This window comes from Lonchura striata, chromosome 8, assembly GCF_050655825.1.
Source record: "Lonchura striata isolate lonStrDom1 chromosome 8, ASM5065582v1, whole genome shotgun sequence".
In the NCBI taxonomy this organism is placed as follows: Eukaryota; Metazoa; Chordata; class Aves; order Passeriformes; family Estrildidae; genus Lonchura; species Lonchura striata.
Window position 1 is genome coordinate 20,379,969 of NC_140710.1, and position 1,153,433 is coordinate 21,533,401.

Below are 1,153,433 nucleotides of genomic sequence, written 5' to 3' on the forward strand. Positions count from 1 at the left end.
TTTCTCATGAAATAATACTATGACCTAGACTTGAAAAATCTACATATTTCTTATCTTTTTCACACAACACTATCCTGCTTTTATTACATACCTAAAAGTAGAAATTCTTAGGACAGAGTAATTTCATTTTTTAAAAAAACATGCTCCATTTTTCAGAATTTCCCTTGAAAACAATTTTAATGTAGACAATGTCAGAAAACATTTAATTAGTGTTTTTTAATACATATTACTAATATTTCATTCTAGATCTTCTTTGATGCTGGGAGTCTTCAAAGCTCTCCAGGTGTCTAAGGCTCATCAGACAAAAAACCTTCGCTTGAATCTTAGTGATTAGAAAAATAAACCTAAGAAACTTTATTGTCCCATGGTAGCCTTTACTAGGGTTAGGATGTCAGGTTCTGGAGGGAAGAAAGAACAGTCACTAGTGGTATAACACCACTGATTTGATGACTGACTCAACAGAGAGTCCTTAACTATAACGCCTGTCCACTTTAATAACCAAGAAAGATATAACAAAGGGTGATAATGGAAGAAACTAATTTTGGTAGACTTGAATGTGAGAGAGAAATGAATACACAGAAATGGAATGTTATTCCAATATTAAAGCAGCTGTAAAGCTTGTTGTGACAAAAACTAGGAGCTTATTCTACAGAGAAGAATTCAGCACAAGCAGTGCTGTGTGAACAGAGCATCACCCCTAACCAAAGCTTTACAGAAATAGTCTGCAGACACTGACAGCAAGCACAGTGATCCTAATTTTTGTCACTAAATTTGTTTTCCTTTTTTTTTTTCTTAAAACTTACCATTCCCAACTTAATGGAAATGGTACCAGACAGGAAACGGGAGCAGTGGGGAGAAACCTAGGTTAGATGAAACTCATTTTTATTGCAACCAAGCTGGAAAACTTGAAGTTGCCCAGAGATCAGAGAGACATATGATAGGAAAATAAAGAAGTAGTTAGCTACATTAGGTTTAACAAACCTAAAGTGAAATTAGGGTTGTACAGGTAAAGCAGAAGCAAATGGGGAAGGGAGACCACACAGGTAGTACGTACAGGTGTTTATAGAAAAGCAGAGAAATATTTTGTCAAAACGGCAGCAAAAGCAAAATTGTCCTACTTTAGTAATGAAACAAAAAAAAGAGCACAAAGGCATGGTTGAAAAGCTCCTTGCTCATGTTCACCCCCACCCCGCCCCGCCCCCCCCCCCCCAAAATAAGGGGAGAAATCCTCACATTCAAACTCCTAGGAGCCTCTTATTTGAAACACAGTAGATGCTGTACACAAACAACACAAAATCCCAAGATCTTCCATCCAGTTTAAATGCAGGTCAAGCATCTTTTTTTTATATCTGCAGGTCCTTTAAGATCTTTTTAAAGCAAGTATTTAATGGACTACTGTGGGATGGAATACTTGTAGAGACTGCATTGGGAGGTCTCCTTAGATATATGGTAACAAATTAGAGATTACCTTTTGGGAGAAGTTGAAGAATTTCATCATGTATGTAAAGCTGCAAGTGTTCCTGAAGAATCAACACTCTTCCTGGATTCTCTGTCTTCATGCCAACTGCATCAGTGCTAGTTCCTCTCAACAGAATAAGAAACAGAGCTGGTATTCATGCTGGTCACAATTTAAAATATTGGCCACTGGGAGTCATGTTCAGTTTAGAGATTTGTGGTCTCAGAGATTTCAACAGTTAAGAGAGGAAAATTAGTTCATGTCATTTAGGTATCAAAGGAGGCTGGCAAACAGCTGGCTGAATTCAATGGATCATTCAATGCAGTTTTTAGGGTCAGAAATAGATAAAATTCAGTCTACTCAGAAAACATTCAGGCATAGTAGGTACTAGATTTGATAGCAAATTCATCAGTATGGGAGATCTGGCTATAGATTCATTAAAAGGAAATTCTAAATCTTTGGCCATCTGTTAGAAATGGGTAATGATTATGTACAGAAGCCATTTCTGACAGATCACAATGCAGTTTATAACTATACAATACCATGACTTAAACCTCTGTACACAAAAATAATTAATTCCAACCACTTTTCTTCCTTTTTTTTTAAAGAGAGAATTCATTACTTCTTAAACACCACTTGAAAGACATGGGAAGGAAATCCTACATAATTTTAAGGGGCTGCCATTAAGAGTGGGAATGATTGCATTAGTAAAGTTATTCTGATCCTACAGCTGACTCCAGTGACGCTCCTTTGTAAGTTGAGAACTCCACCCACACTATCATGCACCCACCAAGTTGTAAAACTGCTGGCTTATGTAACTTCCTAATTCAAGGACTAATGAATGTTGGCAGGTTTTATTCCCAAGTGGATTTTTTTCTTTCCTGATTAAAATTCAATTCCTATGAGAAATAGAAATTTACATTATCAGACTGTTCTAGACAGAATATGTAGCACCTTTGCAGTTGAGTAGAATAAGACACAAAATCAGGGAGAATTTTGAAAATCCTTCTGTATCTCTCTTTTTGTATTCAGCGTTAAAATAAAATCATCCACTCTCAACATTACAAAAAGTTGGACTTACACAAACTGCTGCAAAATCCTAAGGTCAATCAGGTCTTAACCACAGTAAGATCATACACCATTGCTTTTTATAAGAGTAACATGGTCATACATGATTACAAAAAGCCCACTCAACAGCTCGCTGCAGAGACAACTCCTCCACTTGGATTACTTTTCCAGGCACTTGGATTACTTGGTGGTAGATGTGCAGAGTCAACCACAGCCACCTGCTCAGCTACTCCCACCCATTCCAAGTGAATTCCTCATCCCAAAGACTTAAGCACAGCCTTGAACTGACTGGCTGTATTACCTGTGACAGAATGTGCAATGACAGGAGAATTCTTGTTAACACTCCAGCTTTCTTACACTAACAACTTTGTTTGAATAAAATACTTATGAAAAAATAGTAAGTAAAATTATTAAGGCTAGAATAAATGAATAATCATGAGATAAAAGAAGAAGTATTGTTGCTCACTGATCAAATGCTTTATCTAAAGCATCATTACACACTCACTCTTACAATGTAGAGGATATATATTAATCCCTGTGTTATGCTTGTGGACAAAGATACACAAGAATAAATGTTGACAAGACTGGCTGTGAGATGATAAGCCAGTAATTTGTAAACTCCTAACTGTCACTCACTTTGTTCCCTCTTTGGATTGGGGTTTTGATTTTTTTTTCTAATGTGATTTTGTTCTACTGTGAGAATTTGGCACATTTGGTAAAATCTGAAGCATGACTAAATTTGGGCACTAAGGAAAATCATGCACTGTTTGAAGACTTCAGTGCCTGAAAGTCCTATTTAATCATTAGAGCTGCTTTTACAAATACATCTGGATTTTTGAGCACTTGTCATAATATATAGAATCTAATTTATCACCTGAATAGACATAACTTTCCTATGCAGTTTGTTCTGGGAAGCCACACAAATCTGTTTGTTCCCTCTGAATGAAAACTACATTATAGAAACTCTCCTTCAGCTGCTCTGTACTTGAAGTTTGCTTACAACAGTGGTACAGCAAATTACAAATTAATCTCTACAGATGTTTATGTTAAACTATTACTTACGATAATAAGTCAAATGTTCAAGGTTAAATATCATTGTAGTAGTAAGTTACATTCATTGATCTGCAACCAAGGATGGTCAGATGTCCTTCAGTATGATAATCAGCACCAACAGCATCAGTCTCCTGAGAAACAAGCCTGATTCACTTGGGATAAGTACAATACCTTAGCCAGTCACACTGCCCGAGCTGCTGCCACACCAGTTGCACTGGCACAATCCCTCCTGTGAGCTGTCCACAACAACTGGAATCCCAGTCCAGCCAGACGGGAATTCCTTGGGTCATTGTAAAAACAGCAAACTTCCCAGGAAATAGCTCTTGCCCAAAAATATTCAAAGAGATTTTAAAACTCTTTAGACACAGAATAGAGGTGAACTTTCCATTAGACTAAACTTCTGTTAAAATACAGCCATTTCTTTAGATGCAAGATAGGGACTCACTTTTGAAAAATCTGTCTTTGCTGGCAGGTTGGAATAAAGTTGAGTGGGAAGGCATAACTTTGGAAGGAATTAAATTCAGCAACTTCCTATCTCTTTTACTGAAAAAGCCATCAATGCCCATTACCATTTGGCATGGCAGAAATTAATATTTCCTCAAACTGTGTTGTGATCATGTAAAGGAAATAATTCTGAAACCTCTGTGGCATTAAACCATTCTGATAAGGAGCATTTTATGGATTTCAGAGGGAAAGAAACGATTGCCATGATATATGATACAATTGCAATAAATTCTGTTTAACAACTATAAAAGAATTCAACTAAGACCAAGGTTTAGACAGAAGACTATTTACATAAATTAAAAGTAACTGTATTCATGGGTACAGCTAAAAATACTATTTGCATGCAAATGGTATGAATGCTTAAGCCTGTGTATGGCTGAGAAATGCCTATCTTTTATATATTAAAAAAAAATAAATAACCTGTGCAAGGTAATAAAGAGCAAAATTAACAGATGCTAAGGGCCTGTGTTTGGAATATTTGTTTAGCTTGACAGAAATGAGAGGAGAATCTCTCATCTGGAATAGAACATTTCACACCAAGTTCTTCCTCCCCTGGCACTAATGTAGAAAAGGCAAAAATGTAAGAAAAACTCTAGCTTCTAATTCCTGAAAAGATTCTGAGAAAAGAATGGAAGATCTTATCCATTATTTCTGTTGTATCCAGGAACAGGCACAGTCTTGCAGCACAGAAACTGAAGTTACTTGGAAGGAAATGATTGCTCCTCAAAACTCATCTTTTTTGTTTTGTGAAAGCAAATACTCCAGGAAGGCTATAGCACAGGAAGAATACATTTTGCTTCTGAGAAATTTTGGAGCCATGAATTTAGACAATCTTTACTTTTACTATGCAAAACACAGTGGTGCAACATTGGTAGAACCCAGCATATTTAAATCAGTTTGTGGAGTGATTAGGACAGGATAGAAGTTTTGAATATCTGAGTCAAATATTGATACAATTTGGTTTCCAAAGATTATTTTTTGGGAGGTAGTAAATTTATAATGCTCCTGAAGATGAATCGGCTATGACAGGTATGCCAAATTCTGCTTAGGTAGCGTTTAGTGGGAACTGGGACTCCTTCATAATTTAAATTCCCACTGAATCACATTTTAATGCAAGAAACCTGGCCTTCACCCACAGGATTTCCCCAGTTTTTAACTGCAGGGAACCAGCAGGTCCTAGTTTTTGGTTTTATGATTAACATTTCTTTTACCTTAGAAAAAAAAATTAAATAGTAAGAAAAAACCCACAGAAGAAAATAGATATACACTGTCACTTAAAAAAAAAAAAGAATAAAAAAAAAAAAGGAAAAACCTAGTGCCAGAAACCTGTATATTTTAAGAGAGCATAACATAACTAACACTAAGGCAAACATCACACAGTTCAAGTGCTTCTGCATTTATTGTAACATGTATGTTTGAAATGCATAGTCTTATCAATGATTCCTTTTAAGTGACAAATATTATTTTATGCTATTGTAGGCTAATCTAAGATCATTTTCTATGGATTATTCTTAATTTTCTGTGGACTTTCTCCAAGACCTAACCAGAGAAACACCTTCCTCATCTGGAATCACAAGGCAGTCTACAGCTACTTTCTTGAGTGTGCAGATGGAATTATCAAACCAAAAGGAGATTAGTGGTTATTTAAAATATTTATTTTCTTTAAAATACCCTTCAAGTTATTCAGATTTCAGGATTTTACAGAAATGTTTTACCTGAGAATCCTTTTTAGGAAACACTAATAACCAATAAATTAATTTCTAAATAATGGGGGGGAAAGCCTGTTTAAAAAACCAAATGTAATTATTATTCTTTTAACAAAGAAATATTAAATAAATTTTCTGTCTAACATTTTTAATAAACACCTAATGGCAATGAAATATCTCCCTCCAAAAAATCAAGAAGACTCTAATATACAAATAATTTTAGGAAGATGATACTGGTAGAGTTGATGAGATTAACTGCATTACTTAAGTGGCCGTTTATTAGCTCTAAACTAATGAATAGGTTAAAATGTTTAATTGCTTAAGCTATTTGTAATATTTGCTACAATTATTAGCTAAGCCACAGCACTTTCCAGCTTTGCCATGAAATATTACTGTTGCAGGATCTCCAAGACTTTGATGTAAGCTTTTGTCTCTTGATTTAATTTTTCTTACCTCCTCTGCTCCAACAATAGCAAATTACACTAAGAGAGAACATTGTAGCTTTACTTGGTCATAAAACACCACACATCTTTACAACAGGAGCTGAAGGACAGATTGTACAACTAAAGGGATCTGGGTAGCCAAACTTGGAATTATCTGATCAACTTTGTAAACTAAAATACTAAGGCCATTACCCTGTCTTTCTTTGACAATTGAGGTCTCCAAGGGGCTACCTTTTCATGCTTTTGTTCAAAATATATAATCCCTGGTAAAATTAATTTAATGAGCATAGCAATGTGAGTCCTTTCAGTATTTCCTTTTGGAAATACTTTGTGCCTATATACCAAAATACCTCATTTAATTACTGAAGCAAATTACTTTACAAGTATATAAACCACTGCAAAAAGATATTTAGACTTCTATGAAAATTTTCTTCAGCTGTCTCTGTCCTTTACTGTAGGTCTTAATATTTTTTTCAGAGATATTTTAAGATTTAGACATGCACCATAATGGTTAAGCCATTGAAGTTTTGTCACAAGGAAAATTTCCCCTTCTGGTCTACGTCTGAACATTTCAGAGGCTCCGAACCTGATGTGATCAGCCAAGTGAGAAAGGGACATCTTAAGGGCATATAAAATTGGCAGCTGCTTAGACACAATTAAGTGCCTATATCTTTTGGATGAATGGTCAGTCCAACCACTGTAAAATTTTCTAGATCCTATCCACAGGCATTAATAAAATATTATGAACATTGCTTGGCACAATGTGAATTTAACATAGCAGTTGTTTTGGATATTTACCATGTATTATGTGAGATAGTCTATTGTCCAAAATACAACTATCCACTCAGATTCCAGTATTAACGGACAGGATACAAAACACCAAACCTTTAGCAGTAAACGATAACAGAGTTAAAAAAGCATCCTTGAAAAACAAGATACTTTGCCACAAGTTTGAGGACCAAAAGTCTAGAAGTGTATGACCTAGATTTTTACAACAACTTGAATTTTTGAATCTTCAGTATCTGCATGCTTGACTCCAGGCAACCCAATTTTCAGATACTACATTATGTTTCTCTATTGGTAATGCAAACTCTTTCACCAGGTAGTAAATTCAGAATCCCAGAATGAAGGCACTCAGTTTCCCTAATCCCATTCTAATACCCTAGTTGGGTGGTGAACCCCAGATAAAATCAAATCTATTTAGAGATGTGATTCTTTTTTACCTTTAAATTGATATTTTGCAGTCATGCAATGCAAAAGGGAAACAAATGCAGTAGCTCTCTAAAATTTGTTGCATTATTTTGACCAGCCCACTTAGCACATATTAAAAAAAATGTCACCACTTCAAACTGCCAGAAAGAAGCTTGTCTTTTCTCTGGTTGTAATTATTGGGCTGGTTGATCTAATTCTGACATCAATTTCACAAGTGATTTTCTGCTCAGGGTTTACCAACAAAAATAACTTGGACAAGAAAACTAAAGGCTGGTTTGCCCAGCCAATGCTTTATTTCCTACTCCTACTCGTTTTTTAAACTGTACTTGAAATTTCATCTTTAACAATGATCACTTAATTAAATATCACACCAGTGGCTTAAGCTGTTCTGCTTTTCTGGAATTTGATGAAAAGGGGTGTAACAGTTGACAAGCACTTGAACTTAAAAGGGAACATATCTTTGATGTCAAGTGTGTCTAAAGGATTCTCAAGTAAGAGTAATATGAAAATGGGCTCACCACCACTCAATCTATTCCCAACAGTTACCTGCTGGTCTAAGTGCCCCTGCACCATTATAAAAACCTGTCAAGCATTCAAAATCAATTACACACAGGATGTCAAATGCTGCCATGCCAGCTGTCCTTTCAGTGCCCAGCAGCTCTCACTGCCCATTTCCAGTTAAAAACACATCGAGCTATGCTGTTGCTTTTCTCAGCTGTGATTCACTGCAGTACAGAATCTGACCTCTACATACCTTAATACATAAAAAATGAATATTTATACACAACAATTGTATTCTTAATATTTGCATAATTACAAGTATAATGAAAAATTAAAGATATTTCAGGACATATTAACATCAAGCTAAAATTTTAAGGGGACAACATTAAGTACTTAAGTTCTTCATATGTGTTGCCTTTTTCAGTGATGGCATATGACACTAAAATGGAAAGGCAGATTTCAAATATATCTCCTGCTGTCTCTTCTACACAGCACATGGACTTTAAAGCATTTATTTACCATGACGTGCAGTAGGAATGAATAGTGCAATTATTGAAAGATGTGAATCCAAAAAGAATGGCTCCACTTAGCTACAGAAGCAGCCCTCCACAACTGAGTCACATATTACTCCCAGTGCTAAAAACTGTTTCATATCCACAAACTTGGAGGGATAAGATGCTTACCTAAGTATTGATAACAATATTTGATATAACACTGAGCTATAAAATAAAACATCCCATCACTAAGCCCCATCTCACTTTGTGATAACTTATTTTCACTTTACTGTTACTTGTTGAGATATGGGTTTTTTTCCCTTTCCATATAAATTTTGACATTATCTTTAGTGGAGAAACTTCTGTTTATGTCATAAAGATTTAACGCTTTCTAAGAAGTAAGGTCTATTTCCAGGCAAAGGTTTTCAATGCTTTGCAGAATTCATAGAAGAAGGTTCTATGGCCTTTCATTGAAACCAAAACCATAATGGAAACATTTTGTTTTCCTACAATGTTTTTAATTCCTAAAGTTTTAAATATCTTTTGAAACTTTTTTGAAGAAAAATCAAGGCTTCTGAATTGAGAGCATCTGTTCTGACACAATTCTATTGCAAGAAAATATTCAAAATACTTTATTTTCAGTCCAGTGTGAAAAAAAGATCAAATCAAAGCTGTTGTGTGGAAGAAATGACATACCCCAAAAAAGCTGAGAAAAGTTTACTGGTAGTGTCAGGGACACTTTGCAATAAAAGTGCAAGAGGAATTAAACATGAGTTATTTGTCAAAAGCATTTGTAGACACACTTACTGTGCGACTCTTCTTTGCTGTAGACAGAACAAAATACCCCCTCTGAAACACGATGCCAAGGGAGCCAACAGCAAAGCCCACTGTGCCATTTCAAAGGTACCTCCAGTGACAGCTGCATTCTTCTGGCATTCAGCAGATTCACACTTGCTTTGCAAAACCTCTATAAAATAACCCTTAGCATATTTTAAAGGACCCCAGACTTCCCACATAGCTGCTTTTGCTGCTCCCTGCAGAGCTGGGTGCCTTGCCAGCAGCCATATGTAGCTGTGAAATGGAGGTCAAGTCACACCGCACAGAGAGGCCCCAGCGCTGGGATTTTGGAAGAGTGTGACTCCACATGTGCTAACAGGCAGTGTGATGACATTCTGTCTCTGATGTACCATGTATTACAGCTATGGAAAGATCTAGACATATTTCACTCTTGTTTTAAATCAGAAAGAAAGTGCCAAATGTTTGGGGGTTTTTATCATGGAATAATCATGTCTTGCTGAATATACATAACTACCAGTAACACTGAAAGATGAGGGCAGTCCTCAAAAAGATCAGTGTTTTTTACATACATCCATTTTAAACAAATGCTAAACTTAATGTCTGTGTTCAAAATTAAAAGCATGCTCTCCAGAATAGGGTAATCAATGTTGTGCAATATTAATACTTCTGTTTTGAAACAAAAAAGGGAAATAAGTTCCCAATTTATCTTTACATTTAGTCATTTGTTAGAGCCTTCTCAAAACTGTTTTAGATGTCCCATGCACTGACTATAAATAAAGCCCTCTTACAAAGCCCTCAGAAAAGTATCTATTTAGCAAGTAACAACTTCAGCTGTGTCCATCGGGCCTTTGAGCAATCTCTCCCAATACTACACAGAACCCAAGACTTTCTGCTTTACTGTTCATTGAAGTTCTCCAGTGCTACAAAAAAAGGAAGCGTTCATTAAGTGTACTACTATGAAAAATAGCTTGAGTGATAACAACAGCAGATGAGTCATACAAATACATTTTAACAAATTAAACAGGGCAATTCACTTTCTCTTCAAAATGATTTGACACTGCTGTAATAAATTGATTGTCTCTCAAATGAACATATATAATAGTTTCCAAGGATACAGAAGACTGCTGTCTTGAATAGGTTTTGTGTTCATTTGAATGTACTGAAAACTTTGCACTCATGGCTCAGAACAATGGTACTAACATTGTTCTGTGTGATGGCCTATTGCTTAGAGCTGTCCATGCTATCAATATTGAATCAACAGTGAAAACACAGAAGGATGAAGTTGGATGGCCTGAATAAATTACTGGATGCAGTACTGTTCACATGATCATCTTTAGAAACTTGCCACTGGAAAGCTGAGATGTTAATTTGTTTAAAAGTAGAATGATTTTGATAGGTTTGAAATGTTTTTTCATGCTTGAAAGCAACTGCATGGAATGTCCATCTGAAGAGTGCATCGTGGGACCAATAAAAGAAAAAAAATAATGTTTGTTCCAATAAACCATCCCTTTAGTGACCCCACCAATTTAGAAAATGCCACCATCTATCAGAATCATAATCTCAACATGAACTAGCATCTCAGAAAAAGGTCAAAAATCAGAACTGAATGTAAAAAATCTTTACAGAGGAAAACAAATTGGTTCAAATACCAATAGTGCTCTACAGAAAGAATGCCCTACATGCAAAAATGGTTGAAAACAAGTTTTGGGACTGCTTTCATGTTGAATCTGGTAACAATGAGGTTTTGGTGGGGAATGACTATTATTTAATAGCTGACCAGAAAAACAGTTAACTGTGACCTAAACCCCTGCTTAAAGACTAAACTCAAGATGGTAAAGACACCAATCAAATAAAACTACAATGGCTGACGCCAGGCAAACTGAAGCTTTACTACACATCACCTTTCATACATACACTTTATCAGCACATCTCTGTGGAGTGGGCTAAATCTACCTTAATCAAACTGAACAAAGGTGTTGTGACAGTGAACAAATAGAGCTGGGCAAGACTAACAATGTAGAAAAAGGATTCTTTGTTCAGCTGACCAGTAAATGTCTGTAAAGACCTATGAACTGCTGAGCCCAATGTTACAGAATGCTTTGAAGACTTGGGAGAAAACTAATAATCCCAACTTTGTTTACTGAAAGAGTCTCAACTCTGTTTGGAAAAGCTTCATATTAAAAATATTTGAAACTAATGCTTTCAAGGCTGGTTCATTTAGACCAGGAATATTTGCATTCACTCCTGTGGGAGAATTAGTACACTGATAGATTTGGCTGCATCATCAGAGGAGGTTTAAATGCCATATGACCTGCTTATAATGAATTTTATTCCTCCTCAGCTCCTCTTCAGCCAGTCAGAACACTTCTGAGTTTGATTCACCAGAGGGCCAAGGGGGAGGCAGGAAACTCACTGCTGGGCATCTGAGAGAAGCACATAAAGAACAATGTTCGTTCGGGCAAGTGGCATTTTATGTTTTTTTTGTTGCTAGACTGAAAAGTAGCAGCTACTGATAACCTGGTTGTGCATTTGAATGATGTGAGAAAGCCATTTACTTTGGAATTGAGAAGAAAGTCACCAAGCTGTGTCAGATAAATTACAGCTTGGCTGCCACTGCTGAGGCACAGACTGATGCCTGATGCTTCCAGGACACTTCTGCACAAAGCTCCATTTCAGCCTTTGAAAACAGCAAGGAACGTGGGGAAACACAACACACCTGGCTGCTGCTTCCCAGCACTCATCTATGTGAACAAAGTTATCATTTTCTGAATCCCTCTGCAGATTGCATTGCAGAGCAGCTAGGGTGGCTTGTGGCATGGAGAGCAGTATGGCCCCAGGCCCTGCAGGTTTGCAAAGCCCATTCCCACGTGTTGGCCGTGGCAGCCAGATGTGAAAGGCTGCCCAATGCAGGAGACTGATGGACCTGCTGCCTCAACAGATCGTTCTGCAGCAGTGAAATGAACTGAGTAGGAAGGCACTAAAATTATTTTTTCAGAAGAAGAAACTCTATATTTTCAAGTAGGTATAGAACTGGTTGCTTCTGTGTCTTACACAGCATGACAGGAATGAGGCATCCTTCACTAAGCATTGACTATGCATGAAATGACATAGCAGAGTAGCTATAAGTATTTATTAATTTATTTAATATTTAGCACAGTTGTTTCGTGATGCTCAATCGCACTTCAACTTTCTGTATCTTCCTTTCACATCATGACTGAACCAAGGGGTCTTCCTGGGGGAGATAAATCAGCTGGTCCCTAAGTCTTTGGTGAAAAGGCCAAAAATTGAAATTTGGACCACAGCAATACATCTAAGGGAGAGATTATGATTATTATTTCGGGGATATTATGGACAATTAACCAGTACAACACATCAGGCTGAAGAAAGGCAAGGTGGAATCATACAGGCACTCATGAAAGCCAAGACATGGATTTGAGGTTTATCTAGCCCAGCACCAAAGTTAAAGAAATCTCATATATAAAGATGAAAATGCATATGACATGTTACAAAGTAGTATATATTCAAATACATAAAATGGACTATTACCAAAATGAATCTCAGAAAAATACATTTTCAGGTTTCCTCTTCAGTGATATTCCATCTATTGCAGAATAATAACCTGCTACCCATAGCTGGATAATTTTATCATTGTAAACTTTTGACTTACACTTTACTGGATACTAAACTAAAATGACTTTAATTCAGCTTTTAGGAAATTGCAACATTTACAAGTTTGGCTTCTCTAAAGAATTTTCCTAATGCTATAAAGACAAAACTAGATGTTCACAGCCTGATGGATTGTACCTGTGTTGCTTAAAATTGCTTATCTGTATATTTTATAACACTTAATAGATTATAGGCAATGATGAGCCTGACTTCAATTGAAATGCATGCTTTTAAAAGACACAATCTGTAAGTTATTAAGCCAGAAAACCTCTAGACTGCTAGTCCCTGTTACCATCTGTATTTGCAGTAACAGAATGGGGACTGATCTGCTTCCTCTGAGACCATTTGCCAATTCTGTCAGTATTCAGTGCAGTATAATATTATTCTCCAGGTAATGCAGCTTTGTTGCTTAGCAGCAGGTTCTGCTTGCATACCTGACACTTTTGCCTAATTTAGATAGAAGTTAAAAAAAAAAAAAAAGACCCAAACCTGGATAAACACCACCAATAAAAAGATTCTACTATCATCACTGGACACTAAAACAAGCCTGGAAAGTGAAGAGAAGAATACTTTCTGAGCTCTGACTTGTACTGAAAAAAATAATCTGACATTGTGAAAGTACACAAAACTTCTTTAGCAAAACACTGATTCTCAGAGAGCAAGAAAGAAGTGGTATTTAGTCACTCAGTGGGAGTGAGATACCAAGGCAAAGGTGAAAGAGTCAACATGCACTGGTTTTTTAATCATCATCTGTAGAAAACTAAGTTCACATCCCATTGCAGAATATTCTACTAAACTTGATATAGAGGCAGAAAGTACAAAATTCAGATCTCCAGTTACATGTAGGCTTAGTGGTAGAAACAACAGACTGGCTTGTGCTATCAAGGTTGACTCATGTAGTTTTCCCCAAATTTTTCAACAGGACCTTGGCTGCTTTATTTGATCTCAAAGAAATACAGTATTTAACACATCATTATCCCCACCTTTTATCTACATAAGTGATAGCCACTTCCCCAGAGACTTTTTCCTACATTGTACCCTTTGTGATGCTGTGATAAAGATGATATCATAAACCTCACACTCTGCTATAAAGCTTAGATTTAGGCTTCACTTTACATATGATGTAGGAGAATATATTGGGAGATAAGTAGAATGAAAAGAAGATTAATGACACATAATGGTCTCCTACCAAGATTTTCTGAAATTCACAACAGGCTAATACAAGAAAGTGTAAACAAATTGAGAGTTACAGAGTGAGATACAGAGCCAAACAAGCTCTCCTGAATTGTTAGGATATGTATATTAGACACCCCTTCCCTTGAGACATCCATTTTTTTAGTGGGGAGTCTAGAATTTTACCTCTGAGTGCAGGAAAATGTAAATAATGCAAGCTGAATCTACCAATTCAGACGCTGCCTCACTTCTAGAGTAAAACATTCTCAGTTTAGGAAACTCACTCCCTTGCTGTATATACAAAAGCAAATGGATTCTGAAACAGCATGGAAAGAAGTGTCATTCTTCTTTCTTCATCTTTGAGCATTTTATAAAACCCTGGTTTTCATTATCAAAGCTACTTCCTGCCTTAACCACTGACTGAAGGGATAGAAAAGTATACACATTATCCACTCTAGTTCTAAATGTACTGTCCCTAAGTATCTGGTGAAGAGCTCCGCATTTGAAAAGCTTCTCTAGACACAATATAGGTATTTCTCTCGGCAAAACTAGACAAAGAAAAGAAGCTTAGTGGGTATAAATAAAGCCACTTAGGTTACTGACTTTTTAAAATGTAATAATTCACTACAGTTTGGATCGCTTAACTTATTATAATAATATGGAGTGCAGGAGAAGAAACAAACTGAAATGGGAGAAAACTAACACAAAAAACCCAGAAACAGCCCAGACACAAACCTAGGACTAGTTAAATTGAACCATCATATTCTGAGGTTTGGCTCTTGAAACTGTAAAAACAAACAGCAGGTAATGGAATGAATAACAGTATTTCTTTTCAGAGAAAGATGAGACTGATTAATTAGCTATTCTCCAATTTATATGCATGATATAGCTGAGACTGATGTTTTGATGTTTAACAGAAGAAATAATTATTTCAGATGCTTTTGTTTTGCCAACAGTATGTAAACTGCAGATCAAGAAATGGACAGGACAATTTGTTTCGGAAAGGATGATTATATTTTCTTTCTGACCTAAAAGAATAAAACCAATTTTCTAATGAACAAATTTTAAATTAGTTTTTAGCTTGCAAAAATGACCCCTATAAATGGACAGCTGATTGAAATTATTATTATTATTATTATTATGAGGGAAATAGATGACAAAAGATGTATTTAATATCCCTCGTGTACAGTGAACAATATAGATATTTTTTCAAAAATACCTCTGTTTTTGTCACAGCTCTAGGTTCAACTGCACAACAGGTATTCTCCAAACTGATGAAAAAATTAGGTGGACTTTTTTAGAGGAAAATTCTGGAGAATTTGGTATTTTGCACTAGAACGAATGTAATGGAATTCAAGTAGTGGGTGGGCTTTACTCTGTGGAGCATAGGAAAAAGTCCTGATGGCAGATGGACACTACAGACTCACTCTCTCAGCAATCAAGTTTCTGCTGGTGTTGTTTGTCAGACTGCCACGGCACTGTAGAATTTCTTTGCAGTCTAAAAGGGGAGTAACAGCTGTTTTGCTTTTTTACAAAAAGCTCCTTTCATTCATGAAGACAGCAGTGTAGAAAAACATTTGAGAGGAGGTTGTCAGAATATTCAAGAAACTACAGACTTTGCTATTCCTTGGTGGAATAGCAAACAAAATCAAAGCCAACTTTTGGTCCTTCTAAATCCAAACCAGCTGTGTGTCCTGACACAGTCCCAAGTTCATCTCTGGAGGCCCAAATGAGCACCAGATCTCTTTCACAGAAGGAAGATGCAGCTGCACTGACCAGGATGACCAGCAGACCATGGTACAACACAATACTTACAAGTCTGCCTCTCAAATCTTGCTGTCAGCTGTGCTTACATTCACAGAAAACAAATCTTTGCTTATGCACACAGAAGCCAGAAAATTAAAACCAAAACTCTGAGAATTCATCATATTCTTTTTTTCTAGGTTAACCATATCTATTTGAAGAGCTTTAGTATGCTCCTAGCAAACGAGCCAGTTACTGAAAATCAATCTCATTTTCAGAACCTCAGAAGCCTCTTGAATCTCAGAAGCTCCCCAGTAACACAAAGATATCTTATAGCAAGAATAGCTGTATTACTTTCAGTAAAGAGACAAGGGAAGAAAAGAAGCTTAGCATACCAACAGATAAATTATACTCTGGGTTTGCTTAGTGCAAATTAATGAAGTGGTATAAACTTTCCTCTAAAAAATTAAAGCAAAACTTTCAGATTAAAGGACTTGTCACTGAATATTTTATAAAAATAAATTTGCATAAAGCCTTTGGCATTATGAAGAAAACACCTGAGTCTGAGGCAATAGAAATAAAAATATTTCACTGATTAAAAGTTCTTGAATTAATCTGTGATGTAGCTGTCATATTTTCGTTTCCTGTCTAAAAGAGGTTATAGTTACAATACATTCTTTGTTCTGTCAATAGCAGATCAAAAGCAGACATGAAACAAGGCAAAATTCTTTTTTTCTCTGTTTATTACTTCACTCCTGTTCATTTGTGACTCCTTGCAAACTGCTGAAGGCCTAAATTATAAGCCATTTTAGCCCAAAATGGTGAGGCTGTTTCAATGCTCAAGCAGCTGAGTATGCTCAAACAGCTTTGAAAATTATAAAATCACTTTATCCCACATTTTCATACATGTTTAGGCTGATAATGACATTAATGCCCTTTTAAGGAGGCAAGCCTTGATTAGCAAAAATAATTGGAATTCAAATTGGAGCTTTAAGAAGGGTTATGTTCCAGAAATAGTTTGCCATTTATTTGGCAACAAAAGGGTCAATTTTCACTTTGTTACATGAAAAAACACTTAAAATATGAACTTTTATAAGTAACGGACTATGGACTTTGTATTTTTGTCACTTTTTAGCTGGGAGGCTATGAAGAAACACACAGCATATTCTCTGGTGTATCCTAGGCAAATAGTTTGAAGATATGAAGATACTACTTCAAGAGGAAGTTAATCCCTGCAGGTTGTTATTTCTAGAGACCTGGTGTCTCATGCCAGGCCACAGCCTCTGAGCACTTGTCTCTGTTGCTGTTTGGCAGGGCCAAGAGACTCACATGACAAATGAGTTTAGGAATGCCCCACCTAAAAGGAATTAAAAATATGAAACCACTGAGGTTAGTGGAACAGAAGCCTGAAAGGAAACAAATAAAGTAAATAAAAATACATTTATTTAAAAGAAATCATCATACAAACCCCTGTGGAAACAATATGATGTCATGCCTTGTCTGGTTATTAATCTTAGGAACATGTGAAGGACATTTTAGCAAGACTCAAATATCAGAAAACAAGGAGACAACTTGGATCATCCTAAAAGCACCTCCCTGATACTAGCAAAGACATCTTTTTTGAAAAATCACAGAAAGCTTTCATTAGATAAATCCTTAAGTGCTTAAGATAAAATCTAGGGGTACTGTACAAGCCATGTATCTGAGCCACATATTTCTAAAGGCTGGTAGTCAATCTCTGCAAGGAAAGAACTAATGTAAGTACTTTTGAAAGAAAGGTGCTCTGCCAGATCGGTCCGTGTCTCACAAATGGGATGGGACCCTGACTGGTTGCAGGCTTATTCTTTATTATCTGTCTGTGTCATACAAGGAAAAAGCAAGAGAGACAGGGAAATAACAACATCCATGCAAATCCAGATCAGAGACAGGATGGCAGCTTATGCAAAGCCTTTTTCTATATATTCTTTGAGCCAATAGTGTAAAAGAAAAGGTGTAAAATCATTATACTCTAACTAATAAGAAAAGGACCCATGTGGGTTTAGCATTAACAAAAGGACTTCTATGAACCTCAAACAATACACAACAATTCATTATTTAAGATTGAAACTTCTTCTATCTTTACAAAGCATATATCTAGGACTTTTCACATCTCAAACTATCAATAAGTTCTTGTTCTTTTTGTTCCTTATGATAAATATAAATGTATTCACTTGATTTTTAACTTCCTAGCTTCCCATGAGGTTTTGAAATTTCCCAGTCTTTCTTAGCTTTATGTCTACTTTCTGGGGCCTTTTTGCACTTTGTAAAGTCTTTTAACTTTTTATATTCCTGCATGGTGCACTCACCAATTTAATGGGATGCGCCAAATTAGAAGACCTGGTACAGCACACAACTGCTTTGTTAATTTTCCATGTATTTTTCCAATTTTGCTACATAAAAAGGAAACTTTCTTAATCAGATCAGCCAAAAGAATCTGTTTCTTCTCAAGTCTCATCACTGTCCTGACACCCAGAACTTTTTACCTGCTTTTGCTTTATCATTAATTCATATTCCCTTCACATATGGCTTCCAACAGCTGTGATAGGCAAATCATTTTAAAGAAATGAAATATAATCATTAACTACAGAAATATAAGGAAGTTTAATAATTTCAAAAAAAAGCCTTCATCTGGGCAGCCCTTGTCAAAAGCCTCTGGTTTGCAGCAAGACTTCAAAACTTACCATTTTACTATTCAGACAACATTAAGCTATTATAGATGCCACCCAGGAATAGAAGAAAAAGTAACTTATTTTATCTGACACTGATGGATTGGAATTAAAATATAAATGAATTAGGCACACTTAGATAATTTTCCTAACTGCAGTTGCTAGATGTCTGGATTTCAGTGCAAATCTCACATTGAATATTATTTTATGGCTTCCCTAGACAAACAGATGGTCTCCTCCAACAAGAAAGCACACCAGAGAAAAGAATGAACCTGCATTAATTCTGACAGCATACTTTAAAGAGAAATTAATCTCTTCCTCAGTCTAAATTTAAATAATCATTTAGGTCTCAAATCAGTAACAATGTTTAGCTCCCATTCTAGAAATGCCCACATAATGCCACAGAGGCCTTCAGGAGCCCAGCATGACCATCTGCAACGTAGGAGCCTAAACATATTTTTTCTTTAAATTGAGTTATACCCTTTGGTGGTAGTTACCCAGGTCCTATAATTATCCAGGGGTGCAAATGGTAGCTTAGAAAAAGAAAACAAAACCAAAAAGCACAAACACAAAAACACACCCCAATCAGACCCAGCAAGATGTGTATGGGAGGTGAGGGGAGAGTTACATAATTGCTTGATGGGGAGCAGACTGCACCCACAGTCCCTGACTAAATTAAAAGTCTCTGGGAAGCAGCTTAGGCTCAAGAAGTGTTTACTGTTTTTACGTGAAAAATTTTGAGTACATTTGTTTGCCCGAATTCTAAACAAGGTTGAGAAGTAATGACTGAACAGAAGGGAAACTCTAAAACAATTCAATATTGTCATTGATAAGTCAAATTATGTTTCTAATTGGCACTTCACTAGAACTCTGCAAGTTTCTCCTGTCATCAACTCACCTAAGCAAAACTCCTGATATTCAAGTAGTTATTAATTTAAAAACTGTAAACAAAATACACCCAGCAATAACAAGTTCCATGAAGCTGAGTTTTTAGCACTGAGAGAAATTAATCCATCTTTATGTGATGGTAAGTATAATGCCTCATTACCACAAGCAATTAAAGGAAAAAGGATATAGGCAAAAAAAAAAAAAAAACCAACCCAAGTTCTTTTATTACAAGAAGATCTGTGAGTTATGGATAGTTTGGTTCTTTTTTGAATGCTGTTAAACATTTTCAAAGGAACATCAATATCAAACTCCAGAATTTCACATCAGTCTTGAGAAAGTAAAAAGATTAGAGATGAGACATCATGGGCTACACTGGCACCAAGTAAGGAGCACTTTTTCTTCTAGTCCACAACATTCAAAATAAACAAATTCCAAAGACCAAGTGAAGGTCCCTAGTAAGTAAACTACAGTAAGTACAGCCAAATATATATGGTTGTATTTGTGCAAAACTCAAATATCATTATTAAATGTTAATCTCAGACTCCCAAAAAAATAATGCAGCAAAAAAGGTCAAAGTTTCTAAACCAAACAAATAGTAATTCCTTCTTAAAGGTGAGAAACCATGTACAGTCCTGCATGAATGCCACTGCATGAGTCCTATTTACTTGTTGCATTTACTGCAACAACTGATCACCTAAAATGCTTCCATATCAGGAGGCTTGTTTTCCCTCAGTAAACACCCAGCTACATCTCCACCCCGTCAGCTTCTGCTTGCAGCTCTATCTCCCTGTTTGTGGCTGGCTTTGGAGCAAGCAGCACAGAATCAGCACGTGCAGGTCAAGCAGAGTGTCAGTGCTGCTGTTGTGCTGCAGCCATTTGTAGCAACAATATTCTTCAAGTATTATCAGGGCAACGCGCCCCTTACAAGTGAACAACACAGACAGTGAATGAAGTGAAAATACAAACAGCTATACATTCCATTTTCAAATAATTTTCTCTTTTATCTCTCAATCCTATTTAAGTGTGACTTTCTTTTTTTCCTGGAAAATACCAGACATCACAGTGCATACAATTTTAATCTGTTCCTTCTACAGTTCCACTCTAACTTTTCCTTCTTCTGAGCTTAAAGTGTAGAATTTATATTATATTGGATTTAATTGGAATACATTCACAGAACTTTGACTTTTATTTTTCAGTCTACAGATGTTTTAAAATGCAGCCTGCACTTACTGTTTTTCTGTGGTACTCCATACCCGTTTGAATGGAGCTTTTGCTCAAAGAACACAAGGACACACCAGCATTTCTCATTTGTTTCTACTAAAACAAAATCTCAAAACTATAAAGGAGATTTTGTTCTAGAAGTCGTAGCAGAACTAGCCAGAGAGCAATCCAGAAAAGAAAGGGCAAACCAAAAATTAAAAAAAAAAAAAATCAAAAATAGAAGCAGGGACTAATATAAATATATTATAATAATATAAATATATTATATAGACTACAGCACAAAGACCTTCACAAAGCTCAAATATTTAACTGGATTATGTGACAGCCACTATAAAGAGCAGATCTGCCTTAAAATGACATTTTTGGATCATGCACTTAAAGGCATGGAAAATGTCTTTCTTATGATGCACCCAGAAGTAGTTAGCAGTTTCATACCAAGTAATTTCTACTGCGAGTTTTATATTTATTTTTTCTACTGCAATCCATCCTCTGATCAAGCTATCTGTACACATGCCTTCAGGTGGCTCTGGAGACACAGCACATAGGACATGCCAAGAGCACAGCAGCAGATTTTATCCAAAGAGTCATGCTCAGTTGCAGAGACAACAATGACATTTTGGGATATTGAATTTCTTAAGCAAGTATTTTTAACCATTGTGCATTATATTTCTTGTTAATGAATTTCCCTTCTTTATCAATCTTGAACTAGAATCAAAGGAAAATGTGTTTAACAGTATCCCTTTCTCTACAAATTTAGGTAATGTATGTATTGAGCATTTAATCAGCAACAAGAGAAAATGAAGATTTTTCCTCTACACCTCTAGCTTCATTAAATTTTTTTCCAAACACTGGACTCAGAGATATTTTGTTGTTGTTGCTGTTTTGTTTAGTTATGTCATCCAGTTAAATATGAGATTTTGAAAGAAGGGCACTAAAAACTTCAGGTCTTGAAATTAGGTCCAAAATAAGAGTCAGAAAATTAAGAATATTTTTATACTGGAGAGGAAAAAGGAACTTTCACAGTGAAGCAAGTTAAACAGAAGTCCAGAAAGAAAACTCAACAAAACTGAACAAAACCATTCCAAAGGAACAAGCTAACTACACAAATAAATGAAAAATACCACTCCAAAACAACACAACAATGCCTTGGTAATTTTACAAGCATAGAAATATTCTGTGTGCTTACTTCTGGACCCCACATTTCTCTTTGGAAGTGCACCCAAGTGAGTCAGTACAGCTGAAAGGCAGCAGTAACCACTGCAAAGTTTTATGTGCCTATTTATTCTGCTATTCTATAAAAATGCCCATTAGTTACTGCTATTTCCCATTTCACATGGTGTGTACACACCATTCATGAGGTGGAAGAGACTACAAATAAAGCCACAAAACCACATGGAGAATGCATCATGTGATGTATATAAATGTCCTTGCATGTAATTTCCAAAAAAGAAAATACTTAACATAGATAAAAATATGAAGGTCTGTAATAGTAACAGTTAGGGCTTCTCCTTCCCCCAGGAAGCCCTTATTTCATAGTTATCTTCACTGACATTATAGCAGAATTGACTTACAGTCTATCTTCATTTGCAGCTGACAACAGCTTGAAAAAGAAAACAGAACTTCATGGAGCCATGTGTGCACTGCCAAGCAGTGCTGTGCAATGGGAGCTGACCTGGAGGTTGTGATTACTGCTGAGTGACCGGAGCCCACACTGCAACACCTCCCACTGCCCTGCTGCTGACAGGGGCTGCCCCTGCCGCACATCCCTGCTCTCACCTTCTGGGCTGATGGCACTGGGAGGAAAATCAGAATGCCCCAGGCCACCCTACACTGGGAGCAGGCATGAAACCCACTGCAGAGAGCAGTGCTGGGTGTAAACTGAAACGCCAGCACAGACCCACCCAGAAAACACAAACCCAGCCACTGGGGTGACCTGATCAGTCCTTCCTTAGAGAGTCCATCAATGAGATTTTCTAGTCTGAGCTGTTTCACATGTTGGCTGCAAGAAAGGATAAGGAGGGCAAATAAAGACAGGTCAACAAGTGCCAGAAAAACACTACTTCTACTTTTACTGTCAACTATCACTGCAAGTCTTCACCTTTTACAACATGATCTTCGAGGTGTGACTGTTGGTTCATTGTGTTGTAATGGAAGATATTTTATCAACCAGGAAAGGAGATTTACTGGTCATTAAAATGGTTTCTCCTGATCACAACATGGATGTTAGAGAGATTTTAGTTTTAGAACTTGTAAAGATACTTCAGAAAAACTAAACTCGTGGTAACTACTGACCAGTGGCAATTAGAGCTGCTCATTTAAGAAGCAGCACTAAGATAGTCATGAGAAGTGCAGTGGGGATGAAACTAAGAGCTTAAGCACTAAACTGAAAATAAGAATAAGGGAAGAAAATATAATCACTGAAGATCATTCCCACGGCCACCCATAGTATTTCAAATGCCCAGCAGCAGTATTATAAATACAGTAGCATTCAGAATGAAGCTTTAGACACCCAGCTCTTAGAGCTGCTCAAAGTTGGTCATGAGTTCCAGCTACAACAGAAGCAATTTCTGATCATCAGGGAATTGGTTTGATAGCAGAGCTGGAGGATGACATGAACATGGAATTAGGGTCCATGACAGACCTGCATCATAAATGTGACTTCGACACTCCCTTGCCCAGTTCCGGGTTCAGGGACACTGTGCTGCATACTTGGGAAGTTACCAGAGTCTCTCTTTCAAATGTGCTGCTGTGCAGGCATGGAGCAGGCAATCAACCCACCTTCCCACCCTGGCTGACCACGGTATTTAGAACTGTAGAATTAGCCAAGGACCACAGTGAGAGTTCTTGAAGTGTGCAATTTTTATTTTCTCATTTTTCTCCTCCTCAGTAGCTGTGAAATATGCAGGACCTGACAATGTGTCAATCAAACTCACCCTGTGAAACTAGTTCTAAAAATAGTGAGAATCACAGTTATTCATCAGGGAAGGGTCCAGAGCAACCTCTACCATATGTTTTTTCCCCAAACCTAACTAAACTACCTATCTGAAAATCATTCACCTGCTAGGGTTTGTATTCCATCGGAAGTGGGCGTTGAAGCCCTACAGAAATGGGAAAAGGCAGGTGGATAACTGCATCACAATCCTACTGCAAACAGAGCTCCCTGAGACTCCCTGGTCTCTGGCCTAGCTCAGACACAGACACAATAGAGAAGAACACATGGATAATGCTTTTTTTTTCTTTAGTACCAAGAAACCGCTCAAATATTTCAGAATCTGTTAGAAATTGAAGAGAATTTTTCAGGGTAGTGGGCATTTGAAAAGCTGTTTTAAGTGCTGGAAAAAATGTTTTGTGCAGACCTGCTAGGGTGAGGCAGCAAAATAAAAATTAACCTTGAAACAACAAATATACCTTATCACAAAATTTTATGTATATGTACAGACACGACTAAATAAAACTGCAGCTTGAAAAACAGAAAAAAATAAATCCTGATTGTCGAGGTAACCTCTTAGGCTTTAGTTTAATAAGGAAATGTAAATTCTTGCTTTAAGTGTGCTAGAATACTCAAATTGTATTTTAATTGGCTTAAATTAATGTTATATAAAATAATATTTACCCACAGGGAAAAAATCTTCACAATAGTAAAACAGATGGAATTTGTATGGCATTTTAAATACACATTTGCTTAATGCTTTACTTGTTTAAGAGTTGACTCTCAGCCCTCTTGAAGTTCAGGTCATATTTCCACTTGACTTTTATGAAAACTGAACCAGCATTTCAAATATCAAATAAAAAAACCCTTAAGATACAAACAATGAATAAGGACAAAATCAGATTTATAAAGTTAATAAAGAAACCTAAGTTTTCTTGTACTCAAAAAAAAAAAAAAAGAGCTATATTACAAAATCTAAGGTAGAACAAAGTGCCTCTTCTGCTTAATGTTACAGAAACCAGGGATAGGGTTCTGTACAATGCATTAATTGGTTCACATGGCTTCAGGGACAGCAAGCAACTGTTTGAGAATAAATGTAACAGAGCGCTCTCATTAACAAATATATATATTTTTTTAATTGAATACCAAACTCTTTATCCTTTAGCTTCACAAAAGAATAAAAAAACTTTGTGAGCTTGCATACATCATTAAATTCCAGAACTACACATATACATTTATAACATGCTTGAATGATAACCTGAATGTTAGAACTACTGGTGTCTATTTTAACATCCAGTTTTCTTCAAAAGGTGGTCTATTAATTAATCTCACTTTTCTAAAAGTATTTGAGGAAGTAATTGCCCCTTCAGAGAGAGAAAACCAAAGAGGATGTCTCTGCCTCTGACACATCCTGTGCTTACAAACTTAAACCTTTAAAAGATCCTACAAATGTGGGTGGGAAGCCTTTTAATAATTATTTTGGTTCACGGTGGCACTTGGTATATGTTAGGAAGATGCCACTGCCTTCTCAGTTATATATTCCCATGATGAAACATCCACTTTGATCACATCCAAGAGCAATAGTTCTCATTTGGTTAACTTTTCTCTCTAGAATAACTTCATTTTACTTTCTGAATCTTGCTGGCTTATATCCTGTTGCACATATCAACAGTTTAAAGGAAGAAATTCATCTGTTTACTTTTTTAATATGAAAAAGTGACTACTAGAAAGATTTTGAACAAATTCACAACTTGCCCAATTTGTCAGTTTCCTGAAGCTCCCATCACAACAATCTCCAGTTCCCTCACAGCAACAGACATGTATGGTGTGTTTATTTTTAAATGTGCAAATAGCTATTTGTATAAGTTATCCATATATTCAGTTGGAACAGCAGCTTGATGTTCCTCAAAATCCTGAACAGATGAAAATGCTGCCTAAGTGTGAAAAGAGCAGGAACCAGAGACAAACCTCACAGCAGAGAAGTCACCAATAAATGGGATTTGATTAAAATACCCCACTTGACTGAGCTCAGTACATCTGTTTCCTAGTCTGAATTTTGCTGGACTCCTCACAGCAAAACTGATCTTTGATGTTCCTCTGATTACTCTCCTCAGCTCATCAGCATAAAAAGCCTCAGCTGGAGGATGATGTCTCACCCTTCTCCCAGGGGTGGGAAGGAGTAGATTAACCAGCTTTCCAGCTATTGACAACAGGAACCGTGCCCTTTCCACAATAAAAGGATATCATTTGCATTGCCATTCACATTTATGATCATTGTAGACGTTGAACAATAGTTTTAATGAAGCTCACAAGACCAGAGCTATAGCTAAAAGCATGGCAAACATTCCCTTATTCTCTGAGGTATTTCATAATTTAATATTGAAATTTTAAGAACATCCCAAAGTAATTAATTACTATTGGATGTAATTTGTATGCATCATCCTATTTCCAGATCAAAAATAAAACCTAATTTGCTAAAGAAAATCTTACCTAGTGCATTCTGCAACATTAAAGGCCCTAGAATTATTTAGATGGTGTTTAAAATCCTTAGAGTCTTTTCCTTCACACCTTATTGAAAAAAGTCCTGCTATTTTTTGTTTTGTCTTCTGCCAGGATAAGGAAAATATTTCAATACTTTGCAATAATTTTGAAGAGAATAAACTGAGAATAGGTCTCAAATGATGATCTGAATATTTATGATGTGGTGTATAGAAGGCAATTTGGAACATTGACATTGCAAACATTTGAAAAGAGAAGTCAAAATAGAAATTATGCTATCTAATTAGATAGGCCTTAATAATTAATTCAAATTTTGCTTAGCAGTTTGGGAGTCCTCTTTCAGGGTACCTATATCAGGTTAATTGGATCCTGAAGAACATAACATAAACCTCTTGGCAAAACAAGTCTTTGCAAGTTTAAAAGCTGAGACATTATTTATGGGACTGGAGAAAAAAAGCAGCCACTAAAGTGTAATTTGCAGAAATGCTGCAATTCAAAATATTCTGCCTATGCACAATAGACTTGTTTGGCTTAATATTTGTATAGATTGAAATTTTTTTATTTAACAATTTGGTTAATAAATTTGGTGCTTTTAGCACAAGTTTTGAGACAACTATTAAAAGCACCACTGAAATATACCAGCCCAATACTGCTGCAGCTTACCTAAGATATGTATGTAAAACTAGAAAAGTTTAAATTAATTGTTTTTGACAGAAAAAACAATCCACCTTTTTTTTTTTACTCTCATAGCATGCTACCATTGGGATGATATAAAATAAATAATAAGGAATTTACCAAGACCTAAACAAGGTCCCTATAATCATCTCAACTTAATACAAATATTAAAAAAAAAAATAAATCACAGACAAGTATTTATAAACACTTGAAATCACTCAGAGTTAGTCACAACTAAGTAGAGCATTAAATAATTACATGGTTTGGGCAAAAAAGAGTTTGACATAATCAACACTGCATACATTAATATTCTAATTTTACAGTTTTGTTTAGAGTATGTGCAGTATTACAGTTATAAATTAATTATGCAATGGTTTATCCTTTGTGTGTTAACTACATTCACAAGTAATCAGCCAAGAAAATAGAAAAAAATATAATCCCAAAAAATTCATTTCACCATGCTATTCTTTGATCTCTTTAATACATTGAACATTCATTAACTCTTGGTTTATTTTCATTATTATATTCTGTGTGTAACTGAAAACAAATCCAGCTTTCTTCAGGCAACCATTTGCAATCTAAGAAAGTCAATTTCTATAAACAAAATCAATCTTAAGCATGAAATTTTAACACACACCCTCCTCTAAAAAATTAAGAATCCACAATCCAAACACTATAAAGTAACATAAATTTCAGTCTATTTAATTGTTAATTGCTATTCTGTTATAATTACACATAAAATAATTTGGGATTTCCACTAGATAAAACAGTATTCAAAATTTCATATCTTGGGCAGACCAGGTAAGCTCTTCAAAGAAGGTAATACTGGGTGAAGTTTCCCCTGTATCACAATCATTCTGCCAAAATTAATTTTATGCATAATTCTTTTATTATTGCTATAGAATATGCAAGCATCTTCCAGATATAGAGAAAAGAGAGGGGCTTATATCATACTACCTCCATCAGCATAAATGCACATTCAATTAAGACTATCCTTAAAAGATGTCTAAAAACATCTCAAGAGAGAATAAAATTTGGCTAATTATTCAAGTCGACAGTAACTATCAGAATGTGTCGAAAGAATATTTTCCATGGTTAATAGTCTAGTTACCTACATTTCTTCAGCTTCTTTGTAACCACTCCCTAATTTCAGTCATATGGCGTTTTAGGAGGTCATGTATGCAAAATTTCAGGGTTTTCAGAAAAAGAAAATGCATGTAGCTTCAGCAACAGATTTTAACTTCACAAAGTTTAGCAGAACTTTTCTCTTGCAGATTGATATATGTTATTGTGCACAATGAAAATTAATGCTTTGAGAAGATTGAATTATTAAAAGGAACATTGGACCTTGTGAGAATTTACCCCTTTAGAAAACAAACAAATGAACAAAAAAACCCCCACAACATTATTTTGCACAGAGGATGAAAAAAGAAAAGATAATCAGCATCTCTGAGGAGAAACCTATCAAGGAGAAAAGAGTTTGTCACAAATAGTTTTCTCACATGGCTGTTCCTGTTAGACTCAAATTAAGAGGTATTCTTTCCATGAAGCAGATTAGTGGCCAATAAATAAAGGACCAAAGCAAAGTTTCACTGTTTCTGGCATGCCTTGGACTGCCAGAGTTAAAAATGCTGAGTGGGGGTCTGGGCTGAGCTCTGGCAGAGGCTGTTCCCATTCCCATTGCTGTGGGACCCTCGTGGGTCAGTGCAAAGGCTTCCCACAGCTCTGGGCTGCAGGACCTGCCGTGAGCCCCAAATTCATCCAACACCTCCAGTGAATCTTCCACTGATTTATCCTGTCAAAACACTCTTTCACGTAAGATTGACAATTATTAGCCATTATCTACCCTAAGCATTATTTTGTCTAAATACAAAGATTCTGAAGTTAATTGGACAAAATGTAGATCCTGTAATCCATACTATTCACCTCATTAGTGTTAAGCCTTTCCCCAATCCTCTGATTTAATTGCAAATATTTGGTTCACTGAAGCTAATATCCTTTTTGTCATTGTTTTTCAGTTAAAATCAACAGAACTCTGCCAAAGATATAGATTACCAATAAAGGTTTATCCTTTCATAATTACTTCAAAGCCCCTACCAGGCAAGCAAAAGTCATTATTATGCAGGCTAAACAAAATGGCAAAGGATTTTCTGATGCTGAATATTCAACAAATCAATGCAGGTAAGCTGTCTTCATAAACAAATTACAAGACTTTATAAATTTAAAGGCATTTGGAACAGCATTTAGATGTTCCTGGTGTTCAGAATATTGTTCAAGAGCAAATATGAGCAGCTTTTGAAAACCTTATGACTCAATACATTGTTTCAAAATTCACTGTTTTCAAAGTGAATAAACCAAAATTACACTTTTATCCTCTGAACCTATAACTTCTTTGAATTTCTCTTTAGGATCTTAATAAAGCTTGCAATGGTTTTACAGATACAATATTTAATACTTTCGCTTCTTAATCTGATTTGTGATACTCTGAACATGTAAAGGCACAGAATTAACTCAACTGGTCACCTAATCCATTATGAAAGCTGCTCCCATTAGGTGAACTCCAATGGGAACAAGAGATTGCACTAGAAGCAAAATTAATCACGTGCAGATAATTTTCTTGAAAATGTTGTATCTCTAATCATGTAGGTCTTTTCAATTAAATGAAAACAAAGCAAAAAGGGATTATATTTACATCCTAGATATGTATTATATAGTCTCATGTATTGCCAGCATGAAAATGAAAGATATAGTAACATAAATAATATAATTAAATTATTATTAATTTCAAGTCACTACTAAAGTACATTTAAAATGAAAAGAAAACACTATGGATTCCAATTTTATCTTAGGTTATAGATATTTTCTTGACAGTAGATAATTCCTATAAAAAAGTTTATTTTTTTTAAGTTTCCTGTGGATTCTGTGGATCAAATACTACACAAAATCCTCAAGACCTTATTTTTCATACATGCAGATATTCTCCTTGTACTCTCAGCAAATAACACAGCTTGCACTGAGATAGGAACATACTGGCTGGCTGGGAAGCTTTTTGCCTTCCAAATGCTATCAAGGAAACAGCAGCAAGTTAGCAACAATTCTAAAAAGTGCTGGTCACAGTGATGTGCTCTGTTAACCCCACTTTGTACCGAGCTGTAAAGCACGTGAAGCATGCTTGGCCCAGTCAGACACATTTATGCTGCAAAACACAGTTCTGCTCATTCACCTGGCCTATCCTCCAAGCTCAACACAGCCACAAAAATTTATTTTCTGGACCATATGTTACCTGAGTTGTCTGCTTACTTTCCTCAAGCTGAACACCAACACACAGCTGAAGATGTGATAATTTACTCTCATACCTTGTGTGATAAAGAATATGCTATTATGGAAGGAGAGAGAGAAATGACATCAAAAGTGGTTTGTGAAATAAATAAAAAATAGAGGAGCCAGTGCTAAAAAATATACTGATGCAAACTTAAATATATGTTTAAAGAGCTTTGGACAAAAAATAAAATTAACAAAGTATTCTATTCAGATGTGAAATAGACAACTGGAAGGAGCTTCAGCTTGAAGAAGTTCACACTTCCATAACCACCTGGTGAAGGAGTATTTTTTGGTCTCTTTGAAGCCATTGAAATTGCTTCTCATAGGTGCTGTGACTTGAGCAGGCACAAGCCCAGGAAAACAGAGATCATACTGCACCTTGCCACCAGGAACCTGCTGATACTTTACAGCCATGCTGCTATTTCAACTCCAGAGGAAAACTTTCAACTCCTAGCTGTGAAGTGTTGGTTTCAGAGGGATTTGCATCTATTTGCTTGAGAATACAACACAAATTATGGAATACTGAGTTTTTAAACATCACTCTACTCTCCTACTTATCAGTTCCAAGGGATTTAGTGCACTCCAGTGAAGGTCAAACTATCTGGCAGTCAGGAAATACAATGAAACCAACTCTTTGGGTTATATAAAGAAATCTTTTGTAACTATTTTCCTTAGCCAGTCAGAAAAAAATATTTTTTCTCCTTCACAGGCAATCTAGGAGAAAAATCTCTCCTTGAAATATTTCAGCTGATAATAAACTCTGCTGGGAGAAACAAAAATATTCTGCTTAAAAAAACTCAGAGCAATTTTTTTTTCATTCTTTGAATTAAATCTCCATATTATTTCATTTAGGATTTTACTATAATGCCTTACAGGACATCCTCTACTCTTTGGAAGCATATAGCATTTTGTGTGCTATGTGCAATTCACTGCTCTCAAAGGGACAGCCAGACAAACCTGGTGACAATTGGCATTGCAGACATCACTGGCTCAGAGGAAGTTCTCCACCAACCTGAACAGTTACAGGATTTCTTATCCTCCTATAAAGATGGCATAGTCAATGGAAAAGAAATTGTCTTAAGGGGTGGTCACATAGGCAGGTGTGGGAGGACACTGGAATGACACACAGAAATACACAGAGAAACCTGCTGATGCAGGATGAAATTTGTTACTTTCTAGCTATTTTCCAGTTTGTTTTCCACTAGTTAGGTTATTCATTTGACACTGAGCCACCTGCTTCTCAGGGGTGCTATAGTTGCTCCTTGTTACTTTGTACATTGAACCTGACATTTTGTTTTGCCTTACATCTCAATTTCATTGTCACTCAGACCTTTAGAAACTGTTGATGTAATACTGTAATCTAGTCTCATAGTGATATTTAAATACTATGTACTTTACTCAGAACACTGTGACAGATCCCTTGAAACCTCTTGTCAATATGAATTATCAGATTTTGTTTCCTTTTAATCAGCTTCAATGCCTCAATATCATTTTTTGATATAACTGATTTTTGTCCCTGCCTCACTTTAACAGGATATAATTTAAAAATATTTCTTAAAAAAAATCAGTCTGCCTTTATTCTACAGTTCTTTCTTCTATCAAATCAGAACTGATGTTACAGTCACTATGAGATGTATTTATACACAACTATTTCAGTTTGGCTTACTTGTTTTGTCAGTTACTTCAGGAGCTCAATAAGAAAAGGGTTTCCTGGAGTTGTGCTGTAGTAATAAAAGCATCACAAAAATTAATAGAACCACTGTGAATAACATAAGAAACAAGGAAGATTAATATATTGGCTTAAAGTTACAATTCAAGTTTCTACACAGGCTTTTCCTAAAAACTGTGTACATTTTAATTCTCTGAAAGCTCAGTGACAGCCATAAAAATTGCCATTGAGGACTGCAGCACAGATAGAGCACACTTCTCCTTCCAGCATGTTTCACTGCTGAGCTTAGCACCAGCACATGTATCACCCATGGTGGACCCAAAATGGAAATAACACTCAGAAGATTTTACAACAAATTCTAGTTATGAGCCCTCACAAAGCACATCAAAGAAAAAAATAGCAGAATCACCTTCACAGGCAGGGATTATAACAATGTAGATAAGAAACTGCAACAAACATTTAGGAACACACTCTTTGTCAGCATTACGATTTCCACAGAAAGTCTTAATCAAAATCAGGACTGAAGGACAGAATAAAAGTATCATCAGTATGACACTTTAGATACTGCAAATACAAGTAGTAACTGAGCTGTTTTCTTCCCTGCTTAACCTGGTTTAGAGCTTATTCCTACCCATTTTCATGGTAAAGAAAAGACAATTAAAATCTCCTTCCCTGGTAAATTCTTACTAAATTTCACATGTTTAAGAAAAGTAAGAACATCTACAATTCATACTCAGCCCAACCCTTAAACAAATCTTACATTGTGTGCCAGTGCTAACTCTCACCTTCCCTCCAAATATGAACATAAGCAAAAAAAAAAAATTGATATTTTGCAAGATGTCTTAGTGGGTTTCTCATTTTTATCCCCTATGAAGATTCTGTAGTCTCATGACTTGCCCCTCAATGACTTTATGTTCTGTTCAGAAGCACAATACTTCTGCATTAGGCCAGCAAGGCACTGCAGAGCAGTTGCAAAAGCTCAGTGAAAAGGGAAAATGTGATTTGGTTTCTGTGTTTCTGATTTGGTTTTGGCTTGTTTGGGTTCTTTTGGGCTTTGTTTGCTTGTTTTTGCAAGGGGAGCACCACAGCATAGGCTTCTTGGATGCTTTAGACATTTGTCATAAAAGTCACAGAACATTCGTTCCTAAAAAGAAGTCAAATATTTAGATTAATTTGCTAATAAAATGAGTATGATATAGCACAAGGAACTCTAGTTCCCCGAACATTATTAATTCATTCCACAAACATATACTCAATTTTTAAATGGAAATAGACACTTTAAACATGATAAAATGGAAGAGCGGAAAAAAACCCCATCTGCCTGTCATTTACTGTTCACACTGAAGACTGCAAAATTGTTTCCTTATGATTCAAATTCTCATGACAAATAACTGCACTGTCATTTCTAGTGCCATAGGACATAATACTGAATGCATTGCAAAGCAGGCAGCAGTAGATCATACACTCAAGCAAAAACACCTGACATGAAAACACAAGAGGCTACTGATTTCTCAAGTCACCAGTGTTTTCCAGTAGGGCTTCCTCTATGTACATTACCTTTCAGAAACTGATATAAACTAAAGGATTTTTATCGCACAATTCCTTGTGCTCTGGTGTCCCAAATACAAGGGATTTTAAACAGTCTATTAAAGGCTTTTCAGATTATCTCAGTTGGGGAGAACATGGTGCTAATAATGCCAAGCTTGTGGATTTGATGCCTTTACAGGATATTTACTGGAATCAGCTGGAATCAGTGTTCCTTGAGGGTTCCCTTTCAATCAGAATAGTCTGTGATAAATTAGGATATTACACACACACATATATATATATATATGTATGTACATAAAATATCTAAGATATCAGGCAGTACTTTCTGTTCTTTGCCATTATGTCTGCTTATCACACTCAGTTTTGAACAGCTGAAAATCACATGCAGGATGGACTGTGAGCAGCCCACCTTGAGGCCCATAAAAAGGAAGGTGAAACCTGGTGCAAAATGTGAAAGGGATAGTGAGGGGCAGAATCCCTGACCTTCACCTTCCCTCCTCCTCCACCATCCCCTGCTGCAGGACACCCTGAGGCCTCCTGCAGCAGCTGTGGTGATGATCTCTGCCATGATTTTTAAAGTAGGCATAGTTTTTTCTAACTTTTCTCTACTTTTTCTTTCTCTTTGCCTCTCTTAGTATTAAATAAAAACATGTCCATTTTTTGGCACCAATATTTAATCTCATTTGGGTTTTATCTCTGCTTTTTGGGGAATATATGGAACAATCACAATTCTTTCTATTTTTTCCACAGACACTTCATTTCCTTTGCCCCTCTGTGTTTAAACCAAGTTTTAACAACTCCTAAAAAGATGGTTGACAAGTAGAACAGGGAAGACAAAAGATGGCTGGGAAAAGGGCAGTTTTACAGGGTTATGCAGTGCTTCCTCTAATTTGTTACTGGATATTTTAGTCTATGTAACTGAGCTTCTAAATACCATTTCTTGGTGTTTAAGACATTAAGGAAACTTGCCTGTGTGGCCACTTAGCCCCTGTGCTCGGACTGAGGGTGCCTGGCAGTGGCAGCCTGGGACAGGGACAGGTCCCCACGGGACTCCCCACAGCCCCACCAGAGTCCCAGATCTCCAGATTGCTGCAAAGCACACAAAATTTAAAATTGTTTGTAGCTTTAGTCAGTCTCGTTCTCCTTTGCTGGGGAAAGGAATTTTAAGTTTCTTTTCAAAGGGCTGTTTTGCCACGCAAGGTGTTATGTGTTCAACATCTCAACAGACTGGGAGTAGCACCCGAGATACACAAAAGATAATGACTGCCAACTCCAAACAGCACCTCTGACATGGTCAGAGACACCTGGACCAGAAAAGACTGATAAGAGATAAGAATGAGGGCCTAATTGGAATGGGAGGCAAAGAAATCTGTAACCAAGAGAAAACCAAATACTAAGAACTACATAACATTGGACCAATGAACACTGAACCATGAATTTCTATCCATTTCGACGGTATAAGTAGCTGAAAAATCTAGCAAAATTCATGTGTCATAGAATGATTTTCTCTGCACACCCAGATTTTGTGTGAATGAAATGATTTCTGTTGCACATCCTGGCCAGAAGAACATCCTTGCCAGAATAAAGTAATGACTAGATTCTCTAACACTAAAAATGTTGTTGGAGAGTTTTTCTGGTTTTCCTGCAATTTAAGTGACAGAAAGGCATCACAAATTTGGCACCTGATCTAACCTTGTCCCTTATTGAATCATTTTCTAGACTCTCCTGATGACTACAGAAGATGATTTTTTTTATATAACCAAGAACAGTACCTGTTTTTTTTCTAGATAGCTATAACACAGATATAATTGAAAATTGTAGCTAAGCATTCAATTCAGTCATTTCAACCTTTCCAGTGTATCAGACTCAATGTCAAACACATATCAGTACTTGTGCTAAATGAGCTTATGAAATACAGATACACTTTCTCAAGTTAAAATAAAATTTAAAAAAAACCTAATCCAAATTATCTAGAGCCAGATTGTTGCTAACTTCATTCAGATGGGTGATATCTTCATTCACATGTACTCCCTTTATCTGTATGTTTTGATACAGTTTAATCAATCAGTCAAAAGAAATTCTATTCCACTACTATGTTAGCACCTGCCAGTTAAGTAGCCACTAATGTCAGCCTCCTTCAGGGAGCTGACTGAAAACTTACAAAAACATTGGCAAAGCAACAGCTCCAAAGCCAACTGTTCCACAGAGTACCACTGAACAATCTGCATGGTTGGCCCAAAGCAGCTGCTTTGTAGATGGAGAGAAAATTCTCCCTTCTGTATGGGATGAATTCTTGGCTTGTACCACATGAAGTCTACAGCATGAATGGCTCTCTAACTGTTGCTGAAACAACACCAAAACACATTTCTCACCATGGAAAACACCAGGACACACTCAGTTACCAGTTTCATTGAGAGGAGCCAAGCTGTGGCTTAGGATGGCTGCAACATACAAGACATGTTCAGCATCTGTAGATATCTTTCTCAATTTTGTCACAAGAACTGCATGGTACTCACATTCAATTCAGATTCATCACCTCCAGAGGCATGCCATTACATCAGGTATTTTTCCTGACTAGAAATATGCTTTACAATATGATCAAATTTTCATACAGACTCGGAAACAAAAACAAAAACGGAAACTCAGACAGCACTAGCAGTATTCATGTGTCTGTACAGGCACTAAATGTGAGTCTGGGAGAAGAGGATTGCAGTTTTGAATAGTGCCTGTCTTAATAGCTGTCCTACCATGAAACTGTAATTTATTTTCAATTATTTCTGTGAATAAGCTTTCAAAAATATGTGTTGATACATTAGGATATTTAACTAACTAATAGTAAGAGAAGTTACAAACAATCAGATATATTTTTTCAACAATTTATCACCTGAATTAATGCTCATCTTCTTCGAAATATTTGCATGGCTTTCCAAGTTTCTTTTACTCAAATGCTGCACCAAGTTAATCCTTTCTTAAATATGATATTTTATTGTCAGCTGAAATTATTCCATCTTTCCGAGAACAAACTGGCAAAGAGAGCAAACCAGTGAAGAAATCAGCAGTGAAACTGTGATTTTTCAACTTGATTTGTAAACAGCCATAACGCAAAGCAGGCATTAATTTATTGGTGCTCTGTAAACCTCTGGCTAATTTATCAAGCCAGGCACAGTGTAGTGCAGAAAGCACTTGGAAGGAAAGAGTCATAGAGAGGTCGGTTCCTGAGCTGCAGCTCATTTGCACTCAGCCATTGGTGTGAGCAGCGCACATCAGACACTCCAGAAGCATTCCCTGGGCCTGCCTTTCCCAGCCAAACAACAGGCATTAACACAGATTTGAAAAGCCTTACACCCACTCTGTTCAACTAATCCACAGTATTTGGTTAAATTGCAAATAGGCTTCTGCTGCACCTGCAGACCTGACCCACCCCAGTGAGGGAAAGCCTCCTCATCCAAACCCGTGTCAGCACCTCTGCTGGGATCACTTACAGGCATGAGAGCTTTGACTCAGTTTTGCAGGTGCAAAAATCCCTGCTGCACCTCATTCTGAGAGCCTGCAATGTTTCAGTACGATTTGTTTAGAGTCCTTCAACTAACCAAAATGTGAGCAAGCCTCCAACACAGCCACTGCTGTCGGTGCGGGAGGCAGTTCCCTGTGCTCCTCAGCCCCCGGCCGTTCTGCAGGAATGTCCCCTCCCAAAGTGCCGCATGCAGCTGGGAGCTGTTCTCCTAAATTAACATTTCGCTTAAACAACAGAATTCTTAACAGGATACTATTAATAAGGCCCAAGGACTACATGCAATGGTCAATCATGTCAAATATATTAAACGTGTATGAGCACGGATGGAAAAGGCAACAGAAAACAGACTGGCTTTAACTTCTGCTCTTCTCTTTTGCTGCTCTACTGCAATCAAAGGAATTGCTGGCTTCTCTCTTCCACAAATCTATTGTGAGAGGTACATCTTTGTGATTAGAAAAGCTGCAAACCCAGCATTCTCTTAACTCAGCAAGTCTGTTTCTCAGGACAAAGACAAGTGCCTGTTTCCCAGCTTTGAGACAAACTTACTTCTCTCTTTTGACGAAAAAAGGATTTTCCATGACCTACAGAGGTTGCATGTTAACAGAAGCTATTTCTGCTCAATCAAGTGGCACAACAGGACCCTGCTCTGGAGAAAAGAAAATTAGGGAAGTTCAAATGGCTCAAGCAGGCACACCAAGGGGATCAGTAGGAACCTCCATGCTGGCTTTCTGCTTCCACTCCTCAGAAGGTGAAGGGTGAAATCAGAAAGGAGGCTGTACCAAGGGGCTGTACAGAGCATCCTCATTGTAATCCCAGACCAATGCAGTAAATAGCATTGCTAAAACATTGAAGCGCAGAAATAGTAGAAAAATTAATACAGTTTTTTTTCAGATGATTAATGGAATTAAATTTCAGATCTGTGACTTAAAAGAAGTCTTTCGATTTTCTAGCGCTGCTCCTTTGGACTCAACTCAGTAAGGCATAACAAATACATTACCTTTTAGGAACACAGGTGAAAAAGTCTGGATACTCCAAAATCTATTTCTACATCAGTGCCATGGATTAAAAAGAATTAAATTTACTTATATCTCTAAACATATTCAATTGAGTTTGAATTCCTTTTTAAAATAGCAGAGTATCTTGTATAGCTTCTGAGGTGGCAAAAAAAGCAATGTATACATTTTTGATCTGGGATTTAATTTTACATATTTAAACACAATTTGTTGGCTTACAGCACTAGTTGGGTTAGAGCAAATATTGCATTTTAAAACTTTATGGAACTAATTTATAGCATAGGGCAGGCACAGACTTGATCTCCTGGCAGCAAAATTTTATGTTTCCATTTCAGCAATACTGCCTAACACAATAATATCAGGCCAGCAAATCTTAAATATAAGTTAAGCTAACATGATCCATTGCCTTATAAAGCAAAAGTACCCTGTGGAGTCATGCTGAATATGCCAAGTGATTTTTCAAAATTTAATCATCCTAAATGTCAGATAAAGGTGCTTTTGCTGTCATTCTTTAAAACCAGGAAAGAAATCTGAGTGTGCCTTCAAGTTATACAGAAAACTGTTTGAAAACAGCTATGTTAAAATATTAATCTGCTGTTTGCTAAACGTAAGGAAGGAAATATTGATATGTTTCAGTGAATAAAAAAGAATTGTATATTTTATTTTTGCCAATAAAGATCACCAGTTTTCATATCAATATAGATACTACTATATCTATATTTCCTTCTAAGGCCAGTTTATCTTTTGATGACTCTTCCATTATAGACGTTGTACAATGACAGTAATGATATTCTGGTAAAAAATTCCTGTATGCCTCTAATCAAACATGTGTTGACTTTAACTCTAGAGCTGGTCAAATAAACAAGTTGGAATGTTTCAAAACCATGCTCGTAACCAGCCCCACTCATGGAATGGGATTGACTTAAAGACTATTCACTAGAAGGCTGCACAAGGAAATGTGATATCACAGGCTCCATGTGGCTGAATAGAAAGTAGGAGTTGAATTATACTGAGAAATTTTAATATTTGTAAAGTAAATTATGACTTATTCATAATACATCCCCTAGTGCCATTTTATTGAGGTGAGGGAGAGAGGATGTCCTGAATTATTTTTTGGAATTTCACCTTTAGAAAGGGTGAATAGCACTACATAAAATTAAGTAACATAAAACAACCAGCATATCATAACTGACACAAGAAAATCTATACAAAAAAGAGAAATAAAGAAATACTATGCTTAGATAAATTATTAAGTTAATAACTATTTTAAACTATGAACTGTGGATGGCACCAATGGATTTCATCCCACCCATTCTCTTTTCTCTAATGTCATGTATAAAATATTTCACATTTAGGGTTTCTATGCTACTGCATGAATCAAATCAGTCTGTAAAATTCTCCATGTCCTGCAGCACATGGGATTTAATTTTAGAAGGATAGGCTTGGAATAAACTTTGAGCCATCACCTGATCTTTCAAAACCTGTAACCTTACTTGGCAATTTACACACAAAAATGAAGTGTGCACAATGAGCCATGGTCAAATGCAGGTAATACCCCTCTAAAGAACACTGTGATGGAAAACCACAGCAGACATCAGGACTGCAATATTCTGTTTAGCACACACTGTCTTGCATTCAGGAAGGGTGGAATGTTCAAACAAACAAACAAGTCAGCCTCCCCCTCCCACCCACTGCTGAAAAAACCCCAACACAAAACAAAAGCAAAACCACAAACCAAACCAACAACAGAACACATAAACACCTCCACAAAAAAAAAGAATGAACAAAAAAACCAAACCAAAACCAACCAAATCTATACAACAACAAAAAAAAAAAAAAAACCACCACATGCATCAAAAAACAAGCTTCCCAAAAATTAACACAGCCTCCAAGAACCACTTAAGACAAAGGCAGTGCCTACATCTTCAAAGGTGCTCGGAGCACCTATAGTTCTGCATGCTGCAATGAAAGTTGAAGAGATGCCAAGAGCCCTGCCAAAAGATATTCCTGAAAATTATCTTTATAAAATCCTCTTTAAGGGAGAAATACCTTTTTGTACTATGCACACAATACAGCCATGCTTTCGACAAATAAGCCTTATCATTTTTATAGCAGTTCACTGATTATATAAATCTTTAGATATTTCATTCCTTGCCCCAAGTGACAGAAAGTATGCTTACAACAAGGCCTCAAGAGGGTTCCCAAACATGAAGACTAACACCTCTCATCAGTGAAACTCAACCACTAGACTAGAGGCCTCCAGTGAGCAATTAATGAAACCACTGCCATTGTTCACTGTTTGTACATTCAGTGGCTATGAACAAGACATAAAAGGCAGCTGTATTTCTGCATATTAGTGGTCTTTAGGATGGTTTTTTAAAAATTTTCTTTATCAAAAATATGTAAAGCAATACAATTGCCATATTGTAAAAGTCACTGCCTTTTTGATAATATAATGAGGGAATATCAAAGTCCAGAAGATGAAAAACACTGAGCAACAGACACTTAGTGGCTGTAATTGTCAGAATAAGCATTTTACTCTGCATGAGAAAGAAAAGAGTTTATGCTTGACTGCATTTTCTACTAAACCCACAAATTACTTGTCAGTTCATCTTGTTAAAAATTACAGTATTTACTTTATTGCAGCCACACTGCTTGTAATATGGATTTACTTGTCCTAATAACTTGTGTCCATATGGCTTATGATCTCCATCAATTTTATTTTTCTGTCATTGAAATTCCTCTCAAATTTTCTTGTTCAAAACAAGAGAAATCAGAAAAATAAAGTGAATTAAATACATGTGCATTATAGAACCACATGTCAGTCATTTTTGCTTAACTTTTTTCCAATGTCATTTTTCTATTATTTAGCATTCCCTTCTCATTTAGCCAGTCAGTCCACACTACTCATTGAGTTTTGGTGACCACCCGACTCTGACCCAAAAGTTTCTCATCCTTTTTTGATTACTGCAAGACAGTCTACATGCTCACAAGGTAGCAAGCCTATGCAATTACTATTTTTAAGGAAAATTCTCCTACTAGTCATAAATAAAAATCAGTAAGAGTAGCCGAGTAGCAATGGCTTTAAAAGCATTAAAAACATAATAGCTTCAGTTTAGATAAAAGTGATGGCACGAGTGAATAAGATCAAATAATTTCTCCAGTTAAATAAATTTCAACAAAATACACTGGGGATGGAAAGACTAGGAAATGCTTCTGAAGACATATTTATATAATTAATTTGTCCTAGAAAAATTAGACACTGCCTGAGTTTTACCTGTCCTTTGCCTTACATTTTGCAATACAAGCCTGTGAGCTAAGCAGCAAGACACTCAGTAAATAAAGGGCTTGTAAATTGTCACATATGTTTGTTATTTTAAGGATAGAAAGCTTTTAAAACATTATTTCAGATTTGTTAAGCAGCACAGCATAAATTAACAGTGCTGCCGAAGCCCATGTTTTACCAGAAATGTCAAGCAAGGCAAAAAGTTCAAGTCTGGCAAGAACTTGTGTTACACACAAAAAACTACATTCATTACTTCATTTACTGCAAAACAAAATTTTGTTTTCAAAAGACTAGTGAGAGGGTCTTAAAAAAGGCAACCCCACAAAAAGAAAAGAAAAAAAGTGACAGAGCAGAAAAAATAAGTCATGCCTCAGACTTTGTTCACCTCTGAGGTAAAAAAGACATGGGACTAAAAAAAAAGAACTAAAGATGCATAGAAGTAAGAAAGAGTTGAGATTCTGCTTATATTAGGAACATAGAGTTTCCTTAAACCAAAGTATAAAACTTAACTGCTAAAAGTTTCATTTTTCTTAGCTGAAAGGACCTATTCACATGACACTCAGATTCCAGATTGGTGCAACCTGCAGCTCAAAGAGCTGTTCCCTCTGGGCCAGGTGATCATATTCTCAGCCACTTCATCAAGAGCACTCAAATGCCCCAGGGTATTCCAGTTTACAAATAATTCAGAATGCCATCTCAGCCAGGAACCTTACAGGATTCTTTTACTTAGAGCTTAATCAGTGGAATAAGGTCTGTAATGCCAGGATGTAGCTTTGCCCAGGACAAATCCCTACAAAATTGCAATAAGGGCTTTAAACAATCTAACACATTACAGGAAAAAAAAACAAAAAACAAACAAAAAAAAAACCAAACAAAACACTACAGTTGTTATTGCTACGAAAGACAAAGTAAAAGTTCAGGGGGCTTTTTTTGTTTGTTTGGTTTTTTTGTGGGTTTTTTTGTTGTTTTTTTTGTTTGTTTGTTTTTGCTTTGTTTTTAGTTTGGTTTTTTGTTGTTGTTGTTTTTGTGATGGTTGTTGTTTGTTTTCTTAAAGCAGACAACAACCCAAGTCAAACAAACGACAATACAAAACGTGGATGTTACACTACAGTATTCCTTTCTGGTAATATATTTATTGTCACAGCCACTTGCTCCAAGGTTTAGCCAATAATCTGGATATGGTTTGCAGAATTATCACCCTGCTTATTAAGCAGATGTAATATTAAGCACTGCAGGAGGCTGCCAAACTGGTATTCATTATGAGTAAATCTCATAACAAAAATTAATTCTTTGGAAGTCTATTAATTTGCATTAAATGCCAGTATGTATATATTACATCATACAACAGAAATGCGTAGTATATAGAGCATATATATATAACCCCTTCTCCTCTCTCAAATCTTTCCTGGGTTGCGGGAAAAAAAGGAGAAAGCTGGAGTAGCCACTGAGGATGACACACTTTTTCTATCAGCTTTGTGTCCTCTCTAGTTTTGCCATAGCAACGAAGCTAAATCTTCCTCCTTTGGCATCATTAGCTTGATGCTTGGCTGTGGAGAAAAGAAGTTGTGATTTGAGAGGGCTTTGAAGGCATATGATCCCCCTTCAGACTGGAATCTGTCCTGAAGTCCCTAGCTTGGGTCAGTATCACCATCTCTGGCACACAGAGGGCTCTCTCCTTTGAGGCACAAACAAGGGCTGGCCCAGCCCCAGACTCAGTTTCCCCGCTCTGCTGGGCCCTCTGCATGCAGAGCACTTGCCCCTGGAATCAAGGGCTGAACCTGTCCAGGTGCACAGAGCTGGCCTGGGGACGCTGCGGGCAGCAGCAGCCCCAGCGCAGCAGCAGGAGCTGCACCTCTCGGGTTCCCTGAACTGCACCTCTCAGCTGGCACAGCAGAGAGCAGGCCAAACCTAGCCAGACCTCTGAACACAGGAGCTGCCACCAGCCCAGGTTATTATCCTGCTGGGATCTTCCTTCCCCTTCAGCAGAGGATATATTCTGTCTGAGCAGCTGTACAGGCTGGACCAGGATTTCTAAAAAGCCCAATACTGGGACCACTGAGTACCACTCTTTTAGCCTTGGTGACTAAACTACATAAAGGCTTCTATCCAATTCTGATTTTCTGCCTTACAGTGGAATTGAAAGTTAGGGCAGCTTTATCTTAACGCTTAGCTAAATTCCGATACTTCCACTAAATTCTGTTCATAAACATATATTTTAGGCTCAATAGGCCAGACATCATGGAGATCAAAAGAGTTTCCCCTGAGAATAGTTGTTCTTCGTTCATGCAGGAAAAAAAAAAGCAAGATTCTTTGTGAAAAGATGATTAAAACAGAACATCATATTCACTGAAATAAACACAAACCTCATATTAACTCAAAATAGTTATGATTTATGACAATATCAATAAAACTAAGTGCAGCATTAAACTCTTCAATAAAAATTATTCTGGTTTTAGAGAGGAGTATTTAAGAGAAAAAGAAGCTATATACTAAACAATAAGATTACACCATTTACACAAATTACTTCTGTGTTCCTCTCATCATAGAAATCATGTCATACATCAATGTGCATAAGCCATAGGAGCAAGATGATGAAGCAGTCCTAGTAACAGGAGAGAACACTGCTAGCCATTTGGCAATGCTATCTCAAATAGCCCATTTCTCATTCTGAATTTTGCTCTAGTTCCATTAATGAATATCACATTCATTACAAGACAGAGCTGCAGCTTCTTGCAAGGGCAAGAATTATCTATAAAAACATTAGTTGTTTATATGAAGCACGTCATCCATTTTTAAATGAAAAACAATGGCAATACCAGAAATTTTATATACTTCCAACATAAAACTTCACAACTTTTCACTTTCAAAGAGCGTTATGTCAAATTTAATCTTATAAAAATTAAAGAGTTAAAAAGAATGCTTCTCTTACAAGTATTTCTATTTTCTCCTCCAAGTCGTATTATTCAAAGTGCCTCTAAAAAACCCACAAACCTGTGTCAGATTGATTTATTTTTCTTAATTTCTTCTTACTTTCCTTTTGTTTCAGCAGTCAAGCAAAAAAAATCCATTATTTTTCTAGTTCTGCTCTGCTATACTTAATGTTCTTATGGTGCTCTCAGAAAAGAACACAGGACAGCATACCAATCACTCTTGGCAATACATTGAGTGGTTTGCATGTTTAAATCAGGGAACCTCAGACATCTTTTGGGTTCACAGAAATCAGCCATGGCTGACCCACAGTTGAGGCTGTTCTGTATGCTAAGCATTCGGAGTAGCAGTCCTCAAAGGGATAAACTGTCACATTATGACTGTAGCTGTATTTAGAGTGCAGACTAAAATATAGCAGATCCTTCAGGTTTTGCAATGAAAGCTGTAGGTGTTCTTCTCAGTATTCAATCTCTTTGGCTCATTTTGCCTAATTCTGTCCGTGAACTTTGAGGTTCTGCACGTAGTGATGAATACTGATGACCTATATTCAAAATATTTTGACTTGCTATTTGATCCATCTGACATGCCCAGGTGGTATTACTGATGGGCTCATGCTCAGTGAGGCTAATAATATTGCTAAGCACTTTTTCCTGATTCTATACTTGATTTTTTAGCTCATGTGTTGTACTGGGTTCCTTGATTTTGCAGAGAACTGGATTAAACTAAAGTCCTGTGATTTAATCTTGTGTGTTTGCAACACGTTTCCTCCTTGTCATTTCAGGGCAAGAGCAAGAGGAGTTGTACCTCCCCTTGGGAACTATAAGAATAGGAATTTGGAATAACAGTGGGGAATATTTCTTCTATGCTCAGCTTGTACTGAGACTACTTCAGATTTGGACAATGATTCTTCATATTGTAGACTCCTGCTATCAGTTTGTAAATGAGCTCTCTGCTTCCCATATTTTATAAGAATATAAATTACTATTTTGTTACTTAAATGTCTATAAAAACCTAATTCTTTAAATTTGACCATTAATATTCAGGAAAGAGCAAAACAGCAAGATATAATGCAAACCAACAGTATTTCCAAAGCAAAATATTTCAAAAAGTCCATCTCTGTCATGGTGATACAGCACGAGTCCCATCAAAACCTTGAAAATATTTGCTCATAGCAAGCATAGTTCCACCCTTTTCTGACTTTTCTTCATTGTTTTTTTTTTGTTTTTTTGTTTTTGTTTTTTACCTTATTCCTTAATCCAAGACTGCAATTAGGCAGTATTTGTATCTTACATTTGATCTCATATAATGATGATTTACTTAAACTTTTCATCAGCTAAAATTATTTATTACAGTTCAGAGTCTATATATTTAAAAGTTTTAAGTATAAACCCCATAACTTCCTCAGATAAGAACTCTAGCATCTAATTCAGCTTTTTCTCAGAAATATAGTAGCCATTAATCATCACACAAAGCACATTTTTGCTTTCTCTAGGCAAAATGATTCTGTAGCACCACCTAGTGAGATGACATCACTGTGATGGAATTCTGAATTCTCAATCAATACTGATCTATTACTTCCACTTTTGGAGAACATCACTGGATTCAAGATTGTAATTCAAATTCCAACACACACATCACAATACAAAGGGATGCAAGGGGTCATAGGAACCCTTTTTTCCACATTCAGACTGGAACAAGTTAATTGCCCGCTGTGGAGATGGAAGAGAGCCTTGACCACCTCGTTCCCCTCTCCTTGAGATGTCTGCTTGGAAAGCACAGTAGCATCTGCCAGGTCTTGAGTATTGCCTTCTACCTCCACCTTACTGCACCACTGCTCATTAAAAGCATACTCTTAATTTCCTTCACTACCAAATTCTGAAAAAAAAAAAAGACCTCTGTGAAGGCCTGAAAACTCCATCATATTACTGTGAACAAGCAGAGGACTTGAGGAAGAGTGTCCAGGATTTGATGAGATCTTAAAATCCAGTAGTTTTCATCTATTAGCAACTTAATCTTTTCATGAGATCTACATGGAAACTGAAGAGCAGCAAGTTCTTCAGTGCCTAAATCCCAATAAAACTTTCTCCTGAACTCCTGTGATGATCAGCATATTGGATTTAGTATGAAATTTGATTATCCCTCTCTTAGCTTGCATAACTACAAAGTTTTATTAAAAGTCTGAAATTCCTATTTCACCAGACGTTGTTTGTTCCAACACTCCAACTAAACCAGTGAAAAAGAGGCAGGCATAAGCTGATTTTCACTCGCTTGAGATAGAGTAGGGATACACCAGTTTAGGGAAGACATTTACTACAAAGGGTAAACAACATAAAATACTCCAAAATTTAAATGATTCTTGTTACCCAGGAACTCCTTGGGAGATACACAAAATGCAAACTACTGGAATACACTGAGAACCTGTAAGGCTGCTTAACAGCTAACATCCTTCTGACAAACAGTGAGCCAGGTGTCAAGGGAGTTGGTGTTGAGCCACCCTGGAGATTTTGGTAACTCAAAGGTTCCTGAGCGACCTGAGCTAACCTCAGATTTGGTCATGCTTCACCATGAGGGCTGGGGCCTGAGGAACTGTGGCCTCACAAAAATGGGTACACACCACTATTCACGTTCCTGCTTCTCTTTCCCAAATCTCTCTGGGAGTCCCTGGGAGAGGCAGAGAATCAGAAATTGATTGTTATGAATGTAGAAATCAAAATGTTATCAAATCTATAGCCATCTTATAACTTCTGAAAGCCAGCTATGACTTCAGACCAAAGCAGCATCATGCATAAACCAAGTGTTAATTGTGACAGAAAGAAGGTTACTTTGTGTGACTTTGGAGAAGTCATTCAGTTACTCTCGGGGGAAACTAACTACACAGTACAAAAATTTAAAGAATCCAGACCATACTTCATCTCTCTATAATGTAATCAATTCTTTAATCAAAAATTCCACATTAACCAAAACTTCTCCTGTATTTTCTACAGCTGAACTGAGACACATCTTTAAATTAGTTAATTTTGCTTGGAAGCAGAGCATGCAGATATACACCAGTCATAAAAAGCACAATGTGATCAATTCATGTGTCTATTCATGTCATGTTTGGATATTTTCTGCGCTGCTTCTCATTCAAGACCACACATGCCTAGTCCAAACCTTTGCTTTCTTTTTGATGGATTTCTGACATTCTGATCATCAGTCAATTATCTGGCTGCTTATCAGTCACTTCCTTTAGCTCCCATATTCCCACTGCACAGCTACAAACACCAAACTGTTTCAGGCCTTCATCCACACACACAGTTCATCCTGCACAGCATTCTCCTCCATCAGCACTGTATGGGCTCATTAAGAGCACCCAGTCCATCAAAGGCTCCACAGAATGGTACTTCCTAATTATATATTCAAGCCTAAGCATTACATATTTTTAGGAACCTTTCCTAGAAAAAAATGAATAAAATATTCCTTATTCATGACAGAAAGGGGAATGTTAGTTGATATTTTGAAACCAGCTAAGCTGTCTTTCTCCAAATTTTCTCCCATCTGCTTAAGAACAGGCAGCTCCTTAAAAGGAATTTTCTCCATATTTAATCCTCCTTTTTTAATTTTCAATATTTAATGTCATTTTTCTATTTCTATCTCCTCATATAGCATTTCTCTCTGTTACAGCTTTATTTATATCTGTACCCATTGAAATATATTAAATGTTTCCAATGTGAAAGACCTGGCCACACTTAAATACAATGACAGGTTAATGTTTTCATGTCTTGGAATACTAGTCCATTTCCTTGAAATATTGGAAAAGAATGAGACACCATTTGCATTTCTTTGTCCCTGTTATTATAGAGTTTCTAAGTAAAAGTAATGTCTAAATACTTTATCAGTGAAAGTAATTTCTATTAGCCCCATGATGCTGAGTGATCTAGACAAAAACACAAACTGAGAGCTGAACTGCACCAGGTGATCTCAGCCAGTGTACACAGCCCCACTGCTGTTGTCTTCTCCCTCCCTGAGAACAGGGAGCATCTGCACATGACAGCAAAGGACCATGAAAAAACAACAAAAAAAGAAAAAACAGAGGAAGCTCGGGAAAGTATCTGGGAGGTGATTTTTGGTTTTCAAACATTAGAAAAGTTCTTCAAAATTTCAGTCTGTTAAGTCTATTTACTGAATGCTGCAAAACTATGAGGAAATAGGCTGCTGAAAGCATCTAGAACAAAACACTGAATAACACTTCCTGATGCCACTTCTGGAGACAACACACTGGGGCACAGGAGTGTACTGGTATGACCCAGGAATATGTTTCCTATGTTCTTCAAAACCTCTAATTTTGTCATGGTAATTATTTTGTGTGAAACAGGTGAACGAAGTTACCAGCATTGTGGTATCCACCTTCTGTATTTTTCATTAAATACATGGAATCCATTCAGTTAAAATTCCAGCCATTACTGAAGCAAAGCTCATCTTTTAGTTCTTGTATTCAGATGGAAGTTAAATTAAGAGGTTTTTTTTAATTGTGTGAACACAGTAAGTAAAGGAATAAAAGCATAAAGATATGTCTATGCTAATGCTGAAAAGTTAATCCAATGTGAAAAGCAGAAATGCAATCTATTGGTCCACTCTAAATAGAGAGACAGCCACATTTTAATGCATATTCCTCAAAATAATAGCTAGAAGTCTATAAAATGAATAGATATATGTACTAAAAGTAGATATTATGCATGGAGCTCTGGTATGAAACTACTGTGATATTTCCCCTGGAAAAATCCCCAAACTCTCTATGTAAACTTATTTTAGAGAGTACATCTTCCTTAATTTTCTGAAAGAAATCTGAAATCATTCAAAAAGAAAGAATTTCATGATTCACACAGTAAGTTGTTTGGAAATGACCCTGGGTTGCAAGTGATTGGAGCTCTGATTTATATCAACAACTAAAATGAAACTTATGTTTTTTCACACAAGTCATAATTCTTAAAGGAGAGAGCTGAAACTTTGAAAATAAGAGGCTGATATCTGCTGATGTTCTTGAGTCATAAACTATAAAATATAATCTAATCGGGTCAAACTTTATCTATGACACATGCCTTTTAGATGCTTGGTTGCTGTCTATTTCCCTTTTTTAATGAAAAGAAAAGGCTAAGATATCTATTGCAAATACAACACTATATTATTTTCAGATTTCTGTTAAAAATCACTAGGAACACTGGAATCACTAGGCACAGAAAATTAATGGTTTTCCATGGTCTCTGTCCTTAGTTTCAGATAGCCTAAATTTTACCAGACTGCACTTTAGATTGTTCCCTTTTTTTCAGAGATAGTCTTCCACTTTTTGAGTGCAAGAAATATAGAAAATAATTTTAAAACCCCTTTAAATCAAATTTAACATGTCCAAAAAGCTCAAATTCCATCTGTGCATAAATCTTCTGGCTGAAGTTTAAATAATTACAATTTACAAGCATTTAATTAAGGTTTATAAAGCAGTCTGAAAAAATAAACATCCCTCAACAGTGCAGTGAGCACTGCTTAAGCAAAGAATCAGGTAAGGGCACATCAGAGTTCCAAGTGCAGTCACTCAGAGACAAATGCAGGCCATCAATTTATGGTTCCTCACGTGTGTTCGTGTGTTCTTGCTACGTGGTTGATGAAACACAGCACTGCAGGTAGGTCTGTAAGCATCTACATCTTAACTGTGATTGATTGATAAAACTTGCTTTATTAATAAAACAAAAGGACAAAAAGTAGTTTTCTTTTAAGCCTGTACTCTGTCCAGGGCAGATGGCTTTGCAGCACTCAAGCACAGCAGAGAAGGAGAAGGTGAGAGAGCCTCGCCTGCCCCGCTGTTTGAGCAGCACTGCTCTTTGCCAGCCTGGAGGTGCTGCATTCTGTCACTCTGAGCAGGCACCAAATCAATGACACAACCACCACCACCTCAAATCAACAATTTAACTTACAATGCAGAATCTAGTTATTACTTTGGGCACTATCATCCACTACCTCTAGTGATTCTATCTGACACTACTATTTTGTGCAAGGGGAACAGGCTGGTTTTTTTTAAGTATGCTCCCAGTACTTAATTCTATTAAACTTCCTAATTGGCTTTAAAATCCTCACGTATGCTTTGAACAGGTTACTTTACATAGTTGCTCTTTGAAGCACCACAGAAGAGTATTTATCTAGACAAGACTATGCTTATTGTTCCCCTACCACATGAAGTAGTCACTTCAATACCTTACAAGAGACTTTCTTTTTGCATACACATACAGACAGCTAGCAGAGTAATACAGTTTTGAGGGATATTGCCCTCAAAAAGTATCATTTCTGGCCAAAGGATGGGAGACTTCACTTTCATTAGCATACTTGCTACTCTTACAACCAAGGACTGACCTGAGACAAAAGTTTTGTCAGAAGCCCAAACACCAACTAGTGAGAACCCTTTAGAAAAGGGTCCCTGCACATCACCCCTGCTGGGGGCAAGCCTTCATGAACAGCTAAGGAGTATCGAGATTTTATGAGGAAACAAAAAACCCACTCATTTCTGCCAAATGCATAAATCTGAATAAGCTGGATGAACAACAGAAACGTCAACATTTCATCAGCTATTTGACAACCTTTTATTCTTGGAGGGCAGCTTTTTGGGACAACCTCCAGAACTGGTAGCAGTGCCAGCTCTGAACCATAGGGAAGTCCTCCTCCCCAGCAATTCTCCTGTATACTTTCCCAAACCATGACCAGGTTCACACTGGGAGCTGAACTTAAAGCTCAGACACTACTGAGCAAAGGAAGTTATTCATGATTACACATCTGCTGCTAATAACTCACACACTCTAACCAAAGCTGCCTGACAGTGTGATCAGATAATGTGCTCTGAAGGCATTTGAAATGCAATTGACTGTGTCTGCTATTGATAAAACAATTATCACCTTCCAGTAATAACTCATGAGAAAAATGTTATCATTTTCATAAGGTCAGCATATTTTCCTCATGGAAGTTAAAAAATAAAAGGATGGATTGACAGAAAAAGGCATTCTGGTCAGATGCCTCCCCAACTGCCAGGAGGAAAAATCAACCTCAGGCATGATGCACAAAGTGGGTGCTAAAATCCGAAGATAAGGTGTCATTTCAGCACCACCCACTTTCAGAGAGTTGTGGTTACAAAGTGCAAAGCCTAGGGGTAATTACTATGCCCAAGGATAGCTATCTCACATACACGCAAAACACTTGCATGTGACAACACAAGTTTGTCAAGGACAGCAGGATGCTATTCACCTGCTGCCCACCTCACCAGCACAGGAGAGCCATTTACAGCAACTCCACACTCCACTCCCTCTACTATTTTGGGTTATTAGCATCATAGTGAAACACAGACCCTCCACCTTTGTTCCCGAGAAGCATGATGATGCCATCATTAATTCAATCTCAAAAAGAAACAGAAGAGTAGCAACTATTTATTCACTTTTCCTCAGCTATTCTAACATTGCTGCTGGCATTTCTGTCACTGCCATTATGTTGCTGTTTTAAGTAGTCTTGCAATCAAATCTGAACCTTACAACCAAGTTCTTATATTTTAACCAGTTTTCTTCTTCCCCAGTAAAAAAGGAACCTGAAGATCTGTCCACAGAGAAAACAGAAAAGTACAGCCAATAACGGTGAAACTTCCAATTTCTGATCAGTGTCTACAGAGTAATTTTGCTTTACAAATTGGACTATGTTTTTCAAAAAAATAAAAATCTCATCTAGCTGATGATATGTGGGGAATTTACCACCATGCTCAAGGCAGTGCCTAGCAACAAAGTGCTCAGAGTACAATAATCACTAATAGTATTTTGTAATAATTTCAGAAGAAAGAGCAAGAATCATATGGATTTGATGCTTCAGTGTAGTGTCAAAACACTTTACCTCAGCAGTCAGGGACTGTGTTATGTTTAAGTCCCACACCATACATGACTTCCTTATTAAGTTTCTAGTACGGATTATTCTAAGCATTTTAATGACATTACATTGACTTCACATGATTAGAAACATCCAAACTACCTCACAATACACTTGGCAATCCCACTGTACCAAATTATTCTGCAAACATTCTTTCCCTGATCGGAATCTTCCTTTAAATGAACTCATTGTAATGTAGCATGCCCATGTACCTGGTAACACACAGCACAGGGAAAACAATGGCTGTTTAAATGCCATTAAAGTCCTGCAATTAAATGATATGAATAAAATATCAATCAGATGTTGATAATAAGAGACTTTATCCAATTTTCTTCCCAAAGGATCAGGAGTCAACAGTCACAGTGGTAATGCAAGGTACATTTGGAAAAGAGAACACCCATAAAAATATAAGCAATCTGAATACTTCACATGGGGAAAAAAATCGTTTGAGCTGTTTCTCATCTACATGAAACAAGCTTTTCTGTCTCATTGAAATTACTGCCACAGTAACTCCCAAAGGCTTCAACAACAAAACTTTACTTTCTGTATTTGAAAGCTGTTGTGCATTGGGTGGATTTTGCAGTTGTTTTCTTTTTGTTCCCCATGCCTGCAAAAAACAGTTTCCACTGACTACTTTATATTATTTATGTTCAATCTGGTCAATTCTAGGCAGTTTCTGCTGCAGAGAAATCACTGGAATTGCCAGATTGTCCACCCAGTATGTTAATCAACATTTTAACACATAATTTGTTCTTATAAATTGGGCAATGCACAGCAGGAACTGACAGAGGGAGTCTCTGGAATAGTCCAATATCAAGACCTGCTAATTTTCCTTTTTCCACCAGGTAACTCTTTGCTGGAGCACAGGACAGCCTTTTCAAGTTTTTTTAAAAGTGATGCTCAGTAAAGCTCTGACAGGGACAGGTTCTACACATATAAATTTGACTGAGAGTGTTCCACAGTGGACACTAGTGACAGTGAGAAAGACAAAGGCAGATAAACTAAAGACCAAGTCTCTCACTGGTGAAGAAAGTGGAATTTCACAAAACAGACAAGTTACTTGGACAGAAGCTGTTCTTTACAGATTGCCTTACAAATTCCAAATGGCAACAGTAAATGAGCTCTCAGCTCCTGTGACACTGCTCAGGCTGAACCAAATGCCACTCTGTCAAACACTGTAGATGCTGCCTCTTGCATTTTGCTCTTGCTCTTTAACTTAATGTTGCTGTCCTAGAGAAAAAAATTGTTGACCACGAGCCAAACCAAACTGTGTGGGGCAAACCAGTAAGCTGTCAATTAAATAAAGCAAATGCTCTCATTGATCAGGTGTACTGTCCAGAAATCAGTTTCATTATTAATGTTTAACTCAAGTATCACCTATTACTTTAGAGCTGCCTAAGTTTTCTGCATTAATTGGAAAAAAATACCCAGTGTGAAATGCCATTATTCACCTTTTATGCTCAATTTGCTTACAATCTGGTAGAAGTATAATTTGTTCCTATTATAAACTTACATATTCTTTAAATCATTCCCCTGTGGAGTCTTGAAACTGAGATACTGATGGATTTGCATTTAATGCCTCCTGAAGCCTTCCAACCCTGTATTTTTGCACTCTGGGTTTTTCCTCAATTTAGCCGGCTAAGGATTTTAGAATATGTATAAAAAGCTCCACAATAGTAACTTCTCCACAAATATTTTGATTGCTATTTAAAAGAGGGAGGGATTTGTTTTTCTCTGTTCCTAATTACTGCATCACTTGACTTATTTTTCAAGCACCTACTTAACAAGGCCAGACTTAATTGAATTGCTCATTAGAAGACAGATAAACTGCGAAATACAAGCATTTTTATTCTTTCATATCATACTGTTCATTTTCACAGCTCACATCTTGTGAACCATACCTGATTTTACAGGTTTTTATGCTACAACTCTATGAACACTGCAAATTGCTTGCTATTCTAAATAAAGATTAAGACTTTTCAAGACTGTCTGATAGTGATGCATGGAAATCATATTTGTGCCAAAGGAAGGCCATTTGCTCTCTGAAAAGTCAGACAGCTTCAAGATTTCCCTAGATTAACAGTAAATTATGTACTATAAGTACAGGTGAGGTAGAAGGAGAGAAATAATAGTTCTTTTGAAGTACTTCTATTAATATATTGTATTTTTAAATCAGAAGACAAAATAAAATGTTCAGGGGTTTCTCTCATTTATATCAAATTTTGTATTTGCAAAGTGTAAGGTTAGAACAACCAATCTGAATAAAAAATAATACTGATGAAAGTCTAGTCAAACCTGAATTCAGAGTGTTCATATAAACCAGTTAGACAGCAACCTTCACAAGATTTCTGCCTTATGTATAGCACTGATAGCACAGAGATCACATGAATTAAAAAAATAAATATTGAAATAAAGGGATCCAAATAATTCCTTCCCATGAACAACTAGAGGTTTGCTGGTATGTCATCATTATTTCTGTTTGACACACCTTTCAAATTCATTCTTTCTGTTCAGCATCTCTTAACTAGGTAATATACACTGTCCCTCTGGTGTCTTTCTGTCAATTTAGTAAATTATGTGGGTGAAGCAGCATTTAATTTTCTGCCCAGAAAAATGAAGTCATCTCTTAAACTAATACAGGTAAAAAGACTTGAAGTTTGACCAGCTAGGTCCATCAATGTTTAAAGATTTTTTTTTTTTTCCTTTCTGTAGTCTCCAATTAGCTTATAAAATGACAGTCCTGGAAGAACAGACATTTCTAACACAGCAGCAAAGGTGAACAGAAAGAATCCAAGTTTAAGGAGTGGTAGTTGGGAGCAGAGACTAGGCATGCATGTCTGTGTTTCTGTCACTGTGTACACACAGTCAAAGATACTCGCACAAGTCTCTTGGCCAAGAAATTGTAAACAGCACTACAAATTCTGGTTTTACACACACAGGTGCTTCTTAACTATGCCACTCTCTCCTAGAATAGTTTTGAGGGAAGCAGCTAGAAACCACTGCCATAAATAGGCCTGGACAGAGCTAAGATCCCATTCAAAAAAATCACATCTACATCTTGTGATTGAGATGCTCTGAGCACTGTCTTCATTTTCTTCTGTGAAAAATAAGGGGAACCTTATGAAAGACATTGTTATATAGACAGCTGCCAAGAGAAAAAAAGAATCTTTTCCATTCATTCTTTTATGGGGAATTAACTGTACTACTTTGCAAAGTGAGTTTGGCCAGACAGCCTTTGTGGACATGAAAGACAACCAAGAGGGTGGCAGTAAGAAAGTAAATCTCTAACTTCTATCTAAAACACCATGTGAACGTGATTATTGCAGTAGACAATTTTATAAAGGTTCTGCCTAGAAACCTGCAGAACCCAAGTCTCTCCCAGCCATCAGCAACTGACATTTTTATTTGAATGTAAATCCAAATTTCAAATCTCAGCAAAACATCATCAAGACAGAAGAGATCGATTGTCGCCTGATACAGGAATTCAAATCTTGTACAAAGTATGTGCTAAGCTAATGTTAAATGAGGCTGAAAAACCCAAAACATCCTTTCGTGACTAAGTGATGGAGGATGAAGTTGTTCATGACAGGATGTTTAAAAATAAAAGAGAATTTCAAAAAGTCAAGTTCACACAACTGTAACAGCAACAACACTTTGTGCTAAAAAGCATGCTGTGGTATTGAAAAAAAACAACAAAACAATGTGCACAAACACATTGTTTGGTTTCAGCAGACAGCAAGCCCTTAGAGATTGAAAAAACCCCTCTGTGCTTCATGGTATAAGGTGTGAATCAGAGACATCTCCAACAAGCTACGTACTGTAGAAAGATGATCAGTAAGTTCCTTGACAGAGAGAATGGCAACTCCAGTGGAGGAGGAGGGAAACAACTAGGTGGGGAGGGGAAGAAGAGAGAAAGAGGGAGTACAGGAGAGTACAAGAGGAATAAAGCAATTAGAGTAATCTCTCTCATCTATGTCATTCCAGACCAACTGCTTCTGAAATGAAAATTAACATCTGAGATCCTATTGCTAAGATCTGACACACCTGTTAAAAAAAAAGGAGATACTAAAAGAGAATAAAACTCAGAAGATATAAGAACTTGCCATGCCATGAAGATTTGTTGTTACTTTGAAAAGGTCAACATCTTAAAGAACAAAATTTCCCACCATTTTCTAAGAAAATTGTCATTTTCTTTTTTGCTAATTTTCATCCATACTTCTAATAATTTGACTACATTTACAGTACAGATAAGTTTTACATTTAGATTAAATTCTCAGTTGTGTTCAACTCAAACATCTAATATTTCTAACAAATAATTTGTACATCCTCTTGGCAAACCTACTTCAGCTATACCAACAGAAGAAAGTGGACATGCAGAGGATTCCGCACTTACAGTATTAGACTACAAGAACAAGTCCCCTGAGCTGGAGAATGATACATACAGGTGTAAAGAAAGACCTCAATCACACATTTCATCTTGTAATGAAACAGTAGGACAGTATTTTCACTCAGTGAAGTTACTCTGATTTACATAGCCAAGAACATAATCACATTTCTCTAGCCCTGTTTCTCACACATTCTATAAAAAGGAAGACCAAGAGTCATGCTGAAAGAAACAAAAGTGGACACCACTTTAAGGAAAAAAAAAAAGAAGTATCTTTGCAAGAGCCCCATACAAATACCTGTCCAGCTCAGTGCTGGCAGCACACTCAAAGAGAACTCATTTTTCAGAGCCACTCAAAAGGCCAGCTCAGCTATAATGAATCTCAGAACTAAAACTCATTAAAGCAGCAAAAATCACAGTCTCTCCTACAAAGATTCTTACAGATCTTGGTCCTGCAACCATCAGAAACAATGCCCTTAAAGGTTTGCTTGAGTACTGATTCAGCGATAAAGACTAATTACAACCCTCTTCCACTTGGATGCCAAAGCATATTAATTGGTTGTGTTAATACATTATTTTAGGGCAAGAGTCAACTCTTTAGTTAGTTTTCAACATGGACACATGGGTGTTTAGCCTAGATAGATAACCCATATACATAATCCACAATATCCATAGTCAAGGGACTGGTGCTCCATGCTAGAAAAGGTCTTTTTGTAGGGGATGAGCTGCCCTGTGGAACAGCTTCCCCTCTCCACTGACTAGAGAAGGAGTCTGGGGCAGTGGCTCAATTTTTCTGAGTGAAATAACTGAGTTGCAAAGTCTGTTTTATCAGTGTTCAGTCTGTGAAAAAATTGGCTTCACAGCTGGACCTGACAAGGGTGACTATTATCTTCAGCTGTATTAAAAGGACAGCATGACATAATTTCCATGTTTAGATTATATAGAGAAAGTTAATTTAAAATTTTCAAACATGGCTACTTCTTGCAAAAAGTTCAAATAAATTTTGACAACCTCCAGCTATACCAAGACTGAAAACTACTACTAGAATAATTATTCATGGAGACTTTGCATTTTAGGAGGAGGAAAAGTGAATCGAATAGGAATGCCATCTTTGTAAAATCATAGTTTCTGGGTTTAGTTCTTAAATTACATATTCCACCTATCAAGGTCTCAGAAGGAAGCTAGGAGTATTATTTTTGACAAAAAGCCAAGGTAAAAAGTGTTTGATAGAGACAGTAAAAATCTTCAGATCTCTGGTGACAGAGAGACATTTCTCTAAATTTTTGAGGAATAAGTAAAATGCAGTAGCAAATGCTACTGGTACAGTGTTGGAATAGTAATAATAATTGTACCTGGCACTTCCATGGGCCATAGTGACTTTATTCAGAGAACTGAAAAACACTTGGAGTGCATTTCTCTTTCTAGAATGGTAGGATCTCACATGGCATTGAGTACTTCAATAAAGCAAGAGAATCTTCAAAACTAGAAAAAAATAGAAACTTCAATAGAATTTGAGGGTATACAGCACAAAACTAAAAGTGCTTAACAGCCTGGAGAATTAAGTCCTTTGGCCTCATTGCAACCTTGCAAGCAAAACAACACAGTGATGTAAAGGGATTTTCAATAGCAGAAATACAGTGTAAATGCAAAGACAGCCAGCGTGAGATTCCAGGGCATGTGCTGAAATGGCACAGACCTGACACTGACTTACATGTGCTGATGTTTCTTGCATCACTGCTGCTATCAAAACTAAACAAACTGCATTGTCCTGAACGCCTCATCACAAGAGCTCAAACAATTTGCTATCTGGGACTCTCACATAAAGCTAACCTGAAAAAAACACATGGAAATAGCTAAAGCCAGTAAAATATTGATGTTTTGAAAAACATGGTAACTGGGAGACCTGTTGGGGTGTAACTGAGAACATTTTGTCAGTGTGGAAGAGCACCTCCGCGGGCACATTCTCCAAGTAACTGCAGAATTCTAAGTAACGTTCTTTTAATTTTATTTATTTATTTTTAAATTCTGAACTATTAGTTCATATTACCTACTGATAGCAATTTAAACCTGTACATTTCCAGGACCAACAAGAAACCAATTTTGTCTATAATTGTCTAACATACCTAGTCCCATACCACAAACAGGACAAGTAACAGTTTATGACATAAAAAACACAACCATCTCAGCCTATTTTACACTAACATCTAGATGACATTAAACCTAAAACAAAAGTGAAAGCAAAAAGTAATAGAAAAGCCAATCCCTGGGAGAAAGAAATCACAAAAGGCCTTGAGCTACACATGAAAATGAATTTGAAACTATATGGAGAGAGAGAGAGATACTGAGCAGGGGAACGAAGATGCCATAAGGTGTGAACCTTATCTGCTCTCAACAATCTCAAATTTGGGTGAGCCCTGTACTCCCCCATTAGTCTTATGAGGACTGTGGCTGTATGCCTTCCTTCCTGCTCATCTCCACTAAGGACCACATGGTCCTGTTCTCCAGGGGCTGGTGTCCTCTCCTGCTCTTTGACTGCCACCTGCCTTCCTTTTCTGTACTTAAGGCATTACATAATAAAACCATATGATGAAGAGGAGTTAAATTACTGTCTCGGCTCACCCTCATAAAAGTTATTTCTGTTATGGGGCTTTCTCCCTTTCCTTTCCTCATCTGGAAAATTCAAAATTATTTGACATTTTCCATTGTGAGCAAATGGTAGTTTCTCAACACGGAGGTAGCAAGGGGTGAAACAGCTTTCTAGATAAAGGCTACTAATTGTGATGTAGCACCTATGATCAAACAGCAGCAATGAGTTGTGCTGCAGCAGCAGCCCAGCCCAGCCAGGCTTCAGGCCACTGCTGAAGAACAAGGAGTGGGGGAAATCAAAGCAGAATCGGGAGCAGAGAATGCCAGGAGAGACAGGGTGCTGGGCAGGGCTTACAGCACCCCTGAGCCCAGGGAACATGTGGTGCTCTCTACTCCCAGAGTAGCACATCTAGAGGTTCAACACAAGGTAGGACTTAGCTCTTACTCCTTAGTCATTATGTACTCCTTTAGTAATTGGACTCTATTTCCTTCTGAAAAATTTAGATAAGAGACAATTTTTGTCTCAGTAGGGTAGAAGCATTGGCACCCACTGCACATTTGTGGGAACAGCAGCAGCACAAGTGCCTCTGCTCCCTGTGTCTGTCCTTCCTGCATGGAAGGGTGGGATGTGCTCCATTCACAAACATTAATATCTCTGCTCCAGAACCACCAACATCTTTTGACACCTGTAACATGGAGAATTCTGAAGTCATTAAGTCATTTCACACAGGCCAGTGAAGCCAGCACATATAAATGACTCTTAGTCTATGGCAAATCACTCAGTTGAATGACCTAAAGGTTATAGCCCCTGTCTGCTATTACCTCTCCTGAAGCCAAAGCATCCCACTTGGTGGGAGAGCAGTACATAGACCTGCAACACTTAATCATCTATTCAACAGAAATAGTTCAGCATTTCTGAAGTGAAATTTGCAAACACAGTTTTTACCAGTTTAGCTGTTTCTGAAAACAAGACATCTGTATGTATTTGGGGAACAAGGGAACCTTTTCAAAAAGATTCAAAAATGTTACCCTGTAGCAAGGAAACAAACAAATTAGGCTTACTTTGGGAAAAAAAAAAAAAAAGGAGCATCAGGGTATCCTTGACATGACCAAAGTGCTGTGGATGGGTAATTCCCCCTTACCTACAAGGAGCTGAGGTGCAGGCACCCCCTGGAGCATCCCTTTGGAAGCTATTGAGCTGCTGAGATAGGAAAGAGCAGTTTTACTTCAGCACTCCTACAAACATCAAAGGTAACTCAGTTTAATAAAATAGCTCTGGCAGAATCAAATTAGTATGCAAAATGTACAAACTGAATCAACCAGGTATGTCTATGCATAATTTCACCTACAATTCTCAAATATTAAAAAGACATTGCTAAAGAAGCCATCCTAAAAAAGCTGTATAAAACCTGCTCTTGGTTTTCCAAGTATGAGAAAGACAACTATTGAAAAAAGGCCAGAAACAGTTCACAGCTAGAGCTATGAGAAATACTCACATAGGCACATGAAGAAACACCATCTTTTTTAACCTGTTTAGAGTCCTGAAGCATGCTTATCAGTGGAGAATCTGCAAAAAAGAAAATTCCTGTCTTTTCATTCTAGCACAACTTTGCAACTTTGATCTTTAATAGATTGACCAGAGTTTATAAAACTTTTGCTGAGAATACCCCAGACCAGAGTATATTTGCATTGAGGGGTCAAAATCATAAGGTACTCAGTGCCATGTGGGGCTTGACTGCACACTCCTGAGATGTTACTCATCTTGATTTCACACTTCCATTTAAAATCTTTGACAACTTCCTCTGGTTATCTTTTGTTCTAATATCATAGTTCAATTTGAAATTTAGTGAAACAATGATAACCAAGACACTAGGGTCAGTTTTTCCAGTTCTCAGCTACAATCTGCCTGAGCTCCTACAACGTGGTGTTTGTAATCTGACTGCATTAAAAGCAGTATCTGGGTCTAGCAAAGACAAAATGCTCTGTAAGTGCAAGAGCCCCCCCCCCCCATAGAAACACAACAGCCTGGTTCACTCACACACAGCAAAAGAGAATAGAGAACAATTCAAGGTATTTTCTCAACCATTTCCACTTCTGTGTAAGCATGAGAAAATAAATACATTGTAAATATAGTCATGCTTTAGCTCTCAGAGGAACAAAGTAATAAATAAAATTAGAAAACAAAATTGGAAAGGCCTATTGCTGAGTGGCTTTTCAGAGAGCACTAGTGTTAGCAGCCTGGACTTCCCAATCATGTGATGGGAACAACAAACTGACAAACTTCAAGACTGAGTAGCCAAAGTTACTTTCATCTGTTATTTTCTTTAATGAATAACAGTATCAAAGCCAGAAAAATATGACAGCAGCTGACAGTGTGGGTGGTGATATAGAAAAATATGGAGAAAAGTATTCCAAGATTTTTTCTCTTAATATCCTATAAACCACATGCATATACCACAGGCATTTAAAGGCTAGTGACCAAAATTAGCCAACATTGTAGCTCCCTACAACCTAACCAAGATATCTATAGACTGGATCCTTGAAGAGATCAATCCCCCTGTCCTTGACTCTACTTTACGATTATGCCCACAATTAAGATTTCTAACCCTGCCAATAACACATGGGGAGGTTCTCTCTCTGCTGCTCATAACCACTACCCTATTTTGTAATCTAAAATGCATTTTCTTCTACATACAAGAGAACGAGGAAATGCTTGTGCAGCCTCAGTTTTGCTTTTTCATGACTATGTATTGTGACACATAGTTGAAACTTACTCATGGGATAATTACATTCTCTTGTGCCCTAGAAGTTCCCTGCCTCATTCCCTGGGATACCAGCACCAAGGAATAATGAAGAACTAATGTTACATTGAACAACTGGGGTATTCCCACCACCATTCAGGTGCATGTGTGTAAATGTATAAACATACACACAACAGCAATTCTGAACCACAGCCATAAAAATGAGTCTTAGCAAGAATCATTTCCTCTTTAAAGTCATGGATCCATCATTTTTTTAGTATTGATAACTTCTTGACAATTAATTAAATGATCAAAATTGGGTATGCACTTCATGAATCTCTGAATTAGATGCATTTTATAATGGTGGGCGATAAACACCAACTGTTTAAAATAATCCAGTGCTGTGTACACTGACTACAGGGCTCTTACAGCTGTTTCAGGGTTATGATTTGCATGAGGCAGGAGCTAACTTGCAGGCAGAGCAGGCATTCAAACTGGGAAAACTTTGTCCCAGAGCATTTTGCTACATGCAAGCAACAATCAGGTTCAGTTATTATCATCAGTGCTTAGAGAACAAGCTCCCCATTCAGAACACTTATCCCTCAATTCACCTCACAGCTACACTGTCACCCTCAATCCACCCACACCGTATGCACCACCAGCAAATGGACAGCCAGGGGACGCTACAAATATGAATAACTCTTTCAGAACACTTATTCAGAAACTATAAAATCACATGATTATAAACAACATCATATTCTATGCTAAAAATTGCTTTTTAAAAGTTGTAGCGGCTTAAGCACACAAGGATCTGATAGAACTCTGCCGCTGGATATTATATATTGAACGCGCCATTCTATTCTGAAATTTTGTTTTCTTCTTCAAATTTAGTTATCTGTTTATAAATGAGATCTAAACTCCTCCTGGGGTTAATCTAATAATCACAAAATAAAAACCTAAAAGAGAAAAAGCATCTTCAAGGCTGATATTTGCTCAAAACCTGGAGCAGTTGCCATGGAAATCATATTCTTTTGATCCATAAATATCGTCAATATAGCATGAGTATTTGAACCAGGTCCAGCTAGTTTGAAATAAGAAAACAAGAGGGAAATGAAAATGACAGAACGGAAAATACAAAAAGTGATAAGAAACTTAAAAAAAGTTACCTCCTCTTTTCAAGCTTTCTTTCTAAGTCTGTGTTTTCCAAATACTAATTTTAATCATTATTTAAAGATAATTTAAAGTGCTAAATGAGCAAAATATTTAAACAAAGAGACTAAATAAAGGGCAAGATTGTTAAATATTGCTTAACATACTAGCAGTATGAATACGGTATGAAGTTATTAGTTGTACACAGTCAAGAAAATATTATTGAGCCTGAACATGTCTGCATTTAAACTTTTGAAAATATCATTTAACTCAGAAGGATTACTCATCTTTTTAAGTACTAAGGATCTTTGTCATAAAGTAAAGGCTACATGGAACCTTCATAAACCCTTAGAAATCTGGAGATGATGGGGAGTACTTCACCACACAGCTGTGTCCATTACACTCCACACCAGTAAGAGAGCTTTTCTTATATGCACAGCCTTTACCTCCAGTCTGGAAAAACTTCCTCCTCAACTCCACTTTGCACTTCAGCTGCCTCAGTTATGACCAGGAACAAGCTTCAGAATTGGCTGCACTTTTGTTGTTCATACAAATAAGATCAGAACTGAGGAAAGGCAGCTGAAGTTAGTCCATGTGGTACCATGCTACACTTCCCACAAGTGTGCAGCATTTCCCAAGCGTGCCCCAAGGACCAGCGATGTCTCTGTCCATGCCTAGGGGGTAGGGCAGAGCACCATGGCAAGAGGCACTGCCCTGGGAAGCTGACAGAGATGCTGGGAAATTTACCTCTATTCCTGGCTCAGTTTCTGCAGCCTTCCATGGCAAACCAAGTCCAGGGACTGTCTGTAGGATAACTCATTACGTCCTCTTTTCCTTCAACACCTGAAACAATTTGGGCTTACATTTCCAATCTCTGGGTAGTAGTTGGAGATGGTTCAAAAGAGGTAAATTTCTATGGTCTAGGGTATTTTGGAAAAATATAGGCTTACACCTCATGTTCCTCTCACCTCCTTGCACCCCAGCTTCCTGCACAGGAAGAGCTTGAGGATAACTTCAGAGTTTGCTGGATGCATTCTTGGAGAACCCACTACAGAAGAGCTGCAGCAAATCCTTTTCCAAACAATGTCTGAAGGAAGGAAGAATTTTTTTTCTCCACTTTGAAATCACACTTATAAAAATACTATTCTGTGAGCTGCTTCATCCTGCAATTTCACAAATTTCCTCAGACACCTCTTGCAAAATAACTTTGGGAATGAAAGAGTTATTTTTCATTCACTGAAATGGCAATAGGGTAAAAGATATTCTTTGGTTTTTTTTTTTTTTTTTGGGGGGGGGGTTGTTGTTTTTTTTTTTCTTTTTTCCTGAAAAAAAGCTAAAAAGCTGCTGCTTACCAGGTCTTATTTTATCTTACAAAATGGTGTTTCACTGGGGTGAAATAAGATCAGTAATTGCTGCCTTACAGCATCTACCAGAGCAGGAAGGGGTTTGTGTAAAGCAAATACTTTTCTCAGTGCTGTACCAGAAGAGATCTCTAAAAAGTCTTTACCTCCAGTTGTATAAATTCTTTCTTTAAAGATACTGCTTTTAGAACCAAAGGGCTGTGGTGATGAGTACAGTCAAAACAAAGAAAAACCTTACATTGAAATATAAGGTCAAGCTGCTAAACTGTCCAGGCTTAGGGGTAAAACAAACAAACAAACAAACTGAAAATCCACACACTTTGCTCAACTACACAAAAGATATGATAAAACAGAAAATCATAAATAGCTACATGAAATAAAATCTAAAAAAGCCCTGAGAACTGAACTGAAATGCAATGCAGCTATTTTATTGATGATGATGTATTGCAATGGTCAAGTGGCTTAAAACCACTTGGGTTTTGTAAAATGATTTAAATGACATTTTTCAAGAAAGTGAAAAAGAGAAGACAGCCTTGCAAACCAGGTTTTTTCAAGAAACTCTAATTTGTCATCTAATAATTATTTTACAATATAATTTCTTTATCTTATATCTGAGATCAGTACAACAAGAAAGCTGTTAACCCCCCCAAAAAAGAATGTAGAAGAGAAAATCATAAACACCTACATTACAAAATATTTCAGATGTTCCAGTGGAGGCTCAAGTATGTTAGACACTATTTATTATGTTTTCCTTTGCTGTAAGGGGTAAGACCTGAATAAGAAATCTGCCATCATCTGCAGCCTTGCCTTCCTTCCTGCACACCTTGGTGACATCCTTTCAGGCAGTCTCAAGGCTTCAAAGGCACTTTCTGCTTCTTCACTCACCACGCAGCCCCTGAAGGTGTGAGGAGGCAGCACAGACAGGCAAGGCTGGACAGGATGGAGACAAGGACTGGCCCTGGGCCGATGGCTCAGTGGGAGCAGCCAGCTCAGCGCCAGGGCTCCTGCTGAGCTGCCACTGCCCGGGACACAGAGCAAGGACAAGGGGCCATCCCTGCCACCAGCTGGGTTCAGCAATAGCAAACACCAGCAATCAGTGGGTGTCTCTATGCACACACCCTTCCTGTTTTAGAAGGCAGCTCAGATATTCATGATAAAGGTGAATGATTTGTAGTCACTGCTTTGGAACAAAGATATCCCAGAGGATTTCTCTGGAAACATGGCTGCATGGTTTTACCAAATTCATATTGGCGATCAGGGAGGAAAAAAAAAAGGAAAAAAAGCCAGGATCTATACAAAATCTTGTTTCAGGATTAGTCAAAGAAACATCTGAATGCAAATTTAAGGTCATCAAGGACAAGAGTTATTGCCAATGTCCATCAAAGGATGAGATTAAATAACTCCATAATAGCTAAACAGTGAATAAAGATTTATTTAATATAAGCAGATTTTTCACTATTACCTAAGGGTGAAAGAGTTTTTTTTAAAATTCTGAATCAATTTGTCCCCAGATCAATAAAGACAATGCATACTTGGGTCACAGTCCTGCAGTCCAATATATAGGAGCATATGTATGGAAATAGATTTTGTGTGCAAGTCTTTACACACAAGGATCCTTCTTTACAAATTTTATCTCTATCCTATAATTTTTTTACCTTCAAAACCACCAAAACCTATATAAGAGTGCTCCAGGGAATTAATTGTATCTTTTTTTGACTAGAAGGTCCTATGTGCAAATATGTTGAAAAGAAAATCTGTTTGGTGTATTAGTGAGAACCCCCTGTTGGCTTTCCGTATTTTGACACTTCTTTACTTCTTTTCAAAAAGGAATACAGAAAAAAAATATTTTCAAAAGTATGTGCCTCACAGAGTTCCTTGAGGCATGTGTTATCTCATTGGTACATACTCCTTGGCATATGCTTTTTTTAATAAGAAGTTCCTGAACAAACACAATATCATTTGTTCAGCAAAGGAAAAACAAATTATTCCCATTCCATTTACACGGTGTGACTGTTACATAGAAAATCAGACTACAATTTGCTTTCTTTCTATAGAAAGGTAGGCCCAAAAAGTAGATCTTTAGACAGGCTGATTTGTTGTGCTAAGGAACCCCATAGGTAGGGGTAAATTAGTCCAAAAATGGTTGCAGATGGTAAGAAACTGCAGCATATATGAGTTTATGTACTAGAACCAAAAAATATGTATAATGAAAGATAGCTAAAGAATAGAAGTATAAACTAAAGGTGATCTGTAAAAGGTGTTTGCAGTTTTTTCTACACCTACAGCTTTCCCAGCAGCCATAATGCACAGCTGGATGAGGCTTGGAACAAGGCAACACCATTTAGCCTCTCTCCATAAGTTCTCTCTTCCAAAACCTGGCAGTCCTGGTATGTCTTTGCTCATTTTCCATCCAAAAATATGCTAAGATTTTGCTTAGCACTCTCCATACAATAGACCCCCAGTATCTTTACTTCCTAAAGGTATATGGAAGCTATTTTTTAGAGACAGGTAAATTGCTCTTGAGATGTTATCACTAGTCCTGCTTTACTCTCACTTCATTTAACTCTTTCCTACTCAGTGCTGTATTTCAAGTCCTACCCCATAACCAGTCCAGGGAAAGCTGCTGCTTCCTTCTGCTTTGCAGTGTCAAGAATCCCTTCCCCAGTACAGTAACACAGCACACACTCAAAAGGTGTGAGACACTTCAGTGGCCACCTTCATCTTTCACCACCTAAAGTCTGTTACCACCAAGGTAGACAGCAGCAGGAATTCACCCCCAAGAGGCTACAGAGACAAAAGATTCCCTGGCTCACTCCACAGGAGCACAACAGAAGAACCAAGGCTAGCAGGCCCCCAGGCCACCCCCTGCCCAAAGCATGGCACAGTTCATGCACTCTTCCCAATGAATTCTCTGCCCTGGTAGCTGGAAAACTCCAGCCCTGCTGGCTCCTGCAGAAGCAGATACACACAGACTTCTGCACAGTTCTGAAGTTTCCTTTTTATTCATTTATTTATGAGGATGGGGAGAATTTGAAAGTATTCCAGACCAAATTTTTCTTTAATTTCCATTCCCTGCAAGCCTAATGATTTCAGTGTGGAATTTCCTGCAACTATAATGAAAATTAGTCCTTCCCATTGAAAACAAAACAAAAGCCAGAAAACAAAACAAACAGACAAAACAAAACAAAACTGGGACTAAAAAAGAAAATAACCTATAAAAATTCAACACATCCCCAGCATAGTAAAGAAATGACTGTATGCACCCTGTGAACTGGCACCCACCTTTCTCCAAAATTGTTTTCAGATTTCTGGTCCTAGAAAAATATGGATTGTTCTAATAAAATGTGTCCCAAGAAAAGACTTAGAATTATGAATGGTGATAACATCCTGAGTTATTTTTAAAAATCTGATACAAGTTTTCAAACAATAAATCTTATTCTGTCAGAAGTTACTTAACTGAACAGTATCAGTTTGAAACATCATTTTGAAACAGATCTTTTCAGTTCTATAATTAAGTTCTCTGGAGTCTTGCTTAAGAATAGAAAAGAAAAATTCTAAGTAGAAACCATGAATTTAAAAATCAAAATCAGCTTTCACAGAGTAAATGCACAATACCTTCATAAAAATGCTCATTGGAAGGGACCCCAAAAGGTTATTTACTCTAACCTCCCACTATGAACTAGAGAATAACCACCACTAAATCAGATCAGTCTCTTCACAGTTTTCTTGAGAACCTCCAAGTACACAGACTCCTGAATATCTCCCTGGGCACTACTCTTCTAGCAAGTTTTATTTCAATCTCCCTAGAGTTCTACCTAAATTCTCAAAACAGAGTTTATTCAAACACAGCCATTATTCAACCCTGGTGAGGTTGGATTTGTAGTCCAGGGCATAGATTTGGGTGGCCTAATTCAAAAAGGATGCTCAGAATCTTGGGAGGGTGCACTGAAGGACCACCATTGTGGAGAGGCACCTCCAGCACGTGATCTAACAGGAGAGCTTCAGGCACTTGAACTCACTTTGTTTGAGAAGAGGAGCAATTCCAAAGTGACTCCCAGCTTCCATGGTATCGTTAAAGATGGAACTCAGACTTCCAGACAGAGTCAATGCCCAGAGGTCTCTTGCAACCAATACCTCTTTGATGCTACAGCTCCTGACAAAAAAAATAATTTGCCTCTGAATCAACTCCTGGGGATATTCTGCTCACGGCTGTCCACCAGCCCTTGCAGCCTGACAGCAGAGTCAGTCTTCAGCCCACCATGATCCAAAGTCCATGGTTCCCAAGATTCCCACAGTCCTACCATTTTATTCTGAAGTTCGAAAATAATTCCAATTACTTACAAGCCCCAACAGATGAATTAGCACAATGCTCCTGCCATCCCAAAGGTGTCAATGTAATCACAAGAAATAATATAAACAGGCATGAATTAAAAGCTGTGAGTTTTCACAGACCACATTTAGAAAAAATTTTCTCATGCATGATCGACCTTGCTTTATTAGGACTATTTAGAATTAGAATATGTGTTATGCAAATACTAGGAAAACCCCTGAGAAAATCTTAAAAATAGGTCACTTGTATGATTTCCAAGTTTTGTCATGGGAAAAATGTAAAAATATCAGTCACATTAAGTGCTGTCTTTTTTTTTTTTTTATGTGCCTCTAATCATTCTAAGGTCTGTTTACTTCTTTTGAGAGCTCCAAGAGGGTTTTTGTTAAAATAAGATATTTAAACTCGTTCAGTAAATCTGTTATGATTGTCTGAGCATTGTTAAACCATTCATCATATTGGCAATAAACATTTGCAGCACACACTGAAATGGTTCCATGGGATTTTATAATGGGATATGCTGAGAATACATATGAAGAATACCACCAAAAGAAATCCCATTAGCTTAACAAATGGTAAAACCAACTGCAATCACTTTTTTCTCTGTTGACATAATATTTTTTCCCCTAAAAACTAAGCAACTTCACAAACATTTCCTTTAAAGCAACAAAAAAAAATCTAACAGCAAGCAAGTTCAGATATTTGGATGCAGATCTCTGCACATCTCATCTGCTACTCCTCAGTATGGATGCAGGCTTCAAATTTGGGATGATATTTTGTGCTTTACATGATGAAAAACAGTGAGACACAGATGGAGCTTCCCTGCCTGAACTCTCTATTCCCCTTTGATTTCTGGTCAGCATTTTCAGCATAGAGGGGAATAGATGAACTTTGTGGGCTCTGAAGATCTGCAGACTGTGCACCTTTGCATATGAGCGAGGGAGGCCGAGGGGAGTAGGGGGGAACAGCAGCCCATAAAGCTGACTTCATCATGTGAATTATTTTTATCTGGCACTATATACTTACATCATCTTTCACCTCAGCATTCTATGGGCAATGTGAAAGGGCTGCTCCTATATTCAATATCTCTTTCATACTTAAAATTCTTTTTGCTACTTTTTGGGTATGGAGGTTTTGTTATTGCTGTTTATTGGCCGAGGTTTTTGTTTTGTGTACACACATGCAATCAATACACTCCTGTTCTCATTTCCTTCCCCCTCCCCTTCCTGCCCTCCCCAGAGATTTTCCTATGTGCAATGGATACTTCATAACATTAGAACTGAATCAGCTTTTGAATCCATGAAGGGTCTTAAATTGAAGGATAAGTATTTTCTCTCTTATAGCAAAATGTTAAAAAAAAGAGCTTTTCTTACAAAAAGAAAAAGAAAATTCACAGGAGTCCCTTGATATTTCCTAAACAGTAGATCTCTATTTATTAATTCTATTTATTTTCTGTCTCTCAGGTACCAGATTAATTCCTGGAATAAGCTTTTTTGCCAAAGGAAATCCCCAAAAATAGCAAGCTATGCAGAAATGTACAGTAATCTTTTGCTCCAGTAACCTTAAACACTTATTTCAAGGAAAGAATTAGAAACAATTAACAAGTAGGTGAAGCAGAAAGGTGCTGCATATTTAATGTTTCTGCCATTCATTACAATGGTTCCAATGTTTTGCACACATTTCTACTTCTCCCACACTGAAAACATAAACCACTACAACTGATTTTATAAATAGCAGGGTCACAGCAAAAAATAATTTAATCTCCACATGGACATCAAAAAATTATCTTGCCACATAAAAAAGTCAAAGCTCAATCCAGGTGCATCAATGCATTTCAAACACTAACAATCCCTGAGCAATTCACAGCTTAATAGCCACCATCAGAATGAATGAAAAAGATCAATTAAAACAATAAGTACATCTCAGAAGATACATTGTGCTTTCATAGAAGAATTGTTAAGAGGAAAAGAGAAGAAATTAATCATAAAGATTATTCACTATAAAGTATTTGCTTAATTATTTAACTTCTCAGAAGCACAACAGTTTGGATTCAAATGTCAGCCAGTTGCAGTTTATCAATACATGAGAACATATATTTATCTTGAATGTATCATCTTCTATTTCTTTCCTTAAGATACACGAGCTTGCGACCTTTCACACACAGTATTCTGGGAGAGCAGAAAGGTACAGAAGAGCTGTCATTCATACACAGCACATGAAATCCACACCATCTGTAGGAAACCTCTTTGATATCCATACATGAGGCCACAGATGATGACTGGGGAGAAACAAAAACTAAATCCCTTGAATAGCATTTCACAAACAGCTACAATTCCACAGAAACGTAAAACCGAGCAGGGAAACCGAAAAGTTTTCTATTCTAAAGCCTATGTTACAGCTCTTCAAACTAGGGGCACCTGGTAAAACACACTTCATGGAGACAAGTCCTAGAACATGTTTCAAGAAACCAAATTCCTTTATTTGAATAAGCAGTGCAAAAGCAGCCCTTGAGCTAACAGACATGGGGTTTCCAGCACTGGAAACTCTCACAATCAGCATGCAAGCAGCCGGGAGTCCAGCAGAACATGCTCACAGCCAAAAACCATCTCTTCTGATCCAAGGAAATCCTAACCCAATGTACCAATAAGCACAAGAGAAGCTGGGCAAGGTGTACTTTCATTGGTTGCTCAGCCTTTGCAAAGGAGCGTCCATCACATGCATTTTGAGCATTCTATACTCACCTAGCAAAGGTTCTTTTGCTTAGTTTTGGGTGAAGGCAACCAGCTGCCCTTCATCTAAAAGCTGTATTTTGAAGCACAAATATCTAACATAAGAAAAACTATTGTTTTCTAGAGCTGCTCAAATACAACAAACAGAAATGCTATTTTTGGACATAAAGGAAGCAAATTTAAAAATGTTTCATTTATACATCTGGGGATAACTAAATTTTGAACTTCTGGCTATTACTTCAGTGCAATTCCTCTAGATGAAAAGCTTTGCTTATCCTAAGGTACATCAGAGATCAAATATTCATCCTAAGATGAATAATCTTCTATTAGCATATTTGCTTTTTCTCATAAATAAAGCATGAATTATTCTTCAGATGACAGGGGACTTGACTTAATCTCTCAGCTTTGTTTGGAATTACATGTGTTAGTGTCTGAAGCAAAAAAAAAAAAAAGCTCCTTCAAGACTTAATTTAGTGTAAAAAGCTATTATCTTTTTCTTTCTTCCATATTTCTAAAGTGCAGAAGACAAACTTCTGAACACAGTATGACTTTTTCACAAAGCGGATAGAAAATTAACATAAGCAACAAGAGTTTTGTTAAAGCATTCTAGAAACTTGGCAGAGAACTAAAAGGAGGTTGCCCTATAGTTAATTGTGGGAAGGTTAAAGACAGAATTTTTTAGATATTTTATTTAGCTTATATTTACAACTGCAGTGCCCATACTGCTTTAAGCAGCAAGACTTCCAGCTTTGATGTGTGACAGCCGAGTTGTTTTCTGTACCCTGCATATCAGAGTGCCAGAAATGATGCTAAAATTGGTCCTTTAACCATACAGCCAGTGGGTTTCTGACTCAAGCCCAGCACAACTTTTCTGGTAACGTGACATTAAATGAAACATACACAGAAGCACAGGTTACTTCCAGAACTGCCAAATTCAAGGTGAACAGCCATAAACTCTGTATCTGAGAAGCAGCAAAAATGTAGTGCCCTGAGCATTTGCCCTCATTTTAAACATTTGCACATTTTCCTTAACTTCTTGAACAAATAATTTGCAGTTCTGACTCTCCAAAAGACCTTGCAGCTGATTTACATGAATTCAGGACATTGTCATTGTGTCTGCCTCTTTATGAAGTTTTAAGGACACTAAGACATTTTATGGAAAACCAGAAAAATTAAAAGATAAACAATTTAAGTGATGAAGTTTTTATTGAGGGACGGTGAATCTTCTACTGCCCCTGAAAAGCTCCATTCTAGCAGAGAAGACAATGCAGAGTTTTTCCCTATAAGTTTTAGAATGCTGTAGATGTGGACTGCTTTGATGCTTCCAAAGCCGAAGTGTAAACTGATTCTTTGAAAACTGTTAGTGATACGGCACTTGAATTTTGACACAATCGCTCAGTGCTTTTGGAACAACTACAACTTGCTGCAAAGTAGTAAAATACATTCTGAAGTTTGGCTTGAAAAATAATAACTTTCAATTTCTCTATCAGCGAATTACAGGATAAACAAGCAATCAATTAATACCACAAAAATTATGAGTCAGTTAACATTCAATCAGAAGAATTCAGTAACCTTTAGTTATTTTGGCTGGAAATAATAAAATAATCATGGCCATCCACAAAGCATAGATAGACATTTAAGGCAATTTTTGCTTTGGACTTGATATAAGAAAATTGGTTTGACCCAAAAGACATAACAATGTTGTTGTCTCAGGTGTCTAAACAGGAAGTTACTCCAGGCTGGATACTGAAAATGGAGAAAGCCAAACAACTCCCAAGGAAACCAAAACACAGATTGATTGAACCACTTCCCACAGCAGTTGCTGCTGCATTTACCATCAGCTCAAGTTAAAGTTGGATACAGCTCCAAAAACTACCCCTTAGATCATCACCCAAAATCAGGAGGGAATACCTAATTCATTGCATGTACATATCCGTGCATGGATACTGAATTCTAGTAATTTAACTTTATTCTAAATATCACTCTTCCTAAAAATTACCTACATAATCTTGAAAAGGTCTTCCACTAAGCACATGGTCAGAGTCTACATAAGGAGCCTTTAAGCCAAGTGACAGACTTGTAGGGGTACTGCAGCCCTATCCTGGGAATTTAGAGTGCCTCAGACACCTTAGAAAGTTACAAAGATGCAGGATATCCTCAACAGCCACAAACCTGCTTTTCACCAGGAAAAGATTAATGTTCTACACGGAGAAAGAAGGTGCTGCACCAGCTTGCAACAGAGAAAAGAGCGCTCACAAGTGACAGAACAGTAATTCATTGTCACAGGCAAGAGATTCCTCCCAGCCTGGGAGGCTCCTGAAGGAGCAGCCAGTCACAGTTATGGAAATGGGGACTGTTAACAACACAAAGAGTGAAAGCACAGCTAACAGCAGATCAAAAATATATTATACAGCTACCAAAAACAATATTTTCTCTTTCAAGGGAGAAATTAATCTAGTCTGTGTCAATCCACATGAAGTTACCTAACTCACATTTGAAGTTTCCCAATATTTTCAGTAATTATGCAATAAGAAAAATTACAGACACTTTTCCTTGCAAATATGCTTACAAAGGCATTCTACTGTGGTGTTTAGCATGCAGCCTCAAAAACAAATTATTAGCAGTCTTGTATAAAAGCCACCTTTACTAAGGAAGAGAGTCTGAAGGTATAGTGAAAATACAATTATAAAACTTAAATGTACACCTGTCAGCAGCTACCATTTATATTGATGTTATTGCCATCAACCCAAGCTCCCACAGAATAAAAAAATATTACAAACATGGTGAAAAACGTGACATTTCAAAGTAGCATATTTTGCTTTCCTATGTTCTTTAAATATTCTATAAATAGCAAAAAAAAAAAAAAAAACTCCTTAAGACACAGCACAACAATGTTTAGATAGGCTAAATATTAAGATCCCTCTTCAGCTATTACATATCATTATTACAAGTTTTTGATCCAATTCTTTAAAAGATTCTTATTTTACTATATAAGGCCATAATTGTATAATTTTAAAACTAGCAAAAAATTGTATATGCAGAAATCCTAATTCACAATAAATGTGGACATTTATTCAGTTCTCACAACTTTTACTTAAATTAATGCTTAGATTTATTTATTTACCTCAGGCATTCTGCACTGGGGCCTTTATATCAATTTCTCCACCTATTTAGATGCTCTGAGATAGGCATGCAGAAACCCAGGCTGAGCATACAAAAGAGAAATAGTTATAAATTCTTGTACATGGCAATGTTTATTTTTATTTTTCCAATGCATTAGAACAAAATATGTTAATTTTAATAGCATTACCTCAAAAAACCCCCTATATTTGCTCTTTTCTTCATGTTGCTGTTCTCTTAGCCCTCCCTCATGCTGTTTGTTCATATAGACACGAACATACCTATAGCAAAGCTGGGTTTCTAAAAAAAAATACCACTGCCACAGAAAACCAATGTCAGTGCCTGGAGCCCAGTGCCCCAGCCAACACCCCTGTGCAAGCCCCAGAGCGAGCTCAGAAACACTGACTGCAGAGCTCTGCAGAAAAGCAGCGCTGTAGCACACACCCAGTGCCAGCACAGGCTCACCTGCACTGACAGACAAGGCACAAGCTGGGAGCTGGCTGCCCTGGGATATCCTGGGCTCACAAGGCAGGCAGAGATGATCCAAGCCCCACTTACAGCCAGTAATGGGGGTGGGAAGATCATCAGCACTCCAAGATGGGTCCTACGTAAGTGGCTTCAGAGAAAAGCGTGCTACAGTCAGAGACTTCGGGCCCCTAAATACCTGTAACCGAAAGGATATTACTCTTCCTTCCCCTATTTGGAAATTGGTTATTGTAATTTTAGATTTCTCACCAGGCAGCCTGCCTGGTGGTGCCTAGCTGAGCATTCTATTGATGACTGTGGCTGGGGTGGCAGCTCCACAATCAGATTTTCCTGTCAACCTTTATGTGAGTGGGACTAGTGGGGCACTTAGACAAACCCTGATGCCATGTTCTGTTTAGTCTGGTTCCACAGGACATAGCAATCAATTATCAGAAAGTTATGTACTCTGGATGAATAGCATATTTGAGAACACAGTCAAGCAATTACTGAAAACTAGAGAAGCAATAGATGTTGTTAAGTTATTAAATTAAATTTGCAAAAGAATGTCTACGTATTTAATTAGAATCTGACAAAAGTGCTTATGCAGGGAAGTTACAGCTTTACAAAATATCAATTAGTATTTTGGCAATAAATTTTAATCTTATTCTCTTGCTTTAGTAGTTTTGTTAAATGCCATTTAAGAGACTGCCATCTTTATAACTGGGATAACAGTGACAGCTTACTTGGAGAAAGAGAGGACTATTTCTACATATTTAAGAACCACATTTAAGAATTGTCTTTAATTGTAGCATACCTGCTGCTGCAACCGCAGTCACAATTTACCCTTTTTCAGATTGAGTTCTTCATGATCCTTTCCTCCACACAAACTGAGGCTGAAGACACTGCTTGGACAAAATCAGCTGTCACATTTGGATAGTTCTTGCTGCTGCCTTGCTTACCAGTGTTCCTTGAATTCTCAGAATGAACAAATGACAGGACAGATGTGTTTGAGATCTTGGATTATGCCCTATGCCTTGATTAGCATGTACAAACATAGGAGATGGAAAGATGGGATGAAAACTCAGAAGAAAATCTCTAACCACTTGAGCCTAAACTCCTACATCCTTAGTAGTAATTTCCCTTCTAGAGCTTCCAGTATTCACATTCACTTTTTCTTTGTGACTCACAGTAGTCTTCAATGATTTCTAGTTTCCCAAACTACCCAATCCTGCACATACAGTAACTTGAGCTTCTATCCACTTTGCACACATACCAAGTGCAGTTGAATACTCAGCTACTTTTTTCAGCAAACAAATGTGAAGGAAATAAGAAAATACAAACATTTTTGGCATGAATGGTTTAAACTCTCCTCAGTGAACAGTAACCAACATCAATTTTGTGATATAATTCCTTTGTTCCCCAAAAATGTAGCAAAAGTAAAAGCATAGGGGTGAAAATAGAGAGTTTAGAACATGTTTGAGGTCTGTGCAATCATGACCATTACATTCCTTGAAAAAGAAATATTCGTTACACCAGTTAAGAATAAGTAGATCTCAGGGGGTGGGTTTTTTTTAGCTACATCACTAATTCCAGCACAAAAGGGAAATAAACCTTAAAAATTAAGAGCAGCATAGAATAATTTAACAGTACCTAAAGAGTGTTTGCTTCTTCTGTTATCATCACCGTGTCTTTCTGCTGTGTCTTCATTTAACAACAGGATCGGATCGTGGAGGAGTAGGTTAGTTTTGCCTGAGGTGATGGGTGAGGAGGACTGAGAAAAGTATCGAGAACATCATTTCCTCACTAACAAAGTCACAAGTTCGGTTCTCTCGTCACTGCAGTTAGACATGCAGTCTTGCAGGATGAGAGAGAGGAGGTGGTGTCATTTACACTTTTGCAGAATGTTGCCTTCCAAATAGAAAGAGCTGGCAATACTTTGACTGAGAAACAGACCCAGACTTGAGCACTGAATACAGAATAATACCACTACACTGTCTCATTAGCTTCCAACTGAGAAGTTTAGACTGCAGACATGGTTAGCAGGCATGCTAATTACAAAGAGACGACACAATGACTCTACCTCACTGAATATCCTGCACCAAGTGCCTTGAGGATGGTAGTGAATTTCTTACAGGTTCCAGCAATCAAACAGCAACAGACAAAAACTAATATCTTGGTAAAGAAAACACAAACAGGTAAAAGAGAACTATAGGGAATGATTAAGATCCACCTGTTAATTACAGTCCTGAATTGATTTATCTGCTTTAAGGAGGTTGTCTATTAGTATCCCTATTTAATTTTTCTCACAGTATGAAAAAAAAGGAGCAAGCTGGAATAGTGCAAATTGTTGTTTACAAACCACTCCTTTGTTCCTGAAATAGAATCTCTCCTTTACGTTTTTTTTTGCCCATGCAGCTTTAAACACCCCACTCCATCTCCATATCTCCATCTCTCTTACTCATCCTGTAAGGATGAGGAATCACTCAGTCTGCCAGCTGTGCTTAGCAAGTTCTCCACAGCCTTTGCATTTCTTTGTCTTAGAACCCACCCAGCACACTGAGCACCTGAGCAACCTCAAGAGCTTTCAAGGTTTCCTCTGGCTTCCTAAGCTCTGGAGAGATTTGATAAATTGATTGAGCACACTGCTGGCCTGACATAAGCTCACTGTCAAATGCCCATGCTTCAACTCATCTTAGGGTTGCCAGACACAATCCTGGACACCTGTCTAGCACCAACAGCCATGAGCTGGAGCCACTGTCAGTTCAGCTGTCCTGCACTCTGGGCTGCATCCTGTGTCTCCCTTGTCCACACCTAAAGTCTGTGATCCTTCTCACGGAGCATACATTTCAGTGCTATGAGCAAGTAGCCACCAATGAGTTTCAAAAATAGTCTTTCCCTCTTAAAAAAAAAGTCTTCAATGATAATTTCTGGAGTGTAAAGTCCTCCGTGCCCTTGACAACTCAAACAGACCATTTGTATTCAGAAAACCAGGTTTATGAAACTCCTGGAGTAGCTCACCTTGAGCTGAGCGAAGGCAGAGAAGTGTGAGGGATTGACCTCCTGCTCTTTCATCATCTTGGAGGCTCTGCCATCACTGCTGCCCCATCACTCTGCACCGCGGGCCCTGCCGGGTGACCTTGTTGCCAAGGTAACCTCTTCCCTGACAACAGGGTTTTCCTCGTTATTGTCTCAGATGTTTGTATTTAAATAGAAGACCATCTGCATGTAATGACCTTCTCTTATTAGGGCTTTGTTCTTGTTTCATCTCCACACAGAAGTGAGCAGACAGTGAAGAAGGTAAAAGGTCACACATCCAAAATAAAGTCAGCAGTTTAGCAGGGTTGGATACAGTTCATTGAGAAGAACGTATTAATTCTTTATGCATCAGAGACCTTCACATTGTCAGAGGACTGCTTTGCTAACTGGAAGAGAGCAATAAACTCTTTCCCACTATATGCTCTCTGTAAACTGATTAAGTGGTATGGAACTAATTATAGTACATCATTCTTTCTGTTCTCTCAGAGATGGAACTCTAAAGGAGTAACAGTCACTAATTCACAATTGTTTCAGGGTACTAGGTTTTAAAGAATCTAGAGCAATACAAATTAAGGGTCTACAAACTTGTTCTATGCCTATTAGCTTTAACGTGTCTGTAACACCACCTTCCTTTATTTCCTACTTTCCCATATTCATACTACATTACAGAAACTACTCTCATATGATTATAATCATCCCAAAAAGTCCAGGAAGTGCATTGTTCCTGCTTTAGTCCCACCTCCATGCCGGTTAAGGGAGACGGCAACCCCAAGGAAATGCAACAAACTGCCTCCTGAGGACATCTTTTTCTGTCTGTGGAAAACACAAAGCTGGAAGACAAACTTTAACATAAGACTTCATCAAAGCTTCAAGTGCTAAACTCTGGTAGGGTCACACTTTAATTCATTAGAAAATAAATGCATATAGTTCCAGGACAGCTTTCACATGGAGAAAAGAGCACCATGTCTAAACAAAAAGATAACAGCCCCAATGAAGGAAGTAAATTGTTTTCAAAGACCACCATGCACAGAAAAGGAAATATTTCACTGTTGCAAGAGGACTTATCTTGGATAACAAAGCAAAAGCATTGAGATCTTAATAAACAGGTCAATAGCTAGTCACATCATCTAGAGAGACTGCAGAGCCTGTGAGGTATTAGGTATCCATTAGATACAGCTGACACCTGCTGCAGAGGGATGTCTTTGGAGCAGTTTCAGTGTCCATCAATTTTATGACAATTTGCTCTTGATTTTTTTTCCCCTCTAATACATTTCTCATTTGAACGTGCGCACTGAGTGCTTATTTCATATGGGCCAACTTGTCTAACTGAAGCCCTGTATTTGGCTGGGGAAGAAGCCTGCTGGCGATTTGCTGTTCTGAGAATTAATGCTTTGTAAAACAAAAGGTATAAGTTTATGCTGAATGAAACTCCATGGATACTCTTAAAAGCAATCCCAAAAGTATTTGCTTCAATACCACATTTGCTATATAAAAACATGCATGTGCAAAGAGAATAAAGTGGCAGTAAACCCTACAGCAATAAAGAAATCAAAATGACTTTATTAAATTTAATAACCTCTGGGTATCAACAACTGAAAAGCTAACAAACAGTGCTACTTAAGCTGACTGCTGAGACACTTTTTGTATTGATATTTAAAAATGTATATATAGTTTATAGGTATTTGGTCAGTTGTCACCTGCTGAGAAGAAAGCCTACAGACTTACAGTTCTAAACCATGCTATATTGACCTTTTCAAAATTTTCAAATTCTAGTTGTTGGCCATTCCTTTTGTTTCTTCTGTCTGCAACCTTAATATTCTGTGAGCAACAGGGAAATGGAATGGTTGCCTTCTCCAATCAAACACACTGTTGTAAAGGTTAAAGCAGTTTAAGAGATTGCTGCTGCTGTTCTGCTGTCATTTGCAAACTACACTGGAAGCCATGACTGGAAGGTGCTGCTCAGATGAGAACAGGCAGAGGAAATAAGGACTGACAGAATTTCAATCCATTTTTGCAATAATGAGCTTCACAAAGTTTTTAAGTCTCTCTCTCAGCATTCTATTAGTAAAGGACAGAGCTTGCAAGTTGTCCAGCTGATACTAATGTAGTACTTGACTGCTTAGTTTCCAAGCATTTTTTAATAGTGCTATGTGTTTAGCTAAACACCAGCTCATGAAAGTTTAATACATTACATTAGCATAATTTCACAAAGTGATTGTTGCTGTGCAATCCTGCAGGCACATATTTTGATGTCATACTGCATCAGGACCTAAGCATCTTCACATTAGATATTTCACACAGATGTTCATAACTTTTCTTTGGTTGCACTACTGGGAAAGCGGGGATTAATTCCCACGGAAAGCTTGAAATTAATAGTTGGCAACGTGGCAAAGCAATGCATTTGTTACTTGGCAGTGGTACATATTCCTACTGAGTATGTTACCACTGTCAAGATATACTAACCACTTCTAATAACATTAAAAGTACTCACTGACACAAAATATGTCAACTGCTGCAAATTATTTTCCTTAGAAATTGCTCACAGTATTTTTTCTGCTGTTGTTTTTACAATAATTAAAAACAAACGGCATAACAGCTTTTATTTTCCAATCTGAATGGAAAATAACTATAAAAAATTAAAAATACATATGAAGCCAGGGAAGAGTGACCTTTCCTGTATAGACTAGCTATTCCACATACCTTTGGAAACGCTGCAAGAGTTAGTCATAACCACTGAGCTTCACTCAGTGCAGGTCAGGAATAACTTTCCTCAGTATGTTGTCATGTCTTTTGCACTTCGTTACTCAGAATCTTGCAACAGAAAATGCATTCTTTAAATAGATCCAGGAACATGCTGGTACTTCAACAGTGTTTTTTCAGTCAAATAGTCCAAACTGCAGTCTCATTACAGGACTTGAAGCAACCTCCTTGCCAATATGCATACTAAAAAATCTCATTACTAATACAAATAAATTATTCAAAAAACTTGCTAGCATCAGCTAATCCTCTGATGCTATGCTCTCCTTTCCCACATCACCCAGGATTAAAGGTTTGACACTCTCAGCTGTCCCTAGGCAGAGCTGGGGGAACATCTCCCATGTTGGAACTTTACAAATTTTCTTATTCCACTCTCCTTCCTGGGACCCTGCTAAGGACAATAGAAGCCTATACTAATGGCAAAAATCCTGTCCTTTACCCCTTTTAGTTCTACCATCAAGTGATAAAGGAAAAAGTCCTACTTAGTGGATGAAACTGCAACTCCCCTTCTTCCCCATGGATGCTCCCTTGGTAGGCATGTACTGACTAAGCCAGAGAAAGACTGCTTTCAATTGTTACTTCTATGCAGGCACATAAACTCTAACTTTAACATAAATATTTAATTAGGCATAATGTGAAGCTCTAATAATGCACTCTTTACCACCAAAATTTAAGTCAAAATCAGCAGAAACCTTTTGAGAAAATAAATGCCCAAGTGCTATAATTATGCTCAATGTTCTAAAATCTTGCCTTGATGGAATACATCCTGAGGGTGAACACATTGACATAGCAATGTATTCACTGCAACTAAAAAATAGCAAAATAGCAACTAAAGGGGACTTTCAGGTTTGCTTTGTATTATTAAAACTGAAGACACTTGCAGCTTGAAACCTACTACTCCCTGCTCCACATAGTTTTTTGCAAACTACTTCCAAACAGCTGGAAAGCTTATGAGCCTTGAAACTACTAACATATTTTCTCCTTTATATCTTTCTAAGAAATATAGTTAAATTAAGAAAGACTCAGTGTAGTTCTTGACACACAAAGGATGACTGGAAGAAGGAACATAGGGATTCCCTCATGTGTTCAAGCTCCTTACAGAGTTTGGCTCCTAAAGCTCTTTCCCGCAGTTTGTTTACAAATGTTGTCTCCTGTAGTTTCGAAGTTCCACTAGACTAATTCTGAGTTGTTTCAAGTTAAACTGTCAGAGAGGGCATCCTGGAATTTAAGGTGACTGGAAACACAACATGCACAGTCTAGAGAAGAAGGTGCTGCTGCAGCAAATATCCTCTATTAGAGCTTGTGTTAACTACTCCTGCCAGCTGCACTCCTGATAGCAGTGTAATCACAACAGCTTCCACCTCAGAGCAAAAGTCCAAATATTTTTTTTAAGGGTCCTCCATTCTGTGGAGAACTCCTAGTGCTGTGACTAACATATTATCAATTTATTTAAACTAAATCTGAAACATATATAAAGGAATTTCAATCACTTTTATCAGTTTAAGGTAGGAATACTCTGAATGATTTTTTTTCAGGATTCCAGCTGGTCGCATGCATTAAGAGTATTTATTACTGCTCACAGCTAATAAGACTTGCATAACTGCCCCTGAGGGACTTGGAATCATTGCTATCATCTGGAGGCTCAGACAAGAGCAAACTCATGCAAGAAAGTCATGTTTCTGCAGTACATAGAGCATATTTAAAAGCTAAAATATGTTATACAGTCAGAAGCATAATAGAATACACATGCTGAGCATTAATAATACTTACAGAAATTTATCACCAACTTTTAATTTGAATGCCAAATAACATTTGATTAGAACATTTAGCAAAACTGTTACCTATTTCGAGAAATTAAACAAGAGTAGAAAACTCTGCCTACCATTTATTCTGCAACAGTCTTGATATCAGGTTCACATATCATCATCTCATGGCCCCATGAGGTTGGAAAGGATCCTTTGGAGGTCATGAGGTCAAATCACCTTGCCCAGAGTCACCTAGAGCAGGCTGTCCATAGCTCTGTCTGGGGGGCTTTGGAGTATCTGCATGGATGGACACTCTGCACACTCTCCTGGGCAGCCTGCTCAAATGTTCACTCACCTTCACCAGTGAACAAAAGTGTTTCCAAATGTTCAGATGGAACCAGACGTTTCATTTTGCACCCATTTCCTCTAATCTTGTTTCCAGGCACCACTTTGCATTTGCACCCTCCTGACAGATACTTATATAGATTAATAAGATTCCCCTGAGCCTTCCCTTCTTTAGGGTCAATAATATGCCAGCTTTTATCAGCCTTCCTTACATGTGAAGTGCTCCAGTCCCTTCAGCATCTTTGTGACCTTTCCCTGGACTCTCCAGTATGTCCAGTATCTTTCTCTTGTACTGAAAAGCCCAGAACTGGATGCAGTGCTCCAGGTGTGCCCTCACCAGTGATGGATAGAGGAAAAGGATCTCCTTTCCTGGTCTGCTGGCAATTCTTTGCATAATGTAGCCCAGGACACCGCCCACCTTGGCAACCAGTGCATGCCACAGACTGATGGTTAGCTTGGTGCCCTTGGTACTTTTGTGCCGAGCTGCTCTCCAGTGTCACAGCTCCAGCTCACACTGGGGCATGGGACTGGCAGCTGGCATCCTTCCCAGCTGCAGCACTCTGCTCTTCTTTCCTAACTCCACCAGGTTCCTTCCAGCCCATTTCCCCAGCCTGCACAAGGGCATGCATATGTGAAGTACTAAATCTCACTCTCCCTTTTCTTTAGATGCTGATTCTCATTCTTAGAGAAAGCTGTAGAATTACTAATGCAGAAAGACTGACATGCACTGTCCAAACTAAAATAGAAATAAAATATAAACAGTAACAAACACATAAACACCAGGAGGCCTGCCACTCACTGGGGAGTAAGAACACAGTCACTGCAAAGCTTTTCAAATCAAAGGAATACAGAGCGTATACTGAAGTGCAGACAGTTAATCAGAAAACACTTGTTTGTTTTCTGCTCATTTGTTTTCAGATGACAAGCCCAACATCGAAATATTGTCTTCACAAATCTGGTTTGCATAATTTACTCATACATGAACTGAACAAGAGTTTCCCACTGCAATAGTCCCACGTTAGACCACATTTTTCCACCAAGACAGAGCTCTGGCCAAACTGCATTTGCAAATAGGCGTTGAACATCTCAGAAAGAATATATGAGTATTTGAGTATTACCTACTTTATAATTTTCTAGTACAGCAGATCACTTAAAATTCTTACGCGCATAGTCAAAAATGGGCACACGTTTCAATGTTTCAATAGATAGGAAAAGAATTGCTTGAGTCTTTCTTTAAATATGCTTATTAATATACAATAAGTAGTATCTGTTTCACAGCAGCATGTATAGAGTACCTAAAAACAGACATGAATTAAAAAGCTAAAATGGAACTTCTTTGTTATTATCCTTAGTATTTGTCACCCTATCTTTCATCCTTTTGTATTCTGATAATCCAAATCTTTAAATCCTTCAAGAATTCATTTGGGGTTTGGGGTTAAGAAAGATTTAGTTCAAAATGCTAAAATTCCTCCCACAAATCCATGCCTTCATGATAGTATATAAAATAAAAAGTATTTTTTAAAAATGTCTATAATTATAAAAATTTTAATGACCGATGAAGTGTTCAGCATTGCACAAACATATTCCACAATAAAGCCTGAAAGGGCAATGTAGAACTCATAACTTCTGATAGCTATTAGATTTCAATACACTATATTTGAGAAAATTTAAACTACAGCAGGCTTATTTCACAAAAGAAAAGTAAAAAAAATAGTAACATGGAAGAACCATCTCTTTAGAAACTAGAAAATTATTAGGTCATTAATCAGATGAAATAATGCAGTTAAACTGGTTGTTGTACCGAAAGACTAGATACATCCCAAGAGTGAACACTGTGAGTAGCTTATTTCCTCAACATTCTTCAATAGAGAGGAGTTGCTAAAGTTAATCAAAAGCTTACTATGGGTAAAAGTGAACAACTTTCAGATGGTGCTGTAATCCGTACCATTCAGTAAGATTGCACAGGTATGGGTGTTATGCAGACAACTCCTGCATTCCCCATCCCAGCTGGCCATGTCCAATGGCCTGAGGACCTGAGGAGGAGCCAGTGGGGAACAGCTCTTCCTGCTCCATCTCAACCACGTGGAGGTCATTTTCACAAATTTTCTTACCATGCCCTGTTTTCTCACCACTGGATCCCAGGCACAGCCAGGCAGGCCCCCACAAGCCCCCTCCAGCCCCCAGAGCTGTACCACAGCAGCCCCAAAAGGCCATGGGGAACGAGCCCCAGCCAGCTCCGGCCAACACAAGCCCAGGGCAGCTCCCGGGGCCTCGAGCTGCCGGACTGCTGTGAGCAGCCTTCTATGGTAAGTGGGAAAACACTCAAAAACACCCAAATATTTCACAGATTATACAGCACACTGCCTGGCAACATGCCTGCAGCCTCTGAGCTAGCAAGCGGATTCTCCAAATTTATTATTCTTGGCTGCTTCTTAGAGCTCATCAGCAGCAACACCAAGTGGCCTTCCATTGCAAAGATGAAAAAAAATCCAAAAACAATTATCAAATTGTTTTTGCACAGTGTCTAATGCAAACAAAAAAAGTCCTATCGTATCAAAAGCCTAATTTATCAGTGCTTTGAAATGAGAAAGCCTAAAAATTATAAAGATCTGCAGGGAATCCAGGCCAGGAACTAGAACTAATCTTAGCTCCTGAATGGACACTGCAGAGTACAGGGAGTGTCTAGGAAGGCTTATGTTCAGTTACATTGGAATCAGCTACCAAGACACCTGCCAACAACTCAACCACTTCATCAAAGGCCTATAGGGCACAGTCGGTCCATCACTGCTATCTGGACACTTACACTTTTTTTGTGAATCTAAAAAACCCAGCATAATATCTCAATAATATCTGCATCCTGGTGTCTGTGCCCCCAGAACAGCTTTAACAGGGCTGTGGAGAATTCCTGTGAACCCACTTGTGTTTCCATGCAGAAATTGACCTCCAAACCCAGCCCATAGTTTTGGTTTTGTAAGCAGTCATTCTGCAAGATAAACATTTTGCCAGATATCTGCAAAGAACTGTGGGAATACTTCAAGGCTTTAAAATTAAAATTAGTACAAAGGATTGTCTTTGGGTTTTTTAGTAAAAATAATAAAAAGTCAATGGCAAAATGACAGTGTTATCAGCATGTAGAAATAATTCTGCTACTGACTAAAATTCCAGGAGGTCAAGAAAGAATAGAGAATAAGGGCAATGAATAAACCTGATTCATATCTATATAAAACAAAGTATTACTTAGCACAGTTGGAAGTAGACTTTGATGTAAGATTACAAAAAGTACAATAAGATGTTGAAGCTTTCAGAGTTATTCTGTGGTTAATGGTAATAGAGGGTGAAATGAGAGCCATCTGCATGGGTTTCTACACCACCGCAGACCAGGCACTACTGACTCATTAGCATGGTGAATACACGAGCCCAGAGCCTTGATCCAGATTAACTTCATCTCTCATTTTGTGCATAATGTCTTTAACTAGTAGCTTTCCTGGAGTGAAGATATCTTCAGTTTGTACCACTGAAAAGAGTTCAAGGTATTCACATGCTAAATACACACTGCACTAAATACACACTTCTGCATCATGAACTCTCCTATTTTCATATCAACAGCAATACAAGTATGTTTGCATCAGTAGAAAGTCTCAACATGTGAGTCGTTGCTCACATGCACACACAGCCAGCCTCAGCAGAGGCCAGGTGACTTGTCCTGGCATTAGGTGTTTATTAGCTGTCACCTTGTCTGTCAGATTGTCAGAGATATTTCATCCAAATTCCATTATATTGAAGCTCATAGCTCCTAAAATGCTGATATTATTAGAATGTGACTTGGAGCAGAGTGAAGTACAGCATCCTGTGACATCTAATCAGCCATCCTGGACCTCCCCCAACAAGATGAATCTTTTTTATTTAATACTAGCAGAGGAAAATATTCAAGCTCCAAAGCATCACAGTGTCTGCAGATTAGATACAGATGATCATAGCTATTGGTCTGATTTGCCCAAACTATCCAATTAGACTGCCCATGATACTGGAAACTAAAGCTACTTGCCCTATCACCTTTATTTCCAGCAGGCTCTTTTGTTAATAATTATTTTAGGCCCTTTTATTAATAACATCTTGCAGCTGCTCACAACACTGTTGCCCAGAAAGCTCCCTTGACAAAGTATGATTTAAGAAATGAAATTTCCAGGTCCTACAAACTCTGTTTCTGTTTCCAATTCTAAGTTCATAGTTCTGTCACAGTAAAAGAAAATTATATTCCAAAAGCACTAATAAGACATTTTCCCAAGGAATTGCCTATCATATGTCAGTTTGCCAGAGATACATTTATTTTCTCCTGCATTATTGCTGTTACAGAATAAGTCTCTCAGGAAGATTTAAATTTAAAGAGATATTTCAATAAGCAAAATGCAACTGTAAAAAAACACTTACTGAAATGTATTTAAAGGAAGAAATATGGGGGAGAACCCAGCTACAGAACCCACATAAAAGCCTCTGAGGAGCTGAGATATAACCAACAAGCATTACGGAAGAACAGGATTAGCACAACTCCTGACTGAGCTGAGCTGTGAAGAGGTCAGGTTGCAGAGCACTTGTTGGGACTGAAGGACTGAAAGGCACCAAGGAAGGAAAAGCACCACTTGTGATGGGCCATGAACAGAAGCTACAACAGAAAAGTTACAGAGAAGGTGCACGAGGTGTTCAGTGGCAGCATCACAGCATATGATGTGCACACAATGGATTCCTGACTCCTTTTGCTCCCCCTGCTTCCATCAGCTACAACATATGTCTGCCACTCTGTCAAGTGTCATGTGATGCCTTTTAACTTACACCCACTGTCATCTCTCCCTACTGCCATCTCCTCTCTGCCAGCACAGCAATATGGTTTATCATTCTCTTGGAACCCATTAATGCCACCTTCTCATTTCCCAGAGTATTTCTGCAGGATGACAGCAAGGTGTTCCCTCCCTTCAATGCCTGCATGCATTTGCTGTGGTCTTCTCAAAGCCACTTCCTGCCCTGCGAGCCAGACACCAAGATAAGGACTGCATGCCACATGTTAGCACAACAGAGGAGAAACAGTCAAGCATTAACTGTGTTCATTTGACTCAGACAGAACCTCGACAGATTTTCAGCCTAGATGAAGTTTTGATAAGGAAGACTGAAAATAGTTAAGCCAGTTTTCCAAAGTACACTACACTGGGCAGCTTCTAACTGAAAAACCTCTGTGAGAATTTACAAGGTTAATAACATTCAGCTAATTAAGCAATCAGATTAACTAAGAATGATGAGCTTTACAGCAACACTGAAGATCAAACTGTCAAAGCTGACAGTACCATGTTACACCCAGATACAGCAGGATGTAAAATATAGTGAATTAAAATAGAAATATGCATTATACAGAACTATTCTAGGACAGCAGGAAGATTACAAACTAACTCAGGACTTAACAAGTACCAGAATTAGAGCTGCCTGTATATCTAGAAAACAAGGAAACATATTTGGAACAACTGTCATAAGAAGCTGATCATAAACTTCTAGGCCAGTTTCCAGGGCAAGGATATAGTCACTAAAATCACAAATGCAGGCTTAGAAGTCTGGTGATGCTCATGGTCTACAGCTTTCACTTGGAGCCTTTGGATCACTGACCTCAAAGGTAGCAATGTAAAGCTGCATTTAGGAAACAAGCCCACTCGCAGAAGAACTCTGCAGAGTTCTGTTCTCACTGAGGAAAGATTACATGGATTCCAGAAGCAATTACTAACACTAACACTTCCAAAGAGGGGAAAACCCAGCTGAAATACATCTGAGCACAAAAAAAGAGACATTCTAATCAAGACGTCATCATGCAAACTTTTGCCATCTTTCCAAAACCAAGGAAAAAAGGAATCAACATATAAAAGGTCTCCATCAGCTGCCATTATGGGGTTATTGAAGCTTTTAAACATGATGTTGTAGGAAATGCATCATGCATTTAGAAAGGCAGGAAAGATGAAGCAGGTAGAAAAGGGCACTGATAACTAAACCAGCTATTAGCTGGATTATCTGACAGGTATTTGTTCTTACCCAGCTGGGTGTTATTTAGTCCTGACTCAGTGAGCCTGAAATGCTTTAGAAACACCTCAGGGAGTCAACATCCCTGCTGTTAAAATGACAGTGACTCAGTAAATGGGTTCCTTATGTACATGCCAGCATACTCTGCGTTTGCCTGCATGATTATGTCTTAACTCTTTCAAAAATAAAAAAAAAAAAACAGAACAGAAAAGAATCATCTACAATTATTGAAAATATTACTTAAACAAGACTATTTTTTGGTAGGAACGTCAGGTTTAAAAGCTTTTATGTTTACACTTGTACAGTAAGCAAAAGATCTGAATAATCCAAGTGACCAAAAGCACTCATTGCTAATTAAGTTATCCAATTTCACTGGTGGCCTGAAGGCAAGCTGCAATCTTCCACACTACCAAAAAAAACCATAATCCACCATAACCAACAAAAGGAAGAACAATGGCTGAATATTGTTACAAGGAATAAAAGTCTGATCTACATTGGGATCTTTTTCAGTAGATTCAGAGTCTTCAAATGCTGAATTCACAGGAGGAAGGAGAGCAAATGCTAGACAGAAATAATGTCTGTATATAATATAATTGCAGCTGTAGAAGAAAGTTACATAATTTCAAGGGAACATGATATTACCCTCCCTAATAATAGATGGATTCACAATTATCACTTTACCTCCAGACCATGGCCAAGTAATCCCAAACCAAGGAAACTGGGCTCTTCTGCATTATGGTAGATTTAGGTTTAACACTGTTGCTGATTCCATATGTAATTAATGCCCTTGAATATATTTCTCATATAATTCAAAATTCTATTTTAAGATACATGCTTACAATATGAAACTCATATCAGCAAACTCATTCACTGCTTGCACATGAAGTAGGTGTTGGGGAGTGTGTTCCAGGATACTGAAACCCAGAGACACAGCTGGCAGCAAAGGACAGGGTAACTGGCAGCTTGGCCATTTGGTTTGTTACCTCCCTTTGCACACTCCCAACATCCAGCTAACCCATGAAAAGCCAAAGCCGGTGTCACCTCTAATAATCATAGATGTCATCTTTCGGCGGAAAAAAGAGGAGAAAATAAACAACATCTCAAATATTGCCAGCAAAGGTGCTACAGATATAAGCAAGAGTACATGCTATAAGTTGATTTAAAGTACAAACTGGGAGAAAACACTTGACAAAGCAACAAAATTAAGTGGAACGCTGGGTAACAGCAAACTGGGCAAGAGATCAGAGCTAGTATTTTAGAAGCATTTTAAGAAAAAATGTGGGGGTTTTATTGTATTAAGAAAAGAAAATCATATTCCAATTATAATTAATTACATTTTTTTAAATTTACCCAGTCAAAAGAAGTGACATGTACCCAAGTTTTTCTGTCTGCCTAAAGAATCTTCATGTGCATGTTGGTCTCTAAAGGCAAGACAGACATTGGAGCTACTTCATTTCTAAACAGGGCATTTATTTCTCTGCACATTACTATCAAGCACAATATCTGGGAAAGAATGTAGTTTTCATTTTGAAAGTGAGCCTCAGCAAACACATATGTAAAACTGACAGTTAGCTGATGGCTTTCTTGACTCTGGTAATTACTAGATTTGAATCCAAGTCAGATTTTGCAGTGACATAAAAAGCTGTATGAAAATGCTAGCAGGGAAAAGCTTAGATAATCTACACATGTCTGCAGCAAGCTATCTGTAAGAGTCAGCTGCAAGAGATAAACAGTGCTGCATAGACTGCATTAAAACAGTGAAACAAAGGATCTTGAGAAAAGTGACTATTGTTAAAAATGCAACCTCTATTTTTTATTCTTTAAAAGACTTTTATGCACAAAAGTCAAGTAGCAAAGTGCTACAAAGCTTGTCCATGTAAAGAGATGAGAAAATTTAGAGACCTCTTTGAAACCTATTGAAACCTGGTTGTTAAAGATCAGAACAATGGAAACAATCATTATTCTTACAATATTTCAAGGAATATTAGAACAAAATATAATAGTTCTTATTGCTGTGCATCAGCATCAAAGCAGCTAAGTGCATTTAAGTAACAGACTCCTTAAACAACCAGGAAACATGTCTCAAATTCCCTTGATTCCCACCAGTGCAGATTGGTGGGAGTTTCAGTGCAGGCAGTGGTGACAAACTGATGTATTGGCAGGACGATCAGGCTTTGGCCAATACCTTTGTGCAATTACAGCCTACAGCAGGATACTGTGGCAGTCTACTTATACATTCTTGATGCTCCTGAATAAAATACAGAATAATCCATCCCAGTTAAGTAGCTTGAGCCCAAAATTCTACTTTCTTTACATCCATAAATATTATTACAACCTTGAATTGTCTAATATAGTTCAATTGATTAGGATAGGGCAATGTGATCTATAATACTTCTGTACTATTGACCTCTGGTGTGGGTAATCAGTTTTTGCTGTAAAAAATTGACTGGCTAACCACTGACTGAGACAGAGTGACATGGTCTTTGACCTAAAAGAAAGAACCCTCAAAACTGAAAAAATGCCAATAATACAGCACATAACTGCAGCAAAATATTACCAGATGATACAGAATTCTGTAACAGTGATTTTTTTTCATTATTTATTAAATTCTCAACTATTGTTCCCCATTTATTTACACCATAAACAAAATCATTCTTTGTAAAACAATGCTAAAGGCTCAACTTGTCTCTCATGAGAATCTGCAAGGATTATGTCTGTAGTGACATTGGGTCAGTGACATTACCATGTTCACTGACTGCTGATTGTCACCTAACTATACATGAGCCCAAATACCTCTCTGAACAGAAAAGAATTATTATATAAAATGTCTTTGAAGATATATTGTAGAATTTGCAGCACAGAGAATAAGAAAATATGATAAAATTCCAAGGGCATTGAAATATAACTTTGATGTTATAACATTATACTTTTATAAACATCGTATGCTTTTTCAGTATACAATGGTGTTTCCTTTGTGATTGCAGAACTGAAAAGCTACAGCAATTACTCTGTGAAGAAAAGGAACCCATCCATTAGAATTCTCCTGCAAGAGCCTCAGACAGACCACTAAAGTGACACAGGTTTATTCTCTGCAGAAAACAGGAACAGTTAGCCTTGCAGAGCAGAAGGCTAAAGATTATAAATAGACACACACTTCTGGCTTGGTTCCACACAAACATTTTACTTTGTCTTACTTGCCACTTATTCTCACTTAAAATCCACTGAGAGGAGAATAATCACCCCTAGTGTATTTAAAAACCAGTAAATATTGACAGTGAAAAACACTTATTTCATTCTCAAACTAGTCCTCAGCTTAAAAGGCAAATGAGTTTTGCCAATCATCTTTTCCACATCCTGCTGAAATCGTAGGACATTTGTTTAGACAAGTGCAACATTACCTAGTGCATTGTCCCGGTAAAGTTCTAAGGAAAACTAAATAATATGTGAGAGCTTGAGTTTTTCAAGTATATTCACACTATCTTGATGCCAATGACACCTCTAAATTGAAATGCTGAGTAAGTAACTTCTGTTCATGAGCCAATTTAACTTGGTCTTATAGGTGGGAATTTGAGTTGTTGATTGTCCACTGTAGCACAAATTATGAAAAGCTGGTGAAAAAGCAATAATTATAACAATGTGTGAGATATGGCGTGTGGGAAGCATTGATGAAGGAAGGTCATGAGGAAAGAGTATCATTGTTTCCAACACAAAGGTTTTCTTTGTTGTTAGTCCCTTCATCTAATTCCAAAGACGAACAAAAAAAAAGTAATCTGCATACCCCCTGGTGCAGGATAATTGCTAATACTGCTCAGTGACCAAAGAGTAATTACTCAGAGAAACAGTGCTGCTTCCCCTGGCTATTAGAATTTTTACATTCTTAAGTAATTCTGTCTGGTCTTTCTGTCCTAGACCAGCTCTCTCACCTGATCCTAAACAACCATTTTCAGCTCTATTTTCATCCTAGAAAGTGCCATCAGGACTGTCCTAGGATGTGAATCCTTTCAAGCTTCTTACAGCTCTCAGCACCGCTCTTGCCATTTGGAAGTTCTTGCTTTTCATTTTTTACTCTTACAGTCTAATTCACTGTAAATATGCACAGTTTGCCCAGAGAAGCTGTGGTTGTTCCACCCCTGAAGTGTTCAAGGCCAGGCTGGATGGGACCCAGAGCAGCCTGATGTAGGGGAAGATGTCCCTGCCCATCACAGGGCAGGTTGGAACTAGAGGACTTTAAGGTCCCTTCCAACCCAAACCGTTCTGTCGTTCTATAGGTATGTGTATTGGGGTATTTAGAGCATCAATATGCAGTTTATAGGCCAAACAATTTGGTTTTTAAGCACTAGATGAATACTTTGAAGTAGATACTTCACAAAAGACATCAGCTCTCAAACTGAGATTACAGAATTTGGCTAAATTCCACACTAGCACTAAGGCTTTTCTTTCAAATATTAAGTAAATTATGATTGAATCATATTTTTTTATCACATAAATAACAGACTTGCTTCCTTTGCATTCTTAAAAAATCCTAGATGTGTCCCATTTGCACATTTTTTGAAAAGAACTCAAGCAGGTAGAGAAGAATTTAGGGAGAAGTAAAGCACGAGCATAACTTTGCTTTTGCATTATTTAAGTGCATAGGCAATACTTCTGATGCTGCACTACTCAGGTATATAAAAAGCACTCTAAAAAAGGATAATTTATTTAAACTCAAGGGTAGTATTAAGAAAATAAAGCCACCTCCAATGCTAAGCTAAAGGAACTTGAATGAGTAAACAATGCTTTCTGAATACATCAGACAGACTGTTTGAGGAGGAGTATTTCACCTCCAGGAATTCTAGTTTTGCTCTTCTATCCTAGAAGAAAGTTTATTCCTCAGCAGTTCCACATCTGCAGTTATCATCAGCTGTCCTCAGGAAGTGCTTGCATTCTGCTCAGAGCACACATCTAGTATAGTCATGTTAAATTACTCTACACAAGAAATTACTATTCATCTTTTTGTTATCACTGGCACAGTTTAGTGGCACCTACTAACAGGCAATAACAACTACTACATTTTGATGAGAAAAGAACAGCTGGCCTTTCTTTCCATGCATGAACATTTACAATTAGACACACAAAGGCATCCTGGATCAACTCTACAGAACTGCAAATCGTTAACAACACTTATGGTCAGAAAAATGACATTTTAAAAAAGTCTAACACTAAACCCAAAAAACCTACTTCACTACACTAACTACAGGTTAGGCATTTTAATTTTACTGCCTATCTTGTAAAAAGACACAAATGCCCCAAAACAGCCATTTTCTGTGTGCAAAGAAAAGAAGACAGATTTGAAACAGAGTTTGAAGCCTCAGTAACAGCTAACAATAGTAAATCAAGCAACATCATTACAAGGACTAAGTCATCAGTAACAGGACAAAAAAAATTCAGAGGTGCCAGTCTCAGTCTGAGTGATACAATAGATACAGCGTATATTCACGGATGAAATAACTTCAGCAATCAGTGATGATGGAATGAATCAGTGGAAAACAGACACTTTCACCTGAGGAGTGGAAATTGCAAAGCAAACAAACTCAATGAAACAGAAAAGGTCACAACAAACAAAAGAGGGGCTATATCTCCAAAAATCCAAAACAAAGTGGTTAAACACAATTTTGCACAGAAATGTCAAACACCTGTCAAAAAAACCTAATTTGAGACCCAAAAGGTAATTTCCCAAACAAAAGGCTTCAAGGCACCCAGTTCATTTTGGTTTGGAATTAGAAAGTTAAATTGGTAGTTTATGCCAGCAAGAAATAGTATTTATTTTATAATTACTAATAAATCAATCTCTCATGAAGCAATAGTTTTGCATTCTCATCAAGGTATTTTTTCCTAAGTATGGGCTGGGGTAAGAAAAATCCCATTTCACAGAAAAGTTAGAATAGTTTCATATAAAAATAATTATCAAATTAGCAAGGTAAATTCCAATATGCAAAGGACTCATACTGACATGTTGATATGTAGAGTTACAGAAGTTAAGGCCAAAGGTAAGCATTTACAACATCAAATACTCTAAGCACTAAATGTCAGTGAATCCTCATATGGAGAGCCAGGATCAGCTCACCACAAATAGGAATAAACATCAGAATATATTTTACACATACTCAGATCTGAAACATCACAACCAGTTCTAACTTTCAAAACCTCTAATGGCATTTTTTCATGAATTTGTTTTAAAGAGCATAAAGCTTCAACACTTTATTATTCATTGAAAAAAAGAGCAGAACAAGCTGTTCTGCTGTCATGTTCTGTTCACGTGAGATGCCAAAAAACTCTGCAAAACTCATCCTTGCTAATACAGCAGCTATGCTTACCCTGTTTCTGTGTGGAAAGTCACACAGAGTGCAGACAAGCCCGTTGGAATCAGGTTGTGCTATTAACCCATTGCACAGGATCTCTCTCAGGAAGTTTCACAAGTGTCATCAAGAAATCCACAGATACCAGTGGAGAAGCAAATGTATACCTGAAGGATCCCATAGGATCCTTAAAGTAGTCCAAATATTTTCTAACTGCAAATAATTCCAAGAGGGAGTGTGACAGCTTTCATTTGAACACACTGTAAAGATCACTGTAAACCAGCCAAAAGAAATCACAGGCCTGAGTCTGCATCAAACCATGCTGAGTAATCATTATAAGGCTTGTTTTACCTTTCTATATTTTCAAGAACAAAGAACTATCTTCTACAAAGATGCTCAGTTTTGACATTTGTGAAACTTCTATTTCAGTGTGTTAGAAGATGTTTAAATTCATAGAAATGGGTAGAATATATTATTAAACACTTCAGGAGAAGCTCTAGTTACATGTAGTGGGGGAGTCAGCTCCCATCCTACTCTTCCTCTTGACTGGTGATGTCCTTGGACTTTACAGTTTCCCCTGGATATATTATGTCATGCATATAGACTGCATAAATGGCTTAACTTTGTCCTCAATATGACAATACATTGTTTTATGAACGCAACAAAAAAAATCTGCAGTGAGTCTGATGGTTCATACTGTCTAAATTATAGGAAATTATTGCACAAAAATTTCTGAAAGAAGCAAACTTGATTTAGCAAAATTCAGATATGATCCTACCAAATCTGAAAAGAAAAATATTTCTGGTATTAGTGGCCTTGGCCATATGGACTTTAACAGAGAGGTGCAAGAGAAAGTTCTTATAATACACACAGGCCGTTATTATTTTTTAAATCTTCATCTAAAGGAGCCACTGATAGTTACAGACCAGACCAGGTCATGTTTTGGTCACAGAAATTTTTTTAAAGTGGCATAAATGTATTTTTGGGAAGAAAAACCAAAACAAAAAACAGAAAAAATAGTTTTGAGGATGAACATGAGTGGCAAACAGGTGAAGGGAAGTGGTCAAGCATGAACACACAGATCACAGAGTGGCCAAAATCTTGCCTGCTGCAAAGTGTCAAGCTTTCACCCCTTCTTTTCACACAAAAGTTTTTATGAAAGTCTACACGTACTGTAAAATACATGTAAAATTGTGACTAGATTTAACCAAACACTGACTCACAAGTGTTTACTGTTTGCAAGGCTAAGCACAGGGGCTAGGTATGGACACCTGATATGTTCTGTTTGGGTGATAAAGGGGCCACTGTAACAGCTCAATAAAAACACATTAAAATTTGTTAGCAAGGGGAAGCTGTGACTACAGCACCACACACTCCCTGCATCAAATGTGAAATGCATTTTATACATACAAACTCTTCTAAATATGCTGGTCTTGTGTGGTTGGTATCAACACAGAAATACGGTTAAGAAGTAAACTGACACATGTATCAATTTCTGGCACATCGCTGAGACCAGCTAACAAATGCAACAGAGCACTAAGCAAAGGGCCCGACCCCCCTCTCGCATCCAAAACATTCCTCCTTCTCCCGTGAAAAGGTCCATACTGATTTTTTAGCAGACAGTGTCTAAGACCTAAACCCCATTGCCTGTACCTTTTTACTAGCCTAAACTAGTACTAGAAAGTTTGGAATATTATGCAATTCTTGAAGGTAGGGAGGGATATAAAGGTATTTTGAAGCTCACAGCTTACAGGCACCCAACTTTGCTTAAAGTCTAAAGGAAAGTGAGAAGGAACCTAAGGAATTGTAGTAGGAGATACTTATCAACTTTGGTAGGAAAACCAGATTCTAACAACCAGAAACTGCTGTTGGAAAAGGAGAGCTGAACATAAAATGTTCATCTAGAATTTGAAGTGCAGGTCAGATGCAGATTATGGAGAAAGCAGCCAGAACAAAAAGCCTTCTAAATGCAGCAGCAGAGGGCTGTAACAGTGAGCAACTTGTTGGAAGAGGAGAAGACCACACACTTCTCAGTCACCCCAAAACATGAATTTCCATAACTGCATTTTAATATTAATCTTGTTTTTAGCTTTGCAGTAGACTAACAATATCATTTTCTACAACAAGTTTGTACTGTTTTTTTTATCCCAGAGATGAGAAGCCTTAGCGAAGTTGGGATATGCAAATACTTGATCCTTATGGAAAGCAACTAACCTGAGCAGTGCAGACAGCAGCTCACCTGATACCCTTAAAAGCAGAGTACAAAGCAGCACATGAACTTGAGCAACCACAGCTTCAAAGCCTTGATTTATATACACACCAGTGTAATTAATTCTGATATTATCTCCTGCTGTGCACTGGTATATTAAGCATTCGACAATAATATTTCATGACACATAGCATACACGACAAAGAGGCTGGAAGTACATTACACACATGCCTGTAGCTCTGGTAAATCACTTCACTGGAGCTCAGCTTCTCTGTCATTCTAGCCAGAAATGACCTACACAACTGGACCACCACTCCAGAGGAAAATAAATCAGAAACTATGAAAGTATTGCAGCACCCTGCAATACCTCAGCTTACCAATTATCGTATTCTAATGGAAACCTGGTATACAGCTGAGTTAATTGCAAGAAAAGGACTCACAAGGGTTCTGCCAACCTCCCGGACCTCGGCTCTCCCGAGCGGCTCCCAGGGACACATCAGCAGAGGGGGTGATCCGCAGGAAAAACCTATTCGGGATGAAAAGTCCAGAAGAGAGGGAAGAACGGTCAGGGAGATAGCGATCAGGCACAACAGCCATTGTGCTGCCACAATAAGGACAAGAAGGGCCACGAAGGGCTCGGGCAGGCCGGTGCTGGCACGGACCCCGTAGGGGCCGGGAGAGCGCTGCCTTTCCGCTCAGATCGGACGGGAAAACTGCCCCTGCGTCTATCAAATCCTGAGAACCCACGTGCGTATATGTGTGTGTGCAAATACATATATATTCAGTGTATTTTTATGCACCTATATAGATAGCACGAAACCCACCACATGGAAACATAAAGCCCACCACTGAGCAAAGCCGGGAGCTGCAGAGAGCCGAGCGCAGTCGGGGTGGGCGCAGGGGGAGCCCCTGGAGCTGTGCCCGAGCGGCCGAGCCGGCAGCTCGGCTGCTGGGGCCGCAGCCACGGGGAGCTGCTCCTCGGTAGCACTAAAACCGAGCACGGCCTCCGTTTTAGCGCTCAGCCACAAAACAAACCCACCTGCGTGCGCCAAGACCCGCAGAGCCAGCGGAACAGCCACAGCTCTCGGTCACTTCAGGCCCCGTTCCATCGCCCCGCGGTTGTGAGGGAGGCTCGGGAGTTCTGCCCCGCAGCTGCAGCCAATTAACCAGGTAATTAATGTAATTAATTGCACCTGGCACGGCCGGGCTGAGCCAGCCGGGGCACGCTCACCTGCGCCTCACGGCCTCGGGAGGTACGGAAACACTCCAGGGCAACGACAAAGTTTCCATCTTCTCATACTTAGACACAATATAAAAGCACATTTCTTAAACTATTTTGAGGTGAATGACTCTGTTTCTTCTTGTTGTCAGAACCACGAAAAAGTACATTTCTTCTGTAAATAGCTTCTGGGACTCCAGGCTGCCTTGTTTTCTCTACCAATACCTGAGAGATTTACGAGAGAAAGAAAACAAAATTATAGTGCCTCATTCTAAATTTGTGAGGATCTTGTAAATTTTTTGTCTTGTTTAGGTATTCAGTAGAAATGAACTTCAAAAACATTTCATAACAGGACTCTGAGACTTATCAAGTGGATAAAATTATTTATTCCCATCCTAGTGTGCACATTGAGAATTGTCCAGTGCAGACATACACAGTCCCTAATTCATGAGAATCTCAAAGAACATGGGGGAAATACACCTGCAAGAGTAAAATACTTGAATATTCTTCCAGATTCCCACCTTAAATTCTTCAAACCAAAACAAACCAGGTATTCTGACATTTGTAACCTCAGTGGTGCTTTGTCTTCTGTGTTGTCCTGTAAAATTTCCCTGGAATAAGAAAGGGCAAGCTAAGTTTTATCAAGTTTTTAATACTGCAACACTCTACACTTATACAGCACTACTGCTGGCCCAGTGAAAAAAGAATTGATTCAAAACCCAGCTGGAGAGGAGGTTGAAGTTTTAAAAGGCTTTTACTGCTTGATCCCTTGCTGCTACCTCCTCTTCAAAGCATGGGAAAAACCTAGGGAGAATCTAATAAAACAGAATCAGGCCTCTTGAGATGAATGTCTTATGTTTTCTTTTACCAATTGCCCTTTGAAATTCTTTGATGGATGGCATCCATCGCATAACAGATATGTGGCAAAGAAGTGTGAAAGGCAAAAGACCCATTTTCCGTCCTATTCACATACCATATATGTGTAAATGTTATGAGTGGATGAGTGTCCCTGTAGGCTGGCAGGTACAGGCATTGACATCATTAAACATATTTCAGATTGACATTTTATGTCATGGTTCCAAATGCTTGCTTAATACAAAATAAATAAATATAATGTAACTAATGAAACATTTGCTTTCTTATTTTCCAATCAAATCAAATTTAGGAATATTTATACACACACAACCAGTAGACTTTCTCTATATAAATATGACACTACCTTTAATAAAATATTTACAATAAAAATAATGGGATCTTTTAATAGGCAGTGTTTTAGAGATACAGTTCATGTCTAGTGTAGTAGACATAAATCATTAAGGTTTAAGTTTAAATTGCAGCTATCAATTATCAGGGGTAACTTCACAGTAGAGCCTATTTGACTCAAAACCCCACATCAAAGCCGCAATGATGATTTTGAAACCCTTTCCAAATCCATTGAGTATTTCCTTCCTAAATAGGAGATAATTTCCCGGAAATTCAATGCAGTGTACATTTCCATTATAAGAAAACTTTTGCATCTAGTTAATATGTAAGCAAATCAGTGGTAAATTTATTGACTGTATGTCAAAGATGTTTAAAAAATCCTTTTTGAATGTCAAATGGTCTTTCATTTCCCCACCTTGAGATTCCTGTCTCTATTCTTTCTCTATATTTCATGTCTACTTGTTCTTTCAACCTCCTTGGAGTGCAGCCAGGCTCTCAGCCTCCAGTATGAATGTGCTGCTCTATTCCTGTTTGATCTTCCTCCCTTGATGTGTCAGTTTCTTTGTGGCCTGCCTACTTGTCAAACCATTTTCACTCTTCAAAACTTTTTATGAATTTTTAAAAAGTAATGCAGATCCCAATACATTTGATGAATTTTTCAAGAGCTAATCACACTCAAATATCACAGACACTGATGTTCATGTGTTAATATACTAAGGACAAACATTTATTTACAAATTTCTTTTCCTAAATCAGTCAGACAGCAACAAAATACATCACAAATAAACTGAGTGGTAGGTAAAAGGGAGAATGCACCTCTTCCAGCTGTAATGGAAGCAACTAAATGCTCAAAATGTGAAAACCAGGGAGAACCATAGCTAAAAGTGTCTATGTCTACAAGCAAAACCCTGAACTATAAATCTTAGCAATACAAAAGACATGCAGAAGAAGAAATAACAGGCAGTCTTCACTTAAAATACATATTTTAGGAAAAAACATATAGTGGTGCAGCTTCTTGTTACGAGGTGGCTTCATCCTTCTATGATATAGATCAGGGTTTCTTATCAGCTCTAGTGTGTGATACCCTTCACACAGTAGTCCATCCATATGCATCCATAATGCAGGGACCAATAGATGAATAAACTGTTTGCTAAAGGTCATAAGAGATTACTGACAACACATTTTTTGGAAGTTAGTATGCTTTTCAGATGGTTAAAATTACTCTTGCTATGAGTTCCTCATACAAGCATACATCATATACATCAAAATACAATGTTCCCTGGGTTGGATGGGAAAATAAATCCCAGAATGCTACAATAAAGGATGTCTAATCTCTAGACAGGAAACAATTTAAAATATTGTATTAGTGAGGATGTAAATAATATTGTTTACTTTTAAATGAGAGTCAGGAATGCCATCAGACAAAAGCTATCAATTAATCTAAAATAGCTCATTATGCCCTTTCCCAAGGAAGACCACAAAAAAGCATACTTAACTGAAATGTGCAGTATGAAAAAATACTGCTAATGTCTCTTGGAGTCAATACAAGAGGAGACAGGATAAGTGAATAGAAGGGAAGAAGTATATATACTAAGTTGTAATAAAGCAGGTTTTAATATACAGAACATTCCAGCCAGGAAGTGGTCTGTCCTTCCAGGACATTGAGAGTGTTTGTCATAACCTGTTCCATGCTAACCTGAGGACAACACTTATTCTCAGACCACATCACAGGATATGTTACCTTCTAGCTATAGCATGACATTTTTGAATTGTATACATTCTATAAAACTAATATTGCATAAAGGGTCCCCAATAAATTAGTAGAGTCTACATGTAAAATAAATTATTTTTCAGTAGTTATATCTCTCTTAGATTTCTTGTCCCAATTGTAGAACACACAACATGAATATTATATTTTTTTCAATTAAGCTTACATGTCAATGAGACCTGTGGAATATTGCTTGTTTTAGTGTATTCAATTTTTATTTTCCATTTTAAAGTGCAGATGCTGACACAAATACAACATTTTTTGTTTTCTCCTAAGAGAGCTAAAGTATAGTAATGTATTGAAAATAGATTTGAGTTTTGAAACAAGAATAATTCCTGGAAATGGACTAATAGAATGGTTGGGGTGGACATATGCCAAGAACAGGATGTTGGTACAAACTCAGTATCTGTCAAGGTTGAAAGGTATTTGTCTGTTCCACTTTACAAATCACTCTGATACCTCCACATTGAGGGATCAGGTTCTCAAAGGCATTAAAATTACTAGTTCCCATGGAATAGATTTGAAAATAGGTGAAAAGAAATTCTTACAGCAAACTTGATTCATGAACACTGACTTTTATATGCCATCAGAAACAATGGCCTTAAACAAATCTTTCAGAGCAAAGAGAAGGTTGATTAAGTTAAATAATTATTAGTTCCATTGTTATAAACCACAGCTTGAGCAGGCAGCCTCGGGCATGCTATTCTTTCAAACCCAAAAATTCACCATAAGTAAACAAAATGTATTTTTGAAATTATTATTACATTTTTCTTTGTTGGTTTACTAAACAAAACAAACAAAAAATTGGTCTGCACCATATTTAACACAGGTGAAATGTATCAAAACCCAGAGGGGATGCATGGAAGAAGAACCTAACAAACTGTGGTATATTTAGCATTACTGAATCATCCCTTAATGACTCCAGAGATTTGACTTTCTTGCTTATGAGGTTAAAAATAGTTTCCTTTAAGAGGATTTATGTGATCCACCAACAATTAATTACAAATTGTCCTGTTAAAAAATAGAATACAAAATATTGAGGAGGAATGAAGTGTAGATTTACATCTATTAGTGACATAGAGCACTCTCAGAAACAACTGGAGGAGAAAAACAAGGCTTCTAAAAAAGGGTGAAATAAGTACCATGTTGTGTTAGAAAAAGTTGGCATCTGAGACAAAGATAATTATGAAATTTCTTCATCGCTTAGCTTAGATTTAATTAACTGAAGTTTTGCTCTTATTAAAAAAAAATTATGATAAAAATGAGTTCTGAGTGACCCTGAGAACAAAAAGTTTTTTAGAAAGTTATTGTCGCTTAGAATGTTATTAATAATCCAAGTCCTAGGAAGTACCTGACATAATATTCATTTTACCTTTGTGGATTCTAGAACATTCATTAGCCTTCTTTATTGCCAAATATTTTTACTGAAATTCTGTAGTAGCAGTAGATTGTAGCATGGATAGCAAGAGAAAATCACTCATCTTCCTCCCTGCTTCACCTTCACCATAGATTTCACATGCCAAGTACATAATTAAGCCTTACAGTATCATTTAAAAACTTAATATTTCCTTACCATGGTGCTGTTGGCAGAGTCAACACTCTGCAGTGGAGAGTTTGCTACCTTTAAAATGTCTATGACAAGAAATCACAAATTTCAAATGCCTCAGGGGTGCACGGGATGTCTAAATAGAGACTTCACATATTCAAGCCATTTTTTCAAAGGGGATCATTTCTGTTGTCAGTCTTGGAAGAACAATGATGGCAGGTCATTATGGGATAAAAATGTGATAGAATTGAATCCTGTTCTGACTGTCAGAAATGTCAAGACTGGATTTCATTCATTTTGGTAGAGGCTTTCCTTACACAGAAATATGTTTCTCACTGTGCCTTTTGATGTGTAAACATTTGTGTACAAATAAATACACACTTTGAGGCAACTTGCAAAACAAGTCATTCCCACAGGTAAAAAAATTGTAGTATTGGTTCCTCCTGATGGTACTATTTTCATGAATTATTTATTCCTGAGCACAATACTCATATTGAGCAAGCAGGATGTAATCAATTGATAGTCATCACAACTCTGAAAGTCATAATCTACAAAGAAGCTGTTTCAAGCCATGGGTGTCAATGCAACCCAGCTCTGTAGTGCTAAGACTAGACTAGCAGCCAGACTGAAAAAACCTACAGATGGTAGGTTATGCCTTGGCATACTATATTTTTAGAATATTTAGATTTCTTTCATAAACCAACAGGTTTTGCTCTTACTGTCATTTTTAAATTACTATTATGCAAATACAAAAAGCACTATGCAAACAGGAACTGTTCACCTTTCTGCTGCCTACACCCAGCCAGATACAAAATACAGAGACATTATTTAATGCCTATGTTAATTCCCAAGTTTTTAGCTGAATAGGCATAACAGCCTACACACTACAGTAAATTTGGGCCAGTGTCTTCAAAAAGAGCTGTGAAAAAATAGATGGGAATAAAACTGTAACATTTTGGCATTCTGCTTTTAAAGGGTAGGCAAGTCATATACCAATTGGATGAAGAGGCTGTGAAAAAAACCAAACCCTAAAAGGCTGAAATATGCAAATGAAAGGAAAATAAAGTTTTTTAAATAAAAGAAATGGAAAAAAAGTAACAATTAAAAGAAGTAAATAGTTCTCCTTGCTGTTAAAAGCTGAAAGTTTGGAAAACTTGTTCATGTTTTTCTGTGATTGCATTATTTTTCATGTATACACTTGAGCATACCTATAAACATGAAAGAGAGGAAAGGGACATTTCAATAGTCTTGTATAAAGAATTTGGGATTACTCTATTACTAAATTTGGGGTGCAGACATAGATAAGAATAAAAATCCAGCACATGTGAGGATTGTTTTTTTCCTACTTCCAACCATCTTTTTGTTATCTTTTTCCCCAGACACAAACTGAAGAAAACAAGCCTATATACCTATACATCCTTCCATAAATTAAATCTTAATGTGGCATATCAAAACAAGCCACAGGAATAGCTGTAGAATACAGTTTTAAATTATTACAGCATTATGTCTGAGCTGAGTAGTGGACAACTTGCTAACAAAATAAAAGCTGTGTAGCTCATTGCAAATAAAACTTTTTTACTTTGCTTTCACAGTGGTTTTGTGATAGGAAGAAAAAGTAAAGGTTGCAATACCACAGACAAATGGAACCACCCTCCACAAGAAGCAATAGTTCCTTCTAACCAGCAGCCAGAAGCAAGAAACCTTAGAGGAGGAGGGCATTCAAAAGGGGTTTTTGTTTATGTTGACTCCTAAATACCAAATGCAATATTTTTCTCAGTTGCCAGAGTGGTGTCTTCAGATTAAAATTACTTACTTATTCTGATCAGATAACTGAAAATATTTATATTCCACAGACATTCACTAAATACTTATATTGGTATTAGCAGCTTGTTCTATCCTAACCACCAGCATAACTTTCTTTGCCTTATTAGTTAGGATACTGCAAAATCTGGATAATATCCTGTAAGAATTGGAGATTGCCAAGCTTTAGATGAAAAATTAATTGGATCATTCTTACCTGGAATATCTTCTCACAATAGAAGGAAATTCTTAGAGGCTAACAGATCAGTTCTGAAACAAAAGTTCCCTGATGCCTTAGAACATTGAAGTCGTTCATGTGGGAAATCAGGTAAAATAAAATTAAATCTCTATGGAATTAAAAGTCCCAAAGAAAGGTCTATGTGTTATAGCCCTGCTTCTTATCAGGGATCTAAGTATTTGCAGTAGTGGAGGGTCATCTGAGTAAACAAAGTTGTTATGTTCTATAAGAAGGTTATTCAAATCACAGACATTGATAGGGACCTAAACTTTGAATAAGTTTGGCCTGGATCTTCGCCGCTCCTGTTTCTTGGCAGCACAAGGTCTCACCAATGAAAATACCATTTCTTAGAGATCCTAGGACCTTTCTGTCTTCTCAGACAGCATGTCTTCTCAGAAAGAGAGCAGAGGTGCTATTTTAATTATCATGTGAATTGTAGTAGTTGATCAAATGAGTTATTCCACTGACTGATTCTGAGGAACAGGCTGAAGGTCAATCAATGGACAGTGACTTTCTACCTTTGCTTCGCTGTCATCTTTGTATGGATTTTTTATTTTGCAGTTTACCTTCCGGCTCTGGCTTCCTGCTCTACATACTCCAAGGTACTTCAATCTTCATAGTTCACCTGAACTGGCCCTTGTTCAGTAGTAAACTTTGAAACCTTACATTTCTTAGTATAGTAATTTTAGGTGCAATTTTAAAAGATCTTTCCAAGTTATTTTAGCTTCCTAGTCTTTCAAGCAAACTAGATAAGATGAAATTATTTTATTCTGTATGATGCAATTGTGAGCATTTAATGAAATCTGTCTCCAATTTATTATTATTCCTTTCTTATCTCTTTGTTCTAAAAATTGCACACTGTTAAAGATGATTGTATATCAAAGTAATTTCATCATTAAAAGCCTCCTTATAGTCTGTGCTACAGTAACAGTCTAGAACTTGTATTTTGTTGAACCAGCTATGAAGTATCTGCAGAATGAAGCTCTCTACAAACCATTCACAAAACATTCACATGTGCATATTTCCCTCCTGGTTTCACACTGGAGTAGATTTTCAAGTCAACCTTGCAGGTATAATCTCAGTGTGAAAACTTACGGAAACAAGGGAAGGAAAAAGAATTTGCTATGGATTAAGGGTCAGATAATGCTCCAAGTTATCATGATAAAGTTTCAGAACTGATCTATTAGTTTCCAAGAATTACCTTCTATTGTAAGAAGGTGTTCAAAATAAGGATAAGTCCCAGTGAACTTTTCATCTGAAGATTGGTCAAGTTCAGATTTCTCTCTTTGATAACTGTCCCAGAGAAAATGAATTAAAAAAAAACCTTAAATAAGATCAGAAATAGTCTATCAAATCAAGTTACAAAACAATCAATCTTTCTGCTATTTAGCTATGCTACAATATAATTTCCATGGCAAAGTTGTTACCTTTAATTACCTCACAATCCTCTTTGGATATTTTCATGTTGCTGTCATAAATCAATCAATAAAAATAGCATAAACTGTTGCTACTGGTAATGTTCACTGACCAACAAAGAGTCTTTCTTCTATATCACGCAGTCATCTCAAATGAAGGTTTCTCTATGACTGCTGCTTTAGCTAACATAGTCAGCAACCTCAGTTGTATTGTGTGCTTCTTAATTAACATTATAGTATGAAAATTGACATTTATTTAAGAGACCTCTTCTGTGACTTATCAAAAATCTTGAAAATGAGGACTTTGCCAAGATGTGTTTAGAACAAAACACATCTCTGCTCTCAGCTGAATTCTAAGTCACAAATAATGCCAAAACAAGCGAGTGATTTTTTTTTCCAAGACCATTTATAGTTCTTTTAAATAATAAAATGGGGGAACTGGTTCCCTAAGAAAAGTGTCAAAGGCGATTCTAGGCACAGAAGTCAGAAGCTCACCGCACTTGACTTGTGATTCAACATTCATCTCCAGGCAAGAAAATGTTGGTTACTTAGAGGCTGTGCTAATTTGCGGTTCTAGGTTCAAAAATCAGTTCATGATGATATTTGAAAAACAGAAATATTATTCACACCAGAACAATCCCTTTTTAACCAACATTTCATATCAAACTATTTCCATAGGAGAAAAATAATATTGAAGTGAATTAGTTTGCTAGAAGTACAGTTTCTTTTTCTTGACAGCTGGGTTTTTGGGGAGTGTGATTTTATTTATCAACTTCAAGGACTTAATTTTTAAATTTTTGTGTGACACCAAAAACTTCTGTGTTTTTTATCTTGGATGCTTCTCTCAGATAAAGATATTAACTTTACTCAGTTACTCAGATAAAGATATTAATATTGGCACAAGAATATATTATGACTATTTAAATACTAGAACCACATAGGTAGTAAGATTAAATAGAAATATTGTAAAAAATTAATCTAGTCCATTAAGGAAAATTCTGCAACATCAGATTGACAGTTCACAAATATGTAAACTCTACTGAAAATAATATTTTTAACTTTGAAGCACCTTTTCTAGATATAGTTTTGAACAATAAGGCAGTTACTAATATAAAATATGCTTTCAGAATTAAGGTTTGGGGATTAAAAAATTCCACCTTTTAAATTAAAATGAAAGACTGTGAGGACTCAGATCTCTCATCTATCTTTATATCTCAGTCATATAATAGAATACTGATCATGTTAGGTGTCTTGTTTGGGGAAATTGTAAGTAATTATAAAAGTAGGGATACCATTACTATGTAGGCACACAAAACAGGCAAAAAAATGGGGAAATTTTAATGTTGCAGCTTTTATTTTGCCATTTCCAAGCTGTGAAGTACTTAACTGCATGCTTCTGATAGTTTTTATACTAACTACATAGATTAAAATATTCTCATCCCTGGATCTTTATCTCATTTACTTCTCTGTGCTGAATAGCACAGATGGTACCTGATGCCTCATCCTCAATTTTTTTTTTCCTGAGGGTGTTTAATAAACCTAAAATTCCTGGCTTGTTCTAATTTCCACTGAAGCTCATTTTGGCTTAAGTGCTAGAAAAATCCAACCAAAAATTACAAAGCACATTTCTATGTTTTCTGACATATGATCCAGCAAATAATTGCACTTCAATTGTTTTCTACTACACCTTATTTATTTATTTTTCTGACACTGTTACAGGAAAGGGAAAAAAATCACTACCACAGGAAATTTAGAGAATTCCTCTCATCTGCATCTTGTAAAGTTACTTTTGTTTCCTTTTTCTAAATGTATGTAGTCTCCATACCTAATGTATGCTTCCAATTATTATAATCATGTAACTGTAATTCAAATGATGCAGAACTCCTACAGTCAACTGTCCAAAGGCAAAAAACCACCAACTGACCCAGTCTGAACTAAGAAACAATAGTAAATAAAATAACAATTGGCCCAGTCTACACAACAACAACATCCTAATTTTATATTTTCTGAGTTTTTTTCTTTTCTTAAGTAATGTTTTGATATTCAAAACTTCCTTCATATTGTGATGGACTAAATCTAAATTGAAAAAATACAACAAAAATATATTAATTTATGGATAGTACAATTATCTACATTCAAAAAAAGTCAAATATGATTCACGATCTACAAGACCTGAAAATAGATCAATACCTATCATGGTAATAATAATTATAATTTCTATTTCAATATGTAATGTTTTTCCCTGTCAGGCTCAGACCAAAGTCAATGCAAGCCATTGTTGAATCACTAGATAATTAAATATAGTAAACATATTTCATTAGGTTTTATATCCTGGAATTTCATTCTACTGCCATATGGTTTTTGCTTTCTGCATAATGACAGATGATAACATGTGGACCTATCTCTAGTTTATTGCAGAGAATTAGTTTGCCAAACTCTTTATTACTAATTTTTAAGTATAGTTAACATGTGATTAGTGCAGAATTGAGGAAAGAGATCAGGTTTTTTGGGTTATAAGAAAGAATAGCACCATGATTTATATTCAATGCACAACTTTAGAAATTAATTCCTTGACCAAAGCCCAAAATTACTATTACATTAAATTCTTTCAATGCCTCAAAGAGAAAAAGCAAGGTACAAGCATCCAGCACATATGTGTCAAATTTGTAAATTTTATGAGAAAATAGGCACATAAAATTACTAATAGCCCATAATTTTACAACCATAGCTGATGAAGAGTTAAACAGATTGATTATCCCAGGCAAGATCCAGATCTATTTTGTGAACACTGCAACAAAGCAAGTGCATGTGTGAAACCGATACGGTGCAGCACTCGCCAAAAATACTTCCCAGAATTCTGGGTCTGTATTGAGGTTGCACGTCACAGCTAAAATTAAAGTACATTTTGCCCACTATAGGCTACATGTGAAGGAAGTGTGAGAAATCAGCTGTGCAGTCCCTTCCACTTATTTTGAAGCAATTCTTCCTTTACAATGTGCTTCAAACTGCAGCGCTGACATTTTCACCTTTGAACTGGCCAGAAGCTGAGCCAGGATTTCTCCGTTGTGTCCATTTGGCATCCATGGGAAGAAGCAGGATCTTCATCTTTCCTCAACAAGGCACCTGCACAGAAGTCCCACAGGCATGGGAGTGGGGACATCTGACCATGGCCTCTCTTCACTTGCTCCAGAAGGATGGAAGGAGTGACTTGTGCTCTCCCAGAGACACCTGGCAGTGCTGCAGGGCCGTGCAAGGCGCAGCCACACACAGAGTGCTTCCAGAGACAGAGCAGCCCCGTCACAGGACCCACCCAGCTGCACAGTCCTTTTTCTCTTCTCCCCTGTAGGCCTAATCCCAACTTTATTTACCATAGGTAAACGTCCCATCTGCAAAATGTGAGTTGGCTAAAAATGTGTTTAAATGCTCTCCTATTCCTGAGGGAAAGAGCTCTCTTAAGAATATTGCCAAGGAAACTGGAGCCATCTTCATGAAAAAGGCAGACTGCCTGGAAAGGCAGAAAGCAGCACAACAAAAAAGCCTTTTGTGTCTTATTTCCCACTCCTGTAGTACCAACAGGCTAAGTACTTACAACATCCAAGAGTAGGAGAATAAAACCAAAAATTGGTTCAATTTAAAACTAAGTGAAAAGTAATATTATTTTCAAATATATATTGCTCTATCTAGCAGAGGGGCACCATTGCCTGACTGTTTGAAATAAGAAAAGGCTGTCACTTTCAACACTAACATTCAACATAAAGTTTTAAATTAGACCCTATTTAATATAAGCAAGGAAGATATTTCCAACACAGTCTGCTATCAAAACTGGTCTGTCTGTAGCTCTTTGAAAGCGCAGATTATGCATTAGCTTCTCAATATTAGAGTGTGAGTGGACCAAGACAGTGAGATGATCCTTGTGCCCTAAGCCCGAGTTTGCAGAGGTTATAGACAAGTTCACTGTAGGTACAACATATTTCCTTGCTCTCAACAAGAATTTCTGGGAGCAACATTTTAGGTTATCGGTCTATTTGCATTACTTATACAAGAAGAAAAGTAGAAAAGTAATAGATTTGGTATCTATTTGTAACCCCACTGCTGAGGTTTTCTTTATCTAGTTCTCTGGTTGGCTGGTTTAGATTTTTTGGGGTTTTTTAAACCTTGAAAGCACCACCATTACATGCAAAAAATATTACTTTGAAGCAGTAATTTCATTGAATGACACTGAAAAATGTGCCACCATTACAGAATTTACTGAAGAAAAACACAGATTGCCTCTACTGTGTCTTATTCAGGCACCATCACAGACATCAATATAAAATTAAATGAAAAAAAGCATGCAGCACAAAAAAAAAACTTCTCCTGGTTTTCTATTCTCATCATTAATACTGAAGAGACTGATCCATATTAAAGGAACTCCCGAAATATTTCTGGAAGCTCTTCAGGTGGAGATGTATGTTTCATTGTATTTTGCTAGATCCAAAGATGCTCTCAAGGCTTTATCCTGGTCCCAGTTGAGCTGATGTAATGATTCTCACTGGTGAGTGCTGATATCAGGCTTAATATCAGTAGAATTCATACAACATCACAGAGCAATAGTTTGTTCTGGTTATAATTTCAAAAAATGGCAAAGAATCTCTGTTACTCTGGTTTTACTGGCAAAAATACAAGAGTGCTTTGCCTTGGAAAGAGACCAAAAGCCAAGAATTTAATGTGGCTTCAAACTATGATAGGAGCTCTGGAGTTGAAGTATTTTTTTTATTATTGGACATGGAATGTACTTTCTAATTAATTCCCCGAGAACACATTTGAAACAGGAACAGACTGTGTACTCAGTGCTTTACTCTCTGCAAGCCTGGAACTCTAAGGTAGGCTGTGACTGTTTCCTACTGAGTTGTTGCAGAAATATTTCCTTTAATATCAAGCTCTGTGTGAGTTTGTAATGGAAAATAACAGGATTATTAGGGGCTATTAACAGATTATTTTGACTTTTAACTAGGATAAATCTCAATGATGTGAAACAAAATAAACATTTCCTGAAATGCTGTCATTTACCCTAACAAATCTAATCTTGCATTGAAACTAAGAAAACTTTTTTTAATGTTTATTTGGGTTTTTGCTTTTTATTTTTAATGTTATTGCAATGAAGCAGTAGCTATCAGATTAAAAAACAAAATGCTACCAAAATTTTCTCATCTCTGATTTTCAGTTGAACATAAAAACATATTTTAACTTATTTGAGGTTCTTGCAAATTATGTATCACTATTCCACATGCAACACCTTTCTTCTGGAATCCTTTTGATGGATTCCTCTTTAGTGTTCCTTTCGTAAAAGTGCATTAACATTGGTATTTCAGGTCAGACCAATACTGTGTTTCTGAGGTGATTTTTTTTCTTTTGTTTGGTTTTGGTTTTTATTGGGTCTCTTGGGGGGTTATGGGCATTTTTTTGCAGGTTTTTTTTCTGTTTTGTTTTCATATGTCAATATTGTTTAAAGTCCTCAGGTTTAGCCTCACAGCTTTTCCCAGTTGGATTAAGGTTAGAATGGACTTCATGGAGTTTTAGGTCTACAAGGTATGGAAGTGAAATTTCGGATAAGGTCCAACATGCACAGCTAGGTAAATAATAAATCTAAGCAAAATTCTATATATCTCAGTTCTAGAATACTTTCCATAAAAACTCTTTAAACTCAGTTATTACCTTGCTCTCTGTTGGACAATTGTTCCAAAGACAGAGCCTTATTTCACCAACTCACAGAGGGAAATACCCATGCCATTGAGACTGAGACAGTAAGAAGCTGTAAAACTCTCCATCAGCATGGAGCTTATCTCCTGACTGGCTCTGTGCACAGCACTCTCCAGAATTTGCTCTGCTCCATGGCCAATCCAAGTGCAGGGGCCCTTGGCAGGGATGAGCAACCTTGTATTATGCCCTCTCCAATGCCAGCCTGATTTTTCATTCCAGCTGTACCTCGTGCTGATGACTCCTGTGTTGCTGCTGGGTTTTCCTGCATCCTAATCAGGTCAAACCCTTATCAAGCAAAATCTCCTGCATTTGCATATGACAGAGCCATGCTGCTGCTGGTAATCAGCAAAGTGCATGTGCAGCTTCTTAATACAGATTCAAGCTTATTCCTTCAAGGTGAAAAATCTACTTCTGATTCTGCTCCTCATTCATTGCTCTTTAGATCTCATTTTGATCAAGATCAAAATTTTATGATCTTTTTGAGGAAGACAGTTAAGATATTTACCAATTCATGATTATAGAAGAATGTATATGAAAATATGCTGACATATAAATGAGTTTCACCCTATAAATATTTAAGAAATTGTATCCTTAGCTAAATGCTTCCTAATCATATTACTCCCTTTAAATTACACCTCTTCATGCATCTACAGCTGTAGCTAGACCTGATAGTGGTCTACACATATACAATTACCAATGACAATTAAGAGAAAATAAAATCCCCTAGGTTACAGTTTAAAGCCCACTATAAATTTTTAAAAATGTCTTCAGAAGCTTACATGAGAAAAAAAATTATTAGTTGTGTAGATTAATATTCCAGAAAAAAAAAAGAAGATAAATAATGTGGAATAATGGCACTGCAGGACGAGAATTCTCATTACTTGTTGAGAATGTTTTACTTTCCAATCTCAACTTTGAAGATACCAACTTTCAGCAAAGGGACAGAAATTAGAATATAATCAGTGGTTTTGTACATATACCCACAATCGTTTAACCTGCTTAGTATTCTTATCAAGGGAGAGTGACATCCAAAGTAAATGTAAACAAATTACTCTTACTTGGGTAGTACTTGACCCAGAGCTTTTGTCACACAGCTCAGTGCAGAGGTATGGATCTCATCAATTGGGCTCCAAGCAGGGCTCTGAGACAGAAAGATGACAGAAGAGAGTTGTGAAAACAGGAAGGAATGTTTGGCACTCTTCTGTATTAAACCAAAGACTATGAACCTTAAATAAATTTTGTCCCAGGGTACACTTGGAGAGCCTAGGGATAGGCTTTGACAGCAGAAGAGAAAATCCAGCCATTTGCTATATAGGAATAATACACTGCTCTTTTTTCTTTTCAAGGAAAGAAAAAAGCCAGATACCTTACTATAATGAGGGGACAGAGATGCTGGTGAAATAGATCTTTACAGTGTGATTTTTAACTTCTGAGTCCAGCCAGGCTGGAATGTAGGGCAAGAAAGAATAATGTTCCAGGGTCCTAATGCAGGAAGAAAAGAGCAGAAATACTTGTGAATATCTAATGTTCTTCAAAGCAACTATTTTTTTCAGATTTTCAGTCATAATAGCATAGAAATTTTGCTTTTGTTTCAGTTCCAGGAAAGTTTTTCCCTTTCTATGTTAGAATGCATATTTATCAGGTTAATGTTGGTATTTTCATCTGCTGGATCTACCTGCAATTTAGCATCTTTAAGAGGAGCTGGAAGAGTTTTACTGCTGTCAAATCTCTGATTGAGACTTCAAGATTAGAAAATCCCATTTAAAAGATTTTTCAAACAAATGTATAGTATTTTTAGAGAGATGCTCATTTTTAGAGATATGCTCATTTCCAACATTGCAGTGTCTAGAATTAGTTTGAGCTACAGTGGAAAAAAATATTCTTTGGTCAGATTGTGGGCTTAGCAGAAAGTGCTGAGTCTGCTTTCATCAAGAAATGCTATTCCTAAATAACATTATTTTTCAGAGATAACAGCAAACGGAATGTAGTGCCAACAGAGGAAGCCTGATCTGACTTACTGAGGCATTCAAGCAGTATGGAGTAGTGATATAATAATTTCAAAAAACTTTCTGCCCTTTGGCTAAAATGTTCACTGTTTGGACAAAATAAACATATTTTTAAACTGGACTGTGTAACAAAGGCATTCTAGGCACAAAATAGAAGGATCCTAAGTTTAGCATTACCACTCTAGTTACTAATGGCTAATGACCATGCAATCAGTGATAACCCACCACTCAAGCTATGATGAATTATCAATACAGTTTATCCATTTTGAATCCAGAGAAAAGAAGCCAAAGAAAATGCACATTTTTTATCTCTAATGGAAGCAAGGAGCCATGAAAAAGTAATTCAGTGCTAAATGTCTTAGTTAATCGCTTATTATGTGGTTCCTTTCACAGAAACACTGGAGTAAAACTAATTATAGTGAAATTTAAAGCATTATATTTTGGTAAACATTTGTCAAAGATCACTGAAACTATAATTATTTGTTGGTATCATAATAGCCCTCACAAACTCCCAAGTTCCATTAAACCAATCATATTCATGGAGTATATTCCCTCTGCACAGAAGCTTGTAACCTAGAAAATGAAAAAAACAGAAGAGGCAGACAGAATAATTGTGGTTTGTTAACATGAAAATGGGAACAAAATGAGGGAAATTGGGACATGGAGAATTACCTGCTATTGGTTAGAAGAGGATTCAATAGCAAAACCAGCAAATAAATCGAAGTTCTTCCTTTGCATTACTGAGCACCCCTCCTTCCCACTCAAATCTCTTGCCATTGGCATTTGTTGCAATTAGTTTGATGGAAAAGGAATTGTCAGGTTTTCCTTTTCATTTGATCATTCTAGCCTTTGCTATTATTGCTCAACAATAAATCTGGTTTATTGCAAATACCTAATTTGAAAAAAAAATTAGTATATATTTATTTTTAATAGAGCAATCTGAATACATATATCAAACTACAGGTAAATCACTAATATCTTTACAAAATCTTTTGTTCTATCTCTTTTTGCTCAAAATCTTCTCGAGATCATAATCTATATTATTATAAATGGCTTAAAGGTGAAATACTGAAATACTGGAAACTTTTTTCCAGAACAGCCTATATTGTTTCTTTCTTTTTTCCCCCTCTCAAAACTGAATAATAGCTTTGCTCAAATTCTAGAGTAATATAATATTTTAGAAAGTAAAAAAATAAAAAAATGTCAGCAGGTCTCTGCACAGGTATTTCATCCTTCGTCTTCCCAGAATTATAAAATTGCATCTAAAAGATGTTTCCATTGTAACTGTTGAGAAGCTTTTACTGTAAATCCTTTTGATGATTTCTCTAGAGGTCAATGGCAGATCTTTTACATTTTAAATCAATATTTGTTAAATCTGAATAAAGTTAATTCCACAGCAGTACCTTCCTGCTTATTTGTTCCAATGATAAAATGCAGTAGATCAAAGATTATTTTTAAATATGACTGAAAATATATCTCCTTTTTTATTGTCTACTCAATTATCTGTGAAAATGTCAACTGAATTAGAGCACATTCTTAGACAAGTTTTCAGGTTTTCTGAGGGATGTAAGCACAGCTAATTTTTACAACTTATATTAAACCAGGAAGGGATTGTATTTCTGCACTTCCTTTTTAGTGAATTATTCTCATAATACAAACAGAATGTTTTAATGTTTTTTACAATCTTAAAAAGCAAATAAACAAACAAGAAAAAAAATCAAGCCTCTGCCCCTCCACTGAGACTAGAGACATCTTTTTTCCACCTTTAATACTCAGTTTGGTTTTTGCAGTATCTGAGAACGAGCTGCTGCCCCCCAGCTCTATTACATCTGGGAAAAAAGTGTAGAAAGAGTAAATCATTTTTCCCTAGACATTACTCAAAGCTGCTTCCATGGCTCTAAAGGGACTCAAGAAAATGACACCATAGCATCAAACATCCTGCACCACTGTCCTTTAATATACAACTACAGGGACTCATCAACCCCTTACAAAACGAGTGTGACAGGTCTTTGAAAACCTCCACTGATTGTCAGGGTCCTTTATTTGTATAAAAACAGCCAACCCACCTTTAGGAGTTATTCAGCAATTAAGTACATATACCTTCAATTCCTTCTATCTGAAGAATAGATAAAACTATAAAAGTTACTGCAAACTTTGTACTTTCTGGAATGCAGGAATAGTAAAGATACAAACAAATTAGATAGTGCAACTAGAAAGGGGAGGGAAGCAACTCTATCTCATGAAAAGCACATATTTATAAGACTAAAAATATGCAGTTCAACAACCAAACCAACCCTAAACTAGATGACTTAATTCAGTCTACCCTGTATGCCTTGTACAGAGACATCTGGCCTAGCTTGAATACAGGAAATAGTAAACTTTAGAGATATAAAATGAACCTGTTTAACTTTTCATTTCAACAAGGTGTTTTATTTCCACCTGTCAATTTTATGAGCTGTAAAGTGCAGGATCTCCAAGAGTACTGTAAAACCTGAATACATGAACACTCATTTTCTGAATGACAGCATTGTAGGCCAGAGTAGGAGAAAGCACAAGAAGAACACTTCCCAAGTTATTCAGAAGAGAAGCCTGATCAGTCTTGCCCAAATGCTTAAACACCACCATTAATTTTAAAGTTTTGTTACAATAGATATAAAAATGCCCATGCAATCCCTGCTACACAGCACAATGTCAAGACTCTTCACCTCTTATAGTTAGCAGGGAAGACAGTGATGTGTCTAGAAAATTGTTCACTTATTCCAGAAATAATAACTTAAAAAGCTGGAAAATATTTGGCTCAATATACAAAAATTACATTCCAACATCTACACTAAGCTGACAGTAAAAAGGAGAAAAAAAAACCCAACGTAACTTTAGAGTGAACTCACTCCAGCAATTTAATCTGAATTCTATTGCATGGCTTTAGTATTAAGAAAGCAGAATTTTATCAGTCATGCTGCCATCAGATTAACTTGGCCAATGTTGCTGAATTTACAGGAATATGGGAGAATGCGTAAATTAGACATAGAGCGTTCCTAACTTTACTGAACTTAACAGGTAGTAAAGAGATGGCAATAACATCACAGATGCAGAAAAATTCATTTTTGAATCTTAATGTAGCCTTGGCTGTGTGTTTTATAAAGTATTTAGCTCACTACAGAATGATTTAACACCATGAGATATTCCACATCTCAAACACAGAATATATTGTCAGTGAATATATTCACCAATGAAAAATTAATTTTACTACATAGTTAATAACATATTAGGCAATTAGGTAATGAAATAATTTCAGTATACTTAAACACTATGCTGAAATATGCTTATGAAAGATTGCAGAAATTAATACTGTAATTTCCAACAGCACACATATGCAGAATTCTGCATGTTTAACTAGTATTCCTTTATTTCAGAAGTGCCAATAAATTAGAGGAAATTTTGTTTCACATTAATTACTATGATGAAGCAGTACATACAAAGCCCATCAATTACAGTGATACAAGTAATTAGGCTTTCAGTTTCTATGAATTAACAGCATGTCATGTTCTTGGGGATAAATGGCATGCATGATTATCTCTGATTGTATCTATCCACTTAATTTTTAATGAATGTCATAGGATGTATGCAGATTCTAATTGACAATAAAAACAGGTAGATTTATTAGTAGTTTTCAACTTTATTAGTTAAACTTGTGTTATGTTAATGATCCTTATGCTCAGTAATGGAGATTTCTCAGGGTATTACTGAATGGCCTCAGTGTTACATACTTGGACAGGGTGAGAGCTGTGATAGTTAATAAATAGTTAAACTGCTAAATATGGAACAAACCAGCTGCATTCTGACTCTGCATTACAGTAAATGAGAATCCATAATAAAGTCATAAAACTCCCTGTTGTGAAGCATGCTAATGCTAATAGACTGCCAGGAAAACTGTCGGTTTAAATAAGTAGTCAACAGTAGTTCAAATGGCTCCTTCTCCCTTTTTATTTTTCCATATAATACAAATACATAATTTTTTTTTACTTTTGTAAAAAAGTTTTTTCCCTTGAGCATTATCGAGCATCTGACTATAAGAGTGGAGAGCTTATAAAACATAGTATATGTTGTACCTCTTATACAATAAATATTACATGTACCTAATAATTAATTTTTTAAGAATTATGAGGCTGGGTGCAAAAAGTTAAGATTGGGTCCATTTTTTCCAAATGGGTAGACTACTCGACTAATTTTTTTTTCTCAAAGCTAAACAACCTTATTATATAGAATCATAAGCCAAGGAAGACAAAATTTAGCAGAGAGAGATCTAATAATTCAAAATATCAATATTAATTTTGACCTTGCTATACATGAAAACTCTGCTATGCATTTCATTATATATTTATTTATATCCATTTATATATTAGAAAAACATCACACAAAGTTTTGCTTTCCAAAATACATGTTTCCTTCTTTTTTTTTAACTAAACAAAAAGTATTTACCCACTATACAAACACAGACATACACACTGTTATAGCCTAGAGATTGCTGTAAAATCATTTAATCAATATGGTGAATCACTGCAGCCCCTTTTCACAAGAACTGGTGAATGAGAGCTGTGGTCTCATTGAAAATGTACCAGCAATTCAGCTGTGATTGCCGCTGGAGAAATGCATTAGAGTAATATCATTAGTCATCACATATGCTTAGGGCTTTTTTATTTATTTAAACACATTTAATTAAAGGATAATAAAGAAAGGACAGATGAGTAAGGGTCTACTTCCAGGGAAAATAATGAGGAAGGTATTAACATAATTTTGTTTTTATTTCTGTACTTGTATACATCAACTGACATTCCTTTAATAGTTTCATGCTCGCTTTCATGTTTGCTTTGCCATCTTTCATTTGCAAGCCTTTTGGCACCTAAAACACTCTGGGCAATAAAGAATTTTCTTTTTTACATTTGTCATGGAAAAAGGCGACTTGCATTCAAAGGCTGAAGGACCAGAGGCCAGGAGCACATGAAAGTCACACTTCATTCACCATCCATTACCCCAGCCTCGCCCTCCCCTCCTCCCTGCCTCTGGTAGGCCAAGTCTCCACTGAGTGTTTATGCTCCCCTTCAGGGAAGAAGAGCTCTTGGACTCTTTTGCTATGTCATTCTGCAAATTGATGTTTGAATCAACTAATTCTTTAAAAATTCATGAATTTAATTAATGTCACATCCTGTTGCCTGTTTCACTGGACTTAAAACATTCACTTAGCATTACTGGCCACAGCTTTTTCTCACTGAAAGCAGCAAAAAGCAAACCATGGAGGGCTTTTTTGTTATTTTATTTTTTTCTCTTATTTCACATCAAATAAATAAGTGAGAAAAAAATCAAATTTAACATACTACCAGATGCATATTTTAGAATTCTAATGAAATATGGTCTTTCAAGAGAGGTAGCTAATTGGTTGTCTTAAGGTATAATGCAGCTCTTATAATATGTTCTACATAAATTTGATCAACTTCAAGAGGAATGGAATGTGACAAAAATCTTTTTCTTTTTTTCACTGATCACCCAAGTATCTTTCTGAGTCATAACTCACCAGGAAAGAAAAACCACCTTATTTTCTCCTCTTCTATTTAATTACCTGTTCTCCTCATCTTATCCTCACAGGGGTTTTACCTTTATTTTAGAAGGTGTGGATGCCTGCTCACTTCTGCACATGGCTGAGCAATAAGCAAGATGTTATTGGGTGATCCATAAGTGGAGAGATTCCAGAGCAGTCTGGAAACACTTCCACAGTTGCACACCAAAGATTTTGTGCAGTTCACAGACAGGACAGCTCAGCCACTCCGGTGCTGCTGAGCTCCTGCTTCCAGCCTGCAGGGACACAGGAAGGTCACTGGCACTCAGTGGCACAGCATTCACAATTTCTTCATAGCAAAGTAAAACATTTCTAAAGCTAAATTTTAAAGCAGTCTATGCTGGTGAAAGTAGTGTCAATGTTATCAAAGTTTTCACTCTAAGGTGACAACTCGACAGAAATATTTTAGGTTAAAAAATGGAAATGCAGTTCTTACATAAAACACATGTATTTAAGTAAACAGAAAATACAAGGTAGGAACCCAGTGGGAGATATATTGGAATTTAATCATAGATTACAAAAAACCTTTAGAATTTCCCAGAAAAGGTTTTAGAGAGAAGATATAAACAAACCTCATCAAATTAATCTCTTCATTGTTCCTAATCTCATGTGCTGTCATGAGATTACCAATGCTTATTTTCATATCAGATATTAAATTTCACCCCTATACAATGGCTGGTTGGATGGGGTGGGTTAGTGGAAGGCTAAACTAGAATAGAATAACTGAAATTAATTTTTTGGTACTCTTTAGTTGAGATTTTCTCTCATAACCCATTATTAAATAGTCACAGGAGCATCTCTGAAGAAGAAATTGATGCAAAGAATATCACAGCTGGAAGACATGGGTCTCAATAAATAATAATTTATCTTAGGAACATTAAGGGCAGTACTACATTTAATGTGGAACATGTCCAGGGAACAGAAGATAGTTTCGCACGTTTACTGTGAAGATCTTAAATTACAAACATCATGAAACATGGGCAGCAGCAGCATCTTCTTGGTCTGCCATGTTCACTTTTCCATTTGCTAGAACAAATGGGGCAGGGAAGACCAGATCTAAAGATCTGTGATGGCCTGGGATATTTTATGAATAGCATAAAGTGGTAAGAGACACACACTTACATGCATATTGACACTCATGTAATCCCTGGAAAAGGCTACTTTAAACAAGGTTTTTAGCTCTGCATTTCTGGAAACTTTACAATTGCACCACTCTCTCTATTGTAACTGCTTCGTATTGTCTTTTGTTTTAATTGTACCCATTTTTTTATTTTGAGGGAGCACAGTATTTCACTCTCCATTTTTGCAGAGCTGCAAAGTGTCTGTCTTTGTGCCTGCTGGTCCAGTGGGTTCTGGGAGAATGAATCCCCACTGCTCGGCAGCAGGGAAAGGTGCAAACCCTGTGCAGAAGAATGATTACCAGAAACCAAAGGAAAATGTAAAGAATAAAACCAGGCAAAGATAAGGACTGTAGAGTTATATTTTTTAAAACCCACTCAACCATCTGAGGTTTGGATTAATCATAAATCTTCAGCCTAATGGGATAGGCTGAAGGCAGCACATTAAATATCTCTGCTGTGTGACTCGGCTATTCAGCAGGTCAGAAGAGAAATTCAGTGCAACTAAACAAGCAGGTTTTGGATGAAGTCTTGCTCTGTCAGCCAGGAGTTGACAACAGATACAACACTAACAGGCAGGCAGGACTGCCTACAGCAAAACCCAAGTCTAAAACACGCAGCATTTGTGTTTGCATCCTGTGATGTGTAGCATTTGCTTTATTGTAACAACTGTTTTTAAATAATATGTAACACCCCAATATACATTTACAAAAGTACTTTGTGGTTTTCAGAGTCACTTAAATAGCTTCAATAGATACTTCCAGAAAGCCTCACTTTTCAAAGATTCTCAGATTAATCATACAAAATTTCAGGTGGTAATATGCAAATAGAATAAGTCTGCTCTCTTCAGCTCGATTTTTATATGAATTTCAGTTCAAGAATCTTTAACATATTATTAAGTCAGTCTCCTCTTTACCAACACATCATATTTTTCATGGATTCCAGAACACACTGGTGGTTCAATCACTAGCTTTTTACTCTGCTAAAGATTGTTGAGCTCCACTTAACACATTTGAAACACAAGCTTCTAGTTTGCAATTTGCAGAGCTTCAGTTTCAAAGACTGTCAATTAACCACAAATCTTTAGAAAGTAAAGACTTGAGAAATCTCCTAGCAGGACCAAAGAATCCTCAATTTTTTCCAGTGTTATGCTCTGACATTCAGCAAAAAACAGGAAGCAGTAGAGTATGACTCTCATACACAATAATATCCAAAGATTAGAAGATGAAAGTACATTCAACAATGAACTATTAAGATTGCCTGATAATAAACTGAACAGTGTTGATACCCATCAACACCATGATTTTCTTTTTCCCCAGTTATTGACACGAAATCTGACCCCATGTGCAGTATCCCCTTATACCATTTGACTGAAAACAATCAACAGAAAAATTTCATAAAATAACCTTTTGAAGTATCACAGTATTTGATAAAGGAATTGGATCAGAAATAGAAGAAATTTAGAATTCTCATCATAGGCAGTACTAAAGATTTACTCTAATGAAATCCCTTAGATAAAATGAAAAGCATTAATAACTGCAAAATACTGGGGTACAGACAAACTGAGAAGAAAACTGGTGAGGCAGTTTGAAAATTCCTCTTCTGTCTGCCTGGCCTCAGGGCTATTGCAACTATATGATTGTGGCCACCAACCTATGCTTCTGTTTCAAACCTGATCCTGAAAGTCCTAGGCAAAGAAAATACTGCTCTGGAGTAATAAATAGTACATTTATTGTTAGAGGAATTTTTAACTGTCAATATGGAAATTATTTAATGGCAGAGGAAACTAAGAATCACTAAGTTTAGGCATTGAATGGATTTTTTTTTAGAATAACTGTCTAAGCAGTGTGAAATACCCAGATACATGTTTCAAGTACATCAAGTACAAGAAAACATGAGAGAATGAAAGAGAAGGAGGGAGGAAAGGATACTTGAAAGCATCTTGGACCCTGAAATCAGCCTTTTTTTTTTTTTTTTTTGTGCCTGAAACCTATCAACCTAAGAGCAAACAGCAATTCAGCCAGCTGGAGTGAAGGGCTTTACTGATTGCACCTTGTCTGTGCATTTGTTGCAGAAACCCGTGGGGCTCAGTCACAGGAGTACAACAGGCAGCCACATTCAGGTGAGTATCTGAGCTAACAGCAGAAAAACAGAGACCAGATCAGAGCAGAGATTCTCCTCAGAGACATTTTCAGTCCACTGACCAGAGCAGCCATTCACAGTCTCCATCTGCTCTGGAGAGATGGGTGACTGCTGTCACTTTTTCCTGAGTGCAGGGGTGCACTGGCACTGACTACAGCTCAACAAAAGCAGCTGGGCTTTTGCCCTGTGCCAGGGGATTCCTCTCCTTATAACCACCATTCTGGGATGGCAGCCTTTCTCCAAGCATAACTTCATAGAGTGGAAAAGGCAGCATTTCAGAGAAATCAGAAACTGGACAATACAACGAGAAGGAAATAAGACAAAACCAAAGACCTTTATGATAAAATAGAGTAAGCCTGCTCAAAAGGAAAGAGCAACATCAGATAGTACTGGTTGAGAGTCGAGCTGTAATTGTAGGGTTGTTTTTCTTCCTTCTTTCTTGCAAGGAGCTATTAAGAAACAAAGTTATCGAGAATACAGTCCAAAGCAAAATAGTGTTAGTGCTGTCTCCCTCTTCTCTCAGCTTCACACTGTTATTATTTCCAGATCTATCTTATCCTTGCAATTTAGACTTCTGCATTAGACCAAATTTTGTTCTGCTGAAATCACCCACAAATATGCCAGCTAAAAATGATAACAAAACTATTTTTTCTTCTTTTTTGAATCACTAGGCTAAAATTCTAATTCTCCTACTTGGACTTCTGGGTATGCTACAAGCATCCATCACTAGCAAGTTAACTGGGCAATGATCCCTGACATAAGAAAACCTTTCAAATGGGATTTTTACCCTGAAATAATCCCTCCAAATACAAGTCATTTGAGCCAATGAAACATAACAAATATGCTCTACAGAGCACATGTACTAAGAGTAGACTAAAACCCTTCTTTCTGTGACAGTTGTATGATCATTCATTTCACTTGCTTTTATGGACTATTTGTATAGGAATATAAAATTTGTTTACCCTTAAAGCAAAAATGTTCTGATGTTTCATTTTGCTCTGCTCAGTTGCATAAAAAATTTACATACAGCAAACAATTCTTTAAAACAGCACAGAAAACTTTTCTTGATTAAAAAAATGTATTTTTTTACATGTTCTAGTGAAACATTTCTTTACAAACATATATTTTGGAAGACTAATGAGTAAGAATGAATCTAGAGTAAGGTCTGTAAAAAAGTGCTAGACCTGGGCTCCTTTAAGCTGAAGTTGTCCTTTAAACACAGTGTACACTGATTAAAATTTCTTTTCTATATGTGAAATATCATGAAGAGAAAGTTCTACATCCCTCCATAAAACTGACTGAAAGAGAACACTACATCATGTAATCTCAGTTTTAGTCCAGGGAGTCAAAATAATTCTTATACCATATTTTTGAAGTCATAGCTATGATTTCACAGTATTTCTCAAGTGAAAAGCAGCAACAATTAAGCAATTTCCAATTTTTTTTGACACTTAAAATCTAATGAAGATAATTGGTTTAAATTACAGAATTTACCTGAGGAATCAACACCAATTTAACAGCTGATGGATCAAGTTTGTGATATGGGGCTTTTTTTTCCACTTAAGAAGCAGAAATTTTCAATTTAAACAAACTTTTACAGTTAGGAGGTACATGGAGATTTGCATAGTTAATTTCTGAGGTTCAGAGGCTTCTTCAAATTTCAGAACTTCAAAATCCTTAATTAAATAATGTTATTTCAGAAGTTCAGGTACAGTGACCTGTCTAAAGTTCATGGTGTGTTTACAAGTCCTCTACTTTGACTTAAATATGGGAAGGGGAAAAAAATTAGATTCCTTTTAAGTCTTTTGCTTCTTACATCTATAACCTAGAAATGAGGGTGAGCTAAGCTTTCCATGCTTGTTTATGCCTGTTAATTGAATTCACACACTAAATTCATACATTAAGTTAACAAAGCCATCTTGGTGTTTGTTTTCATGTCCAGATCAATACAGGAAATTTTATTTTACTGCTACTGAAGGTGTATCATGCAAAATAAGATCATATTTTCCTCTTTCAATCCATCAGTCTTGTACTTTTCAAAGATAGACACTGGGGTGCTTAGAGGTCAGGATGCTATTATTTAGTTGCTAAGGGAAAATTTTAGATTTGTTATAGAAAACATGACTGTTACTCACTGGATGTCTGAAAGATATTAGAGTTTTGAAAAAACATCCTCCCTCAACCCCTTTAGAAATACACACAAAATTCTTGGGTTTGACCATTAAGAAGATGTGGATCATGGGTTAAATCTGAAAATGAAATCACAAATTTCACACAATACTGGCATCTGATTTTCAGTTTTCAATTGTTCTTCATGCTAAACAATTTTGAGTTTTATATAGCTGAAATTGTTCAAACTAATTTTGCCTTGGTGTTGGTTTAAGAAAGTGCAAAAAAAAAAGCATTGAGCTCCTGCCACTGAACAAAAAAAAAAAAAAAAATCCATTCTGACTCAGATCAAGCAAATCAGCCTAGGTGAAAAGAAATTTTAACAAAATTCAATTGTAGAACAAGAGGAGGGGTGGCAGCTCACCTGTAATTAGGAACACCTCTGAAGTAAACCAGAAACTGACGTGGCACCGTCATTATGTCGAGGAGGCAAAGAGCAACAAAGACTCTTGTTCACTTTGTTTTTCCTCAGCAGACCACCTTGTCTCATAAGATTTGTGAAGAAAAGCAGTCTAAATTTGAAAACATAGTCCTGAAAAACAATGTTTCCTTTTATTGGTGAAAAACTGGACAAAGACACCCCAAAAACCTGCTACAATTAAGAAACCCAGGTCCCAGCAGCAGAAATAAGAGATGGTAAATTATTAAGTAAGAAGCAATGATGAGATCACCCACATATGGTATTAAATTTAGAATACCAGTGAGCCATCAAGTAAGAATAGCTTTTGATAACTAATGGCCTCTATGTGAAAGGCTTCTTTATCCAATTTCAATTCTGTTTTGCCTTCTCTCCTTTCATACATCCTTTCCTAGTTTAGAAAGCAACTTTCATAGGCAACAGGAAATATTCCACTGAGTTTCATGTATCTAATGAATGCTGATAAGTTATTTTTCTGCCCTACTGGATACTGGAACTAAGCATCAATCTGAGAGCAAAATAACAGACAAAAGTTCATTATATTCAGAGATTAGCATCAAAATTCATGTCTGCAGTTACAGAGAATTGTGTTGTAATAGTTATTTAAAATTTATATTATATCTGCTGCAGATATAGACTTTTCCTTTGAGAATCTCTAAAAAGCTAGAAAAGGCAGAGAAAGTTTCCAAAGCCATAGGTCAATAAACCAAACTCTACTGAAGTTAATTCAAAAAATTTGCATTGTTTTACTTGAGCAAGGGAATTTTTTTGAGCAATCAGCACAGTAATACATTCAGTACTCATGGTGAGGAATAGATAGCCCTCAGCCTTCTGCCTCACATTACCTTTGGCTGAAATAATTTCTTTTTCCCTGCTAGCTGCAAACAGCTGTGGAAGTGAATTCTGCTGCCTCTAACTGAGCAGTCCATTGCTCTGACAGCTGACCTCCTGCAGGCTGTTAGCATCACCAGAAGGGTAATCAAAATGCACCTCTTTAAAATATCACTGTAATGTTTTTATTCAGATAAAAAATACCAAAACTTCACAGACCACCCAGCTTAAAGTAGCATACCTAAAATCAGTGGAGGTATAATGGTCAGACAAGATGATTTAGCCCAAAACCCTTACAAAAGCTGTTGACAAAAGTCTAGTAAAGCCTGTATTCTTTTACTCTCAGGAATTCACAGGTCAATGGTTATTACCATAAAGTGGAAAGGCTCCATTAACAAAGTACTAGATATCAGCAAGGTCCCATCAATTTCAATATAGTATTGATAAAAATATTGATGGAAAATTTTTGATAAAATACTCCAAAGAAAATTAGTATAATAGTAGAAAACTAAGTCATTAAAGTCAGAAGCAACACATTCAGGTACTAATGCAAATTACAGTTCAATCTAAGCATTTATCTGTGAAAACTTGTAAAATACATATTTTTACTTGATTACTGAGAGTTTAAAGCTGAAATGCATCCTCTGGGATTCTGTTTAAGACGTTCGTATTGAAAATGAGGTAATAGAACCAGTCAGCATATGCATGTGATTTATACTACTAATGTTTTTAAAATACATACTTATTATTATTTAAATGTTTCTCTTCCATGTAAAAACTGGAGCAGGGAGAGGGACAGCTCCCATTGTTGGGATAAAGAGCTCTGCAGGTTTTCCTAGGCAAGAGAGGCACTGCTTCAGCCTGAGTTTAACAGGGGTGACGTGGCACGCAGCCGTCGCTGCAGTGAGGTTCTGAGAGGTGCCAGGAGGCCGGCCCGGCCTCGGGAGGCTGCTCCGTGTGGAGCCCAGGCAGCAGGGAGAGCAGGGACACACACCCTGCAGCGCTGCCAGTGCCAGGGTGCTCAGGGCACACCGGGCTCTCCATGCTCGCCTCTTGCTGAAGATCTGCTGTGGGATTTCTTTCCATCTTTCCCTCCATTTCCCTTTTCTCAGGATCATTGGCTGAACCCACCAGCACGGTGACGTGCTCTGCCCCGTGCTGCCAGTGCTGCCAGCCTCTGGGGTGGCACGGAGCAGTGCCACAGCTCCCTGCTGTGCCAGTACCAGGGCTGAGACCAGGGACAGGTTTCATCTACGAGGAAGCCATGCACAAGGAAAAAAGCTGATGTGAAGGACATGTTGGAAACACATGTTGTACAAAACTCTTACATCCATCCATTTGATATAATTTTAACATCTCTTAGGGGTTTATCCAGTTATCACCATATCTTAACACTTTGACAAGAACAGCCAAACTCCAGAACTACAGGAAAATTCACAGAACTGCTGCTATTTTCTCTTCTCTGAGGGAGTAGGCTCTTGCTAGCATGTTTTTATTATGAAGGGACCGCACATAAGATGGGAAGAGAATGTATCCGTAAGACGAACCACTTGAGGCACTACAATTTTTAAAAATAATCATTTATGTTACATACAACAGCAAATGCTGCATTCCTGGTGTTTCAGAACACTATACAAACACAGAGTTGCTCTTTCATAAACTAGAAATGAAAGAAGAACTAACTCAAATATATACTGGAAATCAAGAAGAGTGAACAATGCAGAAACTCTTAAGTCCACAGTATCACTTCCTGCTCAAGCAAAATAATAACAGTTCTACTTTTTTGTAGAAAGAAAAAAAAAATTAAAATGGAGGGTGAAGGTGTGCCCATATTACAGCTCTGCAGGCAGAGTTGCATGAAGACCCCCAAATGAGAGGAAGTGAGTGAATTCCTTGACCTTGTGCCTTCTCTATCCACTGCAGGGAATGCCAAGCTCAGCATCAAAATTCTTTCCTCAGAACATAAACCTAATAGCACATCAATGCAACTTTAATCCCCATCCCAAACAGGGCCACAACCAAAATAAAAACTTTTCAATAGCATGAGATCTAGAACTAGTTTTGAGCCCATTTTAAATTTATAGTTATTAACATAGTAAAAATAACCCATAAAGGCAAACTGAATAGGAAAACCACTTTCCTGATGTGAATTTCTTCTCAATCTGCCATAACTTCTTCATTTCTACATGAAGAAACTCCATTACAAATTGGAAAAGATTTCAAGTTATGGATTAAACCTACAGATTAATGTTAAGAGCTCAGAGCAGAAGTCAGAAGAAAAACACCACTCTGTGTCTTATGTATATTTAAGTGTACTTCACAATCGGTGCAATATTTCCATAGCTCTATGGTCTGGGAGCTATACATAAAAATCAGATTTTCTGAACTGAATTTCAGATTTTTTTCCTGATTGTATAGGAAAAGTTTTCATCCACAACTATATATTCACTTAACTTACACCATAGTCACAATTAATTTTGAAAAAATCAGACTGACAGGTTGCAAATCCATAAATGCCCTTGGCCAGCAGCATATTTCTTAAATTGTTTGGCTACCACAACTCAGGCAGTTCTTCAGACACCTTATATTAGTAGTCTCCAGCCATCACCATACTGTGGTACCACCATTTTGTCATTCTTTTCAGTAGAATAATAATATGCACAGCAGAGAAAAAGGAACTGAAATTACTGCTAAAAAGGAAAATAAAGCCTATTCATACTGTTATCCTCTCAAACCTCAGTGTTAACCACATTTCATTGCAAGATCAAAATACCCAAAAAATAAACCATAACTTTATCTTTGACAAAATGCTGCACAGCACCACAGAATGCTATGCTTGTTAAGGTGATAGCACACAGTGTATTATTTCTAAACATTAAATTACTGTATGATTCATGACCGAATCACTGGCAATCAAAATACATAGAAGTTAACTGCTCACATATTTGAGAATTTTCTCTCTGCTTTGATCCAATACCATCAAAATACTTGTTAACATTTCCCTGGATTTGTTAGAAACTGGGATAACTTCTCTGTTGTATTTGTTTAGTAAGCTTGAAATTGCTGATTATTGCTATGCATTATTGCCTTTGTGTCTCTAGAACCAGTTTTGCTGGGACTTAGCTTCTGTATGTGTGTGTCTGCCTAAGTGATCTGTATAATTATTCCTCCTAAGTCACTGTTAATTACATTTGCATTTCTTCACTAAAGAGAATAGAGTGATAAAAGGTGACTGGCACCATAAGACAAGGTAATTCACAGATAAACAGGCACATGATGATTACAGATAATAATTAATAAAAATAATTTATTGTTCTAAAGTGACTCTAAAGAACCTGGAAACTAGAAAGTAAAAATATGCCTCTGTTGTCGATTAGGTCTTGTATATGAATGTTACTGACTAGGAATTGAGCAGTCAGTTTTGAAAGTTCAACAGCACTTTTAAAAATGTGTATTCAATCTTAATGAGATTAAAAATTTAAAATGATGTTACAGTATATTTCAGGTTATTTTCAGCATGCTAGTCTTGTCTTAGCATAAAATACAGCTCCCCACCTTTATTGTAAATATGAATAGCTGCAGATATATGCATATACACATTTGCATTACCCACATTTATATCCAATAATCCAGGGTTCAGAAAGGAAGGCTCTGAAGATCAGCCTCTGAAATGTTAAGTGTTGAGCCCAATTTGCAACCAGAGGAAAAATAAAGGAAAGAAAAAAAGAGGCCAAAAGTCCTTAGAGCTCCATCCTCAGTAGTAGCAGAGTCTTCTGAATGGCTCCATTCACTGAGTTGTCTGTATTTAAACATGTTGCTGTTACCAAACCAACCCACTCAACTTCAATGGGATGTAATGGACAATAAACAACAAAACAAAAAAATTATTTATATATGCTAGTGCTAATCTCAATCTTAAAAGCACTTCATCCATCCTTAGCAAGACACCTCTCAAATGATAAAAAGCACAGCCAAAATCTTGCCAAGCACTAACTAGCTGTGTCTTTGATTGCACTGTTTGTAAATCTATAATAGCACTTCTTCCATCTGTTCTGCAGTTTCCTTCTATACATTCCATTTTCAAAATGAAATAAATGGCTTACAAATTTGTTATGAAGACCTCTTCCAAGGTGGTCTTCCAGCATATTGACTATTGTGGACAATATTGTAAAATTTGGACAAAAATAATAGAGCCTTGTATAGGAAAAAATAATTTAGAAGAGCTGATAGGATGTTCAAGGGAAAATTTTAAAGAAATATATATCACTAACAACTCAGCCATTGACTTCTTCAACATAATGTACAATTAGTTTAAAAGCTGCTTTGTTTAAAACCTCAATAAAAAAATACTAGCTGGTTTTCAAAAGAAGAGTTAAATGGAATTCCACACATTATCTATAATAATTTTATGGTAAAATTATTCATAGTTTCTGAAATCAGAGGGAAAAGCTCCCTGTTATTCTAGGTATGACTCAGCAAAACAGTTTGGAAGTTGATTTTAAAAGGCTCAGATGCCCCCTGGAAGAAGTTCAGAATTATCCATTACTTCATGTAAGTGATGAGTCTTGTCTTGCTCAACATCCTCTAGATAGGAGCAAACACTGAAATAATAGTCACAATCTATTTTATATTTTTTTATATATATATATAAAGCCTAAAATACATGTTAACAGTTTACATTACATAGAAAATGACTATTACAGAATTACAAGTCTTTTTCTGATGCCAAAAGTAAATGAGATAACAACTAAGTTTCTACAGAAAAAAAAAAATTCTCAAGAAGAATAACATTTAATGCTTTTTTTTTCACTGGGTGACTAGTTTGGGGTTTTGGTTTATTTAGCAAAGCATTCAGAACAGGATCAGTTTAGAATAATTTTTATGGCAAGTCCTCTATTAAACTTGTTTTAATGTTGTGCTGTTTGGAACTTGTGTAATAGAGCCAAAAGCAAGATTTCCTTTCTGTTATAATAGGACACTACCTTTGCCATTTTTGTTCTTATTGCTTAAGCATGGCACTTAAGCCCACAGTTATACCTAAAATGCCAGTAACTCTGTTAGGCATTACTACTGCTACTACTAAGCAAGGGCCTAACACTTCAAAGGGCTCAGTAGCTGAACAAATCCTCCAAACACTGTTGGAATTAAATAACATGGCACTGATGAATATAATATGAATATAGCTCATGTTTCTTTCTTCATTTACAAGATGCAGTGAGTCAGAAAAGTAGCACTTTCTGACAGCTTGCTCTGCAGTGAACAGTGAGCACTGAGTCACCCACACCACCCCAGAACAGCATCCTTTCTACTTGATATTTTCTATTCTATAATTAGAACAAACGGCATTCTTGGGACACACCAGAATGCTTTTAGTTAACTTTCTGCTTAAACCCATTTACAGAGTCTTTACTGTTCCTGCCTCAGAAGATAAGGTACACAATCATGACCTGTGCTACCTCCACTTTAGAGACAGACCTATTATTATAAAAGTAAATGCCACCCACTTGCTAACACTGGAGACTAATTAACTCTGCAATGGCTGCTTACCAAAGAGGGTAAAAATCACACTTGCCTGTACCAGCAGCTATCCTAGAAAATCAAGAGGATTAGATAATACTTTGTCTTTACTGTTCCCCCCCACCCCCGCCATTCCTTTTTCTTTCATTTTTCTTTCCTTTTATTTTTAATTTCAACTTATTTTGCTTATAACTGTAATTTAAATACTATTTTTTGTAAAATTATAGAAGTTCTGTCCTGGTTCTCTCTAGTCATGAACCCATTTCCTGGAAAAATGTTTTGAAATCCATTTTATTGTTCATCATCTGATTCATTTTTTGAAATTTTCTCTTTTAAAAGCAAGTCAGATTGATTTCAGTGCTACACTGAAAACTGACAACTATATATATTCATTAACCATATGATATTGAAAGGAAATCTTCAAAAATAAATTGGTCTTAAATCTTTTGTATTTAGGACAGATTTATTAAAGTAAAAGTCAGTTACTATAACTTACCTTGCACTTAACCATCTACATATCTGTTTAAACCAAACTTGCTCAGTTTGAGAAAAAAATTCCAAAAGCATGTCAAATAAATATGCAATTCATCCAAAGAAATAAGACCCAAAAAAACAATGACCAAGGCTCACAACACCAACATAACACATACCTGGAGGGGAATATATTAATTACACCAGTATCAATAAGAATTATGCAGTTCAATTAATTGGCATTGGGAACAATAGCATAAACAATTTGCAAAAAGTCTCTGAACAGACTATAAGTCAGCAATGTGTTTTGAGTTCCCACTTTACTTGCATTACTTTCTGTCCCCAGCAAACAAAGAGCAAATTAGCTTGTCCTGATTCTCAGCAGCAGGGAGGGCATGAATACAAATACTTTATAACTTCAGTTCTATGAACACTTTCAACGAGAACTCTTTTCTATCTTACCATTTTTTCCGCATCTAATATTGAAACCTTTTCAAAAACAGACATGGATTTTATGCAGGACAGAGCTGCTCAGAAATGGACCTGTCACTGCTGGCTTCAATGATCAAGTGAAACACATCTCTGCTACCAACTGAGCTGGTGGCTGGATGTAAAGAAGTCTTCCTTTTGTTGTTCTGGTGTTCTGTCCCGGCTCTATAATACATAAAGAAGCAAGAGTATAAAGTGTATCATATTGCTGGTTTAGAAGGACTTGCATGTTAGAGCAGAATTGCTGAAATGTCCCTCTGCTGCTACTTTCACAACCTCTTGCTGTAAGAATCAAGAGGAAACAGGGAAGGATAAGTGGAGGGGTCCAATAGCTGGTATGTGTCACCAGCACCACCCTAGAGCAACCATCTTGTCAGACAGTTGCAGGAGATACAAAAGAGCTTCAAAGAAACGGCATCCCAACAGGTTCCAACAAAAAGCACAACACGGCTGCAGTGTAGGAAGAGAAATTTTAACTATGAGGTTCTGCTTGGCTTATCAAATGTGATAGCTGAAGTCATGCAAGAGTCACCCAGGCATGTCAAGCTCTCCAGAAGGCCCTGAGATACAAACAGGAATAACTTAGCAATTGTTGACCTGGTAATTTTTAAAAACAGAACATATGGCCTGTGAAGGCTTCTTCTTCCTTTGGATCTAGTCCAGCAGACAGGCAGATGAGTTCAACCTTGCAATGGGACACAGCTGCCAGAGAACAAGTGCTAAAGCTCCCCCTTTGCTGCTACCAGCGTCATCCTCTGCAGCCCTTGGTGTGTCCCACCTGACAGCAGCACAGGCTGTCCCTGTCCCTCCCCAGGAACTCTGGTGTCTCCTCTGAGCATCCAGAGAGTAAGAGCTCCCCACTCAGAAATCCACACTGATTTGCATTCCACACACTTGATATTAATAATAAGTCACACCAAGGGAGTCAACACACCCCAGAATTCTTTAATACAAAAATCAAAGTGGAATAATGTATTTATTTCCATTGTGGTAAATTTTGTGGCTAATTGATACATTATTTTATATGATTCCAGATTTGCTCTCCTTTCATGGATTATACAAATCAGCATAGATACACATACAAGTGACAACAGTAACCATAGCAGCAATAAAACTGCGTCTGAAACATGAAAGAATTGCTATTGTATAAGATACTAAAAAGTAAAATGATCACTTACTATAGTAATAAACTGTCATTTTGTTCATCACCTACTGAAAATTATTTTTTACTCTTCAGAAATATTCCATCATTACAAGATTTTGATTCCAATCATGGAAGAATCTTTTTAAATTACAGAAATTCCCAATTCAGGCCAGAATTTAATTTTCATATGTCCTGGAAAATATACTATAAATTTTCTTTACTCTTGAAATTGTTGAAGTTGAAGTTGTGAATTAGTCCCGCTTAGCTAGTTTTCAGTTGGATGAGAAAAAAATGCCTATTTTCTGGCAGTATAGAATTGAAAATCTTCAAGAATAAAAATGTCTATTTACCTAACATTTATAATAACTAAATTTATTCTGTCAACTTTGACTTGAGCTAAGTGATATATGCTGTTTCCTCTATACATGATTATTCAAGGACACATTAGGGACACTAATTAATAAACAGGGACAAATGTTAGTGGCTAACTCATATAACCAGACCCAGTAAGGAAATTAATTTATTTAATGTTTCACTGAAGCTTATAAGAAATCAATAGAAAATACTTTATTTATGTAGGAATTCAGTGTTGTAGACAATAGGGTTGGCTTGGGCTATAAATAAAATTAATACTTCAATATCTTTGGGTAAGTAATTTAATTACATTTTTATACAGCATTAAATATAATAAAGACTCCGTCTAGATAAGATCTGTGGTACTATAAAATATATGAAAACAAAGAAATTAGAAAGAAGTTACTGCCATCTAAGTATTTAATTTAAAATAATTTTTTTACTTAGTATAAACTGTGGGTTTCAGATTTTTTTACATGGCATATCTGTAATATTTATTAACATAAATCTTATTTATAATTAAGAATCTTGTTTTCTTTCAAGTTTTTTCGCTACAAATTCTTGTCCTATTTTCTCTTCATGGAGCACATGTAAGTTCTATTATACTAATGAGAGTTTAGCCTGTACATGAAGGGAAGGCAAAACCCTTTTATGTTGAACATTTAATTAAAGTTCTTTAAAGAGTTTCATGTGTGTTATAATGTGCAAATTATTTTCATACCTAACAATTTAAAAACTTGAAGGGAAATAATAGAAGTTGTCATTCTGACCACTAAGACTCTGCATACAAGTTCACAAGCAGTCCAGATTCATGTAGCTACAAAATCAGGGCACAGAGAGTATATATATTATATATATATATATATATAATATAATTAATTTCTTGAGAGCTTTTCACAGTGCACCACTCATAACAGGTGCTCCAAACCACCACTTATGCCTTATTTGACTGTAATAGACAAGCTGTATTTGGGGCTCAGTGTTTTCAGCCTTTGTCAGTGACTTACCAAGCATATATTTTATGATGAACACCTTAATTTCTTCCTTGTAGAATGCAAGTGACACATAGCAGAGCGCTTGGCAACAGTGCGTGCACGCACGCTGAGTGTTGTAGTAACCAACGACAAAAATGAAATTATAGTGGAAATAAGTACGTAGGACTGAATGACATCCAGAGAGTAATTGAGAAAGGACAGCTTGGTGATTCAGTGGGGGCTGAGCTGTGCTTTGTACATTGTTCTTGTGAGGCAAGAATGGCTGCCATTAATCATTGTGAAATCAGGCTGAGAAACCATTCATGTGACTGCATCCCACCCTCTGCTACCACCTCATCATGGGGCTGTTAGAAGGCTATGAGATGTTTGATGGTTTCTGGAGTTCTGGATTTTCTCCTTGCTGCTTTCATCCAAGGGACATTAAAAGATCTTTCCAAGCATCCACTCAGATATACATCTATGTTCAGATCTATGCTCAGGTGTCCCCAAACCTAGTCAGAGGAGATATAGAGTATGTATGGGTGGCCTTTAGCAGTTCATTAAAAATTAAAAAGAATTCCACATAATTCACAGGCAACATAGCTATTGTGAGATTTACTGTTCACAACTCTCCAGCCAGACCATTGCTAGCCTAAGAACTGAGGTAAAGCTGACCTGATAGCAAAAAATTTGATACCTGCATTCAATGCCAATGAGGTATTTTGAAAACTGCAGGGTGTGGGAAGAAAATCAAAGTGAGCATTAACTCAATCTGCAGACCTGCAACATCATATGCAGATATGATAAAGCCTCTCAGGGGATGAAACAGATTCATTCTGCATAACTCCTAGACAACTTAGTGGCTGATGGAGGCCTGAGAGAAGGCAAGAAAAATAGCCCTGTCCTAACATCATTGAAGAATAATGGGAGACTGCAGAAAACAACACAAGAATTAGGACTGCCCTATGGCTAGGCACCACATCTGATCAAATGTCATTCAGCTGTAGCTTTACTCATTGTGGTAGGTGTTAGTTAGCAGATTTGGAAGCTATGGATTATAAAATCACAGAATAGTTGACTCCATTTGCATTTAGAAATGCCATGAAAAGCTGTAATTTACTCTCACCTTGGGGGCTCCCCTGTCCCCCTCTCTTACAAAGCAAAGGGTAAGCAGTCAAAAGGATCTCAGCCAGCAGGCTCAGCTCATGAACACCCCACAGCCCTATCTAATCAAATATTTGAGCATCATGCTCTTAAAATTTGCTCAGACTGTGAAGGACATTTGATATGTTTGTTAAATTGTTTGTATCTACTGCTGGCAATTTTTAGCTGTGGATTTACTCTAGAAACTTGACACTGAAGTCACAGGAAATCTGGATGTTGACATTGGCTGTAACAGTACTCGTTCTAAAGTGGGAAGAATAAGGATTATATATATCATTATTATTTGACCAAGTGTTGTTCACCTGAATTCCCATGTGTCTGTTCCAACAGGAAACCTTTTTTCCCCCTTGTAATATGCCACCTGTTCCTCAGTTGAGACTCCAATTATTTATTTTCAGCCCTTTTTGAATCGGTAGCTAATCTAAAAGCAAATATGTCCTTTAATTTTGTTTCTGCGTGAGAGCTGGGAAGCTAAATGTTGACCAAATTTATAACTGCCAAAACTAATAACATTTTAAAACATTGACATAAGGGAAATGAATAGAAAGCCATTAGGACATATCCCTTAACCACACTGCAAAAGACAGAGGAGAAAGATAAAGTGCTTGAACTGGAGAAAACAGGTTCAAGCTCATGTCCTCACAAATGTACTGGCCCTATCTCTTCATGCAGGAAGGGTACATAAAGGGATACATAAAGATTATAGGATCTGTGATAAAAGAATTTGCTAAAAAGATGCCCAAGATTGTCAGAATTACTAATGCATCTTTTTCACATCTAAACTCTTTATGATACGTGTACAATTATCTCTGTAACTACTGCATTCACAAATCCGTTTGCAAAATAAGGCCTTATTCTTTACAAATTGAATGCAGTCCAATGCTATTTTTGATAAAAACACCAGGTAGTCTGAAGGCTGCTGCACAGCCTACCCAGCCTTCATCCTCCAACAAAATCTCAATCTCTCTACAGCACTACAGCCATCTTATCCTCTGGAAGGCATGGGGAAAGCAAAGCTCTCCTCTTTCCCCACCATGCATACCATTTCCTCTAACAAGGACAGTGTCTCCTTTTGAAGTTTGATTTACAGGTGCTATAGAGCCATTGTGCTGACTGCATGTCAGTCTCCAAGGAAACAGGTAGCAGATATATTCTAGAAGCATCCCAAGAAGAAAAGAAGTGTTATCAAAAGTATTCTCAGCATAACCTCTGCTATGAGCAGAAGCAGAGTTCAAGGTCTTCTCTTGAATGGTTGAAGGATGCTGTGTTCAAATAAAAGGCTCCTAAGGAAATAATAGCAGGTCAAGCTGTGGATCAGGCAGCTGTACAGTCTCCATTTCTGAAAGAGTTGGAGATTGAAAAATAATCTATTTAAAGTTTTAGAAAATCTTGATATTTCTTATAAATCAGCCAATTTTTAGGTTGGCATCTCCTCTTCCTACTTAGCACTTTGTGTAACACATTGTCTTTTTGCTGCAATTACACTTTTCAGCCCAATCCATACCTGCTTGCCCATCTATATTTAAAAGTTGATGCTTAACCTCTGCCTAGATTTTTTTCTCACTCATTTAGAAGACTGAAGCACAAGATATTGCATCCCAGCCATCTCTGCAGCCCTCTGCTCCCAGGAGCCAAGCAGACAGGTGCCTTACAGCTAGGACAGACAGACAGTGCAGCAGCAAGACTTTGTAGTTGGAAAAGGCATCACATCAAAGTGTGCTGTGCACCTCCATGATCATTAAAAATTGTCTGTGGCATTTTTAAAGTATGCACAGTAGAAAAAATATCATATTTAAATTTTAAATGAGGAAATAAATTCCCCTCTCAATTCCCATATGAATAAGGTATGTTTACTTCTTTTTGTCTTAAACTAGTAAGAATTATTTTATCTTTGTGAGAGTTTTATCCAAGAAGAGCCGAACTAATCCAAATCTAAAGTTACTAAAGCATTTTGGGAACACATGAAATTATTGATATTAAATAGTATGACATTTTAATTATTGCTGCTGTTGCACTAAATGTTAGAAACAAAGCTTCTCAACACTGAACCTCATTTTCTCTATCAGTGGCACAGTTCAGTACAACCAAGCAAAAGAGAACAGAAAACAAAGCAAATAAAAGAGGAAAGAATTCCATGAATGATGGATAGCTTTGTTCCCAGCTTGGATCCAAGTGGACCGTGCTAATACCAAGCATTTCCACAAAATAATTTAATTTCATTTTATCAAGAATTTGTGATTTCATAACCCTCTCTGCCCAAGTATGTATCTGAACAGACTCATAATTGTAAGAAAATACCTGAAGACTGAAGAAGGAAGATGTAGGCATTAGCAAAATTCAAATAGGATAGTGAATTAAGGGTGCTGCCTAGGAGATGAAAAGAGCTAATAAATTTTTCAGAGAAAAAGCAGTTAAAGTAATCAAATAAATATTGCTGGCAATTCTGTTAGCATCAGAAAATCAGAAAAAAAAAAAGGCACGTCATAGACTTAAGGTCTCATTTGCCCCTGTTGTACTGCTTATCTTTTCCTTTCATAACTATGAATCCTTAGGATACATAAAAGCAACAACTTCAGCCACTCTCATCAAGAAAATTAAGCTGTTGCAATATAACATGGCCAATCTGTAATTTTCTACAGCAATTCTGTATGACCCAGAAATGAAACAACTCTAAGTTGGCACCATGGAACAGGAGTTATCACTTTCTCTATACAGGAAAAGGTCCTTTTACCAAATAACAACCATGCATACATCTTAACCTGGCTTATATTTTCTTCTCAGAATTGGCAGTAGGACAAATCAGTATTGACAAGACAGCCCTGCCAATACTTGTTCCCAAATCACCTACCCTGCAAGACATCATCTGCAGTTACCATTGCATTATTCTCCCATTATGAAATATGATTTAACACGACATTGTGCAACACGAGAATGTTTTTCAAATCCCTATGCTACCCTTTTCTATTTCTTATTGAATTTGTCCTGCATTTGCCATATCAATAGACCTTTGTTATTTGACGTTAATACATTTTTGGTAAATACAGATATATTTTTCTATTGATTTCTACATCCCACGTGAAAACCAGATTAAATTTACAAGATTCTACCAAATGTTAACACTTCATGTGATATTTTACTCTCAAAAATGTGCATCCAAAGTAGACAGCAAAGACACACTGCCAGAGATATAATAGCAAAAAAAAAAAAAATTCAAAAGCTTTTTCCTCATGATTTGCATCAGTTTTTCTCTTTTCCTTAGAAAACCTTTTGCAAGTAGAGACAGATGATGATAGTTTGATATTCATATACATAACAAGCAAGTTGTGTATATGATATTCATATCAATAACAACACAGCATCAATGTATAGCATTTTACTTGATAGAAAACACAAGTCTATCTCAGCACCAGAACAACCAGACAGGGAATCTGACACGCATGTTTAGAATCATGCCCAAGTGGGGAAAACACAGAAGATCAGATATTCACAGGGCCTAATCTAGTAGAATAGCAAATACATTCTGAGAAATTGCCTATTCCTCCTCTATCTGAAAAGTGATCAAGCCTTCAAATATCAAAGGAATAAAAGAGCAATGTGCAAATTTACCAAACTCAAATTCTAAGATCTCTAATGAGGGAGACAAACAGGGAGCTGAAAGTAATTTTCATCATATGGCAAGGATGCAGATTTATGTCAATACCTGAAAACATTCTTGTAATGGTTTGAAGAAATAAAGGACTATTAGTAGTAGATTACTCATTACAAGTCCCTCACCAGAGTGAACCAAGTCATCTAAAGAAAGGGGCAGCAGTTAATTTTCAACTAAACCACAAAAAGGTTATATGAAATGATCCTCATTAAGACCCATTAACATTTAAAAAATATTTGATGCCTTTATGCAGAGAAGCACAAGAGATATGCTTTTCAAACTGTAGTGATGAAAACATAATGAGCAGATTTTGTCTCCTGCTATCATGTGTGGTACAATACTGGAGGGATAATGAGTGTTCCTTCAGGCATCTGACCATGTGTAACAGAAAATCCTTTTCTATTCAAGTCTGAAAGATCTGAGAAAAACCCAACTCATTCTCTAGATGAGTAACTTCTACTTAAGATGCTTAGTTAATAAATCCTGTCCTTCTCCATGCCCTTACCAATTAAAGGAGAATAAATTTCTGTTGGAGTTCTATTGTTAGTTCAAACAAGACTTAATTCTTGACCATGTATTGACACAGCACTGATGCTGAAACCCCAAGTGCAGCTCAGTTCTTATTGGATAACCTAATCAAATGCTTAGAATGCTTTTAAAGCTGTTGTATTGACCAGTATCTTGATTAATCATAAAATTTTAATTTTTTAATGTGGAATTCAAATAAAAGAATTATCTTCACAGTTATAACAGTAATTGTGCACAGCAGTCATAAAGTCGGGAGTATAAGATTATGGATAATTTGAGAATAATGTGAAGTTATTCCAGGAGTTATACTAGGTTTGTTTTCTCTGTTTTAAATCAGGCTATTTAGAAAACTAATCCTGAAATTGGAAAGACACATGTTACTGAAATAAATGAGTTCTTTATTTCTCTAGTCACTATAATAAGGGGCAATGCTCTTTTTATCTTAATTGTACAACATACCAAACAATATGTCTAATACTTAAACAAAAGGGAAATAAAAATAAATCCAAGAAAAACTGTTGTGGTTGGTATGAACATCTGCTGACTTTTATAAAGGCACTTAGTTTTACTGACACTTCCCACTGCAGTTCCTAAAAAACTGACACTAATTATTCAGGCTGAGACTATCACCACTTTGAATGTATTTATTTCCCTTTTTTAATGCAGATTACACATACTGACCAAAACAATATGCTAAGTGATAAAAAGTGATTTTCTGGCTTCCAGAAAATAGATGGTAAGTTGCTGAATGTCTTTCATTTAGTACCAAGATTTTCAAAGGTTGGAAGAATGATCACAGGATCTAATTAATTTTGAAATCAGCTGTTTATGCTCAAAGTAATCACTATTAAAATCATATCATTGCCTGCTACAAGTATTACTATCAAACAGTAGCTCCTTGCTAGCTTTGAGAAAGGCAGAGCAGGTGCACAGTCAGTAAGACTGGAGAATGTGACTTCTGCCACACCAAGTCAAGTGTGACATTCATTTAAGTAGGATCAAAAGCAAATACACTTTCAGAAAACAGGATTCTCTTGTTCCCCTTTTGGACCCATCAAGCCCATGTATGAAATAGTCTTTCTATTTCAGGACAAAATAATTAAATCTGAATAGAAGAACTTCTAAAAACCAAACAAATATGTAATGCAAATGAAGGTTAAACAAAATTTGCTGCTCCATTTCCTTTTGTTTCCAAGCATTAACCTTCCCTCTTTCCAGTTCAGTCTAAAGTGTCACCCTCATCCCCATTTCCCGAGAGGAAAATGGACAGTAACCTGCACTATTCCAATTCAGTTGAAGAAATCTGGCTTTTCATTTTCTTCCCCCATGAGCAAATGTATCAGTCAGTGATCAGCCCAGTTAGCAGAGACCACAGACTGTAAGCAGAGCTACAATCCTCCAGAGGGTTCAGAAAATACACTTGTGTTCTAACCTCTTGCCCATGCCAGCAGGTGCAGCAAATTTGATTTCCATAGATGAGTAAAGAAAAGGAAGACTGATACCATCAGCAGATAATGTCAACAGAATACCCTTGTCAACAGAAGCAGGACAGTAATTCCCACGTCTGCAATGGAAACCAGTGTACTGACTGTTTAAGAAGCTGAGCTCACAAGTATGTGAGAAATAGATTTCACATTTCTTTCTGCCGTTACTGCCTCACTGTCTGAATTTCTTGAAAAGAAATTTTTTACTTATGTATATATGTAAAAACATCTGTTGGGATGTTTTTAAGTAAACACTTGAAAACATTTCATTCATTGGTTGAAATCTACTACTTTTTGACAAAAAAAATAATATGACAAAAGCCAACTCCTATTTGAAAAGACATAGGAGTCAAATTTATAGTTTTACTGTGTCACTGATGTAACATTAAAGCACAATGTTAAAACCTTTCAGATTAACTGAGATGAAGCTTTCCATCTCCCCACAAACTTTTAAAGAAATTTAAAAGGATAAACCTAAGCATGTATAATGTTTTAGATTTCAAAGTTCTTTCATCAAAATCACCACTTATAAGTCATCTAAGTAGACAACGTCCTGACTTTTAACTGTATTTCTATTTCAATATTTTTATAAAGTTATTTCCACTTCATATTTACTGTATATTTATCTTCATTTTTAATGCTGAAATACATTTCACTGCTCCCATTACCTAGAAGAAAGAAAACTAGAAAAATAAAAACTGTTGCTATAAGAACTTCAGTGATCTCTCAGTTTACAAACACTCACATCTTCAATTTTACACTTCATTAATGTACCAGGTGGTGTTAATGGGCCCCTGTGATGTGTGCAGGGATCTTGCATGGTTGGCTTTATTCCCTGACCTACACATTTGCAACTGTGGCTCAAGAAACATCTAACACAGATGAAGTACAGCAAAGCTCTTGTTCCCAGATCACAAGACCACTCACAAAAAAAGGAGTCAGCTCTAATCCTATCCAAGGAATTAGAGCTCCGTAACAATTTTTTGTTGTGTTTTTGTAAAGGTCTGCAGCATATTCCCCACTTGTTCAGGGAAGGGAGACTTTTGCTGGAATGAAATGAAATGCAGCAGTGGTTGGGAGGCTGTGTGACACCTGGGGTTAGCTGGGAAGTTGAGTAGCTCCAGTGGCTGATGGGCAGGGTACCCTTTGGGAATTCAAGGGAGAATAAAAGTTACAGAGCTCAGGTCTCCCACATGCAAGTATACCTCAGCTACTCTCTCAGGCCTGGCTATGCTTCATTCCTCTCTGGTTTTATGACGTTGCTGGATGTTTAAGAGTGAAACAATGAAATACATATTCATGCAAGTAATGCACTTCATTAGTTGCAAAAATCTTCAAGAATCTACCCAGAAACAAACAGAGACAGCTATCAACTGAACTGTTGATGACACAATTTTATAATTTTTGCAAGTATCAAAACCCAAATAGCGTCTTTTGTTTAATTGCAAGGTATTTAAATTTGGGTTGCATTTTCTCTCTGTTATTAAGTCTAACCAGATAATTAGATATAATTCTTTTGCAAATAAAGAAACTGAGGCAAAAGGCTTACCTATCTGTTACAGTGAGCTCATGGGCACTCTATTTCCCCTTCCCCGGGACCCTGTGACTCTGATCAGATATCCCTGGACCCCTCCTTCCTGCCCCAACGGGGCTGCGGAGAGCCAGGGAAGCCCACCCTGTCCAAAGTCTGTACAGACCCTGACATTTCCTGTTCGTCCTCTTTTGTCCCGCTCTCCCCTGGGACACCACAGAATAAAGAGAGCTGAACCAACATACCTGGGGTAAGAGCCTCTTTTGGAAATCTTTGCCATCTCCTGATATTCCTCCCCTTCACAGCCTGCTTACCTCTGAGCTAGCCTAGGATGTTTTGGGGGCTGTGCAAGGCGGGGAACGTCACCTATCCAGGACAAATAGTAAGAGCTGTGAAAGAGTTATTAACACAGCATGCCAACATGTCAATCCTACAGGTTTTCATCTTTCAAAGAATGTCCCTGTATAAGAAATGTATTTGAGATACCATATGGATATTTGCTTTCTACCAACAAACACCACAAACTCTTTCTGCATCAGGCATGAAGCACACCTGTCATTTTCTTCAGAATAGCACAACGTCATCCAAACTGCATCAATACATCTCTTACTAAAATTTAGGGTTATGTTATCAATATAATGTATAAGAAGTTATGCACAGAAATTCCTGCAATTCAAAATTGTTCAATACCCATGAGAATATGAAGATATTAAGAATTATTGTCAATGTAGTCTTATTTACCTTATGTTCCCCTGACCCCTCAGATTTTTTTCTTCAAAGCTTGAGAAGTAGGAACTAAGATACATTTCACAGAAAAGCTGAACAAATGAAAAAAACCTACTTTTTTTTTTTAACATAAAACTGTAACTGCCCTTTTCACATGCAAGACAGGTAATTAATAAACATTAAAAATGTTTTTAATAGCTAGAACAAAATCACCTGTGTTAAGAGTACAAGTTCTTGCTCTAGACTGGTCTCATAAAACACTTAAAACTTGTATTTGGCAACCACCAAAGCAGAATTTAAAAAAACCTAAATTTTTACAAAGGAAAAAAACCTCAGCTTCTTTACAACCTTATGCATCAGAATAGGCATAAATATATTTTAATATTTCAAGATATCATTCCATTCTAATAAAACAGCAAACATTTTTCGTAGATACTACATAGGGACCATATTTTTTAATAGTTGTGTGTATTACTTATGCCCAGAAGAAGGAAGAAGAAAGAAGGCAAAATCCCCCACTCTACATTTACAATATGCATTCAAACACATCTGGCTTTACTCAGAGAAATATCTTCATAATGGTATTGATACACAGATGGAGAACTTTAGTGTGGATAAATGGAGGAATGTACTGGGGGAACATGACATTATCCAAATGCATATAAATTGCTAGATAGGAAAGATTATTTTTTCCCCCTGTCAGGAAGACATAATTATATGAGATCTGGGGTAAATATTCTGGGTCTGACCTCTTTCTAGCAAAAGGTAATAAATACAATTAAGCCGAGGCTTATAAGAGGTGACTAAACAGTACTGTCCAAGGTAAACTTTTCTTTTTCAGCGTTTTTCACGGTGTTATCTGGTTGTCCCAGTGAACTTCATGCAGATCCTGGCTGCACAAGTATTCAGCATAATTTTGGATGCTCTAAGATTAGATGTGCTGCCTCCTGCTCCTTCCCAAGGGGCAGAGGATGCTCTGTGTCCTGGGATGTATTTGCCACCCTCTGCAGGTGACCTGGATGCCAAAGCCATCCAACAAGGCAAGTGCCTTGAGGAGTAAGGAAGTGACTCTGCCCTGGGGGGGGTGACTTGTGGGGACCAGCCCCTGCCTGCCGGAGTGACTCCTTGCAGGTAGCTGCCCAAAGGGAAGCTGCAGCTGGCTGAGCTCAGGGCAGCCTGAGCTCTCCCTCCAGGTGGCCTGGGAAGTGCAACTCACTGGAAAGGCTGAAGTTTCTGTCACTGTTTCTCTATAGCTTGTTTTGCAATTTTAAAATAATTAATTATTATTAATTTGTAATATATGTCTCATTTAATCTTTTGTATTTTAAAGAAAGATGAAGGCTTCTTAATTTAACATTACTGAAAATAATAGCCTAGGAAATTTGCTTCAAGTAAATAACCACGGATGTCTGACATAGTGTCCAAGAAGTAACTTTCTGCAGTCTATAATCCCCATTTGGATTAAAATCGGCTTAAACATCTCCCCATTTCATATATTTATTTGGTGTTTTGAAATTAGAATATTATAAATTTTAGTAAGATATGAGTTGGTGAAGAAATGCAGGGCTACTTTTTCCTTCCTCAGCATGCCTCAGTCATCAACTGCTGAGGTTTTGGCTTTTAAACTGTAGCATATAAAGCATCAGTATGGCATGGCCTCTGGTTCCCTGCTGAAGTGTACTCCCTGCTTCCCAGAAAATCATTAGATGCCATTGTAGCTCACTCTATTATTGTAGGATTTTGCTGTCAACTGGGTAGGAAAGAAGGAAGTGAAAAACTCAGAGCCACCTATTGTTTCTCTAATTTTCATCAGTTGATCCCTGGTACCAAATGCTCCTGAGTGAATCTGAGATCTGCAGAGCCAGTACATTCCAAACGTAGGGCCCAGTTTTACTAGTTTAATGAAATGCATAACTTCTGCTCTGTTGCAATAAACACTTAATGCACAGCTACTTTCTAAGGCTCCTGTTGTTAGAGATGATTACAACAGAAGGATTAAAGGACATGACGTTTTAAAATGCTCTAAAAGTCCCTCACCTAGTCCACACCTTACACTACAGCATAGATGCAGCTAAAAACTAGGTGTAAGAGTCATAGCATTGTGGCTTTCTGTTCCTACACTGGATATCTGCCCTGCTGGCCTTTGTGCCACACACTCCAAAATCAAATCACTGCTTTGACCACAAGCCCCAGCAGGTTTGTAGCACATTATCCAAGTCCTCTAATGCTGAATGATGGTGAATGTGCTTCACCTGCTGCCTGGATGTATCCTCAGACAGAGGGTGAGGGAGGAGTGAGATCTACTTTATGCTAGGCTGCATTTTGCTGTAAGAGTAATCCCAGTGAAATGGGAGAAATAAGAGATTATGAATGCCAGGTATGATGGATGGACCCTTGAGAAGGAGAAGAAAAGGCATCAGCACCAGTGCCATGGAAAAGACATCCACAGAACTCTAATCCAAATGGCAGAATTTAGTCCACATATAGGTCCTTTCTAAAGCTTTGGAGGAGTTAGTATTTAATTTACAAGTCATTAAAAGGTTTTGCTAGCTATTTTAGAAGTGTAATGAGCTGAAACAAAATCACCCAATAAGCAATAAAAACAAACCTAAGGTATATAGAGATAAATATTTAAAGACAAAGGTTAAAAACAGTATTTCAGTCACTACTTATATTAAAATTAGTATTTAAATGAAGCTAAAATTGTAAAACTATTTCTGAGTACACAAATAAAAAATGTCTGATGTGCGGATTTAGCAGCACTGACAATTATGGTTTGGGCATGTAAGGAAGGCAGAGAAGAGAAAAGGGATGAAAGGTAACCATGAACATCAAAGACTATGACCTGTGATTAAAGGAAGCTTTAAAGCCAGCAGACAAATGTGACTTGTTAGGGTAATAACAGATCAAATTTTTCTTACACCTGCACTTTTATAAAGACTTTCTGCAGCACAGCAATGTCATCTTAAAACCTCATGTTTCATGTCCCAAGCAATCTGCTTTAAAGCCCTAAGAAGAGCTTTAATGATGAGTAGTCTTTCAAAAGAAAGAATAGAATACATATTTTACAGCCTCCATAAAGTCATTGTGCTATAGTTTTTATTGATGCAAATTGAAAGGTTTAGGTATCCACCTGAAATGCATCAAAAGTCAGATGAGAGCTGTCTGTACAGACAGAAAGCCAAAGAGCACATCAACATTAGACATTCTTAAAAAATAATAAATTTCTATTTATCTTAAATTATAAATGGCCCACATCATAGTAAATATGATCACTTTCCTGTTTATCATCTCCTCTCTCCTGTTGCACTGTGTTTTTCCAGATTATTCTGTTTCATGAAGCAGGGAATCATGTGCATTACACATATGCATGCAATGCCCTCCTTCTGTTGTCAATAATGCTCTTGCAGCGGAGCCTTGAGTGTGCTGCTTTCGGCTGCAGGGGAGTCACTTTGCCCCACGGTAGTGGCAATGGGACTACTTCAGATTTGTGCTGAGCACAGTGGTGATGAGATAAGAGATGTTTTTGTTATTGCTGGGCAGACCTTGTGAGGAGCCATGGCCTTTGTGCTTCTTGCAGCACCCCACCAGTGAGAGGCTGGGGATGCAGGGAGCTGGCAGGGGCACAGCCAGCACAGCTGGCCCAGCGATGTCCCACCCTGCCTGGAGTCACGGCCAGCACACAAAGGTGTTTGCCACCCTTGGATGTGATGGATCCCTGCTTTCCTGGGCATGCCTGAACACCTGCCTGCCCAGGGGAAGCAGGGAATTAGTTCCTTGCTTTGCTTTACCTCTTAAACTGTCTTTATCTCAACCCAGGAGTTCTCTCACTTCTACTATTTCTATAAAACAAGACTACAGTGACTCCTTCTCATGATGAGAAGTTATTCTGTTATTTTGTTTTTAACAGAGGTCTTTAAATATTTGTTCAAAGTGGCTTAAAATAAATCTGCAACATAGTTTTAATCAAACACTGTGAGTAAACATTGTTTTCCATATTACGTTTTTGAATGTGCAACTTTTAAATGTGCAAATTTATAACTCATTTTGTGCTAGTCCTGCTGATGTAATTAATGAATTGCATTTCTCTGGAGAAAGTGCAATATGCAAAGCATAAAACCTAAGTAAAGGCCTTAAGCAGATAATTGAAGGGTCTTTTTACTTTTCTGTGCACATGAAATTTCCTGATTCTAAATACAGTCTCTAAGAGTGTTTGAAATGGAATGCATGCCTAAAGAATCACAGCAGAGCCTGGGTACCACGAGATGTGCTGCTTTATGGACCAACAGAGCCCCCAGGAGCCCACGGAGTTCCCTCCTTGCACCGTCTGTGTCCAGCATTTTGCCACACTATTCTCTCAGCGCACACAGAACTGAGCACAAGATTATTGCCCGTGCTGTGCCTGTGCCTCCAGCTATCAGCCTGCCAGAATTCCAAACTTCAGAGAAGAGATTCTGAAGCCTCCCCTCCTTCACACAACAGCAGACACCTGCTGCAGAGCTCCCTCCTTTCCATTTCACACTCTGCCAGACCCATTGCCACAAACAGCACATAGTATGGGGTGGGGACAATGTTACCCTTTCAATCTTATGGTGACAGCGACTTGCAGGAAAAAACACAGGAAACGTCATAGATAAGGCAGCCCTGTTCATGGTCCTTAAGGCGCTTTGGACAAAATGTTAAAAATAAAGTTCTAAAGATCAAAAATGATAACAAATGATGAAGTTGCTTCACCAAGGGAGGTGAAAGTTACAAAGTTTTTCTTCTTTCTTTGTGTGAAGTCAGTACATGGAAATTCCATGTCTGTAGATTAATTTTTTAATAATTTTCTTTTACTCTCATAGTACTATCCTTAACAAGTATTCCTACAAGAGTTTTGCTGTTTTTCCTTCTGCTTACAGCATTAAATTTTTTTTCCAGAAGTAATTTTTAACTTTCCTTCAGACAATATTTTCTTCCTGTCGATTGCATTTTCATCCAATGAAAATATTAAAAATCAAGTTTAGGTTTGATGCTGCTGACAACTGGAAAAAAAAATTCCATTATAGGATACCTGCCAATGTAGAAGAAGATAATAAAACTTGAAACATCCATTCTTATTCTCTCCAAATCCTGTAGGTTAGGCTGAGGCATGGAATGAATTAAAATACAACAATTAAACCCTTCTATTTAAGTCCCCAAAGAAGAGACACTAGAACTATTGTTATAACATTTGCAGATTAATAGTACAATAATTCCTACCACAAACCTCCCATCTCCTAGTATCTCAGGGAATATCTCTTTGCCAGCTCACTAGACCTAGACCTGTAGTGCCATTTCACTACTGGCTGATGTTCAGTCATTTAGCATAGGAAGATGAACAAACCTATTGCAAAGCTGTCACGTGTGCTGTGTCTCTTCTGATGTACAGTTTCATCCATCAGCTCAAATTTAAAATCTGCTGACTGCTTTCAGTACAATAATCAAGAAACTGAAGACAAAATATAAAAAGCATCATCTCATGCCACTACTATTTCACAATATCCAGAAGGGCTAAAACTCTACTTAAAAGAGATCTGTCAGTTTTCAAAATACATTGTTTAGAGATGGTGCAGGAGCAGCAGCAGAACTGGCAGTAGCACCACAAAGCAGAAGTGCCACCCCTGCTTAGCTGCACTTCAAAGCATCCTCAGGAACCAAGACAAAGATCTCTCCAGCTGATCTCAGGGTCCCCTCCACACCTACCACGTTAAAAAACACATTAAGTTTTCTATATCACTAAAACTTAGAATTCTACCAAGTTGGATAAACATTATGCAAACACTGTAGATTTACAGCATATGCTCATAGAAGGTTAAACCCTATTGAGAAGTACATATTTAGCTGTGTATACACAATCACAGATTAGGTACTCTAAGCACTAAATTACATTGCATATTAAGTAAGGAGACTACTTCTTCCTGTAAACAGTTTTTATTCTGTGCTAGAGAAAAACATAAAAGGAAAACAAATATTTAACAGAAGATTTACTGAAATCATTCAGTGACAATAAAACAAAAAAAAATATGCAAATGCTTCAGGTGTACTGAAATTAGTTCTAACACAAGCCAATTCTCAGAAAAAAATATCTCAGGATATTTTTGGTATCTTTGTTACCCTGTAGCTGTAAAAACTGTAGCAACTGTGCATGTTGGCTACACATACCCTGTCAGCCTTTTAAGTGTAGCCCTATCCTCACAGACACTTCCCAAAGCTCAGGCTGCCCTCTTGCTTTTCCCTGCTTTATCAGAAGGGAGCAGGGCAGAGGCCTCATTTCCAAGACTCCCTGAGGTTTTTGAGTACAAGGATGTGCAAAGATGTCCTCTTGCAGCTGCAGGACTGAAGGCTTGAATTTCTGCTCACTTTTGTCCACTACAGGAGAAGGAACACATCTAATTCACCATTAGAAACCTTCATCCTTCCCCTCCTGCAAATGAAAGTGGATGCAAAGAAAGGAGAGGCGAGATGGCAAGCAGGACATGGGCAGATGAAAATTTGATGCTAGAAACCACAGCAAGATTTATTACTAACTGGCAACTTTTCTCTTCCAGCTAGTGTTTCTTTTTAGTATGCATTAAGGTTAAAGAAAAAAAAAAATAAAAAGGACTTTTGATGTCTTGAATAGTAAATGTCATCTACTGAAAGGACCGAAACACAATTTCTGCCACAAATTACTCACTAGGCTACTGAACTGATAGTTAGTGATTGCCCTCAGCCTGTGTACCTATGCAAGGATAGGCAGGCAGGTACTAAAGTCTCCTCCTTCACCCTCTTTACTTTTTCATGTTTTTCACAGTTTTCTCCTTTTCTCTCTCATGTTTCTCTCACAGCCCAAAGTGGAAGGTAAACCAATTAATATTTGAGTTAGATGTTTGACTCCATTTAGTTAAATTTGCCTGGAAGTCAGGCAAAACAAGTATGACCCACTTCAGTCACTGCTGTTGAACTATGATTTAACAGTGGACAAATGTAAGAGCAAAGAATATTTACTTGAAATGAAATAATCCCTATAGAGTTTTGACCTTCTGGCAAAGAAGGGTGTACACCTGGGTAGGACAATGACCACTTAACAAAAAAATAAACACAAAAATGATTGTTCTAAGAAATATTTAGCAACCTCCCACTGAGAATACTTGTCCACCAAGAAATGCACACATCCTTTCTGATGCAAGGATCACATTCCTTTTGCTTTCATTCCAGCCACAAGTCACACATCCAGCTGCAGTTTAGCTCTCCCTGAGGAAAATACACATACAATTGAAGTGCTTTTCCCCTTGATGCTACTTCTCAGGTGCCCTGCACAGAGGTGCAAACCCTTTTGCCAGTCTGGGACAGTCAGCAGGGTAAAATCACTCAGGTGAGAATATTAGAGCACATGGCATTTGTTGGAAGAATTCAGTTACTAACATTTTGAAGGATGTACAAAATATTAACAGTAAGCAAGGATGACAAGCATGACAGTGAGCAGACAGGAAGCCAAGTGTGTAGCCTTGACTGCAAACTCAAACAGTGGCAGGGAGGGGATTTAGGGCTGCTCCTCCAGTTGACCGGGCCCTACTGATGCCAAATTCAGATCCCTGTGTGGGCACTGTGTATAGCCCCAGTGTCAGGTTGCTGTTCTCTGCCAGAGAAAAGATAATGAAGCCACAGGCTAATAACCTGGGGTCCATTAATGTTTCTGTAGTAGCTGGAATACATCAGGACAGCTTGAAGCAGCACCCTCCCTACTCTGCCTGCTCCCAAGGTGACAGCCCAGGATTACACTCAATTACTTTAGGTCTTTGTTATACAGCAAATGGAAAGGATGGAAACTAAAACTGCACTCCAATTGAATATAAAAGTAATTCCAATTTATTAAATTATTGCAGACCACACAGTTCTTGTGAAGCTACTTCTGAAGAGTATGTCTTACTAAATCTCTTAAAATATATTGACTTTGCCAGCTTTAGCCCACATGGCAGATCTTCCATTCAGTAACCAAACTGTTTCATGTAGAGATTAACCCAGTGATCCCACACTTGAAAGAGATCGCTGCAGGACTTCATTCATATTCTAACACCACCATTCTGTTGGGAAAGGCTAATTAATCCACAGTAATAGCACAGTGATGAAACCTGAAGGAACTGCTGAAAGGTGGCTCTGCTAAGGTGCTTTAATCAAACCAGGAAATTTTATATATATGCTATAAATAAATATTATGTTAGCTTATAGGATCAACAAAATTATAGGAAATAGAGGACTACTCTAGGATACTAACTGGATATTATATTCATACTCGGCTGCTAAATATGCCATTTCTGACATGGTGTTTGTGTTATAACATTGATTTCTGTCTAAGAGGTAACAGTCTGCAACAGCTAACTAGGATTTTTTTAACAGTAAAATAAATTGATGAAGAAATTTTTTCTTTACCTTATCCTTGGAATGTAAAAGATTCTTTAAAAATTTTCCAAATTTTAAGAATTGTTTCAAGAAAATGCAGTCCTCATACAAGATTTTTGATTTACAAGTTTACAAAGAAGTATGCAAGTTCTGAGTGAATGCAATTGTAAATCACTCTTTGAACTAATGTAGCAGTGCACAATTGTTGGAACTATTTGCTTCACACTTTTTGGGAAATAAAATTTAAAATGTATGCACATATGCTTAAATTCCTAGCATCACACATCTGGGCCACAAACTTGGAGAGAATTACAAAGGTACCTAATTTTATACAAATTAGTCATCTCAGCAAATACAAATTTCCATCTGAAAAGATAATTATTGCTAATTTGTGGACCTAATGAAACACAAAACATTTACCTACATAATCTTAATACTTTAAAAATCAATTCTAACTGCTTTTATCTGCCATTTTTTTGTCCTTGGTAATAACCAGAATAGATTTCAGTTCATATTTTTCCTTAGACCACCCCCTTGTTAGCATAACACAAAGAATTATATCCAAAAGTTCTATTTAGACCATGTTCTCTAAACAACCAGTTTCTGTACAGCTCAGAGCAGTGTCAGGGAGCCAAATGTCTCAAAGGATTACTGGAAAGAGAGATATTGTCAGGACACTGTTTAGAGTGCCCTGGGTGAAACAGAGACAGTTACTCCCAAGCACCTTGGGCATTCACTAGTACAGGACTTATTAAACTGCATTTTTCAGAGTCAGACTCCTCACTTTCCTCAGAAGTTAGAAATTTTAGGAGGCTAAAAGCAAACACTCAGGCACTGGAAGGGCATCTGAACAGTCTCTCCTTTCTGGGCTTGTGAACAGGTTGGAAAATATCTTCAAATGTTTTCCTGAGTTTAAAAAGACCGTCTACAATTTTATTCTGCGGTGACTAATCAAATATTTGCATAAAGCTCATTAGAATTAAGCAATACCACGTTTCTCTAAAATTGTCCTCAAGAGAACCTGGACAAACATCTTTACACCACGACTCCTCGACAAGAGCTGCTGCAAACAACTGCGTCAGAACCTGCAGCTTTCCAGCGGGTGAGAAGGATTTGTCAGAGAAATAGGCTACCTAAAGGTCACTTCACCTCTCTTCACCTCTCTCACACTTGCATCCCTGTCCAAGAGAGCTTTACTTGAAGATCTTCAAGCTCAGTCTGCAAATGAAATTCTGTGTAAAAGTCAGAAGATGAGAAGGAATGTGAGTGATGCTGCAGAGCCCCTTTGCCGAGCCAGTGACTTTCACAGAGCCCTGAGCAAGCACATGAAGCTTTTCAGCAGCACCACACTGCTGTCTTTACTTGAGCAGAAATCACTTGGCTGTCTGAAATAACAGCACAAACCAGAAGAAACAGTTTTCTGTGAATAATTTGAATTTAGACATTCTTCCTTTCAGCAGATCAGACTCAGAGATGATACCAACTCACTCTTGCATATGAAAAGCCAGTAGGGACGACCAGGTGCTGCAGTTATTCAACTGAAAAATGCTGTGGGGCCCAAAAGCACAAAGGGATTGTGAGGTACAATAGGAAATAAGAAGTCATACTCCAAGAACCAAAGAAAACAGCGTTTGGGAATGACACTGTGCACCTGCTAAAAGCTGGACAAGATTTGACTTTGCACTGGAAAATAATTAAGATTATTGCATTTTAATAGGTGAATAAAGTGAGATCAGGAAGTGGAAACTGATGATAAGGCTGTAGAAAAAAATCTCACCAAAACCTTGTTCTCTGTAGAATGGCCCAGATCAACCAGGCCAAACTCATAAAATTAGGAAGTAACAAATAAATGCCTCAATAAACAGATAATTGCCTTGTTCCTGTTATGAGACAGAGCACTGAGCCACACTGTCTTTAAAACTACATTTAAATAATCCTTCTAAAACCCCTGAATATAAACAAATATCATTTATCTCTTGTCCAAAGCAGGAAATTGAAGTAATGAGATTAAAATATTTTTCCAAAGCTACAATTCAAGCCATTTGCAAATAGGATTAGATCACAAGATCCTAGACCAGCCTTCTGCACACTAGAATATATGAACTCTTTATTAAGCTTTGGGGAATACTTTCTTAAAATAAGAAAAAAAATCACTTTGTCTAAATCTGTGTTACACTGTAAATGTAGTAGTAAGAACAATCAATACATTTAACTGATTAGGAAAGGATTATATGTTGATTTTAAAAAATCTGATTGGATGTCTGCACACACTGTAGACCAAAGAAACACCTTCCACAAATGAGGTGCACAGATTATTCTGCAGAGCATCAGGTGCAGCAGTTGGTTTCACCCATGCAGGCTTTGATTCTGTGGGTAACCTTAAAACAGTACTGGGGGGATTTTTTACCTTCCAGTCTTTCTTGATTTGTAGTTCTGATTCATTGTAATCCAGAAATTAATATTAGTTACACGGAGAAGATGAGAAGAGAGAGATAGTTATCAGGGTGTTCTGAGGCTTAATTAATATTTGCAAAGCTCTTTGAGTTTCTTTGATGAAAGAAGCCATAGAGGGCAAAGTGCTATCATATTATTATTTTTATTATTATTAATTAGTTTTCTATTGAATTCATTGTGTCAATATACAGATTGTTGAACCCACTTGCTTCACCAATTGTTGTGCTGTGGTCTTTACAAGTGCTCTTTAGAAGCTTCATTGTGGTGATTGAGAATATCGAGGAGGAAATAAAACAGAGAATAAATAAAGTCTACTTACAAGTTATAGACACAAGTTTGAAACAAGCACTTTATCCACTGATCTGGAAGAAATTGTTGCCATAGCAATGATTACACTGATTATTTCCTTGGATGCTGGACTGTCACTTTAAACACTGAGTTTCTGGATGTTTGCAAATAGTCTGCCAAAAAAAAAACAAACCACAAACCAAAAAAACCCAAACATTACTTGGGAAGTTTCCCTCTGTGTTGCAATAATTAATTACCCTGTATCCTGCCCATGAAACCCTCCCTGGGAGCAGGGTGAGGTGGTGCATGGGGGGTTCCAGGGCACAGCTGGAGCTGTGGTTACAGAATGCCCAAAGCAGTGCTGCCCAGCCCGGAGCACTGCCTGGGCACCATTCACTGCTGGGATGGAAACTGGCACCCAGCATCCTCCCCAAGGGCCAGATGCATATGAGCTATTCAGGTTTTCACCACTAGTGACCATCTAAACCCCCAAACAGCAGATGAGTCATTGAAAAGAAAATCCATATCTAGAATTCATTTGTAAATCAGTCAACTTTGATTTCATATTTAAAAGTTAAGGCTACTTGTTTTTGTGTCCACAATACTTAATTTTTAACATTTCTTTTCTGTAAAGACAGGATGGTTAATTTTAAAATATTAATTTAAAATTTTCTCCTAATTATTTATCTTTTCCATTGAAAATAGTGACCAATCTCATCACAGCTAAGCTCATTTTGAAGTTTCTGGGAAAGAAATATTTTTAGCTCAGTGCTCTTTTATGTACTTGCATTAACTACAGATAGGAATCTGAAATTACTATGATTATTTATAATTGTATTTTTTTTAAATATCAATTACTGTTTTCTATTGCTGATGAAGTTCAGTACTTGTTGGCACCTTATATAAATCTACATTGTTGCAGTGGGAGTTCATCTTCCAGCACCTGAGAATCAGGTTTCTGCACACCAAATTCCAAATCTTTTAACTGTGTGTGGCTCACTAGCAGGAGAAAATTTCTCCCTCCTGTGCACAGGGGTATTCAAAGCTGCATTTCCATTTAGAAAAACCATGGTCATACACTTTGGGAAGTGTGCATTGATTTATTTCCTCTGCCAAGGATACAGAGAAGCACAGACTATAGAAAAAACTCCTTTTCCAAGGGTTTCCAGAGCAGCCTCTCTTGTGCCAATCACTCACTTCTATCAGACACTATTCCCACAGACATTTCTGTACACAGGACAGTTTTCCAGCTGGACACCAAGCCTGACTCCATTGCACAGATTTGTTTATAGCTCACTTCTTCCCTTTCCCCTCCCCCTATTTATGCCAGGAACAAGCTGCACTATTTTTCTCTTTGTGAGGATATAATTTAGTTTTCACTCAGCCTTTAACAAGGTTATACACCCATTAAGATTTACGTATGTTTTGCCACCAACAGATTTGACCGCTGGAACATACTCATTTTTTAATTTAATGCTATTTTAAAAAAGGAAGGCAAAGCTAAAATCATTATTATGAAAATTAGACTAGCGTTTGGAAAGAAGAGACAAGCAATTCCACAGCAAACAAAGAGATCTGTAATAACACATCTCTATAGTCAGCCAAGTGCTTTGATTATTTTTTTAAGCAGTCATTTTCTTTTATTTATAAATTTGGGATTATAATGAAAGTTGGCAATTGAGTAGGTTACAATTTTTAAAAGATCGGCCAATAGGAATGGAAGTGAGAGTACTGAAAGATACTGTGTGACATGAATAAACACTGTGGAGAATATATAGAATTTTTACTCTTTGGAAGTTTGCATAAAGCTTGGAAAGCATGGGAATACCTGTCACTGCAGGCTGGAGAGCTGTGTGGTGATGCCCCAGCTGCTCTGCCCACAGAGCTCGAGTGCAGACCCCTCGCAGAGCCACGTCCTGCAGTGCCCTGCTTCCCTTGGCACAACTGGCACGGGACCTGGCAGCTCATCCCCCTGCTCTGCTCAGGCACTGGGAAGTGCTCACACACAGCTCACACTCTGCAGTGCTACCTCAGAAACGCTCACAAAGCATCTGCATTGCATTACAGACACAATAAGGGGTTTAAGTGTGGTGTGCCTTGTTCACACTGATTTCCTAACTCACATTGACTTCCTTGATTTCCAAGGAAAATCCATTAGGACCAATCTCATTTGTTTCTTCCCACTGACTACCAAAAGTGCTAAATCATTCTATAAAATGTTTCTCAGTTTATTACCTAGCATGTTTTATGACTGCAATAATTGCAAGACTTAGTTCTTTAATCTTCAACATATCATCTCAATGAATTCACTTTGTTAGATACATTGAGGGCTAAACTGCTTTTGTACTGAAAAACCCTGAAAGGTACCTGACTAGACTTGAAATATCAAATCTTATGACATAATTGCAGATAACATAATAATAGCCACACCATTCAAGAATATATCCCATCAGAGTGTTTTCATTCTCTAAATGAAGGACGAGAGCAAACACATGTCTTAATTAACCATTTGATCGTGTCTTTATAGGTCTCATTGCTTTGATGCCTAAAACCAGCATTTCTAACAACTAAAAACATGGGCAAACCAGATTCTTGAGGCTGCTGTTGCTTTTAATCCCTGAAAGTGGGATGGCAATCCTCAAAGGTCCTTACCAAATGGAAATACCATACTTAGAACTTGAAAAATTTTTCACCACAGTGCAAATTTCTGGCTCCTGTCCAAGAAATATTCCCTTCTCCTCAGCCTGCTGTTCTTAGCAACTGATGATATCATCTGACCTTTCCCTCTATTCTCACTCTCTGAGGCTATGTTCATATTTGGAATTGCATATACTATTGAACTGGATCTGATATTTAATTCTGAAATATCCTGAAAGAAGAGAATGTGCACTGACTGGCCTAAATAAAAATAAACACACAGGAGGTCAATTACTCTGATTCAAATAATGTAATCCTCTATATCATCTACTTGGGTTTTTTTTCAAAGACATTAAGCATTATGTACAAGAATAATATTTAGTGCAATAGAATTTCCTAGTGTTGAATTATTTTGCTGAAATTCTTGTAAACTTAGAGCTTAGTGTTCCCAACAATGGAAGCAACTGACACAGGAGTGACCCCTCAGGATTAAGATAGTTACCTGCATAGTCTGCCCTGCCTTGAAAGGTGCTCAATTAATGTTGTCAGAGGAAATTTTAAAACCAGAGCAGAACTACAGGTTACCTTTCTAGACCATCTCCCCAATTTCAAAAAAACTTTGCTTTTCAGAGACTATCTCAGGCAGAAGTGATGTGTGTATGTTTAAGAGCTGGCTGACTTGCTGTATATATTATACATATGTACTTTAGTCTTGCTGCTGTTTGCTACATTACTATTCCAATTACTGTAAGGCTTTCTTTCACACTGATATTTTAGATACTGCCACTTTTGCAATTACTAGCAAAATACTCGGATGGCATAAGTATAAACATGTCACTTTCCCCTCCAATTCCTGCATTTTAAATGCTTTGAAAGAAAATTGAGCTTAGCAATAAAAGCTAGCACAAAAGGAAATGAAATAACTTAATTGTGGAAACTTACTTGGACTTTTTTTCACTTTCAAAGAAACATTTATACTTCTTCCATATTTAGACACTCAGAAATCTCAAATTATTTTCATTGCTCCGTGTATTTTGTTGTAATTTCGATTACACCAAATATTTGCTGCCTTGACCAAATGAATTTTTTTTCACTGTCTTTATTTAATTCAAGTAATTAAATGCTTATTTGGCTACCACCTATACACATGGGGGTCTCCTATATGTATAGAGTGTAGCCAAAGGATACACATATCCTTGTCTCTCTAATCTCTTTTTGTCTAACTGAATCAGCTTTCCTAACATTATGTAGAAGAAAATAACTTCATGGAAATCCTATTCTCTAAAGTAGTTCATATGTTGACAGATTTATTTCATTGGGTCTCTAAACACATTATTCCTTTACAGATGCTAAGTATATCATTTCATAGACCATTTACCTTTATAGTTATGGACATTTTAGGACTATTGAACTATTAAAATACTAAATCTTAAGCTTTATGCACTGCAAGTTTAAAGATAAATAAGCTGAATAAGTATATATACATCTACCTCTCTGCACTCTATACAACAAAGGCACATACCAGCATGAGGTGATATAAACATTTTATCAGCCGAAATTTAGAATAACCTCATTAATTCTGAGTGGTGCAGCCCCAAATGAATTACATCTGTCATACTATAAAGAGCTATACAATGCCAGTAGAGGGTATTGCAGGAAAGATTTGGAGAAACGGATAAACTTCATTAATATTGTCTTCTTGGTAACCCTTGGCTCTTGAGGTTGGCACTCTAAAATCAGAAAACAATAAATTTCATACATCCAGTTGAGATGGGCAGATATCTGTCTACATCACAAAGTCCAACTTCTCTACATTTTTAATAACAAATTTATGCATGAGTGAAATGCTAGTTTTCCAATGGCATCTTCATATAAAAACAGGTAAGTATATTTTATCTCTAGGTCAGCAAAATTTCTCAAGACTGCTACAAAGTAGATGTATCTCAAATAATTCTGCCTACAGGTTGTGCACAGAGGGAAATCCGAAAGATGTGAAACCTGCAGTCATTTCTGTGTCTGGAACAGAGACAGCACAGCAGATTTGTCAGAGCTGCTTGTTGAGGTGGCATTGGCAGCACAGGAGAGGCTCAGCAGAGGCTGACTGTCATTGACAGCACAACTTGGCCTAGGTCAGCAAGCTTAAAGCCAGCTTCATGCACAAAAGTGCAGGGGATCACTTCACACTTGTCACCCTTGGCTGTCCAGATGGTAACAGGGAAACTTTATAAGCAACCAAAACCAGAACCAGTTCTCCAGCACGTGATCGCTCACGTGGCAACAGCTCCACGGCAGTGATCTACATTTCTGTCTTCACCAAAACACTTTGTACAAGAAACTGCCTACACACAATCTCCAGGGCATCCTGCTGCAAGCCTTTCTGGTAGTGATCACAGCACACCTGTATTCCATTTTCCACATAGAGGAGTAAAAATAAAAAATCAACTGTAAGTTTAGAGTAAGGTCACTAATTTTAAAGCCTTCAAACTGTCATGGGTCAAACTACCTTGTGGTTGCTTTTGTCATCCATTACACTTTCTGCAAGTGGTTATCATCTAAAGTACTATGGGGAACATTCCCCTGAGAGGCATTCTCTGGAGCAGAGGGCAGGCTGCGCTCCATCAAAGCCCACAGCTGTGAAATATACTATACTACTGCAGAGCACCACGAGCCAGTCTTCACCGAAGTCCCAGGGTAAAATTAATCTTTTGAAACAGATATTTATCCATTCAATCACCAGTAAGATAGCCCAGTTTTCTTATGGAAACAAATTAATCCTATTTGAAGAAGCATTTTAAAAGTAACAAAAAAGAAAAAAGAGAATGGCATTTACTTTTTTATTTATGTCATTTTCAATATAGATAGAGCCCACAGAAATACTCACAGTTAATATAAGAAAGCACTTCTCAATGTAACTATCTTGCAGTTGCTCTCATTATACTACACTTTAAATATTTGAGATTAAATTCTCCCTCTGAATGTAATTTTAAAAATAGTTTTAGGAAAGTAATTCATCCATTTTTGAGACAGGGGCATTTTTCAAATGTGAATAATAAATCGATAATAAGAAAGCTTAACAGCTTCATGATTTGCAATGGGATTTTGCAAAGTTTGGCAGCAACTTAATTTTTAGGATACTGCACTGGAGGTCAAATATGCTCTCTACCTATCAGTCCTAACTGAACTGTAAGGTTCAGAATTATTGTCTGTGCATGCTCTTAAAAGGCAACATCAAAATCCTCTAAAAGTTTAATCTGCACTGAGCAACCTCTTCCCTTTAATAAACATGACTAGCTTCAATTTCTTCATTTTTCTTCTTTAGCATTAGAAAAAAATTACGATCCTGGTAAGCAACTGCTACATAATAATAAAGGAGATATATGGCCTTTAAATTTCTTACAGAGAGAGAACCTCATACAAATAAGAAATGTAGCTTATTTAGATTAAATCTGTAGTCTATCTTGTTAAAACAGATCAGAGGTTTTCCTTGATTCAGAGCAAGTCAGGTCATAAAAATAGAACCCATCACTTTTCACTTACCTAGCAATGCAATTTACCTCTCCAAACCTTTCAAGCTACTCTCATTATTAACAAACTAGCTCAATGGTATTGCAGATGTACAGGTGGCATATGAGGTTTTTGTTATTTTTCCTTTTTATGTGTTGCTTCAGATACAGAGAACAGATATTAAACTGTTGCTTATTTAAAAGATAGTACCAAAACACAGAAATTGAAGATAAATCTGAATTTCTTTCTATTCCCAGGTTTTCTCATTACTGGTTTGATTTAAGCCAGCTACCAGTTTGCTATTAAAGGAAAAAATCCCATATAACTATAAAATTAAATATTTGTTAATTATATAATATTTTCTGTGTATGTTTTAACTGACAAAAACTTCATCCAATGGCACAAAATAGAGCTCTATTAACCATGGCAGGATGGATTGTAAAGGCACTTCTGAGAGTTATAAATATTTGTGTGCACTCCAAGTCTGGGTCATCTAGCCCAGAGAAGGATTTGTGTGGTGGACAAGGACACTGATTATATCCCCAGCCATCCTTTCCCTCAAAGGGGAAGAGAGGGAGTCCTGATCTATTGAAATTCTTGGATTGCTCAGGCACAGTGGGGCAGGAGAAGAGTTTTCTCTCCACTACTGTTTTATTTACTGCCCTGGGAAAAAAAAAATGTTTCCCTGTTAGAAATTGATTTAAAAGTGTATCAGGAGATTTTAAAGAGAAAGAGCTGCAAAGAACTCACCACTGTTACAAGCTTTATTATGAGCTATATTGCAGTACTACAATTCAATAATAGTTGGAGATACTATGCTGGTTTGAGGCATAAATTTCCTGTAGTGGTCTCCTGTTCAGTGCTTAGGTCAGGATCATGAAGTCAGACATTCTATAAACAGTTATTATAAAAGTATTAGCCTTCCTGGGTCTCAAGAAGAAGAGAAAAACAAGTCTAAACTATAAGTTATTTTCCTGGCTTAGTAAATCACAGACAGGATTTTGGCCTTAGTGAGCTGTAGCTCAGCAAGGTATTCAACATTTCATCTACTCCAGTCTTGTCATTACTTGTCCTTATGTCACTTTTTCTAAAGCTGCAGCAGACACATTTGCTAGCACAGGTGTATGCAAAGCTCTGCCATTTATCTTTAAACACAATAGCACTGATTTGGCCCGTCACGAGCAGGTAGGATAGACCATGACAGAGGGAATTAAAGTCTCACTCTGGGGAAAGTTTGATGAGGTTTTCCCACTGTCACATTGAAAATAGCACCAAAGGGAAAAAAATTCCTGTACAGGCTGTATCTATATTGGAAGCCCTCCTTTGGAGTGCAGAGTGACCTGCTGGGGTGGGGTAGCTGGTGGCCCAGCTCCTGGCAGATGATCAGGTCCCTCTCTGCTCTGTGGGGCACAGGGAGCCTAAGCTGTCCCTGCTGATGTGCTTATGGTTCAGGCTGCAGCCCTGGGCTGGTGCAGACACTGCTCCTCACACCTTTTCATAAAGGACAGACACATGGACATGATGAAAGGTGTGGACCCTCCTGCACCATTTTGGAAGCCAGAATTAGAGTCAGAGTAAAGCTAGGAGCCATGTAACCCTGTCACTGTGACTCTTCTCCCAAGCAATTTCCTATGGTCTAAACTGGAAGCTCTGAGCAGCCTCAGGCAAAGTGTGGCTGGCTGGGGCTGTGTATTATGATGGGGACCAAGGAAGAATAAGCACACTTCTAGTTAACCTAATCAGCTCTACCTTTGCCAAAAACTTTACTTCATGTAAGTCCATTTGATAGCCTACATTGTTGTCTATTTGGGCTCACTAGACTGCTAACTCTTTAAGCAGGGGCTATTCCAGGAAGCTGAATGGTTTTTAATGCATGGTACTAAGGGGCTTCCTAGAGGTTTGCTAAACTAATTGATAGCCAAGAAATTAACAGCATTATATTATGTTCACTAAAATATTTCAAGACACACAATATTTACATTTTAGAACCCGCTCTTATATTTTATATTAATTTCAAACTCTCTTACTCAATAATATGAAAATATCCATAATTCTTGAATGGAATCTTTTACTGTTTATGAACCTGGAGAATGGTTGTTCTGTCCTTAAATACACTTAAAATCTACACAGAAGTGTAAATATTTAGTCCAGTACATGGGGATTTAGCTGTGTGATTTTGATTTGCATTAATAAATACAAATATTTACAGTACATTTCTCCCAGAACGTTTATGGTCAGATTTGGTGCAATAATAGAATCATGGGGAATAAAGTATCAAAACAGTACTCTTCCATCAAGAATATTCTCCAATATCTAATGCAGCATCTAATATCCCACAGGAAAGACCTTAGCTTAAGAGTGTCCTAGGGTGCTTTACAATAAAAGCATTTCTCCATATTAAACCAGTAATATCAGAGGTAACATGAGGAGGGAAGGAGAACATTTGCAGCTTTGGAACCAACACTTCTCTACCATACAGGATCCCTTTTTTATTCACTTCCAGGCTAGACCAAAACTTTGCAGAAACTGCAATGCCACTGACACACCTGAGGCAGTTTTAAAGCAGCTAACTCAGGTACCAATGGCAGTGTATCCATGATAAACAAAAAGTCAGTGAAGATAGATTTGTCCTATACCAGCCCCTATCCTGCTGGTAATACCCAGTTTTCTCAGCAGTTTCTATAGTCACAGGCATTACTGCACAGCAGCACAACTTAAACCTCCTTAGCAGGAGATCTTAGCCCATTCAAGAGTTGCCTTTTAATTGGGAGAATCGAAAAAGCCTCAATAAAAAAATGTGTTGCTTAACCAACTTACTTAACTAACTCTTTGTGCTGAAAATGTTCAAAGATCAGCTCAATGTTTTAGAACAGTCAACTCTGTCTGAATTTTGTATGTTGAGTGGTAGCTCTGGCTCTTACTTGTTCACTTCAAAGCTCTCAACGCAGCAACGCTTCCTGCCCCACTGAGTTGTGGTGTTGGGTTTGGTGCCAGCACATTTACGTTTAGCACTGAGCCAAAGAGGGCTCAAATTCATGCAGAGTTAAAAAGTGCTGGTGAAGATGGACCCTTCATGAGGTGAGAGCTGCTCCTGGTTGTCCTACTCAGGTGACCCTGGTTAATCAGCACCACAGTATGAAGACTAACACCAAAAAAACATGAGTTTGCTTCTCCACATCCTTTGAAAAGATTCCAGCCATAGCCTTTCATTAGCACTTGGCAAAGCCACCTTCAAAATCACTCCAATCTACTTTTGTCTTACACACATTTTCCTTTTAAAGGCTTCCCATGACAAAGACCCTGAGGGAGTAATTCTTCCTCTTTCCCAGTGGAATTTATCTATTCAGTGTGCCACTACAATTTTTAACAGTTAGTTCCTTCTTCATTAAATTAAAAGGTAATGGGATTATTTTTACTTGCAATCTGAACTAAAATGCAAACTGAATAGAGAATATTTATGGCAGACTCTCAGTTCAGCAATAGAAAAATTAACAGTAAATTAAAAAATTCTGCAGATTACCCCATCCCATCCACCAGACAGATACCCAGTGTCTGCTGTATGCTGATTTTCCTGTATGTTGTCCTGACATCAGACGCACCCAGTTGCCATCAGAACTGCATTTGAAATAAAATGCTCACTCTGCATGCTGTGAACAGCACTTGCTGTCCAGCAGCTCTCCTAATCCACCTTTCTCAACTTGCAATTCTCCACTAGGATACAGGATCATATAGCCAGCTGTACAGATAACACAGTTGTAGCCAACATGCATTCCCGCAAGTCTTAAAGTTAAATTTCTTTTTTAACAGCAAAAATCTAGGATTACAGGGATAGAGCTAATAAGCAGCTCCAAAGTACTGTCTGGAAAAGAACCAATAAAAGATTTTAAAAAAACCACAGTGATTAAATAAAAATATATATAATAAAACAAACACAGTCAAGCTATTGAACCCCACAGCCTAGGCAGAGCAGCTCTTCTCTGCAAGGAATAACAGAGCCTTTTCACTGGTCACTTACATTCTGTTTTCCCTAAGAAGAAAACTAAAACCAAAAGCTACGACCTTAAACCAACAGATAATTCTCATCTAAATGGTGTTTTAAAATCAAACCCTTCAGATGTCTGTTCTCCTGGGAAATGACACACATGAGCACAGACTGCAAATGGCTTAACAGTTTCTGTTTGCACCACTGTAAGAATAAAAACAACTAAAGTACTGCTATGGATGTCCTTGATTTTATTCCTTTGTCATTTTAGAGGAACTGAGTTATTTTGACTTTTTCCCAAACTTAGAAGACCAGTTTTAATACATACCAAGAGGGTCTTTGATGCTCTACAAATTAATCACCAGTTTTCTTCCAAAAATCAGGCATCCTCCAGGCCATTCTGTGCCCTCAAATTTCAGAGGATGTTTGAAATGCTAAGCTGGTCTTCTCTGTTTTTGGATTTTTTTTTTTGTCAATCCTCAGTCTGGGATTTAAAACTGCAGTTACTCTAGCATTTCTGCAGTTATTGTGCAGAAATAATTTCTATTCAAAAACTCAGTAATAATTGTTTCAGAGTTCATTAGTTAACCCACGTAGCCTGCTGTACAAAACAGATGTTACAATGCCCATTTCTCAGATTGGAAATCCTATTCCAGAGAATTGTTTCTTGTGTAGTACCAAATTGAAACAAAAGTTATGTCAGCATTTCCAGGCTTAGTCCTTTAAACTGTATTGTCAAAAAAAACCCCCAAAAAACCCCAAAAAAAAACAAAAAACAGAGATCAACCAAGTACAATCCAGTTTGAAACTATGGGTGTTTTTCAAACAAGAATGAATCATAAAGCCATACATAGAGAGACCACCTAAAAACAACTAAAGAGTAAAAAATATATAGATTTTTGGTCGTGTTCACCTATGGTTCTCTACCAGTATCACCCAGAACTCTCAGTGGGAAATAAAGGACACTTCAGCACACATGACTTAGAGGGAAATTATACCCCAAATTTTAAAAGCTGACCATCAATAATGTGAAATTCTCAAGGTGGAGCTGTTAAACAAAAAAAGATTAAAATTAACTGAAATATTTAGATGGTTTTGTCTTTTCTCCAGAACTGGCTCTTAAAAAAAGCCCCATAGCTTCTTTGGCATTTACAGCATTTAGAATTCTTTTTGGTAGCAGCAATATTGGTGCCAATAGTGTGGTTATAGGTCAGCTTTGGAGATAAACAGTTTGTGGGGTACAAAGTCTCTTCTCTGTGTCCCTGAAGTATTAAATAAAATGCTTCAACAAGGCATTGTTGTACATACCTGGGGTTCAAGTTGGGGAAGAAATACAAGGAAATGTGAAAACATGGGATTTAAAGTATCTAAATGAAATTTTATCCATATTTTTCTAGATATTAATTTGCTTACTTCTCTCTTTGCTGCTGTACAACCTCTAACAGAGGGTACAATCCCTTTTTACTGCAATAATAATAACGAAAAGCTTTTGAAGAGATGAATTTTGCAATAGTAGAGATAGAAAACTTAGTATTTTCCTACTAGTCAAGTAAAACAGCCTCAGGGAGCATCAGTAATTTGTTCACAGTCACTGGGAAATTCTAAAATTATTTATGCCTTATTGAGGCCTTGCTTTCTACCAAGAGCAAAAGATTACCCTTCTCATTTTACATAAGGTTAGTTCCAAAGGAGAATCTAATGTCTCTGTCTTCACAAGAACTTTAATTTCATACAAGAAAAGAGAAATTCCATCAAAAATAATGCAGTGTTCTCACTGGTACCATTCTTCTTCAATTAGAACACAAAATGCACAACAATTCTCACATTTTTTCAACATCTCAAATTTTTTTCTGTGTACCCAATTAAATGTGTTTGCAGTAAACATAAATAGACCTTCCACAATACTGTAACCTTCTATACAACAATCTCACAGTATATCAGGTTTCCTATCATCACAAAACACCTAGGAAAGTGTGATGTTTACAGCTGCTTCTGTATTTCAGACCTTGACTTTTTTCACGTCCCACGCATAACACACTTTTGGAGATTTGTCACAAGGTGAAGAACACTGATTAACACTTGGTGTACAGCACTGGACATAACCCTTTAAGAGAGCATGGGACTGACACAGGGATTAATTAACCAAAAATGACAGTAACTAAGCCAATGAAATACGGAGTTTTGCTTTCTGAGAGACTTCTTCAAGAGAATGGGTTTTTTTCCAGTGTCAAGGAGACTTTTCTAAAACTTGCCAACTGCCTATCTTGAGCTTTATTTGTCATCTGGATTGATTATTGTCTTCAATAGGATTTACAGATCCAAGCATCCAAGATTTTGAATGCAATTTCTTGTTGATCTATAAACTGTTAAGCAATAACAGCTTCCTGTATTGGCATGGACTGCCTACCCAAAATGTTCAGCATTTTAAACAGAGAAATAAAGAAAACACAGGTGTCATGCTATGTATAAGGAAGGATAAAATCTTCAAGTGCAACAGACCATCCTATGTCCGATAGTGAAACAGTGTCACATAGGGATTCTCTATGAATACTTTGGTTCATTTCTAACAATGCATGAAAGTCCAAATTCCATGTATAGAACTAGGGCATGCCCACTAATTGCAGAAGCAGGTACTTGAATTGTCTTGCTGGTACAAATACCCAAAACTCAGTTTTAAATGTTTGTAATTATTTTTTGCATATGTTTTGCTGATAGCCCATTACTCTAACCGAAAGCACATGACTATGTGGTGACATCCCTGAATATCAGCAAGCATTTTGTATTTGGCAGTTCAGGCCAGGGAGTCAGACTGATGAATACTGCAGGGCACTGTAATACAAACACTTGATTCATATCAGGAAGAGTGCATTTGATGGGAAGTGTTGCGTTTATGACACACTAACAAGTATGCAGATTGAGTAGATAGTGTTAGCATTTTCATCATTCAGTCTTAGCCATTCCAATAAATAATGCTGGTTTGTGGTCGACAGGACTCTTTTACTGCAGTATCTCAGATGAGTATATAAACATTTATACTTACAGCCACAGTGCTTTCCTTTGTAAAGGAAATTAGGTTCAATCCCATTATTTATTTGCCATGAACTTGCCGAAGGTCACTAAAATGGCCTTTGGGAGATCCTGGAAAAGAGCCCAGGTTTATTGCATGTAAATCATCAACATATTCAGCCCTCAAAACCTGCTGAGTAGAGAAATATAAAATATAAATAACTTGAAATGGTTTTCCCCATACAAGGGTCTAAGAGACAGGCTGGCTTTGGCTTAGATTGGATCTTTTTCAATTTTATCATTTAAATAGTTATATATTTCTTTCTAATAAATAATAAATGTATTGAGCATTTCATCTCATATTTGAACAGTATATATTACCTATGACAAGATAAAAGATACACCCAAAATAGATTAGAATTGTGAAAGAAGACTAAGGGATATAGGAACTTGATTTCTTTGGAAATACAATAGTAGTTGGGTGCCTGACTGCATTTGGCTCTGAAAAAAAGGTCTCAGGCACATACCAAAATAATTTTCCTCTTCAGGTATGTGTTTACCTGAAACCAAATGTAGTGGCTCTGTTGTGCTTCCCTGGAGTTCTAATCAAGTTATACTTACCAGATCTGAAGTACTCCTCAATCTGCATAATTTTCAGAATCTCTTTTCTCCTTAACCCTAATGCAAATAACATTATTGATGTATATAAATACTTGAAATTAATGTATAAAGCAATTTGTGTAAAAAGAGCTAAGTACTGTTACATATAATTTTATCAAGTCTGAGGACCTGTCTTTTTCATTAAGGATCATGTGTGGAAGTTGATGATACAAAGTATAACTAAACCCAGAAAAAAAAACCATGAAAATAGGGTAAACTTGCAATAGTTAAAATGCCCTAATTATTAATGATTTTTAAAACGTCAAAATGTAAGATGGAGAGAGACATGAGATAGAAGAGAGATTGGGAGCCAGAAGAGATGTTGATACCAAAACAGTTTGATTTACTGGAAAGGTAACACATCAGAAATTTGCCTGGCCAAAGCCAGGATCTCAGTCTCCCCTGACATTCAGAGGAGACAGTTCAATCTGGTGTCATGGTTTAGGAATGGTATTCTCCAACTTAGTTCTCACACTAAAGCCAGGCAACTGCTTCCCCTCCTACTCTGCTCCAGATGGAGGCACAAAAAGGCAAAGATCACAGGTTGAGATATGGATGACTTACTGAAAAGAGCAATGAGATAAGAAAATTAATTATAACAACACAATATTAATAATAAAATGTAAAAGAAAGGAAAACAAAGTATACATAAAGGCCCTGAGAACAAAGGAAGACCAGACTGCTCCAGCTGCCACCTTTTCTTTACTGGCAGGAACCCCTTTTCCCTGGCAGCAAATCCCTTTCCTTCCACCCCCAGCAATCCCATGAGCTGATATAGAAAAATCTCTGTTGCCCCAGCAATTCCATGAGGTGGTATAGAATAATCTCTGTCCCAGCCATGCCATCTCATGGCAATTGAAAAAAATTAACCATGTTCTGGCCAGAACCAGGACATCTGGACAGACTCCCGAGTCACACCGTTACAGCAAATGAACATTTCATCACTAATTTTGGATGAACAAGGAAACCATATATTAAGTTTTGCATGCAAAAAGGTTCATATTGCACAAAATTCTTTTAGGGACTCTCAGGTTTTAGCTGCTGTCTAGAGTAAGGATTGTAAGAATTTGTAAGTTCATCTGCTGTCACTCATGGGGCTGCATTTGGCCACCAGGTTGGGAGCTTTACCAATGGTTTATCTGCTCTAGAGCCTATGTGTTGGCAGACCTAAATGCAGTATATTCCACAGCTCATGCCTGATATTGTCCTATAAAATAAAACTATGGACGTTCATAGCTTCAAGCAAACTGATGTTTGGCACTCAGCATACAAAGAAAACATCAGCTGCTTCAAAAAAGCTGAAATCTACCTAAATGGCAAGTTTTTGGTTCATATTGAAAAAAAAGACATATAAAATACATATAAACTATCAAATTATCTACAAGAGCAATAATTTCAAAACCAAATCAATTATATGTTTACTTTTTCAAATTGAAATTAGCGATTGAAAATGATCACTTAAAAAATTATTTTAAGTGTACCTACTTCCTACAAAGGCACACTGGACATCAACCCTGTGGTCCCCAGAATAAACTATTCCAGATAGTTAACAGCTAGCATCTCAGGAAATTAACTAAAAGCAAGACATAATGTAGCAGTTCTCCATTTTCATCACTGTTTACTGTTTAATATTGTTTTCATTAATATTAATATTGTTTAATACTGTTTTCTATTGTTTTCATGTTGCTGAAATAGAGCAAGAGGTTTTTTCATTGATATAAGTACAATTTGCTTTTTTATACTAAAGGTTTCTTTAATATAAATACTAATGAAACAAAAAAAATTAAGAGTGGCAGTTTGTAGGAAAAATGAACAGTACAATGCAGAAAATGGCAGCAATATATAGAAACCCTAGGCCAATGTTTTTTCACATATAAGATTACACATAATTCTCCTAAATACATAAAGGGTTAAACCTACCCTGTCTTAAGAAGTTTGTAGCAGTCTCAGAAACCAGGAGATAAAACCTCAGAACATCTACAAATAATTGTAAAAGAGTAACATATCAAACCCATTGTAAAATATTTTATTATAGGAAAAGGCAATATGACATTACAGTTCCATGATACTATAACTTTGTATGTGACAGCCTAGCAGGCCAACAGAATCCTGCCCATTTAGAAATGTCCTAGAGGACATACTGAGAGAATGAATGCTCTGTAATAAATGAGGGATTCCTGGCAAAAGCAAATTTAACATGGCCCAAAGCAGCAGAATTAACAAGAGCAATGGAAACAGCAGGAAAAAAAAACAGATCTGCTCATAGAATGCAAATAGTCAAATTAAAACAAAAGGAGAATCCAGGTGCTAGGGTTCTAAACAGCCAATTTTATTTAACTTTATACAATCAAAATGATCACATGTTTTAAATAGATGATTGGCAAAACAAGCAACCAAAATAAAACAAACAATTATTTAAAAAAAAAAAAAAAAAACCACAAAAAAACCCCAGGAAAACCCCAAAGACTGAAAGCTGTCACTAGCCTTTAACAGGCAGAATCTCCAAAAGAATAAGGGAGACACTGCTTTGTGGTTAGAGAATAACTACATTGCAACAGAAATAGAAGAAAATGGGAGTTTCCCACAGCAAACAAGTAATTCAGCAACTACTTAAAAATATTATCTATGAGCACAAGTCCTTAGCTGAATTAAGCTGTAGCTAGCATGAATTAGTTATGATCTTAGCTGTGGTTCTCAATTAAGATCTAGCAGGTGGCAATCCTAGTGGAGCAACCATCACCTTGTACTTGCCCTTACAGAAACCTTGGAAGCCTGAGAGAACATAACAAATTCTCTTGTATTTATAATCAAAATCAGAGACAGATGTCAAATTATATCCCTGAGCTCTTACACCCCAGGAGATAATGCATATGAAATGGGGCCAGGTAACCATGGTCTCCCTCTCACTGATTTAGGAACACCACATATTAATGCTAAGAATGTCTACAGGACTTGGAAGCAGCAGTGAATAAGATCATCAAGTTAGAAATTAACATGCCCCATAAACAGATAACATTAAGTAAACCTTAATACGATGGTGAGCCAGGTATCTTACAATACCAGAAAAAAAGAGAAAAATAAATAAAAAAATCCCACAAAACTATAAAAAATGTGCTGCTACAAATAGTCTTAAGGGGTCTGTGTATTAGGCTGCCATATAGAATATTGTCTGGAGTTTGTCACTTACACTGAAAATGTGTTAAATATTACCCTGCATCTTGGAATCAGAATTAGCAATGGCTTTGCCATTTTGACCTGTGATATTAAATATCTGTCAATGCAAAGAACACATTTCAAGCACTGGAGGTAGTAGTAGTCTTTCAAGATAAAATACATTTTTCTTATTGCTACTGGAAAAAAGCAAAACTGAGCTAAATGACAGCAAATGAGGATATAATAAGAGAATTAATTGCCCCAGTACTGTCAAGGACCACAGAAGGAAGAGAACATACAGTAGGATGAGTGACAACAGACACTGGGTACAACACAGGAAATCTTGATTTATAAGCAAACATTTTCACAAGGAGGATCTCACATTCTGGGAACACATCTCTTAGAAAGGCAGTGCAGCTCCTGTCCAGCAGGTACCAAGAGCCTGGCTGGAAAAAGCTTGGACCTGCTTTGTGCAGGGGGGGTGGGCTAGAGATGTCTGAAGGTGCTTTACTGATAAGGGACAGAGCTTTACAGAAGTGTGAAAAGCCACTTCAGTTTCTAGCATCTGTTTCCTCATTTTAAGATTTTCCCAGGTATTTCATACTTCTGTCTAAAGGGAAAGAAAGGGTTCCCCAGCACTAGGTGGGACAAGGTGAGATGAAAGTATAGTAACAAAAACCAATTCAGTTTATTTGAGGGTCTCTGTTGCCAGAGACTGCAGAAAGTGAGGTTGTTCATCTGTACAAAACAGTATTTTGTGAACTACTGCTAGTTACTAGGAAGCACAGGTTACAAAGGAATAGTGAGTACATTTTAAAATTATATTTGTGTAACTTTAGTTTTGTGAATGAATGAAGGCTTACTACAGTCCACCACATAAAAGCACATATCAGGCAGCTATCCAGCAGTACAGTTGAAGTTTGGTTCTGAAACAAAACCCTAAATTCTTATTTGATAAATTTTTTTCTCTAATTAGTTTTTATGACTTACTGATTCTTAAATTATACCATTTTTAGATAATGTATTTTCACTAATTGAAAGAGACACTTGGTAACTGCTCTCCTAACACTGCCTCAATAAAACAACTAAAACAAAAAGCAAGAATTGACTTGATAAATATGATGACCTTGCTCCAGGCACTCAGAAGTGTTCCTTACACCCCACGCAGCAGCCAGCAGTTGTCTTCCTTAAAGTCCCCACTATTGATTTCAAATCTGTGGAAAATAAGCTGTTTATCAATTCTATCCCACAGTTCCTAATGCATTCCTGAAGAGATTGATGTTTTCTGAGTGTTCAGATCTGGACATATTGGAAAAAAATTCAACAATTCAGAAGCTAACATTGTTTGGCTTGAATATTTTTAATTTATTTTTTTATTGTTTCTATCTATCATGAACAGCCATGTGTGATAAGCAATTACAAAAGATCCTTGATGAAATTGCATTATATTGTGTTATGCTTTGTGCTACATATGTGACACAAGACATTTATCTCCAAAAAATCAAATCAATTAAAATATGGGATGTGTGGAGGATAATAAGCCCTAGTCACACAACTATTTGACTTGTAAACTGTTGGACCTGATTTTTAAGGTAATATGAAATACAGTAGAATGTTTCTTTTATTTTCATTTTTTTTAGTTCACAACCTTATAAAAAAATCAATCACAAAAAACATGGCAGTGATGCTAATTACATTCACCTAAAGCTAGTTTAGAGCCAGCCAACTCACACAGTAGTTGTACAGCAATTTTCTCTGGTTTCCCTAAATTGGCACCCAATTAAATATATTCAATAGGTTTCTTCATTGTTATATCAACCATTGCTTCCTGTATGATGTACCATGCTGAATTTTGTAACTTGACAGCATAAAGTCAAAGCAGAGAGAAAGAAGGTCAAAAATAATTTCCTTAAGTAAATAACTCCATTCCTGGCATTAAACTAGCACCAAGAATGCCAGCGTTTTCCTCAAAAATGTACATAACTTTCCACATTATCCCAGTCATTTGAAAACTACAAATTCCACATAGAGTCTACAGTTCTAGGATTCAAGATATGCATCAAATAACTCTAAGGAACATAATACTATAATATAAGGAATATTTTACTATTTTGGAGATATTCTCACAAGCCTGCTGGGACTGATGCATTTCTATGATACCTTCCTGCCTTAGCAAGAGAGAAATCAGACACTGGCCCGTTTACTCTTTTTTTTTTTTTTTTGGTAGATTAGTCCCCCTAACCTCCCCCAGTGGTTGTTTTCCAGAAATACCACAGGCTTTTATATGACAAAGTACATAAAATACCTTTGCAATAAGCAAGAAACCCCTGAGAATATTTATCCACAAGTATTTAAGGTTTTGTTCATTTATTCCCATAAGGCTCTCAAATATTACTCATAGCATTCTCCCTAAGCAAACCTTTTCCCCACTGTTATTCTTTTGAGAGCCCTATCCTGTGAATTATGTCTCAAGAGTCTCAGCAGTCCTTTGCCTCCCAAAATCTTTTGTGCAATTCTCTTTTTCATAAAACTGCAAGATGTTTCTTCATCTTCTCCTCACATAGGCAGAGCAACTTCAGAATTCAATCAACACCTGTAGTGAACTGCCACTGTTTCAGAGGACTGGGAATCAATGAATACTGTGTTCTAGTTTTTAAAAACTGTGCAAAGAATCCACAGAATTGTGGAATTAAATGTGACATATAACACATGTCAATATTGGCATATGAAAGAGAGTTTTACCTATGAGCCTAGTGAACACTTACAAGGCCGATTAAGAGAAACAAAGTATCTGGCATATCATGAGCAGGTAAAATAGTTTCTGGAACTTTATAATTCTCAAGGCATGGAACACAACATGAAACAGAATCACATAAGTTTCCAGACTGAACTCCCAAGAAACCTGTGAAAGGATGATTGGTTTAATGAGAAAGTTAGTTTTCATTAACCAAGAACAAAGAAATTTCCCTACAAAACTACCAAGAGCATCACAAGCAGTCATTTAAACTTCCTGACAATTGTTTTTGACTCCAGACCCAAACCAGCCAATGACAAGATGTTGATTTGGCACATCCACCAGCTGAAGATGAATACAGCAGTGATGCTGAAGACCTGCTTTTCTCAAAGGGCCAATTGTTTATCATTTTCAAGTGCCCAATTTCTTTTACTTCAAAGTATCTTTCAGAAACCTGTCAGCAATTTACTGAGGAGATGGCTGAGGAAGTGAGTTCCTGGTGCTGGAGTATTTCTTGCTGGCCATGCTGTGAGTGTTGGTGAAGTGTCAGCCACTCTCCCATATGGCAACACGAGGCGCGGGTCCCTGAGGGAGCTGTCAGCTCAGCCAGACAAAATGGGCATCCTGGGGGTGTGGAACTTGCAACATCTCAAAGGAAAGGTTCAGAGGATCAAAACAGCCTGAAAAGTCTGGGAAGAGCTGCACAGAATCTCACTAGCCTGGCAGTGCTGCTGCTGCTAGGGCTGGCTACAAACTCTGCAATCTGGCCAACTCTCCTGCCAGTCCTGCTTTCTATTAAATGTTTTGATGTCATCTCTGTAATCCTGAGAAATGTTTTAATATCATAGAACCTTCATTTTCCAGGAAGAGACCACACAATGAAAATGGAGGTGAAAGCTGCAAGTCCAGAAATGCAGATGGGGAGAAAAATTTAGATCTATGGTACACCAATCACAATTCTCTTATCAGAAAAGCACCACAAGAAAGGGATGGAACTATCATTGTGGACAGCTCAGTGAGATTTTCTCTCAACAGGTAAAGAAATTACAGAAGAAACATTAGGTTGTCCCAAGAGTAGGACAGAATATAATATCAAAACATGCATATCTTTTCATACATCACTGATTTTGTTTCTTCAAAAATACTATTCGACTTCTGTTTCTTCAAACACACTTCACTGTTCCAGTCATTTTATGTAAGAAAGGTTATTAAAAGACTGAAGGAGCACCAAAAATCATCAAAGGTTTGAAAAGACATTCACATAGCAAGACATTAAGTATTCGAAATTATTACCTATAAAAGGCAAAGGAAGCAGAGGGAGAAATAATGTATGAGTTTCTTAAAGAAACTTGGATAACTTCTGTCTTCCAGGCCTCACCAAAACCATTCATTAAATGAAATTAAACAGTGTAAATTCTGGTAAAAGCTGGTAAGTGGTAGATGACAGAAAAGCAGCCTAAGCACATACCACTAGAAGTTTGTTCTTATTATACCTCACCCTCTTCAGACTGAATGTTTTGGAGTTACTGTGGAAGAAATCATTGGGATCTGGGCCTCAAATCTAAAATTAAATCTAATCTTAAATAAAAATGAACCAGCAAGCAAAAATCACCAGCAACAACCACCAGATTTGGGAGTAAAATCTGTTTTTCAAAATCTCTCACGCTGCAACTTATTTGAATTATTCCATCCTTTTGTCATTACATGAGCTGTAATTTCCTAAAATTGAATTCCATGAACAATCCCTAAAAACTGGACAAGTAACAAAAAACGCATGGCTTCTTGAATGCAAGGTAAAACGGAAAAATTCACATGTAATCTTAAATATACATCCAAATCCAATAAGACATAAAAATAGAAAAGCTGATAAGAAACTAAACTATTAATGGCCAGCTGGAGGAAGCCAAGATTGAATACTGACAGTCACTACTGCTGAAAGTGATAGTAACAGCAGTCTTTTCAAACTTTCAGTCTAGAAATTTCCTATTTCACCATCTATAGATTATAGAAGATGCTCCAAAGACCATTTAAACTGTATTTTCAGAAGAATTTAGCATGTATGAAAACAGCGAAATAATTAGTAAAAGATGTAAAATACCTCTGTAAAATATGTAAAATACTTCCATTTATTTACTGGAATTATGGGACACTGCTGCTGAAAATGTCTTAAAGTTTACTTCATTGAACATTTAAAACTTTGAATTTGAGACATTTTGTCCTTTCTCAGTTTTTTACTTACATTGACATCAGTGCCAAATCTACTACCACGACTGCATTCTGCACATCAAATGTTGGCTTTCATTAAAAATGTTAAAATATACTATGACCTCCCTTCCTGTTATTGTGCTTACACACAATAAAAGCTGACAGTAGTTCAAAGGGGCATCGAGACAGAACTGTGATGCCTGACAGGCTGGGTAGGGACAGTCTGCACCTGGCTGGCATTCGGGGGGGCTGTGGGCTGCTGCCCATGCCCTGTTCCCTGAATCCCAGCCTGTTGCTGGGACCTTACCTCACAGCCAAACCTGCTTCTGTGACAAACAGGATCAGGAAGGGAGACATTTTTCCCTCGTGGGTATGGGTACATCAGAGACGAAGGGGCTGAGCACCCAGGTATCAAGTGTGGTAGTGTGATTCATACTTTTCTTAGACAACAATCCTCCTCTGAGAAACACTAACTATGGAAAATACTCCTTAGCCAGAGGACTCCATCTACAAGTGAAAAAAGAGACACAAATCCCAAATCATCTTATAGAACAAAGCAGTGACACTTCTCAACATTTTTTTCTTTTTTTCTAATGGATGGTGTGAGGGACAAGGTTGCAAAGAGTAGGGGGGAAAAAGCATAGCCAACACTGGAAATAAATCCCATTTATAAGATGACTACTGAAGAAGGCAGAATTTTCAATCAATAAAGCAGCTGCCAGTTCTGTTTGTTACCTCCTTCTGCTTACACACTGATCTTGGTAAAGGATTTGAGAAAATGGAACATTGAATAGCAGCACTGGTATGACTGAGGCAGCTACAATGTATAGGATGCTCTGTTGACCTTCTCTAGCTGCCACATGGCTACCCAGTCTCTCTATCACTCCCCCTTCTCGGTACGACAGGGAGAAAATGAGATTAAAAACCTTGTGAGTCAAGATAAAGACAGGGAGATCGCTTGCCAATTACTGTCATGGGCAAAACAGACTTACTTGAGGAAAGTTAATTTAATTAAACAATTAAAATAGATTTGGCTGGTGAGAATCAAAAACCAGAGTTAAAACAGTAGGACTGACCTGTCTGCTGGGATGCCACAGACAGATCAAGAATGGAATGCCGTCACAGGGTTAAGTGAAGCTCTTCACACATAAAAGCTCCTAACCTCAAACACCCCCACACATTAAACCATTTGCTCTTAAACTGCTTGGCAGCTCCTGCCTTTAAAATGAAGAATCTCTGATTTTGTTTCTAAGTAATGAAGTAGTGACTGCTGCCATCATCCTGTCAGTCTCTTTCCAGGGCCAGGAGTGCCCTGGCTGACACCGTTCAATTAACTCATCATCAGAGGTGCCATCAGAGCCCCACGCAGGCACACACGTTATAAATGGCTCGCATGGATGCTCACTGTGCTGCTGCAGAGGTAATAGGCAGCCCTCACGTACTGAGGGCTCACTAAGTTTTGTTCTTTTCTCTGTGCCTATAACACTCCCTGTAATAGCATTCATTTTGTCCTCTCAGCTCTAGCAATTCCCCTTCAATCAAAACAAGTGACCATAAGAAAGCATATTAGAGCCTGACACAACAGGCATCAGACACACTCATTGCTACTGCTTTGAGGAAAACCCTGAAAATGGTCCTGATAACATGAATACAAATTATCTGTGTCCCTCTCTTACCATAAAAACAATGATTGCTAACCACTTTGTTCATATGCAGCTTACACGTAGATTTCTGAAGAGTAATGAAATTTGATTTACCCCACTGTGAGGATACAACTTAAGGTAATAAAACATTTGAATTCAGTAATGCATTCAGTATTTTTCTTGCAACTGTGGAAAGGAAGAACTCTGATCAGATTAGATTTTAGGACTATCAACCCTAATAATAACCCCAAAGTTATTATTAGCAGCAGTTATTAAAATTATCTACCAGCTAAAGATGGTTCAAAAACCATGGGGCCACAGTCATGGCTGGCTCCAGAGATGTTGATGGGTCTACCTTCCTTGCTCCACAAAAATGATATGAGATGATGCCATTCAGGCACAATGTCCTGCAGGCATTTGTAACTAAAAAATTCATTTACTAAGAGAGTGCTTTAAATCTAATTACAAAAAAACATCTACACCTTGAATTTGGATAAACATGAATCTCCTTATCCTGTTGAAAAGACAATAACATTTCTTTCTCCCAAAGACAATAATCAGCCCTGTGTGACAGGAAATATGCTAACATTTAGAAAGCTCCACCAATATCTAAGCAGCATAGAAAACAAAGAAATATATTACTAAGGTTTCTTGGACATATTATTAATATTTTCTCACGTAATTGGCTATGAAAACAATCCCTGCTGTGGGCCTCATTTTTTTTATGGCACACTCTCAAAAATACTTAAGTTCATCATCCCTTCCCTTTAGAAATACTTAGACAGAACAAAAATTGATCATGAATTCCAACTGCACTAATCTCAAATGCCATCACAGTTTCCTATTTGATGATGTTTATCCTTGACTCCGCAATGTTATATTTACTGCTTTCCTCTAATGATATTCTTTACATTTACTTAAACATCAGCACATAACAACTGCTTGTCCTTTATTAGAGCACCACAAATACGAATTAGAGGAGTAAGAGCTTTCCTTACTGATCTTATATGAAATACTCCTTACTGATCCTATATATATAGGCAGTTTCTATTTGTATTTTACAGGAAGGGAAGTAAGGCAGAGGAGGAAGGAGGCTCGTGCTGTAGGATTGCACAGCTCACAGGAACCAGACCCAGCAACTAATCTCTCAGATGATAAAGCAAATTTGCACAATTGCCCTTGAAGGGGATACTCTGTGATTGGGGCCCAAATCTTCCTGAAACATTCACTGAAGGCTTAACAGTCACAGAAGAAAGCTCTGAAGTCATTGCCTGTCCTTAGGCTTGTCCTCTTTATTTCTCAAGGCAAGATACAAACAATGCTGAAAATTACATTCCCAAAGGGCATCATCAGTTTTGTAAAAGCCTCTAGCCTGCCGAAAGAATTTGGCCAGAAAACTCGCACAAAAATAATCCCTTAAAGTCTTTTCCCAAAGGAATTATGCTCAACAAGAAGGTTAAAATCTACAGTCTCCTATGCATTCAACTAAGACTCACTAACTAGTGCCAGTCTGCTGGAGGCCTGCAGTAGCCATGGCAAACAGGTGGGAATGTGGAGAAGGGTTTCAGTAACTCACCCCAGCAATATCTTAACATGCATTCCTTTTTCAGATTGAAGTGCAAAGTTATCATAGACAGAAATTAGAAAGTTACATTAGAACCCAGCCCCAACCCCCATCACACCACCTTTTTGTAGCTTGGGAAATTAAATTGTTATAGTGAAACAATAAATCAAGATCCCTCCCCCACTTTATTTTCATGGGTATTACATCACTTAATCAGGTTGACTTCTGATATAATCACTTTCCATACACATATGGCCCAAAAAAAGTGGCAAAAATATTGATATATCTTTTATCCCTTCCTATTATATTAAAAAAAGGTTTCATTGTTAAAATATGTCAGTACATCCTGACTTTTTAATTTAAAAAGCTAGACTTTCAAAAATATTAAAAATCAATTATTCTAAAACTTTGTGATTTCTAGCTCTCTATAATTTATTGCTACATGAAGCCCTCTGTCATTTCAACCAGTAGCATCTATAGACTACAAATGCTGATGCATTCCCGTTTCTTCTCTCTGCAAGTCAACAGATAATATAATTGTTCTTTGCTTCTAAATGTAGTAATACTACTCCATTGTAGTACTTTGGGTTTAGTTCTGAGTTTGGGCAATTTGGATTCTCTCTGTCAGATATGAACATAAAAAGTTCAGAGATAGAAGCAGAAAAAATACAGTATGATAATTCTCAAGAATTTTCAAAGATATAAGCACTTAGATTGTGCAAGACAGCTCATTCATTAATGAATGGGAAAAAAAAAATCCACTCCTTGGATTTTTTTCTCCAATCATAATATGAAAAGAATCACCATCAATAAAAGTAAAGATACTCAAGGGCACAGAGAATTTTTGGACTGAAGAGCCTCAGAGCTCTATACCTATAAGATACCTGTAATTATGAAGAAAGATGTGAGCTTTACCTTATCTGGGGCTACCAAGAAACATAGCTTTAGTATTAACATCACATGCAATTATCAGAATTAATTTGATACTCTGATTTTTTTTTTCTTTTAAATTAAAACAGGTGAAATTCCATCTAACCTGTAGCACACCTTAAAAATTTGGCATTTTCCTTGAAAATATTTCAGTTCTGTCTAAACAACACTTTCTGGCAGAGAATATTTCCATCTATATACAATAATTATTCACATAAGAATTATTCTGTTATTCTTTTCTATTATTTTACAGGAGAAAGAAAAAAACCCAGCCAACTATGGCAAGACAAAAGGCTTGTATTCCATGAAAGAAAACTAGCAAGAACACCCAAACTAATTTCAGACCTTTAATTTACTACTTAAGGATGACTGAAAACAGTCTTAGGTGACAGATTTCAGGTGAAACAAACTTTGAATTTGATTCACAACTTTACTGAATGGAATTTATACGAGAAAAAAGACTCAATAAAATGTATAACAGCAATACAAAATTACACTTCAGATGTAGAGCAATGCAAATTTTACATTTCTACTTCAAAATCCATGAAAACTCTACTTGTTCCTTATAGAAGTGATTAACACGAAGCAACAAGGCAAAGAAATTACTGCCAATTAACTCTGTCTAAAGTGTAGAAAGATTCTTAAGCTCAGATGACACCAGCAGAAATTCACATGTTCAGTGAAAGGGGTACAAGTCTCCAGGCACAACAGGGAACCCATAGGCATTGCTCAGTTTTTAACAACAAGCATTCTAATTAGAAAGTGCTGTCTTTACCACAAATATATCTAAGCATTGCACCAGAAACATTTTCCTCCTTAAAAATGAACACATTTTAGTTATTAACACTCATCCTTTAAATTTAACTGCCTTAATTTGAATTTCATTTGTATAATCCAAGATTTTTTTTTGGTTTGCATTCAAATTATCAAATATAACAAAAAAGAGTTAATTACAGATGAAATTACAATTTTAAGTCAAATTCCATGTTGTTCCTTGTAAAATCTTCCAACATCTTGCATTTGTGAGCTGCATTTGGATCTTCAGCTTCATCCACTAAAATACATTAAGAGCAGCACAGAATTTGTTTCTTTGTCTTTTCTATAGCATAGATGAATGTAGGTATATTAAAATACTAACAAATCATTTTAAGAATAGATAAATTTCTTTTTTACAGCTTCAATGTACAAATGCACTTATAGCCCATTATAGCACAAAAGATTTTTAAAAATTCTATATATACATAACAACCAGTATCACAAATTAAAATTCAATCCATAAATCACATTTTTATCTTTGCATGGTACTTCATTTTCTATTCTTTAAGTATGTTCTCAGTGACTGCAGATCATTGGAAAAAATGAACACCAATTCAGGCTCCAAATGAAAGAAGCTCTCCTGCTATTTCACTAGATGGTTAATAAATTGTCCTATAGGTCTGCCAAGGTGTAGGAAGATGCATTAAAATGTATATTGTTACAAGTTCATAGCTGTGTAAAACTTATCCAGCACAGCGGAGATGTGGGATTAACCTGCTCTGAAATTTAGGATGGAGACTCTTCTATGAAAATTACTGAAGGATAACAATTGTCAGAAAATTTTAAACCATTAAACCTGAGACATCAGAAAATATTTAAGACCTCAGTACTGCAAACAGCAACTTGTAGAAAAACTGAGCTGACAGGCACTGTTAAACATTCTTCGAAGGATCAGCAGCAACAGTGTGGCCAGAACACTTCTGGAAAGCCACAGCGTTGGATCTCCTCAGTGCTGCACTTTTAATGCCCAGAATCAGCTGGGATTGTGACCCACTTAAAGCAAAATCCTCTTCCCCACATACACAGACTAGAATACCTGGCAAGGGTATCTAATCCTCCAATGAATACAAACAAAAGCCTCTGAGATCACAATTGATTTTATATTAGACCAACAATTTCATGAAAATATGGATACATATCATTCTCTGAAATCTTTTCTAAAGTAACATCCCTGCAGATAGACCACTATGATACTGTAGGTGATATGAAGGTGAGCAGACATGAACATGCCATTCCTTTAGTTTTTTTAGGCTCCAAAATTTTAGATGTACAGAGGTAGGATTGTCCTATCTTAACTTTAGTATGGTACAATTTCTCTTTAAAACATTTCATCTTCGCAGGAAAGACTTCATTGAAACATATTGTCTGATGCCATCTTCAGATCAATTCTAACATTTTAGGATTTGGATTACACTCATAACTGTCCTTTGAAATGAGTTTGCTGCTATGGCACATTTTATTTCAAAACAACTAGTTTTAAAAATGCCAAAAAATATTTAACAAAATGCTGTTTAAGACTGAGCTAAAACTGAATCCATATGGAAAGTGCCAAGTTCTAATGGTTGAAATATGCCTGTACACTAAACAGCTTGCAGGGAAAATGTACTATATTTTCATTAAATATATACTTTTTATGTTAGAAAAACAGTCTAATAAAATATTCAAAAGCTTTTCTAAAGGACATATTCTACAAACTATTTAAGAAATACAGAATTTGTAATAGGGCAGAGACTGTAATACATATGTAAATAACCAACCCCAATGTAGTCATCATTTGAAATAAAGAAAAGGAAAAAGATATGGCAGTACTCCCTCTACTATCAACACTTAGGTCTCAATAAACTATTTCTCCTGCTTGTGGCTGGGAAACCAAGCCCACCTGAGGCAGAAGGCTGTGCTCTCTCCTTTCCTTGCTCCATGGCCCCAGTGCCTGCACAGGTGCCACAACCTCCAGAAACGCGCTCCCTTCCTGTGTAACTCATGGACCGCCACTTTGTGCTCACGTCATCACAGGGACTGGGAGCACCATGTAGGGATCTCCCTTGTCCTGAGAGCAGGGGATCATCCCTGCCACATCAAGGCACATTATAAAAGGGGACATGGGAAGAGCCTGTGAGTACAGCCCTGGCTGCTTTCAGGACTCCAAGGAGTGTTTTGACAACAGCACTTGGATCGAGGCTGATGCCTAGAAAGGCTGATCTGGAACAGAGGTAAATGGACAAAGCAGGTAATTATTGAAAGGCCTTAAAGGGATACACCTTGGGCAGCACATGAACCTGGCCAGGGCTACACCCAGACTGAATCCAAGATGGATCCCAGTCACAAGTTTTTACATTTTTATACATTTTGGTTCATCTACATATTGCGTTCAATTGTCCAATTTCAGCTCCAGGTCACGAAGTCTCAACCCGCTGACTTGCACCCTTCTCTTTGCACTGTTAATGCTTTTTGGGTAATAGTTGTCCTTGATTGTCTCACTGGGAAGGGATTACTTTGTCTAACTACCCTGTCAAGAGAACCTTCTAATACCTAATGTGAAGTTTCAGAGTTACATGCTGGGCAGCAAAGAATCTGAAAAATATTAAAGCTAAAGCCCAAGGCATCAAGACTGCAGGCACTTTGGTGCAGGGGTACAACAGACTTTGCAGCAGCAGCCTGGCAACTGCAACAGACAATTTCCTGTGTACAACTTCACCATGGGGACTATTAGCCAGCTAATACAGCTTTGTAATTAAAGATACCTGTTTCCTGGGGAACCAGTATAATTATTTTTGACCCTTTTCCTGAGTTTTGCTGCAGTTTATGGCTTAGTAGAAGGGAAGTGCTTTGTGGTTTTTCTTTTGTTGTTGCTGTCAGTCTTTATTATTTAACGTTTTGAAAGTCATATCTCTCAATACCATTTACAATCTGAGATTGTTTTTCAGTGCCACCTGCACATCTCTTGTATACAATATACTCATGCAGTCACTACATTGAGCTACACTTGTTTTTAGGACTCACACACTAATGCTCTGGCATATCAGTGGGACCTTCAAGAGCACCTGAGGATATAAAACATTAGTGAGAGTATAATGACCATTACGTGCAACATTAAAAACTCTTCACAGTTCAAATCTTGGCCTTATGTGCTTCATAGTTTTATGAAATTACAAATCTACAGGTTATTGTGTTTTTCTACTATCAGCACTGGTGCTTGGCACCAATTGATTGACCATCAATTTATCATTCCACTGTAAAACTTCCATACCTTCTCTCTGTGAGTCCTCACAGGCAGCTCCTTGCAACACTGGCTCCTTTTCTTTCTTCCATGTGGCTGGCTGACTTCTTCCTGTTCCTAGCACGACTGCCTGACCCTTTCTGTCCCTAGCAGACATACTAACCCTTACTATCCCTAACATGAACACCTGACCCTTCCTATCCCTAGCAGACATACTAACTCTTACTGTCCCTAGCATGACTGCCTGACCCTTGCTACTCCCAGCCCAGCCAACTGACTCCAACTCTCCTCTCGACCAGCTGAGCCACTCTTTTATAACACCCATCCTTACTGGCCCAGCCTTATTGGACACAGCTGTGCCCTGTTAAAGGCAGGGCTGCTCCTACTCTTTGGTAATTAGTACAGCTGCAACTCCTTATGGGCAAGATTGCCTTCAGCACTAGCTCTAGTTTCCTACCATCTGTCCTCCCACATCGTACACCCCCTATATAAAATTTCCTTGTGATAAACATAACTTATTGCAATGGTGTTTGAGGCAAACAGGGCCATGCCCTTTTCCCCATCCAACAGGACTGATACATATTGCATTCAGGGAAAAAGAGAGGTCAGGGAGATGTTTTAATGCAGCACATCTGAATCACCTGTGTTAGGTGAACTGAGCTATGAGCACAGATTAGAAACTCCAGTAAAGTTGGAGACTGACTGGAGAATCAGGGAACCAAAACCAGCTCCATAACAAACCTCGTCCTGCATCAAAAAGTGAAAATCTATTATCAGGCTCTCACTGAATAGAACTGGCAATCAAATTACAAAGTTGCATATAAGGTTTTCAACTCAGAGTGCAGCAATGCAGAGGAATCCAATGAAGTAGGAGAAGCATACAGTGATACAGTGTATTACTTTAAAATCTCTCCTACACTCCTGCTAATCATGCCAGACTACAGCTCATAATTTAAATTATTCATTGGGGAAGAATAAAAGTTTAATCAATAAAACCAGGGTCAAGTCACCCATACTAGAGGTTCAGAAAAATAAGATGCCTTGAAACTCAGCTGTAAAATATTGTATGTTTTGAAGGAAACTTTAATATCTCCCCTTGCTCCTATATTCATTAATAATAATAACCCACCACCTCACCTGACCTTTGACTTCACAGGTTTGAAAGACAGTTTATGAAAATCTTTAGCATTACTGTGTTTCCTTACCACTACTTCAGTACTAACAGTACCTCCAAGAATCCTTAATGTTACAAAGACAGCTCTTGATCTTCCTCCAGAGCTATGTGTAAAACATCAGTTATAAGAAAAAAAGCTTCAAAAGAGAAAGATATTCATAAAGGCGGTCACCACTGATTACTTTTTTGTCTTTTGTTTGATGCTTAAGTGCTACAGCACCAGATTGCAATGTGCATTGATACTCCATCTTTTTATAACTGGCAGGGCCATAGGCAAGTGTTAAAATATTCTGTGTAGCTGCGATTGTGGTGCTGATCGATCACTCTCCAAGGCTGCAGGAAAAGCTGGCAGTTAAAGTCACTGCATAGAGCAATCATAGCAGCACTGACAGGCTGCTGTCAAGCAGGCAGGGGCATTCTGGAGACAGATAGCAGAAATGCCAAATCTGAGACAAATGCTCTTGGAATATGTAATAAATCATATTAGCTGTCTGATGCTTCTCCTTGGTGTATTGATCGTGATTAAAATAAACTAATTAGAATCATAATCATGATGCAGTGATACAGCAAACAAAGAGGTGAGCTATGCAACATAATCATGAAGTGTTTTGTAGCAGTCAAGCCAGACCACTTTCTATCTTCTCCACTTATCAGCCAATTACAGCAAGCAGTACATTTCACATCAGGCTATAGAAATGTCAAACAGAAGCCTGGATATATAGCCCTCCCCTCTTAACAACTGCACATAGGTGCTATATTAAGATCTCAATTTGGGCTGCTCTTCCAGGGAAGCTACAGGAGGATTTGAAGGTGAAGGGTAGAAAGTGGATTCCACCTGTAGCCTCCTGCAGGGCTAGAGGGGACATGAACACAGTCACAGCCTCCCTGCAACCCTCAGGCCAGGAGCCAGAGGTGAGGACAGCCCATAGCCAGGCACATGTACAGAGGAGGGACATGGGACTCCCCTGCAGCAGGAGGGGCCTGCAGGAAGGCACTGTTTTGCAATGGGACTTTTACTTCTGTGACCTGACCCAGCATATAGCTATAGACATTTTGAGATAGCCAGGATCAAACAGCGCTGAGGATGCAGTTGGATATGCAGGAGCTTGTGCTTTCTTGCATTAAAATTCTAATAATTCATGTCATACTATATTGAGATGCATTTGCCAATTTTGTGACTTTCTATATCCATTCAGCACAACCTGAAATATTTAACACTTTTCTATGCCATGTCATGCAGAAGAAAATAGAGCAGTCATATTAAGTTACCAAGTATAGTTGACTAAGGAAACACCCTTATCCATACTGGGAAGACCATGATAACTTTAAATAAGCTTTCAGAACTCCTGGGATAACTCCCAAAAATAGCTCTTTTGAATTTCTAGCACCCAAATATTTTAAGTTCCCTGACATGAATATTCAAGTACACAAAATACAAGGATGTCCCAGTGGTTAGTTTAAAAGGATCAGAGGAACAACTTGCATCTGGAAGCAGGTGTCATGCATCAGTCATGAGAATTTTTATATATAACAGGTTCTGTATTTTTTTCTAAACCAATGACTCAATATTACATCTTCATCCTCTTATTATGCCAATTTTACACTGACTTAACTCTATTAACATATCCCTTACCTTTAAATGGCATATTTCAGATTCACATTAAAGTAGATGAGACAGAAGTCAGTGCTTCCTGGGGTTGGTTTCTAATATATTGTTGATGCTGTCATCAACAGCTTAGAATAAATATTTTACTGCTTCATTTAACCTGACACTTCATTTTATCTACTAAAGGTATAATATAAAAAACATTCAGATTAACATGCAGATTTGCAAAATCTAGATCTACAGTAAATTTAATCTGTGCTAAATGTATGTGCAGGGCAATGGTAATATCGATGTTAAATCATTCATACAACTTCAGTTATGCAATTCTACACAGATTTCATGTATGCTAATTTCTCAGCAACTGTAATTGCCTGTTTTTAAAAGGTCACAGAATTTCATCTCCCATCTCACTTTACGTAGCAACCAATGAAGACAATGTAATCTTAGGATTTTATCTGCTTGGCCAAAAAATTCTAACTCATCTGCCTTCAGGAAGGAACATTCTATCTCCCATCTCTACTCAGCCATTCTGAAAAGGTGCTGATTAGTTACATGATTAATGTTAATAGTCACTTCTCTAGGTAACTAAATTGGATCTAAGTGACTAAGTGAAGGCAGTGCTATTTGAGCTGATTGGGCCCAAATCTAACTACAAAGTAATTGACAGCAGAGTGGAAGGTAGCTGCAACTAAAAAACTGGTCTGCAGCAAAATTAAAATAGAGGTATTCAAGTAAGTCTTCACAATACATGCAGATAAAGAATTCAGTGGTGGGTCCTGAGACCACATAACACTAGGCAGGAGTGTGAGTAATCCTATCTGATCTGAAGCACAGAAAGAGCCTGACAGTCATAAAGGAAGGAAGCCTTTCCTTTCTCCCCACAACTGATCACAGTCTCCCTGGAATAAAGCCAGTCAGGCTCACAGCTCCTCCTCATCCTCTTCTCTCTCCCCAAGCCCTTGCCATGCAGCATGTTTAGGGTCCCAAGGCTGCAAGGCTGGATGTCTTTGTGTGTGGGGAAACAAAGGGAAAAACAAAGGAGTTTCCTATGTAAATATAATTTAGCCCCAAGAATAGTGGTAGTGTTTCCATTCTTTATGTTTGTGGTGGCTTGTAATCAACTGATATAAGTAATTGTGTGACAAGGCTAATGAGATTGATTAACTCAGAGGAAAATGAGGCTATATAAGATACACATGGCTTTATCTATACTGCATTTTTTTCATTTAGTTACAAGATCAAAAAAGGAGCTGTTTTCCACATCACAGGAAGAACCACCATAGAAATGCTCTCCATGATTTTTATAATAGTATAACTAGACTTATATCACAAAAATCAGATTAGTATAGATAACCTATTAAGATCAGGGAACTGATTTAATTGAGGTAAAAACTTACACTTTGGCTTTCATCAGTTCTGCCACAACAAAAGAAAAGTGGAAAGAAAATAAGAAATTAGAAAATGAAATTAAATGTATATCTGCATATTTAACATTTAAAAGGCACATTTTTTACTGGCATGCTTTCCTATTGCAATTCCAAATTTTAGATTTTGTAACAGTTTCATAGGTGTCAAAGTTGAGGTCAGTGAAGCTCTACTGTTTATCTACCAAACAGGTCAGGATGACCACAAATGCAGAACCAGACAAACTATTACAATGGAAGTTAAACCTTTAATCTTCAAGGTCGCGGGTTTTGGTTTGTTTGTCGTGTTCTGCTCTCCCAAACCTAAAAAGGCCACCATTCAGGTACTTGACTTCAATTAACAGATCAATTTTCCAAAATGCAGCAATAAACTCCTTCACAAGAGCAAAAATCTTCCAATCTGTTTTGGAACTAGAGAAACAAAAATGCAAAAGGTATTTCCCTTTATATAATGAACATAAGTTTTTTGGGTTTTTTTCAAGTCACATTATTATGTAGAAATGGAAAGCTGGAAAACTTGTTAATCTTCTTTCCTTCCTTCTCTTTGCTTCATATTGGCATAACCTTTTCTGGCAGTAGTGGGAATGCCAATGTTATGTGTTTCTAATAAAAGAAAGAACCTTTTTCAGATTGTACACCAGCTGCTAAGCATTTCTACAAAGTTTCATTTGAGAATTAATGTGCTTTCTTAAACACTTTCTGCAGCTTTTTTTTTTTTCATGAGAGTTCTTTTAACACAACAAAACGACAGCTTCAAAGAGTCACTTGGAAGATCTCTACAAACTCTGCAAAGGCTTCTCCAACTTCACATAGGACTAGAACTCCTCTTGTGGTGAGGAGGAAAAACACTCCTGTCAGTGAAGCTCAGCAATTTTGTATGCAGACTAAAACATTGGTCACTACAAGAATAAGAATTATTATACCAAAAAAAACTCAACCAAACCCTACCTCTCAATTGTGTCCCTATCAACGGCTTAAAAACACAAGTCCCACACAAGTTAACTGGCTCCAAAACAGGTGTTGGCAGATGGCTTATTTGGGAATGCACAGGCAAACATCAGGCATCAGAAGTCAGCTGGAAAGAGCTAAAATACTGATTTAATTTCTGATTTCTTTATGGCTTTTATTTCCATTTGTGCAACTGTAATCACAGTGTTTCATTTTCTGTTTTGTCATTTTGGAGTGTGTGAAGCACTGATATTATAAGCCAGTGAGTGATTAAATTTCATTTCAACTCAATTATTTTATTTGTTCCTTTTTTTTCCCTTTTAATCCTTCCCCTAGCCTTTCCTTCCTTAACATTTAATATTCTATTAATACAAAATTTCTAAGTAGACAGTGATGTTTACCCTCACCAATTCTTTCTTCTGCTCTTACCATTTAGAAAATAGTGGTGTTAAAAATAAGTAGCACCCACCAGCACATGAGAAAATGACACCAGCTGGCAACAGCCAGTTCTCAAACAGCTCTAGAGTGGCTGTTAAGAGTCTTCATTGCCAGATACATGTTCCAAATAAATGCAGATACTCCCAACCTCAAAATCTCTATGAACTCTATCAGCTGGCTACAGAGACACAGCACTTCAAAGACTGGAGTTGGAGGAGGAAGAGCAAGCATTAAAAAAAGTAATGATACACACAGCAGAGAGGCACTACAAAAATTTGCCTTCAAGGATCCTAGCTGAGTATGTTTCAAAGTACTTGGACTGAAAGCCTGTGACATGTGCATGAGCTCTTAGATCACAGTTCCAATGGTATAAACAGCATCCAGTGATATTACAAGATCCAAATTCAACTGGATTTATTAAAACATCAACATTTTTGATTGAAAAAAATGTGTTTCCATTGTGAGGAGACTGTACTTACAACTTAAAGATATTTTGGAACTGAATCATTACATAGTGACAATTTAACAAAAGAATTGTGGATTATAAATAAAGTTTTCCCTTCCCTCTCAGAAATTATCAGTTTGTAGTAGAGAAGCAGCACCAATAATTAGACAGTGAATGGGCAAAAATACCTTCCTACCTCTGAGTGAACTTACTATCTTCTTACAAAAAATAATCATAGCAGGAAAATCTCAGATCTGTGCAACCACAACCACCAGGTTTGGACACTTTACAACTAGAGTGATTATTGCTTTCTTTTCCAATACAAAGCAGGAATTACAAGAATATTTATCAACAGGATGTACCAGAATCCATGTAAATGTTGGTGGTAAAAAGAAATATATATTGGGAAACACCCTTTTTTGCTCATTAATGGGATAATTGCATGGTCAGAGTAATAATGGAACAGGACTGTTCTCAATAAAATATTAATATCTTTTCTGAAAAGTCTATTCACAGTTGAAATAAAATGCGGTGCAGAGAGGAAAAATACTCCTCACACAGAATATTTCTTTTTCATCATGTCAATTGTTAACTAATTTTTATTTTAAAACATCTTAATAACTTTTCAAACAGAAAAAAATTATGGAACAAGGTGTAGTTTCCATATAGAGGATGAGTGAAGTATGTCATGCTCTTCAGCCAATCTCCAACAAGGCCCCATAACAATGACAGTTTGCAAGTATAGATAATTACAGATGTAAATTTGTGGCAGCAATGATGCATATGCATGATTTGTGGCATTTAGGTGTCACACACGTCATGTATAAATGACATAAATTGTGTTCAAAATAGTTACAGGTGCCAAATGATGAAAATGACAAGCAGAAAAGGGAATATCAACTGATAGCTGAGCTCCTGTCTAGGAAGAGTGGCACTTGCTGGCAGGAAAACTTCATTTGAAAAACTTGGTCTGTGTAACATGGAAATTAGATAACAAGTAAAATACTTGGGTGTTAAGTAAACTTAATCAACTCAAGTGTCTAAATATTTATATCCAAATATTCAGTTTGGTGCACATATGAGATCAGCTTCAAAGACAAAGCATTTCAGAGTGACCTGGATGTGCAGACTGTTCCCTTTGATTCAATGGCATTCTCTTGCAGCCATAGCAACACATAGCTTAATTTTTTTTAAGACAGTATTTGTATAAACAGGAAGAGAGCAGTGAGAGACAGACCTACTCTGACCCCTGGCTGGGAATGGCAAAGCCAGGCGACCAATTTTCACTACTGTTCTTTTAGCAGTAGAGTATCCAGCTGCTCTTTGTGCCTCAAAATGTAAGCAGAAGGAAGAGAACGTTGCTTTTACCAAGAGCATAGGCACTTATTTCAGTAAATATTTGTCTGAAGATAATCCTTGAAAAACAAAATTACTTTGAAATTCCAACACAAGCTTAACAAATTAGTCTGCCTTTTACAGACCAATTTATGTCTTCACATCACTATTAAAAATCTTTTATGAAAAACTACAGTAGAGCCAGTCATGGAATACTTCTGTTTGCTTTCTTTTCAGCAGTTTCAATTGAGTTTTTAATGAAGTGCCATTCCCTTCCATCAGCAGATCAGGAATACACTACTTGTTGTGGTTGCAGTGTTATCCCCCCACCCTTCAGCCCATAAAACATGGCGGTGATAAAAAAAGAAATTAGCAGCATTGCTTTGCTGTATTACACTGATTTTCTAAATATAATTTTTAAAACCTATTATTTTTTTATAGTGTTCTCAAAAACACATCATTCTGCACTTTTTGATAGTATAGAGAAATGTTAGCTTGCTACAAGTGAGAAGATCTGGCATTTCACTCAGCTGTGCAAATGTTACCTGAACAACCAGAAGCATAAGGTCTGAAAAAAGTAACACATTATGAATATTATGTTGCAATATGTCCATAAATAATATACCATAACATGAGTTACTATGGTAACTATTTGGATTGGAGATCATTAGGTTGGGGTTTTTTTCTACTATGTAAGAAAAAAATTCACGTATTTGTGGTATTATCAGGTAGGTTTGATTCCAAGTGGGTTACTATTTTAGGTATTGTTCCCTTCTCACAAATAACTCTGGGAGAAAGAATTTTTGACTCAGCAAGCTTTTCTTAGGTCACTTACTCTACAGTGTTTAAAGCAAACAAATAACATTTAGAAAAATAAAAAAAAAAAAAGAAAAAAAGAAAAAAAGCAGATCCTTTACCTGGAAAATGCTCAAATTGGGCAAGTTTTATTGAATAAAACATTTCTTCAGGAACATGTCTTGTTTCCATCCATGGTACATTATTTCAAATTTTGTAAAATCATTACATATGTGCAAGAATGAAATGCAAGGTGGTTCCTTATATAGTGGTTGAAGAGGTGGTGCACAAGTGTTCAAACAGCAACCTGCAAGTGGGCAAAATACAAACATCATATTACCTATTGTTTTAGCTAAAGAAAAAAGTGAAGAATTTTCTATTTTTTTTTTTAGCTTAATAAAAGAAAGGGCAGCAGTAAATGTTAAAAAAAATGAATAACCTAAATTTTCTCATTATGTAATTATGGCTCTGTGATGGTCCATATAATTGAAATTTATTTTTAAAGATCAGATGTAGGAAGGAAGAGAATCCACAACAAAGAATTTGAAGAATAATTACTATTCAATATTGCATTTTCAAGGTAATATTCAACTATTTTGAAAACTTCTCTTGGACAGAACAGTAATTCAGTGAGGTTTTGGCTACACAGTGCCACAAAAACTTTTCTGAAGCTTCTTGCAGAGAGCAAAAAATCACAGAATATTCTAAGGAAAGCAATAAAGAAATTGGTCAAAGTTAACAGTACCTGCTCTATACTTGAATGCATTTGCATATAGCAGGCACACACATATATATTTATGTGTGTACACACAGAATAAAATAGAATTTAAGACAGATAACACATATCACTCAGCAAATATTTTCTAACATTAATCTTAGATCATTTTATAAAAATCTCTTTTCTCTTTATTTTTAATACATAAAACCACCTAACATTAAAATTAAGTCTTGTGAATACCTTTAGTTTCACCTGCTTTTAAGCTGAGTAAACAAAAATATAAGCAACTGAACAAAAAATATTATTATTAAAGTAGTATGGTGGATTTAGAGCTCCTATGTTGATTTATAGTCCTTGTGATTTACCTTTTTTGTAAAATAAAGCAAATAGTTAAGCCAGGACTAACTATGAACAAGGCTACTGGTGATTTTTGCAGGGGTATTTTTTGGAAGGGTTTCTTTGGTTGGTTGATCAGTTTTTTGGTACTACATTTTTTTTACAGTTGTGTTTCTCACACTTCCCTAACAGCCCAGGAAAACACAGGGCCAAAAGCCACAATCATTTAGTGCACTACAGACATATTTTTCAAGACAAAATTGAAAAATTGTACGTGAAAACAATAATTCACAACTGCACATTCCACAGCCTTGCTGGTGTAGGGTGTGAGTTGGGTGCCCAACCACCCCTCAGCACAAGGCAGAAATTTAACATATTTCTGCACTGGATATTGATCAGTGAAAGTCTGTATTCTGCCTTGTGCAGAATATACTGTGGTTTTTTTCACATTTTAATTGATCTTTGATATGCAGAATAGAAGGCAGTTATCCCTAAGATTTTTTTAGGAGAATTATCAGAGAGTGTGATGCCTCATTTGCTGGATAATAAATGTTCCATCATGGTAATAACTGCAGGGAAGGGTATGTTTCTGAAACAGCTTTTCTAGCTGGAGAAATGGATTAGAGAGATTACCATTTCATCAAAGTGGCAGAACAGTTGAGAGGAAATATGGAAGGAAATTTTTGTATAATTTCTGTAGAGTTGCTATTTGTCAAACCCCACTGGCATCAATCATGCTATATCTTTTCTCCTGATGCAATCACATCAAAAAAAGCTTCTCTTTAATATGCATGTGTTGGAGTAAAAGAAGAGACATATAATTCAAATTTCTTTGAATTTTACTATCACCTAGATAAGAAATGCAGAGATTATACTATAATGTTAATTTCAGTTTATAATTCTTTCCCAACATTAAAGAAATTTCTTTATCTTGATCATATTTGCTATAGCAGATTTTTAAACTAATATTGTACCATGATTTCCAGCAAGGTACTCAGTCCTGTGTATAAATAAGGCACGTATCGATTCTCAGACATGAAATTCACATATAGAAAACTCGAGAGGTCTGACATTCTTGAAGAATAATGGTGATTAACATGCCTGGACTGCATTCAGTCAAGAACCATGTTAATGGATTTTGGAGAAGGCATTCCTATCGACCCATGCAACCCTGTAGTGAAGTCATTAAAGAACAAGAAATAACCAATAAAAGGATTTGATGCATGTAAAAAAAGTAGTTGCTGAATTAGAATAGGGAAGCTTAGAAGTTAGATCATACAGCTTTTTTCAGAAGTGTCTTTTTTATTATATTCTGTTTTTCTTATCTACTCTCACCCCAAGTTTCAAATAGAACACATTTTCTTTACAAAATCATATCCAAAAAATATAACTAGTTGTAGTATGATTACCATATGTTGTTCAAGTGAGATTTGAGAGGCATCCAGAAGCTTAAACTGGTGAAAATGCTGCTTAGTGCCAGAGGAGCTGTGTCTGCTAGAACATAGTATGTCTGTGACTGGGATATAAGTGTAGTGAAGGTTAGTGTATCAGAGAATACTGAAAAGAAAAGGTAAATACAGAAAAATCAAATAGCTCATCACTCAAAGTTTTGAAATTCAGTATATATATCAGCTTATCTGAATAATCACAGCTCTCATGCATTTTGGACTGGCCATGCAGAAAACTACATGCATGCTCCTGAAAAGCAGACAACCAAGAACAAAGACTGCAGTTCCTTTGAAATTTTCCTAATAATACAAAGGATCTTAAAAATTATAGCATAGAGGCATAATTGCTTTTAAATGGTGTTTGTCAGAATCTTTTATGAGGTGTCCTAGGCCTTTAGCTCCTGGTTAAAAGGCTATAGAATGTTTATATTTTGTTTAGCTATTTGCATAATGTAAAAATATTGCCTAGCAATTAATGTATGTAGATTACATCCCAGTGACACTTCCTCGCCGTGAATTCTGTGTTTCCCTGCCGTTGTGTTTGTTATTGTGTCCATAATTAAACAGTTTTGCTTACACACACCCTGGTATCTAGGTGTCTCTGTAGACAGTGTTTAGACCTCTGCTTACACAGCAAGCTCCATCCTGTGCAGCTGTAGTTTTCCAATTATCTCCATGACTTGAAACACAAACCTGGAAAAATATAACCCAAAGCGACCAGGACAGTGTGTTATTCCTGAGTAAGACTGTGGGATACTCACTTTGCCACACCCTCAGCAGGATCCCAGTGGAGGGGTCAAATGCCACGAAATATTACCATGCTGTACACATTTAAGGTTGAGGACTAAACCTGATAGATGAACAGAACTCAGTCCCATCTTCCATCCATGCATTACCTGCAATGCCAGATCTGCAGCAGGTATAAAATAGGGCTAGCCTACTATATTTGGATCTGGTTTTGCCTGCTGATAAAGTCAATCATACCTTTAATCTAGTTAAATTAATATTTACACAAGCTTAGGGGGTTAACAACAAATCCATATCATTGTAGCTGATCCCCCTAAGCATTACCTGAGGATCACAGAGATCAAATCCCACAGACTTTTAGGTCTCCTCTTCCCAAAAATGGAAAGTTTCATTGAGATACATTTTTGGATAGTTGCACAATACTGCAATTCAACGGATGCCTTTGATGTATGAGACAGAAGTGAAAAAAGAGGAGCTTTTACTCATTTTTGAAAAATTCAGCCTCAGTTCCTTGGTTCAATGTGGTTTTTTTTGGTGCCTAGGGATCTCAGTCTGGATAAGGGAATTAATTCCTGGTTTTGGACAGTTAGGGCAGACTTTGGTGTGAAATAATTTGTAATGTATCAGTGGTTTCGCCTCTACTCTTTGCCAGGAGTAATACACCTAGATCGTTGGTGGGGTCTTTTTGGTCAAATTGCCCTAAGTACTTAAACTAAAAATCTCATAAAGCACTACATTAAATAATTTTTTTAAAATTATTATCTGACCGTAACGTATCATTTAAAACTTTCATGTTCTGAGGAGGAATATTTTATATAGCTGCGGCAACATTCACCAGGTTTTCAGATATTTTTAAAGGGAGACCACCCTAAAAAACATTGAGATATATTAGAAAAAAAAAAAAGGTTAAAAATCAAGCACTTTAAATAGTTTTCAAACTGTAATCCTTCATAGCTTTTGAAAAGCATGTGTCATTATTTAATTTTCATAACTTGCCATTTTTACACATTTACTATCTTTCATCAATTCTTCTGATACCACAAAAAATTGTCTAGAAAAAGTTGCAGTTTTATTATTAATAAACAAATGCTAGTTTTAACTGGCATTGAAGTTCAGTTGGAGAAACACATGTCTCCATTAACCAGCTGTTTGCTCTAGTAAGAGAAGTTTCACACACAGGAAATGCACCGTGCCAGAGGTGTACGAAGAGTTTCTGCATGTGTATAGCTTTTGACAAGATAGATTTTCCTGGCTTCTCTGGGGCTTTTCCTTTTCTAATGCTACCCAGAAAACTGAAACTGATTGCAGGCCATACTGAGGGACCTCATATTTCTGTGCTGATGGAGCACCTGCAGACCATCAGTAGCTCAGAAGTGTGCAACTCGTGCAGCACTACTGCAACACCATTTTATCAGATCATCTGAAGGTGAGCTCTCTGTAGTTTGGGGCACACACAGGCACTCAAAGCCTGAGCAATCCACAGTCACAGTCATGGCTCAAGATATTTCTCCAGGCAAAAGATAAACTCCATTGAGAAAATGGTGATGCTAAAACTGCCGGGCTGTCCCTGGGCTCTGTCCACTGTACCCAGGAGCTCTCTCCCTTGAGAGCAGCCTGAGCTACTAGAGTGGATTCAAACACTGATCTCATTTTCCAGCATGGCACCTAAAGAACATGATTGCAGTGCAGAAAAAAAAACCCAAACATTTACTGTTGCTACATATTATTAGTCTATCACTGGTCCACTGAGGCATGCAAACACTTTTGAATTTTTTGCCAAGACAACAAAATTGCATTAAATATAACACTGCCAACAGCCTCCATGCTAGAAACAGGAAAAAGAGCAATGCTTGAAATTCACAATGCATCTCCAGGAAAAGAAATACTGCATTTAGAGAGACCAACAGCCCATGTCCTGGTGGTCAGCAGCTCTCTGTCAGGAGAGCTCCTGTCAACTCCACTTCCTTCCTCTTAGCAGAAAATGACACTGCTCAGGGTCTCCAGCTTGTCAGGCAGGGAGGCAAAGCTTCAGATTCTTAATTCAGCCACTCTTAGAGAAAATATATTTTCTAAAATGCTGGGAACCTTTACTTAATTTGGATCTACTGCCAGCAAAGTAGCAACGTGATATGTAAACATGGCCTCTTCTAAAATCCTCTAATACTTTGCTTTCTGTCTGCAAAGATATTTCCAAGCCCTCATGAGAAGGTTTATGCTACCCTTCTTTAATTGGAGATGTAAGCATGTGGTTATGGGACCAGGTACAACAACAAAGCCATGCAGCACAATTTGTTGAGCTCTTGCTACCAGAAAAGTAAAATTCAAAGTCAAAATTTCTCCAATTATTGCCTCCATACTTATCTTTAAAATTGCCATATATTTATGGCTAGTAACCACTCTTGAATGAACACCAGCCAAGACAACAAAATGAAAACAAGTTTGCCCAAAAGGATTATGAGGACCTCACCCTCTAACAGAAGCTATGAATAGGATTAAAGGATTAGTTAAGCAAACAAACAGCAGTAGCAAAAATGGTTGAACCAGCTTTTAAACAGCACCACAAGAAAAAGTGAGATAAACTGCCAGAAATACCACAGGTCTAAGCTAAGGGCCAAAACCCACACTGCTTCTGTCTCCCAGAAGAGAGAGACCTGAAGAGGATGTCTAGGAAAGGATAACTACAAATGTTCCAGTCCTACTTTTATGCACAAATAAAAGGCTTGAATGATCAGCTGAGACTGCTTTAACAATGTGGTGGCTGCTTGTAATCTGTTGCTGATTTATAGAGAGAGCTAATAAATAGTTAACTACCCCTTTCTCTCTTCTAGGGCATATCAGGTCATTGGCATCACGCTATGAAAGCATCATGAGGAACACCTTGACCTCATTACACGATGAAATGCAGGGATTTTACAAAAGAAATCATAATGCATGCTTCTTTCCACAGTACAGCCAGGGAGGCACACGCTGCTGTGAAACAGAGTATTCCCTAGAGCACCTATGGAATGAGGAAAATGCAAAGGAGCTTGGTATTAGGGCAGCTGGAAAAGACCACAAAATAATTACAAGAATCTCTGAAATACCATCAGAAAACAAATCATCTTCTTCACAAAAATGTACAAGTACAAAGATTACAATAATTTTTATAATAAGATTTCCTTTTTTACTTCAATATTTAATTGTTGAGAAATACATCATAAATTCAGTAAAAAAGTATTTTCTTTATGCATTAAAAGCCAAATAACTCTGCCTATAGTTCCACTCATCTGTAGTTACACAACAGAATGTGACTCTAAAATACAGTAATTAAAAGAGCAAATGTGATATACAATACTAAAACCAGCATTCTAGAAAAGCCAGACATTAAAAAAAATTAATTAAAAATCTCATAATTAGTACCAATGTTAATTATTCACAAGTTAATGCACTACTCTAATAGCATGACAAGTTATCTAAGGTGCCCTTGCTGTGCCAGCTAACCATGCTGTGACCACAGTACCCTGTGGTCCTGTCACTGGTCACTCAAAGCTTGCCAGCATGTTTTCCATCTGACTGATGATGATGGAATGAAATCATGCCCAACATGCTAAAACAGTCATTTGTTTGATTTCAGCTTCTGGTAGACCAAACAGTACCTCACTCATCTTCTCCAGGAAAACCTTTAAATTATAGTCATCCTTTAGGTTCCTTCCCTGTCCCTCTCTTTCTGCCCCAGTTTAAGGACAAGGACGTTTACAGATCGAAATGTCACAGGGCTTTTGCAGAAGTAAAATGTAGGCTCTTGAAAGTTAACAATGCATTCAGTCAGATTTCCTGACTTTCATTTCACAACAAAGTTGGACAGCCACAAATGTTATGGAAATATCATCAAACAATGCAGCTACAAAGCTCCTGTTCAGTTTTGGAGTTACCAAAGCTGAGAAGATCTCAGTAAGGGATGAAATATCCTTTGTTCCCACACATATTATCCACATCTTGCATACTATTTCTAGCTGTTAAAATAGTGATGAAAAACCCTTGAAGGAAGTAATCTTACTCTTTTTTTTAAAAATATTTCATGCTGATTTAATTTTCATTTCCCCAGATATTAATAAAGGAGTTATTACAATGCAAATATATATAGTATATACAGAATATACCAGAGCAGATCACTGCCAGAAGATTTATTCTACTGCCCATCTCTGTAATAACTTAAACCTTGCTGTCTAAATATGGCAAGCATTTGAAATCTAAACTAGGCTGTATGAATGAGCTTCCTGCAACAAAAATCTGTGAAAGCTAATTGCAAAACAAAGTGTAATAGGAAAAACTTTTTCTAAGTTGTGATATGGACTTTCCTTAGTCAGCTGAATATCTCCACAAATCAAACAAAGCACACATAAAACATGGCTCCAAAACCTATAGGCAAACATGCAGGAAAAATGAAGCATTGTTGTTTCATACTGATGGTTGATGGTTCAATTTTCCTTCACAATTATTTAAAGTTTCTAAAAGCTGTCAAGGACACTTGACAGAGTGAAGCCAAGTATAAGGAACTGTAACCAGATCTGACTTATATGAGACTTATTGTCCTGATGTCTGCACACAAGCACTTTGTAAAAGAAAGAACAATAGGAACAAATCACGAAAGTGAGTGGCTCTAATTCCATCTCTTTACTCTGCCTAAAAGATCCCTGACTCCATGTCTTTATTATTTCATCCTTATCACTTCTATTCCAAAAAAATCTACAAGTGGCTATACTGTAGTTCCAACACATTAAACAGATAATCCAAAAGTTTTAATAAATAAAAGTATATTTAATATATTTTCAACTCCAGAACTAACTTAATTCTTACTGTTCTTCAATACTCTTTTCCAGTCTCTCTCCCAGTAGATCCTCAGAGGACAATTAACACCCTTGCAGATATTTTCAGCTATCCTTGTTTAACCTTAGAGATGGGAGGAGTTTGGTTCTATTATCAGAATCAGAGACACTCTTCAAGGAAATTTCAATTTTCAAGATTTTCTCCAAGAGTCAAAAATTCATGTATACAGAAAGTTGTCTATTGAACCTAGCAATAAAAGGTTCAAAGGACAAGCTGGACCATGGATTCAGTTTGTTCCTTATCTGTAATTATGTAAAACTAGAAAAACCCCTAATTAAACTAACACTCAGGTTTCATTCCTGTATTATTAATAACAAGTGTTCAATCAGCAAAACTTCTAGAAAAACTGAGCCATGTTCTACTTGAACTATTTTCTATTTGAGGAATCTTCTCTTCAGCCTGCACTATTCCATAAGAAAGTTCAGGGAAGCCTCTGTATCCATCAGTTTCCTATTTATGTGCTTATGGTTACAGACTAAAACTAGAGAAAAGGTGCTTCAGCCACAGGCTACTGATGCTTTAAGGCTTTATTTTCCTCTTTCTTTGGGATTCACACTGCTGATAGTTACAGTGCATTTGACCTGAACCAACCTGCTTTAGGCCCATTTAGCTGACACTACAGTTCCTTTATCAGTGAAATCAAAACTTCTGCTACTGACATATAGCAAACATCACCTCAGCTCCCCCTCCTCCACTATCTGATGCACAGCATAAAATTCATAATATACTCCCTACCGAAAATATAATGGAAAAGCATTCATATTTTCTTTTTCTGAAGGATCATACTAAAGAACAAGAATAAATATATTCTGTTGAGCTAAACTATTTCTAATGAGAATAATAGAAAAAGAATAAGAAAATTGCTTCCTAGCACAAACCAGAAATTAGTAGCCACCTCAAGGATAAAGAAATCTCTAACCTGCATCTGTATATGATAGCTCTGCTTCTCCAAATTTTTGCTATTAAGTTTATAATTTTTAATATATTTTAATAGCCATCTGAGATGAGGTAAGATTTTGGAAGTTCCACTTCTAGTTGATGTGGGACATGACAGTACCCTCATCACAACATGCCATGTAAAAACACTTAAAGAAACAGTGATTTGCCTTGCTTGTGATTTTGGATGCCTCAGACTGGAAGATGACAAAAACATGAAGGGGGAGGGGAGAATATTCTCAATAATTTTCAATTTTTTTTGTTTTGATAAGGTTATATTTTTACACTTTAAGGAAAAGATTCTTGAACACTTGGCACATAAGATCCTGGCCAGATTTTTCTCAGAGCTCAGCATTCAATTGTTCCTATTTACAGAACTTACAAACACATTTTCAGGTTTTGAAATAGCTCACATATTTGTTCATCAGTGAAAGCTCTCCAAAATTCTGATCCTAAAATTTACCAAAATTCTGAATGAAAAATTAATTTGTGCTGTTTGAAAAACAATGGGGGAGGAAAGTTGCAAGCTAGACTCATTTTATGTTCCCTGGTTATTTACTGAAATTTAATTTGAGCCAGAAATTTCAAAGCAGATCTCATTATTTTTAGTGGGGAAAAATGTAAGACTATTCTACAAGTTTTAAGTGTATTCGTTGGCGGTACATTCTAATACTGACTCTAAATGATCTTCCCATCTATTTTACTTTACACTGAAAGCATATTTAACTTGAAGAATGCAATCTGTTGCCACAATGTATTTGAATTAGTGGACATTTCACATTTCTCTCTGGGGAGGACAACCTGGGGGCTGCGATGCTGAGCCTGACCCAGCAACATGAGCTTGCAGCCCAGAAAGCCAGCTGCAGCCTGGGCTGCACCCACAGCAGTGCTGGCAGCAGGGCAGGGAGGGGACTCTGCCCCTCTGCTCTGGTGAGACCCAGCCTGCAGTGCTGCGTGCAGCTCTGGGGTCCCCAGTGTAGGGGAGAACATGGACCTGTTGAAGCAAGTCCAGAGAAGGTCACAGGGATGATCAAAGGGCTGGAGCATCTCCTACAAAAACAGGCTGAGAGAGCTGGGGCTGTTCAGCCTGGAGAAGAAAAGGCTCTGGAGAGACCTTAGAGACCCTTTGAGTATCTAAAGGGGGGCCTATAAGAGGGACCTTTTACAGGGGTGTGCAGTGCTAGGAAGAATGACTTTCAGCTGAAAGAGGGCATATTTACAGTAGGTATTAGGAAGAAATTCTTTCTTGTGAGAGTGTTGAGGCATCAGAACAGGTTGCCCACAGAAGCTGTGGCTGCCCTATCCCTGGCAGTGTTCAAGGCCAGGTTGGATATCGGTCTGAACAACCTGGTCTAGTGGAAGGGGGGACTGAAACCAGATGATCTTTATGGTCCCTTCCAACCTAAAGCATTTTATGAGATCATAAACATGTGATTAATGCATGGCATCACAGACAATAAACTAATATTACAAGGTAGAGGAACACTCAATATTTTCTATTTCTAAGAGCTTCATGAAAAAATAAGCAACATTGGCTGGAATAATGAAGAGGTGAGAAAAAGAACCCTTTATGGTCACTGGTATTTATAGGGAGTGTTCTCAAATACACAGCATACAGTCCTAAATCAAAAATGTTAATATCACTTCATTACAGTATAAAATAATTTAGCCTCTCTCATATTTGATCAGTTTAGTACTTGAGTCTCATCAGTCAAAAAAAAATTATCCATGGTTACTTCATTAATAATATGAAAATCATTCTATGACATATGGCAGGATTTTATGGATTCCATTACCTGTAAAGCAAGGACTTAGGTCCTGGAAATAGCTATATCAACTATTAAACTTGCAAGTGCTCCAACTGAAGTCAAAAAAAGCTCATTCCTTCCTCTGCTAAAGCCAATTCCAGATTTTTAAATATCCTGCAATGAGAGTAAGACCTGAATGTGAATAAGAAAAAGTCTTTTGTTTGTTTGTTTTCAAATAAAGATAATAAACATTTATATGTACCAAGAAAAGTGAAGTGCCTCTGACAGAAAATTTTGAAGCAGTAGAGAAAAGTATTTTATCTGCCAAATGGATTGGCTGTAAACATTATTGAAGTCTTTTACAGTGCATGCCTTTTTCAATGTTCATCTATGCCTACTAAATTTTAATTGTATGGTATTTTCCTCTGAAAAAAATTTATCACAGAGGAATTGAAAAAGCATTTGTTAGAAAAGAGGAAAAAGTGCTAGATACTTCATATTGTGTCTGCTCACAGTATTTTGGTTTGCTCACTAATCATTGCATTTGTTTCAATATTTTATTTCTACAGCACAAGCTTTCAGGTGTGAAAAAATCTTTTAAGCCTGTCATTGAATCTAGACAATGTTGGCTATGTTTTCCCCTTCTCTTGGGTACACTGCCATAACCTCTGACTCCACATAGTAAAGTTCATCTTTACTACAAATTCCTTCATCTGGTGAGAGGTCTCAACTGAACTCCAACCCCAAAAACCTTTCCTGTGTTTCAGATGCTCACCAAACCCCCTCAGGTACTATGTCTGGAAATGGATACCATGAAATATAGCCTGCCAGCCTGAGGGAAATTCTGTTTGCCAACCAAACCCTTGGTAATCCAATATAATTTACAAACCAGGATGCAGGTATGAGTGAAAGTGATGCATGTTTCTGCAAGACTTTTTTGCACACAGGTGAATTCTACCTTTTGTGGTTTTTCCTTACCTCATCCTTGATCTTAGCTATGGCCTGTGTATCCTACTTTTATCTCAGCTTGTACCCAACCACTCTATTCAAAAACTGCTGCTAAAATTATCCCTTTCATGCTGCTAAGACCCTGCCATACATTCATATTCAAATCAAACCCTTCATCCTCTGCTTCAAGTTCACTGTTCTTCTCTCAAATACAAGGCCCAGAAAAACACAACACATACTTACAGCTTCCTTCAGTTTGCTCTGATTATTTTAAAACTTTCCTTCTCCCCATTATGCTCTTCAGACTTTCATGCCTGTTTTATTTTCTGTACTGTTCCTAAGTTTAGTGGTCCATCTTGCTGACTGGATACAAACTCATGAGTTCACAAATTTATCTTCTTCCATAAAACACACATGCTTGCAGTGAGAGAGGTCATGTCAGGAGAAGGGGAGTTTAACCACCACCTCTGTGACCACATCAAAATCTAGAAAATGAATCACAATTGTGTTTTCACAGTTCATCACACTTCTGAACACTTTAACTTGAAAAGAGAGACTTTTAAGAGCCACATAGACACTCAAATGTTAGGTCATCTTACCTAAAAACATTAAGAAAATCCAAGCAACTTCAATTTAAGATGGTGTCATGGTATAATCTTTTTAAAACAATGAAAATCTTCTACAAGATTGTTTTGTTGTAAGAAAAAAAAAAAAACTAAAACCTGTAAAACAAGCAAATAGTTTGTTTTCTTTCAGAGGGTATTGTTTATTTTCAATTCTGACTCAAAAAGCTTCTGACTCTGGAAAGCCAAAAAAGAGAGCTGGGTAAAGTAAAAGTAAAATAATAATGCCCATCTTAAGCCTAACTTTATACTCCTCTGATTTCTTCTCCTATATCACTGAATTCAATTAGCTTACATTTATTTTCATTTAATCTATTTAACCTCTCAGTACTCATCTGTGACTGACACAAGACACTGTTGCCACTACCCTGCAACCGCTGCCTGCTCTCCCATGCTTTTTATCACCAAGGGCGCTCATCCTTTCCATTTCCTACCCATCAACAGCCCAGACACCAGGACAAAGACTGAAAAAAAAATTATAAATTAAAAAATTTGTTTTATGAAACTCCTCACCTGGTAATGTGTGTTCTCAGACACGGATTTGTGTGTCACCGAGGCTCTCCCTGCAGCAGCTTCCCAGGGTTATCAAAACAGCGCTGAGCATCCAGAGATGCTGCCCACCATCATTTTCATGCTGAAAGCTGGGAGGATATCTATTCCCTGACTATGCTTCACTTTAATTATCAGGTTACAAATTAGCACCCTGCCACTCTTTTCTGTTTGCTTTGCTTTGCTCCATTTCCTGCAAACTGATTAAAAAAGTGAGAGAATAAGGCTTCCAGAACCTCAGTTTATCCAATAACATGATTTTATATCTGAAAGAATATTTTCATCTTTTAATTCTTTTTCTAATTATTTTCTGTGCCCTGCATTCAGCATTTCCCAAAATTTGCCTATCAATGACATAAAAGATTGTCTTTTTCATGTTTCTAGCAGAGAGTCAGAGTTAAATCAATCTGAAATTATTCTAAACCTTCAACTCATTTACCCCAGCCTTATTTCATCCTCTTACTTCCTGATTCAGGATTTCTGTGTTACACTGTTGTGATTGAATGCCTAGGGTGAATAGTTCCAGATATTGAAAGAAGTTTAACACTTAAGTAAAATTATTACGTATTATTAGGTTTTTTACTGTAGAAAAGAGAAAATCTTTCAAGATGTTATGCTGAAATCTTGAAAGTATTAACAAATGTTTTATCTAAAGATCAAAAACCTTTTGAAGAATGATAGGTAAAGCACAGCAGCTCTGCTGGGTTCAGCTTGCACAATTTCTACTTACTTAACGTCTTCTTCTTTTTTCCCTATGTAGAAGGCTTAAAAACTCTCAAAACCACAGGCATTCACTAAGTTTCTACAGTAAGATTCAGTTTTCAGAAGTCTACAAATCCTTGGGAATTTTTACGTAATTATTAGCTTTATAGATCATAGGCAAGATGCAGCAGAGTTAGAAGAAGGGTGCTACACAGCAAAAAAGGCCATATAAAAATCACAAAAGAAACCCAAATATGTAAGTCTGTGTGTGTGGACAGTAAATTAAATAAACAAATATTCTTTACATATGAAAAAATTTTTACTTAACATTCTGCCTATATGGAAAAACTGAGTGGACCTCATAAACTAGCACAATACACCTGCTGACCCAATATAGCAAGTCCTATTTCCCAACAAGGAAATGTTTCAGTAGATGAAAAAGCCTGTCTGAACTCCCAGAGACTTGCTGCATGGGTGAGAGGTGCTCTCAGGGCACCAGTGACAGGGACCAGGCTGCAGCAGTCCTACTGCAAACAGGTGCCTTTCCTGAAGGACAAAGAAGAAAGAGTGGCCTCAATCTCTACAAGTCACCATAGTGTAAATTGGAAAACACCTTCTTCACTTGACCATTGAACTTTCCCTTCTTCAGAACAATCCTCCAAAGGAGATAATCTCTTATAGTGCAATATTCAAGGTACACATTAAACAGGGAAAAAAGCAAGAGTCATTGTGCAGCGGTTGATCTGCAGAGTCAATTCTCTCACATTACATGAAATGTACTAATGTGTAATTTAATTTTTGTAGAAGCCCTTCTTCAGTAGTTAATGACCTTTCTATGGTGCATAGTTAAGGTCAAATTCAGTTACTATGGTTCATTATCAGTAAGGCTTAAGAACAAAACACATGTTTTGTTTATCCTCAGTTGAACTTTGAGAAGGACCAGCTTCCTCCTGTTTGGAATAGAAAATGTTACACTGGACGGGGAAGTAATAGGCCCTCCCTTCTGCCTTGAACCCCCTTTTGCCACCATATAAATGCATAGCCAACTGCAGTCACACTACAAGCTTCCAAAAGCAATTCCATTTGCAGAGCATTCCAGCCAAAGCAAAGTTCCTCCTATCCTTTCTCCTCTCCATGCAGGAATGACCACCTGTGGCAGTATCCTGTGCTCCTCCAGCCATATTAACATTTCACAGTAAGCTAATAGGAGCAAGAGGTGGGTAACTGCCTGGAATAAGAGGATAAAGGTAATGGAGCAGAAACAGAATAGGAAATATAAGACATTTTAATGCTGTTGTAACTGCCTGCTTCTAGCAATTTTTGGCCCTGTGATTGTCTCATCTAAGATTCAGACTTTCTGAATTAACCAAGCTGCATAACCCTGCACAGGGTATTCATGTTCCCTTCCCTCTGGGGAGCACTGTTCTCTTTCTGAGAAAGACAAAGATAACCTTATGTCAGTGTGACAGAAACCTGGGGACTCAGCTGCATTTTAGCCAAAACTCCAGGTGAGATTAGGCTGAGTTTGAACCTCAAAGCAAGGGTAAATCTGAATTTGTATCCCCAGCTTATAGTGAAGCTCAATGCAGGCATCCAAAAATCAATGCACTAAAGCTAAAAGCTTAGTATGGAGTCCCCCAACCTGATTGCTCCTGGTTTTTTTTCACTTCTTTTCTTTGACTCTGAGCAGTGCTTTTCAATCAGTAACACACTGGTGTCACAGAAGGCTGTACATTCTAACAAACAACCCTGAGGACACTCATTAACCTGAGGAATTCATTTTAGATCTTGTCCATTATGCAAATAAGAGGCACAATTTGTTCTTGTTTTCTGTGTAGCATTATTGATTTACGTAACTCCAGGTTAGTCTCGACAACATACTTTTTAATCAGGAGAGGAAAACAAAATGAGACTTCTGAGTTCAAATAAAAAGGAAAACTGGAACACAGTTTTTAATAAATTAAAAAAAGTAGATGAAACTGCAGCTAAAGGTGAGGTATGAAAATTATATTGACCATACAATATCTATTTGATGCCAATCAATAAAGTAAATTGCCTGGAATAGATGACAAAGTATTTATCACCCTAGGATTGATTACATAAGCAAAATATACTTATTTTGATACACCAAAAATGGATTGTTCCCTGGGGATTTGATTCAATGGCAGACTTCTAAATACTCCAAACTCTATGCTTTCTAAAACCCACAGCAACTGATCCTTCCCAACAGAGCAGTTCTCAGCAGCCTGCTCCCAGATCTCAGAGCCAGGTGTGGCTTTGGTGCCACAGGGCAGAGAGAGTGAGATCTCCAGCCACCCCCACCATGCAATCCTTTGGGACAGCTCCAGGTCCTGCACATACCCTGCTACCCACCCACTACTTCCCAGTTCTTATCCCATTTCCTTCAGATAACATGAGTAACAAGCTGAGTAACTTGCTAAAAAACACATATATAAAATCAGTTTTCCTTGCAGCTCATGGAAAAGCTCACAGCAAGCCAAGAGCAAAGATGAATCATTTAAATGGAGACACCGATCGATGCAGTGATCGTAAACCTGCGGCACAAATGCCGGCATTTGAACGTGGCGCTTCAGCAGGGGCACGCACGCACAAGCTGGGACTTCTCCTTGCTGCTGCCCAAATAGCAGTCAGGCAGGGACAGGAGGCACACCAGACAATAAGGACAGAGGAAGAAGAAAGAACCCTTGAACATGAAAATGTTGGGGAGCAGCTCAGTGAGAGGACAGGACTGAATACTTGCAAGAAGCACATTTTTCCTCCTCTGAACATAAAAAGCACGTTCAAGTTCCCCTTTGAATTTTGTGTCCTCACAGAAATGCAGTTCAAAAAAGTGTCCTTTGTATGAGTGATTACACAGGTTTTACTCTACATTTTCATCAGGATTTTTTACACTACCTATTAAGAACAGAATGTCCAGAATCACAGTGAGCTTTCTTTAGGGACTAGATAGAAAAATAGGAAAAAAGTTAAGACCACCTGCCAAAACAGACAAAAAGTCACCCACAAGCAAGAGCCCTGAAGGTTTTTTGGTTTTTTTTTCTTCCCTAAGAGGTATGACCTCCCCAAAAATACTCTCTTTTTTCCCTTCCAATGAAGAGTGGATTTGGATTTTTTTTCAGGGTGTATTTAGGAATCTTGATGTAGCTATTAGAGATTCAATTTCAGAGATTTAAACAGGAAAATTCAAAAGCCTACTGGGGAACTATATGAAATAAGAAATAATCTGTACCGATATAAGGTCTAAGATCCTCCTGAGTCCAAGTTAAACTTGCATTTCAAGGCTCCTTTTTTACTCCATATTAGCTTCCCTGCCCTGCCTGACAGAGAAGGGCACCACAATGGGTAAATATGGGAATGTTGCACTTTTGTGGTTATGCAGCTGTGGTTTAAATAAAATTTTCACAATAAGATAAGCAGTGGAAAAGACCTGAGGCACTTTGAAATATCCATATTTAGAGATATTCAGAATCTGACTGGAAAATGAATCAGGTGACCTCCAGAGACCCTTCCATAATATTTTGTGGTTCTATGAACTTTGGGTTTTTGCAATCTAATAAAACAGTTGATTGAAGGGTTCATATTGGACTGTAGCTTTGAACAATTACACTTTAAACCAAGAAAACCTGACTGTGACCAACCACAGTGAACCAGGAGCCCCTGTGGGACAGCTCAAGGCAGCAGCCCCTTCGCCTGCCAGCAAAAGAGCTCCTACCAAGAGGAGCTGTGCCCAGACACCCAAAGCTTCCACCTGCTCTCTTCCTGCCTTTTTCAGGTTGAAACATCTCTTTAAGCATAAGTTTTCACTGTAAGAATATAAAAAATAGCTTTCTAAATGCATCAATTGCTTTTTAACTCATTGGGGTTCTGAAATGTTTTTTAAAGCATTTTGTATGTAACGTCAGTGGGAGTTCACTCAACTTACCAGTTTAACAGTTCCTTTTAAGAGGGTTCATATGTTAAGTGGTTGCTGGATCAGTGGGATAACAGGCATGGCAGCCCAGAAGGGTGACGGGCAAAACGCTGTTAGCACACCCGCCTGCCCTCCGCGTGTGCCTCCCGCCCCGGCTGGCGCGGAGCCCTGTGCATCACCGGGGCTGATCTCCCACAGCGAGCCCAGACAGCACCATCCCAGCAGGGGAAAAGGGCCAAGCACACAGAGCCCTTCCCTTTGACAGCATCCCCAGAAATGTTTTCCTGATGTTCCATGCACTGAGATGCTGGCAGGTTTGCAAGAGACAGATACTGAAGGACTCACCATTGTGACACAGTGCAATTGCAAAGAGCTGGACCAATAGGTTTCTAAGTACCATCTGATTGCTTTGGCTACCAGAGTTAACTCCATGGACCACAAGTTTTAAGAATGCAAATTTCAGCTTCTCAAAATATCCGTGACACACTACTTTAAATAAATTAATTAAAAAATAAACTCCCTGAAACCAAGCCTTTCGTAGAACGATGAAAAAGGGATGAAGGCAGTCTTTGCTGAAGAAGACTGCCTACCTCTTGAGCACTTTGGTCGTCAATGATGTCAGAAATATTGCTTACCTATGTTGAAGGTACACTGTTCTCTAACATGTAAATCTCCTATCACAGGATTCTTACTGGAGAAAGCTATTCAATCACAGAAACAGCCTGCTCATGTTTAAAAAAGGGAGCTGAAAGTTCAAAAATAGTTATAAGGTACGTCAAACACAGCCGATGCATTAACCAGCCACTTACCTTACTCTCCTGAGGGCTGTGAAATATTCAGTTTTACTGCAAGAAAAAAGGAGACTAGCAATATGATTTTTTCACCTGCCTGTGCTTTCTGCCTGGGATTTAATCCTGCATATAGATACACAATATTATTCCCACTCAAGCTATCTGTTTTGCATCACAAAATGAACTATTCCCCATTTGAAGGGGCTGTCAGTTATCCATGTTTTGTTAAGTATAAAGCAATACTTGCTATTTCAAATCCCACACTGCTGACAGTCACTTCTTAGGAATCTGAATAAAGTCACTTGAATTATTTAGAATAGTGAATAGAATGCATTATTCCATTGTTCCATTTCTACAATTAAATCAAGATAACAATATAGCTTTCAGTTAAGTACATGCCAGTGTTTGACCCTGATTGAAACTGAGGTATATTCAACCTGGGCTTCACTGAGGAATTAATCATGATGCTTCAAAAAACCAGAGGTGAAAAGCAGGGTATTCTGATAACCATTTTAGGAACAAAGGCTGAGACACTTAAAGCAGGTGGAACCTGTACAGGCAAAATGTAAAACCTAGTTATGGCAGAGTTTTATTGGTAGAGACCTGCTGGAGGACGCATCTTTTGGATAAAACTGACTATGAACACTAATAACTGCTGCTCACATAGACTAGAACTAATGTGTTTCCAGAAAGCAATTCAGTTGCCTGATAGATATACTGGATTTTTTAATAAGGTGCTTACCTATTTTATTTAGAATTTAGGAGGCACAAGATATTCCCATATTCTTCTTCAACATATTTTCTTGTTAAATTTTTCATTTCCCCAAAAGCATGGCCAACTCACAGCACTATGGCTGCTCCTAGTAATCATTTATAGGGTGTTTTTATACTTCAGGCCTTTGAATCTTATTCTTTAGAAACACAATATATTACATTTTTTCAGAGTAAAAAAAATTCCTACGGACGTCTTCCCCATCATAAACATTAGATAGAATTATTAGTTCAATATAAAGAGATTAAACAAGCTGGAATAATGTCTATTCCAGCCCAGAGATGCAGAGTAACAAAGGCTTAAGAGAAATCATGGTACTAGAAAATTAAGCTTTAAAGCTTCTCCATCATAAATCGAGTTTATGTTTTAAAGTAATGATATTGTGAACAAGAAGGCTGCCTACAACCTGTGGTTTATGCAACTGTCAATACTTGAGTTACACTTATTTCTAAAGCACAATTTTTTTCTTTTGTAAAAGCAAGAAACAGTTTTATGTGTTATCATCAAAGATGAGGAAAATTTCTAACATAACTGTCTCAAACATGGCACCTGAAGTGAAATTTGGTGAGAAATTTCTCACTAATGGTTTTGGCATATTCAAAGGATTACAATCATCTATCTGAAGTTTGCTGAAGCCTCTTCTATGAAGTAACTTAACTTACTATTTTCCCCAAGTTATTGTGGATGGTGTTACAGCAACAAACTAGAGAAACATAAAACTATCCAAAAGTTGTTAGATATCTTAAAAACACTCATTGAACCATCATCTTAAAACGTGTTTTGAAAGTATCTCTCAAAGAACAAACTGTATTTGGTCTTGTAAGTAACTATAATCAGTAAAAAAGATTACTTGGGTAGCAACGAGTTTACTCGGAGGATAATAATAGTCCTGGAATGAAATGAAATTCCAGTAAAACAGAGGAAGCAAGCCAGCTCTCTTCTCCAAGCCACCTTTCCTAACACACCCATAAATAACAAACCTTCACAAACATAAGCAACATCTTGTCATAGAGAAGCACTACAATGTTTATATAAATTTCATAAGTTTCCACAGGGAAAACATGACAGAATAAACTATATGTAACAGATTAGTCACATTACTAAATGTTTTCAGTGAGAATACTCTAAGCCACTGGTAGAACTAGAAAGAACAGTCCAGGTTCAACACTTATCTAAAAAATAGAGTCTCATGATTTTTACAACATAATTTTCCCAAATGGAAAAAAAAATGGTTTTAGAAAAAAAATCATAAATAAAGAGGATCTACAGAGAATGTAAGTAAATATAGAACAGTGACAACCAAGAAAAGTAGGTCTTTACCACCAGGTAGTTGAGAAGGAAGCTGAGCAGCAATAAATACCAAATTTCCCTAACTTACCTCGGTTACAGAGTTAAAAATAAACTGTAGAAGTCCAGAAGACTGCAGTGTGTCCTGTGTTATTAGGTTTTGTACACAAGTGTAGCAGTATGGAGACTATGCCAATGTCAACTCCTCAATTTCACAATTTCATTTGACTTGGAAAATAATCTTTACTATGGACTGCAACATTCATTCTCCAATTGTAGCTTAGAGAAAGACCATGTCTGGAAAACCCTGACAGAGAGATCAGTGCCTATAGTTACTGAATGGCTTAACCACAGGAAAGGAATGAATTTACTACCAGGAAAGCCATTAGTTTGTCTTGTTGAAGTAGGAGTCTAGGACTCCTGCTGCATATGCAGTAATATAAAAATTGCAGTTTCTCTTCTTGCCATTCCAAACCAAATGTCAAGACTCAGATTTAAAGATAATTCCTTTTGAGCTAAGGAGTTTGTTTTGCCTCTAAAAGCAAAAGCCCAACAAAAAGAAATATGGAGAGACCAAACCCAAAAAGTAGCTTTTGGGCAACCTGCAGCTCCCTTGAGAGGGCAGAGAGCAAAGTCAGTTCTCAGGATGAGTCAGGACATCACAACCAAGCAGGCAGCTGTGGCCACTGAGGGACCTATCCCTGCTGCAAGGAAACCCAGAGTGCCAGCAGCCACGTGCCAAAACCAAGAAAGGGAGAGCAGACAGCAAAAGCTGGTCTGACCATGCACAGCACTTCCAGACTGAGAGTGGTGACTGGCAGCATGTGCTCCTGTTGTTGTCCAGACAGAAGCGTGGCTGCTCTTGTAAAAGACATTCTTACAGTTAGCTTTTGGAAGAACTACCTCATGAAGCACTTGCAGAGGGAACAAGTTGTCTGGAACTCATTTTGACTTGAGCTTTCAATATCTCTCTATGAGTATCTAGTTTCAAGCAAAATGAACATTAACCTTAATTTTCTCCATTCTCCTCAATGCAAATTGTGTCCCTCTTAGTGTCTCCCAAGGAGATGGGAGTTGCAAAAACAATTGGGTTTTGTTGAATTGGTTAGCTGAAGCAGGTAGTGCTGTTTAGAATTTTAGCATGATCATGCTTTCTTCTTCTTTTCAGATGAGGTTAAAAATTATGCATTTACACTCTTGGTGTATTTCAAACTTCCATTTGAAAAGATATGCAAATCAAGCTTCAAGTGATCAGTCCAAGTGATCTATTTTATCAATTTCAAAATTTGATGCTCTGTGCTTTCCCACATATTAAGTAAATCTTTCTATATATCCCTTATAAAAATTTAAGTTCATGCTCTTGAAAAGTACAAGTGCTAAGAAAAGATGGGACACCTACAGGATAAAAATTATAAGAGCTATAAGAGCTCAAGCAATTCTTGTTCTCTCTTGGCTTTTTCAATTATGCCAGGTTTGGGAGGAAGGGATTAAACCATTCCTCCAGCAGTCCATTCTGCATCTAAGGCATACACAGCAAATCATCGATAACAAGAGGAAGAGATTTTATATCTATGACACATATGCTGATAGACTTGGAAAAGAACTATTTTTGCTTAATATTAACCTCCTATGCAACCATGCACTGCTTACAAAAAAAAGTCCCAACCTTATTATCAGTGCTGTGCAAACATGAAAAGACTGATCAAGTCCATTGCACAGCCCTGGCTTGGATGTTTATTGTAAAAATTACAACAATAATTATAAAAAATACGTATCTAATAACCACGTTTTCCTCTTACCCTAATTTATGAAGTGCAGTTTCCCAGGCAACAGACTAGTCCAGGGAGTCTGTAGACCTCTGAAATTTTTTCATTCAAAATATGAACCATTGTTAACTGAAGCTGTGTCAGCTTACACAGGTTTGCTTTAGCAACCTGGTGTGCATTGCTTACAAGTAATCTCTATGTGTGCTGCAATGGACACTTTATGCCTCCAAGCCCTGTATAATAATTTGATTTTCCAAGGCAGTAGAAGACTTTTTTCTGGTTAAAAAAAAAGGCAAAAAAATAGGTGCACACAAGTTTGTGATCCCCTCATCATTCCCTCTTTCCCCACTGCTTTCTTAAGCATGCACAGAAAGAACTTTCACAAACTTCAGATTTTGCATCAGTTTTTGGACCAAATTTTGTAATACCTTCTGTCCCATAATGTCAAAACCAACCCATTACACTAGTAAAAGAAAAACACTCAAAAAAATGGGTATATCTGCATTCAGAACCTTTATAAGTTTTGCCTATCCTTAAACATCACAAATATGCTGAAGGAGCACATTTAATTAAGAACATGAAGTGTCCAAAAGGAAAACATACCAATTCTGTTAATTGTGCCATAATTCCTGTAAAACATACCTGAGGAGAAAGCAGTCTGTGACCTGTAAACATATGCACAAATGTGTCTCTACTTCCAAGCTGTCCTTTGTGTAGAGTCTGAGATGACAAACTAGGTCTACAATGAGAAGTTTCACTGCTATATGCCTGTTCCTCAGCTGAGCTAAATGTGCATCATAAAGTAAGGAGCTATGTAAGAGCCAGTTTTGTCTTCCTATTTTGAGACTTTTTTTTTTAACTTGCTCAAACATGTCACTTAAAACCTAATACATGTCATAGTCTGTTTTTTCTTACATTGGTCATGTATCTTCTTCACAGTCTTGCCAACAAGGCAGTGCAAGAATCAGCATGTCAGGGACTCCTCACAGAGTGAAATTCCCATTTGGCTCCGTAGGCTGCTGTCTGTCTCCATGCACTACACAGATGGAAGATAAGTTCACAAATTGAAGACAACTTACCAAGATCTAAGAGTTCAACCAAACACTAAACATGGGATTTCTCTTTCACTCACACAAGCACCCACTGATATATCTATGGAAAACTGTCAGATATATTGCCTATTTAAAAATAGTGATTTACAATAAAACAGAAAAAGAAAAAGGCAATATTAAGAAAAGACAATATTAAAGAGGTGGGGGTTTTTTCTGATTTGTGTTTGCTATTATAAAAAAAGGAGATTTATTTTTACTGTTATTTTTTTTCTCCAGATTATTATAAATATAGGATAAAGTCTGATACCTGAGGTGATATTTGCATTCATCATCACCATCCCGGTGTAAAACTTTTAAATCTGACCTGAAAATATATTAAGATTGCTGGACCTAAAGTAATCTGCAGGCAAACTTTATGCATCTCAAGACAATACTGTATGATTTCACTGGGTGTAAGTTAGAGCACTACTAATTTTTTTTTTTTTTTTACTTAACATCACTGACCAACATCTAATTCTTGTTCTATTTTTTGTCTAGCTATACAAGAATAAGAGAATGAAAATTTTCCCATCTTACCAGCTTCCCATCAGTCAGTAACTTGATATCTATACTGCAGGAGCCTTGTTTAGAAGTTGCTGCTCAGCCTAACAGAAAAGCTCCTGTGAGAGAGGTCTATAAACAAGGTAACTTGTATAACTTTATGTATAGAGAGATCACTAATAAAAGACAATAAAGTATTTCCCTCACTCCTTTTATACTAAGCAATGGATTTCCCCATTATAATAGATACCTAAAAGCAATGGCTGTCAAAGGCTTAAAGGTACAAAAGCAATTAACTGTTCAAATCAGAAGTGTTAGCACACAAAAATGGAAAGAGTTCAAACTTCTGCTGTGCATCCTTTGTTTCTACTGCTACAGAGTTCCAGATTTCCCACTTCTCTTTTCTCACTTTCAGATTTTCACTGTTGAGAATTATAGGAAGAGAATATGTTTTCCAACATCCATTTTAATTTTAGGAACATCTACTTGGTAACTGAATTTTAAACTCAAATTATGATATGAATTCAACTTTATGTCAAGAGGCATTTCACAAAACAGAAAACACAAAAGGATTTGTGGATGAACTCTTAATTCTGATAATGGCTTCTTTTTGATTGCCAGGTAGCCCAGGAGTATAAAGCAATGTTGAAGTGAAAGGCAAGGTAATTCTACCTTCAAGAGTGAAAATGCATATATTATATAACTATCTACAAAAGTAGGAACTGCTGAAAAATACTAACCTTGGAGAAAATGGCAAAAAAAAAAGTGCAAAAAGCAAAGCTTTTGGGAACTAATACAGGAATGGCAAGAGGCAATCTTAGAAGGCCACTGGGTTAAAGAGCTAATTACAAAAGAATGTCAATCAAAAAACAGTTTATTCAGTCACAAGACCTCAGTGGCCATAGTCTAGTGATCTGGGAATTGGAGGAAATGAATCAATGGGGAAGCATGGAGCAAATCCATGGTATAAGCTGCTTAACTACCAGATATACCAAAAGCTCTAAATAGTCACAAAATTCAAAATTTAGCAGTTATTTCTCTTTCCCTTCTACTAGCTGGGCTCATGAGAAGGAGTCTGTGGCCCTCAGCCATCCTCCAGGAAGTAGGTTAACAAACAGCCTCATTAATTATGATGGACACTCTTTTAAGTGCTATTGAGATCAGTGTAACTTTCTGCAGGGTGTAAGATCATGCTAACAGTGGCCACCTCACCGTGACACTGAGCTGTTAATGCACTACTCCTGTTTCAGCATGTTCATGCCCCATGAACAAATGCTAACATAGCAAATGTCATCATGATTGCTCAGTGCACCCAGAGCAACTTCACAGGCACCCATGTCCTGGGAATTTGGCAGGCAGGGAGGCAATCTGGTGTTTATACTGCATGGCACATGTATGAAACACTTCTCCACTGGTGATGAAGCTAGCAAAGAAGGTCCCAGCTGTTAAGCAAACAAGTATCAGCTGTCATATTCATCCCTGAATGTGTCTGCACCTCCTTGGATGAATGTCCTTGTGCACCTTCCACAAACCCCAGCAGCCTCTCTGAGACATGACTTCATAACTGCACACTCTGTGTCTTCATTCTGTGAAGCAGCTGACCACTCTTCTTCAGGGAAATAATGCTGATGGAACAAGGTAGAGGATCCACAGAAAATAGTTTCATGATTTCAAGATGCCTACAGATACAATAGCCAGTGCAGCAGGGATGATCCTGACCTCACCACCATGGCTCTGCAATCTGTCAGCCCAAAACTGTTTCTGTTTCCCATCCACTCAGCACAGACCACGTGGTGTCTGCTTTCACTGTCTCAATTCAGCAGTATAATGATGCAAATTCTGCCACATCTGACTGTGAAAAATAAAGGTTCTACCCATAAATGATGAAGACTTTTTTCCTTATGATTCATGTTTCTGTTTAATTCTTCTGATTTAAGAAAGAAAACAAATTTTACAAATTCCTTTGAAAATTCTCTGAATTGTATGTTCATGTTTATATTAGTTATAATTTCAATTTAGGGTCCTAAAAAAATACTAATTGAACTATTGGGATCCTAAATTTATCTCTGAAAACTATCAGAATGCCAATATATATTGAGCAAGTACACAGAATATTTCTGATTAAAACCAGAATATTAGAACACTAGGAATTGCCATATTGGTCTGTAGCTGTGGGGTCCTCTGAAGTTTTACAAGACAAGTTGCTGTCTCCAACTCTCAATCAAATTTCTGTTTTATTGACCAACATTAAGCATAAATATTACAACAGGACTACTGAGACAGAGCCCAATGTTAAGGCAAGTTGATAAGGCCATAGAAGAAACAGAATAATAATAGAGAACTGAACTTGGCTCTTCCATGTCCTAGGAATTAGATGTAGTCACTCAGCAGAGGTCTGTGAAGAAAGTACTGTAGCTCCAAGCCAGTAAATGAGATACCTCCACTATGGTAATGTGAATCAAACACACACATCTTTCCAAATAAGTGCACTGCTGGGACATAGTACAGGTTCATTTCCTCCATTTTTTATGGAAGCAGATAACAAAGGTTAAAATTCAAGGTTAAAATTCAATTTCCTAGCGAGGCAAAGAGAAAGAATTTTTTTACCTTGAAGGTTTTTAATAAGAAAACTGTTTCATCCATTTTCAATAATCAGCATTGCTGAAGCTAATACACAATAAGGAACTAAAAGTTGCTAAGTTTTCCAAGGCCACTTGGCTCTCTTCACACAAACAAGTATCCTGAAATACAGGGTAATCTGAATTTCGAATTTGCAGTTGACTTAGCCTCAGTTGGTTATGCCGTTCATACAACTACTTCTATACATTTCACTGATGATGCATTGTGCTGCTCTAAGCTGGCATATGATCAGGTATCGTGAAGGGCACCTTCATCCTTCTTCACAGATTCCTTTTGCCCTTCCAAATATTGTTCCTGCTCCCCTGGCTCCCTAGTCTTTGTCTTACCCTTCCAAAACATTCACTTTTTGGGGAGTTTGCAAAGCAAAAAGAACGAGCTACACCCTGCTAGAGTCTTGGTGCCCCAGCCCTGACAGCTGCCCCTGGCTCTGCTCGTGCCCGCTCTCCCTGCTGCTCCTGAGAGCAGTGAGTCATTGCTGGGAAACACAGCCTCTTCCTCTAGCACCAGCTGCTCTCAAACTCAACAACAAACTGGAAATAATATTATCTCTCTCTAATAGGATAGAACAGTATTTTCTGGCCAGCCCCACTGGCTTGCTTGGTTTTTTTCCTCCCACTTTTCTTAAGGCTTTAACTGTGTCATTCCCTCTCCCTCACCCTTGAAAACTGAAAAACACAATTAAACCTCATTGTCAACTACCAGCAAGAAAAAAATCACTTTTAAATTTTCAACATGCAAATTTTATAGTTGGAGTAAACAAAAACAAAGAATCCCAAGAACGTCATCACTTTCTCCTAAATCCATATATTTTCTTGGATTTCATATTTTCTACGTAGCTTTGAAATTTATATTATGTTCTCCATGTTATGGTAGAAATAATTGCCTCTCCACTGACAACTTGTCAGGTTTCAGGATGATGCAATATGAGAAGACAGAGATATAATCTTCCAGAGTTATAACAGAAATACTCCTCAGACCCTTACCTAGTGCAGTGGTATCAAGTGGCACTGCAATATATGATAGTAAAAGTTATGTTATCTGAGGTAAAGGATTCCCTGCACACACCTGAGTACTCTCCTAATAACTTTTAAAAGTTATCCATAGCATAAAAAATTATAAAAAGTAACTTCTTTTCACAGTGGTATTTTGTGTTTTACATATGAGTCTTCAGCTTCTTCAATCAGGTTTTTTACTGTTTTGGCTTGTTTTTCTTCTTTTTTTCAACTGTCTACACCCTTGATCTTCATCAAGATTTCTCTACCTTTCACCATGATGATATCAAGCACATAAGCAGGCTGCTGAAAAGGGAAGGATTAAAAAAAAATAAGTGTGTGTGTGTATAAGTATGTACACATGTACCTATGTATCTGATAGCTCCTCAGACATGCTTCTAATTTTATATGTGTAAGCAGAGTATTCACCAAGTTCCCAGAAGCCTTTTGTAGAACTGATTAAGTTCTGAGTATTTAAAATTAGAATTAAATATACACAACTGATGTTTCCTACATGAAATATTCTGTTCATCTCAGAGGGACCAAGTTTGTTTTCAAGGGATAAGGAGCCAGTAAGAAAATGCACAGATAGAAGCAAATGAAAAGAAACCTTCAGTTCATAATTAGAGGCATGATGTATTGTTTTTAGATTTGATACACACAGAGAAACCCTTGAGATACTTTTCACATACAGCTGCATAAGAGGATAGCCAGAGGTCTGAGAATGAGCAGCCAGCAAGTAAAGCAAAGCATGAGCAGGAGCCTCTCTTTCCCCCAGTGTCACAGTGCTGCTCCCAGGCAGGATGCTTCAGGAGCTGCCCTGGCAGCAGCCCCCATGTGAAATGAGCTGCTGGCTCACCCAGCTGAGGTGGCTGCTGTGCCCTGCCCAGCCAGGCCCCCCAGCTCTGTGCAGCTGCCCAGGATCTGACTTGGCAAGGCACAAACAGCTGACTGTACCCAAATGACTGAAGTGCTTGTCACAGAACCTCTGCTGCTGCACAGGACACGGCATTTGTCCCATGGAAATCTCTGCTGAAGACAGTGACACCAAGCTGGGCATGGCACAGACTGGGGTCTGCCCTAGGAAGGCAAGCTTCACAAAATTCAAACCTGTTATCAGCTTCAGAAACCACTCAGATTCCATGGCTAGCTAGATCAAAAATGCCACAGAAGGTTAATCCCTGTTTCCAGAAGGCAAAGAAATGAGTGCAGAGTGATTAGGCAATAATCACAGCAAATTTCTAAAATAATGTAATAAACAGACTCTGATATTGAGACATGCTGGAGACAAACCCAGAACCAGTGCCCAGTTTAAAAAGCACACAGGACAGGAGACACAAACAATACAGGGCTGGCAACAGTGCTCAGGGTATGTGCTACAAACCTTAAAACTCCAGCTAAGCCTCAGAAGAGGCTGAATCACAGCCATTCATTTTTAATGCTAAAAATTATATAAAACCAACCTGGCTTTATTTCAGTTCCTGAGGCAAAGACTATGTAGCTGATCAAGTGAAGATTGCTTTTCCTGAGCCATAATATTTAAGGGACTGAGCACACAGGTCCAAGACACTGTAGAAGAGTTCAAGTGACTGACTAACAAACAGGAATTTGAACACCTTTTCCTGTCTACCCACAAAGTAGCAGGAAGGCAGAGCTGATAAAATACACCAGAAAAATGTAATTAAATCCATAATATCTTTCTCATAAAAATACCCTGTCATTAAATACCAAAACCCTTTCTAAAGCAAGATCAATTCTGTTATATCTCAAAACTGAAATAATTACTAGGTTAAAATAAAAACTTTCAAGTGTCTCAACCAAACTTTTCATACTTATTAAATAATTACAAAGACAACAACTTCTGTTTGGGAAAGGCCATTCCATTGTTGCCAGATTATAGTAGAATATTGAGAGCTAATGTGTATATCTCATCTTTTGCTTTTTCTCCAGTGCCTGATCCTGATCTCTGCTAGAGAGATTTGTTCTGAAAAAGCATTGTCTCAAGAAAGACAGCTGGAACACTTTTCCAGAAGTTTCCAACCCCAGTGCTGACTAAACACAAGTCCAAAAAACTTCCAAGGATGAAGAAATACATACAGCACTCTCTTAGTTCTTACACCCTCCTCACAAAGAAGCCTTTTTCTAATGAAAAGATTTGCACTTGCACTGATCACCTCCCTAATTTTCTTCATGCTTAGCCCAAGCCAGGCTCCTGTTGCTGGATCAGCATAAGCAACAAGTAGAACCTGCATGCTGCCTGTACTAAAAGCACAGTGCATTAATGTTCTGCAACCTCTCAGCCTGCAGGAAATCCATCACTTGGGTCTGGCAGGGGGCAGGTGCTTACAGAATCCTGCCCTTTGGCTTCTCTGCCAGGAGGAGTCAATGCAGGGAGCTTTGGGGGCTGTGTGGTTACAGCTCTGAGCTGCAGCCCAGCACACACACAGAGCACGGTGGTGACAAAGAGGGAAACAGCCTTACCTTTCCAATAAAGCTGCACCTGCTAGGGCTTATCCTCAACAGTAAAATGAATCTCCCATAACTCTATAGCTGTAGCAGGATGTAAAAACTTTCTGTCACATAACACGCTTAGTGTTGGGTTTATGTGCAAGTAAGCCAAGAATGGGGTTACTCACAGGATGATAGTTGAACACTGTATGAATGCTAGCACTTGCTGGACCAGCTCCCAAGTGCCTCCTTCATTATCTCCATATCCCAAAATTATAACTTCCAATTCAGACTGCTCAGTTTCTCCATGCTATTGTACTTCCTGACATGCCAAATAGAACCTTTCATATTAATTTTAGCAGATGCTTTAATTTATCCTTTATAACATATTTTATTAATGCCTATTGCACTAGCATCTAGGCAGATGGCCAACTTCAAAACCAAAGTTTTATGGAGGAATTACAAGAATAGTCAGGCAAATGGGTTCTTCACAGCTGGGAAGCTGTTACAGTATGGTATATTTATAGTATATAAAAGATACTTGTGAACAGAACAGATGGTAACTTAAGAAATTACCTGAATTTGGATTTTGTCCTGAATTTCAGTAGGTCTTTGTGAGTTTGACATTCAGCAGTTTTATTCTTTCAATGTCTTTGCTTTCTCTAACATCACACACTCAGATTTTCTGAAAAAAATATACTTCCATAAACTTAAAAAAATCTTTCAGAAAGGTTAAGCAATAACTTGAAACTGTTAAGGAATCCAGCAGGTCAGCAGATTTCTTGCAGTCAAAGTTATGAACAGCTGCAGTGTCTCCCACAGATGTGACACAACACTTTATAAACACATGGCTACCTAAGTACACAAGTGTGACAAACATATCAGCTCATCCTCTCCATGTTTGTTTCATAAGCTATTCAGAAGTAAACTCTTAATTTACAATCAGTTTAGTTTTGAAGTTCAAGTCTAGCGGGGAAACTCTGGAAAATAAGAGAAGCTTTTAGAGCATTTACCTTGCCAACTGTACCTGAGGTACAGTTTACCCATCCTTTCTGAGGTGATTAAGAGGTTTCTACAGGAACTGAAAGCCTTTTGAGATGTGAATCATGAGTTTTAGACACCCATAGTATTTACTAGTTCCTTATACCAAATCATGCGCTTTACACTTTCAATACCTAAGTTTATCAGCTGAATTCAAAGAACAGATTTCCAATATCCAAATGGGCATAAGACCCTCACTTCTGGTTGATTTACAAGCAAAATAATGTTGGTATTTAAACCTGAAATTCTGCTTCACAACTATTAATCTATGGCCTGACCATTAACTGGAGTGCTCTGTGCTACAAGAGCACTCTTTTCTTGGCACAGCCACCCTTGCAGATTGTTAGGTTACCCATAGCAACATTTTATGTAATAGAGAACACAACATATACAATCCTGAGTTCAAAATTAACTTTAAACAAAAATAAAGGTTAAAATATTTAATAAAAATTATCTTGTTTACACAGAAAATTTCAAGTCTATCATCTTTGGTCAATTCAGTAGTTAAACTTTACTGCTCAATATCCTAAGTGAGCCTTGGGCTTTTACACAAGCATAAATAGAGATCAGCATATCAGGTATTACATAACATTTGTTTGGTCTGTTTTGTGTATAGTCACAATCCTTTGTATTAATGAACTAAAATAGTTCTTATAAATTCTCTCCAGAGGGACCTGTGAGCCTTTTCTGTGGAGCCACAGAATCTGATTAAATGTAAGAAAATAGACTGCATTTAGCTCTTGATTCTCAGATGGCTACACATCCAGCAGGCTTCCTTAACAGGACAGCTCTGAACTCTTCTAATTCAGCTCTTGCTTGTTTGGATCAACAACAGATATGCTCAGCTCATTGCATACCTCAGTCAACTAACTTGCACGAGGAAGCTACCATCCAGATAATTTATACAAAATTAACTTTCACTAGCCTGTTTTGGGGGCTGCTTGGTCATAAAATCCAATAATGTATTAGGATTTAAGGAAAAAACTATTAGTTGTTTTGTTATATAATGGCTTGAATGTACTTTTCCACAATGACAAATCATGTTTTTATTGTACTGGGGAGCAAGGTCTCGGTTGTATATCACAAATATCAAGTTCTTCTTGACACATTTACTTCTTCCCAAAAACTTTAAAAGGAGCCTATGGAGCCTTGTCTTTATAGTGTCTCAAAATAATGCATTTGCTTCCCAGTTAAATATGCATACTGCAAGACTTGACTATACGGCACTGAACTGAATATTAAATATAACTGAATAAATAACTGAATATTAAAGCAGCTCAATGCTTTTTAGTTCCCAGAAAGTTTTCTTGACATATATATATATATATATATATATATATATATTAGACTTATGGATCATTCTGGGAACGTCTTGTTTGCTGCTAAGGTAGCTAGTAAGTGTAAGCAAATTTGGTTTAAATATACAGCAGTTGAAATATAGGGTTTAATTACAAAACATCTCATATATGTTAACATGAGCAAGAATGCAAAGCAGAGATATATTATATGTTTAAGTTTAGTATTATTGAAACTCTAAATTAATTTCAGATTTCTCCTTTATCTCAAAGATTAGCCTTCTAAATTCCGACACTTTTAGAATTATTCTACTTCATAGAACAGGAAATTGCTATCTGGAAAAAACTGTGAAACCATCTCAATCCTTCTGCTTCCCTGGCTCGCTTATTGAGGCTGGCTTTGGTTCTCTTTGAGTTTTTTAGCATCCATGGAAAACAAATTCTACTTAGCACTAATGAAAATTGTAGAAAAAGAAAAAATCCACCCAACATATAAACCAACCCAAGAGGGGAAAAAAAAGGTAATTAAAAAGACAGAACCCAAAACAAAATAAACCAAGAACAAACTCTACATTTCTTATTTCCACTGAAATCACTTAGGTCCAAATTCAACAAAGGACTGAAGGACTAGAAAGACAGTTGCTTCAGGGCTTGTCTTTTCAATGCCTGGAGATGATGTCAAGACAGAAGGTCCCAGGATGGGCTGTGCAGAGCAGGAGCAAGCAGGAGTCTCATACGGGATTTGCAGCAGCCAGGCTGTGGCAGGGAGCTGTCCAAAACCAACCACTCATCTCTGGGAAACAACAGGGTGAACTCTTTCAACCATTCAGCTGATCTACACAGTGCCAGAACAACAACGAGCTTCTCTTCTGAACTTTGGAGCAGAGAAGGAGCTGGGATTTTGCCTGTGACAGCATCTCTGCTTCAGCCAGCACCGTACATCCCAGCCCAGCCACAGGGCAGAGCAGAGATGCAGAGACAGGCTGAGGCTCCAGGCTGGAGGGGCTGTGGCTCAGGCACCACAGGGAGCAAAGCCCAGTCCCACTGCAGCCCTCTGGAGCTCAGGTGGAAGCTGCAGCTCAGCCTGCAAGCCCCCCCAGGACAGGGCTGCTCTGGGCACACACAGACACAATGAACCGTGGCTCGGCCAGGAGAGCTCAGCCAAGTGCAGGGGTTGCAGAACAAGGAACAGCTGGGCCCTAAACTCAAAGTGAGAAGCCTGAAAACCCCTCTGCAGCTACTTCCTTACCTCCAAGCTCAACTCTTTCCTAATACGGTTCTCAGAGTCTGATTGCCTTTACTCACCTTGGCAATATTTTTTACAAGGGGAGTACACTAATATTTAGGCTCTCTGCAGTAGAACGTATTGCTCAAAGTGAGCAATAGTGGCAGAATCTATTCCAGGGGAAGGAAAAAAAAAAAGAGCAATTGCAAACACTGTGGAAAACATAACGTGGACATTTTTTTAGCATGAGAAAATTCTGGAGGCTTCCACATAAACTCATAATTCAGAAGCATTTGAGAGACAGCAGTGCATCAATAATAGATTTTTAGTAGGTTATATCCTTGAAAGAAGGTAGATGATAGAGCAGACAAAATAAAGTTGTTGGTGGCCTAATACATTGCAAGTGGTTTGTCACCTACAAGACTGAATTCTTTAAAGATATCTAACACACACATACAGAAAAAAATATCTCAAGTGAATTTATTGACCAAAACCAGTTCCACAGAACCAATTAGTATCTTACACAGGCTGCCCTGCAAGGCTTATGAGGCCATCCATCACTTGTCCATTTAACTATTTAGCATTTGTTCCAGCAATTTGTCACACTGTCAGAACAGTAGCATTTCAGAATAGGAGTTTTGGTTGAAAGAAATCTAACTCAGATAGTGCAGATATTTCTTTTCTAATAAGACTTACACAAGATTTATGTTTCTATTATTTTTAACCTTAAGCATCTTGTCTAGAAGGTGAGGTTAATTCTTTGTATTTCAGAGTTTCCACATTTAAATCAATTGCGTTAGATGAGAATTTAAAAATATTATGCAAGATGGAATTACTTCAAACTTCATCAACAATTCACAGTTCTGGCATCAGGGAGTGCGTTATCTTACAACTGCAGTGCTTACATTTTTATCACTTTTGCCATCTAGTCATTTGCTTTTATGTTTATTTTTGGTGACTTTCTTAATTTCACTGCACCAAAAGAAGCACAAAAAAATTAACTTTCCCTTGAACAAGAGGCAAAGTTTCAACATAACATTAGCATGTCTACTCACAAGGTATTTAAAATTTTTCAGGTTCTATATATCTAAAGGGAAAGAAAAAGAATTGCTGACGAGTTTCAATTACTCACCTCCAGATATTTATAAATATAAATTTAAATGAATGCATAAAAACTAAAATGCAAAAGAAACATTTCAAGCTCTGCTATCTCTAAAAGAATATTTGATGTCTAAAACGCAGGTGCTGGGAACTGTTTCAAAAGACTGGCACTTGCTTTTAAACACATCCAGAATATTTTACCTGAACAACATGTAGGAATTAGACTAACGCAATTCCTACATTAAATGGAAGCAGCTACAATGAGTATGTCAGGCAACCTGTTAACACCTTGTCAGAGAACTCTCGTGGTTCTACCACACATGACACATGGTGGTGCATCCACACACCTGCAATTCTGCCACTTCACAGACTCCACCAAAATAAACAGGAGTTATTCCAAAATAACCTTTAGATTTGTTTATTGTTTCAGAAGCAGGACTCTGTTTTTTTAATGGTGTGAGCACACAGATCAGAGGTCTGCTTTCCTGATACCCTGTAGAGTTTCCTGATTTAGATTTCTTACAAAGCGGCTGCAGCAAAGAAGCCTGGGAATCAAATGCCATCTCTGCATCTGAATGCTGTTAAGTAGCTCCCATGGCATTTCTTCCTGACTCTCAGTGTGTGTCTGTCACTAAGCTCACTCCCAGAGATAAAACAGCAAATGTGAACTCCTGCAGGAAAGCACGTCAAGTAAAAACCTTTTTTGAAGCCTTGAGAATGCTCCAGCTCAGTCAATCTTCAGGCCTTCAATCAGCACACCCATCTCACCTTGTATACAGAAGGTTTTACAGTCTGCCAGCATTAGGTAGGGATAACCAAATGTTTAACAAATAAAGAGAAAAGTTAGTATCTCTGTGTAAAAGGTGTAGCAAATAGATAAAACAGCAACCAGATAACGCAGATTAGCCCTTCTCAAACACCCCAAAACATTCCCCACTCTGCTTTGCTGAGTAATCTTAGTATTAAGCATGCTTGACAGATTTGCCTATTTCTGTCTATAATTAATCACATCAATTATCTTGGTATCTGTTAAATATCACTGTTGTATTAGTCTGCCTGTAGAGGACACATCTACCTTAGATGTAGGTTACTCTGCCCTCAAATTACACTCAGAATAGCACAGCAATTCTTTAATACTGGAGAGGCAAAGTGGGAGAAGGAAAGAACCTGCAGGACAGACCATCAGTTTACAAGAGCCAAGGAGCTGGGTCCAGGCAGACACAGCCAGAAGGCCCAGGTAGAAGGGAGGAAGGTGCTTATGCCCATAGCAGCGCTGAGCCCAGCAAGCAAGAATGCCCAGCTACAGGTCTTGGGGCTGTGGAACTCCTGCTTATTTACCTTTGGTAGAGGGTTTGCTTGTTTGCTCTCTTAAATATATGTCTAACATTAAAAAAACCAAAATATACATGGAAAATTATTCCAGCTGCAGAGAGTGACATGGAAAAAAACACAACCAAAAAAAAAAAAAAAAATCCCTGAAAACAAGTTTGCTGTGTTAAACACAACCCTGAGGGGAAAACTGCCCACAACCAGCAATCTGTCAGTTCATCTAACTGTCTTTAGAGAGAACTTGAAAACCTACCAGTAATAGGACAGACAAAGAAAGCCAGCAACAAATACCATGAACTGAGAGACAGTAGCAAGTCCTTCTACCAGAAACCTGAGGAAATAAAAAATAAACCAGAAGAAAGGATATCCTGATATTTACATACTGCATTCCCCTCTACTCACACTCCTCCTGAAAAAAAAAATAAAAAGCAAAAAAAAAATCCTCTGCAGTTTCTGATTTCTTTTCATTCCTTTTTGTAAAGGAAGTTCCAGGTCATCTCCCAGAAGCTGCAGAAAAGCTTTTGGGGGTTTAATAATCCAGAGTTAATAGCCATTCATTTGGCAGGCTTGGTACAGAAGGCGGGTCAGAATTAATTTCTTGCTTAACCAAGGCTGAAATTCGCATTTAAAGTGTAAAAAGATATAGCAGTTACTGAAGTCTCATTCAGCAAGAGACATTCAGAGTGAGATGATCGCAGCAAGAACTTGTACTGAATATAAAAGTCATCCAGGAACAGGTACAGATTCAAACACAGAGATGAAAATTGGAAGAGGAAAATAAGAAATAACCCAAATTCATCATGAAGGGCCAAACCAGCCTTTGCCTGCCTGTGTGCAGCTGATGTCAATGACATGAGAATTGACCTCTAAACCATGGCTACTCCATCAGCTGGCACTGTGGGCAGTTCAGTGCAGAACTGATTGGAATCACATAATCAGTTCAAAAAGGTTTGACAATTGCCTTAAATGTGGTGCTTTCAGAAAGGGGGCTCACAGGTATAAAGATCAATTACTATTTAAGTAACATTCAGTGAGATACATTTATACTTCCATCAAGACAGGAAGTGGAAAGTAAGCCTGAACAAGCAGGATTTCAAAAGAAGTACAGCAGCACTTTCCATTATAAGCCTTTCCAGGGAAAGAAAATGCATGAAATGAAATAAAAGATCATCTATAAAATAATCACATTAAGCATTAAAATTTCCTGAAAACAGAATCTGGAACTAGAAAAGCTTATATAAACAAAGCAAAACAAAATTATTGGACACAATATGCCTTGTTCTAGGATGTCCTTCCACATTTTCTTCTTACTGTTCCATCTACCTCTTTTCATCTGGTTTTCTTGTCCCACTGGTATATTTTTAAGGCAGCTAGGAGCAAGAGGACAGTTTTTTCACTGTGTGTATCATGCCAAATGTAAAAAAAAAAATTGTTCAAAGTAGACACGTTGATTAGACACCACCATTTAGAAAATGACATTTTAGAAAGCATCAGGTACGTGATATAGATATGCTGCTTTGAGTTTCAAATTCTCTAGGCATTTTCTTTATCTAATCCTCTTTGGGATTAAATATTTTACCCCACTTAATGTTCCGGGAGTGCACTTGTTACAAAATTAGGCATGTATAAATATCTCTTTTGTGAATTCAGGCAATGATTTGTATCTTCACCCCTTTCAGGTACGGAAAAGTAAGTAGAAAATCTGATTCTGAAGCCAACAGTGGTGTATTTACATTCGTCTTTTACATAAATAGGTCCAAAAGCTTGGGTGCAGAGGAATGTCTAGAAAGGAGCAAATTCAAGAGCAATGATCCTTGTTGCAAGCATCAAGAAGTTAAGAATGTTCTGCTGCACCATGGAGATGGGGAGAGAAGCTCTGATGAAGGAAATGCCAGGGGCCATGTCACCAGACCACTGCCTTCTTGCCCTGCTCTTCCTTGTACACTTATTCTCTACTCCCAAAATACCTATTGGTGATTGCCTTTTTGAGGTAAGATGGAAGACAAAATTCCAGGTGCAACTGCAAAAGCTACAAAACTGATGTTTGAGGCAGCAATAGAAGCTGATAACTGGAGTTCACACTGTTTACAAGGCTTGCTGATGAACTGTGCATAGTTTGAAGTAGATAGACTATATGATAATGTGGCTATAAGTCATGTTTATTTAGAAAGCAGAACATACTGCTAAAGTCATTCTTAGACTGGCTTAATTGCATCCCTACTCATAACTGTATTGATTAAAAAAAACTAAACACAACAAAGACCCTGTGCTGGCATCACTTCAGAACAAATCCCCCCTCTGTAAATGTATAGCCTCTCTGGCAGCTCATTGATAGGAAAAGATTGTCCTATACCAAAAGATCACTGGATGCCAGCAGAGATCTCAAAGCTGCCAAGCTCATTTCTCTCCACACTGTTGTTCCACTCTCAGGGCACCAGGTGCATTGTTAGCATCAGTTTGATCTTTCTGACTCCACCTACAACTGAATTTTCTGACCTTTAATGTTTGCCTTTACAGCACAGGAGTAGGCAGTTAGTAAAATAATGCCAGAATTCATAATGTATTCTGTCATTAATAAAAATGTCATGCACGTGTATCCAGTAAACACAAAAAGAGACCATCAAACGAGTCCCTAACATACTTAGACAAAAATCAAGTGATATACATACAAAAATCAAGATTGTCTTATCATTTGCATTAAAATTCCAGTGAACTAAGTGGCATTATTCCAAACTCATCATTGCTTACCAGATAAGCAGATGGTTCCCCAACACAACATGGGATGAGGAATTTACTGAAGATGTATATTGTTCTCAAAGAAAAACTTGAAGAAAGTACAAAATATTATAAAATGCTTTTTCTTTTAAAGTAGTTTTTTGCTTTTACAGCTAATCTGGCAGATAAAAGTGAATGAAGCCATGTGATAGGGCAGTTATATATTTTATCATATCAGAAGAATTATTCTTATCTCTTATGCTCTTCCTAGAAAACTCAAGAGAGTCAGTCCAATTATAACAGGCAGCATAACATGAGATTAGTTAAAATTTCAAAATAGTGTTGAAATTGTTGAAAGTGCTTAGATTTTTATTCGACAGTTCTTTAACTGAAAATCAAACATGTTATTCAAAGAATGAGTCTTATTTTTTTTAAAGAGATTAATCATCCTTGTTTCTCATTTAAAGTCTGGGGACATAGCCAATCTTTTCTCTCTGTTCTCAGAGGGAGATATTTCATTTTGAAAAGAAAAAACAAAATTGTTCTCATCTCCTTTATACGTTGTCACGGTAAACAAGCCATCACAAGAAAAAAAATTCTGTTTCACATTTCTTTGGGTCACTTTACAGCAATAACACCAGTGCTAAAATTTTTTTGGAGTTAATACAGAATCTGGTCTCTTGATGCTGTATCCGTGGAAAATGTTACCTGAAAAAATGTTTTTCTTATACTATTTAGGGAGGGAGAAGAAATGGAAAAGGAATTGTAATCAAACGAGTAAAAATTAAAACTATTTTATTACTCCTGCATTTTAGGATGTCCTTTGCAATTTAACATCTCCATTTAAACTCCCTGAAAATTTGGAAGCCTTGTAAATGCAGAAACTCGCTAGTAAAGTGTCATATCAAAGCTCCAGTGTTCCATGACTCCTAATTTAATAATTTCTCTTACGTAAATCAATTGAGTTTATAACACTATTTTCCCAATTAAGGTATTTGAGAGGAAAAAAAAAGAAAAAAAAATTCTCATTAGATACAAAGAATTCTTGGAATTGGGCATCAATTTACTGCTTATTACAGGGGCTGCCTGACACATTTTCTTTGTATGTAGACACAATGTAGGAATATAGGTTCAGAAAACAGATATATTTTCTATGCATTATTGTTATGTATTTGTAAAAGCTGTGAAGACATTATTCTTGCTGGACATTTGTACCGTGCCCTGTGCAAAGCAGTACTGATCAATTACCAGTGGCCCCAGTTCACAGGTATTTGTATTGGTTCTGTTTCCTTGTCTGCAGAAGAAACTCTGACCAGGAAGATGGTAGGAGGATTTGCTTGGTAGCCAAGTTCTTTTTTCTAACTTAAGAACAGTTAGATGGCTAAGATGAAGAGAAGTGAAAATTTTCCTCAGGAAGCCTAACTAAATCAAATGTTTCCTACAACCTAAGATAATTTACCATGGCAAGAACTTCTGCTTAAAATGTAGTTTTCAACAATTACATTCACATGTACTGTGCACATATGCTGTAAATTGCACCATCAAAACATTCTATTTAACAGAGGCTACACTCAGGCTCTAGAAAGAATTTTGTAGGCTCCTTGACAGGAAAGAGACAATAATCCAATAGCTTCATCTCTTTGAACTATGTAACTAGGGATTTGGGGAAAGTACTTAATAGAGCTGAAAAATAAAGGACCAAGACTGGAAGTTAAAAATGCATTTACTGACAGCACTTCTCTCCAGCTAATGTCTTTTCCCAAAATATTATAAATTAACATTACCTTTGTGCAAGTACTGCTCAGAAAAGATTCTCAAAATAATGAGTTGTTGTTCTTATATTAAAAATATGCTTATTCTTTTTTTGTCTTGTAGCTGTGTCTTAAAACCAGAGCTTGCAATAAGGAATAGATAGCTGTGAGGAGGGAGAGGAAACTCGGTTCCAGCCCCATGTGCACTTACAGCTCATTCACACAGAGAGCAAAGGCCTGGCCGAAGCAGCTGCATTTGTCACACACTGCTTGTGCCAGCTCCCAGTGACATGTCAGGCCACTTCCTCAGCCTGCTCTGCATACTGGGGCTGGGCAGAGCTGTCTGTCACAGGACAATGGCACCAGCCATCCTATCAAATAACTCCTGTCACTTCAACCACTGAGCTGGCCTGTCTCTCCTTCTGTCTCTGGCTTGGACAATCACTGAGCACTCACACATCGTGGTGAGCACACTGCCCTCCTCCAACTTCTGGCAGATGAGAGTGGAGCAGCAGAATGGGATTTCCTTTCAATCTATTCCTGTGGAATTTCCACTTTCCTAAGAGAAAATATTTCATAGCCCATCCACAATTCCATATAAGACCCATAATAAAAGGACAGCAAGGGGTTTGTTTCCCTAGAATTCTTCTCCTTGTTTTAAAAAAAGTTATACACATTAAACAAGGAACATAGTAAAAACCAGGAAGCTATATGTATAGCTTCCTGTACATTTTTCTAATGTACATTTTTCTAATCTAACCCACGTATTCTGTCTGCACTCAGCTTTAATAATTTTAGCAAGTATTACATTATACTTTAACTAGCAGTGTTGAAGCTCAGCAACAGTTATTGAATTTCCAGTTCACTTCAGATCTAGGGGCATGGACAGGAAATTATCCAGGTACCACAAAATCAACCTCAGCTGACCAAGACAGCCATAATCTCTCTTAATCTCATAAAACATGCCTGGCTTTGCCAAGCTTGTCCTCTACCTATAAAACATCACAGAAATCCCTAAAGAAAGGAGAGCTACCAGCACCCTGTGGAGACTTGCAGTTAGTTTTCTCCCACTCCTGATAAGCACAAAACCAACTAATTAACTTCTGAGATCTATTCCCACTAGTGCAGGAAGATGCTGTGCAAGTGAATCAGTAGCTATTTCATTTATGCAGAAAACAGATGAAGTACCACATCAATATTATTTTATTTCTAAAAGCTGCTTCTTAAATGCTGAAGCACCTTTCATCATGCAATATTTAAAACATAATCCATGAAATGCTACTAAGGCTGCTGGGAGACCAAAACTCTCTCATCAGGTAGTGTTCTGTTTATCTGCTTCTCCTTCCTCTTCACTCTTTTCTTTTATCTTTATTTCTATTTCCCCCCCTCACATCATCGTTTGTTAAAATCTATCTTTCCTTACCAATCCTACAGCTGAAAGTCAAAGATAGTTGGTTGCAGTCCTTTCTATTAACAAGGTTTGACTATGAGTGCAAAACATTGTTCCTGCAAATATTCGCTTTCTGTGTGTATTTACATGAGCACATATAGACCACTCAAAAATGTAATCAGTAATTTGCCAATATATTTTTTGTTTTCTGAACTATCATAGGTACAGTTCAAAAACTAAAATAAACCTGAGCAGAATTTATGGGATGATAAAACAGAAAAAGCCATCATAAACTTAGGCATCAGTGTACAAAAATTGCCTTTAAGAAGTACAGATATTAATGTTAATATTGTTAGCAGTAGTTCCTCTGAGGCAAAAGGAACTTAAATATGACATTACTAAAATGAAGATTTTTGCATTACACAGACCTCCAAAAGCTGTTGTCTAATAGCAAATGCTAGACACTTCAATACTTTCTCTTTCAAGTCCCCCAGGCATGGAACCAGTGTATGTCAGTGTCATTCCTCTCCCTGCATCTTGGCAGGTTCCACATAATGTTTTTCCAAGAAGCCTATGTCAGCTATCATAGCTTCCCCCTTCTCCTGAAAGCAATGCTCCAGTCAAAGACAACCAAACAAATTGTCCCCTTAAACAGAATCTCTCTTCCCCCTTTGGCCATGTAAAGGATGCAATCCATCTTTGTCTGCCAGAAAACTAAAAAGCAAATCTGCTTTCCTATGTAGACCCCAGAGTTTTGGAACAAGTTGGCTGATAAAATGCACATGGTTTGCTGCCAGCTTCTTCTTCAAGATCCCGAAAGTGCTTGACTCTATTCTGTTTCCCAGGATTTGCTTAACTACATACAGGAAAAAATATTCCTTAAAAACAAACAAACAACAACAACAACAAAAAACTACTGGCTTCCTATGCTGCTTTAAAAGGCTTTACCTAGAATAATCTAATCCAAACTTCTTTGATGCACCTCCTCCTTGCCAGCATCCTTTTCTTTCCATTAATTTGCTCTGACTGTGTTTGAGAATCTATGCCAAGCACACATACCAATTCATGCGTGACAATTTTAAAACAGCTTTCCATTGATTTTTAGCCATTCCTCCTTATTACAAAAGTCATCACACACAGCCAGGAGTCAAAGAAATAGTAAATTCATATTGAGAACTACACAAGTAAGACATCAAGTTTTCTATTAAGCAGCAGTTTAGCATCTTGGAGCAAGCAGGTGTTCTGCACCATATAATTCTAACTTGTCCCTACCTAGACATTCAAAGGAAAGCTCACAGCCAGCAGGGATATCCAGACATAAGCACAAACAAAAAATTATTTTTTGGCTGTGGGCAAAATGAAATAGTTGCTGTCTTTGTTGATAAGTTCTCCTAGGAAGTATGCCTCCAAAGAAAATTAAACTATGAAAATAAAAGCCTGATATTCTCCTAGCTGGATAATGCCTGTGCTAACTTTATTTGCCCCTTATTTTTCACAGAACTCTACAGTAATTTTAAAAGTCAGTTCATTGAAAAATTAGAATCATTTGCTCAGCATCATTCCATCAGACTTTATTTCCCTTTCACCACTACCCTTTCCATATTGCTTCTTTAGCCACCTTCTGCCAGTGGCTTCTGCCAGTAACTTCGGGCTCAGTCCTAAAATACCTGGGAAATCTGAGCTTGCAGTTCAGCTTGAGGGACACTAACAAAATGCATGTTCAATCAGGAAACACTGATTCCTGAAATGCATTTCTTTTAACAAACTTCTAACTCCTCATGAAAAATCTGCTTTGTTTTTCAATGGATCATAGAGCAGAACCTGAATTTCTGGTCTTTCAGGGGCAATGACATGTTACTGCTTTGTTGAGGGAATCATAACTCACACCTCACCCCCAGCTACCTCTGTCCTTGCTTTCAGTCCTCACTGCTGGGCACTCAAACATCAGAGTTCAAGATTCAGCTTGCTCAAAATTTGCAAAGGAAAAATGTAAATATTTTCAAGGATAATAGTATGAGCTCTCCATATCAAAATCACTACTTTTACCTCAACAGAATAGATATTTTTTCATAGCCAGAATCTTCAAGTTTTAGTAGCTTTAGGCTCAGTTCAGCGTGACTGATACCTCAGGGCAATGGCTTTCACAATGTAGTCCACCAAGCACTCAAGGTCTGGGGATATCTGTAAGGATAACTTGAAAAGAAAACATTAAAAATTCAAGCTGATTGTCAGTGGGGCTTTAACTCACTATACAAAGATCTGTATCTTCACTAGAAAAGGTTGAGAGGTTCACAGATCAAAAAAGGTTGAAAACGACAAGCCTATAGAGTAAAATACAAGGAGGTTGAAGTGACTTGATAATTTTAGAGCAAGGTCTAAATATATCATTCTGCAAATGCAATTAACTTCTCTCTCCTTTTCCCTCAGCAAGGTACAAACATCTGCCCTACAGCCAAGGGATGCCTGCAGTCCATATTCCACTAACAATCCCAGTCCATAAGGAGGACTTGGGCTGGGGAGCGGTGCCATGGAAACACCTTGATCTGATGGGATTACCCCATCCCTCAGCGTACCTTTAGTTTTGCACTCTCTTGCTGCTTTTGTCTAGAAAGGCAAATAACATGAGAGAAGCTGAAATCACTGTTTTCTCTCCTTCAGGACTGTTGATGCCACCAGCAAGGGCTTGGCAGGCCATTCTCTCTCGTTGTAATTGTTATGCTAATGAATGCATCAAGAGGGGAAGCTCATCCCACTATTTCATGCCCCCTGAGCCTCACACCCTCAATAAACCTCTGCCTCTGTCTGTTCCTGGAAACAAAGTACTTACAGCCCAGGTGTGCACTACTTCTCTCCAGGTAACTTAATCCCAAGTGTGTATTTCTGTGTAATAAACTATACACAGAGGTAAGGGAAGAAAGTGAATTGAGGAGAAAATTCTCTTGCACCATTAAAATGAAAAATGCCTTCCCCTTATTAACAATTCTCATTAAGGCACCCTCTGCCCATTTCGCTGCTGTGTTTATCTCCTTCCCTTGATGGCAGAAATGCTGAATCATGACAAGCCATGAGGGCTCAAGCCCAGCACCATGCTGTCATCCTGATTTAAGTGACAGGACTGTAGATTCTGGCCCCACAACTCACACAAAAATGGCACTAACAGTAAAGCAGCATTTGGGGACCAGTGTTAGGGGTAGCAGCATGAGATATGGATTTTAATAAATCCATTAGAGATAGGCAAAGATACTTTGCTGACAAATAAAAATGGAATATTTTGGAATAATTTAAATGAAAACCAAGAAGCCTATAAAGAATCAGAATCTACAAATATGTAGTAGAATAAATATCACAGAAGCTGATAGAGTGCAATTTGCAAGTATCCTCCTGATAACATTATTGTTCTCTATAATCCAAATAGGGCTCTTTTTTTTTATATTGCAGGACTGGTAGCACAGAGTCTGTGGAGCAAACATTCTGCTGGAACATTGTTTTGCGTCACTATACTCAATAATAGAACCTTAAATTGTAATAAATATTGAAGTGAATTTTGAGCATATAGGGAAGTCAACCTGCAGCAAGAACTGTAAGGCATTTCTCTAACATGCAGATACAACAGAGATTTAACAAATGTTTCACTTTTTCCCTGAAGACACTTAGCTGGAAATAGTGAAATAGTGAAGTATTTTGTGGTTTATTACTTTTTGAAGGTTGCTTTTGGTACTAATTTTATATATATATATACATAAAATTCTGATCTGTAAAGCAATTTGCAACTACTCCCCCGCAGTCTCCTTTTTAATACACCAAGAAAACAGTAATAAGAGCCACTTGAGACCTGGGCTATCTGGGACTAAGCCACAGAGTGATTTGGCACTGTCACCTCCCAGGGTCATCACCTTTCTTCTAGTGACTAGCATATGTGCTCCAGCACATCTCTGCTCCTCTCCTTGCTGGCCCTTGCCTGGCTCAGCCCTCCCAAAGGCACAGCCTGGGACTCTGCGCTCTGTCCAACACCGGCGCGCCTCGGCAGCGGCAAAGCATTTTCATGAGCAGGGGACAAAGAGGTGAGAGAACATGTCAGTCATCACCAGAAATAATGCATTCCCAGCTGCACCGATGATGAAGGAAGAATATTATTTATGTGACTTCTGCATAAATGCTTTCATTTTCTGCTTGAAATTTTAGGGAGGGAATCAAAGAAATGAAGAAGATTTTGGACATCTCTGGGCATTATATGCATAAAGTTTACTTACTGCTCCAGTGATCCAATTTTCCAGTATTTAACAGACTGAAAAAAACCCAAACACAATTTCTCAAAAACAATACAGCACAGAGAAAACAAATATATATGTAATGTATTATCAACTCAGAAATATACTTCACACTCTTCATATTAGCATCTCATCTTTCTATTTTTAAGTATTCAAGAAAAACTGCAGGAAATTCTCTTGACATAAAAATCTTTTTTCTTCTGAACTCAGGGTATATATTATGCACTGTATTCCCTGCTAGTCAAATCAGACAAAGGAGCATTCCCAAGACCCCAGGAAGCAACAGCAGAGCTTTTCTGAGGGGAATATTTCAGTCAAAAAGAGAGAAAAGGAGAGATGTAGAGAAGAGATCTCTTCCCACATCCTTTACTTTTACATACAAGTAGACACAAGAGACAAAAAATGCTCTGAGCAACTGGATGCTGCCAACAAAATGACATCTACAAAATTTCTCTCTCTCTTCTGTGACTGTGCAGTTGTTCTGCAAAAAGGACATTTTATAATGGACAGCAAAGAGTTTTCCACTTAAGACCCCTGTTAGGCCCTTCAAATTTTAGTGGTATCAAACATAAATGACTGAAAATGTCTCTCTGCATACACAAGAAGTTTCAATTCTTATGTGGCAGAGCAATCAGCTCTATGAGCACCAACTTGCAATGACAATGCCTCTTGTTCTGCCTCACCATTGTATTCATTGCCTACTAGAATCTTGCTGTGTTTTGTGAAATGGCTTCATACTAGGCTAACTCACTGTACTATGAATTACCCTCATTTTTTAATCGATGTTATCAAATTAGGTAGCAACTCAGGGAAGAGAAGGAAACACACGGTTATATTTACTGCATGTCTCCACATGTTGTTGCTAGTCTATGTTATTTTCAGCATTACCTATTTAAAGAAGTTGTATGATATCTAGAAGACAGCAGGTAGAGTGATTGACTGAGAGTCAGATGTTAAATTGCCACAGAGCTGTGGAAAGGATAAAAATACTTCTCTACCTCAATTCATTCCATAGAAAAAAATCCTCTCAGATCTTCCATCCTTATCATTTTTACACTAAAAGGTTTCAAAGTAAAAAGAAGGAATAAAGGGTAGTGTTTAAAAATGAGAAAAAAGCCACATTTTCACAGCTTCGTTTTCGTCTTATTTTTCTAAAGAGTATAATATTGAAGGAGAAAAAGCTTGCTTGCTCTCAGTTAGGTTTACTAAATCAGTCATGAAGGCAGCTGATCTAAAATGCATCAGCTGTCACCTGCTCAGTCTCAGTTTGACAGTTCAATACCTCCTCATCTTCTGAGAATGGCAGTGCTGAGACCTGAGTAAACTATGTCTGTATGCAAACTGTCACTGATTTTGTGGCATATCATCAGGCCTGATCTCCACGACTGCAGTGACAACAGGGAACACTACAGCCAATCATCATCAGAGCTAAAATTAATGTACAGGTCCCCACATTCAGCAGTAGGCGAGGCAAGCCCCATGAGCAGTGGCCAGTTGATGAACTATGTAATTACAGCAAGATAATCTTACCCCTGCAGAGAATGGAAATCATAAATTCAAGGTATATTTCTACACATCTATATTTTCCCCTCAGCATTTCTTCGGACCAAATAAGACATATAAATGCCAGTACAGCCTAGTTAAATTCAGGTAGTAAAATAACATATTATTCAGGGCCATGAAAGGACAATCTAAGGCACATTCTCAAGCAGTGACAGTCAGGGTCACACCACTCACAGTGGTTAAGAAAGTTTTAGGTGATCATTGCTGCAGTAACCCAGGCTCAGCCCAGCCCAGCCCAGCAGCCCGTGCCACTTTGGAATGTGGTCAGCCAGCCCAACCATAGCATAGAGCTCCAGCACTGCAGGCCCAGGGCATCCAGCAATGTCCCCCTAGACCCCAGACCTAAACTCTTAGGCACTTCCAGAGCTGTTTAACACCTAAAAATAATTCTCTAAATAAATATAAATGGGGCTAAAACTGATGATTATTCAGAATCCTCATTTTTTGTGGTACTACTTCCAACATGAACTATGTTTGGGCAGTCCAGTATAGTTTGTCGTTTGCAGTTCCTAATAAATCACACATAACTTCTGCATTACTTTATTCAAGTTGAAACCTCTTAGCTTATTTTAAGTTGTCAAATCTAAAAGCCCTAGAAACCCAGTTCACTACTATTAGAGTGTCTAAAACCTTTCACTAACCTATCAAGGGGCAGACTTGGTGTTCTTGGAGGTGTTTGCCAACCAAACCAGGGGTCAGATATGAATAAATTCTCTGAACAGACTAATTTTAGAGAGTTTTTAGTTAAAGTAATCATGGAAAGCAGCAAAACATCAAGACCTTAGCAAACAGAAAAGCTACTAGACATATTTCTGTTCTGGAAAATCCTGGATTGAGGACCAGTATCTCTATTAGCATATCCCAAATATTTAAAAGCCACCAATGAAGTATGAGGTATTCAACAGGACCATTACACTTAGCTTTAGGGCCTAGCATTAGTCATTTTCTTTATCTTTTCACCATGATCAAAAAACCCCTTACACAGTGTCAAAAGTTGTACAGCCTTTGTCATTCTTTTTCCAGACATCAATGGTTTTGGGAATGTCCAGCCTGAAAGCAGTTTGATCTCTTATTTATATAAATAATGCTGGCACTCCTCTAGCTCTCTATATTGAGGTTTTTGTGAAAAAAGTGTGCATCTCATTAATTTATCCTGGGCAGCAAATAATTTCAAATAAAACATTGTATAATTCTAGCCTAAATTTAAAAAAAACTTTTATTGTCTTTATCATGAGGGAAAGCTATACTCATAAATCAGTAAATCAGTTTTCCTTTACACTGCATCTCTTGGTACAAGTCTGGTAAAAGTAAAAGTAAAATTTTGCTGTGAAATTACAGCAGTTCTTCCAGTCTACAAGGGGGGATTTGAAATAGTCATCTCAGGGTTCACTACAAGCTTCAAATTAAGCAAGTTTTGCTTACTTTATGTTTCCTATCCATGGTGGAAGCATTTTGCTAGAAAGTGACATTTAAAATTACATTTAACCTTTTCATTCCTACAGCTTTTTGAAGAAGAAATTTTGAGCATCACTCAAGCTGACTAGTTGTGTGAGTTAATAAAAGTGACAGGTAACCTAGCCTCCTTATGTCACCATGATGAAGAGAACCATAATAAACGTCAGATTTTATGAAATTACTTCTTTTACATAAGCAGTTTCAAGGTACTGACATCCATCTCAGTGTAAGAACCATGTTGCAAAGACCTAACAGAACAGTAAAAAGTGTTGTACTCTTCACAGAGCTCTCTGTAGAATAAAAAAAATTGCAGACTATTTGAGCAAGTTCTCACTAATATTTCTTATATTTTGTGTCCACTAGTCTTGTGACTTGTATATAAACAGCCCTTTAAGGTCTCTCGCAGAAGCTAAACCTCAGCTAAGCAATCTTTCAGCTAAAAATCTTACTGATTTCTTGACAATGATTTGTGCTTGACTCTTACTGGCTTAATCAGTTTATGAAAATGTAATTTTAAATAAAATCATCAGGAGTAAATATAGATGTACTTAAAACCTCAAACCTTATCTGCAAGAAATGAACATATGTTTTAGAGCCCTTATGATCTAAAGTTACAGCAAGGACAAAACGTGCATGGTCTTGAACATTGCCTAAACACTTGAATGCCATGGTTGTATTCAACCCCATTTGCCAAACATTATTATCACCTCATAGACAAATAAATTAAGCCAGCTGTAGCTGCAAAGCTTTCTCAATTTTCTCTTTGTATAGTGAATTGCGATAGTAAGGACATTTCTCATAAGGTTAGAAATTCTGTAATGGCTAGAACTTGATCCAAAACAACTCCTACTCATTAAGATGTCCCCACATAATTCATTTGGAGTACCACTTCATATCGCCATTTGGGAAGTAGGAGGTCAATTCTAACTGAAAAAATATTTCATCTCATGTCATCTCACTGCCATATTTCTCTACAGTAGCCTTCTCCACTGGCCAATCAATAATAAAAGCAGACACAGAGTCCAGCACTTGAGCAGATACTTGAGCTTTGCGAAATCTCCATTCCCTTAGGGGTTGGGTCAGTTCCCACTGATGGAAGGAACCGGAGCGCACCAACACTGCACTCCCAGCAGGGACCACTCTGAGCCCCACAGAGGCTGCTGCTCCTCTGGCTTCCTGATCCCCCTCCACATCTCATTTTTACTGGATTTCCAGACAATTACCCCAGACACGATGCTTTCTTCACCATATAGGCTGTGTACATTGGGCAGGAAACTAAGAAACGGACTCAGGGCGGTGGAAAATGCCTCTGAAAGGAAAAGGAACATTGATGTGCATGTCTCAAAAGCGGTGGGTTAAGATAAGGAAGGTTAATCTTTTAACTTGGATTTTATTCACAATTAAGTAGGTTGGGAGACACAAACTGGTTAGAAGCACATAGAGGTAAGTGTCTGTATTTTGGAAGTGTTTTCATCCCATTCCTAGGGGAAATAACTGCCAAGGTAATTGCTGTCCGAGAACTACAATATCCATTTCTGGTTGAGTTACTGCCCTTTGGCTGTTAGCTGTTCTTGACTTACGTACCCATACACTGATACACCATCTCTCTTTCCCTGTTTTTTTCCTCAAAGAAGAAACATGATTTTTTCATAATATAGTAAGACAATTGATGGAGCCTACAAAAGTACTAAACCTACATATAATAATGACTACAAAAAGAGCCAAATGTGCAAGCTTAAAATCTCTTTCTGCTAGTAAAGTATCCTTCTCAGCATTTGGGAGTGGGAAGGAAGAAAATGTCTGACAAACTACAATAAATCTTATTTTACACCAGCATGATGAGACTCAGATATGTTTTCCATTAGTTCCATATCAGTTATTAAAAGATTAATGATTTCTTAATAGCTAGCTTACTATAAAGCAAATCAGTGGTCTGTTTAACACACTGCTTGCAGACTCTGTAGTCCTAAATTATTTTAACACTTTTTACTGGCCTTGATGAGCACTATTTACCACACAATATTTTGTATGGTTTTAACATATGTATAGTTGATAATATATAATTATTTTATCAAACAGTATATTTAGTAATGCACCATTTTTACAGAATTCAAACACCTCTCTCAAAATTGCCTTTGTTTTCTCCACATTTTATCTGTTCTGGTTCCTTTTGTGTTTATTCAGAACTTCTTCAAATCAACAAATGCTCTTCTGACATTAAAATGCTAGTTTTCCTATCTCTTTCTTAAAGATTATTGAAAACAACAGGCCTAGAACACAACTTCGCCTTTTGCTTTCTACAACAGCTACAAGAATCACAAATGCAACTAGGAAAAAGAGAAAACATTTGCAGCCACTGACTCTTATCAGGCCTAAAGTACAGAGTCTCTGTCACAGCTGTTTTGGATAACTTGTGATGACTGGGCATTGCATAGGCAGCTTTTATTGTGAACATTTACCCGAGCTAAGTAGTTTAGGTCACTGAAGTAAGACTGTTCCAGGCATGTCACAACTTCACTTAATTTTTAGACTCAAACAGCTTTGGAAATTATCACACCATCTATAGAACAAAAAGATAATTACATGGTAATGAAAAGAAGTTAAATGCAGTAGCTTAAAGGTATGTAACAAGGAATTATTTCTCTTATGCTTCATCTGATTAGAAAATTACCACTTGCAGCAGCTGTAAAATTGTGACAGACATCTCCATGGTGTTCAGAGAGAGAAATCCAAAAAGCATTCAGCTGAATTTCTGGCATATGGCAGTTTTTACTGCAAAGCCTGTGTAATATTTTCAGAGTTGCAAGATCTTCAGTAGAAGGAATCCCATACTATAATAAATAGGTGCACATACAAAGTTATCAACACTTGGCATTCACAGTGCAATGTTCTTTGCTACAAAGGGACATCACATCTCCCAGCTCTTCACACCAGTTATTTCTGGAGGCTGGGAGGTGCACCTGCTATGGGAAAACTCATGTACCACTCCAGACCCACAGAGCCCAGATACAGCTCTGCTTCTCAGGACCAGGAATACTTTTTTTTTTTTTAATACTGCCTTTTTTGTTAAATTTCAAACCAGATTTATCAGGCTACTGTATTGTACTGATGCTGCTTACACCTCTTTTTTATATAAATACCTTATTTAATTTCTGTATGTTTTTCCTGGGATTTATTAGTAGCCAGTCACTTACTAAACACTTCTCATTTTGCAGATGCTTTAGTGAATTTATTCTACTTCCATTCAAAGAGCCTACTCAAAGTTTTAGGAATAATGAGTAAATAAATTGTAGCATGTGCATTTATGTACTTAAAAAGGCAGTTTAAAAATACAGATTAGAAAATATGTTTGGAAGATAGCTTCCAGTTCTGTGGGAGAATTTAATACCAGAAAATATTTTAAAGAGGAATAGGCCTTAAGGAAAAAAAAAAAAAAAAAGGAATTAAGTACACAAATAAGTAAAATAACATTCTTCAATAGCCTGATAGGTTTTATTCAAAGCAATGCTCCTCTCATTGAGAACTCTACAGGGACATTTTTGACTGCATTGTGAATATCACTGCCTGCTTTCACCTGAATGCAAATGTTTATGTTGTTATTAGTGCCAATAACAAAATTTCACTGTAGAATTGTTAACAAATGGATCTGTTTCTTTATAATTATATGTCGTCATTTGCTGGTTTGTCTTTAATTTTTTTATAAGAGAAGCAGCAGGGAGTCTATATGCAGTTTTTTCTCTACAGATTTCTCAGTGTATCTAGATTTCAGCCTTCACAAAACAATTGTTTGGAATACCAATTGCCTTCCTCTTCAAATAATTCTTGAACAATTGCAGGTGCTATTTACAGACACATAGCCAATTGTAAAATTTAGATTTTAATTAAACTTTGAAACCAGCTTATTAAATAATTAATACACACTAACAAATCAAAAGATGCTCAAGAACTTTGTGATGGAAAACATAACCATGATTATAATTGGAACCACAGTTCAGAAGGTCACTGTGGGAGAGGGCAGGACTCCATGTGAGATCCTACCAGCAGGGAGTGAGAAGCAACAACTTGCATTTCTCATCAGCCATCATTCTATTTACACAGAGCAGGAGGACACAGGGGTCTTTTGCACAAAAAGCCCAGGAAAGTCAGAGATCCACTGCCAACCCCTGTACTCCAAGCCCATGAGGAACAGCACAGCACTTTGTTTTAACAAGTTACTATAATATCAGAAGTCTTTAAAGCTACAATTAGCCAAAACCCATTGCAAAACTAGGATCAGTTGCATGTTTGTCCAGATCCATCTTCTCCTAAACTTCATATAATAAATGAAGATTATGCCTCCGGTGTTTTTGTTCATCTATCACCATGTCAGTGATTATTACAGCGTTACAAAACAAAACAACAGAAAAGCTTAATTTCAAGGAAAATTTATGGTGAGTGAAACACATTTAAACTTGACTAGATGAGAGTAACCAAATAAATTTGATGTTTGCTCAAACAAAAACTTTTGCAACAAAATAGGTTTAAAATGTCACTGTTGAAGTATTGAAGTATAATTACCAGTGTAGGAAAGAATAAACACTGGTTAGTAAGACCAGAATCAGATACATGAGCTAGATAAAAAGACTGTCATGCAGACTATGCAACTGTCATTATAATTTAGTTCTCTATAGTGTGACCTTCAATACTGTCCAAGCTAATTCTATATGGCTACAGTGTCTTAAATATTCTGCAATATAAAAGCAATAAGCTTAAAATAACCTGCAGTTTAAGAATAGTAGGCTGAGGGAAAAAGAAAAGCACCACAAACAATCTGAAAGCTAATACTGAATCAAGGAGGGCCACTGTCTCTTAAAGACAGGAAATCTGCAACATTAAAAGTATATGTTTTTCTTTAGCTTATGTTTCTGATTGATCTTTTCCTGCTTTAATACTAAACTATAATGAACTATCATCACAATGAGGAATGCTGCCAAACACAGAGAAGACCTGAAATGGGCATCTGTGCCCTCAGAGTGCAGAGGATACCCCCCACACTGCCACAGTTCAGCACCTCCCCCTGTTTGAGCCCACTCCCATGTGGAACCTGGTCATTCACACACCCTCCCTGTGCCCCAACAAGAACACAGGCAAAGCATTGTGAGTGCTAATATTTTCTGTAATTTTCCCTAAGAGGAATAGACTCTTCCAAAAGCAAATGGCATGACAGGATCAGGGAGGGGTCCCCTCACACAGGACAACCACAGCACCACAGATCTTTGCAATGGAGGATGAGCACCTGGCATGGACCATGTGTGCCAATAAACACAGTTCTCAGTCATTGCATGAGCTGCCAAACAACTATGTGCCATTATAGCAGGTAGCATAATGAAGTGACAATAAAGACCAGTTTGTACCAGAATTAATTAATATATGTTATCAGCTAAGAAACCTAATTGAGAGGCATTTATCCTTATTTAAATGATGACAAATAGACAGGTCATAAGTTGGATGAAGAACATTTAGGAAACAAAAGGAGGAAAAAAAGAAAGAATGCAATGGCTGCACAGGATGTCCAAGTGCAGCAACATATTCACTGCTGTCATCTGTGTAAAATTTAATCAGCAGCCTGACCTTAAGTTTAATAATTTGTCAACTATTTGCCAGAATTGAACAATGTCTCAGTCAGGATCTTGAATCTCTACAGACTAAGCAATTACAAAAATATCTTTGTGCAAGGACCAATCAAATATTGCATCATCTTTGCAATCAATGAACCTACAAAGCTTAATATTTTGTTTTAGGGAGTCTTTAATTGAACTGCAAATGCTCTTGAGCAGGAAATCTCTGAGGGCTGAGGAACAAAGAACAAGACTTCAGCCCACCAGGATTTTCTTTGTAAGCTCTCCATGCTGAACATTTTGCAAGTTCTATATAGCATAAAATGAAAGGCAGAAAAGTTGAGTGGGAGAAGTCTGTTCGAGAGCTCGAGAACCACATTATTTATTTTAATTCTGTACCGTCCAGACACTGACTTGTCTCAGGTACACAGTGCAATGGGAAACTACAGGAAAGCTGTGGGTCATAGGAGGTCCTGTATGGCTTCAGCAGGACTGATACTTACAGGGCTCTAAAAAGAAGAGAGTAATTTTAGACATACACAAACTGCAGAACATGCTCCTGTCTACTGTCCTTAATTGTGTAGACATGAAAAAGTCCTAAACCTTTCTCCATTTTGAAAATTTGTTACTGTTCTTGAGATCTTATAAAACTTATTTTAATTGTACATAAGCCTTTGCTGAAATTGAAGAGGCAGGTGTAAGGGATGTCCCAATCTAGAAAAATATTTTGAAAAGAAACATTCATATTTTTAAGACTGAGTTATTTGCAATTACTTATTAGACTGTCACTGAGATTTGAAGGTTGATGATCCATATATTAAAATTTTAAGGTCTTAAAATATTAAACGATAATGGATCCAAGGGGACAATAACGTACTATTGAACAGATAACTACACATTTATAATGGGCAGTAATAGGGATTATGGTCTATGATATGGACTATTAGGCCTACTCTGAAATTTATAGAATAGATTTTAACAAAAAACACAAAGAATTCATGCTACATTCAGTTTCTACAAGGGAGCAAGACAACACTGTGAACACAAGTGACACCCTCATCACCCTCACAGCTGTCCTTCTTTTTGCAGCACCCACAATAGCCCTTTCAGAGGTCTATCAGCAGATAAGAACAAAATGCAGCAGTGCCCAAGATCATTGTTCCCAAAACTTCCCACAAGTAATTAAATGATGATGCATCATGTAAGACACTTCATTCAAATATAACCCTGCTTTGAGAAATATACAAATCACAAGATTTGCTATTTTCCACAAAAGACATATTCGCCATAATTTTTGTACTTGGAAATACCATAGGTAAATTTGCCAAATCTCCATTTCAGTAGGTCACAATGTTTAATAAAGCTTGCCTTACTTTCCCTTCTGTAATGTAGTAATATAGCAAAGGAATGTTTCAAGCACATGAAATAATATTAAACCCTCATTGCAGTACTGACCTCAGCGTGTAAGATGCATTTCAGCTCCACTTTATTGCATCTCTAAAAGGGGAAAACAGACAAACATAAGAAAATCTAGACATTTCAAACTAATGTCATCTGTCATTCATAGAAATTGCCTTCCTATATTTATCTGGTTTGCTTTCTGTGAACTCAAGAAAATAGGAAATTCATAGAAAAGATCAAACATAGAGCAACACAGGCTCTTTTTTCAACTACAGAAAAAAGCCCAGCCACATAGTGAAGGACAAAAAAAGCCATCTTATTTTTGAAAAATGCCCATACTAAACAAGGTTAGCTGATAGGACAAACTCAAACAAGTAAATGGTATAAGACAGTTGCTGCATGTGTTTCATGCACATAATATATTCATTAGTGAGAAGATAAAGACAGGCTGATTTTAAAACCTGAATTATTTTTGCATCTCTGTTTGTAAAGAAAGAATCAACAGTAGTTTTCTACCATCTTAGAATTAATCACACTGCTATATAAATCCTCTGTATTTTAAGAACACCAAAAGAGCCATTTCAGAAAAGCTAAATAATGTATGAAATTTAAAAATGTCATTCTTTTAATATCTCTCCTTGTGAAAAAAAATTGTAATTACAACTATGATAACTGATTGTAGCCTTCTTCTAAAGCATTACAGAAGTTGTCATTGTTTAGTTAAGCAATACAGATTCAGAAAACGTGACCTACCATATCCTGAGGGAGAGACCTATCATAGCAGTAAGCAATACATCTCTACACACTTGTAATTCAGAGGCACTGAGGCAAAAACTGTCAAAACATTACTAAAGTCGACAAGGATGTATGGTTCATTAGTCTAGGAACTGATGTGCTATGGACCTCGTTGTGATCAGCCTGATAATTTAAATCAAGTTACAAGTTTATGTAAACCCACTAGAACTCTATTATTAAATTTCAGATCATGCCTTCAACAAAGGTACTCATAATTGCAGAGATTTATCACAAGGCCATAACTAGCCCCTATCATGCCAACTAAATCAATAATCAATTTATAAAATATCATTACTTTAACAGAAAATCTGTAACTCTTTCTTGCATTGACTTTGAAGAACAAACTGCAACATAACAGCAGTAAGCCAGGCCTGTTCATTAACACAGAATAAGACTGCAAAGGCTTCAATATTTCCAAGCAATTCTGTGGACAGAACAGAGTGAGCTGCAGCAGCAGAGTTCTCTGCCCCCTTCTCTGTGCTGCTCTAAACCTGTCCAAGACGTCTGATGCTCACAGTGGTGTACAGCTGACAGTACTGGAACACACTACCGGAGCATGAAGCTTCATTTCCCCAACTTTACATCCATGAGAATGATATTTTAAATATGCAGCCACTCCCACATACTCCTAGTCTTCAGCCCATCTTGTTGCCTGAACAAAGACTGGTGCAATTAGGAGTGAAAAGAAGAGATGCAATTAATATCTCCATATGTCATTCACTGCAATAGGACACTGCAAACTAGATCAAGTTCAACTGTAATGGCATTGCTTGCATATGGTGTGATTCTCAGGACTGTTCTGTGCAGGGCCAGTACCTGCACCTTGATGATCCTTGTGGATTCCTTCCACTCAGGTTATCCTACAATTCTGGGATTTCAAGTGTTAAGACTTTCTTAAGAGACAATCTTCTTTTTTCAATGATAATACATGCTGATACCTGTTTTGCCAACACGAGCTTTCTATCTAGAGAAAAGAAAAATAACTTGGAGATGATAATAGTGCTCATGGACTACAAATGATCAGTGCTACCAAACAGATAGTTCATGTGACAACCCTGATCCAGGATAAAGCTGCAGTGTCCTATAGCTCATTTAGTAATTTTTTTCTGAATATCAATAATTAGTCTAGTAATATTGCATTCCATATTTTGGGCACAGAGAACCATAATTTAAAAGTTTGGTTTATGAAACTTGGACACTCTAGTGAAAGTAGTAATTCCTTCCACTGTGCAGTCCAGAGATAAAAAAAGGATGGGGGGGTAAGTATTGAACTCACAAAACTCTGCTCAGTTCATTCCTTCTCTTGATAGACCAGATACATCAGATTCCACTTTATTAACCACAAGTTTCTGGTTTTATGTTAATTTTTATTCACTTGTGAAAATTACTGCATGAAATATGAAGATATGAAGAAATGTTAAACCAAAAATATGTTTAGTTCTCAAAGGATTTTTTTCCAAGCAATTAATACTGAAGTACTGCATAAAGCCATAGTAAATTCAGTATTTTACATTTGTGTGATTTCTCCAAGTCATCATTAATTCAAGCATTTACTTTCAGAAGTGCCAGAACAAACATTTTGCAAGCACTTCCATTCCATATTACTCTATAACTTCATACTCTTTATCATAAAACCAATTTCTGCAGATCAGAGTGTGCCTAATGAAAGCATCCATGGCAGGTATGTGTTACTTCTGCTGCAGAACTGCAGTTTCCTTCCCTTTCCTTCAAATACAGGGAGCTCCTAGAAGCCTTTTATCAACAAATTCAGACCATGATAAAACAGACAAACCCACAGGTTTAAATACCTCGGGTAGATTCCACCACTGCTGAACTGCGGAGAGGGGAGGAACCTGAGCTCTCTTTGTGGGCTGGGTGGCAGCTGAGCTCTGTGGGCAGGGACATGGGGACAGAGCAGGGACACTGCAGACAAGCAATTAAGGACTGGCAGCATGTTCCAACCTTTCAGAATAAAACACTTGCTTCAGAACACACACTTGTCAGACTACAACTCCAAAGGGCTATCAGCGCATAAACACAACATGTCCCAAATTCCAAAAGGCTTTTTTCTATGCCATGTAATGTCCAAGTATCAATAAATAAATAAAAACAAAAACTCCCATTACAAGACAAGAAAAGCAAAAATTATCTTTATACTCAATAAAAAATTGTGCAATAAGAAAATACCAGACTTAGGACAGACATAATAATGTGAAAAGCTCAGGGGACAATGTTGCTTTTCCAGGTGCAAGGTCCATTAGCTGCAGCTCAGAAACTGCTGATATCTGAGGGCTTGTCAGATTGTCCAAAAAATGCCCTGGGAACAAATTGGATATTGTCTGGGATGTCTCAGTTTGCTGAGGGATGAAACTGTCTCCCTCTAACAGCACCACTTCACAGTATTACTGCACAAATTGCAAGAAGGGTGTTTCCCTGCAGGCCATGATCAGAAATCACTGATGCAGAAGGACTTCCACAAGACACTGGAGAAAGTAAGAATGTAAAACATCTGCTTTCTCTGAAGGGTTTCCCTCTATTAACACTACTTGCATTTCTGTTTCTAGCAAATTACTTACTATTCCTGATCAGCATTAATGCCAGCACTTGTCTACTTCCAGAGATGCTGTTTTTAATGTCAGTTACTGTGGAAAACAGAGACATGCACTCACAGAATATTTGTTGGGATTTGTTTTGAGAGGTAACATCACTTCAGAAGACAAAAATAGCTTAACTTCTTTAAAGTTGTGGTTAAAGTGTATGTACTGCTATTGCTCTTTGATGTCAGTCCTTAGGAGTGCACAAGGAAATACTAAGAACAACAATGAAAGAGTTCATGACATGCCTAAATCTTTTCCATGACACAGTAACAAGGCTTCAGTGATACAGACTCAAGCACAATGCATCCCTGCACTGAATCACAGCAGTATAAGGAAGGTATTATTTAATGACTCTGCTTGAAAAAAATCCAAAATATGTTTCTGTATGAGGATGTCCATATCCTACAATGGATTAAAGTTTTCAACTTGGAAATTCTTGAGAAAATCTCTTGGAACATGCAGCTACGAGCTTTTATATCAGATTTCTTTTTGAGCTCAGGGTTAAAATGAAATAAGCTTTCAAAGCAGAACAGCTTAAATTTCTTATCTCTCTTGAAATCAGATGACACAATGAATGGTGAAAGCAAGATTGTCTTGGTTTCCCCAGATGATATGTGATTTCTTGCATGAGCTCCTGTTTTTCAGAAAGAGGCAAGATCACAGCAATGCTGTCTACTTACAGAATTATAGTCGTTTACTGATTTTGAAGCAAAATTTTTATATCAATCAAACTTTAGCTTTTCACATGAATACTGGAAGATAAACACTAAAGGAGCCTATATTATATTATTAAACAGGTCACATTGCATGCTATCTTAATAATTAAACAACATCACTTTCTTGATGGAGAGAATTCCTGGCTGAAATTTAAATGTAGGAACTCCAAACAGAAATATGCATGAGTAAACATTTGCTATAATTAACTGAAGATCACAAAATCACCACTAAAGATTTTAATATAATTTTTCTGCTGCTTAGATAAAATTCACAATTTTTTCTCATTGATCAAAGCAGAATACCAGAGAAATGAAATCTCAGCAAGGAGCAATGTGTAACTCAGGATTTAAACTATAGGTTTCCACTCTTTTTTACCCAGGTCTATTCTCCTCTTTCTGCCTTCCCCCTCACAGAACAATGCTTATAAAAAAAGATGGAGATTACAGTTTTTACAAGGCTCCATTTGAAAATAGATGGGACTTTTGGCTCAAAATCCCTTTCAGAGCTCTTATGATTTCTTGCTAATTTGATTATTTGCATTATATTTTGCACAAACCTCAATTTAGTGATTATATATACATCAATTAAAATTACCAACCTATCTGATATATATAATCACAATAAAGTTCACAGGAGTCTTATTTTTCTCACCAGCAAGCAGAGTCATACTTGAAATAAATAACACATCCAAATTAATATAACTTACTGTCTCTATGAAGTCATTGTAATTTTCATTCAAAATCAACAGAAAAAAACCCTTAGTAATACCATGAAAACAAATTATTTCCAATTCTGATCTTCTCTTGGGCTTGGTGGCTTTGATTCCTAGAGATACCTCAAAGATTAAATAAACAGTTTGTGCCCCAATACACCAGTTATAATACTGGCATTGAGAGAGACCTTACTATGCCTCTCCTATGTGTAACTTCTCTCAGCTGGCACTTTCATTTCTAAGCATTATGCTGCCTTGTTTGTCTGATAGCTCAAATAACCACCGAGCCAAGGTGTTTGTGGGAAGCAGAGTGATGGCATGTAAGGCACGGGTGAATGCTGCAGTCGCTCACACATTTGTAGGAAGGGGCCCTCAGACAAGCCTCACTTACCCTTTCTATGCTTACGTAGGAACCAGTCCCAAGGCAAGCAGCAGGAGAAGGATCATTGTTAGTCTGTCAGCACTCCAGTGCCCTGGTTTTGCCATCACAGAAACCACTCAGAGCTTAGGAAAGGAGAAACTCAAACTTCAAATGAATGTTCATTTTGAAAAGTGAGAAATATCCTAGTCTGGGTATAAGCCAAACTGAGGCAAAAGGCTAAACTTAAAGTGCCTGACAGGTGCCTGAATCCTGTGAGGAAGGAAGGTTTATGTCTCTGCTACAGGATTAATATAAGCTATTTCCATTTGATGGATACAGCTAAATACAGCATCGTTCCAATGATCATTCACACAGTGAAAAAGAACACCAACTGTATAAAAGGAGCTGTGAATTTTAAGTCTCTTTTCAAGAACGTATTTAGCATCAGAGATTTTTATTTGCAACAATAGGACATACAACAATGAGATGCTTTTTCCAGGCTGAACACCAGCATAACTGAGGCTCCCCAGATCCCTGACATGGGGCCAGCCAGGAGGGAGACTGCATAATGAAAATGTGATGAAGAGTTGCAAGGGTTTGCACTAAGTTGTCGTGAGGTTTTAAATCAAACTTGTTTTCATAGAGAAAAGGTCAGGACACAACTTCTCACCTGCCTCTCACCAACACTCCCACTACCAACAGAGAACTAGCTCACAGTCCTGGAAAGAGTGACCAGGAGCACTTGTCCTGCTACTGAGCCATAGAGATATTGGCCTTTGCCCTGAATGCAGTAATGCCCACTGCCACATCAGGCCAGAGGATGCCTGCAGACCTCAGCAGTTTTACTTCCACGTGAACCCAGCATAACAAAGAACACCTGCCTTGTAACACATAAGGAGGAAAGCACACACTGGATATAAGGCCAAGTAATTGACTACAATGGTTGGAATCTTCAGGGCATTGTCAAAGGGTTCAGTCCAGTTTAGCAGTTACAGAAAAGGAGCATGCAATAATAAAATAATCTATATGAAATAGTAAGTATATTACAGTTAAAGCTGCTATATATATAGGTCACTTCCCAGTGTCCATTCATTTCTGTGACAGAGAAGTGGTCTTGGGCTCCCAAGACCAACAGCTCCCGCCTGTCAAGGGGAAACGAGTCAATGCCACTCATACAGCAATTCCTTCCCTGCAAGCAGCTTCTTGATGTTGACAGTGATTTCTCCAGGTTGTCTTGAAGGCCAGTTTAATGTGTCTTCTTTTATGTGTAATACTCTTTCAACCTTGCTCTTCCTTTAGTGATTCAAACTTGCTGTATATAGTAGATTTTGCACACAAGATACTTGTTCTTTACCCTTTCCTGTCCCAACACAATTTTTACACAACTCCTAAATCTGCATTTCTCTAACTGACCACTGTTGAGTCATTTGAAATTGGGAGGTCTCTGGTGGCCACTTTTGTGCCTCCTCTCATTATCCCATGCCTGTACTCCTCCACGGGGTATCCTGTGTCCTTACCTTCAAGGCCTGGCTGCTCCACCAGGCTGTCTCTCCACACTACACCCCTTTGTTAAAACTACACATACTTTGTTCCATGTGAAGTTACTATTTGCCACTGATATTTTTCTGAAAACACTGTTGCTGTATGATATAGATTTACAAATATTTAGGCTACTAGCAGAGTTGCTCTTACAGCAAAATCAAGCATAAAAAAGGCTCAAGATATTGTCACAACAAGGTGATTCAAAGCATTGTTCAAAGACAATAAGGTACTTTATGAACCCCTTCAGAGACACTTAGTTTGTCATTTACAAAATTTAAAAAACCCCAACAAATCGCCCCCACCAAAAAACCAACAGAAAATCCCCAAACAAAAAAAAAAAACCACCATCCCAAATAATAAATTAATTAGTACATATAATTAATAATTAAGTAGTAATACTTAGTACTGAAGGTTTTAGAATATAATCTATATTATATGGGAAAAAAGCAGAAAATGTGGGTTCTCTTGTAAAAAGACCTCTTGCTCAATAAGAACTGCAAATTATAGTGTGTAAGGGAAACACCTACACTGAAATCTGTAAGGTTTAATATATTATTTTCCTGAAAATATTATTTGAGATTTCAGAATTTTTGTCTTGATAGCAGTATTTCTAAAAACCAATTACAATTAAATATATAAAGATATCAATATATATAGTGCAGGTAGATATGCTCCATCCACTTTCAGATTCATTCATTTACCCTGCTTTATCAGGAAAAAGAACAGAGGAAAATTAAAGGAATGTATCTGTAACTAATCTAAGGTGGCTTGAGAGCTGTTAGAGTTGTGTGTGTGAATTTTAAACTGCTTGTTACTGCTTTACTTACATGAGCTTTGTAGTTAGGGCTGTAGTACAGTATATGAAAGGGTAATGAGCTATTCAATGTCTATTTTGACTGAGCTATTTGTGTCTAGTTAATGCATTTCAAATGTAATTGACAAATTAATATCGCAAACTTTTCCCATTAACAGCATTAAATAAGGAAATTGCTGTTCCAGAATTGTAACCTTATTATTTATTATACCAAACTCTTCTTGTAACATATTAGTTAGTCTAATTTTCTTCCAATAAATCAAAGTGAAATAAAACAAACTTCTTCCTTCTATTTATGATCTTCCATTTCTTCCTATTTCTTAAGGTAGACAGTGAAAATTAATACAATTAATTCCGCAGTTTATATTCAGGTTCTGCAGTGTTCAGTTTATCAGTTGTAAAAGTATGTAGTTGAAAAGAGTCTGAAGCAAAAAATAAAATTACAGTGTGGCACACACTGTTGCTTGCCTTGTTGATTTCAATAATGTCTTCTAGTATTAAAGGACCACGTTTTAAACAATCTATTGTAACTACACCTTCTCCAGAAAAAAATAGCCTCTAGACTACTAAATATCACTATGGCACCCTGACTACCAAGGTGTTCCAGGCCATCAGAGAGGTAACTAAGAATAGGTCAGGTTTTGCTCTGTTTCTAATACTTGAATATCTCAAACAGCAAGACAAGATCAGGTCCCTTCTCTCACTCAAATACCTGCTTCTACCAAGGGCCACTAATTAGAGTTTTGGCTATTTCTGTTGGAGACACATTTGCTCACGGTTGTTTCTGCTGGTCAGCTGCTCAACTCAAAAGGTGGGGCAAAATGAGTATTTTGACATCCCTTTACATACTGGGTATTTCTAACTTCATACAATTCACTTCCACATTTGAGGATCCATTTACACCTTTAGCTGTTTACTGACAATAACTAAAAAGCCTAGATAATCCACAGGTCAGTAGGATAATTATTTGTGTGATAAACATAGGCATGCCACAATCATCTTGGAGACAACCATAATTAACCAAACCCAAATCAAGATAATTTATAAAAAGTATGCATAACGTGAGTAATTTCACAAAGAAGAAATAACCTACAGCTCACCAAAGTACAACTGTGAATTGATTTTAAAGATGTGAATTCCACAGTATGCAGCTAAATTGAAAAGGCTGATTTCAGAGGAGTTGATGTCCTCTATAGAAATATGTCACATATACAAAAACATTTGTTAGATGAAAGGTAAACAATGTTATGGGACATGGAGTTTTGCTCATGCTCTTCAAGTAAAAGGAGAAGATAATAGCATTTAAGAATCTAGGAGCATATTTCTTTTACCTGTAATCAAAGATATTCACAGAAAGGTGAAAAGTACTACTTGCACTTCTGACTGTTGAAAAAAAGTTTTAGCTTACCCTGCAACAGTGCACAACAACTGGAAGAATCCCATACCTTTGATGAGTGAATCTTCTTATTAATAAAATATAATTCCCTAACCTGGAAATGCTCATCTTCCAATCCTACAGATCAGCAAATGCAATATGACAGAGCTACTGAAGTACTTTTTACAAATTCCAGGTCAAGCATATGGAGACAGGAATGCAAACACACCATCACCTCTGTAGATAAAACACACAGAAAAGACTTTGCCACTGTGATCCCTATATTCTTTGTCCTAAGAAGGAGCTCTGTGCTCTGTTAGGTGTGTCAGCTTAAGAAGCAAAACTGTTGTTTATACCTCATTTCCCAAAGTCACTGAAACATCTTTTTCGTGGCACCAGGCAGATAAATTGGAATAGCAGACACGAACGTGTTTAAGCAAACCCTATAAGCAGCATAATTTTAAACTTCTCCTGTGTCACAGATGTTGCTTAGTTAAGTGATAGTTGAGTATATCTGCTTTAAAATGCTTGAACCAGCACAAGTGCCACTTCATTCCTATGTGATGTTTTCATTTGGCCGGACAGGTGCTCTTGCAGCAGAACATCCAAAAAAAGAACATCTAAAATATGTATTCACCAACATCTGTCTCGCTTTGACTTAAAGAAGCAACTCAAGTATGCATTTAAGTCCGAGCAAAATGTTTTCCGTTCACTTTGACCTTCTCAAGAAGTTTCATGAGGTTATATGGCAAACCCCACTTTTATACAAAAGTAACCTTGACTACACACAATGTGGGCATTGGCACTTGGGTTAAGAGTGGGGGTAGGGAAAAACCAAAATTCACAACAAAAAGAAACCTCTCAAGCACCGCTAAAAATATAGAGCTTAAAGCAATATATTTTTCAACTGACACATTTTGCAAGCTTTCTAAAAAGGAGGTATAACCAATATGTTGAATATATAATTTTTCAATTATAGAAACATAAATATAGTATTCTGTTCCTAGGCTATGATAGAAATGCCAATTGCTTCATTTGAGAAAATTAATTTTAATTTGGATTATGGACAGTGTTGTGTGTGTTTTTCTTTCACATCTATCTACAGCCTAACCTGTGCAGGAGTGTTTCACATTAGATGCAAAAGGTATATTGGTGTAATAGTAGTAACTTGCTCACTTATCTGTCAGATTTTTCTGTCATGTGTAACAATATCCAGCCCAAAATGGTTTACAAATAACACACATAAATATTCCATCACCAGTAAGATGGAGAAAAAAGAACTGTATGGGGAAACACAAAACTATATTCAAATAAACATGGAAGAAAAATGAGGAAAGGCTGTTTGAAACTAGAGGATGTTATTACCATAGACATCTGTATACTAAAATTACACACTCTTTTTGTAATTGAATTGGAAACTTGGGATTATAAAACTTGGGTTTGCTTTACACCTTAGAAAATATATTAGTATTGTAATGAATTTTATGTAGAGCATGCATTTGTACATTCTCCTGTGTGTGTGCCTGGAAGACTTTACCTGTGTATCCCTCAATGTGACAGACCCACAGACACACAGGCTTACAGGGAAAAGCACAGCCTTGCACTGTTTGCATCTTCAGCCTGGCAGAAATAAAGCAGCTGATGGCATTGCAACATCTTTACATGACTGGTAGTGCCAAGTCACTTAACCAAAAATCTAGAATCCCAAGCAGTCACAAGTATTTTTTCTCCAGAGTAAATTTATCTCTCTATGCCAATTGAAACTTACTAGTATTTATCAAAATCCATGGTTTCTTTGGAGTTTTGTTGAGTTGTTTTATTAAGGCAAGCACAGGGAAATAGCACTGCAGAGCCATTATTTTTCTAACACACGATTAATTTTTATATTGTCATTTATTCTTAAACCTAAATATTGACATGAGAGAAAGGTGTTGTATCTGAGTATCAGTGTGATGCAACTCTTCATTAAATTGTTAAAATAAAAAAGGGATTTCGCCATGAAATCCCCACTGGAAATACAATTACTCCAACAATTTACTTAAAGTTCTGCAAAAATAGATCATCATACCACAAACCCAATGGAAGGAACATCATAAAGCAGGAAAGGAATTAAACGCATGTCAAATTGCTAATATTTAAGTTGAAAAAAATAATCAGCTATAATAGTCTTTCTCAATCCATTAATGTGATGTTTAGGAAGTTTTTAGTGGCAGGATATTGTATTGCAGAATGACAAAGCTAAACTGCTGGTGCTACCTACCACTGGATAAATGGAAATGCAAGGAGCCTGAGCTCACAGGATGCTTGATGGAAGATACAGCTTTGTTTGTCTTATTTGATTATTCATCTTGCTTTACAGTAGAAAACGAGGGTTAATATCTGTGAAGTTGCTACATTTTTAGCAGCAAAAGTTAAGACTTTTTTTCAGAGTGCAACACCAAAATTCAACCTGAGAGTCAGGAAAGGGATGCAAAAATATCCAGAGTTCAAATGCATTGCTTCAAACACTAGGAGATATCAACACTCCATTAGTCTAGCCTAGATGCAACTCAGAATTACATGAAATAGGGATTACGTAATTTATTTAATGAACATAAAGGGTACTACCCTTGTTCAATATTCTTAATTATTTTGGAGCAGCTGAAACAAATACATTGGAAATTTGAAAATAATTTTCTATTGAAGAATAATTAGACAATTTGTGATGTGTAGTCATAATTGATTTCTGTCCATAATGACTGAAATGACGAGTAAAACAAAAATTCAGACATTTGAAATGTGAATAGAAAATTACAAGTGGTATTCAGTGAGGAAAAACATGAGGTAGAACATCTCATTAAAAACTAGGCATACTATATGAAAAAAAATTTTGGTGATTTTACTGGAAGATGTTAAAAAGAAATAGTGAATAAAAAACAGGTTCAGAATAAAACAGGACACTAGCAAAGGCTTATATAAAATTGTGTGGATTTTTTTTTTAATCATAGAAGTATGTATATCTGAAAATAGACTGGTAAAGACTACATATCTGAAAACAACTCCAGACAGGAAATATTTATATTATTGTGCTGGTAACTTAGATAAATTAAAATTAGTTTAGGCAGAGCACTAAAATCTGCATATTATTGTAAAACCCTGTTCTGGAAGGAGAATCAGAAAATCTAAGCTGTCTTTATCCCTAACTAAATTTGGAATAAATTATTCAAACCATACTATCAACGCTACAAGATAAAAAAAAAATTCTACCTAAACAAGTACTTCCCTTCACATAATCAGTTACTTTAAATTTACCTTCTACAAAAAAAAAAAATAGTAAGTGTTCGTACATGGTATATTGATTATTTTTTAATACTGCTGTAGGTGTTGGAATATTTAAGGAGAACACGCTCATTAATGACTACAACAATGAAATAATTTCTTTCAGACCAATCCTTCAGCATCTCATCCTGTTACTTGATCCCTCAATCTCTAATTTTAATAAAAATAGATAAATAGATATTACATAAAGGGCTTTCTCATTAAAATGCTTTTCTGACATGTTCATATGCATTATCATCAATTCCCTGAGCTGGTGTTATCATGGGAAAGTCAATGGCTTTTGTAATATAAACAAGGCAATACTTGTTGTTGGTTGCACTTCACTCATTTGTCATCAGCCTTTCTTTTGGGATAAGTGTATTTTGGTGAGCCTTGTTCACATCCACTATTAGGTTTGAGTTATGAGTAGGGCAGGCACTTCTTCAGGCTATACCTTTTCATACCAGTCAGAAAATTCCCTTTGTGACTTATACAGCCCAGGCTCTCAAAGGACATGGAATTTGCAGGTATTTATGCAAACACACATCTTAGTGTAAAATGCCCATAACTGAATAACCACTTATCATTGTGTTTTCCCCAAGATATTAAAATCTCCAAAAGAACAGGCTCAGAACACTGCAAGTAAAATATAATCCCATAAAATCATAGGGTTCATCAGGTTCGAAAAGACCTCCTGAGATTAAGTCCAGACACCAACCTAACCAGATCCACCACTAAACTATGTCCTTAAATGCAAATAACTTCATTTTTCTCACTGCTCTCCACAGAAAAAGATTTTTAAAAAATTATGAAAGCCACTCAGAATCTTCCAGTGACTCCAGTGCCCATGTGAGGCACTTGATATTTTCACTACACTACATAATTCCTTTCTCTCTTCCTTATAATAGTCATTTATGAGCAAAATCAAACAATTCTTATAGCAATCCTAACCAAGTAAACATTTAAAATTGAAAAGTAATACTCCTAGGATTATAATGCAATAGGCCATTTATCTGAACAACAAATACAAATTCTTCTCTGAAGAAAACCAGCTTGTACTATAAAGACCTCATCCTAGATTCATTATAAAGTCTTGATAGCAATGGGATTAGTGGATGCTATTAAAAATAGGAGCTCCTTTCCTGTGCTTTTTCCACTCCAGGACAGATGCTTTTTGGAATGCTTGTACTGCAGAATTTGAGCCCACTTATCCCTCTCCTGAAAGCTGTTGTGCAAGGCAGGGGCAAGTCTTCATATTGCTCGACTGACATTCCAACTCTCTAGAAGTCTTCTGACTACATCAATATTTCAATCAGCACCTGGGCACGAGCCATTTTATAATTTGGTGGTGAGAAGCTTCCCACCCCCTTGTTCTAATGGCAATTGTGCTCATATCAAGAATGCATTTGCTATCAGGAAATGGAAAAGGTCCTGGGGAATATGGACTTTACAAGAGAAAGGACTTTTAAAGGTCTCATATAAAGGCATAATAAATGAGACCTGTTAGATATTATCTATAATGCACCACCATATATAGTGTGCCAATACCCTCTAGTGGATACACTTGCCTGTGTTTATGCCACCTTTCTCTAGCTAGCATACTGAGTCCCATAAGCCTTCTTGTAAAAGATTCTCCTGGCTCACGTGGCAAATTAGGGGAGTTTTAGAGCAAAAGTCTCCTTAATTGGCGTTCTGCAGTCTATTGAGCATGAAGGTTTAACATGGTCCCTACAACAGCTTCTCCCTCTCCCAAAAGGCATAACTTGATTAAAATACTGATGGAGTTTTATGAAGCGCTGTGTGCATTCATGTGGGGTAATAAATAGATATAACTGAAGGCAGCTTGACATTTGTGTATTTATTCCTTTCTGTTTACCAGCCTAACAGTATCTTCTGTTACCATAAAATGATTTATACAACTTTGTCAGGCTCAGAACGTGTTGAAGAGGAGTTCGCGTGAGCCAGACAGGGGGTGAGACAGAAGTTTCCATTATCAGCAGAAAGGCAGAGTTAAAATTGATTGCCATACATAGAGAGCTTTCTGAATTGGTAATGTTTTTTTTTTCATCTGCAAGACAAAGTCCTTGTGAATAAATGGATATCCCTACAGCTTATCTGTAATCATTTGCTATCAAACAGCAGCAAGCAAAACAACCCCATCTTACTGGCTTCCAAGTGGGTTCTTACTTGTCAGCTAATAATGTAAAGTAAAGATTCTAGGTAGCATTTCCTGGAACTGTTGTCTATATTTCTAAATTTAGCAATTGTTTCTGCATAAAGGCAAGAGTCTGTGCTCAGCTTAAGGAATTTATGGTTTTCAGAGTGAAATTCAAGTTCAAGGTTTTAGAAGGGCAACTAGACTGCATGCATATGTGTTATGGACCAAAAAGAAAGATCTTTGGTGTGCAGAGTGTTCCAGCAAACTTAAAAATTAATTCCACACTTAAAACAGTCACTTGCAAGTTATTTATTTGTATACAAACGTTACTGTAAAAAAGGGTGGTGGTGTACTTGGAAACATTACTAAAATGAAAGGCGCTGTTGTATTTGATATTTTGCAAAAGCATTATTAAAAAAGCAGCCATGCTCACAAATAACAACCATCCAAGTTACATCTAAACCTCCACTAGCATTTTCTAGCAAGATGTACAGATGAAAATGTTCTCTATTACACTAACAGGTCTTCATACAACACCTCAATTTCTTAAGGAAATAGATCTTTTGCCTACATCTTATAAAGCCATCGTTGCACACAGTGTTGCAAACCATTATTCATATTGCATCAGCTTTTCTGCAGCAACTAAAACCCAGAATCCCTTTCCTGATTACTTTATAGCCTATCTGGGCTGAATTCAGATAAAGACAGTTATCATGGTGTGGGGAAGGAATTAAAGCATTGAACAGTAAAATTAAATAGAATACTGTATATTCTGGCTCTTGACAGATGTAATCAAATAAGCTGCAATTTGGAATTGTGTATGTTGTTCTATAAGGAGCTAACACCCTCCACAGACAAACAGGTACAACTCCTGGTGATTCAGGCTAAAACCAGATAATTTTCCATGTTAGGTTTAAAGTCAAGCCAAAGAGAATCTGAGTAGGTCCTGGAGGCAGATCTAAGGAAAAAGAGTAAGCTAAGGACCTGACTTCTGCTGTGCTTCACAAGAGACAGGTTTTAGCACTTTTGACAGTCTTTGTAAATAAATGGCTTTTTTACTCTTCAATGATTATCACACATAAATAGATGGGGAGTCTGCAAAAAGGTCTAATTAATCACTATGAATAAGGCAAAATTAAAAATATTTATAATTTTAGAAGTTATAGTATCCTGGATTGGGGTTTTGTTTTCTTGATTATAATTGTTTCCCAATCAGATATGTGGCCAGAACAGAAGTAGTAGAGTGCAAATAAAGTAGCAGCAAACAAATTTTCAGGACAAACAGCTGTCTGTTCCAGAAGACAACACAAAAATTGAAGACTTAACAGAGCTGACCTCAATCAATGCTGAGATTCAGTCTGGTGTTTCAATGATCAAAACTAATTGGTTTCAAAATTACCCATAATTAATGGGCCAAATTCCCAAAAGAATATTTTCATTCTATCTCCTTGGAAATAAGCAGTGTTCAGACCTACCCTCCATAGGAATAATCTGTCAAACATATAGTAGGATGAACTTAACTAGGCTTCACAATATGAGAGAAAAGTTAAAGACATAGATAAACAGGGATGAAATAGCATGGGAGATTTAATTCATCTATTACACTTGAACAGTATTGTTCTGTTTTAGTGCTTGTTTATTTAACAATTCTGCAGCCTCAATTTTCAGCATGCAGGTATATAAATTTTAAAGAAAAGACATCCTTAGCTATGTGTTTATCATATATGCAATATAATAAAGAAAAACATTTTTCTATGAGATTAATTTTCTCTGCTAAAGAAGTGTATTAATAACAATATATTAGGATGTAATCTAATGTAAGACATGAGGAAGGATCCAATGTGACTTAAATCAGGTCAATCTCTGTCCATCTATTACAAGCAAACTGCAGCTCACTAATTTTCACACAAGTTCTCCTCTTGCCAGAAATTTCTCTTTATCAAGCTTTCTCTTAGGAAGTAGGGAAATAAACTCATTGCACACATGTTTAATCGGGCACTCATAAATACAGAAGAGAAACTGACACCCCTCCATTGCAGGAAGAAAAAGAAGAGAAGCATCACTAAGTATTAAGCTCTTTCTCTTCTAGGTTGCCACTTCAAATGAGACACAAGAACTGCTACCTTGGCCTGATAGATGCTTCATGGGCCATTTTTAGCCCCCACTCTACTTTCACCAGAACAGATAGCACTGAAACACTAATAACAGCTGTCTTTAGCAGAATCTGGATCAGACTTTGGCCAGACTCCTTGGAGTTTCTCCCTACACTGCTGTGATACCTGCCCCAACTCTTTCCAGGAGCCCCTCAGCACCCTGAGCAGCCCCAGGGGAGAGCTGAGCCCTCACAGCTCTGGCTGCTGCTGCCCAGGGAGCAAACACAGGGCTCTCCACTTGAGCAACCAGAAATACTAAAAACTCGCTCAAAATTCCTTCAGATATAACAACAACAAAAAAAAATTGCCACAGCCATGTGTTGGATTCTTAATTTTGCCTTTTAGCCTGGCCTTATAGGAGACACAAGAGGGAAAGATGAGAAAGGCAAGGCCAGAAGTCGGAAGGTCAATTCAAAAGATTTTACCCACAATAAAGTCAGTCATGACAGCACACAGACACGCTCAACCATACATCCCAGGTCCAGACACACTGCTCTGCATCCATGAATATGTACACAGAAGAAAAAATAAAAAGAAAGGAGAAAAGAAAAAAATCTTTTCCTTCCTACATCCTGGCGGCAGACCAAAAATCAATACCAGTTGCCTGAGTAAAATCTCACCCTGACAGGGCCTCCCTGCTGGCTACGCAGCAATACTAATGGTCTTGTAGTGGTCTTTAGACAACACAGGGATGTCAATATAATTTTGTTCCACTTTTCTTGCTTGCCATCTCCTATCTGCAACCAATTCATAACTTCAGTTACTCATACCTTTGCACAAATGTACTGACTCTCCACCTACACATTTAGCTGTCCCTTTCCTCACTCCAGTGCCTCTCTGATCACTGTGACAGCCTTTGCAGTGTGTCCCTCCAAATCTGCTTTGCCTTTAATATTTCACTAAAATGCCAATGAAAACTGCCTTTGCCTCCTGGGAGCACAAAAATTTTCTTTTCTTCTTCAAGCACAATAGACAAAGCCTATTCCCATCAGCCTAAACAAATAAGCAATGGAATCAGAAAATCAGGGACGTATATTGAAGGCTTTTCAAATTTTAACCTTAGAAGGCTTCAGAGATATTAGTTAACTCCTTAGGGAAAATATTGCATTTCATAGAAAAATAAAAGTTATATATGCATTTAGGAAAAGTGCTGAAAACATACAGTGTGTACTTTCTGGTGAGCAACAACATGAAAAGTTCTAAAGCCTTTTAGCTAAAATATTTATATTTTCTAAACAGGCAACTGACTGTAGAGAAACACAGGCATAGAAGATGTACAGCTGGATCTTAAACACACAAAAGAGGAAGGATGAGCACCTTTCCATCAGCACGGCAGTCCCATCCTCCAGGAGCCCAGGCAGGGCAGGGCAGGGCAGGCTCCATGAGCTCCCGTGGGCACGGCCACCTCCGGAACCACCTCAGCTAATGTGGATAAGCCTGCAAAAGAAACCAGTCTGTAATACATAATTCATCAGCCTCACAAGGCCACCGTGAGAGTTAATCAGAGGGGGAAAAGATGAAAAGATAACAATTCTCAGTGGCCTGTGCTGGGTGTCACAGGAGAGGCCAGGGCAGTGCTGCAGCCGGGGCTCCCCTGCCTCAAGCCAGGCCTCACGGGCCTCATGGCAGCCCCTTGCAGGCTGAGCACAGTGGAACCAAAACTCGTGGCAACGCAAGTGTCACACTGTGATCTTGTATGAATGTCTCTCTTAGCAAAGAGCCCTCACCCCAGAGCTCCAGTGGAGCCCAGTGGGTCTGTTGCTAACTCCAATGCTAAGGCGCCCAGGCCTTGCTGTTCCCTGCTCAGCCCGGAGGCGCAGGCAGAGCATGCCACAGAGCGTTTGGCACAGCACAAACCCACACCTCACCACCACAGCTCTGGCTCCTAAAAGCACACCACAGTATGCAAAACAAAGCGTGTGCAAACAGGATATGGAAGATCCACAGTGGTCCATGGCAGAGCAGTTTGGGAGCAGCCACACTGATGATTTAGAATAGCAGGTTCAGTTCCTCATCCCCACTCCTCAGTCTTTTCCCTCCCTACCTCTGGCAGCCCCCTGATCTCCAGCTATTCACAAGAATAGTGAACCAACACCTGGTATTCCAGAAATCAGTCACAAGAACACTAATTGCATTGGATGGAAATCTGACATGGGTCCAGCTGCACTCAATGGACATAGGAGCCATTTCCTGTAGTCTGTATCCATTGTTAACTATTGTTTGGGTCCAGATGAAGTACACCAGATTAAAAAAACCCAAAACAACCAAACCTCCAGATTACAGGTATTGATCTCAAAGACATCACCCTAAATTCACAATGCAGTAAGAATCAGTCTAGAAGCAGCCAAGTAGATTGATATGGAACACTCTTCCTCCACATTCTCCCTACAAGCAATTTTTTCTGCACTACTTAAACTTGAATCAAATTGAATATTTCTTATAAGAATTAATATATTGTTTGTTGAATGGTAAGGATTTCGCCATTGCTTGTACATTCAGGCACACTATAGAAGAGTGGCTCACATTATTTCCATAACCAAGGCCACTCAAGGAGTTTTATTGCTTTCTTTGCTTCCTATGAGGCATTTTACCAAGAAATGTATTGACAATTCCAGAATGTCATTGCTACGTAAAGATACATATTTTTTTAAAACCATTTTAAGAAATCAAGGAAAATTAATATTAGCATGTAAATGCCTTATGTGAAATAGAAGCAACAGGGAAGATTAACACCTTGCAGGGAAGAACTAGGAGACAAATGTATTAAAAGAGATGAGAAAACTTTCAAGATCAAAAAAAGAGCTAGAAATACTGGGAATCATGTACAGGAGCTCAGGGAAAAAAAAATATGGAGTAGATGAGAGCCTTTGAGATTTCTTATTGCATGGATGGAAATGACAGATACACATCACTCCCAAATGAAATTAATTATTAAATACATGTTTATTTTGTCAGGATGCCCCATCTTATTTGCTACTTTATATTATTCACAGGGTGTATTCAAATTCCCTCCTAATATATTATAAATATATGTGCTATAGGCCCCTTAGTAAAATTGATTATAAAGATATCTGTATACAGAACCGCTTTTAGCATATCAGCATAAAATTAAACAATTTTAAATTTCATTTCAAGTACAAAGGCTATTTATCTTTAAATAAAATGCTTTTCAGCAATTAGTAAACACTCCACTATATTACTGCATGGTGATAAGATTAAAAGAAGCTTATTACTTTTAAGCTATAAAATATACTGAACTGTGAATTAACACAAAGATAAATGCAAAATATCTCACACTTGGCTAATTAAGAACCAACATCAGTTTTCCTCATCATAACCAAAATATTTGAGCCAAATCCCTGGCAAGTAAAAGTTAGTCAAGTCTGTTTACTCCAAGCCTACACTGCCTGCAGCTCAGATCTAGGTTTATGCCCTGGCCTGGGACTTGCACTAATAGTGTGAGCCCTAACAGCAACTGAAAGGATGAGCTTCCTACTAAAATCTCTTGTGTCAGCATTTAGGATTAACTTAACTTGAAAAAAATAAAAAAAATAAAGATAGAGAAAAGATACAAGGAAGCAACATCATCAATAAAGCAGAGCTAAGAGGTAGAAAGGGAAAGCAAAAGAGAAATCACATTGCTTCACAAAAATTAGAAACTTCCATAGAAAACCAAAACTTATTACACTGACTTTTCACTTTTTCAGTGTGCTTAGAAACGTAAATTATTTGTGAAGTTTGAAAACTGTTATTTCACATGTTAATAATCCAGGTATGATTCACACTGAAAAAACATTTATTCATGGAAATAGTATTAAACTCTCACTGGGATAAATTTGCTCAAAATTTGTTATTTTGCCTAGGGCAAAGGCATCACATTGAATTCACATGGTAAGTGCTAGAATTCCAACCTCTGTCAGATTTGGACAAACTCTCCTCAAAAATCCATTTCCAAAAATGTTTGGAAGCCAGCTTTCACAGAACTAAGGATGACGAAAACATAAAATCTTCTAATATGTCATAATTAGCATGGTCAGCTTCATTATTGGAAAAGCCAACTTTTCCAAAATGCTTATGACAGAAGAGAAGGGCATTAGGAGGTCCTTGTATTCAACCTAAGACCAACACAAGACCACACATTCTTCAGTTAAACCATGATGATATTTGTCTCTCCCCTCACCCCCCCAAACACACAGGATACAAAATCAGAGAGCTGGAAAAGTATTTATATTGTCCATTTGCACTAGAGGCAATTCTTCAGGAAAACACTGTGTTTTCTTAGTTCAGCTCCTGAATTTAAAAATAATCATGATACTCAGGTAAAAGAAATAATACATAGCACAGTGCTCAGCTCAGAACAATCCAAAGCATGGGAGTGTCAGCACAGGAAAGATTTTCCTCATCAGACCAGAACACAGAAGCAAGTACAAGGTCTAATTCACTCCAATAGCAGCTGACTTGTCTCAGAGGCAGCAAGGTACCACATCCTCCCAAATCAAAGCCTGGAAATTACCAGTAATAAGTAGACAAAGGAGTCACAAATGAAGATACAAGCCCTGTGTTCCTTAAGTGTGCTAGTAACATGTCTCTGCTTCATGTCTCAGCGTGGTTTTGAACAGCTGTTGGTAGAAACAGATGGTGTTTATCCATTCTAATATTTAGTCATATTTTAATTTATTGATATTGCAACTGTTACATTGAACCAAGTGAGACTGGTAGGTGCAATGACACACAATCCCACTACCTTTAAAATGAAATTGGTAACCAAAACTTAGTCCTGATGGAAAGCAGTAGTCATTGGTATTAGGATACTTCTTAATGTACTGTATCCTTAAATTGTTTTAATTTTAGGAAACAAAGTTTGAAAACTTCCCATCACTTCCACTATTTATATTATGCCCTTGCAATTCTTCACCAAAAAAATCCAAGACAACATTTGCAGAACAATCACAAATAGAAGGCTGGGGTTTATTGTCTAATATGTTAATTTAGTTATCAGTTAGTGCAGTCCAAGATCAGTGTCCTAGTCCATGAGGCTCCCAGCCTTCTGCTCCAGTTCAGTGATTTCCATCAAAACAGAAAGAAAGAACATGAAATTTTTAATACAACTTGATCCCTGACAATTTTTATTTCAAAATTATTCCATTGAAAATGCAGACTACTACAGTTTGTAAGCCTTAAAAACAATCCAAAGTGAAAAGCAACTATGGGAATTTCTCATTCAGCTTTGCTCTCTCTCTCTCTCTACATATATATACACACACATATATAAACACACACAGAGATTTATACAATAAGGCAGGCTAAGATACACAAGAAGAAAGAAAAGCAGAAAACCAGCCAAAATTAAGCACAGTCTTAACTACAAAAGCTTCAAGGAAATGTTTTCTAATCAACTGAATTTTAATGGGGGGAATTGGGGGGCAATGTATGTGTGCAGCAAAACATCAGCTACATGGACAACAACCAAGGTGATGCCCTCAGCAGGGTCAGATGTTACATTTACCCCTGCAGTTAGGATCTGGTGGGATTTGGGATCATACTTCAAGCTCAGTCACAAGTCTTTCTCCACAAGAGGAGAAAAGCAGCCTGTATGCCTTGCATAAGGTCCCAGCACAGCTCTTGCCTTGACAGCTGACAGAGCAGAGCGGTTGCATAAGTGTAAAAAAAAAACAAAAAAACACGAGAACATGGACTTGCCTACACAAACCAAACAGGATATCAAGTCACCATAACCCTGGGTGAGGGACCACAGAGGGATCACAAGCAGTACACCCATGTAGAAGAGATTTTTCTGCCTCTGAAGGAAATTATCCAATACTCCTTATTTTAACATTGTAAGGAAGATTCACACGTTCCATTAGAAAGCACAGTCTTGCTCTTTTCCTGGCCATTGGCCACCATTGAGACTCAAATCAATTACTGCAGAGGTAAAAATAACATCTTGCAAAGAATCATTAGAGGCCATTTCCTCAGTTTTCCTATTAAAAGATACTTTACTATATCAGGAGTGACTATGTGGTGCCTAACTATCAGAAAAGCATTACATATGACAGAGAATCTGGAGCTGAATTTAGAAAAAAAAACAGTAAAACAAAAGAAAAGGTAGTTTTTCTATCTCCTTCCTCTGTACCTAATCTTTAGTAATCTAAAGCTAGGATAAGAAGAATGGGTTAAAACTAAATGGAGCTGCTCCTTCAGAGGTCCAGAGCAATGAGGAGGTTTGCAGTAACAGTGGAAATCACCAAGGCAAGACCAGCTGCCTCCCTGCAGGAGGACAGCTGATGTGCTGGGGCAGCTGTGAGCACTAGGAAGGAAACACTGCACTGATTAACCTGTCTTGTTACAGTTAAGAAAAAAAATTAAACAAATCAGCCACATTTGTTTTTCTAACTGTGGTACAGCAACAGTAACCAAAGGTAATCACCTGCCTGTCTTGGCTCCTTTTCTCCTACGGTAAAAAGAACAAAGAGAATTAGGAATTAGCTCAAGCCTTGTATGCTTTGAACTGTCATGACTTGTGGTCCAGTCTTATTCTTTTTGCTCAGCAGTAACTCTGCCCCACATCAGAGCAGAAGGTAACCTACCCCATGCCTTGCTCCCACACCACTGCCAGGCCTTGTCCCACAGCTGGGTGGTGGCAAAAATCTTTGATAGACAATAAATTTTCCTGGATTTGCCTCACAACCTCTTTCACATCAAAGAAACTGCTGGTGTGTGAATCTCTAAGGTTCAGAGTTCACTCAATTTGGATGAGCCCTGAAGCATTCACAATTTTATTCAAGTCACCCTGGCCAGGATCTCATAGCAGGAACAGACTTCCTTAGGGGACTTCTGGCATCGCAACTTTTTTTCAAGAGTGTTGGGATATGCGCCCATCCTTAAATCTGAAAACATTTCATTAAACATTTCATGGCATTTAAAATAATACTAAAAATTCTGTGTGGGCAATTGTCAAAAATTTGTGCTAGGTAAGGGGAGTCCTAATTCCAGATTTCTCTAACCACTTTTAGTTTTTGATGTTTCAAGCATATATTTTTTCTGTACTTTGTTAAAAGCTGGTGTCCCAATTTCTGGCTAATATTCCAGAATTAGAATTTCCTGAATTCATCTGCTTCTGTCAGAAAGGAGGCTTAGAGATTTTGGTTGTTTTCTGGAATAACAGATATAAAAGCAAAAGCTCATTGGTTCATGAAAAGACTGATTAGTCTTTTAGACTGATTAGACTCTTAGGCTACACTGTATATTCCACTGTGAGATGCACCAAAACCGAAAAAAGCTATTTTAAGAATCTCGAGTCTCCCTCTTCCACTCTCTCTCCATCTTTATTCTTAAGCATGCCTTCCTGTCCTTTAGAAGCCATGATACTTTCATTTCCCTGAGAGAATGAGCCTTCATTATACACAAATATACGACCACAAAGTGTTTTGCATGAGCTCAGGCAGCAGCACTACAGAAACTACATTTTATTTTACTGGGTCTCCCAGACTGTTTACAAGAAGTTCAGGCTAATGTTAATTTTCACAACTGCATAATCAGTTGCATTTCCTCAGGCACAGATTCTCTTTATTATATGTGTGTTAGTTCTTCAAGTCTGCAAGTATGACCTGGAATAGCTGTGTTCTTACAACATCACACTGTCCATGCTTACTGCACTACAAACACCAAACAGCACCTGCCAAAAAAACCTCCCAAAACAAAAACAAGACAAAAAACTCAGGACCTAAAGCTGAACTTTTGTCCCCCTTGAAATCTTTCTATCGCCTCTTGTTTAAATGCAACATATCAATTCAATAACAATTTGCGTGCTTCACAGATGATAAAGTTCCGGAAGATTTATAATAAACAAAACATATTAAAATTAAACCCATCAGGAAGTTAGGATTAGAAACATTAATTCCTGGTCAGAAAACAATTGAGGTACAGTCACTAGATTTGTTGTTCTTCTTTTTAATCCCTTTATTCACAGAATCATAGAATATGCTGACCTGGAAGGGATTCATCAGGATCATGGAGTCCAACCTCTGTCCCTGCACAGGACACCCCAACAATCCCACCCTATGCCCGAGAACATTGTTGAACTTTGGCAGCCTTGCTGCTGTGACCATTTTCCTGGGGAGCCATTTTCCCATGCACAACCATCCTCTGGGTAAAGAACATTTTCCTGATATCCAAACTAAACCTCCCCCAGCTCAGCTCCACACCATTTCCTTCAGTCCTGTCACTCATCACAAGAGTGACAAGATCACCATTTGCTCCTACAATTCCCCTCATGAGAACAGTGAAGATCAGCTCCTGTGGATTCCCAGTTTGTCTCACTTTCATGGTAGAACACAATGCCAAGATACAGTACAGCAATTCATGCAGAGAGGAAAACCACAGACTATTTCAGGAAATGCTGGCTGTGCTTTCTTTATGTGCTACAAAAAAAAAAAAAAATTAGAAAAAAAAAAAAACACAACCCAAACCCAAAAAAACACAAACCAGCCAAAAAAACCCACTCCAAAACAATAGAACAATAGAAGCATAGGAGCACTGTTTTCCTAAAAATATGACTTTTTTGTTTTTAAAATATTTTGACAGGCAATTCTCAAAAATATTTATAGCACAGCTTGAAGGAAACAATATAGATATCATCTCATTACACAAACACTGTAAAAAACAGTATTTTACTAGTAAGAGTTCACAAACCAAAACAATGGGATGGATAAGAGGAGGCAAGAAGGGCTATTATCCCCACAGGTACAAGTAGTTACGAGATCCCTACAGAGACACACAGAGACTAAGTGACATGCTATAACACATGAAAAGTATGTGACAGAGAGATAAGAACCAAGACTTTATTTCATCCCTCTGCTCTCCCCCCAGCAGTCTTTAGCCACAAGAACATCCATCTTTTCACAAGGCTGGGCATCATTTTATGGCATTCTAATTATAGAAATGCACAGACAGATTTAGAGAACTTGAAAAATTGATTTTAGTTGCCTTGTTATACCAGCAAGTGATTGACAACCACAGGAAGATCTGAAAACACTGAGGTGTTTGCAAGATGAGACCCACTCAGTATTCTCAGATAGAACCATACCATACCATTGTTTACCATAACAAGCCTTGTAATAGCTTAGGAAAGGAAGCCTGAAATCCACAAACAGGTAAGGGAAAGAAGAAACCATGTTTATAGTCAGAACCTCAGAGGAGATGGGAGAAATACACATAGGAGGTTTTGTTGCCATTTTGCTCATGAAAAACAAGGAAAAAAGAGGGGGGTTATTTCTCCTTCCCCCACATCAGCTGTGCAAGATCCATAGATAACTTAGGCTGATTAAGAAATCTCAGACTTTTCACCTGATAGTCCCAATATCTCTGCTTTTCACAGGTGCAGGTCTAACTCAAGCCAAAGCCAATTTCAAGTTTCATTGTAGCTTAACTCTACAGCAGCACAGCTGTAGCAATGGCCTCATTAAGTATATTACCTACTGATTTCACACTTGAATCCATTTTAAAGTCCTCCATGAGCCTTCCTATTAGCTTAATAATGAAAAGTGTATCAAAGAGTATCTTGCTAAGTTGACTGAAAAATTCAAAGTCCTCCCAGTGAGACAGAGCCAGTGAAACCATGAAATAACAGCGGTCACCGAATTCTTCTCTCATTATGATACTGCTAATTATTGTATTTGGGACTAAAACCTGAACATCTGAGACAGGCAGAAGGTCCAACAGTTTTTGTGTCTTGACAGATTTGCCACTGAAGAATCAAAAAATTAATTTAGGCAATTAGATGGCTGAACATCATCTGTCTCAGCTGTTTTGTACTTCTTCCTAAAATCTGATCAGGGCTTATTGTACATTAATTTAAACACCTCATCTATGAATAAGGGAGAGGAGTGTCTAGACATTACAGCATATAACTGCTGTAGCTACAAAGCAAAATTTCATAATAGCATTTTTTCTTGACATGCAAAAGAATCCCTCTTTCATTATCACCTGCAATGATAGCTGTATTTTTTTTAATTATTCTTTTAATAAAAAAGCAGTAGTCCAAACTACTACCAAAATGAAAGAAAAATAAATCAAGCCAGTGTCTCAGGAAAAGTTAAAATTTCTATACCAAAGTACAAAAATGGGTGGATAGAGCAGTTTCTTACTCAAGTTCTGGTGAGTAGACTACCTCATTTGAAAGAATTTATGCCATCAGTTAAGTAAGATTTTTTTAAGGAAAATGAAATATTTAGTTGTCAGCATCCTAACAGTCCAAACTGAAGTGTAATTGTTGGGACCACCCATGTGTTACTTGTCATTAATAAATGACAATAAATTATAACAAATGATGACATCTTCGTAACCTGTACGCTCCTTTCTGATGTGACAACGCAGAAAGAATTTTGGTTTAACCTTATTATTTGGATTTATATTTATTAAATTAAAACAAACAAACAAAAACATCTGCAACAGCTCACCAGAACCACTAAGCTGCATTCAGATTAAATTGTTTGTACAGCATATGAAGATGGCTGGCACCTGTTTGTGGTGAAAACTCAGACTCCCCAATTTTAAGAGGAGAATAGAAAATAAGTAGAAAAAAGGTACACATATAGAGATAAGCAAGGCACTGACATGGAACTTTGGAGAAAGACATAACAGATTTTAATATAGTTTTAGGGAGCACATCTCTGGCTGAGGGAAATATCACATCTCATAATTTGCCAGAGAATTCTGATCACTTATACAAATAGTCAAAGTTGGTGAGAGTATCAAAACAAAAACACTGAGAACATACTCTATTATCATAACAAATGGGACATCTCCCAGCTGAAACAATATCGTTCCACTTTCCTTACTGAGGCAGATATGAGGCAGAAATGTCTCAGAGTTTCTTTCAGGAAAAAAAAAATGGACTGAAATATTTCAATGCATAATGTACAGGAGCAGAAAAAAATTTTGATACCAAAAACTTACATTTTTATTAAAACAGATTATATTTCCCCACTACTTGTTGCTTACAGAATTGTTATCATCACATCTCCCCACTCCCCAGAAAAAATAGGTTCAAGAAGGAACTAGAGAGATTACTGTGCAAAAAATAAGAAACTATTTCCAAGAAGTAACAGCTCAGAGAGAAACAGCTATCTCTGTACTACCAATAACAATCTCTTTTATTTCTAAGTACTTGAATTATTTTTGTGTATGGCTGTGAAGAGAAGCTTCACTTCAGTGTACTCCAAAGATCCAAAACCCAGAAGATGACAGAATAATTTCAATTAAAAATATTTAAGGCCTTATTCCCTCCAGTCTCTTGATCTGCATACTTTTGGTTGCTGATGTTGCTGGTTTCAGCTACCCTAAAATGATGAATTCCTCTGGGATCCACACAGAACCCAAACCATCAAAACAAGAAGGGATGACAGAGATGTCCCATATTAGCCCATGTAAAAAGCAAGAGGAAAATATTATTGTGCCACAAAATATTGTGCCAAAAACTGAATTGAAATAAAAATCTGTGTTTCCTAAGTGAAGGCAATGGGACAGGAGAAAACAATCTTATCATAGTCTAGGTATAGTCTAGATTGAGGAACATGAACTTCAGTTCTGTTAAGAAGGATCCAATTTTTACACTGCTTAGTACTGGTTAGAAGAATAGAGATGAGAATGCTTTTATGGATAAGATCAACATGCCTAATTTCAGATTTTAAAGGATTTGAAAATAGTTTTAAATACATGCACACACACACATAGGACCCTGGTAACATTGTCCAATAAGTAGCTAATAGATTTGCAGATTCTTTTATTGTACAGCAACAGGAAAAACATAAAATTGCATCCTCTTAAGAATAAAAGCATTTAAGTCCCAATTCCCATAGTCATGAGGAGGCTTGTAAATATTTTTGCATACTTTAATAGCATCCAATTATAATTTTGTGCTAATTGCTTTAATCAGCCCGACCTGAAGTGTTATAGTATTTTTCCATAATTAAGCAGTACCACATGACAACCAGTGCTTTTCAGAGCTATTATAGTACTTTCTAATGCTATAATAAACAAAGATCATGCATCTTAATTATAACCAATAAAAATTCCATACACATTTAATTATATGCTACAGCGGAATTCCCATAACTTTAAAAAAAGCTCTGCCATGATTATTAAGATGTTGCTAATATGAGCTCACACTAATGGGCTGTGCCCACTATTAATGTCAATGCAAACAGTTTACATCAGGAATCTGTATCTCCAATTTAAATGTTAATGGACTGAGTCTTTTTCATTTATAGTGCAAGGAAAGGATAAATCTGCTGACGCCAATGAGATTATGTGAAACTGCTAACTAGCATATTACTGGCTCTATCTCCAAATGCATAGTATGGAATATAATCAATTCTCTCATATCTGTATCCTTTTGTCCTGCCAAAACAAAGAAAAACATATCCCTAATACTAGAACATATTGCATTTGAATCAGAGCAAAAGTATAGGTCTTTCATGTGATTGAGGCTAATAAAAGATCATAAATATCTTGACTTGTGTAAACCATGGATTACCTTTAGGTCAAAGGCTAACAAGTCATGTTCCAGTCCAGCACGTGAAACATGAGCAGACCCCAAGGCAGCAGTGCTTTGCTGCTCACCCCTTCTGCAGTCCCCAAAGCAGCAGCTCCTTCTCCAAGGTGTCCGTGGGGAGGAACTGCAGTGATGGAAAGCCCTGAAGCATCAGTGCTCACTCTGGATGCCATTAGTGGATACATTCTCCAGCACACAGCTATGAGTTTGAACAGGACCATTCATGATTTTAAAAGATGAGTTTAGATATTATTTCAAGAAAAAAGCCCATTTCTGAAATTTGTTCTGTGTGTATATGACATGACACTCACTAGATAAATGCCATTGATGTATACAGTTTACGTATCAGCTCCATTTTTCAGACAGATCAGATTATTCTCTCACACTTGATAATGTGATACTAGATAGTATCACAGCAATAATTCAGATGTAAAAATAAATCTGTCTATAAAAAACAATGCCCAGAAAAGTTGTTTATATTATTATGAATATTGCTAAGATCTTAATAATAATTTAGAAAAAAAAATCCCCCCAAAAAAGGGATAAAACATTTGCATTAAAACAATGCTTAGCTGAACAACTTCTCTATTTCAGGTACTTCCTATTCTATTTCAATTCTGTACCTTCACAAGCCAGAGAAACTATTCTATCTTCCTTCTCAGCCTCAGCAACACTCAGACATTGACATGTCCTCTTGAAGCCTGTTACCCGCTCCCACAGCTTATATCACCCTATAATAAACCCATGATGAGACTACCACGGGACAAATCTCACAAAAAATGGTAAAGATATTCTCCCCCTCCCCATCCCAACATTATTGAACCCCCAATTTACAGCCACTGTCATCATGCAGCTGTAGGAGTCTCTACTTCCAAGTTCCTGTAGTCTAAAGCAGGAATCTCAAGGGAGGCATTTGTGCTGTGTTTTCTGCATTTCCCTTCCAGAATTTCCTTTTTCCTCTCATTTTCTCTTTGCCTCTTACCAGCAGTTTCAGAACAAGCCTTAAGTGGCAAGTAACAGGCATTAATTAGGCCCACTGGTGTGCTGTTCTGCACAAGGAATCCTTCTTTGCCACAAAGAGCTTATAGACCATTATCTCCTTTTTTTTATCCTCCATTGTGCTTTTTTTCTTACTGCCTCCTGCCCGCCTTTTCTTCCCTGCTATTTAAATTTTAACATAGAGGTTTTGCAATACCCTCTTATTAGAGCTGCAAGAGCTTAGAAAAAAGTCTGTATGAAATTAATTATTTTTTATTTCAGACCTCTCAAGACCAAAGAAAGCATTAAAAGAAATCATGGGAAAAATATCTGAGTCCCAATAAGCAAAGTTAAGACCAAAGTTCTGGAATCAAATGTCAGTGTTGAGTAAGGAGAATCAGGTTACAAGCTTAAACAACACAACTGGAAACTGTAATAAGTTAGTGACTTCTTTGCTAGTCAGTGTTAATGCCCTGGGGATATTATGGTATTTAAAAGAAGATCTTAGACAACATATTCAGGCCACTTCTTAAAGCACATCTCCTTTCCTGGCCAGCAGTGCTCTCAAACTCTCACCCACAAGACAACACGTTCCCTTGTGTGACCATCCTACTGCAGCATCAAAGTAGGACAGTTCTAAGGAGGAAAGATATAATGAATTCCACTGTGCTTGGCTCTGTCTATGAAATTGTAATATTTACTTTTTCCTGACTGCTGAGGATTGCAAGTCCCATATCTTCTTCTCAGAGGCAACTTCAAACTTCTCTGGTCATTTTTGAGATTCAAGGTTGGCCTTTGCAGCCTCACTTCCCTTCTTTCCATTTCAGAAGAGTATAATGTCAAATTTCCTGGAAAAAATAGTAGAAAAGAAAGACATTGCAGCACAGGACAGGCAAGTACTTGATATCTTTATTTCCATCAGCAAGGGGAAAAATAATTCTTTCTAAAGGTTCTGTAAGTTCTTAAAACAACTAGAAAAGCATAGTTGCCTGAAGATAAATGGATTCTTCCCTAATCCCTTTGTAACACATGGGCCACCATGCACTATTGGTGATCCATGAACCACAGCTGGCCAGTCTCATTTCAGACGCTCAGGGATTAAACCTATCAGATTGTCAGCCTCATGATAGACTGGGACTTGCTAAAAAGAATTAATTTTCCATGGTATTATTTAAGTGCCACTAACCTCATCTAAGGTCTTCTGGAAAAAGACCTTTTCCCACTTTACTACATTTGGTCATTGTTTTGTCACGGTTTAAACTGTGAATGCCAAATTTTGTCTCTACAGGCTTACATGGAGTTTTGACTGCCTTTGTGCATTTACTCCAAGTACACATGTACCAAAGTGGAGTGGCAGTGTTACTACTCTGAGAAAAACAGATAAATAACAGGCACTGAGTGCACTAATTGAACACTGCACTGGTCCCAGCACCAAATGATTAAGAATCCAAGGAACCTTAAGAGAGAACAGAAAGTAGATAATTTTCTCAGAACCTAAATTGCAACTAATGTTTCTGCTTACACTAAAACAGCTGAGTACATCACTCTTCTTTAAAAGATTTGAATTCAGAAATCTTAACTACAAGGAAATCACCTCAAAAGCTTTTAAGGCTGGTATTTTGGTTTTTGGAGGGCATCATAAGCATGTTGGCACTTTCTGTTCTCAGCCAAGGATTTCCCAGAGAGCAAAACACACCATTTTTTCACTGGTTCCTTAATACTGACATTGCCTGCAATGTGGGCAATCTTACTTGCTCCAAATTAATTTGTCTTCTATGGTTCCAGTACCAGCCCCAGACACTCCAGGTATCCAAAATCTGCTCACAGTAAATTCAAGGAGTAATCTGCAGGTGTTAAGAGTAGTTAAGGAAAAAACAAGAGCGTGTCATATAGAGGAATATATGCCATTCCTGGAATGTATTAATGGTACAAGAACAGGTGACAAATTTATGAGAGACCAAGAAAGACATTGCTTTCCTTCCTCCTTATTTTGATATCTTATTTTGAATTGCAATTGGACTAATTATTTAAAGCATTGGTTAGGATCAGTAAGGAAGAATTGGTAGAATTTGTACCTGATCAAGATTTTACAATGAGGGCCATTATGAACATCCTATTGCTGGTCTCCAATACTCCTTATTTGAGTATCTGTCAGCAGACATGTTATAAACTTTTTACAGAATTTGTAGCTGTCATTTCAATTGCTTTGGGATGAAATGTGACCTGTTTCCATCCAAGCGGAAGCCTTTCAGGCTGTCTGTGTGAAACAGACCAGAAATAGAAGTGTTTTCTTCATTGTAGATGCAGCTTCTCACACCAATCCCAATTTAAACCAGAAATAGCACAAACAAATCTAAAAGCTACAGACTTCAAATCAAGATTAGGAGTCTTACATTTGTCAATCAGCTGCTGAGCTAATGTTCTCTGGTACAGAAGAGAGAAAAAACACATCAACAACCATTTTGGGAAGCCATCTTCAGGCACTACACAACAGGACCATTCCTGACTTTGGAAGAAACCTCCTTATGGCAGGGCTTGCCTGGAGTTCACAGCAGTGCTTGACTCACAAGGACCATCCCAATCACAAGTCCCTGGCAGGGCTTGTCCCAATCCCACCCCGCAGCCTCTTGGGCACAGCTTGCCCCAGCTACTGTTGTTTGCACTTGAAGTGAGTTTCAAGAGTCACAGCTGCATTCTTGCATCCTTCCATAATGTCTAACCATTTGAAATATTGCCTTCTGCCACAGGGAGTGTTTTTCCTACCGTAGAAAAAAAATATGTGAACATACTTTTTAAAAGCCTAGGTTTTATTGTCCAGTTAGACAAATAATTACAGGTTTTATTATACACCAATTAAAAAATTTTAGTTTTCATATGTTCTCCAGAACATCTTTTAATTTCATAAAGTTCTCCAGAATTTGCCTCATCTTTGTATAGTATTATAAATACAGCAATAATCAAAACTTTGCAGCAATAAATAATTAATATTATACTATACTGGAAATTTTATTGGACTAGAAGGTGGTCCAAGCTGCTGAGCTGCATCTTCACAGGACTGTTACATGACAATTTGTTGGAAATTTTTGATTCTTGGTAAGCCTGCAGGCAATGCTCAAGTTTCAATTATTTCTGAAATTTCTAGTTTGGTTAGAGACATCTACTTAGGAACTAATCAGAAATGTTGCACAAGAAGTAGAATTACAACAGCAGTCTAATCAAATAATTCATTCTTATTTAGGCAAAGAGGATTCATCATGGCTCCTGCTGACACGAGGAACACCAAAGTGTTAAAAACCACAGTCTTCAAATATAGCTAATAAAACATGTATGGATCATTAGGCAGACAACAAAGATTTCTTTGGAACAATCTCCTTTTTCTCCTCTCAACACCAGCCTTTGGTGAGAAAGAGAGCGTATTGGACCAACCTTACCCTATGTCCCCTTTTCATCATTCAGCAAATTACAGCTTACTGGCTGCTGCAAAGTCTGTTTGTGCCACTTACTCATACAAGCAGTAACACTTTTCAGTGTGATTGCAATGCCAGGAGCCCCTAAAATGAGACAGTTAAACAGGGAAAGATGAATAAAAGCTACTTCCATAGTATCTTAATGTGACCTAGAAACTGGAAATTGAAACAGGGCTGACAGTGGGAACTCAAGATTTTGCAATCCGAGGGTTTGCAATAGGCTCTGAATTCCAGGAAAAGAGCAACTGGCTATTTTGTATGAGAGTAGTTACAGGAATTTTTTGCAGAAAAAAAAAGTGGGAACTACAATGATGGAACACCCTTCGTATGCTTCAGCCCAAACTTTTTTGGATGGGTATCATAATCAGAATCCATTTCAATAAATCCATTAGGATCTGGAAATGAGAGCCAATACTTCATTGTATATAAAATACAGCTTGATCATTTAATATTTTCAGTAGGTACTAACTTTAAAAAGAGACTTACCAGAGTAAGAATAGTCTCTCCCAGTCTCAAATATTGCCCCCCACTGTCTTGAACACACAGTAATTTTAAAGTATTTTAAAACATTTTAAATACAAACAAAAGTGTTTTAAAGGTTGTGTATTTAATTTAATTTGTAGGACCAAGATTTCCTTTCCAGTAATCGGGGAAAAAAAAATTACAAATGCAGAATCTGAAATGTTCAAAGTTTAATTAATTTAACAATCACAGTGAAAAGGAACTTTGTCATGCATTGAAACAGTGATGTCCCAAATTCTGCCAGAGGAAAAATAAATTACCAAGTAACCACAACACTATTCCCCCACAATTCACCTTACACAGCTCCTGCAGCCCCACGGTACAGTACAGCTCAAATAACCCCCTTTGATTCCTCTTCCTGGCCCAACCATTATCAGCTAAATGAAGTCCAGCAGCCAGGCCAGAAATACATCCCATTAAACAGTTTAAGGACCCAGGCACACAATGCTTTGGAAATGCTTTCCACACTCTGAGCTTAGTCTCAGTAGCCTGTAGACTGCTAGCACTAGCCAGTGCTGCTTCAGGATGGCTGGGGAAAAAGTGTTTGAGCGTGTCACAGGTTTGGGAAATATCAGTACTTAAACTTACTACTGACAGCTTAGACTGGTCTGGTTGAGCAGGCTGTGATTTTATAACACAGAAATAAGTGTGCAGGTTCAATATAGCTTATGCAAAAATTAATTATATCAAATGCAGTTTCAATCCTTCCCATGGAGGGCAAATAAAAGCAATGTTTATCTATCTGCACTAAATTCTTGATGAACCCATAGTGACAGAGTATTTTAGGAGAACTGAACAATGAATACATTGATGAAATTGAGATCTGCTCTTGGACAATGTAATAATTTGCAAAGAAGAATAAATTTTTGATTTGAACAGTTCACTAAGTTACTTACCATTTAATCAAAAGCTACAGTCTTTTCTAACTGGCCCTCAAAAGCACTTCATAATGGCAATGAACAGATTTACAATCCATCTTGGATTTAGGCAGAAATTTCATTGCAACCATCTGAGACATCTGCCCCTTAAAACATATACTGGGTGTCTGTCACTTATTGCCCATCTGATAACTCCTATCGAGAATCTGCACAATTCTGGCGACAACTGAGAGGATTGCTTTTTTGGTCATTAAGAGACTTCTTATTCCAGAAACTCAAAAGTTGGATATTTTCTGGATAAATCATCTCTTCTGTTCAAGAGACTAATTTTTTCCGTATATAGCATCCTGCACTGTAACACTTGACCTTGGAAATATTAAGAAAAAAGAAGACAACAAAAAGAAAAAAACACACACACATCCAAAAACCCCCCAGCAGCACAAGCAACTTCTCACTTAGTTACATCTCCTAATCCATCATCAACTAGTTGAAGAACTAGGGTCAGTTGCTGTCTATCACCATGAAAGAGTTCAATTTCACAGTACTAAAACTCACCACTTCACAGCAACAGCTTTGATGACACACCAGAGTAAAGCCTTTATATTATAAAGCATGGATACCAGGAATAAATACTCTTCTGAGGTCAAGGAAATTGGATTGCATAGAAAAATAAGACCTCAAAAGCAGTATAATAGAGGTATTCAGGGTGATGGAAGTGCTCAATAAGATAGAGCTTTAGATATTTTTACACTGATGAAATAAAAAAAAATTAAAGGATCACTCACAACTTAAGAGGAATAGCAAAACATAAGCAGATTAAGTGAGGTAGTTAAAATATAATATTGCACTTGTTTCTTTTCACAAGAAATATAAGCTGATACACTACAACTATGTAAAGAGAGAGAGTACCTGAATGCCTCAGCTAACCAGTATTACAGTTTCTCATGGTAGAATTTTATGTGTTTAAAGAAAAGATGGCAAAGCTGAAGTTACTGCAGTTAGAGATCCATCAGGGAGGATGTGACCCTTCTTTAACAACAGAATTATCACACCTCCATCAGGAAGCACATTGATTTAGCGTGCTTAAATCTATCATTATCTTTTCTGATTAATATCAAAATTGCTGCTTGCTGATCACTTAAGTAAAGGGGCTTTTGTATGGGGGAAAGGGCTGACAAAGATCTGATGTTAAGGCACAAAGAAATAGAGAGACAAAACAGGGAGTTCCATTTTCAAGACAATACCCTTTCAAGACATTATCCCCCAGGGCCACTGTAACAGAATGCTGTATCTAAATCAGCAGGTCGTGCACTAGAAGATGGTTTAACTGCTAATTAACACTAGATGATATGCTGAAAATTACATGCTAATTAATTCTCTGTAGATCTAAGTGCCCTTCCTTCTATATAATTTTCAGTGAACATATTAACACGGGGAATAGAATGGCATTAATTACAGATTCACATGACAAACATGTGAAGCTATATTAAATAGTTGATGGAGGTTAACGAAAAAGAAAGATGTGGGTCAAAGTTGTAGACTACAGGCCACAGTATCATAAAGATAACCCACATTAAAAAGAAGAGGGCATATATTACCCATTCAATCTTCCTGTCAGTTTGATGTTGCTCTCTTGTATTAGATTTTCTTGCAGGAAGATCACTATTCTGAAAATAGGATTCATCTGTGCAGAATGCAGTCTCACAAAATGAAGGCTAGAAATGGAAAGTAAATAATCTTGCTCTTTTAGAAAGTGACAGTGATTACAGGTTTGGGGGGGTCTTTTCAATAATTTAACTATTAACAATCCCCACATCACAACCATTTGAAAATGGCAGAGAATCAGTTGTATAGTTATGGAGGTAGCTAAAGAATCAATATTCCAAATACTGGTTGTGCAATAGTCCCACTCTAGAATAAAAGAAACCTTTTAAGTCAAATATGTATGGCAACGATATACAGAGCTACCAATTTAATAGCTTTTAATTTAAGGTCTGGAACTACACCAAATAAAGTAAAATCCAGTCACTACCATCAAATCAAATAATCAAATGTAAGACATTGCCCATGCTTCAAGGATCTCAAATTCCAAGTACTAACTATAGGCCAGCCCAATTCAGAGATGGAAAAATTATACAGAAAATGTGGTTATAATGCTAAAATTAGATTTTCTGTTTATCAGATAATGGTACATCTATATGCATGGCTATTTATTTAGCTCATAATCTTGAGACTTTTCCCTTCCAGTACCTTCCAACAAAAGCACTGGTAATTTGTCATTAGAGAAACATTAGTTACCAACACCTTTCCATAAATTCTTTCTTCGATCCAGTACTGATAGATATAGATATATATAAATGCCTTTTTTTCCCCCCACAAAAAGCCACCTCATCAGTCAACATTGTCTTTGAATTAAAAAATAATAATAATAAAAAAAAAAAGTGCAAGGTTTCCTAAAAAATTAAAATTCTATCTCCATAATGTACATTTGTCTATTCTATTGGAATTGAAAATTTCTGCTTTAGTCATACACCTGAATAAGTTCATTTGGGGCACTGCATTAAAAGTAATACTCATCTCTCAATAAGAAATTCAGAAAAGAAGAATATTAATGCTGTTTTTAAATTTTCTTTTAATAGCACAATAGATAACACCAAATTAGGAATCAGGGAATTCGGTGCATGGACACTAACGACCAAAATGTGTGCCCCAGAGAAGTAAACCTTTATTTGTTCATGGTCTCTAGGGAAAATAGCTGACAATTAGTCATCTTAGAGGTTCCAGACTAAGAACCAGAACATGCCCAAATGTTCTGGCTTTATATTTGGATAGTTCACTCTCCAAAATGACCAGAATCATCTTTCATGAGAGACACAGATGTGCAACTTCAAATATAGCTTTTCTGCCTAGCACAGAATAGTAATAAAACTTTACTTTATGTTTAACATTTTTCTTGTATAGGACGTTGTTAGTAAGTAATTAACTCTGCTATATGACATAAGACACAAAATACAGAAAAAGAATACAGCCAGAATTTTTTACTTTGCTAGAGACAGCCACAGAACACACGCAAGACAGTTCCAGGTGGATCAACAGAAAGCAAAAATAAAGCCTTACCACAGCTTGTTTGAGGTTTATAGTTCCCTGACCCAAGGAAACATCCAGTATTAGAAATCTTTTTACAAAGACTTTAGTACATGCCTGCCACCATCAGCTCTTAGAGCTGGCAAGAAAACACCAAACAGTTTAGTAAGATACTGAATGAAGGATAAAAGAGAAAATGGGTGGTGGGATAGGATATAAAGCAGATGAGAAATCAGATTCAGATGAATCCATTTTAGGCTGACCATCAACCCTTGATTCAGCTCTAACCACTGCACCTTGTCTCACTTGAGAAGCCCTTGCTGCATTAATTTAATTTCAAATTTTCCATCCAAGATACTCAGAACAAAATCGAAAAATATACTGTAGGCAGTATCTAACTGTCCATAAGCCCCTTTGGTCAGGACAGTAACCTTTGTAGAGATTCCTTATCTTGGAAGGGTGATCCTCTAAAGCACAGATGAACTTTGAAGACAGCTTGAAAGTTTTTAATGACAGCTCCTGCACAGCTGGGTGAACTGACAGGTGTGTTGAGTAAGTTGAAAAGTTTTGTAAAGTAGTTAAGTAACTGCAGCCAGGTGTAACATGCCATTAGCAGAGCAAAGTTACCCTACCAACAGCTATATGTCTCACCTCATTGTTCCAAACAGTGTGGCTTTTGCTGATGGATTAGATTTACTAAATGTTTGAAGCCATTCTTAGAATAGACAAGTGAAAGCAATTGTTCCCAGGTGTGTGTTTTACATGCCTCCCCTTTTCCATCACAGCTCTTGCCTCAAGGGTCCTCATGCATTAGACCCAAGCTCTATTCAGACTTTCACAGCAGCTCTGTATTTATAGACACAAAAGGAACTTGAACTCTTCTTCCTTGCATCTGAAGCTTGCATCACATCTGCTACTGTCAGACAGTCAGGTATTGTCTAACCACCCACCCTGTGCAAGACAGGCAGAGAACACTTAGCAGAAGCTGATGAGGTTCTCCTTGACTCCCCCACTAACCAGAGGGATGCAGAATTTACCTTTCAACGAGGACACAACACCAGACATTCTTCCCTCCCTCCCCACAGCTGCTAGGATGGAGTCACCGTTTTCACCCTTAGGGCCTTCCAACAATCAGCCTGCAATATTTTTCAAGCATGAGTAACTGTAGTAGTATCTATTGTTTCTTGAAGAGATTTTCTTCACTAGGAAGCACCTACTGAGATACTTAAGTGGAATTTCTATGGCTTTTTTGCCAAGATTTAAGTTGGGAACCATTAACACAAATGAAAAACATCATAACTGAGCATACGGGCAGCCATCTGAGCCCTCTTGACCACAACTGCTCTGAGAAAAGCCCTGCAGACCCATCATATATGGTATTTCTTAGATATATTGTATCTGATTTTAATAATGTAAGAGTTCTCAATATTGTTTGCACTTTTTAAAGCTTGAATTCCTCACAGGAACAGAGATCACAAAAAAATTAACCTTCTACAAACATCTTCTGTACCAGGTGGGTTAGCCTTGATAGGTAACATCATTCCACTGGTGGGGGTATGCATTTTCTTCTATATGAAATATAATCTGAAATGTTTTCACCTTAACTTATTTCTTGCAGTCTGTGAGAATACATCTATATGAAATTAGTTCCAAAGATGGTTGTAACAAATACCTGCCAAGTACATCGTAGTGGTAGAATTTATATTTCTTAAATATTGAAAAGAGCATTAAGTTACGGAAAACTAAAAACTACTCCACATCTTGCACTTGTACTCTACTAAGCAGAGGACCAGAATGTTTTCTTTATTTGATGAAAATTATCTAAACATGAATAAGCAGGATGGTTTAAGCACAGCACATTAACTGATTAACACATGCACTTTAAAACTGTAAGTAATTACTGCTCATGACAAAGCAAGTACCCAGGGAAACTAGGACCCCATGAGATACACATCTTTTTATGTGTATTAAAATGTGTATTTACATTGATTTTCAAATACTTACAGTTATCTTCTTCAATAAATTAGAGAAGTACTCGAGTTTCTGTTAGTGCTTTAGCCCTTCACTGCTACAACAAGCTGTAGCAGTTGTTCAGATCATGAAATTTTCTCAAGAAGTTCTGTAAATAACATGGTTAAAAGAACGTGTTAGTTTCTTAACTTGAAGACTAAAAAAAAGGACTGTATATTTAGATACATATGAATGCGTATTAACTAAAACATGCACGTATATATTGACTGCTGAGCTAAATACTAAAAATTCAAGATGCTCAGTCTCCCTGAATAGGATAATGATGGTATATAAAATTAGGTGAACCATCACAGTTACAGTCATATCCAGAGGATTTATTTTGCCAAATTTAGAGCCAACATCTAGGAAATACAGCATGTTCCACTGAAGAAAAACAGATTAAGTTCACATTTCTTTCTGACGTTTAAGACGTAGGAAAATCTTGGAAGCACTCACAGAATCAGCACTTCACACCCTTAGCTCTGGGGGCAGGTGGAGCCTGTGTGGCCAGGGCTGATGCAGCCACCCTTCTACCCCAGTCCCTGCACAGAGCCTGCCCTGGCTCTCCTTCCCCCAAATCCAGGGGTGCCCAGAGCTCTTCCCAGGCAATGCTTGTAGCCCTGCTGCTTCCCAGACCAAACTGGGGCTGGGGAGGAACTAAATATTCCTTTCTGGCAAGAAAAGGCTTTTACAAAACCCATTGCTGCTCTGAACTATATCCTGCAATTGTTGGTACCAACACAACATTTTTTTCTCTCCCATTACTTTCCTGCTCCAGTCCCCACCAGGAGGGTGCCAGCAGCTGATCCCAATCCATAAAGTGGGTGCACCTGGGGCCTGCACCCCTTGCAGGTCCTCCTGTAGGGCAGGGCTCACTCTGCTGCCTTTACAGTGCCAATGCCAGGAGCTGGGTGACACACACAGGGGTTTGTGACTTCTCAGCTCACAAAAAAAAAATTCTGAAAACTTGCAGAAATATCAAAGCTAACAGTGTAACACACGATGAAGCTTTTGTGCTCTTTAACTGAGCACACCGCTCACATGGACAGCAGGAGTTCTGCTCACCTAAGGGCTAAAGAATTTGGCTTGGAATATATAAAATTTAAAGCGCCTTTAAAAAAAAGACACCCAAGAATTTATGCTGCAGTGCTGAATTAGACACTATTTATACACCAGCAATTATTTCAGGGTATTTTTCTGCCTCTCCTTCCATTTTTGTCCTGGAGCATGGAGACATATTTTCCAGTGCAGGATAACACAGAAATAAGTACCATAATCTCACTGGTGTCTACTCTTTGCATAAAGCCATGAGCATGGCTGTGCCTAAGCTGTTTATTAAGGCCAAGCTCCCCGGGGGCTTCTCTGGGCACTGTCACACCCCAGCAGAGTCCATCTGCCCTGGGCAGAGTTTGATCACTATTGAGTTTCTCTCCATCTTTACTACAACTTCTAAAACTTTGATTCCTGCAGGAATCAAATTTAATCTGTTTCAGTATATTTTATGCTCCTCTGATTTATTCAAAGCTGAATAAAAGCATTGCAATGCTTAGGTTTCCTATTTTACTTTGGGAACTATATTATTAGTAGCCCCATTCAGGAACTAGATTAACTTGAGTCAAGCAGATTAAAAACCCAAGCTACACCTGTGGTATTCAGCTTGCTCTTTAATCTTATCCACTAAATTAAAAAAGCTCTGGATAAAAATGAGACAGGTTAACCTATCACTTGTCTCATGGAAGGGTCTTTAGGGTAAAAAGAAGACTCAGTTCTCCTGCAAGCCTGGTAAATTTTCCCCTTCTTTGCTGAAAAATACCACCTCTGTACCAAATTATTCTATTTCATTGAACAAAACAAAGCATCCTTTTGGGCTATACATGCAAGAAAATGGTTTTGCTGTATTGCCAAATACAAAGAAAAACTCTATATTTCTTATAATTGATTGGTACTACATGAAAAATTAAAGTGATTTATTTTTTTAAAAAATTATTCGGTAACCAATAGATTTATTATTTGATACTCCATCATTTAAGATTACTCTTCTTTATTATAGTCTAGTTGCATTCTAATGTTATGTGAGATTTCTGGGTTTTTTTTGTTAACTAAAATGGAGTAAAAGGGTGAAAATAGTACCTGTATGATGATATATAGATATAGATGAATGCTTTTTAATATAACATGCATATTTGTATATAAGCATATATGAGATGACCAGCTAGTAAATACTTCATTTTATTCTGTATAGGGTAGAATGTACCTAAATGAGCTCAGACAGATTGAACAATAAAACTAAAATGACAAAATGGGTTTTAAGTCAGGAAACAGAACAGTAGAACAATTTCCTGAGTTATTTAAATGCTTTCATTTAAGAAATGTCATTACATACTTGAATTACACTGGAATATAATTATATAAACACCACAAATAACAATGTTTTACCTAGAAAAACAGAAGTTAAGGGAGGAGAACTATTTCCTGGAATATTTCTTCATTTTAAGATCAAGTTCTGGTTGTTATAAGAAGTAAATCAAAAGAAATGTTCTAGATTTATTTTAGGAGTCTAAAATTCTATGAGTCTAAAATCCTAAGTATGTGTATAAATATGTGTATACATTTATACACATATTTATCTTAAAATATCTGATAGATTAATAGCTCTCCATATTTAGTTCCCTGCAGGTTTAAGATGCAGTCATTACACAAAAGCCCTCCTAAATTATTTTGGTCACCTTAATCAGAATTTCAGCTTCACAATTTAGCATCACTGAGGATGATTATGAAAAGACTGCTTGTGAGCAATTAATTCTAATATTTTCATAGGCTGAGTCAGAGGAGTGTATTTTGCTACTCACATGTTTTTGATTTTGGTATTATATGTGCTACAAATTCACCACAAAGATCTGCCTAGTGTGTCTAGCTGAAAAGAAGGATCACAGAAGAGTATTATCAAAAAATAGAGACTCAAGCAATCTGAAAAATTGTGTTTACTCAAGAATTTCAAAGTTAAGTGAATTTTAATAGCCCAAGAGGGGCCAGATGAAAAAATAGTTATAAAGCATGTATTGTAGAATGCTTGCTATACTTTAGAACTTTTAATATTGAAGTATTTGCAAATGAGCACAAGCTTACTAGCTGATCTTGCACCACTGATTTCAGGGATTAGTGTAAAAATAGCTATAAATAGAATTTGAGCCTTATCCACTCCCAAAATCTGAAAGACAACTGTGGCTCTTCTTTCTTGCTTGCTCATCAACCCAAATAACCCTGATCAAACCTGTGTATGTATTACAAGTAAAGGTCACAGTCCTGCCCATAGTAACAGTAAAGGACTTGAAGCTGTATTCTGTCACATTGCGAGACAAATTATTTCAGTTGCATACATGTATTTCTTCATCCATTATTCCATAAAACTGTAGGTTATTACCATGCAGCTCTCCTCTTCAAAATAATTTTTGTCTTCTACTTAGCACTTGAGAAAAATGCTTGCAAGTAACCTTCTTCCCAGCTGAATAGGGCTCATGGAGGCAGATCCAGTCCTCATCTCCCTCCTCTTGTAGTCCTGGCTGATAGCACTTGGGTTTGAAATACTACTTAAGTATTTTAAATGCTGTTAATCTAGAAAAAGTTTTTGAGAGCTTTTTTTCTCTCTTTCTTATGCAGACATGAAACAGGGACATTAAAAGAAATAAAAAGAAAGGCAAGTTAGGCTACTCAAATCCCTCAGGATAGGGAGAACTGCTCTAAAGAGAAATAAACCAAGTACAAGGGGATGTGAAGTAAAGTGTGATACCATTTCAGAAAAAAAATAGGGCAATAATATTCTTTCCCAAACAATAGCATATACTCTTAGCCATCAATAGGAAGTGCTTTTCCTTCAGACTTCATTTATTTATATCCCAGAATGAAAGTGATGTAGGAAAAGAGGGATCAGAAAATTCTGATATGGATGTTTCAGATTAAGATTATGCTTGTTTTAAAATAGAGCTGGTACTTTAAAAAGACAGTCCATATGGTAAATAAATGTTCAGTCACCTAAATATGTAATTTTGGAAACTCAAGATGTAGATTTTGGAGGTAATTTGTTTAGCCCCAACAACATACTTGTTGCTGTAATATGTCCCAGCTGCAATCTGTCTTGTAGGGGGTGATGTGCTCATGCAGGGTCCCTGCACACACCCTAAGAAAACTGCTCACTTGAACTAGTAAAAGAAGGAACATAAATCATACAGAAAGACTTGGAAGAAAGAATTTACACACATAATGCTCTTTTTACCCCATAAGTGTCAAGAATGCCATATCAGAAGGAGTAAGGATCCATCCTAAAAACCAGAATATTCTGGGCACTGCAGAAAAAATTTAAAGTCATAGGAATACAAAGAAATTAAAGTAAATTTTTATGTTTGAGGTTACTGCAGAATGAAAATGTGAACTCAAAAGAAAAGTATTTCTTCTCCCTGAATGGTCTATTAAAGTAAAATGACATGTTTCTATAGTAATATGATTAGAAGTTATAAAATTCTTTAAGATGGAGACTGTCTTCAGTAAATGGCCATGGAACACCACAGGATTTTATTATTTAAAGTGGTTAACAACAGTTTGTTTCTAAGTCTTACATGGCCTTGATTCAGTACAGACTGAGAATAAATTCCCCAGAGGTTGTACATCAGTTATATTGACTCAGCTACACATGGAACCACAGAACAATGGGGTGGGAAGAGCTGGGAAGACACATAAAGAGGGGATAAAGGTGGTGAAAAATCTCATAAGACTCAGGTAGTTAGACAAGTCTCCTCAGAAAACTTGTTAAATTTGTAAGGGCCACAAGGACTTGTGTCACTGAGCACTGCAGAGTTGATTATAGTAGAGCATATTGAAAATTCCAGCTTTTGACCAAATGGCTGCAAACATCCAGCCTTTCTGAGGATTCTTTCTTAAGGAAAGGAGAAGGCAGCTAAAGTGTACCAGCAGTGTGTGGCTCCACAAGTAAATTTCAGCCAGTCATAGAAGTCTCCCTTACCTGCTATTGTTATATATTTGTCCCTACCTACCTTCAAGGAGTGAGCCAGGTTTATTTATTTATCCAGACTAACATCATTTAGTGCTGTTACATAATCTCTCTTCTCTAGAGGAAACAAGCTCAAGGCTAACACTGCCTTGGAGTTCAGACAAAACAAATGGCCCCATATTTGACTTGTCATCAAAAGGAGAGGGATTTTTAAAAAAGAGCCATTTTTTTTTGTCTTCCTCCTTTCTGTAGTTCACAGAATGGTATATGAGAATCCAATTAAATTAGACAAAAAGGAAGAGAAAAAAACAATTTTTAAATACTTTTGTGCATATTTTGATTTTTGTTACCAGACTCTGAGGACCAGAGGTATAACCAGATGATCTAAAAATGGCAGACACCTTATATAGTAAATTAATATATTGGCAGGTTTGCAGACTTTCCACTTCAGGCAGAGAACCTAAGAAAACTCTTTTTGCAGGTGCCTACAAACATCCTCCTTTCAGCCGCATTAAGGAATTGCTAAACTACAGCATGCAATGTCATGCAAAATGTCTGTACACCTCACAGATATGGCATGGAACAAGTGCACAAAGAAAGGGTCACCTTTAGCTGGCAGTACATACTGCTCAAGCTGGTAGTAGAAAATAAGGCATTCTCACAAAGCCAACAACAGAAGAATATGCCCACTTCTATTTCAACCATGGTAATAGGATTAATATTATTCATGCCTTTCACAAAAGCTCTTGGCTTCAAGGCTTGTCCCCCTCTAGTAGTGGATACCCAGGTAAAAAGGTTGCAGTTTTGTACTGCTTTTAACATTAAGCTTATGGAAGATGGTAAAATAAGTGTTTCTCTAAGTCCCTTTCAACCACTCCTCACTCTAAATAAATAGTAGAATACTTTTAGTCCACAGGAACAGCTCACCCTGCTGTCAGGCACTGCAGTTTGCAGCATGTGCAGTTCAGGATTGCAGTGTTGTTATTGACTGTGGGTGTAATCTGCCTAAGGTTCTCCAGATGACACAATTTTTTGAGATGACATCTTGTAGAGGTTCACTGTTAGGAGGCAGGTTACATCCACATTATTACTGTGGAAACAATGGTGAGGGACCACACAAGAAGTTCCCATGGTCATAAACAATGGATTATATAAAAAAAAGCACCTAAGAGAAGGAGCACCAATTCAGCATTCTCTTTAGGCTGTTCCAGAATAGCATTTACTTTCCATGATGACATTCTCAGACAAGCATAAACATCACTAAAAGTGTAACTATGACATCCCAACTGCCCTGAGACCATACACTTTGATTATATAATGACCCCCTGGCAGCTTCATTTTCCCTTTACCTTAGATGTGCTTTCTTCATAAAATTCTGTCTTGAGCTGGCTGGGGTAGCATAGAGCATTGATGGAATCTCACCCACTAATAATTATGCAACTGTATTAACTCCTTCCCAACGTTAAACTGAATTTTTTTTTTTTTTTTTGGGAGTAAAGTCGATCACACTGGCAAGCTTGAAGAGAGTAACTCAATGAAATAATTTCAAATCCCTGACCTTCTAAAGATGGCCTGATACTCTGGCTGTATTTTGTTTTACTAGCTGCAAAGTTCATTCTGACCTTCTCTATCTTCTGAACAGCTCCTTTACTATTCAACTGCCTGTACTGTTTATCCTTCCCTGAGGAAAGAGTTAAAAGGGAAAGGAGGAAAACATCTACAATTAAATTGCTCTTAAGTTGTTCCTGCCTCTTGGCAACTGCAGGTTGTAATTCAGCAGTTTACAACTCTCCCTTCTCACTTTAGAAAGAATGAATAATGTAGAGACTTACATTCATATTCGCAGTAGAAAGGGGATGCTGGGAGTTACAAATTGCTGCTGAAGACAATAACATTCAAAGGGACAAAGGCTTCAAAGTTAAATCTCCTAAAGAGGTCTCTATGAGAAAAATGCCCAAAAAAAAAGTCAAGTTGTAATGGCTTGAAGAAAGTATTAATTCCAGTATGGTTGGTTTCAAAGCAGTTTGTACATCTGTCTAAAGGCATAAAAAGAAAGGAAACTTACCTCACAGAATTCCAAGAAAATGTTCAAGAAACACCTATAAAGAATTTCTTTCCAGTAGACACCTTGTAAAACTGCCAGCTTGTAATTTGCACCACTGTCTAGTTTTGTTACCCTTATTAGCCCGAGGTTGTACAAGTTTTCAGCAAACATAGCCCTGTAGTGTACTTTGCATGTTGTATTCTCTTGACAATCAAACAAAAGTAAAGGAACTCGGAGAGCAAATTTTAAAGCAAAATTGTCTTCAGGTCTAGAGACTGGGGAGTCTGATGTGTGAGCTTTAGAATCACAGACGGGCTGCACCAGGCACCTCTGGAGGAGATTGTCTGGTCCAACCCTTTGGTCAGAGCAGAGCTAGCCATGGCAAGTTGCTCAGAGCCAGGTCCCAGGCTATCTCTAAGGAAAGAGACGTCACAAGCTCTGTTGAAAATGTGCTCCCGTGTTTCATTATTTCTGCTGTAAAACATTTTTCCCTACATTTAACTGGAATGTCCCATATTTCCATTCTGCCCATTTCCTCTTGTCATACCTCTTGTCCTGTGGAGCACAGAATTGGACACAGCAACCAAATATCTTTCACCACTGCTGATTTGAGAGCAAAGTTCATGTCCCTGGGTCTGGTGGCAATGTTCTCATTCACCAGGACATCAAGGTGTTCCACTGCAGAGCTTCTTTTCAGGTGGCTGCCCCCCAGCAGCTACTGGCACACGGGATTACTGCTACCCAGGTGCAGCACTTTGCTCTGCTTTGCTGGACTTCATGCCACTTCTGTGAGCTTCTCTCCAGGTCCCTCTGAATGACAGTACCTGGTGTATCCAAGACTCCTTCTGGTCTTTTATCAATTGCAAAGCTTCACAGGAGGCACTTTCACTCACTGCCCACTTCACTAAGGGGGTAAAGCAGTGGCTGACTCAGCATTCCTGAAGGCTGGCCTAATCAGGAAAGACTGAGGCCAAAAGGTTCTGAGTATCTTGCCTTTCCCACATCCTCCATCAGATCCCCTGGCACATTAAGCAGAAAACCTACATTTCCCTCAGGTTGTGATTTACAGCATTCCCTCCACCCATCTCCATTCCAGTACTACAAAATGGGATGCTTATTGCCAGTTTGGGAGTGCTTACTTCATAAGCAGTTTCAGCTGTCCTGTGAGCTACATCACACATCCAATCTGGTGCCTTTGCTCTTCATGTGGTTACTTCCAGCTGAGAAGCAAGGTGTAAAGTGTGAGCATTCTATCACTGCATCTAAATCTGTCAGAGATAATCTGTCAGAACCCTGACTTACATTTATAAAATGCCCAGCTCCTGAATGCCTCCAATATAGGCAGCTTCTTTTCAAAGGACAATAGGTAGAATATTGTACCAAATAGGTGCAAAATGTGTGCTTACTGGACTAGAATTAACTGATAACAGAAAGCAATCAATAAGTGGGAGTTTATTCTCATTTTTCTATTAATACAGTTTTCTCCCAACTCTTTCAGTACTCTCTGTGGAAAAATGGAGCAAATTTCAATTTTTTTTATCCATTGCCTGAGCAGGTTTCAGTACTACAAGACTGTGCATGACAGCGAGGTGAGTGACATGCTGTCATTAGGCACACTGCTTAGGATGTGGCATGTTATAGAAAAGCAGTGACATATCACAAAGCAGATGTGTGACATGACAGTCATTTAGATGATAGACATGCAAGTTACTCCAAGACCCTAAAGTCTTTGCTTGTTTGCTCTCAGTTCCTACTCATTTTGAACAAATGCTTGTGCCAAGTTCAAAATGTTTTTTAAAAACTGCTTGAAATATATAGTTACACTATAACCTTTCAGGATAATTTATCTGATTTAATTTTTTAGCACAATTATCAGCACTGTTCAGAGAGCACAGTCTCCATCTACAATGATACTGCTAGTATGCACACTACTGACAGAGTGATCACTTTTTCATAACTCATCCTGCCAGAATAAATACAGGAGAAAGCAAAAATTAACAGTCCCCCTTACCTCCTTGAAAGGAACCAACCTGTGGGGGAAATTTTGGAAAAAAAGAGCATAGGCTGGTAATTTTGCAGAAAAGTGTGCAGTCACAGAAAATGCATATTGCCACAGGTTCCCATGTCTTCTTTCCAGGGTCCTTCCTTCCTCAGCATAGGAAAGGTGTTGCAGGGAAGTGGGCATGAAAATGGCCTTTGGTTGGGGAAGACTGGAAAAAGTGAAGGATTTGTTTTGTGTGTTCAAATACCTGCTCAAATCTGGGAGTTTAATCACAATATCAGCAGGGAGAAACAGCACTGATGTCAAATCCCATCACATATTTAAGGGAAGCAAGATGCCTGTAGCAAACAAACAACAGTTCAGAATTATTTCTTCAGGTCTAATTCAAAGACCCAGAGGCAACAAGGGGAGAACCTTCCACAGCTCACTAGTTGCAGATATTTAAATTCAATTTTCAAAGAAATATTATGACATAGTTATTGCATTAAAAAAAGACTAAAACATGGAATAATGTAGTTAAAGCACAAAACAGATAGCAATTAGTAATTAATCAGTAAACACAACCATTTGCACCTCCCATAAACTGATGCTTCATTTTATGTTGGCAAAATGCAAAAAGAGAAAAATAATCTCTTTTCAATAAGTTTTGACAGTGAAAACTAAATAAACAGTGCAAATAATGACAAATACAAAAGATTAAAATTTTTTTGATCTCTAAATCCCATAAGATGTTATTAAAAACAAAAGTGAAACAATGAAGCCTGAAATAAATGTAGTTTGGTTTTCTGTGGATTAGTATCTCATTATTTAAGCTCCAATTTGAGCTTTTCTTCTGGTATGGGAATTTATAACCTCTCACAAAACGTAAGTTTTCTCTGCTGTCTTTCCTTCAGTCAAAGTGCTTATGGGGTCTATTTTTCCAAAGCTGCTGGGAACTCAATTATCCTTGAGACTACTTCCCTCCTGTCAAGTTTGCTAGACACTGGTCAGTGGCTTTGAAAGTTATTAGACAAGGCATTTAGACAGTCATACACAAACAAATGCAAAAATATTATTGCTGTAAAAAACAGGGCAGAAGTATTTTCCAATAAATTATTTTATCTTTTTGTGTTCAGTTTCAGGGAAATATATGATAGCTAGATCCTTATAATAAGAAATCCTAAGAAACAAGTTGGATTGCTGTTTAAGACTCAAGAGTCTGAGAGAAAAGAAAAACACCACATGATTTCCTAGTAGCTGAAAGTGCATTGGTAAGCAATGACCATTGCAAATCTTCACAAAATAACACAAAATGCTACTCATGCTAATGAAAGTCAACACCTCACTAAAGAAATGGAAAGTGAAGGTAGCTGGCAGAGCTCACAAGATCAGATAAGGACTACAGGCTCAGCCCAGCAGTACCTAAACTGAGCTCCACTTTCAAGACACTGGTAATCTGTTCAACCCACTAACTTATTGTTTCCACCTATTTGGGTCAGATAAAATAACATGCAATTTTGGATTAAATGTAAAAGTGCAGATAAGCTGCCCTATTTTTATTTATCCCTTCACTTTTTTTTTACATCTATACAGCCTTGCAGTACCCAGAGTTTACATTTTTCTAAATAAAGTGCTTGAAGTTAGGGGATTGTTAATGAATGTCATAGTTTTAATGCTTAAATTAACCTCTTATTTGAAAAATATACCACCATAATATTTAAAGACATAAAAATTACTTTTATGACACAGGCAATGTCTTTCCATGTATCTACTTACAGGGGGAAAATAATCACAAATGAAAAGATTAACCTGAGCACTGAGGACACATTTAACATAAGACCTCCCCAGGCTCATCATTACCTGTATGGCACTGCTGACCTTGAAAAGCTTTCATGTTAACCAAAAAAGGATGTAGAGACCTAAGACACAGAACTCAAAAAAATACGCATTGCCATGCAGACTGCGCTCATCATTTTGGGATTATATTCACTTTGCGATTTATTACATATTTCTACCTTATAATGACATTTTTAGCTTTTCTCTCAATAATTAATTTATTTAGTAGCCTTAATCAGAACAAATAAACAGAGCATTTATGTAAATTCAAGGAGTATTTCTATGACAAGAGCAGCTGGGAGAAGAATATTCGGCACTTGACCTCTTATGACAGAGTAAGTCACGGTGCGAAAGGCACGTCCCATCGCCCCGTTCTGAAGTTACTCCAGCAGAAGCAGAATCCCGGAGGAGTCCCCTGGAAGGTCAGGAAGGGACAGGCTGGGGCTCCCGTGGTGAGCAGGGGGGAGCCTGGTTCAGCACAGGGGACCTGAGATGCCACAGTGCCATCTCTGCGGGGCCACGAGTTGGTCCCTGAACAAATCTGTCCTGTAAGAGGGAGGCAGGGCTCTGGCAGCAGAGTTTCCATGCCCTGAACACTCACAAACTTCTGCTTACAGAGTGAGGATTTACTTTTCATTAAGATGCATAAGTAAGCACTAAGAGCATTTTTAGCAGCAGAACAAATATATTTTAAGAGTCTCAATCTACTGTCACAGAGACAGAACCTCAATGGGTTTGATTATTTGCAGGGTAACAGTGGTTTCAGAAATGTGACAGTGGATACCATTAAAATCAATCCAAAAATTCTCACTGCAACATCTGTAAAGCTTTGTGTACTTAACTCAGGATTAGATTCCACTCCCCTACTTGTACTGAATCAGCAGAGTATACCAGGTCTCTGTGGCTTGCACCTCTGGAAACCTACCTTTTAGAGAATAAAACCATTAGCAAGACAAATAGGAAATGCAAAATAAAATAAACATAGATTGCATGGAATGGCATAACTTAAATCAGATGAATAAGCAAACTCAGCAAACCCAGACATAACTAATCAGTAGCTTACATTTGTCTTTGATCTTTGTAGTTAATTTTTCTTGTACAACAATCAAAAGACATCTCATTTTTTTTATGTAAAGGTCATTTTTCCTATGCTACCTTCTATAATATATTGCTTTAATTTTATTCACTCCGGTAAAAATGGAATGGTATGCTTTCAAAACCCAGGTAGATTTGCATTGTCTTTTGAAACTCTCCATTTAGCTGTATCAAACAGTTTGGGCTGGCTGAGATCAGAAGGTACAGTTAATTCTATAATTCAAATAGTCCAAAGAAGAAACATTTGATTATTTTATCTCCATCCTCACTGTGACAAGACAACCAAAATATATTCTTCCTGGATGTGGAGAAAGGAAAAATGATCACATTAAAGACTTTTTTTTTATTAGTCTTTAAGCTGTGAAATACACAACAAGAAAGAGCACTAAATGACAGAAAAGGCAAAAAAGGCAGTGCATGTGTTGCTCTCCCATGAGCTGCCTGCACTGAGCTCCCCTCAGCAGCCTGCCACTCCTGCTGGTCAGGTCTTTTACTGAAAGAGAGTTTTTCTTTCAGTATTTATGTAGTGCAGCAGGCAACTGTTTACCTCAGAGGCATAAAAGTAAATCCGGATGTGTTTGATCCATAGTGCCACAGCAGCTCTGTTGCCTATGGAAACAAAGGCTCCTTTCAGGGAGTTCACACAACAGGCCCTGTGACACAAGGGACCCATCAATTTCAGCCACTGGATTATTCGTAGGTATTTTGCCAAGATACATATATATATAGATACAGATATATATCTAGTATATATAGTACAAAATACTATAGTCTAATGATCAAGTGGGACAGCTCCCGAGTCTCATATTAATTTTATGTTATTTTATTTAAACAACATAATCCCCTTTTAAACAAATTGATAGTTGAAATGTAAGTGTTCAAGCTATAAGCATCTGGTTTTTTCCTCCACCTTTCACCATGCAGGTTGTTGAGTACTTTGTGGACAGCAGCTTGACAAATCTGTTTCATGCTTACTCACAAATTCAGCTTTTGAAGATGACCCTGAGCATGGAGTTTAAGGATGCTGCAGAGAATGGATAACATCCCAGCAGCACCTTGTTAAAGGTTTCCTTTGAAAAAAACATTTATTGGGAAATACGTTGTAACTTCCAAAGTTCCATTCCTGTGCAGAGACCCCTGCACATTTTACAAAAAACTGGTCAAGTATGATGCACTTCAACAGATCCTAGTGCAATGTTTGTTACAACCTTTCCCAGTGAGAACCTGAGGTGGCAAAAAAGGAATGTGGTCAGACCCAGAACTTTAATGCAAAATCCATTATATTTTTCTCCATGTACAATGCAAGAATTGGGTGAAACTTGAACTGTAGGCATTGGCAGCATCAGTGTTAAGAATACAGCTCAACGCCTTCTTCCTTTTACTGACATCATTAAAGAATATAGTCACAAAATTCATACCTAACATGACTTTCCTTAAAAACATCTTGCATGAACCTTAATATTTCAATTCAAGAAGGCAATTAGCAGCTAAGAGCACCTTATTAAATCTGCTTTTAATTATAATTCACCAGTGTTTATAGCTCACTTATAATTTTTGCATAAGATTACATTATTAGAGATCAAAAAGAGTGAGCAAAGCATTAGTTTACGTGCAGTGATAATGTTTCATAGAAAATTAAAAGAAAACAATAAAAACTCATTTAAACAGGAATATTATTCTCCATTAGGAATCTAGGGCCAAAAATGCCTTGAAAATGTCATCTGTATAAATATTCATGTACCTGTGAACAGATAACTTCAGAAGCAGATTTGACAGAAACAAAGAATAGCTTCTTCACGTTGCAGTAGATGACTAAGATCATTTGAATGATTTATTGATAAGACAGTGTACAAAATAAATACAAAGAGAATGGGCTGGACTAGCTGTTACCAAAAAAAATCATTACATGACTGCCTAGCATGCAAATTCATAAATATAAGAGTAGTGTGGGTAGGCTTGCATTACAAAAAAGTCAAACATAATATGAGAAAGACATCAATAATCTGCAATTTCCATTACTTTTCTGCTTTTCTGAGGAGGGTATTTTTATTTGCTTGGGGTTTTTGGTTTGGTTTAGGGTTTTTTTATAACTGGAAGTTGTGGGTAAACCCAAGGCAATAAGCACTAATGTCATAACAACCAGGTGGTGGGCAATTCAGATGCTGATCCCATCACTCTCCTGTGTGAAGTGGAGTAACCCCACTGAAAACAGAGGATGGCTTGTACGCTGAGAGCTATTTAATGGAAGGGTAGCAGGCTGGAGGCAGATGAAGCAAAACTTATTAGCTTATAAACTCACTGCTTCCTGGGTAGCATCTAACCTCAATTCCCAGAGGTACCAACACTCTCCTAGATGTTCACTCTGTCTATATGTTCCAGAACTTATTCAAACAGTGAAAAGCCTCACAAGATCATCAGCAGCAGCTGCTCAAGTTGTCATAGGATCAGCTTTAAGAAACACTGCAGATCTCCAAGCCGAGGCATTTTGGGACCTTTCTCTTTCAGGGCCCTGCCTGCAGCTGGGTTGCTGGGCAGTGTGCAACCCCCAGACACACTGCACTGAAGAGCAGAAACATAGAGGTGTGTATCCAGCAGAGACATTTTTCCTAAAACCCTGAACGGAATGTCCCTTCTGCTCTATGACCCACCAAGACTGAATTCAGCACTAAAATCACAGATGCATGTGACAAAAATGCTTCTTTAATCCTTTTCCATTCTGAACAGACAACAAACCAAAATGCAATGTGGCCACCAAGTATGCACAGAGATTAACACCTGTCAGCTTTGGAGCTTCTAGTAGATTTACTTAGCAAAGCAAGGAAAAATTCTGGAGTAAACTCTGGCCTAGTTTTCTCTTTAAATATTGTTCCTAGATTGTTAATCTACTTAAACTCTTGGGATTTTTCTTACTAAGTAGACAAAAGAGAAGAAAAAATGTTGCTTTCTAAACCATTCAAAGTATGTCCTATACTTTACTGCAACAGCCAAGACCATCCTTAATATCATAATTCAAATTATGTTCAGAATAGCTGACATGGCAATAATCATGTAAAAATTCATCATCCTATCAACCTAAAAAATAGGAGACAGAATCTTAAATAAAGATGAACATCAGGTGAACACTTTCAAGTAGATGGGACCAATGAACTTCAGGATAGTAGTTAGAATAGGGGAAGAATATTAAAAGAAAATCCAGCATTAGATTCAAAGCTCAATATTATTCTATGTTGTGTGCTTTTTTTTAACTTCAGCCTTTGATAAGAGAGGGTTGAACAAGAGCAAAAATTTAGCTGCAAAAGCAGGCTCATTTGACAAGTTTGGCAGCACATGAATAGAACTTAGAGTATTATATGCAGCTTAAAAGATAAAAAAAATAACAGCCTTCCTCTTAATTAGAGAAGCCATATGCTCTATGAAATGAATCCTGGTAGGTTGTAATTACAACCTTATTTTTAAACAGTTCCTTTTAATTCTATTATATTCTGTATTTCTGAATTATTTACTAAAATATTCGGATCACAGAGTTGTTATGAAAAAGTTTACTTCACAGTTGAAAGAATAGCATGGCACTAATATTGATACATCTCTTCCTACAAACAGGAGATGATAAACAGGGGTCTACATGTTAAATATTATTTTCTTCTCTACAGGAAAAGTAAGAAAATAAAGAAGGGAAAAAACAACATCTGCCATTGTGAGTTTGTCTTGCTCAGTGTTCTGTCTGTACAGATATTTAGTAGGGTTCAAATTAAAATAGGCCTGCAGTACTGCCCACACATTTTATAATCAGTGGGTCGCATGGGGCATCCAATCCAAGCACCTATTGCACCTTAGTTTTAGGATTATTCTTAATTTTTCCTTTGAAGTGGGAATGGATGTTACTTTTTTTGTAACTGTTTTCCTGAACAGTGTAAAGTTTTGACTCATGCTTTTTAGAATGAATTTCACACAGAAAAATTTAACTGTACTTCTTCCTGTTAAATGAAAATATCTTTAAACATTCATCCAGAGAATCTGCAAAAGATCACTGCCATCCTCAGCACTTCTAGTCACTCATAATAAGATGGTTTCATATAAGGAACTATCAATCAGTTTTACAGATGCAGGTATGTTTCTATAACTATATAATAGGTATCATTCACAAGCATAAATCACACGTTTTCTAGGTGCCAGACTTCCAACAAAAAGATCAGCCTCAAGAAGCACAAATCAGCCCATGCATGTCACAAACACAATTCCCTTGAGAACAAAACTTCTTGCTAAGAAATAGAAGGTAAAACAATTAAATTCAAGATAGCAATTTGACTTTTAGTGGTGTTAGGCCCAGGTCTGGTTTCTTGCTAACCTCTCAGGTTAGTATTTTACATTTCCATGGCTAGTTGGTGCTGACCCTCACCTGCAGCCACTGCCCATCCTTCAGGCAGGCATTCAGTGCAGCTTGCTTCCCTTTCAAGTATTACGGGAGCAGCTGACACAGGGTGATGCTAGTTCTGCTGTTCTGATTGCTGAGCAAAAAGGACAGGAAATCATTATAGTCAAAACATTTCTAACAAAGGTCACTTTAATACAAAATTACATCAATCACCTCGAACAAAAAAAGTACATTTCAATTGATGTCATTTGTTCATGGGGCTAATATCAGCTTTACTTTTAAAAATTTGGCTGGTTCCGGAGAAAAAGCATTAAAAATTAACTATGTCTTTCAAGAGAGATTTAAGTCTTATGCGAGAAGATAAAATTGCATGAGTTGTTTCATATGATAATCTGAATGGCACTTTCAAAATTTTTTTGAAGACATCACTGTGAAAGTAGCATTAATGCAAAAGAATCATCTAGAGAAGATGACTCTGGATAACGCATTTCTCAGAATGTACCCGGTCTGGCTACATGCACCACACAATCCAGGCCTTCAGCTCACAAATGTAGCATTGTACAAGTGAAACAAGCCAGAATTACTGTACCTATAATTCATAACACATACACACATTCAGAGCTATTAGATACACTAGATGAGATATCTGACTGTATAAAACTTTTGCAGTAGATTTTGACATGAGCACATCGTAAAAATATCTTCTAGCACTGTAGATTAAGCTTTATACACCTAAAACTTTTTACTAGGGATTGCTAAATGAATTTGTAGGTATAAATGAGGACCAGGCTTTCAGACATTAACACTTGTGTGATGCCACATTCAACAATTAAATTTTCACTGGTAAGGGATCATGCCCATACGTCTTAACTCAGACCATAAACTACTTTTATCTGTAGCAGAGTACATAAGGATGTGCTTAGAAGTGTGCTGTTCAAAGAACTGAGGGACTTAACCACATGTCAATTGCTGAAGAACATGCGGACAGTTTGGAGAAACTGATTTTTTCTACGGTGGTATTGTGGAACTGAATTCTACATGTACACAAATTCCTATCCAATTAATCTTTACATTTATATATAATTAACAAAATACAAAAGCATGGACAAACAATATAATTATACATAATTTTACAACACAGAGTAAACATGCAATCTCCGCATGTTTATCTACTATCTGCAGCATGTCTTCTAGTGGGATTAGTCCACTGCACAATTTTAATTCCAGTAAATGGTTTTTGAAGGCTAAGGACTATCCTCGTAAATTCATATGTAAGCTGCAATTTTAAAAACAATTCCCCAAATATTTTAATTTTGATTTATCCACAACACATCTGTGTACAGATTTGTAGATGCTATATTCAAGCTCTTTAATTCAAATCACACTGTTTTCAAAAGGCTGGTACAAAATTGAATGTCACTTGATTGTTATTTTGCTTAGGAGAGACTACAAATGAAGGATCAGTGAGGGAGAAGAGAAAAACTCCAGTGAGAAATAGCATGAAAACAAAGTTGAGAACGTGAAGAATGAACAACTGAGTATGAAAAAGAGAAGCACAGAGGGAGAATATAAAATTCTCATACATTGGCATTTAAGGGACAAGAAGCTTACACAGGCCACTGAGCTGTGCCATCCTCACTTTTCAAGGGTTAGTAAACTCACTCAGTGGTAACCTGGCAAAGAGCAGAACCTTCATCAGAAGGTTCACTGAAGGAAAGTTTCCTACATCAAAATAACAGCTCCCAAATTGCTACTAATATCTAAAATACAACTCTGCAAGCCCCATAAACCCTTCACCCCATCCTTATGTATCCTCCTGTCAGTGTTCCCAATCTGCTATGCCCAAAACCACCAGAAATTTCAATCCCTTTTAAAACCAATGAGTCCTTTCTAAGCTGCAGCCCTCCCCAGAAGAAGCACCTGAGATGCTGAGCTTGCCACTGGAGAGGCCACGGGCTCCGAGGGAGGTTTCTGTCCTGCTGTGCTAGAGCCACTCTCCTGGCAGACATGGAGCCATCACAAAGAGACACAGACTCTGCTGCTCCCTGGCCCTGGAGACACCATGGCCACACAGCTGCAATGGTGGCATCTGATTTTTTTCTCTTTCCAGTTTTTCAAGCCATGGTTTCTAAAGGTGACAATGGTAATTAGTCCTAAACGCTTTATGTGTCATAGAGAAATGCAGGAGAATATGTCCAGCAGGCAACGTTTTTTAAATCTCTACTAACACTTTGATCACAGAATGAATTGTCTGGAATACTGTGAACTCTTTACTTATTAAAATGAAACTGGGGTGTTGTATCAATGAAATGTATTTTATTGTGTTCTGTCAATGAGACATATGCTATTATATTATCAAGGTACCAATTCAGACTATAAAATCAGCTTTCCATTTCTCTTAATGAGAGACTGTACCAAAAGTAAATTACATGAGTTTTCATCACTGTACTCTTAATAAAAATAGGGCATTTTGGCTCTTTTTGTTAAAAAAAAATCTAATATAGTATTTATGAAGTCTGTGCAGTGAGCAGTTAAGGACTAATACTGAATATCCAAAATGCTAGATCTTTAGTCAAAATGGAGCATGACAATATGAAACACAAAGCATTTTGTCAAGAAAAAGAAAAAAAAAAAGTAATAGGAAGAATGAAAGGATATAGATGGTCAAAGAGAACTAGCATTTCCAGAAATGAAAATGGGGTGCATTTTTTTAAAAAAGAAGATATCTGCTAGACTTTAGTTGCATTTTCAGCAGATGAAAGAAACAAACTTGTAAGTCTCCAAAGGGACAGTAAATGTAGACACTGAAAAATCACCACAGCATTTGAAAATAAATGGGATCTTATTTTAAAACCATAAAACTATGAACTGCCTCTTTTATTATTTAAGGGGTCTTGCTTTTCTGTTCTATCAAGAAGACTTCAAGGTCAAAATGTCTGTATACTTAATGCCACTTTAGATGCCAATGAAAGGAGATTACAAGAAAAATGAGAACCCTGGGGCTTGCCAGGCCTTTCTGGGATAAATGCACCTGGTAAAGTCAAGGTTATATAAATGAAGAGAATCCATCATCTGATGTTGTTGTTGGGGGTTATTTACATTTAAAGAAAAAGAAAGTAAATTAATAATATAAAATAGTGAAATGTTCAAAGATTGCATGAAAAGGACAATTTTACACTGTAATATGTGCAATACTAAGTTGCAAATTCTTCTTTCAAGTGAGAGCTGAAGCAATTGTTATGGGAACAGAGACAGTCATAGTCTGGTAGACAACTCCAAATGAGGCTAAACCCTTTTCCAATTGTCATAGTCTGTTCCCTGGAATCTTGAGGACCTGCTGAAGGTAAACCAAAATTGCAAAATTCCAAAATTCCAATTGGTTGGAAACCAAGAATGTAGGAGAAACTTGCCCATATCTCAAAAACAGAAATTTTAACTCTAGTAATTTCAGAAAAAATTACTAGATTTTCCAACCCAAGGAAGTGTTTTAGGGGCAATATTTCAAATGTTCAAATGTTTTCATGTCCATCAAGAAAGACATGAAGAGAAGTTTCAGTATTCTGTAATAGTTGCAATTAGAAATATTGCTCAGAAAGAGTCAACAAGGGTTCTTCTCTTGCTTTACTGCACAATAAGCAAATAGATTCCCAAGGTCTCCAAAAGGTCCATTTTCCTAAAGGACAGAGGGACTTTTTTTTCCTTTTTCTTTCTCATTCTTATCCCATTGTTGGAGATGTGGCTTCATGTCTTACAGGTAGGGTATTGTCCTATCTTAATATGATCAGCAGCTCAACCTGCTGCACAACTGATTTGCTCTGCTCAGTGCAAATGCTGCATTAAACTCAGCAACTGCAGTTCAGTAGACAGTGCAGATGTAAAGCAAATTAATTGCCTTTTCCCTATACCTTGATGAAAGTAAATGAAGGTTTCCTGGGAAGTTCAAGGTCTGGAGGGCATTGTTTCCATGCATCTACTATCTTTAGTGTTCAGATTTGGAGCAACATCCCTCTTTGGTACAGAGATCTAAACAATGCAGACAACAAGTACATCAAAGAGGGAATTACTGCTCTAGAACTTACATCAAATTTCACTGTTAATTGAAAACATCATACCTTTGCTTACAGATACATGCTGCTTTAATGGAGGCTATACATTTAGCAAGGGAAAGAAGGGACTGAGGTGGGTACACAGATTCCAGGAGTAAAAGCTGTCAAGAATGGTAGTAAAGCAAGGAAGAGCTTTCTCTCCATTTGCAAAGGAGCTTAAGTGAGAAAAGATTCTGAGACCAGTCAGAAAGAGTGGAGAGAGAAAAGCTGGGCAGGAGGTTAAGTGAGCAGAGTTTGACTACTCATCCAGATGGACAAATGGCTTTAGAGTTAAAAAATTTTCTCTGTCAGAAAAGAGTTCCATATACTAGAAGAAGACAAGAGCTTTGCAAGAAGATCCACAGAAAAAAATGAAACAATGCCAATTTCTTAAAATGCTACTGTGGTATCCACCTTCCACTATAGAATATGCAGGTCTCTTATTCACAAAGTCTCCCTTGAAATCTTTTGACCTTCGTGCATCTTCCATGGAAGAAAAAGTGCAGACAGAGTAGTTCCTGCCAAAATATTATCCTCTGGTGTTTGTTGTCTTAACCATACAGCATCAGAAAAGCAAAATCAGCAGCTGCAGGTGTTAAAAGACATATTTTAGGAACAGAAGTCTACATTCAGGAGAGGTAACGCCCTTCACTTCCAAAAGGCACCTCATTATTAGGCAGGGACTCTAACACAGTACTGCAAACACTTACTTTGGCTCCAGTCTCATTCCTCTCCTGTGTACTTTGTAGATTGCCCTGTTCTTTACTAATCTCAGACTGAACACTTCACCACAAACAAAAGCTAGAGAGGGCTCTGCAGCACCAAGAGGAACTAATATTTGCTCTTATTTCCAGAAGTAGCATAAGGCCTATAATCAACTTATTTTGATTTTGCACAAAAACCCTGAAAGATTGCCAGCTACATTCTTATTTCTGTAAATTTAAAATGTGCCTTCTTACATAAGGACTGGAGGACTAAGCTGGTATTTTGATACTAAAGTGCTCCAGAAACATGGACTTGCAAAGTCACAGAAGTAGCCAGAGAATTAGATTTCAGGGACATGCTGAGATTGAGCCCACCAAAGGCCATGAAAAGACTTTTTTTTTTTTTTAACCACTGTATTTTGGATCAAATTTTCAATCAGGTTTGCTGATTTGGCCCTGGGGATGCCTGATTCATATATACAGGCAGATGGAGAACCGATATCGTTGTACAAGCTTCCGGGATAAGAAGAAAGGTATTCACAGCTGAAAGCTGCAGCCTTTCTATCAGCTCTGGGGATGCTAAACTTGCAGAGCAAAGGCACCCCATCCTGCCTATGGTTTGCTTCTGGCTTTATCTTGATTTATATCAACATTTGTGAAGCATTATTAATGTCACAAGAGGCAGACCTGTCAACTAGAATAACACTCTTGGAAAAATTGCTCCCACCTACTTTCCCTTTCAGGTTCATCAGAACTGGCATTTGTGTCTGGAGTTACCCAACCATAGATAAGAAACACGAGAAAAACACTTTGCCATTAATTACAGAGGCAAACAAGAACAGCTAAGTATGAGGAGGTTGGGTAAAACCAACAATCCTTTACAGAAGCCCACTGTATTCATCTGCTAACTCAAATCACAGCTGAAAGCAGATTGCAGGGATTTTGTATTGCATTGGAAAGGCAAGATAAGTAGCAGAGTATGGTTTGTATCCTAACATTATTGTCCCTGCAAAATCAATACTCCTGTGTATGTTTTAAGGCAGCTTCCAGGGGAGATGCAGGGAGTACCACAGGGAAAGTTTGGCATATGCAGTAACATTTGCAAGGTCAAGACCCTGTTCTTTTAACGTATTCCACCAAGGTTAATGTGCTATTGTACAAGATCCAAGACAAGGCCAATGAATCACTGGAAAATCCTTCTCAAAGCCCAGCTGTACAGAAAAGCACATTTAAGGCACAGCTATAGTGATATATATCTTCTAGAATAAAAAAATATATTATTTTTTGTGAGGAGGTATTGTGAAAGGCTGAACCCCATACATGGACCTCCAAGTAATCCATAAGCACTACATTTGTAAAAAAAACCAAAAATCTCTGATCTGAATTTACATTAATAATTGTGATAAAATATCTGGGATATTTTTAGAGACAAAGCCACTTGCTGAAATGTTGGTTTTGTGGCCACCTTGAGCTGGGATAAGCTGGTTTTCCTGGGGGTGATTTATCATGGCAGAGATGGTACTTTCTTACTAGTTGCCTCCCTATAAGAACCATAAAAACGAGTTTATCAATTGATTTTAACTGCACCGCAATTAGATATTGATTTATTGGCACTCAGGGATAGTTATAAACTTGATATTAATATCCTTCCATGAAACTAAATTGAAGATGGAAAACTGTGATCTAGAAGTAATCCAGATTCCACAATATTGAAACTTATGCTCTTCCTCTTTATACTTAAATCTTTTGCAACAAGATAGAGGTTTTAGGGTTTTTTTTTTAAATTATTATTATTTTGATTGTGAGAGTCCTTGGATACAGGATCCTCAAAGAGAAAAAAAATTAGACAGGGACAGCAAATAAGTCATAAGGGCATGATTTCATTTGGAACAGGTCATGCAAGATTAGTACCCTGGGCTGCCCAAAGCTAAAATTTAACTATCATAACTGTGAGCATCAGGTTTGAAAAGGATGAATGCGTGAGAAAGCGCAGGAGGGGGTTTCTTTCATTTTCTCTGCTTTTGGGAAGAGGGATGTGTGAGGAGAATACAAATCCACTGATTCATACCTATCTATTAGTCATACCTCTGTTGTGCTGGTTGCTTATTCTGTAGACATTCTCTGTTGTATAAATAAGGTGCACTGCCGCAGGGCTTAATATAGTATGTCTTTATACCTTTGTTTTTCTAGTTTTGTTTCTAACCTCTGATCATTCTGCACTTTCTTTTACATACTTTGTAATTCAGCTAAAGAATTTTGTAACACAAAAAGTTTGTGTCATTTACTAGTACTTTCAAACTAAGAATTTTTGGATTTTTAACCACTACGGCCATCCATTACCTCAAGAAAAAAATCTGTTTGTTTATCATGTTTTAGAGCAAAAGTATTTTCAATGAATGCAACATTTGAAGAAATACAGAGATATCTTTTAAAATAATCTATTGTATGGACAGATGTTTATTTCCACAACAAGACAGAAAAGACAGACTAAAGGAGAAAAGAAAAGGAGAAAAGAAAAGGAGAAAAGAAAAGGAGAAAAGAAAAGGAGAAAAGAAAAGGAGAAAAGAAAAGGAGAAAAGAAAAGGAGAAAAGAAAAGGAGAAAAGAAAAGAAAAGGAGAAAAGAAAAGAAAAGGAGAAAAGAAAAGGAGAAAGGGAGAAAAGAAAGGGAGTAAAGAAGAGACACAAAGAGAGAAGTTGTATCACACATTGACTAACACAAAGCAGACTGTTTTTAAACAACAAATTTTAACAATTTTTCCCTCTTTGAACAACCAGTTGAAGGAAAAGTATTGGCTTGGCTGCATTTTTTGATGTAAAAACATCATTTTGAATTAGGCTAAAAGATATGCCATGTGAGCTTCAAAGAAAATATTGGAGAGAATCATAGAGGAAAAAATTAAAAACTTCCTTGCAGGGATTTCTAATCTCTGTACATATATTATTTAAAGCTTTGCAAAAGACTAGTCTGCAGTGCTGAATAATTATTTTGCATGTACTTGTTCAAATATTCCCTCTTCTGTTTGCTTGTGTTTTCTATTTTGATTTGCTAGCAATTCTTTTTGAGTAAAAAGGAACATTATATGCATTTTTTAACCTAAAATGCAGAAGTTACCATAACATTGGTATTTTTTACCTACCCATTTGTATCATACAAATGCAGAAGAAATTTAACAATTTAAATAGCCAAACTCACAGTTAAAAACTCATTAGTGATATGTGATTTGACAAGGAAGAGGTTTAACAGGGATATGTGATTGCACATGCATTGACTTTCACATTTCAAGTCAAGAGTACAATAACCTCACCTGATGTGGTTCTGAACTTATCAGTTGTGACTGGTGGAGAACTGTAATGCTGGTGACTTCACCTCCAACCAACACTGAGCTTTCTTGACTCTAGTACACTCCAGTCTTTTAACCTTGTCAAGAAAATAGCGAAGCAAGAGAGTTAAAACAATAATTTGCTTCTGGAAAGTATAGATTTTTTTCCCCTAGTAAAAATGTGGGGGACAGGTATTGCTTTTCTTTTTTTTTAATTCTAATAAAACCTTAAAATAGGTCTTGCATAAATACTGACAACCAATATTTCTCCAAAGCGAAACACAAAATTCAGAACCCGCTATTCAAGGGAAATTTGCCCTAGCTTCACTTGGCTATTTGTCCCAATACAAGTCAACAGTCATTATTCAGGATTTAGCTTAGTAAACACCTGCCTGATGACCAGGCAGGCCTGTTTCCTGTGTCAGGTTTATGGGCACAACAATAAAGTGCTGATAAATGGTACCATCATGTTCTTTGGTCTACCTAGTTAAAAAGAAAAATGAGTTCCCAGGAGTTCCCTGGCTGGGAGACACATGTAAATCCCCCTCTTTCCTATGAATACTGCCCAGTTACAGCCTGCTGGATCTGGGAGCAAGAGTAACCATCCAAACATCTGTGGTATCAACACAGACCCTCTCAGTTACTAATATGAAGTAGATCTTAAACCTACAAGGCTTCAAACATCATCTCTTAGAGAAAGAGACATCACAAATTTGGCCAGACCATGACAGCACCAGCAGTATGGGACTCATTTGACCCTTTGTCAGGCACCAAGCTTCTTTTTCTGAAACAAAAGACACATCTCTGTTGTGTTTAGTGATTACTACAGAAATTGCCTACGTATTAATTCACCATGTCTCAGTCTGGTTATGGCCATTGCATACAAAACTAATCATCTTTTAGTGCAGTTCTCATTCTAGAGAGGAGAATAAATGTCTTTTTCCTGTTTAGTTTTTCTGGATTTACGTATATAGTTTTTCCATAAAAAGTTCCTCTCCCTCATGGCAAGAGCGCCTGATCTTTGGGTCTATCTCACAGAACATTCTTTGATACATTGTCTTGGCTAGAGGCATTCAACCCTCTGCCTGTTTTGCATCTCTATTTTAAAAATAAAAGGTTTTCCTATTCTTTTAATTCTCATAACATTAATTCAAGTCTGTGTCAAACACGACTCATTGACAGATTAAAGTAAATGTGCCACAGTGAGATTACCACCAACATAAAACAGTGCCCAGCATGTGCCGCTTCCCTTTGCTGCAGGCTCAGATCAGACTACAGGATTATAGAGATAGGCCTGGCTTGATACAAGATACAGAGCACCTCTTATTTATCCAACACTAACTAATGGGGAAAAACATGAAGTCATATTTAATGTTTTCTATCATTCATTTAAATTCTATGTCTTTACTGGAGCTGAAGAAGCTTCATTTAAGATTGGAGGGTACAGGGTAGAATGGCCCAAGGAATGTTCCTGTAATATTAAAATGGAACTGAAATACACCATTGTGGCCTGCAGTATCACCCAGGAAATATTTTAGCTAATGAAAGAGAGCAGTGATATCCGAAATTCACCTGAGAGAATATAAGAATAAAATTTCAATGAAATAAAATTATGCGTAGTGTTAATATTTGTCCAGTCATTAAATAAGGAAATTTTATGTCTGAGTCCTTCAGCAGAAAAGTTATAAAAAAAATTTTGAACCCCAAAAAAAGAACACTGATGAAATACCATACCATAATTTTTGTTTAATAAATACCAAAGCTTCCTAGTTAATCTTTACAAAAAACATACATCCTTGCTATTGCAGGTTTTGGTTGGCTTTTTCTGTTTTGTTTTGGAAAGGGTTTTTTATTACTTCTAGGTAAGATTATTGAAATCAGCGGAAAGAGACCCAATAATAATGAGTTCAGAATTAATTAAATCTCCTGGCATTTCAAAGTAAGCAAACTAACCAAAGCTCTGAAACTGGTACTCTATCACACCCCAGACAGCCTCATCTCCTTCTATGTCCCTTTAAACATCTATACTGAGACTGTTTCCTTCTGACAAAATCACCTGCATTCAGAGGAACTACTAAAACAGCTAGATTAAGAAACTTGTAGACCAGCAGTAAGCTTCATCATCAGTTGATCTGTTTCATGGTTCCAGCAACATGTCAGGCGCTTTTGACATTTAACTGTAAACTACTAGTCCAGGGATAATAGCTATTGACACTGAAGCTGTGAGTCAGGATGAAAGGGCTTAGGTGTCACACACTTGCAGCTGCAATTCTCTGTGGTAGCTTCTCACCGCAGAGAAAATATTATTGGATACATTTAACCTTCCCCTATTTCTAATGCAAAGAAAAGAAATCAGAGAGACATTATAATTCAGTTTAGTTCTAATCCACACAGTGAGGAGAAAAAATCCATTATAATTAGAACCTATACAAGTTAGCTTTCTTTGCGCTGAATTTGCAGGGCATAAAAAAATAAAAAAACAATTCCTGTCATCATCACACCACACCATGATAAGAAATGTATCACTAGACAAAGACATTAGACCTGTGACTCTTAACGGTGTAATTTATATTATTAAGTTTCCTTACAGTTTCATATGTTAGCAAAATACTTACCTTTGAAAGTAAGCCTAGCAGAAGACAGAAGTACAGAGACAGAAGATGAAAGTTTGCATGTAGCAAAACATTCAATGGAAAGGAGACACTGAGTAACTCCATCCTGTGATTTGGCAGGCTGGTGGGAGGATTTTAAAAATAACCCCAGCCTACCTATAGAAAACAAGAGAAAAGTATGATTTTAAGAATTCATGCAATACCTTCCCATTTTGCATCAAATTCTCCCTCAGAATACTAACTCCTTGGATTCTGTACTACCTATACTGCCTACCAGATAGGCTCTAGGCAGTTTTTGGTCATTATGCGATTGATGTTGTTTCATACTGCAGAGAAATAGCTATAGAAAAATGACCAGAAAATTTCCAGTCCTTGTGCTTCACTTCTGTACTTCAAAGTTTTTTTTTAACTGATTCCATACAGAAAAAGATTCTGTACTGGTATTCAGAAGGAATGGCACAAGAAACTGTGACTGCTCATTAACTGCTTGCATCCTTATGGAGGATTCTCTATGCTGCTGAACCTACACAGACTAATCTGATTTTATCCACTGACTATAGGAAAGATGAAATTCAATTCAACAACTGATTCTGAAAAATTACTTTTTTTTTTTTTAAACATATCCTCCTGTTTTATTTGTACTAAGGAACAGAAAAAACTTCTACTGTTAAGTTTATTAGAAGATGTATGAAGAAGGCAGTTATGTTTTTACACCTTCCTAATGTGTATTGGATGACTGAATATTGTAGTACTGATACAATTTAAGACCAAGGGGTTTGAAAGAGCTACTAAGAACATCATAAGATAAAATATAATTGATGTCTAGATTTAAAGGCCTTTTCCCTCATGCCCTCAGAGACTATTCTAATTTTGTAGGGGGGTTTCTTTCCATATTCTCACATGTCTATAATTTCTTACTTCTCTAAATATATATACATTTTCAAAGATATTAAGTCTCAGTATAAGACTTTCCAAAATACAGAAGTTTTGTAGAAACTATCAGGGAGGGAAAGGCAGAGAGCAAAGGTCCTGTATTTTCTGATCAAACTCAGTGTCAGACCTTTCACTAACTTCACAAATGATCAAGTTCCATTTCTTTACTTGTTTGTCATCTGAGTGGTAGACTGATCCAAGCAGCAAAGTTGTTAGCACCATATGGCTCACAGGATAATACAGCACACTCACTTTGAAGTTTGTTATCTTCAGTAACAGGTTTAGACCCAAATTCTTAAATATGCACAGGCTGTGCTCATCCTACTATTGTATCTATTTTTTCATTTATTATTATACTAGGTTCCTGTAAAGCAACTTTTTGCAAGACTTGTTTCTCTAAACCAAAAAATCTGAACCCATTAAATCAAAATCTTTCGGACTTGGGATTCAGAATTTGTGAGAATGAGTTCTATTGAAAAAAGAATGTGCTGAGTTACACTTACAGAAGTAGGAAACAAATACATCAAGTCACACTTAACCAAAATAGATATATTTTGATTTGAAAAGGCCAAATACTGATAATATTCCTTACTGTACTTTATCATCCATTCCAGTCCATATGAATGCAGAACTCAGTCCTCCAAGTCACATAAAATGCAAACAAAGTATGTGCAAAGGAAAATGAGAGCATTGCCATATACAGTAGTGTTTCTTCCACAATGTTTTATTAGATAAAATTTTCCTTGATAATTTTGATTTTTTTATTTACATAATATACTACTCCCTTGTTCCAACACTGATATAGCTAGAAACTTATAGAGAGTGAAACCAACATACTACATAAATCAGAGATATTTGTTAACTTGATTTGTCTTAGAGCATTTCTTTTCCCTAACGTTGGGAAAAGGCTGGACCTTCAAGAGGCAATTATCCTGAGAGAGAGCATGCTCCCATAAAGCAGTAAAGAAAGGAAAAATATTTTTTGGATACCATCAATTTATCAAATCAGTAACTTGGTGACTCAGAGAGGGTTCTATATAAATATGTCACCCATATTAAGTCTGTCACCTAGCTGGACAAGGGCTGTATTGTCAATACTGAATACTGTCAAAGCCAAAGAAACTCAAAAAAGCCAGGAAATCCTATACTAATCTGGTCTAGTTTTAGACTGCTCTGGAAAAAGTAATTCACACAAAGGAATATTTTTCTAGATAAATCACTGCTGCTTGAAAATATGGAAAACACAAAAGGTAAAGAAGGCTGACAAAAAGTGCATATTGAACAAGTCCCTTCTTGCTTAGCCTTAGATAAGATCAAACATTGAATACTACCTTTAAATAGACATGAAATATTGCAGGCAACAACAAATACAGAAGCGTTGTCATATGGTCCAATAATATTCATCATAATTTTTACAGTTCATGTAAGTTATTTAAATTTTGAATGTGTCCAAACAGAGCCTTCACGTGACATGCACAGAGGAGCTCTGGCTCTGTGCTAACTCATAAACACAAGGCCTTATTCCTGGATGAGTCCTTCATCCTCCATCTAATTCAAGAAATTATAGCTGACCTGGGGTTCTCTGGAGTTGTGTGGCAGAAGTAGGAGACTGGTTAGCAAAGAGTAACCAGACCCCATCTTGCTGGGGAAGAGCACTGCAAGCATCACTGGCAGAAACCCAACACCAACAAGGATAATTTCTTTTGCAGTAAAAAGTTTTGAAGGAAAGTAGAGGATAACAAATTCATAGGAATTAATAATTTAAAACCTAGGATGCTATGAATTCTCTTCTTCAGCTGCTGAATGTTATGGCTTTCTGTAAACTCAGAGCAATTCTTTTTAAATTCAGATTACATATTTCCACTAGGGTCCAGATTCTGAAGTGCTTATTCAGAAATTGGTTTAGGTAAAAGTCCTACTGAAGTTGCTGGGGATTTGATTTCAATTGAAACTGCATAAATACTGAGTGCAGACTTCTGGATTTCACCCTCTAGAGTAATAGACTGTGTAAACTAGAAAGGTCTAGTAAGGAACCAGCAGGTTCTTTTAAGTAATTAATACTTTTCTTATGAAAACACAAATCATTGTGATGCCTGTGACAATTATTTTCAGGAAAAAAAAAATAAAAGAGAATACCTATTTAATTTCTAAATATCTTGAAATTAAGATCTTAATTCACAAGACTGTCTTGCTGTTGTACCAGTGAATGCCCATTATACAGTCTCATCCTTTTACATATGTGGATAAGCCAATTTAGTATTCCCACACCTCTGTAATTAACATATAAGCACTGATTGACTATATTACTAAAACTTTCAGCTTCAGATAAATATGCAAACAACTTCACTAATGATGAAACAATGCACAAACCCCATTTTGTTTCCCTGAAAAATATTCTCAAAAAATAACCTGCAGCTGAGACAGGTTCTGAACCCAAAAATCACTGATCCCCGCAACAGCACAGAGATCTAAACCAAAATTCCTTAGGTAGCTTCCAGAATTACTTATAGTACTAGTATGTATACATAGATGGTGATCTGTTTTGTATTAGCTCAGCTGAAAATGTTTGCAAGTTATGGTCTTTGAAAAAATACTAATATGAGCTCCTGGTACTCTGACATATGCCATGCTAACTGTACAAGTGTTAGAAAAATGGCCAAGTTGTACAGAAGTTATTCACATGGATAGCAGATGCTGTCTTTAGTAGGGTTATTAGTATGAGTTATTCATCCAGGCTATAAAATGTCAATCTGACTGTCTTTATGTGTTAGTACACAGCAAGTTATCTTATTTACATTAAAAGTGAAGTATAATACAAAGTGTTATATTTACATAAAGCAGAGCATCTCTGGCAAACTGTTAGGCAGTAGGTGGGAGGATGATTATTCTAGATATATAAAGGGTATGAAACTCAGGGACATATGGTGGTTGCCCCATGATTCAATAAAATACAGCAAAGACAACACTTTATAGAACAAGACATTGACTAAGAAAGATTCTCCTTAATGATCAAAATTCTCATCAGTAAGTTTTATCCATTCATTTTTTTTAGTAAATTTATCATCATGTTTCTCTTTCTAGAAATTTTTAAGTATCTCTGCAGACAGAGAAAACCAAAGCTAAAAGAGAAGCTCAGTTCCATTGATTTCCACAAGAAAATGCTGACATTCTTTTCAAACTAGCTTGAATTTAGTATTTGTTAGTCAACTATAGAAATACTGTTGACATTTATAAATTGGTTTTATATCAAACCAGTTCAAAGCTTTAAATTTAATCATGTAGTAATATGCTTAATCTCCATTCTAGCTACAGAAAAAAATTAGAAATGTTCAGATACTCCTCTGATTATAGCTTTAAGGTTCCCAAAAGTAGGTCTTTCCAACAAATCAAGCGAAATTATCTGCTAGGAGCCATGTAGTATCAAAGATAATTCCTTTCCTTTGCTTTCCCTCAATCTTCTTAAATTCCTTCTACAGAAAGCTTTGTCCCCAGAGCAGGAGAGGGGAACAGCACGATCTAAGTGCTCTGTAGTTTTGCCTGGAACCTCAGTTCACCTAGGGTCCATCTCACACGCCCTCTATGGCATTACAGGCAACGTATGCAGTCTCCATTCTTCTCTGTATCTACCCAACCCTCAGCAGAGCAGCAGCATTCAGAATGCATTTTTCCACCTCAGAGTGGATTTTACCCTCACAGAAATCTAGTGCTGTTCCTTACCTAGACATTTCTGATGGAAGTTGTGTTGTGAGTTAAACAATCTTGAAATTATCAAAATGTATAGAAATGTCAGCACAAAGCCAGGGATGGAAATGGTCATAGGGCAGCAGTCACAGTGTCCTCCCCCAGCAGTGGCTCAACTTCTGCTGTCACTGATCAGCCTGCCTGCAGGGTGGGGGCCTAAAGAGCTTGGACTGATGGTTCAAAGAGTTGTGAAACTTGTCAAATAGCATTACATGCTTAGAAAAAATAACTGAGCAGTCAGTGTGATATTACAGGGCAAAAACCATAACTCACAGATCTCAGACAAGAATGTTCCTCTTTTGTCCCCAACATCCAGGTATACAGACAAACACAGATTTTGAATGGTATCCCATGACACATGATGTTAAATCTTGGATCAAACATCAACAAGGGAATTGTTTTATGTAAATCTTTGAATTAAATTAGTCTTTTTCCACATACCCAAACATTATAACATTTCCAAAAAATTTTATGACTTCCGGCATGCTATCCACACATCATATTTTAAAGAATATGTCATATGTATAATAAATGTAACAAAATGTTGCTTCCTTGCTTTGAGAAAAGGATGAGCTTGAAGGAACCCCCCTGCTGTAAGTACAATAGCTGTTGTCTTTTCCTGTATCTTTGGATCTACATTGATCTGTGGATATGAGTAAAAGATAGCTATTTTAAAAAGACAATGTGACCAAATACATGTTTGCTTTTCTAATTTTGTCAACAACTCAGAAATGTAATTCCAGGAGGAACATGGTTTTACAGTTCAGATTGCTCAGCTCCAGTATCTACATCCTTCTCAGGCCTGTACATTCATTGACAGATATGCTTACTAAAACAATATTGGCCTTACTTGTGTGTCTATATTTGAGACCAAAACCACTATAATTAGCTTTTATTTAAGAATACTTTGTTAGGGAATAGAATTACAAACAATTTTTTTCAGGTCTTCATAAAGGATTTATGTGGTAAAACAAGAATCAAAATCCTTTCCCATCCAACATGACACTTCAAAACTTATTCAAACAAATTATACAAGTTGCTACTTAGTAAAAAAGTCCTTCCAGTGTTGAGATCACCTCAGCATAGAGAGCAGAAAACCATTACAAATATTCTAACAATTACATCAGCTGTGACCTCATACTGTGGTCTATGAGGACGGGGTATAGGCTGGAGAGAACCAGAACATTTTACTGTCCAAACATCCCCTCTCTGCCCCTCCCCAGATCACTGTGCTCTAGGCTTACACAGAAGTTGGCATTACTTTTGTGACAGAAGGGAAAAAATTGTATTGTAATCAAAATCAATGAATTAAGAAATATTAACATATTATATTATTTAGCTAAGTATTTTGAAGTATTATTATTTTACAATATGTCAAAATATTGCTCATATAATGTGGAACAAAGGCAGCAATCAACCATACTAAGCACTTGTTTGGATGTCCTTGTTTAGTTTTCAACACTACTCTAGTTCACCTTATCTTGAAAGCATTGTAAATATTTGAAGGAAAATTGGCATGCTAAAATACAGCACAAAGATTTCTGATTCTAAAGTAAATGAAAATTCCCTAAAATCATAAAGTGTTGAAGCATTTCAACTCCAACTCTTCCTGAAGCAATTAAAGTATTTTCATTTAGTTTTACAATAACTCCATGAGGCCTTTCTCTCTTCATTAAGCAGCAATAGACTGACCACAGGCTGTTTAGATTTGAACTAAAGCTTTCCAAAATATGGAACCTGTCTCAAAACCAGAACAGGAACCCATTTAATAAGAGATGTCTTTTGGGTTACTTAGCATTAGCCTTTCTCTACACATCATTCAATTATTCACGTCAGGACCTTTACTCATTTTACTGCATGAAAACTTTAGGACCTGACAGTTTGTGACAGGACCCCAGCTTGGCATCAGGTTTCAATTAGACCTGCCTGGACTTTCTAACTTTACAGCAAAAAAATAGATTAAAAGTTTCTGAACTCAGCATAGGAAGATGTTTTTAAAATATATCTCCAAATGGAGAAAAGCCAAAGTGGCTGGGTTGGACTCAACAGAGAAAGGCAAAGTGATCAGGGCCCAGCAGCACAGAAGCAGAAGGGTTTTTCTGCTGGAGTTTCATGTCTCTGGGCTGGTGGTCTCAGGCACTCCCCTTCACCCCAGCTGACTGCCCAGACCCTCAGGCACATTCTCAGAAGCTGCAGTTCCCAAATCCTTCCTGACATCTCCCTGTGGATAACTGTGGGCAGAGCACTTCTGCCCAAGGCCATCCCTCAGCCACCCATGTCTCCCGAAACTAAGGCAACAGCCAGGAGAAAAAACCATAACATGATGATGTTCACTTGCCTGTTCTGGCATCCAGAAGGGTAGCAGCAGCTGCAAGGGCAGCTCAGCTCCCCTTCCAGGTCAAGCCAACAGCCCAGGCTTTCACATTGCTGGCTGCTGGGTTTGGCAGTGCTCCAGGCTCAGTTCAGGTGTCCAGCCAAGCTTGGACAAGAAGGTGGCAGCCACCCTAGTGTCACCTTTCACCAGTGCCCCACACAGGCTGCACACCCACAGCTGGGAGGTGCAGGATGGGTGGGGAGCACAAGCCAGGCACCAGCAGCACCCAGGCTGTGGCTACTCAGGAGAGCTGCAGCCTCAGCAGAGCTGTGCACAGACCTCAGCTCCCCCAGCATGGGGCACCTCAAGGAGATGCACTCACAGAGAGGTCACAAAACCAGTTTAACACAGCCTCGGGCACTGGGTACTTTCATGAGGAACCTCCAAGTCTGTCTCACCAAGCAGGCGCTACTGAAAACCCAAGGAAGTTGAGGAGGTGAACCAGGGCAGTGAGCTGGAGGCAGGGTGATCCCCTGGCACCGAGGTCTCTAAGTGAGGGAAGCACTCAGCAGCCCTGTTCTAAAGCTGACCCTCCTGAACTGTGTTAAAAGAGGCAGTCCCAAAACTCGCTGCAGAATCCCAGTGATAGTAAAACCTTTCATAGCAATATACCTTTTCCTCTTACATCATTCAGTTTACAGTGCCCACATATGCTTTTCAGCAGCATAAAGCAGATAACAGACTAATCTTTTTACCCTTCAAATAAAGCTAGTTCTTGCCATCTAATTGCAATAACTAATTTTAAATTACATTTTATATCCTGCATCTATAGTTTAATAATGCTGAAGATTTCGGACAAGATCAAAATAGGCAGGTGGATGAGGGCTTTTTGTACTGTATGTTTTCAAGCATTAATAGTATCATTTGCATGCTAAAGAAATGAAATTTTGATTTTGAAGAGCCCACTAAGGATTAATTTAATGATTTGGACAGAGTTTAGGCTGCTTTGCAGTGGGAGTGAAGGTTAAAAGGTACATCTTGATAAATATTTAAAATCTTCAAACTTTTTGGTGTAGAGCCAACTGATTTGAAGTCCACTGCTCTGTTACCTATATAGAAAAATTTTAACTTGCTTGAAATTTGTACTTCTGATCTATAAATCCCGAGGTGCTGTACATGACTGACTTTTTATGTAGTGATTTATAACAACATTTTAAAACTTCCCTTGGTGCTTTTTCAACACCCTTATCTAATTCTCCAAGACTTCGTGTTCCCATGCAGAAGAGATACAAGACTTCTCTTTCTGGTAGGGTCTCTTTCCTTTCAGTTCAGGATGCAGCCCCAGCAATAACTAAATGGAGCTGTTGAACAGCTCATTCCAGCAGCTCACAGAAAAAAAAAAAAATAATTTATGGTAAATAAACATTTTTTGAGTGCTGTATACATTGATTAGTTGACATCTGGTATTCCCCTCACACACTGTCAAAACACAGAGCCAGTCCATATGCATGAAGGGTTTGGCAGCAAAGCACATTTTGTAGAGCATCAGCTTTCTTTTTCTATCAGATGAATTCTCCTTTCACTATAAATGATACATTACAAGAAATCTGTTCAAAATACAACTAAACTGAGTCATCTTTGTAAATATCTCTGTAGGACATCATTAGTTTATAAGGACCATAAAAGTTATACACACAAGCAATAAGGACAAGCAAAATTATGCAATGATCTCATAAAAGGAATAGCAAGAATATCTTGTCTTTCAGGAAAAATACTGGAAGGGCAACAGCCTCCCCCCCGCCCCCCCCTTTCCCCGAAAAAAATAAAAGCCTGCCTGCTGCAGCTGATCTGCACCACAGACAGACATTACCAGGTAATGCCTGGTATAGATGCTCATGACTATATTATTAAAACTTACTCCAGATTCATAGATCCACTGTCTGCTCAGTAATTCTTAGCTGTTTTCAGTTAGTGCCGTGACCCTTAAAATCTCAGACAGTTTTTCAGACTTTGAGACTTTGATGATGTTTCATTTAGAGGGTGGATTTTTTCCCTAAGCTAAGAATTCTATAATTTAGCCTTCTATTTTTTAATCTATGTGCAGAAGCTCAAGATAATTCTCTTTGACAATGTATAGCTCTGTACTTGGGAGTTTCAATGGTTTCAGTGCAATGGGTGAACCCTGCAGGGCACCCTGCTGAGTAGGGCACAGATGAGCTATTTGTAGGGGAAGGTGTCTCTTCCAGCAATAGCATCAGAAACAGATAAACAGAATCTGTCCCTTAATAAATACTACCCTATGTGATTAAAAACTTGTGAAGATAGCCCCAACAAGAGTCTCAAATCTGGAAATTTTTTTAACAGTTCAAAGGTAAGACTTTGCTGGTTTTCAGATGCTTTAGAAAACCCATCTGGGTGCATACCTACCTCTTCTAAAAGTAGTTCTCTGGTCTTTCCACCCCCAAAGTAGCATAAAAATATACTGTCATATGAAACCAAAGCATGAGTACATGAGATTGTATATATTATGCTGATGAATAGTCTATATTAAGTATTATAAACTTAATACTAAATAGTAACAACATAATTATAGGGTAATCTTAAACATAATCAATATCAACAGAGCATCTGAAATTTGCTATTAAATTCAAGGGCACAGTGAGTGCATGTAAACACCCAAATGCTGATTTTTATAAATTTCTGCTCTCAGCAGCAAAGACAAAGTTGATGGATCATCCCTCTATGACTGGAACACACTAGGAGCCATGGCTTTGGCATATGCTTAACAGGAACAATCCTTATGCTTTTGAATCATCTTCAAAATCTGTCAGAAATTAAGATCCTTGAACTTCAATATTTTTATCCTTAGTATAAACTCAGTTTTACTTCTTGCAATATATTCTGAGAGGACTTTTACAAAGAATAAGGTTTTGATTATACAGTTTATCATATCAAGAAAATTCAGGACATCATTAGTCATTAATTATCAGTAATTAATTTTAAATAGTTTCCTGTTGTTTATTAAAGAGGTACTGGTTTTATACTATATGTTTCCTTCTTCTAATTCAATTGATTTTGAGTGTCTTGTCATTAACATGCATATTTCTAGACTTATTACCCAAAAAGGAAGACTCTTTCTTTAAAAATAAAAAAATGCAACCAACCATTCTGATTGTCAGAATTTGAATCAGCTACAATATGCTGTATGTTATAACTTGATGAAGTCCATGAGCCAGGAGCTGCAACAAATAGAAACACAAGCTGAGTCATGAGAGAGGGCTGAAGAAAGTGGTTTAAGAATCCTTTACTTTCAAAAAAAATTAAGCCTACCTCTAATTTCCTGACTAAAGCCATTATGATTTGTAGATGGATGGCAGAGCTGGTTTGTAAAGCCAGGGTGATTTGTAGATAGATGGCAGATCTGGCTTGATATTAAATACATCAGGGAGGAAATTAGGTTGGAAAAATCAATGGCTGGTTATGAATACTAAAATCAAAATAAAACTTCTGAGGAATAGAGACAGGAGGCAAGCTTCCAAAACTGCCCCATTAAGAACTTCTGGACCTAGACTTATCTTTATTTAAACAGCCAGAGAAATATGCCTGCTCCTGTCTTTGGCAGAGCCAGCATCAATGTCCACTAGTTATTTAAATTAATTCCAAATGTGCAATTCCTTTAAAATATAAATTAATTTTAAAGAATAAGCAGATATACTTTGGAATATATATTGGCTCTGTCTTTGTACTTATAAGAACAGAAAGTAGGAATAGTTTTTTTAATCCCAGGTATTATTTAGCAGATAAAGTAAAACTTACTTTTTGATCAGTAACATCAGAAGAAAAATATGGAAAAATGGCACACCAAAAGACCCATCAAACTACCTCATGTGCACAACAGCAAAGCATTACTGCATTGTGTTGAGGCTGCCAGGAACACACTGGCCCTGCTACAACTGTTGTGTACTGTAAATGTGTGTTACTATACTCTAAGTTTGGTTGTCAGTACCTAGATTTGTAAAGTTTGTACTCAGCAGCTGGTAGAGATGCACTCACCTAACCCCAAAAGGCCCACAGAGTAAATCAGAATAAGAGCTAAGGCATTCCATGAGGTAGAACTGTGACCAGCTCCAGGAAGGTAATCCTTATTCCAAATTGTCCCTGCTTGCTTTAGAAAATTAAGTAAAACTATCCTAACTGCTGGTAACAATTACCTGAGACACAAGGACATGATTAAGCCTCCAGCAGCAAATTAGATTCTGGATTTGTGGGGGAAAACCCTCCCCTTTCTCCCTCCTCTCCAAGTGTTTCTCACAGAAAGTGAAGCCTCTCTTACTCACGCTCTCTGAATATGCATTCCCTCCTCCAAATTTTAAAAGCCACCCTGCTCCACATCTACTGAGAGACCCCTAAGTTTAATGAACTTCTGCTCCCTTCCAGTATTTAAAGAACATAAAAGGAATCAAGAAACAACACTTATCTGTGTTACTCAACTTCTCTAAGTGCAAAACTCATTGCAGAAATTGAATGCATCATCACAAGGATTCAGAATCACCAAGCACTCAGCTGCACATGACAACTCGTAACAACAATGTTAGAAACTGAGAAAAAAAAGTGGAATCTGTCATATCTGAAATATTGTGCCTATATTCAGCATTAGCATTTCATTTTGGTTGCAAAACAGTATTTTGCAAATGTGTTTTTAAATGACTGTATACTGTGGTTATTTCTGTTAAAATATGCTCAAAACTCTGTACCATTTATGATTAATGCATTACTGCCTCCATGAGAACACAGATGTTGTGAATGACTAAAAATAATAAACAATATTTACCAAGTCCAACTAAATGTTGGTTTGAAAAGCATGGGGTAATAAAATGTCAAAGACCAAGACCTGCTGCTTTTATTAAATAATCCTTACATAAAAATGTGGATTGCTGTTCTCCAAGACATACATCTGTGCCTGTATGCCAGATAACAGTTTCCCATTTATAATCACTTGTTTGTACAAAAAGATTTTGTCAAGCTTTTGAATTCATCTGACAGACTTATTGTCTAATGATACATTCTTCAACTGAAATTGATTAGTGAATCTATCACATTCATACAATCATTTAATCAAGTCAGAAGATGAGTTTTCCTTCATCTTTCATCATAATGCAACCAAAAAAAAAAGGTTGCTAAGCCAAAATTAGACCAGACATGTTAAAACTTATAACAACTCAGAATCTTAAAAAAAAAAAACCCAAATAGATACATAGATAACTCCCATATAATTAAAATGTACAGTGGTTAATAATTCAAACTGGATGTGGCAAATTCTGCTTAAATTTATGTAGGAAAGGAAGTAAACAAACACTGAAAAGTAAATTCAAAGGTTTTTATTCCAATATTGCTTGTGAAAATTAAAGTAGTCATTAGATGGAGACTGACTCTTAGGTTAAATGTGAATGGAAAAAAATCTATGAGATTCTATTTCCATCACTAAAAGCTCCAATTCAGCAAAATCAGTTTACCAGGTAAAACGTAGCACCCAGTACACCAGAACACTAAGAAGAAATGAAACACATTAGTGTGGGCCTTGAAAAAACTTTTCATTTTAATTTTCTGATCTTTCTTTAGAGAATCATAAAAATGATAAAGGAATATTTTAAGCCCATGCCTGGAAGACATTTCAAGCAGCCATCTACTCTGCTGCTGGGCCCCACCATCAGTCCCGACAGGTTCTGCAAGTCTCTATCACTGCCACTCCACAACTGACAAAGGCAATCCTTTCCCACACAGGACTCCTTTTGGCACCAACAGTAATCACCCTCATTCCCAACATCAGTTTCTCTTGCAGAAATCTACAATTACTTCCTGTCCTATTCAAGGTGGAGATGGAGAATGGCTCATTCCCTTTGTGTTTGCAGCAGCATTTTATATCCTTGAAGAGATGTCCTCCTTCAGTTTTCCCCAATTCTGTCCATTTTTCTATTTGTATACCAAACAGTTCTCTTTCCTTTTCTGTAGAATCTCCCTTTTTGTCTGTATGAGTCTTGAGTTGCAGTGTGCAAACAACCACACTGCAGCTGAGGCTTGCTCAGGAGCTCACAAAAGTTACCTCATGCATCTGGCAGGGTGCACTGCTGAGTGCATCAGTCTCACAGCCTTATCAGAATCACATTTTCCTAGAGTACTTGTGACAATTCTTTTCAGCCATGAAAAAACTAGCAAATTTGCCACTTTACACAAATTTAAGCCACATTCAGGTCATGATCCACTGGAAGCCCACTACTGCTTCCTGCGGAACTTGATACCCTGCTGTTCTAGCTTTCCCTCCCACAGAGCATAACCATCAGACTTCATCCATCATCTTCAGAGTATTTCTCCAATTTTTCAACATAATTTTTGGATTCCGTTTCCATCCTCCAATACATTCAAATTTTCTCCCAGATGTGATCCAGATTTAAAAAGCTGTCACATTATTCAGTCCTCTAGCTATTTCATTATAAAAAAGAGTAAATGCACACCGAAAATAACCAGACCCAAGAAAAGTAACTGAACAGCACTGTTCAACATTGCCCTCCATTTTGAATCTGGACCACCAAGCAATTCTCTGGGTATGGATTTCCAAGTAACTTCAACTACATTTTGCTCCCTCCAGAGTATACCAAAATTATTTTCCTTAAAAGATCTAAATCATTGTAACTGGTTTGTTGTTGTTGTTGTTGTTTGGTTGTTTTTTTTCAATTGGACCAGCCTTTCAGAAAAAGTACTTAAGGAGTTTTCTGTGACAGTTGAAAACTGGTTTTTTTTGGGTTGTTTTTTTTTTTGTTTTTTTTTTTTTGCCTAGGAGGATAAGTTTGTTTCTGCTGGAAGGTAAGAACCTTTCCAGAGATCAGAGACACTATAAATTTTTGGCTGTCCTCATTCAAACTACCTTTAATACTAAGCAGCTAGAATTTACCTAGCAGGTACAATCAAATCTAAAAAGGTATCTGTCCCCAAAATCTTTGTTCTCTATTATTAAGTAAAAGAAGAGACAATTTGAATTAAAGTATGTGACTGATTTGTTCTCTACTGTACTCCTTTCCCAGCTCAGCCACTTCAGCCCCTCTCTCATCACCATGTGCCTTGGGTTACCCTGTCCCCTGCTCACCAACAGCTTCACTCAGGCCTTAAATCTGGCAGTTCATAGTGAACATCCCACCAATAGTGCTCATCATGGCTCTTCTTTCTAACTGTCACCCAAGGATCAGAGGTTTTCCATTCTCCTTGATCTCTGCCTTGGAAGGAGCATAGGTAGATTTCATATACAGAGCCATGCCTCTTTCTTTGAAGGACTTTTTTTTTTCCTTTTTTTTCAAGATTTTGTCTTTGTTGAATAAATTCTTCAAGTATTAGTGTAGCTGTCACATAAATTACTTCACAAAACCCAAAACTCTCTACTTTGTATAGGCCTAACAAAGACATCAAAGGTGATCTAAAAACTTGCCTACTATTATTCTCCATTTCTTTGAGCTTATCATTAAAAAAAGGTATAAAATTTCTGATTTTTGACTCTGGCCAAGAAGAAACACCACTTACTTGCAGATTCTTATTATACCTTCATAGACCTTAATTTAAAACTCTGCACTGGTGTGAGGAAGTTCATGAACATTGGTGTAATGTCCAAGCTGGACCAAGGGATGGTGCTCCAGCAGAAGAGCAAATAAAAAAATGGATTTAAGATGAAGCATTATAAACTTTACCTGGTTATTCATTATTTGTTACTTCTCTTGGCTTTATCAGACCAGACATATGCATGAAGGAAAAGTGCCATAACCCACAGAAATGAGACAAAGTTAGAAGCAACTCAGTGGTCAGAATCCCCAAGCGCCACATGTATTATAAGATTCCTTAAGAAGTTACACCAGCATAGTTTTATTTACATCACTTCTGCATTTAGTTAATCACTGTAGGAATTCATTACATCCCTTTCTTGTTAAAAGCAGAGGAAGAATAATAAATTTTATGTTCAGGAAAAAGTTTGCAAAGCATGTATATAGATATTTGTTTATCAGCTGAAAATATGAGGTTTTCATATATCAGGCATATGAAAAGATTTATTGACACTAAGTAGTTAGGACAAAAATATTGATTCAGTGCACCACAAGTTTAACCTCCTACTACATTACACTTCCACAATGCCTGTAAAGACAAATGTGATAAGCTCTGGGCACAAATTATTTTCCCATTACTTTTATCAAGTTTTGTTTAAGCAAATATCATAATGGAATAATTATGTTATTGGTTGAAACAACAATTTCACCTAGTTCAGAGACTCCACAGATGGAGCCACGATGGATGTCAGACTTTTAATAGAAACTCCTGGACAGAAAACCCCATTTTAAAAGGTTGCAAGCAGAAAGTTGTCTTCTTTTCATAAATTGTTAAGTTCAAGACAGGAGAACCACCCCCACACGTATTTCCAGTTCTCAAAAGCCCCAAATAAACCTGCCTCAGCCTTCAAATCTTGCAACAGGAATACTTTAAAGAAAAATTCTTGTCTTTCGTTGACTTGAATCAAACAAAATTTTGAAGAGTAACAGCTTAATTAAGCTTCTGGAACACCAAATTATCAATTATATTTCCATTAATGCCTTAGGAGAGAATGCACAGTACATGCAAAAATATAGCAAAAACAACAACATTTTACAATTAAGTCAGAATGAAATAAAGCCTAATAATTTTGTAGCAAAGTAACCCTGAAAGTCTGCACATAGGCAAGGCAAATGGAAAAGCAGAACTTTCTCCATATTACTATTTCCATTCAAGTCAGAGATTTTTTTTTAATAGGAGCATCTTTACATACTGCCTTTTCCTCACATAAGAAACTGACATGGGGTTGCTAGAGAAAATATTCATGCCTGAAGCTAAAGAGTGAAGGCAGCAGCCCCACCATGAAGGCCCTGGACAGGTGGTCTGTGCTCCAACAGGCAGAAACACCTCCCGGGGCCCCGAAATCCCAGCCACAGCAGAGCCTCCATCCCTACAGCAGCATCTCTGCACTGCCCAAAATCAACTTGAGTCATTTTTAAATTCTGTTTCTCATGGAATTATACTTGTTCATCAACCAGGAGAGAAGATCACCATCATCTTTTCCATGCTGCTTTCTTTGGGTTTGTTTTGGGATTTTTTTTTAGATAATTGTATTAAAACATAACACATGGTTTATTTAACAAAACAAACAACCCTATTATATCAACTGCTCCACAGCTAAAGAGCAAAACATTCACATTAGTTTTCTTCTTCTTGTCCTGCTTTGATTAAAAGCTACAACCACTAAATCTGATGCTGAAAATCAGAGTAAACCAACAAACCAAACTTAAGCTGATTACTCCAACCTAATTTTACCAGCTGAGGATATAGCCTCAGTAACTTTTACTGCTTTAAATAATCAGAGAAGTCACATATTTATATACACATATTTATCATCCACTTTGTCTGTACTTCATGAACTCAAGCTGTTATGTGAAATCCATTTTTTTAGATTATTCTGGTACCATCACTAAAGATGAAAAGTATAACCAGTATTTCCCTGTCTCTTAAAAGCCTATTTAGACAGGTAGACTTTGTGAGCAGAAAGATAATTTATCTGGTACAGCTACTGATTTTTTTCATCTTGCTCTACCCTGTGAAAGACAACATGTGAATCATACGTACAAAGAGTAGTATTTTTTTGGTACCATCACAGCAGGCCTTAAGCTATTTTAACCACACCCCTCATGGGGTAGAGTTGTTTCCCAGCAGGACATTATAAAACAAAACAAGATTATGTTACTGAAATCAACTTCAGTAAAACAGAAAACATTTTGTGTCTCAGTGATCCAAAGAACATGGCAGTTTATGAACACTGCAGCCTGCTGTGGTGTGTTCTATCACTGCTTCAAACTCACAATTACTGCCCATCAAAATAGCAATCTGCAGGAGCCTTGAATCTCTGCAATGTCTCACATCAAGTACTTTATGCAGCACTTCACAGCACTCTGGGTTTGATACCTTCCAAGACAGGTGTTTGTGTCAGTAGTGTTGTCTATTAATTACTCATCTTTCCTTTCCCTGGGTAGATCATAGGGGTTAGTGGCTTTACCTGACCCTCTCAAAGGGTCAGCAAAAGTTTCTGAAACAGAGTCAGGATGCTCTTTTGAGGACACCTTGGTATTTCACAAGAAGTGGATTTCTCCAGTTTAGAGGCACACAGCAGCATCTAGAATAGAAGAAAACTGGGCTGTCATTCTTTTGAAGTTTCCCAGAAAACCTAGTTCCTTGATTTCCTACTACACAACGCAGCAGGGTGACTTGTCTTGCTGTCACCAGCCTGCTCCAATGTTTGACCTCTTCTATCCTACAAGCACAACGTGTCCTCAATGCTTCCAACAGCAGCGCCGGTGTCCCCAGCACAGTCACTCTTCCTTTGGTACATGATGCACTCTGGCACAAGCCCCAGGACTCAGGAAAAAGACACAGCAAAAAGAGGAGGTGAGTGCTCTGCTCAAAGACAAGGACAACTGAAGAGACTATATGTAGAATGTCACACTGCAGCTGAGAAAAGAAACACCTGGAAGCTCTGCACACCCCTAAATGGAGGAACCAGGGACAAAAAGTTGAAGCAGTGCTTAAACAAAAGGTTTAAGAAGAGCTTTGTGCTGGTTTTTAGGGATTAGGTATCTGTTTCTTGTGGCCAAGGTAAACCATAGATGGGGCCAATTTTACCTCTGAGTTTATTATTTTCTTTTTCCCTTACTTCAGTTCCCCTCTGCTGCTGTGGTATATCTGCCTTTAAATCCAATAGATTTCAAGGTAATATTGCCTACTCTCTCTATTTTGCAACATTCAGTATTTCAACTCTGAGCAAACTATGCTAGAATCTGGTGATTTTGTGACTAGGTCAACTTTTGATTAACAGACAATAGCAAAAAACCTCATAAGTACAGAGAAAATCTGAAAATACATGCCCTAAAAAGCTAAAAAATGGCATTAGAAAGAACAGGAAGTTTCTTAAAGGTACCACAAGTTACAGGGTCGATTTTGAGGTATTTATTAGTTTTTTAATCTTTTCCCTGCACAGTCTTCTGCCTTATTTCTGATCCACACAGCCTCATTTGAAAAAAGCAGATTAAGAGCAGGAAAAACATAAATTGAAGCTTCTTTCCTGTCCTACCCCCTTTTCTATTTTTCAGTTTTGATCGCTTCAAATGCAAGCTCATATGACACTTTTACACAGCCTTCCTAGTACTATGACAGTAGCATGTTGTAATTTAATCGGAAACAAACAAGGCAGTCATGCTCACATTTTTTTCCAGAATAAGAAAATGGAGGAAAAAAAAAAAAAAAAAAAAGAGAGACCTTGCAACAATAATAAACATTTTGCTGTTTCTACAATGAGAGCAAATACATGCAAGGATGTTTCTTTCACTGGAGAGTAGAGAGTATGTCCTGCCTCAGACTGAAGGACCTGCTGGACTGACCCTGCCAGCTTTCATTTTATGACCTTTACAGAACAGAGGCTCATGAGTGTTGCAGTAACTAAGTTTCATCTACTGAAATTGTGGAACTTTTTTTTTCACATTCTCCTAGATACAAGGATAAACCAATGATATTGCTTGTTAAAGCCACTGGAATCCTCTTTTTATATGAGAAATGTTAATTCTTCTTAAAATTATGCTTTACATGCAGATGAGTTTTCACAGCAGAGTTCATTAACAAGGATGCTTTTTTCTTTTAAAGCATTTACTGTCAATTGCAAAGATTCTGGAATTACAGATGACAACAATTTTGCATTTTTATTCCTAAGATTTTATGTAACATATGGTTGAATGCTGTTTTGGCAGTCATAAAGCATAGGTTCAGATTTCATCATCTCTTTGTAATCGCTGACTATTAAAGTCATGATTGTTATATTCCAAACAAATCTATTCACACATACTCTATGTGCATGATTCTGCAAATCCTGTCCTTTGGTATATTTTGATCCACCTTCAGGGGGAATAACTACTGCTTCCAGAGGAGACATGCTCAGTTTTGTAGAAATGTCATCACCTCCATAATGATCCCAAGGATCAGCCCTGGAATGCCTTCCTGCACCTTGGTACATCACAACATTAATGGGTTCCACACAATAATTGCTGAGTCTTCAGGCTAAAAGCTACTTATTGCTTTTCTTTCAGCTCATTCCCTTCTCATGCCTGGATCCACGTTTGTGCAAAAGAGCACCATTTATGTGTGGAGCTCATTCCCCTCTGTTTCACTGCCTGCCTCGATAGCACCTGGGTCATTCATGGTGCCAGGCAAACAAGAGATAATAAAGCATCACATTCATTTGCTTTGGTAAAACACAGGATCCATTCTCCTCCTCCCAGATGCAATGATGCATCCCTGAACAGTTGAAATCATGTGGTTTTGGTTAGATAAACTCTATCAAAGACAGCCAATTACTTCAAGATCTATTTGTGGGAAGCATGCTTTTAATCACAGCTTTTAGAAACCTAAATGATGGTGTTAAATAATAGACAGAGACAAAGCAATATTGATTGCCCAAGCTGATGTAAAAAAAAACATTAATCCATTTGAGAATCTGAAGATCATTTTATATTGTTATGTATTATACTATGACACTTTTTTTCCCAAAATATTTAGATGCGACCACTTTGATAATAATTACAAAAAATAATAAATGACCTGAAAGAACCTTAAGAAGTCATCCCATTTATGCCCCAGAACTTGATACAAAGTCAAGTATAACTATGTTATCCATGCAAGATATTTGCCTAAACTATAATTAAAATTCTGCTGTTAAGGTCATTTCACAGCCTCCACCTGTAGCCTTTTTTAGTTCTTAAATATCCATATAATTAATATTTACTTGAACTAAATCAGCTTTTCTTAAAATTGCCTTTTTTGTAGCCTTTTGATTTTTAGAAACTATGAAAATAACTTCCTCCAACCTCTCTTTTCTATGCTAAACAAATATAACAACTCTTTCTTGTCAAGTATGGCATAAGTCTTGCATATACTGCATGATGTATTTTACATATAAGAGGGCAATAGTTTGTTTTGGACTTGCTGAAACAAATGATTTTTTAATATTCTAATTTTTATTACCTAGGTATGTTTTTGCAAAATTCTGCAAATAGTTAGCCTTTCTGAGTAAGTATTTTCCAATTAAAATCCAGAAGAAAATAAAAACACCAGAAGAAAATAAAATCCACAGGACCTTTTCTCTATTGGCAACATTTAAAAGGCCCATGCATATCCTCAGATATAGATTATTTACTAAAATTAGGTATTTTTTGCAAGAATTAAAAGTTTGACCTTGCATCAGGCAATAATTTATTCAGACTCCTATGTTGCCAAAATTGTAATAACAGTCCTAGATAGCGGTTTCATTAGTGCTAGATCACATAGCTCTTTCTAAAGGAAATTACCTTTCTCCCCCAACCAGTCCCTTGCCAAAGACATTATTGCTTACAAAAGGTTTATAGGATTTCCCTCAGATTCAAATTTAGTAATTTCTTTCACCAAAACAAAAGCTTGCCTCTGAGCAGCTTTCTTTCACAAATCTGAATTCTCACTAGTATAATTTTACCAAGAAAAAAGCCATCACTACAAACTTCTGGTCTACTACACCATAGACCATATTTTATATGTGACTCTCTTTCTTTGTGGAGCCAGAGAAGAAAGCAGAAGAACTGGGTAATTTTAGGTGAATTGGCTCAATGGACAAAAGGTCTGGAACACTTATTAAAAATTGTTTGTGAGTGCTGGGACAACAGCAGGGAGGTTAACAGTAGCCACTGTGTTAAGTCAAGAGCAAACATCAAATCTGTCCAGTTTCCGTTCAAGACAGACTGTATGAGCAGGAAAGAAGGAATAAGTGTCATGTTCCTTGGTATTAGTAAAGCTTTTGACAGTTTTGCATGACATTCTCATAGGGAAGCTTCAGAAATATGATGCAAGTGAAATTACTATGAGACAGATGTAAAATTAAGTAGATAACTGACACAGAACCTAGGGAGACTGCAGGTAACATTGACAAGCAGGATTAGAGTTTGAAATAATCTTGACAGAGGAAAAAAGAGGACAGAATTCCAAAGTGAGACATCCAAGAGTCAGTGTGGGCAGGGGAGCTGATGTGTGAAGATCCTGCCCAGGCACCTGCACTGCAGGGCAGAGCTGGAGCTGCTGCGAGCCCCCAAACCGAAGGGGCAGCTTTGAGCAGCACAAATGCTCCTTCAGGAGGCACCAGACAAACAAACCTTCCCAAACACAGCCTGGCATTCCTCCCACCTCCCCCAACATGATTAATAGTTGGCTGTCTACACCATTCACACAAGTTCTCATCATTTTAAAGACTTGACAGAGATTTTATGAAAAAAAACTATGAGCCTTTTCTTTATCTGCAGCAGCAGTTCCAGTGGGGCAATTCCCTAACTCTGAAGAGAATCCTTCAGTCTCTTGGAAATGTATCAATGTATTGCTTGTATGAATGACAGAAACCCTTTCAACAGTTACCCATTCACACTCATTTTTATGATCATTATCTAGTCCAGAGGAATGAAAGAATTGTCACAAAGCTAAGAAAATAAAATTACTATCTTTTGTCTAAGTTGGTCATAAAATCTGACCAAGTGAATTAGACCCCAAATATGAACTAATTAGGAAAAAAAAGGATGTCCTGTTTGTTATTTGAAGAGAGCAAGATATAAAGAAAAGCTTATGTTTTATTTCAGGCTAGGAGACAAAGTCTAAAATTCAAGATTTTCTTGCAAAGTTTATATAGGTCCTTTGACCTATTATGTAAAGTGACCCAATTTAAGTGAAAAAGCACTGAAAAATTTAGTATGGGTCAAACTTTCATATCTTTTTTTGTTCCTCTTGTTTGCGATATTTCAGTCATCTCTCTTTTAAATCTGATCTTCTCAAGTGGGTCAGATAAAGTATATATGTTGCACTTGAGTTCCTGTGGGCTGATTCAGTGTGACTCTAAATCAACAAGTCTGAGTCACTGCCTATGCAATCCTGTTCCAAATGCCTTTACAGGGCCAGGAAAGTGGTACAGAAAGCAAGAAACTGGATCTCTAAACCCTGCAGGTAGTGTCTCTATGCTCACCTTCTTCTGGGGCAGCAAGAGGCATCCCTTTGTCAGTGTGCTCAGGAGGGAATGTGTGTGGATCTGATGATGTTTGCCTGAAGCACAAAAAGCTGATGGGCTATGCAAGAAAAGAGCTCTGACTCAGCTTTCCTGTTTATTCTTTTTTAGGGACCCGATTTATTATAGCATGACTTGAACTTGGCTGTCCACTAAAGCAGAGAGCAGGAACAGCTTTAGAGTGGGATCCAAATACATGTGATGACTAAAGAAAGAAAGTTAAAATGACATCTGAAGAGTGAGGTTCAGCAGGAAAATCTTTCATTTCATACCCACTGAGCAGGACTGGCCAGAATATCCCTAATTGCCAACAAACACTCAAACACCCTTGCAGCTGGCACTGAGGGCTGTTTGAATAAGACACCTGAACTGTGTGAGATACAGTCATCTTGACACACTTTTACTTGAGTTTTTTAATAGATGTTCCCAGGATAATTTGACTCCTTGCTGAATATTCTCAACTCAGAAAAAAAATTTAAATATCCCTTTCTTCTTTTCTTTTTAATGATATCCAGTTTTTCCTGCTATAGGAATGAATGGCTCATATTGTAAAGCATGACTCTACTCTCTTTCTTCATGCTAAACAATGTCTTTTTCCTTTAACACTGTTGAACACACAGTATCAAGTATCAGTACTCGTTATCATTGGTAAGGCAGCAGGATTTAGCTCTTGGTCAAGATACTTTCGAAAAAACACCAGATCAAAAATCAGTCCCAGCACAGAATGCAGTTTAGTAACATTCTTTTCACAGATGCTCAGATCCCTGTAAGTCACATAAATAGTCAGGTCATATAGTTTGGTTAAATAATTATTTAAGAGTGACTTTGTTTAAAACATAAATGATGCTCAGCAGTTCTGCAGTTATTTTCAGCTGCTGAAAAGGCTGCCTGTTAATGACAGTTGTCTTACTCAACTGCATTTGAATGAAGACCTCAGACAGTAAAAGAAAATAAATTTTTAAAACTATACTGCATTATTTCCTTCAGAAAACTCTGGAGTTTTAATGTTTGCTGATGCTATATGCTTAATCGAATAAAATTTGGTCATAGAAAAGATGAAAAATTTTGTAAGCTGTGTTGACATTTTGCAGTTGGTGGGAAGGATATTTCAATAAAATCAGGTTCGAGCACTGGAAATCAATAAAGAATGTGAGCAGAATGAGAATTCTACATTGCAGACAAGTACCTCTGATTTCTACTGAAAGTGGAAGAGGGATCATTATTCTGAGCATGATACTGTTACACTGCAACTTCATCCACCATGGGCTCCTCAAGGTGGCCTCTGACTTGCTTTGAATTTGTGCAGGAAAAAGACTTCCCTGCAAGGACCAAATGAATGTCACAGAAGACCTCACAAGTACAAAGTGGAAACATTTTGTAGGTAAGAACGAAATAGTGAGAGAAAGTAGAAGTAGCTTAAAAAAAACCCTTCCAGTACTTAATACAAAAACACAGAATACATTTCTCAAAGCAAGAAAAGCTTTTTATGTTGTGACAGTCTTGCTGTCTCAGTAGGGCAGCTGGACACAGTCACAATACTCAGACAAAAGTACCTCCTCAAGCCTTCTGTACCATAATAAAGTTTTGTGGATATCTGTGAATATCACAGAGGAAGTGTGACAATTAACAATTCATACTGACAAATCTGCATGCAGCATCCAGAGCAAAAACTTCTGCTCTCCTTGCTGGAGCAGGGCAGCGTACAGAGAGGGCAACAGTTGTTACTACCGGAATAAAACTAAAAGAGGAAAAAAATGAAATGTATATTTCAGTAGAACAATAATTGAAGTAGAAAATATAGAAATATCTCTCCTAATGGACTATGCATGAATGAACAGTTTTCCAGTATATGTGAAGCTTCCAAAAGGATCTACATCCTTTTGCGCTCCTTTCAAAGCTGGACTACATTTGAGGTGTCATAATTTCCATGAGCATTTAAATTCCAGTAACAGAACAAAGTTTAATCTATTTGAAATAAGCAAATAAAATTCTCAACCATACATTAAATAATGGGCTTCAAAACATGGGTAAACTAAACTATGGACCCAAAGACTGGTAAGATCTTCCTTTATTTCAATAATGCAAGAGCTTGCATGTGAACCATGATATTTCACTCTTTTACCCAAACAAAAGGCTTCTCAGTGATATTCAATTGCCATTTAATGCACTGAATGACCAAAGAGCAAACAGTGCTGTTATGCACAGAAAGTATGAAAATGTAACAACTCATCCAATAAAACAGCAAAAAGATGTGCTGGAAACTACAGGGTTTTTTCCATAAAGCTTTTGAAGAGCCTTTTCACTTTTAAATGACGTACACCAGTGAAATGCAACCTTTGACCTTCAAGTGTTTGCTGCCCATGTTTCAAAGCACAAAGTATCATTAAAATCATCAGCACCAAGCCCATTTTCAGCAAAGCATGCATCTGTTTCTGTAAGCAAGCTTAATTCACCAATACCTTGGGCTTATCCAAAACTGTCTCACCTTCTCAGCAGACCACCAATGATTATTCTCTAATTCCACTAAACCCTTAGGAGTTTATTAACTCACTAGCAGGTTGAATGCGTCAAAGGAAGCCCCCAAAACTACCTATCATGAGAATTCCTATTTTTGCTGTGAATTTTAAAGTGTCAGTCATAGTCAGCTGTAGCACACGTGTACCTGTGGTCAGTTCTAACAGAGACTTTGTGGTGATAATGGTCTTGAGCATATGAGTTTCTCAATCCGAGGCTCACACAGGAAACAGCAGTTAAATGGTGTTTGTTGTAAATATACTAGTACATAATATTCTTCCTATGACAAACAAGGGGTTTAAAATGTAAGGTTTATTCAGTTTTCATTGTAGTGGAAGCCAGTCAGTATCAAAATAAATGTATTCAGCTTTCCTTGCTCAAACTTTACTCTTTAAAACAGTTTCATATAAGCTCTGAAAACAACCCATTGAAGCATGAGCCATGACCCAGCACCACTCTCCTCCACTTCTATTATATTTCCAGCTTGCATCAGTGAGAAGGCTGTAAGTTTGATTTGTGTATTTATAAAATACACACCACTTTGTAATACTTGACTGAGTCAGGTTCTTCTGACAGTAATTTTTGTACAAGTTCACACAGACCTTACTAACTAAAGCAGTTCTGGATTTCTAGAGGTTCAGCTGAGAGCTAAATTTGACCAAAGTCTCAGCAGGACTCTTAGCAGAACTGCACCCTTTTTGCTAGATATAGGATTGAGAACAAATGTGTTAGAACATAACCCTGTATATGGAAAAACTTCCCTTCAAAATTAGGCAAATATTTGCCTTATACCCACTATAAATCACAGATCCTTCAGATGTCTTAAAAAAGATTTGGATAGATTCAAATCTGCTAACAGTTCATCAGATACCATTCTTACCATATTGTTGTTCTCAAAGGACCTGTCAAATGATTGTTAGAGAATATTTTCTGAAGCCAAATTTACCTCAGGGATTATAGTTTTCTGTCAACACATTATATAATTTGTTTTCAGAACTGTTCTATTCAAGGGCAGAACCAGAGCATATGCTGTAGCATACCTCCCCCATGTACTGCTCTACTGCTCCTTCCAGTTGGTGGCTTTCACAGAAATTAATTTAGCAAGTATATAGTAAAAATCTGGACAAAATAAGATTTTACTGGATTATGGCCAAATATCTAGATATAGCACTGCTTTATCCCTATTCAGTAACTAACACGTACTTGACAATCAATCTAATACCTTCTCCTGTCTAGAATTTATGAAGGCCAAACATTTAAAAATTTTTGGATGTGAAATATCTGATATCTGCCTGATTCTTGCCCCAAAAATATTTCTTAGTATTACAGTTACTACAATCCATCTGGTAGTTTGTCTAAAAAGAAGAAAAAAAACCTTTATAATTGCAATGTTTCTCCCTTACATTCCAGCAAATTATTATGCAAATATTACATTTAAAATGGACACATCTTAAAATTCAGATACCTACACCTGAAAATATGGCCTTTTTTAGTTTGTTTTTCTTTAAACCCTGTCCTTACAAGACAAATATCTCTAAAGATCAGGCCCATCTCAAATGCTAATTTAGTCACATTTTCTTTAACAGGTCAGCTAGTCATCTGATAGCTCCAACCCAAGAAACCAAAATCTGAAATGCTATTGTATTATGGCTTCCCCTTACTACTACCTCTCTGGATTCTCTCTTTCTCAATTTACTCCTTCACAGTCTCAATTCTATTTGTCTCCAAATACCTGTGGTGGTTCCACAAGGCTGTTTTTGCCTTCAGCCCTTACTCCTGCTGGTTTGATCACAAGTGCTAGTTTAGTTATTCTCTTGATACTGACAATCCAAAGCCAGGGATATAAGGGCTCAAGTAGTACAAAAGACAACCTCAAATCTTAATCGCTAAAGTCTCAACCAAGTTCTAACTGTCAGATGAAGCTCCTATGGGAAATTCAAACTGAGAAGGTGCAACAAAAACAATAAACAATGCTGACTTGCATAAGAACTGGGAAAACAACAACAAAATCTGTGAAAAGTAAGTTCCCAATTGTAACAAGTTATGGCATACTACAACTTAACACATGACATATTTCTACTCTCTTTAATTTCTCTTTTGTTATGTCATCACTGCACATCCCTATAAAGTCAAAATACAGAAAATTATTTCAGCAAATTTAATGGGGTTCTGGTGGGACTCACTATCATTTAGCAAAGAGCCACCCCCTTTCTAGACTCACTGCATTCTCCATGCAGCTTTGGACAGAATTTGGTCCTCTCAGCTTCTGGTTACTCTGACACCCTTTTCATTAGGCTTGCATCCAGCCCACACAGTCAAAATTCTCCTGCGAAAATAATTCCATGTCTGGCACTGTACCCATTGCTCTTTGCACAGCAACATCTCTCTATTCAGACATGTATTTGAAAACAACATATCTGGCAAGACTATATAATTAATTTAGTGCTTGCACTCTATTAAGTGCAGCATTTGATATCATTATATAATGCATATAACACAGCAACTTCTAACTTCCAGTCTTGGGCACACCTCTTAGCTCAACAGAACCCTTGGTGCATGTCATGGTGTATCCTGATTAACTTATTCTCAGCTACTTGCTTTCATAATTTCCATGAAAAATATACAGATAAAATATAAAGATACAACCCTCTAATCTTTGTACCTCAGTCCTATCAGAGTACAACTTTTCTTGCTTAACAGTCAGTTACCAGTTTGCAATGGCAATGTATCATTTGCCAAACATGCCAAAACTTTCAGACTACTATGGAGACATTTGCTGTCATATAATTTCTTTAGTCTAAACTCAATTTCTTCTTTTTTGAGAAGATTCTTCCATATCCAGCATCCCATTAGGTGTTCCAGGTCATGAGGGCCACAGCCCTGGGTCCCTTCACATGAGAGCAGACTGACATGGGCCCCTGCTGCACACAGAGAGCCAGGGGCCTCCAATAATCTCAAACGCATTGCCCAATGCATTCCATCACTCTTCTGCACTCCTTTCCATGTCATACCTTTGTGCAAAATTGAAGTAATTACAATCAGATGCCTTGCATAGTTAAGCTATGAAACCATAGAAATCACTTATGGCATTTCCAATAATAATTTGGGTCTCAAAAATGACCATTATTCAAATTGTTACCTGCCTACAACCTTAAAAGCTGCTTCTTTTGCAAGCTTATTATTAAAATTGTATCACCAGCTTCTTACCCTAACCTATGCAACAAGTTTATTATCTCATTATAACTTTCTACAGCTTTCTTCAGAGTCAATGTTTCTGTCAGAAAAGGCACTTACAGAAACAGTGTATTGGTTAGGAAAAAAATTAAAATCTTTGTTTAGTGTTTCTTCACAAATGAGATCACTTTATATCTTATTCATTCTGGCTCCTCACTGAGGAAGCCTTGAGAAAGTAATTGTGAACATTACTCCTAGAAAGTAACTTGGCTATTTATTTTGGGGATTCTTTTGGTTTGGAGAAGGGGGGCAGGGATTAGAGGTTATTTTGTTTTGGAAAGGTTTGTGTTTGGTTTTTACTTTTTAAGCCAATACTCTTTGAGACAGTGCATTTCATACTTAAACATTTCATTTGATAGCAGTAATAGGAAAACATGACCAGTCACAACTGAGTGAATGCACCTTGAGCTACCTTTTTGTAGTTGGAGCCTGTCATAAATGCTGGTTTCTAATGTGGCAGTAAGCATCAAGACTGCTTTCCATTCTAATCTGAAATTTGTTTTGTGCATGCCTTAGTCACATTAAAACAACTTGTTTATAAACCACTGAGCATTTGTGATTACTGGGATTTCATTTGACTTTTTTCTGTGAAGCAGTCCTTCCTTTGAGATAACAGGATGCTCAAAAAGAAGTTAATTCTCTGCAGCTCAATAGGTGCAGCAGAGAGCTCTTCTCTCTGTTCTGCTTTACCTTTGCATTTTGAACCACACAGTGTGAAGCAGATTTAATTACCAGCTTACATGTCATCTTCTTGGATTTCTTTTCAGAAGGAGAAAGGTTGGAGGACAGCTGCCCTTGCAAATCCACAAGGGAAAAGAAAGGCAATCTTTTGGTTCATTTTCTGGAAATTAAAATCTAGTTACTCTTAACATTTTTGTTTGCTTTTTTCCCCTTAAAAACATATTAAATTTATTTGCCAAAAGATGAAAAAACAATATTAAATAATGTCATATATGCCATGTATTTTGTTAGTTAAAAAAAAAAATATTGTCATGCTTTAAATTTTAGGAAGGAAGACCAGAAAATCTTGGAGAATTTTGAAAATATTAAGTTCACAGAGATCATTACCACACTCTTCTTCAGATCCATAACCTATTAAAGGTTCCATTGATTTAGCACACACATAGCTTGATTCCATCATTTATGCACCGATATTACCATTTCTTATTAATTGTTTACTCTACAGTTTTGTGTGTCTGCCATGGTTAGATGCTGCTAATAAAACCCAAACCTGAACATGTATAAGGCACTATTTCTGGCTCTTACATCCTCTAAGGAGTAATTCTGGTCAGAGTGAATTAAAGAACAATGATTTGCATTATTACAACATTTTTTGCATGAAAGTGAAAAGCGGACTACAACAAAACATGCCAACTCTTTAATGCTAAATTCTAACATGAAGAGATTTTACACTGATCTGTTGTTCACTAATACTGGTTGGAGTTCCAGTCATACTGCCAAGTTTCCCTCAGTAACACATTTTTATTATCCTTTTCTTTCTAGGATAATTTTTAGTGCTTGATGTGGGGGTATCCTTCATTCTTTTCTCTGGATTTATGTGCAAGAGCAAAATCCTTTACAGACCCAATCTTTTTCTAGTTTTTTCATATTCTGACTTAGAGAGACTGTACCTTATGTTGTAATTTGAGGTGAAAGGAAGATAATTAATTTCTTGCATTTTATATTTCATAATTAAATCCATTTACACTACAAGTGTTCCATCATCTAAGACTTCTTTTAAAATAGCTCTTTATTTTTTGCCAATTTTCTCACATCTCTTACTCTGCTTATTTTTGTATATTCAAATCTGCAGAGTCATGTATAGGTTATTGCCATACTCATCAATCTCAGAATTCACAGGACCCCTGGGAGGGTTACTTATTTGTTCCACACAAATTTGCTTTCAGGTCATACTGAGAATTCTTATCAATAGTGCTAGGAGATTCAAGTTACTTCCATGGAAGTGGCATAAACATGATATGTCAAAAATGGAGTTGGTTTTATAAACATTTTGAGGCTGACTTGTACACATTTCACAGTCTGAAGAATTTATAATTCTCAATTTTCTTCTGCCAACATGAATTTTCAATGGTGGGCTTATGCCTTTGAACCAAAAAAAAAACAGTGGACTGTTTACTTTCAGAAGAATACAGAAGAGGCAGAATAGTCAGTGTGAAAGAGGTGTGAGGGAGGCTGGGCACTGGAACAAGCTCCTCTGGGAAGTGGCCGCATTGCCAAGCCTTTGGTGCCCAGCAAGCATTCAGACAATGCCCTCAGATGTTTAACACACTGCCCTGTGTGGACTCCACGAGCCTCATGGGTCCCTTACAAGTGAGGATATCCTTTGCCTCTGTGAACAGACCACTGCTGCTTTGGGCTTTATATGCAAATAAAGTCGCATCAGCAGAGTCCAAACCTTGATGACTCATCAGGTTACACAAACCAGACAAGGTCCGAATGCAAAAAAAAAAAAAAACCAAAAACAAACCCTACCAAGAGACAAAGTGTTCAAAAAACACCCCAAACAAATCATGAAACCACACCAAAGTGGAAATTTCTAGCTGGGGGATTTTCATAAATTATTAAATAGCAAACCTCCAAATAGCCTAGTTAAGCACTGTTCCTGGCAGAAGTATCTCAGCATGTTCAAAAGATGTAATCCTAAGTGGCTGACCAACATATGGTGATGGTTTTTTTGGGTTGTTTGGTTTCAGGTTTTTTTTAATCCTTTCTTAAGAGTTTTGTTTCCTGTTTCAAACCAGCTCACTATTTGAAATTCAGTTTATAACTTTGGGATAGGAGCTCAATGATTAGGCTCAGCTAGGAAGTTTTTTTGTCATGTATAAACAGCAAGACTAGACAAAAAATAGCAATGACGTAAATGTGACATATGACACAAGTTGGATCAAATTAAGAATATTATAAAAATAGCTGTGTAACTGACAAAATGCCCTGAGATAGAGGGGAAATAGGTCATCTAGACCCCTGCATAAAATAAGGCAAATCCAAGAGCAGCCTAGGGATAAGCAGGAAAGGGATGAGAGAAACTAATTGAGTTCTTAGACACTCTCTTTATATGTCCAGTATTTTTAATTCAGAATTTTCCAAAGAAACAAATTCTACAAATGTGTTTCCTGTTGTAAATTATTTACAGTTATTTTATTATATTTAAATAAACTATATGAAGTGAAGCCAGTCAGAATAGGATTGGACTCCTAAACATACAAACTTGCAATGATGGATTTCTCCAGTGCCAGATTTGGAGATTGATGACTTTGGCACAGGGGGGAAAACAAAAGCCAAAAAACAACACCCCCAGAATTAATATTTTGAAGGAAAATAGAAGCATTCTTAAATGTAAAAGTGTTAGTTTTAACAAACTTTTTAAGCTCTTTGAAATTTCTTTTATAAAATTCCTTGAGAGTTACATACAGAAGCCAAGAAATGCCCTATAGAATTAAAGAAAGGGATTAGTTAGGAATAACTTGAAACAGTTAAAATTCTATTCTAGACTCAGGGAAGGAAGTAGTGAATGTATATGCATAGGGTACAGAACTATTTAATAGGGGCACTTGCTTATGCATGTATACAGATGAAGAACCTTGAAAAAGTTCCTTGAAAAATCTTTGCCATGTTTGAGAAAGGAAACAAACCAGAAACATTCTGCTTCTGGCATACCTCAAAGTCTTTTTGAATGCAATTGCTCATCATCCTTCTAAGGCATGGTTTTCAGTAAAGGAAAAGCAATCCTTCACAGTAACTACTTGCAACTCTCTGGAAGCCCCAACTTAGAGGTTCTCTGGGAGCTATGTGATACTGCCAGAAATTCTAACAGTCTGGCAAGAAAACCTAATTAGAGCAGTATTGCAGTAGATCATAGTGCTTCGGTTTCATTTGGGCAACAACATAGTTTATAAAGGGAAGAATTCTAAATGGAGCTGGAGAGGACAAGCAACAACTTTTTGTTCCAATTTCAAAAGGGTAGGTGTAAAAATATAAATCTTGTGATAAGTACTCTGGAATAGCAATATCCTATAGCAAAAGCTTAGAATATCCATTGAATTTTACTTAGAAAAAATAATTCTCATTATTAATAGCATGGTCTATATCTAATGTTCACCGAGATTTTGCATTCATTGCCTTAGAAAGAATTTTAAACACAGATTATGTGGTCTATGCCTTGTAACAGTTTCTGCATAATGTCCTTGTTCTGCAGGGAATTTCATTAGCATGTGCCCTGATCATGTCCTCCGAACCCTCATTGCTTTAGACAAGCATGGATTTAATTGAGAGAAAACCAAGCTGTGACTGTGGCTCAGGTGTGAAGGCTGTTTCCCTCAGCAAATTAAATCCAGTGTAATGACTGAGCTTTCTTTTCCTCACAGTCCGTTTATGAGAGATTTAATACTGCATATTAATTATTTTGTTGGGCTCTCTTACTATGATATTGTTTTTCCCATCATTTTGTGGGAGATTGATGCACAGATCAAATTGACTGTTTAATGTACTGTGAAGATGATTAACACCTTGAGGATGGATCACAAGGTCACCAATTTTGATGTGACTTCTGCTTCAAAGCATGGCAAAAAATGGTAGTCCCCGCTGACAGCGTGCTGTGTTTGGCTGAGCCCCACAGGTCTTGCACCAAAGGGTTCTGCAGAAAGGCCTGACAAACTCTGCCATGCCAGTGGGGAGCTCTCAAAGTGACATCAACCCCTACACTGACATCCAACAACTCATCCCTATTTGTCAGCAGGACCAAAGCAAACATTCAGGGAATATTCAACTCATGGTACCCAACCCCAGAATAAACTAAAAAGGTACAAACCCCTTATTCCCCTCTGAAAAACTAAGAAAGGATGCAGCTCCCTTGGAGATATTCCCCCAGCAGAAATAATGTGAAAAGCCCAGAAAACAGGGAAACATTTTCTGTAAGGAAAGTGTGTCAGTAGCATAGAATCTGAGCTGGGCCTGATCTACCAAAGATATGTTTCACAGTCACTAAATGTAAATGAAAGAGCTAAATATCTCTACTTTACCATATGATGAGTCTATTCCATGCTTGTACACATGCACAGACACACACACATCCAGTTCATGAATCTAAAAGTCAGAGCACTATTTCTCTCTTCCATTCACAGGGAGGGAAGCAATATAACCTCTCTGTTGGGAATGCAAGCAGTAGCTATGCCTGCATGCAAATCCTGTTTATCACTATTGCCATCAAGTTTATGGGCACATAAATTTCCTTTCATAATACTTTTTCATCAAAGATCAATAAGCAGCCAGAAGCAAATCACCTAAAAAGAATGAATTTATATAATTGACTTGCTGTATTACATCCAGGAAATCATTCTAAAGTTTCCTATGCAGCATGCAAATTCTCAGTTCTAAGGAATTTAGTAAATGACAGGAATTTAAGGAAGATCAGTTGTGGTAAATCTATTAAGCCTTTTATCCTGGTTGAACCCAACACAATACTTGTATTTTAAGATCTTCAGTCCATGGATCATATTAAGCATATTAGAAAAAAGCAGCTATTGATAACTATAAATTATAGATTTATATATAATAAATTATAATTATAAATTAAATGGATTTATAATGCCATAAAGTATACCTGTATATCTGTATACCCCAGTATACAGATCTGCACTAAAATGGTAAGAACAAAGGAAATTCATTAACTAGTCTATCATCTGTCCCCATGGAGTCATAGCATCTAGAAAATTTTGCCACCCACTGGATCATAAACTTACAGTGCAAAGGATACAGTGTTAGCTGAAGGCTGGAGAAAGCAGCTCCTATTCTATCCTGTGTGCCCACTTAGCATCAACCATTAATAAACAGCCAGAAGTGTCAGAAACACTGCTACATGTTTTATAGCCTGTGTGAAGAAATATGGTCTTATAAAAAAAGGTGGGATTAAAAGCACTAAGATCTAGAGAGAATGGGACTGACAGCTTGGAAAATCCCCAGGCTGATGTTGCTCCAAGCCAGGCCCTCATAAAACTGCTCTGACCTGAGCTGCTCAGGGAAAAACCTGCACTGGGCACAGATGTGCTGTTAAAGATGGAGGCTCAAATGTACCCAGCCAGTTTTAGAGTAGGTCTTCAAGTTCTTTCTTCTGTATGGGCAATTTAAATTTAAATTTAAAAGTTTACACATTTCTGCTCGAGAAACCTGTAGTAAAATAGAAGTCTTCTAATGGAAACAGAAGGAAAAACTGAATTAAGTTTATGTATCCAGAAAATCAAATAAAATAATGTATCTTCTCTTCCAAGTCAACACTAAGAAAAAAACTCTATAGTCTTAAGCGCCTGAAATTGTAACAAATCTGATCATAATCAAAAAGACTGCTAAACTCAAATGTGTTTCCTCCCCACCCCCACCCCTCTTCACCCTCTCTCCATTTCCCATTTTCTACACTCTGTATTTGCCACTTTGTAACTCAAGCCTCCAAAAACAGGGAAAAAAGACCTTTTCTGCCCCCTAAAAAAATTAAAAAATAGAAGTCTTTGTTACTGATTTGCCCCATTTTCCTCAATTCCAAAAAAGGTGTTTATACCCATCAAATGACACATTCCTAAGAAGCTTAGCAAGAGCTACAGTCCTGACTGACCTCAGTGAATGAAATCCTCAATGAATAGAACTGTTCTGGAAAAAAAATTAAAACCAACCAAACCACAAAAAAACTCAAGACTCCCACAAAACAACAATAAACTCTAAAAGCTAACAAACAAAAATACCCACAGCAACTTAGATTTCACTGGCTGTGGGGCAGCAGCAGCCATATTAATCTGGCATCTCTTCATAAAAATTTACTTTAATTCCTCTGCTAATATGTCTCAACACATAGCTTTCTAAAGAAAAGACCAATTTGTTTTAGCTAAAAATATACCATTATGCTTCTGGCAAACATGCAATGAGTTCTTTATAAGACCACAATATTCTTACACACTACAGAAAAGTACTCCTCCTCTCAGGTTAATTCCCTAAACTATGCAAAAGGCTGTTCCTACTACTACTAACAAGAACAGCACAGAAGTTGGTTGGAGTGACCATAACCTTGCACCTCTATTATTCAGAATTCTCTAGTTTCACTGACATTCAGCCTTGATGGTGCATGATTGGACTGCATTTTAAATTTTGTGAGAATAACATAGGGCTTTATAAATATATTTGTACATATAAAAATATACAAAAAATTATACACTGTATCTACAAAAACTGTATATTCTTTAAATGCTCTACGTCTTTAAATTACTTGTCTGCTCTCAAACTTCTTAGCACTTTAACAAGGTGTTTTGGATGGGAATAATAGAAATTGCAAAACAAGAGATCAGATACTTCTTATTTGAGATTTCCTGAAAAGCCCCAAATGACTGAAATGAAGGACAGCAGAAGAAACTAAAGACAAGGAAAGCAAGAAAGCCTGTTGAATCAATAATAGACAGTTTCACTCAGAAGTACTCTGAAGAGACTGCTCCTGGGTCATGAGCCTGGGCAGGTTTTTGAACACCCTGCTCTTCAGAGAATTTAGCCTTTTGGCTTCCCCTATTCTGTGTAAAAGTTATCTTGCTGCCAAGACTGTAAGATGGTATCTCAATCAATATCTGCTTTAAATATTTCTGGCAGGCACTCTGCTGTAGTTGACAAGTCTATTTTTTTTTTCTTTTTTTGTGCTAATTTTTGCCATAATTTTCTTGCTATTGAATGCTTCATAGGCAAAAAATATCCATAGAAGGTTAGTATTCTGGTATGAGGCTCTTCTTAAAAAAAAATTTCCAAAACATTTTAATAGCATCTAGAAATTACTTAGGAATGACTTATTTTTCTTATCAGTAAGATTACCTTTTCAAATACAACTTCTATATATAAAATGTTACAAACTGTTTTAATATAAGTATAAATATAATCCTTTTGATAAATAAAAAAGCTATTTATTACTAGCAGCCCAGACAGATATCTGTCCTTGTTCAGACTGGCAAAATGTAAAATTTAGTCTGGTCTTAATTAGTTAAAGATTTAATTTCTTCTATTTCCCAAAGTGGAAGAACACCTCTGTACTTATAAAAGACAAAGGTAGCTATTTAGCAAGTCCACATTCCACCAAGAAGCACTTACTCTTCATTTGAAAGAGGTTTATGACAACAAAATTTGTGTAATTCCTCCTGGATTGATTAATTAATGGATGAGAAAGGCCAATGGTATTTTGCTAATCCCAGGAACATAGTCAGCATCAACATTTTATTGTTTTTATTACTTTAAAACATGACTCTTATTAAACACACATATTTTTAATCATATCTTCAGACAGCTGGAAAGCTCTAGGTCATGATTTAGTAATGAATTTAAATGGGTGAGTCCTAAGGTATTCAGCATGAGTGTTTAAACATCCTTAAAATGAAACATATACTTTTCTGTACCAGAAGGCTTTCCAGCATTTGTTCCTCAGTGCTCTTTATAGACTAAAGTCCTCTTTTGCAATATTTTCAAGAAATTGTAAAGCAATTATCAATGAAGACTCATTTAAATTGGCACATTCTATGTTAATAGCTAATGTAGGATGTATAAATAAATTACATATATATTCTCAATCTATTTTCCCCTTTTTTTGTCAATATTTTTTCTGTGTATCATTTTCATGGCAGAGAACTGCTGAGCTACAAGAAAATGAAGGGAGCAAATAATGACTGCAGGAAAAATGAGGGTAAGTGGCTAAAATGGGGCTACTGTGAGCATTTGCAGATTTAATATAGCTAGTAGTACTTCAAAAAACATTTGTCAGTATTTGAAGCTTAGCATGCTGCCCGTCCTGTGCTGTCCAAGGAAAGCAAGCTGCTCCAGGGACTCTGGGACCATCCATTTATTTTAGGCCACAGTCAACCACTTTCTCCAAAAACATCCTTTCTGCAGAGTTATAGCCTTGGTTTAAAACTTCAGCCACAAAAGTATCTGAATGCAAGTCACATTTACATCTTTAAGAAGGGACCAAAGTAGGATGGTTTCAAATAATGCTACTAAACCTAAAGCCACACAGGACTTAGGTTTTGTTAGTTTACTGCACTTCATTACCACTGAGAATTGAGCTTCTTCACCCTGTTTTGGGACCTGTTTTAAAAACTCAGATGCATAGGCAAGTGGGATTTCTCCATCTGTATTATAAGTCTTGCTTTATCATCCTGTTTAACTGGTGATCTCAATTAGTGTTTATTGTTCAAATTCATAAGTTTATACAACCTCAGACGTGCTGATTAAAAATAAATGTCTCTAGCAAAGGTTTTAGTAGGTAGACATTGTGCAAGTGGCTCCAGAATCATCCTCTCATTTCAGCTGGTAAGTGAAATGAGTGACTACTTCACCATATTGACAAAAAACCCAAAAAAATTAGGTTCCTTAGAACACCGGATTAGGCTCACTGCTCAGTCACTGATCCCTCTTCTCAGGTTTAGAATCACAATTAACCTGCAGGCAGGCTCTCCATCACAAAGGAGAGGCCAACATCTCCACCAGGACAGTGCTGGTACAGAAGCAGATGGCTCCTGTTTGACCAAGAGAGATGTGATTCAGCACCTGTCCCTGGGCAGAAGAAACTCATTTGGCAGAGGGCTGCAGCAGAGCCTTGAACAGGCTTTTAAAGGCACCCTCCCATCAGAGAGCAGCTCCTCTGCAATGCAGCTGATCTCCAAGGGCGCAAACTGGTGCCAAATTGCCTAAGGCCAGATTCATAGCTAAGATTCAGTGTGCATTTGCTTGATTTATTTTGTTTTCCATTCCATTCTTACTGCTCTTTTTTTTCCCAGGCAGCAGCCTATGATTTTAATGGGATATGCCTTGTTAAATACTGTTTAACACTCTGAATGCACCCATAGGATCTATTTTGCCTATTTTAAAGTGATGCTATAAAGCTTCTAAATCCATATCTTGATTATTAAAAGAAATTTAAAAATGCTTTCTTTACTTAATGGATTACAGGTTAAGTAGGTGGTCCAGGTTAATAGTTACTATGCATCTATAACCATTTTCTTCAAGTGAGCTGTTATATCCTTTCAGTCATGTCTCCAACATGGAAGTGCTCTAAAGAAAGATATAAGTACAGGAGTCCTCATGATGCTGGAATACTTGAGGAGTGCAGGGTTGGAATTAGATGATCTTTAAGGTCCCTTTAAGGACCAGTTAGAGGCAGACCATTTCACAGGCTGCTAGGAGCCCGTTAGGATGCTGAACAAAATCACTCACACAGATGTGACAAGGATTCATATCTATAAACAATGTTGTTGTACGTTAAATCACTGTGGAGGTACAGCCTATTGATCGTTATTGGAGGATCTCTATAGTTCTCTAGTTCACGGAGGATGTTCTCCTATGCAAAAGCCCATTGTGTGGCTGTTAATTTTGAATATATGAGAAATACTGAGTGTTACTGCAGGTGTTCACAGAACTCATTCCTCAAATCTGCTCTCCAGGAAAGGAATAACTGCAGGTATAACTCCCCCCAACCACCCCCTTCTTGCCAACAGTGAAAGCAAATCAAGGCACACTTGTCTCAAGCATTTGTCAGTGCTATCTGAAGTTCTTAAGCTGAAACTTATCTTACTTCAAAATTTTTATGTAGTAACAACAATGGTCATTTTATTGTTAATCACCAAAAATAATGAAAGCTGTAAGTCAAACAAAACACACTCTACAATCATCACAAATGTTTTTCCAAGATAATTAAAAACACTTATGGGAAAAATAAAAATGACATTTCCATTATGGTGTCCTTTGAAAAGACACCTGGAATTACTCTAGAAAGCATAATAAAGTATTTTAGTATTATTTTTACATCAGATGTCAAAAATCACATGTAAAAACAGTGGCAGGGAAAACTTATGCTGTACATTTGAAAACAAACACTTCAACAGGCACAGAAGGCCTTGGAACCTTGGAATTAGATCCTCTCATTTCAAGGCTGACTGTGAAAGAAATCTTTTTTTGTTCCTTGCTTGTCAGAAACTATTTTTTTCTGTTTTGAATGTATTTTGGTTTCCTTCACTTCTCGTTTTGTCTATCCACAATGTCCAGGTGGACTTATTACCCATTCTGTGCTAGGTCAGTGAAAGCCTGAATCCACACTGTACTTACTCCAGGAACTTCACTGCCTTCTGCAAATGCCTTGGTGTCATGTCAGCATTAAAACTATCATAGGATGTGAAACTCTTATCTATGTGAAACAACAAACCCAAACTCTTATTTTTACTTGTTATTCATCATATTTTACTGCCTGAAAACTCTCCCTATGGTTCTACTAAAGCATGGGACTTTTGAAAATGCTACCTATTAATAATAGCCTATTTAAAAACACCAACACAAACTAAGACTAAATGTTCCAAATAGTCTAATAAAAAAACCCAAACCAAAACCAACCCTTTTCAAACAGTGATCTACTTAGAAAGATTAGTCCAAGTCGTAGAAATGCAGAAGATGCAGGCAAGGGCATAAAAAGGATTTCCTGATAGAGATCAATTTTCAATCACAACAAAACTGAGGCATCCAACCACCAGAAGTTAATTTTTTAAATGTAAAGGTCATAACTAGCATCTATCTCTCATATTCTCATGTATAAAATAATGTTAATGACACTGTTTAGAGTTTGCAAAGAGTCTGAGACTGAGAGAAAAAGCTCTTTTTAGGTGCCAGTCAGGCCCACGCATGCTGCTAAGGAACCAAAGCACCACCATTTACTGCACATTCTTGTTTAAACACACAAGTGGAACCATGACCTTATTCCACTGACAGTCTCCCCTCTTCAATAAGGAACTGCAGACATGAGGAGCAATGCGATTTCTACTCCCAACAACAAAAACCATACATGAAACAGAAGGGACTGCATGCAATTTTTGTGTAACACAGGCTCTCTATGGGATGTACAGAAATTAAGAGATGAGTGCTATACAGGGATACAGGTTATGAGTGAAAGGATCTTTTAATTTTATGGATGGTAGGTTATCACTGGTTAAGCTGCATGGCTTCATCTTTGAACCCTGGGTACCAAGAGAAATTAATAATAATTTATTAATAATAATAATAATAATAATCAGACAAAAGTTGTTCTCTCAATACTCCCTCTGTGCAGTGTTAAAAGGTTCACTATAGGACAAATTTAGGATATTCCCTTAGGTTAATTAATATCCACAGATAAAATAAAGGGATCATTTTCATGTATGTCTCTGTAGCAAGGATGATATTCTCAGCTAGGATAAATCCAGTGAGATTAAAGCTGTGCCATAAGGGAATGTGACTCCCAGTGTTTCTCTTACTGCAAATTGGGGACAGCATAGCATAAATTCTGCTGGATTACTGTGCTAGCTGTGTTCTGACAAATTATTCAATAATGCAAGAGAAATTGCAAAGTAATGCATAAGGTGTATGTGAGAGTGCATACTCAAACTATTTGTCAATAATTATAAAAATCTACAGAACATAATTTAAAGGTTTTAAATATTATAGCTTGAAAGACTATACTGAAAAATTGTTATGGTTTGCAATGGGTCAAAGCATTATTTTAGCAAAACCACAAATTATTTCTAAAAGTGGGTAACATGCATCATTAGTAATAACCACAATTCCACATATGGATTGAACTCTTTCAGCCAGAGGATCACAGTGTTTTCCTGTCTGTATTCATGTCACAAACTCATTGTCAGAATAAGTGGGCTTACTTCTGGAAAACACTGAAAAAATAATTGGTTGCAAGGCTCACATTTGCTCTCAGTTGTGCCAATTGCTTTTGTGCATGACATCAGCTAAGCTGTTAGCTTCTCTGCATTTTCCTGAGTACATGTTCGTGCTCTTAAGAACTCCTTATAACATGCCAGAATTTTTGAGTTGTTGCAAAGCAAGTAATAATTTATGTTAAAAATAATTCAACAGGTAAAGGCAGACAACAGGCCCTGTGATGACCTCCTGACATGTTGAAACTGAAAGAGTTGTGAGGAGAGCTCTTTTATCACTTTACAGGAAGCAAAATAAAAATTGGGAAAAGGGGAGAAAATGAGGAAAATAAGGAAAAAAAGAGAATTTTAAAAAAAGAAAAATTCTCTCAGATGTAATCTACTTTTAATTATTTCTTAGACTTACTTCTCTGAAGTTAGTCAAAGTGGAAAGTAAAGAACCACCACTGTCTTAGTAAAGGCTGTTCCACTCACAGGGAACAAAGTTTCTCCCAGCATTTAATCAAGTGAAGTGTAATTTGCTGTGACAAAGATACATGCTTCTAACAAAACATAAAATAATGAAAACTATGCCAAAGAGATTTGTAATAGTACAAATTAATAATAATTCTTACTCCCCCAAACATATTTATGTTTATGACAGATTAATTACAAAATATGATAACCAGTTCTAAATTAATTCAACAAGGAATGTGAATCTGCATAGCAAGAGCTCCCTCCTAGCACTTCCCGATCAAACAGAAGCAGGACCACACTTCCATAAGAGCCCAGGGGGTTAATCTTCAAGGGCTCAGCACCATCAGTTGTGGATGGACAGATTTTTCAATATGCTAAGGTCATATTTAGACGCTTTCATGATTTCAAGGAGCAGCTGCCCCTCGTTGCCCTGGCAGTGCCACAGAGATCAGGATCTGTTCACAAACGCACAACACTGAGCCCTTGGGTTGAATACGATCACTTTGTGTTGGTGCCTAAACTGGGGATAAGCTTTTGAAGGAAGTCTGGCTCACAATGTGGATAATGACTTTTCTTTTAGCAATCTGGTCCATAGAGCATTCTTTGGATTTCTGACAAGAACCTCCTTTTCTCATCTAAATCCAGACAGACCAAGTGGGTGACCTGCTGTGCATAGTTACATGGAAGCTGAAAGCTTATTGCTCCATCTGAAGTATGTACTGGACAGGAATCCTAACTATAGAGCGAATACAAGTTGTAGTTTTTCCTCTTCATTTATTGTAAAATTCTCAGGACTCCCAGTCCTTCTAGAAGGGATTATGTGGCACCACAGTAACACTTGACAGCCTGTGGAATGAGCTTTGTGATCTTGTTTGCTGCATTACTACCACCACCAAACACTCCAGTGGACAATGGACATTGAGTTCTAACATGTTAATTGTAGCAAAGAACATTGAGACAGGTTTACATGCACAAGGAATTATTAGTAGGGTCCATAACTAATGGCGTACTCTAATAGTGCAGATTATTTGGTGATAAAATTACAAGAACAGAACAAACAGAAATGACAAATTGGATCTCTGCCCAGTAACCAGCTGGGGGAAGGTGAGTACCCCACACTGGGCATCCCCATCAACACATCTCCCTCAGTAACTACCTCAATTTCATCAGGACCTGATCCAACTCCCAACAGGTTGCTCCTGCTTATGACACTGCTTGCACTGACAGGAGCAGGCATTAACTGGGGCAGCTGCTGCTCGGCAGCTGGTTTGTCATCTTTACACGTGTGTCATTGGGTCACCTGCTGTAAACCAAGAGCTGCCACCAACTGCCAGAAAAAAGAGGTGGCCACTGAGAGACAAGTCTCTCATTGGCAGTGATCTGTTCCCATAAGAATTGTACACTGTACAATTCTGAATTTTGTAGACACACCTGAAGTGCCATTCAGAGCAAAGATTCCGTGAAAACGACCCTTTGCTCATGTCTTCCTTTTACCAGACACCATGGAAAAGGCAACATTGAGCTACTACGAAAATAGTGTATACTAATGTTTGCTACATCAAGAAATGCATCCTTTTTTAATAACTATATAAATTTAGGTATCTGAAACAAATAATAAAAATTGCTGATTCTCAGAGAATGTTTTACTCAATTATGTGCCGTGAAATCACAGGAAACTCAGATATGTCCAATGGGTTTCACTGTGGAAAAGATGCTGAGTCCCATGGGAACACACAGTGCACGTGTTTAAAGAGGGCAGGGAAAACCAGGTACCACTTGAAAACATGTGAAACAGGCACCTGTTTCTGATTTTTTTGGAAATACTGCTTGACTTGCAGGAAAGCCAGCTTGTCAGAGCATAAAACAAGGGATCTGTACTTCTGGCTTAGAAAGACAGCCCCTATTCCAAGGAGTTTATAGGGTTTTGCTGCATTTGTACAGTACCTGGCTACAACAGAGTATAAGTCAATAACTTGTGCTCCTCAGAAAAGTTGAAAAAAAAAAGGTACATTTCCCTGCCATGTCACAGAGTATGTCATGATGTACTTTCCTCACTCCTCCACTCTTATTTCCTGAGAGTGGTAAAACTCAGAGATTAAGCAGTATTCCCTCCTACTCTCCCTCTTAAGGATGCTTTAAGCTATAACTTCTCAACAGACTGCCCCTGTTTCTCCTTCCATTTTGCTCCCTGTGTAGGTGAGAAAAAGCTTTTGCAGACATGCATTCCCCAGGTTACACATCCTTTCCCTCATAAAGGAACCAGGCACCAGCTTCTTTCAAGGGCTTCTGCTGCATTTGTCCTGCTAAACAGGACAGGCAAAACCAACCCCTTTGTCCTCCAAGACAGCCACACGTTGAGCACTTCAGCCAACTGAACAGGTTAAATCCAACAGGCATAGAGACACTGGAATTAAGCCAGAGGTAGGAGGGAGTCATGAGGAAGGAGCAGTTAGTCCTCACCTCAGTAAGGAAGCTCTGGTTCAGGAACAACTCACTTCTGAAGACGTCTTCTGCAAATCCCCAAAGCCCTCACCTCAATCTCTTGGCCGCTTTCTGCTCTCCCTTCCACATGGCCACTTCCAGCATATTCTCCTGGAAAACAGGGTCAGTGCAGAGGTGGCTCCACAAATTGCCCTGGACTGAAAGCACTTCTGAACAGCTCAGCCTTTGTGGTTCAGCAATTTCCATGGAAATGAGTTCTGCCTCCTCGGGGAGTGGGAGCCTCCCTCTTCCTCAGCAAAGCTCCTGGCTGAGGGCACAGTCTCGTGCCCACCTCAACATCCCATAGCAATCCCATAGCAACCTCTACTCCTCAGCCAGTTCCAGCCTTCTTCCCATACCTGCCAAGCCCATTCAAATCACTAAAAACTGAAGGTGGAAAAGTAACTTTTTCTTATTTTCAGCTCAAGGGAACCACATCTTCCTGCCCTCAATGAGATGGAAGGAAAAGGAAAGGAGCCAACCTCAGGAAAGCGAGAGCAATAAGGCACCAAGACTGGGGAGACACTGTGTCACCCAGGATGCACACCAGAGGCCTGCATTGGCAGCCTCAACAGACCCCAGGCCTTCTGGCACAGACTCATGCACGATTTGGAGAAAGATACCCTTTATCTCTTGTCTTCAGTCCTCTTCATTAAAATAACACAGCACATCGCTGTGCAGCTCCAGACAGGTCATACTCTCAGCAGTGAGGACTCATTAGGGAGTATCCAAAAACCAGGAATTATACTGGGCTATAATCCTTTTAAGTTTCTCAATCTTCTTCCAAAAAGGCCATCATATTTTATTTCAGAAGTAGTGAGGCAGGTGTGACAGCAGGCCTGCTACACTAACAGAGATGAAAACCAAGGTTTCCACTGCAAGTAAATCAGCCATCATCAGCATAAAAGATTATATTTTTTTTCATCTTGTTGTAATGTCTTCAAATTACCTTAACACACCAACTGGCATGACAATGTTCTAAAATTACCATAACTGTTACTATAAAATGCTAGAAGATATTACTCCTCTCTTTCATATTTTTTTTTTTTAACCCAAATAATATGGAAAACTGCAAGCAATAGTGTTAGAGAAAAAGGCAAACAACCAGCTGGAGATTGACAAAAAATGTTAATATCTTAAATTACTAATCTTATTTTCATTTATTTAAGGTTGTTAAATACACATTTCTTCTAATTGGTGGAAAGTACTTAGGAAATATAATCTACGTATTTGGCCTGGGAGAGCCCTACTTGTGAAACAGAGAAAAAGATTTCAATTTCTGCTCCAGCCATACAGAGCCATAACAACAACTGACTTCTGTGGTGCTCCGCTACATTTATCCCAGCACAAGTGAGTCTAGACCCTGACCCTTGAATCGTTCACAGAGAATCTAATGCAGCCCTTATTACTCCTGAGAACAGATACATGTTAGTAAAGTGGGCACTTGGAATAATGCAAAGTGCCTCTTCAATAATGCTGTTTGTGAAGCTGCACTGTGTTTTGTTCATAATGGACAGCTTCAACCCTGGTACGGCACTGGGCAAGAGTTCTTAGAGAATGTAACAAAGATCCATAGAGTAGCTATGTTACTGCAACAATTAAAATCACTTTGAAGAAGAGAAAATGTCCAGATGGAAAAGATGAGACAGCAACAATTACACAGTGACAGTGGTTTCTGAAAGATACCCAAAACAGAAAGAGATCTCTACAGAACAGATGGAATTTATGTTGACAATGCTTTTAAGAAAACCTATCAGAAATAACCCTTTGTCCTAGGACCAAAATGTTTTCCAGGACCATTACCTCTTCCAGGCTCCTCATCCCCTTCATTTTTAATTAGCTTTTTCCTAGCTGCACTTGGTTCCATTTCCGCTGTAATAGCTGTCTTTACTACTGTCCTCATACCAGCAACGTTAGCAAGCAATCAGTGCTCTTGGGACAGGGACTTGGATTACAAAGGCACAAAGAAGCAGATTTACAGGCCAGGCTCCTCCTGCCTTTGGGCAGTAAATTGGTCTGAGTAGTGGGGCCCAGTCTACATGGATCAACAGACACATCTGCCCACTCCTAGATATGCACCTAAAGGTAAAAGCAGAGCCAGCTCAGAGTAGCAATGAGGCCAATACTTGAACACATTGTTTTAAAAGCAAGCAGAACCCAAATCTGGGTTCTGCCACAAGCAGAACCCAAATCACCAAAGCCACAAGATCAGATTTTTTGATACTTCTGTAGCACCTTTCATTTTTATAAATTAATTCTTGGCTTCTACCACTGCATCCTCGATTAGAGCCTAAGCCCTAGTTTTCTCCAATAAGAATAAATGAACCTGTACTATCTCCCTTTCATTAGGCTCTACAATTGTTAAACTACTCAAAGGGTTGATCCTGGGGATTTTGGCTTCATTTCCTCAAATTTCCTGAAATATTCCACAATGCCTTTGCTTTATCTCCCCAGCTGAAAAGGGCTTTCTCTGAAATGGATTTTTATACTTTAGCAAGAATTCTGAAACAGTTAAGACTATTCCAATATGGTAGAGACAGAAGAATTAACATCCAACAGCCATTTTTGCTGTTCTCATTGCACTTGAGCAGAAACTTGATACAAGTCACACATTTTGTGCTCTCCTCTTTCACAGATCACTCAGACCCACTGTCATTCTCATGAGTGTAGCAGAGGGAGCTAAGAACCACCACCTTCTTTTTACCTCTGACAAAGGGCATTATAAAGCTTATCATTCCCAAATACAGTCAGATTCACAAACCACTGCAGGCATTTCTCACTGAGCTAATGTTGCATTCATGTTCTTCCATATGGCTTCATAGTAAAGTTATTTGTAAGCACACTAACAGACATGATCATGAAAACAGCACATAGAAACCCCCAAATACTTAAACTTAGACCTCTAAACCACTTCCCTCTCTGGAATTACCTTTTCTATTACATATTTCCTTGCTTTTCTTAGCCCCTACTAATCAGACAGGTTACTGAGATATGCAAACATGATTATCAGTTTCTCAAGCATTCAGTATTTTTGAATATTAACTAAAGATTCATCTTAATTCTATTTCTATCTGAACTAGTCTGCCCATTTCTAATGGCTTGGTTATATTAAAAAAAATAATCTTTCTTATTTTAGCATTGAGATTGCAGCTCACTCTTCTCCTCATTTATAAATGTTTTAAGGTCTCAGCACTACAAATATTTCCTCTTTTCCATGTTAGTAAGGAAAGGTGCATTTCATTTTAAACTGCTTAATTAATACACATTTTGTAAAATATTTTGCAGCAGTAACTTCCCCAAAATGATGATCTTGCAATTATGCATCTTAAATTGTAATGACAGAAGACCAATTCAGTTGCTGCAAAATTAACACCAGCATCAAACAGCTGTCTCTCTGAGCCTGTTTATTCTTTTCTACTGATCTAGAATTCTTATCAAGAGCATGATAAATTATTAAGATGTATGAAAACAAAGACTCCTCCTTGAGTGATACTACAAAGGCATACTTCTAATGCTAAAATTTTTATTATTATCAAAGCAATTGAAAGAGGCAGGAAGATGAAGTAGGGTCCTGTATAAGATTCATTTCAGGAAGATGTGTACTTAAGGTCCTCCAAGTAAAGAAGAGAGACAGCCAAGGGGTAATGCTGAATCTATGGCATTTCACCCCAACACTCTTGCCATTTTCCATTCAGATAGTGACTCTGGAAAATGCTGAAGAAAAAAAAGTTATGGTCCAATATTCTGTTGGCAAAGTATAGTCACTGGCATTTATTTTGTCATCATAATAGCCCTTGGCAGGCTATCCTTCCCAGCAATACAACAAACATTTTAAATGCCTTTTCAGCTAAGCAGCTTGGAGAGCTGTGCAAAAATAAACCACAAGTAAGCAGTTTCAAACCAAGAGTTAAAGCAACAGTAACTGCTACTTAATTCCTACTCATTTTCAGTTCCCATTGTCACAGCACAAAGACAGAAGCCAGTGAGGATTTATTGCTTAGGTACAGTGAACAAAAACTTACTGCATAATTCTCAGCTAAGATCATAGAACAGTTTGGGTTGGAAGGGACCTTAAAAGTCATCTGGTTCCAATACCCCTGCCATGGGTAGGGACATCTTCCTCTAGATCAAGTTGCTTAAAGCCCCATCCACTGTAGCCTTCAACACTTCCAGAGATAGAGTGGAACGTTCCAGTGCCTCACCACCCTCAAAGCAAAGAATTTCTAGAGTCTAATATCAACCTACCCCTTTCAGTTTAAAGCCATTCCCCCTTGTCCTAGCCCTGCACACTCCTGTAAAAAGTCTCTCTTTCATAGTTTCTCCTTTAGGTACTCAAAGGATCTCTGAGGTCTCTCCAGAGCCTTCTCTTCTCCAGGCTGAATGCTCTCAGTACATCTTCATAGGAAAGATGCTCCAGCCCTCTGAGTATCGTCGTGGTCTCCCCTCTGGTCTCATTTTAACAGCACTATGTTCTTTCTGTGTTTGCAGCCCCAGAGCTGCACACAGCACTGCAGGCTGGGCCTCACCAGAGCAGAGGGGCAGAGTCCCCTCCCTGCACTGCTGTGGATGCAACCCAGGGTGCAGTTGGTTTTCTGGACTGCAAGTACACAATGACAACAAATTTTACTGAAGAGATACATTTGCTTAGTGAAATAGAGTTGATAAGCCTTTGGGAGAAAACAGTGATTGAACACAAACAGTCATTTGCTGATGAAAAGGCCTTACAGATTGCTGGCAAACAAAAGGTTCTGAGCACCAAACTAGTGTGTACTGAAGTTGCATCAACAGCAAGTTTTCAGCCCAGAAGGTTTTCTCAACTTTCCTTTTGTACTTCAATCTTCTTTTAGGATACTCTGCATATATGATCATTTTTATATACGTTCAAATCATACCTTTTTCAACAACATTCTCAAATTGCTCATATTGAGGAGAGATCCCTTGCTGTGGACTGTAGGAAAAGTGTTCTCATGGAGAGAAAACAAGGAGAGAGGAGACACTGAAGTGCTCATTTAAAAGAACTAGTAGCTTGGAATGAAAGAAGGTTTTTTTTCCCCCTAGCACTACATTTGGATCTTGTATCAGTCACACCCTCAGTCTCTCTCCTGAGTCTCTGACTCTTAACTTTTGATAAGCCTCCAAGACCCTGACAAAGAGTATTTTCTCCAGACCACAAGAACCTCATCTGTCATCTCCCTACTGCTTTAATGGGGATAGGACTCTGCCATAAATGCATGTGACCCCCAGAAGGAGCAAAGGAAATTAAATTTAAAGAGAGTTCACCTGCTATGTACTAAATAAATGTACAAGCCTAGGCTATATTGCTCACCAGTACATGTTCTCAAATGACACACTCTTAAGCAGCAGATACACTGATCACAGAAACAGATTTTGCCCTTCAGTTGTGAATTAATGCCCCTACCAGACATAGAATAGTTCTGAGAAATAATGTGTTCTTTAGGATAAAATATGTAAGATTAGACAACTAGAGCTGAGTCATTGGACACCATGTCTAGTCCTAGCCCCATATTAAATAATTGTCTCACTAGCTGACTAATTTCCAGTTTAAATGTAAATTTACCTTCTTGTTTAGTATTAAGGTGGCAGTCTACCTGCAACACCCACTAGCAGAAAAGCAGAGGCACAGCCAACACTGGCTCTGCTTTGCCCTCTCTAGTGCAAGTCAGAGGAAACTGAGTCATGTGATTGCAGGTGAAAGTACATTTCCCACTTACAAGTCTTGCTGGAAGGCTGCTCCAGGCCCTTGCCCCAGGAAGACTAGAAATCTATTTCTAAATCAGTCTAAACATTCACAATTTATCTTTTTTGGTTTTCTTTTCTTATCTTTAAATTACAAGCACATAATTCTTCCAGTCTTCTGCATTTGTCATTCTCCATTTGTCTTCTGCATTTGCCATTCTCCATTATATTTCCCTCCATATACTTTCTAACAATACCCTTGCAAATATTTTCCTGCCAACCAAAATTACAAAATTTTATGCATTCCCCTTACCAGTCACTCTTTTCAATGTACAATACTGGTTTTATCTACCATTGGCAACCTAATTCTGATTGTCTAGTATTTATTTTCCTTCTCCTATCATGTATCTCTGTTTGCTTCCTTTTAAATTTTGTTGGAGAATTACAGCAAAAATTACAAGTCCTTTCATAGTCAGACAAAGGTTGCATCAGTTGAGTAGCTAAATACTGTACTTTTCTAAAATTACTAATTTATTTAACTTATATTAAATACCTGTTCTCTGCTACAGTTAAATAACCACCCTGAACAGAAATTTGGTTTCCAGAGTTAAAAACATTTAAAATCCACTCCTGCAAATACATTTTCTTTCTCTACAAGGGAAAAAGCTACAGGAATGATTGGGCTACTTGAGAATATGTTCTACAAGCTCTGATCTTTCAAGGTGATGAGTCATTAATTCTAACTGAATTTAATAGAGTTCAAGTTCTCTGCACATTTTGGGTTATTGTCCCAAGCTCAGAACAAAAAAACAGTAAGAAGTTTTCAGTGAACATAGAGCAGCCATAGAGAACAGGAAGATTGAAGAGTTTACAGAAGAATAGGTAAAAGGACAGGAAAACTGGAAAAAAATGTTTGAACATAAATCTTTAAAAATCTGAAAACCTAGATCAGCAGCCAATGCATATATTGAATAAATGAGCCATTTTTCTTACTCAAATAATCACAGCAGCATACATTTTGATGCCAGTTTGAAGAGATCGGAGCAGCGACAATAATATTAAATTAAGTAAACAACTACTGAACGTACATTAGTATTCTGTGTCTTTTATGACTTAACCCTTTGGAATAGCAATTAGTTTTCAGTTTAATTGATCAAATAAAGTTGGTAGAATGACAAAAACTGAAGCATTTTATTGATCATAGTTTTTAATGCAAACTGAGGACTGCTGAGGTAGCAGAACTGTCCACAATAGGTTACAGCATACAGCGATAAACTTCCCATCTCCTATCAAGCCTTCAGCCTGCTGTTCACTGCACAGTCTTTATCTTCACATGCTGACACATGTAATCTAACATTCTCACTTTGCCACAGTAGAAGCAATTACTTGACAATTTGATTATGGTTTCCTGTCAGCTCATACACAGAATATTCTTGGAGCTTTCAAGATCTTCAAAATATTTTGATTTTACAATGATAATAATCTTGTGGGGAAAACATCATTTAAAATATTGATTTCTGATAGTCAACCTGCTACAGATCTGCATGCAGAAACTGCTCAGAACATCTAGAAGCAGATATTCTGCACATGAGAAGAGAGGCAGGAACAGCAGTAATGTGCAAATAACAGAGGGAGAGGTTTCGGTGGATGAAAGCAGTTACTGTCTGACAGCTGCTTCCTCACTGTGTGAAATGAGTGGATGGACCCAGTCTGGGCTGTGGGAGACAGGTGTCCTCCCCACAAAATCCCAGACAGTCTGAGCATAGTCAAATCATAAAAGGATACGAGGGACACTTTTATGTCTAAAAATGGTTTTGGCAAATCCTGGGTGAGGTTCATGGAACTAGGGAATGGCAGAAGATATGCTCAGTCACTGCCTTTTTAGTTGAATCCCTGAGACAATTGAGCATTGCACAACAATTGATGTCAGTCTAGCACCTTGGGCTTGTTTTTCAGAACACATTCTGTAGCTCTGTATCTGTGGGTTGCAGCCAAAGAGCTGTTGCTCAGGTCAGAGGGGCCAAAACTGAGCTGATGCCACCTCTGCATTCTCTCTGCCCTATGGTGGCTTGGTATTACATTGATCCCCTCCTGGGTTATTCCATTTTATATTACATATCAAAATCCCCAGTGGCTCAAGGTGATGTCTAACATCCCACAGCAAGGCCTCAGTCAAACTCTTGGGCTTTGGCCATATCCTAAAAGCTTAGTGCTCACACAGAGCTCTTGGTATAGCCAGAGATGTCAAGTGGGCTCTCTGTGCTAACAAAACCACCACAGCAGCTGCATCATTCTTGCTAAGCTGAGCCCACACAGTTTAGTTTGTTGCTTTCAAATGAAATTTCAATAAACGTTTTGTAACAAAAGAACACTTGCTTTCCTGAATGTCAAGTGATATAAAGGTCTGCATCCTGACGAACAAATTGTGTGAACATTTTAGAGACCAGTTTCTTTCACCATACAGTCTGGATTCCTACCTCAACCTAAAGCAAATGGAAGACAGATATCCAAAGAACTTTACTTAGGTGGCTGTTGAACATATGTGGAAACATTATCCTAAAAGCCAAATTGTCTTGGCACAAAAATTCAAAGTAAACCTTTTATTTGCCTAAAATACAAGGTATTATGGGTTTGGATTTTTGGTTCAGGGGTTTTTCTTGTCTATGTTGCTGTTTTCAAGACATCAAAATACATTTTCTTTTCATTTTTCTTGTTGCCATTGTCCCCGAGGTATGACAGTTACATGAAATAGAACAAGAGAATAATCACATTGATGCAAGATAGAGCAGTCTTGGATATCTAGAATAAGACTGAAAAGCGAGCACATTAAAATGGCAGAGACACCACTGAAAATAATCCCATTAGTAAAACTGCATGACTAACAGTAATTTCTATGCACCCAGAACATATGTGCACCCCCAGAACACAATCAATCACTTCACATGGAATACAGCCACTCAGCACTATTATATTCATACATACAAGCTGTTAGCTATCATTAATCAAAATGCTTTTAACTAATTACTTTAACTTTTAAACAACAAATTTATGAATTTGCACTAAATTACCAAATTGCCATAATATCTTATTTCATCAAAAGTTATTCAGCTAATAATTTGCACTGTGACAAATGCTAGACAATCTTGGTATGTCCCAAGAAGGAAACATGTCACATTAGACACCCTGTGCTGGTAAAACCTTCCCACGTGTGAAGAGCTGTGACATGCTGTGAGACAGGGAAACCTCAGAGAGCCACATGGACTCAGAAGACCGTGTGGCCCCCTACATCTAATGGGATCACAAGAAATCTCCAGACTGAATGAAAAAAAAAAACATCCAAATGTAAGAAAGACATCTTCACTTGCTGTACAGGATACCAAAACTCACTGAAGTCAGTTACTGCTGAACAGGGAGAGCAGCTTAGGAAACAGAAATTATCTAGTGTAATATAAAAGAGGCTTTCTTCCATCACACAGAAAAGTAGAGAAAGCTTCTCTCAGCCTTGTTAGATGAGACTGTTTAACCTACGGCACAACAGTGTGAAGAAGGATTATTTAGTTGTAACCAGTTTATTCCACTGTTGTGCTGTAGCCAGTCTTGCCAAGAGTGTTAAAATACCATTACTATTTAATGATAGACTTTTCATTAAAAAAAAATAAATATGACAGCCTGCATGAGAAGGGAGTATGAACTACTAAAGCAGAGTACTTTGACAAATGGAGTCTCAGATTAGATTAATTTGAATGGGCTGTATTTTCTAAAATACAATTATGTATACATTTTATAACTAATGCTGATTTACACATACAAATGGAACAAAAAAACAGAAAGCAATGCTGAGTAAAATATAGCTCAGCTTTTTCAATTCATATGAAACTTTTCATCTTTAAAGTGATCAAAATTTAAACTAAAGTGCTTTTTAGATGGTATCTAAGAGCTGAAAGGGCCTCTTTTCTCTTCTAGCTTGAGTTTTTTGTGACCAATATATAATTTCTCACCAAACAGCTCTTTTCAGAAATGCAATATCTAAGGCTGCACAGCCCAGCAGTGTAGATATGAGGCTGTGATAAAACACTTCTGGAGTAGTTTTCTTCCACAATTCTGTTTTCATTACTATGCAGACACCCTTACCAGGAACTGCATGGAATTCATGAATTGTGTAGCATCAAAACCACAGTGTTGGGCCTTTGCAGTCAGATCTAATAGACCTTGACAATATAGAGAGAATACCAAAAAGAACAGCCTCTCATCTCTCTGGTTGACTCCCTGAAGCATATAATTTATTTTATAAATGAAGAAAATATATTTTTATAATTGCAGCAGGTGTGGAATATAGATGGCTCTTTATGCTGATAATTAAAAATAAATGTCAGGCCTACAACATCCTTGATCATTTAAGTCACTTTAATGATACACGAAATATAAAATAAGTCTTCACTAAAGGTCTCTAAACAGAAAAGGCCAACACCAGTAAATAAAGAAGGATTATCATGGTAGGACAAACTTGAAAGAAGATGATATTCATCCAAAATGCAATTTACTTTGGCAGTAATTTCCTATATTTTCCCTGCTATTATTGAAGATTTGGTTTTGACTAAGAACTTTTTTCTTTGAGAACCCATTCTCTTTGGTCAAAAGTCCTTTAGTCCTGTTAAGTCATATGTTAATGGCTTCACCATTTACTACATAAGAAAATTTGTCATGATGTCATCAACTTGTCACTTAGAGCCCTAATATAGGGTGAGGAAACTGAAGTGTCTTCAGACATGAATTCAAAATCAATGAGTTCAACTTCATAGAGCTGAAATGTGAACAATGAATGCACAATCATTTAAAAATTCATATTTTATGCCAACAGTTAATATGGTTAATGTATGGTAAAACAGTTAATATGAAAGCATTTCCAGAGATTGTTTCTGAATTTTTATAGGTGATTATTAGTTTTAGTTCCTGTACTTTGACCTTCAGAGGTATCAGATCACTCCAAAAAAGGATAACTCTAGGAACAAGAATGTAAACAGATACCACCATGACCCCTTCCCAGCAAACACAGACAGCACCTGGTATTATAGGAAGACATGATTGAGAGCACTGTAGGAAGACAAGCCTCAGTGTCACTCAGGCTCTAATATGAAACCCTTTGATATATTCAATGGAAGTCAATATAACCTAAAAAAAGTATTAATTATCTTCATCTCCCACTTCCACAAAGGTCCAATGCACCAGTTAGAGGAGAGGACACTGCTCCTCCTTTATACCTCAGAGGAAAGGCAGACATGCCCCCCTTTCCCTTGGTCTGCACAAACCAAGATGTGTCAGATGTGTCACCATCTCCTTGGTCCCCTCACTCCCTTGAGGGCCAGCACACTCCAGCATCTCCCAGCTCCCCAGCCCTGTTAGCAGCAGTCCCTGGCCTCTATCCACACCAGTGCTCTACATTCATTTACATGCATCCTGTTTCAGACTGTAAACTCTGTTAGTGCAGTCTTCTGCAAGAAGCTTGCCTTTATTATTTTTCCCCTAACTCTTGTCATTTGCAAACCACATAGTTGTAGAACAGCCCTTTTGGGGAACACTCTTTCAGCAACTGCATTGGTTCACAATGCAGATATGCAAAAATCAGGAAAACCAGGAACACATTTATATTTTAAAGCTATTATTCTCTGCATCGTTTATCAAATCACTTCTCTCTATTGGCAGCCATTGGGTAAACAAAAAAAACATCTCTCAAATCATAGCAATGCTGACTTTTTTTGCTTTACCACTGCGCTCTCATATTCTTACAAGGTAAAATTAGTATAAGTGGCAGCATGTTTCCACAAGGCACAGCAATGTAGCTGTCATATCAGGAAAGCTGGTTCGTCTCACTAAAAAAAGTTACAGAGAACACAAGTCACAAAAGGCTTTTGCCGAGAAACCATCTGCTTTAACTAACAGACCATTTCCTGCTCACTATCTTATGTTATGGCAGGGTAAGGAGGATTTCTTCCTCTGTCAAACAATATCCTTGCACAAGAGCCTGAACTCTAGACAGCTTAGATATATGTGCTTCCAACATCCATGATTTACAAAACAATCTTAAAGACTGAAAAGTGCCAGAAGTGATGAGGAGAAATCCCCCCTTGGCAACAAGAACAGGAATGATAAGCAACAGGGAGGGCAAGGACCAATCTTCAATACCTCTGCTTCAGGAGTGCTAAATTTCTCACAGCTTATCCAACCTGATAGTACTCCTGTCAGGGGACTACCAGTACAAAAGCAGTTATTAAGCTACTATTCATGCTGAGCCAAAGTGAAAAAACAAGGTAGACAAGCAAGCAAAAGCAGAAATTGCCATTTAATAGTCATGGTCCTATCAAGGACAGCACATCTATTCTTTCCACTCTCCTTGCTGTTGAGCATCTCCCTATGACTTTTGAATTCTGCCGCAGTAACTGTTCTCCTATAAGGAATTTCCTTGGGGCCTCACAATGTCCTCACTCCTTCTTCAGTATTTCATTTATGCTTTGTTTCTTAATGATCAAAATATGGCTTGGGTTTTTTTCTTTCTTAAATCCCATACCTAGTTTATGCCTTTCTATTCAGCTGATATCTCTCCAGTAGCTGGTGTGAAATGAGTTGGTGACCACTTTCCATTTTGCAGCAATACATCCATTTGCCATCTATGCTTGTCACACCAGACTGAGCATTTCAGCCAAAGTCCAGTAAGCAGCAGACCTCTGCAATGTTATTGTGGCAATGAGAAAGAGCTCGATCAAATGAGGCTTATTTCCTGAATGCAGCATCTGCATTTACCATACAGACTCCAGTTTGCCTGGAGATATCAAGAGATGGTTGGAGAAGGGACATCTGATCATCTATTGACTACCTCTGGTCTGCAGATATCCCTGGTGTAAAGGCAGCAATACCAGCAATCTTGCACACTTACCACAACTAATGCTGCCTGCTGGAGCTGCTCTTGGCTGTCTGCACTTCAGTACCAGCATGCTGGGGCTTCCCTGCTGGGGAAGGGTCCTGAAGCAAAATGCCTACACAACATGCCTGTCCCACTCTGCCATGCAGTCACTTTTATTAGTGGTAATATCTGCTCTCCTACTGTCAAATCCCCCCTTCCCACACAGGGAGCATAGAAAGGGATTTCATACTGTGTTTCCATTAAATACAAAAGCTCAGAAGTAACTCAAACTGTCAGGATTTATTCTGAATCAATTTTTCCCATAATAAATAGAAGTTCAGTTTTCTTGTGGTTAAACAAAATGAAATGCACACAGTGAAAAAAATTAAAGCTGTCAAGCCATTAGATGTCTCATATTAATGTGCATAAATGTTCAGAATTTAATGGGGAAAGGTGTGAGCTTTAGTAATTAATATTAGATGTTGCCAGAAAAAATTAGACTTCGTTTCAGAAAACGGGTTGACCTCTTGATCCTCCAGATCATTGCATATGAGATCCGTCTTTCATTACACAGTTAAGTGCTCACACACAACATCCTATTTGTGATGAATAAAGTAGGCCGAAGGGGTATTTCTTGCCGTGATTTCCCTACAGGTTTGACAAGTGTGGAGTGGGGAAGAAGGAATTTAAGCAACTAGCTGCTGAAAAGTTGGTTTATGCCATATTACTGTCATAAATTATTTTTACCTGAATATTCTGCTCTGTACTCCGGTTGTGAAAGGACAAGAGTCTTTATTTTTTTAGACTAAGTATTTGAACCATTTAACAAAACAATTTTCATACCAGGCAGTGCAATTCCTGGTCTAGTTTCCGGTAGGACTTCCGGAGAATTAGGCAAAAATACTTAATATCTTTTCCCCAAGTGCCAATTTTTGGCTGCTGAGCATGTAGCCCACAGCAGCAGATGATGTGCTGGACAGCCTCTAGGGAACAAGAGGCGTTATCCTCTGCTAATGTTGAGAGCCTGTGTGACACTCTTGCTTACTGCTAGTTTCTATTTCCAGCAGAAGGCAGCAGACCTGTTTAATACAATGTTTGAGTCAGCCCAGCTGCTGGTGGGTGGATGGCCATATCCTTCCTTCCTTATCTTTTCCATGACATGCTGTGCTCTGGAGCCCATGAGTCATGTGAAGGAAAGGCACCTGCTGGCAGTCACAGCCGTGCACATCAACCCTTCACAGCCACTGGGGCAGTGACTGGAGCAAATGGGAACTTGTCTTTTATGTAGCCCATGGTGTGACACATGGTGAAGGAGCACCATTTGGAAGAGGAAAAGGGCAGCAGGCCAGGAGAACTCACTAAGAGCCAGAGAAGTGTTGAGCTGTCAGAGCATCAGTACCTGGAATCACCATGACCCCAACACTGTGCACAGACCAGCAGAGGAGCAGATCCCAGCCCAAACACTGTATCTCTGCTGTGTCCATGCAGGGCAGGCAAAGAAAGAGCAGACTCTGCTTCTCCTGCCATCCTCATGCCTCACCTGTACTGCCTGCTTTGCCACAGCACTGCCACCAAGCTTCCTTCAGTTGAAGGTATGGTGATATGCAAAGTGCTTGCAAAGACAGAAACTATGAGAAGCAATTAATTTGCACTGGCCATTCAAACTTGACAGCAATGCTTGAACAACCTGGCTGCTCAACCCTTCCCCTCCACTCTCCACCCCCTATTTGCTGCAGCATTAGATCATCCTGAAGGGAGGGAAAATTGGATTCTGTTCATGAAAGCACAAATGAAAGTGATTTTTCGTTTACCTACGAGAACATTTTAAAGAGGAGAAAATTGCATTAAACACACTCAACTATATTTACTAAATTATTAATCTAACAAAAGCCAAGCAAAGATCACACATTCAGAAAACATTGCATTTTTTATTAGTTGGCTGAAATGTCCCCTGGTAGCTTCCTCTAAGACTGACTATTGTATAAGAATGAAGAACTCCAAAAAAAAAAAAAAAAGATAAATTGTTTTATAATTAGAATCATTTGTAATTCACCAGGTATGTGGACTAATACACCTTGCAAAAACCCGCCCATGTTATATTATACAAAGGACTCACTCCAGGCTTATACCACACAAAACAGCCCTCATGGCTTTAGTTCCCAAGGTGCCAAAAATTTAGAGGTTGTACTTGGGTATGCAATAGCTCCTCCTCCTGCAGTAGGTTTTGACAGCCATCCTTCATATCTACTCAACTCAGAAACACAGTGCTAAAATAATCCTATGTTTTTGAATCTGAACAAGGCAGTGGTTTTACTCGCAGCCATTCAGCATGCACAGTACACAGGCCTCCAGCCTGGCTCAGGTTCCTGGGCTGGGCAAAAGACTTGCCTGTTTCTCTCCTCAGCTATGATATTCATATAAATATCACCTGGGGTAGCAGGAAAGGTCTTTCTCAGGTGCTGAGGCAACACTCATCAGGATACATAGTTGGGCCCCTGTACAGTTTCTAGTGAAAGGAAGCATTGACCCCAAAGGAAGGCCATCCACCCTACAGGATCTCCAGTGATTCCACAGGTAGAAGCAAGATTGATAAACCTGGCCTATTCCTGGTTTACAAAGATGCCCATTACAGATTCTTACACAGCTTCTTCAATCCTGCTGCTAAAAGCAATTAAGAAAAAGAATCCCTCCCATTCCTTCACAAATAAAATCCATGTTTGAGAGTCCACTAGTCCTTGAAGTAGTTCCTTTTTTGTTGGTTTATTTTGGGTTTTGGAGGGTTTTCAGCATTTTTTAGAAAATATAGTGGAAGTTTATTTAGTTTGTGCAATACATACATGTTTATTTAGCATCATTGAAGTCCCTCTTGGACAGGGCCCCCAGGTTGGCCCTGCTCTGAGCTACTGGTTGGAATAGCATTGTAATGTTTGCAGCATTACCTTTGGAAGCTGTATGAAGTGCATAGACTGCCATGAAATAGCCCTAGAAATAGTTCTCTGGTATTACCAAGTCAGTTACTAGATGTCAGTCAGGAAAAAACCCAAACATACTTAATATTACATGCCTTTGTAAACGGAGATTTATGAACTGGGAATCTATTTGTACATCAAAGTACCTAGACAATAGATCACTCGATTCTCCAGTAAGATTCTGTTTACTGATGAAGTTATCTACTAGAAATGTTATTTATATACTTTTTTGTTTCTTCTCTTTACGCTTGTCATTAGCAAAACCTTTTTCAATCCGAAAGCACAAGCAGGTCTTTTTGACAGAGACACAACTGCTAATGGCAGCAAAGATGTTTGCTATGGCTCAAACCCAGTTCAAACTTCAGAAGTTCCACATAACTTGGGACAAAGCAGAATTCCCTCCACAGCTGTTTCCTACTTATGTGCAAAGCTGTGTTCCAGGTTGCCAGTGCCTTCCCACATTACTGCACAGCAATTCCAGCCAACTACTAAACAGGAGCAAGAGCTGATGATGCGCATTGTCACCTAGACGAAAATGGGAGTCAGCCCTGAGCTTCTAATGTCAGCACTGCTGACTTATGCCAGCCAGAGTTCGTCACCACCTTTGCTACCACAAAAACTCTTTAGATAAATTATTTATTAACAACTTTTTTGCCTATATTGTATTGAATAACATAGGCTTCTCTATGACCTGTGCCTCTATAGTGTATGCAAGAGGTATCTATTAATCTACAATAAAAAAACTCAACACCAGCTGAAGTCCAAACTCCTCACTGCATAAGGAAGGGAGCAAAAGGCAAGTTTGACTTTAGCTTTTAGAATTCATACAAGTTTTGAAGTGCCACTTAGCAAGATATAGCTGTCCTCCAGATTTATTGTCAGTTCTTTCCTACTATATTCTTATATGCATAAGGGTATAAAGCTTGGACACTTTCACATTTAAGCCTAGAAACTATCTGTTCAGTATTTTTTTAATTTTTATGGCCATAACTACGTAAATTATATAATACAAGTCTTTATTTTAAAAGCTTTTTCTCATTAGTGTCTGCTCTCAGCTCGATAAATCACTGTGCTATACCATGTGATTGTGCCCTGCCATACAGCTCCAAGTACTGAATGGACAAATGAAGCTGTTATAAACCCATACTAAGTGACATTTTTTAACCCATACATTTTGAGAGCTTTTTAATTACATATTTTCTATGATTTCTGATTAAACCTAATTTGCTTTTAATGGCACATAATAAATCACACCACAGAATTATTATTCACATTCTTCCCAAATGTAGTCAAATGATTTGTTTGCCACTTTTGGGACTGAAGTCCATCTTCCATTAAGAAAATAGTGAATTAGAAGAAAGTACTTATAGATATACAGACAACTCCAGATCTTTCCTATGACTTATTCTTCTCTCACTTAAGCCCCAAGGGAGGTTTACTACACTTTCTTTAGATAAAAGAAAACTTAGCAGCAGGTCTGTGGGTATGCCTGCAAGTGACAGTGCTCTGTCTGCTGCCTTCTATCAGAGTTCCCATACAATCAGAAGGATTGCAGTGTGTGGTCAACTTGCATCCTCATGAAAGCATTACCACAAAATAATCAGAAATAATCCCATTAAAGAATACAGATTCTCCACAGCCAAAAACTTTAATAAGAAATAAAGCAACTTATTTTCTTCATCTTTCCAGGCCTTGTTTTTCTAAGAGGTGACTTTTTTACTTTTCTCAGTGTCTCAAGCCATGCAACTCTTATATCTCCCTATTTCAAGCACTTCAATGACACTGCAGTCAGCTTCTAGAAATATGTAGACATGAAGGAAACCTGTTTGATTTACAAGTATTTTATGTAAAATCTAGAATTAATAACTACAATATTGAAAGATCCTTTTATACTGATGTAAAAGAAATCTCATTTAATCCCTCTATCATAATGGAATATGCAAATACCTGCATTAAGTGTAGTTACAATCACCTTTTCACTCATGGGTCTTTATCCCTATATTTCATTGCAATACAAAACACGGCTATTGCCAGCTGTATATATATGTACACACACACACAGCTCTGTCTCCTCTGAATGTTTGGTAGCTGTATCTCAGTACTTTGGAATATAATGCCACTCTATGTTCTCCAATTCTGCAAGATACAATTTAGAATTCTCTACTAGGAAGAAGTTTGTTTTTTTTTTTTTTTTACTGTCTTACAGATTACAAGATAGCAATAGAAATGTCTAAAAGTTAAAAAGTTGTGCTTGCTTAGCATTATTTTACCCTTTAGAAGCACTCCTCATACAAAACATTTGGGATTCTACAATTCCTGTGGCAGCCTAGTTTGTCTAACACTTCCTTTGGGAGCTAGGAAGGCTGAGAAACTGTAATTCTTTGAGTAAACAGCAGGTGATATCTGCAATAGAGAGAATATTTGTCTTACAGAAACTATTGGACAGAAAATTACTATCAGTACAATGGGAGCAACCACAAGGCTGAGCTATAGCATGTTGACTTCCTGAAGTGAGAGAATTTTTAATGTTTAAATTCTGCTGTTCATGTAATTTCCACAAGCAGAAAAGCTGTTTTTCTCTATCATACTCCCTACCCTTCAGAGAGTTAAAACAGATAAGCTCCTTTCTACTCCTAAGTTCATGCATCAATTTCCAAGGAAGAAAAGAATCCATCAACAACTCAAATTCACCTCCTCAACCAAAAGTAGACTAAATTCCCTGGTTTGTTTACTCCTTATATTGGGGGAAGCTCCGGTTTATCACAGTTCTCCCTGGTAAGTTGTCATTAGAAAATACAAAGCCATTAGCCAAAAGCAAAAAAGAAAGCAGAGGCATGTACCTGTCTCGAAACTTCCCAGGGCAGCTACATCGAAGGACAAACCTCCAGAATCGGATTTCTAAACTGATCATGCAAAACAGGTACTTTGAAACACTGGCAAACAGTATTTTTAAATTCTTCTGCCGCCTCATCTGTTAGTTTCATGTGTTTCTAGGGGAATCACACCACAAAGGAATTTTAATTAGACACTTCTTTACTTAACAACCTGTCTACAAGCTGAATGGCAGGAAACAATCAATGCCTTGATTAATGAATTGTCAATCAAACCATATCCCTACATTTGGCTACCTTGAGCTTCCTCAGCCAGAACAACATGGGGAAAGAATACTCCTGTTATTAACCCTCTCTGTCCTGCACTGTCAGGCACCAGATGATCAATCCATTTTCCATTTACCCTTAGCACCACTGATAAAATTGATCCTCACAACAGAAATTTTCTGTTTCAGTCCCTAAGTCTGCCACTTAAGACACCCTGTCAAAAACATTTTTCAGATAATTCTCGTTTTACTGAGCCCTTTTAACATGGAAAGTGCTGATCTCCATACAGATCCATTTTGCGATACAAAACATTCAATTAAGCTGCACCAACATTAATGATGATTACTAGAGATCAAATTGAAGGGCAACCAGAAGTGACTTATCTATGCTTGAGTCTGGTGACCCCTTCATTCCTTGCCAGGGAATGTGAAGAAACAGATTAATCAAACACAATAGCCATATGTTTACTTTTTTTTTAAGCAATCAGATTTCCACAGTCAGAAAAGCATTGACAAGTTGTTACATGATTTTCTCAGCACCCGTGGCTCACAAAATCTTGTGTTTGTAATCAAACCGCAGCAAACAGCAGTAGCTCTACCTGTCATCATGGCCCTAAGGGAGGACACAAGCAGTGTGCAGCTCTTACTCCCAGGATGTATTCTCCAGATGCTGGAAAACCCTTTGACCAAAAGATACTGTTCTAGGATAAGAAAGACATATCTGCAAGCAAGACATGATAGAACTACTTCAATGTCTGTCTATATTTTCATAGAAAAAGACACTAAATGCAAGACATTCTTAAGAACTTGCCTGAAATTCCCCATTTATAATAAGATTTATAACTTGAAAATCATTTTTCCTCCCCTCACAGGCTTCATGGCGGGGGGATGGAAAAGAATAAACATACTGATGAGAATAATCTTATTTTAATGGATTGACAAAGACAACTTTGTGGCTGATGATATGACTGCACTTATTCATTTTTAATCACAATGTATTAACCTGTGGTGGAGAAAGCCAAAATCAGCAATGCATTTAAGGAAGTCTTTAAATCAAAGCAGACAAACAGCCACACTACTGCCTACTACCATTAGATCATTAAGATGCATAGAATTAAGCACCAGCTTAACATGTTGTTAAATTGTGTCCTTAATATTGGCACACCAGAAAAACAGGAAACAGAGTATTTAACTCATACCTTACAAATATATTCTATCATCACAGGTTTCTGAACTCTTATGAGAAAAAAAAAATAAAAGTTCCTACATTCCTCTGGAGTTAGGGTTGTGTATTTAAATTTAGAAATTTCATTTGTAGTGAGTGACATTTCCAGTAGGATGGTGAGACAGTGCAGCTTACAGGAAAACATCCCAGCCAAAAAGCTACCATTGTGTCCCAGCAGATTATGTAGAACAAGGATTTTGACCCAGTTTTGGCATGAATATTATTTACAGCTCAACCTACAAATGACTGGCTTTCCTGGATTTACTCTCTCTAACGCATATATCTGTTTTCTGGTTATTTTCTGTTTTCTTTAATAATTCTGTTCTAGACACACTGCAAGGCAGCCTTCCTGATGAAGAGGATGAATTTACCAACACCTGGTGCATTTGCAACCCTAGAACAGCCAGATGGTAAAGACACAGACTCTGCAAATGTGATTACAGCAAGGAAAGCAGTGCTGCTGCAGACAGAAACAGTCCCTGGGGAAGGAAAAGCAGGAGAGAGGGTAGGTTGATTTGGTCCGGTTTTCCTAAGGGCCAGTTACTTATCCTGCTGGAAATGCAGCCCAGAGGGCCACACAGACTGCGAGCAGCAGGTACACAAATAACTGAGCCTACTCACAATCCTACTTCTGAACTGTCAAAGGATTGCCTCAAAAGCCATATCATACAGTAGCCCAAACAACTGGTGGTTTTGTGGAGCTTCAGGATTACCCACGTAATCTTCTTAAGGAATGAAATAGAACAGCCATAGAGGGCTCTACAGAGGAAGATCACAAAGTTCATCAGCTGAGATGTGATTATAAGAGAGCTAATCAGTTTAACTACAAAGTAGATCATACTATTTGTTCTTTGGAAAGATCCTCAGCTTCTTCAGAGATTTTCTCTTCTCCTCTTTCCCTGTCCTTGCCCCTCTTCTGTTTACTCCCTTTTGTCCAGATACACAGAAAGCATTCTATGTTAAATATCTCATTTTAACCAAGGAAAAACAAATGTATATTAAAAATATTTCCTACATACCAGTGTAGTAAAGCAAGAGCCTTAAAAATCTAGGAAAGTATCACTCCAAAATCATCACTTCCATTTGTACTTCCCACTTCTATGTGCATCTATGATCCCAGTGTTGCCGTACTTAGTCTGCAGTAAAAACCAGCTCCAGGGTTTGCACAGCAGGCAGTGTCATGAAACCACCGAGATGCCATAAATCTGCATGGCTAGTCCATCCAGAAAGCAGTCTGCAGAAAACAGTATTTATACTGTTAACAGGCTAACACTGCTAACACCTTCTCTCCTAGTCCAGGGTTTCCCAGAAGCTCGGCTCTCCTGTCAAGGAATAACTGCCCATGTTGCCACAAGTTCATTTCAGACCATGAAGTAGCATCCTCTCCCATGAGCATCATTTTACTATGAGCAATCTCCAGCTATAAACAGAAGCAGCACCTAGTGTGGATAAATGAAAGTGGAAATCTTCTTGATTGTGTGATTCCTGACCCTTATTTTCTGCCTTTTAGCCTCAGTCCCAAATGACAGTTCCAGGGAACTTTCTCTTAAGATTACCAAAACAGAAGTAGCAATAGTTAGAGAACTTATTATCTGAACATGCACTTGTGAGGTTTGGATTAAAACCACAAGTTCATTTCACTTACCAGTTAATAAACAATCAGTTTTCCATAATTCCTCCAGCTCTTCAGGCTTTATAGGTACATACAGAAGATAAAACACTTTATACTCCAAAGAAATACATAACCTTTTTTTTTGGTTGGTGGAGTTCAGCGGTTTCCAGGAGGGAGAGGGAAGAGATGGTAAATTCTTTTGCTTTATAAGGCCTAACCTGAAAATCCCTGACTCAGAAACAGCTGCCTCGAGGGTTCCCTGATATTACTTGAGGAATGGGCTGATTGGCCACCGAACAATCACCCCCATCTGCACACTGACTCACTCAGGTGCCAGATATTGGGTCTTATCATCTCCTGAATGAAAAGCCTTCCACACCTGGGGTTGTTTCCATATAGACTACTTACACGGATTAAGCCCCCACTTTAGGAGAAGTCCTAATAATTCATTTTTGTCATATGCTTATTTTTCTGTTCTTTTCACACTTGTTCTCAGTAAATCAATATAATGAAGATCTGTAAAAGAACTGTAAAAGTCATGGGATAGATTGATAAGTCTGTATAAATCCAAGAAAATATTACAGAGACTAATACAATACCTAAATTGTTTTAACTTGCATAACAAAATTTTAACTTCAATTTATTTTTATTTGATTTTGAGCTATCTCTGAGATTGGCTTAAGTAGAAAGTTGCAGGAGGCTTCTCTGTTTGCTACTTTAAAAAAGTTATTTCATAATAACTCTAAAATAGTTGATAATTTTTAGCCAGTGGGACCAATTTAAGATGAACTACAAAACTGTTCAGCTGCTTTCCCAGGTCCTACATCTTTCCCAGCAGCAAATCCTGTGGTTCTAGGATCACAAAGGAGCATCACAATGATGGCGGTGTGCTCTGTGTGTAATCGGAATTTGCTTGTGAGGAAATTACGTGACAGAGTTCTTCAGTAACACTTCTACACACAAGGGAAGACTTTTGTGGGAACCCCTTCTTCAATAAATGAAAGACATTTATTTAAGTTCAACATTTAAAGTACAGCCTGGTAGACTTCATTACACACATCTAGCAACACTTGACTCTGGACTAATACACTTCAATAATTATGTCTGGCAGGTTTTTTGAAGTTATCTAATTTTTCCCATTTTGAAAGATTTCCAACAGTACTACATACTTTTTTTTTCTATCTTAGTTTAAGAAAGAACTTGCACACATTCTGCAGCCCAGCCCCCCATCAGAAAAGCATGTAAAAACAGGCATTATGTTTAAGTGCTCTCCCAAAGACATTTTCTTGAGTCAGGAACTTGAACTGAGGTCAACAGCAGATGGATGAGCAATCATATAGTTCTTATACATATATTTCTTTTTGAATGAGATGAAATAACTCAGCATTAGATCCCATGAACAGACCATTTACTTTGTCATCTCAAAGGAGAGATGCAGTATCAACCCATTCTCCTAAGGTCACTGAGAAATTCAAAGGAATACTGGTTAAGTTGATACTGCTTACATAGTTATGTAGAGTATTCTAGTTGCTGGACATTATTTCTGAGATTAAATTAAAACCATAAAAAACTTTGTCATGCATTCCTATACTTTTTTCAGGCAGGCTTTTATGATCAACTCTTATGGTATTATATTTTCATTTAAAAAATGCAAGTAAACTTGCCTAACCAGGCAGCCAGACTTATGCTACTACATAATTTTTTTTCAGTGAGCTGTTAAAAAAAAAAAAAGCCATGTAGTCTTTACTGAAAAACAAAACCAGTACGTGTCTAAAAATGTTCAGTGTTACAGGAATATATGAAAGGAACCAAAATCTGAGTTCAAAACTGCTTCTCTTTAATATACACCATACTCTAGATTGCCTGTCAAGTTGGGGAACACTGCAGATATGAATGCAGCCAGTGCATATGCCAGCTTTCTAAATAAAACCTGTCAACTTCATATTCAAGGGTCTGTTTTCCACGTCTGTCTTCTCAGGCTAACCTCCCTCAGCACTCTACTGTAAATTCAAAAAACAAACTTCCCAGGAGTGCTGCTGTTGATAAAGAATGGAGAAAATGCTACAGATTTTGGATGACTTCTGCTGCCTCAGGCATGGATTTAGGAAGGGCTGCGGGCATGCACCTCTGTCCCCTGCTCCCAGGGCTGGGTGGTGGTGTGCTCTGCACCATTCTCCTCCACAAACCACCTAGTCACATCAGAGCTACTTTAGCCTTTCCACCTGAGTTTTTTCAGCCCCTATTCCCAGGCTCATGTTTCTGGGATGGCTCCAACTATGTATCATTAATTATGGCTGAAATTATGAGCTCTTTGAAAACAATGACAAAAATCTCAATATTTTGGATTTTTTGCCTCTCAGCTACAAGGGGTCATTTTGCATTTGTGAGTCATGTTTCTTATCCGTTAATTGAAAAGTCTCTTTTCTCCCTCTTAGAGAGTTACAAAGGAAGTTCCTGAATAGGTAGTTACCTAATGCTAAAGTAGTTGGTTCACTTACTTCAAAGCCCATTTGAGTTTCCACTTTCTCACACTAATGCCCACATAAATAAATACAGACTCACTATTTCTCCGAGTTCCTCCATCTATCACCATTGCCTCCCATCTGATTTACTTTCAGAAAGTGCTTAGCACAAGGTTTGCCTTTCTGACTGGTGGGTACCTAATACGTGAAGTGCCCCCAGTGCCTGGAACATCAGGTTCAGCAATCATTCCACTTGGAACTGGAAGCTCTGAGTCTGAAAGTGAGCAGGTGCATGGGCCAATTCCAGCTCATGTGTGTGAGATCCACAAACTCAGTGGCAAGAAAGAACCATACAAATAATCCACTGCCAGTTCATGTAGTTTTGGTTTAGTACACTAGAGTGACAATCTCACAACTGCAGGGTCCATGCAGAGGATTTTGGATCTAAGACAGAAATCCCGAACTGGACCGTATTCAACAGGAACCCAGCAGAGAGCATAGTGCAGGGTGACATGTTGATAGTAATCTGCATTACTAAGCCAGTAAGTGGATTGCAGCAGTTAGAGGGTTTTCACAGTATTTATCTTAAGACCTTGATGTAATGAATCGCAATACTGAAAGTTAATAAGCTTATGTACTTGGATCATGATTTCTATACCATTCTAAGAAAAGGGGGCTCAATCTTCAATCTGATCAGTGGCAAATAGAAAGATGTGTGCTTTAGATGCAAGAGTAAAACATCAAGACAAGATGGCTGGATCATTCCCTTGACAGAGACACTGCAGAAATAAGGCCTAAATTCATATCTCAAGAAGCTAAACAGTTAAATTACAGTATTAGCTTTTTAAATGAAATACTTTGTTAAAGGAATAAAACAGGATAGAATCAATTTTTATTGCTCTATCATGCCTCTAAACCAATTGCAGCTGTAATAAAATTAGGGATCCCATTTCATTTAAAGCAAGGAAAGTAATTTTATTTACTTTTTTCAGTCACGCCCCCACACAAGTGCGAGCACAGAGCAATCAGCCACTGCACTTGTTAGCTTGCTGATTAAATACTTTGTCACTTAATGCTGCACTAATTAAAGAGAATTGAAGCTGCTTGTGCATCAGCTAACACAGCATTAACTTAAACTGAAATCCCTACACTTCATTCATTTCTTCTGTGCAGAGCCGGAGGAGGAAGACCCATTCTGCTTTTTTTTCCACCAGTAATTCTAATATATCCATCCCCAGCTGCTGAGATTTCTTTGGCCAACAACTTTTGATGGCTGTACTAAGCCAATAAAATTTCCTTGTACCTGCAGTCTTGCCAGTTTTGTGACCCACAAGTGCCAAGTATGAAAGCGCAGTGGTGAAAGCCAAAGAACTGCTGCGCTCTGCAGCTCCACATCCTGCCTGATACACGCCATGGGGTCAGAGGGCAGACCCTATTACCTACCTGCTGAAAGTGTTTGCTTGGCCAAATAATTGATAATTGTTAGAACTTGTTCAAAGTCCCACTCTGGATGTCTGCTAATTTGTGAAATTCATGCCTATGTTTTTAAGGGGCCTAGAGACTAATTAATAAGATTCCAAGTCTTTACATCTCAGAAGTCATGATTTCTAAGCCAACATCAGCATTCCCAAGAGCGTGACTCCCCAGTTTCAAATTTTGTTACCAAAACAGAATTATAGACAAGGAAAAACATATAGATCAGGAAAAGCTTCCCTATTGCAAAGTTAACCACATTAAACATATGAGTTTGTTCTCTCCTCTGCAAATGATATGCACTGAACTGACAAATGAAGTCGAGATTGATTAGCTGCGTAGGTGTGTGTCTGTGTTTGTAGTTCATGGAGCTGATCACTTAATCTAAACTGACACTTAGACTATACATGTTTCACCATCACGTTTTCTGGAATATAACCAAACAGATGGTGCATGAACATCACAATATAGTCACAAGTTCCCAGAAGGAGTTAACATTTTTTTTTAGAATGGCAGCTCATTATATACCATAACTAAGGTTGTATCACCCATTTCCCTATAAATTGTGATTTTCAAGGGTTTACGATGTAACCATGAAAATTCATTCAGGCTAGAAAAATAGTCTGAAACCAAGAACTCAGTTTTTGTTGAGAAATGTCAAGCAAGCTATCCCACCACCACACAGTTTTCATCTTTTAAAAATTCTCTCCATTAATTCTTAAACTGTGAGAGAAGGGAAGGGAATGCTCCTAGAAGTTCTTTAAAGAAGGTAAATAATTTGTATTTTCATGCCAAATTTTAAGTTTTTATTATATTCCCGCATGTTATAAACCAACAAAAAAACTTTAGACTCCAGAAATCAGTCTATTAAAATATCCATATAAACTGTGCACCCCAAGGTTGGTTTCGCCATAATATTTCAAATATTTTAGTCACTGCCCCTAAAATATTTTAAAGCAGCAGCAAAAAAACCAAAAGGATTTCATCAAAATCAGTCTTAACCAGTGCTGTCAGGCTGTAGAAGCATCATCTTGCTCCCGCTACAAGATGGTTTAAGTCCACTTTTTGTTTCACCTCCCTCTCACAGGGGAAAACAGAAGTAGAATAAGGTGTAGAGAAGGGAAATACAAGTCTTTCCTTTTAAATTTATGGTCACTTGCAAAAGTCGGTTTGGAGTCTTTTTCGAGGTAAGGTCTGTTTTCGGCAAATAGACATGTGCCCTTTCTATTGCATTTTGTTTTAAAAATATCAAGCATGCCCTGAAGAGCATCCCTCCATGCCCATGTCCAATCCATCATTCTGTGGCTTATACTGTCATCCTTAGAATTTTTGGTCCTACATAAAGTGGGCCATATCCAGCTCCAGACTTGCCCTCCTTACTTCCACAAGCTAAGCTGTATTTTATTTCCTTCTTGGAAGAGCTACAGATTAGACAGCAGATGAGATGACAGAGAAAACAAAACCATGCAGCATTTCAGAGCTGCCTCCCTATCATTGCATTCTCTGTCTCCATTTTTCATCTCCTTCATGTTCTTTGTCATTTCTCTTATGGCTGGGTGTGTTTTTTCTCTTTAACTCTGTAACATGGGTCTTCTCTGTAAAGCTCCTCAGACATTTCTGTAAGTAATTCCCCATGCCCATTGCATAGCTGTGCTTTGGAAGAAGGGCCCAGGATGGCATGGCTTTGCCAGCACTGTGCCAGTCCCTGGCACGCCCAGCCCCAAGAGGCCCCTGCACAGCGCTGCTAGCACCAGTCTCAGACTGCCCACACGGCAGGTGGGCACAGGGAGCTGGGGCAGCCAGGGAAATCACTGGGGACAGGCCAATTGTAGCAAATTCTCCTGACTACGGAACAGAATTACCTGCAGTAGCAGGCCTGGGACACGTCACCAGCTCTGCTGGGACACAGCTCAGTGCTGCCGTGCAGGCTGCAGCTGACTCACTTTGCTGTGCCTAGCTACAGCATGAGCTTTGAGACACCTCTGCAGGCACTGATCAGGAACATGAGTGGCATAAAAGCCATAGGAGTGTAAAGGCAGAACAAACTGACCCAGAAATGGACAAAACCAAGGGAAAACCATCACCACAGACTTGTGCCCTTGGCCTCCTGCTGCCCTATAACCCATGGAGGCCACAGAGCCAAATTAGTGAGCAGAGGCAAGTGACCAGTTGTGACCCAGGTTGTGTATTACACATCCCACAGCAGCCCCAGGGCACAGCTCTGGTCCCCAGAGCCACAGGCTGCACTGACTTTTGCACATCTGAACACCAGGGTGTTTCACTGCTGTTCCTTTGGGGCAAGTTCTGGTTGGCTGTACTAAAACAGAGGACAAAAATGAGATTCTGAGGACACAGTTAATACACAAAAGTTATAGGCACTCAGGTCTATAAAAAAAATATATATATCTGTTGCAGAAAAATATTCATTAGTTATTATTTTAAATTATGAATTCTGGCCCATTCCCATCTGAACAGCTGGCAAACATCCTGTTACAATCAGGTTGGATTTAGAGGGTTAGGAGTGTTAGGGTTTCTTGATCAAGATACTTTGTTATAATTACGGTCTATTAAGACTTGTTATTAGCTTATTAAGAATTTTGCTTGTTGTCTGCATGAACTATATTCAATAATACTTAATTGAATATAAAATAATGACACTAGAAGCAAAAAAGTCATCAAATACATTAATAAAGCCTTTTGAAAATGCAGGTGATCATTTAAGTGATGAAAGACATTTGTGCATAGCATCCTTGCTTATTCAGATGGTTGATTGCTACATGATCACGATTTCTTTTGTTTTGCTCACTCAACATATGCTCCATGCCTTGTAAACTGCATACCTGTATGTAGCAACCCATCTTGTTTAGATTAGTGAGATTTGTACATCCTGTGCTCTTTTTCTGAACAGATTTGCCTGGAATGTTTTCAGGCTGACATTAACAAGATACAGCAACGCGCAATAGAGATGTGCTATAGTGCTTAGACTCATCTGTGAGCTAAAATGTGTGCACATCTGGATTGGGCTTTTTCATTTAATATTGGCCCACACACATCTATGATGTTAGTGATGGTCAGTGATTTTTTTCTAAAATTTATTTGAACAATGTTTTCCCTTGCTGTTTCCTGTACCAAAGAAAGTAAAATCTGTTTCCTTGGCATACAGAGGGAAAAACTTGATTCAGCAGTTCCTAAATTATCATGTTGCAAGTATACTTCAGTCCTTGGTGGTTCCTGGCATGCATAGCTGCAGGATAGAATCAGTTAATTTAGGGTTAAATATTTCCTCAACCTGATAAAAAATGTTTCATTTTATATGCTCAGCAAAATCAAGAGAAACCATTTGCATCATTGGCAGTAAAATTTATTCTTATCTCTGACATTCTGGGAAAAAAATAAAATTAAAAATCTGAGTAAGATTGGCTTTAATCACAAACCCTTTAGAGCAAAGACTGCCTTTCCTCACAGTACCCAGGAACACACTGAACCCACATCACGGCTTCAGCTTTTAGGAACTGGCACAGAGAGGAATAAGACAGCAATATCTGTTACATGATGTCCTGTGGTGTCTTTGCTGACACCTTGAATGTGGATTGCTTACTGCTTGAACCCCCTTGAAGAGGTGAAACACCAAGATTCCTGTTTTCATTGGTCTATCATGCATGCCATTTAATATTTTTAAGACTTACTTTGCAGTTTTTCACCACATAAAATACAGGAAATGTCACTTATTTTAAAAGGTTATATTTAACACACAGGCAAACTGCATTCAAATGCAAGTAAGATTGTGACAAGCCATGAAATGTGTAAAATTACAAAGAATGCAAAATTAGTGCATCAAACCTTTGCCTCCTTCCCATGAAACACAGCAGTACAGAGCTGGTGGCAGGCTGAACAATTGGTAGTTTGCTATGCCAACAGTAAAGACAGGAAGGTTTCCTTTTACTCTCTCTTTCTATGGAAAATTATCTTCAATTTTTATTACAATACAGTGCAAGCATCAAGTTTAGTCTTAGCAGCATGTCTCCACTCATGTTGTGAATGTAATTGTAACAAAGGGAATCTGAAAAGTCTTACTAGTAAGAACAAAGCTTACTTTCACACAGATTGTTCTGCCCAGAGGGGTTCTGGTCACCTGCAAACCATGGCCAGGATCTTATTTTCAGCCCCTCAAGTGCTCAGCCCTGGTGGCTGACTGTCCCCGTCTGTCCAGAGCTCAGACAGAAGCATGCTGGCAGCTCAGCACAAATGAACAAATCATGATGTTGAAAGTCACATCCTGTCCGTGAATCTGAGATCTGAAATTGCTTGTACTTTGCAAAATCCTTACTTCTCATTATACCCATCTCCAAGTGGCTTCTGGAAAAAATAGTTCCACTACTTGGAATTTCTGCAGCAATCTTTGGTTGTCTTGCGGGACTGGAGTCAAGATGGATTCAGCTTTTGCAAGCTTCTTGTATGTGTGTGGCTGTTAAACCTGTGAAAGGACACTGAAGAAGACAGAAAGATACACCATTCAGAGAAGACAAGCTTTCTGAGAGCAGTTTGTACTCAAAGGTCATGGATCCTTTTCCTGATTCAAGAGTGAAACACTTCTGGATCCATTGCTTCTTCAAGAGAAGAGGGAAATTTGGGCACACTGGTATAAAAGTAGAACTCCCTCAAAAACATTCCTTTGAGCATTTTGTCTTCTCTTTTGTACAACTCTTGTACACTAAGAGCAAATGCTCCTTTCTGTGTCTGGCTGCAATAACTCTAAATCCTGATAAAATTAATTATGTGACAATTTTGCTTATTTTCATAAAGTATTCTACCACATTAAAATTCTTGTTGCTGTCACAAATAAAGAAGTGCAATGATCTGCTTAGAATCTCTGAGAGGGAAAAATCTAAATTAGTAAATAATTGTGTAATAATAATTTTCTGGATCTTCCACACAATGGTACCTTCAGCAGTCTGCAACTCTGATTTGTAGCACATGATTATTTTGATATTGAGTGGAAGTTTGATATCTTCTAAAAGTAGGAAGAAGACACTGCCCTACAGAGCAAGATGCACCCTCCAATTGAGGAAAGGAGTTGGACAACATATAGAAGGGCCAAGAAGTGAGATGTGAAGTTGCATGATGCAAAGTTGCACGATGTAAAGATGCAAGAGGACAGAATGGGCCATCACACCAAACACTGACAAAATGTTCCAAACTAGCCTGGAGAAGAGAAAGAGTTGAGAGAAAACAGACTTTTAACAAAACAAACAAACAAAACAGAAATATGTTAGAAGAGCAAAAGTGTAAACAAGTCCTAAGCTAATTAACATCTGTGAAGAAAAAGGCAAATGAATGTCTCTGTGTGTCTACACATGCACTTGGGTAGGCAGGTACCCAACCTCCTGTGCAACCAGCATCTTCTTGGGGGAAAGGAAAGCCTTTCTACTGACAAGAACAGATCTCTTCCTCCAGTGTGGCTTTTGTAATTTATTCCATTTTCTGGCTAGAAATAAATGGTTTGGCCTCAATAAACTGTCAAGAGAAGTAGCATCTGTTATGGAAGGCAAATTGGCGAGAACTACATTGAAGTAGGATCAGAATAATGGTTGTTTTCCTCAAAATTTAGACTATTTCCAATTTTTTTTATAACTACAGATGTAATTAAATAATTCATATAAATTCAAGGCACACACAGGTTTTATTATTGGGTTTGGACTTCAGTATTATCTGAGCCTACATTTTTATGAGAATTAGGCTAAAATAGCAGTCTCTAAAATTCTCCTCCAGACTGGTGAGGACTCAAAGTTAGAGCTTTATTTGCCTCAATTTAATATTTGTTTTTCACCTGAATAAATTCTGTGGAATTGTTTCGGATTTATCCTTGTATTCTTACAAAGAAAACCCTTGTAAAAAAGTTTAGTCCCAGATAGCAGCTTACTCTCTTGTTCTAAATTTACTTGTCACATTGCCCTAGTATTCATAGCCCTATTTCTATTCCTAATTTTCACCAGAAGCATATCAGCCAAAAATGTGAAAAATATACATGCATATACTGTATTTCTCTTGATTGTGCTGCAGAAAAGTACTTTATGCTGTAATAAAAACAAGTGTATATATAGTAGAAAGTATTAAAATGTAGGCTCACTCACTATATTTTGAAAAAATACATTCCATCCTGTGTAGGCCTACACCTCTTCTACTAATAACCAACACATCAGGAAAAAGGCTTCAGTTCTTTATATTCCTGATATTAACACCTTTAATGGAAGAGCATAGTGCAAACACCACAGGCAGCGACATATATTAACTTTGTTATGCATTCTTATTAACAGAATAAAATGCTAAGTATGCATTTAATCCAAACTCCTTTAAAAGAGTTGAGAGAACACTAGGAGGAATATGTGTTCATCCCTGCACAAGGTTTGAATTCCTACTTGGAATTCTGCCTGCAAGAGAGATTGGAGCTGGGTGATTGCCTCAGTTCCGGGGGAACCCAGGACAGGTACTACCAGCAGAAGCATGGGAGCTCTTCACTGCCTGGAGCCAAGGTCATGTGGGTGAACACTGCTGAGGTTTGATTTTAACATGTGAGATTGCTTTGGACTGATGGGCCAGTAAGAACCTCCTGCATTGGCATTTCTGATCTAACACTTTTTGAAAGTTGTCTTCTGGACTAATTTGAAACAGAGGTACTACCAAATTTTAACTATTTTCCCCTGGAGGGCTGATTCAGTTTCAGACACAGGATAAGAACAGGGAGGGAAGAATAAATTGCTGCTATGAATGGGCAAATAAACCGCTTGTGATTTTCTGAGTTTTTGCCCCTTTCTGCCATATATATTCATCCCCTGAGCAGACCCCCTATTTTAAAGACAATTACGTCCACAGTTTATTCCAGTTCCAAAATAAATCATATTTTACACTCAGTGTTGAAAGGCACAGGTTTCCATTTTGTATCTAAGTATCTAAGTAGTTTAGGGAAATAAAGCAGAAGAGCCAACAATGCCCTACAATGCCTGGGAGGGGACACTTGCCCAGGCTGGCTACAAATCATGTCATATTCAGAGCACATCCAACCAAAAGTGTTGCAAGCATTGCCAGCAACACAAGAGCTGGCAAACCACACTGGAACCTCGCTGCAGTTCATTGACTCATAAGGCAGAGAGCAGACCACATAAACAGCTCCTGAAAACTGAGCCACCAGGAAAGGCAGCTTCTTCCAAGAACAGGATCTGCCACAGCAGTGCTGTTTCATCAGGAACATGTCTAGAGCCTGAGGAAGAGAGAAGGGGTGGGCAGCTGGCACGCTGCATCTCCCACTTCCTCCTCGCTGGGCTTCAGGAAGGCGCAGGAAGAAGGAAGGTACTGACCAACAGGGCCCGCCAAGGGCTGATTTGTAAGAGCAGCACAGCACTTGTAACAGCAAAGCTGCCAAAAGGGTGTTGCATATGCAAGAGCCTCAGAGGGCACCAAGGTCTGCAGGGTCTCTGCCCCTGCCCTGCTCCCAGGCAGGGACCTTGTCTGGCAAGAATGGTGACACCATGAACAAAAGCCATGCTAAGATATTTCAGCTCTGGCAGGGATGGGCCTGCTGCTCTTTCCCAGTAAAGTTTGTGAGAGGGAGCCTCAGAGACCCAGTACAATCTTTCAGGAGCAATCCCAGTGCCCATGTGGAGAGGCAGTCCAGCTTCTGTGGGATACATAAAGCCAAGGTACCCAGGACAGAGACTGCTAAAGAGCCCACAGTACTGTCTGTAAGTGCGGGAGTGTTAACTGTAACAGCATCCAGGAGAAATTGCAATTTGGATAAATTAATTATTCCTGCATTTACAGTCAAATTCAGAATTATCCTTTCTTTCTCTGCCAAATTTTTCTATTTCTGAGCTACTATGGCCCAGATGAGGAGGAGGTGAAAGGACTTCTGCCTTGTAAAGAAAGGTGTCTTTTCGTTTTCCCTGCCTTGTCTAGTTTTAAATTTTTTTTAACTTACAGACCAGCTGAAATTGAAATCTAGAAGTAGTGATATGATACCTTTTAACTCTATTTTCTATATTATTAAAGAAATGTGTAAGACTGAAGTGCTTTTATGGTATCCTTAATTATTTCTAACAGTACTTGGTAGGGGGGTGACCATCAGTTCAGCTCAGGGATGAGTATATCTATTATAAATCTGTTATAGTTCAAAAGAACAGCAAAGGTGTTATTCTCCAGCTGGAAATTTGTATTTCTCTTGTTCAATGATTTTTGTCTTTGTTATTGCTTCCCTCTTGTAGATATGCCACTGTAACACCTGGCATTCAGTGGATCACATCCAGCAGGTATCTGAAAGGGTATGCCTCTATTTATTTTTAAAGACAGCAAGCTACTTCTTTACTATCTACATGAAATTGCTAGGTATTATATTATTAAATACATTTTTAAAGTGTGTGCCTAATTGCTTTATAAAAAAGCAAATCAGGTAAAAACATTGGAATTGGAAAATACTTTGTACCAAGCTTCTTTGCAGGTTTGTGACCTGCAAAACGCAGTTAGCTTAAGTTGTGCTTTTTCTTTTATGATATGTGGGAAACTATTAAATTGAAATGAGCCTCTTCAAATATAGTTTACACATTGGACCAAAGTCTAAAAAAAGGCAAAGAGTATTTTGCTGGATATGCCCATATAAATGGAATAATAACAATTAATAATACTGGAACATCAAACTTTAAGCATTTGTAAAGGTTTCTGAATTTCTCCTACAAACATCTCTGTGGAAGAAAAATACAAAATATTTGATGCAGGAACACTAGATTACAAACCACTCTATTCTCTGATGGAAAGCAAGAGAAGGTGACAGCCCAAGTTTGCTTCTCACTGGCTGCTGTATCATTGAGTCCTTTTGGCACTTTCTATCTGGAGCACAATTAAGTTGTTCAATCTTCATCATCATGCTGATCTACTAGATAGACTGAAAATGTCTGATGTTTGGGTTTTGGAGTAAGTGGCTGTTCTTGGTCATCCGTCAAGAGTATAAAGAACACATTGCTGCATGTGCTGTGTATAATTAATGAAAACTAAATGTGAGGCAAGACAAGAAGCGTAGATCATGATTTTTTGCTTTTAAAATCTGTGCTCATGTTTACACACGTTTATCATTATCATGACATCACCCATCTGATTCTTCTCTTAGTCCTCAGAGAGTTAAGACAGAAATTAGCATATGGGAGATGAAACAGTCTTAGCTCGTCTGCTTCAGAAAATCTTACAGATATCAAGGCCAGCAGATTTTAGCCATGTTTCTCCTAAAAATTACTCAAAATTAGGTTACTTTCACTCCCAGCAGATGAAGTTATTGTGCAGCAATGGAGGTACGTGGACAGTAAAAAAGAGGCACTCCTCTTACAAAGAGCAGCCCAGCTGGTGATACAAAACACTGGCCAGCAATTACAGCATTTGCTGCTGTCCTGATCCTACTGCACGAGTTGTGGGATGAGGAGCAATTCAATTTAAAAAAAACCGGCAGTAGGTCTGAAAAATAATTGAGAAGGATTGTGGAAAGCTATGACTAGGAAACTTCTAGAAAATCCCTAGAAAAGTATCATATAGTGTGAGTATGTCCCTGGCTAGAGGGGCCACTGGCAGGACTTTTTTTTTTCCCACAGATAATTACAGCAGGTGCAATGTAAAGCAACTGAAATGTGCTTTTAAATGATCATGATTAGGTGAGGAACTCAAGCCCCAGCATCAGTAATAACAGATAGCAACCATGTGAGAATTACACTAATAGGCACTATTGTTGCAAGGCAGAGAAAGAACACCAGCACTTACCAGTGTTCCCCAACTAAAACTGCAGATCCAACTAAAGACATTATCCTTCTAAAAACCCTGCCCATTAAAATCCTAAAATATCAGCACTATAAAAATAGTACTATTAGTCATTTGCATATACAAATACACACATATCTCCATTATAAAGGCTTGTATTGATAAGCAAATTGTTTAGGATATTTCTTATGGCTTTTTGCACAGGTTATTAAGGAGGGGTATGACAGAAATGAGAATTTTTCTAGCTCATTTACCATGAATAATGCTCAATCCTTATGATCTTTATGACCCTGAGATGGGCCCAGTGGGTTAGACCATGGTGCTAATAACACCAAACATGTGGGTTCAATCCCCATATGGGCCATTCACTTAAGAGTTGTGCTTGATGATCCTCATGGGTCCCTTTCAACTCAGAATATTCTGAGAACTGTGATTGTGATTTATGACCAGTCAAGAAACATGTATAAATTAAAGCTACCTCTCCTCCAGGACAGAGGTGACTATCAAATTCCTCCATTTACTCGCAGTTAAAACTATACAGACAACACCTAAAATGCCGGTACTTAGTGTTCTAAATCAACACAAGGAACAAAGACTGCTTAAGAAGTCCTCTGTAGATTGCGTTTAGGTCACATTTCCCAATTTCAGAATACTTCCATAATCCCAAGAGCCACAGACAAAATCCAGAACACCCCATTTGAATGATCACCTTTTATATCCTCCAAAATACAGATTGCACAATTTAATGTGAGGATGGAGGTGTGCTTGTACAACAATGAGCAAGCATACCATCTCTCAAGGAGCTGGCTTTCACAAGGCAAAACCACCTTTTCTTCTTTCCTTTTCCCTCTACACCATCCATTTCTTTTTGTAGTGAGAGGAGAACTGAAATTGTTTGCACTCACTCTATACAAGTTCAGTCTGCACTAAATCCCAACATTAGTGCTTGGCGAGACCTGCCCGCACCAAGAGCAGGAACCGAAATGGCAGCAAACAACTTTCCAAAGGTGTCCCAGCTTCCTACTGCATGCCAGATCTCCCTTGCCCAACCAAGAGGGCCCATGACTTTTGGAAGGACAAAGAACACGCTCAGCCCTGCAGCAATAGGGTTCTTCTGGCAGCTAGAGTGTAGGAACAGGGCTGGCAAGGAAGACAGAGCTGCTGCTGACTCAGCAGTCTCCAGGCCAGAGGTCACTCCTGTGCAGAAGGCAGCAGTGACCATGGGCAGCAGAATTAGGATCAGGCAGAGGAAGAATGAGGGTCATTAAAATGTTTGCAGGGAAAAAGAAAAAAAAAAAAAACACAAAACAAAAACCAAAACAAAACAAACAGCCTGGCAAGTTTGGAAACCACTGTAGTAAGTAGAAATTCATGAAATAAATCTTACTGCAAAATATATTTTTCTGAGGTTTTCTTTTTATAGCAAGCTTTATTTTTTGAAAATTGATATTCAGTTTTACGAGATATTTACAGCTGTTATGAGCACAGCAATTCCTGCTTTTCTTACTGTTTTGATGTTAGAATTTGATGAACACCTATGCTGATCTTTATTATCAACTGCAGCTACACTAAACGCCTTAAAGGAAAAGGATGTTGGTTCACCTGTTTGTAAGAGCCATCCATTACAATATGCAGATAATTGGGCTGCACGCAAACTCTAATCACAATAAGTAGGAGGCTAGAAATATTTGTCACTGCCAAATCAAGAAGAAAAAACAAAAATCACCAAATCAGGGCCTCTCATTTTTATTATTTTTGCTGTAAAACAGCTGAGGTGATTCTGTTCCGAAGACACTGAACTCCATGTCCATGAAGCCAATTAGCATAGTCACTGTTTGTTCATTACTCAAACCTATGTCCTCCAATTTACACTACCCATATGCTGGGCTCATTCTGTATGGCTTAAGATGCCAGAGGAAGGTGCCAGATCCCTAATACATAAAAAATACAGATACTGCAGTGGCTCAGCTGACAGGCAGGACTGCTTCCAGGATGGAGTTTCGGACCAGTCTGTCACAAAATTCACCCTCCCCATATGAATCCTTTAAATTTTTTTTTCCTAGGCTAAAATTAGATTTTAGCCATGCAAGGGGGCAGAAGGGGAAGGATTTTCCATAACTGATTTTGGTGGTGACTGTGCAGAATTATATGGGAGAAAATTTTAAAAGATCACTCTAACAGTCTGACAGGGGAAGGGGGTGCAAACACAGAAATAACTCTTGTAGGACAATTTTCCACACCAATCCTCTACTCTGTATACAGTATATAATATAAGAGATTAAATATCTAATACATATGATTACAACAGGGCAATGCAGAGGTGCTGCTGAGGCACAGTCTGACAAGATAAGACCCAGACAGGTTTCCCAGACAGCTGAGAGGGAAAAGCATCTCCCCGTTTTAGGACCCTTAGACACTGATGCATGGGGAACCTTACCAGCATCAATAAGAACATGGACAATTTCCTGTGTGATACAGAAGGCAGCAGTGAGAATTTCTGGTGTCTGAAGGAAAGAACAGGTCTTGCCTGTTTAATCTCCTGATGGCTTACAGGCACTCTCTCCATGAGAAGAGGAAGTAGGCAAGAACATGCCAGCCACTCACAGACTAGCCCGGTCTAGATTAATGCCCAGCCTCAACCCCACCAGGACACAGCCTACTGCAAAGCAAAACAGGGCTTTAGGAGACTCTACTCTTGCCCTTCCTGGACAGATCTAAGGCTCTAGATGTTCTGCCTTTCCTGATGAGCTCCCATCCTCTCTTCTCCCACAACACCAGGTGCTTTCTACATACCCCTATATATGGACATGCCAGTACAGTCTAAGGAAAAGGTCACTTCTGTCTGTGACAGTAAAGAGATTCAGCAAACATTTAAACTTTCAAACTAAGTGGAATATCGAGAGAAACTTCCAAAAATAAAAGCAACAGTGGTTGCTACTCCTACTAAGGAAGACAAAGTAATGGTGCAGAGGCCATGTGAGCTGCTCACCATGCACTGGCAGTTCATTACAGAGCTCATCCAGCAGGGAACACCAATCAAACAGGCCATGGGAAAGCCAGAAACATGATTAGCACCCAAACAGCAGCAGGGGTGAGGGTCCTTTGTAAGGGCAGGAATTCAGATGTGCAGCCTCCTTTATCTTCATTATCCCATAACACAAGCACATAGAGCTGTAAAAGGAAAGATCCTCCCGCCAAGACTTACTGCAGATGCAAACATAACTGTCTCCAGAAATTAGCAAGGCAAATAGATCAGCACAGTCTTATTGAGGCTTGTGACCGCTATTATACTTGGCTGCCACAGCTTTCCTGGTGGAAATCAAACATTAAGCAAAAGAGAAGAAAAAACCTTTTGCACCTTGCCTGTCTGAGCCATGTGCAATCCAGCCTGTAAATAGCTGAGCTAATTCACAGCTGTCATATTTTTAAATGCCACTGAAGTGCCAAAGGGAATGCAGACATCCAGAGCCATGCATCGTCCCTGACCAGCAAGAACAACGCTACCCACCCCTGCTCCTCTTCTGCCAAAGGCTGCTGGGCTAATACAGCTGATAAGTGTAATTCAGAAGGCCAACTGTCAAAGCAGATGAAGTGCATGTTTTCTTCCCAGCCTTGTAATGCAAATCAGTACATCCTGTCAAAGAATGACAATTTCAGATTTCCTTCTTGTACCTGAATGAAAAAGGCACGGGTTCTCAAGACTTGCAAAGTCATATCCTCTTTATGCACAGGCCAGGGGGCAGCCAGTTACACTCTGAGCCTTGCCAATGTGTTCCTTGGCAGACCTAGAGCAACTGGATCAGACAGTTTTGATGTACAATCATGTCCAATAGGAAAAGTTATTTTTGTGTACAGTGCTTAATTCCAGAGAAAAATGAAATCCCCTTTTTATTATTAATTAGGAAAGTAATAAGACTGTGCCCAGAAGTACTTTTGCATCTTGTGACCTTGTCAAAAAGCTGATGTCACCTAGATTAGTGCACACACAAAAGCATTCCTCATGTCTTCCCCTGATATGACTATCTCATTGCTTCAGAAAATATATTTAACATTATAGGAGTTTAAGCCTTTGCTGAAGCCTTTTAAAAATGTCACATACAGCTCTTCAAACCTCCAATCCCAGAGCCTTCCTGAGAATAATGGAGAAATTAAATCAACTTTACTCTGGGATTACCTTGCCCCTCTAAGTCTTCCCTTGGTCAGAAGTAATTTATTGGAAGATTACCACCACTAAAAACAATTCTCTATCCTCCTTGGAAGTATTTCCTCCCAAAGACTAAAGAGCTTATGGTAGCTAGACTTGGAAAAGCTGGCTAATCAGAAGGACATCTCTGTTAATTTCTGTAATGCTCTTTGCAAAGTGCTGGCATCACAGACAGGCTGCTCAGGTGTGTGGACAAGCATCCTGTCCATTTTTCCTGCATTTATTAGAGACACAAATTCAGCCTCCACCAAAGCTGTGCACATCATCCTGCTTTTACTAGTGTCTCTGACATGTGAGTGGTAGGTGAGTTACCTCATTAACAGCAACTGCTTTCAGTCTGAGTATTAGTGATTTACAGTATAATGGCTGGAGCTCTCTTTGCGTAGCTGTATAGCACAGTAAAAAAGTGTTAATGAATTTATAAAGTATGGGATCAGACAAGGTCAATGACATATTTATTATCTTAAAAACATAGATTAATCGAGTCTTGCTAGAACAGGATAAAAGGTGGTTCTGCCAGTAGATACATGTGAAATCCCTATCTGTTAGTCTATGATACAGCATAAGCAAAAAGAGTTTAAATACCATGTTTTTTGTTCAAAGGAAACTGTTTCCGAAAACGCATATTCCAGTCCTTTGAAAGGCTGGAGACACCTTTCAATCTGTTTAAATTATCTCTAATTCTCACTCAATAGCAATAAAATGTGAAAACAGCACTGGCCTTAGCTCAAGGGGAGCTATTGTTAGGCATATCCACAGCTGTTCTCTGTTTCTAAGTACCCCATGCACCCCAGCACTGCTCTCCACGTTGCCCCTGCACATGGGCAGAGAGGGGAAACCCTGTACCCAGTAGAAATAGGATCAGGCTCCCTGACCAAACCCCACACTTCTCCACAAGGCCTTTACTCCACCAAAAACCATTAGACAGTGACAAATAGGCTGAGAATATAAAATGTTAAGTATTTTGATGGTAAGCAGACTGGATTTTAGCTGCATTGCTTTAAAAAAAATGAACAAATATAAAAGGATCATAAGAGAGTCACTTCAGATTTCTCAGGGAAGTAGAGCTGGGTTTCATCAATGATGCCTTGATATAAGCAGCATTAGAATAGAGGTTTTCCTCTTTTCTGACAAGCCTTCTCCTATTTGGTGGTATGAACTGTATCAGTACAAAATCTCTGGCATTTCAGATGCATGTTCTACCTGCCCTTTTTTCTCCCCACCCTCTCAATACTCTGTCATTTACAAAAGGAAGGACTTTGATTAATGAGTTCTTCCTGCCAAAAAAGATAGCCTCACAAGGAGCAGAACAAAAATAAGTTAGATTTTATGAAGCCCATAAATGCAATATTTCTGCACATAAATCTCCAATTAGTCGCCAGGCACACTTGCTTATGAGTCATTAATGAATACTTCTATATGCTGAACATTCATATCTTTCTGTTTGCGACACCGCCTCCAAGCCTGACCCCCTGTCATCACATCAAAAGGATCAAGATTTTAAATGAGGTATTAGCAATTTCTCAAATAGCTTTTTTTAGCAGCAGGGGAAAACTATTGAACCATGATTGTTCAGTCATAGGCAACTACTGAAATCTCAACCTCATCTCCTCCATCCTTCCGCACATAAAGGCAGGAGTGCCACGAGTTTCACCATATATAGCCTTCCTGTATAGGAGTGATGGAATTTTTGGATATTTAGAACCCAGCCACACAGTGAGGTCTCTATGGGCAGCTTCCTGCACTCACATGGAAGTTTACAGAAAAGCCAAGTTCTGTAAGACAGCACCAGGAGGAACTCACCTGTAATTCACTTTGCTTTCTAAAATGCAATTTGATTCCACCAGGTATACACATTAGAGAGAAACTTAATTAGTATGTCTTTTATTCTGCTATTTGTTCTACTAGCCCTAAAACTGGCTTTTTAATTATCTACAACTTACTCTGTGTTTTAAAGTGAGGTAATTACCAAATTTAGGCAAATCACATTTGTTTCAACATACCACAGCTGATACGATTTGGTTCTTAGACCACATCACTACTAACAATACCAGTGAGCATCACAAGAGTAGTAAACGAGGGATTTGAGTGCCTGCGACAAACAGGGAAATGGTTTCCCTCTGCTCTCAGCTATCCCCTGCACAGCCAGGATAAACTTTCCCTTTCACTCACCCCCAAAGAAGTACCAGAACTACTCATCTCATTTGTCTTCCTCCCCAGAGCCCCCTCCACCCACAATAAGTTTGTTCCTGCTTGGTATGGGATTTGTTTAAAACCCCCAAATCTCCATGGTACAAAGATGCTCCCAGCTTTGGCATAGCAGGGCTGGCCATGGTATGATCCCCAGCTTTGTCCCAGTGCTGGACACAATTCCTACTCCCTCCACAAAGCTTTCCCATTTTAGTCCAGCACATCAACAGCTGTGCAGCAAGGTGGCCTCTCCTGGGGACACATGTCATTGTTCACCTTCCCCTCTGATAAATCAGAGGATTTTACCACAATTTGGTTCACCCACAAATGAAGCTGTAAGATTCAGATACGTTCAGCTGCCCTTGCTGCCTAATAAATGAGTGCTGTCAAAAGAAATCCAGTTCGTGATATTTTGAGGCTTGCATACAGTCACTGTATGATGGTTGTTCTTGGGGGTAGGGGGGGAAGGCAATTTTTGTGCTGGATTGCTCCTTTTAGATACAAAAAGCCATGTAAGGCCGAGGATATTAAAAAAATTGAAGTATGTGCAGAAGAGGCTCTCATACACTATTTTAGGCTGGAGGAAATACCTTACAGTAAGAAACCTGAACAGTTCAATCTGTTTATCTTATCGAAAAGAAGATTGAGTGGAGAGTTGATTACAACAGATAAGAACCTCATGGGGAGAAAATACCAGGAACTAAAGGGTTCTTTAATGTAGCAGAAAAAAGGCATAAGAAGCAGCAATGGCTGAAAGCAGATTAATTCAAACTAAAAATTAGGAATATATATTTTAATAATTAATTCATCAATCTATTGAGCATGATAGCAAACAGGGAGAAACTGAGTAGTGTAACACAAAGAGAAGGTTTGACTGGACAACCTTAAGATCCTTCTGCCGTGTACTCTGAATTTCAGAAGGGGGGTGAGGGAGAGGAAATGGGAAGTATCCTGGTGTAAGAAAGTGCAATTCATATTTCTTGTCAAAATCAAACCACTTGCCCATGCTTCATTCCTTTCTTCTCCTAGTCAGTGAAAGGAATATTATAAATTTTGTTAATTAAGAACATTTCAACAGCTAAATCATTCATGTATTTCTATGCACATTTATATTACAATGTGCATACAGAAGTCACATCCAGATAACATTTTAATAAATACCAGGAAGTAAAATTCTTAGTATACTTTGTTAGGGAATATTTTATAGATATATCTACATTAAATATATATATATATATACACACACATACACATAACATATATAAATTATATATATATAACTATTTCATAGTAACCAAAGACTAAGGCTGGAGAACTGGAACCAAACAAAAGTAGCTTCTAAAGAGTCCTTAGACATGACAGCTCAAAGAGGCAAGCTGAAAGTAAGCATGCACCTCTGAAAGAGTCTAAGATGCACCCCTTGACCCCTGCACATTCCACCTCACACTGCAGGCACAACACCTTGGCTGGCATGGGCAGTCTCTCACACTGCACTGGGTCACTCAAGGGAGCCTCACCTCAAACAGATCAATGGAGCTGAAGCTTGGGGATCTCTTACATGTCTCACTGGCCATTGGACAGGAGTGGTGGGGAAAGTATTTTTCTTATGTGAAAGCAATCTTTTTCTGCATTGTCAGTTTCAAATTGCTGAAAAACCAGCACTGAAAAATAAAGCTTGTATAGAAATTGACTGCTTTCCTGCAGCAGTCTCTGTTGTGCTATGGGGAACTACAAAGTTATTGATACTTGTCTTGGTGTTTATTCTTCTATTTACTGTGGATTTCAGTTAAAGCTATTGCTCTGGTAACCCTCATGCCAATTAGTATGATCTCAATATATAGCGAACATTTCTTTTAAATGCACATGCTACAAAGAATGCAAATAACACCATAGGAACTCCTACTTTTTAATTAGAAATTGCATTTAAATAAAATTTAATAAATCAAATTCTGAACAGTTTTAACAACATAATTCAATGTACATTAATACTATTACATTAACATAAATTATGTATGTAACTATGATTATAGGATTTCACCCAGTAAAGCATGAAAAAGTCTGAATATTTACTAAAGAAACGAGGTAAGGAGCCACACTGTGATCATCCATCACCTCACCATCATTAAAACAGGTTGTGTAGATACTAGCTGAAACTTTGCCCAGTTAGACAACCTGCTGGATAAAGAAGCTTGGCTCTTGGGAACAAAATACAGCAATCTCCCATCTCAGTATTAAGATCTCTAATCATTCTCAAGAAGCAAGTTACATACTGTACACAAAAAATACATATTGGGTCACTACTCCAGGTGACAGCCAGAAGGCTTCAAGAATCATCATAAAATATTTTGACCAACACTGGAAATTCCTCATGATGAGCACCCAGTTATAAGACCTACTGATTAGGTAGTCTTTACCCCAGTAAAGATTCCACATAAGAGTTTATGCATTGAGATCTCTTAAGCATTTGGGCTTTCAGTATCTATAGTAAATGCTCTTTACTAATCAGCTTAAACAATGATTTGGAATTAATATGGACAAGAAGTCCTTTGAGGTCACACAGGGATCCTGCATTGATGGCTACCTCAATTGAAAGACACTCACAGGAAAAGAAAAGAAGCTTCTATATCCAAATGGCACATCAAAAAATCCACACACCAAACAAGATTTAAAGCAAATGGAAAATCAGATATTTAGGCAATTAAGCAGGTATGAGATGAACACGTGGAATAGGCTAAAGTAGAGCAACCCATCCCTATGGCCACTGAGTAATGGGAACAAAAAGCATAAACTGAAGACAGCTCACCTTGTCTGTGATACCATCTCATGTATTTCACACAAAAATATCAAGATAGCTGAGGCAAGTCCAGTGATGCAGCAGGTATGGGATCACAGGGAGAGAAACCAGCAGGTCTCCATACGCAGTTTGGCAGGGAAGTGAAAGATGCTCTGTTCTACAGGCTTGGTCTCCATTGATAAGCAAAAAAGGTATAACAAGAAAAGTTTGCATTAATAAATTATCCACAGAACAATTATTACCAGATTTCAGATATGTAAAACATAGGTAGAAGTCTGGCATAATGAATTTGAGTATTACTCAGTTTAATTCCATCTGTAGCTCTATCATGTGATTTCCATGAAATATAAAATATCAGAAAAAAGAGCTAAAAGAAAGGGAAAAAAAAAAAAAAAGAATTATTAGCCTTGCTGATGAAGAGCAACTACAGGAAATGAAAGGCAATAGCCTGGGAGGGGAAGATCCCAAGGGCCTGAGCACCATTCAGAAATGCTTTTCAGGGCAACAGTTGACATGAAAGGTGGGCATGAATCATGGACTCAGAAAGCAGCATGACAAAAGATGGTGAAGCTGTGGAAGGAGGAGGGTTTAGGGCAGGAGGTTTTTGCCAGTGGAAGCAGTCATCTGCCATGGGCACTGCCAGCAGCCTGGAGGTCAGGCAGGCAGGATGTAGTGGGGCACCCAGGGATCTCGCAGGAGGGAGGGCACAGGATGGGGAGCAGGAGATGGGGACCTCTTGCAGCCCTGCTGGCTGTGATTTATCACTTCTGCTGGGGCACAGTGGCTCCCAGGCTGTGGAGGGAAAGCAATGCACAACAGACTGGTGCTCAAGTATAGGGAATCGGTCTCTTAACTATCTATTAGTTATTACTAGTTATTAGGTGACTCCCTAATCACTATATAAGTAGCTTGTTCATATCAGAACACTATTCTGAAAGGAGTTTTCTCTATTTCCTTTAAATTTCAATGTAATCTGAAAAAAAAAAAATCCCACAATGCTGAAGGCTTGATAGTCATTGCAAAAACAGTTGCTCTTTGCCCATGTACACTTTTAATACATTACTGATCAGTAAGGTTCAATCAGATTTACAATTAAGATATTTGGTCATGCAGTTAATGATGAAAATATCTGACACGTGTCAGTAGAGCAGCACGATTCCTGTGAAGACTGATGGGACTTCTACTTTTTACTTCAGTGGCATCAGGGCCACCCTAATGGTGAGCAATTCAGAATTTTCTGCCTTAGAGCTTTTTTAATGCCATGAATAGCATGCTGTATCCTTGGTAGCATATCTTTGAGGCTATCTGTTGGCATGGCTTAATTATCCAGTATCAGCTTTCAACAATGAGCATATGAATTCTGACATGGCTGTTAGAAGTCTAACAGCTCTTTACCCAAAATGTACATGCATTCTCTGGAGTCCTTGGGCACATTTTTTCTTTTCCATCACAGCAAAATGTGACCTCTTTACTGGCATTAGCAGTGATATTGTAATTCATAAGCCATCCTTAATTGGGGCTAAAAAGCATTGTAATGACGAGAAATACTTCCCTGAAAAAATAGATTCTGCTTGCTGAGGTACTGCCTGACAGCCTCAACACTCAAGAATCAGAATGCTAAAGATATTCTGAGTCAAATAAAGCTTATGATAATAAAGAACAGCCTGGTATATAGAGGGAGAAGTCACTGTCTTAAGGGTGAAGCTAGAAGACTGAGTTTGACTGCATTTTCTTTTAGTCTTTCTATGCACCTTATTACATGTCTCCTGCAACTGTGACAGAAGAACTGCTTTAGAGCAAGCCTTCTCCCTGGCTGCAGTCCTGGACCTCACAGCAAATCCCAGTGTATTCCCAAAGACAGTCCTCTCCCCTGATTACAATGAGAAAAACTACTGGTAGGAGCAGGATATGGTGAAAACTGCTCTTCTAGAGAAAAGCTTCCTAATTCCATTATGATTTTCATTATGTTTCCACTTTAAAATGTCCAAACAATAAACTTATAAAAATACGTAATGAAAATAGGCAGACCATTAACTAAAGTCAATTGCAATGGCACTATAATAAAACTCGCAGGTGCTTCTATAATCAGCAAAGCAACACAATTTTGATTAAACCAGGAAGAAAGGATTCTTTGAAAAATTGTACTCCTGCTTCCAAATATGTAGAAAATGTGGTTTTAATGTTGCAACTTATGTTTCTTTATGTCATTATTTTCCTGAACTGGATGCTGTGATAGCAGTCTGCACTTTCATAAGGCATGGCTTCCAACTAGCAAAATCTATGCTCAACAGGAAATATGCCCCACTTAGTCCAAATGTTCTGAGGACATCAAACATATTTGTATAAACATGCTGTATCATAACTGAGAGAGTTGCTAGTACTTGGGATTTAGACAGCACTTTACAGCTTCAAGGTGCTGTACAAACATTTGACTTATTAATTTTCTAACTAGGGACATAACCTAGATTTAGTTAGAAGAAAGCTGTGGATGAGAGGATGTTGGGTAAACAAGTTTATCATACTTATATAAAAGACCATACAGAATACTCTTAGAGGTGCTTCCTCACCAAAACAAAAAGGTAAAACATCTCAAAAGCTTCTAATCCCTGTCAGGGAAACTAACAGGTGGGTCTATGAAAGCCAGCTCAGACCACCAGGCTGAGGGTTTCAGAAGTATTTTTCAGTGGTCTCCCCATGTTCTCACAGAGAAGAAGAGATTATTTCCTTTGGATTCAGCAGAATATCAATGAATATTTTTGAAAACTTCTTCCTGTCACTCAGCCATGTCCTTCCCTAGTCCATAAACTAGCGCACTGCAAACCAGCAGGTTCAGTACTCCTGCTCTGGCTTCTGGGGTTTATCACCACACTCAGGTATATTTTCAAAGGTTCAGGAGTTATGACCTAGATTTACAAAAATAAGTAGATTTGCTGTTTAACATTAAGCAACATAAATAGCCTCGGTGCCTATCTCCAGAAGGGGTTTTGGTAACAACCATTTACTTCACAGCTGATTTTTGCCCAAATTACAAAATTGTTTTCAGTCAAACAGGCTACAGCTAAAATCATCTGACCTCTATGGGTTTATGTTCTGACAACAGAGGAGAGTGAAACTCTCTCATCTGATATAGGAGTGTCTCTGCAACTTATTACTCTTTCATTGGCACATAGTAAATTGAGCTCTGGCAATAGCAATGCTACTGGGAAATAAAGATAATTAAGAAACATAAAGCATGCCACTCTTCTTGAACCCAGTTGGAATCTTGGTTTTCTGTGTCTCTCACTGTAGGATTATTAGCCTGGTTTTAAGTTTGTATTCTAATAATTTTACATAATTGACCATTTGCAATCTTTTATAATCTAAAATGTCTAATAACTATGCACAGAAAGTGAGCCCTTTCCAGAGTATTTATAAATATTTCATACGAACTGGAGTTAATACAATTTATTTATAATGCATGGGAGTCTGCAGTGGGTTTATAAAAATAATGTGTGTTAACATGCAGTCATGATTTAATAATCAGAGACTAATTTCTAAAATACATACGGAGAGTGGCTGGTTCCAGTAATTGGCAATAGGATTGAGAGGTGCAGATATTGACAGATGTCTGAGCTATGGTTAACATACCATACAGGGGAGAACAAAGATGGCATTAACACAAGCTTCATTTTATTCATTCTTTAATAATTTCACTATCCACCACAACAAACCTAGAATAGCTTCTTCAGAAATCCCCAGGATTAATTCCATATCCCTGCTAACAACCATTGTGGTAGAGGATGACATCACATGTATTATGTAACCACAGTGCAATAAGACCATCCAAGGATTCCACCTGCTAAGGAAGCTACTAAGAAGCCATAAAGCTACCTGAGCCCCTAACCATCTATTAACTAAATGATTCAAAACTGTTAAAAGGGAAGGAAAGTACTCTGTCTGTTCCACAGTAAAAGCATCTCTCATCTGATACACTAAGGTTGCTGAAGCAATTTCCACACCACTTTGGAGATCTACCCAGCAGATAGGAGTGAAGAAACCTACCTGCAGAAGAAAATAGATGAAGTTATCGGATTGACTGGAGAACATGCACACAGCTAAAATGGACCTTCTCATTTTGATCTGTGGTGAATAAAATTACACAGAAATAAGCAAGCAGATGCAATTGATGGTGGTAAGACCACAGCTGCAATGAGACATCCACACACAAGTTATCATAGAGAGCCCCCAAGGCAAGATAATAGGCTTTCCATGCTAATGCCATTTTTGACACACAACTCAATTAATTTCCCATACTCTTTTAGTGGCCTGCATATAAAAGGCAACAGAAAAACAATTGTTTGTGCTACTAGATGTTCATTTCTTCATTTGGGGGAGGGGAGAGTGTCACAGCACATGCCACAGTCCAGACAGCCACCACACACAGAGTAACACCATACAATAGCAGAAAGCTTCACCCCACACAGAGTAACACCTTCCCTCATCAGAAGGCTTCAGGTGTCTGCCCATACAGAGCAACACCCTATCACTTCAGAAGGCTGCAAGCTCTGCCCTTCTTGTTCTTTAGCCCAGCCTTTTATCCCCTCATGTTCACACATTGCACCTGTGTGCCTCTGTTCCCTTTGGTGGCTGCTCAGTGCACCTGGGCACTCCCTGGCTCATTGCTGTCAGTGCTGCTCACCTGCTCCTCACAGCTGAGCCCATGGGGATGAGGCTCCCACAGCCCCACTCCCAATTGCCACAAACTGTGTGCCTACAGAAGAGGACCTTAGCACACACAATTAACCCATGAGACCTCTCCTACTGTCATGCACATTCTTCCTGCCTGCAGTTTCAGCTGCACATTGTTTATTATTTGTTATGGGATTAATCACACTTTCTACAATGTTACATTGACAAAATTATATATTTTTTTTTTACTTTTTTTCACTACTCGGCATCAATAAATTGTGAAATGTGTTAGAAAACAGTATTTCTAGTGACTTTCTTTTAAAATATATTTCAGGTTGCTCATGTCACAAAGTGCTTATTTTTTGAACTCCCAGACTGTTGGGTTGAGCAAAACAGGGCTTTAAAAAAATTAAAAACCAAACAAACAAAAAATCCAACAAAAACTATTTCTGATCCCTGTTTTACGTACAATTTTTAAAAAACAATCTGAATGGAGTAAGTGGCTCTTTTAGGGTAGCTGAGCCAAATTTCTCAGAAGTAAATGAGTGTTCAAGCAACAACTTATTATATGACATGACTTTAAATATTTCAATTTCCTATTGTAAAAGACTGTGTTATCTGTTTGGTAAGATAACCTACATATTTATTTACAAGAGAATGTAATTACAAAGACAAAAGAAACCATAAGAACTAATATGAAATTATTCCCCTAAGTAAAGTTACTTTCAAGCTTTAGCACCTGCAGTTATAAGTTGTATTGCCTTGGCTCTCCTATGAGTATTTATTTAGCACACCCTTCCCGCTGATTCCCTGCTCCATTTTGCCTGCTGGAGGTGCCCATTATGGAATGTTTCAGCAGGGCCACTGCAGACTCCAATCAGAGGAGCACATTTATATTTCCTGTAAAAATACAGCTTAGCTCCATGCCACTGAATAGATACAAAGAATAATATATTATCACATGCTATAAAAAATGTATTTTTTAAAGGTTTCAATATATACTAGCTGAGCAACAATGTTTCTCATTTTGGATATAATTTGTGATTTCAGACATCAGGTGAAGGATATGAAAAATGAGAATGCACATTTTAGTTTATGTTATTGCATAAGTCAGAAGGATATACATGGCCAATACTTAAAGTGACAACTGTAGCTGATATTGATTCTGATCTGTGTGAAATGCTTGGCAGTGGCAGATTCCCCATTGAGAGAGATGCTAATGTCAAAGCATGCTCTCCCAGCTCTCAGTCCCTGAGAACACAGCCCCAGATCTGCTGAAATCAAGGAGCCCAAGAGGGTAGATGGTCTAAAGGACATCTGGCAGGCAACTTTGAAAGAGACAGATCTGAACCCTGCACCCACTGAAAGCAGTTGTATCTTTACCATCAATTACAATGTGGATACTAGATGCACCCCCTTGGCATTTAATTTCTGATTTTGGAAACTTTTCTTTCTTTCAATTATTTTTATGTGTTTGTGAATCATTCCGAAAAAAATTAATTCTCTTAAAATAATTGCTTTCAGAGATCCTTGTACTTTCTTTTTTATCAGCAGACCACATCTATTGCCCAGCTTTCCTCTCTTAATCCAGTTTTGCATTTCTGAAATTACTTGTCTATTGTTCATAGTTCTTTATAAACTCCATTTTAAAAGTGAAACCTCCAGGTTCACATCTTTTTCTCTCTGTACATGCCTTTTTGGAGCATGATACAGTGAGTTCCCATCCTCTCAGGTCTTGAAATCAGTCCTTGGCTCCCTCAAAATGACCAAGCTCAGAGGAGGGCAGGGCATGTGTGACGTTTAATATAATGTCTTTTCAGAGCATCAAGGAAATGAGGAACAATCGACTAGGAAAAGGAAACCTTACCCTTGGGAATTTCACTTCTAAAAGGCCCTGGAGAAACAGACCTCTGAGAGCAAACACAAGAAGCCTACAGAGGTGTGCTGCACTGCGACCTGAGCTCACAAGCCTGACAGGAGTCTGGTCTCCTCCTGCTCTTCTTCATGCCAAGGGCCAAACTCTCTGCTCCACTGCTCCTGCAAGGAATGACATCCCTGTCCCGAGGGAGAAAGCAGGGCTGGGAGCCCCAGCCTGCTCTCCCTCCCTCTCCAGCCACAGACGCCTGGGGCCCAGCACAGCCCCAGCAGCTGTCCCCAGCCTGCTGTCACACACTGCACACACTGCCCTGGAGACTGATGCATCCCTATGGTGTCATTTCAACTGGGACAAACATTTGCCCTCCTGCTCATTTTTTCTCCCTCCTCAGGTGGAAGGCCTACCAATGCATGGAAAGCAGACTTCCCCAAGGTGTCTGAGCATCTGCAGCAGCCTGGGTAATAAGTATACCTTACTCAGGTAAACTAGTAAACTTTTAGCCCAAGAAAATACAATGATAATGATGTATATGAGAATAAATTTGTAAATATTACTGATCAAACTTCAGATCAATAGATGTTTTACATACCAGAGGAAACATATAAACTCCACTGCCAGCTTCAGCTTTTAATCATTTTATTCATTTGTGGATTCATTCATCTTTCTATAACCTGATGTATTGGTCTGGTTCTGCAACATAAAAACCATTATTGCAAAAAATGTCGCCATTTTAATTTGTAACCAGTGTCCCAGAATTTTTCATTAATTAATTGGACAGCCTTGCACATTAAATATAGTAATGAATATCTTGTAGTGTAGGTGAAATTTAAATTCAAAATATAAATAAATGGTGAATATGCTGATATTTATGTTTAGTAAGTTCACAAGTCTGCTAGAGAAAGAAAGCACTTAACATCATCTTGGCCCTGACACCCTCTCTACGGTACTGCAAGGCTGAAGGAATTGTACATCTGTGTGAAAAAGAAGACAAGGAAATAAAGCCAGGACTTCTCTGAAATGCAGTTTGGAAGAGCCATCCTGGGGCTGGAGAGGCAGCACCCAGGGACTCTTTCCCCTGCAGCCCACCCCTAAGCCATAAGGCTCCCACTGGGTTTGCATTTAACTCAGATCTTACAGGGATGATGAACCCTTGCCTATCTAATCCCCTTGCCTAGGGAGCCAAGGGTAGCTCCCTCAGCCAGCACCTACTTTTCTGTGTCTGCAGCACTACAGGTGAAATTCCAACTCTGGTACACATAAGTTAGACTCTTTTTTTTTTTTTTTTTTTCTTTGCAGGAGAGACAGATGTATGCCAGAAAGACTCAGACATCTTAAAAAAAAAAACCTAAAGTACCCATATCATGCAAACTTTGCAAGGACACAGTGTCTCCATCTGAATTCATGTGACGAACTTCAAATCCAGAACAATGTATGGCTTTGCTTTTACATGTAAGAAGATAAATTGTTGATAGCATGGACTTGTAGTATAACACAACTTCCTCTGGAAAGTCAAGATATTATTTTTGGAGTAAAAACCAAAATGCTATTTTTCAAATGTGCACATGGGCATAGAATCTTTAAAAAGAGACTAAATAGTAGAGCACTTTGAAAGAGTTTGTATGAGTTATACAGCTTAATTTTCACACACAAAGAAAAAAATAAAACTGTTAATGGAAGTTCTTTCCAATATCCTGTTATACTGAGCATAAATACAAATATCAGACACATCAATCATTAATTCCTATTGAAAAATGCTGAAGAAAACTTCAGAAATAAAAGTATTAATCTCATCTATCAATTTGTGTAGAAAACCAGGGGTTTGAGCTACAAAAATGTCTGTATTATTGTTTACATATTTCTGATACTAATCATATTCCAATTTGCTAAAATCTGTTTTGATGTGTAGACCTTATGCTGCAACCTAAAAAAGCAATTGAACTTACCATACTCTTAGCAAGAGATTAAGCTTTTCAATAAAGGAAATGGCCTTCCCTAAATTTCATTACAACTAAGTTGTTAATTTGTAACTGCAGAAATCTGTTGACAATTACAAAAGTCTCTTGAAGTTACTGTTTTGCAGTAATACAGTAACACAACCATTTTCATAGCAAATCCAGTCAAACATTTAATGTTTACATCATTGTAAACTTGAAACATAATTAGTGATCTATCCAGTTACCTAGAACAGTTGGATAGTGCTGCCCTTCACTGGTTCATAATGGTATACCACAAATCAAAAACTAATGGCTACCTGACAAAACTGTGGCTCAGCTGCATGAAAACTGAGTTTTCCCTACTCCTCACTTCAGGACACCCAAAACTGCCTCTTCATAATTCAAGTTTTCAAGTAATAAATCTTTTTACATATTATTTATGCCTTTAACTAGGAGGGATAAGATAATTGCCAATACTATCTCTGCCCATTGTTCTTGTGTTTTATCCCATGTCGGAGCACCACTGTAATCCCCTGCTCAGTGTTAAATTAAGATTTTCCTCCATTAAAGAAATGCCTCAATAAGAGAATAATGAACATTTTTGCTGGAATGTTTCTATTCAATATTAAAATATTGGACAGATTAAAAGTGGTACTAAATAATGTCTGTCTTTGCCTAGGAACAGGTGGTATCAGGTAAATAACTAGTAGTTCTCAACATGTGCATTTTGCCCTGCTAAGGGAACAGAATACAGTTGGTTGACCAAATGTAATAGTCACCTATGTCCAAACATTAAGTTTCATCTGGAACTGAATTTAGATTCATTGGTTGTTTCAGCTAGTTGTCATATACATACTGAGACCTATGCATCTTTTAAAAAGTGATTTTTCCAAAGGAAATACATTTAGAATAATATTAACAGCTAGAAAGTGTCTGATGACAGATGATGAATGACTGCTAATTACTGTATGTATTATATTCAGCAAGTCCAGCCTTAGATGCATAACTGAGATGAGAGCAGTGCTCAGTTCTGTACACAAATATAAGAAGTAGTCCCTGACTCCAAGTCCTGACAAGTCTGTCTGCTAAAAAAAGCCCAAGTACAAGAAATATTTTCAAAATATAGAATCAAAAGATAGAATCTCCACTTCAAAACAAGCTCAATATATTTTGACAAATAATCTATTCCTATTTATAATATATTGTGTTTACTACTATGTTTGAATAATGGCTGAATCTTGCATTGGTGCTGGCAATTTCTAGAGAACATTTCATTTTAAAAAGCCTTTTTGGAAGTGCAAAAAATTCTTGCTATGCACATTTTTAATCAATTGTATTGATAGCTGTACCCTATGATCACCCATGCGGGTAAGTAGGCTCCCCCAGAACTCTCTTCAGTTACAGCAGCAGGAGCCTCCGTGAAGCTTTGTGTGACTGTGTGTTTCCAAAAGAGTGTCCAGAATTTCCAGAAAAAGTGCCCAAACAGAAGGTGAACTGAGCAGAGAAATTCAGAAAATAAGGAATTTTGAAAACTTTCCTCCAAAGCTCCGTGGACAATACCAATTAGTGAGTTTGTCACTGTAAAGATGGCTGGATCATCCAAGCCCAGTTACTCTGCACTCACCCCTTCTAGGGCACCAAAAATTTAATTTGATTAATAAGTACTGGCTCATGAACAGCAACTAGATGTTTATGATCTTTGTCTTCTACACAATGCATGACAGCATGAAAATGCTTCAAATAAATCTCTCTCATCTCTTATCTCATGGTGGAATATTAAGATTTACTTTTTCTAGAAGGTTTGACAAATTTCTGAGGACCCTTACATCACCTTCCTCTACTAACCACAACCAATGAACTGTCAACAAAGACAAGAGTTAATGGCTGGAATAGTATAAAAGCAAAACAAGCATATAAATAAAATATTTTTACAAAACAGTCTAATAGAACATATCGTGTTTTGTTAAGCCTTTGATGTAAACGCATCACTACCTTTCCCAGAAAGTCAGCTCAGCCTGCTCTGGAAAGATGGGTATTTCCCCTGCAGTTTAGCAAACCACAGTTCCACGTGGCTTCCCTGAAAATGACACAAACTACATTGCACCTCCTACCAGAAATCAGTGCTAAAATACCATCTAATTTGTTAGCCAGGGTTCCTGAGCACAGCCACAGCTTGCAGCCAGCGGCTACTGCCGGCTGTGCTCACACTGTGAGGAAGAGTGGTCACACTGTGAGGAAGAGCAGTCACAGCGGAACCGAGAGCAGCCGCACCCCGGCTGCCAGGTGGGACAGCCATTAGCGGCAATACAGCCCCAAGGCTTTGGCAGGAGGGTTCTCAGCTACTGCTGGTTTCTAGGAAGTGATGAAACCTAAAATACTGGACTCTGGAGGGAGGAATCAATAAGTGAGAGACGGGTGTACCTCTATCTGCTACCCTGCACCACTCTAGTCTCTTGTTCTGCACAGCATCAAGCCATTCCCTGTCCAACTGCAGCGTTGACCCCCAAGTTGGTAATTTTCTTCTTTTCACTGCAGAAAAGGACTGATACTCTCATATCTAATCTTCCCTCCATTGCCAGGATTCTCTGCATTTCTGTCTGTATTTTGCTTAAGATACAGCTGCAAAGACTATTTTATTAGCCACGTTCCTTTTTAAAATAATCATAAATTATTTTTCTTTTCTTTAAAGTGTGAAGTATTTGTTAATTGCAAAGGAAAACATTTAATTTAATGACATATCTGTTCACAAAACAACAGTGATTGAAAATAGAATGTATGCTGCCACTTTGTGAGAGTCATTTATAGTACATAAAGACCACTTTGGCAGATACATTTATGTCTATACAAGATTAGATTTCACATTTATTATGTGCATGTGGCATATTATTAATTATTAACACAAAAAATAAATATTTATGTTTGCAGAAAAACAAGCTGCTAAATTTTGAAGAAATATTGTTGAGGATTTACACATTGTGTCATGTATGTTATGTAAATGGGAACAGCAGAGATTCAGTATTTATTATGAGAACAAAACATTTTTCATTCTGCAAGTGGAAATCTAGACTGTAATTTACATGCATCTCTGAATCAACAAGTACAATACCTAAGAACAACACTTCGTATAAAAAAATAACTGACTTTGCCTTCTCACGGCGGGCACATCTCATGAAAATTCTTTGCCTGCATTCCCTGGGGAACTGCATGGGAATTACAAACACACTGCTCTCAGGAGACCTGAAATGGTCCATTTTCTACCCTAGACCTGAAGAAAAAGTAATGGGTTCCCACAGCCTGCTAGCAGGAAACAGACCCAGCCAAATGAAGAACGCTGCTGATGAGGTACTCTTTCTCTCAGATTTCATACCTGCCTTATTTCAAGATTTCAGATCCCAATGTCCTGTTCAGAGAAGCTCTCAGCCCTGAAACATCATTGGGAAAGATCTCCTTACTCTCTAAGGAGAAAAAGTCATTATCAAGCTGTATGGAAATGGAGGCAGGAGTAGGATGACTCGCGTATCTCTTGATGTAGTGTTCATCAGTGTAACATCATACTCCCAGCTGGCTGCCCAGATTACCTTACTCAGGGGTGTGCCTCCACAGGCCTTTCCCATTAGGACTTTCCAGGCCTGCTAAGATGGGTCTGCTGGTGCAGCTTGCTGTGATGGAAGCTGTGGTACAGACAAGGTACCTGTAGCTGCAGCATTTTTTGTTCTGTCACCCAGCCTGCTTAGAGAAAACCCCTCACAAATTGCACTGTGATGGAGGTTCAGAGCAAGGGGTGACATTTTTTTCAGTAGCCTCGCTGTCCCCTGCTCTTGAGCTATGCTGAAGCTCGAGCAGTGTTAAACACTACATAGGGATGTCTGTGTATTCACTGCTTCACTGAACAGAAGTCAGGATTTGTCCCCTGCCTGTACAAATCATAGAATCATTCAATGTCCTGAGTCGGTTTCTAGTTCCAATTCTCCTGACATGGGCAGGAATACACCATCCACTAAAACAGGTTGTTCAAAGCCCCATCCAATTCCTCCTTGAACACTTGCAGAAAGGGGGCATCTGCCACTTCATTGGGCCACCTGTTCCAGAGCCTCACTACATTCAGAGTAAAAGATGTCTTCCTAATACCTAATTTAAATCTATCTGCTTTCAGTTTAAAGCCATTTCCCCTTTTCATATGACTATATACCCTTGCAAAAAACCTTTCTTCAGCTCTCTTGCTGTTGGTCTCCTTTAGGTTACTGGAAGGTGCTATAAGGTCTTTCCAGAGCATTCTCTTCTCCAGGTCGAACAGCTCTAATGCAGAAGCCTTTTGATTTTGTCATTTATCTAAATACAATTTTCCAATCATTCTGCTGTAAGCACTGGAGGCACTAAACATGGAAGCCCAGAACAACACTCAAATTATAGACAGCCAATTGATTTTACAGAAGGCTAAACTATTGTGGGCAAAGCAGCAATAAAGTGGACAGACGAGCTCTGCCACTGGGAGAATTTGCTGTTTCTTGCCATTTCTACCCCTGTCTCAGCTCAGTAGTAGGAGTCAGGGGCAAATGAGCACTACTCTTGCTCTTATCTCCCTCACCTTTTGCCTGCTGCTCTGCAAAAACTCCTTCAGCTGGTGACAAAGGAGGTCAGAAATATGTGTGCAGTGTGATGGAGGAGCAGAGCAGCACATGGAGCAGGTAGTGGCTCCGCAGAGCAGAGATGCGCAGAAGCAGCGAGCCGCTCTCTGCACAGCGGGACCCTCCCTACCACCGCTCAGCCCCAGCAGCTGCAGCCACTGCCTCCTCTGCTCTGCCTGCCATGCACTGGCAGGCCATGATCAGCCTCTGCTTTGAGGTCAGGCCCGGCCACTGCATCACATCACACCTGCATCTTTCACTGTGGCCCTCAGCCACCAGCATGCTGAAACACTGAGCTTCAGGCAGGGAAGCTCCTGCGTCTCTGGATACATTTCCAGGGACAGTACTTCAGGCAATGCCAGGTACTCTGCTACTGCCCATTGCAGCAGTACTCTGATGTAGGTAAAGGCACTAATAAAATAATTCTGCTGTATCATTAGAGGTCAACTTAGACTACAGCAAGTAATAAAAGATTCATAATGGCACATGAGGGGATGCACTAAATAGCCAAACCACAGCCTGAAAACATGCAAAGCTTGTTTAGATTTAGGACTTGGTTAAAAACTTGCAGTTCAGCTGGTGCTTCACCAGAAAAGTTTGCAATCAGCGATATCACTTCTGTACCAGCAATTTATGCTGCTTCTAATATAAATTATGCCTTGTAGCAAGGAGTGTCCTAATAGGCATAGGTGCTCCCATGCTCAGGACAGTAATCAAAAATTTATCCCCTTCCCTGATTTTGTTAGAGGCCAATGCCAGCTATTACTGAGAAGACATAAGAAATACTGCTGGAAGCACTTTCAAGATAACACTTTCCCAGTGTTGTGACTTTGCATCCTTTGGTATTTAACAACTGCTAAATCTTCATTTTTAGTCAATTTCCAATCCTGTAAGGCAGGCAGTGGGACCTGAGGTTTTTTTAAATATTCCTTTCAAACTTTGGTTAATCTTATCTTCTGTCTACACATCAAACCTGCTTTAGAAATCCTGCTGAAGTCCAGTCTCAAGGCACTGTGACAGTGAGTTGCCCAGCCAATTTACATGTGAAAAATCATTACTTACTACTAAAAGATTTGTCAGAAATGTAGTACAGGTATCAGCACAGTATTTTTAGTTTGGTTATGAAAGCACTGCCCCTTCTCCCTTTAACTCCAACATGTCACTCTAAAAAGAACAAAAACAACATAGATAAATCTCTAGCTGCTGAATTCCATCTGCTTTTCCATCTTTTCAACAGACTTTGACAAAGAATTTAAATCAGATCCCTTTTATCTCGTGAGCTTAAAATTTGGCTGTAAAGTTTGGCCACATCCTCAGACTAGACTTGATTTTTGGCCATCATTTTTAACAGTAAGGCACATCTAATCTCAGACTTGGTGACATTGCACTCAAACCAGCTGCTCTAGTTTTGATGCAGAAGAAGCCAGTAGCATTAGCATGAAGAATTTAATGATGTTTGACGCGTCAGATTTCTCGGTCCTGCCTTTAATCTTTGTGGCCAGCTAGTCCCACCAGGCAAATAATGGCCTCAGGAGAGAGACCAAAAACTCTGCACAGAGGAGAGAAATCTTCCCACACATCTCTGGAGGTGAGGTTTAGGACTTGTGATCAGAGCAGCACAAGATGCACAGCAGGTGTGTATGACACGTTCCAAGTACACCAGTACCAGTGGCATTGCTGTGACATGAAGAGCTTTGCCCTGCACACGTGGAAAGAAGGCATCCTCTCCCAGTTCAAGTCTAAAGCAAGACAACAGTCCTCCAGCACTCCAAACCACTCCCCTTGCAGCACCTGCAAACAGCTGATTCAGCCTGGCCCAGAGACAGACTAAGCCACCACACTCAGAGCTCCACAAGGCAGCAGAACCCCACGGCTGTCACAGGCAGCAGGGCTGCTCCATCCACATGTGCCACTGCAGGGACTTGGCTCAGTGTGTACAGTCTCTTGAACTTCACTGTACAGCCCACCATCTGTCTAGTAATTAGGAAAACAACCCTTTTCTTCCAACTGCAATGGAACTCTGCCCCTCTTCTTTACAAAAGGCCCTATGGAGCCTCGATGCCTGACATGCTTCCAGTTCAAGTGGGAAGAAAAAAATTACTGATTTCCATCTTCTATCTTTTTGTACCTCAGGGACCAGGAGGCTGCACACAAAGCAAGAACTGCTTTTGGGGATTGAAAATCCCTGAAGCTGGTTTTTCCCACCCCTTTGATCATTCCTGGCTTTCTCACACAAAGAGATTTTCCATGCATGTGGTACCTGCACTAACACAGCCACAGAGATTCCAGAGAATGAACGGAAATGCCAAAACAGCACCACTGCCCACACAGAGAGAAACAAAAGCTGGGAGGAACTAGAAGGCATTTTTTTTACTTTGCTGGGTTACCTGTCTTCGGGGAAAGAAAAAAACTGTCCTTCATAATGGCTCCTGCCATTATTTCCACAATCTACCAAATTCCATGGCTCAAATAGAGAACAAATTTCTTACTCTTCCATAAATCCCCTGTCTCATTTCGTCTGATTACCTACTGGCATTGCAAACTGCCAAATTTTGTCAACAAAATACGACGGCACTGTTGCCTACATAAATACATTTAACACCTCTTAACATGCAAAACACGCAAACAAACGATAAACGCAGCTTCTGAGCGTTCACAATGCAGCCAGTGTCCCACTGCCCAGCGCTGGCAGCTGCAGTCGGTCAAATTCAGTAACCAGGTAGTTGCCAGGAGTAAGCACAATTCCTGCACCGGACTCGCTAGTCATTAGTTTTTAGATACTGTTTTGTAGCTCGGAGAAATCTAAAAGGGAGAAGTGCGTGCGCCTCTCGTTTAAGCGACAGAAGTAGAGGGCGTGCAGGAGGGAACGAGAAAGCGTAGCAGAAGGAGGAGACGGGGTTTTCGCGTCTTTCGGGAGCCCCGAGGGGCTGGTACGGGGCGGGCGGTCACAGCAGCACCACAACAGCACAAGTCGCGCTCCCTCCCTGTGTCGGTGGCACTTCGGTGCTGTAGGCAGAGGACGAAGCGGCGCTTCCCCGGCGTGCCCAGCACTGCGGAGGGACCCTCCGGCGGGTCGGGCGGCACGCTGCCCTGTCCCCGCAGCCAAGCGCGGCAGCGACGGGGCGCTGGGGTCAGCCCGCCGGGCTCGGGGCTCGGACGGCGGCAGCACGGACAGCACCTCTGCCTGTGCGCTACCAGGCTGAAGCCGAAATAACACGGGAAAATTAAGGCTACTCCAGCGGGCAGGGAGCAGCCACAGCCCCGCCGGCGTCTGGGCGGCTCCCGCTCGGTGCGGGGCGGTAGGTCCCGTCCCGTTGCCCCCCCCGCGGGGCAGGCGGCGCCGGCGGTGCGCCCGCGGGGCGGCGGGGCGGGGAGCGCGGCGGCGGGGGGGCGGGCGCGGCGGCGGCGCTAGGGCCGCGCGGCGCGCGGGCCCGGAGGTAGGGTAGCTGCCGCCGCCCCGCTCGCCGGCAGTCGCGGCGAGGTCGCTCCGAAGTGAGGAGGCGCCGCCGCCGCCGCCCCCCGAAGTTTGGCCGCGCCGCCGGAGCCCCCGCGCCGCAGCCCCGGCCAGGGGCGCGCTCCTCTCGCCCCGCGCCCCATGCCGCGGACGCCGGCGCCCCGCGCGGGGCCGCCCCCGCCCTGAGCGGCGGTGGCGGGCGGGGAGCCCCGGCGGGCAGGACCCGCCCGCCGCCCGCCGAGCGCCGGAGGAGTGCGGCCGCCCGCCCGCCGCGCGCCGCCCGCGCCCCGCCAAACTTCGACGCCGACAAGTGCCTGGGCCCCGCCGAGCCCCCGCCCGCGACCCGACGGAAACTTTCTCGGGGAACAGCATCCCCCCTCCTCACGCCCTCCCCGCGGCCCTTCATGCCGCCACCGAGGGAGCCCCAGCGCGTCCCAGCGCCGCGGCGGCTCCGCGCCGCCCCGCGGTGAGGCTCGGGCGGCCCGAGCTCGCAGGGTGAGTACGGCCCGCACGCCGCTCCGGGGAGGACGGGGCGCGGGGGCGGCGCGGCGAGCAGCGGCCCGTGCGGGTGCCGGGGGCTGCGTGCGGGGGTCGCCCCGCCGGGCTCGGGGCACCGACCGCGGGCGGATCGGCGCGGGCCGCGCGCCCCCTGCCGCCCGCGCGGAGCGGAGCGCGGCGGGGCCGGGCCGGGCTGGGGCGGTACCTGCGCGGTGCCTCCTCCGCCGGAGCTCGGAACCGGGAGCTGGGACCGGGCCACGCCGAGCTTTGAAGGGGCGCGGGCGGTGCGAGAGCCCTGAGGGAGCGCGAGCGAGCCTGAGGGAGGGGCGCGTGGCTCGCGCCGGCGCCCGCCCCGCAGCGCGGGTTCACCGCGGGCGCCGGGGAGAGCGGCGCTGCCGTCGGCAGAGGCGGGGGCGGCGGCGCGGGGATCGCCCCGCCGGCGAGGAGCAGCGGGCAGGGCACTGGTACCCAGCCTGGAAACAGTTCCTCCCTCGCGTCGGAAATTGCAGGCGGCTTTTCTAAACATTCACACGCACACAGAACCCCCAAAGAAAACCCCTGATGGCGGTGAGCGGCGCAGATCAGCTAAACGCGATAAAACAGATGATTTTCTACTCTCGAAGTTGGTGCATGTGCGGTTTTGTCCTCTGATTGATCTACTTTTATTGTTCTGCAATCAACTTTTCGATACTCCGGATCTGATGTGGTAGGAGCCAGCATTACTTCTACAGAAATGTTAGCAGAGACAGTGTGTGGACATGCGGTGGAGATGCTTTTAAAGAGGGAATAAGTCACTGTCTTGCCTAAGGACAATGCGGTTGAGGATGAGAAGCTGTGGCCTGTGAAGCCCGTCAAAGGGAAGAAAACCACAGCAGAACTTCCCCTGGCTTTTTTTTTGTTGTTGTTGTTGTGGTGGTGGTGGTAGTTTATTTTGGGTTTTTTGTTTTTGCTTTTGGGGTTTGTTTTTTTTTGTGCTTTTCATGGGGAAAAAATAAAGGTTGATTTCTCATATATTGCTGGACCTTAAAAGGATGATTACTGGAGACTTTCCAACAGTTAGTGGTGATACTCTCATGGAGTTATGAACTTTGTCTCAAACCTCTGATATTGATAAGCAGCACCAACTTTCTAGCTATTTATATAAAATATAGCAGTAGCACAGAACAAATTCAACAACCAGTAGGCATTCATTTTTGAGCAGTTAGAAAGTCATCAGCTCACACCATAACTTGAAAGCTTTGTAGCCCTATACCCTGGATACACTGTGTGATGAGCATGCATCACTTTATTGAGTGTGAAGAATCATTGAAAAAACCCCAAAAACAAAGCCTGTAACTTCCCCAAATGCTAACTTAATTCCCAGAGGAAAAACTTGCAGAACAGATTGATGCTAGGTACAGGGATATTTAAAGCAAGACGCTACAATTATCAAGATGCAAGAGGAAAAAAAGCAGCTATGTTCTAAGGCTCGAAAATTTAAATAGCTAAAATGCTTTTTACTCCATATTCTGACAGCTGATGATACCTGGCAAGTAATGGCAGTGGTAGTATGATGTGTCAGTCAGCAAAGAATAATGTGTGAAAACCAGAAGTATTTCAAGTATAGTGCCAAGTTGCAGGGTTTCGGTAGCTGTATTTTATTTTCTTTAATTAGATATTGACATTTTAAATTTCTCCTGAGGTTAAGAAATCTTTTTCTGCTAAATAGTTAAATAAGCTGGATAAGACTAGAACCTAAACTTTGATTGGAACAGCATTTGAGGTCAAAGACACCAAAGCAGTTGCTTGAGTATACTGCATTTCATATAAGTATTGACAGAAATAATGTGTTTTTAAAAAATTAAATCATTAAATACCGGTTCCCTTCTTTGAATAGATAGTTTTACATTATAAAAGGGGTTGGTTTGTATATGTACAAGGTTCTCAGGTCGCCTAGGTGTAACATTGTATACAACACGAGGTTAGTAAATATAAGTTGCATGAGGGTTAGTTCTGTTTTCTAATACATATTATTCCCTATGTTCTAAACTGGCTTTAAATAATTAACAACTGGAGTGGACACACAGGCTCTTTTTGCTTGGGCTTGATTGGATACATTCATCTGCTTAAGCTGTTCGGGATACAAACTTGAAACATGTTTCCTTTGGAAAAATCTGTTCTGCAGCTGCCGCTGTGGGGAGGTGACAGCCGGCACTCCCTGCCTTGCTTCCTTACTTTAGCCAGTTCTCCTCAGGCAATGTAGTAGCTGATGTTGGCTCTCGTTCCTGCCCGTGCGCGCTGCCCGGGCACGCTCGATGCAATGCGTGGTCAGTGTGGCAGGTGGTCACTATTTTATTACCTCCTTCACGTTCCTGGCTCGCCAAAGAGAGGCCCAAGAGCCCACCCCTATGGATCTCACCATGATTTCCTAGCAGGGAGCTCATGCTAGACATCCAGCCACTGTGGTTTGTGAGGAGGGGAAGCGGGTGGATTTTCACAGTGATGGAAGGAGGCAAAGGAGGAGTGTTTGCTAACAACCCCTAACGAGACCTGAAGTTCTTCCCTGGCACTGATGGCTGCCAAGATGCATCTTACCTATGCTGTAAAGGGGGTGTCTCCATCTGCAGAATTAACGTGCTGCGTGAGCTGCGACTTCCCCACCTGGAAAGGGATGCATGTGCTCAGAGCCTCCTCACAGCAGATTTCAGTCTGGGGGTCAGCTGCATGCCATTCTTCCCAGATGGCTGTGACATACTTGTGGCCAGAATGACCAGCACTTCACAGACGGAGCAGCGCTCAGAGAGGAAGGCAGAGAGCAGATGTGGCCTTTGCACTTTTTACATTTTTTACCTGGTGCCTCCCAGCTGCCTCCTAGTGCTTTCCATAGTGCAGAGGCCGTGGCACATGGGAATGTTCAATGCCCCAGCATTGCTGCCCCACACAGAAGACACCAGGAGGGGTGGCTCTGGTGGCTTTGCATACATTTGCTGAAGTTTTCCCGGCAAATTGCCGTTCCCTCGCCAGCAAGGACACTGATCCATCTTTGCCACTTCCATGGCCCCCAACACCCAGGGTGTGCAACTAGTAGGGCAGGGCAGAGGGAGTCAGGGCATCAAACAGTACTTATTCGTGGTTTGATTACCTTTTTCTAAGGTTAAATGCACAGGCATTACAGGGGTCAAAAAACCCCATTGCTGTGTGTTGCCCACAGCCAGAGGCTTATCACTAGACATCTGGTACAGCGGTAAACTTCCGAAATGTTACTCCAAATGTTTTTTCTACAAAATAATTCAAATAGTTATGTCCTTAGCATTGGGGTACTGAAATGTAAAATGCATATCTGAACTGATTCTGCAGGAACAAACAAAAGCAAGACAAATCATATGGCTCCATCAGAAAAAAAAAAATCTGGCAGTACTCAGCACATGATCCTTAATGTGCTTTGGTCAATATCTTTCTCTATATCAATAGAAGCTCATTAAAAGAAGATATTGCAGACTAACTGAGCCATGCCATACTAGTTCTTGCCAAAGCTTGACATTTTTAATACATTAATAATATGTCTGTAATGTAATGGAGAACTATTAATCAGAACTGGTTATATGCCAGAAATTTAAGCTATAATTGGCTGCTTCTTGTCAGGAGTGTCTGTCGTACACGGCTACAGCTGCCTAATGCTCAGATGTCTTGCACTCCTCTGCACTTTTTTCTTGTCAGTGCACTAAATTCAATCGATGTTATAGTCTATAATTCTGTGTAACGACCATCATTATGACTGGCTTACTTTAATGAGAATTCGTTATATGGGAAGTATTTTAGCACAGTGTGTTAAGGTAGCGGCTTGCTTCACATTATTTAGTGATACCCAATCCTGTTTATTAGTGGATCTGAGTCTCAGCAGTTATAAAAGGTTACAGGTAACTAAAGAGCTAGAAAGGAAGATATTAAAGAAAAACTTTTTTTTTTGCCCAAATATACAAGCTTGCAGTCTAAAGATAATTACACTCAGTTACTTCTTATTTTTACACAGAAAAATTATATTTATTTATTTACTTACTGTTTATTCCAGCTATGACCAAGCCATGTCCAATAAAGGGTATTTGATTTGCCATAAATTTAAAATAATTTGCAGCCTCTTCTAGCAAGGAGTTATTTTCACATTTTCATAGTGACATAGTTTTCCATAGCCCTAAGCTATGGGCTCTTGCAGGTACATTTTTTCCCCTTTGAAACAGTAAATACATTGGAAAGGAAACACAGGGGAAGAAGTGTCTTTAGAATGACACGGAAAGTGTTCCCTGAATTACTGAATTCCAAAATAATATGCAAACCCTCCCACTGAAAACAGAAAAAAATGAATGTAAGGTTCCTACAAAGCCAACAGTACTACCCAGCATGCTTCTTAAAGAGATTTAAATTTAATTTGGTCTTAGATATTCCTGCTTTTGTGTCAAATTCAGATTTGAAGCTTAAATATGTTTGAACTAATTGAGAATTGTTACTGCAGGAAAATTCAGATATTCTCTGCATATTCTGATAAAATACATGAGAGTTGTATGGTAACACTTGATAAAATGAATATAATGGAAAATTGCATTTACGTCCATACAGCAATTATTGTAAATTACTTTGCTATGGAAACACAATTCAACCATCTGTTGGCATTTCATGGTGTCTGTAGTTTAGCTCAGTTTAAGATGAAGCATTATTTAAATATAGGAAGGCTGTTTGCGAATAGCTTTGAAGATAAGTTTTGAAAATGAATATTCCCAATGTGACATGTTAAGGAGCTTACCGGGTCACACACCTCTTCCCGTGGCAGTGGGTGTAGGAGGGCTCACAACACTGGGCATAATTTAAAGCTGGGAAGCAAAGCAGGCTGCAGAAAGTGGCGACTTACGCTTGTTTCTCAACATCTGTCCGGCGGGTCTGGCTCGATTTTAGCATCCAGACAAAGGAAGTGTGGAAGCTGCAGCGTCTGGCTGAAATCTTCTGTTGACAGCCCAGCGCCCTGGCTCTCCAACCTTGGGTGGCACAGGCTGACACAAATGCACCGCAATTCCTAGCCCTGGTTTCCTTGTCCCTGTTTAGGATACTTCCTCTGTCTTTGCAGTTTTCCTCATACGGAATTTGGATTTTCTTTTTCCTGTGTTATTTAGGAAACATATATTTGAAGTTGCTGTGATATCATTCCAGCATTTTATACCTGTAATTATGTGATTTAGGTGCTACAAAGTGAGGGAATTTCTGGTTGTTTTCTGAAGAGGGAAAAGGGCACATATCTGCTATGAAATAAGTGCTGAGTACTCAAGTACAGCCACCCTCAAACCTAAGAAAATAAGGGGTGGGGAAGCATCCTTATAGTAAGCTATAAAATAAGCCATTATCTTTATCAGTAGTTTGTCATTAATATGATCAGTGAATCACAATTCAAAGGAAAAAAAGAAAGGGAGCAAAGCTCTTGCAATGCTAATGAGAAATGTCAAGGAAATTGAATTGTACTTGCCGTATCCTTGTTATTATTATTATTATTATTTTTATTATTATTATTATTATTATTATTATTATTATTATTATTATTATTATTAAATAAATATATAAGGCTTTTGGAGCTCCATGAGGTCCTCTTGCCAAGAAACTATCAGCACCTGCTAGCCCTGATGCCCATTTCTGTGTCACTTCAATAAAAGAACTTTGCTGCTGCTGCCCTACAGTGCTGGGCTGCCTGCTTCCCTGCCTGCCTGCACCATCTGGGCCATGGCTGAATTCAGGAGTTTGCTCTCCAGCTTTGCTAGGATGAAAATACTGTTTTGGAAGCAGGAACCTCTAACTCACCTGGAACATTATAAATCTGTCTTTGTTAGACTACAGTTAAATCCTTCATGTCAAAATACTTTTCACTGTGAATGATTTTGGTAGTTTCTTCATTCTAGCACAGAACCCACAGTAAAGGTTATCCATATTGTACCAATTTGCTTTATACTGCATCAAACCTTCAAAATGTCAACATATTGTATCTTTTGTAATGCGTTGATTCTTGGACAATAACTCTTAATTTTTATTGTTTCTAAAAGGGTGTTGGTGCCAGAAGAAAAGGATGATTGATGGGAAACAGACACCAGCCTATAGACACTCACCCTCTTCCTTGGGATACTGATTTATCAGTGTGTCCAGGCATTTCCTGCGAGCCCTGAACACGGAGGATCACTCAGGGTTATCGACAGTGTAGCTGAAGACCTGCAACTACACAAATTATTATCTGCTGTTGGACATCTTGTACAAGAAGCCCTGACAGATAAGTTATAAGACGAAGGACAAGTGCTGCATGGCTGTGAAAGGCTGTCATCAGGGCCTGGGTGGCTTCTACCAAAGTCTTTAAACATAGTGAAACAAACATCCTATCCTAACGCTTCACGTTTGAGTTGGAACCTATTTTATAAATATATACATTCTCTGTACATATAATCTCTAGACTGCATATACGCCAGCACTGAGCATTCTTACGAAGCTGACATAAAAGGATTTAGAAATGTATTTGTCAAGATTCCTGTCACTTCACACCCTCTGGGTTACTGTATCCTCTGTGATGCAGCACTACCCTTCTGTGTGGGGACACTATGACGTGTGTAAGACTCAGATTTACACGGAAGAAGGAAAAGTATGGGATTACATGGCCTGCCAGCCAGAAGCCAGAGACATGATCAAATATGTAAAAGTGACTCTGGATCCCCCAGACATAACATGTGGAGATCCTCCTGAGACTTTCTGTGCAATGGTAAGGCAAGCTTTTCATTTTGCATAATTAGTGGGGATATATTTGTGATAGATGGCTTCAAAATAGAAGCCCTAGAAGTGCACACAAAATTATCCAAGAAAACCTGCATCATATTCCAAATGTGAAAGGTCTTGTTGTACAAAACTGTGAGCAGAACATTAAGCTGAGCAATGAGATGTTCTGCTTATGAGGACTTTATCTGAATTCAGTGCCTCTCTACAGCAGCATTTAATGTCTCAGAAGAAACCAGCCTAAAACTATTGTGCTAACCCATAACTGGGATGGCCTTTGCCTGATCAAGAAAGATTTGAATGAACCAATTCCACTAAAATCAATTTAAAGCATGGCATAACTAAGTATAATTTACAAACAGTTAGATCAATTGAAATCAAATTGCTAAAGCTTAAAAAATGGTGTTGGGAGTTGTGCTGTTGAAGTTTTCCCAGCTACCCAAGGGAGCGAGCTGCAAGAGGTGTGTAAATCACCTTAGCTAAAATCACCTCCAAGTTCTAGCAACTACTTACAGCTTTCTTCCTAGCTGAAACTGTAGGCATTCAAGCAAACTAAGAGAGACCAAAGCTCCTCATTTTACATGGTCCTAAAATAGACTGGGTTTGGAAATACTTGGCTTGGTAAGTAAATGCACAGGTATAAGAAACCAGCAGATACTATATGTATACACACACACACACACACATATATATGTATGTATATCAATATTTTACAGCTGTGCTGCTCCCAAGTGTTTGATAGATCACACTGTGAGAAGGTGTTTCAGTTAAAGGAGATCTTTAACTTGTAGATAACTTCTGTGTCCTCACACCCACAGAGGCTCTCTTTTCTTTGCCATTGGATATTTCTGTTAAATAGCGAGTGGAAGATATTGAGTTCCTTGAAAAGAAAATAAGAGTTTGGTGCTCCACATTACCTGCATTATTTAGATCTCAAAGACCAATGAGTTCTGGTAAGTGAGGTTATCATAACTGAGAAAAGTTTACAAGATATTTATTTGCCTGTGTACAAATCATTATTGCTGGGTGACAGCATCCCCACAGGAAGGAAATTTGCTTTTAAATGTCTTGTGGCATCATTTTCTACCACTGCTGTTCTGTAAGGAGCTCAGATCCAACCACACGTACATTTAAGGCATTATTTGCACGCATGCAGCTGCTTCCCACGTACATTATGGTAATAGCCACGTGATAAATTGTGGAGCTACATGAATAAATTACATTCACTATGAACCTTTGACTGCACCACTTGCTCTCTGCCCACTAATCCATCTCTGCTGACATGTCTTTGACAATCTAAATCTCCAAGCAGTTTCAAGCAGCCACTGTTTAAAACCAAATGGAAGTCATGTGCCCACATAATATTTCTTACTGGTTTTTTTCCTTAATCTTGAAGTACAATTTTTACCTATAAATAGTGATAGCTGTGATTTAGCACTCAATAATATTTAGTAACTTATCATGTAATGCAAAAAGTTGTTCTTCTAATGATTTAAAAAAACCAAACCAAACAAACCTGCCCAATAAATCTTGTTTCTTACTTTTAGTGCAGATAAACATTGCAGCAGTTCCTATCTTAAGTAATACTGTAAGTTTCTGAAGGCCTTTGTTATCAGTATGCACTCTAGTTAGACAACAGTTTTAAACAAAAAAACAACCAGGCAAACAAGACATTTTGATTAAATCTAAGTGTTAAAAATGGTGCCAGAACTCCCCTTGGAAACATTTAACTGCACCAGGTCATCGGTGCTGTGATGTGGGAGGAAAGTTTGCTTGGGAGTGACCTGAGATTACAGCTGTAGCTCACTTGCAGCTTAAGCCTGTGAGATACAGAAGGCCACCAGAACCCTCATGTGAGAAGTGGAGAAAGGGGAGTAACTGGGGACAAGCGAGAGAGAGCACGCAGGATGAGAGCGTGCATTCAGCTACACCAGTGTGGAGTGACTGACTCTTACATGATAAACTGGGATTTGTCTCCAGAATAGATGTAGATTGTACATACACTCTATTTTTATATATGCACTGGTAATGGCTTGGCTTGTTTGAAACATAAGAAAAAGGACAGAAATATTTAATGTTCCTAAGGTACTGCCCATGGCTCACAGCAGAGCATTCTCATCCCTAAAAATGCTTTATTGTCTATCTGTACTATAGCTACCTGTAGGAATTAGATATTTCCTTCAAAATGAGATATTATATATTTTGTAGGGCTGAGCCCTTGGCATTTTTGAGATCTTTAATTTTTGAGTTCACTTTTAGTTTTAGAAAATGAGTTAAGAAGATAGCACTGACATACTTGGAGAAAGTGGGCAGTGGAAAGAAGTTCTTTCGTGTTAGGCATGTTCTTGTGCTAAAAAATCCCAAATCTGAAGTGACAAAGATGCAAAGGTTTCTTTTCAGCACAGTGAAGTGCCAAACTGGCATATACAAATACTTGGTTTTCTTCTTGTAAGTTCTGGCTACGTGCCTACCAAACCTTTACCACTGTTTTGTTATTGAAATCAGGTTAACACTGATTTGGAGAAGAACAGGGCCTTTTCAGCTATTCTAATAATAAGCAACAGTACCAAGCAGCCAAGTCTGTTTCTGCAGGATGACAAGGAAGTTCAAGCAGCCTCCTGTTTTATTTGCATGTCAGTTCTCTGATCAGATTTACTTATTTTCTGTTCACCAAATGGACTGAGGTACTAGCTGTTGAGTCTCTGTCAGCCTTTGGTGTATTATAGATTAGATCCTTGAAACAAACCAGACTGAGAATTTCTTTCAAGTCCTGCTGGGAGATTATGGTAGAATCTAAGGCAGTCTGTGAGGGTAGCTGATAATAATCTGCAATGTGTGCAAGCATACAATACAGAGGAGATGGGTGGTTAAATTGGCCCCCTACTTATTTCTGCAAATTCCCCATGGTATTAAATGTTCTTATGAGTCCATGATGAATTTGTACTTAGTGAGCATGTTTAGTTGACAGACTGAATAACAGGGCTTTGCATATGTAAATTTGTTGCAAAATATAACAGCCCTAGCTGGCAGCTAAAGCCAGCATTTGGCAGCTCACTACTTGAAGGTAGCTTTGTGGTGTCCCTCCAGAACAGCATTTGTAGGTATTATGGGAAGCATGCAACAGAAAAACTATCCCACAGTTGCTTTTAGGCGTCTATTCTGAGAATAACATTATGGTTTCTGGTGACATTCAATATTGACAGCTCATGAGATTATTCTGAAACCTCAAACCCCTGGAGTCCTACAATTATGATTATATTATATTCTCAGGTTTCACTTAAAACATCATCTTTATTTCCTTAGTCCTTCTGGTTGCAGGGAAAAGTTTGAAAATGAAACCAAAGAGCTCAAAAAGCAGAAGCCGAATAAATAATCTTCCAAATTGTTTGTTTAAAATCTCATCAGATTTAAAGTCATTCAGCATTTCTACATCTTGGAAAGGATTTTTGCTGAAGAGATGCATAAAAGAAACTTGTAAAAAAGTGGCCAAGAGTAGTTGAACACTTAAAATTTCTAGACATGAAGTTGCATGTATCTGTAAGGAGGATATGACAGCATCCTTCCAGAATAAATCAGGCTCCTTCCTACAGGATAACCAGCAATGTGGGGAAGGGCTCACTGGTCACTTTTGGCTTCCCTGTCCATTTTAAAGCAGTCTCTAGTTTCTCAGAGTGAGCTACATATGCTGGCAGAAGGTGCATGACTGCTTTCTGTGGCGTTCCTTCAAGGAATTTTGGACATATTTTGTCAGTCACAGACTTGGACTGAACAGCCACCATGTTTGAGCCAGTGTGACCCCTTCCTGCAGATCTGTAATTTATGAACTTTGAGCATTTGGCATTGCTAAGCGCGTGTCTGGCACCGTATGCTTGTGCATAGCAGAGGAGAGAGGAGAGGAAGAAGCTATTCACATTTTCAGGTTTGAGCAGCAGGTTTCACTGTGGAGAGACACTAAGCAAATTTTGAAGTGCCTGGTGGTACTAGTTCTCGTGGCCTGCAGCATTTCGGTGCAAAACAAATCTTCTTGAAATCCCTGGGAGTAACTAACAGTCAGTGAAATCTACTTCCCTCTTTGTAAGAGCAATTCCATAATACTCTGTCCAGTCATAAAGAGAAACAAATCTGACTTCCTATGATTGTCACCATCTTTTGCTCTACCAGAACAGTGTATAGGTGGCTTCTGGCTTTCCTTCTAAAACATGTGCCAGCTATGTCCCTGCTACAAGCCCCAGGAACCTGATGCTGCTTCTCACGGCTCAGAGATGCTGTCGCCCCAGTCCCACCTGCCCTGCACAGGGACTGGCCCCACTGCTGAAATCCATCCTTTAGCGTGTGGTTTGCATTCAAACCTGAGCCGTGATTACTCTGCAAACTCATCACGAATTTGACCAGGACACTCCTACTGGCTGTTGCTGTAAGTTGCAAACTAGAGTCAGGTTTGTGTTACCGACTTGTGTTTGCAGCTCAAATGGCAACATGAAAATATAATTTTCTTTGTTTGTGTTAAGACCTAAATATCATAATACATCCCAACAGCTAAAAAATGATGAAATTATCATCAATTATGGTTGCCTGCAGCTAATTTCCTTCGTAGGTTAAATAGAAGCTTGAAAAGGAGCCTGCAGATGGGAGTCCTGTGCATTTGTACAATTTATAGAGCAGAAATGCCGATGACAGTAGAAATTTGAGCCCTTGAGTGCTACTCCGTATTTCATAGCCAATCAAAACTAAATTAAGAAACAAAGATTATTAAAAAGTATTCTGCACATGTAATTCTGGCATAATATTATGAGGTGGACATTAAATTTTTCCCTCTGAGACTTTCAGCATCATTAATATAGCATTCCTTTAATTACAAGTAGGCTCATATTCCTTAAAAAGTGGGAAATACTATGTAGCATAGATAGTGATACCAGTATTATGTTTACTGAAATAATTAAATGAACAGATTCTTTTCAAAGTAATGGGTAAATCACAAAGTGAGACAGAAATTATTTTTGAAGGCATTTTGGCACTCATACATACTTTCTCAAATGAGACATTTTAAAACAGTGTTGTGCAATACCATTAAAATATGCTATTAAGAAAAAAGCTTTTTTCTTTTATGCACTAAATTTGAATAAAAATGAAGGATTCTAAATTCTACCTGTATAGTCTTTCTAGATAGCATGGGGTAGACGTTTACAACATCTGCATTCATCTAATTTGAACTCTTTGGGCACATATAATTATTCCAGCTGTCACTGTGTCATTGTAGAGCATGTTACCCTTCAGGGTGTGGGGTTTTTATTTTGGTGTCTCCTCTTAAGTCAATAAACATTTCATTTCCTTGTATTTAATTTCTAATACTCTGCGACCTGAGAGCTTCAGCCCCTGCCCATTGGCATGTCCCCAGCAGGGCAGGACAGCCCAGCACCACTGCTGTGGCTGTTCCCATCCAGCCCCACTGAGCCCCCCAGGGATGCGAGGGGCACGGACTGTCCCTGTCTGTCCCCCAGGGATGCGAGGGGCACGGACTGTCCCTGTCTGTCCCCCAGCTTCCTCTCACTGGGCAGCGCCACACGCCAGCCTACCTGTGCCTCTGGCAGCACCTGCTGTACACTCTGCAAAGGCTTCTTCGTCCTTATGGGAAAGGGCTCCTTGGTTTCCTACAAGATTTAAAAATATGGATATACTTTATGACAGCAGGAATAAAAAAAAAAAATTGGTAAAATTTCTTGTTTTGTCCAACTGGAAGCAATCTAATAATTAATAATTGCTCATAAATCAAAACTGAGGATTGGTAGTAAAACAGATTTGCATTTTATTCATTATCACATATCAAGATGCTCCAGTAAATCTTTAACAACACTCTGTCCAGTTGCTTTTTTTTTTTTTCTTCTCCTCAGTTACACTTTGGGTACTGGAATGTTTTCAAGCCTGAAACAAAACAAAAGCACACCCACAAAGTACAGTTGTTAAAAATAGTTGAGGGTAAAACAGGGTTCCTAAACAAAATAAATGGTTCCAACATATTTTCAGTTGCAGTTTTAATGCACATGTCACTAGTATGTGTAGAAGAGCATCCTTTTAAGGAGATTTATATTTTGTAAATACACTTTGTAAGAGCAGCTGTTAAGCATTTTCTAGCATTGCCTTTATTCCATTTACTATTTCCTCTTCTAGTTTGGTTTGTTTTTCCTATGAAGTTAGCTGGGAATAGTAGACATTTTTAGACTGTTATTTTAATAACAACTGATCTTAAAAAGCAGGGAAGTGTGCTGGGGGAGATCGTGGCTCTCTGGATGAGGTTCTTTAAAATACCTGGGCTGGAGACTCCCCCCACTGCTCCCTCCTCCCTGGTCCCGCAAAGCACAGAGGCGGTACATGGAGGGAGATGCCCAAGTACTCTGTGGGAACTTTGAGTTTTGGCCTTGTTTGCGTATAGAACCAGCAACACCAATTTTATAAAGAAATAAATATCTTCCGCTATAAAAAAATTCCCAGACATCCATGGTGAATGTGAATAGCTTGCTGTCAATGCAGTTGGACTAGAAACATCCCCTCAGCAGCACCTTTAGTGAGGTAAAATAATACTGCTTGATAAATAAAATATTTTTACTAGACCTATCATCATTTGAACTGCTGCTGGTGAGGCAGAGGTGATCTCGAGCCCGTGGCTCACTGCAGGGAGACTCCTGACCAGATTTGCTGGGGTGCAGGGAGACAGTGCAGCCCAACAGCACATCCCAGCTGGTGCTCCTCGGCTGGGGCAGGACAGCACATCCCTCCTGAGCTGACGGGAGGGAGAGCTGGGTGACCCCATTTCTTCTCCTCTGCTAGAAAACCTGAACTTAGAATTTTTTGCAGGATGGTAAATCCTCTTTTCAGCAGAGTGACCTTTGCCTCCCAACCTGGCGGTGTCACGCAGGCAGCCGGGAGCAGCGGAGCTGCAGCATCACCCCCTCGGTTTGCTTTCGCACATTTTGGTCAGGGGCACGATGCCCTGCAGTCCCAACGGAGCTGAGCAGCGTCAGGCTTTCCAGGCTGAGCACATTGTACAAGGAGCATGATATTATATTTCTTCCCACTGTGGTAGACACGTCTCAGAATGTGAATTTTGGATTTACTTGGCAGAACTGAGCAGAGATAGTTTTATGATGCTCAGGTTTGTCCAAATTATCTGGATAAACTTATTTTTTCCATTTCATTTAGTCCCTGAATGTCTCTGAACCCCAGAGTTTAATGTCTTTTTCTTGCAGAGTTTGTACTTTGTAAAAGCTAAGAATCACTGGAAACCAAATGCAAGTTCCTGAGGCACTTCCATATATTAAAATTTCCATTTGTAAGCATCTTGTTGAAACAAAGCCAAGTGAACTCAGCTGAGAATTCTACAAACCTTGGTACATCAGTGCAACCATTCTGGTTAGTGGGCTCCCCAGTGTCCTTTGAGAAGGAAGAATGAGTAAGTTGACTCTCAAGTAATGATTTTAACATTTAGATTTTTATGTTATTTATAAAGCATCCAGTCCTAATACAACCTAAATCACCTTCATTCATTCAAGAAAAAATAAATGTACAAACTCAGACAATAATCTGCACTTCCATCCCTTCTGCTTTATGCTGGGAAGCAGAGGAGGAGAAATGCAGCCAGGCATTAGCAATCCCTCTTGACAAAGTATGGAAATTACCCATCTCATTATGTGAGGATGAAAACCTGTCATTTATTTTTACCCAGAGAGTTTAGAAAGGGCTGAATCTGTGGGAGCTGGTCCACTGCCACTTTTCTTTTTTTAATACTGATACTGCTTTGCCAAAACTGCCATTTCCAATACATAACATACTTGTTTAAGAGTAGCTAAAACCAGGTGAGAGATCTGTTAATCAAAATATTTCTTGACTTGTTTCGAGGCCTGTGAGTATTGGCTGAATATGAAAATAAAAAATAATCCCAGATGCTGTTAAGACCATTGAGTGATGAGATGAAGATCCCTGCATACACTGGAACACTAATTTCCCTAGTTAAAAAATAGGGGTAGCTCTGTACCCAATTTACTTGTAGAAACAATGACTGTTGTAGACATTTTAGGTATGGAAATTCGTGTTTTCACAGGTCACTTGTGGTGATATCATCTTGATCTACAAGTACAAATATAGCTAAGGACAGAAAAATCCTTGGCATTGAGCTGACTTGGCAACGTACATAAGTGATTTCATGTAGCTTTGATGTTTGGTGTGTTGTATTTTCTGGAAAATGGTTTTATTTCTTATCTTCTAGTTCTTTTGGCAGATTGTTTATATGGAATTTAGGAATTAAAAAAGGGGAGGAAAGAAAAGGGTGCAAATAATTTTAATTATATTTGCTACAAGCAAGAATTTGTACTATATCTGGGATGTTTTATGTCAGGCTTCAGCCCAAAGAGAAATTTTATAGCTAAGTATTTGTAAAACCTCTAAAAGAAGACATCATTATGATGAAAGGAGTATTTTCTTACCTGTATGTGCTGTGTCTTTCCAACATCTTGGTGCATTTTAGATTTTTATCATTATTCATTAGATAATCTGCTTCATTTTAACTCATCAGTTTGATTTTTACCAGTTACACCTGCTCATAAGATGCTTTCTTCCAGTGAAAACTAGAAACAGAGCTACTTGTGGGTGACATTTGCAAGTGACTGGGGGTGGGGAGATGGTAAAAAAAAATAAAAAGGAATAGCAAACAGCTACACAAAAACCCTCATCCTCTAAAATCTGCAATGTGCATAGCTGTAGGAAAAAAAAAAAAAAGGAGTACAGAATGCAATTTTGTAACTGCTAAAACAACTTTTTATACACGTGCTATTTTCCTCCTCTATTTTTAACACAGGCTTGCAGACTGACATGCCTCTTGGCTTCCTTGACCATATGGATCTGCCAAGTAGTATGAATACTGTAGGGATAGCCTGCAGAAATAGCCTAGCAAGGTGTCTCACTTCACAAGGCTTGATTCAGACTTCCAGACACATTAAGTAACGGGTTTAAGGGGGTTCAAGCATTGTAGCTTCCCTCACTAAATTTGTTGGGTAAATTTTTGCCAGTGGTTTGCAGCTGAAAACCCTATTTTCCTGAAAAAGAAGTGGGATAAGACTTTGAAAATAAAATGTTAAGATCATAGAAGCTTTGTCATCTGAAGCAATGGCTTTGATTTTTTTAAAAAAGATACACTTCAGTAACTAAAAGGAAATTCGAAGTGACTCATCATGTATATTTCATGCCTAAGAGCTGGTGTTTGACTTTACATCAACAGGGCTTAAAATATGGTCTTCCATTGAAATTAATGTGTCCTGTGTTAGGCAACAGAAGGACTCCTACTGACAGCAATGGATGGCTACAAGATACAGCTTCCTTAGTAGTGAGCATTATCCTCTGCACTGTACCAGTTTGAAACTCTCAACTAGGAACCATAAAACCATCTTAAGATACCCATAAATTATGGGTATCTTAAGTAAAGTTAACTGCATGCCTTTATATTCTAATATTTTTCTTGTCAGAAGCAATTTCACTGAAGCTCACTTATTTTTTCTGTTTTAAAATCTTCTTTACTCATTTTACTGGTGCTGGGTTTTGGATTAGTTCAGCTGTTGTGAGCTTCAGTGCAAGGCTCTTTGTCCCTAGTGACAAAGCAAATTTTGGAGAATAGAACATTATCCATCTTTTCTTGGTTTTGGGACATGCAAGAATGCACTGAAAGCATCTAGCTGCAAAGTGCCAGCAAGGATACATATATAGAATATATAACAGGGATTGGATATTAAAATATTCTATTTTAGCTTTATGCATCTCATGGATTATTTGTAAATAATTGAAAAGGACAGAAGGCTGTTATTGACTGATCTTTCCATAGTTCTCCATAACTGCACCATCACTGCTTGTAGCCCTCAAACATTAGCCAGGCATCATCAATCATGAAATTCAAGTTTTACAAGTTTAAAAACAGGTCTTGGAAAACACTACAACAGTTGTCCTTCCTTTGTTAATCAGAAAAGGTGGGGGTTTCAGAAGAATATTTGTCAAATTTTAAGCCTTAACAGAAAGTATGCCATTTTTTTTCAGTGTTAAACAGTGGACTGATGTCTGAAATGCTACTTGGGGTTTGTTTGAGTTTTTTGAAGCCATACAGACAATTGTTTTCCCTCTTCTACAATCTACAAGTCTCCAGCTGGTGTTAAGTGTATGTACATTTAATGGGATGGTGTGGCAGGCAGCTCTCACACATCTGCCACTTGTGCAGTCCATGCAGCTCTCTAGGGTGCCAGCTCTCTGCCTGACTGGAAAATGGTGGAGAAAAGAAAGACTGAAGAGAGACATGGGGAGTTGTTCCAAAAAACAGAAGAGCCTGCCTGCCTTCCTTCTGGTTGCATCCCTGTCTTGTCAGACCTTTAATGCTCTGCACCTTGAGAAGCCATCAGGGCTGATGGGTTTGTTTTACATAGAATTCTGATATCCTATTTGGATAATATTCTTTTTGGAAACGGTACAGACCACACAGACCTAATTTGTGGAGTTCAGATGGGTACAGGCAAAGTGTTTTCTAGATGTTTTCTAAGTTTAAAGAGCTCAGCAGTAGGATGGGGGAAGATTGTACAGGAATGTTGACTGGTTGATGAGGACCAGCTCACCATGCTGCTTTGCCCAGGTGCTCAGTCTCTAGAACAGTAAATATATTGCAGTACCTCAGAAAAAGCAGGCATAGCCCTTTTACAAAGCAGTGTTTGACTCTCCCAATCAATAACAATCTGGCTAAGAATTTGAAGTAAATCTTGTTCTGGTGATTGTATCATGTCAAGGGCTTCATGCTACTAAGTGATAGGTTTGGAATAATAAAATTGTGCATAAGATCAGAAATAAAAATCAGAAAGCAGCAGGGCACCACTGAGTTTTACCTTAGTATCAGGGGCTTTTTTCATTTCCCATCCTCAAGGTCATTACACCTCTACTAATGCAACCATCAGCATCCTCCTCCTGTCAGGCCAGTTCTCATAACTTCAAAAAAAGATTTACAGAAGCTGACCAAGAAAAAAATGTTCTTCACAAATTATTACAGGGATGAATGGCAGCTGTGCTGTGATGACCTGTTTAACACTTTGTTGATGACACCACTGTACATGAGTTTCTCTCAACTCCTGTCATGTAAGCCACAGTTGATTTTTTTGTCTTTCAGCCTAGCCAGCCACCAAGGCCACAGAAAGCAGATGTAAGGGCAATCCTTGCTGTCACTGCTTCTACTCTTAGTAATTGTTTTGTTGATAATTACAAGCTGTATGAAGCATCACAGGAAAAGCAGAACAAGTTTACTTTTACAGTGTTGAAATAAACCATAAATTGGAATCACTTTGTAATTCAAAATTACCCCTCCTAAGCAAGGATCAGGTGCACAGCATTTAGCTGCAACTCGTGTCAATGTTGGCAGTGCAGCAATAGCAAAGGGCAGGTGCTGAAGAGGGGAATGAACCTCCTCATCTGAGTGAGCAGGGAACCTAGGAGGGAATGCTGGTCTTGTATCCATCCAACTTGTACCTTGCATGCCTCCCCTATATCCAACACACACCAGAGCATTCCAGGAGGTGCTGCAGCCCCCCAAGTGAGCCATGCACACGCAGAGAAGTGCACTGCAATGTTGCATGTTGGAAGATGGCAACGGAGACCATCCCATTTCTATGTGGAATGTGAAGGATTCTTGGATAATTTGTTTCCAGTAGAAATCAGCTTTCTGCCACTAAGAAACGCCTGTTTCAATACTGGTTCTACCAGTATTGTCGCTGAGATTTTGTTAGAAGATATTATCTGGCCCATAAACACTGGAGACAGAGGAACTTGCAACTGAGCCTGCAATACAACTGTACCTGATAACACAGAAACTTATTTCAAGCCTGCACATTGGAGATCTTCACCTGCCAAGTGATGGGGTTCAGTTATTTTTTGCTTTAATTAATTAGAGGTTTCTGACCTAGCTTTCTTAATGCTTTATACAGAAAAAGCAGTATGGATAGTAGGCACAACAAAATACAGGCACACTTTAGAGCTAATTTACAGAACTTTAAGCTAATGAGAAATGAGAGTCCATTCCTATAATATCTTTATCTCAGTGTCTTATTCTACAGACAGTGAAACTCGCAGGCATTGAGAAGCCATAGAAAAGAGTTATTTTCTGATTTGGTTTGGGGTTTTGGTGAAATGTTTTTAGCTTTTCCAAGTTTGATGAGCCAGGTTTCAGCTATTTTTCTATATAATTTTCTTTGCTAATTGTATGTGCAAGGGTCACAGAACTAAGGTAGTAAAAAAAAAAAAAACCTCATTTTAACCTGCAGTTGATTTATGAAATGATACTGAGTTCCTTGAGTTTGGGAAAATAACATATACCACTAATAATCTCTGGGAACTGATTTAACACCATATTCTATTGCAGTGCTAGGAAGAAGCCAAGGACTTGTAACAATCTGTCATTTGCGGTGACATTTTTATTACTCTTTCAGAAAGGCTGTGCTTTAATTGTCTTCTTGCTTCAAATCAACTGCTTAGTTTGCTTTAACAGTATTTTTTTCACTGTAGCTGCCATTGCCCTTGCTATAAGAAACCTAAACTCTCTGTATATTTCTGGCACGGTAACTGCCAACAGGAACACGAGAAGAGAACCTACCCATGTCCTTCTAATTTAAGGGAGTGAAAATGCTACTGATTGCAAGTCACATTTTCATGGAGTTCACTCCAAATTCCTTGTAGACCTGCATCCCAGGCAATTCCCCCTTGATTCACTAGGATTGATCTGAGAGAAAATCCATCAAAAATAATATACCTTTTTTCCCAGTATTGTGGCGTTTGCAACAAGCTGCCCAGTGGAAAAATAGCTTTGCTTTCAACTATTATAAAGAAACTGCAAGCTCTTAATTTAGTAGCAATGTCGCTAGTGCTTTAGCATCTTCTGCAGTGTGCCTCCAACTGATGAACTGAAGCACAACTATAAATAACGATGATGTCTTTGTCAGCTTGTGAGAAAAAAGGGTTGGATTTTGGTTTTGTTTTTTGGTTTGGTTTATTTTTCACATTTCCTGGAAGTGCATGTAGTAGAGATATCTCTAATCTCTTCTTTTGCTTAATACGTAGATTTATCTCTTTGACGAGATGATAAATACTGAATCAAACCATCAATTTGTTGCCTGCTGGTTCACGACAAAGCTCAGTGATCCACATTATATCATATACAATGGGCACCCCAAACTCTAGTGATTGCAAGTTCTCAGCTTTACTGTTCAGAACTTTGAGGTGCACTTCCCTTTCCAAGTGAGAGGCAATTTCTCTCCACCCCAAACTGGACTTCACAGAACCTGGCTAAACTGCATTCTCAGACCTCTGGTTTCTGTGCATTCCCTGTCCTTCACCACTCTGTATTTGATAACTAAGAAGTTGTCCAGGGAACAAGTGGCTTTGTTCATTTGGATGTACAAGCTCTGTATTTTAAAAGGAAAGCATAAAGTTCCACAAATCCTCAGACTGAGAACTCAGTGCAATGATGAAGTGGAGGGACTTGATGCCAGCTGTGGCAGCATAGCTGGTCTGCATGCTAAGAGGTTTTAATAGAACAGATGAAATCCATCCTGGATTCTGAATCACATATGCATTCAGGCAAAATATGATTGGGAAAAGAAAAAGAGTTAATTTTCAGGGCTTGCATGCCTTTGGATTTGTTTGCTTGAGTGTATTTTTGGAGGATAATGTTAGATGCCAAGGGAAAGTTACAGCAAGGCTTGTGACTAATGGATAAGATGCAGTATGCTCTGTGATGCTACGAGAAAAATGCTGATGCAGTTCACTGATACCAGACAGATAAAATACCACCAGCCTTAAAAAAAAAAAAAAAAAGCCAAACTGAAAGATTTTGTCAAGTTTTTGAGATCACACCTTAGTATCATTTTAGAGGATGTTCTAATAGTAGCCACAGAAATAATTGCTGATTAAATTGTTGTACAACTCGATTAATGAGGTGAAGGAAAAATAGCAACATCTTCATTTTAATGAGATGTCTGCTCTCTCCTCCTCTCCACTATGCATTTTAATGTACCTTGCTGTCTGCACTGACTTGGGGCTCCAAGGCTTTGTCATTTCTTGGCAATTCTGTTCTCTAATTTCTTCTGACACATGGTGCTTAAATCCACACGAAATGTGAGGTGAGGCAGAGAGGATTCCTGCAGACTGCCTTGCCATAAGAGGAATACTCATTTGCATTATTCATTAGATAAATGCACTGATTTGCATCTCATTCTGGTCTCCATTTCCAGGCAGGGGATGGAGACAATTCACGGAAATGCTGAATTTTTGAATGATATTAGTAGTGTTCATTTGGAATTAAGTCTCCATTGTCTGCTGCCCTGTATTTTGTCCCATGCTTACCTTAAATACCTGCAGAAACTAGATCCTTTTGTTCTTTTAATACTGAACTGTGCCTATTTACTGCATAGTAAAAGGGTGCTAATTTGTTTATCATTGCAATTTTGAAAGCATTTATCAAAGCCATAAATCCATGCTTGATCATAATTTGTGATTATTGCAATCTTTCTCCCTGTTTTTCTGAGGTTATAGTTCAAAAGCAAAAGCTTGTAAATCAACTGCAGTGATCTGACAGCATCTATAATTTTTTTGCCATTCAGTATTCTTGAGCAGTAAGCTTTTAAGAACTACATGCCCTCTGTTAACTAGCACATTAATGCAGTGAAGTTGAGAAATAGTATAGCCCTAGATAACCATCAACATTGTCTCTCTCTCTTCTAAGCTTTATGAACCCATTTACATTATGCTTAGCATTAATATTTGATTCAGAAATCTATACTGTAAAAAGGAGAGGATATCACCGTTCTGTCCTCAGGGTGTTGGGGGAGGAAGGTTAATTTTTCAGGATGGGAGTTAGTGCTGTTGAGCTCTTCCATCCTGTTATTAAACACAGGATACTGTCTGGTGAAGTCGGAAATTTTAAAGGACTTAAACCAGTATCATTATTGCATCAACACTTTTTGAGAAAACCTACATGATAAACACCTTCAACTGCTGCTGCAATCCAGAGCCATTCCCTGAACCATCATTTACCTCCAAGGACAGCAAGTTGCAAACACAAATAGTGGTTTATTAACTCAGTGGGTTAGAACATGGTGCATACAGCACCAAGGTTGTGGGTTCAATCCCTGTATTGGCCATTGACCTAAGAGCTGGACTTGATGATCCTAGTGGGTCCCTTCCAACTCAGAATATTCTGTCATTTTCAAAGCCCTTCTTTACACCTGGTGCTGCACTGAACCGTATATTGCCTAAAACTAAGGAATGACATTGCCACCATTTTAAATAGCTTGGGCCATAATTGAAACACAGATGTTAAAAGCAATTAATAAATGGGACTCTGAAGGTTGACTTAAGCATGTGTTAAGGCTAATGATTGTGCATTATTTTTGTTGAAATTGTGTCATGGCTCTTTGGCTGATGCTGTAGCTCTGATTTGCCATGTTAGACAAATTCAATTCCTGAATCAGAAGGTGGGAAAGGCAATGGCCCTGAGGAACAGCTAGTCAGGAACACTTCATCTGTAAGCAGGATTATGGCAGAAAATAAAACTGAAATGGTATATGAAAATGAAACCAGTTTATATTAAGACTGACTCTGCCTAATGCACAACTTAATTATAATTGAGTTTGCCACAAGTTAGTGACAGCTGAATCTAAACAAATCACCTAGCTAATGTGCTGATTGCACTAACCACAGTTGTTGTCAGGGGTAGAAGATGCCATATGGCTCCTCTCCTCTACCCAGGTCAAAATATCATTAGGAAGAAGCTTAACTACATCAACACAAATGAGGAATTAGCCAGTCTGGCTTTGCTCCAGCCTGCAGGGTATGTGCACGCCCCAGGGTCTGGCCATTCCCAGGCACAGTGAGGGGCCACCCAGATATTTCCAGAATGTGGAGGAGTATCATGGTACTTGAGGACAAACAAAGGCAGCTGGTGCTCAGTTGCATTGCTCAGACACAGCTTAGCTCTCCAAGACATGCCCAGGTTACATTTGGGCACTTGGTGAAAGGCAAATAGAGTGTAAGTGACCCCAAATGCAAACGGGGGCAGGGGAAGGAAAGGGCTGAGTGACGCACAGTCCTGCACCAGGTGAGGCTGGGTTCAGCTGCAGGGAGGGCTTTCTGTCAAATCAGGACATGAGTCAAAATCCCAGGCACTGTAGTTGCTACAAGTCTCCTAAAGTTTGTACGGCCTTTTGATTCTGTGAGCAGACAAAACTGTAGTATTAATCTTGCCGTGCCATGACCAAGATGTTACCCCTCACATTCCCTTTTGATTTAAAAATCTTGTCCATCTACAAGTATCAAATAAGAATAATGCAGAAGCTACTACCCCTGCAAGAGCCACAGAGCCTGCTTGCACCACCACTTTGAAATGAACTTTTAGCATGCATGTTCTAAACTGTGTGAGGCTTTTCTAGGTTGCACCAGAAGTACAGTTTATGCTATATTAAATTGTTATTAACTATGAAATGTCATCCAAAGTATAATGTTCTGCCAGTTTGAATTATATATTTTTGTTACGCTTCTTGCTTTGAAAAATACACATTTGAAATTTTTAAGCATGCCAAGTAGGCCAGATGCTGCCCTTCAGAAATAAAAATTGCCTTAACTGATTCTATAACGATCTGGGCTGTACAAGAGCCGTAAAATTTCTGGCAGACTTAAAATATCTTTCCTTGAACACTGGTCCCACTGTGCTGATCTTGCTGTCAGCAAGGGTTTGCAGATCCTCAGTTATGAAACACCTTGTCACCACTCACCCAGCAGCCTGCTCCTGCTTTGCTGTGAAGTTTGTTAAAGCACTTTGTCCAGATTTTGAACTATAGAATGTATTTTCTAATGATTTTTTAGGAAAATGGTTGCAGACAGTCCTGTGCTAAAACTCCGGTAGCTATTCTGAAGGGTATTGCAGAAAAGGTGGATAATTCATTATGCAGAACCTTTTAGATTATTCTAAATAATATTTACCCTTAAAAATGTCCTTGTCTAGTACAAAGTGAGAGAGCAGCTGTTCAAAATTTATTTTTATCATCGCTCTTCAATGGATATTAGACCTCTTTCTCTTTTGGGGCTTGCCACAGTGTCCCTGACGAATTTACTGCACAGCTCTGCCTCATTTGTTACAAACCACCTATTTTATCTACCATGGGCTTCTCTGCACTGCCAGCAGCACATCTGAGTCTACAGCAAGCCTACTGAAGTCTGTGGAAGCATCTAGACCCTGGTTTACTTACTCCATACTGCCTTCACCATGTTAAGTAGACCAAAATAAAAACCCAACTTTTGGTTGGTTTTAGGATGGAGCAAAAGATTTTTACTGGCTTAGGATAAATTCCTCCAGTGGCAGAGGATTGGCAAAATCAGCCCAATGCCATCTGCTCTTTGATCCTCCCCCTACTTCAAAAGCTTATTCAGGAGATGGGCCATGCCAGCAGCTGGAGGACATGGAGCAGACCTTAGAAAAACCCTTCCAGACAGTCAGAATGCTGGGACTTGTGTAACCAGCACAAGCTAGAGTACCCTACAGGATGCTCTAAATTATGCCTAGAGTTCTTCCAGGTCTTAATCAGGATGAAATGCTCTTGAGGACTACTTTTCTCCCTCTTCATTTGTGATAAGCATAAACTGGAAACCAAAATACACTCATTTGCTCCACACTGTAGATAACAATTTCTACAGTAAGTTAATAAATTTAAAAAGTGAATCTGTTTCAAATAAGCTTCAAGAATGACTACTGAAATAAAGATTTCGACACCTTTCAGATAGACTAGAATCATAGAACCACTAAGATCAGAAAAGACCTTCAAGATAGTTGAGGCCAACCTATTATGGAACACCACCTTATAAACTAAACCATGGTCCTAAGTGCCACATCCAGTTGTTTCCTCAATACCTCCAGGAATGGTGACTTCACCACCTGCCTGGGTAGCTCCTTCCAATGCTTAACTACCCTGTCAGAGAAAAAATTCTTCCTGATGTCCAGCCTGAACCTCCCCTGGCACAGGTTGAAGCCATTTTCCCTTGTCCTGTTGCTGGTTGTCTGGGAGAGAGGCCAGCCCCCACCTGGCTACAGCCTCTTTTCAGGTCATCTTAAAGGGCAAAATGTCTTTCCTGAGCCTCCTTTACTTCAGGCTAAACCCCCAGCTCCCTCAGCTGCTCTTCATAGGAATTAGTCTCTAGATTTTTCACCAACTTTGTTGCCTTTTCCTGGACATGTTCAGCTCCTCAAAGTCTTTCCTGAAGGGAGGGACAGAGACCTGAAGTGCTTCTTGGTACTACAAGAACATTAGTCATTTGCAGCACAGAAAACTTCACAGGCTGCAGCCCTTCTAATATGCCTCACTAATTACAGAATGCTGATCCTCATTTGTTCATCACTCACATGTGAAATTCTGAGAGCTGCATCAAATTAAGTTCCAAGTATATTTTCAGTTTATGTTGAGAGATGCCACTATTTCAGCAAAAAGAGAAAAGGAACATTGCTTTCCTTCAAACAGTTTTAACAGTGCAAGGATCTCACATCCGTTACAAGAGGAAAACACTGCATTTTTGCAAAGCAGCCAGTGGCTAATGGACAAGAAGTCTTTCTGAAAGTTTTGCAAATCTACATAATGTTCCTGAAGACTGGAGAGTGCATTCGAATCACAGATTTAACCGAGAGAAAAAAAGCGGGGGCATTTGTGCAGCCAGATAGCTCACTGTTGGCTGTGTATCTGAGAAGGATCAAAATCACAAGTCTTGCCAGCTAAGAATAGCATTATTTTAAGTTTAAAATACTCCCTTTATGATGTTTCCTTTCAGTTCATAGCACATAAATCAGTGCTGCTTCCTGCCCTTCACAGGAGACCTAAGCATTTGTAGGTGTTGTGCCGTGATAAATGTGGATATCTGTGAGTGCATGGAGTTGGTCCCTTCTCCTGAGCAATGACTCACTTGTAACCAGGGTGGCTGACAGAAATCCTATAGAGGCATGAACTAATCTAAATTTCAATGACCAGAAATAAATGTGTACAGTGGTAGCTGATTACACTACAGTCTCTTACCACAAGCTGAAGCACAGAGTTGTAAGACTGCTCCTGAGAAATGCAGTCTCTGATAGACTTCCATTGCACTTAATATTTGTGTTGTGGAGCAAATGCATCATGGGGTACTCTCTAAAACCCAGAGACCCCTGATTCAAATAGCATGCTTTATACCATGATCTTCCTGTTCATCAGCAGTACCTGTGACAATCCATATACTTGCAATAGTGTGCTGTAAACAGGAACCAGCACAGGCGCCTCAGCTCACACCAGTTCCATGGATGAGCAGTGCACTTCCCACAGCAGTGCACTAGTTTTAAATGCTTTAGTGTGCAAGCTCCTTCTGAATACTGTGATTAAGGGTTCTCCCAGAGTAAAATTAATATAAGAAAATAATAGAAAGCCATACTTTATATTTCTTAGTGTATCCCACTATTCACTTCAGGCACCTTCAAAAGAATTAAGTATATATTTTTTTAGTGCTTTAGAGGCTATACAGGAGATCACAGAGCATTAAAGTGCCTGCTTTCATATAGAATTGTTAAAAGTCAGTCACAGTGGTAGTTTTCAAGAAATAGAACTTATTTGCCATGCCAGCAAAATTTAGGAGATTACTGCTGTAAATCAGGGATTCCAGTTAGTTGTATTTATTTTTTTTTTTTAAGTTGATGGTGCTATTATAGCAACTTAATCTATTTGCCTCTATCATTTCTCAACGTCTCCTTCAGCCAAGCAGTCCAGATTTTCTTTGTTTAAAAATATTTCCATGCTTCTCATCCTTCCTTTGTCACGAGGTAATCAGAGCTCTCTGAACATCAAATAGCGTGAGAACAACAGCAGTAACAATGTCTAAAAAGTTGTGGGAGTCTGCAGGGGAAGTCAGGCAGAGTAATATCACACTCTGCGTCGGCACTTAATGATGCATCATTTCCATAAACTTAGTGAAGATGGGGGTTTAACTGGTTGATTCCCAAGTGAGCATTTTCTATGCTGTCACTGTAAAAATATTTATACAACTGTATTATTTAGGGTAACATGTATTTATGAGCCCTTCTTGTGCTAACTGCATGCTGTCTGAACATCTGGATGATCCCCTACCCCAAATGCAAGCTCTCGTTTTATGGACAAGTTTTGAAGTACAGGGAAGTAAGGAATCCACGCTAGCCGGTGTGAAATATGCTAGTTGCAACAGAGCACACAATTAATATTTAATACTATATTTCCACTTGCTTTAAGGAGATTCATTATCTCATTTCACTGATTTTTATGGAGAAATCCTCCCAAGTGTGAAAAACTGCACAGAAGAAAGTACAAGGGCTCCTGTGTAATAAAAAAGCGTAAGTAAGTAAAAAACAAACAGGTAATGAGTAAAGGCTCTTACCACCAAGCAGTGATATGAGGGCAGCACTGACTGACTGATACCAAACTGGAGATGATGAGTGTGGCAGGAAAAGGCACTGAAGGGTTTTGAAAGTGAGGGCAAACATCATGCTGATGCAAACATCATGCTGAGGGCAAACATCAGCTGATGGCTGATGAGGTGGAGAAGGAGTAGCTGGTGCTGGAATGCAACAAGAGCATGCAATGAGCTAGAAAAATTATCTTAGCAGAAGCATTCTGGATTTCTGGATGGTTGTCAACAGGCCTAGATTGCATTTGTTGTTGCTGTCATCAAAACATGGTATGGGAAAAGCCTCAATGAGAGTTTAACTAGGAAGATGGATAGGAAGGACTGTATCACACTGAGATGATAGTGATGTAGCATGTAAGCCATAAATCATCTGGCAGAGCCAGTCCACTGTTGGTAAGGCAAATTAGCCCATGATGAGCACTGCACTGCCAAAGCAAAGCATCTACTACCCAAGCTAACAGGTTTTTAGCTATCACAAGAACATCTAAACAACAGATTTATAGCTAGCTCAGTTCTCTGCTCTGTGCAACTAAATACAGTGGAAACACATTTAGCCTAAGTGTGACTTTCCAAATTAATCCACCTGACAGGTGGGAGGTACAGCAGATCCTGTTCGCTTTAAGTCATTCTTTGCAGAATGTTTCCTGCAATCACAGTTCCCCTTCTCTGCAGTCCTGCTTTTGACTCACAGTTCTCAACTCCAGTCACTTGCAGCCTCTCCTCTTGCTGATCAGTTTCCCTACAGCAACCCCATTTCCTCCCCCAGTACTCAAGTTTAAAACCGAGAGTCCAGTTGTGCTTTTTCTTCCATGTGAATGCCAACAGTGTTTGTCCAGACAGATACTCGGCAGTGATGTGTACTGGAGGAGTGACATACTCAAAGGAGCAGACATCTTCTGGATCTGTCTTTTTGCTGTATTCCTCCTAAGCAGCATATTGTCATTTCTCTTGCCTCAGCACATCAGGTTTGCCGTGGGGGCAAATTAAGGCATAAATTCAGGGCAATTAAGCACACGGAGATTTCAGATGCCTGCTTCCCAAAGGATATACTGGTCATTCCAAGACACACCCACCTTAGAGCCATTTGGCTGTTCTAGACTTCACATTCCATCATAGGCCCAAACCATTCAATGCATTTACAGTAAAGAATTTTTGAGAGCTTCCTAATGATGCTAAATGATAAACACAGGCATTCTGGATAGGGGAAGATGTGGAATCCAAAATGCTGCTAAAATTGGTGTCAAAAAAAAACTTGAAAATTCATGCTGTGCTACTTTGAATCTGATTACTATCACTGTATTGGATTTTTTTTTTTTTCCTGAATGACAAAGATACAACATTCTTTTTAAAAATATTTAATATACTTAGCATGACACTTTTGTAGTTATTAATGCAGTGCCTTCCAAATGTTAAGCCTTTGGAGCAAAAAATTAAAACAAGTGTAATGTGCTTGATGGCATAAAATAAGACCTAGCTAAACACTGTATGAACATGCTATCAAACAGTATCAGGCAGTGAGTTTTTGAAAAACTAGAGCTACATTTACTATGAAGTACCTGTCCATAGAATAAGAAATGTAATGACTGAGACACATAAAATTTAGAGGCTAGCTTCAAGCATTCCTCAGCAGCTCAGAAGATTTGTGGTTTTGTGGCTGGGGCCCATGGAAAATGTTCTGGTCAGCATTAGCCAAGCCAGAGGCCATCATTGTATTCATCAGCAGTGCTGTGGAATGCTGCAGATCCTGGCTGCTGCCCAAGCACTGGTCCTACACCAACCCAAACTCCCAGGCAATGAAGCTTGAGGTTTGATAGAAATGTCAATACTATATTGCTGTGATTGCACTATTCCTGCACATTTTGGATTCTGCTTCTCCCACTATTTACCCTGCATCCTTAATTTGTCTTGATTTCATCCACTAAAACCATTTCAACCTCTAAAGCACTTACTTTCTTTACAAATTCACAGCCTAATACAGGAAAGGAGTGAAAGACTTCAGCTGCAGAAGGGTTACCTGTTGTGACTGAGTAATTGTGAGCTTTAGAGAGCATTTGATTTCTATCTAGAATTTGTATTTAGGGTTTTATCTCAATTTTGTCTGCTTCAGACCAGAATAAGCATGACTTCCCTAGAGTGATATGAAAGAAGGAATACGCAAGGTATCTTTGCTTAAGCTTTGGCACAAACTCAGGCTGTGCATGACAAGTCAGTGGCTCACATCCCCAAAGAATGGAAGCAAACCTGTTCCTGCCTCAAAAAAAAAAAAAAAAGAGAGGGGGTGAGAAAGACCTCTGCTCCTTTCATTTTTCTGCAGAGCTGGCACTTCAGGATGCTGAACAATTAGTGGTATGTGTATAAAAGTCATTATAAAAAGTGTTGTTTTCAGCAGAACAAATTCAAGGGTCTCACTCATCAATTTTAAATGAGAGTAGCAGGACTGCAAGGTCAAAAGTATGAGCTTATGCTGTTGCTGCTTTGAAAATGCCAAGATGGATTTTCACCATAACTCTGCTTCACTCCAGAGAAAAGACTCCTCCATTATCTTTTTTAATTAAAATGGACACCAAAAAGCTAAGTTTTATGAATTAAGAGAAGGGACTTTGCACTGTGGCTTAATTTGGAATAATTATAATTGTTGGGAAGTATTTTTCCCAGTACACTTTCTGTCTCTAATTAAATCCATGGAAATGCCTCATTTTTTTGGTTATTGCCAAGGTGTGTTTCAAACTCACATAGAAATGTGCAATTGTAATTTCATTAGAATTCCATTTCTCCAGGCTATACAGGTGCAACGAAAGAAGAGGTAAAATTAATTAAAACTGTGGACATGTTTATACCCACCAGGTGTCATAAAAGGTAGTGGCCCAGACATTTTTCAAGTAATTAAGCAGACAGTTCTGCTTTTTCTGATGAGTTATTGCCCTCCCCTCTTTAATCTGTGTAAGAGATTTCATCACAGAGCTATTGTCAGGTGATGGGATTGCTCTTTACAGTCAGCATCCCCCTCACACTGCCTCTCGTTAATCGAAATCACATCAGCGCTGCAGAGAGGCAGTGACATGCCATTGGCACGTTTCCAAAGGCAGGCTTCGTGTGCCAAGCTCTGCCCACAATTTAGGCTAAAAAGGGGGTAACACAATTTTCAGTTTAACCATATTTGGATTAAATAGCTTTAGTGTTCATTCAGGGCATAGCACATCTTCTGAACATAAAGCACAGTTCTCCTCAGTGAGGGCAGCATTTAATCAGATTCATGTGTGTTGGTGGTGTTTGTGTTATCGGGTTTTTTTCATTCCATTTCTATTTTGTCAGGAGTTTTTCTTCTGGCCATGTTGAGATAATCACTGGTTTTCCTGAGGATGTGCAAATTGCCATGGTCACATCCTCGGGCGATATTGTACGTTATACTGTAATGATGGCACTTTCTAAGTTTTTAATGTAAGTTAGGACCAGAATCTTGTACATTTTCTTTCCCTGCTCTGGCAGTGGATCTAAATATACTTCTTGTCTCCTCTTTTTGAGCTTCCAATAGATAAACACAACCTCCACATCCTGCTGTGTATCCTGTGTACACAGCTCTGCCTAGGGGAGGAGCAGATGCTCTCTGGGCACAGACACGACCCCACATCTCTGGTACCGAGAGCGGGGCCAGCCTGGTTCAGTCAGCCTGGGCAGAGAAGGCGACTCCTGGGACAAACCAGCGCTGCCATCGCCCCTCCTGCCGGGCGGGGCAAGAGCCCTGCTAACCCAGTGCTCCCCACAGCTCTGCCCAGCCTTAGGAACAGCCACAGCTCTCTGCACCTCCAGTGCCATCACCAGCACGTGAAAGCTGTTTTCCATCCCACAGCCAAGGGGATGGGCCAGAGCCTGCATTCTATAGCAAGCTGTGCATTGTCTCTCCCAGTCGTGCAGCACTGATGCAAACAGACAACCAAGTCCACTATGCTTTCTCAGGAAAAGTGGTCATTTCTTATTTTTGTTTCCATTTTCAGTTGGTTTGTATTCTGCAATTGCTATCAAGTATTTTCTAATAGGAAATTTTTTATTTTTCTTTAATATTGCAAGAAAAAGAGTCAGTTTATAGATTACCCTATATTCAACAAAGTGGAACATGCTAACTGCATTCACTTGCAAATATCTGTAACAATGGACATGCTTAGAGCAAAAATAATTCAGAATGACAATATTCACTGCCTATTTCCATTTAGAGTTGGTGCCTTCCCTGAGCTTGTTTTTTATTTAATGCTCTGTCTTTATTAATTTTATCATTTTAATTAAATTACCTTTCATAATATTATAATATTCTCCTGCTTTCAACATTATCCCTTACAAGGTCATCTCAGATACATGACTAATGCATTTGACTAAAATGCACAAATAAAATATGATAGTCACATTAAAGCCTATGGGACTGTGCTGAGAAGAACAACTCAGTCCAAGCTTTTAACAAAAATGTAAAAAAAAAAAATACAGTAAAACCTTGGAGATGAAGGATAAAGTCATACACTTCTAGCATCAAATTCAGCTTGTGTATACTTTGTACCTGCTGTTCTGGGGCTGAATTTGACCTTTTGAGGATTGAAGATAGGTTTTGAAGCAGTTGGTTTTCTTATTTTCAAGTTTTAAATAGCCATTTTATTCTATTTCAGTACTGCTACAATACTGCTTCTGCTACAACCATAAGTCCAGAATCTGCCTTGACCTAAATGGTTCTTTGTTGCATCTCTGCATAACCTTTGTTACCTTCTTTGCAATGCCCAGGCATTCAGTTAAACATCATAGGATTAAGCTCCATCAATAATTAATTTAAAATAATTTAATTAACACAGCCTATTCAACTGATTTATCTCATTTCAACAAGTAAAATAACAAATAGAGCCCTTCATTTACTACTTTTGTGCAAGTCACACTATTCTCCCTAAACATGCTCCCATTTTTCCTCCTGTAGCAGTCACTCCAGACATCTAATAATTTCTATCACATGATCTTGAGTCTTTTCTATTTCTGCAATGTCCTATGTCAGGTGAGGCAAGCAAAAATATATTTTAAGAAAGGGTACAATGATGATTTATGGAATGACATCTCAGTATTTCCAGTGTTTTTATCCTATTCCTTTTGCATCTTAATGTTATGAAATTTTTTTCCCATGGAAGTTTCTGCTTCATACACATTGTGCTGTCTTAGGTCCTTTTATAGACTTGAAAGAACTTTGGTTTACCACAGAAAATACTTTACAAAATGGTCAGTAGGCACCAAACTCCTCAAAGACTAAGGTAAGATACTTTGCAATCAGCCTTAACCAAAATATAATATGGAGATTCTTAAATTTATCAAGGAAGAAACTTTTCTGGGGAAGTTTTGGCAATTGATATCTTCCATCATTTACTGGAGGAGTTGTACGATTTTAATATCTTGGAAAACAGTTTGTGTGGCAGCCAGGTGCTTTCAGAGCATCTGACACCAAGTGCAGTCTCTTACTGTTCTTTTGTGAAGTGGGGTAACCTCGGATTGATAGAAAGTCCTTTTTTACTTCAACTTATTTAAAGTTCCTAACTAACAAATCATTAAACACATATTGCTTGAAGGATTTTTTTTTTCCCCAAAGTACATATTAAATTTTAAATTAAAAAAAAAAAAAAAAAAAAAGAGATGTTCTCGTGGCGGATACTCCAGTACCTTGGACACGCTACTGCAGCTGCCCCAGGCTTGCTTTTTGATTCTGACATGCTGCAACCTTCCCTGGCGAGCCAAGGGGGCTCTGCACACAACCTCACAATAGCTTTGAGAACTTGAGAACCAGCATTACTGCACAACTGAGACACAGCACTGCCGCTGAGGAGCTCCAGCACACATCCATGGCGATAGCACCGGCTCCAGCAGTGACTCAACATCAGTCAATCCATTTCTTTCCTGCCAGCATCGTCCTCTGACCAGCAGCCCTTGCTGAGAGCCCCTCCAGCAGCAGCAGACACGGTAACACACAGCAGAGGTTAGCACACAACACTTTCAATAGGTAAACACAGCATAAAAAGTGATTGTACTGGCTGCCCATGAAACACTATCCATAAAAAAAAAATAGCTGCTGAATTCTAGGAAAATAAAAACCGTAAGTCTTACTCAAGTAATTTGAAACTCACCTTGCTCAGGACTGACTAGAAGCCATCACAGCCTTCCAAACAGCAGCAACATCTACAGACTGCCCTTGATATGCTTGTTTAAGCTCGTAGTTAACAATCACCATTACCAACCTTAATTGGATAAATTTGTGGAGGTTTTCAAACTAAAGAATCATCCATGCCTAATTATCACTTTGCTTCTGAAAGCTGGGTCCGTGGTGAGGCAAAGTTTTCACCATAGCTTCTAAAAGAAGTCAACCTAAAAAATGAAAAAATGGAATTGAAAAAAATAAATTCATGTTACAATACTCATACTTTAACTGGGAATGGAGCAGTCCATCAGTGCTGTGTTTTTATATGATGAAAACATATTCATGAACTGCATTTTTAGAGTTATATTTCTAGAAGCAATAGTCTATTGTGGAGATTACATAGGATTAGAAGAATGCCTCTTTTTAGAAAGATAATACTCATTTTAAAATGTGAAACTGGAAGCAGAATGGTAGCACCTGAGAAATATGTAGGTGGATAAAACTTCAGTAAATAAATCAAGCAGAGCAAATCTGCTGTCATCCTTGGATATCTGGAGTGTGTTCTGATGCTTTCTCAATAGAGGATACTTTAATTTTATAAAAAAAAAGTATTAATTTTATAGAAAAGTTGTATGATCAAAAATTCAAACCTATAAATAAGTAGGTATCTTGGATTAAGACACTGAAGCTTAACATTCAGTCGAGCAAACTAAATCATGCTGTCTGTACCTGTCCTCATCCCACTCTTTTCCTAGCCCACATACATGTGTTTTTCTAGGTATGGGATCACTGAATTTTTATACAGCATGTAGGCAGTTATGTATGTCATTACCAGTGTGGCAGAAATGAGTTCTGATTACTAAACTTTCCCAGTGCAATTTGCTAAGTGAGTAAAAAAGAAAACACAAAATAATTGTAACCTGTCTATGGCTAAATGTGACAAAGCTGAGCTGTGCCAGCTGTGGAAAGTCTGAAAAGCTGCAGTATGCATGGGTATGCATGTCTTGTCTTTCTTCTCTTGGGACCTCAGTCCTCTCTCATTGCTGATAAAAGACTGACACCATCACTTCCAGGAATGGAGGCTGAAGCTATACTTACATTTCAATAAAGCAGATGCTAATCTAGTGAAGCATCTGGAAGAAAGGTGGTAATGTTTTTTGTCACTATTGTCCTCTCTACAGGCCACCACCTCTGGAGGTTTTCTAGTTTCACAGAATCTGATGTTTCAAGTGTCTTTTAATCATCATTCAAAAAGTGCACCACATGGCTGAAGACAGATTGTCCTTTGCTGCAGTGTCCTCCTCTGCCTGCTGGGGTTATTGCCCATTTCTCCTCAGCAGAGGCTACAGATAATTCCTCCACTGCTTCAGCCCTGAGGTCTCCTGGTTTAGCTCTAAACCACAGCCAGCAGGTCAGTCAGCAGAGCTGATGAATTCTCTGCTGACATGAGCAGCCAGTCTCATCTGCCAACTGCTGTGGGTCTGTGACCTCTAGGAAGAGGCCATGAAGTCATCTATCCAGCCAGAGTCACTGGGGAGCAGATGTCAGAGTCCTCCATGAGCTGGAAGTGTCATCATGTCTGAGTCCAGCAGCACTTCATGTCTCTTGGTTTTGGATGGGTGTATTTCTAGAAACAAAGCTCCTCTGTTTTGTTTTCTGTGTTCGTTTGCTTTTTGGTTTGGTATTTACAGAGAGAGGGTTCAAATTCCTTCAGTACCAGTTCTCCACTGTATCCAGATACTAGTTACAAGTGGCGTAACAAAGGAATAGTAAACTTGTGCTTTCTTATACCAAGTTCTCACCCTCACCTGTTTTATCTTGGCCTTGTGGGAACATCCCAGCTAGTCCTCTCTTAATATAGCCACCTAAGTTCTTTTTGTTTCCTTTTCCTGGTTGCTTCAGCAGCTGTGTTGATTTAAATCCATACACAGCCTTAAATTACTGCAAGCCGTTCCACCTGTGACAGAACATAGTGTCTCACTAGCTGCAGAAACAACTCCCCATCTTTCTTCTGGACATCTTGCAAACCACTGTCAAAACTGTTTTGTGCCCCAGTCTCCTGCCAAGTCTCTTTCACATTAAGGCAATGACTTAATGCTCGTTGTTCAAGAGGACCAAAGGCTGTCCATGAGTCCTTGTTTTCTGGAGCACTGTAAGCTTCCTAAGGCAGCTTGTGAAGTCATTGAAGATGCCTTGGCCATGTACCATAGGCACCCTTCATCACAGGTCCTGTCAGGTGGGGTCTGACACATGATGTCTGTCAGAACCATTCAAAGGAACACCTTTCTTATGACCCAGGAGTCCCAATATCCCGTTGTACAGCCAGCTCTGCAGCCAGAATAAATAAATTATAAACCTACATTTCCAAGGAATACAGTAAAAAGCCTTTTCACTTAGAGAGAAAATCATCACATTTCTTCTCTATCAGGTTGGTCTTTTCCCATTTTTCTCCTAAAATGAGCATTTCTAAGGAAGGTGGTAGAGCTTTGTGCTCAGGGAGGCCCAGGCTCTGTCACCTGGGGAGGCTGAGCTGTGATTACACTGTACCAACCCCACTGTGCCATTACTTACTTGAGACACGCAACACAAGGTAATGTTGCCTTCTTCATTTTCTACTCATTTTCTCACTACTTCTACCTAAACCAGATTTTTTTCCCTAAAAAATTCACACCTGGCTTTGTGGGTATAGAGTATACTCATACAGCTACTTTAGGGTTGCATCTTAGATATTCAGAAACTGTGCTTTAGTCTGGCAGCTTCCATTGAACTTAATCAGTGAGCAGGCTAGAAGTCTGACCTAAGGGGTTTCTGTATTCATTTGTATTAAAGCCATCAGTTTTTGGCCAACTCAGGATGACTGTGACTGGAAGTTCAAGAATACAATGATCTTTTGTGTCCAGTGCATGTTATGCAGGAGAATATTTAAATCAATAAGAATGCTATCAGAGCTGGAAATCAAATGCAAAATAATTCCCTGGGCTTCCCATGTATAATGACATTTCCTCATTTGATGAATTGCTAATGTATTCTTGGACAGGAGAGCTGGCATCCCAGCCAGCTTCACTATATAAATGGCAGGATGGAGAGAGCAGGATTGTATTTACTACTATTTACTGCTAACAAACTACACACCTTTCAATGTGTCTCTCTGCTATAAATTATTCCTGTTCTGAAAAGGGAACATCTAAACAAACTTTAGGTCTAGGCTTTCAAGAAATTACTATTTTCTTCAAGGAAATGTTAGTTCACTTTGTTTGTTTTGAAGTGACAGTACCAAATTGAAACATTATCTTTTTAAATAGGGAGAAATTATTTCAGCTGTGGTGCCTGCCTAATGCTCCCAGCAATTTCTGTCACTCTTACTGTAGAGCATTTTTTTCCTGTATGTTCTTTTCTCTTGTGTTTGTTTCTGACACCCTGTGCAAGAGAAGCAGCCTGACCTAACCTGTGGCAAACCAGCCCTGTCTGCAGTGATACGAGTTAAATCCACAGTTCTGCCCAATGGAGAGATGATGAAGGGATGAGAAAGCAGAGAGAAAAAATCCTCTATTATTTTTATTTTATGCTGATAGTAATTTGAGAGGTTTCATCTTTCACAATAATCGGCTAAAACTCAGATGATCAAGCAAAGATAAATCTGAGAGTTATTTTGCTTCTTTGTTTAATAATGTCACCATAAGGTTAAAAATGTAATGATTTTGAGTTTCATTACCCTTAATTATTAGTTTTGTGAGTATTTAAAAAGAACAGTAGTTTGGAGATTTTTTTTCTAGACATTACTGCTGTGCATGATTCCTTTCCACAGTGGATTCATAAAGATTTTCAAAGCATGAAGTATTTCTGATTCCCAAAGGACTCCAGCTGGAAGATGACAGCTGTAAGACTATACAGAAAACTCTATATTTGTATGGACTCTAGTAATTTTTAGCAGATGCATCTTTTTATCTTGAGATTGGTTGATGCTCTGTACCTGTAATATTTAGGTATTTTAAAAGTGTAACTTTTCAGGTGTTGGTGCAATTGTATGATTTGTATCTGCAGTCCAAGACAATCTGCATTAATCCTGCTCTGGTTACCTTTGCTGTTTCTGCTGACTGCCACCAAATTCCACAGACCATGCTTAAAAATCCTCAACTCTGATATACAGTTCCCAAAACATGGCACAAAAGGTGTGAGACTGTCAGGGAAGAACAAGTGAAAGTTTTTCAGAGTCTTCTACTTGACCAGCTGGCAGAAAAGCCGAGTGCAGTGCCCCAGCCATCCCCCATGCCAGCTGTGGCACGCACGCCCAGATTATCTTCCTTTCATTTCTTTTGGACACCATAGCCATGGGAATTCATGGAAGTTAGGCGATTCCTTATTTTGCTTCTCTGCTTGCACCATTGCTCCAGAGTCCTCCATGCACAGGATCAGGCTCTTTGCTTATGTAAATCACTCAGCTCAAAATATCCCCAAGTTGTGTGTCCTCATTACAGACTGCAGCATGCACCATGCCGCTCTCCCAGCACAGAACAGTTTATAGCCAGTTTACTCCCTAACAGAGCAAGTGCAAATTTTATCAGGATGATGGATTATGTAAGAAAACACATTTCCCCCATTGATTCATTGTTTCAAAGGACCCATTATCTCTCCCATTTTCTGTAGCATTCCCCTAAAGGTCATATCACTGTTTCTGGAACTTTTTGAGGAAAAAATAAAACTGTGATTATTTCTTTTTTTTTTTTTCAGATCTGAAAAAAGAGTAATTTCACAGCTGTTGGCAAAAGGTTAAGAGTGGGCCAACAGCTCCAATCATTAGCACAGGCTGCTTCTGTAGCCTTTTTTGCTCATACACTGTCCTGCATGTTTCTCCAGTTCGCATTGCAGGGTCTGGAGAATTCAGAAAAACTCTCTGTGAGAAAAGCAGCTTGAGGTCAAAGCAGCTTTGCTGATAAGATTCAGTCTGGCTCACCCCTGGCACTGATAAAGCTTTAGATGGATAGTAAATAATGGATCTATTTGTGCTGTATGTGTTAGCTGCTGCTACCCTTATGAGGAACATGATCTTACTGGCTTTTGGCTTTTTGTAATGAAGTGTGTCTTAAAAAACCTTCTCTTGTATAAAAATTTCATTGGTCTCCATTTCAGGTGTTTAAACATTATGTGGGCTATTCTTTTAAAAGGATGTCTAAATACCAGAGGGTTTAGATTATCAACAGGTCTGTGATACACACAGGCATTCACACATTCAGAGCATTAAGCCCCCTTAGACATAACTTTATCTCTGAGGAACTTAAGAAAGTGCAGATGGAGAGCAGCCCTGCTCACTGTGCTCCTGTGCTGGGTCTGGGGCAGGTTGTGAGGACAGGTTCCTGCCTGTGCAAGTGAGCACACAGCCCCCCAAGCCCCGTGGAATCCATGGTGACCATGCCACAGGAGGTTTAACCTATTTCTGAGCAGTCACTTGAAGTGCACAGACAACATTTCTCTCTGACTGTGCCTGACATGGGTGCCTTTGCTGACTGTCTCTTCACCAATCATCAGTGTCATTCTCCATGGCAGGTTTAAACATGAAACCAAACCCTGGTGTAAAGCAGGCACCCTCCTGAGAGGCAGATGAAGAAGCTGCCAACTGTTTGGTGCCAACTGCTGTGGGCATCAAGCCACTCACTGTATCTTCCCCAGAAAGGCAGGCATGCATTTAAAATGCCCAGCCACTCTCACTGGAGACTGTAGCAGTCAAACATTAGATATTCATCTTTCATTCCTGCCTATTACTACTAATTGATAGCTGAGGTCTTTAACATGTATCATATCTCATTGCACATTGTAGCTGTAACTAAGTTAAAAAAACAAAGACCCCTTCCCTTAGAACTAGGAGACTTTATAGATCTTAAGTTTATGCAATGTTGCCTTTTGTATAGTAATTCCTATTCTTCAGCTGGTTATGTCCATGCTGTGCCCTGATTTGCACAAGTTAAATCCAGAATAACATCAGAAGTTTTAGCAAAATTTATACAAGTTTGTTCTTATTTTCTCTATCAACATTAGTATTTTTCAACTCCTACCATAGCAAGGGTTATCAAAGCATTTAGACAAAATCTGAGCCTCAGGAAAGATGGAAAGGTGTGAGAGCAGGGGATGAGATGGAATGAGCATTGTGCTTCCTCTCCTTCCTCCTGCACCTTGCCCCTAGCCCAGGATTGGTACTGAAGTTCTCCCTTGATGCCATGTCTAGGGAAAGCAACCTATTCTTCAGAGCTGGAGATTACTAGATAGTGGGGTTTCTCACTAATTTCCATTAATTAATAAACCAGTTCTAGTTGAGAAATTTGCAGAAAGAAAAAAAAACTTGACTATTTTAATATCTCCTCCATTATGCAGAACTGCAGAGAGGACTGCATGGCCAAAGTAAGCTTGAAAGATTACTTCCAGTTTTATTACCTTCTTTCTTAACTTTCTCTTTAAAAACCCTGCAGAAAATTCACTTGAAATGCTGATCCATTTGAACTTTGACATCTGCATGAACTTGTTACCTGTGTTTTTGGGTTAGCATCTTGGCTGCAGAATATACTTTAACATTTTTAATCTTTTATTTTTCTAGCCTTTTTTGCACTTGCCAGATTTCAATATTTTTGCAATAGCAAGAAGAGACACCATTTTTTTCAGTTATCAATCAAGGGAATGCAGAGAAGAAAAGGAAATGAGAAGAAAAGGAAAAAAAAGAAAAAGAAACTTGAGCAAAAGAGCAAGCACCATTATTATTTGAACAGGCAGGTGCTTCTGAAAATTCACCTAAGGTAGTTTTCTCTTTCTCTGTAGGACTTGAAGGCATTCCTCTCAAGACTGGTATTGATCCTCTTTCTTTTCAGAGTTCCTGACCTTCCTCCTTTGCTGTCCCAGCCCAGCCGGTGTGCTTTCATACAGCTTGGTTCACTCCTCAGCATCTGCATTTTGCATTACAGCAGGGATACCCTTAAACATATTTCATCTACTCATGTATACCAGAGCAACTGAAGTGGTGAGAGATAGTCTGTAGATCTGGTTTATTTTGTTTTTGATAGCTGATGTTATCTGTTGAAATAAAAACTCAGGTTGATTTTGTCTCAACTGTGAAGGTCTCACAGATAAAGGTCATGGTCTGTCCAGAGCTGCCACTTCTAGCTTCTCTGTATCCCACTTCTTTCTCTTTTCTTTTATCCTCCAAAAACATGAAACAATTAAAAGTGGTTTTACTTTTACAACATTTTTTAAAAGTTGTGTTTGCTAGATACAGAAATCATTGCTGGTGGAAATTTTCTTCCAAGTGAAATTTTTAGTTTGATATTCGGCTCAAAGCCCAGACTGAAATCGCAAAGTCCTTCACGAGCCCTCCTCGAAGCACGACTGGAAGCGGCCTGACCCCCCTTTCCCAGGCTGTTCCCATTCCCTCTGTGGAAGGGATGCTTCCGCACACCCTGCGCCTCGCTGTCCCTGTCACCATCTGAGCGCCCATCTGGCTGCGCATCCCTCGCAGCGCAGAGGAGCAGATCCAGAGGCTGCGCCAGGACAGAGCCGGGCTGGGACAGAGCCGGGCCGGGACAGAGCCGGGCTGGGACAGAGCCGGGCTGGGACAGAGCCTGGCTGGGACAGAGCTGGGCTGGGACAGAGCCGGGCTGGGACTGAGCCGGGCCGGGACTGAGCCGGACTGGGACAGAGCCGGGCCGGGACAGAGCCGGACTGGGACAGAGCTGGGCTGGGACCGAGCCGGGCTGGGACAGAGCCGGGCTGGGACAGAGCCGGGGCTGGGACAGAGCCGGGGCTGGGACTGAGCCGGGGCTGGGACAGAGCCGGGCTGGGACAGAGCCGGGCTGGGACAGAACCGGGGCCGGGACTGAGCCGGGGCTGGGACAGAGCCGGGGCTGGGACTGAGCCGGGGCTGGGACAGAGCCGGGCTGGGACAGAGCCAGGCTGGGACAGAGCTGGGCTGGGACAGAGCCAGGCTGGGACCGAGCCGGGCCGGGACCGAGTGGGGCTGGGACTGAGCCGGACCGGGACAGAGCCGGGCTGGGACAGAGCCGGGGCCGGGACAGAGCCGGGCTGGGACTGAGCCGGGCTGGGACAGAGCCGGGCTGGGACTGAGCCGGGCCGGGACAGAACCGGGCCGGGACAGAACCGGGCCCGCGGGAGGCAGGAGGCACCGGGAGCTCCTGCCGCTGCTCACTGGCCAGAGTGGCCACAGACGAAGCCAGAGGAAATGGCCAAGCGTTGTGAGACGGGGAGGACAGAGGGAAGGAGGAGGCTTTCTTTCTTCACTTCACATCTTCTGTGGAATGGAAGGCAAAAAAAAAGATTTTGGAGTTGCTGATTCCATTTGTGGTGAAGGAATAGAAAGTGTAGGACATGGTGGAAATGGCAAGAGGCACTCTGTCAATGGCTGAGGAATTAGGAAAATAATTCTTTTACTTTCACACTATATGGAGAAGGAAAACATAAATGTATGTGGAAATCAAAACAAGAGCTGTATGTGGTGATGTCACAGAGAAGAACAGAAAATAATTATTGAGGAGAAAAATATTCAATAAAATATATTTTACATTTGATTAGTTGTACTGAGATGTTTCTTGAACCATCATTAGTATGTTCCACTAATCTCTGACTTTTTCTCCCTTCTTTTCCATTGCTCCTCATGCTCTTTCTTTGTGAGTAAGCAAGGTTATTATTGAAAATTAATTTTGTTCTTAACATGTAACTGCTCAGTAGTTTCCTGTCAGACTTTTCCATCCTTTGTCCAGCCCTACCTTTCCATGGACCTGGTATATTATGCATAATGCACAGTCAAATTTAGATGATGGATCTAATGACTCACAAGACAATTTCAGTGTCATCTGAGAAAGATGAGCATTTCTCACCAGTCCCAAGGGAGCATCCACCCAATCTCAACTAGTGTCAGCTACCATCAAAAAAAGTACAAGGAATTCCTTTTTTTTTTTCCCACATCATTTTGAAATGACAACCAAAGTAAATAAATAAACAGTAAATATATAAGGTAATAAATTCAATCTTTACATATCTGATAGTGAAAGTCAGTAAGGATTATCTATATTTTTCCAAGGAGGAGTTTATTTTTGGTAGAATTTATTTAGGCATTTCTCAGGTTAATTTTGGTAGATGGATTTTAAAAAAGAAAATTTGTGTAAAATAAAAGATTGTTAGAGGCATGTCTGTTAGAAGACGCATTATTTTAATTCTTAAGGAAATGCTTTTGCTCTTATTTAAAAACACTTCCCCAGTGCTGCCCTTGAAACATTACTGTGCACAACAGCCTCCAGCCTGCTGCTCACTGGGGACTGAAACTTGCCCACCTGCTTCTAATGCAGGTGCTGATGCCAAGTGAAGAATACATTAATTTTGTAAAATCTTGAAATGTTACTTACTAATTCAGATTTAAAAAATTATTGTCTCAAAAAATTGCATTACTATCTTCAACTGGACTAAGATGTCACTAGGCTGACTTACACTGGCTGAAGATCAGCCTGCAGTTTTCAAATGAGATGTCCTCCTAATTAACAAAGGAGAGGTTATACTGCCTAATTTGAACCTGTGCCAAACACTTTTCTTTCTCCACCACTTATTGTTCACAGCCCTTGATTGCTTGTTTGAGGCTTTGTGGTTAAGGGGCTGGGTTTGCTGTGTGGTTTGAGCTATAGGTTTGATGGCCTGGGATTTTTTGATTTCTGAGTGTATTATATCCTTCCTGTTTTGCTTTGACATTGACATTGTTTTGCCTTACTCTGAACATGTAAGAACAGACAACCTGATCTGCATGCACCCCTTGTGTCATGTTCCCCTTCTGAAATTATTATTCTTCAAAACAGCCCAATAGATTTGTATTGCATATAACAGACTATCTGTGAGAGCAAAAAACAATGAGTACAGTATGCCCACCATTTCAGGATGACTATATTCATTGCCATTCAGGTCATAGCTTAGATTTATTCTTGCATTTGTGTAGGATGTTCATTAGGAGATTTCCTGATTGTTGTTCTGAAGATTGATTACTTGTTACATTTACCTTGTGGTTTCTGTGGGGAAAACATCTTTAAGGCTTCAACATTTACAAACATACTGAGGCCAGGCAGGGCCCTTGCAGAGTGAGGATACCTACACCTGCCACACCAGAAGCCATGACATACATCTGCATTAATACCAGGTTAGAAAGCAGAAGATGTAAAACAAGCATTTGCTTTAAAGTGCCTCAGTCTAGAGACAGTAACATAAGCCCAAGGTACTGATGTACCTCTTATAAATAAAATAATGGAAAATAAATTTAAAAACTTACAGAAAAATACCAATTGGCAGATTTGTATAGATGAGACGAATGGTCTACAAAAGAGTCCACCTGAATCTTGGCTATAGCTGGCATGCAATTTGCAAAGATCCAAGTTTCTAGGCTTTGAATCTCATCATTTGGCAACAGAATGACCCAGGCTTTGCAGGCAAATGCAATGAATTGCATGATGTTTCTCCTAGAAATTGGCTGGTTTGAGGCAGAAGCAGGAATATGAAGCTTCCTGCGGAAAAACCACAATGTTCCAATTAGTATCGAAATGATTTTACAGGTATTTTTAGGAACACTAGCTTTAATGGGATTCAAAAATATGTTCAAGTCAAATTAGGAGACATCCTTGAGCCTGGCAGAGGATAAAGGCAGGAACCATTAGATTTTCGCTTATCTTCTGTACTTCTCCTGCAATATGTTTATTAACCAGATAGACTCACAGGTCATATTTCCTGCTGTTCATCGTTTTTGTCCAAACACATGATCATATACAGCTGTTTGCAGCAATAAAATTATGAGGTACTGAAAAGAAGACAAAAAGTAAAACAATTCAGCAATCATATATACTCTAAATAGGTTTTTTAAATTGCCTTGCAAAGCAGTGCTTAAAAAAATAGGAATAAGCTATAAGGCTGTGTATAACTTTGCAGCAGACATGAAGTTTTTCTTTTTTCATTCATATAATTCACTTTATTTTCAAGCTAATAAAGCAGAAAAAAATTCTTTAAACTTAAAAATAATCACTAGAGCCTGATAAAAGATCTTAGCAAGCATTTAAGATGGCAGTATTGCCAAGAGCAGCTTTGTCTCCTAATTGTTTTTCTGGTGGAGGCAGTAGCAGCCCCAGTCAGAAAGAGTTCAGAGGACTCTTTTCCTTTTAGTTGCTATAATGAGATAAACTGTCAAGTAGAGGATTCCAGACGTGGTGATGATGGATGTGACACAGTAACACCAAACAGATAGCTAATGAGTTTTTGACTTGCTGCTAAATCTCTGCATCCAGCAAACAAAATGCTGTGCTGCAATGCTATGCTCTCAATGCAGTAGTCAGTGCAAACCCTCACACTGGTCCACCCACTAAGTCAATTAATGTTCAACTGTGACCTCTTTCCCTCATCTGAAAAAAAATATATTAAATATATTAGAAGCACCTTAAGAAGTAGACTACTTATTTATGAAACACTTGCAGGTAGGAGACTTACCTGCAAGAGGTGCCTAATGGTGGAGGAATGTGGTGTCAGTGAACCAGACCAGCAGTTTATTTTTCAGTATAAATCTTCCTTCATGCATTTGCTGTGTCTCATAATTTTCCTTCTGTCATGCATTTAGTTTCAAAAATGGCATGTTAAGTAAAATTACTTAACATTGCAAGCCATAAAAATAAATTACAGTTTAGTTCCATTAGAAGCCCACTTCTGTTCACAAGCTTATACTCTTTACAGGAGCATCTTTAGGCTATTGGGGAAAGGGAGAAAAATAGAACTTTACAAAGTTGCATTTCTGGCGTTTCTACATGAGAAGTTCTTGTCCTGGTCTTTACCATTTGTTCTGTCATTTAGCATAATGTCTACTAAGATAGAGGAGCACAAGGAAATCAGACAGTAGGGAAAATTACATAATAGTAACTCACTTTTTTGTAATATAACCCTCTTACATCCCATTTTCTTTACTCGTCTTAAGACAGCAACCTTTTATTTCATTTTACTTGTCTTCTTGTGTACAAAATTCCTCCACTACCTTCAGACTGGACACTCAATTCTTTGCCTCATACCCAGAAAAATGAAGGTGTGATTTTATATGTATGAGTGCAGTTTAGCAATTGTGACTTTGTTAGCACAGATTGGGGGGAAAAAAAAAAAAAAAAAAAAAGGCAGGAATGCCTGCCCATGGGAAGTAGTGAATTATTTCCTTGTTTTGCATAGCTTGTGTGCATGGCTTTCGCTTTCATCTCAACCCACAAATTTTCTGGCTTTTACCCTTCCAATTCTCCCCACAATCTTCTGCATGGGGACTGAATAAGGAGTTCCATAGGACCTGGTGGCCAGCTGGCTTAAACCATGACATATATTCAGGGGAATGACCTGAAATAATTGAGAAAACAGTAACAAAAGGTTGTCTTTTTAAACTTCATTTCTCTTTTGCATTTTTTTTCTGATGACCTCAATGCTTTACACCCCTCCTTTCCTGTTCTATACTGTTACCACCTCTCTGTTTCACTTTTACCTGGTGTTGCCGACAGTTGTCACTAACTTGTTTCAAAATTTAGTTGAACTCTTTTCTCCCCCTCTGCTCCCGCCAGTTTCTTTTCAAACTTCCTTCTTGACCAAGAGTACACCCAAACCCTTACCTGTAGAAACGCAGGAGGAAGGGCTGCAGTGCCCTGGAGTGGATCACTGCCCTGACACTGCTGATCCCTTCTGTGCAGTGGCACATGCAGCTCACACAGGCAGCTCTCAGATACAGCTGCAGTAACTTCACTGCTTCGTGGGGCAAAGGCTCTGAGCTGTAAATAAAGAATTCACATTTAATTCTCTGGCCAGAAGATTATCAACAGCATGTGTCAGTAAGTGCTGCCTTTGAAAAGCACAGCCCAACCACTGCTCCTCTGTCCCTGAAACTTCCCACTATCCTGGGGCACTTTGAAAAGTAAAAATCCTCATAATGATGCCAGCATTAGTTGGAATTGGTCAAGCATCCAAAATATAATTTAGTTCACATATTCATGTATCAAAATATTCAGCTTTGAAGTATTAATGTATTTTTTAGAGAAATTTGATTTTGATTAAAGGTACTGCAGAGAATGTTTAAAGATTTACATGTTTAAAGGTTTAATTTCATACTTTTTTTGTGGTCTGTTGCAGCTTTAAGAAGAAGAGTTACTCAGAGTTATTCCCACTTTATTTACACCAATTTACACGGATTTCCCATAGCATTTCATTAAAGATAAGAATATAAGCACTATAGTCCAGATTATCTATATTTTCACAGCACTAAAGAGTAAATGTATATTTTTCCAGAGATTTTATTCAGTTACCCTTGATATCATCTGGAACGCTAGAGATAATCTCCCCTCAAACTCTGGAGCAGTTTAGGAATGCAACACAGAATCTCTTTTTCTGTATTGTCACGGAGGAGTGTTAAAAAACAAGTTTCTTCTAAAAAAAAAAGACAACCATACTGCAAGAAGGGAAAGGTATTGTTCTTACAAGTACTTGCTTGTGTTGAATCATTGCAAAAATTAATAAGCCTTCCCCCACCCTTCTTACTCATCTGCTCTACTACAGATTCAAAATTCAAATAAATCCTTCCTGCAGCCTTCTCACCATTGAGTTGGCTTATACTGCAATAGCTCTTTAAAGCATTATTTTAAAAATACAAAGCATGTTATCACTTAGGACACTGCAGTCTGGGGTATTACCTTTATAGATAATTGTATATTTTCTTACAAGATCACTCTCACAAGTAGTTACTATTCTTGATATTTGACCAGAGCAGAAGAGTTTTGTTTCTGAAGCCTAGTGCACATGCATCAGGAGTGCCCGTTTGGCTAATGCCATGCAGGCAGCATGCTGCAGCTGCCCTCTGAGCAGCAGCTCTATTTGCAGAACAGTCTATTTGTAACTTAATTACACTCACTTGGTGAATTATTTTAAATGTCATCATTCATAATTGGTGTTTGGCACTTTTTTAATGCAGATATATTAAGGAATAATTAATTTTACATCAAGTTAAGTCCAGTAATAAAATAATGCCAAACAATGAAACACAGTAGGAGATCAGTCCTCATCTGAGGTGACTAGAAGGGCACATTGTTAGTTGCAATGTCATTTTTTTAACCTTTACAACTATTCATCATTAAGAGACTGATTTTATTCAGTGTCCCACATCAAATACAGTGTGTCCCTTCATTATTTTTTTCTCCCAGTGTGAGAAAATTTTGTCTCATAAGCTCTTGTTGCTGTTTCCATAATTGGAGCATCTAGGAGCAAGTCTGCTTCAATTTAAATCAGTGCAAAGATTCCCACAATGTTCAGTGGGAGTTAAGAGTGACACATGAAGGACTTGTCCATCACAAATGCCAGAGTAACAGCACCAAATACATATATGTATATATGTGTATATTTTCTTCTTACACTTATTTTGCTTCCTGAAGTTTTGCTACTTGGATTTACTCAGGAATGTAGGATGGGGCTGTTCCCCTTCTCCAAAGCAAAGCAACAAGCAAATACCTAAGCTTTGCTAAGACCAGCATATGCTTGACAGCTTGTCATTATAATAGTGACAAAAGAGCAGCTGGCCCTCAAGAAAATAGTAAAACTAACAATGAGAGATTTTTAAATGCTGTCAAGATGGGCAATGCCTCCAGGCAGAGGTTGTCTTCACCCCTGTTTGGACAATGGCCCTCAGCAAGCTGTGGGCTTGCACCACTCCATGCCATACCACTGGAATACCAACATGTAAACAAATAGTAATAATTAAGACATTCAACAGAATGACAGCCAGCAGAAAGCTTTTTTTCTCTACTTAGCTTCAACCATTGTATAAATCCTGTTCATGTAACTGAACTATAAACATTTTACACAGACCTGTGGCATTCAACACAGTTATGCTCCTTGGAACTCTGTGTAAGCTGAAAATTGGCTCCTCTACTGCAAATAAGAAGCAGGATGACAAACACTGAGTTTAGACTTTTTGACAACTATGATTTTTAAAGGAAAATGTGGACTGTCCATTACTTAATCCACATTTTAACATCATTACAATATAGCTTATCTTAAACTATCCTGCAGGGTGATAAGATTCGTTATTGTATAAAAGCTAGTCAGAACCTCCACAAATCTGCCTTTTCAGTCTAATCTCTTGTAGTCACATCATCCCATGCTTACCTCCACTCTGCTAGCCTAGACTCAACTAATATAGCCAGGAATTTCTAGGTGTAGGTATTAAAAACAAAATCCCATTTGTGATGGTGACTGACAAGCACAGAGCATCTTAAATGAAGGTGTCCTGAAGGACTTAGAGCCTGCAGTGTAATTTAATTAAGATATCAAAGTGATAGCATTATATCATCTGTGACAGCTATTTTATTATAAAGCATTTCTTTAATTAACAAAGGCAGCACCTGAGAAGGCAAGCACTGTTATGAAAAACACTTGTTTTAACTCAGAGAAATACAATCACTCTTCAGACTTACTTGAGTTACACTTGTTTTACTGCCTTTTTATTTGCCTTTAGGTGAGGCTGTGGGGCCCATTCCCTGTTTTCATGGTCTCCCCACAGCCCCAGGATGCTGCAGGGATCTTGTCCTAAGCCTTGCCACACCTACAAGCTCCAGGAGCAGAGCAGTGACTTTTAGTTTTTCCTCAGTCAAAAGCTGCCTCCTCATTTTCCTCCCCTGCCATTGGGGGAGCAGCTGATGGCAAAGCAGCCTCGGAGCTCTCCCAGTGCTTATGGAGTCCAAGATCACCTGCTCTCCCCAGTGGCAGTGGAGAAAAATGAGGAGTTAAAAGCTGCTGGGAGGTGGCAGGATTATCTGGGGCTTCATAAGCACTGGGATACCTCCCAGAGCTTTTTTTCAATTGCTATTCACATTTTACTCAGTAAGAACATCTGTTGGTTTCAGCAAATTCATGCCTAGGAATTAAATTAATTGAATCTTGGGATAGGGTTTGCCTCATTGAAAGAAAATTCAGAGAATTCAGAGAATTTAAATAAACTATAAAGTCCTAATAAAATATTTTTAATGGCAAAGGGTTGTTTTATAACTACTTAAATATGCCTTCATATATTCAACATAGAGTTTTAATGGCTTTCTTACTTGCTTGCATATTTTTAAAAAGTCAGAAGTTTCTATTTCTGAGCATTGTATCCAAACTTTTGGCACCAGCCAAGTTCAGCAAGTATGCAGGCAGTCTCTCCACGTTTGAAGGGTTGCAGGACCCTACAAGAAAATGTTACATAAATATACATATGAATACATAGTTATGACTCTAAGTTTCTCTTTATCTGCAAAATAACAATTACAAAATGAAGTCTAGCAAAGCAGTCTGAGAAATATGAAGGAACTTGAGTAGGCATAGTATCACATGGAGGAATTGATTTTATGATTAAAAGCTAGTCAGTACTGTGTTGCAGATATATACAGATAAGAGATACAGAGTCACAAATGTTTGCAAGGAGGTGAGAGGTAAACAGCAGATTTTTTTTCTTTAATAGCTCTTATGCAAAGACAAGTATCCTTCCAGCTTCTTGAATAAATTACATTAATACATAATTTCCATAACCTTACTATGTCACTGTGAGTTATTAAAATCAAAGATATCTTAAGGGGCTTGCTTTTTTCTTATATATATTTTAATTATTGACCAGCTTTTTGAACTTGCATGTGCCCACAAAATATTATTAACTGGTGCATTCAAGTGCTGTATAACAGAATTCACAAAAATAATCTCAAATCCATTTAAAATTATTTACAGCCTTATGTTCACTTCCATTATAAGCTAAAACTAGGAGTTATTTTCCATTGATCTCACTGCAGCACTTTAAGTAAATGCCCAGTGAAAAATTAGGAGAAATGAAAATTGAAAAAATCCAAGGGCATATCTTTTGAAGTTGCATTTTTCTTTTTTACTTTTGCATTAACATATCACAGATGGCCATGTGGAACAGGGTGATTTTGTATGCTGTCTAAAGACATTGTTACAAGCAGAGCTATGACACTTCTTATCCGTAAAACACTTTATTGGGGCCTGAAAATACTCAGATGCTATATGCAAGGTTTTTTTATATAAAAACATGTAAATGTTGCATACCTTTAAAGAAAGGGGCATATGGCTCTGGTTTGTAGCACAGTACAGCCTTAAATTCTCTGTAAGATGAGAGAATACCTCACCTGCTCTGAGGTCTTTTATTTTTGCACCCTTACAAGTACTGACTCATTTTATAAACAGATACTTCTCATTCTGGTAAGTGCATTTCATACAGCTCCTTTCATACTAACTGGAACCTAAAATTCCATTTAAAGATAAATGCTGAGCACCACTAGCTTGTTTAAATTACCAAGTCCCTGTAGGAACACATGGAACACATCCCTTTCTGGCTTCAGATGCTGTCTTGCCCAGCTGCCCTCTGCCAGCAGAGGCACGCCCAGTGCTGGGGGGACTGTCCCTGTTGTGCCCCTCCCAGTCAGCTCAGGTGGAGCTGGGCTGTCCCTGTACTCTCCTGTCCCTTAGCACCCCGACCTCTGGGCTGCACAGCCAGGACACTGCAGGCTGGTGAAAGGTTTGGACCTTTCTTGCACCTACTGCAAGAAACAGAGTCTGCTGCAAAGTAGTCATACAGTCAACCATCAAGTCATTAAACAGCATTTTTGCTCAAAATTACTTGAGCAACTAGACAGACTGGAATAAGAGAATGTAATTTTTCACATTTCAAATGGCAGCAGTTAATTGCATTACTCTAGCCGAGGTGTTTCTCTTTATCACATCTTCTGTAAGACGTGTGATTGGTAGGACTGATAGGGAACATAATATGCTGTAATTTATTACTTCCCAGGGTGGTACAGTGGAAAGAAGCATTCTTAGAGCTTCTCTTATCAACTTGCTCTGTAATAGATTGAAATGTAATAGAATAAAAGGAAACCCTGTCCTTAAACTTTACCTTCAGGCATCCCAGCAGGCGATTGTAGAAAGTCTATTTTTACCACTATAGAAAAATTACATTCAGTCTCTTCTTCTGAGAAACTCCTCCACCTAATGCTTACCAAAAGTCAAATACTTTTTAGGCTATATTCATTCGACAATGTTCATGAGTTACAGTTGTCTTGTCCTAGCATACACATGCAGATTTAATCTCTGTGGGGGGTTAATAGCACAAAAAAAGAATTGGCAGCACAACATCCCCATAGGCAAGCAGCATTGAAATGCCCAGCACTACATGGCCCAGGCCACCTTGGTCTTACTACCAAAGTTACCTGAGTTAGCCAGGAATTCATGACTGTTCCTGGCTACACTTGGAGGCATGCAGAGGTTCAGAGGGAGACCCCAGCTTGCAGAAATCTTGCCACAGCCTGTAGGGAAAGAAGCCTCTTCATCTTCACATTTGAATTACTTTATAAAGAAACCTACATAATGTGGAATTGTCTTGCCTCCGTTCAGGGGAGTTGCTTGCATGCTACGCATCTGATGAGTTATTTGAAAGTGTTACATACTTTATCATAAGCCTTTCTTGCAGTTGGAGATGCTCTTGTTTTACTTTAGGTAATATATTCACATGCAGGCTTGGGAGGTACTCTGTGTCATTTGGGACAGTACCTGAGGCTATGAAATCTTGTTGGGGACTGGTTTTATCCCCATTGCTCTGAGGTGCCCACCCGAGGCAGCAGCAGGGATCACGCAGACATTACACCCTGCCCTCTGCATGGGACAGGAGCAGCTGCTTTCCTTCCCCTTTTAGCAGCACTACCACACAACCAGTTGGGCTTTTCCACATTCCAGTGTGCTATGATGAAATAAATTTTTTAAATGACAGGTTGTTAGGAGGCAGTGCAAGCATATACCACACCTGAAATATAAATTTGCAGATAACAGTATTAATGATTTTAGGAAGTCATTGTATATTTTTCAGAGTTGTGTGGTTATTTTTTATTATGGACATATGTAATAAAGGAAATTACATGACATTTTCCAGCACAGAACTGAACAGATTACTAGTTTATCACAAAGTTTGCAACCCTTCCTCAAAAGATAATATGTAGGGATTTTTTTGATTGAATTACTTATATTGGTGCAGCTTCCTAATGTGGATTTGATGAGCGACTTTATTCTTTTTCAAAGCACTATGTACTCTAATTTGAATGTGTAGAGACATCACACAATTCATTGTGAATACTAATAAGACATCCCTTCACTGTATAATTCAACATTCAAATTTGTCTCTATAACAATTCCACATTATGTAGGTATACACTGGGACTCATTAAAAATATTTATTTTATCATCCTGACAAACACAAATGAAGGGAAAACAATGTGGCCCACCTTTTAAGAGACATGAGGTGAAATTGGATTTCACTTACGACTGTCATTATTGTTTATGTTCTTCTTCATTCTTCCTTTAAGTGTTTCACATATATGCAAAGGCCCTCTAAGCCTGGGAGTCCTGCAACAAAAAACTTACCAAATTCAACAGAAATGAGTGCAGATTCTGTAGCAATAGTAAGACGGGGAAAGAGGGCTTATAGATATTAAGAACAGTGTTTCTGCAAAACATCAGCAATTCTAATTGTGGTGTTTGACATTCAGTGTCAATCCATCAGCTCTAAAACTTATTAAAAAATGGCAATAGATGTATTAGTAGGTCCAAAATTGTTCAAAAGTAATACTGACATTAAGAATCAGAAATAAAATTACAGTTATTGTAGAAATATAAATTTGCATGAAGTCCACAAGCACAGAACCAATAACACTCTGGAGTAGGATGAACAGTGTCTACAGATGCAGACAGTCCCAAAAACACAGCTGAGACATCCCTACCAAGAAAAGAAAATAATTTCTCCTGTTTCTTTAGTCCTTTCTATTTGTTGTCTGGCTTTGCACTGTCTTTTCTCTATGGCATTAGCCATAGAATTAATTAAAAGATTTCTCTTTGAAAAGAATAATTAATAAAATAATTTCTTTTGGAAAAAAAAAAAGCCCGTGAGGCAAAGGAAAAGGGTCTGGCTTAGCCACCACTTGTCTGAGCACTAATTACTTTACCTCTTTGTCTGATCTCCTGCACCTGTAACTTTGTGGGCAGCTGAACATGATTGGAAGTCGTTTGGGGATTTAGAGCTAAGAAGTAATATGCAAAACATTACATAAACATGGATTGAAAGTTTTTTTGCAGCTTTAAAGTGACCTGGTTTTGCTATCTGTTTTCATAGCTATTTCACTGCATCCTATTCAAACTGGTGATAGCACACAAAATAAAGGACGGTCAGAGCTGGGGAAGACAGCCTGCCTTGGCTTGGAAAGGCTCTCTAATTTCAATGATAACAAAAAAAAGTCCAGCTCTGGGAAATTAACTGTTTATTGAATGGCACTCCGCATTTCTCTCATTGGGGTGATTAGTAAAACATCAGCTCACTGTTTTGGTAATGCTCTAGTGAATATAGGCATTACTTAGTGTAGGTTGTACAGGTATTTGATTAGACCATCTGTTCTAAGATTACTTCTTTATGAAGAAATAAAATTAAATTGAAGATAACTTTTTTCTAACTATGTTTTGCATTACATTTGATGAAAGTTATTTAACTATTGCTACTACTTAGGAATCCTCTTTAGTAATCTCAAAAGTCTCCCACAGAGGAAGCAAGAATCACCCCAGGAAAACTATTAAAGCTGACAGTGGTTTGTCACAGGCAACCATTAATGAATACCATGGAGGATTTGGTTTTCTTCTGCTCATTGTCTTGCCATAATTCATAGTCAATATCCCACAGATTTTGCAGAATGACTGTGTAGCTGCACATCTAGGCAAGCAAATAGCATCTTTTAAGTTGGTGAAAATCACAAGTGAGAAATAAATTATAAGATGTTGTTTGTGGGGGTGAACACTTTAACAAGGACTCTGTCTTCACAAAGCTAGGTAGGGTTTGGGATTTGGTTTTTTTAGTTTCCCTTTTAACTAGCTCCTAGTTCAGGAGTTGTGCATTTCTGTGCATGAAAACAGTTTTGTATAAACTTCTTGTCAATCAGAATAGCTTGTACAGTGCCTTTGGCTATCTCCACTAACACAGTCTGCCAGTGTTCAGAGTAAAACATAGAACCCACAATCACAGTGACATAACAAGGTATACCTTCCATCACACTGCTGTACTTCCCAGGTGTAGCATATTCTACAGCTCCACTTTCAGGAAATAATAAAATTATCAGGTGAAGCAAATTAAAAATATAAAGCATGCTCACACAGATATGTAAATACAGAGGAAATAAAATACTACCAGTAGAAAAAACAGAATTCTTCATATCTGAATTTAGATAGTTGAGTTTGCAACAGCAATACCTGCAGTGCAGAACAGGGTAAGCATTTGCAGGTGCTATTTTACATCTGTCAGAAAGGAAATAATCTGAATTTGTTGTCCTCAATCCTGCTGCTCTCTGTAAGAATAAAATTGTAATGATGCCTTGGGGGGACATATGCAATGAAATTCATTTTGTTGGAACAGAAATGGTTGTGTCTAAGTCCAACAGACATGTACACTCCCTGAGTAGTCTTCTACAATATAAAATAACACTTGCACATGCAAGTAGCTATTTTTGTATGTAATTGACCTTTTAGTCTCTTAAGCATGAGTACAACAGCACAGGCATAAATTAGCTCTTTGTTCACTATTTAGGGTGCATTTTCATGTTGCCCTGAAGCCAGTCAATCTATCTGCACTGCTTCACTTCATTCCCAGCTGTTGCATCCCTTCTGGTAGTACCAATACTCATCTGGCCAAGCAGTGCATCAGAACAGAGACCTGACTCAGTGAAAAAATTCAGACTGGGGAAAAAAGTACTTGTTTTTCAGACACATCCAACTCACCAATACAGCAGCATAGTTTCTAGGCACAGATGTGGGATCTCCCAAATCTGTAGGAAATTTTAATTTAGAGAGAAGCAGCCAGCTCAGAGACCATCAGCTCCCCAGGAGAATGGCAGGGGAATAGGGAGAGGGCTGAGCAAGCAGCACATTGCTACATGTGAGGCTAATTCTCTCTTGAGACAGGACTGAGACCATGGCAAAGGTGCAATCCTGAAGGAAAGAGACCCACTGGAAGTTGCTGGACCAGAAAAGTAACAAAACAGCATTTCTTAAATTATCTTCCAGCTTTTTCAAGGCCCCCTCCTTCAAACCCAGAAGAATGATGTATGTGCTATTTTAAAGAGTAGCCTTATTTTAATTTAGTGCAAAATTACTTGTAGTGACTGGAAGGCCTTGGTCTGTTTTGCTGTGCTGAGGGAGGGAGCAGCAGGTGAATAGCTGGGAGCCCTTGGGGCCTGTCTGCATACACATGTACCCATCCTTAGCCCTGGGGCCTCAAAACCACCCCTTTCAAACTACACAACACTGCTTTTTAACCATAATTTGAGCTTTGCTGAATCTGAAAATTCCCCATTATTAAACACTAATTATAAAGCATATTACTTATTATGTTGATCATTCAGCCAAGCCTAACATGTAAATTGAGCTATTGTATGAAGTACACACAGAAGTGCTGAAGTTGTTTTTACATAATCCTAGAGGGACATTAGCATTTCAGACTTCTACCTAGTTTGAATTTGCACAGAAGCCAGTAGTAGAGGGGTTGGTTGAATGTTATTTAAAAAAAAAAATTCTTCATAGTATTTGCTTTATAGTAACTGTCAGTAATAATACAGACTTTTCTTATTACTCTATACTTAAATACAGTAGAAACAGAAAAAATAAATTGCTTGTTTTAGAATAGTTTGTTGTTCTGCACTTTACATTTCTCTCTGTAGTTATATAAAACACTTTTCAAGTTTAAATCAAATTCAGCACTTCTTCCTTAAATATTTGGACACTGTAGAATAGCTGTGTGCTATAAAAAAGCTATGGCAATCTGCTTTGGTGGACAGTCAGATAGTTAATAAAGTGATGCTAATGAGCATTTTAGAAAGCTTCTGGATTGAAAAATATCACAGCCAAGAGAAAAATTAATAAGGAGCTTTGTAGGTCTTGCACAATAAGTAAATAATGCATTCAGCATTATCATTAAGCTACTTAAGTGGCAATTCAACAATGGAGAGTTTTAGTCCAGATCGGTTATGGACAGAAGATTTTTAAACTGAGGTATAAATGTATCCTGTTACATCCAACATCTTACCATAATAAGATATAACTTACTAGCAACAGCTTGATGAAAACTTTTCACTGTAATTCCTTTTAAACTATACGTGCAAAAATCATGGTTCTTTTGTTTCTTGGAGAGATCCTGAGCCATGTAGTTTTAATTCAAGTCATTACAACACTGTACATTTCCATTAACTTCAGGATTTTTGTGTTTCTGTACTGCTCACTTCTAACCTGACATGGCATTTTGTACATACATGACTTTTTTAGGGCTGTGATGAATGCTGTACATAAAGAGCTGTCCAAGTAAGATGCATTTACTGAAATTAGCACAGGATAGTATTACACTGAACATTGTTGCAGCTCCTTAGTTAAACTCCACATCAGCACTCCGTTCTACTCATTTCATTTGATTTACACAAAAATCAAGTAGAATTTTGCATCCTAGCCAGAACTTGTAGCATCAATACTTTGCACAAGCCTCCACAGTCATTACTCCAGAGCTGTTGACCAGGAGGACAAGGAAACACTTACCTCAGCAGTGGGGGCCATAGGGGCAGAAGATGGAGCCTTGATGGGAACCAGTTTGAAACCTAAATGCAAACATTGCAGAAGCAAAAACCATTTACAACCCTCCTGCCTCCAGCATTACTACAAGGCACATTTCTTCACTTTGCCTGTAGGTAGTAAAAACACAGAACTAGTTACATTTACATAGTTGTGCTATGTACACTGACCCTCTCGCAGAGCTCAGACACTGAGAGGAGCACCAGCCCCTGTGCCTTGCCTGGGAGGCTCAGGAGCCCACACCAGGAGTCTTCCAGAAATTTTTGCTAGCACAGAATCCCCATGCTCCCCTGATTTGGTATCTCATGATCTGATTTCATACTCCGCTCTCCACACCACCCTAGGGCAAGCTGATGAACTTTGCATGCTGTGGCCATCCCTTCATTCCCTGCACATCCCTCAGCAAGTGCCAGGGAACAGCAGAAGATGTGCCACCAGAGAGCCACCTCAGCACCACCCCACCCAGCCAGAGCACAGCTGGGGGACCCTGACATCCCATCAGGCATCCCAGGTACAATGAGTGGGCAAATCAGGGTCATCAAGGGAGCTCCCTCCAGAAGAGAGAAGGATCCAGGGCTGCAGCACAAGCCTAAGCTGAAGAAAGGAGCAGGTAGTGAGTTCAGCCTGGGCTTAAATAGGGTCTGGCCTGGGGCCCAGGTGGGGCTGCTCAGGGACATCAACCCCTGCTCCCAGGCTGGGAGACATTAAGGCCTGCAGGAGTCTCCCATAGTATCAAAATCTGTTTCTCAGACTTTTTGGTATGCACAGGTTTCTTTTTTGAACCAAAACTCTAAACACAATCATTTATAACTACAAAGGAACAAAAAAAACCCCAACAAAATCATTTTTTCCAGCACCCTGATTTCTCCTGTCCCCACCAGAATGATTTAATTTCTCAGATTTTGATGCTCACATTCCCTCCATGATCACTGTGATCACTGATAGCATCTGTTCATGGTAATGGACCAACTTCCTTCTGTGCTGGCTTTTCCTTGCTCAGGAATGGCACCTTTCAGTGTTTTAGACTTCTCCTTCTTTTTACCTTTTCAATGGCTCCCATTCTAATCCATGGACAGTCCAAAATAATCAGAAATTGAGCAAGATGAGAGCTGTATCAGAACACAAAACCTAAGGCAGAGACCCCCCGAGCTGTTGTTACTGGCAGTATAAGCTATTCCCAGCTGAGAACACCCCCCGTATCTCCTGCATGACTTCCTTGCCAGAGCTCCTGCAGGGCAGCAGGATGGCTGGAAAACTGGCTCAGACAAAAATGCACTGATGTGAGCTGAGCAGGATGCTGGAGATGGATACCTTCTGCTGCCTTGTCCAAGGAGTGCTCTCATGGACAGGCTGCTTTAGCCAGAACACATGCCACTGTTCTGAGAGACATTATACCCCCTGGGATTTCAGTTTCTTAAATCCAGGTATGCATCTGGTATAAAAGAAACTCAGTCTTTCTTGGAACATTTGCTGTATTGTTCAGCCAGAGCTCAGCACGGTGTGGTCCCAGCATCAGGCGTGGCATGACACTGCAAAAGCTATAAATAGGAAAGTGATTATGTTGCCAGATACCTGCTGATGCAAGAGGAAAACACCAATATTGAGCTTCTGAAACAACAAAACCACACTGGGGTCAGTGCCAGTAAGATCTGCATAAGGTTATGCCAGAAGGATCAAGTGGCCAAAGTTACATCAGCAAGGTTGCCAAGACAGAGACAGTTTCAGCAGCAGAAAGCTACCAGAGAGGAAAAGAATTTTCATTCCCCAGAAGAGGGTAGAAATATTTCAGAGGAAACAAAACTCTATTTGACTTACAGAGTAAATCGGAAATCATTTTCAAAAAGTAACTAAAGTTACTAAAAATAGAGAATGTTCTGCTAGGAAGTAAATGCCTTTGGCAAATGCACCAATGCATTTGGTGATGCAAATATTAAATGTTTTCCTATGCAGCATTTTCAATCCATAGGATTGAAAAGAGGCAGTAATCTGAGAACTGCTTTGTATGCCAGGAACACCTTCACATGATCTACAAAAAGGCTTTGCAAGCAACAGTACAATATAATCAGGGATTACTGAGTTCATAATGTAAAAGCATTTTTAATTCTGCATCTATATGTAAATTTGGTGTAGGATTCCATACCTCGTGGAGGTATTGTCATGAAGCATAATTAGCTAGGTTTGTGTGCCACACAGCAAAGGGCCAAATTTTTAGGGGCTTAAATATATTTTTAAAATCTGAGTTAAAAGGGCCTTCTTACACCAAGTTTGTTTCAGAATCAGGACCATAATCTACAACGTACTCTCAAGCTTAAAAGTGCATGAAGTTGTTAAGCATTATTGTCTATTTTTGGCCAGTCACATCCTCCCTGGTTTAATCTTTTTAAGTCTCCCCAGAAGGTATTGATTTAAACATCCCTTTATTTTCTTTTTTGCTCATTTTGAAGAATGTGCATTGTTCAGCCTGCAGCTCAGAGTTCAAAGTGCTAGTCTGGGCATCCAGATGCCCTCGCCTGGGAGTTCTTGAAAGAGCATCAAATCTTCCACTCAGATTTTAGCACTTTTTCTTTCTTAACTTAAATCACTTTAACTTAAAATGCTGTCACTGCAATGATGAAAGGCTGTTGATGGTAAAATGTTCTTGTCTACAGCCATTCCTGTCATCATCACAGCAATAATTCTGCAGACATTGACCAAGATGCTCTCAAACCAGCTAATGGATGTAGCGTCTTTGATAACATCAATTATCATGCACCAGATCCTGGGCCTTGCCAATGCTCCACCTCACTGACTCTTTGCCTTTAGCAGAACAACACCTTATTAGATGTAGTAGTATCTCACAATTAATGGTTTCATAATCTGGATCTGTCATGGTAAACAAGTAATTCCTGGTTAGAAACCACATGCAAAATGTAAGCATTAGGGCAATTGCTGCTGCTAGCTATTACTGTCTAATTAATCACCTACAATATACAGCATGCACCAAATGAATTAATTGTAATGATCTTTTGAAAAGGAAAACAGAAGTAGTCTATTATTTCTAAAAATGTGACCTGAATGTGGTAATTTACCACACAGCCACACTCCAGATGTAAGTGAGGCTGTATTTATTTCTTCTCTCATGCATCTGCTCTAATTACCTTGTGGCAGTGGTATAAACATCAGCTGAAATGACTCACTTCTTGAAAATTTATTTTGGTTCTTCTTATAATTTTGGCCAGTTTGACCTCACCAGTTTGAAAATGCAAGTTATAATCCTCTGTAGGGATTTAGCCAGGTGTCCATTACAGCATGTAATCTGTGGTACAGCTTCCAGTATTCACGCTACAGAAGATTTAAGCCCCTCTGTATTTGTTCCTGAGTGAGAAAGTTCCCGAGGTCTTAACTGGGACAGGGAGTATTGCAAGAAGCAACATGTTCATTCAAACCTGAGTCTGTGTGGGTGCCACTGAGGACCTGTACAGGTGAGACACCACAGGCTTCACCTGAGCAGCAGCACTCAAACTTCAACCAGTGCTGCTGAACAGCAGCTGCAGCACTGCTGCTGGTCCCCTGGTTACATTCAGAGGTCACACTGCTGCTGGACATCTGTTTTTGGCCTAAATCCTCACCCTAGGGTCACTGTGCTGTTCCTGGAGAGACTTTTAGTAGGACTGACAGACTCTCAGCCCTGGCAGCCCCAGCCAGGGACACTTGCAGAGCACCTCCAACAGCACTATAAAAGTTCGAGGTGGCTGGCACAAAGAGACATTACTGTGTGCTCAAACAAACTAAATCCAGCTAGTTGAGGGGAAACCTACTGGGACCAGTCAGCCCTACTCAGGAGCTTCTCAGGTAACTTTGCTTTTTCCAGCCAGGGCTGAATGTGATCAAGTAATGTGATATGCCCCATGTCCTCACTGTGCCTGCAAATCAGGTACCTCCTCCTGAAGCCAACACTTAGACTATATCAGTAGTTTCAGTAATATTTTCAATTCTATGACCAGCCAAAACCAAAATGAATAGCAGCTTAATTTGCCTGCCTGCAAGGAGCTATCTAATATCAATATTCCATTACTGTATAGGAAAATAGCAGGTTTCTTTGAGGTGGTCATGGTTGTGGTGTTGGGAAAGACTCAGCTACCTTTTATGCTAATTGGCAGTAAAGTGTAGAAGTATTTATCAGTATTTAATTATTTAGAACCCTCCTAATGGCTTAAATATAATTTTGAAAAGTTATAAATATTTTCCACCTTGTCCTACTGAAGAGCTGCTTCTTGGAAGGCTTAAATGAAGATCTATTTATGGCTGCCTGCTAGGCACAAAATTACTTAGAGATGCTAATGCTCTGGTCCTTCAGATGGCCCCAACACAGACTGAGCTTAGTTTTCACAAACTGAACAAAGTTTGTCTTTGTTGCATTCATTTTACTGAGACAAAAGTCTTAAAGAGGATTATCAAGAGATCAAGGCATTAAAATATGTAACTAATCCCAGTTAAATTAATTGTTTTCATAATAACATGTATTGAGGGACATTTGTGTAGAGTAAGACCCTTTTAGACTGTTTTGGTAATGTAAGTATGACTTACCATGCAAATTACATTTAAGATTAATTAGAAGCAGTTGAAAGCCAAGTTGCTAGCAGAGAAAATGGGAACCTGATTCCAAGCCTCTGAAGCAATAATTATATTAAATATTTCAAAATTACATCAGCAATTGCTATGTGAGTAGACAGAGGGGAATTTACATAAACTCATAATTTCTATCCTCCTGTTAGAATTCAGGACACTTATTTTATTGGCTTATAATCATCTTCAATTTTTTTTCCCTAATTTTCTTTTTCAAGCACTTGAACTCCCCACAGGTTATTTTGGTGTCATCAAATCATTCACCTCTTAAAAGAGAATTCTGTGTCATAAAATTAAAATAATAATTAAGTTTATTGGTGAGGAGATACCTGAAGCTTTTATTAGGATTCTCATTTGCAGGACTCAGTGTTTCAATGGCAGGTTGTGGCACCGCTGTTACCACTGGTAAGAGTTTCAGGTGCAGGACAGGATAGCACTGTGATTCTGACCAATTTCTCACAATGCTCTGCCATTAATTGGAATAGTCTCATCTTTCCCTAAAAAGCTCTGTGCACAGAGTTGTAGACTGCATTTCAGTTGCAAGCTAGGGCTACCAGCTCTCAATGTCATACTGTATTCACATTAGCTTGTGGGGTGTTTTAGAGCCTCTCTCCCTCTCTGATTGTGTTAGCACTTCAGCTTTTCCTATAATGTAAAAGATAAAAGGCAAAGGGAGTAAAATAAATCAACAAATATAGGGAAAGAAACACTACATCCCATACAGCCTGGGTTAGCTGCTGGAAGTCATAAAACATGGTTCCTCCAGCATCCAGGGACTAAGGGATCAGAGTGGCTTTAGTTTTTAGCACAAAGAGTCACAACAGACTCAGCGGTTGCTTCTGGAGCAGGAAAATAAAGCCATCCCTCAGTAGTGCTTAATGCACCTGTCTGGCTGCACAGGAGCATTTATTTGTTGGGTTTTGATACCTGTGACTGCCCAGTGTAGTTGCTTTTGCCAAAACAAATGCTGAAGCATAAAGCATATAGATTAGAGGTACACAGATCTAAGTGACCAGATTTTTCTAGGCAACCTCAGACAGGTGTGAGTTATGCAATCTGAGAATCTTCTGATAAACTGATATTTACATATAGCCAAAGGATTCGGAACCTTACAGATTTCACAATATGTATATTTTCCTTGAGGGAAATAGGCTTGTGTAAGTTAGCACATTCCAGCATTTGTATCTGATATATTAAATGGAGCTTAAATATTTTAAAATTCTGTTTTCTCTCTTCTGCTTGAAACTTAATTTTCACTGTTTTATTCAAAAGGAAGGCATAGAAATAGCAACCATGAGCTTGAAATCAGAGCTGTAACAGATTACAGACAAAATTTTTCAGAGTATTTCCTGTTACAGCTGGTTTTCAAATAACTCTTTCTGTTGTGCAGTTTTTTTCCTAACTTCCAGTCCCAGTGAATCATTGTCTGTTTTAGCACTCAGCTGTATTAACAAGAAAAACAGAGAAAGAAAATAGCATTTTCCAACCCAGGTAAGAGGAAGTTGCCAGTGGGGAGGTCAAAGTGAGTGCAGAAGTTCTTTTGCTTGTGTTTCATGGGAGTATATCAAGGAGCAGAGCAGTGGCCAAGGTGGAAACTCATGTTTGAAACCTGTTTTCCACACTGGATAGCACTGAGTCACTTTATTGCCCTCAGGCTTTGAGATGGAGAGAAGTATAACTGCAATTATAAGAAAAGAAAAGGTTGATCATCGTGCCAGGGCTTGTTCTCTTTTCAGGGCAGGTGCAGGGAACTCTGAATAATGACAATAACAGCTATATTAATGACCTCATCGAGCTCTGCTAGGTATATGTATGTGCATATTTTTCCCCAGCAGTGCTGACTATCAGTGAATAGAGACTTCCACAATCTGAGTGTCAGGGGGAGGGAAGGATACAGAGCAGCAGTTGCTTTCTGGAACAAACACAGAATGAAAAAGTAGCAAAATACTAACGTACTGTTGAAAGCTGAAATTAGATATACGTGATTCAGTGCAGCCTACAGGGTCTGATATCTTGGCAACTGCTGCAAGATATCCCCAATCTGCAGACAATATAGCCTTTGTGAAGAAACAGAAGATTGTAGTGTGAAAGTTAATGCATCAAAAGGCCAGAAAGAGACTAATTCACTTTCACCTTGCTTCAGAGGACAAGCAGCAGTAAAAGCTGTGCACTATTGGCAAGCTTTCTTTGTTGCTGTTTTTAACTCAACCCTCAGTTCAGAGCTCCAGCCACCTCGGCACTGCTCCAGCTGGAGCCACTGACATCTCCCACCTAATCAAGTGCTGGATTATCTTGTCCTGATAAATTGAACCTGGTGCCTCATAAAAAGTCTTTTCTGAAGTACTTTGGTACCCCGTAATAAGATGGCAGATACCTGAATCAAGTCCCAGAGCTGACAGAGCACTGTTTTTCTAATGGCTTTTGGTTGCAAGTGTAAATGTTTGAAGGCAAGGCAGTGTTGAGCTGGGAGCACAAGTTAAGCATGATACATTTCTCACCTGGGTGAAAGGAAACTTGAAATTGTACTGAATACTGGCTCATACTGAGTACACACAGGTTGCACTGCTAACAAAATGCACTTGCCCTAAGAATTAGTGCTTTTTTGGACAGAGCTCTGAGGAACATGCTTGTTTCAAAAATATATTCTCTTTGGCTTCTGCATCTTTCTAAGAAGAGTTGGAGTTATTGAGCTATTAAAGACTTGCATACTGTTCCTAATCTTCTGTGACTCAATCCCTGGTCCAAGTTGTTCATGTTAAATTAGCTTGTTTCTTTCTTCAACATATACTAAGAAAAATGTCTATGGTGTAGACACAAGGATGCCCTCTATGTTGTGTTTGTAGTTCAACTGGTAAAACAGCCAGGATGAATCTCATTAAGATAAAGTTTTACTTGCAAGCATTTGTTTTTTTCTTTCTTGGCTTCCCTCCTGGAGAAAAGCAGTCCTCAGTCAAGAAACATCTTGTGTATCACACTCACCTCTGTGGTGCCCCTTGTAACACTGCTTTGCTCTTTTCCAGGGGAATCCCTACATGTGCAATAATGAATGTGATGCAAGTACCCAAGAACTGGCTCATCCTCCAGAACTGATGTTCGATCTGGAAGGAAGACATCCCTCCACATTTTGGCAGTCCACAACTTGGAAGGACTATCCGAAGCCTCTTCATGTTAATATTACACTCTCCTGGAACAAAACCATTGAGCTTACAGATAACATAGTTATCACCTTTGAATCTGGCCGTCCAGACCAAATGATTCTGGAGAAATCACTCGACTATGGACGAACGTGGCAGCCCTACCAATACTATGCCACTGACTGCTTAGATGCTTTTCACATGGATCCAAAATCAGTGAGGGATTTATCACAGCACACAGTCCTGGAAATCATTTGCACAGAGGAATATTCTACCGGGTACATGACAAATAGTAAAATAATCCACTTCGAAATTAAAGATAGATTTGCTTTTTTTGCTGGACCTCGGCTTCATAACATGGCTTCTCTTTATGGCCAGCTTGACACCACCAAGAAGTTAAGAGATTTCTTTACCATCACAGATCTGAGGATAAGACTGCTTAGGCCAGCAACTGGTGAAATATATGTAGATGAGCAACACCTGGCACGCTACTTTTATGCAATTTCAGACATAAGGGTATACGGAAGGTAAGAAAATATATATCTTTAAAAACAGGTGTCCGTGATTGATTTGAGAAAGTATTCACAACTGATCATTTCCCCAAAGAAGATGATATTTTCTGCCAATAGTCATTGGAAATCTGTCTCAGCTGAAAGCCATTGCTGTCATACCAGAAGTTTCTGACTCAGTGGCACAAGGTCTGGGCGTTTGCTGGCACCTTGGATCTTGAGCCCTGGGTTTCACAGGTAGGATGGTTCATGTGTGGGCTCAGGAATTCACCCTTGCAGTGGGTCAGTTTCTTCTCTTAGGTAGCTGGAGTCTGATCCAGTGGCAGTTAACTAAAAACAGAGATTCTGTTTTATCATTTGACCTTTCCAGGCCTCTCATGTGAGCTGTGATTGATACAGCAGCCCTTGCACAAACCCCTCCCACTAGGTCTGGCTATGAACAAGGAAAGGAGTGCAGATTAGAGCCCATTCCTTCTACTTTAATTAGCTCTGAAATGCAGAGAAGCTGAATAAAAATGGAAAAAACCTAACAGTCTTTTAGATAGACTGATTTGAGTATAACAAAGATGATTATTCAGCTGGGTTCAAGAGAAATGGTTCACTTTAGGGCAAGTGGTGGCTGGTATCAAGTGCTGTAGTCCCAAAAATAATAACTGTAGTGACATTCCTATCAGGAAATTTTGTTCCCAACTCAAACTAGCAATTGACTGATGCCCTCAAGCAGGAGGATGATCCCTTTGTATGGGTCTTGGATTCCAAGTTGTTCAGAAGAAATAAATGGGATCTCCTCTATTAGCAATTCACTTACTAGTCCAATATACCTTTTGTTCCTTCTCTGTTTCTCCTGTACAGGGCTTAAGACTTCCTTTTTAAAATAAACTTTTTTTTTTTCTCTAAGAGAATCTAAGTAACAAAACAGACAGAAAAGCTAATCTATCTTGGAAGGCCAGGGACTTTCTATGCACACTCAGAACTGAGTGAAAAAAATAGAAATAGTGATTATATAAAACAGTGCTGACTATATTTTTTATTATTCCTATGGTGATGATCAAAATCATCAAAATACATTTCTTAGGACTGCAGATTTAACATGCAGTTAACATGCAGTCTTCTGTGTCCACACCAAGTATATATCCATACATACAGAATTACTAGTCCACATTTGAAAATCTAAAATAAATTAATGAATTCAAGAATTCTACTTGCAATTCTTGTTAGTTACATTGTAAATTATTTTTCAGAAGTCTCTTGGGAGGGCTAAGTGGATCATGAACAGATTAAGATACTGTTTGAAATAGTTTGGTAAAATTAGCCCCAATATAAAATGTAACACCTATTTAATGTGTATATTTTCTCCACTGGGCTCCCTCCACATAGGTTAGCTCTACTGAGGCATCATATCAAAGCTCAGGATTTGTAGGTCCTTAGGCTTTAAGGAAAGCCTGTTCCCCATCTGAAAACCCATTTGGAGCTTAGTCTGACTTCAGTTAGATTATCATTACTTTATCAAAGAAAGCATCTGAAGGATTAAAAAAGAGTGCATTGCATGCAAATTAGAAACAGAAACCTTCTGAGCACATCTGGGGCTCACCAATCTTGTGAAAAATTATCTGTAGAAATGAAGCGTGACCGTACAGAGAATTTATCTGATGCTGATGCTTGTTGTCTAAATGCTGCATAATTGGACACGTGCTTTAAAGGAAGTATCTGATGTGTAATGTTCCTCACTAGATTAGATTCATGTGAATTCTTATCACTTTTCTGCTAATGAGAAGAACAGCTCTTTTGGGATTTGGTGCCATTTCCTTCAATATCTAGTGAGCCTTCCTTGTTAAAGTCTTTAGGGCTTGCTTGCTGCTGAGCAGCTGTGGGGCTGCAATACACAGCCCCTGGTTGTTTAGTTTCACCAGTTGTAACTTGCAATGAGCCCACTGTTGCCTAGTTTTAGGTATTTTTTGTCTCTTCCAGAAACTTTATGGCCTCTCCCCATTAGAGTCTCCCAGTCAACATTCCCAGCATCTGCCCTGGCATGCCCCAAGCATGGGAACCAGTGGAGGGAAGCAATGGTTACAGGGTAGTTGTGCCATTGTTTCCAGTTCAGCTGAGCTTTCCAGCTCTTGCTCCTTAATTTATAATGTTAACTGGAAATTGTTACAAAATTATTTTGTTTTGCTACCAAGATTCATATTCTGGGCTTTGAGACCAAGCTATTTATATAAATTGGTAAGACTATACTAGATTATTCCATGAAGACAGGATACAAAGGGAAGTTACCAAGGAGCTTGTCGTGTAGTGGACGAGGGATGCTGGCAGCCACTTTAAAGCTAATCCTTTTTCTAAAAAACATAACCTGTAGGTTAAGATAGTTAAAATCACCAAAGCTCATAATAGCATATTTCTAACGGCAGCATAAAATGTAATTTGTTTCACACTGTGTTTTAAGCATCAATGACAGTGAAAAGCATCTATCTTAAAGCCACTATGCTAAATATACAGGACTGTGTGGTAGTTAATAGTTCACAATGAATTATAGGCAGGAGATTTGCCCACTTAATATAGGTTTGTTTTGTCATTGCTTTGCATTTTAGTGTGAAATAAGTCTGATGTATGTTGCATTAGAGATGAAAACCTGTGTAGTCTCAATGAATGCCTTTCCTCCTCTATTACCACCTGTTTATTCTTTTTCAATTTACCACTTCCATTGTGTATTTATTAAGGTGATGAAAAAAGGAAACGTGGCTGTTAGCAATTTCAGCAACCCCATTGTGCTCCCGTTATTCAAGAAACCTAATAATCCACAAGAACTAATTCTGACTTACTGATGGTCCGCTTCACTAAATCAGGGTGATTTTTTCTCCTGAATAATGGACGATGCAGTATGCCAGTACCTTAATTAAAGAGAGCCTCTCTTATTCTTGATCTTATTTTAATTTACAGGGTAATACTACAATAATATCACTAATGGAAGGTACATTAAAGGGCATAAAGTAGCATTAACTGTATTAAATTATGGCACTTGTGTTAATTAACTGCTGAAGCAAGATGGTCCTAACAGCTAGAAAGGTCAACTAATGCATAAATAAAGTCTTCTGGGATGGGAAGCTAAGAAAGAGCAGACATTTTCCCCTCATCTGGCCTTGCTGCAGAGGATCAGAGGGTGTCCTGTGCTGCACCCTCAGGAAGGTTTCTTTCACTGTGCTGCCTGCAGAGGTGGCCTGACCTGTCTGCAGGCTCTACCTGTCTTCAATTCCACATGAAGGACAGTCCTGGCAGTAAGCAGTGAGGTACAGCTCCCAGTTTTAAACCTATTTCTGTAGGAGTTCACTAAAATGCTGATAATAATTCCTTTGAAGTCAAGCTCAAGGTTCCTAGCAGATTTTGGATCAGACTGCTGAAGGTTTAACCATGTTAATTTTAAAGTATTTTTGCTCTGTTATATTGTCAGTGACACATACATTTATACACTGTAAATTAACTGTAATTCGGGATGCTTGTAAAAACCGTGGTCCCAGTGGGTAACAGAATGACTGGCTGGGTAAAACAAAGGCTCTTATTGCTTTTGAATGATTAGGTTTTGATCTAAGAGGCACCAGTTTCTTTCTGACACCAGAATATCCAGTCTCTGCACAATGTTATTAAACCCTCTGGAATTTATTTTTATACTCCTCTCGCCTTGAAGCTTCTGTATTTAAGCCCCAGGGTTTTCTGACTGCATCTCAGCTGTGGTTGCAGTCCCAGCTGCAGTAGAAACCTCTAACTTGCAATACACAAATGAAAAGTAACCTTAGTTTTAACAGTTCCTTGCTTTTACATTATCTATTCAGAATTCAAATCCATCTCAGCATCTGAATAAATTAATCTGAAGGAAAATATATTTGCTACTTAAGGGGTTAGGGCTTTTTTGCCTCCTTGGTCAGCCTGCCACTCCCGTCATCTGTGAGGCTGAACTGCTCCTGAGGCTGTGCTGGATTTGGGGTTGGTGAGGGCCCCTGCCCTGAGTGGGAGCTCACCCTGCAGCTTCAGGCAGGAGGTTCCAGCAGGCAGGCTGGGCTGTACTGGGTCCCATCCTCTGGCTTATTCTGCAGGTGCAGTCTGTGGGTGGATTAATTGGAGTAAATCTCTATGTTACTCTGTCATACCACTTGTCAACACTATATGATATTGTCCTTCTGTAATTTATCCAAAGCAGAACTTTGCCCTAGGGAATTATAATATATAGAAATGCTGTAGTTTCATTTATAATAAAAAATGTTTTAATTGATGTTCAGCTTAGAACCAGACCATCAATATTAAGATATGTAGGCTTCAAGCTTTTAAGCAGACAACTGAATAACATTCTTGACTCTAGTATTTATTTACCAAACTTGAATACTCTTTGTTTTACAGGAACACTTGCATAAGCAGCTTTTCTCCTTTGAGATTTTCACTAGTATTTGAAGGGAATCTAGCAATTTCTCTGATTAAATTATAAACTCATTAGAGAACAGGAAAAAAAATGAAACATGTATTTAAGAGCATGTCAACTGATCTGTAAGTCCCAAGTGCAATTTTTGCTTTTTTAATATATCTACTGTAATATGTCACTAAGGAAAATGGTCCTTCATTTTCTGTAAGCAAATCTAGGATCATCAGAAACTGAAATAATTAAATGGTCATGGTGTTTATTCACACATGAGCAGGGGTTTACTCAGTACAGGTGTCCTGGGTGGGTTTTACTCCTGCCTGTGTTCAGACAAGAGTGATTTCTACGCTCCATCCTGATGACACAAGTCCTGTCCATCAGCTCAGTGTGGCCTCAGTCACAGTGGCTGGGAGGGGAGCAGAGCAGTGGAGTCTGAATGCTGTCTAGGACCCTCATCCTGCTACGCGCTTTTGAAATCAATCAGTGGGTTTAAATCACCGGGTTTCACTCACCACCTTTGCTCATTAGCATCTGGTCATCTTTTCTTTTTTGCAAGACATCAAGCATTTCCCTACTGATCTCCCCCAGCTGTCTTTCAAGGAAGCTCAGTATCATGCAGGATCAAGCTTACTGAGGAGAGGCACCAAGACTTTTTGTAGTATAATTCATTTTGCCATTGAATATTAAAGGAGTAGAGATAAAAATCCTGATGAAAGAAATGAGGATTTTTCTTTCTGTATTGCTTTGTATGCTGAGAAGCAACCCAAAGAGCCTTTCTGAATAAATTCAGTGACTCCAGTAGCTTGCAGAAACTTTCCTTCCTTTAAGCTTTTCATTTGAAAAGAGTGCAATTTAATGCAAACACTGAAATAAGCTTAAGGATCTCCTGTATCACATATACAAATAATTCCTGGCACAGGGATGTCCTTCTGGTTGAGGTTAAAGCTGGAGTGGTACAACATATTATCACATTAAAAGTTTAAAATTTTCCAACTAGTTCACAAGTTATAGGAACTACCATTTTTTTGAAATGCGACCAGTCCTGATACTAGTTTCAGATGCCATCCTATAAATCAGGAGGAATTTGAGTGAAGTTACCCTTATTAACCCATTGAGTTTCAAATGCATGTAAGAGGAATGAGGGAAAACAAGGGATGAAAAGGAAGGAAGGACAGAAGGGGGGGGGGGGGAAAGGAGGGAGGGACAACAGAAGTCAGGCAGATATCCCAGCTTCTGTTTAAAAAAAAATGAGGAAAACCCCATACCTCTCAGTTTGTTCATCCTGTCTCATGTCTGTATGATAGAGCTGGTATAAAGCAGCCAGTTCTGTTATTCCAGTGGTACAGTCACACCTATTCAGAAACTACAAGTGAATTAGTCAAGGTCAAGGTCTAATAGTATCATTATATGGGGTCTGCAAGACCCTTCCCACCATTCCTTCTGGACTCCACCTCTATGATTTTTGTGCCTCAGCAGTACTAGTGACCCATGCTCAAAGGGAATTGTCACAGTCCCTATTTGATCACAGCAGGCTGTAGTGAAAAATCCTGAGTAAAACACAGGTGAAGCATATTGTTAACTGGGCTGAGCTACAGGGTAAGTTTTCAACACTGCTGTAATTCTGTTCCCATAGATTATCATCTTGTTCATGGAAAAGTAATGAAAGAGCTACAGAAACAAATGGCAATGCTGCACTTTCAGCAGGCAGCAGTACGGTCAGGGAAAAGGAGGCAAGGAGTTACACTGCAGGTCATATTCCCAAGAGAAAGTCTGGCTGCTGACACATTCAGGAAAGCAGAATGCTGGCTGCAGCCCTTTGCAGGAGAACAGGCTGTGTCCCAGGAGATTTGTGGGATATTGTAGAAATGAAAGGAAGCTGAGTAGCAAGGTGGCCTAATGACATTAGAAGGGAGCAGGAACAGCTGAACTTCTTGAAATACTGCCACTCCCGAATGAGACCACCTGTAATTTTTGCAACATACTGAGTCCTTGGAGCCTTAGAGTCAGTCTGTCAACAGTACCTGCTTGCTCACACAACAGTTCATCCAGACTTTTATGCTGGAAATGCTGTTAAACTCCGGAGTAACCCAGCTGTACTTCACTGTCGATTATTTTGACATGTCTGGGGTGATGGCCACCATTTTGAAATAAGCCAAAAAGTGAATGAAAACCATTTCAGGATAAGGCAGATAATCCATAGCTTCATACTGTAGGTTGCATCTGATCAGTCCTTGGGACTTACCACGGATAGTGTGATACAAGGCACATACACCTGCCCATATGCTAGTTGTGCAGGGCAGGTTCCTAAGGTTATGTTCTTCCTCTGAACCCTTTAGTCTCTCTTCTGACTTTGATGTTAGTGTAAATGTCAATAGTTGTCTGCTTATTCCTTTCAAACTCCCTTGAAGACCTTTTCACTTTCTCTCTTAAATCCATTTCTGTCTTTATGGTAGCTCTGAGCATACTTGTTCTCTGCCAGGCAACATTCCCACTTCCACTCTCTCCAGATGTATGTTGTCCTGTAATATGAGCAAGTATCTGATACATTAGGATTTATGAAGTACTTTGAAATACACTTAAGAAATATTGGTAGAAAAGAACAATGGATTGTTATAATCTACCCTCTGTGCACCATCATTCACAAAATAGGCATGTAAGGGAGTGCTGGTAGAAATATTAATGATACCAATACTGTCTCAATGGTAAAGTGACATGATGGTTCACGTTTAACTGCCACCAGTATTTCTGTTACACCACACATTAAACCTAATAACAACCAAGAAGATTAAATTTTATTACAATAAGGATATATACATTGAGATATGCATCTTTACACTCAACTAATTAGTTACCGTTGACTGTTTTTACTTTGCTCGGTGACATGTGGTATATAAATCATTACAATATGTTAAATGCAAATGGTTGGTAATAGGGTAACCATCTGCTCACTGTTGGAAAGTTAGCAGAGGAATATAGTAAGCTGTACTTCTAGTAATGATGCTAAACTCACATCCCTGAAATACCAAATATCTAAAAACAGCTGCCTCCACTAATGCCAACATTGCTAATACGTCTCTTACCCTTTTCATTTTCTGAAGTAAACCACATATTGTAAGAGGTAATTTTGTTCTTCAGCTTGAACTTGATTTCAAGGCTAGAGTCTGTAACAGCAATGTGAACCATCGTATTGGAGAGCCTGATGTTTTCCTTATATTGTGCCGAGTGCTTCTGAACAGCCAATAAATAATCTGCACACTTTTCTCAGGACATCTTGTCATCCACAAATATAATTAAACCCCCTTCCTCCCCTAATCCCAACTGCCAGGCCCTTTTTCAGGGATGACATTATTTTGTAAGTGATAGATAGGTGGCACATTGCTGTCTGGTAACGTATTACACTGGAGACCATCAAAGGGTGCCTGCCTCTAATAACCCTAGGAGCATTAAAGATCACCACTGCAAAGAGGGATCAATTATTTTGCCACAGACATGTATTATCAGGGGTTTTCACATACCTTCGGAATGAGGTTTCCTGGATACCCAAGCCACAAAGTAATGCGTTGGAAAATTAGCAGTGGGGCAAGAGTGAAGGACTGCCTGCCAAAGTTGAGGCTGTGCCTTCAAGCCAGAGCAGCTCCTTCACTCCTTACCCATTCAGTCATCTGCTGGTCAGGGTCACTATCACAGCACTGACATGCTGGCTCCCCCATCAGTAATATATTGCACTATCACCTATCAGAGAGATTAATATGTTCCTCTATTGAATTCCCAAGATGTGGCTCTCAGCATTGAACAAGCTGAGGAATTAATTTGGCTTCCACTATCTGAATGGAAAAGAAGTTTGTGATTTCATCAAAGTCAGATGCTAGTGCTGCCATGGCTTGCTCAGACCACATTGGGAGCGAGGACTGGTGTTTGTTCAGGAGGTTACGTCTGGCATGGCCGTGTGATTAAGATTTAAGATTGTGCTTCCAGGGAAGCACCTGCAGGGGAAGAGGCTGCAGGAGAGCTCATTAGCCTGGCAGTTTCCCAGTCCCAGAATGAATTACAGAATAAGATGTGTGGTCTACCGGGTCTCAAAAAGCTGTGGCATTGTGTAGGTGTGCCGTCCTGCAAAGCTTTCCAAGTTTAAAATGTTACAAGGAGACTTTTTGTGCTAGCACGTTTTGCTTTGTTACCTTGCAAGAAAAGAAGCACCAGCTGAAGGCCGCACATGTTTGGTTATTCCATTTTGATTCACAGTGAACACTTGCCTGTTTCAAAATGGGGTGCCTGCACTTTAAAGTTATTGGGAGCATTTCTAGACAGGGATGTTGTGACGAGCAGCGCTTCATAATACCTCAAAGGCATGGTGCCAGAGCAGGGAATTTGATAAGCTGAGGTCCTGAATTGGATTCCAGCAATGGTCACAAGTTTTAGGAAGCTCTCATTTGAAATTGCAAGCAGAGAAAAAACGGGATTCTTTCTCTTTAATTGCATTCGTTTTATTGAAGTGAAGCATTGCTTCAGTTCCCAGAATACTTTATATATATTTTAATGCAAGTTACCAGATAAAGAATGGTTGCAGGACTGTTTATTGTTTGTGACTTTTATAGGTGGTAAAACAGATTTTACTTATTTTTCTCTTCAACTGTCTTGTGCATTAAGGATCTTTAGATGTTGGGATGGTGTTTACTGAAATTGTCATAACCATAGTAATTTAACTTCATTGATTTGGTAATGGTTCTATAGCGCTTTAGTTTAGGCCTGTTCAGAAAAGCCATTCCAAGAACATGAACATACTCTGGAGTCCAGGAAACTCTGGCAGCCTTTTGTGCAGGAGAGGAAAGATGAAATTCATTCCCTCAGTAGCTGATCTTTTTCTTTGGCCTTAGATTTTTCTCATATTTATTGAACTGTGGGCTGTTTCTTCCCTTAGATAGAGCTAGAGCTGTTGATTTTGCCATGTAAGCATAACTATGAATTGACGTGAAAAATTACCAATTTCTGGCCTGCAGTTAGAGCACAGTAGGTCCCACAACCTGCTGCTCCCTTGAGGGAGTGGAGCCAGCAGGAACAGCGACCAGCAATGGCAATTGTGCCAGGGGACAGAGCTGCAGTATGACAAGGCATCTGTTTTGTCAGTGACCCACTTCGGGAAATCCTCCTTCCCTCATCCCACACCTTGCACAGCTCCAGCTGTTCATTCCTCACTGTCTTGGTTCTCTTTTCCGTGATGTGATCATCACTCCTTCAGTTGTAGCGCATGGGCAGTCGCTGCCCAAGTGGCTTAAAGAAGGAATGGAAACCTTCAGGAGGAACGCCTCCATTTGCAGTAAAAAAGTCAAGCTATTCTACTTCGTCATTGCAGAAAATTGCTTATCATTTAACAGGCTTCATTAAGGATCCTGTGTTTATGGAACCATGCCTTCCTTCCTTTGAATGCCCCTGAAATAATTCTTCCAGTAGGACAGCAAAACAGCAAGGAGCCAGTTACATTTTTAATCACTTGTGTCCCCTAGGAATTGCAGTCTGCCAGCAAGGGCAGCTCCTTCCCCTCTGCAACACAGGAGAAGAATTAAAAGTTGGGAAGCTGTGGCTTGAGAATGGTGGGTTACAGTTAGTAATGAGCTAAAGATCAAATAATCTGAGTGTCATTAACTGCTAATATTTTGCTACTGAAAATGTTTAACCTAATCCAGAAGCTATATGAGAGGGTGGGTTGGAGCAGGGATGAATAAAGGGCTTCATCCTCCTTTTCCATTTGTTTTATTCCTGAGTGGTGAAGGGGGGAGTGGAGAAAGAATTGGATGAAACTAAAATTAAAATGAAAAATAATATTTCATTTCCCCTCTAGTGTACATGTCTTGAAAGAAAGTTTCAACAGTGTAGAACCCTTACACACCCAAAGCAGTTTGCATCATTGTACCTTCTCATCAGGTAGGTCAGTTAGACACTGCAGGAGTAACCCTCAGTGTGGTGATTCTTTCCAACAGGAATCCTTCCAGGTGGATTACAGCAACAGCCTCCATTCTGCCATGTACAAATATCTCATGCTTTAGACTTGATGCCTTAAAATAAATATTGGAACTTTAGGGTTTTAAAGATACTGAATCACTGTATTGAGAGAGCAGATCCTGAAATACCTCATCTTTCCAATAACTGCTTTTGGAGACTAATGCTGACTTTGTGGTCTGTATGTTGTTTTGTTTGTTTGTCTATTAGTACTTCATAAAATATAGATGCTTTAAATAGGAGAGATGCGAGACAGCGATACCACGGGAATGACAAAGGGCTATGTGCTTTGATTCCAAAGGATATACTTTTAATGTTCCCTGGTTTCCTCCCTGTACAGTCTTAGCCATGGTTTGACTAACAAATGCACAAGTGTGTGGCTGACATTCAGCCTGCTTGTGAGTTGTGGAGAAGAGATACATATGCTCTAAAGGCTTCATCCAAATAGCATCACTCACAGATTTTTAGAGACATTTGGCATTTAAAATTAAATTATGTAACAGTGGTATGCTTACTCCTGGAAAAAAATTGGCAATTTTGGAAATTTTAACTGTGTTTTATTATACCAGGGCTTTTGAAAAATCTCTTGCACATATTAGGACCAAAAAAAAAAAAAAAAAAAGAGCTTACTGCCACTGAAAAAGATTCAGCAATTTAAATTTGGCTGAGTGTATGCTGTAAGAGGAGAGACACCTTTTGGACAGTTGTGCAAATATTGCTGCAATGCAAACAGTTAATACAACATAATGTCCAGTTGCAGTGTCCTGTATGCAGGAGCTTCCCCCTAATTCCTAACACATAAAATGTGTACTTTTTATATCATCATAAACTTAGCACATTTAAAAAAAAAAAAAAAAACAGCTGCTATAACTATATTAGTCAAGGAAGAAAAGAGAAAGAATTGCCCAGAGGTGTAGGGGAGAGCAGATCACTTGTCCTATATTGCAGCCACAGGAGCAGGGGTGGTAAGACTGAGAGGGGGTACCTGTTTTGTCAGGGGTGTTCTCAGAGTTCCCATTCTGCAATTCTTGCATCTCAAGAGAGACCTGTTACAGACTAAGACTTTTTTCCTTATTTTGTAGAGTTCTTTACCTTCACAAGTAGATCAGCATCTGAAAACCCAGAGAATATTATGAAGGGGTGAAACTGAGACAAAATACAGGAGTGGTTTGCATAGGGGAAAAAAAAGAAAAAGAACAGTAATAGAAATATTTAATTCTCAAAAAAAAAAAAAAAAAAAAAAAGCTACATTCAACTTCTGTCACATGAACAGATGCCAGAAGCTTGTCCCCTTTGTGATATGATTATATGGCCACTAAGTCATTTGGCTCAGTCAATCTGCTATTTATCATGATAAATCTGTATACCAGAAAATCTACAAGTGCTGCCCTTTTTTGTCTGGTGATGTTTTTTGCCCAGTTTGCAAGCAGAGAACTGCTTTAACAAGATTTGGGGACATTTCTGAGTCCTGCGTAATGCTTCCCCCTCCTGGCTTGTGTAGGTCAACAGGAGGAAATGCTGAGCAGGCATGAGAATAGATGAGGGATGACAGTGAACAGCAGTGGTGGGAAAGGAGGTCAAGACAGCTGTGGGCACCATCCTAAATTCCAGTGAGCTGTCTCCTTCCTTCCCCTCTGCAGCCCTCAAAAAACACATCAGACACAAACAATAAGTCCTTCATCCCCAGAAGTATTACTTAGAAAAATATTTTCTAATGAAGTTGCCATTATGTTTTTCTTCTTGATTTTTTTATTTGCATAATTCAGGGAGTTTGTGATAATTATGCCCCAATTCATTAAAGATAAAGCTCTGTGTCATGCAAGCATTTTTATAAGGATTCTCTCAGGGCACCATGGCTCTTCCTACTCATCAGGTCTACAGGACAAATACCTCTTCTTATTTTCAATGGATGGCAACTCTGTCAGTGTGCAAACAAAACTCAAACAGCAAACTTATGCCCTGAAGAATGCTTTAGTGCAAGGAGGCTCTTATTCACCATCTGACTGTCTGTCCTATCTTGCTAGATCTATTCCTGGTTATAACCTTCTGCTGGAGAAATAGATACTGCTAGACCTCTCTGTATTAAGGACTTTTGGGGCTTTTTTTTTCAAATCTAAGCTCTTTCTTTACCTGCATCTATTAGTTCTTGATTATTTTTCATAGAGCCATTTATTTTATATATGCATACATTTTACTTCCAGATTAGCTCAGTCTTTGAGAAACAAAAACAGCTTGTATATTTTGTAGTGGAGTTTAAGGCTGAAGAAGACTGCTTGACATTTCAGGGAAAACTGAAAAGTTTGAATAGGATTTTAAAAGCTATGTTATGCAAGATGGAATTGCTAAGGTTTGTTCTTCAGTATAAACATGTACTGATTGTTTCTGTCAGCAGTATTTCACTGTTTCTTTCCCCTACGACAGCCTTACATTATTCATAACTTAAAATCTATTCTTTAAATTTTCAGTTATAAGAGTTTTCCTGGCGGGGGTCACAGAATATGAAGGGAAGTATTGATTTGAAACATTTAAAATATAAATGAAGTTGTTTAGTTCTTCTGGTACATGGAATATTATAGTCACTGGATCAAATTCGACCCCCCAGCATGCCTGTTTTCATAGACAACAAAAACATGTTCCTAGCCTCTCAGTGGACACTGCAGCATCTGTGTGAACATTCTTTGATTTACCCAGTATTTGCTAAAAAGAAACATGAATAATAAATGTTCCCAAGCACTTGAAGGCCAAAACCGATCACTATTTTATTCTAATCTGACATTGGGTCAGAATTTTAAGACTTTAAAATACAAGGCTTTAAAACCACCAGCCCTTTGTCACTTCAACTTCCCAAAGCAGTGTCAGCAACCCTTTTTCACAGTGACACACACAAAATCTCTTGTCCCATGGCACAGAAGTTTATGGCTAGGACAAGTACTAAACCAAATGACAGAGCTATTTTGGCACTGGGGAAAACCAGCATTGGTGGTACCACGATGGGCAGGCCTGTATGCGTGCCCACACGTGTCACCTGCTCGAGTATACACGTGTCACCTGCTCGTGTCCACACGTGTCACCTACTCGAGTATACACGTGTCACCTGCTCGTGTCCACACGTCAGCTGCTCGCTGCTTCAAGGCCAGTGCCAAAAGCCAGGTCCCCTCTGCCTTTTACCATCTGAGGTCTCAGAGCTCCTTTCCAGCTGCCCCTGCACAGGACTGCCCAGCTCTGGCCACCCACCTCTGGGAAGAACACATCAGCCATTAGGAGTCACACCCAGAGACCATCTGGGGATCACCTTGTAGGTCTCATCCAACTCAGAGTGTTCTGTGATTCTGCAATACGATTATTCCCTTTAGATTTTTCTTTCATAAAAAGCAAGTGAAAACAGGACCATTTATCACCTATCTCAAGCATTCTAATACTGAGAAGTATTTTCCCATCTTTGTATAATTCCTCTGACTTTAACACAACATAATAAAACATTTGCAGTTCTAGCCAGTTTATTGGTTTCAAGATAACAATAAGTATTTCTATAATTAAAAAGTACTGACATATGGTATTTCTGAGAAAGAAAATAAGCTTTCTCTACACAAAATCAACAATTGAAGTACATTAGATGAAATAAGAATTGTTTTCCTAAATTAAAAAGATACACTTATGACTTTATTTCCTAACGGTTTAAAATTACTCCTAACATATAGCATTGTGTTTGTTATAACCAACAGGGCTAGAAATAGGATGACCCAGTATCTCTTTTTCAGTATCTTAAGTTAGCTGTAGGATGCTAAGTTGCTTTTGGCATACTTCAGCAGCTCACTTTTCATAGAGTTTTCTTCAGCAGGAGAAATTATTGGTATTTTTGAAGTATAAATTATTCACAGAAGAAAGTTCTGTCTGGAATGGCTGAAAGTATCTTCAGAATTTAACCCACATTAGTAAATACTTTTGACTAATTTTTCTAAAAACTCAAAAGAGGCACAATTTTTCCTTTGGAAATCTTTAATTTTTAAGTTGTGAAAAATATTCTAAAATGCAGTTTAAAATCTGAAGATAAAACTACACATTTCATTTGACACAAATGATTTTTTTCTCTCTTGTTTTTCTTTCAGTTCAATCAGTGAGTTGAAAAAATCAATTACTTGCAATGGCAATACTGGTAAATAATTATTATCATAATCATTCCAGAGGGAATTATTCTGTGACAAGGACCTTATATTGTTTGGAATTTAGAAGTTTAAAAATTGAGGCTAGCATGATAAACACTGAGAAATGTTGTTTTGTTTTTACAATTTTCTGTTTCAAGTTATGACTCCAACTGAAATGAAAAACCAAAATTAAAAAAAAGGCAAAAGGAGAACTGTAAAAGCTCTATGTGTTTTAAAGTAGATTGGGAGTGTCTGCTTTGATAATATGCAGCTACCAATTCCCAGTTACTTTAGGTGGAGCTGTGAGGCCTAAGCATTTTAAAAGTCAATCCTAATGAAACACAAGAAAACACCAAGAGAAAACTAGTTTTGAAATCTTTACTCAGCTTCCCTGTCCAGCTCTGAACAGGTCGTTAAGCACCCACAGCTTTGCTGGTTTAATGAGAGAATCCTGATTTAATAAAGAGAATAGAGCTACCTTGTAATTATCCTTAAAGTTGAAGTTCAGCTACGTGGATTTTCAAAGAGAGATCAATGAAGCTGCCCTCGTGCTGAGCACCTTGCTTTGCTTACCCTGGCGAGGCTGGAGCAGCGGCAGGAGCTGCCCTGGGCTCTGAGCACTGGGAGCCACGGCAGGGCTGCAGAGGGACACGGGGCACCCAGCCTGAACTCACAGCACCTGGAGGCAATGTCAGCATCAACCAGCAGGACACACTTCACCTGGGTAAAAAAGTGCCTTTCCAGGTGGTTACAGCGATGAACTCCAGGCAGTGGCTTCTGTGCAGATGAGGTGGAGGCAGGAATGAGCATGAAGAGAGAAATGTTAAGCTAGTTTTCAGGATCAAGCATTAGTCTGCACAATTCAAAAATATTTTAGACGTTTTTCATTTTAAAATACACTAAGAGGACAGGCCACTAAGTCATATGCCAAAAGTTTTCATGTCTGAAAAGACAACCACCTATATTACATTTCTATTCATGCCCTCCCTTATCTCAGCAGTTTCTCTAAATGTCCAAACAGTGTCCAGTGATTTGAAAATAAAAGAGTGCTTTTATCAGTATTTTTTTACCTTTCCCCAACACATCTTCTATATAACAAAAAAATATAAGAAAGAAAATCTGATTTTTAATGTTTAAAGTACTTACAGCCTGGGCTTTTCAGGGACTGTTAGGTCATGCGTAACCATTAACAGAACTTTACTGGAAAGAAAACTTAGCCGTTGTTTTTTAGTGTGCTTTATTGCTGGTTGTGTTTATCGGTGGTTCACCTAAAGCAAAAGGTGGCCAACATACATAGCAAAAAAACAGGGATATGTTCAACAGACCTTTTATCTTTGGATAAAAGTCCGACTTCTTTCTGGCTCTTTTCAAAGAGAAGTAAGCAGGTCTCCTGATGACCTGCCTGAAGCTTTTCTGCTGGCTCCTTTCCCTTGCTCCAGCTCCATATTCTTGCATGTCCTGCATAGCTCCTGTCACTGGGGTTGAAGCAGCACCTCTGGCAGGGTTAGACAGGCTCCATAAATGATTCTGCTTTGTGTTTGCTTTTTTCTCAATTCAACTTATCTTCTTGGAAACATTTTTTTCCCCTGGTCTCTGTGTTTGTTTGGAAAGGAGGTGAAAATCTCCTCAGGACTTCTTGATTTGTAAAATCTCCTCACCTACAGACACAAGCGTAACAAGAGGGATTAAAAGCAGAGCTGTTCACAACAGATGCCTATCAGAGAATAAGCAGGGGAGAAGGTTCCTCACTGAATCCTGATAGCAGCACCCACAGGAAAACCTTTCCTGTTACTGACTGCAGGAGCAGGAGCTGGCTAGTCATTGCATTTAAGCTATCAGAAGTCTCACTTTTTCAGGTGATACCTGGTGCCAAAAGCCAGTGTGGGTGGGGTGGGCTGTTCTGCACCTCTTCTGTGCCTACTTGCAGGGACCCTGCCCTCCCAGCTCTGCAGCTGCCTGGGCTGCAGAGGTTCCACCAGCGAGGACAGCAGCGAGCCCGGGACACCCCCTGCCCCTCCAGGAGCGCTGCTCAGAGCAGAACAAGGGGGATTTTCTCTCCCTTGGAGGCAACCAGTTACAGCCCATACCCCACTCTTCCATGTATACCATCCACAGCAGTGACTACTGGGGACACGTTTGAGCTTTTAAATGAGTCTTTGGGAGGTCTCTTAAACAGAAATGCTTTAAAACCTTTTAAGAAGAGCAGCAGATGTATGGCTTCACAGAGCTGGTTCCCCTGGTGTTGAATTCTGTATGCACCATGGTCCTTATGCTGCTTTTCTCAGTTATAGTCCCCCAAAGGTTACCAAAATCAGTATGAAATTAACCTTGCTTGTTTCTCATGTAGCAGAAACACCACTCTTTTGACAATAAATACTTTATTCCCTACTGTGACACAATAGGTGCTATGCCCTGAGTCTTTTTCGAAGCTAGTAAAGGTATTTCTGCTTCAGCCAGCTCTGTCCTGCATCAGTCGTGGACACAAATTCCTACCAGCTCACTTGGGGTATTGCTGCATGAGAGAATAAAATTTCTCCCACTGCAGACAGTTAAATGACATTTTTGAATGGGATTTGTAAACAATGTCCACTTGGATGGTAATTTAATAGCCACAATTTTAGACCTCCTACACAACAAATTGTTCCTTTTCAGTGTTGTGCTGGGAAAAAGAATTTGGGACCAGCTGGCAGCTGATGCTGTGAAATACTACTTACAAATAAAGACAGGAAGCTTGGCATAATCACTAGCATCTTAGAGGAGCTTTCTTGGGAGTGCTGCTGAGCAGATGTAAGACCGGTACTTATTAATTAAACTAAACCCAGAAAAATTGATTTCTCAATAAACTTGAAAGTGGTAATGCACATTAGCACAATGCCGGGAATTTCAAACCCAGTGTTCAGATTTTTATCAGGAGAAAAGAGAAGAAAAACTGACTCCTGAAGATTTCTTAACTTCTCTTTTTAAATTTTTAAGCTACAAAACGTTGCAGTGATATATTGCTGCACCTTTTGTGCAAGGTTTGTGTACCACATTCTTAAATCTAGCAGGCTGTGGTAGAGACTTTTACAATTGCTGCAATACAGCAGTTAAATTCTGCTGGCAGTATTATCGTGATTAAGATAGAAGGTGATTTTCAGGTATCTTTTCATGTCTGTTGACTTGTTGATAATGATAACTGCCCAATAATGGATGGCAAAATAAGACTGGCTAAGAAGGACATTGGACAGCACCAAAGAATTTAAAATACCAAAAGCTTTTCTTTCCTAATATCCTGATAGCAATGAGCAGTTGTCAAATTTCAGATAACATGCTCCCTAACTTCTTTGCACTATCAGACAAACAGTGGCAGGGTACTGCCAAGCAGACTGTGTTATTCCAGCTGGTGGGTGGAGAGAGAGGTATTCTTGTCCCAGTGCACCTTGCCACTCTGATATGTAACACTACAGGGAACTGAGGATATTCAGGTTTTTACCATCTCCTAGTTCTTCTTGATATTTAGAGCAAACCAATTAAAACAGGAGATACATCACAGCAACTCAGAACACCGGAGCTCTGTAGTACCTCTGCAACACCTGCTTCCCCCTCTGCCCTCTCAACCCATCCCCATGTCAAGACATTGATTGCTGTGAGAAGTACAGCAATTTAGTAGGCGAGACCAAAGGGATTCCGGTGAGAAAGAAAAAAATTCTCAAGTGAGAGAGAAAAAAAATCAAAACTACTTGTAACACTGGTGTACTTAGAGTTTACATCAGCTACTTTTTCTCAGCTGTTCATTGGTAGTCTGGGAACCTACCAAAACAATCACTGGTGTTAAATGACCAGTTGGTAGTGCTGGAAGAAACAGTTATTCTTGGCCTTGATCTTCATCTTCACAAGAGGTTTTGCTTCTTCTCTGGGAGAGACATGACCACCTTTGTCAGCATCCTTCATGTAGGTAAGAGAAGCTTCCTGTTTCTGAGGTTAAAGATTAGAGCAAAATAGATGCATGGAAACAATGTGGAATACTGGCATCCTGCCTTGTCAGCAGTCCTGTCCCTAAGCATGTCACACCTGGGCTCCCTATCCTCCACTGATTCCCAGTTTCCATCCCATGATTATTCAAGGCCTTGGACCTGCCACTGAAAATTATAAAAAGATTATCTGTCGTTACCTAAAAATACAGCCACCAAGCTTAGGATAATATGAATGAAAGCTGGAAACAAATTAGGCTTCATTTCAGGCAGTGTGAACTAACATAAATTCATTGAATTTGCAGGAGCCAGATGGATTTACATCAGCTAAGAATCTGACAAAGCGTGTTCACGAGTGAAAGTATTTGCAGAACACGCTGCTGGCAAACTCTAGCACATTTTATAATCACTTTCTTTATTGACACATTTCCATAAAAAGTAATACCTCAGAAGAAAAAAAAAAAAAAAGCAAAAATGAATGTTTAGGAAGGGAATGGAAGTTAGTTTTCTACAGCAGCTAACAGCAGCTATATATTCAGACATTTATTTCTGCTTTAACACTTAGAGAACATGGAATCAAAGTTAGAAAAAGCATGTGTCCACTCCACTTGACTAAGTTTATAAAAGTATTTAATATTAAGGTATTTCTTAATGTGGTAAACTGAAATAACTTGGACTCATAACTAGCTGTTCTGTTCTATTAGACATAAGCATCAGAAGATTACTTTTAGACTTTGGATCTAAGAAACTGAAGAAAGTCTGAATATTTTCTAAAGTCAGAATGTCTGTTGGTCTATGACTTGTTTTATGCAGTCACAAACTCAGAAGAGTTATAAATGCTTAACTACCAAGGCATTTGCTCAGGTTACTGCCTCCTCCTTTCTGTGTTTGTGATGAGTGCTGTTGATCTAGGCTGCAGCATTTTCAGTTGCCTCTGTTTGTTCGGAAGGCTGTCATTTGGTAAACTACTGCATTTCAGAAACATTTATAGTTTATTTGGCAAAGTAGGGTAGCTTGTGGCCCTCTGTCTGAAAGAGGCAGGGGAAAAGGAGAAGCAAAGCCAGAAGGACCTGCATCAATGATATTTTGCTTCAAAAGCAAGGTAGTATTCATCTATCAGATAATAATCAATCTTAATCAAATACAGGTTGAGATATAAATTGATCAATAGTGATGCTGTAGTTGTTTGTATCGCCAGCATTTATTTGACAATATATAGAAATGCTTACTAGCATATGAACAAAATAAATCTTATTAATATTTAAATTTAGCACTTGCATACTCTTATTGTTGGGTTGGCTTAGTGCAAATAGTGGGCAATTCCATGCCCTGCAAGCTTTTTGTGAGCCTTGGGACTGAGGGAAATATGCTGCCCTTTTGGACTGTGTTTTCTTTTTTAATTTCAAGCTCTCCAAACTGTTGGAAGTAGGCCGCTGAGAAAGCAAAGCAAACATGCTCTCTGTGCCTCAGCTTTGCCGTTCCCCACTAGATACATTATATTCAGCTGAGGGAGAATAAGAAGCTATTTTCCCCAATTTTCCATACTGCCTGTGGAAATCTAATTCAATTTCCTCCCAAATTTAGCACTGAAAACGAAACAGTAAAGAATAAAGTTGAAGAGGCTTCTGTAAATCTCTGGATTCTAAGGTACTAAGGTGCAGCAGGATTACTGAGCACAGGTTAAATTTCTTTTCTAATCACAAAGCTACTTACAGATTTAAGAAGCTTAAAACCTGATCCACCATTAGTCCTTGCTTTGCAAATGAAAGAATAATATATCTACCTATACAAAGTTATATTTGTTATTATTGAATTTGTTTATCCCTTATTATTGATGTAGCCCTATTCCACAAAGGAATTTTTTTTTTTTTCGGTGAGAGATTAGATATGTATTAGATAAATTCAGGGAAAAGGACAGGGAAAAAAACTGGTGACCAAATGGATTGCCAGAAATAAACAAGTGAATAAAAGGACTTACATTTCATTACTCTCACTATAGTGGCTACATTTAACCAGCAGACCACAGGGGTCTTATTCCTAATGTCCAGAAAAAGATGCAGTGCCGTCTGTGCATTTAGATTCCATACATCAATATGGACCTGAGATACTCATATGACTCAAAAAAAAATATTAATAGAAAACAGAAGTTACTTTTTTGCTTCATGTGAGCCAGAACATTTGTTTAGCAGACCTACTTGCAGCCAGCAAGCCATGCCATTTTCTTATTGTCAACTGTCCTTAGGTGATTTTGACCCTTTTAGCTCAAAACTTCAGATGGGGAGTCCTTACAGCGAGCATTGGTAGCCAAGATTGTGGTAATTATCTTGTTACCACTTTGATGAAAGTGTGTCTGCTTCATCCCCACAGAAATAAATTGACCAGCAGTCATTGTATTTCTTCACAACAGTATCCTTTATACTTGTCTTTATCCCCACAAAATCTATTACACTTAGGAAACTACAATAAAGATCAGAACACTGGGGTTTTGACATGATATGGAAAAGTAATATAATGAAAAATATTGTTCACCCAACATGATATTTCTGAGACTGTAAGCCTCAATGAAAACATGACCACTTGTCAGAGAAGATCAAAGAATAACCAGACTTACCTAAGTAATGATGTTTCCCTTGTACACTCAATGGTGCAAGAGTTTTGTAACTTATTTGTAAATATAGTTTTTCAAGTTTTGATGAATTTGTCTCATAAAGAGTTAAAAAAAAAATTAAACCTGAAAAATAATGATTCAGTGGCAAAGATTTCATGGTATATTTTGTCTTTTGCTTTCTCAATTTACATCTCATCCTCCTTCCTGGCTGAGGTAACACTTCAAATGTATTTGTAATGTGGAATTTTCCTCTGTCTACATTACATTAGAAAACTAAACTTCACTGGGGAAGCTGCCTCAAGGTTATTAGTAAGCTTGAGAGGCATAATGTAGATGACAGGCTTATCACGTTTGATGTCATGATAAACACGGCCAGGTCCTTTAGGACAACTGTAACAAGGTGCTGGAAGTCGTTGCTAGCACTGGGGAGCTGACTAAGGCTCCTAACATTGCCAACAGTGTTTTAAAATGCATAATTAAGACTGTGTGGGGATGGTATTTTTCGTTGTGTGGGCAGTAATGTGAAGAGCAAACACACCAACTCCTCTGCGAGCTCAGCCTTTGCTTACCTGGGAGCAGGGAGCCGACTCGTGGCGCGCAGAAGCGAAGAGTCTCTGTAGAAGGCTTCCAAGTTGGTTTCAAGATAATTTTCTAAACTTTGCCAATGACCTAGAATGATTCAAAGATGTAACTAAGTGAGGAACATATGGCTAGTCGTTAAAAATGTATCAAAGAGCTCCTCTTGTCTTTCTTCCTCGTGAATGATCTCTTGAACATCAAGGATCCCTCACGTGCCCCCAGTCTGTTGGTTGGCGCTCCCCTGCGAGAGCGTCGGCGCGCTATTAGCAATTACCTTGGTGATATTTACAGCATTTTAATGTCACTTGCCTGTATGTAAATAGAGTCTGTGAGGAGCTCAGCACACCCAGGGCTCCCACCACAACAGCACTGCTCCGTCAGTGCGCCAGAGCGCTCCTGTGCCTTATGTAACTGCCAAAAATATCATTTCAATTGCTTTATGACAAAATAATGAGTCTGTCAGAGATGAGTGGTCAGAAAAACAAATTTGTTCTCCCACACAATTAGGGTTTATAGCATTGGACAGCAATATCAATCTCCAGTGATTCAAAATTGAATTTGCACGTTGAGGGAAATGTGTTCTTGCATGTGCTATAACCAGGCTGCTTAGCAGGGGGAGTCCGTGCAGGTTGAACTGGGAAGATGGATATCCACTGTGTTGCAGAAACATCAAGCTGGAAGTTTCCAAATGCAGACAAGTTTTGTGGGGTCATGGCATTCACTTCCACAAGCTCAGCATTGACAGAGCTGCCCCACCAGGAGCAATAGTAAAAAAGTCTGCAAAAACTGTCACCAGATATAAATGGCAGACAGCTTTTCCCTTCAGGTAGAAAGCCATTTCAAGGCCTACATCTCTCCATATGTGACCTAATTGTCCATGGAGTTGTTGATATTTATAATCATGGACTTTAGTCATTCTCTGTAAAGTTTTACAAGCATTAGACCTCAGCAGTGCCATTTACAGTGAGCATGTACTGTATCTCAGAACTGCACTTTGCCCTTAACATTTGCTGTGTCCTTACATGAGATTTTGCCCTTAAGCTGTTAGCCAGTGCAGTGCAGAGGCTGCAGCACAGATCCTCTTCTGTTTTCCAGACCTTAACCTGTGCTCTCAAACCTGCTGTACTGATTACAGCTCCCTCTGTCATCCCCTTCTCTGCACAGGCAAACCCACTTGGTGTGCCAGCAGATGCTACCCACCCACTGGTACCCAGTAATTGCCTTTCTGGGTATGTGTACATCATACCCTGTACAGGACTTGGACTTTCTTTTTTGCATTTCAAGATAGCCATGGAATACTGTCATATGGAACCCAGTACACTGGAGGTGAAATAATTTTTTTAGGTTTTCAGACCTTCTCCATTCTTATACAAGCAGCCAAAGCAAGCACATTCTGCCAATGGAAGCATCAACACAGTCTATGGGATTGTTGCATTGAATGTGCTTTGTATGTAATTAAACCTTTTGTTAGTATTTCAGATTGACAGCAGTAACAGCTAGGAACAGCCTTCAAAGCAAGTGGTTAATGAAATTACAAATGGTACCTAGGATTTTCAGTAATAATTTATCACCATGGATATTCATATAAGATAACAAAATCCTTCCTGCTCTCTGGACTAGAAAAGAAAGGTAATCTTCCATAAGAAAGAAAATTCATTTGGGTATCCTCCATAGGAAGCTGATTGCACATCCTGAGTGATCTCCTGGGAGCCCAAGTCAGCTCCCAGATCAGTGGTGCTCAGCTGATTGACAGCTGAAATTCCTAAAGTCCAGATTGTGCTGCTTTGTTTTCACACCACTGACAATCCAGTGGATCTCATCAAAAGGGTGGCTCTCTCATGGTCTATCTGGGTGCTGCTTTTACCAAAATAGCCTTCTTTCTGTAACCCTAAATATTTCTGTTTTCCTTACTGCCGATCCTGCAAATAGAAGCAGCTTTTTATTGTACTCTAGTCATCTCTCAGCCCTGCTATGCTCATTTACCTCTCTCAGTCATCCAGAGAAGTCTGTCCCTCAAGCACAACACGCATTTCTCTCTGCAGAAGTCTCTGAGGCTGTGCATATGTACACTCTGATGAGGTCCCTGGGACAGATTGCCCAATTCCTAGTGCACCCTTCATAAAAAACCAAAAGCATATGAAATATTATTTCCCTGCACAGATTTTGATACTGGCTTGGTTTTCCCCAGACACAGTACCCTCCTGTTAGCTTTCTACAGATGCTTCTTGTTCTCTTTGAGTTTTAACACTGCCTGCATTTTACACACATTCACTGTTCAGCTACAGCCTTGATTTGCAGTGGAAATCATGATCAATCTCTTCAAGATCTGTCAAGTGGCTTCAACAAAAAAAAAAAAATGGGGCAAGAGGAGAATCAGAGCCGCTGATTCAGTCTTCTGAACATCTTATTTTACTTAGGCTTCCACTCTTTTACTCTTTATATATAGTTCCTGACTCTAACAAGACTATCAATTCAATCGCTTCAGACTGTATTAATCCACAGATTTTTCATACTTGTATGAAAATAATCATGAGTCAAACCAAACTTTTCTGTTGCCTATACACTAAGAAGGCAAAGTTTTTATCACACATTATCTGGTCTTTTGTGGTCTGGGTTTAGGGGGCTTTTAAACATTTCTTTTTGTGCCTAGTAAAACTAACTCTTATTAAGTCAAATTTGACATTTTTAATATAAATGTACATTTAACCTTAATTTTAGCTAGTCTTGTAGTAAAACAAAGTGACCACATTTGTTCCTTATCTTCTCATTAGAAAGTGTATGCAGCTACGTTTCAAGTATTCTGAGGATTATTTGGAAATTCACCATTGTTGGCTCCTTTCTTGCTCAGTTATTAACATTAGATTTGGGATATCCTCTCCCTACAAAAGTTTTAGATTGGTCCTTTATTTTTTTACAGTGATTAAAATTATTGTTTGTCTTATTCTCTGTAAATCATACTCCTAGAAGGCTACATTGCTCTCTCTACATAGCTTTTTTTTTGCCTATTTTTTTTGGTGGGGGGCATGCATTGGAGTTTGGTTTGGTGGGGGTTTTTCAGTTTTTTATTATTACTTGGAATTTTCTTTTAAGACAGGATGCAGCATTCTGGGTAATTCTGCTGGGAAAGCCTTCAAAAATACATATAAAGCATATAAATAAGTTGATCTGTATAAAGGCACTGATTGAATGAATCTTTGATTATTCTACTGGTTTAGGACAAGAAAAGCCATTTAGCAATTCTTCCATTTAGGAAGCTAAGTGGCTAAAATGTCCCTACTTTGTGTATTTTGTGCGTATTTAGTCTGAATGCCCATATGGGGGCTGTAGGTTTTAAATCTCAGTTAATAGGGTTTTAAAATTTGACAGGAGGTTGCCAGCTACTTCTAGAAGAAAATGCATTTTGCTGTTTCTGTGCAAAGCTGCCTGTATCTGGTACAGACGCAGCCCTCCAGGATGTCTCTGTCTCTGTCAGCTTGGTGGCTGCAGTCACACGAGATGCCTTGTGCACCCCAGAACAGCTGCCTGCTGCGGGTGTGGGTGCTGCACCTTGGGCTGAGAAGCACTTCTTCTGCAGCAGTCTTGACCTAAGAAGTTTAAAAAACAGGCACCAGGATGGGCAGCAGAGCTGTGCTGCCCATGGGAAATCTCTTGCCTGGGAAATCAGGAAAAGGAGGAGGCAGCCTGTAAACACAGAGGGATTAGGGCAAGTGGGCAGTAAAAGGAAATGGTGAGGCTATATGGGAGTCATTTTTGTATATGTGTATATATATACATATATATATCCATACATATAAATACATGCATATGTTTTGCATATATATCTGAAGAGGCATGGCACAGGACTGGATAGAAGCAGAGGAGGATGGAGAAAGCCAGAGTCCATCCAAGACTTTTACCTATGCAAGTAAAACTAAGGAAGAGTCAGTCTCTCTTCAGGAACATCTGACAAGCACAGAATCTAAGAAGTGCAAAGAGATTTTGCACAAGATTTTGTGACACAACTATTTTTTATTTTAATGTGCTTGTTAAAAGAGCTGTGAATATTTACTCCAATTAGTAGATAGACATACCTTTATCTTCCCCCACCTCAGTTCCTGTACAAGTCTGCAGCACCCTTTCAGAGCACTAGGTACTAGAGCTTTTCCTCAGAATCAACCACTTCTTTCTTCTTGCCTAGATCAGTTTGCTGCCTCTGACACTGAGTCCCTACAATAAAACAGAAATCTTCGTCTGAAAGAAATCCAGTCCCTTCCTCTCTCCAATTTGTTTTAGTTACTTGACAGTCTCTCCTGCTTTTTCCCTCTGTTTTTTGGTCTTGTTATTACTGTATATCTGTCTTGTTTGGAGTGTTCCATTTTCATATTCCTGTGGACAGCAAAACAACCCATGGCTTTTTTTAATAGCAGTACACTTTACAATTCAGTGCCTAGTGAATAGATAGATGTCATTCACTGATGCCCAGACAAGCGTCTTTCATTCTGCTATGGCAACTCACTAAAAATTCACAGTTGATTTAGTCTTCAAGCACACACATTTTGTAAATTGCATAAAAATTACTCTTTTTCTCTTGTCCACCATACTGAATACATTTTGGTCATTTCTTAAAGGTGTTGAACTTTTTTCTCTTTAGAATGAGCACTGCTCAAATAACAGCATCTTCATTCATTTCTAGCACAGAGGAGAATGCTCCACCATCTACTGTATTTCATATTCTTGTGGATTTTCTCCAGCAGCTACTTATGACAACTGCAAGCTTGTTTTACCCTGGGGATATATATGTATATGGCCAATTGCTTCAGGTCATATTCCTTCCAAATGGAAGTCAGCTTGACAGCTGCTAATTTGCACTTGGCCATTCCACGTGTTGTTTTGCTCTAATTATTGGTCACTGTATGGAACAGGTGACAAATGCCCACATGAGAACCCTGTAAATTACTAGATGTACAGTCACTAGGAAAACAAACAGGAAAGGTCATTAAGTACTGGTTTTCTCTCCAGCCCCAAACAGAAATAGATTTTAGCTGGTTTTGACATCCATTGGAAAGGGATGGAAAGAGATGAAAATACCTTACTGTTTATGAAAGTAACTTCCCATTCTATAAGTGTCCTAGTTTCAGGAAAAGAGGGGAATTTAAGGAAAATATACAATTGTTTTAAGACCAGATGCAAAATCTGGTTTTTCTAATGCTTTTATCTAATGCTTTTTTGATTAGGTTTCTTTCCCAAGTAAAACTAAATGTGCCTACCAAAATAATTCGTCTGACCCTCAGCTACTACAGCTATATTAAATTAAAGCAGGAAAAGAAATTTCCTTTCTGAACAAGACAGTACTTGCTGAACAAGAATGTCAAGACACCATTATAGTGAGTTTTCCTTCTACTGAAGTGTGGTATTGCAGAGGATATTTAAATGAAGTCTGTTTTCTCAGGCTCCCAAGGTGTAATTTGGACCTTAATTTGGGCCAGATTCTGTAAGGACATAAGCAGAGGACTTGTTTTGCTCCTGGGAATAGTAACTCTTGAAGTTTTGCAAGATTATAGACCTATCTGTAAAAAAATTATGAATCATTTATTTGTTCTCAGTGGAGCTGCATTAGTGAAAACAAGATTCAGCATCTTGGAGTCTTAGTGACATTTCTGCTTTTAGACCTGTGTGAGCTGAAGATCTGCAATTTGCTCTTTGCAGGGATGCCTGGTGATGTCATGCTTTCATGGTAGAACAATACCAGAGGGAAGGCACAAAAATCAAGCAGTTGCCATAGGACATGCTTTTCTAAAACTTGAGCTTAAACTCACCTCTAAATAATATTCCACTTTGTTTTATTTTTGCCTTTTAAAATTAGGTGTAAGTGCAACCTTCATGCTACTGGCTGTAAAGAAGAAAACAAAAGACTTCTTTGTGAATGTGAGCATAACACAACGGGCCCAGACTGTGGAAAATGCAAGAAGAATTATCAGGGCCGACCGTGGAGCCCTGGCTCTTATCTGCCTATACCTAAAGGCACTGCTAATATCTGTAAGTAGTTTTCTATAATAAGGATATTTCATTATTACAGTTCTGCTCCATATCATGACTCTGAAGGAAGATTAATATTTGCAAAGGTTTGTCATTTCTTTCTGACTTGGTGTGTGTATAATTGGACAAGTGTCCATTTTTAAGTGCTAATTGTAAGTATACATCATCTGTGCTCTCACGTGGTTGTAAATAACTTCCAGGAGAGCCACATGTTTATATCCATAGACACATCCCTGGACACTGCACAGAAAGGGCAAAGGAATGAAAAAATTGTGACTCTTCACATAAAGAACACACACAGATGAGAGAAAACAGTGGGAATAACTGCAGTACTGCTGCAGCCAGGGTGCCCTCAGCTCTCCATTCATACATCTTTATTATCTTGAGATTAGTGATACTCTCAGCTCAACATGTGAGATCCTTGCTCATTTTTTGTCCATTTAAAAAAGGGGGAAAAAAAACCCTCGAGCCAGATTTTTTTTATTACTAACTACAGACCTAAAAGTTGGGAAACTTTTCCCTGATGCTGACCTGCAGTCCAGATTCAGATGCACTCTTGTAGATCAGGTGTTGAAGAGGGAAAGCAAGGGCAAAACCTGAGATTTTACTTCTGCTTGCTTCCAGTTAACAACCACTCCACAACACATGTGTACTATCCAACACACTTCTATATTATCCAAAGCAAGAAGTTACTGACAGCTCTATTTCCTGGTCCTGGACAGGACTGGGTCAAAATAAATCATGGTGCTGAAAGAGAGGGCACAAAGACAAGTGTGAGCATCAGTTCTCCCTTTCACGCGCATGTGAAATACACAGTGATTCAGAATCCCTCTGAACTGAGTAACAGACTTAAATTCCTTTGAAGAAAGGACTGAAAATGAGGATACCTTTAGACAGAAGTTACTAGCTTCTTTTAAGAAAGGAGTCCACAGTTTTGCCCTGATTAAAAGCAAAACATTCGTTTTAAAATATTAGATATAACAATTTATTGAAAAAGTTATTTGAGAGAAACAGAGTTATGTACGCAGATGAATGAAAAGTTTAAAACCAGGAGCAGTGTGCAATGCTCATAATGTTATCTAAGACTTCAAAGCAGCAGCTGTGAAGAATCAAAACTCAGAAATGAAGATCATAGGAAGCAGGACCTTATCAAGTAAAATGTGAGAGTAATAGACTAAGTAACAAACCATGAAGTATGGGGGCATGAAATTATGATAAAATTCTTACTGAGCAGAAAAAAATGAACTTCCAAAAAGCAGAGAAAAACATTTTGTAAGAGTATTCACTTTTTTTTGCCTGTTATAAAAACTGAGTGTGGCTCACAGAATTAATACTTTAAAGCTATGTTAGGGAAATATGGTGAGATTTACCAGGTTGATTTTAGCTAAATTCAGCTTGCTGTGAGTTTTACCTCATTCCCAGTCAGCTGAGCACACACCAGACAGAACAGTGGAATTAGCACCTACTGAAAGAGTGTCTGAAGCTTGTTAAATCAACTCTATGTTAAAACAATATCAGTGAATTTCAGCAAATATACAGTTTCATCAAAACATTTTGTAAATAATAGGTAGTCATTTCTGGGGATGACAGCGATGATGAATCATCATGAAAACATAACCTTGTTTGAGGTGATGAATATTCCACTTACTCTCAAATCCTGACTTCAGCAGTCATCAGCAGCAGGAATTTATGGCAAACAGGAAGAAACATGAAGGATTTCTTCTTCACCTTCTCAGTTACCATGAAATAAATTGGCTTTCTGAGCTGGACTGCTGGGGTTGCTTGCTGCAGAACAGAGAGACACCCAGCTAAAGTAAGGTTGACCTCAGGGATACCTTTTGGCAATACATTTCAAATTTGAGTGAGACAATGAGTGAAAGGTATTTAATTTTGCTTGTCTTAAATTTTTTTCTACAGTTACACCAGTACCTTCTTAAATAAGGAAGGAACAAAGAATAATGCACCTCTGTTTACATCTGTAACACCATTTATCATTATATAGACTTGACCTTACCCACTCCTCCACTTTTTTTTTTTTAAATGACAAATCTTGATCTCTCTCATCTTATCATAAAACCATGCCACATCTCTGGTCATCTGTGCTTTTTCTTCTGGTTTTATGAGATCATTTTTTAATTTGGTGAGGCTAAACTACACATGATATTCTAGATAGGATAACAACATGGCTCTTCTACAATGACATAAAAATGTGCCTTTTCTATATTTTGTTACTTTCTGGCTGAGTCTTTGAGTCCTTTTTTAAGACTGTACCAGAGTTAAAACATTTCTTCTGGCCTCAAGGCTGACTTACATGACAGGTTACATGCTACAGAAACATCATATTTGAGTTCCTATAAAATACTTCTTGGAGCAACTTTTCCTCATGGCAATTCTTGTGCAGTACCATTTACTTCAGATGCTAACAGACTTTGAGAAAATTCCTCAGCAGGTGAGAATCTCTCTTTCTTTGTTGTGAACATCACTGAAAACAATTAATTTCATATTCAATATTAAATTAATTATTAATTAGTCATAGTATTAATAATACCTCAATTGCCTATCTTCCCAGTTATCTCTCTGGGACTCCTGCTTCTAGTATGATAGTTTTAACAAAAAAGAATTACTAACTTCTGTGTCCACAGGAAGTTTGATTCTCGAAATACTGTGGTTTATATTTAAATTGGCAGATTTTATGGCTTTTTTCCCATATCTTTCTCCATTGAGAAGGTTTACACTTTTGAAGGATATCTTTCCAAAATCATCTACATTCTGTTGTTTTCAATTTGGCATTGGAGTTTGGATTTTTTTTTTCTTATAAGAGAGCTAATTTTTATAAGTTACAAAAAAAAGAGATGAGTTATATATGATTATTCTGAGCCTCTCATACACTTGTCCCCAGCTGCTTCCATGCTGTTTGCACGCATATCTTTTTAGATGTTCTTTTCACTTTTCTTTTATCTAACGTCCCCATTTTCGTTTCCCCGCTCTCTCAAAGTTAAATAATACTGCAGGATTTTTTTTTTATCCTTTTCCTTCTCAACAAGCATGTTGAGTTTCAGTCCAGAAGTGGTTCTCTGATAATTACTTCTTGAATTGTGTCCTATGGACTGCCTCAGAACTAAATCAGCTTGTCTTCTTGTGGCTTGTCTGATTCATTGGTACAAGCAGAAATCCTTTATGGTATGTAAATCTTCATTTCTTTTGTCACTTCCTGATTTAAGGCTGTATGCGTTGAAGCATATGAAGTTATGCATTATTGTGTAAACTCTCTGCACAGTCTGTGTAATTTCACTTAACTTGTTGCCTTTATGTCACCATCTCCATCATGTGGTCAGCAATGCAGCCCTGGTGTTATAGTCTCCCTAATCAGGTGTGGATTCTGAAATCGTTCCTGGAACATGTTGATAGAAATAACTTCCCTTCATATATTACTTCAGTTCTCTGGGGGCACTTTGTATAATCCAGTAATGCAGTGTTGCTTTGATACTTCTCCTTCCTCTAATTTTCAGAGACCATCTTTTTCATCTAAGACCAAATTATTTAAAAATTTATGTATGTTTGAAGTTTACACGAATATGCTTAAATAAGATACAGGTAAAAATAATTGTATAAATGAAACACTCTGAATTTTTTTTCTTCTTTCCACAAAATAAAAAGACACTCATTCTTGAGATTCTCTGAATTTATGAAATTTGTTCAGATTCAACAAGAAGCTTAATGTATATTTCCAAATCTTTCCCAGCTAGAACTTCTGTTATTTCTATTGCTCCATTTCTGCCATTTTTTTGTGGCCAGTAAGATTTCATCATACCTTTTCAAGCTGCAGCTCCTTAAACAGAAGGCCATTCCAGATTAGTCCGTAGTCATAGCGGAAACTTTGACCCAAAGCTGTTTTCATTATCCATTTATTTCTTCACCATTTGAAGTTACCCCGAGTTTTTCAGGAGAATGCAAAACGTTTTTCCATGCTTTACCTGTGAAAGACAGCAAGTACTCTGTTGTTTACTGGCACTAACAATATTTCTCCATTTGTCTCCACACAGCATTTATTTTATATTTCCACTCTATCTTATTGACTATTTTGTGATTACATTCATTCCCTTGTGCTGCCACTTTCTATAGATAGTTTTTTCTGCAATATGTTTTGACACACAAAGTGAACTTATTGAATTTCTCTCTACTTGGTATTACAGGATAGCTTTTCTCCTCAGCAGTTGTATGTGTCTGACAGCGCTAGCCCTTTTCTTCCTCCTATTGTTTAGATCACCTTTGGCACTTAGGTTCTTTGCTCCATCAGACAGAGCTGTCTCAGACTGCACTGAGCTGCCCTGCATCAAAGCCTGCTTGCTTTGTGTCAGTCCCTTCACCACCAATAACCTGTATCAAAAGTGCCCCACACTCAGCAGAACCCCCTCCCAGCTGTTACATGACTTTCCTAATTCAGAGTTCGACACGAAACAAAGCACTGACCAGGACATGGGAAATATTGGTGGTTCTTTTCAGTCAAGACTCAGGCAGACAGTCTCAGTTTACCAAATTTCTCCTGCAGTAGGTCCCCCCTCCCATGGCACAGCAGCAGCACAGCTTTAAACTTCCCTGAAAGGCAAAAGACTTACAAGACATCCGTGCAGCACAGCTGCCACAGAAACAGTTTCTGGCAAAACTCATGGCACCTCCAGAAGTGCACTGGTATTACCCTCATTGATGTTCAGTTCTCCCCATAAATATTTGCTGACACAAAGCCATCTTGAAAGATCACCATAAATGAAGTTGTCCAAGAAAAAAAAAAAAAAAGTTGTTCAGGAAAAGACATTGTGCTTTCTAGTCAGGAATCCAGGGAACAAGGATGCCTCTAACTAAAAGGATCACACATCCTGCTTTCCAGTCAAAGCAGACTCATAAACTAGACAGTGTCCCATTTTCTAAGGGCCCATTCTCCCAAGTAACTGGAAGTTTTCCAGTGTCATCTTCATTACTTGATTTGAACAAATGGGACACTGATGTTGAAGTCATAAAATATTGCTCCTTGATGCATTTCACAATGTGTTTCAAAGAGAAAAAATAAGATATCAATCAATAAGTTACAAAACAGCAAAGCTTCATATTGCTCCTATTTTATATTTATATTGCATATTAATATTAGCCCATGAAGCTTACAGAAGGTATAAAGCCACAGGAACATGTCACACAAAAGGCTGGGAAACCTAGTGTGAGGACAAAACTGCAGTATATCAAGAGCATTCATGTAAACAGAAGTGTCAGAAAAAACTGCAAAAATCTGCAACTGATAAACTCATTTTCCTTCAACTGGGTATCCAGTGCAATAGCCAGCAAAATATTGCAGGTACATACCTAAAAACAATGCATTATAAATAACATGCTGTATTTTTTTTAAAAAAGGGCTTGAAAATTATCCTTCAGCACTCTACCCTCTTGCATGACCCTGCTGAGCTGGCTGTTTGTGCTGGCTGCGGTGACATCTGTTGCTGGGAAATGAATTGTTTCCGTACGTCAGTGGTTTCAAACAACTCTATTTTTGCCATATACAGTGAAAAGGTGAAATGAAAGAGACTTCTGGTCCTTAAGCACCAGCAGCATGGGAAGGAAAAGTGTCTGTTTCAAGATATTCAAAGTGCCATAAATAGTCTGAGTTTCAGGCTTTTCAAAGTTTCTAATATTCTATCAATAAATTATTATTACTTGAAAAAAACATCCTTTGATCTCACTGGGTGTTTCCTAGACAGAGTTTTTAATACTGGTTTGGACTCACTAAAACATAACACAAAGAAGTCCAAATTTTAAAAGATGTTACCCAATAAGACAATAACTATTTCCTCTGTCCCATTTATTTCTGGTGATATCATTTGGGAAAGCAGAGGTGAGGGATAAAAAACTTCATCAAAGCAGTTCCTTTTCTATTAATTCAATCTATACAGAGGAACAACTGCAAAATTAACAGTAGCAGAAGTTCTGGGCTCTTGTGATGAAACAGATTAAATTTCCAAAGAATTTTCTTTCACTGTGTGCAATCCTTTGTCTGAATACAGGTTTAACAATGCATGAAAAGTTTATTCCTATGATCATAATGTTCACTCCATTTGAGGGATTACAAGACACCAGTATCATCGAGCTTCTCAGGGCTTTAAATTGCTAGAGAATTCAGAAGTTCTGAAATTGATGCTGAGCATCTGATATTGCAATCATTCCTCAATGGAAGAGCTGCAAAGGGAAGAAAGATTCACTGCAGGGAGTGCTGTCATGCTGTAGGGCAGATATTCTAGCAAAAGATCAGATGAGGCATTAACATCCCTGCTCTGACTCTGCTATGAAAAGCTCTATATTTTGTTCCTGTTTAAGAGTCCTGCCAGAAGCACATGCAGGCACTGACAATGGAGGTGCTAAGAGAGTCTGCAGGGTATGACCTGCCCTGACACTGGAAGCAGCCGTGTGGTCCTTGTCACAGAAAGCTTGATCCATTCCTTTGTGTTAAGGATTTCACACTGACACAAACTAGAGACAGAATCAAAAACTTGCTTTCTTTGCTAGCATCTGATTTGCTTTTTTCTTCATCTCAATAGCCAACTCCATGGTAGCTAAGAGCTAAAACAACCCATTTCTGGAAGTAGGGGAAATGAGAAAATTACAGGGCAGATGCTGAAGATCGTACGAAAGGAAAACACCAGATTTTTTTCCTCTCAAGTAATGCATATATATTTAGATGCACTTAGAGTGCACATGTAATATACCAAACCACCACCCTCAAGTCAAGTCAAAAATAATAAATAGTATTAGTGATTTTCTCCTGCAATATTTGCAATTTCAGTGGCAGTACCAACCTCTGAACTTATTTTGCATGCTTTACTTGATGTTCCCTCACTATAAATCTATTACCATTAATAACCATCCCAGTGATTTCAACTGGAAGACAATTTAGGCTGAACATTGGTTTGGTTTAACAACTGAATAGATGTAAATTCAATCCCTTTTTACACCTTGCTCAATAGAACTGTCCATCAAAGGAGGCCTGATCCTTCATCTCTCTAACGTGTCCCCATCACTTCATGCTGCAAAGTGCTCACAGATTTCAGCACAAGGCTGACTAGAAACAATCCATGCCATGGAACAGACCAGGTTCAAGCCAAGGGCCAGCAGTGGGGGGGTGACCCTGCAGGCTGTGGTTGTCCCCAGCAGTGGGGGGGTGACCCCGCAGCCTGTGGTTGTCCCCGGCAGTGGGGGGTGACCCTGCAGCCTGTGGTTGTCCCCAGCAGTGGTGGCACAGGCAGAGCCCTGCACTCAAACCCTTGCCTGCCTCCACACTGACAGAGGGAGAGCAGAATCACACCTCCTGTGTCTGATTACCTAAGGACTTGCACCAAATCCAGCTCAGCTGAATTCAAGAGCTAGCCTCAATATGTAACTCCAGATCTCACACAAACACTCCTTCTAAGAATAATTTCCCCATCATATGTGCACTTTTCACAGAGTGTTAATAGATCCTGCTTCGTGGCCCTACATAACCAGCTCCTTTCCAGACAAGCTCAGAAGTGTAATTCTCACTCTCTTTAGTAAGAAGGGCATAAAGTAGTGCAATATCAAGGCCAGCCACCTCACACAGGGATACCTGGTAGCACAAAAATCAGTCTGGTTACAGAAGACCTCACCAACTAAGAAACTCTGTACAGAAATAGCAAAACAGCTTTTGAAACAGAACTGAAGATATATTTGCAAGGTTAATACAGAGCCCTCAGGCTAGCAGGCATCTTGTGTTCATTATTCTCTGCCCAGGAAGCATTTATCACTATGAATTCATTGAAAATTTTGAAGTATGATAATATGAGGCGACCAGACTTGCAGGAAAACCTCTTCCTCTCCTACAATCTGTTTAGGAGAAAAAGGAAAGGATATTTGTGTGTGTGTGTGTAGGAGACAGAGAGGTTTGAGGCGGGGGAGTATACCCAGAGGAAATACAAATACCATTTCACAGTGCAAGTGTGAGTGCGAGAACACCGTTTTTGTCTTTTATCTAATATTTTTGTAGGTTCCATGACTGTATAAAGGAAAACTAATCCTGCTAATTTGAATCAGCTACAATGACTTGCAAAAATTTAAACAAGCTGTTATTGAAACTTCAGGGAAAATATTTGAAAATTGATTGTCTTTTTCATTTTTAAAATAAGGGGATGGACATTTTCTTTAATTATCTTAACCAAAAAAAGCAGGTTTTGTTACTATTAGAACTATGACCACATTGTTCTATAATGATGATATTTGTATTTAGCATTCAATACCTCATGGTGCTAAAATTTTGGAAAATACATATTAATCTCAGCAGAAGTAGAAATAATTAAGTTTGCAAACAGCATCTGAGTGTGGGGCTGGGTGAGCCAGCAGGTGCTGTCTCTGGTTCTCTGCCAGGCCACAGCTTCCATAGGATATAAAACCCAAGAGCTGCAATTCTGATGTGTGCCCCAGGATTCATGTGGTGAATCATAAAAAGTCTGGGTTTGGTCCCCATTCTGCAAATTCTCTTACTTCAGCATTGTCTCAGCCATGCCACAAGTTAGGATTTTTCCCAGCTTGAGTCTGCAACCTTGCTTACATTGAATGTCATTTATTCTCAAGACATTCCTTCACTTAATTGCAGGGTGAGGTCCATGCCATCTCTGAGTAAGGGAGAACTTTAGGATAGATGTTGAAAGAGGAGTACCAGAAGTTTAATGGAGAAATACAGATTTCTGCAACAAAATGCATGCCACAGAAGTCAAGAAAACTTTAAAAAGCAAACTGTATTTAAAGAAGAGGATGAAAATACCCAGGATTTCAGTACTAATCTGCAGTTTCTGACTAACCCCAGTGGTGAGCCACAGTCCCATTAACAATGGCATTTAATCTTAAGAAAATGGCATTTCAGGAAAGATTTTATACCCATGGTTTTGTGCTACACACAAAGCCTTGCTTTCAGGGCAGACCTGACAAGAAGCTAGTTCTTGGGATTGCATTATACAACACACTGCTTATCCAGTGAAGGTGTTTTACTCCTTAACAGCCCCACCTCTTATGGTAAATTTCACCTGTCTCAGAATGGTTTCCTTGCATTAATTCAGTTTAGGAATTGAAATGAACACAGGAAAAAAAAAAAAATCAATGAGAGGCTTAATCAATATAGCCAACCTACTGCATTAGATTGTTTCACACAATTACAATTCTTTTACATAGTTTAATTTAGATAACTGTCAGGTAAAAGAGGGAAAAATAGTTCTATACAATTAATGCAACAGAAGGTAACCACTGATTTAAGCAGCTGGCCAAAGCAGTTAGCAATGCATCTATTCCTTAGTTAAATTACTCTCCCAGATCTGCATAATACATGCATGACTGATATTTTTATCTAGAGCATTAAACCTAATGGCTGGTTAGTTGAAATACAAAACTGTTCTGAACAAATTCATGAAGTTCAGAGAGCTGGTATACATCCCATCTGTCAATGCATTTTAGTGGTCCCTGCAGCCCCATACTGAAAAATCTAAAAGACTGCATTTATAAAGGACTGGGCACGTAATGGCAAATGCTTGAGTTTAACTATGTATTGATAAAGTATTCTGAAGATGTTTTCAGAATCTTAGGTGTAATAGCTTAGCCAGCTACAGCAAACAGCTAACTACACTTCTCTGTGTTTTCTTTCCCTGCAGGTATACCCAGTATTTCCAGTATTGGTAGTAAGTAATAAAACCAGTATTGTTTTGCATTGTCATTCAGCTTCATGGATCTGATTTCCCAACATCCCTTTCTGGGGTAGATAATGTTTGACAGCATGCCCTGTGGTGCAGGGACTGTGCATTGGCCTTCCTCTTTGGCATTAACATGTAACTGTTATCACATGGTCAGAGACAATGTCACTCCTTACATCTGCATTCAGCCCCAGATTTTCTGATCGATTCTTATCAGCAGATGAGCACTGAGTTCTATAAAACCAGTGTGACACAAAGAATTAAGACACTGTTGCAGAGCAAGTATCTATTGAGCATTTTGAAGAAAAGCGTTTGCTAATAACAGAAGTATAGGACCAGTAATTTTCATGTATGTATATGTGTGTGTACATTCAAAGAGCAAATGGAAAAGTTTATAAATGGAATAGCTTTCATTTCTAGGAAGTAGATTAGCAAATGCAGCGTATCTGCTGGAATCTGCATTAACTCTAGTGGGCTTTGAACTCAGCTTTACTCCACAAAATAAATAGAATTGTGTTCCTTCACAGAAAAATGCTTTCCTGTATGCAATCAAAGTACCGAAATGCAACTCTTAAACTATAACAAAAGCATGACACTGTTACACAAATAACTACTATATGAATGAAATAGATGATTACTTAAACAAAACCTATGAAGAGACCAAGTGACAGCAGCTGAGCTGTGAGCCTCAGCTAAGTTCCACAGCTGAGGAGTGCATACAGTCATGGCACGTTAGTTAATTGCCAATAAAGCAGGGAGGGAGAAATGGGATCCTGCTGTGGCTCAAGGAAAGAATATTCCCCACAGCCTCTGCTTTGCAAATACTTTGGGCACAACTTGCATAGTACAGGACAATCACAGTTATAAAATATCACAGTTGTTAAATGTTATTTGCCATACCCGCTATCCAAGTGAAAAGTTTTTAACAATTTGGGTAAAACTGTCTCAATTTTATGGTGCAGGGTCAGGACTATCAATTTATAATCAACTAAGTTTACTTAAGCTTATGAATAGCACTGATTTGTTAAGCTCTAGACAGGCAAGTTAAATGCCATCAAAACTATCTCCCTTGCAAGTGTGAGCAGTTTTAGCAGCTGAATACCACAGCATCTGTTTTCTGCTTTAAATAGAAAAACAGCATCAATGACAATAATGTGCAAATGAAGGCCTTAAATCTTAATAATGTCATTTGCCTGCTCTAGTGTCTCCTCTGGTATTTGCACACCTGCAGATTCATAGTGATGTGCTATTTTCAAAACTTCGTGTTTATACATATTTCATTAAAAAAAAAAAATTAACTAAATTAAAGAGAATAAGTTTATGTCACCGTTCTCAGAAATATTCCTGCCATTAATAACAGAAATGGGATGAATGGGAAATAGCTCCTTGGAGTTTGATTGTGCTATAGTTTCTTAGTACTACTGTGTTGCATGGTCTATATGGTTGTGTTTTCACTTCACCCTCCATACAGCCTTCGTCACCACATCTACCATTTCTGAGCATCAGCAGATGTTGGCCTTTGAAAACTTAATAGGGAAACTCAAATACCTTTTGAACAATGGTGAGCTGAAAGGATGCATTGTTGACCTCTTTGTATTTTACACTGTGGTGATTAGTACAGTTTATTTATTACAGAGAAAATTCTGTTTAACATTCTATAGGAGATACAAGAGATTATGCAAATCTGTGTTTTCTCTTTAGTCTGCTGTAAATGTCTTGGTATATATGTGGTAGAATTCAACATGTTTCTTTGCCTACCTAAAAAGGGTGAAGTATGAGCATCTCTTCATGAGCACAAGTAAATACTGCTTGCTTTTTCCTGTGTTTTTTCTTAAATAGCTCAGGGGAGAAATAACTCTACTTGCTTAATGTTTTGGACACCTTTCCTGTAACACAGGAATAGCAGAATTTTTGTTAAACAAGGATATAATCCATAAATTTATCCTGTTCTCAAAGAGAATTTAACAGAAGTCCAATTAACACACAAAACCAAACAAGATTAATTAGTCGTGGCTGCTTTAATGGATTCTGCATGATTTTTGTTTTGTCTATGCTAACACAGTATTTGTTTTCATATTAGCAGTTTTTCCCCATCTGAGGGCAGGAAGTTACTCTTGGGAGATACAGTTTGGGTTTCATTTTGCCTGGCAGCAAACATCTACAGGGGGGTATTGGCTTTTATGTGCTCCCAGCTTTTTTCTAGTGTATAAGGAGGATGTGGTTGGGACAGGGGGATTAGAAACACTAAACTTCCAGCATGCAAAGAAGATGCCACCTCAAGCAATGTTCATTTAAAACTTCTTTGAGACTGCAATGAAAGCCAGCAAAGAAAAATAAAATATATTCATTAGTGTGCACATATATGTATTATTCTCTATTTTCCTTTTTTACCTCAAAGGATTTTGTATTAAAGCAGCTTAGCACTAAAATTTGAACACAAAAAAAAGAGTGGTCATTAGTAAACATCCTTTCTGATCATCTAGAAGAAAACAAAGCAAACAAAGGAAAAAAAAAAAAAACCCCGAGAGCTTTCCCATTAAGGTCATTTGTACCTGCTGTTGTCTATCAGTTGAATAATAGGTTCTCTGATCATTTCCAGCATTCTTGATTACAATGCTGGCTCTTTCAGCATTTTTCAGCCATGCCTGAAAAAATACTGGTGAAAGTGTTAGCAATTAATGAGTCCCAAAACCATTTCATAATTTTAAACAATGCTTATATTTAGTATGTAAATATTCTGAAAACTGCATTATTTTACTTGCTAAAATAATGATTGTACAATTTTACATAGAGCAGTGCATCAAAAATGTTCATTATTATGACCAAATACCAAGATTACTAATCTGTACATGTACGCCTTCCAAAAGTTGAGTCTTCTAAGCCATTGCTTCTTTTTTTCCATAAAGCATAAATCCACTAATTATGCTAAACAGTTTGTTATAGAGGGTATAATTAGATAGAGGATAAGATAGACATGATGTGCAAATAGCTCTGTGTGGGTGATTATCACCTTAAAGCCTGCTGCTGGCAGATGAGTCAGAGTTTAGAGACAGACCATGCACCCAAGTGCAAGATGCAATCACAATAGCCAAACAGTATTTTCTGCTTTGTTCTCTGTGTTTTTGTTCTTCTTTAGAGTCAATTTAAAATTAAGAGGGTTTTTTTTTTTTTAATATAATAAATGCAAGATGAAGGTGTTAAAAAAAAAAAAGAATGGGCACTTTCTTATTTTATTGTTTTCTTAACCTTGAAAAATCTCGTCGGTATTTTTCTGGAGCTAAAATAGTGTCTGGATGAGTGTAGCTTTATTTGTTTTTCACATTTGTAATGAAATTCTAATGTGGTAAATATATACTTTAAAAGGTGGTGAGAGCAAATACTAACGGTTGGGGTTTTTTTCATTTTTAATAACAACACAAAGTGTTTTGGACCAAATTTTGCCCTTTTGCAGTAACCAAGAAGTTCTCTTATTAAATCTTCAATCGTGTGAGCAAAGCCATTACCATGCCAAGCTCTGGACTAGAGTCTATACACAACATGTCAGCAGGGCATAAACATGCATAACTAGGTTATACATTACTTTTCTATTATTATTTGAGGTCAAGTTTTACAGAAAGCTGTCCTGTTGAGAGACCATTAAGATATTTATCTCTTTAAAAACATTCAAATATTGTCTTCAGACTGTATCTATTATTTTGGACATATAAGCAAAATGTTCTCATTTCAATTTAATTGTATCAAAATCTGACCTTCTAATAAATAATATTGTTAATCAGGCTTCCAGTCTAAGGCAATCACCTTATCTAGATAACTGATTATAATATCAAGCCAGTATTTGTTTTCTCTCCTTTAATGCTTTGAAGCTCTTCAAATCTTTTCCTTTTAAAATTAGATTTTACACTGTGTTAAAACATTACTGAGCTGAAAGAAAATACAAAATACAAACAGCCTTTGTGGTGTGATGTGCCCATTTGAATACTGGATCTGAGAGAAATTTACATTCCAAATAATTCCATTACGGGTAGTTTTACCTGGTAGCAGTGCCAACAAAGCCAGTTTGCTGCTCTATAGCTAGGATGTAACCCCTGAAGGTGAGGAAGCAGAACTGAGCCCAGCATGGAGCAGGAACCACCTCTTTGCTAAAATCACTGGGACAAATCTATAAATAAATAAAGTTATTTTCAGGGCAGGGTCAGAAACCACCAGTGCTGCCCCAGGGAGCACTGCAAGGTCCTTGGGATGGGATCTGGGGGAGCCTTCGTTTCAGTTTTGGTTTTGCAAGATCCACCAATTTTAACAGATAAGAAGAGCTGTGCTCAGCAGTCTCAGACTCAGCCACTGACAGTTTTGAGTTGTTTCTTATTCCTCTTCCCAGTTTTCCACAACCATCTTGAGTTAGTTTAAATCAGTCTGTCAATCACACAGTGTTTTCAATGCTTTTTGATTTGCTGTAATATACAGAGAACTATTCAGTTCATAGTTATCTTTCTTTTAACCACAAATTAATAAATAATCCAGTGATAGAATACTCTAGAAAATACCAACATTCCAATATGTACCACAGTACCCATGCAAAACACATGGCACTTGCAATATGCAACTTGAGCTCAGTATCTCAAGGAAGTTTATAGTGAGTAGACATGACCCAAAAAGATATATGAAAATCTAATTATCTATAAAGCTTGGAAATTGCCAGGAAAAAAAAGCATTTCTATGTTACCCTCTCATATTTTTCTTTCTGTTCCTTAAGACATGTAATCAGTTTATTTCACAGATAAAGCAAAGAATGAGGTTTCCAAATCAGCATAGTGATCTAAAAAAAAATCTTGATTTACGGTTCATCAGTTGTGAATTATTGTACAGTAATTCCAGGTGATCAGACAATTTTAACATTTTTATAGGAAAAAGCAGAACCAGTCCAAATAAAAAATAACAACACAACCCCTGAAACCTATCAACAAATTAATCCTTTTTTTTCATGAGAAGGTACCAAAATGGTTCATTCCAAAGTACTTGAATTCATTGTGCACTTTTACAAAAATTATATTGGAAATACTTAAAATTTAAGAATTTCCTCAGCCCTATTTTGAGAATCAGCCAACAATTTGTTCAAATCAGTGACATATTTTTTTCTGATATCTGAAGGTTTCCAGAAATGGATCCTTGGATTATTTTTAAGCCTCTAAAAAGATCGCTTTCTTTTTTACTCTACAAGTGGACACATAAAGGACTAATTACATTTAAATTCTTCCAACAGTTATAAAAGCTGTTATGGCTGTGGAGGTACCATAAAACAACCACATCTTCACATTTATGCAGAATTCTCCTTTCTTCAAAGGAACAGGTATGAAACTTCCTACATTGCTCCAAGAAAGATTGCCTAATACTGGCAAAGTATTTTTTTAACTTAATAAAATAAAAGGTTGATTTTAAAAAAACAGCATTTCTCTCAGTGATTTAGATTTTGCAGTTTAATGAAAGTGCTAAAAGGCAAATTTTATGTGAGGTGGATTATCATAGCTTCAAAAAGACCAAAAGAGATAGAAATGCTGTAACAATGATATAATGATTGCAAGACGTGGTGGAATACAATCTGATATAAACAACACTCGATTATTCCAGCAGCTATTAAATCTGCCAGTGATTTCAGTGAGCATTATTTTTTAAAAAAACTAATTTTTTTGTTCAATATTAGCACCTAAACCAACTGTCATAATTCCAGTGTCCTCAGCAGGCATCTCTAATTGAGAACAGATATTTACTGCTGCCTACTCATGGTTTAAAATAGGTAGCAGCAAGGCCAGCTTTCTGTGGCTAGAGACATGAAGTTCTACTGAATCATTAAGTTTATACTGATACATTCTTAATTATTTTTTTTTAATGGAAAGAAAGTTAGAAAACATCTTAATCAGCATATCTCACTGGGGTTCCTTATTGTTATTAAAAATTAAATTAATAATGATAGTTGCCAACACAAGTGCTCCCTGTCTGCCACTAGTAAGCATTATTTAAGACTTAGAGATTTATGGGTAGTAATTTCCAGCAGATGCACTGTCTGTGGGCTGGGCCTGCAGGATCACTTGAGGAGGTGCTCAGGCACTGTTGGCTGCAGAGCACTGGTGCCCAGGCAGCACAGAGAATTCCTGCACTCCATCACCTGTGCCATCATCCTGAGCAGGGACAGCCCCTCTCACTGGGAATACTCTTTAATTTTACTGCCAGCTCAGTACTTGGTTGGAATGAGAAACCAACAAAATGCCCATTAATTGCCACAATAGTGACAGGGCTTTTTTCATGTGCAGCTGTCTGGTTGGAATTACCCATTCATTTCCTTCATTTCTCCAGTTTGAAACCATGATATAGCCCATGGTGCAGACTGTAGTTCCAATGAATATTTGAGACAGATTTTCTTCATTTAATATTGGAAGTAATTCTGATACTGTATATCAGGGAGGAAATTAAAAAAAAAAAAAAAAAAAGATTGAGAGGAGAAAAAGGAAATAATAATACATCTAATAAATATAATGCAGTAAGTTTTCCCTTACTTCATGAAAGTAAAATTTTTTTCCAAAAGTTACTTTCTACATATAATTGGCGTTGGAACAATAGTAACTAAAAATGCAAAAATATCCAATGCAAATATAAAATGTCATCTCTGATTTTTTTATCATCACACAGCTTGCATACCTCCACTGTTAAAAATGCCTACAATAGCTTCACTTTTAAATGATAACACTCAAACATACATTTAGAAACTCTCTTTCACATTCCTTAGCCTTCCTTACCCAGAATAACAGTCATGTAATATTTTACAGTACATTGAAATAGCACATCTTTTAGAATACTTACTCCAAGATTCATTTATTATTCTAGTAAATAATGACGCTAATTACAAAATGCAGTTTCTAGACATGGAACTATTCTGGAAAAGATTGGCTAATCTAGTCAACTTCTCTATAAATAAAACCCTTGGTGGTAATCACCAAGGACTAGAAGTATTTTCACAGGTTGCTGTGAAAGAATAACTAGCTGCTAAATGAATCTTCCCAGTGTCTGTTCAAGGGATGACTCATCTGCTCCAATGTACATGTGGGAATGACATCCAACATTCTTAGGCTTGGACATCTCACCTACATTTTCAGATAAAGCATTTCAAGTTATCACCATTAAAAAAACAGTCAAAGATATGAAGAAAGACCTTTATCAAGAAACCTGTAATCTTGATGGAAAGACAGGCCATGAATAAAGGCTATGAGTAAAATATATCCTCTTTACCAAAGACTGAAAAAAAAAAAAAAAACACATAACATGAGCTTTAAGTCTAAGGAGCATTAACCACATTACCAAGCAGCAGCTGGTCTCAGCTGGGGATGACCCTCTACAGCTTCATCTAACTTTAAAGTTGACCCTGCCATGAGCAAACTGTGGAAATAAATTACCTCCAGAAGTCCTTTCAAATATGGTTATAATTATCAGTAATAACCAGTAATAATCACTAGAAATAATACTTAAATGGTAATTTCCAGGCACTGTAAATATGCTCTTTATTATTTTGGATGTCCATTAAAAAACTCAGTTCGCTGTTATCTCATTTAAAGGGTCAAGGAATTTTTAATTATTTTGCAGTAAATCACAATCCCCATTTTAAGTAATTTTGCTAAAACAAGCACAGATCTACAACATATATAGAATGCCTAAGAAATATGTAAATCTTTTCTGCTTTACAAGGAATGATTTTACTTGGACATGATATTACTTAGAAAAATCATAATCAGGATAAATTATATATTAAATATTACTGATTATATCAGTTTGATCATGTAAAGTATCTGATTTACTATGTAGGACCTACAGTTTATGAAATTAAAAATTCCAGAGGGTTAGTCCTAAGACCACTAGTCATGTAATTTTTATAGCAGGTGTGCCACACTGTACTCAACAACATAAGTAAGATATTGGAAGCTCCAGTCTGAAATGTGACCAGTTTTCTGCAACAACTCTGATGCTGCACAATGGCTAAAAGAAAAAAAGGCTCAGGAGACAGCAGGACAACATAGGCCACAATGATTGCTTTCCCTTTTTAACTCCTGATTTTTATGTTATGCCTAATATCCAGTCGCTTTAAAATGTTTAGGTCAAGTCTAAATCTTCCTAAATTGGCCAGAATTTGACAGGGAATTAACTGTGCAATTTGTCAGTGAGTGTCTGAAGAGGAGGAAGGTGGTCTCCCAGGTGCTTCGTAGCAGTGTGTCAGTGGAGGGGGTGAGGGTTACCACAGAACCTCACTAGGTACAGCTTGGAGATATTTCTTGTCATCCACTCTGACTGGGGCACTTGCACTTCCTATGTGTGGGAATTGGTGGATCTGGCCTGTAGAGACAGGTTAATGTCAGTCAATATGTAGACTGTTTGAGAATCTACCCAACTGGTTCAGTTTTTCTTTCTTCTGTTTTCTTGATTGGTAAGGAAAAAGCACAAAAATGCAAGAATATGATGTAATTGTAACTAAATTCCAAGTTCACCCATTCAATTGCAGAAGACTGCCTAAAAGCAAATGGCACATTGCAGGTCCCCATCCTTTCCTTTAATTGTTCTCTGTGTGAGAGGACTTTAGGGACAGACAGCTCCATGTGGCCAATTTCTTTTCACCCTTGAAAAATGGGTCAGAAGATACTTTGGGATGCCTTCCTTCCCATATCAGATGTTTGAAGCCCCTATCATTTTGTCATAGCTTCCCCTTCAGGTTTTCCATTAAGATGGATATAACAGTGAAACTCACCATCTAGATAAAGATACACAGGCCCAGCCCCTCGATGCCAAGCAGGTTATGACAACTGCAGTCTGCACTACCCAGCTGAATTCCTCATAGAAGAGAAGGAAGAGCTCTGTCCCCAATAACATCACCACACTGAAGGCTGATGTGACCCTTAAGAAGAATTCTGTTTGTTTCAGACAAGACACAATCACTGCAGTAGTCAGAGAAGATTATAAAAACATGGCCCAAGTCTAATGCTCAAAGCTAGGCAGATGGAAACAGAGAAACAAGTTTTCTTTCCATCCCCAAAATCCCATCCCCTTCACTTTCAGCTCCAAGAGCCATTCTGCTAAGGGTTGTCATTCCTTACTTTCCTAGCCCCAGAACACATTAATAAAAGGACATGAAGCTCTAAAGAGAAACGGCTAATTCTACTGCTCACACAAAAAGCTTCATGCAAGTAACACATTTTGTAGAACTTATAAGAAATTTAAATATTTAACATTATGATAAAAAAAAATAAAGCTGTAAAACACATGAGCAGAGATGACAGGAAATAGATGAAAAACACAAAAGTGTGAAAGCCAAAGAAGAGGCCCACTCCACTGGTAAATATATTTCTTCTGGTAACAGATATGTAATTCACTCAAAAGGCCCTGAAACAGGATGTTACAGTAAGATATGTGTCTTTGGTAAGAAGTCCATATTTGTCTGATACTGTCGTTTTATCTCTGCAGAGCAGATTTAACAAAATATGTTCCTGTTTTGTTCCTGGTGTTACAGCCATATATATTGGCCTAGGATATCTTCTTGTCATGAAAAACTATATTTTAAGCCACAGAAGAGAAATTGTTATGCACAGTATTTTATGTCCATTTGGTGTTTTGGGAATCATCAATTGCTTGTTTTCTTGTTCACTGTGGAGTCATGTTCTGTTCTAGTGCAACTTAGACTAGTCCAGTAATAGCTGTGTGTAATCTCTGTCTTTGTCCATATGCTTGCCTGTTTAGAACAATATCACAGATGTAAATAACAAAACCTGATTTTTCCTGATGCATGCAGATCCTCCAAAGTTTGATAGGATATGGCCGAATATTTCTTCCCTTGAGGTTTCTAAACCAAACCAAGGTAGGATGCTGTAAAATTCCTAGTGGTCTAAAGGTACTGAAATTTGCTCTCAACGAGTCCCACCTGATGGCAAATTAGTAACTATGATAATCCAACTCATTTTTCTCTAGTGCTAAGTAATGCTGTCCTGTGAGAAAATAACTATAAAACAAACCTCACCTGGAAAGGGAGTTTTCCAACACTCAGACTGTGCAAATTACTGCGAATATGGGAATAGTAGACATACAGACTAAAATCTGTGATACACAGAAAGCCCAGGATAATTTTGGATTTGTTTAGATAGCACAATCTGTATTTGGGTAAGTTTTGGGATTTTTAAGTTAACAAAGGTTGTCACTGTCAACCTCAAGAGCATTTTTAATGTCTTGTTTCCACTTTGTTTTCCCAAGTGAGCTGAGAAGCATCCTCAGCTTTCATGCCATCCACAACACAAGCAAGTTCTCTGCAGGAAAGACCCATGGTTTTCTACAATTTGAGTTCTACACAAAAAATTACTTACGTACTGTGATATGACGATTAGCACTGAAAGAAACAAAATTAATTTTTAAGGTGACTAATAAAACTAAGATTCTTTGTTAGTTGAAGAAGTATTCAGCTATACTTCACATTTCAAAGTGATTGCTCATAAAAATAATTTCCTTCTGTTCTTATTTACTGCCCTTTCCTCCCCTAAAAGTCCCTGCAGAAATCTGTCCTGTGGCTTGCTTTCGTGTTCAAAGGGTGCCCTTTCTGTGCTATAACACACAGAGGTGGAGAATAAAATTAATGAAAAGGCAATCTAGAAAATGGCCACTAAACCAAATGAGATATATTGGGAATCTGTTGGGAATTACACGAGAAGGGCTGTAATTAAGTCTATGGATCACGATCACCAAACCAAAAATACACCATGTGCATGTGAAATCTACCATGTTATACGTGCAAGTCTCTATGTGCCAAACAAAACAGAAAATACTAATTGATCTGTGCTCTATTGAAGGATTAGAAATGTACTTTTGTTTCAACTATTCACCATATATTTAAAACAACCTATCCCTGATAAATACCTAGCATTCCAATTTCATTTAGCTCCCATTGTATTTTCCAAGTTTTTGCATATCTTTTTTAAACAAACAAAAAAACCCACTCAGACTGATCTCTTTTCCTCTGCTCTCTGTAAGGATTAGCCTATGTTATTCAGAAGAACTTTAAATCAAAACATTCTCAATTAAATTATACTTAGCATTTCTAATGGATTTCATTGCTTAATTATATTGTGTATGATCTAAGACCTAACTTGATTGCAAAATATGTTTTGAACAGCACAGAATTATTCAGTGTTTCTTCCCCTAAAATAAGAGTTTAAGTAAATTTAGTTTTGATGTTTTGGTAGGAAGCACAAAACACAAAAACTTCAAAGCATTTTTCTTCAGCTTTTGTGTGTTTGCAGCATATTGTTACAGTGTCTAAATATATCTAATATGTGCCAATATCTAAACATTTTATTGTGGGGTTTAGGTTTATGCTAATTGGCCAGAATAAATGTGCATTCAAATTCAATAAAACCCTTTTCAGACCATCCTGGTTACCATATAGTCATTTGTCATGGATTGGGAGAAACCACCAAATAACTTCTAACACAAAACTGCCATAGTGCATAGATGTAAATTACATTCCCTTCCTTGTCATTTTCTGTAACCTTACCCTTTCCTTACAAAAAAAAAAAAAAAAAAAAAAAAAAATTGTTAAATTCAAAAGTTATAGAATAAATATGTTTATTTTAATATTTTGATTTGTTCCTATTATGATAATTTTTCTAATTTGCTGTTCATTTTATTACCTATCCAGTTGCTCCCAAATTAGCTATGTCAACTGTTTCTTCTGTTCAAGTTGCAAACCACAAGAGAGGTAGGAATTCTAGGATTCATACAGGGATCCCATAGTGCTCTGTGTTGTGAAAACATTGCACTGTATGAATCTGGAATATCTGTGGAGTGTACCCATTAGTTTACTGGTGAGACATCTTCATTGAATACAACAGAAGCATTAAGCCACGTAAACATAAGCCATACAAAGAAAAATAAATATGCTTCTTAGACAGTTGTTGGTGGCAAATAAAGCAGCATGGCATTTATTTTTAAAGGAGTTATATGTATGAATATGACTATTCAGATCCTTGCCTAGAAAGCAGATGTTTACTAGAGTCTTGTTTTCCTCAGTGATTATGCATAAACTGTAAAAGAGGAAACATAAGCAGATTAGTTGAGGGCAAACAATCCATAAAACATCAATTGTCCATGTCCTCAAGAAGTATCTGTAAATGCCATGGAATGTAAAGCATTGTTGTGTCTTTTAATGCATTGTAAGTGTGCCTTATGTCTTCATTTTATTGTAAGTGTGCAAATTCAGAGCGCAGGCATTACATTTTGAATTGATGTTCTAGTGTTCTATAAAAATAATGGAATTTTATGAATATAATAAAGGATGCCAATATTCTTTCTGACTTACAGGCAACCTGTTTCATTTGCATATTTGTCATTCACAGTCTGAACCCTGAGATCTTTTCATTGTTTTTCCCCATCAATTTATCTGTAAAGAGTATGTATGAAGATGTTTTGTCTTTCTGCAGCTATTGTGAATATCTCATTATTCATGAAATACATATGAACAAGGAAAAGAGTTATTAAGAAATGTCTGAACTTAGTTTGACCCATTTGATGAGATCATGGTAATGAGCCATACTATTTGTTATAAAGCAGGTAATTTCTAAGGTTACAATGAAATCGCCTTTGTTTGCCTTAGTGTATGGAGGAGGAGCACAGAGTGACTGGAAAATGAAAAAGAAAAAACAATTTAATGATTTGTGAATACACTTTTCTTGAAATATGGTTTGTGCTTTTAATTAAAAAGTGACACTAATAGCTGTCTCATGCAACCTGTCTTAGTTTAGAGATGATGCTACCCTTCCTTGTATGTTTATCATTGTTTCATGTGATGACATTTCATGTTTTAATGGTCGTAGCTGAAGTTTCCACTGATCTGCATCCCTACAATAATAGTATGTTATCTCAAAGATGTAAGTGCATAGCATTAGAATGGGGGGGGAAGTGTTCAATTTATAGAAACAAAACAATTAGATTATCAACTTTGTGAGCCTCCTTCAGTGGGTAGTTTTATTATGCTTTCTGCAACAGAACAAAGATTGTTTCAATAAAATCATTGCATTGGAAAATAGTCAGGGAGGCTCAAAGAGTCAATGCTTCTGTGAGTTTGCAAGGGATTTGACAGTTCCTGAATTAGCCAAAAACAATGATCACATCTAACCTGGCAATCCCTTTTCCCTTCACATTAAACCTATCTAGCTGTCATTACCTCTTCTGAGATTTTTAGTTTCTGAACCATTCACTCCTTATTGTTATTCAACTTCTCTGTGTCTTTTCTGATATGTAGTACTCAGAACTGAAAGCAGCATTTTCTAACACTGTAAGAAGCTCATGTCATTTCACAATGGTTGGTAAACCATGTGCAGCCTGATTTTGATACTTTTCCCCCATCTCCTTCAGTGTTTGCATGACTTTGCCAGTGTGTGACAGTGCTTTAGGCTGCTAGCCAGAGCTGTGTGCCTAAAGACCCTAAGCTGTGCTTCTGACAGGTCTAACAAGCAGAATACTTTCTGGTTAAGGTGAACCACATGATATGCTGGAAGGGCCATACAGCACTGACAGCTTTCCTGCTGGCACAGTGCTGAATGCAATTCTGTGTGCTATGTCTGGGAGGCTTGGGGTAGCACCTCATGTAGCCAGTAGAAAAAGTAATTCCATTTTGATCATAGGAGGACTTTCTACATAGCTTATTTGATTTACTGACCAGGCCAACAACAAAAAATTACTGCACTAACCAACAATGTGGTGGGGAGGCAGGGGGGAAGCAAATGTTATTACAAAATTGATTTAAGCGTTACTTGCCATTTCTTTTTTTTTTTTTTTCCTTTTGCCATTGCTAATGTTTTATCAGATGCTGGACTGGTTTTGAGTTGTGTGGTTTTTTTCTACACCACATAGCATTTACTAGTCTGATCAAGACTACTAGAGCACTCCTGTACCTGTACTCCTGCATTAGTTTACTTTGAGACTAAAACTTTGTTTCACACAGCACAGTTGTTACAAAAGAGCAATACCCATAGAAATGCAACCAATTTTAAAAACTGGTCTCTTTGTTTACCTTAAGCATTGATGACCCAGCTCTGAACATGAGCAGTCCTTCTGCATACGTTTCAGAGCATGTGCATACATCCAAGTGCTTCATAATTATTGGCGGTTTCTTCACTGCAAATCATAACTTGGAGCAGGCCTTGTGTTAGAGTGATTTGCTTCATGTGCAGCTTTTGTTTTTGTGCTGTTGTTATGGCTAATTATATGTGGTAGTAATATAATTGAAGGTTGTATTACAGTTTCACAGTGGAAGTAGTGCAGCCATTCATTCATGAACTATTTTTAGTTTCTTTCTGCTGCCTTAAATACAAAAGATAACGTAGCATAGTCAGCTTTTCTTTATAGTATATAGGCAAATTATTTCCTCTAAATTCACCTGGAGTATGGAAATGTTTATGAACAACATATCAATACAGTATTATCTCACCAAAACAAACTCTCTATTGGTAGCAGAAGGCAGATTCTTTGTCAGACAGAAAGACTGACAGCCTTGCTTCTGAATGTTAGATTCAGAAAGATCAGATTGCTTATCACTTGTCAGCCTTTTTTACTTTAAAAATCAAATACATAAACATAATCACTCCAATTTTCCATTACTCCTGTTTGCTAGTGCTATTTTCCACTTTTAGATCTCATCTGTTCCATACAGGCAGCTTTCACTTGAGCAAGATGGATATACTTGGGGAGAAATGCTGCAGGGTGGCTGGCTGAGATGCTGAATCAGACTGACCAGCTGCAAAAGACAACAAACTAACATTTTTTTTCCTCTCTACTCAATTGTGTCAAGTGGTAACATACTGAGACTGATACACCAAATGTTTTCCTGCTCCTGTACTGGTATCAAAATTACCAGATTAGCACAAACAACAAAACACTGGTTTAGCAGAATAACATTGAAGAGAACAAGAAATATATGTTAACTAAATGCATATATGTAAAATGGATTAATGCTTTCTGGCAGCAGAAAGGCAGCTCTCAAGATTGAAACATATGTTGTGCTAAGTGTCTAAAAAAAAAATTAATCTATTTACGGTCCAGTACATCAGACAAAAGCCAAAGATATATCCATGTATTGGGAGTGCAGAGCATACTCAGAAACATCTACTGTGACTGTTGTTTCTTTACAAAAATACAGACAGGCTCAAATACTTATGTGATGCCCTACTCCACTAATCAGGGGGATGATCAGGTAGCCCAGCATAATCAGGAGCATACCAGAGGAAAGGAGAGCAGGGGACTTGGCCTCTGTCATATACGGAAACATTTTACACCCTCTGCTACAGATTTATTTAATTACAAGATAACTTCAAAACCTCAAAGCCCTTCCAAGTCACTGCATCCAGTGCTCCATTATTGCAGGAAACATACTATAATTTATTCTACCAGTTAATAAGCTACATCTGTAAAGTGTGTTTTGTCACAAATGGAAAGTGTTTGAGAACCTCACCCCCTGCCCTAATGCCTAGATATCATCTTCTAATTTCCAGCTGAAATTTCCCAACAGCCAGTTAACATCCATTTGTTCTTGTGCCAGTATTATCCATTAGGATGGCAGAAGGTTTAGCTCCTTGCTGTATTTATACAAGGGGATACCTTCTATCATCAGTTTGCTACAATAAACAAGCCAAATTTTCCTAATCTGCACTTTTTAAATAGACTCAACTTCTCTGATAATCCTAGTAACCTTTCCTGCATTCATTCTGGGCTCATAATCCCAAGAGTTGAGTGATCAGGCTCACACAAGTGTTCTACACAACACAGAGCTGTGTCTTCTATAATGTTATTGATACACTTCTGATTTTTTTCTTTGTTCTGCATAAAGCCAAGTATTGCTTGTGATTAAAGTCTAAAAGGCACTAGCATTCTATATTTAATGAAGGATTTTTTCAAAGTGGCTGTCATGCCAGCTTCGTTTCAGATGGCTGCAGTAAGCATGCTTTCTAGTCAGTACACATTTCAGAATTTTCATAATCTTTTCTAGCCCAACTGATTTTCATCTCGGAATACAAAAATCGGTTAATGCTTACCTCAAAAGTACAGTTGATGTAATTCTCCAATAACTGTCTTCCTTCCTTTTCTTCACTGTTAATCGTTTCAGGAGGTGTTGGCCAAAATTGTCAAACTAGAGATTTATTTGGCCATGAATTAAAACACTGGTTCTCAAGGTGCCTAGCAGTTACAGCACCCCAAGTTCAATAGCATTTTTGAATACTTTCCATTTCTGTCAGAAAAAAAAAAAAATCTACTTACAATTGTGGATTTAATCATAATTAAGTTTGACAATTTTGTCCACTGAATTTAACATTGTTAATAGGAGGAGATTTTTCCCGGGTCTTGATTTATACTCATCTCAAACGTGCAGAAATATGTGCATTTCTCTCAGTGGAAACTGAACCTCCAGTAACCCTGAAAGGTTTACAACTGCAAATGCTTCAGTTCCATCAGGTCTACCAACAACAGCCAACCTCCGACGTCATGCCATGGTTGTCGGGTCATGCTAACCTGCCTGAAACCAGCTCCACTTCCATTGCAGATAAACATCTGCTGCTGTCCATGTTACATTGATTAACATGTATGTGCCATTCATTCATACTTCTGCTCATGGTTCATTTTTACTAAGCATGTAATGTGCTATTACTCTGCTGCTGTATACACTTTGTATACATTTCTGTTCTTCCTTGAAAGACTGTGAATGCTTCGGGCACTCCAACCGGTGCAGTTACATCGAGCTGCTCAATACGGTCATTTGCGTGAGCTGTAAGCACAACACTAGAGGTCAGCACTGCGAGTTATGCAGGCTGGGCTACTTCAGAAATGCTTCTGCAGAGCTGGACGATGAAAATGTGTGCATAGGTCAGTCCCGGGATAACTGCGCCTTTTCTCCTGTGCCTTTTCAGCTCCTGGCAGCTGCTAGGGACCACTGCTGCTTACTTGCCACGTAAGCCAGAATGAGCTTTTTCAATGGATCAGAACATCTGTGTAGACTTCTCACCTCATTTCTATTGCCCTGGTAGCCCCAAGGAGGCATTTTGAATCTGTAAATGATGAGGAATCTCTCTGGCTATGGGTCCTGGGTAGACTTTCCCCAGAAATTGGATGTGCTGTCCTTACACAGCAAGGAGCCACACTGGAGTCACACATGAAAATTAAGGAGTTCAGTCTTAAGGACCTGGTCCCAGTCTGGCTTTTGCAATTACTAGTACAGACTCATGGATACTTGCCTGGATACCTACAAAAGTTGCCAGCTGCATCAAGAGGACATGGGGAGGGATCTCTGTTAATCCCTTTTATTCACTAAATTTCACAAAGACATGTTGCAGCTAAATCTGCTCCCAGACACAAGATTGTAAATGCCACATTATCTCCCCTCTACTTAGAGGAGGAACTGAAATGATGCCCATGAGGTTAGGAACAGAATTTGTCAAATCAGTGTGACATGATGTCAACTTAGAAAAGGGATTCCTAGGTGAAAACAGTGCTTTAGAACAAGCATCTGCTATAAACTGCAGAATTAGAGAAAATGTTAGAACATAATAAGAAAAGCGTATTAGGAAAAAATTTAAGATCTTTAGCACCCCAAAGAACATGCATTGTTCTCATGTCTCCACAGACAGTATACAGCAAAGTCAGGACACTTAAGGTGAAGCCTGAACATAGTCAATAAAGGAAGCTTTGTACAATGGCCAGTAATTAACAGACAGCCACTAAAGACACTATTCTAATAACAAACAGAAGTGGAGAATATAATAATATAATGTTTCCTATAGACAAAAAAAAAAAAAAGTATCATATAATGTTTCTTATAGACATAAGGACCTGTTCTGGATTTTCATTGTGATTTTTTTTTTCTTTCCATCTTCCAGGAAGCAAAGAGTAGTTAGCAAATACTGTAAAACCAAAGTAGACTACAGGTGAATAAATTATATTTTAATACATTTATAATCCATTGCTGAGATTCAAGCCAGAAACTATTTAGGTTGTTATTATTTGTTTGAATTTGTAACTTGACAGATTTACATATTTATCTTGTGATAAATACAGATCCATCCATGCACTGCATTTCATGTGTCCTTCTTTTAACTTTGCTTGGCAATACATTCAGGAAATGCATGATCTCCTTTGCCAGTAATTAGTCAGAGCTAATAAGAACTTTAATAGGCAAGTCATGATTTTGTATGACTGTGCTGAGGAGCTTAACACAATCAAATGTTCTTGGAAAAAAACTACTGTCCCACATGTTTGTTTGATGTAGATGACAAACATCATTGGTATGACATCAGGGTTGTACAATTTCAGCTGCCTAAATAGGCCTAATGAATACAATTCTAAATTGCTCTGTTTGGAATTTTTCATCAGCTCATTCAGTATGTTGTTTTCCCATATACAATGAAATGCTAAGACAGCAGCTGCAGCTACATAAGACAAGGAAATTAGTAAACAAAAAGCCAAAAATAAGTCACTTTAAAATTAATTTATAAGTGATATATTTAAAATGTCATGGTAAGACAATTGTGCACTTTAAAATTGCCAAGACACTGAGGAAATTAATTTTTTAAATCTTTTATTGAGCAAAAAAAAAAAAGGCAATGTAAAACATTTGCTGACTTTCCACCTTAATGCAAGCAGAATTCTCTTGGGCTCCCATGAGAATTGCACCATGTGAAATAACTATAGGATCAAACCTGGGTTTTCTACACATTAGGTAATTAATTTGAAATAAATAACATTCTTGCCAAACTAAGACACTTTTCCAGATCACAGTTACCATACAAAATGTCGTTTCTAATGTATGTGTCCTAGCTGATTTGCCAGCTTAAGAGGTCTTTCCTACTTCTTGTGTAAATTCAGTGAAATGAACAGACACCTAAGCACTTTTCAGAAAACAGAGAAGTTTGTTCTTAAAGTGCTGTCTTGATCTGGGGCTCCTAAGATTTAATTGGGCAAAATGTGGAGTATTTTCACCTGTGAAAGAGTTGATGGATTCACTACCCTTCTAGGTCAAGCACAGTCTTGCTCTATTGGAAACGCTCATTTCTCTTTTCTCCGAGTTTAAAAGCAGTGTTCTGTAGTTTAACTTCATGTGAAATGTTGGCATGAACATTTTAATAAGCAGATTTGCAGTGATATGTGCAAGTCTTATTCCCATATGAAAGTTATTTTTATAGGCTAATTCTTTCCTCTTCAGCCATGTATGTAGAAAGGTAACAAATGTTTGGATAAGCTAGTTTAATGGCATCTACTAGGGCTTTGGCTCTGATTTAGCAAAACTGCTTCCCAGTTTGCAGAAATACATATGGTAAGTACATGGATAACAAATCTGTGAATCTTAGCTGATGCTAAATCAATGGAGAAAATGTAAAATGTTTAGTTTTTAAGACTAAAGAATTCAGATACTGAAAAGTTGTTGTTTTTTTTTTTTCAGTGAGCCAAATGCAATGTATTATACAGTGGGCTTAAATCTAAATTCTTGATGCCCTTAATTTCTTTAGCAGCAAAATTGTTTTCATTTCCTAAAATGAAATAGCAAAAATTTGTGGATTTGTACATTAACTGCAAAATTACCTCATATGGGCAACTGCAGTTTCAGAATAAATCAAAGTATTCAGAAGTTAAAAATTATTCATTCAGTGTGAAAAATAATTTAACTTGAAGAGTTTTTATTTGTTTATAAAGCCTGAGTGACTTTCAGTGAATGCACACACTGACAAGCAAGGATAGCATGGAAACCACCAGGTAGACCCAGAGTAATAAAACATAGCCTTTGCCTCACAGCATAAATACTGAACTGGTGATTGCTGTCACACTTGTAACAAAGCCACCCTTGCAGTCAGTCAGGCTTAAGCGTCAGTTAACACCAGAAGCTCTAAAGACACATGGTTAAGTTAACCCTGGGGGTTGTCCTAGAGCCACTGTCAGCCCAGACTAATAAGCTGCAAGCCTGCAAGCCTCAGCCCATTTCCCCACCTCCTTTTTATTTACACTCATTGTGTTTTGTTTGAAGCATCACATTGATAGAGTGAACCCCAGTGAACAGATTACCATTTCTGTTGTCTTCCTGTCCTTACAAATAGTTACCAGATGAGGGTTAGGATGAAAATTCTTTCTCAGTTCAGATCTGCAGGGGCTTTTTTCCCCACTCTGGAATGTACTTATGGTTTGCTTATTAGGATGATCTGGGAATGTTAGTGTCATTTAGTGCCCTGTTGTTGTAAGGGCATTGGAGATACACTGCCTCCCTGTGGCACACTGAAAATCGTGACCTTTGAGATTTCTAACATCTTAAGTATTTGGCAGGCCTTGGGCAGTGTTCCACAGCATGTGATACTGTGTTGGACGATGATCTTGAATGTTCTGTAGGTTATATTACTGTGGTATCACTTGGGAAAGATGGAAGCTAGAATTAGTCTGTTGGGTGTTCTGATTGGATCTACTAATATTGCAAAAGGCCTGGCTTAAATATTTGTTTCTACTATTTACTTTCACTTCAATAGCACGATATGGGCCTGGAACTTCCTACATGTTTATGTGATAGAGTTCAGTAGGAAAGCTTTCACTGGTTCAGGGTCTTGTTCTGTGGAAAATATAACATCCAGTATCACAGGCTACACATTTCTTTCACAAATATTTGTTTAAATCACTGTAACTTCATTATCTCTAACAAAGCTATTTTTAACACGAATTAGACCCTCTGTTTTTAATGTAATTCCAAGCTTTTGTTTTTCAAGATTTTCTATAAACACACTTGAAGCAAATTTTACTTCTTGCATTCAGAATGTATCTCAAGTCTATGTCTGTTTACATAAACATTTTATATATCTGATTAACATCAGAATTCCCAGCTTTTCAAATGGCACTCACTTTGCTATAATACTCAGCCTTGCACAGTATTTTTGGCCTGACAGTTTTCTGCTTCATTAATGAATGTTGCCAGCTAATTGACTCTGTTATTGTTGTGGAACCCTTTTGCCAAAGGTAACCACTCTTCTTCAACATCCCAAATGTTCAAAGTGCCATCTGTAATTTATACTTAATAAACAGTGAGACAACAGATGAGAAATGTCTTTCTGCTAATTTTTTTCCTGTTCGTTTTTTTCATTGGAGATGTATATGTATGTAACCTCCCAGTTCAACTCCCATTTTTTCATTTATGGTACCACTGAGGTTCAACCTAATGCTAGGGAACAATTGCTAGATATAGTGATCAAAGTAGTACTGATGCACAAACATATAAATCTACATTCCCAGTAGGTTGCCCCAAATTAGGAAGCAGCAGAGATCAGATGCTTCCAAAAGGAGTCTGTGGTTTCAGTTAACAGTGTAGTTACTCTGGGTCTACATGGGTCCACATAAAAATAAGATAACTCTCCATTTGAACATAAAATCTGAATAACCAAGGTGAAATACAGGAGTGCCAAAAATGAGCTCTGTGAGCTCCTTGCCTTTGTTCAGATGGCTGAAAGCTGAACACAGATATTGTAATCATATTAAAGAAAAGGGCTGTGAATGAACAGCACAGTAAGTGTTGTGGGAGGGAATGTGTTACCCTACTTTTTCTTTAATTAGCTGAACACATGTGAAAAATATACAGCGGGGAATGAGCCTCACTGCATTTTCCATCTGCATGCTGGGAGGTGAGAGAAATTAAAATGGCTGCACAAAGCCCGTTCTTAAAGGTTTTACATTACATTAGTGCTCACCTCAAGCTTTGCATTACAGAATATGCAAAAGGTTTATTAATGTAACTGATAAATCAATCTCATCAATTTAATGGCAAATATTCACTTACATTATTGTACTGCTCAAACCTATAAAGGAAGACTATCTTGGAAATAAGTAAAGTGCATTTATATAGCCCTGTAAAGACATCTAGCACTTCTGAAAATATTCAGTAATACAGATAAAGCCTATTTTAATAAAACAAAACATTTCACCCTGATGGCACATTGATATATCCATACTATACAAAGCTTTTCTAATGTTCATTAAATTGTCAAAAATATTCTCACCAAAGAGAATCTATTATAATCACTTACCCTCAAGACCGTGATATCTTCTGCCTTTATATCTTTCCTGTTTACTTTTTCTCTTTGCATCATAAAACGTCTCTTCCTGAAATGACACATGCAAACAAATAAATGGACATGTAGTAATTATATTCACTACACTAGATATTCTTAATAGACAGTCTTCCTTTACCTTTAGCACTGGAAATGCACCCTTTATTGGTATTGAATGAATTATCTCCACATGTGGACCTGAATCCAGTGTGTATGTGTTGTCTTGTTTCTGCAGACTGTTATTGTAACCCTTTTGGTTCAGTCCATGATCGCTGTAATGACAGAGGATTTTGTGAGTGTAAGGAGGGAACTTCAGGGCCTAAATGTGATAAATGTCTGCCGGGATATATCTGGCACAGCTTGGGCTGTCAACGTAAGTAACTCTGAGAGTCGCCCCTCTCCTGCAGCTCCGCTGCCTCCCGTCCATGTGCTGTCATGTGCCCATTCCTGGGAGCAGAAAGCTCTGGGCTGTACCATGCCATAATGCCTGAACCTTGGGAGACTCCCAGCCGAGGGCACTGACTGTGCCATCCAGTTAATTCAATGCACTTGCAGTGTCCTCCCTCTCTCCCACTAACACCCAGAGGAACTCCCGCTGGCATAGGTAAATACACGTCTGGGCAAATGTGATGTTTTGTATACTCAAACATCAGCATATTGCTTCCAAATTCAGAATTCCTACTAAAAGAAAGAAGGTGATTTCTCTGCGTGTTCACTCTTTTTCTGTCCTAACTGCAGCTTCTTGACTAAGTTAATTATGCCTTCATACCCTTAGGCTATCCCTGGACAATAACTGCAAAACGCTGGCTTGTACCTGTAATAACTAGTGAAAGCTAGATGAAAGCTAATTGTTGGGAAAAAATGGAAATATACTTAACGTCCTTACAAATAAGAGCTGAAATTTTCCTTAAATTGTGTTTGAACACACGTTGTTTCAATGCTTAGTTATTATTTTGCTTTTCTTCTGGTTAATGGGACTTGTATACAAGTGAGTAGAAATATCACTTCAATATACACAGAATTAGACTTTTACTGCAAATTTTGTTTGTAAGATTTTTTCTTTTAACAGTTTTGATAATCTACTTCCAGAACCTCTGGAAAGTCCTCTCACATTTTTCTTTCAGCTTCTCTCACCACGTCTCTGTATTTTTAGCCACACAAACATAAAAGATAGATTTCTACAAGAGCTTGCTTTTGATTCTTAAGACTGAGAAACACAAGAAAATAACTACTGACACCAATTAGTAATTACTGTCAGTAAATACAGACACCAATTAGACAAATATAATAAAATTGGTCAATAGCCATACAAATGCTCTAAATATTCAAAACCAAATGTAAATCTTATATATTAATTTTTTTTAAAAAAAGGCAATAATACTAGAGATTACTGCTGCCTCTCCAAGTGATGAGTGCCTCTGAAGCAGAAAAGCTGGACTTGTGACAAATCAACAAATTATATCTGCAAAGTAAACCAATAAATAATTTCAGGAAATATTGTGATAATTATCCAAACAGCATTAAAGATAGTATATGAAAAGAAAAGAAGCTTGTATGGGCAACATTGTTCAGTGCAACCTGAGAAAACTGGACTTCCTCAGCTTCTACCAGCAAGCTCCTGTTTGTATTTGGCATGGCATTTAAACCAAACCATACTTTTCACATGTGGTTGTTGACTGTATTCTCATTTTCCAGCTGATTCTAGTTGAGTTAGGATTCACAAAACTATCGGGCAGTTAGAATTACAACAGAAAGCAGGTGAAGTAATGTTTCAAGTTTCAAAGGTCTCTAATTCTTCATCAAATCAGATCCTAGTTCCCTCCCAAACAACACACTCAGAAATAAGAGGTCTCCCTCTGCCTTGCACCCCATATGCAGAAGAAGGTTGTTACCACCCTGTACCTTATCCTAGATACTGGCAAAATAACTACTGGAATTTGTGAAGCATTGGATATATTGCAGTGACCCAAACTACAAGGGAAAAAAATGAAAACAGAAATCAGTATGGTTCTCTGCATGGAATTTGAAAAAATGAAACTTACCACTGTGCCCACCCAGGGGGTTTAAAAAATATATTAAGTAGCTGAGATACTGAACAAGTCTGGAGGACTGTTGAGAAAATTTTATAGTAATATATATACATCAGTTTGTCAAAGCAATTACTTATTAATTTCAGTACTTCCTATCTTTTCAGGTTTGGACATTGTAAGGAAAATAATGTTCTTTTAATGATGAGGTTTTTGAGCCCAGCATATAATTAGCTTGATTTTAGCTGAATCAAGAGTATTTGTAAAATCTTTGGACAGTTGCTGGAATTGCAAGCTAGTGCCTTTATATTTGCTGACGAAACTAATTGAGTTTCCCTCACTTGGTTGTAATTTTCAGAACAAATCTCAGTCTGATTGTGTAACTGTCAGATATTCTCCAAGTTTGAACAAATTATCTGATCAATTTCAGAAGAAAAACAACTAGATGCGGTTGTCAGTTTTATGGAACAGACATCAAATTGTCATGTTTTACCAACCACACGCTGATTTAAATCTCATTTCAAGCCTTATCATGGAGGAACAGAATTCCAATTAATTTAATTTTGTACAGTGTCAGTTTTAGCTTTCTTATTTTCCCATCAAATTCTAAACAAATGACCGGGCAAGTTAGCAGACCCCAATATACGAGAAAAATAGGAACTCATTCTGTTGCCTTGGCAAAGCTCAAAAAGATTATTTGTCTGGACACGTAGCATGTGGTTTTGATCTGCTTTTCCCTAAGCCTGTGCTGCACAGGAACAATGATATGCAAAGATGGATACACACACTCACTCGACAGACCAGTATGTGCTTGTTTACTTTTTGTTATACGTAGGCTATCGGCATTAAGAAATTCTATTCTTATGGAGCTTTATTGCTAAAAACCATTGATCTAGTGCAAACAAAAGCTTGACTGTGAATAAACAATTTAAATCTATATCATAGGTAGTTTAATTACATGTATGATTCTATAAGTAAATGGAGTGTCATAATTTTATACATTAGTAAGCCTATTAGGGAAAAAAACAACACAAAAGCCGAGTTGTGTGTTCTAAGGCCTGCAATATATCATTTGATAAATTACAGTTTGGAGTCTACTTTGTATCATACAAAGTAGAAGTCACAGAAGCTATTATCCTCAGAACTATTTATTTAGGTACCTCACTCTTAGTGATTTAATCTAAACCCTCTGAGGATCCAGGCAGAGCGCTCCTCGCTTGGCGTCTCTGCGCACACTGAGGTCAGATGCAATTTTAGACTTTGCCTCCCAGATAAAAAGCACTGTGATAGCAGCAGTTATCTTCTTGCATGCAGAGACATAGTGGTCAGCAGGGTCTGGTTGGTACAGGAAGGTTGCTGCCCTCAGAAGAAGAGGCACAATAGATGTGGCTGTGCCTGGCACAGCTCCTGAGCCCTCCCCAGAAGCCCTGCGGCCGCAGGCGTGGGCGTGCGGGGAACGTGCTGGGCTCAGCGGGGCCTCCCTGCCACATACCCACCGTGGATTTTCTCACCAGGAGCAAAGCACGGGGAATGAGTGCAGAACAGAACAGTCTGGTCCTGAAACCCTTTCGAATTTCTGGAACATGAGAAATTACATAGCATAGCATATATTTGATTTTTCTATTTTATAGAAATGGAACAATTTCCTTTAAAAATTAATATTAAAACAGAACTAAAAGCTCCAAGTCTGGCAAGAAATTTAACCTGCAAGTACCATTGATTTGGGCCAGTTTTTAACTGAACATAGTGTTTTTTAAAAAATGGAACCTGTATCAAAAGGCAAAAACATTTAAACACAGCTAAAATATTAAGTGGGAGCATTCACTTGATTTTCTACTTGTACTGCTCACAGTCTTCTGTATTTGCTCTTCATCTTCTGCATTTCTTTGCCATGACTTTTCAGGTGACTGAAGACCATTGCATACATACAGCAGCATTTTAAAGTAACATCTTTTAATTTCACTCACAGAAGCATTGATTACAAAACCAGCTGCATATTTACCCAATCAGGCAAAGAAAAGATCTTTTGCCAATATCAGTTTGGCAGCACAGCTCAAATTTTCATTAGGCATGTTCCTCATGGGGGAAAAGGTGAGGGAAGGTTCAGTGACCAATATTATTCTCTATCTCCCTTCATACAAAAACCAAGTAAACACACTGAACCCACAGCACTACAAAGGCCTAGAGTGAGCGAGAGTTACCAGTGGTAGCTGGCACCACATAGCAAATCAGTGTTTTAAATTATCTTGGTTCAATGGTGCTAATCTTAAACAATTAGCAAATGAGTTTTCAGCCAGATGCCTTATATCAAGGTCTGAACAATCTATCTCATTTTACCCTTTCTCGTTCATTTAAACAGAAGCAGGCAAAGGATTGCACTCTTATCTTCAGTGCTCAAATTGGACTCAGTGCTTGTATCTGTCTTCCAGACTAAACTTGTATTATTCTGCAGCCTGTCAGATAATTCATATTCTGTCACAGCATGCATTTAATTTATTATATGATTATTTAAATATGAGCTTTTTTGGGGTGGATTTTATCATGTGTTACAAATGTTAGAAACTGGAGCATTTGATCAAAATCATCATGCAGATGGAGTGGCTAAAGAAAAATCAAACTTGAAACTGTAAACTTGGAATTTAATATTAACACTTGCTTTTGGAAGATTGGATTTACCGTTCAGCAAGAAAAGAGGAAAAAAACATTTATCATCTAATTCTTTTAAAATATTTTTTTTTAAAAATACACCCTGCACTTCTTTCTAGACAGATTAAATACCTATAAATGCAAGGGTCTCCCCAGTGAAGGGTGGTGATATTTTACACATTTGTACACAGATGTATCTAATACCTACACATTGAACTCATGTCCAGGATACAAGAACAAAAAAAAAAAAAAAAAATTAAAAAAAAAAAATTAAAAAAAATAGAAATGCAGAATCAAGGTCAATTCACCATTGCAACTGCCTGTGTTGGGAGCCATAGAAGAGCCACCTACCTATTTTTGTATCTTTTTACAAATAGCAGTTTTAATGCTGTGCTGTGCTGTATATACTTTCAGTTCTGCTGTGGTTTGGTGCCAAGGCCGGTATTAGTAAGCACACTGCCACACTTGGAGCTGAAGGGAAGTAAAATACAAAAAGAATTTATTGAAAAGGATAAAGTTCTGCTGGGGCTGAGCATTATTGTCCTCAGGGAACAGTCATCTTTCCCTGGTCTTTATACACAAAATACTGCTTTCAAAATACCTATTTTGCATGGTTGTTATGCAGACTAAAGAAATTGTGTGTGTGTACAGGGGTTTGGATGCAAGAGGAACAGACTCTCCTTCAAATGGCTGCAAATTTAAATCCAGAATAATAATTCTCTTTACATTAGTCCAGAATCCAAATGCTGCAACTCACAGCAAAGTATGGTTTACAGATGTAAGACAAGCAAGGCAAGAATACAAACAAAATTACAGCTTTATCAGACCTGATCCTCAGATGATGCAAAACACTAGTTCTGCTTGCCTCAGGGGAAGCATGCTGGTGACTTATAGGTGTAATGCCATCCTGATATCCTTTTAAAACAAGGGTCTTTTAAACCTGAGAAACAACAATGCAAATGTGCTTATTAATGCATTCCTTGCAAAATACACAACCCACAGAATAATCAGAGATACTAGGATACATAGAAAGTTGTTCACCAAAGTATGAATATCATGGAATGTTATTATTTTTTAATGAGATGCTAGATTTGAAGGAGAAAAGGAAGGTTGATCTCTCTCTGGGGAGAATGTATTTTAGTCAGAGTAAACATGTCAGAACACAAACACTGTATATGAACAGAAATGATTAAGTGAGGCACCTCTCCTCTACGAAGAGCACAGAGGAGGTGAAAACATAAGATGCTCTGAGAGAGTTATACAGATCTGCATAATTCCTGTAGCATGCCTAGGATGGAGACCATGCCTTAATCTTCTTTTAGCACTGCTGCCTACAAAGTGTGTGGGATATTGTGGAAATGGAAGAATCTGCAGATGCAATAGATTAGAGGGGTACTGGGGAGAGCTCAAGGACTTTATCTCGATGTCTCTGTGCTGGATGAGGTTGTGAATTAGGTAATACCTGTGTGTGGAGAAGTCAAAGAAAATATCAGGTAAATAAAATCAAGCAGAGAGTGAGGCTCAAAAGAGGGGACTAGTTTGCATAGTTGCCATGTTATTGAGAGGCACCAGCTCCTGACAGACTGCAGCTCTTCAGGAGATTTACTCTGATAACCTGGTGATCAGGAATTGCTTTCTCCAAAGCAAAAAGAAATGGTTCAGTAGCAACATTTATACACCTGACCTTTAACAGAACAATTTTTCCCCAGCAAGGTGAGGGATTGGATTGGAGCAAAGAGGTTGTTCTCTTCTTGATCTTGCCCAAGTGTCAGCTTCAAAGCTGCTATTTCATGGCTGTCCAAACTGCTCTAATTGCAAGTGCTGCAATCCCTCTTCTCCCAATTCCCCACTATTTAGTCCCACACCCCTAGCAATCTCTCAGGCAGTTGTTTGACCTTTCACTGAATGATTTCAGATCTAACTCAGCAGGACACTAACCAAAAAAGAATCATTTTTTGCTATGTTAGTTCTGTGATATGAATCATCCACTGGTTGAACAAGCAGGAGCACCCTGGGAGAGCATAACCCACTCAGCTGGGGAGGGATGGAAGTCTGGCAGCCAGTCAGGCTGGGCTGGGCATCACTCCCCATCACTGGATCTTTCTACACTCCAGAACTTGCCAGTATTTTTACCTGACAAAGCCACAGAATTTCAGAAGGATCAGCAGGTGGATAATTAGGGAAATGTCTTAAAAATGTTACCCTTAAAAAAAACCCCAACATTCTGTACTCTCCTAAAAGAGTTTTAAAATCCACTAACCTATAGAAAAATCAAGAACTCTCTAATACTCTCTTGTACTGAAGCAGAATCATAATTTCTCAGACAACAAAACTAGGATTCTGAATGGAGAGCCAAATTGAACACTGGTGATGGATATGAGCAAAGTGCATTTCCAAAACAGCCCAATTCAAAGAAAGTGAATACAATTTGTAGCATCTTGTGTATTTTTAGTGCTATATCAGGGGGGAGTTCTGAACAACTAAATATCAGGAAATTCATGAAAACTTAAGCAACTAACATTATTTGTTTTCTTCAGTCGGATGATTTTAAAATGGTTAATATTTGATAGCACAATGATAAATATTTTAATAGAGGATATTGCAGTCAGTTAGGAATAGATCAAAAAGATACAAAGCAAGCTCCACTAGATAAACTTTTATTAGGTACATGAAATAGAACATAAAGCTTGATAGCAATTACTACTTAATCTATTCACATTTGGAAACGTATTGAAGGGGAAACTTATAACTCATTTGTTATGAATTATTAAATGTTCATTTGAACAGTGATGAGCAGGATTTCTTTTCCTCTGAAAAATCTGTCACACTTTCCTTTTAAGCCTGCTCAGTGGCCATAGATTCTGTATAATTTGCCTGCTCACTGCCTTTTAATGAGGACAGAATAAAGAGATCAGTAGCAGCACAGACACACCCAAATGGGGCATTTTTATGAAGGGGACTTAAAAGGACCATTTAGAAGTAAAGTAATCTCCATCCTACTTAACTGCAGATAAAAATTACTGACCTGAGGCAAATAAAGATCGCCAAGGTTTCCTATCTTGGCACTGATGCAACTGATGGCATTGCTGGCACCAGCACGTGCTGATTGTCAAGGCTTCAGTAGCTGTTGTTTTAACTTCCTTTACACATCTGCAGACACAACTATGGAAACCAAAGTTTCCTTTAGAAGGAGCTGATGGGCTTTAACTTGCAAAGTGCTGACAGCCCCCACTAAGATAAGTAAAGTTCCCCCAGTGGTATTAAAGTTAAAAAATGACTTTTAATTACACATGAATAAATGGATGCCATTGATGTAGGTATACTATGATTTTGTCCACTGTAAATTTGAATTTTAAAATACTAGCTCACACTTCTGATTAATTTCAGAGTTACTATAGGCACAGGGGCACCCCTGATGTTAAGGTGTGTTTCTGCTCTGAATTTAAACATGCTGAATAGATGTAATCCTGAAGTAATCAGCTTTTCTAATGTCAGATTTGTACTTCGACAGAGCTGAGTATTGTAGTAGCTAACAGATAAGGAATTCAAGACATTTTTTACATACTACTACTGTTTCATATACATGTTCAAAATATTGTGGATGTCTTGATTAACTGACAATGTTTGTTATTAATCTGTAGAGCTGGGGTAAAAAAATTTCAGACTGAAGGTTTTAAGGAAATTTACACAAACTAAGGGAATTATTACTTAGTATCAATAAATTGAGTACTTCAGGAAAAAAATCTGAATATAATCAAGACCTTTCAAGATCTTAGCTCTTAACTAAAACACTTAACAGAAGTGCCCTTTTACATTTCCCAGTTCCCATTTCACCCTATTTTCTGACCATTTTAACTGGCTCATTTACAAAACCTTTTACTCCCGTGAGTCATGTGTTTATCTTTATGCTTGCATGCTTGTAGGCAATGGAACACCTCAAAACAGAAAGTAAAGCTGTTCTGAGCTGGACCAGTGCCCTCTGTGTGACAGTTGCAGGCTGGATGAGCTTCAGGCAGCAGAGGCATCCAGCTGCTGGAAGGTGAAGCTTACAGATTTTCTCAGCCAAAGAACTATCACTATCGTCATATTTAATTGGTCTCAGTGAGTCCTTCAGCCACTAATTTGCCTAATAACTTCTTCAGACATCATAATTTTGTTATCCAAATGTTCTGGGCACAAGTTCACAACACCACCACCACCACCACTACTACTAATCATAATAATGATAATTATACTTTGTTTAACTGGTTGGTTGTTCCTTCCTGGTTCTTAAGAGGAAGAATAAATGAATAATCATTTGCAATTCACCTTTTCCATAACATCTGTGATTTTAAAGACATATATTTTATTTTCCATCAATCTGTTCTCCCTTTCTTACACTGAAGAAACATAATCTATTTAATCTCTCCTTTTATATGGCCTGCTTATATGTGTGACAGCTTTTCATTCTACCTTTTATAATAATACTACATATATATATATATATATATATATATATCTTTTCAATATCAGGGCTGTATGAAGTGTTCAAGATATGGGCACATAATGAAGCTATATAGTGACATTGTGGTGTTTCCCCTTCATTCTTTTTCCTGTCTTGAAAAATTCAATTATCTATTTGCCTTTCTAACTGATGAAGAGCATTAAGTCAAAATTTTCAATAAAACACCCTGAACTAATCTTAGTGTGCCTTTTCTGAATGGTAAAGCCAAGTATCTGTTACTCTTGAACACTTAATTTCTGCCACCCATACCTCAGAAATTCTTCTGAAGGCCTTTATAGCCACACACCTTTGTAGTCTAAGCAAATGTATTACACCATGCTTCACTCACTTTTCTAGCAGAATTCCATATGTATAAGTCCTCATAAGACTGATTAGTAGTTCCTGACATCTATTCTTACCTTGCTTCTTATTATTCAAGCTATAATTATTCCATAAAGAAACAAAAATCAATTAAAAGAATGGGGGGAAAAAAAAGATCCTTGCTGAGGCATCTTGGAAAATACTATTTGTAGAGTAAGATACATTGTCAACCTGATCTTTTGCATCCATACGCTTACCTGATTCCTTAAAAAATCTTTTACTAGGTTTGTAACTTATTATTTCTCTTTCATACTCATCATGTTCACTCACCTGTTAATTCTGTTCTTCATCACATTTTCCATTAACTTGCCTGCTGCAGAAGTTCTAATTGCCAGTCTCTAGTTCCTTGCCATCTTCTTGAAAATCTTCATAAAAAATCACACCTCCCACAGGTCTTTTTTTGTAGTTAATCAAGCACATCCTTACAATCAGAAAAATTAAATTAGAAATTAAATTAGAAAGAAATTAAATTAGAAAAATCACAAGTAGCAGTGAAAATGTTGTTTCTGCATTTTTTTTTAATTCTTGGACCAGTAATATTTGTTTCTGGTGATCTGATGCAACAGACTCCCATTTTTAAATAACGGTTTAGATAACCTTTCAGACACACCTCCATCCCCACAGGCAGGAGTCTGGTTACCTCCCAAAGCTCTTCCATAGTTAATGGATGTTTCCCTTCCCTACCTTATAAAGCATTTATTTGCCATACAGCCTTCCTAGAAGGCCTGGCTTCTCCGGTGTTTAGGAAAAAAAAAGTTAATGGCTAATTTTTATGACTTTACTAAGTTGCTCAATCATTTTTGGCCTACCTTGGTACTTTAACCTGTTCTTACAGCTCAGTTGTGAGCATGTGTACTCTTTTCTTTTTTTCTTCATCACAACTGCACCATTTTTCTTTACCCTTTGTAAATGTATTTTCTTAAAAAGTTTTTTTTTTTTAATCTGCTGCTAACTATGTCATTTGTATGAGTATCCTTTTAAATAGGTTTGTTGGATTTTTTTTTTAATACTCACTTTACTCAGCATCTCAAATACAACCAGCTCACCAAATCACCTGCAAACATTCTGCCCCTTTAGCTTTTCCTTGCATTTCTCTCTAATAAGTATCTGCACGATCATCTTCTCCCAGATCCATACACCTGAGACATGGACCAGCCCTTGCAGCTATTTCAAATTCCTCTTCAGATTAAGCATGCAAGGAAAGATTTTGAGAAAGAACATGGGTATGATAAAATCAGGAACAAAAGCTTGATCTCATAAATGTCAGTCCGGCTTTTTGTCAGATCTTTGACTACCACCTTTTAGAGCACAAATTCACTGTGAAAGTGAATAGAGCCTTACAGGATTTACAGGATAAATTTAGAGGGCACTCATAGCCACACAAAAGTACCATGATGTTCAGTAAAATATTAGCAGCATTGCTCTTTCGATTTCTCCCAACTCTGCATAATTTTGAGTTATGGTTTTGTTGATTATGGCCTATCCTTCTCTAATGTTGGGCTACAGTCAATGGTAAAATCATTTAAAAAGACTTCTGGTAGAAAACAAGCTCCTTGTAATTACCTTGGCTTCTAAAGAGAATAATTAAATTGTTAATAAAATTGTTACCTGTAATCATCAGGTGAGAAGTGACAGTACTGGAAGTTTAAAGATGTTACAGAGAAGGGAGAAGAGTTTGATTGCAATTCAGTTGTTGGTAATTACTTTCTATAGAAGAATACTTGTATCTGAAATCAACTTGAAATAATTCTATTAAAGGGACTGTATTCATTAACATCACTGATGTCAATAGGCAGCTGAGATTCAGGATGATTAAAGTGTTATACCCAAAATTATGTTGTATTTTTATAACTACATCTTGGACAGGTACTTCTTGATCTGCTTTTTTCTTCTTGCCAATGATTTTTCTGCCTTTTTGTTCAGAGGGACATGGAAGGCCATGTAGTAATAACTGCACTGGTGCCACTAGCTGAATCTAGAGCCAATATTTTGATTTGCACTTGTCTGTAGATCAATTTACCCACTTTATTCCATTTCTAGAGACTGAGTGGAATAGTTTTCCAAAATTTTTACACTTTTTAGACATTTATCTGTATTTTCCAGATTTACAAATCTTTCTAAGGATAACCCAAAACATTGTTCCAGTATTCAGGGAACCAGTATCCAACACTAGCTCCTGTTCTTATTCTCTTTCCTGCTTGAATCTGAAACCTTTTCCTTTTGAAACAAGGATCTATTCTTGCCCTTCAGAATGGGTGTTTTGTTAATGAGATGCTGCACAACTGAGCTCTGAATGGTACACATATTTTAAATGGGAATTCAACTTGCTTTTTAAGCCAAAGGATCCTTGAAATAGGACTCTTACCTTGAAGAATTTAGGATTTCATTTCCAATGAGTGTGAACAGTTTCATCACATGTAGGTGTTCCTTTAAAGAGCTGAAGCTGCATTTTGATCATGAGGCAATAAGCAGTGACTAGCATCAAAGGCAGACAAGTTACTCTCACAAAATTCAAAACCTAACTTACTTCCTACTGATTTCAGGAACAGGAGAATCCCACAATGAGATTTAAACTGGGGTTTGCAAGGAAATTCATCTTGAGGGCAAGTATAGCATGCTTAAATAATCTCCATTATCTTGACATTATGCAGCAAAGCACAGCTCTCTGCAAGGAGGCTTCCATTCTCAGAAAGAGCATCCTATTCCACATATCTTAGAGACAGTTTACAACAGCATACTGCAACACAAACATCTCAAAACTTTAGCTGGATGCTTTGAAATGCTTCTAATTACGTCTGCACACGTGCCCTTTGGTACACAACTGGAGAAAAATATGAAAGGTGGCACGCACACTGCATGACTTCTGCAAAGGTATGAAAATGTGGGTCGAGATTTACACCACCTGTCAAAATAAAGCCATATACTGCAATAATTTTTCTGCAATGACCTGAGAGCTTTGCTAGTTCATGCTAAACCATTACTGATTTAAAACAAAGTGCAGAGACTTAGAGAAGTGTACTCCAGTTATATCTTTTATTCAGTGGCAACATGACAACTTAGTGATGACGGTGCAGCCCACGCTGCACTGCACCATTAGAAGGACCCTGAGTGTTTTGCAAATACAAAACACTGAGCCAGCTAAGATGTGTTGAGCACCTCCCTCACCTACTCCTACCCGCCCTGGCTTTAGCCCAAACCCTTCTCCAGCACTGTTCCAGTTCCAACTACCTCCCTTTAGCACTCCTCCTGCTGTTTTAGCTAAACAGCTACTCATTCCGTAGCTGCTGGCAGTCTTCAGAAACCAGCATCCCACTCGGATCTGCCATGCTGCCACTTCAGAAATGCTGTCTCACAGCACAAACCCTTTGCCTTTCACACGCCTGTCATACCCTCACTACACTCTGGGGCTGTGTTTGAAACCTGAGCAGGCACTCTGCTGGCTGGCCATGCTTGCCAGCCCTGCTTGCCTTGAGGCTCCATGGAGCAGGAGGAGCTCCATTGCTGTTTACCCCCAGTGCTGATCCCTCACAAGGCTCCAGGCCTACAGAAATTCATCCTGCCTGGAAGGAGAGCCTTTCCTTGTCCCCCACTAGCACACACAGCCAGCAGTACAGGCATGTCACAAATAGCCTCTTGCCCTTGGGGTTGATGTCAAGGAATAGAGAGTTCTCAGGGAGCTGGGATCTGATCAGCCAGATTTCCACTGCCATCACTGCTGAGGCTGCTGGAAGAGAAGGACAAACGTGATAAGACCTGTGGGAGCTCATATGTCATGGCGAGGGTTCTCTGGGGCAGATGACAGGACGGGACCCAATGAAATAAACTTGCCAGGAAATACAGATTAATCATCATCCCAGTTCTGTTGTGCAGAAATCAGTCTCCTTTTTCACTAAGAGTTCTAAAAGAAATACAGTCAGACATTATGTTTTAAAAGTGCATTCTAAAAGTACATTTTCATAAAAATTTAGTGTTTCTTGTGTGACCCTTCCTTTTCCAAACCAGAGGTTTGTGACATTGCTACACACACAGCCTCTCAGAAGCAGGAGAAAATAACCAAGGTCTTGGTTTCTCAGTCTTAAGTGCAGGTGGAAGACCTTTTTAAGTAATGCAACTACTTCTTTTCATCATTAGATTTAAAGCTATTGATACAATATATCTTTAGAAATATCTAACACACTATCTACAGTAATTTATTACATCACAATTAATGGATGTATTGGTATTTTTCAACTCTGGCATAACTTGACAAATTAAAAATTGGAGAAAATAATTTTAAACAAAATAAAGAAAGTACTTTGATGTGAAATCACATTTGGCAGTTCTCTGTTCCTCAAGGATCCCAGGTTATTTCAGTCTTCATTAATAATTAAATTTTAACACCTTTGTGCATCACAATTGATAAACAGAAATATGAGTACATTAATCAGCATGTCAAAAGTAATGCTAGAACCATATCAAGCTCACAGGGAAAGAGCTCTCAGTCATGAGAATAAAACTCCGGTCTTTTTAATATCCTGAACTATCTTAACACTTTGTCATAGTAAGCAATATCAATATCCATGGTTAGAGACATTATTTTTAGTTTGTATGCTGATAGAACTTTTCAGACAGTATCCCAAACAAACCATGCAATCTATTCTCTAAGGTCTATGTTTATTCAGATCTTTTTCTACATTATAGCAAAACTTTAAAATTTATTAAATAAGACTAATATAATTATTTTACCATTTTAACAACTTATTAGTGGTAGCCTGCATATTGATACTGTGAAAAATCTGCAGGTTGCCTGTATGCCTGTTTCAGCTGTATTGGTTGGTGTGTAATAATGAACATCTTCCAGACATTTTTGTTGAACTGTGTGATGAGTCAGTTTTTTAAATGTTTTCAGATAAAAAAACACAGGCTAAAACTATGACATTGGTTACACCTGTAAAACACTGCAAAAAAAACTGGTAAGCCTGAAGAAGAATGTGTTGGAAAGAGAGGATGTGTTATCTGGGGTTTCCCATCTAATGGTTGCTCTGTCATGAAGATAAATGCACAATGATAACCCAAAGCAAGTCTGTGTGCAGCAATAAATATCATTGTTGAAAACTAGCATGAAGCAACTAATAGCTTTAATTATTTGATACATTAATTTATTCGTTCTTATTTTTGCAGAGTGCTACATGCCAGCTGTTTGAATCATCTTATTGGTATTCTGATGAAAAGAGTGGAAAAATAAAGCATTGCACCAATTAAAATCCCTCTCACAAGAGAGCATGTTATCATCTGGTATATCTCAGGAATTAGGATATAAAAATCTGCCTGCTTAATTTTTTTTTAATTTTAATGTAATACAAAAATAGATAATAACAGGTAATATTTTTATAGGTCAGATGAAGCAGAGTGGATAAAAGATTTTCAAATCTTTACAGTGTACCTTATGTCTTATGTATGAATATGAAGCAGATGAAGTTCTGATAGGTGAGATTAGGAGATATAATACACAACATTGGTATTTGAGATTGTCAGAGTATTTAATCATCTTATGCAATTACATATGACAATTGGAAAAGATTACATAGTCCTTTTTTAAACTACATAGTTTAGAAACCTTTTTAAAGCTGACTGTCAGCAAACTCCCTTGGAAACAATAATCAACTCTGCTATTGCATTTATCTAATCAGTAGTGCAATATAGTAAATAGAGCAGGAATTCACAGCACCTGCATCATTCCCCCCTTTTGATTGCACAGGCAACTCATTGGACTTTCCTTGGCATCAACTTCCCCATTGTTCACTAGCAATAAGAAGTTCTACTCTGAATAGCTTCGACACTTACAGGAAAGTGCTTTTATCCCCATTCTAAAGCTGGCTCAGCAAAAGCACTCTGCAGCATTTCATCCACACTCAAAACAATAAATCAATGTAGATTGATTCAGAAAGATCTCCTGATTCACAGCATTGTTACTTGAACAAAAACCCCATCCTTCACTTCATACATGTTGTAGGAATTGTGCAAATGTTTTACCTTTGCCTTTGCATTGTAACTAATGTTAACATTAATTCAGAATGTTCATCTCCTGAGAGATTCTACACTATTAACTTTGCACACTGGTATTTTGGTCTCCTGTAGAACATTGTCCTGATATCTTAAACTTTCCTTTGGCAAATGCACACAGAAGGAATATATAATTACATGTAAACACAAACTTGGCATTCCTTTCCTTGTGATCACTGTAAAAGAGCTGATAAGTCACACTTCCATTTAGTTACATACCCATCCCACCTTAATACCGTTGATAATTGCTACACTGCAGTGAAATATTTTTGGTGTTTCCATTACAAATGCTGGTTTATGCAGTTTATAAGTTGATCATAACATATATTTCCAATAGGTTTTTTACCAATTGTTCAAAAGCTCCCATGCAATTAGCTTTCAGCCAAAGTACTGAGAAGAATATTTGCAACTTTCAAATTATTTTAAATCACAACTTTAGAATAGCAGTAGTTATTAACAGAAGCCATCAACAACACATTCTGTCACTCTCTTTTACCCCTTCCCTAACAAAATTTAGGAAAATACTTATTGGAATTATTCTAATCTCCTAAATCATTGGGAAGTATTTTCGGTTGTGGCTATCTTGCCTGGTTTTGCTGCCAAATAAAGCAACAAGTGTTTTGAGACTATTCCATGAATTTTCAAAGTCTTCACTGTAGTGGGAAGAATACCTAAACTATTTTCTCTGTACCCAAACTAGTTTCTCTGAAACTATTTTCTCTGAAACAGAGACAAATTCATTGTATTCTTTTGTGTCCATAACATTATTCCAAATCAAACACTTTAGCAGCCAAGGATGCAGGAACATTCAACCTTTTATATAATTCATAATCACGTGTTTGAATTGCTCACCTTCACATGATCCTGCTTTGGTTTGTTTTCCAGACTTTCTCCTGTGGTTCTGTGCTCTATAAAAGCAATACTCGTTGCAGGTCTGTTTTGTAATTGGGAAAATCAAGTTCCAAGAAAATCCTGTTGTTGCACATGAAGCAGAAAATGGTGCTGTGCAGGCAAGGTCACCCTGCCAGCCCTTTGGGTAGGATTGAAGTGGCAGCTGGGTGTTCCCCAAAGTGCCATTACGCCAGGAGCAGGACAGGAGGAGTGAGGGACAGCAGGACAGGGAGCATCCCAGCACACAGTCCCCCGGGCCAGGGAAGCCGTGCCCCGGACGGGAACTGCACCAGGCAGAGGCTGCCAGCACAGAAGGGCCAGGAACCCCTCCCTGGCAGCACTGCTCCCCTGTTACAGCTCCCAGAGCTCCTGCACACACCTGCCAGCTCCTTCTGCATGTCTGAAGAGCCTTCTGGAAAGCCAATGGCAGTAGCTGCTCGTATTTAGGGAACCAAATCCCATCCCTCCAATTCACTGGGCCTTTTGATGACTTCATCTCTTGCATCTGAGCACTTTTTGTGCTTAACCAGTTTTACTGATTGTGGTTACATCTAAACCCTGACCTTGCTGTTGGTAATAGGAAAAAAAAAAAAAACCAAAAAACCTCTGGAGCTATAACTGCTTCTTTTCCTCATTAAGGGAAGAGAAGACAGGTCATGTAAGAATGTTCATTTTTCTCCAGGCAGAGAGAAATAATGGCACTGTAGCTTACAGCTTTGTAAGTGAAATATGAATGATAGGGGCATGTAGTCCCTTCTGAGCAACTAAAGCTGATATGTAGTTTATTGCTCTCCTGAGATTACCCTAAAGTATGATCAGGGTCGTACCAATTCAGTGGTCTTCCTTCCTAAGCAATGAAAAGAATAGGGAAATTCCTCTTCCCACCCACCTTGGGAATCATCCTCTTTTGTACAAGTATGAAGTTGGAACCATCAAAATCAGAAAACCAAAAGGTTAAATCATTCATTTCCTAAAATCAAGGAAGATTGAAAGGTATTAATTCAACTATAATTCTTAGATAACTAAATCTGGATTTGTTTTCATCCATTTTAATACACAATCATGTGTAGTTTCTACCAAAGTAACTATGTCTATCATATATGAATATCAATTCCAAAATCAGTTCTCCCTTGTGTCCTTTTGACAGGTTAGATGTATTTTTTCTCATCATTCTTTACTAATTAAACCCAAGGATTTTAGATTAAGAATAGAGATGAAAAATGATCACAGACACAACCTGTGAAAAACAGTAACTTTCTACCTCTGCTATCCTCATACCATAGTTAAAAACCCCCACATATTCTGTACAGGATTTTTCACTTTCAGTGGTGAGACATAATCAACTAAGCTTACCCATGTGGATGCTAGGATAAATTACTGCCTATTTGCAGGAGAGAGGAATCACCATCCATTCTCTGGCTGTGTGCTGGGCAGAACTCTGAGTAATAGCTACATCATCTTCTAGAAACTCTGAAGACTTCACCTGCAATTTGATTTGAGCTAGCTTGGCTTTGAACTGCCTGTTGTGCAGAAAAACCAGAAATTATATGTAGGCAAACAATCTAAAAATTCTACTGGAAAATTTCAGTGAACACAGTATCTCCACTACTCCCCTATTCATTTACTCTCTGATAACTGAATAAAACTGGTTTGATAAAAAATCAAGTGTCATTTCAACTGTGCTTCTAACAGGCATTTCTAAGACAAGTCAAGATGGAGATGTCTGCCTTTAGAAAGTACTCTCACTTGGTCAATGTTTATTTCCTTGTATTGCTGGCAGTATAATTAATCACAACATTGTTTCAACTTTGCACCACAGATCTTTGTATTAATGCTTGTCATTTTGTGACCATAATTTTGACACAGTAAGATATGCTTTAGGCTTGTACTTGTCTGCAGTGATTAATTTTGTCTTAGCTTAAGAATGGACTTTGGTAGATAAGTGCAAACCAGTTTTATTTTCATGCCATCAAAGCATCTGCCTTGTCTTGATAGTATCCTAAGATAGTTTTACTACTACAGCAAATGTTGAATTAGTGTCATTTCCAAACAAATAAATTATTATGAATATCTCATTTATAAGAACAGTAGCTGTTTTTCATATCAGGTATGTTTGTGGATTCAAAGCACTGAAGAACTCTGATTAACATTGACACATATTCACGGTAGCAAAACATTTGGCAGTAATGGAAATGGTAACAATAAATTAAATTCTAAACATTAGAATAAAATAAGTAAAATTAGTACTTCTAATTGGAAGATTGGCAGAGGAAGAAATCTCAGTGACAAGCCTTCAATTCAGTTATTACTCACTGGTTATTCAAATGAGTAAGATACTTAAGCTATAAAAACTTGTATTGTCATCTGCTGTGCAACACGAACTGTAATAGCAATAGCTGTAACCTTTCAGGAGATGCCTGGCTACTCTTTTTCCCATGCCCTTATATCCTCTTACCTGATATCTATGCTATATGGGTGAGATCTCATGAGTCAGTGGAATTCCACGTAGAGGTCTTCAACACACAGCAAGTATATATTGTATTTTCAGGATATTTTTCTAAATACTGAAGATATTCACTGCTGACTCTGGCAATTTGAAGTATTTTGATTGCGGCCACTTATGTTCAACTGGAACATGCAACTGGAAAGAATTTCACACTTTTGCACTCTAATGAGACTAAGTCTTTTGCATTCCCCAATTCCATTTCTGGCTATTTGACAAATTGTGGGGAAAATATTGCTAATACTGTCACAACTGCAGAGGTTTTCTTGCTATACATGTATGTGCAGATGCCCACATTCTTACTAGGCATACACACAAGCCTCAATCACTGCAATTTATTTTATATTCTGAGATTGTTTTTACCATTTATTGATTAAATGATCACAGATTTAGAGAATAATGCATGTTAGTTACAGGCTCCTCATAGTATTCACAGGAACTAATTCTGCGTTTGACAAGAAATCGCTTGTGCTTGGCCTGGATTTACTGTACTTATTTATCCAGCGAGACAAAACCTCCCAATTTTTTCATGGTATTTCAATGTGCTGTTCAGTCTCTATATATAGACAGCCACTGCATATGTCGGAGCTACCTATAAACATCATTACTGAAAACATGGGTTTCACTATGCTGGGTTTTTACTCACTTATGCACAGACAGAATATTCTGTTAGCATGTGTGCTGAAATCTTCCTCATTCATGAGTTCAAGTAATATTCTTTACTAAATAAGAAGTACCAAGGAAACCAACGCATTAGAGAAAAAAAACAGAGAATAATAATTTCTTCAGCTATGAGATATGCATGCTCTCAAAATTATGAACAATGGGTGGAATCCAAGGTCAAAAATTCAGTGGTGGTAGTAACAAAAACCACTGACAAACAGTATGGAAAATTCACTGCAGCAAAAGTCAGGGCAAAGCTTGCATCAGTGCTTTAGAAAAGACAAATATGTTGTGTAATATATTCAGAGCTGTCAACCCAGCAACCTGTCCAGGGACTGTGATACTCATGATCTGGGAGACAAAAAGGAGGAAAGTGAAGGGATGGTTTTAAAGAGAGAGAGAGGGAGAGAGAAGTCTGTAACAAATGATGCCACAAAAGGTGCACACTGAAGGAAAATAGTGATAGAAGCGAGTGTAGGAAACATTGTTTGAAATTTAAGCCTTAAGAATTCAAGAAAGGAAGCAAGGACCTCTAATAAAAAAATTTCTTTCTGTGACTTTATCATTAATAATCTTTATGTTGTTCCCACAAAGAAAATTTCATCATAAATCCAGATTTTGATGCAGAAAGAGAATACCATCTATCCTAGCTCAAAAAATGTGTCAATTGTCTGTCCCACCTGAACAAGATGCTACTGCAGATAAGCTGTGCAAAAAATAAGGTAGTACAAAGAAAGGTAGAATTTTTTTTTTTTTCCTCTTGGATGGCCTTTGGGAAAGACAGGAGTGTAGAAGAAACTGTATTTAAGTTCTGTAGCATCTTCTTGTTCTCTCTGGGCAGCAGGCAGACCTAAAGCCCTGGGAATGTGCTCTGCAGCTGCCCACACACAGCATCAGAAAGTCCTTAAGCCAAGAGCAGCACAAGGTTGTGCCTGAGGTGCCCCTCCAGACTGAAGAGAGCAATGCCTGCATTTCTTCTTTGTCTCTGTTGCTGCTCAGAACTAAAAGCAGCCAGAGCTGTCTAACTCTTTTCTTTCAAGAAGCTGCAAAGATATTAAAGTTGAATTTTGGAGAGACTCGGGAATTTTCATGTATTATTCAGATTTGAACATTTAAGAGGAAAGTAGTAATTTGTCAAACAGCTGTGTTACTCACAATATTTCATTTAATACCCAATATAAATTCTATGAAACACTAGCACATCTATGACAGGCTAAGACTATCCCTAGAGCCAGCTCAAAGATGGGTATTTTCCCCTTGTTTTTCTTTTTTATTCCATTCCCAAATTCATTAACATTACAATTAAAGATCGAGAACAGTTTGTGACATATGGCAAGGCATGTTGTGCTTTCTTTTCCATCTTCTTTGTGAAGTGTTTCAAGGATCCTATAACTGGACCATGTTTAGATTGCAAATTGATGAATTATGAGAATAACTTTAAAACAATTTCCTTTTAAATATTTCACTTCATGCAGTAGCACAGATCTGGAGACTGTGCTTAGAAATATCCCTCAAAAAGGTCTGCAAAGCTTTCCAAAACAAATGAGATACCTGTTTTGGTTTTTAAGTGACCAGTTTGGTGTCCTGGCTTCTAATTAAGGAAGATCTGCAAGCAAACCCACAGGTAGCTCAGCCACACAGGTCTTAATAGTCTTCAATGTGATGACTTCAGAATTAGGTCTTTTACTTGTGTCACATCTCCATGTTTCATTCTTTGGTCAGAACTTGGTACCTGATGCCATTCAGGTAATTATTAGTCAATATTAAAGTTCTGAAAGTAATCCTGACCGTACTTTGAGAAAGGTAAAAATGGTATTAGAGTTGGTCAGAATAAAATTAAAACAAAATTGGCAAAAAATAATGGGATTTCATAACATTTCCAGATTTTTTTAATACAACTTCCAGCCCACAGTTATCTATCTACATGATACATATATGTGCATACATCTGTATGCAAGAGAAAGAGATACAAGCACAAAATTAGGAAAGCTATGGCAATACAAGATCAACAATTCCAGAATTTTCAGCTATTTTGCTGAGAACCATAAAATCTACCTGCATTCCTATGGGCAAACAGTCATAAAAGAATAATGACGAAGCTTTTGATCCATCCCTTCTTAAAGCACATCTCAAAAACTTCCTAATGAGGAAAAAAAGGTCTGATTTAGAAATCAGCATCTGTAACATTGTATCCAGAATTATACAAATTAAATTTTAAAATAGGAAATATATTTATTTTATAATACATTTTTAAAAATACACTTTACTTAATACTTGAGAAAATTTGGATAAATTATTCCAAGCAAAATGTGAAGTGAAATACCTCCTCTGCTGTTTCAGAAGTGGTATTTAATGAACTGTTGACTCCCACTGAGTTTGTCAAAGCAAACAAGGATCTGTATTGATGGGGCAGATATTTCACAATTTTCACTGCCTGTACTGTAGAAAGCATCCCAGCAACGAGTAGTCCAGAACATGCAGATCCAGTACCTGTACCATCAGATAAAGTAGTTTGATTTTGATATTGAGATGACTAAATATACACAATCTGAATAACAAAGTCAACTTCAAAGGTACATAGCCTCAGTTAAAAGACATGTAATGCAAATATTGACTGTATTAAAATACAGTTAATTTTTTCTGCCTGTTACCATGGTATTATCTGGGTTGTTAATCTCATCACATTTATTTGGTGGTAATTTACAGTTTCTTACACTTTTTTACAAATGTATGTATAGAACACTAAAATTCAGACATAGAATCATCAACAAAATATGTTGTCGTACCTTACTATTCATTTTTTTCCATTGCAATTCAGAAACTGGACAACAACATTAAATCCATAACTCTTAATAAAAATCCTTGATTGCTAAAGCAATGGCCAAAAAAATTAATGATTTACTGGCCCCTCTTAATTGCATCTACAAGTTTCCAACATATTGTATTATTTGCCCCACTTGGATGCAGAACATCAGAAAGCAGTTATTGGAGAGACCTTCTAGGGTCAGAAAATTATTTTTCTGAAAGCAAGCCAGGACAGATAAAAGTACCAGTGAGGTTAGTGGTGCACAGAATTGTACAGATTTGCATAGAACTGCACCACCTAAGAACCTGGACTATTTCACTTGTAGTTCTTGTGATATTTTGACTGCTTCTAAAAATAAGTAAATTAATATTTGAAAAACTGTACTTCTTTGCAGCAATAACAGTAATGTTTAAGATAAAATTAACAACACTTTCTCCATTCTAAATTATTTAGAGTATTTTCAGGCTAAGGTATACATAAATATCACATGGTGTTGAGTCTGCTTCTTACCCGAATAATCATTTCCCTAATTCTCAAAGTTAAAATTTTTACTGTTACCTTCTACCCAGATCAAAGGTGCAAGCTCTTTACTAAAATTGCCTCTCTGTGGAAGGCAGAGCTGTGATCCAACACATATCATACTAGTGATATCATCTGAAATAAAACACAGATTGACACATTTAATTAGTATGTTGCTCATACCTCTGAATTTTCACCCATGAAATATTTGAATTTATATTAAGCAATACAAAATAAAACTGTCAGCTTTTCAAATATAATATCATGAAGGCATAAAAGTTTTGCCCGTATTATTTTCTCTTAACTCCCTTGTCAATTCTGATTTCTGAAATTATTATCAGGCTATAATATCTAAGATATCTAAGATAGCTTTAAGATGCCATGTACCAAAGTAGCAAATCTAATTAGGATGAAATATTTGGTCTATAATGGAAATAACATTATCTTTTATTTCCAGATGTCTGTACCATATAATCCCCACCCAACAGCATGCTGAATTTCCTGCCTGTGCCTGCCTTATCTTTTTTGCATAATTTTTTCAGATCATTAATACATGCAGTTCTTGATTCTAAAACCTTGCCCTCTCATGCAGATTTTTTTATTTCATATTACATTTTTAACCACTGTTCGTGGTTTCCAAAGGCTCTAGATACATTGCCCCTTTCAAATAACACACATCACCTACAGTTCCAGTTTAGCGGTAACTATAAAGATGCAGACATAGGCACAAGGCGTGTATTAAAATTCTTATTGTTTCAATATTAAATAGTCCTTCATATAAAATTAATCAATACTTTAGTCAGTGGCGCTAAGTGAATTAGATGGTTTTCCAAGAATACAGCCTTAAGGGGAGGGGGAAAAAAATCGGAGTATTTGAAAAAGCAGAGCCCCTTTTCACATGTCTCAGGAAGAGAGGGAGGTGGAGCCTCAGTTCTGGTACTAGCGCGTTTCTGCCGAAGACAAACTTACATCTGCTCTCTGTTCTGTCCCCCTTCCCCCGCTGTCTTGCAGCGAACGTGTGCGACAACGAGCTCCTGCACTGCCAGAACGGGGGGACGTGCATCAACAACGCGCGCTGCCAGTGCCCGCCGGCCTACACGGGCGTGCTGTGCGAGAAGCTGCGCTGCGAGCGGGAGCCGGGCGGCTGCGGGCGCAGCTCGGCCCCGCGCGGGCCCGGCGCGCTGCGGCCGCTGCTGCCGCTGCTGCCCGCGCTGCTCGCCGCCCGCGCCCGCTGAGGCACGGCCCCGCGCCGCCGCGGGCTTCCCAGACCGAACAGCCACAGCAACCACCTACAAACCCTAGGAAGGCCGAACTGAACTAAGCCATATCGCTCAGTCACGGACAGGGCTGCGAGTGGAGGGCGCTCAGCTCGGATCGAGACGCGCTGGCAGCTGCCTGTGCCGTCCGATCCATCAGCTGCGGGACTGACGTGGCTTCCACAGCCCCCGGAACGGGAGAGACTCCAACGACATCGCTACTCCTCTCTGGACTGACCAAACCAAGGCATTCTTTGCTGTCAGTGCATTGTGGGTATAAGGAAATCTGTAAAAGCTGCCATATTGGCCTGCTTCAGTCCCCAAATCCTTTCCGACCTGTGCTTTAGTGAACGTTGCTCTGTAACCCTTGTTGGTTGAAAGATTTCTTTGTCCGATGTTAGTGATGCACATGTGTAACAGCCCCCTCGATAAAACTCAAGCCAGTCATATCCTTGTATACCTTAGCAGCACTGCATCGGTAAGATGCTGTGTTCACCTACTGTACAAGAGTGGCTATAGGACAAAAAGTGTATTTATCCTTTTGTATTCAAATGAAGTTATTTTTCTTGAAATAATGTACAATGTAGATTTTTTGTATTATTGCCTATTTGTGTTACCAGACAATTTATTAATGTATTTAATTCTAATCAGGTAAGAGAAAACTATTACTTTTTATTTAGTCCTTTTCTTTTTCCTTTCATTTAATTGTGCAGAGATTTCTCTGTATGGGCAACGTGCTGGCATCAAAGAATATCAGTTTACATATATAACAAGTGTAATAAGATTCCACCAAAGGACATTATAAATGTTTTCTTGTTGCTTTAACACTGGAAGATTTCAAAGAATAAAAATTCCTGCATAAACAGTTCCAGGATGACTTACTGCTCTTTCTTAAGGCCTTTTTAGAAAACAAACGAAGTTTATGGTTTTACCATTCAGTATCTAGAAGAAATGAAGATTTAAAAGTGGAAATTACATCATAGCAATCTAACCTTGCTTTAATTTTACTGCTGTTACTTTGCCAGCTTAAAATGTTAAGGGCATCATTTGCTTGAGGAAGATTTCCTCAAATCTGAACATTCAGAAAGTTGAATAGTTCTCATGCTTGTTCTCTCAGTTAATCACATACATTATTCCAAAACTAAACTACAAAGTACCATAGAAGCTGGTCTTCAATTCATACCTTTTTTGTGGATTCCAGCAGATAGATCCACAGCTTACATTATTTCTCCAAAAGCTTCGTTAAAAAGATATGTTTATATATGTACTAGTCTGCTTAAGAAACTGCAAAAACAGCAGCAATCACAAAAAAGCACCAAGATTTAACTTTTAATAAAGTCAGATTTAATATTTAGAAAGACTGTCAAAATATACAGCAGCGAGTAGATAAAAAGTGCTGCTCCAGCAAATAAACTTTGTTTCAAGTATCGCCCAAGGTGTAATAAATTCTTGTTACTGCCTTTTATTAGGCCAATTACTGAGTGTGACAGAAAAGAATAGCAAGACTAGAGAGGCAAGCCAAAACCACAGCGGTGTTTCAAAGTCCTGGGAAAAAAAAAATCTAAAGGTAGCAGGACTGTGTGAATTCATTTCCTGGCAATTTTCATCATAATGGTTATAAATATTTTACCAACATAATAGCCTAGTGTAGAAAACAATTAATCAGCAAAATAAAAACTCCTGAGAGAAATAAATTCTACCTGGCTGCCTCTTTCAAATGGTGAACAGTAGAATTTAGGGCACTGCTTTCTTGGAGAACCTCTTTCTGCTGAGGCAGCAAATTCTGCAGGACAGAACCCAGCCTCCAGAAGTGGATAGGAAAACCAGGTCTTCATTTCTAAAAAGAAATAGGATTCTAGAAGACTACTCTGAAGATGCTGATGGCATCAGAGCTGCTGCCTCTTCAGGCTGTTGCCCTGACCCTCCAGCATGAAGCAAGTTGGCTATTCACACTTGCACTCATTTGTGGGCTAGATAAGGTAAGGCAGAGAGAAATGAAGTGCTCTGCTGGTTGCCAGCCGTGCCTACATGAGATTGCAGGTGTATTTTAGAAGTATGCTCATGAAATAAACAGAAGAGTACACTCAGCAGACTTAACGAAGAATATAAATGGTAATACAGGTGACATACAGAGCTGGAGACTACCTAAAACCAAGTGGATTTCTGATATTAAAATGGGGAATTAAAATTTTCTTGTATTACCACGGATCAATTCAGATTGTGTAATTATTGCAAAGGAAGTGATTTAATTGTGATTATAAACTCAAGGCTTTGTGAAAGTGCTAAGTAAGCATGTTATGCTCATTTGGTTAGAAGGGATTCTGCCAGCAGTGCTGAAGAGTAATGAATATAAGACTACAATCAACTCAGCTACATTTCAATTTCATATACTTGGGATCTTTTAAACCAGGGCAGAGTATATGGCTTTCCACATACTTAGATATAATTTGTGCATTTTATCCTCCTTCACCTATTAATAAAGTTACAATTTTATACAGGAATCCATTCAGTGGAAAGTCTTCTTATCAATCATGCTTTTCTTCAGTTTCATTATTTTTTCCTCTAAGCTCCAGAGAACTTTACTAAATGAAAATTTCAGTGTAAGTTTCTGCTGCTGTATTCCAAGTATATTTCTAAAATGCGTGCATCTTTGAGAGAGATTACAGCACTCAGCATTACTTTACCTGCAATTTTTTACTTAACTCAGTGTAAAATGAAGGCAGAACTTGTTCCCCATTTCCGAAGCTGTGAAAAACAACAGATTCCTTTTCCTGAGCATGAAGTAGGATCTCTCCATGATAACATGCAGTCGCAGCATCTGCTTTATTTTCCACCAGAAAATATAGACCCCTTCCAACATATTGAGGTTTCTTGGAATGGGTATCCTCTCCCTGCAAATGCCTGTAAAATAACAACACATTCATGATACTGAAAAAGGCCAACCCAGTCCCTAGGCTAGGATTTTGCTTCTGTATCAAAACACAACAAAAGATACCTACTATTATCATAAAATTATAATTTTCTGCCTGATACTTCTTTTCTGGAAGGTTTCTCATCTAAGAACTGACCAGGCTTTAGATTGCCAAATTGTCCAGATTATAATTCAGAGTACAGTGACCCTGAAACTAGCATTCATCTCATATTTATTCAGTTATATTAGTTCCAGCTGCTAAATCAGTCATTCCTAGTCAACGTGCTATTCCTGTGTTTGTACCTAGAGAATTGGTTCTGATCCAGGGTCCACCTGTTTAACATCTGAAAATGGGGCATCTTGGAGAACTGCAGATATTTCCACTTCACGCCAGCCATCTTTATTACAGGGAAATTAAGAGAGGCATCTGTCTTCATGCTGCCTAATTATTTTAAAAACAAACTATTCAAATGGAAAAAAAAAAAATCTAGTCAGATGCAAATTGACTCGATATTGCCCTCAAAAAATAATTGATGTGATATTTTAATATGACATAGCCACAGGTGAGAAGTTATTTTATGTAGTGAACAGAAAAAAAATATAATGTGCAAAAGACTCCTCAAATTTAGAAAGAGCTCTTCTGCTTGCATATAATTTTATACATCTTTCTCATAACTCCAAGACACCAGGGGGATTTGTTATAACCTCATTGGGATTCTAGGTTTATTAAACCATTGAATTAACTAGATTCATCCATGCATGCAGTTTATTCACCTGTGAGAAATGTGAGTAATATTTTTCATAGAATATGCAAGACCAGATTTTCAGGCAACCTTCAGCCTAGCATTCATGTTTGTCCTTGCAAATGCAAAGTTACAGATGTAAATATTAAGACATAATCAGTTCGTTCCCAAGAAAAACTGTACATTTAATTATTTATGGATGAAAACATTTATCCACTACAATGCAGATCTAGTATTATAAATCAGAAATTTTATATTAGCCAACAATACCTTTCCAACCCTCACACAGTATCAAAAAGAAGGGGATGTAAGTATATGCAACACAAACAAGTAGAAAGGCAGCATTTTGCACCATATGGTGCGCTTCATTTAATGAAACAAAAGTTCATCACCAGAGCAGTATGTTCACCAAAACACCATTTTGCCATAATATGCAACAGCTAAAATTCCAGTACAAAGCATATGTTTCCCTTAATTGTTTTTCTGGCCATCATTATCTATTCAGACACAAACATACAGACAATGAAATACTACTTGAGACTTTTTACAAGCTCAAATAGTACAGGGAAGATTAATTTACGTAATTGAGACCTAAGAAGATTGTAAAGGCTTCAGGCTTGAATTTCTGCATACATTGCTATCCAGTGCTCTCCTCTGAGGAGGACTGGGATGAAGATCACACCATGGAAGGCAGTGTAGGGGAGTCCCACAGCAGGGTGTGGGCCTGGCAGCAGGGGCACGTCTCACATGGGGCCGTGCCAGGCACTGCTCCCCCATCCAAGCCTTGGCAGCTGGGTTTGCAGATGTGCTTCTTCCAGTCCCAAGACACCTCCTGAGCACACAGTGCAAACCCAGGGCAGCTGCTGGACACATGCTCAACTCTGCTCTTGTCACTGGAAATACACTTCCTGTACTTGAAGCAAGCTGTTGTTGAGAAACTGAATAGCAGTGTTTTCTGGGGAGGGACAAGGGTCAGAGGTGGGTTCTGGGGCTATGCTTGTCTGTTTAGAGAAAGTGGTTTGGGATAACTATTTTTGATTTCTGACATACGGTAATTTTCACTCAAGTATTTGTGACATCCAAGAACAAATAAGTAAATTCTAATGTTCAAATATATGAACATGACTTCTCATGAATGAACAAAAAAAAAATTTCTCTGATTTCTGATTTAGCTCCAGTGAATGAATGGATTTTTTTGGAATGAATTTTTCTGGTTAGGACATTGATTTTTTTGAGATTAACACATTCTCTGCATTCAGAAGTACAATAATATTCCTCCACAAAACTATCTGGTGAGATGTGGATCATTCATGCCCTTACTCTGACAGTTTGTGTAAGGCATATTCTAAGTTCCCTGGTTTTACGAAGCCTTGATCTAGCTGATGCTTTCACATCTCTCAGTGGCTGTATTAAGTGTTACCTGAACAGTTAAATTAAAACATTTCAAGCCTTGTACATATACTAAGAACATGGCTCACTTTGCACCTGAAAATAATTGTAGATGCAAAATTAGTGGCTGCTGCCTATATTATATTGGCTGTTTGCAACTGACAATTCCAAGAAATCTCCTTCAAAGGCTTGCATCCCTTTGACTGAATTCTACAAACACATTGAATGAAAAAATGTCTTTGCTTGCTATAACTAAATAAATACAAGGCTAAGTCATTCTTACAAAATTCTAATGGTACTTAAAGTGAAAGCACTTCCATGTATCACAAGTGAGATACTTCAAAAACTCTCAAAGTTACAATAGAGCTAGACTTTTATTCTCTACAGTCTGTAAATGTTCAGATACTTCAGGTATTTTTTTAAGAGAGATGAAGAAAATTATTCAGAGTGGTAAATGAAGTTGCCTGTAACAACTCAAGAATCACCTGGCAAAGTCAAGGAACAAATTCACCATGCTCAAGCTTCACAGCACATTGAATATGAATAATGTTACACTACAAGAGCATTGAAAAGTTCTTGGTAGCTTTGGTTACAACTACCATTATGTATAGCAGTAGTATACACACAACATAGTATTTTTATGCATAACCTATATTAGTAATTAGAAAACACAACTTCACACCTCCTCCCTCATTTTATAATAAGGACCAAACCAAATTTTTCTCACAAGTAACAAGCAAGACAAACAGATAGATGCCAAATGGTGTGAAAATATTCCTTACCTGAATAGGTAACTATTCTTATTTAACTTCATTCTTTCTTCACTTTGTTAAGGCTTATGAATACCAAGGTCATAAAAAAGATAGCATTCCTGTGCTGGTATTTTAATGAGAATAAACCACATATAGTGGTTAATAAATTAATGATAACAATCATGTTTTTAACTATCATGATATCTCATAAATTATTTCATATAACTTAATATTAATCATCTTAATCACAGGAGAATTGAATGTATTTACAAAAATGCACTAATAAATTCAGAGTAGTACTAAAATAAACTATTTTATTGTTTACTTGTTGCTGGTTTTACTGACCTTATGCATAGGAAGTGTATTACATTCATCTTTCAAAACAGACCTGCGAAATACATTCCCAGCTCAAAGCTTTGTATGCCAAAAGTCACTAAGCTGAAATATAATAACAGTCACATGTATAAGTTGAGATTTGCTCATCTAATAGTGCTAAAAGGCATTCACAGGAAATGGAATTCAAATATTTAAACAAAGTTTTCATCTTTGCAGTGGAGAAACTTGGAAGGTTAAACACAGAAATGAATATTGGAGCCCACACAGCAGAAACAGGTCACTGAAGATGCAGATCAGCAAGATCAAGATGAAGTAGAACTGAAAGTGTTGTTCTTATTACCAATCAGATATAAATTCTACTTCAATTCAAACAAAAGTGTATATTAAATATACTGGAATCCAGAGGGAAACAAAGCAAAAACAAAAAGAAGTCCACTTTTATCAAGACTTACAATATTGTAAGTCTTGATAAAAGACTTAAAATGAGGGAAACCCAACACTGGAAGAAGGAACAGAAAGAGAACATAAACCATGCCCAGACTAAAACTATGCCAGATCTCAGGGGGAAGGCCAGTCTAGGCACTACATACATGCTCACAAATCTGTAGGCACAGATTTTAGCATTGTAATCACTGATTTGGAAATTGCAGAACTTGAGCCTCACAAAGACAAGTCTTCACTTGAGAGTTTCACCTTGTGTCTGGGTGATACTCTGCTCACTTACCTGCTGGAAGAGCCCAGGCCCATCAGCACCTCTGCCTTGTTTTTGCTCCAGCTGTGCACTTGGCACGAGTGTGGCCATCTAGTCCAGATGTTCATGAAGCAGATGTTTTTTCCACACATCACAGGCCTGGCTCAGACCACAGCACAATAAGCACAGTGCAGGAGGAATCCCCTTGCCACGATCTGTGTAATGCCAGCAGTTACATTGGCTCTTTGAAAGCCACACACCTCTGAAATGTCTAAAAGTAATTTTTATGAGGACATAGAAAATTAAATGTGTTCATAAGAGAATACTTTCTCTTCTTTTGGCATCTGCAGTCACCACGTACAACAAGGGACTGAAAGGCCCTGGATGCACTGACTCATTTGATGCATGTCTTGTTAACAGCTCTTACCTCTAATTACTGTTGCTTGGAAGGATGGGAGAACTGACATGTAGAACACCCTGGTAGTTACATTTATTATACTGCTTTCTTTTGCCATGCTCCAGCTTGCTTTCTTCCCTCATGTCAGAGTTTTTTCTATGCCCTCATAAATTATTTTTCTTCCTTTGCTCTGCAGATCTCCCACAGGCTCTAAGTAGGTGGATCGGTACCTATGAATTAGTCTTGGCAGTGCTCTTTTGCCTTCCCAGATCTGGTAGAGGCACAACGACTTTTACAATTTGCTCCTTGAGTAGGATGTAAGGAACGATGACTAAACTATGTAGATGGAGTGCTGAACAATTTTTTGACAGTTTTCTCATTTACTGACAATATCTAACATCAGAATATCTCCCAGACTGTACTGAGGTTAGCCTCATGACACTTACTGCAAAGCAGGGAAGCATGTTATTTCCATTTTATTCATAAGGACTGAAGCTTCAAGATGCTGAGAGACTTACAAACTCAATTACAGAAAAAGAGATTAATTCTGACACCTCGTCCACCGCAATAAGTACTGAGACCTACAGTTCCCTACTCCATCCAAATTACACAAATCTGAAGTTAAATAGTCTCCCATCTGCATCTTTTTGCCACCCACTTACTTCAGATTATCCCATCTAAGTCTATTTTACATTACACCTCCCAAAACATTGGCGTTTCAATGTTGTGATATTTAACTCACACATGTGATTTTGCTGGTTTGGTTTTTTTCCTTTGCCACTTCAGTTCAAGACTAGACGGAAACCACAACTAATGTTTTGTGAAGGGATGTTATATATGAGTCAAAGTAACGGGAAGCATTTTAACAGTCTGGAAAATTAAAAGACATGCATACAGAAAAACCATAGAGCACTACAATTCTCATCTAAAATAAAGAGATTACTGTGGGGTTTCTTTTCCTCCTCCTCATCTGATTTTTATTTAACTGGGCATATTAGAGCTCACATAAAAATAATATGACTTGATAAATATATATAATATCTTTTATGGCTTGAAATACCTATATCTTAGGCATTTAATTTCTTCTAAGAATGTCTAGATACTGACCCAATTAGATTTTGATGCATAGATATTTCTTGCTTACTGGAAATCTGGTAGCAAAAAGACTCTACATTTTGAATAGGCTCATAAATATATATTGAATTTAATTTTTTAATACATAAAATGCATTTTCCTATTGTTTAGTTGTTTTGCTGACTGCTTGAGAGAAATAATTTCTCTAAATATTTTTGTTTTGTACAACTAATTAGTCCATAAATCAGCAAGTTGTAATATGGCAGAGATTACCCTCAAGCCAATAGAGAACTGATTGAATGTACTTACTTTCTTCGTAATTCAGCTGTCTTCAATGTATCTGTGTTTTCTTCTGCTGCTTTCAGACATCATCTTGCCATACATTTCTCTCTTCCTACTCTTCAAATTTACATTATTTAGCCAATAAGCATTATTTGTATTAAACACTAGATTTTTCCTGTGTTTCGAACCAAGCACAGTGGGCTAACAAAGTACATAAATAAATAACTAGATAATCATAGAGTAATCAGTTTGATTCTGTAGTAGGAATTTTAACATGCTTTCCAATTTCACATTACTAGGGCCATTTACTGACAATAAAACTCTGCCAACTCTTAAACCAAAATATGTCTCAAAAAGAGGGGAGACAAAAACCAAAAATGTAAAATTCCCATAACAGAAGTCAAAGTCTGAATTGGAAATCAGTTCAGGATGGCAACCACATTTAAAAAAGTAAGTGTAAGCACATGTTGATCTTAGAGCATATACTTTAATAACACCAAAGTCCTCTTTAGTGTATTTTTTCTTCCTAGTCTATAATGCCAACTTTATTTTCCTCAAATGGCTTACAATGGCTAAGAAGAGGTAGGATCACTCTATGACAGTATCACCTGTGAGCTGTATGCTCTGTCATCCAGCCTGCTCCAACTTTAAAAATTAAAACACAAAAAGCAGAGAGACAGACAGAGACAGGTATGGCTTTGTCATTACTTCTGGAGACTTCAGTTGTAATTTTTGTGTGGCAATTAGTCAGCAGCCTTGGTACAGCTGCTAATGGAGATGTGCATGCTGATAACCAAAGCTATCAGTGGATTTTTCCTCAGCTGTCAGTCTTAGCAAAGGAAGCCAAGGGGAAGTGAAATGAAGATGAGCTAACCCTGCATATCTCAAAATTAGGCCTCAGAGAAGGAGAAAATACATTTACAAAACACTCTGAAAGAACACAGAACTTCAGTTTAAATGGTGCATCTATTCTGTGAACAATTAGGTTTCATTCTTCAGGGAGTGACCAGTTTGCATTTGTTAATAACCTGTTCCAGAATCCATTAAATGCAAAGGAAAACCTCACCTTGATTTCAACAAAACAGAATCAGGTTTTAAATTAGATTGAAAAATAATTTCAGGAAGAGAAAAAGTAATCCCTTAGGCATTATCTCTCTGATCCTACTATAATCTGTAGCATTTGCACAGTTCCATGTACTATTTATTGTGCATTATTCTATTGCAGCACTTAAATTATTCTCATTTGAATGTTTCCACAGACCCAGCAGTTCTGGTGATAAATGTCTTAATTTAAGATGCTGGTCTGTATGGCAGGCACCATTTCCATCCAACAGAGAAAGGAACTCCCTAGCTGAAGCTGTTTTCACCAACAATTTGTTTGCCAGCAGCATGTTTTCCTGTTTAATCCTTGTTAACATTTTGTTCAGAGTTATCCTAGCTGGCATGTATTCTATCTGATAAACATCTCCTCTTCTCCCCCACAGAAACATTATTTATTTATGACGTTATTGCTACAGACAACTAAACAGCCAAGAGGGAAACACATTTGCTTTTCTACAAATACCTGCACATGCTGTTAAAACTGCATAACGTTTCTTATAGAAACATTTAAAATTTAGTAAAAGGCCTCCTAGGATGTCTTTGGCATCCACTGAGAACAAAGAACAGAGATAGACACATGCAGCAGGACAAAATCAGCAAGGGCTCAGGAGAGCACGAGGAAAATAATGACATTTCAGGTTGTTAGGCTGATATATGAAACCTCCTCCTTTCCAGCCCAATTTGTCATGATTCCACGACTAAGTGAACTAAATAGACTTGAGATAAAATGATTCAAATCAAGAGTCTCAAATTCATTCATGTTCTCTGTATCTTTGGCAGCATAGGAGCTGGCTGCTGCATCATTAAGAACCCAGTACCCAGACACACACAGTGTGAGCCAGCACCAAGTGATCTCTGTCAGAGGTTACAGTGTCCCTCAGGCTCCTTCCTGACTGACACTACATTTAGAAGGAATAGTATAAATCAAAATTACCAAGTGCCTGAGAAGAAAATAGCCTTAAATTCCCTATCACTTCACCAGTTAGTACCACATGTAAATCCTCAGTGACAAAAACACTATTCATTTACAAAAGGACTCAAAAACCTACATCTGTTTCACAAACTACACCAAAGGTTGTAATGAGTCATCAGATTGAGTCTGCACTACATGGGGCTGACCATTTTCCATATCTCTGAAGTTCCTATTCCATTCAGGGTCTGTACTTCTACCAATAGGAAGATCCTAGTGTGTCTACCTGTAGTTTTCCCACCTTCTTTCTGTGTTACCTGTGTTTAAAAGTGCAAGCTTCTTTACCACATAGAAGTGTTCCAACTCTGCATCACAGTTCAAGGCATAACACATATCCTCAATTACTTTTAACTGACATATCCTTGGATCTTGTCACACTGGGCTAGGAATATTTTAGAGACAGAAAGGCTACTGTCTGTAGAGGCTCAGGTCAATGGAGCAACACAACAAAACCTAGGAAAAATGGAATGTGTAGACTTAAGATAAGCAGAACAAAGTCAGTCTTTAAAGATGGACTCAACTGTAGATGTATTATTTAAGTAATTCACCAAAGTAGAAGGTCCTTAGTTTAGCCCTTGGAATTTTTTGTTGCACACAAATGCTCCTGAGAGCAGGTCAGGTTCTTGTTAGCAAGTCTTGCCTGCTTCATGTTTTGCAAAAGAGCAGGTCTTTCAAAACTTAAAAGAACTCACCCACAAACAAACAGCAACTTCTCCTCCTCCCCTGCACAATCCAGAAAAACATCTTGTTTCTAACACATCTCAGAACTTTATAAAATCTTTCAACAGTGCTGAGCAAGTGGGGGTAGTATTTAGAAAACCTTCTAAGAATCATGTGTTGGTTACATTTTCAGACTCATTATTCACATAGCTCCACTCCCAGCTGAAGACAGTGGGGCATTGACTCAAAGGAATAGAGGCCAAAGTCCAAATTCTTGCACCCAGTGAGAGAACTGGGCACTATGCACTTTATTCCTAATCATGTTTTAGCACAAAACAGGAAATGCTGAGAGTTTTAAATAATTCTAAGCAAATTCTTTGGGCTTTAGAAAGAACTGAGCATCTGGCTTCTTTAGCAGCCTTTAAAAATCCAAGATTTCATTGTTACCCTCATCATCATTTTCACTTAGACACACAGAAACAGAGACAGGCACAGCACTCTAAGCCCAGCACTGCTCCTCAGCCTGACATCTCGTGGCTGCGAGGGACATAACACTGCTGAACTAAATACCATCCCCACACACAGGAGCAGAGCAATGCCTGGATAATTCAAGCAAGTACAAAACAGCTCTTGAGCAATGCAAAACAATTTCATTCACTTAGATGCGATGTGGTGTCAGCATCATGTTCTGATAAGACAAACTGGCACAGATTATAAAGCTAAATCGCAGTTATAAATAATACAGAGCTGTGGTTAGCTGGACTACAGCAGATGATATTTTGCTCAAAACTGTAAAGTCATCTAATCTGAAATAAGAATTTCTGGAATATCTACAGTTATTCTTCTGATACTACTAAATATTACTTCAATTTTTTGACACAGGAATAAAACCACTCCTGCTGCAAGAGCAGAATTTGAGTGCAGCAGGCTGCACAAGGAAAAGAAATGTCTTCTGAGCCAGGAAGAGAAATGAGAAAAAGAATGGGTTTGCCTATATACATAGATACCTGCCTAGCAGGGGAGAGATGGGAAATGCTCATGCTATGAAGAGTAACTGCTTTTTCTTTTCCTAAAAAAGATTTGCTGTTGATTAATTTTCAAGCAAAACTACTCAAAACTCAGGAGAAGAAGAAAGATTCTTCCTTTTAGCAGGATTTGCTGCACTGTCTGAAGAGGTTTGACACTCACCTCCTGTTCTCCTTTTGTGGCATAGAGAACAACAATCAAGCAGTAACACAGAAAATAATTTCTGCAGTTTGATTAGTTTCCACACCAGATGTTCCCACATATATTCACATCTCCCCAACTCTCCTTCTCCAGCCAAGAGAGTGTGCAGCTGCTACTTCTGTAGTCAACACCAAAGCTATTTAACAGAGTTATTAGCAGGGGGTTTATATTATAGATCCCAAAAGTATTCTCTAGGGGTCTGCTTCTGTTCCCATTGAAGTTAAGGCATCATTGCACTCATTATCTTCAGAGAGCCAGAAAACATAGCTGGGATTTTTTTTTCTACTCTGTTCCAAACCTGCACTTTCACCTCTTCCATCCTATGATTTTCATTTCATATTCCTGCTGGTACTGTAAGGCTGTGCAGCTGTTCACTGGCCAGCTCTGGGTTTTCATTCTTTGTGAAACAGATTCCAGTGGCAAACAATTTTAAGAAGCACCACAGCAGGTAAGAACTGTTTCTTGTTTGTTAATTAAGCTTTAGTGACCATATATTTCAAGAAATGGGAAGTACAAAGTTGCATCCCATTAATACAGCACTGCCTGAATAAACAGAGGTAGGCATGAATGTTCCCAACATTCATGGGCTCTGGAAAATTCTGTCAGGGCAAGGAGTGGCTGGAAAGCCAGCCCCCCAGCTCTCAAGTGGGCACATTACAATAAATTACAGCTTCTGTTCATTTGGGGAAAAAAATGCCCTTACTTAATACTGACAAGAAAACTGCCACAGCTTTCAAGCTCTGGGATTTGTTCTAATTGCTCTGGTTGTGAGTGAGTGGCTTCCCGTAACACACAAAAAAAGAGAAACATTTACTACTCCTTCATGTCTTATTAAGAAGGCAATTATACATGTTTTCATTTCTAGGAACTCTATCTGTATAAATTTTGCAGCCAGTTTGTCTTCACAACTTAAGTGTCTTGTTGCAGAAGACATACATGGAACTTTTTCATTAAGGATTTATGCTTTTTTTGATGTAAACTAAAGGTGATCTGAGGTGGAAGTATGCTGGTTATTGCAGTAACAGCTAGGAAGAAAGCATCCTGTACACCCACAGTGCTGTCCATGGGGATTTTTTGCCACTGGGTTCTCAGAGCATGCATCTGAGGATCAGGATTTCCCTGGGAATGATCATGTGGAAAACAGCATTGAAATATGAAGAAAGGGCACTGGTTATCAGCTGAAAGCTGCCACTCTCCAAAAGGGATATTTTAAATATGGAAATGCTGGGTTAGCTAGATTATCTTAGATAACTAAAAATATAAATAAGGAGCACTGGCCTTGGAAGGCAAGTGATTGCAGGAGCTGGTCAGTAACCACATGATTTGAGGAGAGGAGGAATGATCTGTTCCTACCCCCAAACTCCCTGTAAGGAGAAAAGATATGGTGCTGCACTGGACTCACACAGTGAGGCTGGGTGAGTGCTCACAACACACTGGGCAGGTACTACCAGCAGGCAGGAAAGTACATAAAAATAAGACACATTGATAAAGTAGTCAGAGAGGCCTGGGACATGCACAGGGCTATGCACAAAAGCTAAACAAACCCAGCCCTCCCACTCAGAAAGGCACAAGCTGATAAGCCAAGGATCTCTACAGAACAAGGGCTCTGGGTATCATGAGCCTCCTAAGCCTTAAAGGGAAATTATGGGTACAGCTAGCTCAGGTAATTAGATGTAGATTATCATATTGTTCATTGGACTTTAAATGTCACAATGTTTATCACCCTCCTGTGGTGACTGGTATTCCAATAGAGAAATCTTGTGTAAGACCAGGCAGAAAATGAAAAGGACCCATTTTTCAGTAAAAAGTGAAAAGTAAAATCATCCACTGTTTGCCTTCTCCTAGCTAAATGAGGCAAAGAAGGGTAAAACAGAACATAATTAGAGAAAAAATTACATGGCTAACAATTCTGTGTACTAATCACTGAAAGCAGAATTAGCAAACACAGGCATCCATATTAAGCATGTGAAATCTTGTTTTCCTGAGCTTTCATGGGTTCTGCCACTAACTACAATGTAGTCACAATTTTATCCAGAAAAATGCATCACGTCAAACTGTGTCAGAAAATTGACAGAGTTAAGATGTGAGGAAAACCACAAACTTCAATATTAAATAGAAAATATTTGTGGTGAGAATTTTTTTCACCATTGGAAAATAAAATCCCTCTGCATCATACCATCCCAGTAGCTTCTTCCCCTCCCTTCATGCACAGCTGACTATAACTCCCACTCTTCCTGTTATAAGAGAGAAAACACAAGGGCCTCTTTCAGCTGCATCAGTGGAACTGGATTTTTAAAGCTCCAAAGATGCAGAAATTACGTGGAGTTCCTGAATGTATCCAAAATCTGTCCCACAAGTCCAGTGGCAATGAAATAAAACAAAGGATGTTCTATCACGTTCCAAATCTCTCTCGAGAGGTAATGAGTGAAAGCAAGCATAACCTCAGTAGGAAGGACAGCAGGATCTGGAAAAAGCAAAGGATGTCTTGCACAAACTGAAACAGTACAAGGAAATATAATTTGATCCCTGCCTCACAGTAATCAGAAGGCTTTGTCATCACAAATACTTAGGGAACCTACATGGCAACAAAGTGCTTCCCATTCCAGCCCCTTCAGCAAGCTCATTTCAGTGAGTTATAAAACAAACATAAAAAGACTTCAATGAAACTAGGAGAGAGCAGATGTTAATTACAGCAAAATGGTCTCGGAGCCAAACTGAAATTTGGTTTGGTTTTGCACAATTAGTTGGGCAGCACTCCCAAACAGTGCAAACTGCAGGGCATGCAAACCCTGACCACTTGAGGAAGATATATGTAGAACCTGCCCGTCCTATGTAACTGAATGTCACCTCTGTAGTTATTGCCAATTGCCCTTAAGCTAATGCATCATATGTCTTTTTGACAAGAGTAATGGCTGGGTTCTGACAACGAATAATTGCCATTTCAATTGAAAATGTTAAAATATAACTGAAATCAGACATGAAATTATTAGTGAAAAATGTAGGAGAGATGATGGAAGTATATAACATCATCGGAATTATCAGTAGTTTGGCTGGCCTTGCATTAGTTCTAATAAGGATTCAGTACAGTACAAGCCACAAAAGCAAATGGAAATGGTAGTTACAGCACTCTGAGACTCAGTGACTAGGAGCTTCACTGCCAACCAGAGAACAGCCAAGCTCCCAGGCTGTTTCCATTCTCACCAAATCTCGTGCTTAATGGACCAATTCCTCAGTTTTAAACTGTCAAACTGTTGAAAAGGCTGAAGCTCTATACGCTGTTCCAAAATGAGCAATAAGGCCATGTCCCTCAGGGTCAGGTGCTGGGCCCCCCCAGCACACCTTTTCTGGGAAGAAGAGAGCTGAGCATTAAGTGCTGCAAGTCTCTCCCTCCAGACCTCAGACTTTTGCAGTATGCCATTGTCTCACTTTCAGTAACTGAAATTAAGCTCTCTAAATACTCCAATCAATTACATTTTGATTTACTGCCTTCCATGGCATTTTTCTCTTCCATTTATTGGTGCACTTGACTTGTATTTCCTACAGGGACATTGCATGATAGAATTATATGTCATTCTTTTAAAACATCTCTCTCCTTCTAGTACAAGTTTTAGGCTGTACCCTGCAAAGTGCCCCTGAAGTGATCTGTCCTCCCCCCAGTCCTAGCAGCAATCTCCAGATAGCAGTTTTTCCACCACAGCTATGATTAGAATACTGATTAAAAGCTTCCCCTGAATCCTGTTTGTATAGGACTACACCAAGCATAACAAAATAATGGAATTAAACATCTTCCAGCACAAATTTGTGAGACTAGTGTCTGATTTCCTGCCTTCAAATGCACCAGTTGCAGTCCTTGCTTTCCTTGAGGAAAAATAAATCCAAATCATGAGTGGTCTTTCCCCACCTATCTGCAGTACAGGATAATCCAAACTTTGGTATTGTTCTTCCTAGACCAGCCAAACAAGTGAGAAAAGCTTTGTGCCATCTGTGGGGCAAACGAATGATGGAAGTATCATCAGAGCAGCTCTTCAAAACCCACTGACATTAACATCACCTTACTGATCAATTGTTACCTGTTCTGTAATGGTTGGGAACTTGGCTGTTTTCTAAAAATTAATTTAAAATATCCCTTTGTATTCTACCCAGCCTCCAACGTACTTCAGCATTCAGACCCAGTGCTTCATCACTCGTACTCACAGAGACTGTTCTTGCACACACACAGCCCTTACCCATCCCTCACAAATACAATGCTTTTCTTCAGCAATAGAACTCTCAAAATCTCCAAATTAATCTATTTCCAACACTGTTATGCAGCATGAGACTTTGAAAGATAAAAAGCCTTTGGGATAGTAATCTTTTCACTACAACGATCTATTCTTCTCATGTATAAACGCTGCAGAATATATCCTTTAGTCTGATATTATTTGTTCTTAAAGTACCAGAAACTAATTATAAAACTATGCCTATACTGTAACAACAATTCATAAGGCCAACAAAAGTGACAGGGTGGAAATTTTTTGAAAATTTAATTAAACTTAAGAAAATCAATAAAACCATTTGTTTTGTTCTACCACCTGTTTTTAGGCAATATCATCTTCATGCTGCTGCCTGTTTGGTTATATTAGAAATTACATGATCTGCTCAGCTGCAAAAAGACTATTGATCTGTATGTAATAGCAGGGAGAAGTACTGACTGTTTACAAGGGATTCCTAGTTACTGTGAACACTGTCTGTAAACAGGCAGACTCCCGTGTAACACCACATGCCTCAGAGCAAGCAAGCTGAACATGGCAGCAGCTCACACAGCAAGCACTGAGCCACGTTCTTTGACAGGTAAGAAACTTTACAAGTCTGACAATATAAATAGCACAAAATATGTCAAGCTTTTCAACAGTTCCTAAGAGGAAGATGAGGGAAAGGGAAATAAGAAGAAAATAAAAGAAGTTTGATAAACATGATCACGTACCATTCAGGCAACCTTTTCTGTGCTATTCTTTCTGTATACCTGTCACTGCAGCTGTCACAGCTGAGGTGGCCACCATGCACAGTCTCACCACACAATTTCAGAAAGCTCCACCCCATATAGAGTAACACCTTACCACTTCAGAAGGCTGCAAGCTCTGCCCTTTTGTTCTTTAGCCCAGCCTTTTATCCCTCTCACATTCATTAGTGCCCCTGTGTGCCTCTGTTCCCTTTGGTGGCTGCTCAGTGCCCCTGGGCACTCCCTGGCTCATTGCTGTCAGTGCTGCTCACCTGCTGCTCACAGCTGAGCCCACTGGGGATGAGGCTTGGCCCAGCCCCACTCCCAGTTACCACAAACTCTGTCTGCCTATACCTACTAGAAATTCTTAGGTACATGAAGAATTCTAAGAAAAAACAGGAAAACACTTATCTAACTATTAAATAGTGAAAACTTATTTGTCCAAGGCACTCCAGGGGGAACTCATGTGTAAAAAGTTTTCTCCACTGAAAAAGTCTGTCCTTGACTATTTCTGACCATGCTAGAGAGCAAGAAAACAGTCAGCAAAAGTGGAATCTTTGTCACAACCATTACGCTGGAGAGTTTACAACTTTTTCTCTATGGGATTTACAGAGAACATCTCAGAATCCTTATTGACCATGTCTGCAATACCCATCAATTCCAACTTCCCAGCAATATTTAGAGTGTGTCTAAAGCAGATACAGCCTTGTCTGACACTCCCCTAACAGCAGTATCAGGTTTCCCTGGCTCTTTTCAAGTCAACAAGTTGCCTGGGCACCTGTAGACTGCAACAGTCCAGTTTCTAATTTCTGTTCACCTAGTTAGTGCATTGCATTTCTACAAATAGGCCTAGCAACTCTTTAGGACTGGTAACTGCAGATTTAACAATTTAGCATGTTTGGACTTAAGTGCAAGCTTAATTGAAACCTTCTGACTTCATTGCACATAGGACAGTTGTTGACCATCATTTATATTATGACAGAGTGTAAATGGAATGTTGCTTTCTAAAATTAGTAATACTAACGTGCTTAATAAGAATGTTGTTCATTTCTTAGTCTTAATACATCAAGAACAGAGAAACAAAGTAGCATCCTTTCAACTAATGGTCTCTCTTGCCCTTTGGGTAAATTGTAACTGAATTCAACAAATGCGAAAATACCTGGATTTCTTCTGTGTTTACTTTTGGAATCAGAAACCCAAAACAAATAATAACAAACAGGGAGGAAGCAGTCCCCATTAATACATCTCAAACTTTTTTCAGCAGATTCTTCATCCTAGAGATTTTTGTAAAAAAGCATCAGGTATCCAGCACACAAAACAGTTGTTCTCAGAGCACTTCCTTTGATAGACAACTCAAACCAGGTAAAAGCAATAGATCTTGAATTTTGGTGTGCTTTACTTCTGACACTGTAGGATTATTGTAGGTTTTAGGCTCGGAGTTAGGAATGCTTACCTCCCAGTGCAGTACCCGAGGTTGCAGTCTGTGCAACTCTGGGGTTATGTCTTTAACCTCAGCTTTCATGTACGTGTACAGAGATGCTCACGTTCCTCTCTATGCACTGGAGATCAGTGCCAGTCAAGCTTGAGCCAGTGCCAGAGAACTTATCAGTGCCAGTCAAGCTTGAGCTTTTTCTGAGGTTGTTTGCTATAGTCTATATCCTCCATGGTCTCTGCTTCACATGTTTTTTTCACTTCAAAAGCTTAAAAGAAAATATAACATGACTCCAGCTACACTCCAGGAAGTGTAATAGTGAATTCTGATCTTGGAAATAACCACATACATTCAAAGGGCATCTAAGTTTACAATTTTCAGTTCCTTATAACTTACTTTTTTGCATGATCACACTGGATCATTTAAGTACAAGAACAGTATAAAATATTCTGAAATAATATAAAAACTCTGTAAAATTCCATTACTTAACAGATTGTTGCTAAAATGAGTGTTCAGTTCTCTCTTACAACTCATTTCCTCCCTGCCTCATGAGAAGCCACACTCAGAATATCCTATAAACCCTTCCATAAGGAAAAAGCCACCAATGGATAGGTGACATGGAGATTCTATTTGAGGTTCTATTCTCATCAAAGCGTGCAATATAAAACATTGGTATTTTTGAAAATAAGTGGAAAGTACAATATATACTAAAAATGCTCACTTTCAAAAACCCAGAGCAAATGCTGATTATAAGTGTGTGTTTTGCCATTGAATTTCCTACTACAATAGGGTTTCTTTTATTTATATATACACCCCATTATTGTTACTATGCTGGGAAGTGTTCTGAAAGCTGCTCTATTATGTACACTTCAACAAGTTGAAGTTAATGCCCTACTAAGCATTTTTCACAGTGACTATGTGGGGAAATAAAAGTTACATGTTTCTTGCACTGGTACGTATAATAAGAAACCACTGCCCAAGGCAAGGATCTCTTTGTGAAAACTTAACACATGCTGGAAAAGGCCTCTTGGTACTCCTTCCTAAAACATGGATGAGGAATTGACTGGTGTTCTTTTGTTGATGTCATCAGACAAGAAGGGGAGGAACAAGAATACAAAAGAGTGTAAGGAACCATGGGAAGACTACACAGGCAGAGAAGAAAGTCACAAGTAAGAATAAAAGACAAAGGACTTGCCAGAAACAGCAATCACTGGAAAGAAAACTGACTGTTTATGTGGAAAATGGAAAATCTGTGTGTTCTTCATAAGTATACTGGCTGTATCAATGAAATACTTGATTTTTCCCACCAATTTGTTCTCCTAGAAGCAGCAAGATTCTTAACACTGGCTAAAAAATATTCCGTGTGCACAGTTGAATGCCTTATGTCACATCCTCATATCACACAGGTATAGCTGTAACTTCAGTGTCTAAATAACACAGGTTTTACAATTTATTAAAAAAATTAATATATTAGTAGAGCAAATCCTGATATTTTGCCTACTCTTTAAAGGCAAGGTGAAGCCACACAAAGATCCATTAATATCAGCTCCAAAACAAGCAGCCATGTCACACCCAGGCTGAAGTGTAGTGAAACATGTACATGCTCCAAATACCAGCCACATCAACAGGTTTTTGATTTTGAATCCAGGTTCATTTTGTGTGTGGAGACAGGCCAAACTCCAATGACACATGGAAGAACAAAGTGTCATCTCATATGCCACTTGTTTTCCAAGCACATCCTGTTAGGCCACAGGTTAATCATTGTCACTTTGTGCACCCACATATTACACAGTTCATTAATTATTACTTAATGTCACTACACTACTAGATTGTTTGATGAATTCTATTAGTAATTAGAACTGCTCATGCAGTGACATTCAAATAAAGCTTCTCCTCACAGTGCATTCATTATGAAGAGCCAGAAAGAGAAAATAGCTAGATTTTATTAGATGCATTTCATTTAGACTACAGTTTGTTAATTTATTTTACTGTTACCTACAAAATACTCTTGACAATCCAAAAACTGAGACTAAATTCAGTTGCATGTAAGACAAGTCACTGCATCTCCTTATACACATTTAGAACAGAGAAAAAGGATGCCACGCCAAGAGCTAACACTGTTATTTACCTAGAAAAGGTCAAACGAGAAAAGGATGCTTTTAGGCACCAAGTAGAATTAATCTTAGCACTAGTATTCAACCATTTGACTTCAAAAAAGAGTACAGTCAAGCTGATGGCTTGTTTTCTACTCTGTGTTTTAGGGACAAATTTTAATATTGCAACACTTTTGCAAATTCTGTCTGAGAACTAAATGAACTGGTATTGTTTTACAAAAATGTAGTCTTTGATGATCTGAGGGAAGAATGCTTGAAGCAAAGTTATTTCTTTCTCACATCTGCCATGTTCTATAAATTCAGAACCAAGTGGAAAGACATGGTACCTTAGCTGCCTTTCTTGTTAACTTTTCCCAAAATCAATACATATTTAAGAAAAGATTTGATTTTACAAACCTACATATGTTGTAGCAGCAGTATGTTCTATCAAAAATAAACTTGTGAACTGCAATAATGCTCTTTAGCTCATGCCTCCCACTGTGAAGGAAGTCTTAAAAACTGTGGTTTTACAACATTTTTTTACACTGTGAGCTAAATATGAGCCAATTGCATCTCCTGAAGAAACTGCTTTAATTCATAAACATTCAAACTCTGCATATTTAGCAACTGCTGTGGATGTTCCTTTTACTTTTCATTTACCTTTTCCTCTACATATTGGTATAACATTTCCATGAGATTTTGGTAGACACCAGCAGCCAACTGAAGCCCTACACAGCTCAAAGGTAGTTACAGGAAGGAAGTACCCCAGGAGCTCCAAATAACACATGGTGTGTATCTTGGGCATCTCTAACTCCACATCAACTATCCCTGAGAGACATTTAGCTAACCACATCTGAAACACCTCCAGGCTGGAGATAACACAACTGCCCAGTTAATTTTGTGTCTATGTAGCTTGTTATTCAGAAAACTTTCCTAAAAACTGAGACCCCTTTGTTTAGTTCAAGGCATGTTTTCTGTTACTTTTTACACTAATTCACTGAACTAACTAGGACTGAACTAAGAGTTCAGGCTCTTAAATGATGTAAAATCTTTTCGTTATTTGGATGCTGTTGCCACACCCCCCTTAGCCTTTTCTATACTTCCATTCAGACAATTCAAATTTCTTCACATTTATTAAGTCTGTACAGGAATATTTTCAATGTATCCTATTCCCTGTATCCTATACAGGGCTTAGTGGCCAAAGCTGGACAAAGAACTTAAGCTGGAGCCTTACCAGAAATTAAATTCTGACCTCCCATTTTATAGATGATGTTCCCATTACTAGGCATCAATGCAGTATTTACCTTCTTCACAGTAAAATCCTGTCAACTTCTGTTCTGTCCATGGTTCACTTTTACTCTTTTCAGCAGCACTGCTGCTTAGCCACAAGTTGCCCAGTCTTAACTGGTACAGATAATTCTTCCCAATAAAAATAAATAAATAAAAATGCAAATAAAACTTCATGGATATTTAATTGCTTACTTTTTCCTAAACTGCCAGTTTATCAATATCTGGGTGATCCAATCCTCTTGCCCACTCACAGCCCATGCTTGCATGATATCACCTCAAAATATTTTAAATTTATTCTAGACACAACCAAGTAGGATTTGTCAAAAATTTTTTGGGGGGAAGGGTACATTTGAAAAGGACATCCCTGAGCATGGGATCTGAACTCCCTAGAGATACACTGAGGCCATCAGTGACTTGAAAGGGAAGAATGTGCAGGCTGGGAACCACTGCTTTTGGAGATTTGTTTTTTCTAAAGCCATGTGGCTCTTTAGTGTAGCAAATAAAATAAAATTGTGATCAAATATTTTCCATAGCAATCTTTTGTATACCTGTAGATATATCTAAAAGAAAATGTTTACTAGCTTGTCTGAGAAGACATCAAAAGGATTTTGTGCATCTGGTCTTACTGTATAAAGTTGAATAGTTGTAATCAAGTTCTGGTAACAAGAAGACTAAACCTGCATTCCCATATTCAGGAGAATTTACCAAAAAAGGCATGTTCCCCTAAATCATGAATCAAAATTGCAAAGACAGAGAAGCTGAATTTCTCTAGTTTGATTTTCCATGTCCTACCATACTGATTTGGAGATCAACTGGCCTCTTAATCATCTAATTCCATCTTTACCTGAGCCAATGCACATGCTTACATTAAAACACAACTGCAAAAACCATAAATCTCTAAAACCACCATTGCATCCTCTACTTGGAATTGTTCCTGGGAATAGAGCAGTTGATACAAAAGCTAACAAAAGTCCCATCCTACCCTTTCCTGAACAATAAAAATTAATGCTACAAAAACAAAAATCAGGCATGACTGCTTTTATGATCTGCCTGTATTTTTCTCCTCCCCAGTCAAATGGTGTAAATACTTGTGGGACTTCTACCACACCTCAGCTGAACTTTGTAACGGGGAAGGGAGAAGAAGTAGAAAAGATCTTTGTACATACCCATGTAACTGAGTAGGGTGGGGGTCTTCTGGCACACTGCACATGATTCATAGCTACAGGCCATAAGGACATTAATTGTAAAACTACCAGAGAAAAGATTCCTTCAATTATATTTCCATTAGCTTTATGCACAAGTAAGAATTATAGTCCTAGAAATAATACTGCATCTCCTTGAGGACACCTTTCAATTGCTTTGGGAAAAAAAACAACTAATTAAAAACAGATTTAGAGTTACCTGGTAAGACCCAGAACAAGTGCAAAAGTCCTTGATTAGGAACACTTTGGCAAATGGTTTCCCACATGGTGACATAAGAGAATTTCTGTTTCAAAATCAGCACTATCAAGAGGCATATAATATGTTGGTTAATCATTTAGAAAAGTTAGAACATACCAGGTTGTTTTTAACATATATGGTGTGGTATCAACTTTTTACTTCTTGTTTTCTGGTCTTCTCTATTTCTGTCCTTCCCAAAGCCACATATTACACTATCAATATAAAAAAATCAGCTCTGAAAGAAGCAAACCAGCCTGATGCCCCTTGGTAAACAGCCACCTCTGAAACTGCCATTTTTTGTACCTGTAAGTTTACTTAAGGTCAGATTGCAACCTTTTATAATGAGCTCACATATTTTCCAAAAAGCAGATTTATCAGGCAGAAAATTGGAACCCAAAAAAATCACCAATAACTTAAATATTCCAGGAGGCTTATTAAATAAAATCTAACTTCACAGTCATGTAAGCAGCAGAGATCCTCATAATGAATGGGCAGAAAACACTACAGCAGATAAGGAATTATAAAACTAAATTAGAAACCCAAATTTCATTTGCTATAAAAACAAACGGCTCTTTATTCTTCAAAAGGAAGTTGCTGAGATAATGCAGTGAATCACCCTTCTGTAGTCGATTTCTGGAGCTTAATCCTTTCTATATTTCTTTTTGTTAATTATATATGCATCATACATTTCAGCATTTTGTGAGAAAGTGCATATGATTAACATCTCATCTCACAGCTTTAGGAAGCTTAATTACCCAAAAGGACCCCTCCTCCATAGAGTGGACATGGAGGAAAGAGCTGAAATCCCACACCATGTTTCACTGCTTGGCTCCTGCTCCTTGTAGCAGCCTGGGACAGGACTGAGCATTACACACACAGAGCATCCCTGCCTGCAGCTCCCTTCATGCCTGTACTGGTGTGCCCCAGGTGGTGCTGACTGCCATCAGCCCAGCTCTTTCAGCCTCACATTTTACATCTGCAGCAAAAACAGTGCTGACAACTGACTGAGGGTTCAGCTCTTGGTGGACAGCGTTGCACTGCATCAAAGCTTTCTCTAACTCTGTGCCATGACCCCCCAGTGAACAGAAGTTTGGAGGACACAGAGAAGTAGACGACCCCAACTAACCAAAGAAATATTCTGCCTTATAATATATAATATATACATAAAATACACTGCCATATAATGCTGTGGTCAGCAATAAAATGGAGAGGAGGGAGTGCTTCCTCTGCCACTCAAATGAAATAAGCAGTGCTCTGAAGAGAATAAGTTGAATGCCAGACAAAATAGTAATGTAAAGCTCTTGGCAGCCCAGTTTCCAGCAAGGAGACAAGAATTAATAGCAACAAATAGTTTTGAACTGAACATTAAAGTCAGCAAACAAAACCTGGGTCTGAAGCTGGGCATTTTGTATAAACAAGCACCACCTCTTTCTAGATGTACCTCTGTCTCACCTTTATAAATGGCTAAAATCTCAAGAATTGTCCTTTTCTTCTTCTTCACAAAGCACCTCAGGCTTGCCTGTGAGGCAAAGGGGAAAGGAATCCTGGTTGGCATAATTTTCATTGTCAAGATGAATTTTCAAGCTTCCAAGCCTTGCAATGGGAAAAAAAAAACTATTGAGAACACAGCCACAAGTGGTTCTTATGCCCTAATTACAGTGCTTTCTCAATTTCTCACCCATCAGAGGACACATCTCACATACAAGGGAAAGGAGAGAATGTGACCAAGTGTGATACTGTTAACAAGAGCATTTAATTGGGACACATTTTTGCATCCCACATTAGGTGTGACTCTTTGTTATGTGATATGTTCATGGGTGACAGGAAAATTATGCCTTACATCTGCAGTGATGTGTAAATGCCTCATTAGGTTTAGTAATTATCTGTTAGAAGGGCAGTTCCACAAGAAAATCTATCTTACTGAAAAATGAATGGGACAGAAAAAAAAACAAACAAACAAACAAACAAACAAAAAACCAAAAAACCACCACTGCAACTGAATCATCACTGTCCTTGCTGAGTTAATTCACCTGCACAGAAATATTTTTATAAACACATGAATAATGAATGTTACATTGTAAAAAATACATGAATGGGCTACATCACAAAAAGGTTATCAAATAGTCCATGAAATCAGACACAGACTATTTTCAGACCTGAGCTCAATTCAGCCATAAGTTATATGTTAATTCACATATGCGAGAGAAAGAAAAAAAGAAGGTGGAAGAGAACAGATGTTGCTGTGACAAGTTACACATTCAACTTTTCAGGCACAACTTCTTTTTAAACAAAAAAGAATACAAGTATCAAAAATCAATAGTATATGACTGATTCTCTATAGCCAAAAATGTAATAATAAATTAAAAAAAAAAAAATCACACACAAAACAAAAGCCTCAGAACCTTCCTGGATGTGGCACAAGGCATATTATCCTGATAATAAAAAGTTCTCAAGGAAAGCTTACACTTACATTGATAACTCAGTTTTACAGCTACATAAGGATTATGTAAGTCTTGGAGACCAAAACAAACCATTATCAACTTCTCACAATGAGAAGATGGTGAGACAAATGAAGCACAACCTTCACAGTAGCAAACTACACATTTTGACACATCATTAAACAAACAAAAAAAATTAACCAGTTTATTATATTTAACATATTTACAAAATAGTACAAATTAAAGTATTGTAACTATTATTGCATGACATAACTCCATACAGGCAAAAGCAGCACATGAAAGAGATGCTCCAGAATATTTAGGAAGTCTTTGGTACTCAAAATATAGTTTAAGATGCAGCATTAACTCAATCAATACAGGGCATTAAACACAGACAATGATATGCAGATTTACACCACAAAAGTAAAGTTTACCTATGGCTTTCATTCTTCTCAAAGGATGACTACTGGACTCAGGAATTGCTTAAAAGCTTTACAACATGTTTAGGATGGAGAGAACACTCAAAATTATTCTAAAGCCAAGCTGTTGAAAATGACTGATATAGTTTGCAGCTCGTACTGAATTTAACTGCCTCTTCTCAGAACTATATGACAGTAAAGCACTAAACACTTCACAGACTTAGAGCCTATTCCTCTATCCCTTAAGCAGGCAAAACTGGGAAAGAATCATCTTTGTCTACTTAAGGAATATAGGATTAAGCTCACAACAGACAATCAAACTGCATGGCAAAACATGATCCAAGACTGTATATTCTAGCCTACACTGCTGTACACATAATTTACAAATTTTTTTATGCATCATCTACATATTTACAAATGCTCTCAATTACTCCATCAAGTAATGTACTCAACACAATCACAGTTTACATAATTTTGAGGTAAATCCTTGAAAAGTTAGAGCATTGGCAGAATTTCATCTGCAAGGCTGAATCTCTCAAATTTCTAACAAGAAGCTCCTCTCTCCCCAGTCACACAGCACTGCCTGCCAGGTGTGGCCGGTGGGTAAGACAGTTTCAGATATGAAGGGGATTTTGTGAATGCTCTGTGTTGTGCTTGATTCTTCTTGATGGCCAGGAAAGGCCAGAAAGAAGCAAAGAATCCTGGGGGCAGCCAAAGAGAAACCTGAATTTTCTAGCAGATTCTGCTCTGTGGACAAATAGCGGAGACTATGTAGCTTGTAGACTGGGAAAGCACTGCAGGGTTAAATCGTGCAGTGTCAGTGCACACTAAATTTAAGATGCCAACAGAAAAAGAGAACAGGCAAAAAGCAAAAGAGAGGATGTGGGACAGGATTAATTAAATTCATTGAAGAACCTGATTTTCTTTCAAGTTTTCAAGTGACATTACTTAAATATTTAGAACTGCATATCTGAAAACATCATCCACTTTTATTTTAGCTTGTAACTACATTTCTACCTCTTCAAAATTACAGTAAAGACTGCCTTACCAAGCAGTGGACATCAATTTACAAGGCCTGATCTTTCATGCTGGCTAACCTAGACATATTTGGGTATGTTGAGAAGACTGCAGCAAGACAATTCCCTCATTGAACTGCCATTAACATCCCAGGCAAAAATAAAGGAAAGGGCAGAAAGAAGTTTGCAAGTTCCATTGCAGTCACAAAAGGTGATAGAAACTCCTGTATAACTAGGAAAAGACAGTACTAAGCTGAAAGCATCAAAGCTCATCCAAATCAATCAAGAGGTTAAGATAAACACTTTAATAATTACATCATCTTGCATTAGTATTTTCTGCTTCAGAATAGGTCTGCAATATTTATTTAATGTTATTGCTGAAAATTTTCAACTCATCTTGTCATGACTATCCCCCAGTTGCACTTTTATTGTCAGCTGCTTAAATGAAAAAACCTCGTATAAAATGGCTTAAGATGACAATAAAAGGATCACACAATTCCACTTTGTGAATGCTTTTTAAAGCAATACCACATCACTACACCTTTTTAGAATGTCTTTAAACAGATTATTAGAAGATCTAGGCATGACCTCAAAGTAGCCAGTTAAGTAATTACATATGCATGAATGCTACTCTTGTTTACTACATATTTCCTGCAGAATGTTTTTGTGACTGTTAAATGGTTTGTAAGTTGATAAGTAAAGTAGTTTGATGTCTCAAGACAGGTCTACTGACTATACTTTATGCCCACTGGAATGATTGAAATCTGTTTTCTGCATGCAGTGATAAGAAATAATAAGCCTTCATCTCCTTGTACCATCACAGATGTTAGCTAGAAGAGAAACGTTAATATTCAGCCATTGCTAGTACTCATGGTGTAGTACAGGGTGAAATGAAAAGGAACAAAGAATTTTGTTTTCCAGATTCTTCTGGGAAGGTGAGGGTTGGACTTTGTACTGATCCCCAGTGATGGCAAACTGGCAGCTTGTTTCTTGCACAGCTCTGGGGAAGGTAATAATCTGTCAGCCCAAACTTCTGTATAAATCCCAACATTAAGACTGGAAGGTTCAGAGAGGCAAAAATGTTGCTGTTTAAATACTTAACAAGACCAATAACACATTGAAGATATAAATTTTTACAATCCCTGAAACTGCTGGTCAGCAGAGGATAGTTTTTAATTCATTCGTCCTCTTCAACATAAGTTGATGGAAACCAGCCCACCTAAAAAGGGGAAAAGCAGAACAAAATAATACATGAGATGCACAAGGTTTTTGTTTTTTTTTAATGGCTGAGCTAGGCACAATAAGGATGGGTCTGTTCAATAAGTATATTAAAAAGATTACAAAGATAAAGTTGGCTGACCTGACACAGAGTAAAAAAATTTATTTTTATTTCTTAATAAAAGAATAACATGCAGATAGGACAGTTTGAATACCAACACCCTCTCTGCCACTTCCTCCCCCAAAAAAATCTAAAACATATTTGTTCAGATTGGAAATCTAAAAGTTCAGAAAATGCCAAGAGTGGAAGCAGTTTTACTACAGGCAAGACTTTTTTTTATTTTACTATTTTTTGATTGAGAAGTTAAACTTTTAACAGGCTCCAGTCAGGTCCAGGGAATCTTCTTATAAAGGAAACATTGACTGATTTGATTGCTTTACATGGAGCTGAATTCCACTGCCACCAAAACAGGTGTTACACATGACACAATTAGACAGCAGAGTCTAGTGTCCTACACTTCAAAAGTTATAGAGTTATCTACATTCTGAAATTAATGATGTGCCAAATAAGGTTTCTGTAAGACATACAGTGATGTAATATCATATATTTCTTATTTTATGTATTTGCTTTAGGTTTCTTCAGACTTCTTTTTTCCTCAAGTCAATTTAACATTCATGAAAGAACTCAAAACCAAACCTAGAGCATGACTAGAAGGGTAACTGCATAAATTTTTAGACTACCTTGCCAAAATATCTCCAGAGGCGAGTTTATAATGTCAAGACTCTGAAAGTTACCAAGGAATGCTAGCATGTAACAGGGCATGTGTTAAAATGTGGGCAGCTGCATTACAATGAGTTGTTCAGCTTTCTTCTCATGTAAAATGTATATAGCACAATGGGTATTTCTTCTGCTTCCCTACTTCTTCTGGTCCAATTGACTATTTAATAAGATTTAACCATTTAACTTTAACATAACCAAGCTCATGTACACAATGAAAAAGATTCTCCAAATTGCACAAAGCAGTAAATCTGGACATTGACTTCAACTGCACTTGCAAGTATCATTTCCAGCTTCCAGAAAATTTACATTCTTCTACCTCACATTCCTTGACCCTGCATCTCAGAACTTTAAACATGGAAACAGCAGTCTCAAATGCTTCTGACTAATCTGCATTATAAAGCAGTAAACTAAGATTGAAACAGTAAACCCTTTATAGGTCAAAACTGAAACTTCACTTCCAAGTTTCAGAGCAGGGTGTAAAGTGAGTTCATAAAAATCCCTGCTAAATGTATCACTTCATCTGGGCCACATTCACAGAGATCAAAGCAGCAGCCTTCTATAAAAAGATGGTTGATTCCTTGCATTGTATTCTGGCAGAAAGATGTGGGAAATCATTCTGTGGTAAAGTGCTAAAGAGAGTTCCATGCACCAGGAACCTGACTCCTTGTGCAAAACAGTTCAAGAAAGGTCAACTGTAGCAGTGCTATTAATCCTGGTTATTTTCCAACTATATAACCTTGCCCAAATATTCAGCCTGGCAGGTCACATTAAATAACCAATAATTTATATGCTGGGACAGCTTCCTGGCAAGAGTTCTGCCTCGCTCCTATGAAACAAAGATGAGAACATGTTCCATCTTTTGAATTTAAATACACAATGTTGGAACACACTTTTTAAAAAGAAAAAACAAAATCACTATCAGTGAAGGCAGAAAGAAACACAGGAAAAGAAAAAAAAAATAGTCTTACCCTTCCATTTACTTCACCTCTCCACCAGCCATTGGCACTCATCTTGGTATAAATTTTGACCACGTCCCCTTTCAGCAAGGACAGTTCTCGCATGTCTCGTGCACAGAAGTCATACCTGGCTATGGCAATGCCAATCACCTTCGGGCTCAGCACTGAAAGGAAGAAGATGGTGATATTATTAAGGTTGGTGCAATGAAGGCTACCAAACTACTGTAAATAGAAATACTGTAAAAATATAAAACAAGGATTTAACAGCAACATACACTGGCATTCATTTTATGCAAAGCATCTGCACTACAAAGATCAAGGGTGCATGGTGTAAAAGTTGAAGGGATTTTTTAGTAATTTTTTGAATAGACCTCTTTATTTTTAAAAGAAAACTCAAACTAGATGAGCCATAAATAAAATATTCCCCACCCTGAGATTGCTAAATAAATTTGAAATTATTTTATTCTTGTGCTTCATAATAAAACTTGCTGCCAGTTATATGCATCAAGAATATTTTACAGGTCACTCATTTCTTTCCAAAAGAATTATTAGCATTTACAGTTGATTTAACTTTAGACCTCTAATGAAGCAAAACAAACAGAATAAGATGCTGTTCTTTGAAAAAACAACTCCCAAGTTAAATATTAATGCACTTAAAACTGAAGGCTAACATCAGCATGAGCAAAAAGTTACAGACTTTCTACAAGAAATTTCCACAGATCATTTGTCACAATCTTCATTAATATTGACGGATGTAAATCTATTCTTTTCAGGAGTTTGTTCCGTAAATCACTATTGAATTTTTCAATAAAGTTAAGGTTCAGTGAACTTAACACTTTAAAGTTTTAAGGTACATCAGTATAGAAGAATTTTGCCAATGTAAAGCCCAGACACTGTAAACAATAAAAAGCTGTTAAGAATTTTTAAAAAGCACAGGTACAAAAAGCCTCACTTCCAAAAACCATCCTTTTTCCAAATAGTTTTATAGGAAATTGTTTCCAACACTGATATAGAATGTCCATACTTGCAAAATAAATCCTCAACAACTCCAGTGTGAAAACAATGAAAGGAGAGTAAGCATGGCCTAACAGATAAAAGATCTTTGACTTGAGCATTTTAGAAAGAACATCTACTATTCCATGGCATTTTGTAGTTGGATTATTTGGCCGAGGCATTTTTCAGCTTTTTTTTCCCATTAATGCTACTGTTTTCCTATGTAAATTACTGTAAGAGGAGTTCAGGAGCACAGGTAAGCTTCCTTTAAAAAGATTTCAAAAGAATTCATATGATCATGATGGATGACTTGATATAATGTACATAGAATCATCTCTGTCCTCAGAACCCTTTCACATTTCTTAGAAATGCCCAATCTGCATTAGGAAATGCCTTTAAGATTCTAGTTTAGTGGTGCCCTCAACAATGTAGTACTATGAATTCATATCTAGTTGCCTTTAATTTAAATCAAGAACCCAAAACACAGCAGATGAGATGAGAAACCTTAATAGTTTAAGTTCTGCCTGTGTTTAAGTTTTTCTTCTGACTCCACTGGATCATAGATACATAATAGTATTAAATATCTGAAAATCATAATATGTTCAAATACTGTCAGCTTAAAGAGCAAATACAAACAATTTATTTTAAACTATCAAGGAATACTAAGCTTAAAATATTATTAGCTATATCACAGAAATAGAATGCCTAAAAAAGGGTTTTGATAACAGGTAATGCCCAGTGTATAATGTCCAGTTTATATCACATCACTAAAGTTTAGTCCAACACTTCTGACTGCTTGTGTAGAGTGCATTTATCAGACACTTAAAATAAAAGATGCCATATAACAGAATCAGCCTCTCCGTTTATTGCTTATATTGATGCTGCAAAAGTCTAGGTGATATATTAAGAACATCAAAGCTCAAACATGCTTTTCTCCCCCCTCTTAGCCAGTCAGATGCAGATGCTACTTGTTTAGATCCTGACATGAATGTAATTTCCTTATCAGCATTGCAGTAATCAATTTTACAGGGAAAGAGCACATCATAGGCAGCAATTGTTTTGGAGAAAGAAAAAAGAAGAGCAGTTATTGATTGGAGGGTCAGTAAGCATGCACAGGTGTGCAGCAATATCACTGATGGATTTGGAGAAGCATTGCAGAATGCAAGGAGTGATTCCGGGGAGCAGGGTATAATTTCAGATTCTAGAAAGAAGATAAAGGGGCAAGAAAAAATTACAGGAAGCAAAGATTAACAAATTTGGGAAAATGGGAAAGAAAATAACTAAGAAGGGAATAAATACATAGAGGAATAATGAAGATGGAAAATAGCAAGGAAAATTAGGATAGAGAAGAAAGAGGAGGACTTCTGGGGAAAAGGAGGACTTCTAACTCTTTTTCAAGTCACAAAGCAGAGAGGGAAAGGAGAAAGAAGCAAGAGAAATCAAAACCATATATCTTCAAAAGTCTCGAGGCAGAAAGTAGCAGAATTTAGATTAATTTAGAATCCAAGATCCATATTTTCAAATAAAAGTGAAGCTCTTGATAGGAAATATATAAAAGGAAGCCAGATGAGTGATGGAATGCAGGAAAATGACAGTGCTAATTTTGGAAAAAAATATTAAGCATATCTCTCCGCTGACACAATCACAAAAACACCTTGAATGGAGACTATCAGCCCTGATTTCCCAATTAGTGCTGTCCCAGGATAAATGAAACTTGAGAGAAGACAACACATGGAAAGGACACCTGGACAGATGGGAAAGAGAAGGAACACTGAGTGAAGGACAGAAAGAGGATAGCTACAGGAAGAACACAGAGAGAGAATGGGATTAACAGCATAGAAGGGCCCACCAGGTGGATGAATGTGAATGAGAAATTAAAGGGCGGGGGGAGGGAAAGAGAGTGTTAAAAGAGAAAATAAGCTGTTAAAAAGCAGTAATACATAAACCTCGTGTAATACAAGGGAGATACTCAGAGAACTAATTTGAAATAGAGTAAGAAATCCAAAGGAGGTGAATAAAAAGTGCATATGTGAATGAGAAAAATATGCTTTTATTTAATCCAGCCTTTCCTTCTTCAAACAGAAAATGATGACTACAGGAACTATAATCAGCTTTGATTTACACTGGAGTATGTTAGACATTAACAGTGAAATAGATGTGCTGCAAATGAATTTTAATACTAGTTTGAGCCACTGATGATGCATCTGGGGTGCAAACAACAGAGGTTCCCCATGATCACAGCAGGCTGGTCTAGCTCACATGCCTGAATTCCATGAAGGTCAATGCAGTATTATTAAAGCTGAGAGTAGTTGTTTCTCTTTCCTTGTGCTCTGGCCTCTTCATAAATCTGCAGCCATTGCCCTGAGGGTTGCTCCTGTGTATTAGTTTCCATGCTCCTTGAAGCCATGTACATTTACTGTTTCACCAAACCTCAATGCTCTTATCCAGGCACAGGCAGCACCTTCAGTAGTGCCCAGCAGTCAGCTTAATATTCTGCTGTGTTACCAGCTTCCAGATCAGCAGAACTAAGCCAGCTCTGAAGATAATTTTGAAAGAAATACTTGTAATATCATGAAATAAGTATTTGGTCTTCTAATGTAGGCAAATTATTGGGCTGTTTTTAAAAAGAAGGTTTCTTACAAACATATGAAGCAATGTAGCTTAGCACTCAGAATATAATGGGTAGATATGCTTAAGCACTGCAGATCAATATTTTCCTTTAAAATTTTGTACTTGTGTAATGAAATATTTAAACTGGCATATTGGAATATGCAAGACATTGAATTGATACCTATTATTATAGTTTTTAATGCATTTTCTCATACAGTTTTTCATATGAGATAAAGGAACTTCATTATAATTTGTTGAAACCACATTATGGGAATATATGAGAATGTGTGATAGGGTTAAAGTAACTGAGTCCTGTTTGCTGTTCTATCACTGTAGGCCACTTCACAATTTTATTCTCATGGAACAGATACCAGTTTCAGTAAGAAGATAATTTACAGTCAAGTACTGAGCAGTTGAATGCAAGATGTCCTCTCCTATCCCTGCCCATAAGGACAAAAGCTCCCAGTATTTACCTTGAGCAAAGAGCTAAAACTTAACTCCTTCCTTCATGTTGTTTCAGATCAGGTGAGTGCTTCAGGGAATCCAGCTGAGAGTCATCACCACAGGGCAAACAGCTACACCAAAATGGCTTTCTACAGATGTGTCCCTTTATAAAAGTAAATGTCAACTGGAAGGGCACCTCCTAGCTTGGATTCTCAGTCGTTGCTGTGATGACTGAAAGGAAGTATCTGCCCCAAAAATATCTATAAGATCTATATGTAAGGGCATAGAAATGGAAGAAACATCTGAGAGGCAAAACTTCCAAGTGTAGTCGAAGACATGGACATTGAAATCCCTGGGGTGAATCAAGGGAGGGGTCACCAGAGGTGCTCTCAGCACAAGTAAACTCGGTAACCATTCTCCTACTGAGCTGCCACCTCAGGAAACTATGGAAAGCCCCAAAAATCCTTCTCAGAGCACTAAATCTGGACAACCTCTGTGGGGCAGGTGTAAAACATACTGCCCACTGAGATCTTGATGACTCCATCTGCATTTGTGCTGGACACCTCCCTTCCCTAGAGCAAAAGCCAGTCCCAGTCCTGCTCTGCACACCGCCGGCAGTGTCCTCCACCCCTGTACACAAAGGCAGGCCAGTGCAAAGTGAGTAAGTGCTGCATTCACATCAACAGCTCCTTCCTGTGCTCCTCAAAGGCAATCACCTTTCTACTGGCAAAATTCTTCCGAAATTGTCCAGTGGTGCAGTTCACCTCTCTGCAGACCAGATCTTACAGATCAGAGCAAGTCATCCCCATACTGATGCAATGACTGAGGCTACCAGCAGTACTACTTTTAGAATTTTTATGCAGCCTCTTGGTTTGAAATGATTGCATCTATTAAAGCCAGAGATGGTTAAATGGAAACAAAGAAAAACATATTTAGCAAACAGATGGGCAAAATTAATTTACAATGTTCAAGCAGAATTTAAAGAAAGCATTCTCTACAAAAAAAAAAACTACTGTATTCTAAGGTGCTACTACTGCAGTATGGTTTGCTGCAGGGATGGGACGAATGTATTATTTACCAACAAGCAGTGAGATTTCCATGTTTCCATGCATTTGAACAAATACATTAAAAATATATATCTCATAGATGTCAACTGCATTGCAAATTAACAGTCAAGTGGTCTTGAATCTGCTGCTACTATTGAGCTTTGCAACTCCTATTCAAACTGCTTACTGCAATAAGCAGTAATAATTCAAAAGTTTAAGTTTTATTTTTGCTACATTCCAAGAAAAACAAATAATAACTCAGTTTTTGGATTCAGAGAAGAGCTGAAGTATTAGATTCGTCCCTTCCCTCACTTGCTGCACACACAGAAACAACAGAAGCAAATTTGGAAGAAATATAAAAGCAGTAAAGCTGTACCTGACCAGAAAGGAGTGGAGGAAGGGGGAACAAAGCTGTAGTCTGGAGGAGTTACAAAAGAAAACCCACAGAACAAAGAAGGGGCTTAGAGGAAAAAAAGAGAAAAAGAGAAAAGCAAAAGAATATTGAAATATTGGCATAAGATTTAAATAATAGTTTTTTAACTATATAATTCATTGATAATAAGGAAACTAAGATTCCCTACTGAGGATGTCTGCAAGGAAATTGACTATAATAACTAGAAAATTTGGATCTATGATTTAATTTTTAACCATTGCATTTTTCAAAGAGTAAACTAGGAAGTGACCCATTTAGGGTTTCAGAAAAGTAAATTGTAACTGCAGCCTCTTGCAAATATTTTCAGATTTAACAAAAGTTTTTTTAATTTTTTGTGTGCCCCGCCTCTTACCATTACAAAAGCAAGAACTCATGCATACATAAATCCTCTTAAGCCCAGCAACACTAATCATATGCCCATAATTTGGATACAGTCTAAGTTGACCTGGAGTCAACTCCAAACTATGGCATGGAAAAGAAGTATGCATTCTGCCCTGTAAATCATTAACATCAATAGGAATTCCACAGCTAAACTACATCCTCTAAGGCCCAAACAGCTCTGCTCATATTTGCAATTTCCCTGACTTGCAAAAAGCCCCTTGAGCAAGCATAAAAAGCTTGGCCTAGGCAGAACCAGCACATCATCCTAAGCCCCTACAGCAGCTTCTCTGGGTGAAAGCCACAGGTGATCTTGCTCTGTTGTCAACAAAACTAGGGGCAACATACTTTTAAATGCAAAAATTAGATGAAATTATCTAGAATTGCTTCAAGTGAAGCTACAGTTTATTTACCTGCTCTCACATTTTGTCCCTCTTTTGAAGAGGCGATAAAGATATATAGTGTGCATGTCTAGTGAAGTTGGGATCTTTGCTCCCAGCTGTGATTTGGAAAGGTACATCCATCTCAACTGGATAAATGATAATGCAGCCTCTAAATTACAGCTAATAATATCTGTAATTACTGAACAAGAATTTTCCTTCAAAAAGTAGCAGGGTTATATTTACTACTTCTCTGAATTTATTCTTCTTTCTACATATTAAACACAATAATTTTGCTTCAAAATGGTACTTGCAGGAATGATGACTAGAATGATTTTATGCAAGAATCCATGTAATGGATGGTAATGATGCAGTTTTCTGCATCTTACCTGGATGACAATAGATACATTTGTGACAAGGCAACTAGAAGCATGAATAAAATAAAGAGAACTGATACTGTATTTTAACATTGATAAACCTTGGGTTTAGATTTTTTTAAAAAATCCCACAAGACAAGCCAACAGCGTTTAGGTTAGTGTCTCACAGGACAAGAAAGCCATGCCCCAGGGCCTCTTACACTCTGGAAACTCCCTTCTGATCCTTCCCAATGATGATGCTTTCTCCACCTCTAACACTGAATGGGCAATCTGGGATGCATGAGGTTACTGAAGACAGTAACCCCAGGTAACAGCTCTGTGGGGAATTGTGCTACACAAACCAAGAGGGCTGCTTGACTCAGAAGCAGTGCCTATTTTTAGAGGCAAACACGTGCCTTCATTTCTCCAGAAGCACAATGGCAGAGTGGAGCAGCCCACAGGAGCACACCCAGGCTAGGTGCTGTATGGGGGATGGCTGGTCCTTAAGTGAGCAGACTTTACCCCGATTGTTCTCTCCAATATAGCTGGAGGTTTGGTTTTATGTGTCAAATTCTGGACAAGTAAACCTATGTGAGCAAGGAAATCCTACTAGATTTCTACAGATGACTGATCTGTGTTGATGACAGAGTGTTGATGTTGGCTTCTAAGCAGAAAGGGTGAATTCTTTTGATTCCCTAAGGGTTGGGATGATACTTGATTTGTTCTACTTTATTAACAGATACCTTTACACAAAGCATTAAGCATTACTAGGCAGTTAATGCATTAAGCATTAGTAGGATGTCATAACTAGCTAATATACCTACTCCTAATTAACTGAGAAATAACAATATCACACAGGTAGGACTTGGCTTCATGATTTAGGTTGCTTTAAAATCTAAATTTCATAAAGACTCAAATTTCTCGATATGACTGTGCTCTGCATCAGCAAAACAGAATAAAATGCCATTATTCTACTCCACAGAGTAATGTCCACTTTTCTTCCCTTTTTGCCTTATTTCATTAACTGTTTGATCATTCCTGTAATCTAATGTAAGAATTAGTATTTTTCTGTGTAGCAAAACAAAACTTGATCATACCGTGTGTGTCTAGAAAAGCCTAAGACTGAAAAACTAAGAAGGAAGAATATACTATTTCTCAAAAAAGTCTTCCCAATTAATTTGAAATTCTATATTGACAGAATTAAATATCTGACAGCTTTTACAACCACATTAAAAGAAGCGTACAGTGAATATGAGAATAACACAGGTGACTTCTGCATTAAAAGAAGTGTACAGTGAATATGAGAACAACACAGGTGACTTCTGAAGAACAAGGAGACTGAAAAGTTCTAACCCAAGTGGGAAGCCAAAAACTGGAAGGCAAAATAACTATCCCACTAAGAGATTTTTATTCTAAACAATTATTGTAAAAATCTTCAGCATCCTAAAGATGCTGAAGCAAGAATCAAATTCCCTGAAAATTTAAGACGTTACAAGGTGACTTATTATGATTCATATTAGAAATTACAAGTTAAATGAAATACCAATTGTTTTTCTTTTTCTATATGGCTAAATGAAAACATAACAAATACCAAAAAAAATTAACACATGTCGTTCTCACTCTTTTCTGGGAAGTAAAGTCAATTCAGTATTGCCATCCAATTTTACTTCAGCTCAAAGACCTTGGCAGCAGAAAATGATAAAACTCTGTCAAAGTCTGCAGTGGTTCAACTAATGTTTTTTAGAAATACTTTCCCCATTTATTCTGTCAGTTCTATATCTAAAGATCTGATGTTTTGAAAAAAAAAAAAAAAAAGCTGATGTCTTTTCAAAAGATGGCTTCATTAAAAAATCCAGATATGTGAATAGTATAGAGAAAAATACTGTGTTAAACCCAAACCCTTCTTTAAATTAGCTTCAAACTGTCAAAGCCCATTGTATTCACCAGCTTCAGTCCCGTGCTGAGTAGCTGAAAATTGAAAAAATATGGAGAAAGGCCCCTCTCTCTCTTCACCTACTTTGTCTGGCTTCCTTCCAACAACTGTTTTTCTTACACTTGGATTATGGGAAGAGGTCAAAAAATCAGCTGTGTAGTGGTCTTCACTGAGGGCTGTGAGTAAACTCCAAGACCAACTGCTGCCCCACATGACTTATCTGCTTCCTCTACTAAAACTGCAGCTTCAAGTTTCTCGAATTCTTTCTAAATTCAGCCGAGCAGGGTCCACACAGCCTAGATATAAGGCTTTTCTTACATCAGCTTGGTAAAATGAACAAGACAGCTTAAAAACCAAGAAAAGTGACCCACAGATGGACTGATAATCATGGACATTTTGGTTAATCAAACAAAACAAAGAAAAAGAAACAACAACAAATAAATCACTACACTCATGGGGGCATACTTTACTGTCCAATCCATTATAGGAAGTGTCATTCAGAGTCAATCTAGATAAAGCAGTAGAATTATGGAAATAATTTTACATGAGGAGTTTGGGAATTGAAATGTTTTTCAGGTCAGTTTGGTTTAAGACAAAACCTGCAGTTTCTACCAGCACAATTTGTAGCATCAAAGGGCTGATAGCTCCTGTAGCAAAGATGCCCTTCCTCATCCCCTGGATGACCTTCAGTCATTTCTCTTGCTCTCCCACATACTGCCTAAAAGATGTTGTAAAAGATGTTTTCTTTTGTATGATGACTGAAGTTAATGAGGATGTACCATAAATTTTATGTCCTGTATAGCAGGAAAGGATTGAGCTCTTGCAGACTAAGAAGCTGGTGGACAATATAGATATATTCTGACACATTCTAACTGGATTAAGGAACAAACAGGAAACAATCTGGTTCTGCTCACAGTCAATAATAACTCAAAAAAATGCAAAGTAAATCAAGCACAGGGAGACCACAAACTAAAGGGAGAGGAAAGGACAGGGCAGAGAAATTCACCAAGAATGGACATGAACACCACAGAGAGGAGACAACTGACAGAAGTCCTGGAAAGCAGTGAAGGAGGACAGAAATGGAAAGATGAATTGGGAGGCAGAGACAGTAAACGAAATACCAGAGACACACTGGTTTCTCACATTCATTTGTTCTAAATTATCTTCACTTTAATTAGGAGAGGAAGAAAGCCTCCAAAGTTACAGAAATGTTATGGAACAGAGGCAAGCAAGTGAACAAAAGCTCACAAACACAGCAAATGAAAATAACAAAGCCACCATCACCACAAAGACTAGACTGGGCTTTTTGGGCTTTTACAGCAGTCTTCAAATTGTTAAAATTTCCATTATTTTTTATTTTCCTTTTATTATCTGTTACAGTACAAATGTTCTGAAATGCTACAGTTCCGTAACGTTACACTACAAATGTTCCGCAGCCAATGACTGCAGAACAGCAAATCTAATATTTGCTCTTTGACAAAAACATTATATATATATTCTAGAGACCAGCCACATGGTAGGTTTATCATTAACATTGAACCTGTCCATGTCCTAAAAATCATGCTAACTTCCACTTAAATTGTAATAGCTTAAATAAAGGACAGCATATGCATTGCAAGCTTTCTCTGTTTATCTCTAAACTTCACAACTTTTTAACTGCTATTTACCTTGCACAGTAGTCCATTAACTTTCAGAAGCTTAGTAAGGGAACTCTAATAAACATGCAGTGTAAAAAAACATGCATAAAAATAATTATGATATAGCAAATCTAATTTTTTACACAATTATTTGGTATTACTGAGATGTTACTTCATAGGGCTATGCTACAAGACTGATTTATTTAAATCCCATTTAAAGGCTTAGAAATTGTCACAGATATAAACACTTGTAGCTGCACATATGCAAATTTCTTAGGAAACTAGGAAAGAAACCAGCATATTGAATATTGGGGAGATTTTAAGTTTGGCAGCAAGACAAGCTTGCTAGACATGTTTATAAATTTCCTGGCAGATCTGAATCTGCTTAGCTTGCAAAAATCCTAGCTAAAAGCATTGCCATAGTAGTTGGTTATATGTCAAAAGTGGAAGATAAAGATGCTCCAAGTACCTTGTCCTTTTAAGATATATATATACACACCCACACATATAAATGACAGAAAGTAATACACAAAAATGTATAATCCTTACCATTGCCACCTGTTCTGTTACTCCTCTGTCCCACTGAGTTTTCAGATTCTTTGTATGGAAATTGAAGAGTAGTATCCAAACTTCGAAAACCTTCTCTGAGAGAGTGGTGCTTGTAGTATTCTACAAGTTCCTTTCAGAAAGGAAAAACACTTGCATTGGAAATTGAAATCACATACCATTCAGCATTCTGGTGTACAGCTGATGACACTTTTATTATGTAGGTAACTTTATTTTACAATACATCCCATAGAACATGCTTATTTTTTAAAATATAAAGTACCAGCTTTTATATTGCCACTTAAATGTAAACAAAACAAACCAAAAAAGACACCACAAAAATCAGCTAAGTCAAATCTTTTTGTCAGAGCCAACATTTGCTGCTCTTTTAAGTCAGGCTGTGGATGGTTTTGCTTTTCTGGAGCCAGGCAGAAGGCAAGGTCAGCTGCTTGCTAAGGATGGAGTGGTAAATGTCCCTGTTTTCTCAAATCTCTTTTGCAATAATAAATGATGTTTATCTACACATGTATTTGTAAGTATACAGATCTGAAATAAAGCATGTGGCTTGTAAGTTAACAGCAACTCAATGTGCAGATACTCAGATGATGTAAAACTTCCACAGCAGGGCAGGCTTGGGGGGTGTCAGACACTGCACACTGACTGAAAAATCCAGTATTTCATATTCTCCTGAACCCAATTCAAAAATGTCATCATTTCTGTGTGTGTGCATCTATATAAGCATTCATAGCTACACACAGGAATATTTTTACATATATCGCAAAAATTCATATATGTAAATATTAAAGAACAGCTGAAATAGTTTATGTAATCAAGAAGAAAATTTTCTCAAATTCCTACTCTAAGGCATTACTTCCTAATGAAGGCAACAGCTCATGCTATTCCTTTGCAATCTTCAACGTTGTCTGTTACATTTGAATTAGCCCTAGAAATCTCAATATCACAGTTTGTACATGGAGCTAGAATAAGAATAAAAGTGATCGGACAATTCAGAACAAGTGTACTTCAATTGATCCATTCAAATGTGGGATTTCACTCTTCAGAAATGCAAGCACAAAGCAATGTATTTACTGTAAACCCTTCACTTCATTCCACTTATTTATATTTAGATTTGCCCAGTCAGAGTTGACCAAGCTAAGCTTAGGTGAAAATTACGAGATCATACTGTTTAACAATTTCCTTCTAGGGAAACAACAAAACAAAACAACGACAAAAAATCAAGCAAACAAAGCAAAACAAACAGAAACATAAGCCAGACCACAAAAAGCTACCAAAATGGTCAGCCTATAATAGTCTACAACAGTGATACTAAGAACTCTTTGGGCTTTGCTGTTTGATATCAGCACATCACGCAAACTGGAATGTCAGCAATAAAATTTACTCCCATATCGTCACTGAATATTCACACATTCAAATTACCATGACAATATTGTGTGTGACTTGTAAGCAAGTAGCATTCAAAGTAGGATATCTGGATAAATGGAAAATAATTAGTATGAAACTTCTGTTATCTTTTTCACAGTGTGAGTCCATAAGAATTGTGTTTGGTAAAAGTAATTAGAACTCCAAATGGACAGATGTTGTTTGTTGGCAAAATAAGTAAAATGGTTTTAAACTGAGGAAAGGAAAAGCCATTTTACGTCACAGATTCAGTTAGTTTTAAAGATTAAGTTTTCATTCCATTCTTCCATGAAAACAGTTGACTGACAACGTGCCTCTAAAACATGAATTGCACAAATTACAGTGGCAAAAAGAGATGAGAAGGGTAAGCAGTCTGTGCCAGCATGGATGGGGCTCCTCAGGAGCCTGTCACATCACCCTGATTCACAGCAGCAGCCAAACTGACCTCTCACTGCACCCTGCTTTATGCACTCAGCAGATTTTAATTATTCTGGTGAAAGTTTTTCAAATGTACTATGAAAAGCAGACACGAGAGCTCTTCTACGTTTTTTCCTTCCAAAGAAGTACCAAAACGCTGTGTCACTGCAGATCACTACTTAACGTTACCATGGATGCTGCCTTTGTCTCTCTTCTGCTACTTCTACTTAGACTACTTTTATTCCTCTTTCAGACAGTTACTTTTTCTCTTGCATCTATCCAGAACAAAGCAGCTGTTCCACAGCATGTACAAACACCACACCACCTGTGTATTTAACTCTCAAGGGCAGAATTCATAATATCCTAAATCTCAGTTGTAAAATAAGTCTTTCCTACTTTAATGTTAGCAAGGCTAAATTGGTAGCAGTGAGGTCCTTACACTAGAAATTTCTTCTGTCCTCTCAATTCTGTCAGGCAATGCATATTCGTTTTGCTCATTTTTCATCCAACTTTGTCCTTTATTTATATTTCTGCTCTACTTTGGAACCTGTACCAGTGCATTAAACTGCATCACTGCCATAAGAAGAAACCTGGCAGTGTGGCACTCCAGGTGCCATTTTGCCAAAATCAGTTTCCAACAAATCATTTGTAGGGTTCACAGGCTAAGCAGCCACCTCCCCGTGAATGTGATCAACACCATCATTTCTGCTGCTAAACATGAAAAGATCTCAGGGTCCTCAGCCCCAAAACTAAACAATTCACTGGCTTGTAAGTGTGAAATGAAGATGAGTGCAAAAACAGCTTGGTGCATGCTTCATCAAGAAATTTATGTTCTTACTGTTCTAATGAGCACTTACAGATTATCATTTAATCTCTCCCTACTTCTAGGATGCTCTTGTTTTACAGAGTATTGGTGATTAACCTAAAATAATTTCTAAGTATTCCTGGTTTTAAAGCTTCTCCCTGCTCTTGTTTTGTATTATCCTCAATTTTTATTTAGCATTTTCACATACTTGAGTACAGGCATGTATGCTTGAATACAGAGCGCAGGAAGGCTGAGTCCTAAAAACCACGATTTCCAACGACATCAAATTCTCCTTCCCAGATTCAGCCTAATTCCAGAGTGGGCTGATGCATGGGATTCAAATTCCTCCTCTCTTCCACTTCACTACAAGGGACACAGTCCATTCCTAACAATAAATATGTAGTCTTAAGCACATAAAATTATCACTTAGAGCTAAACCCATAAATATAAAAAATTATCCTATTAGCAGAAGTGGACACAATTCAAATCATTCACTCTCATAGCTTTCTGGAATTATATAAACCAAAGGAGCTCTCTCTAACAGAAACAGCTACGAAGAAAATCTCACAATCTTAAAAAGCTAATCAATGCTTACCATTAAATTTTTAAATTTTCTATTTTCTGCAATGTGGAAAAAGCCATCTCTTGTTAAAATCTTGATGTGTTTTACTTCATTATTGTACCTGTGGGCAATGAATAACTTATGAATATAAATGTGTTTTTAATCAGACACAATCAATAATTACCTGAGGGCATGCCCCTAGAACACCACACACATAAATTCTTAAGACAAAATGTATATCTGTGCCAAAACAAAGTTGACATCTAATCAACCAAACATATTTATTAAAGTACAGCTAAAGAAGTAATCTGTCATCAGAAAAAAAAAGTCAAAGCTAACTGCTTATTCTAATTGGGAATTCCCATGTACTTCCTGCTTTTATATTCATATTGAACAAAAACATGAAAGCAAACAAAAATTTGCACCCATAAAATGTACAAACCCACATTTTGCTGAATAGTCTTAGATGGAAAGGGCTTTGAGTTCTCACCAAAGTCAATGAAACAGATCTCACTGTAGTGCAAACAATGCTTACTCTTCTCAAACATTCTCAACCTTTATTTTTGTAGCCCAAATTTGCTACAACAGCATTATAAAACCATTGCTTCTTTCCTTCTGTAAATCCTGGGTATTTTTGACAACAACTTCAGTGTTCCTATATTGACTCTCTTAAAAGCTGTACATTATTATATATTTATTTCAAATACTATCTGGACAAAAATGAGAACAGGAAAACTTTCTTGAGGCATTCTTATTCCACTTCCACTTACTTAATACTAATTGCATATTCTCCTGATTCTGTGGTCCTGTGCCTCACCAGGTAAGTGCTATTTGCTCTGTTAATTAGTTCACTTTCTGCTTGCAATCGTTCCATTGCTCCTGCAAACCTGTAACAAGGAAAATAAAAATTGCCTATGATTTTGTTCAAAGCTCCACAGGTCTATTAAATATGCAATAGAGAGTGAAAATACTCTACACATCATGAAGACCAAAAATATATACATTGCAACTGAATACCACTTCCAGATTTCTGAATTAAGAATAAAACATGAAAAAATTCTACAGTGGGGGTTGTGGAATTCCTAATTAGAGAATACTTATATGCATGTTGAACACAATATCTGCTAAGGAAAGTGCTCGAGCCGAAGCATTTGGTGAATGACTACTGGCTTGAAAAGTTCACAAAACCAACTGGTTTATCTGAATCATGGTGCAAGAGAAGCAATACAACAGTGGTCCAGAACCTTTGAACCTCCCTGAGTTCTCGGGAAATTTATCACAACAGAAGGGAGAATCAGCCACCAGAGGTAGCTGGTTAACAAAAGACCTATATGAAAATTTGGTATTTACACAAGACAATATTTTATTTTGTTTCATAATTGTGCATAACCTCTAAATGCTAAAGCGCAATAGGCATACCAAACATCCAGAGGAAAAAAAAATAAATCAGCCAAAACCATCCAAATTTGAAAAAGCTGATGCTAAGTGTTGAAAGCTAAGACAAATAAATCACTGATTGTGCAGCCTGCCTACATGAGCGGATTTGTGCCCTTGCTCTGCCCTGTGGTTTGTGTAGGACATCATGAGAGGCTGTCAGCAGACACTCATTTGCAAAATCAGAGGTTAAACTGTTCACTGGGGAAAGTGACCTAGCTTCCAGGGAAATTATGCTTATCTCCATTTTACAAAAGCTGTCACCACCCAGACCACCAATATGGAAAATTTCACACCAATACACCATGACCAATTAGAAAGGAGTTTAAGTAGGAAAATTGTTCTTTATTAAAAATCCATAGAAAATAAAGACTAATGCCAGTAGTATGTTTTCTTCTAACAAAATTATAAATAGACCAAATGTTAGGAATTAATTCAAAGACCAATTTTAAATAATAAACATTTTACTGGGCTTGTTATGAAAAGTCAATATTTGTTTAGATGTGATCCTAATTTCACTTTTGGCAAGTTAAGAGGAAGTTAAAACTCATGTCTAAATGGCAAGGCATAAAATCAGTGAAAAAGCACAAGTGATGCTTACTCTGCTCTCTCAGAATCACTATGTCTTTTCTGAGTTGTGGGAAAGAGTTCACACACTTCATAAACCCCAGAGCAGTAGTGGCTGCAGTTTTGATACACCATCTTCTTCACAACACCTTCAATATTCATCTAATCCAACCATCAACCTTGCACCACCATAAACACCCCTAAACCATATCCCCAGATGCCACCTGTATCTCTACACCTTCAATTTTGATGGGTTTTTTTAAGGAAATGCAGAATTATTCATTATATAAGATGTATTTAACATTATTCCTTCCTTTATTCACTCAACATGTAAGATATACTTCCATTAAAATCATCTCTTATTGTTCTATTTCAGACCTCTGGGACTAAGGCTGTACAACCACAGACTTGTAAACAAAACATCACAATCTTTAAGCATTTTATGATATCAGAAATGCTTTTAGGCAACACATGGTATTGCTTTCCCAAACAATTACCGTCTTCTTCTGAAGCCTAGAAAGGTTAAACCAATAAAATTTAAATTGTAGTAAACACAGTTGCTTTCTGTGACTGCTTTATTCAGAGATTCTTGTAAGACAAGACAGAGACTTACCACAGCTGTGACGAGTAGTCTACTGGCTTAGGAACCTAGGATATCAAAATATACAGAAAATGAGGATCAAGATATTTTTTTCTAAAACAAAAAGTGGATTGATTTAACTGTCAATATCCAGGTGATCTAATTTGTCTACAAGTCTATTTTCTTTAAAGGAAGTTATAATAAAGGACAAATATTCCCTATCATTCTGAAAGTAATACAAAATATTTTAAGCTCTTTTCTTCTGTGACAGTTTGTTTTGCGCATTTTTACTTCACAGAACTGTTCAAAGCTTTTTTGACAGTGCCTATATTCAAATTACATACACACAATAGCTCAGTGCTCTGCATCGTAGAAAAGTGCACTGAAATATGCAACCAATTTACAGTAATGCATAAAATTCATTTCATGTATTCTGACTGTATGGACTGTCTACTGGAAATATGGTCTATAATCTTCAGAGAGACCTGAGGATATTCACCAACTTAGACCACATGACATCATTCATTCCTTTGTATTTGACTTGGGCAATTGTTATACTGTACCTCGCTAAGCATGTAATTTGATTCTCAAATTAAATTTTAAAATTAAACTGCAATCAGTTTGCAAAATGGATGTTATATGTACACAAACATATGCATAGATAATGTTTATTCATGCACAAAATGCACAGTATCATCTCCCTTTAGTGTGTGACAACTCAGTATTACCCTACTCTTCTAAAACAATGTATGAAAATACACAGTGCTGAAAAATGGATTTTAGTGAAAGGTTAACATAAATCTCACACGCTTGTAACTTAAGGTCACATATTCTTAGGTAAGCACATATATTTTGGTTTTTATCCTTCAAGTAAAACCAATAAAAGTTTTATTTTCTGAACTCTAATAGGGAAGAAATTACAGTAACATTCTTCTCACAGTTTTTTATTCATGATATATGGAATGCCACCAAAAGAGACTTTCCAAAACAAATCCAGTCAGGAAATTATTATTGTAAATGCCTATAAGCTTAAATTGATTGAATTGCAATCAATTACAACTCCCACTGTCTTGACCTCAGGTATCAGCTAAGATCTCTATCAACTCTCTAGACTTGACCTTGAAATAAACTTCAATGTGGAACACATTGAAGTTCTCTGGCATAAAACCAGGCTCACGTGTTTGCCTTGCATAGCAGTAAATCTAAACAGGTATTAAACAGTCCTTTAGTCTATTCTTGAGAGAGAAAAAGGAAACATGCATTATCCCAAACAGTGTAGACAAAGGGCTCTTTCCACAGCAGCATCTGCAGTGCTGGCAGCACGTGAAGCCCTCCGGAGTGGAGAGCACCCAGGAGAGCCAGGGGAGCACTGGCCTTCCCCATCCCTGCAGATACTGATGGTGTCACCCTGCTTCTAATGGGGAGACCTGCCAGAAAGTTAACAGACTATGACAATTCCTAAGAGAAATCTTTTAGTGGATCAACCAAATTGCACACTTCAAGTCCACAATTTCAAAAATTACCACGTTTTTACATGTTGCAAGATACTCTTAAATATTTCTAATTTATTTGAATATTTCTGGTAGTGCTAATAAAGTGGATATAAAAATTCAAAGATGGTATAAGTCCATCCTTCAGTTCACTTAAATGATAGATGAGTAGCTGCTTTTGTAAATTTTGAAAGGACAAATATATTCATATAACAAGTGTGTGGTTCATTGGCACAAAGAAGGATAAAATCAAATGTTATTTCAGAAGCTCTTGGCTCGTACTGTGCTATGTATCCAATGCCTCTACAGAAATTAGAAAAATGGAGGAAAGCTAGGAAGAAACAGATATTACTCATATAGTACATAAAATGTCTGCTGACATATACTACTTATTTTAAAGGGGGAAAAAATTGTTTATAGGGACATCTGTGAAAAGTCTGGAATATAGATATTCTGGAGCTCAGCAGTTTTTCATTCAATATTCATTCCTAAAGTCTTCTGATATATGGATTTTATGCTGTTTCTGGGCACTTTTATATCAGATGGTTGTAAAGACTGTTAGACTTAATAATAACAGTAAAAGTTATAGTATGTTTAAAACCTGATTGATGTTTCAGTATCTTTAACTGCATCATTTATCATAATAAGATGTTTATATTTCATCCTTCCAAGTTAACAGTGGTGAAGCATCAATTCATCTTTTTGTTCTGATCATGACACCAGTTGGTAACACTTCATGAATAGTATTTATTCATTCTGTAAAACTGTGTTATTTTCAATACTCCTCTAAATAGTATATTTTAAATTTAGGAGAAAGCTTTAACATTAGAAAGAGACCTACATAACATGCCAGCAGCATTTTCTTAACTTCAGATATTACACTGACAGTGCTTTTAAAGTACATTGGTGATTCCTAAAAGTACTGCTACAGCTGGGGTCAATGACTACACAATGACTGATGGGGTCACTACAAGTGACATCATGGCATGGGAAATCCACCCTTGAACAATAAGCAAGGGTGGGAAATTCACAAATTTAACAATAAGCAAAGGGTGGAGGGACAAAAGCTATATTCACACAATTTCATCTTTATTTCAGATTTGTCCCCAACTAACACAACTTGTACCTACAAATAGCATTCCACTTCAAACGAAATCCTGGAAATACAGGGTATTAAAGATGTCGTATGGTATTTTAATGCACTTTTACTCCTTAGGATCTCATGCAAACTTGTTCTGGAAACAAAGGCACAATAAGCCCCAAAGACATATCAAAATGCAGCTACTAAGAGCTGATCTCCACCTACTTATAAAAGCCATTGAAGTGGCATATCTTGATTGCTGTAACAAAACCAATTCTATTAATAAGTCAAACTGTTGAGAATCAGGTTAGAGTAAGTTAAAACTACCTTAAAGCAAAGTAAGGAATAGGATGCATTACTGGGTTTATGGGTTTTTATCAATCCTCAGCCAAGGAAGGCAGTAATCTGATGCACAGTGTTACAGAAGGCAGAGAAGGAACAAGTGCATAGTATATTAATACAGCATTACATCTGTAAAACTCTTGAGTACATATTATAAAATTATTTTTCTTATTACTTTCACAAACTTTTCTATATTGAGAAGATTCTTGCATGAAATAAAAACAGGTAAGAACATAAAGAAAAAAGAAAATTTATCAAGCAGTCATAATTCAAAGTTTGATATTAGTTTTACAATTTTTAAACTTACTAGCTAGGCTGTAATCCCTCTCTCTAACCCAAAGTGACTGGGGAATAGATTAGCACTCTCACCTTTCTGCTGGGGAAGGAATAAAGTGGACTTTCACATAAAATGTATTTGATCTACAGTCTGGAAGCTCTTCAGACAGTTCGATTTATTAATATTCCCAAAAGTTAAACCTGCTTATCAAACTTGTTTTCTTGACATGCCCTACTTACATCCAATAACCAAAGTATTAGAACTCTCTACTTTAAGCAATACTGAACCCACCATGAAAGCACCAAGGAACTAGAAACATATTATTTTTGCAAGGTAAAATTAATCTTGATGAACTAATGAACTGGACAGTTTTCCTGTAAAGTGGCAAACAGGAGTAAATAATTCTACTTACACATGGACTAGGTTTTACTGCATCACTTGGGAAGAATCCAAGCTCTCCTGTTGTTAGATTTCTTCCCTAAAAAAAAAAAAAAATTCCATTTTTGAGACATAATTGGGATTAACAGTAAATAATAACACATGCCCAGGAATTTAGGACAATAAATATATCCAAGAGTTTTTAAAATAAAATGCTGTTCTAATAAAGTGTTGCTCAATATGTCTGTGGGTTTTCTTTTTGTTTTGTTGGGGTTTTAATATAATTAAGTAATAATTATAACTGATATACCTGAAAGCTCTGAGAGATGAGAGGCAAGAAGGGAGCTCTGAGGCTGGGCTGTGATTCCCAGCTCTGTCAATGTCTGCCAGTGTCTGATATCTTCATTAATGTTAATTATCTCCTTTCAAGTTACATCCTCCTCAGCTGGTATTCTACAGAAAGCTGCCACCCTGCAACCTTACAGATCCCCAAAATGACTGCACCAGTGTGCAGCAGTGGTTGCAGCACCTGAGAGGCCAAACTCCAGTGGGAGCTCAGCGCTCGTGATCCAGCAGCCAATTCAGACACCACGCTGAGCACTTCCCTAAGCGATGCACGGCGTCAGTGGCTATCGACTGGGCAGGGGAATACCAACAGAATTACAGATGACTCCCTGACTATCATATACTGACATGCTGGAGGTGCATCCACACAATGGGGAGACCAGGGCAGAAATGCATCCAGCACAGCCTGAACTGAGCCTTTCCTGCCCTCCCAGAGTGGCAGGAGCACCAATTTACTCCAGCTTCTAAGTACCAAAAGTGACCTATTCCTAGTAATATTTGGCAGTGAACACACATTTTAGAGTAGAACAGAGCACATACCTAAATTCCTGAACAGAGATTCATAAAATGAAGGCATCAGAATGTGTATTTAGACAAAGAAAGGATTTAACTGATTTTTTAAAAATTTTTTAACCTCCATTAAATGTAATACACTGACTGTAAATACAATATACTCTCAGCATTTGGCAATGAGATTAAGTATGAGTACTTTATAAGCATTAAAATCATGCAAATTACATTTCCTTTTTATTTTGATGGCCTACCTGCAACATAAAAAATTTTAAAAGGGAAAAACCCTCATAAACACACATGAAATTTCTTCAGGGTTTCAGTTCATTTTGTTCCTGTAACAGTAAATGTGTAATTCTACCATAACACCACCACAGAAAATAGAACTCAGAAAATTCAATAAAGTGGAGCTGCATGTAAAAAAATAACAAGGGTTTATGAAAAAATAAAAACATTCTTTGATTGGTGCTATCCTAAGCACAGTAAGTGAATGCACCATTCTCCATAGAAGATCACTATGTAATTCATCACACACAGTAGCTACCACCTTAACCAAAAATACTGAGAAGTGCAGAGGCAGCAGAGGAGAGGCAAAATCACACAGGCAGTATTTAAGCTAAAAGTTCTTTATAACAGAGATATTTTAAAAAATAATTCTGTGCAAACAAGTGACAATCTCACAGATTTGAACCTGTGTTCAGCAAAGCTTCCTTACTCCCTTTCACATCATCTGCTTGAATATAGGTTACCCTTTGTATCCGTATATTCTATTTACTCCTGAAACACAAATCCCTCTCGTGTACAGACCTAATTCTAAGCACAGCTCTGAAACAGTCTGCCATCCAAGTGACACTTTTTTTCAATACTAATCCTACCTGAATAGCAAATGGTACTGCACTCAATAAGACCAGCCACTGAACAAAACATATTCATGTCTATCAAGACATGTTTGACCGCACTTCAGCTACAGCTCAAGCACTGCTTAGTAACCTGTATTATTTACTTCCTGTGCTGTAAAAAAATGAAAAAGTTTTACTGAAATCACACATACTTATCTATTACAATCATTTGAATTTCTAAATGGTCAGCTTAGAAAGCCATTGTAATATTAGTCTAGAGGGTCAGCTGTAAATTACCCTAAAAACCTTCTGAATAATTAAATATTTTAATATAAATTGCATTTTGCAGGCTCTTTCTTAATATGCATTTTAAAATGTAGATGTCATTAAAAGACTCAGAAAAACCTGTCTTAAGCAGTCTGTGACAAGAGAGAAAAAAATTCCTGAATGATGCTAATGGAGATGACAATTTCCATTAGGATTCAAATCTATTACTAAGGCTTCTAGGGAAAAGCCTAACGCACTTTCTGGTTTCTGCTAGTTAAACACAATGAGATTCTAGCTAAATTCTTTAGCATGATAATCACAAACAACCTCTAAGACAATTTCCAGTAAATTGAGTTGACAGATGTGTATGAACATGGCAATAGAATCAGTCCCACGCGGTAGTGGTAATTTTGGCTTGTACTAATTGTATTAGTCAGATGATTACCTTTTAGCCAGTCCTAAGTCAAGAGCAGGTTTAAATGCTCCTCCAGATCAGAATTCTAGACCTTGCAGAACCAAGTCTTACATACAAAACTACACAGGCCAAACTGTCATTTGAAAGTATTTCTTTTTAGTGATGCAAAATACCCATGGTCTGCTAATTAACAGGTTGGGGGGGTTTGGAAGGGAATTGGTTGGTTTTTTGGGTTTGGAGGATTTTTTAGCAGGGGGTAAGGTGGTTTGGTTACACCTATTTTATTTTTTTTCAATAGATAAAGTAATTCTATTGTTTATTACTTCCCCCCAGTAAATGTTCAGAATGATACAGTGACATAGGAAGTGTTCTCTGAGCCAGTCCTGAAGAGTTTGAAGAAGATTCCATCCTAACTGTAGCTAGAAAAACAAAAGCCAAAACAAACAAGTATGACATAACTCATGAAGTAGACCAGGCAGTTTTTGTATTATAGTCATTACCTTATTATAGCTTTAAAAAGAAAAAAAGAAAAACAAAAAAGGAAAAAAAAAATAGTAGAAGATCAGGAAGATCAACACAGGAACAGCAATTCAAGAAGACAGATGTTTTCCCACTGTTGTTCCATTAATCTCCTAATAGTTCTTCTATTTAGCTCTATTTCCATGTATCCAATAATACAAATAATTCAGAACGATAAAGAAAAATGAGGCATTTTAATGCATTTACTGTTGAAGTGCATGCAAATCAGCATTTTCAACATTTATAGTTCTCATTTAAGAAGACATTTTCATAACAAAAGTAGTGATGTGAATCACGTGACAGCAAATTTGCCATCAATAGAATATACTTTTCCTATGTATATAAAAAACCCCTATCCTTAACTGACTTGAGCCAGCATCAAGGTGTTTAGGTGTGGTTCTGTTTTGCAGAGCTATTTTTCTCCCCTATAAATCTAATATTCACTGACTGGGTTTTGTCAACAAAGCTTTTACTTATGCTGTGTAGAGAACCAGACACTGAAAATTCAAAAACTTTGCTTTTTGTGCCAAACATTCTCCTTAACTCTTATAATTTCACAAGGATTGCCACCAATGTCATGTTCTTGCACATTTATTCACCAGGACTTTTACTTTAAGGTTTCAAGAATGAAGATTTAAACCATATAGGAACTAGTGGCAATTTAAAAGCAGAATTCTTTGTATTAGGCATTTATTTGGATAAATCACAAGGAATCTAGTTCTTCTTGTTCAAAAAAGGAAAAAAGGAGAGCAATATATCAATAAGAAGTTGATATCTGGACAAACAGAATACAGCCATTAGCTAAATGATACAGTACCTGCCAAAATAAGCTGTGTGCATCTCCTCTAATAAGTTCAATAGTGTCCCCAATCTGAATATGCAATGGTGGCCCATCTTGTGCTGCTGGCTGTGGGATTCCACTGTAGTTCCGAATTACTTGCATTTTTGGTAAACCTGAAAAAAACATTTAAAAAAAAAAAAAAAACAGAAGAAAAAAAAAAAAAAAAAAACACAGAAAAAAATCCAAAAAGTCAGAATCCATTTTTACTTAATGACAATCTACAGAATCTGGAAACCGTGAGAGCAACCAAGCAAAGAAACACTATGTTTTTAGCAGATATATGACTAAGGCACTACCAAATAGAAAATAATTACTTTGGAAAGTAATCCCCTTTCTTCTTGAGGTGAAGTTGATTTCATGCCTACGAAGACTCTTCCCTGTACATGTGCACCCCTGGCTCTGCATAGGGTTCAAATATTAAGGCTATCGTTATAGTTTAAGGCAAAGATTTCAATGAATTGGCATTAAAGACACCGATATGGATAATCTCATCTGCTTTAGAGTGCTATTACCAAAAACCTACGGCTGATGTGAACACGGCCAGGAGAGTCAGGATCACAACTCTTTTACATTTCTCACAACACTTTTTCTTGCTTTTAAATTTTCATGCTATGACACGATTTCTGGGTGCCTGTAGCAAAGCCTGGATCAATTGAAGGTTTCATTTCCAAGTCAAGAACTCTAGATGCACACTAGTCCTTCCACATCAATACTGACTGCATCATAGACAACTAAGCTGTGTTGGGGATTTTTTTTTTTTAAGGGAGCAACCTACTTCTGTCTGCTTGTACAACTTAAAGCACTGTTCAAGAATCCTCCTCAGGCATGTATCAAATGAGGGGGGGGACGGGGGTCAATCCCCATATCTTCAGTCAGGAGATAAAACTGTGGATACTGCAACCCCATGTTCTAATAACTTTAAAAGCTTTTACAAAAAAAAACCCTCAACATTTTAAGCATTATGGACAGCTAGGTTATTGCATTCAGAGTGTGCTCTGGTACTACAAGAATACTTGAAACAAAGCAAAGCACTACACACTCCATAACAAATATATTAAAGACTTACAGGCTTTTAGAAAAAACTTTTTGCACTCTATTTCTGCCAAGGAAAGCATTTTTTCACAACAGAGCTATTTTTAATTATTCTCCCTCTATCTTTAAAAGAAAACTATAGAATAATTTTTCTGGTTTTAACTAAACATGATTTTCAAAATCATTATCATTAAGTGGGTATATAAATTTCAAATCTTAACTAGACAATTTTTGGTTAAGTAAGAGTTTTATAAGAATATATATTAATAATTGCAGATAAGAATGACAGGCTGCAAAGTCAATGTCGCTGGACAGCCATATCCAACATGTTTCTTGCTGGAAGGTCATAATTTATTTCATTGTAACAACAAAGGATCAGCAGGCCCACAGAAGACTTATTTCTGTTGCAAGATCACTACTGTAATTTAGGTGGCAACAAACACAAATATCCATGGTCGCCTCTAAATTGTATGAAACATGAAAGAGATCATCTTCCATAATTACTACTCTCTGTATTAATGAATAAATACTAATCCTAAGTGCTGATGAAACAACATTAAGCAAAGTAATACCAGCTTTTACATTACTCAACCCAAATTACACCTCAACTTTTACTGTTTCTGCAAGTTACCTGGCATACTTAGAATGAGCACCTAATTATTACTAAGCCCTTATTCCACTTAGGCAAATGCCAGACATTACTTTGTTTCTAAACTGAAGGCTTTAAGCTTTCATATACTGATCCAGCACCACCAAATGCTCCATGCTCTGCATGGCAAACAGAAGTAATGCTGCATACAAGTGTCAAGTGAAAGCTGACAACCTTGTCCTAAGGGAAGGACACCCTCCCATCAGAATCTGAATTATAGTCCTGCATATGTGATGAACAAACCTGTAAGCAGGTACTCATCTAAGAGAAATACATGGAAGTCAAAACAAATGCACAAAAAATTATTCACATTATAAAACCATATATTTGGTGATTTAGTTTATCACATTACTAGTGTGCAGATACAATAAACTTAAAATCCCACCCCTGGATTGAGCTCATCAGAATATGCTCAGGAAATAAGCATGTACTTTTCAATTAGGATCCTGATGTTTTTTTAATATATTATAATGCTTAAGTTATTAATCATAAACATGAATAAAAGTACTTTTGGTTTGTATCCCACTGGTAATTATGATTATTGGTAACTATGGAAAAAAGGAGAAATTGTGATCTGTCAAATAATAGAACTATTCAAAAGGTAACACAAAATTAATCCTGTTAAAACATACCATATTCAGAAAACTTGTGTATAATTCAGTATGCTTAATTCTGTAAAATCCTATGGCAATTTTTATTCTAGAGTTACCTTGGCAGATACAATGTTGGATTTGATCTAATGCCTCTTGACATCACTAGAAATAATCCTATCATTTAAATAGGCTTCTGGGTTACGGCCTTAATGAAGTTTATTATCTTGCTTCAGAATCCTCCTTAAAACTTGTTTGCTGCAATGCCTACAGAAACCGTGGTAACTACAGTGCTCATTTGCTTGCTATAGCTGGTCTCTACTATGGTGACACACAAATCTCTTTTTTCTACTGCAATTCTACCACCTATTTTATCCAATTGTTGTCTTTGGCCTACTTAGGAGTTCTTTGTGTTCAGTTTTGCCACTGCTGTGAATACTCTCTGCCTAGCACAATGTACGTGCACTACCACCACACTCGCATAAACCAGCACCTGGAGCAACTGGGATGTAGGGCCAGGGTTCCAGAATACTGCAACAATATACAGTAATCACTGACACTGCAATTTTGTTCTTTCATTCAGACACTTCTGCAATGAGAGTACGTGCTAGCTTCAAGGCCATGGATAAAAAATGCATGGATGAACAAGGGAAATGGTATTTTGGTGCTAATTACGTTAGCACACATTAGACTTGACTCAGATTCTGAAATGCACTTAATAGCTCCAAGTAAAACAATTGAAGGTAAATTCACTCTCCAACAACAGGAGTGTCTGAGTCACTGAGGGCCATATTCATTTTAGTATCACTAACAACACACATGCACACATAGCCTGTATCAATCAAAGAAATAAAAGCAGTGAGTGCATAACTAACAGGTTTGCTGTGCATAACTAATAGGTTTTGCTAGTTCTATGAAAATATCAAAAGGACTTATCCTTGTCATATAATTTTAAACTTTTTTTAAAAAAATCAGTTTTTCAGGAACAAAAGACTAAATGAAATCTTTGAATCATCAATGAAAAACAAGTACATATAGCTAAATTATAGTAGTTATATAGTACATACAATAGCTAAAGGTTCATGGCTAAGTGTTCTCACAGAACTTCCTTTAGATCACCATTAAGCATGGAAAAAATAAATGGCATACAGAAAAAATAATAAATTGAGGGAAAGAGTCAAGAAGCTCCAAATAGAATGCTTAACTTCCTTTTCAGCATGCAATTAAAGATTTGGTTATAGTAGCTCAGAAAGAGTTTAGTAGATCAACACTGTGCTGGTGGACATTTAATTGGGCAGAAATTGGTCAGCCCTCACCTCCTAACATATACCAAGGACAAACACTGGGGTTTGATGCATCCAGACCTGGTTGATGCATCATTAATGCTCCAACCATCTCAAGCAAAACACACCCTAAAACACATCTGTTTGTTCCAATTGTTCATTCTAGAATTCTATACTCTTGAGCATTTACAATTGTGCTGGCTTTGGCTGGGGTAGTTTTCTTCAGAAAAGGCAGTATGAGGCTACCTATGGTTTAAATTTGTGCTGAAAACAGGATTTGCTTGCACAATGTCAAGGTCTTTTCTGCATCTTGTACCACCCTATCAGTAAGCTGGGGGTGCACAAGAAGCTGAGAGGGGACCTGGCTGGGACAGCTGGCCCCAGCTGACAAAGGGATAAACCATTCCCTATGACTTCATGCTCAGGATATAAAGTGGGTGAATGAGGAGGAAGAAGGGATGTTTGGAGTGATGGCATTTGTTTTGCCAAGTCACCATTACTCCTGCTTTCCTTGGATGGCTGCACAACAGACTGGCCAAAGAACATGGTGAATGAAATCTCTCTTTTGCTCTATTTGTGTGTGCAGCTTTTGTTTCAGCTGTTAAACTGTCCTTATCTCAACCCCAAACTAAGGAGTTTTCTTGCCTAAGTGTTTTGTTCCTGGCTGGGGTTAAACCACAACAAGAATCTTCTACTTTTCAGTGTAAATCAGTTCACGGCCAACTCATATCCATTTAGGAACAGAAGCCTGCATAGTTCTTTTCTTTGTCTGCTTTTATTTTCATACTACAGTTAAAGAGCAATCATACCCCTATCAACCTTCATTTTGCTAGGCTAAACAAGCCAAGTTCTTTTAGCTTCCTCTCATAAGAGACCAATTCCTCTGAGGCAGTACACCAGCTGCTTTACAGAAGTTCAGACAGGCAAGATCTAGGATATTTTCCTTGTCGTTCTTGACATTTCATTTTTAATTGGCACATGGATTCATAACAAATATACTCATTAAGAATCCTGAAGACTTGCAGTAATTCAATAATGTAGAGAAGAAAAAGTAGTATTCCACAGAAACCTGAAATGCTTTAGAGTGTAATTATGGATTATTTGTGACAGAAACAGTATAGAACATCTATGCATTAATTATTGAAATGTGAAATATGTTAAGCATTTAGAGACACTGCCATTGCAATGTACAAAGCTGCAGTACTGACAGTATCTGACAACTGCAGAAACATATCTCTCACAAAAATGTTACTCATTAACAAGTTAAAAAGAAGGTGAAATTCCAACACAAACAAGGTCAGGATTTCATCTCTATGTTATCGTTAATGTTAAAAATCCCATTGGTTTCCCTTAATCAGATTTCCACATGAAAGTTTTTTATCAGGAAACTTTCTAATTTAGAGATACAAAAGACCCTGGTAGTTTCCAACATTGAAGTAAAAAACCAACTTATCCAGTTATGACACCAATAAATAACTAAAGTTTACTTCACTTGAAAACCAGGAAAAAAACCCAGATTCCTAAAAAAGTCCTCATAGCCAGGTTCTGGGTCACAAAACTAACATAAATTGAAGTTGTAGCTCATGAGAAGAACAGAAAGCACAATAGGATCAACATTTATATGGTACCAATTAGGTTACATTATAGAAAAAGAATACCTTTCATAAATCATACCATGCATTTAAGTATCTCATCAGGTAATTATGAGTCAAGGAAGGAGGCTACAATTTAGAATTAACATAGTACATAATAAGTTAGAATATCCACTATATATGAAACAAAAAAAAAAATGAGTAACTACTTGTATCCCTTACAGCAACTCTGCATTTCTAAACAACACTGAATGACCCTCAGTTTCATGCAGAGACTCAAAAATGTTATTTTTTGCTAACAATATGCATAATGCACACCCTAATATGACCTCTATCTGTCAAAATTGATTCCAGCATCTGTTATTTCCAAGCAAAGCAAAATGTGGTTTACGCTTTGGGCAGGGATCATTCTAACATACAAAATAATGACTCAGCATGTAGGAGGGCAGGGTTCAAAGGTGAATTTGTGGATAAACTTTATATTACTACCAGAAAGGCATGAAACAACTTTGTCTGCATTGGACATCCCTTCTTAGTTAAATTTAAGACTTTCTCTGTGAAACATTTATCCTAGTCACCAATATTTATAACCTGACTGAAAAATACCCCCACTAATGCAATGGAATGAAGCCACCTGACTTCATAAGGTTTTGAATCTGAAACAGAATTTTAGACTATCTGACAAGGTCCTATCCTGATGTTTCCAGAATCTCAAGAAAACAATATTGCCTTTCATATAGGAAATCACATGAAGGCTCACTAGTTCTGTCATTTCCTTCATCACAACAGCATTTTGAGTGTCTGTTTGGAACCTCTGAACTTCTTTTGATCCTTTTTAGTTTATATCCTTGCAGCTACTAACATAGGAAATGCAGTTCTGCTAAGAAACAAGCTGACATTTAGTGATTGATAAGCCTTCCATAGTAAAGACCAGGAGGAATATTCCACCTGAAATCTCTGAGCAGATACATTTCCATACATCTTCACACTCCAACTAGGAAGCAAGGGCTAAGTAACTCATGGCAATGTCTTACAGGATGAAATGTCTGAACTGTAGCCCAGTCACAGGTAATTTTAACAGCAGAAATTAAACAGACACAGGCAAAGGGAAACTCATATTGAAAGAAAAAAAAATATTATTTACACCATGGTAAGTAAAATTACACTTTGAAGGCTTCTGATCAAGAAGCATTACTGTAAATAATAAAGTAACAAGGATTTATGATAAAAAGAGGAAAACAGATGGGTTGATAAGGACAGCAGTGTGAAGAACAGGTGGAACTGTTATACCCACAATCTGAGCATCCATGACACAAAATCACCAGCTTTGACACGTTTTTTGGCAACATCATCCAGGTCCAACACTAATATTAAAAGCTAGTTAAAGGAAAGCTCTAATCTGAGCATGGGCTATATGAAAACAAAGTCCTTTGTCCTCTGTACATTCTTCCAATCAGCTCTGCTACCTTCATTGTTAAAGAATCCTGTTCATTTTATTGCAGAATAAACCATAAACTTGGTTCTTCTCTCTTGCATTTATCAGGAGAGCTACTTCCCAACTCCTCATCAGTGTCATCTATCTCCACAACCAGTGGAATCAATGGCTTTGTTACTCCCAAGGCAAAACTTGTCTAGAAGGCTTCTCAGCTGGTGAGGACACATGAGGAAACCAACACTACTAATCACTTTTAAAAACCCACTTACATTCAGTTTCTGAGGCAGTCTATTAATGCCTCAAAAGAGACTAGATTAGGGTGGGATTTCTTAACTTTTAGGCCAAGTACTTATAACACAAAGTACAGAACTCACATACATGGAAAATGCCAGCACAGTATATTAAGAGCACTCTTCAGGGTGGCAGTGATTTAAATAATTACCATTGGACAAAATTAACACAATAAGTACACATACCTCAAAGAAGAGATTTTAATTGAACTTTAAATTCTCCCAGTTTTAAGTCATTATTTTTGTATGTCATTGTAATTAAAAGTTCTAATCTTAGATACTGCTTTTAAGCCTTACATTCATAAAATCATAGAATTAGTTTAGTTGGAAGGAACTTTAATGATCATCTCATTGCAACCTTCCTGCCATGGGCAGAGACACTTTCCTTTGGAGCAGGTTGCTCCAAGCCCCATCCAGCTTGGCCCTGAACATTTCCAGGGATGGGGCATCCACAGGTTCTCTGAACAACCTGTGCCAGGGCCTCACCACCCTCACAGTGAAGAACCGCTTCCTAAGCACACTTTCCTCCTTCCAGTTTAAAGGCAAGGTGGCTGAAATTCTGACAGAGCCTGGGACTCAGGAATATTCCACTTGCCTTCTCTTTAACTGCTTTGCCTTTGTGTACTGCTCAATTAAGTCTCACTACTGGCATATGATTAACCACAACTCTGGAGTTTGCCACGTAATTTTGAAGTCAAAAAACTACACAAGGCTGATTATTAAAACGCTTATCAGCTACCAAAAGCCTTAAGTCAACTGTTAAGTTTCTTCTTATAGAAGTAAAGCAGCACTTTCTTCCAAACAGAAAACTTGCAAGCACTGGGGCAACATGGGGGAAGGATGTAGGGAGAGCAAAATGATCTTCACTATCTCAAAATTCAGGTGACAAACCACTCCACTCCAAACCACATCTGATAAACATTCACATTTCTCTTCCATCAAAATGGAAGATTTAAGGACTGTCAGAAGATATGTCCTCCAGAACATATACAACTACTGGAAAAAAACATTTTTTTCACAGTCCTAGCCATGCTTTCTGTCACTGTCCTCCCTCTCTTCTAACAACTGTTTCTTTCCTAAAAACCTTACTGAAACAGGATTTGGGGTTCCCTCAGTCCTTTATTACCTGTCAAATCTACCTTTTTCAAAGACTCAATTTTTCCACCATTTCTCCTTAATGCTGCATATAGAAACTGTATCCTTGGCAGAGACCTCTGCAAAAATGGTCAACCATCAACCAAAATGAAGATGTGTGGGAGGAAAAAAATCTGTCTGCTAACAGTCTGATCAACAACTTGTTATGAGAAACAGAAAAACACGACAACTCAGGAAGTCCTTGTGCTTCCCCAGGTTTTGTAGATCTGATCATTAGCAAAAAAAATCCTGATAAGTGGTTATATCTTCATTTTCTAGTTAAGATCCACACAAAACTTGGAACTTCATTGCAGATCATAGTGGGAGTTAATTGCAAGGAAAATAAACAAGACTAGCAATGTTATTCAATTACAAGGCTGCTTTTTGAAAATTTATGAGTTCTGTTATATTTCTACACATTTATTTGTTTTTATATTACAGCAGTTTTTTTCTACTTAAAGACTGATGCATAGACAAACGGGCATCTTCCCCTGCTCTGAACATCAGTATGTGGCTTCATCCAAAGGCTTTTATCAGCAAAGATTTTTTTGAGGATAACTATGCTTAGTGACAATATGAGCAACATTAATTAAATTAGCAGCACGGGAATATGGACATGCACTGAGGTGAACAGTCCCCTCTCAGTAGGAGCTTTAAGTTTCCATGTTTTCCAAAGCAAGGTCAGCTTAGTCCTCCTATAAATACAGCACTTATTTTGATGAGAAAAAAATTTAGCCAAGAAAATCCAAAATAAGTTTCAGAATTAATTTTTTTTTAATTTAGAAAAACAATTCCAACAGAAAGCATTTTCTTACTTCAGTCTTAAGCAGGGATATTTGGCACATTGTGACACTCATTTTAAGGAGCCTGGAAGCTCATTCCTGTGCAAGGAAAACAAGCTGGCACTACAGAAATGCTTCTGAAAAGCCATGTTTTTAAACTTCAGAAGTCACAGGGAGAAAGTCACAGGGCTGCCTTTTAGGAAAGAATGACCCTATGCTTACTTAGATGGCTGATGATCATTTGTCTCTCACACCCTTAAGGGTGATTCTGCTCATAACTCTCACAGATTGACTCCTGAGGTTTAATTTACTTTTGTGTCTCAAAACAGAAGGAAAAGAAACTGAAGATTTTGGGAAGTTGGGCAACAAAATGTTACAACACAAAAGAAATACAAAAATTAGTCAAGTACACTGCTGAAAGAATCTACAAATGCTAACCCAATCCTATTTGCACAGCAAGCATTTTCATAAACTGTATTTCCATCTTTCAAACATTCAGACTTCCCCTATAATACATACATTTGTCTTTGTAGATCCATATGAATTCAGAAAACCTGAACATGCCCTAGATTTAGAACTTCAGACTGCAAATGGAAGAAAGCATGTCCAAAATAACCAACATTTCATGTGCAATTCCAAAATTATGTCTTAGTTTTTATACCCAAGCCCAGGTAATTTCTCAAAAGAAAATAAGGACTCTCTCCATGACTGCACTGAAAGAAGGCAGAGAGCTAAAAAAGTCACTGACTTCCTAATGTTCATTGCCACATACTTTTTGTGATTAATTTAGGATGAAAACTATTTTTCCTTCACTGACAGAACTTAGTTTCCTCTTCAGAGCAGGTTTTCCTCCATACAAGCATTAAGGACAAGCTCTTGTTATTTTGTACAATTCTAACTTCAAATGTTTATTCAGGCAACTACTCCTTACTTGGAGTGACACAGGCAGTTATCCTGTGTCACTCCAAGACACAGGATAGAGAGTAAGGGATTTTGAAATTGCCTGGATTGAAAAGAGTCTCAGCGCTTTGAACAAGCGCTAGAAACAGATGAGTATTAAATGTTTCATGGGAATAAACAACAAAGAATAATCAGGTTCAAAAACATACTTTTCACTTGTTTTGACAAAGTAATGAAATCTCATCCTTTTAATGTAATCCAGGAGGTGAATTAGGGATATAAACTTTAAAAATCATGTTACCTCAAAAGTCAGAAGTTTTGGGGGGTTTTTAAGTTAAGCAAAATGGAGTTTTGGCATATGAATTAAAAAGTGTGGTACATGTGGTGCTGCTTTTTATAAAAGCACATGGTATGAAGATTAACCAGTGTTAATTATCACATCTTTTAATGTGATGCCATAGACAGGCATGGCATTCTAATTCCTGTATTTGTTCAAACATGCACCAGCCCTCAGGGGCCAACAACTTGCATTGGGCAGATACTACAAATGAGCTATGAAGGTGTGCCCAGACAGTAGAGCAAAAGGCTCTGAAAAAGGGGACAAATCTTGGAATTTAGAAGTCCATTATTCCATAGAAGTAATTATTTGGAGCTGTACTTTGAATAATAACTTCCCATGCCCTGGGATAATTCTACAGCAAGCAGTAAGAGGAAAAAGGCTTGAAAACAGGAACCCCACTTTGGAAATTGAATTTAATACTGCAAAATGTCATTGATCTTGTACAGGGCCTAGTTTTCTTTTTTTAAGTGTTGATAATTGACAGACTGAATAATTTTAACAACAACATAGAATCCATGAAAATACATGTCTGCGTCACCTAGAATCTTTCACAGGTATCAAATTTAAAAACACACATTGCTGAATATGTGCTGACATTTTATTCATCAAGAATTACAAACATAAGAATTCAATTCTCTTTTAAGCAATTTCTTTTGTGCTCAGTATTGACTAATAGCATCTGCCTCTAAGATGAAAGGCCTTAGTCTCCCATTTGTGTTACTTACAAGAACTAAATTCTCTGACAAGAGAAGGATTTTAAATTATTACATAATGTGAAAGGGAAGTGGCTGATGCCTGGCAAAGCAGGCAGGTCCCAGCACATGACAAATAATTTTGCCTGCACGCACCCTCTTCATAATGCTGTATAATCCTTCAGCTTTTCAAGTTAAACACTCTCATGATCTTACTGTTCAAACAGTTTTTCTTCAGTGTGGCCTCTACCCTGATTACAGCAGATACTTCTTTTATTTCTTAACTGATAGTTCTTAGCACACATGCAAAAAAATTTCAGGCCTTAACACCTTCTTTGCATGCAAGCATCAATAGAATGTTGCCAAGAATTATGGCATTAGATTAAAGCAATGAAAAGACACTATTGCTCTGGCTAAAACAAACTTGCTCTTAAAAATATGTCTACTTATTTCTGGTCTGTATAGACTACAGTAAATAAATTATTTTCTTTGAGAAAAGACAACAAACTTGCTTTCATTACAAAGTATTTGTGCTATAGAAGAAAAAAAAAAATTAATATGTATATCACTGATAACACCACAATGCAGTTTAAATTATTTATTCCTAAATAGTATATATTTGGGATTTTGTTTTTATGCTGCACACTTTGCATATTTGAAATATGGGACTCTATAAAAACGAATTCTAGAAAATACAAAATGCATCCCATTTGTGATGCCTCCAGCTTTCCCAAGAATTTGTAGTATCCCTAGCCTCAATTAACAGATATACCTAGACAAAGGCATTCAGACTACAATGAAAACATCCACTGAGTATAAAAATATGTATGCTATATAAAGTTTTTGCTGTCTTCATTTAGGTTAGCTTTTCTAGCATAACTAGCATATGAAAAATTTTATACCATTGTAATACATTGTTTCTACATACTCCCTTTTATCAAAGAAAAGTATTTCCAATTTTTAGTAACAATTTTTGAAATAGTTTACAAATTTAAGTAGAATAATTTTCTATGTCTGTATATAAATAAGTTCTTAACTTGAAGACTGCTCATATGATGTATAAATAACAAACTGTAAAAGGACTTCTTTTAAATGCAAAAATGAAAACAATAAAATAATCCATCACTTGATCTTTGTTGCAAAATCAAGACCTTATTGGTAAATTATCATAGGCAATAAAGATGGGTATCAAGTTTAGTCCCTGTCAAGACATCAATGCTGCCATAATAATCAGGCTGCATCTTACATATTTTTGCTTCTTTCCTTTCCTGTCAGGAAACCCTCACATATTTGTCTGCTAAAAAGTGAACGTTCTCCTTCCATTTTCTGTTTCCAGTCTGAATGTGGATTATACACTGCAGCAAGTGTGAGATTTGCTAAGACAGAAACCATACCCGAAAGCAATAAAGTCTGTGGGTTGATATCGCAGGTAAGTCAGGCTGACTTTATCTCACTTATCTCCTCACCACGCTGCCTCCCTGCCTCCCGTGACCACTTTGCCATTACCTCACTGAAGTTATTTAGCCTGTGACCAGGTGATCCACAGACTCAAAAGAAAGGCAGTAAGGGGACACCTTAATGGGAAAAAATGCCACACCTTGTGGCAACAGCCTATAGCTATCAAAGAATCACTAGGGACCAAACTGACACCAGCAGAACACCCAGACTTCATTCCTTCTCCCAAAACACTGCCCTGGCAAAAAATACACCTCAGACACTTCAATCCCAGCACTGGCTCTTTGAGCTTAGTTTGATCCTTCAGTGTTTCTCAGGTGCCTGAGCCTTGTGCAGAGCAACACACAATTACAGGGTTTAAATCAATCCCTCCAGAAAAGGACAAATAACAAAACTGGCACACAATGCACAGGAGCAATCAGAGCTTTAAGTCCTTATCATTAAGCCTCATACTCTTTTCCTTTTCAGCCTTTCTTGTCCCCATGATAAAGCAAAAAAGGGGAGGATGAAAATTATAGGGCAGCCTGTAGGGTCTTCTGTAAAGAAGACATAAAGAAAAAAAAAATATTATAGAAGATATACCAGCATTAAGTGATTTCCAATGTACTAAAATGACCCTGCCAGTCACAAGAAGACTGCTACTGCCAGGAGTGTAATGTTGTTCTGGAAGGAAAGTTGTGATCCACACATGCAGCTTTTGTTGTACCATATTTCATGTTATTTATTACTGTCAAACCCAATTAAGGAAAAAGTCCAAGAAGAGTAAATATCCTGCTTTATTGTCTGAACTAAAAGACAGTGCCTCATGCTCTCCACAGGACCAATTCCAAACAGGCTGGTTAAAGAATAACCTCTACGGTTAACGGACTGAGGCACATTTTCAAGGTATCAGATAATGAAGTTACTTTTTAATTCCCTGTTGCACACTGAAGCTTTAAGAAACACAAGTTCTAAGAAGAGCAAGACTGAACATGTCTTCTATTTGTTTGCAGGTCAGCAAGAGCAGCAATGAGGGCTGAACTCCCAAGTTCTTTCACTTAATGCCTAAGTACTCTTTACCTTTTTTCCTGGATAAACCACATCTAAGGATTAAAATAACTGAATAAATTGATTCTACTGAAAAGTCATCAGATCAGGTTATATAATGTCACTACTTGAAAATGCTAAGTACCAAATAAATTCAAACATTATATTGCTGAGCTGTTAATTATGATCTGCAAGCTTTTTCTTAAAACAACTCAGTACCATAAAAACAGGTAGTTATATGTGAGAAACTCAGTTGTAACAGTAGATGTCTCAACACAAATATCTGACAGTTGTACAAGGCAGACTAGTAAAGCCTACTATAGAAACAGAATTTACAAGAATATGGATAATATAATATAAAGACTACAAATACTTCCTAAGAACAAGTCAGGGACATTGTTTACAGTTCCTTAAAGTAGACAATGATGGTGTAAGATTATATATTAATGTTAACATATAATTATATATTAATGTGGATTAGAAAAATAATTTTAACAGGACTCACAATGAGGGTCTCTTCCAGCTTACATTATAAAAGAGGAAAATTTTCCCCCCTGCCTACAATAAATAAACCACAGAAGGATGGGACATAAAAGGTTGGAACAAGAGTATTTTTTTTGAAATAGAAGACAGTGTCCAGAAGGGTCACTCAAAGGAATCTGTGCTTTGCCCTTCCTTGTTCAAAAATTTAATAAGCATTATTAAAATATTAAGAGTGGATCAAGTCTTGAAGAAGGTGAAAAAGCAACTCTATAATAAGAACACTACTTGCAAATGAATGAAGGAAGATTTCATGAACAACAGAATTCAAAATCAGAGAATAACTCTGGCTCGAAGGATCTTTGGAGGCCATTTGGTCACATCCTCCTGAAAGATTTAAAGTGACATATGGATTGAATACTCATACACAATGATGAAGTGTGAAACAGGTATCACCATAGAGACAACAGATCTCAGAATAATTACTATGTATTTTTTACAATCGCTTCTTCAATATCATAATCTGATTCTGCTCTGTACCAACACTAAGAAATTTCTTGTGACAGACACAGAACTAGTAAGACTGACTCTTGGACCTAGAAGCACACAAACAAACAGGGTGGTCAGACATACAGAAGAGCTTCTGTATCAGCAAAATCAAGCAGATAAAACTGCTTCAGGTTAGAGGACACGTGAGTGAAAGGGCTGTGACAGATAACTCATGAGTGACATAATAGTGACCAGGAAAAAAAAAGGACTCGTTATTTACTTATTTATTAATATTTTTCTTGATCCATAAACATACAGGTGTCAAAATAATAGGTAGCAACTTAAAAGCAAACAAAAATATGTGTTTTATTCACACAACTAATTATGAGAGTGACAGTTAAAGGATGTTGTGAAGATAATAGACTAGTTTAAAAATTGTTAATGAAAATACATGGAAGGAAAATTAAGAGCTAAGAAACAAACACACAAGGTAAGGCAGGAAGCACCACAGCACCTTAGCCCAAATTCTATCCTTCAACATCCATTTAATTGGCTGCTGTTGGAGGGATCCTGAGCTAGCTTGGCCTGCAGCCTAGCTCAGCCTCACTGTTCCCTTCTCTGGCAATCTCAAAGTGGTGAGCAGATTAAAAACACTCCTGAAAAGCAGCATCAGTTTCTCAGGCTCTTGCCTCTGGCCTCTTCTACCAAGCTTTAAAACCTTCCTCAGGCAAAAGGCAGAAGGAGTTCTGGGAGCTTCTCTTGTGTGAATTTTCAGCAGTCTTTTTTCTCCCATGGGATGGCTGCTTTCAATTTTACAATGTTTCCCAAATTCTTTGTGTGAGAATTACTTTGAAGTAGTGATCAAATACTGATTTAGTTAAATGAGTGAGCCACAAAAAAAGAAACCATATGCTTTAGAGTACTGTTAAAATTCTGTTACTTTTGACTATTTTTAATCATTCATTGCCTTATTATCTTTGTTTTGCCTTCTGAGAATTACAGCACCCTGAAGATTAAAATCAGATATGAAAATAGATGGGTAAATGCAATATTCCTCTTGAAGATAAATGAGATTTGTAAGTCCCAAAAAACTTTACCAAATACCAAGCCACTTGCCAAGGTAAGTAAAGGCAAATTTGGGCCATATAGCTGCTGGCACAGGTCTCTTTTCTTTTTTAAATAGTGCTGGCACTACTTTTGTGTATGTTTAAAATACAAAACAGTTAATTTTTTGTTTTATTGATCATACTTGTATGCCCATTTTGCCCATCTCTACTTGACCTTTTCCTTTTTTCTTCCTGACAACTTCCTTGCAGTTATCTCTAAACAGTGATGTTTTGCTTAAATAGTTGATGCTGAGTGTTTTTATGGAGAAAAAGAGAAAGATACTGAAGGATTTTTAGTCCACCTCAGCTTAAAAATTATGTTAGTGTATGGCTAGGAATGTATTGAACACCATTATTTCTCTAAGAGAAAAATAAAATGTTCATTCCTTAAGATATAGAGACAGTCCCAAAAACACATCCAATAAGACAAAAGAGTTTAAATAACTCAACTAAAAACTAATCTTGCAATCCAACAGAGAAGGATGAAAGAGTTTGACAAAATAAATACATTTCACCCTTTGGCATCCGGGTCTTCTGATGTTTAATTAAAAGAAAAGGCTAAAGGCTATGTTCTTCTCTGAATGTTAGCTCACTGCTGAGATGCCAAGGGGACAGGCACCTTTCAAACACCTCTCCCTAACAGGAATGTAAAAATAAGTTTAATTTAAAATAAAACAAGCCAAATAAAAATCATTAAACTGCATTTGAAATGCTTCATTGGAAGACAAAACTCTGCTTCACCTTCCAGAAACACATTAGTGGAAAATTTCTTGCTGCAAAACATTAGACATGTCTTTTCTTGTAACACAACAAAGACGAATTCATTATTTTGTGAAGCACTGTAGAGAAAAGGAAAAAAAAAGACTGAGATCTTGAATGCAATACATGTTTTTAATAAATATGTGAGATAAATTAATTTGATCTCACAAACTAGGCTACACAATTCAGTGTATCTCTGAATTCACAGCCATTGAGGCCCAGGTGAGAGAACCTGTCCCATGACGTAGGACCACAAAGAAATTCACTGACTCTGGTCTCAAACACCAACCCCCATCCCAGCCATTGATGTAAAACATGCTCAAGCATGTCTATCAATACCAAGAGATTGTCAGGTTAGAGCTGCAGTCAAAGTCCCTCAGAGAAGTTCTTACTCTGTGCTCAGTAAGCAGCAGCACATCTCTCCTGCCAAGCAGTGTTCTCCTTGCATCAAGTGTGCTCTGAGCTGCCCTGTTAAACCCGTTCTGACCTGCAATTCCTCTGCTCCACAAAGATTCCTAGAGACATGTATTGGATACATTAGAGGCACCTTGAACAAAGTGCTTAGATGCTATGTAGAAAAGGAAGAAGTATCCATAGCTGAATAAAACCCAGGCAAAAGTTAAACGTGTCACATATATGTAAAATCAAACCTCATTTTTGGTTCTATAGCTTGCCTAAAACATTAGCATGCAGAGAAGTCCTAAGTTACTCAGTAAATCTAATGCTCCACAAACATTATAAAAGACATCAAACTTTGTCCAACAACTACCTCTTCACTAGAGAAAGTTTCATGAAACATTTCTCTTTGCTCCAGTATTCCTCCTAGCTTTCCTCAATTTAATTTACAGTTGCCCTCATTTTGTCCAGCCATTAAAACACATCATGTTCCATGCTAACAGTATCTAAAGCTGGAGAATGCTCCATATATATTCTAGTTCTTTAGGGATTGCTATTCATGTCTACACTTTATTTACAGGAAATATAATTAAATAAGAGTATTAAATGTTTATGAAAAATACCTCTCAATGTATTTCTTGATTCTATACACGGGGATTCCTTTACCAAAGCAAAAAGATGCTACTTGGTCTAATTTCATCTTGATGAAGACAAATCCTAATAAGGAGATACTATCAATGACATCAGTCAATTCCTCATGAAATACAGGGGCCTTATTTAATGCTCTTTTTCTTTTTTTTTTTTTTGGTAGACCTTTTTCTGTGGCTTAAAAGCAAGATAAATTCTTGTTCTCAACACCGATACTGATGGCCAGTAGTTAATACTGGGCCACCAAAACCACAGGTAGCTGCTGCCACTGTTGAAGTGGAGAAATAAATTCCTGAATGCCTGTTTTCAGCACTGGGCTTCACACTGCAGAAGGTTATCTTTTCTCATCCATGAAATTGGGTATTCTCTATGCTGGGCTGAATGAGAAAGACAACAGTCAATCAGGACTGCTGAGGATGCGCCTGGATAGCTCAATGAAACAAGAAAATGAAAGACACGCTTCAAATCCTTAGTTAAAGGGTAGCTTTATCTACAACAACTGCATACTTGGCAAAGAATTATCTGCTGGTTGGGATATCCCAGCATTTGAGTTTGAGCCAGATTTTGCTTTTGGCTGGACATACACTTAGAGTGGCACTGAAATGGAAATCAGAGTTAGACTTGCATATCATAGAGCACACCAAGTAAGAATTTGTGGAAATTTCTCACAGTCTAGCAAGCTTCATTCTTAACTGAAGAGAAAATTTGAACTACCAATATGACACTACTCCTAATTTTTACTCCAAAGACAGGATGCAAACACTACTACACTACACAAACCCCTGAATATTATTTCACTGCTTACTAATCACACATATATAACAATGACACAACCTAGTTAAAAGATTCCAAAATCCAACTTCAACAAAATATGAAACACAAAGTAGCTTATTTCCCACTTTAGCTAATGCAATAAACATATCTCCAGTATTGTACTTTTCCCTACACAGATTGCTGTTGTTCTTTGTTGAATGCATATACTTCAGCCCATAAACCCCGTGACTCTCTTCAGATCCCAAGGGGTTTTTAATCATCTGTGTAAAACCAATATTAGAGGATTCACAAAGCAAGTATGGACCAGACACTAATCAAAAATATGAATATCTCTTTTTAAAATTATTATTTGAACTTTAAACTCCTGGGTTGAAAAATACATTTTCTCAAGCTATTGCACTGTATACATAACTTCCTAGTATTGTTTCCCTCCATGCCAAAAATGTTTGGGATATTTTACTACATTTTACTTTCTGTGATGGGAAAAATATTGGTTCTGGCCCTTGGTTTAGAATTGAGATTTTCTAATCTTTAATCCTTGCTTATAAAGAAATCAGCTATTTAAGAAGTCAGAACATGCTCAGCAGTGATCTTTCACAGATCAGATTTTGAGTTTAATCTACAATGAATTTTGACTATAAGCTTCAAGTATTCTATTTTCACCAAGTTTATCCTTCTGATATGAAATATACTTTCACACTTCTAGAGATTAGAATTCCAATGTTTATATTAGCAGAAGTGTTTAGGGTAAAACCATTTTCAAAAACACTAAGCCGTGAATCTATCACATTTAGACTCTTTATAACTAAAAAAAAAAAGACAAACATACACTATACTATTTCAATAGCTGAGAAAGACAGTAATTTTTACTCATGTTAAAATAAATACAAAATTATTTCCATTAAAAACATTGGTCAGACTGTATCATCCTTCTCAAGAATTCACACAATAGGAATTTGTGCTTATGAATATACATATGAATGCTTCATTTGTCATTTAAGCCAATGATGCATTTTCCATACTTAAACATATTCCCTACATGAGAATGAAATGTCATATAATTATCATTTCACATGCCCATTCTATGCAAAAACTGACATCAGTCTGATCACTTCTCAAATGTATTTAAGCAGAATCATATTGTTCTACAGTCACATGCAAGCTGTAGACCAAATTTTCCCTGGATTTATAGCTGCAGGTGTATTCACCATTTCATTTCGTTGATGACTTTTATTAACTTCTGCTTAATTATAAGAAAGGTGACTTAAAACCTGTCCCACTAAAGCTTAGTAGATGAAGTAATTGAGGAGGCTCTCTGTAACTGGATTGCAGGCTGAAGGCCTAGTGCACATCATAAAGACAAAGCCATATTTTGTAGGATTTCCAGTCTTCTCATCTGTACAGTTTCTGCACACTGTTCTTTTTGTACACGTTTTTCTCACAACTGTTCTCGTTTTATGGGAATTTCTCTGCCTCATCAGCCATTAATCATTTTTTCTTCTACCCTTCTTTCTTATCCAGCACAAAGCAAACCTCAAGGAGGAAACTGTCACTGTCAAAACTTTTAACCCAGCTTCAAAGAAACAGAAATGAAAAAGCCATAAACTAACTTATTGCCTTTAGGGTACTTCAGCTAAATAGGTTCCTTCATCAATGAGCTTTACCAGCAGGAAACAAGATATTTCAACCCAGTAGCCTCCCATTGTTTTGTTTAGACCATCCTTCAACTTGCACTACTTCTCATCAAATTTCAATTATTTTTCATTCTGGGCTAAGCTATTTCAGCAAAAGTTGAATTTGACTTTAAGCATAAAAAGAGAAGCACCAATGCATTAATTTGACCATGACATTCATTATTCTTTACTAAAATAGCCAAGACACACATAACAGAACAATACTGACAAGTTACAATCCAAAATATTTGCATTTACTGGTGATATCAAACTCCATCAATATTTAGTCACTGCAGGTGCTGGTTACACTTCACTGCAAGTGCCAGCTCCCTAACCCAGCACCCACGCTTCAGCACCATCACATCATGGGCTGCAGCAGCAGCTGACCAAACCTTCTCAAGACAAAGCAGTCTGGCAGTCAAACTTTTGACCACCTCCCTCAGCAAAAAGAGAATCCTGGTGCTCAGGCTCTTCAGAACTTTACATGGCAATGCTCTTGGAAAGCTCTGAGGCTCAATGCAGTAATGCAGGCCTGACATGACTGATCTCTTCCAAGCACTGCCCTCTGGATTTTAGGCATTGGCCATATGCAACTTTCAAAGACCTACTTAATTCAACTGTTTTTGGTGATTTCAATGGTACTTAGTCTTCAATAAAAACAACTTTTAAACTATCCTTGTATATAAAGATCCTGCAAATATTTCCATCGTACTTCAACAGCAAGTAAAATCACCAGCACACTCAAAAGGTTCTCAAAGCTAAATTACTTGACTTTTTTGACTCTGCATGAGACAGCTGTTTTAAAAGATACTGAGCCTATGAGGACTATTCTGCAAGCACACAATTACACTTCACTGCAACATGCTCCAATGAATAGGAAGAATTTAGTCTTGTTAGCAAACACTTGGAAGAAATCATCTCCTTCTGCATTATTTAATTCCTACCCTTGATGTTTTCCCCTCTGACTGTATTAATTTTCAGAGTTACAGGGTGCTCATTTTTTTCTTTAATGGCTGCAGTCGTCACAATACACAGAACCATTTCTAGAATCATGAAGCAGGTTTATTTTGCTAGAGGGAACAAAGTGACGATACGTGTTCCAAAACATGTCAAAGGTACGTGAGTAAGAAAGGTGTGGTCTGCTTCAGCTAGTTACAACATTTAGACTTTCCAAGCCAAGACAGCTGCAATGCTAGTGGCACAACCAGCATTCCTACTTTTTGAAAAGTGCTTAGCTCTGCCAGGCTATAATGTGGTGTACAGAATTGCCATCCTGTTTAATGTTTAACTCCAACTATTCTCAGATGTCCACATCTAGAAATATTTAATAATCCACAGCTTACTTTTATTCCAAATAATATCTGCATAACAAATCTCCAGTAATTAAACTATACAAGAAACATAAAGGACAGAAATGTAATTACTGACACTAAAATGACACTAAAAATATCACAGTTACACTGAAAAACATTGAATATTTTATACAGACACATAATGGGTCTCCAGAGGAAATGTTCACCCACTTGAGTACACAAGCATTTAACTTTCTTAAGGGCTGCTGCTGCCATGATTCCACAGAAGTATCTACTATAAACTAACAGGAAAAATAAAATCACTTTGAAATTCAATATAAAACTGCAGTTGGTTTATGCCTTTCAGAAAAGCAACTCATACAGTTAAGCACTGAGCACCACTAGAGTTAAGAGCTAAGAGTACCCAGAACTTGAAGACTTAGAACCTGAACTTTATAAGCAACTGTCGCTATTCATCCCTTTGTTATTTCATATAAAACTACAGAGTACAGTAGGGTGGGTCATATTAACTGAAAGCCCAGAAGCATTTTGTTGTTCAAATAGAACCAGAGCTCTACTTAAAGAAAAAACAAGGGGAAAAAAATTAAGAGTTCAACCAGCTGACCTTATCTTTGAAATCACAGACAAAGCAATCACTTTAGACCTTCATGACTTCAGCAGTCAAGTTCTCAGAATTGTGTGCATGGCAATAGCATTCACAATGCAGCTTAACAAAGCAAGTTAAAGCTTTCTTGCTCTTTTTATTTAATGCTTAAGTATGAAAAAGTCATGATACAAACCTGGGTCCACATGTCTAGAGCTTCTTCTAATTCCATTTGTTCGTTTCTGCAGCGCAAAAATAAAAATCAAGGATATGAATAAACAAGTTTTCATGGAGGTTCACTGCAATCCTTTCATTACCACAATCTACTAGGCAAAGCTTGTTTTCTTATTTCCCCCAACCACCAACACAATTATCTTTATCTCATAGAAAGATCACACTTTGAAAATATTCTTAGTTATGTTGATGGCTTTTTCATATATCCCATTTTTTTCTGACACTAGGCTGAAAAAATCTGAGTCCATAGAAGGTTTGTTCATACATCAACATTTTTGATACTGAGAACAAATTATTTTTTAATCATTTTTGAATAAGATGGGGGGGAAACATGCAGTCTGGCATTATCTACCCCAGGTAACATCCACCAACACAAAAGTCAAAGCCACTTGTATTACTTTAATACAGTAGAAACTTCCACTATTTTTTACTTTAAACTGAAGCTAACTACAATTCCCTATGGAATGCTTAATTTCCTTATTTTCTGGGCAAATATTTAAATACATTTAGCAACTTGCCTGTCTCTATAAAATTGGAGGAACCAGAGTTGTGTGAAATCAGAGACCTCTCTGACAAGACTCAGATTATTTCCATTTATTTTCTATATTTTTTACACTAAAACATTTACTATGGATCTCTGGAAATTTCAATGTGCAATAACGCATATCTGCAAACTACTCATCTGCTTTTGCAAACTTGTTTTATCTGCTAACTTGCATGATGATTCATGCATTTATTTATTTTTTAATCAAACCAAGTAGAGAAAGGCACGTTGCATAACAAAGGGAACAATTAGGTTGCTCTGATTTACTCGCCGTTGATATAAACTGATGCAGGACACACACCAAGGCAAGCCAGAAAGCAGTAACCTGAGGCATAACCCAATTACCAAGCCCTGCAGCAGGCAAGCAAAATCAAAAGCTTGGTTTGAAAACAGCTTTCAAACTCTTGAGTCCTTGGACATATTCTCTCCATACCCCACAAGTCTAATTAAACAAAGGATAGAAGTTTTGCTTCATCTGTAGTGGATAGAATAAAAATTTAAAGCTGATGCCACAATGAAGATAATAGTACTGGATAAAGCAAAATGCTCAATTATATCCTATATTGTTTTTTATAGATAGCAGCCATGTTACTGATACAGATTTATGCAGATTGGTGAGCAACCACAGATTTGCACAAGAAAGGGAAAGGGGCAGGACTCGGAAAAGTACAAAGGAAGACAGAGAAATGCTTAATTGAAATAAAAATAACAGAGGGACTGTGACAACTCAAGTCATATACACCAATGGACTGGCTGGAAAATAGTTTTTGAGCTGTATGAAAATGAGCTCAAGACCATTAAACATATTAAATTACCAGTAGATTCTTTATGGTGTAAAACCTAAATCCATGTTTTCCAGAATGACAGTTCTTTATCCATGCTTAAATTTTCTTCTGCACTGAGAGATTTAAAGCAGGCACTTAAATGTGAGTCTTGGTAAAAATTAATGTAATCCTGATGTTTTGGATCAACTCAATAGGCAACAGCAAATCAACAGCTCCAGAAAGGAGGCCTTAATTTTCCTAACAAGAAAAAACAGTATACCTATTTTTTCATCCAGACACAGTATGGTCACCACAGCTAGCTTTAGGAAGGCTGGCAACTTGTCCACTAAACCCAACAGATGATCTGTCACATGTCTCCAGCAAAGCCTCCCAGCTGCTGGAAAGGCATCAGGCAAATGGACCACACTGTGATTCTCCAAGTTTAAGAGTGTCCTTATCCAGCACATGTGTCAAGGCAGAGACATGACAGACTGGGCAGCAGCTGGCCAGAGGTGTGGCTGAGGATACAGTGAGGAGACCAAGCAGGGGCTGGGCACAGGCAGGGGCTGGGGCTGGGCACAGGCAGGGGCTGGGGCTGGGCACAGGCAGCACACCCCTCTCCTCTGCCAGAGCTCCTCTGTCACCACACAATTCCCCTGCAGGATCCCAGGAGCAGGAGCCCACCTGAGGCCCACATGCCAGGAGCTCAGCAGAGGGTGCAGAGTTGCCCTCACCCAGCCCCACTGCTGTCTGGGGTTACAGTAACACCCAAACAGCTCAAACATCAGAGAGCACAGCCATGGTGAGCCCTGCACACAGCTACCCCTGCACCAGCCATGTCAGCAATGACATCCTTCCATTACTCCTATCAGCAACAGCGTCAAACACAGCCATGCTTATGGAGAGAAGCAACATTTATACTCGCATGCTGCTCATAACTGGCATGTCATTTAAGCAATTACCATAAACTTCTGATCTAAAATACACACTGTTAACAGAGTGGCCCTGTGTGCAGCCTTCCAAGGCTGACAGCAAGCTACGCTATGTGCACGATAGCAGCTTCTCTGTTCAGGTCCTGTTCTAACATTATCTCCAGATTATATAAACTCCATACCACAGGATACCTCTGCAAACTTAGTCTTTTCACATGAAGAAGCAAACACCGCCCTGCCAATCTTTCATCACCCCATAGTTCTCTAGCATGGTAGAGAAAAAAAAAGAATACTTTTAACTCTACAGCCAGATTTTGTGTAGGAACAGTAAGGATCTAACCACCAGTTGTGAAGCAATGTATGTTTTCTTACCTGTAGCTTAAAAAAGCAGCTCCACCCCTTTCAGTGCTCTCAGCACTGTCATTTTGCTGCAAGTTTAATTCGCACTTGGAGCAGAAAATTTGTATTAAGTCACGAATATCTTATTGCTTAGACAACTTTTACAGCACTCTAAATCTGTTTGCAGACCCAGAAGAAAAACATACCTTCTCCATCAGCATGCACACAGAGTAATAAGGAGCTCTTATGTCACCAACAAAACAAACATCGCATGCAAAACAAAACAAATCCTTACCTCATGTTTCACGTTTCCGTGTTCTGAAACATAAGTAAAAATTGGCATTATTGTTGATTGCAAATTGTGCACCTTTTACAGAGCACTCTCAGCCTGTGCTGTGTGGTGTAACAGAAAACCCTGCTGCCTCCTTTTGCCACCTGATCCGTGCAGCCGCGCAGAGCCCGGGCGCGCCGGGCGCTGTTGTGCAAACGCCGCCGCGCTGCCGGCGCTCATTGGCCCCGCCAGGCTGCGCCCATGGCCGGGCTGGCTCCGGCTGCAGGGCACCTGCACGCTCCAGCAGCGGCACGGCAGGCCGGGACACCACACCTGACAAACCCTCAGAGCGCTGCAAAAATGCTGCACAAATACTGGCTCGCTGGGAACTCAAAGCTACACTTCATTGCAAGTCGAGTTCACACCTTTTTTTTCTCTGCCTTTTCACAGTGTGACAAGGTGTATCAAGGTTAAACATGTACCTTTAGCTTCAAAGTGTTCTATGTTTCATGTTCAATTCACCATTGCTTTAGTACACCAGAGACTGGCGGCACTGCTGGTTTATTTGCTTTTACTATAAATTTTACAGTACTACTTAAAAATTAGGGAAAAAAATCCTGTGGGACATTAGAAAGAGTGAATAAAGCCAGTAACACTTCAGCACATACACACCACCACACATCACAAAAGGCACAAAAGAACATATCTTTCCTACACGTCCTGTGAACATCTAATCTGATAGCAGGTATTTGGGTGCACTCTAGATTCGGTGTCAGTGCCTTACCAAAGCACACACAGCTGTATTTGCCTATGTCTGCCTCTGGCAGTACACACGCTGCTGAGGCCCAGCACAAGCTGCACATGCCTGGTCTCTGCGCACTTCAGCACACTGGAAAACTTTTACTGTGCTGACTTCTGAACAGGAGGGCATAGCCACAGTAAAACAATAACTTTTGTTCCACAGAGAAAGGCTCCATCAGGCAGTGGAGTGTGGGAAAGCAGAAGGCCTGGCGTGCCTGGGCGGGCGGGCACGGCCCCGCCGCGCTCACGTACGCCCGCGGTGCCGCGCAGCACAGCCACGAGAGCGCTTCTGCGCCTGCCACCTTTCCAGAGGAGGCGTTTGCATTTCCAGAGGGAGCAAAGAAGAAACATAAGCCCGCCCAAAGGAAGAGATGCAGGTAGTCTGTTGAGGTTTTCTAAGCAGCCTGAGGGAATTGGTTGCCCAAGTGCTGCTGAAATTCAATAAAATTTTGGTCTTTTACAATCTGATTATGCCTTCAGAATTTTTGCCAAAATCTGAATAAAATCTCCTCTTTTGAATGTTTGATCTCAGCATTATGAATGACTTGAAATGAAGTTACATAGGTAAGTAGTTGCAAAAGAGGCCAAAATTTCTAATCCAGACTTAGGGGTTTTCTTTCTTTTCTATATTCTAAAGACTTACATTCATTTCAGCAGGTCATTTATCAAAAGGTTGAAATGGAAATGTTGTTCTAGCCTCCAATGGGAATGAATGAATCTGATTTTCAAACATTGCTGTTGAGTATTATTTTTACCTCTAGAAAATATCCCAAATCCAACTCCATCAATGAGTTCCATCTGGTGATCACAGCATCCCAGAGGTTTTTATAATAAATAATTAGGAAATTCAGTTATTAACTTTCAATAACTGAATAAGTGGGCTCAATAAATCCCTACATAAGATAATAAATACTCCTGATCATTCATATAAACTAAATTTCATTAAAAGGGAAATTATGGATTTGGATTAAAAAAAACACCAACACTGATGGACCAAAAGGCCATTTGTGGATTCACAGTTAACACTTCAGGAATAGAAAACAATATCCAGTATCTGTATTTCCACCTAAAAGCCTATTCAAAAAATTAAGACTTGTTATTTCATTACAGTTTAAATATGCCTGTAACTCCGGATATTCTGTATTGAAATATTTGTATCATGTCCTCATGAAAGACCTGTTTCCCAAGCATTACACAAGTACATGACCAAGAAAACCTTTATTTTTATTTTTAGATGGGAAAAACAAAAAAGTAGCACATGAGGATATCTACCAGCAGATATTTTACACACAACAACTTGAATTCAAGTTTCTGCTCAGTACCAGAGTGCCAATGAAATTATCAAGCGAGTCCTCAGTTCTGACAGCCACTTAATTAATGCTATAGTTCAGCACAGTTTTGGGGTTTTTCTTGTTTATTCATTGAGGCCACATTACCACTGGGTCACATTTTGATAATTATATTTTAATACAGAAGCAAGAGGAGCAGCAGCTGGTGCCAGTAAGTGAGGGAACAGAGCTCAGAAAATGGGAGTAAGCTGCTCTTCAGGGATGCAACACAGCAGCTGGATCTACATGCTAACTAAATGGAGTGTAAATAAAATGTATATGAAAGAAACTACTCACCTTTCTATTTTAAAACAAAATATTTAAAATATTTAAAATGCAGGAACTATGAACTAAGTCCCTTGGAAGGAGCTGTGGGATTACGTGTTCCTTGCCAGTCATTTAGCCAGTCATTACTCAATCAGAACAAAATTAGAAATGTGACCCAGATGTACCACACAGTAGGACCCTAAAAAAATATCAAGTGCCCTAACTGGCTTTTGTTCAGTTTGAGCAAGAATCATTAGTTAAGCAATACAGCTCAACCTCTGTTGCATTTTTTAAAAAAGTGGTATAACTCCAATGAACTTTGTGAGATTTGAGCATTTACTTGTCAATTCAGTTGACACTAGAGGTTTGGAGGGGAGCCAGCAATTTTGCAACTATTGATTATGTCAGCAAAAACATAGTGAAAGCTGCTGGTTTCTTTTGAGATGTCAAGAGCACAGGCTTTTCATGAATAATCTCTAACGTGCTGTAGCAAGCAATCAGGACATGAACAGCATGAACTGTATCACTGGGCATGCACGTTACTGTATGAGAGCAAATCTAAACTTAACCCATTCATATGCCAACATTAACTTTTAGTTCATCTCACAGTGGAAGAAACTTTTCCATTGAAAGAAATATAACACCTTTTCAAATGAAATTATCCAAATGAGAAAGAAATCATGCATAAATTAAGCAAGATTTACTATAAAAATGACCAGCTAATGTTTTTCGAATCTATTTATGACCTGATGAGACACGCCTTTAACATTCCCTGGGAAAAGCAATATAAAGAAGAAAATTCTGTGGGTTTGGCATTATATTTAAAATATTCAAAACACTTTCAGATTCTAGAATCATTGGAGGTTTCTCTAATTAAAATATTCAATAGTCAGTAGAACCAGCAAGTATTTGCCTGAGAATACTTAATTTAACATAATTTGATGGACTTGGAAAAATTCCAGTCAAAAAATAAAAATGAATTGTTATTTCTGCTGGTTTAGACTGGGAAATAGCCTGGATTTCTTCAGTATGTTCTGGGCAGAGTGATACTGTTCTATCAATCCTATGAGGCCTCTGAAGAAATTGCAAGGGACACAGAACAGACTGTACAATAGAAGTGGGAACAATAAGAGATACAGCTTCTCCCTTTGGCTACTAATGGTGTGTCTTACTCATTCTTGCTTACCCAAGGCCCCAGTCTTAAGCATCCCCAGACACAAACCTTTCCAGCCAGTGGGAGAGCATCACCAGATGAGTGAAATTGCTCTGTGCCATGAAATAAGACACAGGAATGCAGTTGAAAAGCCAGATGTAACAAGAGAGAGGAGCCAGCAGAGAAAAGAACACCGTGTATATCTTTATAAATGGCCGGTGACAGAAATATGTCCAGCCATTTTCTAATCCTTGTGTTTAAGGATTAGAAAATGCAGTCATATAGTCTGTTTAAGACTCAAAAGAGTTCATCAGAACATTAGCAATGATTCCAAATCACAGAAAAAATAATTGATAGGGCAGAAAAGTAAAATATATGAAAATGTAGAGGGCTATTTGAGGATGTACAGGGCAGCATTTTAGGGGGAAAAAAACCTGTTAAATCAATAATGAAAGAAACAAGCCCAAAAGACCTCAACCAGCACTGCTATTTAAAGCAGCAAGGGCAGGAACATCAACCAAGAAAACCCTAGGGCTAAATGGAAACATTTTGTTCTATTTATTAATTCAACTGATTAACTCTGCATCTTTTATCACTAAAATTTCTACAATCTGCTGAACTGGCCTTCTTTGAAGCAAAACATCTGAAGAACTGGCATATGTTTGTGTATACGGCATAGCATGAGAACACAGCAATTTATCTTCAGATTTTGTCACTGTTTCTCTCATAAGTGTATCATCTAAATCTGACACTTAATTTTGTCATTCAAAAGGTTTCATCTCTCTTTGGATGTGTTCCTTTTGAATTTTCACAAAGTGCAACTTGGAATGAAATTTAAAAAGATTTAATCCACTCAGGAAAGTTCTAAGCATTATTTCAGAAAGGCTGGCAAGAACATCTGCTCATGGTCTATAAAGGAAACAGAATCTTAAACTTTACAAAACCAGAAAATGCTGAGGATAATTCACATGTCTTTGAGAAACCTAATGGCATATTCCACTGCAGTGCTTTGAACTCTGATCACCTTTTTTCAAATACGCCTCTAGAACTACAAGAGGTCTACAGAATACGAATGAAAATTATTTGAAACATAGAAAAAATTACACTTATAAAAAGATAACTAAAATATTGAAACTGTTCCATTTAGAGAATATACTATTAAGGAGTCAAAATAATTTATCATAGAGAAGCAGTCAGTCAAGGCTTTTCACAAAAGCCCAAAGTCACAGAGAACTCACTGTTCTAACACTCTGAATTCAGTGGGACATTTCCAAAAAAGGAAATGAAAAAGCATTATCAAGATGCAAAACTCTTCAAACACCAAAAAAGAAAGAAAGTTTAACAGGATCAAGCAGGGAGCAACATTCCTGGACACTGTCTACCACACAGGAGATTTGCACTTTGCAAAGTCATGCATCTGGAATGGCACTGGCAGAATGACAGAACACCAGATTAAACAGAAAATACATATATCTACACATATATAGATATATATTCTATGTCTGTGGCTATAATTAATACCATGTGACCAGGGAATAGTAATGTCCAGTTTCCCAAAAGGATGATTCAGTTTCACGTACATTATATCTTGTGAAAAAGGCTGTAATAGTCCCCTAGCAAAAAATGTGGGGAGAAAAAACCAAACCAACCCACCATGCAACAAGTGTTCCAGGTAATATGCTGCTGTACAAGCCTTTGCCCAGTTCCCACAGGAGCAGCAAATGGCACTGATAAAAAATATTATATTTATAATAAATTAATTTATCTAAATATTTCCAAATAAAAGTATTGAAAATTAAACCCATGTTAGATTGTTGTGCCTACAAAGCATACTTCTTTCACGAAGTGCAGTGAAGATGTTGAATTTTACATTATATCTTTATGCCTGCATGCCTTTAATAACATTTCATAGCTTAGAAGGCATGAAAAGAATTTCTGGGAGACCTCATTTCTCAGTATAGCTCTGGAACAGATAAAGGACAGCTCCAAAAAAAATAATTCAAGTTTCACTAATCAATATTTTAGAGTGTTTTGATTGTCTCATCCCTTTCAGGCCCACATGGGAAGCAGGCTCTTTTAAAGCTTAAACCTTTCCTTGGACTGTGCACATTATGAATGGCCAGCACTGGTCAGTCAACGCTTCTTTCTTTAAAAAGGCAAATAAAGAGTAAAAGAGGAAAGCAGTAGAGAAAAAACTGAGAATTTTCTTTCCTCCTCATTGTCCAAAGTCCCTTTATAAGATGGAGGGATGACATTTTCAGCTAGGTAAGCAAAATCCCTTGTCCTTTCCATGCTCATTGTTGGATAAAGGGGAAGTCCTGCAAGAGCTGCAGTGTTGAGTTGGATTTTGCAGTCATGGTCATAGAGCAGACTGTAAGGAAAGACACAGCTCAGCACCTCCTGTCCTTCTCCTCAGGAGCAGGTAGGAGATACACAACTCTCCTGTCTTGTATGAGGGCTACAGCAAACAGTCTTTGCATAGAAGAAAAAACAGACTGAGAAGAGAAAGTGAAGTTTGAGGAGAGGACAGAGGGCTGAACACCTGGATGTAACCAAAACACGTTACACAAGCAAGGATCTAAGCATCCAGTTGCTTGGAATTTCAGTACACTATAATTCTACAAACACCAGGAAGATGATTTAAAGTAAAATCCAAAACACCATTCTGCTCCTTTGAATTTTTTAAATTATAATTTATTCCACTTTAAAAGAAGGAGAATTGTGACTTGTTGCTACTGCTATTTTGTTCTCTCTAGAAGGTTACAGCATTTCTTAAGTATGCAGGAAAATTAAAAGAAATCAGACCTTTTGTTATCTAGGCATTTATGGTCATTCTTACTGATGCATGTTGCACCATATGTGTCCACAGATATTTACAGAGGAACAGAAAGATAAGCTCCTGCCTCCTGGGGTGCCAGCTATCCAATTAAAATAAAAACTACAGAAGTGATTAAAAGAAAAGAAGCAAGACAAAGAAAAAAAAATAGAAGTAGGAGTGGTTTGTACCACAGAAGACAGTTCTTTTGGAAAGAACGATATGTGTTTGTTTTTCCATTCTATTAATTTCAAGTAATTGCTTTAAAACATTAAATTTTTAAGATAATTTTTAATTTTTATTTTCCTTAGAATATCTGCAGGAGGTGCTGTGAAAAGTCTGTGCTCTAAAAAGGGTTTCAGTAACAAATACTGTGATTGCTTGTATGGTTTTTAGATCTACAAAAGATTATTTGTAAAGAGTTCAGACTTGAAGGATAGCATGGAAGATTTCCAACACAGAAAAGCAGCTGAGAAAAAAAAAGTTTACTGACTGCAGCAAAAGTCAGTGCCTTCCACCGTGTTGATTTCATGGGAGACTGGGACAGGTAATTAGCACAGAGAGTCAAAAGCCAAGTACAAATCAGAAGTAATGCACACAGGAGCAAAGACAGAAACCAGCTCATACAGTGTTGAAAGGAACAACAAGCCAGAGTCAAAATTTGGAAACAGCGGTTTAGTAAAGAGCAGTGCATGAAGTCATCACATAATTCAAAAGTGGCAGAGAGAATATCTCTGCAACAGCACTTTACAAAGATTGTAGATACTAATGTCAAAAAGAAAATAGCCCAAGGGAAGAGGTTGCAGTAGCTTATATGAAATATGTGAGACATGAGAAACTTCACAAATTATTATAAAATAATTCTGAAAAGGAATGCAAATATTTTAAAGATGTGAGAATGATACATGACTAGAAACTTCCCCAACATATAAAACTCCATTTTGCAGAAATCATTATGTGCTCCCAATGGCTTTTCTTTTTTAAACACAACAGCAAATCAAAATAATCTCTAGAAAAAAGAATCTTTGAGAAGCTGGACAGAGGAAAGAGTTAAAAATAGCACTAGGATTATATGACTGTGGCAATAGTATAACAAACTCACTACAGCCAAGGGAGTAGGAAATAGGGGGGAAAAAGGGTGGCCAGTGATGGGGGCTAACACTGAGCAGTATCAGTGGGAGATCCAGAAGATGTCAGGACGAGATTTACAGGTATAATACTGAACAGAATGGGAAGATGACAAATTTTGGAGTTATTTGTGGGAGGCCAAATGATAGTTGAAATCAAAAGATTTCTTAAGGTCCCAGAGAGCAGAAAAACAGGGAAAGTGCAAAGTGACAGTGGCCAGAGAAGAAATTCGCTGAGCAATTGATTAAAAGGGAAAAAAAAATAGTTCTTAGCTGTGGGAAGTGGGTAGCCATCAATCACCTTTTTGTGAATATTGTGAGTGGACAGAAACCATGGAAACCAAAGAGATGAAAGAGGAAGCTGAGGCAACATAAACAGCTTTAGGAACTGAGAGCAAAATACAAAAATTGACATAAAGGGAGAAGTACAAGGATGATAGATGATGTGCTGTACTGTAGGGGTTATATATAAGTAGTCCACAACTGAAACAAGAGGAATTCCTTGTTGTATGTGACATTGAAGAAGAAATTTGGTTTGACCTGTAACAGTTCTCTCCTGCTTTGGAACATTTCCATTTAGTAGCAATAAAAATCCCTATGAATCCTAAATGCAATTCTAATTGTGCTTATAAATGGTAGCTTCACAAGTACACATGTTACAATAAACACAAATTAGAGGTAAATTAAACCTTAATTATATCTAGCAAGTTTTATGTCCTAATTAAAAATGGTATTCTAACAATTAAAATGACTTACCACCTAAATTAGCTCTGCCACAATTGTCTAGTCTTCCTAAACATTCTTTGTGTGCTCCAGCTCCACACTTAGAACATAAATAGCCTTGATAAAATGTTCCCCTGGAAAATAAAATTAAGTAGTGATACATTAGAGGTGACAAATTCCACACATAAAGGACATAAGAAACATGGCAGAAGGTATTAGAAGTAATTTGTTGTTCTGCATAATGATAGTCCATAAAGGCTTGAGAAAAAGTGACAACTGACAAACAAGCAGCTCATCTGCTTTCTGTCACTACAAGCCATTTAAAAATCACAACCAGTTTTTTTCGACTACTAGTAGAATAACAGCCTCCATTTCAATGTAATTCAAAGCTACTTCAGAACAGTACACTTGAAATTGTACCATAATGCATCTATCCTACTACAGTTCTACACTTCATCTCAGTGGGAATTTGCTTATGCAGCATGAAGAACAGGATCCAGTTCAAGAGAGTTGTAAGCTTGAATATATATTTAAGCATTGAGTAGTTTTTAGCTGTATGGCAAATATTCTTGACTTGAAATTAGTTCAGTTGTTTAAAAATATATATCATGGACACTTCAGGTAATATCTGGAGCTGCTACTTCCTCTAAATGTCTCTGTACCACAGGGTGGCACTTGGGAATACCCAGCTGGTGGCCCATGGAGAACCCAGGCAGCATCCTGGGGGCTGTGTCCTGCGTGCACAAATGCTCCTCAGCATCAGCACTTAGTACAGACCCAGTAACTCAACTACACTGCTCCAAAGTCAGGAATTATCCCTCCTGACTTTTAAGTTTAGAAGGTCTTCACCCCTGCTCATAGTCACTTAGACCATAATGGATTGAGGGGAAAAAACTCAAAAAAAAACCTCAAAAAAAAACCTCAAAAAAACCCAAAAAAACACTCAAAAAAAACCCAAACAAACAAACAAACAAAAAAAACCACCTCTGAAAATACAGGTCAGTCTGACTAGTCAGGAAAAGTATTGCTAAAGGAAGAAAAAATGTATGGCAAGGAGGAACATAACTGAAGTTAATTTCAATTATTCCATGCCTATACTTAACAAAGGCACTACCCAACTACCCACACTCAAATACACTTGCTAAAATGCTGCGGCTTCATTTTTCAGAATATCAACAATGTGCAACATAGAATCATAGAAGGGTTTGGGTTGGAAGGGACCTTAAAGATTATCCAAACTCTCTGCCATGGACAGAGACACCTTTCACTAGACCGGGATAATGCTCAAAGCCCCATCCAGCCTGACCTTACAGGGGCAAGAAGAGGGGAGACCACCATCCAAAAAAAACCTTTACAATACCTCAGAAGCATCTGACAGACTTTGCAAGATGTCACCCGACTGAAGGTGTGCATTTTGAACTCATGAAAGCTTGTATCTGCATAGTCTGGCCGGATGTTCGACCTAAAAACAAAATTTGAAAACTTCCATTAAATGAAATCTAGAACATGAGGCAACATTCACAGCGGGAAATCTTAACCCACAAACAACTAGTTTTATTTAGACCTTAATGTTTTTCACTGACAACAACCAGAAGCATGAACTTTACCAAACACCTTGAAATTAAATCTGGATTATGGTATTATGCAGACTTCATAAATATACACTACAACTATCTTAGTTGTCATAATAAATAGAAAATTAAACATCTGGTTTTTATTCTTGTTTGAGTAACTAGGATCATTCTCAACAATATTTTAGTATGTCAATGCGCAAGGAAAAGCAGCTCACAGCCTGAGAAGCACCATATTTGAAAACATATTAGTAGCAAATTTAGGACAGGTAGCTCATAACTATGCAGCAAAATACTGGATAACCTGAGTGCTTTCAAAACAATTAGAAAATATTCACCAGGATTTGGTAAGCCTTGTGTTGCACAGTGCCTACAGCTGTAGATGCACACAATAAATTAAACAAAATAAAAGATCACTATTCACACTGCCAAGATACTGACACAGTTATAATAAGCAGACTTATTTCCAAAGATCAGATTTATGTACAAAGCACTGGTCCACTACTGTACTTATGTTTTGTTTACCTTCCCTACTGATCCCTTTTTAAAACAGGAGTATAATTTAAATGTAAACCATCCATCATTTGTTGCACCACTGACTGTTTTCAGATTGAAATTTTATTAAGTAACCTATTCAATTTTTTCTGTCATCTGCCCCATTTCTGAGACTGAATGGAAGAATAGGCATTTTCAATTAATTTCTTTTTTTCTTTTTTTTAATTCAATAATATCCCCAAACTAGCTTAACACTGTCAAAATCAGTAATGCTGAAATGGTAGGTACATAATATTAATCTAGACTGTATCAAACAAGAAAAAAAAATAGAGTAAGGGCTAATGAATTTTTTACTATTTATTTATATTAGAATGTTTAGGACTCCATAAATTTCTGGTATTTTTCTATCAAAAACATAGCAAGGTATGATGCATAAAAATTAAAATAGGAAAAAATAATGAGGGCAGAAATGCAAGAATCTACAATACTCAAAGGATAAACTAGAAGCTTTTTCCAACATAGAAAATTACATATTCTTCCATTAAAGTTGGAGATATTTATAATACATAAGAATGAAACTTATAAGTAACTTCCAGACTAAAACACAGACCAGCCACAAACTGCAGTGAAACACAGATAACCATGCAAGCATCACTCCCTCTTGGATAGCATTAAAAGACTAACAAAAAAACATTCAAAGAATCTGTTTAAGTACCCAGTGTCAGAAAGGTCCATCTTCAAATCTGCCCGCTGAAAATGAAACTGTACTCAAAAAGCAAAAGGAATTTTGCTTCTATGCCTGAGAATAACCTTACAATCAGTACTGTTTTAACTACCTCACTTGTGTCTCTTTCTGCTCTAATATGCAAGATGGCAATTCCGCAACTCCTGCTAACTGAAACAGGTGTGCATACTACCCATCCACAGCAGGAAGGTACTGTAGCAGGATAAAATTAATCTCATAAAGAACATTTTAAACCATGAGAAAAAGAATTATTATTTTTCGGCTCTTAACTAGGTACAGTCTATATTTCACTTGTCTGCCAGAAGGCTGCCAAAACTTCTTAGGCTACACTCCAAGCAATCCTGAAAAAACCCTAGAACAAGTTGCAGTACTTCACTCCCAAAAAAAGCTCATTTTTATTGACCATTTGGTTCAGAGCAGGACATTTTGCAGAACTGTGTTCAAAGTCTAAGCCAAAAGTGCAAGACTCATGAGATTGAAAGCATATCAAATTAAACCTAACAACCTGACCATTTTTCAAGAAGAAACCAAAGAAAAAAATACCATTCATTTATTAGAACAGAATCAATCTTCAAAAATAGTAAGTGAATCAAAAGAAAAAAAAACATTACAACTTTATATAGACAGGAGTTTAACACATGGATGTGACTACACGACTTTCTTCCATATGTAAAAATTCTCTTTCATTCTTCTCTCAGGCTATCTTCCACAAAGATTGAAGTGTGTGAACTACTCAAAATATACCTCTCATTAACAGAACAAAGATGATACACTGTATTCATTCTCTGTTATAGTAAAAGGAGTATTTCAAAAGAACAGTGCAAAGTAAGAAATTGCATGCTTACTCTGGAGACAGAGTGCTGTAAAGTGAAGCACAGTATGGAAAGATAATTAGTGATACAACAAAACCCAGAAAAATAAAATCAACATGTGTTGTCTACTGCAAATGTAGAGGTAGAATAAGGAAAGCTCTGTAGAAGAACATTCACTCAGTGCTACTGTGGGCAGGGAAACTCTTGCACATTCTGCTGCCAGATCAGTAAATGCTGCATTATGGCAAATCCAGTTCTGTAATCCCATCACACATCACATCAGACAAGGCTGAGATGATGCACTATAGCAGCATGTATAGAGCAGCAAGCCTTTCAATGCAAAATCAAAAACTTAATGAATGTAAAGGTTTGATATTTTCTTTTTCAATATATTTCTTATTTCTTTTCCAAAATCAAGTAACAAAAAAATAACCAAATTTGATTAATATGTGAAAGTTTACAACTAGAGATTAAGCATAATTCATCTGTGGCTAAGTACAATTACAAGGACTATAGGAATCTTTTTCCCACAAAACCTTTCAAACTGAAAGTTACATACCATGTTTTGAGTTTTCAAATACAGCAAATAAAGCTGATAATGCAAAATAGTCATGGCATAGCATGCAGCTTTTCAAAGCCATGTCCAACCATAAAGAAACTCTTGGTTATACCATGGAAGTCTTACACTGATACCCTCAGAAGAGAGATCAGAGCTCTCACAACACACGAAAGGGAGCATTTCATCCTTCTCATTTTTTTTCTCTTCTACTTCCCAACCAGCAGGCACATTGCAAGACAGAAAAAACCTGAGTATTTATGTCAATAATAATTTTGAGATTAGTACTACTTCCTGCTTCAGAAGAAGGATTTCTTGTTGAAGACCAAAAAAAAAAAGAAAACTAGATGTAATTGATAGCAAAATTCAAATGTATTGAAGCAATTAACATTTCTTTTGGGTCATACATTGGATTCCTTCACTATCACAGTGGGACAGCCAAGCTCTCCTGCAGACTCCTCAGTTCCTCCTACCACAACCACTGCTATTATGAGGTGCCCCAGGCAGCAAAAAAATTTTTCTGTTTCTGCTGTCAAACAATCTTGATGAGTGGCCAGAGCAGGAAGTCACTCATACACCAGAAATACTTAATCTGAAGTAAATAGTGACACAGAATACATTCCTCATTTTATTGTAAAACTCTTTTTTTTTTTCAAGCAATAGCAATGTGGGAAGGGAAAAGTAGTTTCCCTTTGTCTCTTTTACTTTCTCTCCAGGCAGTTTTAACTTCCCCACTCCAGCAGAGACAAAATGTCAATGTGAATCTGTTATTAGGACAATTTTTCCAATTCTCTCCTCAATTCAGCACCAGAGGTTTTATAAGGGACAACCACATGTGTCATCTCTTGCACGGTGCTGGAACCCCATAACCAAATTTACTCCAGTCACTACTGCAATGTCCTTGGGCTGCCCCTGAGCCTTCTGAGCAAAGATTTCTCTTTGCAATTTACTTCCAGAATATTAGTCCCACTGGGACCAATTCACTGCTACACCACCAAGCCAGAGACCTGCAGGTGCGTATCTCACGAGTCTCTGTCACTTGGACATGCAATTCTTGTCTCTGCACGAGCCACGGGAGCCACAGTTCCAGGGGCAGAACGACCATCTTCTTCAGTCAATCCTCCATCTCTGAGTAGTCCCTTTGTCTTTAAACTTTTGAAAGTTCAGTGTAGAAAAGAGTTACCCAGGTATCATATTCAATTGTCCTTCATATCATCAGCCTTTGGAGCACTCCTTGTGCATATGAAATATTCCCCTTCTAAAAATATTCTCTCCACATTTGCAGTGCCATTTCTTTCTACTGACTTGCTCTTTTCAGAAGAGTAAATTGACCATAGGCCAATCTCATCCCACCCACATAATGCAACACCTTTATAAATGGTGTCAGGAAGTGTCACGTTATCAACCGGCCCCCACAAGCTTCTGAAGACAAAATCCATTCCAGTAATCATCATTTTCTAGATTAATGGCACAGCTGACCACAGAGTAATGATACAGATAGCCCAAAATTGTCTTGTCAGACAAGACATCTAGGTGCTTACTCCTATGCCTGTAGAATGAGGAATAAATTCTCTTGACTATCCTGCCTCAAAATACAAAAAAAAATAATTGTTCATATGAAAAAAATGAAACTGTTTAAATTACAATTTTCTCACACTAGCAGTTGGGATAACACATCAAAGACTCAAAAGTCACGCTTAAACCTCAAAACATAAACATCTCACAATCAAAAGACAAATACTTAAGTCAAAAAAAACAAAACAAAACAAAAAAAAAAAAAAACACCTTGGCAATCTTGACATATCCAATTCTGTAAGTCCTATGCCCCATTTTATAAATCTGAACTTTGATCTAAAGTGTTGCCAAGGTGAAGACATTTAAATCAGAATGTGTCTGAAGAGCAGAAGAATACCACAGGCATTTGGCTCTTTTATAGCAACAACTTAGGGCTTTATCAGCATTCTTACATTCATGTTTGTTTCCTACAAGGAAAGCTATACAGAGTACCTTCCACAATAGGTTGGAATAAACAAATAAATTACATCATCTTCAGGGGGATAGGCACAAATATACTTTCTTTTACTGTCAGCTACACTTCCTCTACAAAGGTAGGGCTTACAAAATAAAATGCACCAGGAAAACAACTGAACGTTCAGCCACAAAACTCAATCTTTTCTACAAAATATGTAAATACTACAGATGTTTCCCAATATAATAAATAAATGGCTGAGAGACAGCTTACTATCTAGTCCCTACCTCCTATTTTTCCCAGGTGGAAAATAAATATATTAAAATCCCATTAAGTCTTCATTTCCAGAAAGGACATATTTCTAAATCTATTCAAAATGAAAAAAAAAAGTCTTATAGTCTTATTCAATAAATTTTTCTATACTGGGTGTATCTTTCCTTGAATGTTTAGCAATTCAGATATTTCAGTATTAGCCTTGAAGACCAAGAACAGTCTCACATTTGACATACTACTGAAAGCTTACTGGCTGCCAAATCTAACAGAAATATAATCAAGGGATAAAATGAAATATTACATTTGTTAGATTAATTACATCCTTACAGCAAGTTTAAATATTAAATATGATATTAATAAAATGCAAACCACAGGGCCTTTACTGAAAAAGAGTGGACAAAAGAGAAAAAGTGGCTTTGTGAAAATGCAAAAGTAGGATAAAAATAGAACGTGAAGCCTTTGGCTCCTAGTTAGGAATGTCAATCTTGTAGCACAAAACAAGCAAGAAGAAGTAAGGAGAAGCTATTCAGCAGCATAGAGCACTGCAAATCTACTATCTTATGGCTTCACATCCAGCAAGGAGTTAAAGGAAGGAGCCTTCAGAACACAGCACAAGGGAAAATACTTCTTTCTTTTATTACAAATTTATTTACCATCGCATTTAATGCTACCAATTAGAAACTGTAGTTTAAATAACCTGCAAGGTCCAATGTTGTCCTCCACTAGTGCCTAGTTCTCTCTTTCTCACTGTACTTTGAGGGCTATTTCTTTTAATTGCTTCCCTGGCAGTTTTTCAGTACCAGCTTGACTTCAGCAATTAAGACCTTTACAGATTCCCCCCCTCCCTGGGTCTAGGCAACCGAAAAGGTGTTGCTTAAACCCACTACAAACAATTCAATTAATGTTGAAAAATTGCTGCTCTGGAGTACTTAATTAAAACTTAACTTCTCTCTCCCAGACTTCAAGTATTTTTAAATTAAATTTGTTTTTCTTCTTAAACTGGAAAGGAAAATGTATTACAGGAGGGAAAACAATCCTCTGAAAAAGTTTGATATTCCTCAGATACATAAGCACATCCATGCTTAAGCACAGCATGTAGAGGAAAACAAGGAATGAAAATTTCACATAAAGAGAAATGCAAAAGTAACCTTTTGCAAACAGATCAACAAAGTTCCTTTCAAAAGTGAACTGGCTGCAAAACAAGAGGGTATCAGCAAGAGCAGGTGCTGATCCAGATAACCTTGGGTAGATCACTGCTGTTAAATACAAAGCAAGCAAAGGCCTTGTAAACACTTACTGAATCAAGTCATTCTTAGAGGACTGATGATAAACCTCTCAGGCATCTCTTAGGCCCAGAGAAGTTCCTCCAGTCTGCCCCAGCTCAGTGGCACTGGCATCTTGGAGAGCAGAGGAGCTCCTCTTCCCCAGCAGCAATCCCAGCAGTTCATATTCCACATCAGTTTTCTGAGGAATATGAAACAGCAACAGTTTTTTGGGTTGGAAACAGGCTGTGGAGCAGCCATGGGCTCTGCATAACAGTACAGTGAGACAGCTGCCCGCCCTTTGGGGATGACAGTTCTTCCCAAAAGGGAAAAAAAACCCAAACATTCTAGGAAGTTCTAATTATACTTCTTATTTTGGATTTGACTTCTTTTCACAAAAATACTATTTAGGTCAGGTCTCAAAGATCATTTTCCCACCTTAGTCTCTCCAAGAAATGCAATCGTGTCACAAGAAATTATGCAGAGTTCAGTTGTATGTACGTGCTTGAAAAATGTCCATCATTTTGGAAATGCATTATATTTGAAACTGAATAGCCATTACACTTGATTGAAACTTGGCTTTAGAGAATAGTTAATGCATGAATGTCCACCTGTGAGCCCAGAGGCATAACAAATAAGGAGATGCATGAAGTATCAGATAGAGTCTGCAGTGAATTGCAATTGTTTTAAGTATTAAAAGAAGAAATACTACAGGGAGCTCAGATAAAACTCCATACCTTGAACTCTCCTCAACTCTCAACCTCAAGTTAGACCTTTGCATTTCAGAGCTGATGTTATTCTGCACTCCATGTTATGCTTATAATAATTTAAAATGCTCCATCCAGAACTGTTCAGAATTATGGACATCCTGAGCATGAACTGCTGAAGATCATTTTCAAGTGTATGTGATGTGAAATCTGATGCTGTACTCATGCAGTATAGCTTGTAAAGAAAACAGCACAGGTTATTAGCTCTGGATAGTGAAAATTTTCATTCCCGGTTTCCTTATTGTATAAATAATTGGCATCACTGCAGAAAATGCATCAGTAAACCCAAATCTAATGTAAGTATTTCTATGATACTTGTTGCTAACAGAAATTATTTATGAAGACAACATAAGTTTAAATTCCTAGTTTGTGGCAAAGTTACCTCCTTTCAAAACTTTAAGCACCTTAAAATTCAGCCATGACAATTGTTACTAATAGTCTCAGAAAATTTTGGAAAACTTTACTAGCACCACAATATAGCTATTACCACATAGTCAAATGCCACCTAGACAGTAAAAAAAAAAAAAAAATTAAAACACCACCAACCCCACAACAGTATTTTACTGTCAAACAGGACTAAAAGCTCTCTCCCAGCCAAACCTCATATGAAGAATTTAATGCAAAGTAGGTCCCAAGACATGGACCTCACTCCCTGCTGTGACACACACCAGACTCACCCTTAGGATCCCAGTCCCTACAAACAGAGCCAGCCGTACATTTGCATTCTGCTTACTTTACACTCCACCCATTCCAGCTCTGTGCACAAACACCATTTCAACTGGTCACACAGCATGCTGTCATTTAATAGAAAGGCATTTGTGCAATAGCAAAGTAAGAGGACAGAGAGAAAGCCACAAAAAGTAATTTACAAATAAGGCAAATTTACAATAATATTTTACAAATAAGGCAAAATCCTTGTAAAGATTAGAAAATGAATACTTATTTAAGTACTACTTTTCTAATCTTTACAAAGATTTTGTTATTTATCAAAAAAAAAAAAAAAAAAAAAAAAAAAAAAAAGAGGCATTCCTAAGGGATATTCTCACTAAACTCACTGGAGATGAATGAGCAATGCCATTTCACAAAGGATGATTTGCAGTTTCTTTCTTACCTTCTCTTTTCAGGAGCAATGCTGATTACTTACAGCTAATTCATTTTCTCTGTTCCAGCTTGGCTGTTATATATCAGAGTCATCTTTGAAAATGCTATTTACTGAAGTAATCAATCAATCAATTCTCCATATGCTAATTCTCAAACATTCTGGTTTGCCACATCAAAGGGTCTTCATCAAGAAGGCATGTTATAAAATTAAATTAACCATATCACAAGTAAATTGTGCTTTTGATCAAGAACACACAACTTCTAAGAATTTGCTAGGAAATTTGCTTATTTGATCATATGATGAGTGGCTTTTTTGAGATCAAGGAAATTATCTTGTTAACTTTTTGGAAATGTACTGCATTGTTTCAAACAAGATAATTGCTTTCCTTTTTCATTATCAGTCTACTTCCCCAAAAAGCCTGGGAGGTGAACTGCTTTGAGCTAATCTATTCCTGTATAACTTTTTTGAACACTACCTGATAGGAACAAAGCTCTGTAACACATCAGTATTTGCAAATCAAAAGCATCTATACTTTATATACTTCTATATTCTATGGCTGAAGCTTATTTGTGAAAGCTCTAAGTCTTACAAATGCAATTTTACCAAGCTACTTGTATTGGTCAGCTTTAAATATTTTATCATATTTACACTTAACTGAAGACAAGTCTGTATTTTGGAGTCAAAAACTCTGAAAATACAGGATTTATACAGCCATTCACTTGTAAATTATTAGATAAATACTTCTATGTGCTAATAAAAGGTAGCATTGGTTTGCAGGGTGAGACTGATATCTATTCATATAACCAGATTATCAAGACGAATATGTAATGGAGTATTCCATGTTTTAACACTGAAAACACTCCTTGCATGAAAAAGGCCAATATTAAGATGGCAGTACTTTATTTTTATGATGTAGTGTTACCACAAATTTATTTCACTGAATTTTAAGAAGCACTAATTTTTCTAGTAATATTCCTCAGATATTGTAAGGTAAGTTGTAAAAACTTAAGTATTAGGATATTTTTGGGTTTTGTGAACTAGAAGACATAATATCGAAGTATATTTATCATCTTTAGGTGTTTACCCACTTTTTCAAAAATTCTGGTTTGCTTTCACATTTTACACTGTTCTTACACTGTGCTTTTAATCAGATCTAGCATCTTCACACAGTTCTTGCTGTGTCTGGAATAATCTAAAGAAATTTTATAACTATAAATATGTTGTGAATGATTGCTTATAACTCTGAAAAACATTTGATCAAAACCAACTGGAGTCACAGCAAAGAACAGGCAAGCATTCTTCTTTAACAGACATGAACTTGGCATTAATTTTTGGAGTATTGCAATATCTATACTGATGAAAAAACCCCAGGCAGACATGTTTGTTTATTGCTTTGGTAACCTGTGTGAGGTTGATACAAGTGCAACACCTCTGCAGGTTATTTTGAAAATGCAGCAGACATCTTAAGGCTTTTATGATGCTCTGATAAGAAAGCTTTAATTTAATATGGCAGTGTTCAATATGTCAGAGCTCAAATATTCTCTCAGAAGAAAGCTTAATGCACATGTATTATTAATGCACTATCTGAGGGAACAGATCTATTGGAGTGGAATCTGACCAATGTCATTAGTCACAGACTGCAAAGCGAATATGAAAATACAAATGATAATAGGTAAGAGGACACTCTGCACCTACCTTGTGCCTTGTACTAGTTTTCTTTAAAATTTAGAAAACTAATGAGCTCTGGGTGCAATTTATGTAGTTTGCCTAATCTAAATTGTGCACACACCAGGTTTGATAATCAGTGAATCTCTGGATTATTTCCTCACTATCAGATGATATGTTCTGCACCCCTCGAGTTACAAGGTGGGAATTTATGTTGAATTGAAGCAGCAATTTTTCAAAAACAGGTTAGATTATACCTGAGCTGCTGCACAAACTCTCTAGTGACCCAAAACAAAGTACAGTGTAATTAAAACTAAAACCAGTATTTTGTGAGGGCTGTACAGCTTACATGTCTGAAATCTTTTATTTAGGTATTTAAAAGAAAAATCAGATTCATTAACTCCACACAATTAATGCATACCTTAATCACTATAATGAACCTGTTTCCCACTGATTTTTCAGGCATTACTAATTAGACATGACATTAATATTGCTGTTTCAGCTACGTCAAAGCAGTACCTGAAATCATAGTACTTCAGAAGGTGAAATTTTAACTGTTCCTCTGCCTGCAAGATCGTTTCATAAATTTCTCCATTTGTGAAAGGCAATAGTTGAGTAAAGTCTAATTAAAAGGTGTGTTACAACACTGAGACTTTACAATATTGGTTCTATGTGTCTTGAATTCCAGCAGGACTAAAGCTGACACAGCCCTGGGCAACCTCAACCTTGCAGAAGACTGAAGCCAAAAATCTCTATACACCTCTTCCAACCTAAATACTCCTTTAAATTGCATTTATGTGTAAGATGTTCCTATACTCAAGTCAAGTTTGCTGACAGTCCTTTTTACACTAGATTACAAAACCCAGTTAAGAAAGGCTTAATTAAATTAGGAAACTGGACAACATAATGACAAAATAAATTCAGCACAAACCAGCATAAGATATTACATGTCATATTACACTAATGGATTCAAATATTTTCAGTGGGAAAATATATTCTGCAGCCTTTGATGGGAAAGATCTCTGCTGTTGTGGTGATGAGCACACACACCTGCTTCAAGCTCTGCTGTGATTAAGAAACAAACTACACACAAAGTATTTAGTGGATGGAACAGGGTGTTAAGTGTCAGCATGAGATAGAAATAACAACAATCAACAGATTCTTTCACTATTTATTCTATCATCTTATGAGAAAATAGAAGAATTAAATTCTTCTTAGCAATGATGAGATAAGCAGTTGCTCTGTAACAAGAAATTAAGCCTTGTAATTAGTCAGCTAAGTAACAATATAACCAAGGTACACACCTAGAATATGTAGATATGCATATAAAAGAGGAAACGTGATTCAACTTTCAAGGAGTATTTTCTTTTTATAAAGAATGGTTAGCATAAATTTATTGACACAAATATTAGCCAACTATTTTTAAAAATAAGCATTTTTAAAACCAAAAAGCATGTGTAGAAGAGCTTTCTAGGTGAAAAATATGAATCAACACTCCCACCTTTTAGCATAAGCTGAATAAATGAAAGTATTACATATTTGTTCTGATTCTTTTGGTGTTTTCAATACTGGAGGAAAGAAATTAGACAGGATCTGCTACTAGAAAATATAAAAGATTTGTGTCCCACACAATCAGTTTTTGAGGTTTAAAATGGCCTAGTTATAGCAAATAAACCATGCACTTTATCACATTTCTGACAAACTTTCATTTAATACATGATGTCTCTAATTTGGCTGAATGGGAACAGTAATTTGGCTGTACACTTCCATCAATATTATCCTGGATATGGAATGACTTTGCATTTAAACCAATGCTATTTGACATGCTAGACCAAATTTAAACATTCCAAGTCTGGTACAGTAGTCTTTGCAGCACTATCTTTGAAAAGATGATTATTTACCCTTGCAGCTAAAGGCTCATCCACTACTCTGAACAGAGCTTCAAGAACAAAATAGCAACTGCTCAAGTTGGCCAGTGTCACAGTTAAGCCTCCCATCTCTTCCAAGGCAATAAGCAGGTTATACCCCCCGAGCATGCAGAACGTGCATTCCCCCACCAGCAAGAGAAGAGTTACAACAATGGCTCCTCTGAAAACATCCTCCAGTGGTTTCTGACAGACAGCTTTAAGAAAACATCTCCAATCCACCAAAGTTTCCACTTTAAGAGCTTGACTGCAATATTAACTATGCTGCCCCAGTGTCCTGCTTCATTTTATTGTGATCTAGAAAATCCAGTGCTCCAAAAGAAGCAGCAATTTTGGGTTGTACACCAACCCAAAACTTTTTTTGGGAGCTATGGCAAATGAGCAGCTGTGGCTATTACTATGTCTATGTCGACAGCATCAAACTCAGTGCAGCCAGACCACAGAATCATTGTTGTGTAAGGATATGCTGTATGAAGAGGCTTCAAGAACACCCATGAAATTCTTAGGAGAAAAAGAAATCAGGGTGTTTAGTATATTATATATTTTCTAAATAAAGCAATAGTCTCAGAAAAATAGCAAATACATACTGTAGGAACAGAGCTGCAATAAGTAAAAAACAATCTATAAATAAAATAAATAAAAACCATTTGCTCAGTTTCCTATGACCAGTAACCCAGCATTTCCAACCTCCCTCAAAACAAAACTCACCACACACTACACTAACAGTTGACTAAGAGGTAGAATATTTTCACAGGTTTTTGAAATTAGCTTTCCAAGAGAAATTTACTACTCTGAAAAGTAACACTCTGGAAATAGCACTGGGATTTCATATAGCCTTCCTTTAGGGATTTTCCATACCAAGTATGCCTAATGTATTCCTGCCCTCTGCACCTAAATCAAGTCCAGTCAACAAAGCAGTGTTCTCCTCTATATCATACTTCATCAATAACATAAGCTTCCCATTTCTGGAGGCAAATACTCATCTCAGCAACACTAGCATCTCAATAATAGTTGCTTTTTCAGCAAATAAACTATCATAACTATTTCATACACCAGTATATACATCTAAGTTCCCCCCTTCAAAAAAAGAGAAATTACAGCCTAGCTAAAATAATTATGCCTCTTAGACTGTTCTAGCAGCAACAAGGTAAATTCTTACTTTAAAAATAATAAGAGAGATCCTAGTTTGTCCTCTTACTATGTTCTTAGATTAACACTTGCACAAACCTGACTTCAACACACTGCTATCCCAAAAGCATTGAAATTTCTGTCTAGAACTCAGTAAACAGCATCATGATAATTAAAACCCAAAGTTATTTACCCCTTCAACTTTGCTAGGTTTGCAGTCTTGTAAAATTTTTAAGTAATGAGAAGTATTTTGCCAATGGAAGCAGCAATTATAACTGAATGAAATTAATAAGAGCACAATTTCAATCACAGCTACTTTTCAGAGCAGGAAAGTTAATCTACACAGTAGACAATGAGAGCCCTGAAAACAACAAATCAAACCAAACCGAGCAACTGCTCAACACACTTGGCTTTGTTTATTCCTAAATACAAACTCTTGTGTCTCAGCATGTATTAGAAGATCATTATTGCTGCTACATGCACCAAGGTATGTTTTGGGAGAGATGCTCAGGGAAACACAGTGAAGTCAAACCCATGTAACAGAGTTGGGGATAAGCAAGGAAAACTTGAGAAAGCAATAATGCCATTGCATCATGGCGCACCTCAGTCCTGATCCTGCTGCTCCAGCGCTGGTGCCTTAACCACATGGGAAGAGGTTAAACTAGAGGTGTGACTTTACAAGGACAAACATCCATGCAAGACACCACCACCCATTTTCAAAGACCAAGTCCATCTGCCAGAGAGGAAAGAGTGGCACACAAACTCGCCAACCACTGAGGTGCTGCGGGCTCTGCTCCCACAGGCCAGCAGCAGCCCCAGCTCCTGTGGCAGAGGCACATTCCCAACAGCTGAGCAGCGCTGGCTGCTGCCCAGCACTGTATGAGGGCAGAGCTGCACTCACACAGCAGCACAAGGAGGGACAGGGAGAATGGTCCTGCACACAACCATAGAAATGGTTGGGAAGAATTAGGGGGAAAAATCACAGTGCTCTCTCTATTCTTCTTAGTACCTTGCCTAACTTCTGGTTTGTTTGGTTTTTTGGGGCACTGGGCCAGAATGGCTGAGGAGTGATGAAGAGTCACAATGCTGAAGTTGGTACGTCTGAGTGCCTCACTTCTCACACACATGTTAAGTAAACATAATTATGATATTACACAAAGCACAGCAGGGAGAGCAGAGGGACAGAAGGAGATACACATGCAAATAAATACCTCCTTCCATCCCCAGTTATGCCACCCAGAAATTCTTGCCAAAACACATGTCACTTGTGCCTTCCATAAAAATCAGCAAGATGGGAAACCTAGTAAACAGGCTTTATTGTATCTGTCCAGCTCAGGTTCTCCTTCCATGTTTCCATTATATAATTAACACTCGTCATACTGAGGTTTTTTAAAAGTATGTATAATTTTTGAGGACATTTCACTCAAATCAGCTCACAATAGCCTTTTTCCTGAATCCATACCCCTTTACAACCACATCCAAACCATTGCTAATGCTGTCTGTGTTCACTGGGAGTCTCACTCCCCCTCACACTTTTTCTTTCCATAAAGCAAGCATCACCTGTCATCCAATTCCCTTGTGCATGCTTTAAATTTAATCACAATAACCAAAGTGTCAATAATCATGTTTGTCTTTCTGACAAGTATCAGAAATGGAAATAAAGTTCATGCTGCATAACAATAATGTAATCTGCAGTGCTGCAACTGAACAACTTACTTTTCAAGAAGTCTAAAGCAACCTCCTCTCACTTTAAAACATACAAAGGAAATCAGCCTTTTGAAACTAAATCTAATGTGCCAAGCAACTTGATTCAGCTGCTAACTAATGAATTAGATAAAAGCCACTAGGAAAGATGCCAGCATCCCCTCCCAAACTACCAGCATCACCTTTCAAAACCATACTTCAATTAGTCAAGATTAAAATGGCATAGGAAAAATGTCACTATTCTGATATTTATTGTTAATATAATTATTATTTCCCCATGGTTGCTTAAGACAGCATCACTAAAACAGTTTTAGCGGCAAGATTGGAAAATACTACATAGCTTAGAGTGCCCTCTTCCTTTTCCAAGAGGAATTTCAGGGAAATACTGTTGAAGATGTCAACCGGTTGTTTCTCAGAATGTCAAATAAAATAGATAGCTAGACTGTATTAAAACATGAAAAAAGTTCAATATAATTTAAGCAAAATCTTTACATGAGTGATGTGATTCTACCTTAATAAAAATGTACTTACAGAGCCATCTGAAATTGTTCAAGCCATTTTTTCTTTAAGTCTTTAGTTTTGCAATAAACTTCTAAACCATTTTCACCTTGGATATGAATGAGGTAGAAGCCATAAGACCACTGCATAAGAAGATTGACAATACAAAAATTATCAGGTATGAAGAAGGGAAAGGGGAAAAAAAAAAACCCTAAAAAATAACAAAGCATTTGTATATTCTTTAATTCATTAATTTTGGCAAGAGTAGGACCACTTTGTGTTCCCTTAGAATGACTTACTCAAACATTTTAATTACCTCAAAATAAACAAAGTTCAAATCTAAATATTCACTCCATCTCATATTTAAAATTAAAAACATCTTAAGGAATTTGTATGTACATTTTAAACTCATACAAAATGTTACAAATTCTTGCTAAACAAACATTTTATGTGAATTAGCAACAAATATTTACCTTCTTATTTTCTTTATCAGTAGTGGGGTTATTTGTAATTTTGTATTTCTGAAGATCTATTATTTCCTTCATTTCATAATTATCCCCTCTCCGTTTGCAAACAATGACAGCTAGATCAAACAAGAAGATATGCCTATGAAAATACAATACAGAGATGGTTAAAAACACTCCAGAAAGCTAACACCAAAAAGTCTTATTTTACACACTTTTGCCAGTGTGATTTAAAATTTTCAAGGTGAAGATCTAAACTACTGGCTAATAAAACAACCAACACTGCAAGTACTTTAGCCTAAGACCAACTCCTTATAAGGGACTAAATGATCTTAGACAGTAACGAAATAACTAATTTTCCATTCATCACTTTGCACATGCACTTGGTCAATGGTAGACAGAATCTGAATGCCCAGTGGAATGGAAAGCCCCCAAGAATCAGTGAGCTGACCTCCCATCTATCAAGAATCACTTCACAGGTTTTCAACAGTGAACACCACAAGTTATGCCATCACCTGTCTTGCCTTGCACGTCTGTCTAACGTTGTTATCCTTATTTCTCCATCACCTTGAGGTCTGCCATACTGTAAGAGGGAATGGTTCTGAAATAGAAGTAAAATGTATGATTCCATACAGCAACAGTGTGAAGATAACAACACATTCAAATGTTAGACCACTAAATCCTTTTACCCCAATAAAGGTCTTTTCAGACCAGGAAACAACATCTTTTCCCTACTAGCATAAACTAAATACTATAAAGAATCAGTCCATTCTATTTTTGTCTTCAAATGGGAAAGGTCTTCCCATTAAAAAAAAACATCTGAGAGTCATTGTCCATATACAAACATATTTAACTACTAACACTCAGAATAGAGAGATATATGTACTTTAATATGCAGGTCATTCTAAACCAAAGAAAACAAACTTATACTTAAATATTATCAAGATTATAATAAACTCCTATGAGGACAAAATACATCAATAGGTTTGATCAAAAGTGATTTTAAAATTATACGTAAATTAAAAAATCACATACCAAATTCTCTATTGATAGTTGAAACTGTCTAATTTCCCGAAGTGTTTCGTTATCTCGCTTTACTTCATTTACATATTGAGCCAAGTCCTAGAGTATCAACAGCAAAAGGGAGGAAAAGAATAACTTTTCTATAACATACTGCTTTAATAAATTATTTTGACATGTTTATTTTACCTTTGTCTTATCTAGGTATTTAGTAATTTTGAAATTCTCTTTAACATTCAAGAATTACCAATATGTATGCCCAAATAAAGAAGGAAAAAAGTGTCTGCATATCTTCAATAATATTTACAGCACTTTTCATCATATCTATTGGAACGTGAATTTACTATCAGGAAAGAGGGAAACAAGTAATAAATTCTTTAAAAGAGCTGATTTTTTTCTGCCTTTCTTTAGTGTTTTATTTTCAAGATTAAAGATGGAAACGTAATTTATGCAGCTCACTATGGAAAAAGCAGTCAACATCCAACCTCTGAGGTAAATAGAGAATATAGTAGAAAACATATATAAGGCAGCTCAAAAACAGAATGTAAGGTGTAAATGAATCATAAACCTGGGTGCTTATAGGCTACAGCCCCAGTAGGGGGATCTTGCTCTTACTGTTGCACAGCAGAGAGAAGCCATTACACAGCAGATTTTAAAAGGGACTTTTGAAGGGATATACTACCTGAAGTCACAGGGTGAGATCATTATTGTGCCCTTTACCAGAACATGTATTGTACACATTTCACTAAAGCTTTTAAAATGCTCTGAAGATGCTTGAGTAATAGTGACAATTTGCTGGGGCTTCTGTGTTTATGGCTGGAGATGAGGAGTGAGCTGAAGAGGTAATTGGTAGGGTCAGGAATGCTGAGAGCAGCAGTTGGAAAAGGCATTCTGATCTTCTTAAGTTGCTTTTACAGTATCCCTTCAATATGGTCACAAATTTGGAGGGTGGGAGGAAAATACATCTTCTCCTTAAGATGTTTTTAATCAAAAACTATGAATAGCTGCAGTCATTATGCTAGCTTCCCAAACAGATCTGTGCAGGATACATTCACGTCAGTCTTAAAAGGCTTGGGTTAGAAATTAAATAGCCTCTTTTCTTGCTGCCAAAAGAAATCCAACAGCATAATTCTCCCAATAATTTTCTTTCCTGGGGGGCAGTACCACTTTGCTAGCAGTTTTTCCAAAGACATTTTCTCTTTGTCTTTCTTGGTGAAAGACGCCAGGGTTTTTAGAAGCAAAATACCAGTGCTACACTGTTATTTTTACTACAATGGCAGGGACTACAGTAAATCAGAATGGGAACAATGCTGCAGCCTTAAGGAGAGACACATATCTCAGGGGTTTGTGGGTTTGGAGGGGGGAGTAAGATTTTGTAGTATTTTGTTTGGTTACATCCTGCCAGTCAGCACATCTCTGCCACAGCCACTCTGGCAAGAGATTTCTTTGATTTTTACATCCAACAGACACCAACAATGAAGAAAACCAGCAAACTGGAAAGAAAAAGCAGGGGTAAATATAAAACAGAGTTATTTTCCAAGCCAATTAGCAGGAATCAGGATGCATGGCCTGCCACTAGATGGATGATCACTGTACCATCTCTTTTCAGGCACCTCTCCGAGGGAAATTATCATGGTGCCCATTCCTCTACATTCACTGCACAAAAATGGATAACAAAAAAGGGAACTAAAAATCTCATTTGTGAGCTGGTTTGTATTCCAGGCATTCAAGGCAGTCACAAAATACAAGACAGCTGTGTGACCCAAAACTAACTTAGTCTGACTTCAGCATCTACTGTGGACCATACAGATTACAACAGGAGATATAACTTATGTCATGTTGGCTCCTTTCCCCACAGAAAACAGAAAAAACTTCCCAATTCCAGCACATGAATGTCACAATTCATGCCATGAAGGCAACTGAAGCAGACCTGTGCTTTGTTTCTGAAGCTGTGCAGAGGAGCACATAATATATTACCTTATGCACAAGGCAGCACAGTTATTCTATAAAGCATTTGTTTGTACCGCTTGCAGATGAATGTATAGTGACAGGTACCCTACCTCCAGAAAGATACTACTGCTTTCAAAGGTAATGCCACAGAGATCATATTAAGATGATAGAAAAAGGTCTTGTAAACAAAGACAGCTCTCTATCTCACTGGAAAATTACTGATCTCAATTCAAATTTACTTACAGCAGTAGAAATACTCCTAGATTTCAGAAGCAAGAGCAACATTGATAAAACACCTGTTTTTCAGCAAATACAAAAGTAATCCAAAATGGGGAAGTCCCATTTCACAAGCCTTCTCTTTCAGAAAACTACTGAACTTGTTTCCCAGACTTGAGCAAAACCCTCAACTTTATACCTGCCATGACATAAGCTCACAGGAATCTGTGAAAACATGTTTGAAATGTTGTGAAGAATATCCTCCAGGAAATACAATTCTAAGCTACCATTCTAAACACCAACAGACATAAATACTTCACTGCCTTAAATGCTCACCTTCATTGCATCAAGTGCCAGTTTTAGATTTGCCTTCTCCATGGCATCAGTAGTGTGCTTTACCAGCTCCTGTGGACAGAGCAGTTAAAACTTCCCACCGTTTGTCATTTTGATAAATTGAAATCATCATTGCTCATCCCCACCCCCAAAAAATACAGAAGCCAAAACCAAGAATAGGCATTTTCACCTCCAGAGTGAGCAACCTATCAGTGAGTGGGGACTATTGCAAAATTGGCAAGTACTTAGGAATGACTGCTGCACAGCCTAAACACTGACTTTAGCTGCTAATGAACCATCACGAGAAGTGAATTTGGTCTGTCTAGCACTTAAAACTTGCCAAATCAGATCATTACTGTATGTGCATGCTGGAAGCCCAGGTAAACAACACTCAGGTTCATTTACACATTGCTATATGGAATTTCATCCTATTCCAAAGCATGCACTTGTCTGCAGACAGAGCTCCATGCTGGCAATAAAACCTCAGCTGAAGTGTGCACAGCTTAAAAGTCACTGTCTTATCATACCTAAGAGGAAGCTGACTCAGAAAACATACTGAAATCAAATTTACATGTTGAAACAATTATTTTAGGCACTTCCCATACAGAAAATACAGTCTTTTTGGGGCTTTATGAAGTAGAAGTGTAACCTTGTGTAAATGGGTAATTTCTTCCTTATAATTTGAGGAAATAATTATACATTTCAGCTCAGATAACTTAGTAAAATCACAAGAAATTAAATAGTATTTTTATACTCGTATTACAATTAAAATAATAAGTAATTAGTACTTATATTTGCATTGCAATTCTAACATTTTACTCATTTTTTTCTTTCCAAGTCTGCAAAATATTTTTCTTGTACAACATATAGATATTGTTACAAAGAGCATAGTGACATTGTATACCATCTTTCCACTATATACAGGTTGATTATAAAATCAGTCATATTTTATAAGGTTTTTTAAAAGATGTTGTACCATTCATTTGCTTTTTTCCAGTTTTGCATTGATCAAAATATTGATGACTCATTTACAGAAGTATTTCAAAAATTTAATATTACAAAATTTATGTTGTTCTGCAGAGTAAAAATTATACTCCATATATAAGTAGTAGATCTTTTAAAAATGACATTTTACAAGCATCAGCAGGGTTGACAGTCTAATACAGTAATACATTTCTTCACAGCTGAACTAATGAGTCTCCTGGCACAGCTATCAAATTAAATTTATAAGACTCTCCACCCTTATTACAGGACTAACTGCAAAAGATAATGCTTTGTGGGTTATAACAAGAAGCATTTCAAAATAAATATGGCTTAATTGCAATTTATGACAGCGAAGAAGTATCTTAAAAGTATGCTGTATGTATGGCCCAGCTTCCTCTTTTGGGGGATAATGGTTGACATTTCCAAGTACTATGCTTATGGTTTGGTACTACTAACCATTTTATACACGCCAACAATAAAAGGTCCAGAGACTGAGGAAATAATCATGTTTTATTTTATTTTCCGCAGATAAGCTTCAGCTCTAAGAAATTATCTCTGGGAGAAACCCTGCACTTGACTGAATTTTATTTCTTAACATATCTAGGGAAGCGTCAATCACCTTCCTTTGATAAATACATTTGGCTTTCATTTTACAACCCACTGATGATAAACAATCACAGTTTTGCTCTCAACCCTCTTAAATTTCAAAAATAAAATACCTGGAGCAGTAGATGGTATTTCAGCACTCTTTGCATCGGAACCACTAAGAGATCCCGCAATGTAAATTTCCCATTATTGGCCCTCTTGGAACATTCCTAGTTCAAAGCAGAAGAAAGAACAAGACAACAGAGCTAGAAAATAAACTTATTCAAGTGATACATATGAAAATCCAGTGACATACAAGCAACTATCTTAAGCTTGTGATAAATAGTAGCAACAAAATGAAAAACAGTTGATCTGGCAAAACCAAAAAAAGCCTGCATTTAGTCACATGTTTTCAGATGTTTCAACATGCATGAGAGAGTAGAACAAAGGCAACAGAAATAAGACATTCCATACAGCTAGAAAAAATATTTTCCTATGGGGAAAAAAAAAAAAAAAAGGTAATCATGGAAACTACAGGCCAGACAGTCTCATTTCAGCCCTACACTGCAAAAATTGTGGAGCAAGTCCTCTTGGCATCAATATCTGGGCACATGAGGAAGGTATATGGGAATATCCAGCGTGGATTTATAGGCAAGTCAATGCCTGACCTACTTGACTGCTTTCCACAATGAAAGGCTACATCTGTAAATGGGTGGGGACAGTCTGCCTTGACTTTTCCACAGCTTCATCTCTCACAGTACAGTAATATCCAGGTTGGGATGTTATGCTCCATATCTCTAAAAGCTGACTGAATTATGAGGCTCAAAAAGTGCAGTGACTGATGTTTCCTGCACCACCTGAGGGACAGCTGCAAACGCAGCTCTTGAGGGCTCTGTCCAAGGCCACCTCTCCTTTAGAGCCATTGACAGTGACCTGCAGCAGGAGACACAGACACCCTCAGCAGGTCTGCACAGCCCAGGGCACAGCTGACGCCCCTCAGGGCAGGCCCAGCACAAACCTCACAAACATCTACAAGGCAGAGATGAAGTCCCTCAGCCCATAGGCTCCAGCCAGGGACATGCTGACCCTGAGGGCTCAGCAGATGGGCAGTAGCTCTGCAGAAAGCACCGTGTGGTCATTGGATCAGAGGCTCCAAAAGAATGAAAGGAAACACATTCACTCACCAGTCCAGCTAGTTTCATAATCATAAAGGTTTTGACTTCAATGAAAGCAGCACATAATCACAGAAACACATGGTATAATGTGAATACATATATATACATGTTAAAAAATACTGATACCTCTAACTTCAATTTAACATCTTCTTTTGTCTTAGAGATATTGTCTAAGCACGATATTGCTATCTCCACTTGACTGCAGTACTGTCCATAAATAACCAACCTAAATCAAAGCAAGAGAAAAAATGAAAGCAACATTTGTTTATTTGAGAACAACCCTCAATCACAATCCTTATTTCAAAAGGAGCAGTGCCTACATAAGCAAGGATAGAATTTAACCATGTATTCAATGCACAGCATGAATGGATGAAGATTATTCAGGATAACAGTTTTGCTCTACTTTCAAATAGAAATTGCATTTGCCTTCAATAGTCACATATCAAATGTAAAATCATTGCATTTGCCTTTAATAGACACATATATACATATATATATATGTTCTGATAAATACAGGATTCATTTAAAAGAAGCAAAAATTCTGTTTAACAGAACAGTGTAGAAGCAATGTAGACTTCCAAGGTTGTAGTGAATAAATTCTGGGGCACAGGCCTAATAGGATTAATTATAGCCACCCTTTAAGAACTCATAGGTTATCCAAACTGATCTGTCTCCAACATTTCTACCAGGTCTAACCTCTTAGATCAAAATAATAGTGTATGAAATCTCAAGAAATTTTCAGACATCAAGTGTAGCAATTCTTCCTGAAGGAGCCTGGTTTTACGACAGGAGTTTCTTGCCTCTCTGTGGAGTGCTTCTTTCTGGAGTCCCAGTGCCAAGAGTGCTCTCTTCTTTCACCTTTTCATCTATTTCTTGAGGTGATTTCTTCTGTATGCTTCAAACCTTTTTTGGTGGGTTCCCATGAGCCTTCCACTGAGGTCTCCTAAATTTCTTTTTCTCTCACCTAACCTTTACCCTTTTATTTCTTTTTTCAACAATAAGGTGATGACAATTATTTAAAAGTTATTATTTCTTATTTCTTTTGATCACGATATGGTTCAGACACTGCATCAACCTCTGTTCCCTTTTTTTAATAATGTAAACTTGGTATTTCTTCTCAGGGTCCTTTGTTCCTCTTTTAGCACACATTTCAGAACAACTTTAGAAAGATAAGCATTTTCCAGAATACCTCTTTGTCCCCTGATTCCCTCCTACAGCAACAGAAAGTGTAACAGCCTGGGAAATAACTGTGTCCTGCTCCAAACTAGAAGCTGAGACAGAGGGTCTCTGAAGGTACGACTGTTTATGGGAAGTCTGGGACACCCTCCTCCCTTAGAAAACTGTCCCATCTAACATTCTTTAGATGCTGCTGCCCAGTTTCTCACACACCAATTATTGCTGCAATAATCCTCCTTCACCCTGAAGGAAACCCAGTTAGTTCCCTCAAGTCTTTCTTAACTCTGGTCCCAGAAGGACTTTATTTTTAACCAAAACCCAAAGGTTGCTTTAAGATAGGTCATCAACGTAGCCAACAGAACAAGTGTTTTCAGCCAAGTACCACAGGCAGATAAATTCATCTATATAGTCCAATAGCTGTCAGTGCTGGCAGAAGGAGAATATGAAAAGGTAGGTAAAAAATGGGCAATTAGCCCACAGGGTATGGCATGTTGCCACAGCTGTCCTGTTATCAGCTTGGCTGCTTTTCAAAGCTTGAAGGCAAATGGTGTTTGCTTTACTATCACACCTCTGACTCAGGGTAAAGCAAGACCATAGTCTCTTCTCTTACATATGCTGTTTCTACTTTCCAGTTATGACCTCTTCTGTTTTCTTTAATCTGAAACATCCCTAGTAAGTATCCTTTTTTTAATCTCTTAAACAATACTAATACATGTTATAAAATATCTGGGATTATGTGCATGGAAAAAAAAGTGCTGTGCAAAATTTAAGTTTTCTTAAAAATATATTTGTTACCTAAGTAAAAATACTGCCAAATCTGGGCTAACAAGAGTGACAGCTCATAAAACAATAGGTTGCATTTTGACTTCCACACTGAAAACACCAAAACTAGCTTGGATAAAGATACTTACTTAGAACTGAATCCTGTTTCAGAAATATTCACCAAATAAAAATACAGTAAAATACCAAACTGAGCACATATTAGCACAATTAGTAAGAATGCTCAAGTCTTACCTTTCCTTGTAGTTAATAAAAATTTGATATAGGTTCTGATCATTTTTGTTGACAATGGAATCATTGACGTCCTGTGTAAGATTCCTGTGAATTTTCACCAAATCCTTAAAAACAGTAATAGGGAGGGGAAAAGCTTTGTAAAAACAGAATGGCTTAAAACTTTGAATATAAAAATTAATTATTTTATGTTAGACCCATTAATTTAAATAAATTGGAAAACAAATCATTTGAGAGTAGAATCTAATTTCAAGGTTTGGCATATGTTCTGTTTAGTGCAACAAGAAAAACTAAACTCAGAGCTACCTATTTAGAGACTAATTTATTCTAGCTTGGAATGTGCACTGTTAATACACATTTATTTTATAGTGATAATTTTAAAATTAAACTAGTCAAGTAAATTCTTTAGTGACAAGCGGAAGTAATTATTCTTGTCCCTGAGCTGTGAAAAATTAGTTCTATACATTACATTGGTCAATTAGTGATGTTCTAATGCTAAATTAACTGCAATCATAATGAGTTTCCCAATACAGCATGCAGCTAATGCCTGGGAGAAAGAATATGGCAGAAAGATTTGCTCTTTGATTACTGTTGCAACTCTCCTTGCTTATACACCATCAAACTATAGGAGACTACATCAGCCTTAACACTGCATGGACACTGTCAGAGAATTCACAAGAAATTAAGTCAAAACAGGTTAAGAAGTTTGAAATCTGGGTAACTGTAAGTAGTATACAGACCACTGCAACGAAAAAGAGGACTGTTTAACAGAGCAAGCCACTAAAGATGATTTAATGCAAGAAATTATATACTACAAAAATAATATTCAACATTGATTCGTGAACTAAGTCAAAACATTTCACTTCACACTGATGAAAGCTAAAGTGTATACAAGGTCAATCACATCACTGATGAGGGTGCAGAATCTTGAAACAGAACAAATTTAGTTGCTAGAAACTGCATGGCTTTATCCTCAGAATCTTAAGTTGCAGTACACAGACATTATTACAGAAATTATTCCCAATTGGTGTATTTGGAACAGGAGCACTTTTTCTAAGAGCACACAGGGACTCAGCTAAGTAGTACCCCTCAAAAACAGCTTAATGATAAGGGGACAATGGGTCTTTTTGGATTTCCATCTCTTATTCAAATCAAGTTTTAAACTAAACTAATGCAACATCATTTGAAGTTAATCAATATTCCAACAGTATCTATTACATGTAATTTCATCTCTCTCTGTATAATTCAAAGGCATTCACAGGTGCACATATAAGTGCATTTATATATGGGTGCACACATAGATGTGCATACAAATGCATATATACACAATATAGACAGACATACACAGATGCAAATATAGAGCCATACATTCACTTTAAAGAGCAGAACTTAGAAATATGAGTGCCACTGAAAGGCACTCTCTTTAGACTGGCGAGTCATTTGGAGTAATTGCTTTTTTTTGTTCCCTTCAAAATGAAGTATTTTGGTATCAGCAGTTGATCCAGCAAGCATCTCTTAGAGTCTATTTAAGGAATATAACATCACCCTAAGGAAGCAATCCTTCACCACAACCCTTAACAGAAGTAAATCCATTCTGTTCTGAGAAGACAGCACTTGCTCTTCACATCTCACTTTGCTGCAGAGCTCTGAGTAACAGCTATTTTTAGTTTAAAACAAGCTTCCACTGCCCTCCAGCCTTCCTGCTGAGGAACTGCCACACAGACAAGGTCTGAGCAGAGAAAGCGCTTGCAAGTATTTTTGGCTTAGGCAAGTTCTGTATTTCCTTTAAGGTTACTGGATGCCCATGAACTGCTCCTGGAGTTTGGAATAAGCAGCATGTTCTAACAGCAGAATATTGAATGCCAATAACAAAAAGCAATATAAAACTACCCAAATATACATTTACTATATACAGTATATTTACTATACTATTTACTAAAATATACAGGTTTTGTTCTTTTTAATCTTATGTGATCCCATGCAATCGTTTAACTAGCAGTGAGTGGGCTGACCTCCCTGTTTGTGCTTACAGCCCTCAAGCCCTTTCTGTACCCTTGTGCAGTGTTTCCATTGACTGGAATTAGGTCTTTCAGCAAAAGTAAGTCAATATGCCTGGGCACACAGAACCTTAGAAAAGAGGTTTACAGTAACTTAAGTAGGACACATCATGGCTTTAGTTGCAATGAGTAAGAAACACTAATGCAGGACAGAATATAAATTTGTTTTTAAAAGCAAAGGGATCTCTATAGAGAGCTGATGTAATTCAGGAAGACAAATTAGTTACTGATATCTGTGACAGTGTTTTGGAATAATATTCAGAATACAGGACATGGCAGCAATCAAGAGGCAGAGTGAAAGCTTCATTGAGGGAAAAATACGGCAAGGGGTCAGGTATCATCCACAAAATAACTGCCCTAACTTACCTTCTATCAGGATGATGCTGGAACAGCAAAACATTGTTACAGACAGGCCAGGTTTTCACAGAATAGAATAAAATCCCCAACACCTCCTCCTATAACCTGAGAGCCCATTGGACATGCAAGAGATGGCCAAACAAGAGGTGATATTTTACAAGCAATAGCTTGATGTGGCACATGGGCCACACACTGGGGACCCTTTCTTTACAAAGGCCTCATAAAAGAACATTGCTTTCATTTGTCTGTGTTGAGAGGCTTCAAACCATTTCTGATGTCTTCCTTTAAAGTTAGACAGAGTAAAGACATTATGATCTCTTATAAACTAAAAATACATGTAAATTATCATACTGTTTTGATTAAGCTGAAAATAAATGACACAAAGCCACAATCATAGGAACCACTATTGTTTCTGTCAAATAGGAGGTTTCCTAGATGGTTCACAGAGGATTTCCTCATCCTTTGTAGCACCAGATTCTGAATCCAAAACTGTGAATTATGTTAACTTTCAAGTGTGTTCAATGGTGTAAGAGCCAGGGCAGCTACAAGGATTCACAGAGCAGCTACAGCTAGTTGTATATTGTGATAGGTAACTTAGCAGTCACAACTTTGTACCATCATTAAAATATCACCATTTGTTAGAAGATAATCCATTTCTAGAAATTATTAGCTTTTAAGGATCAAAAATACTGCAGTTTATAACAATTCATTATCTCACATGCTAATACAATTTATCTTACCTTATTCCCTCAAGCAGAAAAAAAAGAAACTGATAGTGCACATCTCTTTTTAATCAACTACTATCCACATAAACACATTGTGCAATGTATTTCAAATAATAATTTTGTGCAGTAACATGAATATATCACAATCAGCTATGAACCTCATATCTGTTAATTAAAAATATAATTACTCACAGGAATGTTGATGAAAACAGTATCAAACTCTGATGCTGACAGAAACCTTTTCAATGGCACCATGAAAAACTGAAAGAAAAAAAATTATATATACATTGGCTACTGTAATTCTATCTTCTAGACTGCTATAAAAATGCATGTTACAAGTCTATAAGCAGCATCTTACTTTCTCAATCGATTCCAGAGTTTCAGTGTACTTCTCTTCAGTTTGCTTTATTTCAGCAAGACAACAGCTTCTTATGTCATTTTCAGGACATTTCTGCAATTACAATGGAGTCAAGTTTAAGTCATTAACAGGCACCTAATGGATAACAAATGGTATTATTTGTTTAGAATTACACAATTAGGATAACTGCTTCCTGAAATTCTCCGAGTACTGCAGCCTCCAAATATGACAGAAATAAACAAGAATATTTTAGTGTTCAATTAGCTGATGACTTTAGTAAAATCAAAGTAATATTATGAAAAATTAATGTTTAGACATAAAACACTGAAGTATCAGCATGTACTTTGGAAGCTGAAATACACAGTCACATTTAATTTAATCTTCTTTAAAATACTCACCAGTTAATAATTCTATTAAACTTAATGGGGCTAAATCATGTAAATAACTTTGAATTGCCATAAATATTGGATTCAGTCTAATCCTTGTACTTATTTACAGTTTTTACCTTTTTATTTCTCAAGGCGAACTTCCTCTTCGGACACAGAAGGAGTATGTCCTCAGATCAGGAAGTGCACTGACCTCAAAGTTCAGCTGTCACATATGTATGTGTGTGTCTCCAACAAGACCCTGGATTTTTCCATGTATACCACCAGACACATAGGACATGGAAGTAATTATCAGTAATTATATGACTCTATAAAAATAGTTTACAAGCACTCTTACCCAAGATAGGATTTACAGCATTACAGCTTCAATAAAATCCTAGTTCAAATAAAAGAGTAAATTACTGGAAGATGATATGGAACCGTTCATGTCATGCAAGGCACAGAAGCTCTGGAGATATCAGAGGTCAGTGTGGAGGTTTGACACAGAAACTGGATAGGCCCTTGCAGTTAGAAAAAGTAACTAATCCAAAATGTTTTTTCCAATAACAATAAGCAGTATCTTAACAAGCAACAGAACTACAACATACTTTCTGAAGCCTATTTATCAATTTGCAACACACTTCAGCATATCCCTGGTTGTATCTCACTTAGTTTCACCCAATGTAGAGAATTCCTATGCTGCACATAGACCAGATGACTAGATGTTGCTCAAATAGAGAGAGAGTCAGGGGTAGAAATTTAGCACTCTAGTTCTTTCTATTCAGAAAAACTATTTTTAGCTTTCAAACAAAAGACTTCTCTAGGAATAGCAGAATTTCTAGACTGAAATTTTAACATTTAGCTCCTGGTATGTTCAAGAGCTAGATTCCTTCCACGCCCTCTCTGCTGCCAGGCTGACACACCTGCTAAGCACAGCACAGACTAAGCCCCACTTACACTGTCCATTAGCCACGCACTGCTCCTATACAGCTTGGCCACCTTAGAGAGGGAGATGTATTCCTACCACCTCAACTACATACCAAATTGCAAATAACACAGGTACACAAAGCTTGGTCACTGATCTCATTTACCTTCTCTCTTTGTCTCTGTGTCACTCTACAACCAGCTCCTACAAGCAGTACACAGCTTCTCACTCTCATTTACCATGAGCTGCAATTTCAGAAACTACTCTTGAAAACCCAATTTGTGCAGTTCTTCATTTTCCCACAATGAACAGTAAGGTTCTGTTTTTATCAGATGCAGGCACAAGTAACCATTTTGCAAAAATGTAGTTGTATCAGAAGAATTGTGGTTTGTGAGCATCATCGTGGTCACACTCATCTCAAATTTATTCCCAAATTCTTTTGTACAGGGAAAGAGACACTGTCACAGGTAACTGTAGGTAATTAATCTCTATAAAGTATTAGAATTTGACATTATTTTGACTTTCAGCCATTTTTTACCTTTAGCTCAATACTGACCAAAACGTTTGCAGTGTTTGCCCCATTACAGAAGTTACTGTATTCAATAGTTTATACCCATCTGCAAAATTTGAGCAGTTTGTTGTTCACCAGTACTTATATGAGTGATGCAAACAAATCCTGGCATTCCAATTAAAACCATTCACTTCAGTTTTGTGCTCACCTAACCCAAAGAAATCAATAAAGACTTTTGGCAGAAATTGACACAACAATTTTTCTATCCACACTGCAAACATCTAGAATTTGAGTGCAATAAACAAAAGGAAAGGGGGAATAAGAAATAATGTGTGATATCAGTACAGGTAATAAAAATCTGCCTTTGAAGTTCAGCTACTCCTAGAAAACTTAGTGGAATAGTTTACTTTGCAACATAATGACAACCTAATGATCAACAAAACCTACATAGTTGAATAAACAGGAAAATCATTAGTTTGAAACAATTCTCAGTTGTCCTTGTTAGGCTAGTTGTGTAAACTATGGCTGAAATAATACTATACAAAATATTTTTACAAACTTATAACAATTTTGAAGGTAGGACACTTTCAAGTAAGCAATTCAATTAACTGCTCTTAAAATAGCTGGTAAATTTTACTACTCAAAACTATCAAAGTAATTACTGTATTTAATTTAAAAATAGCCTCCTTTTTAAAAGCTTGTTACAGTTAATGTTTTCCTGTCTACCCAAAAAGCCTGCAAAGCCTCACATAGAAGATAATGCTCTGCACATGACAACTCTGGATGGAGCTGAGCAAGAGTGTCAGTGAAACTATCTATAAAGACATAATTTCAACTTTCAATAAGTCTACTGGTGTTGTTCCAAACTAGCTAGGAACTGGAAAACATACAGGTTGCTGTGCTGCTTCATCTTTCATTAGGTCTTCATAAACTTCCCCACCTTCATCTTCTCCATAGACACAATCATACAACTCCTCGTCTTCCTCAACACCAGTTTCACTGAAAAGACAAGACAAAAAAAAAAACTGTGCAGTCCATACAAAGTACCACCAGCTCTGCAAGGGACTACTCATAGGAGAAAGTTCTAGAGTAAATAAACAGATTAATTAATAGAATATCTAATGAAAATTACTCATTAAGGGAAACTAAGTCCATTCATTAATTTTCTTTTCTCAATTCATTTAAAATAAATTTTACAAAATCAACACAATACTGAAGACTAATGAATTTAGAACCATGTGAGAACTAAACCAGCAGCAAAAGGAACACCTCAGGACTGTTTTGTCACAAGCTACAATCCAGCTGCCCTCTTCTCCTTGACACTTTTCCCTCCATATCCAGTGAAGAGGAGCTGCCTCTCCTTACTGCCTGGCATCCCACTGCACTGGGATGTTGAGATGCTGTTACAGGTCTTCTCCCTGTCTGAAGAAAGGACTAGCCAGGGTAAAATACACCAAAGGCTGCAGAGCCAGCACTGAGGCACTATACCTCCACATCATAAACCACAATCTGGACCATCTCACGCAACCTTCAGCTACACAAAAATGAAAAAAGGAACCAATCAAACTGAAAATCAGACAGTCCAATGAAACAGAGTATGCACAAGTGATGCCCTCCAATTACCCAGACACAGAAATAAAGCAGAAAGTCGGGGCTCAACTCTGCCCTCAGCTAATTCACTTTCATTACAGTCAGCCCTGCTAGAGTGTTATCTACTTTGTGCTAGGACAGTATCAAGCCTATAATATCTTCCACTCCTATTTCTTAGGGTAGGTCTACAAAAAAGCTCTAAAAGATCTTGAAAACACTAGAGTCACAATAACAAGATAGAAACTGGATCAGATATGCAGACAATGTTGAGGTTTATCCTGTTGGAAAACAACACTGAAATCCTTATGAATAAAAACCAACAGGTTAGTCCAGCATTTCAGTTCCCATCAGCAATGATGCTGTGCTGGCACTTCACATTAAACACTGGCAGGTGTCAGATGCAGCACACACACACCATTCTACCTCCTCTGCTCCCAGGAACAAAAGCTGGCAGAAAGGCAGGGTAAGGATAGAAACATTTAACTACTACAGCTCTTTCTGACAAAAGTACTTAAATTAATTTTAAATTCTTTAGACACCATTTAAACTCTGGGGAAATTAAATCAATTTCAAATAAAGTTACTGATAATTGAGGGAAACTAAAAAATGTGGGCTATTTGCATTATTCACTAGCACATTTGTTTATTATTCTTGAATTGCTTCCTCCACAATTGAGACAGTATGCAACTATTACATTTCTGTTAATTTCATAATTTGTTGCACAAGGAGAGTTACAAATCAATTTCTTTGGAATTATTTGTTAGCTTTTTTTTTAATGAAAACTATCTCACAATGCTGAATTTACATACCCATTTAAGAACTGGTGGAAATATTATTTTCAAATAGTTATAATGCCACCACATCTAAGAGATAAGGACATCACCTCTTGCCCACTTGGGTCTCGGAGGAGACTGCAACTCCTACCTTCTGCATGCTCTGCTACACAGAGTGAAAAGCAATTATCTCCGAGACAGCCAGTCAGCTGCAGAGACGAGGACAAGCTTTGCAGGTAAAGTGCTAAATTGAGCAATGCCAATCACAGTGAGGTTTTCCTTCTTTATAGGCACTGAAGAAACAAATCCCTGGTGTGAACAGCAGCTTCTTCCCCACACTGCAGCAAGTGACATGCAAGGAGTGCTGGTGAACTTTGAGCCTTGGAACAGTGAGCTCTGACCTAGCTCTTGCCCAACATATTCCTCATGGATCTTGAGAGATCCCAGCCACAGGACAGAAGAGTATCCTGACAACCCTGCAAACACTTACCCAGAAGAGGTAAATGCACTCACATAAATAATTTCACTGACTTTAGGGAAAAAGATCCACTTGAATTATGATCCAAACATTCTTTTTCTTTGCTAGTTCAAGACAATTTCCTTACAAGTGATATTGCTATCTTCTGAAAGTATTCTCATAGTATTGACAGGTAACTTAGAAATGCATTCTTTGTTTGCTTTGCTACAAGCACCTTCTGTTAAACATGCTGTTTTATATACACAAATGTAGCATAATAATTCAAATAAGTTTTCATAATTAATTCTTCCTGGTCAGCATAATAACTAACAAAATATTTACAAATTAAATAAATATCCTATTTTCATTAAAAATATATGTTCTACAACACAGTACAAACAATAGCATGCAACTGAAAGACAAAAACGACAAAAATCTGTAAATATTATATTTACAACATACTCTATTAAGTCAGGAAGAGCTTTGTAGATATCTTCATCATCAACACTTTCTTCTGTAGGGAAGGGCCTACAGAAAGAAAAATAGCATTAATTACAGACACCACTAGCCTAGTCATATAGTGGATTTCTGTTTGGTTTCCAAAATTTTCACACAGATTATTGCATACCAATGTGCTTATATGCACCCCTCCCTTTCTCTGATGAGCAGTATGTGAATTTATACTTCATTATGTAGACTAACACTTAATGTAATAAAAACCTTACTGGACACAGTTGTTATAAATCCCAACTAATAGACATCATTGACATTTTTCAACTGAAAAAAAAATCATCAAAACTTTCAGGTTAGGTTTGGTTGGGGGTTTTTTGTTTCTTTTTGAAAACAAGAATCTCACAAACTTGGGCAATTCAGCTGATTTTTTTTAGAATCGAGAAAGAAGAGAAATGCCATTTGCCTTTACATAAATCAGCACTGTATCATCTTCACTTCTGATCCCTGTGTCAGGGTTATCACACAAGTTCTGCAATACCAGCTGCTCCTCTGTTCACCTCCCGTTCCAGCATGAGCTGTACACATGGCTCGGGCCCTTCAGCAAGTGCAGCAGAGATAGCAGACACCTTTCCTAACTCCTCAGAAGTCTGGAGCTTTGCACAGCTGCTCACCGGGCACTCTGGCTTACAGCTAGAGAAGTTCTTAGTGGGGGACACACCCTGCCTCTAACAACTTTTCCAAGGAGCATCCCACAAAGAGGCATTACTGCCACCGTTCCCCTCTGGCAATAACATACCTTATGCCTGTGCCTAGTGCAATTGGAGTGCGGGAAAGCTTTGAAAGTGTTTCTATCACCTGCAGAAGAGGGAAAGAGAAACTATGATTAGTGTGGAACAGAAGCAATAAAACATTTTCTTCTGCATTGTTTCATTATCAGCAGCACTACTTCAAATCAAATTATATAAAAAGAGACAAAATCTGGCTATGCCAAGCACAATTTGCAATGCAGTGGAGGTTTTTTTGCCTGGGACCGCTCGGGCTCCGCGAGCGGCTGCAGAGCGGAGCGGCGCGGGCGGCAGAGGGAGCCAGAGCCCGAGGCAACAACGCCCGGCGCCCGCCTGGGAGGCGGCGGGGCGACCCGGGGCCGGAGCTCGGCCACCTCGGGGGCCAAAGCTGAGCCCTCCCATCGGCCACAGCTGCACAGAGCAGCTCGGAACCCTTCCTCGTGTTTGGAATACGGCAGCAGTCTGGATAAGCTCATCCTAGGAGAACACCTCCTGTAAGCGCTGAGGCTACGCACGCAGCGAAGGGGAGCATTAGGGAGCGGAGAATACACACGGTCACAGACAGCGAGTTGTTTTGCTGGCAATTGAATTCATACAAAACCTATTTGACTCTGCCTGGCATCATAACTATGACTATGCCTCCATCATAACTATTTACTCATATGCAGATACATAAGCCTTATTTGCTAGAGAGAGAAAATGACCCAAAATGACACCCTGCCTGAATGTCCATACTTCTAATGACAAGGTGCCCCCTGAATGCCTCAGAAGTTTCAGCCTGTATCTTTCAAATCAAAATGCACATTTAGCTGAAGATAAAGCTCCAAAGAAGCTTTTTATCAGCAGATCAAAATTCAGTACAGCAATTCTACATTTCACAGGCATTTGGGAATAATCACTACAATTTCAGTTGTTTATTTTTTAAGTTCTAATTACAAGCCTACTATGACCAAAAAAGAGAGTTAAAAGTGCATCTCTCAAAGGAAGGAAAATTATATGTTTACACAGGAGAATGACAAAGTAAAAACCACAGAGAAATACTGCAAACTACAGCTTAAACTGAAGTTACAAAGCCTCCCTAGTGAAAAATATTTCATAGGCAGATGAGCAAAACTAAGAATTAATGTTAGATTAATCCTGTGAAAGCAATATTTGGAGTTCATTTAAACTGCTGTGAAAATTAATGCCATAAAAAAATCTCGTTTTGCCTTACAGCAAAGAATAATAAAAACAAATAAATATGCCATTAACATAATCAAAGATGGGGGCACATATTTCCCCTTCTAACAGAAGAAATGCAATATGGTCTAGAATACGCTTTAGAAACTGTGAATAAAAGTTGATTAAATAAATGACAAAATTAATTTAAAACTATTTCATGTTAATCAAAAGATCAGAAGGGAAAAAAGACTCCTTTAACAAGTCTTGGTGTTGCAGGAGAGTTCTGGTTTCCATATCAGACCAGAACCTGCCCCTGGGCACCTGCAAGAATCCCAGCGCAGGGCTGCAAGGTATGCTGAGCCACACGAGACAAGATGCTGTGGGATTCAATAGCAAAATGATCTGTCCTGACACATGGGTGGGCATTGATTGGCAAAGTCACAGGAGGCTTCATGGTTCTCAAAACTAAGAGGGGTAAGTCTGGTGAATTGAATATCCCTTACTTGTTTCAACGTGATATTTCACAGCATACAAAAAATCTCTTGCAAACTATTCCACCCACGCAGACCTTTTTCCTTAGAGGGATTCTCACTTATCTAGCATAATCAAACCCAGTAGACATATGGCTTACACTTCACAGCTAATTACAGCTTCTTCAAGATAACAGTAAAAAAAGAAAAAAGAGGAGGGGGGGGGAAATGCTGTACAAATAAAATTACAAGTTTTAGGTAGGTAACTAGCAAACACTGTTCCCAAAGTGTACTGCCAAGGTACATTTTAGAGCTATCAATATGAACACAAACAAAAGCAAGATTTATACATAAGAGCAATAGAAAAACATTTTCAGGAACTGATGTGAAAACTTGGAGCGGGGGCAGGCACAGAGGCCCGCAATGACACCAACACACACTGGGGAAGCCAGAGAAGCATTTACCAAAAAATTGTGCAGAGCGATGGACAGAGAAAGGAACTGTATGACTAGAGACAACAGAATCCTCCCTGCTCTTAGAACAGAGACCATTAAGTATTCCAGTCTTTAGTAAAGATAAGAACACAGATTCAACTTCTACAGAATAAAAGATAATGCTTACCCATTGAACCACTACTATTAAACCACAGCTTAACACAGCACTGTCAAGAAACAGAACAATGTCTATAGAGAGGCATTTTTCTTGCAGTTGTGGTTTCTCTAAATTTTGAGGAAATGTTGAGAATACTTATACCAGTAATCACACATGGAATTACCACTTCTGGTCAACACACTATTCCAATATCACATAAGTGTAAATGTATTTGCTCCAACAAAAGGTGGGACAAAGCAAGATTCTCCTTCCACTTGAAATTTCAGTTCTTTGGTTCTGAGACACTACAGAAACAACTAATATTTCCCAAATTTCAAGGTCCATGGGTATGATTGCAGTTATGTTTGGGTTGAGTTGTCTGATAAACAGAATTTCAATAGTCATTCAGCAAAGCAAATTAATGCAGTAAAATGTCTGATTTTCAATAACTGACAAAAGAAAGACTCGGGAGTTTTCCAGAACAGTGATTTTTGAAGCCCTATAACAGTTGATATGAGGGATCCTATAACATTGTGCAATTCTGAACTCCAAAATTACAATGTACTATACACATTAAAGTCCCTAACATGCAATTTAATACTTTGCAAGTGCTTTTTTTTTTGCTTTCCTCTCTTCCTTTCAGCAGAGCTTTAATCCCTTTTATGCATTTAACCCTAAATGATTACCCAGCTCTTTCCTAAAGCAAGGACTCCACAGATGGTCCTGTACTTTGAATGACCCTTAACTGGATTTTAGTTTAAGTGCAAAAGTAGTACTTTTTGCTTGTACAAAATCCAGAATAACAGGGATTCCATGTCTGGTGCTGCTCTGCAACCAACAAGTGTACAAAGGGCTGCAGAGCTTTGCACACAGGCTACCATCAGGAACAGTCAGTAAAAAACAGGTATACAGTAAAGATTCTTAATTGACATTCTGGTCAGCTACAATGCACAAAAAAAGAAACATTTATACTCCACAACATCCCACAATGACTACATTCCTCCACACTGATAAGCACAATAACTCTGTGGTTGGCCTGCAGGGAACCTGACCCAGGGAGATATTAGCAAGAGGCTGCCAGGCATAAAAGGAAGCTTCACTGCACCCACCCCAGTACAGCTCCTTTGCACTGCCTAACACCCTGAGACAGAGGTTAAGCAGGTCTTTAGAAGTCACATCAAAGTCACATTCAGTTCAAGAAGATGGCAACATCCAAGTTTGTTTTTCAGTACATAGGCAGTTTATGCAAAATATGACACAAATGCAAATCTATAGCACTGGAAGAGGAAGCACACCTCAGCCCACACCCTGTTGAGTGGCTCTGCTCCTCATTCATGTTTCCAGGCACTGATGACAAGAGCAATGGTCTCACACTGTACATCATTAACTCTACTTCATTAGGAACTCTGACAGTTTTTTGGTTGTTTGTTTGTTTTTTTTTGATTCGTATCTATTTATTATGGCTTGACTTTACGTACAGTAGTAGATCAGACTCTCCAGTTTATATAAGAACTTTAACATGCCTTACCAAAACATTGTTTTGTAATTTCCTGCAGCCATATTCTTCAGTTAATCACATCAGATATTCCTGTGCCTGCTTACAGCAGCAGTACACTAGAGGGACTATTTTACAACTTTCCATAGCAGTAGTGTGTCTGAGTTAAAAATGTCCCTTTCTAAAGTATTCTAGTGGTGTCTCTTTTTAATCTTGCTTCTTTAAAAAGAACTTGCAAATAATGCAATTAAAGAACAGATTAGGTACATTTTAAGAGTACTTTTCCACTTTTAGAAGGAACAGAAATAAATTATTTTGCAACTCACTGTCTCACCAGACAATCAATAATTCTGTGCTGAAACCTGCTGAAAGAACTATGCTCATATTTGTATTTCTGATAGTTACCTAAGCTGAAAATGTTAAGTGATCAACAAATATTGATGGCATTAGCTTCATAGCTTATGTCAATAAAACCTAGAAAGACTCACTTGTGAGTTGCTTTCATGCAGTACTTAAATCAGCTCTGATGGTAAAAGAGCTCTGGGCAGATCATGAAAAATAAAAAGCCAATGCATATAGAAATCCAATGTTTCTGGAGAACACAGTGTCATACATTCTCCGCAACATGGAGTGAGGCTCTTAAGAGGCCAATTTGAAGTGCCACATATCCAAGACATTTTAAATCCAGAACTGCTAGTCATGCCCACACGCTGAGTTCTCACGAAGCTGTTTTCACTCATTCACCAGACTGGTGAGGAGGAGGGGAAAGAGAAACATCATTTTGTGTCTCTGTCACCCAGAGATAAGATGAAAATGCTATACATAAATATATTCTCAAATTATTACATTAAGAAAGGTTTATCTTTTGCTACTCTAGCATGTACCAGGCTCTGGACAACCCTATATCAATACTTCATTTGGCACAGAGGGGGGTGAAGGACAGTTGAAATATATATATATATATATATAAATATGTATTAATATTGTACACTAATACATCACTAACCTTTGAACCAAAAGACCTCTAGGAACTGCTCCATTTTCACTTTACTTGGTTAACAGATTTTTTAAAAAAGAAAAAAACCCAAACATTAAGCCAGACAGCTTCAGGATGATTACACAGCTGCTGATCTAGTGAGCATATTATTCCAAGTAAAGCGTGTTCATAAGTTAAATTTAACATTTTCTCTCCATCTGCCTTGCTCGGGTACCGTTAGTAGTCTGTCTTGGTTCAGGTTAATTTTAATCAAACCACAAGCCTCTAGGGAAAGAAAAAGGATGAGGGCTTTTCCAAAAGGCAAAATTAATGAAAACTCCTTAAAATGAAAGGAAAGAAGGGAAGGGAAGAAGAAAAAAAAAAAAAAAAGAAAAAGAAAAAGAAAAAAAAAAGAGAGAGAGAGAGAGAGAGAGAGAGAGAGAATAAAAAACCTGACCTAAAAGCAAACCTTGTTTCATATACTGGCATCTCTAACAGGCCCTTAAAAACAAAAACCAAATTTCAAATGCAAATATGCCTCTACTAAATACTATTGTGGCATGCACTGAGTTATCAAAGCCATACAGACACAAAGATGTGAAAGACAATTTACAGCCTTGGGACCTGCACCAACACCTCCTTAGGAACAGGACAGACTGCAAATCTCCAGCAGGTAGAAATGTTATCATCTGTGTTTCATTACACACAGCTTCACATTCCTGATTTTCACCTCATTCATATAATGCAATCCAGGCTTTAGGTGTAGCACACTGATAGGTGCAATCCAAAGGAAAGGCACAAATTTACTTTCCACTGGGGTAATAATCACCAGCTGTGGGATGCTGCCTCACTGACATCACCTTCAGCCATCCCGATTCTGGCTCTCTCATTGTCCGTATCCATTCTTCTATATCCACCGAACTACACCCTAAGGAAACACATCTGAGGACTTCATCCCTCTTTCCCATCAAGGTTTAGCGCTGGCATTGGAGCAGCAAGGAAAATAGACTGACTGTCCCAGGGAACCATGGCAGGGAAATTCACAACCCTGAGCCAAGTCTTTGTGACTGACAGGAGCCTGCCAGCAACTGTGGAAAAAAAAGGCTTGAAACCAGGTGCCAAATGCTTTCATGCAGAGGCAGCAAGGGTACGATTGCTGTAAAAGCTGGTTTTGGCAGTCATGCACGTTTCCTCTGAGCACTGAGCCCCAGCTGGCAGAGGAGAGCTCAGAGGTGCTGTTGTGCTGCCGAGGGAAGGCTGGCTGGCTCTGGGCATGCAGACCTTCATACCCTACACACATTGCCCTAGGAAAGTCTCATCTCAGATGCATTCTCTCTAGTGTTAGTGCCTCCATAATAAAGTGGCAGGAAAGTATCTCCATTGGGAGGGGGGACACAAAAAAAAAAAAAATGCAAAGACAAAAAAAACCTCCTGGGTGTTGCCGATCTGTTCGTAGATAAGCTAAATGCAGAGATGCAAACCGCTAGGACTTCAAAAGCCCCGGGAATCAACAGCTACAGAACACGCAACTTTTTCTCCAAAGTCTTTTAAGAAGGAGAGAGGTGAGACGAGCATTTTGAAGCCAGGAAAGCAGGCAAACCGTCTAGAACACAATTTTTACAAACCACTCAAAAATATGAGGACAGATGACCTGATGTCCAAAAGGACAGGTCGATGCTAAGAATATTTACCTCCTTTTGCACACTGAACGTTTTACTCCTTCTACCAGAAGTGATAATTCTGATCATGCAAACTCCGCAACTAGAATAATGGGATTGGCTGACAGAACTGCACACTTGAATCCTAAACATTAAAACAGGAAAATGCAAAATCAAATGCTCCCTGGGAATCTGTAAAATTCAATACCATGTTATTAGAACTATAATGAGCAAGTCTTGTCTAATCAATATCAAACAATGGACACAAATGTATGTGTACTTTTTAAAATTGTGCTTAAAACCCCATTTTTCAAAATTTATGTCTCTGACAAGGCTACAGTCTCTAGTCCAAAAGCAGGAGAGGTTCCCTAGATGGCTCTGTTCTTACAGGGAAATGAATAAGTTTAAATTGCACAAGCAGCACAGTCCTGCTCATCCCTTGGTTCATTTTGTCCGCAAGGCCAAGAGACTCCCTAACGCAAGCATGAGCAGCTGCTTCCTGTCTACAGCTCGTGGTTTTGATTCTTTGAATACCTTCCAGCCCTCACTATGCCTTCTGGGGTGCTAAGTTTGGGGCTGGTTTTTTGGCTGGGTTTGGGATTTTTTTTTCTTTTCTTTTTCTTTTTTTTAAGATGCTGCTTAAAGAATGACAACCTTACTTAAAGCATTGCTGTGTTATAAACACTGCAACTAACAGCATAAGCGCAGGCTGCTTCAAAGCATGCTGCTCTTCTAAACATGGGATTGGAGTTTGTCCTTTCTGGTGTATGTACTACATTTCAGGTTTTGCATGGAGGAAAAAAGAATACCAAAGGATATTCCTATGACAGTACTGCAAAACCTATTAAGTCATTCCAGTTCCCTTCAGAATAAACACTGCAGGATAACCTATACTTAGAAACGCATCTTCGAGCTGTATTCAGCTTTGATCAAGTACTTGTTTTCAATGCTTTTTTAACACTTACTGATGATATTATACTTTTTTTACATATTTTATATAGGTCACAACAGTAATCAATCATTAAAGAAATGGCTTTTCCCTGCATTTTAAACAGGATATTTTAATACAATTTCTTTTCTTACTTAAATGCAAGCATTCCTTTTAAATGACTGAACAGGGAGATAATCAAAGGTGTTCAGACTTTGATAAGTGGGGACATGTAGGGCTTTTAAATAGGAAAAGATGTAAATCAGTGCTGTGTCTTTTCCAACATTACATTTCTTTTGCCCCTGCCCTTTGACAGACTTCAGGTGACTATTTTTACATGTTTCAAAAAGAACAAGCAAATTCTCTAAACTGCAACCACCCGTTTGTACACATTGTATATACATTGAGTGTCCATGACCTTGGATGTTTAAAATTCACATACAGATATTTTCAAAGGAAATTAGTGCTTACATATTCATTATTGATTGCACCTCCAATACTGTTTTAGATATTCATCCTGCAGTTTAAATTGCATGTGGTTTCCTCACTCCCACTGTGTTATTTCACTTTAATATTTAAACAGATTTTTTTTGTCAATTTTGACCCTTTCAAGAACAATACTCAGAGAAGACTGTGCAATGGAGTTTTTCTTCTTCTCTTGTGCGAAAAGCAGAGGAAGAGGTTTTTTTCCTGTCTTGGGTGAACCAGTCACTGCCACACTTCTCCCTTTTCCAAGTTTACTTTAACCATTGATCACACAAATTTAACTAGTGCATGGCTTTGCTTAGTGGTACCAAGTCACACCTGAACCATTAATTGAATTTACTCCTGTACATAAGCAAAGAAGATAGAAATATTTAGTAGGCATAAATACACACAGTCTATCTCCTTATAGTCTGCAAGAAAAAAAACTTCCCTGCTACAGTGCAAAGGGAAGTGAGCTGTTCTCTTTGCTGCAGTCACTCTCCAGCTCTCTCACAGTGGCTCACAAAAGCCCACAGCACCCTTTCAGGCCTCACACCCTTAGGAGATCTCTCTACCAGAAGAGACAAGGGATTAGATCATCCCAACAGAAAAAGCACCTGCTGCCAAAAAAGATACACAGTAAACAGGATGGCGTAACTCTGACATTTCAGTGTCTTCCATTCATTTTAAAAATCATTAGCTTTGATATGGGATTTAAAAAAATTAAACTTGGGAGAACATTCTGCAACGGAAGTGGTATTGTCAGCTTCTATTATTGAAACTTGGTGAGAGCAGTGGTTTGGTTTTTTTTCTTAATCATATGTTCACTTAGATTAAAAAAAAAAAACCTAAGTACACATGCAGTTGTGGAAGAAAATATGCAGAAAAATACATTCCCATCATGTTTCTACCCAATTCTCCTTGAGATGGATCCTTATACTGAAAATTACAAAACCAATGAAAAAAACTAACTTGCTACTTTTATTTTTTACTGTCTAATTATTGTTTTATTACCATGAACATGCAGCAGCTTGCAGGCTGTATTATCTATTTGTTACACTTCCAAAATGCCACTGCAGAACTAAAGAGAAAGTGGGATTGACTGCTTTCTTTTTTTAATATGTTCTTTTAAATGTTCTTTAGCTTTCATTTGTCTGGACCTTGAAAAGAACATAAACTGTGTGATGGGGATCATAGTATGTATTTTAGATGTATATACTGTGATAAACAAAAGCAAACCAGGAGATACCTATTATTAACCATATAGTCATATTACTAGTAAGGTGTCTCATGGAATTTCACCAGCTCTGCTGACTACAGAAACTTTTGTCCTCTACTTTGTGCTCTTCACCTGCTGTTCTAACCCAGCTCTATGGTCATGTCATAAACTACATTTGAGAACTGATAAGCACAGACAGAGGAAGGGATAGGTTTCTTAGCATGTGATTCTGAAGGGGAGGTAAGGTTGGCTGTTTATTTCCCCGCTCTGCCACTTCAAGAGGCATTCTGCCACGGTAGAGACAGTAATCTCTGACATTAATATTGCCTCTTGTAGCACACAGGACTATAGCTAACTTTTATTCTATGGGGTTTATAGACATTTCCAAATATTTATTATGGAATTGTGCTTAAAAGCATTTCCCAAAGAGCACAGGACTGAACACATCCCAAATTGGCAGCAAGTAAAAAAAACTTAATCTAAGGCCAACTTTAGTTGCCACTATTTATGATTAAAACAGCAGTAGCACAGATGAATGCAATGAAACTCTTGACATGAATTTAGTTGGGCATTTCAGTCCAATACAGTGAGTCCAAGTCAAGCCCACTATCCCAAGCATTATTAGTCCTGCTCCAGCCAATCTCAGCAGCAGCCCACAGTGAGCAAATGCAAGAGCCAAATGCAGGCAAGCAGATATACCTAGAAAACACACCAGAAAAGGTCATGCTTTGTGAAAAACAAAGGCTCCCACATCGTTTGTAGTCAATGCAGAAAGGCATTTTGGGGAGATAAAATTCAGAAAAAATACATTGCAATTAACCAACACTGCATAAGTTTTATCAAACATGCAACATTAAAGCTAACATAAAACATAAAATTTGTCTGATACCAACATTCTGCTAGCATTTTGGTATAGATATTATGGTCTCAATGAAAGGCATTATGGGTCAAATGTCACAGGGGGGATTTCAAATTGAAAGTTGCAATTCATATCCAGCAGTAATCTGAATTACAACTCTACCTTCTTCATTTTTTTACCTCAAACTTCAAAGCTAAAACCAAGATCAAAATATATACAAGCTGATGAACATTAAATTGAGTGAAACAGCCTCAATGCTGAATGTTTTGAAAGCTATTCAGCATTACAGCTTGTAATTTTATCCCATACTACCCGTAATGTTTCTTAAAATTGTTCCTCAATGTATCTTCCTTTTTACTTGGCAGGCACTAGTTTTACTGCTTACAGGTATTTCCAACAGCACAAAAATTCCCTTCCTGCATTCATCTCAAAATTAGTAGCAAGGAAACAGCATCAAAACCAGCTCAACTGAGGCAGATGCATGAAATACAATCTTCAAACAACAGCAAAGTCAGATTAGGAGAGACAGAAGTCTCTGGAAATAAGAGTGATTATAAACAGAAATAACATGAGAAAGATGAGAGAAAGTTGAAGGAAGGAGAATGAGGCAATAAAGGAAGAGGAAAAATATAATTCAAAAGACTTAATGTAGTCAGCTTCTGAAGGGGTTTCAGATTACAGAAACATCATCTCAAAAAGTAGAAAACAAGGTAAGGAAACTGAAACCAAACCTGTACAGCAAATGAAACATAAAATGAGAACAAGGAAAGTAAGAGTTCCCTCCATGATAATATGCTAAAGAGATGATCCATGTTTTCCACCAAAAATATCAACATAGAAATTTTGCGAGCTGCATTAATACTGTTGGCTTGTTGCTGTAGCTGAGGTATCTACCACATGCAGTGCACACACAGAGACTTGTGAGGTGTCTGGATGAGGACAAGACAGTCTAGTTTTAGATTTAGCTTTTGGAAACTTTAAATGACTGCTGTTCAAGGATAATACAGCCATTAGAATCACTCTCATCCAATACTTTTACACTGTAGCCTGTGGAGAAATGTCCTAAGACCTGCATCCAACAAACGATAATTACTGATTTTATATTAAGATAAAGGTCCAGTTGTTGGTCAAAATAAAGTGTTACATCTATAACAAACAGGCCAGGCTACTGCCAGACAAGTTTAAGTTTTCAGTGGATTTTTGATTATCGGTGTACTTTGGTTTCTCACTGTCTGTGACACTCAGAACATGCACCACACAGTCTCCATCTTCAGAACAACTCCTACTACAGCTCATTAAGACCCAGGAGATCAGGCAAGGAAAATGCCTTCTGATGGGATTCTCTGCCTTGCTAGTTCAGGACTTCTCTGTCTGTGAGAGGCTGCACAAAAAGGGCACTTTGTTCCCTTAAGTCTTTAGTCTGCCAAGTGAACTAAGATGGATCAATTTAAAGCCATCATAAGGTCTGAGGCACCCTGTCAGATGGATTCTTTCCTACTAGCCAAATAGCTTTGAAACCAAGGTACAAGGTCACAACATGCTTGAGAGCACTGACTTTGCTTTTAACATTTTACTTTACACTACCAAACAAATTTATGACCGAATTCCCCTTCATAGCCAGAGCTCTACACTTGCAGACAAGCAAAGAAGCAGTCATTACTCTGGTACCATACCTACCAAAGTAACCAATTTCACTGCCTGAGCAAACTGTTGTCAACATGCACACAAAGAGCAGAACAAGAGTTCATGTCAGTAAATTTAGATTACAAGCTTCATGTTTTTCATGGTATTAGAGGACTGATTTCTTTTTCCAAATAGTCTCATAAATTAGTACAGAAAGCACCTCAATTTCTCCATGAGCCTATATTATTTTTACTTGACAAAAAAATCTTTCCCTCAACTGCGTCTGAAAACAACTGCGCCTAAATCAGCATGTGTATTCATTTTCCATTTCTGGGCAACCACTCAGAAAATAATTCAGCTTTTTAGGTTTTCATTTTTAATAGAGTAATGCAATAAAGCATTTTTCATGACTCCCAGAAAAATATATCTAAGGAGAAAAAAAAGTCTATGCTCAGTAATTTGTGCTCACTTTCCTAAAGGAGACACATCTTTTCATTTAGTCATAGCCAGAAACATCCTGACAACATTCTCTGTTGGTTTATTTGCACATACTCCATCTATATCAACAGTAGGCAATGAAGACCTGTCTTTCAGACCTTTCTATGCCTCAGACAGCTCAGACTGCCAGCACTACCCTGAGTCTCTGCTTCTGCAAATACACACCAGCAGAAATGCCCTATAAAAGCATGAACACACGATAGAGCACATTGCACATCACTGCCTTGCGTAGCATTTTTTGGGTCAGCCCAGAGCTGCGTATTGGCACAAGACTCTTGCTGTTTTCTGTGTAGCATTTACTCTGCCAAAATCTTGCTCAGCTTCTGGAGTTCATAATCCCAGCTTCTAAAAAGAGCTATTTCTCAAATATTTTTTACTGCCTTGCTTTTCTGACATAAGCCTTTTTTTTCTGGATTCAGACACCCCAAGTAGTTTGTAGTCATATTTGTGAGTACTGATTTGGTAAGAAATAGAAAGCTAAGCCCTCCTCAATATTCTTTATTTCAGATTTAACTGAGGAATCTGTTAACTTCGTCTTGGAAATTGATAAATGGACTCTGAGACATTCAGGAGAAGCAAATCTGGTACAGGTCCATATTTCTGATTTCTTGAAACGTCCCATATATGCATATATTAATCCAAATACATTACAGAACAATACATGAAGTATAGACAGTTACATAAATAATCTTGCCTAAAAACTTGTCTGTTGCATTACAAACTGACTACTGCTTAATGTCAACTTTCTTCAAGAAAATACAGTTCTAAATAAAACCATACAGCTTAGTTGAAACCTCCTTTTAACAGTTTCCAAATAAATGACAATATCTTATTGCTTGTAAATCGTAAAGCAATTTTACTGAACAACTGCTGTCAAAATTCTAAGTTCCTTCTCACAACTTCATCTTTAGAGTGGGGGAGCAGGGTGGGGGGTTCCACTTACATAAAGGAAACAAAACTTCATCAAAATATCAGTGCTAAGAACCCTTTTTTCCTGAGTTTTTGGTGATGCAAGGCAGCAAAGACTGTTCTCACTGTACAGTGAGAACATACAGAAATATGCTCTGAATAAAATGCAAGAGGAAGCCAATAAAATCAAATTGAATACTTCTTCTTTAGAAGAGAAAAAGTAAGGAGGAGGCTCTCATATTCAGGTTCTAAAAAATTGCAGGAATTTCAACAAAGCCATAGTTCTCCCTCTGATGAGTAGGGGGTACTTGTCTGCTATGCAGAAATATCTGAAAATGTATTTAAATAAGTACATTAATAATAGGACTAGTCTTCTAACAAAACCAAGAGACAAAAAAAAAAAACTCCAGAAACAAGCCTGAAATGCATAAATGGAAAAGGCCCCAGAAGCATTGCTGGGATGGGGACGTAGATCAGACTGCAGGGCACAGTGGTGAGAAAGGCAGCAAAGGAGACATGGAAGTGATGAAGAGTAAACAGTAACTAACCACAGAAAATTAGTTTAAACATCGAGTGATGAAAGCCTAAGTAGGAGCGATCAGAGATTGCATTCTTTGGGTGGCAGGCAAGGGTGAGCACAGGGCAGCACCAAGAGGCAAGCATGGAAGAAGGAAAGCAGCAGCTCAAAGCAGCAGCTCTGCTGCCCAGAGCCTGTGGTCAGAGCACTCTGCTACTTGCTGTGGTAATAGCTTTGCTAACCTGAAGTCTGAAAGTGGCACCTTTTTCTAGTATTCAGCAGACTGCTCAGGTCACAGGTGGATTAGACACTTCCACAAGAGAAACAGACATAAGCAATTACCTAAAAACACCACAATTTGAATAGAAATATTCTCATGCACTCCTATTTAACTCTGTATCCAGCATCAGCATGGCTAATCTAATTAATAATACACACAAAGGCAAGATTTAAAATCAGTTTGGTTGTGACTCCTACAAATTCCAAATTCATGATACCCAGTTGTGGGTGGCAAGCCTTCATCAAAAAAATCCCAAAATGTAAATGTGAATTCCTTTGTAAAAGTTAAAAAACCAAAGTACCTGTTATGCTCAAGTTCTTTCACTAACTTTTGGCCAGATGCTTGCTAGATTTAGGAAAACTACTTTATTTCCTATGTTGTGAAAAAGAGATGAATTCATATTACAATTTGTTTAATTTTATAATTATTTTGTTTTAATTTTATAATTTTATAAAGAAGTGTCCATAAGAAAGAGACTGTATTGATAATTTCATATCAGATATCTGGTCTGGAATCCACTTTTTCCATGACAAAACAATATGATAAAATTTGTTTGTAATATTAATATAAATAAAAAGATTCATCCTAAATTAAAGCAACTTTGTATTAATTTGGCCAGGAAAAACCTGTTTGTTTGCTAATATGGTGTGATCATGCTTTTAACAAATATGCTTTTGCCACAAAATATGCAACAGAAAAACCATCTTATATCCAGCCTCCAAGTTAGCATATACAAAAATGTAGACCTCACCACTTGGAAAACAGTATAATGACATTTCTAATCAGGTGGTTTAAAGACTTTCATTAACTTCAGTGAGCTAATTGAACTTCAAGATTCCTAATGAGGCTTGTTTACTAAAAGCCAGATTGTTTCTCACCGGTCACAGACTGTGTCCAACCACTGTTTAATGTCCTCAGTTGGTCTCAACTTTCCTTTTAGCTAGCTGAAAAACTCTAAGGGAGGTCCTCCCCAAATCAAAACACTAAAACTGAGTCTCAGAATAAACCCACAACTACATCACTCAATATATAAGTTCTGTGAGAGGCTGCCATATACACAAATGCTTAAATCTTAACAGATGTTTATGTGTATATACATATAGTACTGTTCAAACAAGTTGGTGGTGACCAAAACATATTATAAAATCATAAGAAATTGCAACAGCCAAGTAAATAATTTTTAAAATGTGCAGAGCTATTCTTGGCTAGCCACTTGTTTCAAACACCTATGAATTTATTACTTATTATCTAAATAAGGAAAGCATTTGAAAGAAAACTTGAAAGTAAAATAGATATTAAGAAATTAGGTCCTGCTCCTTGTTCTGCTGCTTTTTAAGGCATGAATACATCCCAGGGGATCATTCCACTGCATGGCAACTATAACCCTTTATCAGGACTTTGATAGTGATAATATTTAGACAAGTTGAGTCAACTGTTTGGACAGGGCTGCCACAACCTTAGCATTGTATCCCATGCCATGTTTTATTCCCCAAGGCTTCTGTCACCTCCTAGTTATCTCCATGAGCCCAAACACAACTCCCAAGGTATATTCAGGTGCAGCAGGCAGAGAGCACACAGCTGGGCTCATACCACTCAGGAAGATAATTCTATTTTTGTCTATCACTGAGGGAGGAAGAAGCTACATTATGCCCTACTGAGTCACTGTGCACTCAAGAACATCTCTTTAAACTGTACTGTGAGTTTTGGGCAACAGTGAAGGCTGAATGGGAATTAGTGTAATACTCCCCAACCCACCAGTGACCTACATTCAATTTTTGCTCTACTCTCCTTCAAGGGCACAGGCAGTAAAAACCCTCCCTCAAGTAATCTACATATATTGGTTAAAAAATGTATTACACTGAATTATGCAGCTCATATCAATTAGCCTCTGCAAGAAACACACATCATGTGCTTCCACAATGTCACTGATGGAGTTTTGTTCTCAAATTAGTTCTACTTTAAAAACACTTTAAACCTTCCAGCAACTTAAAGTTGACTGGGGGAATAAATTTTACTTATGTGAACTAGCCCTCAGTTGGCTCTTCCAAAGTAATTCTGTGATGTGTTCCTTACATGTTCCCAGAACAAAATGAGATCCAGTTGAAGACCTAAATGTAACCTACTCAAACTTATATACAACTCTAATTTGGCAACTTTATCATATTAAAGTTAAAATTTGTGTATGAAAATATGCTCAGAATAGTACATTCCAAAAATTCAAACAATAACCTTTGTCAGCCCCTTCAGCATTGTGCTGCATTACACAGTGTAACCATTACCTAAGGCCCTACACAGGCTGCTCTAGAGACCCATGCTGGCATATCACAGTTTCCAGCTCTAACTGGGTGAAACCTAAGGCCTTATGTACTTGTAGAGGTTAGCAGTAGCTAAAGCGTGCCATTTAATTTCACTTTTGCTAATAGTCTTATGTGCCAGTATTTATTTTTATTTCTTCTGTAATATTACTTTCTACTTAGCAGCTGTCATTATTTACAACTGTTTATAAACACATTGCCAAGTTTATCAGCTAATAGATTCAGCATAAAATTTTACACTGAATGATTTAGTTGTTGAATGGTTGATTTGGAAATTAAACCTTCATTGTTCAATTACCAATGTTTCACCTTCAAAACCTCATTAAGAAAGCAATGAAAACACAAACAACATCTTTAATATAACTTTTCCAAATAAATCTCATTTCATGCATCAAAGTTTCATAAACAACACCTAAGAGCCAAAACCTATGTTCCCATATTTCTGCTATAATACATTTTGACAAAAAGAAAAAGTCATTTCCCCAAATGTTTCAGTGTTTACAAAGATGCATTAATTTTCCTAGCAAGATAGTCTTTGTGAGCTAATAAAACACAATGTAAGCTTTCCAGATTTATAAATAAATACATTGCAATACAGTCTTCTGACATATTTTCCATTACCCATCTATTCATGTATCCATGCTCCTCAAAGGCACTTGCAGCTGACATTCATAACAAAATTATTGTGTCAGAATTAAGAACCAGAGAATACAATTCTTGATTAGCAAACACTTCTCTAGTCTTATCACCACCTCTAACACAGTTTACAGATATTTCTCATTAATTCATACCTATTTCCTTTTTATGAAATACTCAAACTGTGTTTCCTGCTGCAAACCATTCACTGCAGCTTTCACTTTCTACTGAAGTTGGACAGAAAAAGCAGTGAATGAATTTACAAGCAATCTAACAACCAGAGTGTGCTTCATGTTAAACAAACCCTGAGCTTTTCATACTTGCAAAGAAACAAGGAGCAACTACCAGACTTTTCACTCAAGTACATTCCTGCTTTCCATGCAGAGCTGAAGGCAGTCGCCCCCTTGCCTGCAGGAAGATCTCTGCAGACAGAAATCCTGGCCTGCCTGGCTTTCCCCCAGCACAGGAACAGCTCCCAAGTGTGGCCCAGGATGGCAGTAGCAGCTTCTCTTGCAGAATGCTCCACATGCCAAACTCTTCGGGGGAAATCACAACACTGCCTAGGTGATGGTTTAAACCACATCCCCCTAGCTGCCAATTTGTGTCTCTGAGGTGGAGTTCAAGAGTCGCCCGATCACTCTGGTGGAGGTTTAGCTAGTCACCAATCAATCCCTTTTTAAACTCATTATATAGAAGAGATGGGGGGAAGAAAGGCAGAGGGGAGAGGGGATGGTTAGGAGGCATCTTTGAGTACTTCAAATCATTCCAATGGAGAAAAAAAAATGAAGCAAAAAACCAAATTTAGCAATTCTACTTAGTAATTATCTTTTTCTTTCTAGAATGGAGCAATGAAAGTAATAAAACTTATTCTTTTATAACTATGCATAATAATATATCAAGCCAATTGAACTACTGTTGTCTTCATTAATGCATACAACCAAACATTTGGCAAGCAACATGGGGATTGATAAATATTTCAAGTTGCTCAGTTTTCAACACCATTTTTATTTGTTTGCACTTCTCTGCCTCCTTATCTTCAATTTTGTCAATATACAGTCAGCTAAGACACAAAGTGAACTGCAGGAAACAAGAAGAAAAGTAGGGAAGAGTGCAAAACTATTCTAGGTAATTCATAGTGCTGTTTAGGTCAGCTTTTGCTCAGAGAAAAAGCCAGGCACAGAGGAACCATGCTGAACATTAGGAAAGAACAGTTTACCAGCACCACAGAAACTAAGCTAAGCTTGATATAATCAAACCCTTCAAGGATAAACAAAAAAGAAACATAATACCTTTTATTTAGGTCCCACACAAAATTATTTCCCATTTTAAATGGGGTGCCCACTTTACTACTGCTTTTGAATAAGCATCCTACAGTATCTTGAACATGACCTTCTTATTTCAAAACAGACAAAAAAATGTTTCCTACCCTTCTTTGGCAGTGAACAATTTCACTATCACAGAAGAAAATACACACACAAACCTCTCCAAAGTTGATGTGAACTTCCTCTGCAACTCACTCATATATTACCTTCTAGTTTTATTCGTAGTTTATATTATTGTTATTTAGACCAGTATTTGTAAATTCAGGAAGTCTGGGTTTAGATGTCAGTTTCACCACCTTCTGGTTACTGAAATGCTTGTATTACAAGCACTACAGGGAATTAATCAGGTTTTAAAACATTTGTATAAACAAATGTGTGAGAAGATTTAAGTATTAAAACCTGTTAAAGCTACTCATGCTTCAACTTTCTTCTTCCTTAAAAACTTTTCACCTCAAAAGGAAATGTACACTACCAGAATTCAATGTTATGAGTTCACTGTCCCCAGGATAGGTCAATCAGCCAGATAACATTTAGACAAGAATGCCTTAAGAACAAAGCAACAAGCACAGAAAATCAGCTTTATTTTCTCATATTAGCAGTTTCTTGTTAACCTTGGCTTTCTAACTGATAACATTTGCTGAAAAACTAACAAAAACTACATTATAGAAGAACAGAAATATCCCAAGCACTCAATTGGATGAGAATTTTTCATTAATGATCAAATATTTGTGCTGCATTCAATGCTTTCTTATATGGCGAAACCCATTTTTGTTACCCTTTTCATCAATTGGAAGCCAACATCACAACTTGAACAGTTATGACAGACCTAAAAGAAATTCATAAAACTCAATTTTGAAAGATCAGTGAGGTGACAGTCCACCAGTATTCTAGAACAGAAACATGCAAGACAATAATCCTGAAATATTCAGGCCTAAATACATACGCTCATGCAGAAGCTTTAAGCTCTTGCTTATGCTATTAGGTTTATTGAAGTTGTATGCCTAGATATTTGTCGACTACCTGGCAATGATCACTGCAACAAAGTGTTACAATTAAGGACACTAAATTTATCTAACATTGGTAATGGTTTCCCTACACCATGGCAAACTATTTCTGCAAGTTTTCAGGGACGTTTTAAAAAGGTGGTTCATGACCTATACCATGACTCACCCCAATTCTTCACCCACCTCAGTGGTTTGCCCAAATTATGATTTATGTTCTCTGGGGCTGGAAGTGATTTTTTTAACATTTAAAGGTTTTAGGGAGGCTACTAAGTGCTTGACTTTTATTTTATTTATTTCTACACAAATAGCAGTGATAACTAACAAGGTCCCTACATACCAAGCATTTCAGCAGTTTTGCAACAGGCTAATATTTTCTTACACATTTTGTCCAAAGCAAAATGCTTTGGACGTGGAGAAGCAAGCTGAAACCTGTCCCTTTCTTCAGTGTCTTCCTTCCTCCATACACAGAAGTACATCTTGGAGAAGTTCAAGTGTCTTTCATCCCAAACCAGTCCATCTCACTGAAATGCCACTCCTGAAAACAAGCTAGCTTCTTGAGCAAGCCACTAAGATTTTTTTTCTTTACAACAAAAAGAGCTCAGATAATGAAGATACGGAGCTCTGCATTTAATGATAGGCTTGTTTTTATCAGTTCAACCTCTTTCTTCATTTCAATATCTTTACAGAAATATGCTATAATGTTTTGGCATGTTCTGCAGTATGCCTTTAAGTATGTCTTTATGGGCATAAAGTGATCATATTTTGCTTTATTATCCCACTGATTAAATTCAGCAAACAAAACATGAAACAACTGCAGATAATCACAACTGTTTCAGTTTTATTGAAGATTTTTTAGACACTTTTCCTGGAAGGATATATAGTTTTTTATAATAACAGTTGCGTTTTGTTGTGTTGTTTTTGGTGTGTATCTTATGCACATCTGTCCAATCTTCCTGGAATCTATTAAACCTGAGGGAATACTAACACACCAGGATTCTCAACTTCAGCATGACTTTCTCCTGCATCATTGCCCAGATTTCCTTTGCAGTAAGGGAGTGACTGAAAAGATCACCAACTATGTGACTTGAGTATATGCAACTCAATAGTTTCACAGCATTTGCTTGCTTTTACATAAAGCAGCTTTTTAAGTGTCACCAGAGTGAGCTACACTAGTCATTGTTATATGCTTTTAAACAATTAGGTACTTGTTTCATTGCTAGCACTTGATATTTGATCTTCTTGTTTGTCTTTTTAAAATCACAATTGAATATTGTACATTATTTCTAGACCTCTAATGCAGGATCCCTACAAGGGGGATTGCTATGTTCATATTACATCAGTTACATCATAAAAACACTACATGCTCAGCTACACCTTCTTTAGGAAATTTAAAAGCACAGCACACAAAAGCTGTTTTTCTGACACTTGCTGGACACCGCTTTCCCACACAAGACCCCAAACACAGCTCTCAATCCAGGGAGCATCTGTTGACATCAACAGAACTAATTCTCAGTTTCCCATTTCTGCAAGACATTAGTTACAAGCTTCCTTCAGAGAATAGGGATAGCAACAATTTGTTGTGGAGCACCAAGCAACAAAGGCTGCTGCTGAAGGAGCGTGCAGGCTCTGAGCTGACAGAACAAGTACCAACAGTATTTGCTTATTCTGGCACTCAGGTAGAAAGGAAGAACCTGACAACCCTGCGGTAGTGAAAAATGACTCTCCAGCATGGAATTCATAATGAAAACACTGTCTGGCACCTCCAGTGTGTGGGAGAGCATTTCATGCTCTGTCAGGAACTTAATGCAGTAACACTGAAAATTACTGATAGAAAGGTGAATGAGTGGGAATGGGTGAACACCGTAGAACTCCAAGAAAAGCAAGCTATATATAGTTTTTAAAAGCACAATTTAAAGAATCTTCCTACTCCTGTGTAATGTAGCCTCTTTTTCAACCAGTCTAAAAATAAGAAACTGTGCTGTAACATTTAAAACAGAAGAAAACTCTAATCTTGTAACAGCTAATATCAATATTCATACAGAATGTACATATTAAAAACACATGAGGTTACCTGCTTCCATTTCCTAGTCTATTCTTTAGCTATTTACATGTTGCTACTTCAGTTTCACCTCTGATTCCCATCTACTCCACATACACCCTTCTTTTTCTCTAATCAGTGAGAGATCAAAGTCTCTGAAAAGTGGAGCACAAAGTTCAAGTCAAATTTTCACATGCTATGTCAAAGCATCTGGAAACAGCTCATTTACCTCTAACTACCAAGTGCAAGTTTCACCATTACAACATTTTGTAATCAGTATTTCAAAAGGCTGTTAAAAGTCTTATGACTATATTGGCAGGATACAGCTGCTACTTCTACAATGTTCTGGGTTTGTCTGCCATTTTCTTTGAAGAGTTGAAAAGTATCAGAATATTTCAAAAAAATACAGTTGGTTGCCCTCACCAGGTCTCTCACCTTATTTTTCCCCTTCAACCTTACTTCCTTGAAGGTATATTGTTCATTTACAGCTGATACAGTCCTATTGTTCCCTCCACTAGCATTTTTAAATATTCACTGAAGTCTGTCATACTAAACATCCCATCTTAAGATAACAAATTAAATAGTAATTTCTTTGTCAACTAAACTGAAGCATTTAAAAGTCCAAGATAAGGGTTACAGAGCCACTTCAGCAACAGTTTATTTACATCTTACCAGTACTAAGACATCTGAAGACAGCTTCGAGTATATTCAAATGCTTAAAAGGTAATGCACACACTCATCACATCATCCACTTCAGCAAAAGTTTAGAAAACAATGTTTTAAAATCATACTCCCCACTTTGTTTGCACCTGTAATCATTTTCAGGCCATTCATATTTTGCACACATTTAGAGAGAGCAGTTCAAAGTACTACTTTAGAAATGGCAGGATTGCTTGCTTGCAGTAGCAGGAAATATCTACAGCACTATTATTTTTTTGGCTTTTTGCATACATACAACTTTAGCTCAAGGAAGCTGGACATGTACAACTGTATTGCAGTTGCTATTCAGAGGAAAATATAATGAAGGAGAAAATTCAAGGCAAAGTGAAAAGCAAAGAACAATTTGGAAAATATACACTTTCCTATTCTCACCATTGTTACTAACAATCAGAATTTCCAAAGTAGTAAGTACATTATTGGATATGGAATTGAAATCTCACGCCACTTCAAGATATTTTATGCTAGCTGTACAAACAATACACTTAAAGATACACAAATAACTTAGCATACCTTTTCTTTACTTGCAATTCTATTAATTTAATACAGTTGCCATTTTTCCTTCCACTTCCATAGATGGCCTGAAGCTCACAGTTTCTACACAAGCACCCAACGGGAACAGTTGAGCAGCAGAGCCATCAGGCACCTAAAAGCTGCCCAGCACAGCCACTGCAAGAGCTGCACAGCCCTGTCCAACCCATCAGAGCCATCAGGCACCTAAAAGCTGCTAGCACAGCCACTGCAAGGGCTGCACAGCCCTGTGCAACTCAGCATCTCCACCTCTGCATGAGCAGCTGCTCCCACGCACAGAGCTCATCTCATGAGAGAACAATCTCACACAGCAGCACCTCTCAAATTTGTCACTGCAGTTTCACCTGATGGCTTTCCAAGAAAAGTGACCTAGACTAGAGAAGTCGTTGCTTGGATGCACTAAAACTGGAAAACAAGTTCCAGGGATAATTAGTCTATTTGTGCTATATGGCAGCCGCAAACAGTAAAAAATCCATGTTTCTACATTCAAATTGACTTTGGGAGGTACAATTAAATACTAGGTAACATATGGATAGAATACAGGGTTTTTTTTAACCAGTTATTCTACTTACATAAAATCATATTCCAAAATAAATTCTGTTAAAATTACATATCAAGGGTACCAGAAACATTTTTGAGTTAAATACACCATTAATTCAGAAACTGTTTCTGCTGGGTATTCAATGATGCAGCGAGAGTAATTTGCACTGTAAAATCTTTTTTAAAAACTAGACTGTATTAAAAATAGGATATCTTTACGTGGCACAAAATGAAAAACTTTCAGCAAGCAATTATAACATGAAATATGAAAAAAATTCCTTAGGCAAAGGTATCAAATATTTGAATCAAGCATTAGATATCTGACTTAAATACCTTAAATAGGACATTGCTAGCACACACAAAAAAAGCCAACTACTTTAAATTCCTTCGCTACTTGCACAATCAAAACAAAAACAAATGTTATTTTTCATTAGCCAAATTTGTACAAAAGGACCATATTTTAACAAAAAGCTGTATCTTAAATATTATTTATGAGGACAAGATGTTCAGCAAAAGTGAAGAACAGGTGGAATTACCAGGTTATCTAATTTATTGCTCGAAGAACTTAAAACTAAGACAAAAGATTGAGAAAAATAATTAGATATTTTGGCTAATGATGATCACTGAGCCATTTCAAACAATCATATTGCAGCCCTGATTCATTCTTGCACTATTACATCATCTTTACCTCTATGACTTCTTATAAAAAGGCCAGTGCATAAAAATCAGATAGTAAAATTATGATAACTTTAAAAAGCAATAATGCTTAAGATAACACTAAATTTGAATAAATAACTATTTTTAGTGCTACTTCAGGTAATTTTTAGACATTTTCCTGTGAAATTAGGGTAATGATACTATGACTCAAAAGCAGAAACTGAAGTTGAACTAAACATATTGGCAATGACAGATCAAACAGATATGTAGGAGGCTGAACAACAGACTGGAAAAAGCTTTACATGTAGCATAAGTAGTCAGGCTTACAGAATATACTGTAAATATACTGTGTAATTTAGAATACACATTAACCTATCATAGCTGTGTCTGAGCTTTACAGCAGGTTAGGAAAATACAACTGTCAAAAAATAATTGTACACGGGCAAGTTAAGTGGGTGATTTTCAAGCACCTGGACTACAGAAACATGTTCTGTGCCATATGGGTTCACGATGTACAGGTCTGGAGTTTCCGAATCCACATGACTTATGCCCGAGTGATTTCACCCGACAGCACTCACCCACAGTTTTGTTATCTTCCATTTCATTTCCTTTTAACTCAGCATCTTTCAAACCATTTATCTTGGCTTATCACATGCTCAGAACATTCCTGCCAAGTATTTTTCTCCGCCCTTTATTATCCCCTCCAATACAAACCTACTTTTTCTGCTGTCTTAATTCTTCCCCACTAGTTTTTCATAAAAAACGCTCATCCATTAACCACAACTTCTATATCACAGCTACCAAAAAAAGTCTTTTCTGTGCAAGCAGCAGAAAACACAGGTATTACTTGAGATACAATCAAGAGCATCCTTACCTTTCCAAAATCTCTCACGTCAAACAAATCAAATGCTTCAAAAAGTTCACTTTTCTTCATTCCAAAGATTTCACAACATGCTGAAAGAAAAGTCCTTATATTCTTCAAGCAGAGAAACTAGAGGAAAGAAAACAGAAATGCTAAGTGTCAAGTGTGTAGATTAGCAATACATGTGCTCATAAACACACAATATAATTAACTAATACAATTAGTTCTAAGTAAGCACTTCCATTATGCTGTGATCCTCCACTGGTCCTAATTCAGCCATAAACCTTCTCTTCAGACTAAAAGCATTAACCAAATTTTGAGTAGATATTTTGTGAACAGGAACCATTTGCTCTCTTTTTACATAAACAAAAAGATGTGAGAATGTGCTACTAGATACATAATAGTCAAAAGACAGACTTTTCGGGTCCCTACAGACAGCACAGAACAAAACAGATAAGTCACCCTAAAAAATTCTATTAATACGTGAAAGTTATTGTTCATGTATAAATCAATAATTTCATCTGTTAAATTCTAGTTTGAATGTTTAAGGAATATATGTGCACTGTTTTCACACACTAAAGACTTTATGAATACATATTCTCCATATGGCATACAGGAGTAGATGAAGCTTGCAGTTCAGTCATTTAAATTTACCTAGCAGAGATTTAAGATCATCAGATCACCTTGATTTCTGTACTGAATCAAAGGCTATTTCCCTTTAAGTTATCCACATACATCAATGATGATCTGAGTCTGAAAAAGAATAAAGCCTCTGCCACAATGTTCTCCTTAAAGAGCTTTTAATGTATTTTCCTGTGGATTATTTTACACCAGACCTTACCAGGCTAAAAGGCAGTAACTGTCAAGAGCATCAGTAACTTCAGAGGGACAGCTAAAAAGGGCAATATGCACTCTTGCTAACAATTAGCTCCATGAGGTACTAGCACCTTGTGAGGACATCTTCATAAAGATGCTGTTGTAGTCTTATGAGCCACAGTCAAAAAGCAAATACAATATTTATAAGCAGCAGCATTTCAAAGGACTTCACATCATGCTTTGAATATGCATTTTTAAAGTACTGACTCAGCAACTCAATATTACAACAGTTCTGCATGTTTTAGTGGATCCATGAGGATCACTCATATTAGGATGGATTACAGAATTGCTATATGTTACAGCTTCCTGTTTGGATCAAAGCAGTATTTTTGATCTTGAGTGTCACAGCTGTACCAATTCAACAGCCAGGCCTACTTCACATGTTATACAACTACCCAGTGAGACACAGGAACAGCAGAGCACCTGGCAGACCAGGCTTACAGCAAAGGCACACAAATGAAAGCACTGATCAATGAGAGATGCTACAAGAACAGACTGCTCCAGTCAATGGCTGCGAACATCAGAGTAGCCAACAAACTCATCACAAAGCATCACAAAAAACATCTCTGTGCAACCCAAAGCTGCCAGGAGAGCACCTGTGACTGACCAGGGCCTCACCAATAGTAAGGATTCCCAGCTGTGCAGGGTGGACCTGCAGCCTCCACCTTTTTCCCCCTTCCCAAAGAGCCTCTCCAGCAGGTACCTCCCAGCTCACATGGGGCAGTCATCACTGGCCTATGCACTGAGCTGCTCAAGGCCAACACTGCACTTATGCCAGACAACTTTTATGCCAAGTGGAATGTTAAGAACTAATCTAGCTTGCTTAGTCAATGTGGCAAGCTTATCTGGTTTTGCAACAATTATAATTTTGAAGTCAAAATTGCAAGGTTAGAAAGCCAACAAGTGTTTCATATATGTACTTCCTCCTCCATCACACTGGCAGAAAGAATCAGAAAATGAACTGGTCTTTAAAATTAGCTTTAAAAACAAGATGGCATATACAAAGTTATTATTGTTTTCTGCAGTATTTTTTCCCAGATTTTTTATTATTTTTCTTAAAAGCTATCAATGGCCACTAGGTTTGTCCATGCACAATACTGATTCAACTTAAATACCCATCTATTTTCTTATGTCAAAATTCTCAAAACCACTGACAGATGCAATACTCACTGGAAAATTCAGCTGTCTTTTTGAAACCTAAGTTTTGAGCTTGTATTAGTGTTAGTGCTCAAGTCTCCTAGTGCAAAGAAAGCTTATAGCTGCATTAAATTGTTTACCTCTAAATAGAACAAAAAGTTAAGGGAGAGACAGGAGCTGTCATGGGTCTAAAATCTGACCTAGATTTGGTAAAGAGCATTTTAGTGAGTTGCATTTAGCTTCTTAATATAGGTAAAAGAACCATTTAAGGGATCAGCAGTTTTTCACAAACAAGATGTCCTCTCCCTTCAGCAAAATCTCTCCAACTATTCTTAACAGATATCTACAACAAAAGAAAGATGGCAGCATTTTTCCAACAAGATTTATTAGTTACTTCAATTTTTTTTTTAATTTAGTGGCAATTTTCTGACATCAGCTTTTGTTTAAATTATTGTTACTATGATTTATATCTGAGCAGATTAGAAAGCATATTACAAGCTCACATGTTTTCATGGAACTGTTAAGGCACCTACACTCTAAGGAGTAAATTAAATTCTTTGGAATATTTTAACAGTAAGACCCAGGAAGAATCTAATCCCCTGTCTTTCTCTGCCCCTCTTTTTGTTTTTTAAATACTAATTCATTAGCATGTATCATTATATTAGGCAGGTTTGACCTAATTATGATCTAATATTCAACAGCCACATAACATGTAACAAGTATTATAGGCTCCAGAAATCAATGGTAAGCATCTGTCCGATCTGCCTGCACTTGAGATGGCAGCACATCATCACTGTGTGCCAGCCAGTGCCTTCAGCAGGAGAGAAATCCTGACATCACAGTCTAACCCCTTACAACTTCAAAGACTGCTTAGTGAGTTTGACTTGGCCCTATAACCATTCTATATCCATCAGTTTTCTCTTGTAAAATGAAAATGAAATTCTTATTACTATTAAGCTAAACACAGGAGCTACAAGGATAAAGCTGCAAAACTAAAACCAAAGCATGTTCATATTTAAATTAATTCATTTTGCAGTACAACACATGAAAAAGTTTTTAAAACCCCATGTTGTACGCTACTAATGTTTCAGAAAAGTTATTTTATTATATTACCCAGAAAACTTTCAGAATTATCTCCAAAACTTTATACTGCGATCTTCTAAAGAAGGAGTTTGCCTCTTTGAAAACAGGGGTTTTTATCACTGTGGTTATTGCATAAAGGGGTAAAGATCAGTAAGAGAAGCCTCCAAATTAAAAAAGAGCATACTGCTAAATCTAGGAAGGTCTATAAAAGACAACCTTCCTCACTGGCAGTAAGAAAAATGCACCATCAATCTGCAGTCTCTCATTAGTAAGTACAGTCCTCAGGATATTTGGAAACCTACTGCATTATTGTGTTTCTTTTTCAAAAGAAAACATAGCTCAGCACACTGCAAGGGAGATCATTAGAGCAGTTGGGTACCCAGTTTTCAGAGATGCGAGGAGAGCTAAGCCTCACTCAAAGTTTCTTCCACAGGAAACATTGCCTTCCAGTACAAGAACTGGTTTCTCTTCATTAAAAATAAAATAACATAACTTAAAAACATTCCCTTGGAATAGTTAATGATGCATTTTTTTACACCTTTTTAAACTATATGGCTTAAACTACAACAGTCCAGCATTCTCAGTACACAGATCAGTAAAAAAAAAGTTGACACTAGTGAGAAACACAGCTTCTTTCTTGCTTCTCCACAGACATGCTATGAGAGGAGACTATATCCAGCACCAGAGACAGATGGACAGAAATCACAACCCATCCCCATTCTGTGATTCTGTGACAGGGGCTCAGGAGCCTGAAAACACTTTTCAGTATTAACAGCTATAGATTATGAAGACTTTTCCAAAGTATCCTTATGTTTCACTACTGCAAACCCATTATGCAGCCATTTTCTGGGCTGCTGAAATGGTGTAACTCCTGTGATAATCCACTATGGGTTTATGGAATAGGTTCTAGTGGCTTCTGGTCTGTTCTGCACTGAACTTAATTTGCAAGAGGCACTAACTATCACAACATTTATTAAAATGACAAGTTTGAAAAAAAAAATACATCTACCACCTTAATAATGCAGGTATGATTTATATAATTTGGATTGTATTTGTCTGAACATTAAACACAAGACAGTGGGCAAATCAAATTATACAAGGTCCCACAAAAATAGTCCACTGTTGTCTCCCACAATATTTGCCACTTCACACAAAAACATTTATTTGAGGCTTTTTCTACATATTGTTATGTGCACTGACAGAAATGCATAGAAATGTTTTACAAAGGGTACTGAATAGAAATTACTAATTAGATACTAAAAGCACAGGCAGGGTTGAAGCTGCCCACAGGGAAGAAGGATTTCTCAAACTAGACCTTTATTGAAGTGAAAGATGAAACACAAAAGAAAAAGAGGGGGGAAATCATATAACCTCTATTCCCATAATCTAAGAGGTATTTCTCAAAAAATATATTTTGGCACTGAAGTACTTCAATGGAATCAAGGTCTGTTTGATACAGACCATAATATTCAGTATCTAGATGTATCCTTTGTACTAAAAGCACTTCTTTAGGCATTCAGAAACCAACACAAAGAGCTCTGAAGATCAAATTGTGCCACAAGACATTTAATGAAATTCCAACAGAGCAACACCAGTCAGGCAAGTGAAAACTGAAAGGCCAAAAAATGACAAGTACTCAGGAAAGACAAAGTTCTAATTCACTTTTTTTCTTATTTTAATTACCAATAGTGGGACAGGGAAAAAAAGCTGTTTGTATTTGTTTCACCTTCCACCTCCTTTTTATTATGATGATTGAGTCACAAGCACAGATATTTAGTCACAAGCCTGGGAAGCTGGCAGTTCCCTTGTGTCTGGATCACACATCCACACTAGGAATATACTGAAACCTCAGTTATCTAAGGCAGTCTAAACAGATGCTAGGCTATACAGGGCATTAAAATCAGACAAGATCACTGTCACTCATTGTCAGGAAAGGTGTTGTTTTCCCCCCACTGTGATTCACTGTTGCTGACATGGAATACCCATCCCTTCATCACTACACTTCACTGGCTTTTCTGCATGCTGTGATCCCAGCCCCACAGAGACTTCAGGAGGCTCCCAATAACTGCATAAAGACTGAGACCAGAGGCTCCTTGCCACTATCATGTAGAAGCTATGATAAAAGAGCAAAAACATAGAAAAGGGACTCAGCCCATTGCTCACTAAATCCACTTTACCTCCTGTGGAAGAAACAAGGTATGTCAACCACAAAGTCCTGAAATCTTCCCCTCCTATTCCTCCTCTAAATGGCAGCACTTTATAAACTACACAGCTGCAGCTATTTGTCTTTGCCTTATCTTTAAAGAGCCATATATGCAAAACCAAAAAGTAATGGCATTTTGCATTACAGCAAGCATGTTATAGCAAAAATAGCTGAGGAAAGGCCAGACTTTCAAAACATGTATATAAAAGCAGCAATGAGAGGAGCAAACTTGACTTCAATTCATACATCTCAGAAGGTACAATTGCTTTAATTGTGAAATACTGATATTACATGCAAGGAAGCATATTCAGGTTTGTGAACATGTGAAATTTCTCTATTGGTTATTTATGCTCTTAGAAAAGCAGAATTATACAAGAATGAAAGTCAGAAAAACAGAAGAGCTGACCATTGCCATAATGCTTAAATGCACTTTCTACATCCTCAATGCTTACTACAAAACATGAAAACATGAGCTCCTGACCTGAAATAATGCTCCTGTTCCTGAAATAATGCTGAGAACAGATTAGCTGGGAATATCTTTTTTCCATTCTGTTCCTAAGAATATATGCAAAAAGGAAAATGCTGCACTTATACCTGTTAAGCAAGAAGAGAAATGTGAAAATTTCCACAATGGATTTAACTGGAAGAATTGCTTTTGTATATTCTGTCACCAAGATTGATAAGTGCAAGTTGTTTCAGTGAAAGAAAGCACTGAAACAGAACTTGTCTCCTCAAAATTTCCTTCAAGAAGTTGATTAATGCCCTGAGGGTTGCAGATTCTTGTCTTCTCACTTGTTCCATTTGCATTGCTATTTGTTGCAACAACTGTGCCGATAGGAACAGCATAAACTTCATTAAAATGCTGTTCAAGTCCTGCTGAGTCTGAATTTGAGAGAGATCCCAGAAGTGGTGACTGTGAGCAAACAGCACCATCACCTCTAGTGACCAAGCCAAGATCCCGTGACCATAGCAAAGGTACACAGCAGCAAGACCAAAACTGTACCTTGAACCTACACACATAACAAGTAAGGGGAACTAAAGATCCAAGGGTTTCATCAGTGCCTGCACAGTGTGTGCGCACAGGAAACTTCCAGCTTCCCTACAGTTCTTTCAGCCACATCCAATAAAGGGAGAAAATCAGGTACTTAGAGATACAGCTGCTCATATATCAAGAGTTCCTTTCCATAAGCCAGGCTGGACAGTTCCCCAACACATGCCATCTTTGATAGAACAATCCCAAAAGGAGGGTTATCAAAATAGGAGCACTTTATGCTTCTACTAAATGTCACAATTATTTTCTTTACTATCTGTATGTTAATTAACACCAGATTACTAGATAATCAGACAAAGCCCCACTGTGGTACTGACAGCATTGTACAGTCAGGGTTAACAATTCAACATAGAAATTATTCCTGGCTCTTCACAGATTTCAGCAGCCAAAGTACATTAGATTAGTTCTGCTCTGCCAAAAGGAGTAATTATCACTATATGCAGTAAAAAATAGCTGTAATGATTTGTAAGTGAATGAAGTATGGGTCCACTGATGAAGTCTTAATTCAACATCTATTAATGTCTTCTCATAAGCCAGCAAGAAAGAAAAGAGCAATATCAGACTCAGGAATGGCATTTATAACATTTTTCTTCTTCATATGTGTGCAGCTTTTCTTGGAAAAATCTTTAAAGTCAGACTCTTACTAAATGAAGGCAAAAGGGCCATAAGGAATTTAAAGAGAAGCCAACATGAGAGGATAAGTGCTCCTATTTTCAATAAGCAAATTGAAGCTACCAGGCAAGTAAGCATTACTCTTTTTCTTAACTCTTAGATAAAATCTATTAACTTGCAAATTACATTTAAAAAAGAAACTAACACACACAGGAAGAGCACGTCACTCACATCAAAGGAATTCAGTTTTACATTCTGCATTTGACCTCCTCTTCAGGAAACCACCTCAATCATTCAGAGGATCAATATTTCTAAAGCTCTAAGTAGAAGCAAACCAAGCAAATGTTAAATACCTTCCAGACTTTGCTGTCAAAAAGCCACAAAGCAGGTACACTAATAAATATGGAGAAGACACCACACTGAGCTCTTTGTAGAGGTGCTTACAGTTCTGCTACCATTACATGCCTGAAGAATTTTACTAGGAAATGTGCTGTGCAAAGAACAGACACTCTTTAATTCATAAGATTAAGGAGCAGCTAGGGAGACCTGTAATGTTATTACCTTTCCAGATGTGGGCATTCTTTGAAGACCTGCACAACACAAGCTGCTGTATGAACTATAAAACTGTATTAAATTCCTCTGAACCACTGCTAACACTTTTTGAATATTAATAGCATGTTCTTTATTTGATCACTTAATGTAGTAATTAAATATTCATAGGAAGGCTCTTAAAATTCCTAACTGACTACTATTCAATTGTGTCTATTGCATTTTGGCTTGAGTATGAAATTCTGTTTATGTGTGTTTGCTCTTTTCTTTACGTCAAAGAAATAAAATGGAAATTAAAACTTGAAAAAAAGCTGAGGAAGCACAAAGGATGCTCCACTTCTATTAATATTGATTCCAGTGAATAGAGAGCAGGGAAAGAAGTTCAGGATTTTTATGCATTACTAACTCTCTCCTTGGCATTACAGCATTGGTTGAGCAAGTGAGCAAAGAAACATTGAAATTCTCTTTGTCCCTGAAGTCAAGTGCTCCCATGAGCCATGAAACTGGCAATACAGGGAAATACTTAAACCATTAAACCCCCACTACAGGAATTCCCTAAGCGTAATTGGCAAGAGAAAGGGGTGGGAGAACTGAGGACAGCACCCTGTTGCAAAGGGCAATTTTTAGAGTACCACTTTGTTCCCCACTAGCAAGACTTAACAAAATCTATTCTGCAGTATCTTGTCAAAAAAACAGCAACTGGAACACGGTATTAAGCATGTAAAGCACAAAGAGATTAGCTAGGGAGTTCCTGTGCATAGTTACCTTTTCAAATAGGTAACCCAATCTATCTTATATCCCAAAGCTGCATTTCTAAAATGTCTTTCGAGGAAGATCTGAGTGTTTTACAAGCAAATGCAAAAAGAACATGGAAAATAGTCCTAAGGAGAACATGAATAGGAGGAAGACAACAAAAAGGAAATTAAAAGAGGACCCCAGGAAAAGGAACAGGAAAGGGGCAGACGCACACTAAAACAAAAGTCTAAACAAGAAAATCAAAATAGACTAAAAGAGAGATCCAGGAGCAAAGAGCACTGAAATAATAAAATACTTGATTCATTAATTGTGTGAGACATGAATACAAGAAAATAATGTGTTAAAATGCTCCAGGCAAAATTCTTTATGAAACTGCCATTTAAAGTAAAATTGTAGTCACTGTGCCATAAGGTGTATTTACAATTGTGACGTGGAAAAACTGCTTCTGTACACAGCAGAAGTGTTAATGACACTGATTTCCTACTTGGGTGTATTGTCATTGGTCCCAACATAGGCTTTCTAAACACTGAACATTTCAACTTGGTTGATGAAATATTAGCAGTAGTCAGAAACCTCAAAACCTATACCTTCCTAAAGGATTTAAACTTATTGTAGGGCGGAGGAAGGCCTAAAGCCTCCAGCTTAACTGATACACCTAAACAGCAAAAAAGAATGGAAAGCCTCAAACTAATTAGCTCTTAACACTTTTACAGTCAGAAAACAAAAATTATATTCACACTGAAACCATGAAAAACCTTACAGCAACAGTATGAAACACAGATCTTCACATCTGTGCAAAAAAGAACACCCTGTACATCTGTACATTTGTTCCATATTGTTTGCTTGGCACACTAAAGAGCTGCTTCCATTTTGTCTTGATATCTTTTATTCATGACTGTGCTTGGCTTTTACCAAGTCTCTAATGTTGGTGCAATAACATGAGAAGACCTCTTACCTTCCCTAGGGAAGGGAAATTAATTTTGGAGTGAGCCCTAAAGGAGCCCTATGAAGTTGTGACAAAAAGCTGCCACACAGGCTAAAGGCAGAGACTTCCCTGAGGGCTCCACACCCGACTTCAGCTCCATTACAGATCCACAATCCCTTTAACTTATTTCTATCCCACACCTGAAAGTAAGCACCACTGAATTCACCATCTGAACTGGATCTTCTTTGTGAATAACTTGGGGCTGTAGTTATGTAACACAGGCCCCAAAAGCCAGACCTGGACCTCGACCATGTAATCCCTTTACATACATCTACAGTGTAGGTTCAAGAGCATGTTTAAGTCAGCATGTACTAACTTGTTCTTTTCTAAACACTTAAACTCTCAATAAAGTCAGCACTGAATCCTGCATAGAAATTCGACACAACTGGGGAGGGGAGGGGAGTGCTGATGACCTACACAGGGTTGACAGCTACTATTAAAGGTGAACCGAGCCCAGATAACTCCTGTGCTTTTCCATTTCTTACCAGCAGATACAGGTCATGTACTAGGTCTTTGATTTCCACGAGGAAGGAACAATATTCTCATTAACAGTCATTAGCAGTAACATGCATGATTCATTAAATACTTAAAATGTTTTCTTGAATTGCATATATGCATTCTTTTCCAAACTCTTAAGTTCACAGAATAAATTCCTAGCAAGACCTTAAGGATGCAAGTACAGCTCTCTACAAATTGCCCAATACAAATCTGACTGTCCTCTAGTTACCTATTTTAAAAATCCACTGTTCTATTTTTGCTGGTGTGTCACTTCAGGTTTGCAGTTTATTAGACCATACTCTCCGTGGCAAGGACAGGGGTTTCCAATATATTCAGAGAATACTTCTCAAGGATTGCAAGTCAAGTAAGTAGAACAGATAAGTCCAGAAACCCAAACCACAAACCAGTGGGAATGGCCATGAACGGAAAACAAACTCCAAAAGTAAATTTGCACAATTGGAGGTGAAAACTCAATGGCTGTATAGTATTTTTACGCTTTGTGATGTTCTCTGGAGCTTCAATGTATTGACCTGCCACCAAATGCCATCCTTCCTGCATTGAGTGCCATACAGTTGGCATATCTAAAGTGCTAACTAGTATCTCCATTGGACACCCTGTCTTTCCACACTGGAAAGGACAGCAAATAATTTTCTCTTTTCTCAGGCCTCTCAGTCTCCTTCCCTGTGTTGCCTCTTGCCAAAAGCTGACAAATTGTTCATTTTCTATCGCTCATTTAATACAATCAAAAATCTCCTCAGCCCTTGTCTGAACTTTTTTCATTTTATTACATCCTTCTTCAAACAGAAGACCACATCTACATCTAGACCACATCTACAGATAACAGGAGTACTGTGGCCTATGCACCAAACTGCAATGACATAATGAACCATAATGCATAACAGCATAATGAATGTTTGGGGCACAAAACAAGCTTCAGCACATGCATGTAGCAAAATTCCCTAGGTACTACATCCTCCACTGCTCCCTATGGGAACAGACTACTGTTCTGAAGAATCTGATCTGGATGTCAATGGTGAAGTAGATGAAACTGTGGTTTGATCCACAGCTGCAATTCCTGTGATAAATAAGACACAAAACCATTAAGAGTTCTCAATTTCCAAAAGTTCTGAGGAAAAAGGCAATTAAAATACAAATTTTAAAATGTAGAAACTAGCATCTTTTTACATGCTGCTTTGCACCATGTCACTCTGAAATCCAGCCAGCATTAGGCAAACTGCACTTCATTTTTTCAGTGACACGTAACCCTCCTAATTAGGGGAATCAAGTGAAGCATCAGTATAACACAAGAATTGGTAAGTTTTAGAACCTTAATTTACACCACCAACTTAAAAACAGACAAATCTTTGTGAAGCTGCAGTAGGCTTCCTTCCTTAAGGATGCTGACAAACAGTGAAAGAAAGGTTCAGTGGTCATAAAACATTCCACCTGTACACCATCATAGGCACTTGCTGCCTAAAAGGCTGCATTCACTCACTCCAAGCTGTCTGCCAAAGTGAAACACATCATTGAAGGCAACACAAATTTGCATGGGAGATGTGTCAAAATTGCATAAATACCTACTTCCACTAGTATGAATTAACAACTGTGATCATCTCAGCACAGGCAAGTGGATGCTCACAGAAATCCATGTGTCACCTCTGTATGTGTCCCATTTCATGTGACAGCTAAATTATACTGAAGCTGGTCTCACAATAACAGCTAAGGTACACCAAGAAATGGTCCAAAACTACATTTCAAAGGATGTCATTTCGGCATCTCACAGAGTAAAACATTCATGAGCATGGACTCATGAGAATGAAGATTTATGAAAATATGAAAAGAAGAAAAAAAAATTAAAATCCTAGAGCACAAGTGAGTATTTGTAATAGCCTAAAATAATCAAATTGTGAATAAACCAAATACTTTGAAACCTGAGCAGCAGAGTATAATTTAGCATCATCTGGACTGTCTGCTGAGCAATTTGATGCAGTACAGTCAGGGTTTTAAATGGAGGATGTGAGCACCAGTGAGAAGTCTGCATTACTGAACAATACTATGTACTGAGTCTTAAGATACTAATATCTTTTTTTTTTCTACAATCCAATTCAGAAGACTATTCTTAAGTAACCGTAAAATAGATGGTTGTTTGAAACAGCTCATCATAAAAAACATGAAGGCAGGTTCAGTAAAGAGCCCAACATAACTGTAAAAAGATCTGTTGCTCAGTCTTCAGCAGGTAAAGTCCATGGGAGACCATAAAACACCACACACGAAAGCTGCCTCTTCAACAAGAGAGCAGCATGAAGCCCAAGAGGCAGAGCAAGCTTAGTGTCTCCCCTGAGCCCCATGCCCCAGTGCCACAATGACTTGATCCTTCAGCAGTGCAAAAGGCCCCTACCATACTGGCAGAACTTTACTGTTACTGTATCTCAGCAGTTCCTGTGATTTAGACTGCAAAAATGGAGGGGTGCTGATGGAGCCCAGGAGCAGATGCTCAGAGCACAGGGCAGAAGAGGAAAGCCACACTTCAATAACCACCTGGGGCACCCTGCCACCAATACCTTGTCAAGTACAAGTGTCTTGTCACCAGATGCTTCCACCCTCTTGCTATACAATCACCTTGGGAAGAAAACTGCAGAACATTGCACCAAAATAATAATTTTAATTATTAAAGTACAATGTGCTTTGAGTTTTGGCACATTATTCCAAGTGCCTGTAGACTAACTGTGTTAAGGATCATTTTAAAAGTGAAGAACTCATCCCAGTCTTTATGTTACTGACTCACAGCTGAATGACTTCAGAACCACACTGCACTGCACACATATTGGTGACCTCATGAAAAGTAAATTTCTTGAAGCATTTTAAAAACACCTGTAAAAGGTATTCCTCATTCCTGAAGGAAGGACTGTGTAAATTATTAATATTAGTTTCATGCTTTTATTTTCATTTACCTTAAATTTACAAGAGAAATACACAATGCCAGAAAAACTAATCTACCAAGGCAACCTGAGAACCACTAGCTTGGGAAGTCCTCCTTCAGTGCTCTGTTGGTCTTCTGAACTTAGTGAAGAGAGTTGGATCCTGTTTTATTAATAAAATTAGTCCTATTAAAATATAAGATGCTAATGCATGTAAAACAAATTTAATATTTAGTAATTTAGCAGCAGTGTGTGATAGCACAGCACAATTTAAGTTAGTTGTATAAATGCATCCCTGTCATCTTAAATATAGTATCATCAATAGCATTCATTTTAACCAGGCATGCCAAAATTACAGCAAGAGACTGGCTATTTACAAAAATCTACATAAAAACCAACAGTCACTCTTGTCATGGCTAAAAATTTCTGCATGAACAGTAACCCATAACTGGTTTTGGCACTGATGCATGCATAAAGGAAAACATACAGCCTAACACAGGGACAGTGAAAGCATCTGCCTGAGAGCTGGCACATTTTTTTTAACTTATTATACAAAAGAGCACATACAGAAGCAGTACAAGCAGCTGCTGTAGCATACTTCCAAGCCTCTGCACAAGCATCAGCTTACTAATTGCCCACCAGAACATCACTTCAACACAAATGGTTCCTTAGGTGGTTTTTTTAAATAACATACTGAATGCAAACATTGGAGCTAAGCTGTAAGAATGTCTATATTTTGTCTAGAAAACCGCATTTTATGTCAGATTTTGTTTAGTATTGTTTTGTTCTGCAAACTAATCAGCTAAATAAAATGAAATCTAAATAAAACACAGTATGATGATCCTGGATTAGTGACTATTGTCTAAAAGGCATAATAGCTTATCGAGACAAGATTAGAAAGAAAAACAAAATCAATATATATGCAATTTGTAACTAGGAATTTATAACAATGACAAATCTTTCTCTGCCTCTCTATGGAGATGGTGCTCAGTACTGGAGAAGCAACAATAGTGATTTTTTAGAAAAATGGACACAACAATACTGCAAGGCTGATTCTTGCCTTTAACTCAAGGAGTCATGTAGTCAGGGTCCATGTAGCAGAAGACAAACTTGTTTGATTTATTGCAAGATGCTACTTTAGTGTGAACAACTAGATAGAAAAAATATGCAGCAACAGCCTTTTAATAGATCAGAATAAGTGAGGTTATGTAAAACAAGGACAGGAGAGTAATTAATCAAAACAATTAGAATAGACCCTTGCAACTAATTTCCTGGGCATAGGATTCAGGAAATATTTGTGTTCAGCTCCCATTCACTTTTTTCAGAAATAAGCATTTTTCCATTTGTGACAATAACATGCCACTTCTCAATGCGTTCTTAAAAATCCCAGAAATGGGTATACAGTAAGTACTTCACCTAGTCCATATAATTATTACACTCTTGCACTGCTCGCTTATCTCTAAATGAAACCACAAGAGCAGTTATGTGAATATGTTCTTTAGCAAGGACTGGAAACTCACAAGTCTGTGACTCATTGTTCCGCTGAAAACAGCTGTGCCACACACAACTGACCCAACCGAGCCTCTGAACATGACTCAGAGCGCTACCAAAATCTGTCCACATCTGCTACCACCAAGAGGCCACCCCATCAGGACATGAACACCTCCACACAAATTCTTGACAAACTCTCCCACGGCCTCTCTCCTCAAGTCTTCCCACCTGCTTGGAGAGTCTCCTCAGGGCAGTGAGGAAACTCTCTCCTCTCTCTAGAGGAGACACAAGGTACCCGCACATCTGCTAAATCCGTCAGGTGTACGCCCTGCCATCAATAAACACAATGTGAAATTCGTACAAGTCTGCTCTCTGTAATTCACAAGGAAAATTATTCTTTAAAGATGGCAGGGGAACCAATAAACTGTGGTTCAAATGACATTCCCTTTTCAATACCAGTATGCCTTGCCACTCAAGGGTATTTCTGATTAATTTTTTTGACAGCTGCAGAGAACTAGAAAAAAGTAAATTGTCCCATTTCCTTATCTGTCAAAACAAATCAAATTACTGTCTGCTAAATGTGGTAATTTCTTGCATGCAATAGAGGACACTCAAGAACATGTATAGGAAATCCAAGGACCTCCTAACAGAATGATATGGAAATCACTTCTTTTTGTTAGTGACTACTCTTATGAAAACTTTAAAGATTTTATTTTTTAAAAAATTGTACCCATTTCAAAGCCAGTTGAGGGAGAGAAAAAAAACACACCACACAAATTATTTGCTCCTCATGTGTACTCACAGTGAAATCTATAAACACTTAAGATCTCTAGTTTATCTTCCAATGGGGACACTAATAATTGGTAAGAAAAGGCAGAAATTAAAATGGTTGAAAAAGAAAATGATGAAATAAGAGTAGAACAAATTTTAAAAGGCTAGTTGAAGTCATTCTCACAATTATATACAGTAAAGAAAATTAAAGGAAGCACAGGAGAGAAGACTAGACTTGACAATGACAACTTTGATGAGGAAAGCACAATAGAAAACTAAGCAGAAGCCACTTCCTCACAGCAGCACGTTTCAGCTCTGAAAGGGTACCTAAGGCAAATTATTCACAAGTTATGAAAGATTCAATATCAAAATAAAAAAATCACCGACCTGGATTAAGATCCAATACTAAAGTACAAAAATCATTGACCTGGATTAAGTTCTCATCAGTATCCCATTGTGAAACAAATAGTTTAAAGCTGCTCCAGTAAGTCAAAGTATATGAAATCATAGCATCAGCTAGCACAAAGAGATGACAATTACTCTTCAAATGTATGTTCTCCATTAAACCAAGAAACTGCATGAAAAGAAGTTTTAGTCCCGTGAGAAGCTTTTAAAAAATAACTCACAAATGGTAACATTTAACTGCTTCAGCCTCAAGCGGAGAAATAACATGAACAAACCAAGACAAAAGGTGTGCATTTACAGAACAGCTACTGGTCACTGATGTTTGACCTTCTTGAGCTTTCATTGACAGCACATCCACTTCCATGGAATAACCAGCTGGGCATCACCCACTTCCTGCCTGCAATTTCCTTGAATTATACCAGGCCTATGAAGACCGAGCAAACAAGCAAAACCACAGAAACCTGAAGAAAAATTATTCACTATGGAGGTAAGCCCTCAGGTACATCATTGTGTAGCAGTTTGTATCTCACAATATAGATAAACTCAGTGTAGTGGTTGTTTCACTTTGAATTTAAATAGTGAGTCTGGGAAGCAAAAATTTAACTATTATGTCTATCAGCCTCTGAAAAGTGAGTGGAACTCACTGGAAAGACACAGAAACCACTGAGACTGATGTCCATCACAAAGGAGATACAGGATGAATGTGCTGGCTAGCAGGACTGGCTATTTCTGCCTTGCAAGCAACCTTAAAAATCAGTCTGAAAAGTGGTTAAAAATAATTACCATTCCCATCCCCACCTGCTCCTCTGGACACAACCACAGAATAGTATTGCTTAAGCACTGGTGTGGTGGCACAAATCTCCAGAGGTTGGTGACAAGGGTAAGAATCAAGTCAATCTGCCTTCAAAAAGAACAAGTTTCCAGTTTGATTCACCCTGCAGGCTGCCAGCACTCGTTTTTTTCCTCATCACTCCACCAGAGTGACCTGCCCAGTCACCTGAAACAAAGTAGCAAAACAATTTTGGGGACACCCTCACATATGTTGCAAGTTCTGATTGCAACAGGGAAACAGCAAAAACTTTTACAATAATGGGTGAAAGCAAAGCAATCACTATTTACGAAAAGTAGTCACCGAAAAGTAGTTTAAAACAGCCCAACATGAGATTGCTGGTCAAGTACTGTCTGGTCCCTTGAACCTCATTTTCACTGGTCCTAAAAGCATAACTTCCGCCAGAGCCTTCATGCCCAACACACTCATCCAGGAGCTTCCGGAGGAGACGCGCTCTTAGGAAACAGATTTCAGACAATCTGCACAGGGGTGAGGCCAACAGGAACACTGAAGGCAACAGGGAAGGGGAAACAGTTGAACGGAAGAAAGAGCATCAGGAATGAAGTGAAGGAGGAAACAGATGCACTGGCAGAAAAAGAAAATACAAGTGGGAGGGGAAAGCAAATGTAGAAGGTGAAAGTAATACAGACCAGTTTGAGAGGAGAGAGCACAAGCACAAACGCTGCAGAAGAGATTAATCAAAACAAATGAGAATTACAGACAAGAAGAAAAGATCGGGGGAAAAAGTAATAATTTTTAAAACCCCAGACCCATCACAGCAGTACTTCTTATTAATCACAGAGCAGTCTGGGTTTCTGATAGGTGACATCAAGTCACCTGAGTCAAGGTAGAAAAATATGAGAAACAGGGAAGATTGGAAAAAGGTTGTCACTAGCAGACCCATCAGGAAAATGAAATATTGTATAGAAACCCTAACATTTCAAACTTTGCTATTCTTTCAAATCAAGACAAAAGGCATTTTAAGTTCATTAAACTTTAACATGATTTTATTGAAACACTGGACTTTGAGGTCAAACTCTAATACACATCAGCACAAAACAGAAAAAGCTGGATTTCTTTTCCAAATAGTTTTAAAAACATCTTCCAAGAATGGCATTTTCAGGGCTGATTTTCCTGCTGAACTTCTTCACCATTAATTTTATATTAGGCATAACATTAGATGAAATCACTAGTTTCTCACCAGAATTAAAAGATACATAACTTAGGAATTATTTCCAAACCTAAACATTTAGCAAACTATATTTGTGGTCCTGTATGTTGGGCCCCAGAGATGGGCAAGCATTTTTAAAAAGCCATTCCATTGCATGGAAATGGACACAGGTTCTGTGTCAGAAGGAGCAAGTCCTTAATTAATGTAACAACTACTTTTAGAAGACCTACACAGACAAACCCACTAAAAGAGCAATTTTGCCCCAAAAAAGAACATCTAAGCCTTTCTTTGCTGCTAAGCAGAGCCCACATGCATTCACAATTACTGTAATACTACTGATGGAAGGATCCACCCCTCAGGCCTATTTCTAGTGAGGTGTGCTGAGACAGTGTTACATAATACATTCCCCCTCTTGTTTCAGGACTTTTTCATTAGTTGTTGTTTGCCTATGTTTCTCCCATTGGTCATGACAAATAATTTATAATTCCTTTTTTTTAACTTATGGGGTTTTTTTACTTCATAGCAGGTATTTTTAACACAAGAGAATAGTTCACAGTACATTAATATTGCTATAACTTGTGCTCTTGAAATAACATGATGCTCTATGGGGCTTCCAAGCTACAAAAACCTACATTCTCAGAAAAAAGAAAGCAGATAGCTTAAATTAAGCAGATTCCCCAGGGGTCTATGAATCTGAGCAATTATAGCTGGGAAGACACACAAATTTGAAATATGTTCCAGTGTGCTTCTCATGAAGTGCAGCCCACCCTGTACCCTGCATGGCTGAATTATCCCTACATCCACACTCTCTCATCACCCTCTGCATTAACAGATACATGTCCCAGGTAGCATAGCCTTTCATCTCAGCTAATAATTTTACCATGGTCTTCAGCAGAAAGGGAAACTATAAGGCTGTGATACAACTATAGAGGCATTCCAATAGAATTACAGGAGTCACTGCTTCCATAGAGCTTCATAAAACCTGCACCAGCAAAGTACCAGTAGCTACCAGCACCTTCTGAGGCACAGTCCTTCAAACCAACAATATCGCTTGAAGGCATCACTGAGAACAGTTGGGGAGTTAAACCTCAGCTTTACAGAGTGCCATCTGTTCAGCATACTTGCAGTGAAACCAGCGGCCTCAGCACAATCCACAGAGAAGATGCATCACCATATTCAGTGCTGCCAACCACAAATGCAAACTCAGTGAACACAGACCCTGGATAACTTTCTCCTGACTACTTGTAGTGATTAACATCAAGGCACAGTGGTGGGTAAATCTGCATTGCCCTCTTAGATGGAGAAAAAGAAGATTTCAGGACAGGCAGAAATCAAAACAAAAATGGCTCAAGTTAACCCTACTTGACTCCCATAAAACCTCAGGACAGCACACACCTGTTAAAGACCTCTTAAGATTTTAACATGTTCTGCACTTTTAAAATGTTCTAAGAATTCAGTCAAACCAAACACTGCTGCTAAGAGGACACACACACATCCCAAACAAGCCCTCTGGGGTATGGCCCAAAAATTACTACTTCAAATCAAGCCCCCAAAAAGATAAGAGAGATCCATACACCAAAAAAATAAAAAAATTAAAAAAAAAATAAAAAAAAATAAAAAAAAAGAAGAAAGTGGGAAATCAAAGCTCAGCAGGAATTTTAAACAATGTTTAAAAATAAGAACTTCCCAATTCAGAAGAGAATGTGATCCGACTTGACACCCTGCATCACTTGGTGCACATACGCAGAGGATAAACCATTAAGACAAAGTGAAACCTAAATATTTCCGGACGCAACTTCACACAGTTGAGCAAAACTGGTACTACTGTGAAATGCAAAATCTGAGCCACAATGTAGGATGAAGAGGCTTTTAAAATAACTGCCTCAAAATAAGTTAGGTTTTAAAAGCTTGGCAGAAATCCCTTTCCAACCAACCACACATCAACTGACCATAAACCCAAAGGCAGCAGCCTGCAAGGGCACTTCAGGGAGTCTCACTCTTTCTATTTTGAGAGTGAAAGATGCTGCAGGCAAATGCAATAATTTGAACATTCTCTCTAGTGTTCTCTCCCACACTACTTTTCCAAGAAAAAGAAATTCAAATCTTGATCTAAACCCTACAGAGCTAGTGGGATTAATGAGTGTTCACTTCAAGCTACAATTCACATGGTAGCACTATGTCATCACCATACCTCCATCCAGAGGCACCTAAAATCTGAGGGGACACTGGTGTAGACAAGGTGTGGTCCTCCATCTGCCTTTAACTTTCTATGTGCTGGAATTAGGCATCCTTATTCATAGATCCTGAGAAATTTAGAGGGAAAAATACCATGGGCCTTATGGCCTTTTATCAGCTGAAAAAAAGCATCACTGCTACATGAGGCAGTGGTTGATGGGAATTTGAAGTCACTCACTGGAGCACATAAGTCCAATTTAAACCTTGGCTGCTAACACACAAGCTGAGCACAAGGAATTATACAAGCTATGATGATGCTATAATTATTACAGTATCTTAGTTTTGAGCATGTGCAAGCAAAATAACATGTTCATTTCTTAAAGCATCAAATTTCCTGCACAACAGTGAAGTCAGACTGCTTTGACAATTAACATTGAGGGCCAAGTTCTAATAATTCCATTTTAATTGACTCTCAATCTTCTTTCCATATAGAAACAGTGTGAATGAAGGAACGGCAATGGTACAAAATACCCTAAGTACAGATTATACAGCACATACCATTATACAACTCAGAAACAAATACGCAAATTTGATAGCATCAAGGATAAAAGGGCATATCTAAGGATTTTGGAAATACAAATTATCTTGTTCTGCTAAGCTTTACCAGTTAAAAACATGCTTTAAAAAATGCCTTGCTTTGTTAGGTGTTTTTGGTTTGGGTTGATTGGAGGTTTTATCAGAAAATATTTGATTATAGCAACAATGTGCTTTCTGTGTTTTTTGGTGGGGTTTTTGTTTTTTGTTTGTTTTGTTTTGGGGTTTTTTTGTTATTTGTTTGTTTCTGCAAGGCAATCATACTACAATCTCTATATGACTTAAAATAAGTTTCAGGAATAGAATGAGAAAAAAATAAGTACAGACAGATTAACTGAATACCTATTAACCAATTATAAAAAAATTCTGAATGAAAGTAAAGGCCAAACATTTTTTGGATTGTAATATAAGACAGCTGAACCATACCTGTAGATCTGCAAGACCATTTTAAACAGTACACTAGTGGCTTTTACACAAATTGCTACAATACCTCCACAGTATGCAATTTATGTATAATGTTTCATGTTATGAATCTACAAAGAAACAAATATCCTACTAATAGTCCTTCAGTGTTTCAAGTTACCAAGACATTCACTATTGACATTTAGTATAGGATGACAGAAAGGGTTATTGACCTATATTTTTCCAAAAGATATATTCTCATTTGACAATGTGGTAAACTGAAGCCAGTAGCATTCACTGGGCTTTGAGAGAACATCTTTCTCTTAAATATAAGAAAATCAAAGATGTCAGTTCAGATTGCATTTTACACATCATAAGTCTTAGCAAACAGCTGGTATTTCGCAGTGCCTCAAGTCTTAAACATGATTTGTCAAAGCAAAATAAGAGGAAAGAAAAGGTAGCTCCAGATGTTGCCAAGTACACTAAAAAGTTCGGGGGAAGAAATTAATAGCCATTTGATAAACAGCACATCAATTCATACTTCTCTGTGAAATTGAATTTTTAAAATACTGAAATAATAGAATGTATGGTAGTACTAAACATTGCTATGAAGTATTATGGAATGAGATGGAAGTACCACAATGCTGTTTCACAGCAACAGAAAGGAGAAGAAAAAAAAAAATCAAAGGTTTCTGATGGAAATTTTGTTCCATTTGGTCTTTAAAGAACTAGAGGTACAATTTTAGTATTGTGGGAACAAGTTCAAAAAGTGGCACCTCTATATAATGCAAAACTTAAAGAAGCTAAAACTGTCAGTGATCTAATAAACCAGTGCATATTCCTCTGTACTCAGACACCCACACAATCAGGGCACGAGCCAGGACTTCCCTGCCTGCTCCAGGCAGTGACACACTCGGGTCTGGACAGTTGCTGTCCTCTTCCCCAGCATGTGGCAGGACACAGAGGGGAGCACACCCCAGCAGCTCTCCTTTGCAGCCACACACACTTGTCCTGTTCCCCTCTGGGTCAGCTGCCAGTCAGGGACCAACATGACCTAGGTAGAAGGGTCTCCTCAGTTTCACCAATGTCAAACTGGGATCTGGAAGCCCTTCGTGCCTGTGCCTCTCACCAGCCTGCCAGCTGCTGCTCCCAGTTAGCCCTGCTCCCCAACACCCAGAGCACTGAAAGCCAGGCTCAGCTGTGCCAGTCCCTGCTGGCATGGCCAGGATGGATGCACCACCACACTCCCTGCAGGGCCTGCCCCCCACCCGTGGCAGCTGCCTTGCAGCTCTTTCTCTCCTCACCCTCTGTATTTCCTTCTTTATAACTGTGATTTCATCAATGCTTTTGACCTTCAAAGGAGAGCAGAAAGAGATGCATGTGAGAAATCCAAGACCCTCTCTCTCCCCAGTGCACAAACTGTACTGCTGTTTTTTGCTAACCCAGCCTGCTGTGCTGCAGCCTGGCAATAAACCTCCTGCACCTCACAGGCCTAAGGCAGCATGTTACAACAGAGACTGGCATGCCAGCAATGATAAAGCCATTATCCATTATCATTAAAGAATAGTACAGCATATCCAGATTGGTTTTTTGTACTTATCTTGCAATAAATATCAAAATTCTTAACTGTCTTGCTTTCTGATATCCTTTTCAAACCAGCTTCCTAACTTATGACCATTCTCTGTAGTTAATATTGTTTCCCTTGATTATATCCTCCTACTTTTTATACACATATCTCTCATCTTTATTTAACCCTTTTGCTTTGCTTCTTTTCATAAGCAGTCGTTCAACTTGCCACTATCACAGGTCTCCCACCTTTGTCAGACAAGGCTCTGAAAATAACTTTGTTTTTCCCACATGGCACAGTAGCATGCCGTGCAGACATTAATTTATATCATCCACTGCTGGCAGATGCTACAGCCTCTGTGAGAAACCAGCATGAATATTTTTTCTATTAATGCATTACATAGCTGTCAGCACATCAAAATTTTGTGCAGAAGGGAACATTTGAGACACCTTTTGGCAAGATGCATATGCTGCATTTAATAACTGTACAATAAATATAACATGTAAAATAAGCTTTACCATAGAGTACAACTGCAGTTTTCCCTTCCCCCCAACAAAAAAGAATCAGTGCGAATCAATTAAAAACATTACATCAGTTTTCAAGAGCTATTTTCTTCACCTTCTTAAGGTAGGAAGAATTACCTAGAAAAACCAGGTCACTACTTTTTCATCAGTCTTTTCTTAGAACAAAACAGAGGTCATATTAAGGTTTTGCTTTGAACAAATACTTATTCAAAATATTTTATCAATTCCAACATGTATAAGATATGCATATGTACACAACTTACACATGGATAAATATACCTTTTCTGGATAATATATCTTCTGGCCAATGTAGTTTTCATTTAAATGAATCATGGAAATAAAGTTACATGTGGTGAAGATGTTAAGTGGACCGAAGTACCAGCAAGTAAGCAAAGAGATTGAAAACATTTGAAAAGTTAAAAAAATATTTTTAAAATAGCTGAATTATTTTAAATGTATGTGAACATACAGTAAGATTCAAGGAATTCGAGAATAGGGGGCAATTAAATACATCTCTTGTTTCTACGCTGACAAAAACTGAACCAGTTGCTAAACTCTTCTTCAAGCCCAAGAAGTTTTACATTTAGATTAATACAGTTTTTCTGAAACCATATCTCTGTGGTACTTCCCAGCAGCTAACATAAAAAGAAAACACAGCATACCCCCCTGTAGGGAGCTTACAGAGGGGTTGCACACTCGAGGCAGGTGATCAGGGTTGTCAGCTGGGGGGAATGGGGAAGCTCCAAGCCAAAGGCAGTATCAGAGGAAACAGGGAGGTTTGTCTCACTCAGCACACCCACATCCTGAGACTATCTGATACCACTGGAATCAAGAAAAATAAACTCCTGCACAAAAGCTCAGTCACCACACCAAAATATGACATGAATGACAAGATAACCAAGTTCCTTTGGACAATATGGCCACACCAAAAAAAGTAACTCCCTAAAATTAGAAAGTATTTGAACTTTTAATACTAAGTGAGGGATATTTTGTTTATTTTTCTTAGAATCATAGGAAATAGTTATTTTCAATATTTAATCTATGTCAGCATCCCCTTTAGGTAAACTTCCATGGCAGTATTGCATTAAGTGCTGTTTTCCTGTTTAGCAATCTGTAACAAGTTAACTAAATGCCTTGCAAAAAACGTTTCAAAACTGGCTTGCAAAGTATTAAAGGATAAGATTAAACAGATGACATCTTCAGCAAATCCATCATAATCCATTGGTTTAGGTTTTACATTTCTGGTGATAAATTACATAAATTCTTATCTGATTATGATTAAACACTAGGATTAGTACTTTCTGTTATGGTTCATTTATATTTTTATTACTTTCACCAGCCTACATTGCCAAGAGGCAGCATCTGAGGCAAGTGAATGACTACAGTGAACAGCTCTGCAGACACAGACACTGACTGAGCTTCAGTGCTCCATCCTCTGTCTCACTGTCACCAGCGACTGATGCTCCACTTCAGAGGAACCCCGCAACACACCAGCACAAGTCACACCACCCTTACTCATTTAGCAAATTCCCTCTTCTAGCTCCATTCCCAGAAGCTAGTGTTGAAGTGTTTGGTGCCTGCAACACCACTTTCACAACACTAACTGAATCAGGCAGGCTCCCCTACAGTTAATGGCCAAAAGGCATTACTTGATCCATCTCTTGCATTTCCTTTTCTGATGGCGCACACACAGGTTGAAGTAACTCAAGTTGTTAGCTCATGGGAGTTCAAACAGCAAAGTGAGTTTGAGCCTTGACACAAGAGCTCTTAATAGAACCAAAATTTTCCTGTCCTGTTCAAAGTAAAAAAAAAAAAAAAAACAAAAAAAAACCACTGGACATGCATATCCCTGAACCTGAATTTCCAACCTCATACAAAGCTCACGCGTAATTTTTCACAGGGGATCTCACACCACCTTTTCAGACAGGAGCCTGGCAGCACTGAGCTGACAATCCAGAAGGCTCAATGCTGCTCAGCTTTTATATATGCAAGTTTTTTGCTTTTAATATCTAAGGGTCACTTTCTAGAAAGTGTAACTGACTGAATCAGCTTCTGGTCTTCAAAGAACAACTTCCACTAACCAAATATACATATTTTCATAAACATACAGTAATGAAAACAGCCAGCATTCAAAAGGTTCAAACCCAGTGTTTCACAGCCTAAAGCCACCAAGACATTTCTCTTGTACAGGTATTATCTCCAAAAAGGTATCCAGAAGATACCTTTTTGGGCTGAATCCACAGATCTCAAACACAAAAAACAGCCCACCCACGAGAACAGCTGTGACACAAGGTGCATGGCTGGTGATGAGACAAAAGCATGTAGTTCCCTGTGCTAGCTAGCCCACAAAACAATAGCCCATCTGGTCAAGCACATTGGTGTTGCAATGCTGAGCATCAATCTCAGTTCCTACTCCTGCCCCAGCAAAGCAACAGTGCTCCTGTTTGAATCAAGCTCCACCAAAAAGCAGCATCAGGCACTGCAGCTTCAGCCACAAACCTTCTGTACTTTTGATGTGGCTTATAAAGGGTTACCAAGGGCTACCTGGCAAAGCTGACTGATAACTGATGTGTGATCTGCCACATTTATTCTGAAAAAAATAAATATGTAACGAAATGGAAAAGACTTGCTACTTTCATCAGACGACAGACACCTACTCCTAGGTCTGCCTGAGGCACCAAATCTCACCTTCCTCTTCTTTGGAACTGCTGCATTTTTAAGTAGCCCCCAAGACATGAAAACTTGGTTCACAGAGAAAGGTCTGACAAACATCAACTGCAGTAAGAGACAAGGCCAAAATCAAACAGTCTGCCCTCAATGAGGCCCATTCATGAAGCCTTCATCCACCCTTCTCAGTCTCTGTATTGACTACGGGCTGTGCAGTAAGAGTCCCCTGACCCATTCCAAGACTTAGTGGAAAACACCAACATCAGAGTACAGGAGCTGCAGCTCAGTTCCAGAAGATGAGGGATAAGGGCCATATGAAGTTCAAACAGTTCAGCTAAGTAGTACCGGCACAGCAACAGTTTCAGACAGACTCTGCAGTCAGTGGCCGAGATAATTCCCATCCTAAGGCCAACCCTGCTCTGCCTCCAGTGCCTATAATTCATTATCCCACAAGGAAAGATGAGCTAGCACTCCTACAAGACCCCAAGATCCTATGATACAGCAACCTTGTGATGCAGTATTCGTTTACTGACAAGTAAACTAAAGTACCAACAAAACTCAAAGCTTAGGGCACAACTCCAAGCAGATCTCACCAAGTAAATAATCTTCAAGCCACTGAGACTTCTCCAGAAGTCATTACTATGAGTTCTTTACAGTCTCAGCCACAAATTACAAGAAACTGGCAACATTTCAATAATTTTTGAAATTAACACTTGAGTGGTCATTTCCAGCAGAAAGGGTGTCCACTTTGCAAAAACCCCACAGAACCTCAATAAGAAAACTGAATCCTGAACTCACAGAACACAACAGCAGCATTCCCAGTAAATTCAACACTATGTAGAGTTATCCATTATAGATTTTGATCCAGCAACGGTTCCCTTTGTTTAAAGGGGAAAATCAGTGTAGGGCAGAGAAATGCACCACTGGAGAGAGCTGTCTGCAGCACTGTGGAGTGCAGGTACCTCAGACAAAGAGACAAACAACAAAGAGACAACTCTTGTAAATAATCCAAGATCTACAATTATAATCTGTAGTTCCAACATACTTAGAGAATTAATCTTGATTCCCAAAACTGCTCTAATAAAGAAGATAACAGAGCACTTTGATAACTTTGATTCAGTAGACAGAAGGAGAGCACCATGGGTTTAATTCATCAAAAATAAAATTAAGTAATAGTGGTTCAGATAATCAACATTAATCTAGAATTCAAGCTGATGCAATAAACTGGCTACCTCAAAATGATGACACATTTCTAGTTTATTTATAAAAAAAAAAAAACACAAATATAATCCAAGGCTCTGGTTTAGCAAGTGCTGAAAGTCTCAAGTTGTAATGGTGCAGAGAAAAAGCTGAACTGGATTTCTATCTCTCAGAGGAGCCCACCCTTTGTGCTCCATCACTCAGATGAAGTATTGCCTCTGCATATGCCATTCAAGCAGGCACGTGAGCTCTCAAGTACACGGAGATAGCCTTTGTACCATGCACATCTAGTGCAACAGTCTCAGAGCTTTGACTTGCTGAACTACATTTTTCCTTTTTGCACTACAAGCTTCCAGAAAATGCTGCCTTGGTAGTAAGATTTAGCTGCTAAAAGAGAGAATTAATTAGAAATAAAATAATTAGGTTTGTAAGCAAACATTGACAGAGACATGGACAAAGTAGTATAATTCACTCCATTGCTTTTTTCTAGCATCATAAATGTGAATGGCAATTTATATTACTATAAAACAAAAAGAGAACCACAACACTGAAATGTTACAGTGTATCTGTTTCTCAATGTTTTAAAATGCATGACAGGCTCAGAAGTTAGTTTCCTTCCAAACAACATCTGCTTGGGTACCACCATCTCTGCCGAGGCATAGGTGTGCACAAAGCAGTGACAGGAAGTATATATAGTGTCTTCTTGAATTATTAATATAATCTTATCTCGATATCTGAAGCCAACTTTATGAGTTACAGTAACAAAACGTCAGTCCAAACTAAAAACCCCATTAAAACAGGGCAGAATTAGGAATTACACTTAAGCATTAAATAATGATTCCAAATACCAAAAAGCCAGAAATAAATAAATAAATAAATAAATAGTACTACACAGGCAGCCAGCTATCAAGATCATGATTTCTCGTTACTAATCAGTCCTCTCCTTCACCTCGCCACTGTAAGTCCTGGGACGAGCATCTGACTGGCGCTACCCAGGGCTTCTTCACCCGCCGCTTACCACAGCCCCTGCCCTGCCTTCGCCGCTCCGGGCGGGCTCAGCTCCCCGGCCATGCCGGCCCGGCATCCTCTGCCGCCCTTCCTCCCTCCCCACCTAGGAATAGCCAGAAAAACTAGAAGCAAGAGGTCCTTTGATTTGTAACCCGCTCCTATTAAACAGTAACGCACAAAGATTAAAATGGTGACCCTGAGACTACTGCAGGAACTTCTCCCTGGCACGGCCCGGGGGACTCCCGCCCGAGCCGCCTCCCGCTGCGGGCGACGAGCCCTCACGGGGGCTTCGGGAGCCGCCAGCCCGGCGCTGCAGCTGCGCCCGTCCCAGCACCCGGCAAGGGACGCGCTGAGCCCGGGCTGGGGCGGCCGCACGGCGCAGGGAAGGTGCCCGGCGGGGACCGCCCGGGCTCCACTCACGCTCAGCGCCCGGCAGGCGCGGAAGCTCCGGGCTGCAGGCAGGCAGAGCCCGCGGGTCCCGCTCCGCGCCGCCGCAAGTCGCAAGGCAAAGCACGCGGAGACCCCAGACAGGGGCAGAGGCCACGGGCTGGGGAAGCGGCCTCACCTGGGACATCTGAGGGCGCAGGTTGATCTCCTTGAGGTTGATGGAGTGGCTGCGGAGGTTGTTGAGCAGCTGGCAGAGCAGGACGCCGTCGCGCAGCGTCTGCGCCAGGTCGAAGACCTGGGCCGTGTCCCAGGTCACCCGGTGGTTGGGCGGCAGCACCTTGCAGCTGATCAGCCACTGCCCGCACTGCTTCCAGGGCTCCATCCCCGCCACCGCGCCGCGATGCTGCGGCCGCGGCGGCCCCTGCTGCGCCCTCCCGCCGCCGCCGCTACCGCGGCTGGCCCGTCCCGCCCCGCGGCCGCCCCGGGAGGCGGCTCCGGCGGCTCCCACCGCCCCTGGCCGCGCCCCGAGCCCGCCCAGCCCGCCCTGGCCCCGCTGGAGGGTGAGCGAGGGGCGCTGGCCGCCGCCGTCCCGCCGCGCCGGGCAGCTCCTACGGCCGGCCCTGAGCGTGTTCGTCTCGTCTGCTCGCCGGTGACGGCCTAAACACAGCACCTGCGACACGCACGGCAGCTCTGACAGGCAGGTGTAGATAGCGGCGCAGTGTTCCGTCTTATTGTCAGTCCTTTGTCCTTTCACTGAGCAAACAGCAGAGCGCTCAGAAGAGGTTCAAGCAGAATGCTCTCAGCGACTTCTAGAAACGATAGAGAACACATCATGGCATAGCATTGTTTCCCCATCTGTTCTCCCCTAAAGTACTTTGCAATTACTTCAATTTTATTAGCACTTTAAATAATGCTTACAAGTATGTAATAATTTGCAACAAGCATTAAGACAACTTAAAATTTAAAAAAAATGCAAGTGATTTTAAGTTACTGAGTGTGACAAACTCCATAACCAGACAACAAACACCAGAGTTCACAATATCATCTAAAACTCAAAAGCTGTTACTTCTTTTTGATTTTTGAAGCAGTGCTGGAAACTTAATTTCTCAAAAAAATAATTGCTTAAAAGGATACAAAAATCGGGGTTTTTCCTCTATTAAAACATGTTGGTGTTTTTTCATTTTTCATTTTGGGGTTTTTTTTTAAACCAGAGAACTCTTTAAAGGTACTATTATTATGTGAGGGGGGGAAAAACCACAACATACAGTCCAGGGTAAGAAAGCCTTCCAAGAGCAAAACACTTACTGTTATTCAAACAGTCCATAACTATTGCTGATTTCCACACCTCCTCAATTAAAACCTCGACATTTATTTCTGAGCTCAGAATAATCCCACAAATCCTTTTAATAATTTGTGAAAGAATTAATACACACATTATGGTAATTAATTTCAGAAATTGAGTCCTATCAAGTGTTTTGCATGCTTCAGTAAGGTCAATATACTAATTCACTTTTTTTCTTTCTTTAAACAGGCAGTAGGTCTGCTATTCCAGGCATTTTCCTGAGGAGCTACTGGCTGTAGAACATGCCACAGGACAGCTCACTATTTGCATTGCACACAACAAGAAAGACAAAGAGAATCATGGCCCAAAATGTAGAATCCAGCTCCATGATCTGTAACACCTGTGCCACTGTCCAGCAGGTGATGGGATAAGACAGGTATCACTTGTTACCTCGTTAGAAGGTTGCTCAAGGTCAACAGCATCTTAAAGATGCACATAGTTGCACCTGGCTTAGTTTTCAGCCCTCTGCATTCATTATCTGGGCTGGCAAACCAAATAGGCTCCCGGGTCTGATCAATGAGAAAGAGCTGACAAACGTGTCAAAGACGTTTTAACAAGATGCAGTTAGCAGCAAGCAGTTCTGCATGAATCAAAAGAGCTTCTCTTTCCAAAGGACTGATGACAGTGCAGCTGAGCTTTAAATCTTTAAAATATTCTTATTTGGTTGAGTTGCCTCAGTAGTGCCTCCTCCCAACAGGTCTCTCCTGCTCCATGGCCACCTGGGAGCCACACAGCTCCCATTTCTCAGGAAATGTGAATTTGCTGTTTAACAGCCTCAGCCCAAACACTGGACCACCAGTAACAGGTACATCTGCCTCCTAAGAACAACATTTGGGTGTTTTAGGCCTGAGCAGCTGGAGGAGAGGGCAGGTTGCAACACAAACGTGCTATCAAAGTATCAGACTGCTTGCAACCAGGCAGAGTTAGAGAGAATTTCATTCCTAATTTAAATCAAAAGGGACTGAAACTAACAGTTTGCACTGTGATCATTTGGATATCATCATCCATCAAAATGAAAATAGAGCACTTTGATCAAGACTACAATAAACACTTTTACATAGAAATATATTTTTATGTGACTGAACTCAGATAAGTGAGTAAGAATTGTGTGCCCACAAGCTATCCACTCTCAGGCTGACAACAACCATAACACTGAAGCAAATGCAGAAAGCAGAAAAGCAAAATAGATAAAAGAAACAGAAAACCATCTTCACTACATTATCCACGTTCCCACTTCAGCTGCCTCCAGCCAGGATCAGTGGTACAGCATCCTGAAAGGAACACAAACAGTTGGGATGCCTTTGCAGAGATACAGAAAAACAAGCACTCTTCTGATTAATAAATAGCAAGAAATGCTTCAGGCTCAAATTGATCTAATCTTTTTTACATGGTTAATAGGAGCAATCCAACATTCCTTAATCCAAAATTTACATCCAAACAATATATATGCTTTAAAGGTGATGATTGAAGTTCTAAATATCTGAAAAACATACACTACAGTTTTAAGTTGTTTCTAAGTCATAGGATAATATAGCAGAATATTAGAACCAAATTTTACTGAAAATATACTGGTTTGTCTACTATATCTCATGTAATTAACTGAGCAACATCCTTCCAAATGGAGAAGAATCCATATAACTAAATTCCAGAAAAGTAGTTCTCTACAAGGAATTACATGCTTGAGAGAAGGGAAGAGGTAAACAGATTCAAAGCAAAAATTCATGGTCAGCACAGTCTTTCTACAGCAGAAGGCAGAAATATTTGCACATTCACTTTCCTAGTCTCCAAATACTCCTTAACAACCTTCTTCAGCCTCCTACATTGTCCTAATCATTTATTGGAAGGGGTTAAACTTTTCTTCCTAGAATTTGTTTCTGTTCAAAAGCTACTTTTAGATGGGCTTTTTTTTTTTTTTTTGCTATTAATAGATAAGAGAGAGAGAAAAACAAGAAAAATCTATACCTCAAATATGAAGTACCTTAAATGAACCAGTTACTGAAGATATACTGGAAGTTTGTCCTCTTTCCATCCTATTCTTCACCCCACACTGCACAGATGTATCTGGAATGAAAGAGGGCCTGATTTACAGCCACCTCAGTCCATTTTCTGCAGGACTAGGACTTCCACTAGGACTGATCTGGTAGACAGATCTCAGCTTAGATTTTCACAATGTTCAATGTAGATCACATACTTTTTTTTTAACACAACAATAAGCCATTTGCTGATGCAGTTTTTTCTTTGGCTTTTCTATAAAAGAAACCTTTCAGACATATATTCCCCTTTCAAAATACTGTAAAGTGGTGATATAAAAACAAACAAACAAAAAAATCTTAAAAGAACAGCAACTCTGAAGGAGAATTGTTCCCCAAAAGGGACACAAACCCCAAGGTTTTGCATGTTTTTTTCTTCTTCCAGGAGACAAAAGTCTCCTTACTGGGGACATTATAATAATTTTTTTCTTTACTTGTATCTTGTACTGCATCCTACGAAGGTGGCACTTTTCCAATTCTTATTGTTTTACTTAAAACAAACAAAACCAACCTACCTCAATTTGTTTAATAAGGGCACTTTTGCAAGCTTCCTGAAATAATTACTTCCTGGTGTCACCACAGTTGCTGCATTTAAACTACTTGTGTTTCTCAGCTTGGGGAAAATGGATAAATGAAATGCAACAAATTAGAAATCTAAAACATGTACATACATTCCCTTTCCTTCTGTTACTCTTGCAGATAAAATAGTGGCCATGAGTCCTAGGCACAAATCCAGTTTGTTCAAGGTACAAAACAAGGATTACAAAATGGTAGATCTCTTCCCAAAGAGAAGTTCCTCACTTCCTTTTTCTTCCTACTCCCTTTACCAATGAATTCATCAGTTCTGGTACTTAAAGTTTTCCTGCCTTGTGATGATTGCTCTTGAGTGCATTTTTAAATGCTACAGAAAGAGGTACAAGCACAAGCAGAGAACTGCCCTCATTTGTGGGTACCAAAGGCCCACTAAAGTCTTGGCTGAGCCAGCCATGCTCCCATGCTCAGGGCTCACCTCCCAGTTAGACCCACTGAACCACAGCACTAAAAGATCTGAGTTTCACCTCATCTGCAAATGAAAACATGTATTCTTGTGTCTTGGCCATTTGTATCTTTCTCACATTTGGATACACATTGAACTACCACTGCTTCTGGCCAGAAGCCTCCCTTGAGTCTCTTTCCTTTTGGCTGGATGGGAATAACAGGCAGGTGGCCATAGTCCAGGATTTCATAAGAAGCCTGCTTATCTTGCAGTGCAAGCAAATGAGGATAAGATGGCTGACTAGAATTCTTCTGTAATTTCTGTCTGCTGCTGCTGCACATGAGTATCAGCATAGATCAAGATCTCCCAGATGCATCTGGCTGCATCCTATAGCTCCAGTTTCAAAATTCCTTTGGGAACTTTGCAGCAGAAAGTGAAAAAGCAGCACTACTTGATGCCTATTAATAATTTGTTCATGTTACTGTCTTATACTGCAATACCACCTGAATTTCAGCAATGCATTATGTTTTACTTGAAATAACTGTTTCAAGTTAGCATGGAAGAAGTAATAAACAACTGACCTGAAATCTAAATGAAGCACTGAAAACAAAAGAAAAAATATAAAAAAGAAATAAAGTAGGATGTGTAGAGCTCAGTATTGAATTTAGTTTTCATTAAAAAACTGGAAGATGCAGAGAAATTACTTGATATACCAATATATAGGTAGTTATAAAGTGAAAGAAATTCTAAATGCTAACACACCAAACAAACACTAAGATACCGTTCTCAGTGCAAAATTGCCTGAATACAAAAAGTGCATCTGAGCATTTGAGGAATCAGTGATGCTGCAAGGAAAGATCCACCCAGACCAGTCAGTGTGAAAATAAGACATTAAAGTACTCAAAGAGCCTGCCTATCTCTAACAACTAACTACCAAATAATCATGTTAAGAGTTGAAGGCATTGGCTTTACTTCTCCTGACAAAAATCTCTTTTTTATTGAAGTTAACAGAAATTTGACCCATTTTACTGTCTAGAATCCTGTGTTGAATTCATAAAATTAGATATTTGACTAGCAGAAGGCAAAGTCTCAGCTTTCTAAAAACCATTCATACAAAAGGAGAAAGCTGTTGGTGTGCCACCTGTTTGTACTGAGAAATACAAAAGCCAGACTCAGACAGCCACTCACCTCCTGCCAGAGGGAAGCCATAGCATTCATGATAAGGAAAAAATTTATGGGAAGGCAAAAAAAAGGAAATTGTCCTGTACAACTTTATGTATTTTATCCAAAATATCAAAAAGACTTCCTAAGAATCCAAGCAACTTGATAGAGTAAATAAAATAGTAGCCTTCCTCCTTGTTTTTTACCCTGTTCCCCCAGTTCATCTCTATTTCTTATCCTCCACAGGTTGTTTTCAACAGTCAGATGAAGATTTCAAGGCAAACCCAAATCAGATTACAGGACAGAAAAAACTCCCCTCTTTGCTCAAGACAGAAGGAAAATAGATGCAGACAAAAATAATTTTGTGGTTTCAGCTGACAAGCAAGTGGTATTTTCATAAGAAGTCAAGGTGTTCAAGTGCATATAACAAAGATTTGAAAAGCTAGTAACTGGCACAAGCAATCCCTAAAGTAAGGAAAAGATTGGGGGGGGGGGGGGGGGGGAGGGGGCTGGGGGGTGTTATGTTTTTTCATAGTCTATTCAATACCCAAAATCAAAAATCCAGAAAGGTTTTCCTGCATGAAAAAAATAGATCAATTGCTGAAAGTACAACACTTACAGGAAACACTGTGCACTGGATGAGGTCTGAATAGATAGAAAACCAAGAAAAAACTTCATGTTAAAATAAAAAGTCTCTATCTACCTGAAGTTTGGAAAAACTGAGAAGTCCCCTGAAATACCTACTCAAACAGTGAAAGAATATCTGGAGCAATGTTTCTAACTCTATTCCTATTAGAATATTTATTTTTAAATTACTGCTATTAGGCAATTGAATTTTTCATATCCTAAAGGCACAATTTACTTGCAGCCTCTAGTCTCATGCTGTGTTAAATGCTAGAATAAATAGAGCAGTCACACAGAATCTCTGAGAAACTGTTCCAGTTTTCCATTTACAATGTTAAATCTGTATTTACATACTAATCTAAGTTCAGTAAATAAAAGTTTCCTTTTATGCTTAGAGTCAAAAATATTAATAATTTTTAACAACAGAACATTCTAATTTATTTTTAGAGAACTCAGCAGGCAAAATATTTCTAAACACTCAGTAGGCAGTGAAGCTTCATCTCTGAAGTTACCCATACTTGTCTCACCTCAAGAATAAAGAACATAAATATTTCAGAACATTCTGCTACCTACTTTTTTTACCATTTTTAAGTGACTGTACTCAGTTATTGTTTGTCTAATGAGGCTGGGCCAACACTAGACTGCCAATCAGCAGAGATTTAAGAGATAAGTGGTTCTTATTCAGGCCATTGGGATTGAATTTGCAGCAACATGGACAACCATGATAAATGAAAGTATTATGGGCCATAGAACCTTCACCTTCAGAAAAATAAACTATCACAAGCTCAGGACAGGAATCCTTACATGTCCTCTGAATGTTGTTTACTTCAATTTCTGCAGGGGCTCAGTTTCAGCCATAGTGTGAGTTCCCACTTCCTTCAGGTGCCAAGGACATTTATTCTGAAAAAAACCAAAACACATCTCATCCTAAGTCTTGAATTTTACTGTCTAGAATCCCCACCTCAGTTGAAGTCAGTGGTATCTATAGCTGCCAGTAACTTGGGTTATAAAGCTGTGTATCCACATTAGAGACTGTACTAATATGGCCAGTAGCATCCTAAATCAACCACAGGCAAAAATTATCATTTCCCATCCACTATCCTGATATCAGAATTTCCCCAGTCCTGGTTTAGAAATATTGCTCTTAAGATAAAACTATCTGAGCGAAGTAATTATTTAGAAACAAAAGTATTGAAATTCAGATCTACTAGTTAGATTAATGTTAGATATTAATTACCCTGCTCTCGCTATATGAGAAATTGTGGCAGATGTGTCAGTTTAAGGTACTTCAGATATACCTATCCTATGAAAGTACCAAGCAGCACATGAGAAGTATGCCCCTCATTAACTGCCCCTCTTCATGCTGCACTGGAAAGTGGACCTCATAATATCTGACTAAAGACAAAGAGCCACACTGAGAAGTTTCTCAGGGGCTCATTTTTAGGTATGTTATACCTTACAAGACCATAAAACTGCTGTGGAGAAGAATGAAGTTGTTTTGGTACCAAGTTGCATTTGTAGCTTTTTAGGTTTATATGAGCAGAGGTCAGTGGTCCATATGGCAAACCCAAGTTGTAAAACTATTTCACCCTCTCCCTATTATTCTTAAAACGCTGTACCAGGACTATAATAGGAGTGCAGGTCCATTACTGCCTGCAAAAAGTCCTACAGTTAACTGCGGCCTATCTATAAACTTCTTTTGTATTCTGTGAGTTACCATCTCATCCACAAGATCATGAGGGATTGCCAGAAAAAAGCTCACTGAAGAAGTAAAAATGTACTTCTGCAATGCAACAGCTGAGAAGCAATACTCTCTGCTAAGATGCAGGTTGTATTAAAGGCACAGTGAACACAAACACAGCTTGCCTTAAAGAGCTTCTGAAGGCAATATAGACCTCAGTCCAGTAAGCCAAAGGTCTACCCACCCCCAGGTATAGCAGAGGTGCCTGCTAAAGGACTGATCTAATAGGCAAAACTGAGAGAAAATTCAGTGTCCAAACATCACTTAACTTGTCTCTCATTTTTATTCTTCCATGTTTCCTGCAGTCAAACCTTCTTCTGCAACTTGCACACAGGGTTCAACCAAAGGAAACAAAGCTGAAATTAAACCACCTGTGCACCACACTGCAGACTTCCCCCACCCCATGTAAAAGGCCACTTTACAAAACAGCCTGAAAATGCTGATACCCCATACACAAATTTAATGGTAATAAATGTTTACATGACATCAAAAGGCTTCAGATTCAAATTAGATAAATTAATGTAAATATTAGATAAATTGATGTATTTTTTGAGGAATAAAAACATACCAATAACAGAAAGACACAAGTATGACCAACACAAATTCAACCCCAGCAAATCCTCTCAGCATGAACTGGAGCAGAATCTGATGTTGCAATCACAAAAAAGATACTTTCTCTTGCTCCAAGGGAGAGTTGTTCCTACAAATTCAGTTCCCAAATTGCTGCGTTACATCGCCTCCTTCACTGGGTTTACAAATAGGATGTACAAGTGAATGCAGGCAGAATTACAGAATTTGATTTGTTAGCTCTTATTTCTCTTACTCCCAGGAAGTACCAAAGGGCAGATGAAGCTGGGCAAGGACCAGGCAAAGGTCTGGCAGCAGAGAAGCTCTCCTGACAGGCAGCCCCTGGAGCAGGAACAACGCTGAGCAGGCAGGAGCCCCAAGCCCCAGGCTGGCCACTAAGAAGCCCCGGAGGTATGCAGAACACCTGAGGAAGCGATGAAAGGCAAATCATTAGCCATTCCCAAAAGCCAGTCTTTAGTCTCCGGGGAAACTAATGGCTCCCAGCTCAACTGCTCTGGCACCTAGTTATGCTAAACCAAACCTCGAACAGAATTCACGTGGGCTTACCCACGTGAATCTTGTTGGGTGTCTTAGCGAATACAAAATAGATTAAACTTGTCTGAAAGTTGTTCTTGAAATGTTTTGTCATTGGCAGGTTTTCTAAAAATTTATCTGCCCTGCTTTTTTGTCAACATCATCCTCATATGGAAATAAAGGGGCTTGGTTTTTCCCCCTCATTTTATGTGTTATAAATGCAATAATACAAGGATTTGTAGTGATCCAGAATCATGGAGAATGATAGGTCCTACACTGAGAATTGATGCCTTTAATTCTGTCAGCTGTGACATTCATTCCCTGCCGCTGGAGACAGCAGAACTACGGACAGCAGACACTCGTGAGCTCTTGTTTGCAGGTGGTGCATATGCAAAGAGTCTGCCATGAATCTGAAAAGAAGCACGTTTCAAGCACCCGGGTGGTGAAATGCGCTGTTTGAGCACAGCTGATAAGGTGCATTTCAGCTGCTGTTTGGCTGGATAAGTAAGCACTCCTTTGCATGGCAATGTCTGATAATGAGGTCCCAAGCCTTAGCTCAGAATTCCAGCCCAGTCTGCAAGGATGAGAGTGAATTTACAAATCCACTAACATAACAGGAAAGAATGCAAAATGGATTTTTAAAGGATACAAAAGCATATGCACAATTATATGCTTACAGTGTCCTTTTGCTCTACAATTAAAAATTAAATAAATATTTCCAATAGAATTACCCATCTACCACCATTTTCTCCAAAACGACAGTGTGGCAAACACTGAGTTGTATAGATCTAAGCAAGTTCCCCTTCTAGATAAGAACAACACTTGAAATGTTTGGCATGGCCTTTCGCCTCTCCTTGAGGATGTGTCCTGTGGCAGCACAGCCAGCAGCCACCCGTTCATGTGCCCTGCAGGGCCACGGCTCTTCACTGCCTGCTGGACCAGCTCCAGGCCCCCAGGCAGGCAGCACAGCTCCCAGGAACACGGTTTTGTGCAGGATTATATTCTGAAGACAGCCTCGACGTTGTCTTGGCTTCCCACTGTGGGATGGCATTCAGAGTGATGAAGGATTAGCCACCTACAGAGCCACAGTGGTCCTTTGCATGTCACATTTCTCAACAGCATGCTATAATGAAGGACTGAAGAAGATGACAGTCCTCTGCAGCAACACTCACCACATAAGAGCCACAAATTTCTGTTCAATTTACCATTAACTACTTTTAACATATTTTTGGCATATAAGAGGGTTTTTTAAATATTTGATTTGGAATTCAGGTACCCATGAAAGCAAACAGATGAATTTCCTTTCAATTTGCAGGATGCTTTGCTTATAGGGTTCAGCATAAATCTCAGTTTCCCTTCAAAGACCCCAGGCAGCACATGTAGTTTTTTGGAGGGGTTTGGGGTTTGGGTTTTTTTCCCTAGGAGTGAAGGTGGGACACCTGGGGGGAACACACAGAAAATCTCATATAAATGGCAACTTCAAAGCAAGCAGTTAGGGTCTGGTTGCTCATTTCATGTTCAGAGTCCACTGCTAACAACCCTCTGTATGTGTCCACGGCACTTGTAGATACTGAGATAAATTCATCCCTGGCAAAAACTGCTAGTTTCAATAGTTATACCAGGCATTAATTTGAGTCACTATGTCCTTTCAAAATGAGCCTGTTGGGATTACAGGACTGCAGTAAAACTCAGATACAACAGTTAGCAAGATCCAGCCAGTGCTGGATCACAATTACAACTGAGAAAAACAAATGTACTAATGAGCTGCCAGCCAAACATATGACAAAGAAGAGCAATTTTAAGTATCAGCTATTTGTAACAGCATGCTTGTACTTGGACCTCTGATACCTTAAACAATCTGGAAGTTCAGCATAATGATTAATCTAAAAAAGGAGAAAAAGCCCATGTGGATAATAGTTGTTAGAAGACAGTTATGTTTGAAGCAGATGGTAAAAAGTGTCAGTTTGAGGCAAAATATAGATTTCCCTTCTGTTGAATAATTAATGAAAAACTGCTCTAGCCATTGTAACTGTGGGACTGAATGGTTTCCATTTAATAAGTCTTTGTGTGTGAGCTCAAGTCACCTCTTACAATCAGATTTTTTTCCCAAGGCTGATATCCATTGTACTCTCTCCCTCTCCTGAACCTCTTCCACAGAACAAATTCTGTTATGTCTAATCAAGCAGAGCTTTCAGTGATAGTAATCAAGACAGTTTGATTTAGCAGTACACCCTCCTTTTATCAGAGAAATCCTGACTCCACTGAAGGCAGCTGAAGCCTTGACATTGACTTGAGCCAAGCAGGCATGCCATGTGGTGAGTCCCTCCTCTTCAATTAATAGTATCCTTCTGCTGGTTTACACCAGGACAAAAGGTAATTTTCTCAGAAAGAATCCTATTTTCAAGTTTTTTAATACATTCACTGGAAATGTTCAAATACACCTGAACTAAAAAATTGATAAAGGAACCAGCTCTAATTTCAAGGATAGTACCCTAATATTTAGAGCTTCTCACGATACCAACTGCCATGAATTATTGCCACTATGTTCTTGCATATGTTTCATAACAGAAAGAGGATCTGAGAGCCTAGGAAGGCAGGGGAAAAAAAGAGAAAGTGAGATAAAAAAGGGATAAAATGAGGAGAAAAGGAAGTAGTCAGAGGAAAGCCCTAGAGAAATTATGCCCTAACTTACCACAAGATGAAAGACTCTGATGTGGACAAAGTGGTGGGACAGGTCATGAAAGGACATTGGAAGCCAGCAGGTCAATGCCTGACTGTGGTGCCAGCCCAAACAGAGCATGAGCAGAGGAGAAAGAAGACACTTCATATTTTCTCTTAATTAATGCATTTAGCTGCAGTATTTGTCACAAAGTACTGGGTTTGTGCAAGCCCAGTGCTAGTAGGAACTCAAAGCAGTTGTTAAATTCTGTGTGTACGTGGAGATTTAAGACACAGAAGTTACCTCTGTCTCCACAGGCAGGGAAGGCAAACCCTTAGAACCACATAATGCAGACAGGAGGGAGCTGCCTGCTCAGCAGAGCCTCTATAATAATTTGAATCTTGGCCTCTGGCTCTCTTCCACTGCCAGGGCTTGCATCCCTGTCAGCTACAGTCCCCAGGACCTCAGGGAATCTAGTTTTCTGAGAAAGGATGAAACTGCTGATGGGTGAGGATGAAGTGGTGTGGACTGTTTGCATTTCCTCACCATGCTGAGATCCCAACTAAAGAGTGTTTCTGTGCAAAGTTATAATTTTTTAAGAACAGGGCATTACTGCTTTTCATCACCAGTAAGGGATGGCTGTGGTAGCTGGAGTGAAGGCACCATTTACAGTGCAAAAACAGAAAAGAAGGCAAGAGCCACAATTGTTCATTTCTGGCTGGACTGCCTGAACTTGGTGGTATAGCCCAGGATACTGCACTGAGCTCATGCTCTTGCTGCATTAAAGGTTTATAACTAGAGAAAGAGGAGTTAATTCATTCATGTTCACACAGGCCAGGCAGATGGAAACCAAACCTTTTCTCCTCTCTCTGCTGCCTCTCAGCTCTGGGGCAAGACTCCAGAGTCCTGAGGCATTGCTGCTGCAGGAGAACAGCCAGCCCACCAGAGCTCACGAGCAGAACACTCATCACTGGTTAATGGCAACAAACACTGGTGGGTGAGATGAAGCTTCCATCCACCTTACATTCACCTTAGCTTCTGCAGTTAATGACAAAATGTTTTCACATCAGAGGGCATTTCCTTCATTCACACCATGCATGCAAACACTCTTCACCACAGCAGAAATGGAGTACAGAAACACAAACATTAAATACACTAAATTTTTAGTATGGCTGTCAAAGTAGTGTAAACAGCTCTTCCTATTAGCTCCTGTGATCCAGATCCTGCCTGAAATTAAATCTTAAATCTCCTCTAGGAGATTGCATGCTAGCAGATTTCTTTGTATAATACTCACAGCTTGCCTTCAAACGCATGCTGCATAAATAGCTCAGGGAAAAGAAACAAACTCTAAGTCACACTTGTAAATTATTTGATCATGCTATTCAGTATTTGCCAAATCCCCTCATCTTTCTACAGAAAAAGAGAGGTTTCCTGATGCCCTACGATCACAGCAAATTCTTTCAAGAGCAATCCCATAGCTGACAATCTGCAGCCCCTTGTAAGACACAGGCAGGCAAACAAAAGATATCTGATACAGATGACTCTGAAGAATGCTGCTGTAAACCAGCCGTATCAGTCTTGCCAAAACCCTGAGCTACTTCTTACAGGTTGTTTGCCTTCAACTTTCCAACAAAGACTAGCAGTTAAATTAATGCTGCAGAAGAGGCTCTTTTAAAGACAATGTTTCTAAGCATCGGGTTTTCCTAGGCAGGTTGTCTGCTGCACTTTGCCTGAAAGCTTCTGCACCATTCCTGGGATGGGCATGGCCACCCAGGTCCTACATCCCAGGAAAATACAAACATGCTGGATACAAGGTCAAGCCAAGTTTTGCTCCAGACTTAGATGGAGAGGCTGGAATTATACTGGGAGCTAGCCTGGTCCCTCTGCACTGCACTTTGTGTATGATTCTGCAATAGTCCTGGCTTCTATCACACGTGCTCACAGCAAGGCTTCTTTGGCTTTATGAGGTTGTCATAGCTTTGCTTATGAAACAAAATTCATGTTGAAAATAAAGATTATTTGAATCCTTGGAGTGACCACAGTTCATGTCTAGGAACACTATTAGCATGAGATCCTCAGCAATGTGAGCACTGTCTTGAAGGCAATCATGTTCACGATCAGTGATCTCACTTTAGCAGCATTGACCTTGAGTTCTAAACACAATGGATGACAACAACCAGGTACTTATTTAAAAATGAAAGAGCAAGGACTAGCCCAGGATTTCTCAAAAATCAAAAGGCACAGAAACCACTAAAAATGGCAATGGAGGACAAAGTCTTTGAAGTGTCACACAAGTGTATGCCATTCAAGTAAAATGCCATTCTGATAGTCAAAAGCTAAAACAATTATTCTAACAAAAAGGAAATAAATGAAAACTGAAAATATTTAAATGCAAGGCCAGGCAATGAGCCCAGGGATTATTTGTCCATCATCTGTTGAGGTACAGACAGCTTTTACTGGTGTGTTACAGCACCTTTCCTCAGCTGAATTTGCAGGGGAGCCAGGGATGATTTTGTCCTTTTGCACTCTACCCACCTGCATCTTTGACACATGATCTGCCTGAAGAGTGAGTGACAAGCTAATTCCAAACTTTGCTCATCATTTGCATTTGATACATTTCTGGCATTTTCACCCCTAATGCTGGATGTGAAATGGGGATCAGGTCTCCTTTTTTTGGTGCTGAATCCAGCTCTAAATGTCCATTAATTCAATGTAGGAACAACAATGCAGGAGGAACAACAATAACAAACCCAAATAAAAACTTCCAACCAAATGCTGCAGACAACAGCAACAAGTTTCACATGAAGCTCTCAGCTAAAGTGCTAGGGATTGCTGAATGAGACCAGCAAAAAGCTGTTTTTCCTCCATGTTGAACACTTATAAAGAACTCTTTGAAAAGACAAGTGGCATCTTTTTGTCCACTCTAACTTGCCCATGTTAGTCAATGTTTAAAGCAAGAGCTACAAATTCTTAGGATATTTGATTCCTGCCTTTTCTGAACCCTAAAAGTGAATCCCTCTGGTGCTGCTGGACACCCCACAGGCTGCCACAGGTGAACTGGTGGACACAGCCTCCACACAAGTACAGACAGCTACACAAAATACACATCAGCAGAGAATCAGCTGCTTTGACAAAGGAATGCTTTGAACACCAGGAATTTAGGGAGATAATTATTTTTACTGTAATTGCAAGAATTTCTGGATACCTGATGAAGTTAGAGGAAGAGCTTTTTGGAAGATACCAGCTTTATGTTAGTTATAATCAGAAACTGTAAGAACAAGGGGCTGCAGCTGTGACTACAAAGGAAATAAGTGTTACATTTGTATATTTTCCACAGAGAATAAACTAGGAGCCTGCAATAAATACGGGGGCATGATGCTCCTTTTTAAGATACTGTGATTAATTTTTTTGCTAACATTCTTCCCAGGCCCTACTCTATTGTGATAGATGAGCATATAAACATGCAATTTATCATTTCACACTGCACTTCTTTCCTTTTACTGACTCACACCTGATCATGTTCACAAGCAGACGTTTTACTTTGATTCTCTTGTGATCCATGTAGAGGATGAAGAAGTGACAGCTTGGGAATGTGCTTATCAAGCAATGTGAAACATCTGCTTCTGTTCTGTCTTCCAACACATGCTACATGCTTTACCTATTCACAGGACACACAAGTTTATGTAAAATTCACAATTACACCCACCAAACCATGACAACTATTATTGAAATTATGATATAAACCTTAGTGCAGGAAGAAACATGTTCCTTAAGCACCAATGTATTGGGTGTCTGTAATATCCCATATGTTTAATGTCTCCAGAGCATGTTTGTATGTCCCACCATTACAGCCAGCAGATCCCTGGTTAGCAGGGATACTAGAAGAGTCCACCACAGAAATGCCACTCACCCATTTTTCACCCCCAGAAGAACCCTTGGGCCTGGACTGGGGCAGCTCCTGCCCTCGCCCAGGTGTGAGGCTGGCACACTGCAGGGGTCCATGCAGCACACAGCAGGACAAGGTGACAACACAGCACTGCTACTGAGCAGGTTTGCATGGCTACACTGCTTCCCACACACCTCCTGGCAGGGTTAAGGGCCTGCCAGGGCAGCCCTGCACCTGGGGATAAGCTCCTGTTACCTTACAGGCATTTAAATTGCTGTCCTGCTCCTGGTGCCATTCTAATGAGTAGTTGCACAACACTACCTGCCTGTGGTCTGTCTGTACTCTTTAGAAAACAAACTAAGAAACCTCTGCAAACCCCTCACATTTTTGGCACATTAGGTCTTACAAATAGAAATCTAGGGTTAATGAGTTTCTAGAATTTAAGAGCAGGTAAACAAAAGCAACCAAGCAAGAAGTAGGATGGTAGAGCTAATAAAAAAGATAAGCTAAAAGCACATACACTAATGATTTCTGACAGTAAAGAAACCCTTCATTTTCATTCATGAAATAACATGAATTTAAACTATTTAGCAAAGCAACCATCTTCTAACAGACAGATTGCATATTTAGGACTTAAAACAGATTGAAAGTGGAAATTTTCAGAAATCATTGGGGAATTTAAATCCTTGTTTAATTGGCACTGCATGAGCTGCCAGGAATAATTAATAAGGCTAAATTTAACTGCTCTGGCAGTATTTTCCTTTCAGACACAGATAGTTTTGGCCAAAGCCCAGGAGATCTAAAGCAGGTCCATCTTTCCAGTGGTGCCAGGGAAGACCAGAGCTGGAGGAGATGTGATGCTGAAGCTGGAGTAGATGTGATTCTGAAGACCTGAAAACCATTTTGTGTTCAACAGCACTGAAAAGCAACTCTTATGCCATAAGGTGCTGTTTCAGGCTGAAAACTCTTTTCAGTGTGGCTGCAAACCGGTGAAACCAGATGCAACCGAACAGGCAGGTTTCCCCATCTCTCCTGTGCTTTGGTTTGTGCGCTCTCGTTGAACTCACATGTTCAGCTCAGGAAGGAAAGCAAACCCAGACACCACACAAGCGAGCAATGGAGGGTAGGTGCTGCTTGGGTTGTGGGGAACTTGGTTTTGTGAGATGTCAAGCAGTGAATGTCCTTCACAGCCCAGCCTGAAAGCTGGTCTCCCTCAATTTCCTGCCTCTTACAGCCATGCAGGGGAAAGAGCAGAAGAAACAAGTATAAACATGTTATCCCCCTAATTTAATTTTAGCATCCTCCTCCCACTGTTTTTCCTGTGAGAAGTTCAGGCATCTGGAATAATACTGCTGCATTAAGAAATGAGAAACAAATTGCTGAAGGGCACTGGGATCCAGGCAGTCTAACTCAGTGCCTTCCTGGCAAAAACAGCTGCCCCTAAGAAAATCCGCCCAAGATGATGCCTTCAATTCTCAAGATGCAAGGCCTAAATTTGAAGGCAAATCAGGCTCCCAGCAGAACATGATCACAGCAATCCAAATGGCTCAGCAGCAGCTTCAGCACAGCAGCAGCTCAGAAAAAACTCAGCTCCAGTAGAGGTGAAAACCAACCTGCCAGTCACGGCAGCAGGACCTGACCTGGGTGTTAGCTCACTGACTCTTTTTGTGTTCTACAGCAGGAAACCATGAGTCCAAAGCTCATCCCTGTTAGATAGCAGCCCAGTCCCATGCACAACCTCAGGTTCTTCTTTCTCTACCATATAATTAAAGAGAAGTAAAAGAATGACCCATAAAAGCCAATTGAGTGGCAATTTACAAATAACTGTATTCTCATTAACTACATCACTGTTTAACTGTGGGGAAGAGCACCAGGAGGCTTTATTGTTGTTGTTTTAACACCAGAAATATTGCTAAGCTCATATTGGATGATACATGCAACTATTCTTCAAAGTACAGTGAAGGAAAGAGGTACTCATAGCAAAGATCATCTTGCACAAGGTAAGATAATTTATGTTTTTATCCACAGTGGGAGAAGAAAATGCTGCAGACATAAAAGTAGCTGTCCAAGCGTCAAGGGAGCAACCATAGCATAGCAAGAACTTTAAGTTATTTTAGTACTCCCTATAAGAAATGTTTTAAAATCCAGAACATACTATCCCTACTCAAAGAGAAAATTTGTTTTTGTGGTTAAGATGAAACTGGAAATTCAAAACACATGTTAATTCCTAGTCTGCATGACATGGGAGTAATTTGATTCTCTGTGTCCCAGTTCCTCACCTATAGCTAAAAATATTATCTTTTCTTTTTAAAGGCCCTGCCTTTTAGATTATCAACTCACAGAGCAGGTATTACATCTTATTTTGTATTGGGTATAGCATTAAGAATAAAGCTGGTACAATCCCAGATGGGCAAACTTATGCTAAAAACTTAAATTTATATGGTAAGATTTTAATCTTGACCTAATTCCATGTTTTGTCATGTCTTACTTGGGATGAACTTAAAGGAAAGACAATAATAGCATCACACCTATGTTTCATGCGCTGTAATAACCCGTGGAAGAAAAAGGTAACACAAAAAGTAAAAAAGAGATTAAATATGACTGTAAACCTTGCTCTAACACAGCAATGGCTTCAGCTCACCTGTATACACTGTAAATGTGGAGCTGAGCCTTTTACTTTCAGTTGCTCCATCAGTGGCTGCCACTGCCATTGTGTCATCTCACTTGGCACCTGCTGCCACCTCCTCACCTGCTTCTCACCCCTCACATCTGCACCACCATTGGAACCCAACCTGAGGGAGGCTGGAGGGTGGGGCTGTGCAGGGCAGGCCAGGGAAGGAAAGCACCCTGCACATCCCCCAGCAGAAGCATTGCTTCCTGCATTCCTCCCCTCAGGAACACAGGCTCTCATGGGGGTTACTCTGTTCCACTCCTTACATCCTTCCAGTGCACACAAACCTCCTGAGTGAAGGATGTGTGACCCACAGTCCTCCTCCCGTGTTCCACGTGTTACACATTACTTTGCATGCTTCCAGCCAAGATCCTGCCAAACCAGCATGATCTCTCCAAGCACTGCTGCCTGGCCTGAAGCAGCTGCTGGCAGCTCCATGGGCAGCTCCCTTCACTTCCCTGAGCCCCAAGTGTCCCCTTGCCCCACAAGAGCACTCATCCCTCAGCACTGAGCTGGCACCAGTGCCTGCAGACTGCTCTTGCCATGCACAAACCAGCTGGCTCAGCTGCCTCTGGACATGGTCCCTCCCAGCCCATTTCCCTTCATCCATGCTCAACCACACCCCCTTCCCTCGTCAGACACGCTTTTATTCTTCAGGCAAATATAGGCAAAACATCTGCCTGCCACAGTCTCTTCCCATCTCTCCATGCAGGCTCTTGGTCTCTTTGGAGGAACACCTGGCTCCACTCCAGTGGTTGTTGATGGCTAAGCTTGGTTTTACTGGGGTTGCCTATGGCAGCCTAAGCCGTGCCATTTCCCAGGGTCTTTGCCTCCCTACAAAGCAGTCACCCCTCATGGGCTGAGCTGAGCAGGCTGCTTGGAGCACATGTGATGGCTCCCATTGCCACACAGGTTAATAGAAAGACTACTCGTGTTTCAGTATCATTTGCAATAGCTGACTCCCAGACTAGCCTGGCATCTTGAGCTGTTAAATTCCCCATCAGTGACTTCCAGGGACAGTCCTCCAAAGGATTTGTCTGTTCAGAGCCTCAAGTTGGATCTCAAGCCCATATTTCATATTCAAAATAGGCTAATCAGTGAATTTATAAAAAGAACTGCGGAGGCCTAGATGGCTGGCAGTACACACCAAATAATAATTTGAACAAACACTGCCTGCCTGTGATGATAAAGGACAATTGCACAGCAAACACATCCCAAATAGACTGCAGAGCAATCTGTCTCCATATAGCCCCATGAGTCATGCTGGGTTGGAAAATACTTTATAAATGCTAGTACTGGCAGGCAATAATTTTAATTAGATACGGCCTAATTAAAAAAGAATAGAAGCTTTTATAGTTCATGCTTCCCCAGTGTGTACTAGGGATCCCCACTGGTTGGCAAACAGGAAAAATGGTTGTATTATTTAATAAGCACAATGTTATCAGCAGAGCTTTAATGCAGGATTTACTGCATTTGCTCTGGCTCACCAGAGTGAATGCTGGCTGACTAGGGTATAGCCTGGAAGGAGGAACATCACAGGCATTTCACATCTCCAAAGGAGATCTCAAAATGTGTCAAAACAATGAAGTACACACAAGGTACTGGCTCAACCTCCTGGGTGTTTATTAAGCTGTATGTGAGTGTTAGGCAGATTCAAAGAGAATAAAACTTTGCCTAAAGCTGCAAAGAAGCACCTCAGATTGATCAGCTTCTCTGCAAGCATAGAGTAATGGGGAGAGAATCCCCATGCCCTCACAGCAGCTCTGTGCCTGCCCACAGCCCACACTTCCCAAAGAGGACCATGCCTTCCTGGGTGCTCAGAGCTGGTGAGTGCTGCCATACCAACCCTGGGGCCTCCAGTGCAGAGATGGGAACAGCCACAGAAAGAGGAAATCCAGTGTTCCCATGACCCAACCCACCAGCAGCATGGATTCCTCTCTCATTTTCACATGTTGTTGTGTAATGCTTCCAATCTTCTGAGAGAGGAAGCAAAAATACCACAAGAAAAAGCACTTCCTGCAGTATTTCTGAGCTAGTCAAGTCCAGGAAATAATGGAAACTACAGTGATGCACAGGCTATTTGGGTTTCTTGTGTTCTTTTGCATTTTTGTTATTTCCTGTGTTTTTCACAGGAATATCTGAAGCCATAAGGAAGATAAGCCTGCATACAGGTACGTGATAGCATTAGAGTAGTAACTTCTCCCTGCACTTCTTTAAAATAATAGAAACCTTTAATGAGTGAGGACTGTGCATCATGGTCAGTCCATTGCCGCAGCCAGACTGCTCAGTCTGCAGTACCTTGGATCCCATGGATGCTACAGACTAATTGAAGAGCTCTATTCCTGCTCAGAGGATCCTAGCGAGCCCATCTCACAGACGAGCACAAGAAGCTGCATATCTGCTGCTTTGATAAAACCCAAAGATGTCCATGAGTTCAAGCCACCCTCCACATTACCTGCTCTTGCATGTGAGGGTGCTGGGGGCTCCCGAGGGCCAGCATGAGAGGCCGGGCTCAGGTGTGGGAGGGCTGCCATGGGGCAGGGGTTGGCTGGTGCTGCCCGACTCTGGCGTCGGCAGTTCTGCTGAGAACAAGTGCTGCTCAGCAATCCTGTATTGATTTGCCTCACCCAAGGTCACCTTAGAAGATGATTTATATTAAGAAAATCAATCTTTCAAACAATCATTGCTGAAAGCAATGCTTGATTTCTAAATTCAGAGCACAGCTGGGCATGTGTCTGAATTACCCAATTCTTATTAAAGGCAGAAGGAAATCTGCCCACACCATAGCTTTACACTGGAAGCATACACAATGACATTTCTGTCACTAATGTAACTCAAAAAGACTTAAAAGTAAATTCTGCTTCCCTATAATTTTGGCTTTTCCCAACCCCATCTGAAGTGGCTAGCAGTATCTGCTTTGTCCTGGAAAGGACAAAGAAGTTTTGAAATGCAGTCCTTTCCAAGTATTTTTCCCCAGTTTCATAATTTCCTTCCTCAGTGAAACATGCATATTCACGTCCTTTTTATTAACAGAGAATCAGATGATATTTAGTCATCCGTTACTCAAGGGTCTGCACAGATGTAATGCAATGTTCACAGTAATTCAGTAGTGTAATGTCAGGAATAATTTCCCTGCTTCATTCATGTTTTTCTCCTAATGGATAGTTAGATGGTGTACACACATAAATGTTCTGCATTACTACATCTGGAGGTCTCAAAAACCTTTGAGCAAGTTCTTTTCAGCTCTGAGGGCTGCTCTTAGCAATCTCTGTAAGGATTCCCTTAAGTGCCAGAGTCCCCAAGGTGAAACCTCACACCATCCAGGGCAGTGAACTGGCTGCTGCCCTGGCTCACTCCTGCCTGCAGGCAGGGTGCAACCAAAACACAAATGTCCCAGGAAGAGGTAAAACTGGAAGGGAGCATACTGGGGCAGAGGCTCTGGCTTGCTGTGGCCTGCCTACATCTGCATTAGACAATCAGGGCAAGTTTCCAAGGAGGGTGTAAATAGTGGGATGATGGTTAAGGCATCTTGACATTTTCTTCTACTTATACCATTAACCAATGGCTGAAGGACCTGGGTAGAAGAGTGAGAACTGGGCTATGAGCAGAAGAGCAGAGGCAGGATCTGATGTCCCTGTAAACCCCATGTTCAGCATTCTCCAAAAGCTCCTGAAGGAACTGATTTATGCACAGAGATTTTTCTTAAACTCTGTTTTGGAAAGCTGTCCTCTCATCCAGAGCCTGCCAGCCAGAGCTGTAGTTATACCAGCTTCCTGCTTGCTCACCTTCCTTCAGACTGAGACTGGTGCTTTGCCAGCACTGGGGTCACCAGCTGGTCAGGCTGCTCTGCCTCATGGGTGGCTGCAGGACACTGTGCTGGGGATTTACAGTCTCTACCTGTATTTTCACTACAGGAGAAGCTGAGCAGCACATTTGTGCAAATGCAGCCTGGTTCCAACAGCCAGGGGTCTGCAAAGCCTGTCTGCACATCCGCACTTGAGCTGGAGAATGCTAAGCTTGCAATGTTATGTGACTATTCCAAACATTTCCCTCCAAGACTTGGTCTGCCATCAGTCTGTCTCCTTAGAGGGTTGGGAATCACCAGCCTCTTCCCTCTTTTACTCTCTCACCTCACTCCACCTCTCCAGGCAATCACATAACTCCTCACTCTTGCTGCTCCAGTTTGCCAAACTGCCCCTCTGTTTGTAGGCAGGAGACACCATAGTCATCTGCTATTACAAAGGGAATAGCAGCTGCAAGAACAATAACTTACCAGTCAACCTGCACAGCTCTTCTGACCCACCACAGGTACCTTCAAAGTCTGAACTATCATCCTAAAAAAAATACTGTATTCTTAAAATAGTTTAAAATATATTTACACCTCAAAAAGTTGCTTAAATAATACATTAGTCTGTGATAGCTGCTAATTTTTGAAGTCTTCACTAATGTACATATTTATGCACATAAAAATGTAATTATATGCTTTATATAGTCGTTTATCCTCTTTTCAGTCCAGCATGACGAGCTGCCAGGGTGCTGTCAGCACAGCGAAGCGCTGACGGCACGCGATGCCTGCTAGCTGCATCCAAGCACTTACAGACTGCACGTGTCAAGTGCTGCACATTTCCTGGTGTCAGCACCATTTGCTCAACACATGACAAACAAAAGGATGGGTTTAGGCTTTCCTGCTGATCTTTCTTTTCCGGAGAATGGAGATGTCTGTTCCTGAATCTATTAAGTGAAATACAGGTGAAGTGTTAAGATTACTGATAAAAACCAAAGTTGTTACTCCAAACCTTCAACACAAAACCTTTGTAATGACATAAGTATAATAAATGGTTCTCTGAGTCATCTGTAATTGGGAAGCATCTCTGAAATGCTTCTACCAACACAGCTGGGCCTGGAGCAAGCATTTATTAAAGCTCCTTAATCTGGGCTACTTAGCCATCTTTACTGAGGCTAAGTGTTCCTGCACTTTGTGTTAAAGCCAGCAAGATGAGCTATATACACACACCAGCTGAAGGAGAGAGGGAAGATTGTGAATCTTCACCCTTGAAAGAATAATTAGACAAATATATCCCCACTCTCATTTGGTATCACAGTAAGTTAGGAGCTTCCTCATCACAAAAGCCTCCTTTGGCCTTCAGCTTTGAATTTTGTATTAACCAGTTCTGACTGGTCCAAGGTGTGTTATAGGAGTTTTCTGGAGCCATTAGGATCTAAGTATTTTCACAGTATGTTTTCAGCCATCTGTGAGCAGACTAATACAGCAGTACTGACAGGTTCTTCTGTCTCCATGACTGGATTACATAAATTCAATTACATGGTCCAGACAATTTTTTTTGAATCATTTGCTTTACATCCCCATTCTGTGCATTTTATTTCCTTATCTGTAGGACAATGCTCTGTACTAACTTCATGGTTTGCTATTTCCTTCACATTTAAATAATTAATTTTAAAAATGTATGCAGGCATCAGGACCAATCTGCCTCTAACTGAAAATGAGAATGTTGTGTTGAAGATCAGAAATTATGCCATTTTTAAATTACGTGATGGGTGGTGGGGAGAAATAAGATACATCCATGTATTAAAATAAAAATGCAGGGTAGCATTTCCTACCCTGTTTTACATTTTTATGAAGTTAACCCTTCTGGTTTTTTGCCCTATATCAACATTCTACCTAAGTCTTCTTTATTTTAGGTCCAACTGGAAGTTTTTATTCACCCTGCCATTAAGAGATGTGGATACTGACACCAAATTCAAAATTGAATTTATGAGTGCTGCCACTCAAAAGCAAGGACCAAGCAGGGGTGGAGGATATAAGACTATGGAAACATCAAAACAACTCAGATAAAACTGTGTGCAACTGTAGGAAAGAGAAACAGCAGCTTTATACAAATACTGAAATAAGGCCATCAGCTCCTTCTGTCTCTTGTAATGGCGGTATAAATCTTTTCCATCAGGAGGACTTTCCCCATTCATGATTTGAAATGCTGGAGATGTGTGACACAACAGAAGGAAGGAATTTTACCAAGGTTTAGTAGAACCATGAGGGACAAAGAGTGAATTTTCCCAATCCTGTAGGTTTCACAAAGATATCATGTTGCTAAGAGTTTTGCTTTGGAAATAATCCAAACCCAAAATTCTGCCAGGAAGTGTGTACTACCACTGAGAAAATATATTGCTGTGCAGCAGGGATACAGGCTTCCCAAATCCTCCCCAAAAAACCAACTCCAGCTTGTGGATGCTGAAACACCTGTGTGTGCATTGTGGCATGTGGTTACCAGATGCGGCCTAATAACCCAGCAGGTATAGTTATGTCAAAATTATCATAATTCTACTAAACATTAGGGAGAAAAAGAAAGCAATAACATTAATAAATATTTAAGGTCCTCAGAAGACACACTACTTGGTGTGTCTGGACAACAGGTCCATGGCTTTCATAGCAGGGCCTGAGAAAGAAATCAGTCAGTTCCTCCAATCTGATTTCCTGAAGCAAACAGACAAGGAATGATACTAATACAGAGGGAAAATAGGCCAGTTTTATCTCAGCTATATTATGCAGCTACTTTCTATGACAAATAAGGATTTCTAGTGAGGCAATCTCAATATCTGTATGGTATATTATATATTCCATCATTCATCTACTTTCTAAGCTGAAAGACCTGAGTGGCTGCACTGGGTTTGATAGAATATTAATTAATGCATAACACTCCAGTGTATAATTTAGCAATTGTCTAACTATATGATAGTCATAAATGCTAAATTATTATTCCTAAGCATACAAGTTCTTCCTAGAGAAGCCCAAGAAAGCATGGCACTGAAGATTTAAATGTATGAACCCACAGAACAAATTAAGAGAGAAAATAATTCAAAATACTTTTTTTTTTTTAAAAACTGAGAAACATCAAAATTGTACCAGTGTCTACCACTTAGTCCACAAAGCTGGGAGAGCTGTGGACAGCAAATGCTTTATCCACAGTGAGCACAGTTTCCCTTCCTTCTTAGCAGCTGGCTGAGAGGAACTAAACTTAGCAGACCTGAGGTGTAGGAAACCAGATAGCACAGTGTATGGCTGGATAGGAAATACAGGGCTCAATGTGTTTGAGGTTAAGATTAAGCCCTGACTTCCTCTGGGTCTATTTTAAACGGTGGCAAATGATGGCATGCTTTCTTACAATAAAATGACAGATGATCAAAGGTCGAATATGATCTGTATGTCAAGCATTTGTAGAAGGACCTTTCTTTGGGAGACTGTGCAGGAAGCATTTTAACATGGTGTCTCACACTTCCCCTCATCTGTGTTTGTTCAAAACATACCAGTAACTGGGGAAAGCTGGATGAATGGCTGCAGAGAACTGGCCAAGCAGTGTGTGCCTGCACAAGGAAAACAGTTGGGTTTGGGCAGAGGGAAGGAAAGACTACCATGGTCCCTGCCATCGCTGGTGTGAGGAAAACAGTAAGCATTAACTGTACTCACACTTTCAGGTGCAATACCTGGGAAACAAAGACACAACATGTTGAGGACATCTTCCCAGCCCCCATTCTGGAGGTAGCCAGAGATCAAAGCAGAAAAGGTGTAAAAAACCATTTGGAAACCCTGCTTTTTCCAGCTGACATGTTAAATACAGTTTTGCAATGCCTATAGCAAACAGGATGCATAATTCAGTGTGTCATGCTGAATACAAATGGCACCCTTGCTAAATTTGCTAGCAATATATATTAACCATGACTGGTGCTGAGGCAGCCAAAGGAGGACTTCACCTTTATGTGAAATTGAAAACCGAGAACACGCAAGTATTCATCCCAGAAAGCGAGGGGGTACCTGAACACCACAGCCATCCTACCTGTCTCTCACAAGGTTCATTTCCTTCCCACCCTCTTTCTCATACCTAGAAATCTGCAGAACAAAAGCCTGTGTTTGAAAATTCCTTTTAATTGAATTTTCCACTTGCCTCAGGCAGTGTTGCAACAGTCCACAGCTCCAACTCTGACCTGGAGCCTGCTGGCAGCTCTGTAGCTGCTCCTGCCAAATACTTGTCCTACTTCACTATGGCAAAGGAAGATGTTGTGGCTTATTTTTCACTAAGAAAGATAACTGGGATCACTTTGCTTCTCTAAAAATCCACAAGACCCAATTTATTAGTTACAGCAAGAGTTGAAAATAAAACTGTTCAGCCCACACTTTCTGAGGATTCTTCTAGCAGCACCTACTCTTGAAAAATTGGTCATTCTTAAGTGCAGCTGTATGGACTCTTAAAAAACAGCACAAAACTGCTTCCATTGAGATTTGACACTGGCTTAACAGAGCAGGAAGAATTTTTAAGTATAGAATATTAAATATGTATTTGAATCAGAAAAGCCTTCTCTGATGTTAAGTGGGTGGGAAATCAGAACATTTTATAAAAAGCTGTTGTGTTTTCTCTACACCCTGTCCTCCTGCCTCTGGCAGAACTGCCCATTTAACTGGCTAACAGGATGCCAGTGGGAACTGAAGGGCAGTTTTAGAATGCACACTATGGTCTAACGAGTGAGAGGCGAATACCCTCTGAAATGGCTCTGTGTTGTACAGAGGAACACAGGTACCATTTCCCCATGACCTTTTTAGGATTTGTCAGCTCCCCAAGTGGTTCTGTGAGCAGTGTTGGACTGTAGCCAGCTCTGAGTGTGAGTGAAACCCCACTGAGAAGATTAGTGGGTGCACACTGTTACAGGTATGCTGTATGTCCCAGTCCCTCAGTGACCAGCAGGAAGGGGGCCACATACTTCTCCTGCTCAGGCAGGTCTTGGTGGGTATCTCCCAGCTCCTACAAACAAGCAGAGCAAGGAGATGCCAGCCACCATATAGAAGCAAACTGGCACAGGCAACAGGTATTTTACTGCTGTGAATAAAAGAAATCCATCAGCAACGCAACCATTAGGGAAAAAAAAATAGGAATAATCCCACCTAGATGCACATGATAGTAAACCTAGCACCTGACACACACTAAAATGTACAAACCATAGTTTCTGGACTAGTGACTGACATACCAAATAACTTGGGATAAAAAAAAAAAATCCAAAACATTCTCACTCAATGTGAAGTATTCTTACCACCAGAACACAATAAAAAATAGCTAAGTTGCCATTTTATGTTAAAGCAACTATGCTGTTCAATAAATTTTAAGTTTGGGATTTCATAAAACCCAGCTTTCCTGTTGTTTTTTTATAATAAAATAGTGAGGGCCCAGTACTGGACACAGTATTCAAGGTGCAACCTCACCAGTGCCAACTACAAGGGGAAATCATTTAGAAAATACTAAACCATTTTTCAAGTATCCTAATACCGCCTTTTGTCTTTGTTTGAAAGCTTTTACTAAATCCAATTTAAAGTTACTTAGGCTTCCAGTTTCTGTAACCTATTCTCTGCAGATCACCCAGCTCTCATGGACAATTAACAAACATGAAACAACTACTCCCAGCAACTATTCCCCCAAGACAGGGGATAGCTCAACAAAATACTGAGCTCAGTTCTGGCCCATTTTGACATCCTGACAAGCAGGAGCAATTTGGATAAAGACAGGCTGTGGTGATCAGAAGCTGACACAGGAGAACACGGAGAACCTGCTCCCTGTCCCACAGCTTGCTGACTTCCTACATCATGGCAACTGTTAACATTTCAGCAGGCACACTACAGACCAGCAGGAGCAGTGAGGCTGTGGGGAAGAGAGGACACAAATATCTCAGCCATCGGGTTTAGAAGATCAGCAGCATTAAGGCATTAATTCCCTCAGCTGTGAAAGAGCCCCCAAGATATGTTTAAGAGCAGACAGAAGAGTTCAGGTGCTGTCACAGTGAAAGGCATGGAGGCTGGCAGGGCCACATTTCCTCATTGGGTACACCCATGTGAGCTGACTCCAGCAAAGGGCATCCAGCCCCAGCTTTACACCAGCAGGGCATCCCTGCGTGCCTGGGAGCTGACATCGCTGAGCTTTCCCCACCTCCCAGCTGCAGTGTAGGGAGTGCAGAGTAGGATCCTCAGGGTAGGAAGGGCCAGGACTGAGCCATGTGAGGCCATTACAGCTGCTGGAGTGGATCCCAAGGCACAAACTCATGCTCCACCTTTGGTACCAAAGCTATTGCCAAGGCATTTCCCCTTACTGTGACCCTCTTCTGGTAGAAAATGGAAATTATTTTTCCTGAAGGGGAGGCTGACAAGGTGGAAGCTGAACTTTGACCCATATATCTATTAAAAATTACATCCTCTATATTCACTTACATAAACATATTTCTAGTATTCTAATCACACTTTTGTTTGAAGGCTTTGCCAAAACTTACTCAGAGCCGTCTGGAGCCACTTATGATCTCCTCACAGAACACAGAAGGTTAGAGGAAAGCAGGGGCCCTTGGTTAAAAATAATTTATGCTGTTTAAAATAATTTACATAATTAAAAAATATTCCCTATATTTGGGCATATTAGACAGAATTCCCATAGTTTCACAAATGCTTCTTGAAGACCTTGACAACATGGTCTCCACAAAAAGACCATTTTCCAATGCTCCAGCTTTGATTCAGCACTGAGTGAAACATCAGTATAATTAATTATATTATTGTAAAAGCAATGGCCAGATATTACAAATATTTTAATCAGGCCTGATGAGAAGGCTCAGTATTTTTCTTCTGAACATTCTAAACATAGGCCTAGCATGGATTTTCTGGGGGAAGCACAAGGGAGCTGTAGCCTCCTTTCTAATATTGCCCACACTTTGTGTAATGGGACATGGGAAGACCTGCACCCCAGGGCAACAGCCATCCTTCAGTATGATAGGCTATGACCAGAGACAAACTTTAGATCTCAAAAAGTACTGAAGTATTCAGGAAGGCTACATAGGATAATGGTGAAGGGTTTAATTCACACTGAGTCAGTATGGCTGGAAGGATAAGCACAAGCATTAAAGCACAGGAGTCATCTTGCCAGCTCTGCCACTAAGTCCATGCAAATCACTTAATCTTCCTATTTGGTTACCCCTTTGCTAAAAGGGGAATGTGAATATTTATTTACCTTCCAACTCACAGGCATGTTGTGAGGATTAATGAGTTAATAACTGTTAAGTGCTTTGAAGATACAAGTGACTCTGCAAAATACTAAATATTATTAAGTAATATTAAGCTAACGATGCAGATAGAAGTGGCAATATCTTCATTAGCTATATCAAAGCAGAGCCCAGGATTCATCACTGAGATGCATGTTAATTAGTGAAAAATTAATAAGGTTATGAGAAAGATTAAAAAATAGTGAATTTATTTCCACTGGTCCACTGGAACATAAACCCCCCCCCCCCAAAAAAAAAACACCCAAAAAAACCCCACAAACAAACAAACAAAAAAAAACAAACCCAACCAAACAGCTGTGCAATTCCTGACCTAGCAAAACCCTGCCTCTATTAGTAACTCAAGACCACATTCTGAAAGCTGTCGCTTTGCACCTTGAGTAGTCATCTCCAATATGCATTATGGTTTTGAGTTGGTGGCAATTTCCACTCCTACATCTTGCTCTGCACTTGTGAAAATAGTGGCAAATAGCTTAAGGCAGGCAAGAATCAAGTGCAACATGCAGGCCTTACATACTAAAATTTCACAACAAATTTTCTTGGCATTAATGTCTATCAAACGTCTGTGAGAAAGCCAGACCCAGTGATACAGCTGAGTGAAAAGGATGGTTTTGCATTCAGTAATGTCCTGCTCTGAAGGAAGGGACAGCCTGGGGGTTGTGAGGGCTGGCTGCTCAGGAACAGCCTGCACCTCTGCCTTATGCTACTGTTATAATTCTAGCAAAGAAAGATGGTAAAAACACAGCCTGGAAAGTTGAGACAGCAACTAAAATAACTTCAGAAGATGCTTCCTCAGAGCAGCTGTCCACATAGCTCCACTGAGGAAGCCAGGTGCAGCTCCTAAGAGCCATCAGTAGCTTCCACCTGTGGACCTAAATCACTTGCTGCTTTACAGAAAGTCCAGGATTTCCTCAGTTTCAATTGCAATCAAACATTTGGTTGATATTTGCAAACAATTTACAATTCAAGTATATAACAGTATTTATTTCTATCTTATTATCTTGTATGATTCTCAGTACTGTAGTTCCAGGTGCACAAGACAGCATTTTCTCACTCTCTTTTTTCACTTCTCCCCGAGCCAGCAAACTTAGTTTTGGTTCTTTATTTTTTTAATTACTTCAGCGGTAGCAGAGGTGGATGAACACACAACGATTTTAGGAGGGAAAAAAGATAATACTCCATAGACCTCTTTTTTAGTAAGTCTTCATACAACAGTTCTTGTCCTGGACAAATTTTTTAACTTCTATTATCTCACAACATGTTTGTTCAAAAGAAAGATTATGAGACAGAACAACACAGAAGTTGAAAAAGCTAAGAAGAGAGGATTCCATTTATCTCCAAAAATCTGCAAAACTTTTTTTGAGTGTTACAGAAACACCTTAATCCCTGTTCTGGGAATGTCTGGTGGCAGACACAAGATTCATTGTGAGGCAAAGATGACCTAAGATACCCACAGACTCCTTTAGACTGAGGACAGCAGCTCTCAGGCAGATGGATAATTCAGGAAGCAAAACAGCCAGGCTCTGCTGCATTTGTTTGACCCAGGTGAGAGGAAAGAGGCAATTCCTCTACTCTCACTTCCAGATTACAAAGCTCAAAGGCACAATATAATTCTCAGAGGCACGGGTTTGACACCAGCTTGAGAAGTCTCATTTCTTTCTGCATTACAATGTGCTAAGTCCTTTGGGGATCCCTACCTTGCACTCAGTTTCCCAGGTACTCTCCTCCTGGGGAGGATGGAGAAATGCCCTTGTAAATCCATCCCCTCAAGAACACTTTTATCAGAAGAGAAGCAGCTGCTGTAACTAAAACAGGTTGGGAGAAGAGTTTCAGCTGAGCCAAATGAAAGCTGCTGAAGCCTGACATTCAGTTACAAGACAAAATGTAATTTACCATTAAGTACATGAAGTTGTTGTAAAACTTAAATACAGCAAATATCTTCAACAACTGCATCTCAACACAGGAAATAGGTTGAATTTCATATCTCAGTGTAAGGCTCTAATTAGTGGTGACTGTCAAGGATTTTAGTAGTCTGATGATCAAGTTCTGTTTTCAGGTATTTACAACATGGCTAAAGAGTATTGATTTGAAGTAAGTTTTATGTAACTCAACTTTGAATTTGATCTATTTATCTTAGCAATATGAGGGGATTTTTCCCTTCCAAAATACACTGAACAAAGACTATTTTGCATGTTAAAAATATAACCATTGTGACATACCTCTTCCTGCATCTTATTTACTAAGCTCTAACATTAGAACAAGATTTCTGCTTGACTGCAAACACCAATGCATATTATGAATATACTACAATCCACTTATAACACTGGAAAGGTTAAAAACATTTAACTATGAACAAAGGCCAAACACCCACTCTAAATATCTTGCCCTCTGGACATATTTGTTGCTTAATCAATTTTCACATGGGTTTTACTATTGCTGCTGAAATTGCTGGCTATTGTTTTACACATAATTGGACTCAAAATACTATAGATCTGAAACATTAATGTGTTTTCCACTGTGTGTGATTCCTGCCAATCAAATACATCATCCACAGTTACTTTAATCTCAAGCCAAGTCTAGCAAGGGCAAAACAGAGTCCTTTATTGGCTTCAGAGTTTCTTCTGTCAAATTCCCTGCTTTTCCAACCTCCAAAGCAATCACAGGCTGACAGCACCATCCTGGATTTTGTTTTGCAGTATTATGAGCCCCTCTTCCTTACACATGGAGAATCAGAGGGGCTGGGATCCTTCTTGAGGCAAGAAGGCACATTACTAGCAGGCTGCCTGACAACAGGGGAAATTGCTTTTTCTGTTTGAAACACACAGTGAAGGGGCAGGCTCAGCCAGTGCAGAAGCTTCTGCAGAGCCTCCGGGAAGAAGAGGAAAAACACTTCATGCTCCTTGCCAAGACGTTTTAGATGCTAAGTGGAGCAGCAGCAAACCTGAACCAAGTGACTAAAGCCCTCACAAGCCAGCCATGCAAAGAAGGAAAACAACCCTTCAGGAACAGATTTTTTCAATAAACCCATAGCAAAACAAGTAAATGCACATTGTTACAAATAGTATCACCTCTTATCATATGTGAACCAGAGATGCTGCTGTTTAAAGGATGAAAAAATTGGCTCTCATGAGCACAACATCCAGTGCTTCAAAACCTGATAAATTACCAAAGCATCTTCTACATTTTGCAACAAAGGCACTCACTCAGCTTCATCACACACAGCTCAAGCAGATCCAGCACGCTTTAAATTATTTTTGAGCAGATCTGGCACAACCCTTTTGCAGTCCGAAAGAATCGCCACAGCATAGAAGATCTGCAATTGCTCACTCCAGTGTCCTGGGCACAGAGATGCTGTGAATACAGTACAAAGTCAGCACAAGCATCTCATAACTCTCGTTGACATTATGACAGCTCCAAAGGCCAAGAGCCAAACTCTGCAATTCTTACTTGTGTTGCTCAGAGGCTAAAGAAACAGTGTCACTCTGAAGGCAAAGGCATTTTTCCATTTTCTTGCATAGCTGATTTTACATATAAAAGTTAACATTAAACATCTGACTAAAGCTGGCCAGAGAACACCATGTTTTCTCTGGAGAAAAGAGGTTGTAGCATCTACCATGGCTAAAATCCAAAGTAACATCAAAGCACTCTTGTATCCAGGGCACTGGAAAAAGATCCATCAGCATTCAAGACACCAGACTGCCAAAGCTCCTGCCTACCAATTCCCATACAGAAATTTTGTTCTAAGTCCCACACAAGTCCTCATCTCTAACTCTGAAGAATTAAGAGGGCAGCAAGGAATGAGAGTGCTGCTACACCTCTAAATGCTAATAATTTTAATGCTGTTTTGTTGTTTCATCTCATAGCAGCTATGCAGTTTAGAAAATGGGATATAAGTGGACATGTAATGCTACAGTGATAGCTGCTTACAGCAGGGTCATGAGATAAACACAAACACTTACAACAGATGTGTTCAATTTGGTATGTACAGAGGTCATTAATAAGTAAGATTCAACAATGATACTAAACCTTGAAAACAAATGAACTGGTTGATTTTCTTCTTACTGTGTCCACATATTTCTCGTTTGTTCTGGCTGGCAGCATAGCAACCTATTGGTTAAGAGTGGCCTGTTTGCTTTGTCAGAGCTGTTGTCCAGATGTCTAAACACATATATCATTACATAATTTACAAGCTTAAAATCAAAGTGTTTGTTAACATCAGATTGTAAATTCATAGAATATGGGGGGTGGGGTGGTGGTGGTGGTTGTTTTTTGGGGAGCCTAGTTTGGCAGGGGTTTTTTGGGGTTTTGGGGTTTTTTGCTGACTTGAAATGAAATGTTACATAAAGGAGACAGACATTCAAACATTGAAAATCCACATCAACATGCTGAGTTTATTACAGAACAGCTCGCTGGAAATTATTGGGTACTAATCTTTTAATACTGCAGCTGATCCTTGGTCAACCTGTTACAAGAGCAAATTGCCATTCCCAGCTGTGCCATACTATAAGAGGATAAACATCAGAGTGGCCCTTAGGAACAACCTATTTCAAGAATATCTCCTCAGTCTTTTACAGCTAATCAGAGCAACATTAACAGAGGGAAAGCTGCCAGAAGGGAGCATATGTAAATATCAATCCAACTGGATTCAGTAAAGCACTGACTACTTTTTTTTTTCCTTAAATGTAGTAAGGTATTGAAAACTCACTATTAAAAGACTGCAGAATTAAGACTGAGGAATCTAACACATAAAAAATCTGGGCCTGTGTACTCAGGAGAGTCTGTTCTCCTTCATTGCAATAAAGCCAAGGGAGCTCAGGGGGAGTTATGTACCTTAGTGCTCAGCCTATTTCAAGGAGAATGTGGTGGACTCCCACATCTGAAGTTGCAGTGCCGACCACAGCATGACATACATTTGGGAATTAAAATGTCTCTGGATCTTACCAGCTGCTACATAAGATAAATTTCCACTGAAACAAGTTTTTCATTCCACAAATGCATTTTCTCTTTCATTTTCTGCAACTTCCATTTTTATTTGTACTTTCTCTACGTTATAGAGGTACTTTATTTGTACTTTCTCTACCTTGCTTCCTTCACAATTTCAAGATGACTGCTCTAGTCATGACTGAACAAGAACCCCTTCTGCATTCACAGCAAGTTTTGTCTAAGAAAAGGCTGTCAGCATTTGTAAGCTTATAAAAGCAGAAATATTTACTTACTGTTGCATGACACCTAAAGGTATGGGACTGCCAATCTAACTAAGGTCTTTGGCTACTACTGCAACATTACCATTACATAATTACTTTAAATTTATAATCCTTTTGCTGTCTGTTGCCTATGGAAAAGTGCATTCAAATTAATTGACAGGTGACTAAACACTTATTTACTGTTGTCTTTCCAGTAATTACAGAAATATAGACAAGACAATGTTTAATACTGAAAAAACTTAGGATATGGGCTGGGGCAAACTCTATGAAAGCCATCCTCATGCTACTACACTACTAACCCACTCTTCTGGTGAACATATCAGAGGAATGAAAAGATACTTCTCCATATTTCTCCACAAGTGCCCCCAAGGCAGAGCCCATCCCATGGTGTGGGCAGGAAGGGCTGTGTTCCCTGCCTGCTCCCTCCCCATCACAAACAGTTCAGCTGCATCCACGGAGTGTGACCCAGGCCAGCGAGCAGCTGACTGTCTAACTACTCTTTTGAGTGTTGTTATATCTGTGGTCTTGCTTTACACAGTGTTAGCACTCACACTGTCGGTTCCTGCTGGAATTACAGCCTGAAAAGTGAGTGGAGGGACACAAAATGTCTTGACTACTGAAAACTGGGGAGTGGTCTTAATAATTGAAAATATGAGAGTATATGAGAACTGCTAATAAAACATGTAGCTAAATATAATTTATACATATTTTCCATTACTTATGCCAGAGCTAGATCTAAAAGCTGGCACTAAAGAACAATTCTTCTTACCAGTTTTACAAGCTTCTTCCTTGGCACATGTGCCTGTGACAGCACAGAAAGGTATTCACAAGTATTATACATTTATTTTATAATCCTCCACTCACTAATGTCTTTAACAAAAATGGTAGATTCATCTTTGGTCTGCTACCTGCATGGGGAATATTTGGCCAACCGTCATCAAATGAGTCCAGTTTGAAAGCAGCCGACATTACAAAACACTTTGAGCCATGCAGACAGCCCTTCCCATCCAAAGTGTGTCCTCCTGCTGATGCTGACAGAAAAACCTCTCCAAACCCACTGAAATTACTTCCCTTTCATGCCAGTGCTTCTCTCTGTGCAGGAGGAAGGAAAGTCTTGTGGCTCACAGAGACTTGGCTGTCAGCATATGGGACTTCTATTCCTGGTCACCAACTTCTCCTGTGACTTTGGGAGAGTTATCAAACTTCTCCACTCACCAAAATGTCTGTCTCTAAACAACATAACAATTCAATTTTGCCCTTTAATGGAAATACTTTTGGAAAATTTAATAGTTTGGCATAGATGGAAAGCAGTGTAAGAGTTAAAAACACTGTTATTTTCATGGTGCCATTATTTATTAGCATTTCAGTTCTCACTGAGTAAAATTTTCATCAGATATATAGTGGTTTTATCTCTGAATATTATCTACATTCCTCCCTCAGGAGCAGGAAGGTAGGTATATTTAAATTGTTACCTCTCTGTGCCTTGACACAGAGAGGTAACAATTTAAATATACCTACCTTCCTGCCCCTGAGGGAGGAATGTGGCAAGTGCAACCAAAGCAAGCACATCTTGAACACATTCCATCTCCACAGTTACAGTAACTTTCAAGAATAAAGACAGCAATACTGTTTATATGTATTTCTGGCAAATCCCTTCCCAGGCAACTGCTATCAGATCAATATTCCACATCAAACAATTACTGAAAGTTTTCAATGTCTGCCTCATTTAATTGTAATTAGATGTATTTAATAATTTTCATTTTCACTGTGCTGCTGTCCAGCAGCACAGTGCAGTGTAACAGGAGTCCACCTGAGTGACACAACTCATATGGCTCAAAGGAAGGAGCAGCTGTATTTGTACACATGCTTTTACTCCTAATTGCCAGTGCTAACATGGATTTTGATGCAAAAACAAACAACATGCAATACCTTTGTGATGCTGCTCTCCTGCAAAGCTGGTTGGAAAGATGACACACAAGGAGGTGGCACACTGGCCACATTCTCAAATATTTTCTGCAGGTTAGAAACAATTGCTATCAAAAAAGTTTGAATTTCACAAATAGACAGAAGCATCAGGGAGACTTCCACTGACAGACTTCAAACACTATATATTTGATTTAAAGCTGAAGGCAGCTGCTTTGTGAATCCAGAGTAAATAAATTTCTTCCATCTTGACATTAAGAAAAAAATGTTACCTTATGTAAATAACCAGACAACCCTTAAACTGGAACTTGCAATTAATTTCAGAGCCCATGTTCTCAGCCTACCTCAACAAAACAAATTTCAGGTGGCTCATCTGAACACAGAGACTGAAATAAACTCAATCTGAAACAGAGGTAAAAAAAAAAAAAAACAAAAACATTGGAGACATAATTTTTTTTTCTTACATTTTTATCTTCAGGTCTGGGGCTGCCTTGCTTAAGGGCTGCTGTAGCAATGCAAGAAGTGATGTCATCTCAGGGATTTTTTTTTTTTTTTTTCAAAAGTTCTGTATTGATCACCATTATCTATGACTCACCATTCAGTTATAGTTCGTATTAAATTAAGCTACTGAGCACTGGATTACAGGTGTCTTTTCACATTTTAATTTCTCAGGTAGAAGCAAAGTGAAATTGCCATCTGAAACATTCTGCTGCCTTGTATTATTCACCACTTTCTACCGAAATTATTCCAGATCTATTGCAAAAATACTAATTCTGGTTTTGTTCATGGAGCTCCTGTGCAGAAGTTTTGCTCCTGCAAGCCCCCTGTGCACAGAATTATCTGGAAATCCATGTGCCCTGTGAGTATGCTGGGTGTGCAGGAGGAGGTAAATAGGTTTTGTGCTCCACATTACCATCACTAAATATTGATGCATTCAGGGTCCATCCCCAAGTATGAATAAGGTGCTCAGATCTGCTTCTCTGCAGTTCTAACACAGTTAAAACACTGTTGTGTTGGTTGGTATTTCCTAAGCAATAGCCAGGTGTGCACACAGTTTTGTGTTCTCCTTTCATACTGTGATAGGAACCATAAGTCAGACTGTCCTGCTGTTTGACTGAAAATATGGATTATGCAAAAATGAACTTCTTTCTCACCCAGACTGGTATTAACAGCACTGCTTTCAAGTTAGTCACCACCTCCAGTGAAAACTGGTTTGTTCAGAACTCATTTGATAATTTTCCTGTAACATCTGTCTAAAGGGACAGGGAAAAAAAAATTACAGAAGCTGCACAGAAAAAAAAAAAAACGGAAACTGTTAATGGGATCAAGCTGTTAATTTTCATTGTCTTAGTTCCCAGAAACTCCAAAAGCCAACATGGAGACTACAAGGAAAACTTAGCTTTCAGAGCTGATTTCAATGCAGCAGTATGAGCTATCACCACTAATGAAGGAGTAGAGTTGTTTTCATGACAGGGACCTTCCTTTTGTGGGGGTCAAGTTGAAAATCAGAACCAGTAGCAATTAATCTTTTTCCTCCACATGCATTAAATTCCTTAATAACAACAAGGAATCCTCATTCCAGAGGGTCACATATATTACATAGAGCATGAACATAGAAAGCTGCTGCATGTGTCTTTATCCCACCCAAACTGTAGGTTCATTAACACTGTCCTGAGGGAAACAGTTCTATTTTTATCATTTGTTCAGCTATTTTTATTATTTGAAAAACTTCCCAGGAAATGTAATAATCTCCTGCTGTTTATTGATTAAATTAACTATTAAATACCATATTTAAAGTCTGATCAAAGGAGGTTGTTCAAGCTCCTCCTCTTTACCTCCCATCTACAGCTAATAAAACTCAACAAATTAAAACCCACAAACCAAGTTATTGTGAACAGAAATGGACAATAAATTCTCCTACTTTACAACGAGCTAAAGAAAGCCGAAAAAAAATTCTCCTTCTTACAAAGATCCAGTGTAGTCACAGGAATATAGAAGGAAGGAGAAGTTTGTCTGACAGACATTCCTAAGGAGTGTGTCCAAATAATTAGATGTAGGGAGCACATTTGAATACAGTCTGAGAACACTCTGATTTTTTTGCTTGAAGTTCTCAATAACTAAAAATTGCATTAATTAACACCTGAGGGAATATTTATGTATTTTTCACACATGAAAACAACCTGCATGCAAATGTCATCCAGACTCCCCAATTGACTCAATCTGACTAGAGCCAGTCAGTAAAGAAAGGACTTTTCAGCCCTTGGGCTCACTCCCAGAGAGAGCGCACTGCAGGCACAAGGGAAAAGGGGTTTTAGTTGGTTTAGGTTACATTGACTCATGACTCCAGTGCCTACTGAAGGACAAACCAGCTGCTGAACACATTCTGCTTTAGTGTAACATCTTTTCCCATGGTCTCTAGTAAGATTTTAAACAAAATGTGAATAAAAATTGCATGTTTCACTAGAAAGGGAAAACATCTGACATGTTCTTAGGAAATGAGCAGTGAGAAATCATCAGGAGATAAGCAGTTTAAATAAAGACACTGAGATGTCTCTATGTACACAGATACAAGAGAAAGGCTACTTTATCCTCTCAGTTTTGATACCTGCTGGCAGATGTTAATTTTCTGTCTCTTAAAATGAGCACTGCTGAAAGGAGATTGCCTATAGAACCAAACAGAAATTAAGCATAAGATGTTAGTCAAAATGCCCCAGATTTTTACATCTCTTTTTAATGTCTCCATTTCATGCTTCTAGTTTTTCTAATAGGACTTTAAGACCTTATACTTTATATTTAGCTACTGATATACAACTGCAAACTGAGGTTCAACAACATGATCTATAAGTTTAATCATGAACACTCCATATTTCCTCACCCTGACAGTTTAAGACAACTTAATGAAATATTTATTACTGATTTCAGCTCTTAAAGCTGAACTACATTTGTGTCTTAATGCTATAATCATCTGGTGATGCATCAAAATATGCAATCCCTAAAAATGGAAAAAACCTCCAAAAGGCTCTCTGGCAGATCAATAGCTTTAAAGGTATAACTGACAAAAGATAAAATCCCCTTATAAACTCTTTTGTTATTTTGTCCTGAATTGATCACTGTCTATGTACATTAAGCACTGATCCCTTCTGATAAGATCCCAAATACACACAGAACACTTTAATCCCACATATGCCACTTCACAAATGCCTCAAAAAATGGGAGAGTGGGCAGCCTGCGATGGGGGACAAAGTGCTTCAAGAATATAAGTTAATGACCTTTATCCCCATGCTGGCTACTGAAGCCTCTAAGAAGGTCCTTGAACTTCAACCTGTGGATAACAATGCTAGCTGTGAGGAAGCAGCTCATGCTCTAGACCTGTTCCAACCCTGATGCCCTGCTGAGGCCCTGGACAGCGCTCCCATGGAGAGTCCAGTGCATGCAGGAATGCTCTTTCCGTGACATCCTCTCCCCAAAGAGGCACTTGAATGATTTTCATACAAGCAGCTGAAAGCCATCAAGTCACTAAGAACATCAGAATTGAAGCTTACTTAGGGAGGTCATGAGAGGTAGCTTCCCCTTCTGTAAAGCACCTGATAGAAAGAACCAAAGAAAGGCATTTGTTGAATTTGTGTAATTTTTAAAGTAAGGCCCATTCTCAACACATGCATTCCTGTGTTTGTACTTCAACTATGAATATGGTATACTTGAAAGTTAAACAAAGAGCCTGTAATTACAAGTTTCAAGTAGTTCCACTGAATAACAACTTCTGGGGATAGAGATAGATGCTTTGAGCATTGGTTATTTACCAACCAGCTGCCATGGCAAACTCCAACCCTTGTTACCTTTACATGAAGTAAATCACCTAAAAGTCGGCTTCTGGCACCTGGGAAACTTTCAGAATGTTGAGGATCTTAGATGTTATTTGAATTTTACTTGTTTCTTATAGGACAATGCGAAATTAAAGGAGATGAACATACAGAATGACTCAAGAGTATTAATGTAACTAGCAAGAATGAAATATCCAATTATTTGTTCAAAGTTTCCCATGAGAAATTAGTGTGCAGACAGAGCATCACATTTCAGCCCAGAATGCTCATTTAAGCCTTTGCATTTTCCTGCCTACTTAGGCTCGAGACTCCTTAGCTGAGGCATCCCAGGTCCTCAAACTCCAGCAGGAAATGTTAATGGAATCGAGATTCTGGAGATGAAATAGGCTGTCCTGCTGACTGCTAAAAGGCGATCAAAAACCTTTTGTCTGTGCGTATTGCAGCCCTAAGTGACCTACAGCAGTAAAGGACTGTCTGTGATACACGTTGCCACAGATTTGAATTACTCCATTTTTAATTAGTGTCTCAAGCAATAGGAATCCCTTGGGGAGATTTCTGCCCTGTCAGAAAAAAAACCGCTGACCTTCAGCCTGGGGTTTCACCGCTCAGCTCGCTCCCACCTCGGCGGGGGGAAGCCCTCAGGACGCCCGGAGCCGGGCGGCGGCAGCGCGGCCGTGCGGGGGCCTGTGGGGCTCTGTGGGGCCTGTGGGGCTCTGTGGGGGCTCTGTGGGGCCTGTGGGGGCTCTGTGGGGCCTGTGGGGCTCTGTGGGGCCTGTGGGGCTCTGTGGGGGCTCTGTGGGGCCTGTGGGGGCTCTGTGGGGCTCTGTGGGGCCCTGTGGGGCTCTGTGGGGCTCTGTGGGGCTCTGTGGGGCCCTGTGGGGCCATGTGGGGCTCTGTGGGGCTCTGTGGGGCTCTGTGGGGCCTGTGGGGCTCTGTGGGGCTCTGTGGGGCTCTGTGGGGCTCTGTGGGGCCTGTGGGGCTCTGTGGGGCTCTGTGGGGCCTGTGGGGCTCTGTGGGGCCTGTGGGGCTCTGTGGGGCTCTGTGGGGCCCTGTGGGGCTCTGTGGGGGCTCTGTGGGGCTCTGTGGGGCCTGTGGGGCTCTGTGGGGCCTGTGGGGCTCTGTGGGGCTCTGTGGGGGCTCTGTGGGGCTCTGTGGGGCCATGTGGGGCTCTGTGGGGCTCTGTGGGGCCATGTGGGGCTCTGTGGGGCCATGTGGGGCTCTGTGGGGCTCTGTGGGGCTCTGTGGGGCCCTGTGGGGCCCTGTGGGGCTCTGTGGGGCCCTGTGGGGCTCTGTGGGGCTCTGTGGGGCTCTGTGGGGCCCTGTGGGGCCCTGTGGGGCTCTGTGGGGCCCTGTGGGGCCCTGTGGGGCCTGTGGGGCTCTGTGGGGCTGTGGGGCCCTGTGGGGGCTCTGTGGGGCCCTGTGGGGGCTCTGTGGGGCCCTGTGGGGCCCTGTGGGGGCTCTGTGGGGCCATGTGGGGCCCTGTGGGGCTCTGTGGGGCCCTGTGCGGCTCTGTGGGGCCTGTGGGGCCCTGTGGGGCTCTGTGGGGCCCTGTGGGGGCTCTGTGGGGCCCTGTGGGGGCTCTGTGGGGCCCTGTGGGGCTCTGTGGGGCCCTGTGGGGGCTCTGTGGGGCCCTGTGGGGGCTCTGTGGGGCCCTGTGGGGCCCTGTGGGGGTCTGTGGGGCCCTGTGGGGCTCTGTGGGGCTCTGTGGGGCCCTGTGGGGCCCCTGTGAGGCCCTGCGGCGAGCGGCGCCGCCCCTGCCGACCGCCCCGGCCGCCCCCGGCGCCCCCAGCCCGCCGTGCGGGCCCCGGGCCGGGCGGCGGGAGCGCCCCCTGCCGGCCCGCGCCGCCGCTCCGGCCCGCCCGGGCGGGGCAAAACGCAGCGAAAAACCAGGAAAAACCAGGAAAAAACAGAAAAAAACAGGAAAAAACCGAAGAAAAGGAGCCGAGAGGCGGCCGCTGCCGGCACTGCCCTCCCCGGCACGGCACTGACGGGCTCCTGCATGGAGACCTGCGCAAAACCCGAATGTTAATTGCTAATTCAGAGAGCACAACACGCCCTCGATCCCTCCGAGGGTACTTCCAGTGAGAGAAGGCAGTAAAAACACTGGGCCCTGGAGTTTGGTACTTCTCTTCGTCTTAAAAACCAGAATTTAGCACTGCAGTTCAGTGGGTTTTCAGTGTTCTCCGAGAGAGAGATAGATACGCTCCTTACTTGGCAGTGTTAGAGATTGCTGTATTAGGGTGCGAGACGCCACTGCTAATTAAAAATAAACTGGGAGAAAAGGCTAAGAACAATAATCAAGAAGGAAGCCAAATTTCTTTTTAGAGATTAAAGACTGTCTCTAAGATTAATATTAATTTATACCAGCAGGCAGCTTTAGCAATCAACTTTTTTTAGAATATGATTGGTTTCCTGCTTCTATTAGGTTTCTTCTCACACTGTGGTATTATCTTAATCATCAAACCAACAGAAAAATCTCTGTCAATAAAGTGTATGATACTTTAACAAGCACTGCTGTAGGCCAAGGGCTTAATTTTTGATGGAATATTTGGTTTGATAGAATATTTTTGATATAATATTTTTTGTATCATAGCACGACCTGAGGCTACACACTGAACCATCACAGTGTCCCAGGGAGCTTAACACCTACAAGACAAGAAAATAACAGAGGTGCTGGGGAAGGACATATATAAGATCAGTAGCAGAACTGAGATGAAAATCTCCATCTGCAAGACACTCTTATCTGCAGGATCACACTATTTCCCATCAAAATGCCATACTGTGGAAATGAGTGCCATTAGGTAACAGCCCAGCAAATGCCTCACAGCAAGGTATGGACATCGAGTACAAGTCTGCAGGAACAAGTGACAATACTCAATAAAATTCTTCCTTTATCCATTTTTTCTCTAGGGTAGAAAAAGCAACTGGAGAAGCAAACTGAAATCAGATATTCCTTAAGGGACCAGTGAGTAATATTTGATGTCTAAGCCAAATTAACTTCAAGAGGATGGCAGTGTCATGACTGATTCAGAAATGCTCCTACTCCAGCACCAATTCCCTGTGGAGAAATGCAACACCAAGCTTGCCGCTTTTTTTCTGCTGCACAGCATCTGCCAAACTCTGTCTGATTGGCAAAAGAAAAATTAAACATTTATGTGGCAGATGGATCAGGTGTGTGCACTTGTCACTCATTCATTAGTACAGACACTTAACGAGGATATGCTACATATTACTGCCACTCCAGAGGCAGAAGGCTTTGTATGAGCAAGTCATGGAGTTTTGGGGAGTCCAAGAGCTTTCCACCCACACTGTGCAACCTTTTCCTAAGCCATGAAGAATAATTTCAGAACTTCTGTTATGAACAAGATCAGTGTGGAGATGCACAAGTCAGAATGATACCCTTCCTCATCACCACCAAAATTTGCAATTCTATCTCTATCCTTCTTGCCTACTGAAGCCTTTGCAAAATCTGTCCAGCTAGTGAGAAAAAAGAAGCAACAATTTTAGGAAAGGAATTCTAAAATTCAGCTCATTTCTGTATCCTGCAAGCCATCTTTGAGCTGATAGTAAAAACCTTTGCATTTGAGATACATACAGAATTTGAATTGCTAGCTTTAGAATTTATTGTGCAAAGGTGACATTTTTTATATGCATCTATTTTCAGAAGGATGGCTTCAGAACTACTGCCAGGATTGAGACAGTAATATGTACCACCAAGATTATTAGAAATCCTATTTGTAAAGCAAGTCCTATTAAAACACCCCAGCCTCTGAACTTCTCACGTAGACAGTTATTGCCCAGCCCCAACAGTTTGAAAGGTCTTTTACACTGGAAGGAATGAATGTGACAGCTACAGACACAGACTGAAGCAATTTAATGAAGCTAATTGACCTGCATTTATCAGAGGAGGCCATAAAAGGAGCTAAGAGTGTGGGCTTAAAAATCCATGAAACTATGTTATGTTAACCTAGTGGGGTTGGATGGAGCAAACATACACAATCCCCTGTAAAAGTGGCACCACTGTAACAAATGGAACTGCTGGAAGAGGCAGAGGCTGTTGCAGCTACACAGCAAGCCAGTTAAAGCTAAGGGATTTGTTTAATTAGGGAAAGCAAAATGACCCCGTTGCCAAACTGCAACACACATGGTACGGAGGGATGGGGAAGGTTGCAGGGACATGCCATCACAGAGACCTATGCTAGGGCCAACAGCAAACCAATAGTTCCCTTCCAAGCCAGTAGATTCCGTGTTTCTGTGACAAAAACATGGCTTAGCTGGGCTTATCCTGCACTGTTATAACCTGCTTTTCCTCTGCTGTGAAGGTAAGCGCAGGGAATGAACTCCAAGGTCGAGCCTGACAGCCATCAGAAATGGGTGTTACTACAGGACAGTAGATGGCAGTGCTGGAATGCAGTCCGAGCCTGCATGATTCCTGCAAACAGCCCAAAGGAGTGTTTAGGCTGGAGAAGACAGTAGTTCATACACAAGTTAGTAACACTTAAATCCCATGGCATTTGCTTAAGGGAAAACGTGAGTGCTTCCATATCAGAGCCTCAGCAAGAGCTAAACTACAGGGCAAGTATGTTAATGAAAGGCTTAGTTTAAAATGGCAGGAGAATCCATCCAAAAGGTAATCTATCGCACTCCCACCTTGCAAGCCAAGGCTTTTGACACCACCTACTTCAAGGGGATGAGCACTAGATATTCTAGTTCACATGAGTCTGGGGGAGACAAACCAGTCTGGATTTTAGCATGAGTACCACTGACACATTATTTAAGAGCGTTTACTTCTCAATCTCCTACTTTGAGCTCACAGGGGAAAGCTCTGCAGCGACAGCAGTTTCAGGCTCCAAGAGTGTTCAAGTAAAAGGCCATTCTGGAAGCTGTTCCAGCTGCTGCACAAAGGAGATGCACAAACTTGGTGCAAAGAAGAAAACATGTATATATTTATATACATAAATAGATGTAAATGCATATGAATATACACACTATGGGTGTTTTCAACAGACTTCTTTGTTAGCTCTTTAGCAAAGCAGATGTAATGTGTAAGAGTTTAGGTACAAAATACTCAAGCATTTATTTAGTTGCCAAAACACAGACAATTTTTACCCTGGACAAATATAGACAAAAAGATAACACCTCATATTTTCAGATACCAAGAGGTCTTAGAAACTAGTTCTAAGTTACACACCAAGACTGTCAATATTCAAACAATCACTGTGTTAAATATGCAGTTCTCATCAATTATGTTCTCCACAACGTACAGTTTAGAATCAGTATCTCATTTTAATTCGAGTCCTAAAAGCCATTCTCAAGACATCTCTGACATCAGAAGGGGAAGCATTTAAAAACCACACTTCCTTGCACAGCAAATAGCCTGCAGGTTGAGACATCCTTGATATTTTAGTAATTTATGCATGGCAATAGCACTTATTGCAACATACTTCTTCCTGTACCCCTTATCCAACCGTTTAAAATCAGAAAGGCATGAAGAGAAAGCTGCCAATACATCCTGCCTGTACCGGCAGTGGAGCCAGCTCAGAGCTGTGAAGCAAGGCAGGAAAGGACAGAAGTCACCTCAGCCTGGGCCTCTGAAGGCTAATTTGGGCACCAGGCAGGCCCACATCCAGTCTCACCTGGGAGGGCTGGGCACCAGGCATTCTTTAGCTGCTTTCCCAGAAGGGAAAGCTGCCAAGTGGCTTTCAGCACACAGAGTTCACTTTTCCATGAGCAGGTGTGCCAGGCAGCTTGGGCCCAGGCTGGTGTAAGGAATGCCCCCTCTGCAGCAGGCACATCCTACCAGGAAACACACCACAATCAAGAGGGAAAGACACACACTGGCAGCACTATTTTAGATTTCATGCCATTTCTGCAGTTTTCTAGTGTCAATGATACTGAATAGCCATCACACTCCACATACATCTTGAAGGGAAAACAAATAATCTTTTCCTTTCCCTTTTGGGCTCTTCTTGCAGAGCATTTGCAATTAAAAGCATTTCTGCCTCAAGTCAAATTGAACATCAAATTGTTTACTTAGGAATCATACACTGGGCATCTACCTCTTGCATTACTTAAAACTTCTTAACCTTATGTTAAAAGAACTGTATTTGCAGCAGAGACAAGAAAAGCTTCCCCTAATTTGTTTACAATTATCTTTAACATTTGAAGGATTGGTGTGAAAACCTCAAAAGTTGTCATCAAAGCTGGCTGCTAACAAGCTTTTAGTAGCATAGCCATACTACACATCCAGAGTAAATTAAGTCAATTACCTTGAAAAGACTTTATATTGATCCTTTGGCTAACAAGTAAGATTAACAACAAAGCAAGATCAGCAGTAATACAAGCAAGTCTTTGTCCCTGATTATTAAGAGTTCTGTCACGCAATGTACACAGAAGCAAATTATTGGCTAATATTGTTCAATAAACAGCAAAAATATTAAACAGATGGTCTTCTATTAAGCAATGAGACAGTTGTAAACAGGATAATTGTCAAACTGTTTTCAAGTATCAGTGTAATAGCAAAGCACAGTCTAGTCTTAAACCTACTTTTAGATCAATTGCCTCCATTTTTTACATGGAGTATTATGCATGTAATGCAATAAAGAAGTGTCATCTATCAGACCTTGAAAAAAACACATCAGCACACTCCAACCAGATAAGGAAACAAAGATTTATTAGAAACTGGTAGTTTTATGGAGCTAGAAAGGTAAACATACATTTAAGAGACAAAGAATACACAATTGAATACAGTCATCATCAAGGCACATGATGAAAAATCAAATCTGAAACAGATCATGTTTTCAACATTTGAAAAGGTCACCATGATTTCAATACTCAGAATGGCACTTGCACACTATAAACAAAATGGAATAAGTCTGGAAGATAGAAATGCTAAAGTCATCTTTACATCACACGCACAATACATTTGCTCATTGGTCACAGTCAAAATTACCTGCAACTGATCTCACAAATCCCACAAAGGTACAAAGATATTGGCAAAACAAAAAAAAAAAAAAAAAAAATTAAGATCAGGAAGGCATTATACACAAACTATTTGAATAGAATGACTTTTTTTTTTTAAAGTGCAAAGTCCAACATTTCCCCAAAGGGAAGGCCAAAATACAGCTAGAGCTGCCATTTTCTGAAATGTGATAAAAAATTCTATAATACAGATTTTATGGAATTGCTATGTATCAGTTTATGGAGAATAAACACCAGCCATGGAAGCACTGAACACAAATTTACATGTGATTGCTGTTTGAGAAATATGGCCCAAAGCATATGTAGAACAAGGGAGATTCAGGCAGTTATTTTTGCTTGCTTGTTTTTCTGCTTAAAAAAAAACAAAACTCATGCACCCCTCATGCCTGCCCAAAAAAGAAAGAATTAAAAAGAAGACCCTTAATGACCTTAACAGCATAAAATTCTTCCTTCAGTAATCCAATTTTAGAAAGTGGTCTAAGAGCAGTTGCTTTTAGAAGGTCAAGGTAAGTATAATCTCGAATTTACCAAGATTAAGACAGTACACATTACAGCAGAAAAAGCCTAACAAATGAGTCTGGTAATAATTGTTAATCTATTTCAGTGTTCAGGCCTGAAGGCAACTGTGTGCCCCTCCACACACACAAAAAAAAAACTAAAAAAGGAAGTCACTTTGGAAGGACTTGTACATGAAAATACCTAATGTTCTGCATTGAGGAAGGGCTGCTTTGTTTTCTGAGGAAGAGCTGTTTCTCAAGCACTAACAGGTCTGTAGGCATGCTTTGCATGCTACATGAACACCAATCTGATAGGCACCTGAGTTCAGCACTGCCACTTGGTCACCTGGACAAAACACTTCAGTATTTTATTATCCAATTTCACACCCACAGCCAATGTTCACAGAAGACTGATCTCACAGGACAAAACTGTAAAAAACCTTTACATAATAATGCAATTCTCTACTGGCTAAAAGCACAGAGTGGATGTAGCCCTCTGAATAAGGGAAAGAATGGAGAGTCCAAAATGATAAGCATTCCTGTTCCCAGAGCTATGAACAGCTCTGCCACTGGCTGTACAGCAATTACAACCAGCTTCATACTGGATCCTCCATCCTGTTTTTAAATAGCAACTTGCACTTGTAGGAATGGCTCTAACATCCAAATTTTTTCTGTTCCTTTGTATTATGATCCTATTAAAACATGCAGCTGTAACCCAAATGTTGCCATGGTTAATGGTGCTGACATTTACAAGTGCAATGAAAAGCAGGTCCAGTGAAGCAAGTTATCAAAATTGCTGATTGTATTACAAAAATACCGTGTAAATCATTTGAGGTATTCCAACACTGCAGAACAGCAGTTTCTCAGGCTCTTTAAATAATAAAAAATAAAAAATATTTGCCTGAAGACAAAGGTGATGGGCTACATTTTAATGTGTTATTCCATCATTGTGTGCATCCAAGATACTATTTCTTATGAACTTAACATTCAGTCTTCAAAAATTGTGAACAAAAGTGCTCACTTCTAGGCATGCAAAACGTCGCCTGTGAATTGCTTGAGTGTAGGCAGCATGACAAAACACAAAGTCACTTTTATATATTCAGTATCAAGGCAGTATAAACTTTGCCTACCTTTGGTTTCATCCAAGACAAATACACATTTTGGAAGGACTAATATAAAATACCCAATAAGTAAAATATGCATGATTTCCTAAAAATAAAAATATACTGCTGATTTAAAGACAGTTTCTGGATTTTTTTTTTCAACTCTGTGACATTTTAAAGTGCAATATAGGTATCTGTTTAAAAATGGTGAACTAAAATTTAAGAAGTTTCTTCCCATTTAAGGGCAAATGTGGAAGTCGCAGCATCTCTCTATAAAGGTCTGTCTCTAATTGTGAGAGCAGATTACTTGAGAAAACATTATTGTTCTGGTGTTTCCAACAGCACTAGAAGCCTCTCACCTTTTTTCTTCATTTCAAGCTATTCCCAAATTCTGTTTCATTTTTTCATATACAACATAGCTGATGCTGACAGCTGGAAGCACTTTCATAAAATTAGGTGCTATGCCCCTATAAAGTCCTCGGAGTCCCTCTGTAGCAACAATTCTTTGAAAGAGACCAACCATGCTTAGCTGTGGAGCTCCTTCCACTGAGGCTAGAACAAAAAGATAATGTGTTATAAAACAGTTCTAGTAATATTAACAATCTTGAGCAGGTCTCAAACACCTGGATCATGAGCCTACTATCTCAGGTCCCCTGAAGAGATCTTTTAATCCCAGACATTTGGGAGATATCCATGTGTCTAAATCCCAGTGGAAAGCATTATCCACCTATGTTCCTTTGGAAATCTAGGCTCCCATCCTTAACTCTGTGCAGAAACCTATCAAACAAAAACCTCAACTATGAAACTATGCTAATGAAATGTCCTACAGAGCAAACATTGCTGTCTACCCTCACAAGACAATTCAAGCCTTATCATTTAATCTCTAAAATTTAGACAACATTTTAAAGTTTAGAAGAGTGCTTCCAGACTATGAGAGGGGCTGTGTCTGGTAGTCTTGTACGGAATGTGGCTCTCAGAATATACAAAGCACCAGTTCTTAAAATGTTACTTTTTAAATTGAGTACGAAGAACAACAGTGTTGGGGGTAAGAGGGAGAAGGGACCAACATTAAGAAGAATTTTCCAGCTACGTCTAGTTTTTCCAAGTTGTTGGATTTGGTTTTTTTTCTTTTATTCCTATGTCTCTGCTTGACCTAACCCACATGATACAATTTTCATGGGACTACACAGAAGCATTTTCAGAAAAGAGAACTCACCTTGAGCCTGCATGCGTGTTCTGATAAGAGCGAGGGGGTAGCTGGCTAACTGCCCACACGTGCTGGAAATGGTGCCACACCCCAACAGGACAAAAACACCTGGGTTCGCAGAGCTCGATGCGTAGTGCTCTAGCCACGTACTCTTTAAGAGCTGCCAAGGTACAAAATTAAACAATAAGAGATTTGCCTTCAAAATGTAAACAAGTGCTTCTTTATTCATAACAAATCCTAAGGACTCAATCCTGAAAAGCAGCAATTTCACTGGGCCAGTCAGACATGCTTCAAGTGCACAGGTAAACACCTTAGCATACAGGGAAGGGCTTCAACCAGACTACAACAGTTAGTACCTAGAAGAGAAATCCTTAGAAGGTCCAGCAGCAGAATAGGGCCCATGCATCTGTAATACTTTGGGGAGAGAAGAAGGGAAACAACTCAGCACCCCACAAAGTGCAATGAAAGCTCACATATCTGTGCACATCATCCCATGCAGAAACAAGGATGTAAACTGTAGAAATAAATTCCATACAGTTTTGAAAATGTTTGTTCAAACAGTTCTGGTGATGGCTAATGCAGTGTCAAAAAAAGATTTCTCTAGACCAGAAAAAAAATTAGTCGGTGTGTTTGAGTTATTTAGCACACTTTGAAGCAAGAGGTATTAGCTAAAGTAGATAAAAGACTTTCAGCATTGCTGGTGGGTGAAACAGGTGCCAGTTTCTCTGGAAAGACAGCAGTGTTTCGAGCTCCTCAGAAAAGCTGTGTCAGCCAGAAAGAATTCTGGTAACATGCACAGACATGTTAATATAATCAACTCATAAACCTAACAACTGGCAAAAAAATGTATAAACTATCATAATATGAATATCCTTTTAAAGGCACATATTTCCTATAAAATGGGTATGTCCCAGTCTAACAAGGTTAGGTAAGTGTCAAAGCTTGCAGTACTGCCAAGGTCTGCATAATCCTCTCATAGCACATTCCTGCTTGGTTCTCTTGCATGGAAGGGCCTATCTGCCCAGGCACTCCTCAAGAGGGGCAAACAGAAACACTGAGGTCTACTAACATCAGTGGAACTTCTCATTTGTCTTTTTAAAATTGAACCAGCTGTAATAGTACAATAATACAAACATTCTAAAAAATATTTACGCTTTTTGTAAATTAATTAATGACAGCTACCTGCATTCAGTGATCTAAACTCACCTCATAAACAGCAAGGTCAATCCCAGCATAAGGAATTATACCCAGAATATTAGGAATATAGCCTTTGTAGAAGGCCTTTGGACCTTCTCTTTTTAAAATCTTCTTAGCACAGTCAAACATCCCAGAATATTGCCCTGTTTTACCCACAGCCAATCTGGTCTTTAAAACCTAAAAGGAAAAAAAAATGGCAGCCTTAATTACATACCTATTTATTAATCTTTTTTAGATACACAGTTGATCTCTGCTTATTGAATTCTCTAGAACTGCTTTGCACTTTGGTGCTGCAAATCTCTTTTGATTACTGAAAAGCATTGTTAGCAGCAAGCTTCTTCAAGTTCTGTGCTTAGTGCAGAGCACCACACATTACTATACACTTGCTTACAAATTCTTAGCCTTTTAAAATTGCATTTTAGCTTTATAGTCTTCATTTAAAAAGGCAGTTATTTGATCAACTTGAAGGCAATATTCATTGTGAGAGTACTAACATGCTAGCATATGATACTTCTGGTCTGGGAACACTAAAGCATATTAAGAAAATATTTCAAAAAGTATGACACTTAGAGAGGTAGCTGAGGAATGTAAGGAATAATTATGTCTCACTACTGAAACCCAGCACCTGATTAATAAGGCAAGCAAGTCTGTACTGCATCTAAGGACAAAGAAATTAGTAACACCATCCAAAAAAAACCACAGAGAATGTTTCCTGAGCAACAATTTGGTCTACTTTAAAGCCTCATAAGACTGCATTTTTCTCAGGAATTTCCTGACACTTGGCTTTTCTCTCTTATTTAGAAACATCCTAAAACCACTTCCAGGACAGTACCATATTTTTGTGAGGAAGACCAGAAGATATTGTAGAACAGTTCCCTTGTCTCCACTGATCAGTGTAATCCAGACAATCTACAACATGTTTCAGTTCTTCCCTATTTTAACCCATCTCTGTACTCAGCTCAGCTGGATTCACCCTCTGGAACAGCAAGAATGCTCTTTAGAGAGATCATTATTATTTCAGCAATGAAAACAGTTCCATTCCATTCCTACCCATGAAAAAACTATTTAGGTTACATTTGCCATTTCTACCAAACTTGATGTTGGTATTGGTTTAGTCCCAGCTCCAACATCTATTCCAACAAGGATCTGGACAAATGATAAACCTTCTGGGGAACCAGCAGTAAAGAAAATAGCTGCAGTTTCTGTGAAATGGTGTGTAACAGTTACACTGAAGCAATTAATACATTAACATAAGTTAAATTGCAGTGTGTAGTACCACCTAGAGCTATGTCCTACAGGGCAAAGAGCAGCCAAGCCACCCACCCTGAGCTGTAGCTGTTACATCCTTCCCCCACACCGTTCCCCTTATCAGACACAGCTTCCCATCATAACACAAGAGAACTTCAGTTCTGTCCAGACAAGACTATTCCTTGCTTAGATATAGCAGGAAACAGATTTATGCCCAATTTATAAAATGCTTGAATACATGCTGAATTTTAAATGTTCTTGGATGATCTTTTTTCTTGCATTAGGTTTTATTTAAATACTGTTTTAAAAAATACTATAAAGCAAAACATTACAAGATCCGTTAGAACTTAATACATTCTAAAATGCCTAGCACTGAAAGTCTCAAAGGAAGTCCAAAGTAAAAATATATTAAGGTACCAGACTAGAGAAGTTTTTTTACAATATTTTCAAGAGCAAAATGGGGTTTACTTAGTAAAGAAACCAAACATTTTGCAGGCACCAATGGAAGCAGATTCTCTTACCTCCATGGGGTAAATAGAAGTTTGTGCTGTTGCTCCAGCCAAAGAACCAGATACAAATCTTTCAACAGTGCCTAACTTTCCATCGTCCCTAGTGAGTATCTTCTTATACTGTATAGTTGAAACACAAACACACATGGTTTTTAGGAGTGGTAGGAGTCATTGCAAAAGGCAAGAGTATAGTACAAAATGTCTTTTCAAGCATAAGAACATAAGAGCATGCCTGTTCTTAGTTTTTCATGCATTTACAGTCACATTTGCTAACCCAAAAAGATTCTCCAGAGCACAATAAACATTCAACCCTGCAAGAACTCTTATATTAAATACCTCAGTCACCCACAGTACCATCAGGTGTTCTTCAAACAGCCAACTCAAGGGTTGGTACACCAAGAACTCCAGAAAACAAAGAGGAACCAAATTCCCTTGCAGATCCAGTTGTCCAATCAAAAAATGAAAGATTTCACAGAAGCACAGATTCAATTTCACAGAAGCACTTCGAGCACTGTACACACTGTCATTCCATGAGTGAAGAATAATGTGCCCGAAGTTACTCTATGGCACCACAATCTGCTGCTCAGTCTTGCAACATCCCCACATTTATTTGATATTTTGTTACTTTTATCTCCTCCTTGTACAGAGATGTGCTGTGTGCTCATTTGGTCTTACTTGAGGCACTAGCATGCCTCAAAGAGCAAAAATAAAGCTCATTTAAATACACCAGAATGGGAGTTCATTTTCCAAAGGAGGATTAGGCCTTAACATGATGCTTAAAGCTGATTCAGAGGTAAATATAACTCTGAAATCCAGGATGAGGGCATCATACATAGCACTGTGATATCTGACTTAAAATGAATCCCCTGTAGGTTCAGCTAGCATAATGTGCCAAGTTTTTGCCTGTTGTCACTTTGCAGCAACAATCTAGATATTAATGCAGTACTCCACAGAAAGCCATGCAGAATCAGGGACAGTTTAAAACATGCAACACCTGTAATTTGTTTGCACTGCTTAAAATACAACCATTATATCTGCCTAATAGTAAGTATTCTATAGATTTAAATCTGAAACTCACTCAAATTACTATGAAAAAATTCCCAACTACAACAACAAGTCCTACATAATACAAAAGTGCCAATGACAAACAGTGAGAGTGATTTAGGACTTTATTTAGCATTATTTTCATTCTTGATTTATCATTACCCTACCTGCTCATAAGCCCAGAACTTAATAGCTGTTTCAGGAGCTATTTTCACAACATTTACACCATTCCCCCTCCAAAGGGATCGGACACCACCTTCTTTCAACATTTGCTTAAAACCGCTCGCTATATTCATTTTGTTTGACTTTGAACCATGAACCTAAAAAAACCAAAACCAAAGTCACAGTACAGAACATTAATCTGATTAGATTATAAAACTCATCAGTATTAAATTTATTAAACATATATCAACTAGCAAAACCATATACACTATTGAAAAAAATATAATTTTAGTAGCACAAGTACTGTTACATTTTGCTTACATTTTTTTCCCACATCTATAAAATACCATTTTTATGAGCACAAAAAATGGAAATTGTCAAAACATAGCCAGACCTCTGCAATTTAAACACTGAGCTAGGTCCTCAATTTCTTCCCAACAGATGTCTAAAAACTGAAGTGATAGACTGGAAAGCAAGAAATTCTTGAACATCGCACCTACCTGCATCATGACTTTAAGGCGATCTAAGGGTGCTGTACCTGTTCGAGAGACAGCACCAGCCACTCCTCCTGCCAACAGCTGCTTCCACCACTGCCCAGTCTTCTTCTCTTCCTCCGTGAACTCATCTGGAACAGTCAAACTATCTCCTATATCCAACACCTTTATGAATCCAAAGCAAAGATGTGCAAATAACTATCTCGTTCCATCGCCTCAGTTTTATCCACAGTTCTAATTCCAAATTAATATACTACCCAAGAATGTGCAAATAAAGTGCTAGTTACAAATAAAAAGTATTTCTAATTTACATTTTATAATTAATTTACTATGCATTGCTTTTCAATGAAAAGTAACTTTGACTTCTACATAGATATTGAGCAGTAACACTACAGACCCACCATTTCAAAGACTGCACCATCATCATTAAAAATTATGACAAATTTCCTCCTTGAGTATGGCCCAAGCAAAGACATTCTGTCATGATCAGCAGTCCTTTAAAGTCAGCACTAAAGCTCAAATGCTTATATGCTGCAGCTAACCTTTCACCAGACAGTCTTGTGGGATTAGTTTGGTAATCTCCTAAGGTTGCTAACGAGAGATTTCTCTCACGGTAATTTATTCACACATGTGGGATGCCTCCTTCTCCCACACTCCCCAACATTTTAAAGCAGAGTTTTAACAGCTGATATATCAGAGTATTCTATTTCCAGTGACTGCTGTGTATTATCCTACCAAATGAATAGTTTGACAGAGGCCTTATAGATTTTCTTATCAGTTATACACAAAGACACATTTAATTACCTTTTCAGCTATAAAAATTTGACATTTCACTAAGGAGGGGGCACGTTTGTATTGCCATTGGATTTGATCAAATAACATTAATATAGGATTTAATGATAAAACTAAGACACAACACTATGAAATCTCACATGTCACTTTTGCCCTTAAGTGTGACCTGTAATTATGATACATGAGAAAAAGTACACTGTAGATAATGCAAATCTGCTATTACACATAAATTAAAAGTATAAAAAGAACAAAAATGTATTAATTACTGATAAGTACTGACCAGAAAGCGTGTTAACTGATACACCTTTGAACTACCATTGATTTTAATTGTAGGCATTATATCCCTAATTTATGCTGCATGCTCTCCCTGTTAGTAGACAGAATATTGTCCTGGTCATTTGGGACAAAAATTGCAGGGTGTAAATATAGCCACTGAACAAAAAATATAAGCAACAGCTATTCTGGATATTGAACACAGAACAGATTAATTGGACAATCCTTTCATCTTTATTGCATTTGAGGTTTCAAAGTGAGGCGTCATCAGTTGCTCAACTATGGAAACATGAAAAGATCAATCAAAACTCTCAAAACATAAATTCAGTGTTCTAAGAGATATTATGCAGATCTACCAGGGTTTAAACTTTGTGTGTACCAAGACCTAAACACAACTAAGGAAAAGAAAAGATAAATTTGAGAGTGTTTGTAACAAAAAGGCCACAGCTACCATAATAATTCTATGCCATTGTAGCTATCTGCTTGGAAGAGTCTGATAGCAATTATATAATAAAAACAGAATTGTAAGAGCTGTCTGTAAATGCCAGCTAGACTGGGAGGTTTCACATCTGTTCTTATCTCAAAGACCAGCTGTGTTGCTGGATTTTGCCTGCTGTGATAACTGGATCATCAGCTGACTAAGATCACAAGAAACTCCTTCAGTTGTTTCTTGGGGGCAACTAATGACATTCCATAATAAAAAAGAAAAATACAGACCTTATGTTTAATAATAGTAAGGAGCATTTTATTAAAGCCAAGTTGTTTTTTCCACTAAGCTGGGACCAGGACTATTTGACCTCATAGCAGTGCTTCAAGTGCTTTCTTCAGCAAACAGGGAGCTAACTGCCTTTTGGCAAGCATTCCTGAGCTGAGGTTGTGCAGTTTCAAACACCCTGAGCTCTTAGATCTCATAAACTGTTTTTTATTATGGAAATGCTGACTAATCCCTGGAGATATAAATGGTTTCACTATATTCAAAGGCATCTAACCTTACTTTATTTCCTCCAATAATCTACAGGAAGGATATTTAGCAAACAGGATTACTGTTGGTTTACTTACTTTATTAATATTCTTAAAAATTGGTCACTTAGGTGTTAACAGCCCCATTCAATTAAAACTTTAAAAATGTCTCTGCACAGTGGATAACCTATTGCTGTATATTCTGTATGTTTAAATTAAATTATATGACACAAAAGAGCACGATGTGCACAGAAAATCACCAGTCAGGACATCAGTGATTTTATGATAATTATAACGATACTATATAACTGCACATACTAATTTCAACATAAGAAACAGATAAAATGTCTATATAAGTTGTTTCAACAAATTAAATCATATTGTAATATGCAAAGAAAAATATTTAATATTCTGATTATTATTTTTTGTGAAATATCTCCAAGAGAGGAAGAAGATTCTGTCCTAAGAATTACTTATATTACTTTGATAATTATTTGCAAAGTTTAGATGACGTTGTTCGTGCAGAAGGAACTCATCTGATACAGTTCTGCTTGTAAATGGGAGAGCAAGAAGTGAAAAGAAAAAGCAAATACAGATATGCTTGAAATATAACAAGTGTGAAGCTGTTGTACTCAATATCACAAATGAACACAGCAGAGGTGAACTTGAGAGCTGCACTAGATTAAAAGAGAAGTTAAACTTACAGTGGAATGTTTCCAATATCGAATTATTTCTTCAATGTCTGTAGCTGGATTAAACATAAAATGATCTCTCCACTCATTCCAGTCTACTGTCATTGTCCCATCAGCATCAATACTGAAAAGAAATTGAACAAAATTATATAAGGAAATAGTAATGGTGAGGTTTTGTTCTGTTTGTTTTTTCTTCCCCCTCCCCCCCACCACCACTTTTTTAACTTGGGTTATCACATCAATAACAACTGACTGTAAATTCTATATAGTGGCTTCAAGGCTGAATCTGCCCTGGCCTTTCAATACTATGCTTCTCTTATCCAAGTGCATCTGTCCTATTCCATTCAAAAACATAATACAGTGCTTCTTTCTAGCAACAACATTTACAGAGAAATAAAGTAACATTCTCCTCCCAGAACCAAATGATCCAATCCAACACCTTTCAAAGTCATAATCACATATATCTCCCTCTCTGAAATAGAAAAATATAGAAATTAACAATACAAGGAAGATTAAGCTGCCTCAAAAAATAATATAATCCTGACCTTTGCAGGATCTTTTCTGCCTGTTTTTCTGAAATGTTTATACCCAATATCTTGAGGGACTGGACAACTTCTGAGGCTTCAATTTTTCCTAGAAACATTAAAATAATAATGACACATTTAAAATGTGGATCTTAATAAACTTAGCACCTTGGAGCCCATTGCAACAGCTGAATAATTGCAAAGATGATTTAAAAATCAACTTAGCACAGATGATGTATTTTCAATGTCTACTACAGGGATGAAGCAAATGGGATACAAATATACAGTTAGTTAAAAACTGGTTCATCTTTAATAGCTAGAAATAGTCAGAACTTTCTTCACAGTTTCTCCATCTGGGGAACAAGGAGCCCCAGTTCAGTGTACTTGCAGAAAATAGAAAGAATAAAGACTTTTTTTTTTATCTATAGCAAACTTTAATTATGATAATGTTAAGGAAAAGTAGTAAGGATTTCATATTCACAACTTTTTTTTCCAGTCAGACAAATACAAGTTACACTACTTTTAATGCAGTTTCTTCAGACAATGTTTGAACAAATAAAATAAATTGAGGTATACCATCATTGTTTTTGTCCAGGCTCTTAAATGCCAGTTTCATCTTTTTCTCATGTTCTTTAAGATACTGCATAAATTCTTCAAAATCCAGCTGTCCATCCTGGTTAGTATCCCCAGCTTTAAAAATTTTCTATTGAGAGAAAAATGAATATTTTATTTGTCCAAATTACAGCAGGTCACAAAACAATTTTGTTTTCAGAATTTAACATACTCAATATTTGTATAGGGAGAGAAAACACTTGGCAGTAAATATATATTTAAGAAAGCATTGTTTATTATTTACATAACTTTTCTGTGCAGAAATTTTAAGGTTTCTTACCAGCACTGGTAAATTATACCTACAGGTATTAAATAATTTGTGGAAGACATGGGGGACAGGAGAAAAACCCAAGAGAGAACAAGTTTAAGTCTGTGAGTTTCCTGTACATTAAATTTTTCAGTAAAAAAAGAAGAACCTTGACTATCATCTTAATAAAGTGGTCTATTAATTATTAATTGTAAAGATAAAAAATACAAACATCAATTAACACTTTAAATGCTAGCCAAAAAATTACAAAGATCTTGCCCCACTGGCACTTGCAGTTTCAAGAGAACAGAGCTTTCTGCTTCAAACGGAAGCCCTGGCTACAATTTTAAATAAACTTGTAACAAATACAAACACATTTATCTTCCTTTCTTGCATGTGCTTCCTAGGAACCGTCCTGCAGATAGAAACACTCCATGTAAAATTAACTATGCATTGAATGCATGGTATGCAATTGCCAGGACTGCAGGAAACAAGTCTCAAACACAGCCCAGGCAGACACTTCTCCACCAGCAACGGGCCAGGAAACTTCACCATCTCCACGTGTGAAATCTTCCTGTTAGAGAAGGGCAATTAGAGCAGCCTGTAATTGCTGGGGCTTGTGCTCAAGGCAAAGCCCAGGGAAGCTCTGCAGGGTTTAGGAGCTTGGGCTTTACACCGCAGCTCTGGGCACAGAGAGCCAAGGCCACAGCGCTGCCACCTCCTCGGGCAGGGTGTGCAGGGAGCCAGCAGGGAAACCAGCCCACAACCCTGCTCCAGAACACAAGATTTAAGGGAAAATTATGTCTTATCCCCTCCTTTGGACATTGGTCCCTGTGGGTTCCCTAAATGTGCAAAATCCTAGGGGGGCAGCACTCAGTAGCAGGCAGGAGACCAACCTGCCAGCACTCATTAACTGCAGCTCCGCAGCACTGCAGCTCCCATGTAAAGTGCTGGCCAAAAATTCTTCCACCTATCTTCTATTCAGCAGACTGCCTTGTGCAACTGTAATTTCTGAATAAAGTAACCTTCTACAAGATTTGAATGGCTGTTCTAATCTGCAAAATCTGGTTTTAATTTTGTTTACTCCTCTTTAATTAGCAGAGGTCCTCAAAAGACCAAAGTCCAACAAGTTCTAGGCCACAAAAACTAAACATAAAGGCAACAGAAAACTGGTGTATTTGTTGCAGAGGTCTGAAAAAGATGTCTAAATATATTTATGTTACCTCTTTCATCTTCCCTATTCCTATACAAAAAATAATATATTTTAAAATTTCATCTCAAAAAAACGAAATTTATAAGATTATCACGGATTTCTCAATGAAATGGAGCAAAATTATGTGGTATGCCACAGTGAAATTAGCAAATTATTTACCTCCCATAATACAGCAAGTTGTGCACAATAAAAATCAACTCAAGATACCACATATTCAGATAACTATTATTTGGTATCAGCTTTGAAAAAGAGTGTTTTTATTATAGTCATAAATCCATCTTGATTGTAATTTCTATTAATAACCTGTCAACACAGATGGATATACTCATCAATTCAGTTTCATGCTTATATCAATATGGTTAGAGCTGTTCAGAATTTCCCATTACAAAAAAAAAGTTAGTTTACATTTATAGATAGTTATGGATACAGTCCTGACCACAACCTTCTAACAGGAAATTAATAAAGGCTAGTAGATTCATAATTTTTTTAAAAATCCAAACAAAAAACCAACCAAACCCAACCATTAAAAATTACTCTAGTCTGAAGAGTCCCTTCTCAAAGACACAATCTCAACCCATCTTTTACTCCACTCATGGCACCTCCTGCTGCAGGGTCTGAGTGTCCTGCTGGGCTCCCATGCTTGCCTGAGGTGACTTATGAGACACCTGTAAGCACTATGTGTGAGTTCTACTCAACACCAACTGTTACTGTTCCCTATTGCTACCCGAACCACACAAACCAAAATGCAGAACAAGGAAAGTGGTTTTCTGATTCACAGAAAACAAAACTTGAACTAAATTATAATTGCAAAACCTCCACTGCTGAGGATGATGTGAGCCAAAGAAAGCAGGAACTCCTGGGAAGTTGAGAGCAGGAAATTTCTGTGTCTGGCAGGGGGCACCTTTCAGTTCATCTGCCAAAGAAGTGGATTCCAACAATGAGAAAATGGTAAGCATAAACTTACTCTCCATTTCCTACTTTTGTTTTGACAGTTATTTTTCCAGACTTCAAGTCAGTCTCAGCCACTCTCAGTGAAGCAGAACAGGAATGACAGGGAACAAAACCATATGGCACATGTGTTTTTCTCTCAGTACGAATCTAAAAGCTCATGCAAACAAAAGCCTCTTGCTGTCTGTGAAGTCAACTAATAATGTGGGTGTTAAAGTTTCAGATTAAAATCAGTAATTTGCAATCTTGTGGAACTAGGAGGAACACCGAAAGAAACTTGTCTTCTCCTTGGCGGCCAGAAACTTCCTCTTGGTGGGTTCCATACTCCATAGGCACAGCCAATAAGAAGACGCCTCTGGATTCTGTGGGGAGCCTGGCACACTAAGTCCTTGGTACAAACTGCCCCTTCACAGCATCCAATAGTAATTCAAGTTAGAAGGAGCCTCTGGAGTCCATTGAACTTAACCCCAGCTCAAAGCATGTCTAATTAGGTCTAATTAGATCAGGCTGTGTGGGACCACATCCAACTGAGTCTTGGACACTTTCAAGGGAGGAGATTCCACAACCTCCACACACAAACTACTCCAGCAGTCAATCACTCCCCATTTCAGTTCAACACTGAATCCAGCTCTGCTCTTCTGCATTTAATATACTACCAGATATTGTATAATTACAGCCACTTGTCATTCTGCCAGTGCCAGCTTCTCAGATGGAGGAGAACTGGATGCATTTTAAAATAGGCATGCTTACAATAGAGCAGGAACCAACCCAAGGTGCCAACACTCACTCACAAGTCCTGGGAAACAATGTTTGGCATGCCTGCCACATAAAACCTGCCATTTCTTGTTACTGCCTTACTGTGGGATCACCTCACCTTTACAAAGGCTCAGATCCAAATGTTTATTCTTCAAAGTGCACCATTTCTTTTTTCATTGTCTAAAAACTGTAACCCCAAGCAGTAAAGATAATTGACTGAGTAAAATGATATGATGACCACATAAAGAATTGTTAATTACTGACAGATATAGGAAGACAGTTTAGATGATGACACGAGCTATAGCAATTTGTGCTTGCAGCCCAGAAAGTCAATCATATCCTGGGCTGCAGAAAAAGAAGCATGACCAGCAGCTCAAGGGAGCTTGCATCCCTCTACTCGTCCCTCATGAGACCCCACCTGTATCTGTCCTGTATCCAACTCTGGGGTCCCCAGCACAGGAAAGACATGGACCTGGTGCAATGGGGCCTGAGCAGGTCCCAAAGATGATCAGAGAGCAGGAGCACCTCTCCTGTGAGGTGCCTGTGAGGAAAGGGTGGAGTTTTTCAGAGTGAGGAAGAGAAGGCTCCAAGGAGACCTTATTACAGCCTGTTGGTACTTAAAGTGGCTTCTAAAAGAGACAAACATTTTAGCAGGGTCTGTAGCAATAGGACAGGGAGTAATGGATTTAAATTTAATTATTTTGTCTATCTAGATTACATATAAGGAAGAAGATTTTTACTATGAGGGCAGTAAAACACTGGCATAGGTTGCCCAGAGCCTGGCAGATGCTCCACCCCTAGGTACATTTGAGGTGAGGCTGGGTGGGGTTCTGAGCAACCTGATATAGTTGAAGACTTGCTTACTGCAGGGGAATTGGACTACAAGACCTTTTAAAAGTCACTACCAATCCAAACAATGCTATGATTCTGTGATCTTTCTTTTTAATGCTACAGACCTTGACACAAACAGCACAGGAGCATTTTAGTCTATTTGGTCATGACACTGTCACCTTTGTCTTTCCTCCTCTTTTCTTCATAATTCTACTATTTTTGTTCTTTTTCTGTTGCATATTTTGTTAATACAACTACTTTCCAAGTCCTGCACAACCAAGCAACACCAACAGAAGAAGCAACAAGGAGACTGGAGCACTGAAGGTTTGGGGTTTTTTTTTAATTCTCCATTATATAAATCACGTTGCAGTGTTGAATTCCTACTCTGTCAGAAGACCTCTGTATTTGGTGTGGAAATGTAAGTCAGCAGGACTGTTAAAAAGAAAGAATTACAGATAGGCTTATATACACATCAAAAACTCCCTACCCTTCTCTGTAAGTGTCCTGCTGAATTATTAGACTGTTCTGTGCCAAAGTTATGAACTTTAACACATTCATGGCTACAAAGTAAAGATAATGAATGCAATACACTAGAAATCTTGATGGGTTTATGTAGACTTTTCTTTTAAATTTACAGTCTAATTTTAACATTATTTAGTATCATTATTTGTGTATTGTGCATGAGCCTTCACATTCTGTTTACAAGACTGAACTGTGCATAGAAGGTGGGGCTGCTGACTACAAGGATTACCAATTATTCATTAGCTTGTTATTTCAGCTAATTAATATAAAGAATATTTAATAGGAAGTGATTCATCAAGAAGTTACTTCCTTCCTATCATGCTCTCTACAAGACCCAAGCATAAAACAGCACTTCAAGGTACAATTGCAAGTAGCAATTATGTGTCCTGCAATCTGCTACCAGAGTTCCAAAATACAAATGCTGCATGCAAAGAACTCCAGCACCACAGTAAGAACATCATCATGTCTTTAGACATTCACACTTCCTATTTCACATTTGCTTTTAAAGCAGATTTCACATTTGCTTTTAAAATCAGAGTTCCTATATATAAAACCAATCATGATATTTTTTGCCCTTTTTCAGTTCTTTCCCTCTTAAGTATTTTCTTAGCCATTCACATAGCTCTGCAGTCTACAGTTTTCAGTTATTCAGCTGTAATAATATTGGATGCCAAAATCAGTCACAATAAGTATACACAACACTTCTCCCTTTACTGGACACATAGTGGACAATAGTCTTTTTCCTATTTATATCTGCTAAGACTACACAAATTTTTGCAGACTATGATCACCCAAAATCACTAGCAAAGATTATTAAAGTCAGCCTTGTCAAACTATCAGTTGGGAGATAAATCCAGCATAAAGGGACAGGGCCTGAGGATGTGTTCACACAGCATTATAGCCCAGTGGGCCCCATAACACATGAACGAGACTGACACTCCATCTCCAGAAATCCAGCACAGCACTGAGTAAAACTGGAATTTGCACTGCCTCTAAAGGCCTCTCAACTTGTCCAAATTCAGCATTCATTTTTACTCTCTTGCCTCCCCAAGGATACTACCAACATGTGAACAGTATCCAAGCAGGCCCTTTAAACCTGCTACAGACAGACAGCAGGAGCCCCCCACTCCAGACTTGCACCCTTGACAGCAGCAGATGTTGCTATCAGCTACAGAGCTTCCCCTTCCTGTTCCCTGTCCTAAGCACTGCTCGTCCCTGAGACAGGACAGCACTGGCAGAGATCTTCTCCCTGGTCCATTTCAGCTAACAGAATCTCTAGAAAACGAGACAAAAAAGGACAAGATTCAAGTGCAAGTACGTTCTCCCAAAATGCCTCGCAGAGGCTGCTCCTTCAGGACCTGGGTAAACTCTCTCAACTCATAGTTATGAATTAAATTTCAAGAATCTGAAACAGCATACATGGAAGATACAAACTATTCCTTGAACTTTCATTCAGCATTCTTTGCAAGTTACACTAGTATTTTTGACTTTGAGCATACTTGGTAGACTGAGTTTTCCCATTAAATAGGACAATTTTGCTACTGAGGCATCCCAGCTATAGCAATTTCAAAAGATTTAACAGTCTGCCTTGTTTGTTCACCTGAGACACACTGCTGTCTCAGGACAGGGATTTAGCAAAGCATTTCAACACAGCAGTTAAAAGAGGTCTCAGAGGTGAAGCTTCCCATATTTGGGAATTCTTGGCATTCTTGCACTTAGCAGCAACAGGAGGAAGACTTAATCATTCACTGTACTCTGTCACTGTTCAAGAAAAAACCTATCATGTTAGTATTAAAAAATAATTCCTTTTATCTCCCTAGATGTTTAAAGTGTTACGAAAACAAATTTAAGATTCATCTTGCTCATTCATATGGAGACTTGGAGACTACAACACTTATCAGTTAAAAGCTTCTGAAGCTGTATACATAGAAATGAAATAATGATTTACATGTTTGCTTACAATGGAAGCAAAGTAAATTGAATACATTCAATTTCAAATTTACTAATTGAACACATGGCTGAAGATATGTGTGGTATTTCACAATTAAGTCCCCATAACCAGTCATAATCATCACATCTATTATGACCAGGAAAGGGAAGTTTAAAGGAACTAAATGGTTCCAGTTTTCTACAATCACATGACATGACATCTGTTTTGATAAAAAGCTGAATATGTAGACTACTCTAAATCTATAATACCAGGTTTTGGGTAAACTCTTAAGGTGAGAGAAAGCTTCAATTCCTATAAAGAATGACACAGACACAGGGAAGTGTGTGCTTTCTGGACTAAGAACTGCTAGGGAAAGCTCAAGCTCTGAAGCACTATCTAGCTGCAGGTTTTAGAGGCCAGAGAAAAGCACAGAAGGAAACAATCCACACCTGGGCCGCTGTCACCCATCCCCATGCTGAGACACAGCAGTGGAACACAGCACAGGGGCCTGCCTCACTCGGCAGAATTCTCAATTTCCTGTGGTTTAAATGCAGAAACATACCTCAAGTGTTCTATTTTTATACATGATTGGACTCAGATTTTCAGAAACAGTCAATTACTCTAAACAGACAACAGTCTGATTGTTGTGAATTTAGTCTCATTAGGCCCTGTCTCCACCACACAGAGGTGTCTCTTCACACTGTTTCTTTATCCAAAAGAGCTTTAATGTAGCCAAAGGCTTATGTCAAAATGTTAAGAGAGTTAGTCCAAATAAGATTACACTGGTTCCAGAATGTAGTTATTCATTTCAGTAATGTCTTCCTACTCCTAGTCCAGAACTCAATGTATAAATAGCACCCGATTTTGACTATTTGGCTGTTCCAATCCCAAACTGAAGCTTGAAATATGGGGTTCACCTCCTACAGATTTACTGCAAGGACTGATGGCAGCAGAAGGAAAGGATGAACAAAAATAGTACTTCATCCAACCACTCACACCATTTATGGTGCTCCCGCCTACAAGACTCACGGCATTCAGAAGACACAGCATGAGATCATTTGTGATCTGATCCCAGCATCTATTTTGTGTCCCTGCTTATCAAAGCCACTGTACAATAGCTGTTAATATTGCTTGTAGAGCAACATTTGATAGTTACCACCCTGAATTCCTCATTTTTAGATAATGACACGTCATGTCAGGAATCTTCTGCAAAGTTTTGCAAAGTTACCCATTCCTGACAGGTAATATCCTACAATATGAAACAGGAGTCACCCTGGCAGCCTCGAAGCAGCACACATTCCAGATTTTCCAGTCATTTACTCTTGTCTGTCAGATACTGCCAAAAGGCAGGTCAAGTAGAAGAACACAGTCAGGAGGTTCTGTCAGGTTGAGCTATGGGGGAAAAATTTATCTTCCTTCAAGGGAGATGCAAGCCACCTCCAAAGCTTACCACACAGGTTCACAGCTAATGGAAGGTGCATACCTGTAGTCTCTTACTCAAATGGATGGTAGCTTTGTCTCTTTTTAAAACATGCATATTCCTTCTAGAGAGGAACTGCACTTAAAGACAAAAGAGCAAAACAGTACTAGTAGCACAAACACTATAGTGTGAAGGTGGTACAACTTTGGATCAACCAACTGCCTTTGCAGTGAAACCCAGGAACATTCCAACAGTCCCTTTTCCACAAGTTAGCCAGAAAGCAGCCGTGCAGCTCAGAAGGACAATGGCCAGCACTCCAGGTATATGGATTTCATCCTACGTGTTGGAAGCCACCTTGCAAGAGATTTTTGAAAACCTAACACAGACCAGCATAAACATAATGAGGCTTGAGTCTCTGATGCATCCCTGAGGCACCAAAACTGACTCTGCTCTAGGATATCCCAAGCTCTGCCCATGCCATGGTGCCACTATGCTAGCAGGGCTGAGCAGTTCAGTAGATAACACTTTGCCTCATTGTATAATATTTCTATGTCTCAATTCCTTACTCATTAGTTATTAGTAATTATAAGAAAGATTACTTCTACCTCTCCAAATATGATGATCTGACTTCATTAATAAAATACCTTTTCACCAAGCAGTAAGAAAAATTAATTGAACTTTAGAGCTTGAAGTGGGAGAAGGCAGCATTGAGCTGCAAGAAAGTACAGGAAGGAGATTAGCCACAAAAAGGCAGAAGGCAAGACTTACTGGGGCTCTCCTATTACAAGAAGTCCAGTTATTAACAGGTACACAGCACTACTCTAGTGTCTACTTCCAACTGTGCCCACCCTAGTGTAAAACAGTGAGCACACAGAAGTTTCCCTGCACAATTCTTCCACCTCTCTCAAATGAGCAGATGACTCACAGTTTATATTGTTTACTCTGTGTGTCTTTAACAACTAAGGCAACAGTTCCTGCTCTGTATTACATCCAGGTCTGTCTAGCTTATGTCTATCTGTTTCATGGGCATCCCTTTCAGTTTATCCTGAAGCAATTGAGAATAATCTGACACCTACTCAGATGTGCACGACTAATCAAGATCACTGGTTCTGAGAAAGAACTTAGAACTTCAATTCTTAGTTGCTCAAATATTCAGCAGCATGCCAGGGGTTTCAATGAATTATGTGGGAAGACCACCTTTGTTAAATAACAGAAAATTACTTGGTCACCCGTTTCCCTGTTGTTCAATATAGGTAAAACCCCCAGAGTGTTACAGTCAAACTGGTACAACAGGTTTACAACAATGTGTCTAAAATGTGTGACTGGGGTTCATAGCTAACATGCTCTGAACACTGACAACTCTCATGGATAACCAAAAAGGCCAACCTGTTCCTCCTTTAATTACGAAAGCCTGAGAACACAAAAGGTGCTAATGTAAAGATGATTTTGACCAGCAGCAACACTGAAGTGAAAGTGTGCTTTCATTTATAATCTTGAATAAACACCATTCAACTTAAGAGGTCTGTTGGATACTTTTCTCTTAAGTATAGGAAACAGAGAATTAAATATAACAGAAGGAGGCAAAACAGAGATGAAATAACGAGACCACAGGGAAAAACTGTCACACAGTCAGCATAAGACCACTGAATTATTGACCCAAGATACTTTTTAACAATGGAGTTGAAATGTAAGTTCCTTTTCCTGCACCTTCTCCAGAAAGTATGCAACAGCTAGTACCGGTACAGCAGAGGAATGCCCTGGAATAATTCTTTAAACTGAAACAAGCAGAATTGTTACAACAGTAACTTCCCCCATACTTCTGACAAGTACCTGCTCAGCCTAAATTAACCCATGTGTGTCTTGTCAGCACAGACTTGCCTTACCACACAAACACTTGTGCCCACAGAATTGTGTACTAAGTGATTTTATATGCTGATCCCTGGGGATTACTGAAAATAATTAGGAAACAGAAGTTTCTCTTCTAGGTAACAGGTCAAGCCTGCTAGTGTAAGTCAGCATCACACTGGAATGCTTAACGACTTAAGTTTTACTGACTTCTGAGGTCACAGCATTGATACAAGGGACAAAGGAAGGTAATAGTCCAAATGATCACTGCAGAAGCCACACCACGAAGAGTTTCGGCACTGTCGGTTTCACAGCCACTGTTACAAGAGTGCATTTTCTAATAAAGGGCCTCGATATCTGACAACAGTCCATGCCAAGAAGAATAACTTCCATGTCTGTGAGTCTAGCTTAAATAACTAGTTCTGAAATTGCAACCTCCGGCTATGCAGGTTACACTACCTGCTGCCCAAAGCAAACCCTAATTTACTCTGATCTAGATTATGCATGGGTGGAGTGGCGGACAAAAGCTGTATATTACCACCCTTTATCGTGATGGAAAAGGAAGGTGCTATCGAGTATCACTCAATAAGAAGTCAAAGCGTGTCAAAAGTCCACACATGATGAGTAAACCCACTTGGCAGAGGAGCCGCCGACAGCTGTACGCGCTCGGGACTCTTGCCCTACAACCCGGGGCGTGCCTGTACGACACGGCCCCTGGCGCTGGAGCTGCGGCCCGGGGAAGGAAAAGGCCAGGCCCGGGGCCGCCTCCATCAAGGAGCGGCTCCGGGCGCGCTGCAGCCGCGCCGGGCCGCGCCCCGTCCCCCGGGCTGAGCGGGGCCGCGCCCGCCCGGCCTCGCCGTCCCACGGCCGCGGCGGCGGGCCGCGCTTACCTCCTCCGCCTCCTTCCCCAGAGGGATGCCCATGGCCCGGAGGCCCGTCTGGAGCTCGGCAATGTCCACCCTCCCGTCTTCGTTGAGGTCCAGTTTTCGGAAGAGGTTGGCGTAGCGGGACTCGCCATCCCTGTTCCCGTCGCAGGCGGCCGCCGGCAGAAGGAAGCCTCGCAGGAGCTGGAACATGTCGGGGCCGTGCAGCGCGTACAGACGGACAGCGTCCCCCGACTCCCGCCGGCGGGGCGCGGACGAGACACCGCCCGCGATGCTGCCAGGGGAGGGGAGAGCCGGGGAGGGCCGGCCCGGGCCCGCCCGGCGGGGAGCGGCGGAGAGGGGCGGAGAGGGGCGGAGAGCGGCGGAGAGGGGCGGAGAGGGGCGGGGAGCGGCGGAGAGGGGCGGGGAGCGGCGGGGAGCGGCGGGGAGCGGCGGGGAGCGGCGGAGAGGGGCGGAGAGGGGCGGGGAGCGGCGGAGAGGGGCGGGGAGCGGCGGAGAGGGGCGGGGAGGGGCGGGGAGCGGCGGGGAGCGGCGGAGAGCGGCGGGGAGGGGCGGGGAGCGGCGAGGAGCGGCGGAGAGCGGCGGGGAGGGGCGGAGAGGGGCGGAGAGGGGCGGGGAGCGGCGGAGAGCGGCGGAGAGGGGCGGAGAGCGGCGGGGAGCGGCGGGGAGCGGCGGAGAGGGGCGGAGAGGGGCGGGGAGCGGCGGGGAGCGGCGGGGAGCGGCGGAGAGGGGCGGGGAGGGGCGGGGAGCGGCGGAGAGGGGCGGGGAGCGGCGGAGAGGGGCGGGGAGCGGCGGAGAGGGGCGGAGAGGGGCGGGGAGCGGCGGGGAGCGGCGGAGAGGGGCGGAGAGGGGCGGAGAGCGGCGGGGAGGGGCGGAGAGGGGCGGGGAGCGGCGGGGAGGGGCGGGGAGCGGCGGGGAGGGGCGGGGAGCGGCGGGGAGCGGCGGGGAGCGGCGGGGAGGGGCGGGGAGCGGCGGGGAGCGGCGGGCTCGCCCCGCCCGAGCCTCCCTCCGCCGCATTCGGCAAACGCGCCCGAGGGGCCGGGGCGGCCGCGGCCCCTCGGGCTCGTCACCGCGCTCCGCCCGCACTTCGGCGCTTGTAGCGGCTCGGCGTTTCCAGCTCTGTCAGAGAAATACCACAAACGCTGCAAAAGATCTGGTTTGGACACCTGGGCTTATTCTATTTCCCCCCCATTCTAGTTTCGCGGTGGAGAGCTCAATTGAAGGTGTATGAAGAACAGCCCAACCTAAGTGCAGTCTGAAAGAGGCAGGCTAATTGGCCTAACAGAATAAACATTATATGAGGAAACGTCTAGCGCTTTTTTCTTCATAATGGCTTCATAAATAAATTAGTGGAGTTAATGGAAAAGTGCACAGGTGGTCTAAGAGTAAATGGATAGAAAATTTCACCAAACAGTCTCTCTTTCCACAAGAGAGTTGCCAGGAAAAAGAATTTCAGCTGTCACTGAATTGAGCCTTGCTTTCCTGGTGCATGTAAAATGTATTTCAGCATTACAATACCAGGGTCTGACTGTGGACTACTGTTTGAAAAAGGGCTACTTGTACTAGGACTTGCATATATAAAGACTGCTGGATTGTGTTACAGGTTCGTTGTGCTGCAGAGTAGGTGGTGTGGGACGGAACCTCCTGCTTAAAGTGGGCTCATCCATGAACACTGACCAGGTTACTCAGGTCTTTATTTCAGCCTTGAAGACCTCCAAGGATGGAAACAGGACAGCCTGGCCTAGAGCCTGATTGTCCTCACAGGGAGGAAGGTCTTCTCTTCTAAACATGGAGCTGTTCTCATTTCACTTTGTGTCTGCTGTCTTTTATCATCCCACCATACCCCACTACAAGAAGCCTGATCCTACTTCCTTTGTAAAGTCTCTGTAGGTACCAGCAAGGTAGAGGCCTCCTTTTAAGTTGCCTCAAAGCCTTATTTTCTCCTGGCTGGCAAGTTCAGTTTTCTCAGCCCCTTTTCACAGAGCAAGTGCTCCAGGCCCCAGACATCACGGTGGCCATCTGCTGAACTCTCTGGTTTATCCATGATCTCCAGGTATTAGGAAGCCTAGAACTGGACTAGTGTATAAATACAGTCTGGCTTGTGCAGAGTAGAAGGGGATAATCTACATCTCCTGGCCATGATCCTGTTAATACAGCCCAGGATGCTGCTGGCCATGCTCAGATTGCTCTCTGCCAAGACCTCCATGTCCTCATAGCACAGCTGCTCCCTGTGGTTGCAAGGGACTATTCCTTCTTATATGCAATATTTCATGTTTGTCCTCATTGAATTTCATAAAGTGCCTGTCACCCCATTCCTCCAGCTTCTCTGAATGGCAAGCACACCAGGGGGTCCTCCACAGTTTGTGGGAAATACTGGAAAACACTGGAACAGGCAGAGCCTGAACATACTTTACCTCTATCTGGAATAAGGAAAGTGAATACTGCTGAAGGTCACTGCATCTCAGCAATGTAATACTGCTAAGTACAACCTGAGATTCCATTTTTCTCCTCATACCATCATCCTTACATCTTTATCTAATGAAGTAACATTCCCTTTTGCCCCTAACCAGAATATGCAAGTAGTATATGAACTCATTACTGAATACAATACCTAGATAGATGACATACATGGGAATGAAAAACAGTGCTACCCTAAGATCTCCCTGCCTGCCAGTAGGTTCCTAATATAACTGTCACTGTCTGAGGTCTCAATGTTCCACCTATTTTCTTATGGATCATACTAAGTGCCATGTATGTATATTAATACCATACATGAATTAGAACCACTCAAAAAGTAACACTAGCACTCCATCATTAAAACGTGAAAAGTTAGTGTCAATAGTCCAAAATTCAAGGTAATCGAGGGAGAGATGCATTTGTTTTTCCTGAACAAGAAAAAAAGCTACTTGTGGCAGACCTGGCTTTCATAAATGCATCCTGCATAGGTATAATTTATATGGTGTGCCATACTGTTCAGAGTTGTGCGGAAGGAAACAGGAGGCCACAGAGAAAAAGCAGATAATAGCTTGCTGGTTTGACAATGAACACGTGCAAATAGATCCTGCTTTGACTTGTATGCACAGCAGAAGTTGGATGTATCAGCTGTGTATGATTGATCCAACAGTTTATCCACGATGAGACACAACAGTGAAATTCATTCTTCATATTTGCTCTGGTCTCCCTGAAAACTGAGTAAGTAGCATAGAGCTGTGCAGAAGGCTTAAATGACTTCAGGATGACTGGCTGACAATAATGAGGAGGTGAGAGCCTCAGGTATTTCACACATGTTGATAGATAAACCATTAGGCACACTGCTGAGAAAGCCATGGCTCTTTGGAAGATACAGACACTCCTTAAGTCTCATAACCTCCTACAGGGACATCTGAGACAGTGACCACAAACACAAATCCAGAGATATGCCTCATTTATATCAACAAGAAAATGAGTCTTGCCTATTAATTGGAAACTAGCTCTACCACAAATATAATTTCTTCTACAAATTACCTTGTTTGGCATGTTTTGGAGCTGTTTCATTTACAAAGTCCCTGTTTGTTAAAAATGAGTCTTGAATTGTCCATGATTCTGATTTTTACCTTGCTTGAAGGAACTGCAAAGGACATCTGAGACAAGAAATACTTTTGCCCGTGACATTTTATGTTAAATGTTAGAGTTAGTGGCTTATGTTTTTCTTGGTTTGTTGGGGTTTTTTTGAAATTCTACTACATTGGTATTGATTTTAGTATTATAAGGTTTTTTTGATATCAAAACTGATTAGCATCAGAAGAGCAAAAACATAGCAAAAAAAAAAGCATCTAACTTACCAGAAAAAACTTTTAATTACTGTTATATCAATACATATACAATAAATATTTAAATTATATCAATAAAATCCACTTAGATGAAGTGCTATAAATATCACAAAACCTCAGAGACTGGAAGCAGACTTGATATATATTATTGATAGACTAAAAGATAACTCAGCTGAATTGCATTATTAAGTGTCTAGATACTGTAGCTCTTTTTTCATGAGTAAGGAAAAAATTATTATTTTTCATCATCATAATAATAATTTCATAATAATCATCATAATAATCCTTCATCATAATCCTTAGATTTTGAAAATCATCTACTGCATGAGCCAGAAATAATTTCTGGTGTAACTCCAAGGACTGCAGGGAAGTTGAGTAATATTTAAATTATGAGATCAAATCCAGTTCTGCTGCACATTTAAAATGGTCTGTTAAGTACATCCAGAAGTTTTTTGTCACCTGATGGAGCAGTCTTCACTTCACACATGGGAGGATATAATAAAAGAACATAAATACAATAAATATTTAAGAGGCAACAAGGTTCATTGTTTTTCATTTATTTAAGGTAAAATGAATACTTGCTTCATTATATAGATGTAATTGGCTCAGTTTTGAACTAACATTATAAAATAATTCTTTAAAAACCATATAGAATCTTATTATATAATAAACGCTAGCAAATTTAGATTATTTTCTTTTTTTTCACATATTTTTCTTTACCACTTCTTGTCTAGCACAAAACATTGGACTGGTTGAGCATGAAAAAGGTACTGTGTCTTAATTCAGACAGACTGGTGCTGTAATTCAGGTAAATATCATTTACAAGCAAGAAATCATTATTTGAAATCACCAGTGGAGGTTCAGCTGGGTTCTGAGTTCTCCTGTGACACATGCCCATTTTGCAGGGCACTGAACAGCCAGGACAGGGGCTGTGCCTGCGCTTTGTTTCCAGCACAGCTTTAAACAGCCAAGCCACACGAAGGCAGGGATGCCTCAGAGAGCAATCCAAGGGACAGCCCTGTGGGTCTGTGCTAGACAGGTGCAAACACATTTGGAGGACTGACATTTCAGCAGCATGAGGAATGTCATTATTACAGAGTTCACCTACACACATTGCACTGAGCTCCCACTAACCTCACTTTTTAGTTTCATTTCATTTCAGGCATCCAAATGAATCTCTCCATGACCAAGACAAAGTGCTTACAATGTGCTGCTGCTGGCAGCATTCATCTGGGCACAGTTTGGAACCCAGACCTTACATCAGATCCATCTAAAGCCAAACCTAGAAGCATTTCAAAGCTCTTCTGATGCTACTGTTCTTAGGACAAAGAGCTACAGGTCAGAAATCAAGTGCCCAGCAGGAAACTGGTGCCACAGAAAACATACAGGCCAAACGGATGAACACAGATCACATTAGCACAACTTCTAACAATGATGATGCTCTGCAAGATCTAAAAATCCTGGAGACCTGTGCTTCAGCTGTCCACTGATCCATCTATCCATAAAGAACATTGCCTATTAACTCCTACAGTTTTTTAACTGAAATTTTACATTCTTCAGGAGAGCAAACAGATCTTAAATTATTTCTTTGATTCTACTGTAACTGGGGTATTTTATAAGACATGTTTTTCTTGAATACTTGAGATTTGATACCTGTAATATCCAACTTCTTTAAAGATTTAGGAATGTCTCCTAAAAAAACCTCCAGTGCTTTAATCTTACAGAAATTTTTTTATCAATGACAACACAGGATTGTTACATTGCCTACGGAGTTCATCTGTTTTTAAAAAACTCTTCTGCTATTCTGAGAATCTTTTGATTAAAGATTCTAAATATATTTTAAAATCTATACTTGTGACACTTTTGACTTTGACTCTTTTGGGCAAGAAGGCCATACTGAATATAGATAGTCTGTTCAGAACATAAATATAGCCCTAGAACAGATTGGGCTTTCTCAGATAAGGGTTGCCTTTGACTCAAACCTCCCAAAATCACCTGGCATCCCTCCTTGTCTTTTTTCAGCAGTCAGCCCTGCAGGGTGGCAGGGCACAATTTTACTCCAGTAAAAAGACTTCTTTCAGACCCAGTGATTTCTTGACATTTAGGAGTTTTGTAGGGAATTCTTTGTTAGGAATGCAAAACAGACAAGGGCATCTGAACTACCCTAGTAGTTAATTTTTTTACTAGAAAACTCTATATAAATTCATCTTATATATGTTTTAGGACAGGAAAAAAAATAGGAGTATTTCTTTTCCAGAAACTCACTTTTTAATGTTTGTTTATGGTTTTCTGTGGTTTTTATTTTTGCTCCTTACTTTTTTTTTTTTTTTTTTTTTTTTTTTTTTTTACTAGGATTATGCTACAGGACAGATGGGGACATTCTGATATACTTAGCTGCATATTATTTATGCTACCTGTATTCATCAGGGATGTATTCTGTGAAAAATATATTTCTATATATTTATACTGAATGAGGGGCAGCATTATTTCCACACACTGCATACGTTGTCTTACAAGTTCTTTGCCTTACCATGTGATTAAGTGCTTGGCTGTGAGAAGACGTGCTGTGTGCTCCTTACGGAAGGCTGTAAAGAGGAAACTGATCTGCTGATGGAGGCTGCTCAGAGCTTGCTTTATGTTTAAATCTCCTGGAATGGTTTTTTAAGGCAAAGCTGTTCCCTAGAGAGCATTTGCTGGTGTTGAACTATACATTAAACAAGAGAGTCGCCTATGTGTTGCCGTAATCATCTACGCCACAGGACTGCTCTTAAATGTAAACACAGATGTGTACGCTCTCCTCTACAAGACCGTGAGCATCTGTTGCTTGTGGCAGAAGCGGCGCTGGTTGTAAATTACAGGTTGAACGGCTGTACACGATCCCTGTAGGGTTTAAATTATAGCAGAAGGAAACTAAATTCAGAGTTGAAATGTCGACGCCTAAACGACGCTTCGCTATGTTACTCTGTCTAAAAGCCGAGCTGTGAGCAGCACAGGAGGTTTCCGCTCCCGGGACGCGCCCAGGGGTCCCTGGGAGGCGGGGGAGCTGCGGGGCCAGGCTGCACAAGCCCCGCTCGGCCGGGGCCGCGGCCACGTCACTGCTGCGGGCACCGTGCGGGGCCGGGCTCCCGTTATTGAACAGCCTTGTTCAAGAGCCTCCCAGCCCGGGCCGACTTCTCCGGGGAGCCGCACGCCGACGCCGGGGCCCTCGGCGGCAGCGCTCGCCAATGGCTCCGGCCGCCGCCGCCGGCAGCGGGCGGGGCGGAGGCGGGCGGGTTTGAAAGGGAGGCGCCGGCTGCCATGGAAGCGCCGGCCGGGAGCGCCGCGGCCGGCAGGGGCTGAGCTGGCAGCGGCCGCCGCTCCGGCCCGGCCCGCCCTCGCCCCGGGCATGGGAGCGGAGCGGAGCAGGGTGGCCGGAGCGGAGCTGCCGCGGGGCCGGCCTCCGGGAAGCCCGTAGCCCATGGCCTTCATCATGATGAAGAAGAAGAAGTTCAAGTTCCGCGTGGAGCTGGAACTGGACGAGCTTTCCTCCGTGCCCTTCGTCAACGGCATCCTCTTCTGCAAGGTGCGGCTGCTGGACGGGGGCAGCTTCAGCGGGGAGTCCTCCCGGTAGGTGCCTGCGGGACTCGCCGGCCGGGGTCTGCCGGGCTGCCCGCCCCACGCCGGCGGCCCCGGGCGGGCCGCGGCCGCCCCGTCCGACGGGCTCCGCTGGAGCCCGCGTCCCCCCGAGAGCGGGGCAGGCGCGGCCGCCTCCGCAGCCCCTCCGCCCGCTCCTCGGCTCCCGCGGCGAGCCCGGGGCTCAGCCGGTTCGCGCTGGCGGGCAGGCGGGCGGGAGCCCGGGGAGAGGAGGGGTGGCTGCCCCGGGGCTCCCGGCGGCCGCGGCCGTGCTGCTCGCCGCTCCCCTCGCCGAAGGGGAAGCTCCTGTGGCACGGCGTGGCACCGGGCAGGCTGGCCGTCTTCTCGTCCCGCCTGCTTTGCCAGCATCAACGGCGAGAGAACGCGTGTGGTAGCACTCGGAACTCTTCGTCCGCGTAGCTGCTCGCTGCCTGGAGTCGTAACGTTGTAAAATAAACACTGAGGCTCCTAAACACGGAGTAACAGAGGAGAGGAATCCCCGAGTGATAAGGATGGTCTCGGAAAAACGGGTCTCTTGTGCCATAATGCTGGAGCTGCTGAGCAGATGGGTAACAGGAGGGGAGAATTTCTTGTCCCCAAGCCTGTAGTCTGAGCTGTCCCCTGTGAGTTATTCGACCTTATTGTTTTATTATTGAACACTGGCTTGCTGTGTTTCGTTCTGCGAATATTTACATGGAGAGCTAAGTTCCATGGAAAAGTCATCCGTTTTGACTCTAAGTGCCCAGGTCATATATTACTGACTTTGTTCATGCTCAGTTCTGCAGTGCAAGTGCAAGGCAGATGTCTTTTTTTCCTCTTTCTTTTCCTTCAGTTGTGCCTCAGCAATGGAGCAATCATCTGTTGTGGTAGTGGCTCCCCGATAGCAATGGGTAAATAGAGGGCCACTGTATTAATTTTTTCCAAGTATCTGGCAGAGGCAGAAACTTGTCAATAGGAAGGGCGTGTATTGTGGGTTCAGGTCTGGGGAGAAGGAGATTCCCCTCCCATTACACTTGTTCTTGTTGTATCCGTTATTATTTTATTTTAATATTATTACAAAAAAGATTTACTGGAAAATGTATCATAGAATTTTTGGAAAAGACAGTAACAAATCCATGAAGACTCAGTTATTTTCTTATTGAAATACTGTTGTTACAGAGCTTTCTAAATTATCAGCTTTTGATTCTGTGAATGAAATTAATCAAGGAGAAGGAATAAAAATGGAACTTTGGCCTACAACCTCCTTATTTAACCATTCCATTATACTGGCATGTATAATTGAAGACAAATTTTTCTTCTGTATGGTTGGAAGTTGTTCAGTTCATCAGTTCTCTGATCTCATTTCATGTCTTTCTTCAACGTTTTTCTTGTGAGCGACTTCATAACTAATAGATGATGATAGCAATCATGATTCAGGCACTAATGTGCCATTACTGTCCTACTCCAGCCCTTACTGCCTTGAAGTCATTTCCACAGGCTGACATACATCTTCTGGACAGCATGTCTATTTCCAAGGACTTGCTTTCAGCTGAGCAGATGGTTTTGATATGTTATGGTGATCTTAGTCTCTTCTGCCTTGCCTGTTTATGATACTAAAACTAAATGTTTGAAAGCCTACATTCATTACCTTTCTGAATCGTTCATTAGAGTAAAATGTGTGTGGTAGGGAAACTGATGTAAAAAATTGTGTTGGAGCTGAAGCTTAGAAATTCTTCCATTTTCTTTTTCTGGGGTTATGGCATAAAAGCTAACAGCAATGGAACATATGCTGGTATGTCAAGGTCCCTGTGAGTGTAACTCATTCCTGCTGGACTGAGAAGTGCTTGGGTGTGCTGGTAGAGTGGTAAAAAATTCTTCTGCAGTGATCCTTTGGTGCCAGTTTAGGGAGTGCCTTTGCTCTTGGCTTAAGAATTAACAGATGAATTTTCAGAGTGGTGATTCAGCAAAGGGCTGAATAAATAATGAGGAAATTAAGTTAACACCAGAGCAGTTGTATTTCAAAACTTATCAGTTGCAAACTTTCTGATGGCCATAATCTTCTAGTTGCATGCATTTATTAGTTTCACTGTGAGCTGGCAGTTATATCCCTAGAGAAGTGATCTTTTTAGCTTTAGAAAAGATATTCAAAGAATCCTATTGTTTCAGAAAGTTATAGACAAACTCATTCCAAAAATTTTATAATACAGGAAGAAACTGACTGTTTTCCTAGTAGCTTTATTTTTGTTACTCACTGAGGTCTAGTACACTATAATTATTTTGGGAGAAGTTATGAAGTTCTCAAGCTGGTGTCCATACAGACCAATAGCCTGCTGTCTCTTGCCTTCAAAAGTAAAAAAAAAAAAAAAAAAGTCCAATCAATAGTGTATAAACCACCCTAACATTATTAGCATTTTCTTTCCAAAGCCTATTCACCTATTCACAGAGAAGAATGTAATGAAAACCCAGGGCAGCATGGCTTGGAATAGGGGTTCATGTGTAAGTAGCAAGTTGTCATGAAAACAGTTTCAGGTGATTGTCTTATCAGCCCTCTACGGATCATGCTGTATGAATGATTAAAGTCCTGATCCTGCAAGTAATGTGGTACCTTCATCATCCCTCTGATCACTGAAGTGAGTTAAAAGAAGACTGACAAAAGGTCAAGCTACTGAAGAGTAGTTTTTTTTTTCATTTCTCAGATCCTTGCTGAGAAAGAGCTACCTAAGAAATACATTATAGAGACAGGGGCCATGCTACTGGACACTTGTCACAGTCCAGCTACGTTTCTGGCTCCCACAGATGTGTGCCTGAAGTGTAAAGAAATTCTGTGACCAGGTGAAACTAGCATGTATAGTGCAGTACATTGTGATCTGGCTGGTGTGTAAATAGAAACCACATCACTATGCATATACTTTTTTAGAACTCCAATTAGAAAACTTCTGTTTGAAACATCCCTATGCACATCTGTGAATCCTTACTGTGGGAAAAGAAAATTCTGGATTATGACACTAAAAGTTTAATTACTGGACAAGAATATCCACTTTTTAAGTAATCTTAGTAGTAGTTTATTTGGTAGTGCCAAATCAAATTTTTATCCAAGGACATTGACCAGCCAAGTGGTAGCAGTGTTTAAACTGGTAAAAATGTTTGAGAGTTTCTGCAAGAGCAGGACCTTGAAATTCTGGCAGGAATGAATGTGTTATAAGTTTTAACTCTGAACCAGGGAAAACCTTGGAGGGCATTGTGGAGAGGAGGAGGCTCAGTTTAGTTGTTTCAGCAAACTGACAATCAGCCACACAGTGTAATTCCTGCCCTCCCCTTTTTGAACTTGCTTTCTAGCATGACTACTGGATCTTTACCATTGTGTTTTAGATGTTAGAACAAAGGCTGGATTTTCAGCCAGTAGACTGTGGATAGATGCAAAGTTATGCTAGCAAACCTCACTTTCATTTAGGAAACTTTCCTTGCTTAAGCCTTGTTTCCTGTGTGGCAAGGCATCTTTCTACCTTTCCCCGGGTCAATGACATTAGATCTCTCTTTGAAATTGGATACATGAATACACATGCAGATTCCAGGATACTGTGTATCTATATACTGTCTGGTCATAAAATAGTGTGCACATAATGGCAAATGCACCACAAAAGGACACAAGATTGTTTCAGGGCAGAAATTACACCTATGAGTATTTCGAACAGAAAAAAACACGATTTTAAGGTACAGACTTGACTAAATTCTAAGCATATTTATTTGTGGCCATTCTAATGTAGATATAAATATATAGCAAGTATAGGCTTTCTGCAACTGCCCTCATTCTAACAGGCTGAATCAAAAATTAATTGGTCCCTAGAGCAGATAACTGAGGCTCATAGGCTGAGCTGTTGCTCAATCAACAGTAAATGAAGAGATGGAATATGAGGAAATCCAAGAAATTTTGGGAATAAGGATCTGATTTCTTGAGGGTGTAATTTCAATGTTCTACTCATCGACTGAGGCTACAGGAGCTGTAAGCCTGCTAGTTCCATTTTTAGCTTGGTTTCCAGCTGCACCCCACTCAAGAAAAGGACTTGGTTGGTGTGTTCTGACTGCAGCTTTCAGCTTGGTCATATTCCCCTTCCTTTCAGATCTGATTTCTGACAATTTGGACTGCTGATGTTTCCATCTTCTTTCTTCTATACAACAAGATACTAAAATAAGAAGCTGATTATGATTGCTGTATGTGGCAGACAGAGATTCCAAGTGGCCAAGAGCTATAAGCTTTTCATCAAATCATTTTATTTTCCAACTGACTTCAGCAATGTGGGGTTTTTTTATGTACCCTCTTGAGTCGTGAGGGGAAGTCTTGAGAGATCATGCATGAATATATTCCTATTCCTAATAGGTACAGGCTAGAGCATGTAATTGTTTTCTGCAGAAATTGACTTCTTATCTGCCAGATAAGTACTTCTTCCTTCCAGTGATGCACGGTCACCTCCTTCTCAACTGTCTAAAAGTGCATCTATTTTTTTTGTGACACCAGCAAGTAGGTTTTCTGCCTCACTGGATTCTTCAAGTTGTCTTTTTACCATTCTTTTTCTGATTGCTGCTATTGCATTTGAAAGAGAGAAACTCTCCTGATAGGAACACAGCTTAACTAACTGTGTTTTTAAATTACAGTACTTGTTAGAAAAACATACCTGTCCCATGGAATCACTGTCCCTATCACTCGAATCTTCCTGCATGATGTATGAATCCTGCCAACAGTCTTCAGAGCTGGATAATGCTATTTCTAATAGCTTTTTCAGCTGTAACTGGAATTAAAGCTGGGGAGCTTGAAACAAAATAAGTTTTCAAGTACTGTGAGGAATATCGGCAGTGGGATAAAAATCCCACCTTGCAATTTTGCAGCTGCTTTTTTCAAATTCTTGAATGCCCACTTAATGTTTCCTCAGTTGTGAAGAGATAGTTGGTTAAGCAGCTTTCAGACACTGTCCTCTGTAGGGAGGAAAAGGTAAGGAGAAGTTCTCTACACAAAGTACAACTTTTCAACATGTCGTTTCTTTGTACTTCTCCTTTCATTAATAGTTACAGTAAAATGTATTTAGTGAACTGATTTAAAAATATGGTTGAGAAAAAAACAAATAGAGGAATAAAGAATATTAGTTTTGAAGGGGTTCATTTTTGGGATACAGCAGAGGAAAACAAAATGTTTGTACAATCTGCTCTTTTCATGGGGTGTAACTGGTTATTGCAGATATAAAAAGGGCTCAGTCTTGGGAGACTTCCCTAACTGTAGTTTTAAGAACTGATGAGATGTATTAACAGCTAAGGTGTCACAAAAAGAAGTTTGAGAAGAGATACATGACAGACATCTGTTAAAGAGGGAGAGACAGTGGAAAAAGCTTTCATGCTTAAGGTGCCTGCATTATGCAGGGCTGGCACTTGGGTTTAAAAGAGCTGGTGTTGGTTTGGTTTTTTCCCCTGACCTCAGCACAGTTCATGAAGTACAGTATTTTTCTGCCACAAACCTGCCATTTGCAAGCACCATAGCACCTGATTGCCTTCATATTTTAAGGACTATTTCTGTTCATGGAATAATTTAGGCTGAAGGAGAATACCAGAGATCACACAGTCCAGCTGCCTGCTGTAAGCAAGGCTAATTTGAGTTGGATCAGGAAACTCAGAGCTTTGTCCTGTCAGCTTTAGAAATTCTGTAATAATGGAGATGCCAGTTCTTGTAGACAACCTGCCCTGCTGTTTACCACTTTTATTGTGAACATTCTTTCCCTTATTTTACTGGAATTTACCTTGGTTTTGCTTCTTTTCCTTTCTCTGATCCCCACTAATTAATGTCTGGATCCATCTTCTATCTTAGCAGATATGGCTGTAGATGGCAATTAGATCTTCCTTCACCTCATCATCAGACTGTAAAAATCCCATGTTTCCAAATTCTCCTGCATCAGAAAAGAATTCATCCCTGACTCCAGACCCTCATCTCACACCCCTGGACTTGCTTCAGTTCATCAGTCTTCTGCCAAGAAGGCCCCAAAACCAAGCACACTGCTGCAGATACAGTCTCAAATGTTCAATTTCCTCTGACTTGCTGACTACACTCTTCTAATGCAGTTTACCCTTCACACTGCTAATTCCCTTCTAGGTGTCTGCATTTACCTGTAACCAGCAGTTTTGCATCCACAATAAATTTATACATATTTTATAAGAAGTTGTTGACATGAAATGCTGCTAGTTAAAAATGTAACCTGTTTTACTATGAGTAAAAATGTGGAATAGAAAATTATTACTCTGAATTTTGCACGTACTAACAGCAAATTAACTGTGGAGCTGTGCACTGTAAACAAGTGGAGCTCTTCTTGCAGAGCCAGCTGTTTGCTTAGTCCTGAAATTTGTGAACCATTGCAGCTCTGTTTGTAAATTACTTGTTTTGTTCAGTTTTGTAGCAATGCTTAGAAAAAAATGTTTTTGTTGGAGAAAATGCATAATCTTATATGCCTCAGGCATGGGGAAAACAGAATATTAAAGGAAAAGTAAACTGAATTTATTCCTGAATTGAGAAATACATTAAAGCTTTGCATAAGCTTATTGCTACAGCATATATTTTGGAGCTCATGCTCTGAGCACTCCAAGTGATGCACTTTCTATATGAAGCCTAAATTTAGCATTTTGGTTATTGGATAACAATTTTAAATGTAGCTTAGTACTGCTCCAGGACCCTGATGCATGGGTACCTGTATATTTCCCTCAACTATGACACTGCATGAATTTTACTTAAAAGTAGATTTCAGATAGGAGGAGTGCAAGAAGTTATTAGACTCTTGCATGCCAAAGCCTTCTCTGTTAATGTATAGTATAAATGAGAACTCTATATCCAACAATTCCTTCCTCATACTAAAGATAGCCTAGGAAAGGTTGAATCTTCCAGTACCTGAACCTGAAGCCACTGATAGTATCACTACACTGTTAGATTGTAGGTTAATGCCTTAATTCCTGTCTGTAAGGTGACACTGGCCTTTGTTAGGTGTTCCAGATTTCTGCAGAAGAAAGATGTTACATATATTAAAAGTACATATAAAATATCTATATGAATGGGATATTGCTCCCATTTTAGAAGACTATTTTGTACACTATAAGTAACTCCAGGCTACTAAGTACTGCATTTTTATCAGAAGGACAGAGCTACCTGTATTAACTTCACTCAAGAGGGATCGATCAAAGGAAGCTTTAGGTGATAGAAGTCCATTTGCACACCCACAAATGAGTGCAGCCAGCAAAGACAGGGGAGGGTGGAGGGCCTAAAATAATACTCAGCTCCAGCTATTCCCAGTCCTGTCACAGGACATCAGGACATCAAAGCCCATCTCCACAAGCCCAGGGACACACAGGAGGGTGGGAAATTGAAATTATGGGCTTGGACAAGGGGACACCTTCTCTGGGCTCCTCCCAGGGCTGTCCCAGGAGACCCTTAGCCCCATTGTCCAGGCAGGAAACCCATCATGGTGAACTAAAACCATGGAATGTTTTGGACCAAGGGGGGTTGCTGCCTATGAGACACATCATGGGATACAAGGGAAGAGGCTTATCATGGGACAGTTTGGGGAGGAACTAAAGGTGGAGGAAGGGATGAGTTTGAGGAGGAACAAGTGTGGGGAAAAATAAGGAGTAAAGGGAGTAAAGGGCCAGTTGGATGTAAGGAGTTTGCTGGTTGGTGCATCATTTGTCTAATCTGTTTCTAATTAGTAATGTCTGCTGTATCTTCCTGTTGAAGAACATTGTGACTGTTTCGTGGGGAAGGGCTCTCTATTCAGTGTGCATTGTGGGGTGGGGGATGTCTGAGAGCCAGCAACTGGACTCAAAAGTGTCACAGGGCTGCCAGCAGGAGAGGCCAGAGTGAGCACACTTATGCCATGGAGTGGGACAGTGGGTCACTGGCCCTGTGTGTCCATCGTGCCAGCAGCTGCCCAGAGACTGTGGCAGAGCACTTGGGTCCAGCACCTGGAGCGTCCAGATGGGTCACAGCAAACGCCACCACTGGGGTGGGACGAGCAGTCAGAGATCCCCGTGCCTGCGGTGTCAGCACCTGGAGCAAAGGCACTCGGGGATGGAGCTGGACTGTGAGCAGGTGGGATAGCCTGGAGCCACACTCGGGTCTCTGTCTAGGTCTGCATCGAGCCTCTGTGCTGCGAGTGCCGGGAGCCCCTCGGCCTCGCTGCTGCAGCCTCTGACCAGCGCAGCTGCAGCAGCATCACCTCTCTCAGGCCATCTTATCAACACGACAGTTCTTCTAAAATAAACAAGCAAAACTTAGGTGACTTTCTCATCAGATTACCGGCTTTAAAAGATAATAATGTTTTTATTTACCTCATGTAGGAAAAAACCGTTTTTTCGCAGTATTTACAGCGAGTAGATAATTCGTGCTCTGTTCACATGCTGTTAGGTACATTAGCAAACGCCACTGTCTTTGACATAAAGAAGTGTAGTGATCCAGTTGAATCCAAAAGTAGTTCTGGAAGTATTTTCATGTGAACGTAGTGTGATACAAAGCTTGAATGGCATCTTAAAACAAATTATCCCAATTTATTATTTCTTTGGTGACCAATAAATCTAAAATAATTGCACTACAAACACAAGCAGTTTAACATAATCATCCCCATATGGCTAAAGATCCTAAGGCTGTTTAGAATAACTCAGATAAAAACATCAGTAAATTTTCTGATTAATGGAACACAGTCTTTTGGTAAATGTCCACAAGGAGTTTTGGCTTCTTTATTTCAGAGCAAGCTTTTCCATTTAGCAAGAAGGGATTTTCCCCATGACATTGAAGGTCCTTAAAAGTTATTTATTTTTGCATTTGTAGCTGTTTTATGGAACAATCCATTATTCATAGATTTTATCCATATGGAAATGAACAAACAATCTGATGAACATAAACACCTTACAAAAAAGTCCATAATTTGTTAATACTTCAGGATGAGGAAGTGACAGGATTAGGATTTATTGTTTATTATTTAAGTTTATTTTTTTCTCTGTTGTGTGTCTGAAGAAAAATCCAATACTTTTATTCAACATTTTAAGTGGCAGTTGTGTACAGTATACAAAACATCTACAAATAAGGACTTGATTAAAGTTTAAATCTTGCATTTGAAATTGAGTCAATGTAAAATTGTCCCTCAAAAGAAAAAAACAGTGATGATAACACACTATACTTTGGAGTCATTTTATCCTACAGTATCTGTTTATTGAATTCATTTTTGGTTACATACTACTCAGAGCATTTACTCAATTACACCAAAGCACTACAGCCTACTATGTATCCCAGTGCATTTTGGTAACTAAGATACATTTTGATTAAGAAAACAACTGGTTTACTTTGCATGTGGTAAAGTGAGGGGAGGCTGGTAGGAAACTGACTCAGAACGGAAAGCTCTCCCCAGCGAGCTGCAGCACAGCAACAGCTGCCAGAAGTTATCTGGGTTCATTTCCATAGCAGCCAATCAATACAGCTGTTTATTTTCTAAAGGCCTGGCACTTAACTAAGAATCTTATAAATTTAGATATTACTGTTGAAGTTAAATGTTCTGATTATTTGACCTTTTTTTTTTTTTTTTTTTTTTTCAGGACAATGGGAATAACTAGATGGTACTCCTCTTTACTAAAAAAGTTCTGAATTAAAATTCATCAATTTTTTAATATAGTGGAATTAGAAGAACTCTTTAGTGGCAACAGGGGCAGTTGGTTGGGTTTTGGTGGGATTTTTTTGGTTCTTTTTTCTTGTTTGTTTGGTTTGCTTTTTTGAAATTGTGTACAAAATTTTCAAATATCTTGCGATTTATATGCCAGTGAAAGAAACTAATGATACTTTTTTTTTCTGGTATCCTTATAAGAAGGAAGCAGAATTCCTGGTTTTGATTTTATTTTTAGAAAAATTAGACCATCAGTATCCAGAACTGAAGCCTTTTTACTGCCATTTCTACTTCTTGTTTGTAAATCCTGGCCTGTGATATGAATGGACTGAATCTATCGAAAGCAGAGTGGTTTTGTGCTACCTTCCTTACTTGAACCATTATACCCATAGAGTAGTATTGGTATATTGAAATAAATTCAAAATTCTTAAAGGTTTTAAGGATACTTACATTTCTCAAGCAGATGTTACTTACATTTATCTTGCATTTACAAGCAAAAATACGTTTAATGTTCACTGCATTATCTTTTGCTGCAATGTGAGTGGTCTGGAACACTGTAACTGTAGAATGTGCAGCTGCTTTGACTTTGCTGTAGAGACAGAAGGCTGTTCTGAGAAGCAGAAATAACATGAACCATTATACTGAGTAGTACAAAGATTTTGGCACATCACTTTGACTTTATGAGTTTACAAAAACACTTCCAGTGGAAAAAAGTTTCATTATTACTAACTGGAAATGTTACAAAAGCAAAAACACTCCAAGAACTTAGTGAAATGATGAATAGCAGCAGAAGTGATGGTGTTATTGGTAGAGCCAGTGGTGTCCTGGGTGACAAGGAAAGGGTGGGAAGGATGATGATGACTGCTGTCCTCCTTCTGTAACAAACAGATGTAATGAGAAAGGATAAAGGATTTTCTGACCTTTATGGATGACAAGTGAACTCTTTCAATTTAGTGGCAGTTTTATATGTGTCACAAATGTTAGCAGTTATTATCCCTTTTAAGAGTGAATTTTACATGATGTCTTCTTGTCTAAGCCTGTTTCAATGGAGATGTAACTATTTGTAATTTGCCTTTTTTGAATTCTTGTTCTTTTGTGCATTCAAACAACTCACATGACAGCGGGATGGGATTCCTTTTTTCCCACAATACAGGAAAGTTTGCAATGTAAAACATCCCAGATAAAGAGTAGATCATGGTGTTTATGAAGCATGTTCCTTCCAGGTCACATGCTTGAATGTGACTCAGTGTTGTATCATCAGGATCTGGTAGTCTGTTGTGGTCATTACACTGACTCATTTTAGGCTGATTTATTCCCACCTTAGGAAGTCGCAGTGCCGGTGAGCCCTGAAACTGGCAGTCTCACCAGCACAGCAAAGGGTGCTTTTCTGAGTGCCCTGCAATTCTTCATTTTTCTATACACGTGATGAACTCTAACTCCAGCTTTTGCAGAACCATGGGATTCTATCTGCTAAAGACTTCAAACTGTTTCTTCAATAAGCTGCTGTCAGAAGTTAGTATAAAACATAGGAATTTATGTATTAGGAAAATGGAAGAGGAAAAAGGAGAAACATGTTTGTATGTGAAGACAGTACTTCTGTGGTTAGACTAATAGAATAAATTATCAGGTTTTGTTTTTTGTTTTAAGATACAGGGGTTTTCTAGTTGTCCTCCCTGTGATTTTTCATTTTGGAATCTGTTCTTGGTCAGAATTACCCAAATAGAATGTGTTCTGTCTGAGCCTTATAAAATGACATTCATAACTGAAAGCATACTTCCTCCTCCCATTTTTCACTGCATCATACTGTCAGATTGTTATCCTCCTGTGAGAAACAGATCCTTTCAGATTTGTCAGCTTTTTTGCTCTCAGATGGCAAACTCACAGTATGTAGCTGCAATTCTCATTTACCCCAAGTGCATTACTTTGTGTCTGGTTATTACTACACATCATCTCCTTTCCACTCCTCCAGGCCTCAAATATATGTAGTTTTGCTTGTATGACTCTCCTTTTCTCTGAACTGAAACACTACTTGTCAAAGATGCTATCTTGAGCGCACTGCAAAGCTCAGCAATTTGGGAGACATTGCCTGGGAGCTGATGTTCAGGAGGACTTCACTCTCCTGAGCCAAACTGCAGAAATTACACTCTCATTCATTTGAAAAAACACATGGTTGTTGAACTCTTCTGGAGGTCTAATATTGCCTGAAAGTTTTGAAACAGTTATTAGTCATGCTACACTGCTAAGAGCAGAATGGGGGATTATTGTTATAATTCATGCCTGGGACCACAATTTGCATGAAGTGGCCATTCCACAAAGAGAGGGGAACCATTATTTGTTCTTAATCTGTCTTATTGCAGTGTAGTAGTTCTGAGTGTATATGCAACTAACACTCAGCATGTGCTCTCTACTTGCAGGGAAGTAGTACAGGCAAATTGTGTCCGCTGGAAGAAAAAGTTCTTCTTTATGTGCAAGATCAGTGCCAGTGCCACAACAGGGATTCTGGATACTTGCACTTGCAGGGTGTCTGTACGGAAGGTAAGCAGCTTTTCTCCCCCTCCTCTCCTCTTTCCTTGCTCATTCTTCCTTTTTTTAATTTTTGAATGTCTGATAAACTTCATACAGCAAATTTTAGCTGCAACCACATCACGTATTACTTTAGTCAAAATTTTGTAGTAATCTTATTACTTACTTTGACTAATTTATTAGGAATTTGCCATTCCTCTTTCCAAGACAACAGTGTCTTGCTGGCCTGCTCCAAAGGCATTATGAGTATTAAGGTCTAAATGACAACAGCATAGTCTAGCAAATGTGTGGGGAGATATTTTAAAATAAATACCTGCTTTTCTAAAAAAAAATGAAGAAAAATCCTGAGTCAGTATATTTAATGGCTTAATGGTGTGTCTTTTTTCCTTTTTTTTTTTCCCTAGGAATTAAAAGGAGGAAAGGCATATGCAAAGGTAAATTGAGATGCAGCTAATTTTGCCTACAGATAAGCTTTTCTTTCTTGCCATTTTATGCCCTTTTAAAGTAATTCCAGAATAGTACTTAATACCCATGGCTTCATAATGTATATTATAGTGACACAGTGCTGTTGGAACTTTCAATCAGTGTGTTTAATAAGTATGTAACAATGTTATACCACCAAAACTTTTTTTCTTTTGGGCTGGTATGCGGAAAGGGTTAGTCAAAGTAAACATTTACATTAACATATTTATTTATTTATTTACAAATAAATAAAACTCTCCTCATTCTTTTTCTCTCTTGGAACTTTAAATTTTTAACTGAAAATATAACTATGCTGAATTTTACACTCTGGGTTTGTTTCCTGATCTTTTGCCTTGGTCCATTCCCTTAAATGGGCATTCTCATATACATATTTGAAAGAAACTGCTATTGAGTGGTACTCAACTAGTAATTAGCAAGTACCTTCATTTAGCCAAATGCTTACTACTAATTGACATTTTCTCTTAACAGCTGGGATTTGCAGATCTAAATCTAGCAGAATTTGCTGGATCAGGAAATACCACTCGTCGCTGTTTACTGGAAGGTTATGATACCAAAAATACAAGACAAGACAACTCCATTCTGAAAGTAATTTCTTTCCTTTATCATACTTAAAGTAATAAAGCAGACAACAAGTGCTATTATTAAGCACTTAATGAAATTTAAAACTTATTTGCTGAACCTCTTTTTGGAAGGAAAGCTGTTTGAAGTAAAACCAAAAGTGTTGTTTAGAAACAATCATTAACATCCATACAGTCAAAAATATAACTTGCCCTGTCTTTGAAATGGAGCCGGATAGCTGTAAAAGAAAAGCTTTTAAAAGGTGTTCCTAGTCTAAGGGGAGCTGAAAAATGAACAAGTTAATGTAGGGTATTTTCAAGACTGGGCAACCTTCTGTGTATCGTTCTGAGAGTGAATCTATTAATTGGCTTATATATGTACAAGCCACCTTCAATACCTCTGTGACTCATGGGATTTTCCTGTTTTCTATTCGATAATAATCACTGTAACAGTTGGGGAGAATTCTTGCAAGACACCCACTCTGACATCTTCTTCCCTTAGTCCAGAGAGTTAAAATAACTGAATAAGCCCCATAAAACTAAAAATAATTATGCTGCGATTGTTTCAAGTAAATTTTTTTCCCCTACTGGGATACTGGGATTAATTTTCCACATTGTTCAGCATACAGTCTGTGCATGGACTTTCTGATCTGACACTCACAGACTGTTCAGAACACTTGTAATGGATGGCTTTGGCCTGCCTAACAAGCCTTCAATGCACTGTGTCCTATAGCTTGTTTACCCTGTGTGCTTTTGCTGTCTCATGTTAGCACAACCCATAATGAGAGCCAGCAGTTTGCTGAACCCTCAGCAAAGAACATACTTCAGCACCCACTAGTCTAAACGATGTTCTGTTTGATCATTCAGGTTTTAGGTTTCTTTGCTTTGTTTTTCTCTTGAAGCCATCTTAATTATTAATAATTCTAAGATTCTCCTTGATACATGTGTCTTTTTCAGAATCCTGTACGTATAACTATGTTACTTTAAATTGTATTTTGTGTTGTTTGTATGCCTAAGAGAAACAATGTAGTTTTTTGCCTATGTGTTTATTTGCCCGTGTGATTATGGCATTTTATTTTCATTAAATACAACATTTGTGGCAAATATAACTTATTTACATGACCACGTATGTGTCACAAACAATTTTGTTTTTCTGATGGTGGATTCTGTTTTCTTAATGTGTAGGTTTTGATCAACATGCAGCTGATGTCTGGAGACCCATGCTTTAAAATGTAAGTTTGTAAAAAATCGCTGTGGGGTGATGTTTTGATCGTTGAGAATTACACTTCTAATTTGTGTTTTTACATCTCTCCAATCTGGCAAAAGTATTAAAAAAAAAAAAAAAGCCACAAAAAATGGAATGGTAGCCGAACAATGACTAACATGGTAGAACTGCCAGTAGAAGTGTCATAGTTCGTGATGTTGGGTACTTAGTATCAAGCACAGAATACTCACCTGTACATCTGTAATGCAAAAAAATAAACCACTTCAGGGAAACTGTTCCTGCAGCAACTTTATATAAATATACTTGGTACAGGGTGATCTGACTAATACTTGTGTCTGGAAAATGTACTGCTATACCTTTTATTCACAAGTGTCAGATGACTTTGAAATATTCATTTGCAAAAAACCCCCAACAGAAGCATAATATGACTTAGTACAAGAGAAAGCACTTACAAATATTTACTTAGCAAAGACATTATGCAGCTTAGTAAAAGATGCAATATGTAAAATCTGAGGGGCAGGTAGGTTTCATCTGTAGTTAAGGAAGTATAATAGTTGTGCTGTGGTTTGGTACCAGTCTTTCTAAGGTGATTCTCCACAGCACTCTTCAATGTCCCCTTGCACCACTAAAAGTTCTTTCTTTTCTCTTTTATTAACCTTTAATGAGAAGAACAGAACACTGAACTGTAGAATCTCATCTTGTGCTTACTGAATAAATAGCATAGAGGGGTATTATCTGAGTTTGTCTGATTGGGCAAAACTTTTCTGTATCCCAAGTTACGGAGAACCTCTTTTACTTCAGAACAAATTTAGTATATTTACTTTAGAGTCAGACCTATTAACAATTACATCTCTGGAAGTGATAAACAATTCCTCAAAGGCAACTAATCATTAGTCTTGGATACTAACAAAGCAGTGTATTAATTTTTTACTGTCTAGCACTGAAGGAGTTGAAATTAGTACCTAAATAGCTTTCTGGATTCCTAGGAAAAAATCTCTTACTCAAATTATTCAGACTTGGCATTTTCTTCCAAACTGGTGATATAACCATTTCCTGGAACACAAACTTTCAACACGAACAGAACAAACAATTTATCTATTCCAGATGTCCTTTGTAGAAGGAAAAATAAACCTTAAAACAGTTTCACCATCTGGCATATTTTATTCATATTTTATGAAGAAGCCTAGAAGGCTTGGTGTTTGATCTGGGATGACATCCCTGAAATCATTCCCTTCTTGCTTTCAAATATATGTTATGCAGATAAGTTCACAAAGGCACTGAAGTGCTTTTTTCTTTCACTCTTTACTTTCAAACATAACCTAAGAGAGGCTGTGTTACTCTACATGAAGACAGTGACTAATTTATTGACTATGTCAAATCTAAAAATGTCAACAAATACCCATTTGTATGCAGGCCATCAGTTTGTTCCCAATATAGAAAATAACAAAGCATTAAATAACATCTTGAAATGTATTTTGGTTGTATTTGCTTGCAAGAGATTGCTTGTACTTTGTCATTTTCTAATTATTTTGCACTAGCAAACCACAAACTAAGAGGTTTATTAATTTAACAAGATCTCTCTTTGGGTCTTGGTATTAACTCAATGAGCTTTATTAAAAACTTTTAATATTGAACCAAAATTTAAACTATGTCATACATGATGCTTTCTGATTTTGTAGAAGGTAAAATTTAGAATGCAATACATGGAGATGGTGCCATAGGCTCCTTTATTAGTTGTGAGGGTTATCAGCCCAGAATAATTTCCTACTCTATGACAAGGAAGAAACAAAGCCAGGATTGTATCACAGCACAGAAGCCAACTTGGCCAACTGTTGTGCACATTGGGGTTTTTTTTTATACTTATCACCCTTTAATGTATTCCTTCAAGTACTGAATTACATATATTCTTAGCATGTAAACTGTCCTGTAATTAATACACTTAAAAAAATAAGAAACAACTTCAAATTAAAGACCTATCACTCCACCAATCATCACAAAAGGAAGAGCCTTTCCCAGGATCCCCAGAAGCCTGAGGGCTGAGCAGATTGATTACGTAAAATGTCCTTAAGCTCAATAGCAAAAACTTTTTTTTTTTTTAATTTTCCTTAATGGGGGACTAGGCAGCATGTTTGCTGAAAAGAACTGTAGGTCTGTTAAATTGATGCATAGTATGAATGATGCCAGAATATCTGAAAGAAAACGATGTGCTGATCATTCTGGAGGGATTACAAGTACAGCAAATCTTAACCACATTTTTCTTGCAGGCCTCCTTCCACAGCAACATCTATAGCAATTGCTGGAGAATCAGAGTCTTTGCATGAAGACAGGAAAGGTGGAGAAAACTTAAAAGTAGCACATCTGGGTATAGCAGGTATAGAATAATGCTCTTAATTTTTCAATACTTTTATAACTGCCTCATAGTTTCAAGATGTTCAAAATACTACAAATCTGAAAGGGATGCTGACAGTAGGCTTGCAAAGGAACCTTCTTATATGGCTTGTGAGTTTCTGCTTCAAACACAGCTGAAGTTTTTAAGAAGATTAGCTTTCAGACAGAAAACATCTGGCCCAACATGCTACTATGATACTGGAGAAAGAATGATCATGTCTTTAATATTGACACTAGACAAATCTACAACCATATTTCATACATATCTATCTAACTCAATGGTAGTCTCTGTTTTGCTCAGATACATATTATGATTTTTATTTTTTAAAGAATGTATATTAATTAACATGCATGGTATTTTTGCAGCACTTGAATCTTCAAAAGGTTTGTACAAAATCAGAGTCAAATCTCTAATCCCTCTGGTGTCGGAACTCAAAATGTCTCTCCGACATTTTTAGAGGTTCCAGGCCTTGGTCAGAAGCATTTTAGACCCTGGCAGACAGCTGGAAACAGCTGTGATTTTGAGTTTGAGCCATAGAATGAATTACCAACTTTGGAGGTGGAACAAGCAGTCACAAAAGGTTAGATAGTATAGTAAAAGTAGTTGCAAAACAGAGGGGAAATTTTTTTTAGTATTGTACAGGGTGGTTTTTACTTTGTACATGGGGGTCAGAAGTTCTAAGATGGAGGAAAGTGGGCTGATCCTGTTCTTCCTCCTTCCTTTTCCTTGCCCGCATGTTCTTGGTGATGTTGGCACTCACAGATTGGTTTAGAGTAGAAAAGCACTTTGTAATATAGGTAGTAGGTATTGGGGGAAAACTATAAACATGTAATACGTAATATATCATATAAAAGATAGCAGCAGCCCTGGGCTGGGGGAGAGACAAAGAAGACAGCAGACAGAGAGGATGTCAGGGTGTGTGTGTGTCTGCCCAGGCCGCTGACCAAACAGCCACAGTCCAAGAACATAATCTGTTAGATGACTAGCAATAAATCGTCCTGAGACCGAACAACAAGAGACTGTGGAGTTTTTCTTTGGAAGCATGGGTTGGAGGAGAAATTTCACCACCACATGGGAACCCAGAATAAGGCCAGGGTTCCCACACTCTGGGAAATGACTCTGGACTCTAATCAAGATTACTGGCAAAGTAGCAATAGAGTTGGCTTTAGGAACACTGTGTGACTTGCTCATGTTGCAGATGTCTCATCAAAGAGTGCCTCAGTCCCAGATGAACTTGGTGCATGTGGACATTCCAGAACATCAAGCTATGCAAGTCAGCAATCAAAACTGTCAGGTAGCTGTTCACAATTTTGTCATGAGTTGTCGGGGATTATTTTTCTTTCATTGGCTTAGACAGTCGAAAATAAGTTTATGTTTGTGGTGGCGTGGTAGTTTCACAAGGGTTTATAAGGGTTTTGGTGATTAAGTTAGAAATTAATTGTTAGATAGGTTATGTTGGTATGTTCCATGTGTCCCCTATTCCTCCCTAGAATGGTCTTTCCCTATCTGCTGGCCACAAAAGTTTTCCTGCCACAGGGTTGTCAATCTCCCTCAGTATCTAGAAATATCCCTGTCAGTCCAGGTGGTACTGCCCTCTTTACCTGTCAATCCCTGAAACCACCCCCATTTTCTTCTAGAAAGTTCAATGTCAATCATCCCTGTTCTTGTCAGTATTGGTCCCTGGAAGCCTTTCCCCTCCCTAAATTCTCCTCATTGGCCCCCTGCAGTGATGTAATCCTTTCCTGTTGGCTGTTCTGTGTTCATCCCCCTCACGCCCACACCCTTTATAACCCCCTGTCAGACCCCAGGTTGTTGGACATCTGTCACTGTCCCGGTTTGGGAGAATAAAAGCTCTGCAGACCTCATACAGGTGTCCGCTCCCTATTCCTTTGCTTTGGATCATCGTGGCTTTGCCGTGCCTTCGTCACCCACGCCGAGGCAATCACTGCCACCCAGCGCTCTGAGACAGGAGCTGGGGGCAGCCACACTCGTGGCTCCCTCCGGTCACCTGAAGGGGATAAGCTAGCCGGCGTAGACAATCCCTGTGACGGAGCAAGCGAGAGCCACAGGTGGCGCGCCAACGTGCGGCTTTTCCAGAGCGTGGACACCGTCGAGGAACGTCGGACTCCACGTGAGCTAGCCTCACGAAAAGACTGTTGCCTTTGGGCATCGGCCCAGGGATTTTACAGTTTGGCAGCACCATCGCCCCTGTGTGAGCACGCCGATTTTTGTCCGGTGGTGCTCCCAGGGGAAGGAAGCACAATCCTTCCAGCACCAGGGAGGACGCCTCCGGATCCAAGGACCCCTACTGCAGCTTTCTTTCTAGGCGTCGGCGGTTTTTGGTGAGTCTCCTTGGTACCGGGGGGGGGCTCCTTAGGTTGGCAGCTGCGCTCCCGAGGTTAGGGGACACGTTGTGCACAGCGTGAGCAGACTGCCGCCGCTGGCGTTCTAGACCCTTTCTATTTTTTACGTTTTACATTTCCTGCAGTAGGTGGGTGGAATTTTAAGTTGTGTGGGCAGAATGGGTGTTAGGCTGTCCACACAACAAAGGGAGATTTATGTCCAGGTTGCGGGACTCCTGAGGGAGGGATGTTCGTTGAGGGAGGGAATTAGAAGTGTTTCAAAAAATTTAGTTAAAAAATTTGTCAGATGGATTTTCTTTCGTTTTCCCACTGTTTCTGTTGAGAGCGTTAGAGATCGGGAATTTTGGAGAAATGTTGGTTTACTATTGACTGAGGGCACCAGGAGGGGTGACCCTTCAGTCAAAAATGGGTATATGAAGCTGTTTGTGTTCATTTGGGATGTCGTTAAGGATAACAGTGCGGTGAAAAATCCATCTGCAAAGTCCCCAGTTCTCCCTAGGTCTGTTTCCCTACCGCATTCTCCGATTCCCGCTTCCCCTAGACTGGAGATACAGGGGGGAGCTGACCGCCAGCAACAGGCGCAGGGAGCAGAATGTTTGCAGCAGCCACAGAGCTGCCGCCTTCTCCCTGGCTCCCCCAGGTCCCTCCGGTACCCTTGCTCTGGCAGTGCTGGCCACACTGTCGGAGATCCTGTCCCTGCCCTTTCTCCTAGTCCCTCTTACCGAGTTGCGAGTCCTAAATGTTTGCCAAGAGTTTTTGTTCCCCCAAATCCTTTCCTCGACTCTCCTACTCCCTATGTTAGTCCCTTTGGAGAAGCACCACAAAATGGCGCTGTAGAAACGCCCTCTCTAACATCACAAAATGGCTGTCGCCTCGTGGCGGGTGCTTCTCCTCCCCAGAATCCATTTTTACCCCTTCCTTCCTACCCCTCCCTTCCTATTCCGGACCCCTCCTCTTCCTTTGCGGCGGCCAGTCAGGCCCCTCCCACAATTTCTCATGCTGCTCCACCCTCAGCACCACCCCTTGAGGCCACGTCATCTACGCCCACCCCTTTTCCCAGAACACCATCAGTACCACCCTCGAGCCACGTCACCTCGAGTCAGGGCTCCGCCCTCCAAGACCCTGCCCTCCAGCTTCCTGTTTCCCACGCCCTCACTTCCGGTTCCCACGATAACGTGGGGGCTGGGAGTAATGGGCCTAAAAGGCAGAAAGCTGATGATAACAACGAGTTTCCGTTCCTGGCCCCAGTCACGTATAATGGAAGAGGGCAACACCCAAGATGGGAGCCCCTCTCGTACGATTGCATCAAGGATCTCTGCAAAACTAAGCGAGAATTTGGATCCAAAAGTGAATTTTTCCGGAGCATTTTAAAGGCAACGTTCAATTCAAATATCATGGTCCCTGCAGATTTAAAGCGTTTATTCAGTTGCCTGCTCCCATCCTCTGAATATAAAATGTGGGAAAGAACCTGGAAGAGATTAGCAGGTGACCTCCTTCCAGAAATTTTGCAGAGCCCCGAGTATGCAACCGACATAGAACAAAATCCTATTACCTTAGACCACCTTGTTGGTGAGGGTGATTGGAGCCAAGCACAGAAACAAGCAGCAGGGATCCCGAGGCCAGTATTAGATCTCTCCAAAGATGCTGCTGAGCGGGCCTTTCTCAGCATGCCATCCAAGGAACCTGCTATTTCTTACATTTCTCTTAAGCAATCTGTTACAGAGCCCTTTACTGATTTTGTGGACCGAGTAAAAGAAGTTGTAGAAAAAAGGGTGGAAGGTCAAGAAGCACAGGATCAACTAATCCGAGAGATTGTTACTACCAATGCAAATGAGGCGTGCCGACGAGTCATCTTGGCACTTCCAGCATCGCCTCCGCCAGCGCTAGAACAACTGATTGAGGAGTGCACACGAAAAGCCATTTTATTCGCAGAAGATCTAGCAAAAAAATCGCGAGACAAAGTAGTAGCTTCGACGGCATTACCTCCAGAACCTACACCACCAAAGCCGCGTAGATGCTTCCATTGTCAACAGGAAGGACATTTTATAGCTCAATGTCCCTTCATTGGAAGGGCACCGCCTCAACGGGGGAACACAGGGGAGGGGAAATCTGACAAACAGCATCAAAAAAACTAAAGGGGGAGCGCGGACCTACCCCGCGTGAGGACACAAATGGGGCAGGTCACGGTAATCAGGACATCACTGCTAGGGCTGCAATCCATTCCATCATTCCAAGTATCAGCAGCCAAGTTTATACAGACAGTACTGTAGAACCTTACCTGCTTAAAATAACGAAATCTGTATATCTCTCCAATCAGGATTGGCACTACATCGTTGCATCGCCAGAGCTTCTACCCCGCATTACCAACTGTGAGACTCAGAGGGCCAAGGATCTTCTAAACTGCAAGTACCTTGTCATTGGGGACACCAAACACACCCCGCTTGAGGTGGAAATTCCTCCAGCAATCCTTACATCGGATCCTAAGACTTTCTACCTCATGGCGCGCTGTGTCCACCCCCCCCTCTTCCTGCCGGAGGGACAGGTCATTGCACAGGCCATTCCAGTGCCTCAGTTTTTGTGCGATGACCTAGACCTCTCAATTTTTTACACTGAAATTCTGGGAGAGGAGAAGCCCCTCGTATGGTGTGGCCTTAAGAACGAGGGGCATTCCATCCAACTTCAGGGGATGATGGACACGGGAGCAGATGTGACGGTCATTCCACCACACAAGTGGCCGTCACAATGGGAGTTGCAGGACGTGGATAGCGCAGTCCTAGGCGTAGGGGGCACGCAATTGGCAAGGCAGTCAAAGAGCATAGTACAAATTAAGGGGCCGAATGGGCAATTAGCCTCTGTACGCCCATTCGTGTTAAATTCTAAGTTTACTCTCTGGGGGAGAGATGCCATGTCCCAGTGGGGGGCCAAATTGGAACTGCCGGCCCCTCAGGATTTTTAGGAGCGGCCACTGAGGAGCGCCTCACCCAGAAACTTAATTGGCTAACAGATTCACCTGTCTGGGTAGAGCAGTGGCCGCTGAGTAAGAAAAAATTAAAGGCGCTCAATCACATCGTGGAGGAGGAACTGGCCAAAGGCCACATTGTCGAGACTAATAGCCCTTGGAATTCTCCAGTCTTCGTTATCAAGAAGCCGGGGAAAGACAAGTGGCGCCTCCTTCACGATCTGAGAAGAATCAATAATGTCATCGAGGACATGGGGTCTCTCCAGCCAGGGATGCCATCCCCATCTATGCTCCCCCAAAATTGGAAATTGGCAATTTTAGACATAAAAGATTGTTTCTTCCATATTCCCTTACACCCAGCTGACGCGCCACGTTTTGCTTTCTCGGTGCCTTCCATCAACCGAGAAGCTCCCATGAAGCGCTACCACTGGCGAGTTCTCCCGCAAGGGATGAAGAACAGCCCTACCATCTGCCAGTGGTATGTCGCCAAAGTTCTGTCCTCGGTGCGCGCCAAGTGGGAAAATTGTATCATATACCACTACATGGATGATGTCCTTGTTTGTGCCCGCAGTGACAACGTACTTGCAGAAGCACTGGAAGACACTATCACAGCCTTGTCGGTGGCCGGATTTGAGCTTCAAAAAGAAAAGGTACAACGGCTGCCGCCTTGGAAGTATCTGGGCCTAGAAATCAGTAAGAGAACCATAACACCTCAAAAAATTATCATTAGTGATAACCCAAACACCTTACGTGACCTCCACCAGCTCTGTGGGTCCTTGAACTGGATCAGGCCCTGGCTGGGGCTCACCACGGGGGACCTGTCCCCTCTCTTCAACTTATTGAAGGGGAGGGAAGACCTAGATTCCCCGAGGGCGCTGACCCAGGAGGCCAGGACCGCATTAGAGAAAGTTCAGTCCACCATAGTGGGCAGACAAGCCCATCGCTGTCGTGAAGACCTCACATTCAGATTTATTGTTCTAGGAAAACTGCCACACCTTCACGGGCTCATTTTTCAATGGGACAAAGACCAACGGGACCCTCTCTTGATAATAGAGTGGGTGTTCCTTGGTCACCAAATGTCCAAGAGCATTACAACTCCGCAGGAGCTGATGGCTCAGCTGATTATGCGGGCCAGGGCTCGCCTGAGAGTGTTGGCGGGGTGTGATTTTACGTGCATACACCTTCCCATTAAAACATCGACGGGGAAATTAACTAAGGAAACCCTTGAGCATTTGCTTCATACCAATGAATGTTTACAATTCGCTCTGGACAGTTACACCGGACAAATTCTAATTAATCATCCAGGACACAAATTATTTGAAACACAATTCGACCTAATTCCAAAAAGCATTCAAAGCGAAAAGCCCCTAGAGGGACTGACAATTTTCACAGACGCGTCCGGAAGATCGCACAAGTCAGTAATGACTTGGAAAGACCCTCAAACTCAGCAGTGGGAAGCCGATGTTAAGGTTGTGGAGGGCTCTCCACAAGTTGCTGAGTTGGACGCAGTCGTCAGGGCCTTCGAAAAATTCCCAGAACCCATCAACATTGTTACTGATTCGGCATATGTTGCAGGTGTGGTGTCCAGGGCTGAGCATGCAGTGCTCAAGGAAGTCTCAAACCCTGTGATCTTCGGCTTGCTCTCGAAATTAATTTACCTGGTTTCCCACCGAGAGCAACCCTTTTTCGTGATGCACGTGAGATCGCACACCGACCTCCCTGGCTTCATTGCTGAGGGCAATCGCAAGGCGGATGCTCTGGCCGCCCCTTTACAGCTGGCTGGTCGGCCCAACATCGTCGAACAGGCCAAGCTGAGCCATCAGTTGTTCCACCAAAATGCTCCGGGTCTGGTCCGCCAATTCCACCTGCGGCGAGACCAGGCCAGAGCAATTGTGGCCAATTGCCCCAACTGCCAGGAGTCCTCACTTCCAACGGTGGTTTCCGGAGTGAACCCTAGGGGACTCCGCAGTTGTGAAGTGTGGCAGACTGACATAACACATGTAAAAGAGTTTGGAAGGTACCAGCATGTACATGTGTCAGTGGACACTTTCTCTGGTGCAGTCTTCGCCTCAGCCCACAGAGGGCAGAAAACTGCGTATGCCAAGAACCATCTTATGCAGGCATTTGCAGTCTTGGGGGTCCCTAATACCATTAAGACCGACAACGGCCCTACTTATACTTCTAAGGCGTTCAGTGAGTTTTTACAAGAGTGGGGAATTCAACATCGGACAGGGATTGCATACTCCCCCACCGGCCAAGCTGTGGTAGAGAGAACACATCAAACTTTGAAGAAAGTCCTCCAGCGCCAGCGGGGAGATACCAAGATGCTATCACCACAACTTAGGCTCTGCAAGGCCCTCTTTACCATCAATTTCCTCAATTGTTCCTTCGACAGGCCAGATCCACCAATCCTGAGACATTTTGGGAGAAGTGATCACCTGAGGCCAGAAGAACGGCCTCCGGTGCTGGTAAGGGATCCAGACTCTGGAAAAATCCAGGGTCCGTTCCAACTGGTCACATGGGGACGTGGATACGCCTGCGTGTCCACGCCCTCAGGTGTCAAATGGGTCCCCAAAAAATGGGTCAAACCATACACATCAACACAACAAGAAAAACAGATACAGAGTGATTCCCCCAACACGATGGAAGACCCCACCGATGATAGTGTTGCATCCAACCGAAGGCGCCGCAAGGGGGGAAGAGTTCCCTAACCTTTTTTCAGCCTTCCCAGATGGTCAGCAGGCGAAATTATTTTCTTATGCATTAATGTGTTATGTTTCTCTTCTCTCCCCTCAGGCAACAATTATGTTACCCTTCGGACTTTTGGTCTTTCTCTGGCTCTACCCTCTGACTCTATTCCAGTCCTCGGACGCGTGGGTCGTTCCACAACCCCGGAAGAATGTATGGGTAACCTTAGCCCATGCCCTCAAACAAGATCATATTTGTCTCTCTTCGTCCGCAGCAGAGAATCCCATGTCCACCTGCCTGGTGGGGATTCCATTTAAATTAGAGGAGTATCCCACCTCGCTGCGCACCATCCAAAATCAGATTAACAATGAAAACCCTCCGAATAAATGGGTTGAAATCTTTAGGTATTGGGGAGTCGTCAATACTGCCAAAACGCCCATTACCAATCCCTTACAACTCTGGAGGAAGTGGGTGTACGATCTTCCCTATACGGAAGAGTATGCGGAGCCTCAAGAATTTGAACTATTGGGTTCTGCAAAAGCAATGTACTGCATACACTTTGAATATGAGCCCAGCTCTCGTAGGGACTTATATGAAGATGTAAAACAACATAAGATCGAATTTCAAGCAAAACAATGGTGCCAGTTTGTTATTAAGATGGGGGCTCCTTCAACTGATGACTCATATGCACGAAAATTGGAAAAGGGAATGTTCCTAATCTGCGGAGATAGGGCATATCCTGGAATCCCCTCTCGTCTCCTCGGAGGTCCCTGCACTCTGGGGCGTCTTTCCCTGGCTTCTCCCAACATGACCCAAATTCCAATTCGGCATGCCAAAAGGGTAACTAAAATTTCAAAACGGAGTGCAAGCCAATTCGACGAACATTGTGACGCCGAGATTTATCATTGGGCCAAATCTAAAAGGATTGCTGTCTCCATGTTTTTACCGTGGGTGGCAGCAGCCAAAGCATTGAGTGAATTGGGCAATTTAGAGTGTTGGGTTACAAAGCAGGCAAATTTAACATCGACAGCCTTAAGTAACCTCCTAGAAGACGAAGAAATAACCCGGAAGGCTACCCTGCAAAATCGGGCAGCCATTGATTTTCTGCTGCTGGCTCATGGGCATGGGTGCCAAGATTTTGAGGGGTTGTGCTGCTTTAATTTGTCATCTAAGAGCCAAAGCGTCCACGCATCCATCAAGGAGATGAAGAGCTTAATTGGGACAGTACAACAAGAAAATGAAGACTGGTTTAGAGACATGTTTAAAAACTGGAATTTATCAGGGTGGATGATTTCCATTATCAAGGACATTGCCTACCTTATTATAATAATTTTCTTAGTCTCCCTATCATTTGGAATCCTTAAACGCGTCATCACCTCCGCCACGACCTCGACTAGAACTAAAACTCCAAAAATTGTAGTCGCCGCCGCAGTCTCCACAGAAGAAGAATGGTGGGAGGGAGACCGGCAGGCGGGAACAGAAGTTTAAACCTACCTCCAGCGTCCCCTCAAATTTAAAAAATAAAAAAGGGGGAGATGTGGTGGCGTGGTAGTTTCACAAGGGTTTATAAGGGTTTTGGTGATTAAGTTAGAAATTAATTGTTAGATAGGTTATGTTGGTATGTTCCATGTGTCCCCTATTCCTCCCTAGAATGGTCTTTCCCTATCTGCTGGCCACAAAAGTTTTCCTGCCACAGGGTTGTCAATCTCCCTCAGTATCTAGAAATATCCCTGTCAGTCCAGGTGGTACTGCCCTCTTTACCTGTCAATCCCTGAAACCACCCCCATTTTCTTCTAGAAAGTTCAATGTCAATCATCCCTGTTCTTGTCAGTATTGGTCCCTGGAAGCCTTTCCCCTCCCTAAATTCTCCTCATTGGCCCCCTGCAGTGATGTAATCCTTTCCTGTTGGCTGTTCTGTGTTCATCCCCCTCACGCCCACACCCTTTATAACCCCCTGTCAGACCCCAGGTTGTTGGACATCTGTCACTGTCCCGGTTTGGGAGAATAAAAGCTCTGCAGACCTCATACAGGTGTCCGCTCCCTATTCCTTTGCTTTGGATCATCGTGGCTTTGCCGTGCCTTCGTCACCCACGCCGAGGCAATCACTGCCACCCAGCGCTCTGAGACAGGAGCTGGGGGCAGCCACACTCGTGGCTCCCTCCGGTCACCTGAAGGGGATAAGCTAGCCGGCGTAGACAATCCCTGTGACGGAGCAAGCGAGAGCCACAATGTTTTGAAAACGGTTTGCATTAAAAGCTTTTTCCAAGAAGTTTCAGGTATGGCAACAGTAACATATTTTCCCTCTTAAAATTTATTGGATTCACTGGATTATTGCTTCAGATGCAAGACTTTTTGCCTTTGTTCCCTCCAATTAACATATCTGAATGAGATTTTTACCTCTTTCATGAGTAAAAAAATGGAGACTTAGCTCTAAAAGCTGAAGGGGATGATGTTTGTCAGTCTAATTGTTCTGATATAAACAGGAATTACTTAGAACAAAAAGAAAATGGCAGGTGCTAGAATACAAAATCTGAAGTCAGTTTCTAGTTGATATATGCACATACATTCATAAGGCTTTTGCAAGTCCCTTTATATGAAGACAAAACACAAATTCTGCTTTCAGGATGAACCTGGCCTGTCAAGAACATACCTAACCCATCTCTCCTGCATTTTCCCAACAGGATATAGTACATGTCATTCTAGATCATCCAGTCTGTCTGAACTCTGCCACAGGAGAAACACCTCAGTGGGGAGTACCTCAGTGGGAAGTACCTCAACAGGAACTGGAAGTATTCTAGAGCCGTGTGAAGAGACTGAGCCAAAAATAACTGAAGCTGATATTGATACATCTACTGAAGATGGACCATCAGAAAAACAATGCAGGTATGCTTAATCTGAAAACCTTATCTGGCACAAGTAAATTATCATGTCTAAGAGCCTAAATATATTTATTTCAGCAGACATCCTGTAAAGCAAGACTCTGTGGAGTCACAGCTGAAGAGGGTTGATGCTACCAGAGTTGATGCTGATGATATAGTTGAAAAAATACTCCAGAGTCAAGACTTCAGTTTAGACTCAAGTGCAGAAGGTATGGATATAAATAAGGAAGCTTATGGACAATTTATGTACGTTACAGGCCTTAGGAAAGCCCACTCCCTTCATAGTCCCTGTTGTTTGTATTCATAAGGACTATGCTACATTTTCTACTTTATCATAGCTACCAAAATTGAAAATACCCTTACATGACTCAGGGAGCTTTCCCAGATGATTACTTTAAGCCCAAAAGAGCAGGTGCAAATCTGTGACAAAAGTACTTCCTCCAACATACACCCTGTAGGAGTTGGTTCTTCATTACCTAAAGTATTTGCATCTGAAAGTGCCAGCTGCAAAACAAGTAGATATAAAATTACTTAGATTTAGCTAGGACAACATTAAAGAAAACTAACATATTTTAATCATTTGCCTTTTAGAAGAAGGTTTAAGATTATTTGTGGGCCCTGGTGGAAGCACTTCTTTTGGAAGCCACCATCTACCTAACAGGTATGTAGTCTGAACAGCTAATCCATAGGCAATACAAAATAAAAATGCATCTTCAGTAACTTTTTGTTCAGTAACACTGATCTTTGTTCCTTTTGATTGTAGTACAATAAAATCTCTTTAGCGCATTAAAGTGTAGGTGACTCCACGGCATGGTAATAATGACAAATATTTTCTACCCTCCACATTTAGCTGGTTAGGTATTTGCTGTTTGGTTGGTTTTGTTTTTTGGGAGGGCTGTTGGTTGGGTTGTTAAACAGTACACTTGCTGATGTGTGATACTTGCTATTAAACTTCCATTTAAATTAACACTGAACTAATTTTTTTCAAACTTTCAGAGCAGGATCTGGAGCATACGAGCAGGTGGTGATAAAACGGTAAACTGGAATGTCAAATGAGGAAAACTTGGAGCGCTGGTGTTGATACTTCCAGTATTTTTTGCTCTGCTGCAAGAGCTGAGACAGACAAAATGAACTCAATATGATATTTTTCTGAAGAGCAGTAGAATGCCTCTTGCTCATAGAGCATCATCTTCTGTGGTATGAAGAAAATGTTTAGCTATGTGTACCTTGTGAGAGCGCTTGGACTGGTTTTGTAAGCTCTGTCTGATGTTGGTGGAGTTAATTTCTGTGAAACATCTGTGGAAGCATGTCCCATTTCAATATTTTATGTAAGAGATCACTTGCAGTGATGGACTTTGTTTGTAATGTTATTTTTACAGAAACTTCTGGAAGTTAGTCTTAAAAGAACCTGAAAAGAATAATCACTGAATTTGATCCTACATGCTGTTTTAGTTTTACAGAAGCTAATTACTCCTATCAAGTCAGTTTTTATCAGGTCAAAGTTATGGCCTCCAAAAAAAACAGGCCAGCTATGTTTCAACATAATCAAAATCTTTTCTTAAGAGTACTGAGCACAACTTGAACAGAAGAGGCGAATGTCATGTACATTTAAAACAAACCCCCAAAACTAGATCTAAACCAGCCACTGTAAATTAAGGCTACAGGTTTAAATGCATCAAATGACATTTTTTTGTTCCAAGTGATGAAAAAGGTGGGATTCCACACCAAAACACTAAGGCACAATAGTGTTTTATTAAGAAAGCTGCCTTGATTGTTAAATCTGGGGTTCAGCAGCTGCTCCCACAGAAACTCACTTTGATAATGCATGAATATTGAGATTCAATGGGATGGTACTGTTTACAAACCTAGTCAGTAGTTTACTACCACTTAATTTTTTAAATTGTAGTTCAATCCTTCACAGTCAGTGCTTTGCTTGTGTTTTGAATGTGCCTTGCGAGATTGGGGGTGTACAGGGAGACCAAATCATTTACTAAGGAATTAAAGCTTTAAAACTAGGTAAACATCTATATATACTACTATTAATGTAACTTGTTAAGAGAAGCACTTTATTGTAGACATACTCTGCACACTGAAAAAGTCTTAGTGTGCAACAGCTTTGTTGAACACTTCTTCTTTTGCTATCTGTCCACTGTTACTTTAGGTCAATGTACTGTATTTAAATTTGCACAAGTAGTGATTTGCCTGACAGGCAAGAAAGAGCTCTTTAAATTTTCATTAAGAATATGAAAGAATCCATTTTTAAAGGGATGTGTTGGGTGACAAATAGGTGTAATTAATTGTAAACTGCAAATTACTTTTTTTTTTAATTTAGTGGTACTATTTATCAGATAAGGCCTGGAATAAGTAGAAATAGTGTCACCATTTTTGAAAGCTCAGAATGCTTCAAATTTTGCTCAGAGTGATGTTTGACACCTTTTCATTGATGTAAAAGTAGGCCACATTTAATAGATTAAATTAGCAAAAGCAGACTTTGCTTGCCAGAAATCCATAGCAGAATTATTAAAACTTTTATTTGTATTTTTAACTAAATTGCAGCATTCAAAGCTAGAATGCTGTTATTAAATATGATGAATTTGAGCTGTTTCTCAGTTTTGGTACTTGCATACTTTTATTTCTACTGTTAATTTTAATCTCTTTAGAGTGTCTAACTAGGTAAAAGAAATAATAAAAAGACTCTATTTTAGCTGCTCTTAATAGAAGTGTGGTATTAATCAGTGTTTGCTCTCCACAGGAATTTTAAACAGAAACTACTCAACTGCTGGTATACAACTCTCTCTCAGAACATGATGGTCTCCTTTCCTGTTACATAACTAATTAATACAAAAAAAATCTCATTGCAAGCAAAAGATGCCAGAAACTTGAATACATTCTTTGCTTTCAGTGCTAGTTGACACTGCTATATTTGGTGACAAATCCATTAAAACTAGTAGTAGTTAAATGGAAGCTTACTTACATTTACTAGGAAAACTACATGTAGTTTGAGGAAAACAGACTTTTAAAAAATATTGTACAGCTGCTTATGTAATTCTCAAGGGAATTTCCATAGCATTTTACGTTAAACAACACAGCTGATAGGCATAGATTAGATTGTTTACTAGAAACAGTATTTTCTTGCCTGAGCAGATCTTTTAAATAATAGGGAATTTGACAGAGAAATCCAGCTTTTCATAAAACTGTATGTTAGTAATTTATTCTTCTGACTTGACTTAAAACCTTCATGAAGTGATAATCTAATTGTGCATCATGCAAGTGAAACAATCTTCACACCTAGGTGCTGTATTTTCTTTTTTGTAAACTATGTTGTATGGAATACTGGAGACTTCCATGTTATAAACTGTTTGGGATGTACTGGTGGATTATGTGGTTTTTTAACTGTATTTGAATAAAAATCTCTCAGACATTCAATAAACTCATGTCTTCAGCTTGGAATCCATTCCTAAAAAATTGTTGCTTTTTCTTGTTTTAATGTAAAAAATTACAAACTTAACTGGAAGTTTGAGTCTATTACAGTTTCTCTTCAATTTAAGGAGTTCTTTGTATAATGGTTTGCTTTTTTGTGTTGTCACAAAGTGACATCCATATTATCAGGAAAATGTGTCATTTAGATCCCATTCTTTTTCTAATCTAGAAGGAAAATTTTAAATTCAGAACAATGATCAGAAGTGTCCTGTTCAACTATTCTGATCATAACCAAACAATAGATACCCACATTATTTCCCTTATATTCAGGATACTGCACTCTTTTGTTGGTGTTGGAGGGGTTTTTTTGGTGGTGTAGTGAGGTTTTGTTCTTCTTAAATGTTTTCCATCTACTCCATTTGGATTTTACAGTTTTGAACAAAAACTGCACATGAAAACACTGAAAATATTTCAGCTACTCCACAAATAGGTTAGCATTCACAATTACTGCAGTTCTTTACATTTTTTAATTTTTTTTTTCAAAACCATAACAAATATGCCAGTTTCATAATTCAGCTGGAACAACATTTGGTTTTCATCAAGACTGAGTATGTACTCGTCTTGAAAAAGGCATATATAAATTTTATAGAAATTAAGAAAAAACTTGCCCTAAACTTATGTCTGACTCACATTATTCAGTACAACACAGTAGATGGCAAAACAAACTATCCTTGAAGCTAACAAGAGACTACCAGAAATAATCTAGTAATGACAGATACAATAAAGCAGTAGAAAGTCAACAGAAATATTTAATTTTCTTCTTGGGAAGGCATTATTTCCTTTTATTCCCTGATACTCTACTTGAAACCCTGTGAGTTACTGTTACCTTTGTCAGAAGCACTCGCGCTCAATGAGAGGTGATGAGAGATACACACCACTGATGGAAGGTTAGAAATGATTTTGTGGTCTAGTTAGCATACAGAACATACCATTTGACAGCTTCTAAAAAAAAAAACCCACTTTCATTACTTCTACTGAACTTTGTGTGAAAAATCTGATCTAATTCTCTTCATTTTCATGTTCAATATTGAATATCACAGCAGAACCATCACTGCTCAGTGTGACCTTGCCTGCAATAAGCTCGCATAATTTCTCAAAGGTACCACAAAGTCGATTCACTTTGGGAAAAGAAAATATTGTTTTGAGAGGTATGTGAACCTCATTGCCACTGACAAATGGTTCCATGTTTTTTTCAATAACCAGTTTTCCGAGATAGTCAGAAAAAGAGTCCATTGAAGCTTGGAATTTGGATTTTCTCTCAGGATCATCACTGTACTCACGTTTTGACATTAAACGGTGCTTAATGATTTGGGCTGTGAAAATAACTTCATTGATCACTGCATTCTGCAAGTACTTCTCATCTTTAAGACTTGGGTACACTGCTTTGAAGACCTTCACAATATACAAGAATACATAAAATGTTTATCGCTATCATAAGCTCAGATTTTAACATTTCCTTTCCAAAAAATCTGCTAAATGTGAACGTCATTTTTAATTCAATCCTGTTCTGCTAATTAAATAGTTTCAGGTAACAAAAACTAGGCAATATGAGCTGTTCTTCTTTATCACAACTACAATGGCAGTTAACTGAACTTAAACAAACACCCCAAAATTCAACAGGCTATACCTGCAAGCTACACTGTAGCTCAGACAAGGTAAAGTTCTGCAATTCTTTACCTTTTTTTAATAATTCTCTTACTTCTCACATTATGGAGTTCTGGGGACAGTTCTATAGTGATGGAGATTCTAAACTACTTCTGAATTGTTATCTGGAAACCAAGACTACAGCATGTCATTTATTGTTTTCAGAGTAAAACATTAAATATGTTCTCACAGCTGTAGGGAATGCTAAAAATAAGTTGTGACATCAAAATCTGTGAAACTGTAGTGTGTTCTACACTGAGCTATACTCCAAGGCAATTAAGGAAACTAAGCAAGCAATCTCATTCCTACCAAGTTACTAGGAAGTGCTTTTCACCAACATACTACCAAGGAAGTTCCTCTGTCTATAATTATTTCTTACTTTCCAATTACATCTTGAAATGTTGAATTATTCTTATAAATTAGTTACCTGATAAAAATTAATTTGATAAGAAACACACAAAATTAACACTCTTGTTTAATCTCAAAGGATATCCATGTCAAAACTCTCTCCAAAATGACCCTATAACAGGAGCTAATGAAAGAAATTTCTAGTACATGTCCATCACCTAGATGTATTTCCAAGTCTGGTGAGCATTAAAGAGCACTTCATTAATCTATTATGGGCAATAGATGACAGGCGACATTTCACATGCATAGAAAGCTCCAATACAGAAATTACAAATGTTTTTTAGCTTGGAAGCCATAAAAATAAAACCATAACACCACTTTACGTTTCAATTCAGCCCACAAGTCATTTGAAGATACTTATATACTTTTACACAAAGAACTGAAATATTAGAGTATGTTCACTGAAAGAAATAATTTAACAGCTTATAAAATTGAATAAAACCCCAACAGTGTACTTATTTTTGCACTGTTACTTCATGTCAGCTCTGAAAAAAGTTTGATTTATACCACATGGCATTTAGTAAGAAATAGTGTTTTAAAATTTTTATGTGTCTGAAAAATCTGGGTCATTGCCAACAGCCACATACTAAATAAATTTAATGACTAGAGGAAAAGTATCTGGCAGAAAGGAAAAATTTCATTCCAAGGATAACAGTATCTTAAGATAAGAATTATCATCAATATTGTTATTTAGCAATTACCCTAGATGTTTAAGACCTTTGTACAAGTGAAAACACAAAGAATGAGACTGTCTTGCTCAGACTGTCAGCAGTATTTCCTGCTAACATAGACAACTTTACTCTTTATTCATACCTCAAAAGGAAGAAAATAATACTTACTGTTTTGTAAACTGCTTCCATGGGTTTCTCAGCCTGAAGAGATTCACCAGTTTGAGGATATTTTCTAACAAACACACCTATTTGGGTACAAAACCCAACCTTCTCCATTCCTGTTGGTGGGTGCCCGACACCAGTAAATTCCACTGAATAATCATAGCATCTAGCAGTCTCTAGAGCCCTAAGAAAGACCAATTATTCCAATTATATGAAATATTTATCTTTCCATGTGATAAAGATCCATTCTTAAGGAGACTCAAGACTATAAGGCTGCAAAGGCTTGAACATAATTTCTCTAACAATACTCCCAATACCTGAAGGTAAGTACTGTCACCTCTTGTTGTACCAGAGCTGTAAGATGCCTACCATAGTCTGAATCATTCAGTATCATTAGTAATTTAGCCATCCAAACATTACTGTTTCTTCTACAATATGTGCATAGAATGTTAATGCTCACAGTTGCTTAGTCACCAACCTGAAGTCAGCTAAAAACTGATTTTCAAGAACAAGATTATTTGAGAAGAACCCATAAAAAACATACACACCTCTAAACCACAGGAGACCAGTTAATAAAGAAAGTGTTGTTTGCTGTAAATATAGAAAGACAAAAATCTACCTAATCAAGGTTACAACAGTGTATATAACATCTAAATGAAAAGTATCTTGCAGTACATCAGCCAGGTGAACAAATGGGGCAGGGAACCAAAACCGCGTTACCTACCTGCATCATTCTCCATGGAAAAGAAGAAAACTAAATTAAATATCTCATGTATTTTAGAGAATAAAGTAATATTTCTGTTTCACAACACAAAGGCTTTCTCATGTTTACAGCTCAAAAAGCCCCCACATTTCTTCAGTGTTACCAATATTTTAAATTCACATCTATCTGAAAGCAAAATCTAAATGTACTTGAAGTCAGAAATTTTCTCTAAGGAATTCTAAGGTAGCTAATTACAGGCAGGTTTTAGTATCATTATGTAGGGAAAAATACATGCTTCCAGCTTTGCAAAACTATTTACTGAAAAATCACTGGATACTTTAAAGTGTATGGTAGAAACAACATAGTTTAAGGGGCAAAATGTCCAGGATAGATACAGCAAGAGGTGGCTACTGAGGTATGGCATTCTTTACTGTACCATGTATTTTCTTCCACAACTGCTTGACAGTTGAATGTTATCAGAGCATTCCATTTTGTCTTTCTTTTCTTGTATCTCCTGATATTAAGGGTAAGATAGATCTCATGTAACCCTGTCATGTGCATATGATTTGCATTAAATCCTTCATTGTGCCACGATCCATTAAACTATCCTTTGTTCAACGTGCCCCACTGCTGTCATTATCTGATAAATCTGCTAGCATTCTCTTACTGAGTGCTTTCATTACACACCACATAAAGCAAGCACGTCTTTGATTTTAGGAAGAAGCAGGGTATTATGCAAAGATATTAACTGATACCTTACATTTCAACTGTGTTAATTGTAATAAGGATATATATATAGAGTAAATAAAAGTTTTAAATCTTTTTTGTAGAGCGGTAAAAGCCAATTTAACCATCATCATAAAATACAAAATTTACAGAATATGCTTACCTGCTCTCAACAGCAAAGAAACCACCAAATCAGGAGGTGACACTTCACTGACAGCAAACCATATAAATGAACCACTCTGAAAATGCACAGCCATTCATTTCTCACACTACTAGGCACTCAGAGCTGCATCATATGCACCCAGTATATGATGTTCAGTACTTTACCAGCTTTGAAACTGTGCTTGGCTCCACTCAAATTTGTGGTCTGGATGCCTGTATAACATCACTCTTGGAAGCAAAGAGTTAAATTCAGAATTTGGAGTGCTGATCACAACTATGCTTGGAGCCATGAAACCAAACACAACTTCAGGAAATTTCTTCAGCTCTGATTCTTCCAGGTGTTCTATTCTGAAAAGAATAAGTTGATGTTTGTGTTTAAAAACACACTACTATAATTTTAACAACTAGTCAAAAGAACCCCAAACCCATATGTGTAACTTGTAATTTTATACCTATCTCAGTGCAATATGAGCACTGGCACTGTGGCCAAGTGGCAGCACATGGGACTTTGAGCAAATCTCCTCCTCTTGCATTTTGTACTTTTTCATCAGTATCCTCTTCCTGCCATAAGCACTACCTGAATTACTTAGTATGGTTAATTTGAACAAAAGTTAGAAGCCACTCTTCTACTTTTCTAATTCTACTCTTCTGCTTGAAAGGTTTGATGAAGCCTGTTTAGAGCATGGACAAAATTCCAAACTGAACTCTAATGGACTTAAAAAAACATTTTGTATTGTCCTCATACTCACAGTTCTATACATGTCACCAAGTCAAAACCAAGCATGCAAGGATCTTTGTGGGCAACTGAACCATGATGCAAGGTAACAGTTAGGGATCTTTCAGATGGTTGCAAATAATCAACAGGAAGAGGAGACAATGTATGCCTACAAAAGTATTAAAAATATGATGTTACAGGAAGGACCTTAAGACAAGATAAACAGTGCATGAAAAACTAGCTAATATCCTACATAGATACCTCATAATTTTCAAGAAGATTAGCTACTTCACATGGATATAAAAAAGCCCATGCAATACAAACACTTCTTCTAACTACCTACAATAGGACAGAAAGAGCAGAAGTTAATCCAGAAACTATCCTTCGTGTTTACAAAAGTTTCCATTATACCCTCAAGTCACTTGGGAAGCCACTTGTAAATTCTGATAATAGTTCAATTCCAGATACACAGTAAGTCTGGTTTAGACAAGCTTCATATGGTTTTGGGGGGAGTTCTCAGCAAGCGTATTACCTATTTCTTCCAAGTAAAATACACTGAGAAACCAAAGTACATGTGCAAATTTCATTCTGGAGTACAGCATTAGACAAAACACATAATAAATTTTACATATAAAAGGTTACTTCTCTTCATTCTTCAGAAAAAGCAAAAGATAACATCAGCATCAAGATCCTAAATATTCACTGAAACTGTGTTGAACTGCTTTCAGTAAATCTACATTCATCCATTGGACCAACACTTCAAAGATCACAAAACTCTCATTTTAGAGAGGTTCTAAACCAGACACCACACACTGAACTAACCTTCCTACATCAAAATGATAAACAAATCCCCACCTTGGTGACTAAAGTTCCATGTACATTTCAAAAAGATCAAAACTGATCTTTCTGAAGACAATAATGTCACGTATAAGCATACATAGATATTCCTAAAACCATTCATTATTGCCTTTACAAATGATATTTCTCAGATGTGCACCCCCCTGAAGGCCTCTACATGTCCCAGACCTTTGGCTACATTAGGTGATGTTATGGCCACCTACAGCCTAGTAGTCCCAAGGCACAGATCCAGTGGAACTAACAATGACAGAGTCCTTCATTTGCCAAGCTGCTATTTCTGCAGTTACTCTAACTTTGAAAGCCTCTACAAGAAATGCTGCACCATGCTACTTGTATTTGGTTTGCATGGCAAGGTGACCAGGAGGCTATAGAAGAGGCTTCTCCATGCTGCAGCAGGCTCCTGGCAGCAAACTCTGGAGAAAGGAGCCCACACTGGAGCAGCTTGGCTGGCAGGACTTGTGACCCAGTGAGGCACCCATGCTGGAGCTGGCTGCTCCTGCAGGACTGCACCCTGTGGAAAGGGACCCGGGCTGGAGCAGTTCATGAAGAACTGCAGCCCATGGGAAGGACCCATGCTGGAGAAGTTCATGAAAGTCTGTCTCCTCCATGGGAAGACCACACGCTGGAGCAGAGGAAGGACTTCTATCCCTGAGGCGGGAGCAGCAGCAGAAATAACATGTAATGAACCGACTATAATCCCCATTCCTCATCTCTCTACAACACTGCAGGAGAGAAGGTAGAGAAATGGCAATAAAGTTAAACCCATGAATGAGTGAAAGGTAGGGAGAAATTTGCTTTACTTCTTATTATCCTACCTGATAATAAATTCAATTAATGATTGATTATAACAATAGATTCCCCAAGTCAAGTCTGGTTTGCTCATGATGGTAACTAATGAGTGATCTCTCCCTGCCCTTCATATCATGAATATGTTGTTTTATTTTCTCTCTCTGTCCAGCCAAGGAGGGGGAATGATAGAGCAGCTTTTGGTGAGTTCCTGGCTCCAGCCAGGGCCAACTCACCACACTACTAGGTCAAGACAAACACAAACCTCAAAACAATAGATGAGCTTACATTTTCTCTTTCATTACATTTGCACAGATATCTAGCCCAGCTAACACTTCAATGCAACTGCAGAATTTCAACATCCAGAGAAGGCGGCAGTCAGCACATCCTAAATCTGCCACCTGTAAATTAGATATTTAAAAAATGTGTAAATGCTATACAGTTCTAAGAAATTTCAGAGAGTTGCATAAAATTAAAATTCCATACTTATCAAAATAACTTTGTAATTATAAAGTATTTCAAAATCATAACTAAAATTTACAGCTATAAGCAAGTAGGATAGATGCAGATTTGAAAATTCTTTTTAAAAATGTATATGAAGAGCCTGCAAGATTTTAAAAAATAATTAACCTTTTGTTACTTCAGCTATAAACAAGTACATGTAGGACATCCCACTGCCTCAGGAGAATGTCTTCCACATGAGTAACAGTAAAGTATGATTTTAAGTACAAAAGCTGCAGCAATTTTCATATTCACCACTGCTTTTCACTTGTCTGTTCTCCCTCCAAAACACTTGAGAACAGGCTCACCAGCAGCCAAGTTAGCAGCAAAGAATCTGCATAACACAAGTTTACAGGCTCAGTCTAAAATTTAAGTGGGGAACCCTGGGATATTCAAACCATGAAGTCAAATAATAGATATTCTTTTCTGTAAGCTAAAGAGATAGTTGAGTATGTAAACCAACTCCCACTGTTCTTTCTCAGGCTCAGTCAAGGTTGAAGCACACTGCTGTTCCCCATGTGAGAATTCTGAGTTGTTTCTATCCAGTTTATCTACTGCCTGTGTAAACAGAAAGTTCACCCCCCAGTCCTTCCACATCCTAAATCAGAAAATTCAAACTTTAAAGACAGATGCAACATTGGCGAATATGTTCTATGTTTGAAAGGATATTACACTGCCATGGTATCATAGACTGGATTAGAATTTTATTAGCTACCAGAAGTATGATTACATAAGTAATGCAGGTGCACCAGTTTCTTGCATGCCCCCAAAGATATTAAAATCAGTTTACAGGTTAAACACTGCAGACTTAAGATGATCTTTTTGGGAATGACATGGAGAGGACACATTAGAAGAGAGCAAATACTACAGAATGTTACTGAAACTAACTTTTCACAGTGATTAGTAAAACAAAAGTTCTGGTATACTGGGGGGACATGGGTGACAATACAGGCAGAGGGTCACAAGATCTTAAGAAAGTGGAGATGAGTTAGCCTCACATAATCCTCACACTCTTAGTTCACTTCTCATCTGAGACTGTCCATGCAAATGATGAGATAAACTTGATATACTACACAGAACTAACAGCTCTGGAAAGCAAAACCCAACTATGAGGAAAACAATTTGAACCAAATTCCACAGTGTTAGATTAAAAACAGAATGCCCACTACATTCAAAAACAGTCTTAAGGTATTTCTCTTGTTTAAATATTCTCCTCTTCCCGTCAAGTAACATTATTTTTATGCACCCCTGAAAAACAACATATCACAAGGTATCTGCTAAGGCCATTCAGTTTAACCAGTTCCTTCACTACGATTGTTCGGTAATTAGGTCAACAGGTTATTTATGCATTTTGTCTTCCTGAGATGCCAAGTGCCAACTTACTTTCAAGTTTATAACCTAAAGAGACAAAACATACCAACCTTCTTAGGTTTGTATTTCTCCACTAAATCTTTAACAAACTGGTAGCGTTGTTTGTACAAAGGAGGTTCAAATTTAATGATTTGCGTAATCTCTTCTTGAAAGTTCTTATCCATAGTATTCTGGGACCCCTAAATTAAAAAGTTAACTCTTATTTTCTGAAGCACTTCATAACATACCCAGTTACAAAGTTTGCTGTTTTCAGTGGTGTTTGAATCCCAGTTAAGCAGGTGCAGACCTGTTCTATTCAAAGAATGACAGAAACATCGGGATTAGCACAATTAGACTGTTCTCTCCACACGTAATTATGTAAATAACCTTATAAAAACGACTATAAACCGTATACAAATCTAAAAAAGAAAATTTCATAATCTGTCACTCTCCATCCAGCACACCTGGACAGAGACCAAAACCAAACACTAGAACCAAACGCATCTAGGGCAAACTTGATTACTCTACGAGGTCTCTTACACACAAATAAAAACATGTATATATATGCACAAAAGCCGACTCGGTGCTCAGGCCAGTCCCCCGCCGCCTCAGGAGTTAAGCGGCCGGCTGGACTCCCCTCAGCAGCGCCCGCGTGAGGGGCCACCCGCGGCAACGCCCGAGCCCCGGCGGAGCCCCGAGCCCCGGCGGAGCCCCGAGCCCGGCGGAGCCCCGAGCCCCGACAGCCATTGCCGCCCGGCCCGGCCACCCCCTGCCCCTTGCCGGGGCTTCCCCGCGGTTCCCGCTCCACCTTCTCTCCCACAGCGAGCTCCCGCCTGGCACAAGCGCTGGCCCCACGGGCGCGGAAGCCCCGGGGAGCGCCGGGAGCTCCAACTGACCGCCCCCAGTGCGGGGGCTGTTCCCTAAAGCGCTTCTGTGGGAGAGCATTAATCGGCACCAAGGCCCATCCCAGGGCCCACCTGTTGTACTGATCCGTGCCAGCCTCCCTCGCTGTAATTAAAAGGCGATTGGCGGCGGCGAGCAGTGTCCCTACTTTTTTACATTAAACCCCAAAAATCTCGCCACTCACGCACGTTCCTTGCGGTGCTGCTGTGTCTAAAGCCGTGTTTCCCCCGCCGCAGAGGCAAAACGCGCTGCTGAGCTGGTTGCCATATGCAGTGAACTAGGCCTGGCTGGGGGAGTGCGGTAGAGAGCACAAACACCCAAAATCGACGTCTTTTGCAGGGTTTCATTAAGTATTTTCCACGCAAATTGTCTCTCAGTGAGCAGGCAGCTGCATAGCTGCACACTGAAAGTAGAAAGGAAAGTGTGGCTCTAAATGTCTCGTTTCTTCTGTAAGGGCATGCAAAGTGTTTGTTAATCACAGGGCAGGGCTGTTATTAATAAAGACCGTGTAGGCCTGGGACCTAGAAGGAGGTAGCACTCTGGTGGCAGTGAGGAAAAGGCTAGCTAAGTCAGATCACTCAGTGCCCTTCCAAGATTTCAGAATATTCTAGAAATGTATATGCTGACTCTGGGCTAACATTTTAAGTTTTGTGGCCTAGACTGAACACAGTTACTCTTTTTGGCTGTTGAGTAATTGTTTAACCCTGAACTATCACTTAGTACTTACATCTCAACTAGATAATTCTATAAATTCTGCCCAGTGTTTTTTTTACCTCAGAGAAAGGTTTATTAATAGAAGTCTTTTACATACCAGCTTCCAATTCTATGGATTCTAGTATCTTGTGAAAGTCTAATTATAAGTCAGTATAATGGATTCTTTAGAACAACAACAAAAAAAAAATACAGAGAAGAGTAGTAAAGTTTACAGTAAAATTAAATTAATAACACATTGTAAATTCACACAATGTTCTAATAGTTTGTAAGAATTCACCCCGAGATGTAACACTGTAAGTAAAACTTTCAGAATTATCACCTGTTGTGTAATTCTCCATTACGAACAACATAATTACAGAGATATCCTTTCTGATTACTCCAATAATGACATTGGATTGGAGATCTAATCTTTGGAAGATTGGCAACATGAAAGAGATGGTGAGCACTATTTGCAGTTTTGAACTGGAAAATCTGCTTTGACTCCAGGAGGTCTGATCTATTGCTGAACAAAGTATTGAAAAATTCTTCTGATTTTTCTCCATTAAATCAAAGGTTTTTTTAATAATTATCTCACTGAAAAAAAATTTCTTTGATTTAATCTAGTTGTGGTTAAAATTTTTGTTTTGGTTTGGTTTTCCTTTGTGCAGTCATACATATATCTACATAACAGTCTCAAGGCATCATAGAATAATTTATGTTGGAAGGGACCTTTAGAGGTTACGTAGCGCACCCCCTACTTAAAGGAGATCCAACTCAATGAGGTTACTTGGAAACTTCAGTTCCAAGGCAATTTTCACATCACAGTCTGTAATTTCAAACTGAATACTCAAGTTGTGTTAGCTCAATATGCCACAAATCAAGCAGGTTTTTTTTAGAGAAGCCTGTTACTTTTGCACCCTACATAAAGCAACAAATTATATGACTATACTGGAATAAAAGCATCTCACAATATAAAGTAATGAATCAAGAAATCCTAAACTGCTGATATTTCCTTCAGAAACTGGAATGAGAAAGACAACTGTATACAATTCCAGTACTTTCCCCATAAAGTTTCAGTGTATATAATTAAATCTGATAGCAAAAGAAACTTAATGCAGCACTGCTGCCAGAAGACACTAGTCCATATTGATATTTGACAGGAATATCCATACAGCAATACTGCTTAATCTCTAATTCAAGAGCTAATAACCAGTCCTCTCAGCCTAAATTCAGAGGATGTTTAGTGAAGTACTAGTCTTTTTCACCCCAGCTTCAATTAACAGATTTGGCCCATTTTAAAAAATTAAGAATTAATCTGTGTGAATGAGAAGTGAAGCTGCTGTTACACACAAATTACATTCTTCTTGCTCTTTTATAATTACAGTTTCTTGCCACTTGAAGTGAGAACCACCTTGTTTTGAGGTTCTTTGGTTTGGTTTTTGGTTTGGTTTTGTTTTTCTTTTTGGCTGTAATCTATAAAAACCAGTTTAGATGCCTGAGGGAAGAAAATCTAATTTGGAGCAAATGGATTCATAGGTTGCAACTACATGAGAGGTTTGAGCATCACCACCAAAGTGTAAAAGAAGTATAAAAACATGATCTTATAGAGAGTAAAAAATACTGAGGTTTGGAACATATTTGGCTAAGTATTCCAACAGGAAAAGGTAAATGCATAGAAACACAATTAGGGCAATAGAAACTATAACAGAAGTATTGGCTGTCTTGAAGCAGTTGCACAATAAAAATTAAGCAAGTGCTCCAAACAACAATAACAAAACCACTCACGATCAAAGAAAAGTTACTACTCTAGCTTACTACCACCAGAACAAGATCACTTTCTTGGAATTAGTTTTTGTGATTTGTTCTCTGATTTGATATAAGATTGTTAAATGGGTATTTACTGCATCAATATGGTAGAGCAAGTAATGAAGATTTTGTGAACGTCTTTGGAAATCAGCCAAGATGAGAAGAAGACACCAAAAGAAGACTGGTGGTTATTTCTGGAAAAGAGAAGTGAAAAGCCTCGATAGCAGAACAGGCAGCTTAGAGAAACTGTTAGCTGCCAGGGCCCTGATAACACTTTTCTGCTATAGCAAAAGCTCTAAGGTACTTGAAGGGCCAGGGTAATGACAATAAACTGTTCCTCAATGTTTCAATGTGTAATGAAGAATGAAGGTATTTTTATGGTACTTCCAAGAGTATTTATCTCCTCTTTTCTAAATTAGCTTTAGCAGAGATGGTATCCCCAGAGACAATTTTATACCAGCTTCTCCCTGTACCTGTTTCTTGATGCACTGAGCAATAGGGAGCCCTTCTGTGTTCAACTGAACATACTCTGGCACATTATACCGAGCTTGCAGTCATTTCACTGAACTTTCAGTTAATTTTTGCACAGTCATTTGATGTTTAGAATATTTTGGCAATTCTTCTAAATTACTCTGTCTCTTTTTTGTGCTTCAGGTTTAAAGACTGACACCAAAGTGTCAGCTGGTTCTATTTGGTTTGGTATTTTTCTGCTTTTGCAGGCAAAACCAGAGAATTTTTCTCTCTCCTTTTAGTAATTGTATGTACAGTGATTCTCTCTTAGCTGTTTAACCTAATTCTGCTCGTTCCAAGTCTGTATGTAGGACTACGAGTTTCAGAAAGAGCTGTTGAGCTGGAATTGAGCAGCAGGGAACAGTTACTGTTTTCTGGGTGGCTGACGGGGTTCTCAGAAGCTGCTCAGCCAGGTCCTGCATACAGCAGTGGGCCTCGTACCCAGCACTGGCATCAAGTGAACAGGCTGGGCCGTGCCCTAGCATCGCCCTCCGCGACCACAGCACACTGAACGTGCCCAGCGTTTCTTCCTTTCCCCTTCCCCAGTAGGGAAGCTGTGGATGCCCCATCCCTTCAAGCCCAGGCTGGATGGGGCTTGAAGCAGCCTGGTCTAAGGGAAGGCGTCCCTGCCCATGGCAGGCGGCTGGAACCAGATGGATGGTCTTCCCTTCCCACCCAAGTTATTCGGCGACTTCTTTGCTTCTCCACTGCTGCGGAGGCAGAAGCGGCCATCGCCAGCTATGCCGTGGCCTCATTACCAACAACAAGGGACCGAGGGGACCAGTTTTCAACTTTGTTAAACCCGGGGTTTAATTTACTGAACTCCGTGTGACGATGCCAGCAGCTGCTCCCCTGCGGGTCACAGAATCCCTCACTCTCCCCGGCGGTGACGTCCCGCCCGCCGGGTCCCCGCGCTGCCGCGAGGCGAGGGCGGGAAGCGCGGCGGGAAGCGGCCGGGCTGGCGGCGGGCGGGGCCGCGCGGAGGCTCCGCGGCTCCCCCGCCCTATCGCCGCCGCTCCCGCGGGTCGGTGACGCGGCCCCGGAAGGCGCCGCCGTCACTTCCCCGGCCGCCATCTTGTCGGGGCTGAGGCAGCGCCCGCCGGCCCCGCTCCGTGTGCGCGGCCTGCCCCGAGCGCCGACCCGCCATGGCCAACAACAGCCCCGCGGTGGCGAACTGCCAGGGGCAGCAGGTGGCCCAGCACCCGCCCGGTGCCGTCCCGCCCGTGCAGCAGCCGCTGCAGAGCGGGGGCCCCAAGCCGGCGGCCTCGGGCAAGCAGGGCAACGTGCTACCGCTGTGGGGCAACGAAAAGACCATGAACCTGAACCCTATGATCCTCACCAACATCCTCTCGTCACCCTACTTCAAGGTGCAGCTCTACGAGCTCAAGACTTACCACGAAGTGGTGGACGAGATCTATTTCAAGGTGAGCCCGCGGGCCGCGCTGGCGCCGGGCCCGGTTTGGCTGCGGCCCGCGCCTTTTCGCCCCTTATCTTGCGGTGAGGGATGGGAGGAAGTACCGGTTGTGCTGCTGAGCTGGGGGAATACGAGGCTCTGCCTTCTCTGCCTCACCAAAGAGGCGTGTTCCGCGTCGGATTTGGAACTGCCGACCTGTAAATGGGTTTTGAAGAGGGCGGCGTGGGCCGGGGCGGTGGGGTGAAATGGCCGTCTGAGGGCTGCGCCTCCAGCCGGTCCGTGCCGCCGGGACCGGCCCTGCCCGCGGCGCGGAGCCGCCAGCGCGCCCCGCCACCGCGCAGGAGCCACGGCGGTGACCCTCGGTGTCGGCGTGCGGCTTTCACTCTGTTCCATGTTAGAATTCCCTCCTCCGTAACTCAGCGTACAACGTAACGAGTTCGTTTTACTGCTTCTCTTGGCGTTAGGTAAGATGTGCTGGGGAGATGAATGGTCTGTATCAGGGCACCTATGTCTCGGTTCTTGTTTTGTTAGCAGGATTGAATCAGTTTTGCACCGAGGCTTCCATCGAGCCACTTTCCCAGGTAGAGGTATGCATAATTAATGCTAATCAACGCAGCCACTTTCTTTGTTCTTATAACGAAACCAAAATTTAGATAATTCCGTTAATCACCTGTGTTTTGGTCGTTATTGGCGTATTTTTTCAGGTGAATTCATTTTGCTTGATAATGTTATTGTGTCAGCTGGTGGGTTTCAGTATATTTGAAATAAATAAAATAAAAAGCAAAGGTAGCCTTTTTGTTTCATTTATCCAAGCCAAATCAGGTTACTTAAGGCACTATAATTGTGAAAAATAATTCCATCACAGTATTTTGAGATTTTTGGCAGTTTATGCTTTCTTATGCTACTGTTTTTTCATGTAAAGGTAGCATTTCTCTGCCTGTGCTCTGTCTTTTGGAGCTGATTATTTATTTCTCCTAGTACTTAGTGTAACATATATTGTCAGCAACATCTCTCCAGTTATTTTACTACATGCTGCATGTGTGAGACTCATGACTATCTGAATGAAAAGTAGCAGAGTTTACTTACACAACTGATTTTTAGAACTGAAAAAGTTATGAAAAAAACATATTTTTAGACAAAATGAGAGTTTACTGTATTTTTAAAGTGAACCCCTTCAGGTGCACTAAAAAGTAATTGTCATCTTTGTGCTGGTAGAGCTCAGCAGCAGTAGATCAGATAGTTCATTTGCTTGACCTACTCTTTCATTCTAAAAGTGGTTTTATCTTAAATTTGGGAAGAATTTTGACAAGCCATTAAAAACCTGCATATTGATCTGATTTGTTTACTGAACTTGACAGTTAGTGACTCAAAACTGCATGCTAAATAAAGAGAAAACTCAGCCCCTTACTGACTTGTGAGTAATGGCTGTGAGGGAGAAGATAACCTGACGGTTAAGCTGCTTCATTGATATTAAGAAGATCTGAATTCTCTTAATGTTTTAAGATTCCTGAATAATTGCTGTGGGTTTTCCTTTTGTTAGTTGTTTTTTTAAATTAATTATTGTGTTTGTTTTTTTTTTTTAATGACCTGTCATAGCAGCTGTATCTTCAAGTGTATTTGTCTGTCTAAGAAACAAGTGGCTCTTCTAGAAAATATTAGAATGCTGGGTGCTGGATTATGTGGAAAGGTGATTGTAAGTCAAACAGGCAGCTAGTGATAAGAACCATCTTTGGAGATATGGATTGTGTCCAGATATTTGAATTAATTCATTTGTAATTCTGGGTTCGTGTTTCAGTTCTGTATCTATGAAGTGCAGGTCTTCCTCTTTCTTTATCCTTGACCTTAACACCATGTGCATGTCCTCAACTTCATTTCATCTGTGTATTTCCAACAAGTTAAGCATACAAATCAGTCTTTGTGGGATAAAAACCTTAATTACTCCTTTTTGAAATTAATATTGTTTGCAGGGTTTTGTTCTTTGTTTTAATTGATACCTGTCAAAACCAGCATGTTTACATTGACTGTAATTAAAGTTGAAGACTAGCATTTGTGATAATGTTATACTCAGTCCTTTGACTAAAAAATACTTTTTATTTCCTGTGAGAGGCAACACGACATAACCAGAAGGATATACAGTAATATTTATGTAGTATTTATGAACTTCTCATGCTAACAGTACAGGAAGTCATAGTGGATTTTGAATTCTACGGTATTGGCATCTCTCGTATTTCCTGTTTGGCAAAGACAGCGACTGTAAAAAACCCAAACAAACAGTTCAGCAGCTTCTGCTGTTAGTGTGTGTCTGATTTCATGTGATTGGTTTTATTCAATGTATTGTTAAAGAATCTTAATTTGTGGAGTACCATACAGCATGAACTCTTAGTCCCAATGCAATGTAGCACAATTGTATCCTTTTTTGTCTTATATATGTATTTTAAATGGATGTGTTTAGGAAATATACTTGTTTATTGAGCCAAATATTGCTTCTCTGAATTTCAGAATTTCAAATGTAGCATGGGCAATTAATGTGGTTCTGAGCTTGTTTATGACTCTTATTGCCAAGTTTTATGAATGGTGTTGATAACTTTGTTTGTGCACTCATCCCTAAATGTATCTCACAAGATTTGTCTTGGGCAAATTTTACATCCCTGCAGTCTAAGAGAAAAAAAAATGACTTTATGTTAAAATACTACCTTTGATAAACATATTTATTTTGTCTTAATAGTAAGGGATAAAGAAAACAAATCTTTAGTTAAGTTTACTTCAAGAATGAGACTTAGGAATATGAGACTTTATATTTTGACATATGTAGCTGTCATCAGCAGTTATCACTAAACTTGTAAGGAGATGGTTTAAATAAAGGCAGTTGTTCAGTCTCCCAAGAAAATCGTAATGATGCGGTTTAGTCATAAAGTATTTGAAAGTACATGGGGTATAGAATAAGCATGGATGTTTCCTTTGGGGTTATGGGATTTATTTGTTTTAAATTTCATTCAAGATTTTGTCTGTAATTTCTTAATGTGGTATTTAAAGTAGCCAAGTGCTTTGCTTTAATGACAAAGCAGACTTCATCTTGAATTTGCTAGAAGACAGTTTTTTAAGATTGGTTTAGGATATCCATTGTTAAATCAGGCTTGTGTGATCACCTAAACATTATGGAAGTTTAATTGGAATTTTCTTTCTTTCCTTCTGTCTCCCACCTCACCCTTTCAGGTTACACATGTTGAACCATGGGAAAAGGGCAGCAGAAAAACAGCAGGCCAGACAGGGATGTGTGGAGGGGTAAGTAGAAGTACGTGCCTTCTTAAATTTTTCTGTCTGGTAAATAACTTTTCAAAGCATAGATAAAATGTGCTTGTATGTTTGCTCAGTCTCTAGATATAAAGTATTTATTATAAAGAATAGACACATACTTCTTGCTTCCAAAGCTGTGGATGTAAGTAGATTTTTCCACATAGCTTTATTTGTAGATTCAGATTTTATCGTGTGTTAGTTCTCATATTCTTTTGTAGGTTTGGAATAATGTCTTTGTGACTTCCTGCATCCTCACTTAACTTTCTGCTTTTGAAAGGTGCGTGGTGTTGGAACTGGAGGAATTGTGTCTACTGCTTTTTGTCTGCTCTACAAATTATTTACACTGAAGCTCACTCGTAAACAAGTGATGGGCCTTATCACTCATACAGACTCCCCATACATTAGGGCTCTTGGATTTATGTATATTAGGTAAGTATCAATATCATCAACTAATGACTGATCTAATATGCAGAAAGCTGTATTAAACTTTTATATTGTTTTTGTGCTTAAAGGTACACACAGCCACCTACAGATCTATGGGACTGGTTTGAATCCTTTCTTGATGATGAAGAGGTATGTCGGCGAGGGTAATAATTTATTTTCTTTTGTTTCTTTTCATGTTACTACTTTAGGCTTAAATATTGCTTGATAGGGTTTTCTGTAGTTTGAATGTTACAATGTTATGTTCTTGTTTACATTGTGTACATTAATTAGTGCAGGAAACAGGTTTGAGCTGGGACCTGGGTGTTTTCTCTTAGATGTTGAAGGTCTACCAGGTTTTTTTCATTGGTTAATATGTTACTGTGTCAGATTTGCAAAGCCACGTGGAACAGGCATACTGAATCAGAATGCAGACAGCAGGCTGTGTGAATGTGTCTTCTGTGTGTTTTTTAAAATCACAGTTACTTTTAGGTAAGGTATAGTAAGTCATGCAAGTGCTAGATTTGTAGTGGTTATTATTCATGTTCTGCAACAACCAAACCCAAGATTTCTTCAGAGAAGAAAAAAGACTTACTACTGCATCAGGTGGCATTATTTCTGGAATCTTAATGTCCTTGTTAATGCGGCAGATGAAGAGATGAGTTGCTAACTGAAGAAATTCAGTGAAGAGGTTGCATTATTATGCAGTCAGATAGGAGAATGCCTTTGGTATCCTAGTCCTGATATAGAGTTGGAGAAACAGTAGGGAGCTGGTGGGTGAGGTTTCTTGGGCTATGAAGTTGAATACAGAGTCTGCAATACTGCTGCAAATAGGATTTATTGAGCAGGTTTGAAAAGGTATCTTAAATTTCAGACTACAACAGGAAGGATCACTTACCATCTTCAGCGTGACAGTAGGCATCTACTTGAAGAAATTTCAAATGTTGTAGTTGCAAATGATGTCCAAATATTGGTATTAAAAATAGTGTTAATTATACCTGTGTCTAACTGCAATGCAGTGTATTTGTTTTAAATGGCTTCTTTCATGCTAAGTATCAAAAACATTGAGCAAAGGAAAAAACTGATGATTTCAGGTAAACCCCTGCTATATTAGATTTTTAACAAAAATGAAACCAAATTGGACTTGAAGCAGTGCAATATGAATTCTCCTCCATAACGTTGGACTGTAATTTATGAGAAGTGTTGGGTGGCTTCATTCTCAGGGTCCTACAAAGTCAATTCCAAGGACAGTAAAGCAGTTGCAAGTATGATGTATTGTGCAGGTCTTAACTGGTTCATTATTCAAAGCAGAGTTTTTAGTTTATACATTTCAGTTCTTGCTGATACTGGGTGTCAAGATGTGTTTGTTTATTGTTGCTTAAAATCTCCCCCTATATTTTTGGAATTAGTATTTCTTTCCCAGCTGCTATCAATACCTTTGTGTTATATAGGACAACTGCTTGGGGATGCTTAAATTTCTTACCAGTCCTGGTCAAATTCAGTAGGATGAAGCAAATTTTTATATATGGAATTATTTAAACCCACAGGATTTTTTTCCCCCATCCAGTTCTTAAATATGTGGAAGCAGTTCATCTTTTGTCATCCTGCTGTGAAAACCTTTCCAGGACGCAGAGTTACTTTTCAAAATGCTTCTTATGTTTATTTTGTTTAACTGTACGTACTCTCCAGGTGCTACGTTTAACTCCTCTTTTTCTTCTTTAGATCTCTGCAGCGATTATATTTGGAAAAACTGTATATCTGAACACTTAAATGTGTGTGAGTGCAAGCAGTTTTACGTTCAGATTTTCTCTTCCTGTTTAGATAACAAATCTCACTTTCCTTGTGTGCTTGCACTATAGGTTTGGGACTGACAATAGCTGACTAACATGTCCTGAGCTGTGAGAGGGCATAGCAAGAAGGCCTTCATGCGGTAATGACCCTTTTCAGAGACAATGGTCATCATGGATTATGCGTTTCCAATTATTTGTTCATTTATTTATTTTTTTTACATATTTCTAAATTAGAAACCTCACTGCTTCATGGCAGTTGGTTTGCTATTGCTTCCAATTCTGTTAGGATGCCATTTTGTACTAGAGGTTTTTCTATGATCATTTTTAGATAGGCAATGATGTAGTTCATAAATGATTTAGGCCACAGGGTTGGGTATGATGGTACACAGTTGTATATCCACAAAATGGAGTATTAAATGTAGTTTCAGAGGACTTCTCAACTTTGTAGCATTTAAATACAATGCAAGATCATACCATATAACCAGACTGTGTAAGGGGATTTTCGGTTAATCTCTTCATCGACAGTCCCTTACCATCCAGATGGCTGCAGGATTAGTGTGTGCCTGCATGCATATATATTAAGTCCCATTCCCTATCTGTAACGTTCTGCCAAATCCAAAGGGTGCAGAGCTGAATTTCTCTAAGGAAATGTATTAGAATATAAGACAAGTAAACTTTCATAATCATGAGACTTCAATAGGACAGAAATGTAGCAGCATTTTTTTTTTAAATCAGTAAAGAATATTTTTGACCATCAGGATATTTTTTGCTTGTATTTTGCAGGACCTGGATGTGAAGGCAGGTGGGGGTTGCATTATGACCATAGGGGAGATGCTTCGTTCCTTCCTCACTAAGCTTGAATGGTTTTCCACGTTGTTTCCAAGAATTCCTGTGCCAGTCCAGAAAGCCATTGACCAGCAAATTAAAAGCAGACCTAGAAAAATCAAGAAAGATGGCAAGGAGGGGATGGAAGAAATCGACCGGCATGCAGAACGTAGACGTTCAAGGTCACATAATCATTATTTTAAAAATTAATGTTAAAAGTTCAATATTGAACTACTTATTACAGGCAACGTATTGTCTTTTCACTGAAATAGATTTTAAGGCAACAGTTTATGGATGCTAGTGGATTAAAATAATCAGATAATTTCTTGTATTTAAAATTAAATACAAGCTCTGTCTGTGAAGTATAAATTGGAAAGAGGATTTCTTAACTATTGAAGGAGGTGTTTCATATGGAATGTCTTCTATTTTAAAAGGTCTCCAAGACCAAGATCCATCAGTCCCAGGAGGTCTCCCAGAAGATCCAGAAGCAGAAGTCACCATCGGGAAGGCCATGGATCATCTAGTTTTGATAGAGAACTAGAAAGAGAACGAGAACGGCAGAGATTAGAACGTGAAGCAAAGGAGAGAGAAAAAGAAAGGCGGAGATCTCGAAGTACTGATCGCTCACTAGAACGGAGGCGAAGCAGAAGCAGGGACAGATACAGAAGCCGGAGTCGAAGTCGTGACAGGAAAGGAGATAGAAGAGACAGGGATAGGGAACGAGAGAAAGAAAATGAGCGGAGTCGGAAAAAGGAGAGAGATTATGATAAGGAAAGAGGTAGTGAGAGGGAAAAAGATCGATCTAGAGAAAGGTCAAAAGAAAGGAAAAGTAAGGGTGACACAGAGGAGAGGAGACACAAGGATGACAAAGATGAGAAGAAACACCGCGACGACAAGAGGGATTCCAAAAAAGAGAGAAAGCATAGTAGAAGTCGGAGCCGGGAAAGAAAGCATAGGAGTAGGAGCCGAAGCAGGAACACAGGTAAGCGCAGCAGAAGCAGGAGCAAAGAAAAATCAAGTAAACATAAAAATGAAAATAAGGAGAAGTCAAATAAACGAAGTAGAAGCAGAAGTAGAGGAAGAACAGATAGTGTTGAGAAGTCCAGAAAACGAGATCAGAGTCCCAACAAAGAAAAATCTAGGAAGCGTAGCAGAAGCAAAGAACGTTCCCACAAACATGATCACAGTGATAGCAAGGACCATTCTGACAAACATGATCGTCGAAGGAGCCAAAGTACAGAACGAGAGAGCCAAGAAAAGCAACAGAAAAACAAAGATGAGACTGTGTGAATTCTTTCAGAAGTGGATCACATTGAATCCTATAAATGTTTGATTAAATCCTGCTTATTTTTTCTTAAAGTTGAGATTGTGCAGTAGTTGATGAGCACTCTTCTCCAACCTCCCTCTAGGCTGCAGATTGTCATTTCCTATTTTCGGTAGGGAAGTGCCTTTGTAAACCCATTCAATGCATTGACGGTTTCAAACCATTTGTTTAGTTTAATTTGTAATGCCGAGATTGTTCTTGCATTTTTATTGTTCAGATGTTTCTGAAATGTACAGTCTGTACATATGTCCTGAAAATGTTTTAATTCCTTTGGCATGGTTGCCATGTTGGATAAATTTGTATGAGGCAATAAACTGCCACTAATTATACTTTCCTTTTGTAGACGTGGAATTATGGTTTGTATCCTGAAGTTAGCATGGCTATGCTTTCCATAATAGTAAGGCTTTTAGGGATGGATCTGGAATGTCTGTTATAGCTGAGATATTTATGTGCATACAATGTACATTGAGGGCTGCAGATTTAGAACTAACATTTATGTCCACTGTACCTGCTGTTTTGTCCAAAGCTTTTAAAATGTATTGTGTTGATCACCAGTGGTGTTAAATTGAGTGGACTTTCAGAGATAGTGGCATTGATGCAAGGATTTAGATTATGTTGGGGCTTGTCTAGTAATTCTGTAGAAAGGCTACCTCAAGCGGACACTGTAAAGGTTGATGGATGAGTACCGTAGCCATCTATGCATTTTATTTGTTTGAAGAAAATCCTTGTAAGCTTCCTTTTTTAAAAAAAACACAGTTTATCCATCTGTGGTCCTTTAATGTTTTTAAGCAGCTGCACTCTGTCATTTATGATAATCCTGGGCTAATAAAGGCATTTAAGATGGGAAGAGGGAGGTAGGAAGAAGAAAAATATCACAAAGGATTTCAGTTTCATGCTTCCAAAGCATTTTATAAGTGTAAACATTTAAAATAATAATTAACTGATAGTGTCCTTTTTTAATTCATATTTTCTACAAATAGTAAAGATCACAGTTTGTGCTGAACATTTCATCTGGCAGATTTTTTTTTTAACAGGTTGTTAGAAGGAAAAACCAAAATGCATTATAGAAAAAGATGATATCATTAAAGTCCAAGTCTATTTCATAGATTATTCTGATGACTTGTATACTAAGTGAGGAGAACCATCTGGAATAAACTCTCAATTCCTTTGTATTGAGCGTCAGCTTTTCCCTGCACATTCATTGCCAGTTAAAGAATGCTTCAGTTCCTCCACATTTTATTTTCAGATCAAGTGACAATGTATGAATAAGGGATTTTATGTAATAAGCAACTTACAACAAAGATGTAGCAAACAAATGCCACAGCCCCAAGATAGGAAGAATGTGAAGTGGGAATCAATCATGAAGTAACCTGAAGGTAGAAATACAGTATTTGTGCCTTTTTTTTGTTTCTGTGTGATGCAAGGCATTTAGGCATATTTTGCTTTAAACGTCCAAGGAAAACAGTGTTTTGACTTCTAACAGTATAATTCATTCCATAGTATTCCAAGAAGAAAAGTTTTTTTCTTCCTCCCTGTTCTTCCTGTTTTCTAAACTGTAATGGTCTTTATAACCATGATCCTTAGTAATCAACATTTTTTAGTACTGACGTTGTTAAGATCGTCTGCTTATATTTGTATTACCTGATTTTAAGTCTGAACTTGAAACAAAATGTAAGCTTCAACAAATTAATTCCCTTGCAGTGTAAAGCTAAAATACTGAGCTTTCATTTAAGATTGGAGAAGAAAAAAGATACTCTGTCTAGTAGATAACTGGAACAGTCTCTGCAATCTGCCAAGGGATTGCATGGATTCTGTCCAGAAAGGGCAACTTTAATTTATCTTGTTTGTGTCTAGAGGGCTTCTTTTGGCCTTGTTTTCAACCTTCAGTTTCTGAAACAAGTATGTTCTTCGGCAGAGAGGCTGCAGAACCAGTGTTTTGTCAGGGAAAATGGATTATTGATTTCCAGTTGTTCCTTCAGGGCTCTTCCTCTTCTGAGACTTTTGGGTAATACATTGAAAGAATGGTTTATTTGCAGGAAAAAATGCAGGTGTTTGAGAGACAATGTTTGACCTGAACGTGGACAAGCACGGTCTCACTACAACAAAGATGGTGAATACTTGATAATAGCTTGTGCAAAGACAGGCTCATCCAGGATCTCTACAAGTGCAGTAATTTCAGGACTGCTTTTATTTTCCTATTTTATAAGTAGTCTTTTCTGACCTGTGAATTTAATATTATCAATATTACATACTTGAGTTGGCAGTGTAATGGGCAACACAATATTCACTGCCAACCAAGACCTGTGAAAATTACTTGAATCAAGACACCTTGGGATTTACTGTCATGCAGCTCTTCAGTTTGTATCCAGGGTCTCTTTAATTCCTTTTTGTCTTTCTGATGCCATTTTATTATTTCATGTGCCCTTCCTTAAAAAGCAGAAGGAACTGCAGGGCTGTAAAAGCAACTGTGATGAGTAGGGGTGAGCTAGTGGAAGTACCAGTGCTGCCCACTCTGGTGCAGTTGTTGCAGTGCAGTACAGCGCTGCATTGGACATTCATCCCAGAGGCTTTAGAAGAAAATTTCTGCCAGTTTTAGCTGGAGGAGCTCTGGTTGCAGAGCTGTTGTCTCACAGTGTGCACTCTTCAGTTCTCAGGGTAAATGACCATGACCGAAGCACTATGAACCACAAGTTTCCATAGTCTGCCATGTGCCCATAATAGCCTAAGATAGATATCCTTGTGAAGCCTCATCTGTCTTGGAAATTACCTGTGGCTCCAATGCTAAGTACTGGAATAGTAATATTAGTAGCCTCCTACAGCATACAAGTTCCCCTCTTTAGAGGAACCTGAAGGAATTTGATGAATTCTGCTGGCTTTAGATCTTTGAGCCCTTTGACCCACTGTGAAGCACATGCAGCTTCACATGTATGGATGACCACCAGCTATTAAGCAGGGTAAAACAGCATTTAAGTGCCAATTTTGATGTTTTGCAATGAGGTTGTCATTGTATCACTTTTCACCAGCAATAATTAAAAGCAGTAGAACACTAAATCTCAGTAAATTTGGGTAGAGTCTGATATCAGCTGAAGGGTAGATTTTTGCAAGTTCCTTTAGTAGATTGAAATCTAAGGTTTGAGCTATTACTCTGTGTCAAATGAAATTTAAAACAATGTGTATTTTAAATAATATATAGAAATTTTTTGAGAGTGTTTGTGTAATTCTAACTAATACATCTTTACTATTATGCATTGAATTTAATTTTTTTAAAATTAAGCATTAATGAAGTAATTCCTGTGAAATAACCTAGCTGGTTTTAATTACCTAATTTGTTAGCCCACATGATTTCACAGCTACTGCTCTGAAAGCATCCATTTTAGCATATCCATATGCTGCCTGCCTCCAAGTATTCAACAGGAATTTTCTTGGTTCTCAAGTCTTCTTTTCTTCTTTTCAAGAGACAGTGGAGTGGGGTTGCATTGTTTTGGGCTTTTTGGTGGGATCTTTGTTGTTTGTTCAGTTGATAATTTTATTGCTTGGAGTTTTTGTTGTTGTTGTTTTTTTTGGGTTTGTTTTTTTTTTTTTTTTTTTTTATCATGAAGTCCAGAGCTTTATACAAGTAAATAGTACAGAAACAGCATCTACAAATACAACTAATTGGCCCTTTCCTGTGATCTGGAGCTAGCGTGACCCATAAAAGTGTTTACCTCAGTCTGGAGAGACCCTGCAACGAATCCTGACCAAATTTTTAAATCGGCTTAGTGAATTCCAGTGCTGTTTAATGTATCAGCAATGTTAACTGTTAGGCAGTTATTAGACAGTGTGTAATGCCTGAATAACAACACCTTAAGGTTACACACTGCCAGAGTAGGAGGTGTGTATCTGGCTCAGTCAGTGTTGCTTTTCTTCTGTCTTTTGCTAATTGTATATATCTGCTGCCCAGTTTTTTAGAGCTGAAGCAAAGTGATTTTTTATTGAAATCATGAAACAGATTTAAAATTTATAAAGACATCAAATGTAGTTTTAAGCCTGAAGCAAACATGAAACAATTTTTGTTTACAAAGCTGCTAGAACTTACAGACTATTTTATTAAAAATCACAAGTGGATTTTCTCTTCAGACCCATTCAAAATTAGGCAGGCAAAACCAAAAAAACGTTTTGAGTATTTACCTGTGTTTGCTGAAAATATCTGAAAAGGAAGATGTTACAAAATTAGAAATACAGTGTAACATATTTTATTTTAAAAATTTTAAATCTAAGAATGTTAGTAACAACAAGCTGTAATGTTATGTTTATGAACACATTTTACTGGTATGATGTATTTGCTCAGATTCTTAAGCATGGAAAGAGTACACAAGCAATGAGATTTGGTACAGGTACGCAGATTGTACTGCTTCTGCATTTTCCCCTCTGAACCTGCCTATTAATCCCGTTTGCAGTTGTTGACACACTTCAAAATTATTTTTCAGTCATATGTAAACAGTGCAACACTGCGGTAGTAATGGAATACCAATACGGAAGCGGATATCTGATAGTGCTCCACCCTAACTTTTAGTTTACTTTTCTGAAGAATACAGTATCATCGCGAAAATAGCTTTACATCAAGTAAGTGGCACTTACCATTTCTAGGCAGCTGAGAAGCACTCCAGTAAACGCTAATGATTTACCTTTCGTGCTGCACATCTTGTCAGAACTTCGTTGCAGCTTCGCACGGGGGCGAGCCGAGGCCGATGCCAGCGCCGTTGCCAGCGGTGCTGCCGCTGTAGGCGCACGGCCCGGGGCACAGGAGGTCGCGCCGGGCTGGCCGCTCCTCCCTGCTGGGTCAGAGCTGGGCAGCGGCCACCAAGCCCTGGTGACTCGGGGCCACCACAGCGCTCGGCTTCTGGCCGCAGGCTCGTGGGGGTCTCTTCCATTCTCCCACAGGGTGCGGAGTCTGTATGGTTTATACAACTCACAAAACAATTAAGCTAAGTGAAAGTTTGTCTTCGGCTCATTGTCTATTGCATTTTTGCCCACTCACAAGGATCTTCTTTTCTGTCGGGAATGATGCTCTCATCCTTAAGGGCATGGGGTATGATGCCTTCCTCTTTGAACAATACACTGCCATACAGACTGGGAACTAAATATTCTTCCTCATACCTGGCGCTGTAGAAAGAGAATTTTTCCTAGCATTCCTGCGTTATTTGTTCCGGCTGTTGGTTCCCCTTTGAGAACAGGACTTTGTCTTCGATGATTATAGGCATCAACAGCCGCTACGACCCGACACTGTTTTCCTTGGTGGTTTACACGCATGTCAGCGGGAACCTGGGGGCGGTTTTCGTGAGGGAGCCCCGGTTTTCCCCCAGAAGGAGCCGGGACCGGGGCAGGTTTCGGGAGCCACCCCGGCCGGGCGGTCTCCAGCTCCCCACATATCGCCAAGGGCGGCCTCGGGGGCGGGAGCGGCTCCCACCGTCCCGGGCTCACCTGAGCAGGGGGCGAGCCCTCGTCACCCGGCACTTCCCTAGTGGCAAGTTCGGAGCCCTTGGCGACAGACGAAGAGCGCCCGGCTCCCGGCCGGCAGGTCCGGGCTCCTGAGGGGCTGACCCCGGCCGGCAGGAGCCGCCCCGCCCGAGATCGGGCTGCGCCCTCCGCCACCGCCCCTAAAGAGGTGGGGAAGGCAGCGCTGCCAGGCGGGGCTGGCAGCAAGATGGCGCCGGCAGTGCGGGGGCTGAAGAGCTTCGTGTGGCAGAGTGAGTGACTGTGGGGCTCCTTCCCCGGCCCCGCGGCGGCAGCGCCCTGGGGCCGGCCGGGAGCCTCCGCCGCTGAGGCGCGGGCTCCGCGTAGCTCCGTGTGTGGGATGGGGGGTGCCCGCCGAGGGGGGCTCCGGGGCCGCTCCCGACGCGGCCGGGGCCGCGCTGCGTGTCGGAGCTGAGGCGGCCGAGCGGGGCTGGGTCGGGCCCGGGCGGCTCTGTGGGCAGCCGTGCCCGGCGGACGCTGTGCGTGGCGGCTTCTGCCGGCGATTACGGGCGGTGACTCGGCGCGCTGCTGGGAGGTGGCTGCCCCGGCTTGCGACGTTGCCGCAGGTGTCCTCAGTGACAGGGCTGCAAAGAGTCGCTTGTGCCTTTTTCCGAGATAAGGGTGAGCTCTGCAGGATACAGCCCACCTGGCGGGCTTTTGAAGAGCCTAAACTTAAGTCAGCTCTTCATGCATTTCTTTATTACTTCCGAGCTACTACTTTCGGAGCTACTCCGGCCCCAAAGGGGATCTCTCACGGAGTGCACTTCCCACTTTGTGTTTGGCTTCACGGTTTTCGGTAGAAAAAGCGGAGGGTGTGCCCAGGTAGGCTTACAAGTGAACTGCAGATTTTTATCTCCTTGTTTTGGAGCAGGTTCTGCTGGTGTTTGTTACAGAAAATGAAGTTGTAACTGCTCCTTTCCTTGCTGGAGTAGAAAGGCTGGTAATATTTCAGGTAGTGTGAGACCTTTGGGGAAAAGGCATTAGCAGCCACCTCATCCCGGGCTTAATTGTACTGAGGTTGTGACTCCATGAGCTGCTCAGCCAGCCTGGCGACTGTCACTGAAATGGCGAGGTCCTGCTGCTGTCTTCTTTTCGTTTTTCTCTTCTGCTTCCACCTAAAAGCTGTTTGTTTGTGTCACTAGAAGTGAAAAGCAGACTGTCCCTCTGGAGTTCAGTTCTAATTGCTGGCACCGGTACCCTTCCTGTATGAGAAGCATTTGATATATCATTCCTGTATGATACTTTTGTTTAAAACTTAATCCTTAGAAATCCCCATTTTTGCTGCTTTGTTTATCCTGCTGTCTTGCTCTTTATGCCTTTTACTGTAAGGTCCATGTTTTGTCCTGAGATATTTTATAGAGGACTTGGACCTTAAGAGGGAATAATTAATCTAAGCATAAGTGTATCATTAAGGGCCATAAAGACTTGAAAATGGTGTTGGCAGTGTGAGGAGCAAAGAATAGAATGACAGCGAAGCAGTCTGAATAATAAAACACTTATATTACAAGCTTGATTATGAGGAACTTCTGAAATGAATGCTTTGTTAGTCATCTAGTTCCTCTTGTCTTTCCAAGACTACGACAATAATGAAAATTGATGAACTAAGTTTTAGACCTTGTCTGGCACTTTTAAAATGGGTACTTGAAGACCATAAACTGCTGCTTCCTAATGTTTCAGTAAAACATTAGGGGGGGTTTATTAAGGCTGATTCACATTTTATCTGAAAATAGCGATGCTGATGCTTTATGTAGCACCTGTATCAATGTGTATCTTGTTCCTGCTCTGTAAATAGGCATAGAAGTTACACCTGTGGCATGTGGAATTGAAGCAGAAGTGTGTGGAAAAGTTAATTCATAGAAGTTTGTTGTCAGTTAAACCCACAGTTATGAGGACAGAGAAAGCTACCTGTATTTAGGAGACAGTAGTTCCTGTGGATAAAATAATGAAATACAGAGAGCTGCTCTATATAGTTAATCTCTAAATGAAGTCTTTTTCATGAGGAATTCAGTCAGGAATTTGTTTCACAACTTTAAGTTGTTTTGTAGACACGTATAATAGCTAGCCATAGATAGCTATAGTGACTTTTGTAAGTGATTCAGCATTTTAGCAATTCTGTTTTTTGTATCACATGCTTAACAGTCCTTTCTTCAGGAAATATGTTATAAACGGGTTATTAATTTTGTCAAGGTGTGGTTTGCTTCTTTTTTCCACACAGGGATTTGGCAGCCTGCTGTTCTGTCAGCATTGTGTATAGCTCTTTCCTAGATTGTGAAGTAAAGATAGAAGGAAAAAAGCCTTTGTGAAGTAGTTAAATGTATTCAGAGAGGACAAAATCTGAAAGGTAGTTAGGGTGTATGGTTAGTATAAAATATGTGAGCAGAAAATGAAAGCCTGGACAAAAATGGAGCACTAACCTGGGTTTGGTTTTGGTATATGCAGAATGCTTGCAGGAGAAAAATTATTTTGAAAGCCTATAAACCATTGTAGGCCAATTATTTGGGTGAAGCAGCTGCAGGTTGAGGGCAAAATAAGAGTGGGAGTAGTGCGGAGGCAAGTACACAGTGTCTGGTACACTGATAGCTTGGAATAAACTTTCATTTTACTATGGGAGAAAACTGGCTTCTGTTTTTTAATTGCAGAAATGAGGTTCAAGACAACTGAATTATGCATTTCTGTATTCCAGTGTCTTTTATAGGCAAATATTGTAGAAAAAATAGAATATTTGAGATTTTGGACAAGGTTGTTGGACACTCGGTTTATTAAAAGGAATTCTGTGTAATGCTAAAGACTAATTAACTGGCAGGAGTGTTGTCAGAAAATATGAATGTTAATAAAATTTTCATGTGGTTAAAAATTTGTCATTACACCTGTGTACAGTCCTAGAAACAGGCAGGGACAGTTTGTGGTGAAGAATTCTGTGCAGGTATGTATCAGTATGGGGTTTTTTCCTTTCTCTTTTTAGGGCTCTGAACATATGAGTCTAAATGGGTGAAATATTTTTTTCTTTCTTAGTAACAGTTTGATTCCTCTAACTGGTAAACTGTATCTACTTACAGAGCTGAAATTGGCAGTATTTGATGATTTCACCAAAGAGGAAGAATGGAAGGTACAATTTTGTTAAATTTTTAATAAGAATTCTGTCATAACGTGAACAAGAAATCTGTATTGCTGAGTAGAGAACAAATACATAAAGTAAACATCAGGTATTTTCACTCAAGATTCATTTCTGTCCAAGTATTAGACTTTACTTTTGATAATTCAGATTTCTCTAGAATGCATGTTGAAAAATCTAGAGGCTAGTAGAGGAAGAACAAATGGCTAAGTAGTCTCTTTTTCTTTTTAATTAAATGTGAAGAAAAATTATAAACTGTGTTTATCTTCACTTTCCTTTTGGAAGACTTGTACTGTATTAATTTCAAAAATTACACTGCTCTGCAGTACACGTGGAGCAGTATTTAGCAGTATGATATCTGTTAGAACTGCTTAAACTATAAAGCTGTTTTAAATTAAATACAGCTATATTTGAGCAGGCCATGGGGTAAATTAGCAGGAATTCAAAATACTTGTGTCCAAGTGAAACTTTCAAAGTACTTTCTACTATGAGTAGGGGGAACAAAGTTCACATTTAAGATTGAGCTTTTCTTTGGAAATCCTGTACATTAGGAGCTGCCTTCTGAGATTAGTTTCCCCCTGCAATGTTGGTATATGCAGGTAATGAAAAAACTAGAATCATAAAATAGTTTTAGCTTCAAACTTTTATGGCAAGTTGTTGAAGAAATGACATGGGTTTAATATAGCTGATTGATTTATCTAAGTACTTGTGTGGTTTTTTTATAATATATTTAGGTAATGCTTTTAGATGATTACACTACTAAATTACTGTCACTGTGCTGCAAAATGTCTGATCTGCTGGCAGAGGGTGTCACAGGTAAGCATAATTCTTATTGACACACCAATGGCAATATCCTGGTGAGAAAAAGGGAAAGGCTGAAATTGACAGTACCCTTGGAAGAAATGGTCTTTATTTGGGTGATGAAGACAATGAGTTATGGGATATTAAAATAGAGTTTCACACTCCTATAGTAATTGGTCAATTGTGATGGATTTTTTAAAAATTAAAAGCCACAAATATTTCTCTGCCTGAAAGCTTACATCCCCATTAATTTTTTCTCCTAAAGATTGCTCTAAGGGTTTTTTTGTTTGACTAGGGTTTTTTGGTGGTTTTTGCGCTTTTACTTTTTTTTTGTTTGTTTGATTGTTGTGGTGGTTTTTGGTTTGGCATTTTTGGTGGGTTTTTTTGGGAGGTGGGAATGGGTGTTTGTTTGCTGATGCCTATTTTTGAAATTGAAGTAAATTCCCAAAATGTAAATGAAGTAGTTTTAATTAGCTTTAGGTCTAGATTTTCAGAAATGCTTGTGTAAGAGGTTGTTGTTTAGGCTTGGTTATTTATTCCACAGTACTATTCTTATTCCAGTTATTCCACATAACATGATTATTCTGGAAATATAATAGTAGACCTGTATTAATTTTGCTTTTTGGGTGTGTTTTTAATCATAAATGCTACTCATCCTTCGTGGGAAACTTTTGGTGAGCATGCATCCTTTTCATCAAGAACAAACCTTTTATTTTTAGTGAGCACACTGCTGAAAGGAACCTGTCTTTCCACATCCATCTGGATGTGGAAAGACAGTCTGACATTACTTATCTTCCTTGTTCCTCCCCCACAAAATTTCTGCGCCACAAGAATATCTCTGCATTCTCAAGCTAGTGTATTGTAAAATTATACAGTAATGACTTCATTAAAACAGATAAAAACAAGAGATGAATGAAGCTGATTTGCTGAAAAATGTCTTAATTTGTGCCTGCAATTATGTTGAAACAGAGTAATTGCCCAGGACATAGTCAAACAAAGGACAGAAGAGGCTGTAGTCCAAAATGATGCCCTGCATAGTTTCTCTCTGTCCTTCATTGTGCTGGAAAAAGAACTGTCTTGCCAAGAGAGTTGCTACTGGGCCCCATAGCTGGAGTATGTTTGCATTGCCATTCTGTTGTAGAAGCGTAGAATACCTCGGAAGAATTTAGTCCTACAGCTTTAGTTGTCACTTGACTGAGAGTTGAAAAAGCCTTGTGGTAACCTTCTATATATAAAATAACAAAGAAATAAATCAAGACTCTTGGCAGAAGGTACATCCAACTCTATATTAAAATATGTGCAGTGTTTTCCTTAAAGATCCATAATCTTCCTAATTATAAAAAATGTAATATTTCTTACTTTATAGTGGTGGAGAATGTATATAAAACCCGTGAGCCTGTCCCAAACATGAAGGCAATATATTTAATAACTCCCACAAAAAAGGTTAGTATTTTAAAGTGTTGCAAGGTCCTTCAGACTGAAAAAAACCCTTATTTAAAAATGTTTATTTACTGTGTACAGCTGTGCAATACTTAATCTCTGCATTTTCTCTGATGCTCCTCTATGTGATGTCTGATTTCCCCAAGATGAAATGACAAAGTAGTGCCACTGTGGAATATGTTGCAAATGTGTACCTTGTGGTCAATATAGGTACTGTATCATTGCTTAGCAATTGCAACCTCACTGAAAAACATGTTGTATCACATAATGATGCAATACATTGAAAAATAAAATTCAAAGTAATGGCTCTAATAAGAGATTGATGTTACTTCCTACAAACTCTCAGCACTGTTACAGCTGGAAAATGATGCAAATATTGTGATGTGTGTGCTACCTGAAATGAGCTTGGTGCATGAATGACCATCAGTTATTCTTCATCTGCTTGTTATTCTTCATCTGGAATTAAAAATCTTAAACTTCAGTGTTTCCTTGTTGAAATGCACTATTCCTAAGTGGGACTTGGTAATAGAGCAGGAGGAGAGGAGGGAGAAGCTTTGTCTGGTATGTGTAGAAAGGCAAAACACTGGCATGATGCTGTTGTTTTGGTTTTTTCCCCTTATTTTTCTTGCCCCCATAAGTCTGTAGATGGACTGATTGATGACTTCATCAATAAATCATCCAGCAGATACAAAGCAGCATACGTGTATTTCACTGACTGTAAGTAAGCTTTTGGTTTGGAGTTTGGTAACTTCGTACGGGTAAATAAGTAAGCTACTCACTACTCTGGTCTGTAGTTGAGTAAATTAAATTTTGGGTCCTCTTTTTTGCTAGAGGGTTTGAGACTCAAGTCATTAAGTCATAATAATCTGGGTTGACAGGCTGTGCAATAATAATTTCTTTCACAATTACCAGTCTTGATTGTTCTCCACCTCTGCTTTTAATTTAGGTAATGTAGTTTTATTTTGAAGTATTCCAGTCTTCTCCTGTATTGGAGTGTGGAGGAAGACAATTCAAGTCAAACTATGTATCTCTATATAACTATAACATAAACAAAATAGTACTAAAAATGTAACTGCATGAGAACTTTCTGCAAGAGCTGTGTTAGTAATCAGTTGCTTCAGGTAGTTCCTTCAGACCTTTGAGCCAGCTTTTCCCCTTCCCTGAAAGAAGGGGCCTCCTTAGCCCTTGCACACATTACATTAATTGTGTAGCATAGGCAATTACTGGGAGCAGGGTTAATGTGATTGCACATGGCCTTGCAGTCAGTCAGCATGACTAAAAAGGCTGTAAAGAGGGGAAAACAAAAAACCCAAATGTGCTGCTGAAGGCAGAGACTGAGGTGTGCCTGTCTGTGGACTGTGTGTATCTGCTCCTGGATGTTCTCAAAGCAGTATTAAATAACTATCCAAATGTTTGGTTTCTTGTTGAATTTCATGCTGAAGCAGCAGTTATTGTTCTGGAAAAGTACTCCTATCTTGCTGTATTGCTCCTGGGTTGCAAGTGGGCAAGCTTTCAGTTTGAATACTTGCCAGAACTTTTCCAGTTGAGAGGAATAGCTCCTGAGAGAAATAACTCTGTCACTTCCAAATTTGTATAGTATTCATGTCATTGATGTATTCCTTAAACTCAATTTCTAGACTGGGATCCAATGTAGCCTGGAAATGTGGTGGAACACCTTAGAGATCTATAATAAAATGCCATATCTCCGTGTTTTGCTCTTAGATATATACGTGTGATTTATTTTTGTAGCTTGGGAAATTTTTTTTCACTCTTACATGACAAGAAATAGCAGAAATCTTTACTTTGATAAAATCAACATCCTTCACATTTGCAGACTGCTAATGAGTGTTCAAACGTTTTGCTTGCAAAAAAGCCAGTATAAACGTAGCTTCTGAAAAAGATCTCATAAACAAAATATTGATTATATTATCTATTTCACTTCAGGAAGAGTAGACAATTTTTTTTTTTTTGTATTTTATGGTTAATTGGGTCTTAATTTAGAATTGTCTGCTCTGAATACTGTATGCTTGTAAGTGATCTGACAGTTGGAATAGTACAAATTATTCATACTTAGAGTCTCTTTTTTTTCCACTAGTTTGTCCTGACAGCCTCTTCAATAAAATTAAGGCTTCATGTGCAAAATCTATAAAGAAATGCAAGGAGATCAACATTTCATTCTTCCCTTATGAGTCTCAGGTAAGTTTAATTCTTAACCTTGACAATAGTCTGAAGGATTATTTTCAAATGCTGTCTATTAGTTTGACTGACAAACTCTGTGCGAGATATTTCCATTTGGGCACATTTCCAGTGCTTCCTTATGCTTTTCAGATGAAAACAAATGCTCTCATACTCAAAGTTTTACTCTTTGCACTTGACCTCTTTGATGAGGTCACCAAAGCTGACTTTGGTGTCAGTTGCAATAGGGAGGTTAAAGAAGGAGTCTTTTCCCTAAGACCAGGCAAGTTGTCTGGCTGGTTTTTAGTAAGAGTTTGTTACTGCTGATTTGTACTACTGTTACTACTGAGGTTTTACTTTGATAGGTTGGGTAGCTGGTACATAGGAGTAAGTAGGACTTGGTGAGGGAAAGGAGAACAAAAGGACAAAAATTACTACAACTTGCCAGTCTTTTCAGTGAGAGGAGAGCATGGAAATCCTGCTTTCTCAATTAAACATCTATACTACCAGTGGAAACCAATGGATATTTTCCATGTGCAGCCACACAGTGGGTGTTGTATTGAAAAGTAATTAGTTGCTCATGTCCCTCATCAGACACAGAGGGCACACTGATACTCACTAAGACAGTGAAGCCTCCAAACTCTGCCCAGTTCTGGGAGCTGGAGAACTAATCAGAGCTAACCATAAATGTTTCCCATGTCAAACATTATCAACCTACCCCCTATCAAGGGGACAACTCTTATGTGTACCAAGTGGCAGGTGAACATAGCCCTGCCTCACTGTGGTGCAGTTTCCTGGTTTGAAGACACATTCCTTTTTATTATGAAGGGTTCTTTATTATTTTGGTTGAGAATCCATCAGAGGATAATGAGTGTTGTGGCCCATTTGTTTTCTTTCCAGTGAGGTTGATGTTTACAAGTTGTGTTTCAAGCTGGTTTTGGGAGCCCTGCCCAAGCTGCTTTTCTGTACCAAATAAAGCCTATGAAAATGTTGCAGTCCTGGTTCTCTGGAGGGCTCACCATGAAAGCAGAAATCAAGACTACTTTTCTGTAGTTGAAAATAAGCAGCACTCTTCTTGCTGTACCAAGGCTTTTTACTAAGTTTTGTATTCTCAGTACCTGGGGTTGTGAGAACCTTTTGAATCCTTAGCAGAGGAACAATGTTAACTGGTCTTCCTGCTTCCTGGGATGCTAGGAGTAAATAATCAGGCTGAGCTCTGGTCAAAGTCCAGGTGATTATCTACTCGAGTGAAGCAAATGCCTTTATCTGGATGGACATTCTTATTTGGCTCTGTAGTTACAGAGTCCATCTGAAACTAGAGAAAATCCATTTACTGACAATGGGATTGTACCCATGTTTGCATTCCATTTACAAAACTGTTAAAAAAGCCTTTCATCTCTGTAGTACTAAGCTGCTTTAATCAAGATTTAATGCATTTAAAGAATTTCAGCTATTTAAGGTAAATTCTTCATATTAAAAGCAGATACAATATGTAAATTTTTATATTAAACCAATTTAACCTTGATACCTTCTACGATCATTCTGACATTGCATTGTATGGCTCTGTACAAGGCACTGATGGGTGTTTATTTCCTTCCTTCCATCTGTCCTTCCTTCAGTAATTTGAAAAATAGTCATTTATGTAGAAGAGTAATAGGGAGAAAGTCTGAGAACAAGAAGATGAGCTCAGCAGGACAGAGGAATGAAGTGTGGGTTTGCTTGTTTTTTTTTACTTAAGTGTCCTATGTATGACTTTTTCTTGTAACATATAGTTTTAAATTATTAGTGGACTTTTTACCAGGTATTTTGGCAATCTGCAAGTTAGGCCCTTTTTTGCTTGCTTTTGCTTTATGCAGGTATTTACTCTCAACATCCCAGATGCATTCTACCGCTGCTACAGTCCCACTCTGGAAAAGACAAAGGACAAAGATGCTGTACTGCAAGTCATGGCTGAACAAATTGTTACCTTATGTGCCACGTTAGATGAGAATCCAGGAGTGCGATATAAAAGGTGGGGCAAAATTAGTGTTTTATAGTAATTGCTTTCATTTATAGTGCTTGCCTCATTATTTGGTTATAGCTTGAGGCTGCAGCAGAGTTTGATTTTTTTTTTTTCTTGTGGTTGTGGATTAATAGTTTTTAATCCACAAGTCTGAAATATGGAATGATAGGAATTTGTGAAGTGTAGGTAGAGCAGTGTTACTCTGTGTATGTGCATGCTATACCCTGTCTTGTTCTGAATGGTTTGTTCCATCTCTGGTCAGTAGGGTGACACTGATATGGTGAATTCTTGTATGGCACATGCATAATCCTCTAACAGAACCGCTGCTGTTCAGCCATTTGCAGCTCTGCTTGGCACCAAGGAATTCAGAAATTGTTGTGGCACATGGGATCAGGATTTCTTGTAGTAGAGATATCGAGAAGAATGCCTCTTTTGAGCTTTGAAAGGGATTTATCTTTGAAGTCAAAGTAGACTTCTGAAATTTTATTCAAGGACTGCATTCTGTGGTGTAATGTGAAGTGGTGTCTTATTCTCTGCCAAGGTAACAAATAGTTGCTTGACTGTTTTTTTCTGTTCTTTCTCTTTTTCTTTCTTGTTTCCCACCTCTGAGTGAAATTTTAGGTGCTGGGCCATGTGCCAGCTAATGCCAGTCTTTTGGCTGAAGCTGTTTCTGCTGTGTAAAATACCTGAAGCATTCAAAGAGTGAAATCATAATGTAAAAGTGGAAATATATTGAAACTACTTAGGATAGAGTTCAGAAACTCATGAAAGCAGAGGATCAATCTAGAGAGTTTTCTGTTTTAAAGGTAGTATTTTAGTGTACTGATGAAGAAATGCAAGTTATTTTTGCATGCTTCTTTTTTTCCTAGTGGACCATCTGATAGAGCCAGCAAACTTGCACAGCTTGTTGAAAAAAGTCTTGAAAACTACTACAAAACAGATGAGAGAAGCCAAATAAAGGTAGACAGTGAACTAAAATGTTTGATTTCTTTTTTTAACTTTTTTTGTATGTCTGGGGAAAAAAAAATCTTTGAAATATTCTTCAACAATTAAGCTCTACAAATATAGATCTTCTTTGATAATAAAGGCAACTAGTTGCCATTTAGTTGTTTTTGTGTATGAAAGCAGTGTAGAGGTAATACTGTTTAAGTAAAGATGTATTTGTGTGATCAAACTGATTTTATTTGAAAAATTAGTCCTGTGATAATGTAGGAGGATGCTACAACCCTGAAGACCAGTGGATAAATGTTGTTTTAATATCACTTTCCATAAGGCCATATGTAGAAGGGGCTTACTGCAGAATTGAAATGTTTCCCCTGAAGGGACTTATTGTCCACAATGATACGGCTCTTCACATAAATAACCGTTTGATTTGTCACTACAAATAAGGCCTGATTAGGGCAGCTACTTAAACAGAAAACTCTGGGGTAACCCATTCTGATTTTGACTTTGCACTTTGCTACAGAAATAAGTATTCCTGCTGCCACTGCCACTTCATTAAATCCCAAAATGAAACTTTCAGTTGAATATTTGGAGGTCTTTTCCTCTATTGCAGCACTATCTGATCTGCAATACAAACAATAGTTGTCTATTACATCTCCGGGCAGCATTTTTGGGGTTTTGTTTGTTTTTCTTTTACACTTTTTTTTCATTAGACTAATGAAATTCAGGTTTCTGAATGTATTCCATTGGGCTAAGAGCATTGCCTTAAACTTAGCCTTTAAAAATATTGTATATAATTAAATCATTCAAACAAATGCTTGGACCCTAGTGCAGTGTTTTTCAGTTATTTTTCTAAAAATATCTACAGTGCTGTGACTAAATGTAAATAGATTTAACATGCATTAACTTTCTCCTGTATGTCTTAACTTTGTGTTTGTTTGATGGCTTTCTAGGCTAAAACCCACTCCCAACTAATAATAATTGATCGTGGTTTTGACCCAGTATCAACTGTACTCCATGAGCTCACCTTCCAGGCAATGGCATATGATCTACTACCCATTGAAAATGATACTTACAAGCAAGTACTTAAAAAAACCCCACCTAAATAGTTCATTCTTGATTATAAAATCCCTGAAATTGTTTAGCTCAATTGCACCATGGTAATGTTAACTGCTTACATTGCATAATAGTTGCTTCACTTTTTGTTAGTCTTTCCTCTTGGATTTTTAGCTTCATCATTTTCTTGACTTCCTCCCTTAGTTGAGATTAGGTACGATCTAATTGGCATTTTTGCTAAGTTTTGAGTCCAACAAATCAAGTTTTTTAAAACCTAAGAACCTTGTACTACTCCTGAAGCACAGCCTTAGGAGTACACATTGAGATTCTCTAGATTTTCTTTCGTATTCTCAATTTTTTTGGCATAACAAGACAAGCAATACCACTAAGTGAATACTGAAAAAAAGCTAGATTCTCAGGTATGCTCACTTTTATAGCTCCAGTAATTTAATTAGTGTAGTTGTTAGAATGTACATGTTTTATTGTGAATACACATTTAAATCAGTCATGCTCAGTTTATAAGCACTGTTTTGGAGTAGTATAATTTAATTTGCATAAGTTCTGTGCTTTACTGTCTGATTGTTTTGTCAACAATGGTTTTGGTAGGACTTTGCTTTCTGATGACCCACTACAGCAAAAGAGACCTGATGGCCTCATTGTTTAGCCAAGAAATGAGGAATGTGTATCTTCAGTTAGAAGCACTGAGTGAAGATTTTAATAGAAAGTGTGGACTCTATGAGTCTGGCTTTGATTGATGGGTATGAAGATGTAGAAGAATATGTTTTCTAGGTAGTCGTGATCTGACTTTCATCATTAATCTTGTAATTTTTTTTCATTCTTTTGCTTTCTGGCAATCTGCACTGTGTGAGTTTCTGTAAATATGAAAATATTATGTGGCATGACTGTGGTCTTGTTTTAGGTTTATTGCTGTTTATATCACATAATAGCTGCTTCTTAATGCTGTGCAACAGTTTATTTTATATGTGAAGTAATTTGTCCTGCTTAGCATTTTGTTGGTGTATGTAACTTCATTTTCCTTTAGTTATAAAATCTTAGAATACACAGAGAAAGCTGCACTTGGCAATGGCAGTGTGTATTATTTTGTGCAGTTTGTGTTTGAAACCAAAACTGAAGAGAAATTGAGGTGCACGTAAATGTATGTTTAAAACTCTAATTACTGCTGGTTTAAAAGAATGTCCAGAAGCTCTTGCCCCGAAGAATCTTTCTAAAATTCATCTGCTGTGTCTATGTATGTAATCTGTAAAATCCTTCTGTAAATTATATTTTGTCAGGCACTAGCTTGGCTTATAAATTAAAATCTTTGTCTATTAGTGTTGTTACAATTTATATTAATGAAACTGTTATAAATAGTACTGTAATGAGGGATGAGAACTGGGGGAAACCCAAACCCCAAATAATTATCTGAATTTTCTCTTGGAAGATACAAAACAGACGGCTCTGGTGGGAAGGAAAAGGAAGCAATTTTGGAGGAAGATGACGACCTGTGGGTGAAGATGCGGCACAAACATATCGCAGATGTGCTAGAGTATGTGCATAAATAACAAAGCCAACTGCTTGGTTTGTTTGGGAGGGAGGGCGTTGGAGATGTTCAGTGGGAGTACAGGCAGTAATGTACATGGTTTGCTAGACAGATTGGATTCAGTTAACTAATCAATGCCAGGAAGAAATTATGCTTCAGAAGTACAGTATGTACCCAGCTATGCAGTTATACTAATGCAGTTCTTGAGGTAAATGGAAATCAAGCCATTTCCTGGCAAGTATTTTCAAATATTTTAAATCTGAAGGGATTATTTTGCATACTGTACTACCAAGCTGCTGCATCAAATGACGTTATGAAAATATTGCAAATAGTATGTTTAATATTTCCTTTGTAGAAAATCACTCTTTTTTTTCTGAAGATAGACCTGTATTTCAGGCTTTTGCTTTCATTCAGAAGTTCTTGTTGCACAGTTCTTTTAAGATTTTAAGAAAATATTTAAGAACTCATGTGCTGTTGCCTTTCATTATTTTCCTCTTTTCTTCAGGGAAATACCAAAGCTTTTGAAAGATGCTTCATCAAAAACAAAAGCAGCAGAAGGAAAAGTAAGTTGTTGAAGTTGAGATATTGTTTTTCCTAGTAATTTAGTTGTTTTCAGCTGATCAGATCCATGTAACTCATGGAAATTAAGACTTTTCTCAACTGCAATTTTCAGGGGTTGTGGGGGGAAGCAAGCTGCAACAGGAAGAGAAATAATAATGTCATTTATAGGGGGAACAGATTTTCAACTTGTGTCATTTCTTTCCAGTTGTCCATATCTGCTCTGTCCCAGCTGATGAAGAAGATGCCACTCTATCGTAAAGAGATTAGTAAGGTAAGGTGTCTTTTGTAATCAAAGTTTTGCAGTAAATAATTCTGTGCATTTTAACTTTTTGTTGAAATCTAGTTTTAGTCTATCATTTTCTTGTAGTGTTCTGTATAGCTGTTCTCCAAATTCATGTTTTTGCCTACTGTAAAATTTAGAGAAGAAAACTAGTTTCCATGTGTTTCATTTTACTATGTAAAAGAATGAAATAGTTTGTGTGCTTTGAGGATTGAACTGTTTAATGTTTTACAAAGTATTAAGGAGGTCGGTCTCTAAGTGAAGGGGAAAACATAGAAAATGTGTGATGGTACCAAAGGATTGACTTTTGTAACCAGTAAAAATGATGGATATGCTAGGAAAAAATTCAAGCTATGACAGCTTGTGATTTTTTCTTTTTTTTATTCTGTTTTACAGCAAGTTCTTCATCTTAACATAGCAGAAGATTGCATGAGCAAGTTCAAATCTAATGTAGAAAGGCTCTGTAAAACTGAACAGGTATGTTTAAAAAAGCCACAAGCCAAAGAGCAGCTTTGCAAGTATTCCAAGTGCCACTTTTTTATTTGCAGGAATAGAAGCTTATTTTAACTGACTAATTTACTATATCTCTTGCCTTTATTTTGTGATCAGTTTTTGAGGTGGTAGTATTAAAATTAAATGTAATATACAAGGCTCTTAATCTCCCAATAAGGAGGTGTTCCTAAGAATTTTGGAGGCTTTTTTGTCTTGAAATCTGTCTAATTTAAGGATCACCTTTGCTTTCATGGCTCAAAATTCCTATGAGGTTGCTTTAATATGTTGTGCAGAGGGAAGCCCTTTTTAAATGTCTGGGAAAAGTACCTTTTAGGGTGAGGCATTACATTGTGACTATAATTTACATTTCTAAGAATTCTAGATATCACATTTTTGTGTTTGAGGGTTATGTAGTGTTATTATAATGCTGTAACTATTGAAATAAATGTCAGACTTGTCATACTGAGTTTAAATTGATGCAACTTGATTGTTTCCTGAAACCTGTGGTTTCATAAAAATGCCTTTCAAAACACACAGGACAATGTTGACTTAAATTAGTTCAATGATTTTAACCATGGTGTCTGTTTTTATTTTTAATTAATTTAGGACTTGGCTCTTGGAACTGATGCAGAAGGTGAAAAAGTAAAAGACTCTATGAGGGTCCTCCTTCCAGTTCTACTCAACAAAAGTCACGACAGCTATGACAAAATCAGAGCTATTCTCCTATATATCTTCAGCACAAATGGTATGACAAATTGCCCTACTTTTTTTCCTCGGTGCTATGAGCTTGAACTCAAGTTTTAGGACAGTACAGTGGTTTTAGTTATCCTAAGTCTCTGCATTGGAGTTGATAGCTGGGTTTGAAAGAAATCCTGTCCATCCTCTGTGTTTTCTCTCAGATTAGTAGCAAAGATCCTACTGGCAAGGAGTTAGGAGATGTAATTCAAGTGTAGATTAATACATAATATGTAGATTCATGGTGTTTTCATATCATTCTTGTTCTTGCAAGTGTGCAATCGTTTGTTCTGTTATTTTCACATGGTATTGAAGCTGTTAAAGGGGGAGCTCCATGTCTGTGGCAACCTGAAAATTAAGACCGTGGAGAAAAATTTGTTGTTGAGAAGAATGTGTGACACAAAACTGGTCTTACAGTCATTGGTAATTGTTGTCTGTTTTCCATATATTGAAGGAACTACCCAGGAGAACTTGGACAAGCTGATCCAGAATGTACACATAGAAAGTGATAGTGATATGATAAAAAATTGGAAATACCTTGATGTTCCTGTTATCTCTTCAGTAAGAATGTATTTATTTATTTTGTAATTTCCTACTGTCCAAGGACCTACACCTCTTTTGGCGACTCTTAGCAATATTATCCAGGTCTGGGTTTGGAAGCAGATAATTGCTGGAATCATTTTTTTTTTTTTTTTTTGTAATGTGTTTAAGTGGTAAATCCTTGGAAAATTATTCAGGTTAGTTGTTTAAAGTAAGATATCCGTAATGTTCCTTCTGCAATTATCAGGTGGTGGCTTGAGCTAGTTGATTTTGGAAACTGCCAACTTACTCAGTTCCTTGTCTCTGAAGTTAGTATTTCTAGTGTATCCTGAATTGTAGAGGTATTCATTATTGTTCTTTATAATTTTTATTATTTCTTTAAAATCTCATACTTATCCCCTCTCCTTATGCTAGTGACTGCTAGTAAGTTTCAAAAATCCAAACACTAAATAATACAGCCATATTTTGAATATATTTTCAGTTTGTCGCTCAGCAGCATAAATACGTAAGAAGGGACCGTTCTAAAGAAGAAACCTTTCAGCTTTCCAGGTGGACTCCTGTTATCAAAGATGTTATGGAGGTAAATTCCACCAACTAATTAATTCATGGGTGCAGTGCAGAAATTTACTTGACTGAGCAGTTGTAGCCCATCTTTTGAATTCCGTAGTATTTTGAGTTAATTTTGTTAAATACATCTGGTGGACAAAAGTGGTCACTTCTAGTCTCTCAAATATAGAGCATTAAACTGCTGTTAGTAATACTCCTTATTAGAGGTCATTTTAAAGGTGAAGCAAATGAAAGTGAAAGCAGTAAGTGTTTTAGAACAGCTTGTCCTGGGGTTGGCACTGTTTGGTATAATTTAGAGATCTGTATCTTCTTGGTTTTAACTCCAACGGGTCTTTAAACTGCAATTCCAATCTAAACTGGTGTGTGGTAGAGCCTGGAAGGTGTTATTTGCCAGAAGTGTAGTTTCATTGTTCTTAAACCTCCTCCTAAGCATCAGTCAGTGACTGGTATCATACAGGATAGTGAGTTTACTATCTGACCCAGTCTGACCCAGTGCTCTCATTCATAGATTCTTGGTGGCTTTCTAATGTTCATTTATGTTTTTAGGGAACTCTGACTTCTCTCATACATTGCCATATAGAAATTAAATACATTAGGGTTATTACAGATGGAAAACTGCTAGTGAAACCTGAAAATCTGTTAGTTAAATCAGTATATGTTTATAAAAACATATTTGTTGGGCTGCATATGTTGGCATGAAATGCCAGTTAGACATCCTTTCTGAAAGCTGAAACTTGGTGGGGTTAAGGTCTGTATGCTTTTTTAAAGTGTGTATTTTGCACTCCAGGATGCTATAGAAAACAAATTAGATTCAAAAGACTGGCCTTATTGTTCCCGCTGTCCTCCCACCTGGAATGGTTCAGGAGCAGTAAGGTAAATGGTTTAATTTCCTGAAATATAATTTACCCAGACCTCAGTATTTCTGTCATTTACTTTCTAAAGCCTTATAGAAGTGTGCTTACTGAACAGTAAAATAACACATGTAAGGTAATGTTAATGTGTCAAGCCTATTTTTTTATTTAATCTAAAACATGCTTAACTTGGTTGTTATTTTAATAATTCTTAGTAATATATAACTTTTTTGTTAGTAGTATCTCCGTTTTACTTCAAGGTTAGAAATAACATTTCATATTCCCAGAATGAGAAGTTTAAACCACTGAGCTTATTAGAGTGAAGTAGTTTCAGGAATGAATGTTCAGTACTGTGACTTAGGTGAAAAAGTATGTTTTACTTCTGGAAGTTATCTCTGCTATGTTAGTGGTGGTGGCATTATTTTGGTCAATTACATCAGGAAATTAAATTCATTTTCTATAGGCTCTCTCATTAGGAAATACTGGCCTGTTAGGCATTTGACCCCTGTTGCCAGGGAGTGGTTTAGGCAAGCCCAGGACAGCTGGAGGTCTTGAAATGAATTCTCTGGTAATATATGTGAAGTGTGTACTTTTGCAGTGCACGCCAGAAGCCTAGAGCGAGTTGCAGAGAGGAGCGCAGGAGTGGAGCAAGGCTGATTGTGTTTGTGATTGGAGGGGTCACGTACTCGGAGATGCGCAGCGCTTACGAGGTCACCGAGGCCTACAAGTCCTGTGAAGTTGTTATTGGTAAGCTTGCCACGGGAAAGGGCGGGCTGGGTGCTGTACTCCAGGTGGTTCTGGAAAATGTAGGAATCATTTTGCTTGGTTTCCCTCTGTTGCTTCACCACACTAATACTATAGCCAGTGTATTTTTTAAAACTATGCACTTAAAAGCATCTTTGCCAGTTATCTCAAGTGTTTGGTGTCTGAAGGGATTTTTTTGCCACATCAAGGACAAGATAGTTATGCTCTACAGAAGAATTATGTCAGAGACGTCAGCGTGTAGCAAACAGGATTTCAAGAGACCTCTATTTCTTTGTATTGCAGTTTCTTCACAAACTTCTGTTTTCCCTTCAGTGGTACTTGCTTCTCTCATTGCTTTTGGAAGTAGGAAAGCTGGCAGACTAGTGCTAAATTTCTCACTTTGGAGGGAAGATAAGAATTAATAAAACCCAACAATCCTAATCAAAATTCCACCCAAAACACTAAACATAAACCCCAAAACACTTTTTCAGTGTAGTTCAGTTGACTTTGCAATATTTTCTAGTTTTATTGTAGCTACTTGGAGGCTTTACATAAACCACACAATGATTAACTGCTTCGGTCCTGAAAACTCCTCTGCTTAAGATTTGGCAATAGGCAGCTGGTGTAATGATCTCTCAGCAATTTAGAGGTATTAAATGCTTGTTCCATCAGCTGCTGTGCTTCAAATGAATTTTAAATAGCACTACAGGAAATAGGTGCTAAAACTTGTATGTATATATAATATGCAGGAACAGATAAAAAACCTTACCACACACCTGTGTCCATCTGCAGGTCCAGGTGATGGCTGGGTGCTGGGTCATCTAAAGCATTCTAAATTGCTTGAGAGGTCTACATCTGGCATTTAAATTTAGTCTTGAGATTCAGATTAAATCTATCTACCATCTACCATGATTTTAAATAAATACTCTTCCCTAAAACAATGCCGACCTTGATTCTGAAATCTAGAGTCTGTTACCTTCAAAATATTCAGGGGTGTTGTAGGTGTGTTTGAGTGTGGTTGGTTTTGTTTTGGTTTATTTTTTATTTGCTGGTTTCAGTGGTGATGGTTGAGGTAAGTTTAATGCTGGTTCTAGTTCTGAGTAGTAATGGAAAGATCAAGACAACAGGAATGTAGTTTAACCAGATTATTTCTTCATCTGAAACTTGTTTACAACACCATATTTAGTGTAGGTGACTCTTTCACTGGGGTATCTGGCACTCACCACAGCCCCATCTTCCTTTTTGTTTAGAGATGATTCTTGTAGTTTTGTTTATAATCCTGGTTTTTGAGGGAAGGTGATAGTTGACAAATTTCCACATGGATTACTGAAAAATTAACATTTCTCTGTGTTCCTGATTCAGAACTCCAGGAATATTAGCCCATTCAGAGTGACACTACTTGTTGCCTTCAGAACTGCAGGGTGACTCTTTGTGGCAGAAGTTATAGTCACTCTCTGTGAGAACAAAAGAGATTGTTGTGCATTGAAGAATAATAAGAATTTTCTTAGCTGCTCCAGACTTGAATTTTGTTTTTTCAAGGAAATGTTAGTCAGTAAAAGCCAGTGGCATTTCTGTGGAACACTACTGTTTGTGATAATCTTGAATTCAGGTAGTTTATTGATTCTAGGGTAAAGCCTCTTATTAACTCACCCTTTCACAGAATGGCAGGTTTCTTGCAGGTTGGGACAATTGCCCAGGTTCAGTTCTGCCTTTCAAACAGGGCAGAGCAGGACTTGAAACTTGTGTTCAAAGTATGAGTCCTGATCTGGATGCCTGAATGTGGGAAGAGGGACATTGCCTACCTAATGGTGACACTCACATGATGGTGCTTTATGGCAGCACCTCTCTGGCCACAGAGAGCAGGCACAGACTCTCCCAGGCATTTTCCCAGAGAAGGCTGTGAGAGAAGCAGAGAAAAGAGAATCAAAACAGTTGTTATCTCATTTGCTGTTCCTGTGTTTGTGCCCATGTGGAATGTGTTTGGAGATTGTTTACCTGAGGTGATTGCTTGATTGGACACTGGTGATGGTGCTTTGGATTCATTGACCAATTGGATCCACAGCTGTGTCAGGACTCTCAAGAGAGAGTCGTGGGTTTTTCTAGCTAGTGATAGCTCTTGTTAGTGTAATATTTAGTATGACACAGTAGAAGATGATATAATAAGCAATTAATCAGCCTTCTGCAATCATAGGGTCAATGCTAATGATTACCCGGCAGGGGGCCTGTGGCAACAGTGCTTTATGTGAAAACACTTGGAAATGTTGCACTCGTCAGTTTTTCAGGTGCAGGAAAAAACACTGGCATGTTAAAGAGAGAATGTCTGAAAGTCAGAATTTGACTGATATAGTTCATGCTTATGTTCTTTTGTCAGGTTCTACTCATATTTTGACACCTAGAAAACTACTAGAGGAAGTGAAGAGCCTTAGCAAACCCAAGGATATGGTCTGCATTAAGGATGAATAGATATGGTGATGTTTATGATACATTAAAAAACACAAACAGTATGTACATATTCTAACTGACTTCTCTAAATACTGCGCTTCAATACTACATATTTCCTAATGGGAGGTCATGTTATAATTTAAATTTGCTGCTTTTGGGGGAGTAGAAGAGAGAGAGATTAAGAGATAAACACATCTGTTTCTTAGATTCTATTTAGTATTACACTGCAAGTGCTTTTTCAAAAGGGCATGTTTGTTCCTAACTAATTATGCTAAAAATTATTGTAATTATATATAAAGTGGAATTGTCTTTGAGAAAGCTGAAAAGTTTCTCTTTGAGAAAGTGAAAACTTTCTATAATGGCATTTATTTCTAAAAATGACTGAATTAAAAAGGGCCTAGGCTCTTGGGTAGGGACTTCAAGAGTGAACTTGTAAATATGGGTTTATGGTAAAAATGTTTAATACAAATTCAGTGTCATAAACTGTAAGGTTTTCTGTAAAAATAACTTGCTGAAAATTTTTAAAATGTGTAATTGTGAAAAATCTAAAAGCTATTTAGATGGTGCTGGGTAAGGGAGATAGTTAATCACAGAATTATTGAGCCATTCCAATCACAGTAAACAACTTTGGAGAAATGCTGTCAACTGTGCACTGAAGTACACTTTATATTTAAGTATATACAGAGATTATTACTGAAACTTTTTTAAAAGTTAATTTCTTAGCAAATTCCTTATGATTGTCTACATAGTCTGTCTGTTTCAGAACTTTAATTGCCTGTGATACAGAAATTCCAAAGCTAAGCATATCTCTGAGGAAGTGGAGGCATGGGGAAAGGACAAAAAGGGAAGCAGCCCAGTCTTTGAAAGGGCTTGGTAACTTGGAAAAGAAAAACACAAAACAAAGAAAATTACTGCACTCAAAAGAATTTACTTTTTAAAATTTTTGTTACATACTAAGAAATACTTAAATTTGCATTGAAGGGAATAAAAAATCAAATTGTATGAATTCTCTAATACTGGCTATGTTTAGAATTCTCTTTAAAAATTAATTAAAATTACAGAACTTTTAACAAGATGTTGTATTTATGTGTCTTGAAATGTTAGTTTGTTGTATGTAGAATCCAAGACAAATGTTATTATGAAAAAGAATAGATTACTAGTGTCCTTTTGTTTACATTTTCCCAATGATGAGTATTTTTTTTCATTATTTTAGTTTTTTTTTGCTTTCAGGTTAATCAATACTTTAAGAGAATGATTTTGTTAGAAGAATTCATTCAGATTTAATTAGAAGGTGGAAAAAGGTCAAGTTCTTTCCCTACGTCAGAGAGGAATGAAAGGGGAGGACATGATGTAATGATTCTAAATGTTGCAGGACATTTTATGGGATGTGATGAGAATAAGTGGCTGTAGCTTTCAAATGCACCTAAATTTGGAATTGAATCTACACTGACTTTTTTTAGTTGGACTACAGAAGCAACACTTTTAAATCAATTGGTTCATCAAATACCATGTACATCACACACTTAAATGTAGCAGAAATATCTGTCTTTTTTTTGTGAATTCTAGTTTATAACTCTATCACAGTAAAACTCTGGAGTAAAAGTACTTACCAAAGAAATGCTATGTTCAGTGTTTTCTTACTACAGATGTATACTTTGGAATTGGTACTGAAAAATTTCACTAAAATTATATATATTTCTTACACCTTTGGCAAGAGGAACCCAAGTTTGTTTTAACAGCTATATGTAGGTGCAATTTTTTCCTATTCCTAAAGCTGGAAAGTAGTTAAGTACAGAAAAAAATAGCAGTTATCAGTGTTTTACCCTTAAGGACTGAAATAATTTATTTCAGTAGTATATAAAATCCATTGTGTTGAATTTTTTTTTAATTGCACAGAGTTGAAGAAATACCAGCTCACAATTCTGGATAACTTCAGCACTTAAATCTTTTTCCATGTCTCTGCTTCAGGTCTAAGTGCTATCACTAGCTCAGCCTGATAGCTGATAACTCAAAAGTCTTAGTCTGTTTTTTTTGTATCCCTTATCCACTTTTTCCATCAGGCAAAGCAAAGCCAAATGTTACTGTAAAGGTGAAATAATGAAAATGCTATATGATAGGAAATCTGGCACCAATATGTAGCTCAAAACAGCTTATGAAGGGGTAAGTGGAAGTTATATTCAGATATTTGGGTTTTTTTTTTCCCCCCAATGATCTTCTCTGCTACGTTTTTTCTAGATCAAAAATCGTATTATCAAGGATGGGCAAGAGTTCTGTCAGGATAAATAAAGACTTTGTATTTCAGGTATATTATAATTTTGAAAGTTCATATTTTCATATTATGCATATTAAAATACTTATCTAATGCTACATGTGGGCCCAGCAATTGGTTTTTAAGGTTGAATCTGGAAATTGGGACAAGATTCAGAAATTACTAAGGAAAATCAAAGGTATGGAACAATCTTCATTCCAAGAAAGGCTAGACCAGCATCCTTAATCAAGGGTGAAAAAAGATGATGGTGGAGTGTGTGATGGAAGTCTCAAAAGCTCTGTTAGTGTTCAGACTGAAGGGTTGTTTCCTGTTCAGTGTGTGAAGTGACAGGTGAAACCTGCAGCTGTCAAATCAGAACGAAAGGACCTTTAGCATTCAAGATGCCACTCAGTAATGACATGCTCTAAATTGTTATATGGGGAAAAATCCTCAACATAAAACATGTATTTATAGGGCTAATAAGGATAAATGTTACTGCTGATGTGAAAGGATTCTGGGCTTTCAATTTGCCAGAGGATGTACTGAGGAATTTCACTTTGTGATTGTCTTATTCAATCTGGTCTTTCTTAGGCTGTTGCTGTCAGGCACAGGACAGCAGGTGCAGGGATCCAGGATAAACAAAAGGTTCAGAACAAGCTGCTCTTGTGATGTGGAGATATTTCTGTGAAAGAGATTAATTTCTTTTTTAATTGCATCTAGGAAGCTGCAGCAATTACTTCATTTAATAAGCCCATTTGTAAATAATGGGGACATTCCAAACATTAAACTAAATAAAGCAAAACCAGGGGATAGTAAGGAGAGGCAAATGAAATTATAAAGATATACAGTAAGAGGCTAAGGAGGAAAAGAGTTGAATGGTATTGTTGGCTGTGAAGAACGAGGGCTGGAAGAAGCCCTGAAAAAAGCCATTGACTCAGGCTAGTGAGTAAGTGGCACATGGCAGTGAGTTTAGCAATCACTGCTTGTATGAAAAGAGTCTGGATTATTTCTGTGTCCTCCACTGATGAAATAGCTCAGGTTTGCCTGAAAATGACTGTCCTTTTAAAGGAATGTACTGGCATTTCTAATTTGTTTTTCATCAGTCCTTCAGTGAATAGCATCCCTGATAAAACAAGGTTGTTAACTGCTTGCCTTTAATCACTGCAGTTAAATGGGTGTTAGAAGGAAAAGAATAGATGACTTTTCTTGGCTCACTAAATTTATACAGTATTTTAATATATATTATTTTATTGTTTCATAATTTTCCATCCTACTTGCCATCAGCTAAAATGTCAAAGCCAGATATATCTGACAAATTAAGAACATCAAATTGAAAGAATCAATTTAGTTGTTACAAATACATAAACAACAAATGGTGTAATTCAGTCATTGCAACATACAAGGAGGTTTCTTAAAAACAAACAGCTCTCAGTGTAGGGCACTCTAAAACCAAAATAATTCCAAGTGTTGACTATGACTTGGTATGCTAACATGTTTACTTCTAGATGTCTCGGGTGCAGAGGCTGATTTCTCTTGAAGTGTGAGAAGAAATGATATATAGTAATGACAGATTTATTCTCACACTGGGGAGTGGGGGGGAATCCAAATCAGAAGTCAATTTTGCTTGTTTAAGCCAATTTTTATTAAGCTGTCTTAAGTGAATACTTAGAGAAGGCATCTGTACACAGTAATGGGGATTAGCCAACCTAATAAAGAATTTCAGTAGAATTATTAAATTGTTTTACAGTTCTAAGACTGAGTGTAAATGTGGAGTACCTGTGTGCTCTGGTTTGGCTTAGTACCAATAGGTACAGAACAACTGGCAAAGTTAGCTAGCTGACTTTTTCATGTTTGTTTTCATAATTTGATTTTTGCAGAGATACTAATGCTTCAGTATCACCCAGCAGAACAATATAGCATTTGAACTACATAATTAAAACTGTTTTCTTTTAACTTCAGCTAGATCTTCTGAAACTGCTTGTACCATTCGCTCTGTAGCTTTCTTCAAACTGTTTGCTGTCTCTATGGCATGATCCAGAGTAGAACTTAAAACCTGTTGGAAATAATAAAATGTGGCCTTAGTGAAGGCAAATGTGTACATAGGTACTGAAAAAGATGATGTTTAAGGTTTTGTTTGTAATTTTCACTCTGAATATGTGTTGAGAAGTAAAAATTGAGTCCTGTGATAGACTGCTCTAGGATTCAAGTTAATTATTTCTCTCTTTGATCATGTATTCATTTGAACTGAGGGATATTTATACTTTTCTAATGTATCAGCTCCAGTGTGGTGCATGTTTTTGGTACTGAGAAGGCTTTCTTGAGGTTTTGATAGTGGGTAGCTCTCAAAACCTCTAGCTAGGCTGTTTCTAGGCTAGGCTGTTTCAGCATATGAAACACAATTCTAAAGATAAGATCCAGTGCTATTTTTTGGTCTCTTTCACCATTTATAGAGGGACTGAGTTGCACAACAAGCCTTCATACCTATATGAAGAAATATAATAACATATAAGCCAAAATGCTTGGGGTTTGAACTCCCTCTTTTCTTGCCCTCAAATGCACTACACATGCTTAGATTGTAATCAGCTTGCTAAGAATGGGATGTTCTACAGTGCCGTGATGTATGGAGGTAATCCTTTCAAGAAAAATATATGGCTTTTAATTTTCACTCAAAAGGCTTACATTTGCATAGGAATCGTTGGCATTTGTGTTTCTGATGTTAATTGCAGATTTTCTTTGTGCAGATTTCTTACTGGGTATGTATTGATGTGAGAGGATAATTTTACCATATGTGCTTGAACAGCAGGTTTTGGCAGCCACAGAGGATTTCCTAAAGATAAAATATGTAGAATAAAATACAATTTCAGTGAGAAAAAGAACTTCTAAACTATGAATCACATACATACACCTTGATAGCACTTGGTTGCAAATTAATTTTATGGTGAGTAGAATTTTCCATTGAATTGTAAAGCACAGTTTATCATTGTGTTCTGTCTGCATTGCAATAAGACATAAAATGTTCGAGGATGCAGACTAAGAAAATTTCTCATAATAGCAGCACTCTGCTGCTGCTGTAACTTTCTCTCTCAGTGTTCTATGCCACTGATTCTCAAATGCAGCTGCTCTACTTCCAGGCAATTACTGTTATTGAATAAAGCTATCAAAAAATACTGTGACAACACTTGTTTGCATTTCAGTCTAGTCTGTGCTACTGTTAGGAATCAGTTTTGTTTCTGTCTCATGGTGTAATTTAATGTTAACAGAAATTAAAAGTAGGATTATTACTTATAGATTAGTAATTGGTAGCAAACAGAACTGCATCCTAATAATACAGGCCCGCTTTTGAATCTTCTTAAAGTGAATTTTTTTATTCATTACTAAATGTGTCAGCTAAAGAAGTTACATTTTTACTCTTCATTACATTAGGAGTGAAGAACTAATCTAATTGTTTACACATGCTCTTCAAGTAAATAATTTCACTAAAAAGTGAAATTCTAATATACAACATGCACTGCAAAAGATAAAATATTATTCCTGCTTATGATAACTGGTGTGTTTTTTCCATGCTGAATCTTCAGCAATGGGGTTTTTTGTTGCACTACACATTTATTGCTACAGCTTACCTTTCATGAAGTCTGGTTACAACTTCACCTGGCTGTTGGGGTTTTTGAGCCTTTTGAGTGGAGATTCTCTTCTGTGAATAAGCTGGAGTTGTTGAGGCCATGTGTAAAACAAAAAAAAGTAATTTTCTTTGTATTTTAACTTTTTTTTCTCTTTAGCATAAATGAAAGATCAAGTAACTATCACTGCTGAATAAAAGTTCAATATGTTTAAAGTTTTTTGTAAATGAGGACAGATTAACTTTTTCGTGCTTGCTCTTGAGTTTAGTTGGCAAATGGAATGCAGATGTATATTCAATTTCATGCAGTGGGGAAGTGTAGAATAATCAGTGTCATAATCCTAATAATGAATACTACTTTGATTTGTAGTTTCACAGGCTTGCTAGAGACAAATAGCTAGTGTATGCTTTCTTCTTAAGGAAATTTTATATTTCTCTTTAAGCGTTTTTTCTTATGTTAGAGAGAGAGTCTAAGTGACTTTAAAAAGTTCATGTTCAGATGATTTAATTTTTTTTAATTAGGCTCCCCTTGACTTTGCATGTCACACAATATGCGGGTAGAGCTGGAATATTCTTTAGTACTTGTTTATACTATTTTAGGTAATGGCTGGCACTATAAAAGTTGGCACAGTAATGCCTAATTTTCATATCCTTTCATGTGTCTCTGCAAAAGGAGATATTCCTGCTGTGAATGAAATATGAAAGGGATTCCTCTCATAAAGTACCAGAGAAAGTTAAATCTGTTGTGCATGGAAATTAAACTTGACCAGGTGTGTAAAAGTTGGATTTACAGTGCTTATACTAAATTAAATGTGGCCTGGTATGTGTAGTGTGGCTTTCTGCCCCTTAAGAGCTGGCCTTTGTTTGTTAATTACACATCATACTTACAGGATGAACCAGAGCTGCTTTTTCTACATAGGGTACAAGACTGAACAGACTCTTTGTAATTCCTGAGTTTTACTTGAGCTCTGCTTCCTGTGGGGCATCTGCATCTAAGTCCTGGAAGCAGATGTGGAGTTTAGAAAAACAAAACTATAAGCAACATTTCCTTGTAGATGTTCATATTTTTTGCAATCACTGTATCTTGTCTCTCTCCACCTAATCTCATATTTAATGATTTGTAACTTACTGTCACAGTTGACAAGATCCTTGCTTTGTGAATTATAAGAATCAAAGGCTAAGAAGTCTTCTGAATTGCTGCCTAAAATGAAAAAATAAGTTAAAAAGGTCTGAAGTATGAGAAGCATTTGCTAATGTACTCAGGTAATTATTTGGCTTTCAGCACCATAATTTCAGAGTCTTTTGCTGCCATTAATGCTACGGCAATTTGAGGAAGTACTTTTCACCCCCAGGAGAGTGGGGATTGAGTTAAGATTAGCTTTCAGCCCTGTCTGCAAGCTTTGAATGGAATTTTCTGGTGGTGCTTATTTTCAGATCAAAACTGTTTTTTATTTTTTCTTTACTTTAATGAAGCTCTCAATGTCCCTGTCCATAGTGTAATGGGAACAGTGCAGCATAATAGGAATGGGATGAGAATTTGAGCAGCTCTAGTATGGCACTGCTTTAACTATTGCACCACCCAGTACAAACAATAATCCCAGTGTATTATAGTAAATTGAAAGGATATCACAGAAAAGTCAAGGACAACTGATAGACAAAAAGGTAAGAAAACCTGTATATTCAGACTGCATGTAGGACAGCTCATGCTGTTCTCCTTTAGTTGCTCATTACTAAAAGCTTCAAAATATTGTGCAGTGGAAAGGTAAAATTGTTTTTAAGCAGAATAACAAAGTTGAATCCAAAAACTGAAAGTGGAAGGACTGATATGAAGTGTCTCAGTTGTCAAGCTTGGAATAATCTTCTAGAACATGAAATAAATGCAACTCAGAAGAAAAAGCAAAACCAAAGCATTGTGCACATCCCTGTCATGCTCTTGAAAATGTAAAATGTTAGTAGTGGCACTATTTGGAAACTTAATGTAGAAAGCTAAATTAGATTTATAAAGTAATTCAGGTTGGACAGGACTTCTGGAGGTCATCTGATTCTGTCCCCTCTCAAAGCAGGCCCAACTTAAATGAAGTTGCTTAGAACCCTGTCCAGTTGAGTTTTGAATATCTTTGAGAGCAGAGATGCCACAGCCTCCCTAGAGCAAACTGTTTCAATGTTTGACCAAGTCAAAAATCTTTCATTCATATCTAACTGAAAATTGCATTGCAATGTGTCTGTTGTCTCTTCATCTGTCACTGAGAGTTCCACAGTGAATTTGACCTGGTGTTCTTTTTAGTTTCCTTTTTATTCTTTGTGTTTTGTGCTCTGCTAAGCAGTAACATCTGTTAAAACTACAATTTTCATGTTGAGACATAAAAGGAATGTATTTCTTCACAGGATTCCCTAGCAGGTTTAAGCATGGTTCTGACCTTTGTATGCCTTCATGACTTACTCAGGTTGGTATCTGATAAATCAGTTGGTTTTCTCTGCACGAAGAGTGGAGATGTTCCAGTTTTTCCTTCCTGCATGTTTGTATTTCTTCGAGCATGAAAACAGAATATTTTAATTATATCTTAGTATTTCTATGATGAGACTTATAAACTTGTTCTACTATTGATTAATTACTTCATAATTGAGAAGAAATCAGATTTATTCACAGAAAACTTGTGTCAGTTATCTGAAAAAGTGGTAAAAAGTTTAATAATTAACCAGTTGAAAAATAATGAACCCTTTAGTTAAAGGATACATTCTGACAAAAGCACCCTGGCTTCCCACAGCTGTTAAAAATTCTTAAAAGTAGAGATCTTGATAATCCTGTATTGGAATAGTAAAGTAGTATGAAATCTTAGATACATCCATCTGTTACCACTGATAGTGTTTTGATACAATATACATGAAATATTATTTGGTGTCTTAGTAACTTTGAGCTGTTACTAATGTTGTAATTTAATGCCTTTAGGTAATTAGAAGAATATTTGAGATGTACCTTCTGAGAAAAAAAGAACAAAGTTCCTTGTTTGAGTCATTTGATGTATATTTTTAACTTTGGGTGTACAGGATCACCAAGTATATTTGGAAAATTTTCTGCCTGTCCATGAGTATAATAATCAGAAGATTGAACTAATATTCTTTCAGTGACAGAAAAGAGTGAGTTTTAGGTGAGTTTTATTAGGCAACTATTAACACCTGCCCTTTTAAATAAAGCAGATATAGGTTACTATGGCTGTGCTCTATGCTGCATGCATTGTTTTCTCAGAAGCTCTGCTTCTCTACTGGAACTTAGTTCAGTTATCTTTTTTTAACCTTAGATTGGTCAAGGGGGGACCCCTTATTTTATTTTTCTAATCTCATTGAGATGTTTAACACCTGTAAAATGCTTCCCAGGAGGGTGAAGCTGGTGGTTAGAGTTTTCACAAGGTTTAGATTGTTAATTATGTAAGGATTTCCTTCCTCCCTTTTCTTGTTTAATTGAGAATACCACATAAATATTGGCATATTATCTTTTACTGGCACTGTACTAGTTATTCACATCCTGAATTTGTGTGGCTGTCATGAATTTTATACAGAAGTACGATTTAACTCCTAGGTGAAAGTGATGGTGGTGTTTTGGCTTCAGGAAATACTTTCAGGCTGAGAAAGGTAAGGAGACCAGGCTAGGAGGAATTCTTAGATATGCAGTTATGTAATTCTGTACAGTTTTTATTCTGTAAATATTTGTGTTGCATTTCAGATTTCAATCATCCTAATTTTCTTATTCAGCAATTAATTTTATGTATGTTTTTTTAAAAAACTTCAACAGCTGTTTCCATGTTTTCACTTACATGTGCAGACAGAGATTGCACTTTTTGCCTTCTAAAGAAAGTTGATTTGCTGGTAGGATTACATCGGTTGTCTGACTTCTTTCTCTGTTATGCTTCTTGTGAAAAAATGGAGTTTCAGTACCTCTTGTTTGTGGAAGATCAGCAGTGCTTGAAACTGCCAAGCTCTGTACAAAGTAACAAAGCATAGACACAGGTATACAGGGGCCTTGCCAAGGAAACACTCCTACCAAACAGCATCTCCTCAGGCTCTCTTACCATTTTTCTCTGAAGCCCAAGTTACCTAAAGCATTGGTTATGAAAGCATTTGTTGAGACTTACCTGTAGATTTGTAGAAGATGGCAAGATTTGTTTTGGGGGGGGAGTGTGTATGTGTATTTATGACCTGGGAGAAACTCAATTTTCTCTAGCACAATACTGTTTGGTCTTCTAGTAATTCTGCAGCTGAAGATCTTGGACAAAGTAATTTTTCCTCCCACGAAATGATAGTGATTAAGTCCCCAAAACAGCTTTGCAGAAATTAAATTAGCTACTCATATTTTCTTACTGTGAAATAAATGCTTTTGAAACTGGAAGTAAGAAAATTCAGTATAGTTTAGTTTTTATACTTAGGTTTCTGTTACAGTTAATTACTATTATGAAGTTAATATACATTATATTATATATATTATTTAATATTATGAAATTAATATTTCATTAAAAATATTTTCTTTTGAAATAATGTGCTATCTAAAAGCATCATGCTCTTACTAGAGGAGAACATACAATCACACAACTGCACTTAGATTCTCAAGGCTTACATTAATAAAACAGAATAATTGTAGTGTTTAATAAAAGCCAGTTACCTCACAGAAAGATTGGGCAGATTCATAGGAAGTCAGTAACGATGACAGGCTGCCTTTGCTGCCATCCATTTGTTCTTGAATGTCTTCAAGCAGCATGCCAAGTCTGAATATTCCTCCTTCCACCCTTCTAAATTCAATCACAACTCACAGTTACTTAAAACTCTCTAAAGTGAACTTTTATTTCTTACCATGAAAACCATGGTGGACATTGCAGTACATTTCCCATAAAATAAAACAATAAGATGTATGGAGTTGTTAGAGTCCCTTTTAAGTATTTAAATTATTCAAATAGATATCCCAATTACAAGTAGGATATATAAAGCCCAAGGTGAATTTTGGCCAAACAACTTATAGTTTACCACATTAAGATAATATTTTCACTTCAGGAAAACTCTAATGGATAAATGAAGCAAAATCTGTAAGACACTCAAAGAAAATAGACTGATGTACTACTTAGCATTTCTCTTCTAACCTCTCAGGATCAAACTCTCCAAGGTTGATAGGCTTGTCCTTGTAGTTCTGCAGCTGTAAGTTGTGGTGCTCTTCTCTAGCTTTTAAATAATTTCTTTCCAAGGCATCAAGGTATCCTTTCAGTTGATTTAATGCCTTCATCAATAAGAAATAATTTAATACAAAATGTCATGATAACTTAGTAGAAGTAGCTATCACTATGTCTTGCTATGTAAGCCAGATGTTATTTGCAGTGCTGTTGGGAAGAATTTTGCTATTTCTCTGAATTGAAACAGGACTGCATTTTGTATATTCACCTAATACTCTGTGCTGCTCTATTGTGTCCAAGTAAAATAATAAAAATTATTCTGAACGAATGCCCTACATATCAAAATTCCTAACTTATGTGGCAACTTCAGGCCTCTTATTAATAGTTTTAAGTCATAATCCTTAAAAGATTTAAGAATTTGTCCACCTACTGAATACCTTCATTTTTGCTTCCTAATCTCATACCTTCAGTCTGAATTGAAGAGTAAATATCCACTTCAGGTAAGCATCAAGAATCTTGCCAGAAAATTGTAAATCTACAGCCATTTCAAGTGCTCAAGATAGCTCAAAATACATAAATTAATTTACCAGGTATTTGTCTTGTAAAAAGAGTGTTTCCTGGATCATATGCTTAGAGAAGTCTTCGACCTTCAAGACAAAATATTAGACTTGATTATTATATTTAAACAAATTTGTCAAGAGAGTATGGAATTTGAGCATCAGTGCAAAGTATATATTAAAACAGAGTTCTTACTTTCTTAGTCAGTTGCTCTGTCTGATCCTTTAGTATTTGAGACATCTTTTCTCCTAGTGTTAGTTCTGGCAGTGAATCAGAAGGATTTAGATACTGTGCTTTTACTGTCCCAGCTGCTGGTAGTGCTGATGCTGCTGTTCCAGGCTGCAGTCCTATAACATAAAAGATAAGATTGATAACTGCAATTTTGGCCCAAAAATGTAATCAAATTGCATTAAATAGTCATTTGCATAGCTACTGTAATTTTATTTACTTGCTTTAAGCAAACTGTGTGTAGGTTGTACAGGGACAGAAGCACGTAATGCGATGATGTCAGGTGATGTCCCAGTGTGTCCTGAGGAAATGGCAGTGTTGGCATTTGCAAAGTCTGACAGAGGAAGTATCTGTTAAAATAAAAACCTTCATTATAGAGACAATGTCTAGAACATTTATGGACCTGGACAAAAAACGTTAACTCAAAATACAAAATATTAATTAAATGTTTATTGTAACAGTACCATTTAGTTTTCTGAGTTGACAGACATGTAAAGTCTCGTATAAATACCTAAAGTACTTCTCTGTGTTGTGAAAATATAGAGGAAAAGGGAAAATATAATACGAATGTGACAAAATAGTTTTAGAGGATAGTCATAGTCCTAGAGGTAAAGCAGAATTACTTCAAAAAAAAGTATTTTGAGAGATTTACCTTAGGATTAAATCTCAGATGGTCAATATGATTCTGGATGTCAGCATGCTGTGTCAGCATCTCATTTGAAGCCAGGAAATAATAGGGAAAACTATTAAAACTTGTATCTCAAGCAATTTACTAAGATGTAAATCTAAGAACAGAATTAAGAACTTCTAAAACCCAGTGTGTGAGCTCCATGTCAGGGCATGAAATTGAGCAGCAGTTATCTGATGACTAACAAGATTTAAAATAAATTCACAGCAGTAAGAGAAATATTGCTCTCAAAAAAATCCTTTAGAAAGAATTGACTTGTCAATAAATACCAGTCTCAGAGTGTTAGATGTGAAAAAAGGCAAAGATGTCTTAACATGGGCAAAGTACAAAATACTTGTTCTTAAAAATGTACTTGAAGTATTTTTTATGAATTTAAACATTTAACACTAGAAATAACACTTTATAGTGGATTTCCTAATGACTTGATAGGATGCTTTATCATTACAAACAATACTCCAGTATTTAACACTGGAGCATTAAATAATACTCAGCTTTTAAATAATTGGTAATGACAATTCTGTATAAAGTCAGTTTCACAGAACTTTATTTGTAAAGTAGTTTTTGAGTCAGATGATGTACTCACTGATACCTACAGAGTGCCTATAGAGCTAGTCATGTTAGATTTTATGGGATAATATCTTCTTACAATAAACCACTCTTAGCCAGTATGAAGCATTTCTTCAAGTATCCTAATTACCTGTAGCTGTTGGAGCAGTTCTGAAATACTCCTTTCTTCTTGATTCTCTACTTCAGCAGAATTGAAGTAATTCTTATTTTCCAAAATATTGTTCACAGTTACTGATTTACTTTGCAAAACAGGAAAGGGTTTTGCTCTCTCAGTTGAAGGAACTGAGGTAATATTGTCAGGTTTCTTTGGTACTTGAACTTGTGAAGCAACTTCGGAGAAGTCAGGAAGGCAGTAGTGAGCTTGCCCTTGGCCATATTTGAGCTCACAAGGTGAAATTGTTCTCTTAAACAGGGTTCTCTCATCTTTCATGTTTTGAAAGGTGTGTGTATCTCCAGTCTCATTAATCAGTTGTGAGTATTCTTGTCTGCACCCACACTGACCAGAAGAAAAAATAGGTTTATTTGAAACGGATCTATTTCCATTTAACAAGTTTCCATCTTTGTCACAAGCCTTTACTTCTTTGTGCTTTTCTAAGGGGTACTCCTCAGAGCTCGCTGCCCATTGTTCATACACTAAAGAGCCTTTGCTGTGTTCCGAAGGCTCAGGCTTGCTCCCAGTGTCATCGATACTTTCAGTAAAGGACACCTCTGGTATTGTCTCGCATTCAATTAAGTGGCATGTGCTTAGTAATTCCTCCCTAGGAAAATGACACAGGAGGACCTTGGACATCTTGGAGGTAGTTACATGTTCTTTGCTATCTGGCTTACTGGAACTACCAACGGGTAGTTCCTTTTGAAAGGAAGCTTCATTTCCAGGCATTTCAATTGGAACTCCAGTTGTTCCTCTGGTGCCTCTGTGATGACTGGAGAATTCTTCAGGCTGTAGAAGAATTTCATAATTGGCTGCTGCTTTTATGTTTTTGTTCTCTTCCGAACTGTCTAAGTTTAAAATACCAGAAATATCTTTTGTACAACTACAGGCATTCAAATTATCTGAATTATTGTTATATTTACAGCTTATTCCAGTATCTCCATCATAAACTAAGTAATCATGTTCCTCCTCAGTTGCCTCTGTGCTACAGTCTAATGCATCCAAAAATGAATTATTCATTTGGGCTTTCATCCAGTCTGACAGTTTGCACTTCTTTGTAGTCTTCATATCCAGTTTATTTAGAATATCAATGCCATTGCTTTGCCAGTTGTGGACAGAGCTTTTATTACTGCATGGATCAAAATCTGGAATGTATGATTAATAGTTATTTTATACTCAACTATATATGACAATAATACCTAGTTATTTAGGTACTTAATATTTAATTATCTGCCTATTGTAGTCGTTTTAGAACAATCCTACTGACATGGATGCTTCCCTATTTGCACTAGTGTAACTCTGCTGGAGGAAATAAGACATAAATGACAAAAGCATCGGGAACAGCAGCTGCTGCCAGCTACCTGTCCTTGCTCGTTAACCCGGCTGTAGTCGTACAGACAAAAAAAAAAACTTGGTAAAAGAGCCACGAGTGGTACTAGACTTCAACCTCAGGCTGAAAAACGCAAACAAATCCCCCAACCCCTTTTCCCCGCCACTCTAAAGTGTTTCTTTAGCTTATGCTCTAGAGAAAGATCATAAACTTTTTTCCCAATTTACTTCTCGTCCCCGTGCATCAAATAAAACGCAACTCATAAATGCGTTGTTTCACCTTATCTGCAGTCGCTCGGGGCGGCAGAGGCGAGCTTGCAGCCTCGCTCTCCTGCGGGTCCCGGCGCAGCAGCGCGGCCGTGCCGTTCGTTCCGGCCCGGCGCGGGGCCCGGCGCGGGGCCCGCCCGCCGCCGCCATTGGCCCGTGCGGATGATGCGGCCGCGCCGGCCGTTGGCGGCCGCGCCCCCGCGGCCGGGCGCGCGCGGCGGCGATTGGCGGGTTCGAGCAGCGGCTGCGCGTGGGCGGGCGGGGCTCGCCGCCCCTCACGGCCCCGCCGGCGCACGCAGACGCGGCCGCTCGCAGCCCCGCCGGCCCCTCGCAGCCCCGCCGGCCCGGCACGCAGGTGAGCGGTGCGGCGGGGAGCGCTGGGTGCCAGAACGGGGCTCCGAGCGGGGCGGCGTGTTGCGAATGAAGCGCGGTGCCGGGTGCCGCAGCCGCCGAGCGCCCTGGGCGAACAAAGGCAGGACGTGCCCGTGCCCGGCGCGGTGAGCCGCGGTCGCCCTGGAGGCGGCTCCGCAGGGCTGTGCTTCGGGCGGCTTTGGGCTCCGCTGCTAGCGGCATGGGTGAATAAAGGCGTAAGGGCAGGAGCGAAACAGGCTGGTGACAGAGCCGGAACCAAAGCATATGCAAGCATAACGCGAGAAGTGAGGTATACATAGAGCAAGCTCTGAACTCTTGTTCGAGAGTTTGAGTTAGGCATTGTGCTGTGGCATATCTAAACTCTGATCCTACCCAACCTAGTCCCATTTATCTGTAGGTCTTGCTAGTGTAGTTCCTGCGCTTCTCTTGCTTTTTCACTTTTAAATGGAGGAGTAAGTCAGAAATTGCTCTCTAACCCTTTTTTGACCCGATAGCCGAGACACAAATTTTATCCCACCCTGAAGCTGTGGCCTTTCTTCTGCTTTAGAAGCTTTTGCAGCCTAATGCTGTTCCTGTTAAATTCTTGCCAGTGACTCCGGGGCTCATGTATCCTGGGTTGCCATGGAGAGCTGCGCAACCATCTCAGAATTTGGAAGAGCGTGCTGAGGCTTGCATCTCAAAAAGATCAGTTAAGAGATTCCAGTCACTGCTTAAATTTTGTCTGGAAACTTTATATCTCTTTTTAAAATGATAATTCTGTTAGACCTGACAATGCTAGCAAAAATGCCTCCTCATAATACAAGCCTTCTAAATTCGGTGTGTATATATATTTATAGTGTGTTAAAACTAGTTTGTAGGCCTGTCCAAGTGTTCCTTCTTACTAGTTTAATTAATGGTTAGCAAGTTTTCTGGACTGTGCATCCCTCTTTGGTAGGAAGGACTTTGTACTTCCAGTTACTTCCTTATAAAGCTGGGACAAAAACTTACCTGAAATCTAAGACAGCTTCACTGAACTAGAGGAAACCTGTATGAGTCTTATCAGTTGCTTTATTTAACATGCTTTTGTTTAAATGCTCTTGTAACTCTTTCAGGCATCTTAAAACTATTTAGGATTGTACATTGCTGCTACTCTTGCTGAAGAATTACTTCACAAAGTGATGGTTCAAATGTCAAAGTTTTGAAAAGCTTTTTTCTAAAAAGAAGTGCTCTTTGTCCATAGTTTTAACTATTGAACATAAGGGGATTTTTTTTAGCATTTATAATCTTTTAATTTCTCTTCATCTTCCACTTTTTAAATTTCATAGCCAACATATTTCTACTTTTTGTCCTCCAGGTTTATTGTAGCCTTTGTGTGGTCAGTTTCACTTTCCACAGCTTAGTCTTGCCCAGATCTGTAACTATAGTCCTGGTTTCAGTAGCTTTTAAGGTTAACATCTTAATGAAATTGGTTTTGTTCAAGGAGTGAGCAATCGTCTTAAGACTTTCTGAGGGATCAACCTGATATTGTTAGCACTGCTTCTGCAAATAAAACAGAGAGAGATAGCAGGTACCAGAAAAAAAAAAAAAAACAAAACCCTTAAACTTTTCTTTAGACATTTAGTAGCAAGTAAACTATACAAGTGATAATAACCAAAAAGGAAAAGGTGGAAGACCACAATATTGGGAATGCAACATACAGGAAAAGCGGAAGTGGAAGGACTGGCAAGAGATTGTCTGAAACACATACAGTGTTGAACAGATGATTAATGTCAAATTGCCTCTTGGGACTCAAATTTGGCAGTGTTTGAGGAATATGTTACTTTTTCATATAATAAAACTTCTTTGTATTATAAACCTTTTACTAATAGGAAGGAAAGCTTTCATTCAGCTGGGTTACAGGGAATATAAACCACATGTGATTTATAAAGAAGGCTCTCTAAATCTATTATTTCTTTGTCACTTTTGTTTACTACACTATTTTTCCTCCCATTGCCATGTTAGTATACTCTTAGGAGTTTTGTTTCTTGCCTGTAGCACTTTGGAGCCTGGACCTTATCTAGTTGGTTTGTTAGAGAACAGGATGTGCTGCTGTGACCAATTCTATCAGTGTAATAATGCTTGTACAGAGTGAATAAACTGGCAGTGAGGGCAAAATGGGCTGCAGTCCAGTAGCCATCACACTGATGGAAGAAACTGCGTTGAGGAAATTCTGAATAGATTTGTAGCTGCATCCCAAGTGTTGCAATGAATATGCAAAACAATTTACTATTGGCACCTCAATAAATACTGTTTTCCTTAAATCTCTATAGGTGGTGTGCTATAAATACACTGTACCTGTCTGTAAGAAGTCAAGAGTACAAAAAAGGAACACATTGTCTTTTCACTGTTGTGAGTGTTCATCCTGCACTACAACTTTGCAGGTTGTAGCTGTAGACTCATTAGAGGATGTTGACGGCTGCTGTTAGTTAGTACTTGGGAATTGAGGGGCACAGGTGATGCACCAAGCAGTGCTGCTGGCATTAACTTGTCATGGATCGTTGCAGTTGTGTAACAGAGGTTCTGCGAGAGCTGCATCTGCTCCCTGCAACGTAAAACCTTGCTGGAGAGGTAAGGATTCCTTCCTGATGCTGAATGTCTGCTTTGGCCCTGAATGAGAGCCACAATGCCAGCTAGGAATTTTGAAACAGTAGCTATATTGCTTCACTGAAATTGCTACTGTGTCTTACTGCCAGTGATTCTAAGGATTATTGGGTTTTTTTTTTTAATTTTAGTTTATAGAATTCTAAGATAACTTCTTCTATTTCTTTGTAAGATGCTTATACAGTGTTTGTCTTCTTTCTTTTATGTAACAGGATCCCTTTTTATGAGATTTCATAGGCTAAGAAGGAACTAAGCTAGGTGGAACATTTTATTGGAGAGATTTGTGATCAACTTGCTCTATCAGCTTAAGTGCAAATAGCACTTTTGTGCTGAACCCTTCCTGTGTGGGGTTCTTTCACACTGGATAACATGCTCCAGTTCCCAAACTGAAGTGTCTCAATGCCTGGGAGAGGCCTGTATATGTTCATTTGCATGATGAGATTGTCCCAAAGGAGCAGGGTTCAAATACCTTCAGAACTTGGTAACAAAACTGTTACTGATTTATTGGGAATGATTTCAACTTAGGCTGTGAATAAAAGGATCACATACTGCTTTGTTGTGCACTGTCATTGCAGTCTGTTGTGGCATTTGTGCACTTAATGTGCTGGAATGCAAATCTTATCCCCAGTTGTGGGAGATGTTGGAAAGAAGGCAACATAATATTTGTTTCCAGTCTGTAAGTGACGATTTGTAAGTACACTTGGATCTGGTTCTGACAAAAAAATAAGAAGAGAAAAAAAGATAAGGAATACTTATACCTTGATGTATCAAATATGTGAAAAAAAAATTCTGTCCTGTTTTAACTGCGATCTTATTCTGCACTGTTCTTGTATGTGAAATCTTAATTTTGCTGCATGTAGTTTTCAGTTGCCTGATTAGTTTTATGATGGGCATATTAGTTATATTTTGCTGGCACTTCATGTTCTCCTTTCTTATTTTATGGTAGTGTGGGATTCTCCGAATTCAGGATTTAAATAGATGGCTTACATTAACTATCTGCAGGAGTGTCTGTATAATAAAAATACTTGTGGTTTCTTGTGTTTACTGCACTGCGTTCTTTAACCTGCACACTGGACAGTAATTATGTACATTCAGTAGCAAGCTGTTTGCCAGTTAAATACTGGTTCTCTTAAAAAAAGAAGGGAAAAAGGAGTAAGCAGGATATACAGAGTTTGGAAGGCTTGGCATGTTGCAGACCTTTGGCATTATTTAAACACGCCGTTCAGCTAGGTACTCTACTCGACAAACAGAGGAAAAATCCTCCTCCTAACCTACAGAATAGGTGGAAAGTGCATACAGGAAATGCCAGAGGGCAGGTGGAAATGCTCCCGCATTAAAGGCTTGTGTTTGCCTTGAGCAGAGTGAGTGCTGTGTGAGGCAGCACATCCTGCAGCTGTGCTGGAGGTGGGAGTGCAGGGGCTGCCAAGAGGAGTTGACCTGTGAAATGAAGGAGCTGAACCTTCTCTTGCCTGTGTTTAGAACCTACCATGAGCAGGGTCTGTTGGGTTTAGGCAACCAGTGAAATAAAGAAAACCCCAAACAAAAATCTGTACAAACAGAGTGATAAATTAAATATCTCTATTGTTACCATGTTTATCATAATGCAGGGCCACATTAGCAATTAGGTGATGGATGTTGGACTCTGCTCTGGAGTTGTGTTCCTATAGTTGTCAAATCCATGATTTCATTTCCAGCTGTGGATGTGTTGAGTGCCTCACTTCATTTGAGCAAAATTTGTCTCAGAAATTCTTGATACCTGTCATTGTTGTGGGGGGTTTGTCTTTTTAAAATTAATTTTGAATATGGGAATGAGTGTCTCATTGCTGAGATGGTTTTAAAGGATTTTTAAAAAATACAAATAGAGCTAGTCTGATTTATATCCTGTAAATTAGTTTCGGAGTTTTATGCAATATTTTCCTTATCTTGTTTCATACAGTTATTAATATTTTATATAAAACCATTTTGTGTACCTACTTGGGATTCTTTGGGACTATTCTGGGGATACTTGTTCTCCTTTGTCACTAGGGTTTTTCTTCCTGTAGTCCTAATTATGACTAAATTAGAGTAAATTGATGAGTAAATTAAAATAATTGGACTTTCTTTTCTTGATTTGGGTTTATGTACAGTGCTAGAAAGAAGTTAGGGAGAGGAATGAAGAATCAGATTGCTCAGGAGTTTGTAACAGACAATGATAGTGTTTGTGTAACTACTAATTTAAAAATTATTTTAATTTTTTGAAGAAAGTTGTCATGAGTATCCAAACTTCTATTATTGGTATTTTATAACCTTTTGTGCTTCTGTTGACCATCTGGAAAGACTGCTGGTTATTGAAGTCATTAAGTCTTGGGCATTAAGTGGCTAAAAGGGGAGATGGAATAATTTAAGAGATAACAGAATCAAGTTTCCCTCCCTCACTCTAGTAATTCTTTTCTTTTGATTCACAAAAGGTGGTTAGCTCTGCATCTGTCAGTTCTGGTTACAAAATGACTGTCTAGCCTTATGCTCTCAGTTACAATTTGGTGATTCTCTTTCTAGCAAGGAAATGATGGTTTCCTATATAAAAGATAGCTCTGTGTGTGTTATTTGTGCAAAGGAGAGGAACTCTCATATTCCATTTTCTGTTGGAATAAGTGAAATTGCAGGCTGGTGGAGCAGTGGGTTGATAGGATCACAAGTCAACATCACCTCTGGGCCAAAGCCAGTGCAATACCCACCTGTTCAGCCATTTCAGGGCTGTTTGCAATACTCAGCAATGAACCCAAGATTTGTGTGGGCCCATATTTATAAGTCAGCATGGTAAATATAGGTGAGGTGGAGGAGGAAGCATCTGAACCAAGAACATGAGATAGTGGTTTAATTTATTTGCAGCTTGGCTGATGAGCCTGATGGAATAAGATGTTTAGGCGGGGTGTAGTGATACAGGCTCTGCAGCACCAGCTCTGTCACTCACACCTGGGAGGAGCAGCTCAGGAGCTGTTTATGAACTTCAGCTTTCCTCTTCTGTCCATTAATGTGTGATATGAGCTGCAAAGTGGCTTGCATGCTGCTAAGCCAGTCCTGTAAAAGAATCCCTGTGGTTTATTCTGGGGTTTTCTGCTTGACAGAGAAGTCCATCAGGAGACAAAGGCAGTATTTCAGAGCAGGTATTGCTCCACATTATCATGATCCTGAATAAAACCTCAAGTCCACCTCATGGGTGAAGGTGGTTTCTATGTGCACTCAGCTAATCAGCTGTTGGACAGCTGTCAGAAGTGGTGCAGAGAGGAGTTTAAGTTGCTAAGAATAACCACAGTGGTCTTAGTACAGTTGTTTCTTGTATTTGCAGGATCCATTCTCATGACTAGTCACTTGTACTGCACCCAAGGTTTGGAAAAATTAGCTTTTCCCCAGCATGGCACATATATACCTAAAGGCTCATTCATAGGGGAATATATATATATATGATGATGCTGTTTACTATGTTAGTAGTAAATACAATATTACACTTGATGTGAAATTTTAAGGCTTTTTGGTGGCTTATTTTAGGCTTATTCATTAACTCAGGTAAATTTTTAAAATATTCTTGAACAGCATTGAAGACTAAAATAGAGAATGCTTTACTTCTGAGTGTTCCTTGTGCTATTTGTTTTTATATGCTCTTCTATATTTTGAAGGTCTGAAGCCAAGCTGATCTCTGTATTTCAGTAATCAGACTCTTGGTATATTTTTATTGTTGTGTAGTCTGGTTCTTCATTCACAGGGTATGCAAAGTTCTGTTTTGTTTTTAATGATCCAGTTCGAGCTTCTTTTAATTTTTTTCTTTTTTTTTTTTCCTACCCATTCTGTAGCATCTTTCTGAAAGGAAATTCAAACTTAGTTCACTATTGGGAAATTTGTCTTTATCTTGAAACAAGAAGTCTCTGTCACTAGTTTTTCTCAGGAAATGCAATTTGTGCAGTAGATCTGCCTTTATCTGTACTTTCCTTTAGTAGCTTTTGAATCTCTCTGTCGGTGATGACTTCATTTGGCAGATGCTCCTTTCCCACAGATCTGTGAGGAACAGCAGATGGGGAGAGAAGGCATCACTTGATTGTCTCCTTTAGGGAAAGGCAGAAGGAAGGGAGCTGTTTAATATTCCACCAGCCCCCAAGTGACTGCTCCGTCAGCTGTCCGGCCTGTGACTGCATCAGCCAAGCAAATCCAAATTTTGATCATCTGATAAGCTCCAAAAAGGAAGGTGTGGGTTGAGGAAAGGAGCAAATGAAGCTGCTTGAAATGTACCATTTTTAGGTGATGAAGAACAAAACCATCTTCTCTAGCTGTTTTGTGATTATTAGTTCTGTGTATTGCAAATAAATCTCAGCATTGGCTTTCTGTTGCTTGCTGATGAATTTTCACCTGTGCAGAAATACAGTCTTCTGTCAAAATGAAATGAGAAAATCTATTGTAGACAGTCAGTGTAACTAAGAATTGCAAACTGATTAAACTCATTGTCTATCATTGAGATGAAATTTATGGTATGTAATCAAATCATTGCTGAAATGGAAAATGCCTTAAAAGATGTAACACATGTCTAGAAGCTGTGATAACTAGGACTACTAGCTTGCATACAGGATTTGGAGAAAGAAATAGCAATTTTTGTTTTATCACTGTCAGGAACTTGAAACATACTGATGAGAATTAAAAATAGGGGGGCCTTGGCTTCTTCTGTAATTTTTCTTGAGAGAGGGTTGAGACATACTTTCATCATGCAAAACCCATCTATATTCACATAGCTTCTATATAAATCTGTGATTTAACAGAAAAAAGAAAAGTGACTTTCTGCATGCAATAATCACATCTTTTTAGATAAAGCATTTAGTTGAGGCAAACTGGCCTTTTATTGATGGTTTAATTGAATATCCTTTAGCTGTTTATAGCCAGGGTAAGTAATCCCTAACCATTTTCTTCTAATGAAGAATTGATACAGTGCATGTTTTGTCTGTTGTGGGCTATGAAGGGCTGCTACATTTGATTGCCCAACCTCTGCCTTGCTTCATTTGATTTGGAGGTGGTGAGGCTGGTGTTTGTTTCTGTTTCGGTATCAAACAACTGTGTAATCAGTAACACCAGTTTAATTTCCCTCTTCTGAAGGAGACCCAGTCTTTTCTCTGTGGGCTTTTTGCTGCTACTTTGAAATAAGAGGAAACCCTTAGGACTTCCTGTATTTAGTAAAATTGTGCATTTAAAGGTTGTGTATACAGCTTGAAGTGTTTGACTTCCATCTCCTGCATTTTGCATTCCCCACTCTAATTAATGTGATTTAGGTTTGGTTACTGATTACACATTGGCATGGCTGAAGGTGTAATTGACATCCTAATGACTTGCGCGTGAAGAAGCCAGGTATGAACAGCAGACCCAGTAATTTTGGTTGGGTCTGTGATGATGATGTGTTGGCCAATGTGGGTGTGTCTGTATCACCCTGCCAAGACTAGGAATGTGCTGTATGGCCAGTAAGGAGGGGAAAAAACAAACAGGAGTAGTGGTTCCAGCTCTTGGTGGCATCAGACAATGAGGACAGATGTGTAGCTCAAATATAGTGAAGCTATAAACACCTGATGTAAAATGAACTGTTAAAAGTAACTGATATTTAAATAAACTGATGTTCCTTTAATTATAACTTTTTTTAAAAATTAAAGTTGGCTTTTTATTTTTTAAAAAAAAGCTTTAAAAATTATTCAGTTAATTGCCATTACAGTACAAGAAATTACCACAGTCATCATTTTGTGATCTGTGGAGGTTGCCAGAGTACACACTTTTTACTTAGTGGTGCGTTCCTCTGTGGAAGAGAACTTCCAAATCCCTTGGATTTGCTGAGCAGCAGGAGTGCTGGAGGGTTGCTGTAGACTGGGGGCTTAGGGCCATGTGCCTGAATGAGTTATCTGAGCTGAGGCTGGACAGACTTCTGCAGAGTGAGTCCTGGAACACAGCCTCCCAGTGTGTGGGTTGCAGTGCTGTTGTAACCTGTGGGTGTCATGCTTCTAAATTGCAAAAATACACCCACACCCTCTTGTTGATGCCAAATAATTCTAGTGATGAGCATGGAAGGGCAGAATACTTGTTTAATTGGAAGAATGTGGCTAGTCTGAGGGTTGCTGTCAAGGTAGAGTAGGATGCAAGGCAGAGTAGGAAGCATGAATCTTCACAGCTGGGACTTGATAAAACTAATGAGAGGAAAAGGCATGGGCTGTATCAACAATTAAATATACAGGTTTACATGTTCTTCTGATGACACCTTTGAGTCTGAGCTCTGTTCCTGTCTTTTTGACACCTCTGCAGTCTCTTGATGAAATATGCATTTGTGAATTACACAACTCTTATGTTTACTTACAAAGGAAGGTAATATTGAGGCATAAATATGTCACTGTCTCTACTAAAAATATCTTTAAAAGTGGATAGACTTTTGATTACAGGGTTTCTTTTCTGTTAAATTTTCCCAGCCAGCCCAAACATGTCCAATATTTGTATGCTGGCTTCTGCAATCCCTTTGAAGCAGAGCTTGGAGCTCACATTGCAGTGCTGCAGAATTTTTGAATAGGAAGCCAGTGTTAACACTGCTTGCCCTCCAAACTCCCACACTCCCCCCTTTTTTTGGGGGACCAGAAAGAAAAACAAATATAGAGCTTAAACCTTTGCTGGCTGCTGTGCTTACAGTATTCCAGGTGGGACAATCTCCAGAATGGATGATCTGCAGATGGGATTGTGCCCACAGTTCTGACTGCTGTGGGCCTTCAGCTGATGATCAGGCTTTCAGCAGCAGTGTTTACATGTAAAGCACTTCGTGATCTGTTCTGTATTATGCCTTTCATTCTGTAGTTTTCATCCTTTAAGTTTTTTCCTGGAACTTCATGAGGCCAGAAAATACTAACAAGGGTAAATTCTTCAGTCTCCAAGAGAAGAGAGTGTTGTTTTTTGTTAAATCCCTTTGGCTTTCTCACTTGCCTACAGGAATTGCCATGTCTGTGTAGAAGGCTTTGGCTCTGCCTTTAAGTTCTTGAATGACGTTTCCTGCTTCGTAGGAGCAGTGTTATGCTTTTACATCAGCTGCAAATGCTGATGAGTTATTAACCATGAGACTTCAAGCCAAGCATCTTGTGTTCCCTTTGCAGAACCGTGGCTGAATGGAGCTTAAAGGGCCACAGATGAAAGAAAGAACATGAACATTTCTGAAGGTGTGAGATGCCTGGCAGTGACCTCCTTACCTCAGTAATAAAGAAGAGTTTTTCTACAGGAGCTTAGGATATCTTTACTCCAGCTTCTTACTATACTAACTGGAATGGTGCTCTGACAACAATTGCCCATAATAAAGCACTTACCCTACTACAGAACAATATTTTTTTCTCTACTGATAATGTAACTCAATGGCGGAAAATAATGTTTTGATAAGCATGCCCGAAGATCGTTCCTTTCACGTGCGATACAGGTAAGACTGGTAATTTTGCTGTAAATGAGTAAGTGCTGTTAATAATAGAAAGCTAAACAAGTTGCAACAAATAGCTTGATATCTCTGCTAGTAGTGTTATTGAAATTTAAAATGAACCCCATTTTTTTCTTGATTTTTGAGTGATGAAAATTCACTTTTGCTATGTAGCAGATTATATTAGTATGATTAAATGATTGTATAGTACTGGAACTTGCATGGTAGCGGCATAGTACATTATTGCCCGTGTTTCTTTGTATTTGGGGTAAAATGATATGAAGTATGATGCCTGCAGGGTAATGGCTGCTCCCTCTTTTAGCTGTTGGACTGCCTATGCAAATTGCTGAGTTTTGTCTGCTGATGTTCTCTGTACTTGGCCCATTATTATTTTGGTGAATGACGAGGTATTTTCTGTGCTTAAAATAAAGAGGTTTGATTGATATATGGAAACTGCCTTGGTGCCTTGCACTCAGAAGTACTGTTCTTGCAAGTGAAGAGGATATGGGATTTCCCTTCTGAGAGCTTTTTATAATTTTTCTTCTGAATCCCCTTTACAGACACGGGACGTGTTAGCATTTCAGACTCGCTCTAATGGAGCTGAACTACAGGAGCATTGTGTAGTGCATGGTGTTTGGAAGGGTAAATCGTGCAGTTCATTCAAGAGGAAGGGACACTGGAAGGCTGAAATGATTGTTTAAAAAGAAATAAAAAATGTGGTTCTTGTGTGCTCACCCCACCCCTACCCTGATCATCCTTTCTTTGGAGGCCTTTTCTTCACTAGCTAACAGCAATAAGGCTGTTAACCTGTATTTGTAAGACAGCACATGCTATGGCTTAAAATTAATCCTTTCAACCTTCTGACAGTGTTAGATTGCTGTTGGAGTGGCCTTCTCTTCCATTTCATAGAAGAGAAATCTTTTATTTCATTTCATACAAGTCCAGTGTCCTGGGTGGCAGTGCAGCCAGCCGGAGAAGCTGTTTCATGGTCAGCAAGGAGAAAAATTAGCAAACAAGCTGTAATTTACTGTTTTCTCTCTTTATTTGGCTAAAATCTTTATCCTGTGGCATTGACCCTAAGTGTGATAACTCTGTGCTGCTTCCCGAAGGGACCCACTTCCCAGCATTCCTCTACCACATTTCCCCACACTGCTGCTGGTGCTCTCGGTCCTCCCCAGACAATTGCAGAACATCCTTGCTCACTCTTCAACAAAAGCTGGAGCTGTTCAGGGTGCTATTATAGAACTAAATGGATGAAAAATGTGTTATGGCCAATTGACTAGTTTAAACTGACAGGCTAAAAAAAACTTGGCAAGTGCAGTCAGGGCACAATGTCTTCCTGCTTTATGCTGTATTTCAGTACAGGTCTGAATGAGACCAATTAAAAATATCAACAATAACAATATTCATGACCTTCTTAAATTTTTCTGCAATAACTATAACCTGATTCACATTTAAAAAACATGATGGCAAAATTATTTTAATTTAAAAACATATTAAACTTGAGTTTTGAGAAACTGAAGATTAATTCAGTATATGACCTGGAATTTTATTATGATATTGATAGCTATAATTTGGAAATATTTTATTTTGTTGGAGTTTAAAATTTAGTGGAGGAAATAAAAAGTCATAAATTACTGGAGAGGGAGTTACCAGTTTTTAAAAAAAATTACTTGCAGGTATTATCCCGGGCTTGTTTGGCTGTGACTGCTCTTTCCTTCCTTCTGGCGTTCCATTAGAACTGATTTTAATGAAGTTGGAGCCCACTCCTAAGCAAAGGCTTTACTGTGGGTTTCTTACTGTGCAAGTGTTTCTTTCTCCCCACAGTAATTCATCAGTATCACTTTTGCAGTTATAAAAATTCTTATGCTGGTAGAAGGAGATTTTTTTGTTGTTGTTGTTTAGTGACTGAAAATAAAATGCTAATGTTACTTGATTTGTATGAATAAATGATCTGTAGGGTTAATATTTGTATAACTTGCTTCTTTCAGCCTGCTAAATTCATACACCAAAAACTTGTAACTGCTTTTATCTTGACTGGAGCAAAAGAAGACAGAATGTGGTTTCTTTGTGTGTGAGTTGTTTGTTTCTAACCTCACCATCAGGTGTAGTTTGACAGAAGCAGTGCTGCAGTGGAGCTGCAGTGGAGCTGCAGTGGAGCTCTGTGCACTGGTTGCTTTGGAGGCTTCTGCTCACAGGGAGAAGCCAAGAGTAAGGGCAGGAGTCAGGAATGGTGTGTCAGCTTTGTTACAGGATGCTGTGGCATTAGTGATGCTGTGCATCTGAACTAGGGAGATGTCATGAGGGTTGTTTTGTCTCTAGGTGTGTTATTTGTACCAACGTGTTTCATGGGAAATTGTTGACAGCTGTGTTCCCCCTCCAAAGCTAAAAGCCCTCTTAGTGGGAATTGAACTGAGTAAAACTCTAAATTGTGCTTAGAGATTGCAGTAATCAGTGAGTGTTACTACCTTCTTCCACTGACTTAATTCTTACCTCTTTTCTTGTCCTTATTGTGAGATGAGAACAGCTGAAGGGAGGGAGACAAAAACAATGAGGCAATATGCTTAGGGTTTATATTAATAGAAATAATAAAGGTTTAAAATAGAATATGAAAAAGGTCAGAGAAGAAGAGGGGGGAGGGGGAAGAAGGGGAGCCAGGCAGGAGGAAAAGCTTTGAGGGCCAGATAAGGATGAGGCAGTTTTACAAACGAGAAATTATTCAGAAGATGCCAGGCAGCTATGGACAGCATAACAAAATGAAGCCCTGTGTGAGCATTTCAAGCAGTATCTGAAAGAATGCTATCCTGTTCAGCAGGAACAGAATTGCCTTAGAAGTGCACAAATGAATGAGGCTTGTTCTGGTCTCCTCTCTCCAGATACATTGAATCTCTTGTTTGGCCACTGGGTGTTGAGTAAATAATTCAATTCAGCCCAGGGAACAGAGAATGTAATGTCATATTCTGCTTGTAACTATTTAATGACTTCCTAAAACATTGATAATCTGGCCCTGTCTAGTCTGCCAAAGTGCTGTTTAACCATTAGTAGTGACAGGTGGAGAACATCTACGTAAATCCTAAAAAAACCACCAAAACAAAAAAAAAAAGTGTTAATTTGCATAAGAGTCCTTTAAGTAGCAGAGGGGAGAAAAAAACAAATACAAACCAAAACCAAACCTCTTCTGAATCCAGTTTTGGTACTCAATGGAAAAGCCTTGGAAACTTTTAAAATAACTGAGTGATTTAATAGCTCTTATATAACCTGAATAAAATATTGAGTGCGGAGAACTGTGGGAATAAATATTTAATTTTCTCTGTTCTATTTTAGTATAGCTTATTTAGATTTTGAAATGGTAGGTCAGAAGGAATGGATCCAGATGGAATTAAAGTTTTAATTTGCTCTACGGATTCTAGCAACCTGTTAGTACAACCTCTCAAGAGTTGTGTAATTTTTGCATTCTTTTTTTACTCAAGCAATTATTAATTCCTATTTTCATTTACTTCCTGTAATTCTGGTTGAATTTAAAGACTCTGTAATAACTCCTGATTTTCATCAGTCTAAGCCATTTGCTTCTTAGTTGTGTTCTGTATGAAAGATCCCACATCTTTCATTTTTATAGGTTATACTAAATCTAGTGTTGCAAAGTCAAATGATTGTATTTCAAATTCCCTGATGAAATGGTAATGCTGCCTTGGCATTTGGCAGTTTTGGTGTAGTGTGAAATTAGATGAATGCAGTTTCTCAGGGGGGCTACCATACTGCAGCACTCTCTGATATTGCCCTTGTACATTCTTTAATTGCCTTTTTTTAACTGATTATGGGGCTGATTCATCACAGTTAAAAATATTTTTTTTAAAATGGAACTAATTCACTAAGGGAAGCAGAGCCCAGTGTAGCATTTTCATTGTTATGTCACACACACGTTTTGCTGGAAGATCTGCCCTTTTTAGCCATTCAAGCAAGAATCCAAGAGTGTGGCTGTGTAAATGGTCCAAATCTCTGCACTGAGAAGCACCATATTTTCTAGCTGTCACTCTAATTGGACGTGTCAGTTAACATGAGGTGCCCGGAGAGAACCTCTTTGGATAGGATTAAGATTACCCAATGAAGTGTTTTAAGTCCTAAACCTTCAGTTGCTGATGGTGTAATCATTTCTGCCTTGTACTTAATTGTACTTAATCATTTCTGCCTTCTTCTTTCTTACATTCGACACATGCACAATGTCATGAGAGCCAGGTGGTGTGTTGTAGCTAATAGGAATGCTCTAACTTCTCTGAGAAGGGTTTGCAAACCTAAAAATACTGCATGTGTTATGGATATCCAGCCTGGAAAGTTGGGCTTGGCAAGAACTTCATGCTGGAGTTACCTTTTGCTGTCAGCATCTTTAGCAGCTACCAAACAGGCAGTGCATTTGGTTGCAAAAGTTAAACATGTCGGTCATCACGCTGTGCTTAAGTTGTGGCACGTCGAAGACCAGCAGGTATGGCAGAATTTTGTGTTGTACTTGTGATACCAGTTCTTCTAAATCTTTTGGAAGTCATTAGAGTTTTCAAAAATACTTCCTTCCTGTTCAGATGTGAGTAGATGTTTGTATAATAATTTTTTTCCTAGTTTAAGGAAATACAGAAATGTATTGCAGGTATGTTAAAAACTTCATCACTATGTCAGGTCAAAACAGGTGACATGTGGTATTTCCACTAAAATAACTTCTGCAAAAGCCAGCATTTGATTGTCCACTCTTTGGCAATATTAGCTTATACTTTTTCAACAATTACAGAATGTCTCTTACTGTTTTGTTTTTTTTTTAAATCTTAAAAAAAAAAAAAGCTGATATTTTTGCAAGCTTTTTAAAATGCATGTATCCTGAAAAAGCTGGAGAACCATACTGCTTCAAGATTGAGACCTGGAGCTGTTGGCTTTCTCATCTTCTTCTCCCCTGCCTCCCTTGCATCTCAGAACTAGAAAGTAGGAAACATTTGGATAAAAAAATATTATGTTTTGTACTCCTGAGCTTACAGAGGCAAAAATGCACATGAATGCTATTGTAGTTTTCTATCAGCTTCTTTGTTCATGTTCAAAATGTAATATTCTACAAATTCATTAATGACTGCTGTATTTTGTACCTGTATAATTGCACAATTAGTTGTTCATAATAATAAAAAATGTTCCAGTGTATTCCAGTGTTCTGGAATAATGGTGTATCAGTGAAGCAACTTGAATTGACATACATTTTGTCATTAATTGAATCTAGATATTTTTTCTTACAGCGAGAATTTTCATAGCAGTCAGTGCCTAGTATAAGAAATTAAGTGCCAAGGAGTACTGAATTACAGAGGAAGCAACTTGGGGAAAACTAGTCAGTCTTTGATACATAGAATATTCTAATTTAATTTTTTTCCTGTGAATAATTTTGCAGATTACTATGGCATCACCCTAAAAATCTGAAGTGCTTCCATTTGTCAGAATCAGTATTTGTCAGTAATAGTTTGATTTCTAGGTAACTTTTCTGAAATTATCCATTTGGTGAAAACTGTTTTTGAACCCTTCGTGTGCTCCCTGTAGACAAAGCAGTGTTTGGTTTCCTCTCTGAGACCGGAAAAAAAAAAAGAAATTCCAGTTGTTTGTTAAAATGTTATTTTGCTCCTCACCATTGAAGTTGTAATTTCCATTTCAGCCTTAGTTTCTGTAATACTCTTAAGCAAAGCTCACTGGTTGTAGTGTGGTGCTGATTCCCTCTCCTAAACAAATAGAGGCCCTCTGAGTAAAGCAATGCCCTGTTCGGAGCTCAGGTGCTGGACAGAGTGTGGCACTTGGAGTGACTGTTGGCCTTTTTTGTCACGGTGCAGGATGGAGGCTTCCTGCCTGGAGCTGGCTCTGGAAGGCGAGCGCCTGTGCAAGGCAGGAGATTGCCGGGCTGGAGTGTCTTTCTTTGAAGCAGCTGTGCAGGTTGGAACTGAAGATTTACGAACCCTGAGTGCTATTTACAGCCAGCTGGGCAATGCCTATTTCTACCTGCAGGAATACGCAAAGGCCTTGGAATACCATCACCACGATTTAACTCTTGCAAGGTAATTGTTCTCCAGGTCATCCCATTCTGAGAGACACAAGCAGCTGTTCATTGTCCTGCCAAACCCTGCTATTAATACTGGCTAATGAGTGAACGTGGTGGTGGCACAGGGCTGGGGGGCCTGGCAGGTCACTTGGGTGCCCTCTAACCTGGCAGCTAATACTTGGTCTAGCAGCATAATCCTAGAACTGACCGAGGCCTCACCAGGTTTCTGGATAATTAAATGGCTGCTTTAAGTCCATCCTTTATCCTTTCGTGTTTCTAAAACTCAGTGTTTCTAGTTCTCCGTATTGTTAAGCTGCTCTTCGTTTACTAGACAGAACTCCTTAATGTTTATCTGTGTAAAACTCATAATGTAATACTGTGAAATCCTAAAACCCTATCCCTTTCATATGCTATTGATGTGTCTGACTTTTACTGATTTGTATAGATCCAATAAAAGACATAGGCATATAATATACTTAACCTCAATTTAGGCATAAATCTATTCTTCCCCCTGCCTTACTCTGCTCCTGTGCAGTGACCTTGGGGCATTTGTTCTGTTGTGTTGTCCCCCAGGTATGACAGTTTGAGTGGTTCAGTGGCAGTCTCTTGCCTTAGTCTCATTTAAAATCTAGAAATGAAGTAGTGCCTCAAGCTACAGAGGAGACTGTAAATCTTAAACCTTACAGTTAAGTGTCTTGTTAAATTAAAGGAGGCTTTTACTTAAAAGGAGATGGTCAAGTAAAACACAAATGCAGTTAAAGCTCTCTTTCTAATGCTGGGACTGGCTTTCTAAATCATCTTTAAGAATTTTCTCTCTATTCTCTTCTTAAATATGTGAATTTAAGAAGTAAATGTTAAGCAGATGATCAATACCATGAATACAAGCAGCTGGCCAAACAGCACTGACAGAACAAGATGTCTGTAATCTCAGACGGAACAATGTTTGAGTGCATTTCAGGTATAAAATGAGCTGAACACATATACATTTACATAGTTGTGGTCTCTTTCATAAATTCATGTAATTTGCTACCATACATTAGTTTAAATGATACACTGTTTTCTGGGTACTTAATTGCTGCCATTTTAGGACAATTGGAGATCTACTGGGAGAAGCTAAAGCTAGTGGGAACCTGGGCAACACCTTAAAGGTACTTGGGAATTTTGAAGAAGCTACTGTTTGCTGTCAGAGACATCTGGATATTTCCAGAGAACTTAATGATAAGGTAAGAATTGTGCAGGAAATTGGATGTAAAGTGCTAACACACATTCCTGAACCCTGTGGTAAGGAATGTGCACCTTTTAGAGGGAAATAGTGAATATTCAATTACTTCTAGGCAGTATGACTCTATTAGTTGGACTACAGTTGTTTGTAACTGAAAGACTATAGGTCCAGGTTAATATTACCCTGTTTTGTGGTGGTTTTGTTTGTTTTAAATTTAATTTTAATGGTAATTGACCTCAAGAATGTATCTTGGTCTTTAAAAAGAAGTAGTATGCAAAACAGTTGGATTGAGGGCTATGACTGGGTAGGTGATAGCATGTTCAGAATGGGCAGAGTATTGACAAGTAGTTAAGAAACTTTTTCCCATCTGTGGATTGAACAAATAGTTGTTATGACAGAAGAGTTTGAAGCATGAAATTTTAATGCCTTTTTTTACTTCTGGTTCAGGTTGGAGAAGCAAGAGCACTGTATAATCTGGGAAATGTATATCACTCTAAAGGGAAAAATGTAGCTAATGCTGGGACTCATGATCCAGGGGAACTTCCAGATGATGTGAAAAATGCTTTACAGAAAGCTGCAAAGTATTATGAGTAAGTAGTGGCTTTAAGTGTTGGGGGCTGGGAGGGATATGATCATGTAGTTCATTAGAATGTGGGAGATCTGTAGTGCCATCATTAGAATGTGGGAGATCTGCAGTGCCATGAGCTAAACTATGGAATGCTTATCTGCAGAACTGAGGTACCTGTCAGATTGTTTTTTTCAACAAGACAGTGCACTGTTTTTTATCATGCCCTCACTTGTACTGTACCTGACAACCCTTAGTTAGAAACCAGCAGAGTTCTTCAAACCAGGCTGAAACGGGGCCTCGTTATACCTGTGTGTGTAACAAGAGGGCAGCACACTGGCTTGAGTAAGAATGCAGTGGAGTTTGGTATCTCACAGAAAGTATTTCTTACTCAGATTCATGGTTACTTAAAGGCCATTAAAATAGGCCAGAGTATCTCTGCCTTTTCCTTTATATAAGAATTTTTAAAATTAGTATTTAAATTACTGTGAGAAAAAACCAAAACCTCTAAAAGTCACTATTCTCTTTCTCACTCTCCTCCAAAACAGGGAAAACCTGTCAATAGTAACAGAGCTGGGTGACAGAGCAGCACAAGGACGTGCCTTTGGAAATCTGGGAAACACACACTATCTCCTGGGCAACTTCAGGAGTGCAGTTTTAGCCCATGAACAGGTACAACAATGTGCTAGTAATGAATTCTGTCCTAGCAGAATATCAGGTTGCTCCTGACCTTTAGTACATGTGTTGTGTTGGATCTTGTTGCAAGCTTTTTAATGCAGGTTTTAAATCTTAATGGCACAAACTTCAAGTTTGGCTGTTTTTATAAAGCATTGTTGACCTCAAGATTGCAATATTTAATGCATTTCTGCATGCAAATGTATGTCACAAAGTACAAGGAGGAGTAAGTAATGCAGTTGTTTCACATTTTTAAGCGTCTCCTAATTGCAAAAGAATTTGGTGATAGATCAGCAGAAAGAAGAGCTTACTGCAACCTTGGAAATGCCTACATATTCCTGGGGGAATTTGAAACTGCTGCTGAATACTACAGGTGAGTGACTGCTGATAAACACAATTTATACCTCTTGTATAGTTTACTTCTGTTGTGCCTGATACTGTAGCTCACTGTGGAACAGCCATTGTTTCAACATATACTTTAGAAAAATTTCCATTTGTTTAGCAAAGAAATTTTTCCTTTGTTGTTTAACTATTCTGGTTCTTTTAAGGGAGGGGCAGCATTAGTGCTTTTTTTTTTTTATAGCTACTTTGATACTTTAAGTAGTTTATTTGCAGTGCTGTAGACAGACATCTTTCATTGCTAGGCATTTATTCCCATTATTCTAGAAGCAGGCATTACTGTCTCAGCTCTTGGTGAGTTCTGGAATGATGTGAGTAGCTTTCCTACCCTGAGATGGGTGGCTGCCTCAGGTGTGCTTACCAGCTGAGAGAGCTGGTATACAGCAACATCAATTTACATCTTTAGGCTGCGTTCTCAAGCCAGACTTGTCTTCATCTCTGCACCACTAAGCAGCTGCTGCTGTACCTGGAAAAGTAAAAGCTTGGCTATACACCTATACTGTAAAATACAGTACAGGTGTTACTAGCATCTGACTGGGATTTCAGAGCACACCTGTTCTTAGGGAGAAAAGCCTCAGTACTGAGCAGATCCCTCTGAGCACACTAATTCTTCTTGCCCAGCATGGCTCGGCTGGCTTGGTGAGTATAGGCCTGTCCTGCCCTACTGATGGGAACGTAGGTCTTGTAACCCTGCTATTAAACAGTGCAACCTGCCAGGGAAACTCCTACAAATCATTAATGAAGCAGTAAATTAAAAGCTGCTGTTTGAGGAATCTGCCTGCTCTCTAAAGAAGTAGGCTGCAGTGGAGGGGAGTGGAAGACTTTGCAATTGTGAGATTTTAAGGGTTTACAAGATAGGAATTTATTAACTGATCATTTGCTAGCCTGCTGCCCTAATTTGTTGAAGTTGCATAACTGATTTTCAGTTGTGCATGTGCACTTCTGAAAGCTTTTCCTTGTGCTGCTTTCTGAGGTTTCTGAGCTGACTGACCCTCTCCTGCAGGAGGACTCTGCAGCTGGCTCGGCAGCTGAAGGACAGAGCTGTGGAAGCACAGGCCTGCTACAGCCTGGGGAACACCTACACTCTGCTCCAGGACTACGAGAAAGCAATTGATTATCATCTCAAACATCTTGTGATTGCTCAGGAGCTGCATGACAAGTAAGCCCTAAGAGATTGTTTAATGTGTGTGTAACACTCAGAGAAAATCCTGTTACCTTCAACTCTACTGTCATTGTTCCTCATGTGACAGCTGCATTAATGTGGATTCTCCCAATGCTAGGCTTTGGTTTCATATGGAAAACAAAAATTAATCATAATGGTATTTCAGCTAATGAGTCTAAGATCAAAGACAAATTGATGAATGACTGTTTCTACATCATCTCCTGTCAGCACGTCTGTGTAAACTAAGGAAAAGAAAAGCAGATCTGTCTTTCATGAGTTCATTATAATCATTCACCCTACTTTCATAAGAATGCATGTTCTACTTGTCCACAAGTTAATAATATAGAAGGGGATGGGGGAAGGAGAATAACACAGCAGCAAGTAATGTTTATATTACAATACTGATTTCTGAGGTCTTTTTTATAGTGTTGGGTGCAACCAGTTTTTTTGCACCATTTAAATATACCTCTTCTTAAGTCAGTAAGAATACGAATGACCAATAAGGCATGGAAACTGAGGAGGAGCAAAGTAGGTTATACAATGTCCCATGATTACAAAATGAACTTGTTTGCTGTGAACTTAAAATTTCTGATTAAATTTGTTCTTATTTATGTATAACCAGATCACACTCCTTTAAATACAGTATTTATTATGCTGGTGGTAGAATGGTCTGTGATGATTACCTCCATTTTTTTGGGCCAGCAAATTACTTTGGCAGTACTGTGAAAACCTGACTGACCTCTGGTGTTCAGCAGGTAGAGGTGTAATGCAAACGTGTGTTGTTTTCAGAATTGGGGAAGGAAGAGCATGCTGGAGTTTAGGGAATGCCTATACTGCTCTGGGAAATCATGACCAAGCCATCCACTTTGCAGAAAGGCACCTGGAAATTTCAAGAGAGGTATGATTTTCATACTCCCATTATTTTGCCTGTTGGTTTTTGCTCTCACTCACAGAGGTTTTATGGAGGTATGTTTGTGCATTTGATTTTGAGCTATGGAATGCATTTTCAGTTATTCCAGGGACAGCTGAATCCATGTTATTTCAGCCAGTCAGCTCCTTAGTTCTGGTGTCACCACTCACAATGTCATCATGGACTCCCAACTTAGTGGCCTAGCAGAGATTATTTTAAGCTTTTTTATGTTACCTGTTAGTTGTTACTTATTTGAAAAGATGTTCTCAGTCTTCAACCAGGAAAACCTTTTCAGCCTTCTTCTTTCAGAAGTCATGGGGACAAGGATTGCTTTACACATACACATGTGAGTATTTGTTAAGGTAATACAACTGCTTATTTTATTTGCTTGAAGGTAGGAGACAGAAGTGGAGAACTCACTGCCAGACTTAACCTCTCAGATCTTCAAATGGTTCTTGGACTAAGCTACAGCACAAACAACTCCATGATGGCAGAAAGCCAAGCAGTGGAAAACAGTTTGAATGGTATGTGCCTCTTTCTGCAGTAGTTTCCCAACAGAGAACTTGAAAAAGAATCTCATTTGAGTTCTTTACTGAGTTGGGGTTGATGCAAAGTTTGCTTGGTTTTCTCCCCAGCAGCTAAAAAAGTTTCTTGCAGGATTGGACCCCTTAAGCACCTCTTTTTCTGGAGGATTTATATTGTGAATCACAGGTTACTGCTTAGTTTATCTGTGTGTTCTAACTGTGTCTGTGTCTTGGACCTCGGACCTTAGATGAGTACAGCCACAGCTTGTCAAGTGACACCATAAATTTTAATAATAAAAAGATGAATTTGTCTCTTGAAGGTGGCAGACCAAGAGGACGCCGTTACAGTATGGAGAACATGGAACTTATGAAATTAACACCAGAAAAGGTTGGCACTTTGTTTCTTTCTGTTCTGCTGCTGAGACTGCAGTGAAATATTCCTGAGGGTGTGCTGATGTGCCATTTGCCTCCCTTTTTAATTTAGTTGATCATAGGAGCTCCATAACAGCAGATCTAACGATACTAACAAATAATACTTTTGTCACGTAGGTAACAGCATGTGACAGGTAATGGCTGTAACAGCTTGTGGGAAGTTTGCTTTATTCCCTGCACGAATGAGAAAGAATGGGGTTCTGTAATCAGCATCAAAGGAATTTTCATCTCTTTATAGAGGAGTTGAGGTTGCAGCATGAAAGTAATTCAGAAAAAAATTCCTAAGCTTTAGCTTACCTTTTCTGAACACTTTTTCTTTGGCTGCAGTAATTTTATAGGGACTTAAAATACATGCTGCATATTTCACTTTGAGATTTCAACCAATTTGCAAACCATCAGAATCTTCAACCTCCATCTTGAGTAAGGATGCTGCTTCAGAAATGTATAGGAAAACAGCTTCCCCCCCACAAGCTCAGAAATCTCAATGGGAGTTCCTGATTAAAATCCTTGTGTCAGTCTGTGGGAGATTTCTAATTTTACATTCTGCCTTACAATACTGGGCTGGCAGTTCTGCATAAATGATTCCAGTGGCAGACTGAAATTGGTGTTTTCCCCTCCACACTGGGATATCTAATTCCAGTCTCTTCAAGTGAGGCAAAGCCTGTTATGTTAATCAATAAAGTCTCACAGCATGTGTAGTCAGTACAGCTGAAGTCAGCAACGGCGCTCAAGAGTCTCTTTGGATACATCCTTGTGGCTGCAAGAACAAAATAGTGTAAAACTGCCTCATTTTGGGGAGGAAAAGCAGCAGCAAGTAAGAGCTAGCAGTATTGGTAAGTAAAATCAGAAGGCTTAATTTCCTGACTCTTGTTTTCTTAGGTTCCAAACTGGAACAGTGAGATTCTTGCTAAACAGAAGCCACTGGTTGCCAAAACTTCAGCAAAACTTCATTTTGTAAATCGACTAAAAGGCAAAAAGTACAAAAACGGCACTACCTCCAAAGTTTTGCAGGATGCCAGTAATTCCATTGATCATCGACTTCCAAACTCTCACAGGGTAAGTGTGGTGAGCTGTAGATCATGGCCTTTACTCATCTTTGTGTGATCAGAATTGTGGAAAACACCTTCCTGCAGCTGTCCTGTTCAGTTTAACTTGATTTAAACACCATGGCTCTGAACTGATGCAGAATCTGTCATTCTACAGCTCTCTCAGTGGTGGTGCCAGCTTTAAGATTTTCCTACTAATGAAACATTTTATTTGTGGTGGATTTTTTGAAGTTAGAAATTTTACTTGCAAGCTGAGGTCTAAGTCTCTTCTAGACTCCAGTTCTCCAAACTCAGCAAAATCTAGTTTTTCTGATTCAGGCAGTGGGAGATATTCTGGACATACTTTTTAGGTTATTTATACTCTTGAGAGCAGTCAGTTCAAAATAAAAGAACTGAGTCATTTGGTCATAGACCTGAGGAGACAGTGGCAACTGCTCATTGCTGGTCTTGTTTCTTTTTCCTCTCATGGGCATTTGGGGTTTTGTTGCATTAATGATTGAGATGGCTGAGGAGGAATAACTCATTTTACCATGATCAGAGCACTGTTTCTTTCCCCTTCAGCGAACTGACATTTCTAATATATTTCACTCTCCAAAATGCTGCCCTAGCATTAGCATCTCCTCCTTGAATAGATCTCTGGCTATAGGAATGGTTGACTAAAAAAAAATTTATTTAATAAATTTCAGAGATGTAAATACCATGCATAGCACTAGACTGAAACTCTGATGCAGTTGTCCCAGCTGTAGGCACTCTAAGGTCAAATACTCTAAATTTTCTCCTTTTCAGAAAAGCAGCCGTGAGACAATGGCAGATGAAGGGTTCTTTGATCTGCTGAGTCGGTTCCAGAGTAACAGGATGGATGATCAGAGGTGCTGCTTCCAGGAGAAGAACAGACTCTCAGCTGCTTCAGTGGCAACATCCTCTAGTCCACCTAAAACAATGATAAAATGTAATTTTTTTAAAGTAAAATCTGTATTTGACTTGAGTTTTTGCCAAATACTATTTTCGAAATGCATTTGCATGCGAGACTCACTACAGCACCGTTTTTACTCCTAGGCTAACTCTAACTTGTTGTGTCTGTCCTGGGCAGCCTTTTCGACGTCGGTCGTGTCCCCGCACACGGAGGAGTTCCTGGAGCTGCTGGCGAGCTCGCAGAGCCGCCGGCTGGATGAGCAGCGCGCCAGCTTCAGCGAGCTGCCCGGCCTGCGCCTGCGGCAGCGCGGCAGCCAGCCCGGGCTGGGCCGCCTCGCCAGCAGCAACGGGGGCCTGGACGACGACTTCTTCGATATATTGATTAAATGCCAGGTGAGACCTGAACAGCAGCTTCCTCAGCTTCTGTCCCTGGGGGCTTCCTTTGGGCCTCCTGCTACTGAATTCCTGCAAGGGAGCCACTGTGTTTTAAGATATGTATTGATCTGACAGGTAAGGAAGAATATAAAGGAACAAAAGGGTAGGGTTGGGGTTTTTTTTTAATTACCCAGTGTCTAGTAAAGTGTAATTTTGGTATTTATACCACAATAACTATTAAAAGTAAGAAATGCTTAAAAAGTGAAGAAAAACAAGTGAGGCTATTACAAGGAGTATGTAAAATGGTTTGAAGTGTTTAGACCTGGCTGGCTAAAGAGGGCACCTGATACACCAGTAATCCTGATTTATCAACTAAAATAATCCAGTATCCAGCTTTGATGGTAAGAGTGGTCATCATTCCCATGAGAGTAAGTTTACATGATCGTTTATAGCAATATACAGGTGAGGTGACTGATTTTCAATTAGAGCATGTGCATGTGCATGCAAAAGAACTGAAAAGACTTGCTGGTACGTCTGATTAGTTGATAAGTAGCCAAAAATTCAAAATTCAGATGCTGAGTTTTCCAAAGGTCAGTAAGTATGGTAGCCTGGCTGAGAAAGCAGCACCTGGGATTGAGTCCACAGTGACAGTGTTCATGAGCCTGCTGAAATACCATGTTCTGTTATAGCAGCTTGTCTGTTTCCTTCTGTGAGTCAAGCAAAGAATCTACAAATATTCTCTTTTAGGACTGGAAAAATATTTATGATCTCCTCTGATCAGGATGGACTGTTTTAAGCAAGCACAGAAGGCTTGCTGCCTTTGAGCCTTTTTGTCTCAAGGGTGCCTGTACCAGGTTCAGCCACCACTGAAAGCTGTGCTTTTTTCCCTCCTGTGCTCACACTGCCCTCCACCTGTTCCTGTGGGAACATCACTCCCCAGCTCGGGAGCAGAGCCCAGCCCAGCAGGGTTTGCCACCTGCTCTGTAACCTTGGCACTAAACTGTACCCAGCTGCACAGTGTGGAGCCAAGGGGCCTTCAAGGAGTGCCTTCCCAAATCTCACACCACTGCAGCCATTCTTTAGTCCATGTGTAAGGAAAGGAAGACAACCATATTCCTGGTGTATAAGACCAGAAACACCCTGCACTAATGCTAAAAAATCTCCTTCTGAACTAAGAACTCTTAAATCTCATTCTGCAATATGTCAAAGAACTGAACTGGGGGGTTCATTTTAAGACACATGGGACAAGTGGGTCATTTTAGTTACACTTGGACTCTCAGTAATTTCATTTAGCAAGTTTAACTTGAAACAAAACTTAAATCTCTCTACTAGCTTTACATTTGACAGCAAATGCTTTTAGTAGTTTTTTTCACTTAATATTGTTCACTTACTCCATATGTTCCTGTAAATATGCAGCTTTTATTGCTTGGTCTGTCTGTAGGGTTCCAGACTGGATGATCAAAGATGTGCTCCTCCAGGAGCTGCCAAAGGCCCCACTGTACCAGATGAGGATTTTTTCAGCCTGATTTTGCGCTCACAAGCGAAGAGAATGGATGAGCAGAGAGTCCACTTACCCTCAGCTATAAAGGAACCCAATTCCAGCTGAAAACCCCGGAGGCACGTACAGCAGCATCCTAGGGATCATTCTGGTTTGCTGGAAAAGCATACTTGCCTTTTTTAAGATGACTACAATGGGTAGCTTTGTCTCCTTTCTCCTGATTTTCACAGAAATAGCAGCAGCATCACTCTGGTGAGCCGTAGTTAGAGAGCTGGCCCTGCTCTTGCATCTGGCAGCTGCTTTCAGAGCAGTGTCTGAGGTACTGGTACTGTGTCTCTCTCTTAATTGCCTCTAGTCTATCAAAATGATTATGATTTTTTCCTCAGTCAATTCTTTCACTGCTCATTAGTGGATTCTACCACTGTCTCAATCTAGTGCAAGACTTAAATTTTTATATTCTTTTTAAAGAAAATTTGATTTTTCCCCCCCTGATTTGTATTTCCTGAAAGAAGATCTGTTTTCTTTTATACTTTTTTTTTTAAAAAATAATTTAAAAAAGAAGAAATAGCTTTAGTATTTAGTCTCTTTGGAGAAACACAGTTTGGAAGAAAAAATAATTTCTATATTAAAAAAAACTAAACCCTAGTTTTAATTCTGTTTAATAAAAAATAGTTTTTTCAAGCACTATTGTTTTTTGGTATTATTTAGCTAACTGTTTTCTACATTAATTCAGAACAGTTCTGCACTCAGCAGAAGTTAAGTACTTACTTTCAAGAAACAGCTGCTCATGCTGCTCTACAGCTTGTGTGATACGTGCCTATGCACCAGGGAATCAGAGGGGTGGTGGGCACTGGGCACCATATCCCATGGGCACCCCAAATTTCCAGTGCCACACAGAGAAATGCACAGGTGCTGCTTCCTGTACCTGACCTCAGCTCCCCTCTGGCTCTGGCTCAGGACTGGGGAGCCCCGCTGGGGGAGTTCTGGGGAACAAGCACTGCAATGTCCATCCCCAGGGTAGCTCCTGGTCCTGCTCTGAACTGCCCAAAAACCACCTGCTACAACATCAGGTTCTCACTCTCTGCAAATCATTACACCAGGAGGAGATCTGTCAGCTGTCCTAAAACTGAGCTGACAAGAACCAAACAGATTTTAAAGAACATAAACCCAAAGACACACCTGAGACATCTAAGCTGGTAATTAGCATTATGGGAATTACTCAAAACTTATTACACAAACCTGATTTCCAACAAGCAGCAACAGTCCAAAAGCCCGCATTCTTCTGGCCACTTAAAAGTGTGTATCATCTTACTTAACACCTTTATTTCAGATTCCAGACAGAGTACCCTCTCCCAGGTTTTATAACCCCACCTAACAGCTTACTGATGTTCTCCTCTCTTCTACACTTGAGAATGAGAGCAGAATTAGCAAGTACATGACAAGTAAAGATTAGACAAAACTTACAGCAGAGCCTGGGTCTTCTCTTTCGTGGGAGTCATGTAAAACACTCTTTTTCTTCTCTTCACAAGGTTCCGTGGCAGAACCTTTCCTTTCGAGGTTTTTATTAGGGTCACACTTTTCTCCAGTCTCTCCCTCCACTTTTCCTGTCTCCTGTTTTTGTTCCTCAAGTGCAACTTCTCCAGTAAGGTTTTCAGCTTTGAGAGTTTCAGGTCTATGAACTTCACATTCAGTGTACAACCTGTTCTGCAAAAAATTAATAACCTATTAATAATAACCTATTAAATGGGTTATTAATAATATCATATTAATTATGCAATCAAAAGTGACAGCATCTATTGTTTCCAGTGCATCCCAGCTCAAGGGGTAAGGCTCACCCAAAGCATGACCAGTATTTTTTTCCCCTCAGGAAACAGAACGTGTAAATAAGCCCAATATAGAGCATAAATCTGTTTTGAATTTTCTGTAGTTTACAGGGAAGTCAGCACTGCTTTTTTCCTCCACGTTTCTTCTGTGGGTTATCATGACTGACCAGGCTGACATACATACTGATCTCTCAAAACTGAACTTGTCTTTACCATAAAGAGTTTTAATTCAGTAGTTTCTTGCCACAGTTAGCCATTGCAAGATACTTTTCCAGAAGAAACACATCCAAAACACCTCTATCAAACTGTTCCATAGGGGAACGTGGAGTTTCTTAGCTCCTCTTTCCCTCAGATCTGGGTGTAAGCGTGTTGTTTAAATGTGCTCTTGCAGGTGCCATTGCAATCTGCTCAGTTCAATGCCAGCTCCCAGAGCACCAGGAGACAGATCAGGCTCTGCTCTGTGGGACTCTGGTACCCGTGGGACTCGGTACCTGTGCATCCGGCTTGTTGCTGGCGTGTGTCGTGTCCGGGCTCCTACTGGCCACTCTCAGCCTGGGGAGAGGCCTCGTGGCAGCGTCCCCTCTGTCCTGGTGGCCTCTGTGGACACTGGGCTGCTGCTGCACATAGTACTCGTCTGCTGTCCTCCCATCATACTGCCCAAAGGCTATTTGATCCTGCTCACCAGCAGGCAGAGGAAGACTTTTCTTAGAAGACCTTAAGTGTCTTAATGCAGATACTGATGATCCTGCACCATAGCAAAAAGTCTGGGGGAGAAGGAAAAAACCCAAACTGAGCAAAACACCAAATATCTGCAGCCTATGGTTTTCACACAGATTTCCTGTCATGTATCTGGAAGACCCTGAAGGAAAAGCTCAGGTGAAGAGAACGGCTCCAGCTCAAGCTTTCTGCAGTCTGACCATGCTGCAGGAATGGCCAGGCTAGATGCACTTCATTGTTAGTGCTACATTAAAGATGTTTAAAGCTCTAACCCAATGCCTTTGTGTTAAATGCCAACCACACACATCACAATGTAATGACTCAAAGAAGAAACGGGAACTAAGGTGCAATAAACTGTCAGAGAATCTAAGCTCTTAAGCAGTTTAATGCTACTATCTCCCACTTGGGGAGTGGGAGAGGAATACAGTTTGAATACAAAACCTGGCTTTTTTAATTCCTAGACCAACTGTAGTATGAAACCTTTGTAAAGAAAAAATTCCCTTGCAGAAGTAATTTCTTGGTGCTAAGAAATCTGTTCAGCTGTACAAATAGGAAATACGCAATATAATAGATACTTAAATATAAACACATTTAATATTTAAAAAATAAAACTGAGCTTCTAAATGTAAGATGAATGTATACAAACCAGGACACCCAGAGCCATCGTAATGAGCACTGGAACCTGCAGAATTAACGGAATCTCCTTCATAAGTGCCTTGATGAATTCACCAATACCTTGTCCTATTTCCTTCAAAGGCTCAGTTACAAAGTTGGTGAAAGTTACTGCCAAGGCCTAGAAAATAAACAGAAAACCATTGTTGTCACACAAACAACAACTTAGGCCTTGGCATTCCCTTTGGGCTTGGCATACCTTTGATGGTGGAACCATATAAGCAGGATTCACAAGCAGAGTTTCATAATACTTCTTACAGGGATCATCCCGAAATGTCCAGGTACTTCTAAGCCATTCTGAAGTCAAAGCAGACACATAGTATTACTACTTAAAAAGATATTTTGTGACACAGCAGCAATATAGAAAGGAGCATTTCAGTTACAGATCCTATCTCTTCTAGATACGGTTCAAAACTGAGATTTATTTTTACACATCTGAGATTAGCTTGGCAGTATAGTTTATCCAGTCAAGGGGATGCAGGAAGGGGAGGGAAGGCTGGAAAGAAAGAGAAGAACCTGAAGTTTTCCCATGTATAATCAAGAAAGCTCTTTAGATGAGATCAGTCCCCAGAAGCCTCAAGGAAAAAAGTCTCATCTGTGGAAACTATGAACTTGCACACTGTGTTCCCAGCTACTGACACAGCATCATTCTGTGTTACTGCTCATCTGCAGGGAGACTGAAATTGTCTGCTTTGCTTGCTGGATTCAAGGGTCTGTTTTAGTTACAATCAGAAGTCTTACATCTTAAGGGAACTTTTACACTATAAACAAGTGATTCATTACATCAGTGTTTCTATAGTTTGGTTTTACTGCAGTCAGAATGAAAATCACTGACATGTAATAAAGTCAAGAAATTACACAGGAAGACCATAACAAGCACTCTTTAAGAGCTGCCACCCTTCATCTACCTGCTGTAGCACTGGATAGAAATAACACCCAGTAAAAAAAAATCAGATTTCTGTGTAAAATAGTAACACCTGAAAAAACAATTACATATCCAATTTCTGAAATCCATTGGACTCACAGGCCTGGTACATGAAAAAAAAATCATTGTCCTGAACTATGGCTGCCTGTCTTTAGTAAATGGCACTGAATGGTACTGGGGATGGTGGCTGGAGAAAGATAAGTTACAAGAAAAAGAAGTAACACCATGACATACCCCAAGTACAGTGCTCTCCTCCCAAGGTCTAGAAAAGGTCTTATGGAATGGGAAAAGGGTAAAACCATGTAATCGTGTATTGAAAAGAATTCCCTGTACTATCCATGAAGAAATCTGAGTATCCTGGGATACTATGGATTGGTATTTTGTGATCTTTACTACTGTAAAGCACCAAGACAACAACTTACCCATGAGACTTCCATACCACTCCAGCTTCTCAGCACAGACCTTGTCAAACTCCCCCATCTTGGCCATCTCTGCCTGGTGCTGAGCGAAGGCCAGCTGCAGGGACAGCAGGGAGGGAACACGGACTGAGGTGGCTGCAGCCAGGAGTGCTGCTCCTCTGCTATCTGTGCTTGCTCTCAGCAGCCTTGGGATAGTTCCCCACATCAATGAGAATTTCCCTCCCCATTGTCCCCTTGTAATGACAATTCCTCATGTAATATGCGTTTAGAAAAATTTACTACCTAAAAATTTAATGGAGTTAAATTGTAAGGACTTCCTAGAAATTGACAAAATCCCTGAGATAATGGCAACCTCCAAGTTATTCTCCAAAAGGAGTCTGAATTGTCAAAGGACTAGACCCCAATATTCAAAGATACAAGTCCAAGACAAAACTAAACTGATGACATCTTTCCTTAAAATGTTTCTGGAATAGAGACACAGCTGTCATGTAATTACTAGTTACAACATCGTCTTTTATGTTCAAATAATTCCTAAGAAATACCTGTATTTATTATAGTTTTGCCTTAGTGTTTGCAACTGATAATCAAAACGGAAAAATTCAGTCAAATCATCTGTTGCAAAACTGACATTCTTCACTGCCTCAATCCAAGCCTTCTGCATGGCATTCCAACCCCACCCAGAGCCATCCCACTCTCCAGCACTCTGCTACCCCTGGGTCTGACAAGCTGCAGTTCAATCGTGATTGACAAGATGTGAGGGCAGATTTTGTGGCTGGGCTTTGATCTGGTATCTTAAATTCCTCCTCAGTAAAACTGATCTATTGTACCATCAGCCACTTATCACCATTAATGAGGCATTTATCCGGTCCATCACATGAAACAGTTTCTACCAGGGAATCTTAAGGAAAAAACTCCTCTGAATATATTTCTGTATACCTTTTCTACCAAGCTGCTTTATTCAGAGGTTACATCTGCCTTGCCCATGTAGTGAAACCAGAGTTCTAGTGCTCTCTGAATTTTGTGCACCTCTACAGCAGAATATAGTTGTCAGGGTTTCTCTTGTTCTTTACGCCTAATACACCCATCTACATGCAAATGAAAATGTTTATCCCTTTTTCCATTTTGCAGTTAATTAAAAGTTGTATGTAAACTAACCCAAGGAACTAAAACAACCTTAACTCCCTCATAACTGTAAATTTCTAAGCCAAAAAGCCATTAAGAGTCCAGAACTTACCGTATACAAGTAAAACCAATTCCATACGAAACTGACGAGAAAAGTTAGAAATAAAACATGTTTCAGCTGAACAAAGCGAAAAACACATGTCCACAGTTCTGTAGCCATTACAATTACAATACACACTAAGCACAAGAGCACCTGAAAAAGAGAAAAAAGTATGACCCATATTTGGACCTTTCCAAGCTTACAGTACACGTGAAGAAACTTCCAACTTTCGTTTTTACTGTCATTTATACAGAATGGCTGAGAAGTTTTTCCTTGTTCCCACAGCCCATCTGAGCAGCACAAGGCAGAACAAGTTTTGTGGCAGTACCAATATTCATCCCTGTCACAGTCTTACACTGCAGTTGCTCATTTGTTTCTTGTGATATTCAGTTATTTCTTCCTTAGGGTGTTTGTTACATTAGTGACCACACTTCTAAATTATCAAATTGGTGTCAGCCAGTGCTTGAGCAATTTGTGCCTGCTCTGAACCACAGAACAACTGCTGCCAACTCCTGCACGTTGGTAAAGAGGCAAAGTTACAGTTTGGGTACCAGCAGGAAGACTTCAAAGAAGTACTCCAAAGTGTCTTTTCACCTAAGGACCCCTATCAGAGGTCAGTGACAGCCTGCTTTTGTCACCTGGCTTCCAGGAGCCCCTCAAATCTAGACAGGCTACTTGCAAGATTATGTCTGCTTGTAAAAGTTTCTTCAGAAAGCTTCAGCTTATTAGAGATCCCCAGCTTAGCACTTTACCATTCCCATGGTTGTGGTGTCCTCTCTAACCCTATACAATTTTTTTCCACAAAATTTGCAAAAGCCTCTGACCTATAGGAGTTTAAATATATACTTGTCTCAGCATATATTTCAACTCTTGGAGAAGCCAACAACTTCAGTAACTACATGAACAAGAGACAAACATGAAAGATCTGTAATGCATGAGGTCTCAGTTCTAATGGTAAGAAATTGGTAGAGCATAATGAATCTGTCAGCACAGATATAAAAGACAAGAAAAAAAATGCACACCAGAAAAAAGTCCCAAACCAAAGCTACAGTAGAGAACAGATGACCACAGAAAGAAAACACCTGAATTCCTTCTTAAAGAAAATACATCTTTCAGCAACCAAAATTACTCACTAGAAGTATGATGGAAAGAATTGCTTTATCTGTGGAGTTAAGATGGTAATATTAAATGACTAGCACAGAGAAACTGAAGAGAAAAGCAACTAAAACCAATAATCAACCTTTACTCTCTTACCCAAACCAAATGATACAGATTAATTCCAAAGGTGTCTTCAAATCTCCACCGCCAAGCTTGATCATCATGGTGCTTAAAGTTGACCAAAATATCACTCAGTGCCTCATCCAGGGCACCTGGCTGCCAGGCTTCCTCACTGACAAACCTGAGGATCTCCAGATACGTCTGTCTTGTAAGAATGATCTCAGCATCATAATGGACATGGTCCATATCTTCCCCAGGCTGAATTCAAAGCAAAGCAAACAATGGTTAAAAGTTGCTTATTTGGAAACACAAATGCATCCACAGGCCAAAACTGATGATATTCATTCTGTACAGCACCCTTCTGAAGGAGACTGCAGGATGAAAACATGGGACAGGGGGCACACTATCATTCTATAACCTTTTTGTTAATCTAAACTACATGAAACAAAATTCAACTGGTTTGTAATCCTTCAATTCTACTGAAAAAAAAACCAACCAAAAAAACCCTAAACTATCTCACCTGTTACTAAAATTTCAGGACCAGTGGTCATTAACAAGTAATAATTACATATACACTATGTGTGCCTCAGACACAGCTGGATAATACAAGATATTAAAAACTAAAATAAGAAGTTTTACATTGCTAAATGTAATGTTCCTTACTTCACGGTAATTTTGCTTAGTGCTAAAGATCAATTCTTCTACCTCTGAATAAACAAAATCTCCAAAGACAATATAATGAAAGTGCCCAGCCAACAACTGAAGTATCATGCAGCCACTCACTCCCTCCAATATCCCTTCTGGTAGGGAGGAGAATGAGAAAAAAGGTAAACCTTATCAGCTGAGACAAGAACAGCAAACAAAATAAAATGTGATGGTAATATTACTAGTCATGAAAAGAGAAAGAAGGAAATAAAACCCAGATGAACAAATGGTGCACAGAGCAACTGCTCCCCAAGCTGACCAAGCCCGTCCTCCAGCAGCGATCAGCCCCTCCCAGCCAACTCCCCAGCTCATGCTGAGCACAGCAGCCGTGGTTTGCAGTGTCCCTGTGGCCAGCTCAGCTCAGCTCTCCTGGCCACGCTCCCTCGCAGCCCCTCCTGCACCTCCTCGCTGGCACGAGGCACCGAGAAGTCCTTGACTTGGAGAAAGCACCAGTGAGCAACCACTGAAACACCAGCGTGTTATCAACAGTGCACTGACACTGAATGCAAAGCACTGCACCAGCTCCCAGGAAGAAAATTCACTCTACCTCAGCTGAAACCACTGCATAAAGAACGTAATAAGGTGATTCTTGGACGGAAACTCTAATAAGCTACTATTGCTTGATGGCTAGAATCGCAGAATGGTTTGGGTTGGAAGGGACCTTAAAGATACCTAGTTCCAACCCTCATGGTCAGGGACACCTCCCACTAGACCACATTGCTCAAAGCCCCATCCAGCCTGGCCTTGAATGCTTCCAGGGATGGGACATCCACAACTTCTCTAGAAAATTTCTTCCAGTGTCTCACAACCCTCACAGCAAAGAATTTCTTCCCAGTATCTAATCTAAACCTCCTCCCTTTCACTTTAAAACCATTCCCCCTTGTCCTAGCACTGCACACCCCTGTATAAGGTCCCTCTTATAGGCCCCCCTTTAGATACTCAAAGGGTCTCTAAGGTCTCTCCAGAGCCTTTTCTTCTCCAGGCTGAACAGCCCCAGCTCTCTCAGCCTGTTTTTGTAGGAGGTGCTCCAGCCCTTTGATCATCCCTGTGACCTTCTCTGGACTTGCTTCAACAGGTCCATGTTCTCCCCTACACTGGGGACCCCAGAGCTGGACACAGCACTGCAGGCTGGGTCTCACCAGAGCAGAGGGGCAGAGTCCCTTCCCTGCCCTGCTGCCAGCACTGCTGTGGGTGCAGCCCAGGCTGCAGCTGGCTTTCTGGGCTGCAAGCTCATGTTGTCAGGTTCACTGGCACTCCCAAGTCTTTCTCCCGAGGGAGAGTCCCAGTCCATTCTCCACTCAAGCCTATTCTTCCTAGCACTGCCCCAGCACATGTCCAGGACCTTGCACCTTGTCTCACTGACCTCCATGAGTTTTGCAAGGACCCACCTCTCAAGCCTGTCAGGGTCCCCCTGGACAGCACATCCGTAGGGGTTTAATTAATTCTACTTGGGCTTTAGCTTTCCTGATGCCTGCCCCTGCTTGGACAATCTCTCTGTACTCCTTCCCAGGTTACCTGTCCTCACTTCCACCCTCTGCAGGTTAACATGGCAGACCTACAGTACAGGCTTTGTAAGTCTACAACAAACAACCCAAATCTGGCTCCTTCCAGTTTCCAGCCATCAATGTGACCAGAACAAGGTGTTCCTATAGCTGCACTCCAGCAAGAGATGTTTAGATACACTGAATTCACAAACCCTTCCTTTGGATGCTTTACAGCTGAAACAACAACTGTGCCTCCTCAGCAGTACAGGATGAGTACTCCTCAGCAGTACTTCTATAATCTTTGCCATTCAGTTCCCTTCATTTCATTTCAAGTACACCAGCATAATTACTCAATGCTTGGTAACTGTGAAAACTACATAAAGCAGTAATGCAAATTAATTTTAATTAAGTATTTTTTAAAGTAAATGTTCAAATACTTACAAGGCCAAGTTTTCCACCTTCATTTAAAATCTTATTCAAGAATCGCTTAAAAATATAAAAGCTACGGCTCTCCTGAGATTTGGCATTCCTCTTCTCACACTCTGCAATCTGCAATTGTGTAAAAGACACTTTTAGTCACTTTGCTCAAACCAGCTTCTTCATAAGAGAGTAAAAACCTCAAATATACTAACACCTTTAACTCAGGATTAGCAGGGGCACATTTCTTTAGTGATTCCATGATTAGACAAAAAGCATATGCAGTTACTGAACCTACTACTACTGGCCAGTACTGGAGATTTCACGTCTGCTAGTATTATTCAAATCCTGACTTCAGTAAGGCTAAAAACAAATATAAACATCTGAATCTCCTTACATTTAAAGTTTGCATCAGGAAAAAAAAGAAGGAACTGCCAAAAAAATTGAAGGAACTAAAACAACATTAAAATGACACATATCCCATTGTGGATCCAAATGGCTGAGGGCTGTAAGGGTCCCAGTAGCTACACAAGCATCCCCAAATCCTGGGAAGGGCTCTGACAGCAGCACCTGAGAGCTGCAGCTCTGCACATTGCCCTGGTCTCTGTGCCCACAGCCCACCCCTTAAAATCAAACAGGACTGACCAGCTTGACAACAGCCTGGGGTAATCACCATCACACCTTTAAACTGTTGATGCTGGACAGAAGCACTTAGCTCCTATCAGTTTTGTTACACTATAAAACATGTCAGGAAACAGACCCTTGTAGGCAGCAAAACAACTTGAAAATGAATTCAAACCACTTCCAGTCTCTCCTCTGCCTAGAGGTTTCCCTTCCATAGAGAATAAATTATGCCAGCAACTCACCTGTTTGATAACCTGTTTGATACTATCCACAAAAGTGTCATCAGAAAGCACAAACTATAAAACACTGGAAAATATTCTGAAGAACAAACCTTGTGTTGCAAGGAGTCTATTGCCCTGGAACAACGTGAGATTTCAGCACTGACTGTATCCACAGCATCTTCCTCAGTGTCATGATAGTTTGACTAAAATTACAGAAGAAAACCATACTTTTAGAATCCAAGAATTTGACCAACATGCCCTGTTACACTTCTACAGTCACATTACTTTAGAAGGAGGAAAGGAGCTAAAAACTGAGTACAGATCTTTGCTGCTGATACTCTCCCAGTGACACTGCAGCTACCTCTCTGCTGTTATTTTAGCCTTCAGATGGACAATTGCTTTGAGTTTCTCTAAATGTATGCTCCCTTCAAAAGGTGAGGTCTTGCCTGTCCTCCCCCTCTTGCCCTTTCCCCTCCTTCGAGTGCTGGTGATCCACAGAGTGCATCAGATTAGATAATGGCACTGGCTAAAAACTGACTCAGCAGGCAAAGGGGCAGTTTTCAGCTAGGTGAATTCCCAGACCAGCTGGCCACGCCACCAGCCAGACTGCAAGTAAGCACAAACCCCATTCTGGGCTGCCTGCCTTTATCTACACCAGAGCACTCTGTTTTCTGCTCATTACTCAGGCCTGGTTGGAGCAGTGCTGCTTCTGCACAGCCACGTGTGCACACTGAGGGAAGTCTCCAAGAGGAAGCACAACAGCACGTGAATCAGTGAACTCAAGCTGAGACAAAGTTTGATTTTGGGGGCTTGAGTGAGACACATAGCCTGCCCACCTCAAAACTCTCTGCAGAGCAGAAAAAAAATCCTGAAAAGATGGACTAACACAAAGTGGTAATTTGTTTAATTTAAGATGTATTTCTACTTTTGCAGGATGCAACAATAAAGCTACTACTTTTTTTATAAAAGTTTAAGCAGTTGGGCTCCAGGCTTAAAGATCCAAAGCTTGCTGCTGGATCTTAAGGGTGCTAATGACTATCAGGTGTACTTGGAGAAGTTGCAGGTTGATGAGGAAAGCTGTGAAGAGCAGTAACGCACTCTGCGTAATCATTTAAGCTTCAGAAAAAGATGCTCTGTAGTATTTAAGCAGTATTACTCAAGAATGTAAAACCAAATTTGAGAGCTGAATAATGGCAAAAATCAAGGATGCCCTTACAACCACCTCCAGTTTATAGAGCCATGTGTGCACACATGCACAAGATAACCAACATGCATGTAATGGATTTAGAGTCTACTCCTCATACAACATAGAGACAATTCATCTTGTTAGAACTGATTTTTTTCCTAGTTCATCTTCTCTTCAGTGTTAATGATTCATTAAAAGTACAGCACCCAATCCCTATTCTGACCTTTCTGCTGAGGCCCAGCACTACAAAACACTATTGATATTCACAACAGTCCCACACAAGAAATGGAAAATTGGTTCCTATTGCTGTATAAAATACAGCAATAAAAAATAAAATACAATGATTAACTCCTCCAACTTTTATCAGCTAGGAACCTGATTTTCAAGATATTCAACACTATATCTGAGAACTTACAAATAGTTCCTTAACCCAGTACTTCTCAGAGCAGTAACCTGTGGTACTACAACTTGTATAAATCAAGCACCACCTGTGGAAATACAAAAAGCCTGCTTGATATGACTTGATCTGAGTGCAACAGAAGCTCAGCAGGGAAAGGTCCTGAGCTAATTACACTATTTTTCCCTTGCAATTTTAACCATGGACACAAAGACTTCTCTGTGTATGGATTCAGATAAAACATAATAAGCCCTTAAAAACAGCATACTGCTATCATTATTACTGTCACTGTTTAAAAGCAATCTTCCAACAGCATTTAACTTTTTGGGAGAGACACACACCCTTTTTTTCTCTACCTTATAAGGTCTTCTCATTGTGCCTGATGCTGCATCATAATTGAGCATATCTGTGGGGTCAATCCATTCATCTTCTTGAACGTTACAGCTCCCCATAAGCACAACTGCACACAACACCCAAGGAAAGAGCATTCTGTATCACTGTATAGAACAAGAAATTCAGGTATTTAGGTCAGGGTGTAACATGCTGTATGAAAAAAACAATCTTACATGAAAAAAACTACGTGGAGCTTTTAAAAAAACTCAGTTCTCCATTAAGCAGGTTTAAACTCACTTCCATATTTTTTCCCAAGGAAAATCTGACAATAATATGCACAACTGAACTGCATTATATGAGTGGATCTATACCCCAGACTTTGTTATCAGCAGGTGTAGCACAGAATTCAGTATTGCTAAATATCATAAAATGGTGCAGAACTTCACCACAAGGGCATTATGTTAACAGTAAAGCAAATTTTGCTGTCACATTAATAGGAAGATTTGGCAGAAAAACTCCCCTTGCATTTCAGCTGTTCCTCAGCAGATACCACAGGGGCTGGGAGTGGTTGTGCTCTGATTCCGAGGGATGGCCAATTCAGCACTAAAAAGGGAAGCAGCACTGTGGGCCAGTCCCATTCAGTAAGAACCACCACAGTCGCAGATTCACAAGCAGCGTGACAGACACACTGAGTCTGGTCATGTCCAACAAACCCTCCTGGCCAGACCACAATCTAGAAACGCCCAACAACCCTCAGGTGCAAAACTCTGTAAATCGCTGAGCAACAGAAACGCTGGATTGTCAGTGATAAACACAGCGCCCGCAGGAGCACATGAACACAAAAAATGTGAGCAATAAACCGACAAACAATACGTTACGGTGGGAGATGACTGAAAGCACAGCGGCACAGAAGCCGCCTTTCGGAATTCCCGGAGGCAGCGCTCGGTGTCGGAGCCCGACCCAACAGGAATTCCTACGGGGGAGGCAGGGGGCACAGCCCGCCGACAGACCCAGGATACAAAGGTGGAGTCTCCTCTGACCTCCGCCCCTCTTAGCCTGTGTTTAGAGGTTTTTTTTGAGGGAGGGTAAAAGGTAGAGTTTCAGTTGACGCACTTCGTATTCAGGCGCAGTTTGAGTTCCTTTAGTGATACATGGAAAGCATGCACCTGTCTTACTTCATTAGCACACGCTGAGGTGTGGCAAGTGATAAATATTTGGGAGTTAACGGAGCAACGTCCAGGTTTTGGTCACCTTTTGGGTCACTCCTTTGGCTTAGTTCCCCTTGGCCGCACAGTTTCAAAAAGCGCAGGGCCACACCTCCTGCCATTCCACAATGCTGCGCTCCCTCTCCGCGAGCGATACAGCGCGCTCCCTCAGAGACGCTGCTCCTGAGCGTGCAGGCAGCTCGCCCTGGAGCACTCCTGCCAACGCTCACCTTCCCCTTGATGAACTCTGCTTTCCACTATTTTATCACGCAGAACTCACCCCGGCCGGCCTCGCAGGGAATCCCTGCCCGGCCCGGCTCCGCCAGGCCCCGGGCCCCGCCCCGGCGCGGCGCAGGCCGGCCCCGCCACCCGGCAGCCGCAGGAGCCCACACGGCCATAACGCAGCGGCTCCGCACGCTTCTGCCCCGCCTTCGCCTCCTTCGCGGCGCACCTGACAGCGCTCCGCCGGGACACGCAGCCCGAACACCTCCCCGCTCCTCGTCGCCCCGACACCGCGCAGGCCCGGCCGGGCCGCCCGCGGCACCCGAGGGGTTCGCACGGCTCACCCGGAGCGCGGGGCCGCCCTCCAGCCGCTCCCCCGGCGCCGCTGCCGGCCGGGGCCGGCTCCGCCCCGGAAGCGCCGCGGAGCAGCGGCCGCGGCGGCGCCGCCCCCAGGCGCCGTCTGCGCTCGGGCCCCGCCCCGCGGGAGCAGCGGCGGCCCCGCCCCGCGCCGGAGCCGCGCTGGGCAGAGGACGGGGCGCTGCGGGCGGCAAAGGACGGCTGCAAAACCACACCCGCCCTGTCAACACACAGCTGGAACAACGGTCATGTCAGCAAACCACTACTGCTATAGATATACTAACTTACATTGACAGCTTTGACCACAGACGAACAACTAGAGAAACGCTATTTTCCTCCAAAGTAGCTTTGTGTACACATCATTATAGCATACATATATATTATTGTATATGTATCTAATAAAGAGAAAAAAAGATTTTCAGCTCTACACCACTGTATTATTACTAACTGCACTGCAAGTTCCAGAACTTGAAAGCAGTATCAAAGCTCCCAAGTATTTTATAATTCTGGCATACATAAATCATAGGTCAAACTGTTGTATCATAGTAGGTCTGAGGAATTATAAACCAAGAATTAAAAATAACAGATGAAACAAGTGCAGGTGTTGGAGGTCTTTATTGAGATAATAGCACAGATACACTTCTATAGTTACCTTTCCACTTTTATACGATAGTTAAAAATGCTTGCTACAGTGCACATATAATTTAGTAACCAAGAGAGTCCAAAATGTAATTGCAGTTCAAATAAATAAATAACCTAAAGTTTAAGGTTTATATTTTAAAAAGTAAAAGGAACTGTACAATATGAAAATATAACAATACATAAACATTAGAATCTAAAGTTTTGTAGAAATAAAACTGCAATTTCCCAGACATAAACAGTGCAAGAAATAAAATTCAGATAAGCTTTTGAACTGGGAACTTTAACAATTCTTAAATTATCATGCAGACATAGCATTTTAAGCCATGCTGGTTTCTATTACAGCATTAATGGTATCCCTTTTACTTGAAAAATTGATAGCCATTAAGCTCACTGTGACAACTGCTGCCAATCCACTCTTTTCTACAGTACATTATACACAGAGGTATTCTGTTGCATTCAAAAAGTAAAATATTACATGTTTCTACTGAAAAAAAGTCAATATTTTACTTTTCCCCCTCCAACATGTTAGCTGGTTCAAAATGTCATGTAGTAAAAACAGCAACGTTTTTCCCAGGTTAGATGAAAAGAAAGAAAAAACCCCACTATATAATGGACTGTAATCAAGAAGTGGTTGCTACCTAGTTAAACTTTAAAGTTCAGAATTTTTTTACTAAAAAGTTGAAACTATGGAGATGTTATGAAGTTTGAGCTCTTGTTTAAAAGTGATGAATACAATAAACCTGAAAAAACAATGGAAGTAGTTCTTTTATGTGTGTGTGTAACTAGTTACATACAGACTTGATTAAAGTGTTCCTCAACTTAAGTTTCTATACAAAATTCTCATTGAGGCAAAGAACAAGGAATGCAATTAATACCAAACTGTAAACACATCATTCATGTTACTCTGAGTGCACATCAACAACAGAAGAGTTCTCCTCATAGACTTTGGCAACAAGACTACAATAGGTCACAGCAGCATGAGTTCAACATGGAAGACTGGAAGCACTGCAAAAGAATATACTAAAAACACCAAGACCTCCTAGAAACCAGAAAAATCAGTGACAGGTGCCCCTCCTCTTGATAAGACACTCTCCTGCCCAACTGCTGCTCTCTCAAAGCCTCATTATTATTACTTGTTTTGACAGTTCTGTAGTCTCAGGTCTCTGTGCTTTAGCTGCATAGTTGCCTTTGTTTGCACTCTAACCATTGTAGGTCCAAAGGGTTACAGTTCTGTCTGCAGAAGATGACAAGAAGGAAAGATCTTGCGTGTGCCACCTGCACTGAATAACTTTGTCCTTGTGCTCCCCTACCACCATCAGAGGAAGCTGCTTTGTCAGGTCCCCTGTGAAGAGGAACAGAAATCATTACTTGTGTCATGAATCAGTATCCCAGCCCTTGGGTGGAGGGTCTTTTTTTAATCAGTTTGCTTACTTTAAGCTTACATCTGTATTTCAGGTTATGAAGTCTGCTTGAGTCCCCTGTCCCTCCACCACACACACCGAGCATAACAAAAGGCCCCAGTGTTTCAATTTTTAGGCATTACTGGACACAGTACAACTTAAAAATGCAGATCTCCACCATTTTTACACAAGGTGATTAAAATTTAATGGTCCAAGAAAACCAAGTCATTTAGACATACCCAATATCTTTCCTATTCTTAACTTATGCCAATAAAAATGAGAATTACTATCGTTTTTTGGGGCTTTTTTTAAGGGTCAATTTTATGAATACTGTCCAAAAGCAATGGCCATCTCACCAGGGAAGAGTGCTAAACAGTGGTTTTACTGTAATGAGACCCTCACCCCAAAACAAGATTCACTTCACAGCCTACACTTTCAGCACCACAACTAGCCAGTTTCCAGCAGACACAATCACATATATACACATCCAACCTTTAAAAGCTCTACTACATTTTCCCATTTTAAAGTAAAACCCGATCCTTGCGCCAAGCTCTCCACTCCAGCGTTAAAAGCCCCAAGGAGGAGTTAGCCTGTGTTACCTTGCAGGTCTGTCACCTTGATCTTCATGTCGTAGGAGCCGGTGAGCAGGTAGTGCGCGCCCGGGGAGAAGCGCACGGAGCGCACGTCGCTGCCGTGGGGGTGGTAGCTCTGCACCATGCGGCCCCCGCGGATGTCGTACAGCATGCAGCTCGAGTCCTCCTGGCCCGTGGCCAGCAGCCTGCCGCTGGGATCCACTGCCACCGAGGCTACCGCGCTCCCTGCAGGGCCACAGAAACCATCCCACAGCAGAGTTAGCTGCGCTTTTGCAAACAGACAACTTTTTTTTTTCATATACAAGAATATACATAGTAATACAACACTGAAAGCCAGCCTCAAATTTAAGGTGATGCTGGTGGTTGGGTTTCTTTCCTTTATATGCATAGAATTTGTTCCCATAAATTGCTAGGAAACTAACTACTGGGTACTTAAGAAAAACAAAAGAAGTGGCCAAAGTGGTAAGAGTGTAGCATCTGGCTACACTTATTCTCTGGGCGTTTCTCTCAGGGGGGAGCGATACAGCAAGATTTGGGGCAGGTAAAGGACGGGGCTGGCTGCAGTCTCTCGCTTTCTGGGTTTTGGAGAAGGACAGTTGGACCTGCGGCTTGAGGAAAAGAATTTGCTGCCACTGCCATAGCCCAGCTGGGAGCTGCCTTTCTTCCTTCCCATATTGCCCTGCCCTGCCGGAACATCCCACAGTTCCAGCCACTGCTGCAGAGCTTCTGATGCATCCTGTCCACCACCCCGGGATTTCTGCTCATCCCTGCCATCCCAGCTTCATGCTCCCCAGTCCCTCTGGGGCACCGGCTGCCCCAAGGTTTGTGGAGCGAAGCCTCTCCTCCATCCCTTCCCACCATTGCCGCGTGCTCCCCGCGCCACAGCGCCCCCTGCAGCCGCGGGGTAAGCACTGCACCTGCCCGCCGGGAGCCAGCAGCGCCCCTGCCGGCGGTGCCCGGAACTGCACCCACGGGAAGGTGCCTGCGGTCAGGAGGCATCCCTGGGCTCCTGTTCTGTCTGGTGCTAATGCCAGAGTTGTTGTTTATCTGCCCTGTTATACATACTAGTAAAGAACTGTTATTCCTATCCTTGTATCTTTGCCTGAGAGACGCTTAATTTCAAAATTATAATAATTTGGAGGGAAGGAGTTTACATCCTCCATTCCAAGGGAGGCCCGTGCCTAGCAGGCATCTGTCTTTCAAACCAAGACAGATGAACATACCCAGCTAAGAATAAAACTGTCTTTATGGTTCGGCACTAGACACTCTGAAGCCATAATTCACACTTGAATCATAGCAAAGACAGTATTAAAGCTGCATGAGAAAGTATCTGTTCCATCACAGGAAAGAAAGTCACTCTGATGAAATAATGTGGAATACTGCAAGGAATTCACCCTGGCCCTAAGTTTCAAGGACTTCAGTTAGGTTGCTGTATTTGAATGCACTTAAAAGTGCCTGCTTGAAAGTCATAAGACAGAAGTATTACTCATCTTCTGCCAGGAAATATTACTTTAGGAACAAACAAACCAAACAACCCCACAGGTATGGATATCCTCACAAGTTCTTTCTTTAAGCTAAGCTGCCCTTCTGTGCCACAGCCTCCCCTTACATTCACTCTATATGACCTGCACATCTTCAAAGTCTATTTTCATGCCAGGCTGGTTAGAAGCATGATAGCAAGTCTTGCCTGTTCCATGAAACGTTGTTCCCACAACACGAACACAGCTTGGCACTCTCAAATCCCAAAATCTTACAGTCTTGTCTTGGGATCCAGATGCAATCATCCAGCCACTCCATGTATAAAGTGCTAAAATATGTCCTGCAAACATGAAGACTTCTTAATTTGATTAAGCATCATTAACCCAACACTGAAATATTACAGTTAGGATTATTTTTTGCATTCAGAGACTTAACAAAATGCATTTTGCATGATCCACTGCACCAGTGTATGGCAATACCCAGCTCTGTGTCTTCTCTGGGATGAGGTGGGCACTCCCTATATTAGATTAACAGCAAACACATTTAACAACAAACACTGTCTACCTCCCCTCAAAATACCTCAAAAGCAATGGGGAGAGGAGAAAAAAGTATTGCTAAAAAGAAAAACACAATTACTTTAAACCAAACCAAAACAACCCAACAACTTTATTAGAATATAATACAGGCTTAGAATGTGTGACAGAAGCCATGCTGTACCTACCAGTGTGACCACTTAGGGCATGCAGGCCTTGTCCACGCTGACAATCTGTTGTGTAAATGTTACAGTCCCCTGCTCCAGCACTTATTAAAATGGCACCACCACTTTCTGGGCCTTCCATAAAAGCAAGGTCTCTGATTGTCCCATCGTGCATGCTGAATTCCAAATCTGGTCCTGAAGGAACAAAAGTAAGGCATACTTTGTCTGTTAGTGCTGTGCTCTTTAAAGTGGCTACAGAGATAATACAGAGTATTTTGGAGTGAACATGCCACCAGGTGCAAACATGGCTGTGCACTTCAGCACAGCACACACTATTTCACTTACTACAGTACAAATAAAATCTCTAAGAATCTTGGGTTTGAGTGTCACTTGAGCTTCTTACGTCCTAAAGCTTTGCAAAATGTACATTGACCAACCATCACACAGCCAACTGCAGACAAGGTTTCTTACAGAGTACATTTATTTCTTTTTGTAAACTCTGGTGAGCTCAAAAGGCTTTCTTTGGCAGGAGGAAAAGATCATACCAAGGACAAGGCAGACTAAGTTCCAAACAGAAAAGGTAAGAGCCACATTCAACATATTGATTAGGAGGAGTAGTGGGCATGGAAAGTAGTATTTGCTAGGACAAACTTTTTTAAGATGGGTGAGAAGAGAGAACTAGGCAAGAGAAAAGGGAACTAGGAGTGGAAATAAATTCTTACTGACAACCATGCTCTAGAAGTGAGTAAGAATATCCGGCTGTTGTACTGTATATGGTGGGGAATTTGCCAAGAGATAGAACAATACCAGAGTCTTGCAAAATGAAACCAAAACACAGCCACCCAACCCAAATAAAACCCCAAAGATAATTTAAAACCTCTCAGTGGTTCTTTGCTGGATAGAGACCACAGTAAAAGGGAGAAGAGACTGAATTAAAATATTGGAATAAAAATAACAAAACATCAATATAAACTGAATGGTTTTGACAAATACTGGACAGTAATTAAAAATAAATTATTTGAACTAAATATACAACACAGTACCTGTTGCATTACAAGTTTCTGCATTAAAAGGCAGCACCTTCACATATTTATCATTAGAACCAGTAGCTAAGAGCTGTCCACAGGGACTCCAAGCTACACAGTAGATTGATCCTTTATGATGCTTATTCCTCTTGAAGCGGACTACAGGCTGTTTAGGAGTATTATAAGCACTGGTAAAAGAAAAAAAAAACCAAACATAATATTTCCTTTTATTTCTACAGGAAACAAAGTATTCCAAAATGAAGACACTATTTTTCTGTTATTTTGGGTAACATGAAATTCATATGACTACTTGCACTGAAACATTTATATGTGATCAAAGAAAAAAGGATCTCCTCATTTTCTCATTTTTTCCTTATCTTCCCATTCTACCTACTGTGACTGAACATGCAAAAAGAACTTACCCAGTCCCTTCATCTGTAAAGGGTTGATACAGATAAACTATAGTAATTATAGGATAACAAAACATTATCCCCAGAATCTGAAACTGGTGTGAGTTTTCTCTACATCCTTCATACATCAAAATCTTAATTCTATGGCCACTTTTGAATATGCACAAGTTCAATCAAGCCTGTGCAAGAAAAACAGATTTACAACTTCTACGTTAATGCAAAACTCCTGACAGCATCTAAATACATAATAGATTATGATTTGTAAAACCATATCAGCTTTACACACTGCTGAAATAAAAGCAACAGTATCAGTAATTTGTATTTCCTTGACTGCAATTAATTACCTTCCTACAATGTTCTTTTTCCACTCTCTCAACAAGAAGAAATCAAGTAGGATAAAGTATTGGAGTATACATCTCCGTATCACTCCAGTAACATCAACAAGAGAAATGAAACAAATTAAATTGGTATTGAAAAAGTTCAAAAACCTTATTATAAATACTTGAACAGAAGAGGCAGAGAGAAAATATAGAAGACAATCATCTGAGCTTGTTGAAAAACTTTGGAAATTAACATCACTTTAATAAAGAATATTAAAGGAAACCTACATGGCAGCTAATTTTATTTTGTTGCCAGAGAGGAAATCCTTTACAGATTAGCCTAAAACAGAATCATTCAATACATTACAGCTAAATGGCCTAATGCCTTATCTCACACTCTGAATTTGATTTCACCACATCTTAAGAGTGGAGGATCACTGTCTCTCTCAGGGCATGGGAGCACCTACCCAGGTCAGAGATCCCATGTTGCCAATCCACTGCATAGAAGGACTGTGATTATTTAACTGTAATATGTATCTGTCAGTGTTTAACTTTAAATGTGTGCAAAAACCCCCACAACACTACTATTATACCTTTAGAGAAAAGAAAAAAAAACCCAGAACAACTCCAAACCAACTTGTCTTTAATAATTCATCAGTTTGAAGGACAAGTTAAAAAAATAAGTTTAATAAGCCCAACAGAGCTTCAAAGAACAATTATTCTACACAACCATAGCTCTTTGAAAAGGACATAATTTTGAATGCATGTCTGTTGTTACATATTGTTACAAGGATTAGAATATCTTTAAGATAATGTAATCTCTCTGCTGACTTATAAATCCCATGATGAAGTATTTTAGGCAAACTGTAAGCATAGTTAAACAGTAAGCAGAAGAACTGCAAGTTCAGAATGAAGGAAATCTCAGTATTCCTTTCATGTCCAGATGCACTGTGTCTCTTGTCACATCAGATTGTGTACTGCAAGTACAAACTAAGGCTGCAGAGTTGCTCAAACCTTTCCTAATGAGCAGAATAAGCAGCTGTGCAGGAGCCAACATGTTTTGCACTGCTTACCAGTCAAGAGGCTGTTTGCCCTTCAAGCCCAGTAAGCTGCCTTGCATTAGGTAACAGAAATAAATTCTTTTTTGATGCGTCATACATTGCTCATAAATATTTTGGAATTAAACTTCAAAGGCTACCTTACTGATGATATTTAAGGAGGAAAAGGAAAATCACATTACTTTTTGAACACTTTGGAAGCCTGAACATCAGTCCTAAAGTGGGAAGATGTCCCAGATAAAATCACTGTGCACACTTGTAGCTCTCTATAAAATAGTGAAGTTTTCGGTGCCTGCTCTTCTCTCCTCCAAGAAAAGAACGTAAGCGAAGTACGATTAAGGAGACGGTTATTGATGTGGCAATATTTCTTTTCAGGCATATTTTCCCCATTGTATTAAAAATGGGTGGAAAAAAAACTGAAAACACAGGTGCACAGTAAACCACAAATGATGCTTTTTCAGTCAAGGAACCAATCAATATACCTAGAAAACAATGTTTAGAGTAAAACTGGCCAACAGACATACTCTGGCAAATTTTGCTGTAGAAGTCAAAAAGACACAACTTTTTCTACTGTTAAATCTGTCCTCCTGACAGAAACTGAATCTTGTGAAGCCCAGCTTGTGAACTGACACATGCCTTCTCCCACTGCTACAGCTGGAATATCAACACCACCAGCAACCAGCAAACTCAAAAAAGCCCAGCTGCTGAGACAAAAAAAATCAACACTTTTATAATGAAAAGTGTGGTCTTGTGGCAATACATCTTGCAAATAATAAAGAGAGCAAAGAAGCAGACCACAAATATACAAATATTTCAGCACATTATCTTATTTTTGTTTAGCAGTTCAGGATTCCAAAGACAGCATTGCTGTATTTATGGCAATAAAACAAAAGTATGAAATGTACAGGTATCAGTAGCTGTAGCAGAAAGAGGTGCTATGATACAGAAAAATAAATTACATATTAGCTTTCTTACCTTGGGTCAATTACTTCTGGATAGGCACAAACTCTCAAAGTTTTAGAGTTGGAACCAACAGCATATAAACTCCCACTGGGATGAAAGGCTACAGCTCTGACAGCTTGTGTATCTTCTAGAGTATTAATGCAAATAAACTGCTTTTTTGATTTGTCATCCTGTGTAGAAGGATAACAATAAAATTAGCTTATTCTCTGTAAAACTGGACATTTAAAAGCAGGTGTGACTGCTTTGTGGGTAAAGCTACTGTAGCCAAATATTAACAAGTAGAAACACAGCAAGCTGGATCACTCAAAGCACAGTTTTGTAAACAATGTCTACTCCAAGTCCAAGAATGCTCTTGAAGCTCTTTTCTTCAACTAACTTTTACAGATAATTATTAGTATTTCTCATTTTCCCTCAGACTTCCACCAGCTTTTGCTCTTCTAAACAGCCCACTACAGTTTATTTCTGTGTAAACACATTTGATCTGTGGGAAGCTTGCAAGGGGAACAAAGCAGTCTTTTTACTGAAAACAGTCCAAGTCAAGCACAGTTTCTAAACAAAATATAATATTAAACATAGAATCAGATTTTCATCCTGTATGTAGCACAAAGTTCGCACTAAATTATGCTAAGCTTTATTACATCATCCTCTTTATGACTTCATGGCCACATTTCTAAGATTATGATTTTTATTTATGGAGAAACCTTGGAATGTACTTATTGCACTTATTTCTCTATTAACTATTCCCTTGGTTTTTCAGACCATACTGTCTGGAGTACAACACTCAAAGTTTTAACCTGGAAAACACAAAATAATGGTTGTAAAAGACATCCCATCTGAACATGTGTTGTATGAGAAGAAGCTGAAAGAGCTGGTACTGTTTGGCCTTGAGATCAGAAGGGCTTTTCAGCGTGTGCATGTGTACATCCCACCAGGGCATACAAATACATGACTGGGGGAGTGAAGAAGATGGAGCAGGACTCTTCTCAGTGGTACTCAGTGAAAAGACCAGAGGCAATGAACACAAAATAAACTAAAACAAATTCCACTTCAACTTTATTGGTATTTTAAAAATACTGTGAGGGTGGTCAGGCAAGGGATAAGGTAGCCCACAAAGACTGAGGAACATCCTCCATCCTTGGAGAGACTTAAAACCCAACTGGACCCAGCCCCAAGCATCCTGCTCTCACTGACCCTCTTTTGAGCAGTGCATTTAGATTCAGTCTCCAGATGCCCTTTCCAATCTCAATGGTTCTGTGACTGCAGGCACTGCACCAACCAAAATTCATTCTAAGTATCTCTTAACAGTAAGAGGATGTCACACTCAGGATTAAGTACTAGATCTTTTGATAACACAAACAAGTAAACTCACCTCATCGCCTCGTGTCCTAGATAAATTCCCCGAAGAGTCTTCTGACTGTGGCTGAGTGACAGCATGCTCTGATGCACTGTTTTGATTTGGTGAAGTGTTTAACATCACAAGACAAAAAAAACAAAAGCAGAGAGATTTTTTGGTAAGTATTTTTTGGACTACAGTTACAGTTTCATTTTTAGAACTGACTAATTGCCGTAAAGTGTTATACATGTCTGAATCATGGCCATTGAACTATTACCTTCACAAGGGACAGCCCTTTTTGCAGAAACTCCAAGCACTTAACAAGTGAACTCAAGTTAAAAGTATTTTTCATTCTGTAACATACCTATGTATAGATACAATATATACACACAGAGAGGTGGAAGAATTGCTGCTTCTTTCAGGTCAGCACCACTTTTAGTTAACAGAAATTCATTCTGCCCTTCTTCTCCCTTCATCTAGTTTGTATGTCATAAAAAAGAAGCTTCCAGAAACTTAGAATAATACAAAATAATTTTATGAATAATTTTATGAATACTGTCCAAAAGCAATGGCTTATGAATAATTTTATGAATAACTTTATGAATACTGTCCAAAAGCAATGGCCATCTCACCAGGGAAGAGTGCTAAACAGTGATTTTACTGTAATGAGACCTTCACCCCAAAACAAGATTCACTTCACAGCCTATGCATATAAGATGGAATAAAATGTCCAAAATTAAAATCAAACATAAAATGTAAGCCATAACAAATAACCATTATTCCTCATGCATGCTGTTAAAAAAAGATTTCATAATCCCTACATAAATATTTAGAAAAAACTGATCATACCCCTATTCAATGACAAATTAATTTGATAGCTAAAGATAAATACAAACAGCTCTCCCACAGTGCTAGCAAAAAGATATTCCAGCCCTGAATGCTCTCCAGTAACTTACCTTTGATTCCCCTGTACAGGTGACTCCTCAGGGAAGGGTATCTGATTAGCTGATCCACACTTGCGAGGAGTGCTTGTATTAAGACTTGGGCTATCAGTTGTTATCCTCTGGCTACCATCTGAGGGTGCTGATGTGAAGTTACTGGCTGGATTGGTAGATGCAATCCCTTTGCTCCCATTACATTGCTGGCTAAGTGTTTGTACATCATTTCCAAGACTGTCCATACCCATATTTAATTCTCCTAGTTTCTGGATAGATCTAATAACAAATGACAAGTTAAAAAACCCAAACCATCAAACCAGGTCATTATGAGAATTTACAGAAGGACATGGGTGGGTAGAAGAATGAAACTCCCCCGACCTGTTAAGAAACTGTTCAGTAAGGTTCTGTTGCTGGTCAGCTCCATCTTCTTGATTGACTCCTCCTTCTAACAACATCTGCTGGTACAACTGTCGCTGCTGCTCCTTCTGCTCTAAGTGCTGCTGGTAGCGTAGTCTTTGTCTGTAGTACTCCTGAAACTGCTCTGTGGAATCACGAAGCTAAAAAGAAATGAGAAACACAGATGGAATTTAAATAGTTTTGGTATTTAAAATAAATATTTACTTTTTGGTTCAGTATTTCAACACAGGCATCAAAAAGCTAGGAGATTAATCTCTGAGGAGTGATGATTTTATTCTTCCTTAAAACCAGACACAATTTAGATATTAAAAAGAGAAAGCACTGCCAGCCTATGATATTCACTGTAGAAGCAATCCTGTCATAATTCTGAAAAAAAATACTCTTTCCTACAAAATTCTTAAAAGTATTACTTAAGATCATTAAAAAAAAAGTGATTGAAAATTGAAAACAAAATCTGGAAAACTATGTAAGTCATACTTTCCTTCCAAATTTAGTATTTTCTGCCACATTGACACCTCCCTGCCATGAGTCTGCGACCCAATTTACTTCTCCCTGCAGCAGTGGTCTATCCAAGTGTTACATTTTACTTCTGAAACCGGCGCCTGTTTTAACTTTAATATTCCTTATTTTCTAGACCAAGCCATCACTTGAACTTCCTTTCTCAGTTTTTTCTCCTTTACATACTGTATTTAGCTTCCCACACTGCCAACTGCCCAGGACTTGCTGCCTTCTGCATTCCCAAACCTCACTTTTCTGATAACAGCTGAGAACAAGATAAAAATGAACAAACAGAATACCAAAAACACTTTAGTCCAAGGCCAGATTACCCACACTGAACTGCCCTACATTTTCTGAATAAAAAAAGCAAACTGCATTTTTACCTAATAGAAAAAACCAGAAAAATGCTAATAAAAGAAAAAGCAATAGTAAAAAAAAAAAAAAAAAAAAAAACAAACCTTGCATGGGTTTTTGTTTGTTTTCTGGAGCGATAGCTTTGTCACCTATGATTTAAAGTTATATAAGGACACCCCCATAACTTTGCATTAGTTCAGACAATTCATACACATTGTGTCTTTGTAACAGCCTTTCCTTTTTTTCTATTAACAATTATTAACAGTTTTAATTTCTCTATGTTCTAGATGACAACTGATGCAAGATGACCTACAAAACCTAACGTTAATACCAAAAATTACAAGCTGCATGCTGGATTTCTCACTTGAACATAAAGAGCTTAGGCACTGTTTAACACAATCTAACATTGTTGGCTTTTTTTCCCCTTCCTTTTGAAGATATACACAACAGTTTAGCTAGACTGCTGATGTCACAAGGCACTCTAATCAGCTGCATTACAAACTCATATGACAGCAGAACTTTATACAATGGGGGGACAAAAAGTAGTAGTTGCTTTTACAAGATGCAATATGGCATTTTTACCACAGTAAAAACAAGATTTCAAAGCAACCCATTGTCATGCATGAAATTCTCCACACAAAGGCAAATCATTATGAAGTGACCAGAACCCAGTTCAAAGGGCCTCATTATTTTTAAACAAACAAACACTACCTCGTTTTTCTCTTGCTTGGCTGATGCCTGACTCTGTGCTGCACTGAGTGGTTCATTTTCTGGAGCAGAGCTCTGGCACAAGGTCTCACTGCCAATGGGATGCTGGGGCTCCACGGGAGTATCACTTCTCGCAGCAACATGGAAAAGAAGAGATGCTTAACTGAGAAAAATTAAGAGTAGAAAATCAAGTGGAGAAAGATAACATTCTTGAGTAAGATCTGGTAACAAAAACATGCAAACTACTTAAGTCACATCAAACTGAAGATACTGCTTAGGAAAAAAATGCCACTTGCAAAGTGTTACACTGAAGAAAATAAACTCCTGACAAACAAAAAGCACAATCAGTTTCCAAAAAGCCTTACTACCATAGCACACCCCAATTTCATTTTTTTATACCTACATTTGAATTCTACATAATTTAAACACATTACTCAATATCTTCAATTTCAAAGCAATTATGTGCACAAAATGCATATGATATACGATGAGAGGAAACTCCTCCCAAAGGTGTCAGTTTAATTATTACCACTATCAATCTAAATTGAAACCAATATCCATGGATGTTTAACATTCATCCACTTCAATGCTCCAGAAAGTGCAAGGTAGAAAAGTGCTTACATTGGTTTTGCTTTTCTTGAGTTACAAGTATTTCTGCATGACACTCTTTCCAAAATGGTTGGGCAATCAATCAGTAAATGTGCAGAACACATTCCAAGCCTTGGATGCTCATCTTCAGTTTTGTCAACTTAAAGTCTTTTACTCAGTGACTTGGAGCAAATGTTTCTTAGAAGTTATTTTAAAGTTTTTTGGTACCTCTGTACATTAGCAAAAGTAACTCAGCCAACTGAAAGACAATTGCTTAATGAACTCAACTTACAAAAGAAATATAGTGTTTCTGTCATGTGCAGGAGGAAGCAAGGACCAGATTTACATAAAGCTCAGCTTCTATCCTTGAAAATATTGCCATTTAGGCTGGACTGTTCACCTGAAGCTGGATTTTTGTCTGAAAAACGTAATGACTTCTTGAAAACTTCTGGCCCTACAGGTTTAATCCTTTAATTCTGACCCTCTAATCCTAACTTTGAAGAGATGTATTATTAATTAAAAAACATGTTGCAAACTTCACATGAAAAGGCCTACCTAAAGATCTGCAGCAATGAATCATCTTCTTTAGCCCGCACAATGATGCTATTTGTGCAGAATTAATCTAGTACTCCAATATTGAAAAGGGAATTAAAAACCTCTCACAAATCAGTTTTAACACTGGACCTTGGTCTACTCACACAAGTGCTAAAGTTTGCTATAGAGCAGTAAAATTAGAGGATTCACCATAAACTAGTATCTTCAGGAGGTACATGACTGTATTTCCATTATCTCTGGTGAATTGACATCAGTTTGGCAGCGTTTGTTTCCTTTTTAGTGGGTTTAATTACAGCTGCTCTTTACCATAACACAACATATGGAATATTGCTCCAAGGCAAAACTAATAGAGACACCAGCTGTGGCCTGGATTGATCACCACAACCCCAAATGTCATCTGCTGGCCACTGCACCCAAGTGCAGGGCTAGCTACCCATCTGGTCCTCTAAGAGGCCAAAAGGGCTGGCATCTGCTTTCCAGGGAAGTCTGACTATAACCATTAGAAAGGGACAGAACTGCTGATCAAAAGAAAGGCCAGGCAGAAACATGAAGATAAACTCTCAACTCATAAGCACCATTTTTCCCAGTTACCAAGACATTCTCTCAAAAGCTAATTTAGAAGTCTTACATTTCCTTAGAGAGCTTATTAATAGCATGACCCAACTATCTCAAAGTCTGATACAAAACCCAGAATACCTTCAGCTGCTTTACTCATCTTTGGTTTAAAAAATACAAAGTAAATATTTCAGCTGAGCTACAGTTGTAACAATTTACGTGATACAGGAATGCTACAACAATGCCACACTCATTTCCACCAACTTCAATGAGATACGGAAATTGCTCAAGTATACTTAAGTAACTAATTTACAGTGTCAGGACCAAAATTATTTATCGAGACTTGAGGACAGAATGCAATGGAGAAAGAAGATGGGAGTTACAGCTATTTCACTGTGTCCATTTATTTATCTGGAATGGAAGAACACAATAATACTGAAAACAAACCCTAGCTAGACCATATCACATACTCAGAGCATATTTGTGCTCTGTGATAGGAAACTTTAAGAAGGCCCAAATAGAATACATAAGACTAAAACCCAAATATGAAAATCTATTTAGAACATAAAAGCATAAGGAAGAAAACACCCTCAATACAGAGTTTAATTACAACAGAATTTAAACAACCAAATTATGTTTCAGTGTTACAATTTTGTTTAGAGTTACAGTGCAGGTAAGAACACAGAAACAGTGCAACATAAGCTAAGGCAAAAACAGAGCTCCAGCTGCACTTACCGCTCTGGTGACTCTTCAAAAATGCTGTGACATTCAGTATTCTCAAGCATGAGACTCCTGCTGAGATTCTGTACTCCAGGGTAATGGAAATTAGCGAAGGAGTGTGACATGGGAGAAGTTTTGGTCCCGAGGTCTGTGACCCGCTTGTCATGATTTGTCAAGCCACACGAGAGCCCATCTAAGGCGGGGTTTAAAGAGCGGGTCATGTAAGCGTCCGCTGACTGAGGCCGTCGCATTGGGGATGATGGATAAGGAGAAAGTTTGCTGATAAGAGGTGTCAGAAGATCAGCATAGGCAGCTTTTGTGGGCTTGAGGAGTTTATCAACGTGAATATTAAGCATCTTTTGTTCAAAAGCACAAGAAAACACAGTAGCTGGCAGATTCTGCAGCCACGATAATAAGCTAAGGTCCAAATCATCACAGCCATTACCACACAAAAGATCAATGCCCAGCAATACTTCACTTTCTGTGATTTCTTCTCCTGTAGCTTTACTCTGACAGAACTCCACACAACATTCGTAAAGCAATCCCTTCATTACAAGCTGAAACAGACGATTGTTACTTGCTTTGAAGCCGGCCTCGCTCAGTTTCCTGTCTGCTGGGATGAACTCTGCCACCATGACACAGGCTTCTTCAAAGCAGTGCACCCGAGCCGTGCTGGGATTCCAGTCCTTGAACTCGGCGTGGTTGGTGAGGCGAGGCAGCGTCAGCAGCAAGCACAGTTTACTGTAGTCTTCCTTAGAGGGACAGTATTCCTCCAGCGCATGCAGGCACTGCACGGCCTCTCGCATGGTGAATTCCAGCTATGGAAACATTAATATCAACACAGCAATCTGCAGTGCATGTGTTCCCACAAGGAAAAAACACTTAAAGAACAGGCAGCAACAAAATTTGTCTGCTATCATTCATTTATTACTATATATGTTTTTTTAAGTAACATATAAGCAGTAAGAGTTGGAGATTGCCGATCCAAGTGTAGTTACAACAGAGACAAATTCCTACATGCTTTGACTTCCTAGAATCCCCCATCCAGTCCCATTTTTGGAATATTTTCATGTCACTGCAGGTTTGATGGGCTTAAAATTTTAAACCTGTGACTGAGCAGCTCCAATTCTATTGCAGCACAAAAGGTTACTTCCATTCTCAAAGCCAGCTGACTTATTTTTCCCTTTATTTCTACAACCTATGCCAGTAGCTTTTAAAAAAAGCCTTGTAGATTGCTCTAATTTCCAGTGATTAGCAGCTTTTACACTGAGATTTTTCTCTTGTTCAATCAAAAATGTTAAAAAAGTTCAAAGAGTTCTCAGAAGGTAAGACCTCCAAATGAATAGAGGGCTTTATTACAAAGCCTGTTGATAGCTAAGAGCCAAGAACCATATTAAATATGCAAAATCAGACATTTTTAGTTACACAGATTTAAAAAGCAGTAAAAATCCCCACTTATTCTTGTTACCTAGAGACTTCAATACTTTGACCCACATCACACCAACACATTTGGCAACAACGAAATAAGGAACATTAATCTGATTTTTTCCCTCTCCTGCTGTCCAAGTAACAGTATACAGATTGAGAAATTAAAGGACTAGTACTCCTCCTATTTACACCTAGAAATATGGACATACTTTTAACTTTCTCTACTCCGCCAAGAAAAAACCCTGAAGTACAACATAGGTGTAATGGGACAGAGAATTAGAATCAATTCAGTCTGGAAACCAAAATCACTTGCCTTAAAACTAGTGTCATTCTTCATTTTTAATTGCATAACATTTTTGTCTTAGAAATTTGGTACTACTGTATTGTCAAAATAAATGAAAAACTGTAACTAATTTCACAATCTGCACTCCTTCTTTGCTAGTTTGAGTTAATGTATCTTTCCATATCAAAAACTTAAGTCCACAACTCCTGCTGTTTGCACATTTAACTGAAAGAGTCCTTTGTGAACACATCTGCTCCCTCAAAAAAACAATTCTGACCTTCCTCTCCAAAACAAACAGAAATTAAGCATAAAATTCATTCAAACTTTCATCTGCCTCAAATTACCACAATAAATTTCTGTGATTATGACACCTGCTTCAGAATATTTCTAGGGGTGTAAAAGTATTAAAAAAAAGGAGAGTCCTATACTTCAGAATAGTGGCCTAAACTAAATCTGAGGGTCAGGACCACAGACACAGCATATGGTCACTGATCTATCTGCAAAGTTTCAAGCAACCCTTTTATGTAAAACTGTATTTGAGCTCAGGGAGCCACACTCACTTCCAAAGAATACTGATTACTTTACCAGTGTTTATGGAACCATTTGGTAATAGCTAAAATTTGTGTATTTAACGCTGGGAGCTTCTGCTCTGCCTTTAATCAGATTAATTGCAGGAGATTCTCTGACAACAAAAAAATCCCCAAACCAGAAGCAATTCTTACATGCTGAGGCTCATCTTCTGCTGACATTGCATTGTTCACACATAAGGCTTCCAAGAATTTCTGCTTCATAATAATGTAACGAAACCTGCAGGTGAGAAGATAAATACTATACATCTTGCTCCAGAGTAGTTAAACATTATTCTAGAGACAGGAAGGATATTTTACATTGAATTTCTGAGTTAAACACAGCTGTTGTCATGACAAGGAACACTGATATGAATTTTTTAAAATTGGTAACCACAATGTATTTTTTTAAAACAGGAAATATTTTTTCTGTACCTTTCAGAAATATTAAGAATATGCTTTCAGAAATATTCTATTATAAATATCAGAAGGCTAATTAGAAAAAAAGGAAGTATAGCAATCATATTATATCTTGAACAGAAGTATGATAGAGCATCTATTAAAAGGTTGTACAACATGCATCATATTCCTAAAGTGTATGGCACATGACACCTCATTACAGAAATGTGTACACATGTTTTAAGTACAAGTTTAAAAACATAGGCACACATTTTAGAACAGCACAAAGGCTACAAAAAACCAAAAACGAAAGTGAAAAACTCATAACTACTGTTTTTCTAGACAATTACTTAGAAATCCATGTGTTTTCCAAAACTCAAAAAAAATGAACTCTGACATACATTCTATTTTACCTTTTCTTGTCGAATTTTTCCATACATTCAAGAGGCTGAATAAATTGAAGAACCTCATCCCACTGGCCATCAAGAATCAGCTGCCTAGTAAAAGAAAGGATCATTCCTTGAATGTTACTGGACAAGAACATCCCTTTTCTAAGTAAGATGTTCATTTAAATAGAACACAATAATTTAAATACACAATAGGTCACCAATCCACTTTGAAAAGTCAATGTTTTGCACAGATGCCAAAATAAATGTTTAATAATACTAAAGTAAAATCCAAATCTGTTCTTAATATTTTGAAAAATTAACCGCATACTAGAAGGACGCATTTTAAGTAGTTTTAAAGGCACATTAGAAACGACAAAATGGTCCTGTGTCTCCTGCACAGCAGCTCCAACAGGATCAGTGGGCTGGACTGCACAGGCAGAGCAGTTCTCTTTCTTCATGCCCTCCTATTACACAGAGCTCTCTATAAAAGGCCTGAGGGAAAGCTACAAGGGAAGGATGAGTTTCTCCAACTAAGCTAACAATGAAACAACAACAAAAAAGTTTGATTAATAACTTGAATCTTTCTGAAATTCTTCTTTCATTTCATTTTAGACTAATATATATAAATTTTAATGAAATGGGAAGACAGGTGAGAAGATTTGTTCAGTGATAAAATGTATTTTTAAATGTTTCAAGAACAGCTGGATAAATTGCTTTCTCATGCTTCAATATTATGAAGTACCTTTGGCATGAACAGAAAATATCAATGCTGAAAAACTAGTGTGGATGGATACTGACTCTTTTTGATAATATTGAGGGCAATATCCTGAATGGTAAATTGCACCAACCCTCATGCCTTGATGATAATAGATACTCCCTTTCACATTGTTAAATTTAAGATAAATCTAAGTATTATTTTGAAAGACATAATATTTTTGGGGAAAAACTCTGGAAACCACTCAGCCTTGATCTTAGCATAAAATACAGCAAAAACTTTCTAGAAGTAAATAAACCACACCTTCAGGGCAATGTGATTGGTAAGCAGATAATCCCACATCACAGATACCAACAGCCCTTGCTTTCCCATCTTATTCATGCCTATAGTTTTTCCCCAACTTATTCTGCATTGGCACTTGTTAAGGCTCCTTCCCACTTGAATCCATTGGTGTGCCAGAAAAATAACAATGTTAAAATGAACATGCAAACAAAAAAAATCCATGTCAATGCATGCTCCTGCTGCCTGCTCAGTGACTCTGAATAGCTCACAGAAGGATGTCTGCGACTCCAGAGCTGGGACACACTGCAGGGCTGGGCCACAGAATGGGACCACAAAAAAGCAAGATAAGATGAGGGGACAATCTCTTGTTTAATGGCACAGGGCTGGTGACTAAATCATAGTCCAACTCCTGGTTTTCCTAAGTGTGATATTTAAGCACCAGAAAAAAGAGTCCTACCTTAAGAAGAGCATGTCATCTGAAAACAAGCCATTAATGACCCCACTTTCTTTCTCAAGTGCCAGCATGCTGATGTGAAGCTTTCTTGAGTTCAGAAAATCTAGTATTAGCTTAATTATTTCAGCTTCTTTAACATTCACTGTTTCTTCAGCCGTCATGATGGCAGCCTAAAAGGAAAGAAAGAATTTTAGCCCTCATCAATATCTTATTTTCTGCTTGGTTAGCAAATGTTGGCTACCAATAAAAATGCAGATTTATAGGACATATAGTGGCATTACAAAAATTAAACAAGTAATTCATTTTGAGGTTGACTATGAAGCCATAATTAGGATCTACCAATGCACTTGCAACTTTTCCGTTTCTGTCCTATGCATAAATAGGGGCCCAGATAAACAAATATACCAAGGAATCAATCCCCTAGCAGTGTGAAAATATTGTGCTTACTAAGTCAGCAATATGTAAAATTTTCCTCTCTGAAATGCAAACAGTGAAGTTCAAAGAGCATAAGAGTCACTTACTATGTCATCATCTAGAGCTCTCACATATGAACTTAAATATTTCTAATACATATAAAAAGCACAGCACACTAAAAATGCCATCTCTCCTTACCTTAACTTTGAAGTAGCATATGACAGCTAGGCCAGGGGTTTCTATTCTTCCTTCCTAAGGATGACTATTCCTGTCTATTCCCCTTATGAAGGATCTAAAGCTGCCAGCCCAATGTGGCCTAAGACAGAGCCTGATGGCTGCCAGACCCTACGCACTCACTCGCCTCCAGCTGCGTGCTCCTGGCCCTTCCACAGCCCTCCTCACTTCTGCCACTGCAGGAGCTTTTCCCCCAGCTCATGTGGTTGGCTCAGTGTCCTAATGAGCTGTCCAGCCAGCCAGAGAAAGAGGGCAGATGGAGCTGGGGCCAGCAGGCTGTTTGTTTAAAGCTCCTACAGCTACAAGGTCCAAGCTCCTTTGCAACACAATTCCTCCAAGGATACGAGAACTGCAGCATGTACTCCTCTTAGGAAACCTAAATTAAATTCTTCTTTTGGCTAAGTCTTGCTTGATTCCAATAAGTATGACAAAGTAGAAGCTCCTGAACTTTATTTTTCAAATGGTACAAAGACTTTACAAGTAACTCCTAAACTGATCTGCAGAAAAAGATCTGTGGATGAGGGGAGAAATCCACTAAGCCAATCTGCCCAGCAATGCTTTATCAGGAGTCCTAAAAAACCCAAACCAAACCCCCCTCCACGACAGCAGTACTCCTGTAGCTATAAGAATATGATTTAACACCAGGAAAATTTCAGTTTAATCCCATGTTACTACTGCAAAGAGGGGCAGTACCTCTTCTCAGCTCTGCACTCCCCCCAGCCAGCTGCCAGCCCCACAGCTGGGCAGCGTGCTGAGCCCAGTGCAACTCGAGCATTTACTCGAGCACATGGGCACTCATGCTGGCACAAGGAACTAGCAGAGCTTTGCTCTCTGGCAGCAGCAAAGGCTTAACCTGACTTCAGTGCACTCTCATAATCAGTTTAATACCAGAGAAGAAACCAGGCCAGTGAGGAACCCTCAGCAGGAGGCAACAGCCCCAGGAAGAAGGGGAGATATTGGAGGACAGTACAAATGAATAAAGGTGGGGGGAGATGACCACACAGAGCAAGACAACCACAGCAATAGGTTATAGTTTCCAGTGTCTCTCCCTTACAATTCAAAAGAGCACATAAAAGTTGTTCTTAATTCCCTCATGAGATCATTCACTTATGCAGATCCAGCAACTGAAAGACAACCAGCTGTGGGCAACCTGAAAAATTATGCAGCCTTCATGTAGTTCATCCTGGTGTTAACAAACTATCTCCTACTAGGGAAAGATGCACAGAATCTGAGTTTGACTAAGTCAAATAAAACAGTCAGAGTATTAACAAGAAAATAGTTATTTACCAGAGAGGAAAGGAAAAGACAATTATTCCATTAAGCTCCTCATTATCACTGTAAATCAATGCTAGTGAACTTGAAGGGATATTTGTACCTTAGGCCTTAATAACATGGTTTTTTGCACTACTGTCTAAACCCCCAAGTTTTCCATCTTCCTCGCAGTTATATGCAACTTTTTTTTTTCCACCTAAGTTTTTGCCAGAACATTTGACTAGCAAAGCATTTGATTATAGGAGCACAGTTTATTTTGGAACAACAGAGACCTAGTTGTGCCAGATGAAACAGCCTAACTTCTTAAAATGGCTGGGTCTAATTCTCATTTTAGTCACAGAAGACTCCAATCACCATGTATTTTGATGGGTTTCATGAAAGACACGCCCAGAGACCATAAGCACACTCTCAACTAGTAAAGGTAAAAGAAAAAATTAAACTCTGGCTTGCAGAAAGCTTTGCTAAAAGAAAGATACACACACCCACAAATCACAATCCCGAACCTGTAGAAAGATGCTTTTTCCTTAAGTTTTAGCCCTGCTTAAACTTCCTCTTTTGACAATTGGATACGGATTTTTGGTCCCAGAAAAAAAATTCAACCCTACCCTTATACACTGAAGGGAAAAAAAATATCAATACACATTTAACCAGCAGTTTAGTATTAACATCTTAATGCACAACCTCACCTAAAGCATTTACACTTCTCTTTTATTAGGCTTCATGATACTGGTGGTTTTTATATAAACTAATTAACCTTCTTGTCAAAAGACAAAGTAAGGCTTAGGTAAAGCTATACTGAGATTCTCCATCAGGAAAAAAAAAATCAGACTAAGAATTCCTTTGAAGAAAGGAACACCAAGTCTAGCATTTCAACAGGCTCTGCAGGACAGAAGTGTAAACAGGAAGCCACCCTACACAGTTTCCAAGCTTGTCTTAATCATATATTATACTGATGACAAAATAAGCTTATTATTCAGTACTTTGATTCACAGTGCATCTACATTATGTAAAATTCAGCATCTGTCTTCCATTTTCCATTGTAGTTTTTTAAAAATAAGAGGTTTGTCTTGAACATAAAACCCCTGACAATTTGAACACTTAACTTCATTTACCTAATTTTCATAAATTAGGGTAAGGAATGATTGCACCCTCCATATTTGATATAGGACTAGTAACAGCACTTTTGGGGTACAGTAAAGAAAAGTGTATAACAACATCCAGACTTAGTTTGGATACTGAACTTCTGAAAGAGTTGAAGTACGCCAATAAGCTCATCCATTACAAGTATTATGATAATATTCAGTGTGCATTCCCTATCAGTGCAACACAAATAGCTAGAAAAGAACAGTAAACCTACTAGAGAAGATTTTCACAGTTGATGGTTTTTAGTCTGATGAACTCAGACTTCTCTTACAAGCATTATGCTGTCAAAGTAATAAGCAGCATTTTATCATGAAATTATAACTATACATAGGCTTACACATCACCCTCTATAATAATCGATGAGGTTTTCTGCCATTCAGTGGTATGTCAGTACAAATAAAAGAAATAATAATTCAAAACCAAACAACAGCAGGGAAACTCAAGATTAGAGCTCAAGCTGCATCTTTGGTCCATCACACTGTACTGCTTTCTGCCAGCACATATGGTGCAGAACGTCACAATCAGCTCAAGTTCTAATACTCAAGAATGATTGATGCACAGCATTAGCTTGAGGTATAAATGAAAGCAAATAAGAATTAGAGCTTAATATTTCAGGTGCCTTGTTTTAACTACACTTCCAAAACAACCTTTTTATCTTGCCCAGTCTTTTCAGAATGGCACTTCTCCACATCTTCCTTCCTTCTCCTGTCCACTCCCTCTTATCTTCTGCTAGCTCTGTATTTATTTTTCTGCATCAAGATAACAAAAATCTTCTTGCCACAAACCTGACACATCTTTCCCTTTAACTTTAGTGGGTAAGATGTTGTTTAAAGAAGCTCTTTGGAACATAATGTCAAATGCTAAATCTCCAGCTAGAGGCTTCACCCTTGTTCTGCTCTTACTCATAGTCTAAGAACATGCCAACAGCAAGAACCCTCTCATAGTGTTAAAAGAATAAGACAATAACTCTTAAAATATTAACATATTTATAGCCACTGATGCATATAAATATACTATTTCAGGAAAATGTTTATAAACTAGAAGCATCTAAAGATAGGTAGCTTAAAGAGAGAGACTGTCTAGTGTTTTCTTAGAAGAAGATTAAAATGCATATGCATTCATATGATAAAAATTAAAAGTTTAATACTGAAAAAAATTAGTGAAATTCTACAGTAAGCATTATTCATATGTTATTTATCAACTCAAATCACTTGCCACTAGCATAGAATATACATTTGGAAAACCAGGCAAGGAATATAAAGTCTCTAACTATTTTGAAATACAAGAAAAAAATATTACAGTTCAAATCTTAAGTGTCATGCTCTGAGAGCAGTGACACAATTTAAAGGGACACTCAATGCCAGATTAGGAGCCTCAGTTCACTGACAGCTGCGATGCAGACCCAACAACCCCAGCATCCTGGTGAGCTGTCACAGAAAACCTCAGTGTGAACAAGTCATACATATTTAAAAAGCTGGCTATTTTGCATTAAGCTATTTCACCTTTCAAGCCACCCCACAGTCGCTTACATTTGACTCTCCTGCCTTCCCAGAGGCCACTCCAGACTTCTGGGTACACAGAGCCCACAGAGCGCTCGGGGTGCAGCCAGTCCCTGGTGGCTGCCTTTCTGAAGTGCCCCCAATCATCTTCAGTTATTCTGTATCAGAAGAATTTATAATTAAAAAAAAGGAAGACTATAGGCCCATTTTTTATCACAACTGATTCCCACAGCAGTCAGCAGAGCTTGCTGACACCCATCTCACCCATTTCACTCTAAATCATACAATTCATTATCGCAAATGAAATGCACTGAGCATACTAAGGCCTTAACAGAAAACCTTCACTAAACTTCGCACAGCTGAACTCCGAGGAGACCTTTTCTCCTCCAATACACAGCAAATCGGTGTCCTCTTACACACCAGTCTCTCCTGCCTCGGACAGATTTTTCGCTGGCTTGCCATCTAGTAATCCATTTTGTTCCCCTGCTTAGATCAGCTGTTGCTCCCGAGCCACCCGGTAATCCTTGTCTGACCACGCTTGGGAGGTGACCGCAGAGCCTCAGGATTCACCAGCCCCTGTTACAACACGCACAAGCCTTGCCCAGCGCATTCCGCACCGCGAATGACAAAAAGGTGACATTAAATTATGCAATACTTCACATCACAGTGAAAATATAAGGCAGAAAAACAAGAAACGCCAAACAACTTCCAAATACTATATATTAGCGCATTATGACTGTAGTACCCCGCGCTGTTCGAACATTTTCTTCCCCTCCACGCGCGAATATATAGGATATCCAGATCCGCCGGGTTTACAGCAGCCGCCCCGGTCAGCTGCGCCGCGCCGAGCCCGCAGCAGCATTCCGGGAACGTGGGCTCCGCACCAGCGCGGGCAGGGCCGCACGGCCCCGGCGCAGCTCCCGCGGGGCGGCCGGGCACGGAGCGCGGCCCGGGCACGGAGCGCGGCCCCGGGCACGGAGCGCGGCCCCGGCACGGAGCGCGGCCCCGGGCACGGAGCGCGGCCCCGGGCACGGAGCGCGGCCCCGGGCACGGAGCGGGGCACGGAGCGCGGCCCGGGCACGGAGCGGGGCACGGAGCGCGGCCCCGGGCACGGAGCGCGGCCCCGGCACGGAGCGCGGCCCCGGCCGGGCCACAACAAAGGGGCGGCGGCGCTCGGGCGTCGCCGGCAGCCGGGACGATGCGCCCCCCGCGGGGGAACCACGGACGGGCCCCGGGGCCGGCGAGGACGCCGGGCAGCGCCCACCTGGCGCCGCAGAGGCCGCAGCCCCAGCCCAGCCGGCCCCAGCCCAGCCGGCCCCCGCCCTCCGTCCCGCCCGCTCACCTGCGGGGCCCCGGGCCCGTGAGCACCGGCACCGGCGGGGCGGGAGGGGAAGATGGCGGCGGGCCCGGCTGCGCGGCGGGCGGGCCCGGCCCGGTACGCGGTCTGTCTGGTGCCGCTGTCGCTCCGCTCGCCGCCCGCCCGCAGGCGCCCCGGGGCCCTCCCGGCGCCGCTGCCGAAGTGGAAAGCGAAGGGGGCGGGCCGGAGCCGCCCCGCCGCGGGGGCGGAGGGAGGGAGGGAGGGACAGATGGCGGCGGCCGCGCTGGGCGGGGCCGCTTTGTTCGTGCGGGGTGAGCCCGCCCGCCCGGCGGGCAGGGCCGCTCCCCGCGCTGAGGGAACGTGGGGCGGGGCCGCAGCTGCCGCCCGGCGAGGGCGGAATTCCCGGCGGCACCTGCCCGTGCCGGGGGCGCGGTGCTCCTGCCGGTGGGAGCTCTCACCCGGAGCCGGGTGTCACCGCAGCAAGCGGGGTTCCCGGGCCTGCCCTCCGCCGCCCCCGAGGCACCCAGCAGCACACGGCAGGGCAGGAGCGGCGCTGCCCGTCCGCCGCCGCCCGGCCTCCTGCTCGTGCGGCGCGGGCTGAAGGCTTGTGGGCAGCCTCGAGGTCCCGTGAAGTGCTGGCGAGTTCAGGGCAGCCAGGGGCTGCTTCGTGTGCTCGTGCTCTCACGTGCTTCCTGAGGTGCTGAGCGAAGCACGCCTTCTCTACAGAAATCTTGAGTGTGCGATACCTGTTTTATGAAGATGTACTCATATCTAATTGGACTTTCAGTTACATTTTTGTAATTGTACAAAAGATTACGGCACCTCAGAGTCGTTACGATGACTTGCTCTGTGTTTATATGTAGTGGTGAGATGGTAAAATGCAAGTACAGCACTTGGACAGTGCTTGTGAACACACTGCAGTGCACTGGCAGGCCTTGTCAAAATGGAGATGCAGGCAATTTTCTGACAAGCTGATGCACATTTTTTAATTTATTGGGTTTTCTTTTAATTAGGCATGTGTACCATGCATCAGAGATCCATGGAAGGTTGTCGGGGATTTGACTGAAGCGGAACACCATTTCTGTCACATTCACAAAATATCAGTAAGGTCAAGTCTACTTACTGTTTTGCTGAGGATCTGCTGAAGGGCAGAGGGGAACTGTGCTATTTTTTGTCTCTTTTTTTCTGGACAGGAATACAAACGAATGTCCCAAAGGCTGTCCAGAGAGGAGTGTGCCTGGCTGCACAGCAGTGACTCTGCCAGTCATGTGCAGTTCCTTTTGTTCAAATCCCAGCTTCACTTCCCAGGAATATGGACTTGCTGGTATAACACTGAGTACTACTATTTACTTCCAAACTACTTGGTGCTTAGTTGCCTTTGGAGGTGCTGCTTACGAGAAAATGTAAATATAGGAATGAAACTGTTTTCCAATACATTAGATGTCGTTAGAGATGATAAATCAGAGGGAGTGTGGAAAAACAAGATGACTAATTGTCTAAACTGAGTGCTATGTATAACTTTACTGAGCATAGATACAAAAAGCCCATTTAAAACTTCGTTTAACCTACAAAATTCTAGGTAAACATACGTAAGCTTTTAAATTTAATCTTGATTTTACAGTGGTTTTACAGTAATTTACTAATCTTTTGTGCAGTTGTTTTGTTTTCAGCGGAGGTCCTGAGACCAAATGTCTGGATAGCAAGAAAGATAAAGCTTCTTCCCACTTATGGATCTAAAAGAAAAATTATGACTTTAAAATTATTCTGTTCCCTGCTCAGAATGGACCTTTCACAGGTAAGCAGCAAATTCTTAAACTCCAAAAAGATATTTCAAGAACTATCAGGAAGAAATATGGAAGAATATGTAGCAGTAACACATGGCCCTGCTTTGGGGGTCAATCATACTATTATTAACTTTTGGTGAAGATACATTTAGTAGCATTCTATGGGAAGACAGCCAATGGAAGATCTTGTTCTCTGGTTGTTTGCAAGTCTTTGCTTAAGCATAGAAACGTGTTTGGGATGGTCTCAGCTTGCTTTGAACTCCCTACTCATTAGAGCAAAGAAGGTAACTCCCACGAACAGCAAAGTTTTTGGGTGTGGGTTTTAGAGAGCTTGAAAATCAAGATTAGTGGAGGAGGAGATCTGCATTGCCTAGTGACAAAACAGGGCGCTGCAGTCTGTGCTTGGAGCACTTCAGGAAAGAAAATAGTAATTGTGTGACTGCTTTACAAATGTTGCAGGTGAGAAATGAGATACTGGAAAGCAGCACTGTGGAAAGGGCCCTGGGGGTCCTGGTGAATGGCAAGCTGGAGACGAGTCAGCAGTGCCCTGGCAGCCAGGAGGGACATCCCTGTCCTGGGGACATCAGGGCCAGCAGAGCCAGCCAGGCAAGGGAGGGATGGTCCCGCTCTGCTCTGGGACAGCCTCACCGCGAGCGCCGGGGCAGCTTCGGGCGCTGTGATACCGAGCAGCCCCTGAGCTGCTCGGGAGCTCCAGAGGCCACGGGCACGGGAAGGGCCCGGGGGGAGCCATGGGGAGCGGCCGAGGGCACTGGGTCCGTTCAGCCCCGAGGGGAGAAGCTGGGGGAGACCTCAGGGCAGGTACAGCTTCCCTGAGGGCAGGAGGAGCGGCGGCACTGCGCTGGGGTGACAGTGGCAGGACCCGAGAGAATGGCCTGAATTTGTATCGGGGGAGGTTTAGGTTTGATATCGGGAAGGTTTTTAACCCAGAGGGTGGCTGGGCACTGGAACAGGCTCCCCAGGGCAGTGGTGACAGCGCCAGCCCGACAGAGCTCCGAAGTGTTTGAACAACACTCTCGGGAAAACGGTGTGATCCGTGGGGATGGTCCTGTGCAGGGCCAGGAGATGGACTCAGTGATCCTTGTGAGCCCCCTCCAGTTCAGCTGATTCTGTGTGTTGGCCCTAAAAATACGCTAATCTCAACTTTTCTGTACTTGTAACAGAGCCAGTTAACTCCTTACATTTTATATTTACATGTTCTTGTAAAACCTTAGAAAAAAGTTCTGTTCAAAACTCTAGTCTGAAACAGTTTTTACTCATTTCAAGAAGGGATTTCCAGAACTTTGAGGTGACAATTCAGCAGAATTCTTGCATAATCTATAGAATTCTTTATGTCAGCACAATAGTTCCAGTTTCAGGTAGCTTAAACAAGAAAAATACTGAGTGAAAGTATAATCTGGCTTCAAGTAATTTAAATAATTGCAGGTTTGTGGGGCCTTGCCAGGTCTTGTATTGCAGACATTTAGATCTGAAGATGAAGAAATGATGAGACAGAGCTGCTGATGGAAAGCTCCATATTAGCTTTTAGTCTTTCTGCGATGCTCCATTAACTGTGACATAAAAATACATATAGATATTACTTAGTATGTCTCCATGAAGTTCACATACCATTAACTGCAAACTTAAAACACATGTGAAAAAAATATTTTAGTATCTTGCTTAAACAAATTTGTCAGTGGAAAATGAAATGCTTAATTATCCCTAAGCATTTTATATATCAAGTTGTTTATAATGTTGAATAGGAGTCTGCAGTGAATGCTTACCTTATTTTTGCTGTTTTCTGCCCTTTCTTGAATCCTGATGGTTATTACCTCTTCTGATCAGTGGCAGTTCTAACATCCATCAGTCTTATCCTTGAATTCAGAAATTTGATAAAAGAAGTCCATCTCCCAAAGACTTTGTACTGAAATGTGCATGTTGTAGATTATTTCCTTGTTTCTTACAGCAATGGTTTTGAGTGTAAGAGCTGCTTTTCTTTCTTGGTAGAAGGAACTAAGCTCGAGTAACTTCCCTACCATGTTTGACTCATTGCTGCAGTTGTCTAAATAAAACATGTATTCTTTATTCTTTATGTAAGCAAGTAAGTCTGAAGGTAAATGTGCATTTGTACATATGCATATACAAACACACATCAAATATATTTACCTAAATGGAACAGATTGCTTTTAAAAATAAATTTCTTATACATGTACAAAGATGTACATGTTAAATATATATTTTCCCCCTGCCATCTACACCTGGAATAAGAGAGTTTATAGGGGATTTTTTCCTTTTGTGTTTTTCATTTATTTAACCAGAAAATGTAAAAGCAGCTGTAAAGGACTGTGACTGTCAAGATACATCTTTATAGCCACAATTCTTCAAGCTGCTTATTCAGCTCATTAAATTAGTAGCAAGGCAGCAAAGAAATGCTGATTTGCTATTTGAAGAGATCTAAATAGTTAAAGTTTAGCCCTGTGTCTTTTTTAATAAGTTGTTGGAAAAAAGATATCTGACATCAATCTGATCAGTACAGCTGGATTTGAGAAACAAAGCCATTTTTTGCATCATATTTGTATGGCAATCAGTCCAAAACCTTCTGTTCCAAGCATAACTCTCTACACTGGATCCCACAACAGCACAAATTTTGAATCAGAAATTCTGTACCAATTCAGGCACAAAGCAGTCATAATTATGTTAAATTACCAGGACATGCACTGAAGTTTCTCAGGGATGGTGTTATTTGCCAAAAGATAGAAGAAAACCAAAGTCTGTTCTACAGCAGATCTGTACAAAGGCTGGTTTTAGATGAAAATTTTGAGCTGGGCTCACCCCTGGAAAAAATAGCTTTACTGGGTGCAATTGTGTGTTTGTGTTGCAATATAATTCCTTGCTTGTGTCAGCCTGTTTGTGATGCTGTACAGGGAACTGACTGAGTTGCCTGAAAAAGAACCAGTTTTCAGAGGAGGGAAAGCTATTAATTTTCTTCCACAGTAGCTTTCAATTCAGCTTTAAAAGCCCTACTGTCAGATTGCTAGTATTCTTGAAGTTACCCTTCAAACAGCTCTGCAATTCTGAGATTCTTTATCTGTGTATCAGTCTGCCTGTTGACAGTGAAGGGATGTCATGGCCACTTTCAGCAAGTCCTTGCTCTTACTCTGCAACCCAGCAGGACAACACAAAGCTCCAAAAAAGGCATTATTTGGACTGGAAAAATTTATAATTTACAAATCTGGAAAAGGCCCCTCATTTTTTTGATAGCGTTGTGTTCCAGATAGCATCACTAGCAAGTACAAACTGTTTCACTAGAAGTCATACACATGCTTTATACAGTACCTTGACAAAGATAATGTGACAAAGGTTGTCACCTTGACAACCTTTCAGTCTGAAGCAAACCTTTAACCTGACCAGAAGTTTTTGTGGCTTTGGAAAAATGGAAGCTAACCAGACCCACCAGACCCCAAAGTTTATAAATTACTTAAAATTGTGAAATTCACTTCTGAAGAGAACCGGGTAACACCTTGTTGTCCTCACAAATGAAATATGAAACCTATTCAATTATTCAATAGCCTTCCTCTGAGAACATCAGAATCTAGATTATCTATGGAAGTATGACCAAATGTGGTAAACAAAAGAAGAAATTGTAATGATGCATATTTCCTACAATTTCCACATTGCTGAAATCTGAGAAGAAACAAGATTTAAACTTTAATGTGAACATTTAATAATTTTAGTTTATATTTAGAGGTAAGCAAGAAAACAAAAAATGTTATTTTGGTGCCATGCTTTTATTTAAATGAAAGGAAAAAACTACACTGTACCACATAAGTAGCAATGACAATATTTTACAGCACAGCATTTGGAAAAATATGGAAGCTATGCTCCATAGAAGTGGACAAGTAAGCACACAATACACTGTACATTTTTCAACAGTGCCCAATAAATCATAATTAAATAGCTGAATTTGGCTTTAAACAGCCAAATAATAAAAACTAACAGTCATACTAACATTAAAAAAAAAAAAAATCAGTAGCTATTATGACTGTTAGAAGATGAAATTTTTGCTCCAAAAACTAAGATGAGAGTTTGGCAATTCAGTCGTAGCAACAATAATAATACCCCTGATGAAAGCACCAGTGTGTTCTGGAAAGGTCAGTGATAAATACTGGCCTTTATGGAAAGCTTTCTTTTTTTTTTTTTTTCTTTTTCTTTTTTTAAACATGATCCCAACCAAAGATCCACTGTAGTTAGAAAATTTGCAGGCTTAAAAAGGAAAAGCGTCTCTAGCTTTACTTTTCCTGTATTAAGTAAAACCTTATACTGCGAGCAATGAAATTTTCAACTGCATTATTCACATTCTACTTTTAGACATTGCACAAATCTTTAACCTGTTGACAAATGCCAATTTCATAATACATTCATATTTTTTTTAATTACTCAAAGAATTCCTGTCACGTATTTAAGCTCACTTTGATTAGGTTGATGCATGTGTCTTTATGGTGTTGCAAATCTTCAGTTAAATCATAGAACAGATTTTAGAAATAAAAAGCCTCCCATGATAAAACTTCTTTTGAAGTTATTCACCATATGTATGTCAGTTAATTCCAACCTCCTGGTTTCTTGAGTCACTGTATATTATACACAGTTTCATATTGTTATTCAAGATGTTCCTACAATGGTATCTGTAGGAAGTGTCTAACAGGCAGAATGTGCAAACCCTCTTTTCCCCCCTTTTTATTATTATTTATATCCTATATACACAATATGTATACACTTGAATTATAAGAGTTACATATCCTGGTGATATACATGCAAACAGTAGGAATCAGCTAACCACAAATAGTTTTGAGCCACATACATATTAAACATGTATTTTAAAGTGTTTTTTCTTTTTTTTTACAGTTTTAACAAATATACATAAATATAAGAACATAAATTACAGTAAACTGACAGCATTTTTGAGAAAATGTTTATAATCCAGATGCACTGATGCCTAAGGCCTTATAATAATTTAAAAAAGTACTGTTCTAAACTGCTTAATGACATCTCATTCCTGTGCATCCTTTCTGTAAGTAAATGAGCACATTATAGTAGTGAGGCAGTTTCTCTCAAAGCAGTTTGATGAGAGAAATACGAACATCATTTTTGTCTCCCATGAAACTGAATGGACTACATACTTACAGCACAATACTGTCTTATGTGAATGGAGTTGTCACAACACTGAAACAGAACAGAATCACAAATCATTCAAGTCTTTTCCTGAGAATGAGATTTCCCTCCCCCCCAACAAATTCTCGGGTGTATGATGTTATCAAAATAGCCACAGATGTAGGGGAGGCTTCAAGTTTGTGTTTTCTTTTTTTTTCAGAACAGTGTTATGTTAAAAGCAAATTATAAGAGAAACAAACACTGAAACGGGGTAGTGATTTAGAAAATAACCAAACACTGTTTTGAAATAAAATGCAGCCCTTTATAAATAATACTGAAATATGCTTAGAGTTTGGTTTTGGTCATGTTACAGATTTACTGAAATGTCAGTTAGGCTTTTATACCATATGTACTTGAAAATTGCTGTGTCACAAGACATCACCTGTTAGTGTCAAGAAAAAAATTTACGAAGACACACTGAAAATTCTTACCAGATGTCTGTTCCCTAGAAAACTGCTTCAAGTCTGAGTTGGCAGATCTGAAGGCAGGAAGTGGCCTGGATATTAAAATCAATGGGAATTAGATACACAACTTCTCAAAGATCTGTGACTTAGTGAATTCTGTGATTCTTCTGAATATTTAGTGCTCTGTTAGGCAACATCAGGGATCTAGTTCTGAATGTTTCATGAGTCCCTATTCCTTCCTTGAAGAAACAGGACCTGACCGTGTGCTCTCTCTCCAGCTGGAACAATGCAAAGCAATGAACGCACACTTGCTTAAACCATTTCAGAGACCTACCAAATCTTTGTACTTTTGGTTTTACTGATGTTATGAACATGCACATGGTCAGTTATTACATCTCAGATGGCAACTTACTGAAACAGAAATAATTGCATCACCTTTACCCTGAGTTGTTAAATAATTCATTTGAAGAAAACTTCAAGCAGTTCAAAGGTTTTTCCTTTACTGTTTAGTTTATAAGCAAATCAGTACTATTGAACTGAAAAGGAATTATAAATACACAGGGGAATGAATATTGATTTTGTTACAGCACACAGTAAGGATCTTGGAGAACAGACCCATACAGCTGTTATTCAGTGACATACAATTTATCACTTAGTCTTTACTGTAAGTCAGTATGCAAAGTTCAATGGTATTGAGAATATTAAGAAGTCTTTCTTTAGTGAAAGAAAAATATTTCAAGACAAGCACAAATACAAACATATAAGGCAACAGATGTAAAAAATGTAGTTTGAGTCACTAAAGAGGAACATTCAGTGCTTCAGTGTATCTAATCAAAATACAGAGCAAATATACTCTATATGTTGCATTAGCACATACAAATCTCCACACAAGTCAAACATTTCTGTAATCACTCATAATTATTCACCTAAGAGTTATCTTCTGCACTCCTAAACACTGTGTTTACATTCCAGTTGGACATGATAATAGAACTTGGTGTCCAGTTTTAAGTTCTAAGAGTCTTGTTGGCAACTAGAAATCTATTTCCTATAGGCAGTAAAGATGAAGTGCAAGTTTATCATAATTGTCTCAAGCAAACTTTTTCCCATCTACTATGCCTTGGTGGGTAAGAGTTTCTTAGGAGTTACTGGTCTCTTGGTTTGCCACAAATGGCTGTGAATAGTAATTGCATCAACACTGGCAGACAATGTTTTGGCAGGTATGTGGCTAAATTGCTTCCTGTCAGAGTTGTATTTATACAGTCCCTCTATCATTTTCTTTGTGATAGATTTGGGACCTATTCCTGTTAATTTATTGATTTCTTCAGTATCAGGGCAGTACGTATACAGAGATCTGAACTGGCAGCCTGAATCCCGGAACAAGATTAAGAAATTATTGGCATCAGATTTTTCCATTTCCTTTAAAAGAAAGAAAGAAAGAAAGAAAACATTCAGAATATAAATTTTGCATTGTAATTAGAAAACATTTCAATTAATTAGATTTCATTTTGAATCAGTTTTCTACCAGAGATGAAACTTATGTCTAACTCTGTCCACTAAATACCTTATTTTCAATCATTAGAATTTGCTAAGCTTCACCTATCTGAATTTTGATAGGGTAGATAGCCATGTCAACCAAAACCCAATTTATTTAGACAATTTCAGCTATACTTGTTTAGTTGTACTTCAAGAACAGACATCCCAAAGGTCTTTTTGTAGACCAAATAAAAATTCTCTTCATCATCCATTTCATCAAGCTGGTCTAATACTTGCAAGTTTGGGAACAGGGAACTTGACATGTCTCATTATATCTGAAAGATCCTCTGGTGCTAGAATGGAATTTCAGTCATCCCTAAATCCACTCAAGCTTGGTCAAACTGTGAAGTCAGTTGAAATGTATTGAACAAAAGTTCTTAATTAGCTGAAATTCTCAGATTCCTCTTCCTCCTGACAGACCTTCTATGGGACATGTGTCCTGAACATATACAGCTTCTATCAAATGATGTATGCTTCATCCTTGAGTTAAGCATGACATTTTTGCAGCTGTTTTTTTCTGGGATTTCTGAGGATCATTTTGCTACCAGTTACTTAAACTGCAAGAGTGTGTGCTGATTCCTGACTTGGTATTTCCAAAAAGTGTTGGGTAGGATGGAGAAAGCAGCATCTAGACATGGATGCAGAAGGATTATTAAGAGAAGAAAGGACAAGAAATAATGCTGTGAAGTTTATTCCAGCAATGAAATTCAGTCTGAATTTCCAAGTGTCTTGTGAGGTTTGATATCAGTTAATTTGTTGTATTTGTCATACTTGGTAAATGGAACAGTTCTGTTACTCTCAAGGCTCAGACTCTGTGTTACTTCTTTTGTCTGGAAACACTGTCCTGGAGTTTTTACACTATCTGTGCATTTTCAGAAAGGTTTCTAGCAGTGTAAGAGAGAAGACTATAGGAAGGCACCTTCCTATAGTAGAAAGTCCTGAATTTGCCTTACTGCTTGGAAACTGGAGAAGAGCCTAGAAGGGATGTATTTCAAATCTTTCTGTTCATGAGAGTGTGTGCTTTACTTTTAAAGTTCCCAACCTGAGGATCTCTATGTATAAGGGAAAACAACTTTGTAAGCAAATTATGAAAGCCTAGATATTGAAGTTCTCCCATAAAACAAGCAATGACTATTAAATTAAACATGCAAATTAATTCAGCTCCCGTGCTGCATGTACAAAGTTACAGCCCTTATTTCTACAGCACTGGAGAACCTTTCTGCCTACACAGGAAGCAAGTCACAGAAGTTACTCAGTCTCTTCACTGATTGCTGCCATAATCGCTAAGGTTTCATTTCAGTGTCTGCATTTATGCTTTAGAGTCTCCATAATGCTTGACTTTGGTTTGATGTAGGTTTGTGGTTTTAGGGGAAAAATATTCTTACCTCCAGGATCTTTTTCTTTTGACCTTCATTTACTTTTCCAGCCAGGCAGCAATGTGCCAGTGCATTCTGAATTATATACTTATTGGATTTAGCACTGGGTTCTTTGAAGAGCTTTGGTCCTATGCAAAAGGAGCAGCAAATAAGCTAAATTAGCAATAAGCCAACAAGTGTTATTTTGAATGCTGTGAAGCACTTCTGGTATGGAACTTTTGCATGCATAGAAACACAAATCCAGGAATAATACAGAATAAAGTTAGACACCACAAAATTCACAAACAAGTAAAGCGTAATTCAAATGTCACTGGATTCACTTACAAATGTGTCTTTCATTATTAAATCATTATTATTGGCAGCCTCGGTAAATATTTTCAGAGGACCTTTTCTATGAACAATGAATTTTTTTTTTTTCTAACCAAAATTTTAGTTGTCCAGGAGAAAGCAAAACCTTTCTTTTTCTACACCTGTGATTTCAAGGGTGCAAGGTACAATAATGAGACATATGCAGTGCTTAGAGTAACTGTTGCCTGTCCTCTTTGGAATGACAGGCTATTCTGTCTGCAAAATGATTCATCTGGTTGAAGGAGAAATCTCCTGTTTTAATTTCTGAAATGTCTGTGTACTTGGGTCAAGTCCATTAAAAAAACCCAACACATGAGTACCAATTAGGAAAATAATATGCAAGCATCAATTAAATTTAAAATATCTGTTTGTCTAAACTTTGGGGGAACCCTAGAAAATACCTAACCTTATGCTACTCTTCCCACAAACAAAGTGATATTAGGTTGGCAAAAGTGGAGCTTGTATAAGCCTGATGATGCAAGGTCTTGGCAGTATCATGTGTGGTATAGTTAGAGAAAAGGGGGAAAATACCATTATTGTTTGATTCATAATATAATACCAAATGAGTAGTCTGATCATAAAGTTCTTAATAAGCAACAAAAAATCTGTTAGGAAACAAATAGTGCAGAATATTTATATTTGCATTGCTAAGAAGACTTTTTGCTGCTGCAATTTGGCTTTTGAATTTTGTAACACTGTTCTAAATTGAGTTGAAATAGCAACATTTTGTGTGCCTTGCTAGAGACATTATTGAAGTACATAATTATGTGTGAGTCCATGTGCTGTTCTGAGCCTGACGGCAGTTTATTGCAGTTATCACAAATGCTATTGAGTCAATACTTTTATTTTGGATTAAAAATGTGAACCTTGTATTATTAGCCTCTACCTTGAAGGGTAAATCTCAATCAAGTTTTGAGAAGCCAAATCAAGGTGACTAAAAACTTTTCATACATAGAACCATTAATAGGCAGGTTCTTTTCTGACTATGGTTGCCACTGACCTGTGTATTCTGTAGCAGAGGCGACTGAAGAAGTTGTAGATGCATTTTCCCAATCTTTTTCTCCGTTACGACTCCCACAGCGACTCGGGGATAAAAATCCTTCCACAGATTCAGACCTAAACATTAGTTTTAAAATCTATCAGAAAATTCACAATGTTCAGCTGGGAAGCCTTCTGATATGAAAAGAAGGCAAGGTAGAACACAATTATTTGAATTATAAACTATAAACCTAAATGCACAATATTTAGTGTGTTCTGAGTAATGCAAGAAGTTGGTCTTTAGGTGAGGTATATGTTAATTTTTGGGCTACATCTGACGGACAGAAACCTAATAGATGTTCTTGTTTGTCTTGGTTATGAAATAGAACTACTAAGTGGAAATCTGTGTTACTTTTAACATGTACTGGCAAACCAATGTTATCTCATGTAGTGAACAAACCAGTTCTTGATAGAATAATGAATATGAAGTAAAAATTTAATTCATTTATATTTATGACTGCAACAACTGGTAGTGAGAACTGCTGTATTTAAGACAGAAAAACAACTTCCTGTCTAGTTTTTGTTTTCACAGACAATAACTTCTGTTGCTGTAATTCTTGAGGCCGCACTCAAAAGTGGATAATTTTGCATTTAAAGGTTTAAACAAGATTGTAAAGTTTCCTTAAATTTTTACAAAATAGTTAAAATTTTTTGAATTGTCGCCACTGCAAAATCCAGTCAAATTTGCATCTTGGAATGAAAGTTTTCTAAGTGAGAAAAAGGCACAGAATAAGGAAAAAAAAGTGGTATCATATAAAAATTTGTGTACATGCTCATTTTCTGTAAAATTAGCAACAGATGAAAATTCAATTTATAATACATCCTACACCTTTTCTGATTAGCACTTGCATGAAGGAGGTGACAAATGTATCACTGAGATTCTCAGTGGATTCATCAAAAACAATGGTGATGGGAGGACAAAGTGACAATATGGGTTTGGAAAGATACTGAAAATCCTTTCAACTCTGTTGCTTTTATAATGTTTTAAAAGTCTCAATCCCCTGAACAAATCCAAAGGGTGAGAAAGATGCACTGCTCATTGAAAACATAGTACAGCACTGTACAACTCCAGCTCCATACATAGGGGTTATCTCCTGCAAAGCCTGTGTAGATGAGCAACATCAAGCCTTTTGTAATAGCTAACATAGGTGGAAGAAATTCCCCTCTCAATTAAAACTGATAATTTTTAAGAGATGACAAGAGATATTAGGCTAGTTGAATCATTGATGAAAGTTTCTTATGTAATCAATGGAAAGTCAGTTCTTGAGACATCAAGGTAATTGAGAAGTCAACTGAAGCCAGCTGCAGGTTTGTCAAAACTGATAAATAATGTGTAGTGGCCATGAAGACACAACATGCAATATCAGAAAATGTAATACTCCTTATCAACCCCCTTCTCCTGGTTTGCTTTTCTTCGCTTTTTCTTTTTTTATACAAAGAAAATAGTATTTGTCTGAATATTATCAAGTAGTTCACAGAAACAGTGATTTTCCTCTGAATGACAATATGGGGTTTGTATTAAAAAATATAATTTTTTCCTGTTATTTCAGGTGGTTTTTAATGTAAAATAAATTCTGGTGTTTGGAAAAAGCTGAAGTCCTTGTGACCATTCAATAATTCCCTGTACAACTGCTAAAGAAAAAAACCAAACAGAAAATAAACTTCTATGCTAAAAAAATAAAAGCAGCTATGCAGTTGCACATAGCATACAGGTTTAGAAAAAATATCCACAGGTTGAGACTTAGATACAAGCAGATGAATTAAAGAGGCTGTGTGAACAGCATTTTGTTTTGACTTTATTTATACCTGCCGAACTGGTTTACTTGGTAAAATTTGCAAAACAAATGACCATGGCTTGGTTCCCGAATGTCTGACAGTGGAAACTATCCATGTCTCAAATGAGGAAAACATACCCGTTCTCAGAGTACACAGTATATATACACGACCTCTAAAAAATTCATGCTAGTTTTACATAGCTGATTACAAAATTTTATTACGTGAAATGGTTATTTTAGCTTTACCTTGGTGTTCTCTTGCCTGACTGCACACTCTCATTGTCCCCTGTATTCAGCGATGCCAATGAAAGACTAGATACTGAAAAAACACGATAAAGCTGTGAACCTGGATAAAAACAAAGTTAAAGCTTATAAACCTATGCAACTAGAAGAGTCTGTTCATCAGACCAACACCAGCATCTGAAAGTCAGTAAGAGCTTTTCGACATGACATACCTGCATGCATATGTGCTGCACTTCCTGTAAACACTTGCTCCCACCCAGCCTTTGGCACCCACTGGGGATGGGCTAGGCTAAGCACTAATGGGAAGCACGAACATTTGCACTATGCAAATCAAAGAATGCAATTAAAGTTAATAAGTCCTCTTGAAAGAGCGCTTGAGAGACTTAATTTAAAGCTTGGGATGGATTCTTGGAAGGTGTTGAGGAAATACTTTAAATGATACTGGAAGACAGAGGGAAGCAGCCAGCAAAAATGTAGCATAACAACAAGGGTAGAGGAGGCTGTAACAAAAAGGATCACCAAGCAATCTGATTATTTTTTCTAATTGTAAATTGGCAATACTTCTTCCAGCCATTACTGCAAGTTAGATACTGTTGTAGCTAAAAAAATGCTAAGTTGCTCCACATGGTTAGTGTTACTATGTTCTTAACTATACATGCAGCTGGTGAGCAAAATAGAAAAAAAATAAATATAAAAGTAAATTTTAAATTTTAATTTTGTCCATATTGTGTGAGGTTAAGTAGTCTTACCTTATGGTCACCATTTTAGTTATTGATCCCTTATCTCCCAACTTTTATTCATTCTTAGCTCTACAGGTGCAAGAAAAGATTAGTGAAGAAAACATGGGTGTGCATGAAACTTGCAACACATAGTCGGCCCTCCACTGGGGTTTCAGAGCTAACATTTTTGCCTGTTGATATATGCATGCATAGCAGGTAAGTGACATTCATCTTTCCATTTCTATGCCAAATTTTGCTTTCCACTTTGGACATGTGCAGTTTCAATGTAGCACAAGACTCTTATAAATGCACGTGCTCGTTAGGACCAAAACCCAAGCTGGTGTTTTTAGCATGAACAGACTCTTTTTCCATGTAAACATTTGTTACCTGGTGGACCTTTGATTGGTGTCTTAGGTGATTCAATATGATCTCTGTGAATAGATTTTGGACGTGGCTTTTTCTGTTTGATTGAGAGGGAACGTGGCTTTATGACAGTATCCATGTCTTCCATAAGCTTTAGTTGTTTCCTTCTCATATATTCCTGCTTAATAAATTCTCGCCGTGCTCTTTCATCCTCCTTCTTCTGACGTTCTTCTTCTGTTTTGCGTCTAAAAAATTACCAAAAAAATTCAGCAATAGAAACTTTCCAAATAAGGGATTCAGCTAGCACAGTGAGGACAGCACAGGCATCAGATTTTTCGAACTTCAATGTTCTCAAGCATCAGTAAGAGACAATTACTTTTCAATTTTTTTACAGTTCTCAGAGTTTAAACTTTCTGGGATATTGCTACTAAGAAAACCAAATGCAGTTTTATGAGCTTCATTGCTGTAACTGAGTGAACATTGTGCACTTGTGCAGAAGGAGCCCTGAGGGATAGAGGCTCCCTCAGAACCAGCACAGCTCCCAGCCTGAGACAGCTACAGACTGATGCCACCTGCTGTCCTGCCAGGCCAGCTGGGCTCCTCTGCACAGCTGGCTCTAGCAGTAAATAACCAAATATTAACATGCAACTTTTTAACATGCAGGTTACACTTTTAACTAAAGCAGACATTTCTATGTTCACCATTACTGATCATTTGGATTAAACATGTAATTTTACCTTGTCTCTTCCTTCTTATGTTCTAGTTCTGCTTCCAGCTGCTGCTTTCGAAGCAAAGTCTCTCTTTCCCTTCTCAAACGCTTCTCCAACAATGCTGCTCGTTTCATTGCCATATCATTTTCTGCCTTTTGATCATCCTAGAAACCATTTTGGAAGGAAAAGGACCAAAAATATTAAGATCTCTAAATTCAGCAACTGATTTGGCCAAGTCATTAGACACTTAATTCTGTACACTGGGTATCCTAACATACTCTTGCAGTACTTGGAGTAAGTTTATTATTGAAGAGTTTTCTTAAGATTCTTAAAAACTTCATAATGGAATTTTTCCTTCCTGAGCCAAACAAAATTCAACACTGATATTAGAAAACTTACTAAGTGAGGTATTTTAGTTTTGAGTCAGATCCCACATACCATAAACTACTTCTTTCAGCTTTGGAAGAGTCTACACGTATGAACATGAAAATAAGTATCACAAACCCCAATAATTATTCACCATATAAAAGTAACTTCTGAGCAAACCAGGTGTTTTGTTAGAACTGAGGAATGCTTCTAGACAAGCTAGGTCCATCTAGGTACATGATACAAAATTTTTGGGTATTCAAAGATGGAAATAAGTCTAGACCACTGTTTTACAATATGCATTATAGTTAAAAGTCTGTCTGAATACAGCTGTCTAATAAAAAGTCTCCAAGGAGTGCTCCTACATACAAACTTCAAAAGGGAGTCTCAGCAGAGACTTATACTTCCTTATCCAGTTGAGAGAGGGAAAAAGGCTCTCCAAAGTGCAATTCAAAGACGTGAACAATTTTTTAAAATGCAGGTTGTTATGTACTTCAAAAACTTTTTGTTAAATTTGGGAATGAGGTGAGGAAGTGAGGGTGAGATGTGAGCGCGTTTAATCAAGATCACCAAAACATATGTTAAAAAAAATCTACATTCAGCATGGATCTTGCTCACCAAGACCTCCAAGCATTCTTCCATAACTATGAATGGAAAGGGATACTCTGACATGCTCAGAACTGCATTATAGTAGAATCTCATGACTCTTATGATGCCAAATTAATCAGTCAAAAAGATAAGCCTGCATATTTAAAGTTGCAGTACCATCTGCTTTGACTTCAATCATCAGCATAATCTATGTTTCAATTAAAGATTTAAACAATGCTTAACAGCTGACATACACATCCACTAGTTCTCTTACCTTAAAAAAGAATCCACAACACACTTTCTGGTCATCTTCAAACTGTTCTCTATCACTCTCACCTTCATATTTCTCGACAGATACCTCACTTTTTTCTGGTGGCTTCAAATCTGATAGGGAAACTTCAATTAAGTTAGCTGTTTTGGGAGCTGGAGGTGGTAAAATTGGTTGGTTTAGCTGCTCTTCATTTGGGGTGAGGCAGACCGTTTCTGTGATAGGCTGAGATAATACTTCAGAAACATTAGATTCAATAGGCTTAATCTCCTTTTCCTCCAACTTCTGCTCACCCTGTTTTGGCAATTTTGCTCCTTCTTCTTTTGCTACCTCTTCTGTAGACTTGACTTCTTTCAAAATATTTCCCTTTAACTGAGGTTCACTTACATGTTCACCATCATCTCCAAAGCAAACAAATGATCTAGTCTGAATGGGAACCTGACTGGGAGAAAACCTCCTCAAACGGGGAAGACTGTCCACAGACCGTGGGGCAGTCAAGGTACGGTTTAGAGGCGTTATTTTCAGTTCATTTGGCCTAGGAGTCCTTTGCATTTTAATGTGAAAAGAGGCATTCTTCCTGTTGGAAGATTGTGGAGACTGATGTGTAGAGCGAGGAGATTCCTGTGAGAAAGGTGCAACAGGAGCTGGAGTTCCCCCTTGCCTTGAAGAAGACTTAAAGTCCCGAATCTGCTTCTGAGGAGAAGGTTGAGGAGGAGAAATAACCCAAGCCTGTTGCTCTCTCATCTGCATCAGCATCTCCTGCTGAAGGGATAGACGTTGCATTTCTTGTTGCAGAAAATGTAGGGAAGAGTTTAGTTTTTCAATAGATTTTGTATATTCTAAGAGATCTCCATCATTAAGATTTTCTTCTGAGGGGCTTGCTAAATTCCATTGCTTTTCAGCATCTCCCGAAGTAGCAGGAGATTTTAACCATTTGCTATGAGAATTTTCTGGGTTTTCTTTTATTAATTCTGAAGTCTTACTAGTTTGGTCATCTGATTTTTGAGTTTCTTTTTCTTTCAACCGATTGCTGTCAGTGAATACCTTCTCATCTTCAGCTCCTGCTGCTTCCTCTCGGAGAGGTGACACCCCATCACCTTTCTTTTTCACAACATTGAGAAATGCTGTTCTTCCCATTTTCTGCCGCTGCTTTGTGAATGCAGCTTCAACTTTCTTCTTCTGTGCTTCAATAGCTCGCCTCTTTTCCTCTAGCTTCATCCTCAGCTGTACCATTTCAGAAGCCAGTAATTGTGTAGTGTCTCTTCCTTGAGGAACAGATGTCTCCTCAGGAATATGAGCCCAAGCAACCATATGAGGGATGTTCAGCTCAGAACCTTCTGGTGTGGTTTTCTGAGAACTGCTTCCACTGCTTTTACTATCTGTGTGATTCAACTTCTTGAATTTCTGCTCAGCAAAGCTGGTCATTTTAACCCCTGAGCTCGAAGAAGCACTGCTGCCTGCCTGTGATTTGGTACTTACTGAGCTGGGACAGGGACTTAATTGATCTCTGTGATTGCTAGCCCGCATGTCGTAATCCTGGAGAAATTTAGAAGGTTCCTCCATGTCAGAGTCCATGCTTACAGTATAATCTCGCAAAGAAGAATCCTCATCCATTGTCTCTGGGATATCTTCTGATGGGACATGTATTCCAGTATCTACTTCTGTGTTGTCAGTCACAGGACTCAGAGCACCTTTAGTGTCTGTGATTATATCTGGGGTAGTCTGATTTGGTTTAATGTTTGAATTCAAGATGCTCATTTCCCGATTGTGAAGAAAGAACCCATTTGTAATTTGGTCTGTTTGGAGAAGTCTGGGAGATTTTTCTGTGTCATGAATTATCTGCAAAGCCTCTTCAATGCTTGGCGTCTCAATCTGATTGCCAAAATCATCCAGAACTGCCCTGTTTTGCAGAGCTCCATTTGGAAACCTATAGTGTCTGCTCTCATTGGCATTTCTTTGATTTGCATTAAGAGACTGATTGGCCTTGGTCATGTCCTTTTCCTCTTCAATGTCTTGATTCTCCTCTTCTCCATTGACTGGTTTGAAGGACAGGTTTTTTCTAGAATGCTTCGGCATGCGGTTGATGTTCCCTGTAAGGCCTTCATTGCTCACAGATCTGGGAATTCCTCTGTTTGGAGTAGGTGCTGGAATGCTTTTCTCTTTGTCAAAAGGAATGTCAAATGAAACTCCGTGTACTGACGACCTAATAGAGACCAGAATAAAGAAAGTAATTGAGAAACTCAGGGTTATTAATAAAAGCAAGGAAATACTTGTATTTGATTTTAAAATTATTTTAAGCTGGTAGTATTAAAGGCACTGTTAGGTGTACTGTATTTTGCTTAGCTTCTAATATAATAAACATGTATATATTTTTAGATAGATATTTTTAGATGGATAAATAGATATAAGTATAATGAATTTATAAAAAGCACAATAGAATAGAATGCAACACTTTCTCCAGACTCAGCCAATACTTTTTTATTACTTTGGAATAAATTCTGGGCATTTTAGGAGTATAGAAATTGCCACCATAGATCAGAAGGAAGGTGTGAAAAGACACAGTTTACACACCACTATAACTCTTACCATTTTAACTTTGGTTTATACCCTACAGATTAAGAGTTTATGACTGGTCTAACTGAAAACTAAAACATTCGGCCTAATTGTTCTTAGCATCCCCAAAATAATACAAGCTTAAATGCTACTGAGATCATTAGCCATATTACTGTTACCATGTTTAGTTCACTGTAATAAGTAAATACAAACACATTTAACACCAACAATTCAAAAAGTATACCTCTTTTAATGTAAAGAATAAATTATTTATTTCTGAAGATCGTTTCCTATTGACCAGTTTTCAATCCATGATATGGTTTTATCTTTCTTTTACTACTTTTTCAAGCAGCTTACAAGAATTCTCATTATAGAACTCTGAAAATCCAAACTACAATCGAGCATTTACTACTACTCATAACCAAACCCCAGCATTTTGTAACGAGCTTGTAAGATTACTTACCTTTTCTCTTTGGGCCATGTCCCTACTTGTCCATCTACATAAGACATAGATGTGGACCTTCTGATGACTCCTAAGTGAAACAAAAATTGGACCCAATGTAACTACTGTAAAAAATTATTTTAATATTATCTTCTGTTGCTTTAACAAATTGATCAGCTTCACTACTTAGAACACTGCAATGGCAAAAAGGTGTTTATATATTGCAAATACAACTAGATCAATTAAAGCCAATTTCTTCCTGAATGTATATTTTACCCCTCACCCCTCAAAGAACTTACTCATGTGTAAAATATTATACAAATCCTATTAAAATATACCACCAATACTTGTTGTAAGCCATCTTCCACATAATCAAAACAGAAGTCAAATTAAAAAAACACACACAATGCATTTGGTACAAACACAATCTTCCCACTTGTATATTTTATAAATTACAGAAGTAAATTATGTAAATGAATTAATTTTTCAAGTAAAGATCTATTTCTGCATAAATGATGTTTGAATAAAAACAAGCAGGATAGCAATTTACTCAGAGGACGACACCTGTCTCATTGTCTCTCCCAGCCCTTTGTGAATTGTTACCTGGAACAGATGAATAAGGCTGCTGGGGTGTATGCAGTTGGTGAGCGGGTGTGTAAGCTGGGCTTTCCAATCTATAAAGCAAGAGACATTAGCTTAGAATTAATACATCAAAAGCCACAATACAAAGGCCAACCAGTCACCCTGTTGTTGGCCAAGACAAAAACAGTTTTTTTTTTTTTTTTGGTGATGGGAAAGAAAGTGAGGTGTAGTTCTCTTCTGGAAATATTAATTTATCAACTAAAAATAGAACACTGTAATAAACCTTGGACTGGGATAATGCAAGTGGACCAAAAAGTCAAAAAGGTATTTTTCGTACATGAACAGCTACAGACCTGCAGCGTAAGTTTTATTACTGTACTTGTCTCCTGATTTATTTCATGTAAATGTCTCTAGTACAAGGCTCCATTTTTTAGGCTTGATTTCAGTAAAAAGTCTAAACAAACATGAGCAAAATGAGGCAGCTCCTACTGGCCTCAAAACTGAATGATTGCAGCCAATATCACATACTTTCCATGCATTTCTATTTTCAGTTGCTTAATTTGAAAATACTGCTTTGTGTCTGGACTGCCACATGCACTAGAATTGGATAAATAAGATTTTGTGATAGGTATGACTATAAGTAAAAAAAAATATTCACTACTAAAGGAGTAATTATAGAGATTTCCTCTGTTTCCACTTACACAGAACTTTCTTTAGTTTACAGAGAAGGTCTGTAATTGAGTAGCTGTGTTAATCCAGGGTGGGATTAACATAATTCTATGTTTTGATCAAGGTGCCTTTTCATGATCAGAACAAAGACACACACATAAAGACACATGGATTTGTATGTAAAACACTTCTAGAGAAGCCAGACTTCAAAACAAGCTGGATTAAATCCTTTCATGTTTTGAATTTTGTCCACCGAATTGAAGAGAACACTCCCAAATTCACATTTTTCAGAATAGTTGTCTAGTGTTATTATATTATACATGCTGTATAGTGTAGAAATGGCTCTAAATAATATTTGCAAGAAGGATATTCACATCAATTTAAGAAAAATACAATCTACAAAAGCATCTTTCATCTTTCTATATATTAAATTATTCAATATAGGTTCCCATAAATTCCTCTTTTTTTTTCTGTGTCAATAACACTACATGCTAGCTACATGACATATCTGTTTTAAATGGTATTCAAGATTTCTGTGAAAATTTTAAAATCCTGATGGCTGTAAATTCCCTTAAAAGAAAAGCATACTTTCCAAATTTAACCTTGCAACCTGTGAAAATTTGCTTCTATGAAGAAAATCTATACACTTAATTTTCCTTGGGGAAAGACTGATTCTGGCACCAAGCCTGGGTTCCATGGCAACCCCAGACATGTAACTGCTCACTGCCGACTAGTCCCACTCCCTCCTCTGTGCTGGCTCTGCCTCTCCAGCCGATCCTCTGAGTCATTCCAACAAGCTAAGGCAACAGAAGAACATTCACTTTTTCCAACTGGGGTAGTTTTTTTCTGTCTTTGTGTGCTGAAATGGCAACTCAAACACTCAAGGGGGCAGGAATGCACAGTTGGGACAGGCAAGAAGGCCTGGACTACAAAATCCTGCAGTCAGGTCTGTTCTGCCAGCCTGTGTATTAGACACCAACCATCTGAAATTACTTTTTGGGCCCCTCCTTTGTCCTGCAGTGATGTGTCATCAGGTTGGATGAAATGCCCTGGTTTATGAGGAGAGATACAGCAAACGGCTTTGGGAGCCCCTGCTTCAAAGGATATGTTCAAAACTACTGGTTTTTGCTCTCCTGGCTTATATGCTCAGTTTAAATGAAAATAAAATCATTATCTACGAGAGGAACACACTTTGGATACATACAGGGAAAGGATTTGGAATCCCAGCATTTAATGGTAGCAAGAAATATTACACTGTTATTAAAGTCAGCATAGATTCCGGAACACCAAAAACATACTTAGGAACCTTAAATCTAAAACCCAACCAAAGCCTCAACCCTCTCTCCAAAAACCCCATCCAAAAACAACACAAAAGGCTAAACAGGATTATCTGGGTTGGAAATCAACCATTTGCTAAATATGCAGTAAAAATACTAATTTTATCCTTCTCCTCTGTGTCAGTTTAGATATATTCAATAAACCAAAATAAAACCCTCAAAATTATAAATATATTGTAATGCTGTCTCTCATTCATTAGGTCCAGATCAGATCACTGGAAGGCTTTCTTAACCCTGACAAAAGAAAGATTAAAAACAAGGCCTAATGTACAATTGATGTCCCTTATCATAGAAAGAATAGGTTGAACAAGACCTTCAAGATCATGAAGTCCTGCTGTTAACCCTGCCAAGGCTTAACATCAGTGCCATAAGTGCCATATGTATACATCTTAAATACTTCCAGGGATGGAGGCTTTATCACTCTCCAGGCACCCTGTTCCAATGATTGACAGCTGGTTTTGGTGACAAAAATTTTGCTAATATCCAATCTAAACCTTTCCTAGTGCAAATGGAGGCTCTTTCCTCTTCTCCTATCACTTTTTCCGTGGGAGAGGAGACCAATCTCCACCTGTCTACAGCCTTCTTTCAGGTAGTTGTGGAGAGTGATTAGGTCTCCCTTGAGAAATTAATGTATGATCAGCTACAGAACATTAGGGAAACAGAATGTTTCTATATTGCTTCCTAATCTGTACCAGTAATAATAAATATAATGTTTCACATGGTCTTGTACTAGTGATTCTCTGACATTACCTGGCTACAAAGTCAGAACCAGATGGACCATCCATGTAATTTCTTCTGTTAGCATTCAAGCTGCGAGCAGAAGCTGCATCTTTTGCAGGTTCAGCTGCCACGAAGAACAAAGTTCAAGTTATTATAGTTTAGTATTCAGTTAAATTACATAGTAAAAAAAGCTGTCCAAAATAATCTGAAATAATGATTTTCAAAGATTTAAAGAATTTTCATTGATTCCATTATTCCAGTTTAAAACTGTCACTTCCTTTCATCTTTACATCCTCCAAAGCTCCCATACTAGCACTAATTAAAGAAATGAAGACTGACAAAATAGACCAGAAAAGGCAAGGGAAGAACTAATACAGAAAAACAAACTAAAAAAGAGCTACAAAATTGAAAGGAAGCAAACAGTTTTAGCAAAAGTTGTTCTGGAAGAAGTGTTTCTGATAAAAGTTCTCCCCAAACCCTTAGACTGACTAGAAAAAAGGTTTTTTTGTCACCCCCTAAACCAGTTAGCACTATTTAAAGATTTATGTCAGGCTTGTATGTGCTATAAAGCATAAAAATGAAGAAAAGTTATAACTGCTACCCAATGAAAATCTCTTCCTTGTGCATGGAAAGCCAATTACAGCACTGCTGTATGAACATTTCAGTTACCTGAAATGTTAGCTACCTGAAAGTAGTCATTAGCAGATCTCAAGATCTATCTGAAAGGTGGACTTTTCAATTTGAGAATTGCTGATGGAAGATGGTGCCTTTGCACTGGGTACAAAATGCAATTTTACAATTAACTCTCTATTCACTTTGCCCAGAGTTATGATTCTTTCTTTTGGTATCTTCTCAGCAACATAAGCTCTTCAGGCTAAATTCTGTTCTTGGTTTCTTAATATATTTGTAATTCTTCCATGGGCATAAATGGATTCAAGGCTTGTTTAGGTCAGGAAAATTTGCAAGGGATTATACCACAACAATTTAAATGAATTTTTGGTAACAGACAACAAAATCTAATTATGATTTATGAGATGAGATGAAATGAAGAGTTACAATGAAGAAAGAGAATTCCTTTCCTTCTTTAAGGGGAGTTGTACACTGCCAAATCCTGTTAATTAAAATATTCACTGCATCTGTGAACACAATGGCAATCTGTACACACACATATCAAAACATGCATATTAAGGCCAATCCATAACATAATTACCTTGGGGATGCACAACAACACGGGGTTGTACAAATGATGGCTTCACCACTTCAAACCACCAGAACAATTCTGCCATGAACACCATGTAATTGCTCTACAAGAAATAAAAAAAGAGATGGAGAGAAATTGATGTTAGAACACAAGCCTGCAAATAAACAGATTAAGCAGCATTTGGGACATGCCTGTTTCAGCCAGTTTACAATCTCCACTTATTTTACAATCTCCACTGTTTTTTTTAGAAAGAGAGAGCAGTACAACTGATCTGTAGCACCAATACATAACTTGACCAGATTGCAACCAATTGGGTTGAAAAGTTTCATAACAAGCATATGCTCAAGCCTGATGTCTTGCAGGGAGGGCAGAATGGGTGGAAAAAAAAGACTGCCAAAGACCAGCCTTTTTTATTAAAAAATAGCAGTGAAAAGCCTTTTGCAAGGATAGGCAATGCTTTTTTCAGATATTTTGAACATGAAATATATGGTAGCCCTTTGTTTTAGAAGGTGGAATCTGATTTTGGCTTTCGTGTTAAGTATGTGCTTTTGCTACACTTGTGAAGTTCTACCCAAATTTACAAGCTTTTAATGTAAAACAAAAAACAACAGAAAGACTTTCTTGACTGCAGGTTAGAACAAGGTTTTAGCTCCAAAGGTTTATGCTGCTGATATGTATGTCCTCTACTGTATGTTCCCATTATGAAAATACACAGTGTGAGAGCCACCAGATAAAACACAGGGGGAAAACAGATGAAAAGGAAAAAACAACTGGCGACAAACTGCATCAACAACAACAACCAATAGAGGAAAGCCAGGCAGGAGCAGTTGTTTCTGCTGCAAGAACACATGAGGAGTGCAAAAAGCCCAGAAGGTTGTTGGCTGTAAAGGCTAAGGAGTTCAGAGGCCGAAGCTTCTGCATCTTCAGTGCCACTTCATATCTAGAAATATCAACTGAAGGAGATCCGCAAATATCCAGGTTTGAGATGGCTCAAGCGTGCACAGACCTTTGTCACCAATCTTACAAAGTCTGAAAATGTAAACAATGCTTATACATTAAACTGGGAAACCATAATTAAACAACTTTTTAAAAGAGTTTAGTTCAAAAATTTGAAATGAAGATGTCATTCTAATTCAAAAACAAACCACAGGCATTAAGGATAAAAAAATAACTTAAAAATAAATAAAATATTTACTAAAAATCCTTTTATAATAAATGAGATAAACTCAATTCTGTGTCAGTATATTTACAAATATAATTTTGAGTATCTGTTTGACACTTTTGCTTCAGATTTATTTTTCCTGAAGATTTCTAACATTGATAAGCCTATATTTCAGCAAAGGGATACTCAGACCAAAAGCTACTCCTACACTGGTGAAGGGATCAGGCAAATATTGCAGAGTTATTACACAGAAGTTATAAATAGAATAGGAAAAACCCCATCGCTGTTTATTCAGCTTGACAGAACTGAATGAGGAAAAGTGCATAGCACAATCTTTTCCATTCAAGTAAATGTCAAGAATAGCATTTCAGTATCACACACTGATTTCATTAGGAAGCTTAAACCAAGAAAAACTCAGATGTACTTCTCAGACAAATGTGACTTTTAATACTACAATTTCAAAATACTATAAATTCTCTCTGAATAATTTTCCCCTGCCCTTGCCTCTCCTTAAACTTCCATATTTTTGACTTTATTTTTTAGCAAAAAATCATAAAATGTTCTAATTATAGCTTTGTCCCCATCCAAAATAATATTGCATTTAGATACTCCAATTTCTCATGTTTATGTTGAAATGCTGCATTTCAACAAAAAATAGACACACAATAGTGTGACTATTTTATGAAGGACAGATATTCCTTCTGCGAATATCTTCTATGCAGTTGTGAGCTGCTGCAAGACTGTTTTTCTAAAGCCACCAAAGCAGTATTTACTGAACTAAAAATGAAAGTGCTGCACAACCCACTGAGAACACAGGCTACTTTAGATGTCCAGTGGCGAGCCATCATGATGGAAATCACGTTTTCTCACAGGTTATTTTTAGTCAGAATGATCAAAGGGAAAGACTGATGATCAGTAACAATTTTTTTTTTTTAAAAACTAGAAGTGGGTCTGTAGTAATGTTGCTATCCAGGACTCAAAAGAATGTAGATATGACTTCTTTACATTTTTGCCTTGATTATGGTGACAGAAATTCTAACAACTTGCCATGTGATTATCACATGCACTTACACACAACAATATTCAGGAGCATAACAGTATTTTAACAGTAATAATAACTAAGGAAGCTCTGAGCAGTCCAGGCTGGCTCAAGACCCCTGAACAGCAGATGGCAGACTTGCATCTTCAGAGATCATTATTAGCTATACACTCTAAATAATTTAATCTCATTTAATTTCAAATACTTCAAATAAATTATGCCCTCCTAATTCCTGTAGATTTTAGATGTGTATATTTATAGAATAACCACAATATCATATACACAAATGATACATATAATTTGTTGTCAGACTTGCATCCACTAAAACTGGGTGTGAGAGCAGCTGTAGAAGCTTTTAGAATTTCTTTTTAAATGAACATAAAATACACTGTGAAATGATGCACATTAAAATCTCTGTTCAGTGGGCCAGGAAAGGTCATTCCAGTGAAAACGCACAGCTTTTTGGTTATACAAGTGCCAACATAAATGCTTCAAGACTGCAGAAAACTGGAGTGTCAGAAACTGTCTCGACAAGGCCAGACTACAGCTGTGTATAATCCAAGCACTACGAGTTTGTCCCCTGTCCTGCCACAGGCTAATAAATGCCACAACAACTCAGTTTTAAAATCCACTATGCTTTGTTTCAGACCAGAACTGAGAGGGAAGAGCGGCCAATTAACATCAGTGAACACAAACCATGCTGCTTCCCTTTAAATAATGAGTCAGGAACATTTGGTCCCTCTCAGGGAGAAATTGTCTCAAAAAACTGTTCCCTAGTTGAATCGTACTTTTAATTCCTCATCCTCAATCGTTTTAACCCAGCCAGATGGGAATGAAATGGCTGAACTGACTCCCACCACACATAATAAGTGCCTCACCAAGCACAGCCAGCTGCTCCCCCAAGTCCTTAAGGGGCTCCAGTTGCCAGGTCTAGCTGAGGTGAGCAGCCTGGCTGGCAGTTGGAGGGAAAGCTCTGCAACACGTGTGAACTTTGTGCAGCCCTGAATTTCTAGGATTTATCTATGCAATGTATTTGAACACTATTTTTCATGTCTCTGATGCTGATTACAGCCTCTGCTTATATTGTTTACAAATAAACACCATCAATATTACATCAGAAAGTACAAGCATTCAAAACTGCTCAAGTGCAAGAAGTATTTTTTAACATAAATCACAGAATCCTAGGTTGAAAGAGACCTTCAAGATCATCAACTCTTCAGATATCTTATACTCCTGTTCAATTCAGCAGTGAGGAAAAAAAAAAAAAAGAAATGCTGGATCTGAATCAAAAAAGATTTGACAGTGCAAATGTTTTTTCTGCCATTCTGGTTAGTAATCAGGTGCAAAAATAAGGTACCTATTCCATGTGCTTATTTATGATTCTGCACAGTTTGGAGTCTGGCCCACATCTAGGTCAGAGGAACGCCCCTTCAGCCAAGACACAGCAATCATCTCTCAGATTTGCGTCATTTCACGTTCTGAAAGCTTTCATTCTAACAAACATGCCTTCTGCATGAGCAGCCTCTACAGATCTCAGCACAGAGCAGCCAGAGAAGCAGCATCTGTGCTCAAGGACATGCAATCCCCCCTGTAAGAACCACGAGGCCACAGAACCCCATGGCCCTGCTGAGTGCCCAGGAACCCACACACTCCGAGCAGCAGGACTTGGCCTGCTCCTGACAGGACCAGCAGTTATTACAAGCAAAGATTGTATGTACATACAATTATATGTATATACACTCCCCAAGGGCAAATGGACCCCTTGAGAAAGTTTCTGCACATGTTCCTCAAAGCCACTGGTGGGCCACTATGAGCCCCTGCTTCAGGGAGACCACGGGGCTGGGCTCCAACCCAGTAAAAATGGCTCTGTGTGTATGTGCACGAGCTCTGTGAGCAAATGAGCGTTGTGTGTGAATGGTTATCTCTTAGTAATAACTGAGTCATGCTACTGATAATGGCAGTTGAATTAATAAAAAGTGTTCTAATAGTGTGATCTGAGTCTCATTGTCAATCCTCTACCAGTGAAGAGAGAATGTACACGTGTACATTGAATGAGTAGCAGAAATTTAGGATCACCATTTAGAAAACAAAACACAAACCCACACATTTGTACAGGTTTGGGTTAAAGGAACATTTACATTTACATTTACAAAAGACAATTAACAATTGATGCAAGTTCCCATGTAAGCTCTCAAATCATGGCAAACATTAAATGAATCCAACTGTCGGTCAGTCCCCTCTTTGACAGTTAACCTCCTAAATTACTTGTTCTTAGATCTGAAGACTATGGCCCTACTAGAATAAAGTGGCAGAGGATGATCTAAAATTATCAAGAATATAATCAATTACAACCAAAGATGTGTTTTTTAACTCTTTTAGAAATAATTTCCATTTATCTCATGTGACAAATGGAACATGTAAGATGTTTATTTTAATTCTTTCCTTTAGTGAACATAAAACATCCTTATAGTAATATACATTCCACTGGACATCAAAACACAAATGCTACCTACCTCCTATTATATGACAGTGCTAATCAACTGTTGGGACAAAGCAATAAATAAGTCTTTAGGGCTCTTCAGGGTGCTTCATACTTCTTCTGATGGCACCTTATGCAAGGTTTTCTACATCTACAAACTTGTTCTTTGAAAAGGCAATACAAGTGCATGTCAAGTCACAATAAAAAAGTTCCTTCAGCTTTGTGTACTTTCCCTGATACAGGTGAAGAACAAGATATTTAAAAATATATCCTGTCTGAAGATAAAACTGCTTACAGGAGAAGGGCAATCTGCACAACTAAAGACAGACTCAAGATTTCTACTATTTCCACTTGTTAAATATGCAGGGAGGATTCAGAAAACATTGTGATTATTTTTATGTAATCACTCTCTACTTGTGTTTGTCTGTCTCAAAGGAAAACAACCAAGAACCAGTATGGTCCCCTGTTGGTGCCTCAAGCATCCATGGAATGTATTGAAATATTTTTTCTTTAATATCAGTAGCCCTGCCTTAGTAAACATCTTATGAAGAACTTTACAAATGCATTTTTCTTAGAGGGGAAGAAATAGGCAATAAGAAGCAACAAAACTTTCTGCTCCCTTTGATTATGACACATTAGAGCTGTCTAGAATTCCAGACAAAGCTTATTTCTCCTCTGTGCTAAACCAGAACTAAGCCAACAGTTTCATCTGCTGGGAAATCTGAGAGCGTCTATCAAAGACTGGATGCTTAAGGGAAGTCACTGTGTTTCTGTGCAGTTTGATGGAAAAACCAAAAGCAGGCAGTGTCACCTTGGTCAAGTGCTGCACTAAATTTCTGCATCATATGCTATGTCTAAGCTCCCTTGATTTAATGTACCAGGGCAGTGCAGGGTGCCCTGGGAAGAACGTAAGGTATGCAGTTTGTGCTGATCACTTAAGAAGAGGTTCTGCTCTCTTCCTTCTCAAGAACCAGCAGCAAGCCAGGATACCTACTGTAATTTCTAGGACCACACAAGGCACAGCACTGTAATTCCAAAAACTCTGCTGTGATTTTTTTCTTGAGGCTTTTTCCAGTAAGATATCAGCAATTGGTATTTTTTACTTTTTCTGTCACCACTATGAATTCTGTCACCACTAAGAAATTTTTAAGCCAAAAGCACAGTGGCACCTACTGTGCAGTGTGGGCCACTCTGAAAACAGACAGGAATTTCTACTGATTAATGAACACACACCTCTATAAATCCTAAGACTTCATACTATGTACATTTTGTAGGCTGAGATGAGTAACTCAATGTGCAATATTTAAAATATCCATTCACAATGTTTTTTTAAAGTGACAATAAAATTCACTGGAGAATAAACATTTATTAAAACTAACTCTAATTAGATGCACTGGAAAACTGAGGAGGAACTCCTTTAACAATGAATTTATTTTTAAAACCAATTAATCCTTAACACTGGAAAAACAGAGTTTACAGCACTAGCTGAAGTTTCCATACCAAGTTTTGGAAGAAAAACTTGGCAGTGTTGCTTGGTGGCATTTACATCTAAATAAGCATCCATGCCACAGCAACTTGTAAAAACATGATCACAAAAGGGCTTTCTCAGATCTAGAAATACTCTAACTCTTTGAAAGAACTCTAAATCCTATCCAACCAGTGTTCAGAAACAGCAAAATCACTGTTAAAAGTACAAAGTCTGATGCATTGAGATACTGACAAAATATTTACTATGTTTTTTATTTTATTTAAGCTTTTTAGTGCATACTGGTTTGAAAAATAATGCAAGCCATTACTATAAAAATGGTATGACTCATTGTCATGAATCAAAACAAGAATGATCAATTGCATTTATTCCATGTAAGCAAAGAGAAGCCATCAAAATGCAGTGAAGGAGTCCTGCTCCAGACCCCCGAGTGTGGCTGTAGCACCAGGAGGTGCAGCCAAGGCAGACTGCAATGCAGCAGACTTCAGCAGCATGTAGGTAGATCATGCATGTGAAATTCAGCAGCACCAAAGGCTGACTGAAAGCACCCACTACACAACTTTGCATACACAAAATAAACCAGCAACAGCTACGTAGTCTAGACTTAGGTCCTACTGCCCTTACTCACCCTGGCAGCTCATTACTTATTTGAAAAGGATTGGGCTCAACCCTACAGGAGACAAAGCTGTATTCAAGCTATAGCCTCTGTGACTCTGCTTGTGAGATTGCTAGAAAATCATAAAAGCAGTGAAATGACCCAGATATTTAGAAAGCAATTACATCCCATCTGCAATGGATATGCTGACTTCAGAAAAATAATATTTCATTCCCTAAAGGCAAGCCAACAAGAATCTTAAGCAAATGAAGTGCATTTTTTATAGAAGAAAGTCTTGGTGAAACATAATAATGGAAAATTAAATTTACAATTAGGCAAGAAATCATTCAGTTGCTCCTTTTCATTCTTCACAGGCTTAAAGAATTACAGAATAATGGTTTATTTTCCTTTTTCTAAAAAAGTAAAATCTTAGATGGAATACACTTAATTGCTTATTCAAACAACTGTATTTGTTGAAATTGTGTTACTGCTTGTATTTGGGGCATCAAGCCATTGGTTTTTCAAAAAATTTAACCCAGAAAGTTACACTTTTACAAAAGTGAAAGAGCTTTAATATTAAAACCCATTAAATTGTGTATACAGAAATGAGTAAGAACAGTGAGTAATAATTCCATAAACAATTCCTCAATATTTCCACCCTTTGTTAAAGCCTTGATACATTGAAACTAATGCAGATCACTATAACATTTCAATAGAAATATTGCATATTACAGACTTCAACCATTAAGTAATAAGAAAGAAGATAAAGTGGGAAATAGTTTTGCACAAAATCAAAGTTTTTACAAATCCTTTCACAAGTGCTTTTTTAAAAAATACTTTGAAATTACTAGGAAAACATAATGGCCAAAAGAAGGTGGCTTTTCATTCTGCTGAAATTTGTGTCTTGCATGCTATGACACAGGAGAAGCCACACAGCAGCAGACTAAAAAAGACTAAACATATCATTAACAAAATAATTCTGTGCATGTTGCTTGCAGTTTAATTATTTTATTTTTACCTTTATTGAAGAAGCTGCATAGAGCATATCCTCAAGACTGAAATGGCAACACTGGTTGAGGTATTCCTGACAAAATTCTTGAATCAACTGTAGATTGTACAGGCTGTCGGCTAAAGACATTGTATCTTTCAAACAAATATCTAAAAAGGAAGAAAAGAAGCAAATATTAAATACAACTACAGATTTGCAAAAAAATAGTTTTTGGCTTTTACAGATTCAGAAGCATTTACTGGATAATTTCAGACAATTTCTGCCCCACTCCTCCCCACCAGAGACTTTTATTTTTCTAATTCAAAAACAAAAGAAATTATTAATTTATGTTTTATCTTTGCATTTTTAAATATTTAGATATTTTTGTGAAAAATATTTTTTTTTCACTGTTGAGAAGTGAATTTGTTTCTGTTTTGCCTTTTGTGAAAAGGTAAAGTTATTCTCTCACGTCTACTATTTCCATGTAATGAAAAAATACAATTAATCACTAATATATTTTTTTTAATAATTAGATTTTCTATAGAGCAATGGCAGTAAGAAATAAACACATTTTTGCATACATTTCTCTGTACATATTAGTTCTTTGTCTTTAAACAGGGACCCAAGAGCACATTTTAGCATCAACAAGCCTGGATCTTCACAAAAAACCAGCCTGGTCTTAGGTATTCATGTTTGTGGATTGAGATGTTTGAGATTTTCCAAGGAGCTGAAGGCTGTTATATGAATTATCACTCTCTGTTTGAAAGTGCTATTTAAATACAAAGAAGTGGTGGCTGTGAACAGACTTGTGTAGTTACACAGTATTCTCTGACTAGTATTTAAGCCCAAATAGTCTCTGTTCTCTTTTTATAACTGCATCTTGGAAAGGTAAGTAGCAATAATAAGTACCATGAAAAAAACTAGTCCTCTTAAAAAAAAGGACTGAAGAAAATAATTAAATATACTTCCAGAGCATGCATCAGATTTTATTCCTAAATCAACAATGTATAACAGAACTCCACATATGTTTTGAATTGTTAAGGACAAAAGGTTTCTTCATAAAAGGAATCTCCTTTGATCCCAGCAGGTTAAGGATTCCCACACTGAAGAAAATCAGACATAGTCCAAATCCACAGATGATGCTCAATAGGACTAAACTGACTGAAATGAGATTAAATTCAGAAATGCAAAATGTGAAGTCATAGATTTGAATCTAATAAAATTCTAATGTGATTCACTGACTGAAGGTGATATGGAGCAGGGAGTTATCAGGTATTAGCCAGTGTAAACATCTGTGCCTTTGGCGTCATGCAGCTATGGAAAAAACAAACATGATGATAAAACCTATCAGAAAACTCATTTCCAGCAGTGACACAGAAGCACTGCACAAGGCAGGAATGCAATGTCAATCTGGATTTTTCTGTACAATTACAACAATCCATAGTCAAGAATGGTAAAACTGGACAAGCTGCAGAGAAGACTACTGAGGATAACAATGAAAATGGAAATCCACTTCAGCAAGGGAGACTGAAAAGGCTTGGTTCAGTAGCCTGGGCTAAAACAAGAGGAAGAAAACAAATAAAAAATGTGAACATCAGATTAGAAGCTATTCAAACCAAAGGATACTGCTGCAGGAACAACAAAGGCACGTAAGACAGGTTAAAGGCACACTTAGGTAAAAACCAAGAATGAAATTTAAAATCATGTAAAAAAGTGGAATAGTGGGTAAGAAGAGTATTGATTTTCAAGAGTGTGACAGTTTTAAGATAGAACAAGATAAATTCATTAAAGGGATCATATAGTTTTGTACAATAGTCAAATTCTTGACTCAATAGGAGTCCTTTCTAGTTCTGTATTCCTTCAAGGAAACCTAGATTTGAAAGTGAAATGAAGACTTAATGAGAAGAATTTATCTATTTCAGACTACAGAGAACCCTGGAATACTTTTTTCTTTTTTGTTAATGCATATTTAAGCATTTTTGCATATGTATTTTTATTACCTGCCTTCTTCAGTTTCAGTACAGAACCAAATCTCAGTAAAATTCAACATGCATCAAAAATTGTATTACCTAAGTACAGGGAAGATGAACAAAATCTTATTAAAGTGTTTCCAGTTGCTTTGGAGTACCTTTGAATTTATTTCTGAGACAATGACATGCACATTTGTATCTTTAGGGAAGATGATGTCACCTAACAAGAATATTAAAGCTAAAGTTCCAAAGATGATGTGTGCCTTGCCCTGTTCAAAGCCAGGTGCTGGAGGAAGGTGCAGGTCACGCAAGGCACACAAGACCTTTCAGAATGTTCTCAGCCATGCTGGAACAGGACAGAGGCACCAGGTGTTACCACAGTCAATACCACCCAAGTTTTAACTCTTCCCTAATCATATATAATAGTATGCATTTGGCTGCAATGTTTATGTAAATTGAAAGTTCTATTTATCAAAATTCTCATGCTGTAGAAGAAAGGTGAATGAATGCATCTTTGTGCCTTTCATCTTCAATGCCTCCTGTGCTGGAAGCTCCCTAAAAAGTGGTTGTGAATATGAATTCCAGATTTCAGTCCTTAGCAAGCTCTAATTCCTTCTTCATATTCCTGTATTTCTCAGGATGTTTCTGTATAAGTGTTCCCACGACATCAAAGGTATCATAGAAAGAACACAGGCAGAAAATGATGGGTGTTAGCTGCCAAGACATTCTACAGCTCTTAGTTGCCAAGAGGAAGGTATAGCTTTACCAGGCTGCAGAGCAAAAGGATGAGATGAAGCTGCTCATCATCACAGACAATTGCTTTTATAGAACAGCATGACACCAATACAGTCTACACTACACATTTTTGGTTACTCTATAAATGATCCAGGTAGGTGTCAGGTGAACTAAAAGCCCAGAATACAGAGCAACTATTTGCCATGCAGTGAAGCTATGCAGAACCTAACTCTAAACGCTGTTTTACCTGTATGTGATTTTACCTGTATATGTTCTACTTTATATGTTTTATCTGTAACTGCTCAGATGCACAGAAAGCACTTATGCAGCTTCAAGAATAAGAGTTTTGCAGGTAGTTTCAAGTAGGTTTATTTTAGTGTGGCAAAATAAAAGCAAGCACACCAGGGAAGGACATCTGGGCTCCTTTTATTTAAATGTAAAAAGAAATAGGCCCAAAGTTTATATTAAACCCACCACATTCAAATTATGCCTGCTGTATACTGCACAGTTCTCAAACACAAACATTTAAACTTTTATGGCCGCATATACAAGCCGAGAGACATGGCAGACATACCCTCCAGTTTAATGATATCTGGGCAGTAGAAGTGGATCAGGGCTGCTAGAGCACAACCATCTGTACCATCCTTCAGCAGATTCTCCACCAATGGAATGCAGGGCAGCTGTTTCAGCAACGTTTGTTCCTTCCGGTAACGAGCCTACAATTTCAAATGGAGAAATTTAGAGAAACAAAAGCTCTGAAACATATGAAGAAACGTATTCATACTGTTAGTGAAAAAGCAGTATTCAAGAAATAGCTGAATAGTCTCAGAATTTATTTCCTAAAACTATTCATATCATGCTACATTTTGAACAGGATAATATAATATCTAATATTCTAATATCTAATAATTTCTTAATAATATCTAAGAGGAAAGGAACAATGCTAATACTGAGCTTAGTCTTCAAAATTATCAAGTTTTGATGATCTCTCTATAGCACACTAATCTAAATAATATTCTATACCTCAAATAAAATTTAACAGTCATTATTATACAATCAAAAATTATCTATGTGCAAACACAGTGAGACAAGTCCTTAGCTACTGCGACTTCAGTTTACTGATAAGTCATATGACTCAAGTTAACACACCTAAGTATCTTGCCCAAAATCTTATTCATATAACTGACTTAATGACAAATTCAGAAACAAGGAAATCTGCATTTGATCAACTCCATTTTTGTTACTAGCCTGTGTAAGCCATAAATATAGAGAAATATTAATGGTCAACTGTTATGCTCATGAAGTGATCCAGCAATAAATGGAAATATTTCAAAATTCAGTTAGCATATAAAGAGATCATTAGATTAGAGTATCAATATAGCATTTATCTGCAGTGAATATATTTTCAATGGGTTGTGGGGGTTTTTTGTGATAGCAGAGGAAGGCTTACTGAAAAAAGTGACTTAACATCTTTCCTATTTTTTTCCACATCTTCCAGGGAAAACAAACAGAAGTGGAAGAAAGTGGTATAGATTTTCATTTGTTATTATTATTTACCAAGACCTTTTTAAAACAGTAATGAAGGGTTACTGCTGTATTTACACTACAGAACTACTTACAAGCAGTAGAGTGTTTCTGAGTTAATATTATGCTATTTAAATACATCTATACACACTGAACTGCAGGTCTTTCTGTAGGAACTCTCAGAAGTCTTTGTGAAAATCACTCTTCCCAGCAATGCTAAAACTGACTGTTCCTACCTCCTACTCTCCCACCTTTTGGCTGTGCTGGAGCAATTGCTGTAGGAACTGTACCAAAACCATTGGTCCAGCTACTCTCTCCTCCTTTGCTTCTGCAGTGAATGAGTGCATGAGCAAGGAGGGAGGTTTTTTGGGGGTGGGAGGGGGTAGGAATTGTTTAAGCCATCTGTGCATGCAAAAAGGTCTGTGGAACCACAGACTAACCCTCAGGGCTGTACTTACTGTCTCTGGATTTCTGTCAAGGATCACGTGGCATTATTTTAGTGAATGTCAGCGTCCCCTAACTGGCCTAAGAACTAAAAGCCTAATCTGGCAACAGCAGCCACATCAGTTCTAGAAAAAAAATGGGCCCAGAGAGCTTATACCTCAACCAATTAATATTTTAAAAACCCCTGAGACTTAGTTGTTACTTCATGCTTTTAGTGTAGTCATATTTGTGCACCAAATACGCTTTATAAAAATGAAAATCCCATTTTTGTGTGCTAGAGGAAACATTAACACCAAACAAAAATCATGTTCCTGCTATGCATTATTAATATTCTTTTCTCCATGTTCTTAATACTCCCTGGTATCTCTAATGAAATAGGCCAATTATAATTGTAGTGAAAGTTTAATCTCTCTCACTCTGTTCCAATCCAGTGACCCACTATGATGAAAATGCTCTAAGTTTAAAATTCCATGATATTATGTCCAAGTATGTCCTCCTCAACATGATTGAAATTAAGTCTATGAAATACCACAATTTAATTATGATTAAGCATCAATAATGGTAACAGATACAGGATACAGATGGACTGAATATCATGTTTCTACAATCTCTGTTTAATTTATACATTCTTTTGAATAGTATCTTTTAATGGAGTATTCAAAAATATTTGAAATTGACATTATAGTGGTATTGCACAGTAAATCCTGTGAAAAAGTACACTGCACTTTGAAGATGCCTTCACTGGCCTCATGAACAGTGCTCACCCATGCTAGTAACTGTCATATCTTTGAAGTGGACACAGAGGATTTAAGTCATTGTAGAGAATGCTAGGCACATTACTTCAGGAAAGATAAACTCACATAACCTGATCTGCTAGGTTCATTAGTGTACAGCAGGCATCATGTTTCAATTTGGTTGAAAAGATAAAAGAAATTCTACTGAGAAAATGAAAGCACTGGTAATTGCACTGCATTTTAAATAAACTTCCATTTGAAAAACTTCTCATCAGCTGCAGTGTTTGCTACTAAATATATATATATGCAATAATGCAAAAGATGAACTTCTACATTATAAAGTTCTAGAGCTAATTGAAACACAAATGTTAATACAGGCATCTTGTTTCTGAGATTCTAAACCATCCTGATTTAGCATCTTTGAGCTTACTCCACTTAACCTAGTCTAGCTATAGTTGAGACACTTGCCTAGAAACAAGGTCAGCTAAAGATGAACGAACAGCACACCAGCTGCTCTCTCATAAGTGCTTGTGTGTATTCAGAGCTAATCATTAACAATGAATGCTCTTACACATTTACCATACAGTAGATGACATGTTATAAATGTACTTATCAGAGTTTTTAGCTGCCTCTCCAGTCAGGAATATCTGTCACTATGAGATGTGCTCTATTCTAAAGGGGAGAGACAGAAGACTTGCTGAAGTGATAGAGCAGCCTGAGTATTATCAGTAGCACTTGGGGTTTAACTGCATCTCTACTGAGCTAACAACACAAAGTAATATAAATACCACTAGTTCAAGTTGTTTACAGATAACTGGCAGGCAAACTGGAGTTAGCTTCTCAACAGATGGAGTATTGCAGAGTTGAATATCATTTTTATGCAAAGGAAGGTACTCACTAGTAAACCAACACCACAGACAAAAACAACACAGACATTCTGAAACTGTTTTCAAATAGCCTTACTTTGACAAAATAAAACAAAAAAAATTGTGATATCATGGTCCATCTTATATTTTTTCTGCAGCATTCCCTCCAAGTAGTTACACTACCTTAACTCCAAAACAAAATTAAAGGGCTGTACTGTGAAGAGCAGAGTATCTGTGTGTCAGAAGAGTAATAGATCCCTTTATAGAGACTGTCAGGAGTCTCAACACTGCTCAGGCTGCTGGACATAGTAGCTTTAAACTACTTTGCCAGACACAGAGTAACTTTTCTTGTTTCTCTACATGCAACAGCCTTGTTATTTTCAATTTATTTTGCAATGTATGAACAGTGTTTCATTAGTTACGGCAACAAATATCTGAGGGACTGCTAGATCAATTATTTGGTAATCTTTAGAGCAATGATAGATGGGAATTAGATCTTTGGAGTTCAGATCAGAAGTATGCAATTCTGCATATACCTGAACAGCTGTTCCCAGCCAAACCTTGCCAAATAGACAACCTGAATGCAAATCAAGTGTGAATTCCTACATGATAGAGGAAAGCAATGATAACCCCAAGGTGGCACAGCACAGAGAAAACAAACTTTATATTATTGCAGACATGAAAAAAACTGTTTTATTACTTTTAATGAAATTATAGGCTCACTAAAAGTAGGCTGCTTTGGGTCATTTTGTGTGGGGAGAGCTTAACAGCAGTCTTAAATCAGCTGAAAAAATGGGGAATTCTAGATTAATGCTGTAATGATTGCATATGCTTAGAATAAATAAGATTTCAGATTGCATGTAGCATCAACAAACAAAGCTACTTCTGCAAGTCTCTTTTTAGAAGACAAGTGATATAAAATAGTATGTGTTTACTGAAAGTTTACAAAAATGTAATTTATAATTGTTCATTGGACATGAATTAATAACAGGTAGCACTGCCTTGTACAAACCCACTGACTGCTTGAAAAGTAATTCCTAATCCAGCATCATATCTCACATTTCTTTTGCACAGATTACCTTGCAAAACAGGCTTCTGCAGGTATGCACTTCTTTGCAGGGCAATCTCTTACAAAATTATCTCATACAGATAAATTAAATGAATGATTAGACTAGCATGACATGGACAAAGCCATTCCCAAAATAAGCAACTTGATCAAAGTGAAGCAGTTGGGCAAACTTACAGGAACCAGTTTCCAAAACCATTTGGTAGGAGACTTCAGAGGAAGCAGTAGAAAAAAAGGATAAAAGCAAAAAGCAAAGGGGAAAAAAAAAAAGGAACATTTTATCAGATTTCATAAATTACTTTTATAAAGCAATTTTCTTTAACATTCTCAGTTTTGTATAACTGTGCGTTGTAATTTAATGGCAAGCATAAGTGCACCGTAACCTCTGCATATTGAACTAATTAGCAGCAATAACACTGGAGAAATATGTCTGCACTCTTTGTAGAGCAATGTTATAATTTTCCCACATGAACAGCTAAGATTGTCAGATCAATGCAGTTTTATGAAATGCTTTCACACATCTAATTGTACTCTACATATGCAATCTGACTGAAGAATTCATTTGAGACTTGAAGTCATGATATCACAAGTATCAAAATGAACTCCAGCAGCACACATGGGGAAGCAAGGAAGCTAAAGCAATGAAAAAAGGCATAAACACACTGTAATACAGTACACCCAACTGCAGTGAAGCTTGTGTTAGTTTCTTCAAGCCAAACAGTAACATTCAACAATATTTTTGAACAATCATATGACAGTTTTCAGGACAACAAGAGGTACAGGCAGTTATATTTTTACAATGACAAATCACATTAGCATCAGCTGCATGATGTGCAATGACCTGAAATGTAGACAGAGTTTTGACTACTGGCAGAGGAATTATCAGAACTAATACATAAACCTCTCAACTCCTACACAATCAAAAACATACTAATCTGAATCACACTGATTTTTTTCTGCAATTTTGTGGATTACTCTGGCATAATACTTCTAGTACTAAGAAGAAAAATACTATGTACCAGTAATATAAATACACACAGAAAATGTCACCACTCCATTGATTTAATTGTAGAAAACTAAAAATCAAACCCACTACTAAAGTGCAGGAAACAATTTATTTAGTTTTTAATGAAGATAAATATTTTCTGGAAATGGTAAAAATGTAGTTTAAAACTACCACGGAACAAACTGCTATGGAACCCTATTATTTTATATAGTTGTTAAAATACTGTGCTTCTATAAAACCTTGAAAGCAACTGTAGTAATGATACAGAGCTTTTATGGAAAAAAGCTATTGTGCACTAATGGGTGTGCAGTAATAACACAGCTATTCTCAACATCCTTCTCCTCCATTTCAGTATATTGTAGCAGGAAAGAATCCCAAAGGCACTTAGAAGAAATCAGCTACAAGATGCATGTCAGTGTGTGGCTCTGGACATTTCTGTCACACTCATTACACAGGATTCAGTTTCTCTTAATCTCACCGAAAAATAGTCAATATATGGAAAACCATGGAAATTTGAAAACAAATTATCTTAATTTTCAACTACAATCAGGAATTGTAAACCGTATCATAGAGCAAAGTTTTGGCTAAATTGGCTGAGATCACACCTAGGCTGCCTATTATTCTATTTAACACTGACAGGAACATTGTTCTTGCATTTATCAAAGTGAAGTGTATTTCAGAACTGCACTCAAAAAGTCCACCAATGTCTATTTAATGTTAGGCTGAAGAAGTACTCTTTGGAAAAAAGCAGACATTAATTTCAATTCCAAGGACCAGCTCTCCCTAACAGTAACAACTCAAAACCACAAATCCAATATATATTTTTATTTACCCACTTGGTTGAAACTGTGATTGATATGACTATGAATATGCTTCCAAGGGGTGAAAGACTTTTAAAATTTAAATTCAAACATATCATAAGATTTATAAGTATACATTCTCTAAGGCCACATAAAGGAAAAGAGATTAAAGAAAAGCTGAAGTCTCTTGGACAACCTGGGAATTCACTGGCTGTTGAACTGTCATTTCAGATCAGCAAGAATAAACTTTTTTGCCCTGGAACTTCACAAAAATTATTCACTATGAAACAAATTAAGCAAAGAATCCTGGCTGACTTCTTCCCAGTGTTTAAAATAACACCAACAAAATAAAAGCCCACAAAACAACCAACCAACAAAAAAAAAGCTGAACAAACAAAATAGTCCCACAGGTTGAGACCCTACGGCTTTACACTGATTTTTTTTATTCCCCCTAACAAAAAGTTTGAAACATCGCTATGATAAATTTATTTCCACATAAAGTCATCTTATGATGCCAAAACATGATAGTCATGCCTTTCATTAACTGCTTGTTTCTGCTGTCTTCCTTGCACCATCATTTGTATTCATGCAGCTGTGCACTGATTGGATCAAGAAGCTGATTCTGCTGCAAACTTTTCTTCTTGACAGGTTAGCTTTTGGTAGCAGTGTGGATTTATGAAACATTAAAGTCTAGTGGAAAGGGGAACTACAGTGTTAGTGTTTTACCTTCACACAAGAAGTTGCACTGTTTAAACTGATCTTAACAAAGAGTCTGAAGAATCCAGGTACTTAAATGAAGTTACATTTGTTTCTCTCATAGGATTTGCATTTGACTTAAATATGTTAAGACTGATTCAGTCTAAACCACAGAAGAACAACATGTTTTTGGAAAAGCTCCAACTACACTACTCCAGCAATTTAACCAGTGCAACTGTACATTCACTACATATTATTTAGTGGAAGCCTGAAAATCAAACCTATTTACTACAAAACTTGAAATCCTAATTCTGTAAAGAGATGCAGAGACTCTACCAGAAAAAGATGAGGTTACCACACATCACCAGCTGATCAAGGTCCAAGAGGACTACCTGGAACTAAAAATCATACACACTCCTTCCTCTCTTATCTTCTATAGACAGCTAGTAGCAGAAGACAGGGAAAGAAAACAAAAGCAACCTCATAATCTGTTAATACTGATTTTATCTATTTTATTTTATCTATAGAAAACAGGTACATCTTATCATTTGTAGTATCCAGTAATCTGTATTTGATGTTTAAACCTTTTGTAAATGTATAAATTTACTCTTCATTGCAAAAAGCTTAATCACAGTTCTATAATAACACATAACACAGTTTGGCAGACTTGAGGGCTACACGGAAATTATTTTTCAGAACTGATTATTTAAAAATATACATGTAATCTTTCTTTCACCTTATAGGCACCTAATTTTCCTGCTTCTTGGCCAGAAATTAAACCTAAAGAAGAGCTTTCCCTATTGACTAAAATTATGTGTTCTTCCCACATTTGCTTGGCCATCTCTAATCAGCAGAAGGGGCATTCAGAATTTAAATTTAGTTCAGATTCAAGACCTGACCATACCTTGGGAACTCTAAAACTTAAATAAACAAAGGTTTTGTCTAGAAAAGGGAGATAGCAAAACTTCTTAAATTTTCATATAGAGTTTACCATTTGAACTGCTAAATGCCTTGGTAACATGGAGAACATAAAAAGTTCCAGGCTTAAAATTATGGTGGAAGACAGAAAAGCTGAACAATGGATAATTCTAGTTCCCCTTCATGCTAAGCCTTAAAAAACAAATAGAAGCAGCAATTAGAAATTTAAAAACATCAAAGAAAGAAAATAAACCAATTCAGATACTAATAATTAAGCTATAACTGTAATATGAGCATAGACAATGCTAAACATAATATACATAAGCATAGTTTAATTTTTCTAAAAAGTGGAAAATCATGTAGTAGGGCTTTAGGTGATACAATTTACCCTGGCCCATCTTTTTTAAATCTAATACCTATTGTTACTAATAATTAAAGCCAAGCACAACATGCCATGAAAAATTAGGTATGTATTTCTACAAGACCCAAACCTGATACAGGAATTCAGCTACAGTTATCTCCCAGCTTTGCCAATACCATCAGTGGTTCTGTGCTTTTAAAGGAACACATGATACAATATGGAGACAGATAATCAGTGTAAAACACCTGGGCATCCAGGAATGAACACGAAGAGATGCTTGACAGGAGCCACATGATAATTTAACAGAAACTCCTGTTAAAAATGCTTCTGAACTTGATTTGATGCAATGGACTCATTCAGTGCATCTGCATTAGTTTTCATTGTAAAGCCAGCATTCAGTACAATCCTCAGTTAGGAAATACAGGGTTTAGTTGGGATGTTTCATGTGTTTCTAAACCTCAGATATTTGCATGCATGCAATGACTATTACCTTTAGGAAGAATAAGTGGAAACTTGGTAAAAACTGTGAGATATATAACTAAAAGAAAAGCTGAGATATCAGAGCAGTAAATTAACCATCAGTTGAACAGTTTCTCAAAGAAAACCTGGAGTTAAATAATCCTCATGGTAATACAACCCCCAAGCACAGAATACCTTACTTGACAATGTAATTTATGCAGCTGAATCACTAGTGAGGTAAAAAACATAATTTGTATCTGGGATAATAGTATAATAAATTCAGTGTACAGAAGAGAGTGCCTTAAATATATGCTTTTTCCATGATATGACAACTGTTGCATGATTTTGCTATTTTGCATTTACCTTGGCCAACAAAACCAGGCTCTTGTGTTCTGTTACAGCTTCACAAATCATCTAAAACACCCCAATACCATTTTTTAGGTAAATGTGTTATTCCCCTGTGTCCATTTATGGGATCAGTTACAGACTATATAAATCTTTTAATAAACTAAAATTTTTATAATTTTACTTCTAATATAAGTTGCAAACTATAAGTGAAAATAAATACTACTGAATTTTTACAAATACAGATAATTTTATGGAATTGCTCTGATAATAGTTTTCACTTTGATATATATTTTTTTATCATACTAAGACACTCATGCAGTTTTGATTTTCAAAAATGCTCTCATCTTTCCAAGTGACCTACAAACCACATTAAACATCCTACTATTATTTTCAGGAAAAAATAAAACCACTAGAGGACAGAGGAACACAAGTTATCTCCCTGGCCTCTGTTTACTTTCTTTTATCTAAATTTGTGAAATAAACTTGCCAAGGACATCTTATTCTCCAGATTTCTATGCTTCTATCACTACTGAACAGAGTTTAAATTTTCCATGGCAGGGTATATGCACCAGGGCCACAGTATTATTGTAACAACCACCATTTTCTTTTGCTGAGTCACATTACCCTTCATTGGCATCCTTATATTTAAAAAAAACCCTACAAATGCAAAGATATTCACTACACTCATGCTTTTTGAAGCTGAGCATCTAATCCAGGCTGGTAACCTGCCACTCCCTAAGAGTGGCAGTGAAAAGGAGGCAGCATCTTAGGTGAGAACAGGCCAGGCTGGGAAGGAGGATTACAGATTTGCAGCAGCTTGGAAATCTGCTCTGCATTCATGGGCTGGGATAAGACTAAAAGGTGTTCAGACCGATTACCAATTCTTCAGTAATAATTTTATCACAATAGGGTAAAGGATCTTTCTGAAGCAAGGAATTTTACATACTCTGGAACTCTCTGCTATCCCTACGTATTTTGATGGGCACATAATGCTATTTAATTAACCAAGCTCTGCAAACAAAAAAAAAAAAAAATCCTGGCAGGAAAGGGAATCAAACATAATCTGTTTTTATTGTATAGATAATAAAACCTGTAATCAACCACTATTTTGGATCGTAGCCAGAGCAATCCTTCTCATGATATCATGCACAGATCTCTCTTTTGACATTCATGAAATACACAAGGAAAAAACTATTAGAAACCATGAAAAAGAAGTTCTGGTCTTTTCTCAGATCTATCTGGGGTTTTAATTCACTCAAAGGTAGTCATTATTCTTAAATTCCTTAGCACAAATGTAACAAATGTTTCCCTGCCATCAAAGATTCATTTGTCTGAAAGGACAACTGGTTATAAAAAGTGCAACTCTGCTAGTTTTACTTTTAAATGCATATTTTCATGAAAGTGATAAAACTAATAATGAAATGAATACTACAAGTTTGCTTTCTTTAACAAGCAGTTAAAAGCTCAATGTCTGCAATGTCTGTTCACTGATAATTGCTTGTTCTTGTTTAAAATATTTTAACTCCTCCACCTACCTTTTGACCTCCTGCAGATTCTGCACTGTGATGCTCTTTTAGTTTTTGTTCCTGCTCCATTATGTCTTTCAAATGTTCATTTACCTAGAGACAAAATAGTTCATTCAGTTGTCTGTTCTAAGAAACAAGTCACAGAAATTAGAAGTTCTTCAAAAGGTCTATAAATCACAAACACAGCACTAAAGAAATAAACCAAACATTTTAAAGTGTAGCCCTGAAGCAAATGTCAGTCTTGCATGCAGTCTAAGGTCACTGCTTGTTAGCTTTACATTGTACAAACTAACCTTTTCCTTTTTATGCTCAGTCACATTTGATTAACAGGGTATCCTTGTCACTTGATTTGATTATGCAGTGAAGGTAGATCACTTCAAGCAAGATGTGTTCAAATAAAGAGAATACCTTTGGGTTTCAATTGTGACAAAGTACACAATGAGATGACAACTTACCAAGAGCCAAAAAGAGACCTTGAGCGGCCACTGTGGCATCTCAACATGACAGTGACACCTGAGATGTCACATGCAGTATATATACCAGCATTAATTTAGACTTCCTATTTTCTAGGTTCACACATGTTTAACTTATTTCTGCAAACTTTTCTTTATTCTATAAACAGCAGATGTAGGAACAATCTGTATCAGAACAGTCCTGATATACTCACATACACAAATACACATCCTAGCCTCTCATATCCAATTGAATCATACAGATAACAAAGAAAACCCCAGCTTGTTTTTCCAGCACTCATACCTTGTTTATCCAGTACATGACAGCATCCTCAATGTCATAGGGTACCTCTGTAGCTTGGAAGAAGGTTGAATACTGCTGAGTGCATGTGATGACCTTCTCGACGCTGACCATCTCCACAGTGTAAGCCATCATGAGGGTGTCGATCATGGCCAAGTGAGCGCTCTACAATGACAGACACCAACACCTGATAAGTTTGCAAATCAACAGATCTTTCTTATGTGCTGCTTCTGAACATAGCCACATACATGGAAAGATCAAAACTGTAAATGCTACAAGTTTTCTGTCTGGTTGTCAGTTTTAAATGAAAAGCAAATGAAAACAAATATAACAGACTTGAGAACACAGATTAAATTGCAAATTAAAATACTTCTATAAAAAACCCACCAAACTTAAAGAATTAAAAGTGAACAGAATAAGCAAGGTTAATGAATGATTCAAACATCACATCACTTTGAACAGAGTTAAAGAGAGCTTTTAAATTTGTCTCCATAGCAAAACCAAACCCCCATGTCTGATCAACGTTACTTGTACTGGAAATAAAAGCTGAAACTTGGGGATAGCAAAACAATCTTCATAATCATGAAAATGCTACATTAATATGTGAAAGTTCATCTCTATTTATAATGTCCTAATCCAGGAAGAAGACATGATTATACTAACCTTTAGTAAAAATCCAACGAAATGACAGAAAAACATCTAGTTTTCTTCTAGTAAACATGTTATGCAAATGTAAGATAGGTGCCACAGCTATAGTTACTCAACTAGGTTTAAAATAATATATCTTCTGAATAAAAGAGGAGGTACATTTCTTCTGGTGTTATATATTGAAAGGCAATGGCTATTTTACAGTTTGTAATAGTTCAAAATAAGCAAAGAATCCTCCTCCAACCCAACACAACAGCAAAAAAAAAAAGAGGGTAACAAGGATTTACATTAGATTCTTGTGATGGAATAATAAAATAATGGTGGCTTTTAGAGGCAGTGCCTACAGCTAAACACATTTCCTTCTGCTTCATGATAAGAAAAACAGAAACAGCTTTCTAAGAATTAAGCAAGATTTCCCATGGATCAGAACAGTTTCCAAAGACAGTATTTTTAAAACATTGTCTTTAAACACAGCTCACAATGCAAACAAAGATCCTCAATACTTGTTAACACCACCACTTCAATACTATTAAAAATATTCATATAAACATCTCACAAGGTAGCTGTAACAGCCATGGTAACAGCAATGAACAACATGAGTCACACAGCAATATGCTATCTAATCATCCCAGTTAAGGTAGTTCATGCACATCACTTAATGCTGAATTCCCAGCAGGAAAAAGAACAGATCCAGACTATGTGCTGCCTTAGGAGCTTATCTACAGACCTTTATGGACAAACACTGATACAAGCTCCTAGGTGAATGAAGGAAGGTGCTGGGTAGCTGAATCTTGCCACTCAAAGTATTTCAGAAGGGAAAGGGTATTGCCTGTGTGCAGCCTCATGAGGGGCCAGCAGCCCAGTGTGCAGTGCAGAGGAAGGTCCAAACCAAGTATCACACAAACTGAGTACAGCCCTCCAAATCCTTGTGGGGGATTGCAGAGCCTGGGACAGCCATACAAATCCATGCAATTCTGGTAGGAGTTCCCAGAAGATTGGAGAAAGGTAGTTTAGCATGTGTAACACACAGCAAAGAAGGGAAGATTTGGATCATCTCTGACACCTGGGGCCACTGCTCTAATAATCCTTCCTTGCTACATGCTGCCTAGTCTGAATAGCACCTGGGTTAAAATCTTGTGTTATTTTCAGACTGTTTTCAGAATCTCCCCCCAAAAATAAAAAGGAGACATTAAAGCAGCAAGGAATACTGGATTTGCTTTTTAAGAGGAGGTAGTGCACAAAAATGTGTTTTCCAGCCAGACATAAGAGTGACTTCATGGAGAACGCTACTGCTGGGAGTCATTGTGGCTGATCTAGGACTGTTCACACTGCCTGCTGCACAAGGGGATTCCTTCCACCCTTTACTCCCTGCTTGTGTGAAGGGCACTGCCTTCCATGTGAGGTCTGACAACCAAGGAAGCTCCCAGAGGTGTGAAAGCAGCATCCTCTTGCCCAGCTGTTGATCCATGAGTAGAGCCCTGGCTACTACACCTGTGCTCTGAGACCAGCCTGCAAGAAAAACCACCACTGAACTTCCCAGAGGGAATTTAGTAGCCTTCACCTCCCATGCTGGATCATCAGCTGCTCAGGAAAACACCTACAAAGGGGATTGCCAGTGGAGAGAGAAAGCCACTGAAGTGTTGCTAGAACTAACAATATTCTCAATACATTATAAATCTATTATAAAAAGTAAATTATTTACAATTAGTTAACTGAGACTCATTTTCAATGCTTCTAGCAAATCATTAATGAAGTGCAAACTACTTAAACAAACAGAGGGAAGAATGACCTTAGATAATACTTTGTACTATCAAAACTAAGTGTAATAAACTTCTACCTACACTGTCTAGATCCATGTCAGAATTTGTGACACAATTTCATACAAGCAATCAAATATAAGCATCTTCAGTCTCAAAAGTGACTCCAAGGTATTTTCTTTATAATCCAGGAAGGACAATCAGAAGACTTTTAAAAAACAGTAAATAATAAAAAGAAGAATGAATATTATCCTGAGAAACAAACAACGAATTGCCACTTTTTCTTAGCTAGCAAAAAATCAAACTTTTGATATTATTAATAGTTTCTTTACTAATGAAAATACTCAAAACTAGTAACATATATGTATTTATTCCCTTAGAAAACTGCAAGTAATGAAATAAACATACAGGATAACTTTTATCTAAAATAGCTGTTTGTTTAGTTTGGTTTGTTTGCTGGGTTTTTTTAAAAGGAGTTACAAAAAGAATGAGTAAACTATTTAATTGCACATACAGCCCTACTGATTTTCTTCCATTTATTTTGGGAAGAGCACACAAGCTGTGCTCTTTTACATGTCTTCATTCACTATAAGAATGAAGACAATAAGAAACAGTAAACTGAAAACTGCCTTATAAAAATAGCATCCTACTCTTCCAAATACAGGTTTTGTCAGCACAACTGCTAAAGTTCTCTAAAAATCCCAAGTTTTAAGAAATTCTGTTGATAGCAATTTTTTTTTTGCCTCTCTCACTGAGCAGCATATTTTAGGTACAGCTAAACAAATTAGGTACTCCCTAAAAAGAAGGAGAGTTCACTTTTGCTAGTCAGATCCACATTTATGAGTGAATTATGCAAGGAAGCAACATTTCATATCTGAGGGAGAGCCAGAAACCACTTTGAGCTGGGCAGAAGCCAGGATCATCTGCTCCAGACAAACCTGGACACAATGCTTGAAGGAAGTGCCCAGGAGCAGCTGACAACTGGGATGAAGACAGTACATTAAATTTTGGTATTTCCTCTGAGGTGGCACCATTCAGATACACAGCTTAAAAACCCAGGCAGGATTTTCATGCTGTCACATACCTCCCACATCCAGAATTGCAGCAAGGCATAAATAAAGAAGTACAATTCCAAAAAAAGAAAAATAATTTTAGAGGAATAGTTTCAAAACTCCCCACACAGTAACATAAAGTTATACAAAACCATTAGAGAAATATATTTTTAAAAAGTCAAGATCAACACAGCAGCAGTGAAGAACACAGGAAATAATACACTTTTCCCATAAGTGCTATGCAGAGATTTGGTTCAAGCCAATTCTAAAAACTGTTTTTCCTTTATTGCTTCATTACAATGGTGCAAAGTAATAAAGCTTTAAATATAACACAAAAATATAGTAAAAAATACAAAATGCTAGATTCTTAGAAGTATTTTATTTTCTAAGACACAAATGTGCTTTTGTCTTCCCCAGCTACAGCCTGCAAAGAACACAAGAGTTTTAACTTACTTATCTTAAATATCTCATGTAATTACTGGTTAGTTTCTGCCCTGTAATGTAGGTTTCACAGCTTTTCATTCTACTGCTAAATAGTTCAATAAGAAGCTTACTGAACTGCAGAAGAAAAATTATTCTGAGCATGGCTGCTAATGCTTTCCTGCCTGCCTAACATTTGATTAGAGAGCTTTCTTCACCTCCATTGAAGAACTGAAAACAACTTCATTAAAAACTGCACTAAGCAAAAGGTGTATATGATACTGTACACACAGATACTTATGGATAAACAGCACAAATTACAGACAGTTCCTACATTCTTACCTGCTAGTAAGGATATTTCTTATATTCTATTAAATGATATTCAGGTCAGGAGTTCCCTTTTGAACTCCCTCTTTAGAAAAAACATAGACAAATCCACTTCCCACTACAGTATTGGAAGAAAGGGGAAGAAAGAAAACTGAGGATATAACTGTTACCCACATGCTAAACAGAAATAAATAATTAATTCACTCTTTCCTGGAGATTTTTCTTGTAATAAAAGTCCCCTAAACTCACTATGCTTTGGAGAAGAAATTTGATCTTTGACAGACCGGCTTTTGTAAACAGAAATATGTATTGCACAACAAATACATATATTTCTAGCTAAATTCACTAGAGATTTTGCCTCAACTGGATTAGGCACTTGAGCAAAGAACACAAAAGGTCAGCTCTCTACACTTAGCTGGGAGAATTTTTGTATCTCCCTTGCATCAGTAGTTAGCATGTAACCAACTTCTGCCTTCTGAAGACAGAGGTTTGGATCCTTCTGTGTCATGGTTTGACACTGGCACAACGCCAGTGCTCCCATGAAAATGTGATCCCTACCTTGAATGCTGTGAAGTGGAATCTAGAATAGAGCAAAGCAGGCCCAAGCTTGATAACAGGAAAAAAAACTTTATTAAACTACCACTACAAAAGAAAAGAGAAAACTAAAGAAGGGAAAAAAAAACACACAAAGATCCAAATGAAAACCTTGCAAAACATTCCTCCCCCCACCACCCAACTCCAACAAACCACAGTGAGATACAATCTGGACCCCAATCAGGTTTCCACCCTCCAAGCAATCGATACTCAGTCCATCAAGGGAACAGAGTCTCTCCTGTGCCACAGACCCCCCAAGAAACACAGCTCCACATCCTGTGTTTCCATGTCACACATGGCACCGCCCGGAGAAAAAGTTTGCCATGGTGACCCTTCTCCTTTCCATGCACAGTGCTCTCACCACCAATGCATGGATGGTCACTGCCTTTAGGATTTTTCCTTTCAAGGATGCCCTGCCAAGAGGGGAGAAAACAACAGTTCAGTTTTTCATTGTTTGGGACCACAGTCCCCCCCCATTTTCCCCTGGGGCCGAGGGCTCAAGAACAGAGATCTTCTTCTCTTCTCTTTTCCTTTCCAGGGCAAGGGGGTGCCACCACAAACCCCCCAACCTTTTCTCTGTTCACTCCACTTTTGTCTTTTTCTCAGCTGAAGCAGGTCTCTTGACTCACTGGCATCCTCCCAAAACACAGTCCCTCTTGAAGGAGAAGATTTGGTTCAGGTTGTGGCTAACATGGAAAAGTCCAGCCAAAAGCCACTCCTTGTCCCCCTCCCATCCAGAATTCCTCCTTCCAACATCCCATCCCAGGGTCCAAGGTGTCCCTCTTCCTCTCTTTCAAACCGAGGAGGGGAAAGGAAAATTCACAAAGCTTTCATTTCTCAAGGAAGGGTTAAAAGTCCGAACTCCCAGGATGGCTCGATGCCCAGACATTCAGCAACTCCCACACGACTGGGCACCTTGCAGCAGCTCCCCCCGCTCCTCCTTCCCTGCGGCTTTCTCTCTCCCTCTCGGGAGAGGAACTCTGGGGGGGGGAAATGGAGACATCCCAGATTTCTTCCACCCTTCCATCTGCAGGGGCCAGCCCGATTCCAGTCCTTTCACCACCCTTGGGGCTTTCGGCCTACCTTTCTCAGGCCATGGGCTTCCCCTCCCCCACCCAGCTCATGGCTGGGCAGGGGAGGTTTGCACTGCACGCTGACCGGAACCAAAGAGAGCGAGTTCCCCTGGGAATTCTGCTTTCAACCCCTCTGTGTTCTCAGAGGCGTGTCTACTTTCAATTGGTCAATATCTAAATTGACCTCTTCCTTCCGGGAAAAATTATCTTTCCGTGTCAAACCACGACATTCTGTTTCCTGAAGACTTTTCACACTCCAGTAAAAAGAGCCAGTAATTCCAATGGCTTGATGAAAATTAACCTTAGTATCCAGAATATAGATGGAATAATCACTGTAGGACACACACTTTAGGAAAAAAGGTAAAACGAGTTGCTCATACCCATGGTAAAAGAGAGTAATAGCAGGTGAGTATGTACTTAAATATACAGGAAAGCTGTGGAAGAGCACAGCGAGGATCTCCTTACATACCACTCTAACCCACATCTGTGCACCCAGCTTCCTTGCAGGTTCTGTAAACAGCAGTTTGAGGAGGCTGGCTAGGTTAAACCTCCAGGCCCCTTTCCCAGAGACCCTTCCCCAGATAATCCAAGTCTCAAATAAATCTGCTAGCATAGGAAGATATAATCTAAAGTGTAAGTCTCAATTAAAAATTGAAGAATTCCAGCTCAGGGAAAGTATAGGCCAATGCTTGAATATTGCAGAAGGTGAGGAAAGAATTAATGAACAGAGCCAATAGGTGATAACTCTATTAAAAACTATTGCTTCATTTGACCCTTATTTACAGCAAAATGAAGACAATTTTGATACTACAAAGGAAACTAGTTCTAGACTATTTCAACCAACAAAATGGAGCAGTCTGAAGTAGTTAATTCTGCTCTGATGATTTTTGGATGCAATTCTTCTCTAGCCTCACACAGTACTTATGCTTAGCACAACCTTAAAATAAGCCCAGCTGTCTAGTTAGTCTTGTCCTGCAAGGGAATGATCATGCTGAATTACCTCCTTGCTGCATTGCCATGAAAAACAAGGGCTTGACGCTCACAGGATGCTTACTCAGCAAGAAAGGCATTACTGAGTCATAGTAAGCACCTTGAGACAGGTTCTGCAATGCAGAAGGAATAGTTTTTTATAGCCTTCTCTATTTGGTTGACTTTTTAAATTTAGTAACCTATTATATGAATATAAATATTCAGAAATCATTGTTGGGCTGACTATACATATTTGACACAGGAAACATAATTCACTTCTATAAAAAGGATTTCTCAGATACGGATACTGGCTGTGTTAAACATTTTGATAGCAATTATAAGCTTGACCTAAGGTTTTCTCATTATGCTCATTAGGGAGCTTCATAATTCGATTTACTAACACAATCCTAACTAAATATCTAACAGAGATTCTCAGATTTTCTGGATGACAACCAAGAGAGACTTTGATCTACTCCAGGACATAGTGAAACAAAATACCTGCACAACACACACTGGAATCAAGAACCAGCAAATGGTGTTCATCACATTATTTGAATTTCGACTTATTTTATAGTTTCACACAACCTACTTTGAATTTTTTACATATACTTACCCATTGCAAGGTGCCTGTTCTTATTACTGGGAGAATCGAGCGCCTAATGCTAAAAACCACAAAGGCACTTCAGTGTCTTTATACTAAGCACCCCAAGTTTCAAAGATAAATATTGGTAGTTAGATAGTTTAAACTAAAGTAAGAAAGTAATACAGGATGACTGGTAAGACAATTATACACATTTCAACAAGCAAATAGCAAGAGCCTCAAGTTTCCCACAGGACTTTGTTTTGGCAGATAATTCAGGATTTTCCTAGAACAAATTGTCAAATCCTGTCCAGATAAAACAACTCAAAAAACTCTTACAAAAATTACTTCTGTGCATTGTCTCCTTGCTCATATGTGGGTTCAAACCAAGAACAAGCAGTAATCGTATTAAGTAGAATCTGAATTTCTTATTATCACAGCAAGCTCCACTACTCTTTGAAGAACACAGGAGTGGGAAAAAGAAAAACAAGGCTTTGTCTTATCCATATATCAAAAAAAGGTAGTTCCCTCTGCCTGACTCACTCATACCTGCATAGGAATGACATTAAAACCACCAGTTTATCTTCTCTGGCAGCTCAGCTAACACCTGCAGAGGCAGTTATCACCAGGAAGTATCAAAGCATATTCACCTCAGAACATCTGCTGAAGGAACCCAGCCTTAGGAGTGCTGGAGAACTACCACTTTCTCATGGACAAGCAGGAGAGTGGCAAGACAAGGCAGATTTCTGCAGAATTTGGGGTGAAGTTGGGCTACATGCTTCTATACAACAGAAGTAGGTAAGAGGGGATGTTCGGCAAAGAGAAAAAGAGGCAGAGATCCCAAAATAAAATGTGTGTGTAGGGCTGAGGTATTAATCCATGGAGATGAGACTCAAAAAGGAAACTGGGATGTCTTCTCTAGTGCATGAAGCCTGGCACTGAGCCACAGCATCCTGCAAGCCCCACTGACAAAGCCTCCCTGAGCCATGGCTCAGTCTGGGGTCAGAGCAGACTACTTCTGAAACTTTACAGCACACACTTCTAGTTCATCTGTTTGACAGTTAAATATTGACAGCCAGGTCTGAATAGCAGTTTTTTTAGCCCAAGTAACTGGTATCACATACTTTCTGACTTACTTGCATTTCAGTTTTGCTTTTATTTTTAGATCAAACTAGGTAATTACTTACATCATTTATCTCACAATCCTTAAAAGGTTTAAGGACTTGAATGAATGTAAAATGCTCATTTGATAAAAGGCATGCAATCAACTTGATATTATAATAGCAATTTACTAAAAAACCACCTAAAGTAATACAGAGCATATTTCTCGTAATTCTCAACATTTAGCAAATCTACAGCCTTGGTTTCTGATGAACTGAATTGCAATAATGAGCTTGTCTGCATATAGTACTAATGATGCTTTATTTGCAGTGATGAATAGTACAATATACTGGTTTGATCAATTAATCTGTTTCAGAAACTGAACTCTCAATATCATAATGTTTGTAAAAAATGTAAACAAAAATGACTGCTATTCTACAAGAGAGGAGATGAAGTTATATGTGTTTTTTTCCCTCATTTCTCCAACTAAATGAGGATCAAAGTAGGGCCAAATTATCAATGGAAATCTCCAACTGAATCCCACACAGTTCTGGGACTGGCCTTCCAGGGTATGTTTTTAACATTCTACTCAGTTTCCTCAGGAAATGTGCCTCCCAGCTGGTACTTGTGTGAGACACTTGTCACAATATAAAACTGGAAATACAGACTTAAATTCTCCAGGAAGGCATTTTATAAACAAAATTTAGTTGTAAACAAGATATTTGGGGAGTTTTGTTGCAAAAGCCATCTTTGTTTTTGAGAGTTACCATCCTTCTTGGTTCAAATTTGCATTTTTACAATGTATGGAGGAAATGTGTATTATTCAGCACCTTAGATACAGAAAAAAAAGGTGGTATTGAAGCTAAGGCTTCTGACATGTAAGCATCAAAGACCTAGGGACAGCTTCATTCTGTCACATGTCAAATACCACCATATTTTTACAAAAGTGCTGCTGAAGAACCTCTGAAGAGCTTCTGTGCTTTTTGTTAAATTGCTGATTCACAAAAATATTTTAAACGTGAGAATCTTTGTTAGTTAATCTAGCAAAATATTGGCTTAAGAAATCAAGACATGTATATTCACTTCAACATGCTACCTTCAAAAAGAAGAAAACTAGTTTCAATTTTTACATGAGAACATAATATGAAATCTTCCTGCATGTGCATATGAACAGGCACCGGATAATTTCCTTGCTATTTCTTTATCAACCATACAAGGGCAAAAAAATGAGGTCATTACATTCATTACTGTAATGGCAATTACATTAAGGATAGGAGTTATTTGACCTTTTCTTCAATGGTTTTTAGGAATACCACATTTATAGACCATAACACAGCACAGTAAGACATGAGAGGGGAATTAACCCAGACAACAGCCAAGGTCAAAAGAAATTTCCTAGTCTCCTACTTTAAATGAACTCTATCAGTAGTGTAAAATAATTAAAACAGACACACAAAATTATACTGATCGCAAGAAATCTGTTTCTCTATGGCTGTTAATGTAGTAAAACCTTGCAAGTGACAAGCTGCTGACTAAGAGCATTACTAAATTAGACAGCTGACCAACATTTTTTCATCTACTTCTTAAAGGATTAGGACAGGCCAGCCACAACAGTGGTTGCTAAACACAGATATAGCAGAAGTAGGAAAGGTACTTCATGGTTGTTTCAATAGACAAATTCAAAAGTGTTTCCACTTGTTTGAGTAATATGGATTAAACACCAAACTTCTGCACAGATCTTGAACCTCTGAAGTAGAGTATAGGTTCTTCAGAGAAAGACTCTTACATATACACACACAGGCATAAAACAATTGCTTTACTGTAAAACTTAAGATCTGTTTTCTCATCGTTCAAAGCTACTGTACTAAGGAATACACTTTATTCTTAAGAAAGAGCAATCTGCATGCCCTCATAGAGATCATGCTGTACCAATAATCCTTTTTAATAGAGTACTTGGACACGAGGATGTCCACTTCATCTACTGCAGCAGATTTTTGCAGGACATCTGGCAGTAGTCTCTATCACCATAAGCTTTGTTAAGCACAGGGTCATACCCAGGCTACCCAGGCTCTGTCTGCATCAGGAACTGCTGCAGACCAACAGGAGCAGATTGGTCCCCAGGAAAGGTTTGTACTGAGGACAGGATACCTACAAGAAAGACTACAGTTGCCAGTTATCACTCTACTTAAAAAAAAATCTGGAATTCAAGCAGGATACTAAATAAAGCAGTGGACTATCAGCATTTCACAAAAATGGAAAGGTTGATGACATAGTAACTAAAGCTTTTCTTGAAAGTTACTTTGGTAAAGGCATGAAAAGTGGTTATTGATATGATGCCATCTTCATGAGGTACAATTTCTTAAAGAAAACTTTCTTTTGAAAAATTAAATGGGAAATTAGCTTGCAGCCTATGCAGAGAAAATATTAAAATGCTTTATCCAAAGGACTAAGATAGAACAGGAGACCACTGTGAACTAGAGGCTACTTCTTAGTTAACTGGCGAGCAAGGTAAAATAGTGCCTATTCTCATGCTTCACAAGTATCTGTTTGTGAACCAGCATGTTTCAGGGCATGGAAATGAATTGGAAAGTCTCCTTCCTCCACCTCTCTTTGGTAATGAAATAACTGCCAGTTCGTAAGTCTTTTTAAAGATTAAAACAATAAACCACACAATCTTGTTCTCATTCCTCATGCATTTTTGGTTTATAATGTTATTATTCCAGGACATGTTGCATAATTACTAGCTCTTACAGTGAAGTCGGCTGGAGCAGTAACCTAGTCACACTGTAGTAAACAACCATTTTCTTAGGGAAAATATCCCTCCCCCTGCTCTCCCCAACAAAGGCATGCTGAGTAAAAGAGCATGGTGATAAATGAAACAAAACAGAGAAACCCTCTGAAGAGAAAATCACAAGGCAGAAATTGCTAACTCCTATCCTTTTATTTCCCAAATCATTACTTAAGATGGCAATAACTAAATTCTAAGTATTTTCTTTGTTTACAAGAATACCAATAAATATCAACATCTTATGCTACAGGCATAAGATGTGTCAATGCATGCTGTCCAGAAACCACACAAGCCCTTCTCAAGATGAAATCTTTCTTCTGGCAAAAGCAGTGAGCCCCATACATTAAACTCACCTTGTTAATGGAAAGAAGAGGGAAGATGAATGGAGGGAAGGAGCTGGGAAGTATTTTATAGCTGTCCTTAAACAATGGATTCAGAGACCACAAGCAGTAAACATGAATAGTACCCAAAGTGCCACGCAAGGATCAGTGCAGGCCCCGAGCAAGGTTCAGGCAGTTCCATTGATTCTCAGCATTGTTTCACCAGCTAAAAGTGTAAAACCAAAGAACGAAAATCTCTGCTGGGCAGTTTGGCTATTGAACATTTGGAGGAAACTAGACAGGGTTTTTTTTGATGAGGTGGAAAAGAAACTGGTATAAGCACTGAGGAATGACATCAAACCAGGCCAAAATCCCTGGAGAGGAACTGCTGCAAGGACTCAATTCATGGGTTTTTGATTGGAGTGAGTAAAGCAAAGAAAAGTAGAAATTGTTGCTTCTCATTTTTTTCTTAATTTCTAAATGCCTTATTTTGCTCTGTGTTTCATGTCTGTGGTTTGTTTGGGTTTTTTCCAAACCTCTTTCTCATTAAAATTAGAAATTGCCTGACATCTGTTCTTTCTTTTTAAGCATCCAAACTCTGAAATCCCATAATCCGTAAATGGGAAAGGGCGATTACTGAGAAACTTGGCTGAACTACATGTGAGACACATTATGGGACATTTCAGCAATCAATTTTAAATCACTGGTTTCAAGTGTGTTATTTCAGAATTGCAGGCAGTATCTGTAACTTATGTTACCTAAAACACCAAAAGGAAAAATTTATCAAACATAAAAAGCTGGCTGTCTGCATAGGCAAGTCAATCTGTAGTATTTGAAAAAGAATAAGATGGAATGGGCACTACTAGAAAAGCTAGCATGCAGTTTTCAGTGAAGAAGAAATATCACAGGACATATATTATTGGTCACAGCTAACAGGCAGGATATATTTCAGCATCTACCTGATCATCCAGACATATGACAAGCCCAAATCAGTAAGTAATTTTGCCAACAAAAATTCTTACAGTACACATTACAGGTGCAGAACTTTATCTTAAACATGAAAATTTGTCAATGTTTTAAAATGCACTTCAAAACATAGTTTAGATAATTAAGAGTTTGCTTAGAAATATTATTCATACTTAACACAGAACAGTTGCTATTTTCAGATGTATTACTTCCAAATTATGATTATTTCAAGTTCTGTGTTGGATACATATGGATACACATCAAGCAAGAGAAGAGGTACTATAAAGGTCCAAGAATGAACCCAGGCTAGAGGAATGCCAAGCCTACAGAAGAATGTACACATGGTTTCTCCCTGAACAGACGGCTCTGTGACATTTTAGCTTCCAGTACTTAATGTGTACTCTGTGTATATAATGCAGCTACAGCAGATACATTGATTTAATTCATTATTTTATTACCCATGAGAGACTAAAGGTGTGGGTTTAGACCTGGGGTATCTCATTAATTAAGAACTACTTCACAATCTTATAGTTATTGATGGAGAACAGTCACACATGCACCTTTAATCCTCACCTAAATAAAAAAGTTTCACTTCAGAAAGATTTTAGATTGTTCACAGTGCTGTAAAGTAAAAGGACAAATACAAAAACTATTAGGATAAACTGTTATGAATATTCACATTAGTACCCATGCTTTCTGTTGTGTCTGGAAGTCTTCCCATTCATCCTCTTTGCACTTGGATGCAAAACAAATACTAGCCATCAAAGAGTGTATGGTGTAACACTTGCTACATCATTTGGATAGTTCAAAAGGCACTATCAAATCCAAGTAAATGTTTAATACAAGTTGCCCATACCAGAAAAAAAAAAAAAAAAAAAAGACAAAACAAAATCAGTTTTGCATGACCAAAGAAGAAGCACAGAGAGGATTAACCAGAGCAGCTACTACAGACAAGAGGAACATGAACATCCCTCACTCCTTTTGTTTCATTACAGCCTGCAACTGCCCTGTGCCATGCAGGGATGAGCAGCCACCCAACAGCAGAGGCGCTGCCAGCTCCATCCCTCGGGCAGCGCAGCCCAGACTGGCCCCAGCAGGGAGCCCTGGCAAGAGAGGGCTCAGACCCCCATGCCCAGAGCCACACTGACCTACCTGAAAGCTACAACGATGAAATGCTGCAAAATAAAGAAAAGGCATGGTAATGGTGATTCTTCAAACCTTTTACTTGGGTGCTCTTTAAAATACTTCTATCATTGATTAACATGACCTTTGCAATGACTTTTGAATTAATCCCTAACTGACTATACTGGGATTTTCTTTACATAAACTAAAGATTCTTTTGGCAATGCATGCTTTATCAATGACTATAAAAATTATTTTGAATGCGGTGTCTTCATCTGAACTCTGCATTCTAAAGTGTCTTATTTCCCTTCTTGTAGATCTGGCTCAGTAACTCTCACGTTTGTTTACATATACACATTTACACACCAGTATGTCTATAGGAATGACATGTCAGAGTAGCTTTGAATACCCACAGCAAATGATGTTTGCAACAGGCCTTAATGAGAATGGATCAGTCATTCAAATAGCATTATCCCTTTGAGATATGAACAGGACAGGTTGCCACATTTAGAGGCTAACATCATGCTTTTGCCATAGTTCCAAGATTGCAAATGAAGATGCCACTTTGGCTTTTCCTAGCTTTCCAGTATTTGGCACTGCCAGTAATTTTTTTTAAACCTTTTTTCATGCACAGTTAAATATATAAATAATATCCTCAATTCCACTTTTATAGATACTAATATTGATATTAAAAATTTATTTTTTAAACAGATCAGTTGTATAGAAAAACCAACCATTACAAACACCAGCCATTTGTTTAATAAGTCCTGTTCAGCTCTTTATATTTTATGTATATATATTATGACCTTTTCATTCCTCTGTTGCCCTGATCCAACATTAAAAGTCACTGTTACATCCTGGTGTGTCAACAAGACACTGGTAGAAAAAAGTTAAATTATCTTCTAATTACTGATAAACAATGTACTGTCTAGTACTGAATGCATTTATATTTGCAAATATAATGCTATATACTTATGATAAAACATGCTGCTTGGTGAGATAAAGACAAACAATTCTTTCACACAAGTAAATAATTAACACATACATATATAGACCCGAGTCTTCTCACTCAGCCTCCACATTTCATCCTACATTTGATTAATTTAATAAACATTTCACTGAAATAGTAAGCAGCCGTACCTTAAGCACTATGTATTACATTCTGACATTCATGACAGGAGAATACAAGTGACCCACCAAGCTTTCCAATTTCACTTCAAACCCTCATTCATCTTTCAATATACTTATATATGTTCAAACTCCTTATGCAAATGCAATTAATTGCATCCTCTAAAAAGGCATCTGAAATATGTAAAAGAGTGCAAAACTAGTTTCTGTAAATATAAGCCTACTGTAACATGCTTTTTCACAGCAGCAAGTACAGAAGGTAAATAATACAAAAAGTTCAAATAAAAGTTAAATTATTATTCCCATACTTTTCTTCAGGATTTTCCTGCTCCAATATCAATCCATTATTTTGCTCCCAGAAATTATGACAAAAGTAGGAGATAATGGCATATCTAGTTGCCAACAAACTAACAGTGTATTATTTTAATCTGTAAAGCACCATGTATTCTAATGCTGTTGCAAAAAGCAGAGGAGGAGTGGTGGGAGTTACACAGCGGGAGAAAAAAAAATTATCCCTATTCTGAAAGAAGATACTCCCAGCAATAAGGCTGTATCACATCATGCCTACACACAGATCTGGAATTCTCTTCTTTATTGGGATTGTCACAGATTGATGATGTCCTTTTGACAGAATAACAGAAGAGCTTTGGGGAAACACCTTCAAGCACTTGGCTGTGATTATCTTTTAGTAACAAGGTGAAGAGTGGGAAAAAGTTGAAGTTACTCTATATCATCAATGCTTCGAGAATTGATGAACTGTAAGCTCCAGTCTCTGGAGAAACTTCCTTCCTCTCTCACCCAGCCATCACACTAAGTCCCCTTGAAGATCTAGCTCCCCTCCTAAACCCTCTTATCTCTCATATTTTTTTTTTCCTCAGACCTACATCCTGAAGGCCTCCTTGAACTATTCTCAGTATGTGCTGGCTCAGGAAGGAAGCTCATCAGAGTCCACAGCTATTTGGTTGACACTTCAGCCTTCCCTTTGGCAAAGGAGTGAATTTGGCTCACTCTCCTCTAGTCCAACAGCTATCTCCAATACGCTTGTAAGAACTTGTACAAGAAAGAATTTGTAAAATAAATAACCAGTAGAAGAGAGATACAGGCTATCCCTAAGCAGAACAAAAGACAAAATCAAAACGACATTGAACTAGGATTAAATATGAAAATTCAGATCATATTTTAAATTCTTTTCACAGAAGTTTTGGGAAAGGTACAGAAGCAACACAAAGAATGAAAAATCAGCAGTATATGCCATCAGGAAAACTAAAATGAAAAATTAGTCAGTGGCTGTACTGGAGAAATGGTAGGTATTTTTCCAGATAAAATAACTGCCAGGAAAAAAACACAACCCACCATTTAGAAGACTATGATTTGGACAAGACAACAAAAGTGACAATATGGTCAAAATAGAATATATTTTAGAATAATATGAAAGCAGTCTTGCGTGATTTATCCTTATTTTAGTCATCAAGATGGCAGCTTACATTAGTTACAAGTGAATATGAACCAAGACCTACTCCATACAGGGAAAAAGTGATGTAAGTGGCAGGAGAGACATGCAGTTATATCACTAAACACAGCACCTTTATAAACCACTCAAGTGCTGGCAGGCTTTTGTGCTGCCATGCAAGGTTTCAGCCTTAAAAAGCCAGCTTGTAGCTCCCTTCTTTGATGACTGAGGACAGGGTGGGAAATACTGGCCTATAGAGAAATATCTCAATTTTGTTAAGAGTCAACATACTGACCTGCAAGCTGACACTAGTCATGTATTTCCCTTTTTTAAAAGATAGTTCTAATTCAGCCTTCTAGATAGTCTTTGGATTATCTGCAAGTCTGCCAATTTCATGCTTAACCTAAATCTTCATCTCAGTCTGGAGCAAACAGGGGAAAAAATGCCATATTTTTAACACTACAAAAGGATTAAAGAGGAGTAGTGTGTACACATTGAGCTATTCTTCCAATAAGTCTAAGAACACCGGGAACATTGCAAAAGATTAGAAGACACAAAACAATGGATTTTTTTTTTTGAGAGTCAACAGACAGTACAAATAATTTTAAAGCCCCAAATCCTCCTTCTGATCTCATGTAAAATAATTTCAGAGTCAACAAGCAGTTTGATTTACACAAAATGACCACATGCCAATTTAAACATGAACTAACAGAATATAAGCCACTCTCTAAATTCACATTAATATAAGTGAAAAGTGTAAGACTTATTACGAGTGTAAGGCATATAACTTGACACTAATACATTCTGATTAAAGAGACTTCTTAATGCTGGATATATTAAACTGATTTATAGTGCAGCCCTGAGCATAGAATCAACAATTAATTGGTGAATTTTTCAAGAAACACCACATGAATGAGTTATCAGCTCACCATCTCTTACTATTTTTACCAGTGGCCTGGAAGGAAAACTCCTCACTGATCAGGGTTAAAGAGAAGGCAAAATTTGTGGGAAAATGATTAATGACAGGAGCAATCAGTTCCCCCTCTAAATTTGGTAGGGTAAGAAGAAAAATAAGTCCCACAGAAATAGAGGGTCCCACCTTAGCTGAAAAAAGGCAAGCTACAATAATAAGAAAGGTACTGCCTTCTCTAATAGGAAATACAGGAAAGTTTAAAGTTGTTTGAGGAATGCAATTTAAATTAATTGACACTACAGCCATAGATATGATAAGAACATAAATGTCATTAGATCTTGTTAGAACAAGCAAGGATGTATTATCCCTTATTCTTCTCCCACAAGCAGTACAAGCCAATAATACTGAGGTACATGTAGCCTTTTACGTAAGTTCTCAGTTCCCAATGCTCTGGGAAAACCAGTTAACTTATCCCTCAGTGCTTAGAGGCATATGAGTATTTTTGGTTGTTGAAAATATATAGTACTTTAGGAAGATTGGGGCATTCTCCCCCAAAGCTTTGACCTGAAATTTTCATACATTGATGCATCATACTTTGAGAATCAGGATTTGCTTCTCTCCAGCAGTTCTTTGGTAGCATGTATACATATTTATTTATCAACTTCAGTATTACCATGCTATTTTCTTCCCAACTGCATAAGATAAGTGCTCTTTGTATTTCTTCCTGTTGCTAAAGAAAAGCTAAAAGCAGGAGTTGGAATAAGTTCATTCTTTGCAATTATCTACCTTATAAGATACATCTTACCATAAAGAATTTATCAACACAGAAGTTATGAGACTTCCCTGACAAAATTATATATTGAACTACATTAATTTACAATTTTTCTATAGGCAGTCACAACATTATTTTTAACCTCACATACACACAGCTGTCTTTACAGTGAATTCTAAGTACCATTAGATGGTTTGGTTTTGCTTTTAGGAGCAGGGAAGTTAAGAACAGGGGTAAGGAAAAGAAACAAACAAAAAATTAAAACATTTTTAATTGTGAAGTTACTTTTCTTTCCATCAACCTTCTGTCCATTTCATTGCTTCTCTTATGTAATACGATGTAACCTGGCGGAGTCCTGTAATTCACTTTAAGCTTTTTTTTCAGTCCATGCTTCAAAGTGAATTGCCTGTCTTGGCAAAACAATGCCCCAGAAACATACCAGTGGGATTTACAATTTACACAATTCTGTGTAATAGACCAGGAAGCTTTTGCAAATGTTTATTACCTCACAGAGTGCCCTTAAGAAGGGAAATCAAGTGCAGGGTATTTTCCACCAAAGCCTGTTTCAGCAACATATGGTATAATCAGTTCCAAATTAATCTTCCTATGATGGAGAAGAGAGCCAGAATAAAGTCTCTATTAAACTTTTGCACTGGAGGAGAGAACACATAAGTAAATCGCTGGTCAGCAGGCACGAGCTAAGGTTAGAGATTGTCACCACCTGAACAGGCAATGTCACTGCAGGACAGGCAGCTGACACACACATGGGTCACCTGCAGGCTCTTGCTCACAAAAACACCCCGCAAGCCATGTGCCCTACAAGCCTTGACAAGGTCACTTGGAATCCTGGGTCCAGTTTCCAGCACAACCTGTCAAGAAAGCCAAGAAATGGAGGGTGTTTGGAATGAAGAAAAGGTTTGGGGAACAAAGGGCCTGAGAGACATTACCTGCCCACATGTAAAAGAGCTGCTACAGAAAGGAAGGGAATAAACTGCTTGTGTTCACACAGGCACAGTAGAAATTAAGGAGTTGATGCTACATAATAGGTTTTAGAAAGTCTCCTTTTCCTCAAACTTCTTTCTGATGGTAGGGTTCTTCTGACAGCTGATATGGAAAAATAAAGCCCCCCTTGCCCCAGAATCCCAGGAATTAATTTATAATTTGCAGGTCAGCATCAGTAAAAAGAGGGTTAGGTGGTACAACTTCTGTAACTACACCTTTGAATAAATGCTGTTGACAAACAGGGAGAAAATGCCATCTATCTTTCAACAGCACTTAATTGGCACCTACTGCAGTGGTTTGTTGCCTAAATACCACTTACTGCACTTTACTTCAATATATGAGTATCCTTTAATAATGTAACAGATACATCAGTTACTTATTTAAGAAGCATGTTCCTATATAATGAGATTTCATATTACATACTATATATATTTAATAATTGCATCATGTAAAATGAATCTGATGGCCCACTACAAGCTTACCCAGTATCTACATATTCTCTCTGCTTTTCTTGTATTTTTCTTCTTTTAAAGGCCATAATATTTTTAACCTGCCACTTTATGAAACCAAACAGTTAAAAGAATTTCAATACACACTTCACATAGTATATACTTATATCATAAATATTGATTGCTATGTCTTCTAAATTGTATTCCAAACACTCAACTTCGATCTTATAAAACCTCTTGCCATTTCAGCTTTAGAGGGATGTCACAAGTCTTGACAACAGACTGATTTGGATCTCTGGCTACTGCTAGATGATTATATAAATTGTACTAAAGATAACATTTTCCATTATTCTAAAATAATAAAGCTGCAGGATTTCTCTCTAACATATACTTTACTAATTTTTCCACTGGTCTTAGATTCATGGTTTGAGAAAGCAAAGAAATATACTGGGAGACACCCCTCCTCATGACCTTCTGATACATGGGGGAAAACAGAACATCATCTCCATTTATACTAGATAATCAGTTTCCTACAAAGGACTATTATAGTCAATTTAAAACTTAAACTATTCACCAAGTTATCAGATAATCTTTTAATGTAAATCTTGTTATATTTACATAGGACACATTCTACTGGATTTTGCTTTGGCGATACATGTCTGCAAGGAAAGACAATTTTTCACTTGTTCATATAAACCTACCAGTTCCTATAAACAATGGACATACACGGCTATTTACAGCATTTCTCTAACTGTCACACAAGAAGAATAGATATAGTATGGAGACCTTAAGGTATTTTTTTCATTCAACCTCAGGAAAAGAAAATTTCATGATGTTAAATTCCATAGAGTTTGTAAGAACAAAGATTTTGTTATGATACATCTACTGTGATGACAGAGTGTGTTCTCTGCTGATAAAGGCGGGCAGATTGCCATGATTATGTGTGCAGATTAACAAATGCAGACTCAAAATGTTCTTTTGTACTAGACTAGAGCAGCTGCTGCATTTTGGGGAGTACAAACTGTGTTCCTTCAACAGTCATTGTGGTTTTGTCCCCTTGTTGCTGTGTGTATGTACTACACAGAGCTGGTAGTGAAGCTCTCCTTATGTTTACATGACTGACCCACACCTCCTGCTAAAAGCTGCTCACTATTTTCCATAATAGGAAGAAAGCAGTGCTCTTCAACTGCCTGCTACAACCATGTAAGATTTTTAGCTTTGTGCTAGCCAGTACAAGGGATTTCTCTTCCTTACCATGATTCGAACAAACTGATCAAGAAATTCCTCCTAGGTAGTCTGTAAAACAATTCATAGCTACAACTTTTCCTAATAGCTCAGTTAGCGTGCTCCAAAGTATACTTAACCCAGTAGAAGTAAGATCATTCCTAAGCATTTATTTAAATAAGCATTTTCACATATTTAAAGAAACAAAGAAAATTCACAACAGCAAATCAACAGCCAAAAGCCAAACCACACTACATAACAGTGTTATTGAAACAGGAAGAAAATGTTCTTAAACTGTGTTTAACAAAACAGTCCTTCTTTCAAGGTTAATGAAAATACTTCCTGACCTTTTTAGAAAGCATTTTTACATTGTACCTGGCATTCTTTTTGGGCTTAATTCATTACATACTTCTTTCATAATTTACTCCTCCTTTTAACTGGTTTTCTTTTTGTGCTTCAGGAGTGGATTTTGGTCTGCTCTCAGCTGGTTGTTTTGGATTTTTTTAATTAAATCACCATTATCACCCCCTTCTTCTCCACCTCTTCCCCACAGGTTAAAAGCGTCACAAGACAGAATAATAACCAAGAACACAATCAGAAGTTCTTTGATTCAAAACTTGAGTTTGTTCAAGGCAGAACAAAAACTATTTTGCAAGGAAGTGAACAAGATAGACAACAGACAGTAATAATGCATTGCATTATTTTCTCATGAGAAGCATGAGAATTGACTTTGGGAGATACTACCTTCTCTTGAGGTTAATTTAATTTCCTGTCATTATTCCAAAAGGAGCAGTGTGGTTTAGTAGATCATGTATCTTGTATGGAAAACACGTTGTCATATTCTCTCCTCATTTTAGTAAAAGATTAAATGTAGTTGTGACAATTTTACATTAGACTAAGCATGATGTGCTGCAATTTCTAAATATTTCCTACTATGTTCAACTGGCAAAGGCCAGTGTAAGGGCAGCTCTGTAAACATCTGTATTCATCATGGATTTTATGGTGGTTCTGAGAAGGCACTTTCAAGGCAATACAGGCAGCATCGTTTATTCAATAGCTCTGCACAACTGAAACCAACTCTACAAGAATTGTTAAAAAGAACAATCAGATTTAGTTACCTTCTAGGCAAGAATTCTTAATAATACAAGTTAGAAATGCCAGCTATAGTGCTGGAACCCTAAGACCAAAACACTACATCAATTTTTGTACTGAAATTAAGGATGCCGGATTAAAAAAAAAAAAACAAACAAAACTAAAACACACACACAACAACAACTAAAATTAAAGCTAGAGAAATCATAGAAAGCCTTAGAGTGTTTAGCATTAGAGTTGCTGGAAACGACCAGGAAAGCATCCCTCCTTTGTATTCTTTTATAGACACAACTTTGATGTCAGTAGCTTTGCTACCTTCCACGTTAGTTGCCACACTTGGTGTACAAGTTGAGCAGACAGCATTCCATGAAAACCCAAAGAATGTTGCAGAGGCCTTTGTGGTTATCTAAGTCTTCCACAAATTTCTGATATTGATATACAGAAGTACAACAAACCATACTATAACTCACACTGATAACATGCATGTTTTGCACTACTAAAGTTTTGACAAATGTAATGGAGAAAACATCCCAAGACACAAAAAAAAGTGTTTTCTACATACAAGAACATAATTAAATGCAAGCAGCAAGCAAAACAAAATACCCAGGCTATGAGTCAACAAATATTGCTTGGAAAACAGCTACTAGGACATTAAGTTCTAAATTAAAATGGTAAGTGCAGAATGAACTCTGTGGAGAGCTGTAGCAGTTCCTGTGGCCCAAGCATGAACTGGCACCCTGTGTGTGAGGGAGCCTGGTACAACATTACTGTGGCAAACTGGTCTTAGTGCAGTGTTGACTGAAGTGGGATGGTGCATTTGACACAGTAAATCCAGCAAAAATAATGGATCCCTATTTTCAAGCAAATGAGAACTTTATGAAGAATGCATGTGAAGAGATGAGAAATGGCACAAAAAATATGGAACCTCTAAAGATTACATTTTCCCAGCCCAAATCCTCAGCAGACTGGTTCTACACAATGCATCAGACTCACTGAACTCAGGTTCTATTTCACCACTATATTTGTTTATTATTTTAATCTTATATGAAACATACTACTATCAAAGATATATCACAAGGTACTCAGAATCTGGTGCTTTAACTAACAAATTATGGTATCTATAGGCTCAAGTCAAATAACTGCAAATTCTTTTTATATGTCTTCATCTAATAACTAATTTACAATAGTATGGAATGGAAACTTGTTGCATCATGCCTAAAACTAGAAAAAAAAAATTCTTCAGGGCAGAAACCACATCTTACTTCTTTGTTGTGTGAAGTGCTTAGTACACATTGTGCTGCTTTCCAGACCAGAGTCAGTGGAGCTCTAGAGCCTGGAAGTGCAGAGACTGCAGCATGTAGCTGCAAGTAACCGGGTGAGCTGCTGCAGCTCTTCCTGAAAGAGAAACACACCACTGATGAAAGGCACTGTCATTTCCAATGAATGCAGTCTGCCAGGGAGACGAAAAGTCTGGATTGCAGGATGAGTTAACCACTTACTGTCTGTTATCTCATCCAGAAAGAGAGCCAGGTTCTGGCTGTGGGTACCTACACACCTAGCACTATCAATCCCCCAGTCCTCCTGCCTTCCACAGGAGTTTCGCTGGCTTGGATTAACTCTACAATCAGTCTTGCACAGCAGAAAAGCCAAACTGGTGTAAAGGTCTCTGGACTCGTCTCTGCCCTCTCCCCAGGGGATTCACTTCAGTCAGCTGTGCTCCAGTAATGAGTACCCCTTGGCAAGTGGGCTACCTCAGGTGTGATCCTTGAGCCCAGCTTCCAGGTTACATGCTCAAAAAAACTGCATTTGTGCTCCCTGAGACGCCCCCACACTGCAAACCACGAGAGCAGTAACTGGAAGAAGTACAGGTGTTTGCCTCAAACATGCACTCCTGATGACTACTAACTAGCTAATACAGGCACATCTAATTATACCTGAGTTATAGTCCAGATTGACAAACTGCTACAGAGAAACTACTGCCAGACTTCCTCACAAGACAACTTCAAGGAAGAAGGCAATTTGCAGATAAATGGATATACAACTTGCATGACAGCATGCTACTTCTTATATTTAAACCCCATACACACAAATAACAGCTCAGAATTAAGAAAGTAGCAAGTTTTATTCCTACCAGCTATTATGGACTTACTGCTGGGGTTTTGCAGGAGCCTCTCATTCCCCTTCCATCTTGGCTGAAAGTTGTAGAATTTTATGAAGGATTTAGGTGTTACCTGATTAATGATAGTAATTATACATGGGTGTAAGTTTAAAGTTAAACCAGCTCAGCTGGTTGACTTTCTTGCAACACTATTTTTCTGAATTGAGAATTCAACTCTTGATAAAAGTTATACTTTTCGATTATATTAGGCTTAGCATGGCTTTTATACTTTCCCACACTGAAAATATAAAAAATATTTGTATGGCATATTTTCTTGGATATTTATATACAGGGTATTCACTAACCTTTTCCTAATCACTAAATTTTATGTAAGAAATAAGTATCTTCAACTGCCTTGCAAGTCAATAATTAATTTTTGTAGTCAGCTGAGAATGTTTTATCAAGATACAATAATAAACTTAGGCAAATAGATTTTTCTGGTGCAAATTTGGTAAAAGTCTGTAATATTACTGTATTACCCCCTAACAACACTGGTTTTAAACAAGTATTCAAGATTACTGCTACTACTACTCCTCAAGCTAGAAATTCAGATTGTTTTGGCCCTGTCACATTAGAGACAGAAGTCCACTGCTGGGGCAGTTATGCAACTTCAGTTTCACTGCAAAGTGAACTGAGACGCTGATTTTTTTATTCCTTTCCCCACATGGCAGAAGTGCATTGCAGGGACTTGAGGGAAGGAAAGCATTCCTTAATTCCTCTCTGAATCTGTTTATTCTTCCCTGCACTTGAAGCAAATTGAAAGAGACCATATGAATACCAAGTGACCAGCCTGATTAAATATCAGAATTCTTGTAAAATTAATTGACATGGAAAATAACTTATTTAGTTAATATAAAATTCTTGTTATAATGGAAATATCTGCGTAAGTCTCCTCTGACCTATATTCTATATAAGGACATATATATATGTTTTTAAAACAAAGAGATCCAATGCTTATATGAGAAAAAATATGAAAAAATCCAAATTGCCTTCCTCTGGTGTATCTGACATTTGAAGGTTTAAGTCAGTTTGAGTTATGAATTAAATACAAAATTTTAAAAAATACATCAGCAAAGAAAAACAAAGCTAAGCTTGACTTGAACAGTGATCTACACATATTATAGCTGAAAGCATTATAAAACTATTGCATCATTATCAGAGTCATGCTGAAATCTTATGCTATTTCTGATTTCTATAGCAGGTCAAAATCTTACATTTCCATATGGGGGTGCTCGCTGAAGACAGATTTTTTTTTTATGCTACTGGAACTTCCCACCTGACATAAATATCACTGCAAATTTTTTTACAAGTTAGCTTCCATAAACTTTTGAAACATCAGATAATTCCTTTCATACAGAAGTATAATTTCCAGGAGAAAAATACTCTGGTTCTTAGTTCAACACTTTCAATTCCAAGCTCTAGACTATTTCTGCACTATTTGAAGTCTAGCAGAGCAGAGCAAGATCATATACATTTCAACCAGAAGAGAAATAACATGCTATTTGGTTCTTTTGCTCCCCTATCAAAATGAAAAACAAGATGATCCTATCAAACACAGAGTTAACAAAAATAACCATAGAATTAAGTTTTAATATCTTGCAATACATGGAGAACAGAAATTGAGATACCACTGAATAACCCATTTCACCAGAAATGAAACAGGAGATGTGTACAAGCTAAATATGAGAAAGAGTGAAAGAATGAATCAGATTACACAGGCGAGGCTTTAACAAAAGTCTTTGCTGCCATGGGCTAATTTCATGAGTATATCTTTCCTACGCCATTCCACCAGGGTGAACTGATTTGTATACATGCATAGACCTATGTATGTACATACACAGAGAAATACACAAACACAGTGTTTGCAGCCTCTCAACGACATACTAATGCTGCCAAGTCAGTTGTGACTGCCAAGCCAAGTGCCATCTATCCTGACCCCTCCCAAAGCAGCACATCCATTTGCTAGACTTTTCAGACTTAAATATGTAAAGTGCTTCCAAGAAAAGTTCCACCTAAGAGAGAGAGAAGACCAAAATGCCTGCTTCATTAAATAGTCACATGTGAACTAAGTCAACAATTAATCCCCACAGACGTCACTGTGCAAACATCCAGCCCAAGGAATTCCAAGTCTGTTGGCCACAGCTACCCACGTTATAATACACGTGTAAAATTAAAATATACTCAAATCTCTTTCCATAGTTCAATTTTATATTATAACTTGCCTCTTTTCAGCTAGAGAAAGTATAGTACATCTCAGAAGGTAACAAGAAATATTCACTAACAAACACCAACATCTTCCCCCTATTCTTGGAGAAGACAGGTTAGCAAAGGGAATGACAGCCATACTATGTTCTATTAAATTACTCAAAATTACATTTTACATGGGTTTAACACAATCTGGTGTACCAGAGGAACATATGTGTTAATTACAAATGAAAAAAACTTTCTGTTCTACATAACTGAAAAAGAAAATCTATTCCATGCTCTAAAACAGGATATACATTTAAATTTGTAAGACTTGTAGAAACTGACATATGGAATAATAGGAAAGGGTATTGGAAGGCATCAAGGGAAAAGACTGTCAATACTGCAACAGCCAGATTTGAAGTTCTCTGCCAACTTTACTAATAGTATAATAAGGAAAAGGGTTGAGGCTTTCCAATTCAAATATAATACTGCTCCTAGGAGCTTGCATAGGAACAAGAGCATGGTTTGACAAAGTAAAACTCCTAGGCTTGGGATGTTAGCATGGATACTACAGCTTCACAGTCATTTATTTGGTAGCAGTTGTTTTGGACAAGGCTGTGTTCCTGCCCAAGCCAGTTGTGTTCCCTGTCCTTGTCACAGCCCAGCTGCCTGTGAACTGACAGCAGCAACAGTGCACCCATCTGGTACTGGTACTGGAGCGGGCACCAGTGCCCTGGGCACAGCAGAAACCTGGGGACATCAACTCTTAGGATGTTCATGTGTCAGTAACTTCCTTCTGACTACACCTAAACAACACTGGGAAAACACACAAACAGCCCTATGAGCATGGGGGAAATAAAAAATGACTACTGAAATGCATTTTTAGCAATATGAATTACTAAATCAAACATCAGCAAACCAAGCTAGGTAATAGTGACATCATTTTTTTAAACTAAGAACTCTGGGAAAACATGACTCTTACAACCACTCTAGACAGGGATCAAATTAAAATAATCAAATGGCGTAACCAGAGGCTCATAAATGCAAGTCATTAACCTTATTTTCCTTCAGAACCAAGAACAGAATTAAGGTCTGCAAAAACATAAATAGTGAGAAAGTTTGTTTGGTTTGACTTCTGTGAACATTAGGAACACTCCTAACCACCCACAAGTATTGCAATTATTCTGCAAATTTTGCATCACTTAGAAATAGAATTATTTAGATTGGAAAACACCTCTAAGATCACCATAGCTATATTCATTTCCACACACCTTCATTCTAGAGGCAGCTACAGATCACTGACCACAAATACTTTGTGTACTTAATTTAGTCTGTATATTAAATACAAATATAAAAAGGTGAACATTTAAAATATTTCACTTTAAATTAAGTGAAATTAGCATCTTATTCTATCATACTGTCATTTGCTAAACAAACATATGTAGACATCCTTTTAACAGGTAATTTTTTATAACTTGACTCCAAACAAAGCAGAAAACCCATAACTTAGTAGCTTACTAATAGAATCATTCATCACTGGAACTAATGTTTTAATTAGCAGTTATATAAAGCAAAGACATATATTTTGTTGTGTGTTTTACATTGACTTAATGTGCAACAGGTGACTATTCAATGTAATTAGGCTGAATTGCCTGCCATTAAAACTTTTTTTCAAGTTTTTAACCAGATTTCTGCCTAAGAATAATGTTTCCAAACTTTTCCAACACAGAAATATTCACTTACAGTCAGCGCTGTAAAACTGAAATCAAAGTGATCATATTGTCACTGCTATACTTAAAAATGTAACATTTTAACTAAGTAGGAAGATAGGTGTATTCCAGCATTAATACAGAAGAAATACACCTACACTGACAGCTGATGACATGAAAAAAAAAAAACCTAAACCAAAACAATTATAAACTTCCCAGTAATGAATCCCATTGAACTCCAGAGAAAAATACTTGCAACATAATGGTGCATTTTAAAAGACAGATCTGTAGGTATTGGGAGTACAGAGACAGAGAGAAGAGACGTAACACACAACCTTTGAGCACTCACCATCTGAATTGGTTTTTTGTGAAGATCTCGTTCAGTCACCAACTTTTCTTGGTCAGTGACATAAAGGCCTTTTTGTGCCAGGGCTTGTATAACAGCATCATGACCTAGAAGTGGTTTTGCAGCATCACTCTTGAGAATAAGGCTCCCAGCACGACAGTAGAGCTCAGCAGACAGCAGCAGGTTAACAACAGGTGGTTTAATGTGCTCCTGGTCATACTGGTCTGTGTAAAATGGTTCTCGGAGTTCTTCTGGAACATTTTCTACAAAACACAAGAAGAGCACAGGTCAGTATCAGAAAGGACAGTTAGAGTATTAGGGGATTTTTAAAAACTATATGTGAACTCAAAATTATATTAAAGGAAGCTTAACCAAGGGGAGGCCAAAGTCTGTACCAGCAATTGTATTATAAAATACTAGGAAAAAATTCATACAAAGGTAATGTTTGAACTATAAATAGAAACTTGAGAAAAATTCAGAGTGTCTCACACTGCAAAGGCCACAACAGAAGACCAACCTGTGGTTTACATCATCATTACATTAAAATTTCTTGGCTTCTCCAAATACATGTCCAAACATTCTCATTTCCTTTGGCATAATATTATATAGGTCAAACATACAAAGGCAGAACAACACCCATTTCAACACAAACCCTGGACTCTATTACAATAACAAAATGGAACTGAAACATGTTTCAGCACAGAGAAAGTCAAGACAAAAAACAGCCTTCTAGTTTCCATATATGCAGAAGAATTTTGATTACTATACTGTTTATTTCAAAGGTCATAATCCAGCAGTTAAGCATAAATATATGGGTTTTTGATTGAAATTAGAAGAATGGAGAAAGAATAAAAACTATTATCACTTTCTTTCTGACAAAATACTAAGTTCTTATTGGCCTTGTTCTATTACTGACTTCCCTTAAAATTGTGGTTTAAAATTTCCTCCTTTTTCAGTGAGCTGCCTTAGCACCCACAGAAAGCTATGCAAGATTTTGTCAAATCTATGCTGAGATTTTAACTCCGAAACTAGCATTCCAAGACAATCCAACAATTTTTTCAAATACTGTACATAACACAAAACAGACAGACTATAATGGTTTACCACAAATGAAACAACTATACATTAATTAAATATGGTATTAGATCAAATTAAATTAAATCACGAGTCAAATAGAAAATAACTTTCAGATTTTCAGGCATACACACTGCAGGATGCTTCATTTTCCTCCTGGAAGAATTTCATTCTCTATCATTGTAAAATTAGTTAAGCCAACAACATTTATGGGATAAAGAGCATGTGATTCTTTTCCTGAGTCCAAATGCAAAAATCCTATTTAATTGCTAGTAGAAAAAATAAGTGTGTAGGAAAGCATTGATGCAATTCTAAGTTGCTATTCCCTTTGCCTTCAGCTGGATAAATGGCTAAACAGACAAGGTTTGAATCAGTCTGGAGTAAACAGCCCAGTAAGGGTGGAGTGGGAGAAGAGAGAAAAAACAGAACATGCCATCACAAGATAATGACAGATTATCTTCTTCCTCATACATATTCTATTGCAGTTCATGTACTTCCATTATGGGCCTTGGAAGGTGCCAGCTGCCTTCTAGTTGTAAGGGAAGATATGTTTTGTAGAGTGCAAAAAGTGAAAGAAATATTAACACATGCTTTAAATGCTAGGATGGTAGGAAAGGGTAAGATATTGCTACTTCTTTTGCCAATTCAGAGTATCAAGGGAAAGAGATATAGTTTGTCATTTGCTTAAATCATGAGTCTAAATTTGGCAAGAAAACTGACAGCTCTGCTTTAGAATACAAATATACCATCAGCACAACTACTCTGCCCTTTAAAACACAAATCAGGCCAACAGCACAAACACAAAAAGGCCCAACAGCCCTACTTTTTTACAAGATGATAATGAAATAGCTACCAAAAATATCAACCAGTGTCAGGAGACATTTCCAACTTCTCTTCCACTTCCCAACTTCACCTACTGACTACAGGATCCAGAGTCATCCAGTCCAACATAATTGAGGATCTCAGAGCTGCTAGATACCTGGTATTGTTTTCATCTATCTTAATTCTACCTGACCTTCTTTCTTTTCCCTGTTTGTCCACACACTGTCTATTTAAATATTAAGCTTGTTATTTCTGAAGTCCCTAATGATCCATCTCCAGTATCAGGAGCTTAATTCTCATCAGGACTTTATTTTCTACAATTCCAAATGCCAGCACTTAATGCATCTTTATGCTATTTCTTCAAACTAAAGAGGAGTAGAAAACTTTTTGTAAATATCTCACAATGCACAAGCAGCAGATTTTATTCTGAAAAAAAACCAAACCAAAACAAAAAAAAACCCCACAACAAAAAACCAAACCAACCAACCAAATAAAAACCCACATCCACATCCACACACCCCTGTTTTGAAGTACGTGAGAATTTCAATGGGGATGGGGGAAAGCAGGGAGGAACAGATAAAGTAATTTGTAATTTCTTAGAAAAAAGCCTCATTCCTATATGGGAAAAAAAAACCCTCTTGAGGCAGGAATACTTAGCTATACTCAAGCAGAAGTCACGCACTCTGTGGTTCACATTTACTGAAGAGGAAGACCAATTTCAAGCCTGAAAATTTAAGCCAAAAGAGAAATCTCAAGACAGTTAATAACAAACCAAATGCTTGTTAATTCTCATCTTCTGTATCACTGAAGCACATCCTAAAGTGACAAGATGCAATAAATACATTTATCATGAAAGAATGACATCCACTGCTGGGACTTAGTAATTCAAAACTCAATACAGTTAAAAAAAAAAATCAACATGATGACTAGTAAAGACATAGAATTATTTATAAAGCTCTGCTTCTGAAAATATAGAAAAATACAAAATCATATGTATGCCATTTCTTTTACTACACTGGTGTACACAAAAATAAATCCGGAAAAAAAATTTTATTGGCCTTCATAAAAATAAAACCAGAAAAATAAATTTATTAGAAAAATAGAATAAGGAAACAAAGGGCTAGGAAGAGAAGCTGTGACTACAGGCATATTCTGAATGTATAAAAAATGTGAAAGCATACAAACAAGAAATCTCTAGTGCAACAAGATCAGAATTCTTTACAAAAATTCCTGTCAGACTTCCCTCTGCACACACAGAGACATAGCACTTTCCCCCACCTCATAACATACATTAAACTTCTTGATATCAGAATAGCTCTGATAGAAGATTCAAGCTGTGTTCTCTGAGTTAAAAAGAAAACAAAAACCCCCACAGCAGATAGGTAACAGACAGAGAAAACTATCTCAGAGTAGAAATCCTTCCAGAATTGGCATGTGCTGCCTCTGGACTAATGTGCAGGGAATTTCAAGGCTCCATCCAGTTCTCAGCAGATTACCAGAACAATCAGCAGGGTCAAAAGCTGACTAGGGTCTAGTCTGTCAGGACTAGAGATTGTTAAACAGGCTCTGCTAGGCAGAGAACAATCTTAACACTAATTTTCATTGTGCGCATTTTACCAGTCCTTCCTTTGCTCAGCTGACAAAGAGGAATCATCAGAGATAAACCTCTGAGGCAAATGACCCATTTTAAAAGAAACACCTTGTTGCACATATTGCCAGGAAGTACCACCTGACCTTGCAATCCCAGGTATTTGTGTCACTGGGGTGTACTGGGGACACAGAGGGCAGCGAGCTGAACACGCGCACCGCAGGCGGGAGCAGGACACCGCGTGCGGGACCCGCCTGCGGTGCCAGCCCCAACAGGCCTTGCAAACACGGGCCTGGTAAAAGCACTGCTCACGGGCTGGTGCAAGGGAAAGGTTTTCCAAGAGAGACCATCAGGGCATAGCTGCAGGTTGCCTGGGGACCCAGCTGTGAAACTGCCATCCACAGGGACCTTCAAAACAAGGCACTGAGAAACCTCTTCTAACTCTGAGGCTGGCTCTTCCTGGAGAAGGAAGCTGAACTAGATGACCACCCTATTTTTTCCTAGAATTATGAGTAGGACCACAGCTCTGGAAATAATTTTGACATTTTGAAATTTGTAAATATATGAAGAGAATAAATGAAGCTAATGGGCAAGTTCAAGACACAGAGAAAAGAACAAAAAAGAAATAATACCACATGCGCCCAAAACTGTAACTCAAATTTAACCATCAGGCTAACTTCAAAAAAGTAATCAACATATTTTCAGATAATTTTTCATAAATGATCAAGGAATAAAAAGTCCTGCAGATGATCTTTCTAGAAAAGAAAGACAAATTTAAAAAATTTAAGAGCTTATTCAAAGCTTTAAAGCAAACACAGGATAATTGTTGCTCCCTGTTGTGGTTTAATGCCCCAGCTAAGTGTCCCAGCTGCTTGCTCTTTACCCCACTCTCCCTGCTGGGATGGGGGGATAGGGAGGAGAGTTGGAAAAAGGTAGACCCTGCAGGCTGAGATAAAAACAGTTTAAAAACTGAAATAAAGTAAAATATTGTAACAATAATAACAATGAAGGGGAAAAAGAGAGACAGCCCGTTCCCAAGCAGCGATCAGCCCCTCGCAGCCAACTCCCCAGCTCATGCTGAGCACAGCAGCCGTGGTTTGCAGTGTCCCTGTGGCCAGCTCAGCTCAGCTCTCCTGGCCACGCTCCCTCGCAGCCCCTCCTGCACCTCCTCGCTGGCACGAGGCACCGAGAAGTCCTTGACTTGGAGAAAGCACCAGTGAGCAACCACTGAAACACCAGCGTGTTATCAACAGTGCACTGACACTGAATGCAAAGCACTGCACCAGCTCCCAGGAAGAAAATTCACTCTATTCCAGATAAAACCACCCCACTGTGAGACAGAAATGCAACTTAATTTTCCATTTAAACAGATAATTTTAAAGGAAAGGTCTAAAATTAATTCATGCATAACACTACTGAATTTACCTTTAAAAGATGCCTTATAAAAAAACCTCTGCTCAGATAGGTATGAATTACTCCTTGGAAGACAGTACAAATCCCTTCTTTGGAAAAAACTGCTTGCATTAATGTGAAAAGTCTACATTTTCTTTAAAAACAAATTGCCTTTTTTGTAAAGTTTCTATACTTCCACAGAGATGAATACAATCCTTTACACAACTATTAAGGTTTTCAAGTTAATATCAGTGAGCAATTTCAGATTTACAAATGCTTGCCTTAATAATGTCCAAAAGCTTATAAGACTTTGTCAACAAGGTTGCCATGTTGTTTGTTTGGTTTGGTTTTTTAATTCATGAGGACAATAAAACAAGTTAAACTATTTTGCCATGGGCTTTCTAATTAAATTATGCCATCACTTTTGGGAGCCACAAGTCCACATTAGGCCTCAACCTAGAAAACTTCCTCTCTACAGGTTACTGACGTCAATGCACACAGACATTAAGAAGAAAAAATTATTTGTAGAAGACTGAGATATAATACAGAATTATTTAATGAAAATTCTAATACCTTTAACCACCTCCTAGTGCAAACCACTAGATGAACGTATGCCAGATCTTAATGGACTGGATGGTTTTCTGCAGGTCAGCAAAGGTATGCTTTTGCCAGGAAGTGACCATGTCAAGTTACCTCATTCAGATTCCCACTTGCCAACAAGGATTCTGGTGCCATATTTACAATCTGGGCACAAGGCAGCAGAGCTTGCACAGAAGTCAAGAGTCCAAGAATTGGAAAACAGGTCAGAGAAGACAGAATTACATTATTTAACTTATGGTGAATTTTTTAATAGTGGACTCAATAGAAGAGGAAGACATTTCACTTTTATTTTGGAGACACCATCAAGAATGGTGTTTTAATCAGGAAGTAGAAAACAAAATAAGAGAGTAAAGATTAGAAAATAATTTTTATTTTTTTTGTTTGTTGAATCAGTCTCAGTCTGCCATTTCCATTGTTCTTGGCTAGCAGGCTGTAGGTGTACTTCTGTCTAGAATCTGAAAGGCCAACACTCAATTCATAGCACACTCAGCCTCAGTATAACCATTCTTAGCTTTGTCCACCTTGCTGAGATGAGATTCTTGAGATTAGCATCACAGAAATATTATGAATAAACAGATCTTACCCTCCTGCCTCTAGATGCTAAAAAATACACCATTATTCACTGCTTCAACAGCTGTTCTGACTTAAAAGAGATTCCTCATTCCAAAACAAGGAAACAAACAAAAAAAACCCAAACAAAGCCCCCAAACTAAAACAAACAAAAACCCAAACAAAACCCTAAAAAAACCCTCAAAACTCAAAACCAAACCAACCCCAAAACACTTAAGGAAAAAACATGTTCAGGCTCTACTTTTATAGCCTAACCAGACTTCAGTTGTTCTTTGAACACTGCAGATCATGTCAAAAATGCTCTATTAATTCTCACACTTAAGTGTCTATCCTATCTAATATTCTGCCTTCAGTAGCACAACAGAAAGTGCTCCTCACAAAACCTGTGTCTGGTACTGGCACTTCTTATTAAAATGGGAAGATTTGCATCTAATTTACTAAAACCTGTGTATTGATTCAGGTTTTCATAAACAAAATAATGACTTAGAATTAACCCTGCCAATAAGGGGATCAATTTTCATTAACATAATTGCCTTCAGAGCTTATTTTTGGGAGAGGTAATTTATGAGACATGTAAAGATAATAGTATAATTATAATCCTATCTCACCCAGCTAGCACCTTGATGGCTATTATAGACAGGTTATGACTTAAATATCCTATAGGGTATGAAAGAAGCTGTTTCAGAAAATTAGAGATAAACATATCTTGAACTTATTACTAGACTTTATTAAGCCAGAGAAAACTTTTTGCCAGCCATAAGTAGATAGATGTGAATGGACACATCTTTTTTGGTGTCTGGCTTACAGGTTCTCTTAGTGTAAGACTGCTTTTAACTGAATAAAAGAAAACGTAGGAAACAGCTAGAATTATATAAATCTTACATTTGGCAAATAGATTTCAAACATTACATTTCAATTCTGTAGCAAAAATGTTTATTATTACCACCTGATGCAGTAATAATGTATTGTCCAATTGCACAAAACGAAAAGGAAGGGGAGGGTGGAACTCCCTCTACTTTGCTTATGAAGTCTTGAGAGCTTTTCACTTCTATTGTCATTTTTCAGAATGATCAGCAAAAACAATAATTCAGAGCTCTCAGTTTAGCAGAGCAAGTATAAAAATGTACTAATTTCAGAAGTGGTATCCAGTTGTGCTAGCTGTAGAATGGAAATTACATACTATCTTATTGAAAAAGTGACACATTCCCAACCAACAATATACAAATACTCTTCAAGTTGGAATGAGAGCCACCTTTAAACATGGAGTCACTCAAGCAACCCAACAGATGACCCTAAATCATAGGGTGAAGGGGAAAATTTTAAACTATATCTGCAGTAGTAACTGCAATGGTGGTCAAAAAATATAAAGAGAAACCAGGTATAGGGAGAAGAAATATATTTAATCTCATCACCTGAAATCAGTGAGCGTTTGGCTACAGTCTCTTTGTCAGATTTGTTACATTCTGCAGACAAGCACTTGGAGTTGTAAAGGCACTGAGTCATTGAAAGAACAGATTCCATACCCCAAAGGAGGTCCATTGTCTACTGCCAGTCCTGCAACTGTCCCCTTACTGATCACCTTCCTCTACATTTGTACACAGTCTACCTCTTCAGAGGACTCTGCCAAACCTAACAGATCCAGAAGTTCATACAATTTTATGTATTTACTTCAAAAAGAGTGATCTACAGTCAAGCTACATTACAAATGTGTTCTACAACCACCTTCCAAGAAAACATCTCAGTACATCATTTGTCTAATCCACTGATTTTAGTAGGACTGACTGAAGTATCAATTTGTCAGCAGCTATTTTAGAGAGGTGATGGAATCTATAGCCAAAAAATTCTCACTAGAATATCAAACATTTGTTTTTGAACTCCAAACCCTTCTACAAGGTTTTGCTACTGCCAGACTGAATACAAGTGAAGAAATTACTTCTGCTTGAAAAAGATTGAAATGTGTTCTGGCCTGTAACATCCAACACAACAGATGAGTGTATTTAGCTACAACTTGTTTCTGTCAGATACACAGTGTTCATTTCCTCCCTTCATGGTGCTCCTGGCAACATAGGCAAAGAGCAGTAAGTAGCCACATACAAATTCTGAAAACATTAATCATCAGGAGAAAGCTATTTTTAAGTTTCTTGGGTAATACTTAGTTGCAGATGATGCAATTGTAATCTATTGCTTCAAACACCTATAAAGGATATGTTTAATGTTAAATTTAATGTTAAAAGGTATATGGACTATTTTATTTTGACATCAAAACAAAAATGTTTACGACAATTGCTCAGACTTTTGCAGCTTTTATGTAGCTTTTAGTTTATTTCTGTCAAAAAAAAAAAAAATTCATGCTAACCAGATAAATGTATTACTGAAGCAGAACAATATGTTGCATGGATAGTAAAGCAGAAACTGATTTAACTTGACTTAAAACTGTTCCCATATTTTTCTGAAAATCAGACACAAAGATAAAAAACTAACTAAAAATTGGATAAAAAGATGTTTGAAAAGCCATTTTCCAAGAGTACTCAGATGTCTCCTACCAAATGGGAAAAACATGTACTTCCACGTTCGAGAACTCACATTTTTCTTCACATTAGACAAGGTTGTAGAGAAGTGATTCCAAGCTACAAAAGGATTGAAAGCACTTTGGAGGACAAAATTCTAATTCAAGATCATTTTGATAAGTGTAAGGAGTGGTTTGAAAATAGGATGCAGTTATGTAAGTATAGCTGCAAAGCAGGAACCTACAACAGTACAATTATAAGATGGGAACAACTGAGTAGGCAGCAGCTCTGCAGAGAAAGATACAGGGCTACAGTGAATCACAGACTGCATGAGTCAACAATTCTAGGCTGATGCAGAAATGGCAAACATCATATTTTAGTGAATAAATCAGAGTATTATAGGTTGGGAATATTAAATAATTTTTCAAATTCACCTTGTGTTGGTAATGGTTTAGCTGGACCAACAGATCTAGATTTAAGTACAGAGCTCATGTAAACCAACCACAGGAAAAAATTATACAAAACACCAACCAAACAACAAGAAGAAACCAAACCCAAAAAAGAACCTCAAAAAAAAAAAAAAACAAACAAAAAAAAAACCCCAAAAAAAAAAAACCCAAACCAATCCCTAATGAACACAGCAAAAAAAAGTTTGACCTACAAAAAAGAAGAAAAGTCTGTTTTGTCTAAACAATATAACACACATTGCTTTTATTATATGACAGGTGTTATAAAAATGTAAGGTGCCCACCACTCTCAAAAGCACCAGGAAGAGGGTAAGCAACAGCTTAACAACGTAGCAAAAGACATCAAGATTCTGTTCAAGCATCTAAAAATAAATAAGGTCCTAACTGACTAGAAGACATACTGTTGAAAGTCTATAATTAGAGATTTTCAAAAAACAGGCTAAACAAACATCTGTCAGTAATGACGTATATTTAGCTCAGCTTGTCTTTAGGACCACGGATGGATAACAAACTTTTCAGGCACATTTTCTACTACTATAGCAGACTGAGAAGGCAAAAACTTCACATTCCAAAATAGTGAAATCCACTTCTGTTGCTTTAGAAATAAAAAGAGCACAGACTACCACAACATCAAGACATTTTCAACTTATTCCTATGAAGTAAATTCCATCATACTTTTTAAGTTGAAAGTTATATTGTCCAGACAGTTCATCCAGTTCTTTGGGAAGAAAGTTTTCTGTACAGAAATGTTTAACTGCCAGCATTGGGAGACAAGGCTGAAATTAAGTATTTGTAAATTTAACTTCTAAGGTCAAACATTCCTTTTATATTTCACACTTTTTAATTTTCCCCCTTTCAGTTACTGCAAGTTGTGTCACTTAAATAATTCGGTTATTACAAAACACTTAATCTGACATGTCCTAACATCAATATATTGCCTTGCAGCAAAACACCAAGGCGCAAAATCTTACACACCCTCAACACTTAAATATGAATTCCTTCTTCAATTAGTATTTCTTAAACAATTCTTCATACAAGATGCCTTCATTATGATTATTAATACATTCTTACTCTCCTATGACACCTCACTAATTGGACAACGTCTTTTGACCTGCCTGTGCTGTGAGCCAAACTCTACACTTGACGTTTTATCAAGGACAATAGCAATAGAAAATTTGTCTCTCAGTTTTTGGACCCAGGTATCAATGAAACACCAGAAGTCATTACTAATGTTAATGAACAGTACCTATTTCAGTGTCTTTTTGCAAGAGCAAATCCACAACACATAGTCAAGCTGTATCCACAACTCTAATTGTACTGAAATATGGTTTTAAGACTGTGAAAGCCATCCACTGAAAGATGTACTCCTTTGACACATAAAGATTTTGATTTCTTTAATGGATATGTGATTGTAGCAACCTATGTTTTTCATTCATGAAAGTGAACTGCATTACTTTGTTTCATAGATGGTAGGGAAAAACCCTTCACCTTCCCCTGCAGGCTTAGGGAACAATACTTCAGGCATAAAAAAAGAAATAAAATGTGGCACTCATAAACACACCAATCATCCTTTGTATTTCCTCTGTACAAATGTATATAGCAATAGTTAGAAGACATGACTGAGGCTGTGATTTATTCCCCAGGAACTAAAATGATTTAACAAACCCAAACTTCCTTCCTTCTTGGAAAAGGTGAAGGTCAGTTCTTCTGTTCCACTCCAAGTATAAAGGAAGCATTTGTACTGCAGACATGCAAGTCCTGCCTTTTCCTACTCCAGCCAAACTTTTCTTTGACATTTCTAGTAACATTAACCTAGTGGAAGAACTGGGACCAGAAACATTACAAATATGTGTGCGTACCTCTCTTCCTACTGTTACATTACCGCAGTTTTTAGAGAACAGATGGAGCAATTATTCCCTCTAATCATGTTTCATTTGAACATCTCAGAACAATCCCAGTCACGAAGAGAAAGAGTAAAGGAATTGGTTTTGGATCACACTTTCTACAAAAGTAGCAGAAAAGTACCCTGCAAGTGGCTTTACACAGCCAATAGAAACTCAACCACTATAAACCAAGACATTTCAACCATAGGCTGAAAATATGTCAAACTCCAGTAGAAAAGTTTTCAGGTTAGAAAGCTAGGTTATATAATTGCACAAGCATTCTTCTACAGTCAGATTCCCATTAGCAGACCCTATAGAACTAAGGTACCTAAAAATATAATGATCTCTGAAAATGTTGAATTAAGTACTTCCAAGAATTTTCTCTACTATTTTACCTCTCACATGCACATAGCTAATAAAGCCATGTATCAAAATATCACTTGTCCAGATTTCAGAAAGTAAACAGTTTATCAACAAATCTTTATATGGAAAAAATATTTTGATCTTTTCTTTCTTTTTAAAGTGATGCACTCATTGAAATTTCACCAGATTCAAGCATTTCAAAAGTGTTTTTTTGTAAGCATTGCATCAAATATGATGCATTCCCAGTAGCATGTCCCATAAAGACATGCTAAATGCATACTAACCCTGGCTAAATACATAACAGCACCCTGGCCCTAAATGTAAAAGGTGCAACACTCTATAAGGAGGAACCTTTTTGCTGTTATTTTATAAAAAACAGGGGCAAAAGTAATGGTTGTTGATATCTACCTCACCTTTCAAAAAATCCCATTATTTTTAATCAACATAGAATTAAATTATTACAATATTACAGCTGTACTAAAGCTAAAAAACAAACAACAAGCAAACAACCCCATCTCCCCCAAAAAACTAAAAAAAATAACTTAAAAAACCCCTAAAAAATCCAAAACAAATAAACAAAACCAAACAAAAACCCCCCAGCTTGGTAAATTTTCAAAATGCTTCCCTCAGAAGACCTCTGCAAGTCTGGTATTCCTCAAGGCCCAATAATATTTCAGGCACAGAATAATAGGCCTGGTATTCCTCAAGGTCCAAGGTTTTCAACGACAGAGCACTGATGCCTTTTGGAGGCACTACAGATCGATTCCATTTACACTTACAGACAAGAAGAGCCTTCTGTATTGTGCAGGCCAAAACCTGGCACTAAACGGCCTTTTTCCTTAAACCCTTCTTATTGCTTAACCACTCAAATGGCTACAGGCTACTGTCACACATGTCAGAACTAAGAGCATGTTCCCATTTCCATTGCTAACCCCCAATTCTGCTCCTAAGCAATACTAGGAAAAATCTCAAGATGACAGACAAACGTGTATTGCTGTTTTTTTTTCACATTGTAGAAGTGTGACCAGAGTAATAAATAAAATACCGTTTACAGAGATCGATTCACTCATACAAAATGCCAATACACAAAATTTACGTGCTGATGGAAACAGTAGGACTACTCCAAAAAGACTAAGTGTAATTAAGGAAAAACAAAAATCCTCACAAGGGGTAAGAGATCTTAAGAATCAGGGAACAGACCAAAAGCATTTCCCACACATCTCCCCCCGCTTCTCAGCTCCTCAGGGAATGGCTCGCACGTCCTCAGTAGCGAAGCAACCAAGCAGGAACCAGCATCAAAGAAAGGGAAGAAGGAGACGCCACCTACCTGTCCCAAAGGCTTTGGCCACCAGCCAGGCCAGATTACAGGCGATTTTCGCTCGAGAGAAATCATAATGGTCAAAAGGCTTGATGGCAGGAACAATGAAAGTCTTCCTCATCTCCTTGGCGTCTGCGGCATCCCCCATCTTCTCACAGGACCCCCGGCAATTGGGAACTTACATGGTTGTTTCTCCCTCCTCCTCCCACGGCCGGGAGAGCCGGCTGTAAATACGCCGACAGCAGCTGAGAGCAGCGCCGGACCCAGCTGTCCGTAGAGGGCTAACACCGCCTCCCGCCTTTCTCCGCACAGGAATGTAGCCGAGTCCGAGTGTCCTCTTCTTCCTCCTCCTCCTCCTCGCTCTTTGTTCAATTCACTCACGCCGCCGTCCCTCCGCCTCCGAAAAAATGCCCCCGGCGGCCCCGGCCCCGCGTTCCCTGAGGAGACCCTGCGGCCAGGGCTGGGCGCCCCAGGCGGCCGCCGGTCCCCGGCGCGGGCCGGGAGCCGCCGGCAGGGCCCCCGCAGCCGCCGCAGGCCGGGACGCGGCCCTTCCCAGCGCCGGGATGTCAAAACGCCGGGGTCCGGCCGCGAAACGCCGCACGGCCCCGCACCGCCCCAGCGGCGGCGTCTGCGGGCCGGGAGCAGAGCCGGCTCCCCAACGCTGCCCGGCGCTCCCGGCGCCCCCCGGCCGGCGCCCCGCTGCCCGCGCCGCTCGGCGATGCCGCTGCGGCTCTCCACCCGCGGCTGCCGCACTGGATGGGCGAGGGCGGCTGCGCATGTGCCGCCGGCGCCTCCCCGCCCGGGCGGGGCGGCGGGAGCCCGAGGGGCAGCGCCGGGGCGGGCCCGGGCCGCCCCCTCCCGACGGGGGCTGCGGGCGCCGCGTCAGGCGGGGTCGCTCGAGGTGGGTCCGGCCTCGGGTGGGGCGGCCTCGGGAGCGGGGGCAGGCCCGGCGCAGCCCAGCCTCACCCCGGCGGCAGCGGGAGGAGGGGGGGCGTGTTTCCCGCGGTCAGGGGGCGCCGGCGGTGCTGGGAAAGGCTGGGAAAGGGCGGTGTCCCTCGGCCGCGGGCCCGCCCGCCCCGGCGTCGCCGCTCTCCACAGTGCGGCCGGACGGGCCCGCTCGGTGCCGTCGGGGCAGGTCGGGATCAGCCCCGCGTGTCTCGTCTGTCAGGGGGGCTGAGCAGCCGCCTGCATGCAGGGGAGTCCGGCGGGCCGGGATCGCGGTGGCTGGAGCACAGAGCTCTGCCGAGGAGGCAGGCTGAGCATCCCCCCATCTCCAGTGTATTTGTCCCTGTTATTTTAAATCGGGTCTATATATAACTTTGAGAATACTCGAGTAAAAAAAATGACAAAGCCTTAAAATGATTCGGGGCCTTGTCACGTAATCACTGTAATAGCAGCAAGAGCGGCGATTTGCCCTGGAGACCATCTCCTGTCTTGCCCACCTGTACCTGGGCTGATTTGGGGAGCTTGCAGAAGCACTGTAACAGTGGGTGCGTGGAGGGAAGCATTAGTCACGGTAGGAAGCAGCAAGTGCGTGATGAGTGACTCAAACAGAACTGGATGGGTTGGCTTCCAGGTGCGGGTGTGAGGGTGCGGCCGTGCTGCTGAGGGGAGGCGGGCGGCTCTGCCTCCCTCGGCACGGGCGCTGTGTCACGGCTGACCCGCCGCGCCAGGGTGGGAACCGCCACGTCTTGCAGCAAATAGGCTATTTTGGTTACCTTGTTATCGTATGTATATATATGTATATCTACGTCTATATATATATGTATATAAAAATATATGTATGGTTTGGATTAATGTCTAAGTCTGCCCTTCTTCCCTATTGAATAATTAGACAAAGTCTAAGCACGACATTTTAAGATTTCATATAATGTTCCGGCTGGATTATTTCTTTGTGTTTCAATGGACTGTGAATTGATCTACACGGAGGTTTTTCCATTGCTGTGTGTCTGTGTGTGCTTCTAGCACTTCAGGTGCACAGGGAGACAAACATCATTGTTGAGGCTAGAGTACAGTTTTACTGACATGTAGCTATATTAATTAGTAATGAGTAAATGAAGGGGTTGTGGAGGTCAACATTTGAAGAAATTGTTGCTGAGTATTCCCCATACACTCTCTGGGATGGGATTCCCAAATTGTCATGCATACCACTCATAAGTCGTGCATGCCTAGCTACAAAACTAGGAGCTGCTGTGGGCAGTACTCAGCAGAACGGAGGAGAGGAGGAAAATTGAGAAATCCTCGCTTTAGCAGTCTAAGGACTAAAATTTCCAGATCCTCTGCAGCAGAAATAGTAATAATACCAAATTATTATACAGGTGCACTTGGAAAATGTTCTCTATTAAGAAAGACTATATGCTTAATTTTCAACAATTAATATTTCCACATTTTCCTGAATTATTTTTTTATGCGTACTTTGGAAATAAGTCACATTAGACATTTCACATTATTTTAACTATTTTTTACACTGCCAATAGAATTTTTTTACTCTTACTGCATATTTAATAACAAACATCTGAAATTCATAAGCTTTAAAACCTCAAATGATTAGAGTGAAGAAGAAGGAAAAAAAAACAAAACAAAACAAAAAAAACCCCACTATGTTCCAGATCCCGATTCATTTGTTTCTTGTATAACTGAGAAAATACCTCAAAATTAGTTCAGCCTATAGGAAAACATGTTTAGTGAAACTGTAGGGCCATTATTTAGCTATAATGGAGTTTTTCGTGGGTGCAGCGCTTGTGTTGATGAAACCTGTTCAGAGTCACCAAATCAAATCTAAAAAAGCTGTCTTATGCTAATTGCAATTAGAGGGGTTTCACTTGCTTAGTGCTCTTAAAAGAGAATGCATGAATATAAAATCTAATATAAGTAAGTGCAAAAGAAGACATCCCCACTGTTTGCTGGAGTGCTCGTGCCAGTTCTTCTACTTTTGCAAGCATGCCAAAATGTCATCTTGCTTATTGCATTGCCAAAGATATCAACAGCCAATATGGAAAATAATTAAAATCTGCTCTAATTGCTCAGAGTAAATAAACATGATGAGGAGTCATCTCTTTCTGCTGTGATCCTGTTTATACATCTTGAAATATTTCAAATAGTGATATTTTTTCCTGTATGCAATCTTTCTGCTGCACAGTGTTCTATACTTTAGTGTTAATTCCGAGCACAAAGGCAAAGTATTAAAACAACAATCTCACAGATTTTTATTTTGTTACCTACTTTTTCACTTCCTTTTGCCTCCCTCTACCCCAAATTAGAATCCCATTTGGCTCATTTTCTCCTGTGATTACATCATAAGCCTGATTGTTCACTGTCATGTGTCTGGCCATTTTCACAGTGTACCAAGCCTGTAGTGAGCACCAGGCAACAGGAACCCAATATGACCATGAAGCTGTGAATAATGGTGTGGATGGCAGTTGTTCTAACCTTGGGAGATAGTGGAACGAGTCCTGACTAACAATTTCATACATTTTTTCCTCTTGTTTTAAGATTCACTTAGCTTCTGAAGAGGCTACGTGTAGAGTAGGAGCCTGTAGAATTATTTCAGGCTAGCACTAGATTACAGTGTTCAATCTGGAATAACATTTCATGCATAGTTTCTTCCTTCACAACACTTGATGATAAAGGCAAAGTAAAATGTTTTTAGTTAGAAATACCATGACTGTTTTTGCAGTGGCACAGTCTGTAGCCAGGCTAGGTGTTAGTGAACAGCCAGCTTATCAGGCTACCTATGGAGGACAGTAAAAACATTCCCACTTCAGTTTATCTGGTTGTATTAGGGCAAATCTACAAACACAGCAGTTCACAGTAACTATTCTGCTGAGTAATGCTTCACTTTTGAGGTTGGAAACAGACTTGGAATAACACTGTGGGCATATTAATTGCTGTTATCAAATTTGCCTAATTAAGGTGATCCCATCTGTTTTCCTGAGCTGAGAGGATATCAGTCATGATAAAGTGGTTTGGCTGAGGGGAGGGGTGCACCCTGTGGCCTGTAACCTCTCCAGTGAAGCTGCATCACAACTTGATGTGCTGCTGTCAGACAGTCAGTGTACAAACCAAGAACCAGTCATGTCCCATGGGATCCCTGAGGAATGGGCTTGTTGACTGCAGCAGGTTTTGTGTTACATACCTGAGGTTAAACAGGTATAAATCATTGTGTGAGGTTATTACAGCCTAAGGATGACTTATGAAATGGCATTATTGATATTCCAGCCTCTTAAACCATGATATTTTATTAAATATATTCCTTTATGGGTAGTGGTAAAACTGTAAGAGTTAAGAAATTATATTTTTAAATTGCAATCCAGTGGCTATAAGCAATCTAGGAGACTCCTGGAGTCTGTAGAGACATTTTCCTGGTCCAGGCATTACATGAACCAACCGGAAGAGAAGGATTTTGGGAGCTGGTGCTTACCAATGCAGATGAGCTCATTAGAGGGGCTAAGACTGGTGGCAGCTTGGAATGCAGTGACCACTCCCTGGTAGAGTTTGTGAGGATTGTGAGCCTGGCAAGGAGCTAAGTCAGGACCCTGAACTTGGAAAGAACAAACTTCCAGTTGTTTAGGACTTGGTGAATGAGATTCCCTGGAAAACTGACCTTAGGGACAAAGAAGCTGACCAGAGCTGGCAGCTCTTAAAAATACTTTTCTTAAAACTAGGTGATCTTTAAGGTCCCATCCAACCCAGGTTATTCTATGATAATTAAGTGAATGATTGTGTGAATCATTAAAGTGCTTTGCCATTATTGCTAACGTGCATGTATGTAGTTTCTGCAAGATAGGAGTTTTCTCAGAGCATGATTTTGGAAGGGAACGTATTCTTCCTGTTTCAGGATGATACAAAAGTACAAGAATAGTTACATAATTAGTGTCTTTCAAATTCTTCTATTAATTTGTAATCAGAAAGTGCTGAGGGAAGAAACTAGTTTACCAACTTTATACATTCTAGTAGTCATGAGCCAAAGGGAAAATAAAGGTTTGTATGACATTTTACTTGAATCATCTGTGATTTTTGATACAATTAAAACTAAAAGAAGAAAAATTGGAGTAATAGCTACTTTAGCTCATTACTGCTACTGAAATCTGTGAAACCAAAAAGCTGCTCAATGAAAATCAAGTGTGGTTCCTAACAGTCACTTTTCTTAATACTTGAACACTACTGGTTTCATTTCCTCAACCTGACTTTAACCTAATGTAGCTCTGCAAAGGGAAAAAAAAAATCTGCATCTTCCCCCTACCAGTTCCACTGGGTCACCAACCAGACAACAGATCTGTGGCAAAACCTCTAATCTCTCTCAACACTCAGGACTGGTTGGTTTGTTTTGTCTTTTCTCTGGTTGCTTTGGTGTCTTCTTTTCTGAGATTATAAAATTTGCTTCTGATTTTTAAAATCTGATTTCCAGATTTCCACTGGCTTCTTTTGTGTTCTTCCCATCTGGTGGAATTGCTCTTGTTCTAGGGGGTTTTAGATGAACTGTCTTCCCACATATGCTGTGCAATACTCCATAATTCCAGGTCTTTCTTTTTATTGACATTCCACCATTGCCATGTTGTCTGTGAAGAAAAAAAAATACCCTGCTATCAAGTTATAGCACTATAAACTTGTACTATAAACTTTAAAACATGGAACAGATCCTATCCTCTTCCCTTAAGTGAAAGATCTGCACTATATCTTTATGACCACCTAGTACCTGATGTGTTTTCTACTGAAAATTCTGAGGGTGATTTTTAATTAATATAACCTTTAAAGGGCTTGGCTGCACTGTAAAATAGACCTATGGTGGGAAACTTGCACTCAGAAAAATACTTTGTACAAAAATAAAGCACCATGTTATTATTGTTCTTAGGTAATCCTTTATTTGCATCCCAGTTTAGAGGAAAATGGACATGACTCTAGTTTTCAAACTGTACATTCAGGTAAAAGAAGTTTAAATCAGTTAGTAAGACTTTTTCTCTAAGTCTGAATGAGAGTGAATACAAAATTGTGCACTTCTTTGTGCTGTGACTGGCTTTTTTTTTTTTTGTGCTGTTTCTACATGTGAAGAAAGATCTGAACATTCATAAAAGCTCATTTGTTTTGAGCATATACATCATTTATTAATAGAGCATGAATAAACTTCAGTTTCCCATGTTTTGGCCCTGCTTCCAGTTTTCACTGAAGCTCATGTGTGTCTGAATGAGAGCAGCAGTAAAGAGAATGCTGTGTTTGAGCAGTAAATTTCTGGTATCATTCCATTGCAGTGAAATTCTTTTTTTTGTTTTTTTGGTTTTTTTTTTCTGAAGAGGTGGTAAAGAAGATGAAAGGAAGGGAAGGGAAAGCAAGGGAATAGCATGGAAGACTATCCAATGAAGTTGGTTTGGGGTTTTTTTTAATGCATTTGAAGCATCATAATCCAGATTTTCTCTGATACTTTTAGGGAGTTTCCATTTCCCTTAAATTACTGAGAAATTGTGTGTTATTGAGGATTTTTTTTGTTACTTGAGGGAGCAGGTGTACATAGCTGGTAACTGTTTAAAAATCAGCCATGGAAAGTGTTTATCAAGAATTTTTATTGTAACCATTTATGCATACACAGTAAGTCATCACAACCTGAGTGTATAGAACTCTGTTTTGTCATAATTTAATCTTTTTTATACTTTCTGAGTAGCTTTACAGGGTGTTTGCTTTATGATTAATTTGAAAACATGTTCAAGATAGAAAAATGTATAGAATATTTAAGCCATATACTATTTGATTTAAATACTCCCCAATTTTAATATATATTAGAAACATGGAAAGAACAACAATTATTTTAATACTAGCCTTAAACCAAATGTTTGTTTGTATGTATATATATATTTAGCAATAAAATCTTGGCTCCAACAAGGAATTTTTTAAAGTTTAGGTTAATCCTATGTGTTGCTCCCATTTGAAATCTCTGGTGCTACAGACATAATTAAAGATAAATATATATATAATTGGTTTTCTGGATTAAAGGTGTCATGCAGTTTATTTGTAATTGAAGAAAAAAACCTGGGTGGTCTCTTTCTCGTAGAAAGTTTCAAAAGAGAAATTAAGTACAAAAGTTTGCACATCTCTGTGGTTATTCTGTGCTCCTGTGGTATTCTTTCTCTACAATATAGATGGCTCTGTTAAAGCCTGGAGAGTTATCTCTACTATCTCACCTGGGCCAGGGACAGTCTCTGTTCCACTTGTTGGCACAAAGAAGAGAAATGTCCATCATCTTCATGGGTGTTGGGAACAGAGCTTTGTCTGATCACCAGTCTAGTTGAATGTGGGTGAAGGAAGGAGGCCCTGACCTTGCTGTTCAGGGTGTGTGTTAGCCCCAGTTGTGATGGCCACTGCCCTGGAAGCAGCCTGAGACAGATAAAGTTCCCCTGGGACTTCCACTTCAGCACAGTCAGAAAGTCCCCCACAGTACAGGGTTTGTTTTGACAGCCACAGTTCAGTTCTTATGGATCATAATTTACTAAAGGAGTAGAGAATCACCCTGGGGGAGAGGATGCTAGCAGGCACTGTTGTTGAATTAAAGGGATCATTCCATGAAACAACAAAAGTAACACCTGGAGATTTTATACAAGGAGGGAAACTTGTTGGGGTTTATACCTATTACCTTTGATCTGGCAAGTCTCTGTGTTTGTTGTCAAAGTCTTTCCTCCTTTTTCATTTGTTCCTAATAGAAATGAAGCAATTGTCAGACTGGAGAAAGTAGGGCAACAGAACAGATTTCACTGCAATGTGCCAGTGTGTGATACAGATCCAGTTTGTTCAGATGAGTGAGTATTTTGCTATGCATTGGGTAACTGTTGAAATGGGGTACTTGCAAGTCTCTGTTGCAGTTGGTAGTCTGCACTTTCAGAAGTGGGAAAAACAGTAAATCATGGTCACCAAAAGTGTTGGGGAAGCCAAAACAGTCTCAGTAAGAAATCGTGTTCAAGATAGAGGGCATGTAGCCATGTTTTATTCTCTGTTACCATCAAGGTCTTAAGTGGTATTGTACTGGTATAATTAGGAATAAAACTTGACTTTTTTTGGGTAAAGAGATGAACTGGAGATGGAATAGTTCAGTAGAAACAGAAAAACAGCCCAAACCACATGCTATTGATGTTGTAGCACGTCATAGGACTTCTAGTCAAAGACAAATGGTGCAAATGCTGGACAAACTGATGAACCATTTTAGTTCAAGGTGAGAATAATACAGGTTTTAGATATTGTAAGACTGGGCAAATGGTAACAAAAAAAGGCTTTGATTACAACATTGCTCTGATTTTGTCATCTAAGAGAGCCCAGTCCCACAGAAATATCCTTACTGCTGCTACAGAACAGGTTCCTTGTGTATCAGCAGAAGATTAGGAGCCATCTGAATGGAGATGGTGTGTCTGTGCTTCTGCTGGCTCTTTAATCATTAAAGAATGACATGTCATGCTTCCCAGAGCCAACACCCTCTTGTAACCACTGACTCCCTTTGTGGCTCCTTGCACAGCAGACAGTGTCAGTAAGACAGGAGCCTTTTGGCAACCTTGCCTTTTTGCTTCAAGTTCCAGTTCATGCAAACTCTCCAAGAATGGTAATGTCTTTATACACCCAGCATGTTAGCTGAATTGCAAATAATCTCAAAGGAACTGTGGTTTCATAGATTTCCTTAGTTTTGATTTGTCTGGAACTGTAAGGTAGGTAGAGATATTTTGGGAGATAATGTGACCTAGGGGAGAAAAACCAAGTTAGGAAAATCAGCAGAAACTTTTTTAAGCTACTGTGTCTCTATTTTTTTTTCTGGCCCTGTTCTTCCTAGTGTTTTGTTTGAAATGACCCCACCATATATATTAAGAAAAGTTTATAATATATTGATATTGATCACATTTATATGTTTTGATTATGTCCTTCTAGCTTTGAATTGCTGGGCGGTTTGTTCCTCATAGGTGTAAGCCTAAGCCACCAATTCCTTTCCAGTACTCAGGCAACTATTGTAGCCTTCTTGTTTCTTAACACCCAGCTATTACCTGATAGAAAGCTTCCTTAGCTTGGGCTGAAATCTGTTTTGTGCCTGGAATCTAAATTCTGTATATCATGTAGTTGCCGCAGGAAAGAATGTTGTATTGACCAGGAACTCTACAAAATAACCTGGTTGTAATGGGTCAAGAGGCAAAAATTAAATGGGTATGGTGAAATTGGACTTTTGTGTGGCTCAAAGCTTTGAATCATTTGTTCAAAAACAAAACAAAAACAACCTGACATAACTTCACATTGAAATTCTGGGCTAAATGTTAAATAGCCAGTTTTTTTCACTACCTGGCATTATACCCAGGTCAGCTGAGTTTTATTAAGAATTAGCACAGATTTATTCCACTGAGTTGTTTGGCAGATAAAATAAGGAGTGTTTCGTATTTATTTCATACAGTCTTCCTTAAAAAGAAAATACACTTCAGTGAAATCTTGACCATACAGCACAAAGTCTCCTTTCACAGTCCTTGAGACTTATTTAATACCCAAGAGTTAGAAAACATAAAATTATCTGGAGTGCAAACTTGATAACTACAAATTTTCTTTCAATAAAGCAACAAAAATACATAAAGTGCTACTAAAGTGTTTACCTTGTTAAGTGTAAATTTAATTTGTTCCAACACTCAAAAATGTATTTTAAAGCTTATAGTCTAAATTCTTTTGAACTGGGTATCATGCTGGATTTTTTTGCCACCAAGTTACAGATCCCAGAAAAATAAGGTTTGCATGAAACGTTCTTGGCAGATCTCTCTTGGAACAGCACAAACAACACTGCTTAACAAGGAGGCATTCATTATTTCTGTCTTGTTACCCTCTGCTATTACAGTCACCAGCTGTAAGGTTACTGGCATCTTTGAATCTTCCTAATAAAAAGCATGGGGAGCAGTCATTCAAGGATGATAGTGAGAAATATGTTGCATTTTTCAGGTTTGCTTTTGTTTTTTAATAGGCATTGTGCTTGATCAAGCTGAGCTAATGCATTATCTGCATGTTCTCACAACAAACAAAGTTTAGGAAAGTAACAGTTTCAGAAGGACAAACCTGTTAGTCTTGCTTTCACAGTCTGAGATCCTTGAGTGTGCAATTAAAAAACGTGTTTTGCTTTTCAAAACTAAAGCCATCTGGTATTTAACTTTTTTGTTAAAAAATGTCATGGATAAATGTCCTTATTGATGACCATACATTTCTAATGCATTACAATCCTTTTGGAAAAACTTTTAACCACAGTTGTAACTTTTTTTGGTAAACTAAGCCACAGGTCCTGTATCTTCTGTTTTACTTTGTAGTTATGTACAATGCCTTTTTTAGCACCTGACAAAATCCTCTGCTAGTGAAATTAGTGCCAGGTATGCCACAGTCACAATGTCTGAGCCCTGTAGTATGACTTGTTAGAAAACAAAAATATCCACAAGGTGAATTGTTAAATTACACTATTAAAACTGTATTTAATACTCTTTACACAAAGAGTGATGTTTGAGAACTTCAAAAATCTGTCTGCTAGAGCTCAACAGAAGCAGTCACTTAGAGCAGAGGTAAAGGCTGACATCAAGGAAACTTTGAGACCTGGATCCTGGAGCTGCGCAGCCACCAAGGCCACTGCTGATAGAAATTCCAGGAGCTGGAGGGATCCTGCACTGGAGAGAGGCTGCCCCTGCTCCACAGGCAATGCTCACAGCTGGCAGTCACTGTGTAGCAGGGACCCCCTGAGTTTGGCTTCTACTCTTGCTGCAGCAAGGGGTGTTTTGAAAGTGTAATTACAGCCTTTCTGTGCCCTTTAGTGATTTTTTGGTGAGGGGTTTAACAAGGGCAATTTAATCCTTCATGAAGAGAGAGGAGCACCAAATGTAATGTAGGGAAGCATGAAGGCTAAACTCAATGGTTAATACTGGCATCTATTTTAACAAGAGAACTGATAAAAAGTCTGGTTTGTAGCAGCTCTCTTGCACGTATTCCAGGCATTTTTTGCAGTGGTTTCTGCTGCCAAAACTAGCAGTGCTGGTAGAAGCTTTAGTGGTAGAAAGAACAATTTATTAGCCATTTACTCAAAAAGTGTATGCCATAAATATTTTCTTTAGTTTGTTACAGTATTGGATTTTAACTCTATGTTTCCTTCACTCCCTACAAATGCAGTGATTACCAATCATATTTGTCATAGTTGCTGATTAATTAGAAAGGTCTTCATCTCAAGTTACATGATTGAAAAGAGAGTTTATCGATGGACAGGTGGCAATACACATTGGACACAGGTCATCTGACAAGCTGGAACTTAATGATTCCTGTTGTCGCTTGTGGAATTTCTTCTCTCCCATTCTTTTGTGTGAGACCCCAAAGGAGGAGGAAAAAAGGGTTTACTTTCATTAACTGCATGTTGTGTGAATATTATCTTACTGTTAGAAGAGATGCCAATCTCTTTTGCCTCCAGACTTATTAATTGGAACACAAGTACATCCTCTCAGAAAGAGATTAACTCAAAAGGGGAGAATTTTTAATTTTAATTACATTACATTTCAAGATTTCTTTAATGCTGTTATTTTCCACCTGAATTCTCTAACAATCTGGGTTATAGTTTGCTGCCTACTGAAGTCCCTGGACTCTGGCAATTGTGTTTGCAACCTTTCGATCAAATCCTTGTTCTCGAAGTCTCAGAGAGCTAACAGAGATTTGTAATTTTAAATTATTTTAAATTATTCTCATACTCTAAAATCATTCCTTTTAAATGCAAGAAGTTAGACTATCTTGTACACAAAGGTTAGGATTGTAGTCACTGTAGTTTTTATAGCTGTAGTTTTTATATTTCACAGTATGGTGATACTGAATTAGGGAGTCCATCAGTTTTCAAAGTAAATATTATGTGCAGTATTTGAGCATATAATCACATATATTAATTATGTTCATAATTTTTTCATGAATTGCCCTGTAGTGTTATTTCCCTATGGATTAGTGGCATTTAATGCTAAAGCTTCAGGGCAGGATTGCTGTTGTGGTTTTTCTTTCTTTTTTTTTTTACCTTCTCTGTAATATGCTTTAAGAATTCAGATTTAATGAGATTATTTTTAAAGTTCAAATTTTACCATGGATTTCTGCAGAGACTTAATATTGGCCAATGTTTCCTTAGAATGTGGCTCTTCAAACAAAGAGACTGCTCAGGAAGTCTGAAAATATTAGTTCAAGTATTTTTTAACTTATTATTTACTTTCAAAAAATGTAGGATTTCCCTGTTTAGATTAAACAAAATTAGAAAAACTAAGCCTCAGAATAAGCCTCAGAATAAGTATACTGCATGCAATATCATATAAAATTGAGACATTTTGTATGAATATGAATTGCCTAGTTAATGGTTAGCCACTATTATTTGTTTTTAGATTTTCTGGATTTTTCCTGTATGGTTCTTCTAAAGCTGCAATTCAGAAACCAGTGGAGTAATTGACTCAATGGCTCCTTCAATCAAAGAACTATTCATTAAATACACCTTGGCTTAGAGCTGCAGTTGATTACCTACCTAAAAAATCTGCTGAGCAGTCAGCTTCAAAATCCCCAAGCATTAAAGAAACAGAACAATATTTAGTTTTATGGCATCAGGTGGAACAGTCATAGGCACCATTGCCCCAGTAAATATACTGTGGCTTCCATACCTCCTGAACAGAAAGACATTCTCCCTCCCTTCCACCCAAGCAGTGGATATTTTGTTAACTCTGATTAGATGTAGCACACTTGAAAAAACAAACACAGAGAGCAATATTTTATTCTTTAATTGACATCTTCATAAACTTAATGTTCTTCATTAATTATAATGTAATTGAACAACAACAGTAAGGCTCTTGAATTCCCTAGTTTAGAATAATGTAACATGGGATACATATAGAGATATTTAAAAGAATTAATAACGTAAAGAAACCCCAAATCTGTTCCTCTTGATGTGATTTTAGACACATTTTAATTGTAAGATCTGTCAGTCCTGGCACTTGCCACTTGAGGGAGTGATGCACGAGGTGCTGGTTGGAGTCCAGTCTGAGCCCATTCTCAGCAGATTTGCATATGCTGGGAGCTCACTCATGGTGGAAAACTCACACATTGTGTGAAGATATTTTGGCTACAAAGGAAACTTGAAATGCTCTGTATTTAAAATGTTTTTGACAGTTACCCTTTGGGATGGTTTTATCTGTTCTTCAAACCCCTGTGTGGAACTTGAGAAGACCTTGCTTGCCAGAGGTTTGGTTCAGGTCAGAAAGAATGGGGTCACTCTGGGTGGTATCACCATGGGGAGCTGAGGTGGATGGTACAGTCAGGCAGCTCTTTGCAGTGCTTGTTATGCTGTCTCTGAATTAGTACACGGAATGCCTGTTGCTTATGGATTTACTTGCCTGGGAGTAGAGAGATTTCAGTCTCCTGCTTTAATCCAGTCTTGTTTTACTGAATTATTTATTATTTGCAAGAGCTGGGAAAGGTTGAGTCATGCTTCAGAAGAAAGGCTGTGAGACATTATAGGGCAAATGCCTGTTTTTAAACTGAGGGCAGGAATCCTTTCTGTATATTTGATATATAAACCTTGAGTGAACATGAAAAGATCTTGATATAATTTAAAATAGATGAAAAAGTGGGATACTTACTATTAATAATCTGTTTGTTAGGGTTTTCATTATTTCTTTTGACTTTTAATCAATAGTTACTGTTTTTGTTATTCTAACAGAAATTTGCATAAAGTTGAAATAATCTGTTACTGTATATTTATGTAGTAAATCTGTCAGTATGTATTGGTCCTTTTGTATCCGTGGGGTTGAGTGTGCATCATAACATTTCTGTAGCTCCTAATATTTACTTTATTCTGAAGAGACACTTTAATTATACAAAGACTGTATTTGTGCAGAGGTTTCTAATAACAATATGTGATACTTCCTGAGCAGCTATTGTACACGAGTGCAGACAAGATAGGAATATTGTAAAGTCTTGGTGTTTTGCTAACTCAGTTAAATAGCAATATAATCACACAAAATGCAAATGCTACCCTACTGCCCTGGAAACCTTAACACTTTCCTTTATAACACCCTCTGATAAAATGTTCAGAATGAGAAAAAATTAATGTTCATGGTTTTCTAGCAGGACTTAAATCCACCTTTTTCAGCCAGTGCTTGAACTAACTAGTTTTTAGGAGGAAAAATACGAAGACAAAACCCCCTATAGCATATCTGAGAGCATCTTGTCTGGGACATTTCATGTACTCTAAAGGTACAAAGTTCGGAATTTAAAAATCTTATTAAAATTCCATTCACCTCAGATCTGATTAGCAGCATCAAGAGCTGAGAGGATGGGAATTAAATTCACCAAGGCACCTCTTACTCTTATATATTTCATCATTCTGAAATAAAACTTAGGCAAGTGACTGAACTAGAATGTTTATACTTTATTCCAGGGAAAAAATATATTCAGTGAGCTCACAAAGTACAATATCTGTTTCAAAAGAGGTTTTGTTACATCTATACTGATTAACTTCTCCATGTAAATAAAGAATAACCTACTGCATTCTGTGAGAGCTTGCACTTCTTTTCAGCAGTGAGCACGTTTTATAAAGCATGTTATGATATTTGTTGGAAGAAATAATGAATTACCAATAGCTGTCCAGACTTTATGAGCCACTCAAGGTACAGTAACTCTATTGTTACCTGTTATTAGTCATCTCTTTTCCAGACTGTTGAGTCTACATAGTTCTTTCTTGCATGGAAGCCTTTTCATGCCTCTGAATATCCTTAGAGTCTTTTTCTAAATTTTTTTTAATATCTACTGTAGTCTTTCTCACTCAAGAGGAGAATTTCCTACCGAGTACTTAGTTTTTTCTTACTGTTGTTGCACACTAAAAAAATTAGAAAAAGCTGGTATATATAGGATGTTTGCATTTTAGTGCATGAACTGTATAGGGTATGAAACAACTCATATGCTATTAAATATTGTTGAAATACTGGTCTTTGTTTAGCAAATGATGTTTTGAATTCCAGGAAATGACCTTGTAAAAATGGAAGTAAGAAAAGGAAATTTGCTTCTGTTAGGGAGGGAAAATGAAGGAAAGAAAGTTAGTGCAAACAAAGGGAATGACAGAGGCTGAATCAGAGAAAGGTGGGGATTTTCACAGGAATGTATGGAGTGTGGGTGAAAGGTGTCTGCGATTTTTTAAGTCTAGTGATGCCCACTTTCCAAATGTTCAATAATCTTTTCAATTCTACCAGTTAATTAAAAATCCCAGAGAGACCAAACTCCCCTATTTGCACTTTGTATTGCTACTGTTGTATCAAACTACTACAGAGGAATCCAAGGTACTTTAAGATAGGCCATGTTTCATGTGTGACTGCACTTGAATGTTATAAAATGCTGTAGGCAGCTGCTTGAAAGCCCCAAGCTTTGTGTCTGTGTTTTGACCCTCATCTCACTGTCTCCTCTGACTGGTCCTCTGGACTGCCATTAAATTGTTCTTCCAAAGGGGCTGTTAGGATCTATGATTTTCTCTTCAGCAATAAATGGTGATGGTGGTAGTCACCAACAAAAGTGGTGAGGCAGAAATGGAATTCCCCATCAATGTAGATGCTTTCAGGTTAATAGATTAATGTTGGAGTAGAGGGAGGAGGTAAGGTTTAGGTCGAGTGCCTGGGAGTACATCAACCCAGAGAGTTCCCTGCAGGATATCTTTGCCATGCATCGAATCATTTATGGTCATAGGGTATACTTTTACTTTGCTCTGGTCCTCCTGCATGATCCATCCCAGGATCTGTACAGACACCGTGACACCATGTATGACAGGACTTGAATTTGTAAGGGAGTATTTGGGACAGGTTGACTGACCTCCTGTTGACAGGAGTCCTTGGAAAGTGAGTTGGTGGCAGTGACCTCCCTGTTCACAACAGCCAAGCATCGGCCTTCTCAGCGGACACACATCCAAAGCCAGTATTCTTCCATGAATGTGGGTTTGCCTGGGGCAGCAGTCGCATCTGGGCTGCCTTGCAAAGCACAGCTTCTGTATACGTCTGAAAATGTTTTCTGCCCTGTAGTGAAATGTGATAAATTCTAGGTTCTCATCCTTGTAATGTGTAAATATGCTTATTTATTGTTGAAACTAATAACTTACTCAGTTTGAAGTACATGAAGTGTCACTGTGTCCATCATAGCAGGTTGGGGCACGTACTGGACTTTTATCTTGCGTACCTCATGGCTCCGTTGTGTGCAGCTGGAGCATTTTCCTCATGTCCAAATGTGTGTGTCTGCAGCATCTGTGTCTGTAGGATCAATCTGGGTTGTAACTGCAGGAGTGCTGGACATACCCCTCTGCAGAGCAGGTGTTGCAAAATGTGGAATATGTACAATTTTCACAAGAAAGGTTGTTCTTTGTTTGATCTTTGTATACTTTCAAGCCTAATCAACAATAAGGGAAATTTAATCCATGGAAAAAAGTTCTAAGTGATGTCCAGGTGTTAGAAAAACAAATTACTTGTTGGTGGAATTACTTTGTCACAGTTTAGGGCTTGACATGTTCCACTGATCTCAGACCTATGGGAAGGTTGCCAAAGCCTGGGAAGAAGGATGTCCACTGATACTGGACACAAAGAATACAGGATTTACAGGAACTCAGGATTCACCAGAATTCCCAAGATAATGAAGAAACTAATAAAGACAACTCAGCAACTGTGCCGAGTCAGCTCTGACTGGGTAAAAGGTTAATTGTGGCAGGGGGAGATCACAACCTCCAACTCATGGCCCACCAACCTGAAAAAGACTGAGCATGCAGACTAATTAGCACGAGAAATGAGGGAATCATTAACAAAGAAGATAGAATTCTGATAAATCAGAGAACCATGTAACTTGTAGCTAATGAACACTAATTTCTTTGTCGGCTAGAATGTATACATAGTACAAAGTTTTGATAATTGGCGTGCTTGATTTATAGAATAACACCGCGCACCCAGGCTCGCCCAACTCTGAGAGAAATAATCGACGTCTCTCTCGAGTGTGTAATTATTGCCTTGTTGCATACTGAACAACGGATGCGATCCTGGCGGGTAAGACCCGCGCCTGCGGGCGCCGAGCGCAGGCCGAGCGCAGGCCGGGCCCGGCGGAGCGCGCAGGCCGAGCGCAGGCCGGGCCCGGCGGAGCGCGCAGGCCGAGCGCAGGCCGGGCCCGCCGGAGCGCGCAGGCCGAGCGCAGGCCGGGCCCGCCGGAACGCAGGCCGAGCGCAGGCCGGGCCCGCCGGAACGCAGGCCGAGCGCAGGCCGAGCGCAGGCCGGGCCCGGCGGAGCGCGCAGGCCGAGCGCAGGCCGGGCCCGGCGGAGCACGCAGGCCGAGCGCAGGCCGGGCCCGCCGGAGCGCGCAGGCCGAGCGCAGGCCGGGCCCGCCGGAGCGCGCAGGCCGAGCGCAGGCCGGGCCCGCCGGAGCGCGCAGGCCCGGCCGGCCCGGCCGCGGGCCCGCCGGCGGCTGTGGGCGGGAGCGGCCCGCGCGGCCGCCGCCATTTTGTGCGGAGGCGGCGCGGGCCGGCGGCAGCGGCTCGTGAGGCGGGGCGGGGGGCCGGGGCCGCACTCCGCAGGAGCGGGCGCGGCTGTTGGGCAGAAGAGACCCCGCGCCCCCTTGTTCTCCCGGAGGGTGGGTGGCTCTTGGCGGAGAGCAGGGCTGGGAGAGACTGCCGTGCTGCCCGGGGTCCCCGCGGGCCCCTCCCGAGCAGCGTCCGGCAGCTCTGCGTGAGCGCTCCCCTCGCCGGAGAGTAAAGAGGTTCGCTGTGGGAGGTTCTCTTTGGGCGCGAAAAGTTAAATGGTGATATTTGGCTTCTGGTCCGGGAGGGCGGCAGAGCAGCGGCCTCCGGCACCCGCGGAGCTCCTCGGGACTGCTCCCGGTCACACAAACACAGCTGTCTGTGCACACAAACACAGCTTGGTGTATCTTTAAAAAACGCGTGTAAGAAATCCGTAGAGACTGGTAGGTACAGTACAATTTACTCAGAATAAAATTGCTGTGTTTTGTGTACTTTTTTACTGATTGTATAATAGCAAACGGTTGGTGAGTATATCTTATGCTTTTGGAGACAAGTACTGAAGGTTTCAGAATATAAAAGATGGTTACTTTTGAACACTTAATATACACTTGTGTTACAGTGTATATTCGGCAAATTGATGGTGTGAGTCTGCTTGTTTCTGGACACTGTGAACAAGCAGAGCTGAACTGTAAACAAATCTCAAAAGTTTGCAGCCTTGTAATTTTACGTGGACTTTAAAAAGAACAACAAAAGGAGTGATCTTGGATGGATCCTGTATTGAATTTGACATCCTTTCCAAAACTGATAGTTTTATTTGGTTTAGGTTGGTTGGGTTTTTTCCATAGCTTAGAAGAATGTTTGCATCTGTGGTTTCATCTCAGAAATAGGTGAGCTCTCCAAGGATTTCACTGACTTGTGAAATGGATAAATTTCTACACGGTGAAAAGCAAAGTTTTTACTCAGCTGCAAAGGCCTAACACTGACAATTAACTGTATTCTCTATATTGTAACATGCTTCCACTGTTATTTTTAAATTCTTCACGGTTGCATCAGCAATGTTAAGATCAAGATAATTTTTAAACAAGGCATATTCTAGATATTTTCAGGGATTGAGAGTTGTTTGTTCTGTGTTTGCCAATATTTGCTAGATTTTTTTTTTTTTGGATGGTACCAGTAAAATGTACTAGAAACTAGTAGTAGTTTCTAACAACTGTAACCATTTTCTTTCTAGTGTACTGAAACATGTTTTTACCACGATCTGTTAAAGTCAAGAGGACTGCTGATGAGGACAAAAGTTGTACAGCTAAAAAAAGTAAACTGTCTCCTGGAGGATCTTTGCTAGAGCAGACCACAGAGTTCCAGGACTGTAAGTCAGCTGGAACAGAAACTTCTGCTTCAACAGCCAATTCATGTGAAATTGTACAAGAGCACACAGAGCTTGCAGCTGCAGACCTTGGTGTTGCTAATGCACCATTGGCAAAGGACAGCCAAAATACTGAGGATGATGGCTCTTTGGAAGAACCCATAAAATCCTTCAGCAAGTCCCAGCGCTGGGCAGAGCCTGGAGAACCTGTGTGTGTTGTGTGTGGCCGCTATGGGGAGTACATCTGCGATAAAACAGATGAAGATGTTTGTAGTTTGGAATGTAAAGCCAAGCACCTTCTACAAATTCAAGCAAATGAAAAGCAGCTAACATCTGATCAACCCACAGATTCTCAAGCAGAAGCTCACATGCTTAGCGCACCTTATTTCTACAAAGATCATTCCTTTATTTTAGGTTTGCAAGATGAGCAGGTTGAGAATCTTAAACTTCAGCTGGGTATTGCTGTCCAAGGCCAGCAAGTTCCAAGACCTATTGTAGAGTTTGAACACTGTGGTTTTCCTGAAACTTTAAACAATAATTTAAAGAATTCTGGCTATGAAGTCCCAACTCCCATCCAAATGCAAATGATCCCTGTTGGACTATTAGGGAGGGATATTCTGGCTAGTGCTGACACAGGCTCTGGAAAAACAGCAGCTTTCCTGCTTCCTGTTATTATGAAGGTTTTGAAAGAGGTAATGAAACTTAAGACAGTTAGACAAAGCAGTTTGCAGCTTTGTCTGTTGGATTCCCAATATAATGGAGAATGTGATTGCAGTGTTTTTCATTAAGATTCAGTGATTTATTTGACTTTTGATTGATCAAGCATTTGGTTCTTGAAGGGGGAGGTGCTAATTATTTTTAATTAAATTGTTTTTTCACTTTGGTCAGGAGATGAAGCAACTCTATCAATATTACCTCTTACACAGTTCCTGCTTGTTGAGAAAGTTAATTAAATTCTGTGTTAGACTTCCTAAATGACTTAAAATAGAAAGTGAAAATAATTCCCAGGCCTCTGTAAGTCGTCCTTCCTGTATCTTCACATATCAAATGGCTCAAAGAGATTTGTTGGAATTTGTATAACTTCACAGAGTAATTTCTCTTGGAATATATTTGGTTGACTGTCAAATAATTACAGAAATTAGGGGTTAAAAAAACCCCTGAAATCCTGTAGTTACACAGTCTCCAATTTTAGAATACGGGAGAAAGAATTAAGTAAACTTCTGCTTTGTAAGAATATGAACGTATGATTAGAAGCAATGGCAAATAGTATTCTGTAGTTTGTGTGTAGTTCAGAACTGGTTTTTGCTTTATGCTTTAATACTGTTTTTGTTATTCAAAAAGAGATGCATAAAAACATATTACAGAATTCTGGTCATGATTCTACTGATGCTTAACTGTTTAGATACCTTTACAGAATGTATATGCACACAAATGTGTATAAATTTTTTTTCAAATGAAAAATTGAAAGTTTATTTAAGTAACTCTTATATTTTTTAAAGTACTCCAGCAACTCCTAAACTCTAGTTTAAGAACTAAAGCATTACATAGAAGTAGGTAAGAAAGGTCTATACACTCCAGCAGTTCCTCTGTCTGATTAGCATTAAAGTCTGCAAGACAGATACATGCTAATAGTAATATGTGCAAAACTGAAGTCTTGATGAAAAACGCATCTGTACGCAATCTTTCTCATTCTTCATCTTCAGGGCACTGTACAAGTTAATATGTATATTGAGAAGTAATTTTATTTTACTTAAAATAATTCTCATTTTAATGTAAAAGATTACTTTGGGACATGTGAAAGCTTTTTATCTAAATAATAAAGCAATTCCACATTAATCAGATTTTTCCTCTCCTTTCTAGACAGAAACTCCATCTGCCCTTATTTTGGCCCCAACGAGGGAGTTGGCAATTCAGATCGAGAGCCAGGCGAAGGAGCTGATGGCCGGGTTACCCAACATGAGGACAGTTCTGCTGGTGGGAGGTTTGCCGCTGCCCCCGCAGCTGCACCGCCTCAGGCAGAGTGTGAAGGTGAGCTCTGACTGAGAGTGGAGAGCCACGTTGTCATCGCATTCACAGAAAACAAAAATGTTACTGGTGACACCTGTGAACACACAAAGATGGCTTTCTCCTAAGTCTAAACTACTGGAACATTTGTTACCTCCTGAAACTTTCACAGTTACAATTTTTAAAAAGCTTTTTCACTTCTGATTAGACATATAAAAGGTTTTTTGTTTGTTTGTATTTAAAAAGTTTAATGTATGATATTGCTACTTTAAAAGACTGAAATATGCCAATATTTTACACAAGGAGTTGTAATTGAGAGGAAAAAGTAGTTTGTTTCTCATGCAGATTTTATTGCTTGTAACTTAGACACCTCCATTAAAGTTTTAAAAGGTCCATTTCCTCTTAGGTCTTCATAATTTGTAAGTTTTCTAGAAGTTTATTACTTGGATGCAAGTTATTTCATTCATTACTGCCGCTGTTATGTATGTGTTGGAATTTTATGGCTTTTCTAGGATGGTCCTCTGTCCTTTCATGGAATTTCTTACTCCTGTGAGGTGTTTCCTCTCCTCCTTTTTTTTTTTTTTTTTTTTTTTTCAGGTGATAATAGCGACGCCTGGAAGACTTCTTGAGATTTTAAAGCAAAGTTCTGTCCAACTGCATGGCATAAAAATCATAGTGGTGGATGAAGTAAGTATTTATCAGAGCTCTATTATCTCTACAGAGGTCCTGGCAGAGTAATGTGAGTGGCTAATCTCACTTGATAAAACATACAGAATGTTTGTTATAAAAATAGAATATATTTCTTAGGAGACAGTTTTATTTTTTGTCACAATTTGAAATGTGTTCAAATAATAACTGTTCTATTGCTGTAAGGATTTAGGTACCTGAAGGATAATGCTGTTAGACCAGTATGAACCATTTGTTTTTAATTTTCTCACTTAGCTTTTCTTTGGACTCTAAATGCTCTTGCATTTGGATTATTACATTATGGTTCTTCTGTCAGTTTAAGTTCAGGGATCCTGCTGTTCATGGGAAAAAATGTGGTACAAATGTAGTATTTTTCATTTAGGTGGATACCATGCTAAAAATGGGTTTCCAGCAGCAAGTGTTGGATATTTTGGAAGACATCTCTCATGATCATCAAACCATACTGGTGTCAGCCACGATTCCAGTGGGCATTGAGCACTTAGCAAACCAGCTTCTGCACAATTTTGTCAGAATAACAATTGGAGAGAAGAATCTGCCGTGTTCCAATGTTCGGCAAATTATCTTGTGGGTAGAAGAACCATCTAAAAAGAAAAAACTGTTTGAAATACTAAATGTAAGTTTAATATTTTTCTCATAAGAGGAATTTATAAAATGATTCATGTGTTTCCTAATCTCTGTCAGGTTCTCGTCTCATGATCAGGACAAATTGAATCCATGCTGATGATGAACAGCTAATGGTTGTAATCCCTTTTTAAATAAACTGTTTAATTTTACAGGATAACAAGCTCTTCAAGCCTCCAGTCTTGGTGTTTGTGGACTGTAAACTAGGAGCAGATCTGTTGAGTGATGCTGTTCATAAGATTACAGGATTGCAGTGCGCAGCTATGCATTCTGAAAAGTCTCAGGTGGAAAGAACAGACATATTACAGGTTTGTACCTGCTCAAGTTCAGTGTGTTTGGTAGATTTCAAATGGCCTTTTTTTAAAGTGTGGCTTCATTTGAATGACTGAAGTCATAATTGACTGCTTTTCTGCAGTAATACCTGAGGTATTGCTGGGGGAGATGAGAGAGACAAGACTAAGCAAAGCTGTAGATAATAAACCTATTTTAAATGTAGATAAATACAGAGACTGTTTCTCAGATTATTTGAAATGGGAATTTAAATAAGCATTTAACTGTAACTGATAGTCTTTGCAATTAAAGTTGTGGGTTTGATCTCTCTTTGGTTATCTCTCTGAATTATATTCCTGTTTAAATCAAGAATACAGGGAGCCATTCTCTTCTACAATAGAATAATCCCACTGGGTGTGTTCTTACAACAAATAACTAGGTGTTAATCCATGCTTGGAGAGATTCAAAATACAAATAGGGAAAGAAGAATTAATTTTGGGTTCTTCCTTCCTTGCCAGGGATTGCTTCAAGAGAAGTATGAAGTTATAGTAAGTACTGGAGTCCTTGGACGAGGGCTTGACCTTGTCAATGTCAAACTGGTGGTGAATTTTGATATGCCTTCAAGTATGGATGAATATGTACACCAGGTAAATAAATAAATTGTTCATGCTTTATTTGAAAATTATATTAAAATATGACTTCCACTGTGGAAATCTAAATGTAAATAGAAATATAATTTTCCTTCTCGGAATTTTTTTATAGGAAAGGAAAAAAAATGGTGCTGGATATCTCTTCTATAAGTCTCTTATGTAAATTACTCAAATCTAGGATAGTGTTCCTATTATCTCCTATATACATTAATAAAACCTAGAAGAGTGTCTTTAAAACACTTACTTTTGCAGTTTACTTCCTGTTTTGTAGTTTCGTACTCTCATGTATCATTTTGTGTCTACAGAAAACAAAGTTTGCTTTTTTTTATTGTGTGTAGAAAGGCCAAATGCCCCTTTTTCAGGTGCAGCTCATCTGCAGTGTGGGATATGCATTAATAGTCAGGAAAGTAGTCATGAACTTGATTTCTTCCCCTCTTTCTAGTCAAGCATCTCCTCTGATATTTTTTTTTTCTGTGGATTTGGTGCTTTAGAAAAGATGATCTGTGAGTTTCACGTGTGTGTGCATTTATGTGTGCAGTCCCCAGCCCTAGTTTAGCTGGCACATCAAGAGAACTCATTCTTGCCTTCTTTGTGGCATGAGGAAGACAAATTGTTACTGTGTGCAGTTCTGAGAACATCAGCGATGGGAAAAGGCAGCAAACTGGAGGGAGTCCAGGTGAAGTCAGGGGGCTGGCGCACGTGACACTGCAGGACAGGCTGAGGCAACTGGGCATGTTTGGGCTGCACTGGAGACTTAATTGCTGTCTTCCATTTGGGTGATTACAGAGGAGACAGAGCCACACTCTCCTTGCCGATGCCCGGGGAAAGGCCAAGAGCCAGCAGTTGTAACTTTCTGCAAGGGAAATTGTGGCCTCATAGCGGGGAGAAAGGCAGTGATGGGACTTTTGTGCTTCAGACACTTGAAACAAGGCCTTGAGGGAACTGGTCTGACTTTGAAGTAAACCTGGTTCCCAACAGAGGAGGACCTCTGAAAGTTACCCACTGTCATGAACTCCTCAAGTAGCCTGCAGAATTCCCCTCTTGGTTTTAATTATCTTTCTCCTAAAGTTTCAAGCATGTATTAAGTAAATAGAAATGGTCTTTCCTAGCATCAATACAACACCAACATTAACAGTTTAGCTCTTCCTAAATAGGGAGTCTTTTTAGATTGTTTTCTAATTTGTTCAAACATTTTGATAATATTGGCAAATAATTTAAAGTTACTAGGACATTGAAAGTAAAGGGTATTTTTATGGCCATGCTGGCACATACTGTGATTGCTAGGAAGTATAAGTATTGGGCATCTCTATGGTATTTTTTAAAACCTTTTCTTTGGATCAGATTTACTGTAAACCTTTGCCTTGTATCTCAGTATCAATATCCGACTTCTAGTATGTCCCATAAACGAGTAGTAATTTTAAATGCATTTTACCTACAGCTTCAGATCTACATGTCCTGAACTCGGGAAGTTTATTGTAAATACATTTGTGCTAAAAGGTTGAGAGAGATTTGGTCCTGTCACATAGATCTATTTGCTGTTTTGTAATAAAAAAATAAACTTCTGAGACTATTTGAAGGATTTCCATTTAATATTGCTAACTTAAAATGAATTTATGCTTTTTCAGGTTGGAAGAGCAGGGAGATTGGGTCACAGTGGAACTGCAATTACTTTTATCAATAACAACAGCAAGAAACTCTTTTGGGATGTTGTGAAGAGAGTGAAACCCACAGGCACCATTCTTCCCCCACAGCTGCTTAATTCACCATATCTCCATGACCAGAAGAGAAGGGAACAGCAGAGACTTAAACAGCTACATAATAGCCTTGTAACAGGAGATAATATTATGGACATTATTAAAAAACACAACAAAAACAGTTCTCAGAGGTAATAAAGGTATATTTATAGTTATGTAAGTACAATAAAATTATGATGAAAATAAATATTAAATGCTGCCTTGTATACTGCATTTTTAAAAGAAATTTGTACTGTTTTTTAGAAAGTCCCCTCTTTACCTCATCTTTATTTTGAAATACAGGCTCTTGTGTGCTTGAATTACTGTAGTACCTAGTAAAAATACTCTGTAACCCTTTTTTAAAGCCAGTAATCCTTGGTCTTGTTGGCAAGAAAAAATACATTAGTGGCAGATTAGCCTCTGCAAATCTGTTCCTGTTAGCTTCAGTAAAATCTTCCACTTGGGACTGTTTCTCCAAGTGGTCAGTATGCTCTCTTGGGGTTTTCCAAGAACATGCATGCAAGTCTTGTTTGTGAACAGTACTGAAAATTTAGTTTCTCTATTAGTGCCTGTGTACCAACTGGAAGTTCTGCTGAAGGACTTTGCAGTACCAGAAATAGTTTGTTATTAGTGTGACTTCATGTAAGAGAAACAAGATAAAACCTATCATTATTATTTTATTTAATCAAAATGATGTCTTCTTTAGAGATGGAATTTGTTGAGTTTTCTGTCTCATTTGAAATAATCCACTCCTGTCTATAAAATGTTGTTGTGTACCTCTCCTGTGCACACCAGTTTAGACATTCGATGCATGGGCATCCCTGCTGTACCAAAATCTCACAAATTGTGTTCAACAATCATGAAATCAAACAACAGTTCTACATCACGTTTGCCCCAGGAACTAAGTGCAAGTACAGGTTGTGTAAAGGTAAAATTGTGTCAGCAAGCCGGTTCAGATATCTTGTAGCAAGCTTTCTCCTCGTTACTGGGTTTAAATGGCTTCATATAATATATTTTATTATCAGTGGGTCTTTCATGGGCACCTGTTTTTTTATTTCTTCCCTGGTGCTGCTTGGAGTGCCAACGTACCCCGAGTGTCACAGCCATCGTGTGTTCTTTTGATTCCTTTTTTCCTGCCTTGTGGCTATAGAGGGTCGGGCGGGCGGGCGGCCGCGCTCGGTCACCGCCCTGCGCTCCGCCCTCACACCCGGCCGGCGGCGCGGGCCCTGCGGGGCCAGGCCTGGGCGGGGCCTCGCGGAGCCAATCGGGCGCGCCCGGCGCGTTCAAACGGGGCCAATCGGAGCGCGGCGCAGCGCGGCGGTTGAGGAGGGGCGCGCTCAGGTGAGGGCCAGCCCGGACCGACCCGGACCCGCCGACCCGGACCCGCCGACCCGGCGCGGCTGCCCCTCTGCGGGCCGTGCTCGGGCGGCCGCGGCGCTGTGGGTCGGGGAGGTGCTGCCGCCGCCGCCTCCTCGCCCTGTCCCTGAGGGCGGGCCCGTGGCCGTGCGGGGTCTGCCGGGGCTCGGCCGGCGTGGGAGGGCAGCTCTGCTGAGGGATAACAGAGATGCCGGTTGTTCCAGCTTTGAGCGCTTGCGTTTCGTATCTAGTTAGTGGTTGTGATTCTTTAAAAACGAGGAATGAGCGTATTTCTCGTTCTGAGTTCTCTCCAGCTGAACCTCATTCCTTATTTTAGAACGATCGAGCCTTTATTGGGGAGTTTCACTTTTCTCCAGAAAGACTTCGTGATTATTCGTAAGGCACAGCTGTGGTAAGAGGAGGGGAGAACTTAAAAGGGATATGTTAAAGCTGTATGGAAAGGATGGACTTTCCAGAAAACACACCATTCATAGCTTACATCCGTGTTTCTCTATTTACTGACTGCTAGAGGTAACCACAAAGTTTGTATTTTACTAGTCATGTAACATAATTTCCTGTCTCAAACTGGATTGAGCAATAAATACACTGCTCTGAAATGTTAACATTTTCCTCACAAGTTGTGAGCTATGAAAACTGTACGGTCATGTTATCTGTAAATGGATGTAGTTGCATACAGTCTGAGAGTACTCAGAAAGCTACTACTTAAAAGTGTAGCATTAAAGGAATCTTCCATTGGAGCAGTGGTTAAATGATTTCTTCTACATCACTTGCTCTCATCTTGCTTTCCTTTTTTCCCCCGACCATGTACTGCTGTTGTTAATGATATTGCAGCTTTGAAAGGATCAAAAGCAGGTGACTTCTTGTTAACTTGTAACCTTTACTTAATTGCAGCTGGCAAGTCTGCAGTGGGTATTGATATCAGACCCATTACAACCCAGTAACTGATGGAGATGCAACAGGGAAAACATACTTTCTTATACAGGTTATACATAGAGAGCTTTCAAAATATTTACATGTAGAAAAGACAGGGAGTATACTTACAGTTTTCTTTTGTCCCCTAGGCCAGGTATCTTTTGTTTTGCTATGTGTCTATGTACCAGAGTGAACTAAAATGACATCCAAAGTTACTACTAATAGTCATCTTTATTAGCTGTCCTGTTCTGAGACTGGGTGATATATTGACTATCAAAATCCTGGGAAAAGATATTCCTTCCATGTTCACAGACTTCCTATTCAAGGTTAACTTGGCTGTCCTGTTGGAGTCTGATAGCTGTGAAACACAAAGAGTGTAAATAGATGTGAGTGAATGGAGACATGATCTGGAATGTCCTCAGCTTGGAAATCATGGTAGACTATTTGGAAGAAATATCCATTGTCATCTTTGTTGCAAAATAATTAGATTGTTCTTTTTACTAACTATTGCTTCTTTGTGATGCTTTGTTTAATTTCTGAAACAAATCATAGAACTCAATGAATCAAGTCAAATAGCCTTTTGTTGGAAGCAGACATTCAGATATAAAGGAATTGTTTTTTTAAATACCAGAGGTGAAATAGGATAGTACTTGTTCTTAATGTTTGGGAACATGTACTGCAGTATATGTAAGGATTTCCCCTTGGAGCAAAACATAACTCACACTGCATATCAGCATCATAAATTATTTGCTTTGTCTCCCCAGATTCCTCATGAAGCAGCAACTAGAAATAATCCTTTAGGAAAATGCTGTACTTGTTAACATTTGGATTTTAATTAGCTGGAAGACAAGATGCCTATTTACACAGTTCCTGCCAGGAGCCCTGCTGGGACACGGTGCACAGCCACTTTGCAGAAGCCTTCCTCACAGGATACCCTGGCCAGCAGTAAAGCACCTGGGCAGCCACTGAGGTCACAGGGAGAAAAGGATGGTTTGCCTTCATGTCCTCAGAGTAAGAGCGAGGAAGTAAATAGGACCTATGTGATTTCAGCTTATGCAAAAGTCAGTGATGTGTCAACTTTTAAACTGGAAGGCAGATTGACACTCCAGAGGAGAACTGGAGCAAGCAAAAAATCAATGTCTGGTAGTGACACAGCACAGAGTACAGCAGAGCTACAAACAGAGAAAAGACTTACTCTGCAGAGGCGTGTGAGGCCTGGCTCTACAGAGAAGAGTAAAATTAATCAGAATATTGTGCCTAGAAAAGGAAATGATGACTTTGATGCACAAGGAAATGACAAGATTGCACTTACACAGAATATTAAGGGTACGGATGGTGTTAAACCAAACTTGAAGTTAACTGAGAGTCAGTCAAGTACCAAGTTGCAGCACAACCTGAACAGCAAGGATTCCTTTGGTTTAGTTGGTGGTGTCTGTGAAGATGCTATCAACAGGCCTTTAAAAGGTAAGACAAGCACTGCTAACACAAAGTTTGAAGTTCCTAAATCAGAACGGCTTGTTACCTCAAAATGTGCTAATAGGCTGTCAGGAGAGCAACTGAATGAAAAAGACAATATAAATAAGCTAGCTGGAAAGCAAAGGGTACAGCCCTTGATGATAAAACACAGCAGCTGGGAAAGACCGAGGACACCAGCGAAAGTTTTAACAGAAAGATTTGCACTTACACCAAAGAACAGCACTTCTCAAGACCAACCATCCCTCAAGCCAGCCTCAAATGAGCAAACACCTCATCTGCAAATTTTAGCCAAGAAACTCCCTAGTGTCTCCAGCTCTCTTCCTGTGAGTACAAGTTCAGAAACAAAAGTGAACCCAGAAACTTTAGCTGAGAGCAGCAGTACTGGGGAAGATGTCTTCAAAGTGAAAAACAGCAAAGTGATTGTAGCTGTGCGGGTGCGGCCCTTCAGTAACAGGTTTGTATCCTGGATTTATTTCTGGTGCTAACAGTTTGTGTTGAGTTCTACTTAGTTCTTGTTGAGTTATTTCATCTTTGATCCAACAAATAAAGATATAAGAAATACTTGGAAATTAGCTGATACTTCATGCAACACCGAGATAGATTTTTATTAAGAAACTGAATTGACTTTATTGGTGTCTGGGTCTGTTTTTTATATATTCATTGACAAAAGTGCTTTGAGCCTTAATACTTTGTATGTTCCTCAAATAGGTATTTTTTAGCAATGATCACTGATTTTTTTACTTTTCGTTAGGCAGTGAAATTACTAACTTAAAGCATGCAGTTTATATTTTTTTATTTTCCTACCTTTTCCATTCAGAGAGAAAACTGAAAACTCATTCCCTGTGATCTCCATGAGTGGTTCAGAGACAATTGTACAAAATCCATCCACAAACCAAGTTTACAGCTTCAGTTATGACTTCTCCTTCTGGTCTTTTGACAAGGGTCATCCCAATTTTGCAAGCCAAGCAATGATTTATAAAACTTTGGCACTGCCACTCCTTGAAAGAGCTTTTGAGGGATACAATGCTTGTCTTTTTGCTTATGGGCAGACTGGCTCTGGAAAATCATACACGTAAGTTGCTAATAATATTGTCAAAATTCTGCCAATTATTATGCAGTGTTAAGTCACATAAGAATAGAATGGAATAGATTGGAAAAGAATGGAATAGATTTCAGAGTGAATGAATTGTGTCCAAATGTTATTGTGTATTTTAAAAATAATTAAATCAGTATTTATAGCAATTCAGCAAAAGTTAACTTTAGAGTATTTTTATGTATGTGACCCTGACTTTGTTCTAGTTTTAATGGAGAAAATAAAAACTGTTCTGAGATTTTAGTGAAAAAATACCATTTATTAATGCAGAGAGATTGTCAGACTCTCGGTGTTTTTCACCACTGTTACTTTGTTCATGAAGTGGCATAGTAAAGTATAGCAAGTTTTTTGGAGAAGACATTTAAGAGATCATTATAATTACAGTCCTTATGCTTCAGAACTTTAAATAAATCCATATGTTTGTGGCACTGCTTATTTGGAATCAAATCTTTGCACAAAATAATCCCACATAAGTAATATTTTTAGGGTTTATAGCCAATTGTGTATACCTTAGTTATATTTTGAAATAGAATGCCTAGTGAGCTGTTTGGTTTCCAAACATGCATCTATTAAAACTAATTTGAGTTTTATAATTCCTATCAGGTGCTTTTAATAGAGGTAGTTGAGGACCAGAAATGTTTTGGTTCCATTTACAATAAACATATAACTTACACAGAAGTAAGTTCCCTCTCAAGTGGGTGAACTTCCATTTTAAGTGGATGAACTCAGTTTTTACTTACAAGTGTTGTTTTTACCTTGGCCTAAGAGAAAAACTCAGGATTGCAACTGTTATCCTATTTGTAGGTTTGTTGGGTTTGTGTTTGGATTGTTTTTCTTTCACTTAAACAACAACTTACCTTCATCCCTTTGTGTTTTGAACAAGGCTGAAATTAGTATCAGGGTCCTCTGGTCAAGTTTACAAAACAAATTTGTGCTGTGGTGTGCTGTGTGTCTCTAGACTGCAGGGGAATTAGTCCAGGGCACTGATGTGCTGCTGTGGCAGAACTCAACAGGAAAAAACTGCACCAGAGCTGGAGACAGGCTTAGGTTGCACTGGAAGGGTGCAGAGAATAGAAACTACAGGCATTGTAAGATACTGAACATCTTTAGGTTTAGACTCTTCAGCTGCTGTAGAATCTTTGTTTTACTTGGATTTTCAACCTATTTCTCAATGTATCAAATAGAAAATACCTCTGGATATCACCTTGTCCAACTCCACACTTAGACGAGCACCAAATTTAGATCGGGTTAATTTCTGTTGCTTATTGTTGTATAACTTAGAAGTGCATGGCATGGCAACTGTAGAGCTGTACAGTTGATATTAAAACTGTCTATGGAGAGTTACAAAACTAAAGCACCAGGATTTTTGTGACTGCAGGATGATGGGATTTGATGAAGACCAAGGAATAATTCCAAGACTTTGTGAAGATCTTTTCAATCAAATAGCACAAATGGACAAGGAGCAGGTGATATGCTTAAGCCACTGACATTATATTGGACTATGTGGAAAGTGATACTTTAGTGCTGATCCCTTTATTAATATTTGTATTCCTTTTCTGATTCAAATTTTATTTGTATTGATAGCTCTGATTCATGGGGTTCCCTAAACAGTCAAAATCAACATTGTTTTGCTTTCTTAATGGCAGTAATGTGAGGAAGAAATATGAGCATGATATTTTTGTTGCATCACTAGACTAGGATTCTTTCCTCTATATTACATGTCTTACATTTTAAGATATATGTAAGAAAAGGCAAAACAAATCCCCAGTGGGCTCCATACTTTCAGTGAAGGCAGTAAAATATAGCTCAAAAATATGCATTTATTGTTAAACATCATGTATCAAAGCAATATACACTGTAATAGTATGCCACTTCTAGTATTCCAGCTCAGTATCCTAGCTGAAAAAAAAAATAGCTACCCTCACTTTCTTTCTATTTTTTTCTTTGTGATTTTTTGTGTCTGTAATGACTGACTCGTGGTTCTCTACACCTTAACATTCAGTTAATCTTGTGCAGGCAAACTTACCCATTTTTAACTATTCCAAATCTCTTTACTGTTTTTTATTTGAATTCAAGACTTTGAATCCTAATACCTGTGACTGTCTAATATTCTAGTCCTCCAGCAGATTTGATAGACACTGAAGAATTTAGAGAAAGTTATTTTTCACTGAGTTTGGCTATAGAGTACAACTTCTAAAAAATGCAGAGCTTTTTGTTATTCCTTTGCTTTATGCATTGTAAGTGATTCTGTTGCAGTGAATTGTCTTGAGTCTTGTCTTTCTGATTCCAGTGCTTTAGGGGCTTTGCTGCATTCTTCCTTTTCTCTTAGAAAAAAATTAATTATTCTTGAAAATAGAACCTTCAGAAGGAAGATACGTGTTTCATGACAGTATTGTTGTGGTGTTTTTGCCTTTTTTAATTGATATAGGTAGAATCAAGGTTTACCTTTCCATTAGGTCATTCTGCTCCTTGTCAGGATTTTGACATCAATCCCTGCCTTCCCTGTGACAAATACCGTGCTGTGGAAGCACAATCCCTAAGGGAAAGAGATGAGCGCAGGTGCAAACAAAACAATATTTTCATGTATCACAAAGCTAACACTGAAACTTCTTAAGTAGATATATATACTTTTTTTTAGTGCTTTTTAGCTTCCATCTGGAAATGTCTATGGATGGAATTCCAATGAACTGTATTTTTCATCTTAGCAGAGGTGTTACAGTAGATAACTTTTAAGGGTCCCTTTCAACCCAAACTATTTCATGATATCATTTCTTAGAAAATCCCTTCAGGACAAATGTTTGTAAAATTGCAAATCAGGATCTGGTAGTCTAAGTTAATTTTTGAAACAAAGGATGACGAGAATGTTTTATGGACTATATTAATAACTATTATTAATTTTATTAGGTTTTGTATCATCTTGAAATGAGCTTCTTTGAAGTATATAATGAGAAAATTCATGATTTGCTTGTCTTTAAAGCTGAAAATGGACAGAAGAAACAACAAGTAAGTTGCTCACAGAATCAAGTATCTGCATAACCTTTAAGGAGTGGCATTTGTTCTGAAAAAAAATATACTAATGGCAAGTGATCATTGTTTTTAGTCTAAGTACATTAGTTATGGACAATGGGATTCAAGTAAAAAACAAAAATATCACCACATGACTTAAAGAAAAATGCCTGTCGCTGGACAAATGCTGAAATAGAAACAAAAGTTAAAATCTGCCCTTATTTGCAAAATGAAGGTGATCTTATGAGCCTTTATAAAAAGTCTCTGAGGATATATCTAAATCTCCAGCTATAATAAGAATCTTCTGTACAATATAACTTGAGTTATAGTCTTGTAATTTAGATGGAGTTTTCTTTTTTTGTTGTTACCTGATTGTCCCTTAAGGAGCTGGAGGAGGGGGAAACAAGATTGGACTGATTAACTAGTCAAGTATCACTAGTTATACCAGTTTAGCTAGTGTTTATTGGTTGTGTATTAGAATATGTAAAACTGTAAATTAAAGAAATTTGTCTTAAGTAGTGTATGTAAGAAAGGAATTTATTATGTCTGATTTATCAAAAAAAGTACTTTCTGTGCTTTGACATTGAGCACTATCCTGGCCACTTGTGTGTAAATTAAATATTACTTTATGCAAAAGTTGCTATGCAACATCCAACTTGCTGTTGAAGTTAAGTCTTTTAACCTAAGCTTAGGTGGATTTCTTATAAAGAAATTAAGACTCTGTCTTGTCTAAAGCAGGAGAGCTTTCACTCTGAGAATTTTGTTAGTGATTTTGGGGTAAGCTACTTAGAAACATAATAGATTTGTGTTATAGAATCTTTTTTAAAACATATTCCTGAGTATCAAGTCTAACTAATGCACTCCTGATAATTTTTATTTTGAAATTATTCTCATCAGCTTCGTGTAAGAGAACATCCAGTGTTGGGACCATATGTGGAAGGTCTGACAGTGTAAGTCTTATTTGTTAACTGTTTGTTATCTCTACTTATTTTTATAGATGTATGGTGTAATCCTGAAAAAGGAAATCTTGAGGCTCTGTGAAAGCTTGTGTACTCACCAGTAAATTAAGCAAGATCCCAGTGTTATTTAGTTTTAGAAAAATGCATACCCATGACTAGCTTGATATATTTTCTTAATTGCCTTAGTGAAATCTAAAAGTGTGGAAGTCTCAAGACAACTGCATCTTTCATTATGTATTTGTATTCTGTCTGTAACTGGGAAAATATTTCAGAACTCAGGGAAATCAATAGAAAGAAAACTATCTGAACCCAAACTTTCTAATTTTCCCCCCACTCTAGGAATGTTGTCCGTTCTTACTCTGATATTCAGGTAAGAGTTTTTGGTTACTAAAAGGGAATATAAATATTTCTGCTTTCGCCTTTTCTGCTTACTGCTGAAAAATAAATTCCATGGATGGGAAGAAAATGTTGAACAGACTGTCCAGTAGTCTATGATATTTCAGCTGATTTTGTAAAAGGGTGATGTAGACTAGTTTTGTATAATGGAGCTAAGTAGATTTGTACAGTCAAGTATCACTGTTCACATTGTTATTTCTAAAGTTTAACTTTTAAGTCCTCTCTTATAGTCATAATTTGTCTTAACTGTATTTGCAAACATTTAAATCTTCAGTTAACCATCCAAAGTAGGGTTTGGTTTCATGTCCTGGCTGTTGTCTTTTACAGAGTTGGCTTGAGCTAGGAAATAAGCAGAGAGCAACAGCTGCTACAGTAATGAATGACAAGAGCTCTAGATCTCATTCTGTCTTCACCCTTGTCATGACACAAACCAAGGTATTGCTGGAGCTTTTTTGTATCTGTTCAAATCTGGTAGTAAAAAATTCTTTTGTGTGCTGCCTACAAAGTTGTGAGAATATACTTGAAGACCTTTGAGTAAAGCACAGGACATTTTAACATGGCTTTCTACACTGCAAAGCTTGTTTTATTTTACATGCTTTGAGTAGATTCTGATGTCTTTGTGCTAAGTATATTTATAGCAGCAGTATAAATATGTCTAGGCTGACAGATCTAGGAGTAGTTCCAAGATTCTCAGTGTGAATTTTGAGATGTAACAGGAATTCTAATTGAGGCTAGATTGACTTTCACACTGCTGCCAACACATCTTAGCTTCTAAGAAGGTTAGGTCATGTGAGGTGTGTGGCTGAGCTGAGTTCCTGCAGGCAACAAATTGGGCTACTGGTAGGAGACGCAATTTCTGCTCAGTTTCAACACACTTCACTGAATAAATGTTTTCTTGCTTCAGTTTGCCTCTTCCCCAAGTGTCTCCAGGTTATAGGGACTACAACTCCTCATCTGATTTACAGATGCTTAAAAGACAGAACCTGACTTAGTGACGTGAGCCTGAAGACAGAAATGGAAGAGGTAGAGCTCCTCAGGAGTTTACAGGCTGTCAGTTTTCTCCATTGACAAATGACTTGTTGGTTCTGGGCTTTTTGTTCTTGATTGGCTTAACTTTTTTGTCCCAATGTCCTGGATTTTGTCCTTTCTTCTTCCCCTTGCCATTCTCACCACTAGATTATTAATTTTTCTTTATCATAGCTGGTCCCACTGACTCCTTAACTCATCTTCATTGGTCTAAGTCAGTAACAGCTTACTAATTTGCATGTTTATTGGATAACTGCAATTGGATTGACTGCAGTCATCAAACTTCAGACCAAAACCCCTAGTTTGGTAATCTGTTGGGTTTGCAGTTTGAGTCTGCAGTTATTCAGCCACCACTAACTGATGTTATAAGTCTGAGCTTAGTCTCCTTCAAGGGATATACACAAGAGTATTCTGTCAAAAATTAAATAGCAGCACAATTTTTTTATTTATTTAATGTGAACAGCTTGTCTAATTTCTGCTCATCCTAAGGCTTTTTATTTTGATTTGAATGCCAGTATCTCCCTTTCTTTCCAGATAGGATTTGTGAATGAAGAACAGTGTGATCGTAGGCTCACCAGTTACATAAATCTAATTGATCTAGCTGGTAGTGAGTGCTGTACAAAGGCTCAGACCACTGGAGAAAGGCTGAAGGTAAATAAAGAGTGGAAATCTGTGGAAAGGGCTTGACTCCTAAGAACACCCTTTAACTCCAAAGCATGCTCACCTAACAGCATTTTTGGGCAGAACTGTAGCTATAAAAGGATATATATAGCCCTTATGCTTATCAGTATTGCATCACATTTTGCCAGTGAGAGAGAGTGGAGGGCCTGAAGAATCTGTTTGGACTATGCAATGTGGCAGATCTTGCTTAGAACACATCTACTCATGCTATGTAGGTGTAATGATCCTGCAGAAGGAGTGAGGGGAAACTGTTTGTGTGACTTTGGAAATCATGAATCTAATATCAAATGGAGTTGAGGCTTGATCCTTTTTGCAGCACCTAATTAAACAGATTTTTCTAATAAGAGACTTTATTTCAAGCTGCCTTCGTAAGTTTGATGGTTCTTAACGCTACTTATTTTAAAGGCAGGGTCTTTGTTCTTTTCAAATGAAGATGCTCTTCCAATATTTTTTTAATAACTGGGGACATTTAATGTGGTACAGCTGTAGCATACATTGAAGAAACAGAATTGATCAACAGTGCAGTTGATAACATCACACAAGAAACTGCAACTATATTATAAATGTTTTTATTTTTGCTTTGTGTAGGAAGGTGTGAGTATCAATAAATCACTGTTGACCCTTGGAAGGGTTATTTCTGCACTGTCTAAACAATCTCAAAATGGAAAGAAAACTTTCATTCCTTACCGGGAATCTGTCCTCACTTGGTACGTACATTGTACAGCGATTGAGGATTTCTGAGCTTGTGGTTTTCTCATCTATTCATAAGGCATCTTTTCCCATCCTTTTTCTTCCCCTCTCTCAAATGACCTGTGGAGGGAAGAAATTAGCCTGTTGTATCAGATAAAGACCAAACAGGAGCTTGGTTTGTGTTTTAAACAGCTAATAGTCCCTCTAAAATAAGTAGCAAATCCCTGGTTATTTTGTATTTAATCTGTTCCAATTGGGATGTTTTGAATTTTTCTGTCAGTGTGAGGGCCAGGGATTGACTGGTATTCTCCTGTTCAATGAAGGCTGCTAAAGGAAAGTCTTGGTGGCAATTCCCAAACAACCATGATTGCCACAGTGAGCCCAGCTGCAAGCAGCACAGAGGAGACGCTCAGCACCCTTCGCTATGCAAAGCAGGCTTGTTCAATTATCAACATTGCTAAAGTAAATGAGGACGTGAATGTCAAACTAATCAGAGGTGAGCTTGACATCTGCAGTCTTTCAGGGTTGTCATTTGCAGGTGTGTTTAGCTTATTTCGTATAAGAGTTGTTACTACTGTTGTGTTGAGTGACCTCTTGTCAATTAGACTAATACAGCTTGGGATATCTTCCCTTTAATATTATTGTTCTTTGTGACCTTTTTTATTTTCCAAATGCAAGTGATATCTTAGGCTATACACGAACTGGAAATAGAGAAACGTGTTTTGATTTTAAATAAATAACAGGAATAGTTTTGTGCTTTTGTACCAAAGTGTATTTTGCCTTCATTTTTTACATGTACTGTATGTCTTATTTGTCTCATGTAGAATTAAAAGCTGAAATTGAAAAACTGAGGGCAGCTCAGAAAAGTGCTCTGAACACTGATCGTGAAAAATACAGGCGTTATTTGCAGGAAATAACATCTCTGAGGGTAGAATTGCACCAGCAGGAGAGAAATATGGCAGAAATGCAAAGGTCAGGCACTGATTAATGTCTTAATTTAAAATGGAAATGGTAAAATTTATATGCTGTAATTTTCTTCTAATAAGTTATGTTATTTTCTCCATATATTAAGGGCCTGGAAAGAAAAACTTGAACAAGCAGAAAAAAGGAAATTGGAAGATATAAAAGAATTGCAGGTACATTTTTTTTTTTCTATAGGACATAGTACAGAAAATAGAACCTCAGCAAACCTTGCAGAAGAATGAGAGTAGCTGTAAGATTTGGTTTCCTTAATAACCCCCTTACAATAGACTGCTGTGACTTCTTAGACAAATTTAATGCAGACATTTGAATGCATTGAGTAAATAGTTTTTTAATGCAGAGCTCTTTTTTTTATCTAGAAAGCTGGAATTGCATTCAAAATGGACAATAATTTACCAAACCTTGTCAATCTCAATGAAGATCCTCAGCTTTCTGAGGTGCTGTTATATATGATCAAAGAAGGAGAAACTACAGTTGGAAGGTGTACACCAAATTCGAAACATGATATCCAGCTTTCTGGAGTGCTGATTGCTGATGACCATTGGTTTGTTGTGTTCTTTTTATATTTTAAGATTCTTCTTACCCTTCCCTTTCTTTTGGAGTCACTCTTCCCTCTGTCAGTAACAAAATATAGTCTTCTAGCCAAGTCGATACTATATAGGGATATTTTTTGTACTGCTCAATGATTAAGGCAGCTGCCTTCTGTTCCCTCTAGAAATCTGTTAACTGAGGTAGTTCAGTTTCTTTGTTCATTACATTCATGTAGCACAGGTTTCTTCTGCAGCATTTCTACATGAATAAGACATGATCAAATGATGCTGTGTGATAGATAAATGTTACATGAAGCTCAGTGGAAAAGTGAAATGCCTTGACAGGTCTTAATTTAATAAAAATAGCAGCTTGTCTGTACTGCAGAAATATTGCTCAAAGTCCATTCCCTGCAACTGATCCCCAAAAAAATGCTGTAAGAAATGTAACTAAAAACATGTTACTAAAAACATGAAAGTACCATTATTAAAGAAATTCTCAGATGGCAGGGTATTGCAGTAATTTTCTAGCAGTGGATTCCTAGATACAAATATAGATTCTCTACTAAAATATAGATTGTCATTCATTAGTTGTGTGTTGTACCTAAATAGTATGAAGACAGCATGCACCTAGAAAAACAATAGCATAAGAAGCTTGCATTTTAGTCTATTAAGAAACATCACTTGCAATTATCATGAGCTGCTAATACTACAAATGTTTCTTGTTTTCAGTGTTATTAAAAATACTGTTGGCAAAGTAAGTATTATTCCACTTAGAGAAGCCAAGACATATGTAAATGGGAAATGCATTTTGGACCCAACAATTTTGCATCATGTAAGTAATTGATCTGGTAATAGTAATTTGTGCATGTGTGGGTTTCTTTGCTTTGTTAATATCTCAGCTTCAGACTGCAGGTTTTCTGAGAATGCTCTGTAACCATAAATATTTGTCTCCTCCTCTTTGATTTCTAGCTTCATCTGCATGTTTTAAGAACTGAAAATTTGCTTATAAATCTGAAAATTTCAGCAGAATTTTTTCCCCCCAATAGGGTGATCGAGTAATTCTTGGGGGAGACCATTATTTCAGGTTTAATCATCCAGCAGAGGTTCAGAAAGTAAAAACACCTTCTTGTGGGACTTCGTCTTTGCATGATAGTCCAAAAGATTTTGAATTTGCAAAGAATGAGCTACTTATTGCACAGCGAGCACAGTATGTATTGATTCTTCTTGTTCTGAAAATAAGTTCAGTTGTTAATTCAACCATGCAATTAGTTTTAGAAGTAACTGAAGATGATTTCACAAGGGGGAAGTTGGAAAATAGCAACTTCATTAATAATGGAAGTCACAGACTTGGCTGAAATGATGTACACCTCTAAGGTTCAATCACCACAAGCTGATCCAGATACCAACAATGTAGACCACTATTAGAGAAACACTGAGCTCCAGGGGTCCTCAGAGTAGTTTATCTCTTTAATTGTGTTTCTCTCCAAGTGTATTATGAGTCTGAAAATGACTTTTGATGTGTTAAAGAGATTTAAAATCTGAAAAGTAAATCCTTAGGAAAATTAGAAGAACCCAAAGTAATAACCTTAGGTCTTCTGTGATGGAGAATATGAGACACAGTAAAATGTTATTTGTACTTACTTCATTATGAGGTGTTATTAAACCAAAAGACTCATTGATTTAAAATTTAAATTTGCATCTTAATGTGTTTTAGTGAGTTTCCATTGCAGTCTTTAAGTTTTTAAATTTGGGAAAATGATGAAATAAAATAAAAATGGAAATTGAGTGGATTTGAAATTCTGGAATGTGTTTCATATTTACACTGGAAGTGTCGACATTTTGTCTGTGAAATCAAAACCATGTAAAGTATGTAAGTTTTATTTAATTCAAAAAAATTAAACTCTCATGACAGAAAAAAGATTATAATCTGTATGCATCTTATAAGAGACAAACAGCAGCAATCTAAATCTATGACACTTGTAGGCTTGAGTCAGAAATTGAAGAGGCACGACTCAAAGCCAAAGAAGAAATGATGCAAAGTGTCCAAATAGCAAAAGAGATGGTTCAACAAGAACTGACCTCACAAAAAGAAGTGTATGAGAGCAAAATAAAATCCCTGGAAGCAGAGGTGGTAAGTTGTTATTACATCATTACATGAAATATATCAATAAAGTAAACCAGAAACTGTAGTATGTGGTATCTTGTTTTTTGGTGCTTGGTTAGGCTTGGTTTGTGTGGTATTGGTTTTCTTTCTCTTGCATGTTATAGCAGCATGTTAGAGAATGCAAAGCCTCAAAAAAGTCAGCCTTAGTAACAGAAGAAGTAGTAAAGTAGTTATCCTCTTCAGAGTTATTCCAAGGATTGTAACTTGTAAGGAAAGCAAAATACCTACAGGATCTACCTTATTGTATGAGGCTTTTAATTTACTATACTGAATTCATTAATACACTTTTATTTTTTCTTTCCAAGCTTGCATGCTGCTTTGTAATTGTTTTTTTCAGTACAGTTGCAACATGCATAAGTTGACATAGAATAGTACATCATGGTAAAAAAATAATGATGTATCTCATATCTTACATACTCTATAGAAGACCTAAAGTGGTTCTTGTGAACTGGGATATAACCATTGCTGATGTTGGACTGTGTAGGTCAGAGGCTGCAAGTTTTAAATGTATGGGATATCTGCCTGAAGGATGGGTCAGAAATGCTGTAGAAGGAGTATTCCTCCTCTCACTTTTCCATTTTGATATTAGAGAGAAGAATCTCGTAAGAAGCAAATCCAAGAACTGAATAACCAAAAAGCCACAACCAAAATACAGGAGCTGGAGAAGGCAAAGAAAAGCCTTGAGCTAGAACTCCACTTCAATAAGAAGCGTTTAGAAATGGAGACCTTAGCTACCAAGCAGGTAATTGGAAAAAAAAAAACCTTTTAAGGTAATAAACTCTGGTTTGGTTGGGGGGCTTTTTTGATTTGTTTTTTGAAAATAGATTATTGTAAAGGAAATTATTTAAAGTACTTCTATGTGATTTTATGTAGAATAACTGATGTTTTGTTTGCAACCCGAGTATGTTAATGTATTAATGTTGGGGATTAACTAATGCTGGCCTTATTTCTTAAATAATGTGGATGGTTTTGTTCCTGCACCAGAATTTAGCAACTGTTGCCTTTGGCAGAAGTTATTAATCCAGACATTAATGGAAGTAATGACTAAGTTTTGGCTGGTGTTCATATATATCTGACTGCTGTAACAAATACAGCTTTTTAAAAAAGCTGTTCCTTTTTAATTCCAGTAGTTTTTTTGAGCATTGCAATATGTAAGTGAACCCAGAGACATGTAATTTTGAAAATTAGTTATTTTATATTAGCATAGCAGATGTCCAGTATAAAATTAATTGTGTGAGTCTTTAAAATGGCAGGAACAAAAAATTTAGCTTCAACAAACAGCATTAAGAGTTTTAGATTTTTTTTTTTTACCATTGCCTATTTTTGCCCAGGCTCTAGAAGACCATACTATTCGTCATGCAAAGATAGTGGAAGCTCTGGAAGCTGAGAAGCAGAAGATTGCTGAGGAAATACACGCCCTTCAGAATAATCCTGGGAGTGGGAATAAACCAGTAATGAGTATGTATATGCATAATGTTACAAAGGCAATGCTGGCTTCTCTTTTTCTCAGTGGACATGGGTGATGGGTATTGATACAGGAACTTTTTCTGTTCCACTGATACTTCTCTAGTGACCCTGAACAAGAAGAACCTTCTAGTTATTACAGTCCTTTCTATTAATCAGCTGTATGTATTGGACTGTGTTAAAAGCTCTGGGTGGTTAGGTGGACATACCTGGAGTCTGTGTTTGTTCCAGTTACTGAAAAGTTCTTCCCTGTCTCCACTGGTCAGGCATTAACTCATTGAGTAAATGAGTAACAAAATTCATTTTCTTCAGTTTCTTATCTTGGATTAATAATAATAATATAGTATCTAGTCTTATTCCTTTGTTTCTGAAATACCTTTTACCCAACCATTTAAATGGGTTATCTTGCCTGTAAGGGTAATGCTCTCCCGATGTGTTGGGAATTCTTGGAAGTACTGGTGGCTGAATTACTTTTTTGCTTTTGGGTTGTGGTTTCTTTTCTGCCCCTTATTTTTTTAACCCTAAAATTGTTGCATCACATAGTTTGGTTCACTAAATCAGTATGTTCCATATTCTTTATTAGCTCCACTGAACTGGAAGTCTCTGAAGCTGTCTGTGATGATTAAAGAGGCTAATGCCATTAGCAATGCATTAGGGAAAAACACTGTTTTCTGCAGGTCAGTATCTGAGTTACCTAATTATTATGTGTATATGTAACAGTTATATAATTGTGTATATATCTGGGGGTGGATTCAGGATGTGCAGTGAGCTGTTGATGTTTCTTTTAACAGCCTTGTGCAATTAAACATGATAAATTTATTTTCCAAACTATTGTTAGTTAAGTGTATAGCTGAGCCTTGGTATTTTGAAATGAGAATTTCTAATTTGAATTTTAGATCAAAACTTTAAAAATATGGTATAGACAGATAATTTTGAATTTAGTGTACTTTGAAGGCGAATCTTCTGATGCCCATGTCCATCTTAATTTGGTTCATGGAATAAAGTGGTCCTAAAGCACAGATACTGAGATGCATAGTGTCCAAAGAAATTTTTGTGTGTATCATGTTTTTAGTCTCTGTATAATCCTTGATTATACAAGTATCTTGTTTAATTTTACAATATTAATGTGGGTTTTTTGTCTTGATTTTTGTTTGTTTTTTTTAACTTTTTCCAATTCTTAGGCATGACAAAATTGATGATAAAACAGGAACAGTGTCTTCTATTCAGGTGCAGGTTCGTAACATCAAACTGGGAATAACAACTTTTTGGAGCCTAGAGAAATTTGAATGTAAACTAGCAGCAATGAAAGAATTCTATGAGGTCAGTAACAATTAAAGAAGAACCATTAGTAATCAGTAATATTTTATCAAAGATAAGGTTTTGATAATGTATACAGGAGGAAAATCCTGGTGATTTTTTGAGTTGTATATCTTAAATAGCAAGACATGTGACTGCTTTTCACTAAAAAGATGTCAGATGCATTTGTCCATCAAACAAAAAGAATACAATAGAAATAAATTACTTTATTCAGGTCATTTTGTGTAGAGAGTAAGAAGCAGTAAAGCAAGGACTGCTTTTTTGTTCTTTTGGTTGTTGAATTTCTAAAGGTATCACTTGAGTTTTCATTATTATGTTCTATATATCCATATGTTGAATACTTTTCCACTTTTTTCTGTTTAACTCTCCTGCTCCCCTGTGTTTATTTTTTCAGAGTAATGATAGAAATAAAGCTGCTGTTGATGTGTTTTATGATCCTGCTGATGAGTGGGAACCTGACCTTTCAGATACCTCCATTTCCTTGCTTTCCAGAAGAAGGTAAAAGTAATTTGTAGCTACTCTCCTACACTTAAAGCAAAAAGTTGTGTAGCTATCTAAATATACTTGTGTTCCACTCTCATACACCGTGTCATCTGGTGAGTCTTCTCTTGTATTCACTCATTCTCTTGGATTTCCTCCATGGACAAAAAAAAGGAGCAGAAGTTGTATGTAGAGCTTTACAAAGCATCAGTGCAGCATGAAATGTGTAGTTTTTAATGTTTCCTTCCCACTTCTAAACTACCAAAGCATTGTTTTTAAGGAGTACATTGCATATCGTCTGGGACCTTGCATTTGAAGTTTTAGCCTTATAACAATATTTATAACTGACTCACACTTGTGCAAGCTGTAGCTCATCATGGAAATGGTTTCAAGGTTTTTCATGTTCTTTTATCATCCTTTCTTAGAAGTAGAAGTTTCATGAAGAACAAGAGAATTTCTGGATGTTTATCTGAGATAAAATTGCAATCTATTCAGAATAAACAGACTTCCTATATATCAGGTACTTGCTAAATGGCAGAACACCTTTCATTTCATACTGAGAATTTGAACCTACTACATGCATAAAATGTAGGTGCTTCTGATGGTCGTTTGAAAACTGTGGGTTGGAAAAAAAAATTAAAATGTCCTGTTTAGATACCTTCAAATTTATAATGTCAAGCTCTTAACATAGAGGTTTCTATATTTTTAATTATCCTTTCTTAGGGCAAAAACTTCCTGACGAGCTCTTTATGAGCCTAATTTAAGAAGTTATTCTAAAACATTACTATGCTTAACTATGTGGGTTAACTGGAGAAAGAGGCTGAATCCTAATACAGTAATATAAAGACTTCATTTGCTTGACTTGCTATTCGTTCAGTTACTGAGGTTTTCCCAAGATTTTGGCCAGGTTTTACAACCTTTTTTTTCCTGAAGTATAGGATGCTTTAGTCTTCCAAATATTTGAATGCATTCAGTTATCTTAGATTGGTTGGATTTTATTTTTTTATTTCTCTATAGATTTGATTGTTGAAAAAAATGTATTCATGTTGAAGAACTTCACTATGGAATTTTTCTTTGTACTAACAGAGCTTATAAACTATTTAGAACATTTTACACATTTTGTCTGAATGACTGTCTTGAGTATGTGAATGTCTATATAAAAGCCATTACAAAGACACATGGACTGCTCACTCCTATGAAGAGTTTCATGCATGCATGTTTTGCTTTTACCTTGTACAGGTTCACTGAACAAGTCCAGCATATGCTCAAGCATTTCTGAATTGTTTCTTCCTGGAATTTGCAAGGAATCCATAAGTTCAGCTTTAGATTTGCTGGAACAGAATCATGAAGGAGGAAAAAACATAGCAGATAGTCTCCTAACTAATTTGTTTATAATTTTTTCTGGAGCATCTGCCATTTCCAAAGCCTATGAACAGCAAGACGAAGAATGTCAGGAAAACTGTAAGTCACATTTTAAGAGTGGCTTAAACATTTCTAATGACTTGTCTTTCAGATGCATGAGCATTTATGTTTGTCAGTCACAAGAATTAATGTTTCTGTGTTCATTTGCAAAGGAGATGGATCTGATAGATCTCTTTCTCTTGTAGTTTTCTCTATTGATCGTGCTGCTCAGTCCTACAGCATCAGAATTGTCTCTGCTTTTGACCAGATTGTGGTTATAAGTAAACTCTGGTTTAATAATGTCCAAAAGTGTCCTGGATCTAGAAAAGCTGATGAAGAAATGAAACAGGAAATAAAGAACTTGGGAGGTTATTTACAGTTGCTGTTACAGGTAAAACATTTGAAAGAATTTGTCTGTATGTAGAAAACTTCTCTGCATTAATTTATTACAGACTTGCTAAAAGCACTTAAATGTCCAGTGTGTGTAATGGCAAAATAGTGCAGTTAAGGAAGATAAATAGACAAAGCTGCATTTTTTTTCTGGCTAAGCTGGTAGGTCCATGTGCTAGTGGAGAATAATGCAGGCTTTCCTGTGCCCAGGCCCTGACAGAAGCATTGGTTCCTACTCATAAAATTAAACATGTAATAACAGCAAATGATAGTTTAGGCAATGAAGTGCTGCTGTTTATACTCATAAACTAGTGGCCAGTGGACATTATTTTTATGCACACTTGTAAATAGTTTCTTTTAAAACTATGCAGTATAATAGTATGTTTGATCAGTGGTTGCAAGGCATGATTTTTTAGCTGTGGTAGATAAGCTATTGGAAGTAGGAAGATGAAAAACTGAAAGTGCCTGAGTATTGTGCGCTAGAAACTCTTGCTGTATAGAAAGTGTGTATTCTTTGCATTTGCACCAGAGGTGCTTTCTGGCATCAGTGAAAGATGTGCCTTTCTTTCCCAGGGGTGTTCTTCAGATATATCCTCGATGGTAACAGAAGCATGGAACAAAGTAAACCAAACAGTGAAACAAACAATGAAATACATAGGACACTTGGCAGTAGTCACAACAACTGATATTTCATTTCCTGAAGAGAGTAACATTCCTGCCTCTAGTTTACAGGTGAAGAAATGTTTCTTAGAAATACTAATTATGAATAGTAATTCTAGTGTTGAGTTCACATTTACTATCAGTAACTGTACTCAGCAAATTGTTCCATACGCCAACTTCATCAACTGAATTAAGTATATTTAGAGTTTATCAAATACTTCAAATTTAGGGTTAAAATGGATGTAATAATACCCTTGACTTTTTTTCTTTAAAAACCACAACTTTTAAATTGATGTAAGTTAAACCTATGAAGAGAAAGAAGTGTACGGTGCTTTTAGGACTGTACCTGCACTGAGATGATACAAGTCTATCTGTTTGACTGAAATTCACTAGTTAATTTTAGTAATCTGTGTCTAAGTACATTAAATATACAAAAATCTGACCTGAGCTCCTGTGGTCCAAGGAAGATATGTGTCTGAGTAGACCTGCACTGAATAATTTGCTGTAAATAAAATTATTTCTAGTCTACTGTAGAAAATCTGTTTTAAATCAAGGCCACATCAGTTTCTTTAACCATTTTGAACCTTTGTTTTAAAAGGAATTTTTACTTGCCATTTATGATGGAATAGGCTCAGGACTGGAGTGTCTCATTGATGCTGTACAGGAGAAAGCAAGAATAGTGCAGAAAGAGCTTGTGAAACAGTGTGCACAAAATGAGGTGAGATGAAATGAAGATTGAAAACTGCTACTATATCTTGGAGAAACTTGATCATGTTTTCTTTCTTGTGCTTGTATTTTAAATTGTGAAGATGATACTGTAGGGAGTTACAAAAGTAGAGAATAAAGTATAAAGAATAAATCATGAAGATGATACTGTAGGGAGTTACACAAGGTAGGGAATAAAGTATAAGGAATAAGCACCATGGTTAAAAATATTTCTGCAGCTGTTTGTAAATTCCAGTAGGGAAGTTAAGGTACCCCTTGGAAGCACACCACTTTCTTAGTGGGTAAGCCCTTTTGACAAAGAGCCTGGCTGAATTCCAAGAAAATACTTGGGAAAGACTGAAATCTTCTCAGTGATAAATTGTTCCTCTCAAGGAAAGCAAAAATTTCTTCCTACTCTAGTATTTGCTGTTGTCATTCTTAATCCTACAGATAGTAGTGAAACCATCCAAAATACTTCATTTCAATGTCTTTTGCTTAACTCACAGATGCTTTGGGGTTCCAGCAAATGGAACTGAGCACTCTGCTTTCCAAATAATGCTGTTCACTTGCAACTAATTCTGAAGTATCTGCTGTACATGATTGTCTCTGCTGCAACTACTGTAAGGATGGAAAGAAAAGGCCAGAGCTACGCTTGCCACTTAGAATGACATATCTACAAACTTATTCAAAGTTACAGGACAACCTTTAGTGAATATTTAAATATGTTCATTTGATCCTCCCCTAGGAAGGGGTTTAAAACCTTGGAGATGTAATTAACATTTTCTACCAGTTAATGTTTTCTTTGAAAAATTCTATGTTTAGTTGCAGAAAATGCTATTTCTTTTGGGTATTTCTCTCTTTAGTATGTCAGTGTTTGTTTTTTTTATTTAATGTACCTTGACTTGAATAAAGTGTACAATATAATTCAAAGTTTCTTTGTAGATTCAAACTCGAATAAAGGATAACGTGGTGGCATTAGCCAGATTGCTTGAAAATAACATGTCCTACTGCAGAAAGGTAAGAGAAATGCTTCCCAAAATATATGCTTTGAGTTTGGTATTTAAAGTTTAAGGATGCATTTATCTAAGAAGAGATATGTGTGTGTATATATATTTATATATACACACACACACACACATACTGTATATTTATGATTGCATGATAACACTTCTTGTCACAGCAACATTCCCGTGACTGGAAAGCTAACTGTCCTTGCTACTGCATTTCCACTCAAAGCTCTATTATTTTAATTTTATTTAAGATAAAGAGCACTTTTTGTGCTCATCTTGAACAGTCTAACTACCTGTTGTATTTTTTTTTTTATGTTGAAAGATCGGCTTGCTAGTGTAATTGTTTTATAACTGCTGCCATAGTTTATGACCATTAGTTACTGGTATTTTGAATTAAAAGCTAGGATAGGTGACTTATCTTCTAAGAACCAAGCAGTTCCTGGATTGTCATCTCATTTGCTTTTTTCCTTCTTTTCCTAACCCTGTCAACCATGTGCAGTTGTGCATTCTTTTCAGTGCTGTTTTATATGACATGACATTGATTTGATTTTGTGTTTCAGCATTGGCTTGATCTGTGTGACTGAAACCATAATAGGCATGTTTAGCAGTTAATACACTGTGATGTATTTGATTCTCTTTAAATTGCTCTTTATTAATACAGGTAGAAACAGAATCTCGGCTGCCAGAAGAAGAGTCTCTGTATCGAGAAATAAAGAAAAGCACTAAGATTGCTGTGAAGTATTTGGAATTGGAGCAGTGCCTGACTGAAGTCTGTCAAATTGTCTCTTCCATGTTACGAGGTATTAGCTGAGTTACCACCTGTAACCTACAGGCTACAGGAGACTTGCAAAGCAAGGGAGAGGGCTCTTTGGTACCTGCAAAATGCTGCATTTGATTCTTTTTGTTTCTGTTTCTCATAGGGTTATACAGAAACACCAGCCCTCTCAGGAGCTTTGCAGAAAATATTTCTGTCATTGCTGGATATTTTAACAACTATTTCAGTTTATTTGCCTCGTCTTCTGTGAACAATGCAATCCAGAAAATGCATGTGCCTTTTATGAACCTGGATGAATTGGACTCTCTGGTTGATGCCCTTATTATGAATTTTGAACATGAACAAGGACAGTCATCACTGCCATCTCAAATTATTTGTAATGAAACTGCTGAGACTCGAGGAGGACTGGTTGAAACAGGTCAGGTTGAATTTGCTTGGAAATGGAATGGGGTTCCAGAATGCACACAGACTCCAGAGCTTTCACCTGGTAGGATAGAATGGGTATAAAATGTTGTTATCAAGAAATTAAAGAGAACTCTTTCCTATTGCAACATATCAAAACAAGCTAAAATGTATTGCCAATATTATTAGTGAGTGGTGCGAAAGTAAAATGCCATGTTTGTGCAAGTACCCTATATTTCACCAAAGAAAAAATAATTCCTTAAGAGACTGTCAAACTTGAAAATAGAATTCCTTTTGTTTTAATAAAAGTCTATTACTACCTAAGTTTATAAAAAAAAATTTGATTTTTTGGAATTTTTACTTCACCTCAGGTGCATTATAATCTAGTAGTGCTACTGCAACTTGAAAGTGTTTTTTATGCCTTTTTTAAACAGAGCAAAAACTTTGTATTTATTTATGTAGAGGAAAACAACAGAGCTAGTAAAAGTACTTTACATCCTCATTTGATCAAAGTTTTTTAAAGTGGGTTTTAGTTCATTGAAGAATCTGGGCTGAAAGTATCAATGATGATGTTCAAAATGATCTGAAGTAAGTTATTTTGGGTTTGTTGCTAGTGAGCTATCTTCTGATTGCTTAAATAATTTTCTCTACTATTCATATCAGAATAGAAGCATATCTGTTCCTAAATAACATAAATTATCCCAGGTTGTAGAGAGCTTCCCAATCCACTACTTCCTTGTGCTTGTTATCATTGTTTAACATCTTACTTTTGGTCTGATGGCTGAAGTTAACAGGAAGGAGGATGGAAATTAATTTGCATGGGTTTTAGGAGGCCTGGTCTGAGCACAATTTACTCACAACAGTGCTGAGAAATTAAGGTAAAACGTAAGGTTTTTTCCTTATACATCAATGTGTCAGTCATGATTTAAGCCCAGCTGGAAACTAGGCACCACAAAGGCACTCCCTTGCTCCCCCATCAGTGGGGGAGAATCAGAAGGGTAAAAGTGAGAAAAATTCCTGGCTTGAATATAGACAGTTAAATAGGGAAAGCAAAAGCTGCACACACAAGCAAAGCAAAACAAAGAATTAATTCACTGCTTCCCGTGGTCTTCCCCATGGGCTGCAGGGGAATCTCTGGTCCCATGCCTCATCATGGGCTTGTGGGTCCTTCCCATAGACTGCAGTTCCTCACTAACTGCACCTTCCACAGGGTGCAGTCCTTCAGGAGCAGCCAGCTCTAGTTTGGGTCGCCCATGGGAGTTACAAGTCCTGCCAACAAACCTGTTCCAGCATGGTCTCCTTTCTCCACATGTCCACTGCCCCGGTCCCTGCCAGGAGTCTATGGCATCATTGGCTTGCCCTGGCTTTCCCTCCATCAGGCTCACCTGTGCCAGTGTGGGCTCCTTCATGGGCTGCATGTGGATCTCTGCTTCCACATGGACCCATCCACAGGTCCCAGTCTTTCTGACTTGTGTTCACACTGGAGGGAGTTCCAGCATGTCTCATACAGCAGCGATGCTCTGGGCATGTGCCAGTCCCTGTGCATCACCACTGCTGTCCTCAAAATGTCCCCAAGCACAGCAGAGTGAGGGGATCAGCAGCACAGCAGTGGGGAAAGCAAAAAGCAGCCACAGATAAGCACTGCACTAATGTACTGTGCAGGAGTCTGCCCAAAGCAGCCCAAGAGCAATAACAGCTATAAATTCTATCTAACCCATTCCAATCAAAGCTGTTATCCTGAACTTTCTGAGCCCCATGTTTGGCATCAAAAGGAACTCTTGTGGTTTAGCCCCAGCTATCAGCACAGCCCACAGAGCTGCATCCTCACTGCCTCCCGGTGGGACTGAGGAGAGAATTAAAAGAGTAAAAGTGGGAAAAATCAGAGGCTGAGATAAAGAGAGTTTAATAGGAAAACCAAAAAATTGTTTAGCTTGGCTTGCCTGCACAAGAAATCAATTCACTTCCTGTGGCCAGGCAGGTGTTCAGCCATCCCTGGGAAAGCAGGGCACCATCACATGTAATGGTTACTTGGGAAGACAAATGCCATCACTCTGAATGTTCCCCCATTTCTTCTTCTGTATACTGAACTTGATGTCACATGGTCTGGAATATTGCAGCTGTGTCCTCCCCACTTCCCAAGCACCTCCAGCTTCTTCATCGGCATGCAGTACAAGAAGTAGAAAAGGCCTTGGCTTTTTCAACTTCTGCTCAGCAATAATAATAAAAGAACCCCTCTATTTTATTGTGTTCAGCACAAATCCAAATAATTGTTATATACAAGCCACCTTGAAAAAAATTCATCCCACTTAAGCCAAAACCAGCACAGCTTCCAAGGTGGCTATTCATGGCTGTAATCTCTTCTTCCTAGGGAAGATGTTCAACATCTTGAGAATTTCAATCTTTGAAGACATGTAAAGCTCTTGGAACTCTTTTATGTGAACAGACTGCAGTGGAATTAATCATCATTTCCTTTTGAAATTTTTAGTTATAATTAATGCTGTTATTCAATGGTTTTGTGCTTTTCTGATGCAGAGGAAATGGGGAAGGCAATTATGCTGCTCCAGTAACCCACATATGTATTTCCTGAAGAGTAGTGCACTGTAGTACTTTCCCAAAAAGTATTTAGCAGTGCAGACCTGCCACCGAAAACACACAGCACTTTTTTTGCAGTGAATTTCCCTCTCACATAAGGTGTGATGTTTAATTGCTTTCTTACTGTAAATGCCTTTGCAAATTTGCTCAAGGGTAAAGAAAGTATATTCAGTTGTTCAGCTTTTTATGCTTTAAAAATGAAGAGAAGCCTGATATATTTCTACTTGTGTAAATGTGTTATTTTGTATTTGCCTGAAGTTTTTAAAATGTAGCTGGTCTTCTGTGTTGTGTATCTAAGCATGGGAAATGTAAAGAGTAAAACTACATCATGTACCTGATCACCGATTTTTACAACTCAAAGTGTAAATTCTTTGTTAATTTTTTTCAAGTTGTCTTTGAGATCTTCCTTTGTCACTGAGAGTATTGCTTTCTTGCTCAGAAATACTGTAGTGTCAAAAAATGAAATGTTAATAAGAGGTGTTTTCTGTCGTTCACAAGAGAAGCAAACCAGAAAATTTCTTTACCAATCTAAAATTTCTTTCCTCTATCAAGACACATTAACTTCCCTCAACTAACAGCATACATCTATACACTGAGTGCTTATGAACTAATCTATGTCTATTAATGTCAGAACAGCCAATTCCTTTCAATATCTGCTAGAGAAGATTATGGTGTTATGTCAAGTTTTCATTGCAAAATTACATTCAGGTGTTAGTGATATTCCACCTGCTCACATGATTAATCATGTTAGCTTTTGTTCTTGTATTTAATAAGAAGCATTACTCAGAAAACATATTGAGATTTGTAGCTCTGTATTGTTATGAGATTTTTTTTTCTCCTTTCTGTAATTGAAAATCAAGTTTTCCCACAAACTTGAAGCTCAAAGTGACTTTGAGTTTTTAGCATTTTGGAAACTCAGGAAGTGACCATGCAAACTAATGGGTTTTTGATAGACTTTTAACTGAGGTATTGGAAAGTCATGTTTATAATGAAATTTAGCTTTTGCAGGGTAAGTGCAAATGTGCCAATAACTTCCTTCTGCTCAGTTGGTGTTTGTTGTTTTGGGGCCTTTTTTTGCTGGTTTTTTGTTTGCTTTTTCTTCATCTCTGTGCTAACCAACTGTGTCTAATCAGTCCCTCTCTTACTTCCATTGTTAATACACTCTTTTAGAGTAAGATGTTGACAAAACCTACTTCTGCTAGTGTTTTCTTCAGCTTGGTGCCCTTGTTGCAGTTATACATCACTGAAGTGCCTCATTCTCACGATCCATAGAGTGCCCATAGATCAGCAGTGAGCCAGAGCTCTCATACCATGCTGCATTAACACATCGACAAGCCTAGCTGAGGCCCCAGCCTTCTATGGATGTAACATACCATAAGGTGAGGTGTATTTATAACTATAGGCTAGTGTATCTAGAAATTATCAATACCAAGGAACTGGCACCACAACCAATATTTATTAAAACAACTTTTGCTAATGGTTATTAATGGAATTCCAGCAGGTAATTGTTCACGTGGTACTTACTGCCTCACGCTTGCACCCACACACAAAAATCACTCATGGTTACAAGGCTGGAGCAACAACTGTGAGCTCCTGACTCTGAGGTAGAGGCTCAGATTTACTTTGAAGAGACTTTGTTGTGCCAGGCACCTCAGCATGTACACTGCCTCTTTTTGGCTGCTGTTTTCTAGCTACTGTTTCTTCATCCACAGCCACAGGTGCCTGTAGAACCATTCACACACACTTATACAGACGGAACTTTTGTGGTTCAGGCTGAAACTTACTCAGTAGCTGAAGTCATGCTTCTGCTGAAAGCACTAAATTTGGTCTCCAAAGGATTTGGGGTTCTTAAATCTACAGCATTCAGCACCATGACACTGAAAGAAACTGAGTGAACAGTCATGAACATGTGGGAGGAGTGGGAAGTGCTATGAAGAAATGTTTAGACACCCGACTGAGATGTATTGTTTTCTGCAGTTGTGATGAATTTACTTTGTTATATGAATTTATGTAATCTGTGATTTGTGGGTTGGTGTGGGGGTTTTGTTGGGGTTGCTTTTTTTTATTTTTTTTTATTTTTCTTCTCATTTTCTGCCAGGAAATTATTCTTCAGTCAGCTTTCAGGTAAAAAGTAATTAGAACTATAGATACTTGACCCAAGGGTTTAATGGCTGACATAAAAGGAGGGTGGGCTTTGTTTTAATTTAAATGTAAAGTGGGGAGACAGAATACTCAGACTGCTGTACCCTAGTTTAATTTGAAAATGTGAAACTAAGAAAAATCTAACCAATTAAATACATTCTCTTTACAATAGAAATCACTTTAAGAAATGAATAAGAAATTGTTATTAATTTCCATACTTTATTGTAAAAACAGTACTAATTAATAAAAAGGCATAATGATTCTGAGAGTACCAGTTAGCCTATCTTTATTGAGACACATTGTGTGTAAATGAGGTTTTAGAAGAAAGTGTGGTCTAGCTATGCTTTTTAAAGAATGTGTATTAGTGTATTAGTCTTAGAAATTAAGGATAAATAAAATCTTCTGGTACTTGCTTGAAAATTCTAGATGAAGGAAACCAGCAAGCTGCAGTTTAGATTTAATTTGATCCAGTAATGGCATCTGCAGGCAGAAGAGGAGACTACATCTGATTTACCTCTGCAAATACAACCTGTTATTTTTGGATAGGAAATTTTTTCTCATTCTTCATTTAAGTGAAAATACTGTGATTTGATGAGTCCTGTCACTTTTTTATGTTTTGCAGATCTTACGATTTCAAGGTAGGTTTTTGCTTTGTTAAGTTTTGGGGTTTTTTATATTATTATTTTAGGATTTAATTCCCTTCCTAGCTTTTGGTAGGATCTGAGAAGGTTTATACCTTTTCCCAAGAAAGAACTATGCTTTTTTTCTTAAGTCTTGATTTTTAATTTTTCTGTATTAAAAAACAAAACCAAATTGCTGACTTTTCTTTGTTTTATGCTGTTTTTATGACCTGGAATTGGTACAGGTAACAAGATTTTTTCTCCTTGAATTTTTTCCTAGCCCGTTTTTGTTTGTTTGTTCTCGTTGTCTTAGTATGTTTATGTTCATGAGTAGCATTGGCTTCTAGGACAGGAAACAATTTATGTAATCTAATCAATATTCATATGATTTGGTTATTACAGTGAAAACAGAACAAACCAGAGATCTTCTGAGCTCATGCTTCATCAACAGCAAGCACCACAAACAACATTAAAAAACTATTTCTTCAGGTATCTTTCAAAGTGAGCTAGAGTGGCTCTCCTCTGTCCTTGTAGGATTGTGTTCTGGGGCACCTAGCCAGGAAAATGATGCTGATGAAATACCCCCATAGCAACTGGGGAAAGTCTCACTGCCAGGGCTGACTGTGTAACTCTCTATCCAAAACCATTTCCCATTTATTAACTAACACTTTATAATCATCTCAGCAGTTTTCATTCTGCTGCTTGCCAGCACCATCCCTGAACAGCCTTCTGAGAAAAACACGGATGGTAGTGAACATGTGTGCACTTTTATAGCTGTGGATTTTGTCCTCTTAGTTTAGAAAAGTCCCGCCGCCGATGACTTGCGTGTTTCCCGGCAGGATGGTGTTTGCTGCGGAGCTTTTCCTTGCCCGGCTCGGGAGCTGGAGGAGCGCCGGGGATGGAGCCGCGCCGGCGCTGCGGTGTTCCCGCGCGGCCGCTGGATGGCGCTGCTGCCCAAGGCGAGGGGCCGCCGCTCCCGCCGCCGCCGGGAGGAAAACTCCGCTTCGGAGCGCTCCGGGAACAGCTCCCTGCTGTGTAACCCTTCATTAACTGTGGGACGGCTTAAAGCATCGCTGCGATGTATGCACACTTCTCTCACACTTATTTTTCGCGTTTTTACTTTAAATGTTAATTTTCTTAAAAGTTGTTTTTAAGAAAAAGAAGCATCTAATTTTCCTGCGCATAATACAGTACAGTAATAATTTTTATCAAAATCAGGAGTAAATTTCGAAAAGAGCATGCCTAACTCTATAAGCAATCTTATGGAATAGCTTTTCCTGTCATGTTCACATGAACAGCACAGAAAACTAAAAAGCTCAGGTTTAAAAATGGGATATGTAAAGCTAGGAGAAATTATGGCTAGTAAAGCAAATTTTATGCCAGTGTGACTTCATTCTGAAGCCACTTCTAATTACCAAGATGCCTATAAATAAACTAATGTTTTTCTGCACGGGGCCTTGGGTCATTCCTTTATTCACCCTTGTGTCTTCTACAAGTCACATATGGGTTGAGAATGAAATTCAAAAGGGAACTCTGAAATTCTGGTTTTGGAATTTTCTATTGTAACTGGTAGGTAAGAAATATCTTAAGATCTTTTTGGTTTTAACAGGTAAAGTTGGTAAATAGAATTGTTGTAAATGTGTTCAAATTGTGAAACCAAGGTTTCTTAATGTTTATGTTTGCATTGAGTATGAGACATGTTACTGGGAAAACCTCTTAATGTCTGCAGAGACACTCAATACTTAAGAATTATTTATTTAGTAACTCTTCTGTCCCCTGTTTAAAATAATCCCCAGTGCTTGTTGCATGTCTTACGTCATAATTTCAGACTGTATCCAAAAGTCTAAGAAGATCTAAGATAAACTATACTTGTCTTTGCTCTAGCCCTGACTATGCTTCATGTGAAAGTGAGGTTGTAAATCAGATGGAGAGAAGGAATTTTTTTTTTTAAATCTTTGTTTAATGGGTAATCCACATATGTGATCAATCTCACCTTTTCAATAAGAATATAAAAATTGGTTTGAGGCAATCCAACCTGGCAATTATTGTGCTTACAAAACTTAGACCACAGGTTTAGTAACTATTTTATTAACTTTGTCTTAGTAGCATAGAATTCTTCCAGAATTGTTTTGTCTGCATTTTAATGGCATTGCAATGGAATAAAGGAGTTAGCCCCTTCCACAAGTACGTGTGGAATTAAAGCAATGGTTTTAAAGCTGTCTAATCTCTAAAAAGATACCCAAACTAACTAACCTAAAACCCAATTTGTTTTTCAAATAATAAGCATTATGAAATATTATGTTTTGCAGACAGATCAGTAAGACCAACATTGGATACATCTCCTGATGTATGTATCAAATCTTGCACTAAAGTTGTGTGGGTTTTTTTGTTTTTTGGTGTTTTGTTTGTTTGTTGTTTTGATTTTTTTATTTGTTTGGGTTTTTTTGTGGGGATTTTTGTTTTATTTGGTTTTTAGAAAGACAGAAGTAGGTACTTTACTTAATAGATATATTTTAAAAAGAGGATTTCTCTTAGCAGAGTATTAGTATACTTGGACCATAATAGCTGCAGCTTGACCTCTCCACTTCAGATGCTATTGAGTCATGCTAAACTAGCTTCTGTTCTGCAGCTGGAACTGCATGAAAATCTACAGTGTTCCTCATCTAGTAGATTTCAAAGTGCTTTGAAAAGGTGAGAAACTCTTTGTCATTCAAAAGATGGAGGAGAAAGTATTCAAATAGGTTAGGTGGTTCCTATTGCTTAGTTGCAAAGCAAATGAGTGATCTTCTTATGAACAGATCTTATTGAAGAGATAGATTCTTAACTTTGTGGGGATCTGCTTAGCTGAGGTGGTATTCTTGAACCTCTAGGGAATAGACTATGTATAAGTTGTTTTAAGAATTCAAATATTAATGTAGTGCACCCTTGGCACAGATATCATTACAGCTCTGTAAAGGAGTTCTGTGAACTACAGCCTGGGAAGAGACAGACATCCTGGTATAAAGAAACAGAGAAAGTAGGCTTTATCCCTTGAGTTTAGGAGCACTGCCTTAGGTCAGCCCTGCAGTTTTGCCTGCCCATGCTTTTTAATATTGACATTAGATGAACATGTGTGACTGTTCTTACAGTGCCTGGAACTCTTGTGGGACCTGCTTTTTAATCTGACATTTAACGGCCTCTTTCCTCTCTGCTTGAGACTAGACTTCCATGCTATTAGTTTGCAGCTGTGGTCCAGGAAAGATGAGGCTTCACTAAGATATACAATACATGAAACACATTTTTGACACATTGCACTGGCAACCCTCTATTTGTAGGCTCTGCTGTCCAGGGAATAAAGATCATTCTCTGCTCTGTGCTTTAAGGCAGCGCTGCTGTCCTGAGAGGGCAGTTACAGCATCCTCTGCTAAGAGAAGTGAAGACATCAGTGATGTGTTCTTCACAAATGTTGTGTGTTAGCCAACAGTTCTCCTCAACTCTCAGATAATTGGGGCTTTCAGAGGAAAATAGGATTCTATATATGGAATAAGAAATCCTTGAGGAATTTGTTTTTCACGGTATCTAGAAAATTGTTTTGTAAACAGTACTGAAATTCATCACAGTATTTTGGCAACAGCAAACATTAAATACAAACAGACAAACCTAAAGGTTCTTGTGGCTTAAATTGCAAAGTTTCTTTGAAGTTAAGGTGCAATTGGACTGAAATATTTCTCTGCCTTTTCTAGATGTTAGAATGTGGGAGCCATGTATTTTAGCAGGATGCGGATATCTTTTACAGTTACTTGAGGTGATTACTGCTTAGCAGAAATTCCCATTATGAAATGTCTTAATTTCCTATGTCTTTTGTAAAGAAGGAATCATCTGCTAGGGATTTTCAACAGGAAATAATTAAGTCATAGGCAATGCAGTGCACCAGGACCATTTCCCATTTCTTTCTGGGATGTACAGTAACAATAGGATGTACTTTTATCACTATGGAATTTAAAATATAACTGAATGTACAAAGTTCACGTTTGTGTTGAATAAGATAATTTTATTTTGGCAGTCACATGTACCGATTGTAACATTTGAGTATTTGTTTTCACAAATTGGGAGTCACATGTATTTCTTTTGACAGTTTCAGTGCTATTTTTATGATCAAAGAAGTCACTAAAATGATTTTCATTTTCATATTCCTGTTCAGTTTTTCTAAGTATAGCCTGTGATGGATTTCTGTGCTAGTATATTTTTATAAATGAAGAGTAAACACATTTTTATGGGTGTACACATATTTGTTTTCTGTTATTTCTGTACTCTTAAATGTCACTATATCCAGAGCACACCAGTATATTCCATCTTCATGGGATGCTTAGTTCGAAGTTGATGATGCCTGTACTTTCTTAACCTGTACTTTGCCCACTGGATGATGATTTTTACCCCTTGACTTTCTTGTTAATTTTTGCATGAGAAATGTATTGACTTTTCTATTATAATGTAAATGCAAAATCAGATTGTAAGAGTAAATCAAATTGAAGGTTTGAAAAGCTTTTTTAGATCAGTAATGCAGAGGCTGCATCAGGAGTTTGCTTAGGTAAAGATGTTCATTATTATTTAGACTTTATAAATGCTCATTATTTGATAGGCAGTTTCCCATTTTAGAGGAAATTTATTTCCCAAGGACTTTAGACTAAAAACATAGGGGAGAAGAGGAAGGATTGAATTTGTAAACTATTTCAGGGCCTGAGAATTAAAATTCTTTTATTTTATACAGACACTATTTTTAAATTATGCTATTGTTCCTAGAAATGCCATCTAGAAGAAGAATGAGTTCTATCTGTTTTGAAGGGAGGACAAAAAATCCTTAAATCTCCAATATGATGAATATGACTAAAGGTAGGAAGATAATGTATATTAAAATAAATAGCAATTTTAGTTAAAAGTATCATATGACTTACATTATTTGGTTCTAAATTCAGAATTTCCACAGCATGTTTACTGTGTCCATTCTGTAAAGCAAATACAGCATAGCCATCTATTTGCCAAAAAGAAAAAGAAAACCTAAAAATAGATCTTATGCTATTACATGATAACATGCGTCACATGAACAGCATATAGGAACTTTCAGAATTCTGGTAATAAATTAGATTTAAAATCGGCATGAAAGACTTTGCTTGACATTTAGTTCATACCATCCTATTAAATAAAGGGTAGAATTCAAAAGCTAAGTAAGTTCCATGCCAGTGGTAATTGTGGAATACTGCTCCCTTAAATAAGTAGTATAAATTGTGCTTGATGTTCTGTATTATAATACAGTAATTATGCTAAGCTCTTTCTTTTGCTTGTGGATCAACTTTAAAACTGTTGATGCTATGTAAATAATAGCAACCCTGGGCAAATACACCTTTTGAAAAGGTGCATTTGTAATGTAATCCTTGAAATTGCAATGCCATTCTATGGAAATTAGAAAATTCGACAATTGCTGCAACAGGCATCTAGTTCTTGTAAACTCATACCACTCTTACAGTACACAGCTCTTTAAAAGAGAATACAGTTATTCAACGGTGTGACAGCTGCATAAATATGAAAGCTGCTGAAGTGGTGTATCATAATGGGAGGGTTTGAAAAACCTGCCACGTTCTGTGGGTGCATAAATACCACTAGATAGTAAAGGGACTCTGGCTTCCAAATCTGTTTGGTTATTCTGAAATACCCCTTGCAAGGTTGAAACCGAGACTGCAAAGAGATACACGAAGTGCACTTAATCCTTCTAAGTGGTAGCTTGAAGTAGGCAGGCTTGTGCTGAAGTGCTTTCTTTGATGCAAGGTTGAGTTCGACACTTGTGGCCTGTCACCACGGCTGCGTGACACCGCGTGCTGCGGCCACACGCTCGGGGACTGCTGCTCCTCCTCCAGCAGCTCTCATCGGCACCTTTAAAGGTAGATTTCCAAAATCTCTGAAAATGTGTTCCCTTGGTATCCTTTAACGTGGTGGAGAACTTGCAGTTTTCCTTGTTCTGCTTCTAATTCACTGATGTTACGATGTCTGAAACTGCAGCTTTTTGGTGTGAACAGGCCTGAGGCTGACAAAAGCATGAACCAAATGCAGCAAGGACTAGAAAATGGGTGAACGAGCAAGCAAACTGGAGAACTGCCTGCTCACTTGGTCTAGTGAACAAATATTACTGCAACTTAAGTCCTGAAGAAATTGGACTGCTCCCTACGCCTTCAAAACTTGCAGAATTTGCACATCAGGTGAGCTGGAGATACCCAGTCAGTGGGATCCCCTCAGCTTAGAATAAAGCTCAAATTCATGGTAGCAATAATGTCAATGGGAAGTAAACTTATTACAGCAAATTATAAAAATAATAGGAAATCTACCATGAGTCAAAACATAACACCTTATATTTCAGTTAGTGAAATTTGATGCATTCTATGTATTTATGTAGTCTGCATTTTTAATGTAATTCTATTTTTTTTTTTATGAAGAACTATATGTGAAAAGGGATTATTTTTAAAAGATAGGGTAAAAACTATTTATATTCTAGGTTGTTTTAAGGATATAGAACTGCAGGTCTACTGTTGATCTCAAGTTTACTAACATTTACATCTATGGTATAACTTAGAGAAAGGAGAAGAGAAATTCTTTAATTTAAAATTACACACCAAAAAAAATCCATATAAAATTTTGAACCGTTTTGATAAGCAAAGCTGTGGATGTTTTGACTGTTGCTCAATTAAAAAAAAAAAAGTAAATATAATAGGTTTTTCAAAATAAAATAAATAACACAGTATTCCTCTGCTGTTTTTTCAGATGAACAATTTTTCAGGAAGATTACAAGGCTGAGTAGTCAGTTTTTGAGAGGTGGAGTATAGTTTAGTTGGTGGGCCTGCTGTGATTGGAATTGATTAATGGGTGTTGTGATAAGCATAGAAACAGATCAGTGGCAGCTTATCCTGCTTTCAGCTGTCACAGCTGTGCCTCTTCACTCTTCTTCTGGCCCTATCACACTCCCTGGCAGCCTTTAAAGTACCTCCTTCCCAGTGGAATTTCTGCAAATCATCTACTCAAATGCCAAGATACCCTAGAAGCAGCTGTGTCTGAGAAAATTTGTTCAGGCTCACATATTTGTTGTGATGAAGACTATTACATTAGAGAATCCTTTCCTCCTGCAGGAGGAAGCACGCTGTGCCATACCCTGAAAAGAGAGCTAAATGATGATTCTGATGGGCAGGTGGGCTCCTTAGTCAAGAATTTTCAATGCTGCTTGGAACAGGAACACAGTTTGCGAACCTGCTGGCTAAGAGATATCACTGCTGCTGCTTGACAGTTGCAATAAATAACCACTGGATGTTAATTTTATTGCTAATGGCAATGCTATCACGTTTAAAATCCTGGTAGCTGCCTTTTTTTTGTTGTTGTTGCAATGTTCAAAAGATTTTCAAATGCACGTTTTACAAGTTCTGAATGTGCTTTAAAAGTATTTCCCTGGTTTCCTTAATGAGAACTGTGATCTCCAGTGTGATCACTGATGCGGGTACTTTGGTAGGAATCATGCAGTTTTAACAGAAAAATATAGGTATGTGGATTTTATAGACAGGATAGATTTCTTAAAGAGGTGAGGTCCCTTCCAAGCTGGCATTCAATGAGCCAAACTTTTTACGTAACTTCATGGATTTGAGGAGGATAGCCTAGGAATTATGTGCTTTTCAGGATATGAGACTTAAATGCTCTGTAGGATTTCTCTGATTAGTTACAAAAATATTTTGTTCATTTTATTGGAAAGAGAATAAGCCTAGAGCATGGAAATAACTGAACTACACTTTCTGGATACTTTGCATATTATAATACTTAGGTTGTAGTCTTTTTATGAAGTCTGGGTGCTGTAAATAATTTTCTAGCTTCTCTATATGCTCTAAATGCTTGAGGCAGCTATCCCAGCATTATCAATAAATATTTTAAAATGTTTTTATCCAACACAGGCAAACTAAATCTGAATTGAAAAGCAAATGATGCACACAAAAGGTCTCATCTCTGGCTAAATCTGCAAGATGTCTAACTGATCCACCAAGGTAGTGTACAGTTTATCCACTGTGGCAGACTGTGAACAAGAGTAAGTTTAGACTATTTGGGAAAATAAATACTTACAACTAAAAAAAATGATTTGTTAAGTTTCTAGTATAAGTGCATGTACAGTTCCAATGTTGTATATACAGTCAACTAATTCGCATTAGGGGGAAACTACTTCTCAATGAGACAAAAAAAAACCTTATTGAAATTTAAAATTCTTTTTTCAGAGAAATATATCTAAGGCTGTTTTGTAAAATCATGTTATTTATTTATTCTATGATTATATCATATGTCAGCTGTATTTTGTAATGTCTTCTGGCATACAAAAGCAAACAAAGTCATTTTACATTAATGACTTGTCTGAGACTGCTTGCCTATAATTCCATGCTCCTTTTCTATAGAAAAAACATGACCCTGAATCTTAAACAGCTTTTGAATAAAGGCACTTACAAATATGATATGATTAAAAAAGTCCATTGGTTTATGACTTAATGCTTTCAGTTTTCTTCATTTAGTGGGTTTTGCTTCAATTTAGATTTGCATGTCCTGCAATAAAGAAAAAAGATATTTAACTTAAAAATTCCCTGTTTCTATACTATCTAGTGCTGCCAAAATGGAATATTTTAAATGAGTACTAATTAAAAGGAAAGAAAATTTTGATTATATGTTGCTTTCATGTAGTGTACTTGTTAAGTTTTCCACATCTTGATCTGCTACAGGGGGACTTGTTCTTTGAGAATTCAGCCTGCGCTTTTGTCCTTCCTGTGATTTCTTATTTCAAGCTTGATAGAGAAAGCATCCACTGTTGTATCATTTCCTTAGTGCTAACAGCTTTTATTCTCTTCAACAAGTGTTTACAGAAAAGTGTTGATGCTTATTAATCTGTTTCTTGTCTTACAAATGTGCTTATGCATGATTTGTGGTAAAATTGGCATTTCTGACAGCTCTCAGTGTAATCTGCATAGCACAACAAGATTGTTACATTGAACAGATGTGGCTTGGAGTTGTTATTCTTCATAATTACCATCATTAAGTGAAAGCATGTGTCAATCAACTTTGTACTTTAAACACACCACTCATTTGTGAGACACATGCATCTGCATTTCAGATACAGATCTAAATTACTTGGGTTTGAAATTTATTTCTGTTGTTTCTATTTAATACAATACTCCATGAAACACAAAGCCCAAAGATGTCAAAGCAACAGATCATCAAGTTAAGAAAGGCTTTACTAGGAGTCTATGTAGGTATAATTTTCTTTTTGGAGGGGGAAGAGAGGAGGGTGATAATAGATTCATCTTCCTTTTCTTGTGTAAAGAAAAGGCATTTAATTTTATAAATTTCCAAAGTCACTCTCCTATTTTGATGTTTATGACTTTCTTATTTGAGGGAAGGAGGTTCTGTTTGATTATTTGGGGGCAAAAATGAATCTGCATCAGTAAACTGACATAATGCCTTCTAAGGATTAATGTTTGGGTCATTAATGTCACCAGGATACCTTGTAGGGTCAGAAATGTTCATACTGGTAACAAACAGGATTAGATCAGGAAATTATATTTTGAGTAGAGTTAAAAACAAAGGGTCTTAGCCTGATTGCCCAACAAATGACAATAGAATCTGACTGAAGCACACAAAAGCAAGGACATTTGGAGATGACATTCACTTTCTCCTTGTTTCCTTCTATGTGGACTTCAGTTCTTTGTGTCAGGGACAGCAGACATGATGGCACCTATGTACTGGGGTTTTGTGGTTTTTCACCCTGTCCCACGATACTTCTTCGGTGCCAAATAAGATGGACTTGTGTATGAGGCACAAAGTGACACTCATCACATTGAGGTGGAATTGCCTTCAATTTTTGAGGGTATTTTAGCCTCTACCTTTACAATTAAAGCATTTGTTCTGTGATTTTTTTTTTTTAATCCTCCCAAATTAATGAAAGAGAAAAAAAAATACAGTTTTATCCTTTGATTTTCTTTTAGGTCCCTGTCTGCTGCATTAGAAATGATTCTGTTATCCTGGATATGGTGTGTGACTTGTATCTACTTTCTGACAAAAAAAGAGCATTGTATAACTATTCTTTGGACTATTTCACGAAAATATATTGTTTAGATCCTGGCAGAGGCACATAAGATTTCATATGAATGCTCATTATTTTTTAGACCCTAATCATCTTATCCTTATTGAATCTTCTAGAAGTACTGAAATAGAAATTTAAAATAATCTATTTGAAAATTAGAAGCCAGATTAGCTACAGTCAAAGAATAAATAATAAAGAACTAGGAAATAACTCTTAATTTAATTGAATTTTGAAGGAAAAAGATGTATTTGCAGTCCAAATCTAGTGCCTAATATAGAACCAGAGAAAACATGACATGGGGAACACAGCAGTAGAGTCTGACAGTGAAATCAAGTGTCTGTTCTAATTTCAGCCCTTTCAGTTAAAGAAGAAACTTTCTGACAATCACTTGCAAGTTATCTGATAGCTGTGTAAAACCACTCACTGGGAGCCAAGAAAACCAGGTCCATGCATTGATTAGTACTTAAATGGTCCCAGCCAACTTTGCACATTTAGTAATTTTCTTTGTTATTTCTCCACCTGTTGATGGAGATGATATGTGGCTACTTGGAGTTTATCACCATGCTGATGAAGCAGTTTAGCAGTGTTGGAAGTCCCACAAAATTGCAATCTGGGGGCAGAGGAAACCCTGGCTGCCCTGTGACTTTGGATAATTGTTCTTTATACTTGCAGATTTCAAGCTGCCCTATGTGGGAATGACTGGACTTTTGTAGGCACACAGTTTGTGGCAATTGGGAGTGGGGCTGTGGGAGCCTCATCCCCATGGGCTCAGCTGTGAGCAGCAGGTGAGCAGCACTGACAGCAATGAGCCAGGGAGTGCCCAGGGGCACTGAGCAGCCACCAAAGGGAACAGAGGCACACAGGTGCAATGTGTGAACATGAGGGGATAAAAGGTTGGGCTAAAGAACAAAAGGGCAGAGCTTGCAGCCTTCTGAAGTGACAGGGTGTTGCTCTGTATGGGCAGACACCTGAAGCCTTCTGATGAGGGAAGGTGTTACTCTGTGTGGGGTGAAGCTTTCTGCTATTGTATGGTGTTACTCTGTGTGTGGTGGCTGTCTGGACTGTGGCATGTGCTGTGACAGACTAATATTGGAGCCAAGTGCTGGGAAGAAGAGTCCCTTATACACTTCAGATTTAATATAATTTTGTTCAAAATAAGGAATTGAACTGTTGAATGGGCTGGAATTGAATATGCCCAAAACTGCCTTATGTAGACCCAGCTATAAGCAAGACATGTGAGATGCAAGGCAGCTTGCAGTGGTGGTGTGCTAATCAACCCTATTGCCCCTTGTTCATGAGCAAGGTTATAGAAGCTAGAATGCCCTGATTTTATTTGCCCTTGCCCTCATCTCCTGGGCTTGTGAAATTCAGGGTAGATATTCTGATATTTCTTGAATGACTGCATTGTCTTTCAGCTTTTTCAAGTATAAGATACAAATAATGAAAACTTCCCATTTTCCTCAGTGCGGAGACTCGTACATGAAGTACTATATACATGCCAGTTGTCTGTTATTAATGTTATTAAATTTTTTCACATATCCTGCCAAAAGAAAATTTGATTTCAGGGAGCAGGGCTTAATTTCTGATGCTTTTTCCTATTTGGTGGTTTTCTTCCTCTTAAAAGTTCTCATAGCCTATCATTGTTGAAGACAGCGTTACATCTGCTTTTATGTTTTGTTGTGTGCTTTATTTTAAATGTTTTAGAGCATCTGTGTAGTATTCAGGAAAGAAATGTAGGACTGCTGCAAAACACAGTATACAACAGATATAGTCTGCTTCCTGCAGGCACACCTATTCTTTCTTGTATATTGTTATTTTAATGGTAGAACGTTCCGGGAAACTTGGCATGTTTGGTGTCAGACATCAGCTTTATTTTCGTTATTCTACCATGTTATGCTTTCAGTTACTTAAAATGTAAGGAAATACTACAAGGAAGTACTGCAAGTAATTAACTTTAAAAAGAGATACCAGCTTTATTTACATATATGATTTTATTTTGGCAGTTTACTTTGATTTCAAAAATTAATTCATTAATTAAGTACTCTGCTTTACAGCATGATGTTTTATTTTTTGATGTTGGACTCCTTATATTTATTTATATGTATAAAATGGACAATTGTTTAAACACAATCATTGATCATAAAGATAACATTTTCATGGCATGAGGGCAGAAATAAGAGAATAATCTGAATTGCATGCTACATGCAAGCAGAGCAAATATTTTATTCAGTCCAAACTTTAACACTTACATTTTTTAAAAAATCTGTTGTATTTTAGGGAAGTTGTACTATTCTGCTAGAAGAAGTTTGTAGCTTCTTGAAGTGGGTGAAATGAAATATTTACATATATGTGAAAAGAGAGGTACATTCCTGGCCTTCTGACCACTGAGTTCTTCTGAAGTAGAAGCTAAATTAGGAAGAAATGAGCATCCTCTTGAGATGTTATTTAAAAATAAGCTGAAGGCATAGTTTTAAAAAAGTTTTGTTTTGGGTTCACAAGAAACAATGTGCTATTAGGCCATGTTTAACAAAAATTTCTATATCCTTATGTCAATCCTTAGTGCTCACAATTTTTTGAGAATTTAGAACTCGGAAGAAGTTTTAAATATTATGTTCTAATCCTTCCTTTTCCACTTGCCCCCATGGTGATATTTAAATGGGGAAAGGCAGCTGAAAACATCCTTGGTTTTGTTTTCAGTTAAATATCAGAGTAATTTATTATACTCTAATTAGATGCAATGAATAAACTCAAAGGTCTTTCCAAGAGTAAAGGATACTGTGGTTCCATTAAAAAAATCCAGCTTTTGTTAGGGACTTCTTATTTTATTATCTTAGAAATGACCAAGGTTATTTTCTTTGGAAATGACAGCAGAAGAGATTGTACATTTATATCAATTTAACTTATTTTTAGTACAGAAAATTAAGAGTTTGAAAGAGTAGCTTAAGTTACTCTTACCCTCTGAAGCTATGTAAGCTTGGAAGTTAAGAAAGACATAGAAAAAAAAAGTTGTTTGCCAAGATATTTCACTCTTCCATATGTGCACAGAGATAGGCTTTTGTAGACATTCAGTGGTATTCATTTCTGTTATGCATGTTTTATTTATTTTACTTTTTAATATAGAACCACAAACAAATTTAGCAGTAACTATTTAGGGATGTTGTATGTCCCTAAAATGGGATGTGTTTGAAATCTGGGGCAGGCATGTGTTGTGTTGAGAACAGTAAATTTCTTGTAGAAATCCACCTATTAGGGCATTTTCTCCTCTTGAGGTGCATTTATAGTTTTCATGAATGTTAATGAGGTTTATAGAATTGCAAAGGAAAATGTGCACCAGACTATATGTTGTATATATGATATTAACATCCCACAGGACTTTTGTTTTCTCCTTCATGTGCTATGGAACCCAGAGATGCACAAAAGGCCAGCTTAAGTCTGACATTTTGTTTGTTGTATTTGGCAAAATTGCCTTTGAGTGCAATTAGCTCCTGACAAACCTATTCCTGTCCCATTTTGGCAGCGGTCTGGATATTTATTGATACATGTACATGTGAGCAAATTTAGTTGCCTAAATATGAATTGACAGCTGAAAGAATGCTTTGGCTTTCCCAATGGTCTATGCTGGGTTAAATGGGTATTAGGAGTTGTTTTAACTGTTGAAATTTCACTTTTTGTATTCCCAGTACTTTAGTCTTGTTTTGCTTGAATACTAAAATTATCTTCAGAATATTAATCCAGTGCCTTTGATCCCTTATTCAGTAGCCACAACTCAAACAGATTTGCTTGAATTTAAGATCTATTCTAAAATGTGAAGGAAGCATTTTACCTGTGGGTAATGAGATCTGACAGTACCTGAGCTGCAGAAGGAGATGAAATCACTATCTATAGAAAATAATATTTTTTCTACATATTCAGGTTAAATGCGTGCACATCCTGGTAGCTGAAACATCTGTTTCTAGCTTGTTGTTCCTCATGGCTGCTTCTCAATTGGATTTCCTCAAGCAGGTCCAAAGCTTGTCACCTTAGCCAGGGTCTGTTAACTATCACCACTGGCCCCACATTAAGTAGGAGGTTCAGGGCTAAGCTAATAACTCTCCTGCCTTTCTGACTGATCACAGTGATTCTCCCTGTGGCTACTTATCATGCTGTGCTCCTATGGGAGAGTTATCTTCTTTGTCTCCTCTTCAGCTGGGAATTATTGTTTTCTTCATTCCTAAGTTTTCAGGTGCTAATTCTGAAAGCCCTGTCGCTTTCTCAAGCAGCTATTTGATTTCCATCCATTATTTCTCCCTTATCAGTTTCGTGCTCTCTCACATATGTAAATTTTGCTGCTTTCCTTTTCTCTGGCTGTAAATGTGGCTGCTAATTTTCAAAGCAGAAGTTGTAACTAGACAAGAGGCAGAATGGATGCAATAGAAACATGAACCTAATTCTAGTTTGTGTGAACCTTCAATCAGTTTCCGTGTTGTCACAGGTGATTTTTGCTGTAGTGTAACAGTGCTGCTTAACATTTTAATGTGTCCTGTGTAGTTTATTAGGCTGTACCTACCATGAGTTCTCTAAGACAGCTCAGGAGAGCCGAGTGAGAGAGAAGAATCCATGGAACTGCTGATCTATGGTCATTGCCTGCCTCAGCACCTCATGTAAAGCACTACTGAAGTCCATGAAATTGTTTCAATTGGCTTTAACAGGCACTGAGTAAGGCCCAGAACGAATATTAGAGTATTCAGTGGAGGCTTTTTGCTTATTGAGAATGTTAGAAAAGATGGGGGTAATGCAGGCATATCCATGTGTCTTCCCTGGAAATCTTTCTGTGGAATTATAGAGTTTGTTGTCCTATGATTGGAAAAAAAAAAGCCAAAAATAAAGAACTTTAATTAGTTTCTCAAAGTGTATCAACAATTTAAGAATATATACAGTTAAAACTTACGTTTTTTTAATTCTCACATTGGGGTCTGGTGTGCAAGTTTGGCTTTTAAATTCTCCCTGTCTTGGGTATGATGCTTTATATCACCTGTATTAACTGTTCACGTGATAAATGGAAAAGGCATTGGTGTAAAGTGTTTGACAGAATTTGTGTTTCAGGAAAAACTCAAATTATGTGGGGGAAAAAATTTGGCAAAGAGAAACAATATTATTATCTCTCCTGTATTTAGGTCTGGAAAAAAACATCCTGGGTCATGAATAATACTGTGGAGAAGGGAAATGTTGTTTTCTTTTACTGAATGAAACTAGTTTGTCATCTGGTTCAGCTTGGGTTTTTGTCTGCATGTGAAGAGATCAACACAAGGACAACCCTGTGTCTTGTGAATGGTAGCTTTTCAAATTGCAAAGAAGGGTGAGCCTTGCATAACTCTCACACATTCATGTTTCTCACTTTTTAATTTACTCCACTATGGTTAGCTTGGGATTAGTCAGATCAGTCACAAAACTTGGTATAAACAGGGACATGAAAATATAGCTCCTCAATGAGCAACTAGTTTTTCATCCTAACAGGGTCTGCTTGCTTTCACTTTGTCATGCCAGTAATTGTGAAGGCTGAACTGAATTATTAGGCACTCTTGAAAAATTTTAATGATTTAAAATAAGATTTCTCCAAATCTGTTAAGCAGCAACTGTATTTTTAGTCCATGATGTAGTACTGCAAACTCTTAGATCTCTTTTTAAGGTAATGAAATGAAAGAAAATTGGAGATGGCAGCAAATGGGAAATGCAGACTGAACTGAGACGCAGCCTAAAGAGGAGTGATCCCCAAACTGTTCATGAGATAAGCCTTACAAGGTTGCATTGCATATGTCAGAAATAGCTGTAAGTGAACATAAGAGAACAGCAATGATAAAGAATGTTGGAGACTGAAATGTGAAGAAAATAATGGCAAAATTAATAAGGAGAGATGACTGGGAAAAGATTACAGGAAGAGGTAGGGATGTCTGGGAAACATGACAAAATAGATAAAAAATCAGAAAGCAATTGAGTACTCAAACCTCTGTGATTGTGCATTCCATTCCAGACAAACATGGCAGACAGCAGAACAAGAGAATTAGGATTACCATCATAAAAGTTCTCTTGCCAATTAACGTTCTCTTTTTTAATTTCTTCTTTTAATTTCTTGCTCATCTATGGGTAGTAATATCATTGTTTCTTACTGTCCTTTAGTCATAGTGTTCTTCTGAATCTCATCTTTTCTGACCCATCCTCCTCTTTCCATTCTTAATTTATTGCTCTATTTTTCCTAAAATATCTGAACCTCTCATCTTTAAACACTATTTGGGTCACAAGTGGTGTGGAAATGTTGCATTGAAAGGACTACTAGAAGAAAATTATTGCCAGAATTTTTTTTCAATTTTTGTTATATAATGTTTAAATATTTAGAATGTTTTGTAAATATAAAACATTACTAGCCAAGCTCTGACTATAACTTACTCTGTCTCATTCCTAGCTGATTAAATTAGGACAGTGATCTACGTAGTCAGCTCAGCTGAGCAGTGCCAGACAGGAGATTTATTATTTCAATCACTAAAACTTGCTGGGGAGTTTAGTGAACCTCCCACCCAATGTAATGGCCATGTTTTGGCTTAAGTTGCGTGTGGTTTATTCTCTACAGAAAGTCTAAACTAGGGCACTTGAACAAAATTATGAAACTGAGAAGCTTTTATTTCTTGGATTTTCTTAAAATTTGCAAAATCAAAATAAATTTAATAGGAATAGATAGGGCATTACAAATAGTAATGAAAAGTAAACAAGAATAATATTTGTCTTTCTGTAATTGTAGTCTGTATAGTCACCTAAGCACACAATACTAAAAAATATTGCTCAGAATAAAATACTGCCTTCTAAAACATATTTTAATTCTGCAAATATCAGAAATATGACTCTGACCATGTAGAGGAACTCAAAGAGGGGAATAAGGAGAGGGGAAAGACGACAGAAAAGTTATTAATAGATTTGTAATGATCGGAAGTTTATTCTAGGGTTGAGGTAAAACTTAATGGTTCATAAATAGCAAATTCATTATGTTTTTAATACTCAGGTTATATTAACACTATATAACATCTTTATGGTACCATTAGTACAACTTAATCCTAAACTAAGTTTGGAAATAAACATTTCCAAATCTTTTTTTCATGGAACAATTGGCCAAATAAATTATTTTTACAATAAATATTATCTGATTAGTGCATGGCTCCTTCAGTCATGAACAGACTTATGAATGTTTTATGCCAACTCTTGCACAGTATTCTTAAATGTTAACAAATAAATTTATTTTAAAGGCCATATCAAGGTGAAAACACCAGGGCCTAAGGGAGCAGGACAATACATCACAGAGCCATTTCTCATTCAGTTACAGTAATGGCAAAGGATATGTTAAGACATAAAATGTGATATGGTTTGTTAAATATTCATTTATAATTTGCATTCATTATTAAATCATGTGTTAGAACTAATCTTTAATCTCAAAAATACATAATGTGTCATGAAGTCTATTTGGAAGCATAACAATAAATATTTTATGCTTTTTATGTTGCTTTTTAAAGGTTGACTAGAATACACCAAAATGCTTGTCATTAATGTAATTTAATTATTCCAAGGAGATTTGGTCTACACTGACACTGATTTCAATAATTTATTTCAACCTTTAGGTCACCATAAAATAAATACCTGTTTGGGAGATGGGTTGTTCTATGATTAATGACAATTGAGCTCCCCCAGCCCACCATCCAACACTGTAGTTCATTGTCTGAAGCCTTGCGGTGCAATGCGGTAGCTCCAAGAGGTTGATTTTTCCTGAGCAGTTTGTTTGGTGATTACAGTGCAGCTGCTTCACTGCTTGTGACTGATGGAGATCTCCTTTAGATGACACAATGGCTTAAACACTTGTACTGCTGGGAGCTGCACTGCCTACAGTGTCCTATTTCTGAATATCCATGGAACTGCTATTCAGTTTCCAGTTCACACCCTGCCTGTATGAGAGGGGCGAGGGTGACGGAGAAGTGATTTGTATTACAGGAGACTAGGAGCTACTCAACGAACCATGTAAAAACAGTTCATTAAAATGTTGATGTGCTTGGATGGTTAATGCAAAGAGAGCTTTATTGCTGTCTTTTAAACTCAGTAACTTCAGATTGGAGCCAGATCAATGCATCCATACTTGGTAAAAGATTTTTGGACAGAGCTACCATGTGTCAGGATTTCTCTGGATGTTTTCAACCCCTACATGTCTGTTAGGTGGGATTTGAGGTGTTTGGGCATTTGCTGATTCTGCAGCACTTGTGGCCAAAGCTCTGGGAATACTTAGGATAATCTTAAGGTATGTACTGTGTCCTGTGTGTGCCCTTTACACCACATCTTATATATGGCTCTGGAAGAATTCTGGTTATTCTATTTTTGGAGACTACTGCAAAGAAAAAAGAAGTTAAGCCTCTAAATTATACTTCTCAGTTAAATGTTGACTTGACATATGAGTAAGCGCTTATTTGAAAATAACTACATCAGTGAAATAGCCTTGTTTTTAGTTTGTCCTGAACAAAGAGTGTGATTGCTCTAATTAGATGCTATGGGATTAACATTAGCAACAGTAAATCCGCAGTAAAATTAAGTTTCCTGGTTCCTGTCAGAGGCAGTGGCAGAGAAAACTAAAGTTGTTCACCCCAGCTTAGCAGGCAATGGGCAAAGACTCTGCAAGGAGAATGTGACATCCTGGAGATTGTCCAAAAGCAAAGGAGCTGGCCTGCACAGGAACCTGCAGGAGAGTGGGTGGAGCTGTCTCAGAAGCATGCTGGGCTGCGTAAGAACTTAAAATGAATTGGGTGGTAATTAATAAAATAATGAAGGAAACCTCCCTCCCTGAAAAGCAATGCCCTCATCGAACAGTAGGGAATCTTTTCTTATTACTCACATTCTTCTGAAAACTGCTAAGAGAGGAAAGGAATCTCTTTAAAAGATGCATAGTCAGAGCAAACCCCTGACTCCTAATCAGCCACATCCTCTCCCTATCCTTCTGGAGAATATGGACCATCAATTTCCCCATAAGATGAAGGGGAGGCAAAGCAATAGTTTAGCATCCTATGCATTATCTCTCTTTTTATGATTACAAATAGAGCACTTATGTTCACTGACCCATATCTCATACCAGACATCAGTAGCCAGGTCCGGATTCAGGTTATTGTTCCAGCATGGGATTAGGCCATGTGATCAGAATCAAATTTATCTAATATGATCACTTGATTGTGACATTTCTTACCGGGGCTGTATGTATGCACAGCTGAAACTTGAAGACATAAAGCAAATGCTCTTAAGGCCCGAAAGAACAATTCTCAGTGCTTTCACAAAGAGCTTCAGAAAGGTTGAGGAGACAATCTCTGTTGGGTTAATTAAGCTGTCCTTTTGCTTGCAAGTTTAAAAGGGAAAAGTGAGTTTGCTCCCCATGTGGCTTTCCCAAACTCTTTCAGCTGTAGCTCTATGCTTAAATGACCCTCAGTCCTGCAGCATATCAAATTGATGTGTATAATTGATTGCTAAACATTTTTTGCAGCTTGTTAAATGGTAAGGCTAAAAAAAACCTAATATGTGAATGTTGATTAAAGTGCTTTTGTAGAGAGGGGTCAGAGATATTAGCAAGTTTAAAAGAAAGTGTGAGCTCTGCTGTGGTATGGTACTTCTAACCTGTATGCTTTATTTCGTGTAATTGATCCCACATGTTTACTCTAAGGACATTTTTGTCAGGTTTCAAACTGCAAATATTAGAATGCATTTAGAGTAGGGTGTGCTTCAGTAAGGACACTATGCAGAATGCTCAGCAATGTAGATTGCTGGTATTATAATGGCAATTATTATAAAAGGAATAATTACAGTAGCTTTTAATTGTGTGGTGAGGTAAGAGGAAAAGATATCAGGGTGTAAAACCTCAGAGTAACTGTAAATCTGAAATAGATGAGGACAGACATTCAAATCAAATTTCTCAACAATTTTGTTTTCATTGTAATTGTAGGGTTTCTTTAATAATTGACATAAAACACAATGTGTTTTTCAGGGGTTTGTGATATCTGGGCAAAAAATAGAATCTGTCACAAAATCTTTGTAACTTCTTTTATTGAGAAAGGTAAAATGCTGTTACATGAACAGACTGGATAACATTCTGGCTGTACATCCAGGAGGTTTTTGCAATGACTGGGTATCTGCAACAGAACCAATGGTTTATAAATTTGTTAAAAGGCAAAGAATAAATACTCAGTCCTTGTCTGGGAAACAATGCCTCAAAAGTTTAAAAAGCACAACTTTTTAATACTGATAAGATTTTCTATATTTTTTCTTTGAATTATTAGCACTGTTAAAGAAAAGGTGGGACTTGCTAGAGTTGCCCAGCCAAGTTAATTATCAGTGAAATTCACAGGTTTGGAAGAAAAGTTTGGTCATTACTATTTCTCTCTAGTTATGCCAGTTAATGCTAGTCACAGAAACCCATTCACTATGAGTTGTACACAGACATATCTTACAGTGCATATAAACTCAGAGTTTTGTGTATATATTGTTGAGTAACTGATGCATAAAAGTAAGTTCTAGTTTGCACCAATCAAGCAGAATTTGAAAGATTCATTTGGGGGTGCAAATTTTAGTGTTTGTCTTACAGAATTTCTTAACTGTCTCCTTCCTTTACATAGCTTGGTTTGTCTGTTTTTTCCTAAAAAGACTAAATGTAGAAGCTTTATTATATTGAATACTTTAAGCATAGATAGAAACATTATTCTCTGGAATGTGGTAGTTCAACAGTTATTTTTCAAAAAAAATCTTCTATATTTGTATCTGTACTTTTGGAAATTGGACAAAATATTTGTCTGGATGGTAAAGAGTAGCCAGGATTTGCTATTATTAAGTCATAGCATTATTTTAATTTGTAATAGCATCTGCAAATTACATGTACCACATATAAGAACAAGACTCAACTTTTAAAATAAAGTGATTTATTTTAAAAATTGCTCAAGTAGTTATATTTCACTTCTGAGATTTTAGATTAATTTATTTTTCATATAATCTGAAACTATAAATGTTAGTAAGATGACCCTAATGTTATTTCAGGTCCCCCATTTATCCATAAATAGGAACAATGCTTTCAATGTTGTAAGTTTTATTTTGATATGCTTAAAGATAAGACAAAATGGGTATAATTAAAACAAACCCCAGTCTTTATTAGGGTGCTACTTCTAAAATGTTTTGAACCTGTCACAACTTTTTAGCTGCATAGGAATTAGCTAAAATGAACTTAAAATCAAAACCAGAAAAAAGCTACTCACAATAAATCCTTTTGTAGAGGTAAAATGATTAAGAAAGTGACAAGAGGAAATGAGAAAGGAATATCTCTCTTAACATGGTCTGTGTTTTTATTTTTTAATTTTGCAGAGGGTTAACAGTAAGACTTTTTTTAAAACTGCACAGTATCTTGTTTATACATAATTATCTATGTGCCTGACATTAACTTGAAAGCTTTGTAACCCAGACAATGTATTTCTGGAATAAGTTACATTTAAGACAGAACAACAGTGAAGTTAGAAACATGTTTGTGTCTTTTTTTTCATGACTAGCCCATGTCTATTCTCTATGAAATTGATGTCAAAAAAGTATTATATATTTTCAGTGGGAAATAGAAGGCTGCCCTCTACTATCCTTGTCAGGACGTCGTATCCCTTTAATCATACTTTTCATTTCAGTACATTGAAATTTCCGTTACCAAGGACAACATCATAAATAAAAGTGTTTGTGAAATTTTTACCTGCAGCTTCCTAACTTTGTGCATTAAGCATGAGACTAGCAGAGAGGTGGTCAAATGTGAAAATTTATAATCATTTATTACGTACGGCTGAAGCGAGAAGGGAATAAAAGCGTGAAGGCATACATCTATAAACTGGAGCAGAAAAGCTTAAATGAAAAGTAAAGTGAATTTCTGTGTCTTGTCATAAAGTAATGAGAAGCTAGAGCTTTATTCATAGCAACCCAAGATGCATTTACTCTCAATCTAGCTTTAGCAGTAAATGCTTCCCTGATGTATTGCTTCGGACTTACAAAGAAATATTTGTGCTCTACATAATAGTATAGTTAGGAGAATTACTGCATGGCTGAGGAGATTCTATAAAGGTTTATAGCTGGTGCTGTTACTGTAATTTAATCACAATGTAGCTAATGTAGTACTTTAATATCACACGTTACTTTTTTATTTACCATTTATTAGTAGCTGACAGTCAATCATCACCACATCATAAACAAATCATGCAGGATTCTGGAGGAACCCTGAAGTTCCAGAACAGATGCACTGTAGCTCTTACATGTGCTCCATTACAAACTAGATATTAAATTATTTTTTTAATGGAATAATCATGTAAGTCAGGGTTCTTGTTTTCATTCAGTTCATTAGCCAAAGAAAATGTTTTTTTGCCATGAATACAAATAGTGTTGCACATTGTGCATATGTGTTTGAGTTAGCATTCCTCTACAAGGAATAGAGGAGAATGTCTTCAAAAACATGAATATTCAGGTAAAAGGCACCATGTACATACTGATGAATGCATTTATACAGACTAAGAATTGTGCTCTCTTGCTTTCAGCCATGTTTTTTTTAGGTTTGCTCTGATTTGTAAATGGACAAAGGAAATGTAGCAGAGTCCATCAAGAGCTCTTGAGGCACTGAAATCACAGAAAAAAAAGTTGCAATAAGAAGGATTTTTTTATCTTAAGAATGATAATTTTATTGCCCTTTTTAGATGCACTGTAGGATCAATTTATCTCAGATTTGATTTAATGATCAGGTTTTAGTACAGAATCACAGTATTTCTCTGAAGTCACTTGTGTTAGCAACATTAAATGCTGGTTGGAACTCTGAAAGTACTGCCTCTTTGGACTGAAACCTGTGCTTCTCTCAAGATCCTAAAGATATTTTAATTGCATTAAAAAATCTTTGTTTTCCAGTCCTCCCCAGCTGTAGGGGAATGAGTAGTAACCACCATCAGGCTGCCATGCTGATTAATATGGAGCAGTAAAAAGCCCCTCAGAGATGTGTGTTTGTGGGCTCTTGGTGCATGTCCTGGGTGTGCCTGAACACCCAGGGCCTTCATTCACATGAAAGACTTGCCAAAAAGTCTAGTAATGCACACCCTGGCATGGCTTACTGCTATTAGAACAAGTCTCTTTAATTCAAATTTCATGGAATTTACCCTTTGATGGTGAAAAATTATTCCTAGAAGAAAAATGTAAAATATTTGGAGGAGGTATATGGGAAAACCCCTTGCTTTTCCATTAAATAAATTAGACTATTAAATCTCCTCTTTCACTCAGCATTGCATTGCTTATGTCAACAGGTTCTCCAGACCAAGAAGGCATTTCCAAGTATTAAATGTGATGTAAAGGGATTATTGTAGATTTTATTTTCTTCAGTGACTTTAAAAACAAAACAACTCTCCCCACTTTGCTATTATGAGAAGACTGTGTGCACTCTTCTCCCTAAAATTACTGGACAAATATTTTAGATTAGTTAGTTTAGGTATTTAGTGACTCTAATATATTTTTAAAAGGAACCTGAATTCCCTTGTAGTTAGCTCAGGTAAATGGACAATTGTGCCAAGTACAGCCACATGAAAATTACTACCAAATGTTTAAACGTTATCAGTAATATGTAAAAAAATATTGTGAAAGAAAGAAACCAGGAAAAACCATTCTCATTTCTGTCTCTAGCTTCCTTTTTTTTTTTTGAATGGCTCTCTGTGTACAGTCACTTTTGGTACATTCTCAAGTGGCCACCAAAGATCCAATTTAAATCACACTGCACGGAGATCCATTAATTTTTAGACATTATGTGCTATTCTGACTTGTAACTTCCAAGAGCACTTTCTGGTTAAATTTACAATATATTGAATTTCAGACACTAACCTCTATTTTTGAAAGGAGGATTTAATACCAGATGCATTCAATTAATGCCATTGTATCCCTATCTATTCAAAACCTATATTGATCCTTGAAAGCTGTAGAATGATTATTTCTTTACAGAGTTGTTTTTAAACAATTACTTTGCTGCTTATATTTGGGACAAAATTTCTGGCATTTGGTCCTCCTGTTCTAATCTAATTTTATTGTACCTGCCTGAGCAGCCTGATGCAGTCTCCTAATTGATACTTCTCTTGTTTGACTCTTTTCTTGTCTCTGTTGTCCTCACCTTTCCTCACAGACCTGCTGATCCTGGTGTCCCCGGGTTGCTCTGGGTCTTATCTGGGGAGTGGCTGCTCTCCTTCCCTTGTCAATCATGTGTGCAATGTTGAGAAGGATGCCACGCTGTGAGGAGTGGGAAGGCTGGCAGGAAAATATTCCACAACAGTTCTGGATGGTCACTGGGATCTGAAAGAGATGCTGCAATGAAAAGTGAGATGATTCTTTGGAATATAAAACTTAAATGTCTGCTTTCCATAAAATATATTGTTAGAGCACTCTGTCTCATTTACAAGCTAATGTGGAAATAGACCCTCTTACCTTACCACCTTAAATTTTCTTAACGGAATTATGAATTATTTAATGCTGGGCAGAAATTAAAACTCAATTTAACAGAAATGTTGCATGAACTTGCATCGAATTCTCAGACTGCTTTTCTCAGAATAAACCTTGAAAATGCGAGTTGTTTTTAGTTGTAAATTATTTGGTTTAATTTGGATTTATTCACCTTTAAAAAATATACTTCTGTGAGGTCTTTAAAAACTCCCAAATGAAGCCAAGTGAAACTTAAAAGTTTCTGGGATGTTTTTTATCGGTATCTGGAGATGGTGGGATTGTTTTGTTCCCTTAAAATCCTCCCCTCCCCAGCTGAATTTTTTTTTTATTTTGACATGAGAACAGAGAACATATGCATTTTGGGTCAATCCTGATGTATCAATTAATTTCAGCACCTATTTTGAGACAGGGTTTTAAAAATCAATTATTTATACAGCCATACAGTTCAATGATGTTTTTAGGGGGGAGAGTAAGGTAAAGTGCTGCAAGTTTTTTATTCATTATACCTGAGATACTGGTTTGTATTTAGTGTTTTTCAGTCTTTTTCTAAAGGTTAACTATCATCCTCAAGTGAGCAGTTTAAGGATTCATTGCATACTATATGAAAATTATGAAGAGTCCTTCAAAGCACGGGGCACAGTGGGTTTTATTGCCACAACACAGGACTGACAGCAGAATTTCAAAGGTGTGTTTGGAACCCAATAGAAATGTAAATGGCTGAGATAGCTGATCATGCATGAGGAATCAGAACCCATCCTGGCTTTCACAATCATGTGGCAGGGCTGCCTCATGAAAGAACTCCAATTGTAGACTGCACATATTTGCTTTGCAACAAAGTGAAATGTAAGTATGACCCTTGGAAACCATTTTCACATGAACATTTTTAGACTTAGAATAAATTTCCAAGTTTCTCGCTCAAAACAATCTACTGTACACTGGACATGTGGATCTTTGGAAGATCAGATGACTTTTTCCTTTTTCATCTGAATTATCATCCTTTTGAAAATACAAAAATCTAGTATTTGTAACTTTTTTCATTTTGTGATGAAAACCAGGGCCTATCTTGCAAACAAGGATTAAAAGACAGAAAACAAACAGCAGTAAAAAACCCCAAACTTGCAAGTCTGTTTCTGGGTAGTTGATCATTTGGGCAAGTCTCAGACATCAATAATTTAATACATCATTTTGAAAATACCAGTGTATTATTATGGGACCATCAGCTATTTCCCAGATCTGCAATGGTGGTCAGATTCCAACTCACTGAGACATTAATTTCAAAATCAGTACAACTGGAATGTTTGAAGACCTTTGAAAATCTGGGCCTAAGTGACTATTGTCTCTCCCAGAAATTCAGAAATAGAAATGTGTTATATCTGTTATGAAATTACATTAAAATTATTTTTTAGGACAGCATTTTTTATGAACATATTTTTAAGTTTTAGGGCAGTTGTTGCATCAAAAACAGGACAACAGTAATGTCTGAAAATCACCAGATACAGTGATCTCCCTTCACAATAAGAGGTGAGGATTATTCAAGAGAAGGATTCACTGTCCTTGCACTGGAGGAGCTACAGGCAGCACATAGAGTTATCTTTATGCCTTTTTCTAATAATTCAAGAGGGAGTTTGTACCAATACTTGTCTTGTTGTGTGCCAAGAGCCTTCCTGTACTTAGGCACAACTCCTGTTTGAAAACCCAAAGGGGCTTCTGCTCACTGAAGATGGCAGCACCAGGAACCTAAACTGGTAGGAGAAGATGTATTTAGAATGAGGCTTCAAATAATGTTTCTTTTACTGCTCCACATCTGATCCACACAGAATTGATCTGCTGTGAAAAATGGGGGAGAGGCTATGCCAAAACTGTTCAGTCACATAATATGAAGATTAGGTCTACGAGAAATAGTGTCCATCATGAATTTATCTCCCTGAAGAGAATTTAGATAGAAGGGGTTTATGAGGGCTTTTTTTTTTTACTTATAATGAAGTCTAGGATGAATATCATTTCATCTAGAATGTGTGAAAGTGTATGTGCTTTTTTCATCATAAAGGAATATTTTAAGCTATACAGATTCTGTCTACAATTAGTTTCAAAAAATTCCTACACATTAAATCATTAATCTAAAATCATTATTATTGTACAGTTTTTGTTACAGTAAAATAAGAATGTTTAGGATGGAGTCTGAGTAACTCTTCTAAATGCTTCACATGTGTAGAAAAGATTCTGTTAATTTGAATGAGCAACATTGGAGTGTTTTTTAGCTATTCTTTTTAGGTTTATAGGATTCTGCTTCTTATTTACAAGGAACTCAAGAAAATTTGAAAAGTAGACACTGAATTCAGTATAGTTCACTTAGGATTTTCTGATTCTACAGCTTCAGACAAGCTGTAACCTTAGGCTTTAAATTACTATAAAACAAACAAACAAAAAAATAGAGCAATACACAGTGGCTTGCAATATGTGTAACAGCTTTGGGATCTTTTGCAATACAATTCCCTGTTTGTGTATATAAACTGGAGAAATTCTTGCAAATACAAACTTGTAAATTGCAATAATACTGGGATTACACTGTGTCCTAGCTTTCCTATAGAGATTTTACAGTGATTCTTACAGTATAATCTACACCACTGTAATTCTAAATATTTCCCTTCCTAAGAAGTATCTTTTTTTTCTCACCTCTAACAATTTGTAATGCTCTGAGTGATCTAGCCTAAACTCATTAACCACCTTGTGAGATGTTACTAAATGTAAGGAATACAGAATTTAGCTCAATGTGGTATGAATCAACATTTTTTGCAGCACACACACAACACATTGCAAATAGGTTTTGTGTTCATTTGTGTGTGTGGACTTATTTTGGGTGGAGCAGACCCAGAGCACAGATTAATTTTTTTTGGATTAAATATAATCCACTTCCATGTGTGTTCCCTAGTTCAGTAAGGTACTTAGGGAAAGTTTTATAAAATAAGAAATTTGGGGTTAGTGACAAAAGGAAGTAATCTTTGAGTGGATGACAAGTACAAGGAATAGATGAAGTTGGAAGAAGTTATAAGCCTGTAAAAGAAGGTAGAATGAAACTTGCAGTTCTTTCCCTGCAGCCAATATTCTAAGTACAAAAATGTATATAAAGACATGTTTTGTACAGCAGTGGAATCATGCAAAGGCATAGTAAGACCAAGGTCTGGGTACACTGGTTGTTTTCAGATCACTATGGCTGTGAAAAACAGACTACTGAAAAAAAAGGACTGAAGCATGGATCTCCTCTCTCTGTGACTGAAGCTGTTTAGATTTTTGATGTATATGGTGATGATGTGATTATGGTAATTAATTTTCTCAGAAAAAAAAACACCAATTGGCTTCATGTCTTGGCTTTTTCATGCTCTGAAAATATATCTTGATTTGTAAAGTACAACTGGGAAAAGAAGAAACAGAAGCAGGAAACTTTTTCATAGTATGATAAATTTCCTTTAAAACTCCTTAATCCTGTAGCCCTGACTGTAATGCTTATAGACTTATTGTAAAGGTCAAGAATTCTTCTTTAAGGACAGGCAGAAAATGGATCCTGGTCACCTCAAAAAGTAGATTATCACAGGCTTGTCTAAGTACTCCAACAGGATGTTGGTAAGGGTAAAAGGTAAAAAAATCTGTTAGAGGACACATTTACCTCAGAAAATTGTTATACCTGACATATGAAAACTTCTCTTGATACTTAAATATCCTATGTTTGCTTATGCAGAGATGTGGCAGCTGACCTCTCTAAATCCATTCCAACTTTTTTTTTAAAAAAAAGATATTTCCTATCATCCTAAACATACCTTTGTGCAGAGAGGTTATTGCTCACTTTATCTAAAATAAACTTTAGGGCAGGCTTACATTTGGCAACATGGAATGCTAATCTACTATGGCTATGGAGAATGAGCTGTTCTTTTGATATCCTAGATCCCAGTTATTCTACTGGCACTTATAATTTCATGTACATTTTCTATGTAGCTCCTTAAAAACTGTTTTTGTACTTCATTCCTTGCAGGGATTCTCCGTGTGGAATTCAGAGCTACACTCAACCTGTCCATTTCCACTTCACCTGAGATTAATAGAAATATCTTTTTAATGTGGCTCAGAACGAGAGATGAACTGTCGGGTTCTCGAGGCAACTGAGGCAAAGCACAATGTATCTCTGAGGCCAAAGCCAAGGCTCTGCTCCAGGTAAGTTACTGATCTGCTCCAGGACCTTTGCTATGACACTTTATTACTACCAAATTTCTGTGGATCTGTTAATTAGCATTACAAAATTTCAGATGTTTTTGGTTTTTTTTTTTTTTACTTCTAGTTTTTATAGGCAGGAAATCCAAAGCAGTCACACAGTTTGCTCCCATTTGCAAAGCCTTCAAGTACCAATTGAGTGATAACAAGGAGAGCTGAAATAGTTGCCTGTGGGACAGTGACTTTGAAATTTCACAACAATGCTATTTCAAATTTCAGACTTCTTAAAGGTTGAAGTAAAGATTTCAAACTTCTTCAACCATGGTAGAAAAATCCCGTAATTTTGGAATTTGATACTCTTTGCATTAAAACTGATGTTGTATGATAAAAGTTTCCTGAGGCTTACAGTTTCTAGCACTAGTCTAGATTTAAAACAAACAGTAAATCCCTAATCTCTCCTTGCTGACACAATTATTTGTTTGTTTGGGTTTTTTTAAGGATTACAGAAAAACTGCTTGTGTGAGTAACAGAAATTCTATTTGCAGGCTGCAATTTCCATTGCTGCAATAATGTTATTTTTTAATTTATGGAAAAAAAGCAGTCCAGTATAGCTGCATATTATCTATCTTTATCTCTTCCATAAATCAGAAAATTTCTTGCAATCCAAACAATTTAGTGCTGGAGATTTTGAATGCTTTAAAATATTGAACTATTTTTATTAGGTATTGATTTATTTAGACTATGTATAATTGATTTATATTCTTCTACAATTCTTATATATAGTGTTTACATAAATATGTTGCTAATATGGTTTTATTTAATTGATATTTTGAGGTGTTACAATAAGGATTTTAGTAGCTGTGATTCCTTAAAAATTCTTTTCAGTTGCCAAACAAATCAGAGACCAAATGCTTAAACAGGAGAAGGATGAAGCAATTCCACATTCTCAAGAATGTGTATATTGAAAAAATGCTGAAATTAAAAATATTGAATGTATCAGTGTAACAGTCTCAACACACCAAAAAATGATTTCAATTTATTGTCTAATCTTGAATGAAATATGTCCATTAAAAGGAAATGTCAAACAGTATCTGAAGGAGACACAAGTGTTAAAATCATGTAAAGAAACTTCTGATAAAAACGACTGCCATGCAAATTTCTGTTGCCCTAAAGCAGAATGAACTTGTGATAAGAGTGTCAAATTTCAGTGGTGCCACCCAAACTGGAACAGATCCTGACAAACTGGCTAGAGATTAGAACTGTCCAGAGACTGATTTATTCAAGATAGCAAGGACAATTCAGGCAAGAGCTGCCAAATTTCAAAGCTGAGCAATCCCTTCCTACCCTGCCCAGAGTGACAGTCAGAGATGTAAGTAAGCAGTGATTTCCTTGGATTCCAAAAGGCAGGATTCAAACTCTGCTGAAGGTTTTTGACTTCTCCTTAGTCTACCAAGAACACATCCTACTTTGGCATGAGACCTGAAAAATGACAGGTGTGCTTGCATGTTCTCTTTTGTCCAAAAAGGCCAGATTTCCTGTCTAGAAACTTTTACCTTTCCAAGGCATAGATGGCTTATTCTGAATGTGTATGGATTTGTTACTGAGCACAAAGGGCTACAATTCCTCTGGGGGTTCACATGGCTATCAAACACAAAAAAATAAGAATGAGCTTTCTGTGCTTCTTCCTGAAGGAATTTTATTTTATTTTATTGATCCCAACAGGTATAATAAACAGTTCTGGATTAAACCACTGGCTTGGTCACAACACTGTTTAATTCTGAGAAATCAAAGAACACCTGACCAGCCTGAGCAACTGAGGCAGCTGCTCACAGAACCATGCTGCTGCTGACACCAGGGCTCACTGAAAAACCAGAGAAGCTCTTTTTGCAACTAATGAGCTAAAGAAACTGAACTATCAATTATGTAAGACCACATTATTAACATTTCAAACCACCTGAGACTCTGCACCTCTTTACTTTCACCACAGATGGACCACACACTATCCTGTACAGGTAATTGCTGATGACAGCATTGTGTGGAAAATGACCCCTCATTGCCAGTTGTGGGTGCCACGACCTCGTAACTCATTGCAGACAATAAGTAAAATCCTTGTTGGGCTGATTCTATTAGAATAATTTGATGTTAGAGGACATCCCCACTCTGAGATAAAGCAAGACAAAAAGCTCCCAGAAGTCTACAAGAATTAAGAATTAAGATAAGAAAGTCCACAGCACTTCATATTTTTACCAGTTAATATTCAAAGGACCTGTTATCAAGTTCAAGAAAAGCAAAAACTTGGCATGCCAGTTTAAGACCTGGAATCTTTAATAATTTGTTTCAAATTTTCTATAAGATTAATGAATATCTAAACTTCAGTAGTTAACTAGTTTGTTTTTCTGGGATGATATGATATTCACAGATTTCAGAAAAGACTCAGAAGCAATTAAACACATTCTTTTTTGCACGCCTAGGTTAAAAACAGCATTCTAGTCTTGAAAGACTAGAATGTATA

General features: G+C 38.3%; 15 protein-coding genes and 5 long non-coding RNA genes across 89 annotated transcripts; 9 read left to right on the top strand and 11 right to left on the bottom strand.

Moving 5' to 3' along the window:
- Positions 1-149,906: 149,906 nt before the first annotated feature.
- On the bottom strand, positions 149,907-421,331 carry LOC144246768 (uncharacterized). 4 transcript variants are annotated; one of them, XR_014956907.1, is made up of 13 exons: positions 408,931-421,331; positions 404,899-405,059; positions 382,014-390,402; positions 314,298-314,410; positions 299,168-299,258; positions 298,058-298,138; positions 296,707-297,726; positions 289,867-289,981; positions 280,613-280,759; positions 267,698-267,817; positions 171,382-194,195; positions 169,423-169,479; positions 149,907-168,933 (listed from the first exon to the last, which is right to left on the bottom strand). It is a non-coding gene; the product is annotated as an uncharacterized LOC144246768 (long non-coding RNA). The 4 variants fall into 4 exon arrangements; XR_014956909.1 differs by lacking the exons at positions 149,907-168,933; positions 169,423-169,479 and having other exon boundaries at positions 194,006-194,195; positions 408,931-409,008; positions 412,023-421,329; XR_014956908.1 differs by lacking the exons at positions 149,907-168,933; positions 169,423-169,479 and adding an exon at positions 281,663-281,755 and having other exon boundaries at positions 194,006-194,195; positions 408,931-421,329.
- Positions 421,332-421,672: 341 nt separating this feature from the next.
- On the top strand, positions 421,673-571,940 carry NTNG1 (netrin G1). 10 transcript variants are annotated; one of them, XM_031505521.3, is made up of 10 exons: positions 421,673-421,941; positions 427,998-428,698; positions 486,688-487,328; positions 514,828-515,000; positions 524,690-524,716; positions 534,546-534,611; positions 536,439-536,498; positions 541,487-541,654; positions 547,094-547,231; positions 570,831-571,940. In XM_031505521.3, exons 2-10 carry the CDS (start codon positions 428,453-428,455, stop codon positions 571,052-571,054), a joined length of 1,743 nt encoding a protein of 580 aa, XP_031361381.1. In that variant the 5' UTR covers positions 421,673-421,941; positions 427,998-428,452; the 3' UTR covers positions 571,055-571,940. The 10 variants fall into 10 exon arrangements, with proteins under 10 accessions (XP_031361381.1, XP_085442076.1, XP_031361380.1 ...); XM_085585949.1 differs by lacking the exon at positions 421,673-421,941 and adding an exon at positions 422,212-422,650; XM_085585950.1 differs by lacking the exon at positions 541,487-541,654 and having other exon boundaries at positions 421,675-421,941.
- Positions 463,509-473,656, bottom strand: LOC146766767 (uncharacterized). The gene is made up of 3 exons (XR_014956913.1): positions 471,478-473,656; positions 466,862-468,162; positions 463,509-465,891 (listed from the first exon to the last, which is right to left on the bottom strand). It is a non-coding gene; the product is annotated as an uncharacterized LOC146766767 (long non-coding RNA).
- LOC116183897 (uncharacterized) lies at positions 500,447-514,852 on the bottom strand. The gene is made up of 4 exons (XR_004148601.3): positions 514,781-514,852; positions 508,976-513,191; positions 505,642-505,802; positions 500,447-503,506 (listed from the first exon to the last, which is right to left on the bottom strand). It is a non-coding gene; the product is annotated as an uncharacterized LOC116183897 (long non-coding RNA).
- Positions 568,356-745,566, bottom strand: VAV3 (vav guanine nucleotide exchange factor 3). Of its 12 annotated transcripts, none has more exons than XM_085585946.1 (32): positions 745,283-745,566; positions 717,258-717,374; positions 692,986-693,044; positions 692,199-692,264; positions 689,807-689,915; positions 687,116-687,208; positions 686,950-687,018; positions 683,622-683,725; positions 681,558-681,657; positions 680,391-680,486; positions 678,691-678,759; positions 676,204-676,290; positions 675,684-675,769; positions 675,178-675,310; positions 674,738-674,847; positions 659,593-659,694; positions 658,266-658,366; positions 650,043-650,065; positions 647,131-647,176; positions 625,490-625,626; positions 621,812-621,877; positions 618,243-618,277; positions 616,399-616,515; positions 615,662-615,749; positions 612,429-612,558; positions 607,139-607,222; positions 601,682-601,833; positions 588,572-599,933; positions 570,789-573,976; positions 569,859-569,954; positions 568,818-568,984; positions 568,356-568,634 (listed from the first exon to the last, which is right to left on the bottom strand). In XM_085585946.1, the coding sequence occupies exons 1-28, from the start codon at positions 745,484-745,486 to the stop codon at positions 599,892-599,894; spliced, it is 2,625 nt and encodes an 874-aa protein (XP_085442072.1). In that variant the 5' UTR covers positions 745,487-745,566; the 3' UTR covers positions 568,356-568,634; positions 568,818-568,984; positions 569,859-569,954; positions 570,789-573,976; positions 588,572-599,891. The 12 variants fall into 12 exon arrangements, with proteins under 12 accessions (XP_085442072.1, XP_085442069.1, XP_085442066.1 ...); XM_085585943.1 differs by having other exon boundaries at positions 570,789-578,168; XM_085585940.1 differs by having other exon boundaries at positions 574,290-599,933.
- Positions 745,567-745,639: 73 nt separating this feature from the next.
- On the bottom strand, positions 745,640-758,055 carry LOC146766768 (uncharacterized). Of its 2 annotated transcripts, none has more exons than XR_014956912.1 (5): positions 753,547-758,055; positions 752,042-752,137; positions 748,425-748,507; positions 747,664-747,717; positions 745,640-745,913 (listed from the first exon to the last, which is right to left on the bottom strand). It is a non-coding gene; the product is annotated as an uncharacterized LOC146766768 (long non-coding RNA). The 2 variants fall into 2 exon arrangements; XR_014956911.1 differs by having other exon boundaries at positions 748,409-748,507.
- A 5,291-nt stretch (positions 758,056-763,346) lies between these two features.
- On the top strand, positions 763,347-774,606 carry LOC146766769 (uncharacterized). Its single transcript, XR_014956914.1, has 2 exons — positions 763,347-768,044; positions 768,996-774,606. It is a non-coding gene; the product is annotated as an uncharacterized LOC146766769 (long non-coding RNA).
- Positions 774,607-791,990: 17,384 nt separating this feature from the next.
- Positions 791,991-814,591, bottom strand: SLC25A24 (solute carrier family 25 member 24). Of its 5 annotated transcripts, none has more exons than XM_021547021.4 (10): positions 814,232-814,556; positions 803,594-803,720; positions 803,039-803,126; positions 802,506-802,617; positions 799,783-799,941; positions 799,288-799,440; positions 798,089-798,196; positions 796,329-796,496; positions 795,132-795,282; positions 791,991-794,467 (listed from the first exon to the last, which is right to left on the bottom strand). In XM_021547021.4, exons 1-10 carry the CDS (start codon positions 814,415-814,417, stop codon positions 794,289-794,291), a joined length of 1,431 nt encoding a protein of 476 aa, XP_021402696.2. In that variant the 5' UTR covers positions 814,418-814,556; the 3' UTR covers positions 791,991-794,288. The 5 variants fall into 5 exon arrangements, with proteins under 5 accessions (XP_021402696.2, XP_085442672.1, XP_085442673.1 ...); XM_085586546.1 differs by lacking the exon at positions 814,232-814,556 and adding an exon at positions 805,866-806,200; XM_085586547.1 differs by lacking the exon at positions 796,329-796,496 and having other exon boundaries at positions 814,232-814,591.
- Positions 814,592-821,373: 6,782 nt separating this feature from the next.
- On the top strand, positions 821,374-852,816 carry EEIG2 (EEIG family member 2). 5 transcript variants are annotated; one of them, XM_021547042.2, is made up of 11 exons: positions 821,375-821,640; positions 833,711-833,831; positions 834,224-834,253; positions 834,771-834,887; positions 836,045-836,091; positions 838,349-838,455; positions 839,672-839,767; positions 849,165-849,366; positions 849,441-849,571; positions 849,954-850,023; positions 850,359-852,816. In XM_021547042.2, exons 1-11 carry the CDS (start codon positions 821,492-821,494, stop codon positions 850,399-850,401), a joined length of 1,113 nt encoding a protein of 370 aa, XP_021402717.2. In that variant the 5' UTR covers positions 821,375-821,491; the 3' UTR covers positions 850,402-852,816. The 5 variants fall into 5 exon arrangements, with proteins under 5 accessions (XP_085442692.1, XP_021402717.2, XP_021402727.2 ...); XM_021547052.3 differs by having other exon boundaries at positions 849,444-849,571; XM_085586567.1 differs by having other exon boundaries at positions 821,411-821,596.
- HENMT1 (HEN methyltransferase 1) lies at positions 830,322-862,910 on the bottom strand. 11 transcript variants are annotated; one of them, XM_085586560.1, is made up of 8 exons: positions 862,620-862,907; positions 861,600-861,728; positions 859,966-860,078; positions 858,068-858,202; positions 857,484-857,666; positions 855,734-855,911; positions 854,123-854,234; positions 830,322-831,885 (listed from the first exon to the last, which is right to left on the bottom strand). In XM_085586560.1, exons 1-8 carry the CDS (start codon positions 862,776-862,778, stop codon positions 831,809-831,811), a joined length of 1,086 nt encoding a protein of 361 aa, XP_085442686.1. In that variant the 5' UTR covers positions 862,779-862,907; the 3' UTR covers positions 830,322-831,808. The 11 variants fall into 11 exon arrangements, with proteins under 11 accessions (XP_085442686.1, XP_085442691.1, XP_085442688.1 ...); XM_085586565.1 differs by lacking the exon at positions 862,620-862,907 and adding an exon at positions 862,337-862,405 and having other exon boundaries at positions 831,230-832,171; XM_085586561.1 differs by lacking the exon at positions 830,322-831,885 and adding an exon at positions 831,959-832,171.
- Positions 840,288-848,508, top strand: LOC146766770 (uncharacterized). The gene is made up of 2 exons (XM_085586555.1): positions 840,288-840,815; positions 846,592-848,508. Exon 2 carries the CDS (start codon positions 846,601-846,603, stop codon positions 847,969-847,971), a length of 1,371 nt encoding a protein of 456 aa, XP_085442681.1. The 5' UTR covers positions 840,288-840,815; positions 846,592-846,600; the 3' UTR covers positions 847,972-848,508.
- Positions 862,911-866,520: 3,610 nt separating the features above from the next.
- Positions 866,521-875,271, top strand: PRPF38B (pre-mRNA processing factor 38B). Its single transcript, XM_021547080.3, has 6 exons — positions 866,521-866,864; positions 870,068-870,136; positions 870,426-870,577; positions 870,661-870,721; positions 873,142-873,365; positions 873,618-875,271. Exons 1-6 carry the CDS (start codon positions 866,586-866,588, stop codon positions 874,471-874,473), a joined length of 1,641 nt encoding a protein of 546 aa, XP_021402755.2. The 5' UTR covers positions 866,521-866,585; the 3' UTR covers positions 874,474-875,271.
- A 4,900-nt stretch (positions 875,272-880,171) lies between these two features.
- Positions 880,172-901,353, top strand: STXBP3 (syntaxin binding protein 3). 4 transcript variants are annotated; one of them, XM_021547093.4, is made up of 19 exons: positions 880,172-880,233; positions 883,057-883,106; positions 883,847-883,928; positions 885,280-885,356; positions 885,992-886,070; positions 887,449-887,549; positions 889,385-889,539; positions 890,400-890,490; positions 891,426-891,550; positions 892,970-893,074; positions 893,574-893,631; positions 893,835-893,900; positions 894,306-894,386; positions 895,008-895,146; positions 895,591-895,697; positions 896,158-896,256; positions 897,031-897,116; positions 897,693-897,841; positions 900,210-901,353. In XM_021547093.4, exons 1-19 carry the CDS (start codon positions 880,191-880,193, stop codon positions 900,299-900,301), a joined length of 1,785 nt encoding a protein of 594 aa, XP_021402768.2. In that variant the 5' UTR covers positions 880,172-880,190; the 3' UTR covers positions 900,302-901,353. The 4 variants fall into 4 exon arrangements, with proteins under 4 accessions (XP_021402768.2, XP_085442679.1, XP_085442678.1 ...); XM_085586553.1 differs by lacking the exon at positions 885,280-885,356; XM_085586552.1 differs by lacking the exon at positions 883,847-883,928.
- A 2,793-nt stretch (positions 901,354-904,146) lies between these two features.
- Positions 904,147-915,233, bottom strand: AKNAD1 (AKNA domain containing 1). Of its 4 annotated transcripts, XM_077785485.2 has the most exons (15): positions 915,096-915,233; positions 913,466-914,631; positions 912,733-912,792; positions 912,301-912,430; positions 912,048-912,199; positions 911,882-911,941; positions 911,268-911,401; positions 910,796-910,922; positions 909,954-910,117; positions 908,585-908,670; positions 907,274-907,345; positions 907,033-907,143; positions 906,149-906,230; positions 905,208-905,355; positions 904,147-904,581 (listed from the first exon to the last, which is right to left on the bottom strand). In XM_077785485.2, the coding sequence occupies exons 2-15, from the start codon at positions 914,552-914,554 to the stop codon at positions 904,462-904,464; spliced, it is 2,535 nt and encodes an 844-aa protein (XP_077641611.2). In that variant the 5' UTR covers positions 914,555-914,631; positions 915,096-915,233; the 3' UTR covers positions 904,147-904,461. The 4 variants fall into 4 exon arrangements, with proteins under 4 accessions (XP_077641611.2, XP_085442675.1, XP_085442677.1 ...); XM_085586549.1 differs by lacking the exon at positions 912,733-912,792 and having other exon boundaries at positions 915,096-915,232; XM_085586550.1 differs by lacking the exon at positions 907,033-907,143 and having other exon boundaries at positions 904,321-904,581; positions 915,096-915,211.
- A 146-nt stretch (positions 915,234-915,379) lies between these two features.
- GPSM2 (G protein signaling modulator 2) lies at positions 915,380-941,961 on the top strand. Of its 3 annotated transcripts, none has more exons than XM_085586570.1 (15): positions 915,380-915,743; positions 925,201-925,514; positions 931,352-931,573; positions 932,645-932,780; positions 933,227-933,369; positions 933,893-934,016; positions 934,277-934,392; positions 935,422-935,577; positions 936,370-936,478; positions 936,885-937,014; positions 937,335-937,402; positions 938,326-938,502; positions 939,279-939,441; positions 939,583-939,797; positions 941,221-941,961. In XM_085586570.1, exons 2-15 carry the CDS (start codon positions 925,453-925,455, stop codon positions 941,383-941,385), a joined length of 1,986 nt encoding a protein of 661 aa, XP_085442696.1. In that variant the 5' UTR covers positions 915,380-915,743; positions 925,201-925,452; the 3' UTR covers positions 941,386-941,961. The 3 variants fall into 3 exon arrangements, with proteins under 3 accessions (XP_085442696.1, XP_085442695.1, XP_085442697.1); XM_085586569.1 differs by having other exon boundaries at positions 915,380-915,437; XM_085586571.1 differs by lacking the exon at positions 915,380-915,743 and adding an exon at positions 917,854-918,040.
- On the bottom strand, positions 939,142-955,461 carry CLCC1 (chloride channel CLIC like 1). Of its 8 annotated transcripts, none has more exons than XR_014957093.1 (12): positions 955,412-955,461; positions 953,664-953,804; positions 951,835-951,927; positions 950,904-951,011; positions 948,310-948,531; positions 947,068-947,208; positions 945,837-945,930; positions 944,689-944,786; positions 944,464-944,610; positions 943,592-943,864; positions 942,742-942,976; positions 939,142-939,423 (listed from the first exon to the last, which is right to left on the bottom strand). XR_014957093.1 is itself a non-coding variant. In XM_021547160.3 (12 exons), the coding sequence occupies exons 2-12, from the start codon at positions 953,793-953,795 to the stop codon at positions 939,415-939,417; spliced, it is 1,557 nt and encodes a 518-aa protein (XP_021402835.2). In that variant the 5' UTR covers positions 953,796-953,804; positions 955,412-955,461; the 3' UTR covers positions 939,142-939,414. The 8 variants fall into 8 exon arrangements, 6 of the variants coding, with proteins under 6 accessions (XP_021402835.2, XP_085442699.1, XP_021402841.2 ...); XR_014957092.1 differs by having other exon boundaries at positions 955,297-955,461; XM_021547160.3 differs by having other exon boundaries at positions 942,742-942,981.
- Positions 955,462-956,020: 559 nt separating this feature from the next.
- Positions 956,021-981,292, bottom strand: WDR47 (WD repeat domain 47). Of its 5 annotated transcripts, none has more exons than XM_021547187.4 (15): positions 981,098-981,292; positions 975,197-975,363; positions 973,767-973,850; positions 973,111-973,195; positions 970,693-971,495; positions 968,263-968,389; positions 966,661-966,839; positions 966,301-966,558; positions 965,381-965,456; positions 964,024-964,181; positions 961,279-961,448; positions 960,260-960,430; positions 959,747-959,878; positions 958,066-958,284; positions 956,021-957,408 (listed from the first exon to the last, which is right to left on the bottom strand). In XM_021547187.4, exons 2-15 carry the CDS (start codon positions 975,352-975,354, stop codon positions 957,266-957,268), a joined length of 2,763 nt encoding a protein of 920 aa, XP_021402862.1. In that variant the 5' UTR covers positions 975,355-975,363; positions 981,098-981,292; the 3' UTR covers positions 956,021-957,265. The 5 variants fall into 5 exon arrangements, with proteins under 5 accessions (XP_021402862.1, XP_021402870.1, XP_085442705.1 ...); XM_021547195.4 differs by having other exon boundaries at positions 968,263-968,386; positions 981,098-981,242; XM_085586579.1 differs by lacking the exon at positions 981,098-981,292 and adding an exon at positions 980,501-980,637.
- A 6,272-nt stretch (positions 981,293-987,564) lies between these two features.
- On the bottom strand, positions 987,565-1,068,270 carry CAMSAP2 (calmodulin regulated spectrin associated protein family member 2). Of its 4 annotated transcripts, none has more exons than XM_021547215.4 (18): positions 1,067,993-1,068,270; positions 1,055,403-1,055,662; positions 1,027,256-1,027,417; positions 1,026,509-1,026,592; positions 1,020,563-1,020,595; positions 1,016,326-1,016,467; positions 1,013,077-1,013,216; positions 1,005,307-1,005,400; positions 1,004,127-1,004,220; positions 1,001,392-1,001,462; positions 1,000,810-1,000,879; positions 997,800-999,996; positions 996,599-996,735; positions 995,886-996,106; positions 994,783-994,855; positions 992,724-992,839; positions 991,385-991,503; positions 987,565-989,882 (listed from the first exon to the last, which is right to left on the bottom strand). In XM_021547215.4, the coding sequence occupies exons 1-18, from the start codon at positions 1,068,129-1,068,131 to the stop codon at positions 989,577-989,579; spliced, it is 4,458 nt and encodes a 1,485-aa protein (XP_021402890.2). In that variant the 5' UTR covers positions 1,068,132-1,068,270; the 3' UTR covers positions 987,565-989,576. The 4 variants fall into 4 exon arrangements, with proteins under 4 accessions (XP_021402890.2, XP_021402906.2, XP_021402881.2 ...); XM_021547206.4 differs by having other exon boundaries at positions 988,945-989,882; positions 994,783-994,882; XM_021547231.4 differs by lacking the exon at positions 1,020,563-1,020,595.
- A 501-nt stretch (positions 1,068,271-1,068,771) lies between these two features.
- On the top strand, positions 1,068,772-1,093,602 carry DDX59 (DEAD-box helicase 59). Of its 4 annotated transcripts, none has more exons than XM_021547250.4 (8): positions 1,068,772-1,068,884; positions 1,086,721-1,087,544; positions 1,088,713-1,088,880; positions 1,089,454-1,089,543; positions 1,089,926-1,090,177; positions 1,090,341-1,090,493; positions 1,090,974-1,091,102; positions 1,092,731-1,093,602. In XM_021547250.4, the coding sequence occupies exons 2-8, from the start codon at positions 1,086,732-1,086,734 to the stop codon at positions 1,092,992-1,092,994; spliced, it is 1,869 nt and encodes a 622-aa protein (XP_021402925.2). In that variant the 5' UTR covers positions 1,068,772-1,068,884; positions 1,086,721-1,086,731; the 3' UTR covers positions 1,092,995-1,093,602. The 4 variants fall into 4 exon arrangements, with proteins under 4 accessions (XP_021402925.2, XP_021402951.2, XP_021402918.2 ...); XM_021547276.4 differs by lacking the exon at positions 1,068,772-1,068,884 and adding an exon at positions 1,084,914-1,085,025; XM_021547243.4 differs by lacking the exon at positions 1,068,772-1,068,884 and adding an exon at positions 1,085,601-1,085,932.
- A 466-nt stretch (positions 1,093,603-1,094,068) lies between these two features.
- On the top strand, positions 1,094,069-1,119,660 carry KIF14 (kinesin family member 14). Of its 3 annotated transcripts, none has more exons than XR_014957094.1 (30): positions 1,094,069-1,094,179; positions 1,095,892-1,097,057; positions 1,097,421-1,097,675; positions 1,099,075-1,099,162; positions 1,100,601-1,100,699; positions 1,101,600-1,101,652; positions 1,102,001-1,102,031; positions 1,102,385-1,102,492; positions 1,103,618-1,103,734; positions 1,104,353-1,104,471; positions 1,104,778-1,104,950; positions 1,105,279-1,105,426; positions 1,105,527-1,105,590; positions 1,105,795-1,105,979; positions 1,106,695-1,106,797; positions 1,107,012-1,107,172; positions 1,107,949-1,108,096; positions 1,108,719-1,108,871; positions 1,109,461-1,109,587; positions 1,110,177-1,110,270; positions 1,110,775-1,110,913; positions 1,111,305-1,111,408; positions 1,111,816-1,111,910; positions 1,112,630-1,112,851; positions 1,112,998-1,113,182; positions 1,113,755-1,113,913; positions 1,114,440-1,114,559; positions 1,115,478-1,115,563; positions 1,116,218-1,116,356; positions 1,116,477-1,116,880. XR_014957094.1 is itself a non-coding variant. In XM_085586576.1 (30 exons), exons 2-30 carry the CDS (start codon positions 1,095,979-1,095,981, stop codon positions 1,116,836-1,116,838), a joined length of 4,905 nt encoding a protein of 1,634 aa, XP_085442702.1. In that variant the 5' UTR covers positions 1,094,069-1,094,179; positions 1,095,892-1,095,978; the 3' UTR covers positions 1,116,839-1,119,660. The 3 variants fall into 3 exon arrangements, 2 of the variants coding, with proteins under 2 accessions (XP_085442702.1, XP_085442703.1); XM_085586576.1 differs by having other exon boundaries at positions 1,115,489-1,115,563; positions 1,116,477-1,119,660; XM_085586577.1 differs by lacking the exon at positions 1,094,069-1,094,179 and adding an exon at positions 1,094,474-1,094,606 and having other exon boundaries at positions 1,115,489-1,115,563; positions 1,116,477-1,119,660.
- The last annotated feature ends 33,773 nt before the right edge of the window (positions 1,119,661-1,153,433 follow it).

Coding starts and splice junctions, on each gene's coding strand:
- NTNG1 (XM_031505521.3), top strand. CDS start 428,453: ATGTATTTGTCAAGATTCCTGTCACTTCACACCCTCTGGGTTACTGTA. Junction 534,612..536,438: donor GGTTTCTAAACCAAACCAAG/GTAGGATGCTGT, acceptor TTACCTATCCAG/TTGCTCCCAAATTAGCTATG. Junction 547,232..570,830: donor GCACAGCTTGGGCTGTCAAC/GTAAGTAACTCT, acceptor GCTGTCTTGCAG/CGAACGTGTGCGACAACGAG.
- VAV3 (XM_085585946.1), bottom strand. CDS start 745,486: ATGGAGCCCTGGAAGCAGTGCGGGCAGTGGCTGATCAGCTGCAAGGTG. Junction 625,627..647,130: donor CTCTAGACATGTGGACCCAG/GTTTGTATCATG, acceptor TGTTTTTTTCAG/GTTTACCAAAAATGCAAGTA. Junction 599,934..601,681: donor GAGGTGAAGTAAATGGAAGG/GTAAGACTATTT, acceptor TCCCCTTTTTAG/GTGGGCTGGTTTCCATCAAC.
- SLC25A24 (XM_085586546.1), bottom strand. CDS start 806,060: ATGGAGAGTAAGTTTATGCTTACCATTTTCTCATTGTTGGAATCCACT. Junction 799,942..802,505: donor GATATTGGAAACATTCCACT/GTAAGTTTAACT, acceptor GGATTCATAAAG/GTGTTGGATATAGGAGATAG. Junction 798,197..799,287: donor AGTTCTGGGCTTATGAGCAG/GTAGGGTAATGA, acceptor TCAACTATACAG/TATAAGAAGATACTCACTAG.
- EEIG2 (XM_085586568.1), top strand. CDS start 821,492: ATGGCCTTCATCATGATGAAGAAGAAGAAGTTCAAGTTCCGCGTGGAG. Junction 836,092..838,348: donor GGAGACCCATGCTTTAAAAT/GTAAGTTTGTAA, acceptor TTTTTCTTGCAG/GCCTCCTTCCACAGCAACAT. Junction 839,768..849,164: donor TCAGCAATCAAAACTGTCAG/GTAGCTGTTCAC, acceptor TTTTCCCAACAG/GATATAGTACATGTCATTCT.
- LOC146766770 (XM_085586555.1), top strand. CDS start 846,601: ATGTTACCCTTCGGACTTTTGGTCTTTCTCTGGCTCTACCCTCTGACT.
- HENMT1 (XM_085586556.1), bottom strand. CDS start 862,778: ATGAAACCCTGCAAAAGACGTCGATTTTGGGTGTTTGTGCTCTCTACC. Junction 861,729..862,619: donor ACAGCAGCACCGCAAGGAAC/GTGCGTGAGTGG, acceptor TTTTTAATTTAG/GGGTCCCAGAATACTATGGA. Junction 857,667..858,067: donor TTGGTGACATGTATAGAACT/GTGAGTATGAGG, acceptor TATTCTTTTCAG/AATAGAACACCTGGAAGAAT.
- PRPF38B (XM_021547080.3), top strand. CDS start 866,586: ATGGCCAACAACAGCCCCGCGGTGGCGAACTGCCAGGGGCAGCAGGTG. Junction 866,865..870,067: donor TGGACGAGATCTATTTCAAG/GTGAGCCCGCGG, acceptor TCACCCTTTCAG/GTTACACATGTTGAACCATG. Junction 870,578..870,660: donor CTTGGATTTATGTATATTAG/GTAAGTATCAAT, acceptor TTGTGCTTAAAG/GTACACACAGCCACCTACAG.
- STXBP3 (XM_021547093.4), top strand. CDS start 880,191: ATGGCGCCGGCAGTGCGGGGGCTGAAGAGCTTCGTGTGGCAGA. Junction 893,901..894,305: donor ATCGTAAAGAGATTAGTAAG/GTAAGGTGTCTT, acceptor TCTGTTTTACAG/CAAGTTCTTCATCTTAACAT. Junction 896,257..897,030: donor TTATCAAAGATGTTATGGAG/GTAAATTCCACC, acceptor TTTGCACTCCAG/GATGCTATAGAAAACAAATT.
- AKNAD1 (XM_077785485.2), bottom strand. CDS start 914,554: ATGAAGACTACAAAGAAGTGCAAACTGTCAGACTGGATGAAAGCCCAA. Junction 912,431..912,732: donor ATCTGAGATTTAATCCTAAG/GTAAATCTCTCA, acceptor TTATTTTAACAG/ATACTTCCTCTGTCAGACTT. Junction 912,200..912,300: donor ACACAGTTTGCTTAAAGCAA/GTAAATAAAATT, acceptor TTTATGTTATAG/GACTGCAGCCTGGAACAGCA.
- GPSM2 (XM_085586570.1), top strand. CDS start 925,453: ATGGCGGAAAATAATGTTTTGATAAGCATGCCCGAAGATCGTTCCTTT. Junction 931,574..932,644: donor CACGATTTAACTCTTGCAAG/GTAATTGTTCTC, acceptor CTGCCATTTTAG/GACAATTGGAGATCTACTGG. Junction 936,479..936,884: donor ACCTGGAAATTTCAAGAGAG/GTATGATTTTCA, acceptor ATTTGCTTGAAG/GTAGGAGACAGAAGTGGAGA.
- CLCC1 (XM_085586573.1), bottom strand. CDS start 953,795: ATGCTCTTTCCTTGGGTGTTGTGTGCAGTTGTGCTTATGGGGAGCTGT. Junction 951,928..953,648: donor ATAAGGTAGAGAAAAAAAGG/GTGTGTGTCTCT, acceptor CTGTAATTTTAG/TCAAACTATCATGACACTGA. Junction 943,865..944,463: donor CGATGGCTCTGGGTGTCCTG/GTTTGTATACAT, acceptor CTTCTCCCCCAG/ACTTTTTGCTATGGTGCAGG.
- WDR47 (XM_085586579.1), bottom strand. CDS start 980,617: ATGCTGCTGCGGGCTCGGCGCGGCGCAGCTGACCGGGGCGGCTGCTGT. Junction 966,840..968,262: donor CCAAGCAAGAGAAAAACGAG/GTAGTGTTTGTT, acceptor ATTTCTTTTTAG/CTTCGTGATTCCACAGAGCA. Junction 966,559..966,660: donor ACTGAACAGTTTCTTAACAG/GTCGGGGGAGTT, acceptor ATTTGTTATTAG/ATCTATCCAGAAACTAGGAG.
- CAMSAP2 (XM_021547206.4), bottom strand. CDS start 1,068,131: ATGGGGGATGCCGCAGACGCCAAGGAGATGAGGAAGACTTTCATTGTT. Junction 1,004,221..1,005,306: donor TGTTGTTGTGCATCCCCAAG/GTAATTATGTTA, acceptor TCTTCGTGGCAG/CTGAACCTGCAAAAGATGCA. Junction 999,997..1,000,809: donor ACATGGCCCAAAGAGAAAAG/GTAAGTAATCTT, acceptor GGTCTCTATTAG/GTCGTCAGTACACGGAGTTT.
- DDX59 (XM_021547250.4), top strand. CDS start 1,086,732: ATGTTTTTACCACGATCTGTTAAAGTCAAGAGGACTGCTGATGAGGAC. Junction 1,089,544..1,089,925: donor AAATCATAGTGGTGGATGAA/GTAAGTATTTAT, acceptor TTTTTCATTTAG/GTGGATACCATGCTAAAAAT. Junction 1,091,103..1,092,730: donor TGGATGAATATGTACACCAG/GTAAATAAATAA, acceptor ATGCTTTTTCAG/GTTGGAAGAGCAGGGAGATT.
- KIF14 (XM_085586576.1), top strand. CDS start 1,095,979: ATGCCTATTTACACAGTTCCTGCCAGGAGCCCTGCTGGGACACGGTGC. Junction 1,103,735..1,104,352: donor CCACTGGAGAAAGGCTGAAG/GTAAATAAAGAG, acceptor TGCTTTGTGTAG/GAAGGTGTGAGTATCAATAA. Junction 1,109,588..1,110,176: donor TGGGAATAAACCAGTAATGA/GTATGTATATGC, acceptor ATTCTTTATTAG/CTCCACTGAACTGGAAGTCT.